Source organism: Venturia canescens, chromosome 1, assembly GCF_019457755.1.
Source record: "Venturia canescens isolate UGA chromosome 1, ASM1945775v1, whole genome shotgun sequence".
Lineage (NCBI taxonomy): Eukaryota > Metazoa > Arthropoda > Insecta > Hymenoptera > Ichneumonidae > Venturia > Venturia canescens.
This window is the reverse complement of record NC_057421.1, coordinates 17,618,285-18,727,500: the sequence shown is the minus strand read 5'-3', so window position 1 is coordinate 18,727,500 and position 1,109,216 is coordinate 17,618,285. Positions and strand designations below refer to the sequence as shown.

The 1,109,216-nt window shown below is 38.9% G+C and overlaps 52 protein-coding genes and 7 long non-coding RNA genes across 115 annotated transcripts; 31 read left to right on the top strand and 28 right to left on the bottom strand.

Moving 5' to 3' along the window:
* Positions 1-30,646: 30,646 nt before the first annotated feature.
* On the bottom strand, positions 30,647-36,196 carry LOC122419096 (S1 RNA-binding domain-containing protein 1-like). Its single transcript, XM_043433382.1, has 2 exons — positions 33,792-36,196; positions 30,647-33,236 (listed from the first exon to the last, which is right to left on the bottom strand). Exons 1-2 carry the CDS (start codon positions 36,012-36,014, stop codon positions 32,481-32,483), a joined length of 2,979 nt encoding a protein of 992 aa, XP_043289317.1. The 5' UTR covers positions 36,015-36,196; the 3' UTR covers positions 30,647-32,480.
* Positions 36,197-37,175: 979 nt separating this feature from the next.
* On the top strand, positions 37,176-38,475 carry LOC122419116 (coiled-coil domain-containing protein 12). The gene is made up of 3 exons (XM_043433406.1): positions 37,176-37,405; positions 37,772-37,910; positions 38,194-38,475. The coding sequence occupies exons 1-3, from the start codon at positions 37,278-37,280 to the stop codon at positions 38,368-38,370; spliced, it is 444 nt and encodes a 147-aa protein (XP_043289341.1). The 5' UTR covers positions 37,176-37,277; the 3' UTR covers positions 38,371-38,475.
* A 318-nt stretch (positions 38,476-38,793) lies between these two features.
* Positions 38,794-51,874, bottom strand: LOC122419105 (carbonic anhydrase 2-like). Its single transcript, XM_043433394.1, has 6 exons — positions 51,738-51,874; positions 44,152-44,196; positions 43,870-44,031; positions 40,544-40,791; positions 40,154-40,390; positions 38,794-40,070 (listed from the first exon to the last, which is right to left on the bottom strand). The coding sequence occupies exons 1-6, from the start codon at positions 51,781-51,783 to the stop codon at positions 39,792-39,794; spliced, it is 1,017 nt and encodes a 338-aa protein (XP_043289329.1). The 5' UTR covers positions 51,784-51,874; the 3' UTR covers positions 38,794-39,791.
* LOC122419124 (uncharacterized) lies at positions 50,417-53,308 on the top strand. Its single transcript, XR_006262817.1, has 3 exons — positions 50,417-51,108; positions 51,205-52,523; positions 52,691-53,308. It is a non-coding gene; the product is annotated as an uncharacterized lncRNA (long non-coding RNA).
* A 3,945-nt stretch (positions 53,309-57,253) lies between these two features.
* On the top strand, positions 57,254-67,220 carry dmpd (F-box protein dmpd). Of its 2 annotated transcripts, none has more exons than XM_043430564.1 (6): positions 57,254-57,503; positions 59,615-59,900; positions 59,982-60,230; positions 60,949-61,144; positions 61,385-61,761; positions 63,020-67,220. In XM_043430564.1, exons 2-6 carry the CDS (start codon positions 59,661-59,663, stop codon positions 63,413-63,415), a joined length of 1,458 nt encoding a protein of 485 aa, XP_043286499.1. In that variant the 5' UTR covers positions 57,254-57,503; positions 59,615-59,660; the 3' UTR covers positions 63,416-67,220. The 2 variants fall into 2 exon arrangements, with proteins under 2 accessions (XP_043286499.1, XP_043286506.1); XM_043430571.1 differs by having other exon boundaries at positions 57,256-57,503; positions 61,385-61,749.
* Positions 67,221-67,936: 716 nt separating this feature from the next.
* On the top strand, positions 67,937-70,949 carry bigmax (helix-loop-helix-leucine zipper transcription factor bigmax). The gene is made up of 5 exons (XM_043430624.1): positions 67,937-68,356; positions 68,940-69,089; positions 69,260-69,639; positions 69,846-69,959; positions 70,242-70,949. Exons 1-5 carry the CDS (start codon positions 68,317-68,319, stop codon positions 70,296-70,298), a joined length of 741 nt encoding a protein of 246 aa, XP_043286559.1. The 5' UTR covers positions 67,937-68,316; the 3' UTR covers positions 70,299-70,949.
* Positions 70,950-103,802: 32,853 nt separating this feature from the next.
* On the bottom strand, positions 103,803-108,762 carry LOC122419150 (short transient receptor potential channel 4-like). Its single transcript, XM_043433450.1, has 9 exons — positions 108,428-108,762; positions 106,837-107,032; positions 106,558-106,734; positions 106,013-106,283; positions 105,411-105,818; positions 104,746-104,997; positions 104,441-104,556; positions 104,223-104,381; positions 103,803-103,976 (listed from the first exon to the last, which is right to left on the bottom strand). The coding sequence occupies exons 1-9, from the start codon at positions 108,760-108,762 to the stop codon at positions 103,803-103,805; spliced, it is 2,088 nt and encodes a 695-aa protein (XP_043289385.1).
* A 6,867-nt stretch (positions 108,763-115,629) lies between these two features.
* On the bottom strand, positions 115,630-175,913 carry hh (hedgehog signaling protein). The gene is made up of 4 exons (XM_043430552.1): positions 175,044-175,913; positions 173,976-174,974; positions 123,637-123,898; positions 115,630-119,402 (listed from the first exon to the last, which is right to left on the bottom strand). Exons 2-4 carry the CDS (start codon positions 174,501-174,503, stop codon positions 118,627-118,629), a joined length of 1,566 nt encoding a protein of 521 aa, XP_043286487.1. The 5' UTR covers positions 174,504-174,974; positions 175,044-175,913; the 3' UTR covers positions 115,630-118,626.
* An 18,222-nt stretch (positions 175,914-194,135) lies between these two features.
* Positions 194,136-207,314, bottom strand: LOC122417247 (J domain-containing protein CG6693). The gene is made up of 4 exons (XM_043430609.1): positions 207,083-207,314; positions 206,616-206,930; positions 205,765-205,931; positions 194,136-194,558 (listed from the first exon to the last, which is right to left on the bottom strand). The coding sequence occupies exons 1-4, from the start codon at positions 207,174-207,176 to the stop codon at positions 194,319-194,321; spliced, it is 816 nt and encodes a 271-aa protein (XP_043286544.1). The 5' UTR covers positions 207,177-207,314; the 3' UTR covers positions 194,136-194,318.
* On the bottom strand, positions 202,417-204,617 carry LOC122417205 (pollen-specific leucine-rich repeat extensin-like protein 3). Its single transcript, XM_043430539.1, has one exon. The coding sequence runs from the start codon at positions 204,250-204,252 to the stop codon at positions 202,624-202,626; it is 1,629 nt and encodes a 542-aa protein (XP_043286474.1). The 5' UTR covers positions 204,253-204,617; the 3' UTR covers positions 202,417-202,623.
* Positions 207,315-208,216: 902 nt separating the features above from the next.
* Positions 208,217-253,459, bottom strand: qless (decaprenyl diphosphate synthase subunit 1 qless). The gene is made up of 8 exons (XM_043430583.1): positions 253,237-253,459; positions 224,372-224,524; positions 221,312-221,445; positions 220,232-220,373; positions 212,853-212,942; positions 212,003-212,134; positions 211,656-211,850; positions 208,217-211,275 (listed from the first exon to the last, which is right to left on the bottom strand). The coding sequence occupies exons 1-8, from the start codon at positions 253,399-253,401 to the stop codon at positions 211,054-211,056; spliced, it is 1,233 nt and encodes a 410-aa protein (XP_043286518.1). The 5' UTR covers positions 253,402-253,459; the 3' UTR covers positions 208,217-211,053.
* LOC122417266 (uncharacterized) lies at positions 212,551-221,383 on the top strand. 4 transcript variants are annotated; one of them, XR_006262253.1, is made up of 3 exons: positions 212,551-212,975; positions 220,248-220,424; positions 220,506-221,382. It is a non-coding gene; the product is annotated as an uncharacterized lncRNA (long non-coding RNA). The 4 variants fall into 4 exon arrangements; XR_006262257.1 differs by lacking the exon at positions 212,551-212,975 and adding an exon at positions 217,091-217,127 and having other exon boundaries at positions 220,506-221,383; XR_006262256.1 differs by lacking the exon at positions 212,551-212,975 and adding an exon at positions 217,717-218,329 and having other exon boundaries at positions 220,506-221,383.
* Positions 253,460-254,487: 1,028 nt separating the features above from the next.
* Positions 254,488-256,415, top strand: mRpL32 (mitochondrial ribosomal protein L32). Of its 2 annotated transcripts, none has more exons than XM_043430642.1 (4): positions 254,488-254,657; positions 254,986-255,249; positions 255,601-255,743; positions 256,191-256,415. In XM_043430642.1, exons 1-4 carry the CDS (start codon positions 254,567-254,569, stop codon positions 256,308-256,310), a joined length of 618 nt encoding a protein of 205 aa, XP_043286577.1. In that variant the 5' UTR covers positions 254,488-254,566; the 3' UTR covers positions 256,311-256,415. The 2 variants fall into 2 exon arrangements, with proteins under 2 accessions (XP_043286577.1, XP_043286571.1); XM_043430636.1 differs by having other exon boundaries at positions 254,490-254,657; positions 254,983-255,249.
* Positions 256,005-258,955, bottom strand: spn-F (Protein spindle-F). Its single transcript, XM_043430596.1, has 5 exons — positions 258,355-258,955; positions 257,761-258,019; positions 257,515-257,603; positions 257,083-257,275; positions 256,005-256,892 (listed from the first exon to the last, which is right to left on the bottom strand). The coding sequence occupies exons 1-5, from the start codon at positions 258,565-258,567 to the stop codon at positions 256,579-256,581; spliced, it is 1,068 nt and encodes a 355-aa protein (XP_043286531.1). The 5' UTR covers positions 258,568-258,955; the 3' UTR covers positions 256,005-256,578.
* Positions 258,956-263,268: 4,313 nt separating this feature from the next.
* On the top strand, positions 263,269-266,498 carry LOC122414537 (uncharacterized). 2 transcript variants are annotated; one of them, XM_043425915.1, is made up of 4 exons: positions 263,269-263,890; positions 264,283-264,458; positions 264,546-264,728; positions 265,041-266,498. In XM_043425915.1, the coding sequence occupies exons 1-4, from the start codon at positions 263,698-263,700 to the stop codon at positions 265,230-265,232; spliced, it is 744 nt and encodes a 247-aa protein (XP_043281850.1). In that variant the 5' UTR covers positions 263,269-263,697; the 3' UTR covers positions 265,233-266,498. The 2 variants fall into 2 exon arrangements, with proteins under 2 accessions (XP_043281850.1, XP_043281840.1); XM_043425905.1 differs by having other exon boundaries at positions 263,275-263,890; positions 264,283-264,728.
* Positions 266,499-268,049: 1,551 nt separating this feature from the next.
* On the top strand, positions 268,050-273,531 carry RabX4 (RAS oncogene family member RabX4). The gene is made up of 5 exons (XM_043417965.1): positions 268,050-268,267; positions 268,543-268,603; positions 268,876-269,014; positions 269,115-269,318; positions 269,550-273,531. The coding sequence occupies exons 1-5, from the start codon at positions 268,144-268,146 to the stop codon at positions 269,646-269,648; spliced, it is 627 nt and encodes a 208-aa protein (XP_043273900.1). The 5' UTR covers positions 268,050-268,143; the 3' UTR covers positions 269,649-273,531.
* LOC122409980 (non-homologous end-joining factor 1) lies at positions 272,851-276,377 on the bottom strand. 5 transcript variants are annotated; one of them, XR_006260824.1, is made up of 6 exons: positions 275,202-276,356; positions 274,646-274,964; positions 274,355-274,450; positions 274,115-274,259; positions 273,526-273,847; positions 272,851-273,097 (listed from the first exon to the last, which is right to left on the bottom strand). XR_006260824.1 is itself a non-coding variant. In XM_043417949.1 (5 exons), exons 2-5 carry the CDS (start codon positions 274,932-274,934, stop codon positions 273,589-273,591), a joined length of 789 nt encoding a protein of 262 aa, XP_043273884.1. In that variant the 5' UTR covers positions 274,935-274,964; positions 275,514-276,357; the 3' UTR covers positions 273,425-273,588. The 5 variants fall into 5 exon arrangements, 3 of the variants coding, with proteins under 3 accessions (XP_043273884.1, XP_043273864.1, XP_043273876.1); XM_043417949.1 differs by lacking the exon at positions 272,851-273,097 and having other exon boundaries at positions 273,425-273,847; positions 275,514-276,357; XM_043417929.1 differs by lacking the exon at positions 272,851-273,097 and having other exon boundaries at positions 273,425-273,847; positions 275,202-276,355.
* An 8,430-nt stretch (positions 276,378-284,807) lies between these two features.
* On the top strand, positions 284,808-291,724 carry LOC122413058 (uncharacterized). 2 transcript variants are annotated; one of them, XM_043423140.1, is made up of 3 exons: positions 284,808-285,499; positions 288,464-290,164; positions 290,758-291,724. In XM_043423140.1, exons 2-3 carry the CDS (start codon positions 288,531-288,533, stop codon positions 291,101-291,103), a joined length of 1,980 nt encoding a protein of 659 aa, XP_043279075.1. In that variant the 5' UTR covers positions 284,808-285,499; positions 288,464-288,530; the 3' UTR covers positions 291,104-291,724. The 2 variants fall into 2 exon arrangements, with proteins under 2 accessions (XP_043279075.1, XP_043279083.1); XM_043423148.1 differs by lacking the exon at positions 284,808-285,499 and adding an exon at positions 286,902-287,003.
* Positions 291,725-291,889: 165 nt separating this feature from the next.
* Positions 291,890-299,617, top strand: LOC122417786 (uncharacterized). Its single transcript, XM_043431588.1, has 9 exons — positions 291,890-292,300; positions 292,962-293,081; positions 293,163-293,289; positions 293,531-293,657; positions 293,737-293,847; positions 294,039-294,197; positions 294,740-295,161; positions 295,468-295,776; positions 297,959-299,617. Exons 1-9 carry the CDS (start codon positions 292,106-292,108, stop codon positions 298,360-298,362), a joined length of 1,974 nt encoding a protein of 657 aa, XP_043287523.1. The 5' UTR covers positions 291,890-292,105; the 3' UTR covers positions 298,363-299,617.
* Positions 299,618-302,046: 2,429 nt separating this feature from the next.
* On the top strand, positions 302,047-306,134 carry LOC122417812 (UDP-xylose and UDP-N-acetylglucosamine transporter-like). Of its 3 annotated transcripts, XM_043431626.1 has the most exons (7): positions 302,047-302,184; positions 302,285-302,355; positions 303,638-303,654; positions 303,729-303,854; positions 303,940-304,254; positions 305,033-305,178; positions 305,701-306,134. In XM_043431626.1, exons 4-7 carry the CDS (start codon positions 303,759-303,761, stop codon positions 305,957-305,959), a joined length of 816 nt encoding a protein of 271 aa, XP_043287561.1. In that variant the 5' UTR covers positions 302,047-302,184; positions 302,285-302,355; positions 303,638-303,654; positions 303,729-303,758; the 3' UTR covers positions 305,960-306,134. The 3 variants fall into 3 exon arrangements, with proteins under 3 accessions (XP_043287561.1, XP_043287558.1, XP_043287554.1); XM_043431623.1 differs by having other exon boundaries at positions 303,638-303,854; XM_043431619.1 differs by having other exon boundaries at positions 302,062-302,355; positions 303,638-303,854.
* Positions 306,135-307,884: 1,750 nt separating this feature from the next.
* Positions 307,885-321,061, top strand: LOC122419138 (uncharacterized). Its single transcript, XM_043433441.1, has 14 exons — positions 307,885-308,858; positions 309,218-309,401; positions 309,713-309,836; positions 310,049-310,219; positions 310,339-310,584; positions 311,233-311,417; positions 312,203-312,305; positions 312,733-312,820; positions 313,056-313,253; positions 315,481-315,695; positions 315,813-316,735; positions 317,817-318,259; positions 320,026-320,518; positions 320,882-321,061. The coding sequence occupies exons 1-14, from the start codon at positions 308,445-308,447 to the stop codon at positions 321,049-321,051; spliced, it is 3,957 nt and encodes a 1,318-aa protein (XP_043289376.1). The 5' UTR covers positions 307,885-308,444; the 3' UTR covers positions 321,052-321,061.
* LOC122417825 (uncharacterized) lies at positions 312,595-315,823 on the top strand. The gene is made up of 2 exons (XM_043431639.1): positions 312,595-313,253; positions 315,481-315,823. Exons 1-2 carry the CDS (start codon positions 313,143-313,145, stop codon positions 315,805-315,807), a joined length of 438 nt encoding a protein of 145 aa, XP_043287574.1. The 5' UTR covers positions 312,595-313,142; the 3' UTR covers positions 315,808-315,823.
* On the top strand, positions 321,055-322,312 carry LOC122419132 (homeobox protein MOX-2-like; the record flags this gene model as incomplete). Its single annotated transcript, XM_043433424.1, has 1 exon — positions 321,055-322,312. A coding segment is annotated over one exon (531 nt), but the record flags the coding sequence as incomplete, so codon positions are not given.
* On the bottom strand, positions 321,833-323,158 carry LOC122417832 (uncharacterized). Its single transcript, XM_043431652.1, has 2 exons — positions 322,897-323,158; positions 321,833-322,103 (listed from the first exon to the last, which is right to left on the bottom strand). The coding sequence occupies exons 1-2, from the start codon at positions 323,150-323,152 to the stop codon at positions 322,027-322,029; spliced, it is 333 nt and encodes a 110-aa protein (XP_043287587.1). The 5' UTR covers positions 323,153-323,158; the 3' UTR covers positions 321,833-322,026.
* A 2-nt stretch (positions 323,159-323,160) lies between these two features.
* Positions 323,161-326,622, bottom strand: Smu1 (Smu1 spliceosomal factor). The gene is made up of 7 exons (XM_043431608.1): positions 326,410-326,622; positions 326,258-326,324; positions 325,748-326,006; positions 324,507-325,149; positions 324,174-324,275; positions 323,735-324,071; positions 323,161-323,412 (listed from the first exon to the last, which is right to left on the bottom strand). The coding sequence occupies exons 1-7, from the start codon at positions 326,433-326,435 to the stop codon at positions 323,314-323,316; spliced, it is 1,533 nt and encodes a 510-aa protein (XP_043287543.1). The 5' UTR covers positions 326,436-326,622; the 3' UTR covers positions 323,161-323,313.
* A 123-nt stretch (positions 326,623-326,745) lies between these two features.
* On the top strand, positions 326,746-329,727 carry GatB (glutamyl-tRNA(Gln) amidotransferase subunit B, mitochondrial). The gene is made up of 9 exons (XM_043431597.1): positions 326,746-327,075; positions 327,153-327,300; positions 327,369-327,482; positions 327,907-328,079; positions 328,212-328,360; positions 328,442-328,866; positions 328,992-329,128; positions 329,210-329,333; positions 329,419-329,727. The coding sequence occupies exons 1-9, from the start codon at positions 326,984-326,986 to the stop codon at positions 329,632-329,634; spliced, it is 1,578 nt and encodes a 525-aa protein (XP_043287532.1). The 5' UTR covers positions 326,746-326,983; the 3' UTR covers positions 329,635-329,727.
* A 910-nt stretch (positions 329,728-330,637) lies between these two features.
* On the bottom strand, positions 330,638-358,249 carry Mbs (Myosin binding subunit). Of its 7 annotated transcripts, XM_043431552.1 has the most exons (21): positions 356,753-358,245; positions 353,625-353,755; positions 353,242-353,360; positions 352,515-352,674; positions 351,880-352,024; positions 351,666-351,796; positions 351,432-351,577; positions 350,802-350,945; positions 350,125-350,334; positions 349,810-349,921; positions 349,009-349,146; positions 348,007-348,177; positions 347,198-347,326; positions 345,981-346,197; positions 344,351-344,500; positions 342,753-342,936; positions 342,035-342,144; positions 341,244-341,315; positions 336,104-336,427; positions 334,713-334,808; positions 330,638-332,749 (listed from the first exon to the last, which is right to left on the bottom strand). In XM_043431552.1, exons 1-20 carry the CDS (start codon positions 356,999-357,001, stop codon positions 334,713-334,715), a joined length of 3,138 nt encoding a protein of 1,045 aa, XP_043287487.1. In that variant the 5' UTR covers positions 357,002-358,245; the 3' UTR covers positions 330,638-332,749. The 7 variants fall into 7 exon arrangements, with proteins under 7 accessions (XP_043287487.1, XP_043287512.1, XP_043287490.1 ...); XM_043431577.1 differs by lacking the exon at positions 344,351-344,500 and having other exon boundaries at positions 356,753-358,249; XM_043431555.1 differs by lacking the exon at positions 334,713-334,808 and having other exon boundaries at positions 356,753-358,246.
* A 570-nt stretch (positions 358,250-358,819) lies between these two features.
* fws (four way stop) lies at positions 358,820-363,945 on the top strand. Its single transcript, XM_043416880.1, has 11 exons — positions 358,820-358,932; positions 359,037-359,129; positions 359,436-359,786; positions 359,857-359,999; positions 360,445-360,835; positions 361,046-361,163; positions 361,318-361,458; positions 361,595-361,978; positions 362,266-362,391; positions 362,697-363,027; positions 363,411-363,945. The coding sequence occupies exons 1-11, from the start codon at positions 358,893-358,895 to the stop codon at positions 363,615-363,617; spliced, it is 2,325 nt and encodes a 774-aa protein (XP_043272815.1). The 5' UTR covers positions 358,820-358,892; the 3' UTR covers positions 363,618-363,945.
* LOC122409410 (ankyrin repeat, SAM and basic leucine zipper domain-containing protein 1-like) lies at positions 363,615-366,996 on the bottom strand. Of its 2 annotated transcripts, none has more exons than XM_043416948.1 (7): positions 366,782-366,996; positions 366,486-366,693; positions 365,910-366,035; positions 365,525-365,645; positions 365,252-365,357; positions 364,584-365,059; positions 363,615-364,241 (listed from the first exon to the last, which is right to left on the bottom strand). In XM_043416948.1, the coding sequence occupies exons 1-7, from the start codon at positions 366,857-366,859 to the stop codon at positions 363,869-363,871; spliced, it is 1,488 nt and encodes a 495-aa protein (XP_043272883.1). In that variant the 5' UTR covers positions 366,860-366,996; the 3' UTR covers positions 363,615-363,868. The 2 variants fall into 2 exon arrangements, with proteins under 2 accessions (XP_043272883.1, XP_043272894.1); XM_043416959.1 differs by having other exon boundaries at positions 366,486-366,690.
* A 171-nt stretch (positions 366,997-367,167) lies between these two features.
* Positions 367,168-368,623, bottom strand: LOC122409429 (probable phosphatase phospho2). 2 transcript variants are annotated; one of them, XM_043417002.1, is made up of 2 exons: positions 368,487-368,623; positions 367,168-368,095 (listed from the first exon to the last, which is right to left on the bottom strand). In XM_043417002.1, the coding sequence occupies exon 2, from the start codon at positions 368,093-368,095 to the stop codon at positions 367,328-367,330; it is 768 nt and encodes a 255-aa protein (XP_043272937.1). In that variant the 5' UTR covers positions 368,487-368,623; the 3' UTR covers positions 367,168-367,327. The 2 variants fall into 2 exon arrangements, with proteins under 2 accessions (XP_043272937.1, XP_043272945.1); XM_043417010.1 differs by lacking the exon at positions 368,487-368,623 and adding an exon at positions 368,213-368,315.
* Positions 368,434-373,652, top strand: LOC122409441 (pyridoxal phosphate phosphatase PHOSPHO2-like). 4 transcript variants are annotated; one of them, XM_043417032.1, is made up of 2 exons: positions 368,434-368,537; positions 369,415-370,621. In XM_043417032.1, exon 2 carries the CDS (start codon positions 369,415-369,417, stop codon positions 370,174-370,176), a length of 762 nt encoding a protein of 253 aa, XP_043272967.1. In that variant the 5' UTR covers positions 368,434-368,537; the 3' UTR covers positions 370,177-370,621. The 4 variants fall into 4 exon arrangements, 2 of the variants coding, with proteins under 2 accessions (XP_043272967.1, XP_043272960.1); XM_043417025.1 differs by having other exon boundaries at positions 368,438-368,921; XR_006260694.1 differs by lacking the exons at positions 368,434-368,537; positions 369,415-370,621 and adding exons at positions 368,808-368,921; positions 373,480-373,652.
* LOC122409365 (WD repeat-containing protein 6) lies at positions 370,174-376,176 on the bottom strand. The gene is made up of 9 exons (XM_043416867.1): positions 375,711-376,176; positions 375,455-375,632; positions 375,218-375,388; positions 374,575-374,719; positions 373,664-374,303; positions 372,991-373,517; positions 371,080-372,211; positions 370,614-370,782; positions 370,174-370,464 (listed from the first exon to the last, which is right to left on the bottom strand). The coding sequence occupies exons 1-9, from the start codon at positions 375,775-375,777 to the stop codon at positions 370,386-370,388; spliced, it is 3,108 nt and encodes a 1,035-aa protein (XP_043272802.1). The 5' UTR covers positions 375,778-376,176; the 3' UTR covers positions 370,174-370,385.
* A 727-nt stretch (positions 376,177-376,903) lies between these two features.
* On the top strand, positions 376,904-378,824 carry LOC122409459 (putative glutathione-specific gamma-glutamylcyclotransferase 2). Of its 2 annotated transcripts, XM_043417053.1 has the most exons (3): positions 376,904-377,080; positions 377,283-377,425; positions 378,049-378,824. In XM_043417053.1, the coding sequence occupies exons 2-3, from the start codon at positions 377,291-377,293 to the stop codon at positions 378,577-378,579; spliced, it is 666 nt and encodes a 221-aa protein (XP_043272988.1). In that variant the 5' UTR covers positions 376,904-377,080; positions 377,283-377,290; the 3' UTR covers positions 378,580-378,824. The 2 variants fall into 2 exon arrangements, with proteins under 2 accessions (XP_043272988.1, XP_043272982.1); XM_043417047.1 differs by having other exon boundaries at positions 376,904-377,425.
* Positions 378,825-379,765: 941 nt separating this feature from the next.
* On the top strand, positions 379,766-400,494 carry CycG (cyclin G). Of its 3 annotated transcripts, none has more exons than XM_043416975.1 (6): positions 379,766-379,919; positions 391,187-391,445; positions 391,935-392,351; positions 392,684-392,929; positions 393,117-393,325; positions 393,727-400,494. In XM_043416975.1, exons 2-6 carry the CDS (start codon positions 391,326-391,328, stop codon positions 393,770-393,772), a joined length of 1,038 nt encoding a protein of 345 aa, XP_043272910.1. In that variant the 5' UTR covers positions 379,766-379,919; positions 391,187-391,325; the 3' UTR covers positions 393,773-400,494. The 3 variants fall into 3 exon arrangements, with proteins under 3 accessions (XP_043272910.1, XP_043272918.1, XP_043272926.1); XM_043416983.1 differs by lacking the exon at positions 379,766-379,919 and adding an exon at positions 382,500-383,564; XM_043416991.1 differs by lacking the exon at positions 379,766-379,919 and adding an exon at positions 386,444-386,677.
* Positions 380,865-382,219, bottom strand: LOC122409473 (uncharacterized). Its single transcript, XR_006260708.1, has 2 exons — positions 381,076-382,219; positions 380,865-380,998 (listed from the first exon to the last, which is right to left on the bottom strand). It is a non-coding gene; the product is annotated as an uncharacterized lncRNA (long non-coding RNA).
* A 329-nt stretch (positions 400,495-400,823) lies between the features above and the next one.
* On the bottom strand, positions 400,824-450,776 carry LOC122409378 (scavenger receptor class B member 1-like). Of its 2 annotated transcripts, none has more exons than XM_043416900.1 (8): positions 450,175-450,776; positions 415,073-415,328; positions 414,711-414,852; positions 407,852-408,052; positions 407,529-407,753; positions 407,272-407,434; positions 404,792-405,036; positions 400,824-404,247 (listed from the first exon to the last, which is right to left on the bottom strand). In XM_043416900.1, exons 1-8 carry the CDS (start codon positions 450,203-450,205, stop codon positions 403,888-403,890), a joined length of 1,623 nt encoding a protein of 540 aa, XP_043272835.1. In that variant the 5' UTR covers positions 450,206-450,776; the 3' UTR covers positions 400,824-403,887. The 2 variants fall into 2 exon arrangements, with proteins under 2 accessions (XP_043272835.1, XP_043272827.1); XM_043416892.1 differs by lacking the exon at positions 450,175-450,776 and adding an exon at positions 428,444-429,596.
* Positions 450,777-451,056: 280 nt separating this feature from the next.
* Positions 451,057-451,993, top strand: LOC122409467 (uncharacterized). Its single transcript, XR_006260706.1, has 2 exons — positions 451,057-451,493; positions 451,728-451,993. It is a non-coding gene; the product is annotated as an uncharacterized lncRNA (long non-coding RNA).
* Positions 451,994-452,004: 11 nt separating this feature from the next.
* LOC122419126 (nucleolin-like) lies at positions 452,005-453,127 on the bottom strand. Its single transcript, XM_043433416.1, has 2 exons — positions 452,722-453,127; positions 452,005-452,315 (listed from the first exon to the last, which is right to left on the bottom strand). Exons 1-2 carry the CDS (start codon positions 453,125-453,127, stop codon positions 452,005-452,007), a joined length of 717 nt encoding a protein of 238 aa, XP_043289351.1.
* Positions 453,128-464,386: 11,259 nt separating this feature from the next.
* Positions 464,387-759,812, bottom strand: LOC122409390 (fasciclin-3). 4 transcript variants are annotated; one of them, XM_043416911.1, is made up of 11 exons: positions 759,173-759,812; positions 482,460-482,786; positions 482,005-482,139; positions 481,471-481,656; positions 480,976-481,160; positions 479,658-479,799; positions 478,183-478,296; positions 469,457-469,487; positions 468,998-469,069; positions 466,903-467,077; positions 464,387-465,731 (listed from the first exon to the last, which is right to left on the bottom strand). In XM_043416911.1, the coding sequence occupies exons 1-11, from the start codon at positions 759,267-759,269 to the stop codon at positions 465,531-465,533; spliced, it is 1,665 nt and encodes a 554-aa protein (XP_043272846.1). In that variant the 5' UTR covers positions 759,270-759,812; the 3' UTR covers positions 464,387-465,530. The 4 variants fall into 4 exon arrangements, with proteins under 4 accessions (XP_043272846.1, XP_043272856.1, XP_043272873.1 ...); XM_043416921.1 differs by lacking the exon at positions 468,998-469,069 and having other exon boundaries at positions 759,173-759,810; XM_043416938.1 differs by lacking the exon at positions 466,903-467,077 and having other exon boundaries at positions 465,634-465,731.
* Positions 638,975-738,901, bottom strand: LOC122409480 (uncharacterized). Its single transcript, XR_006260713.1, has 3 exons — positions 738,795-738,901; positions 703,107-703,172; positions 638,975-639,102 (listed from the first exon to the last, which is right to left on the bottom strand). It is a non-coding gene; the product is annotated as an uncharacterized lncRNA (long non-coding RNA).
* Positions 759,813-759,926: 114 nt separating the features above from the next.
* LOC122409466 (uncharacterized) lies at positions 759,927-824,440 on the top strand. Its single transcript, XR_006260705.1, has 5 exons — positions 759,927-760,353; positions 773,106-773,247; positions 792,271-792,411; positions 792,529-792,664; positions 823,841-824,440. It is a non-coding gene; the product is annotated as an uncharacterized lncRNA (long non-coding RNA).
* A 3,347-nt stretch (positions 824,441-827,787) lies between these two features.
* Positions 827,788-830,189, bottom strand: LOC122415270 (hemolymph lipopolysaccharide-binding protein-like). The gene is made up of 3 exons (XM_043427257.1): positions 829,950-830,189; positions 829,423-829,650; positions 827,788-828,796 (listed from the first exon to the last, which is right to left on the bottom strand). Exons 1-3 carry the CDS (start codon positions 830,098-830,100, stop codon positions 828,492-828,494), a joined length of 684 nt encoding a protein of 227 aa, XP_043283192.1. The 5' UTR covers positions 830,101-830,189; the 3' UTR covers positions 827,788-828,491.
* Positions 830,190-843,709: 13,520 nt separating this feature from the next.
* Positions 843,710-853,220, bottom strand: su(f) (cleavage stimulation factor subunit su(f)). Of its 2 annotated transcripts, XM_043433672.1 has the most exons (13): positions 853,081-853,220; positions 852,840-852,906; positions 852,139-852,330; positions 851,210-851,242; positions 849,286-849,383; positions 847,856-848,009; positions 847,455-847,688; positions 846,584-846,967; positions 845,957-846,203; positions 845,794-845,863; positions 845,354-845,709; positions 845,068-845,226; positions 843,710-844,739 (listed from the first exon to the last, which is right to left on the bottom strand). In XM_043433672.1, exons 2-13 carry the CDS (start codon positions 852,861-852,863, stop codon positions 844,525-844,527), a joined length of 2,166 nt encoding a protein of 721 aa, XP_043289607.1. In that variant the 5' UTR covers positions 852,864-852,906; positions 853,081-853,220; the 3' UTR covers positions 843,710-844,524. The 2 variants fall into 2 exon arrangements, with proteins under 2 accessions (XP_043289607.1, XP_043289608.1); XM_043433673.1 differs by having other exon boundaries at positions 845,092-845,226; positions 852,840-853,152.
* A 160-nt stretch (positions 853,221-853,380) lies between these two features.
* On the top strand, positions 853,381-862,931 carry IntS1 (integrator complex subunit 1). Of its 4 annotated transcripts, none has more exons than XM_043433671.1 (14): positions 853,381-853,398; positions 854,538-854,751; positions 855,105-855,580; positions 855,877-857,166; positions 857,287-857,462; positions 857,532-857,684; positions 857,812-858,489; positions 858,670-860,460; positions 860,561-860,878; positions 861,044-861,506; positions 861,603-861,727; positions 861,941-862,128; positions 862,222-862,494; positions 862,590-862,931. In XM_043433671.1, exons 2-14 carry the CDS (start codon positions 854,583-854,585, stop codon positions 862,703-862,705), a joined length of 6,216 nt encoding a protein of 2,071 aa, XP_043289606.1. In that variant the 5' UTR covers positions 853,381-853,398; positions 854,538-854,582; the 3' UTR covers positions 862,706-862,931. The 4 variants fall into 4 exon arrangements, with proteins under 4 accessions (XP_043289606.1, XP_043289605.1, XP_043289603.1 ...); XM_043433670.1 differs by lacking the exon at positions 853,381-853,398 and adding an exon at positions 853,815-853,983; XM_043433668.1 differs by lacking the exon at positions 853,381-853,398 and adding an exon at positions 853,815-854,139.
* A 221-nt stretch (positions 862,932-863,152) lies between these two features.
* LOC122419258 (nuclear RNA export factor 1-like) lies at positions 863,153-865,688 on the bottom strand. 2 transcript variants are annotated; one of them, XM_043433675.1, is made up of 3 exons: positions 865,503-865,688; positions 865,212-865,331; positions 863,153-865,064 (listed from the first exon to the last, which is right to left on the bottom strand). In XM_043433675.1, exon 3 carries the CDS (start codon positions 864,942-864,944, stop codon positions 863,277-863,279), a length of 1,668 nt encoding a protein of 555 aa, XP_043289610.1. In that variant the 5' UTR covers positions 864,945-865,064; positions 865,212-865,331; positions 865,503-865,688; the 3' UTR covers positions 863,153-863,276. The 2 variants fall into 2 exon arrangements, with proteins under 2 accessions (XP_043289610.1, XP_043289611.1); XM_043433676.1 differs by lacking the exon at positions 865,503-865,688 and adding an exon at positions 865,417-865,435.
* A 50-nt stretch (positions 865,689-865,738) lies between these two features.
* Positions 865,739-872,000, top strand: LOC122419259 (E3 ubiquitin-protein ligase Hakai-like). 3 transcript variants are annotated; one of them, XM_043433678.1, is made up of 5 exons: positions 865,739-866,026; positions 866,276-866,379; positions 866,910-867,233; positions 867,556-867,744; positions 867,897-872,000. In XM_043433678.1, exons 2-5 carry the CDS (start codon positions 866,278-866,280, stop codon positions 868,656-868,658), a joined length of 1,377 nt encoding a protein of 458 aa, XP_043289613.1. In that variant the 5' UTR covers positions 865,739-866,026; positions 866,276-866,277; the 3' UTR covers positions 868,659-872,000. The 3 variants fall into 3 exon arrangements, with proteins under 3 accessions (XP_043289613.1, XP_043289614.1, XP_043289612.1); XM_043433679.1 differs by having other exon boundaries at positions 865,739-866,068; XM_043433677.1 differs by having other exon boundaries at positions 865,739-866,139.
* Position 872,001: 1 nt separating this feature from the next.
* Positions 872,002-875,431, bottom strand: LOC122419260 (transmembrane protein 115). The gene is made up of 3 exons (XM_043433680.1): positions 874,664-875,431; positions 873,774-874,029; positions 872,002-873,368 (listed from the first exon to the last, which is right to left on the bottom strand). Exons 1-3 carry the CDS (start codon positions 875,112-875,114, stop codon positions 872,987-872,989), a joined length of 1,089 nt encoding a protein of 362 aa, XP_043289615.1. The 5' UTR covers positions 875,115-875,431; the 3' UTR covers positions 872,002-872,986.
* Positions 875,432-876,303: 872 nt separating this feature from the next.
* Positions 876,304-881,003, top strand: LOC122419125 (uncharacterized). The gene is made up of 8 exons (XM_043433415.1): positions 876,304-876,400; positions 876,516-877,005; positions 878,505-878,801; positions 878,838-878,844; positions 878,955-880,189; positions 880,251-880,473; positions 880,553-880,661; positions 880,739-881,003. Exons 1-8 carry the CDS (start codon positions 876,304-876,306, stop codon positions 880,804-880,806), a joined length of 2,526 nt encoding a protein of 841 aa, XP_043289350.1. The 3' UTR covers positions 880,807-881,003.
* Positions 881,004-896,905: 15,902 nt separating this feature from the next.
* Positions 896,906-900,777, top strand: LOC122416182 (A disintegrin and metalloproteinase with thrombospondin motifs 16-like). Its single transcript, XM_043428914.1, has 13 exons — positions 896,906-897,179; positions 897,259-897,476; positions 897,575-897,670; positions 897,780-897,981; positions 898,062-898,173; positions 898,437-898,560; positions 898,653-898,807; positions 898,889-898,935; positions 899,022-899,157; positions 899,251-899,403; positions 900,079-900,205; positions 900,327-900,437; positions 900,518-900,777. Exons 1-13 carry the CDS (start codon positions 897,047-897,049, stop codon positions 900,551-900,553), a joined length of 1,650 nt encoding a protein of 549 aa, XP_043284849.1. The 5' UTR covers positions 896,906-897,046; the 3' UTR covers positions 900,554-900,777.
* A 502-nt stretch (positions 900,778-901,279) lies between these two features.
* LOC122416175 (A disintegrin and metalloproteinase with thrombospondin motifs 5-like) lies at positions 901,280-905,074 on the top strand. The gene is made up of 13 exons (XM_043428901.1): positions 901,280-901,561; positions 901,642-901,859; positions 901,978-902,073; positions 902,184-902,376; positions 902,455-902,566; positions 902,863-902,986; positions 903,080-903,231; positions 903,482-903,528; positions 903,671-903,809; positions 904,097-904,249; positions 904,423-904,549; positions 904,678-904,788; positions 904,877-905,074. The coding sequence occupies exons 1-13, from the start codon at positions 901,423-901,425 to the stop codon at positions 904,919-904,921; spliced, it is 1,656 nt and encodes a 551-aa protein (XP_043284836.1). The 5' UTR covers positions 901,280-901,422; the 3' UTR covers positions 904,922-905,074.
* Positions 905,075-930,306: 25,232 nt separating this feature from the next.
* LOC122414135 (uncharacterized) lies at positions 930,307-961,066 on the top strand. Its single transcript, XM_043425043.1, has 4 exons — positions 930,307-931,532; positions 938,557-938,757; positions 940,785-941,056; positions 960,403-961,066. The coding sequence occupies exons 1-4, from the start codon at positions 930,518-930,520 to the stop codon at positions 960,643-960,645; spliced, it is 1,731 nt and encodes a 576-aa protein (XP_043280978.1). The 5' UTR covers positions 930,307-930,517; the 3' UTR covers positions 960,646-961,066.
* A 125-nt stretch (positions 961,067-961,191) lies between these two features.
* snsl (snustorr snarlik) lies at positions 961,192-965,302 on the bottom strand. Of its 2 annotated transcripts, none has more exons than XM_043425065.1 (6): positions 965,017-965,302; positions 964,147-964,387; positions 963,945-964,025; positions 963,458-963,585; positions 963,101-963,268; positions 961,192-962,329 (listed from the first exon to the last, which is right to left on the bottom strand). In XM_043425065.1, the coding sequence occupies exons 2-6, from the start codon at positions 964,193-964,195 to the stop codon at positions 962,114-962,116; spliced, it is 642 nt and encodes a 213-aa protein (XP_043281000.1). In that variant the 5' UTR covers positions 964,196-964,387; positions 965,017-965,302; the 3' UTR covers positions 961,192-962,113. The 2 variants fall into 2 exon arrangements, with proteins under 2 accessions (XP_043281000.1, XP_043280992.1); XM_043425057.1 differs by having other exon boundaries at positions 961,202-962,329; positions 964,147-964,274; positions 965,017-965,299.
* Positions 965,303-968,365: 3,063 nt separating this feature from the next.
* On the top strand, positions 968,366-976,485 carry LOC122418988 (synaptotagmin-1-like). Of its 5 annotated transcripts, XM_043433199.1 has the most exons (11): positions 968,366-968,681; positions 971,048-971,156; positions 971,566-971,710; positions 974,074-974,187; positions 974,400-974,488; positions 974,664-974,795; positions 974,877-975,074; positions 975,210-975,362; positions 975,444-975,564; positions 975,866-976,038; positions 976,228-976,485. In XM_043433199.1, exons 3-11 carry the CDS (start codon positions 971,569-971,571, stop codon positions 976,426-976,428), a joined length of 1,323 nt encoding a protein of 440 aa, XP_043289134.1. In that variant the 5' UTR covers positions 968,366-968,681; positions 971,048-971,156; positions 971,566-971,568; the 3' UTR covers positions 976,429-976,485. The 5 variants fall into 5 exon arrangements, with proteins under 5 accessions (XP_043289134.1, XP_043289132.1, XP_043289135.1 ...); XM_043433197.1 differs by lacking the exon at positions 971,048-971,156; XM_043433198.1 differs by lacking the exon at positions 968,366-968,681 and having other exon boundaries at positions 970,782-971,156.
* A 135-nt stretch (positions 976,486-976,620) lies between these two features.
* Positions 976,621-1,080,675, top strand: Wdr62 (WD repeat domain 62). 14 transcript variants are annotated; one of them, XM_043433192.1, is made up of 26 exons: positions 976,621-977,429; positions 1,013,957-1,014,096; positions 1,050,110-1,050,201; positions 1,061,056-1,061,278; positions 1,063,165-1,063,380; positions 1,063,777-1,063,959; positions 1,064,159-1,064,319; positions 1,064,717-1,065,053; positions 1,065,594-1,065,760; positions 1,065,925-1,066,249; positions 1,066,342-1,066,552; positions 1,067,103-1,067,352; positions 1,067,716-1,068,178; positions 1,068,584-1,068,649; positions 1,069,000-1,069,113; positions 1,069,442-1,069,611; positions 1,069,750-1,070,028; positions 1,070,339-1,070,501; positions 1,070,637-1,070,727; positions 1,074,482-1,074,616; positions 1,075,205-1,075,353; positions 1,075,438-1,075,645; positions 1,075,733-1,075,859; positions 1,076,147-1,076,337; positions 1,076,483-1,076,503; positions 1,077,481-1,080,675. In XM_043433192.1, the coding sequence occupies exons 2-26, from the start codon at positions 1,014,016-1,014,018 to the stop codon at positions 1,077,867-1,077,869; spliced, it is 4,812 nt and encodes a 1,603-aa protein (XP_043289127.1). In that variant the 5' UTR covers positions 976,621-977,429; positions 1,013,957-1,014,015; the 3' UTR covers positions 1,077,870-1,080,675. The 14 variants fall into 14 exon arrangements, with proteins under 14 accessions (XP_043289127.1, XP_043289126.1, XP_043289115.1 ...); XM_043433191.1 differs by having other exon boundaries at positions 1,070,637-1,070,733; XM_043433180.1 differs by lacking the exon at positions 1,074,482-1,074,616 and adding an exon at positions 987,751-987,890 and having other exon boundaries at positions 1,070,637-1,073,079.
* Positions 1,041,614-1,047,360, bottom strand: LOC122418991 (uncharacterized). The gene is made up of 3 exons (XR_006262794.1): positions 1,047,130-1,047,360; positions 1,046,941-1,047,007; positions 1,041,614-1,042,089 (listed from the first exon to the last, which is right to left on the bottom strand). It is a non-coding gene; the product is annotated as an uncharacterized lncRNA (long non-coding RNA).
* On the top strand, positions 1,042,666-1,045,379 carry LOC122418989 (uncharacterized). Its single transcript, XM_043433202.1, has 5 exons — positions 1,042,666-1,042,820; positions 1,042,944-1,043,463; positions 1,044,317-1,044,613; positions 1,044,709-1,044,841; positions 1,044,913-1,045,379. Exons 2-5 carry the CDS (start codon positions 1,043,098-1,043,100, stop codon positions 1,044,933-1,044,935), a joined length of 819 nt encoding a protein of 272 aa, XP_043289137.1. The 5' UTR covers positions 1,042,666-1,042,820; positions 1,042,944-1,043,097; the 3' UTR covers positions 1,044,936-1,045,379.
* Positions 1,080,676-1,080,946: 271 nt separating the features above from the next.
* GlyS (glycogen [starch] synthase) lies at positions 1,080,947-1,086,378 on the bottom strand. Its single transcript, XM_043433194.1, has 12 exons — positions 1,086,223-1,086,378; positions 1,085,374-1,085,531; positions 1,084,914-1,085,098; positions 1,084,134-1,084,330; positions 1,083,836-1,084,028; positions 1,083,424-1,083,686; positions 1,083,151-1,083,361; positions 1,082,905-1,083,041; positions 1,082,680-1,082,812; positions 1,082,185-1,082,571; positions 1,081,726-1,081,932; positions 1,080,947-1,081,623 (listed from the first exon to the last, which is right to left on the bottom strand). The coding sequence occupies exons 2-12, from the start codon at positions 1,085,510-1,085,512 to the stop codon at positions 1,081,591-1,081,593; spliced, it is 2,085 nt and encodes a 694-aa protein (XP_043289129.1). The 5' UTR covers positions 1,085,513-1,085,531; positions 1,086,223-1,086,378; the 3' UTR covers positions 1,080,947-1,081,590.
* A 703-nt stretch (positions 1,086,379-1,087,081) lies between these two features.
* rept (RuvB-like helicase 2 rept) lies at positions 1,087,082-1,090,572 on the top strand. Its single transcript, XM_043433196.1, has 6 exons — positions 1,087,082-1,087,224; positions 1,087,640-1,087,753; positions 1,088,400-1,089,267; positions 1,089,685-1,089,953; positions 1,090,034-1,090,139; positions 1,090,260-1,090,572. The coding sequence occupies exons 1-6, from the start codon at positions 1,087,219-1,087,221 to the stop codon at positions 1,090,283-1,090,285; spliced, it is 1,389 nt and encodes a 462-aa protein (XP_043289131.1). The 5' UTR covers positions 1,087,082-1,087,218; the 3' UTR covers positions 1,090,286-1,090,572.
* On the bottom strand, positions 1,090,186-1,095,813 carry LOC122418990 (uncharacterized). Its single transcript, XM_043433203.1, has 3 exons — positions 1,095,355-1,095,813; positions 1,092,308-1,092,439; positions 1,090,186-1,090,960 (listed from the first exon to the last, which is right to left on the bottom strand). Exons 1-3 carry the CDS (start codon positions 1,095,458-1,095,460, stop codon positions 1,090,932-1,090,934), a joined length of 267 nt encoding a protein of 88 aa, XP_043289138.1. The 5' UTR covers positions 1,095,461-1,095,813; the 3' UTR covers positions 1,090,186-1,090,931.
* Between the last annotated feature and the right edge of the window lie 13,403 nt (positions 1,095,814-1,109,216).

The following is a 1,109,216-nucleotide window of genomic DNA, read 5'->3' as shown; positions in this document are numbered from 1 at the left end:
TGTGCGCGCTCCCACGTTCGAGCAATCTCCGGCAAACGTGTACGATGAATACGCAAGAGTATGTGCGCGTCTTGTCGCGTACTCGCGCGTGCATCGGCGATACTCGAGGGGATGATTCAGGACTTTTGTATATGCACAGGAATACGAGACACGCACATTTAGATCGAGACGCACGTATATGCGGCACACTCACGCGTGGGCCAGTCTCCGCAGCGAAGAGCTAATGAATATACAACGTTATTTTGACTTTGGTTTGGAGTATTCAACTTTATCACTTTGAATTTGGAGCATTGCCAAAATCAGACGCACACAATTCAAAGTCCTGGAAAGAGAGTTGTTCCTCAGAGTATTTTGCAGAGCACGAAAAATCTTCGATGCAACGATATCTCCAGAGATATGAGAAATCTCAAAAAATATGGGGCCCAAAAATCGTTTTTCCTGACACCCGAAACCCCGAGGAACGCTTTTTCAGTCTGCGTATCTGCAAGTCCAAAGTCCAACAAATCTGCGCACTGTTATCGATCTTTTCTAAGCGCTCTCTTCTCTCATGGCAGGCACGAAAATCCCACAACATCCGTGTCATGAATGCGTTCGATACTGCAAGCGCAAGAAATTTTGCGATACCTTAATGATGAGAACAAATGCGTGTGTATATTTGCAAGCAAAAGTGAAGGAGCAGGCAGTGAAAAGAACGCCATGCAAGAAATGAAAACAAAAAAGGAAAAAAATACCAAGAAAGACACACGGAGGCTGAAAAATAAAATGACTGCCCTAGCAAACCGGCCCAGCCTACGGCTCTGTATGCATGGGAAGAAATTTCTTTCATTTTTTTTCCACTGCGCTAAATGAAGACGCAACCAACCTCACTCGACACGTGTTATTTCGTTAAATACGGCTCTCCTTATGTTGGTAATCGTAACACATATACGGATGTAGATAGTGTGTAAATTATGAAAGTTTCAGTGTTTCGTAGGTGCTGTTATATGTACGTTTGCGTTATACAACTGCCAGCAGTGACATTATATTGCCAACGCCCGCGGGTGACATTATGCTCGTCGGGATACGTACTTTTGCTACTCTATTCAAATTCTCGATCATCCTCCCTTTTAACTTGGCTATATTCATTGTTGCCTATTGACTGCCTTTGAACCCTTCAGGTCGAATCCAAGATTCTGACCTGAAATTTTAACATATGGTATAGATGAATATCTTACGTGACGATTAGCAAAATTTGGGCTAGATTGACTATCTAGTTACTTTGTAATGAAATTTTAAAATCGAGCATTTTGAGGCACCGAATATACACGTCGTTTGTGGAAAAGATCGACCGGAAGTGCCATGAAAACGGTTGTTCTCGCTCAAAATTCAAGATTATTCATAAAAACATATTTTAGGAAAAATGGGTCATTAAGAATTTGGTAAAAAATATAAAAATCGTACCTCACCAGGTTTTTAACAAAATAATCTTACTACAAAGTTTTTATTTCCGGTTGAGAATTGTGAGAACGATGTAGCATTTAAAAATGTGGCAACGTCACAACTAACAGATGATGTCGCTAGCGGTCATAACCTAGATTTACTTCAAACATCAATACAGAATATGACAATCGCAACGTTTTCAAGTGTTTACAATTTTTATATGGAGAAAACTGCAGAATCCTTGACAATATAATTTTTTTCAGTTTTCACGAATTACTGTGCAATGAGATACTTATGAACCGATAATTGTGTTTCTTAAAATCGATAACACGAATATTCAACACTACTAAACGTAAATCAGAACAGCTATGAGTAAAATAATTCTGGGCTCTTTTATGACTCCGAAGTTACGATCGATCATCCTTAAGATGATGGATCAGTCGGTAATCACACCTCGAATTTTTGAAATTGAAACTCTTTGACATCGTTCGTCCGATTAAAATAATAAAAATGTCATCGTACGCAGCACGATCGCAAAAATCCGATGACATTTTTATTTTTTCGATCAGACGAACGATGTGGAAAAATTTCCTTTTCAAAATTTGCAGCTATCTCTCTCGCACTCACGGTTGTGATTACCGACTGATCCATCATCTTAATCATTTAATTTGATGTGTTTCTTGTTTATATTGAGTTGGACGATCAGATGACTCTTCAATTGCTGAGTAGAACCTCTTTGTTTGTGCACAAACAGCAGCTCAAAACCGAGGAATTTATTTGACGAAAGTTATGAGACTGAACAACGATATTTTTCATCAACAAATTGCTCCTGTGTCAATATCTCAATCCCGTTGAATTCACGAGGATGATATGTCACCCGCTCATGAAAAAAGTGACATCGTCGCAGCTGTTAGTGTCAGGAAATTTTCGTGCGAGGATTTCGGCATTCAAGGCTTATTCACGTACACCGCAATTGTTCGCAGTAACCAAAATGGGCTTGGACGATTTGCCCGGGAACCGGAGAGCCGCGAGAAAATTGCATTTCATGCGGCCATATGCTTCTCTGAAAATGAACACGTCATCGACATTCGTGTCCCGGAAGTAGATACAGCGATGAGTCGCTGAAGTCTCTTTCGAGTTGATCTCGAACGAAGTAAAACCATGCACAAACGGTAAGCTTTAACACCACTTGCTGGGAGAACAGCTCGCCTGATTGACAGCCTTTTTTATTTGTCAGGTTTCCCACCAAGTCCATTCACGATTATTCATTAAAAGCATGCCATGACCGTTACCTCGAGATTTATCTTGAGGCTTTACCAACTTTTTGCTCACTACGTCACATCGTCGTCCTCGTATTCTCGTGGGTGTGTGATCGATAGGATTTCAGAACGAACGGTGGGCGTTTTAATGCTATTGCCCATCCGATATGCGAACGTCGAGTGTGAGCAGCCAGAAGAGAAGCACCAGAGTGTGATACACGTGTGTACAAAATGCGCATTTAACGCGCTACGGGTCATTCACGAACGAGCGAATGAACAAACGCTGTTGGCTCACCAATGTCTGTATACACATGCGTGCATCCAGCGGCACTTCGAGCTCTATTGTTGTTGCACAACGCTAATTGTAAGCTCCATCTATCCGTGTGTATACCCGAGCAGATATAGTAAGCAAGCAGTAGCACTGACGTTCAATGGTCTGTCGTCATTATCTGTTCTTGTAATGCGATTCTTACTCGCACGAAAAGACTGGCAAGGTGCGGTTAAGCGGTTATGGAAACTCCACTTCCGGAATGCTTCAAAGACACAACAAAATCTTTCGTCTCTACGGTAATTCTCTGAATCGGATTAATGTTGCTTCAGAAAGTTGTAAATTATTGTGAGCACATTTTCGATGCATTCACGAAAAATTTGCTCCATTTTTCATCGAAATTTTCGACCAAAATAATACAGAGAAATTCGACTTCCGAAATGGAATCCTGCTGGCCATAAAGTACGAAATTATTAGACTCTGCTATCGCTGCATGTACTTTATTCTCGGTCATTAAGTCGTCCATTTACTATTCGGAGTCGACGAAAGTATTACAAGACGAAAAAAAGGAGGACGAATGAACGGATTGAAGGAGATAGGAGAAGGGAGCTTTGAAAAAAAGTGGAAATAGGCTCTTAACATGACTGTATAGAAAGAGATATTATCGATCCGGTTACGGGAACTTGGCTCGTGTCGCGGACACTCGAATCTCGTTGCCAACTGCAATCTTTGAAATCGTCGTTTCGTACATGCACACCCAAAGTGGAGTCGCAAAGCTCTTGCAGTAATAGTGGATCAAAAAGTAAAAGTCCTCGAAAAACTAGTCACTTATGGAATATCTGCCGATGAGAACTTTCAGAGCTTTGAAAAGTAGTGACTGTAAATATCCGCCAGGAATTATTGCAGCGATCATCCCGAATGTTCGAGACTTTTAATGAAGGTAAATCTTAATTGGCAGCCTGCCTTTCCGGCTTGAAAACTCCCATGCTCTCGCGGCAACCGGAGCGCGAAATATGTAGCGAATTTAGTGAAACTTCTACTCGATATTCTACGTTGGTATTAGAAAGCGGAAGGACGATAGAAAGATACAACGAACGAAAACTCTGACGGTATGCACCCTCGTTATTTATTTCACGTGGAAATATTTTCGTGTGTGAAAGTAGTTGATTAAAAATTTTCCAACAAAAGTCCCGACTCATTCGCCAAGTGGCGAATGCTGAGGTGGATCATGTTAACCGCGGAGCAATTCAACTATCTTAAACTTCCGGCAAACTCCTTTAGTCCGAACTTTTTGTGCTGTGCGGTGTGCTGTCGGAAATTCCTGAACAATCGGCTTGTCGGCGGTATACAAAGCAGTGAAATTGAAAATGATAAAGTCATTTACCAAAAGCGATAAGATAATGATCTAAAAAACAATTGTAGATGAGAAAGACGCGCAATCACCAAAAAGTACGGTCGGCTTTAAATTTTCAACGCTAACACCAAACAAACCATTGTGAGTAAACGAAAGTAATTAACAATAATTTCGAGAGATTTTACGATAAGAATAATTACCAGTCAGGGATTCTTTAAAACTCTCGTAAATAACCTACAATTTTTCTCCTGATGCAAAAAGAATTTTATTCCCCATGCACAGCACACATGAAAATTGGTCGCAATAAAATTACAAACCTGAAGCTAAATGACTCTCGAGAGATCAAAGAGATCACTCACCAAAGTAAGCCCAACGTAAAGTCCAAAATAACGCCAGATCGAACAAAAAAAATCGCAAAAATCGGCTATTCGAATTCGATGCATCAGCTTCCTGTTATTCGTTCTCATAAAAAATGCTTGCTTCCAAAAGCAATTTCACTGTACGAATTAATATTGACACTATATGCGAGAGCATGCATTGTTGCGCAATTTCGTTGAAAATGTGAGTACCTCAGTTGTATATGCTTTTTTTAATATTCTGAAAAAAAAGGATATAAACACACATGCATATTCATTCGTGCACGATATTGAGAAGCCCGCTCGTATGGATAGCTGAGGGAGTATGTAAACGTTCGCATATATGCACAAAATGATACTGCATACTGCGCGCCACGCCCGAGCTATACTATAGATTAGTGCACTCGAACATACATTGACATTGCTACGAGACGTTTTCAGCAAAGTCAATAGAGAATACCAATTATATCTGGAAACTTTATACTTTAATATTCTCCGAGTGTCTCCGATATTGGCCTCAGCGAACGGTGCGCACTCATCGTGGTACACGTTTCAGACCTCTTTTCACCAAATAACAGTAACGCAATGCGAGTATCTTGTGAATCTGGCTAATCTCAAAACCATGAAATCTCGAAGAAATCATAAGATTGATAAAGCGAGCTTCAGAAAATCTGTTAAGAATCCTCGTTGATAACGAGCGAGAATTAATCCCTGAAGAAAATTGCTAGAAAGTGGCTTTTCGTGTCGTCCCGAAACACGAAAAAAGCATAAAACTCAATACTCCGGGGCGACAGACTTGATCGATCGGGGGGAAAAAGCTCCGGATGTACTAAATACATGCGACCTCGGATTCCATGAATTCATTCAGGAAGCACCTTGAGGAATATCGTGCAGACGTCTTAACGTCACATCGACAGTTTTGGAAGACGGAATATTATCGAAAGGTGGTATAAACAAGCTCTCGGAAGTCGTGGAGTGGGCCTTGCGATACGCTCGTTGATGGGCGACTCTCTGTTACGGTATTTCAACAATTTTTATCTTTTTTCGTTATCTCGTTTCTCGTTCTCTCGTTCTCACGCGCGAACTATGTGTGAGTAGAAAGGCTGCTTCTCGGCTTAATATCCAGGTGCAACAAACCCTTCGGGACATGTTTCTTTATTTTCATCCGTCGACCAAGGGTGAGAGCTCCGGAGGCGCTGCGCGCAGTAAATATGGGCGCACGGTGGATAAAACTTGAGGTTTGATGGCTCGCACCGCGATGTCTGGAGAGTCGAGGAGACCCTCTCGTGGCGAAATCGATCAAGGACATCTTAATGTTCCTCGGGAAGGAGCTTACATTCGCGAAACGTAATGTGACGGGGGCATGCTATTGAATAAAATCGCTCAGGCCAAATCACGGTCGCTTATAAAGTCGTTATAGCGAGACAAGTTTCAGGACAAAGTGTACAGATAAGTTTCATCGTAAAATTTTTATTAGTTGATAAATTTTGGTGTTTGGTAGCAGCTAGACGGTGGAGTAATTTCTGTATGCTCGAAATTTAATGCCGGACGCGCACGAATGGTTCGTAGCTCAAACAATTGTTTGACTGTTCGTTGAGAAAGTTGTATGAGTCGAAAATGAATTCCATGTACTTGGGAATGTTTCAACATTCACGATAACTGGAATGGACCGCGGCGGCGATGAATTCGTTCCATTTAGTTAGAACGTAAATTAGCATGACGTGAAAAGAGCCTGCTGAATTCAAAAGATCTTATTGAAATAATTGTGTATAAAGGTAGGAGGAAAAAACCGAGACGGCTTGAGATAAGAACGAGTGGCAAATCCAACACTTCTGCCATGACGTGCCATCGCAAAAGGCAGAGCTTATTAGCAGAAGAGTTTTACGGTTTGTCTGAGAATATTTTGAGCAGATTGTAGCTCGGCGAACACGATAAAAGGATTTTTGTGTTTACTCCTTAGAATTATAAATAACCAGCGTTGATTGAAAACCTTTTCATTCAGCGCCAATGAAGAGTTTTTTATTGGTGAACAATCGCGCTAATGAGTCACGCTTTTGGTCATAAATCAGCTCTTCCGAGTCGCGTCACATCCTCAATTCGATTGATCGAATTGTCAACGTGTATCACAACAGACAAAGTGCCAACAATGCTTCGCAAGGTCACGTCGATCGGACGACTTTTTTATCCCTCACAGGATTTCTCTCACAGTTCGGTGCTCTCTGAATGGGCTTATAAATTTACGGAGGGCTAGAGAGCAGGGGTGAGCGAGAGAGGCTTATGGTACAGCCAGTAAAAGAGGTACAATATATAATGCTGTACTTACGTACTTACTTGGATGGTACTAACATCGTGGGTGGAAAAGGAGGAAGTAGAGAGACAGAGAGCAAGAGAAAAAACAACTGCATCGTGTCTGATGCATCTGTGTGTTGCAGGGGTTTTATTTTTCGACGGTTTCTCTGGGCGAAGCATTGGGCAGAAATGGTGGCGCCATAGATGTCAGTATCCTTCTGGTGGCTACCGGGCTACCAAAAGGAACAGAGAGAAGAGAAAGAGGGTTGAAAGCGTGAGGTCAACGTTGCAAGCAGATCAGAGAACGAAAAGAATCCCCGAGGATCGTGTAAGGGAAAAGCTTGCAACGCGTAAATACCCCACCCCCGTGAGGCTTCTTATTTTTCTCTTTGTCCAACCTCATGGCTCCGACTTGGTCTCCCTCTCTTTCTTACTCTGTACTCCGGCCAGGCGTTTCTCGGTGCAGTATATATAAGTAACGTGGATACGTGACTACCTCCTAACCCCTGGAACTCCCTTGAGACGTGTTAACTTCGCACGTGATATTCTCGTCTCTTTCGGCCTATAGCTGAGTGGGACTTGCTCCGGAAGAAGCTTCCGCTTCTGTCTTTAAGAACTGGAGCTACTTTTCCATCCTTTTGCTTCCCGTATACTGAGGCTTCATCAGCGATGTGTCTGACGTAATGTTTCTGGACCTGCCCGCTCGTGTGTGTTACACAGAAATCCAGTGGGACACGCTCTGCGAGCTCGTACCACTTTTTCATCGGCAACTAATTTTTTTTTTTGGATTAATGGGAAACATGGAATTACGTGCTAGGAATAAACCAAAGGTCCGATATGAATTGTTTCTCTGCGCTCACGGACCATCAAAACTCTTCGAAGTAGGCCCTGGAAATGCCCGAACTGCTGCATCCGAATTCGGAGCCAGAAGAAAATGCAGTCGACGCTTTAAAAAAGAGATTCGAGGTCATCCATTCGTGTTAACATTCGCAACGTGTAGGATCGAGCAGCAACACAAAAACGAGCGTGTGTCGGACTAGGAGGAGCCCTGTGGCGAGCGGTGCACTCGAGCGAAGTTTCGAGAAAGCGTGGGAAATTTTCCGCACGCGGAAAACAGCCGCGAGTTGATATTGCACATCTATCAAAGACTCCCTCGTGGGCGTTAAGGTCGAAAGGTAACCTCGGGCATCCGAGATCTCGTATGGGAAAAGTTTGCCTCCAGTTTTCCTTCCTCTACCGACTCCATGTAATGGGTGCTGTAGAGATTTTTTTGCAGCCTCGTACCTGCGCCCTAATGGTCGTATTATTTTTAATACAAACGTTTTTTACTCGTTGACTATACACTGAACATGAAATGGCTCATAATTCCGCCATGAATCACTGTACGTCGATATACCAACAAAGCTTTATCGCTTCAATCAATAAACGATGTCGGTTAGTCCAATATTTTCTACTCGTGTCCACCAGAATCATATTATTTTAGTTTTATTCGTAAACTTAAAATTTCTCGCGTTCTCTCTACTACATTTTCTTTGAGGATTATCCAGCCGTAACAGCGATATTCGAGTAGATACGAGTTTCCCATGGCTGTGGAAAAAACTCATCAACTCGGTGGGACCAAAAAGTCATTTGTTTGGCCACTTTTAGTGGGCAAGTCACTACAAAGAATCCTTCAACATATGGACGTGAGCTTTTTCATCCTTTCATCTTTATTTTACGAGGGATTTTTGTAGACTGCTGTGTATCGACATCGATTTTGCCACCGCCTGCTAATATAAGAGTTGAGAACTCTGTACTATCAAAGATCACGATAAAATGGGGTAAACGTTGCTACGGGCTTTACGTATAATACAGAAACGTGTACGAAAGGAGTTGAAAGGAAGAGGGTGGAGGGTACGTATTAGGTACGTGTGGACGGTGTTGGAATCGCGGATTTAACTTTATTGTTACTCCCCGTTGGATCGTTCCACCAAACTCCTGTTTTACGACTCCAAACATTCTGTGTACGTCTCATACCTGCTCTGAAAAATTCACCCTTCTTTCTCTACTACCCTCGAAAATTACATCAATCAACAGGATTTGTGAGAACTCTCGCTCCTGCGCTCCCTCAGTTTTCTCTGCTATGACTTCGTCCATCAATTTCGAGAATTAAAGGGTCTAATTTACCTTCTTGTGCACGGTGCTGGAACGCCTCTTACGTTTGACAGGAAATTTCAGTATGCGTTTACCCTCTCGCAAATATCCACTTCTTACGTTTACCACGCCGTTATTTTCTTCTAAATACTTCGTATTACCTGATTGTGTGCACCACTAAGAAGGTCTCGCAAGATAAATTATTCGAGAAATCTTGCGAATTAATTCGAATGAAAGGTGCTTTCTGCCAAAGATCTTTTTCAACGACGTTCTGTTCACTGTTAAAAGGAATTTGAACAAGCAGATTAAGTTTTGAGCTAAATTCATAAAGCTTTGAAAATTTTAATGACTGTGGAGCAGTTCAAAAGTTTGACATTCAAATGGTGAACAAACGAGGGCAGCCATGAAATCACTGAACTTTTTGACGGCAGCTGAAGAACTGGAGACACCGTGTTGTCCATCGTAAACCGATTTGTCCTGTTCTATGACAGAATTCCCATACTGAATTTTTATTATTTACTATGGAAATGCCAACCATCCATGTTGCGGCGACGAGTTCCAATTCGGAGATGAAAAAAATGTAAACTCTCGTTCAATCAAAGGGTGCATGAATATCAAGCTTACACAAAAAGGACTTAGACATCGATGAAATTTCAATAAAACGAAAAATATGAAAAAATATATAATATTTACAGGCTGTTCGAATGATTGGCCCGGCGTAACGAATAAACGAACCACTCCAATCAGACCCAATCATTCCTATCCAAAGCAGTGCAAACAACCCATTCAACTGGAGTGTGCAACGAAATATTGACTGCCGAAATTCTCGAACCGAATGAAAATCATTGAAAAGTCAGTCAAATAGATTTACCTTCAATTCGGCTTAAAAAAGCTCCCAGTTCCGAGGTTCGTATTTGAATAAATTGATAAAATGCTTGAAATTATAGGTGAGGATTTACTATACTCCTATAAATATATAAGGTGGAAAGAATTCCCGGTGAATAACGATGAAATATTCGCCCCACGAAGTGGGATTTCGTTCAACGAACAGCTTCGTTTTTCTCAGTATTTCAATAAACTTGGACCTTGTGGTTGAAAAAATATTCTCAGCTATGAAATAATTATCATTGATTACAGCGGTGCAATCGTGCGAAGCTGATTATTAAATGAGACATGATTGCACTCTGTGTACAGTGAATATACCGATAATTTCGAATTACAGGTATTTCGATTACTGCAATAATGACACATTCGATGTCTGCCACATAATTGCACGCTCACGCGTGTTGGAGTTAATGGAAGACAATATAGGCGTTGATGAGAAGGAGTTTTAAAAATTCGGCTCGTACGTCCAATTATCAATTGAAGCTCTCTTTTGTTCAATGTTTTCGGTCGATGTTGATTGCAGATTAATGCAACGATTAGCGACTCCTCTCTCCGACGAGTTTAATTTTTATCTCTTTTCTGCTTGTGTCCTCCCAGGGGAGCCCAAAATGTCAGCAGGATTAACACGTGTGTTACATCAACGAGATGCAGCTTCAATTTAGTCATTAAAACATTTTCCAACACCGTGATTTATCCCCAGCTTATCGTTCCCTGATTCACCAGAACCCATTCGTCATTATGTTTATTTCGTTTCTTCGTCAAGATTATTTTTAATTTACGATAAATAATAACGCAATTTAGTTTTTATTCAGTCTTTTTAAAAACTCAAAATGAATGTTGAAGCCAATAATCTAATTTTTGTCAGTCATTCTGTCAACACAATGATCACGAGGTATTCAAATGGAATATTTTATTAACCTTCGCGACGCAATTCAAGTGAAAAGACTTCATCGAAAATAATCGTGGAAAGCAGAGTGACCAATGACTCTGCAAGTTTCATGGGATTCAACGGTGTCCGATAAATCACTGGACACAAAAGCCCATTGAACCAAAATCCAACAGGAACAAAAATGAAGAATTCCAATCGATATGAAAAAACTTGAAGGAGAGCGATGAATTTTTATTGGCGTGCTGTAAAAGTTTATTGTCTTCTATCAAATTTTGTAATATGAACTGGCAATCGTCATTCGTTTCCGATGAATTATAGTTTTTGCATCCAGTTTCTCTGGCAGATCACGCTATTCGTTTTAATATTTTTTCCAATTTCGGTCAATAAAGTTCAGTCGCCTTGCCTCACCGTCTGGCAGTTTTTCCGGCTTGAAAAATAAAAGAAAAACGTAGCAAGAGTTAAAAATTCTTTTGAAAAGATTACTCATTCGACCCATCAAATTTTTTGCTTCATCGAAACGCGTTGCAGTTTCAACGTAGACACCTTTCCGCACGCTGCATCGACAGACGAATTTTCATTTCGAATAAACTCGCGCCGTATAACGAGTGAATCGATTTTTCGAACGTCTGAACCTGCACTTATACATTTTTCCTCGAGAATATTCAACAGCCTCAACGGGTGATCCCTCGCGCCTACTCGTGTCACGTGGCCCATTGCCGTAACGCGGCACATCCGATCGTAAATTTCTATACTCGATACTCCACTCTCCTAATGCGCTATGAAATACGTGACGCGTATTCTAATCCGCGAGTGCAATATCCAGCGCGCCCTTTTATAATAGACTTGTGCAGCGCAGTTTATTAATAAACGCAGCAGCCTTCGATGCGACTGCTAAAAATGCAATTTCACTTCCACAGAAAATATGCCGACTCTGTCAAAAAATGAGAATCGCCCTGAATTTTTAACGCCGATGAAACACTCGCTCCGGAGATAAAGCGCACCTCTCATTCGTTCCACTCGATTCTTTATTTCGTTCATTGAATTTTAATTGATATTCGATTCGTGCCCTCTTCGTATCCGAACGCGCAGATATGAACGAAATATAGCGTCGCTCTCACCAATTGATATTCAATAGAACTCTGTGTATGCCACGATCACGATACAATTAGGCAAATTCCTGCACATGGATTTTCACCTCTGCGTGCTAACGCCCGGAATTCAACGTCGAGTGTCGCTCAATGCATATCACGGAGCCGCCTGCAGCTACGTCAGTACACATCTACATGCGTGTATCGACTTAACACACGAGCGTCTGCTACGATCGCAGAGATTGTTCCACATAAGCGAGAGGAATTAATTTCATTATTAATCGCATTTTTAATTGACGTCTACTCGTGGAGTCCTCGGACTACCCATAACACGTGAGTCACATCGAAATATCACGGTCGATGTGAAGCATGCCTGTACGAGAATACACATGCACGTATAAGGTGTATCGATAATCCAGCAATATGCGTCCACGCCCTCTCGACAAGTTTTAATGACGTCATTATCCCTCCGGAGTAACGTTAATATTGGAAAAGTCATTAAAACGTCGCGTGTGATATTGAAGGGGTTTTCGACAGACGCTGTGAGAGCAGGAGCTCTGCATTCACTCGTCGAAGCTATTTTATAATTCTGCATATTTTGATGACAGCTTCGTGAGTGCAAGCTTTTAGAGTCTATGAAAAGTCGTTTCGAGGATTAATTAAACGGAGTCGGGACCGAGGTCGGGACCTTGACGAAATTTTTCATCATTCAGGCGCCCCTGCCCTCTGAATTCGTGATTGATACTTTAGCCTGTGACGAGTTGAGCCGGCGAATATTTTTAACCTTTTGTTTTTTTCTCACATACTTTGAGGGGAATTCTTTTCTCTCGCAGGGTTCAACCGAAGCCCAAAGCGATTGTGCACGGAAATAAAATGTGTCAACGAACGGGAGATTTTTCGAATTCTTGAATTCAAACGTCCTCGTTCTCCTGCCTTAAAGGTGGTCTACCAGTAACACGAGTGCGGGGTCGATAACTGATGGATTTTAAAGTTCAACGAATATCGACGATTCCAACGATAGAACGGACGAATCATTCATAAATATCGAAGTTTTTATCATATTCTTTTCTAACACTGACTACAAAATCGAGTTTTTTTCTTTTTCTTTGTTGTTGCATGAGCTTTCCGCAGGGGTTACCGTTCCACGCTTTGTTCGGAGCATTACGTGCACGCTGCTTTTTTTTTCGATAAACCCGTAAAATCGTTTGCCACAAATGAGTTTGCGCCCATACGCACACCTACACACTCCCTGTACACGGATAATGGACACCGCAAGGAGAATCTATAATGGAACAGAAAGCACAATAAATATAAAAAAGGTACATAATAACGTGTCTTCGCATCGATGACGATACGTGCTTGGAAAATTAAACGCGCGAAGGTTATTTTCGCAAAATTCGCTCGGCAGATCGGTCTCTGCTCGCCTGCGTCATAAGAATGGAGAATGTGATAATGGACAGAATTCTCTCGTGCTGCTGTACGCCCGTCTTAAACACACATACAAAGTCTGTATATCTCGGGAAACTCGCCGGATACATTATTTATTCGGTGTCTCTTGTGTTTGACCCTCGAGCCTCTTGTGGATACCATACGAATCTCTTCTCACCGCGCACACCGCGAGCAAACGTCTTTAACAACCCTAACGTTATAGGATATCCCAGTTTTTTATCCCTCAGGCACTCCCCATGCTCCCCAATCCACTCTCCAACTTCTTTTTATCACCTAATCTCCTGCTCATATTGCTCCATCCCTTTTACACACTTGTGTGGGTGTGTGAGACGATGATTCAGAATGAGCGTTTGGTGTTGCCAAAATAGGCAAGAACTTCTTTCATCTCAAGAAAAAACCCCAACCAAAAGTGGTCTGGTTGAAAGATTGGAAAATCGAAAATTCGTAATGATTCAACGCTTTTTTATTTTACACTCGGTTTTAACGAAATTTTCATTGATTTCTAATCCAGACGTTTATGGATGGGTAATGAGATTCCATTTGAAAAAAGCCAGCGAATGAATTTTTGAAAAATCACACTCTCAGGATGTTAATGACCAATGAAATCTCAAACGCTTTTACGACGAACACCCGAAAGTAGTTTGGTCCCTTGAGCATTTTTTTTTCTTCCAACCCTTCATATATAACGCTGAAAACATGGAATTACTCTCCGTGAGCAGAGCTATACACGATCACGCCATCTGAAATATCGAGTGAAGGGAAATTCGAACGGAACAAGGAAAAAGAAGAATGAGACCGAGAGCTTCGGGTTCGAGGGAATACGGTGGAATCCTTCGGACTGTTGTCTTGTAGTACATTCGGAAATGGAGAGAAGAAATGAAAAATCGAATATAAATATCTGAATTGAAATTTGGTGCAACATCCCTATTCTCATGTGGATTGACGTAGCGCATTGGCAAGTCTGTTATTTGTAGAAAGTTCAAAGTTGTTTCAACAAATAACTCGAAAAAGGATCGCGTTCGGCGAGTTCACGAAAAGGTCAAAATAAAGAAACGAATTGCTTCGAAGATTGAACGATCAAAAACTGTTTTTCATCTTGAATATACAAGCAACATGAAACCCCCAGCTTTTATAGGACAATTATCTCAGAACGAATTCTTCTTCCAGAGATAAATTCCAGCTCTCAATATTGACGCTTTGCACGAAACCAAAGCCGTTACAGGTTTGGAAAGTGCGAGCGGGGGGTCACGCAAATATTTAATGAGCGCCGAGAGTTGTAAGCTTCACGAGAGGCGCGAAAAGTTAATTTTACGATGTTTCGACTTACGAGTAATTATATTCCCGAGTTTTTCACCCTCGTCAAGTCCACATGCCCGTCCCTCCGTTTATATGTTAACTCTGCCTCGTTAAATCTCGTGGTCGGTGAACCGCAGGTAATGGATAGTGAAAATTTTGGCTTTATCCCACAATCAACTTACGTGCACTCACATTTCCTGCGGAGAGTTCATTTCGTTGCGTGGAAATTCACGAGTTATAGATTGATTTCCTGCTCTTACACTGTGTTACATCATTAATGCACAGGGCTCGTTACGAGCCTTGCAAGTCATAAGTTTTGTGACGAAATTGCATCAACTATTCATGTCTGACAGCACAATTTGCCGAAAGGGAAAACCTATACAGCCATTTGACATGGAACAAAATCGAATTAGTTAACCTGAATGCTATTTCACAACGAACCATCCTCTGGATGAAGCTATTTCTCAATTCCACCCTTAAGCCCGCCACGATTTCACCATTCCCATATCCCGCTGTACGTTCTATCGAAAATGAATAAATGTTTCAAACCTATTCGGAGCTCATTTGTCATAAAAAAAGTCGTTGGTGAGTATCAATAGTGTTAAATTTGAAACTTTCTTTCCTCATTTTTCATTTTTTTCACAATTGCACCATTTTTCAATGACGTACTTTATACGAAATCTCGAAAATAAATTGTTCCGCTTTTCGGTTTATCTCGAGCAATGAGTACTTGAATTACCAGTGAGGGAGCATTTTTACTCTTGAGAAAAGCATGCAGCGATATCTTTCTGTCACATTTTCCTCAGTGAGCTTAGAATGGCAATGTGCAGATAATGTTTAATGCTTGGCGCTGAGCCTTCGTAATGTATGGATGAATGAAAATTATTATTATCATTACTGTTATTGCTGTTGTCAGGAAGAACTAAACGTATAAGTAAAGAGATCTTAATAGAATTTTAGGATGATACTTTCAGATATGTATACTTTCGAAAAGTCCAATAAAAAGTAAAAAGTAACAGTAAATGCTCCAGTAACAAATGCTGCGCGAGTATACACGTTGCCCTGCTTTTATTTCAGCAATCTACCTACACATTCAATAAACTCGAAGCAAGATTCATGAAAAAAGAAAAAAATGTTGAAAGAACTCCCGCAAGTAAGGCTCGTCATTGTCGCGGTGGCACAAAATATCGCACGCCCGTCGACATCGCCGAGTCTCGGGTGAGTTTTCTCACTCCATGCACTTTTAATATATAAAAGTGCCTCGGTAGCACGTTATCATAACGGATATTGAAGTGCCATTCTCGAAGCACGGAGGCTGAGATTCTCCGCGATGAATGGTTTCTGCCCGTTGGAAAAATCACAACTTTTTTTGTTCGGTGTGTTGTGTCGGCTCTGAATCATATCACGTTCCGTCAGTCAGGAATTTTATCGTAATCGGTAACAAATGGATGAGAAAATGGCCACTCAATATCTCAATTCACTTCTGTACATATTTTTTCGTGCTTGACTGATTTTATGCTTCAATTTTTTACTTTTCTTTCTGTTTGAAAAACACTCGAGGCGTTACGCTCGGAAAGATGCACATTGAAACTGTATTGCACGGTGTTGACATCGTAACTTAAAATATCGCGTAAGACTTGAGCGATTTGACTCGCATTGAATAATAATGATAATAAAAATACGGCTGCGACTCAATGAGATTGAAAAGTAAACTAAACTCAATTCTGACAAATATTTTTGGTAGCGTGACGCGTAAAAATTTGGGCCTTTCCGTTCTCTGTGATTCGGACACGATTAAAGAGTGTGAAAAAATACGAAAGCGTGGTTAAAAGTCGTAGAGAACGGAGGCTCAAGCGGGAGTGGGTGATAACGTAATCAGAGGGATCCTTTTAATGGTCGAGAGGTTTTTGATGTTCCCTAATTCCAGCTGCGAATAAAGGGCTTGGATGTCCCGGGAAGTGGAGCATTTGCTACTGGTTTGGAAAGAGTCATCGATTGATGACAAGAATTTCGATCATCGTCATAAAAATAAACGATTTTCTCGGCAAAAAAAAACAGTAAATTCTGATTTTGTAGCCTCAACAATAACGATCAACTATAATTGGAATTTTGAACTTCCGGAAAAGCGTTCGCATCCGTTGAAAAATCCGATGGATCGTGATGCAATGTTTTGGAAAGTATGTGCAGAAAAAGTTTGAGGGGTACACCGAAACAGGGTTGTTCATGGAACGTATCGATTCGCAATATATTATGAGCAGATTAATCACAAAATGCTATATTATTTGAAAAAGATATAGCTACCAGTAGTTTTTCGTGCTACGCCACTGGCACGAAATATTGATCGAGGGGCGCAGAAGCCCTTATACGCTTAGCGCCACAGCCTCGAGCAGCAGCGGCATCAGCCCTTGTATACGTATATATGCGGCATTCCTTTCGCACTTCATACCACCGGCCAGAGGAAAAAACATACGGGGAAAGTGAGTCGGAAACGCGGGTCTTCAATGATCGTCGTAGCGTGAAAATTCGCATTAATTTCTACCTTCATATTGTCCTTGAGAACATTCTCTGCGCAGTTTTTCGTTACGGGAATCGATATCACGCACATTTTTCCTTAAAAGCGGTGCGCAAATGGATGCAGCAGATTCCAAGGTCTCAAAAGGATCGAGCGAATGGCATTTGTTGAATCGTCAATTCAGTAAATTTTGAATTATAAAAATCTTTCGTTTTGTTTGTCTTTTTCAATGGCGTTATTTATAGTTTTAAATTTGGAAATTTAATTTTCTGGTCTTGGGAATATTGGAAAAATGTTCCATTCGTGTTTCTGTGGTCCCACATGCAGACTCTTGTTTCGTCTTCTCATTCATTATTTTACAGCACTTTCGCAAAAGTTTTATTAATTATTACAAAAATCCAGTGTGTTCTCTTGTCAGGAAAAAAATTGAAATTTGGTACACGTGCTTTCGCAAATGGCCGTCAGAAACGATAATCTTTGAAAGATTCGGTCATTGAAGAATTTGAGCTTCCTCTCGAAAAGATCGTCGATCCGGTACAACTCATTCCTCAATTACTTCGGATTCCTTCAATCACTAGATTTTTCGATCTAACCCGTGAATCGCGCGTCTGTTGCGTCCAACGCTCAGTTTCATTATTCCTTTGTGAAACGCGGCTGTAAAAACGTCGGAGTAATTCATCACGAGACATCCTTTGGCGCTTTTATCCGGCGCGAGTGCAGGAGACTTTTTTCACCGAGAATTCCCTTCAGGACCGGGGGATTAATTAAAAAATTAGCAGCTCGAGCGTGCGCTTGCTTTTATGCGTGCATCCAATATGCATTTACGCCCACTCCCTCTAATAATCGCACACATGCACGAATAACCTGTCGGCATGGAGTGTAGTACGAACATTCGCAGGTGGACGCGACTAATCGCTGTGCGGATTCAGTCTCTCTTTGAACCGGCGTATATAGGAGAATAAATACTTTATATTTCGTCCTTTTTATCGACCTAAATTCGTTCTCCGTTTGCGGAATCTCGTACGATGTAAAAGCGTTCGTTTTTCATCGAGTTTACACTTTGAGAGCTCGAATTCGGGCAGTCAAAAATTCTGGTTAAATCCTTTCGTGAAATACCGTCCCAGTTCATGCACATTGAAATATTGTGAAATGCCTATAATCAATAATTTCCACAACAAAACTCGAGAATCATTTAATTAATGAAAACATACAAGTTGAATGAAGCAGGTAACAAGCTGTGTTCGAATCCTCAAAATGAAATCGGACCTCGGATTGGAAAGAGTAAAAAGTGATAAATTTTTTGAAGAGTGAAGGTCAGATGGGCCCTGAGAGACGGGACAATACCTTTCGTTTTTGTCATTCTCATATCGCAACGTCGCTTTTCTCTCGGGACAAAAGTCACTCTTAAGGTAAATTCGGTGACAGTTTTCTTCTTGTTGGAGAATCTCTCGATACGTGTGTACAAACGGAAGACGCACACACGCAAATGTATCGATGTACGTAGCCTTTCTGTCCGCCGGGTCAGAGCCAGCGTCCTGTCGTTTAGCGAGATAAGAATTTTTTTCAGAATTCCATCGTCCAGCGTTGGAACGACGGACTGCTCGAGGAGCAAAAAACAGCACGTGCGTGCGTGTGTGTGTGTGTGTGTGTGCGCGTGTGTGCGCGCAGAGAGTACAGCAACGGGTACGAAGTACAGTAGGGAAGGACGCGAGAGTGCATAATCTCGAGAATCGATTTTCCACATTGATGAATATAATACATACACTTATGGTGTAGTCATCTCAAGATGGAATTCGCAACATCGCGAGAAGCGTGGCTTGAACTCGCCACACACAGACACCATCTCGGAGAGTGAGAATGAGGAAAATCAGAAATTGAGAAAGAACGTAATATTGGAAATAAGATAAAGAGATTTAACACCGAGCACGGTGCACATCCGGACACTTTGCAAACCGCTATCAGCAGCTCCGTTAAATTCTATCATCGATAGGCATATTTTATAAAGCTGTGGGTCATTCCACATCAACGTACCCTAAATCTTGGATTCGTTCGAAATCATTATTGTAATCAGACAACAACTATTATTTTCTATCCATGCGCATTCCCATGTATTTTTCGATCTACTTCTACTTCGATTCATTCGAAAGTTCAATATTTTTGTATTACTATAATTTTTTGTTTTTTTTTTTCCTGAAAAATTGCCCAATCGATAGATTTCTTTGGATAATTCATTGAAATTTTCTCGTTGAATGCATTTACTTTTTTTATTTCCCAAATTAATATCGAAAAGATGCGAATGATGGTAATCGCGTGCGACGAAATTATTCGTATATCATGAGGAAAAAGCGTAAAATCCACAACATGTTCGAAGGCTCCATAAAGGTCATCGAGCGATGGTCGTATGAGCGTGAAGTGCCCCGTATGCCCATGAATCCATGTTGTGCCGTATACACATATATCTGTAGCTCTCCAATAAAGTGGGCAATCACAAGCATCTGGGCAAGAAAATTATAGGAGCACTGTTATATATAAATTGTATAATGGGGATAGCGTATATACGAAATGTTCGAAGGGAGTGCTGGCTGTTCGACAGCAGGGGATTCGTCGTTCTCGACCATTGCCAAGTGCTTGTAAGTAGATGCAGCAACTTGGAAAGCATATCTATGCACGATGCAAATGGACTTTTAATATCGCGTAACAATATAAATAAATAGTGAGATTTTTTAACGGAGTATTACTAAAAATAATTTATCTAGAGAAAGGAAAGCTCGGGATCGTGAAATTCATTGAATTATTTAAACCTTTTGCAGGTGAAACTCAATGAAATTCTGTTCGATAAAATTCACTGTTCAGTGAATTGTATTCAAAGTTTTATAGTATTTATCGCGAACGAATATTTTCCCATCACATCCGCTTTAAATATAATGTCGGAACGTCACCGCATGTTTTCTGAATATGTGGCAAAATCAGGGATTAGTAAAACTCGGCTCGGAGCGAGTATAAACGAAGAAAATGCGAATATCCTCGCATCGCGAACCCTCATCGGAGTTCTTCGTGCAAACTGCAATTGCGTTCCACCCGTTGACTTTTGGCTGATGCAAAACGCACGGTTTATGCACTTGACTCGAATGTTGTTATTACGCAGAACGTAAATATTTTATACCCAAGTTTCTTTTCCACTTTTTTGACGTCACGTTTTCGCTCCTTCTCCTCCCCTTACTACTTTCTTAGTTTCTTTCCAGTGGCACGCTCGTTCCGTGAACAGTTCAACTCGTTAGATCAAATGTAAGATCAACAAGTAGAGACATCAATAAAACTTGGCAAGCGAAAAAAGCTTATGCTCTCACTAAAACTTCTGTGGACCCAGCAAGGGCGTAGATCACAACGGATTTGGGACTAAAATCCTAAGAATATGGTGTTTCGATGGTGTTTGAACGCGATTCGAAAATCTGCAATGGATGACCCTTTTTCTCGGCCTCGGAGCTCAGAAAATACTGAATTGACCAGCGATTCCGAACGTACTTTATTGCTTACCCTCAATCCGTCGATGAAGATTTTTCTCATGAGTTGGGGAAAAACTTAATTTATTCGGAAGCAGATCGTTTAAGAAGTTGTCAAAAGACTTTAAATCTGTCTATTGACCCGCCAATACAATTAAATTTATTGGTATGATTTTGAGCTGAGAAGATCGTGTCGCGAATAAATATATTTCAAGGAATAATCAAGCGTCGTTCCCCGCAGCAAAACGTAATTGGTAACAATGTTTATTCCCAGGAGGAAAAAACATTCCCGGAATCTCATGAGTCCGGAGGAAGAAAAATGCCAGCACGCTCGTCGCGAACGATTGAAAGTTTGGTTTTTTTTAAATGAATTGTGGAAGCGATTTTGCGATTGGAAAAACACGATTGCATGGAGATAGCGTTGGCGAGGAATCTCTATCGATGCTTTTCACGCCGAGTTCGTTGCCAACGATGTATCCTATTGACAAGCTCAGACGTAAGCGAGAGCAGCTCGATAGATCTCGATGAAAATCTGAACGAGCAGAGCGACGGGGTTGTGTATTCAATGCCAAGAGCATTACTGTTCCCGAATGTATTCCCGATGGAAAATAGACGAAAAATAAAATCCGAGAAGCGTGCCCATAGGTACGGGATCAAATTTTCGCTCGCGAAAAAGCTTCTCCATATCGCTGTTCGTGGCAACCATATAGAAAAGGCCTGGGGGCGAGTCAAGGGTACGACCGCCAATTCTTCGCTTTGGAAGGATTTGCTCTTTTGCATAGAATTGATTCGAGGAACGTCTTTCAGTATGTTTATATGTATGAATGTTGTTCCCTGGATATTACGGACGCGGGGAAAGATCATAGAAGCCGATCATTTTTATGATAAAAAAACTCGCAAAGTCTGTGAGGAAAATCTGAAGATAATGCACGCGATTGAAGATTTCAAATTTCTTATAAAGGTATACACACTATAAAAATGCAAATCGATTGAGAGCCCAGACTTCTTAGCTCCATTTGGTGAATCGAAAAGGCTGGCTCTCCGACATTACTCGCGTTGGAGCATTTTTTCCAACTAGACTACTTTTGTATCTCGTTGGAAAATCGAAGCAAAGTTTTCTTCGACTGCTCGCTTTTCTGTTGATAAAAACACAACAATAATATTCTTTCGGTTCATAAAAATAGTGGTTTCTTTGATTTGGAACTATTTCCAGAAATCCCTGAGATGAGTGTGAACGATAAATTCCATTTTCGACTGACTCTTTCCAAGCTCATACTCCACATAAAAACTCCATCAGTTTTTTACTAGTTAAAAAGTAAAATTAGCTTCGAAGGAAGATCGAAGCGAGGTTGATTTGCGAGAAAAACTTTTCCACTTGCTCGGTGAAATTGTAAATTTATCCAAGCTGAGGGGAGCCCGCAAATAATACAGCACGAAGTCCTCGAGGAGCGAGCGGAAACCCGAAATTATCGAGTACGCATCGATAAATCATTACACCAATGAAAAAGTTGTGTGTGTGCAGCGTCGCGAGTAGTGCACCGAAGGTAGAGGAAACTGCTACAACGCACATTTCATCCTTCAGGAGTTCGACAGTACAAAAAAAGCTCGGCTCTACCAGAACGGCGGATACACGAAGAGGGATAATAGGGGGAAGGAAAGAAGTGAATAATTGAAATGTAATGACGGCGTGTAGTTGGGGTGAGTGGGCGTTCGGGCGGCAAGAGAATGTCTGGAATACACTGTTGTATCTAGATGCGAAGGTGCACGAGACACTGTAGTCTAGGGAAGCGACATTGAAGTATCGAGCATTCGAAAGTCCTATGGAGATTTCGCGAGCACGAACCTTGGCATTGGAAAAGAGATTCGGAGCTCGTGAGCGTATATCTATCTATAAATAAACCATTGGCAAGCACAGTGGCGTACGAAGGATGATGAAGGATGCTGAACTCCTCGTAAACTTGCGCCCTTTCAGGGTTTACTTGTCAATGTGCAATATACACGGAGAGATTGCTATATATCTACAGGAGGAGAGTACAATTTTTTGTTTGTTCATCCCGTTCTGTGCGCGTTCCCTCTTTTATTTCCGCGGAGCTCGTTGCTTTTCATCCAGCACCCACGTTTCTCGTTTTCTCCATCACCCTCAACCCTCCTCGCTCACCCTTTCATACGGTCCATTGTCATCACTAGACGCTTTGAAACTACTTTTCACCGGAGGCTACCGTTGTATGTTCTACCTAACGCCCATTATTATGCATTCGTGTATATTTGCGGTGACGATGCAGCCCACTATCCACCCATATATCCTTCGAGTGCATGTACGCGACGTGCCGCACCGCTACACGTCCCAGCATATTCTCATCCAGTCCCCTTGTTCGCCTTGTTTCCCAACAAAACTTTTATTGCGTCATACTCGTATTTGTCTAATTTAACGAAAAATATTACGATACTAAGGCGTTTGCCTCTCGTTCCTTCTCCGTACTAAGGTCGTTTGACGACGTCCGTTTCTCTGCTACCGTGAACGCACGGAGACCCAACTGCAGTCAAACGTTCAACGTCACGTACCGGCCAAACTCTCTTCAGGCAAACTGTGCCGTCTCCGTTTTCCACTACGTGGCTAAGGCTCCCCCCTTCGTACAGTTTTCTACACACGACTCTCTTCGTTAACTTTACTATATTTTAACCAACAAGATCTTTCCTGGGATGAAATTTTTAAAAATATATTCTCCGAACAACCGTGCGTTACCGCGTCTCATTCAAATCCTTGTTTGCAATAAATTCAGTCGAGTTTCATCCTTCTGGCAATTTGAGCCATTACGAAAGCAACGAAAGTCAAGAAACAACTTGCGGAGATGAAAATTAATCGGGAGTAACTTACAATATACGCGATAACCTGCTACCCGGCCACTCCAATCTCCTACAGAATCTTCGAGCTCTTCGGAAAGTATAAAGTGTTCGTGCACTTTGTTTAAAGCTCGGTTATCAGAGCGCTTCTCCTCTAAATACTACTCGCATAAATACGCTTATACTTTGGCCAGAGTTGCTTCTGTATTCCGCACATCCGTGCACTAGACCATGCACTAATAGGCATTTACTATAGTTATACATACACTCGGTTATGACAGTGATAAAGATGGGAGCGAGAGTCGAGGATGCGAACGGTTGAGTTGGGATTGGACAGACGAGTGCGAAAGGACCGCCGGAGACAGGGATACTGACAGAAATCGTGAAATTTCTCTCGACGTTGAAAATGTTCGGTGACCTCGCTTGTGACTGAGTTCACCCGGAGAGGAGCATGTGCAAGAACAGAAGAAAATTTGACCGGGCAAACGGCCAATCGTCCTCTCTCTTCCAACGGTACAGACCAGAGGAACTTCCGGTTGCTGTCTCATCAGGACGTCTCACAGGAGGACTTTAGTGCTGCACAGCTAACCTCAATTCCTAATAGCCTCGTTCTACGAATATCATGTCTCACGTACGTACTCGACTGTATAAATATACAAGTGCTAACGAAAACGAAGAAGATACTCAAAAAAAAACCACGAGCCCAAAAAGATCTTTATGCCTTTATTAAGTCTCTTGTGGTTGACTCCCTTTGAAATTGCGAAATTCCTCGAATTCTCGGCTTCTTGAGAGCTCTTTAAAATAAGAGGATTTTTTAAAAGCCCGTTTTTGGAGCAGAAACTACGAAAGATATTGCCAACTGAGGTGGAGCGAAGAGTGCACTCGAGGGAAGAGTCGCGTCGAAATTTTTCAATGCCAATTCTTGGTCAAAGATCATCGAAATAAAATGTACACCAAACAGAATCAATCTCACATTTATTTTCTACAAATACCATTTTTCCAGCCGTCGTCTCATCGAGATCAAATTTCGTGTGTCCTACTTTCGCGGTTCGCGATAAAAACACTCGTCTCCATCATGCTCGGCCTCTCGGCCGATATACGATCTGCCTCATCCTCAGAAAACCTTATCTGATAAAACAATAAATGGAATCACAATTTGGCTTTTCTACGTGAAATCGAACAGAATCAGCGAATCCGTCCAAGCGTTTCGATACCATCAAATTTGACCCATTTTTTCAGAAGTTCCATCGACACTCGCTTTCCAAAGTTGTGCTTCGTTTTTGATTACACTCGGAAACTCGAAAATCAGTTTTATCCCCGTTCAAATATATTGGAAACTCTTCCAAGATCCAGACAACATAATTGCACGAATATTCGAGCGGCCAAAACGAAGGGCAGCTTCGTGTCTGATGATAAACGATCTACGGTCTCGGCATACGCAGCGTTCTTGGGCTTACGGACGAAACCCCTCCTCGCATTCGTCCCGGTAAGCAACCTGCTACGTCAGGCCCTCGTCTAATAACGGGTGCGCCCGAGGGGTTCGAGAACGCGGACCGGGACTGATTGTGAGCGAGTTCCATATACGACTCGGTTACTCGATGCGTAATATCCTGTAGAGAGACACACACGCGTGACCCAGACGCGCGGCGTGAGTTAGCTCAACGCCGTATAGAAGACGTCGCGCCCACGGATACGCGCACATCCAACAGCGCCGTCGTGAGAGTGAGAAATTATTATTGCCAGACATGTGTGCAAACACACGTGCGTACAGGGCACCGATAACTTACAAGAAACTTCTTTGACGACATCGTGATCGGGTTCACCAAAATGCAAGCCCTTTTGAGCGTGATATTGAGACTCTGAACTTCATCACCGAACTTGCCAGCAGGAAAAACCTGCCTGCGAGCTCATCGAGCTGCATTAACCAGGATCTAGAAAAAAAAATCGTGCATCGATCGCGCACTGGTGAAAGGAAAGACACTTCCAGTGTTTCCAGACAAATGACTCGACCAGACAATTGTTTCGTAGCCACAAAAGTTGGGGCTGAAAAATCGGGAAATGGCACCGAAGCGAACGCTTGGAAATTCGAAAAAAGCCACGATCCAAGCCAAAAATGTAAGATTAAACAAATCCTTGTAGACGCGTCGTTTTGAGGAGCTAAAAAATCCAGAAATGTTGAAATACACCTCTTGCACAGACGCACGCGAGTCTTACAGAGAACACACTCCACCTACGAACTCGCAGGGAGACGAGACTCGTCGATAATCATCGCACGCCCGCGCTTCGCGTCTTTCTCTCATCCCATCTCCTCTTTCTCCCTTCTCACAAACGCGAACATTCAGGATGACGACAAGAAGCAATCTATCTTGATAAAGGGCAAAAAAGAGACATCGCCCGAGACATCCTGAGAGGGAAACTTCATACGACCCACAAATTCACGAGCGCCTGAGGCCCTTTAAAGAACTCATAATATCCTATCTCTTCCTGCTCCGACTCTCACGCCATCCTTTCAATTTGCCTGTCAACTGTACCTCACATAAGTATTGTATGACCAATTATTCAGGAGCTCGATTATCTGGAACAATGCTTGCGAGACACGCATCACCGATTTATTCGAGTACGATAAACTATTTCATCGCTATTATACACGAATGTATATACTTAATCGCGCTATTTCGCTGAGCACGGATTTACGCTTCAGTTATTCTTGCAACGTTCGAACGTTTCATCGAAATATGAAAAACTCATTGGTAACGATCCCAAGAGAATAAACTTTTGGTTTAAGAGCTTAAGGCGAGCGCAATCCCATTAAGGAGGGTGGATAGCGACGATACAATCTTGCCATGCTAAACCATGTTAAAGACATTAAAAATTTCAAAATGATAAGAATTTAATAAAATTTCGTGAACATATTCTTTAGTGCCAAATTTGACAATACAAATTTTTAAAGATTTTTCTTCTGTACAGTTATCGAGTAATTGATCACTGAAGTTCACGTGTATAAGCGAAGCGTTTCCATATACATTCCGGGCATAAGAAATCTGCTTTAATGCGTAATTACTCGATAACTGAGCAGAAGAAAATTTTGAAAAAAATTGTGTCTTCGCACTTGATGTTGAAGAACATTATCACCAAATTTGATCAATTTCTTATCATTTTGACGAATGTAGCCGCCCTCCTTAAGAGCGTAAAAATTAGGTGTTTTCGGTAATTTTTTGAGAGGGGATAAAGTAATCTGATGATTTTCACATTTGGGCATGAGTCTATTATAACGGTAAAGTTCAAAAATTTTCGATCGAAAACTGCTCCAGTTGCCACGCTTTTTCTGTTGATCTGAAAATCATTTAATAAGTGTCGTTCGTTTATTGACGTGGTAAGGAGAAGGATGTATCTAAAAATTTATGAGAAAGCGCAAAATTGAAGATTTGGGAGCGGTTTTACTTAAAAAAGGTCGTTTTACTTTATTTCGACAGATTTGACCCGAAAAAAGTGATTCATTTACCTGCTACCTTTTGAAATTTAGATATATCCTTCCGATAATATTACTGAGAGTAACCTCCCAAAATTTCATCCAGATCGGTCGATTACTTTTGAGCTGCAACACGAGCAGTTTTTGAAAAACTATTTTCGAGATAATCGCGTTTCAAGACTTCTGATTATACATGCGATTACTTCGCGAATATCCAATATTATTTTCCTTTGGTCAGAATTATCTTTGAGTTCCTTACTTTAGAAATATATTTTTTTCAAATCGATTTTTTCAAAATTTTAAAGGGATTGCTCGCCTTAAGTCACATTGGATACATGAAACGTAATCTAATCAATCAAATACGCAGGAAACTGAGGACGGAAACGAATTCCCCGGGTTTTGTGGGTTCCGCACTCTTCGTCATGCCGCGCAAACGCTTTCTCTCTCTCTCCCTCTCTCTCGGATCTTGTATAATATACAACTGAATACGGTATAAATAACTCGAGCCAAAGCGTCGTACTGTTGCAAAGCGAGACATCCATCTTGACGACGTTTGTATGAATGTACACCAAAGTTCTGTAAATTGTAGGGAAGTATATATTCGAGGAGGGGTTTTGTAAAATTTAGTGGGGAAACGGAGACAGCGGACTCGTGGATAACACAGCGTGGACGTCGTCGACTACCTGGTACAGAGAGTTTAAAGGCGGTCACATAGACTCATAGATTGCTTAATAAAACTTTCAGACATGCGAAACGAGGCTCCCGAATCTTAGGGCAAGTTTGGAGATTCGATAACGTCGTACACACTGTGCGAGATCATGAAACTTTATACGTGGCAATTATTCCAATGGTTGTACTAACTGTTGAATCGTCGTGTCACGAAGATCGCGAGGAAAGTAATGAGGAAACTCGGTTGTTAGACGAATCTTTAGACGAATCTATAATACCACTGAAAATGCTACTTGGAAAAACAGTTTTTTCGATAACTTTTCATCGATAGGGTGAAGTTAGTAATTTCATATAGGCAAAGCCGAGAATCTGACATTCTTGAAGCTTTCGTGAAGTCACAATGAAAAAATGTCTATATCCAGGAACTTTCACTCGGAGATTCAAGCTGGTAATATCCGAGCCTGCGTCTGGTTTTACTCGCTCGACGAAGAGCTTCGATATGACTATCTACGATACCCCGACCCTTTAGGCAAATCTGAGCGTCGGGCAAGTTCATTGTAGTCGTGACTGAATCCGCAGGGACGAAGGATACAGCTGTAGCCTGCTGAGATGAAATGAGAGAAGGCCAGGGAGAAAAAATGAGAGGTCGCAGACTAAAAATTCAGACGAAATCTAGCTGTGGACACTAGACAGCGGCTAGACCGGAATAGCAGACTGAAAGACAAAGAAAAATGTTCACCAAGCGAATTCGCATTCTGAATTCTCCTTCTCAGTCCCTGCGGATCGTTTAACCATCTTTCGTGAATACAGTCCGAACCAAAACGTCGTTTCTTCGATATCGAACATAAACTCATGAATTCCAAGTTCGAATTTTCCGAATGGTCACTAATAAACCGGCGATAAAAAAACTCGTAGCGATTATTTATTGTTTGCACTTCGAAAAGCTGCTTAAAAACGTGCATTAAAATATTTCTTACGTTCTCCGAGTCCTTAAAAAAGCATTTATGAAAAGCGATCGATATTAAAGGCTTAGGAAAATAAGGCGAGTTCCTTTCTGCAGATTTATCGTGAGGTAAATCGGCTTATTACACTTCATCTTTTGCCCTCTTGGTGCATTGCACCGGAGGCCCGGGGAGACGTCCCGAGTTATTTAGCCCCGACGATGAAGCCGCAATCTGAAACTTTCGTCCCTTCTCCTTCGCGAGGGCTCACGACGTGTTCTTCTATCACACTCAATCGTGCTCGATCGTTCACTCGGGCGAAAGGTCTCACCAGGGGGTCAACGATCCGCCAGGAAGCCAATCTATTCCGCGAGGTTTAAACTGGACTGACGCCCATCCAACTTTCTTCCAGCTCATCGACGAACGTGCTGTCGTTACGTAACGGGCTTATTGAGACGATTTCTTCGAGACTCTCTTTTCCTCAGGGGATGAGAGAGAGAGAGAGAGAGACTTATAGGCGACATCGCAGCGAGACGAATCATTTGCGAGCAAAAATACTGAAAACACATTCAAATTCATACTTCATTCAATCGACAAAACAATTGATTTTTTTCCATGTTTTATTACGAAACTTTTTTTAACGAAATTCAGCAAAACTTTTCTATCTTTTTTTTTGTATTTGCTCCAAAAAATCGTTATCAAACATTTCTATTTTCTAGACTCGTTTCAAAAGAGTTATCTAATTATTTTTAAAGTGCGTTTCCATGAAGGGTACTTACGATAACAGAGAGCTTGAGAATTACATCGAATTTCCTCCCTGTTTAAGGAAAATATCCAAAGATTTATTGTCGCCGCGGTTGGGAGTCTTAGCCCCGTGTACTGTATCGCGTTGAAGGAAATTCTCTCTCCTCCTGTGTCGTTCCCATAATCCTCTTAAATGCTCGCCCTGTACTCTCTGTCTGCAATTCTGTATTACCTATAAACGCGTGCTCCCCGCTCTCCCACTATCCAGCTGCACTTAAATCCGGCAAAATGATCAATAAACCGAAGCTGTGTGCCCTTGCGTTTCCCATGCGTAGACTCCCTGCGAATAAAATCTTTCTGTCTCTCGATTAATCAATTTGAACAGGCGATTGATGAACGAGGGAAAACTTGGCCACGTTTAATCACATTTGTATCTTCGTTAGACGAAGCTTTCGGTTGTTTGTTGTTCAACAAGATGAACAATCGATTATCATATGAATGTGGAATTACTCCGGTTGGAGTTAACTACCAAAAATTACAAAACGAAGAGATTTTGTGAAAAATATCTTCGTTGTGATCGTAGCTCAGTAGAAAATGAGTATTAGTTGAAATCATTGAATATAAACATGAGTTTACGAATAAAAATGTTGAAAGGTCGAAAAAATTTTCGATCCTGACGTTCGTTCCGAATGCCATTCGACCAAAAGAAATCTTTTCGAGTATAAAGTAACGCAAATGCAGTGGGGAAAGTCGATTAAATCGAGAACAAGAAATACCGCTTTTAAAGCTGCAAAAACAATAAGAATAAAAATTAATATCGACTATTCATAAAAAAAACTAAAAGTATTCGAAGAAAAGGGATTATTTTGAATATCAGTTTCAGCGTGATTGCGTTTTTGACGTCACCGGTTTGTTTACGGTATTGCTGGCAGACGAAAGTACTTTTCTGCGTCGACGAGGCGAGGCGGATGAGGAAAATGAGAGGGCGTCGCGACGTCGTGACGCCAATAACTGCGGCATTTTCATTATTATGCGTCGAATCCTGAGGAACACAGGACTCTATTTGATATCTGATATCGATACAAACAGCTCCATCTATGTCTGTCAATATTTCTGTATTCATTTTCCGAACAGCTTCGTAAAAGCCGACGAACTGCAGTCCAACTTTAAGGGATATTTGTACTTCAGCTAGAAGAGGAGCCTCGTGGATGATTCGGGGAAGGAGAATTCATTCGAAAATTCAACTTCGCGAATGAAGGATTTAGCGAAAGGAAAGTACGAGATGTATCTAAAAATAGACGAAATTTATTCGACTTTAGAGAAAATACATTTTATCAACGACCCCGAGAAAAATCTCTAAAAATAGAAACGCAGAGTTACATATAAATTCAATGTCTCACTTCCGGAAAATATTCTGGCAGTTATTAATTCACGGGTTTTCCTTCAATTCATGATAAATTGAATGGAACGCTAAAGAGAAACTCGAAAATGTTTGTTTCAGAAGGCGACGTCACCAAGGGTTGATGACATACTTAAATCGAAAGCTTAAAAGAATGCGAGGTAAGGGAAAAAAACGGGGAGCACCCTACTGCGTGTTGCGTCGGTGGTGCAATCATGAATTATTTGGCAGGGTGAATCGTATCGATCGAAGGTGACTCATTTCACGTCAAGGGACACATTTTGCACGGTTACATGAATATGAGAACGCACCACGCGTTCTCGACGTCAACAAACTCACGAAAATGTGAAAGTTCGTCGCTGCGATGCACGTCGATGTGTTCGACCAAATTTTTTTTATTTTTCCTTCAAATTATACGTCACTGAGCACCGATTAAAACGTCAATAATTAACAAAATGTTAACGAGGAATCTACTGAAATATTTCTTTCATTTCAGCACTCGTAACCATTTTTTTCTTGCTCCCTCGGAGACTTTTTAATACGTAAATAACAAAGAGCCTGGGCTTGCAGCCGGCCCTCAATTTCAAGTGGCACGTCTCGGTAGAATACATTTCATAGGCTTAATCGATGATTTTATCGGCGCATTGCACGACAGCTAAATTACAACTTGTTCGTATCGCCCTTCGTATTTCCTTTTATACGTCATTAAACCGTTGCACGTCGAGCAATAGTAATTCGGTAACGACTATCAAGAAATATTTAAAAAACGCGAAGCAGCGAATAAACTCACTCGTTACGCGTACAAATTGTTACGGTTGAGACACTCGAACAGGAAATTCAGAATTTTCTTGGTTCTGATAGGTCCTGACGAATAATTGAAAAAATTCATCAATTCCGGACCAAGAATCTTTTGTCATCGTCGTTGGAACAAGAGAAACAGGGAATGAGCCTGAATCTTTAGAATTTTTGCTGTACGAAGAATACATTTTCGAACAAAGAATAAATTTACCGATTTTACGGAATATTTTGATTACTTTCATGAAAATCTGCACTCCTTACGGTGACAATTCCGAACAGCCAATTTTTCGAGTGTCTCTATTGACACAGCCTTTTCCTTGTACTTAAATCGAAATCAAATCGAATTATGCAATCATGACATTACTAGATAAAGTATCGTCTCTTACTATTATTGTCGTAAAGCTTGAATCGAAGCCTATTCATTTAATTCGTATGCGCTTAAACTGTCAAATAATTTCCTTCTCAAAGCGAAGGACAAACTCTACACAGAACGCATTGAATACCACGCTTATTTCAATTGGGCAATACACTTAATAAATCAAATGATTTCCGGACTTTTGTCCATTTTCTTGGAAAAATAAGTGACCAAATAAGTACATTGACACATATTGAAACGAACATGGTTAATTGGGATAGCGCAATACCGAAAAAAAACGTAACAAAACTGCGGAAATTTCCTTGTAAGTTACAGATGCAAGCGCCATTATCACATAAACATAACAGAATGATAAAAACTTGCTTTTCTTTTACGGGATTCCCCTTTCATGACAGTGTAATATCTTCAATTGCGCCCGTTACGATTAGAAACTTGTGATTAAACTTTTTAATTACAGGCTAAAGGCGTTGGCATTTTTTTGTCTTATAGATATCTCGTTATCGAACTTACGTACTTCGGACACGTAATTCAATGAGAAAAAAAACTTCACGCACATCTGACAAATCCAAGACCAAGGCGTCGACGTTCTATGTTAACACTGAGTACCTTCGTCTCGACTTGTTGACCGATGTCCAAAGTGACACCTGCCATCTTGGTGTTGTGTATCAAACCATCAATTTCAAGACCTACGTCGACGAACGAACCAAAATGAGCGTTGCTACGTACGACTCCGGTCAAAAGCGTACCAACAACGAGGTCTTCCATACGCTTCAATCTGTTACGAAAAAGCGATCTGTCAGTTTTGCCTCTGACATCAAAACCCTTTTCGCTCGACAAACCGTCGACTATGAGCTTAATGGTTTCAACTGTAGTATGAAACTCATTGGCTAACGCTGTGTATCCCTTTTTCGCGAATAGCTTCACGCTGAAGATGAACGCCTTCGTACCAAGCTGAATCAGATCACAGTTGGCAGCTCGCAAAAAGGCTTCAGCGACGTCGTACATTTCTGGATGAATACAGGTTTGATCCAAATAATTCAAAGGATCCAACCCCATTCGTCTAGTCCCTTGGACAGCCGTCTCTGGTATTATTTTCACGAAACCAGCGCATTGCTCGAAAGTCTTATTACAAATATGTTCGACTTTCTTCAAATCGTTCCTCGTCCTAAACGGACCTGATGATTCTCTCCATTTTATCAAACTCTTCGCTTTCGTTTCATCCAAACCAGCAACTCTCTTCAATAATGACAGCGATGCTGTATTTATATCCACCCCAACGAAGCTCACGGCTTCCTCGATCGCCTACGATAACGCAGAAAGGAATCGGTCAATAAATGTCGAATGACAGAAGAGAATTAACGCATTTTTTTTCCCAATTTTACAGAATTTTAAGTATTTCGAGATTTCGGTAACCTGCCGCACTAAAAAATACTAACGAAAATTAAAAAAAAATATCTCCAACGCATCCGGACTATAAACTAAACCTCTTCTGCAAAATTCATAAAGCTTACTTTATAAAAAACGAATTTTAGGAGCCTTCGTACGAAAAATGACATTCGTACTTGAAGAAGAAACTCGTTCTTTTGTTTTCCTAAGTGGACCAGTTTAAAATTTTTTTTCGAGTTTTCATTGAGAAATCGTTCATTTGAGAATTCTCCATTCTTGATCTAAATTTAACATACGAGTTTGTTCCAATAAATTTCAATAATTCACCCAAAACGAATAAAAAGCAGGAAATATGAGTTTATCAATTTATGGAAATAATGATGATTTTTAACACCATTGAGATCGTAGTAATAAAGAGAAAACTTTTTTCCATTTTCCATCATTTAGTATTCATAGTAAGATACTACTTACTGCGTTTAATTGAAGATTTAATTGTTTTCCAGGAAGATTATGCTGAGAAATCTTCACGTTCCATTGTCGTGGATCAATTTTGATCAATTCAGCTATCGGATCCCGCAGTCTTCTGGCCAAAGAAATAGCAGCTCTGAAGTTAGCATCGAGGTATGGAAATTCTGTGACAGCCTCTTCACTTGAAGCGTAGTAGCTAGCAGGGGTTTCATCGACAATCGTGTATCTGATGTTAAGATGTTGCAATGCAGTTTTGTTAATGAGTTCAGTGAGAAAAGTTTCGGTGTCACGAGAAACTGCACCATCACCAAGTGCCAAAGTAGAGCATTTGTGCACAAGAATAATTCCAGAAAGAATGCGTTCAGCTTCTGATTTAGCCCTAGGATTCCTCACATCGTGAGGATGTATAGTTTCAGTTTCAAGAACTTCACCTTCCTCCGATATGACAGCTAATTTGCAGCCCCCTTGAATTCCTGGTTTAATACCGACGATCACTTGACCTCTAATTGGTGGAATAAGCAAAAGCTGTTTGGCATTTTTGGCGATATCAGCAATAAGACTCATTTCTGCTCTCTGAGTCAGCTCTTGTCTCTTAAGTTTGAAAATATTTGGTTTGATGGTAGAGCGCCAAGCAAAATCAAAAGCAGCAGTCAGGATACTTTTGTGCAGATCCGAAGTATTGCATGCATCGGCATACTGTTTCTCACAAGCTTCTTTAAAGTCTTTTTCAAACTGGTTTGGAATGATTACCTTGACATTGATCAGTTTCTGGTTTTCACCATGATTGATTTCCATTACCTGATGAGGCTTGATATTTTTTTCAAACGAAGAGAAATTGTAGTAGTTTTGGTAATCCGTTTTGTTTTTAGAATTTGTTTTAACATTATCTGTGTTTTCACGTTTCTTTGTTTCAATGCTCAAAGGATGCAACTGACACAGCATTTGAATGATTCTGAACATTTTTGGTTCTTTACAAATCATGTCTGCGACTAAACAGATCATAACACTCTTCAGCTGCTGTGCTGATTTGAATACGTCTGGATTCTTTCCTTGATAATGATTTAAAGGAACACAATGTTGACCTTTAACAATGGCATCTGCAGATACATTCAAACCAATTTCTTTAGCTTTTACAATTTCAGGCTTCAATGACTCAAACACGGATTCTATCAATGCCAGATCATTCAACGATTTTGTGCTACACAGAAGAGCATATAACTCAGCGTTACAGCTTCCCTGCTTATCAATTTCTACTATAAGATTAAGAACTTTTTGCTTCAAAAGCTTAGCTTGTTCTGAAGTATTTCGAATACCTCTCAACTGATCAACCTCCATTCCCAAAGTAGTGTGTTTCCGGTACCGTGCTATGAACGATATTGTAAATTGGCTCTCGAACAAAGCAGTAATATTCTCTGCAACGTATTGACTCATACCGTGTATTTCTTGAATGTAATCGACATCTGTCCATTTAGCAAATGGAAACTTAGGGGAAGCAAATCGCTGATGATACAACTCTAGGCTCTTGTCACAGTTTGATGGAAGTTTGGATGATGTTTTCTTGGCAGTGTTTCTGCATCTCTTTTTTTGAGTTTTGTTTGACGCAGATGCTTTTGGAACTGATTCCGGTGGAGATACTTTAGATACCTCCGACACCTCTGCATTATGAAATGCCATTGGCTGAGCTTTAGTCGATTGCAAAGCCACAGGCACTTTTGGCACTGAAATTGGCATATGCGCAGGTTGCCGAGGTGATACAGACTGCTTTATTGGTGATGCAAATAAAGGATTACTCTTACTTTGATTTGATATCCTCGAATTGACAGGTAGAGCGGATCCAGACGGCTTCTGAACAGACGTCAGTGGAGCCTCTTTTGGCGGAGCCGGGGGTGCATTTTTTTTAACCAACTGTTCTTGCTGGACTCGCCATTGTTCCCAATGTTGCTTTTGATTCAACAATTCTTGTGATCGGCGTTGTTGTTCGTGCAGTAACTGTTGCTGCTGCTGCTGTTCTCTCAAATTCTCTTGTCGTAGCCACTCTTCTCGACTTCGTCTGTACTTTTCATCTTCCAGCAACTTTTGTTCACGATGATGTTTTGCCACTTCTTCTTGTGCTGCTCTCCATGTCGCTCGCTGCTCTTCCAATATCCGCCACTCATCATAAGTTCGCTTATTTACCTCTCGTTCTTCCACTTTATGTTTCTCACTGCTTGAACTATTTGATCCCATTATTGTGCGACAAAAATTTTTTTAATTTTGCCAATTTCGGTTAAATTTACTGCGCGTCTTTTCGGCGATGAGTGAATCACGTTTCATTTCCAACGTACAAAGTACAACGTACAACTGCGCGCGTGTCGCGTGTGTTCACCAGCGGAACCAAGCTATATGCTCGTTTTTTGTGCGTCGTTCTCACAAAATGATAGAACTGATAAGAGGTTCCCCAGTTTGTAAATAAACTCAATCGGGGATTCCCCGCCAGTGATGCGATTGATTCTCGTATATATACAGATACGTTCCAATGAGATAACAAATGATATGATAGCATGTTCCAGTGATGACGAATGAAAACATTCACCAAGACGCCATTGTTTCGCTTCACAGGTAATATACCGATGATCGGTACGCCTTATTATTTCTTAGACAGAACTGAGTCAACAAAACGATTTTTACATTTTAAATTCAATCTTAATTTCACTGTAGCAGGATTTTTTCGAGTCTTTTTAATGTTGCATATGACTAGGATACATTCTACTTTGACGCTGACAGCGTTAATAGCGTTAATAACGCTAATAACGCTAAAACTTGTTCGATTTGAAGTGAATGCAGTGACGCTGGTTGCGTTCACGTCATGTTTGACTTGGTGCGATTACAAAATCGCGGAACCAACAAGTGATTTGTTCTTTTTCAATTACACTCGACGAAATAATACTGGATTCATCGAAAAGTGAAGACAGCGAAACAAGCAATAGTACGATAACAGATAACAGACGATTGTCTCTGTGGATGCGTTCAACCACTTGAACGTCGGGAGCAGTCGGGAGCGTTGAGGACATGTGGTTACTTCGGTCCTATTCTCTACCGGAAATACGGGGAGAAACAATAGAGAGGCCTTTTTAACTCTAATTAATATTTATTCGATCTCTTACAAAAACTCGCTCATTCCGCTTCACACTCTCGCACCAACTCTCCCCACAGCTGAGGCGGCAACCTTGTGCGCCTCTCGCGTACTCTTCTTTACCGGCTAATCTCGCTGCGTCTGTGCTCGAGAGGGCCTGTGCTGCCACAAACACAATTCTAAACGCACCCATCTAAACGCTTGTTGTAACGCTCCGGGCGGGAATTATAGTAACTATTATTTCGAATGATTTAGTCAGCGGCGTCAGCGGCAAAGTTACGGTTGTAAGTAGTGACACATGCGGCGTTTTTCGGTAACTTTATTAAAAACACGGTTCATAACCTTAAAAAGACAGCAGAACGTCCATAACCTAAGTTATGACGGACGAAAAAGTCGGTAGCCTCGAAGAAGAGGCTTTAAAACGCAAGGAAAGATTAGCAGCTCTTAAAAAAAAGAACGAAGAAAGCAAAGAAAATCCAGCTGATGGATCTGATAAATTACCTAAGTAAGTAGCTCATAAATTACTCACGAAACTATCCAAATCTACACCAACTTGCTATTATGACAGTTTCGCATCTATTCGTTTGTTTCATAATCTTTACAAACTTGGAAGAATTTTCGTACAATTCTGTTATAGACGTTCTACACTGTAGCCATGACTAATTTGATCAAAAGCAAGAATTTTCTCAAAATTCAAACATTACATGTCCCCTAATTTTCAACTGGTTATCGCATTGAAGCATTTCCTATTGTTAGCACAAATTCAGTACCCTATTAAAAAGGGTGACAGAAAATATAAGACATTGTGACAGATTTTGCATTTTTCGTTATTTTTTCTGATGGTACATGAGAATCCCATTCAATTTTGTAGGCCTAAGTTTCGGAGCTATAAACCTCAGGACGAAAGTCTTCAGGCTCAAGTTCTCGAGGATGCCAAACCTGGAGACGTCATAGCCGAGGTACAAGATCAATTGAGTGCGGCAACAAGTAAAGTGGTTGTGGAAGATTTGGTAAGCATGAAGGAAATATCGCATTTTCATCTATTTTTTCAATAAAAAACAAATTACATTCGTTAGAATATTTCATGTTAGACTCAAAACAAAATATTGAAAAATCTAGTTTGTATCGCGTTTGATACCTGGCGTTATTTATACTAGTCATAATATTTAACAAATGTATCAATCCAAACATATTGTACATTCAGAAAATAAGTGCTTTTATTCTGAAGTGAATAGTGTAATAGTTGACCGAAAATCCATTAAAATGAACTCATTATCATTTTTTGAAATTCAGGATATAAGTAATCTAGCACCACGAAAACCAGATTGGGACTTGAAGAGAGATGTAGCTAGTAAACTGGAGAAACTGGAGAGGAGAACGCAAAAAGCAATAGCTGAGCTTATAATGGAGCGTTTGAAACAAGGTCAAAATGATCTGGCCAGTGTGGTTAACATGGTATCTGATAAATGAATACTTTCAGTGAGCCGAGCGGGAAGACGGTATTTTGCTAAGTACAAATCAATTTTTAATATTCATTGTACAAAGAAATAAATCATATTAACTTTTTTACTATAACTTGACTGGAAAAAGTAACATTGCGATTTGCATTATAAGAATGTAATTAGTTTTTTGTTTAATATTTCCGAGTTTTATTCACATATCCAAGCTGCGTAACATGACTTTTCTGAGACTGGGGTATTTGTTTTTTAAGCAATGAGCCAACATTTCCCGAAATTTTCGGAAAACAAATATTCCATGCCTCAGATGCCACTTTTAACGGCATGGGTATATGTTTTGATTCGTCAAGGAAATATTTCGTTTTATGTATATCCTTCGATAGCTGATATTGATGCGTCACTTCGGTGAAAGAGAGGTGGAAAAGAAATCAAAGCGTTGACGTACGTTTGATTTTATTGCATAAATATTTACATCGTGATACGAGTATGCACATTTTGTATATTTTACTCGTTTCAAGTCACACTCTTATACATTCACATGGGCATTCGTGTTGAATGAGCAAGTCGTTCACTGGATTCACTTTGATCGAGCAATGAAACGATGATTTTATCACAAATCAGCTTCGTGTGCGTCTATTAACATTATTCTATAGCAACGTTGAGATGGATTTTTTTCTTACAATCCTTGCATTGCATATGGTAATTAAAAAAGATGTTATTGAACCTGGAAGAAATGAACGTTTTTCGAAAAAATACTTTCAATCGTTTTTAGAACAAATATTTAATAAAATCGTTGATTAAACTAGCAAGATAACAGTTCAGTCTGATAAGTGCACAATGAGAATACAAACTTTTGATAGTCGTCTTCGTGAAAGTAAAAATACTTCCAATTAAAAACCTGGTGAAGTTGCTGACTCTCGATTGGGATTTTTTCTTGAAACTTCAATGCACAGAAATTTGCTTTTACTTCGTTTAAACAATCATTCTTACCAGAGTAAATCTACAATCATCCATGATAGATGCCATTATTTTTTTTTTTCAATCACAGTGTAGCTATGAAAAAAAAAAACTAATAAATATTCCATCGATCAGCAATGTCATTTCAGAGTTACGAATCGATTTCCATTTACATAGTCCAATTCAAGGAACGCAAGGAATTTATGTCTTTCATTTTCTTTACAGATGAATCATTGTTTTCTCCGATTCTTCGATTATTTTACTTAGTTTTTGTCCCCGTGAAATAGTGTTTTCGGTGGAAAATGATGAAAAGTGATTGGGACGTCACTGATAGTTCAATCAAAGATTTTGTCATGAAAAAAGCTATTAGCCTACAAGTCATTGATATACATATTTTGTAGGAGTGTGTGTCGCTCGAATGTGAGATCCACCAGCGATGAAACTATTTAGAAAAATAGCAGGTCGAGCTGGATCTCGTTACCGAATATCTTCAAGCATCATTGGGAATAACGTCGAACGAAACGTTAATAGGAAAGCAGCTACCGTCGACACGACAGAACCGTCCAATTGGAACTGCCCGGAATGAGCTTCAGCGATTGTGTTGGATTCGACAGTTTTGTTTTTACTGAGATTGGCATCTTTATCGTCGTTCACGATGTTGTGATAGACTACTCGATCTTCGAGTGGTTGAACAGGCCGAAAATTGTGTGTTAACTTGCTTCCTTCGGAAGTTCTCACATCTCGGAATGCCGCAATCTGTGGAAGGAAGAAAATGAAAATTCGTTGTTTGGATTTTATTTTTATTGAGCCTGCTCATGCAAATCATTAATTTTCCTTACTTGTGCGTGAGATAGCGGCAGTGGATCTTTGAAATCGATCCATGTAACTACTTCGGAGCAAGGTGGCGTTGTCAACGATCCGTTGTACGTAAAATAATTTTGCATCAGAGAATAATTTGGTACGAGAATTGGATCGATTATCAAATCCTCTGGTAATTTTACATTCGAGTCGAGGTTTTCGATGCTCGGAAGAGATTTTACGATCGATTCATACGTAGGATTATCATCTTCGCTTGCCTAAAAATGGAACAATCGTATGAAAATCATTTCAGGGAACACGAGAGAAGCAAAAATCGGTTTTTTGATCTTTCGTTCAAAACGGTTCAGCTTTCATGTTCATCGGTCATTATTACCGATTTTTTATCGAATGAAAAATTTGTGCATTGTTACCTCAAAGAAATAAGCAAGAACAGCGAGTCCATCGGGATTATGTACAGCTGCGCCCATAGATCCGTACGATTTTTTGTAGAAAACAACGTGAAGTTCCATGGCGAACGAATGGTTATTGATTTTATCCTCCGAGCCCTCAGAATCATTTTCTCCCCAATGGAAATGGAGCTGCTCGAACACATACGGGTCTTGACCCAATGGGCCACCAGAAACTTGCGCAGTTTCGGGGTCGTTCAATCTGAGCATCACTGCAAAATAAATAACTGCATAAACGAAATTGTTCTCGAGAACAAGTAGATTCTATTGTTTTTGCCAATCGAAAAAGTGTTAAAAAAAACAGAAAGTAGAGAAAAATGTTTCACATTGTTTCATCTTCTATCTTAGTAATGACTGCAGTTGAATATTCAATAAACTCTTTCCATGAGATTCGTATTGCAACGAGAATCGACGAAAAATTCTATTTCATATCTTTCAAGTAGATTCGAAATTTTTCATCGTGACCGTATTGTGGGAATTTGCATACGAAAAAAAAATGAATCGTAACCGTTACTATTTCTTGCTTGTTCCATTAATTCGCTCGATGGTTGTAATGGAGTAATCAAACAGAGCGATAACGCAATAGAAAGTCTTTTGACGCTGCGATTTCATGCTAATAAAAATCAACATTCCTCGTGAAATGTTAACACTGTGCTCTTGCAAATTTATTTATCCGATGACTTGAAAAAAAAGTGTTAATTGACCGTGGAACTGATCGTATCGCGGTTACCTCAGAAAAAAGGTCGTTCACGCACGTGTATCGGCCAATAATTGGCAAACAAGTTTAAAAATAGTTTTTTCTACGTGTTACAAGAATAATTTTGGAACGTTCCAGTATTTGCGTTCAGACTCGAAAGTCGTTTAGTCGTGTCTGCAAACTTTTTGTATACTCGTGCAACGTGATTTACCGTCCGAATCGTTCGATAACCCATCTACGAAAATTATGTAAGGGGAATTAAGGGGACAATGAGAAATAGGACGAGCCTTCCTGTCATGCATCATATATTTATGTGATTTTTTTTTCTCTCGTTCCACTCATTGTGTTCCGACTATTTTCCGGATGCGATAGATCCATTGTGTGTCTCGAAGGACAAAATTCTTTGATGTACGTACAAAAATGCAGCGTTTTGAATTTCTTTGGAGTTATTTTTATGTATTATTCCTGAAAGACGTTAATTCGTGAAAACCGTACATGGCTGGATTGGAAAATTATGCTATTTGAATTCATAAGTATTAAAAAACAGCTGAAGATACACGATCAGCTTGAAAAAAATAATGTCTCTCGTAGATCGCAGATCACTTCGTACGTTGATGAAAATTCTTATTAAAAGCTTCTTCGAGCCTACGATTTTAAATTTGAATTCGTTAACATCCATTCAAACAACATTTAAAATGAAGAATCCAAGTTTTTCTCTCATAAAGGTAGTACGATATTCCCTTGCACAGAGAGAAAGTTCTCATCATTAAATTTTTGATCAACGGATCAACGTGGCTCGTAATAAGTACAAAATTGAATCACGCCATTCCACAGTAATAATCATAAGAGCACAGAGAACTCGAATATTGTTTTTTTTAATCGTTACCATTCGTGTTGTGACTACGTGCACATTAACCCATGAAATACGAAACTTCGAACGGTGGAAACTCGATCAGACGAAAACGATAGTTCTTCGAGGAAATCTGAGATGTGAAAATAGTTTGATCGTTTATTCTAAATGCCTGCTAGATTTAAAACTGTCAAGTTTGTCATTCGATGAATCCTCATTATCAATAGTATTTTTTTTTTTTTTTTTTATGGAGGCAGGAACAGAAGGGATAACAGTGCAAATGTGGAGAAGAGCAGCGAAATTCCTAGTACAAATTGTGAAGATGGGAGAAGATCGATGGCCGGAAAAATGCTTAAAAGAAGAGGCAAGAGAAATCCTAAACGAAAATCCATCAAAATGGGGAACGGAGATGAAGAAAGCAATGAAAGATGTAGAAGGACAAATATGGCAAAGGATAAGAGAAGGTGATACAGCAAGGGTGGAAAATATAATAGAACACTAGTGAAGACGGAACAAGAACTGCAATTGAATTGGACAAGGATCGAGGAATCGAGATATATTGCAGCGAATATAAAAACAGGAAAGAGAAGATAGGAATGGAAGAATATCGAGAGATGAGGGACACACGAATGAAAATGAAAGAAAAATGGGCGAGGATGAGGTGTGGGAACATAGGAAGGGAAAGATCCAAAGGGTACAGGGAAAGCAAATGTAGAAAGTGTGAGAGGGAAGAAGAAACTTTAGCACACACTTGCGAGTGCAGCGAAATAACGCGGACATGAGGAAGGCAGAGGTGCGGAAGGACTAGAAAGATGGCTGGAGAAAACAGTAGGAGGAGGAGTGGAAGAGAAAATAAATGCACTCGATTTCCCTTATAAGCCTGTCCGCTATAAGCCTCTTCCCCGTTTTCGGCGCGGAGAGCTTCCCCCGCTCTGAAACATTTTCCAGGTTCGCGCTTACGAGGGTGGATCATATCGCAACCGTGAGGTTGCGAGAGCTGCAAATTTCGAAATGAAAATTCTTAGACACAATTTGACCGATTGAAAAAAGGCTCTTCAGCCGATTTTTGCCACCGTGCTACGTAGGCTGACAGAGCCTTTTTTTAATCGTTCAAACTGTGTCAAAGAATCTCGATTTCAAAAATTCCAAGTGAGTAAAATTCCGAGGCGTGCTATAGTGGGGGGACCGTTAAATTTCTCCCGTAGCTCCTAAACAGGCTTATAAAGGGATTGGACTGTAGAGTGCTAAAAAGAAAAATATGAGTAAAGAATTGTGAGAATGTGACAATATATAAACGGATGATGAGGAAAAATGTAAGTGAAAGGAATAATTGAAAAAAAGATACGGAAAGAAAAAAGAAAGATATTTAGTAAGCGCCAACTTTTGTAACGGGAGGGGGGGGGGCTGTGTAAAATCCCATAAGGGTTTTCCCTGGAAATACCTGAAAATTAACTACATTACTAGTACCAGTATTTTCGACTCTATTAAGTGAAACTTTTGGTTAAATTGAGTTCGAAAGATTGGATTTCAATGATCATCATGAAGGCATCGAACGATTGTGAATCAGACTCATTATGGTTACGGCAATCCTAATGAATATTGAAAGAAACATTAAAAAAAAGGTGCTCCGAGCCCAAGTTTTTCATTCTCACGTTTCGATGGCATTAGAGGTACGTTCACATAGATAAATTTCAGGTTTGCGTCATAATCTCTCGAGCATGCGTTTGCACTGAAATTCCTTACCGGTATGGCCATTGTTCGTGAGATATGCGCTCCGAGATACGTCCAAACCGGAGAATTTCAAAGACGGTAGTGAGACGTTCACAACAATGTGCTCCTCGATATTAATGGGTGACTGATGCTTTCCCACGCACGTGTTATACTCCTCGCCCCAGTGCAAGGGTCCTATCGAAATCCCCAATGAACATTGGCATCAAAATTTAGTGAAATATTGAAAAAATTGCACCTCCATATTCGGGACAAAAATTTAAGCAAAATTGAGTCAAAGAAGCGACGTTTTCTCACCGCGTTGCCCATCGTAGCTGAAGCTCTGACCGGCGACGCTGGAGCCTGGAAAATAAAGAAGAATCCTAATTAATGGTCTGGAAAAAATGGGAGGAACCCTCAGTTTTTGCGCTTCACAATAGTCATTGTCGTCGAGACTTTTCACTGCGACGCAATCGCGAATATTTTTCACTCGTTGACTAAGCTGCATGGAAAAACAATCTTCAGGACTCTGTAGAGAAAGTTTTACGAGTAAAAACTACATAGTTGCAGTATCCTTCATTATAACGAGTTCTCGGAGACCGTTGTGCGAATCACCTCCGTTCTTGTCCATATAAATATTACCTACACACATACTGTACAAAAGCAAATCACATCGAGTCTTCAAGAGCTCGTTGTAATGAGGCCTCGTGCAGTGCCAATCCCCACCGTTTTCCCCCATCATTTTCTCCCATGCAATCCCACAAGCACACCCATATGAGCACCCGAACACATAACGCATCACATTTGTGGTCCTATGATTCTGCGAACGACATCACGTAGACAAAAATTGAAAAGACAATTTTGAAACGATGATTTTTTTATGTTGACAAAATCATCGAATCGAAACTACGATGATTTGGACGTGGAAAGATCTTTGCACTGTTTGTCTTGGCTATGTGATCGGCAGGAAGAAAAAAAGTTGTTTTTTTTTTTTTGAGAAATTCATATTTTTTCGTACGATTTATATCGGGCTTGGAACCTAATTTTTAGCGTGCGATTGCTGCATTTTTCGTTGTAATGGAAACGCTGGAATTGGGGAGAAAATGCCGAAAAATATCGAATAAGATTTTTTTTCCTTCGTTACTCACGAATTCTCGAGGAACGAAAAAAAACGAATTTTTTATTTTTTCGTCTCCTCACAAAATGTGATTTTTCGACGTGGAATGTAATAAGAACTGAAAATACGAAGGAATTGTACCGGGCACGAGAGATATTAGCAAAGCAGAACTATGGAAAGTTTCTTCTTTCGCCGGCTCAGTGCTCCGCGTTGTTGGGGGGAAATTAAACTGCGATCGTTTGACGCGTGCAGATTGATCGCGTTCCGCGCTCTTCGTGTGGGGAAGATAATTATTTATCTGCGCCGCAATTTGTTGATAATTACTTTTTTCCACTTCGATCAAACTCGTGCTCTTTGTTTGCGTACAATCGACGAGCAGAGACTCCGCGCCCGAACAACTTCAAATTCATTTTCTTTCGAGAAAAATTTTGTCTGCTACTGCGAAATATTCTATTTTCGGATCTGTAATTCATGCAGAGTTATCGCCGTTGTCGACACGTTTATAGTTTCGTCTCCAAGGACATGCGAGTTCACAGTTATTTTATCTTCGAGGGAAAATATATTAGCTCAAAAAAGCATTCATGAATTCAGTTTGCGTGGGGTTTACTGCAATTCAACGATCCCCAATGATATCACGTGTGCGCTCATCCAAATACCTTTACGGAATACATAAAACGAGTCTTCCATCGAGCTTACCGAGAGGATATTGCATCGTTTTGTAAATTTGTTGTCTCGGGCTGAAAAAATGTTTCTTTTTCCGTCATATACCCATTATTTTACAGTGACCATTTCCGCAATAATTGAAAACATAATCACTGCACTACTCACTAATTGAATAGATAAACGTTTGTGTCACCATTGCACAACTTTATTGCATTCCTTTGGGAAAATCGACATTTATGAGAATTTTGTCCTCTAACATTTCTTAGTCATTCTGCAAATGAAAAAAAAAAATTATGAAAATTTATGGAGTAATGCAGGGTTTATTGATCACGAATAATTTTTTGTAGTCCGAGAACACGTGGAAAGCAGTTATGAGAGTTTATCGGTCTGGGAATCTTCTTCTTTTCGCTGCAATTCTGACTTCATTTCCGAGATCGAAAACTCTTTTGTGGATTCGGTTCGGATCACGAGGCAATGAAATTGATGATTCTTTTTATCCTGAAACGTGTCACGAGACCGATGTCCTTAACCGACTTCCTAAGGTCGAGGGCAATAAGAGAAATCTTGACTAAAAAATCTTGAGATCGTGATAATCTGATGGCGAGAATCAGATTTAACGCAACAGAGAAAAAATTCACAATCCTCAATTTCAGCAAGATGAAAAAATAGTTCGTAGCGAAAAAAAAGATTGTAAATTCTCAAAACTGCATGAATGAACAACGTAATGCGAGTAATCCTCAATCGAGATCATTCCAATTCCATTGTTGCGTGTGTTCTCGTAGATCTCTGATACACACGATATTGAAACCACCAATCGAACATCCTCATCCCGCTCTTTCTTCTCGCGTGTATCATGAATTTATACATTCGTAGTGGTGTCTTTTGAATATTGAAATTCAGAGGTTTTTCTCACTCTCACCAAACATTCAGGAAGTGCACCCGAATCTAATAGAAATCGAAAATTCCAACTTTAAGAGTTGAAATTTTGAAATGTGCTAGAAATATACAGCGTGCTTCTATTCCCGGAATTATTATAGGATCTACCGTCCAGTTGTCGAGAAAACAATTAACGAAAATCACATTTCTTCAAGGGTTGTGCATAGGCTCTCGTGGCAGGCAGACTTCCTGTGCGACGATTTGGATTTCATGAAATAGGTTCCTCCCAACTTTGAAGAGCCAAAAACGAGAATAAGAAAATATAATGTTTTTAGATATCAATGATGTCTTGAGAAAGCCTCGTTACCGGTGAAAATCACTTGAACGAGTAATAACGATACAAACGGTGGAAGGTTTGACAACACCAAGAGCCAGCTGGTTTAAAATATAGAAGTGCATACGCATATGAATAGAAAATGGCTGTTGTCACATTTTGCTTGACGATTTTACTACGAAAGTGTTTTAAGGAGGGTGGATCGCGACGATACAATGTTGCCATGCTAAACTATGTTAAAAATATTAAGAATTTCAAAACGATAAGAATTTGATAAAATTTGGTAAATGTATTTTTTTTAAATATACAAGACAATATAGATTTTTTTAGATTTTTCTACCCCATAGCTCTCGAGTAATTGAACACTATGCGATAACCATGCGGTAAAAAATTTTTTTTTAAATTATATTTCTATACTTGATGCCAAAGAATGTTATCACCAAATTTGATCAAATTCTGATTATTTTGATTTCGTGATCAACCCTCCTTAACCGTTATCATAATATTAAAAATTGATCAATCTCAACAAATAAGTTACACATGATTTAAATAATTGAGTGAATAAATTTGAATCGTTTCTTTGATGATGAAAAGAGCAAAAAGTTCAGTTGCTTTTTTGAATCACAAGTAACGCATGATCTTCCTCAACATTAATGCAGACCCAATCAAAAAGAAATCGAAGAAAACGGGGGATTATGAAAGATGAAATAATAAAAAATGAAGAAATAATGATTCATATAAAATTGAGCAGAATACCGAGAAATTACAACTCGCGATAGGAAAAAACGATTTCGAATTTCCTAAATGAAAGGGCCTCCAATAATCTTGGAAGCTCTTCGGGTCATTGCGCTTACCGAGTTAGCAAAAAAAATTCGTATGTAAACGACGTTGCTTGCATCCACGGTTTCATGAGACAGAGAGCCCCAATATTCGTGAAAGAAATAACTTTGGTGGACGAAGGTGGTTCAGCAATTGGCCGGTGTACCTCAAATGTTTAGTCACGAGCAATTTTCCGGTTCGCGGATTATGAGACTGCAGGAAATAATGTGTTATCGAATCGAACGATTTGAGGGAATCAAATCTTGTTTTATTGTTCGTGTGTACATTTTTTTATTTGTTTCAGTTATCGAAAGGTAACCGAGCGATATTGCAAGTATTTTTTATTTAACGATTCCCCTACGTAACTCGGATGCACGTAACCGTTTTTTGTCGGTAATGGGAATAGTGCAAGTGAGGGCCACGATGATGGCTTCGAGATACGAGAGCTCGATATCTTTTTGCAACGATGAATTTTTATCTGCGTTTTTCATCTTCGTGTCCATGGATTCGATTGTTATGGACTATCGCGTGTCGTTAAATGGAACGTGTTTCGAAGCACGAGAGTTCTGCACTTCGATTCGATGCTTCCAAATGATTCTAATTATTTCCTTATCTCGGGTATCTGCAGCGATGATTTTTTTTTCTTATCTCGAAAACATCGTGGATTGGAAGATCTCGAGGATAAATCGATCAATGAAATTTTAATCGTTCCGCGCTTTTTGCGCGATCAAATAAAAAACAAAAAAATGCGCTGATTAAATTTCTCGCGGTGGAAAAAAAATCTATGTCGGACTTTTTATAAACGCGAATGCGCAAAAGTCGATCAATTAATCTGATTCTTTTTTCACATACGCCGATGATACATTCGTCGACATGAGAAGTAGTGAAGGCACATTACCATTGCATATGGTAATTATCCGTCCGGCTAATTCATCGACGTGTAGTATCACACGTTCGACGATCGTCATTTCTCGTCATAAAAATTTTCACGTTTGCAGTTTCCATCGTTATACAATTGAGTCATTAAATCGCGAGTTTCTTCGTCCATTCTCTGCCTCAGTGAAACACGCGATCGAGACTTTCTACAAATTCAATCCGGGATTTTCAGCACCGAACCAAATCGGATTTTCGTTAACTTTTTAAAACCAAAATATGATAAATTAGGCTCTGCAACGAATTAATAGCGTCGCTCTAGTTCGAAATTCATCGATCATCATTATCTCTGATCAGCAACGCAACCTTCGCGTCTGCATTATTTTCAGTTATCGATAAATGTGCAAACGTCGTTTTAAACGTGTGTAAACATTCAATCAGAATTTCATTACAGAGCTTATTATTTTCGGATATTTTTCAACATCGCATGATGCCCTTTGACCTTCTTCGATATTTTTGTCACTTACAATTCCAAATTACATGCAATCCACGCCTCTCGGGCTCGCGCGATATTTTTGCATTATCCACAAAGCTCAATATCGCAATGACGTTTTCTTGGCTTCGAAAATAGTTTCCGAAGCTTTACATTTCCAACGTTTTGTAATATCTATTTTTTTGGTTTTTTTTTTTTTTTTTTTTTTTTTAATCTACGTTTCGGAGAAATTACTGCGATGCAATTGTTCTGGAAGTCGATGAACGAAAGACGAATACGATCGATTGCTGCGTCCGTGTGGCCACGGTATCGCGAGCTTTGATAAAGAATCATTCGGCCACGTTGTTTTGGCCTAATCGGTTTACTGTCTATAAACGCGTACAATGCGGAGTCGTACCTTTGCGAAGAAGCCACGATTATTCTCTCTCTCTCTCTCTCTCCCTCTCTGTTTCTCTTTATCTTATCCGCGACATGCAACTTCCTTTGCGAAGCTTCTCAATATCCAACGTTGGTAACCCGAGAGTGTCGATATTCACTTTGCGGTTTTTTAACAATCTTTCAAACAAGGTCTCATGAGAGCGATTATAGGCTTAATATCCGATAACGATAAAATCGATCGATCGAGCCGATTAAAGTTATAATCGCTGTATTGAGAAAATCGTGCAAAAAGAAAGTTGGAAAATATAGTGGAACGGTGAGAAGTTCTGTAAACGGCTTCGATTTTTTTATGTGAATACGTGCGGACTGAATTCGATGCTTTTTTTATGAATTAATTACGCGAATTCTGTATGCAAAGAGACACAGGCGCGATGTCGTGGAAATTTGACTGGCTGAAAATGTTGATGACTTAAAACTCGTTTAAGGTAATTCGTGCACGAAACGAATTTCCCAAGAAAGTCTTGAAATTTACACCGAGTTTCAATGAGCAGTCTACTGACAAGCATATCAAATTTTGAAGGTCTCGTCTTATTGGTTATTTAGATAAACGTGTTTAAATATGAAGAAAAATACACAGGATTATAGGGACTGGGCGTAAAAAATCTTTCCATATCACGAATGAACGCTTCTTACGAAGTTTATGAAAAAGTACACAATAACAATGAAGTATATAATGAAGGTCTGGGAAAAAATTCGAGACGATTGTCTTAATAGTAATAAAAATATATTACGTTAAAGATTAAACGAAATCGGTAATGAGCTCTCGTAAACTCACATTTGCTTATTTCGGCATTTTGTTTTTTCTTGGTTTGGCCCATTCCTGTCACAGCCTTCTGTCTTTTTATTTGATTTGACTTTTTTCTTGATCCATTTCCCTTTGCGTTCTCCAACTCGATTTTTTACATAAAAAAACTATAGTATTTTAGCGAGGGACGAATGAAATTTCTGGATAAGTCAGTGATGGATCCCCGATTAATTAATAACTAGTAATTTTATCCGCCAAAAAAATAAGTTGAAAAAATTTATTTGCAATTTCGAATTAATAACTCTGACATTAATTTCGAGCGATAATATCCTTAATTACGAAGTAAAAATCGACCCAGTTTAGATACCCATAAAATAAGATCCTGCGCGGGCATGATCTACCTTAGAACAGAGAATTTTGAATTTTTTGCATAAATGAATGATCAGGAGTTGATCAATTCGAAGATCTTATAGTTCTACAGAATCTTGCAGTGAAAGAACGATGAACGCGCGAGGATGTGCATTGTGCCGGGATAGTTTTCACATTGACGCATCTGATAGAGTCTTGGACTCATGTCCGTGGATTACTCAAACAAAAGGAAACACTGCCTCGGCCAAAGGAAAAGGATGTCGTTGGAAAAAAATTGGTCGATCTAATGGTCGTGGTATTTCACGTTAATGAGCGTCACTGGAGATTCTTTTTTTTCTTGTGGGAACTTTGATTGCATCATCGTGTATTACAGACTATAAGAATTTGTCGGTTTTCTCAGATCAGCGATCGGTCGGTGTGTTCGAATTTCCTCGATGCTTTTATTGGCCTCCAATTTTTGTCTGCATACGTATAACGTACTTTCATGAGCCAGCATTTCTTCAAAAAAGACAATCGACTGGGAACCTAATTTTTCAAAATATTCAACGGTTCAGTATTGATTCAATATCTTGATACAAAAGCCTGAATTTAAATCTTTATTTACAAATATGGAGATGAATTTTTAATCCGAACGAATTTTTTAGGTCACGCATGAATTTTCGAAGATTTTGCATCATCCTTGGCACACCGGGCTAATAATGTCACCTATTCGCGTTCAGTGGCAGATCTTGTGGTTCACAAACGCAGTTGAATACTTAATTTTACTATAAATTATTATGATCAGTCGTAAATTCTTCTCAGTCATTGGGATTTTTTCATTAGCGATAAATACTATAATTAAGGTAGCAAAATCGTTGGTTACGTATTGTAAAATTGCATAAAAACTTTTAATATTTAACAGAACGACGTTCCGCCCTCGTTTGGCAGATTTTAAAACACTTATTTTATCTTATCGTAATTGAGGAAAGTTTGCAATCATAAAAAAATCCTCGAAGTGTAAAAAATTCAACTTAACAAAAAAGGCCACTAAAAAATTTGTCGAAAAGATTTTTTTTCAATTTCTCATTCCATGCAATTGATGTAATTAGAAACAATTTTAAGATGGCAAAAGATATCTTGTTCGATCAACATTTTTCTTGTTAATCTAGAATCGTTAAATTTGGCTTTTTGTACTCACTAGTGACGAGCAGGGAGCCCAGAATACACATTAAATAAAGACTCATGTTCTGTGCTTTTTTGACTAACTTTTATTCACCATCAGATTAGAGTTTCACGGTTTTATTACAGTACCGGCAAGTTCGATTGCTGCACAAGCTTGTTAGAACCGAATTAATAAAAAACGCGAATTCGATCGTAGAACTGGCGAAATTGATTTTTTTTTTTTTTTAACACGAGAAAGCACAATTTTTTTCAATATTATGTTTGTGTCATGGCGCGAGTTAAAAATGAATGTTGAGCGAGAGAGCGAGTGAAGAAATGTCCGGCGATATGACCGTTTTGCTGACGGCGGTAGACTGAACTTCGTCGATCCTCAACAAGCACGTTAAATAACGCACTCGGTCTGTCGTGACTCCTTTTCTGGTTGGCTTCCGTACATCCTCCAACATTTAAACAGGTCTAACCGAACCCGAACGCTCCGCTGCACTATTCTCCACCGTTCCTTCGCTTCTCGATTCGAAACATGTGGAGTAAGGAATCTCAGGTCAAAAGCCGGCTGTCGAGGACCCTCGGCTTCGTCCACCGATGGATATCAAGATTCGATTATCCAAATCTGGTTTTTTCACAGGTTTTTCAAGCAGTAGACGAAGCCACTGTGAAATATGATGGAACGAAGATGCTGCAATTGAAGTTTCGACTCATGCTTGATTTCAAACTTTTTTCGAGTTCCTTGAACGATGATTTTTCAATGACAAAAATTCAGCTGAGAATCTGCTTGATATTAAATAAAGAATTATTGTACAAGGTATTTATTAAATTTTTAGTGCGATTACATTTATCATAGTGGAATTTTCCCAGAGCCATACATATGAGAAATCTCCAGAATGATAAAACAATAAAGAAATTTAAAAAAGCATTCCAATATAGGAACAGGGCTAACTCCCTCAATCATTTTTTTATTAATTATTGCAGAGTGCAATGGAAAGGAGTGGTTGCGCTGCTTTGCTTTGAAATCTTCCATAGGACGATAAAGATTAATTTTAATGATTACTGCAATCTCGTTCAACGGTACGAATAAAAATAAAAGCGAGAAGATAACGCTGGCACCAATGATTCGAGAGGTTCTCTAATTTTTTTCCAATTTCTTCGACCTCCCACCAAAATTTTCCACGATACCGAGATGCTATAAAATTATTGATTTTTCTATAAACGAGAAAATATCTTGGCCCCTGAGTCCAGAGCCATCCTAACAGCGGGCAAGATTTTATTCTCGAAAGAAAAATAAGATAAATGATTTAAAAAAAGACACGAGTTTCCCCCTGAGACCTGGAGAAAAGGAAACACTTTTCTAGTCCAACAACTTTTTTCCACAGCTTCGCCCATCGGAATTACGTGGGCAGCTACACGAGAGAGCTCTAACTGCATTAGAATAGACCTTGTGAGCGAGTTAAAATTACAGAACAAAGAGTGCACCGTTTCTTTTCATTGTAACGATCCCAATTGAATGAAAAAAATATATTAATATTGTGGCCTCGAAAAATTTGTCAGATGATTCAAATTTTGAGAAAATAAATCATTTTGAGAAAATAATTCGTCATATGCTAACACACCAACCTGCGAAACAAAGCGAATCATTTGTCATCTCGAGACCTTTACGAAAAATCGAAAAAAAAATTTTTAGAAAAAGATTTGGGACGACCTCCAGATGTTTTTCCTCCAAGCTCAAATTTTGAAAGAATCAACTCTTGATGGAATGCTAACTTTTGTCGTTGCAATACCGAACAATCAATATTTTTTTATCGTGGTTTCCAAATAAGATTTTACGTCGTTGGCCCCACCTCTAAACACATGAACGCTTCACACAAGAAGAATGAATCCTCAGGAAAGCCAAGGAATCGTTGACTTCGTGCAACGAATGAATTTGTATAAGGGGCATTCCAGGTTAAATCGACCACTTTTGAACCTGACCCCTTTCGATTTGGTGGAAACTTTTTTCCCCGAGCCAAAAACTGTTACGAGTTTTTTAAAAAAATGCCGTTCTTTTTGTTCAAAGTGACATAATGCTTTCGAAATTTGATTTATTGGGACATTTTTTTTTTAAGTTTTGTCTTCGAATGTACTTTTCAAAAAAAAAAGATATGAAAAGATCATACAAATCCATCTTCAACGTTTTTTTTGAGAGTTTAGATAAAAAACGAAAATTTTGGGCTGATTGCCATTTTTTATTTTTTCTTTCTTTTCTCCATAAGAAACTTTGACATTTTCTACAAGTTCTCTGACATTTTCAAAGTGGGATGTTTTCGTTTTCTATTTTTTTTTTTTTCCATTACAAAAAGATTGTTTTTTTCAATTCAGCTTGTTTCTAATGACACCACTTTGAAAATCTTAAAAATTCCGGGCTGTCTATTTTTTTCTAATTTTTTTGGAATAAATTGAAATTTTTTCAATGATTACCGATTTTCATTTTTATAATTATCGTTGTTTTTCAACTTTTAAGGTTCTTGGTACATCCTAAAAAACTTTCCAAGTGGTGCCCTATGTCATACGTATACATTTACGAACGTGACGTTTCGATGAGACACTTAAGAATTTCCGGTTGTTCGACCGTTAGTCACAGATATAAGAAGAATACGAGTAGTTGATTCGATACAACTCTAATATTTTCTCGACGAACGAGACTTCGCCCATCTTATCGTGGCACTGCTCGGTGACAGTCCACGGAATATTTCATTCGCGTGAGTTTGTTTATTCTGTGAATGTTTAATTTTCTCGAATTTTTTGGTCTAATTTAAAAAAAAAAGAAAAAAAAACAGCTTAAAATGTATAATTTTGTTGAAAAATGAATGTCATTGCGTTCAACAAAGTTTTTCAAATGAATTATCTTAATGGGAATTTAAAATCAAAATTTTTGTTCGAAAATCTTTCGTCGGAAGTTTCGTTCGGTGTAGCAAGAAAATTAATGAGGATTCCACTCGCATCGTGGATAAGAAGAATTCACAATTTTAGCTGTTTTTGAAGGATCGATTGTCAAGTTTCCTTGAGTCTGCTTCATCGAACATGGTCTTAAACGACGATGTAGCACTTTTTCGCAACGATATTACGAGGACAATGGCTCTAGGTGGCAACAAAAAACTTATGTGGCGCACGAAAAAAAATGGGGAAAGCAAGAGCGAGGACAGAAAAATCGTGCTTGTCTCGTCTCGTGGCACCTTGGAGGCTGATTTTTTGCTGGATATTTCACGAAAAAGCCACTACCGTACGCGTGGAGGTTTGCTAATTACAGGCTCGGTTCACCATAAATTTAGCACTGCAATGAACTTGTCTCGTTTCCTTAAAAAAACATTGCATTTGTTGAAAACTTTGAATAAAAAAAACCATGCAACGTCCATCGACGAGGAACCTTCTTTGGGCCTCGATAATCCGGAGTGTTGACAGAAATCACTTGAATTTTTTCTCTACAATAATTTCGCCGGAATTTTTAACGACGTAAACACTCAATACAAGAAATTGTTTCGAAAATTTTTCAAATAAAAAAAACCGCATCACAATTTTTCGTCAAACACTTTCAAAAAATTGAACTGTCAAAATTTCTCTTAATATACTTTTGACATTATCAACTGGGAAAAATGTTCAGTCGTTTTTTAAGTGAATGCTTCCTTTGGATTGCACTGAATATTCATGCTTGCTCGCTCTACTTTTGCCGGCTCCGGCAGACGCTCGTGGACTTTCTATGAAAGTGACATTTTTTCAAAATTTTTTTTATCACTTGGAACCGTACAAGGAAGCCTTCTAAGGAACGTGAAATTTTTGTAATAAAACTCTCATGTCACAGGAAAAATCGGCAGCGAGTTTGCTCGAACCATTTTCGTTTGTTGTTGTTTTCGTAAACTCGATTTACGCTACAACAACAGTGTCGAATATCAAAAAGTGTAATGAAAAAAAGCGAATCGTATCATGAGTTTTCTCCGCACTCGTGGAAGTCATTAAATCACCTTTCGAATGTCAAGCGAATGGCGTGAATATGGATGAGTTTGATCTGGAAACTTGTTGAGAAAAGCAGACGAAAATTCTGGAAATTGATAGTCTTTCCAAACGGTTTCGTGTACATCGAGAACGACTTTTTTAATGATTTTCAATTATCTTTTTTATGACGCGTTAAAATCCTCGTGAAACCGAGTTGTCTTCTGTAGTCACTAACAACGTGTGACAATAAATGATAAAAAAGATTTTTTCCGCTGTTAGTATTCATCATATTTCCATAATCGTAAAAAAAATATGGTTTCATCCACGAGCAATGATACAACTCACGACAAACTCGACTTGAGACTTTGGTGGATATTGGTTTGGGGAACACTCGTTGATATGAATATTCTAATCATTCATATCTCTGCATCGAGTAGCCGAGGAAGGCTGAACGGTAGTTGAAAGCCACTTCAGTACACCATAAATCGAGTCAACGAATTTGAAATGTAACATTGAGACTGAGTACTTTAACGCACGCGTAAAATTGAAGCGGAAAAGGTGCAATGATGAACAAGAGCGTTACCAGGCATTTGAAGTACTGCGAGGAGGACGCTAGCGGCGCCACTGTACAATTCGAAGGATTCGAAGTGTATACTTTTTGCGCACCCCCGTGAAGTTGACCGATTAATTTTTGATTCTTGAATTTTTATGCGTGTAAGGGCGGGTTGTTCCAACTTCTAGGTAGCTTATCTGGCAGGTAAAAGCATTACTTTATAGACCTTTAACTGTCAGATAGGCTTACCTAGAAGTTGGAACAACCCACCCTAAATAATTTGTCAGTGCTGATTGTCGAATCGAAAGTTGAAACTTTTGATTCGTCCTTGAAATTGAATCATTCGGTTGTTTATTCAGGTGGAAGACGGTAAAAGATATTCGTTTAATGAGTAATAACAAGCGTCAAAAGCTTTTTCTAGGGCGAGCTACATTTTTAAAGTGATACGAACAATAATGGATATGAATATTCCGTTAACAAAACGAATGTCGATTATTTTTTTCATTTTCCTAAATACCTGTCATCGATTCAAATTGTAATCTTTTGTCCCTGTTTTCCGGCAAGCGACACAGAGCGACACTGTACTATGCGTTCCAGCAAGAGCGAAATAACATGAGCACCATACATATACGACACTGTGTGTTGCACGGTGTTACACAGTGTTCCGCAATGTCGCTTGTTGGAAAACGGCCTGTATTGCAGCTCAAGTCTAAGTAATTTTTCTAAAAATCAAGATCGTAATAAGAATCTATCAAACTTAATGTCGCATAGGAGTTCAAGTAAGAACAGCTAGAAATGTGAAATGAAAATTTTATAGGACTATATTAGATCTGTGTCTGATGATAGAGTTAACCCTAGTGGTTTAAAATAAAGGCGGGCTTTTCAGCGCATTTAATGACTTGATCGCCATGACCCATGGCCATTACACAATTACATATCGCATTGCGATGCTAGCGCCGCAGCGCGGATTGGCAGAGAAAAATGTATCTAGGAGAGGGGCGTAGAAGAGGTTAAACGCCGAACAGGCATCCGATGTTACAAACAGCGTAACGAAAGACAACGCGATCCAGTCGCAATGAACCAGAGTAAGAGAAACGAGAAAAAAGTGTAGAAAAAAAAGTATTCGTGCTGAAAGACAGTTCAACGGTTCCAGTGAGTCCAGTGAGGGAATATACGACGTTTCCGAGCGGGTTCCTACGTCAAAATGTCGCTATAGGCGCCAACGCGGATTCTCGAGTCGTGTATAACGCGCTATTCTGTCCGGGGGTGGTAAGGAATCGGAGTATATTTTCATTATTTCTGTGTTTGTTGATTGGAAATTGTTGACGGAGAATCCTCTTTGTGGGAAAAGGAGTGTTGCATACTTTTCTTTCGTGAAATTTCGGGTTTGACACCAGTGGTTTTGGCGGCGTTGGTGTTATCGCGTTATCTTTACATATTATTTTTGTATATTTCTGTTAAATACAAAATTTTGTGGCCGGGAATATGGATATATAAATATATATCATACACGAATGTATATACACGCTTTTCGTATGTTACTCGTTTCACCTTGTATTTTCATTTTACACTTTTACTCTTACCCCCTTCTCCCCACACCCGTTGTGCCGTCGTCCGTTTCCAATGAAAATTAGAAATAAAAGGTTTTCCTCTTGTCACGCGGGCACCTTTTCCCAACGTATGACGCGCAAAAATTAGAAATTTTTCCCAACGTAGCGACAGAAGAGTTGCGAAAGAAAAAAAAAAGTATAGCTGCCCCTTAAAACGCAACTCGCCAGTGTTCTTGGCCATTCTCTGTCACTGTGAAACGGTGAAAGCTTCCTGGGGGAACAAAAAAAATTTCCCGGCGAGTTTTTCACAATATACAGACTCGAGCTGTAAGAAGTTTGCGTTAACAGATAGCCTTTTTTCCGGGAAAAAAATGTGGAGTAATATTCGCGATACGTTCACGTTCATTGTTTCGCGATCGTTCGTTCTAAATTTTTTTCGTCGAATCGATTTCTCTAACATTTTTTTTCAATGGTCCTTACATTTTTTCGATCGAATTTTCGTCGACTCGAACGTGAACGGCTTAAGTCTTCTGTGTTTTACCTTTCGGTGGATGATGATCGCGAATTTTGGGCTCTTATGAGGCTCGGAAATTCATGAAAAATTGGTCTCATTTCTGGGGAAAGATATTCGGATAAATAGATCGGGACATTTTAAGTTTTTTTTCTTTATTTTCCTGTCCAGAATGTAGTTACACATTTTTCAACACTTCTTGTCTCTTCTTATTTCACGATCGTTGGTGCTTTTTTTTCAACAGATTTCATATTTTCTCTATCTTTTAATTTCTTTTGTGAATGTGAAAATTTGAAAATTTTCTATGATTATTCAACAAGTTGTCTTCAATTGCATTGAGTTTTTTTGTCTTGCATATTTAAACGTCTCAGTAAATTACAAACATTATGTTCTCTTAGATGAGAATTTGGCTACTGAAGTAATAACATTAATCAAAGGAAGATTTTCTTAACGCCAGAAACTAACCTGAGCTTTGTCAGCAGAGATGTGGCTTTGTTCATATTGGATATTAGTCGTACATCAAATTGCTGCGTTTCATACAGTTCATTCTATCAAATGTTTAAAAATTCTATGTTCACATGTTTTTTTTTGTTATTTGCACTCATAAAGAAACAGCAATGGTAGCTTCTGACATTCAAGCAGTAAAAAAAATACTGCAATTAAAGAATTTGTGTTGAATTCTTATAACAATGCAATCCTCTACAATGCAAAAATTGACTGAGTGAATTGTAATTCATTCAGTTTTTTGAGTTTTTGTCCTTTGATTCATTTGATGATTTCCAACATCGTGTTAAGGGAGAATGAAATAAAAGTCATTTTTATTCTATTTTAAACTTTTCTATTCTTTGAGGCTGCAAACTCAGCAATGACTTTTTTTTGCTTTTGAGTTACTCTTGCAGTGGTAGAGTTGTCATTTTAAACAACAATGGATTTATTACTCTAACATTTTACACGAATGAGAAGAAATTCCTTATTCGCAAAAGTTAGAAAAAATTTATTAAAATTCATGAACATGACATGGAAATAATTTTAAAAATCAAATTCGGTATCTCTTTTTCTTGTTCTTTATTGAAACATGAAGAGTCATAGTGCTTTTTAGGAGTGGCTACCATTATGTCGATTCAGAGTCTCTCGACATTTTGATTGAGGACAATTTTCGAAATTTTTTGTGATTATAATATTGAGTGTGAAAATGAATGAAAGATTTTTGTATTCACAATCACTTTCTAAATGAATCTCCCTTCTTTGCGAAGCAATTTGTGAAAAAATAGAAGCATGTAAGATTGCTCTTATAACAGATATGTCAATTTCGATTCTAGGTGTTAGGTTTTCGAGAGAGACCGGTCACTGAAGAAATTGTGAAAAATGGTTTCAACCCGCCAGTCGAGTAACATGGGTGGTGGTAGTGGTGGAAGTTCAGTCGGTGAAGGAGTCTGCGAGCCAGGACCTTCACGGAGGCAACAACCTCAAGTACAGCCCGGATTGACTCGTCAGTTGGCGATGATGTCATCTGTGCGAAATTTAAATTTACTCGATTTACCACCCGAAATACTTGAAAAGATATGCTCCTTTTTGGATTACAATACAGTGGCTCACTTGCGTCCGGTTAGTTGACATTTATTTTCCATAAATCTGCATGTTTCATTATCTAAAAATATGAGTGATTTTTATCTTTGAAATTCTTAGGTCTGCCATCAAATGGATCGTATTTGTGGCTCCATATTGAATTCCACTTTTCAACGGCTTCAAGCCCAAATGCTCAGTCGTTTTCAATCTATAAAAGCTAAAATGCCAAGAAGAGAATCGGCTAGACGCAATCATCCATTGGCTTGCGAATCTGATATTATTGAAACTCTACACATGCGTCTAACTCTACTCCACATGAGTTTTGGCAAGCACATAGAAAGAAAACACTGCTGTTTCTTTCCCGGCGAGGTGAGATAATCAAGTATTTCCAGCTACATTGTAAAATGATCATTTAATATGCTGCAATCATGTGTTATCGGTTGAGAAGCAAATTGAGTTTTTAACTGTATTCATTGAGGTTGAATCCCGACCTAAATGTCGATCCATACTTTAGATACTGAATTAGTTCAGCACATATGCTGTATTCATAAAACAAACTACATTACCGAAAAATTTGTTAATAGCATTAACGATTGAATTACAATTTTCTATTCCACATAAGTGTGGATTTAAATCTTCAGCTATCTCGAAGTTTAAGGATATTTGGTACAGGCTTACAATGTTGCCATGCTAAACCATACTAAAAATATAAAAAATTTCAAAATGATCAGAATTTTATAAAATTTAGTGAACATATTCTTTAGTGGCAAATTTAACAATACAAATTTTTTAAGATTTTTCTTCTGTACAGTTACCAAGTAATTGATCACTAAAGTTCACGTGTATAAGCATAGCGTTTCCATATATATAAGTATACACTCCGGGCATAAGAAATCTGCTTTAATGCGTAATTACTCGATAACTAAGCAGAAGAAAATTTTGAAAAAAATAGTGTTTTCGCACTTGATGTTGAAGAACATTATCACCAAATTTGATCAATTTCTAATTATTTACACTTTTGTATCATACATCGTTAATTGATATGATATAGAAAAAAATGTCAGATCCTGTTCTCCTTGGGTTACAGATCTTGGACGAGGTATATCGTATCTTGCATTACATAAAAGTAACTCCAAAACTTGCCAGACCTTACAAAGTAACGGACGAACTTTTTGATCTAAGTACCATGGCAATGGAGTACTTTAAAGAGTGGATTGAGCCGACTCTTCCAGAAATACCGTACTTCGGTGCAGATTTTCTCGATCTCGCGGGAACATTTTCTTGTAAGTGTACAATAATTGTCACTCAAGTTAAAATAAGAAATTCTATCAATGTCAAATAAAGATAAAAAAAATGTATATGAGAGCCAATCCATTTCTGAATTTTGCTGATTTTACTACCGATGCTTCTTTCACGATGATTTTGTGAATGATCAATAACAATTTTATCTTCAAATAGATGAGAATTATATATTTTTTATTTCAATGAAAATGATAGCTCATTGATCTGTTTTTCTATATCAGCGCCGGGTACCGTGAGTAAACCCTTTATGTGCCTCGATTCACCACCGTTGAGTATCGGTGGTGCAAAATCTGGAAGTGCGAACGGTGACGAGGCTTCGTCACCGCACTCTTCCGACGAGCGGTCTCTCGTTGAGGTCAATACCCCATCGCCCCAGGCTAATATAGCGTTTAGACGAAGATTGCGCAAAATAAAACAGGGCATGAAGCGATATAACACACAATTGACGCTGATGCGCAGGGACTTGAAAACTTGCAAGACCAAAATATTCGAGCAGCAGAAGCAAATTGTCGAGTATGCTAATCGCTTCGACGACAATGACAAGAAAAATGAAGAAACGTCACGAAAATTCAGCACCCTACTACAGGTATTTACTGAGGTATATTCGTTACACTTATCGAAATATGAACTAAAAATATATTGATTTATGCTCCAGTTTATAGCTTTGACTGTGTTAATAATCATTTGTTTCTAACTATTATATGCACGGTTGCAAATTTACTGAGATTTACTCTTTTGCAATTGTTGAAATGTGAGGAGGAAACATCCCGATGGATTGTCCAGTCTATAATCGTTGGATCTAAATGATATATTGACTAGAATAACTTTACCGTTTTACAAACCTGCAATTGATACTCTTTGTCATTTTCGAATATTTTACATAAAGTGAGATATTATTTTTATTTCCCAATATTTGAACATATGGCCCCGTTGCAATTCATCACCAAATTAAGGTTGATTTTAATCAATTTACTCGAGGTACAGTTCATCTTTTTTTTTTATTTTATGTGAAAATCCACTCGACGTTCTTCCTTTGTGAGCAATTTTTAAATCGTTTATAACTATTCGCTTCAATCTCGAAATGGTGTCTTTGGAATTACACATTGAATGTTTTGTACACGACGAACGACATTCGTGAAGGAATCTCTTCCGGTGACATTGAGATCCAATTTTTCGTAGCTCTTAAATAATTGGAATATACGAAACGAAGAGCCATCGTCGTAATTATACATATTTATTGTATTTTTATAGTTTCCAGCGACTTTTAAAAAATAGCATTTACGCGAAGGTTAATTCAATAAAAGAAAGAAATTTAACGCAGTTACAGACATTGAAAAATCACAGAGAAAGTCGGAAATTGATGGTCCTTTAATTTTTTTCCAAGTGTATATTTGGTCAAGTGACCGAGAAATCGCTTTCGTACCTTACGAGACCTTTATGCCACTCTATAATCATTTTCAGTTGTCGGTGCTCTTTGAAAATGTTTAATTTTATGATCATATTTGTCAAATCTGTTTTTTTTTTGTGTAAAATCTATTGGTACTGGTATTGGTATTCGAGCGCGTCATCGCCATCCCCAAAATTTTCGGTGCATTAAAAAATTTGACCAATTATCACCGAATTATCGTGAAGCCCGCAGTAAAAATTTCTGTGTGGTTATTTCACGAGTCATGGTAATATTGGCGTAGTGACATTTGAGTTTTGACATGTATTTCGTAAATATCATTCTTGTTGATAATTGTTGTCTGTGAACGGTAGAGTAATTTTTAATGAAAATGACTGCCGATAAAGTGTGTTGCCTCACGTTAGCATGATGAAATAGAATGTGAAATATGTCTTACGAAAAAAATGTGCAGGAATTGAACAAATGTAAAACGGAGTTGCAATACTGGCGTTCAAAATCGCCGGCGATACCGGTTTGTGGTGGATGCGGGCAATCGATGCCGGTGCCAGCCGACGAGCTCCAGGCTCTGGCGAGTCAAGGAGTTCTGTCAGAACCGTTCTGCGAGGCCTTGAATTTCATACCAATCGCTGCAGATCCATCGAGTCCGAACGAAGCCCCGGACGCAACGAGCGTGACGCAACAGCCAGCGCCGAGACTGCCAATGTTAATGGCACCTCCGAAAGCTCCGGTAGCCTCGATTTCGTCAAAACGAAAGGCACCCACCGACGAGTCACAGTTATCAAGTGAAATCGCGAAAAAGCCACGTCGCACTGCCAAATCACGTCAGGCTAAGCGCTCAAAAATGTAAATCGATTCTGATTATGGTACAAACAAACAAGCAACAAAAATATCTATCAAACACCCATTTCAAACATAAGGTCGGACACCGTTCGAATGGAGAGAAAAAACATTCGCCATTTTCTAATTATATAATGGAGACTATTTTACAAAAAAAAAACGAAACAAAAATCACAATGACAATTAGCGTCAAACAATAATTGTTTCAATTGCGACAATGCCAATTTAACTGGACGATATTAATGTGTTGAGAAATATTTGATTTTTCAACTGCCAACCACAATATCGTAGCTTCAACAGTGTCGTGATAACGATTTTACTATTATTTTGTCGTATCGTTTTTATATGCTTTTTTTCGCTCGTACGATGTCCAATCCCCGTGTTCATTCATAATGAGTCAGAAAGACTTTTATTTTGGAAACCAACATCACCCGTTCATCGAGAGAACCTCCCCTTTACATTTTTTTTGCCAACGGTTAGTCGTACAACGGCTTATAGTAAAGTACAAAATTCTACAATCGATCGTTCCGACCCTGACGATCGACTAATCCCCTTTCGATCATATGAAGAAAAATAAACGGAAAGCCCGAGAGTTGCGGTTTTTTGCCGTTCGTCATTTTATGGAAACTATGAAAATTCATACCCAAATATTCTAAATAAGAGCCGATCGCAAAGAACCGAAGGGTCTCATTATCATCACCATTATTAATATTATTAACATTAATATTCTTATTATTCTTAATATTATTATAATTATTATTTAAAATAGAAAAATCTCATGTTTCGTGGGTTTTTGAAGATCGATAATCGAATTTATCCATCGTCTTCTTTACTGCAATTTTTCAATTCGTACGACACGAGCTCTGCGAACAAGTTTTTCGATAATCATGGAAATAATTGTAAAAAATTTTCAACAACGGAATAATAAAGTTTGAACACACAACATTTTTTCGATTATCAGTCTTTGGGAAAGGAAACCCCGTGGTAGTTCATGTGAAAAACTTACAGTCGTCTCGATGCAAAATGGCCACACATATTTCCCCGATTAAGAAGCCCAAACAGACACGAATAATTGAAGAAAAAAAATTAAGGTTGAGCGTAAACAAAAAATGAAATAATCGGGAAAAAAGTGTTGGAACGTTCGCCTGTTGAATCGTTCAAGTTTTTTCAATAAATATCGACTATACCATGTTCTTTTGGAATATTACCCACTTAACGAATAGCAATTATTGGAACGCGAGATAGAGATATTTTTGGATTCACGGTATGATTGATCAAAAGCCTAATCAAATCGATGATCGCAATCACAATCAAATTAATGTTACGAACTTCCAAAAACATGGATTTTCACGTTGTTACCGAAATAATTTTTTTTACTTATTTTGTTGAAGATTCTATTTGACGGAATAAGGATCAACGAAATTGCGATCCAATAAAACAATTCCGACGTTCATTTTTAAGAGGGGAAAGATAGTCGAAATTTTCAACGTTCGAGTGGCAAGTAATTTTCTTTTTTAGAAACGATTGCCCATGTTTAGTTAATGTTAAAGAGTGTGGTTAATAAAATTGTGCATTATTATTATTATCATTCATAATTCTGATGGTCAATGTATCGAAAAAACAGGATTACGGATTATAAATAAACTATACTTTAATACCAACAAATATTTAAGTACACGTGGGGAAAAACGCGACAGGAGGTCGAGGAGTGTCGTGTTGGACGTAAAGATGGCGCCACGCAGCATTTTAATTCAAAACTTATTCGATCAATAAGATATATAACAATAAATAATTAAATAATTACTTTAAAAGAATATATTATATATAAATATATATATATATATATATACGCTTACATAGATACATATACGGACATCTTTATATGTATCTATAAATACGAGTGAATTAAAAGAGAAAGACAAAGGAAGAGAGCTGCTCTGTGTTTTAGTTCATGTCCATCGAGACGATTGTATTTTATTCTAAAGCAATGCTAAATACGAAAATTGGAGTATTGTTTAAAAACAAAGTAGAAGCCACAATGAGCTAAAAGTCATTATTCTGAATCGTTCGAATAAATATGTATAAATATATATAATTTTTTAATCAATGTCGAACAGGAATTACTCAAAGATGGGAGTTACTTTGCGAGATAGTAGTGTGAATGAACAAAAAAGAAAACGAGAAAAAAAAATAACGATTCAGTACAAGTGCGAAGAGTGTGAGAAATATATTTCGGAAAAAAAGAAGGAAAATACCAAATGTCAAAACGACGAAAAATTCATCAAGATGTGATGCTTTATCGATTTATTCGCGGAAAAGTGACCTTTATTCAAATAATATATTCATTATGATAACATTCGAGTTTGAGGAAACGAAATAGCAAATAATAGTGTTCATTCAACACTTGATAAAATTTCGCGTATTTCTCAGATACGAAGCGTTAGAAACTTTCAAATCGCTTGAATCGTTGTCGCTGCACACACAAACATACACACACTTTAGAAATTGTGTTTTACGTGGAATAAAAAGTGCTCGTGTCTCGAAACAAATTTGAGCAGTTCTGTCTTGTTTTGTTTTGTGTATTTTTCTTTTTTTCTTTTTTTAATGCGGCGGTGATCGACACTCGCACTCCAAACGTTGCTTGCTCATAAGAGAGCTTAAATGCTGAATTCGATAAACGGAAACCAGAGAATAATGTTGTGATGGTATTTGTCGTCACTTTCGATTATTTTTCTGTTTCAATTACTGTGGATAAATATATTTGAGTTCCGAAAGACAATTGAAATGAATTTTCTCCCACTTCTAAATCATACAAAAACGATATTTCGAAGAATATAAAAACAATTCCAAATTCTTATACTATTTGACAGTAAGTTATGATTTTTCCGGTGGAAGTGTATAACGAAAAGCCATAACGCGACCGTTGATGGATTAACATAAAGAAATCAATTCAGTAAACTTTTAATGCGAATTTATAAAATTATCAACGAATTCACTGCCTACCTATCTCTCGAGACAAAAGTTTAACGCGATATGAGTGGCAAGTTTTTTCAAGGGAAAATAAAACTTTGGTAACTGTATGACGAATATTGTTTCATTCATATAATAAGGAATTTTTCTTTTTCGGCTAAATCCGTCCCCAAAAAAAGAAGAAAAGAAACAAAAACAGACAAAAAGCAAAGAAGTAATAATAATTGTAGTATTTTGCACTGCATACGGTAATGTAACGCGTCCAGTGGTAACATATTAAATGATATAAAATCGAATGTTTTAAATTGAATACGCAATTAGCTGGTAGATTGAAAGATGTATGATTTTTCTTCAGCCATGCGTTTATCATAGATATATCTTGACAGATTAATACCGTTTTATGAAGAATTCAGTTTTGAGTCAATAGATCTTGCCGTTGCAAGATGCGAAATGACTTTGTAAGAGAAAAAAGTTATTCGATTGGTAAAAGCGATTTAAATATGATTAAACACTTTTCATATGGTTCCGTTGTTTCAGCGGTCAACGCAACTAAAAATTATTTTGCATAATCAAACGGATGCTCTGTAACGTTGGGTAAAAATGAATAGAACTCATTTGAATACTTTATGAAGGAAAAAAAATGCATAATACACATTCAGAAGAAAGTGTAAGCGAAAGCCAATTGTAAGTTGAGAATATGAGATAAAAATAAGTGTTGAGCCCTACATGGCTGATCCGTTTTGCGATAACGTATTTAACATTGTCTTTTTTCGTTTTATGTGTATTGAAACGATTGTAAATATATATATTAGATACATCGTACAATAAACTTAATTTAACAAACATCGGCATGGAGTCTAAAAAATTGAATGTATAATTTTTTTGCATCGTAACATTACTTTTCTCCTTTTGGTCTTTGATTTTCAGATTTTTTACAAATATGTATTTGCAGACTCTGAAGCTCTTTTATGTTATTCATTTGAAAAAATGGTGTTTCTGAAAATGTCAAAGATTGTATTTTCCAGAACAAAAATCACATTCAGTGAAGCAAGCTTAAAAAAAATTTCCGTTTCGTTTTAAAACTTTTGGAATGTGATGATTAAAAATCATGGAAAAATACTGAAATTTTTTACATCTTCGGGTCTATGTAAGTCTTCAAAGTAGTAAGTAATTATGAGAAAAAAGAACTGTTTTTTCGAAAAGTAAATTTGTATTAATACAATTGTTCTGTGCCACTATTCGAAAAAAAATATAGGTTATTACTCACATTGATATGAAATTAGTAATCGAATGAACAAATAATTCTCGACCTTTACGTGTGTAAAAACGAGACTTGATTTTATTTTCTCAGTACAAAATGGATGGTGGGTTTCGTTGCTGCGTGGCATGCCAAAAACATAATGTAAACAAAGACAAACATTGGCGGGTTTTTTCGAAGAAGCGCCACAGGGGAACTCACGTGGTTCCGTTTTGACAGTTAACGCTATACCCGCTATACATATACATCTCGTGTCAGTTGCATCTTCTTAAGTAGCGCTGTTCCACATTGCTCTACTTTGCGACTGTCGCTTTTGTCGAGATTCAAAATGGCCGCTACTGAGGCTCAACATTGTTACGAAATTCGCATTTTCACACTTCTTTTTATCACTATGTTGTGATTATTACGTGTGCTGAATTTAGTAAGGAATACGATCGCATGTCTTTGATGGACACTTAATCCGGATCGATTTCCAAAATTGGGTGATAAGATCATATGTGTTTCGCTATAGTTGTAATTCTCGGTCGTAACCCTCTACGAGACCGTATGTTTGTGAGAAGATTTCTTTTTGTTATCTCGTTCCCCGTTCCATAGTCCTCAACTACTCGTTCTTGAAACAATTGTAAACATTGCGAGATATAGGAAGTAAAACGTACAAAAAGAAACGCGTAGGCGTTAATAGTATGGCCGAGAATATGTCTCATAAAGATGGTCACGAGATGCGTAAGTAAATATTCATTTACTCTGTCAATTCAGTGCTGTTTATCGTCCAATTTTCGATTGTCTATAAATTGGATTTATCCCAATATTATCTATGAATTTATATCATCTATAAAACTATGAACTGAAGTAGTTCAAAAACTTTTGTCACTAACTTTTCTCGTGAAATCGTAATCCTAATAATAGCCTATTTTTATAGTAGTTGTATTTTATTCTTATCGTTATTTTCATGACTTCTTAAGCGCTTTTCAAATTTCGTTGATTTCTAAATTTCTAATGTTTGTGATCTGTTATTATTATCGATCGAATTGGTGTTTGTCTTTGATTATGATTTATCAAATTAATTCTTCAGTAAAATTTATTAGACATCGCTTTTTCTGGAACTTTGAGCATCTGTGATCGTTCAAACCTTTAATTATTTCAGTAAAAATCATTCTATCCCTGAGCCGTATCTTTCGTACTTTTTTAACAGAATAATTTTTTTTGTTCCGCCTTCTATTGTTATGTTCTTATTGAGTTTTTTTATAATTAGACTAGGATAAATTTGAAATAAAAAATCATGCACTAAATTCGGATCTTCTTGTAGATGGTCATACTGCCAGGATGTCAAACAATGGAGCTGGCTCGGACAGCGATATGAAGCTTGAACCATCCAGTCCAACAGAACGTTACACATTTTCACGATGCAGCAGCACTGGTTCCGTTAATACACCTTCATCTTCTGCTCACAACACAGGTAACTTACACTCGTAATTTTCATAGAAAAAAAAAAATAGTTTCCTTTACAAAATTTCGAGAAATGTTTTGTTCCCTATTTTTGCAGATAATTCATTAACATTCGTGAATATTATTTTAATATTTTTTTTTGTTCAATTGAATCAAGAGGAAAAATAATTTTTTTTCCAGAGGATGAAGACAGTGACAACAAAAGCTCGACAATAAGTTACAAAGAGCGTCGCAGAGAAGCCCATACTCAAGCGGAACAAAAACGACGGGATGCAATCAAGAAGGGTTATGATTCCCTTCAAGATCTTGTACCGACCTGTCAACACACTGACTCATCCGGTTACAAACTCTCCAAGGCAACTGTGTTACAAAAATCCATCGACTACATACAATTTCTGCTCCAGCAGAAAAAAAAACAAGAGGAAGAAAGAAACGCATTAAGAAAGGAGGTTGTAGCACTTAGAATAATGCAAGCCAACTACGAACAAATCGTGAAAGCTCATCAAACGGAACCGGGACACGCAGAAATGAGAGTTTCGGACGAGACCAAATTCCAAGTGGTATGTAAACAATTATTCTGTAAATATCCAAATATGGAAAATATGAAAATCAATCGATGAATTCCGTGGTCCACTTTAAATATTCATATGATAGAAGAATAATTTTATACCACTCATTCAAAAATTCCAACTCCTTGGAGATCTCGTCAAAACAATTTTCAATTTCACTTTCATATTTAAAAGGAAAAAACTGTTTATTTTTTCAGTTTCAAGCAATCATGAATCAACTTTTTTTAACCTTCAACAATATATCCGTTGCGAATTTCGCCGAATTGTCCGGCTGTGTGTTTAGTTGGTTGGAAGAGCACTGTAAACCCCAGGTACGTTCGATTTTATTTAAAAAACCCAATTGAACCCAGAATTAAAAATAGTAACACGAGAAACACTGTATGCCACAGATGTGTAAAAGATTATTATAAATCGAATTGAAACGGAAAGAGCGAATATTTCGAAAACTTTTTGTCTCGAAATATTCACACTTTCGTATAACTTGCATCATTTCAACTTGCACAGTTAAAAATGAAATGAAATCCAATACCAATGAAGGTTTTCTCGTGTCTTCAGACTGATATAAAATAATAGATAATCCATTGAAATTTCAGACGTTGCGAGAGGTAGTTCTTGGCGTACTACAGCAGCTTAACAGCCAAATTAGCTAGTCAAAAGAAATCCATCGTTATTACATACTTGAAACCAACCACCATGCTGCCTCCTCACTGCTCGGTCGAGAAACGAAGAATTAGTCTGTTGGAAGGAAGGGAAAATATTACCCATTTGGTGGGTAAACTTGACCGAGAGTGCTAATAGAGTTACCAGAATACATTCAGCAGGGAAATCAAGATGCCTTTTATGGGGAGTTTGCAATCGACCTCCCATCTCGTTACGAAATAATGATAATAATATTAACCCGTAACCCGGTCAAAGTCCATTGTCCGTGTTAAAATCTATTGAAACTTTTATACCTTGGCGCCCCATTTAGCAACAAACTCGAATAGAAACGTCAAGTTTGAAAGATTTTTTCAAACTCGAACTCGGGAAATGCGTCAGGCACCGATGATTAATTTGACTGGAGTAGGGTGTCGTAAAAACGTTGATCGTATAAGGGACGATAATAACAACACAATGAGGAAATATTACAAATTATTTTATATATACGAAAGGAAAAAAGTTTTTTCCAACAATGATGAAAGTCTCCCGTTGCGGGATTTCTCGTTCTGTTTTTACCTGAGTAAGATTTGAAAGTACCTTTTTTTTGTCAGATATTTTTTATTACACACGTTGCCATATACGAATAAATGGGTATATATATATGTGCTATAGTTGACGAGTTTGTACATAGACGATGGGATGAATATTTGCGAAGGCTTCAGTTTTTCGTGCAGCCATGATGTTGATTCTTCGTACAACGGCCCCACTCTCCTGCCATGATTTTCGTTGATATCTTGCCAAATTTCATTTCCAGAAAGAATCTTTTTCTCTTTCTTCGAATCCTCATACTTTTTCCGATTCCGTGGGCATGCTGTCGATCTGCGTGATATCATTGAGCGGTATTGTGTCGAAACGCGCCCTGCCGAGATCGTCGGAACCCCGAGCCGGACTGTCACATCCATTTCTACGTCTTTTAGAACGTTCGTCCCGCCTGCAGCACAAATCCCGAAATATGCAAGCGTAACAGACGAGGAGAGCTGTTACAGTAACACCACCGATTACTAATATTATCACCAGTGAGATTGACAATTCCCTGTCCATTGCGGTTCAGTAGGTCGAGCTCCGATGGAGCTTCCGATCGATGCTTCTGCAACAAAGTGATTTCATTTAAAAAAAAAACAATGTTTTAAAATTCAAATTACAATTGATGAGGACATTTACTTATTTACTATTTTATTTTAGGTTTTTTAAATGAATATTTTCAGTTATTGATGTAGAATCGTTTACAAAAAGTATTTTTGTTTGGCCTCATGAAATATAAATCAATAGTTGGTAAAAGCGAAATAGTTTGCATAATTTGTACTGTTTACACTAGAAAAACTTTTTATTTGATTGACATATAAATAGAATTATTAGTTGACAAAACTATTTTTGCTTCAACGTTTTTCTGGCGTTTCCTAAGCACTCTTTACATCTCTACCAGAAACATTTTGACCATAATTTATTTATACTAAAAAAAATGAAGTCCCGAATGCCTTCCATAATGAAATGTAAACATTCGTTTTGACAAATAAAATTAATTTTTATAGCCCCAACTACCACATAGTAACTCTATCAGAAAATTTTTAGGATTTTCTTACAAAAGGGACGCTTCGATTAGAATATATCTAGCTTTTGCATACGTAAGAAGGGAGTTGAATAAAGATCACATTCAAAACTTCAATCGCGCAAAATGATTTTTCCGATTTTAATTTTTTTCCTTTTTTTTTTATTAAAATTGTTCACCTGGAAAACCGACTTTACTAACGAAGTGATGAAATATGACAAATTTTATGTGATAGAAATGTTGTTTGGTCGATATTTTACGTGGTAGACATTTTCAAAATGATTTATTTTCATGTCGTTGCGATTTATACATTTATCGATTGAAATTTTCTGGTAGAGTCGTAAGTGGTAGTTGTGCTATTAAAATTAAAATTATTTTTTAAAATGAGTTTTAATATTCGATGGAGTTGTTATGAGGCAGTATTTCGTCATAGTAGAAATATTAAGGCACTTGTTTTTATCGGTATAAAAGAAAAAAAGTAGAAATATTTTTGGTAGATGTAAATGTACCGTTTTCCTATTGATGCTTGATCGACCGTTGGTCAAAGAGCCATCGTGTGTATACGATCGAATGCAAGGTACATGAGAAATCTGCACAAGGTTGGCAGCAGTGCCTGCTTCGATATCTCGTCCGTCTAATTGCGGTATAAAATAATGCACGTGATTCCGTATCTCTGATGTTGGCGATAAAAAAAAGAACGATAAATGTAAAACAGAGTATAATTCGCCTTTTAAAATTTGTTTAATGAACAAATTTTGTATTTCGAAAGACATTGTTCATTATAGCAAGCTTGAAAGCTACTTGCGACGAACATAAAATTATTATCACCATCAGTTTGAGATAGAATAATAGACGTCAAATGTTTGCCACAGTTGCACGACATTATTGTCCTTGTTTAACAATAAGGACAATATACAATGAAGTGAATAAGACATTTTTAATTTCATGCATCGATATGATGGAAGTAACTGCATATACGAACAATCTAATTCATTTTTCTACCGAAAATTATAATTTAGATTTTTAATAGCTCCATAACTTAGATTCTTAGATTTTTTCTTTTTGGAGCATAGAAAAATTGTAATTTTTGCAAAGAAAAATATCGAGGAAGTTGGGAGACTACTTTTAACTTTCTGCGTAACGGGGGCTTGAACACTTTTCATGAACCTACGAAACACTCACAAAAAAACGTGAAACCAGTGTGATGGATTCGAGTCATGACGATCAGAATTTCACATACATCCAACTTCAAAAGAAAATGTTTTCGGAAAATCCTGATAATCCATCTAGCATAAAAAAAAATAAATTGGGCGGAGTTGGCAGCACCCAAACACCCCGGAAATCTGGTCGTTTCCTCGAAATTTCCGGTACAATCCATACAGCGGAATAGAAACGATGTTCCGCCCTGAGGATCGACACTGAAAATACTGTTCGGTCGACGACCGTCCCTGCATGATTGAAGTACAATTCTGTCTGGAATGTGTCGGAATGCCAATACGTTCGAACCCTCTCAAGTATTTTAATTCATGTGTAAACGTTCAGGATACGAAACGTAGGGATAGTGCAGTTATCGTGGTTTCAAAAATCTTGACGATTCACAATTTTTTCGCTGGTGAAATCACTAGAAGTGCCATTATTTCTTGATGAGTTGTACATAAATCCGTGTGAAAATATGGCGTGCACAAAAGAAGTCAAATGATAGTATAAAAATGGAGGGAAAATGTCTGATAAAGAAAATACTCATTTATTAGTGGCGGACGTTAGAAAAGAACATTAGAAAATTTGTTGTTTTTTTTTTTGAGAAAAAACGGGAAGATGTACAGTGCTCGCGATGTATACAGTGCTGGGCGTGTTTGTAACTGCTGTAAACAAACAAAAGACTGCGTGACGCGGTGACAAGGGCGCTTGTAGTCAGTGTTCGGTGCTTGAGGCTTGAGGTTTTGGTTCACTAAACTGTCGTGCCGTGGCGGATACGGTCGATCAAGAGACTCGGTAGAGTCTTTACGACATTACGAATTACGACAATGAACTTCGTCGTCGATCGGCGATCATGGCACATTGGGAGATCAGTTTTCGTTCTTTCCGAAGGTATTAACACTTCATAATTCCCGTTTTTTTTCTGTAAAGGAATTTTCTCGTTTTGTACACTTGAGACGTGTTCAGAGAGTCGCCATTTGCGTTACAATAAATGCTAAGGTTACGATAAAATGGTATTACTGTATGCTGCATTTTCAGCAGCGTAAATAGCGACTTCCTGAAGGTCTTTAGAACGCAGGCCGGCAGATTGCCTTTTGTTCCTGTTGCATTGTGAGTTAGCATACAGCAGAAAACGCGATAAAAGTGAGGGAAATCTTGTACATGGTAGATGAGAATTCAATTTTGGATTTATAATAAGAAGCATTATGACGTTAGCAGCGTTACGATCGATTAGATTTTTTCACTTTCCGACATTCCCTCATGAATTTTATACACATGTCTCGACATTTTAATGCCCCTTTTTAGTATTGTGAATTCACGTGTCTCGAATGTGTTGATGCTGAATAGAAAAAAAAAAACGTCGATAATTCCATCCCCGAGTGACAAAGGCTGGTAATTGTGTGCAGTGAACAATTTGCGTCGCATCGTATTTCTGCTGGAACGAAACAAGAGAGCAATATAATTTGCATAAAAACATTGTTTCTACTACATTCATGCAGGGTGCTGAACGGACGAAAATGAAAATCGTGTCGTGGCGCTGTGGGTTCAACGTCGTGTACGAAAACTCTCAGTTGACTCGAGCCCGAAGTTTATGGATGAAATTCGGTAAGTAATTTTATTGAATTGTGTAAGGAACTATCGTAAGAATGGCGCCGCCAGAAGTCCAGAAACTTTGGCACGATTGATTTCGTCTCTCTCTCCCTCCTGATATAAACATAAAGTGGCCCTGCTGCGGAAGTTATCACTTCGTATTATTTGCGATGACGAGAAAAAAAATACTCGCATAAACCGCGAATATACACTGTTCATCCAACTTTTTTTATATCGTAATATAAAAAATTTTATTCGTGCTTGAGAGTTGTGCTTTCGAGATTAAAAGACTTTAAGTGAAAGTAAACGTAGACAAATATGTTTATTCCGAATAGAATATGATTCTATTCGATTGGACTCTGAGCACTCAAATTTCAGTTTTATAAACAAAGTGGTTGATCGAAAGAATTCGATTGCACTACTCGCCTCATTGTGTCAATTAACATGTCAATTTTATTTCAAAATTATTCTCATTTGGACTTTCGATTCACAATTTACTGTTCACCAACACGGTACAGAATCACAACTGAGATTTCTGAGCTGTAGCAAATTGTATTTTTCTGCCAACTCTACGCGACGGAGCTTTATGCACATCGTATTTTTTATACCCTTGTTTTTTCACGCTCAAACTTCCCACTGGAATTTCATCCGGAAGGTCGTGTTGTCGTGCTTTATTCGCCAGAGATATTCCAGGCTAGTGAATAACAATGAATTTCGTATTGTTTTGCATTGGACCGGGTTGCGCGAGGGGAATGTTTATTTTGTGATTTCTCTTGTGTTTTCGGGCAAGTTTAATGAAATATTCTACCGGAAACGTATATGTCGATAGGCCACGAGAGGGTTATTATCTGTATAATCAACAAATGTCAAATCTCGCGAATCAATATCAGAACAAATAAACATTGATGGAGTCTTATTTGGGTTTTTCGCGGGATAAATATGTAACATACAGCTTTTTACGTTCACGTTAAAATTCTTTGACTCTTCCACGTCACTGTGGGAAAGCTTGTGGATTTTTGATTCGATATATTCGCGCACTTTTCGATGCAACGAGAGTGCACAATTTATTTGCTCTTTTCGTTCGAGATCGTCAAACTTTAAAGTTTACAGTTCACCAAAATTTCAGTTCGAGTGAAATACATAATAAAATTTCTTGTTTGCTACAAACATTTTATTTCCCCAGAGTATGCGAACAGGAATCAATTGACGACGCTGAAGTTTGCAACGTTGCAGTTCAACGAAATGAACGAAAAAAATATTTATAATTCATTATTTTTTTATTTCGCGAACTATTGATGTGGCTTGAAATATGACGAACTGGAAATTCGGCAGGGAACAAAATTGGAGATTTACTGAAATTATTTGAGAGTTTTTTTAGACCATTTCGTTGGACTCCAACGTTGGAAACTTCAGCGTCATAATCAATTGTCCATGTTGATAAATTCGTGACAGCAAACGTGCGGACTTGAGCAATGAAATTCACAGGTCTGTTTTTCTCGAAATATTTATTCCGAGAACTGTCGCATCTCCCGGATCCAGTTTGGAATATTGTTAGGATCTCTACATCGAGCGCGATGAGAAAATCTTCTTAACTCGGTATTCCTGCGGGTTCGATAAGACGACGAGAGATCGTAAAACGGCTTCGACATGTCTCGCGGGACCGAAATGATTTTCGAGATAGTAGCGTATGGGTCGTCGACTGTGACACAGAGGTCTTGAAGGATCACATACGCGCATGGGTTTTTACTTCCCATACCCGCGTATACATGTATGTAAAAGGAAAGAACTTTGAGCGAGTGCAGATATAATGCTGCAGCTTTTACTGTGAAATGATATACGAGGAAAAACAACGGTGAGTTAATCGAATAGAACGTAGTGAAGCGAAGTCAAATGAATGTAAATAAATTGTCAGCGCTGCGGTTATGGCTGTCGAAAATTCAGCTCAGCTGTGTCATCCTGCAATGACTCTTCCATCCCTTTTCCATGCGAACTACAATGGTGAAAAGTTGTTATTTTATTTCGACTCGTGCATAGTGCATGCAAATTCCGATCTGGTGCTGAATATGCTAATGAATTGTGTTTCTGAAAGATTGATGTACGTTTCTTTCTGCGCTTTGTGTTACTTCTCCCTTGTCTCTTCGTCCAGGACTTGCTCGGGATCAGATTTTCATTTCATTAATCACGATTTCAATTTTTCATCTTCGTAAGGATGACAGGTTGATTTTGGAGCTTCAAAAATTATTTTTCTCGACACTGATTAACCAATTTGTTGGAAAAATCGTCAGGCTTCTCAGATAAATTAAATTCAATTGAATCCTGTTGATACGAGTTGTATGAAACCTAAGAAAAAAATTCACTTTCGGTATTTAACGAAGAGTATCCCATTCCAAGTGTTTTTTCATACACTTTTTCATTTGAAAATCAAAATCCACGACATTATTGTTTAGCAACAACGTAGTGGCTTGAAATTTTTTTTTTTTTACACGTTTTCGTATTTTTAACTCCCGACTGCCTGTAGGGCAAAAAGATGGGAGTTATAAGTTTCACTGCGATCAGTGAGTGGGGGGATATTTCTTTGTTGCCAGTTTTCTCGAAAACGGTGATAATTGCCTCGACCAATTTTTTACATAACTTTCTATAATATATATGCTGGACAGTGTTCTTATTTGTAGTATGTCAACTTTTTTGTTTATTTAACTTTAAGGTAAATTATGCCCGAAGGATCGTATTTTATAGGTGTCTAAATTGGATCGATTTTTACTTCCTAATTAAAGATATAATCACTTTACATTATTAACGTCAGAGTTATTAATTCGAAATTGTTAATCAATTGTTTCAACTTATTTTTTTGCCAGATAAAATTACAAGCCATTAATTAATCGGGGATCCATCACTGACTGAACTCAAAATTTCATTCGTCCCTGGCGAAAGTGCTGTAGTTTTTTATGTAAAAAATCGCATTTGTGAGCACAAAGGGAAAACACAACGGGAAATGGATCGAGAAAAAAGTGTTAATAAAAAGACAGAAGGCTATGACAGAGACGAGCCAAGCCAAGAAAAAACAAAATGCCGAAATAAGCAAATGTGAGGTTATACGAGTGCTCATTACCAATTTCGTTCAATCTTTAATGTAATATATCTTCATTACTAGGCAAGACAATCGTCTCGAATTTTTTCCCAGACCTTCACTACATACTTCATTGTCATTGTGTACTTTTTCATAAACTTCGTAAGAAGCGTTCATTCGTAATATGGAAAGATGAACGATTTTTTACGCATAGTCCTTATAACCTTGTGTATTTTCCTTTATATTTAAATACGTTTATCTCAATAAGCAATAAGACGAACCCTTCAAAATTTGTGTAAATTTCAAGACTTTCTTAAGAAAATCGTTTCGAGCATTAACGTTACTCATCGTTTGAACATTTCGCAACATGATCATATTTCGATCATCGACCACTTCACACCGTTGTATGTTGCTAGTTTCACTTCGAGCTGTTGTTTTTCCATGCTAAACTCAATTTATTGAATTGTACGTGGAAATACATTGCGCGTTATTACAGAGTCGTAAATTGATGTTTCGATTGGATTTGCTTTGTTCCCAAAGGTATTGCATCGTCGGTTCATTTACGATCGTCAATATCCCACTGGTAATAATGCAAATGCACATTTTGATTGTTCCGAAGCGATATATTTATATGTGTGGAAAGGACATATTTGAGGACCTTCGTTGAATTCTAATATTCAATTTCTCGAGTCTTTCTCCACTCCTATGAGTAAATCCTGCAAACGGATCTTTGCGTTCCGACGAGTAGTATAAAAGTGATTCGAGGAGACAGCGAGCAGTCGAGCCGTGAAATACATCGGGCGTCAATGATGCCACTTTCATAGGGTGAATCTTTAATACATTTGGGGAACTATAACTCCCCTGGCAATGAAAGTTACTTCGCTAAAATATGCTGAGATATCGAATATGAACAATTTTTCAAAATGTTCAAATATTCATGTGATTTATTATATATTTGACGTTTATTATCTAGTGTGAATATTACCGGTCCATAATTGATGCTTTACTAAAACATGAGAATCTGGAAATAAGTGAAAAGTAGGTCGACGCTGTTTTTGTTTGGTTGCTCAATTCTTATTCCATCAAAGAATCTTGATGAAATAAGATCACGAAATCAACCGATTCAACTGTAGGTTTTAAGATCAAATTAATTGTTTTTTCATTGGTTTGAATGTAATTGGATATTTCAAGGTGAAACAATTTCACGTATTCATTTTGATCACATCCAAGGTAATCGTGTTAGATTTAATTAATTATTGTATTAGTTAGCGATATACCCATGCAAAAAGATGGAATCCGTTGGAATTCAACGAAACGATCTGAAAAAACTCTCCAATAATTCCAGTGATTCTCCAATTTTGTTACCTGTCCACTTTGCAATTCGTAGTTTTTCACTCTACACCAATGATTCGTGAAATAAAAAATTGGTGAAACACAAATCTTTCTTCCTTCGTTTCGTTGGACTCCAACGTTGCAAATTCAGCGTCGTCCATTTATTCTGAATTTTGATTTCTTGAAATTAACTTGAATTTCAGTCTTTTCAAATGAAAGAACCATAAACAATTCTTCATCAATCAAGATAAATGAATCTTCGGATTTATTCCCACATTTAACAACAATAATGAAAACAAACCCAAACATGAGTCATTTTTTTATAATCGAGAACTGATTATGGAGATCGTATTGAGTGCAAACGTCGACATAAACAGAAAATAACAAACGAAACTGTTCTCATCGGGTTTGCTCTTTCTAATTTCTTTTTAAACAAACTCTTACTCGACGTTGTTGAGCATGTGATTACTGCAAGGCTGTAAGATTTCAACGCAGTTGCGGAAGTAAGCTCTCAGAGCGCATTCGACTTGGACGCTGACAACTTTAATAACGTTTGTAATGCTAAAACGCGTTCGACTTGGAATGAACGCAATTAAACGGGTCGCTGTTAGCTTCGTGAGTATTTACAACCCCAAGTCAAATACGCTCTCAGTAATGCAATTTTTGAGTTTATATTTATCTGATGGAACAGCGGAGTAGATTCGAAAAACAATTTTTCAGGCTCAGCTTCTCCAAACCGAGCGTATAGAATGACTTTTTTAATTACATCAAAGCAGGTCAAGGGGTCGAGAAGACTTTGGAGAAAAGTTCTTGAAAATTGTGCACCGGAACACTTTGATGGGGATAAAAACCCCTCGAAAAAATGATATTTTTGCTAGAAAAGTGGAAAATTTGATCACTCGAGTCAAGATTCGTGTTCGAAAGGAAATGTTTAATGGAACAATTACTAACATGAAAATTTATGTTTAAGTACTGATAAAAACATGAAATTTCAATAAAATTGCGGGTGAATCTAAATTCTTTCAACTCTGAAACAGCGACGTTTGTATCTAGCTCAAGAACAATGCAAACAGAGTTGAAAGCATGTTTGAAAATACTTGATTGTTCACTGATTGTGCATTGAGGTGAAATGTATTTTTATTTCCAAAATGTTAATTGTTTCGATGACTGTTACTCTTTAACTCGACACGAATGATGAAATCTTTCACGTCGTTAACGGCAAAAAAATCTTCACTTTTTTTGGGAGAATGTTTCGCTTCGTCTGGGTATTCCATTTCAGCCAGTCTGCCCCTACCTTAATAACGGAAAAAAAAGCATCGAAACTTTGTCGACAGCGGACCGGAATTTTTTCCTCCGTTTTCATAAGGCTTAAATGAAATCCAGTCGTAAAATTCCTGTGACTCGGCGAAAACACCCGCTCGGTGCTTTCCGAGTGGCGCGGATATTTTGTCGTAATCGTTGGAAGTTCTTTTTATAATCCTGGTAGAGGGTTCTTTCTATGGTCGAAACGATTTGACGTTCTTTCAGGCTGAACTCGATAATCATCATTCATGCGTAATATTGAGCTACGAGAATATTTTATTCTTGGCTCCCCGCGCGTCCTTGTTTTTCACTCTTCTTTCAACCACGTTTCCGCACATTTTTTCTTCGTTTTCCCCCTGGATTCTGCTTGAAAATGAACTATTTTCATGATTAGCAGAGTTCGAAGGGAGTTCGGGTTGCCAAGTTCACAGAATAGAGAAACTGAGTTCAATCATGTTGAAAATCGAAGCCAACTACGTTTCTAAGGGACGATGAAATGTAGCAGAACTAGGAAAAGGTTGGAGTCCTACTAAGAGTCGAATTGCATTGATTCAACTAAGAACAACGTAAACGTGGATACCTAAAAATCGAATTTAGGGTACGGGGCAATAACTGGATCAGGGACAGTTAAAATACAGCTAAAACGGTATAAAATCAATAAGAACAGGGCGGTAATATATCAGAATCGAGATCGATGGAAAGGAAGAGTATGAAAACTGAAGGAAATTACGTAAACCCAAAAGATGGTTCTATTGAAGAATGTCAACTCGGTCGGAAGAAGATTGACGCACGATACGAAATAAGAAAATAAAAAGTTTAAGCACACTCGAGGTTTTGACGCACTGAGAAAAAAATTTGGTTGAAACACTTGATAAATATTCAATTTAACTAAAACATTTAGTCCCATACGCACGACAAAATATTTATTAAATTTCACAAAATATTTAGATAATGATTCGAATAGATATCGATTTGGATTAATGAAATTGAGGGTTATGTGATGATGTTTGGGTTACTCTAATGTCATATTTTGTTGCTTATTTAATGCACCCGAAAACTTGGAACACATACAAAAAAAGCTTTTGGTTTGTCATCGATAAGATTTAGTTGAGCTACACGAAGAAAAAATCCGACTTTCAAAACTATTTCTTATTTTCCACAATTCAGTACTTGATATTCAAATAAATATATCATAAAAGTGTATGTGAATTAAGTAGAAATAAACAAATGTTTCGAGTTCTTCGAACAAAAGATTTGCTTTCACTCGTTTAATTAATTGACATAAACAAAAATTTAGTGATTCGTATAAATGAACTATTCCTTATTTATCGCAAGCGGATATTAGTTGAATCAAGCAACAAAAATATCAACTGAAGACATTTAGTTGTTACAACGATATTTTTCCTCAGTGCAGGTTTTTCAAACAAAGACGCGATCGGAAAACAATGAGAATCGAAAGAATTTCACACGTTTCGCAACAGACATGAATTTCACCAGGCTATCTTGTTTTATTCTTGTTTTTAAAAAAACTATCTCAGGTACCACCAAAACCCACTCGGCGACCATTTGATTTATCTTGTCATATTCTCTTTTTTTTCTCACAGCAATTCTACATTACCGTGTACACAGGAGGATATCGTCGTTGCTCCATTTCTTACGGTCTTCTTGTCGCACATTTCCAGTCCATATGTACATATAAATATATCCATTGAGCCTACCCATTGTCGAGGGGTTTTTGTTGTAGGGTGATATCTTACATTCTCATGGGGATTCAACGGAGAAGAAAAGACGAATAAAACAAGGCTTTTCTTCTTTTCTGGCGAAGATGTTTGTCATCGCTTATATTGCTTTCGACCTCCAAGTATGACTTTCGTTATTACTATTCTCGTAGAAAAAGCGACGGTTCATTATTCGTCATTAAGTGTGAATTTGTGCATCACTGGATCGCCTAATGAGGACTCTGGGGAAGCTGGCACAATGTGAAATAGTCTTTCATTTTTTTTCAACTTTTCGGTTGGACCACTCCGGTGTGGGTAATATTTAATCCCTACTTTCATAAAGTTTCGTATGCTCAAAAGGTCACTATCTCAAGGATTATAACTTGACGTAAAAACGTAATTAGTACTTCGTTTCGTGAACTTACTGAACGTCGACCAACTTAGTGGGCCTTAATTGAATACTGTTGATGACATTTTTAATTATACCACTTATTAGACAACATTTTTACAGAATCCTATCAACTTCTAAAAGTGCTAATTCACTACAACGAGCTACTATTTCGCTCGAGGAATATGGTTCTCAGAAAACAACCGAGAAAGGACTTGAAATTTTCTTTCCAGCTCGTCTTACATTCGGTTTCCCATAACTGCTCCTTACATCGATTGAACTATTTTTCACAAAGATGAAATATAAAATACGGAATTATGGAGTGCGATGCTTTAATTCAAGAAGACGGAGGAATTCATTTTTAGTTGAAAAATGTTGGGACGGCTTTAAGCTCGTGTATTTGAACGCTCTGTGAGGATTTTTTTCTAGAGAAGGGCCGAGGTGGAGGAACAGTGAATGTATAATTTCAAGCTAATTTGTGAGGGACTTTTGTGCAGAAAAAAGTTATATTAAAGTTTCTTTACGAATATGGGAAAAGGAACATTTCCGACGCTTTGAGTCGACATTTTCTATTTTTTTTTTTACGAGTATAGATACGCGCAGGAAACTGTGGGATCAAGAGGGATTTGCGAATGGAAGAAAGTGATTAAAAAGCGAATGTTTTAGCTTCACTCGTTTCTTTGCTCATTAAATATTCTGTCAGATTACGAATATTGAATGGTATTTCAATAACTTATTTTCTATTTGATTGCTGGGCTAATGAAATCCTCACGTTTCAGCGAAACGTGAAGTTGCATTTCAGATTTCCGGATGTTACAAATGCACTGGATTTTGCTTCGTGCATTTGGCGCTTTTGTGCGACGAGTACAATGCAGCAGCATGACGTTTCTCGTTATAAACTTCGTCGAATATATCAGATGTCGTTGAAAGGTAACTTTCCTGTTCGATGAAATATAAGAGCTTAATTTCCACTGCCGGCTTTTACGACTTAACTCTCGTCGAGGTAGAGCGCGAGGTGACTTTTTTTAAAATTATTTAATAATGGAACTGTTGGCATTGGGGTCTTAAGGAAAATTTTACTCTTTCTACCGAGCAGTGCACACCATTTCGTTTCTATAAATCTTATTTGAATGCTTGACTGCATGGGATTAATTGAAATTGAATTCACGATTTTAGCCACAACTCTTATGCGTCGATGGAAAAAAATCAGCGATGAAGTTTCTCGAGTAAATTGGAGTTTTTTATCGTTCATTTCTTTTCACTGTATCAGTGACGGATCAATATTTCAGGAGTATCCTAAACGGATGAGAGGTTGATTGACAGAACATTTTTCATCGGATATAGAAAAAAAAGGGTTTCCAATTAATCCGACATGAGGGGGTTTGTGATACGGGTGGAAAAAACTGATAAATCATTTCTCGCGAACGAGTTAATCTTTCGGTGTTGAGTTTCAATGAAAGAAATACGAGTTTGTCAGAGTTGGCCTTACTGCGTGATTCAAAAACGAAGCATGCTTTCACTCGTTTTCAAATCAAAACATTTTTTTTTTTGTTTTTTTTCCACAAAAATAGGCGGCGGTTTGAAAATCAATTTTTCCATTGCGAATCTCAATTGAGCGTCGTGATATTTTTTTAAGGTTTGGAAGAGAAAGGAAAGTAGAAGAAAATCATATAGTGCGAAATTTCGTCATTTTGTTTCGATTGGAAGAAAACTGGTGGAAAATTTGCACCCACGAAAGTTTCGAGTATCTGGAACTTTAAAATTCCTTCCCTCAATTTGGCCAATTTTCTATAATAAAACTTTATTATTCAATTGTTTTTAATGATTGTAATCGATTACTAAGGAATTGTTACCCCTACAAAGTTTCGTTTTAAGATTAATTCCATACATTAATTGACGAAATAAAAGTTTTCAAAAATCGAAATGCCAATTTGCACTTTGATTTAAAAAAAAAAAAAAAAAAAAAAAAAAAAAAATGAAAAGCTAATCTGGACTATCAGAGATCATTAAATAAAAAATCTCACTGTCCGTCAATGTGAATTCCGGATCTGCAGTAATTATTGTTACGAAAATTGAAGAAAGCATTAATCGAGCAATTTTCCTGAAAGCAACGTTGCGATGATTAAAGTATCGGACAAATGGTTGTGAGATTCTTGCAGGCTTAATCGTGGGCCAGCTCACGGCTCATCAGCTCTCCGTGGACTGTATATCAGATAACCTGAATCTCCTAGCTATTTTCCCCCCGCGAATTAAGCCCAGACCTCGCTTCGTATTCTTCTTCTTCCCACTTGCGTGTTAGATCAGCCGAGAGTCATTCTCTTCCGCTCTTTCTTTCGCTCGGTTTTCTCTCTGGCTTCGCTGCTCTCTCCTTCCACACTCTCGACCCCTGCCGATAAAACCACTCAGCCATCCACTTACCCATAAAGGTTCGTTCTCGGTGTCAAGTCGACCTCACGGACTTGTTCCGTTAATTCTCACAAAGAGTGCTGGCTCTTCTTAGATCGAAGTATCCGCGGGAGTTGAAAAAAAGGTAAAAAATACGTTTTTACACAATCGATGCAGCCAAGGCGACGAGCGCGTCGGGTTTTTTTAAGACTCTCATTAATTTTCCACTGACGAGAACGCATCAAAAAAACATTTGCCCGAGCAGCGAAAAAGTGGGACGAGTTGCCAACTCACACCTCGCGGCTTCTGTGCCATCAACTGTTTTCAATCCACGCTTTGTGATTGTTAGAATATTTCCGATTGGAGCGAGTTGGCTGTAATAATTTGAACGCCCGTGTACATGTAAATAGACTGTTTTATTTACTTATGTATAGCGACGTACGTAACTCATACACGGCTCAGATCGAACTGCTCGTTGGCCCTCGTTACTCTTTATTCGGCGTCGGGTCTCCCCGCTTACATAGATCACGTGTCTAATAATAATGATAATACAGTAACGATGTCGAATATTCGTTACATGTTCAATTCTGCCAGCGCTTGCTCTTCAATCGTCCTCGTTCATTGAAACACGAGCGGATTAACAAACTTGGAAACTATTCTAAACGCCAGAGCTCGACGACGTTATCGAGTCCAGAGAAAATCTGCTGAGACAGCCACGAAGAGTCATTTTATGAGGGTCTCGATCGCAGATACAAACTTTAAAAAATCGATCGACTTGGAAGGTTCACTGGATGATGGAAGCTTTCGATTATTCGTTCGCTCAAACTCGTCGACTGGATTACCAAAGTTTTCGAGTGGAGCTTCGAAAATTAGTGGTTTCCAATCAATGATCTATAGAGCTCTTAGTACAGATTTGAGTAACAAGAAAAAACCACTTCAGCGAAGACTGCTTTACATTGGCAGTGAAATGAATATTGTTTCAGCTCGATTTCACCGAGTCTCCGCATGATTTTTCGTGTTCGTAGAGTTATTGGAAACGAAATTGTCATTCGCAGTTTCGATTATCGTGGAAATTGGATATTACAATGGTTCGAATACGTCCGGAGATTCGTGACTGAATTTATAATGAAGTTTCCATCAGACAAAGCTATTGGAAATTGATGACGCTGAAGTTTGCAACGTTGCAGTCCAACGAAACGATCTAAAAAACCCTCCGATAATTCCACTGATTCTTCAATTTCGTTCCCTCCCGAATTTGTAATTCGTAAATTTTCAAGCTGCACCGACACTTGGTGAAATTAAAAATTGGTCAATTACAAATGTTTTTTTCGTTCATTTAGTTGGACTCCAACGTTGCAAGCTTCAGTGTCGTGGAAATTGAGTCCACATTGAAAGTGAAAAAATTGATAATTATCAGTGATTTTCAGTCTCGTATAAATCGTGCTGAAAAAAGAGGATCCGGCCGACGTAATTTTGTTCAAAATTCATTGTAAACGGACTCCGCGAAGACGTGATTTTTGTACGACCGGATATCTCCCCGTCTTCATTCAATTTATATGACTCGATTGGGCGTTCTCTTACTCTCGAGTATTTCGCTGTTCGAGCGACAAGCTTCAACGTCTCTCATTCCTTTTCCAGTTCGCTAGCGAATTGGAACTTCATTTCATTTCTCTTGAAAGCTCCTCATTGCCACGAGCCCAGCCTCGGCTGTTGAATTACACGAGCTCTGTACACGCTCTACATTCAATCAAGTTTTCGTATTACAACGCCAAGTGCCGGAGCTATCCAGAAAATATGTCCCTCGAGAATCCCAAACGATTTCGCACTCGTGAAAGGGAAATGTTGTGAAAGCTTCGAGGATAATTCCTTTTGATATTGTATTGAAATATGAGCATATATAGCAAGTCATGGATCAATTTATTTGATCTGAAATCCCATTGTCAATGAGGTACGAGTCGAGCCTTTGTGGATCATGAGTTCGGAAAGAGACGGCGCGTGAGCTCTTTCTAAAAAGGCTTATAAAATTGTTTATGAAATATAAAAGGTACGAAAAATATAAACATAAATGAGAGATCAAAGGGCCTTTTCGGTCCTTCAGTCCAAGTCACTTTTGCTGCCACTTCGTTCATCAGCTTTTCGATATTTTTTATTTAGTCGCGTCATCCGAATACGAAAATAATAATGAAATTAAAAAACGAGTAAATTCGCAACGCTCTGCTTGAACTCATCACCGTTTCCCACGCTACTCGAAACATTGCGGTCAAATAATCAAAAGGTTAGTTTGATTTTCAATGAATTACTAGCGCGAATCGTTATATTTCTATGGCTTATGCGCGAGTACTAATTCAATAGTTTCTATAGTTCTGGCAGCTGCAATATCAAAGGTTTGCAAAGCACATTGGTAGCATTCAATTTTCGTCACATTGGTGTACATTATCAATTCGATTTCCGTCGTCTACTTGACGAGAACCGAGATCGTAAGGGAGCAGACATTGATTATTCGAAACATAGGCTCCATTGCATTGAACCAATGCGTCAATACAGATCTATTGCATCGAAATAGTATTGGAAACTGTGCCCACGAATCTCACTCGCCCGGCGATTCATCCATAAATCTCAAATTCATTAATTCGTTATTCGCAAATCAATTAATTTTGGCAATCTCGAATCTTTTTTCCCTCTAAAAACAAAACTGTTTGAATAATTTGGTTACAAATGCTGTGGTGAAACGCTGTTAAAATTGTCTTTTTCGAAATATCGACGCCAGTAAAAAATTTTCTAAGCACAAGAGAACGCTGCCAAGATCGCTGAAGCCTGTTATCGTGTTACGTCGAAATCGAATTGCCTTCGACGACGAAGTACGACGCTGAAGTTTGCAAGGTTAGAGTCCAACGAAGTGAAGGAATAAAACATTTGTAATTCACCAATTTTTTATTTCACGAAGCATCGGTGCAGGTTGAAAAACTACGAATTGCTAATTCGGCGAGGAACAAAATTGGAGAATTATTGGAATTATTGGAGAGTTTTTTTTTACATGGTTTCGTTAGACTGCAACGTTGCAAACTTCAGCGTCGTATCGAAAGTGTCAGGGGGAGTTTTACATGTAAGTATTAAAGAAAATTAAAAGCATTTCCGTAATGAGACGATACTTTTGTCAAAAAGTGCATTTTTGCAATATTGCATTAGCTCATCCTGACGTATTGTGAAACGAAAAAACTGCAAATACTTTTATTCCAACTTCGGATGTTCGTGAAAGGGGCATTTTCAGGGCCCTTCAATTACACGGCCTCGGAATTTGTGTACCCAAGAGACTGCAATTCGTTGGTTTGTTATCTAACCAAATAAAGTTTTTGGTGTAAGTGCAGTTTGTCAGGATTCACATTTTTTCTGTGACAAAAAACTTGGACGGAGTCGAGGTAAAGGTGAGTTGTAAATAATAGTTGTATCCATATTTGGTCTCCCGAGGATCCCACGATTTATGCAAGTCGACGAGTAACAAAGCGAAACATCTTTTCTATCGTGAAAAAGAAAATACGGTCGCTCCCCGGTATTCCCATCGAAGTAGGACGGTGAAAAGGAAATTGCCGAGCATTCGCGAGAATGGTGATCGGAGGGAAGCCCTCAGAGGGGAAACGGATTGAGTGGAAATGGGGCAAGTGCTAGGACAAGTGGAAGTAACGCGTATCGAACGGACGCTACGTAATAGGAACGTGGTCGAGAAACATTTTGCGCGATCGATTGAATTTCTCCATCAAATTGAATATTTTGATAAATTGATAAAAGAAATTGTTGCTTTTCTATAATTCGGAAACTCAGTTGACGAAGATTCTCGGTAGCGTTCCAATGAGAGACGTTGGCTCATAGAACCCTTTGAATCATTTGATTTGATTGGAAACGACAGCAATAGACTCGTTCGAAAAATAATTTATTTATCCAACTATCGATTCTTCTCGATTAAATATAACTCTGTCCGATGTTTTCCCGCATATCACGGTCCGTTTCGACCTCGCGTACGTTTGAATATTTAATTATTCTATTTATTCCATTTTCTTTTTCGTTCTCGAGACAAGCAAAGGCTCGAAACTCAATTTTTTTTCCGTTACAGCGCAGGTTCATCGGATGTTTCAAAAACAGGTCACAAAAATTATAGCTGCTTTAATGCTTTAACAAGTGGCCGGTAGTGTTCTTCGGAAGTCCTCTGGATCGACACACTTTTCAGTTTCATGGCTGCATAATGACGCTGAAGCTTGCAACGTTGGAGTCCAACGCGAAATGATCTTAAAAAATTCTCCAATAATTCTCCAGTAATTCTCCAGTAATTCTCAATATTTTGCGAAATTTTTAATTTTATCATAGTAAATATTACAGATCGTGAAATTTATGGTACGTATACTAAAATTTACAATTAAATATCTTTGCCCTAACGTAGGTATCGATCACTCGTTTCCGAATTTCGTAGCACACTGAAACGGTGATTTAGACACTTCGACAAAGGGCTGAGCATATAAAAAGAATGGGGAAATAGGCCGATATAGCGACACGATACCCGTACCGTGTCCCCAGTATAGCCGCATCCCAGAATAAACATTCGTATGGAAATTTGTACAGCGGAGCGCGGTAAAATTAACCGTGACAAATAAATTTACCGTAGAAAAATGTAATTTTTTTCTCATAATAATATCACGAATTGCAGCTCGTCACACCGCACTGTCGTTACTGGACGGTAATTTTTCAAATTTAATTCTCTCCGTGTAATTCCGTTGGACTCCAACGTTGCAAACTTCAGCGTCGTGGTGTGCGTAATCGAACTGTTTAGTAAATTTGAATATTTTTTTGGTACGAAAATGGCAAAAATGTGTTGCAGATTTTGGTGTAATTTATGGGGGCGAGTAACATAAAATTTTCAAGTAGCTCAGCCATCTGGAACAACGAGATCACTCACTCTCTTTCTCTAACATCGTAGATATTTTTCCCTCTCGCATATATTACGTAAGTACATACTTGTAGCGAACCTCTCCACTCCCTTCGTCGAGTAACGTTGGGAATGCAAACGACCGAATTTACACTTTGAGTGTGTCTTCCTTTCTTCACACGATATACATTCCGATTATGTAAACGGACTATTTACTCACGAATATACATATCAAATCTACCCATATTTCAGTGTCCGTGCTCAAAGCTTTAGGCCGATTAAATCCACCTGCTAACTGTACAACGATCGATTGATACTCTGCGGTGTGATTTTGAACCTCAACACACTTATCGGTAACTCCATTATATTGTCAATAATAATTCTTTAGTCGGACGTTTATCGATTTTTTGATGTAACGAAGCGTTAGATTTCGACTTTGCTCATTTCTCAATAAAACTTATTTCTTTGGATGATTCAAATTTTTGATGATTCAAGAATTGACAATTTTCAGAAAGCGAGCGACTGGGTCAGAAATGGAATTCGTATTGAGGTTCATGAAGAATCCCGCCTAATGATCACCTGCTGAATGTAAATAATTTCGTGCCAAAAAAGGGTTTTTTCTCACACAAAACTTATAGCTGGAATCAAATGTTTGAAGCTCTTTCTCCATGTTTTCGAATTCACTTATTCATGAAACATTAAGTCAAGGGACGAGTTGATAAATTACATCGTTTCGACGATTCGTTCAATCGTAGGATGAAACTCATTATGGGGATTTATTGGGTGGTGAATCGTTTATATTTACGAATGAAGAGCGTTCGAAATTCACCAGCAAATTTTGGCGAGTGTCTCATTAATATGTGTATCAAGACGATTAATATTGATGGCGCGAAGAGGTTCGTTATTATTCCTCAAACGATGTACTCAGAAATAACGAATCCGAGATTTTGCGAATCGGTATATTTGCTCAACAAGGGAGTTGCATAAACTTTGTAGTTGAATATAATTTCCGACTAAAATTGCGTTAAAATCACGTTTGTATCAAAACGATGGATATTTTTGTATTCGATTAAAAGTTTTCAAGGTTAATGTTGAATGAAAAATTTATTTTCTCGCCAGGATCACAAAAATGATGTTTTTTTTATATTTTTTATGATTTTTCTGAACAATGAAAGCCTCGTAAAGAATATTCGATTATTTGTGAGAAGATTCGGCTCTGTGAAAGCGAGTTTTTATTAACTCGGAGGTGTTGGCCAACATCAACGATATTCGTGAACCGTGAAATCATTCGTAAACGAGATTAGATTATTTTTCGTAATCCAATCGTATCCGAGGGTTGAAAAATTGTCCCTTGTCCCTTTCGATAAACGAAAATTCATGAAAAATCCTTCGACCTGCGACGACGGTGGACAGAATACTTCCGAAAGGGTCGCCCTCCTCACTCTTCCATCGTCGCAAGCACAATAAAGCGTAATTAAAATTTGAGACAATTTTGAAATTTGCCCCAGCATATTAAACGTTGTAATATATTTTATAGGGGGGAAAAAACGCTGCGAACGATCGTTCTCATGACGAACTTCCATAAATTGCGGTTAAGTTTTCTCCGTTCATTGAAAACTGAAGGGAGTTGGAAGACAAAAGAGTCGACGTAGAACTTTATATTCCAAAGTCTTCCATCACACCGTGTCGAAACTCGGTGACAGAAGCGAATTAGCTCGCACTGTCAGCAGTCTATATCTGTGCATAAATACACGGAGAAAACGGATTCGTTTTGTATAGTGAGGAATATATTATTTGTCAAGAATTTTCAAAGTATTTAGCCACCTATTACCAACACGACGCTGAAGTTTCCAACGTTGGAGTCCAACGAAATGAACGAAAAAAACGTTTGTAATTCACCAATTTTTTATTTCACGAATCGTTGGTGCAGCTTGAAAAACTACGAATCGCAAATTTGGCAAGGAACAAAATAGGAGAATTACCGGAATTATTCGAGAGTTTTTTTCGATCATTTCGTTGGACTCCAACGTTGGAAACTTCAGCGTCATTTACCAACAGCATAGTAGTTTTTGAATTTTCCAATTTTCGTCCCTGAATTCTAAACAGCTTTATGTAGACAGCAAAAAGTGATGCACGCGAGAACTATATTTCGTTTTGTTTTCGAGTGTTATTCATCACGTCAGACTAGCACTTACCGATAAGTGGAAATGTATTGTAAAATGTATGTTTTTTTTCAGGGTTGCCGGAGCATACTTTACAATATAAACATTTAAAGTGACTGAAAAGATTTTTTACCATGCTCATAGAGAAAAACACTCTTGAGTCTTTTGAATAAAAGGCATGGGTATTGGTCGTTTTACTATGGTGGATAGAGCGATTCTTATTACTGCTCTTCGAATTAATTCTCCAATCCAGTACACGTACATGCTGTCCTCGAGATACTATATTCCTAGTGCTTTTCTCTAGAATTTTTGGCCTCGTTTTTTCTCTGTAGGCCTGTGTTCGCTTTGGTGTGATTGGGCTCAGTATCACGTTTTGGTAAATGTTAATATGCACACGAAGTTGTGCGAAGTTGAACCATACCTGATGCTTCCAAACGGAAACTTTGGGTCTAGTCTCGAGGAGGGTTGCTTTCACCATACGAAGATCACGTCTCGAGGGAACGACCTCCGTAGTAGTATCTTCTAGCCAAGGCAATGCCGTCTCGCGTACTAGCCGATGTTTCGTTTCTCTCGAAGCGAAATTGAAGTTGTACTGTCCTCAGCCCCGAAATTTTGCCTCGTAACATTTTATCCCGGTTTTCCTCTATTTTTATTTCAATTCACTTTTCATTCGAATATTTTTCATCCACTGCGTATTTATGTTTAACCTTCGACGCCAAACTGCGAGGTGACTAACACAAATTTAGTTTTTCTCTTCCTTACCGGTGATCTCGAATTCACCGAATTCATTATGTCCCAATTTTCCATCAATTCTTCTTCATTACTTTTAATCTTTCACCCTCCTACGGCAGATAAGAAAATCCTCACGAATGGTTGGCTAAGCACTCGGTGGATTTTGCCTCCTAATTAATGGTCTTCACGGCTCATGGTTTTGATGCAAAAATAATCTAACGCCGCTGAGAAATAGGCTCAATAAGGATAATCTCTTGATACTCGTGCCGGTTTGTCGCTGGATGGTAAAACTTGTTATTTTTTCTCTTGGAAAATTGACTCGTTACTTCGGTTACACTCTCGGCTCCCTCCGATTTTATTTCCCTCTTCATTCGATAATAATGTTCTTCATTCAAATTGAACTGTTTTTATGGAAATTTTCACCATCATCAAACCTCATGCTTTATTTTCCTTTCGATTTGAGGTGTTGCAGAACTATCAGCCGTTTCGTGCAAGAAAATAAACAATTTTTCAATGATATTGCTGTCCGTCCGATGCTTATCACTTCGCATTAAAAACGTAGCAATGATAAAAATCACAGAAACTTTTGTCGAGTCAATCGCGATTGATGATAGGAGGAAAAAACTTTTCCAAGTTGATGTCACTTGGGCTATCAAACTTGAGGAGAGTTTATAATCAAATTCCGCACGGGAAATTTGTTTACGTACAGAGTTCAGTCGAAGTCAAACGTTACGAGACTCTACCACGACACAAAGTGCTCTCGATTCTCTTGTTTGCTCCACCTAACTATATTTACCAACGCAGAATATGTTCGATGGATACATAAACGAACTCAAGTCGAGCGGAGGAACAGCAACGGAGGAGGCTCTCGTTGGAGGGTCGCGTGCAAACTGCGCCCAACGCCACGACTAACGTGAGACGGAAAGCTAACTCTCCCGCGAGAGTTGCTCAGTCCACGCACACAACACCCCCTTCCCAATGCCGCCCTCCCTTCTTGAGTCGAAGCCCAATTTCATCCGCGTTGCGTATCTCGAATATTTGGGAGATCTCATGCGTGTGGTTTGGGGGAAATCCTTAATTACAGCGTAAAAATAGCTTCGCGACGCAATTACAAATTTGATTTTCAGTCAATGTTTTATTTTTATTGGTAAATCAACAATGTCGATACTAAAAGGTTGGCCTAGCGCAAACTTCATTATTATATACAAACGTCATATTTTTTATTTGATAGTTTAAGCGCACAGGAAAACGCCTGCAAAATTTTTGGGGGCGTCGTTTACTAGTTATAACAATAAATAATCGATAAAATTTAGAAATTTAACTCACAGCTTATGGAGATCGCGCTCCAACGGAGATTTGGGCCATGAATAAATAATTTCCCCGATTAGATATGTTTTCGAAAAAAACTCTCAAATATTAAAAGGATCATTTTTGAATAATAAAGAAACGAGGTTTGCCGAACAATAAAAATAGATAAAACATGGCTTTCGTAATACTAATAAAATAATTTATAAATCCATCATCGATAGGTAATTTGAAGTTTTCAAAATAACAGGGTGTCTCTTGACTAGCTGCTGCGATAGGTCAACCTTAATATCGCAAACGAAATATTCGTATCGATGAATTCGAGCCTCTGTCATAGTAATCGAAGGACAATTATTGCTCGGAATGTCTAGCAGGATCGACACGCTTATCGAGAACTTTTCGTCCTTGCAAAATTCATTTCCCTCCTTCACTACCTTCCATGCTCCCGCGAGATTTCCCTCAACTGATACAAGAGCATTTGCATACGAGAGTTAAGGGAATTTGGGGAGAATATTATGCCCGATGGGAGGGCACATATTTTCCGTATGTTTCAGCTTGTTAAGACGTTAAAATGTTCGTTTCAGATGAAACTTTGGCCACGGTCCGGGGTCGAGTGATCCAACCAAGTCTCACGCTCACCCGAGGCCGTTTAGCTTGGAAGATTGCCGAGATCTCGGCAGACCTCGAAACTATCGCTGTGGTTATTCGGAGGCTCAACAATCCTTACAAAGTGCAGGATGAAGATAATCCAACAGGATGCCTGTGAGCCCGATTCTACGTTTCGACTGAAACAATGTTGGATGGATTCGAAATTCATGGGAAGGGTGAGTCGAAATTCGATAACGCGAGCTTATTCTCATCAATTTTTTCATTCGTTGTCAGTCGTTTGCTGAATATTTCAGTAGCGTTTATCGAGTAGGAATAAATAAATGATAAAAAAAATTTTGACAAGGAGAGAAGCAAATGGTTCGTCAAAATGACGTTTCGCTTTGACCAGGGCAAATGTGCTTGTTTTCAAGTTTTTACTAGTATCGATTTCATTTTGTTTTGTACTGTGTAATATTTTTCATTTTTGACAGTGGCTCATAAGAATTGTCAAATTCGGACTAGAATTTTTAGCTTTGATTTTGTTCCGAAAAAGACGCTTTTTTCTAGATATTTTTTATGGAAATGATGGAAATTTTGAACTTTGTAATATGCTTTTATTTCACTTAAATTTGAAAACAAATTTCGACGTTAATAATTCCTGGATGAGGCAACTTTCATATTGAGCTTCTAGGTACGTGCATAAAACGCACATGTTAATGGCTTTTCAATTTCAATGATAATTATTAACAAAACTCGATCAAAGTTTCATTAAGCCCTCCGGGAAATATCTTCCGGTAATTAGTTTTCACACAACAAAGGCTCAATCACGTTCTACGTCCAAATGACAGCCCTTCGGGATCGAGTAAAAAGGTGCCAGAAAATTTACACCTTGTCTCAGGGAAAGTTCGATTCACCAGCTCGTCGGTGTCGAATTTTATCGTATGTATGGTGGAAAATAGTATACGAAACTCAAAAGGAAAAGGGACGAGGGGGAAGAGTGCACGCAAATTGCATGCTTGCAACTCGAGTCGAAATACGAAGTTCGAGGCTTCTCAGCGTATCGATTTTCCCTTGTTGCACCGTATATCGTCGACACTATTTTTTGAAAATACTTTTTTTCAAAAAATTGAATGAGCATTGAATTTGAATTTTTCAATGAATTTTGACTGTGATTATTCCATTTTTTAACTGAACAGCATTTCGGTCGAACAGATTAGAAGAAAGCTCGTTTATTTTTTCGTCAAAACAGTTTTGTCTCCTAATACCCCATCCCTCTATATGTCATCGTGTATGGATGAAAAAAGCAGAAACTTCCCAGCCGCCAGGAGGCGTGATAGTTTTTTTCTTTCGATAATAAAAAAAACACTGGGCTCAATTCCTATGCCAAAGTCGTGGGAAATGTACAGAAAGAAAGAATGAAAAGAGAAGAGGTGAGAGGAGTGTGTACATTAGTGTACGTTCGAACAGGGAAAGAAACAAAATAATCTTTATTCACAGTGTCAGGTGCATGCCGGTTGCGATACAGAGTCTGTGGGGGAAAAAAAATGACAAAAGTGTCGTTACGAAAAAGGAATAAACCGAGTATAGAAACCTCAATATTTCAGTCGATCAGTCGGGTTTGAAGAAAACGAGCCTCGATTGCTGAAAAAAAGGTTTTTTTAAAATCTGGAAAATTCTGATCGGTTGCTGTTTGTAGAAAACACGATTTTATTCCAACCACTTACGTCCACTTTGTAATGAATGATTAATTAACTTGTTACCACCGCAGAATTAAGGGCATAAAAGTGAGGTGCAGATGCTTATTTTTCTTTGCAGCTGCGTGATTTATTTTTCTATGGAGCAATAGATCCATCTTATACTTGTCTCTGTCGAGAATATGATAAATGAAACTTCGAGGGACTGAAACTTCCAAGCGAATGTGCATACCATGCCGATGACGCTGGGTATAAATCATTAAAAGTGATGGGAGCGTCATGGAAAAAATGTGCAAAAATTATTACAAATTTCTTTACTAAACTCCTGTCTCTGATCTAGTAAAAAAAAATGGCTTTCCACTGACGTGAATATGCAAAAACTGATATCGTGAAACAAACAAAAATGTATTTTTTTGGTACTTTGGTATCGAGCTGTTGAGCATTAAGTTTTTTTTATAAAAATATTGGATTTTTTAGAATTCTTAACAGAACTTGATAGTGGTGGAATGAAATAAATGTGAAATAGAATAGCAGAATAAATTGATCGCAAAAGTACGCGACAGTCCCAGAAATACTTATCCAAGCAGCAATAATTCTTTTCATGGGCTGTTTTTTCCTTAAACACTACGATAAATTTTGACTTATCCACAATGACATCGACTTTATGCGGAAAGAATTAGTTCCCCGTGGTGTACTATCACTTTTCGTAAACGTCGGGAAAACGGCAAAAAGAGCTGAAGGAATGATAGGCGAAGAGCATTCGTGATAAAAGAAAGAGGAGAGTTCCGGCAATTACTGAGCGGATCCAAGAATTTACGACATGTCGATGCCAAGCGACGATGCTTTAATATTATTTCAGATATTCCACACCGACGAATCGATTTCCATTTGCACTAATACGGAGTAGATTTCTTCAACCGAGAAGCACTTTTTCGATATTTTTTTTTCATCGATCGTTAAGACACCAAATTCAGTGTTGATAAAAAACTGATTTTGAAACGAGCAGAATCGTTTTCCCCCTAAATGCTACGATAATTAACGATAATAACACAATTACAGCGATATTTGTAAATAGTGCTAATGCTCGATTTTTTTGGCTCCTGAGAACAAATTTTGAGTTGCTTCGTGTGACGCATGCAGATGAGGTGACCGATATTAAGGTAGTTCATGCACGAAACGATTTTCTTAAGAAAGTCTTTAAATTTACACAGAGTTTAAATAGGCAGTTGGCTGACACGCATGTCAAACTTTAAAGGGTTCTTTTTATTGGTTATTTAGATGAACGTGTTTAAATATGAAAATACTGATAATGATATAAAAATCGTTTGTCTTTCCATAAAACGAATGAACGCTTCTTACGAAATTCATGGAAAAGTACACACTAACAATGAAGTATATAATGAAGGTTTGGAAAAAATTTGAGACGATTTTCTTGCTAGTAATAAAGATATATTGCGTTGAAGATTGAAAAAAATTGGTAAAATGAGTACTCATAACCTCGCATTTGCTCATTTCTGTATTTTATTTCTTCTTGGCTTGGCCCATTCCTGTCATTGCCTTCTGTCTTTTTATTAACACTTTTTTCTTCATCTATTTCCCTTCGTGTTTCCCTTTGCGCTCTCTGAAGCGATTTTTTACATGAAGAATTAAAGTATTTTAGCCAGGGACGAATGAAATTTCGGGTTCAGTTAGTAATGGATCCTCGATTAATTAATGGCTTGTAATTTCATTCGCCAAAAAATGAGTTGAAGAAATGTATTTACAATTTTGGATTAATAACTCTTACATTAATTTAGAGTGATAAAAAATTGACCCAATTTAGACACCCGTAAAGTGATCTACCTTAAGATCCGATGAAAGTAGATTTTACTAGAGTCGCAGTTTCTGGCTTCGCTTTGTTCACCGATATTTCAATTAAGACTAACCAATTCATGGCTCCAGGTCACAAAATATTTTGTTGTTATGAGAATTCCTGTAATGAAACTCCAAGGTAATTGAGGGCACGGGAAAAGAGCAAAATTTATAAATTTGTCAAAAAATTAATGAAATCCTAACAGAAGAGGATCCGGATATGCTTTTCCATATTAACTTCGATTGATATCATAAATTAGGTTTTCTAGACATTATTACTTTGTCACCGGCCTGTTACATCGAATTTCAGTCTGTGTCCAACTGATATATTAGTCATTAGGGAAAACTCTCCCGTTAATGTATGGCTCGTGTCGCTTTTTATCCACGTGGAGACTTTCCTCTCCCTCACATACATTTTTTCCCACAATCACACACCCCATACTTCGAAATCTCTCATTTGGAAAACTCGAGAGTACAGATTCTTGATTCCCAGCACGATCCGAGGCTCCCGACTCCGCGTCTGACCACGTACCGGTCGTTTCTACTGTGGCCAACCCACACGTACGCTTTCTCTACTCTTTTATTCTCCGTTTGACCCGGTCCGGTGAGATTTTTTCTTGGGTACAACACGATACTTCCTCTCACAATTAGTGTACCTGGGTTACACAATTACTTCCAGTTTTCGGGAGTTTGATGATCGAACTAAAATATTTGGAATACAATTTTTCACAGCGTTGAGATGCATCAGCACGGCGCCGTCGTTTCTCGTTGTTGCTTCTGTACAGATTTCCTGATTTTTTGCTCTCGCCTTTTTCGGAGCTTCAGAATTAATGGTAGCGTGAAAAAAAAGTTTTTGAAAATTTCTCACAACTTCCTGCGCCAGTGTGATTATATTAAGTAAAAATTTCTTTGGTGATATTCGCAATTTCCTAATTCGTCGTTCCTAAAAAAGTGACGTAAAGAGAATTGCGAAAGACGAAGGGACCAGTAAACTTGGAAATATCCGAAAGCGTTACGACGATTCATCCAATCGATTCATACCCAATCTTCAATTTTCATTATTTATCAAATCCAACCGCGACCGAGTATACAAACACTCGAGTATTTTCTCCCGGTGCAAACACACTCGGAATTGTTACTCGAGGAAATGGAAACGTGGACGGTGATATTCTTTCCCGGATCCAAACTTCTCAGACTTGTTCGTTGAAAGATGGCACATCGGTACACAACACGCGTATGTGCGAGTTCCTGTACGTACATACGTAGCGTCTGTAGTGTAAATATCATATAAATAAGAAGAGACGGTGAGAAATGGAGCTGCGAAGAAACTTTTCTCGTGAATGTGTTCCTGATATTCGTCGCGACTGTACCAGCCAGGTTGCATCGCCCTTTTTCATCCCCTTTCACGTGTGTACACAGGGCTCTTCATGAAAAAAATCCTGCAAATCTCAATCATTTTCCCTCAATCACATATTACGCTGACGAACCAAAAAATAAACTGTTTGCGTCGTGGCGTTGTGTCGCGGCTTCCCCGGGGATTTTGATACTCAAAGACCCAGCAGTACTACTCTGAGAAAAAAAGTCATTGGAACAACGAAATGTGGCGTTATGTGGCGCCAATGAAATATACGATCATCCTAAGGTTAAACATGATTAAACGAATAAATAAAAACGACGCTCGATGCTATCTCGTGATGCGAGAGGTTTGGTGACGTCGTCACCAGCATTTGAGATGCCTGAGGACACATCGCCTTGTTCGGGGAGTACAATGGGGTCCTGTGTCCAAGGGCAAGGAATTCGGGTCATGGCGAGAAGGGCTGAGGCAGATTTGGACGAGATGCGGAATGGAACACACCATTCCACTACACCCCACTAATTCACTGTGCAACAATTCAGTCATAGAATAAAGTCAGAAGCTTAATCAACTATCTTGTCCAAGATTTCTTACATAAAATAGTTTTAGAATAGACTGTAGATTCATTCTCTCCAAAAACATTGCAGTTAAATGAAGAAAACTCTTCCCATAACATCGATTACTATTGAATCGACAATTCTTTTTCCTCAGTGTGCAAATTGAAAATAAGCTCTTCTCTGGTGACAATTTTTATTGATTTTAGTAATTCCTGAAAAAATTCAGATCAAGCAACGTGCTTGCTTATTCATTTATTGCAGCGATGATCTCTTCGTTCGAGAGGAATCATCAAAATGTTTAGTGATTCGGTTTCGATCGGCCCACACACGTTGACGGTACTTCGGTAGTTCGATTTCCTTCCCCAATTTATGAAGCAATCGGAGCTTTTCGTTACGGATAAAAGCTCCGAAGATTATGTACAGAGACACATCGGTGTCGAGCCTCTCCCGTGGCTCTTGATACGTGCTTCAGTGTGAGTGTCCACGTACATATGAAAATATTTTAACATATGGATATTTATTAAGGGCTATACACAAATCATATATGTATATTTTGAATATATAGGTTAAGCGTAGAAAAGGATGAGAAGTCCGGATATATATAAAGCAGTATATCGTTCCTCATCGTGGAGAAACGAGAGATAGACTCGGGTCGTTTTCTCCGAGCGTGACTTCGTTCTCATCTCCTCTTCCGCGGGGATACCAAAAAGTATATATGTTGTAAAGTACACTCTATTTCTTTCCTCTCTTCTGTCCCTTCTCACTTAACCTTTTCTTTTTCCTTGCATGTTCACTGGCACCAAATCGCGGGGGGAAAAGGAATCCAACCGTAAATGGAGCTTGATACAGTGCCAAGATTAGAATTTAGTGTTCGAGATGAGAGGAGAGAGAGAGAGAGAGCAAACGGCAAAAATGTTTAATATGAATGTTGATGTATGTGGGGATCGGAGCAGAGCACGGTACCTAAGAAAATATGGGATTATTGGCTTTGATAAATGTCATAAATTTTCATTATTTTTTTGGTTGAAGGCTACACAAATGAAAAACACAATTTTCAATGAAAATTTTCGGGACGATAAGCTTTTCATGTATCACGTCGAAACGGATCGTGGTGGGAGATTCGATAAAACATGGGAATCGAAAGCTCAATGATGCTGAAGTTTGCAACGTTGAAGTCCAACGAAATGATCCAAAAAAATTTTCCAATAATGAGAGTAATTCTTCAATTGACGATTCAAAAAAAAATTTCGTTCATGTCGCTGGACCTCGACGTTGCAAACTTCGGGGTCGTGAAAGCTCAGAATATTAGAGTTGACTTAATTCTGTAATATCCCTAATATTTTTTGCATCGTTTTTTACATGCTGGAAAGGGAATGAAGGATCGTGGTAAACGTAAGAGAAAATTGAAAAAATCGTTAAAAAACTGGTGTATCCAAATGATTCAGGAACCAGTTGCTCTAATATCCTGCTCGTGGCACTATAAAATGCCGAAACTGCTACCTCGTAACAGCATTTCACTCGAAATAACGGGAAGAAACTTCTTTCTTTCCTTTCGAATATCCTTTCCGCCATTAATTTTGGCAAATAACACAGCTTAAGTAAATCCCTGCGAGCCAAAATTCTCTGGTGAGGGGAAAAATAAAATTACAGTGGACTCCCGTACACGAGCACTCGTCCAGCCAGCAAACACATTTTCGTCGTTCGATATTTTTTGCTTTCTGTCGTTTTTTAATTTTTTTTCTTTTTTTATTTTTACAATACGACCTCGTGTTACTTCACCTCACCAAGAGTTTTGTAGTTCCGGCTGCTCTCCTCCTCTTTCTCTCACTCCAGACGCGCTTAAACTAAAGAAAATGTCCTCCCTGCCGCAGCATCGAGGGTAAAGTTAGTAGTAACAAATTTTACTCCTCTGTAGACTCCGGATGAAAAAAGAAGGGCTGAGTAGAGAAAAAAAATCGTAAAATGGGCAGTGGGATAAAAGCTGTGTAGTCGAGCTGGGAAAACCTTCTTTTATTATCTTCCTGAAGATACTTTATTCGATTCAGCTTTTCTTTCTTCATTCTCTCAGTACTGATCCATTATTGAGTGATTACGAAGTTCTTACGTTACAACGGAAAAGCCGACATGCAAACGTTTCCTTTGCAATGAGTGAATTTTCCCTGGAGCTATGTGATTGGGTCGAAAACACTCTTTCGAAACTGAAACTCACAAATCTGAACGATCCACGAACGTTTTCTTACCGAGCAGAGATTAAACTGTATTGAAGTGATCTCGCATTATGAGACTATCTGAGAACACTATTCATTCGACTTCCCGTTAATCTTCCGTAACAGCGAAAAAAAAAGATCGAGGCAAATAAAAGCAGTTGAATTGATATTGAGAGGTGAAAAAAGACTGAAAGAAAGCGAATTCACTTTTTTGACGAATCAAATTATGAACGCGATCCCCCTCCCAATAAAATGACGAAGAAAAATGGACTTTCGTTACTCATTCCTTTTACTCGAATCCTCAAAGAAAAGCGAATTAGATTCCACTTAATTTCAGCTCTGTTAATTCCAGAATTTTAGACACGAAAGAAATTTTTCGTTATTTTTTCAAGTAATTTTTCATATTCATTATCTAACGGTAATATATGATTTTCATTTTAGAAAGAAATGATTCGATTAGCGGATCAACAGCCTTCGAGCCTTCACTACCGAACATATGGATATCCGAGCAGGATGAATGGGGGTCGATGCAACACCGCAGATATTGCAAAACACGTTGACACGCGGTTCATCAACTAAAAAGGGTCAACTTATGTAGAATGAAATATCGAAAAAACTTGTCATTTTATCACAATTTTTTAATTGTTTTTTTTTGTGGTCTGCAACTTATAAGCTTACACAGCTGCGTACGTTTTTAAAACGTTTGACGAACGTTGGGGCATAAATATTGAAAAAATGGATCGGAGTTAGAACATCGGCATTCTCTTAAACTCGATATTTCTTAATTCTATCAAGTCATTTGCCTGTCGAATACACAATTGTGATTTTGGTGTGATGAGTCAGGGTTATTCAGAGACTTGTAATAATTTGAGGCCGTTTTGAGCCCAATATTTGTCTTTGTTCTCAAACTATGCTTTGAAAAATAAATTTAGTTTTTTCAGATTTTAAAACAGCTTGAGTCTTCTCAGGGATATTTGTGTCGTAAGAAGATTGAGAAAGCTCGCGTAATGGTTATCTCTACATAGCTTGCTCGAGACGAGTCATGGGATCGTTAACTCCCTTATTCACGACTATTTCGTCTCCCCGAGAGACGAGCATTCAATTCGTTCAATGGCTTTTGCCAAAATACGAGCTTGCGCTGCTTTTCAGCCCTCGTATACTAAAGTTTGAGTTTCTAATGACGAAAATCGATCAATTTTTCAAATAAATACTCGAAGCTCTATACGTGCGACGAAAACAATCAAGATCGGCTGTTCGATTTGAATTTTAGTTTTAAAGTTAAAGTCTCTAAACTTGCTGCATCGAGATTGCATTTTGGGTTCGAGAATGGTCATGACTTTTTTGTGAATTTCTGTTCTCAGGATTTGATTTCTGGTCAATCCAATTATTTTGAAACTAATTGGAGAAGCGGATTTCAATAATATAATTATTCGTACCATGCCAACAGTTGGAATCACTTGAACTCTGTAAAATAGTCCACTTGACCGAACCGCAGGTATCAAAATGAGGTCAAGTGTTTAGAGCGTTCCGTTGGCTCATTAAAGCTTGTCGTCATTCTTGTTTTTCTTTTACGCCGGAATCTCCATTGCTTCTTTAACAATATCTCGCAACTGTTGGAGATCTCTTCTCAATCCCTCGGTGTTGGATTCCTCGACTTCGACTTCTCTGGTACGGAAGTAGCGCATTATAAGCACCCCCATAAGGAGACGAAATTTTTGCCGGTCATCTTTCACTACATGATCCTTTTAAAACCATAATTTATCTATCATCAAACTGGCTATTGCCTACTTACGAACCTCGCACACCGAACAGATAATTATTGGATACTTTTTTGGACTAACGAGAAATACACGGTCGACAAAATCCATAATTTATGTTCCATTTACTCCAATTCGGATGAAGAATACTCAAGATTTACTGATCTGTTTGAATCAACGAAATGGAGACAAAATTTTTAAATAGTAACAAATGAAAAAAGTGAAACTCACGATATAACAGCAGCGCTTGAAATTCCATCGCGCTTTTTTCTCCGGTGACGGCTTGATGAGCAGTTTAATAAACTCTCCGACACGCTGAATCTCATTTCCCGTTGGTAGAAGATTGAACGGAGGTGGGAGAGCGTTGTGGGCCATTACGTCGATGTAAACCTACAGCAGAGCAGTATTTTTATCATGTTTTTATATAATGAAAAATGGTGATATATTACCTCGGTTCTACCGAAAGTCCACTCAACGGCAACGTTGTCCGTGAATTGAGTGAACGTGTTCGACATGCAGGCAATCAGCATGTTCAATACAACCACAACGGAAATAAACTCGAAACCTGTTAGGGAATTATTAATTGGAGAATGAATTGCGATCATGAGAATATTCCCGAGAGAAGAATCATTTGAAATTGTAGATTCTTCGAAAACCGAATTTACGCGATATGAAATAAACAAAATTTTTTGAAGTTTTCCTTCAAGACTGGCATTTGAAGCATTTGCAAATCGAACATTAAATTTTTACTTACAAGCGAAAGCTAAATATCCAATCATCTCTGTGAATGTGTGTTTGTTTATAATTGTCTCGTTTTCCTTTTCACCGGCCAAGTTTTCGATTACGACATCAGCACTTTCGATGGGGCTCATACAAAAAATAGCCCAAAAAAGTGTCTTGAGGCTCGAGCCGAAGCCAACAAACGAGGCAGCTTGTTGAGTCTTTATTTTTGTTTCGTCGTCGACCTGCACCATGCCGTCGTAATATTGATACAAGTTGGCCAGCCCTAATACGGACAACAATATTTAATTAGTAACTAAACTTAACGTCAGAACAGAGTGCAGCTTTTCTTATCATAATCGTAGAAATATTGTCAGGACTTTCGCCACGGAATGGTTTCTGATTTTACGAACAATCAGGGAATCAAAGACTAATCAATGCAGTTTTCATCGCACTTTACTCATTTAAGGTAGTTCTGTACTTTTGTTGAAATCTAAAGAACAGGCTGAAATTGAAATGTGGTGTAATAATATTCGTGAACCGACTGTCAAAGTTTCAAATCCATTCATCACTTAGTTTCCGAGATATTCGCGATTAAAAATGGGTCATTTTGTACGCGTTGAGCTACTAACTACCTTAAGCTTCGATACCACATTTTCGTTGCAACAAAGCTTCGTAATCGAAGTAAATGATGATTACCTGCTGAGAAAGCGAGTAAAACAATCATAAATAGAAACAGAAACTTGGTAACGTCTTTGATCATTTTTCCAAGAGACATTTGCAGAGGACCAAGATGATAATCGAGCTGAAAGACGAACAACAGTTTAAAAAACGCCATTATCGTTGCTATGCAGAAGAGACCTTCGGCTATCAAGGTTGGATCGTATCTGTGCCAATATTTTCTGTCGAGATCCCGTTGACCACGATGCTGGACGTCGATCGCAGAAATAACCCAAAATAAGAAAGTCAGAACGAAGATAAAAAGCATCACGACCTCGTACCAATTCCATAGAGAACGAAAGTAACGTCTTCGCCCGTGAACCATGCTAAGACGTATCGCTGCCCATATGTACGATATGACGTACACGACGATCACAGGTTCGAAACCTGATAACAATGAAAATTGTGCTTAGTCAACTGATAAATCTCCTGGAGAAATAGAGTAGAAGAATTTACGGAAAATTGATGAATTCATTAACGGAAACTCTACTTTACAACTCGTGCAACGATTTTTTTTCTTTCTCGCTTCAGCAATGCAATTATCGAAGGTTTTAAAAATATCGCTATCACGATATTCGTACCACTCGCTGGCGGTCCTCGCTGCTGATCGCACTTGTCGATAGTCGTTTCGATGAGCAGGAAAATGAGGAAAATCAAATAACTTGAGATTCCTGACAGAAATCGATTCACTGGGATTTTCCATCTCTTTGATTTCGATATGTTCGGCACAAATATGAGCATAATGACGATTATCGGGAGTATGGGAATGCGAGTTATTACTAACAATACTTTCTTCAGCACTGATTTGTCTTTCCACTCGTACCAATCCCCAATCCAGTTATGTTCGATCACCTATTAATAGGAATTTCTTTGTTAATCAAAAACCAACTCTTCACACGACACCCGTTTATCAAGATTCGTAGAGTTTTTGTTTATTCGTTTGTGCAAGCAGTTGCAGCCTCATTTTTCTGTATTTACTGATGACAGAACAAAAATTCTGAAATTTAATTGAGCAGTAAAACTTTCAGTTTATATTTTGATAGTGCAATTACAACACGAGTCTGTCACGAATCCATTCACGAGTGGAAACGAGATTTTCACTTAAACGAGTGAGATTATGTTGAACCTGTTGAACGTGCGGATGAGCCACGAAGGTTTTCTGTTTGCATTCCATAGCGAGCAAAAGTCTTGGAAACTTGAAATTCGTCTGACGGTTTATTCCGCTCTTTTGGCTCAATATGAGTTCGATTTCTTCGGCTTTTCTGGTACATGCGATAAGATTCGTAGCGAATAGAGCTACGTTCTACTATTACGAAAAGATAAACATTAAAAAATATTCCAGTGTGTATACATGAAAGATACGGAATTGGATAAAAATTTTACAATAATCCTAAAAATAAAAAACCTCAGCGAGGCTCTTGTAAGCTTTGTAAAACTCCCGCTCATATGACGCTGCCTCCTCGAGCTCCACGTACAGTATGAAAGCTTCGAGAAAAGGATCCGGCGAATTGTAACATATGTAGGCTCCATTGGACACCGCTTTGTAACGCGACAGACGGAATTTGTCGATCGTCAATGGATCCTCGATCGCTCTTCTCGGCCTATTGGTGATAAAATCCAGTCACAATCCGTTTTAAAAATATTCAGCATTCATTGAAAATTTTGGAGGACGGTTTTTTCCACATTTTCTCCTCGTTTAAGGTAGATCAAGCCTGTAGGATCTTGTTTTATGGGTGTTGTCTAAATTGGATCAATTTTTACTTCCTAATTAAAGATATTCTATATATTACTCTAATTTAATGTCAGAGTTATTATAATGCAAAATTGTAAATAAATTTTTTCAACTTTTTTTTTGGTGGATTAAATTACAAGTCATTAATTGAACGGGGATCCATGACTGACAGAACCCAAAATTTCATTCATCCCTGGCTAAAATATTTTACTTTTTATGTAAAAAATCACTTCAGAGAGCGCTAAGGGAAAACACGAAGGGAAATAGATAAAGAAAAAAGTGTTAAGGAAGTTGAGGCATTAGAATGAAAATGATGTCATCGCTTTTAAACCGATTGCATCTTATAAAGTGAAGTGTAAAAAAAAATCAGTTAAATTTTCAGACAGTTTAGGAGCGTCGTTGCTGAGAAAAATCAATAACAATTTGGGCCAAATAACATGTAATCTTATGGAAGTCAAGACACATTCAGTGATATCTCCGTTAAAAATGATGCTAAAAATATGAAATTTTTTGGGCAACATGAGCAACGCTTGCTAAATAATGTCAATTTTTTTCAGATTTATTAGGAAATTTGCTGAGATTATATTAATAATAATCTGTTTCCCGTGCAGTTTTTTGAAGTTAGGATCGTCACCATTCGTGTTTTCGACTGAGCTTTCACCAGTTTTTCGTCTTTTTTTCCTCAAATTTTCTTTAAAGTGTATGCAACATTGCCAAACTGTAAACTGGCCTAACTTTTGAAAGGTACAGGTCATAACTTTTGGGTAAAAAAAATGACTGTACAGCCTCAACTTCCTTAATAAAAGTGAGGTTATATGAATGCTCATTACCAATTTCGTTCAATCTTTAACCCAATATATCTTTATTACTAGTAAGACAATCGTCTTGGATTTTTTCCCAGAGCTTCATTATATACTTCATTGTTGTTGTGTACTTTTTCATAAACTTCGTAAGAAGCGTTCATTCGTAAAATGGAAAGAAACGATTTTTTCCGCATAGTCCGTATAATCGTATTTTTCTTCATATTTAAACACGTTTATTTAAATAACCAATGAAACGAACCTTTTAAAATTTGACATGCGAGTCAATCGACTATTCATTTAAACTGTGTTTAAATTTCAAGACTTTCTTAAGCAAGTCGTTTCGTGCATGAACTACCTTAATGTAAACGGAAAAAATGCAGCTTGTTAGTCAATAAAAAATGTATAACTTGTTAATTACAGTGGGAAAGAGTGAAGATCGATATTTGAAAATTTTCCCATACTTGCATACTTCCTTGCAGTTACAGCTCGGTTTATGCGGTTTCGATATTTTGTGACCTCGCTCTGACAGAAGTTTAATTATTTCGTAATGGCCGCACTGAGCTGCGACGTCGAGAGGTGTCATTTCATCAGGAAATTCCGAGCTACCGATCGCCGGCTCGTATTCCGAAATTACAGCTTTCGACCGCTTTTTGTCGAGTATCATCATCGCTATTTCGCTCTCGTTTTCTCGAATCGCGTGCAAAGCCGTGTCGCTACAGTCGATGTCCTCCAACTCCAACAAAATTTCGATCAATTGGTGATTTTTTTGTTGAACAGCAATGTGAAGTGGTGACATATTCTAGTGGACGAAAAAAAAGAGAAAGAGAGAAAAGGACAAATAACGATGGACGACGGAAAGGATCAAAGTGAAACTTTATTGGAAACTTTGTAATTAATTCTTTTGAACTCGACACTTTACGCTGTGAAAAAAAATTGTGTGAATTTGGTAGTTAAAGTTCTCATTTTTCTAAAGAAAATGTGTTACAGAAATATTTTCTCGTAACAATTGTTTATTAACGTTGATTTTGTAGAATTTTGAAAAAATCTTAATACTAAAAAATACAACAATTGTTTAGCTATGAGAAAAGAAATTAGTTGATTTTACAAAATTAAAGAAAATCAATCGTGGCGAACAAAATAAAATGTGCACGTTTAACAGAATCTTCAGATATCCAACGGCGTTTTCGTCGTAACGAGACGACTTTATCGGAGCCAGAAAATTATGTGTTTGCATAAATAATATTTTTGTTGGGTCCTTGTTGAATCAACAAATGTATTTTCGGAGTGTAGCCACGAAAGATATATTTTGCTTGCTTGTCTTCGAACAATCTCAAGTCAATTCTGTTTCACCTGACATTTATTCTATTTATATATATGCATCCGACTATTTCACGTGGAAGAAATCCGAGGATTCTGACAATGAAATAACAATTCACAGATTGATCGAACAGATACGAAGTAGTTTAATCTTTTGTTCTGTCTCTCCGTTTCCTCCGAAGTAATCTTAAACCGATGCCAACAACTGATTGGGGATACGGAAAATCTGTCCTCCATTTTAAAATATACGATCCTCTTCGTTTTTCCTCGTTCTTGGAAGACATTTTTATTTTTATTAGGGGAAGTCACGTGACCGGAAGTAAGTTGAATTCTCGCGGTATTTCCGTTCGGTATTTCTGGCGAGGAGAGAGAGAGAGAGAGAGAGGAGGTGTGTCCGAGAGGTTGAATGGCCTCGGCGTTTTCGCCGTTCTCCACGAATCAGAGGCCACGAAAGGTGCCTCGGGTCTCGTGTCGGCGCGCCTCTTGACTCGTATCTTTTGGGACCCGGCACTCCGCGAGTGGGAGAAAACGAGACCCGGCGAGAAAGACGGAAAGAGAAAAAGGGGCAAGGAGAGGATGAGACAAAAGTCACCGAAGGTCTTGCGAACGAATGAACGGCGCGTACGCACACATACGCCCGTCCCGTTTCATCTTTTTCCCCGCACACGAACGCACTTCATAAACGCCGACGAGGAACGCGTGTAACCATTTGTCGGCCTCGATTTTTCGGCCCCAACAAAGGAGAACGGGAGGATTCCTTCTCTAACGGCAATTTTAAAACCGGGCGACAATCGTGGCTCGTGTGCCACACAGAGGGCTCGAGAGATACGAAAAAAAGATGGAAAAACGCCGACGAGCATTATACACGTATCGGACCGGTGCACCACACTAAACAGGGATTGTTTATTGGCCACTTAAAGAAACGATAAATCGCCGGGCCAACCCTCAACCAAAAACCCCTCGTTTCACTTTATTTTTCCCAAAAGGTCTTTTCCTCGTGGAAAGCGAATGACTGTGAATGAAAAAGAATTTTCCATTCGGCAAGCACTTTTCGAATTCACAATGAGCTCGTTTCTTACAGTGTTTCGGGTTAATGAAGAGACTTGTACGTCGGATTTGGAACTCTCTCAGGGAGAGTCAAATTCGTTCAACTTTTTTGGGTCATTTGAGGACCAACGATTTTTTTTTCCCATCAGTACGTGAAAGTTTTGAATGCGGATTACATAAAATTTCGCTCACTGTCGTTCTTTGTAAAACAATGTGAAAAACTTTCTTCACGATTTCACGATTTCTGAACATCGAGAAGCATCATTCTGGACGGAGTCGTTCCAACTTTTCCTACAACTATTTTCCACCCGGTTATTTACATTTCGGACAATTGATCAATTGATCTTTTTCCGTAAGTTCTATTTGCCTTGGGCTTCGAGTCAAGCGTCCGAAGCATTTGGAAGTTTGTGCGACGAAGAAGGGAAGAGTGAAAAAGAGATGCGGCACTCGTTTGTGACTCGACATTGGCGGCGTTTTTTTTTTTCAACTACAATAGAAAGGTCGAATAAAAGACAGAGAAAAAGAGGATCGGCGCATTGTCGTCGTCAGCTTTACACACCGGTCACAATATTTCGGTACAACGAAACGACTTTTCCGAGCTTATGAGCTCAGCAAACCTTTGATTTTCCGTCTCCGTGTCAGTGGGACGTCCTCGAGCATATGGTGAACGGAGTTACAGAAATGCCGCCGTTTTGCGTTCAGATACACCGCACACAGCTGCTGCTGCTCCTGTATTCTATCGAATTGGTATTAAAAGAGCCTGCTGTGGCTCATAACTCGCAACATGTGTGCATTACATATCATTGTAGAAGTTCATCTTGTACTCCTTGACTTCCGTCATTTAATCTACTCGTGCCCAAACAGCGTCAGTCCTATTTTTCCCCATTCTCCTCTTTCAAAGGGATTCCTAAATTCCTAAATGTGTGGAAAAGGAAAATGGCTTTGAATAGCGCATTCGCGTGTGGGATTGGAGACTTTCTGAAATAGGGCTCTTGCAAACTCGGTTACCGAGTACCGGACCATGGCCATTGCAGGCTCTTTCTTAAAGTTAAAATTTTCCATTTCCATTAGATCCGCGTGATCTCCCTCAACAGCGTTTTAATTTCATTGTGCAGCGTGGAGATTTGTCCTGCAATTGCAAGAGGTGAATTTATTCGAGAGTCTTCGTTTTCCGTTATCATTTTTCTTCAGAAAAAATGATTAAGTTTGTCCCCATAACTGACAGTTTTATCGGTATCCAACCTCGTGTACAATGTAAATGTTAACATGAAAAATGGACACCTCATTAAAGTTATCAATAAAAATAATGTGTTGATCCAGGAATATAAATTGTCTTATAAAATGCAATTAAGAACGATGCGAGTGGTGCCATTAGGATTTTCATCAGCAGCAAAAGCCAAGGGAAAAAAATGGATGTGCAGTCAGAGATTTATCGTTCGCTTTTCCATATATGAAAATACGCGTCGTGAGAGCACCGCGGCAAGAAATAACGCGCGTAATAATAGTACGGCAGTTTTTACCGTGCGCGACCGAGACAAGAAATGTGGGTGCTGCGGCTGCACTCGTGTCCCGTGCTAACAACAGGAAAGGCGGAAAGGAAATTACTTCATGTGCAAAACCCTCCGTTTTGAGTCCTGTTGCGTGTAAACAGCCGACACGTGTACCTTTCCTATGAGTAATAAGGGTTTTAAAACCCCCATGGGCTGTTCCGAGCGGAGTTGATGAGTTTCTAATTCTATTTGCCCAGAAACGTGAAATCCCAGGGTAGTCTGTACTTTAAAAAGTTTCAAAGTTTCTTGAAACATTTTACTGGTACAAAATTCGAATTAATGGGAAGATTCTCGTCAGCTGTTGATGTAAAAATGGTTCGTGCATATTGGGTCGTAACTTGGGCGCACGACAACAGTTTACGTCGTCACGATTGCTTTGATCAAACTTCACAGAATCCAGTATTCGAAGCACTCCTGGCAATTGGATTTTCTAATAAAATAATCTTCCGTTGGTTATTCTTATTCATAATCCGACGATCATGACGTGACCCTGCTAATGGAAAGTAACATAGTTGATTTCTGGATAATGAAAAACCGATTTGGTTGCAGGTACCGACGGTTCAATTGATTTGGGCAATTGCAGTCCACGCTGTATTCGGCGAGGGGCACCGATCCGGCAATTTTGCGTGCGATAGCTTATATATCAAGGTAAAAGTACACGGGAGCACCCCGTAGCGAAAGAGTGCCAGGACTCGTGGAGAGAAAGAGAGAGACGACGACACGCGGTGGCCCGGTTTCTCTTGCTGTGGAATTTACCGGCATCCCTTTTCCTCGCTCTCTCTCTTTCGCCCTCTTTCTTGCCTGCTCCTTGTTTCCTCCTCTCACTCTCTCCCGGTCATTTGAATAATTTTTATCGCTTGCTTCTCCGGTTGAAACCATTGTCTTGTAAAGAGCATCTTGAAATATGGCCGCAGATACAACGCAAAGCTCGCTCGTACTCTCTTTCCCTCTATCCATTCTCTTTCTGCCCTCTTTCTTTACTCTTTGCCATTTTCCCGTCCTTTTTTCATTTGGTACTTCTCACTCTGCATACTTTTACTTTTTTCCCGTTCAACGCACTTCCCCATTACTCCTCGCTCGATATCCTTCCTTCTTTTTCATCGGTAATTCCTCTTTCCTCACATTTTTCACCTCTCTGACTTCGAACGCCGAATTATCGAGAGAAATAAATACTTGCATACCCTGTCGCTTCCGTTCTCCGTCGATCGACACATTTGTGAAGACAAAAAATCCGTTATTTGAGCACGAACTTCCTTTCCCCGATTTAGGTTTCTTGATTTTTTTTTCAACGTTTAAGGCAGATCATGTCCGTAGGATCGTATTTTATGGGTGTCTAAATTGAGTCCATTTTTACTTCCTAATTAAATCTATTATTACTCTAATTTAAAGTCAGAGTTATTTATCCATAAGTCTTTTCAATTTATCTCATGACGAATGCAATTACGAGCCATTAATTAAACGGGGATCCATCACTGACAGAACCCAAAATTTCATTCGTCCCTGGCTAAAATACTTTACTTTTTATGTAAAAAATCACTTCAGAGAGCGCAGAAAAGTGGTAATGAAAAGACAGAAGACTATGCCAGGAATGGGCCAAGACAAGAAAAAACGAAATGCCGAAATGAGCAAATGTGAGGTTACGAGTGCTTATTTACCAATTTCGTTCAATCTTTAAAGTAACATATCTTTATTACTAGCAAAACAATCGTCTCGAATTTTTTCTCAGACCCTCATTATATACTTCATTGTCATTGTGTACTTTTTCATAAACTTCGTAAGAAGCGTTCATTCGTAATATGGAAAGATATACAATTTTTCACGCAAAGTCCCTATAACCTTATGAATTTTTTTTTCGTATTCAAACACGTTTATCTCAATAACCAATAAGACGAACCCTTTAAAATTTGATATGCGTATCAGTCGACTATTCATTTAAACTGTGGATAAATTTCAAGACTTTCTTAAGAAAGTCGTTCCGTGCATGAACTATCTTAACTTTCATTTTGAAATATTTTGGGTATAAATTTAATTTGGGTTATCAATGATTTCCTTCCAGAAAAGCTCAACAAAAATATCGAGTCGACTATCATTAACAAAAGACAATTTGTTTGTTCTAGTGGAAGGTTAATATATAAATAATTATTCATGTTGAATGATATTGAATTGGAGTAAATTAACGTTATCCTCCCACCCTGTCACCGGTTGGGTACGAAACGATGAAAATTGACGGGGTTGCCTTAGCGATTCGAAACCACAGGGTCGCATCCTAAGCTAATGCTCTTAATAGGCCAAAGGCACTTCCTGACGTCGTGTATGAGCGATGATATTGACAGTTCAGGATCTTTTGTCCCGTGAACGATTATGCTCATGGCTTTCATCGAAGCCAATATTTCCGCATGATAAATAAATAAGGAGAGTTCAAGGCTGCACCACTTCGGAAAAGTTCAATGGGTTAGACAAAATTCTATGCTCCAAGAATATCGATTTTTCCCTCATCGCATTTCTTTCTGCCAAGTATAGTACATGTAAATTTAACCCATAATTATAAATTTTTCCTATACGAAGAAAATCGATTTGCAGCGTCATTAAATTACCTGATAATTCACAAAGTTGACGTTGAACTGGGGTTGTTCCTCCAGAAAATTTTTCACTTCGAGAGTATTTCCCGCGAGAACCAGATTGAAGAAATATTTTTGAGTTCCTTCGAGCCGCGGTAAAAAAACTCCTGGAATCTGTAGTTCACCATGGAGTGTACTTTTAAATTTTTAATTCCTCATTCACTTTTTCTTTCGCCTTCTTACCGTCTCATCTATACCCTCGGGTTCAGGACTTTCGGCCCCAACATTCGCTCTCTTCATTACAGAATTACGATTTCTCTCAAAATCTTCGCAATTATGTCCTTGAAATAAGAGTATGAGATGTACGAATTCCCAGCTTATACTCTGACGTTACATCGTGAAGTTATTAATCTTAAGGTCGATTTTCAATTGTTATTTTTTGTTCCATTAGATCATGCCCGAAGGATTGTATTTTATGGGTGTCTAAATTCGATCGATTTTTACTCCCTAATTACAGATATTATCACTCTAAATTAATGTCAGAGTTATTGATTCGAAATTGTATAGAAATTTTTTCAACTTATTTTTTGGCGAATGAAATTACAAGCCATTAATTAATCGAGGATCCATCACTAACTGAATCCGAAATTTCATTCGTCCCTGGCTAAAATACTTTAATTCTTCATGTAAAAAATCGCTTCAGAGAGCGCAAAGAGAAAACACAACAGGAAATGGATCAAGAAAAAAGTGATAATAAAAATGCAGAAGGCTATGACAGAAATGGGCCAAGCCAAGAACAAATAAAATGCTGAAATCAGCAAATGCGAGGTTACGAGTGCTCATTTTACCAATATTTTTCAATCTTTAACGCAGTATATCTTAAGACAACCTGTAAGACAATCATCTCGAAGTTTTTCCCAGACCTTCATTACTTCATACTTCATTGTTATTGTGTACTTTTTCATAAACATCGTTAGAAGCGTTCATTCGTAATATGGAAAGATATACAATTTTTCACGCAAAGTCCCTATAACCCTGTGCATTTTTAAAATGTGATATGCGTGTCAATCGATTATTCATTTAAACTCTGGATAAATTTCAAGACTTTCCATGAACCACTTTAACAATATCTTTTCGGCAGGAACGATGAAAAAAGTAACATAACATCGGTTTAATTTCGTTTCACAGTATAATTCAGTTTAAAGTTGATATATACATAATTTATAATTTGTTGTGGCGCTACGTACAAATAATATTAATAATAAAATAATAATAATAAAAGTATTGAGAATAGATAATGAGTAATTGAACATAGATAATATAATAACGTATTATCTCGTGTATAACTTAAGCATTGTAGGAATAATTAATACATTATTAGGATAAAGTCGCACATTCAATAATTGTATTCATATAAATCGTGGTGGCCTGTTTTTTTTGTTTTTTTTTTTCGTTTTTTTTTTTAATGATCTTTTCCCTTCTGTAATTTTTTAGCGAATCGCGATCAATGATAAATTACGACTATATGCGCGATTACGATAATCGTTCTATTAGTAAAAGTAACTTCATAATTATCTTTTTGTTTTTTTTTGTTTTTTTTTTTTTTTTTAATATACAGCGACGAGTGTCGTCGAATGATCGTATCTTCTCGTCTTCAAGAATCCTTCTTGGACTGTCGTAAGTGATAAATAATGGGATATATAATATTTATTTATCTCTATTTTGTATACATATACGTTCATGGCTCGGGGATCGAGTGAAATAAACGTTAAAATTGTATACAGCACGGGGGTGAAAGGAATATTTACAATGATAGCTTCGATACGATGAATCGTAGTTTGTGATTCAAGTGTAAATGTTTTTGTTCGCTTATTTTGTTTATTGTTCATTGGAGTGAGAATTCGAATGAAAATGAACGGTTCTTAGTCGTGTCAATCAAATCTAAGCATTGAACTTTGAACAATGATTCACATCTCCATCGTTCATTGCATTGATAACGAAGCATAAAAGCAATAATGAATGATTCGCGTGTTTTTTGATCAAGAAATGGGAAATAGTATTTACATTACGGATGCATTATTATCTAGAAAAATTTGTGGATTTTTTTTTCTCAATGGGAGTTCTGACCAAGTCTGTTCACCACTTTTTCTCTCGTGAGTTTTATGTTTGTGCTTTTTCTTTTCTTTTTCAATAAAACATGAATGATTTGTTCACGGAGTGTTGATGATAATGGTCCACCGGGTTACAAAAAACAAGACCCAATAAAATAATAATATTTTGGCGTCTAGGACGAAATAAATATGATTGTAAAAAGCGTGGGTACGTTTTTCTTCGTGATTATCCTTCTATTATACTCTTTTTATTTCTTTTACTTTTTCAATCCGCCTCGCAATTTCGTACTGACTTATTATTTTACAAAGTTCACTCGCACAGTCAAAACTGAACGTTGGCTTGCATATCTCCCAATAAATCTGTTCGATTCGAGAAACAAACTTGGCCAATTTCGTGAGCCAAACAGATATTATCCGACGATAAATTCATTTTACTTGGATCATGTACAAATTTAGTCTTATCAAAGTCTATTCTAACCAAGTTGATTAAGCATATTTTCTCACTTACATTTAATCGAGAAACGAATTAATTTGAATTACAAAAAGCAACTTTACACTGGTCATAAAAGTCTTCACTCCTCGATACAGTTACGAACCTCCAATTATTGTTCTCCACTCTTCTTATTCCCTCACCACCTTAATATGGACAATTCGATACAATTTTTCTTGGACCGCCAATATTTTATCGGCAATAAAATATTTAAACGTTCAGTAAAAAGTGAGTAGTCGGAGAAAAATAATTCACTACGTTTCGAGTATAAAACATGGTAAATTTCTTCCCAGTAACGAAGTATCAGATCGCAAATTTATTGTGTAAATTTTTCCTCAAAAAAACTATCCACAAAAGTAATGAAAAAAATCAGCGTTTCGTGCTATGTGATTTATGAATTCTTTCGTTTAATCAAATTGTCCAGTGAAAAAAGCAACAAATTACAGTTTGAAAATCGATATTAATGTCGCTTTTTGTTGCATTTTCGAGTTTTTTTTTCTACCAGAAGAGAATTTTGAGAAATGATGGTTGCAATTTATTTGACGTTGAAATTTGTGAGCACACTGACTTCATAAGAGGTTTACAATATTGCTTTTGAAATCTGCCACACAGTGGGGGTGTGTATGAGGCTTCAAAGAGGAGTGGAGGCTCGAGTTAATGTGCGGAATACAATTTCGTGCGATAATTCATTCCGAGTGCATGCAAAATGATGGTTGGAGTACGTCGCGAGCCCATTTCGGACGTCGTTTCCAATGCAGCAATTTTTCCATATTGTATATGTACATGAATGCTAGAGAGAATTCGTCTCTCTCTCTCTCTCTCTCTCCATTTCTCATTTCTGTCTTTTTCTCTCTTAAGAAAACAAACTTTGCCAGAGTACAGGACATTCGCAACTCGTTGATTTTTTTTATGATTCTCCGAGTCCAAAAAATGGATTTTGTTTTCGAGCATCTTCTTTGTAATACTACAAGTTCATATACATATATTAACGTACGTTACGCATTATGATATTTTCAAATTTAGTAATGAACCTACTTATGCTACTGCGAATAAATAAAAATAAAAAATAAAATAAACTAATTTAAACCGAACGACGGAAACGTAGAATCATCCAATCTTTTTTTAATTCGAGTCAAATTTTTTGATTAATTTTGTTTTTTACAAATTCCTATCCAGCCAACGTTTCAAATATGCTTTTTGACACAAAATTCTTAATCGTTGCCAAATCAATGTTACTTCTTTGACACTTCGCATCATGATTCGACTTTTCAAAAATATTTTCGGCATCAGTTCGTTGTTGATACGATTTTGAAGTCTTGATTTTGTCCCGTTAACAAAAACAACGTTTTTCCAAAAAATCTTATCATTTCAAATTGCTAAAATTGTAGAAATTGTTTGTTCATTGATTCGCGTATCTGTAGCGTTCGTGCCAAAAAAGTAACGCGCGTTATTTAATCATTCGAATGATTCTCATCTCGAGCATACATGCATATATATATCTACAGACATCTTCATATCTTGAATATTTAAATAAATGTGTTCGCCTGTGTATTTCGTTTTAAATATATTTTCAAGTCAGAGGTGACCCTAAGCGTAAAGCATTTTTTCTGGAAGTACGTAAAACGCCATGGTGTAGAGAAAGGAGGCGTACCAATGAACTCCTTGTTCCCCCGTGCTCGGTTCATCAGGTTTGTACCTTCCTTTGTCATCGAGTTCGATCTCATTGGCCATGACGCGGGTTCTCGCGTCTTCGAAGGTTCTCGTTACGTATTTGCTCCTCGTTAAGTGCCTCGCGATGCCAAAGAACATGGATTCGATGCTCTTGTAAAGCCTCAGCGGTAGAAACACGAAATGCGCGAGTCTTTGACTGTCGACGAGCGCGTAGCACGAAGCGACGACATCGTCCACGATAAGAGTGCCCTCTTTCGTTAACGGGGCGTAAACGCCCGACTTCAACACCAGTTTTGTCTCGATAACACGGTCCCAGTACAAACGTTCTAATGGGATTTCATTCGTTCTCGTGTCCTCGTACGACCTATCAACGTCCCGCACTAATATACGATCTCCCATTTTGACTTTCGCCGCGAATATTTCATCTCCACCTTCCACAGGAACAAGGTGGGCCGGTGTCAGTGTCAACCTCCGTCCCGTCTCGGTTGTCAATTGAACGAATTGGCGCTTCTCCGTCGACGACCGATCCAAAAAAGCTATCACTTCGCTGTAGACTACGTCGCCTCGGGAATCCAGCGATGCCACCATCTCGCCGATCCTCAAATCTTCTATCGGCTTCTCCAAACCTCCTTCCGTCCTGACGATGCTCTTACTCGGGAAACAACCACCCGATTTTCCCACTGACGACGATTCTGTAATGGAACCAAACAAAAGATTCATCAGTTCGCGTTCACTTGCACCAAAGTCAAGTTTCTTTGAACAAAATATCTAGACATTCGTCACTATTTCATTTATTAGGCAAAAGGAATCGTTCAAAATGGCGGCAAATTTTTTCGCAGATACGTTTCCGAAAATGGTCTCTCTTCGCTCGGATCTCGCAGACGGTTTTTTCGAGCATAGCAGCAACGTTCGTGGATTGTAATTTTCATCAAATTCAATTCAATCTGCAGTCATTGCGATCGTAATTGAGCAATATTGAAATTCAACTGCAGTAACGTGGGTTTCAATACCCGGGATAAAATATTAATGAGTGAAAATTGGGCGAATGGAATGCGGACTCATAAAGGAGTTCTGGGAAAACGGTTCACGTAAATCGAGCATAAAATCGATGAGAATTTCATTACCGTAAACCAATTGCTTCCAACGTAATTTTTGTTCATTCTCCATCGAGTAAATTGATTAATTCACAAAAATTTTTCAGGTTATTGAAACAGGAATAGGTCTGAGGAAATTAGTGTATAGGCGGTGTCGCGAAATTTCGTTTTCAGTTCCATAAGACACGCACTCGCGCATAGTGTCTCGAATTTTTTTGGCGTACGCGAGTCGGGGTGCGAGCAGCTCGAGATATCGGAGACAATCGGGTCCTCTCGATCAGGTAATCGGATCCCTGAGGTGTCTCGAGCCTCGCGGTGGCGTCGAAAGATCTTTCGGACCGAAAGAACGGAGAGAGAAAAAGAGATGTGAATATAAAAGCGGTGGCTGTCTCTGATCCCAAAAGTGGTGACGCAAATGAAAGCGGACAAGTTTTTATGCGGGATGCTTCACCGTGGGAAGTTTTACTATATCGGCTTCTGACTGAGATAAAGGCGCAAGTCGCTATATCGGACGCGTCAAATCGGAACGATCCTTTCCTTTTTCTTTGACATTTTTATAGTCATCATCGATACCACGTTACGTGTGTCTTAAGTACGTACTGAGAAAAAAAAATCGTTGTGACAACTAAATGTCTTTGGTTGATATTTTTGTTGCTTGATCTACCTAACCTCCATTTGTGATAAATAAGGAATAGTTCATTTATCACTTAATTTTTGTTTACGCGAATTAACTAAACGAGTGAAACCAAATCTTTTGTTCGAAGAACTCGAAAAATTTGTTTATTTCTATTTAATTCGCATATACTTTTTTGATATATTTATTTGAATATCGAGTACTGAAGTATCTAAACGGTTTTTGTGAGAACGATAAATATTTTGTAAATCGAATCATACTAGTCAGTAATAAATAGTTTTGATAGTCGGATTTTTTCTTCGAGTAGCTCAACTACTAAATCTTATCGATTACGAGTCAAATCAGTCTTTACAAATGTCTACCTCACAGGAAAGTTCAGTATATTTTATGTATAATTTAGTGAAACGGATTTGCTTATTTCTTAACTAACCAACTAAATTTCTGCCTGGTCAAATAGTTGATTTTCTTTATTTCTATTGTTGATACGAAACACTTTTTTTTGTATGTATTCCTAGTTTTCGGATGCATTAAGCAACACAATATGACGTTAGAGTAACCCAAATATCGTCACATAACTCTCAATATTGTTAATCCAAATCGTTATTTATTTGAATCATTATCTAAATATTTTGTGAAAATTAATAAATATTTTGTCGTGCGTATACGGGACTAAATATTTTAGTTAAACTGAACATTTTTCAAGTGTTTTAACCAAATTTTTTTCTCAGTGTATGTCTGAATGTACATATATCATTCCTTAATCGACTCTAGCTGGGCTCGACTCATCCCTCGAGTATGTGTCGACGCTTTTTTCAACGTTTCGGGGGCCTTGTGAAAAGCGCTCGGAATCAGCGAGTTCCGATTAGACGCGGATTAAAAATTATTCCGGAAATTCTGTACCGCAATATGGAATTATGTTTGCTTTGTTTTCGAACAATTTTTCACTCGAACGTTAATCCTGCGTTGGATGCTCACGAGTGTAAAATGTGATAATGCGACAAATATCTTTGCTTCAATTACGCTTTTCCTCAAACTATACACACGCGCAAGTAGCTAAAAATTCTTGTGTCCGCCATTGCCCGTGAGGTGAGACGTTCGGACTCTCCGAGTTCGAAGTCGATAATTTCATATAAGATCGCGATTAGTTTTCATAATTTATGCTGCTTTTTTGCTCGATAAAAACTTCACCCGAGGCTCGATTCGGCGAATTTAAAATACGCATACTTTGTATTTTAATGATTTCTATCGATGATCCCTGTGACCGATTCGAATCTACTTATCCAGGACTCGATATCGCGTTGGATATCAATTTATATGAATATGCATGAGCTCTCGGGTGAAGTGGTGGGAGTCTCCTGAACCTCTTGCGTGGGAATTTGAAAGGTGAAACTTTTGATTCAAGAATTCGCTGCAGACTGACTGACGAAAGAATTGGAATTGGAGTCACAGTCATGCATTTTCCCGATTCATTTTTCTCCGATCCAATCTTTCGGAAAGACTTTCAAACCAACACTTTTTTTGCTTTGCCCTCGCTTCAAAACTTTTTGAATGGAGCCATTTTCATGGCCGACGACTCCCATGGCAATTGAATTTAAAAATCCATTATTCAAACCGATAATCTTCGTTACGTGAATATTTAAGGTATACTTGTCGACTAAAATATCCGTTCGATATTCCTCGTACCATCGGGTAATAGTCAAGAAATTTTATTTCCCCTCATTATCCTTGCAAGCTGTAGCGCCAACAGCGTCAGTGTGTTTTCTCCGCGCAAGGATTTCTCCTTTATTGTCAACGATCCCGAGGGAAATGTCGGTAAGTCGGTTAAGCAGAAATCTGTTTTCCGCGTAGACAGATGCGGTTATTTCAATTTTTTATTTACGTCAACAATAATTGAATGTTACACACTTCTGTAGAATTTACAGATGGTGAGTAGTGTATGGATTTGTGTGAATTTCCGATTTTTCAAACACGTTAACTTTGAGCGTGACTCAAAACTTTATTTCAAAATCTTCGAAAAGAAAATTATTCAGTTTAATCGTTTTTTTCGTCTTGTATCCATGATCGAGTTTCCCTACCGGATAACTCGTGCAGCAAAATAAAATTTCGTATCGTGGACCGGGGTACGTTCGCGAAGAGACGGCGCGCGATAAGGCGACGAGCGGAAATTAAATCTACTTCGTACGAGTCTTCCGACAGCTCCAAATGGCGTTTGGAAGTGTGTTACGAAATCGTGTCACTTTTCGCAAATTCGCTGGAACATTTATCGTACATCGATGAGAGTCTACCGTCAGAGAAACGTCGTTCTAGAATTTTTTATTTTCAACGACGAAAAAATCCACACGTGAGGATCCCACCGACGTTGAAAAGTGTTGAAAAAAACGTGCTTTTTTTTCATTTTTTGCAAATACTCATTTCGAAGTTTCGTAAAACTTCCATCGAATTTTCAAGGCCCAACTTGTCGTTTAACGATCGATCGTCGACAAGGATTCCAGTGTCGGAACATGTCGCGGGACTTTCCGTGATCAAATTGTGTGTGCACCGTCGTGTGGCTTGTTTAAAATTCTATGGCGTCGTTATTCGGGTGGGAGGTCCATTGAACCAACGTGATTTATACATATCGTTGAATTATCGATGAATTAACAGAATGTTATGGGAATTTACCGGAAGGTGTACAAGTATATGTTACAGAGACGTCTGAAAATACACTTGCCTTCCCGGATTTCTCACTCATTTTTTTTCGTTTTTTTTTCTCATGTGACGAGGCGCATTACTGTTTTCTACTAAATCAGAGACTTAACGTTCAGCCTTTTCATCTCGATGCCAACACATGGGGTTAGGTCTGAGCATTCGAATTTCTTTCATTCAAGGAATTTAAATCGAGGGACTTCGAGTTTACGATTTTTCTTTAATACTCAACACACGAATCCACTGTATTTTTTTCATATTCATACAAACACACGTATACTTTCTTAAAATACGTTTTGAGAATTTTATCTCATTTGGTCAGTTATTTTTTCCTCGTGTGCATGAGATACTTTCGAGAGGATTTTCAGATTTCCCAGTATTTATTTTTATACAGATGTCAGTTGATGATCTTGGTTTGATAAAAATTTGCGAATTCATCGCTCGATTGATCCTTCGTTTATGAACGTCTCGAGTTTATTTTCGTCTAATTAAATAAAAATCTCGAATACGAACCTGATTTTACACTGCAATGGATGTGCGATCTTGACTCGTAGTAGACCCAATCAAATCCAGCCTCGACGGCGAGCCTCGCTAGCATCCCATATTTCGAACGATCCCGATCACTCGTCGTAACGTCGACGGCACGTCCCTCGTAATGTAACGAGTCTGTCGCATGCTTGCCCTCCTCGTCCCAGCCCTCCGTGACGCGAAGCTTCACTCCTGGCCACTGATTCATTACGGAAATCGCCAACGTATTGAGCTTCTCTTTGCACCTCTGAAAAAATCATTGGAAATATTTTTATGGCTGCTCTTCTATGAGGACATAAAATTAATGAAATTTTTTGAAATCCTACGGAGAAAGAAACGTCGTATCTTGCAATTTGCACAAATATTTAGCTGCTGAGTGGATTGGAAATTTTCGAGTTCCTGTCAATTCGCTAATACAATTATAATTCATATAATTTTTGATGATTATTCACCAATCGATTCGGTTGGTGCATCACAATCAATCGAACAAGTAAATGGATTATTGGAACTTTGCTCAGTCATGAAACCCTGACGATGTTTATTTCAATTGGGCCTTCAGGCTGGTTAGTTCCATTTGAATTTGGTGTGAACGCGTGATACGGAACGTTCGATACAGCAAAAAGGAAATGGCTCGTAGTGAAAGTAGAGGCAAAGTTGAAAGTTTGAAGGGGCAAAAGTTAACGAAGAATGAATGGAGAGCTGTAGGCGGCGAAGAACAAGAGAAAAAATAGGAGGATGTGAGGAATGTTTTGAGCGGACTATCTTTCGCTTTTCCTCTCGTCCCCTCCGTATTTCATCCTCCCTTTTTCATTTTCTCGTTGAGAGAAAAAAGCGGAGCAGCAGGGGTGGTCTCGGGAAAGACGTTTGTATATGTGTACGTGAGTCCAAGTTTGGACAGGTAAGGAGCGTGAACCTGGTGGAAACTTAAATGCTTGTTTTGACCGTGGAGTGATGGACGGAGCGGGGCTCGCTGGCTATAGGTATACGAAGCGCAGTTAAAAAGAAGGCCTCGCGTCCGTGGCGAATCAGGCGGCAAACAAGAGTATAAATAGCGAAGAAAGGCGGCTTTGTCGGGCTGAGAGAACTTCCCTATATCCTTGTAAATAGAAGCCAAAATCTTCTATCTTTTTTCATCTGGGTACATTTTTCTGGTTTTTTTTTTTGGCGCGATCTTATTAGGACGGAGCCTGCGTTCGGTTCCCAAACTTTCGAGTTTTTCTGTTCGATCTCTTGTGCAGTGAATTTCTTCTCCTCAACTCGACTGCTACATCAAGACCCTGCCGCGGTCGCGGCATCGACTCTCCGCGTCGAGAAAGAAGCACTTCGTTTTTGGTGACGACAACGAGAGAAACGAAGCGACAACCTGTGTAAGCCTGAGAGTTAATCCCTTAAAAGCCACAACAGGGGAAAACCCTCGCTTGCCGCCTCCGGACAATATTTATTTCTTATTCCACTCCACAACTGTGAACATATACGTTGAACTATGAGAAATTCGAAAGAATATTTATCCGGATGGGCTCCGTATCACGGTATGGGTCTCGCACGTGAAAAGCTTTCTCCTCCGAAAACCGCTTTTCCGCGGTACAAAATCACTTCGATTTTATAGATTATCGAAGTCCTCGCCGATTCCCGCGATCGACCGTTGCCTTTGTCGTTGCTTCTGTTCTCATCGCCATTTTTCAAAATCATCCTTAAGATCGTGCTCGATATTTTGATATTTTTCTCATAAGTTTCTCGTGACACCAAAGAGGATTACGCGTTAATACGATTTCTTGTATCAATTACGATCTCCATTGATAGCAAAGACTCTTCTGCACGGTCTCCGGCTCTCTGGTCCCCTGCATTATTCCCATCATTATCGTGGTGGTCGTTGTGTGTCGCGAAGAATGCGCGCGAGAGGGTAAAAGTACGGGGGGGAAAGAGAGGAAGGGAGGGTTGGAAAGTCGATTTGAAAAGTTGTTTTCGAGCAGAGAGCAAGTTCGAGTTACAAACTGCGTGCTGAAGACTATCTCGGGATTACGGGATCAGAGGGAATGTACGCGTATACGAGAGACCGCGTCGGGGATCACGGTCTCCGGGACTCACTTCGTCATTCGCACGCCGCCGCCGCCGCCGCCGTATCGTTCATTTAACTATTGTACACGTATACGTATATAAGTATGAATGTGCGTGTTAGTAAAGTTCCTCGAGGACAAACGGTGTCCATTAAAGGTCCCAGGGGGAGTGTGACATGCCGGTACAGTTTGAATGGATTACCCGCGGGGTAACGATTAGCCTCCTCGGACAATAACGAGGGACATTCGTGCGCTCTTGCGGTCTCGTTGAGAATACTCTGCCATGTTTTATAAAGCGTTTACCCACACAGACACAAAGGCACATATAAATATGTATAGCCACATGAAATCGCGTGTGTCGAGCTTCGTTTATTTTCATTTTTATTCAATTGTACTTGTATCCTCTCGTGCGACACCCGCTTGCCACCTTTTCAATAATAGCACTAATTCCCTCGAGCTTCAACGTCAAAGAAAGTCACCAAGGAAAATTGATTTACACCATTATAAATAAACTTTACGCGAGCCGAACGCAGGGCTTATCTTGACTATCTTGACACGTGCCTGGATTGACTTTCAAGTGGTTTGAAAATCTTTTACGACACTGAAGTTTGCAACGTTGGAGTCCAACGAAATGATCTAAATAAACTCTTCGACAATTCCAGTCGTTTTTCAATTCTGTTACCTGCCTAATTTGCAATTATTAGTTTTTCAGTCTACACCAATGATTCGTGAAATAAATAATTGGTGCGAATGTTATTATCGTTAATTTCGTTGGACTCCAACGTCGCAAACTTCAGCGTCGTAAATCTTTTTGTTTTTTTCGATCCCCTCAGTTACCTAACTAGTGATCGAAATATTAGACCATCGTCTGACCTGAGTAGTAGTTCATCTGTCAACGTTGCTTTTGGTTTTCATGTAGGCGTGTTTATGTCTGTTCAAAAACATATCAGATGTCATTGACAGTTCATCAGCAGTGTGGAATACTTTAGTTCTCAAGATAAATACTTTGCGTTTATACCAAAATATGTATGGAAAGCAAAGAGTACTTTTCAATCTCTTTTTAAATTTGTTATATTAATAGTCATTCTGACTCATGTCCTTTTAGCAAAAAAGTTTTCGAACGTGTTTGCCAGTCTGCACATACATTGCTGATACACACATTCAAATTGCGCGCACACAACCTCGAATACGAGACGTCACAACATCTCTAGTAACGGTCTGGAAAGAAGCGAGTGTCATGCCTTAATAATTACTCCTCTGTCATAAGACACCTTCGATAAATTTAAAGCCGGATAAATGATTGGAAATATTTTATTTCTCTACTGTTCAAATTTCGTTCCATCCTATCCATCAATAATAACGAAGATATTGCGGGAAAAATGTAAACAGCTACTTCATGATTTCTCATAAGAGGCCATGTTAAGGAGGGTGGATCACGAAATCAAAATAATCAAAATTTGATAAAATTTGGTGATAACATTCTTTGGCATCTTGTGTACAAATACAATTTTTTTTTTCAAATTTTTTTACCACATGGTTATCGCATAATTGAGCGTTAAATCGGAGTTCTTATGCACGAGGTGTATAACTGTATATATGTAAACTCTATGCTTATACACGTGAACTTTAGTGTTCAATTACTCGAGAGCTATGTGGTAGAAAAATCTAAAAAAATTTAGACCGTCTTATATGTTTTTAAAGAATACATTTACCAAATTTTATGAAATTCTTAATATTTTTAACATGCTTTAGTATGGCAACATTGTATCGTCGCGATCCACCCTCCTTAAAGTGGCTCGTCGAGACAGAAAAGAAATTACAGATATTTCGAGCTACAAACCACCACGGACCTCAAAAATTTTTACGAATGACTTTTACATCATAATTTAACATTCTGTAGAGTTTCATATTTTTCTGTCCTACTATTTCCTGCTTAACTTCCTTAATTGACTCCAATCCTAGCTTGAATTTGTTTGACCAAATTTAAATTGTTGAACACTCAGTCATTCGTGAGTAGCGATTGAAGACAACTTTTCTATTATTTCTTATGAACAATTGTCTCAAAATCGACTTTTAACAGACCTTTTGTCATGCAGAATAAAAACATAATTGCAAAATGTCATTGACGAGTTTTCATGGTGCAAAGTCATCCTTCGTATTCGTCACGAAATTCCCCGAGGGGTGATCCCCGTTCGGCGACAAATTTTGGGCGTGTTACAAACGTGACCTCCATTATTGTGAAAAGTGCTGCTCATATTTGTCGAATGAAAATTCACACAGTGCGTGGTACAATGGTGGCTGACAATTGACGTTTCTGAGTTAGGAGCTCCACGTGTCAGAGCTGCGGGACGTTCTCGTAGCTTTTTTTCGCAAGAGTGCACAATGGAGAATTCCTAAGAGCGTTCTATTCTTAACGTTTTCAAAATACATATTTTCACAGTGAAAGCACATGAAAAAACTTTCACGAAAGTGGAGAAACGAAAGTTGGCTTTTGAGCGACAAATTAGGCGTGCTTCTTTCTCGCGCATCTTTCTGGAAAAAAAGGATCTACCACAAAATGTTAATACATCTTTGTACGTATGAACGAAATGCAGCTAAGACCGAGGGAGGAACGAAAGTGATGGGGAGGAATGAGAGAAAATATTAAGTCAAAAATACAAACATATATGAGCGCCCTCTATGTGCACTTTTTTATTTGCCCCTCCGTGTACTTTATAAAGAAAAGAAAGAATGGCGCAAATGGTACCTCGGGAATGGCCGTGTGCTGGATCTCCCAATGGGGTGCCCCTGTTCGCCCAGCGGGGTACGTAGAGATACGTATACGAGCAAGAACCCAAAAGGCTCCTCCCGACTTCACATCTATTTACTAATATTTTGGCTTTTGCATCGTTCTTTTCTCAAAGGTGTTGTAGTTAAAGGTTCTATGGGGACGTGATATACATTTGCAAGCCCACGTAATGCTGTGCCTTCATTTATTTTCGCTGTTTCAGTGTAAATAATGTTGAAAAAAAGAACGAAAAGAACTTGGTCGTTATTAGTTGAGCAACAGAGCTATTGAGGGGGCTCTCATTTCGATTAATTTTCTTGTTAATGAGAATTTGGTTAGGTAATTATTCGAAAATTGTTGCTTGAGACTAGTCAACTGAATTTTCACTTTAATTCACGATTTGAGTACGTCCGGAGAAAATAAAATGGCCGACGAAGGTCATGGAAGAGAAAGGAGTTCACAGGACTCTTTCGAGGTTCTTCTATGCGGCTTGTGCGGCACGAATGTTTAGTGATTTTAACGAATTTTCAGTTTTTCATCATTCTTATTTTCAACTGGGATGGAAAGAGTTGGAATAGTTATGCGATAATGAAAAATTGGATTTTGTTTCTAGCTGCAGACAGCAGTGAAAAATTCGATGGGTCCTGTGAACGAGGAAAAATCACTGAATTGACATTTTTTGTAAAACGACTCGCATTCATGCGTGGATGATGTGTTGAAAAAAGGCGAACGCAAGGCCGAGCGAGCGGAAGTCATCAGTTTGCGGTATTGAAAGAATGTTCCAAAGTTCGTGGGTCCGGCACAAGGAAAAATCGATTTGCGGTGAAATATAATGGATAACCAGACCATTAAATTTGACGGGAGAAAATATGGAGAACAATTTTTTCGAACAACGGAAATCCCCGCCCTAGCCCAAGACTTTTGAAGAACTTTTTTACTTCTGTCTAAATTGCATCTTATATAAAAGGTGTATAAAAGTACGAATGTCTCGCACACAATAAATCTCTTCCCTTCAAAGCTAAACACCTCCCATGCACTCTCAATATATTCCTCAAGATTGAAAGAGAATTGCCGAAAAGCTCTCGTACATTAATTTTTCGCATTACAGGCACGATCGAACAAAAGAAATTGAAGCATCCGAGGCGCCATTGAATTTTTTCTACGACCGCAGAATCTCCGATCGCACAGAGAACAAGTGCTGGTCCGTGCGACGACTAGAAAAAAAAATTCACTTGTTTCCCATCGTTGCTAGCCGTAACATCGAAATCCAAATGTACAATCTGCACATTAAAGTAGTTCGGCCGTTCTATAACCAGTCAAGTTTCCAACCACTTTATGTTGATTAACTCTAACTAAGTCTAAATTATTAATAAAATTAATAAACACTCACATTGAGAATATTTTTATCACAAGAATGTAATAAAATGCATAAAAATATCATAAAAGATTAAATTTATCCTTCAACTTGACTAGTTAACGATTCAGTCCGACACTTTAAATATACACAACATAATCTATAGGCAACATTTTTATTGTACGAAAGAAAGTTTATATCGGTGTAATGGCACCGAGAAAAAGGAATGGTCAATTCATTAAAAAAAAAAGCGAAGCTATTAGACGAATGAAAGCACGTGAGTCTGTCTCAAAAATAAATAAACTAAAGTTTTTTCATGTTTTCTTTCTCAAAAGCCCCGTAAGGTAATGTTTTTTTTTTGTTTTTTAAAGAAATGGAATCTGTGATGAATTTTTTCCCAATTAATATTATTGTAAGTTCTCCCATGAGGCACCGTTTCAAAAATTCAAAATTCTAAATGAAATAATTCCAAATTTTGCCCCGTAAGAGGCTCCGGAACTGTGCTTATCGTTATCAGGCGACCTTAAACTATCATTTACCCCAAAAAAGTGGAGCTCCGCCGTGCTTTATCGAACGACGCCGAACTACTTTAAGCAGAAGTACACGAAACGTAGATTCGTACTTAATCGACATTGGAGCTTTATTATACACTTCGTAGATCGTACCAGCGATTTATGAGCTAACGAGAAGCTCGTTGACTCATCGGGAACGCATCGATAAAAAGAGCCATATTGCTTATAAGCGACTATGTATATACGAGTATAAAAATATACATAAATATATAGTGTAATATTCATGAGCCCGGCCCCGAAGGGATGACGCGGTTTAGTACGTGGGAATGGCATTTTATCCGCATCGCGAGTCCTCGAGTGTGTATATCTGTATACACAATTAGTATTTGTGCGTCCATATACATATACGTACAAGTATAAAGTTAGAGGTAGAAGAGAAGAGAGGGCGCGCGCGCGCGCGCGCGCGGGCACCTCATCATCCTTCAGAATCATCGTCTCCGCAGTCCCTCTTTATTTCTTTTATCCCAACGAGGATAGATCCCTCCCTTTCACCCCCTGACTTGCCAGCTCTTTCTTCAATCTTCGCTCATAAAACCACGGCTAATTACAACGTGTCAATCATACTCGTACCTGAGACGCCTACTTCCTCTCTCTCTCTCTCCCTCTCCTCTCACGTCTCGAGATTCACAACCGTGCATTACGATGGTACGTGCCTATCCTATTGCCAGCAGTCTGGTGCAATCGAGAGAAAGAATACGGAGGAGCATGAGCGGATATGTGGGAGCATGCGGAGACTCCGAAGTATTTTTACCTCCCTGCGGCGACGTTGATAATTTCGCGCATTGGATTTGTCCGAGGAATCAGTTTACTAGACTTGGGTCAAGGGTCGTTCGAAGCCAATAGTTTGGGGAGAAAAATTAAACATAGTAGGGGAAAAAAATACTTTTGATGCCACATGCACAAATGATTTCATCAAAATTCTTTATGAAATGGTGGCATCGATGCGAACGGTAGTTCCGAGCTTTTGTATCTGCACAATTGCAATTGGCACGAAATTGAGAAATTCGAATGGTAGAAAGTAGCCGAAGGAACAGGGGACATTTAAAAAATGAAGGAATCGGTAGAAGGTGGGCCCAACGAGACACACGTGCGCACACGTATGCTTACACACTTGTAGAAATGTATATACACGCTCCGAAGCATCCGTGTGCGTACGTATAGGTATTCTCGGTTAAATAAGAGCGCAAAGGGGGTTGGGTTAACCCACGGTCCATACGCAGCGCTCTCGAAAGATGGAAGATGGTGAAGAAGGAGAGAGTGGGCCCACCATCTCGAGACCCGGGGCCTCGTATAGATGGCAGGGCCCCGCCCCCGCCACTCTTCTTTACCGCGATCACACTCGCAGACCTTTCTCTCTTTCTCACTCACTCTTTTTCCTTCCTCTGGGTCCTTCGACGAACCTCCATCAGCCTCTCTTCTCCCACTTTCCTCTCTCCCCGGCTGATTCGTTGCTCTTTGTCTTCTTTTTTGCTCTCTCTCTCTCTTCGCTTCTCGTTTTCTCGTCTCTTTCAAGCGCTTCTTCTTCCTCTTACGAACTCGCATACACTACCGCACTAGCGAGTATCGCAGCATTGTAAAAGGCACTGGAAACCGATTTCATTCATTCTCTCGGTTTCCTCTTTACGTCAAGTGTATATTTTATCGGCTCCTCGGATCAGCTGTTCCTCGTAATATCATCCCATGGAGAAATCTATTTCCTCGATTCGTGTGAATTCTATACTTGTGTACACGAGCCTGTGAATGGAGAACAAACATTCCACACTCGATGATTCACTACGAATTTTTGTCCTCCGCATTCTTCCCTTTGGCCTCGATCTTTCGACGAATGAACTTTGGATTTTCAACGCTTTTTATGAACCTTCAGATCCGCTAGGTTTTATCGATCTTTTCATTCATTTTCTACACGTTTCCTTCCACTTTAATGAGTTTGAGGTTACGACTCGAGACGTGACAATTTCTTAGACCCTTTCAGGTATTTTCTTGTTGGACAAATAGACAACGAATTAACCAAAAACACTTTTATATCACACCGTTACGGGCTGCATCACAAGGTTAAAAATGCTTGAATGACCAGAATTGTTTTAGATCAAACTACAGATTCATTCTCTCCCAAAACATTGCAGTTGAACGAACAAACCTTTTCCAATGACATCAATTTCTATTGAGTCGATCATTTTTTTCTCAATGCAGGGATTCCACGAGTTTCGTCCATTCTTTTCCGTGCTCGTACTCCGAAAGCAATGTTGAAATTTCCGAGACTAGAATTTTCGAAGTACGCGAGTACTAAAAAGCACGAGTTTCGCTGCTGTTTACTGTAAAGTCAGAAATAAGGAGCTGTTCCCCCCACGAAAAATGGGCAAACGCATTTCCCCGAGTGTACAAGCACTTCGAACTGGCGATTATCGTCTCGGAACGCTATTATTATTTTCGTTGAGTTCGACGGCCCCGTCAGCGCGAGGCGATGATGAGAGTTACAAAAAGTTTGCGCGTCGTTCCCGTTCCTGGAGACTTCATGGCTTCCAGCCCGAAGAGGACGAAATCGCATGTTCGCTACACATACGCACGTTGCGTGTATAAAGTGCATCGTGTGCGTATTGCGCGTCCAGAAGAGACCGGGAGATTGCGAGGTGAGCTCGAGCGCATCGAACGTCGAGCTTCTTCGAGTGTTTGCCGAGCTCTCTAGAGGCCTCCTCGCGGGGCTCGACACTACGAACGAGCGTGTGTATTGCGCGCTCAGTGTATACGTGTCGGTATAACTTGGTCCCAAGAGGAAGAACCTCTCGCGATCCCGTGGAGTCCACAGGATGACCTATCTCACGCCTTGTGCGCGCACGAAGCACTTATGCTCTCTCCCTTCTTTCTCCCATCCTCGCATCTTCGCGTCTTTTCTCTCGAGGTTCCTCTCGATCTTGCTCTTTCTTTCTCGCATGGCGCGAGAGCAAAAGTTCCATTCATTCACCAACTCTTGCTTCACTCTTTTTCCTCTATGTTCAGAATCGAGGGGGGAAAAAAGGATTAAAGAATTCAACGGAGCGAGGAATAATCTGTGATGCAGCTAGCCCGGGGACTCTGACTCCAATGGGGCGACACAAAACGTTCGATTTTTGTGCAACGGACTGCAGATCGAGTATCTTTGGAAAGTACAATTTTCTTTTTTTTTCTCAAGTATTGTGCACGATGCTTGGCTGTGGATATAAATTTGCGGAATTATTTTCGTTCGTTGATGGAAGTGCTCGGATTTCCAACGATGGAACAGACTTTTTAGGGTCTCGGAATCGCCCACTCGATTCGTGCACGTTTTCAATCGACTGCTGTTTTGTTTTTATTTTTTAATTTTCTTATAAACACTTGAATAACTCTCCCACACGATGCTCGAGAGCTCTGTATGCCGCTCTCACTAACAACTAATAATTGACACTTATTCCCTTTTGAAATAGGTAATATTTCATTTACTGTCAATTACAGAATAGACGCAATCGTAGGCAACGTCCAAGTGTAAAAAAACCGGCAGACAGAGTCCGCTTTAAGTGAATTTATATGTTGTGACTATTTGCGGTTCACGCGAACGTGCTTCGTACCTGTACAGCAAGAGTTGGTGAGATGGAAAGATCCTTCTTCGCCATCTTGGAATCGTGAACTCTCCTCGACGTCGAGACGACGATCCTCGTGCCCGGATGCAGATCTCTGCTTTCTCTCGTGTGTCTCTCTCCTTTTTGTTTTTATAACTCTCTCTTCTCCCTTTTATACGCTCCATAACGCAAACTCCATGTGAATCGAGCACAAAGAAATTACCAATTTATATTTGCCCTCAAGTACGATTCGATCTTCCCCCGGATACTAAAGAAAACAATTATTTTCGCGACTCCAACGGTTTCCTTTGTAAGCAAACTTCGTGATGTAAAAACCTCAAAATCCGACGATTCGCTCAACGTTCTCCCTCTTTTTTCTTTCACGTTCTCAATACTTCGTTTTTTTAATCGCACAATTCTCATTACCCGAATACTCCTATGTCTCCGTGTTCATTTCACAAGCGCCACAGCAGCGAGGGGAGTTTTTCTCGTAAATTTTGTTTGAATTAGAATTTTCGAAGGAAATGATTTTGAGGAATGGTGTTTACCTTCCCACTGTGTCTTCTCTGTCTCGGCCTGTTGTTCTGCGTGCATCGCAGCGGGCTTAAGCGCATATGCTTGTGATACAAAACGAGTTACACATTTATATAGATATATACACTTGTCTAGGCGCTTTGGAGCTAGAGAGAAAAAGCGCTCGCGCGCGCGCGCGCGCGGAATGAATCATAGAGACCGGAACGATAAATCACACGAGCCGGGGCATTATGCGCACACGAAGATTTATTGTCGAGCACGATAGAGAGCTGCGCTTTACTCGTATATATGCGCCGCGTGAATATTGCCATACAACCGCACTGACTAACGTTACAACTTACAACTATGCACGCGCGAATGTGTGCTGTAAGAACGACGACCATATAAAAGCGTAAACACAAATATATATCGTGTGTTTTACGAGATGTTGCCAAGAATGACAAGAGGATGACTCTAACTTGTAGCAATAACATTTTCGCTCTCCGCGTGCGCGCCTGTTCGTCTCGGCTTCGTGCTTTCTATGAGCTGCTTTCAACGAAACGAATCACTGAAAACGAAATGTTGTTGAAACATTGAAAATTCTGTTGCCTCAATCAAATAAAACAGTCGAGTACGTCGCACAAAATTTTATGGATGAGTGCAAAATCATTTGTTGATGTGGTAATTAAATGTTTGTTTCAATTTACAGAATATTAGGCTACGACTAACGGATACGTATTAACAAGTTTGTAGTGAACGAATGAGTCTGTTTTTCTGTGAAGACATTTTTCATGTTAATTCCTATAAACGATACACGGAGAGAATTAAACGGTAATATTTAGCGTTAAATTCATTGTAAAATTTAGCATGATATATTTCACTTTGGGGACAAGTTAACGAAAACTATTCATTCCTGTATGGCACTGTAAAATTTTTAATATTTTGTGAAATTTTCAGTTTAATAATGGTAAATATTGCACATGGGACGTCAAAATTTACTAAATATTTCGGTAAAAGTTCCTATTTTTAACAATAACCATTATTTAATTTATTGGAAAATTCAATTTTTCTACCATAATAATATCATGAATTGCAGCTCGTCACCGCACTGTCGTTACTCACGGTAATTTTTCAAACTTCATTCGTGTATATTCTCCGTGTATATTTTGCACGGAGAGAAATATATTTGTTAGGATAGCTCGAGCATATTGTATGCTACCGTAAAAAAATATTTGCTGCCCGATCAAATGATTTTGCTAGTTGAACAAATGATTTGCTACCCTCACTAATCGTTTTGCTGAAACATGCTTTTTTAAATGAGTAAAAGTACATTATTACGTATAAAAATGAAGCGAAAAAATTCACATCGTTTCAGAGCTGCTTATTGGTTCAAACACGCGTAACTGACAGATACCTCAATACCAATTTATCAATAGCGAGCACAGTCCGCAATAAATTAAATAACGTTATTAATCATGGGTTCATGACGTTCTGTTGGCAGAGACACAAGCTCGTGTCGTCTTCAAAAAACTCCCAAATTCGATGCCTGCCCTCTCGGTGACGGTTCATACGTGATTTCAACGCTTTTCGTTATTGCCTTAAAAAGGCGAGAGACGAGCACTATACTCTCGTGGAGAGGCAACACTTTATCGGCGAGATAGGAGAGACGCGTTTCACGCGAATCCGTGCCCTCGTGTATCTCAGTCAGCATCCCTCTATCTTCATTCTTTCTGTTTCTCTATCTATCTCTCTCGTTTCGTTCGTTCTTTTTTTTTCGCTTCGTCCACCTCGCTCATCTCTCGTCTCGGGTTACATCCTTATTACCCCCGGGTATATAGGCGCGCGAGAAGAGGGCGCGAAGACATGAGACCTTCTTACTACACGCCATTATATACTTATATAGATTGAGAAGACCGAGTGATAAGTGTATAAATCGAGGAGGTAGGAAGGAATGAATCCTGCTACCCGATGATGAGAATAATCGGACTCGACGAGCCACAAATCTCTCTTTTGTCTGTGGGAACGCGATTCCGAGCTCCTCGCGCGGCGCCGCGAGATGACCATCAACTCGCTCGAGTGTGTTTCATCAACGGGATGCCAGTTTTTGAACAGTATTAAAATAACATATGGGACATCCCGTCACGAGTGCAGCGACGTCGAATCACTTCAGGACTCACTAGCGCGTGTCTTCTTTTTCATTTCGATGAAAAAAATTTGATTTTTCTAAAATTTAAAGTTTGTGAGTTCGATTGTGTCTCAGAATGTAAAGAAGATTTTTTGAGAAGCGATTTGCTTTGAAATCTTTGTCCAACTAGCGAGATTTCATGGGGGAATTTTGGTCAGAATGGGTATGGAAAATTTGACAAATTCCGGAGTTTTTTATTGGTGCTTTGTTGGTTTTAAAAATAGTGACGAAAACGAAGAGAGCTTGGGAGACGAAATATCGAGTGGGGGCTTGAAAAATTGGTCCGTTTTGGATAAAATGCCCCGTAGCAGGCCCGCATTGGGATTCCATATGCATATATTTGTGTTAAGTTGTCGGTGCTGTTGAGACCAACGGCAGGCGAGATCCTCAAAGCTCTCGTGTCCGTTGTTCTGGCACTTGGAGCTAGAATCGTGAAAACTCGTGTCTCCTTTCGCCTCTCCTTTTTCCCATCTTTCTATCTCTTGCTCCTTTCGTATACACATATTTGTTTCTTTATTTATGTATACACAAGCAATAGACGCATCCGTATAAAACACTTTTCGATCGGCAGCGACACGTGAAAAACGAAAATAGACAACTGGATGACGGGGAGCCCACACTTCTCAGGAACTTGTGCATTTTTAATGAGAATAACAATGAAAATAATAATAAATGAACGCGAAAAGGAGTAGGCGACTCGAGACGGCGATGACGCCTCTTGGTGGAATAATCAACATTTCTCAAAGTCCCTTATTTTCACACGGGCAAAACTGGGAAAGCATTTATTCTGAGTTGCATTCCCTCAAATTTAGCGAAAATTCTGCTCCAATTGTTAAGGTAGATGGGTAACGACTACGTGATCTTTGCATCAACTATATTTTTCGAAAATTTCAAAAGACGAAACTTCAGAATAATAATTTTATTATTTCAGAAATATAATTGGTAGAGAAACAACATTTTTATACAATTTTTATTATTATAAAAAACGTTAGAAGAGTTCGTTTTGACTAGCGTGCTGCCGTTGATGTCACGCTGCTGTCAGTTTCGTTTACAAATTTTATACGTTGTGAAGTGAGTTTACTGTGCAAAGTAGTATCGTAGCGGAGGAAAATGAAAAAATGAACGATAAAAAAGTGTACCGGAAGAAAAATGCTCGTTTCGTAAAAACCAATCCATTTGTCGTGTAATCCGAATGATTTTTCATCAGATATTTTTTAATACTTCAACCGATTATTATCAACGGTGAAGTTCAAAAACTAAACATACGCATGTACCCTTGAATATCCACGAAATACAACGATCGATTTCTTTTCGCGAAATCTTGAATACGGCTAATGAAAAAATTCAATCACTTTTCATGCGTGTACGACTTTCGCGTGCCGGAGTGACAAGTGTCAGAGAAAAGTAGATAATTCATTTGCAAATCTCCTCAGTACAAATTCATTTTTACCTAAAAAAAATATCGCGTGATTCGGAATAGCGAATATTCTCCCATCCGCCTCAAGATCAACCAACATTTCCGACTCCACTTTCGGAGAAAAACTATTTCATTTTTTTCTCAGAGAATTCACAACGAGAATCAATTTGGCTGGTAGCGAATAAATAAATTTCCTTCTACTACGAGGAAACGTTGTTTCTCAGGCTGTTGGATAAAAACGAGACTCCGTTACGTCAAATCGTCTCGCATCATACGATATCCCAGAGTCACTGGCCGATACGTAGTGTGTACTACACGAGAGTGCATTAACGTTTGATATCTGCGGTGATATTGTTGTTAGCATTTGATTACGAAGGTTGCAACGAGCCATGTGCCTATTAATAGAAAGTATGTACATGCAGCAGTAATAATGATTAGGATAATCGTGAATTCAAATGATTGAGTTAAGGTAGTTGGATGCATGCGACCGAGTTGTTTCTCACGTACGTACATTCGATACACACAAGCAGAGATGTGTATCGCGAAAAACTTATCTGTGGAGACGAGCCTCGCTCTCCTTTCATTCGGTGTTAAAAGTTTTGACGGGGCCCGCGTGCGACTCGTGGTATGCTGTGGCAGCGTGTTCTTTCATTTTTCTTTTCCACCGTCTGTATATACCTGTACACAAGCATATAGAGAGGGAGGGAGCAACATGTGCTCTTTCTCCTGGTTTTGGTCCACGGACAGCCATCAGGATATCGTGTTCCAAATCGCGCGCGCTTCGGCTCCGCGGAGAGCGAAAAAGGAGGGTGAGCAGCGCGTTCGAGAGAGGCTCGGGTTATTAGGATCGAAATGAATGTAAATCCCCTTAACACGATCCTCGGGCAAAACACGGCTACCCGCACGCTCGAATCCTCCCGGAGAGTGGCCAGATTAGGCACTAGGAGTACATCGGTAGAGTGCGACGATGTATTTGTAACTCGAGAGCTGACGTGTGTGAGCAGTTTCATTCTGTTGGGACTGTCAACTCGGAGCGATCCGCTTATTCGAATAAGTTTTATGATTTCGTTGAATAATTGCTTTCTCGTTTCTTCGTTGCTTCTTGCTGCGAATCCAGTTCAATGGGCTGATAATTTTCAGTCTCCGTTTACCTGCGAACGAGCACCGAGAGCTTAGACCGATGGCCCGAAACTACAGCAGCCAGCAGCGATCCTATCTCGTGAACGAGGTAGAAGAATGAAGAAACGCGAGGATCATCTCACCTGCACTTGGCTCCATGGATATGCTAAACTTGGACACACGCACCCGTCGTCTTCACGTATATACGTTACAACGTATAGCTGAACGTACACGGACACGCGCACATCTGTGTGTACATTTGAGGCTCGTCGGGGATCCACGGACCTTAAATCTTGTGGAGAGTCCCCCGCAGGAATGTCGAAGCGGTGAGACCATCGGGGCTTCTCTCGCGTTCACTTGATATGATGCCTCTTCTGTCCGTCTGTTCATCTTTCGCTCTCTCTCTCTCTCTCTCTTTCCCTTTCTGTCTTTTCTTTCCTCCTTCTCTTGATCTTTTACGCGCACTTTTTTTACCGTTTTTTCTATTTTTTTATCGCGTGCTCTCCCACGACATCTACTCGAAGATATCGCTCTGGAAGATTTTTTATTTCTATTGACAGATCCGAATTTATGCTCGAATTTATGCCCGACGTGAGATTCGTTGATTGACGGTTGAGAGAGCGACTCGATGCATTTGAATTTGTAACGCTGGAACGTTTCATCGCGCAGCGACATCGATACAATCGCCGTTTGCTCGATCAAACGCGGCGGCACGGGAGGCGTCGATAATGGGAAAAAATTCGAAACAAAATAAACCTGTAGAAAAAAGGACTTGAAAGGGGAGAAAAAAACGCCGCGACGGAGACTTATCGCGCGCCTGGTTCTCTGCTACTTAGTTCCATGCTAATCAATCTCTATTCTTCCTCAGGTGGAGAATACAAGATACGAGAATTCTTATGTGTTTTTTATGCTCACGGAATTGATGATTTGTTCCTCGAAAAGAGCTTGATAAAAAGTCTCATATTATGAAGCATCTCCTTTCGCGTTGGAAGAAAAGGAAAGACGGAGTGGAATGAGCAATTTCGTTTTTTTATTTATGCTTAAAACCTTTTTTCGGTGAGAAATGATCTCCAAATTGTACCAATGACAGTATAGTTTTCTTGGACTTTTTTAAACGGTGTTTTAAAGCTTTTTAAAGTATTAAGCGACTGAATTGGTATACGAAAACGTTACGCGCATAATTGGATCAGGGTGGCTGACGAGCTTTAAAAACGGTTGCGAACACGTGCCTTTGGCTGCTAGTCTCGCTAAGTCGCTCGTTAATTACGTTCAATGGCAGTGAAACACGCACGCAGACTTCCTTTTCTCTCTCTTTTCTCGAGACACGTCTGCGTATAGCTCTGTGGCATATTATACGTGCCTCTACATATTTTTACCCATCCGAAAGAGCAAAAGGGCGTTTTGATGTTGTTACAAATATGAAAGTACGCACGAGTTATGGCTTTTTGATTCTTACGAGTTGGTGTATATATAAGTAAAGCGTGCGTCTAGTATTGTTTTAGCTTCCCACATGAGCGCACGAGGCATGAAATCCTGTATCGTTAAACGTCACTGGCTACGCCATGAACGTAACACACTCTTAATTGCGTGTAATTGACATTAACGATTACAGCTTGAGCGACTGCTTGCCTGCGTGAATTATAGATACAACGTGTAATGTCTTTGTGATTTTTCGCGCTATAAATACGTACAGACACGCGAGGAGAATAATTTTTATTTCAGAACGTATTTGATTCTGTTGTTGAGAAAGAATTTCCAGGTTTAAGGAGTCTACACTAAATTGAAAGTTGAAAAAATCGACTTTTTTATTGCATTTTTCGAAAGTATACATATTTAAAAGAATCATACTGAAATTTTATAAAGATTTGAGCAGGCCAAGTGTACTTTTGAGCGACGTTTACTTGACTGTCTGAGCGCGCTGAGACGCACCAGCGCGGTACCGCGTACCTGCCTTTGTTCAAACGCGTTTTTCTCAAAATTACGTTTTTCGACGGCTCGTTGATCAAATCTCCGAATCAATTCAACGAATCCTTACTAAAATTTTACTACGTATTTTTTTATGACTATTGCTATAGCACGTATCATACGAATTTTGAAACTTTAAGTAGAACTATTTGTTTTTTGCAAAAAACATTATTGAAAAATCAAAAATCGTATGATATGCGCTATAGCCATCTACCTATCGAATCTAAAACCATTTTTTTTCTCCGATCATCCATTCCAGAGATTTTATCAACTTCTCGTCCATTTTTCTGTACGGAAGCTGAGTAAAATAAAAATAGTCAGTCCTAACACTTTTTATATCCATATTTATAATTTATATCGTTCAAAAAAATTCGTGAAAATAGTATTTTTTTGCCCGTATAATTAAGCTAGACCCCTTAATCGTTGGTCAATTTTTACATTTTATTAATTACCAACCAATGAAATTAGAATTGACTGCCATCGTCTGAAATGCAGATGCAAATGGCTGAGAATCAATTCATTTTTGAGTCGAAGTAAATCAGGAAGTTTGATAATAGCATTGCACAGATTAATAAATGATTGTTGCAATATATAATGAGAAAATTGAGCAATCGTTTATAAAAAAAAGAGAATTTTCGAAAGTTTAAATAACAGTGATTACAGCCGAGCACCTCTGTACAAAATTCATGATAATTTGTGATCCATAAAAGGTTCTCCTGAAATTTTCCGTTCGCCTCATTATTATCGGTTAACAACGCCAGTATCCTGAAAAACAGTTAGCAGAGCACGTTTCTCGCAGTTTCTAATATCCAATTCTTTCGTTCCCATCAACCTTCTCTCTCCCTCGCTCTCTCTCTCTCTTTCTCATTCATCCTTTTTTCGTCTAGCGTACACGCTAAACGGCGCTAATTTTCTCGCGGACGCCGTTTGAAATTAGAAGCAATTTCCGTGCCAGAAGACAACGAACTTGCGAGTCGGCAACTCGATAATAAACACGTATGCATATACGCGGGCACACGTGTACGTTGATTTGTAATAGTATCCGTGCAAAACTGGTCTTCACGTGAAAGCCCGAGCTCAACGACATGAACGCGGTGAAAATAAATTGACTGATTCATAGAATAAACCGTTTCGGGAGCCAATAATTTCGTTATATTTGTATATATTGTGTAGTGAACCCAATGATAAAACGATAGCGAGATAATAATTGAGACGTGATCATTCCTCTCGAACTTAATTAATTTTCTCGACGAGCTCAAATTTACCGCACGAGTTATGAGTCTGCAATAAATTCGAGCTAATCAATTGATTGCCAATAATGCATACGTGTATCCTCGATCCTTCAGTTTCGCTGCTTACTATACGCGCTGCTGCAAATTACACTTTTACTCGCCTCGCTTTTACCTCGATATAAATGTACACGAGCCGTGTGCGATTGAGATAGGAATTCGGTGATACAATCCTTCACATTCTTCCTCTTATCACTCTCATTGTGTAACCAATGATTAACTCGCGCTGTAAAAAGAGGAAAAACCACGTACGTGCGTATCTCTTCTTTGAGCAAAAAACGTATTTATCATTTATACGTTTCGATTGGTAAGAAATATATCAGATGCTGTGATAAATGAAACAGCTTATTGGGTAAATATTTACAATACTTACTTTTGCTAAAAATGCTCCTAAATTTCTTTTTCATCATTATTATCAATAAAAAATGATACGGGAGTTCATTTGGGGGGCGGGGGGAGTACAAAAACCAAAAAAAAAAAAATCAATTCAACAATCAAAAAATTTCGCAATCGTCATCAATGAAAATTGGTCCCAAAGTTTTTGGCAACGTGTAATATCGATAAAAAATTATATTACGATTCATTTTAAGAATAGAGAAGGTAGAAAAAGCACAATTTTGTTTTTATGCGCAAAATTTCAATTTCTTAGCTACTGTATAATCACTCATTCTTTCGGTACTCATTGTTAAGTGCTGGTTGGGTGGATCTGGAACATCTTCCTTATTTCGTATTTTGATTTTCTTACCTCCCCTTTCGTGATTTTTATCAGATTTAAAAAGATATTTCTTAATAATATTTTTACCTTGGCCCTCCCTGAAATTAATTGCGGTATCATTTTTTATGAATGACAATGCTTAAAAAATAATTTTTCATGCTTTTTAGCAAAAGTAGAAATTTTTAATATTCACCGTTTTATTTTTACGAATTACTTCATCAATATTATTCATCGTCCTGCAAATATTCATTTCTCATTCAATAAAAACGACTTTCTTCTTCCCCTTTAGAAGAGAATTCAACACAATAAAATTCTTCACATTCTGCCTGTGTGGCTTCTCCGCATAGAAGCATAAAAATATGCATTCTTACACACGTGTTATAAGGCACGTTGATACGTGGTTGTGCCATCTCGGACGTGACGCCAGAAGATCCTCAAACGGGGAACGTTAACGTTCTCTCTGTTCACTGGAATACGAGCGATTCCGCGCTCTAAACGCCCTGGCGTCAAGTAAATCAATCAGGCAAAAGGGACGAGCCGCTCGACGGCACGCTAATTAGCGCTAATTGAGCGAGACGCGAGAACGAACTGTGCACGGGGTGGCAGAAGGCATTAGTATAGATACGAGCACAGCGACACACGTTCAGACTTCGTTTCTATGATGTTTCTGTGTTTCTACTCTTCTGCATGAGAAAGCAGCGTTGTTCCGCATCTCCCTCATTATTCCTTCTCTGCTTATAATTAAAGTTTTTTCATTTTTTTTTTTTTTTTTTTTTTTTTTCATACTTCTTAAACTGAAGCTTGGAAAAACACATTTTTCATTTCAATTGATTTTCGTTGTAAAAACAAAGGGTGATACGATTTTTGGGTTTTTCATTAGCTGAGGGAGTTGAGATCTTGAATGCGAGATTTTTCGTCGTCGATAGAGAGTTCTTAGACCACCCGATGCCAACCCAAAGTACATAATTCGGTTCCATGACTGTAAATCACACGACAGACGAACACCGACAAAATATCACCGACGAAAAATCACATGGACAAAATATCACACAGACAGTATATCACCATTAAATTATTTTAGTAAAGATAAAGGTAGAGGTAAAAAGACTTCCACCGATTGGCCTCGAAGCCAAAAAACAGACCCAAACAAACGCACACAAACCCAAACAAAAAAACAGACACACACTTTGCGCGATTGATACTAAACTACAATCACGTATACACACAAACAACATTGAGCTTCGATCAAATCGTGATAAATGCCTGCTCTTCGTATACTATCCACGTGATATTTTTTCCTATGATATTTCTATTGTGATATTTAGATGTGCTACGACATGATTAATTACACAATTTTACGAGTGATTTTCTAAGGCATTTCGTTTGTCAATTAAAATTCAACTCTAAAAGAACAAAAATATTCAATTTTTATCCAGAACCCGCGGCCCTCGGTTCGTTCCTCAGTTGCTTATTGAATTTTTCTTTGTATCAGTGAGCAATGGCTATTAAAATAATGTTATGCACGAGTTCTATTTCGAAATGATGGCAAATGCTATAAACATTCGGACTAAAAAGGGTTCGAAACTCCGGATTGTACGGTACGTGATTCAACAAGCTCTTAATGTGGCAATAAAATCGAGTTAAAGGAACACAACACGTTAGAAAAGGGAGATTGATCGTTTGAAGTTGTTTTATGTTTGTGATTTTCACGAGCTGCAATCCGTAGACGAAAATCTTGAGTTTTTGGCACGTACACAATCAACTGCGTGCCATTAAAAGTGAGCATTAAAATTACGCGCCTACACAATTAATGCTTTGTTTCTCAAGTTTAAAAGGGAACAAGAAACTTCGAGCTCGAGCGTGACTTATCGCAACAGTTTTTTGATGTGACGATACTTGTAAATTCACTGGGAATTTCGCGTCGATATTTCCAATGAATTTCATAAAAGCTGAACAGCGATGATCGCTCGGTCGATAAGTATTCGATTCATACGCGCGTCACAGATAGCACGAAAATATCGTACGATAAAGAGTCACAGTACGTGTGTACTCAACGACTGTTTTTTTTCTGAATTCTTTGCCACGGCTGCTCGCTCACGAACTCGAAGCAAGGGCGCTCTAAGATTTCCTGATATTCGAAAACCGAGATTAGCGACGACAATGATCATTGCGGCGAAGCGTACAAAGTCGCCGGAGCCTCGAAGTTTATCAAACGCATTTTTCCCGAATCGTGAATTCTCCTGAATATCGAATTCGGCATTCCCCATATTTACACGCATCACCAGCAATCTCGCATGTTCCCCTCGAGCGAGATAAACAACCGAAGAAAAAAACACCCGACACGAGAATTAGTAAGCGAGTTAACCGGAGTGACGAAAACCGACGTGTGTTTTAAGATCCACCGAGATAAGGGATGATCGAGTACTTCAATTATAAAAGCGCGCCTGCAGAACAAAAAAATATCACGTTACAAGAAAAGGGCTTCCCCGGACGCCCCGCAGTCATGCCAAGCGTGAACGCTCAACTCCACAGATGCTGCTTCAAACGTGCCTACGTATTTGCACCTCTATGTATGCACTCGTTTGAGCGCATGCATGTGCGTGAGCTAAGACAATCCGACAAGGGCTGCTGACGGTGCTGACGTTGTCTTTGCGAATTCATCGGCCTACCGAAAATCCTTAGTCACTCTCCACAAATTTATTGTCGGAGATTAATATCACTGTATGTAAATTTTCATTTAGAGATTGAAGATTGGATCGATTTCGAATGACGTTTGGTATTTTACGTGTGCCAATTGGTATTACGTCAAAAAGTGATTTGATAACTGCTGTTACGAGGCTTTTTTTTCAATAAAAGCTGAAGCAAAAAAATCACTTTCGTTTTTCACGGGACTCCTTCGAAATGAGTTCTCGGAGGAAAAAACTTTCGTTCAACCGAGCGACTCGAATGAGATGCATTGCATCGAGGATCGAAGTAAGGCTGAAGCAGTTCAGTCGTCGGAGCGTGCGCCGTGAATAACCTCATTAATTTTCTCAGCTCGATCGCTAATCAGAAAAGTTCTGGAAACTCCCGTAACCGTTGAAACCTACCGCCGGGCTTGTAAACTCCGCCCACTCCATCTTGCCCTTCCCCAGTGACGAGGATGCTAATAAAACGATATTCGAGAGTCGTGTCCGAAGGCGGCAATCCGCAGACAGCTCAGGAAAGGGAGTTCTTCCGGTGCGAGGTGAACGGAGTATACGAAAACGCTTTCGGGTCTTCGGCAACGAGTCGTTAACGTGTATTATTTCCTTAAGCGTTTGTTGCACTCGCCCACGGGAATAACTGCGATTGCGTAATTCGTTGAAAACAATGAATGAAATCGCGCCTCGGTTGAAACGTGCTTGCGCGTATGGTTTCCCCGCTGCGCTAATGCCTCGCGATAAAATTTTCGTAATCTCGTTCCTCATTAAGTTCCAACATCGCGATTCATACAACGCAAATTATGAAGTGTTTACAGTACGGGCCGTAAGGAAATCGTAGCTTTTAACATTAACCCACTTGAGATGAATTCGCTGCTAATCTCACTCCGAGATTTCATTTGTCGATATTAGTCAGCGATAGCACAGCAGCGAAATAAGCTACGCATCACGTGGGCATCGTAATGCTCACTCTTAATTTCGCCTGTTCTCGAGTATTATTTCCTCTCGTAATATTAATCTTTCTCGATATATAACAGAACGGTTGAATATTTAGGCCCGGTCGACTTGGACCGAGGGAGCGAGATAAGCACGAACACGAGGGACGAAAACACGTATACGGCAATATAAATACTTTTCTATAAGAGGAGCTACAGGTTGTTCGAATAAACGTTCGGGTGCACAAGTGAGGTTATACGAAAGCGGGTTTCTTTTTCTTATCGTTTGGAAAAGGTAGCCACGGTTTGTTGAATACGAGAGGTAACTAAGCGAGAAAAAGAAAGAGAAGATCGAGTGAAACAAGAAGAATACGAGAGTAAGCGAGGGAGAGAGAGAGAGAGAGAGAGAGAGAGACGGAGAGGGACGAGGAGACGAAAAAAGGGGAAAACAAAAGCTGAGCGAGAGGGAAATCTCTCGTGAGAGGACAACAAGCACGAATTCTCAGGTAGATCGAAGGAAATAAGAAGTGGCGAAGGATCTTGGTCTATGTGAGATTCGAGGGTGTGTGCGCCTGCGCGTGTGTTTTTTCATGGATACGCGTTGCACGCACGTGCAGTAGGAAGAGTTTGAGAAGAAAAAAAATTCAAAAAACAAAGAATGAAAGGAAGGAAAGAAAGAAAAGAAGAAATGGAGGATGAGGGAAGTGAGGGCATGAAGAAGCAGGTTGGCGAAGAAGCATTGGCCGGGCAAAGTGTTTAAGAGTGTTATCTCCTTGGCTATTAGTCTTTCTTGGTGTGTGGCCCCGGGGTCTCACATGAGAAGCGTCCACTCGCGGTCTCTTCGAGTCTCTCGTTCCTCCGCATACGCGGAGGAGCATGCGAGAAGGAAAAAGGATGAAAGAGAGAGCATGAGCGGAGCAAGGGTTAAGTTAAGTAGCTCCCTATCAAGGCTCACCATCTACCTCCGACCCCCGACCCCGTGCGTATACCCGTATCTGTGTTCGCTGCAATGCTCCTCAGGATTCGATACATACAGACACGAAGGTGCATGAAACCGAGGACTGGACAAGCTTCTTCGTCCAGGATCAGTGGCAAAAGCGAGAAGGAAAGAGGAATAACCTTTAAATTACAAAATATTTTATATTCATAATACAAAAACTCAAATCGTCGGTTTATCGTTTACTTCCTGTTATACTTCGACACTGTACTCTTCGAGCCTTTTAAAACTGTGCTCGGCGCAACGATAAATGCGCGACAATTTCAACCGTCAACCTCTCAATGCATGACCATTTTTTTCAGTCTTATGAACTGAGGAAGAATTCGAAACGCTCGAACAGCTTTTTCAATTCCTCGTCTCGTGTGCCCGGACACACGTTACTTTTTTACTTGTTTCGTCGATAGACTTCATGATGGATCGTGTCGTTGGTCGAAAGTAATCGGCCCTTGTAGCGGTCACGCGCCCCAAGAAATTAGTTCTGCTAATTCGACAAGCCAATTTTTACATCGCACGATCGGTAAGGGAGAAAGTGAGAGAGAAAAACGGGGAGATTCTCGTGTACATTATACATACTACATAATACAGTGAGAGCCACACGTACACAGAAAACGAGACAGGCGTGTGATCACGGTGTATCGAAAGTTTTGATCGAGGGTCGGCGCGTGCCGTTTCCTCGATGGATCGTTTCATAACACTACTCGCACGGGCATACTTACACGTGTATATACATAAATGTATATTTTTATAGGCGCACTACCATCCAGAATGAGAGTAGACGAGAGTCGAGAAAATTTTGACGGATGAATAAAGCTCGTCAATTGATTTGTAACGTCGAATATGTTATCGGATATTTTGATGCTGCACGCACGCACACACGCACACACACACACACAAACACACATTGAACTGGGTGTAGGGAAGTGTGGGGATGAGGCGAATTACCGGGGCCATAAAGCTCATTGACAACTCGATCGATCGTACTTTCCTCCTGGCCTACGGGTACTTCATTTTCTGCTATCCCCTTAACGATGTTTACTTTATTGTATTGAACAGAAGGGAACGGGGACCATAGCGGCACCGACATGGCTGATTTGACGTTTAATATTGATCAATTTGCTCGAATAAAATCGCAGACATTTTATTATCCGATATTCATTGAGTGTATGCCAGCAGGAATGGCTCGAAAGCAGACAACGATGGGGGATTCACAGGAGCCGTTGTGAAACGGTTCCCATGCCCAATCTGCGTATTTCTCGTTTCAATATTTTTCGAGCCCGGACAGTAGGATTAAAGATAATGAAAGGATTGAGGTGGAAAGCAAATTGTCAGAGCACAATGTTTTCGTTTTATTACAGTTTGGAAAAATTGGGGAATAATGAATGTCAGAGTCGAAAAAAAATTGATGGGTATTGGCTTCTTCTTTAACTGATCGATGATGATATCGATAGAACAGTCTCGTGTATGTAAATTACGAAAATACGTTGATCTCTGGACTAGAGATTTCGAAGTCCCGAGAGGACGGATGCTGGGTCTGGCAGAGAGAGAAAGAGAGAGAGAGAGAGAGAGAGAGAGAGAGAGAGGATGAATGAAAAATAAATGAGATAAGGACAGAGCGATGTGGACAAAAGGTGGAAGTGAACTAAGAGTCTCAATAGCACGCTGATCGATGGCAGGTCATCAGTGGGATTTATGCTTCGTGCCTTCCGTCGTTCACCCGAGCTCTCTCCCATCTTATATATACGGCACGAGAGGAGAAGGAAGGAAAACAAGAAATAAAAGAATAAAGTGTGAGAAAGATGCTGTACGAGTACGTTTTGTACCAGCACAAGGAGTCTTTTGAGGACCCTGACGAGTATGCACCACTCTACTACCGTTCTTTTTCTGATTCCCTTTCTGCGTCTCTTTCTTTCGCCGTTGAGACACACCGGGAGTGAAAAATGCGTAGAGAAAAAAATTTGAGAATGACCTGCGAGCGCGTGGGTCGAACTTGACCAACAGTTCATCTCTTCTCCATTATTTTCTTCCTTTTATTCTGTACCATTCAGATGTTATAAAAAGTCCCATTGTCTATATCATTATCACGGTGCCCCCGAGTTTACTCGTCTCGTCGAATGTGCATTCCAACGCATCCACATGTGCTTTCACATACGTGTCGCTGAACACGGGCTCGAGTGTTTGCATATTTTGTATACACTTGAAGAAAAAAAATATGTGTCTGCGTGCCTGTGCGTGTTTTCATGTACGGATCTGTCGTTTTTTAAAGCTACTCCGAGCTTTATCAACAATCTTTTATATCCGTCAAAATATGGTCCCGAACATATTTTACACCACGTGTATATGTCTCTGCATAGACATATATATGAGCCAGAAGGAAAGATCGATGCATGGTCGTCAACGGGATTTATGTCTCGAGCCTTCCGTCACGCAGCCAAAACGAGAATGGTGGTACTGTGGTATATTAAAAAAAAAAAAGATTAGACTCTCAAGGTGCCTCTATACGTGCACGTATATGCGTATATGTTTAATCTATACGAAGACAAGACAAAGAGAGAGAGAGAGAGGAGCATGAAAAACTTTTAAGGACCTCGAGGTCGAAGGAGTCGAAATTTGAACAGGGAACACGATGATGTGGGAATGAGGCTTCTTCGCATTCACACAAATACATGTGTAAATGTATATATGGCGCCTTCAACGCCCTACCCCACCCTCAACTCCTTCTTCTTCTTATCTCCTCTCCTTCGATGGCTAACCAGGATGAATTTACACCGTTTCGTGTCTCGTGTGTGTCGTTTTTGGATATATTGGACATACATACGCGTGGGAGGAATATGATGAGAGCGCGGACATATGGATGAAGAAAAGAAAGAGATGCGGTTGTTGGATTCATAGTTTTAGCAAATTGTATTGTATGTATGTATATATATTGCGAGTGAGGAGCGAGGGGCTGCCAACACTAAAGCCTCGGGGCCCCGTTACGACCGCTGTAAAATCTTACGAGGATCGTAACGCGATGATGATGAATATAACGTCCTCTTGAACGTGCACGAAAGAAAGAGACGGAAGGAAAGAAAGACGGAGAGAAAATGTTGGGCCGTGAACACGCTCACGAATATTATTATGTGTACCGTTTTCTTCGGGGTCCTACAACTCTCTCTTTCTTTTCGTTTCTCTTTTTTCCCTCTTGCAAATCCTTTCGACGACTCCTCTTCTCGCTCTCTCTCTCTCTCTCTCTTACTCTTTTTCTGGCTTTTCGTTATTTCAATTTCTTCACAAAATAACATTCGCCCCGACAACAAGGCGCGATGCGCTTTCATTGATTTGATTACTTCCCTTACGTTCGATTCGCGCTGGGTCTATTTGGGACATGCGAATTGTTTTTCCTTGTGAACTCAACCACTCTTGCTCGTTTCTTTGTACTATTTTTATACTAATTTCTGGTTATGAGGTTTATTCGGATGAGACGAAAGTAGCTTTGAATCAGTCTCGAAAAAAGTTCGATGTACTTTGAGAACAGCAAGTTTGGGCTAATGAAACGGAAATTTAGATGAAAATGGTACAGGGAATGTCACTAAGAAAATGCACAGACACGACAGGAGGAAAGAACGAAAAATTCGGGAGTCGAGCATCTCCTCGAAACTCTTCATGTTGTGGCTGCCTGATATCCGAGTTACGGAGCATTGTCGCTGAATTGAATTCATCGAATCTTGAAATCCTGAGTCGATTGACTTTTGATTTTTACGGATTATGAATTTTTACGAAAAATTGAACGACGAACGACGTGACAGGAGAGGAAAATGCGGTGATTGAAGGAGCGTTAAAAATTGTTTAGACCACGGAGCCAGAGGAGGCAACAGCAGTATAATAAACTAACCGGATCTCCGCTGCTCGGATGCTGGGAATAAAGAATTCTTCACGGTGTTGGCCTATTTCGGAAAAATGTACTTTCCCGGGAAAGGGGCGAAGAAAATGTTCCGCACGAAGCGGAAATCTCTTGAAAAAACTGCCTCCATCCTCTGCATATACAAGTACGCCTATGATTTGTGTTTATGTACATATAGGCGAAGGCACAGTAGTACTGTAAATAGTAGCAGCCGACGCAGAGGCGAGATATCCCGCGGGGAAATCGTCACGGAGCCCAAAAGAGCAATTTCGCCCTTTTCAACTAGCCTCTGACCCTTCTTGTACTCGCCCGATGGATCGTTGTATTTTCCTTTTTTCTCGTCCTCCTTGCTGACTTTTAAGTCTTACACACAGAGGAAGATTGTTACGGGGATATTCCGAGCGGAGTCTTGTACTCATGGACGATTATGCACGCTGTTGGTCAGCACTTCGGTGCGCCCATGCCTCGGAGAATTAAAGTCGAGGTGGAACTTGGCGACTACCGTGCTACAGAAGGCTCCTCGGGTGTGTATTTATATTTCTATGTTTGTGTGTTACGCGCACATGGATTCAGGTAAAAGCGACCACTCTCGGTCCTCTGTAGCTTGTGCAGTGTCCTGTGCTCATCTTTCGCCTTTTTTCTTCCCATTCCACCTCCGGAGTCCACGCTGCGACCCACCTTAAATATTTGTGCTCAACGATTAGTTACGCGACGAACCATTTCTCCATATCCCAAGTCCCATTATCCACGCTCTCACCCACCCTCTACGGATATGCGTTGTTTTTTGGTTTTCAAACTCGCTCGAAATATTTGTTCGTCCCATTTTTCTATTCCGGATGATTTCTTCAAGAACATTTGCCCTTCTGCAGTTGCCGACAGTCTCGTGATTGCAGGAGATTCGACTCCATATCGCTCAATATTTTTCTTGGGCTTATCGTCACGATTTTCTCCTTCCACTCAGGTTGCTTCAATGGATAAATCGTGTGGAGGAACAGAAGGAGAAAAAATATTCGGAATTCTCAATTCCGAAGCAGACAACGATCGCCCGAATGTAAGTTATTGTTTTTCCATGCGTTTTCCAGCGCAGAAACTTGTCCTTTCGTTTCAGTTGAGCCATGAAAATGCTCGAGGACCTTGGAATAATAAGATTATCCGTGGCACACCTACATATGCACACGCAGCCACAAACGGAAGGCGGTTCAGCATCTTCCAAATCTGTTTTTGTATCCGTGCGAACTGTCCAAAATATTTGTGCTGCTCGATTAGTTACGTCTCGAAAAGGTGTACCCGACGGCGATTAACCACGGTCACGGGGCATTCGAGGAATTTCATCCTCCGTTTTTCAGTCTCTTCTAAACCAAAGTTATATGGAAACTTCCGATAGCAACGTCATACGAATTCTACGCACCATTCTACCGTTCATTTCCGTTCGATAAAAAAAAGTTTCTCTGTTGGATTATGGAAGCAGCTTTCGAAGTAAATGGCACAGAGTTTAAGGGGGTCCTGCTGCTTTAGAAAGTCAAAAAAATCGATTGTTTTCGAGAATGTTTTTAGGATGAACGGAGATAACTCACCACTGCGAACATTTCGGTACAGTTTCAAGGATATTTAAAAAGTACAAAGACCTTTTTTTTATGTGAGAAATATTAATTTGTACATGGTTTATGCGCCAAGTCTGATTATCAAAGTTTCTCAGCTGCGTACAATGTGGAGATCGTAATTATTGTCTGCAACAAAGATTCCAATTTTTTTTCCATTTTCATTTATTTTCCTTCCATATGAACCTACAAAAGATTGAGAAAATTGTGAAATTCTGTATTTACAGGACGTTGAAGTGATATTTTTCTTCTTTAGAAGCGTTTTGTTTTTCAAACTCGCTAAAAATATAGAATTTCGCAATTTCTTCGGATTTTTATAGAGCTCATATTGCAATATTTTCCTATAAGAAAGTTCCCCAAATTCGTGGTGTAAATTGTTGCCAAGGTTTGTCCACCGACTCGATTGCGAATAAAAATATAAAATTATTTTCTCTATTTTGCGTGACAGGAATCTCTTTCTGAAGTGTCATCGCCGGGGGGCATCCCCGGTTCGTAAATCGTGTAGAATAAGAGAGAAGAACGAAGAGAGTAATTCGACGAAGCGTAGTAGAGACGAGAAGTATAGAAAAACTGGTGTGAAGGCCGGAACCGAAGGCGAGTGGATGCGGTAAAAATGGTCGAACTGTCAAAAAAGGGGCGAGATTCGTTATTCGAATTCATTGCATTCCGTAAGTCTGCAGCGATTTTTTTTCGCCGCACGGAGAGAACAGTTGAATCCTCGAAAAAAGTGATATTCCGAAGTGTCTTTGAGCAGCAAAAAACATGGAGATGAAGGTTTTCTCAATACGATAACGCACTTGTGCGCATTGTTTTTGGCGTGGATAATCGGGTCAGCGGGTGCAGCAACAACAACAGTGAGTTTATACAACACCGACTGTGCCGAAGCAGCGGGTGCACAGTCGGAAGCACCTAGGAATGATTTACAATCTTGTTGCGACCTCTTTTCCTCGCTTCCCTTCGCCCTTTCTCCCTTCCTTTCGGGCTTTCCGTTTCCAGCAGGATCTGCGGGCCTGCGAACGACTTTGACGGTGAGACTAGAAGAGAAGAGCCGGGGAATCGGAAGCCTTTGGTCACAGCGGACAACGACTGCGCTACTGGTGAGGGAATCCCTAAAAAATTGAGCGTCGTCGCGGATGTCCTTGAGTGCGGAGCCCTATTTCACGAGTCTCGGCCATTAGACAGTTTAAATAATGGTTCGTCTGGGATTTTTCTTTCTTCTCAAAAAGAAACGGGAATTCTTCGTCTGCCTTAATTCCAACGGGCGTTGACGTGTAAAAGCTTTGCGCAACGTCCGATTTCCCATCACAAAGATTCTTCCTCCGCAGGTCATTTTTTCAAAAGATTTTCGACATGGCAAGAACCGCTTACGTTGCAAAACGTGAAACGGTAAAACAAAGGTCGTAACGAAGGCGAAATATCGAATGAGAAATCGATGACGGGCGAGGAACAGAAGCGTGTAAGAGAAACCAGGCGAGGAAAAAGACAGAAGAAAAGGTAAGAAGGAATGGAGCGTATGAGTCGAGTGTTGACGATCAACACGCTGGCTGGCGATCCTATGGAAACATGAAGGCAACGAGAGCGTGTATGGGCTCTTGTCGGTATATAAGCTTCCGGCCACCGATCGCCTCCTCGTTAGCATCATCGTGTTTCCACTCGGTGGAACGATAACCGCTCGTTAACGGCGATTAAACGGCGAGCTAAACATCGAGACGCCGAGACGAAACAATCTCGGTGTGCTCTCGGCGTGAAGCACGATTAAAATAAACAAGCTTTGCCCGAAGTGTGCATTCGCGTGTTTATATGTGTGCATTATTACGCACGCGCGTACCCGTATGTGTGAGCGGGTGTGCGCGCCTGTGATCGTTTCGCAGGAGAACTTTGCTCCATCAGAGAATGCAGGATCGGCTTTCTTCAGAGTAAACTTGTGTATTGCTCACACAGGTGACCCATTTCAATTCCGAATGCTTCTCCCATGCACGTATGTGTGTCGGTGATCGTCGACCATTTCACAATTTCATTATTTATCAATATCGCCCGGTACGAAGGGGAAATCGGTTGTTGTTATTGAGACTGCGCTTGAAGCACCTCGAGTTTCTGCTTGCACAGCAATGCCCAACGTGCCTCCGGAATGTTTGAAAAACTGTTAGAGACCGGGGACCAAAAGGTCTCTCGCGCCGAGGCTCATTCTACGGGGGGAGAGAAAGTTTAGGAAAAAATCGTAGTTCAGGAAAAATGCTTGTTCTACGGATTCTACGGACGGCGAAATCAAAAGGGAGTTAGACCAGCGCGTATAGATAAGAGATAGCTATCGCTGCTGTTGTATATTTGAGAGGGCGGATGGAAAGAAACGAAATAGCAGATTCGAAACTGTTAAAGACCGTAAACGAAAAGGTACAACTCGAGTTTCACACCTCTGTAAGAATATCGGTTATACACGAGTATTTCGTCTTCTCAGTAACACGCAGCTTACATACATGCAGTGTACTCGTGAACGAGCTCTTCGCAATTCCCTTGCTATCTCGTCGTTTCTCCGTGTCTTTATATTTCCGACCATCACGATTTTCTCACTTTCTCCATCATTATTCCTCTCTCGATCTCGCATGTAACGTCCTCTTTTCCCATCCCATCTCGCGCTGGACCAGCCCTTTTCTCGCTCTTCTCGTTCGCTTCTTTCATTTTTCGTGTTTGCCCGCCTCGTTAACGCCCCGTGGGCAAAATAACACGCTCTCCTCTCAATGCCACTCAACACACGCGGCGCCGAACATCTCATACTCGTGCTGCGTTGCTCTCCTTCGGGCCTGCCCGCTCGTACTCTTCACTTCTCACAGGCTTGCGTACATTTCTTATCATTTCGCAGCTCTAACGCTCCGGGTTATCGTCAATGATCATTCCACTCGCACAATCTTCATAAGATACTGTGCAGTCTCAATTCATTCGGACAAACAATTATTCATATTTTTTTCGCGTAATTACGCGTACAGGACGATTAAATTTATATTGGCAGCGCTGTGTAGGAAATAAACTCAAATGAACGAATATCACTGAAACAATATTATTTGAGTGTTTTTTGTATTTTTATTTTTTTTTTTATTTTCAGACCGCGCTGCACATAAAATCGGTTGTTAACGCAAAATTTTCCATATTTTCACGCTTCTGATAATTGTCGGACGTAAAATCAAAAGAAATAATATCACCGAAATAGTATTACTTGAATCTTTTTTATTATTAAGAATTACAACGAATGACGATGACTGTTTCAGAATCGTTCGTTCATGACATAATCGGCAGGCGACGACTGAGCGTATTCGCTCGATCTCCGATTATTGTTTTTATCGAATGTCTTTTATTTAATATTCTAAAGTTGTTAACAAAGTTCGAACGTATCACAATCCAATAACAATTGAAAGCACTGCTGCGCATCTCTAAAATTCCACGAGTTAATTTACAGTTAGGCATCCCCGATACGTCGATGCTCCGATAAAACAAATAAAAAAAGCATTAAATCAACGGTACTTTAACCACAGCGCCAAATAATGTCTCGGAGTTTAATGTCCTTTGTACATCCGCATTCTCGTGATTGCGCATGTGTCGGTTGTTGGGTGAAATAACAAAATGAAAAGGAGTGAAGAATCATCGTCTAGAATATGACAAAATGAGTAACGAGACGTTTGAAAGTAACACGGTGTATACACGTGAGTGAAAAAGATATAGCGCCGTAGGGATGCGCACTGACGTGAGAAAAAAGGGGCCGCGTAGTGCGACAAGCGGTCCCAAAGTGCCCAATTACTTGGCATTATCTTTATCGCGCGTCGCATTTCTGAGGCTCATAAAAGCGCGCATGTGTTGGACCCGGTCTTGTTTACTCGCGTGTATTATGCACGTGTAGCGAGGTGTGCGAAGAGCCGATGAAGGTTAGAAAAAGAAGTAAGAGCGTGGTAAGAGGATGAGGTATGAAAAGTAAGCGAGCGAGCGCGCTCTGCCGCGCACCGCTGGTGGCGTTACTGTCGCCGTAATCGAAAATGGCTCACGACGCCAATGAGGCACCTGAGGACGAAAAGGAAGGCCGCATTAACGGTGACATTATACGGAGTAACCGTCGAAGAAAGACGAGCAACGCGCGCTCTCCGTCTCACTTTCTCTTTTAAATGTTGTCTCCCTATTCCTCGCCCTTCTCTTTCTCCCCATGCGAGGAACGCGTCAATAAAAAGCAAGCTTATCACAATTCAGTGGGCGGTTGATCGGGGCCCGAAAGGAAGACCAAGAGGAGAAAAAGAGCGATGCGTCGTCCAGTGAGCGAGAGCGAAGGAGAGGGAGGAATCATCTTCTGGTCGGGACTCTCGCTGCGCGTCTTTCCCCTTCACCGTTCCGCGGGCCCCCATCTAGGCACTGTATAACATTCGTGCTATCGATGGTGAAGCATGAGAGAGGCGACGAGAGACATCAAAGCGTACAAGAAAACCATTAGCAGCCCCGCCATAGCCGTGGCAAGAAGTTAAATTAATTACCCGAGTGGTTAATACCAGAGGCGCGGTGGATCGAATGGAATGAGACGATAGGCACGCCGAGAGTTTCTGTGGCGATCCCGGCGGTCTTATACCGCGCCGCTCTCCGATCACCCGTTCCAAGAGGAAACGACCAAACGACGTCGAACAACGCGCTCGATCCTCCCTAGGAAACTGAACGCGAACCAAAGCATACAGGCTCCCCCGCTCGGATGATAGCCTCTTGTAATATGGCTGCTGTTGTAACCTTCCACTAGTGTGCCTTCTCTCTCTCTCTCTCTCTCTCTCTCTCTCTCTCTCTCTCTCTCTCTCTCTCTCTCTCTCTCTCTCTCTCTCTCTCCCCCCCCCCCCCCCCTCTTCCTCGCACTCTTGTCTTCTCAATGTGGCGGTTCCCGTGTCCTCCGTGTTGGACGATCGTCCTCTCGGCCTTCGTCCTGGCACATTCCGTTGCGTTCCCCGTCGACATCTCCTCGAATTAAGGCTCCCGAGCAACGATAAATAAACCGAGCTCAGGGAGAGGAAACAACCTCGCGGTACGATATGGCAAAAGGAAGAAATAAAGAAAAAGAAGAAGAGAGGGAACGGGAGAGATGAACGCGGATTGAGAACGATGAGAAACAAACGCGATCGCATTTTTGACGGGGTGGTTTTTCATCATAGTCAACAAGAGCCAACGATCTTTCAACTTCGTACTCTGAAAAATACTGCTGGTTTTTAGAAATCTTTCAAATATAAACTGGCTTTATTGCGACGAGGGTTCATCGTGTTTTTGAACCTTTGTGTTCGAGAGTCACGACTCGTGATGTCGAGGTTTTATCAATTTTCGGAGGAAACCGTATCATGAACATTTTTTCATACACTCCTCATCGTAAAGGTCCAACCGTTCTTTTCGGATAAGCACAAAATAGTGCTGAGGAAAGGGGTTGCTTCAATGATGACGTATTGCTGCAAACGATATAAGATGCAAACAGAACTCGAAAGCACTCAAACGAGGATCTTTAACAAGAAATTTGAACATCGAAATCCTATTAGGCGTCTCTCCGTACGGACGTTTCCATCTCCAAGATACAAGTCAATAGTTTCAGCTCTTAATCACATTCCCCAATCCGTTGGACGCGACAATAAAATATCATTGACGCTGTCATACGATGACAAGTACGTAGACAAAATCGGGAGGCAAAAAACGTCGTTACTTTTCCTACGATCATTTATAACATTTTCCCCAGGCACCAATCGCCCAATCTCCAAAGTTTCTCCACACGCATCCAACCCCACATTTCGTCCTGGATGAGGTAGCTCTAAATCCTAAAAACAGATCGATCTTACTGGGAGTTTTCGTATTACTATCTTCCACATGAAGAAAAGCCATCCGATCGTCCAATAAGCCAGTGACGATTCGTCGTCGAAAACACTGTCATTTTAAAGGTAAGACAACGAGAGGAAAAAGGTGGAAGTATGTTGGAAAGAGTGACTCGAATGCCAGCTGTAACTCGTCAGAGGCTCGGCCCAGGCGTCGAAGTCTCTGGATCTTTCCGGGTAGAGTGCAAGCATACGATTAATGTAAGCGCGACTGTACATTATATCTGTCGTACTTATTCGAGAGACAAGAAAAGGGAAGATATTGTACGAGAATGAGCCTTCTCCGGTTACAAACGCGTGCTGTATGTAACAGGAGGAAAGATACCAGAACGCTTTTCTAGATACGTGTATGCATTTGTGTGTGTGTCCATATGCATGAATATTTATGTACATATCTATAGATTCCTTGTGTTATATAGAGGCTGTGTAACAGCGATACGAAAACAAGCTTACTGCGACCTATGGCTTTGACCACATGAGCCATTGTTCTCGTGCTATGGAAATTAATTGAATTTATTTGAATATAAGCTTTACAATGTTACCAGAGATTTTTGTCTGTACGACTATTTTACGAGGTAGTACGACGGTGCTCGACGGTTGAACTCGTACCAGATTAACTTCAACTCCAAAGATGTGAAAATGCACGAAGATGGTTATCGATGAGTCAATTTAAAGTGGATTTCAATAATGAATCGTTGGGGGAACAGTTACTCTGCGAGTCAGTAGTCAATCGTTCGTCATTTATGTGGATAGTTTAATAAAAATATTGAGTAACGTTAGGTATTGAACGAGTCAACTATGACGATGAGAAAAACTGCAGAAACATTCTCATGGTTACAGAATAATTTTTCATTTTTTTATTAGTTATGGTGAAGACAAATTTGTGATGTTGGAGAGACTAGAATGAATTTGTGTTAAAATATAGGAGGCCTTGTAGTATTAACGATATAACGAGCATGTGTTAAATCAAATAAATCTCAAGGCTCACCGTGGCCCATAAAATGAATAGGACACACAGGGGGGCTTCCCCGTTCTTCTTGCTCGGCTATACACAATGCACAATGGAATCTCTTGCTGCATTAAACAGTTATTTATATTTATTAACTTAGCAAGCGGTGTCCTTTTCTCTTCTGTTCTTTTCGTGTCGTTTATTTTCTGCGACCGGAATATTTGCTCTCGTATTCAAATGGGTGACGAAAAAATTCGATTTATTATAAGTGTGCGCATGTGTCAATTTTCAATGCTTTCTCAAAGAATTATTTGTTATTCGTCATATTTGCTTTCGCTATTCCTTCCGGAAGTGTGCCGCAATAACGTACATGAATTTTCCTCCGGGTTCGCAAACCGCCTTTCGTGAGGCTTTTCTTTTTATTTTTGAATTTTAATGTTGAAACTACCGCATTTAAATGAACGAAGCCACTCGATCGGTAGGCAAAAAGCTACTTAAAACGATACTTTAAGCGTTACGACACCAACTGACTCACACCGGCCTTTTAGTCTGGACTCATCAACCCCACGAGAGCGCGAAGGGTCCCGATGTAGGACGGATATATATTACATGCTTTCATTGTTATAAAAAAGAGCCAAACGAGCGAGTAATCGTTACCGGGTCTTCGACTTGTTGCATTATTTTTTCCCTCGGCATACGAGCGTGCATCGACGCTGGTTTTTTTCGTTGACTCTCAATTTCACCCTCCCCTTTTGCGACACACCCGATCGATCGGGAGAACGTTGTACGTACGAGAGCGATCGACTGTACAAATAGCCCATGCTGAATTATGGTTTTTCTTCAAACACGAACACTAGGAGCGTGTACACATATTGACAATTTTCCTGGACATTACAGTGAAAATTTATATGTTTTGGAATAAAAGAATAAAAGAAATTTTACAGACGTCGCCTCCAGTCCGGAGAAAGTTAAATATTAATGTGAAAGTGGTAGGAAGAGGAGCGGAGAAGAAAGAAGAGAATGAAGCACATAAAAGTAGCGCCAGGAATTTCCTGGACAGAATAACAACCGTCCTCTTTACGCTCTACTCGAAAACAACTCTGCTTCTACACTGAGAAATAAAATTGTTGATTCAATAACAACTGATGTTATTGGATGTTTATTTAACTGCAATGTTTCCGTTCGATCTAAAACTCTTTTGTTCGCTTAATCATATTTAAGGAAGTTGAGGCCGTACAGTCATTTTTTTTACCCAAAAGTTATGACCTGTACCTTTTAAAAGTTAGGCCAGTTTACAGTTTGCCAATGTTGCATACACTTTAAAAAAGAGTTGGGAAAAAAAGACGAAAAACCGGTGAATGCTCAGTCGAAAACACGGATCGTGGACGATCCTAGCCTCAAAAAACTGCACGGGAAACAGATTATTATTAATATAATCTCAGCAAATTTCCTAATGAATCTGAAAAAATTGACATTATTCAGTAAGGCTTGTTCATGTTGCTCAAAAAATTTAATATTTTTAGCATCATTTTTGGCAGAGATATCACCGAATGTGTCTTGACTTCCATAAGGTCACATGTTATTTGGCCCCAATTTGTATTGATTTTTCTCAGCAACGACGCTCCTAAACTGTCTGAAAATTTAACTGATTTTTTTTACGCTTCACTTCAAAAGATGCAATCGGTTTAAAAGCGATGACACAATTTTCATTCTAATGCCTCAACTTCCTTAACCTTGCTATCATCATATGCTTCATTGGCGTCCCGGCATGCCACATTTCCTTGTCCCAATCACTTTATTTCCTAGTGTAAAATCTTTACTCCAAAATTCATAACAACTCTACGTCTGCTCATGTATAATCCATAATCTTTAATATCTCACCGGAGTATATATGTTAAGGAGGGCAGACGTTCTCTGCGTAGATCCGCAGTTGTTAAGGAGCGGAGTTATCGAGAATAGCTACCGATAGGGTTGTTAAATAGCAGCTATTTATAACTATACTCATTGCAGCTCTACTCGATAACAACTCCGCTCTTTGAACATGTATTTAGAGGGGAATTGTTGTTGAAAACATTCACTGAGAGTAGAATTATTGACCTGCTGCAACATAACTCGTCTCTTATAAATCTACTCGATAACACTTGCACTCTAAAGATTTTTATTTTGTGCACGAATAACGTCTCTATTCTTTAACACGTTTAGGCGGATAGCACAGATTATTGATGACAAAAGAGGAGGCATATTGCATCGTATTGATTTTGCAAGTTTGAGAGCAGCGTTGTTTTTGAGTAGAGCCGTAAAGAGGACGGTTGTTATTCCGCCATTTCCTGCCACGACTTTTGCCCGAGTAGACTTTCTCTCCTACACCAAATCTCGTTTCCATTTGACGGAGTTTCAACTAGAGCGCACAAGGGGGTAGATAGCTGCTCGCGCGAAGACGAACGACGCAGTTGACGTTTCTTTCCCACGTCGGTCATCGTCGACCTCAAACTGGTCATCGGATCCTCGCCGGCGGCAGCCACGAAGGAAGGAAGTGGTCACCGAAGATCACTTTACACAACCAGCCAAGAAACGACAACACATGTCCACTCGTGCTCGTCCGCCCAAATTCGTTATTCTCTTGTTGAATCTTCAGGCGTGACCTCGTTAACGTGGCGTTTTTTTTTCGAACTATTACCTCTTTGTTGTCGCGATGAGGATGAAGTTCGTGCGCTTCATCGAAGAATTTTGAAGCACAGCCGGTGTGTAAGACTTCAAGAAACTCTACAAAATTCGATCTCGCGAAGTTCTCGTATAACGCAATAAAAAATTACCCAATTTTTACGATTTTTAAGTAAACGGAGAGTGACGTTTAACTATAACTCAAAGTTCAATGCCTTTAAGGTACTTCAACAGTACTAAAGTGCTAGTTGCAAAAAGCTCCATTTCACTGATGGAGAGTCCGAAGAAGACAGACGAATTTCGCGATGCTTATACGTGCGGATACGTAGTCGAATGAAAATGGCGGCACTAAGTAGTACCAAAACGTCCATGTAACGTCTCGTACGCGTACATAAGTCGAGTGCATACACACGTTTAACGATGCAAACACATAAATGGACGCAATTTCATATTAATTCCTTGCGACCTCCATTCCTCTTGTTTGAGATCGTAAAATTTATTGACTAAATAAATGTCCTCAAAGGCATACAGGATGTGCGTAAAAAAGAAGAAACCTCGTTGCCTATTGCGTGCATCTTGTGCCCACAATTGGAGAGGAAAAAGTTGAGGGAGAAAGAGACAGAAAAGATGCGCGACCAAGAGAGGTTGGCATCCGCCATAGGTCTTTGCGAGACACATATACATACGTATAACAGCGCCATGACGTTCCTTTGACCCGTTTGACCCCGTGCGCACTTCTCACCATGCATTATGGCGGCCGAGCTCGCTCATGCCTCGAGGGCCTAACCAAGGGGCCAGGGGGTGAAGTGGAGGCCCTTCCTTCATCCTTTTTCTTCGGTTGAAGCTCGTGGACCAACCAGATTACGTCTATCTTCATCTCTCTCTCTTTCTCTTCCTCTTCTTCTTTCTCTTTTTGCGGCTTTCCTTTTTCCACCTTCTCTTCCCTCTTGCTCTCTCACCCCTCTTTCTTAATCTTCTATTTCCTTCTTGTTTCTTTTTCTTTTGTTTTTACGTTTTTTCCTCGTCTCAACCCGCACCTCTCTCTCTCTCTCTCTCGCGCGCTCTTTCTCTCTTGTTCTCACCGCATTATCCTACACATAATCGAACTTTGCGAGAGATGCCGGGGGTTCTCTCGTTCACCACAAGTTCTGTGGCTGCTGTTACTGCTGCTGCTGCTGCTGCTGCTGCTGCTGCTGCTGCTGCTGCTATAATCCCTCTATACGAGAGCGAGAACGACTTCTCTGCGGTTTTCACTCTCTGTCCCGACCTTACCGGACCTCAACATTCTCGCAACATACGAGAAACATCATTTCTTTACAGGCTAACGAAAAAGATATATTCTCCTATCCTTCTTCCTCTCTCTTCCTATCTTTTTATTCCTCTCACTGTTTTCTCCTGTTGCTTTCCGAAAGAAACGAGTCTTATTTACGATAAATCTTTTTAAAGATTGTGAAGAGGCTTCTTTTTCGTTATCTTTCTTGGTCCATTATCTTAGCAGGGTGATAAAATCCCACTTTTAATTGCTCCAAACTGTTGGACCAAGCACAAAGTATTTTATTGATCATTTGCTTCGAGAGAGGGTATAAAAATGTCAAATTACTTGCGGCTAAAGTCAGCTCGTAGATTCGACTCTATTTTTGTTTCCCGATTCACTAGCTCGAAAATTTTCGATTTAGCATGACAAATTAGTCTATTCTGTTTCTAAGCAAATTGTAGGATTTACATTTAAAAAATGATGAGCCATTCCAATTAAAATTTGCAATCATCCCGAAACGAATGTTTCTCCTTCTTGATATTTTATTCTTCGTGTTTTATGCCCGCCAGATTCGCATCTGATGTAATTCGTCATAACCAGTTGAATTTCTTCTATAAGTAAAAAAAATTTGCAAAAGGTAGAAAACTCGCAGTCGCAAATGAGTGGAGACGCTTCTGCGAGACTCACACACGCCTACTCTCGTATCTCGTTTCGTTCAGTAGTGAACGCACACCCTCCTCTGCTCTTCCGCTCTCCTGCCTCATCACTTTCTGAACGAGAGAACGCGAGAGGGGAAGAAAAAAACGGGAGAAAATTGGACAGAGAGGAGGAAAGAAAAAACTGGAGAAAAAGACAGCCACAGGTATAACTAACTGGTCCTAACGCGGTGTAAAACCGTTTTCGCCCTAAAAACTCTAAACGACCATCCCCCTTTGGCAGACCTTAATTAGCGGTGAGAGAACGAGCGGCTTCCTATACTATAGACAAAGGAATATCAGCCAAAGGAGGGAAACAATCTTACTATATACATTGGAGATCGAGAATATTGCCATTCGCGTTCTCCCGTCACGAGAAATACTTGTGGCATTGTATACCTGAGATTCTCGCACGCGCGTCATTCCGTCACTGCATCGGAGACCGGATCTTCACGAGCAGTGGAGGATGAGAGGATGGAAAAATCCACCAGTCACGAAAAGCCACGTTTCGTGGTCCTGTATCATTCGAATGACTCGGCGAATAAGAATGACGAAAAAAATACAAGGAAACAACATATACAGAGTTAATTAAAAAGCAATTAAAACGAAACCTCGTTTCGTGAGACAAACAATTTTTTCTTTATGTGTTTTAGCCTCTTTTACTTTGGATTCGTAATTCCGTACATGATAAAACGTAAGAAGTTTATTACGTGCCCATTTAAAGGGGAATCCATCGGTCGTACAACCACGTTTTAATCTTTCGTAGTGCGTTGTTGCCAGGACAAAATGGTTCTTCAATTCCAATGATTCGGAATGTAAGATTTGAAGATTATGTCGTACGAACTACGAAGTGTAACGAGAGATTTTGTTGCTCCGGGGGCATGCAGTTACGTGAAAATTTTGTCTCTTTATTCTCGTACCTTCTTATTTTTCACAGCGATCGTAAATTTGAGATTACGGCTTTTCTCATATGTATTTTTGTGCTTTCTTTTTTCGAAGATGTGAAAATATCTCGTTGTAAGTTTACAAGGGGTTGGCACCGAATGGCCCACAGCGAGAGAGAGAGAGAGACAGAAAGACAGCTAGAAAGTGAGAGAGGGAAGAAGAGAAGGAGAGAAAATAATTGAAGAGGCACGATTTGTCGTTATGCGTCCCGGTCTCGCCACGCCGTTCTCCAGCGTGACCGATCGTAATGGGGTTACAGGCACTAACCTCGGCGTCCTTTTGAAGATATAAATGTGCCCGTGGCTTTACGAGTATGGAAAGGGTTTAAGAGAATACGTGTATGTAGATATGCATTTTTTACAAATACACTTATTCATATGTATATATGCAAGGCATATACATATGTACGCGTGTAAACACTTATGTATGTAAGTCGCTGCATCCTGAAATATGTGTACTGGTACGAGGCATTCCAGCTTAAAGCAAAACTACAGTGGCCCTAACTACTTTTTCATTATTTTATTTTCAATTGAATTAAATATTCTGATGCTTAAAAGAATTTTTCGACATTTCTCGAACGCTTCTCTCCTTACGAGATGGTTCCGAGGCTTCACTGAGAACCGATGGAATTTTGAGAGTTGCAATGCCTCTGTACAACTCGACCTCGAGAGAATTTGACGAAAAATTTGTTCTTCACATTCGTTTAGTTTCGAAATTAATTAAGGTGATTGTGTAATGGTATCGACTTCGCCTTTCTATGAAGGTGACTGCGATTTACAGATATATGCGTAAAAAATATTTACGTGTTCATTCACCTGTATGCTTGCTTTAAGCACAACGCCGTCGCAACACAACGACGAAAGTGGGTATGGAGAACTGTTTAGGGAAGATAATCTCAGTTGGGCTCTCTCGGGAGTTCTAACGCGTTGGAAAGGGAAAGAAGAGAGCGAGGAGCGAAGAAAAACGAAGACGAGAGGAAAGTAGAGCTAAAGAGATTCGACGGGAGAATGAGCCTGGGGCGATCTCGAGGCAGAAGCATTGTAGAGACTGGCGAGATACGAGATGCGCTAATCCCAGACTCATTAGTAGAACGCCACGGACAAATGACTGACACGAGTAAGCCCGCAACGACTCTACACGAGGAGAAGCAAAAATTGGCAAAGAATCGCTTCCGCGATGTTAAATGGAAATTAATTTTCTTTAACGCGATATAAATTTATCGATTTTTTCCTCTGTAAATTCGAAGCCCCCGACCGGGAAGCGTTTTTCTGTGTTCGAGGACTTTTCCACGTCTATGACTGGATCTCGCGTCGCGCTCTCGTTTTCTCCGACAAGGTCGGCGTCCCCACACGTCCATCAAATGTTTGCCTGTTCAGTTATCGACCATCTTTCCTCGAAAGTCTCTCATGCGTGTTGAGCGATTGCGAGAAAGACACTCGACGTATATCGTCAGCCATTTACGAGTGTATGCATACGTAAACAGTCTTGCCTCGAAAGCGGAACGACTGGAACATCCATTTTTGACTTGTACATTCGTTAGAGATACGCCTTTGTGCTTTTAAGGCGTTGCTCCACGTTTTTTTCTCATGTGTGTCGGTCTCTGGCACAAAATACCTTCAACATTTTCCGCATACGTTATTTTTTTCTCTTCTCTCACCTACATTTCCCGGTAGTTACTCTTCCACTCTGTGAATAGGCGAGAAAAAAGCGGACACTTTTCCAATAGACCGTTACGAAGAAATCATTATCGAGCCAGCTCGCTTTCGGGGAATGTGATATAGTTTTGTCAACAAAGATCGCAATTTTTTACCGGTAATTCGATCATTTTGTAACGACCCTTGGCTTCTTTTAACACCTGTGAAACTCGTGATATCTCGTCGATGCAGATTAATTTTTTTAGCCCAGTTGGGTTAGCATATGTGGTGCATAGAAAAGAGTTCGCAAAATACGATTTTTACGCTGTCGTGTGCCTTTATCGCAATAGTAGGACTCTTGATATTGCTTCTAGGAAAAAAGTCGTGGAAATCAAAATTGTAGGAAATTTGATTCTTTACAACATTGTTCCCGTATAGTTATGTTCTAAATTGAATAATAAACAAGATAACTCGATAATTATACTTTACGACGTTTTGCCCCCTTAATTCGAATAATATCGATCCCGCGATTAAAGTTGTAGAGACTAATTCATAGAGAATTAAATTTACGACTCAAGCCCTTACCATTTTCATCGAAAAGTTCAAAATCACCAAGATATCGAGCACAAACAATTTCCCCTTAAATTCGAAATGGCGGCTAACGCAAAAGCGGAAATTGTTCACCATTTTGAATTTAGACTACCAGTGACCCCTCCCTAAAGGTTGGAGCAACAAAATTACAGACGTCAATTTATTCCAACTTCGGCCTTTTATTTGACTAACCCGACTGAGCTATTTCGTTCAAATAATCCAAGACTGTCTCCCGACTAAGATGGCCCCGCGTAATTTTCTGATTGACATCATCGAAATTCACGGGAATTCGGGGCGCGATCTTTTTCCTAGGAACGGCATTTCAAGTGTAGATCACGTCTGATGATGAGTAGTCGATGACGTTACTTCATGCTCTTTGTCTACTCTTCTCGTCGTGATTTATTTCTGTTTTTCGTGGTATGTATAATCAGTTGCTACCGTATATGTTCCCCTCCGATACACTTGCTTCGAACCGTCCATCGATTTTCTTCTTAAACCTTTTGCTGCCCGGTGTCGGTAAAATCAGCAATATAATATACGCGCTGTCAACGAGTAAACTGCAAGACTCAACTCCGATAAGACGAGATCTAGTTATCGCTTTCTCGATACTGTCCTGTGCGAGAGATTTTCTCGTCTCATCGATCTCACGTCTCGTTACGTATAAAACGAGCTCTAACGTTGATGTCTTGTGGGTATCGCATGGCGCCACGTGCTCATATATCGAGTTACACCTTATATCAGGTCCTTTCGTGCGACGCGTATTGAGAAATCGGAAGCTCTTATTCATTCCTTCAACACACGATGTCTTCCTCACTGTTATGCTTCATAAATAGCGCAATTTCGATGACTCACGCGTTCGAATGCCGTCGAAAATTCTCGTATTCCATCGATCATCGGAGCAGCATTTGCTGAAACGTTTGTGCAGACACTCTTTTGGGTATAAACGTGACGACCGTCCAGTCCCGAAAACATGGGAAACATATTTTCGCATTGATTGTAAGCAGACTAAACAGTTTTCGTTCTCTTCCTGTCCATGTAAATGGTAAGGACGAAATTATTGTCTCAGAGGTTGGATAATCCCATGTGAGATTGTATCAAATGAAAAAAAAAAAAAAAAAAAAAAAATGATTAGAAATGTGCTACCTGGAAACGCGATTAATTGAGAAAATGAAGAATAGAAGTTTATGGGAATGGCTGTGGAAGCTCGTTAATTGAACTAGCTGACAAATCTTTCGTAATCGCTGAATGAAAAGAGCGAATAAAAGAGAGGAGGAGTAGTCAATTCATCGTTTCCAAGTTTTATGATGCGCGGTAACTCTTTCATTGATGGACAGAGACAGGAGTTGTCCATGTCAACGACTTCTGTTTCATTGAAAAGGTGAATGGCATTCTACTTGAGAATTCACTAGTAGTTGCTTCCAATCATTTTTATTGGAGTAATAATTCCAATGGATTTATTATCTCGAGGCATGAAATTTCAAAAAATTCGGTCTTTATTGTGCCAACTCCCAGCAGGCTTATTGCGCTATAAACTCATTCCTTTGACATTCCGAATTCGAGTATGTTAATTTACGATTACTTATTCCTCGATGAAACAAAAAACTTGCTTAATAATACGATCAGAATAATTCATTTATTCGAATCCATAAATCACCGAAATAATAACAATTCATTTCATTTTTCCTCCCCATTGTACGCTCCACCGATGAACGATTTATTGTGGAAATTGTTAATTGGAAGCCTTATCCTGAGCCCGGTGTCACGGGATCCTCGACTCCGGCGCTCCCGCAAATGATCGAACTGCGCGATGCTTGTATTTATTTCCATCGATTTATTTAGGGTATTTGCAGGCTCCAATATATTTAGTACAAATTCATTTTGTTACACTCTCCATCATAAAGGCGAGCGGTCAACGGCTCAAGATCGCATGCAACGCTGCTCGACCGCGTTATCGTACAGACCAATCATAATCCACACGTGGTAGCCTCCGGGTTACAAATGTAACCAGCTCGGGCATCGGGCATATATAGTTGAGCATATTTGCCGCGGAATATTTTATATATGTTCACGTACATGGGAGCGCGCGTGTGAGATCTACATGGAATGGTGGAGGAGATACGATGTCGTAAACCACCGACAGCTGGAGGAGAGAGAAAGAGATAGGCGCATTGAAGAGAGCAGACTCGTACGGCCTCGCACCTGTCCACTTGGCTTTATTACCGGGACACCATCGAGTCTTTAAGGTCGCGAATACGAGCATTATATACCAGCCCGGAGAACCGATTGCTTGTGTCCACGATTTAACACTACCCACTGCCCTCTCGCTGTATATCAGCTTCTCTTGGTGCCGGTACGAAAGCTTCGACAGATATCTCTTTGCACGGATATCAGACTGAGAAGCAATTAAATGAGCGATCCCTTGCGATGGTTGCTCGTTACACGATTGAGCTCGAGCACATGGGCACATGGACAAGTGTACACGTCGATGATATATCATTGGGGTCGTGCACGCGAGTGAATTAGTTGCAATTCCGATCAAAACGATATCCAGTGGACTCGTCGATAACGTACGAATGTTGCGCAGCACTCTGTTGAGGCCTGAGTCTTCATGGGGACGGTAAACCTCAACGAGTACGAGTGAAGAAATCATTTGGACGGACTGATAATACTGCTCGGTCTGTGCCTGGTCTTGGGTTTATGAATGGAGATTAAAAGTGGTTGGTTCGTCCTGCCTTAACGTCCATTCCACGACAGAATCATTGTTTTAAGGAAAAATTCGTAGGCACTGCGCTATCGGAGACTTTTATTGTAGGCTCTTACAAAAATTGCGGTTTTTTTTGAAGACTGTATTTTCTGAAATGTACGGACTCGACGATACAACTGCGAGAGAGTCGAAGAATGTGCCCATGCGTTTTCTCCCGTTGAGATTTGCAGGCTGCCAATGAGAGAAGCGAGACCGCGGGAGACGATGCCGAGGAGAGATTCGATGCCAATGAAAGGGGAGCAACTTCAGGGCGAGAAGAAAAGAGGAACGCGCGGTGTGAAAGAAGGCCGCTATGGCCGGCGAACACCGGCTCAAGCGTCTGAGCGCTTTCTCTCTCTCTCGTTCTTTTTCTTGGCCGGAGAAGCGCAAGGACTTCTTGCACAAGTCTGCAGTAACTTTGCTGGCAAAGAGAATCTGCTGGAGAGAGAGAGAGAGAGAGAGCTTCAGTGATAAAGCAGATCTCTTGTTTTTACACTTGTCACATTTGCGGATGATACTTGATTCAATAAGGCTAAGAATACGTGCAAGGATCACTCAGCACTTCTGTTCTAATCTGTTCTGTTCGAAAGTGGCAGTATTTCATTTTTTTTAACTTCTCACCAACACCCCGAACAATTAATTCGAAACGAATCCAGTTGAAATAACGATGACGACGTTCAACGAAAAAATGTGACGAAGAGAAAGGAACCACAACGATTATTTCATTTTACTTGTTACAATTGGGCTACCTTAGCGCCCCAAACCAAACACCGGTTATTGCTGTCATAAACATACCCACAATCACTTAGAGCAACACTGAATAAACGATGACCATTCCTAACTCCGCATCTAATCAAATCTACCATCGACTCTCAAGCTTATCATTCGTTCCATACCCTTATTTTCATGTTCTACCGGGATAGTGATTTCTGTATAATTTCGTCAACGTTTATTGGAAAGTACCACCAATGAAAAATCGTTTTTGAATAAGAAAATTTGTCCTTGCTCAGTCATCTTCGAGTTTCTGTGATTATTTATTTATTTATTTTTTTTTTTTTTAATTTGAAAACCTTGTCCCGGTGGCTCATAAGACTAGTCTCAATGTCACTATAGATTTTGATGGGTGAAAAAATCTGTCAATCGATCGTGATAGAGAGATTGGTGCGGTAAGTCGGGAAAGAAATATTCTTTTGCTGGGCAGAGCACAAAAATCGAGTATTATTGAATTTCGCCGGCGACAGTCCCCTCCGAATGCTTACACTGCTCGTCGCCGGTCAACGTTCAGCCTTGATCATAGACGCTTCAAGATAAGGGATACACATACGCATTATATACACACTACATTAGTCTTATACAGCATTGTAAACGGCGCGAAACTTGTGTCAATACTCGACGATCACGTGAAACAGGAAACGTGACGTCTAGCGATAACAAAAAGTTCCACAAGCGATTGCATTCATATCGTCTGCACTATAGAAAATCAATGCAAGCCCAAATTCTTTCACAACAAGACGCTCCTTGGGTTCGGGGTTTTTTTTTGTAAGGAAGAAAAATGTCTGTCTAGTTTGGAACTTTAAGAATTCGTTGATTAATAAAAGCTAATAAATAATTTTGTTTTCTATATGTACTGAAATTGTACCGATTGGTGGACCGCTGGCAACCAGATTTTTGTTTACTGCTCGATTTTCTTTTCAGTTACATCCAGCAATAATTTCATTAAACTACGTTTGAAGATATTAATAAATACTTTCGACACATCGTTGAAGGATTCGAACACTTTTTCGAAAATACTATAGTTTTTTATGTGAAAAATCGCATTAGAAAGCGCAAACGAAAACACGAAGGGAAATGGATCAAGAAAAAAGTGTTAATCAAAAGACAAAAGGCTATGAAAGAAACGGGCCAAGCCAAGAAGAAACAAAATGCCGAAATAAGCAAATGTGGTTACGAGTGCTCATTACCAATTTCGTTTAATCTTCAACGTTTTTTTTTCACTAGTAAGACGATTGTCTCGAATTTTTTCCCCAAACCTTCTTTATATATACTTCATTGTTATTTTGTATTTTGTTCATGAACTTCGTAAGAAGCGTTCATTCGTAATGTGGAAAGATAAACGATTTTTTACGAATCGTCCCCGTAACTATGTCTATTTTTCTTCATATTTAAAGAAGTTTATCTCAATAACCAATAAGACGAGCCCTTTAAAATTTGGTATGCGTGTGAGTCGACTACCCATTTAACTCTGTTTAAATTTCAAGAATTTCTTAAGGAAATAGTTTCGTGTATGGACTACCTTAAAGTTGTATATGAAAAAACGAAGAGCTCGGGATGGAAACAACAATTTATACGACGCCTACACATCTCAGAAGTCACACAGGTGGGACAACCGCAATTCGAGATTGTGGCTCTCTTTCACGACGCGTATATAGAGGATCCTCGGGAGAGAAGTTGCCTCGACAAACCTCGTCCTCGTCTCGTTTCTGCATTTCTTTCACTTGCTTCTCTCTCTCTCTCTCTCTCTCATTCTGGTATGTGCCGACATTTAAAGCTCGCTTTTACCATTGTCACGATCGTAATAAGCACGTAGAGATGAGGAGTTGCCAAAGGGGCGGGTGGCGAGTCGAAATAAAAAGAGTCTCTGATCTCTCACCGTGTCACTGAATGAAACGGAGATACACGCGTTAAACACAAGGAGAAAAAAAAAGAAGCGACGTATGTTCGAGCAAATGTGATGTGGAGAAGGTGCAAAGTGGCGGATAAACACTAATAAACTCGCACCACTATGAATAAAACGCTAACGAGGGAACCGTATAAACGGTGCAGAGATAAAACGTCGTTTACGCACCGTGTCACACACAAATTTATACATACACATAAACATAAATAAGTATTATTTTGTGAGAGAAAATAACAGGTGAACCGGAATGAATTTTTCTGATGAAACGCTTGAGGATCTACCGACGATCGTATCAAATCTCGAATCCAGTCTTTTTATTAGAATTTCATTTCAATCGCCATCGATTCAGAGTGATGTCAAAAATTCCTAACCGATTTCCCGCAATATTTTCCATCGATTTGGAGAATAATACCGAGAATTAAAAATCCCGGCAAAACGCATCCTCGTTGAGAGTACAATTTGCGCCGATAAGGTCTCAAAACGTTTTCAAAGCAATTTCATTTCAGTTCGATTTCAGGCTGTCCTGTGCCATTCTCCAATCGAAATTTTTAGATGGTTTTTTATCAATGAGATTAAAATGTCGCGAACAACGAATGGCTCCTAAGAAGCTTATAACTTATCTAATTATTTTATCTTATCGAAAGTGAAGAACTCTTGGCTGGATAATGAATTCTCATTGGCCAAAGTATGGTTAATAACTTACCTGAGTCATAAGGCGATCCGCACCAGTGCCTTCCTCGTCTTTGAATATAATATCGGCATTGTAATTGGGCACGAGATCCCGAAATCGTGTGTCGTGTCTCGAAACTCTACTCTCGCTAAGACCACTCGCCGGCAGGGTATTTTCGCTGACATTTGGCACATGTTGTTTGAAAACAAGTGGCGTAAGTTTTCGTAATATTGGTCGACGTCCACCGCCACGTCCTGGACCACAAGCGTATGCACCGCCACCACCGCCGCCGCCGAAGCTCGGTAATGCGAGAGTCAGAAGTACGAGTAACAAAAGCCTCGGCGACGGCGTGCACCATGACAATGTTGTAAAAATAAGGCCGAACGGTCGTTTACCACAAGCGTTGCTAATGGATATTCTACGAGTGTCGTTATTGGTACAACTGGAAAATCCGTTGTTTCTACATGCGGTAGTAGTAGATCGACAATTGTTGTTTGCGGAGATTTTTGCGGTGGTCAGCTGGTGAGTAACCGGCCTCCAGGACCCTCTATGGTTCACCATAATCGTTGAATCTTGACTCTTGATAAAATTTGTCCACGCGCTGTTTTGCCGCGGTACAAGTTGGCGAGCTTCGAGTTTTTTTCGGCTCTTGCGTTCCGCGAGCGATAACAACGTCGGCAAGAGTCTTCAGTTTTTCTCACCAACGTTGAAAACTTTGTCGATTTATTTTTGCCAGGACTGGATCGATCTGTTGTGAGAGCAATTCGTGACGTTGATGGCGATAAGAAAATGAGTGACGGAGATGGATTTGATATCCCGTACGACGCGTAGTCTAAAGACTGCAACGACGACGTGCCAGGACCGCCGGATGTCCACGTCCTCCTCCTCTTGCCTCTTACCTCACTCACGCCTAACCATAACCAGGGCATCACACCCTGAACAAACTCCACCACCCTCGGGGCTCTTTCCCTCTATTTTTCGCACTCTTACTCTCTTTCTCGCACAATCTCTTGGTGAAATCCCTCTCCGAGCCTGCGATCGACAAATTTTCTTTACACTAACCGCCGTCACCACGTAGAAAAATGATAAACTTACACGCACCACTCGCCAACGTGTTCACCAACAACGATAATCACGACGGCAGATTATTTATCCATGCGTACTCTGAATCAGATCAAAACGACTCGCTCATCGTTCGATATGATTGATAAATAATTCAACAAAAACACACAATAACAAAAACAAATACAGGTTTTCACTCGGTGCCCGACGTCATCGGGAACATTCACAATACGATTTTGCGCTCCCGCGCACACGCACACAACTGCGAAACTTATCGCTATCTATTTTTTTACGCACCAACATAATCAGATGAATATTTCTATTTAATTATATATTCTCCAATATATATTTCTTCGTTTACGTTAACTCGTGAATTTCATTTAGTCTGAGATATTTGAGCGAATTCTTTCAAATCCCGAACGATATTGTGTTACGCAGAGGCGGAAAGCTTTCAATGACACCCACGTATTTGAGACGGGACTTCGCTACATCATCTCTTCTTTCCCACAGAGTGTATATCACTTTGAATAATCCGACAAAAGATTATTCCTTTTGAAGATCGTGCGAAATCGAGTTCGGCGTTATTGCTCGCGTATCCGTTTAACGCTGTGAACCGGTTACACTTTGAAGGAATTTAAAAAAAATGTAAATAAATGAAAATCCAATGAATCGTTTGGGGCAACGCTCGTCAAAGAATTTCGATACGATTGACAAAAAGTTTGCAGGTTTTTGTTGTTTTCTGGGATTATCGAACCGTCGCTCATTAGCACAGCGAAGTTTTATACGTTCCGTGACAACCGATAACTGAATGAAAGATTCGAGTTTGACGAGAGCATGTAGGTGACTAAAAAGTTAAAAACTCGAACCGATATGAAATTTTGGATTAGTGAGCGTGGCCAGCGTGGTAAGTTTGCATGATGGGTACGACAGCACCACTGGGAATCGCTTTCTCAGGCGGTTTACGCAGGGGTCAGAACTCGAGACGGAAAAATATACGTGTGAGAGAAGTTGGCCGAGAGAGGACCGGCAGGCTCGAGGCTCCCTCGATCGTTTGCCCGGGTGACGTGGGGTTTAGCAGTCAAAGGGGGGCAAATATCGGCCAAGAGATTTGACGTTTTCCGGACCCAAGAAGTTGGCCGGTGGTGGGAAATGCAAGATTGGCTTTGGGTTTTGTTGTGGAGCCACCGGCGCCCCCGGAAAGCGATCTCATCGGGTCCATGCGAGAAGCCCAGAGAGAAAGAGAGAGAGAGAGGGAGGGAGAAGGAGCGAGACCTCTTGCCCCCTCCCCCTCTTTCTTCCTCTCTCTTTGTCGATTTTCCCCTCTACCACGAGCCAGAGCTACCCCCTACTCTCTCGGCATCTCTACGCCCCTCCACTGGGAACGCCACTGTCGATGCTACCACCACGACAGAGAGAGGAACTCTCGTGAGTTCTGTGATTCCCAGCTGCGTGCTTCTCTCCTCCGCCACACCGTTGTGCCCCGGTGAAGCTCTAAGCGTAAAGTAGTGTGGATATCCAACGAGAGAAAGAGAGAAAGCGAGGGAGCGAGAACCCTCTTAGTTAAATCCGTGAGCCAGGATCCCTACCACGAGCGCCCGATTCAATCGGTGAACCGATGACGTCATCGTCAAAGAAACGAGCGTCCATTGGTCGGGGCGGGGCGATGAGCCAGGTAAACGAAGACAGGTGTACTCGAGGAGAGAGAAGAAGCAGAAGAGAGAGGAAGAGGGAAGGTCTGTCAGTACAGAAGGAAGCAAGCAACTGAAGCAAGGGCAGCGGCAACCGCAAGGGAAGCAAGCGAGCTACGTGCACTTTCATCCCCGGCGCGTGGAGCGTGACGACAATGACAAATAAAAAAGAACACTGAGGGAAACGCACGCGATCGACTTTCACTCTTGCCTTCCACTATTTTTCCGCGATTCTTCAATTTTCTGAGGATTTTCACTCCTCACATGTCGAGCTACTTTATTTATTGATGCCAAAGATATAATTAGCTCATGTTGAAAAATATCCTTCACTATTCTTCAATTACGTTCAATATATTTCCTTTTTGTCTTTTCGTGACCAACGAAGAACGCGCTGTAATCTTTCGAGGTGCGACGGCGCTATTGTCTTCCTTATCTCCGGTGCACGTTACACAGTGTTAAGCTCGTCTTCACGCTCCGTTAAGGCGATGAGAGAAAAACGTAACTTCGCTCGCGTCCGAGCACGCGGCTACTGATAGCAAAAGTCATGGAGAAGGTTATATACGTTGGGGCACAGCAATCATAGGAGAGGGAGAGATCGATCGGACTCAAATATCTCGTCACCTCTTATCTGATAATGCCCATCAACGAAACGAAGATAAATTCCGTATCTATTGCTGCGAACAACAGTTACTTCATCGATTACACTAAATTTTGTTGAAAATGTTGAAGTTTTATTTTGTATCGTTTCTCTACTCAGTGAAATAATAAGAAAGTCTTGGTTTCTACGATTCTCCATATTTTTCACAATTCACGAGTAAGATTTAACGCCAAGTTTCTTTCGGTCTTCAATCAAAGAGGGCTGAACGATAATTGCGTAGAACGCGAGCTCTCTTTGATTCATGCGGCGAAAACATTGTAGCAATGCTCGTAAAGTGTCGACTTCACGTTGCCGAGTCTGCAATTCCTCATACGTATAATGCATGTTCCCCCGTCCGTAATTGATGGTCTTAGGCTATTACGAGGGATGCAAATCTAAAAAGCGATTTCCCGCACCAGTATTTATCATGTCGTCCACTGATAAAATAATATTTGGTTCATTCGATGATGTATGCGCAGAAAAATAGAAAAAAAGAAATATCAGTCGCTACAAAATAACACGAGTTGAAGCGTTTCGGAAATCAGACAATAATATTTCAGTCTTTTTGAGGTTCAATTCGTGGGCTAAAAAAGTTGTAGTAATTTGCGAGCTTCCAAAGAAATCGGCACACTCTCGCTCGTAGGAATAACGATCCGAGATCTCTTCGACTTGGGAAGATTTGAGTCTCGTAATTTTTGGCTTCACGAGCGGCGTCTTAGTACCGCTCAATTCAGATGAAATCCCTTGTAACCCGATACTCTAATTTTCCATCTCTCATGATCGGGGAGTGACGCGAAGGAAAAAACCTGTCCAGTTTGTAATATCCTTATGGTAGATTGATGTGGCTGTGTCGAGAGAGAGAGAGAGAGAAAGAGAGAGAGCTCGGGGCAAGGATATGCAAGAAACTAGGCGGGCTGACGAAGATCGAAGGGCCCCTTAACGCGGGATGAGTCTCGGCCGTCGTCGCCACCGTCGGTGCCGGTGCCGCAGCCGCGTAATGGACGGGGCAAATATTTATCATTGGCCGCGTAATTTGAGGTGCGTTTAGCAAACTGAAGATGCGAGAGGGAAAACAAACAAGGCGGTTTCTACGCGCAGGTATACATACGAAAAGGGAGCCTCGTAGCGACGAGGAGGTCGTTCGATGTGTGGGTGTGCGTTGAAGTTGGTGTGATGCCGTTTGATGGCGACGCGCGCATCGATGTTGGAAAGAATCAGCAGAGAGGAGAAAAGCGAGCATCAACTGTGCAAGTCGAAAGGTGATGTAGTAGTGCGCGCCACCACTACATCATTTTGTGCGAAAAGGCAAAACTGCGAGATGCAATGCGAGAGGCAGAAGAAGATAGAGGAGAGGACGGCAGTAGTATTGGTACTAGTGCGGTATTATAGTACACACAAGAAAGATGGAAACACAGCGAGGGAGTGAGAGGCGGAAAGAGGCTCTCCGCGTCAAAGGGGCCGCCTTGGGGTCCCGCTCTGGGGGCCCTCTGTGAGAAGGCACAAACCCCAATAATAGCACCAGAATTTATATACCTGCACAAAAGTCGGTGGAATGGAACATCTCGCGAGAGAAACGGAGAGGAGAGGCCCCGGAGGAGAGAACGAGGCGATGCGAGGAGGGAGGAGAGCAAGAGAAACACGAGCGAAGAGGCCCCTCGGGGCTCTTCAGGCATGGATATATCCTCTGGGTTCTCATGGGCGCCAAAAAATCAGCGAATTTCACCTCTCCCCGTATCGCCTTGGATATCGATTACAACCGATTTTAATAGGACATCGCGTGGGCTGGTACCAATGATGAAGCACGTCAAGAGACTAGATTATATAGCAGAACATTCTGGATCGGAACCTCAAGGATTTTCATTCCTCCGGAGCTATCTCTGTTGCTCCCTCAAAAATAATCGAAGCATATGGAGGCGGCTCCGTGAAAAACTTGGGAGCATAACCAGCTAGAGGAGTCTGCGACCGTTTTGCTACGGACTCTCTTGGTCATCTAAACAACGGACAATACGTCGAAGCATTCCTCCTAACTCGGGAAGACACGTCCCTGGGTGTTTGGCGGTCCACCGGTCCGTGACATTCGAGAAATGAGAGAGAGAGAAGGAGCAACGAATGTCCGAGGTCTTATGGTATATGTGCAGTATATATACGTGGAGGAATCATCCATCACCGGAGCGAACACGCGAGCGGCTTAAAGACCAAGGAAGCTCAGCTATCTAGCGACTGTTTGGGTTGCCCCGTCACCGGGCAGCTCTAACCGAGCGCGGCATCTACTAGACGATCTCTCCAACCAGGGAGCCTCTCATTCGGGATACTCGGGCGCGCACACGCGGAGGCTAAATATTGTGAAAGGTCCAGTGAAAAGGTTTCAGATATGTATATACATATGCATGAATATATGAAATAGATTTAGCGGCTCACGTGCGATAGTCATTAGGAATGGGACTCTGGCGAACAAGACTAATAGCGGGTAAACGATTCGAGATATTAAAGAAAAGAAAAAGAGGACTTGGTGTCTCTTGCGGAATTTATTTTTTTAAACGTGTCTTATATGCCGCATGAGATTTTTCTCTTGAAATTTCTTAATGTTGGGCTGTGTTTGTTAATTACATAAAAATGAATATGGATTATTAAGCAGTATAACTCTATTGAGGTGCTTCAAAATATGGCACGTTCTTTTTTAACGGAAAAGTGTGCGTTGAGTATTGTTGTGTTTGAAATTCCGTAAATTCTTCGAAATTTCGACGGTGTACAAATACTTTTAAAAGGAGTAGACCAATGTGAGAAAACATTGAGAAATGAGAGAGCAAATATATCGAAAAATGGTTGGAATTTACGAAAAAGTTGATAAAGCTGATGGGAAGCGTTTTTGTTTCTTCAATTTCAACTGAAAATTTCGATAGCTGATTTAGCCCGTATGCGCTTTCGCGTTGGCTTTTTCGAGAGTTCTTTTCGTTCCGTGGAGAGACGAGATGAACGACGAAGACAACGCGATTCGGTGAGGAGCTCTCGTGCTCGTTCTCCGGCCAAGTACGAGAGATGAAGAGGAAGGCACTTTAACAACTGGCGGCTCTTTGAACCTTCGAGACTTCTCTTGCTCATTCTCCGCTTCTCGATCAGCCTCTCGCTCTCTCTCTCTCTCTCTCTCTCTCTCTCGCTCGCTCTTAGTTCGGTTTGCCGCATCAGCGGCAGTAAGCAGAGTCACTTGGTGAACGTGCCGTATTTGCATGTATTCGTGTGTGTGGTTTCTCTGTCAGGCGAGAGAAGAGCCGAGGCATTTACATTTTACACGCGAAAATACTGTTTATGGCCCGGGCCAATCATCGCACCCTCCGCGAGCTCCGCTCCTTTTTTTTCTTCCTTATACTCTCATCATCGTCTTTTTCGCCAGTGTACGGATTGCTTGGCGCAAAAACGCCTCGTTTAATCGTGTATATCGTTATCCGATCATTCGCGTCAGCCTCGTGAAAATCCCAACGTCATATTGTTACAAGACATTTTCAATAGCTGTGACTCTGCGACATCGCGTTGGTCCATACGCGAGTCGACGGGTCCAACGTACACGTTGAATCTCTTATCAAAATTTCAATTGTCATTAGAATGACGTTTGAAGAAAGTGATCGTGTCCGATCGTAGCACGAGATATATATACAGAATCGTGCAAATACCGGCGATAGTTATTGTAGCGGTGAATGATCGAATCTTGGAACGATGCCGATCTCGTTGTGGTCCCTCATCAACCGTCTCGTTTTCCATCACTCGCACACCTCGACGTAATTTTCGCGCGAGAATCATCACCCCTCCCACTTCTCTTCCTCTAACTATGGTCTGACCGCCCTCGACACGGCTCAGATTAATAAGTCGGGCGGGATACGTGATGGGAAATAAAAAGGAAGATGAAAAAAGGTATAAGTATGGTAGAGCTCGTATATACCAATGGGAAAGAAAGAGAGGGAGATGGGCCCCTTCCAAAAGTCAAAAAGGTCCAGCCCAGCATCAGCGAGATCCACTAAAAAAACGAACGAGGAGAAAGGGAGAGAAAGAAATCCTTAGCGATGTTTCTGGGTGTACACCGGCACCGATCCGAAGCTCGTAAGTTAGCACGTGGTCGTTCGAACGAGACGCAAGCGAGAGAATCGAAAGATACTAACAGACGAGAATCTCCATCTCCCCACCTCCCTTTCTCTCCCTCGCGTTTTCGTTCACCCTCTTCATTGCTCTTTCTTCCTCTCCTGCTTCTCCCTTCGCTTCTGCTGTCCTACATATCGGGAATTCCAGGACAAATCACGAGCTGTGGGATCCTTGATCCTTGGAATTTGATTCCTCATATTTTATACTGTTAACATAACTTTCAGCAGCCAATACATAGTTCTTTGTATTTTTGCGTCTTTGACCACATTTTTTTTCACCAGGAGGCGAGAACTCGCTTTTTTTAATGCTCATTTTTTCGGGTGCTTTCCCAGAAGAGGCCGCATATGTGCTTTGATTCTGTATTTGTCTTCCGCATAAGAGTTCAAATACGTTTCATTCGGAGAATGAAATTCCGAGGGCGTTTAATCCCAATTCGTGTTTTATGAATGTAAATAAATGCTCGATTATCCCATCGAATTAATTCATCAGAAAATAAATGGCAATCGTATTTTATCGTGGTCCGTTGTCGTCCTTTCATACGGTTGGTTACGAAAATTCGGTTATTTAGTCATTTTCGATCCAAAGATCACGAAGAAATGCGAGTAGAAAAGCTTGTACAGTAAATTTATAAAATATTCGTGTAAAAAGACCCGGAAAAGTGGGCGTTACGAGAGTGTCAATTTGATCTGCACAGCCCCATACAGTTTCAACAGCGGCAGCGCCAGAAGTCGCCACAGTGGCGAAGCGCATTTCCTTTTTTCGTCCCCCACTCCGAGCTAAGCCCCCTCTCCGCGCCGCGAATGATCCCTACTCCGATGCTTAAGAAGGGAAAGAAGAGGAGGAATAAGAAGACGAAAAAGGTTAGAAAGAGGAAGAACGAAGGTGGAAGAAGAAGAAGGGAGGATTGGAAGAGGTCTTCTCTGATGCATGGGGAACGTGGTTAAGCACGCACGTTGTAGAGCGGAGGCTCCAAGTCCCGATTTGGACCACACAGGAAGCGGCACGCGCGCGCTCTACCGGGTGGTCAGGCACACACGTCCCGTTCGGGAATTCTCGTGAGTCCTCGGTGGCACCCGTTCGCGGCTCGGGTTCTCACTCCGGTGGTCATGCATCGACTGGGCCACACAGAGAGGCGCACGCGCGAACTCTTCCTGGGTGGGCATTTCGTGGCGCACCAGGGTCCCGGGTGAGACCGAGGCTGTGCTTACCCGGCACCGGGACGGGGCTGACTTCGGGGCCCTGGGCCCCAAGGACCTTCTTCTCTGCCCCACTCTGCGCCTCTTTCTCACCCGTTCTATGGTGTCTCAACTCCCATACAGACGCACGAGCTTCCTATCGAACGGCCTCTTGGCTACCGCCACAACGAGAGAGCCTGGCACAGGCACGAAGGTAGCGAGCATTCAGCAGCCGGCGGCGTTGGAAGAGATTTTGCTCTCTTTCTGTCTCACCATCTCTCTCTCTCTCTCTTTCTCTCTGCTGTTTCTCTCGCTCACATTCGGATCAAACTCGAGCTCGCGCTCTACAACCTGTTAGTGTCAGGGTATCGTCGTATTATGTCTCACCGTCCTCTTCCCTCCCAACCCATCGGATCCTTTTTTGTTCCCTTTTTTTATTCACTCTTCACCGAGCCACCCCGTGCCTTCCTCGTTCCACTTTTACGGTCTCGTCGTTCCCTCATTTCTCTCTCTCTCTCTCTCCCTGCCCGTCCTCTCTTTCTCTTACTCGCTCACGCAGTTTCCTCAGCAGAATATACGTTCGTGACGGTTCGGCATGGAGAGTGAGAGGCTGATCTTGACTTCCGTCGGTTCACGCGAACTCGTAAAGACTCTGGGAGATTGGGGAAAGACGGAAAAAAAGATAAACGAATATTCAGGGGTGAGGCAACAGCCCACGTCATCATTGAGCTTCTAATAAGATTCCAATTTGTCAATTAGGGGGAGGACTCGGAGCGCTCTGTAACACAGACACCTCGTTCAATCTTTTCCAACTAGACGATACTCCGTGTTCCATCTTCTTTTGCGCGCACCTTTCTCTCATTCTCGGTCTACACCATTTCGTACGATGAGCTCCAAGCCAAGCGTTACTCCTCATCGTTGATTTTCATCGCAGACTTATTTTGCATTTCATTAGTAACGCGTGTCGTATTTCGCGCAATGCTCTTAACCCTGGACTCGTTAACTCGCTGATAAGCAACATTTCGTTCTTATCTTCCCGATGATTTTCTTAACTAGCCGGGCATTTACGAAAAATGCCAGCAGGCCCGCGTTTTAATGCCGCTTTTTTAGCGAGGCGTCGCTGGGTTATTATCACGAGGCTTTGCCAATCTCGGAAAGCGAGAAACGGGAAAAATACGTTTCCCTGGGCGATCCATCGCGAGACTTAATCGACGCGTAAAACGTGCGGCTAACCGCGGGCTCGCGACTATCCGACAATTTTATTGCGTGTCGTACCCGGGCGTCGTTACATACTTGCGACAAGTAATGAGCTCTCCAGGACACTTAAGTTCTCCTTTAACCGATGCCGGGACCTTAACTCCCCACCCGCTGAGACTGTATATGTATCCGACACGTATATCTATACTTATGAACACGAAAAGGGCCCCAGGTCTCACCGGGAATCTGGAGCCTTCTTCGCCCGGTTCTCTCGCAACGAAAGTCGGCGCTTTTGTACTTTTCGTTTGCCAACGTTATTTATTCTTTTTATTCTTTCCTCCTTTTATACCATACACCAGCATATATACGCGTTTCTCTTCCTCTTCTCTTCTCCCGTCTCGCTCAGTCTCATCAAGACGAAAAATCACCGTGTATGCGTATATGCTCGCTGGACCAACGCCCACGCGATCTTTGACGAATGAAATAAAATAATCATCTTCATCATCATCATCATCATCATCATCATCATCATCATCATAATCATAAAACCCATCATAAATGATCCGGTGAAGATATTAACAATGATAGAATGACGACAGAAAAATTCTAGTTAAGGAGCCCAAATTGCAGCGATGACGTGAAATCCGTTTCGTCCGAGCATCTCCGAACATGCGTTCCGCAGTACGATTCTCCTTGAACCACCACGCGTGTCATCCGCATTCTCCGTTAACGTATTAACATGGATATAACGAAAATATATATACACGTGTAAAATGTATGTACGAAAAGGAACGAGGTGGCGAGTTCTATCGGTTCGCCGGTGGGCATTTAACGCTATGTACGATGATCCCTCCCCGGTGCGCGGTTGCCCCGGGGCAACCAGACGATAAAGTTTCATTTCTACCCGAGCGAAAGTCTTCGAATTAGCAATAAAGCAGAAGCACCATGAGCAGGAGCAACGGCACATAGCGGACCAGCGGCCCACAGCCTCTTCGATTCTCTCTGGCAGAGCGAAAAGACCGAGAGAACTCGTGTATACGCGCATGCTTAGCCTTCTCTCCTTACCAAGAGACGGAATGCATATGGCGTAGTGTGGAGGCGATCCGCTCTCTCTCTCTCTCTCTCTCTCTCATTTTCTCTCTTTCTTTCAACATACGTGTATGTATCAATATATACGTATACGCATTTATATATGGCGTTATAGTAAGCGAAGAAGGTATCCTCGCGCGTTCGCTCCACTCAAATCCTTCGTTTTTTGTTTACTCACCGGCATAGCACCACACCACCAGAAGCACCGAACTGGTTTTGCCCTCTCGCGGTGGTTATGCCCTCGCTAAAGAAAAAGAATAGCCGAGAGGCAACGAGAGAGCTAAAGGGAAAGAGACAGCACCTTCTGTCTCCCTAACTCCCTTTTTCTCTCTCCCTTTCTCTCCTCCACCGAGTGTCTTCTCTTTTATATATATACGTACGTTAACTCATACATGCTATATCGTCCTCATATACCCTCCGCGAGTGTGTTCTCTATCCTCCCGGTTTCGTTTCGCATATTCTTTATCCTTCGAGAAAAGTCTTTTATCTTTATTCCCCTGGGATATAACTGCGACCGTTTCGCGTCCTCGCTATATTCATACGTTGCGTACACTCTTTGTCAATGTTACTTTAACCGAGTGTGCAAATCGCTTTTTTTATTGTTCTTTTAGCCTGGTATCTTGGCGCCGCTCTCTATTGCTCAGACCTTTTATTCGAAATGTTTGACGACCGGACACGTTCCAAGATGAATGTGTGAGCGGAAGGTTTGGGCACTGTACGGCGAAGTTTGAGTTGCGCCTGATTGAAGATTTCCAAGTGGATTGAAACCCTCGCGAATTCTCTGCGACGTTACAGAAAATCCTTCGCACTGCAGGTCACTCGTGAAAGAAACTCTGAAAAGTAGCAGAAACTGGATCAGCAGTATCTAGCCCAAGAAGACCGAGGCATTACGGCAAATAATTCAACGGGATCCACTCTTGATTTTGGATCGCAGCCAAGGTGTCCACCTAAACTTTGTTAAGATCCTTGACGACGACGACGACGACGACCAGGAATCGGAACTTTTTCTTATCTGCGAACAAGCCCGGAGACGTGAAATGCAAGTGCTTTGCTGGGTTTGTAGCCGGCGCTAACACTCCAGTTTAGAGAGGAAAGAACTTTGTTTCGACTCATCGTGCATACTCGATGCATGTTTATCTCGTGTTTGTAAGACAAAAATGAAAAAGCGAACGGTAGGCTGTGCACGAGCAAGGTTCGAACTGCGACGCGATTCCAGGCTGCCCAACGTCACAGATTCCCTCGACATCTGCATACGAGGACAATTCGTAGAGAACTCTCTTGAAGAGGGTTGTCGATGGAGGCATAGAAGCAGAGAATTCTTTCTCCTGGTGCAGCTCGCCGTGTGTGCCTGGCCCACGAGGACGGACACGCGGAGAAACCTCTATACAAGAGAAAAGGGGGCGCGAGTCATGCCAAGGGAATAAAGTAAAAAAGAGAGAGCGAGAGAGAAAGAGAGAATCAGTCAGAGAGGTATATCGAGGAATAGGCCATTCCACTTATACGCTGCTCGGATTCAATTAACTCTCCACCTTGTCCTTTCTCTTCTCTCTTTCTCATCTCTCGCGGCTCGGACTGCGCCAAGGGCCCCATACACATCGTTCTCTCGAACTCTCTTCGCCCTCTCCCGCGCCTTTCGAGACTCTCTCTCCATTTTTTCTTTACTTTTTTTGCAACTTCTCTTCTCCGCCGCGATCGTTCCTACGCCGTTTACAGCCCGTTCGCTCAGGATCCATTCCGGAGCCGGGGATCCTTGAAATGTGCATGGAATAGTAAAATTAATTGGTAACGAACAGAGGATATCGTATTAAGGGACAAACAGCGTGTGCGAACGTATCTCTAGAACCTTTCGAAGGCAGAAATGCTTCGGAGCTCATTCACATTTTTGGTACTGTCTGTCGATGTTCATCCGTTAAGGAGGCTCATACGTATCTTATGGAAAAATGATTTTCCAACTTTACATGATACGGAAATATACTGGCGGAATATGCTGATTGAAGTTCGTTATTTTTTTAAAGCCTCCATAAGAGCCCACGTTTAATCTGTCATCTTCAACAATGGATATCTCGATTACCAGACGGTGAGATCTCTTCAAATTTTTCAATCATTATTAAGCGCTGTTCAACAAGATTCACGCAAATTTTCAATTCATTAACTTGGAATGATAAAATCTAATGTACTTTTCGTATATGGTATTCTACACACATCGCTTGAGCTTCCTTAATACACTCAAATAATTGCACTTGAAAAATCCCTGAAATGACTTTATGCTTTTCAAAAATATTCTCGGAAAAATACCGTACTTATGTCGATCACTTTAATGTCAAAGTTACGATACGAATATATACGAGGAATTAAAAAATATTTAATCACCACAAATAAATATGCTTGGTCGATGTCACTGTCAATTTGACGATAGAAAAATCCTGCTGTTCTCTGCGTAAGATTTTTTTTCAAACGTTATTCCACTTATACCACGAAAATCATGGTGATCAGAGTTTTTGTAGCATTCTGCAATTGGAAGACCGCAGTAGGTACGGTGAGGTATGAGACAGACAACTTTGAATCTTAGTTATTTTGAAATAAGATTTGAGCTTTTTAAGCTTGACAGGTTCAAGTTCGGATGCTTCAAGTTCTTCTTCATCGTTTTTGGGTGTATCACAAAAGTTTGACACGAAAGTTGAAATTCGGTTGAATTTTCTTATCGAAGTTATTCGATATTTTCAGTGATCGAGCAGCATTCGCTTGGCGCGGAAAAGAAGGGAGCCTTTTCTTTATTTACAAAGTTGAAAAAGGGCGAGGGCGTCTCGACGCATAGGAACGTTAAGAAGAAGAACACCGTTCTTGAGCATGCAAACTTTCTCGCTCGTTTCGTTCTTACCATTCTCAACCGTTTTTTCTATGGTGCGGGTTATAAGTTGACACTCGAATTACACGCAGACTCGGCTATGCCCACGATACATCGCGGGACGTGACCCTATATCAGCGGATAATATGAGGCTCCCGATGGTAGCCACCGTGGTACGATCGCAGCGCTCTCGAAAAACGCACACATCCGAGACCGATGAAATCCACAGTAGGGATCCCTGAGGACGGTAAATAAAAGGGGATCGGACAGCAAAGAAGAAGAAGAAGAAGGAAGAGCAAGAGAGAACGAGGAAAGGAGAAAGAAAGAGAGAAAATGAAAGGCACACCATCCAGGTAACTTCAGCATCGACCAGGACCATCAGAAAACACAAGAAAAAGAAAAAGACGATGAGACAGGCCGTTCTCCGCGTACACGCGAATGCGTCACGCGCGTGGGACCGTGCCTAATGACGTGTCGGATTAATTGTACGATCTTAGCGTGAAAGTCGTAAAGTCGCTGACTTTAAAACGTATTTCGGCTTTTCCAGAGTTGTAATTGATAATCTCTCCTTGTTCTGTGATCCTCGGACCCTCCAGAAACCTAGCTCACCATTTTACTCTTATTCATCTTTTTTTTTGTCATTTGTTCTAGCGCGTTCTAGAGCAATGGAAAATTCATTTGGAGCTTATACTCCCGGATTAGACGTTGCACCCTACCGACGCGTCGATCATTTTTACTGCGGATGTCCTCCGGTATCGAATGAACGAGGGAACGTCGTACGATTGTAAGTAATCACATTGTTTTTTTTTTACTTCCCTTGTAACCAGTCGTGCAAGTTCAAAAGACTTGGGATTTGATGTTTAATAAAATGACTATAAAATAAAAACTTTTCGGAGTAAATATTTTCACGAGTAGTTAAGTGCATGCGTTGTAACTGTCAGAAAAAATGGACGTCAATAATACGTTAGACTTATGCGTTACGTTAAGCTCCCCTGATAGCGACAAGCACAGTTCCAGGACCTCTTACGAAGCTAAATTTTGAATTATTTCATTTACAATTTTGAGTCTTTAACACAGTACCTTATGGGAAAACTCATAATATTAATTGTGAAAAATTTGTACGGTGTTCGAGCTTCGGAAAAGTTTTATCGTGAAGAAAATTCACAACAGATTCCGTTTCTTTTTAAAAAATGTTACCTTATGGGGCTTTTGAGAAAGAAAACATGAAAAAATTTAAGTTTTTGACGCGTCGAAAGCGGATTTCAGTCATTACGTTGGACTGCTGGTAACAACTGATTGAACTTCGGGCAAAGTCGGGAATGGCGAGAATTTTACCAAATTTATTTTTGAGACTGACCCACGTGCTTTGATTCATCTCGTAGCTTTGCTTTTTGTAACGAATTGACCATTCTTTTTTCTCGGTGCCATTACGTATCGATATAAACTTTTTTTTGCACAATAAAAATGTTTCCCAGTTTATCTGTATTTAAAGTGTCGGACTCGCAATCATTAACTAATCAAGTTGAATTATAAATTTTATCTTTTATGATATTTTTATAGCATTTTATTACACTATCTTGTGATAAAAATATTCTCAATGTGAGTGTTTATTAATTTTATTGATAATTTAGACTCGAATTAAATCAACATAAAGTAGTTGCTAACTTGACTAGTTATGGAACGGCCGAACTACTTTAAAAGACGCACGATTTCGTCAGATAAAAAAAACGATTTTCAGTTAGTTTGAGTACCGAAAACAAAAAATAAATAATAAAAAGTTGGTATCGTGATTCAGTGCAATAAGTGCAAAAAGTCGTTATAACTTAATCGCTTTGACAGAGTCGACGGTTTTTCGTTTTTCAATATCCGAATGAATTTTTCAAATATAAATACAAAGTGTGACACAAGACGTCGAAATCCAGACGCATGCGCCATTCAATTTTTATCCGTAATTGAATCTCGAATCTAACGTTCGAAGCAAACTTTGGAAGAAAAGAACAACGCAACCTGGGCGAAAAACTGCTTCAATGATGCATTCGCTCGACGCTCAAGCTGTGTTTCACACGAGTGCGAAAAGATTCATTGCTTTCCTACACTCCTAACATAGATGAGCGTTTTCTGATCCGTTAAAAAATTTGTCAAGGACACGTCTCAAAATTAAAGGATTAGACCCGAGCACAGACGCTGTACGATTTAGCGAAGTGCCACAGCTTTGCACGGTAGTCGAACATTTTGGTTTTACACAAAATCGATTGCGAGTTCCGTCAATAAATGCAGAGTCCATCGAGTCTTCCGGCGATTAGCTGAAAATAATTGAAAAACAACTCGTTGGTTATTTCGCACAGTTATTATTCACGGAGCGGTTGGTTTTTGCCTGAAATTAATCAACCACTTCAGCTGTACTAAATCCTCGACCTTGAAGTGACTCCATTGAAATAAAGTGAAAGGTGAATCGCGTGATGCTCAAAACGAGAAAAATCACTGATCGTTTCCGGTTGAATAGGATCCAAGAATTCGCCATTGATCGATGCAGGAACGAGAGTTTCGATCTTCCTGTCACGAATCAGTATATCTTCAATCCGGAAAAGGACGAGGAATTGAGGACGATAAAAATTTCTCGTTCGTAAAAAGCGGTGATTCGAATGGACCGGAACTTTCGATACGTTTGTACGTAGAGGCCCTAGCCGAGAATTTAGCATCTGAGAGACACGCAAAGAGGATCGAGGGGCTGGAGAGGAGGGAAGAAGGCAGCGGGTTGTTGTCGCACGGTTCTGATTGTGAGAACGTTGAGGTGCTCGCGGTCTTTCCTCAATAACCGTGCACCCGCTTCACTCTTCCTCTCTCCGTTCTCCGAGCTTTTGCTCGCTACGACGTTACTCTCATCTCGCTCTTTCGTTTCCCACGAGAGAACCTCCTCCGCTGCCGTAGCCACCGCCGCCGCTTTCTGGAATGTCGCTCTCCCCTCCAGCCACCTCGTCCCTCTGCACCTCACGATAGATCGCTTTCTTGCTCGCTCGCCCTTCCTTTTCACAGACTTTTCAATACATGCATGTGTACACATAATAAAATAAGTACGTGTAAAATGTGTGTGTGTGTGTGTGTGTGTGTGTGTGTGTGTGTGTGTGTGTGTGTGTGTGTGTGTGTGTGTGTGTTTGAGTGTTCTGTGTGCTCATAAATACATACATAGCGTTGTACATGCGCATAAGTATACGTACTACATGCTACTATATGCTGCTTCATTCCTCTCCTCGACTTGTCTTCTTACTCTTTCTTCCTTCCTCCTGGTGCCCCTACTTCGCGAGAAGTTCCGTGGAGCCATCCACTTCGCCATTCGTCTTGTCCCTCTTTTAGCATTCTTTCTCTCTTTCTCTCTCTCGTTCTTTCTCTTGGTCCTTTTCTTCCATATTTTTCGTACTCTCATCCATGTATACGCATCACTCGGGGTCCATCCAATCTGCGAAGGCTTGACTGGGGTGCAAACACGAGGGAACATTGCATTTTACATGGCGAAGTGTATGCTGAATATTCGAAGGGGCATAAATATGGATATTAGAATTTATAATAATATATGTATTCTTACAAAAATCATGAGAAACATGTATTTTAACGTTGGACTCGAGAAAAACTACTTTTGGGCCATTATTTATTTATTTCGATCGACTACGCACGTTTTTTAAACGCTCCAGCGCTCGTTTTTCAAGTATACGAGGGAACGTTACTAAATTTATATTTAGAAATTCTTTCAGTCAAGAACATTCAAGCCCAAGAGCCGTATCATGTTTGTAAAAAAAAACGTTATAATAATAACTGTGGATCGGAATGATAATAATAATAATAATAATCGCAGCGGCACAATATACTGTCATAATATTAAATATTGCACAAAAAAGTGTACAAGGAATGTTACACCTTTTTCGAAGCCGTTCCCCGTCTGGAGATCTGTATCGCGTGAGAACCGCTTCCAAAAATTACGAAAAAAAGAGGAATCGAGAGAGAGAGAGAGAGAGAGAAAAAAATATTGTTTCCTCGCGAAAGAGGTATCGGGCGGCGATGCGTGGGCGGTAAAATTTGCGCGACTTCTCATCGTCTCGTAACGCTCCGGGTCGTTTCTCGTCGCATGGGAGTCAAATGCGGTCAGGAAACTTGATCGATAGTGGGTTGGTGCGAAGGATACGCCAGAGTCTCGAGAAAGAAAGAAATAAAAACGAGGAAAAAACAAAACAAAGGAACAACGATCGAATGAATAAAAAAAAATTGAAATAATAAAAAAATTTAAAAAAAAAAAAAAGATAAACACGAATGAGCGTTGCGCGCGTCGCAGCGACGATCTAATCGCTGTTTAAATCGACCTGGCCGGTAGAAAATATTGTTGCACCGGCATCTTTCCCTCTCTCTCTCACTTCTTTTTCTTTTTTTCGTCTCGCATTGTATGCGTCATTTCTCATTTGTAAACTTGCGTGGAATAGCACTCCTCTCATTGCATACGCACTTCGTACCAGTTAATAATAATGACGGTTTACATTCTTCTGCTCTACCTCTGTATATTTATACGTTTTACATCGACTCGTACCTCTCCCATTCGCAGTGCGCAGATTGTACCTTCGACTCGATGCACTTTTACACTCGGATGATTAATCGGTTTCACGATCGATTCACACTCCAATGAGACATTTATCTATAGGTAAAAAATAAAAAAATTCCCATCCGTTAGACCGATCGACTCATTTGTTTCTCGCACTTGAAACTCATTTCACTTGGTAACTCAACATTGCGAAATATCTTCAACTTCCGAAGTGATTCGAAAATGAATTTTCGAAACGATTTCATTACTATTAATGAAACAGCGGAGTTAGCGGTTTAAATTCGGAGCCAATTTTCATTTCAATTGTAATTACGTATTTTAGCCTATGCCATATTTGAACAATTGCTTTTTTTAAGCTACTTCTTTCACGGCAGCTCGTTCGACGAGGGCTCAACTGATGATTCACTGAGCGAGAATCACAAATTTAATATAATACGGTGATGGGCTAAAACAAAAAAAGGTGAAAAAAATTGAGGTGAAAGGAACATTTGTTGACAGACGGGCTAGGCTCGCTACGAGGCGCCTGGCGTCCCACATTGTGTAGGGATTCCTTGGGGAATCCGATCAAGTATCGCTCCGCTCCATGTTAGGTTTTTCGTAGTTATACCATGGAAAAAATGTTCGATGAAGCTAAAAATAGTTTTTTCTACAAATATTTCGTCGAGGTTCCCGCCATTGTCTCATTTGTTTTATCGTAACTTAAAATACTTATTTCAGCAAAACAGCGAATAACAAAGAAAAATCAATTGTTCAGGAAACGTTAGAAATGTCGTCAGAAACGAATGAAAATGATGCATCGAGAAAAATTCCTCGATAACGGAACTGTGAGTTGGTCCAGAACGATGAAAATGTTTTCCGAAGGCATCGCGCGTTTGAGTCGACGACGCTGCTGCAAAAAAGCTGAATGAGTGAGAAATCATTTACATCGACAAAGAATGCCCCACGAATGTGCGCAGAGAGAACTTTCGATCACATTAAGAAAGATCGGGACCTTCGACATTTCGAGCGTGTTGTCCGATGTGTGTGGTGTGTTGTTGTCGCTTCGATCAGACCAGACGTAACACGAGACTTACAATATCCGATATAGCGGAGGATCAAGCCATTAGCCACACAGAGATTGGCCACTCAAGACTCACTTCGCCATTGCCTATCGGCATATTTTCATCACTGATCGTTCGAGATCGTTCTCGAATTAGCCACTTGTAAGATTTCTTCAAATTCTCGATCAACTCATTCAGATAATCTGGAACGATATGAATGGGGTCACTAAGTTTCACAAAAAAATGTACTCGGAATGTTCGAATATTAAAATCGTTGAAAAACAAGCTCAATTCCCTCAAGATTTCCTCAGATGCTCGATTTATCGTTTTTTCCAAGCCTTCCATTTCTCAATATTCTGCAATACACGATTCCAAATCACCAACAAATGGAAAATGGTTTCGATGATAATAAAACAATAGCTCAAATGCATATACAGATCCGTATGCACGAAAAAATTGTTACGATTCTTAAAAATAATAATGACGTTTGAAAACGTTGCACTTTTTTAATCTAGTCAAATTTTTCTTAACGACCGTCGATAGAACAGATTACTTGAAACATCATGACCTTTGTATCAATATCCCATGTTGATAAAGAAGTTGCCTGTTTGATGCCTAATTAATGATGAGGTATCATTATTATTTTTCAATACGATTGATATTTAAGCTCCCAGTGATAGCGCAGAAAGCTTTTCGCCGAGTAGGAACTAATAGGGAATACTGTAGGGGTCAGAAGATTTGTTCGTAATATTAGAAAATCTAAACACAATGATTTATTTATAGAAATTACGTTTACGATAAACGAAGGATTATGTTACGATTGTATACGATAGAAAAAGAAATAAAAATCAGATGAATCGAATAAATTTGTTATGAGGCGTCTGCGGATGCGTGATATTTTCGTGTGCGACAGAACGATGTTTTTTTTTCGTCTCAATTGTGCGTCTTCTTTTTGGTTTTTTTTGCGCTCCCAGGGGTCTTTTTTGTCGATTTCTTTTCAGCTTTTTTCGCGTATTTATCGATCAACGAATCGAAGAAGTTTTCAGCTTGATCAGCCCGTGCTCGGTTGCGACTCTGTATTGCCAGTGCAAGGTCATTCTTCGCTGCGTTTTCCTCGTTCTCGATTTTCATCATTTTTTCTAGTCTCTCTGCCTCCTCTGCTTCTTTGGCCCACTGCAACAATAATTCATCGTATTTAGCGCGATAAAATCTTGATGATAAATTAAGATTAGAATTTTCTCATTCCATTTCATGTTCTACGTAAAACCTTGTTTTTCAGTATATTTCTTATGGTTTCAGACAACTAGAACTTCGAGTTTATCGCTTCCAAGAACCTCAACTTTACACCCACCACCGGTGTTCCGAATATATGAACGTTTAAAATGATTTAGTGATCGTAGTGTCGAAAATGAGTTAACATTGAAAAAAAAAAAAAAAACGTGTTTACTATTTCTCCGAAATAATTTGTCTGCCTATATTTGAATAAATGTGCAAAGATCGAGGAAAGATTGAAATCATTCGGCGGAAACACAATGCTCATTTGATTTCTATACGAAAATAAAAACGCGTTTATTCATTTTTCATTCTCCAAAGATGGAATGAAAAATTCTAGCTTATGAAAAATCTATTTTTAACGTTTGCATCGAAAACGTGATCGCATAATTTCCAAAACAACCATAAACGCATATCTCTCACCAAACGTTCGTAGATTGATTGTAAAATAGATATAATTACTTAGCAAAAAACGCGTAAAAACCAATCGCCTTGAAGCTCCAACGCGAAGAAAAATAAAATCTGAATAATGAGAAGTGTTTTGTATGAAAACGTGTAACGAGTAATCATGTTCGAGCATACACATTTATGTACTACTGTCGATTGATAATAAGGTCTAGATCAAACCGCAGCAGGCTCGTTTCAACGTAAATCAGTCAATCAGGCTCTTGAGATGTCTTAGTCACGCGATCTATTCTCGCGTAGACTGTGCAGCCATCCCACGCAAAAAAGCTCTACGAACGAAGCTAATGAAAAATCTGAGCAAAAGCTGCGAGAACCCACACACTCGTATATACGTGGATCGTGACGCGAACGTCTCGAAGTTCGAATTTGCGGTAGGCAGAATAAGTAGATGACGAAATAACGGAGAGAAAAAAGCTTCGCCGATTTTTCCAGGGATGAAGCGATTTTGAAAAAATGTTTAATTAGCGATGAGCATTCCGGTGGGGTTTTGGGGGGGGGGGGGGGGAACAGCACGGAGCTGAAGACTACATCCGCTCAATGAGAACTCTTAGTTTGCCACTTTTAACTTTTTTTTTGATCCACGTGGCAAGTAAATTGTTACTAATGAATTGATATCGCATCGACGATGAATCAGAGTTTGAAACCTCAAAACCTTGCGATTCGATTGGCCTCTAGAGACTCGGCACGCATTTTTTCACACAGACTTTGTTTTGAAGCTTTTCGGGACCGTATTTCGTCCACTTCCGGATCGTCAATGGGGTGAAACGCGTCGATGCGTAAAAATTCTATTTTCGGAACAGTCTTACGCGCCCCCGATCTCAAGATCATCGAACAACGCGTGTCCGACGACGGTGCGCGAGCAAAGGGCAGGTTGGAGCTCCGTCTCCGTGGCCCGCGCAAAACATCGCACTGTGACGCATGAAAAAACAAATCTCAATGCGCGACGGAGCGTAAATGTGTGGGCAATGGAAGCGTTGCGGCACTAAATAAAACGATGCGGAACAGCCTCTCGCGGTTGGACGTTAAATTGTTTGAGCAATGAAAACCGCTCTTCGGTAATAGACTCAACTCGGAACACCCGCAATGCACTTTATCGCTGGTTTTGAAGATCTATTTTATCGCTCATTACGTTGATTATTTAGTGATGCTTCTTAAATCAACTTTATTCATTATTTATTCAGTTGCTCACTGACGGGCAGATACGAAGCTTTGATATTCAACTTTATTGATGTTTTCAACGAAATTATTTTTTAGTTTTTTCATTATTTTCTAGAAGTTCCACTGAATTCGTAACTCACAGCAGACTTGGCGTAAATGCAACGCCAACTTTGCGTTTCCACGCATGACAAGCTTGAATCGCGAGGCAACGTAAACATTATTGAGATTCATAAATACCGTTTTTGATTTATCGTATAAACATCCCCTAAATTCGCTCCATTTCAATCGCCCCTTGAATCTCCGAATGAAAAGCTTCTGAGCACCCGCGAATTCCGGTATTTATAATTCCTGGCAAGCGTCCTCAGCTACAGTAGCCTAATGTTAGTCACATTGCATAACGATACGGGGAAAATCTCGTCAATTGGCGAGACGTTCGAACGTCAGATTCCTCGGACAAGATTTTTCTCTGATAATAATTCACCTTTCAGTGCTAAAGCACGATATAAATTGGAATCAATCCTTTTGAAAACGAGACGATTAAAATATTTACTTCGTAACAACTTGCGTGGAAAAATGTTGGTGATTGTAGACTCATTTTCAATGTCATGCCTTCACATTTTGTTGCTGACGAAAAATTGCCAAAGGTGCACTATATTTAAACATTCGTTTAGCTTTTCGATCGTTTGTCAGTGAAAATCACTCGAATTTCTAGTCAAATTCTATTTATACAAAGTTTATTAAGTCGAAGGAAAAGTAAACAGAATACAAATGCTTCAGAAGTGAAGATTTAAAAATAATTGGCAAAGCCTCAATACCGAGGGATCGGTTAACGGAATTTTACAAGACAAAAAACGCATCGAAGATATTCATACGAACTCGTTGGTCGAAATGAGCGTAGCTCATTCGCTTCCCAACCGCGAGCAAGCCAAAAATTATGAAGTAGACCGTCGAATTCGAAGACGCTTTTATTTTTATCAATGATATAAGAACTTTTTCGAGCTCAATGTATCTAGACTAGAAATAGACGTCAACGTGACTCATGGGTACTGCGAGAACTGCTTTTGAAAATAAACAGCCCTACGCTCAACTCTAATCAATGAGAAACTGAATTCTACTTGCGGCATCTTTTATTAATGTTTTCACATACTGAAACGTTAATGGCAGATTATTTATTAGTCTTTTCATTCCTTCCGGATGTTAAATAATCAATTTTTTCTTCCCAAACCATCAACAGAAACATTCATGCATTTGTTTCGGGAACGTCCATGACCATCATAGAAATATAAAGCATTTGTAGCAGAACTTTTTTGGACTTGCCTACGAATATTATCGATGGACAAATATTAACAAAATTTGACTGCTAATCGAAGCTTTTAGTTTGGAGAAAATTTACTCGAATGTGACAAAAGTTACATGACTGTACAACAGTAGAACTACTATTGGTCCAATGTTTTATTGTTTTTATTTGCATCTGTTACTGTGCATAGACGTTGATACGTAACGAAAAAGGTTCGTGAGATCGAGCCTTATATGAATGGTGAGTCTGCATTAATTGAAAAAAGCAACTCAACTTTTTTCCTCTTTTCGTGATCAAAGAAACGATTAAAATTTATTCTCGCAATTATTTAAATTATGTGTAACTTATTTTTTGATATTGATCAATTTTTAATATAATGACAGCGCGGTTAAAATACTTTCGTAGTAAAATCGTCAAGCAAAATGTGACAACAGCCATTTTCCATTTATATGCGTATGCATATCTATATTTTAAACCAACTGGCTCATGGTGTTGTCGAACCTTCCACCGTTTATGTCGTTATTACTCGTTAACATCAAATAAGCATTTTTTCTCCATTCACAGGTCATTTTCATCGGTAACAAGGCTTTCTGAAGACATCACTGATATCTAAAATTTTCTTATTCTTCTTTTTGGCTGTTCAAAATTGGGAGGATCCTGTTTCATTAAATCCAAATCGTCGCACAGGAAGTGCGCCTGCCATAAGAGCCTGTGTATAAGCCTTCAAAAAATGTGATTTTCGGTAATTTTTTTTCCCGACAATTAGACGGTAGATCCTATATAATAATTCCGGGAATAGAAGCACGCTGTATATTTCTAGCATATTTCCAAATGTCAACTCTTAAAGTGGAATTTTCGATTTCCACTAGACTCGCGTAAAATTCCTTAAAAAGCTTCCGGGTCCGTTTTGAAGTTCAGAAATACCAAACGGAGGCAACTATACAATTGTAAGGTGAATATTTATCCGGGAGTATCAACAAATTCACTCTCAGGAAGAGTCGATACTTTGAGAAAAATTGACCAAGCTATTGTGGCCGCGAAGTTTGGTGATTTTGGCACTATTCCCAAACAAACAAACGAGAGAAAGCGCCCTTCCTCTCTCTCTCTCTCTCCTTCTTTCTCTAGTGCTGTTTCTGCCTGCCGCTCTCGATCTCAGTTGTTTTGTTTGAAAGTTTAACGACAGACATTGATTGTTCACGATTGCTCATGCTGGGTCATGAAAAAAAACGACACAAATCGACCGAGAAAATATACAAAGAGGGGCAGATGAGTGAGCGGAATAGACTCGAGGAGAGCTCTCGTGCTATTCAACGTCAACGGGAAGAGCGTATATCCACCGAAAATTTCAAACGAGCAAACGACCTTGGGCCGTTTAAGAAAATCCGAGTGGATCTCATTCGTGGACTGGTGACAACTGGGGTAAATTTGCACTGCGTGTGCATCTCTGCACATCTGGCTCGAAAAGCTCCGGAAATCAGAGGGAAATGCGCTCGGCTGGGCACCTCAGAGCTGCTGGCATATATGAATTGCACAAGAGTCTCTGTCATCGTCGAGGAATTCAGAGCTTGTACTCGTTAAGTATAGCGATAACTAAGTGGGCATGAGAAGAAAGGGTTCTATAGAAATAAGTCGTTTCATTATATTGTCATTATTATTAATCAAATCGTTGGAATTATAGCAAGACTAATATAAAAAGATGGATGAGATAACGAAAAATAAAGTGTTTTTGTTCAGCGGTCGAGTTCAAGACTGAATAAGTTAACGAGTAGACCAATCCAAATGAAAAGATCGAAAGGGACCGATAAAGATGATACTTTAATACAAAAATTTAACAACCGAGTAACGCGTAAATATTCCTCATACCAAAATTCCAATGTTTCCAACATATCGACCTTTAAGACCTTTACACACTTGTGATGGGCGGATAAATTGAAATTTTTTTTTTATTAGATATTCTTCAAGTACAATGCCTGAAGAATATTTTCACCAAACTTCATAAAGATCAGAGCATATTGGATTCGTAGCTATGGGTATTTCAACCGTCCGCCAGGTGTGCGCGGTCGTTTAATACTCGAATCTTTAAACGCGATTATCTCAGAATCGTATTTTTTGAAAAATACCTTTGCGGTGGACACGATTACTGAAAAACTATTAATCCGATCAATACGAAATTAATACCGCTTATTTATTATAATAATAGCTAGGGCCAGGACGAAGGATTTCGTATTTTGTTGGAAAAAAATTGTAAAAAAAAAAGCGGAAATTCAGGACCTCAAAAAAGGATTTTTTTGTTGAAAATGTCGCCAATTTTTTTTAAACCAAATTTTTCACAAGTCCTTCGTCCAGGCCCAAGCTATTATTATAATAAATAAGTGGTATAAATCGGATTAATAGTTTTTTAGTTATCATGTCCACTGCAACTGATGCTCAAAAAAATGTGCTACTGAAATACAGCTGGAGTTGCGTCATTTTGAGAAAATTTTTGATGAAAAAAATTGTACAAGTACACGAACATATGCACTAATGAATGTCGTTCGCAGTTTTTCAATAAACATTCATTTTCTTGTCGAAAAAAAATCAAGAAAATCACGTTTTTTCGCCCGCTTCTACAAGGCCTTAAAACTGCCAAATCATGAAGAAAAACGATAAGATTGGGCGGTACGTAAAGGAAAAAAAAAACAAAATTGAAACACCTCCGGCCAGATTGTCCGAACGTTTGTTCAATCAGTAGTCTGGCAACTGTCAAGTCGTTACGAAGGACGTTGTTCCATGAGGAGAGCATGGAAAATCGTACTCTGTATAACACGGTTAAAATATGTCGTAATGGGGTTCTGCACGTAGAAGCAATGCAACACGGTCAAACTATTCGTTATTGCGTGTAACGATCAATTGTGGAATTCGCAGATTGAAGGTCGTTGTGCATAGATATGCATGCATATACATATTTATAGATTTATATAGATGCATACATACATACGTACATATGGACGTATCCAAATGCATTGAATAAGGCGAATATATGGCCATGTGGTATAAACATGTGTACGTGAATATATCTCGTTACTTCTCGAGGCGAAATAAATTCAAAGGGGGATAGATTCGACAATGATCGTCTCCAGTTCTCGCGTGCCAGTTTTGAGCTCGATGCGTGTCACGCACGAAAAGTACATGCCCGACTATTGGTAATGCCAAAGAAGGCTATTAATGCCAATGCAAATATCGTCCAAGCAATTTTGAGGTTTTGCAATTTCCCGTGAATTCAGCTCGGATTTTCGTGACCGGGTAACATTAATGGATATAGACGCGAGTCTCGTGACACTAAACTATGCATCTCCGCGTGATAGGCACGAAGAAAACGAGAAGGAATAACAAAAACGAGTTATGATGAATTATTAATAGACGTTGGACATTAGAGGCGTGAATCTATCACGGTCAGTTTAACAGCTGGAGCACGATGCGTGCCCCACCAGATGACACATTAAAACATTCATCTCACTACGTTGTTGCATAATCGCGTTGCTCTCGAATCCCTTGTTTCTTCGCTATGTAACACCGAATGCTTGGTACATGTATATTCAAAGTGTAGCCATCATATGCTATACACAGTGAAAATGAGTGGATATCTCGTTTGTAGCTCATCGGTAATTATTTCATTACCACTCCGGATGTAATGCGACCCTCGTTTCTCGTTAATCTCAATTACCATTGTTATCGTACTATCCCAGTTGGGAATCGACGTGAAAAGGTCAACGAGAACCGCGAACACGTGCCCTCTGTATATTCATGGGGTATCGAAATATCGTTGAAAGGGTCTTGTGTCTTGGACTGTAATTGAAAGATGAACGAAAAAGTTAGAGCAGGTTTGAGAATTATTTTTGTACGAAAATTCTGAAAATCCATAACAATGTGTCTCACACTTTCGTTTCGGGACATTTTAGCTCCTTCGAGTATTGCAAGGGATTTAAAGTGGTTAGACTCAAAGCATATTGAGATGAAACTGTTTGCAAAATACGTACACAATTTTTTCCCATACGAATCCTTTTTCGACTTCGAGACTTGAAGATGCATAATCAATTCGCTCGATTCGATCGTCGTTCGTTCGTTTTTCCCTCTTCCTGATCCCATCGCAAGATCAAATTTAGGGTCGTCGATGCTTCGCTTTCTTTCTGTTTCTCTTTCCATTCCTCTCTCATTCAATATCCGCAGATGTTATGTGTTAATTGCTCTCGTGTCTTTTTTTAGACGTTGTTAAAGGTACTCTGAAGTATTAGACTACGAAATTTCGTCGTGTCTTGCGCAGGCTTTGAACGTACCACAAAGTTCCACGATGATGATAATCATGAGTTTGAAAAAGATTTTTGAAGACGTTTTTTCGATGTCGAGACTGATATTTCCACAGACCAAACGATTTTTCGCACTCGTTATCGTGACTTCAAAATACAATTGTTTCGAAACTCTATATTCGCATTCGTAACATCGATTTACAAATGAGACCAAAAGTTCAAGGCTCAATGTAAGCACCGGTAAAGTGAGAGCTAAATTTCGTGAAATTAATTCTGCAAACTTGCATCGATTAGCCAACTCTTGACGATTCCTGTTGTCTTATATATTTTCGTAAAAAAATCGTTTAAATTACGAAACACTGGCAGTGTCATTTTACAGATATGTGCCATTATATGAAATAACAATTTTTCAAGAATTTTTTATCTCATATTTGTTTGAATCGAAAGAATTTACATCATCATTAAAATTTAATATTCAAAGTGAAAGGTATCGAGTTGAAAAAACATGGAAAAAATATTTTTACCGTACGGTCAAGGGTAAATGATACTGCTTATCAAGTTTCTTCTTTTTTTTCCATTTGTTCATTCCAAAAAAATATTGCAAGTGTCGAAAGTTTATCGTTAAATTAACTAGATAGCAATGCCCGAAAATTTGTCCCGGGTTAAAATAATCAGTCTAAAAAGAATTTTTATCCGCGTAACTTTGTGGCGATTCGACATGAACTCTCTCTCTCTCTCTCTCTTTCTCTCTTCGATTTATCTCTCAATTGTTGAAAATCGTTGCAAATGGAAAAAGGATAAGGGCGATGGCGACGATTGCGAATGAGGGTCTAAACACGGTGGACGAGCCATTGCATTCGGGCAACGGTTTGTCGGTGGTCGTTTTGATATCTGTGACAACCGTAACTGCGTTGGGTTCCTGGACTTGCTGAAATTTGTTGAGAAGCTGCGGTTGCGAGAAGTCTTCGGACGCTCGTGGTGGCTCATAATAATCTTGCGGCAATGATGATGGACGCCAAGTCGGAGAGTGCACGTTCATCGGATAGCCACTGTTTGACGGTGGCTTCGTTGTGGCGCTCGAACCGATGCGATCAATCGGAGGATACTCGATCTCGGAGTAAACTTCAGACGAGTAGTCAGTCAATTCGAAACTTGGTGGTGAAAAATTATTATTCGGCTCGTTAGTGACTGGCAAGTTTCCAGAATCGATGTAAAAAGGCCCGTTAGCATTGCTCAGTCGTCCGTTGTCGATAGGCTCCGTAGGAGGCGAGACAATGACTTCGGGTCTATAGCTGGTTCGGTCGTAATCGTATCTTGACGGAGGGACGTTTGACCACGACGATTTTTCAGTTTCGGGGCGATAAGTGGGCTCAGGCGTAGGCCAATTTCTCGGAGGATAATATGGCGGCGATGCGGTGGGCCAACCGGAAGTTGGATTCGGATGAGGCGACGATGATGCTGGCCAACTTGGACTCGTTTGATCGACGTTGTTCGGCGATGGAGTCGGCCAGTTTTTCGGATAGGGCGACTGCGTAGACGTGAAAACTTGGCGATCGGTAGCAACCGGAATTTTCGGATGCCACGGATCCGGGGATTCTGTGAAGTACTCGTAATCGTCGTACAAATCTTCTGTTGTCGATACTAATTTTTCGTGATACGCTGAAGTTGTGGGTTGATTTATCGGTCGTGTCGACCAATCTCTCATGCCACCTGGAGTTTCGACAAGATCTCGATGGATATTTCGCCATTCGGGGTCTTTCTCAAAACTAACTTCGCGGTCTTCCAAAAATTTGGACACCGCATTCGGACATTTGAATTCGGGATTTTTGTTCAAAAATATTCGTTTCAAATCAGCGAGATTCGACATCGCTTCGACGTTCAAACATTCCAGGCGGTTTCCGGATATACGGAAATCAACGAGACTCGGCAGATTCGCGTACACCCCGTCCTCGATCCGTTCGATCTCGTTGTAATTCAAATCGAGGTACGTCAGGTACTTCATTCCAACGAACCATGCGGATTTTACGTCTCTCAGATGATTGTTGTCGAGACGCAGTTGTTGAAGGTTAACGAGACTCTGCAATGCATCAGGCTCGATATCTTTTATTCCGCAATGCGTGCATGTCAAAACCCAAAGATTTTCACCGAAACGGGAAAACGTTTCTTTCGTGATGCGCGGAATAGTCATGTTCGTAATACGAATTTTTTCAGTTACTTTAGGTATTACGTAAAAATCGTGCGGCGAACCTCCCGTACAAGAATACTCGAGCATGTCTTCGTTCGGTACAAGAACGCAAAAGCTGGAAACACCGGTAACCAAAAAAACAGTTTGCAGTAACAGAGCCGCCAATATCGTTAAATCCATTTTTATGCTATGTCCGCGAATTTCCATTTTTTAAATAAATGTATCAAGTTTGATTCGCGATTGTGCACGAAATTTTCCGAGCTACCTGGAACGATGGATTTCACATTTGCCACTTTCGTTCTGCTGAAAAGAAACGATTTTCAATGAAGCCTTACAGTCACGATTCGGAATTAAAATTTTTCATAACAAAGTGATGAAATGGATTCGAAGTTCGACTTTTCGACACTTTTTATTCCACTTTTTTCTTCACTCTCACGCTAACCCTCTTTATGGACGATACTTTTTATGATCCGAGAACGACTTCTGTTTAAAATTTCACAGGCTGTATTGGGAATAACAGTGATCACTCTTTTACGAACTAATCGCTACAGCAGACTGAATCGAGACGGCGAGATACTCAGTTTTTTATTTACTCATTCGCCCCTTCCCCTTCCTCTTTGTTTCCATCTCTTTCTATCACACTCGTTCTCCCTCTCACTCTCTATCTTTACTCGCCTAATTCGTACCGAGCATATACAGTCGCGAAAATAGAGAAGTCACGAAAACAAGTTGACAGTGACATCTTCAGACTTTTTCGAGTGAGTGGTAACTCCTACGACAATGTAAGAATAATATTACAGATCGAGGACGAGACTCCCTACAGAAAAATAATGAAACTTGTTTTTTGTCAGACTTTTTATCTTAAGGTAACTCCTGTACTGCATGCTAGTCAAATGAGTGCTAAATTTTCAAAACGCTTATAGACCAAGTTTAACGTATCGATTAAATGTATTGTTAGTGGATTTGTATTACAGCATATCTTAATAAGATGTAAAAATATTAAAAATGCTTGTTTTGCAAAACCATCAACTGATAAATGCAAATTTTCACTGGTATTTTTCAAAGAATTATCTGCGTTTTTTAATCGATTTTATTGCAACAAGTTTCATTTTGTTCGTCAACTGGTCCTCTATGAATCCACCATGTAGTTGTTTTTTTAACTTGATCGTTTCACTGTTGCAGCTAATTGTTCATTAAGTGAAAAAACTTTTTCATTCATAATTTCTCTCAGGAATGAGTTTAAAGGAAAATCTACGTGGTGAATTCGTAGAGGATCAGTTGAGGAACAAAATGAGACTTGGTGTAATAAAATCGGTTAAAAAATACAGATGATTCTTTGAAAAATACCTGTGAAAATGTGTCATCATGGAAATTTGCATCTATTAGTTGATAGTTTTGCAATACTATTATTTTAAATATTTTTTCACGTTAATAAAATATGCTTGAATACATATCTACTAACAATAAGTTTAATCGGTACATTGAACTTGGTCTAAAAGCGTGTTGAAAATTTAGCACTCATTTGACTAACATGCAGTACAGGAGTTACCTTAAATGTTCGTTAAACTTATTATGAATGAATTTATGAATAAATTAGTAAGTTCAATCGAAATTCCTGCTGATGATTTTCAGAGACATTTTGGTTTCTAAAATCCAAGAGGTAGTAATTTTACTAATTATCGAGGACTGGTGTTAATGTTTTGTTTTTTCTTTCCTTACCTTGCGCTTCCTGCGCTGTTTCTTTTTCGCATCCTCCATTGTGAAAAGTTTGTATTCCGGTACTTCCTTCTGTTCTATGAGCTTTTGAATTATTGCATGTAATCTTGGTTCTTCCTCGCAATTGGTAAAGGGTACTGCTTCTAATATGTAGTCCATGTCACCTTTGCCTAAAGAATATCAATCTCATTGGAAATTTGTTTTCAAATAAAATTTCTTATTTAAAATACTTTTTGAGAATCTTCATAATTATGTAATGATTTTGTCAAGTCACTTAATTGGCAGCACCCAGCTCTCCTTAACTCATTCCATATACAAGTATGACACTGAAGTTTGCAACGTTGGAGTCTAACAAATAAATGGAAAAAAACATTTGTAATATTCCAATTGGCCATTTTTAAACTTACACAAATGGCTCGTGGAGTAAAAAATTGGAGAATTACAAAAATTTCTTTTCGATCATTTGACTCTAACATTGCAAACTTTAGCGTCATGTACAAGTGGGAAGATTGGAAAAGATGTATTTCAAACTTTCTATCCTTGTACGAGACCAACTATTGGTTGGGGGCTGCAAATTGAATGGTTTACAGCACAACAATGAGCAATTGTAGAAAATGCTCCAAAAATGACATGCAAATCTTTGTCACACAGAGTTTTAAGAATACACAAAGGTGTGTCAACTTCCGGGGCCAAGATCATAAGACAAAATATTAGTAGATTGATTTAGACAACTCGATAATTGTACAGTTAACCCATAGACATTCAATATTATTTTGAACTATTTGAAATGTGTGGATTATTCAATAACGGCTAATCAACTAGATTTCTAATTGAAATGTTTTCATTTCTATTACCATCCATATAAGCTCTTTTGAGATCTTTGATCTCAGTTTCAGAGCCTTTGTAATTTTTTTCATAGTTGTTGATATCCTCAACAGTGATTTCTTTGAAAAGTGTTCTCCAGTAGTCGGACCAGTTGCGCATGACAACTTCGTCGCTTTCTTCGTCATATTGACCAGATTCATCATATATTTTTCGTTTCTCTGTGTCACTGAGAATCGAATGAATTCTACCAAGAACCTTGAATTTTTCAGTTGCTTCAATTTTTATACTCTCCTCTACTCGGTCAGGATGGACAAGCAGCGATAGTTTGTGATACGCTTTTTTTACTGCAATTCATAATATTTACTTGCATTAAATAATCTTCGTTGCTATAGAAATTCATCAATTTTTAGTGAATTTTGCATATGTCCGATTTCTCATTAGGACTGAGGTACAATATGATGTTGACTTTGAGGTTATGTGCGTTGCTTGTTCTTACCTTGCTTTTCGTTTGCATTCTTTGGTATTTTCAACACATCGTAAAAATCACGGTGACCGAAATATTTTTCGCACAGATCCGGCAGGCGTGCCATTTTTATTGAGAGATTTTGTGATTTATATTGGGGCGAGAACGCGATGAATTTGGCAGTACGTTCAAATGACAGTTGATGTTTTCAGAGTATCGCTTGGTATTGCGATTGTAGTGATCACGCAGGCCGGTTCGCGCCAGTTCACCGTCGTGCTTACAGGAGGAAGCAACATGTCGAGCTGATGTCGAGAGTCAACTCCTGCTTTTTCTTGTACAGTCTCATTGCGATTCAAAATGGAACCGGTAATCCAACTATTATATTTTATTTTGAAGTTCCTTTTGACTACCATCGCATATTAATTAAAAAACGACATCAGCTTTTGCACTTTTTGGAACTGTCACAATATTCCTAACAGTAATTTTCTTTTCAGCTCTAATCTAAAAAACGTGGTTTTTAGAAATTACACAAAATTTTTTGCCTTTCGATATATTCAATTGAATTTTCGAAGAAAAAGCCAAAACCGTTGGAAAAAGAAAACAATTACCTTTCACGTCAAAGAAGTTCAGTTGCAAATCTTCCATTGATAAAATAAATGAACGGTCACGAGACGTTAGGTAATCAGCAATTTTGGAAAGAAAAGTTTGAATTTTCAACTTCATCAGCTGTTCATTTGCAAGATTCTATTTTGATGGTTTAAGTATTGCATATCAACGTGATAAAAAATGCAGTTTGCAGAATCACATACCGAATAGTACAATAGTACAACAGGTCTCGTTCCCAAAATATATTTTAAAAATGCTCAATTAGTTTTGCAAAAAGTTATTGTAATATTGTTAGTTTTTGGGAACTAATCAACGGAGAAGTGAATAATCTTGGGATAATAATTATAATTATTCTTGAAGTATATAATACAGTAATAATTAGAAATCAGAGTCTATTATTGGAGAACTCAAAAAAATCGAAATGAACCCTCACTGTAAAGAAAATCTATGACAAAAACAGGAAAGTGTGCATCTACATTTAGTCACATGACTACAAATATGATCGGATCAGCATTTAGAGTTCCTCCTGAAAACTTCGAATTGAATAAAATATTTTGTGAATAAAAAATAAACAACGATTTATTAGACAATGAAAACATAATATTTATATATATGTATGCATATATATATATATATATAAATATATATTTATATTTATATACATTAATTTGTGTCATGAATATAAGTTATTACATCAATTTACTATAATATTGTATGCACGTGCACGCTCACACGCATACGCATATTTATCTATGTATATTATTATTTATTTGTTCATTCATGTAACAATGAACATTTTGAGCAGTACGTCTGTATACAGCAAAGAGCAGTAAATTAATGGTTCAACGCCGGGCGCATCGGAACGAAGATAAAAAATTCATCAAAAATACTGTATCCCAGGATTTAGTGATTATTTGTGTTAACATTATAATTTCTTCAAAATTCTATACCGCTGTCAAATCGTAACTATATATCGTAGTGGAAGCAAACATAATAAAATTCATAAACCCAATGGAAAGTTACGCAAAAATAACAAACCGCGGCGGATGTTTTTCGTTTGCACGGAGTTATGAACCCTCTTTGGCAGATCATATACATTTCGTAAATTGTACGAACGGACGTTATGGATATTTATCGTTATTTAATCGTTATTTAAGAAGAGTGGAAAAACAGGAAAAATAAATTACTGGTGGATACAAAAAAGCTGTCGATTGTGAGCAACGTGGCCAAAGGACTCATAATCCAAATGAATATTAATTCGAAATTTTTCGCCAAAATTAGTGCAGATTATTATTTCTAAGGTGCAATAAAAGTTTTCATTTCTAATATTATTTCGAATAACTAATTTTATTTTACGAATAAAAATTATGTTTTTGCACAATGTACAGTAGGGTTTTGATTTTTCAACCGGGAAGTTACTCTACATAATTCTTCTTCTCAATAAATAAAAAAACTAATGCACAATTTGTTTCAAAGTGTCAAGCCTTGTTGAATTAAAAATTAATAATTCAAAGAAATTGTCAATATGAGCATTTATGTTTTCGAACTATACTGCATTTTTTTTCGTTTTTGTTTTTATGTTTTTTTATTTTCCTCCGTTTCACCAATTGTGCATGAATTATTATTGGTTTTTTTTATCAATATACTTAATTTAGTTAGAGGTTTATTAATTTGCGTTAATTTCTCGATAGCTTAACGTCATAGCGACAAGCTGCATTCACTGATATCTTTCTCGCGGAGTTGTAAAATTGAAGAGGCTGAATCTTATATCGTATATGTATAATTATTCTTAAATGTTATTTTTTTTATTTACATTTGTGGTGATTAAGTAACGATCTATATATGCATATATGGATCGGTTATGGATAAATCGATGAATTATTTTCGTCCAACAGTTTCGAAACGAGCAACTCTTTCCCTTGTGTCTGCTACACATCGATGCGGTATTTACGATTTATACAAAAAAAAAAAAAAAAAAAATTGAGTAAAAGATAGGAAAAAAGGCAAAACCAGATGCATGTCATGCACTCGATCGTCAAAATAATTAAACGATGATTAAGTTCTGTTAATTTACTAGAATTATTGCACATTTAGTTTTGCAATTGCTATTTGAAAAATTGTTATTATGAGATTACGATGTCGACTTTTATCGGAGAGGGTTTCATGCCCTCGCTCAAAGTAAAATCGTTTTGAAGTAATTTAGAGTAAATCGAATTTTTCGCTAATGTTTGGAAATCTTTAAATATTCAACTTCCATGCTCTTGTGCCGAATTCGGGCTGTTGACGAAGAATAATCAAGTTTTTCGAATTTTCATATTTATGGATCGGGGGACAAGAATCGAAAATCGACTGTGCCCTCCACCAGTTTCGAGGGAATTAACGGATTTTTTTCACCAATGGTTTCACCAAACGTCCGAGCTAAACGAACCTCTTGGTTTTTTATGAGTACGTATAATTGGTATACGATTTGAGAAAATGAATAAACCGTTAATGAATAATTGCGAGATAAAATACACCCTAAAATATAAATTTTCAGGTATTTACAGCAAAATCTTCAAATTCCATTTCCAAGAGCTTGCTTTTTATACAAATTCCTCTAACAGAGTATTTAAAACCTCGCATATAATTGTCATCGCAATACAATCGACGAAATACTACAGAAAAATTAGCTCTGACGCCACTATAAGCGTTAAAAAATTAACAGAACGAGCGTACCCGTTTTTACATAATCCTGGCGCTTGATAATTTTACAAAAATACCCGCTTTCTGACGATCGGACATTTTCTCTCTTTCTATCGCTCTGTACACATTCGTTATGCTCCTCGGCCGTTGTTCTTGGTCACTTTCTTTACAATGCAAACGTTAATTCCCACTTTTGAAGAAAGTTAAATAAAAGGTGTTCACAATCGTTTGTTTACCTGAGCAACAGCCGGCACTATGCAGCACAAAAAACAAATTGTCTAATTCTCTTGAAAAGAGGGCTGACATTTCACACATCCCAGCACATCTAAGAACGTACATAGGCTCATTCGCACGTGTCATCATTCATGCATCTTCAGTATTTCGCTTATTTTCAAATCTTCTAACGGACCCTTTTATTTTAAGCACTCAGGTTTTATCTCTCGTAAACGACGACGACGACGACGACGACGACGAATATTCCCGAGTTTTGAAATCCCATTGATCTCACTATTCGAATCCGTGTGACGTTCCCTACGTCTCCAGCTCTTTGTCTTTTTATATAACATCAACACTAATCATTTTTTTTTTGGAGCAATCGTCTCCACGACGATTCTCGCAAAGTTCTTGATTCTCTTCATTTTTGGGTCGATTTTTTTTCCACTGTTGAATTGTTTCTTAGCTTTTTTTTTTAGTTGTTGTTTTCCCATAATAACATGCTACTTCATGCGATCGATTACCAAATCAGTAACGACCACGAGACCTTTTTGGTAGGGACTCTCCGCGAGGGACTGAGCCAAACGAACTGCCTCGAGGCAATGCTTTCTCGCAAGAAATCGCGTCTGTTCAAGACCCTGCGACTCGCGCACGAGCTCATACGCTTTATCAACGTCTCCTGGCTCCTGGAAGCGACGCATTATCATTGGGTTCAATTCTGGGTACTGGAACATAAATTTAAAAAAATAAATTTTATGCAGTTGATAGAAAATTCGATTATCGATATCACGAATACAGCATGAGGCTCGTTAGAGCAATTTAGTCGTGTAATTTGCCCGATCAATCTCGCTCCCACTTGGAACAATGCTTCGAATTATTTTCAGTTAGTTCTTCGATGTAAAAATGAGAGCTAGAAAAACTGAAAGTTACTTTAGCACATTTTTATTACAATACGCTGCTTTCACCAATTTTTTTTTTTTTTTTATTTTTTTGCAAATTATCAATTATTTTGTACGACTCATCTATAATTTCTGTGTTCCTTCACCATTGAAATTGACGAACGAAAATGGAGAATTTCATAGGATTATTTAAAATATTGAATTACCCGTTCGCAAGCGAATAAAACTGGTGCCGTTGCGAGACCAAGTTTAAGATCGGCAGCTGCAGGTTTTCCCATTTCATCAGAAGTCGAAACAAAATCTAGAAGATCATCAACGAGCTGGAAAGCAAGGCCAATATTCTTGCCATACTGGAAAGCTACGTCGGCCAATCGTTCGTCGGCGCCCCCAAGCATCGCCACCTGTTGGCCAAGGAAATGATTTGATATTTGGTTTTGAATAATGGATGAATTTCGAATTTCCATTAAATCCGAAAATCATTTTATGGTATTGTGACACAATTGACAAAGAAATGAGAGATTTTTTTTTATTATAAAATAAAACTGAAACTCACCGCTTTGACCGAATTGGCTATAAGACTCGCGGTCTTTCTGTAAGTTTTAGTGAGGTAGTGAGCGAATCTTTCGTTTTCTGTTTCTTTTGCGCCGAGTTGCATGAATTCACCTTGAACCAAGTCCGTGATTACCTGAATATGGAAAGAACATTTCGATCGATAAAAATCATCGAAAAATAATGTTGGCCAAAGAATTTGTCGAGTTTCATTTTTGTATTCATTTCGTATAATTGTAGACTAATTATGGCTTTCGGATTAAGTAAAAGACAGGGTCTCTAGAAAAATCATAAAGAGGCAATAAAAATCTTTATGGAATCCTGTGGATTGGATATAAATTGGCGAATCCGGGTCAATCTTTTTTCTCAAATAAAACACCGAAGCTCCTGCGCTAGTGCAGTTGCTTATCTCTCTCTCTCTCTCTCTCTTTCTCTGTTTTTCTCGCTCGAGTCACTCAACTCCCGCAATTATCTTTCGCAATCTTCCTCGCGATGATAAATTGCTGCCGTTCTCTCGAATTGTTCGCTTGCTCAGTGTACGCCGCACATGTGCAACGTGCATGTGCACGTACATGTACGTAAAGTGAGAGTTATTACTATCGTTATGAGATTGATTGAATGCTGTTACATCGGGTTCGATAGGATAGTAATCGCATCGACCTCGAAGTAACAACACTTTGAACTGTAAAACCCTCCGGAACTTGCCAATTTTACCCTTTTCTTTCTCACAGTAAATTTCAAATAGAAAAAAATCGTAAATGTTTAATTCTATCGAAAAAATTGAACAAAATATAATTGGACCGGATGTTGCGTTTGAAAGAGAGCCAAATTCGGAAAAATCGTGATGTGATTACCTGACTGAGAACAAGAGTGACATCGTCGTTTTTGAGCCGAGCTATCATCATCGAAGCCACTGCGAGGATGAAATCACCGGTCATGGCAACCTGGAGGAACGACAAATGAATCGATTAAACAGTGTAAGATGCAAAAGAATCTGGAGAATAAGATAAGCAAGAAAAATACTTTTGGGTCCATTTCAAGGGAGCCATTTTTGACAATGATTTTCTCCGATGGAAAATCGAATCGTTGATGAATAACAGTTTTTATTTTTCTTTCGAGACAACGAAAGTGGTGGAATAACTGCAGCTGAAGCGAGAATCGCAGAGCTCGGTTATTAGGTCCATTGACCATTAAAAGAAGCGAATAAACACGCCTGGTAAGATCGCGATTCGAGTTTCCTTTCACCGAAGATCCTTCGTTCGCTACAAATGTGTCCGCCATAATGTGCTTGTCTCGATTCCCGTATCACACGAAACGGATGTACCACTAAAATGAGACTCTGATTCCACAGCATGGAGAAAAATTTTGGCATTTTTAATTACTTTGTGACGATCGGGACGTTAACGTTCGTGTTACTTGTCGAGGAGCTCGTCGTTCGATTCGCTATCAAATTTTTCTTGGCCACTTGGAAAAGCCTTCGGTCCTCTAAAAGTGCACGCGTTCATAGAAATTCACAGTGACGCAAGGAGAAACGGAAACGAGCGATGGATGTTTATCAATCCAAGATCAAGATCTGTCAATTTTTATATGAAACGCTTGAAATTGATGAAGCACATGCACGTTTATAAATTATACGGACTTGGCCCGAATTTTTTACGTTTAACTTGAACAGGCTGCTTGCTGGAATCGTGAAATGGAAATATATTTTTTTTCCGTTTATTTTTGAACTTGCTCGTGTGATCATTTAGTTTTTTATTCTTTCATTAGCTCGAAAAAAACTAGATTAATATCATGATAATTTATTTCATGCCGTTCGAGTGGGAACAAAAATCTAGAAAAAAAACTCCATCGGTGTAAGCTCTCCAACTGGAGGAAAAGTCGTTTTTATAAGTTTTGTTTAATCTGCTCATGAGTCTGCGACAAGCGACGAATTCTGCGAATTTTAGGTCTCAATTTAGTAGGTTTCAATTACTACAGTTTTTATGGCACTCGAATTTTTTCAACGTCTTTTCAACATGAAAAGAAAACGACTTTTCACGATTTCTCGTAGAACATTGCGGTAAGAATAAATAAAAATATCGCGGACCAGTTAAAGTGAATTGTAGCAATTTAAATTCCATGCGGAAACGCACGCGAATCTGATGCACGCGTTTGAAATCACCGTAACGAAAATGCTCGAAATCTAATTTTCGTTGTGATGGCTTAGTTAATAACATCAGGGGAAGCCTCGCACGGAAGAATCAGGCATTAGCTCCGTGTCTCGTGTTCGACCGCAAATTCGGTAATCGGTTTCGTCGTTGATGTCAGTAATAAGTGATTTTAGTTCTCTCTCGCTCGTTCATACATCGAGGCATGTGTATTGTAAAATTTGGAGTTTCCAAATAACCATAAATATTTTGAGTTTCCAAATAACCATAAATATTTTGAGTTTCCAAATAACCATAAATATTTTGAGTTTCCAAATAACCATGAACATTTGCATTTCAGCGTAAGCTTTCATCATTTTCTACACTCGAAAGTGATAATCGATCGAGCGAATGATGAAAAAAAGTAAACAAATTTCATAAATAGCGTATAAATAGATTTTGGAGGGCAATACATTCGATATCACGCGCGTCGGGTCTATCCGAGACCACATGGCCTTAACATATTCGTAAGTTTCACCATTATCGAAGGCGTTTTTGGCGATGTCGGTTCGACACGCGGCGTTCGTAACTCGTCTTTACGAAAAAGAAAAAGAAGAAAAAGCCTTCGCGCTCGGACTTCCACTACTACGGACTATTCATTTTTATGGTCAACCAGTGGAATAAGCTTGTTGCATAAGATTGATATAAGAATTCTCGATGGAGCAGACGTCACGAAAGAATTCCGAACGAAAGAGGAGAAGATCGAACTCGCCAAATGAGTTCTTTAGTAACGGAGCTAAACTTTTTTTTCCAATAAATAAGAAGCTCATCGACTTCATTATACTTAAGGAAGTGAAACTTGGTACCGAATTCGGAAAAAAGAAACAAGTTTTTATTAATTACATCAATATTTTATCACCCGCCCTTCACATTTTATTGCAAGTCCCGAGTGTGGGTAGCGTCGATCGGAAAACGTAGCCTACGGTTTCAAAAAGCGCGCGGTTGCAACGTTGCCATCACGAAAGTAACACATGGGTTAACCTCTCAATAATCACCATTTTTCGTGAAAAAAATAATGAATTACGAACTTTATAAGTATCGAATGGATTTTACGAAGTTGTAAACATATTCAAATATTTTTTTATCACCTACGAAAGTTTCTGCAAGAACTGTTTGTCAATGCCTGCAAATTTCATATATAAAGACGGGAAAACCACTGAAACCGTAAGAGACCGTGTTCATTTGGAGAATGGGTTTTAATTTTTTTCTCACGAACAGAAAGTATCCTCGAATTTTCTTATTATTCGTTACAGTATTGAAAAATGTTAAATAAATCGTAATCTCATTGGTAATTCGATTACCAGATGAGCTTCCTTAAGTAACAGAATTTCATTGACCAGATGGCATAATTATTGAGCGGTCAGTGTACTTTTAACCCGTCGGGGTTTTGATCTTTCCTTATTCTCTAGCCAAAAACTCGCGTGGACTTCGCACGTGGAGTATTGTCTGAACGATGATCTCATTTTTTTGCTTTCGCATATATTTTTCGTTCTTCGAGAGTTTGCCAAGAGGCGTTACGTCGCTGAGGTTGCACGCTCACCCGTGTACACATGAAACAGACGGGCCGACATGAACGATCTCGTGAATACTCGTTGGATATCGATGTCGATGTCCTTGTCGACAAAGTGCTATGAGGCCCAACGTCTCCCAACCCACTCCGTGTTAACGCTAAGTATTATACTTGAGCAACAGACCTCACCCGTTTAGCGTCTCGTTAATGCGCTACCGTTGCACAATTTATTAGACTCTTTATGGGTTACGGTCCTCTTAATGCGCGACGTACAAAGTTAGCGTGAAACGAGAATCGCGATGTGACTTTATACGTTATTCTGGATTATACGAGATTTGAAATTTCGATAATTTTGTGTATCGCAGCATGAGACATTTTCTCATGCTACGACTCTCTTTTCTAAATTTCGACCAAGCGGTTAACGCTCGTGGAAATTCGTGGCTAAACTGATCGCTCGACAATCACAATTATTCTGCACTCCCTGATATAATTTCACAATAAAATCACATTGATATTTCTCTGTTCGAACCATCAGAAAGAAATGATGACGTTGAAGATTGCAACGTTGGTCCAATAGTTCGAGTAATTCTCCAATTTCGTTCCCTGTCGAATTGGCAATTCGTAATTTTTCAACCTGCACCGATACTTCGTGAAATAAAAATTGGTGATTCGTTCTCGTTCGTTTCGTTGGACCCCAACGTTGCAAACCTCAGCGTCGTAAAGAAATGGAATTCCAACGAATCCTTCCAAAAGTATTTCACTCGTTTTCATGACATTTTGAATTCGTAGCCAGACGTTCCATCAGCCAAGACAGTCTTAGGCGTGACCCTTTATTCCAATATTCAATAATACGTGAATATCTCAGAAAAAGAAATTCCGGCTGAGCCACAGACTCTCACCCAACACCATCGACGACAGTATCAATAAAAATTCCGTTAACAGATGAATCCGTTGCCGTCGAAAAAATAAGTCAGCCGACGTCAAGACTGTTAATTGTGGTCGAGAAAATTCGTATTTCCCACATGTGAACAGGAGGATCAACCTCAACGTGTTAAGAATTCATACACGTTTATTACAAAACCGCCGCAGTGCGTAGCCACAAGAAAGGAAAATTATAAAATCAATGAAAAAAATGAACGTATTACGCTAAGAAATATTCTCGACAGATTAACCGCAGAGTAAAACGAATTAGTTTCCGTTCATTTCGCATCTTTGTAATTCGTCTTTAGCAGAAACTGCTCAATAACACTCGCTATTGTTAGCACCACGAGTCTGTGGTTTTTCGTCTTTTTCTCAACGTCTCGTACGAACGAGCATATTTCCATGAGAGTGAGAAAGACACGTCCGTATGCAAAAAACCGAGTACAAATAACGATATGAGTAAGAAACAGTGAAGAGAAGACCGGGACAGGGATTCGAGTGGCTTAAAACAGGTGCGTGCGCGACGATTATCGCGCAACTTGGAGAATTCGTATTCAATGGTGTCGCAAGTTGGTCATCGTCGCGTCGGGTCACGATGCGATACGATCGGGAAAGTCAGCCACGGAATCTCATGGATTTTTCATTCTCTACTATTCGTACCTTCTCGTTTCACATTTTCTTCAATCCCTGCACACATGTTCGTGCAGTAATGAGCATGTGTTTGTAAGGAATAGAGATAATGAAAGAGAGAGGGAGGGAGAGAGAGAAAGTTGCAGAGTGCGAGTAAGGCTGGATCTGACAGCTTCATGTGCTGATAATCGACGGTATTCTCGTTGCTATGTACTTGACCTAGCGCTAGACTCGAGAAAAACGCGTTTCCAGCAGTCGCGGTGACCGATCCATGTGCGCGAGACGTGTAGTTATAAGGATAAGTGCGAATACTTAACTGACAGCTGTCTCTGTCACATTACGCAAGTCTTTATAAGCATAGAGTTAAGTCCAGCATGTAAAAAACGCTTCATTACAGCTCGTGCATTCTACAATAAACGGTTTTTGCCCTGCAGATTGAAAGGGCGTGTCCAAGAAGATTTGAATCCTCGAAAACGAATTTTCTATGTGAGAATTCGATCGATATTCTTGTAGGACTTCAATATTAAAGTGCGCGGTGGGAGGAGATCGTGAAAGAGTGTGAACCGGCGGAGAATGTGTGCGAGCCCGATCCGCAATGGTCTCGTTTCATCGACGTCCATGTTCACGTTTTTATGGATATAAATCCTGTACAAAGTCCGAGATCAAGGAGTTAACGAGCTAAGACTCAATTTCAAGATGTGCGGTTTAACGAACGCACGCGTGGATTCCGATTGAGTTATTCACGACGATTACGAGCGCGATGCAATCTCGTATTTCTTCTTCGACCTCGACTTACTGTGCTCAAACGAAAATTCCTGCGCTTTGAACTTTTGTTTTCCCATTCACTCGCACCTGTTTCATTAGTTTTCTTAGCTCTACAGATCTGCTTTTTTCTACCTCGAAATCTGCATAAACGGAGTTAATTGTATGAACATTTTGTCCTGCGAATTAATACTTCACTGGTGAAGTGAATTCCGCTTCCTGAAACTTCCGGATCCGAGCAATGAAAGTGCCACGAGTTTCGCATATAGGTCTACACAGCTTGGCAAACCGAGTCACATCAGTTTCGCGCTATTGCGATCCGGTTGGGTGAGAGAGTTTCAATGGATACAGGGAAGACCGGGGCAAAATGGGCTACTTCAAAAACTGCGGAAATGATTTTTTCTACTCATGCAAATTAGTATATTTTTAAAAAAAAAAAAGAAATCATTTCTAAGTTTCCAAAAAACATTCAAAAAGGAAGAAAAAGAATTGAAAAAAGGGAAAAATTTTGAAGGAATTCCACATATTTTTGACTACTTTTCGAAGGATTGGATTGAAATTTTAGTAGAGCAAAAAATTCAGCAATTTTTGACCCCCGTTGCGCTCCACGAAAATGGTTATTTTTTTCAATTTTTTTTTTTTTGTTATTTCGAAAACTACTAAAAATGACAGCACGTTTCTTAGTGTTTGAGAGCAAGCAACAGATGAAGCTTCTCAAACCTAAAAAAGCACGATTTTTCCTTTGATACCCCATTTTGCCTTGGTCTCCCTTATATACATGCAATGTCCACATATATCGCAACTCGTGTATACAGATATTTGATATTGCATTGGTATTAAGTAGCAGTGTGCTCGATACGAGTTCTCGGCGATGTCTGATCCAAGAAATGATTGTCTTTCGTAGCCATGTGCTAAACGCGATAGCGGGACAACTTTCCTGGCTCTTTCCAACTAGATTATATCGCGATACGGAAGAGGAAACCCGGGAAACCCTTATTTGTCTATCGACGGAGGTCTCGGTTTTAAAAGAAACTCGGTATTTTGCTCTGAAAAAGTGTTTACCAAGTATTTAGTATTCGAACCGTAGGAATGAAGGTTTTAATATTGACACCGAGGTACCGTCCACTTTAAGGCTCTGTCCAAAAGCAACGCTGCTCCAAACAGCACTACTCTCAAATTTGCAAAGTCAATACGATGCAATATGCCTCCTCTTTTGTCATTAATAATCTGTGCTATCCGCCTAGACATGTTAAAGAGTAGAGACGTTATTCATGCATAAAATAAAAATCTTCAGAGTGGAAATGTTATCGAGTAGGTTTATAACAGTCGAGTTTTATAATACAGCGAAAATTCTACTCTCAGTAAATGTACCCGACAACAGTTCTCCTCTAAATACATGTTGAACGAGCGGAATCGTTATCGAGTAGGGCTGCGATGAGTATAAATCGCTGTTATGTGAGAAAAGCTTCTGCTTCTGCCATTTTTCCAACTTCTATCGTTAATATCTCTTTCAAACATTCAGCAACCCTTTATTTGTGTCGTCGCATGGACTCCTTACCTTTTGCTTTTTATCTATGAGACAGTTTGCATCAGGAATTTAGAATTATTCAGTACATGAATTATAATTCATAATTCATATTCAATAATTATTGAATAGAAATGTAGTGATGATGGAATCTCCATAAGCTCCCGTATAAATTTTACGATTTTTTAAGTTTTGGTTCTTCAGTAAATGTTCGATAACCTGACCTGGAATTTCGCCAATCAATTTGCATGCACTTACTTCACTGTTATTTGAAATCAGTCATTTTTAGAACATTCGGGTGCATGAAAGGAGTACCTTATCTCCAATATCTCTACTCATGATAATTTCAGAACATATCTCATCGTGAGTAGAAATATTGGAGATCGTGGATTATACATTGGTAGACGTAGAGTCGTTATGAATTTCGGAGTAAAGATTTTAGAAGCAGAGTTGTGTTCGAGCAGAGGCGTAGTAAAGAAGGTGGTTTTTAGTCTGCCGAAAATGTTGGTTTTGGTCGAGTCTTTTCATTTACGAACTTTCTGTTAGTGAAACTGATAATTTTAGTCCCAAAACTGGGAAAAAGCGCGGTTGAATCGATAGATGTTCGATGGGGTTATCAATCATCAACAATTATGAGACCTCGGAGCAAGTTTTTGTAGTTTATTTCTACATGAAATTATACAAGATGGGAAATTTTACCTTTTTGTGACTCCAGACCACGTTCACGGAAGGTTTACCCCGCCTGAATTCTGATTGGTCGATAACGTCGTCGTGTATGAGGGATGCGCTGTGAATCATCTCGGAGATCATCGCCACTTGACGCTGCGATGCCAAGAGATCGCTGGGCAGAGAAAGCAAATGGAAACTCGTTATCACAGTGACTAAATCGAAGGTGACAAATGAAATTTTTATAATTTCGACGCAATGGCAAAAACAATGAAGAAATAATAGAATTCAAATTTATCATCTGCAGCTTGAGCAGATCATGCACATTTTTTGCAACGATTGCGGCTCTGTCTCGACAACATATCTCGCTTTGACCACACTTCGTATGTAATCCACGAGGATGATTTACGAGAAATTTTCGCAACACTGTTCGCACATCTCGAGGCTCACCCGAGCACACGTTTATTTACTTTCCTCGGCTCCTCCCGAGAAACGAGTCGCGAAGGACCAGAACGTCAAATGTTTGTTGAATCCATTCTCAGGTTCCGAACAATGCAAAGTTTTTCAATTTTACCAGGTGCTCGTTACAACAAACAACGACGACTCGTCAAAATCGCTTGCACCTTTTGTTGCTCTGAGAATATTCAACGCCGAAGGTTCAATTTTTAACACGGAATATCGTCGAGTGAAGCAAATTGGTATAAAGTTTTTCACTTCGTTGGTTGAGTTGGAAAATTAAAGTTTGCCCGTTCCGTTGTCATTGCTTTTCTCGATACCATAAAATACCGGAAAATTAATGGATTTTGAAGATCATTACGAACAAATAGAGCCATAGCTCGACATATTTCTGCTCTTAAATCAATGCTTAAACATACAGTTTCACAATATGAGACTTATAAAAGTGGGGAGTTACATGAATAAATTACGTTTTATGTCATTTTTTTCGTCGTAAAAATAGTGCGATTGGAAAAAATCGTTTGACTCGATTTTCATTAAAAGTTTCAACAATAATTTTACACCCAAGTATTTTTATGCTTGGTTCAATTCACACGGAAAAAATAACTGCAGCGTACGTAAAAGAAGAGGTAAACAAGTCGAGACGGTAGGACTCACTTTCTTTCCTTGTGGTAATTGATGGCCCGAGCCATCAAAATCGCTACCATTGGACGTAGCGCCTTTCCCTGACCGTCGAAGTAGTACGTCGCTATCTTCTGGAGTTCTTTCTGCGTTGTATTCGTCACGAGTTCCTGTAATCAGGCGATCACTGTAAAAATTGGGTTATTGCGAAGGAGAAATATTTCGCGTCATTGCGACGATCATTTGGGAACGAAACATCCGTGGGAGGTCGAGCGTGATTCGTAAGTTCAAGCGTAAAATGGCTAATAAACATGGGCAAAAAGTCCGGAGAAGTGCGCTCGATAATTTCTTATGTCCAGCGAATAAATTGCGCGATAAAGACTCAAAAAGACGACACTAAACGATCCCTTCGACCTTGACTCGATTTCGTGTTGAGAGAAGCCTGCCGAGGTTCGAGAAAATTGTCCGACGTCGCGTTCTTCCGATTTTCCACTCCACCAATCCGTGAAATTGACTGTTTCCGAGATGACGAAGATAAAAAAGAATTTTTCGAAATGAAAAGGGAATAAAAACAGAAGTACGGAGTGTTCTGCTGTGCGCGCAATTCTGAAAGACTCGCGTCGTCTTCGAGGCGACATATTTTTTCGTCTTTTCTCTCCGTTACGCAAAACTCTCGAATGCATTTGGATCTCATCTTTATCCGCTCACAATCTTGTCCTCTTGCACAAATTTTTCAAACGCAAAGCCCCAGCCGTGACAAAACGTTCGTACGCTTGTTTTTCTATTTACTTCTTCGTACAATTGCGATAGTCCAGACGGGAAAAGAATTGAAATATAGAATAAAACGGCGGCGAATACGGTCCGCATGGAACATGCGAAGTACTTTGGATTCCACTCGCGGACGAGGCCTATGAAAGTCTCCGTTGGAATTTGGCCAAACTCGTGAGCAATGCGTTTACGACCACTCTTCCAACTTTCTTACGCTTCTTTTTTGCTGCCCACTTATCAGTTTCCCTGCGCTGCGCACTCGTAATAAATTTAAGCATCAGTACACATCCTCACAAAATCAGTGTATCGTTTCCCCAACAAAAAGATCAAATGCTCTCAACGATCTTTGATCAAATGGCGGTATGCATCGAGTAAATAATTGTCAGATTCCATTTCGCTGATTTATATTTTTCGTTATAAATAAACAACGCCATAACTGAAAATCTCGGAAAAGTTATTTTTGCGAGTAGAATCAGCTCATGGAATCATTGGAATTAACAAAAGATTTTGACTTTCAAAATTAACGCGAAAATAAAACGGTTAATGACCGGGCTTTTGAGCTTCGTGCATTCCATTGCGCTGTAGTATTACGCTCTCGTGACTGCAGAAGAATCGAACACAGAGAAGAGCTGTTGGGAGTATTTTTGTAAGAAATTTTATGGTTTCCAGGACTGGTTACGTGATCGTTAGTGCCATCTCGGCCCTCTTCGACTCCCAATGCAGTGCTGTTCCCATAAAATCATCGCTGGAATTGAAGATAATCTGAATAGTCATTCGCGTATATGAGTTCGTAACCGTTGGAATTATAAGAGAATTTGTCGAACAATGCGCCATCGGTCGGTCTACCATTCTGACAGGTGCTTTCTACCGTCCCCGCCCCTAAATTAAATACGCGTGAACGAGTCCAGCCGTGAGTAAAAGTTCAAAGCGTATGCGAACCGCGAAGTTGGACGAGAGACCAAGTACGTTGCGCCGATCTCAATTGTAGCGAGGAGAACTTCGTATTCTGCTTTCGCTTGAGTCAACGCTGCGTATGAAACTCGTTACTCGGCGAAAGATACGTTGATTAATTTGAGTTGAGTTTTTGACTCGTTTCATAGAATTTTTTATTCATTTTTTTAAACGTTTTTCTCATCTTCTTCAGTTTATATTCGAAAGAATGAGAGCCACGGTTGTAAAAATTGAATGTTGAAGAATAAAAAATTGTAGAAATATTGAAAGATTTTTTAAATGAAGTCATATTTATACCACTTATTTATTACAATAATAGCTTGCGGGCTTGGATGAAGGATTTGTGAAAATTTTGATTAAAAAAAAATTGGCGACAGTTTTAATGAAAAATTCATTTTTTGATGTTCTACATATTTTCGGTTTTATTGTTAAAATTTTTTTGTTTTCCAACAAAGTTCGAAATCCTTCGTCCAGGCCCGGGCTATTATTATAATAAATAAGTGATATAAATTTGGTGTGAATCAGATTAATAGTTTTTTAGGGATCGTGTCCACGGCAAAGTTATTTTTCAAAAAAGGTGATTTTGAGCTAATCGCGCTTAAAGATTCAAGTATTAGACGACCAGTTGAAATACCCATAACTACGAATCTAATTTTCGATTTTCCGCTCATCACAAGTGTATATAAGCCCTTAATTGTAATCAATAAAACCAATCTCATTAAAGCCAAGGTAATCGATTTTGCAAACCCTGTTAGCCAACAAGTCTGCAAAAATGAAGAATCCTCAACGGACCAAAGTGGTACTTGTATAAGTATAAAACTTTGTAAACTGTATCCTGGGACTTTTCTCAAATTCATGGGAATTCGAAACAAATTTTGAGTTTACTGAATATTTGAAACAGTTACATTTTTTTCTAAAATGATGCAACACGTTGAATCGTGCAGTTCAAAAGTTTATGCCGAACGTCATCATATTTTTCTGTCGTCCGGTATATTTTTCTTTGCTACGAATTGTATTTTCATGGTTTATGAATTTAAAAGATATTTCCATGATTATATTTGTACATCGAGCAAGGTAACTGAGAGTCCATTAACGATCAAGATTGCTTCAATTTGAATGTCACGTTTCGAAAAAAAATGAGAAGCAAAATGAAAGAAAAACATTAATTTGGAAAAAAAATCCACTCACACATAACGAGGCGAGTGATTAACGTAATTAATAGCTAGAGCAGCGATAAGAAATTGCGTTTATTCGAAATAGTCGACACCGCATTGCGAGCGAGTTGGATGACCGAGTGGGGGCAAAGAGAAAACTCGGAGGGAAAGGGGAAGATCGGTGAGCGAGGTGGGAGGAAAAAAGAGAAAGGTGATAGATTACTTGTCTTATGTTGTCGTAGACGTCCTTGAGGTCGTCGTCGAGAAGCTGGTAAGGGTTGACCTGGTAATCGGGCAAGGATCCCGGCTGTTGGGTTTGCATCGAGCTCATTGTGCGGTTCGAACAAATTCTACGATCTCTGGCCTCTGCATCGTTCTAGAAAAAGAAGGAGTCGATTCATTAAAATTTTTATATTTCTGACGAATGTGCAGTGTGTATGAGAAGAAATGACGCAAGTCGCTGTTGAATGATAATCGGAGAAGAGAAAATTCGACACAGTTTTCGAGCTTCGAAGCATGAGTCTGAGCGCATTAATGCTTTTACTACTTACTAAGGCTATGCGCGAACTGTCTGACTAAGCGGCGGATTTTTCACTGGCTCACTAGTCGCTCGCCCGGAGCGTGAGCTTCTCTACTCACTGAGAACGTTAAACGTCTTCAATGGTTCGCGGTTTTGAGATTTCAATATAGAGATTGCGATTGAATTTTTTTTAACGGTAAATGCAAACTCTAATATTGTTTAAACGATAATTATTAGTCAAGTATGATTTCTTACTCTTCAAGAGTCAAATGGGCACTGTAGTCACAATAGAAAATGAATTTTGCCTGGAGCGAGTGACATTTGAACACTTTTTCTACGGTGTCCGTTGACTTTTTAAACTTTTCAATGAATTTGTAGGTTATGCAACTTTCGTTCAACGACTATGTCGCCAAGGTACTACAATTATACATTAAGAATTTGTTGTGGGGTTTCAAGTGTTGACAACACTTAAAATTCCATTATCCATTGTCTACGTGAATCGCGCAGAAATGTGGTGGCCATCATTTTCGTTATGAGCTGAAGTGGACGTTAGCCAATTACGACCGCGTGATAAACGAGTAAATTAATACATCGAATATATTCACGGTATTCTCGAAATTCCTTGCTTTTTAGTACAATTTTACTTTCATTTTTTTCGCACGTATATAGTCTCAGGGTCTGAAAAGTATCCTCACCAACGCGGAATTCTCGATTTCGTAACTAATTAATAGAAACTTTCTCACAACACGCTCCAAGTTTTCGCCATTGAACGATTCAACGTTTTATTCGCTACAGAAACAAGTATTTGTCATTTAAATGAAATCGATGACCCGGAAGTAATTGATGCGAATAAATTCATCGATTCTTTCCCATTTACGACGCGCTCATTCCTTCGTATAAAATTGCAATCCTGCAAAAGTAGAAAAACTTTCAAAAGATCGTCAAATCTGTCGCTTAAAAAGCGCCATTCAAGTCCCTGTTATTCGACCAGCCGTTTCAACTGTTCAACTTTGAAAGAAAAACCATCGATACAACGAGCATAGAAAATCAGCGTCTTTGTCTGAGCACGTTCGTCGCTTTTCTACTCAGCAGTAAAACATTCCATTAACTCGTTCTCTGACGATATACCTGTGCAAACGATCGCATCAATATAAGATGGGAAAAGGAGGGTTATTGCGCTATCGCCTTTCGTTCAGGATCATCTCTCGCAACGTGTGACCGCATTTTTAATCTCGTCACGACGGTACCCCTTTTCTCATATCCGTTGGATTCCCTGTAGGTCAAGAGTGCCTCGAGACTTGTATTTGCAGCGGAAAAAGTCGGGTTCGCGTCATGATCGCGATGAATTGATTGCGCAAATGTCGTAACGAATCGTTATATCGAATCGTACGTGTTATTCCTATTCATTTTTACTTTCTATTGTGCATGGATGATTCAGGAATCTTGGATTATTGTTTTTTTTTCTTTTAATCGCGTGACGTCATTAGCGTATTCCGCGTGGCTTTGGTTAACCATTTCGAGTCCCTCTTTGATGATAATTGTTGAAAAATAAAGCAACAACTACAGAAAACTAATCGAAAAATAAATCAACGGATATTTTCCAAGTGCACGGAGAGAATGAAATTAAATAATATTCATTGTTCAAAGTAGAAACTTTTACCGGAGTACGTTTAAAAGTATGTCTAAAAGAAATGTCCGGTTAAAGGTGCCGTACTTTCGAAGATTATTTATATATTTATTTCGCAAATATTACATGAGCGCCGCGGCGAATTTTACTGCGCTGCACTGTTAAAATTTCCGTAAGAATGTTTGCGCCAGGATGCGGCGATAATAGGAACATGGCAATGCTGTCGCTACACCAGCCTTTTTCTCCATTCTTTTTATATGCTCGGCAGCTCTTCGTCGAAGTGTATAAATCACCGATTTAATGTGCTACGAAATTCGGAAGCGAGTGATCGATAGCTACATTGGGGCGAAGACATTTTACCATAACGCACCATAAAGTTTACTAAACGTTTTGTAAATTTTAGTATACCGTAAATTTCACTATCTGCAGTATTTAATATTATAAAACTGTAAATTCCTTTGTCACACGACAAAGTTTATGGATTTTGTTCAAATGTGTCGAAATTCATTATCCGGTTGTTCGCATATTAAAACGACGAGGGGGACGTTCTAACACCTCCGCTGTGGGATATGACGGTATGTTAAAAAGTATAAGAGTACGAAATTGTTGATATTTTATAGATACAGTAATTGGAAAGACACGTGAATGCTGCAGCCTTGTAATTCTTGGAGAGAGTCGATAAACCCGTCGCGGTCGGTACGAACGCTTCGAATACAGCAGTGCAAAGATATTTTCACATAATTGGTTTATGATTGCAGATTTAATGGTACGATATATAAACTGCATTGAGAAAAAAAGGTCAAGCGTGGTTGAAGGTTCTCGATTCCATCGATTATTTCGCTATGCTAAAAACCATTATTTTCATAGGCACGAGTTTTTAAAGAAAAATTGTATTCGTAGAAACGAGAGTCATTGAAAATTAGAAGGTGTAGTACGTCCGAAGGTTCGAGCTCAATTAAACAGAACTGTGTACGCGTGTATGTATTTTGTTATCGGAATTTCTAAATGAAGTACTCACACAGCACGGGAGGAAGGGAGGACGCATGGCACACTCTCGTTGAGCAACTTTGTAACGCCTCAGATGCCTTTTCAAGCGTGATATACTGTTACTTTAAAACGATTGAAATTCACGCGTGATAAAATCATCGAACGGTCTCATTAACGGAAAACCTCGTGGGTCGAACTAGATCACCACACGAAAGCAAGTTCAAACCACTCTCAAACTTTTACTTTTTGCTTCCAGTTGCTAGTTATGTACTGTGCTAGCAAAACTTTAGTTGTAGTGCACATTAGTGAGATCGTACACCGATCGTGATTCCATTTAGAACGAACACATATATATATCGATGCTAGGATTTCAAAAATTGTATCAAAATAATTACTCTCGAATCACGAATACACGGAGAAAAGGGAATCGTTTTGTAGAGTGAGGAATACATTATTTTTCAAGAATTTTCAAAGTATTTAGCCACCGATTACAAACAGCATAGTATTTTTTGAATTTTCCTATTTTTCGTCCCTTCTAAGTAGCTTTATGTAGATAGCAAAAAGTGATGCACGTAAGAACTAATATATTTCGTTTTGATTTCGAGCGTTATTCATCGTGTCAGGCTAGCACTTACTGATGAGTGGAAACGACGCTGAAGTTTGCAACGTTGGAGTCCAACGAAATGAACGAAAAAAATCTTTGCGATTCACCAATTTTTTTATATTTCACGACGTATTGGTGCAGGCTGAAAAACTATAAATTGCCAGCTCGATAGAGAACGAAATTGGAGAATTACTGAAATTATTGGAGAGTTTTTTGAGATCACTTCGTTGGACTCCAACGTTGCAAACTTCAGTGTCATGAGTGGAAATGTATTGTAAATCATAAATTTTCACTGTCAGCTGTCAGACATTTTACCATACATGTGGTTTTTTTCAGGGTTGTCCGAGTATACTTAACAATATAAACATTTGAAGTGGCTGAACACATTTTTTATTATGCTTATAGAGAAAAACACTCTTCAGTCTTTTGAATAAAAGGCATGAGTATTGGTTTTTTTTTTACCATAGTGAATAGAACAATTCTTATTATTGCTCTTCGAATTAATGCTGCAACCCAGTACGTATATACTGTCCCCTTATTTTCTCCGTGTACGATGATTAACTTTGTAAAGTTTTTCAATTGTTCGTGACTTTTGTAAGGATTATTTTAAGCCTTGAATTCACTGTTTTTTGCATATTATTTAATGCAAGTGAAATCGAAAGGGAAGAGAATAAATGAGTTCTCCACGCAGTGATGAGATTGAGGCACATTTTTAAAAAATTCGCTCCTTTTGCGATGTTTCAGATGCATCAAGAATGTACGCTGTAATTTAGTACTATAATTACAGGATGTTTCATACGCGAGGTCAGTTTTTGTCTTCTTTTCGATTGACCATGAGAAGCAAAACGGGAATGTGAAAACGGAATTACATCGCTTCGTGGGTGAACGAGTAACGTGATCTTTCGACAATAAACTAAGCCGCGAGTTGGCATGCACAAAGGTCAAGGCACGGCGTTTTGAGTCATCGAATAATCACTCGCAGTCCACGGGGGTGATTTCAAAAAGGATACAAGCAAATTATCGAAGATTTTGCTATGATAAAGAATTTGTGAATGCTCATTAATTCTTCGCAACCTCGTGGTTCAGGAAGTGAATAAAAAAGCAATGAATTATAAAGCCTTCAACATTTTTCTTTTCTCAAGATATTAAAAGGTCTTCCAGGAACAGAGAATTCGATGAAGTGGCAAACAGTGAGGTGGCTGCGATGGAACAGGCTTACAAAAATGCACAAAGCTATTCGTAGCAGACATTCAGGACTAAAGTGACGTCTCATACGATTTAAAAAAGCATAGAAAAGATCGAATATCCGGTTTTCGGTTGCCTCCTTAATGTTGTATAAATCGTAGCACACGAGGATTGGATCTCATCCAGACATTACTGTAAAATTAAAAAACCGGTATTCCAGACAGTCTGCGAACTGCAATCGCAGCAGATTTCTTGAATATTTGATGATATACGTTCGGCCGCGAGTGTCGAGTATGTTCGTTGAACCACCAATCCAGAATAAACTCGTTTCACGAATTTAATTTACAGCAATTTTGACGCTCTTGATGCTAGACTCGAGGAAAAAAAGGAGCTGGATAATTAAATAGTGGAATTGCCGAGGAAAAAATATCGACAGATGTAAATAATCACACGTTAATGCCGACGCCGTCAACTGTCCTAGGATTCCAAGTATTTAGGACGTGTTTTGCGTCCACGTGCGTACTCAAAGGATTTCAACTCCAGTGACTCGGGTCACGAACGCACGTCAAAAGCCATTAAGGCTTATCCCGACATTCATAATGATTAATATTCATCGTGTACTAACACGCCAAATGAAGTGTATGAACGACGGGCACACTGATTGCAATTAGCGCAAACTGATCTTTCTCCCTTCGAGTTAAAACGTCGCTTCACGCTGTTTACACGTATTTTATTCCTAACGAGTGGCAACGACAGTTGCCAGCTGATGTTCAATTATTCCTTGTCAGTGAATCTCACCTGTGATTCAACAGGCTCCAGAGAACTCGAAATCATGAATACTGCAGCTTTCACAACGAAATGAACATCCAACGAGTCCGAATGAATAAACTTTTGACAAAAAATCCTGTTTTTTTTGGTCTTTCTATTGTCAAATCCTGACAATCGTGAGACAACAATAGAAACTTGAGGTGAATTTTTGCCTCACTATTCTCTCGCTTTCATGAATAATTGAAACGATAAAAAATGCGATAACAATATTTTTTTTATCGTTGGCATTTGATGATTCATCGCATATTCCTTCCAGGTTAAAGATTCTCATTAATTTTGTGGTGATAATCGAGTTCATTTTATACGCTGCACACACAATTATTGATGTAATATTTCATTACAAAACTATGAAAAAAAATCGAAGTTACGTAAAATGGAGAGTATAAAAATAAAAAACTTTATTTACGGTCAGCACGAGAATAAACTATATTCCAGTAATTTGTGGTATCTCGAAGAATACACTTGCCGCACAAAAGTTACGTAGCTAATTAGCATAGCACCAATGCGTGTTCCCACAAATGTTGAGGTGCGTGAAACCGAACGCTATTGCTTTTAATATAAGAAAAATACGTCTGAGAATGGGACGAGCTTCAAGAATATCCATCGCCCAGCGATTAGAACGAAAGAGAAAATGTTTGCCGACTCTTTGAAACGAATCAGCTCAAATTCATGATAGAAGCATTGGAAAAAAAGATGTTTCAGTGCGTCTCTTTTTTTTATTTGTAGCCATAAGAATTATCAAAGTTAGCAATTGACATTGAAACAAAAATCATGCATGGGAATTCAATGGTAAATTTGAAACGACGATGAGCAATAAAACTGACGAAATCAGACATCAGTTTCATCGAAAAACATCTTTCATAACGCAACTCCGAGTTTACTCGGTGGGAAGAAAGCGTTTCATCCGGCATACGTTTGTCTTCCGAGGATTCTTGTCCCTCAGAGGCAAGGGAAAACTGAATTTTCTTTGCGAACACCCATTTCGATGCTCGTCAGTTGAAATGTTTTAATCACTGTCTCTGGCTTCGCACAAGAACGTAAAATCTCATATGTCTGAGCTGCGGGACAATTTTAAGGCGTGATGACGCTCGGAATGCCCGATTATAATATGTCAAATAACCAAATCGCAGAAAGATCGATATTTCGAAATTTCAAATGTTGTAACATCAGATTGGAGGAAAACAAGTAATTTGCAATGCTTATTTTTGATAGACTACTTAGCAGATCACTTGTTTAACCGAATATTCCTTCTTTGAATTCTTATTTACTCGAAAATATATATTTCGACAGTTTTCATTTCGAATGCAACTTTAACAGATCATACGAATGTCAAAAGTGCACATTTTCAATTTCAAAATGGAGAGTAGTTGTTTTATAGACAGACCAGAATATAGAGTAGCAAAAGCTCGAAAGTGAATTTTTCGAGCCTATAAAACTTAGATATGCAGAACGGCGATAGCCCAAAAAGGCAAAAGTCAAAATGGTGATGTTTGAAATTGGAGATCACCAGTTTGAGTAAGTGAGTGAGCGAGATGCGTGTATTTTGAGCTACGCTACATTTCTTAAATATGATCGATCGATTGTCTAACGTTTCGCAACTTTGGCAATTCGACTTTTCGGTGTATCGGTATTTCAACCTCAGTAATATTTACTCATTCGTAATTATATTTTCGAAATTGTCAATATTCAGAGTATTGCTGATTGTAGTAATTCATGAATCGAAAGAGTCGAATTTTCGGAAAACCGATATTCTAGTCTTCGTTCTAGGGGCAAATTCTTACGTTCTATTTTTCGAAGTTTATAAACTTAAGATTTTAGCTGTTCGAAATTTCAGTCATTTTAAAATTTTATTTCCACCCCGAGTAACGAGACTTGCTGAAAACAACTCCCCATAGGAGTAGTGCACGTATATAACTCTTCCGTCGTGTGAGAGTCGGTGAAAGTGCGAGTAGGTTACATACATTCGGGACCTTCCGACGTTATACGATATACAACGTGTATTTTGGTGGCTACAACCCGGACTAGTACACCTGCACCAGAAAAAAAATTGACATCATTCGTTGTGTCACCCAAATATTCTCATTTACAATCTTCCACATCGTAGATCGGCGTGTGAAACTTTTCGAGCCATTGATTATTAACTGCGCAATATTTTCTGTACTTACGAAACCAAATTCAAATGGACTATAAAACTTTTGAAGGTATACGACTTCGACGTATTAGTTTAATTAACGAGATGAAAAATTAACATCAAAGAACCAAGAATATGCAAATGAAATTCATTTTGAAATTTCGTGGTATCATTCGATAATTTTTCTTTTCAATTATCCTAAATAAAATTCACTTTGATATTTCGTAGTGTCATTCGATCGTTTTTCTTTTCGATTATAGTTCGCTTCGTCAATTACGTGAATAAAATTTTCGTCGTATCATCGCCGACTGAAGTTATTTCCGTACGATTTACAAATTTAATTCCGGTCGCATATGAAATTTTTCTTAATACTTATATGCTCGACGAGTGCAGGCCAAAATGTAATGCGACTGGAAACAACGAAAACTTCAAGGATAAACTTGGAGACTAAGGTATGCGACCTTTGAGCGAGTATAATGAAGAAAGGAGAAAAAACATTTCATTCATCGTTATTTTCGAGTGAATCTTGCGAGTGACGACGCGAGTGAAGGTAAGCGAGAGGAGCAGCATTTTAATTCTATGATTTTGCGCTTGCGGTATTTACGCTGAGACGATGGAATGTGCCTGCTCAATTTCTCCACGAGCGAGGCGCGCGCGCGCGCATTGACTTTTCACGAATAGAAAGGCGCCTCCGGTTTCTCGCTCTTCTATACTATGTATAAAATACACACGCACGTACAAATGTATATAAACTATATAGCTAGCAACGCAGCGTTATAGATTCGAGTAATCGTGGACAATGGTGTCGCCAATTCTCACTGCGAGTGGCAGATGTTAACGAGATTGGGCTTTTCCGACCTTTCGTAAAAATAATGAATAAAAAGAGTTCAATCGTTCGGTCACGATTCCACCGATACAGCTCAGTAAATATTTGATTCGATGACTCGAACGATATTGAAACGGCGACAGCGATGTAAATGTGAAATGAGAATTTCTTTTGTTTGTTCGTTCCTCGAAAGATTTTTGCACAATCTTTTCTTGCTCTATATAAATACTTGGCCGGAGAACCTTTTTACGACTGAACTGAATCGATTGCGCGTTTGAAATATGTTGCATCTGTTCCAGCAACACTGTGTCACTTTTAATGAGATCGTTAGTTATTGATGTGTGCTCGACACTCGAAGACTAATAAAATTATTTGGGTCACAAACACGAGACGGAAATTTATTGCCGGAACTTCCGGTGACTTTAGTCCTAAGGGTAACTTCGGCCCCGATGTGGACGATTTTTCCACGATGCAATTATCTACACAGAGGGATACTCTGTCGCAGTTGATCGTAAAATCGATCATAAATAGACTAGAATTCGTGCTCTGATTAATTACGAATATGAAAAATCCCACCAAGAAATTGATTGAATGATCGACAACCTAATTGATTTCCAACAACCCACTAGACGTAGCAGGAAAAATTTTGAAAGTTTTGATATCTGACCTCGAATCACGAGTCAAGAAAAAATAAATAAGAGGAAACAAAAATGTTTGGTTCCCAAGGGTATTTCACGTCGGAGAGCCTTTGAGGTCGACAGTTTCGAATTTGACGTAAAAATGCGAGTTTCCGTAATACCGATAAAACATTTCCATATATTTTTTCATCACCGAAAGAACCAACATCGTTTTCTACTGACGCCTTGTTGAATATTATTTGGTGTCTAATACCCGGAATAACGAGCGAAATAACAAATTAATTTTCATTGTCTTATAGCGAACTTGGGAGGAATATTTCACCATAATATACGAAAAATTTGGTGCGCGCATGAATTTTGCTATGTTATTGAAGAAAATTCAGTCCGGCAAAAAGGAAAATACGAAGCATATTCAATTTTTCGTATAACACAGAGAAACTATTGCTATGTTATCTCCTAAATTTTCATCAAATCATTTCAGTATTTACTATGTTTTTAATAAAAATTCGCTCGGTGTGTCAATTTTTGATATAGCGCAGCGCTTTATTCACTATGGACCGTGGTAATGGTTCTCCAAACTTTTGCATTATTTGACACCCTCTGTATCGTTTATTATTGTAATATCGATATGGGCGTACGTTACTATAAAAACAGTAATTTCTCATATAAAAGTCTCTCCGTGTAGTTTTCGCCACGTGAAGAAGACATTTCGGAGAAAGGAGAAAGAGACAGAGAAAGACGGGATTAAGGTAGATCGGTCTCAAAGTTCGAAAAAACCCGCGAAAGTTGCATCGTTGACTGTCCGAATGTGTAAAAGTGGAAGAATTTCAAGCAAATTTGCAAGATAATTGGCTCGGTAAGAATGCTTTTTTGTTAACCAAGTAGGATAGTATTAATTCGGTGAATTTCAAGATCGAACTGCCGAAGGCGAAAATGAAAATTTTGCGCGGGGCGACAGCGAAGAGTCCTCGCGGTCACCATTCCGCGAGCTTTGTATATAGTCGCACGAGAGGTTTCGCGGGCTCTGATGTTCGGAAAGGGAAATTACACTTTCTCTGCGCTCGCGAGGCTCTGAACGACCCACATACCGAGTACCGCGGGCGCGCGCGCGCGGCATTTGCTCGTGCGGTTCGAGGATGCTGCCGTTACTTATTTTCCTTCTCGCTTCCCTTCATACCATTCCGTACGCTTAGCATGTTGCTTTAACGAGAGAAAGAGAGAAAAATGAAAAGGCGGGGAGGAGGCCGCTGGAGATTGAAAGAGAAAGAGATCGCGTCAGCCGGACAACGACGATGAAGAATCAAGGTCGCTCTCACGATCTCTCCTCTGCTCCCCCCCTTTCCCGAGTGTCTGGTTTACTCAAAGTCTTCAAAAGCGAACGTTACAACTTATGGAAGAAACAAAGAAGGAGAGAAAGGAAGGGAGGAAAAGAGAGAAACAACGTCCTCGGCAGTAAGAGCTTGATTTTCGCGTTGGCGACTTCCGGTTCTTTCCTACTCTCTTTGCGCACACCGATCTTCTAACATCGTGTCGTCATCGACGCGGAGAAAGAACGGTCTCGCGATTTAATTGGATACGAATCAGTACGCACCGTTTGCTTATTTTAATCACAAAAATTAATTAGCATTTGGACGAAAACAATGAATTATTAACGAGCTTTTAATAATGTAGGCTGATGGGGCTTCATAATTTCCGTGTAGGAAAATATCTCTCGGTGAAATTGGCCCTCAGAAAGGTTGAGATCATTGGACTTGGACTAGATTTTTTAAAAATGTTTTTATCATAGGAAGCGCATAAATCACATTGTCATAGGGACTTTCATTTTTTCCATCCGACATACCCTCTACAAATGGCGGCCACTTCGACTTCACGAGTAAGGGGAAATCGATCAATCTCAAGTAAAGATGCACGGCCCGTCTTGACTCGCTCTGCCTAAATTTTTCTTCCTGATACTTGGCGCCGAGACCCTGCCGCGTCTCTAAATTAATTCGCGCAGAAAAATGAGAAGCTCGTGGTTGACGTTGCTCAATTTTTCATTGACACGAGAATGTACATTTTTTGAAATTCCATTCATTCACACAAATTTTTTTCGTCATTCTGTTGTCTTCACTTCCGTTTAGTGTATTCGAAAACCCCAGGAATGCCAAAAAGGATGCAAGCCGTATGAAATGCTTTTGAAAAAAGTGCAGCACCTCGTCAGAAAAACGGCTAAGTTCGTTATCTAATTTTTGACGTACAGAAATCCCTGAGAAATGTTTCTCACATGACAGTGCCCGCCAAGTGTATTATGCGCGTGTGACGTAGCGGGAACACCGTTGAACGGGACGATCGATTCGAGTTCTCTTCTTTCATTAATATCGAAGTGATAACAGGAAAATTCGAAAAAAAACGGTGACTTTGTACAAAAATCCATGCTTCTTTGTCAGTTGGAGTTGGGCGCGAAGAAACGTAGAAAATAAAAGAAATGAAGAAGAAGACAGAATTTTGAAATAGATTTTCGTCAAATTTGAAAAACGAACAGAATTTTATACTTCTAATTGCGACTGCCATAATTTTTCATACTCTGAGAGCGTTTACGCTCTGCGACTATTTTTGGAACAAACTAAAAATAAAAAAAAATCAAGAAAAATAAAAGACGATAAGCTGAAGAATTTATATCGAAATGGGAAATCGAGCAGATGGTATCGCAATGATATTCAACTCTTGAGTTTTTGGTGGGGATAGACCGTTTAAAATCCGAAAGCAGCGTCCATACCAAACAGGTCCGAGGAAAGTTTACCAGTACAAGAATATGTACAATGTGTGTTTGTGTCTGTATAAATACGCACATAATGTTAATAAAGTACACGCAAGATGATCCTCGAGCTCGGGGAGAGTCCGCGATGAATGGTGTTTTCGTTCGCTGATCGGGGAAAAAATGCGTGTTCATGAAAGTGAGTTACCGAAAGATAAAAAAAAAAAAAAAAAGGAATAAAAGAAGCGCGGAGAGATTTTCACGCTGCTTATTACTGACAATGAATGTTTTTCACTTGCGGCAAACATTGCGCAACTTTTTTTTTGTCGCTCAAAAATATTTGGTTTGACAAGCAGTAGAATTTATTTAACAACCTGTGTCGAAATACGTCGAAGATCGAACGCGGCGATAAATATGACGAGACGGAGAAATCGCTCGAAAAAAATGTCGCACAAGTTTTTACGTAACTGAGCTTCGCTAATATTTAGCGACTCGGGTGTGTACCGAAACTTTTTCCTCACTATCCAGCCGAAAAGTGGCGATCTAATCTAACCGATCCATCGGTAAACCCTCTCAAAATGTGTCGTTATTCAACACGTCGCCCTTCCTGTATTCTAATCCGGTTCTACGAAAAAAGACAAAAGACAGTTTGTAGAGAAATTTTAAAAGCGGAAAACCCGGCGTCGAAACACCGTGAACTTTGCTCTGGACGTGGGTTAAATAAAGCGACTGTGAAAATATTTCATTCCAAGACATCGAGAAGCTTTCAAAGAATGCTCTCCAATTTTTCCACCAATATTTCTGACCCACTCCGCACCTCACCTTCGCTATTATTTCTTTGAACTGCGTTACGACTGTCACAATTTTCTCATTCATTCGTTTTTCCCGTGAAGTTGGAACGAACCGATTATTTACAAATGATCGAAAAAAATAAACAAACTCATAGGCCCATAACTCGTAGTCGTTCATACTGGTCAAGCTAAAAGTCCAGACGCAACACACATTTCCGGTACACTTTATTGACACGATGGAATGTTTGTTTTTTGGGTCGAATTCTACTCGTCAAAATCCAGTTAGCAGGGCATATTCGACTTTCCCTACGGCGTATTCTTCGCGTCACCGAAACAACGAATCATCAGTTTTTGTTCCTCGATGAAAGATGTGACCTCGGCCATGAAGATACTTCGTTCCTACTAACATTGAAAAGGTTCGTACAATGGTGGTGTAATGTACGCGTATTCTGATGGACACTGTTGAAACACGTAACACAGGATCTTTTCAAACGTTTTATTATCTTGCTTCGGTGAGTCGAACGTACACGTGAATGAGACAGACGCGGAAATTTGTCAAAATTTAACGGAGCGGGAGTCTTTAATTACGGGCGTAGCGTCCAAAGGGTATAATTGATACCCGAAATACCTTTTTTGAAGTTTAGTTTTCATTTTTATTTTCATTTTTTATTACGCGCTAATGACCATTTGAGTAAATGTTTAATGAAAACCCCTTCAAATCCTTTTAGCTGGTTCTCGATAAAAATAAAGTAAAACAGAATCTGTTCGCACTTTGATTGAGAGAGTGAGTTTATTATGAAAGCGACGAAAAGATCAAAATGTGAAATTGCGCGTCGTGTTAAAGAAGACATTCATTGTTTCGGGAACGTCCATCATTATTACAGAAATATAAAGAATTTGTAGCAGAATTTTTTTGGACTTGACTACGAATATTATCGATGGAAAAATATTAACAAAATTTGACTGCTAAACAAAGCTTTTAGTTTGGAGAAAATTTACTTGAATGTGACAAAAGTTACATGACTGGGGGACAGTAGAACTACTATCGGTCCAACGTTTTACTGTTTTTATGAGCATCTGCTACTGTGCATAGACGTTGATACGTAACGAATTTCAAAGAAACGATTGAAGTTTATTCTCGCAATTACTAAAATTATGTGTAACTTATTTGTTGAGATTGATCAATTTTCAATATAAGGATTACGGTTAAAATACTTTCGTAGTGAAATCATCGAGCAAAATGTGACAACTGCCATTTTCTATTTATATGCGTATGCATATCCATATTTTAAACCAGCTGGCTCATGGCGTTGTCAAACCTTCCACCGTTGTTATTACTCGTTAACCTCAAATAAGTGTTTTTCTTTTTCCATTTCCAAGTGATTTTCACCGGTAACAAGGCTTTCTCAAGACATCATTGATATCTAAAAACATTCTATTTTCTTATTCTGGTTTTTGGCTCTTTAAAGTTGGGAGGATCCTATTTCATTAGATCCAAATCGCCGCACAGGAAGTGTGCCTGTCATAAGAATATAACCCTTATAAAAATGTGATTTTCGTCAATTGTTTTCTCGACAACTAGACGATGGATCGTATAATTATTCCGGGAATAGAAGCACGCTGTATATTCCTAGCATATTTCCAAATTTCAATTCTTAACCCTAGAACGCATAACCGGGGTGTGAGCACACTCTACGCGAACTTCAAACTAGCAAGCGACATTATCGAGTGATTATCGACGGATTTTTTTATATATAAATTCAATTGAAATCAGTTTTATTGTACATCATTCTTTTCGTTATAAAAAAACGAAGAAAATGGTGTACGATAAAGTCAGTTTAGCATCGTAGGACCGGATTTATAAGCAGAAAAAGAGTGAGGTGCGTTCGAACCCTGGTCATGAGGTTGAGGGTATGAAAAAAGGCACATGAGGTGTGGGGTTAAAGTTGGAATTTTCGATTTCCATTAGATTCGCGTGAACTTCCTTAATCAATCGATTGCACGTTGAGGCATATTTTTTAATTCGAAATTCGTCAATTATAATACATTTTCGTTCGTCCATTTGAAAATAAAGTCGCAGTTTTTGTTAGTTTTGGAATATTTCGTTTGTCCACGTACACTGGGCGTCAATAAAAAAACGTTTTCGCTGCACAAAACGTTTGAGCGCTGAAACACCATGAAAGTTTTGACTCCGAGTATCGACAAGCTTCGAGACAAAATCGAATGATTCGGCATCGAGTATAGTTATATAACGAATGAGAATACAAAGTTTTTAAGGAAACCAAAATCTACGTAAGGTTTCTTGAATAAATTCGCATAAATCGTGATGATTTCAAAAAATGAAATCGTTGATTCGAATCAGATTTCTATACCCGAATGAGCATTTATCAGCTCTCGAATTTTCAGGTCATTTGTCACAGGAAAGAAATGAGGCTTTCGTTGCTCCCTGACAATCGCCATCTTTGAATGTTAACGGAAGGCTATAAACAGCTTAGCAATTCTTAGAATAGTAGGATAAAAGTAAAAACAGCAAATGCGCGGAGATGAGACAAACAAACGATCCGCGAAATGTGTGTTTTCGAATATTTTGAATACATCAACCATATAAAAGCGTCGAGCAAAAGGCCATGTGAAGAAAGTTTCCTTAATATATAACCAAAAAAAAATCCGTTACTCCGTTGATACGCCGGCTGTAAAATTTCTTTGGTGAGAAATTTTTCTGCGAACACGTCGTGCCCAGCGATAGAGAAACGTATATATTCTAATACAATAGATTTGTATGTGCGTAAATACATTCATATACAGCACGTCGCCGAACGTATCTGCGCAAAAGAAGGCACGTGTCGGACAGTATTGCAAGAGGTCTCGCTTTCGGTACGACTGCACAGGGCCGATGTTCGACTTTTACCCCGATTCCCATTTGGATATCGAGGACACGCGAACTCCGACGTTGTCCATAACTCTTTAAATAAGGAACAGTGCTCTCGGATCGGGAGCACATTGGAATGTTGGCGAAACGTTGAAGACGATCGAGCGTGATAGTCGAAAGTGTTTTTATACACGGACTGTCGCACTCGTCGCTTTATCAGAGATGATATGAGGCGAAGAGATCGAAACATCGATTTAATCTGCTCGATTGGAGCAATTAACTCGAGGCTGCAGGGAATCGATTGAAAAAAAAGAAGCTCGAACGTTATTTAGATACTCGATACGCATCAGAAAAATATCCGAGTTTTTCGATAATTAATATGAACCAACAGCGATTGTTAGATCAGAGACTTTCCTCGGGAATGCTTCTTCCCTCGTCAAATGGCGCGTTTCAACAACGCAAAAGTACACGCGAGCTCTGAAACAACTTCAGGGACGAGTCTCGCAACGAGAATGAAGCTTTTTGCGAATGCACGATATAACTCGGCTCTCGCCTTCGAAATATCGCGCAAGTTTTACTAATCAGCAGCAAACTCGATGCTCGATTCTCCGTAGTTTTGTTCTGTCTTTATGTATACACGTGTCGATCTTTCTTCGTACATGTATTTTCGTGTAGAAAACGCGGAAGGCTCACTGCGTAACAAGACGAGGCTGCTCGAGGATCATACGTTTCTTGTTACTACAGAGCAAAATGAAAATTCTGTCATCATTAAGGGGGAATGTCAGTGTGACAGGCTGAAAAATGACGTATTTTTTTGGATTTTTTTTTTTTTTTAACAACGATTTGATCAAATTATTTGAAATTTTGTGTATTAATTCTTGAAGTAATGAAGTATACAAGAAATTTTTATTTTTTACTTTTAGTACATTTCATCAATCAGAGGAGCGGTCGCAAAATGCGGTCTCAAAAAAAGACTCCCCGATGGTTGACAGCACAAGTGCCACGCAAGCGTCCGAAATCTAAAATTCAAAAAATTATTAAATTATAATAGTATAGTTATCGCAGCATCGTAGGAAATTTGAAAATTTTTATTAGAAAAAAATAGAGGCCATTTAAAAAAAAGTCGAATTTTACACAAAAATTTTGCTCTAAATTGTCAATAAAAAAAAACTTGACAATTTAAAAAGAAAAACTCTACATGTGACGATAGCGATAAGTTTACTGAAGAGAATCCTTTTTGAATGAAGTCGATTGGACAAAATTTGACAGAGTTATGCCGTCAACCAGGTCAAAAAATATGGTTTCGAGAAAAACGTGTTTAAAGTTTTTAATATTAATATAAAACAATTTCTTACCGATTAGTCTGTTATCCCTGGATCATACAGAAGCTCTTTTGCGCCCAAGCTCTTTTTTCACACTGATATTCCCCCTTAAGCTCCTTAATGAGCTGCTCTTTCTCGTGACAACAAAAAAATCAAACAGCGATCGTTCGTTGAAAAGTCCATTAAGATTGACACTTTTTTCTATTCTCAATATCAAATTTCGATAAATATTTTTAGTCTTACAAAATGAGCGGATTAAAGGCAGATATAGATTGAAAAAATTGAAAATGTCGAATTTACGGATGAGAGATTGATTCACCGGTTCAAACTGGAAGCGTTGACGCAACGGAACTCGATTGATTCATGAATCCTGAATCCCATCGGGCTATAGATTCAGTTACATAAAATCGAAGTTTCATTCATTCGATTTTTCGATTGGTATAATAAAGCTATTTGTTCAGCAAAGCACGATTTCTCTGACGAATTCTTCAGTATCTTCGTGGTTCCGGAACACACATTCGCGCCTAAAATAGGAGTCTATTTTCCGGAGAATTCGTTTAGTCGATTACGTAATTCTCAACTTAAATATTGAGACAGTGTTAAAAATGCTAACAAATGAAAAATAAGTTGAGCGGCATTCGAATTACGTGAATAATGACGGTTAAATTTGTACAGGTAAATATTGGTTGCTCGTTCATGCAGGACCTGTCGCTCGGAAAAGTCGGCACTAGAGACAGAAACCATAGTGATGGAGATTCGTAATCCATTTTGGGAATGAAGATTCGGCATCGCACCGAGGATACTCGAGTTTTTATTTTTTGACGGTTGCTAATGACGATTCTCTTTCGTTACTCGTTGAACTTTACAAACGCGGAGAGTATTGAGCGGATAACGAAATAAAAAATACGCTCAATGGAGTTGGTTTAAGCACAGTCGCTACTTGGATGGGTGACCGCTGATCCCCGCGTCCCTAAACGTATCGGTCAGCAAATAGGGGCAGCTTTTCTTAGTTTCTGGTCATTTTAATCATGACTGAAACCGGATAAAAATGAAAACGGAGTAAAGAAGCTTGATGGGATGGTCTTTGAAAAGGTGCAAAAATGGTCTGCACACGAGTATCGAAACTAAAAGATAAAAAGCATCATTCGTTTCGTACAAGAAGCTTTGGTATCATCAGTTGATGTCGCAGATCAAAAAGCGAGTCTTTTTTTTCTTCAAGATCGCATTATGATAAATGCAAAAAAGCTGTGAATATGCGCCACAAAATGTCAGCACAAGTATATAATTAATGAGAAACACAATTTTTCTTATCCACTTCCTTCTCGTCCTTGTTCAAATCGCGATTGTTGTAATTACCAACTTCCATTTTTATAAAAAATTACTACACACAAGCGAGCAAACTTACGAGATACGATCTCAATGAAAATAAGCGTATAAGTATATCAACGCACGTGTGAAATAATTAGTAGCAAAGTATAAAAATCCCAATGTAATTAGGAATTGTATAAGCGACGAAAGATCCTGCGAGTTTAATTACTCAGTAATCGATTACTCCCACCGATAGATGACGACGAGCTCATTAGAAGCGTGAAGTAGACACGAATTAATAAATTAAGGTTTGCAGGAACATTTAGAAAGAAATGAATTCTGAATAGTATTAAGGTAAAACATGCACGTGGAATCGTATTTTATGGACGTCTAAATTGGGTCGATTTTTGACTTCCTAATTAAAGATATTATCACTCTATATTAATGTCAGAGTTATTAGATCGAAATTGTAAATAAATTTTTTCAACTTATCTAATGCCGAATGAAATTACAAGCCATCAATTAATCGGGGATCCATCACTGACTGAACTCCGACTTTTATTCGTCCCTAGCTAAAATACTATAATTTTTTATATAAAAAATCACTTTAGAGAGCACAAAGGGATCAATAAAAAAGTGTTGACAAAAAGACATTAGGCTATGCAAGAATAGCCCAAGCCAAGGAGAAACAAAATGCCGGTATAAGCAAATACGAGGTTACGTGCTCATTTTACCAATTCTGTTTAATCTTTAACGAAATATATTTTTATTACTAGTAGGACAATCGTCTCGAATTTTTCCCCAGACCTTCATTGGCATTGTGTACTTTCTCATAAACTTCGTAAGAAGCGTTCATTCGTTATATGGAAAGATAAACGATTTTTTGCGCATAGTTTTCATACCCCTGTGTTTTTTCTTCATATTTAAAGACACTTATCTCAATAACCAATAAGACGAAACCTTTAAAATTTGATACGCGTGTCACCCATTTAAACTCTGTATGTAAATTTCAAGATGTTTTCGAGAAAATCGTTTCGTGCATGAACTACCTTAATTGATCCTTTCGATTGAAATTGTAAACTACTAAACCATCAACAGATTTTCTTATTTGACAATATTATAAATAACAATCTGTTTGTCGAAATTTGTCGATTTTCTTTTATAGTTTAGTTTTATACTTTAGAATGGATGACTCACTGGTATGCCATCCAGTGATGATTGCATTTGCATCCGATAATTTTATATTTTTTTCTCCATATTATTGATTTGCTCAACTACTCAGGTCGAGAGCAGGCTTTAAACGTTTCGGTCTCCTCATTTCATTGGTTCAATCAAGAAGTTTGTGAGCCAGTGCATTTGGATGTTTTTGGAGTTTTCGTGTGTATATCTCCTGTTGTGTTCTTGCACGGTTGATTTGACATATGAGGTTTTCAGCTCATTGTGTACAGTTTCATTTCGTAATAGATCAGAGCTCTAAATTTCATTCGTTACTTTTCACTGGAGTATCATCACGTCGATGTTGTCAATTGATCGAATCAAAAAGCACCCCAAACTTCACCCCGAATGGATGCTCCGACAACAATAAATCATCTATTACAATGGATTTCGTGAAACAACGAAAATCAACGCGTACATATAAAATATACACGTGAGTGTTTCATATATCACAAATTCCGTTATGACCGTTGGGAGGGAAAGCTTTGCTCTCTCGGGACTTCATTCGTTCACCCATTGCAATCGTTGTCAATTTAATATGACCAATAGAAGAAATAAAAAGGAACGGAAACCCCGTTGTGCAGTCGGCTCGTTCGATGCAACCGTGAAACACGATATTCCGTGATATCTGACACACTCTCGTTTGCATCTCGCAATTCCACATAAATATAAATGTAAACATGAAAATCGAATTGTTGATAATTTGAACGAGAATAATAGCAATCATTGCAAATGGGATTTGTTTAAAAATAGTTATGTGATGGAAATATATGTCGACGTTTTTCACCCCAAAAAACAAAAAATCTTATATTCACTGTCGGTAACACTCCGATCAATTTTTCTCTTCTTGTTTCCAAGGAAACGAAGAAATCAACGGGTTCGTGTGTGTTTTTTTTTCTAAACCAGTAAAAGAAAATACCATTGAATCAAACTTTGGTCCATTGCACGTTTTTTTTCAATTCATCCTTTGACATGAATTGCACTCATCTCAATTAATTGTTTACTTCGACTACTCGTTAAGTTTTGTTTGCATAGTGTTTACCAGTGATATTTTTAATTTGATATTATCAAAAGAATTCAAATGTCTGAAGACACTAAGTTCACCCGCTGATTAACCGGAACCAGACGCCACCGCAATCCGGTTAATTTGTGTCTTCAGGTTCCTCTCCTCAATCTTTCTTCTGATCATGAGTGTGGCACGCTTGTTAAATTACGCAAACATCGTTATACCGCTTTACAATCGAAGTTATACCGCTTTACGTTTTAACCTCTTTTTATAACCAAGAATAAGGGTAATGTTCATCTTTATGATTATTATTTATGTTAACAAATGTACGATATTGTATTAACTCTAACCAACTCTCAAACTATGTGATTTTCCATCTGAATAAACTTAACCTATTTCCTGGAACCAGGTATTATTTATTCGATCAGGATTATTAATGTTGAGTGAATCGTGGACATCGTGAGATGTCCTTACGCGCGACAAGACAGCACGATCAGCACTTTCAAAAAGGCATCTCGCGTTTGATCAAAATGATCCTGATTAATTGAGAAATGACAGAATAATAATCGGTAAAAGAAGCTGTTCAATGGGTTCTTGATGTAAATGAATTAGCAGCCAACGTGTTTCGATGAAATAATAAGGATATATAACATCAATTCATCGCGGTAATACCGCTCGACGAACTCAATCCCGGCCGTCGACTCTCGTTCGTTGAATGATCTTATCAAGGGCGACTGCTTTATGCACGTGTGTTGATAAAGTCACATGTATTTCAACTTGTTCGTAATATAATTACACGTTTGAAGAAATCTGCGGTCGGCAAACGGGGGTTATGTTGTTACACTGTGCGAGTGCAGGACATGCGGATAAAAAGTCAATGAATAGATTCCATGAAAAAAAAACGTGTCTATCTCCGGAGTGCACAATATTTTCATTCAATTTTGTATTTTGACCTCATTTTCAAAGATAAATGTTAAAAGAGATTCCACGGCTGTTTTTTTCGCGTCTAGACTCGAAACCAATAAGGAAATTCTTCTCAAATTCTAAAGAGACGACAAATCCTTTGTATAATTCATCATCATGAACTTTGATCAGTTAGTGAGAGAATTTGTGCGCTCGAGGTAAACCGAGAAATGATATTTTAAAATTTTTCGCTTACTACGGTTTGTGCAGTTTTCACACGATAAAATGTTTCTCGAATTCTTATCTTGAAGGGTTCATTTTTAATGATGAAAAATTCTCGGAAAAATTGCAATCCTGTGGGAAAGTTTTTATCTGTTATGAAGTCTGCTCTTTCGATGCAGTCGCACTCATTCAATTCCGCGTCACGATCTTTCCTTAGTTTTCTCAGATTAGTTTACGATTCACCGTAAAAATAAAATTGAAACGCAGATCCAATTGTTGGAGTGTAAATATCGATGATCTTTGAGTCTAAAAAATTTGCCACCGGTAGATCCAACCAATCAGATGCACCATTCGATACGTAATAATATAAATGCGTCCAAATGCGTGTGCGTCTCATTTCAATTGAATCTTTCGACACGTAATAAAAATTATAATTGTACAGGTAATTCGAGGTTCGATCAACAGATGCACAAAATTCATAGAAAATGTAGTTTTTTGTTGTTGTCATTTTACTCAGAGTCCCATAACCACCCAAAAATTGACTGCGCGAAGGATTTACTTTCAAAATTCTTTTGCTCTCCGCTATTAAGTGACTAATTTTTATATTTCTAATCAAGTTTAAAGAAAATTTTCGTGGCCTGTACAACGAAGGCTCGCCCAACAAGGATTTGATGAAAAATCCACATCACTGATGCAACAACGTCATCGAAAAAGGGAATCACAAAATCGCTAAGTCAATCTGGAAAAACTCAATACACGTGTAGAAAAGTATGCGATGCTCGATTCTTGTTGTTACAGTATCGTTGCATTGTAAAAATATTCATGGAGCATGGTATGAGCTCGGGAAGCAAAAAGAAGACGAGAGCGTGATTGCGACGATACGAGGGTTGCATTCTGATCGGATAATTCGTGCGTCAATCAGATTCTTTGTCGTTGTTATAAGAGGAAAGAAGGGAGAAAGATAGAGAAAGACGGCTCGACGTAAAAGTAACCGTCGTGCGAGTCTCGCACGTCGAAGCGAGAAACAAAACGTCCGTGCGCGATGACATTAGTGCAAAAACGAACAAGAGCGAGCTCACGAGCTTGGAATTCAAGGTAAAACAATTTTTTCAAACTTTCCCGATGTGTCGTACAAGAGAGACGAGACGGAGGCTCGGGAGAGTCTGGGAAATTTTTGCTTTGTTCCAAGAACTCTACTCCGCGGTGAAAAGCAACAAGAACGATGCCTTAATAACAATAAATCATATGAATATAGCAATTATGCTGGCTTTTTGCCGTTCTATTAAGATTAATTCATACGTAAATGGAGATACTCCATTTTACTACGAAACGGAAGTAACTTCACAGCTGAAACGCACGAGAATCGTAAAACTTATTCGAATGAAATGAACTCTTTTGAGCGAACCGAGATCGAGCCACGCTGTGTCTCCACTTTATAGCCATTTTCATAATCTGTTATTCAAAGTACGACGCTCCCGCCAGATCTCACTCTCGTGTATCAAGAGGAAAACTTTTTTATTGATTCTTTGCCAGGAAATAAGAGGAAGAAGATGAGCCAAGAAATTGCTCGGTGGTAAAATCACGAAATTTGGATATTTGTCCTGCCCAGAAGAAAACCACTGTTCACAGTAGTCATACACTGAGAAAAAAGTACGACGCTGAAGTTTCCAACGTTGGACTCCAACGAAATGAACGAAAAAAACGTTTTTAATTCACCAATTTTTTATTTCACGAATCGTTGGTGCAGCTTGAAAAACTACGAATCGCAAATTTGGCAGGGAACAAAATAGGAGAATTACTGGAATTATTGGAGAGTTTTTTTCGATTATTTCGTTGGACTCCAACGTTGGAAACTTCAGCGTCATAAAAAAGTCATTGTAACACAAGGTTAAAAAAATGATTAAATGAATATAAAACAGTTTTAGATCAAACTGCGGATTCATTTTTCCCGAAAACCTTGCAGTTAAATCAAGAAAACTCTTATCCATCAATACCAATCGCTATTGAATCAACATTTTTTTTTCCCCCAGTGTACGACAGCGAAATAGCACGAGCGGTTTCCAGCCATGGTCGAAAGTAGCCAGGAAGAATAGTCACTGGGCCGAAAAACACGTGCGCGTTTCCACTGCAGTGACTCCTCGAGGGAAGCCACATTTTTTTAACACACAACTCCCACAAAACGACCAAAAATCAATCAACTTTTAATTTATCCTTCAAATCGTGAAAATCGAAAGAATTCGCTATTGTCACACCCATTTATCCATGACGCTATCCCGAGAACGAGGACTTGAAAAAGACAGCAACGAACATCGTAATTCCAACAATTATTAAATTACCCGAGCTAATGTAGATTAAGTGAAAAAATAGAAAATTCGCTCCATAACGAACAGCCGTATCTGAACATATATAAGCATGCAATCTAGTGCGGTAGAGGCTGGAGTACCGTGCACTTGCAGTACGTGAAAACACCTGCAATAGTGTGATCACCTTGCGACGGCGATCCGAAGGATCTACGGGGAGTAACGCCGCTCAACGCCCGATTCAACGCCTTCGTCATTTCGTAAGTAAGAGTGAGCACGTACTATGTACGATCATTCACACAAATACATTTTACGAGTATGCGAGTACTCGGCTCGTGCGTATACAGACTCGTACAAATAGCGTGGAGAACGCTACTGTAGAATAGTAAGGCGGAGAACGAGTCGCACTCGCGCGAGAAAGTCAAGATCGTCCGACCGCTTCTACATCATATATATGTATTTATGTGTGTATAAATATATAGAAACTACGTAGTATTTAAATATGTATATGTATAGATTTAAGAGCATCCTATCGCCACGACGTCTCTGCCAGTTAGCCTACTTACTTCAAAGCCACGAGATCAGGATTATTTATACATTTATATGTTCTTGTATCGAAATTTGCTATTATCCATACGAAATATGCGACTGTTTAAATGACACCTGGATTGAAATTTGCCACGATTTTCGTATTGATTTATAGTCGATATTGGCAACTGATTTGTTTTTTTTTTTATTTTTTATTTTTTTTCATTTATGTACTGAGAAAAAAATTTGGTTGAAAGACTTGGAAAAATGTTCAATTTAACTAAAACATTTAGTCGCACGACAGAATATTTATTTAATTTCATAAAATATTTAGATCATGATTCAAAGAAATAGTGATTTGGATTAAGGAGTTTCGGTACAGGCGATACAATGTTGCCATGCTAATCCATGCTTAAAAAATTTTTAAATTCAAAAAGTTCAGAATTTTATAAAATTTGGGTGAACATATTCTTTAGTGCCAAATTTGACGACACAAATTTTTTAAGATTTTTCTTCTACACAGTTATCCAGTAATTGATCACTAAAGTTCACGTGTATAAGCATAGCGCTTCCATATATATAGGTATACATTCCGGGCATAAGAAATTTGCTTTAATGCGTAATTACTCGATAACTAAGTAGAAGAAAATTTTGAAAAAATTTGCGTTTTCGCACTTGATGTTGAAGAACATTATCACCAAATTTGATCAATTTCTTAATATTTAGACTTCTGTACCGAAACTCCTTAATGAAATTGAGGGCTATGTGACGATACTTGGGTCACTGTAACGTCATATTTTGGTGCTACGAGAAATGTTAGTTAATGCATCCGAAAACTAGGAATACGTGCGAAAAAAAGGTCTTTCGTACTAACAATTGAAATAAAGAAAATCAACTATTTGATCAGGCAGAAATTTAGTTGGTTAGTTAAGAAATAAGCAAATCCGTTTAACTGAATTATACATAAAATGTACTGAATTTTCTTTCGAGGTAGACATTTGTAGGCAACAATCGATTTGGTTCGTCATCGATAAGATTTAGTTAAGCTACACGAAGAAAAAATCGGACTGGCAAAACTATTTGTTATTATCCACAACTCATGTTGGTTAATATTATAATAAATTTCAATAAATTTTGGGTTATATTGAACTGACTAGTATGATTCGATTTACAAAATATTTATCATTGTCAACAAAACCGTTTAGATAATTCAACACTTGATATTCAAATAAATATATCATAAAAGTGTATGTGAATTAAGTAGAAATAAACAAATGTTTCGAGTTCTTCGAACAAAAGATTTGCTTTCACTCGGTTAGTTAATTAAAATAAACAAAAATTTTGTGATTCGGATAAATGAAGTACTACTTATCTATCGCAAGCGGATGTTGGTTGGATCAAGCAACAAAAATATCAACAAAAGGCATTTGGTTGTTACAACGATTTTTTTCTCAGTGTGTGTGATGATGTTTTTACAAAAAAATGTAATAATAAAGAACATTGTAGATTGATGGATTTGAATTTCAAATGATCGGGACGAAAGAATCAAATGAGTCGACTAGTTCACTGTCAAACTAAATTTGCTGAGTTTATACGTAATGCAGAGGTTAATGTGTTAGCGAATAATGTTGATGGAAGTTTGATCGGTTCGAAAAATTAACATTTGTCGAAACTTCAAAGGGAATATTTTCTTATGGAACACTCATTCGTGTTGTGAATCATTGCAGGAATTTAACAATCAACAATCGACATGTGCAATTATAAACCAAAAAATTGAAACAAAAAAAAATTTGGTCGTTGTACTTGGCGTTTTTTTTGTTTGAATTTTTTGGTTTATAATTTTTTTTTTTAATTTTCGTCAACTCAATTTTTTTTGGTCACAATTTGTTTTTGTAATGTTTTTTCTTTGTATTTTTTGTGGTCGTAATTTTTTGCGACAATTGTTCTTCTGTTGGGATTTTTTTTTCGTAATCCAGTGTGCTTGGCAACTTTTGCAATTATTTGACAACGTTTTGTTTCTTGAATTGAAAGTCTTACAACCATTGATTTCCATGATTTAATCGGTGACTGCCCAAAGGGCATAAATAAATGTACTGTCTCAATCCGCTTTTAAAATCATTGATTTCTTCGAGTTTGTGGTTCTGCCAATTTCTTGTTATATAAATATATTTCTTTCTTCGTATATACGTGAAGATTGAGTTTGTTTCGAAACCAGAATTCCATGGGGTCATCCCATGTGAAATTTTCTTCTCTACGAAACTCGACGCGATTCCGGATTTCAATGAGAATTTCAGCAATTTTGCCATTTGAGATTCTTTCTTATTTAACGGAGAATGTTATACAACTGGACAAGATTATTTTGACATTCATGAAAAATCGATTTTGTGAAAATCCTTCTCGCATACTTTTCGTCACCTGCTTTGGAATTTCTCTGTTTTTTCAAAGTTCAAACGCTATTTAAAGAAATGTGATTTCAGGGAACATCGAAGAAATCAACCGGTTTTGAAGGTATTCGTATTTAATAATTCGCGCATTTCTTCATTCCTGAAGAAAAATCTTCGTTAATTATCAACGATATAAATTTAACAACTTTTTCACCCTCTGAAAATTTTTCACTATCAAACGCATGGGTGAAAGCGTGAAAATCAAACGCGCACAACGTGTCTTTGATGAAAGTGTAAGTGCAACTACGAACTTTCGACGTTATGGATTTCACAAATATTTGGTGATAATACTTTTGACGTCTGCTGTAACGCCGCTATCTTTTGCGGCTCAACTCTTCTTCTATTATCTTCAATTGCTATCTCGAATGATTTCATAATAAAAGAAAACTATGAACAATATTGAAATAGCAAAAACGCGAAAAAATTTTGTCGAAGATCGAAGATGTTTTTTTCAAGTGTATCATGAGCAGAATAAATTTCTGATTCGAATTACCACATTCGTGTTTTTTAAGATTTTTTTTGCAATATTCAACAAAGATTCGAATCAAATTCAAAATTTCAAATCTCATTTTTTGCAACTCTTCATTTGTGTTCGATATTTATAAATATTATAAAATTATTATATTTACCATTATTATTATTAATCATTGGTATCAAATATTCAAAATATTATAAAATTTTATGAATATTTATAAAATATTTTATAAACAGTTTTGATCATTTTTTTCCTACAATGACAGCCTATTGGTTCAGATGATAGAAATAATGCCTTTTTGTTTTCTACTCCCTTAATTATAATATTATAACATCAATAATTGGACGTAGAATTAAATATTTGAATGCGAATAATTTTTTGGGGAATTCAAACTTTTCGGTTAACCAGAAATAGTGCTGTTTTTGTTTAGTGAATCGAGGAATTCACGTGTCCGTCGTTTTCTCATCGAATTGCAATGGAATAAGAATTGTGAAAGGACAAAATCGATGATCAAAAAAGAAAATAAAACGTCGTTAGCAGTTCAATATTTTTATGGGAAAAGTTCTTTTTTTTACTAAAGCGCCCGATGCCGTTGTTCCGAAGCGTGATTTGAAAAACGCGTCTGCGCACATCGAACCACTTTCGCACGCCGCTCTTGTGTTCAAAAGATCATCTAGACTGTACTGTCATTGTACGGAAAAAAAATCAGTACCACTGTGACGTACAATAAAATACGAAAAGAATTTTCTCAATAGGAAATAAGTGAAATATTTCACGGGATAAATAACAATGAATTTTCGCGTTGCACAACGCGTCGTATGACTAACGAGTCTCAGTGACGCTGAGATGGGCGCACGTGTGGCGTCTGCTAGGGAAACAGCTGATCAAGACGTCATACACCGCGCGAAACATTTGGCGAATATCACAATTTCACTTTTTTTTAACACACTGTTTACCGCATCTAAAACCGCCCAATTTTGTTTACGGATATTTGCATAAGAATTAACAGCTTAAACCGAAAATATTGTTTGACACGTGTAAAAATATTTACGTGAAAAAGTGCATCGATCGTGCAAAAGAACACGCGCCGAGACGTTGATTACATAATTTTTACGAGCATTCGAGGCACGAGTGTCTCGTGGTTAGAACTGAAGTAAGATAAAAAAAAAATAACCCATTAAGTCTTCTGCTTCTGCCAAAAACAGCCTTTACATAACAACGTGAAAGTTTCGCGAAGATTTATCACGTTCAGACTTTTTACTTAAATAAAAGTGTGTCACGATCGATCAAGTTTGTAAAATTCGAAGAATAAAAAAATAAGAAAAATGTTACTCCACGATGGAGATCGAGTCAAAAAGTCGAAGAGTTATTGAAAATCGGCGAATATATTTGCCATTAATACACGAGAACGCGACGTGACAAAAATAGGTTATGTAGCGTTCGTTGCGCGAAAAAGTAGGCCAAAAAAGCGAAAGTTGAATCAAAGTATTTTCGATTACCGTCGAAATATGCTCCGTGAAATCATTCCTAGGTTTTAGCCATACGGAAAATGATTTTTTAATCCAAAATCACAAAGCAATTTGGATTTAAACGATGGAAAATAATAATGATATTCGTGCACTCACCTTGCAGTGTTGCACGAAATTATTGACGTCATTTCGCTGCACAATTGGACGAAACTTATTAACACTCGATGTTGCAAATTTTTTCCTTAACGACTGGACCAAATGTCCTGACTGGCACAATTTTTCGACCCGGGCACAGAGCCGACTCGACCCTATACACGCCATAGCGAAAACCTTTCTGAATCGTACCGCGAACCGCCTCTCTGTGAGACTTTCGAGTTTCCACTCGTACAATTCCTATCCCCCCTTCCCCTTCCTGTATGTTTCTCCCCCTCTTGGCGTTGCTAATACTTTGTCGAGATACCCATTCAAAATCAATTCTCTCCCTTCTTCCTCCTCGGTGCATTTGCTTTTACGCGCCAACAAGCATTTTGAATAACCTCAGAAATTATGTTACCATTCGCATTTTCCAATCATTCAGACCAGTATATCAAAAAGATGAAAGGAATCGAGCATCATATCGATTTACTTTGCATTTCATGACGAAATATGTCGCCCGAAATTGTCAATTCAGGTTACCTACAGTCGATAATGAAAACCAAAATCTTATTTTTTTTTTTTTAATATTTACGTTTCAGAATAAACCACATTATATTGAACTCTCCTCCTCCATTTTTCAGGATATAAAAAATTTCAATATCACTTAAAATATTTTTTTCCATTGATATTCGATTAATTGAAATTTTTATTTCACGATACTGAGACTTGAATTCAAACTTCATGCTTGAAAAACATGAGTTTTACGAATTTTCGAAATATTTTTAGTAAAAATACAATCGAATTGTTTAGACTAAAAAAATTTTACATCATATGAGAATTGAATTGATATTCTACTTTCTATAAACCCATATCTGCAATCATGAAATAATAACTGATTTATCTTTAATATGTAACGATTCTTGTATAACACAACGATAGCCACTTTCGAACAAAAAAATAACTTCCTGTGCACACATAGCATTTATTATAAAACAGTATTATGCGTGTTCAGAGGTTATAAAAATCGGGAAAACGCTTTTTGTTCCGAATGCAATATTGCATAATCCATCGTCTTTCGTTGATAGCGATTGCAACAAACTGCTCAATTTTGTGTCTGAAAGATGAAAGAGGTATAGCTATAATCAACTAGACGCACGGGGCACTTTTTAGATATTGTTCCAATAAAAAAAAAAAAAAAAAATGAATCGGATGCAGTTTTGTTACCGACAGAGATTTTTCTGATCGATAAAGTAAATTCACACTGTGTACTCGGAACACCTCGGAAGAACGATTACGAATCTTCCACAATTTCAGAGTTCAAGCTGTTTTGTGGTAACTCCATGTGAAAATTATGGCTGCTAATATTATAAATCGTTTAAACAATGCCATAAATAATATTGAACGAGCTATCGGTCGAATTTTGAATCAAGGATTTCCTCCAGGTGAGTACTAATCTTCGAAACATTGAAAATGCCAATCTCCCATTTTACAGCAACCTCTATTCAAAATATCTTAACCTACCTCTTTGTGATCATTACGCCGAAGTTTATTTCTCAATATTCTTATTCACGAAATGTTATTTTTCATGCAATTTCAAATGAATTCTATACAGTATCATTCAATTAGTTCACTCCTTTTTATATCAATGTTTTTTTTTCCAATCATTTTATTTGCTCACTCTTATTTCGACCCAGTGGAAAAATCCATTTCAATTTTATGGCAGCTATGCATAGTTCTGGATCCTTAACAAATGGATAAATTTTACAGCAGGGTCGATTGGAGCTTTTGCATATGATTTTGATGGACCATCAAATGTGCCCAAACAATCACACAAACCTGCGACTCCTTTCTCTTTGAAGGATATTGTTGGCAGTGGTTTTTTATGGGCTGTACCAAAAACTCGACGACCAATTGAAAAAAGACTAACTCGCAAGTTTGGATTGCCTGATGATCCAACTAAAATTATTAAACCCAAGACGAATCTCATAATGTGTCCGAACTGTGGTCACGATTATGAAGCAAACACCATTTGTGGTAATTAAGAAACAATATATTTAAGTATTGACTATAGTAAGGCATTTTTCCTATTCAATGAGCGAAAGACAAGAATATTCACTGCATATACAATATAAATGTGGTTCAATACTGTATGTTCAAAAAAAAAAGGTTCTATCTGGAATTCTTCATATTTTTTCATTGATATTTTACCGAATTCATTGTTATTGTCAAGTTTCTCTGATGATATAACAAAACTGCTGAATGTTACCATAAAGTAACAAATTATGGTAAATTTTGATTGGATTATGATTTTGTAAGTAACATGAACTCCCAACATGCCAAAGCATCAGACAGTTTGAACTTTTTTCATTATTTTATGATCTTTAGGGCACTGTTATGCCAGAGTCAAGGCAGAAACTGCAGAACTACAGGAAAAAATAGTGGAAACTTTGGGTCTGAATCCTGTGGAGAAAGAAGTTATTGTGCTTTACGAGAATGAAAAGGAAGACAAAGATGCAGAATTCTGGAAAGTGAGTAAACGGATAAAGGAAAAAATAAAGTTCATTACTACCAGTATGAAAAAATCGATTGTGCTAGATGAATTAGTTTCATTATTGCAAAATTTAAAGTGAAAAATGCTTTGAAAGTCCAAAAAATGATTTTAAACTGATGAACAATTCGTATTGTTCGAAAAAATATTTTCAACATTTTACCCAGATCGTTCACCAATCGACTTTGGAAATGCATAAAATTTCGTTATAACATTATGACGATAAAAAAATAATACCTAATTATATTTTTCTACATTCTCAAATGCATATATATTTCGGTAACAAATTATTTTTACAATAAATCTGTACAATATCTCAAAAGTGCAGAATGTACCATTGCATTTCATAAATAATATTTAGAAATATATCCGGGTTTACAAACAGTTGAATATGAAAGAGAAAATAATAATTCTTTTTTTTTCACAGACTCAACAAATTGTCGAAATACCAAAAAAGCGACCGGCTTGGTTTCACAGTAATTTGACGCAATCAACAACGCAAGAACCCTCAGACAGCAAGGAAGTTAAACCATTGGAGTTGGCTTAACATTTTTTACAAAATTATGAAAAAAATAGTGTACCTTTTGTAGAATTGAATTCCTTCCATACCCAGAGACATCAATGGAAATAAATAAGAACAGATAAATGATAATGAGATTCGCATTTCGGATTATCGCAGTCTTTTTCATCACATTTGATAATATACTTTTCCAAGGTTCTTTGATTAAGACGAAAAAATGAACGCGATTGTTAAATAGGAATGATTGTTCAGAAAAAGTAATCGTGGTTAAGAATGATAAAAATGTAACGAGAGATCAATGCACAATTTCGAAACTTTCGAGAGACTTTTCCTCGGTAAAGTGGCTGAGCACATGTTCGTGGAAAATCTCGAAAATTGTCGAGGACTCAAAATACAAACCGCACAGTGGACAAATATTCTGACTCGAAGTTCCGTTTTCAACGTTACGAAAATTTTCTACAAATCTTGTTTCCTGTAGTGGATTCGTTGGAGGTGGAAGACTCGTTTGCGTCGCACCATGCTCTTTTAAACTATCGTCCGAGTCGAATTGAGTACCAATTTGACACGTTGTTTTACTTGCATTTTGTTTGCAGTTCTTGCATACTGTGCCTAGAATCACGTCAGCACAATTCTAATTGTCATGATTTCTACTAAGAACTACAAATCTATTTAAGAAAAACATAAATTTTAAAAACAATTTTCTAAATTCAGTGCCAAAACTAAACACAAGATTCAAGATGTCCGATCAAAAAAAATTCTATCAAACATATTCTTTCGACATCCTTTCGCTCGAACTTACTTCGTCTCATCTTCCTCAAATTTCTAATCACACGTTTCAATCGTATTTGCTGACTTGCTAGCGTGTCTTTAGTCTGAGAAAGTCTCAGGTCATGCTGCTTAAGCTGTTGAAGTGAGTCCATGCTGGAGTCTTCCGGATACGTAAATCCGACGTTTTGAAGATTTATGTCTGCACCATTTTGCATCTCCACCATCTAAATGATTTCATCTGTGTCATCACATTGTGCATTTTTTAATAGTAATAATAAGAAATTCGATCGAGATCGAGATACAAAAAAAATTTACTTCCTTTATAAACATGTACAGATACATCAATTCCAATCAAAGAAATCTTCCAGCAAAGTTTTCAAGAGCAGTGTGCTCATACTTCCATTACATTGCTAATGACTAATTGCCAGAAGAAAAAAATCATGAATAGTGTCAATTTTCATACCTCTGTACATTGTTGTTCCAATTCTGATTTCTCCATCATAATACTATTAATTAACCTTAGTGATATTTCTTCCAAACTATTACCTGGAACTTCACATATTATATTTAAATGATTGGAGACAATAATTTCCATGCAATACAATGAAAATTGTTGAACTTGAAACATTTGCTATGGACCAACATATAAAAACTGGTTGAGAAATAATTTACCAAGTGCAGGTTAATTGATTATTAATAAATTTCTTACCTGTGTCCGATATCTGTATATGACTAAATTTGCTAGGATTTTCACCAACATCTTTGAAACTATGAGTCAAAGCATTCAGAGGCTGAGAATTTGCATTTTGTTTTATAGAATCTGAAGTTTTTGTCAACTGGTTATCAAGCTTCTTGTTTGTTCTCGTTAACCTTGTCAGGCGGCTCCACAATTGACGATTCTCTGCCGCTACCATGAATACGTGGTGAGTCAGCTGAGATTTTTGTTTAGATAGCTCTTCTACTTTTTTCTACACAAAAACCAAAAATTACATTAGTTCTTAAGCAATATTTGTTAATAGTTTTGTCGTAGTACTAGCTGCGTTGCTGTGCTGAATTTATCATTTCTTAAGAACATGTATGTTCACAAATATCGGAGAAATTGAAACTTTTCAATTAAACCAAAAAAATTACGTCAAAGCAATTGAATTGTCAATATTTTTGAAAGTTGATATTTACCGATGTAAATATCGAATGAAAGAGATAAAAATATCTGCCAAATTATAGTTATTTATAAAGCAGTTAAATATTTCTCGTTCTTTTAACCTTCAAATCTTAGAATTGTAGATTTGAAAGTTCTTTTTACCTGAAGATTGGCCACGGTAGTGGCGTCGTTACTGATGTCTCTTTTGAAATTGTCGGATTTCTCAACACCACGTTCGATTCTCAATCCCATGTTTTCTTCTTCAACAATTGTCAATCTTTTCTGTAATTGTTGACATCTTTCCTGCATCGTTTGGAATGCAATTTGTAGAGCGTGCTGGGCACTAGCCATATCACCCATATCCGCGATACTCATGATAACAAGTATTTTGAATTCCGATCAACACGTTTCTTTTTTATGTTTTATATGTTATGAACATTCGCCTTCAAGTCACTGTGTCTAATCATTCTTTGTTTATATACAAGTTCGATTTTTTGGAGATTATCAATTGTTGAAATCACGAAAATGAGTTATTATTGTGGTTCATTCTCAGTCTGAATTTTAAATTAATTTTCGAGTATTAGAATAAACGTATAAATAAACAGAAATAAGTGAAAAAAATAAAACGTCTGAACTGTCAGAAAGCGATCACTTGGTTCCTAGCGATGATCATGGAAACGATGGAGACCACCAAGACCAGATCCGGAGCCGGAGATGAAGGGTACATTCTGGGTACATTCTACTTGGACGCTGACAGCGTAGCGCTATTTTGCGTTCGACTTGGCGTTGTAAACGCTACAGCGTTTAGATGGGTGCGTTTAGAATTGTATTCTCAAACGCTCCCGACGTTCAAGTGGTTGAACGCATCCACAGAGAGAATCGTCTGTTATCTCTGTTATTGTACTACTGCTTGTTTCGCAATCTTCACTTTTCGATGAATCCAGTGTTATTTCGTCGAGTAATTGAAAAAGAACAAGATGACTTGTTAGTTCCGCGATTTTGTAATCGCACCAAGTCGAACATGACGTGAACGCAACCAGCGTCACGTCACGTCACCAAATCGAACAAGTTTTATGGCTATTTTCTCCGACGCGGTTCAAACTCAGTTCAATATTTTTCATATGGTTTCGAGATAGGATGAACCGAGTTTAAACTCAGATTAACGTCGGAGAAAACGGCCATAACGCTATTAACGCTGTCAGCGTCCAAGTAGAATGTACCCAATGTACCCAAAAATTTAACCTAACATCCGAGTCTAGTTCCAAATATATTAACACACATGTGGCTACGGTTGTTTTCTTCAATAAAGAAAAAAGATACGACTCAACTTGTTGACAGTCGAGTAAAGGCACATTCACATCTTTACCAGAAACATTTCAACCGAAATTTGATTGCACAACTACCACATATCAACTCTGCAGAACATTCTATTCGTAAATCTATAAATCGCAACGACTGAATCATGAAAATAAATAATATGAAAATATTATATCTAACGGTTCATTATTTGAAAAAAATACTTTCATGAAATATCCAAACGTCATCCTGACGTTCACGTGTTTTGATCATTCAATCGGCAGAATGTCTACATTTGTAACATGAAAATCATTTTTCATATTTCGCGCACTCATATTTTTAAAAAAATCGTTGGTGCAGTTACTCACGGTTACAGGAACGGGCTTCAATCTTCTTCCTACCTTTTTCTCCCGCGATCCTTGCGATCTCCGTTTTCCTCGACGATCCTCTCCCTCTCCGTCTTCCTCCACGATCCTTTCGCTCTCCCTCTGCCTCTACGATTCTCTTATCCTGCTCCATAGCTCTGATCGTAAAGAACTTTCCACATATTTTCAACACACTTTTCTTCCAATGTTTTTTCGTTCTCCCATGTTTGGAATTTATCATTTCACCTTTAACTTTTGTTATCACTTCACCGTATCGCAGAAAATCGTAATCGCGATTCATTATCACAAAGTTATATTTCCGCTGGTCTTTTTTTCGACAACGAACTTGGGTTTTTATTCACCAAAAATTTAACTTTATACCGACGCGAGAGAAAAAATTTGTTATTTAATTGTACGACCGATTGAATACGAAAAGTAACATAAACGAAAAAAAATATCCCTATTTTCAGGGAGGGCTCTTGTTTGCCTACTCTTCCCTAGATTTTTTTCCCCAGAAAACCGTTTTTGCGCAAATGGATAAGTCAATATGTCGAGTAACAGAAACAATTGTAGTGACAAAACCTGTACCACCGTTTCATAGAGAATCGAGTGTGCCCGCGTGCGTGCACGCGTGGTCGGTTGCTCGCGTCCTATTGTTAGCATTTGACTAGTAAAAACTATTCGTAATGCTGTACAAAGCTGCGGTTATACGCGTTGCGTGCATTGCTTAGCGTGCAGCGCTTGCAACTCCGACTTATCTGCATGGAATCTTGCCTGCGCGACTTCAAAGTGATACAGAAACTGTATCAAGCTCGGAACTGTGTCAAACTATCCACTATGGAGTAGATTTACTGACTGTCCGTCTTCGCTTGCCGACAACCCCATGGCTTTAGGACCGTGCGTTAGGTGCTTTGCTTTGCGTTGCGTTGCTCGGGGTATGCTTGCATCTTAGCTCGCTTGCGGACACGCGCGCGTGCGAGCATACACAAGCTCTCGAAGCTATGTTACAGGCGTCACTAAACTCTTTCTGTTACTGGCCCTTGCCTCGATACTATTTTTCATGAATTACCAAAATTTTATAAATACTCATTCATGTGCAAATTTTGTAATAATAATAACATCGAGTGCGAGGACTTCTTTATCGGCTTATCTATAGTTGCGTCAAAAAAAGGAATCTCAGAAATTAAAGAAAAAAAATGTATATTGACAAGGAGCGAATCATTATTTTTTTATTAAATTTCAACTTTAATATTCGTTACTTTGTATTTTCGTGTCTTTTATCGATTCGCACGATCTTAAGTTCTTTTATTTTGGAATTTAGATGACCGATCAGTTGCTTCAGCGAGATTGAATTTACTGTTAAAATTATGAAATAACTGTTAAAGTTACAATAATTGATAAAATTATGACCGCTACCAATTTTTATTGGTTTCTATTTTATTTTTTTATCGATTCATTGAAAAAAATTAAATCGTAAAAAAAGATTATTTTAGTCATTCAGGATAAAGTAGGATTACACGTATCGTATTTCGTGCCCCGTTTTCTCAATGCACTGGAATGTACAATGCGTAGCGATAACAGCGCACTCACGTTCCACACCAGTCCTCACCCTACGCCCGCCGGGCGGTGAGTGAAGCGAAAAGCGAAACGTGTTGTGCCTCTCTCCTGTCTCCTGTCCAGCCCTCGGGCCGGAGCTCCCCCTCCCTGTGCGCGCCGAGCGGCGGGAGTGAAACGAATCATGTTGCGCCTGCGCCTCTCCCCTATCTCGAGCTCCGCCCGGTGTCCGCCCGTCGCCCCTCTCTCCCGCTGGCTGACAACCGAATGCCTCTATCCCCACTCCGCTCTGCTACTACGCTATAGCGAATAGTCCAAACACGACCAAGTGTAAATGCGTGAAACGTAAACACGTGAAGAACGAAAACAAACGAAACGAATTATCCAAAATCCATTCGTAAATATTCACCGATCAATTGCCATAATTATCAATACACAAAATTGTATGTACCGAACCGTTGAATAAATTATGATCATCCATTAAAATTATACATTATTTGTGGCGCTCTAATATTTATATATTAAGGTATTTTTATCAAATTTTAATTAATATTTTTTTATTTTTAACCTGGAAAACTACTTCACCAAAAAAGTGAGGTAGTGACGTAATATGATAGAACATTTTTGAAGTAGAAATATTTTCTGGTGGACATTTTTTAAATTATTTATTTTCATGGTACAGTCGTTATAGTTTATACATTTACGAATAGAAAGTTCTGGTGGACTTGATATGTGGTAGCTGTGCAATGAAAATTAAATTCATGGTGCAGTTGTTAAGGGGTAGTATTTGGTTCATGGTAGAAATATGAAACTTGATTTGTTGGCTGTAGATAAATTTGGTATAGATGTTTTTGGTAGAATTAAATTTTGGTAGAATTGTTTCTGGTCGAACTGTAATGTGTCGTTTAACACGAAACCAACTCTTGAATTCAATTACCAACAAAATCGAGAGAATCTCTCTGTCGTCGAATCTTTCGAAGAAAACAACTTTAGCGACAACTGTATTTGGAACTAGACCCCGACTTTAGGCTAAGTTTTGAGTTCTGCATAACCAAATCGATCTCATATATCAACAATTTTTGCGCTACCTCCGTCGACAATCGCGGCGCCACTAGTCAGTCTGCGGGAAGAGGGAATAAGGGATACATTCTACTTGGATGCTGACAGGATTTTCGACTTGGCGTTGTAAACGCTACAAACGTTTATGGGAGCGTTTAGAATTGTGTTCTCAATGCTCCCGACTGCTCCCGACGTTCAAGAGGTTGAACGCATCCACAGAGAAAATCGTCTGTTATCTCTGTTATCGTACTGCTGCTTGTTTCGCTGTCTTCACTTTTCGATGAATCCGATGTTATTTCGTCGAGTAATTGAAAAAGAACAAATCACTTGTTGGTTCCGCGATTTTGTAATCGCACCAATCGAACATGACGTGAACGCAACCAGCGTCACCGCGTTCACTTCACGCTTCAAATCGAACACGTTTTATGGCCGTTTTCTCCGACGCGGTTCAAACTCAGTTCAATTTTTTTCATATAGTTTCGAGATAGGATGAACCGAGTTTAAACTCGATTAACGTTGGAGAAAACGGGCATTAGCGTTATTAACGCTATTAACGCTGTCAGCGTCCAAGTAGAATGTACCCTATATGTCAGTAAGGTCTGTTGTTCGCGCTGGGGCTCGATCTCTGGACACAAATTTTAGTTTTTCTAAGTATCTTCTGTAATTCTCCATTCTAAAATGATCCTCATGCAAAAATTCAATTATTTATTTAGCGAAATCTGTATGTATGAACCCCGAATTCCCACAGAGTAGCGAAGTGGCGCTACCTGCTATCGAAAAGTCTAAACTACCTGTCTTATTTCTAAGCCTTCACTGACCCACATGACCTCAGATTCACATTCCTGAAAACAAGCCAAAATATTCACATGTATATAGTCGTAAGTGGTTACAAACGCGGCTAACCGTGGAAGTATTCGTGTGTGAAACTGCACCGGAATGAACATGGATCTATAAATAATGTTTGTTAACAAAAAAAAAAAGCGGCAATATTCGTACGAGTTCTCGTACAGTTTGCCGAAACCTCGTAATGAACATAACACCTTTTAACTCCATTTCTCTAATGAAATTTATTGTTTTCACGAGCAATTGGAAACATTTGAAATAATGAAGTATTTTCTCCTCAGTGTGTTGATTATTTAAAAAATCACTGGAATTAATGGTTTTACGTAAATCATCAATATATCATAAATTTTACGACAATAAATGACATATTGTTGTATTGTTCTTCGAAATGGTTTATCGCATGGTTAAGCACACTTTGTGCTCTAATTTTGCCAGTTGTGGATCTCGATTTGTTGGAATCCTTGCACCTCTTACCGTGCCACCTTTACACATATTATTTCTCTTTCATTTCTGGCAAGATTATGCTCGAGATGTTGATCGGCAATATTGTTCTTGCTCATGCTGGGACACAGTTTTTAAAGGTGAAAGACCACTCATTCTTCTTATATTAATAATTATTAACATTAAATAATAAACCTTCGTTTTTTTTTCGTTTATAGCTTTATTGATGAAAGTGACACGTTTTCTTCTAATCTCTAACATTCCAATAAAACTGGTACATTACATAACAGGAAAAATCAAAAAAATACTACAAGTGATTCAGTATTATATGCATAGTATATGCCATTATTTTTATAGAAATTCAATTAGTGGAAGCAAAAGTTTCTAAAATTAGAGGAAAATATGAATATATTACAAGAACATTTTATTATTTTTTTCTTCCATAGTGAGTTATTTGACAAAAATAAAAAATGATAATCACTGAAATCGTATGAGAAGCAAATTCATTGCAAGCATGTATTTATTTTTTCAGGATCCTATGAATCCGGTATTGCATCTTACAAGCACATGTACTTTAATGCAACAACGAATAGCCTGAAAATATGGGCAAGCATAGTGATCGGAATAGTTGTGTTTTACGAAACTTCAAAGTATTTGACATGGCTGGCGTTTCATCGAAGACTGAGATTTGGAATGTTTATACTATTTGTCAGTGCTATTTTTTCGCACTATTATTCTTGGTGGGTCTACATAAATTATTGGAACGACGATTTTTACTCTCAATGGTATCATCAGATGTTCTTCTCCATCACCGAACTGATATCGACTATTTTCGTCATTCAACTGGCGGACAAAAAGACTGCTGTTACGCATCGAAAAGCATTTGCTATCAGTACTATCGGCCTCATTCACATACTTGCTGGCAGCTGGGATCAGTTTATTACAAACGTTTTGAGAGGCGAAGGGTATGCTCATCAGGTATGAAGTGCTCTTTTCATATTTAAGCTTCCATTAATAATAGGTACCCACGATAACACAATCTTATTTTAAGAATCAGAGTCGTATCCATTCTTCGATCAAAGTATTCCAAAACCAAAGTCTTGAATCGTTTTTTTTTTTTTTTTTTAAATCAATTATTAATAAATTATGGAGTAATATTCAAAATGCCCCAACAGAGCCTGTATGGATTCCCAATGAAAACACCGAATTTAAGCTTGAAATGTTCAAAAACTAAAAACTCATTTTAAATCCAGACAAAAAACATGAAGATAATGGTTTTCTGCTCAACAGGTCGTGCGAGATTTAGGTTTCATGATACCAGACATTCTTCACGTTTTAATACCACTATTGTCAGTGAGATGGAGAAAGTGCTGTACTTTGCCTGGTGCAGAACGGGATACCAAACAAACGAGTCTCAAGCGAGATCTAACGTGCATGTTCGGCATAGTACTCGTGGGATTGGTAATGTGTACGATACTTTGAGCTAAATCATGCCAAGGAAATATCACAAACTTAGTGAAAATCGAACTATAAGAAGAAGCGGCCAAGGGTACAATTGTTGAAAACCCGACAAGAAATTGAAGTATTTTTAGTAAATAACAACAATATGATGATACGACAAACTATTATACGAAAGAGATGAAGCAAACGTTGAAGAACGTTTTTATACTTTTATTGATCAAAATGAAGTTACTTATATAAATATATTTCGATCATAATTTATCCTCGTTGAGTTCGAGAGAAGCATATCATGGAAAAATGATTCCAAAGATGCTCTGCGAAGCAGTTTGTGCCAATGTTGTGACATTATTTTACAACTCCTACCTGAATATCTACGAGTTGAAAATCAAGAATAAAACGTCAATTTTTGTTAAATCTACTAAGAAGACTGTAGCAGATTTAGTTCAGAAATTCGTAAAATGTTGATTTGAGGATTTTCTATTCCCCTTGATTTTGGCATTTCAGCCACGCGAATAGATAAATGCGATTGAAAGTTCGATTGTTAAATGTCGCTTTGAAATACTCCTTAGAATCTACGAATTTTTATCATAAATTTTATATTTTGTAGCTATTTGAAATTTCAAAAATGTTTTCAAGCGCTTTTCAAAAAAAATCTAGAACGAGAGGTTGAGAAAATCAAAAAAACCTTTGAAAAGATGAATTGTTTTAATCAGAGATTATTTCTTTTGAATGAATATTACAGACGAGCCCAAACTTACGTGCAAATTGAACGTAAAGCTATGCCTTTTTCGGGCGATCATTATTAATACAACATAGTGGTTTCATGGCACTAAAAACTATGAGATAAGACTTGAGTTTTTTCGACAACGTTTTAACGAGTACCGTTAATCCTTTGGCCTTTGTACATTATAGATAAGTTTTTAATGCAATAGATTTAAATACGAAGCATTTTTAGAAAGCCAATACTACTAAATATGTTTACATATTGTACCAAAGAAGAAACAGACGAATGTTTTCATTAACATAGATGAAGTTTGGAGTAGGAAGAATAGGCCCTTAACTCAGCAAATGTTTATTATTGTATTTCAGTCGAGGAACGACGAGCCAATTTACAAGCTCTCAAATATTCGTGTTAATCAAAAGTAAAGTGAATAAAATCACGAGTTTGTTGATATTCTATTTGTTATCGCATAAAGTAAAGCCCTGTAGAATTTTATTGTTACAAATTTTGTAGCTGTTACATTCCCCAATAAAAAATAAAAAAAAAAAAAAAACAGACACGGAGAAGTTTTTTTCTATTGTTAAAATTACTCGCAAGTTACGAAACATTCAGATTTCCTGTAAAATTTTTTCGATCCTCACCTTGTATACGTCGATGCTGCAGTCATAAAAATTTTCAAGTTTTCAAAATTCCACGGTTTTGCACACGAACCCATATATTTACGACTAAAAACGTAAAAAAGGGTTTTTAACGAAAGATTTGGAATCGTTTCCATACACTTTGTGAAATTCCTCGTAAAGTTCATTTATCATTTCTGACTTGCTCTTTTGAAATGGGCACGTTTTTGAAAATTTTTAAAAAATTCTGTTAGAAAATAAAACTTCGCTGTACTCCCCAATGGTAACGTTCGTACTTTCCGACCTTTCAAATGTACTTACAAAATTTGTCCCATTTAGTCTTGAATAAAATACTTTTTGAACGGGACTTTTCAGCATTTTTCACATCTCCATTGGAACTCTGACCCCCGATGACCGCAAATGGCCTCGTCACGAACTTGACCCTTAAATCTATAATATCTAATGACGTCATAGAATTCTATACTTTGAACGTTCCGGCAGAAGCGTTCTAGGGAGCCATATGATAAATGTTTGACGATATCGTGGCAGTTTTCGTCCCCCTCGGTCTTCAACCACAAATACGTTCGGGTAGGGCAGTTATTTTTCTCGACCTGTCGCTATAACCCTAATCCACTGCAGGAGAGAGACTCGCGTGTCGAAAGTATGTGCACGAATTTCCGAGACTAACGTAACTGACCCTTGAGGACTTTTAGTGGCACGCGTTTTTCGACGACGTTCTGCTTGTTCGTGTAGAAAACAAATTTTTATTCGCAACCGAAAATCTGCGTTTGTCGATTGCAATAAAAACTGTTGGTTCATTAATTTGTTCGAATTGATCGAAACCGTTTGAGACTCCTTCATCGTTGAGAACGAAGCAAAAAAGCTTGTCATTCGCAACAATGGATCAATGAAAAATCCTGTTATTGAAATTCAATAACGAAACTATAAAGGTTTCAAACAGCAAAAGCGAAACGTTGGGATATTCCAATGGACATCGGTTCGAGGAAATTCAGGTTGTCATTTTATTCATGAATACAGAAAAAAAACAATGAAATTTTTCAAATTCGAATACGCAAATATAAAATGTGAAATAAGATTACAATGAAAGTAAAATAATGTCGAGTCGGTCGTACGAAATTCGTAAAAAAATGTCCGCCTTAAAGAAAATGATTCTTGGGTAGCAGAGTCGGAGGAAAATGCACTAGGACGGATGTAAAGGAGAGGGAAAAGTATTCGAAGAGATCTTGAGCTGGCGCGAGTGTTTATTCTCCAGAGATCAGCTCTCGTATGCGGGAACATCCATATATCATCTATAGCGAATGGACCTGGATAAGCTGTACACAGAGAGAATGACAGTAAAGAGAGAAAGGGAGAGCTCTGGAGGAGGTTGGAGAGCGCAGGCTTCGAATCGATCCTCCACCCTCGACCCCTCGGGGGTGAAAAAGGAAGGAGAAAGAGCGAGCGAGCGAGAGGGAGAGGGAAAGAGGGAGTAAAAAGTAGACAAAGACGGAGAGTGTCCTAAGGAAAGACATCCCCGGCCGACGACACCGACGACGACCTAACAACAGTTCAAAAGCAACCATAGAGCCGAAACATGGCGCTCGACTTTGCAGCAACGTACAAGGTGCTCGTACTCGGTGACTCGAACGTTGGTAAAACTTGCATAGTGCACCGTTACTGTGACGAGCGTTATTACGACACTTACATATCGACGATAGGTGAGTGTGCATTGAAACAAAAACAAAAATACTTTGAATAATCCACTTTCGAAAATGATGTACGAACCGGGAATGTTTTTGGTTCAATAAAAACATAAGAAATTATAATTTCGATGGATTATTCATCGGTTTGCGAATATGTCAGGAGAATCGTCAAATGCTTTATATTGTCCCGAAAGGACGTATGTTTTACATAAGTCACTTGTCACCGGAGCAACGCTCATTATAAATGTATTTTCAATTAAAAACTCTGCCACGAACTCGTCCCCGTTCAGGAATTGATTTCAAGCAAAAAATCATCAATCTCGATGGCACACCGATAAAACTACAAATTTGGTGAGTCTTTGCTCTACGAACCATCACTTTTTTCACTCACCTTTGTTATATGTAGAGCTTCTTTGTTGTGTCTGTTCGAACCTACGTATATGCGTCTCTTCTGTGAATCGATTTGGGTGGGAGATAACTCGTTGCAATGAATCGCAAACATATACGAGCTGCTCAATTATTTTCGTTGAAACTGACGAAAATATTGATCCTCGGATTGCGATACCAAAATACAAAATTCGTTGATTTTTTGTTCAATTCGTACGAATACACAATGATTCCAGGGACACAGCTGGTCAGGAAAGGTTTCGTACTCTCACAACAGCGTACTATAGAGGGGCAATGGGAATTTTACTAATGTACGATGTCACGAGCCTCGAGAGTTTCAATCATTTGTCATACTGGCTGAGAAACATCAGAGAAGTAATGTTTGAATCCTTTGACAGTTTTTCAAAATAAAATGTAAAAAACAACACCGAAGCCATGTCGAACTGACAAAAAACATGGTTTCTCCTCGTTGTAGAATGCCTCGTTAGACGTTGTTAAAGTTTTGGCAGCCAATAAATGCGACGCTGTGGCTCATCGTGCGGTCGAGGCCGAGCGGGGCGAAAAAATAGCGGAAAATTTTGACATGCCGTTCTTCGAGGTCTCGTGCAAAGACAACATAAATATTGAAGAAGCTTTTCTTACGCTAGCAAGAAGGATAAGAGAGCAGCGGGACCGACGGGTATGATTGAAATATTTTTTGAGTTATTTTCCGTGTATACAAGTCCAAAAAATTTATAACCTCTCAACTTTCGTCGGGTTTTTCTCAGTAGTTTACGAACTTACATTTTTGAAAATATTCAGCGTATAGAAAGCCCGATAAATTTATTTCAAAGTTCTGGTCAAAGCACATGAATATTCTGCGCATAGGTGAGTTATTTATCCACATTTGAGGCTTTTTTCTCCTTAAAAGGCAAGTCTGTTCGAAGCATCGGAGCGGGAGGGCGCTGACAGCGTGATAAAGGCTCGATCACCTTCGCAACAGGGTGACGCATGGAGATGTTCGTGTTAGTCTTCTTTCTCAAGCGCATTTTGCGATTCAACCTTCGCAGAAAATGGAGCGGAATTATTTTCTTCGCTGTTTATGAACAGCCGTTTTTAACGAGTGAGTAGAGAAACAAAGAGAAGGAATGGTGAAACAGAAATCGAAAATAAACATGTAAATAAAAGGTACAACGGAGAAGTCGCAGCGGAGATTTGACGATAGATGGCGTTTCGTACGCGGCGAGAGCGGAAGACAAGTAAATGAGAATAAAAAAATGAGTGACGCGAAAAACGTATTCGCGATTTTCCAGTAGTTTTTGGTGTCGATGTTATTAAAAACGCAACCCTTTGCCGAGTTCTCCGGTTATCGAAATTAAGAGGATGGATCAGTCGGTATATCGCAACCATGCGAGTGCGAGAGAGATAGTTGCAAATTTCGAAATCGAAATCCTTTGACAATGTTTGACCGATTATAAAAAGGCTCTGTCAGTCGATTTTTGCCATCGTTCTGCGTAGGCTGACAGAGCCTTTTTTTAATCGATCAAACTGTGTCAAAGAATTTCGATTTCGAAAATTCCAAGTGAGGTTAGTCGACTGATCCATACTCTTAACGAAACAATCACGAAAACATTTTTTTGCAAGCTTCGCAACACACACACACACACACACACACACTGGCGTAATTTTATATCCATAGTCAAATGTCATGTATAACTGGAAACTCGAGCGATAAGACACTGTGGCACGGATAGGCCAGAAATGAACACCGCACATAAAAATCACGAGATTAAAACGGAGCCCGCGTTGTAGGATAAAACATTTATTTATAATGAATCATTAATTGGATCGATTATTAAAATTGTCACAAACAAAAGAATCGCATAACCAACTATATTTCTTGCACGAAATAATAGGCCTAACCTAAAAATTGAGAAAATTTAGCGTGCCACACACGGGTATTGAAAGAAAAACAAAGTATTGGATCTTTTGCTACTCGACGTATCTGAACTTATAAGACTTTCATCAAGCGCATTGTGATTTAACGTCTGAATACTAATTATGAAATCGCGGAATAGCAATTAATGTATACATATATAAATATTCAGCCGTGCGACATCTTCAATCGAGGACCATCAACATTTTATATCCATTCCATTTTCACTATTCGGTTGGTTCTCCCAATTTGCCCTTTTCCTCACGAGTCTCCTCTTGAATTCTTTTATTCACCGTTTCTAATCCCGAAACTGTTAACGTTATGACTATGAAGTTGCCTAATTATAGTTATTGCGCGCGTAACTGGTAAGTTGCTCGCTGTTTTCGCGTCAATTAAGAGGTTAACTTGTGGATGCAATGAGTCGTTGATTTTTATACGTTCTTCGCGCGCACCAATAAAAACGTTTTTCATTTTGACTTTGACCAATTAGAAAGAATGTCTCGCTCTTAAATCATGCTTTTGTAACGGTCTATGAAATATTAGCGTTTCGTAAAGCAGAGGTAAATGAATTTGAAACTTTGAACAACATAAAATCTGTCATTGAATTATTGGTAGGAAATTCAATTTCGAAAAGGTAATACGAACGAAAATTAACGGCTCACATCCCAATCTTATTCATCGATAACGGAAACGGAACCCTTTCCTTGAGCCTCGTTTCGTGCTGATCGAAATTCGGCGCAGAAGTACTGGATTTCATTTCGATTATATTACAAGCTTAAAACCAAACGAAAAGTACGGTAAAGAGCGGAGAAAATTTCGTTGAATTATAACATTTGTGACCAGCCGCTATAATTGCGGCCAAAAGACAAAATATACAAGCTAACGCGACTAAAAACGAAATAACGCAGCGAGCTCTGCAGATTAATTGTCAGCACAAAAGGAAGCAGGCAAAAAAGTATTAGAAAAAATTATAATACTAATCGACGTACGAAAAAAAAATGATGAATTTAGTAACGGTGCAAAAATTACGCACAAATTTACATTATAGCTCATAAAATATCAAATATAAAGTAGAATCGTTCATCTCCCGAATTGAAAAAAAGTGAAAAAAATAACACGTACACACTCATACACACACACGCTAAGTCATTAATCGTGATCTTCGTTTATGCTGGCAAAAACAAAAAAAAAATACATAAATAAAAGCCTTAATTGTGCCTATATACGAATATATAAAGAATTGAACAACATAAAAAGAAAAGCGTGCACGAAAATAAGTGGGGGAAAAATAATTCATGAAAAAATGGTGAAAGGGTAGATGGGAATGAAGAAGGTAAAAAGTTAAATGAAATTAAGCAGCTTTGTATAGATGTATTATAGGTGGCGACACGTCGCGAATCGTAAATTGAATTTTTTAAAAAAATGAAAAATCTTCAAAATGCAATTTATAAAAATGCGTTAAAACGAACATTTGCATCGCAGGAATTGGTTTCGCGGCTGTAATTTTTCGATATAATTATTCAAAAAACAAAACCCCGATGTATTTTAAAACTATAATGGGATGAGGAGAGGGAGCTTGATCTACATTTTATCGAAGCTCTTGACCACTTTTTCGGCTTTGTACTATCCGCGAGAATGTGTATATCATTGTCGCTTTTTGTATGTTTATAACTGTAAGCAAGCGAGTTTGTAAGATAGAGGAAAAAAATTGAAAAAAAAAACGAAGAAGAAAGAAAACACCTCATTATGCTTATTGGAATCATCATCCAGGGGCTACGAGTGAAAAATTTTCATTATTTTAGCCCCCGTCTTGTTGTTACTGTCATTAATATTATCATTGATATGCGTCAACAAGCACTTTTTTCACCACACAAAAATCATCGAAACGTATTTACTTAAAAAAACATTAAGCGAAATGTTTTGCATCGAAATAAGTTGAGAAAAATGGTAATAATATTGTTTCAGATAGGAAGTAGGTTTTTGCTTTTGTGAATAAACGCAGGTACGTTCGTTCCCATGTAGACAAAAATTTAAATAGAAGCTGGTCTTCTGATTAAGTTTGTAGCTATAAATGATGTTTTATTTATTATTTTATTTTTATTATTCTTCTGAAAGAAAATAAACTAAATTGTCATGCACGTTCTAATGAAATTACTGAAATTCGTTTCAATCGCAAAGGGTAAAATGACAAATTTCGCAATGACTATGTGAATGAATATATATGTATAGACAATGGTTCATGACAATTTCAACGTCGTTTACAATTGGATTGAAATCACAGAGATAGAAAAATATCGATTTTTTCATTGAAATAAATGTTTATTTAAACAAATCACAATCCAAGTAAAAATTAGTGTTCTTAGAAACTAATTAGCTGGAATAATTTGATGTATTATAATTCCTTTCAATTGTGACAAACAATGTCCAATATTGATTGAAATAAAATAATTAAAATACTCCTTTATTGCCATGCTCTTTGGTTAGAATCAATATAGACTTTTTGTTGACATGATCAAATCGGCTTCTCTCCTGAGTAATATTCTCTGAAATTAAATAATTTTTTTATTTTTATTTCTCTACTTTGTTTCCACTGGAAACAAAGTTGCGAGTGACTTGAAAAGACGCTTTCGAATCGTACTGTTCAACGAAAAACTGAAAGCTCACGGTTTCGCAGTTCATTAAAAAAACTGCCAAGAAAATGAAGAAAAGGAATAGTTGAAACGAATTTCCCTTTTCGATACTCGTTCACTAAATAGTTATTTATACACTGATTTGCTCAGTATCAAAATTTTCCACGAGTACGCGAGAGCTCACTAACTTTCGAAAACTATATTATAACAGAGAAAATAAAACGAAAAATACAGAAGTTCTAATTAGTACTGTACTCATATAGTTGTTATTAGTTTTTAAGTTAGCAATTGTAAAACTTCGATGTTTGGAATCAGTAATAAATAAAATGCACACTTTTTACCTACAACATTTGTCGGTACCAAAATGATTTGACATTAAAAAAACTGTTGAAAATTCTGAATTCTCATTTTATAAAATCATGAATAGTATTTTTCGTCTTTTTGAACGATTCGGTAGGAGCACTACGAGACTTTTTTCGCGTCATCGCTTCATTTTCCCCATAATCGTCATCCATTGGTTTTTTAATCTTTTTTATTTTAACGTTTGACGTATCTTCGATATTTTCCAAGATTGTTGAAGAATTTTCACGCTGTTCTGTTGATTCGGAATCCTCCAGAACTTCATTCTTTATCAAGGCCACGTCATTGTTTTCTTGTGTCAGACTGTAATGGAGAAAATCAGTGAACTTCATATTGTAAATGAGCTTTTGAGAATCATTTCCAATTTTAATTAATGCATTGATCAAACTTTGCACAAAATGTGTATTTGAATTGCAACTTCTGTTGCATATAACTAGAAAAATAAAATTACTTTGTATACGTTCGAACTCTCCATTGTACTCAACGCTTCCAAAAGAGGCAAATTTGACGGATTTGAAATACACAAAATTTCCAAAAGATCATACCACAATACAAAAATGTTATTCTTACCACACTGGTTTGAGTTTGATGGAATCTTTCACTTCAGCTTGCATCGCCATAACGTTTTCGAACGATTCAAATATGTGTTTGATATCGAGCTTTGGTGCATTTCTTTGAAATACCGCTTGATCAAACTTTTCTGTTGTTATATACTCTGTGGGTAAAAAATTATTTTCATTGTTTTAAGCTTAAAAAAAAGACTGCCCTACTAGATGAGTTACTATCACAAAAAAAAGAAATTTGGTATACTTGAGTAGATTCTTGTCATAGAAATAAATCTTTTGTTTCTTGACGTAATTGGATGGACAGTCAACAGGGTAGAATATTTACACACCACTTTTTGCCCTTGATGATAATTTATAAACATGAGTTTTGATTTACACTGACCAAAATTGAACGCATTTTTAAATATTGATAATCCAATTTGTGTGTTTAACAAACTTGAATATTCCAATAGGAAAGAATTTCAATTCAATATCAAAAAGTTTATCTCTAATAATGGGAATTAAACATCAATAGAATTTCATGCTTCAAAAATACTTCTTGTTAATTTAGCTCCATTGAGTTTGTACTCCGTAATCTCTTCATCCTTTTTCCTGACTAGATCCAATAGTATTGTTTGTCTCCTCTGCAGTTCACCAGCCAAAAGACAAAGCGGCATTGTTACTTCCTCCCAAAGTTGCTGAGAACTTCCTTTCTCAAAGTCAATAGAGAATTTAAAAATACCACCATCTAAATTTTCAGCAAATTCGATGTGTTCAACAGATTTTTTTACAGCACGTTTTTCTATATCCATGAGGAGCTGTCCGATGTAGCGAACAATATCCATATCCTCTATGCTCAAACTCGGGTTCAATGTCTGTATTGAAAATCATTGTTACTTGAAGTTCTGAATGTCATAAGTGTCGAATCCAATTTTTCAGTCATGTAGAAGTTTGTAATGGATTTTTAAAATAATTATTACATGCTAAATGCCAATGGATATATTTAATGATAATTCACTTTTCCAAACAGTATGCATACAAAATAAACAGTAAAGTTTTATTCCTTGTAGAATGAAAAAGTTGACTTCTCACAATATCAGTTTTATAATAACCTTGCACTTTTGTATAATATTATTTTCATCCAGATACTCAATCCAAATGTCATGAAGGTTCGTGAGAAATATTTTGAAAGATCTATCTCGTTCCAAACAACGAATAGAATATTTCTCATCCGCAATGACGAGTGTTCTCCAGCTGTCACTAAATTTTTCCATGTCGCAAATGTTTTGACTATTCGATTCCCTCGATTCTAATTTCTATTTTTTTAATTCCACTACTTTTTTATTCACTGTTATTCGCTCTGATACAGTAAAATATTATTAGTTAATCCTTAACCTAAAAAATCTCGTGGACATAACCTGAACCTTATGTAAGGTTATGTTATGAAGTGACAGACGTGACAGACTGAGAGCAGACCGGATATTTTTTCTTCCCAACGCACCGTGGCATGCACACGTATATACGTGTAGGTGGGTGATGTGTGATCATATATGGGTCCGTTCGTAATTTTATGACCGGCATATATGCATATTATGCAGGGGAAGAGGCAGTGAAAATTATGAGCAAATACATTTGGTAGCCGGGTCTGTCACAAAAAATAGTTTAGAAAATAAATAGCACAAAAAGTAAAAAAATATTGCAAGAATGGCAGTTTCCCCTAAAGTTTAGTTGGCCAAAACGAATTTCGGAATATATTCTGCCAATATTGCATAAAAACATGAAAACGGGCAAAAATTCAAATTTTTGAGTTTTCGTGTTCATAAAAATAAGGAAATATGTAATTCTTAAGCATGAAACACCATTTAACACACACGTGCGGGCGCGTTGAATGGGGTAAACTGAGAAACGTAACGGAACAACAAACAAAATTTCGAAAAGCAGAAAAAGATCTATTATTACGAGCCCATCATTGATCACCAGCGGAAAAAATACTTTCAACTTTTTTTTCAAAACTAAGCATATTCCGTTCACTTCTCTTTTTCAAAAGACACCGAAATAAATCTTCACGTTCGACGAACACATGTCTATTTTATACTAGCCACACTCGAGTGAAAAGTATGACTGAGTAAACAAGAAGACTAAAAACGCTGAACGCAACGCGGGTGTGGTGTTTAACTAAAATGACCGATATTTGCATTTTTGAGTCATGATTTTTCTTGTTTTTGAAATTTTTTTACCGGAATACATGAGATAATCATATATCGTGGAACTGCTGTACTTCGAAGAGTCAGTGTCAGTCGGAGGAGACTGTTCAGGGAATATCATTTGGTTGGATTTCTTCTTATCGATGTTTTGCGCGGGAGTTTGGGGGTCGTCCGGTCGCGACACCATTCAAATTACGGTCAAACAAAGAAGCTTCTGATTCTTCACGAAGTCTGAGTTTCAGGCGCGGTTTTGCAGATTGACCGCATAACCGCTACGGAAAGGCGTCACATCTGATCGAAACGACCGCCAAAATGCCGGTCATTTAAGACACATCTTTGTTTTTTTTTCTGCTTTTTAACATCATTTGTTCGAATTCCATTTTGACAGTTACTTGAAATAAAATAAGCATCCAAGTATTTTCTATACGCAATTCAGTACCGCGCGTTTGTTTTAATTTTAAGACAGGTTCACAATATTTTCGATACAGTGAGCGACAATATTGCGTTTGCCTCTGTATTATTATTGGTCATTGAATCCTAATTGCTTATATTTCCATAACGGCTCGATGTTTGCAGAGCATTATTAGGTCATTGTGAATGGGTGAATATATCACAATAATTAAGAAACAGTCCATTGGGATTCGAGTCTGTAATGCAATTGTTGATATTTTTTGTGCTTATTATAGTGATTCTAACCTTAAATCGTGAAATTAAAAATTATTGTTATGCACCTCCGGCGTGGGTCATTCTGATCGATCATCGATTATTGCAGAGCAATCTAAGAGAGATTTTTCAACAATATGGTTTACGTAGTGTCCCAATTCGTGGGTTTGTATTCTCGAGCCTTCGGTTTCCATATTAGCAGAAACCAATTTGTTGTTGCGATCATGCTGAACACGAATCATCGTTGGACGGCTGCTGATTCGATGATAAATCATATGGTCAAAAAAAGGACTGATCGAGAGTTTAGCAACTTGATTTGTGACACTATAAAAAAACGTTCAGTACAAAAAAACATTAACGCATTTTTCCCCACTTTTTATACTCGCTTTCGAGTAAGTAAGAGGAAACCCTAATATATACGAATGATGAATAGTTGCCAATGGCATTTGTGTGTTATCGATAAACAGTGTAAATTGGCGTGGCGACCTTGAAGTGACTTATTAACGGCAACGGTCGTAGAATGGAAGCCCTCAGAGATTTTTGCTGCAAGAATAAATGACGCGTAACGGATATACAATTTTGTAGTCGCACGCCATCGAATATTACATAAAGCAAATTCTGGGAGCCAGGATTATTTATACTTAAAATTAAAAAAGACAGGATACCTTGGCGCATTCGATTCACACCTCACCAAAGTGGGCAATAATCTCGTCAATAAAATGTTCTTCATACGATCACATTCCCTAATGAAACGTCAATAAAAAGTTATCCAGTGCACAACACATGTATGAAAAGTTGTCAACGTACTACCAAGTGCCCGAATATCGAATTCGCGTGACTAACCTCAAATAAAAATTTTGGTATTGCAATCGTATCGTGTTTATAAGAAAAATATAATGCGTCCCATAGTTATTGATCAAATAAGAAATCACCCTTGAAAGAGGTTATTTGGTACGTGTCGTCCGAGCTAGGCCGGAATATTTTTCGTAGAAAGTGAAATGAAATGACTGTGAACAGAAGAGGTATTAACCAGTGATTCCGAAACTGGCCTTAGAATTTGTTTGAAACAAGTAAAAAAAAAAAAAAAAAAAAAAAACAAGTATTTTCCACCCTGTCAAAGACGAAGTGGAAAATCGTAAATGAGCGACAAAGTATTTTCAGTTCTGAATTTTATTAACAGTTTCATCCGTCGATCTTATTTTTACAAAAGTTATACGTCGACACAGAGTTCAGCGGTGTGAAAGCGATTTACCAATAACAAACGTGTGTTTATAAGAGAATAAATAGTTTCTATGCATTTCTGTAGTTGTCACTTCGCAACGGCTGAAGGATATTTTTGTTTCTTTCTAATTTTTTCTTGTAGAACGGTGTTTGAACTGTACTCGTGACTCTCGTGATCTCGACTTACTCTGCTGGCCGCGTGTTCCGACACACGTTCTCGGTCCATCTATAATTGATCCTTCTGCAATACTATATGCATACCGATTACGTGGACACGCATACACACAGCGTCAACGAATACAAGATAAATATTCGAACGGCTTATTTGCACCCAACTTTTGCAACTTTCGTTCGTTATGAGCTCTCGTTAAATTTCTACGGTATTCGCTAACGCTCGAGGTGTAAAATAATATCGTGTAAAATGTTTCTTCTGAAACAGAACTATAACAAATACACGCCACGTAACCTTGTAAATTTTGTTCTGTTTATGCGATTTCGATTATTCAAACAGGATATGAGTGAGCAAGTTCTAACAGTTCAACGCCAGATTATATCGCTTTATTTTATTAGTCGAGCGTAACGGCTGAGTTGACGACTCAATAGTTAGTACCAAAATTTACCGTCGGGATCGCAGGGGTCAAAACACATTTTATTTTTACGCTCGCGCACGACCGAAGATATTAATTGTGTTCATAAATCGGATCAGGAATATTAATAAATAATTCATATATTTCTAGCGATCGAAATAAAAGTCAAACGAGTAACCTTTACAATAAATCGTCAATTAAAATGAGCTTTAAAGTGATCAGAATATTAAAAAACGCAAGGAAACCCTTGGAAAGTTTATTCCCAACATCCGTTGACAAAATATTAAAAATTCGTATAAAAGCGTATGCAAATCGACGTGCATGTAGGATATTTATAAATAGACACAAATACAATTGAGAAAACGCACATGGTTTGCATCGCAACAACGTTTCGTCGCCGCGCGTCGCGGGCTCCCTTATTCGTGACTCCCGACATTCCCGCAATGAGAGCGAGCGAGACAGATGCGAAAACAGAAAAATAATTCTAAAGGTCGTCGTTCCATGATTCCGCGATCGACAGAGCCGCGACGACGACGTGATCCCAACGACGACTTTGCAATACAAATTGCGATTGACATTGCGCGTAATATAATTCGTATAATTGCAAGCAAGAGAGAAGGAAAGAGAAAGCTCTTCCATGACGCCTCAAACGAAACGACCTTAGTTTATGCCATTATTGCTCCCTCGCTGTACAACCGCATACCTGTATACAGTATATCGAAGTTACGAAAGCAGAGATGGCGAGCTATCGCGCCAAGGTATTGCACTCGTGCCATCTTGTCCACTCCATACCAGCTGTTAACCACATACTTCGAATATTATTATTATTATCATCCGTCATCGTCATTATTACTAATAATATTATTATTACCCCTAGTGTTCGTATTATGATTCTTATCACAGGATATTTGTTGTTCTTAATAATAAAGGAATAAAGAAAATCCAAAAACATTGATTACTGTTTTTTACTGTATCGCACCACTGATTCATTCGAATTTTATGAGTATGTTTGTGATATATTATTTTTTTTTGATGAATTGTTGTTCGTTCAATTTGTAATATTTTCCGTGAATTCCTATTCACAGAAAATAAATTTGTTTGCAAGAAAATTTATTCCACTATTTTTTTTATAAAAACACTTTTCTGTTATCTTCATGAAATTTTGTCGTTAACCCAAAAGAAAATAGTATTTTTTCCCATGAAGTTCACGACTGAAAACTGCAATTTTTTATCGCCTTTCCTTTTTGTTCTGAATACACTGTGCCCTGAAATGTCACGATGAAAGCTGATTTTTCGAAATATTTGACGGAACTGAATTTCGGTTTTGAGGAGTCGTCAATATAGAGGTACCAATGACACACTCACGATAAATAAAACAATAAAGATCGAACGAAAGAAACATATTTTATGTTTGTCCGGAACTGCGTCCGTATACGTTCGGAACATTTTTCGGGGTGGACAGTTCGGCAAATAGGATGGTGAAAAAAACTTGTTAGAAAACTGCCAAATAACTGCGGAAGTATACCACTGTAATTTCGATAGCGAAAATTTAATGACTCATCTACATTACGTATTAATTTATTATTCACTTATTCATAGACAAAAACGGAGATTTTCTCTCCCATGTCGGCCGAGCGTGCAAACTTTTTGGTTTATTTACGAGAACTGTTTTCATTATTCATGTTGAGGTGTATTTTATTATTCTTCTTCACCAATATATTATTATGATTGGAACAAATTATTATTCAACATGGAGTTTCAAAGAACCCTTTACCGGCTTTTCCCGATTTCCATTGTTTCAAGACTGACTAAAAGTCTGATAATGAGGTCCTTCTCGTTTTCGTGGGCTCTGATCGTCTCTGAGCGCCATCTGCAGATATTCGTGCCACCCTTGAAGAATGCAGGAATCCTGAAAAACAAAGCTCCTAGCGCCCTCTTCCGGCGACACGCGAACCGTAGAGGGAAAAAACTTGTGATTTGCAATGAGATTCGAGCGCGTCATAATTCCTGGATACAAAAGTGATTATCATGTCTCGACGATAAATTGTAGAGATACCTAAGCAAGTATATTAGTAGCATTGGTAATACGCGTATGACACGTGTTCCATCGCACCGTAGAATGAATCAGAGATATAATTGTACGTCGATGAATTTTATCGACAATTACGCGATACGATGACCGTATCTTCGCCATATGGAAAGTGAGAGAGAAAAACGTCCAGACAGAGAGTTCCGTGCGCCACGAGAAGAAAGTTTGGTCGGAATTCGCATCCGGCATCGCGTTTGTAACGGCGTGCTAGGGCTACGAGAGATGAGACCCGCATGCACGCCTCGTGACACGGTCCAACGTTCTCGTTTAACTGTCATTATAAGCAGTCTCGCGATGTTCCTATATATACCTCCCCACTGCTTCTCCCGGGGATTTATTTATTTGGAAAAATTGTTTTGCCTTTACGATCGCGAGCGACGTGCGTGTGTGAGTGTATTTTTATTTAGTGAAATTCATCACAATGCTCCGTAGCCTCCGTAGCAAGGTCAAAGCATTGTCGGTCAGCATTTTTTTTCATATGGCCCATCATCTAATACGGAGATTTTAGCATCGTTTTATTATACAGGCTCTCGGAATCGTTACTGAAATGTATTTATAGAGGATTTTATTCGAACGTCATTTTTCGTAGCTAAACACTTGAATATAATTATTGTCCTAACGAAATACAGCGCAGTGGTTGTGCTCATTCTGTGACTGCTCCTATAGAAATGTGTTTTTAAGTATGGCTACAAATACACGTGTTTCGAAGCAAATAGAAAATCGTGAATAACGTGTTCAATCTGAGTGATTATGACCACTCTAAATAATAAGTTCCGGTCGATATTGTTAAAATGATAATATATTTTGTGTCTAGCTCAGAACAGTTATTTGACATTAAAAATAACAAAGACTAGATATGACGAGCGGCATGCGATGTTCTGGTGAAAATATTTTTCATTCGATGTGTACGCATGTAAAAAGAGGCTGATTTCGAAGTAGGGCCTATAAACAGTAGAATTCTTGTGCTAGCGATGATCGGACTCTTTTTTTCAGTGAATATTTTTTCTTTCATCATTTCGAAATAAGATGTGAAAGAAAGAATCGGAAATGCCAGACGTTTTTTGTAGAAGCCCGAGCAGAGCAAAAAAGGCTTCTTAGAAATCAACAGATTCGTGAATACCGTCGTGAGATAGATGAGAAAAGTGAAATGAAAAAGAACAAAGAAACGCCAACAATAAAATCGGCCAACATACTCAGCCGGATCCCAAATAAATTTCATCCGACATGAAAAATCGCCGATGTCGTAATCCCTTCGACTTTCTTTGTTCTGACGAGTTATTAGGATTTTTTTCGCATAATTATGATTATTGTGGTGATTCAATGTTCGAAAATGATTTCGAAATGTTCAACGAGTTTTCGAGGATAATGGAAATTTCTAGCGAGTAAAGAGTTCGTATTCGAGCATTCCCATAAAACATCGTCAATATCTCTCGGTCAAGCATTGTTTCTATATCGAGCAGATTCTGCCATCTGTTTTCGTGCAAGATAATTTTCGGCTGTACGCAGTCAGCCTTCCCGGAGTTCTGAGTTGAGGAATCTAAAAGTGAAAAATACGTGTATAACCTAAAATAAGTGCAAAATTTCGAGTTGGCTTAATTTCTCTCCCGAAATTTATCGAATTCGTGATTTTAAGTATGCTCTGGAAAATTAATCACGTCATAAAACTTCGAAGAAAAAATCGTTTAATTAATACAGTAGACATTAAAAATGGCGGGAGTGTGTCGATCTTTCGGTTTCTGAAGTAAGACGTGATATTGTGATAAAATTATCTCTCATACGACGATTGTAGCTGGTTATCAGCAACATGAGGATGATTCAGTACAAAATTAAAAAAAAAGATTAATTCACCGAGTAAAGACACGAGTTCCGGTCCGTTCAACACCGCTGGAGCAGAGTGTCGTTCGCTAATTCGATAATTGCCTACATTTTTAGTATATTTACAGCGAGTGCATAGCAGCATCGAGGGTAAAAACAAAGAGATTATTCAATGGGAGAGAAAAAGATGGGTGTTGAAAGTGTTTCATACGGTCGTGCGGCGAGTAGCCTCCGCTTGGGTAGCACCGAGGAAAGCAAGGCAGCAAGGCCTCAATTACCACATGACTGTATAGTCAAATACGCATATGCGTGACGATCGTGGCGAGCGCGCTAAAACAGGAAAGGAGGAGGAAGGCAAGGAAGGAGAAAAAGCAGCTCCTTATTATCGCTGCTGTGATACACGCTGCATATGAAATTCGTTAGATCTTGAAGCAACAAGCTTTTCGTATGCGGACATTGTAATAATGATAATTATCATAATAATACAAGTACGAAGATGGTTCAGTGTCTGAATGCCTGAATCTTCATTATCATCAACATTTATCGAGAGATTGACAAACCATTCCATTATGCATGTACAGTGAGATCTCGAAAACTATTATTATTGGACTGAACAAAAAGTTGAGTCATTATAAATGAAGGAAGGTAAAAGTTGTTGTTTTTTTTTATCGTGGATCTGTGAGCATTATTACTGCGATTATTAGTGTAATTGAAAACTTTATTATCAATAAAATGATGACCCTGATATTTTGATTGTGGTAATGCGATAAAAATATCATAATTGTTGGTAACATAATGGCCGAAGGATTGGATTTTTCGCACTCTGATAGTTGATAGCAGGCCTCTGAAACGGAGAAATGTCGGTCGACAGCGGAGCGTTTTCGCGTCGAGCCGTCGTAAACGAGATCTTCCAACATCTGGTCAACAATACGCGCCTGTGCTCTAACACTAATGAGAATGCGCATTCTTTCATAAAAGAGCGCACAAACTCGAACATTATTCGTACGTAGGATTTTTTCTTTCGTTGTATTTTTTTTCTCTCATTGTTGAAATGTTGGATTGTTAAGGATATCTTAAGTTCGAAAAGAATGCTGTGACGCTTCTCTTGTAATAGCTTCGTTTGTTAATTGCTTTTGTACGAAACGATCGGTCCGAGAGTGCGCTAACGGATGTAAAAAAAATTGTTTTTCAAGCCCAACCTCGACGTATATTCGACGGATGTTGCGACGTAGTATCTCGTTTTTCCTATGCTTAGAATTTATTTAGAAAATCACATGTGGAAATTCGCATTCTCATTTTCGCGTACGAAGCATCAACGGGGATGGCGCTAACGTTGGTAAGTTGTGTGTCACAGCGGCCGGTCAGTTGCAGACAAAAAAGGATTGACACTTCACAAAAAACTCCCCCCCACCCCCCGGCATGGAATTCTCAAATATTTTGACAAACTTCTCATTTTCTGCTACTAACGAACGGCCCGTTTTGTTTCGACCAATCGGGTATCGATATATCGACTACGAATATCAGTCGCGCGACTTTATATTGAGGCTCCTCGCTGTGCGCGGGAAGCTTTCGAGTAACACTAATTTTTTTCACATTATGAAAGCGAACCGTCAACGTTAACTCAAAAGTTGGACTAAAAAGCTCGGTGTTTTGTGGGAAAAGTGAAGGTTTTGAAAAAATCATCAATTGAAATAAAATTTCGTTTGACTTTCACGCGGAGTGGTGTTGTGTGTCAAAAGTCAACTTGAAGTGGCCATATTGGATGTATGAATCTGGCCACCCAGGCCTAATGCAACACCAGTCTTTGCCACAGTGGATGTGCATGCTGAGATGCGGGGAGAGAGTTCGAAAGAATAAAAAGAAAAACAGAGAGAGGGAGAAAGAATAGCGCGTGAGCGCGTATAGTGGGGCAAAGAAAGAGAGAAGGTAAAGGAGAGGGGAAAACACGAGAGGCGAGTCGAGAGAGATCGTTGCGTCTTGGAAGCTCGGGAGACAAGAGAACCGGTGGCTACAAGTTTTACGAAGAGCGGGAGAAGGAGAAGAGTGAGGAGGGCTCGGGAAGAGGGAGCCAAAGACTGGCGTAGGGCGAAGGGGGTCCAAGGGGGCTTTTTCTCGATGGCACGTTGGTATACACGAGCGTGCGGCCGGCGACGGACCCGAGAGACGAACGCAGCATCGTTCTCTCCCGGGCGCCTCTTTCTCGCCGATCCCCGCTCGATATATGTGAATGTATATACGTATACACATTCAACATAATGTACGTGTCTGCTGTGGAACGTGTGTTTGTATAAACGCGTGAGTTCTTGGCCGAGTGTCCGCTCAGTCTCGTCCGTCCTCGATCGGCAGTTGAGAAGCGGACGCCCGTACAGGATGACGTTTTCTTCCACGTTTTTTTCATTATGGTGACAAAAAAACGTGTGCGCCATCTGCGACAAGCGCGATTTTATCGCGAACCAATATTTCCGCGATAGTAAACACGAAATGTTTGTTTTTCGCCGGAGATTCGTGTGTGACTAGTACAAAAGATAAAATTTAGAAAAATAGTCCTTATCGGTGAGACTCGAACGAGTTTTATCTCCCTGCTATCGTGTGTCGGGACTAGAAAATATTCAGCAATCGAAGGAAAAATCGATTATCAACCGACAAGAGACATCATCGACTGTCAAATGTGGTGGAGGCGTTGCCAGACTGACAACCGGCGCCGCACGACACAGAGACGAACATCATATTATTCGTAACCTCATACACGATCAGGACAACATTCGCGATGTCGTGTGAAATAAACGGATTTTCATCCATCGCAATGGCATGGAGATTCAAACATATTTATTGTGAGTTTGTTTTTTTCTTCGTATCTCAACGTTTCCCCTTTTTCTTGTATCCTACTTTCCTTTTTATCGCCGATCTGTCCTCCTCGCTTTCGGAAAATATTTATGTCCGCAAGATAACGTTGCCCCGGTTAAAGAAGCATCTGCTCATCCACGATTCACTTCGATCCTTTCCCTCGTGTCCGGCGCGCCTGAATCATGAGAACCCGGACTTGCACCCAGTGCACATTGTCTTAACGCAGTAAATATGTATATGCCCATCGACACATCAATACACTGACACGCATTTATATATTTTTAATCTAGCTTCGTGTGTGTCAGATTCGACCGCACAGAGGCAAACTCGCCTCCCCGATGACCGTCCATGTACCGATATATGTGGGCATGTGTTTTTTACTGTCAATTGGCCGAATCCCTCCACACGCATGGACACATAAATTTGAATATTAAGGCATTAGTGCACGTTTATTATACGATCGTCGTGACAGCGATCGAATTTAGTGTTTAGAATGAAATATTTTTGTTTTCGCGTCAGTGTATTCGTTGAATCGTGAATTTTAATTGGTTCAAAATGAATAATAGTCGCTTGTAAAATAGCTTTGAGGAGTTATCGATTTCAACAAAACTGATTGTTTTTGTGGAGCTTCGCCGTCGTGAGCGTAGATACGTTTTCGTGGAAATAACTAAAATGTGCAGTGAAGCATGCAAATATCGCAAAAGGTACGCGCACGCGGACGAACGTGCGCTTACCGTTTTCAGTACGTTGAATCGTCGATAATGCAAACTCGGCTTTCGGACGCGGCGTTACGGGAGTCGGAAAATTTATCATTGCCTTTTTTATCAAGCCCTTTCCTCGGGAATTATGGAGTTTGGAACGACCGTTCGAAGCTACGAAACCCCCGGTCTTTCGACTCGCACACTTCCGTGATCGTTGGAGATTAAGCGCAATTATGAGGACACGTTTTGAGCACAAAATTTTCTAGAAAAAAATATCCGGCAACGTTTTTCCGTCTCGCGGAGTTCGAAACGACGTCACAAAAAATACTCTCACGCATGCACGCTCCCCTGGAATTGGGTTGCTTCTTGAACTCTCCTCGAGTCTAAATTCCTCGAGATACAAAATAACTGCTCAGCCGAAAATGTCCCAAGATTCATTTTTACTCGTGTCAAAAAATTCTCAAGCTCAACTCGAGCGCAAAATAATCTTTCGGATTGTTGATCCTCAATTCAGATAATCCGTTATCCAACCTGATCCAAGAATTGTTATCAATCGGAACGGTATCGAGGCACTGGACAAGCGGTCGGCTAGATCGTTACACGAGGCACACTCGGAGCTAACGAATGTTGAAATTTCATTGAAAAGCACCGAGTTTTATTACATTTTAATCGAAACATTTTTTGTGTTTTAGTCTCAAATGATTTTTCAAAATCCTTCCTTTGCACGTGGCACAAAAAGTGTATGAAAAACTTTGCAGATTCCGGACGCTCTTCGTATTGTTTCTGTGAGGTATTTGAAAATACGACGCTGAAGTTTGCAACGTTAGAGTTTAACGAAGCGAACGAAAAAAATATTTGTAATTCAGCAACTATTTATTTCACGAATCATTGGTGTAGGTTGGAAAACTACAAATTTCAAATTCGACAGGAAACAATGTTGAAGATTTGCTGGAATTATTTGAGAGCTTTTTTTTAGATCATTTCGTTGGACTCGAACGTTGCAAACTTCACGTACCCAAGTGTTCTGATTTTTACGAAACTCCCATCCGAGCACTACTGCCCTAAATTTCGGGGATTCATCGATTGATAACACAGATGTTTCCTCCTTATAAGGCCCGAAAAATAGAATTCTGAACACTTGTGGCCGAGGTAACGAAAACAACCCTACCTATTTGACCCAAATCTATAAAAAGGCGGCGCAACTTATTGCATTCCGTTCCGTACCTAGAGTCTCGTTTATACCGTTCGCAGTAGTTCGGTTGTCATTCGGTTAGCCGCTTTATACTTAAACTCTGGACGAACTCCAGGTCTCCTGTTGATGAACAAAATGAGACTTGTTGCAATAAAATTGATGAAAAAAACGACGCTGAAGTTTCCAACGTTGGAGTCCAACGAAATGAACGAAAAAAACGTTTGAAATTCACCAATTTTTTATTTCACGAATCGTTGGTGCAGCTTGAAAAACAACGAATCGCAAATTTGTCAGGGAACAAAATAGGAGAATTACTGGAATTATTGGAGAGTTTTTTTTTTTATCATTTCGTTGGACTCCAACGTTGGAAACTTCAGCATCATTGAAAAAACGTAGATAATTCTTTGAAAAATACCAGTGAAAATGTGTCAGCGTGGAAATTTGCATTTATCGGTCGATGGTTTTGCAAAACTAGCGTTTTTAGTATTTTTACATCTTAATGAGATATGTTGTAATACAAATCCACTAACAATACATTTAATCGGTACGTTAAACTTGGTCTAAAAGCGTTTTTAAAATTTAGCACTCATTTGACTAGCGTGCAGTAGAGGAGTTACCTTAAAGAGTGTAAAAGGAATCCTAGATCTCCTTGTCCACGACTTTTAATACCCTTCCTCAATCGCAACGATCGCAACTAGACAAAAGCAAGACTTCTCGAGGTCTCTTATAGCGTGCGCCCACGACGATACTCAAACGCACTCAACCTATATATAAACGCACTGCGTATAATGCACTGCATGGAAAAGTCTATGGGACATAGCGTTTTGGGACCTCGACGCTCAAACACCCGAACCTTTCCTTCACGCCCCTCCGGACGTGACACTGATTCGTTTTTTAAAAAAGCTTTGAGCTGTTTCCCGTTGGAAAAAAATCTGAACTGAAAGAAAGTGGTTGAATTTGACACAGTTGAGGGGTTGATGCATGAGGAAAAGATGTTTGCTGTGATGAAAAGTCGATTAGCACACGAAATAAATATGCGAATGAATTAAAAATTTCAGAGAGGATTGCGGCGATTGCGGGCAAGGAGGACGAACGAGGAAGTCGACTCAGGGGTAAAGAATAAGGATGTGGAGAAGCCCTTGGACACACGGGAAAAATATGTTATGGGGTTTGAGAGGGAGTCATGCAAGTATGAAATGGGCTCGTCGCGGTTTGGTGTTCATATTTGCCTGGGGACTGGCGATGATTGCAACGTTGCAATTTCATCATGCCATGAATGATAATTCGTTGAGCGGTGGAGGTAGTGGAGAAACTCAGCCGTCAGGATTACCGTACCGCCTACGTTCCAGCGATCATCAAGATGATGGACCGCCGAGAACGTTTCTTGGCGGAGGAAAAGGGGGAGGAGGAGGAGGAGGAGGAGGAGGCGGAGGTGGTGGTTCATCGCGTTATCTCATGCAACGTTATCCCGTAAATTCGACGACTTCGATCGACAATTTAAAAAATTCTAGGGATTACGAATCGAAGATTGCCGATGGGCCAAACGCAACTGCCACTTTAAGCCGATCGAGGGAGCTCGAAAAACGGACTAAAGAAGAATTAGAGCCACTGATTGACAAGCGAGGATCGCGCACCGATGAAGAATTAATTCGTGAGATCGAGTCTCGGATGCCCAGTTTGCCCCTGGCTTATTGGTTGAAGTGGGGCTCCCGGTTGGGCAACACATCCGGTAACGCTAGCAAAAACAAAGTTGCGGATGCTAAATCGAGTCGAAATTCAAATTCGAGTAAACAGGCTCGAAACAGTGGCTGCCTCCCCAAGTTTCCCAGCATCTTCGATCTCGAATTCAGTAATATTTATTGGCAAACGCTCCGAACGAGCAACGGCACCTTTCAATTGTTGGGGGCCTATTACGACGTGAGAAAGCTGTCGAAAATGGGACCAGCTATAAGGATCGTTGGGATGATCGACCGGATTGATCCGCGTGTCAAAACTTATTGTCAAATGTGGTTCGAGGGCGATCGAGAGCCCGGAATCGTCGAGACGCTCGAATACAAATACGTCTGGTATCCCAAGTGGGGCAATTACAAGCAAGGCATTTATCAGCCGTACGTAATAGCTTGCAAAATACCCCAGAGCCACCTGAAACGCGGAGCACCCGCTTCTATATCGATCGTCGAGAAGCCCTGTGACACATCGACCAATAATCTTCGTGTTATTTACAACAAGCCTGAAGCGAAACGTGGCTTTGCCGTGTGCGTCAAGGGCCTCGATTTCCTACACGACGATCTTTCCGTTCGTCTTGTCGAATGGATCGAACTCATCGGACTTCTCGGCGCTGATAAAATATTCTTTTATCAGCTTCAAGTCCATCCTAACGTCAGTAAAGTGCTCGACCATTACACCAAACTGGGCAAAGTCGAAGTCACTCCGATCACTCTGCCCGGTGGACAGCCAAATATTCCTGCCTTTCAACACATGTACCTCATCAAAAAAACCGGCAACAAACGACTCGACGAAGTCATACCTTACAACGATTGCCTGTACAAACATATGTACGAGTACGAGTACATCGCTCTTCTCGATGTCGATGAGGTCATCATGCCCTTGAAAGATTCTACATGGCCTGAACTTATGAAACGCATTCTCCCTAAAGCTCTCGCTTTGCGGAATGAAACTCGAGCCTCCTATGACGTTAGAAATGTCTACTTTCTCGATGATTTTCTTCACTCCCACGACAGCTTTCAGCAAATACCAAAGTAATTTTTATTTTCATATTTTCTTATAAATCCCCATTTCCATACATTTCAATTCCATGGGCCTGGATACACTCCGTAGCGTGGGTCACTCCTCCAATTTGTTCATTTTCAATCATTTTTTCTACTTCAAACCTTAAAATATTTGAGGATCTTTTCATTTTCATCATTGCATAGAAATCTGTGTACGACAAGATTTCATACACAAGCAAAAGTTCAAGTGAGGCGCGATGAAATTGGTCAACGAATATTCCTGTCAATCGTAAAATTTATTTATTTTAATATTGAAGTGGATTACCTGTCGGTGTAGACTCATTTGAATAATTGACATTTTAATCCTGCCTTGCCTGTTCGCATTTTTTTGTCTTCCTGTCAAGACGCCGCTTCCGGCCCCGTGAATTTCTCAAACCCTGCTGGAGGATTGTTGAAAAATCATAAAAATTTGTGTATTTTCCTCTTCCAAGAATTTTTGTACCCCAAGAAAATATGACTCGGGAGGTTTCGAGCATAAATTCAAAAGCGCTGGGCTAGATCGTTGCTCGTTCAGCCACAAATTTAACGATCGTTCTGACTCATTGTTCGATTCTGTCAAACAGGTACATGCACATGCTCCAGCACGTCTATCGTTCGAAAAACTTCACGAAGCCGCAGCAGTACGTCAAGTGTTTTCACAATCCAGAGCGAGTTGTCGCTCTCCACAATCACTTTCCACTTTCGTGTCTTGGCTCTGGATGCACGACATATTCGATCCAGACCGAGGACGCCCAGCTGCAGCACTACCGGTCCGACTGTGTTAAATCATTGGTAAACTCGTGCGTTCAGTACAAAAAAACGAAGGTTATGGACACGACGATTTGGCGATACAAGGATAGTTTGACTCAACGTGTCACCGATACCCTCCGGACACTCGGATTCTTTCCATCGATAAATACCTCAACGTAACGGTCTCCTTTAATTACGTTGAAAACGAAAAGGGAATAAGAATATAAATTAGCTAAGAAACGTATCTATGTGCACGTGTATATATGTAATCAGTAAATTAAGTATGTACTTTCCGAATCGAATCATGGTGAGCCTCGATCGTTCTCTAACGCGTGCACGGTGTACTAATTGTGTGTATTCTATACAACCTTAATATTATTGTTATCACCGAATCATTGTTATTTTTAGTATCTTTACGACTATCGTTATCGTTATTATCTTTATCATTATTATCATTAATATTATTATTATTGCTATTAATATTGTAATCACACAGATACGTACACTTGAATATTTGTACCCGTCCCAACCAGAGGGCGATTCACGTTACACCATGTAAACGATCATTTTGACAAGAAAGAAAAAAAGAAAGATATTTCAATTGCCCTCGTATTATAGGTAGTTAAGCGCTACGATGACGTTGGTTTTTTATGTCGCTGCGCGTACATCGATGTTTGTGATATCGCGATTCCGACTCCAAACGCCATTCGCATTTTCAATGATCGTGGCGATTAGATCGGAACGCGTTAACAATAATCATTATTTCTTATTCACTGCGAATAAACGCGATATATTAACTCATTCGGCATGTGCTTTCTCATGTTTTTTCTCGTGTTCACTTACTCGAAGGTGGCCACAAGGACTGAACTTTGAAACTACCGATGACGACACCGCGTGCTCTCGCCATCTTTGGTTTTTAGACCTGCTGGGGGGGGGGGGGGGGGGGGGGCGGCGGCCAAGTTAATTTTGGTTCATCACACGCTTCCACACCGAGACCCCAAACTACACCCGCTACTCATACTTTTCCTCGTTTCCCCACCTTATTCCCTCTTATTACTCTTCGTCGCTGGTCTTTACGTTTTTTTTCGTTGCTGGTTTTTTCGAGCTCTCGCTCTTCTGTACCCAGTCGAAAGTTATCATTTCCGTTTTTCATCTCGTTTCACACACACGTAACCCGGCATCATGGCTGGCATTCATCAAGATCCTAAAGAAATCTACGAACTCGAGGAACCCTCCAAGTGCCTCAGCTTCTTGAGATTACTCTGGAAGTTTTGCAGATGCATCTTTTCTCACGTCACCCTCGTCTCGTTGGTCGTCGCTTACTGCGTTCTCGGGGCTTATGCCTTCGAATCCATCGAGGCCGAACACGAGATTCAGGTGCTTCTTTTTTTCATCTCGCAGAGGGCGCTTTCACCTTGCCGTGCATTTTTTTCATCTTTGTTTATTCGTGTGCGTATTTTTGAGCAAATTCTCATTTTTTGGGCCAATATGCATTTTTTTTTTTACTGAGCTGCAATCAGTTTTATCAAATTTCTCTCTTACACCGTGTGCATTTTTGTTTTACTCAAATTAGAATTTGATCAAGCTTTAACTTTGTTGTTGAAATGTTTCGACACTTTTGAAAATTGTTGGAAATAAGTTTATCGTTTTCATAAATTTTTCATTTGCATCGACTTTTTTTCGGCACTCTAACCACTGAATTTTTCACGCTCCATTTGTTTCCCCACATTCCATCGATATTTTTTGTGACATACGAAAATTTTGAGATAATAACGAGTTGACGATACTGCATCAACCCGTTTGTTTTTTTCAAATTTAAAATTTGCTGCTTTCTCGTTTGCATGACTGCTTTTTTTCGTCGTACCGCAACGATGTTGTTATAAAATACTGCAGAAATATAAAACTTCAATATTTTTCAAATATTCCACCGCCCTCACTTTTGCACTGGTGGAAAATACATGCTGCGCGAGATGAGAAATATATTCCATGAATATTTCGCGTATGAGACACATTTCTCGTTGTTTTTCTCTCGCGCTAGGTGAAAGAGAGCATTAAGTACGTGAGGTCGAACGTAACCAAGCGAATATGGCTGCTGACAGAAAACTTTGAAGTATTGATACAAGAAAATTGGACGGATAAAGTTGTGAAAGAACTCGTCGTAAGTCTCGACGTTTTTTGTTCCTCGTGAATGAAAATTTCGCCGGACGCACTTGCTATTGACGATGTTTTACAAATGCAGAAATTCGAGGCAGATCTTCTGGATAAAATGAAAAAAGAAGGATGGGATGGAAGCGAAGAGCTCAAAAATATTCAGTGGACTTTCGCCGGCGCTCTTTTTTATTCAATCATCGTTATTACGACGATAGGTTTGCTATTTTGAATTTCTCGTTCTTCACTCTAGAACATTAAAAAAATGAAAGAAATATTCCACTCACCAATCGAATCGAAATTTCGGTATTCGCATCGCTCTAATTTCATTTTTTAACGAATATTTTTCTTGTTCCCTCATAAATTTCATTCGCCTCATTATTTTTCATCGCCATTACGAAAAATCGAAAGAATTTCGTCGCTTTCTTAGTAAATTGAAGAAAAAATCATTTTTCAAAGGATACGGTCACATAGCGCCGAAAACCCACAACGGTAAGGTCGTCACCATCTTTTACGCGATTCTTGGAATACCTTTGATGCTCTTGTGCCTCTCGAACATCGGTAAAGTGATGGCTTCGAGCTTCAGGTTCGTACCGAAAGAAAAATCTTCGCCGGATCGATACGGAGTCTTCGATTATTCATTGACAAATGTTTTCTCGCTGTAGATTTTTGTACTGGAAAATTTGCTGTTACGTGTGCACGCGGCCTCCGAAGCCTCGTCATCGCCATCGTCATCGCAACGTTTTCTTACGATCGCAAAGTCTCCGGCAACCTGGGTACACATTTTTTTCTGCTGCTTTTTTCCAGGAACTTTTATTTCGAATCCTGCATGGAAAAAAAGTCGAACACAATTTTTGTTGCTAACCGATTGAGGCGCTTTAAAAATATCGATATTTTTCCTTCGAGAGGCGAAGATCGCTCGTCCCCAACAGTTGAAAAACTTCATCGATTCTGTAATTAATAAAAGGCGATACGCTGCGGCTCGTTTGCCGAACGCGGGGCCAAGCTCCGCGTCCTTCCGTCGACCGATGCGAGCTGTTAGTCAACGATCCGCTGATTCGGGGCCTCCGTTCTCGTCGTATACGGAAAGTTTTGCGAGATCTGCACGCCCGAGTTCCGGAAGCAGGTACGCACCCCGATTTTTCTGTGATCTGTGAAATTTCTAAATCCCGCTTCTCAGGCAGTGGCTCAATATCGATCGGTGTCGCGAGAGCAGGCCGAAAAATCACGAAAACTGGCTCGTGTTCCGGATGAGTTGCGTTTTGACATTTGAAACGCTTGCCTTTGTGAAAGTACACGTGCGCCGACGACATTTATTGTGAAAGTTGAGCTCCCAATTTAACGCGATTTGAGCTGCATCGTTTTCGACAAATGTTGCAATTAACCCATTCACCGATTCTCGGGGCTTGATCGAGGCGCCGATCGAAAGAGTCGTGACCGGCGGAGCAAATGAATTATTTAATAAAATGACACGAACGATTGTCTCCGTTGCTTGCACTCTTCGCAGTGATCCTCAGCTTTTCTCTGAGCCAAGTTTTCAGTCGCTTCCTCCCCGCTCGAGCTCGCAACTTTCGCTTTGCCACAAAAAATTCCATTTTCAAATTCGACTGCAGCGGAATCGCTCGATATTATTTGATCATTGAGATTTAATAATGTTTTACGCGCAAGAACGGATCGTGGCAGATGCGAGGCTTCGCCGAGACTAGCACCTTCGCAACGCTTTACGTCGCCGGTCAACGACACGATCGACCGAGCACCAATCCCGGGTGCAATGGCGCACGCGCCGTCGAAGAATCGTCCGGAAAACGTGGCCATCGCGTCCCCAGGAACGATCAGAATCGGGCCGCGATATCCGGCGGGAACACGATCGCTCGATCGAAAATGTCGCCCGATAACTTCGAACAACGATGCCAACCGGACTCCGGTACTCTTCAATAAATACGCGATGGACGAACCGCTCGTGGAGGATCGACGATTTTTGTCACCTGGCGACGAAGCTGCCACGAGACGATGTCGCTCGGTCGAGGCATCGGTCGATCTCGAAATGCTCCGGTCCGCGAACCTCCGGAGATCGGTCAGAAACAACAACGGTATAATATTCATTGTTTCGTTTTTAATATTTTATCAACTCCAGCTGGGAGTGTCGTCCCCCGAGCATTTTCAAATTTGGGGTGGATGAAAGTCGAGCGATATTCATTGGTCGCTGGGTGAAGCAAAATCTTTGGATCGACTAACTTCGTCTCTTTGATCGGATCAAAATTCATCGAAATTAAAAACGAAATTAATCGCAGCGAAGGTTCAACAACGTTTTTTTCAACTTCGGCGTGAAAAAAATATGTCGACAAGCCGAAATTCACGCTTCAAATAAACAGACGAACAATTTTTCAATTATTCAGCTCGCGGTTGGAGCAACAGAAGAGACCCGTCGTCCGGCGGGCGGCTGATGTCGCCGATCGACCTGGCGGTGCCTCGTAGAGTGTACGTCGACAATCTCGACCTCGAGTACGATTATTTGACGAGTGCTGGATTAGGAAGCGGCGACCACGAACCGGACGACCCGACCATGATAAAACCGGTGCCGATATGGCTGTGTGTTTTTCTCGTCGTAAGCTACATATTGGGTGGTGCTTTTCTCTTTGCCGAATGGGAAACTTGGCCCTACCTTGATTCCGCATATTTTTGCTTCATCACTTTGACGACCATCGGTAATATTTTATTTCTCTCGCTTTTTAATCTCGCCACGGCGATTATTTAACTATAAAAAATTTGTCCTCAAAACTGGACTCTGAAAAGAGCGTTGCCGTCCAGGCGAAGATAATTTAACATTACATTTTATTTGGGAGAAAATAGAAACGAGTGGGAAAGAAAACTGTATAGAAATCTTCGAGTCGAGTGGTGAGACGGTTCACTTCAAATTTTGACAGCGCATTCTTTGACATGTACCAGAGGCGTCTCGACCCCTCTGAGTAAATCTTCTCCACAGTTTCCGTTTCAATAGAATATTAAAAAAGTCGTTCTCAGCCTGGTCAAAATTCCTCCGTTCATTGACGAACGGCAGTTCTACGCTTCGAATAGCGAGAGCAAACGTTCAAAAATGTTTAAGGTATTCCTTCCACGAACCCGAATACTCTACAAATAACTGATTTCAAACAACGGTAAAGTAAAAGCGCATGCGAGTAGATGGGCGGAGGTCGGATTATCAAACATTTAATAAAGAATTGAAAAATCGTTAAGTTTACGCGGGAGCTTATGTGGAGATTCCATCAGCAGAAAATTTCTATTAAATCATTCATAAACTAAATAATTATAAATTCCTGATACAAACTGTCTCACAGATAGAAAAAAATTTAAGGAATCCGTAGCAACGATTAAAATGAAGGGTCACCGAATCCTTAAAAGAGATATCACGACAAAAGTTGAAGCAGAAGCTTCTCATAAATGATCGCGACTTCCCAGAGGTTATAAATCAGTTCTAATTTCGAGTGCCCCAATTTGCACTACCAAAAAATGCGCTCATGCGAAAGGAAGACCTTAAGGAGGGTGGCTAGGGACGATACAATGTTGCCATGCTAAACCATGTAAAATACATTAAAAATTTCAAAATTATAAGAATTTAATAAAATTTGGTGAACATATTCTTTAGAGTTAAATTTGAAAATACAAATTTTTTAAGATTTTTCTTCTGTACAGTTATCGAGTAATTGATCACTAAAGTTCACGTGTATAAGCGTTTCCATATATATATAGGTATACATTCCGGGCATAAGAAATCTGCTTTAATGCGTTATTACTCGATAACTAAGCAGAAGAAAATTTTGAAAAAAATTGTGTCTTCGCACTTGATGTTGAAGAACATTATCACCAAATTTGATCAATTTCTTATCAATTTGACGAACGTAGCCACCCTCCTTAAGAAACCAGCGAACAGCTACCAAGTAGGGGCTAGTTGGCGAACGGGGCAAGTTGACTAATAAACGATAACATCCAAACCACTGAATGTAAGCACACGCCCGGTTGACATAATTGTTCATTGTAACCTTTTTCTGTGAAGAATTTTTATATAAATCCAGGTACCAAAGCAAATTTTTACGTCAATCTTATCAATCTCATGCTGCCTCGAATTTTTTTCTAATTATTAGAATAATCCTCTGCTGCACGAATGTTCATATATCGAAGTATAATTTTGCATAGTATTTTTCTCGGTCATAGAACGTTTTGTTGCTAAAACAAGCAGTGCGGAGTAAGTAGGCCAACAGTGGTATGGGATTGGTTAACACACGAGTCGCGACGTACATGAGTGCTCTAAATGGGCCCACTCAAGGTGTGCCAGTTAAAATATAATATTCTATGTGTGTATAAACTGCAATTCTGTTTTCGATGAGGAGGAGAGGATCAAATATTATTTTTTTCACACTTATGGAGAAAAATGATCTTTACATTCACTTGCGTCAACATTTTGTATTCACTGTTCGAATCACCAAATGATTAATATTGATAACTATCAGTTTTTATTGATTTGCCTAATGCGTAGTTGATTATCAGGTGAAAATAGTACGACAGTAAACTCGTCCCAATGCTCGTGTCAACTTGCCCCGACCGTCGGTCGTCACAAAAACGGTTCGTCAAAAAAGCTAATCAGTAACTCATTTCATTTGAAATGTAAAAATTGGAATTTTCGTCTGGAACAGAGGAAGGTTCTATTCGAAAGAACGATTTGGTTTTTGAAATCGTCTTTAAATCGTCTCGAAAATTCGAGCGATTCAGTGGGACAAGCCTTACAAGTTGTGCGCTCGTTCACAAATCGAATTAGCGGCGAAACCCTGCAAATGTACGAGCTCGCGAGCAGCTCGTCACAAAGTAACTTTTTCCTCGATCTTTGTCGTCCAGGCTTCGGAGATCTCGTTCCAGCCCACCGGTTGAACGCCCATCAAGGGATAGCGCTCTGTTCGCTTTACCTCCTCTTCGGGATCGCCCTGTTGGTGATGAGCTTCAATCTCGTTCAGGAAGAGGTGATAAGCAGTGTGAAAAGCGTTGCGAAGAGGCTGGGCATCATAAAGGACGAGGATCAGAGCGGCGGGCCGATCGACGAGGAGGAGGTCTACGACGTCGACGTTTACGACGACGCTTATCCGGCCTTCGACCGAGAGCCTCGTCGATGTTACGACAGTGAATTTGACAGGACGACGGACAATTACTACCACGATGATTTTCCAAGCGAAGCGGCCTCTAGGCGACGGGACATCCATCAACGCGATCGCTCCCCGATGCCTTCGCGTTACGCCCTCCGATGATCTTTTTGTTTATAATTTTTCTCCTGATAAAACCCCCGTTTGGTGCGAAATAGTGCGCACGGCTCTTCTGGAATATCGCTGACGAGGGAATAACTTCTGAGCAAAATGTCGTTCATCATTTTTCTGTGTAATTAACTGCGAGCAGAATAGCGACCGTCCTCTTTTCGGCTCCACTCAAAAACAACGCCCTCCGAACAGCCCTACTCTCAAATTTGCAAAATCAATACAACCCGATATGCCTCCTCTTTTGTCATTAGTAATCTGTGTCATTTAAAGACCGGAGACGTCATTCATGCATGAATTTAAAATCTTTAGAGTGGAAATGTCATCGAGTAGATTTCAGTCGAGTTACGTTGCAGCGAGCCAACAATTCTACTCTTAGTTTATTTATTCAACAACAGTGCTCCTCTAAATACATGCTTGAAGAGCGGAGTTGTTATCGAGTAGAGTTGCGATGCGAGTACGGTTATAAATAGCTGCTAGTTGACAATAACCCTGTCGGTAGCCATTCTCGATAACAACTACGCCCTTAATAGCTGCGGATCTGTACGTAGAGAACGTCGATCCCCCTTAACATATCTACTTCAGTGTGATATTTAATCCTTGATATCTCTACTCGTCATGATTTCAGAAAATATCTGATGACGAGTCGAGATATTGAAGATTATGGATAATACATGAGTATACGTCAAGCTGTTGTGAATTCGGGAGTAAAGATTTTAGAAGGAAAGTTGTTTTCGAGCGGATCCGATGTACGCAGAAAGTTGCGAAAGAGAGGGCATTTGCTCGCATCTTGTACTCCTGCTTGTGCTCTCACCGATCGATTTCATTGTCCGGCACTGATGCGTGGGCGGACATATCTCGTAAATGGTGTATCAGAGAAGTTAATGACTGAAGAGTTTCGTGTACAGATTCGATGCGATTCTGGGAGCGTGGATCGGTGCCGGTGAGATTTAGCTCGGATTTGTGTGTTCTGCGGACGTGCTTCCTTATGTGTTTATATAGTTATGCTTTTGTTCGTCAATGTTTGTACTTATTGTGGTGAAGAAGAGGCAGCGGGTGCCTCAGAGTTGAGTTTTGGAGTGAAACTTCCTCGGCGATGTTTGGTCATTTTTATTTTTAATAATACTTCGTACCCTGGCCTGGAGAGGGGAGAGAGAGAGAGATTATATCGCTAGCATTAACATGTACCTTAAACGAGATTTTCTTGATTTTTTTTCGACAAGAAAATAAATGTTCATCGAAAAAGTGTGAACGACATTCGTTAGTGCATATTTTCATGTACGCGTGCAATTTTTTTTATTAAAAAATTTCTCAAAATGGCGCAACTTCAGGGGGGGATTCCAGTAGCACCTTTTTTGAGCATCAGTCGCAGTGGACATGATAACTAAAAAACTATGAACCCGATCCACGTCAAATTTATACGACTTATTCATTATAATAATAGCTTGGGCCTGGACGAAGGATTTGTAAAAATTTCGATTTAAAAAAACTTGACAAAAAATTCATTTTTTGAGGTGTAAATTTTCGGTTTTTTTATTACAATTTTTTTTCCAACAAAATACGAAATCCTTCGTCCAGGTTTTAGCTATTATTGTAATAAATAAGCGGCACAAATTTGGTGTGGATCGGATTAATAGTTTTTTAGTAATCGTCTCTAACGCACAGGTATTTTTTAAAAAAGGCGATTCCGAGATAATCCGGGCGGTCGGTTGAAATACGAACTACGAATCTAACGCTCCGTTCTTTATGAAATTTGGTGAGAATATTGAAGATTATTTAATAAAAAAACTTTCGATTTTTCCGCCCATTACAAGGGCCTTAAGAAAAGAATTCAAATGATGCCATGATAATCCATCAAATATAGAGTTGCGCGTCGGACCCAGTGATTTAGGGCAGGACTCTTCACAAAATGGCTTTTCCGGCTCTCCGTTTTTCACTTGATTAAAGACGTAAGGTTTGAGGATTAATCGATTGAAAAAATTGAACTTTCTCGAAGCTGCGTCGCAGTGACTGAATCTTTGCACTGTGAAATCGGTGCGTCCATGACATTGTTTTTCTTATACAGTTCGCGAATTCCTAATTTTCTCAAACATGGTCGGACCGATAGCATACCGGATCTGGGTGTCCTCCGCTTTGATCGAATAACCCGTACGCACAGAGCCGAGATACCAAATTGGACTGTAATTGTGATGAGCGGCAGCCAGATTGCGAAAACACTTGACGCACCGAGCCGGTTTCACGCTATTTTTTCAACGATAAATGCGCTCGTGCGTGTACCTTTTTTGGATGAAAGAGGCACGAACGAAAAACCCTCGCTCGCACTTGCGTAGACTGAAAAAACGTTCATTATTTCGCTTTTAAGAAGAATGTAACGTTTCTACTCTTTCATTCGGTTCTTCAAGGTCTAACTACACCCCAAAATATCACTATCGATATGCCCTCAACAAGGACGTCATGGAAATATCAACTGTGAATTTGAGCACATTTCATTTTACAACTGCTCTTAAGAATATATTCGAAAGAAAATCGTTGTTTCACGAGCATTCGATGTTGTTGGAATTGCTTCAATAGGATATTTTACACCACATAAAAAATATATATAAAAATGCATGTTTATGATACATTTCGTAAAAAGTAAACGAGAAACGTCAATACTTATTCATAAAAATGCAATGTAAATTTTATAATTCAATTTTATTCAATAAATTCAATTTTAAAAATCGTCTTTTTTCGTCTGTTTTTCAAATGTCTAAAACGCCATCCGCCATAGGTCACTCCGATAGTAAACAATCTAGATTCTTATCGTGCGCTCTGTGTTATTTTGAAATTTTACAAGTTATTATGCACGTTTGTGGACTTTTATCATTAATTTGATTAAAATCGCATCATGGAAAACGGTTTTGTGAAAGCAGAAAGTGCAAATCTACCGATGACAAATACGTTGATGGTGGCGATGGATCCACAATTTTTTTGGCATTTTTACACTTGTATTATTGCATTCAGGCACGAGACACCAATGATATACCATTATAACCATTATTTTCACAAATCTTGTTACTCGGTCTTTCACAATCGTATTATTTACTAACGGAGTGACGTCACAAACCGAAACAACATGGCGGCTAGCGTTTCCGCGCGAAAATTGAGAATTATAAATAAAAAATAGTTTTTCAGACTTTTCGGTAAACTATCGGCGTCAAGTTTCAAATTTAAAGGGGGCACAGCTCTATTGACAAATAGTGTCCATTCACGCAGGCCCGGTATATTGATGCTAGATTTCACGATGTGGAATCGACGTTGTTGTTGGAAATGGGGCAGGTCAGGGAAGAAAATGAACCGACAGGGGCGGGTATCTCTAGCAACGAAGATAAATCAACGAAGATTTGTTGTTTGAGGAAGGAAGCAGAAAAAATCGCATCCAGAGTAAAAGTGTATTTTGACTTTTGAAATGAATAAACGTCGCGATGTTTTGATTTCTTGTTGATCGTCCAGAGCGCCTTTTCAGTTTTCGTTTCCGCACTCTGATAACCATTTATACGGGAAGCAAGAGCCGAAATGATAAAGCACGAACGATGCATCGCTACAAGAGAATCGGAATTTCGCGCATGCGTTGAACAGTGCTTAACAAATTGAGAGGAGAAAGATAGCGTTTTCACAGAACAAATAATGAATTTTAACGCTCTCGTGTATCGAAGAGTCGACAGGTTGAAAGACGGCGCGCGTAGCATTTCGTTTAAATGCACACGTTGACAAAATTGCAAGATTTTCTTCAGCGTATCGATCTCGTATACGAAAAGTTCTCAATAACAGTCTGTGACGGTGCGTTCTTACGATTGAATTGAGAACGTTCATTGTAAATTTCAATTGTGCATTTTTCAATAATTTTTACGTCTTATAATATTGAACCAATACAATGAAGGCTCCACTTGCGATCGCCTGCGTATTTCTGGGATGTTGTAGCAACGTAATGTTCCTGGAACTACTCATCAAGTGAGTATTAATTTTCTACGTTGTTGCTTATCAATTAATTGCTGGAAAAAAAGTACCCAGAGGGCTGATATCTACATTTCTTGAAACAAACTTCTTGGCATTTAAACCTTAACTCGAAGATTTCATTTCAACTTTTCGAGGTTCTTGAAACTGCTGATTCTCTTATTGAACTCAGTTTTTGTAAGGACGCACAATGTCTCCAAAAACCCCTGAAAAATGGGCACTAAAACAAATCGAATGAGTTCTCAACTTCCCCGAAACTTATCTCTACCAGTGAACTTTTTTCGTTCAAATCGTTTAAAAATCTCAATACGTACGCAAATACGAAATTTATTGACAGAACGAAATTCAATATTCAAGCGATCGTACGGTAAGAAACTCACGTTAAGGAAAGTTCACGCGGATCTAACGGAAATCGAAAATTCCATAAATTTAAGAGTTGAAATTTGGAAATACGTTAGAATTATGCAGCGTGCATCCATTCCCGGAATTATTATTCGATCTATTCTCTCGAAACTTGCTTCAAATGGCCAATTTATTACTGAAGGTTATAAAAAAAAACCATTCCAAACGTAATGAATAAAAAAAATGAATCTTCTAAATCTTGGTAATGTATGAAAAACGTTTGATTCAAAGGAACAAAACGTTGTCAAATAAATGCAAAAGTGACGAGTACATCGGATGACGAATGAAAAAAATTCAAAACATAATGGTATGAAAAAAAAAATTTCGAAACCAACTGTAAATAATTTCAACAAAACAATTAAGAAAAGCTTTCACAAATCATGATAAAACATTATATTAAAAAAAATACAAATCCGTAAATATATTGTAAATTATGGGATCTACCGTCTAGTTGTCGAGAAAACAATCAACGAAAATCACATTTTTTGAAGAGTTATACACAGGCTCTTATGATGTGGCAGACACACTTCCTGATGTGCGAAGATTTGGATTTCATGAAATAGGATCCTCCCAACGTTAAAGGCCCAAAAACCGTAATAAGAAAATACAATGTTTTTTAGATGTCAATGATGTCTTGAGAAAGCCTTGTTACCGGTGAAAATGACTTGGGAATGAAAAAAAAACTTATTTAAACCGCGATCATTATACTCAAAATTTATTAATCTCATCAAATAAGCTACTCATAATTTTAATAATTGGGAGAATAAATTTTATTCGTTTCTTTGATAATGAAAAGAGCAAAAAAGTTCAGTTGCTTTTTTGAATCACAAGTGACACATGATCTTCTTCAACGAAAACTTCAAAACTTCCTTCACAGAGAGGATCCCGGAGTCGGTAATCTAATAACGTTTTCTCAGTTCCTGGCAATTTCTTTGGAGGGTTTCATATTTACATCAAAATTTGGAAAGGTCGAGCGAGTAATACCTCTGAAGCAATACATGATACTGGTGTCGATGTTCTTCGTGACAAACGTCTGCAATAATTATGCATTTAACTTCAATGTACCGATACCCCTCCAATTGGTGTTCAGCTCGGTAAAGTCGATGAAAATTTTCGCAAGAATGAGCTTCACAGCAATGTTAATTGCTCGTGAAATATTAATGAAAATTTCATTTTTAGAGTACTCTCACAGCTAACATGATCGCGGGAATAATAATTATGAAGAAAAAGTACGAAAGCAGCAAGTACGTGTCAGTTGCTTTGATAACTGTAGGGATACTTCTCTGCACGTTTGTCAGTGGAAAAAATGTAGAGCATCTACAGTCGATTACAAAACCTCTTGAGCTTACGACCCCTTTGGAAGATTTTTACCGGTGGATGATTGGAATATCACTACTGACATTGGGTCTGTTCACATTAGCTGGAACCGGTCTTTATCAGGAGACCTTAACTGCTAATTATGGCAAACATCCTAAAGAGTCTCTTTTTTATGTGGTAAGTTTATTTAAGGGGCCTACTGTAATTAGAATTTCCAAAAAATCCATTTTTTTATTGCGTTTTTCGAAAATATACATGGATATAAAATTATATCATGCTATAATTTTATAAAAATCTGAGTGTAGTTTTGAGCGACGTTTACCTGGCTGTGTGAGCGCGCTGACACGCGCGTTTTTCTCAAAATTACGTTTTTCGACGGCTCCATGATCAAATATCCGAAACTATTCAACCGATCCTTATCAAAATTTTACCACGTGTTCTTTGTGACTATATAGCTGCAGCGCACGTCATACGAATTTTGAAATTTTGAGTGGAACCATTTGTTTTTTTTGCAAAAAGCGATGAAAAAAACGTGCTTTTTTGTAATTTTTGGAAAAATGGCCGGCATTTTGTCATTTTTGAAAAAATTAAAAGTCCTATGATATGCGCTGTAGCCATTTACCTACTGGATCTAAAACCACATTTTTTTTCTCCGATCATCCGTTCCAGAGATTTTATCAAAGGCGCACACCCATCTTTTTTTGAACCTGTCTTCTCCCCCATTTTTCCGTACGAAAACTGAACAAAAGAAATATAAAAAAAAATTTTTTTGTGTCTTTTTTAGGCCTAACACTTTTTATATCCATATTTATAGTTGATACCGGTCAAAAAAATCGTGAAAATTGTCTTTTTTTTCCCCGTCTAATTAGGGTAAATCCCTCAAAAATTGCTGAAACATCGTTTCGTTCAAAAGTATTTCATTAGCCACAAAGTTCGTGCATCTCTTTCATTTCAGCATGTTTTGGCTTTGCCTTTCTTCATATCACTGCTGCCAAACATTTATAAACATTTTATCATAATCGTCCAATCAAGGCCAATTGAAATCATTGGTTTTATGATCCCAAGAAGCATCCTCCATCTCATTGGTAATTTGCTCACGCAGTATCCTTTTTCTACGTCAAATTTATTCAATTGCCAAACATATTCTGTTCTATAAACGTGTATTCTGTAAACGTGTATAATTTCATGACGAATCTCTATTTTTTTCAACTCTCATGCCCAATCTCTTTCATAGTTTTATCTAAAAACGTCTAAATTCGCTCGAAAAAAATGCTCGATTGCCCTTGCAAGTCCAGAAACTCGCGATTCTTCCTAAAATTCATTCCCAAAGCAAAGAATGACGTTTGAGCGATTACTTTTGTTTATTCATTACTATCATAAGCCTCGATCAGAAAAAAATTTGCGCACAGCTCCACTCACACACTCACAGAGACGTGATAATTTTGCACGAAACGTCGATCTCCGTTCACTGCAATGGTGAGCATGATAATGGAATGAAGGTTCGAACCAAGTTTTATTCACGCAAATTTCGTTCGAGATCGTTTTTGACGTTTTTTGAAAAATTTATTATTCCGCTGTGTGGGATTATATCAAGGAATATCAATGTCCTTAATTAATAATCAGATATATGTGCGTATGTTCGATTTTCAAATTGATAACCGAATATTCTTCACTGACGGTAACATTAGTGTTGACACTGCGAAAATTTTGTTCTCTCCTCATATCAGTAATGTACTTCAACGATGCCTTCACGATTTATCACTGGATTGGCACGATTTTTGTGTTCAGCGGTACGTTTATGTATACCGCACTGGAATCAGCGATGGTATCGGATGCACCGAAATCGGTGAAGTACCAAACGAGACCGGAGCTCGATGAATGATCGACTACTTTGAAGATTAAAGTTAAGAGAACGAAATTTATCATGAAAGTGAAGTAAACATTCTTTCGATCGAGACACGAAATTTTTTGTTATCTAAAATTTTGAAGTTGTCGATACCGAAGTGAACAGTGAAAAATTTCAGTACTACCGAATGAAATTCGCATTACGATGCTTTACAGAGAGTTTGAGGATCATTTTCGATTTTATAGAGAAAATGTTCCATCGTGTGATCGCTTTTGAAGAAACTTCAAGGCTTGGCATGCTTGCAGATTGCCATAAAACTTGATCGTACCACGCTGGAGTTTGCAACGTTCGAGTCCAACGAAATGGACGAAAAAAACATTTGTAATTAACCAATTTTTTATTTCACGAAGTATCGGTGCAGCTTGAAAAGCTACGAATTGCAAATTCGACAGGGAACGCAATTGGAGAAGTACTCGAATTATTGGAGGGTTTTTTAAAACTATTTCGTTGGACTCCAACGTTGCAAACTTCAGCGTCATCCTTATCGTACTGTAATATAAAAAAAAACGATGAAAAATTTTCATTTTTTTTAAATTTAAAGTTTTCTGAAATCCGGGAACCACGAATTGTTTGGTGATCGTGTCGACTCATTGATACCAGCTCTAAACGATTCCGGTTCGTTTCGGTTGTGCGTTATCACGTATGGATAATTTTCATGTATATTTAATAAGAACGAGGGAACCCTAAACGGTGAACTCAATCGAATCCACGCTCGAAATTGCCATGTTTTTTGTTTTCTATCGTTTCCAAGATATCCAATTTTTCCAGTGCCTAAAAATTTCAGAAAAATAATCAGCGTTATTCTTGAGCTGGTGTCCTGATTCGACTCGATTGCCAATTTTCGAGTGAAGCTCTCAATCCTCAAGCACTGTTGTTCACTTTGAAAAATTATCTTCTTCAAGTCGAGATATTTTTCAGTAGCACATTACGGACGAGCCGCCTTTTCGGTTTGTCTTAACCCTCTTTTTGTTAAACTACAAAAAACATAGAAAATTAAAGGACAAAACGCGAAAAGTTAGTTTCCCATAAAACTTGTTTTTCGAATGATTAGAATTTTGAAAACACCAATAATGCTTTTTTCATCGTACAATTAAATAACTTCCTCCTTCATGTGACTTGCTTTTCAATATATTTATGCGCGATCGTTGTTTAAGGAAGTTGAGGCTGTACAGTCATTTTTTTTACCCAAAAGTTATGACCTGTACCTTTCAAAAGTTAGGCCAGTTTACAGTTTGGCAATGTTGCATACACTTTAAAGAAAAGTTGGGGAAAAAAAGACGAAAAACTGGTGAAAGCTCAGTCGAAAACGGGAACGGTGACGATCCTAGCCTCAAAAAACTGCACGAGAAACAGATTATTATTAATATAATCTCAGCAAATCTCCTAATAAATCTGAAAAAAATTGACATTATTCGGCAAGCCTTGCTCACGTTGCCCAAAAAATTTCATATTTTTAGCATCATTTTTAACGGAGATATCCCTGAATGTGTCTTGACTTCCATAAGATTACATGTTATTTGGTCCAAATTGTTATTGATTTTTCTCAGCAACAACGCTCCTAAACTGTCTGAAAATTTAACTGTTTTTTTTTTTACCCTTCACTTTATAAGATGCAATCGGTTTAAAAGCGATGACATCATTTTCATTCTAATGCCTCAACTTCCTTAATTCAAGTCTCAATATATACCGTTGATCGGGGTGCCCTGCTTCAAAAGCGCATTCGAATGGAGGGGTTATGCAGCAGGGTACTTTGAGTAGTCTCACATGTTACGTATAAAGTTCCGAAAGTTACGAGGCTGTTCGACTGCAATAGCTATGTAAAAAAAAGATTGGAGTAACGAGTACGAGGATTGATCTTAAAATACCGTAAATAGTGAAAAAAATGGAATTTATTGTTTCCCGAAAGGCGGATGGGTAGAATTTTGTTGTATCGATTAAACGAGGACAGGCGTATTCGCACGGTGAGTTTTGCCCCTCGAGGGAAGGAAGAGCGGCGTCGATGAGCATAAAATTCGAAGCAAGCCGCTTACAATGACTCGTAGTAGGTTAGCCCCGCTGTGTGTTCCTCGGTGTTATATTATTAGCCAGTCGTGTCGCTATTTCGAGTTTTTCGAGGCGCGAGACTCGGTGCGGTGGGCCCCGCGCGCGAGGCTTCTGGGCCACGGTGCGGAGAGTCTTTCGTAAAGTCATCGGGGAAGCGTACAATCAAGTGTACAGTAGTGGTTTTTTTATCGCTGGTGGTGTCGAGATGCGCGCTGCTCCGCGGGGTATCCGTGAGAAACGCGCGTTCTTTCAGTAGAGGACACGCAGCATCGGGCGCACCGCATAAAATCAATGAAAATGTGGAAAAATGTTGGTGGTGTAGAACGGCGCTGCGAGCCGAGGGTCGCTCACGCGTTATAGGAGGCTCGCACGAGTACGATAAAAAATAATAAAAAAGGCGAGAGGCTGAAGCAGCGTTATGAATAACGATAACACGAACGAGAGAGAAGAAAATGTCGGGGATGGCAAAAGTGCGCGGATTAAACAATGGCCTGATGATGAATTTTTATCGTCTACAAGGGTAACGGGTTATTACGAGAGAGATTATGATTATGAGAATCTTGAGAGACAGCAGGGACGACGGACGGGCAGGCCGAAGAGAAAAAGACGGCGAGTCTGGACCGAGAGACTGCTCGATGGTTTTCGCTCTTTCATTGCTTTTCTCTTCAGTAATGTAGGTATCGTCTGCCTCGTAGTTGGTTACACCATTGCTGGTGCATTTATTTTCGTTGCTATAGAAGGCGCTCACGAGCTCACCGTAATCAATCGAAGAAGCAACGTTTCCATTATTCGCAATTACACCGCTACCACACTCTGGCATCTCACTTCCCAGGTACGTCATACTTTCTATCCACTTCCCTCTCGAATACTTTCTCGCTGTCAGAACCCATTCGCCAAACCCCCTTAAATAGAGATCGAATTTCGAGGGCTGCGTGTGTGCCCGGCGCCGCCTTTTTGGTGCTCAGAGTCCTTTCCCACATTTTGCTTCCTCCCAGCTCAGATGATGATCACGGCTCGACGCTCGTTTCACCACCGAAAACGGCTCGAAATCGACTCGAAACGCTCTTATTTTCCATTCCTCGAATTTTCGGTTCTCTGCAATACTCAACATTATTTTTTACCTCCAAGAAACTTTTTATCCGTGAATTGATTTTTTTACAATGCTGAACGCTCAAATTTCGTATGTGTCAGGAGAACACATTTTCGGAGAAAAAATGGAGAGCAAAGGTCGATGCGATTCTTAAAAAGTATCAAACTGAAATTGTAAGTGCCGTCAAAAAAGATGAATACGATGGTAACGATTATCGCGAGAAGAATCAAAAGTGGGGATTCGCTGGCGCTTTCCTTTATTCTCTCACCGTTATTACGACCATCGGTGAGTAGCATAATGCACATTAAACTTCCACTTCAAGGAAATCAATTATCTTGAAAGATTGACAGCTCCAAACGCTCGAATAAAGTCTTTCGAGAAGCCACGTTGTTTCAACATTTTCTGACACTCTACGAAGCACTCCGGTGAAAAGTTACGTTTTGCAATGAAAATAGTCTTTCTATGAGGTTACAGGATTGCACAGCTTATTCGTACAATGAATTTACAACTCAATACGGCAGCTTAGAAAATTGAGAATCCCAATCGCTAAAAATTTCAATAAAATGTGCATTCTTACCAGAGAATTTTTTCTAAAGGGCCGAACATTCGAATTCTATCGACGACACTTTCCAAAGAACGAATAATTTCAGCGGGTTTTAACGGAAAATGGCGAATTATTATAACGAATTTCATCATTTTCTGCGGAGATCGAACTGATAAGTAACAATAAAAGTAGCCGGAAAATAATTTTACGAAAGAAAGCTTAATCGTTGTATAAAGACGTTTTTTCTAACGAATCAGTACGAGAACAAGGAAAGCGATGAAAAAACCACACTTTTTCGAATAAATCGAATTGTTCAAGGTGGCAAATAATGCTTCATCGCGAAGCCTTCGACTCTGGCTCACCCGAGCCGCGTACCATAATAACGTGTATTTTTTCCCCGAGGTTACGGGAACACTTGTCCGAAAACACTGCCGGGCAAAGCGGTGACGATAGTTTACGCGATATTTGGAATGCCACTGTTTCTTTTGTATCTGAGCAACATCGGAGACATTCTTGCCTGGAGTTTCAAGTGGACGTACGCGAGATGTTGCCTCTGCAGGTGATTTGTTAAGTGTATACGTAACGGGAATAAACGGGGAGTGTGACATTTGCGTGTGGTGTGACGCCATATTTTTAACGATTTCGCGTGTGTTGTTGGTTTGCGGAAAACGGCGACAGGTGTCGCAAGAAGAGAAGCGCACGGCGCAGCGTTTATCCGGCGAGCAGCGATAGAAATTCGTTGCGATTCGAGCAGCAGATGGTTAGAGTCAACCACTCGGGGGAAGAGGAAAATACATCGACTAATGCAAGCGAAGAAGAGGACGAAGAAGAACACGACGACGATGATGACGACGATGACGATGATAAATATAATCCTAAGAATATTACGGTTCCTTTGACTCTTTGTCTCGCCATTATGGTTGGGTACGTATCGAGCTAAACTGAGCATTAAATCTTGATTACTAACATTGCTTTACACTTTGAAGCAAATCAAGGAGACCGTACGATTTTAAACTTTATTCGAATTTCCGGATTTCAAAATTCCTCGGTTGTGCAATCGTCATCATTCCGCAAGTTTCAACTCCGATTTTAACTCGCTCATCGAGTATATATTCTGTCGCTTTACGTTTCATACCTTCTTATCAAAACCACGTAAACTAACCGTCGCGGCAGAAAGGCAGAGGAGGGGGGGGGGGGGGGGAGGGGGCATGGCTCCAGCAGATCTTCAACAATTCATTTGAAATTTCAATCACAGTTTCCAAGTCACATACTAACTGGAATAAGGGTAAATGTCCCAAAGTTTGCTCCTGCAAATTTCAGTAATCTTCCTCCCTTACCGAGCAACCGAACTTATTCAATCCATCAAGTTTGCTGAGAAAACGAATGACATTTTTCAACTCCCATTCGCACGTCTCTAGAGCCGCCTATGAGCGACCGTGCGAATTCATTAGCAAAACGATTGTGAAATCGATCGACGATCAATTCAAATATATTTTCATTGCACGTCATCGATTAAAATCATTCGAAAACCATAATCATAGTGATGAAAAATCGTTGACTAAAATAATGCAGATACGTATGTGGCGGTGCGAAACTCTTCTCGGAATGGGAGTCCTGGAACTTTCTCGATGGCTCGTATTTTTGCTTTGTGTCGTTGTCGACGATTGGCTTCGGTGACATTGTGCCGGGTGAAAAAATCTACGCCGGTCAGGACCTCCAATTGTCCTCCATCTTCTGTTCCATGTACCTGATGCTTGGTAAGCCGATTTACATATTCACTTATTGTTACTAAATAAAAATATAGAAGCCGCACTTGGGCGCGAGAATGAAAATTCACTTTGCAAATAGCTGATGGGGAAAAATAATCCGACTCAAAGTATGCGGCGAACAAATTGTCGGCGTGAAATCGTGCTAAAAAAAATATTCAACTATTTCCCGGGTCCTGTTCAGAAACTGCAACGTTATATTTCGCGTTTAAAAATTCAAACATTAGAGCCCTCGGCTAAAATACGAGCTACGAATCCAATGCTCCGATCTTTATGAATAATTTGGTGAGAATATTTTTCAGACCTCGTACTTGAAGAATATATAATAAAAAAAACTTTCATCACAAGTGCATACAAGGCTTTAAAAACGGAGTGCAAACTCGAAGATTTTCTCAACATTTTACCATTCTGACTTGATAGAAATTTTGAAAATAACGAAAAAAAAAAAAATAAAATAAAATAAATTCACAAAGATTAAAACGCGTGTTTCTCGCGCAATTTTTCCATGCCCTTTTTCCATTCAATACGCTACGAGTGGGTGATGCACCCTTCCAGTGAAGAGTAGTAACCCGCCAGAGGGGTGCTTAAGGTCACACCAGGATAAAACCGCAATGAATGGAAGGCCAGAATAAGAAAAAAAGTAACGAGATCGTAAAAATACTGAATAAAATCAATAATTTGAAAAATTCCCTTTTTATAAGGTTAAAGATGGAAATGTGTGGGAGGGATACGAATTTTAATTTTTCATTCTCACTGCAACGATTTTTACTTTGAAGGTATGGCCCTCATAGCCATGTGCTTCAACCTCATGCAGGAAGAAGTGGTCGCCAAGTTCCGCACGCTGACGCGTTCTCTAAGGCATATACTGAGTTGCGAACGGTGAAATTTCCTGGACGGATGAGATGACTTTCGTCCCGTTTCTTCCGAAAGTGGTAAGCCGACCCTTCCATAGAGTCGAGATCAAAGTTCCTATTTTTTAGTTACGAAATCATTTGGCGTTTGTGGTATTCGAAGATTTGAGTATAATTTTTACCGTACGATCAAAAAATCTGTCAAATATTTATTTTAACCTCGATAAATTTTTCAACGCAACCGCGCGTACCGAATCGTCCATTCGGAAATACATTTTTAATGGTGTGCAGCAGTTTTTTATTTATTTTCAGAGCCTTCGAGGGACAACGGCACTGCGGAAGAGCGGAAGCGGCCAAATTTTTTCGACCGAATTCTGGCCGAGGTTGGAAGTTTGAATCGAGAAGAAAAATCTTCGTCAATTCGTCGAAATGTTCGACGCTCACTCACGTTTTAGTGACTCTAGAAGCTCTCAATCGCCGAACAGCAGCAAAGCGGCGATCGTCACGAGTAATCTCGAGCCCGTCGCCTACGTATTTGCCAAAGTGAATTTACCAACGAATCGTATCGGCTCGCGATAATCGCTCAATAAAGCAAAAGACGTTTCAACGACTGTGAGCAATTAAAAGGACTTTGACACCGTTAGTTGCGTCGCTTTGACACACGAATTAAATCCAGGGCACGATTAATTCTCCTGCTTTGAAAAAGCCGTGTGCAACATACGGAAAAGATGGCAATTTTGTTACGAAAAATATTGAAGGCTCGCAGCTAATGTGAAAGGGAGAATGGAGAGGGGACGACGACGAGGCGAGATCAGAGAAGAGACAAAATGCTCATGCGTGGGAGATTTCGACGGAGAGAGCGAGCATGGCGCGGGAGTTGCGCGAGAAGGGATGCGGTTTCGTTCGACCTTATAGCTGGTTTTGCGCCGGCAAGAGGGCAGAGAAGAGTGAGGAAGAGAAAGAGAGAGAGAGAGAGGTAAATCGCGCGGCCGCGGGGATTCTTATTATCGTTGAGCCTGGTCCACACCTCACTGCCGCACGGTTATTTCTCCTATTTGGCCCTGTACAGTTCTTCCGTGTGCTTCATTATCTACCCTTTTCTGCCTTCGTCGCTGTCTCCTCTTTCGCTCCATTTATTCTCTCCCGATCTCTGCGCTTCCTGCTCGTGCGTGTTCGTCCGCACATGCATATGCGTACATTTGCATGGGTCTATTAACGTACACGAATATTCGTTCGACGGATTCACCTCGTGAATTGGCTCTACATGCTCGGAGAGACACATTTGTAAAGGAATAACAGAATCAGTGGTGTGATCGCTTGGGATAAATAAATAATGCGTCTGGCATTTTGAGTGATTTTAGTGCAACTCGAATTCCAGACTTTCCATCATTTTCGAACGTAGCATTTCTCCTTCGGGATCCTCTCGATTCTTCATTACTTTTCGCGCACACCCAAACCCCGATTCTTTTGTCGCAATGGGTTAGAAAGCCTGGGTCCCAAATCTATTGGCAGTTTTTCCTCTTCGCTTTTCTCGTTTTCCCCTCTTCCCCACTCTTGCCCTTTCTCTTTCTATCTTTCTGTGTTTCTGTGTCTATCTCGACCCATTTCTCGTGGATGATGCTGCAAATATCGTAACGAATTGTGGTAAGTCCTGATTGTTAATGTCTCGAAAAACAAAACGTATTGCACAAGAATTGCGAAATTGCATTTTTCACTTATTTCAGACTGATTTCTTTGCCCTCAGTGCTCATTTCTTCCTGCTCCTTTCATCTTTTTCTCGCTCTCTCTCTCTCTCTTCCTCTTTTCCACTCGCTCTCTTCCACTTTCGACGTTTCACCACAGCGACATTTAGACGTTATATATGTTGCTATCGATTGCATCCCGGCCCCCAACTCGCCTGTGTAGCTCTTCACCGTCGGTGCTTTTTTTTCTTTTCTTTTTTTTAACTTTTTTTTTGCTCTGTCGTTCATACGCATTCCCACGTATAGCTTTCGTAGTGTTAACACGAAAATGTACACGCCAGTTAACGGGACTTTGAGATATTATTTATTAGATCCTTCCAAAGGAAATGGAATTTACGAAATTCCGAAAAATTCGATTGACGATCGTATCAAAACGTCAAATTTCATGTGCCATTGAGTGAGTTTCGGATAAATTAGAATCAAAATTCTCGCTCGTCGTTGAACGAGCGAGCATTCGTGTTTTTATTTCACATTTTCTCTGTTGACTGACTATTTTTACGTGTGAATAATTGTTGAAGAAAAAATTATCACATACGAGAGAACTTTCACTGTTTTCATTTGATAAAAATTTTTCGGAAAAATCCTTTTTTTCATGACACTCTTTGTCGGTCGAATATGCTGAGCGCATATGTGTCAAAGCCATCGTAGAATTGGGCACGTTACAATCCTGATACTCCCGCATGCAAATACGGTGAAAAGCTAATATGCAGCATTAAAATTTGACGTCTTTGAGCCTCAAATACGGCTTCGTGTTGAGTCGAATATTATTTCCACTCTCGTTTTGACAACGTTTCACTCCATTCTGGTTATTTTGAGGCGTGAATTTCAACGGGAAAAACACTTTCTAATAATTTCCGTACTGTCATACCAGTTTTCTCCGGTAAATCTCCGGAAATAAATTTGGAAAATGTACGGGAATTTCTCCCATTTAGATTCGCATTAACCAATATTCGATGCACGAGTTCTTGATGTTCATTCCCAGTCCAATTTAATGTTGTGATTACTCATCGAGCCTACAGAATCCCAGAAAAATTTCACCATCGCGGAACGAGATTCGCATTACTAGGAAAAACCAAAAAAATTGCAATCAAATTAAAGTCCAAACAAAAATATTCAACGGGCATTTTAAAAAACGCATTTGGAGCGTTCTCGTGCAGAGATTAATTTGTTGAAGTGAATAAAAAAAATGTCGAGAAAACATGAATTTTTGATGAAATTCGAGTGTGCACCTTTCTATATAAGCACTGAACAATTGAATTGAATGATCGGCAATCAGGAAGCCTATTTTCATAACAATTTCGATAGACGAGAAAAATAGTTCTTGCATTTTGAAGTATTAAATAATTGAAAAAAGTAATGATAAGAGTACAACGAAAAAAAAAAATTTGTTGACCCTCTTCACGATAGTAGGAAGCGTCGATGAATAAAATGAAGAAAAAAAATAATAATTTGTATTTGCAGGATCGACTGGAGCCATCGATGGAATTAGGGGCCAACGATGAAAAAGCAGCGAGGAGTAAAATAGTGAAAAGGCTGGATTGGTTGTTGGAAAAGTGGCGAGGTCGCCATACACACAGATGCCAGTATCAAAAGCGTCGAAAGGAGTCGCGTCGTTGGAATTATTCGAGCGGCTTGATCGGGTCGTACGATACGAAGAAATGTTACATCAGGAATTGGTATCGAATAAGAAAGATTGGAAATTGGAGACGAGAAATGAGAGATCGATCGAGAGCTTGTCAAGAGGAGCGTGACAAAAAGAGACAATTAATAATCACAAAGATTGGATAAAAAATTTGGGCGATGATGCAAATTGATGGAGGCGATTATTACCAGCGTGCGACAACAACAGGGTTGGGAGGCCCGAGATGTTGTTCAGCTCGTATGTCACAGCAGCAAGTAGGAGGGACGATGTCAGCCGGCGGGGCGGATCGTTCGTTAAGAATTTCGAAAACATTGCGCGGGGCAGAATTGTTGTGTTGTTGTTGCAGTTGTAGCACGACAACATCAGCCAAAAGTCCAGGTCTCGTGGCGAGCTTGGGTGTTTGCTTGCTCGTATTCGGTTACGCGCTTCTCGGTGCTTTCGCCTTCATGGCATTGGAGGGTGGTTTCAAAACGGGCTCGTCGTTGCACCAGGAATTACCGAGTGTCACGGCTGCTGTTCCAGGCTCTTCGACAACGGGAGCCAGCACGGTCATTAAAAATGGCAAAGTCGATTTGAGTCTTCGTCCCGGTGAACACAGTGGAGTTTCAACCTCGAAAAATTTGTCCGTTGCCCTCAATCCACCAGGAGTTACGGCTCCATCCTTGGAAACCAGCTCCGCAAAGCCCGTTCCACCACCGAACTTGATGCAACCTAATCATCGCGCTGATTTCATCCTCGAAGATTCCTCGGCTCGAGAGCTACGAGCTCATACCGTCGAACGACTGTGGAGCATCACCGAAGATCTTAATGTGTTGTACAAAGAAAATTGGACGAGGCTCGCCGAACGCGAGGTTCTCGAGTTTCAAGAAAAATTGGCTGCCCACAGCCTCGATCGAGCCAGATCCGGCTCCTCCATTTATGGCACTACTGCTGTACAACGCGCCGGTTCATCCTCCGGTAGTAGGCGCAACAATGATAAACGCTTACCCGGCGTCACACCTTTGATTAAACACAATCAACGATGGACTTTTGGCAGCAGCTTTCTGTACTCCATTACTCTTATCACGACCATCGGTCAGTATTCAATGGTCTTTGGAAAATCATTTTCCTTCATGGGCCCAACACCGTTTCTTCTTTATCTATTTCGTCGTTCAACTTTTTTCTTATTCCCTTCGTTCGTTGAATTTTTATAAATTTTGAGAAATATTGAATTGACCAATTGACCTATTGACGAGTTTTGGTAACGAATTTATTCGAATGATTCGCTGGGAGACAATTTCATTTTTCTCGACGAAATTTCGGCTGAATAATTTAAGGTGATCTACCACTTGCGTCGTGCTTGCGTGAGTGCGAGAGAGATGGCTGCAAAATGGTTACACGTTTTACTCGGACATCCTTGACTTTTTGAGAAAAATAAAAGTTACACCTTGTTCTCTAATAAAATGAGAATAGCGTGTAACTCATATTTTCTTTCAAATATCAACCTACTCGGAATAAAACGTGCAGCAGGATTTTTACCGACTGAACAACTGATAGATCACGTTAATGAAATAAGTTCTAGCGAATTATGCCAATTTCTGATCGATCGGGGACAATATTTCTCACAAATATTCCAATTTCTCAATGATTGTCTTGGCAAATCTTCAACCTCTGAACACTTTTGGCTCTTTCAGGGTTTAATCTACTTTATTTAAACGTATGAGTGAGAAAAAAGAATCGGCATTTTTCGTTTAAGGAGGAATATCAGCTTGAGAAAAATGGTGACAGCTTAATGAAACTTTTAGAATACATTTTCGGATATATTTTCTATAGCCTCTCCAATTTTTAATGCATATCATTCAGTCATTTTTTAGTAAATGATTTCCAAACTTCGAATATTTAAGATCTGCTACGCATAGGACGCATAGAAAATAAATACGTTAGAAAAAAAGTACTATTCCACAATTTGAACTCTAAAGAACATGCGTGTAAATTCGAGGTCGTTTTATTCTGCCATTTTTTCATATTTCACATAAATTCCATCCAAAAATGACGTTTTTTGGGGCTTAATCCCGTATAAACAAAGCAAACAAGGTTTACATAATCTAGATAACTTGGATAAAAACAATCAAATTCGATCAAAGACTTTTGGATTATCGTGTGTTATTTTTTCCAGGATACGGAAGCATTTCGCCACGTACGGTATGGGGTCGTCTAATCACGATAATTTACGCTCTCGCCGGTATACCATTGATGCTGGTTTACCTGAGCACAATCGGGGACGTTCTGGCTCGTAATTTTCGTAGATTATACGGTCGTGTTTGTGGCAGAGTCGAGTGCATACGCGATGGCAATCGCGGATCGCGTGGGGGATGTCAAGGATCGTCAGGTTCGTCGATGACTCCGACGGTACCAGGAATCATTGGGAAAACGAGTTACCATCGTTACGACAATCATATCGACAGCAAGCTCTCAGCGGTTGGTGCCAATTCTGCACATCATCAATTCTATTCGAGCAAATCAAGCTCGTCGGACGAACTGGGCTTGATACGCTCGACTGGAAGTGGAATTTTGCTTGATTGTGGAGGCGAGGCTGGTTCCACGGCGTCTGGGTTTCAGGTACAATCGTGAACTTCAAATTTCGTTAGATATTTTAAATCGTTTGAAAATATAATTTAATGCCATTTCCTATTCGGTGAACTCACTTTCAGACTCGATTAGTAAAACTAAAGTTATGCAGTGTTTCATTCAATAAGAAAGCACCGAAATAAGCTCGTTTTTGATAAATAAAAATCATTTATATAAAGCAACCACTTTTTCCTCGCTTTTTCGAACTACGTCGTTTTCTTGTATAAAGTATCACATCCACCTGGGAGGCAAAAAATTTTAACTCCTCACGCGATAATTCTCTTCGCCTCCTACTGGCAACATCGCCCTCAGAGTTAAAAAGTTCGACTTTAGCTGCTCGATACACAATATAGGAGAGACCGGGGCAAAACGGGATACCCGAAAAATGAGAGACATTTTTTTCTTTTTTTTTTTTTTCAATTTTTATACTTGTCCGAAAAGAACATGAAACATATTTTTTCCAAACTATCTTGTTTTTTTTTTTTTAATTTGATTTTTGTTTTGTTTTCAAAAAATTAGTTTTTTTCAAATTCTCTTTTTTTACATCACTTCCAAAGTGAAAACGTTTTTGCACAGATATAAAAAAAGTATTTGTATATGTGCCCACTCCGCACAATTTTGGCACTTAATTCACGATTCAGTGGATAAAGAATACAATTTTTTAAAAAATAAACATTGGCAATCTTAGTTATTATTCATATCATTAATTTTTAATTGAATTACAGAGGGTGCGTTCGACGTACGTTAGAGCGTTGTAAGCGCTCACAGCGTGAGCTCGACTTATGTTCGAGTGCTGTAAGCGCTGAGATCGCTTTCAATAACGCTTACAGCGGTAAGTCGGAAGCACTCGGTTACGGGTGCAAAATGCACCCGAGGTGCATTCAATTAAAATCATAGTATAAAAAAATTTCATGACTTTTCGAGAGGTAGCCCCTTTTTGCCTCGGTTTTTTTTTTTCTAATTGAAAAGAATTAGAGTACATTTCTTAGTTTGTGGGAGTACAGAGCTTCCCAAACTTCTGAAAAGTTCAATATTTCCTTAGGTATCCCGTTTTGCCCCGGTCTCCCCTACTAGTAGTAGTTTATTTCCAAGTATACCCTTACGAGTTTTTACACAGTCCCCCCCCCCCCTATTTACAAAGTCCCCGCTTACTCGCTAGATATCTTTCTTTTTCCCTTCCGTATCTTCAATTATTCTTTTCACTTACATTTTTTCTCATCCATTCATATTCTCTCACACACTCACACAACTCTTTACTCATTTGTTCTTTTAGCGCTCTATTTATTTTATCTTCCACTCCTGCTCCTACTGTTTTCTCCAGCTATCTTTCCAGTCCTTCTGCCTCTGTCTTCCTCATGTCCGCTTCCCTCTGCTAAAGTTTCCTCTTCCCTCTCACATTTTTTACATTTGCTTTCCCTGTACCCTTTGGATCTTTTCCTTCCTATATATTCCCATACCTCATCCCCGCCCATGTTTCTTTTATTTCCATTCGTGTGTCCCTCATCTACCAATATTCTTCCATTCCTATTTTCTCTTTTCTGTTTTTATATTCGCTGCAATATCTCGATTCCTTCATCCTTGTCCGGTTCAACTGCAGTTCTTGTTCCGTCTTGGCTTGTGTCACCCTTTCTATTATATTTTCCGGCTCTGCTCCATTCCCCATTTCGATGGGGTATACAATATACTATTGTAATGCTCTGTAACAACGAAGAAACAAAGTTTTTTTTCATGATTCATTTGAAATGTTTGATCAACAGGACACGAATAGCGGGCAGGGAACGAAAAAGCATCAGCATCATTTTTATACCTGTTCGTCTCAGCTTTCCGAGCCCACCGCTGTTTGCCTCGTTAGAATACCGATAAGTCTCTGTCTCCTTATAATTCTACTGTACATATGTTGCGGAGCAATAATGTTCAATCGGCTGGAGGGTTGGTCTTTCCTCGAAGGAAGTTACTTCTGTTTTACGAGCCTCGGTACGATAGGCTTCGGTGATCTCGTACCCAGCGGTGGAAACGCTTCGTCTCACCTCCTTGAAGAATTAAGCCTCTGCGCGTGCTCTCTCTACATTCTTGCTGGTATGGGACTCATGGCAATGTGCTTCAATCTCATGGAAGACGAGGTTGTTCGCGTCGTCAGAGTTTTCGGTAGAACTTGCGGTATGTCGCCCGTTACTAATTGTGCCGGTCCTCGAATGATGAACAATCCGCCACCGCCACCACCGCCGCCATCTGCAACTGCAGGATCAACCGGTTACTAAAAAATTTATAAAATTTCATTGGATTCATTTTTCATATCCATTTTTATTGGAAATACATTTTTTTTTCAATTTCCAATAAAAAGTCGCGTTTGATTTAACTAAATTTTGACACTTTATATCGGTTTGTTAGAAGCTCGTGATTTAAGCTCAAACATTATTTTCATTCCTTTCGAGAGATTCGAATTTTTCAACATTCACGTTTTGTAAACTCAAACATTTACACATTCCATCGATGAATTTCCAAATGGTGACAAATTTCTAAATAGCGACGAAGACATCACTATTCCAATGAAACATTATTGAGTTGAATGTACTACGAAATTGAATAACGAATATAAAAATGTTATTGCCGCAGGTATAAAATCGGATTTGAGTGCTCACGTGGATAGAGACTTCATGGGAGCACCGTGTACAGGGAATGTATTGAACACCGATTCTCGTATGGGCCAGCATAATTACGACCGTAGAGAAGGAGGGGATGACGAGGAAGAAGCGATAGCAATGTCGTTGGTGGCGAGTTCTTGACAAAATCCAACCAGGAGTCTCGCCAATGACGGTGGGCACCTCCTGGCCCTTCAGCAGCAACGTAACAGTTTTTCCTCAACGGCGACGATAGATTCGACGAAATTTTCATCCCCGGGTCGTCATTCGTTGCCACGAAAGAAGCAGCAACAGCAGCAGCAACATTATCTCTATCATCACCACCACCACCATCATCACCGTTACCAACATCAGCATTCCCACCGTAATGGTCAGCAATTGAACTCCGACAACAGTCAGAGTGGTGGAGAACATTTTGAGTATTTCGTGCCACGAAGCGTCAGCGAATTTAATTTAGCAGCTGCTGTCCAAGACACAGCGATAACACCTCCGGTGACAAAATCACCAGCGGCAACGTGTAACGCGACACCACCAATCGCGGTGAAAACCCGTTGTGAAAAAGTTGTCACCTTCGAGGACGAAGCTCCGATTCTCCTCACCGGCACATCCTTCGCTGCTACACCGACGCGAAAAAATTCTTCGACGCCGGTCAACACACTCGAGAACGTTTTTATGTGACGTTCGAATCGACCAGGCTGATTATAATAATATTATTAAATAATAGCGATACACCTGTAACCGATCGTAACGATGGAAATACCAAAAATCTTTCGAAATATGAATACGATAAAACAGAAAAGGTAAAGAAAAAGAAAAATCAAAAAAAGCAGCAACAACACGAGCATTTGTCAATAATGGATATTAACACTCCACGTTATTACTTAGTGTATATATATCATATATTATTATATACACCGCGCTATGATACTTTGTTATCTAGAAGAATTGAATTATTCGCGTATTATATTTAAAAATAACAGACAAAAGCGAGTTACATGTATTTACAAATTAATGTAACGGAGTAATTTAAGATGGGAAAAAAAAGAAGAAAAACAGAATTTCTCTTTCTCCTTCCAAAGAGCATTGGAATAATGTAGACGTTCCGGTGTTCTTGGGCGTCTATAATAATTCTTTACGACGAGATTTGTTACTCCAGGCCACACCGGCGAGTCGTGTTCCGATATTCGATAGCATTCCTGTTGTAAATACATCTTTATTTAATCATACTCTTACGTCGTCTCTCGTCATAATCTCTCTACGTACGGATTCAGATAAACAATCTCTACACTTTCATAATTATTTATTTTTCTTTGGTAGTCCCAATCGAAAATTCTCTATAAAACGCACAACGTGAATAAACCGATTTCCAAATTTGTATCAATACAATAAAATTCGCCTTTTCGTATCGATGATTTTTTCTTGATTGAGGTACTACAAAAATTGAACGAAATTTTTCTTTAATTTTTTGTTACGAACCCACTGATCTTTCAAACAAAAATAAGAATGCTTGGCAAATTATTGTTTTAGTCCAAATCATATGCACAAATTTCATTTATTTGTTTTGTAATTTTCTTTTTTCATTAAGCAATGTCATCATTCCGACTCGAAATTTTATTTATTTCGATATTTATTTATATAAATGTATGATTACGATTTTATTTATTTCCTAGAACCTTATTTATTTGCAAAAATATGAAGGATATTCTGAGTGTGGAAATATAATTCTATGAATTCAGCTTTGAATTTGTAAAATGGAATTAAAACACCCGCGAAATATCAGTATTCGGAGTTGAATTATTGTCATTTTTTTTTTTCATTGTAAATTTAGCCAGTGAATTTTTTTTTCCAAGATGGAATGAAAAATGATTGATCTTTGTATAGTTCTACTTATAAAAATTAAAGAAAAATGAAGAATATTTGATTCTAAATGGAAATCGATTTTGGGCTTAATCGCTTCATCATTACGAATTTTGCTTGTTACACTCGAACCTTTGAGCTTTTGAGGCAACTGATTGAAATCCATTAACGGGTCGATAGTTCCTGATGACGGATCTTTCTCACACGACGAGGAGGATGAAGACGATGATGATACTAATGTGACCACAGTACACGCGATGTCCAATATATGATTGATAATAAATTGGAGAGTGCACAAAACAATGAGCAAAAGTATTGGTAAACAAAGTCCGGTCTCGACATCGTCCAAAAATTCGTTTACATTTTCCGGGAGAAGATCGGTGCACATTATGCAACTTGAATAATTTTCTCTTTTTTTTTTGTTGGTTCTTTTAGTTCGTTTTATTTCTCTAAACGTCAAAAACGGTGTGATCAAATGGAAAATTTTGCAGACAGTGGAGTTGTCTGAAAGCGATGGGCAGTTGTTTTTTCTTAATTTCTTTCATTTTTTTAAGGTTTCCAGAGCTTTAGAAGACCGTCCTCGCTGTACGAACACAGCAGATTTTGATGGGGATGATGGGCCAAACCAATCACGTCTTTTTCATGGATCTGAAAAAATAAATGATTTATTAAGTGTAGGGATCTAACGATTCAAAAAAACCTACTTCATTTATTATTATGTGTATGAACGATCGAAAAAAATTATTTTAAAAAAAATCAACAATATCTTGTTACATAGCGAAAAAGAATGATTTTTCGTTGCTTTTAATAAAAATAATTTTTCGGTACTATTTCCGTCGAAAATGAGTTCGTAACTATTTAAATATGGATTCGCAAATTTCAAAATACCAAAATTCTCATGAAACAAACCCAAACAAACCGGAAAAATATGTTTGAAACAATAGAAGATTAGTTTCTCTACGCAACTTACGTTTAATGTTCTTTCGAGTTTTCCGGATGACGTCGAGAAACAGTAGAGTACGAGATCCTCACCAACACAATAGATGAATTCACCACGCGGACTTACGACTGTACAAACGAAATCTCCACCCTCGCGTTTACCACTCGAGAATGATCGCACAATTTGACCTTGCATATTCATTATAACTACTGTGTTCGATCTGTTGCAAACGACGAAATGTTCTGGATTCCGTGGCAGCGGATGAATACTGTTTACTGTCAAATCAGCTGCTCCCAATGATTTGTACGTTCCCACACATTCGGTTGTTTTTAAACTCCATACTTTTACGGTTCCGTCCGACGAAGCGCTAACAATGAAAAAAGTCATTGAAATTCTATAATGTACAACCTTTTGAAATTTTATTCTTTTTTTTATCATATTTTTCAGACATTCGATTACTCCAATATACCTGATTATGTGATGACCGTCGGGAGCAAACACTACTTCATTGACGAAAGATGCATGACCACGAAATTCCTTGAGTGTTTTACCAGATTTGAGACCGTGTATCCTTAAAAAGAAAACTCGATTTCAAATACGCCACATAAAAACCTTTTGCTGGGCTCCATGAATTTGAATATTTTTACAAGTTTTCGATTTGACTTTGTAAGACAATCGTAGACAATTCGAATATTCATTGATAGATTAATCAGGTCATAATTTTCAAATAATTTGAATGTTAATCACTGAAATAATGAAAAATTCTTCTTTTTTCATACAGTTAAGAAAAATAGTAGCGTACCTAACGGTAGTGTCAAAAGAAGCAGACAATATCTGACTGTTATCCCTGCTGAATTGTAAACAAGTAACCCCTTTCGAATGTCCCTTTTCGAATCGTCTCAAGCACTGACCGCTTTGAACTCGCCAGACTTTAATTTTTCCATCCTGCGAACCACCGGCCAACATTTCGCTGTCACGACTAAACGCCATTGACAACACAGCTTGTTCCATCATCATGAAATTGTCCTGTGCTTGATACTTAAGATCTTTACGTATTTTGCCAGTAGTGAAATTCCAGACTTCGATAAAACCGTCGACAGAGCCAGTCACGAGATATTGACCATCGGGTGAAAAACGGGCACACTCGACGTGTGATTTTTGTCCAAATTTGATTTGTTTCGATAACTGTGTGGGATATCTTTCATCCTCTTGATCTCGCACTGCTGCTTTACCTCGGAACAAATCGATGGTAGTACCTGGTGGCAACAGACCTTGATGCTGTTGCCATTTGAGGGCCTGACCCAACAGTGCCAATAAACGACTCGAAGGTACTACCGACACTTCACCAGCTAGAGCGCTCGCAATGTAAGCTCTTCTCTTTTCCTTTGTGCTACCATCCGGATAAGCTTCTCTTGGGTCAAAGTAGGAGCGTGCTAACAAATTTTCTGTACAACCAAATTTTTCATTATCAGCCATTTTTCAATTCGCTTTATTTTTCACTGCCAGAATCCGAATTTTTTCTCATTGCAATATTTTTGACCAAGCAAATTCATTTTTAAAATTCGAAATTGAAGAACAACCGTTTATTTCAATGAATTTCTGTCTACGTTGCAAGCACAAATTGATTTGAAATTTCCATTGAACATTTTTCTCATGCATTTAAAATTTGTTCTCTGTTTCAAGTTCTTTTCAATTTTCAATTCAAAATATTGAAATTTCTAGCGACACCTTTTTATAAACAGTTACAACTCTCACTGGCTAGTTTCTTAAGCTATGCAAAATTCTTTATGAGCTGTTAAAAAATTACAACTTATGAAATATTCTTTTCTTTGTAATAATGAAAATGTGAAGAGCATAAGTTACTTATTGGAAGAAAACTGTTTTGGCAAATTAAGAAAAATGATCATGTTTTGGAAGACAAAGTACTCCAATTTTTATTCCAATTTGGCCTGGTTCATTTTAGACCTTGAGTAAACCTTATGTGTGTATTCCTAATTACAGAAGAAAATGATATTTGTTAACTTTTATTTTGTCATGCCTTACCAAGATGTATATATCGTTCAGCTTCCTGCTGTTTCATCATAATCATAGGATCCGTTTGTCGCAGCAGAGAACGAGCAGCTCCCAACTCCCTGAGTTCTATGAGCTCCAAAACAACTTGTTCATAGAGATCAATGAGCTTTTTGTCTGGTAATTTGAGTGACTGTATGGCTTTGAGAACAGTGTCCCAATGACCATTATTGATATCAGCTACAAATCCATCAACGCTGTCAACAGTATTCAAGGAAACTCCAGTCTCTTCCTATATTTTAGACAAAATCATTTGACATCAAAAACACATCAAAGTATTCCTTCATCGTTCGGAAAGATCATCTTGTTAGACATTCCATTCATTGATAATTTCAAAATGTTGTTTGCTTTTTACCTCGATGAAAAAGATGATATCGTATACTTTTTTTTGTTATAACAGTTCGTTATTGAGCAAAGAGAAATATTTTAGCCATACTTTTTTTAGGTTATGTTAATTCAATAATTAGAAATAAACCAGCGTACCTGAAGCGTTTGTAGTGTTTTCACGAGATTCGATTCTTTGAGATACTGCTGAATTAACCTGATTACACTGTGGACAATCAGAAATTTAAAAAATGTAATTTATTGTTCATTCTCCTCTGACCTGCTGCCTTTTTTATTTTTTTAATACTTACTCCGCAGATTCGATTTCAATAGACATTGTTATTTATAGTTAAAATTTACTTCACCGCACGGTATTATTTAATCTATTTTGATTTAATAATTATTCTTCACACAAGCACAAATATTTATATTTTTTATGTAATTATTATATTGTTGTTTGGAGTGTCAGAAAAACACCATCGCCATATCGCCCATCATTGGTTGACTTCAATCGTTGCTCCAGCCAGCCTCCAGCTCTAGGAGTGGTGGCAGCACCTCACATTCATGTTTTTTGCGGGGGATTTAAATGAAGCGAATTTCAGCTAAAATTTTGAATCACGTATGAATCTTTTTCTAAACATTTATTAATTAGGTTGATTCAATAATAATTGACATATGTACTAAATATTGATTACTCGTTCAAAGTAGTTTTCAAATGGTTTATTAAAATTCAATTCTAATTCTAACCGATGAGAAAATCCAGCAAGGATGACCTATAACCTCAAAAACCGACAATATTAGTGTACACCGAATCTTATTTAATGCTTTTTAAATCCTCCACAAACTTTTGATAGTTCTGCTGCATAAAATCTGGATTTTGTGAAAATGACAGTATTTAAAAAATACAATACAATCGTGAGATTTTCTGCGGAATTACGAACTTATGCAACACAAACAAAACCAGAAGCAAAAATTCTGTAAGACAAAATATTCGACATGAAATTATTCAATAACAGGAAAAATAATCTTCCTGTAAATCAATTTCTGATTGCAGACATAAATGGAATTCTGTAGTGGGCCTTGAAATTCATGCCCAAATAAATGCGGAATCAAAATTATTTTCAGGAGCGAGCACAAATTTTGGAATGCCTATAAATTCTTGTGTTTCATTATTTGACTGTGCAACCCCCGGAACATTGCCGGTAACAATTGAATTTTTCAGGTTCATCTCTAAATTCTTGTTTTCTTGTTAAACTGCTTAAATTCACAGGTCTTAAATAGGCGATGTGTTGAAGCTGGCGTTCTTACAGCACTTGCCCTCTCCTGCAACCTTAATGAAATATCACTCTTCGACAGAAAACATTATTTCTATGCAGATTTGCCTGTGAGTAATCAGCACAAAATGATATCATAAGATTGTAATAATTAAGAAATTTTGTAACTTATTACAAGGTCTACTAAACATAGCAATGAAGTAATTGTAGTTGAATAATGGAGTAAAATAGTTAATAATGATGGAGTGATGGATCGATTAATAAAATGAAGTGATGGATATTGTTCAAACCATTCTCTTATTTTTAAACAACAATACAATCTACTTTCGATAAAGTTTACAAAAACCAACAAGATGTATTTAAAAAAAAAAATAATCTTATGAATCTTACTCTCGCAAACAAAAATGCAATCCACATTTTTCATATTTCATGTAATTATGTTGATGTAACAAAAACCTCTTGCTAAACAGATAAACAGATAAAGAAAAATGAAAAATACATATTATTTGTTAATGAAAAATTTGATGAAACTAGGCGGGCTATCAAATAACTCAGCAACGACAACCACTCGCCGTTGATGGGACTTTCAACTTCCGTGTATATACACCTGGCATTCACAAAGAACCGTATTTGAAATCTTCTAAAATCAAGCAAATACAGTTGGAACAAGATAGTGGGAAAAGCTTACACGATGATCTATTAAAAAAGTATGTTGCCCGAACGTGTACAAATATTTCAACAAAATTTCTTTTAAACTCTGTATTTTTATAACGAATAGAACATAGATGTAAGGATATAAAAAAGATTTTTAAAAGCTCATTAAGTCACTTTTTTCTCAGGAGTTTAATCGATCTAAATCGGGCTGGTATACCCTTGATGGAATTGGTATTTGAGCCGGATCTTTCGGATGGTGAGGAAGCTGCAGCTTTGGTGAAAGAACTTGCACTAATATTACGGAGATTGAATACTTGTTCTTGCAAAATGGAGGGTATGAAAATCCGTTGTACAAATGAAATTTTTTCAATTATTCACCATGGCAAAGTTTACTACAAAGTATTCATGCATTTAGAGGGTGGTCTGAGAGTTGACGCAAATATTTCCGTCAATCGTCATGGCGAGGCTCTTGGAGTACGAACGGAAATAAAGAATATCGGGAGCATCCGAGGCGTTGCTACCGCTATTAAATACGAAATCAAACGTCAAATAAAATTATTAGACGCGGGTGGAAAAATTGTCAACGAAACATTAACATGGGACGCTGAAACTCAGAAAACAGTTTCCATGAGAGACAAGGAAGAGAAACAAGACTATCGTTTTATGCCAGAGCCAAATTTACCCCCTCTCCATATTCATATGCAAGAGAATCAAGAAAATTTGGAAAATCTTGTCGATGTTAATTATCTCAAATCTACCTTGCCAGAAATGCCTGAAGAGTCGAGAATGAAGCTGGAGAAAAACTTTGACCTCACCCCTCAATATGCGATAATTTTAGTTGTGAGTACTTGTCAAATTTTATCAAAACAATGAAGTTATTTTCAACTGCCCATAGCCGTTGATCATTTTATTTGTTACTTGATAAATTTGGCATTACAAAATTCCAAGTGCTGTCCCATTTTCAGAACGAGGAGACTCTCTTGAGATTGTTCAACGATGTGATGTGCGAAAATCCAAAACGAAGTAGCAAACGCGTTGCTAATATTCTTATAATGGAACTGTTGACTGCGTTGAACAGAAAAAACGTGAAACCCGAGAATTGGTAAGATTAGACGATCTGATTTCAACAGTATAAAATGAAAGATGAATAATTGAATAGTATTTAACAAAGATTTTTTTCAAGTATGATCAATGCAAATCAGATTGGCGATCTCGTCGATCTTTTAGAAAGCAAAACGATCAATTCGAATATAGTCAAACAGACGTTGGCAGAATTGATGGAACATCCTGAAAAAATGCCGTCACAGGTAACGAATAAATTTTATGTGAAAAATAAAAATTTGACAATAGACTGTAACACTTATGGCCATGATTGGATATTTTCTTCGATAGATTGTTGAGGAGAACGATTGGGTACAGATAAATGACGATAAAAAGTTAACAGAACTATGTCAAGACGTCATTGATCGTAATGAAAAAATAGTGAAACTATACAAAGCTGGAAAGACGAAGGTTCTAAAAGCGTTCCTAGGAGAGATAGCGAGAATTACGAATGAACGTGCCAACATGGGTCGAGTCAAAGAGATATTGGAAGAATTGTTGAAGTGATAAATCATGAATAAATCATTTTAACTTATAGAATTCGGTATATTTAAATGTCAATGTTAAAAACATTAGAAATATAAAACACAGATTTTGAAAGTTTCTGAGTTCGCATTCATTTTATGTTTTTTTTCTTCTTTTTTCGTCCTTTCTTTTTTGTTTTCATTTGTTTTGTTTCTCATCATAATGATTACAGTTATACACGTACAAAATCAAGTAGGAAATAAATATTTGTTGTATTACAATGAAATCGGAGACTAGAATTTTTTTTCAGTCCCCGCCTGCGTAACAAGTATGTTCATTATCGCGATATAATTCATTAACTTCATTTTATAAGGAATGAAGAATGACAAATGGATCGACGGGTCGTGAACCGTTGAACACGAATTTTTTTACTCCGTTCCATTTTTTTTATGTCTGTCGTTTTGTTTCAACTTATTCTTCGTTTGACAATTAGCTCGTGCTAATATTCATTCGCGCATAGTAGACAAGAGTTAGGCAATTCGGCGAGGCTCTAATGTGTGTGCCAATCTTTTGAGAAATGAGTGCTGTGAATTCCTAATGTATTCGCTAATTCAAGCACAACGATGCAGTTTCGGTATATCGGGCTAAAATTATAAAATAATAATTATAATCTTTGCTCACTAAGCGGAAGGCAGTCGTGAGCGATTCAAATAAATAAGACAACGCTGATATTACAATACAACATAAATTCAATCGCCTTGCTGAATCATTCGTTTTTTTTACTTCACTCTTCATGCAATTTTTATCTACAAGAAATGGTATATTACACACCTAGAGAGGGAAAGTAAACTACTTCAAACCGCGGGCAGAATTGTCACCCGAGCCAAAGGCGAGGGTGATAAGCACGCGGTTTGAGGTGGTCTAATTTCACTCCCGTGGAGTGTATACTATTTTTCACCACACATGCACCGAAAATTCAACCTTCCGATTTCGGAAAGTTGAACTTTCGGCGCATGTGTGGTGAAAAAAAAATTTTCTTTCTTCATTTTTCGTTTCTTATTGTTATTTTCCTTCGCGCTTCTTTTGTTAATTTCGGTATCGCATAGTGTTTCACTTCATTGCGCTAATCATTCAATATCCTTGTAAATAAATTATGTGACGCCTATTTTCATTCAAAATTGACCTGCGCAAAACCTACGTGTGGATACACTTCAATATAATTCGTCGATAAATTTTTTCGTAAATAACAGCTGTACAGTAACGTATATCGTATAATGCTGCGATACTTTTTCGCATGAACACTTTTAAAAACTATATAATACAATAAGCACATGGATATCACTATTATACAATACAACGGAAATTACCTAGCTACGTTCGTATTTTTTTTTTTAGTTTTTTTTTTCAATTTTATTTCCTTTTCAATTTTCATATCCAGTTCAATCGTATTAATTCTAACTTTTGTTACGAATCAACCATGTTGATTTCGTTATTTCTTCTTTTTCACCATTTTTTCACGTTTTTTGGGTTTGTTTTACTGCTCTATGATAAATGTTTACAACGATATTAGAAAAAAAAAACGTAAACTCGAGACACGTTGACTATGTGCTTGAAGGATTTTTAATGAGAGAAATGATATCAGTGTCCCTTCAGTTCCCGAAAGACGTTTTCGACGGTCGTTATTGTACTTTTGTTGGATTTTTTCAACCTCGAAGCACAAATCAACGCATCGCAGGAAAAAGAGAAATGTAGCAAACATCGATAGCAAATACGTTGGTGGAAAGAAAAAACGGTAACTTTCCGAAATCGTTATGTTAGCAGTGCTTCAGCGAATCGAAGGCCGAGTAGACGTATGAAATTTTCTCGGAAAAAATGCATATTGTCTTGTGTACACAATTTTTTCTTTTCATTAAAATTCTATCATTTTTTTTTTAAATATTCTGTTTAATTGCCGAAAGTCTTCGGTATACGGCGTTGATGGTTTTTTATGATGAGATTTATGAATTGCCAGTCTTTCTCGCAAAGGCCACCTGTGCAGCGGAGATTTTTTTCCTTTAAATCTCACACTCATGGAATTTTTTGTATTTCTTCAATTTCTTTTAATGACCATTAGTTGTAGCATATATTTTTTAAAAATGTACATTATACATATATTTTTTTTCAACTCACGTTTCTCTAGCTATAAATTGTATTATAAAAGATCACAATATTTCAGACGCCAATATTAATGCGTTTGCAAACAGCGTTGATCATTAGAAAAAAGAATCAATATGTAGTATAAGAGTTTATCATTCGCACGATTAAAACATTCTCAACAGCGATTAACGAGAAATTTTGTTTTTGTTTTTAAAAGGCATTATTCGAATTCCCATACGCGTTTCTTATAAATGATAAAAAGAATAAAAACGAAAAAATGAAATGTGTTATCTACATAATTACAATTGTTTCTCAAAAAAAAAAGAAAAAATGAGTGTTAACTTGCATTTTTTTTGTCTCGCATAATCATTTCGAAAAATTCCAATAAAATAGCCAATGAAATAATAAAAAACGGAATAGCCTTCGCAATGTTACTTTTATTCTGCTGAACCGCTGAAAAGATTTTTTCAATTCATTCGCTATTGTCCAACCGTCGAGTCGTTTGATTTTTTTTATATTTTAAAAAAACAGAAAATTGCTTTGTTCTTTCTAGGCTCATTTCCAGTCAATCAAGTTTTTAGCGATGTTTTCAACGTTTGTTTGTTTTTGCTTTGTTTGCAAACTGTGAAGAAAGCTGTCGTATTGCTTTAATATATTCGGTGAAGTTTGGCACAGCCACAAGAGTAACTGAATCCGTAGCAATAAATTAAATATCTAACACAAAAATCAATGCATCTGTAATATAGAAATATGGTCAACAAACTGATGATCAAGTTTTACAGTTAACATTAGACATAATATTGTAATAATACAACGTAGAGAAGAAAAACCGATTAAGCAACTTGGTGTTCGTACAAAAAAAAAAGAAAAATGAAAAAGAAGAAAATATCGAGAGAAAATAAAACGAAATAGAGAAAGCGTGGGGTTTTTGTTTTTATTTGGACAGCTTGCTGATGACTCTGATCAAGGCTCCATTCTCGTCCTTTAGCCTCTGATTTTCGCACTTCAATTGTTCCATGACCTAGAAAAGAGAAAGAGTCATTTGTTTTGTTTTCCATAAATTCATAACGTGTCCTGTGTTCAACGACTATTTGTTTTTTTTTTTATTATTATTTTATTTTTTTTTGTTGTTCTGGGACACGTTGTGCACGAGGTCCGCTAATGCGACGAGAGAATAAAACAATTTCTAGGGCTTGCTCATTTGCCAAACAATTTTTGGGATACGAACAACATAAAGGAAATTCAATAATTCGGACTATTCATTCTCACGCCTCATTGCTGGGGGCGGGGGACATTTTCTATCAAATTGGACAGGGCTGTGAGTCTCTAGGTCAATCCTTGGGTTATGGACACACGCAACAACTCGGTGAAAATTTTCATGCCCAAATACAATTATTAACATATTCATGATAACCAAGAATGTATAGGATTTCAAACTCGCTTTTCAAATAAATTTCCTAAATCTAAATTCAATAAACATCTTTTCCTACGCAATTTTTCAATATTGAAAATGTATGTGGAAAATGAATGGTTATTTCTTTCCGATCAATTGAAAGAATAATTTTGAAAAGATATCGTGAATCGTTGGAAATAGAATAAAATAAAATAAATTTGAAATAATTTTGAAAGATTAAAACATAAGCAAAGTGCATAACAAACAGTAGATTTCGAAGACTTTGAAAAAAAAAGTCATAAAGTGAACATTTTTTATGCGTAGTACGAAATTGTTCGTGTTGGGTGTATAGAAAACCATTGCAAAGGTTATTTTCATGTTTTTCCCATACATCCTTGAGCGTTACAGACATGCGATTAGGAAATAAATAGAGCTGACAAATAATGTGAGTCTTAAAGTGGTAAGGCAGCTATAGCAATATGCACTGGTTGAATGAGTGCTCAAAGAGTTTTTCAACGTTTGAAATAACAACTGCAAGTTGAGTGTTTCTAAACTACTTGAGACAAAAAAAAATCAAACATTTTCAGGATTCAAATTGTTCTATTGAAATACGAAAGGTTGAGTGATGGAACTTCAGACTTGAAATTCAAATATTTGCTTCATCGATAAAAATAATTACTTGAGATCCACGATAAATTGATTGATGGAAGTTTCCTACGAGAATCTCATTAAACTTGGCACTCATTTATCAAAGTGCTCAGTGCTTCATCCATCTTAATGAAAAATTGAACGTTAATTAAAGTTAAAAATGTAGTAACTCTTAATTGTTTAACGCGGAAAGAGGAAACGTTTATTCAGGCGGTAAATTTATTTCTCCAAAGGAAGAAGGGGGTGTGAGAAGAGGGAGTAAAATCTGTTTGAGAAAAAAACGGATGAAATGGAAATACAGAGTATTCTTCGTATGTTGGGAGATCGGTGCGAGAGGCGAGATAAAACATGCTGTCGAGAGACGTATGACGAAGGAGATCGTCGCGTTTGGCAATGTATCAAAATCCAAGGTGAGTGATTGATTCACATGCTCGCTACGCAAGGCCCTCGTGGGGAGGTTTATTTTCTTTATTTTTCGCATGACTCTCGATCGAGCGTAAAACGATAACCGTGGCTCTAGTTTAACCAACAGCATGTTGTACATTCACATGTCTAATATAAATGATTTTGGAGCTGGGAACGCGCGTGTACCTTATTTTAGAAAAGCGTCAAACTATTGACTTTGTTTTTATCTTTTTTTTTTTTTATATGGAGCATAAAGAACAGTCTGCGGTTCTTAGTAGTGTGACAGTGTGAGTGTAGCCCATAAATTACACATGGAAAATGTATAAAATATTAATACGAAACAGTTTAATGTTTATGTCATTTTTTTTTATTACTGCTTAAATCAGACAATTAACGAAAAAAAAGAGCAAAACGTCATTGTAGTAATGAATTATTTGATTAATTAGTTTTATATGTATTTCGTAGAAAAATGTGTATCATCAACGCCTTCTTTGTTTGTTTTTTTTTTCGTTTCTTTTTTTTTTTTAATTTCCTTTACCTATTTAGTAGTATTGGTGAGTTTGGATACGACGCGGGTAAGTGCCCGATTTTCGGCTTTCAATCGCTCATTTTCGGCTTTGAGCTTTTGCAATTGCTGTAAACAGTTAAACGGTTAGCCCAAAAAACCTCTCACCTTCCATCGAATTTTTTTTTTTATCCCAGATTAAAAAAATAACGGCAAGTAAAAAATCAATGATAGATATTCGAAAAATTGAAAAGGGTCGGGTAAGGTGCGTGCCGGACGAGAATAAGTTTATTGCGACGAATTCGTTCCTCACGAAAGGATTGACTGTTACGTGAAAATGTTCAGGTCGTCGATACAAATTATTATTTATTAACACTAAAAGATATAGAATCCCTGCAGATTACGCGGGCTCCGCGAAGGTCGTGAAAGATCAACGACGGAAGGAAAAGAACTGAGAATAAAAAGCAATGCGTCGAAGCTCGACCTTCTCTAAATCGTGATGAAATAATCGAAGAAAAACAAAAAACGTGTAGCAACCTCTCCGCAAATCAACCGCAGCGATCAAAACATAATTCCAAGAAAAACTCGAACGTGCAACCTAACTAGCAACATGGAGAATAGACTATGAATATTAATTTGACTTTCGAATAAAAACAGTTTCGTATTCGGTAAAGATGATTTTTCGAACTCGGAACAACGGTCGATCAAAATTTTCAAAAATACGTCTTTCTTTAGGGAATGAGAATTGTACACTTTGCGCATCACATTTTTCAATGTTCGGAGCAACGAAAGAACTAAAAAGCTTTTTCACTTTCTAAATACTTTTTGGATTCTTTATTCAAAATATGACGCATCTTTTGTCCGGTGTTGAAAGCAAAAATTCTGTTGAAAACGAAAATAATTGCACACAAGTGTCAAAGTAAATGAGGATTCATTTGTAGGAGCGACAAATGAGTTAAAAGATGGAAAAATCATTCGTTTTCTACTAAAACACTGTTTTAATCCGAAATTATTGAAATATCAGAAATTTAAAAAATATACGAAAGCTAAAGATTCATTGACTGAGCGACGACATCGACGGTCGAACAAAATTAGCAATACTTTTCGATAATTACGCATTCGTTGCGAACGAGATAGCACAAAGATACGAACATTAACGCGACTCTCGGAGTAGTTTGTTGTCCGATTCGTGGCAAACATTCGCTTACCATTTATACATGAATAAATATTTATATATATGAAATGGATAAAGATATAAAAGACACTGATGTCATTCGATCCTGCGGGAGAAAAATCCAGAATAAATACCACTGAGCTGCCTCGTCTTCTCTCTTTTAATGCAATTCGCTTTTCCTTCTTTCCCCCTCCCCCCGATAAAATTGAATCTGTTCGGTCTCGTCGTGTCAAACTTTTGAATTCGTTACCTTGAGTTCTTCCTCCATTTCGGAGAGTTTTCTCTCCATGGCCCTCCTCTCGCGTTTTTCTGCTTCCGAGAGCGACGATTTGTTTTGAAGTATCTGCACTTTATCTAACGAACTTCGCGCTTCTTTCAGTTGCTCGTCGGATCTTCGTAATTTATCCTTGAGTCTTTCATTCTCCGCTTGGGACTCTTCCCAAAGTTTTTTGTAGTCGAGTTCACCGTTCTCCGACGTAATTGATTTCGTTCTCGCCGGCACCGAGGGAATATCCGACGATACTGAGGTCACCGAACCTAGTCGACTCGATCTCCCTGATCGTTCATTTCCACTCTGCAAATTCAAAACGAACCAATTTTAGTCAAATTCTTTTATTATAAGAAAAAACGATTGGAACATGGATAAGAAGATTAAAAACATTTGAAAAGTTGAGACGTTCCGATGAATTAAATATCGTCTCGAAATAATGATAAAAATAAATGAGACGAAACAACCACGGTCCAGCGAAAGGGTCTTATCTCATCGAAAAACTGCGTCAAATATTTCATTCTTACGATGTATCCTTCTGATCCAGCTAAACTCTGAAGACTGGAGCTCCGTGAGCCAAAACTAGAAGACGGTTTCGTTTTTGTTCGATTGAAACTGTCGTTTCGGGGCGTGCTCAAACGATTGTTACTCGCATTACTGTGACTGCCAGTGTGATTATGGTAGTTGTAGCTCGTCGAGGGTATCGGTATGTTGAGCGAGCTGACCGAGGAGTGGGAAGTTGGCAAAGTTAAGCCACCATAACCGGACGCTGTACCACCGTAAGTGGTATAAGGATTTTGATAGTTTAAATTGTTAGATGAATTGGAATATGAGTTTTTCAAATAGGAGCTCGGCGATTTGCTCGATTTGGTCAATATCGATGGAGTGTATGTCGAGTTCGTTGGACTTATACCAAGAAGACTCGAGTATGTACTCTGATTTGGACTGAATAATCCGGCTATACTTCTCGGACGATTTCCAAATATCGAACTTCCGTTCGCCGATGCCTGAGCTCGCAAACCAGCAGCCGTCGTCGGCTTGGCCTGAGTCCTTTTCCGATAGGACGACATTTTATTATCACTTTGTATGCGTTCAATTATTTATCATTCGCTTTTGACACAACGCACTCTGGGCTCGAACCCCCTTCACAAGATTCTGACAACAGGACTGAAAATTTCACACACTTCGCGATATTATTCTTTCAAGTTTAACGATTTTTTGCAACCACTCAATATTTTGTGTACATTTCATTTCTTCAGTATAGGATTGAAAACGACAACTTTCAATTTTTGCTGCTTGAATGTACTCATAACTTTTTCAAGTCGACGAAATTCAATCAACTCCACAACTAATTTCATGAAAAATATTATCTTCCGAAGAAATTTTATTGCAAAATCAAAATAAACGAAGAACGTGTTGTTCATCGATTTGAGAAGTGCACATTTTCAAAACACAGCGTCATCCGCTTTTCCAACACTTCCTTGCAAGTTCGTCAGGATGAAGGGGTGTACGAGTGCCCACATAATTCAGTGGGACGCCGTCAGATTCCGAAAATATTAAAATGACAATAGTAAATTCAATAGCTTATTTGTGGACTTGACATGGAATTCCCTCAGTAAAATAAAAAATAGCAGATGCTAACTTTGAGGAATTGAATCGACAATTTGTTTTAATAAATCTCCAATGGGTTCCCTCATTTAGGATTTGAAATGGAACTTCAAGCCATTTCTATAGGAGGGCTTTGCGAAATAATTGTTAAAAACTTGACTACGTAGAGCTTAAAAATGAGAAATCAATGTCCCGCAGAAAGAAACGTATGATGGGAGCTTTTAAAATGTACACGAAACAATATTATTTAGCGCCTCTCCGGAGTGACAAATTTCGGTGGGCTCGTGTCTTCATCCACTGACAGACAGTGTTTGACTGAAGAGAAAAGAGTGAGATGGCAAGCGGACAAAAAAAGAGGGAGAGAAACCGAGAGAAAGGGCGACCAGGAAAATCCACAGTCATCACAGCCAGTTCACCCTGTCTTATTTGAGTCGGACTGTTTCTATTAATAGAGATCACACGCGTGGACCCCGAACACACACGATTTAAAGTTGTGCGACGACTCTGCGAATGCACGAATCTTCGATGCTGCTCGAGAGCTCGACTATGTGAGATTACCACTGGACAGGAGCTTTTAACTAATCAGCGACAAAAACTCGGGTGGGGAAGAAGCCATCGATCGAAATAGCAGCCGCAAAGACATCACCCAAACTGAGAAAGATAAAAAACGATATTACGGCATTGCACGATTATTCGTAATAAATGATACGTAAACTCTCAATCTTTAAGTGCTTGTAAAATTTGCTTATCCAAACAGACCTCAATGTGTCAAGACTTCAAATACCATTAACAAAACCAATCAGTCAGCTTTACGAAAAATTATCAAATTCATCGATCCAGTCATTCAAAATTCGATCTCCTTCGGAAACAGTGAAACAAATTCAATCGCGAAGGTCTTTACGTAATCAATAACGATCCTATTATGAATTAATGATTTCTAAGCATTTTCGTCTGCAGTACTTCCATACCTCATTTCAATAAATTAAGCAACGTGCATAGTCAATATACTTCGTGAACTCTTTCGTTTTTCCTTCAGACAGGTATTAACTACGAATTCATCGAATATTTTGAAGTCTTCAAATAAATCGAACTTTCAAACTTTTTTCATGAGTTTGTAATTTATAGGTTATTCTATATATTGATAAAATATTATCGATTCATCAGCATTGCATCACAAAATTAGGGTTATAAATAAATAGAAAAATGAACATTTAAAAAGGAGTTTTTTTCCAATGAGCTTTAGCGTTGTATCAGGAAAGAGCAGAATATTATAGGTTAGTAAATGTCAAACGATCAGTGTTCGTGCATGCGTCGACCTTATTATTTATAGAAACAGCCAGGACGTTCATGAACGCGTTTGGTATTGTCTTTTTGTTTTTGTTTTCGGCTGGTTTTTTTTTTTTTTATTTTCAGTTTCGTTTTCGTTTCGCATCGTGATCCTTTTTCATTCCCATGAGTCTGTGTATCGCACGAAGCGATGCGGAATTCGCGGTCCAGTCGCTCCGTGCATAATTACTTGGCAATGGGCACTGATCACGATACGAGATTTGTAAACGTCTTCGCGCACGATAATCCTTCGCGGAATGTTCACGTGGAAACCCACGGGTTCGTTGTTCTCCGAACACTCGAATTCATTTGTTGTCGTTTTATTATTATTTGTTTTTTAGAAATTCTTTTTTTCCGTTCATATCGTGAGGGCACCTCGTCTGCAAGCTCAATTATATTTAAACGTCAGCGGGGAGACTGGTCTTTAAATATCGAAACTAGTAGGGAGCACCTAAGTATAGACTATTTCGTGTATATAACGAGTGAGAGATTCGAGAGGTGGAGAGACACCGAGTATCCCGCTGCACGTCTTCCAGCGAAAATTTAAACGAGGAAACTCAACAAAGTGGAAAGTTACGGTCAATGAAAAATAACCTTTAGAAAACAGATTTCTTTGGTGAGAAAACAAAACTTTTTAGTTTCATCGGAAATTCAAACTTAACGTGTAAATATACGCTCACGGGGAAAGCCCGTTTGGCTAATAATAAATATCGTCTACTCTCTCAAATGTTAACATACTTTGCCAAAACATTAGACTCTTTATTGCAATTTAAAAGCCCATGGATGTTAATTTTCAATTGAAATACGCAAAAAGAGCTTTGGTCACTAGAACATCGAGTTTAATAAATAACGAATATTACCTGGTTCCTAATATTTTAACGTAATATGAAAAAAGAAATTTGAAACTTCCATCGACGACTCAAAGTCGACGATCTGCTACCGCAGGCTTTACCTCTCAACATTATTTTAATTTATTCACAAGATAAAATATTTTCTTTTATATAGAACAATGAAAACATAAACTTAAAATAGACCGACATCGATTACTAAGCGGGCAGCAGTTTTTTTGAGTTTCGTATGGCCCCTACCGGCTAAACCTCAGTTCAGAAATCTAATCGCCAGTAACGACCAAGTTTTCTATCTATTCCCTTGGTTTCCGTTCGAATCCGATGCTGTAATGCATTAGAAAAGAGTGCATATGGGCAACGCATAGGGAAGACTTCCAGGAACATGAACGAAAACGGAACAATGAGAAGAAAAGTCACGAGATGCGCTCGTAAAAACCTGGATGAGTATGCCCAAGGACAATGTGATCGGATGAATTGAATATACTAAAAATGGATCAATAGAGTTTTTCCTGATAATGAATTAATAGACTGTAAAGAAGAATATTACGAATTTCGAAAGTTGCATGAACGCGGAAGTGACGGGTGCCCGAGAAAAGAAATCCAAGCATCCAAGAAGTGATTCTGGTAATTCTAGCAAAGAATCAAAATCATAAATAGAAAAACTTCAAGGCTACCAAAGCGAGGGATTATCCAAAGTAGCAAAAGCAATTTTTGGAAAGAGTGGTACGCAGAGAGTTTGGAGAACAATAAAACTTTGGGAGTTGCGTCACGAATTTTTGCACATTTTGCGGAGAAAATTTTCATACGCTCGAAGATAGTGGAATTATTTTAGTCCGGGTATGCAAGAATAGAGGTTAATCTTCCTCGTAGCTGACCCAGAAATAACGCGCAGTGCCGGTAAGGCGTAAAATAGATTGAATGTTATGTAGTGATTATCGCGAACATTTTCTCTTGTATATATATATATATGTATATAAAAGAGAATTATATACAAAAGCTCGAAGGAAGTAGACTTCGAGTCTGCCAATACGAGAGTCGAAGGATTATAATTTGGCTGCTTCCCGAGAGTTATTAGGGGCTCTGACACGCTCTCTGCCATCATCAAAAAAAAAAAATATATATAAACCTGTTTTATTTTTCATTCCTTGACGATTCCCGAGAAACGTTGCTTTTCCCACGAAAATAACTTACGCAGCTGAAAATGGCCAAAAAGAAAGAGAGAGAGAGAGAGAAAGAGAGAGAGACGTTTGCCACCGGGCCACCTTGGCCCAGTTCGCAAAAACTCTCGTAAATAAACAATTCTCCAAGTTCCAAAAACTTAACACGCGGTTAAAACGAACCTCGTTGTGATTGACCTTGGTTTCGTCGCAATCCCCACCGGCTGTGACATCTTGTTTCTCTGGATCAATTTCCTGTAGCAAACAGAATATTTTCTTATTCAAGATGATACTTTTATTCCTTTTTTTTATCAAGTCGGAAGAGAGCACAAAACAAACAACGTTACAGAAAATCTATTGATCTAAATTGGTAGATCTCGAAGCTCAATGCTGAGTAATTTTATATTAAACATTGAAGGCAGTGGGTGAAGAATCGGCGACCATTATTTCGATTACTACGTGTGGATTTTGATTGTTTTTTTTTTCATAAACTCAAACATGTTTTTAAATTTCTTCGATTAAAATATTCCCTACACGAATTGAGATATTGGCAACTGGGACACAAAATAATGTAAAGTGAGGAGAAATGAAGCGATTCAAATGGCAAATGGGGAGTGAATGAAAAGCGAGAAGAGAACAACGGGCTTAAAATTGAGTGAAATTTCAGTCCGGTATTCTGAGGAATTCGACAACATCGAATTAAATGGAACACCCAGTTTTTATTATTAGTATATTGACTGTGACGTCACATGAAATAGATTATTTGGTTGCCTCCCACGCTTAATTTTCGAAGCTCTTTTGTGAGCGCGGAAAAAGCTTCGAAAAACATACGTTTATTGGCCGCGTATAAATACACGTTTGTCAGGGAACAGGTCGAATTTTCGGCGGGTCCAATGTTATATTAGTTTTGCGATGAAAGCTACGAGGTAAGAGACTCGGGAGAGAAATCGAGGCCAGAATTTCTTGTTACTCACATCCATGTCGACGTGTACGACTCCGGTCGATCTTCTTTTGGGTCGTCGTCTCCTGTGTATTACCGCTTGGGTTGCCTGTGCATTTCTGCTATCGTTTTCTTTGTCTTGTTCTGTAACAATGTTATTTATCGCTTGAAATTCTTCGCTTCGAAGATAAATTTAGCTTAGAGTGCGTTAACCACTGAATCATTCTTTCGAAGTATAGACGGATAATCAATCAGCTTGAACAATCTGTTTGAAACCGACCATACTCGGAAAAAAAATTTCAATTTTTCCTGCGAGCCAAATGATTTTTCGCAAATTAAACCAACTGCCTACGGATTACATGACAGTGAAAACAATTTGTTGTGCAAACCGAGGTAGATGATAATTATTATTCAACTCTTGATTATTTGAAAATAGTCACGAGTTGCTCAAGACTTTTATTCGTTCAAAATTGGTAAGTATAAAAATAATATCCAAAACCTATGAGGTTGGAATTTAAGTCGATGTCAAGTATAAAAAATTCTCGTTTCTAGTTGTATTTTTCGACAAAAAAGTACACCAATTTTGCTCGTTTTTGGAAAAACGAGTATTCAAAAGAAAAAAAAACATTTGAGAATATTAATAAATGAATAATGTAAGCGAGGGTGGAAGATTATTTATCGCGCTTTCTTCGAGATCGAATGAGTCAATTTCAGTGAATATAAATAATCTTATGAATTTGGCAAACATTTACCTTTATCTTCTGGTGGTTTTAACGGTCGCCTGAGAGGCAAGGTAACGGTCGTTTCAGCAGTACTTGCGGCTATTGTTTCGACAGGTGCAGAGCTGGGTCTTGGTATTCCGGTACCACCGGAAGGTCGCCTTATATACGCGGTGGTAGTGTCCGCAGACCTGTTATTAGCGTCCTCCAGCTGAAACTAATCAGCCGAACTTGAATATCAAAAGTGATTTATTCTATAAATAAAACGATATCATTTATTCTCGTATAATAATCGTGAATAATATAAGTGTCTGTGAACTTGCAAATGTTTACGAAATATAAAATAAGTATGAACTAAATAAAACACAGGCAACAATATACGTGCATATAATAAAGACTCGATACTTGGCAATAAACTACAAAACAATTTCATCATTAGTAGTATAGTAAAAACATGCAAGATCGTAATATTTCGTAGTATATAAAACGTACCGGAATAAGGCATGAAATTTTTCTGGTATTTCCAGAGACTTAACATCCTTGCCATCTCGGTTGTAGAGCTTTCGTAAAATTTTCAACGAAACAAAACAATTCGGATAACAAAAAAAAAGAATGAAAACGTTGAATACGATTCGAACGTCGAGAAGGCAGCTTAAGATAAGCGGGCGAGTCAAGGAACGAAAAAACTCATAGGACAGATAATGACGAGTTCATACAATTCGCTTGAATTTTCAACGTACCTGTGTCCATTTTCATTACAACCAGTGCAACGGTTTTTTTTTTTTTTTTTTATTCAAGCCCATCGTACGCTATCTCTAAGATCTTACAAATAGAGAAGAACGACTTAAATAACAACGATACATCATGACAAAAGCAAAGAAACAATTACTGAACGAATTTAAAAACTAATTACTGCATTATAGGAGTGTGAGCGTTACGAACTAAGGTTTAAAAAAAAAGGTACGTATTTATAAAATCATGCAGAATATCCACACGGGCGCTTTTACAAATCTACAGAGGATGCGATGACGAAGACTTTTTGCAACACGAGGACAGCGTGTAGATGAATAAATTGCAATGGTACGAACGAAAGGAAAATCCATCACATTCTTAAACCGTGTTCCATGCAAGCGAGAACAATCTCTCATTTCTCCTTGACCAATCGTTAAATTAACAAAATATTCAAGTTTGCATCGTTGAAACGCAGCGAAAATCCTTTTCTTTCCTTATTTAAAATTCTTTCATTTGATCTTTCTGCTGGGTTTTTCAGCTCCCAAGCATGCTTCAAAATACGATAATTTTCTCCCGACTTTGTACCCTGATGTACGAGCTGTCAGTCATTTTTTTCTGAATGTTACAATCTTCGCTCAAAAGCCTAAATGGTTCTTATGAAATTTTGTAATCTCAAAAAGCAGAAGACAAAATTGTGTAATATCCAAAAACGGATTTTTGCTACATTCAAACTATGCAAGTATCATTATGACGAGATATTGACCGTTTCGATGTTATTTTTTTTTGTTTTTGTCCGTCTACTCGCTGTGCCAACCAATAAAATCCATTACCCACGTGCACCAATTATTGCTTTGACGATCCCTAATCGTGTTTACTTCAAGTTGAGGTGAGCCACAGACCTTGCTTCCGTTTTCTACCCTGAGCCGCCAAGAGGGCCGTCTTTCAGGCAAGTTAGTTTCCTCGGGGGGTTTATTCGCCGTCACAGTCGTGGGAGTAGCTGTTGTTATCGTAGCTGTGATCGAGGCTGTTTGACCGAGAGAAGCTGCGAGCTGGGTTGTTATATAATGAAAAAAAAAGAAGAAAAAAAATGTTTATTTTACATGATTTCTTTACGCATACAGCCCAATTCACATTTCTTTTTATATTTTGATGTTCCTCTTCGTATATGTACATGTGTAATATTTTCAACTGTTCAACACGAATAGGACTGACGCGTGTGTTAATTGGCTGCTTTTTTTATTATTAAAGCTTGGAGTCATAAAGGTAATTCGATTGTACAATGGTAGTTTGTCAAATTTCAACTATCAAAAGCGAGCAATTCCATTTTTATTCTATTTAAATTTGTTGATCTCGCATCGTCAACAAGACATTGTTAATTAAACGTCGTTAAATCTGTAAAGTACGATCGAATTGCCTCAACTCGCGAACGAGTTAACTTTCACGTGAAACCCTCAACCGGTTATTTCAGTCTCTAATAAAAGTGGAAAACGGAAAAATTGTATGAAAAAAAAAAAATTGAAGATGAAGAACAGAGAACAAATGAAAAGAGAGGAACAACACCGACTAGTTTAAATCGACTAATCCTCACGTTACTTCGGAAGACACAAACGTATACGAACACAAAACCCAATGAACTATTTCAAAACTCTACCAGGATGTACTGGATTTTTAACAAAGAGTTGGAAAAAAAGAAAAAAAAAATCACGAAATTTGAATCTCCTGTGTATATTTAGTTTTTGCAGCACAGCTGAATTGAGAGTGTAATGTACATTGATATATAACATAAAAAAAGTAGAAAGAAAACGTTAACATCAAGAAATGCTAGAGCGAAAAAAATAATTTTCAATCTAAATTAATGCATGAGATAAGGAAAAATATAATAGAGTTAAAGAAAAGGAGAAAAAAATGACATTACCTAGCGACAGAATTGTTAGTCTGAAGTGTTCGATGAATTTCGTTAAATGTAGAGTTTTGGGTAAATGTTTATCGGCATTTACCTACGTAGCCTACAATCTGCACTAAAAGAGAACACATCAATAGCAGGCTGTTTAGTTTGAAAAACAGAAAAGCCGAAAAAAATACGATTCATGAGTAACCCGTGAAGAAAACGTGAGGTATAGCGAGAGCTCCGACAATAGTGATAAATCTTCCGAATTTCCAAGTATTTTTTTTTGGTCGCTCGATCGTTGGATTTTTGAACGTTGGATTATCGTCAATGTTCGATCGATCGATAATATTATTTGAATTCGTTGATTCACTATTCGAAATTTCATTGGGAATACGATTTTTTTTCGCTCTCGAACTGGCAAAAGCGACATTGAAATGTTTGCGTACGAAAATCTTTCGTCCCTTCGTACGATGAAGCCGTAAATCGGTTGATTTTTTAATGCGAAACGTTGCATCATTGGTTTGAATCTTGTTCACTACTATATTGATAACCCGGCGTTTGCGTTCCATGATTTTCTTATTGACCAGTGAATCAAGAGTGTTGGATGGAATTTTAGCCATTTTTCGTGATAATAATTCTACCTGTTGCGTTATTGGTGTCGACGTTGTAATCGTCGTCGATGCTGTAATCGATGGTTGTGGATCGTTGTTCTGTTGCTTCTTTTTAACCAACTGTTCCGCACTTTTTATCTCATCCAGCGTGACACCCTGAGTCGATCGTCGCGTTTCTCGAACTCTTTTTGCGTGAGCTTTCCTCTGCGTTTCACTCTCCTCGTCTCTAACCGGTGGCACGAAAGATCTGCGAAAATGAACAAATTCCGTTGAAACACATCGTTTTTCATTGGTCATCCTTCAGTTATGCTTTCAATATTAAAAGTCAGATCTCATTATCGATTTTATTAGTAACGAGTCAAACTTCACTCAAACGAAAAAAAAAAACAAAACATTTTAACCAAATTTAGGCGGTGTTAAAGTTTCCATTGTTGGAAACTGCTTTTCTAATCATTTTCGGGAGGTTTTTGTATTCTCACAAAATTAATATGATATTTCACTTCTCAATTATCTGTCGACATTTTTCAATTGCAGTATGGAATTTAAGAGAAATCATTTTCATCGTAGCAAAATAATGAAATCTTCACTACCATCAAATAGTCCAATGCAGAGTAAAAAGAAAAAATACGACTTAGCAAAAATCATTCGAATTTGAATGGTTCAATTCAAGTATTCGTTAGAAATGTTTAACTACAGCGTGGATCGATTTTCAGTATCTTAAACTGAGCAGATTAATGATAAGCACTCCACTCAAACGCCTCACGTGTGCATTAAAAAACCTAGGACAGAAATAAAGGAAAAACGAAAGAAAAAAATGTATCGAAGCGTTAAGGGCTGACGGACGAATCACAGGTCGATCGAAATCTTCAGAGCTGCCACAAGACGAGTGCTAAAAAAGAGGTAAATTTCACAAGAAAACATAAAAAAAGAAAATGTGTCACAAATCCTTTCTTGCCATGGGCTCGTAAAGACGATGGCGAAGAGAAGAATAAATGCTGCAGAATTTCGCGACGTTGAATGAGTTGAGAGAAAAAAGTATGAACAAAGCACAAAAACAAACAACAAAAATACGACTGCATGCTGACGATGCGAACGTAAAATAAAAAATCACGTATGCTGAAAAAGATTCAAGGAACAACAAATGAATGAGATAATAATGATAATTAAATAAAACACGCTTCACGCGAATTCAGCCGTTTTCGGCAAAAAATTTGTTTCCTCCTAGCTGAGAGAGCTATTTTACGCACTTGAAGAAATTCTTGAAGATATTCCCAGGACTGAGCTTGCTACCGCCCGGTGTTGTAGGCGTCGCTGTACTCGGCGTTGAATTGTTTGTCGGCGATGTGATCGCCGCTGTCACATCCACCGGCTGAACGCTGCCGTATTGATACACGAAACGTTTACACATCGAACATTCATTCGTTCATTGTATGATTTTTTAAAACTTATCCATTTACGTGAACTGTAAACCAGACTTAACAGAAATCGCAGTTTTTCAATATTTCTCACATTTTTCAATTTATCATGGTGAAACAGATGAGGATCGAATCACTTAATAAACCAATCATGCAGAATCATATTCCGATCATGCAAAAATATTCCGATCAGAAGGTCGAAATATTTTTTTCAATCAGATTAAGAGAAACCCCAATGAAACTGAATGAAGAAAAATGATTGGAACTGGTAAAAAGTTTAGAAAATTTATGGATGTACGAGATGAGATCTTAAATACAGTTGAACAAAACTCGTTCCCTGTTTTAAATGCAAAACATTGAATTTACTCCAGAATAAAATGTTCGTTTGAATCGACGAAATCAATATTAAAGGAAATCAATTCACCACATAAGACTTTTCTAAATCGATATTAATATTGAATGTTTCAGTTAATCCCGATATCCTCAAGCTTCAATTTTCGATTCTAAAGTTTATGTCGAGTCAATTCACCGTTCCATAAGAAACGAGTCAACATCCACAGCATTTGCATGCATTGAGAACAAATCTTCTGCACCTGCTGTACGTAACGTAGAGTTTTTTGATAAAAGCACAATAAATATACCTGCGAATTTGATTTGCCGGAACGGGACTCGTGGTTGTTGTTGTTGTGGCAGTGGACGTCGTTGTTGTTGGCAGTGCAGCCGAAAGTTTGTTAGTCGGTGAGGTCGGCGACGTTGGATTGCTTCCTTGTGGAACTCTTGTCAGTTCGAGGTTCAATTTAACTTCTTTTCTCCTACAGCCATGAAAAAATTTTCAATTAGCAAACGCAATTCAACGGAATTGAATATTACTATTTTTTTGAACTAATGAACAGAACCATTTATCATCAAGAAACTACAAAAATCAGACCAAAAATATAATTAATCAAAATTTGGTCTTCTGTAGAAAGAAAGAACCCTAATTTGCTGCGAATTTCAGGCCAAAACATTTTCGTTATTACAGATTATTGAAACAGTAATCCACTCCAATCATCTTCTCCTCGATCTTCTCTTCAGCAAGCAATTCTGCTATAAGTCAATATAATTTGCGAACGAATATCTAAAATTGTCAAAAATCTCTCCGGAAGTGCTAATAATGAAAAATATTAACCATTTTTTATAATTTCTGTAGGCGAAAATATTTCTTTGAAATAATGCGTCGATTCTAATGAAGATTTATTTATTTTGCTATATGTGAAATTTCTTTGCTATACAATTAAAAGTATAACTTCGTTTCGGGTAAAGAATCGTGTACTGTTTTGTAAGTCCCGAGATATCTCGAAAAACGCGTAAAATTTTAAGCATTTACGAAACCAAGTAAACATTAACGCAACTGTTTAAAAGTATATGCGAACCTGGAGAAGCCCTACAAAATGTCACCAGGAATGAGGAAAAAAACATTATCAAATATTTTAAAAATTTCCTATATCGTCTCCATGGTGATAACGTTAAAAAATGAACAAGTATTGTTGCACCGCAGCTATATCGATAAGTGAATTTTGAAGATGACAAATACTCTCGAAGGGTAGTGAACGAACCACAAAAACAAAGGAACGAAGAAAATAATTGTAAGCATGCATTTATACCTGTGAGTTTCGCGTAAGGACGCTGAACGAGTGGTCGTAGCGTTGGTGTGAGTGGGAGTAGCTGGATGGCAGCGGTGGAGTGTAGGGCAGGAGGATGCCTTGATTCGAGCTCGCAATGCCAAGTACTGCTCATAGAACCTGCGCAACATGCACCATGCCATGCACACAGCTACTAATCTAATCTTTCCAATGTCTTTTCTTTCGTATTTTTGACTCTCTCTTATTCAATAAAATCCTTCATGAGGCAGATCATTTTTTGGTTAATTCGGTTCTGTTTGGAAGAGTCGTAGGCTATCGCTTACTGGCAGAATCTATTGAATTCTTTGGCTAATCATTGCGGCTGGTATGGCGAAATAATAAAAGTAAGGTTGAAGCGTGCATCGTTGAAATCGCAAAAATTTCTTTTTTTCCCGTGTTGCACAATTGGTATCTCAAAGCGTATCTGAAGTGCTACATAAAAGTATCACGAACGATACCTTTTCACTCAACAAGATTTTGCTTCCGAGTTTTCTTCCTAATTTTTTCTTCCTCTTGTGCAACAAAAAAGCTCGTAATATTTCAAAATTTGATAATTTTGATATTCATTACTACAGAAAATCAATTTACTCATTTAAAGAAGAAAAAAAAGAAATTTCGTTGAGTTTCAATGACGCAAACTTGAACGTCGTGTAGAATACTTGGGTAAGTTAGAATCACTCGCCGTTGTTACGTAAACAAAAACAAAGCCACAAAAACAACGAGAAAAAATATGAACGATGTTATTGAACAAAATGTAACGAGTCCAAACTGAAGCATACTTACTTCTCATCTGTCTCGAAACTGTGCGTTCTTCTGAGAACGACTTCCGGCTCTGCATTCATTTTGTTTGGTATAACCGGTGATTTTACTGCCACTTTTTCCTTTTCCTCATTTTCTGCAAAAAAAAGCGTCAATGATTTCATTTTATAGTTTTATTAGCGCTGTATCAAGAAATTGGCATTTTCGAGGTTTTAACTTTGATTATATACTATTGATTTAATAAAAATGAAAAAAAATTGACTGACAAAAAATGTGGCGAAAATTGATAAAACCTTTACCTCCATTCCGATCTTTAAAATACTATGTGGAAGTGTTTACCTGGTGACACAGAATTCGCAGCATCAGGATCTTGGATTCGACTTCTGAAAGAGCCGGAACGTCGCCACGACGGAATCGTCTCATCCTCAGTGTTCTCAGTCTGTTTAGGTGGCAATATCGGAGCCTGATTAGGAACTTTGTTGTTCGTATCGATAGGAGTTGGACTGTGAGACGATAGATTCTCGTCCCTGTTCGCACGGTTCTTCTTTTCTGTATGTCGAAGAAATAAAATGGAATTTTGTAAATCACAAATAAACCTAAAAATCGTATCGACATTTCCGAAAAATAGTCATAAGAATTTTTTTGTCTTTTCTATAAGTTAATAGGCGTATCTAATAGTGATAATAATCAGTGGGGGGAGCTGGACTTTTCTTCAAGTGACTATTTTCAAGTAGATGATTGGCTATCTTTATATTCGTCGAAATTTATATCGTTGAATTACAATGAATTTTTTGATTTTTTTTTTTTTATTAATAAACGTTTGTTTTGCAAAAGTGTTCTCCAGGAGCCACAAAAATAAGATGACAGCTCTGAAAAGACAAATCCACGTCGCATTTCAATGATTAAAACTTTTCCAAATTCAAACAAGTTTTTCACATTTTCACAGGGTTTATATAGGTTTTTATAGATAGTTTTATATAGGGGTTTCGACAATAATAATGATTGGTGAAACTCACCGTCATCAGTCAGACCAAACGATTGATTAGACTGATGCGAGCGATTGGAACACTCGGAACCTGAGGATTCTCGCGAATCTGAGCTACTCTCAGAATCACAATCCTCCTCGCTAACTTCCGTTTCTGTATCACCCTGGTTACCCTCTAATCCACGCAGCATGCGCATCAAAAAACACGCCTAATTATGCTCTCGATTTACTTATCATATAAACTGTCCACCAGAGTTAGAATTTTTTAGTATTTTATTTTTGACAAGAGATGTGATGAAAGAATTGAAAATCTCGGTCAGTTTTTGCCAAGATTTACGGAAGCACTTGACAACCGGTGCGAAAACGATTTGCGCGTTATCGCATTTGAGATCAGTTTAAAATGGATTTTGTATACTCAATAGAAACTCCAACTCTGCTGTACACTATAAAGAAATCGTCTAATCACGCGCAAACTATGAGAGCACCAAGGAATGCTTCATTCTCTCTATAGTTCAATTACGAAGCACTACCATCTATGAGTAAATCAAATATTGAAATAACACGGAATTTATCGGTAGTAATAACGCGCTAGAAATGTAAACGTAAATAATAAAATGTCTATGAAATATGTTCAGTCTACATAAAATTGTGGAAATCTTACCGACGTCACTGTTGGTCCCTGTGCTCGAATCATCTTTGTCCGACTGAATTTCTAGCTCGACTTTTTTCACCTTGTTCGGTGTCTCTTCCTCGAACGTCTCTTCACCCTCTTGTTTGACAATCGTATTATCATTATTTGTCGACACACTGTTTAGAAAAGAAAACAAACGAAAAAATTTCTCAACGATTTCTTAACAAATTGTTCGAATGAAACTTGGAGATTTTATGAAATTACCGTTTCTTTGGTATCGTCGGTTGTTTCTTAATAATTTGGGGATGTTCCTTGAGCGCGATTTGTTGTTTCTTCTTCAATTCCTCGAGAGATTTAAGGATATCGGTATCGGCAACATCGAAAGCCGTTTGACCCTGAACATACGGAAAAAAATGTGTTGAAGTGAGCCTTAAAGTTGAAGAAAAATAAAAAATGCGGAAAAAGAAACCGGACTTACTGCGAAATTTTTTATGTCCATATCACAAGAATTTTCGACGAGCAATTTACAAGCTTCGAGTTGTCCCCAATGTGCCGCACCGTGAAGTGGCGTCCAACCATCATAATCTTGGGCATTGACGTCACATTGGGTTTGCAGCAAGATGCTGGAAAATAATGGCGAAAAGTTTATTGATTTTTACTCAAAATTTAATATTAAATACTTTATATGAAAATTCATGTTCAAGTATTCCCTTGAAGTTTGCCCTTTTTTACTCGAATTTTCCCCTACATCCACATTTACTATTATTCACCATTTTCTCATGATTTGATATTTTTTAATGTTTCCGAGACTTAATTTCGTATTAATTAAAGTATTAAGAATTGTCACAAAAATTGTTTCCATTTTGGTGAAATCGTTCGAATTCCATATAAATAGGTTTTACTGATAAATTTTATTTGTTTGTATAATTGATTTTTCGGCGACATGAAAAAATGTTTCATTAGCTAAGATTCAATTTTCTTTCAATTGAATTTCAAAAGTATCGAAAGAGACAAGGATATGATATAATATCAAAAATATGAAATAAAATTTGGTTTCCGTTAAAGTCAATTGAAATATACGAGAATACCCATAATCATAATTTCTTGTTTTACTTCATAACTTTGATGTAACCCTTAGCAGCGGCGACGTGAAGAGCGGTCGCTCCCGAACGTGGATGTGTAGCGTCCTTGCCAGGCGAGCCGGTACGCCAAGATTTTGCGTCGTTCAGCATCGATCGTTCCTCTTCGCTTCTCGCTTGATCACAATCGATACCTAATAAAATTGCAACGCACATGGAGTTTAATGAAATAACTCAATTACAAAACTATTGCGAAGGGAGTACTGAGCTATCAAATTGACCATTTTTTCAGTTGCTCCAAAAAGTATCTCACACTTGTGGCTTGACTTCTGGTTTTTTCTTCACGCAGATATTTTTTCAATAATACATTTTTATCGGTAAAGGAAATCGAGAACTCGATGAATGAAATTTTTCATTTGAAAAAACAAGTCTAAGAAAACAAAATCTCAGCTTTAACTTTTTGTATTGCAGTGATATTTTTTTGCGGATGACTTCAAAATAGTGAGCGAATTTGAAGTAAAGCATTTGACCATTTTTAAATTGGAAAGTTTAATACAGGGAGTTACGAATTGGTCTCGTAGTCCGAGAACCCAAAAATCGCACTCGTTTTAAGTTTCCATCCAAGGGATAGATTTCTATCATTTTTCTGTCGAACTATTAAAAAAATCTCCACGTTTAGTACATGATTTTAGAATCTTGAGCCACTTTTATCGAAAAATAAGAAAAAACAAAGTCGCGGATTGTATGGGTAACAATATTACCAGCTGCTGTTATGTGTTGTTGAAGCATATCTTCCATTTCGTCGCTCTCTGCAATATCCAGAGCTAATTCACCATCGTTGTTTACAGCAGCGAGATTACATCCTTGTTCGATGAGGTACCTGTAATTTAGCCAAGTTATTAATAAAATGTGAATGAAGCTATTCGAAAGACTCGATCATTCGAACCGTAACAAGTAAAAATTTCTATATTACGTGACTTCTTATTCACGAGAAGACGATAAATACGTTCAAAAATACCAGAATTGCCACATAACAACGATTTAAGCTTAACCAAGCGACAGATTTCATGCACGCATGGAAGGAAGCAAAACGAAAACAGCGAAATCATAAAATGACGTTCAGAATAAATATAATTTTACGAACTTTGCGATTGATATAAATCCGCAAGATGCAGTTGCGTGCAAAGGTGTCCAGCCTTCGTTGTCGCCACGATTTATATCTGCACCTTGCTCCACGAGAAACTCCACCATGTCCAAATCGTCGTCGATGCATGCCTGTGATAGAAACGAGCAAAACAAAAAAGGCAATTAGTTAACGAGGCGTCGTAGCCATAATTGAAGTAGAGAAAAAAAAACACTTCGTCACTGATCCAGTAACTTTTGGTTGTTTTATTTTTTATTTGCTCTCGTCGACTCTTGCCACTGAATCATGCTCGTAATTTCTTTTTTTTCCTCTCTTTTTTTTTGTCTTTTTTTTTGTTTTTTCATCCTCCGTTTTTCAAAGCCAAACGCGTTGAAGAGAGCACATTTGAACCCAGAATTATCTGTTACCTCATTCGAGAGCTTTTCCACAGGCTGCTGCAGGCTTTCTGACTGTAGCCAAAAAAATAAACCATCTGTTACAACACCAATGAAAGAGCATATACGCCCGGAGGAGACTTCTAATAGGAGTCTATAAATAGTTATACTAGGATACCTAACCGATTTACGTGATACTACACACGTGAATTTTCGAACGATATCAAACTCGAATAAAAAAAAATATTCCATTTCGTTATTCATCATTGATACAACAATAACGTATGAGTTATTTGAAGGAGAAATATTTTTTTCTATGCAATTTTTACTGTTTCGAGTAATGACGAAATTCTAAAAAATCTCTTCTTCTACGTAAATTAAATCGTAGAAAATGAAAATCATTTTCTACGATTTAATTTACGCTAATCTCTGAAAAACGAGTCAGAATACTTCCTTGCTATTCTAGTTTTTAATTTATTGCCATAATACAGTCACAACATTTTTCCTAACCCTGTACGACTTCCGGCAGCTTTTAGAGTCACGAAAATTCGTTTAATCAGAATTCTATTTTAGAACCAAAGTGTTGAATCGGAAGTTAAAAAATTTATAGAAACTAAACCGTTGCTCGAGAGTTTCGAGACTTCAATTGAACTTCATTGACTTAAATTTAGTAGAAATGATGAATTTCAAGTCCATTCGACTGACTTGTATGAAAAAGCTTCAGTTCTAAATTCAAAGTGGCTCTCCAATCAATGGTTTAAGATATCATTCATTTTTAAACTCAAAGTTTTTTGTTTTTTTCTTTCTTTTTTTTTCAAGTGTCTAAGCATATGTGTCGGCGGCTATATTCGTAACCTTTTGCATCGAATCACAGTGTGGACAACGATACTATTTTATACTTTGATTTCATCTCAAGCGGATATGAATCTTTTTTTGAAAACATGAGTAATCAACGAAAGAATATTATTTCACGTTACTCTTTGCTCAAAGACAACTTGTGCCAAGTTTTTTTCCCATGCTCGAATGTGAGATTCAAGTTACAAATTACAATAAATTCAGTTCATTACAAAAAGATAAAGAAAATAGTTTTGTTAAGCTTCTCTGCTTGCTCATTGAAGTACCTCGTATCTGGTTTTCACAGTCAATTGTGAAAAAAAAAGAAAGTATATTCGAAAATCATTTATTAACCTTGATTTGGTATAGAAGGTTTTTGGAATGTATAATGGAATGCTCATCCACGACGCTGAAGTTTGCAACGTTGAAGTCCAACGAAATTAACGATAATAACATTCGCAATTCACCAATTTTTTTATTTCACGAATCATTGGTGTAGACTGAAAAACTACAAATTGCAAATTAGGCAGGTAACAGAATTGAAAAATTACTGGAATTGTTGAAGAGTTTTTTTTTAGATCATTTCGTTGGACTCCAACGTTGCAAACTTCAGTGTCGTACTCATCCGCAGATCGGTCAGGTTCTAAACAAATTATCTTCTGTACATATTTTAAATTCTTTTTGTTATCGGTTGACCAATGTTTCTTGGGAATAAATGAATTATATTTCTTGCATATTTTAAATCTTTGCTCACTAGATTTGATGGATAGAAAGAATAGTAATACCCCGCAATACTCTGAATAAAAATAAAACTCAACTTTGAATGAAATTCATAGTCACTGAGCAAGACTAGGAAATCCAAACATGACATTTGCCAATATATCCGCTGAATCTTATCCTGATTTTAGTCTATTTTCGTGTTTTAGCTCAGTCGAGCGTTGCTTGCCCTGGATCTGCTGTCTAGACCCATCGTATTGAGAATTTCGAATTCATGTTCAACAAGACAAGCTCACAATTCGTCAGAGACTCTCAAGAAATGTCACAATGGTTTTGTAATTTCCCTAGAATAATGTAATTGAGGGACTCGAGGCGGTAACAAGGTTTCTCCGGATGGATGACAGCAATACTTGGCCTAAGGGTGAAGCATTAATAAATAAAAATGGAAAACAGAAATGGAAGAAAATAAACTGCAAGTCTGCACAGGTCTCTTCGGATCGGTATAACTCAGAATATCAAAAATCTATTCCTGTAACTCTTATATAATCATCCTTGGAAGTCGATTCACCGAAACATCATCTTTACATCTATTTTCTATTTGTGTCCCAAAACACTTGGGAAAAATAAATGCGAATGAATTGAAAAATGGCAGCTCAATATATTACCTCAAATTTGATTGAATTGATAATTAAAAATGCATTATAGATTAAGATTCCCTGGTAATAATCCTCGGAAGCATGTAAACAGAGTCCCAAAACCAAAACCAAAAAAAAAAAAATGACAGTTCAAAATTGAGATGCCCAAAGTAACGAGAAACAAATCTTTGGATCCAGTTTTTTTTGTGTTGTCGATTGGCGAAAAAACAAAACATTGCGAGAGTTTTTTTATTCTTTTTTCATGACAGAACGAGACGAGCCGAGTAAGTATGAAGAGAGCCCAAATTAGACAGCTGGAGGAATGGTCGGCCATCTTGAATACGATGTTACGACAATAAAAAGTGCTTGGACCCCAAGAAATTGATATTTAATGACCAATGTCAGGAAACAGTGATCCAAAGGTGACGTTCCATACTTCGTGAATAACGAGACGTCAACAATGAGAAATGAAAATGCGCTCAAGTTGTGAAGAGTATCCATGGTTAAAAAAATGAAAAAAAAAATAAAATAAAAAATAAACGAAAAAAAAAAGAAATCGCCCACTAACCTGATGAAGAGCGGTCAAACCGTCGACGTTCCCGGTGTTGATATCCGCCCCTTTCTGCAGAAGGCGAACGACCTCATCCTTGTCGCCAGCGGCGCACGCCGCGAGAAAAACGCAATCGGCCGAGAACTTGATCTTACGTGCCATTTGCCGGGGTTGGGCCGGTTCCCTGTTTGTTTCAGATTGCTCCCAACGTTTGAGCTGTTCGGCCCTCTTGAAGAGGGCCGAACTGGACCGTGTCTCGATAGACATTTAATATTGCTTCCAAAGTGACGAAGAAAAAAAAAGGCGCAAAAACTTGACAAACAAAAATTGAGGAAACTTCGTCCGAGGAAGAGAGAAAAACGTTCTCTTCTCCGGGGAGTTTCAATAGTAATTATTCTCGCGCACTAAACATGAAAATGCGTGTGTTGAAGGGATCTCGAGAGAAAAACCGTACTACGAGAGGTGAAAAATAAAACGTTTGTTTGGTGATTATCACAGAAGCTTAATTAGGGCTCTTGGAGGAAGAGAAGTGAAATTCAAGAGGAGAAACACGGTCGGAGCTTCTGTCTCACTCCTTTTCCTTCTTTTTTTTCTAGCCTCTCTCTTTCCCTTTTCCTCGAGGATCCACCTTCCGCGAACTTCACTTTTCGCGCACACGTAACCACTCCCGGGCGGGGGTTCCGTTTAAATCCCTGCCCCCTTGCCCGTTTTCACAAACTTTTAAAAAATTCTCTCCGGCTTTGATCTCTCTTGCGGAGAGAACGCAAGAGAGCCACTCTCAATTATTGTTCCCGAACCGCGAGTAAAAACGCAAGCACGCACACATACGGGCACACACACACACACACACATACGCAACAGACGAAAGAGAGAAATACGCGTACATACACAAACTCGGAGCGTGCGGGCGCGGGATAATGAAGAGAAAGAGAGAGAGAGAGAGAGCTCGAAGTACTCGGCTCAACTCTCTTCGATGTTATACCCAACACGGCGCAGCCTATCCAACGTCTATCTTCCGAGCTGACCCCATATACGCGGGCGCGATCGCACGCGCGCGCGCTCAGTCCGACAGAGACAGAGATATATACACCTATACACGAAAACGCGATTCGAGCTTCTTTGCCCACACACCGGCCCTGTATTATCTTCTTTCTTTCTTTTTTTATCTCTCTTTTTTCTTTCATCCACATACATACACACACAACACACACCCTCCGTCTCACTCACTCTTCAGTATTCTTTTCCCTCTGCTCTGTCAGAGCCACGAGAATTTGTAACTTGTTAAAAACGTCTCTGGAGTCACGTCGACAAGAGCTTTATCCTCGTCTCTTTCGCGTTGATCGAATTTATGTACGCAAGATTCGCGGTGGCTCTTGGCTATTCTTGGCTCGTCACCCGCGAACGACGAGTCTCTCACTCACTCTTTATTCTTTCCCTCTTTTACTCCTCTATTTCTTTATACCACTCGCTATGTCTCTCTCTCTCTCTCTCTCTGCTCTCTGCTCTCTCTCTTTCTTTCTGTCTCGATCTTTTTCTCTCTTCAGGCTTTTCAGCGGCTCTCGCTCTTCTTGCTCTCGCACTCGCTTTCGCGCGAGCCACCATCCCCCCGACTCCCGTCCGCGACTCTATCTCATAATTTAACACCTCCGTGAACTTGGCTGATTAATTTTGGATTTCTAATTTTTTTTTGATATCATTTGTCGGGCTTTTGTTAGTGATTATCGAATCTCAAAATTGATGCTTATCAAAAATAAGTTTTGATCAAAAAATTGTAAACCGAAATCCGTGTGAAATTAGCCGATTATTTCCGTCGATTATGAAATTTATGGATACAAAAAATCATTTTGTGAGACGCAACTGATTTTTTACAAATTATTAATATTAACCATATATTTTCCGAGGCTCAATTGAAACGCAGTAATTTGTTTATTTTACCATAAAAAATATTTCTGAAAGAAGAAAATCCGAAATCAATCAGCCAAGTTAACAGAGTTTTACTTTTACCCTAAACGAAAAAACTAAATAACTATGCCTGAAACCGTTGTTTTCTCTATCTTTGGGAAATCACCTTTAATATTCCCTAGATGTTGACGTTTGTATGTAACCTCAAACGTACACGTACGTCTGTACCTTTTCTTTTATCGTGCCTATATAAATTATGAGTGAAATATTAGATCTACAAAGTATAGAAAATGATGGTAATAATTAAATATTTTCAAAAAATACATTTGCCGATATAGTTGTTAATATTTCTAAGAACTTAATTAACATAACCCAAAAATGAATAAATCCATTTTGACAGATTTTTTTAAGCAATTTCTCAGTGACGAGAATAAGCAAACCGACATCTCAAAACTCTTGTCCGTTGCTCAACAGCTTAATAAACTTGGTCAGGGTAAGTTTTGGGAAAATTCAAAACAAATGAAATACGTTCAACTATGCATTATGACTCAGAAGTATGATTACACGAATTATTATTTTCTGGTTTGAAAACATTCGGTTTAATTAATTAACCATAAAATTTAATCGTTTTTGAATTGCTATTTTTCTCTAGTTAAGAAATTTGTATTCAAGTACAGGCATATTTCAATTCATGGCATTGAAAGATTTATAGTTTTTTAAATTATATGAACTTTTGAGAAGTACAAATTCAACTTATCTGATATAATAATATATATAAAGATGGAAAGTATTTTTACAGCTCTGACAGTTCTTGATGCAGAATTGCACAAGCAAGTATTAACCAATCACGAGGATTTGTTATCACAAGTAACATGGGTTGAGAAAATTGAAGGAGTTCTCGCAATAATGAGAACTCACGTACAAAGTTTGTTGTCTGCTGTCGAGAGGCTGAGGGCCAAAATAATAGACCCTTTCAACCGAATCGAAACGCAAACAGTTGTTTTGTCCAGACTACACGAAACTTCAGACTTGCTGCGAAGAGTCGCAAGAGTGCAACATCTATTACACTCACAACGATTACATGCTCAAATAGGGAATTCATCACAGGGTTCTGACATCATCAAAGCTGCTAAAAGTCTTCACGAACTTGGTAATTACTTGGTTAATTTAAGATTGGGAAAAAGTTGACCAATTTTATTACTCATATTGTTTCTACACAGAACAGCTCATGTCAGACACGGATTTAAGTGGACTTGATGTTGTTGCCGATGATCAACAAGCTGTAAAAACTCACCGTATTAATGTACAAAGAATTGCTAATCATACTATGAACCGAGGCTTGGAAACGACCAATAGTGCACAAGTGATTAATACAATCTATTTATTTTATTGATTTAAGAAAAATTAAATATTTAAAATATTTAATCAAATAATTATATTTAATCAAATTAAATATTTAAAATATTTAATCAAGTATTCTGGGTTACTCGAGTAGACAATTGGTAGTTATAATTTTCCCATATCTCAAGCTTCATTTCATTTAATCTTTCAATTATTCACAAGGTCTTATTATTTTTTATAGTAAACACATTTTCTCTTAACAAGTCTAATATAATACTTGGAGTCCGTTTTCAGATACTTCAAAATTTGTTTTATGTGAATTATATTTAAAACTTGAAATATTGTTAACTCAAATTACAAATTCTATCCCAGAAATCTAAAAATAAGTATTCTGAAAAACATTGGTTTAATGAATGAATTTTCCAAATATATGAAAAATATATGATTATTATATCTTTTATAATAAGGTAAGTGTAGCGGTCCAGGTATTCGAGAATTTAGGGATACTTGAAAAAGCTATCGAAAGTACAGAAACATCAGCCCTTGGAAATATCGAAAAAGTAGCCAAAGAAGCATTAGATGTATCTCTACCCACGAGTCAAGATCTTGCAAAGAAAGGCGGTGGGCCAGGAAGAGCAGCGATTCCCTCTCCTGGATCTTCCGGCAACGTCAGGACTCGATTGTGGGAAAATCTTGATCGTTTATTTCAAGATACTGTTTACACTCATTGTGTACAAATCGAACTCCTGGAAAGAGTTCTCGTCGAACATCATACAAAAGGCTTCGAAACATTGTCTGAGGACTTCTGGAATAAAATCATGGCTCTTTTGTCAAAAGTCTTTTTAGAAAAAGCTCAAGGTATTCCACTATTAGTAATGTATATTGACTTAAAACGAAAAATGAAAAGAATGTCTATTGAATTGGCTATTAGAATAAAATTTTTATTCCTGCAATGTATAAAGAGTGAATTGAAATATGTGCATTAACATACAAAACCACAAAATTTGTTCATTAAATTTTTCATCTCGGAATACTTTCAAAATTCATAATCAATAATCCATATTTTAGGATCGTCGTTTGTGAAACAAGCTCTGGAAGGTGAATATCCGAAATTTCTTCGGGTATTTCTAGATGTGCGAAAACGGCTGAAGGAAAAGTCCCACGCTGCTGGTACTTACACACTAGGGTGAGAATTTTCGTTTCTAAATCTTTGGATCATACAATTTCATATCCATGAATGAGTTCGACCGTGTTGGGTGATGTTCGTTTCCATGAAAATAAAATAGAATAAAATAAAAATATTTACTATTTTGTAATTATAATGAACTTTATTTTTCCAGTCGCAACATTCTACAACCATTTGAAAATGCGTATTTGTCGCGTTCGGTTTCACGACTTTTGGACCCAGTTCATACTATGTTTTCCGGAGATTCCGCTCCGGGTCAAGACGAAATCGACAGTTTGATCAGGACCGTGACAAGGTGCTTCTATGTGCACCTGCATTTTTTTAAGCGATGCAATTAGAAATCTGCGATATTCCTAAAATTGGAAAAAAATATTTGGAATTAAGAAATTTCCGCAAAAATCGAAAAGTTTTAACTTTCAATTTTTTTTTAGTGAGTTGAGCGTATCGTTGGTGGACGAAGGATTATCCACGGTGGTAGCGAGGAACGTTGGAAAAGCCATAAGGTTATTTTGTCTGAAATGCGAGCAAGGTTTAGTGACTGGTGGGGAAGCTAGCCAGGTGATCGATTCGCCAACTCCGGGTCAACAATCGAACGTTGTAATGGCAGACCTTTTGCATTATTTGGCGACTCAAACGAGTCGCGTAGTTGCCAACCTCGCGGGAAGTTTACCGAGTGAAGGAGCCACGATCATTGCCTCGGCTCTCGATGAAATTGACACATTGACAAAAAATATTCTTGCCCCGCTTTTGTCATCCATCAATGACGCTATTGAAAGTATTATTTTGACGATGCACGACGATCCAGAGTTTCGAGAGTAAGTTTCTATTCTATATTATACGTGTTTGAAAAAAATATATAAAAACTTAGAAAATTAAATCGTCTTGATCGGATATTGGAAGCGATCGGTTCTCACGAAAATATTTTTAAAAATCCAGAATAAAACTTTAAAATGAACTCAGTGGAACTGATATTAAGATATAATAAATAAACATTAGAAACCTTGAGTAAAATATTCATTTACAATATTGAAAAAGATGCAGTCTCATGATAGTATTTTTTCGTGTTAAACAGAAATCTGTAATGTTTGAATTGTTTTTGTAGTCCATCGAGTCCGCTTGGCCGTGAAATCGGATGTTCTCTTTACATGAGAGAATTGCAAGGCTTCATATTACGATCTGTCACAACATTTTTGGCGCCCTATAAAAACCAAGCGGTGGTCGCTGAGTGGTTAGTATTCATTTTGAGAACAACGAAATTTACTCTATAATTTGAAAAAAATTAATAAATTAATGTTCCATTGAAAAAATTCTTTATCGAAATATCATTCCGGGAATGAAATTGGAGAAACGAGATTTCAATAATCGTTATGAATCAAGAAATGAGGGGGATACTTTGACAAATATGCAGAAAGGGAAAATTTGAAACAAAAACAGAAGCAAACATTGAAAGAACGTTTGAAAATGAGAGTCAAATAAATTGTCATTATAAAAAAGTGTAAAGAAAAAAATACTTAACAAAATAATGTATTTCAGCTGTAAAACCGTGGCTTCGAGATGTATCGAGCTCTTCGTCCGTCACGCCTGTCTGATCAGGCCATTAACTGACTACGGAAGAGCAAAATTGATTGCGGATTTTACACAAATGGAAATAGCGGTAACGCCTTTGTGTCGAGGAGGACAGCTTGGATTTTTGGAACAACAGCAGTACAGAACTTTGAGAGCATTAAAAGTTCTTTTACCTCTCAGTCCTGAAGAAATGGTTGAGAAAGTCGTGAAAGTTGAAGGTGAAGGCGCGGTACCAGCGTCACTTATTTTATTGCATCTCTTTTCTGGGGCACCGGCCGAGTTGCAATCGCCTCATCAGGTAAACCAATTTTTACAAGAATTAAACGTAAAGCCGTTGATAAAGTATCAAATATTCATACGACTAAATGAGACTTTCGAAAAAGTTTTTACGACTGATGATCTTGACAAATATTTCCCGCATCGTATTCTCCAACGTATTTCAAAAACATTTGTTAGCACATCTAATGAATTGAATAAAATTGACAACGTTTAAATATTTCCGGAACCGATCAAGTGGATAAGAACTTATTCATTTTTATACAAATTAAGTTTCTTGTTTTGTTCAACATATATTTATGATGAAAAAAAAATGTAGATTGAAAGTAGATTCAAATTTGAAATTCAGGCTTGTAGAGAATTTTTAACGAAATTATTGAAACTGCATTTTCTTTATGTTCTTAGAGCGCTGGCTGGTCCATCAGTCGTTTATCTCAATGGATGGACACTCACACCAGCGAGCGAGAACGTTTGGCTCTGAGCAGCGGGCCCTTGCAACGTTATCAATCGACAATAAGGCAACGAAATCTTCCCACGTTTCATCATTTATTTCCACTGATGACTAAACTAGCGAGCCTTAGTGAACGTACGAATGAAAATACAATAAAATAAATTGTTTTTTTTTCTTTAATAAAAAAAAAATACTGAGAAAGCAGGTCCTTCCAAGCTGCCTTGTAACATAATATATCTTATCTGTATTATATGTCGAGTTTATCCACAGTCAACAAAATGAATCTTACATAGAAATCGCCTTAAATCTTAAATTGGCAAGTAGAAAAGAATATTTCTTAGGCTTTTATCACAGTGGAATAAAAATCAGGGTAAATTAAGGTCTTGAAATTCCTCCCATTAATCTTCGGCTATCAATTGTTCCACAATCTTTGTACGTATGAAGTTTTTGATAAATACATTCCCGTCATTAGCATGACGCTAATTATAATTGGCCAATTACGCTTTTTCTCTTTTTTCCCGATATAATTCGCCGGCACTATATCACGGTTCTCTGTCTCTATTTTTTTCGCCAATTGTAACACCTGATGTAAATCTTTTTTCAATAGAAATAACGTTTTTTCCGTTTTTTTCAGCTCTTCAGCATATGCAGCTTTTCGAATATCCGTTAAAGTTTCTTCTTTCGAACTTTCTCTCCGGATTCCATTTCTTATGAATTCGAAACTTGAACCTATCACTCCGATCTGTCTTGCTGCGTTTCCCAGCAGAGCTACACCGTCATAGAGTCTGAAAAATTCAAATGCGAGTGTTTGAAAATAATTCAAGGAATATGTAGAAACGATCGCTTTCGACGAATTCAGTTTTGTCTAAAATTGCTTATAGAGCAAATTATTCTACGGAAAGTTCAACGCTATTTTGCCAATCATAATGCACATTTTTTTCAACTAACATTGTTGAAAAATGATATTTTAATAATGAAAAAAAAACGTTAAAATTCGATGAGATTTTTGAAAAATTGCTAGAACTTGAAATTCCGATAGAATTACATTTTTCGTATACGAGCATTAAATACTCTTAATTTATCAGTTGAAGATTATTTTTGAATAAACAATCCATCTGGTTTCTTACGTGTACGGTAAAAGTCTTTTGATAGCGCCTATGCTCTGTATGCTCCAAGCTTTCGTATGAAATTTGTGCAAACTGTCGAGGAATTGTTTTCTGTGAAGATCCACGTTGATTCCCAATTTCAGAAGATCGTCGTCGGTTAATTTAACAAAAGTTTTCAAGCTCATACCCTTGAAGCAGGGTTTGTATGATTCCAGACCCATACCGTAGAGCATTTCAGCTACATCGCGATTGATCGAATCGCCGATATGGTCGGAAAACATATCGTTCCAAGTTTTTGGTTCAAATACTTCGCAATAAGAATCACCGCCGGAGTCTTCACTCAGTTCCAAGAGAGCAACAATTTTATCGTAGCCTTTTGCGAGTGCTAAATCTTTTGCAGTAAAATCTGAACGATCTGTTATCGTACGCGTGGCATTGTTTTTCAAGAGGAGCTCCACGATATCCGGCTTGTTTGCTAAGGCTGCATAATGTAGAGCCTGTAAAATTTTATTTTGGTATTATTACGAGCAAATTAAAAACTGAACTTATGTTAAAAAGTAGAAGTTTGAGATTGTGTGCGAAGGATGAAAGATAAAAATCAGCTTTGTAATTCAACTCAAGAAAATTAAATACAAATGAAGATTAGAATCAAATTTTTGCTCTTATAATGAATGAATGCGTTTTTTTACCGTTCTTCTGTCACTATCGATGGCATCAATATTGTTCACGTGTTTCAATAATTCTTCAACAATTATTTTTTCTCTCGAAATGCAGGCGAACATTAGAGCAGTTTTCCTTTAAAAGAAATTTAAATATTCTATTGGAATAGAGCGTCAGTTTGTTCTATGATTATTCGTTTGAGTAACAAGAACTCAAATCTGAACAAAGATGATGTGGGTGTTGATAAAATGTATTAAAAAAAAGTATCAATTGAGTAAATTATGATAAATGCGATTGCTTACATGAGTTTGTTGTGTGCATTTGGATTAGCCTTGGCTTCTATGAGAATGGAAATGCATTTCAAACATTGTTCCTCAGTGCCTTTCGCAGAATCGCATAACACCATCAGGGGTGAGTATCCATCTGTCAATTAAACCAAAAAAATTTTTAAACCTCGAAGAAACAATCAAGAAAAAATTGAACATCATCACAGACTCAAAAATTATTTTCTTCAGGATTACAAAGAAATATGCATTTTTGGTTGAACTTGTTTTTATTTTTTTAACCTGCAGAAAGTTGTTCAAACAAAACGTAATAAGAAAATGTGTAATTAGTGAGGTAAAAATGATTATTCCTATGACTTATTTATTCTGAAAGGTATCCATTTTGTTTCTGTTTTATTTTTACCTTTATTTTTATTTGGATTAGCACCCAGTTTTATAAGTAATTCAATGACTTCTGGTTGCATAGAAGAAGCTCCATAGAGCAGTAAAGTCCATCCAGTATGAAGGTAATCGTTGACGTTGTAACCAGCTGAAAGGCGTTATTCAATGAGATTGCATTCAGATTCTCATATAATTAAGGGTATTTGTTGATTTCTGGAAAGCCAAAATTTTAATGAACTTTTTCTGTTGTAGGAATATAGCATCATCTCTTAAATATTCAGAAACTTTGAAACAACTTGATGCTTCATCGATGCACAATCCAACCTGTAGAATTTTTTGATACCAAAAATCATTGAGATATTGCGCAATTGTCAAATAATGACCTTTGCCAATCTAAGAGATTTATTTTGAAAAATCAATTCAATATCTTTTTCCAAACAAGCCTATGTACAAAATATTTAAAGTTTAAAAAAATTTTTTTTAGCCGGATAAAGATTATTACACATACTACATTATATCCAATAAATTTGAATGGTAATTTATAAAAATACGAATGAAAACGATACTGTCAGGAAATAGTAAACACTAAACCATTTACCTTTGACATAATCGTTTATAACTTGCAAATTTCCACTCATACAGGCACTTAAAACTCGAAATTGTAATTCCTGCTCTTCTTGACGAGCCTGGTCATCATGAAAAGGCAATGATTTGACAGAAGGTGAACCGCTATTGTTATTTTGAGGCGAAATCTGAGCAGTTCCATTTTTCTGTCCTGACCATCGTTTGTTAGATCGACTTTTCTTCTTAAAAAAAAAATTGCATGAAAAAATCTAAACCTATTGATAGTTGTTAATTTCATTAGGACAGGTTATGTTATAGTTTTTTATATACATTGTTCTTAGCATTATCCCAATGGGAATCCTCGTCCGATGAACCATCGTCGGACATCCCCGCGGGTCTACACGCCATAGTATAATACTTTATTTAGTAAAAAAATAGAAAATAAATTGCGATTATTAACACGATTCCACGGATATTTGTCACGCTGCTGGACGCTCTTTCTTCGCTTTGTTTACACCGGCACTTTCTTCTTCTGCGCACGCACGCTCTCGACTCTCAAATCCAATATTTTTTTGTTCTCGTGCACGCTCTACTCAAATTGCTTGACTGCTTTGACAGAGCAGTTGTCGAAATCGATGGAAGCAAACGAAATCCTGGAATACTATTTTCATTCCGTAAACGAAAGAATCGAAATCCAATACTTAGCATACCAATTGTTTTTCGATTTCACTCCTTTTATTACATACACATAAGAAAAATACACTGAATATGTGACAAGTCGCGGTTTTTGCAGAGTCCATTCAGCGAATTTCACGCTGGATATATTATTGGCTCTGCAATGAATAAATCTAGATTCTGTGAAAATCATATTTTCGGCTAACGAAGTTCCATGGATTCGATTTTTTGTAGTTCTAAATTTGGTATTCTGACGAGATCGTCCCATATTTCAGAACCAACAGTCCAAGGTAAAATTTTAGCTTTTACGGCATTCCATACATCGTCGTTCTCGTTCTCATTGAGGATCTTGGCTAGTTTATAATTGATCCTTGGAAAAGCCAAATCTTCAGCGGACAAACGAAGAATCGGACAATAATCATTTTCCTCATTGCCGACGTAAGCTATTTTTTGGAACTTGATTCCCTCCGCCGATCGTCGTTTGACATAATTGTCAAGAATGTGACCTTTGCACATATTAATCGCACAAAATTGGCACCAATCTTGCTCATGATACGTGTCAATTCTGAGCAGGCCTTTACGATCGAACCACGCCGGATTCGTAAATATTTCTTTGATCGTATGAACGAGTTTATGATGCTTGAGCCAAAAATCTATGAAATATGTATTCGCATCGCTTATAATAATAATTTCGACTCCTTGAGAATGTAATTTTTTCAACAGAGACGGAAATCCGTTGACCGGCTGTATCGAACTTATCGCCTTTCCAACGTCTTTCTCTCTTCTACCTTTCACGTGAATAAATTCAAATACTTTTCTCATATACGTAGGACAACATTCTGTCTCGTAAATCCGTTCGATTTTTACCAGACAATCATCCCCTTCTAATAGACTTCGTATTACAATGCCCGTGTTGTCGTCCGCAATCGTGTAATCGAAGTTAAAGGCTATCAGCAAGGGCTTCATCATCTGTCAAAAATTAGAGATAATTTTTTTTGCTATCAAATGAAAAATGTAAACCAACAGAAAAATAGCATAGAAGGGTTTGATAACAAACGTAATGGATTCAAAAAATAATAATCAAACCGTTTATCCTTCGAAATCGAACGAATAACAAAATTCCAACCTTTAGTTTCTTGTGTTCGAGAATTCAAATTAAAAATATTCTATAATTTGTATAATATATCATTTACAAAAAACCGCAATAATTTTTTTATTTTTAATTTCCGCAGTAGCATATCTACGAATCGATTGAAAAAGTCGATCATGATGATCGATTATCGAAAGTTTAAACCAAATTTGTAAATAAATTCGAGTGAGACAAAACAGATTGGATTTTCAAGCGTATGATCGTACTCACGATGATCTTTTATTGTTGAAAGTATTTGGGAATCAAGCGAGCAGAACGAAGTTGAGTTATTTGACATTTCTATATAAGAATTTTGTCTATATAGTGAAGTGTCGCCTTGATGTTTCTTATTATCAAACGCATCAAACATTTTCGAGCCAATTAACCAACAAGTTTACGTAAAGTGGCCTTTGGGAGAAAGCAATTATAACGTGTGCTTATCATACCGTTAGACAATAGATTCCACGCATATATGCGACAGTAAATTCACACGAGAAACGTGTAACTCAACTTTGATGAATATTCTTACAACCGCTAAACAAGGTTGGAATTCTTGTAATTATATTGACCCGATCGTTGCGTTCGAGGCTAAAAAATTGTCGTCAAAATCCCCCAAAATAACGAAACTTCAATATTTTTTCGACGTTTTCTGGTCCCGAATTTGTCGTAAGTAAAAACTTTTATGACTCTAGATTTCCAATCAATTAAATTATTACTATTTTCAAGAATTTACGTTGCTCTTCCTGAAAAAAAATATGGCTATCACGTTCACATTAACCAATAGAAAATAAAAAAGGATGAGTGTGATGAGTGAAAATGTGACATCGATTTTCAAATCTCGGATTCATTTATTAGAAATTTTATTCAACCATACTTCACAGAAAATTGGCTTTGTAACTCTGCATAATAGTGTGTCCTATTTTTGCCTCTCACAAATAGTTAATCAACATTGCTATTCGTTTTTAAATGAGAGTTGGATAAAGTAATATGATAAATGAATAGTGATGTTTCAATTTGTGAAATCGAATTAATAAATTGATACAGTCAATACAGAAATAATTCGTCAGTGAAAACAAAATCAGTGTCAAGTGCAGTTGATATTGAAACGTAAGTTTTGCTTCATCGAAATTGACAAAAAATTTGTATTCTATTTCAACAGATGACAAAGCCTCTGTTGGTAGCCTTTGATTTTGATCACACAGTTGTTAATGGCAACACGGATACTGTAATAAGGAATTTACTCAAAGATGAGGAAGCCCTAACTAATTTGGAAAAAACCTACCACAATGAATGTTGGACAGTTTATATGAGACAAATATTTGAATGTCTTCATAAATCAGGTGTAACAAAAAAAGATATTGAGAATGCTATAAGTACAATACAGCCGGTGGATGGTTTTCCATCGTTAATGGAGAAATTACACTCTCAAAATGTTGAGATTATTATAATAAGTGATTCAAACACATTCTTTATAAAACATTGGCTGGAACATCAAAAACTTAATCAAACAGTCAAAGAGGTATTCTCAAATCCTGCTTCGTTTGACGATACAGGCTTGCTCATGATTGACATGTACCACATGCAAGATTGGTGTAAATTGAGTGAAATAAATATGTGCAAGGGCCATATTCTGGAGGATTACATAAAGAGAAGATCAGAGGAAGGAATTGAATTTCAGAAAATTGCCTACGTCGGTGATGGAAGAAATGATCTTTGTCCGATTCTACGTTTATCCGCTGAAGATTTAGCTTTTACAAGAAACAATTATTCACTCGCAAAAATACTGAAGGAGATTGAGGGTAATGTTGACAGGACACCGAAAGCAGAAATTATAGAGTGGAAAGATGGAACAGAAATATGGGAAGGACTCGTCAGAAGGATGCCGAATTTAGATTGTAAAAATAATTTGAAGTCATCGTAGTATGTCCTTTATTTTTTTATTCCAAGTTATCTGCAGTACAATGTACTTATCTTTGACAATTTTCTGAATAGTTAGTTATTCAAAAATCTGGTGTTGATCAGCTCGTAAAAAATAACTAATTTATACAAAATCTTCGTTTCACTACTTTGATGTAACGAGATTATTTGAGCAGCAAAAAACTCATATCTCGTATTTTGCACAAATATAATTTACAAAATTGAAGAATCAGTCGTCAAGACTATAACTTCGAAGCCTTTTCCATAGACGAAAACCAGTCTTTCATCAAACCTGTAATAATATAAATATCCTCATTTAAATGAGCTGAAGCTTCAAATAAATAATCACAACATTTTTTCATAAGTTTTGTGGCCAAATTGAAAATTTCCGAAATTCTGTTTTAATCCAGATGTTTTTTAAGAAAATAAAAAAATTCTTACCCACTGTTCGACTCGCACAAAGTTACACCCTGTACGTCCGACACAAGAGTAACTTTTTCTTCCAACTGTGAAACAGACAATGAACCATCTACATATGAGTACGAATAGACACAAATTTTTTGGTCTATTCCAGTGCTGAGCATCCGATGACAGTCGACGAATTTTGCACCTATAATTGAAAACGTTCATATACCAACAATTTTCTTGCAGCCACAATCAGAACTTGACTTTATGGTCAATATTGGAAAATTTTCGATATGATTTCTGGAATATTTTTTTCATGCTGTTGCTTTTGATGGGAGTCAAAAAATACACAAACTCACGAAAAATGATTGTCAAGTTGACAGTTTCCGGAAGTTTTCAAATTAAAAGGAAAAAAGGATTGTTCTGAATTTTTTATTAAATTATTGTTTTTTGTCGTGCAATGGAACGAGCTAGCTTCACATATGAAAAATATAAGAAATACCTGTGATTTGTGCTGCATGAATCGAGGATGAATTCCAGGTGGTCAGCAAGTTAGCAAAAAATTTGTTATTCCTCGACGAAATTTCGATGACGACGAGGCTTAATAAATTATCATCACCACCAGTCAACAAGATCCATGTGGAAGGATCGATTCGGCGAAAATCAGAGCTATTTATACCAGATTGATGGATTTTGATATTTGCAAATGGAACGTTGGCCTCTTCGTCGTATCTGTTCATTTTTTCAATGGAGTTTTCCACGAGGTTTTCAACGGTTGAATTCATTTGCCAGAATCTAACAAATCCATCGGTCGTCATAGACATCAATATTATTTGAGATTCGTGGACAAATGTTTCAATTTTTAAAGTACAACGATTGCAATAATTGACAGAAGGACTGAGCAGCAGAATATTTTTGGTGATGTCGTAGACGAAAGTGCGCAAGTATCCATCGGAACAAGCGACGAAAATGATTGCGAGATTCGGATCATTTTCATATGATTGAATTTTCAAATCCATGAATCGAGTTTCAGGATCAACAAAAAATGCTGGCTCATTAGATCGCCCGTGTTTTTTACGGTCTTTATCTGTTCCACGTAACATATAAGACAATAACTCTCTGCAGGTCACGGAATTATTTGTTAACACTCGATCTTCGTTCATGACTCTAATTTCCCAAATTTTCAATTGGGCTCTACCCCCTCCAGACACGACAAGGCTTCTCGTGAATTTTTCATTCTTTTCTAAATTAAATGTTGCTAAACATTTCACGTTCGATATATGACTGTCGTAAGTGTCCAGTGTTTCGACACTGTACCTTTGAATGTTTGATTTTTCTTCAACTATGCAAGACAAACGAAGAGTGCAATCTTCACTCGCTGATAAAAAAATTTTGTCATCTCCCAAAATTTTCAAACATTCGACGCTGTAAATTTCTTTGGTGTGGAAACCTTTTTTTATGGGGGGGCTTGTGTTACGAAGATTCGAATTCACATCGTACACTCGCTTGTCTCTTATGTAGAGAAAGTTCATTTTTCCATTGGAGATTTTGCAATCCCACGATCTGTGACCACCCCCGCAAGCGTATCTGTTAACGATCCTCTTCAAACTCATACTGTAGACCATAATCTCAACCTGCAATAAACAAATATCTTTAAAGAAAATTCTTTTTCGCAACGAGACAAAACAATTTATGAATCGATATCACGATCATTGGTTTGTTTTTAAATTTAGAGACAATATTGTTCAATTAACTAAAGAATCTCGTTGTTGTCATTTTTTGAATTCACATTCTGTTCCAAAAATTCGATCTGCAAATCGCGAATTCATGACTCGGTAAATGTTCGAAAAATCAGCTGATTGCTCGAAGGAAGTTGGGAGTAAGGGGAAGTCCCTCCAATAACAATAATTATATAATGAGAAATAACATCGGTTACAGTTCCCTCCTGTTTTGAATTTTTTAAATATCGACTCGCTGCGTGGAAATTTATGATTTCGTTTGAGGAAAATCGTCGGCCGTGATTGGGACAATTTCGAGGCAATTTTCGTTAGTGTGCACTCCTGTTGGAAAAAAACGCAACCCGAAACGAGTAAACAAACTAACAAACGATCGAACGGGACAAAAACAATAAAGGCAAGGTTTGTTGCTGGTTAGATTCGTTTGTCTGATCGATCGTTTGAGAAAATTTTTGTCTAAACGAAGAAAAGAAAATCCATCGCCATTTGTCGTCGAGTTCATCTTATGGGGTCACTTTCTCTACCCTTTCCCTAACCTCAGCCTCGTGAAAAGGGGGTGAGACTTTGCAGACATCTACCGACATATTTTCCAGTTTTTGAAATAAAGCAAGTTTCTGAAGTGTGCAAATTTTTCATTCACGAAAATCTAAGTGTGGATTAATTGAATTCGTCCATACTTCTTTGAATCCCATGACATAGAGATCGTCGCCGTCCTCAAGAACTTTACAGACCCAATCCATCGGCATTTTCTTTGGATGGAGCGATTTGAGTTGTTGCGTATGATCATCAAATTCGTAAAATCTCAGAGTACCATCCCGTCCTGTACTCAAAAGTTTGTTGGCCGATATTGTAAAAGATTGGACACCTAGTCGTCCATGAATTTTGGAAAATATTTGCTTCGGCAAGGACTCAGGGTTTCTGTGATCCAAACTATAGACATAAATACTGCCGGCTCGATCACCGCAAACCAAAAAGTTTTTGAAAATGATTGCTGCGGTCGTCCAACGCTCGCGACATGCTGGTAGAATAAAAGTCAATCCCATTTCTTCAGTCTCTGCAACCCTATCGATTATCCACAAATTTCCAGAATCCCCGCAAACTATTATTTTTCCGTTATCCAGCCAATGTAACGAAAATATTTTTGACTCTGTTATTTTCCTTTCTAGAGTTTTCCGTAACGTCCAATTTTCTTCGTTGAAGATCTCTGGAAAATGATATTCAACATCACATTAATGCGAAACGGAGGGAGAAAGAGTGGAGGAAAAAATTTATGTGACACTGAAAAGAACTTTTGAAAGAATTTTGTGCGAGAATAAATAGTAATACTATGCCATGAAAACATCTTTCTACCTTCGTAAATTTCCAGATATCCATCCTTTGAGCCCAATGCAATTTTCTTGCGGTCAGGAGAAATTTGCATAACAGAATAACTGGAAAATCTGAATGAATTAAAAATTGTGCTAAGCTTGCCGAATTCTTGACAATAATGGATTAAATATCCTCCGTCGATGAAAATGAGAATATTACGAGACTGAGTGTAAAAAACGTATTTCGGATTTTTTTTTTCATCGTTCGTGTAAATGGAGCGTTCCTGGGGGAATATTGGGGACTCGAAGGGCCAAACATTGACGGCTCCGTCAGCTCCACCAGTGAAAATATTTTCATTATTTTCAGACACATCTATGCTCCAAATCTCCGAGCCGTTATGGATCTCAATCTTGTCCAAAAGCTCTCCATCCAAAGACCAAATACACATCAAAGAATCTTCACCGATGCTTATCACTTTTTTTTCTCTAATTATTGATCGCCAAACTCTTGCTGTGTGTCCATACATAGTTGTTGTTAAATCAATTTTGCAATTATTCCAATTGATTTCGTTCCCATCCTCAAACTTTTGTTTCTCAATTTTCCAAAGTCTGACCGTTCTATCATCTGATGTTGAAGTAATAGTTCTGAGTGCCAAATCGTACGATACTGAAAATATTACACCCTGAGAGTGTAGAAAAACCTTCAATTAAAAGGAAATTAATGTCTTCATTGTGAGAATTAAAAAAAAATTTCTTCCAAATTTCTATATTACATTTTTTGTAACAATATAAAAAAACTGAAAATTGTAAAATTAATACTTCTGTACAAAACAATTGATACAGTATAGAATAAACAAGTATTTACTACAAAACCTTTAAAAGAGTATTCATGTTAATTTTAGTTGTATACAAAGAAATATTGTAAAAGATCATGAGGACATTTTATGTGCTCACTTTGTGACCCTTCAAACGATGGAGAACAGCAATGTTGTTTGAATACTGAAGATTGTTTTTCGCTTGCCAGATCAAGATTTCTTGAAAAACAGTGCCGCTAAAAACTATGGTTTCTTCTCTTTTTGCCAAAAGTGATCCTCCATATCTGTTACTTTTTCATAAGGAAGATCGTCAGTAATTGAAAAACTGTGTGTCAAATTGAAAAAAAGTGGAAGCCATTGTATATATGAACGTTCAAATGTTTGAAGGATTTGAATTTAGTAAGAATCTCTTTTCATAGTGTTCAGTTAATTCGGTTTTCACTATTTGTAATTTCAATTATATTGTAGTCATCAATTAAAGTGAAAAATCGATTGACACCTCTTGCAACATTATAAAGTCTATAAGAGGTTAAGGTGAATGTCTTTGAATGGTTGTTGAGTTGAAAGAAGTCGTGAATATTCTTTCACCAATGTATTAATAAAATATATCAACATATGAGGAAAAATGAACTTGTTGTAATGGCTACATATCGAATTTTTTAATTTCTATTATTGAATTCAAAATTGTAAGGTGACACTAGATTTAACAAGGCTTCTCATAATTTTCCACTAATTTGTCGAATTAAATTTTAAAGGTGGTCAAAAATGAACAAAAAGGATACAAAATACATTGCTCTTGGCACTGAAGAGTATGAGCTTTCTTGCTGTTTTTTTCATAAAATTTTAAACTGTTATGAGCAAAAAGTATACTCAATGAAGTAGAGTTTTCATGATGATTCCATGCAAGTGCAATAATCCAGTCATGAAAACGTTCAACCGTGTATAATTTGAGCCTGTCCAGGTGAAAGGAAAAATATTAAGTCCCAGATAAAAGTAACAAAATTCACAAGAAAACTTACTTGACAGTGTTTTCGTCAATCAAAAATTCACAAATACTCAAGTTCTTCCCACCAAAAATGAATAACTCATTGCTGGGTCCTTTCACAATATCATGAATATTATCATTCTCGAACACCTTGAGTTTAGCCACCGTTTCCCTCCTCTCACTGTGATAAACATCAACATAGTTTCCTGCACCTGAAAATAAACAGGAATAATTCGAAAATTTTTGGATTTCCAATAAAGATTGAATATTTCGAGAATTCCAATAGTTACCTATACATACGTATTCATTTATGCAACGTATCGCCAGAATATCACTGCATAAACTAGCAGATAACATTTTTTTTACTCTTACGAAAAATAAAAAATTAAAGAATCGACATGTGCGATAATAATAACGAAATGCAGAGCACACGTGGAATCGAGGGAAAAATTATAGGGTTAGGTCGAATCAGCTGTTGCATAGAAATGACAGTTTGATGTTATTTAACTCAGCATGATTTTGAATTCTTGTGTTTTTTCTTCATACTTTCATTAGATGGACGAATAGTTTAACTCAATTTTCAAGGCAACAAGAGGCTCGTTTACATGGTGCTAGCTTTATCATTGATAAGAATTCATTTAACTCGATTCAAATTGCATATTGAAATCTGTTAAGAATATAACCTACAATTAACTGCTGTTAGAGTGCACTTTCATGCGGTTACGCACGAAAATTGTTCCGTCCGGGGTTGAATTCGTGGAAAAAGTTTATTGACGATATCAATGTGCTGTACTATTTTGTAATAAGGATAAACTTCCGAAAAGCGGAAACCGAATTTTGAGCTGAAATTTTGCATACTGCTTCTTTATAACAATATAAGACTTCCCCTAAAAGGATTTTTGGCGACTAGCAATATTTATTGAGAAATTGAATTTTTAAGTTGCTATTTTAGCCCGAGCAAGTATATCTATATATCGCTTATCTCGCTCGGCCGGTATCCTCACTTCGCTATTTCGATAGTGCCTAGGCTACATGGATGGCAAACGTTGCGCTCCTTGGCTGGGCTACTCCGGGGATTTTTTCCTTAAAATTCCGTCTCCCCGGCGCTTTTTTTTTTTTTTATTTTTTAAATTTGAACAAAGAAAAAAGAAAATTCTTGAAAAGTAAATGGGTGGGTCTCCCCGGCGCTTCGCGCCGGGGAGACGGAATTTTAAGGAAAAAATCCCCGGAGTAGCCCAGCCAAGGAGCGCAACGTTTGCCATCCATGTAGCCTAGGCACTATATAGCGAAGTGAGGATACCGACCGAGCGAGATAAGCGATATAGATATACTTGCTGGGCTAAAATAGCAACTTAAAAATTCAATTTCTCAATAAATATTGCTAGTCGCCAAAAATCCTTTTAGGGGAAGTCTTATATTGTTATAATGAAGCAGTATGCAAAATTTCAGCTCAAAATTCGGTTTCCGCTTTTCGGAAGTACAGCCTGTAATAATATAGAAGAAGTTTCGAGAAACTCGTATTATTATCGACATAACAAGAAGTTTCCAGCAACCAAATGGAATTTGTGCTTGACGATATTATTCATTATTTCGACGCAGTGATGTGTTCTGAATGACAAAACAAACAGTAGAGAATTAGGCGACAATTTTAACCATCGATGTACGTATCGTCTTACAGTTTGGATAAATTCGGTTTGAATACAATAAAAAAAATTTGTTATCCTGAAACAGAATTAATGAGAGTGCGAACAAACGACAGAAAAAAAAATGAAAACAAAATATTTCATTATTGAATGAAATAACTAAAAAATCGAAATTTCAAAAAATTTAGTATTTTCAGTCAAAAATTTCGTTAATCACAGATTAAATAATGTGGGTGTTTGGATATGGTTCGCTCATATGGAAAGCTGACTTTCCTTATGAGAAAAAACTTGTTGGCTACATCAAAGGTTACGTGAGACGATTTTATCAGAAGAGCACAGATCATAGAGGAACACCAACGAAGGTAAGTTTTTTACATCAAAACATATTCAAATTCACAAGAAACTGAATTGATTAATAAATACATAACAAATTATATATCTACTTTCCCTTTAAAGTTTTTCGAATAAGTTTTTCGGAATAAGTTTTTCGAAGGCTCTAGCTTAATTTCTTTGAATATGACAAGTTTCTAGACATACTGGGGTATGCATACCCGATGTACCCTTAGCACTACTACACAAAAATTTGTTCTTAGAAATTGTATAAACAAACTAAAAAAAGCCATGCCAGTACCTAGGAAATGACGCTGAAGTTTCCAACGTTGGTAGTCCAACGAAATGATCGAATAAAACCCTCCAATAATTCCAGTAATTCTCCTATTTTGTTCCCTGCCAAATTTGCGATTCGTAGTTTTTCAAGCTGCACCAACGATTCGTGAAATAAAAAATTGATGAATTAAAAACGTTTTTTTTGTTCATTTTGTTGGACTCCAACGTTGGAAACTTCAGCGTCGTACCTAGGAATTGAAATTTTCAAAGTGAAAAATTTATACGACAATAATGGTTAATGATTTAAAAAAAAAATCCATTGTCATATGTTTTGAAATGCTACATATTGATTAATTAAATACAAGTTCATTTTTTTTAGCCTGGTCGTGTGGTGACTTTGTTGGAATCTACAAATTCGGAGGACCAAGTTTGGGGTCTAGCATACAAAATAGCTTCTGAGGACATAGATAATGTAGTGAATTATTTGGACTTCAGAGAAAAGGGTGGTTACACCCGAAAAACAGTCCTTTTTTATACGTGTAATCCTGTATTCACAATTGACTCCAAAACGCCGAATAGTCAATTTTCCACCAATAGTTTAAGGAACGAAAACCTTTTTACGCCAGTGCTGCCAACAGCATCGGAGGAAATGTCATTTTATTTAACCATCTACATAGGCAACGAAGATAATCCAAATTTTGCAGGGATTGAAAATGTAGAAACCATTGCAAGGCACATTAGTGAAGCAAAAGGACCCAGCGGCACCAACATTGAATATCTTTACAAATTGGCAGCTGCTACAAGAATCATAGCACCAGGTATACAAGACGAACACTTGGCTGCTCTTGAAAAGGCTGTGAAATTGCTTGAACTGCAAAAAGAAAAAGAAGTTTTGTCCATAAGCGACTAATACACATGATGGAATGGAAATTTGTCGAGATGAACTGTCAGTTGTATCAATAAAGAAACCTCTCCTTAAAGATTTTGAGATAAGTGTTTCGCTCATTAATTATATTGTTTGAAATATTAGCATTTAGGGCATCTACTTAAACATGAAAATATTTCAGTTCTGTGAAATGTAAGAGCTATTGATTTGCTTAAAAAATGGAACTGCATGTCATGACAAATTGTCAAAATACAAAATGTTTCGTGCAACATGAACGAATTTTTTTGTCACACAGTAAAGTCGTGATTTGAATGACAAAATTGACAAATCATTCAATGTTGGATATTTCTGAATTATCTACTTGTCACAAATTTTTGATTATGTTTCTCAAATTCAACCAAAACTCACGAATGAATCACTGATCATCTAAAATATTTTGCATTATGTTTTCCAAATCAAACAACGATATTTTGAATCGTGAGTTTTTTCAGGAAATTCGTTTATGTTTCAAATTTCTTGGTATTCTTATTATGAAAATTTAAAAATTTTCAATACGATGTTAATGACTCAAGGAATAATGTAAATTGGATGTTCTCCAAAAAAAACTTTTACAAATTTTAGCGCCGCAATACCAAATTTTTAAAATAAAAAAATACCTCGTTAAAATTAACTCGGACCTGATACACAGTATTAGAAAAATGCTTATAGTGAAATTAAAAAATGTTTATATGAATTAGTAGAAAAGAAAAAATTTATATGATAATATTGATGGTTCGGTATGGATAAAACAATTGAATGAATTTTAGCAAATTTGCTTTAAATTCATAATAATCAAGAAGTTTTTCGTTTAACGGAGAAAATGTTGTTTTATTTTTATAACTGAAATAAAACGTGAAAAAAAATAAATCCCATTCTATAGTATAGTATTTTTCTCCCCTCCCCTTCGGTGTATTGTTGACAGTCACCATAGCATAATGCGCACAGCATAGAAACACACAAAAGAAAATTCGCAAAATTTTTAAAACCCCGTCAGCTTTAGATTTGCAAATTTCGATATTGAGAGATCTAATAAAATTTTATTTATCCCTTTTTTGTATTTCCTCTAATTAAATTCCATAATTTCAATGGATATTCTTCAAAGAGGAACTACTTTTCGCGTTGCAAAATGGCGTTGTACGGCTCGCGTAGTGATCAGCTGGACGAGACGCCGCCATTTTCCTTGTTATCCGTGAGTAACTGTCAAAATCGGGACCGTGTAGTGTCTTACCCGGGACTCTTTTTTTCTTCAATCATATCCCGTTAATTAAAACAAAAGAGCCAAGACTGGTTGATTCTTTGGTGTGAGGGCGTTTGGACGCATCCGGGTGAGTTTTTGTATTATTTTAATCAATTTCATTTTCCATTGCAACTTGAATATAAAAAACGCCAAAGAAGTACGACGCTTCGGTGTTCCGCTGGGCATATCAGCGTTTGTAAGGTTATTATCCGTACGAGAGTAACGAACGTTCAACAAAGAGACGTTTTGCAAAATAATAGTAGATTGTTTCTTGACAATTAATCTAAGCGTCATCAATAGATGAACTCAAAAGATAAAAGATCTATCAAATCGAAGTATTTTTTTTTATATGAAATTTTCAACCATTAAAAAAAAAACAGAGCTTTCGCACGTTCTCGTTTGATGGAGACATTTACGCATTTCGTACAAATCAATCAGCAGATTCGTCTCCTACAGTTAAACGAATACTACGCAATTCTTATCTCATTTTTTCACGTTTAACCTTATAGTATCGGTCTTAAAGGAATCTATTATTTTCCCATCCCTTTCTATGCAACTTTTTGAATTTTTTTTTTTTGCCTCTAAAACGGAGTTTGTACATTTATGTCTAGAATAAGTTTGAATAAATTACCATTCGATTTGAATGCAATTTCAATCGGAGAAAAAATTTAGTTCTGTACTTGTGAACAAATTGCTATGAGCATATCCTGATCAACAAAAAATGATTTTTCTGACTAAGAGTTACATAAATATAAAAATGACGCTGAAGTTTCCAACGTTGGAGTCCAACGAAATAATCGAAAAAAACTCTCCAATAATTCCAGTAATTCTCCTATTTTGTTCCCTGCCAAATTTGCGATTCGTAGTTTTTCAAGCTGCACCAACGATTCGTGAAATAAAAAATTGGTGAATTAAAAACGTTTTTTTCGTTCATTTCGTTGGAGTCCAACGTTGGAAACTTCAGCGTCGTATATAAAAAGACAATAAGAATAACCATGGTCACCGTCTTATGAGTAAACAAATAATAAAAATGTCAATACACAATATTTATTGTTATAGTCGCAGGCATCAATGAATGTCGTTAGGATACATTTTGGACTGTAGCCCATTAGGATTTATCGCTAATATTTTGGAGATGGTTTTCGAGTCACGTCGTCCGAAATAGTGCTAAAAACAGATCGAACGAGTCTAAATACGAACCACACATATGACTATATACATTGGAATACGCGTTGAACTCGCACCATTTTTTCAAGGTCTTACTCCCTGTTCCAACCCGACTCTTCGCCCTACATTGTGGAGAATGAGCCCCACACCAATTCTTCATCTAACACATGATGAATAACATCCGATTCGTCCGTTTAAAATTTTCTTTTACGACTTTGCACTTTAGTTGTTCTACTCGAAATCGAGATGGCGTTGAAATTCTTTTCTTAGGGTTTTTTTATGTTGAAAAAATGGAGCGTAACGAATATTTTTGTCACAATGTATATCCAAGTACGCGAGAGTGCGTACGTCATCGAGTTATTTTGAACTACGTAGGGAAGCATCGAGTCGTGCGCCCATGTTGATTCAGAAACGCGCGATTATGCAACACGATTTCGGCGAGGTTTTCACTTATTTCATATCGGACGTTTTTTTAATATCTGAATATCTTGTTTTCATTTGTTCATTATATAATCTATTTTTCCAAATGTCAATCATTGATTGGTGTCAGAGGCGATTTCAATCTTGTCTGCCGTTCACAATGAATTTATCGAAAATTTTGTCTTTTTTAGAGACTTTTCATAATTCAATGTTTACCAAAGGTCAAATTTTCTAAATACTACCGTTTCGATTGTGGAACAACTTTTTTCAGGAGGTTAATATACAAAAAGTTTTTTATGGCAATGCAGGAACAAAGTTTTTTCGGTGAAATTAGATTTTTTCGAAAATATACGCGAAACATTTTTTTTTTTTTACTAAAACTTCATTTGAGACTCGAGCAACGAGATGCACGAACGTACTTTCAGGCGAGATGATGTTAGTCAAAATCGTCTCCCTTTTAGTTAATTCGAATCATGATGCTGCCGCGTCATGTTCAATGAATTAGATCCAAATTTATTGGTTGGAGCATATGAATAACAAATATAAATATAACGACAAATCTGACGATTTGGATAAAGCATAAAAAGATTAAATGCTTCCAAAAAAATCCCGAACGCCTGATGATGTAAATTGCCCATATCGATTGAGAAGAAAACGTAAAAACGATGAGTTTTTATTGGGTCAATAAATCGTCAGATAAGTATGTTAATGCTCCACGTTTGAACAAAAGGAAGAAAACCCTCAAATAATAGTTAATCACGAGTAGCGAGATATTCAAAATAAAGAGCGCTCCAAGTCGTAAAAGTGCATTTTTCGTGCATCCCGTTTGAATAAAACTCCACCTGGTATGCATAGAGTCGAGCAGTTGCGTCAGCTGTGCATGCGCACGACGCGTCTACTAACAGCGTTTCCGCGCAACTCTGGTGGTAAGAATCAGAAGCTCGGACGCTGTTGTGTACAAAGAACCGCGCACAGGGTGAGGAGGGGGCGGCGGCGTCGCGACGGTGAGCGGCGAAAGGGGGGAAAGGACTGCCGACATAAAGCGAACCTATCGGGATCTCGGCAAGTTAGATACAGTCAACGGACGAACGGACTCGTCGAGAACGTTTCTTTCCTCTGGTGTGCTCCCGACAGGGGCTCCAAAAGTTCTTACGTAAATAAAAAATAAGTGGTTTCGACTAAACCTCTTTTTTTAATGGTGTGTTTTTTCTTTCGGTTTATCGAAACGCAGTTGAAGTGTAACAAATATTATTCTCGGCTAAAGCAATCAACGTTTTCGCGACCGCGAACCAAGTTTTCGTTGCTAAGAGAAAATAAAAAGATCTAATCCCGCGTTTATACACGCTGTGAATATGTTGGCGCGCGTATAGAGCCCTCGGAGAAAATGAAAGGTTCACTGAGCGTGAACAAACTTCTCCCGCCAATCATGAAAAAATTAAGTAACATGGAATAAACGAGAATATCAAGCATCAACTGATTTCATATATAACGAAACAACGAACGTCCACTGTTAATGAGTCACTGCCTGAGATAACCTAACATTTAAAAAAGCTTCCACTAAACGAGCAAACGCAGCAAATATACGAAAATATTATTTTTATTATCGTAAATATTGCCAGAAAAGAAGAGTATTTGAACCATTCCATCCTAAGCTCTCAAACGTAAATACTTAATTACCAGCGTACTTAACGAAAAATATATCGAAACAGTAACAAGCTTTTACCCAAGATCGAACAACACGATTAAGAAACTATCGAGACTGAATATTATTCGTTAGTCAATATCTATAGATGTCAATTTATTTATTTAACCATTAGAATTGATTATTTTTCACTTAATATTTCTTAGAATTATTCACGGAATAATTCTTTTCCTCGTACTCTTTGTGACGCTTTCGCCCTACTCGTGATTTTGACGTTTCGTTGCATCAGCCCTCTCTTCCCCTCGCGTCCTTTTCCACACGTACGCACACAAAGCGTTCTTTGTTCCCGTTTGACGGATCTTTGCCATCTATCGGGAATCTATCTTCGTACAAGTACCAATAAATGCTGTGATAAAATTTAAATCAACAAACAAAAAATATATATTGTATATTTATGTATCATAAAACATCGTGGACTCTCTACTATTGCTGCAATCTTGAAATGTAAGTATACAAATTTCCATCTGAACAATAATCATTCAATAGTCAAAATCACAAAAATTATGATGAAATCTGCAGAAAATTTTTCCCGTGATACTTCAATGTAACAGCGCTTTTTTGTGGAAAATCGTGAAAACTTCGTGCTTTTATAACTTTCATAGCAATGTTATAAAATATCACAAAATAGTGGGGGGAAAAATCGTCCTTCATCACGAGTAAGTCACGCCGAGAAAAAACGAAAATTTGAACAATTGAAAACTTTGCTACGGTGACCATAAAATTCAGCCACTTCGGCAATGTTTGAACGAGGTTGTGACGTCAGGAACGAGACACGTTCATGCACGTTCCAGCACGTTCGAGCAGGCGCTTTCACGTTTTCTTCCGACACCCGCGCGTGGAATCATGGGCTTATTTGAAAATTTCAATTCTTGGTCAATTTTAGTTTATTTTTCCTAAATTTTTTGATGCTTAGTGGTAGGTTATAAATTGGGGAATCGAACAACTTTTAATCCGTAAAATATAAATATTGCATTAAAAAAAGTTATAATTGCTACAGTGTCCGACTCGTAGAATAAACGTTGCTTCTTCGGAAGCGTTCGAGCAGCAATAGCATATTTTTGACGTCTCAAAAGAACGTTTATATTATTACGAAAAAGGAATTTTCCATGACTGGAACACATTCTCTGACCATTATTCATTTTTCGTCAAATTTTTACTCAAAAATTGACGCAGAATTTTTCAATTTTCTAAATGTGCTAGAAAATGTTCCGAAGTCGAGTACGACGAAGACGAATTTTTCAAATAGTCCAAACAGCATATTTAGCTCATAATGAGAAGTGAAATTACCGTCTTGGATAAAATTAGCTTCTTGTGACGAGTGAAACATTTGACAAATAAAAAAATTCGCTGAACTCAAATGATGAAGCACGCGAGGAAAACTGTCAAAAACGTGTTTGTGTTTTTTGTATCGGAGCTCGAGGTACGCGAAGACGACCGGCGGGAGGGAGCGAGAGGAAATAAACGGGCACAGCTTCGCGACATTGTGGTTCGGTTTCATTATTTTAAATAGAATGCAACGTTCGAACTCTTTCGCTTCGTTCGGTTCGATCCAGGCCGCGTCAACGTAATTCTTATCTCATTCCAAAAAAGTTTCTGGTAGTGCGTGTCCACATTATCGAAAATTCGATTCGTATTGATTTTCTCTTTTTCTGTCTTCTCGAATTAGAATTTTTCTATCTCCATATCTAAATCCCCAAATGGAAAATAGTCATCGGCCTCGTTTTATCGGATACAAATCGATTCGTTGAATAAACGTGTCGCATCAGTCCCACCGTGTACATGGTCTCGAGAAGCGTTATCTCCTGACACAAGTGCTGCTCATTGTTTAGGCTCGCGAGGACGAGCGCCGAGTCTCGCGTGACTTTCGACTACTTTTTCGGAGGATCGTGACCACTCGAAACAACGAATCTATCAACCCTGAAGATAAATAATCATTGAATTTACAAACACAAAATTGAGTTCTTCAGTTTTTTCCATGATAACAGAAACATTTTTTCACGCCATTTTTACTGCGTCGCGCATTCGGGAAATTCGAATTTTCACGTTTTCCTAAGGCAGTTATGATCTTATCATTTTCCGAAATCTCGCTTTTTTTTTATTCGATCCTAGTTTTTCGGCTACGTAAAAATCTGAGAATTTTTTCTGGGCGGGTTATTACGTGGTCTTGGGGTCGGTAACAACGGAGAAAGTGACGGCGTGTACAAGGCCTGCTGAGCCCACCAACCGATGCGCAAGGTCAGGTCGGCCTACGTTTTTTCGGGCACGATTTTTTAAATTCTCGTTATTCGCTACTAGGAGATATAAATTCGTGCTTAAAAAGCTTGAAAAAAATGTTTTACGATTTTTGAAAACGTCGATGGAAGTGTAAGTTGATCTTTCATTGGTCATGTTCACTCGATTTTGGAACGGGGCGAAACGGTGAATGAAAATTTTGCTATTTCTGCTTTTTTATTTATTTGTTTTTTTTTTCATCGCAGGCACTTTCGACGGGTTCGTATAGAATTTTCGGACGCGTTATTGTGACCTCGTGATCCGAACCTTGGAATTTGTGCACAATAATGAAAAGAGTATTGTGAAATATTGATTGTGCTAATAAAGTACAATTTATTCATCGATCTTTCTCTCAATACCGAGTCTCATTCGAATTGAGCAGTTCGTTAAATTCAAAAAAGTGATACAAATATTGTTTTTATTCATTCGTACGAAGTGATGGATCTCTATTATCGAAAGAGACGTCAAAAATGTAGCATTTATTAAAAATATATAAATCGTCTTATAAGTGGGGCGAAAATGTACGGCGAACGAGTGATATCGACACCGACGATAATAAAATCGATCGAGCATTCGTATCGAATCCTTGAATCTTCGCCTCCCACTCTTTCTCTCGCCACAGCCCGGATTGAGTCGCGGACGATCGGAAATCCTTGAATCGCGGATTACGGCGACCAGTCTCGTCCTTTTTCCGTGCTAAATCGATCGAGGTCTTGACGTCAGAGATCTCGAATGTTCCAAACGATTTATCCACACTCATGACAGTTCCTCCTTTCGTTATTATCATTATTTTATTATTGTTTTATAATTATTATCCGCGTGGACTTCAACATCCCCGAACGTTCGTGTCGCAAGATGTAATTTATTCGTTTTTCCTCGCTCGAACGATACGCACGTCTGGCTTGTTTACGTTCTGCCATCTAGAAAGGCCATCGTACGAAGAAACCCCCCCCCCCCCCCCCCTCTTCTTCGCGTCTCCGTTTAGCTCCACAAACGTTCGGCTAATTGATATTATTTATTCTTGAAGCAGAAACGCAGGGAAGAGATCTGTTTGGTCAGTCCTCGATTCTCTTTGTTTACCTCGAACTCTCTCCCTCTTTCTCTTCTCTGCAGAAACGCGTTTACGCGCTTTGATGCCGGAACACATCGCTCGTAACCATTTTCTTTATAACCTCTGTCGTGCGCGCTCTTCCTCTATATACACTCCCTTGATTTTCGGATACTTTTTCGTTGAACGAGAAAACAAACGATCGTTCAAACGCCAGGACTCTGGAAACACTCGAGCAGTAAGTGAACAAGTTTGTGACCGGTGACCATCGGATTTTTATTTCATAGCCCAGATGAATTTCTATTGATCTCCGAGTGCTTTCTGGAACGAAAAAAATTCGCCTCGTTTTGAAGTATTGAAAATTTATGAGTGATCGAGACAGGAACTCGACTAATTTTTACAGGAATTTTTATAACAGAGTAGAGAAAAAATATGAATTTTCCAAACTCAAGAAATTTTGTCTACCTTTATCAGTTTATTTACCTACTCTCCTTTATTTTTGTTATTATTTTCAAGGGTTTAATCGCCCCATCAGAAATACTCGAAAACTATCGCGGGGAAATATTCGATGTTTTGGCACTCGTAATATGCCGCAACACAATATTTTTTCGATACAGGAAATCGTGTCGTCTCGTCTCCGAATCTGTGCTTTTGTTATTACTAATTACATCGGGAAATGAGTTTTTAATTAGCCAATTTTCATGAACATGGCTGTCATTACTGAAAGTTTAAATCCTCGGATTAGCGCAGCACATTAAGAGTAACGATCACTCACCTAACCTCGCTTCGATGTTTCAAAATCCCAATTCTTCGACACACAAAAAAGTTTCGTCAAAAAGTTTCGTAGGACTGTGGCGGAAATGGACTGACAGTGCTTTTTTGTAATCTCGGTCAAAGCGTCCCGAGGAAAATCACTTTCGAAATTCGCAGTTTTCTCACTCGCATTCTCGGTGGTGGGAGGCCGACGGACCCAGGCGCCTGAGAATGTTGAGTCAGGAGGTAAACAAGCTGTAGTTCGTTTTCCCTGGTTGCCTCAGCGAACGGCGATTGTGCTTGTGTGTGTGGGTTTTTTTTCGACGTCTCTCTAAGCCTCAAAAAAGGCGTAGAATGGTGATATTGTTTTATGAATCACGTCGAAGCCTTTCGACTTTTAAAAAAGAACTTTTCGTTCGCAAATTTTCAAGCGTAATCGTGTTCGGATGACGCTGAAGTTTCCAACTTTGGAGTCCAACGAAATGATCTAAAAAAAACTCTCAAATAATTCCAGTAAATCTCCAATTTTCTTCCCTGTCGAATTTCCAGTTCGTTATCTTTTAAGCCACATCGATAATTCGTGAAATAAAAAAATAACTAATTATAAATCTTTTTTTCGTTCATTTCGTTGAACTCCAACGTTACAAACTTCAACGTCGTCGTGTTTGGAGCTTTAAAGTACTGTCACGAGCGAATATAAACATTTATCATGTACGTTTGGGTGTTCAATTTCTATTACAATTTTTTTAAACGCGGATACAACCCAAAGTCCATCGACTATTCACAGTAAACTTCGATTCTGAATGGCTGTTTACGACTTTTTTTAAATTTCATCTATTCTTGCAGTAGTGAAGAAAAATTTGTGTTTTCCACGACGTCGCTGTTTGCGACGTTGGAGTCCAACGAAACGAAGAAAAATAACATTTGTAATTCACCAATTTTTTATTTCCGAAGTATCGGTGCAGGTTGAAATACTGCGAATTGCAATTTCGGGAGGGAACGAAATTGGAGAATTACTGGAATTATTGGGGGAATTTTTTCGATCATTTCTTTGGACTCCAACGCTGCAAATTTCAGCATAATTATTTTCCACTTGGGTCAAATAAAACAATAAGGGCCGTTTTTTCAGACGAAAATTCAAATTCAGTTCAATTTTTTTCACATAATTTCGACATACATAGAACGAACCGAGTTTAACCCTTAATAGTCACACGGGGTATATTGGACCCCAGCCGTTTTTCGACCGACGATACCAAATAGGAATTTCGACAAAATGGGACTTGTGGTCCCCTCGGTCGGCAGTTCGAACCTTTGAGAAGGGAGCCTCATCGTTATTATTTGAAAGGGCCCGTTAGTTTAGTTTTGGTAGTCGATCAAGTCAGAACATGCGAAGATCTGGGGTCCGATCCACCCCAGGGTAACAAATTTAACTAATACTACCTGAAAGCGTGATTTCTCAGATTTATAGAACGTATTGATTTTTTTTTTTTTTTTAATTGAAAATTACGATTTCTACATCAATTTTTGTGAAAAAAGTCATTTTTCCTGCATTCTTTTCTTTGACATTTTTTTCTAATATCAAAAATAACACGAATAGAATAAAATCGTTATGGTTGTTTCTTAAAGGTTCAAAATACATTGCAGTATTTTTATTTTCTTTTTTTTTACAGTTTTTCAATTATTTATCGTCCCCCAAAGTGAGTGGGGTACTTTGGACCCCGTGTGACTATTACGCCAGAAATTTGAGGTGTGCCTAGTAAGGGTTAAACTTAGATTAATGTTCGATCTCGTGAAATTTCCAAATGAAAATCAAGCGGATGTAAACGAATTTTGACCTGAAAAGTCTTGAAAAACTGAACGACCGAAAAAACATCAAATTTTCTCCGCTTTTCTGAGTCACGTGAAATACAATGAAACCATTTTTCTGACCATTTCAGATGGTCAGAAAAATTTGTCGTTTCTAGAAGGAGCGCGCGAAGATAAAAAGTTTGTCCCAATTTTGTTTCGATGACCCAGAGAGAAACAAGAGCTTACGTGCAGTCGTACTCGTACGACGACTTAATGCGTCAGTTGAGTGCTCGTGAGTCACGTATACGCTCGAATCTCAGGGCGTCTGCATATTTTGTGTCCAACGATGTTTACCAACTTTCGAAAAAGTCTAGGGAAACCGAAATTCTGTACATTTGTCCGTGAACATTTACGATTCGAAAAAAAGAAGAAAAAATAAATAAATGAAGAGCTGGTAGGGTAGAATTAAATATAAAAATACTTTTTGAATCGTGCGTTACGACGAGCGCGTGGTTTTGTTATCGACCCTGACCTCCTTTTTCCCCCGATGTATTTTTCATCCGACCTCGATGTTTGTTTCGTTATTTTACATTTATATTTTTTAAGGCCTTATATACACTTGCAGCGGGCGAGAAGCGTGATTTTCTTCATTTTTTTTTCTACAAGAAAATAAACGTTTATTGAAAAGCTGCGAATGATACTTATTAGCACATATGTTCGTGTACTTGTACAATTTTTCTCATAAAAAAATTTCTTAAAATGGCGCAACTCCAGCTGGTATGCAGCTGCCGTGGACATGATAACTAAAAAACTATTAATCCGATCCATACCAAATTTATAGGACTTATTTATTATAATAACAGCAGCTTGGGCCTGGATGAAGGATTTCTTAAAATTTTGATTTAAAAAGAAATGCCGACAGTTTTAACAAAAAATTCACTTTTTGAGGTCCTAAATTTTCGGCTTTTTTGTTACAATTTTTTTTCCAACAAAATACGAAATCCTTCGTCCGGATCTAAGCTGTCGTTATAATAATTAAGTGGCATAAATTTGGTATGAATCGCATTAATAGTTTTTTAGTTATCGTGTCCACAGCAAAGATATTTTCCAAAAAAGATGATTCTGAGATAATCGCGTTTAAAGATTCAAGCGCGCACAGGGCGGTCGGTTGAAATACCCACGACTACGAATCTAATGCTCCGATCTTTATGAAATTTGGTGAGAATGTTCTTCAGACATTGTACTTGAAGGATATGTAATAAAAAAAATTTCGATTTTTCCGCCCATCACGAAAAATATAAGGCCTTAATAAATACGATCGATCTTTATTATGTTGGTAGTTTCCAGAAAACTTTTAAAACTTTTCATGAAGCAGGACGACGCTTCGTTGTTTTTTTTTTTTTTTTTTCGAAATAGTTTATAAATTTCTGTTTGATTCAACTGGTCCAAGGTCAACGACGAACGAGCCAACCATTCTAAAGGCTTCGCTGCCGCTTCAACGATAACATCATTTTCATGACGCAAAAACGGTTCGAGTGGGGAGGGGCTCGAGTTATTTTTCACGCAGGGTCAATGACAAGGAAAAATTGGCACGAAAATACAATCACGACGTATACGGCGATTTTGATTTAATAGGAAACCTTTACAAACATTTGAAAATTGTCAACTGAGAAAGACTTTTTTGAAACCACGCAACGAAACTTGAAGTGAAAATAAACAATTCACGAGACTTTTTTTTTGTTATTTTAGTCAGGTTTTACTGGTTCGATATCATTCTACATTTTCAGGCCTTGAACCACAATCTTTTCACAATTAAAGCAAGAAAAACATCTAGAATAATGATGAAAGAATGTTGCCACTAATTATGGAATACCTGAGAGAATCAAGCAATGATGTTATCGTCGGCGACACTCACAACTCATGGATTCATGAATTTTGAATAAATAAATAAATAGAAAAAGTTGAAGAATAATGTTCACAATCGATGTACAATTGTTGTTTTGTATTCCTGATTCGTGAGATTAATCATAAATTATTCGAATCTTTCAAGAATTTTATTTCCAATTGACAATAACAACATTCAGATGATATTTACAACAGTCTAGTTATGCAAAATCTTAATATACAGTTACTCGTGTCTCGTCGGTAGTAACTCTATAAATAAAGTGATAATTAATCATGTTTTTTTTTGAAATTCTGTTTGCAGACACCAGGCTAGCCAGCTGGGCCATTCTTGTGGTGTGACTTATTATCAGGCGCACTACAATTAACGTGACATCGATACTACGATAGTCACACGCTTGGTTAACATCAATCAAGTCAGCTATCGGTCACACGTCGCAGGAATGGACACTTCGGGCTCGCCTGTACCGGATGCAATCCACTCTCTCCTTGAGCGCCTCCAGGAAGCTCTTCTACTCGAGGTTAAATATCAACCGAGTTTACAATTACCAGTCACCACTCAAGTGAGTATTATTGGGTTGTATATTCGTTATGGAGGTTTCTTATATCACGATGTTCTTATTTTTTTAAGCGAATCATTAGAATTCGAAAATTTTTATACGAGATTCCACGAAGATTTTTCTTTGAAATTGAAATATGATTTTTGTTTCGATTTTATTAAAAAGTGCTGCTAACAGGGTTTTCTTTTATGTATAATTGAGCATTTACAAAATAATACTCCCAATAAATCATTTGAATGAAGCAAAAGAAAGGAACGAAGGTAAATAATGATTGTAGAAAATGATAAAAAGTCGAGACGTGTCAAAATCGAATACAGGAAGATTGAGAAATAAGAGATTGGGGATCAACGAATCGTGGATTTTTTTTTCGATGCAAACATTTAAATCTCGGGTTTGATAAAGCCTGATAAAGATAAAACGGTGAAAATGTATTTGGAAATAAAAAATATCGTTGAACAGATAATCTGATTGTTTTTTTCTTTATTTTTGCAGAACGATGAGATAACGATCGGTACACGCGATGGTTCAGCTCACGTGTTGAGATGCCTTAAAGTATGGTACGATTTGCCGTCGGACGTATTGTTCATAGCGATCAATTTGATCGATCGTTTTTTAACAAAAATGAAAGCCCGACCGAAACACATGGCCTGCATAAGCGTCGCGTCGTTCCACATTGCCGCCGTCCAAATGGCTCAGTCACTGGACGCCGATCATCTTGTGTCAATATCACAATGCAAATGTACCGGTGGCGATCTCAAACGAATGTCCGACGTTATTGGCAGTAAACTCGAGTGGCAACCCGGCACAACACCCATCACTTCTCTCACATTTTTACGACTTTTCAACGTCATGTTTCATACAGCCGCTTCCCAACTCGGGCTCGGTGAACTTTACACGAGTATCGTTACGGTAAGACAATTATTATCCAAATACGTGTCACGAAAGAGGAAACATTCATCGAATGTAATTGGTTGAGAGAAAGAAACCTCGGAAAAGATTTATTGAGAAGATTGAATCCACGAAAGAAGTGCATTTGAACAGAGAAACTAAAAATGAGAAAAAATGCTGGTGTTATATGCATCATTGCGTTGAAGACGTCAAACTCGAGTTTACATTCATTTTTGACATTTTTTAGTACAAACCTTTTTCTTTTATTTCAAGTTTGAAAACACCTGAAACTTTTTAAAACGAATAAATTATTTAAAAAATCGATGATTAAATTTGAGCTGTTTTTTATTCAGGAATCTGAACTTCTTTTGAGGCTGGAAATGGTTGCCTGTGACGGTAATTGCGCAAGTTTGCGAGCCTCCGAGGTAGCTCTCGTTCTTATTTGCACTTATTTGGATTCGGCGGTTAATCGCTTGGATGCGAACGCCGATGCGACAATGTCATCCAACGGTGGATCGTCCGTCAACATACCATCGACACCCGCTCATCAGATGCTTCGGCTTGTTGAATTCGCCGCGGAATTACAAAAAATGTGCAAGGTAAACCAATATTTCCACGGGAATGAATAATTTTTTAAATTCGTGTCATTTCCCATTCTATTATCAATTTATTCATTTATAAATTACCTTCGTCATTTTTCTGCTTCAGTACACTTTTCATGCCATCACCTTTATAATTGTTGTTTTTGGATCGGTTGTGACAGTATTTCGTTCAATTTCCTTGCAGATTACGGACGAGAGTTTCTTCGCTACGCACGAACTCGTGAGTGCTGTTCTGAGCAAATACAATGCACAAGAGCAGACACCGCACAGACAGAGGCTCGTATGGCGTTTGTCATCAAGAACTGCACGTCTTTTGCGTCCAACTGACAAATTCACATCCGTATTGCCCGTCATTGCCGAGCATGCACCTGTATCATCGCCAAGCAGAATTAGGTATGTCAATTTTTGCTTCCACTTTCTCAGGCAATATTGCAACTATCAATTTCGAGATTGAATGACAATGATACCATGTTGAAGATTGGATCTCGTACAGTCATAATATCGAGTTTTAATTGCTGTTCAAATTTTCGTTTTTGTACTTATGCAAATGAAAAGAGGATCAAATTGAAAGATGAATCAATTGGAAGGAGAACATTCGATAAATGCTCGAATAATTGAAAATAAAATGAAAATCAAAGTTTTTGCTCTTTCTCGAATTCTTGCGAAAAAATGTTGAATTCCTCTCATTCTAAATTTAATTAAAACGATTAATACGACATGAACTTTCGCATAATCAAATATTACAAGCGAAGAGATTCGTAGATATCAACAGTTGTGGACTTTTCTAATTACAGAAAGAGCCGAAAATTTGCTCGTCGTCACGGCAATAAGAGGCGTTAAAAACCGCTATGAATGGAAAGAAAATAACAGTAAGGGAAGCAGGAGTTAATAATTCGTACGTGATTATTAAACGTGTTTGGAATCCGAAAAGTAAAAAAAGCGAAGAACAGAGAAAAACGTAAGTCCGTGTGTCATTGATCTCTCCGCTGGTTTTGAGGCTCGAATAAGTATCACCGCTCGTACCATTGATTAGAATGGAAAAAAAGAGACTAAAATCATCGTCATCGTCACCATCATCGTCTTAATATTTAAAAAGAGGAAGAAGAATGTATGAATCGCCGTTGTACAAGGTTGACGACTGTTTAATGGGATTTTCTCGCCAATCGATTGAGAAGGCCGCTGGAAGAATTATATTGTCAGGAGAGAGCGTTTTGAATGTTCAGTCCTTGCGAATTTGCGTGAAAAAAAAATATATATATTATTGTGATTGAGTAAGGTCGAAAAAACGAAGAAATAATTTCACGGGGCGCGCGAGGTAAATTTTGTAGAAGCATTGAAAATTAATGTGATACAAATTCGGCAGTGGTTTATTAAGTAGGAAAAGTCCACTGTTAACAAAAATAGGTATATTCTATCTATAAATATATACGAATATAAATATATATGTATATACACGAATATACATCTATATATATATATATATTATATATCTATTAACGAATGAATTAAAAGCAAATGAAAGCAAAAAAAATATAAACAAGTCGTGAAAATGGAAAAAAATTACAAATAAACAAAAAAAAACACAAAATGGTAGCTAAATGAAATCAATTAATGATAACTTAAGTGTTGATAAATGCGAAAGAAGAAAAAAAAATTAAAAATGAATCTTATATTAAGGTGAAAAATTGGAGTGGAGATAAACAACAGAAACATAGAATCGTGACTGTGAAATAAAGAATAATTTTGTTGTACGTTTGAATGTGTGAATAACTATCAGTTTAAGAGTGAGTGTGTGTCCGAGACATTTTTTCTGTCAATTCCACCCACGATTGCTAGAAGTTCAAACCATTGTTTGTTTTTTCACTGTATTTCTCGAGTTAATTATTTTGTCTCTATAACGCATTCGGAGAATCCAAATTGTTGAGCATTGGAAAAAAACGAAAAATCTCGGTACATCATCGGAGGATGAAAAATTTGAGGATTTGCGAAGCTGTCTCGAAGAAAATGAATGTTGACGAACACCATGACTCAAGAGTAAATTTTGTAATGTTTTCTTTTGATTATTTATTTGTATGAGTGTCTTTTGAAAAAATGATAATTTCCACTTTTTTCCTCTTCCAGTTTTTTAAATTAAAAAACTCAAAGTTTTAAAACAATTTCACGAACCCCTGAGGGGTCAGGAATATCGAAAGAAATTTTATTTCATTCCAACATAGAAATGAAATTTCGCTTGGATTCAGTCCATGAATGACTTTTCTTGAGACTCTGCTTCGTACATAAAATGTACATTTTCTCGACTTCTCGCAATCGAAGGTTGATATTGAAATTTGTATATAATATATATTTCTGTATACAAGATGAGCGTATATCTTAGCACTTTCAATAACCTTGAACCGTCGAATTTGAGGGAAAATATTTCGAACGAAAGTTCCATCGTTCCGAATGACTCATTGCACCGATTAATTTTCCGTACATCAATGATTTTTTCGTCGCGATTTCCAATAAATTTTTCCAATTCATTGGATAAATCGTCGTGAAACGACTCAACAATCTTCGAGATAATACTTATTCTAAAATATGCGATTTTCGTAAAAGTATTCTCCTTTGTATTATGTATCTTGGAAAATATCGATGATTTCGAATTTCGCATCACGAGAATTCACCGAATTTTCTTTTCTCCTCATATTTTCCAACCTACTGCACACATTCGACATACGAAAATGGGTCAAACTCGGTTTTAAGCAAAAACACGTTTGAAGCAAAGAACAATATCGAATTTGAAATTTGAGATAAAATCGATGAATAAATGTTCGTTGCTGAATACACATTTTATTTCGATACTCAAGGTGTTGAGAGTTGTCATCTCGTCCTGTTCGTCCACAGGACAGACTGTAAATCACGATCCTCGTTGCCTGCGTCAGAGTTTGATCACTCGCAACATAGTAACCTAATAAAATGAGATGTGTAGAAGAAATTTGTGAAAAAAACGTGGATAAAGAACATTGTATAAAAAGCTTGAAAGAGAGATTAAACATAGATGGCTGGCCTAGACCAACGATTGTAACAAAATCAGAAATGGGCAAAATTCTAATCGGCTTCATTCGAATGCAAGACGAATGAAAGTTAATGCAATTATACGTAGTTCTTGAATTTATTATTTATGAAAAAGAAATAAATGCAATAGTGATTAAATTTATTAGACGAAATGACGATTGGAATATTATCAAATGTTTGGGTGTTATTGAAAAATTAAATTTTACCCATTACTGTATTATACTCCAGCTCATCGCAAACTCGAGTATCGCGATTCTTGAACGAAACATTTGACGATATTTTTGTGCTTTTTTTTCGTTTTTTTTTTTATTTTTATTTTTATTTAACAAAACAGTTTGGTGATTGAATGTTTGTCTGGACAATCGTCTGTACCAAACTGTATACATGTATCTATTATCTTATTTATTTTTTTAATTTATGTGTCTCGAAATGATTTGAGAATCGCCATATTTCGAGTTAAATTGAACGAGTAAAAAAATGACAACCGACGAAAAAGATGTAGATAAAGTAAATGGAACAAGAAAGATCTGTGGGATATGTAACGTCAGAATGTGTAGCCAGTTTGTGCTAGTCACAAGATAAAAAAAAAAAGCATTATTAATTAATCGTTGTCCCTTCAACTCTGTCGATTCGATGAACTTATTTTATAATGTATTATAATCTGTACATATAATCTGAACGGAGAAAACGAAAAAAAAAAATACAAACAAACAAAGAAAGAAACAAAAAAACTACAAAAGCGAAAAGAAAAAAAATCTAACGACGATGAATATTCACGGTACGATTATCATTTAGCACATGGATTCTTGAAGAAAATTTTCTTCTATTACGAGCAAAACAGAATTAAAAAAAAAAACACGAGGTAACAAGAGCTTACGAAAAGATTATAATGGAAAAAAGTAAAAAAAATTAACAAAATAATTAAAACGATCGAGTTGAATGCGATTTTTCGCAATTATATCAATACCATCAGCAAATGCAAACAATTTCTTGTCACCGATCTTCTCAAAGTCTTACATATCTCAGGGTAATGCGGTTTTTGTGAAAGAAAAAAGCTGATGTCACGAAAGTATGATCGACACCAATGTACAGAATTTCAAAAAAAAAGTAAATGAATCGTGAATTATATCACGATAATTTCAATATTTTCGTGAACCATTTTTTTTCTCTCACGTGGAAAAAATCTTCAATCACGATCGGTCCTTTTAGAGTGACAACAACACGTTGTCGTCGTCGTCGTCGTCAAAGGAAAAATTGATATCGCGAAACACTAAAAAATTTTTTGAATTTCGAGAACCTCAGTAATTTAATGAAATATTTAAAATAAAATCATTTAAATCAAAATAATTCACAAAATATTCTCAGTGGAGAGGAGGGGAATTTATCACGAAATCTTTCTCCAACAATTTTACTTGTCGAATAATTCAACGAATTATTGCACTCTTTCATTCACTCATCGCAGCTGCAATGTGTCGCTGGATTTACATCTGTTTTCAAACCAAGACATGTGTGTTGTATCGACGAATGCTTTTTTTTCTTTCCTTTTCTTTTTTATATCACCTATTTAATGTGGGCAATTATTGTGATGCCAAGAAAATTCGTTTGTGAAAATATAAATAATTATTATAAGAATCAACTTCGTGAAAGAGAGCAAGAGAGTGAAAAAAATGCACAATAATGAAATCCACGATAAAGAGAGAAAAAAATAAACAACATTTCGACCTTACCATTTTGTTTTGTTTTTTTTTCTTTCATTTCCGACATATCGTTGTTGACATATTCATCAACAATGAACGCCTGGATAATTTCTAAAAAAAAATAGTTTCTAGCATTCGCACAAGACTTGGACTGTTTTGAATGATAAATTATAACAAATTTTCAAATATTGTATGCATTTAGGTCGATTTCAGATTTAATGAATTCATTTGAAACTCAATATTCATACGTAAAGTAAAAAAATATTTTTGAGGTTAATTTTTTGGTTAGAATTATCGTTTTATGCTATCACTGCATTTAAAAAACATGAAAATTTTCTTCAATATACGAAAAAAGGAAATTTACGTAAATATGTTTACATCCATGTGGATCTATAAAATTATTGTTCTACGAATTGATTTTGATTTATTTTGTTTAACAAGTACGAACGATCCCCATGGCCATTCACGAACATGATCTTAAATCGAGTGTTGAATTCCCAGTCGGAAATCCGAACGTTGTTTTTCGAATCGGCCTTTTCGATCGCGAGGGCGTTTGGTTATAGGGCAACAGACCTTTGGATTAGTATTGTAGAAATTTGCAACAAAAAGTTATCGGAGGCCCTTTTCTCCGTTCTTCGTTTTTAGAGCGCGGATGAAACTACTAAACTAAATATGTAAACACAAACGTGCGCCGGCGGCCACGCGACCTTCGAGTGCGAGTATTTTGTTTCGATTCGTTGTGTCGGAGAGCAAAATAACTGACCGTAGAAAAGTGAATTCTGGACATTCTCGGTCGAGGATGCAACGTAATCGGGCGCGTGTCCTCAAGTTAAAATATTTGATGTGTCATTGGAAAAAACTTTACTCAGAATTCAACGAAATCTACCGATGCGGAATTCAGTGGCGACCTTATGCTTACATTCATATCATTGATCGTGATTCACTTGGTGAAGACAAAGACCGTCTTTCTCTAACGTTATTTCAAATGATTTGGAAAACTGTTCATCGTCACAGCTATACTTGATGTAATTCTTGATGCAAAATACAGTAGGGAAACGTTCGCTTTTTAAATAACCTATAAATCGAACGTTATTTCAAAGCCCGTAAACCCCAACAAGCATGGGTTACCGGCTTCGGTCGTTCGTTTCGTGGTTATGTGGCGCAGAAAAACATTCAAATATTTGGAAAAAATGTATACATTTCGTTTCCAATGTGTGAGTTTTTCTTGAATTTCCAACAGTATGATGTGAAAATTTCCACTTCAAAGGGAGCATTATTCAGTGATTCAGTGATGTTTTTGTTTTGGAAAAATGCACAAGTGTGAACGCCGCACGCCACAGGCGTGAAAACCGTTAACCCAGGGTGGGGGTTTTAGGGTTGACGCGAATGTCCAGTAAATAGTAAAAGTCGATCGCAAGTGTCAATGAATCGCTTCATTTTTGAGTGAAATGAAAATTATTTAATTTTTCAAGTAATGTCAAACGGCTGGTTCTTCATGAGATTCACGAAACGAAATGATGACTGCTGAAGAAATAAGAAAGAACGAGTCGAGAACGAATGGAGTGGGAGAAAAACCGTTCGAAGTATAAAAGCAAAAAAAAATGTATAATTCGTCAAAAAATGTGATACAACAGCGAGCCCAGCCAATAACGTAATTTTAAAAGATACTGTCAAAAGTACAAAACGATTATTTGAATGAGTTTAATAGGAAAAAAAATGTCTAAACATGCAGACGTAATATACAAGTCTGCCCTTGAACTGGGGCTTGGAGAAACTCGCCGCATCGTCGCGGCTGAATCTCGAAATGCCAAAATCTTTTTCACGTCGATTGAGCTATTTGATTGAAAAATAAAACAAAAATAAAACATTAGAAGAGAGAAAAGTTCGATAAAAAATATTTACGAGTCGTTAAATATAATTATTATGAATTATCATTCCCAAATGTTATGTGAAAAATTTGTTGACCCTAGAAAAGTGAAGGTATTGTTTCAAAATACGTGAATAGAATGTTCCAAAACTTCGTTAGCGAAAAAAGTAACCTAACATAATTTCTGTTCAAGTTCATGAAGCAGTATTTTATGAGGCGTTCAGTGGACATAATCTTTTTGTCCGAATTTATCATTTGGTGATCCCATAACCGTGTATTTTTTTAATAAATTTATGATTAAATATACTGAATGAAGAATACCTTTTCAATAAATAAAAAAAGTATTAACAGTTATGAGAATTTGTAGCCCTCGTAATAACTCATATGTGTGTGCGCCATCTCGCGGCAAATGAATAGTTGATCAATGTATATTATTTTCACTATACGTGGACGCTTCGCTTTTGAAATTTGTCAATATTATTTTGATCACTGTAGGCGACGAGTACATCCGCACGTCAAAGTTTCTCTTAGATTTTTATCCTCTAATTGTACATCAAAATTGCACAAAATTTTATTCTCAGTACTCGTAAAAACGAAGTTTCATTTTGTGACACGTATCGGAAATAAAAGATCGTAATAAAATTCATACTCTCGCGTAACGATATTCGTATGTAAAACACCTCGTTATTTTTCGGCTCACAAATACGTACTACACGAACTGAAAATCAAACGGAAGTGTAAAACGAACAAACAACAAATGTATAATTTAAAAAAACTGAATTTATGTGCGTAATCCATTGATGAATGTAATATTTCGTGTGAAGAAAGAACAAAGAATATGAGATATATGTTGACGCTACATCTGGTGGCAGCTCGAGGAACGTATGTTTTCTACGCAAACTTTTTTTATATTGCGGAATAAAACAAAAGTGTCAGCCTATCAATTTTGGTGTTGAAGTGTTTTTTCCCATCCCGTCTTTCCAATAAATAGTGTTTATCAAATTTTTTCATTTTCGTGTGTATTTAACCACTGGACTCGAGAAATGTTTTTTTCCACAAACCATTTTGCCCGACTATTGAGGCTAGTGCTGCCATGCGCAGGTTAACGGACATTGCAATTTTTGCGTGAAAAATTTCGTTCGTTTCTTTGTGTAATGATGTACTGTCCAAGGGTTCACGAGCAGAAATGAAGTTTTTCGGAAGTTGTAAACACGCGAAATTCGTCGAGACGATGAAATAATTCGAAGACATAAAAATGAATAATAATTCATAATTCATAGAAAACAAATTTGTTCTTTATTGAGCAATGGTTTTTACGAAGAATCGCAGTGTATAGAACATTTCACTGGCAAGACTCACAATGTGTTGTTGCATGATAACGCGACAATATAATATAATAATAATGATATAATTACGTGAAAAATAGACAACTATCACATTCCACTCCGCACAACAGCGTAAATAAAATAATGAATTATCTAGGATCATGAACTCACTAACGTTCGTTTTCTCCATCATTAAACTAAGTTTAAACTCAGTACATGGTAGGTATAGAGCTATTTGGAAAAAATGGAACCGATTTGCAAACGCATTGGAAGAAACGACCATTACGAGGACAATAGTATAAAATGATATTTTCTTTTCGTTGTTTTTTACGCCAAGTTCGTTGCGTGACATGTCTCAATTTTTGACACCTTTTTCTCGATGATGAGAAAACAAAAGCAAGAGCATAAATCATTGTCTTACTTTATAGTAGCGATTAGAGAAATAGAAAAAAGTGATTATTGATGATAAAAAACGTGCGCTCCGTCCGCTGAGAGGCCGAGCAAATCACGCACTACGAAACACTGATCGAGTGAAAATTTCAATATTTCTTTACAAATTGACGATTTGTAACGTAAAATTTAGTCACTTTTGGTAAGTATTTCTCAGGCGCTTATAACGACTCACTACGTATAGAAATACGCCTAAAAAATGTGTTGAAGAGACAGAAGCAACGAACAATATATCGGAACCCTTTCCTGTGACAACCACGCACACATATTATTTTGTTTTTTCACTATAAGGCAAGATTTTCGTTTCGTAATACGAACATTTCTAAACTATTTCAAGATTTTTCGTTTCTTTATTTTTCAACCGATCTTTTCCATTGAATATTCAGATAACCCAAAGATTTTTCAATTCTAATTGGAAAAACTCACGTCTCGGTTAACCTTCTTCCGAAGTCTGTGGCTTCGTATTTGTACATCTTATTTCAAGTTTTTTTTAACTGTAATTTGCGTTAAAAAGTAAACGATTTAAAGAGCATTAAACTTATAATATTAAATTGTTAAATATTTTAAGTGGCTAAATTCGTTGTTGTTTCTGTGTGTTGCTTTTTCTATTCGTTTTTTTCTTCTCATATTTACATATTTACACTTCGTTTTAAACTTGTCTACACGGAGGAAGCAAGAAAAAAAGAATGTCCGTAGAGGATTCTAGTTGTATACGTAAATTGTGTCAAATACTGTTGATTTATTTGATTTGCAGAATCGTAGGTTGTCGAGGGGAAGTAAAATATTCTCAGGCTCGGGATAACCTCAAAAAAAAAAACACTTTCACTTTAAAACGGGATTCTTCGTGCATGTTTTTGTTTGTGTGGTAATGAAATGAGTGAACAACATGCTTAATTTGAACTCTTCACTTAATTTAAACTCTCACTCTTTCGGATATTTGATATTATCGAAAGAACAAACACGGGGAAAAAGAACGTAATGGACGGAATCGCTGCTCAAGTATAATGGCGGCGAAACGAAAAATGAAATGGCGCTTCGTGAACGACCCGTGACGAGATTGAATAACGAATTTAGCGGGTTTCTTTGCTTCGTGCAGGCCCGATCGAAAGTTCGATTCGATAAGAATTGTGCTCGAGCTTATTGCGGATAAAGTAAAATAAATAAAGTATAAATCGATAAATATTGATCCTGGAGAGTAAAACTCACACGAGACCACTTGACGAATCAGCGTTGATGAGAATATAATTAAAAATTCAATGGGAATGAAAAAGTGGTCGAATCACCCGAATCCCGTCGCCACAATATGTTTATTTCAAGTTCCCATCAACCGTAGGGAAAGAAAAAAAACCCCAAAAAATTCTCATCGTATCTACGAGGCTAATAAGAAATATCCCAACGAAAAAAATCCTACGCGTCATTCCATAGCTATTGAATCGAAGTTTCCGACGAGACCGTACGCGCATGGCAGAGACACAGTTGAGTCAACGATTCTGCTGTCAGATGTGTCATATACACAATAACTTATCGTATTTGTCATTTAATCACTAAAAACGTTTCTTTTTTTCTTGTTCTTTTTTTTTTATTTACAAGACCCATTGCCAGTAAATAAGCGGAGCACCTTGACATCTCTAACAAGTGAGAACGCGTTTACGCGCTTCTCCAAATCGTACATAAATGTGACAATGTACAACTCCCGTAAAGCGATTCGGAATTTTCGTGCCGCGTGAAAACGTCGCGACGAGGTTCGAAAAATGGGGCACGGAGGAACATTGGCTGCTGAGCGAAGCGCTAAACCGTCTCAAATACATTTACAGATCGGTCTCATTGCACAGATCCGTATGGTTGGATGATTCGTGTCCTGTTTAACCTGTTCGCGTAAATGACCTCTCACAGATCGCGTAGAACGAGTTGCTCGTGTGAACGTATGCATCGTCGTCAGTATGACTTGATCGATGTCCGTTTATTTTGTTATTCGTTAAAGCGAAAAGCGGTCAGGCTATTTCGTATTTTCACACTATTCCGTGACAAATAAACTCGGCAACAAAAACACGTCGTACTCGTCTCGAAACATGGATGAACTGTGGGTTTGTGTGTGCAAGTGCGTCGTGTGTTTTTGCGTTCGTAATAAAACTAGAAACGGTTGGAATTTGGAATATCATCCCGAGAAATCACTAATGGCGCCATCTATGAACAATTTATCGGTACAAAGTGTCATTCGATTCTATGTTTTTAGGTTACGTTTAATATTTAACGGCGACTTGATTTGACGCCATTTCGCGAGTGCTCGAATCGACTCAACTTCAGCTCATACGATTATGCTTAAAAATAATTTACGTATTGCGGTATTGCTTTGACCCTTGGGACTCCAGAGGTGAACAAAATATTTGGAAAATATATCAATGAGAATTTAAGAATTCATCGACTTTTGGCCTTCATTCCTGTTTTTTCTCAGCAGATTTCGTGACGGACATTTTTTTACCGTTGTATATTTAACCCCGTTATTTTTCTTCCAAACTTCATCGTTTTGGTTTGGTAGGAAACGACGTTCCTTAGTTTTCTCGCTCAAACGAGATCCTCCTTGAGACACTCGGAGTTATCGTGCTGCTCGGCCGTGTTACCGTCGTCTTTGGAATCGAGGAGCGAACTGTAGTACGTGTCCATCATTTTTGACTTGACCGATCCTCGTTTCTCGTTCAAAAAGCTCAGTCTCTTCCTTTGTACTTCAGTATCGAACCATTTTCCCGAACTTCGCTGCTTGTTACTTCCTTTCGGACTGTACAGCAATATTTTCGTTACACTCCACACGAGGAATATTAGCCCACCGAGGAATGACGCGCCACAGGCCACGTCCTGAACTACGGGAAGCACGTTCAGGTACAGCCAGAAACGGTTGTTCATATTTTCTGGAAGTTCGTACATTCCCTGTCGAGCAAACATTACGAAGACGAATTAGATTTTTTTTTCAGTATTTTATAAATTTCGTCATTTTTTTTAAGTATTTCAATCTTCAGTACGCGCATAAGAGAAAATCGTTGGAATTCTTTATGTTCGGATATGTCGCGCCGACCTCCATTGCGAGATCGTCATTTGACCTTGGTAATATTACTTCGAACCTGTAATTACGACAGCACGCGTCTTTTTTTATTCTTGCCATTGTAGACATTATTGTTCACTGGAATTCAACGACCGAGTGAATCGTTGAATTTTTATGTGTTTCGTATGGTTATTCATTTGACATCGCACGATTATCTTTCGCGAATAATCCAAAGTATTCGTATTTTTCTTGCAAATCGAAATTTCCCAAGAATTCGTCATTTTTAACATCGAGATTCCTTCAGATCTTGCAATTTTATTTCGTAAAACTTTCCGAATAACGACCATCCCGGTTATTCATATGTGGTAATATTTATACGTATGGAGAGGCTCGAATATGTATATGCGACTTGTATATATATATTGTACTTACGATTTCGAACCAAAGAAGTGGCAGAACAAAGTTCGCAAAACGTTCAACGTTGGCAATACTGCTGATGTCTTGCAGCGCCATGTTTATTTGGAAACGAAACGCTAGATCCACAGGAAGGCCTGATTTCGGTTGTATGAAGAAGTACGACTCGTGCTTTTCCTGTTCGGGTTCGAGTCCTTCGACTGACGCGAGCAACGATGGATCGGACTTGTAGAAATGGGGATAAGACAACGCTATGGGAAAGCCTGCAAAACAATAATTATTGTTTGATTTAAAATGGAGGTGAGCGGTTTGTATTTTCACGCGTTTCAATGTCGAACGTCAGTCGGCAGATCGTACACGTTTTTTAACGCAAAAGGGAAAGAGTTCGTGGGTATTTTTTATTGAAAGGTGCAACTTCAAAAATGTTGAGTTTCCGCGGAGATGAAACCCGCGCGTACTCGCTTCGCGTCAAAACGACGCGAGGGAAGGATTCTCGAGGTGCATACGCGATCGAAGCGACACTAGCGACAGTGACGCGGTGTCAGAGTTGTTTGTGTTTTTGTTGACGTGTCTGCGACCTTTGTCTCCGCGCTGTGCTTTACAAAAAACTATCCGCGCGCGCCGATAGTCATGTACGTTACAGTGCCTCTGCGACACACGCTTCTTCGTAAATTTTATTCAATAATTGTGTATTGAGAACACGGAAGAGAAAATGCGCAGTTTTGCAGCTTCACGAATGTATTTCTTCGTTACAAAATATTTTCTTATCACTCTATTGTTTTATGATTCGAAGTAGCATCCACCATTGTTCCCGAGCAAAAAGGATCCGCAGTGTGAAAAGAAACGGAACGATTATTTACGACGAGATTATCATTGAATTTCGTGTCCATCAAAATTTTCCACAGGACTGTCGAGAAATTATTTTTTGATGAGTCTAGTTTCGTCGTTCCAAATTTTTGTTGATTTAACCTTCTCAACCCGTTTGCGGCCAATTTTGATAAAATATCACGTACTTTTATAATAGTTTGCCTAAAATTTTACCCATGAGATACAAATCCGGACAATTGCAGTACGAATCAACCGGAAGTAAATGAAAACTTTCCAGTGACATGTTTTCTACTTTTTTTCTCTCCAGTGTTAGCAATTGCGTCCTGGTTTAGAGTCGCGATCGTGCGCCAATTTAAACTCGCTTTCAACGAAAATTAGAGAGCATTATGGTAAAAAATGGAAAGTTATGGGGATTGGGTATCCACGAAAGGGATTTACGGAAGTTTTGCAACAGCGCGCATCTACAGTCAACTGTCTCTTATTCGTCGACTCAACGGAATCGAATGTTAGAACTTTATTTCCAATTTTTCACCCCATCCGTTCCCGTTAACACGAAAAACAGAAAATCAAGAATATCTCCAGCAAGATTAATCCAACGATTAAATTTGTTCAAAATTCGAATAATTTTCGGAAAATCAAATGCCTCAAATACCCTTTTGAGGTAAGCAGAGAAAAACGGTAGCGTCGAAAGTGTCGAAACAAATGTAGAGCGAACATAACCTCAAAAAACCGCTGGACGTGTTTTGCCAGCTTTGTAGGTACAGTGAGAAACCGAGTGAATCGATCAAAGCTCAAAAGAATCATTTCATAAAAAGAACGTTAAAAAAGTAAGATTCGACAGTTACGCAAAGAAAGAAAAGTCCAAAACAGTGTTGCAGAAAAATGATCGTGTCTGCTACCGCGTGCCGGTGAATTTTATCAGCATTCGTATGTGAATCTATAATCAAACGAGCGTACGTACATAATAATTAACGCGAGACTTTTCCTACGTTGGCTCCAGGGCATCTGCGTCATTTGCCGAAGATTTTTTCTACTCGTAGCTTTTTGTAAAACCACTTCTTTCCATCTCGTGCAATGTTCTTATTTTTTTGTTAGTCTGATGACAAGGTTCGCACGCGTTCAAGTCGTTAAGAATGGTTGTTATATGATTCCCGATAGACTTCTTACGAAATTTATTCTCACATTAACGCAAATGATTTTTTTTGTACTCGATAAATAATCATAGTCCGCGTTTCTATCGACAATTTCGTCGTTTTTTTTTTTATCACAAGTTCACACTGTATAAATTTGTTTTCTCATGATTTTCCGCGAATCTAACGCGAGACAACATTTTCTCGATACGTTTTTTTCCCCCCTGGGTATTCGTAGTTGAATGACAATTATTTCACCACCGTTGCAATTCCCGGGCGGAATAATCAGTTCGATGATTCATTTTTACGATAATCTCCCATGGGAAATGGAATCATCTGTTAGTTTTGGCGTTCACCACCGCTCGACTTGGCAGCAGCGTCGGTAGGACGCTTTCGCGATTCCTACCGACGCACCCGATTGGCTCCACCTTTATAACAATTCGTCGGCCGGTTGACGCGTAAACAACTCGGTCCACTTTTATATTTGTTGTACTCGCTTAAATTTTCGCATGCGAACTATCGTGTTTAGTTTGAACTCACCGTAATAACAGTCCGTAACGTCAATGAGTCCTGGTGGCAAACAACGTCCGTGTCTACAAAAGCATTTGTTTTCTGGATTGTGGGCCCCGTTGTCCAGCTCGTTTTCTCGGAACTTGTACCTGTACGTATGCAATCCTCGGACATCTTTTTCGCCCGTTCGCACCTGCGAACAAATAAATATAGCAAATAACGTTTGACAGTTTTTCAAAATTATAAATGCGATTAATTGTAGCGTCTACTGAAAGACTGTCACTAACCATGCTAGCACTCCGGCAAAGACTCTTTCTGAAGAATAATAACGTGTCGTTCGGCTCGATGTAACTCGGAAATTTTGCACCGTCACTCGCTCCCTGAACATTAGCGCAATTCCCAGTCCACTGTGGCAGATTTACGTCGCCGTTATATTTATCGATTAGACCTGTCATTCTGACATCATCCGCGCCAGTATAAACCGTCTCGTAGTCTCCATCGAAATCGTACATCTGTGCGAACGAAAATAGTATAAAAACAATCAAAACAACAACAACAACTAAGAAATCCGGGACGATAAATGAATCGTATGGAAAACAAATTTTCTTACCCTATCGATGAGTCCGAGCTTGTCGAATTTTATCCACGAGGGTAACAAAGTATTGCCGAGGGTAACGAGTGTCGATTCGTAGCCAAACATAAATTCTTTCGCAGTCATCTTCACCAGAGGCTGAGTGTCAGTCTGCCTTATAAGAACGTTCAATCCCCATCGAGTGAGGTACGACGAATCGCGCATCACGTTTGCGATGCTCTGTAGGGGAAACGAAGGAAAATATATGTGAATACATTGGAAATGATGAAAAATTTCGCCATTTTTTTTCTGCAGTTACCTTTCAGTGCACTAGAGATAAAAAATATTCAAGTGTTTATGCATCAAACGGTGAGCAGGAAAGTATTTTCGACAGCGACTGCAACGATGATACTTTCTGTAGACAATTTTTTAAATTCGTCTCACAATAATCCGTTTTCATTCAAATAATGAAACAGTCCAAAATCAAAGGAAATTTCATTTTTTCTGAATAATTTCGTGCTCACCGTGTCAATTACAAATACTAAACAGAAGCTCGATTTGAAGTTTTTTTGAGACGGAGAAGCGTGGCGGAGCGTTTGTCGGTTCGCGGAACTCGTAGAAGGGAGTGTTGAGCCAACCACAACGCGATGTCGCACGATCGTCGGTTCCGCGAAGTGGCGATCGCACTGGAGGGTCGGAGAAAGGGGCGCACCGCTGAACTAACAAAGACTCTACTGTACGTTCACTTGACGCGGGCATCTCGATCTCGCTTACAGGTTGCTCGCTCTTTTGTATCGATTACCGTACGATTAGGCACGAGCGCGTGTGTCTTTTCTTTTTTTTTTTCTTTCTATACGATCATCAACGGGAGATTAAGTCTGCGCTATGACGATTGACGATATGATTTGTAGCGTCTCGGTGACGAGGGGTCTCCGGCACGCCTACTCGTGATTCGCGACTGTGGCGTGTGCGAAACTGTCGCTGTAAACATTTTTTTCTCCCACTTTTTATCGCGATCTTTCGTCAGTTAGACTCCTCCCGTTTTTTTCGGCTGATACGAAATTCTTGTCGATATCGTTCTGCGACATTTATTCGAATATTCATTTATTCGTGTTTACAAATATTTTTTCTGGCTTTTTAGCGTTATGACAATCCGCAACGGGTCTGTCAGTTATTTTTAATGTGATTAAAATTCTGTAAACCCCGTCGAGACGAGATTTTGCGGCTCGTGAGAAAAAAGTTCATTTGAAAAATCGATTCAACGAGTGTAAAGTCATTGACGGAAGTCACAAACGATTTACATTTCTGGTGATGGCGACAACAGTTCTTTTCGTTGTTTTTCTTCGGCACTAGCAACAAGTTTATTCATACGTCAAACGTTGTTATGTTTTTATGAGAGTACGAGCAGCGAAGAGTGTTGGGTGTCCGAGCTTCTGTATTTCTTATCAAGACATCGTTATTTTTCTATTCTCTTCTTTCTCAGTTTCAGTTTTCGTCGTTCTCGTCTATACTCTTGTGGCCTTTTCCGGGCCTCAATATTTTTGTAGAATTTCAGCTGGCTCGGGTCAGCAAAAATTCGGAAAAAGTGCCTCCTCCCCCCTCCCTGCTTATTCATTGAGGCACGAGCATGGCTGCGAGCGGTCACCCATCCGAGTACTGACCACGTCCAAAGCTGCTTAACTTGCAAAATAGACGAGGCTAAACAACGAACGCACATGCAACGTCGTTGAAAGTTTTTTGTCGACCTATTTTTTGAATTTTATTTGTAATATCAACTAAATTCATAAATATTCGTATTTAAACGATGAGATTGGTCGATATTTTGTTCACTTAAATATCGCATTGTGTTCCTATGAAAAATGATTTAAAATCTGATTATTCATGAGACATTCGAGCGTCTATATTTTCTATGATACAGGAACTTTTCGAATTTAATTCGTTTGTATAAATATAGATATGGAAATAAATTCCAAATGGAATAACGAGATCAGAGCAATCGACGCGAGACGATACTTTCGTTTTTTGTGCCCCCGAGAACTCCATAAAAAAGTTGAGATGAAGAAGGAAACGATCGTACGTACTGCCTGAGGTCAAATTTTTCGTTTTACATCAATTCGTAATCCTCGATCGCGATAAGGTCTTGCGTAATGGATCGCTAAATACAGATGATTCGAGGACGTCGGTTCATGCAAATTCATACAAGATTCCAGAACGTTCACCGATCGTTTCAAACGGACTGGATTACCTACATTGACGTTCAAACGTTTTTTTCTCTGTCGTATTCTTCACAGCGGAAGAGCCGGAACGTTCTCTATACAAATGAATTAAATCGTAAAGTAAAATTAAATCGTAAATCTCGATGCAACATCAGCTTCGTTATCTTCATTAATCGACTTCTCTTCCCCTCACAATTGCGGCATTTACCTTCGATCAAAGTATACAATGTCGTCCGGTAAACCAGTCGAGTTAATTCGTTTTTCGAGGTGAAATTTGAATAAAAATCAAATAATCATTGGTCGGATACAAAAGAAAGAAAAACTTTTGAATCCCATTGGTTATTCAAGGTTTCGTCGTATCTCGATTGCTTGCTCATTTTACCAATTATATCAACCAAACAATTATTCATACTAAAATCATTCTTCGCATGTTAATTTATTTATTGATTGCTATAACGCAGTCAACTGCGTTCGATTGAATAACCGGCTATGGATTGATACGAAAATTGTTTCGTCGATGTGACATTTCCACCGATTTTCCTTCGTTCCGAAAATGCATGCATCGCGATATTCTCTTTCTTTTCGTCAAACTTGGAATATCATACGCAGCATGAAATATGCGAAGTCATTCGTCATACCGGAACGAGCGAATTCCATTGCGACACTGCCCCCCTCGCTCTCGCTCTCTTCGCCTGCGTTAGTTTTTTATTTCCCTTAAAATTGTATCGACCCACTTCTGCACGTCAATAAATAAGAATAAAAATATTCTCGACGTTTTTCCCCTCGGTATTTTACTATCTCGTTCGAACTTTTCGACACTCGGGCCGAAATAATTCTAGTGTGAAAACGCTGCGGTGAGCGCATGCGCGCAGCCACCTTCGTTTCGCGATCCTGGTCACGCTTCCCTTTCGTCGTTATTCGGGAGAAAAAAGTCGTCATAAATAATCACCGGCCCACGAGCGAAAGGAATAAAATTGAGAGGGGGAAGTCCCGGAAAAAATTCTTTACGCTCGTTTTTTTCGAGTATTGCGAAAAGCAGAGAATCGTAGTTTTTCGGCTACTTCGTTCTTTCGATCCTTTTGTTGAAGGAATTGAAAAAACTCGGATTTTTTGACGCACTTCCAATTCTAGAACGAATTCGAATTCGTTTCTCCCACTTTTATGCGCTCTTTGGGAAGCAATTATTTGAACGTCTGACCACACGACGCCGTCACCACTGACGTTTGTTTTATGGCAAAAATGAGGGATCGAAAAATATTGAAGAGACCTGATCGCTGGTTCTTTTCAATTTACGTTACAGCTTCGAACCGAGGGGAGACGAACGGAGGACTCGAAACATTTTTGTCCACTTCTCGGAGGGAATTTAAAAAATCGTGGACTTCCGGAAGGAAGAAAAAGACTCGACTCGTCGTCCAACACTAAATCAATTTTAATCAAGCCAATTCAGCTGATTAGTCTTGTATTGTTTTTTTTCTCGCTTCTTTTTCCCCCTCGCAATTAAAGCAGATTCGCGATCTTATCGCAACTCATCGTTCAACGTTGAATAATTGAAAACGAGTCGTGTACTGAGATGAGCCCTAATTATAACCGTTTGACACAAGACTGCATTGTGAAGCTTTGAAAGAAATATTACGCGTTGGCAAAGAAGCGTCATCTCATTATTTCACATGTGAAAAGTACAGTGACAAACGCCTTTTTGTTATTCACATGTAAAAATCTGAAGTTTTTCTATTAGCGGATGGTTTATTAATCAATTTATCATACCGGCAACATTCTCGTTCGCAACGACGTATTTCACGTCATTGAAGTTTCAGGAAATAACTCAATATCCGTCTATCGTATAATGAGCAAATTAATTTTTTTTCCACAACGCACCGAGGAGGAGTTTTTTTCTTCAATTTATTTTTGTTCCAATCGATAATTCATGAAATTCCTATCGCCTCTGATCACTCGTTTTCATACCCTTATGAGGCCTTCCGATTCAACTTTAACCGTCCTCGTGACATGCTTTGTTTTTCAAAAAATTAAATTATTCATAATTTAAAAAATCATACGAAATCGAATTGAACGATTTCGATATTTTCGTTTGGAGAAATTGAAACGAGCACACAAATTTTTCACTCCATGTTACTACCGATCTTGTGAACCGTGTAATTTCTCCGTTGCGCAATAAGCATTCTCGCGGTTATTCGCGTTGACCTGTCTGGCGTGCTTCCAATCCGAGGTAAACGTCAGCCAGATCGACTTTAATAGCGAAACGGAACGAGAGAAAGAGTGAGAAGTGTGCACTCATATTCGATCTTTCTAAACATGCGATGAACGCGCGATTCCCATTCATTTTTTTCCATCATCTCGACAACAACGGAAGTAACGAATTAACAAAATTAATACAGATTCAATGATTCGTGAAATATCGCTGATACTCATTGAACAGCAGTCCAAAGCATTTCTAGTCTTCGTCAGTTATAATTTAATTGCGTTCAAAATAGTTTGTTGGATAACAAATCAAATATAGACATCTTCATTGCCTACTGTTTTTAAGTACTCATTAACTAATTAAGCTAGTTCATGCACGAAACGATTTTATTAAGAAAGTCTTGAAATTTACACAGAGCTCGAATGGCTAATCGACTGACAGGTATGCCAAATTTTAAAGGGTTCGTCTTATCGGTTATTTAGATAAAAGTGCTTAAATATGAAGAAAAATACACAGAGTTCTAGGGACTATGCGTTAAAAATCGTTCATCTTTCCGTATAACGAATGATCGCTTCCTACGAAGTTTACGAAAAAGTACACTGTAACAATGAAGTATATAATGAAGGTCTGGGAAAGTATTCGAGACGATTGTCTTTCTAGTAATAAAGATAAGATTGAGCGAAATTGGTAAAATGAGCACTCGTAATTTTGCTTATTTTGGCGTTTTCTTTCTCCTCGACTTGGGCCATTCCCGTCACAGCCTTCTGTCTTCTTATTAACACTTTTTTCTTGATTCATTTCCCATTGTGTTTTCGGCAGGGACGAATGAAATTTTGGGTTCTGTCAGTGATGGATCCTCGTTCAATTAATGGTTTGTAATTTCATTCGCCAAAAAAATCAGTCGAAAAAATGTATTTACAATTTTGAATAAATAGCTCTGACATTAATGTAAAGCGAACATATTTTTAATTAGGAAGTAAAAATCGATCCAATTTAGAGACACGACACTTCGCTTCACTTGACAAAAAAGTGTGTTAGAGATCATCGAACGATATGTGACGATATGAATTGAGAACGCAAAGGAATTACAGTTTAAAAACTCTGGAATTTATTCGTTTATTAATCCCGTACTTGGTTGAATCGAGGCGCGTTTCTTTTTTATATCCATTAATTTGAATTCTAGAATCTAATGTGCAAGACACTCGGCTCACACGCTTGTATCAATTTCGATTTTGAAACTCCATCGCAACGTGTCGATCAAATTATGGTAAAGCTCTCTCAATTATAAAATGGATATGACTAACCCTAGAACGCATGACTGGGGTGTGAGCACACCCCACGCGAACTTCAAACTACGCTCCCGTCCTAATAAGCGACATTATCGACTGATTATCGACGGATTTTTTGATATATAAATTCAATTAAAATTAGTTTTATCGTACATCATTCTTTTCGTTATAAAAAAACGAAGAAAATGGTGTAGGATAAAGTCAGTTTAACATCGTAGGACCGGATTTATAAGCAGAAAAAGAGTGGGGTGCGTTCAAACCCCGGTCATGAGGTTGAGGGTATGAAAAAAGGCACATGAGGTGTAGGGCTAATCATCATTACTTTTGATCCGATGCTCATTACCGTACCGAATAAACCAAATTTCATTGTTCGATTATCAATTAATTAATAATATAATATTTGATTGATTGAAATCCTATTTCTCTCTAAAACCAGTTCGTCGTATCATTGTTTTACTCTAATTACAGCAGCTCATCGGCCACTTTTTTTTTACCGTAGAAATGAAATGAAATTGATTTTTGTATCATTTTTATGTGATTTTTGAAGTTGTTTTAGTCTTTAAAAAGTTTGAATAACCGAGAGCACGAACTTTCAAAATATAATGTTTTTCCGAAATTTTCAACTACTTTCGAGTGCGTCGAGAGGTCTGAAGAATCATTAATCGCGAATGGAACTGAAGAGGCGGGAAAAGGATTGGACCGGCTGAATTTTTAGTGGCATCGGAAACGAATGATTTTTCTACTAATTTGTAAGGTGAATGAACCTCGTCCAATATCCGGGAGGATGAAGAAAAAAGTGGGTTTCGTAGGAAAAAAAACGTGCGCGAGTACAAACCGGATCGGTTGCTCGATTTCGTGCGGATCGACGCCGCGGGAATCATTCATTTTTCTTTTATTCGCGCGATGTATAATGACACTTAGTCATATCGTCGGGACGAAAAAAAAGTAGAAAGAAAAATTTCGACCGCTCGGGGCTCGTACGAAAAGTCATTCGCCTGGTTCCTGACCTAGTCAAGGTCGAGGAGCTCGCGCTCGATCTCGATACGTACGTCTACGTATGCCCCACTTCCTTCCCCGCCACGCTCTCCGCAACTCGTTTTCATTTTTATCCCTCCCCCTCTCTTTCTCTCCGCGGCGCACCGAGATGCAAAATATAATAAAAAACAAAAATTCCCCACGCAGGCTTGTTCACTTACGAAGAGTGCGATGTTTGGAAGAATCAGCAAATCGTCCTCGGCCCCAACACTCTTCTCCCGTATATAAGTCAATGGATGACGTGGAATTGCCGTCACCGTCGAATTGTCGTTGAACGTTACGTTCGAATGGACCATTCCTTCCCTAGGATTCGAAAACATTCTTTTTTAAACGACGAACAAAAAAACTTTACGAGGATGAGAGAGCATTTTAAAAAAAACGATGAGAATTGAGTAAATTGGTGGTTTTTTCCAAAATTTTTCTGTCGAAAATATCTTGAAATTCGAAAAAAATTAATGAACTCAAAACGAAATGCCTGTTGAATGATATGTTTGTCAAAGGGCTGTTCAAACGATAAACCCACCTATAAACGTATGGACCAACTTCCTGGAATATGAGTTTATCAGCCTTCCCGGAAATGTAGTCGTCGTGGTTGGTCACGTTCCACAAGTAGACCTTGAGATAAAGCTCAACGGGCGGGGTTCTCCAGAGCTCAAAAATCTCACCACCTTCGCTGAATACGACCTTGAGTTTGAACAAGAGATCGTACGGTTGAAGTAAAAGCACGAGCAATCCTGACGCTAGACCCAAGAGACCCAGTGTCATCAGCATGAATATACCTGATCCGGAAAAAAAGGCTTTTAGTATATTGATCGAACGTGAGTATCGAATTTCGTTTGCCTGACTCATTATTTTTTTTTAACTTATAAAATAGCGTGCATAATTAACCAAATTTTTTGATTATTCAACCAAGTATGTGCGAGAGATCAAAATTTCGAGAATATTTTTGGCCTTCCACTTCCGAACGCAGTTTCTTAAACGAAGTTCACGCGAATCTAATGGAAATTGAGGATTCCAACTTTAAGAGTTGAAATTTGCAAACATGTTAGAAATACACATTTTTTGATTTTTTTTAAAATTTTTTGAAGGGTTATTATTATTTTTTTTTAAGCGTTATACACAGGCTCTTATGGCAGGCACACTTCCTGTGCCCGACGATTTCGATTTCATGAAATAGGATCCTCCCAACTTTAAAGAGCCAAAAACGTCAATAAGAAAATATAATGTTTTCAGATATCAATGATGTTTTGAGAAAGCCCCTTGTTACCGGTGAAAATCACTTGGGAATGGAATAAGAAAAACACTTGTTTGAGGTTAACGAGAAGTAACGACACAAACGGAGGAAGGTTTGACGAGACCGTGAGCCAGCCGGTTTAAAACATAGATATGCATACGCATATAAACAGAAAATGGCTGTTGTCACATTTTGCTTGACGATTTTACTGCGAAAGTATTGAAACCGCCATAATTGTATTAAAAATTGATCAATCTCCAAAAATAAGTTGCACATAATTTGAATAATTGTGAGAATAAATTTTAATCGTTTCTTTGATCACGAAAAGAGCAAAAAAGTTGAGTTGCTTTTTTTGAATGACAAGTAACGCATGATCTTCCTTAATGAAAAAAAAAACATTTTTTCCGTAGTTTCATTGTTTTATAGAAAGCCACATTATTCACCGAGAAAAGGAATAACTTGTGAGTCAAAATGGTCCCGGTGTGACGTCAATGATGAATGGCGAATAAGTAATTTGGTCACGATCGGGCGATATAAAAATAAGTCACGTATTTTCGTATACGCGATGATCCTTGCGATACATATACGGTCGCCCAGGATTCACCAATTTTTATTTATCTCTCATACTCGCCCGATCGATTCCCGTTCGTTTATATCGATTGGGGAAAAACCGCGTAAAGATTTTTTCTTTCCCCTCTCGGTATTAGTCACGGAACCGAGTCGTTTTTTATCACTTTTTTTTAATGAAATTTTTATATGGGTGCGATCGAATGGATCGTTGTTCTTGTTGTCATGGCTATTGACCTTGTCAAGGGAAGATTTACGATCTGTTGGAAGATGGAAGGAATTCTTATTTCATTCCGGTTCATCCTCGTGCTCGTCTTTGTCCCGGAGTTAGACACTCATCGTAATATTTCTTCAACAGTTTATATAAACAAGTCAAATTATCACAAATCTTGTGAATAATTGAGTAATAATCAGAAAACGTACACCAGGAAGGCACGTCTTGTCTCGATTACATAAAATGTTCATTTGTAACGTAAAAATACAAATAAAACAAGAAAAGAAAACGAACTTTCGTGGGTCCTGAACATACAAAAATTATTATTATTAAAACAATGTAAAATCGTCGAATGAAGTTCGAACACGTGCGAATTTTACAGAAAAGCTAAATCCTATTCTCGATGGGGCCATGAAAGGGCGTTCGAAGCGACAGGAGCGAAGTAACTCGTGGCGAAAAGAAGAGCCGAGAGCCAAATGATTTTTAAAGAACTCCTCAAACAGCTAAACTGCGGAGATAATTTTCAGAATTAAGAAGAAAGAAATAGCGAGGAATTACGGAGAGGAGAAAACGATTGTAAAACTTTACAAGGAGGGCGCCAACTCGCATAGTACAACCTGTTTATTGAGTAATGCAATTCTAGGATGCACGTTCGTCCACAGTGGAAGGTGAGTAATGCACACTCACACACACACACACACAGAGAGAGAGAGAGAGAGAGAGAGAGAGAGAGACACGCTGATCAAGAGAATGCCAATGCTCGCGGAAGTATTAATTTCATAGACGCTTCTTCATATACAGATAAGCACATGCAAACATTAGCAGGGATTTGTTTGTGTGTGTGTGGGTGTGTGTGTGTGTGTGTGTGTGTGGATATAATAAAAGATACAGATTCATGTACACATTGAAATGTGTATATCTAACAACGTGTTTATCATCGAGGCTCTTTAACGCCATTGAATTTGCATTTTTAATCCTCTCTTTACTGTATTACACACTCAGTGCATTTTATTTCAGGTGATAAAACGTTTCTCCATCTATAGATATACGGTACAAAACTGTCTTTAATGTCGAAGAGACACACGGGCTTGGCGTCCATAATGGCTACTTTCTACTGCTGTGTTACTACATCCAGATAAATCATTCATTCAAACCCAATAGAAACTAATGCAGAATGGTTCGAGCTACGAGAATATCGTCGTGGAATAAAACTGTCGACTTTTTTTTTGTGATTTTATGAACGAGAGCTTGAGTGGTGCCGAAAGCTTTTTCTGCTTTTCAACATCGCCAATTTTCCACTCGCAAGACTCTACTTGGTGAAATGTGTAGAATTCATTGAGTTTTACTATGACACGAGTTATCAGGAAAAATAATATTTATCGTGAGATAAACTAAATGGAATGTTGCATTTCTACATGCTGAACTTTTCAGTGGCAGTTTCGGAGTTTGTTGCTTGTTCATTTGATCAATTCACTAGAAACGTTCTGTTGGGAAGTTTTTTTTGTTGTTGTCGTAAATTCGAACAACTTTGGAACGGAAATATCAGTTGATGATGAATTAAGTTGAATTGTGAATTATCTTTGAGTCTGTAGTTTACCCAATTTTAATCGAAGACTTGTACAAATGTGCGAAGGCCTCTCTCAAAGCATGTCAATGACGTGTGACCAATTTTTCTAATTTACGTTGCTTCATCGAACGGCAAACACGTGGCACTTTGAACTTTAACATTTGACGAAAATTTATCGAATTTCATATAGCACGGCAAGCAATTTCATGAAATTTAGTGTCAGCGGGCTTGCCTCATGGCAAACTCCAAATAAAATAGTTCAATGCGTTGCAACTCCCGACTATTTCTCAAAGAGACCACGAGGCCGGACTACAAATGCGCTTAATTCTTATTTACTCGGCATAAAAGTCGTAGAAAGCTAAATATGTTGGTCGTAGAGTTATGCAGCTCAAATTTACTCCGGGACTTGGTGAATATGCTGTTGTAAAAATTTCGCATTCGCCTCCCAGTTCTATAATTTGCGGTTCAATTACATTTTCTGCTCATTTTTTTTTGTTATTATCTCAACTATTGGAGACTTCCACGTTATGCGAATGAATTGTAACTCTCGCTGCGTTTCGTCGTCGTCGGTTCTTACTTTTTCGAAAATATCTGCTTTCAAGCACCGTTCTTCGATATTTATTTTTCTCCCTTTATTTTGAGCTGTTGCAAACCTCCTTGCGCTCGATTTTGTATTTCGATTCATATGCTAAATCCGCTCACTATTTCCGTTCCGAAATGCTACTTCCCCAAAGTGATCGTTGCAACATGAAATCAGCTCTTTAAGGATCGAGAATTTCATTGAAAGGAAATTGCCAATGAAGACACAATCAGATTTTTTCACATTTTTCTCATTCGGTTCTCAAAAGCTGAGAAAACCTGGAGCAGTCGACGAAAAATGAAGTCAAACGACTCTAGAAAATAAAAATCGTTCAACAACCCCTCGCCTGGATGGAAGGAAGTTCGAAAAAAAACGATAATTTCAATGGAATATAAAGGGAACTCAATCCAAATGGGAAGCAACGAACGAGTGAATAAAAACTCATTAATTTATTTAAACAGAGTCATTTTAATCGAATAAAATATTGCGATTTTAATTTCGAACGCGAAATTTCGAACGGCTGGTACAAACGTTGCATAAGCAATCGTAAAAGCAATGCACCGAGGGTCTTTTCGCGCGCGCGCGGTGTACGAATAATTGTTTTGCGTAACGCCGCGACCCACGAGAGTCGTTTTTCGTGCAGTCGCAATAACATCCTGATAAACATAGTCCCTCTCATTAGTTCTCTCTGTTTTTCTTATTCCTACTGCAAAATGTACTTTTGTACGCAACGTTGGGCGAATTATCGTAGTTTTACAAAATTGGACCGTTTCAAATCGTTTGTGCATGGGGCTATGAACATTTTTTATTTCGTAAGGTAGTAACTAAAATCGATTGGCATTTAATTCTATTAAAAGAACTGGGTCAATCGCTCTTTTAGAAACCACGCTTCGATGTTTATCGATCGAATAGTCTTCCGATCATTGTATGCTGGTCACACAATTCCTATTGGTCGAGCTCATTCTGGAAAAACAATAAAATTATCATCCGCGAAGTGTGAGTCAGTGGCGTTCTGAGAAATGACTTTGATCACGAACGTCGCACTTTGTTTTTCCAGACAATCAAATCCTCAGGAAACGACGAACCCTTCGGAATGAGAACAGTGGAGCGAGTAAGCGACGGATTTTGAAGTGCTTTCGAAAAGAAATCGGTTCGAAGCAGCTGGAAAGGAGTGAAAAAAAGTTTGCACTTTGTTGTTCCGACTCAGCTGTCTCTATTCTTGTAATACGCAAACACGTATTTTATATAAAGCAAATTCGATCGATCGCGTTACACAACAGGAAGATTTTGTTGCACTTGCGAGACATTGCAATTGAAGTTACGTCACAAACTACACGTATTTCAGGTCCTATGGGAGCCCCCTTAATCGCAGTTCGTCGAAAGTTCGGTCCAACGTAAGTCCCAAATAAGGCGGACGGTTACAAATTTCTGACACATAACGTCACTCGTTTTAATCTTTGTTTTATTTTAACGTGGGCCAGATTATTTGCAACTTATTAAAATGCTTATGGGAACGTGATGGAATACTCGTTTCGTCTGTTGAAATGTTGCGGTGTATCGAGTTTCAGTATTCGCGTCGCGATTCGTGCGTCAAAGAAGAGTTTACACCGTTCGATGAAAAAGTGAGTCTGTTTCGGTCGAAGAATGTAGGAAAAAGCCGGAACATAAAAAACACTCGCAATGCACTAAATCGCAGTTTCCTTTGTGGGAGTTTTTCACATTTTTTGTACTTTTGACCGAACGAATTAATCAGAAACCGCTGTATTGTATCGAGAAAATAAATCCTTGAGAAATCGAAGCATAACGAAAGTGATGATGGTAAAATGAACGACATTTCAAGCGAATCATGATTCACGAAATAATTTGTTATTTCGATATCCAAGAATGCATGATCGGTGATATTCGTTCGCAAACAGAATCCGGTTTCCCAGGTATAAATGCCACCGCGGGGCAATTATTAGTTGTCCGACAATTAGGGATGCTAAGAAAATTTCGTAAACGATCATTATTTTAACGACTGGTTTATTCGCTATTCACCATTTTTCCACTTTTTCAATAATATACTTCGCCCTTTTTCCTGTCAATTTAATTTACACATATTCATCGGAATATCGGAAGTTTTCAGCAATCCGATACTTAATTAAGCGCGAACGTGACGTTTCTCGAGACTCGACACTTTCGTGTCTCACGTTTTTGACTCTCTTTCGTCCTTCGGATTTCATCGAACTAATACTGCGATTCAAACTGCTCGAGCCAACGTCTTTTTTTTTCAACTGCAAACTTATTTTTACTAGTTTCCGGCTGTGATTAATGGCACGGACATTTTTTGCAAGTTGACAAATATTCCTCACTAAATTCGTAGTCAAACTCAACTTTCATTTCTTTTTACTTGCTTAATCACTGGTTTTTTTCTCATTCTCTTTCTGTCTTTCTCCCAAGGATATACGAATTGGTCGTCGATGCATTTTCCACTCCGTTCAGTATAGTTTTATGGCTTTTTTACACAGAGCTTTGCCGCCTTTTTTTCCTTCCCTTATACGGAGGGCTTTGAACCCCAAGTTGTAACGATCTTTTTTCTTTTCAACTCCCAACTGGCCGTAGGGCAAAAAGACGTGAGTTGTGCATTTCCCTGCGACCAGTGGCTGGGACGATATTCCTTCGTCGCCAGTTTTCTCGAAAACGGTGATAATTGTCTTGACCAATTTTTCGCATAACTTTCTATACAAGCCTGACAGTGTTTTTATTTGTAGTATGTCAAGATTCATAGCACATTTTTTCGTAAGAATGTACAGGCGCGAGGGCTGTTTTTAGATAGCACTCTAATTTTTTTTTATCTTACAATACAAAATTTCTTTTTTATGCCTGTGAAATTTCAAGACCCTTTATCGACTGTGTGGTTGAAATATTAACAGTCGAAAAGTACAGAAATTAACGTGTCGCTCATGGCCGCAATGACTTGCTGGCCCCTCCAACCATCTTCAACTCAAAATCTCATATATTTCTAAATTAGATGCTAAAGATTAAAACAGATGCAGATGACAAATGGTTACAGAATCTTGAAATTTGGCAACTTTGTCAAACGTTGCCATTTCGCAATGTAGCATCGAATCATGTGAAAGACTCGGAATGAAATATGTTCTCCAACGAACTCAGCTTAAACATTGTTTACGATTAAAAAATTAGACTAACCTTTTTTACTGATATTGTGCTATGCTATAAGAATGACTGGGCTAATTCTTTTAAAAAAATATGGAAAGATGGTCAACTGGCTAGTACGATGCACATGTACACCCTTAACATATCGCAACATGACCATATTTCGATCATCGACTACTTCGCACCGTTGTATGTTGCTAGTTTCACTTCGAGCTGTTGTTTTCAAGATAGGCTTCGAACACGACAGCAGTCGCAAGTGGCCAAGCGTGTCAACACTGTCAAATTTACATTTCATTTCAGACTGTTAAAATTTTATCACTATTTTCTTGAGTGAAGTTTTTCAGTCGGAAGTTTTTATGTTTTTTTTTTCAAACATTTTTTTATCATTCATTCTTGTATACCCTCCTTTGATCAGCCCGAAATCAATAAGTGAAATTATTCAGTTTTCTATAACATGGGGATGAATAAGAAATTCCAAATTTTACCAAATTTTCATATTTGGTAATAGACCATTATCTTACCACTATCTTTACGAACGGAATCGTAGTTGTTGTGGTCAGTTAACCGAGGCCGGTCGAGTTCGAGAAACTTCGAGGATGCGTAGGAAAAAAAAGGTCAAAAAATAAGTCGATCTCGGTCCATTTTTGTTTTATTTCGTAAAGACTTAAATGTTTTTTTGAAGAGAAAACCGGTTAGGATGGGGCAGAAGAGAGAGGGACCGAATGCTCCAAACGAGTGGAATTTTTCGCGGACCCTTTACCACCCAAAGGGAATGTAAACATTGGGGCCTGCTTCGGGAGAAAGAAAATATCGCATTTCGGTGTTTACTTAATTCATCTTTTTGTTTCTGTTACCATTTTAATCCTTTGATCGATCTTTCATCGTTTGAGTCACTAGAAACGATCGAATATTATTTCAAACTTTTAGATAATTAATAAAAATATTAATCGATTGGGAAGAGCGAAAAAATTTTATTTCGTGAATGAATAACATCGATCTCTCGGAACTTGGTAAACTCGCCGGGATCGTTGGCCTTGCGTCAGACATTTGTCGCAATAAAAGTCCAATGCCAAGGTGTGCTTACGAAGCATTCGATAGTGAAATATATCCTGACGAATTTTTAACTACCAACATTTTTTGAGAGGCCTCTAAAGCGTGTGTAATCGTCGATGAAATATTATGTATCGGTGTCAGAATGAAAAGAAAAAAAACGGTTTCACAAATGTAAAAACAAAACGGGTGACTGTCCAGATTTTGTCAACCGCGCGATCGAAGATTCGATCAAGTCGAACATTCCTGATCACTCACATTCAAGCATGGAAATCCGTTTAAATATTTTTGGGATCAAAGGATCGAATGAAACATCAGTCGTTTTTATACGTTCACTGATCGATTGGTATGAAAATGTTTTTTCACGTACTGCTAATGAAAAAGGTTTCCTCAGTCATATTTTTGAGTCGATTTTTCTTGAAATATCGGCGAGGCAAGTCCACGTTAAATAATTTATATTCTTCGTAAGATGAGTCGTTAATTTTTAGCCATTTTAAGCACAGTGAATCAGTATTTATTCAAGTTTTTGACCGGTAGAAAAATCGTTTTCACCACACCTGCGCCGAAAGTTCAACTTTCCAAAATCGGAAGGTTGAATTTTCGGTGCATGTGTGGTGAAAAATAGTATACACTCCACGGGAGTGAAATTAGACCACCTCAAACCGCGGGCAGAAGTAGTCTATTTTCCCTCCCTAGGTGTGTAATATACTATTGAAGTTTCAAACACAATAAAAAATCAGCAGAGCTGTAAGTTTCAGAAAATAAATGATTTGACGAGGCAAAAAAGTCGTTTGTATGATAATTTGTGAAAATTTATTTCTTTCATGACTTATGATCGGAATGAAGCGAGTATGAGGTTCATCGCTGTGAATTTCTTCCAAAAATGGAAAATCTACGCAGTTATGCTCCGCTGTGGTTGTGAATCATAAAACGTCCCTTATTAGCACCGGAATTTATGAAATATCGCTTCTGCTCGCACGGCAATATCTTTTCATATATTTTTTCACGTGATAAAAAATTACGATCACGTGCAATGCGTAAAATGAATTTATTCATGAAAATATGCGAACAGATTTCAAAAAGCCACACGCTAATTTTAAAGGAAATATTTGAATGTTGATCTCCCACATTTGGACCATTGTACCTTTGGACCATTGTCGAACTGAGTTTTAGTTATTTTCCAGGAGAACCGAACGAGTCCCATCGTCTACCTTTACAAAATCTCGTGCCCCATAAATTTGAAACACCAACACACGAAATCGAGATTCTCAAAATAAATAACGATCATTAAAAATCGTCCGATGAATTCTCTTACCGAATCAACAAAATTCAGCACCACGTTCGAATAGCCTCCGAGATGTGCATTTAAAATCTGAATTCTCAAAATTATTATCAGTCCAGTGAATTTAAGGAAGTTCAAGCGATAAACATGGGATACCATACGAAAAATACATTAGATTTTATTATCCCAAGTTAATGAATTGAAAATTTGCGTGAATCTTATTGAACGAGGCTTAATTACGTGTGAAGAATTTTGAGAAGTTTCACCCTCTGGTAATCGAGATATTAATTGTTGACAATGACACGTTAAACATGGGCTCTTATGGAAGTTTTCAAAAAATTGGGAACTTCGACAATCTCAATTTCGAGATGGTGAATCATCGGCATATTCCTCCAGAGGTTTAACACTGTCTAAAGCTTTCTGTTTAAAAAATGTGATTGCGCAAAGTTGGAAAATAATATTTCCATAAGATACACTTGAATCTTCTTACTTTGGTTAAAAAGTGGAATAGCAAAAAAATACGTTGGAAAGCACGTTAAGTTTCATAAACTGTTGAAAAAATGAGTAACGCTAGCTGATCCTTTGTGCGAAGAATGTAGGAAGCAAAATAATCGTTTTATCTTATTTCAAAAGATAAGTATTCGTCTCTCGTTCAGAGTCATCGAATTTTGCGATCGAATGACAGTTCATTTATGGGAGAATCGAATAAATTGTGATAATGGAGTATCGGAGACGAGACTGAGGTGTCATAGCGTTAATGAGGTCGTACATATCCTACATGTATCTTTACGTTTTCCTCACTCTCCTTTTATCTCATTTGACCTCTTTGTCTTTGGCTCATTACCTCGCGCATATTTCGATATTTTGATTCAATTCCGAACACGCCTCAGCATGTGCGACTCGGTCTAGTAATTACTTCATTATAATCCCGCACACGAGAGATCGAAAGCCATCTACTGACGAGAGAGTTTGAAACGTCCAGACACGAGATACGTCATCGTCCGCTCGAAGCTTTAAAGGGGATGGACAACGGCGAGTGCTTACATCGAGGCGATTTTTCAACTCTAAATTTTCCGATTTTTAAGCAGGCTTCAGGGCTCGATTCACAGTCGACAAAAGATGCTTGTCTGCTTGTCTGTGATGAAAATGGAACAAAAATTTGGAAATCAATTGATACAATGGAGTGATGAGTCATCGAAGAGCATGGGGATCCAGATCGATTTGAGTTCTCAAAAAATCTCAATTTTAGTTTTGAATGTGTAATTTTCGTTCGAGAGTAGTTTTCTCAAAACTCATTTGTATTTGTGTGGGTGTGTGAGTGTTCAAATATTAATTTTGAAGCGAGTAAATAAAGTAACGTCCCTCATAAGCAAAATTCAGAATAAAACTACTTGCTGCCAACAATTATATCGTAGCTTTTGGCGCACATGTATTTACACATGTGCAAATATATACGAGTCGTAGCCAGTCTCGTTCAAGTTGAACGAACGTGTACAACCGCGAGCCGATGGAATTCGAATCGCGCGGGAGGTGCAGAGTTTCGATGGGTCACTTACACACTCGATTCTATTTATGCAATTCGCATCTGTATGTGAGGTATGTAAATATATGGGCTTCTCCCAGCAACGAAAACTTTCAGTGGATAATCGGTTGGCCATTTTAAAAAAACTTCGAAAAATGATTTTTTTTTTTTTTTTTTAATTATTTCAACGATGAAATTCTACGAAAGTTGGTCAGCTGGGACCAGTTGAAGTTCCAATACCAAAAATTCACAATTCCTATTCTTCATCGAGATTGGAATTGTGCTCGGAGAACATTAAAACGAAGATAAAAGTAAAAGCAGAATAATATTAATGTAAACGAAAAGAATAATGTGAAGTAAACGAAATGACTCAAGCAAAATAACTTTGAAAGATAAGATTCAAGTAAGTTTGAATTAATCGCTATCGGAGGAAAAACTGTTTTGCTCAAAGTTGAGATTTTACGATCGCCGCGCGATGTTCGTGCGTTGCGCGTTTCAAACTGGTTGCACTACGTCGCCTTTCCCGCGATCCGATTCCCCGGTTCCCGCTGAGTCTCGTCGCGATCGAAGTCGCCGTTTGTTCGAGCGAGATGCACGCAGTGTACTCGGGCTTCGTGATTTAATGGGATTATAAACGTTTTCACTCTCGATCTTCCTTTCCACCTCTTTCTCTCTCGCTTTCTGTCCTCCTGCCCTCGATGTAATATTGTCATCGTGCAATAAATATTTTGTGATGTTGTCATTAAATGCATTAACGCCAGGCGCACGCCGATTATCAATAAACGCAACAATTTAATGTGACAACATGATAGCAATCGCGACGACACGGCAGCTTCAATTAGTCTATCCGACTTGAGTTATTATCTTTGAGGTATTAATCGCAAATATGATATTGAAAGAGAAAACTTTCTAATCACGAGTCTACACAATGATGATTTGTCAAAGATTTCACATTATTCAATTCCTTAACGATTTATCTTGAAAAATTTCAATCGAAGATCGATTTCAACTAAATTATATGTGGGCAGATATCATTCACAGTTTCATGACAAATTGATTCGTCGAGTGACTGGAGTGACGTTGCGTTACTTCGCTGCAACAGGAAATATCTGTAGCTCCACGGGTCTTTTTGTGTCAGTTAGAAATAGAAAAGGTACGAAAAGAGACTCGGTGCAGGAGAGGCAAAAAAATGGGATAATATTTGATGAAAATGAATGAATAAAATTATTGAAAATGCACGGATGAAACGAAGAAAATAATATTTTCCTCACGTTCGTTGACTCCCACTGTTTTTGCCAAGTTACACTCGTTTTGTTCACTAACAATAATGATTATAATAACAATTATAATAATGCCAATCGAATAAAATATGGATGAAGATCCTTTATAGCTCGAACTTGTTACGATCCTTCCGACAACGTGGTGGGTACTGTCGTATCAGAAAAACAATATTCTTCTCACGTGTGGTTTTTCTCTCTCACCCAAGTGGCTTTGCTACATAATAATTTCAGGATATCGTACCCACGATATTCTTGTTTGCTTCTTCAGTATCGAATTGTTCGATTTTCCTAAGTGAATTTACCAATTTTTTTATTTTTTATTTTCATACTTTTCAGTAATATCTTTTTTATTTAACACCATTTTAGTTGGCGTCGTTAATCGAGTTATTTATAATGAATCGAAAAATGATTTTTTCCCACGAGCGACTAATTTTTTCTGCTACAATATTGGCTTGCAAAGAACTGTTGTAAAATATATTGTTGGTTTTCAACATTTTTTGGAAGAACGATTTCAAGCTCCCTTTGCATAGAGATAATTGGTAAAAAGAGATGATTGGGTCGAGATTCATGGCGAGGTAGACGAAGAAAGAGAGAGAAAGAGGGATTTTGACGTTTCCATAGAATATTCTTGGTTCAACGAGAAAATGTGCGTATCATTTGAAAAAAAGGAACGACCAACGCTGATTGATAGTTCCGGCTTAACGAGTGAATTAGCAATACGGAAAAAATCTTGAAAAATCGTTTTTAAATATGATAAATCAAGAAATTGTGATGGGAACCAGTCTCAATGAATCCCCATTAGCATACGACATTCGATTATTATTTGTGGGGGACATAAAATCTTATAATTATTGTCCAAGTTAGATATTTATCGAATGCTTATCTTTTCCGATTGCAATAAGTCTTCGATAAATGCGCGATTTTTCGAAACCGTTGATGAAAAATACACGTGTAATGGAAATTTACAAATGCACCTACGGCGCCTTTTATTCTCAATTCTTCGAGCTTTTTATACCTTTGGTGCTTTGCATTTCTTCGAATCAATTTTCCGTTCATATGAATTCGTTATATTTAGGATTATAAATCAACAAAGGAGAAATTCATCAATGCATTCATTGAATTATTAACTCTTGCCACACTCGATGAAGTGAATTATTTTGAATAAATTGAATCCCTCAGAGAAAAATCTATCAAGAACGTGTCAGCAGTTTTATCGACATTCGTAACTTCAAATTTATTTCCTTTTTATTCGCACCTCAATTTTTTAAACATTGAAAAAAAGTTTTTTCCTTTCAACTTTTAAAATATTGATCAAAATTGTAATGGCGATAGAAATTGGTGCTTATTTTTTAACTGCCATGACTCAACAAAATCCTGAGCTAAAAATGAACTTTTAGGCTTCCATTTACGAAGGTGAAAATTAGAGAGATTCGTAGACTCACGTCTGGGCCAACGTCGTCGGCCGTCACGATGAACCGGTAATGCCGCATTGAAAAATTGATTAACAACGATAGAGGATTTCCTCCTGAAGTTCCTTCGTGGATCTCTGACGTTGGTTTCAGTTGTGTCTTCGATTTCGTTAACGTGTCCACCGCTCGTGTGATTACCGTTTGCATTTGTATTTACCGCGGCGTATCTTCGCCCAGCCAAACGACTCCATATCGATATTATATCCTTCATATTTCTAATGTTTTTTACTTTTACTATCTCAGTCAATAAACTTTTATCACGAGCACTTCACTCCGCAATGAAGATGAAATCGGATGAAGAATTTTGCTGATATTCTTGGCACAATTGTTCACAGGAAAATTTGTTCTTAAGATCAATCGTACGACGATTTTGTAAGGAAAGGTCGATTGGGAACTCACTCGGACCTTTTTTCGCGGGTTAAATCGCTAGAAACGGATTCTCGTAACGCGAGCACGTGTCTCTCGTCCGATCCACGCGTTAAAGTCTCCCCACGCGGCGTCGCTTTTTCCCTCTTTCGTTCTGCTCCACTTTAAACACTGAATTTTCGTTTTCAAGTAAAATTAACCGAGATGAGTATATAAAATAGCTTTTTTAACGTTCAATTTTTACGATTTTTCGCGCACCAGAAAAATATAATACTTCATGGGCCCCCTTACTGAGGGCTATTCAGGGCTCACCAGATGCACGGCTTGAAAAAATCACCCTCGAACGAGCTCTCGGCCGATTTCTATTCTCGATTTATTGTCTTGCCGATTTTTCTGACGATCGCTCCTACCGATTTCGTTCTTTTCGAGCTCGAAATTTGCCTCGATTCTAGTTCCTTTGTCCACGTACGAAATTACACTAATTTTTATTTCCGTTATTTTTCTCTTTTCCTCCGTTGACAAATCCCGATTTTTCCCTCGGATTTTGTTTTTTTTTCGAAAATCAAGTTAATTTTCAACGAATTCCTCGACCCACCGGCGCTCGATCGTTCGAAAATACGGTTCTCATCGAATCGTCGTTAATCTTGAATTCGATGAAGAGCAAAATGCAAAGAAAAATCGAGCGTACCGCGTGCTCGCGACAAGTGCGTTCCTCGTTGCGTGCGGTACCGTGCAAAAGTGATGAGAAGCCGATAGGACGACTTTGAAAAATAACTCTAAGACCCACTGGTCTCGCTCCCACCCTGAACCAACGATGGAAATAGTGGAGGTGGAGGTCGCGACAAAACTAACCAAACACACCAGGCGGCAACGCGTGCTCTTGTCATCCTCCCCTCCTCGGAACGATCGCAACCACAACCGGTGTACAAACCGGGTCGTCAAGGTGGAGGTAGCCGCGATTACACCTGAATCTTTGACCAATCCCGATCAAAAACCTCGGCCGGGGCTCTTATCTCGCGGCTGCTTTTTTTTTCTTTCCTTTTAAATACGCCCGATACTTTCGAGAGACTTCTGTGCCGGGCGCGCGCGCGGGAAAAAGGCTCGAAAGATCTTGCCTCTCGCGCGAAAGACGTCAAAGCTTGCTCTCGTTCTTTTTATACGGTTTCACGTTTTTCACATTCATTTATCGAATGTGAGGTATCTCGATTAATTAAAATGACGTCGACGATCGGAAACTCGTTAGAATTTCGACACATGGCACTAGTGCCCGTTCTTCGCGTGCATTTTCAATACGAATGACCTTAAACTTGAGAATAAATTGACTGCCACAATCTCCGAAGATCGTGCACATGTTTTTTTCTCGTTTTTCTTCTCTCCCTTTCGAACTTTCATTATAATTATATAAAATTCGTGTTTTTGTCGAGCCCTCATCATTACCATCCCTGTCAATCATAATTTCTATGCCAATTTGAGTTTTTTCAGGTGATAAACCATAAATCATTATTTTATTGTTCAAATGTGGCGAGAAGAGATTTCACAGTATTTTGTAGAAATTTCGAAATCGAAAGTAGCGAATTTTTCCTTTTCTATTCGGTAGAAAACGTTTCGTCAAAGAAAACCCGTTAGAATACTTCGAGATATTTCCGTCAACGCCCGATAATATATTCGGTAGCACAATGCTTTCGGTTTTTGTCATTTTATCGTTTTGTTCACTGCGAATGTGTTTTACCAGAGTTGAATTTCAATGGAGCGGGAATATTCTTGAATTCCCGTCCGTTCTCATTCACTAAGCGTGGATAATTTTGGGGGATTCTTGTCCTATCGAAATGCTGTATGCGACACTATTCCACTAGGATCCGGTGTTTTGCCATTTATAATCAGCGTCGTGTATTTCGCACAGTCGCGTTTATACTTGGAACGAGAGATAAGACAGACGAGAAAAAACTCGTCCTTGTTTCAAAGCTACGCGACGGTCCTGCAGAGATTTCCCCTTTTTTCTTCATTTTTCACGTTTAGCGTCGATTTTTCGGATCGATTTTTTTTTCATCTTCAATTCCCTCGTAACGAGCGAGCTCGAAAGCCGAAAACAATGAGCGCGAATGAAGATAAAAACGGGAGGAAAGAAAAGATGGGAGACGAAATTCAAAATGATAATTGGTGCTGTTTTTTTTTTTTTTTTTTTTTACTTTCTTTCGCGTTTTCGGAGTACAGAAAAAAATGGTTCCGTCGAACCGTGAGTGGATCGGTGAATTTTCATCCATTTTTTTTCACCTCTCAGAATAAAGTTTTTATCATTTTTAGTCGCATTTATAACTCGATCAGCTCGGGCCAAGAACCGCATTGTCGCGAAAGCATTTCTTCGGCGTCAGAAAAGATTAGCCGTGGTCGAATGACCGATCGAATCTTCATTCAAAAGTACTCAGTTAGACGAAAGAACAATTTTTGGTAAATTTTTTCATGTATAATAACAAAAATGAAAATGAGGGTACTATGTCAATAAAATAACGTCAAAATAACATTGGTTAAAATAGCAGGATGCCAAAATAACATGTGTCAAGACAACACAAGAAAAAATAACACAGCACCAATGTAACACATGTTAAAAATAGCATCATGATGTTAAAATAACATTAATTTTACCCCCATTATTGATATCATTACGATCAATATTAGAGGTCCATTTTCGTGTTTAATAAAATCGATGAAAATGGAATCGATACGCACACTCGATCGTGCGTGTGTTCGGAATACTTTTCATGTATGAGCGGCATCGTTCGGTGGGTTCGGAACACTTTATCGGACATTTTGCCCCGGTCTCCTCCTTGCACTTATTACGCGTTGTTATTGCTCCTTGTTATTTTTGTTGCGCGCTATTTTTTATTCATTGTTGTTTCTGTTGTGTGTTATTTTGTCTCGAGTTCGAATCTAGGTGCTTTCGAATACGGAAAAAATGAAGGAGACGATGAAAAACTTGCAATCGAAGCCGAGGAATATTTGTCCTCGTCGTTGCTCTTTGCAGTTGCACGATGACCATCTCGCTCACGAGTTAAAAAAATGTAATTACCATTTGCGTTACAGTGATAAAAATAAATGTATTGTGATCGGTGCTCAGAGGGCAAGGTTAACGCACCTCACCTGCCCCACTGGCAGCCTTTTCTCGCAGTCCGAATGAGAACGAGATCGATGCAGGAGTGCAAATTTACGATAACGAGACGACTTTTATCGTTGCTCTTCAATTTAGGATACAATCATGATTTTATTCTCTTTTTGGAGTTTTTTTTATAGAGGATGCTTGTGCAGCAAACAAGGAGAATTTCGTTTAGCATAAAAAAACCGTTTTCAATGGTAATGACTAATTTTTTTTAATCTTCCGGCTAGAAAGTTATTTTTTTGAAAGTCTGCAGAACTAGGAACATTCTTTCAATTGAATTTTGTTTAAGTATATAAACAGAACGAACCTTCGAAAGTGGAAAAACGCTTCCCAATTAATGTCGAAACTTACTTCATTATTTCTTGAACGTTAACACATTTTTCGATCTTAGAAAAGAACGAATACATGCAATTATTTGTATCCACAAAAAAAGTCCGAGCTGACAGAAACAATGAGTCTTCTTAGGTAACGAACCGTTGTCAAGTTACAAACGCTCTCGAGGGATAAATCGTAAGGAGAGAAAATGAAAAAACCTTGTGAGAAATGGATCGAACGGAAGTTTCCAAAAGTTACAATCTTTTGTTTTCAAATTAGATGAGCCTACAATATTCTACTCTTTTTTTATTAGCATTTACATATACTTTTATGAAAGTTATCTTCAGCAGATTGACTCATTCTGTTGGAGGAAGAATGGATAAGATTCCAAGTGAAAAAAGCCTTCTGGATTTTTGTGTCGAAAAAAATCTTTCATTTCCATCTTTCTAATTCAGTCCCACGTCCCATAAGATTTATTTCCATTGCAAATGCACGTACGAGCTTAAATTTGGTTAATTTTTCACGAGGATTTATCGTTTTCCTCAAGAAATGCCTACAATTCATTTCCACAAGTTTCTTTTTCAACGCTACAGTGAAGTGTGACGTCGTTTTTTTCATCTCATCAGAAGAGAATGTCCTCTCGTGAATAAAATACTCGAGCTCTGGTGATTTGCAAATACTGGAAGCTCAATGCATATTTCCTTAAGGAGAGTACTTGGGCATTTTATCCAGTTTACCTTCATCCTTTCTTCCGCACTTTTGCTCTCGTTGAGAAATCTCCTTTTCCCTCTCTCTCTCTCTCTCTCTCTCCGTCTCCACTCCTGCTCCGCGCGTGGGCCAACCACGTGCTCGTAAAACGGTCACTCTCACGATTCACGTTATCGTCATGAGGACTTTGATCTCCTTTTATTCAAAGATTTCTTTCGTTCTTCTTTCTTCAAGTATCACTAGACACCATTTTCATTCATTTTTACATTCCTACATAATTAATCGTCATTCAACATTAAGAGGTTTGAGGAAAAAAATATTTTTCTGGCATTTTTCTTTTGTGAGAGATCATACCGGTTTTTGAACGGACGATTTTTCATTAAAATGAAGTTGGGGAGACCGGGACTAAAGGAGGCAAACAGAAATATTCTACTTTTTAGAAGTTTAAAATACTCTGTCCATTTCTTCACCGCGAAGGAATTCGTGACTTAATTTTTTATAATTTCTAAAGACAATTTATATTTGCAGCCAAACGGGGTACTGCTTAAAAATGTTTCAATTTTTTTTACTGCAATCCGAATTGCACCATAAAGTATTGATTTTCTGAAAATATCGTTTTTGAATGGTCCTGACATAAATCGGGAAATACAAAAAAAATACAGAAAAAATGCGAGGACTGAAAGATTTTGTTAAAATTTTTCAAAAAGCTTACGAATTGAGTTTCTTATTAAACTGAGACATCCTGATAATAAACTAGCTTTAATACATTGTAAATTTTCGATCTCTTTGCGTGAAACTCGTATAGAAGACTTTCTGAAGAAATTGTCCTTGAAGAAAAAAAAAGTAAAACCCGATCATCGATTTTTCCCATCCAATTGAGCTGAACTCACCGTTTTCGGTTTGTTGCCTTTTTCCCACAGTGACGAAAAATTTGTTTTTCCTACATATTTCCACACATTTGAATCCGTTGAGAAATAGGAAAAAAAGTTACCGAACAATCTCGATGCTGATCAACTGCTTACACGCGAGTCGATAACTCTTCCGATGAATGAGAATTCTCTCTCGCTCTCTCTCTCTCTCTCTGTTTTTTCTCCCTCGTTCTTCGCCATGTAAAAAATAGGAAGGACGACCGGAGACGATAGAAGAAGGATCCGCTAAGATGCCTCATCAATATTTCCTTTGAAATCTTCCTTGAGGAATCTTATCTCTCGCAGTGAAGCACGTTAAGAAGCAAATGATTCACTTTGGTGCTGTCATCGTAGAAAGACTTCATTCAAATAGAAGAGAAATAATGAATAATTTACAAAACGAATGAAAATATGTCGACACGATACATCGTTTCGTGTATCATTGATAAACGACAAAATCTCAAACGACATTGTTTGACACGATTTCTAGAGGCACATGAGTTCAGGAGGAGATCAATGAATCAGCTTCCACGTACGAAAACGCGACTAGAAACATTTTTTTCTTTCCTTGCTGCTCCGAATCAGCCAGGGTATCTCAAGGATATTCGATGAAAAAAAAACTTGAGGCAGAATTAAACCTAAAAATCACTTTTTTTTAAATACACATATTTCGAGTTGGCATTTCGTAAAAGCGAAATTTTTTTTCTTCACACCTTTGAAACGAGGTCAAGGAGATTTTTGAGCAATAAAATTATTAAACAAGTGACAATCGCAGCTTGAACAAAAATAAATATCTATTTTCAAGGACGTTCCTTACGAACTTTAATTCATCAGGACTTTTCTATACAAACTTCACTCGACGCAAAATACTTCGAACTAACAAAGTACAATCATTTTTCGAAATTTACTGATGCACTGGATGCAATTTGCACACACGGAAGTTTCAAGTGTCCAAAACTTAAGAATCTCTTTCTTCAATTTGCCCATTCTTCTATAATAAAACTTGATTTTTCAATTTTTTAAATGATTGTACTGGATTACTAGAAGGAATTGTTACCCCTAAAAAGTCTCGTTGTAAGATCAATTCCATACATTCGTGGATGAAATGAAAAGTTTTGAAAAGTCCGAGTGCAAATTTGCACCAGTGTGGCGAGTATGTTACCTTAAAGGAAGTGTGGTGTCTCCGGATTAAGGGCAATTGGCTCCTGTTCCCGAAACGAAAGAAACACTATCAATCTACGAATTTACCTGTGGGTCCACCACGTCGAGGTCGTTTTAGATGAAGTTCGAAAAACCTGTTTGTCGTTATTCATGCTCGCTCTTTCTTTCCATTTTTCTCTCGGTATATGGGAGTAGAATTGGACCTCCGAAGGAGTCCTGTTCTTTTTTCTCATTATTGGGATGTGTTTTTTTGAGAGCAGTGACGAAGGAAACGAGATGAGAAGTTGCTGAATTTTCCATTGGATGGTTTCATTCTTTATACTCTCGAACAAAAACACTGCACGAATTTTTAATTTTGAATTCTCAATGAAAAATTATATTCCATCGATTTATTTCGCCATTTTAAACTCCAAGGAGAATACGATAATTCCGTTCCCCATAAGGCACCAGAAAGGATTTATCATTCACTTGGTTTTTAACGTTTTGCAAAATTCGCTTGGCACCATGAGAAGTGGGATCGATGGGAATATACTTTTAACGTGTTTCATTTTCCGCTTCGATATAATTATTGCATAACAAAAAATCGAACGATTATTCGAGAACGTCTGTCAAAACTTATTTCCCAATTTTTCGTCGACACGAATCTGAATAAATTTTAATATTCCCTCCTTATGAAATCGAATCGTGCGATCGAAAATTTCTTTCCCTCTCATTCACTCGATTTTTCCCAACGTATCTCTCCGCATTTGTCCACAAAAACGTTCGTAAACTCCAATATAAATGAGAAAATTGAGAAGGTTTTGATTCGTCGACTGAATTTTTACTTATTTTGGAAAAACATTTATTCCCTTTCCATATTTAAATTGGAGCACTGATCTTGCTCTCATCAAACTCTCGTTTTCTTCATTTTTCTTAAAACCTGCAATTTACGTCTGGTTTTAATGTGTATTTAAGTACTTGCCAGAGTTCTTACGAAGGGCTGGGAAAGAGAGAAGATAATAAATGGATAAAAAAAGCCTGCGGCGTGCACGGAGTCATGCGACTCGTTGGGTTAAGGGAGCTGTTGTTGTTGAGTTTCAAAGATATGCTCGATCGACTTGCACTTCGTTGTTGTATACAACGGGTGACCTTGGCGAAGAGGCTGTGTGGCATGAGCGGCTTCGATGCACCCATGAGATCGATGTAAAACGTGTTTGCCTCCATCCTTTTCCTCCGGTACGTTGTTTCAAACGTTTTTACTTCGCATCGAACCGCCTATTTCGTGTCTTTATACGCTCGCGGTTACGTTTCGTATTATTTATTTCTGTTGAGCGTTAAACAATCGGAGAAGCGACGTGCGAACGACAACGCAGTTCGACGCCCAATTGGTAGGCATTTTTTCAAGTTTTCGTGCCAACAAGTGGCACAAGCAAATTATTTATGAAAATTTATCAGAAGTAGTTACATGAACGGTCTTTTTGAGGCGAAATTTTGAAATTTTATGCACGTTGAAAACTGTCCCACTCGTACAGAGAACGGTCAGGGGCTGACTAATGGTTAAGGGGGTTCAGCCAACCAATTTGTGTGAAATTGAGAAAGTTTTTCAAATTTGTATTTGGGGTATTCGACCCTAATTTTTTACAATCTCAAAATGACTTCATGAATTGTTGCTGTGTCGCTCGAAGTGTCGGAAACATTGACAAACAATTTCAAATTTTTAACTGCTCAATTTTACCCACAGTTTTTGTTTTTCCATTTTTTTCGATTCTCTGTGTATTGAAAACTAATAATTACATTTAAAAATGTAAAGAAATAGAATATCGATTTTTGCACATACGTTCTGATAAAAAGATTTCCTTAAGGGTTCACCTTAATTTTCGCGTAATTTTCGACAAAACTAAAATATATTTTTTTCATTGATACAAACTCTCTTTAGATAGTTGAAAATTTCACAAGTTTTTGTTTTGCCTGACTAAAAATCACAAAAAAATTAGCGTGCTGAAAAATCAGTATGTTACACACTGTTTTGTGTGTTTTTACTGAAAAAACTTTCCGATGTAATTACGATTAGTTCTTTCCGTTGTGGCTTCAGTTTTTTATCGTTAAAACGAACGTACCGACCATTTGTAATTTTGTTCTACTGTCTTTAAAAAACTATCTGGATCGAAATATTTTTTTCACTCGACCCCATAAAATATTAAGTATTTGATTAAAAAAAAAAAGATTTCTATAAAAAAGAAAAAAGCATGAAGAATAATTTTGCCAGGATAAAACGAGTCTCAAAAATAGTTCAATTGTTCCTTAGACGATTTTTTGAAAAATGTTAAAAATGTCTCTCCCATTGAAATCGACATTTATTTTTGCTTCACGCTGAAGAACAGTCAAGAAGTGGATATCCATTTTTTCATGTTTTTTTTTTATCGAAAAGTGCAATAAAAATTCAAGAAAAAAAAATTTATTTCAATCCACTATTCCCAAAGTTACAAGGGTTAAAAAAAAATCAAAAACGTTTTTTCGCAAAAATACACAAAACAACACATTATACGTCGACATCGCATCAGTGACGTAATCGAATGCTGATTTTTGTAATGTTGGCTTATTGAAAAAAGAAATTTTCAATGTCCCATGAAAACTGATAAATCCTTGATTTGAGCAGGATTTAGAGTTTCATGTACGAGAGATTCGACTGTATATATGATGAATGAGAGTAAGAGGTATCTGGGGAAAGTGAGTGCAGCTATGCGCCTGAGTAACTTCGCCACTTTTGTCACTCGCACTTGTCCGTATATATCTGTATACTATACGTAGATGTAACGTAATTTCGTGAGTGGCTTGCAAAAGTTTCGCGAGATCGCGAATTTCTGCACAACTTCCTCTCTCCAGCGAATGCGTATACCTGTATATGTGAAAACATACGTATAAATTGAGAGAAAGAAAGAAGGAGGCAGATTTTCTTGACGCAATCTTTCGAATTCTCTTGGTGAATGTATTCGCCAAATGTGTTTGTACAATACGAATGGAAATATTCCATTTACTGAATGATTTTTGTTTCACAAAAAAATTACGTTTTTTTCCCCATGCATTTTGGTGGCACGAATAATGCATTGAAGAGCTTTTTCACAGGTGTAATCGATTGAATGGAAAAGTCAATTTCCTGAATCACGTTTCTTTTTTCAACGTGAAAACTCGAATTTCAGTATCAGATTGGCAACTTCATTCGATCAATTTTTAGGACGAAAGTGGCGCTTTTATAAAAAGGATTTAAAAAATTTCACATTTTTTATCTGAACTTGCAAATTATCTTTCGATTTTTTTTCTATAAAAATCTTGATTGCAAGTATCAGGCGAAGCTAGATAAGGGAACGAGACTCAGCCACTCAGTCTCGGTAATACGACCTTAAAAATAGAATTTCATATCAGTGAATGGAAAAAACTTAGTTATCTATAGAGACGCGGTTGCGTCTTGACGCACAGTATTAAGGTACTTCTCGAATGACAAAGTCAGCGAATCTGTACTCGAGATTAAGCCCTTAATAATATCGCGAATAGTATTCATTCATAGATTCTCGTGACTTTATTACAAATTTGTTTACGAGAACAAAAACAGACTGGAATAAACAATAAAAGTTGCAAGTCATTCTGAAGTATACTAAAATGATAAAAAGAAGATTAATCGATGTCTCGGTTTTTTTTTAAGCAGAATAAAAGAAAGACTACTTTGTGGTAAGACGTCACAAGAGAGTAATCAATCCTGCATTTAACTGCACATCGATGCGAAAGAGTGCATCATCGTCCGAGGGTTTGCATAAGCGAACATCTTTTCGTCATCGCGTAATAGTAGACGAGGGACATTCGCATAATTTGTATTTTCGAAAAAATTCCGTCTATGACGTTCCAGAAACGATTCCGATCGCGTGAGGTAAGTGATGCAAAATTTAACTCGATATTCCTGCTTTAAATGTATGGGTTCGTATTCGCATTCGATTTCTAGCCCCCTTCGCGTCCTGGTTTGTTCAATCTCCTTTTCACGGGGGGCGAATTTTCAAATTTTCATTTATTAATTTTAATGCAAAAATAAGCACTTTGTTAATTAGATCTTTCTCAAATCGACTTCTGTCGCCCAATCAATCGCATCGGCATTCCGACGAGACGCTTAAGTTTTTGCTTCTTTTCGTACTGATCGTCGCCACGATATTGTTAGTTTTTTAAAATAAAAAAAAACGATATTAAATTGAACTTTCTTTGGGCTCGATCGATTCGTTGAATTATTTCCACTCGTGCGAATGCCGCTCGAACTAAATTTCGGGAGCCAAACACACTCGAATCACAGCTCGTTCGCCCAGGTTCAAAAGACAGCATGGATTCGGTGAAAAACACGGCAATTTATTGTTACTCAATGAACAAATAAGCTGATGCACGCAGGAAGTTTTTCTTTATAGTGTGCAATGATTCACACAAAATCACAAATGTTCCATCGTAGTAAGTGTTTTGTCGATAAAACGTGCTCTGCATTTGCGTTCTCAGAAGTTGGTGCAAAGAGGAAATTCTTGAGATGATTGTTTTTTTTTTGTTCCGTCAATTGGATAGTTACCGATGTGGAATTAAAAAAATTGAAATTCCTCGACGACGCGAGAATACTGTGGAAAAAATTATCAAATTATTTTGCAAATGAACTACGAGAAGTCCGAATTGAAGGATGTCGATCCAATTTACTACGAATGCCCTGTACATACATGTAGATATCGATTTAAAAATAAAACGCAATGTCCCACCTGCTGTCGGTCGCATTCTCGTGAATTTATTCTAAGCAAGGATCTCATGAGTCTTTTTTTCACCGACGGATCGTTCTCTATGAATGATGAATTGTCCACGTCAGTTTACATCACGATGGGCACAAAATGCATGTGGAACTTTTTCTCATAAAGATTTTCGATGGAATTTTTTTGATCGTTGTAACTGCTTTGTAGAAAATTGAAGATTTTAATGTGCTCACGTATGACGAGGTCTTGAAATCTAGAAACGTAATTGCGCGTGTCACGACCATGGCGAATTATGGATTTTGCGAGTGTGCACGAAAAAAAATAATCAAAATGCACTTGAACGAATCTTTCGAGTTTCTTAACGAATGGACATTTTCAATTGGTGGGGCTCGATGAATTTTCGATTTTTCCCTTTTTCATATATAAGCCCGACTCAATTCATAATGATGAATAAATCAAATAAATAATTGCAATATCGTAAATTATTGTTGTTTTCTCCCTCTCTCTCTCTTTAGCGAGAAATAATTACTCATGGAATAACAATAAAACGACCTCGATCATTGTAAAAAAATAGTAAAAGAAGATAAAAAATCGACAGTTGCGTGATCGTAGACGAATCAACAATATTTATACGAGATCGTTAGTTTCCTTGCAACAGCTCGATTAAAAACTCGGTCTAGAATTAATTCTTATTTATGACTGAATATATACAGAGAATCGATCGTTCTAACGAGAACGAAAAAAAACGTTATTATCACCAGACATGGCGCATGTAAATTCGTGCTCAACTCATAACTTGTTTAACACTGATTTATTAGTGTTTTATTCCTTGACGAAAATATGGGGAATCGATATTTGGAATAGAAAAATTGTCCTTAACAAATTTGCGCTCAGAGCGTTTGACAATGTTTGAAATTCGTGCAGTTCACTTGCCGATCGCTTCGGACGAGCCCGTCGAATCTGATGTGAGTTTAAACTGGAAAATTCGTCTAAAATTTCGTTTCAGAAAGTATTTAAAAAAACACGAAGTTTTTCTGACAGAATAAACGATGAATTTTCGTGTGGGATTTTCGGACCGTGTACTTCTGAGTTTTTCGATCGCATCCGGATTCGTAACGTGATTTTTTTCGCGCATGTACAAACGCCGAACTTTTGAACTCGAACCTCGACGTGAGGCTATCGACGTGAACTTTTATCGATTGAAAAAAAGTCACATCGCTGTATAAAAGAGCGGACTCAATTCGGTCTGATCTGAGTTTTCCTAGACCAGATATCGAGGTCAATTCGGCGTACAAGGTCATTTCGTACGAACATTTCTTCACAAAAATAGCTTCCTCACGTTTTTCGAGACCGATAAGAAGCGAGTCACGTTGAATTTGAAAAATTTTCCGGACAGAAGGAACGTGAGCTGGAGCACAATTTCTCGCATTCTTGTGTCCTTTTCTCCTTGGGAATGACGAAGTCAGGGAAATCATTTTCAAGAGAAATAAATAAATCGATTAATTAAAAAACACACTTTCTGCATTCGCGCAACTTGTTATTGATTGTTCCAAACATCTCTCCACTGCCAAAATAATTGCGTTCGCCTCGCTCTTAATCAAGCCTAATTTCATTTATCATTGAACCAGCGATGCACTTTCAAACTTTTTACGAAATATTCGTCGAGCTTTATCGTTTTTGACGTACGGGCCACTTCATCGGTACGTTTATATCTTTCGTCGGCGAGACGCTCTTGAAATGTGCATTTATTAATTGAGTTTTCCTGCTCATCTTTGTTTTATTTTCCTAACGCAATATTAAAACTTGAAATTCTCTTCGTTTATGAAATCGCGTCGTTCATTTATTTTATCACTCACGTTAAGTTTTGGAGTCGAATTGATGAGGGATTTGTTGAAATGAATTTTGACAGCTCCGCGTTCAGATACAATTCCCAAATTTCGGACTTCAACACGAACGAAATAATCGAGACAAAGTTCACGAAAACGTGGAACAATAAACAAAGGTTAGTAAGCAGTTTTCCTTGTCTCTTCGTCGAGAGATTCAGATTGCTTGAGAATTTGCTTTCTCTTTTGTTTTTATACTGAGGAAAAAAAATGTTTCATTCGACTGTGAACTGGACAATGAATTATAAGAAACTGCCCGACAATTCTCATTTTTCATTGTCGCGTTCGTGAAAGAATATATAAAAAATAGGAATTCTTGAATTTTCATTTCCAGTGTAAAAGTTTAAGGAATCAAGAAAAATCCTATTTTTTTGTTGGTTCGAGGAAATCGAGTACCCTCTCGAGACTGAGATAAAAATATGACAATGAAGGAAAGATTGTTCCGTCCCGTGGATGATGTGTCCTCGACCTCGTCTGCATCTCGAGTGTTGGGTTTAACCAACGAGCGAGTATATAGAGCACGCGTCGATCTAATTGGGCTCGATTTTTATAGCTCACACGTCGATAAGGGTTTCGAAGGTAAACGACCAAACATTTTCTCGATCGATTGGAATTCGTGCAGTTTTGTGTGACGAACGAAGAGGAAAGGCTACACGTTAATTTTCGTGCCAGGGCCAGTTGTTTTTGCTTTCAGCATGAAACACAAGCGTGCATTTACATGTGAGACATTTCAAGACGAATCGTCTCAACTGCAGTTTCCATCCTCCGGAACTTTCTCCATGAAACTCAAAAGATTCCTCATTTATACAAAACAATTTATAAAAAAATACAATTTTCCATGGCAATGAGACGAATTTTGAAGGGCGAAGGCACCGCAATTTCGCTCGAAATGTCTTGTACACACGTGCCCCGTTGAACGACTCGATTACGAACGGCCGAATATTGAGTGCTCAATTATTATGGGGTGCCCATCACATTCGCTGGGCGATAATCGTTCCAAGGATAAATATTCGATTTCATAATTTATTGGCAATCGCTTAACTCTCGGGCTTCCCATATAATCGTTATTTTCATTATTTTTGATATTGCTGTGACGAAAATAATTAAAATTATGTAAGAAGGCGATAGGCTTTCGTGGATTGAGCAAAACTGCTTCGAAATTACGTAATTGATGAAAAGGTGTGTTTCCATTGATGGCACACGACTCGAGTCAAAAGATCTGAAATTTTCGTGTGTTGCTCATCAGTATTCGAGCACTTTTTAACGCTTCGTGCCGAACTTTTTTACTTGCGTTTCCGCTATTTAATGCGTTGTTAATGATTCATGGAATTATATCGCACGCGAACCAACTTTATACGGCGTTTGCGTCATCACGATTCGTTGCTCTGTACAAATTTTTCAGTTTTTTGTCGATCAATCTCTTGCATTTTTTTGAGCTTAGTTTCTACTGTGAACAATGTAGCATGTCAAAATATGCTCAAATCTACGAGGAAACCGTTGCGCGTTGTCACCGAGTACGAAAAAAATTGATTGAAATTATTTTAAGGTGTTCCTTTCGCATGAGCATATTTTTTGGTGGCGCGAATTGGGCCACTCGAAATCTAACCTCTGAGAAGTCACGGTTGTATAGAAAAAGCTGCTGCTTCTGCCATTTTTCCAACTTTTATCGTTAGTATCTCTTTTAAGGATTCGGTAACCCTTTATTTTTATCGTCGCTATGGATTCCTTTCATTTTTTTTCTATCTGTGAGACAGTTTGTATCAGGAATTTAGAATTATTTAGTATATGAATTATTGAACAGAAATTTGGCGATGATGGAATCTCCATAAGCTCCCGTATAAATTTTACGATTTTTCAAAGCTTTATTCTGTAATGAATGTTCGATAACCTGACCTGAAATTTCGCCAATCTATTCGCATGCACTTTTACTTTACTGTTATTTAAAATCAATTATTTATAGAATATTCGGGTTCGTGAAAGGAATACCTTGGCTTGAAAATATCGAAAATTCTTATGACGATAGAAATGCAACGGAGGGTATTTAGCCGGAGAATTATGGAGCCGTGGAAATTTTTCGATCTTGATTAAACTTGTGTTTAGTGCGAGTTCCTCGAACAGCACGATCCCATTAGCGAAAGTCCTGATCGTCGGTGTTTATTTCTACGCATGACGTCAATCGTTCCTTCCTATAATCTTATGAGTTTCCAAAATTTATCAACGGTTCGAAAGCAACAACACGATCGACTTTCGCTTTGTTTCCTTTTTTTCTTTAGCGTTTTTTCTTTCCTCGGGAAGCCTGACAAAATGTAGGGTTTAGAGATTGGAGAAATTCTCCTCCCTTGTGCGAGAAGTACACAAAATCATTATGACGCAATTCCCATCCCAAATAAAACGAAAATAAGTGGAAAAGCAATAAAAAATTTCGAACGCCATTTGAATTCGGCTTTTTCTAAAAGGCTCTTTCATATTTTCCGTATCTTCTCGATCTAACCAGCGGGTTTTTTCCTCTACCGAATGAATAAACTCCGAGACTCAACCCTAGAACAGAATTAGACTCGAATGCACGTGCGTCACAGTCTTGGAAATGTCCACAAGTCGAAAATTGCACCCTTCGGAACTCGAGTCCGATAAGCTCGAGAGATCGGTATAAATGTCATGTTGTATGGTCACTTTATAATTCCCGAGCACCCGTTCTTTGCCTGCTATAGTTATTCAGCTCTTTTTACGAGGCTGTGTCTTTCAGGCTCAAGAGAGAGGAAAAAAATGTACTTAAAAAACACGAATGTCTCGCAGGACATTCACCGACGTAAATTTTTTATGTGCCACTCAATTTGGACGAGGTTCATTTGTCTTTAGTACAATTGAATCATTCCGTAATCTTTAGTTGCTCATAAAGTCAGTGCATAAAACAACGTTTGCACTTTCAGCTAATTCACATTTGTATTATTAAGCACAAAATAAACATTTTCAGATTATTCTTTCGCGTACACATTTTCATTCAGTTTCAGATACAACTTTGAAGCTTGCAATGTTGGAGTCCAACGAATTTAACGATAAAAACATTTGGTATTCACTAATTTTTTATTTCACGAAATCATTCAGGTTTTTTGGTAAATGAAATTTATCAGGGTTCTCTGTGCAAAAGGAAAGCAATTTCCTAATGAATATTTCACGAAAAATATTCCACCGTTTCAGGTCTTCAACTTTCGAAAGCTATTCATCAGGGGAATACTTTTTTTCAATGTTTTTTTTACGATCATAAAATTGAGTTTGACTCTGGGATTAGTGATCGAACCCAACAATAAATTGATCGACTTCGAGGCCAGTGAATTTTTCACAATATAAAATTGTTTCTGACGAAACAATGTTATTCTCAAGTTTAAAATATCTCCATAACTTCATCCATCGAGTATCGGTCATTAAGATTTTTTTCCTTTTTCTCACTATTCGTGAAAAAAACACATATTAAAAGCAGCCGATCCTAGCACGTAACATGATCAGCGGATGCGTCAGTTCGAGGGATTCGTTCGAAATTGCGTGGTTCGAGGGGAAAAAAATCGTCCACATGAACCCGTAGAAACGGAGGAAGATTTGCGGAATGCAGCTGATAATTAGTCATCTTGTATCGCCTGTATGGAGTAATTATGAAAAAAAATTCATTATTCTTCTCCCCGCGTAATCACTTCTTGTTTTAATCGCCAACATGCGGGATGCCATTAAGTTTGCTGTCGTAATCCTTTCTGAGATTCTTCTATTCACACCCATCTATTTACTTATTCGTTCGCTCAGTTTTCTTTGTTTGCATGATTTTTGGCGGAACGTCGATTTGTCTGTAGAACCTTAATCATTCAATTGTATTTCCCATTTTGAATCTGCTCCAAGTTTTCTTTGTTCGATGTCGAGTGTTTTCAGAGGTCGAATTCAACAGCTTCGCGTCCAAATCTTCGCTCGCGAGTCCAACTCGGGTCCTCTTCATTCAATGACGTTTCAATCATGATCTCTCTAACGCAGTTCTTCACTATTTAAGCACGCGGATTTGGGGAAACTGCAGGAACCCCGCTCCGATACGTTTTTTCACTGCAATATTTCCACTAAAGGCTCAGTCGATTCGAATTGCTGGGAACTCAAAAAAATCGCGGTTGTGGAGTGGCTGACTGAGCCTTGGATGCGAGCATCGAGATCGCCCCAGGGGCGATCGATTGCTCATCCGTCGCTGCCGGTAGTGCAGTTTTTAGAGCTAAAAAAAATTCGCTACAGACTTAAATCGTATGAATAAACGAAAATGCGCGAAGACTAATCGGGGGAAAAGTGTTTAAAAAAGAAATTTCTCCGCAAGCGCATCGATGCAGTTCACAACTGCATGTGAAATCGATACCCAACGAAATGGTAGACCAGCAAAAATGAGGTAAAAGGAAGTGGCGAGTGATCACGACTGTTGACATCATAGTCGGAATACTTTTGCTCCTGAATGAAAACAAGTTAAAATTCATAAAAATAAGTTTGTGAGCGGGAGCGATTTATGAATCGATCGATCAACGCGTTTACGTATTCAATGCTTTTCTGACGCGAGTTAGCTTTGTTTTTCGTCCTGTTTCGTCTGTGTTTTCTCGCAATCCTGCTCCATCCGACGATGATATTGTCGTTAATGCGTGAAAACTAAATGATTGATCGATGATTTACTTCGAAAAAAAGTGACAAAACGTGCGTTTGACTAGGAAGCCTCAAACGCGTGGCGAGTACATCGGAATCGATTTGCCCTTGCTCCATTGAATCGTGACGACGAGCTACGAGGTCTGCTTCGTCTATTCCGAATCCTAATTATACTGAATCAAGCATTTTTGCATGTGAGGAAAAAGCGATAAAGTTTTCTTGAAAGAATACAATGCAGCGAGCAGTTATTCAAGTTTCGTTAGCGCAACATCGATCGAAGTTTAAACATCGATCCTCTCGCGAATAAGTGAGATACAGAGAAAAAAAATCAGACAATAAGAATCATTATTCATGACAGGAAATAGGTGAACGAAAGAATGAAAAAATGAATTGGTTGCTTGCGAGAATCGAGGAAAATCCAGTAATTACTCTCGTCTTCGCGTCTATCTTTCTTTTCAATGATGCTGTTTTCATATTACAACATTGCTGGGTTCATTATCGCTCCGATTTACATGTAAAGATTTACACGCGCGAATACGCCACTGATGACAGTGTGCAAAAAACAATTCGGAGTGTTAGGAAATGTGGTTTTCTACATTTTTTTAATATTCTTCAGTTTCCATCATTTCATCTGCGTACAATTTCTCGTGCAGATGGAACATTCTTGTTGATCAAACTTCCAGCAGGAGCTTCCTCCATTGAGAAATTAATGAAGAAACATTACTTCGCAGTCTTGGACGTTCTCACTCGGGATGGTAAATTGCAGATAAAATGGCATTGTATACACACTGCCACCGTATAATCGAATCGATTTCGCAATTATCAAATTTAATGGAGAAGTAGTTGACGTCCTCACGATACTTTATAGCGTACGCGGTTATTGTTTCTTGCTCAATGTGCATTCACAAATCAATTACATTTCGTAAATCAAACATATTTTGCAGTGTTTATTCTGGCTACTCGGTAAAGTGCTTGGAATCCGAGGAAAAATCGAGACTTAATATTTTCATAGGATTCATCTTTCTCATAATTCGATTATTAAACGATTTATTAAACGATTCACCGATAATATCGCAGGCTTTAAGGTAGTTCATGCCCGTAGGATCGTATTTCATGGGAGTCGAAATTCGATCGATTTTTACTTCCTAATTAAAGATACAATCACTCTAAATTAATGTCAGAGTTATTTATTCAAAATTGTAAATACATTTTTTCAACTTAGTTTTTGGCGAATGAGATTAGAAGCCATTTATTGAAGGGGGATCCATCACTGACTGAACCCAAAATTTCATTCGTCCCTGGCGAAAATACTACAGTTTTTTATGTAAAAAATCGCATTGGAGAGCGCAAAGGGAAAACACAAAGGGAAATGGATCAAGAAAAAAGTGTTATAATAAAAAGACAGAAGGCTATGACAGGAATGGCCCAAGCCAAGAAGAAAGAAAACGCCAAAATAAGCAAAATTACGAGTGCTCATTTTACCAATTTCGTTCGATCTTTAAAGCAATGTAACTTTATTGCTAGAAAGACAATCGTCTCGAATTTTTTCCCAGACCTTCATTATATACTTCATTGTTACAGTGTACTTTTTCATAAACTTCGTAAGAAGCGATCATTCGTTATATGGAAAGATAAACGATTTTATACGCACAGTCCTTATACTCCTGTGTATTTTACTTCATATTTAAACACGTTTATCCGAATAACCAATAAGACGAACCCTTTAAAATTTGATACGCGTGTCAGCCGATTACCCATTTAAACTCTGTGTAAATTTCAAGACTCTTAAGAAAATCGTTTCGTGCATGAACTACCTTAATTCAATTTCAGAGTTATCGGGTACATAAAATCGAAACAAATGTTGTGATATAAACAGCTTGAAACTTCAGACAAGATACTGAACCTGTGCTTCCCTATATTTTAGGCTGATTGAAAGTAAAAAAAGAATCGACATTTCTTCTCTTTATAAAGGAAATTGAGACTGTTCTTTATGCTCAAACGGATCATTTAATTTTCAGCAAATTTTCCTTCGATAAATCGTTCTTCAATCAACATCTCACGCGCTCCATTTTCATTGGTTGGGTCAAGGTAATCAACGTTTATTAATGAAATGTCTGAACTCGTCGAATATGAAGAATTATTATAGTGGCGATATCGTGATAATTATTGGAGCAATGGGATCACACGACTGCGGTATCGGTTTACTGCAGTCTTTCCAAATTCATTCGAACGAATGAACGAGCAAATAGAATTATTGTATTTTCATTTCAATCAAACGGATTGCCTGTCGTCCACTATTTTATCGCAGCTAAACATCGAATCGTCGAACGATTAAACTCGTTGATAAACATCGTAGAGAACGAGATCAGTGCACTGTGACCCCGTCACGTTTTGACGGTGGAAGAAAATTCGACTCGATAAACTTCTTTGTCAATCTTGTTGAAACGTTATGGAAAAAAAAGTATTTTTTTTTCCATACCGTAGCATCAGACTTTTGAGTATTTACAGGGGTGCAAGATTTTGAATCATCGAAAAAAGAGACGCTCGTTTTTTTTCATTTTTATTGAAATCATTTCGTAAGATTCAAAATTCATTTTGTGACAAATTTTTCCCTTCTGTATTAAATCCAGAAAAAAAAAAATACATACAAATCATTCTCAAGTAAAAATGAATTTCTTTTCACATTTTCAAATTAATGCTTTTCATAAGTTATTTATTGAATTAAATCCAACCGACTTTTTTCTATATTTTTTTTCGTCTTTTTAAGCAGAAACTAAAATATTATACACTGAAGTGAAAGTATTTGAATTTGGCATTTATATTGTTGAAAATTAGAGCGATTGATTGAGAAAAACAAATAATACAAAGACAAAAAAAATAAATATTTACAAATGCATTTTTTCCTGAAAATACGAACGACAAATCGAAAGTAATTATCGGTACTCACGATCACGTGGAAGGGATAATTATTGACAAAAATCATCCTCCTTACCCTTTTGGTCCTCCGCGCTTAACCGGCTTCGATAAAATTTTCACGCGCCGACACTCATATTCAGTCGATCGTTCATCACGAAGGGCTTTCCGGGATTTTGTCAACTGATTCCAATGGCCAGATGTCAAATTTTCTCGTGCGCTCGCGTTCACAAAGATTCGTCAAAATAATCATGGTGCAACGTACCTTCTTATATGCAAAGCTAGAGCCTTTTCTGCTCCATTTTTAATCCCATATTCACCATCGCCGTTTCAGGCTGATCGAATATTCGGAGGAGTGAAAATTTACTTACCGTAATCTCGCGATGAAATTACGTTCGTTTAGAAAAAATTGATTTTCACGACTTTTTATTAATGAAATACTGCTTGATGACGATCATTTGAAATTTATGGGAACTTTTACAACGGATGCGTCGAACGAGGAGTTAATTTTGAGGTTTTGTGAGAAATTGTCACTTTGGTTTTTCAATCGAAAAATGCGAGCGATGTGTCGTGTTCGGTATATATGTCGAATTGCGTGCAATGAAAATTCAGCCATATTTATTCTGTGACCGAATCTAAAGTTTACCAAATAACAGGTTTTCATCTCATCGATGAAAATCCATCGAAATTATTGAAAATCATTCTCATTATTGAGGTACGAGAAGAAAAATTTGTTTGGACGTAGAAAATAATGTCGCTCTTGCTTTTCATAATTTTATAGTTATATTTGAAAAATGAGGAAATCTTGGTGCATCGATCGAAGAATGATGGCAATTTCTTAAAATTTAATGAAATTTTTTAATTCGCCAAAGCGTCGAGAGGAATCGAATAATTGGTCGAATGTACTCACCAAATGGTAGTTTTCCGGTGTAGCAGAACATGATTGAATTCGATGTTTAATCCTCTCGTGTAAAAAAGGGAGGCGAGGATTGCGAAAAATCAGTTGAATGAAAGGAGTAACATAAGAAAACTTTCGCTTTCTTCTTTCCAAAATTTATTCCGCTTCGGCACAAGCGGTTTTAAATTCAAGTAGAACAATACGAGGAATTTGAAAAAAATCACTGAGCGGTCCGTCGTCGAGAAGGAGAAAATGAGAGTACGAGAAGAAGGAAAAACAATAGAATGTTGATAGCGAAGAAAAAATCTCGGTACGATGAGATTGTTTCGACCACCCCGTTCACAATTGCACGTTTAACTGTTGAAGATCGCGTCTCCGAGTGTCACAACGGTCGTCCGCATTAGCGAGAATTAAAAACGTAAATTGTCTCCTCGGTTCTCGGCTTCTTCGTTTTATTGAGATTATGCCGATTTTTTATTCCCTTTTTGATACGCGAGTCTCGCGTCGCGGAATTGAGATAGAGAAAAAAAAGTGAATAAGAAGAACGGAAAGGAAAAGAAAATAACGTTTTGATAACACGAGCCGAGTCGAACGTACACCGCGCGCGCGGTCAGTCTAATATAATAATACGACGATAAGACGCGATGAGAGAGACGATGAATTTATACACGAGAAACGACAGTTATCTATTTAGGTCCTCGAGGGTAAAATTCTCCTGCGATTCATCGCTTCGAACAACTAGACGGAGCAGCTGAAAAAAGAATTATCGAGAGATAGAGAGAGAGAGGGATTGGGAGAGGTGGGAACGAAATGAAATAAACATTTGAGCGAGTAACGTATCGTTGTTAAATTTCATTAATGAAGAAAATCGAATTACTCACAGTCAAGATTCAATGTTATGACAACAAGTTGTGGATCGTTTCTCGATGTTCGAGCCAACGGGTCTTGTAGAATAAACGCTTTCATATGAGAAAGTTCCACATTAAAACTTTGACAATAATTGTACTTTTTTTTTCTGCAATATTGATGAAATTTTTTTTCATCGTATCTGTTCGACTCTGCTCATTAAAATTGTGGAGTAAGTCAATTAATTAATAGAAACGTTGAAAGTGAATGATTAGTTTTAAGGACTCTGCCTGAATTTTTCTTCGTTCCTGAGACTGGAGACGACAAAAAAATGGAACAATATTAATCTTGGAAAATCGACGCGGAAGTATTGCAGAGAAAAGAATTTCAAACGTTCTTATCTCTACTAAAGCAAAATTACTCTTTGGGCTGCGAGGCATTTGACACTGGAAAAAACGCAGGCTGCTTCGTGAAACGGCAGCATGGTAATTTCTAATATTTTATTAGAAACGATTTTTTTATTAAAATTCGGTCAATTTTGTCGTTTTGTTCATCATCTTTTAATTCTCTCTCTATTTGGTCACAATTTTCGTTTATTTTTCTATTTTATGGGGTTGTTTTGGAGCATGCTTCCTCTCCAACTAACGATTGTTTTCTCTCTTTTTCTGGCTACGTCTTGTTCTTTGATTTAGATGCCATTTTACTGCGTCTCTTTTCAGCAATTTTTTTTAGGTCCTCCTTGGTCAAGGCCAGTCCTGCGGAACACACGTTTTCTATGAGGCGATGTTGCGTTGTGACGTAAATGGTCAGTTTTTTATTTTTCTTTTTGCTAATGGACAATAAATAGAACGAGGGCGTAAAAAGATTGTGCATCATAGAAGATGGCTATAAACTTTCGGTTTTTATTGTAGTTTAACACGAATGAAAATCTGTGGAAAAAGTCCTGTATAGTTCCAAAAATAAAAATTTTTTTGTCAACCTCGAATTTTTATTCGATTAATTCTCATCGTTGAATAAAATTTTACCCGTCAGATCGAATTCACTGTCAAACGAACATATGGAATCCTTGCAATCTAGTTCGAATTGTCGTTCATCTCGTTTTAGTTTTGGCTTTTTCTTCACCTCGCGACACCAAAATTCGCTTTTGTTGCTTGGTTTATCTTCTTTGTTTTTAGGTTTTTCTTGTTCTTTTTTAGGCTCTTCTTTCTCATCTTTTGGTTCGGGCTCTTCCTCTTCATCCGCCGTTGCTGAATCTGTTTTGTTTTCGCTTTCGTTTTCTCCTTCATCGACCACCGCTTTCGCCTCGTCTTTGGTTTTTTCGTTTTTCTTTTTAGGTTTTTTTTTCTTTTTTTTCTTGAGTGACTCGGGGATCCGATTTTTATCGAAGTTTTGATGCTTTCTTTCAACTGAAATTGGGTCGTTGGCAACGTAGAAAAACAGGGGGTTTAACATAATCGTATCGAAAAGACTTTTCGAAAAATAGAAATTTTGTAACTTTCATACGAAGAATTTTCGCTCGAATGCGAGGAAAAATGATTTGAGCATTTTTAATAAAGTTGCGAGTTTACAACGCAACTTTCCACGAATAGATTCGTTATTTTTGTAAGCACATCTGTTAACTTGATTCGTTGAAAGTAACCTTTTTTGAAAAGCTTTTACTTACGATCGGATCAGACGTAAGTTTTCTCATTTTTTTAAAGAAATTTCTCTTACCGAATTTACTTGTTTCGCACGGCATGCATTTGAAGAAACGACGCATTCTTTGCTCGAGTTCCATCTCTTCGATTTCCGCGGGTTCGAGGAAGCATCGAATGTGACGATAACTCATGGAATATTTGTCTCTTTCTTCGATCGACGGTTTTATCCTGCGGATCATTTCATCGCCCAGTGATAAAATCTTTGTTAGTGCTTCGATGCGCTGAGCTCTTTTTTCTTCGCATTTTCGTTCTTGCTTGATTTCGGCCTCTTCGTTGTCGTCGTCATCGTCGTCGTCACAGTCGTTAAGTAGTTTTTTCTTCGCATTCTTCGATACCTTCATAGTCGTCCGTAATTTTTGCCGAGCCAATCGTCGCCTCTCTTCGCGATATTCGCAACATTCTGATCCACGATTGCGCGACATTTTTTCACGTTCTTAAACTCCCTGGGAAAAGTAAATTTCACGATTCCTTCGTTTCTACAACTGCTCAATGATCTTTTGTGTCCCTCTGATTACGAATCGTCAACGTTTTCTTCCAGACTTCGATTTTCTTTCCAGATTTTCAATTCTGTATAAAAAATGACTCATAAACTTTATCCAAAAATCAATTAGTATTCATTGAGATTGAACATTTCTTTCATGAAAGTGCCCCCATAAAAGTGAGCAGCTGACAATCGACAAAAACTAAGTCAGCCAGTATGCACGAAGAATTAACAATACCTAAATGTATTAGGATGAAGCGGAGAGAAATAAGGAAGCAATTGGCGAAACAATAAATTTGCAGACAGTTATATTTGACTGTCGACTAAATTTCGTGAGCCGAATAAACGCCGTACGAAAAAACCGTGTTATTCGTTTCTCAACGATGTTTTGTTGGGCCACCATCGTAATCGGCCTCGTTTGCATATTATTTAGAAATGAAGAATCGCGTTAGCACGTTTCGATGAACGACGAGACAAAACATGACGTAGAGCAGTAATAGCTGCCGAGAAAAACAAATAAAACGAGCACGATGATTGTTACGTACGGTTGGCCCTATACTTATATAGTAACGGAATATTTCGAGGATGTGAGACAAGAGTTCTGGCACGTCTGATGGTTACTGACTTTTTCCACTGCGCTCGAGCCAAAAGATTCCCCTTTCGTTCACTCTCCTCGTGCCCGAGGAGAATCACAACGTGTTAACTCCTCACGATGCATTCTGCTTAGCATATCTTCTCTGGTCATTGTACTTGAACTTTTACTGCGAGACGAAATGTGACCAGGGAATTTTCAAAACTCAAGGATTATTTGTTTTTACGATGCGAATGGCGTAACTGCAACGACAGACAGTAATTTATTGAACTCACTCGCAAAATTTACTGTGTATAAATGAAGTATTTACGATGTTTTACAATGTTAAGGAAAAATCATGGTGGGCGGAATTTTATCTGGATGCGACTGGGATAAGAAATTTTAATCTTTCCATTTGAATTATTTTCGTACTGTTGGCCTCATTTTTTTGTTTTCCAAGGCTTTTTACTTTTGATTATATTTTCCAACTTTTGGCGATACGCTCGATTACGAACTGGATTTTTTTTTAATTTTCAGTATTCGAACAAGAAATTCGATAATTTTTTCCAATTTGACAGCGACAAATGTAATTTTTTCATGATAAATTGAAGATTTTATTGTAACTAAAGAGTCCATCACAAACTTCGTTCGATAAAATGTTTTTCTTTACTGCACATTTGAGGGTTCGTACCTTAAAAGTTTGGGAGCTTTTTTTCGGCATCTTCGTAGCTCGCGATTTGGAAATTTGGAGTGCTCAGACGAACTTTTTTTCTTGCCATCGTCGTTTCCGAAAGCATGTAATTTATCGAGATGAAGGACCTCACGAGGATCTAGAAATGCAAGTTTATTATGAGTAACGAACGTTTTTGGGACATCAACACGTTAATGGCCAAAAAATGTTTACTCCTTACCACACTAAGTTTTTGTAAATTTCTTCAAGTCATCTTTATTTTGTTAGTTGACAGACTGTCATAAATATTGAAAGTTACTAAGATGGTTGGCTGAAAAAAAACAGAGGCAAGAAATCGAGACATTTCGTTCCCAACGTCAGGCGACACGTTTTATTTGTCGCCAAATTTCTGGTCCGTCCGTTCCGTTAAGTTTCGGCATGGCGAAAATCGCAAGTAAAAAAAAGCCTCCCTCTGACCGGCGGTAAAGGAAGCAGGAAAAATCATTTTCGGAAGTTTAAATTTCTCGTGGCAATAGAACGCGTGAGTATTCGACGAAATAAATAAATAAGTAAAAACAGGAACGAAATGGCGTAGGAAAGAGAAGATGAAAAGTGAACTGATCGTCCTTGAGCAATATGAAATCTCGTTTGGTCCCGATCGATCGTCGGAAGTCTCGCCGAAAGTTGTTGTTGCTTTACCGGAATAATATCGAACCGAGTTTCGAACGATCATTTCGAATTTAGCGGACGTGGCTAATGTCAGTTGAGTCTCGTCGCTGACGTTTTTCTTCCTTTCGTATAAAGATGCTTCGGTCAAGTCCTTCGAAATGGGAGATAAGAGAGGCGACAGCGGCAAAAGTCGATCGCCGGAAATACCGCCGGAAAGTATCTTCGCGAAAACGCGAGGCAAGCTGAAGGAACTCTGCGAGTGCGACGAGGTCCTCGAGCACGAAGAAGTTCTTGCTCTTGCTCGAATAAATCGTGAGGTCGAAGAATGCGAGGACAATGTATCGAGTGGTGACGAACTCGATGAAAATCTCGAAGCTGAATGTCGCAAACTCAACGATGCTCTTAAACTGCCCGCCGACACGTACTCACTCACTTTGATAACCACTAAGCTGCCGTCGTGCGTTAAATATGGCGTTCGAACTGGCCTTACCCATCACAAGATGCTCAAGTTTTCTCCTCTCTCCAGAGGCCTTCAAGTAACCAAAATAAACTAGAAATATAAAAAAATTTCATTCGAATATGTCTTAATATGACATTGAAATATTCATCAATATTGAAAATTCTACGAAAATTTATTCCGAGTGACAGTAATATCGAAAAATCGAGAGAATAATCAGAAACCAATTTTCAAAGTAGATTTTCCTCGTGTCTAGTATGTAATACTACCGCGAAACAAGTGTCGATAGCGAAAGGACCTTCAACGGATTATTGATGGGACTGTCCAGTCGGGCTCAGGAATGTTATGGGATTTTCAATTTATTTTTTTCCCACGTTGCCATCGTTTCATGGAGATACGCGAAACGATTTCAACTGCATTTATATTGGGGATTTCTCTCATACAATGTTGAACGAAAAAATATTTTCTGCGCGAAGCAGTGTGAATATTTTCCTTAAACATCTCCGTTGAAGGTGAGCTTGATTACTCGAGAGTTATTTCATTGAACAATCCGAATGATCCACGAGCTCTTTTACAGTCATTACAGTGAGCAGAAGAAATTCCATTTTGTCTCAATTTCGTATATTTTTGGGTTAAAATTTCTAGAATCTCTCGAAGAGCTTCTTGGAATAGACATTTCATGGCGATTTAAAATTTCAAAGTTTAAATCGGTCGATAGAATTGCTGCTAAGAAACCACACTCATCGTCAAAAAGATGTTTGTGGACTTGGGTCACGTTTTTCATAAAGAAATTACGGCGTCACGTCAAATCATGCATTCTGAAAATTAAAGTACCTTAAGGAAGAAAAGCACTGTAAAATTTTCCAAAAATCGATTTGTTTCATTGGCTCAAAAAAATATTTCGAGAGGCATTTTTAGAGACATCGGTCTCTAAAAATAAAAACCAGATTTTCAATGTCGTCACTTGAAAAAATGTTGTTCCCACGTAACAGGGACCAGCGATAGCGATTGCCGCATACGCGACGACGGCCCTGGTGAAAGCTCAGTGTTGGAACGAGATGATAATTGATCAGATTGTGGACGACGGGGATACGTATTTCATAGAATCGTACGATCAGCATCACATCGAAGATCGCAGGAAGTTTTCGGTTATTGACCTAAAAAGTGATCTCGTTATTCAAAAGACTCATAGAGTTTCCGTAACGATCGAAGAGCCAGCTTACGCGGGTACGTTTCGTTCGAAGAATCCTACGATAATGCACGTAGTGAAGGCATTGGAATTGTTTTTCGATCGTTACAACGCAGGCGTGCTCGTTTCGCCGGTACTGAATATAGCAATCTGGCGAAACGCCAAGTACTTTAACATCTTTGATAGCCAAGCTCGGAAGAACAACCTTTCGCTCACCGACGATCCCTCCGGTGCAGCAAAGTTGATTCTTGTCAATGACATGATTGGAGTATTGTTCGTGATCCTGGAAAAGAGTGGCGTGAAGAACGAAAGTTTTGTCATTTATGAGATCGGCGTTCGAGATATTTATAAATTGCCTTTGGTCGATGAAGATCCTGAAGAGCCTGAGAAGTCGGTTGGCAAGCCTCGGCCAAGACCAAGCGGTTATAAAATTCAAGACCAGTTCAGAGCTGTCGTTCAAGGATCCTTCCATCTGAAGCACGAACTGATACCCGTCGAACTCCGTGGTCGAGGTCACTTGATTATCGCTCTCGGGGCTTTGATCTATTCGCGTCTCGCTCCAGCCAACAAATGGACCAGTGCCATGATAGATCTCATTTTCAATCAATCGCACATTTATCTGATCGACCTCGCAAGAGTCCTTGAAAAAAAGCTCGACGAGAGCTTCGAGCTCAAAATTGAGGAGGTCATGGGCGATGTAATTCTCGGGGCTTACGCGGCCAAAATCAATGTGCTAATAAACGTAATTCCTGGCACAGGGAAAAAAGGTAAAGCTACGATCGACAGTGGCCTCCGTGACTTTTTCAAAAGCAACAACTTAGGTATCCTCGAGATAAAGAAAACTTTCTATGCGGTCTGGCGGGACGGTGACAAATATTATTTCTTCGATCCTTTCGCCTGCGATCACGAGGGATTCAGGGTCGATCCGGCAGATCCGGAAAACGTTGAAAAATACAAAAAGGCGCTTGCTTGCGTGACCATGAATAGTTCGGTAAACCAAATGATCGAAACGATTTTGGAAAACACCGGGAACAAGGAAAAAGATCCGTTCATAATTCACGGGCTTGTGCTGTTGTACGTGAAAACTGGATCCACTCCGGACGGCCCTCTGGATTCTGTGATCTATCGGGGAAAAAAAACTAACCGTCGACCACTTGCTCCGGTTGGTCCGAAACCCGAAGAACCTGATGATTGCAAAATCGTAATGGATATGGTTCCTCGCGTACGACGAGTCAATGCTTCCAGGGCCAATGACGCTTTTTCTCAGTATCCCGAGCTCATGAAACGGATAGAAGCTTATATGATGAAGGAAGACGAGCCGACCACTTTCGTGGAAGATTTATTAGGCACGGTGGATGACTCCAAGGGCCACGAAGAAAGTGATTCCAAAGACGTACCGTCAGAATCAACCGAGGAGGATGAGAAGAAAGTTCATTTTGAAAGCGATGGAGGAACATCAGCTGAGAAAGAAACTACTGAAAATGGACCGATCCAAGAGGAAGCTCCCGTGCAGGGGTTACCCGCGGAGCCGGTCAAAGAGGCCGCCTATGTCAAGCCAGTGATCAGGACCTTGCCTGAAAAAATGAAATTCATCAAGGGCTACAGCATCGTCAATCCTCACAGGATAATTCTTCACGGTTCGGATAATTCTTTGGCCGAAAATTTCGAGGAAAAGTCTCGAGGAAGGCAGGGTCTGGCAATGGCCTTGACCGCGATAGCTTATGCGAAGATCAAGGACCCCGAATCCTGGCGTAACGTCGATGTCGACCAGATTCTTCGCGTGGGCGATCGAGCTCACGCTGATATCGTAACATGGATACGTCAGGGGAGTCCAGCCGATGCTGACGAGCCGGAGAAGGCTGGAGAAGGTGGAGATGAAGAAGATGAAGAGGACGAGGACGAGGACGAAGAAGAGGAAGAGGAAGAAGAGGACGAGGAGGAAGAAGACGACGACACTGGCCCCACGGCGAGATCGTTCAAGGGAGTCCTCAAACGGACACCGAGTCACTTGGAGATTTCGATGCTTCCGACAAAGATTAAATTGGGCGATAACAGAGTGGCTTTCCAAAAGAAGCAATCCGTGATAGAAGGTGACGCTGAGCCTCTGGCAAACCTCGGCGAGGCCCTCGAACGTTATTTCGCAACTTACGACGAGGCCGTTCTAGAAAACAAACGATTAATGTACGGTGTCTGGAAACAAGACGGCAAATATTTCCTCTTGAATCCTTACGGGAGTGACGAGGAAGGTTGGCGCTGCAGGGATTACCCGGCTTCTCTCGTCGTCACCGACACCCTCGACGAGCTCATCCACCTTCTTCACGCAATCTTGGAATTCAACGATAGAAAATTCTTCATACATTTCGTCGCTATCGAATCCGTTCAACCCGGTGATAAATACAGTGCGCCCGTGCCCTTGGAACCCCCCGAAGATGATACGATGCAAAAGTACACCACTAAATTCTTGCCAGTCACCGATGACGATCTACTCGTGCCCGAGACCGAAACGGACATCCAAAGTGAAGCTACCACCGAAGAAGAGAAGAAACCAACCGAGGACAAAGACGACGAGGACGATGAAGACGATGAGGATGACGAAGAGGACGAGGAGGAAGACGAAGAAGAAGAAGAAGCCGAAGAACAGGAGGCTGAAGAAGAAGAGATTCCCGAGCCCGACAAGCCTCTGGAAGATCCACTCGCCGAAGTGGAAGAACACGAATTTCCTGACGCCCCGGAACGTCTGAATTTGTCACTTTTAACCGGAAGCGTCAAGATACTCGACGACATAATTCCCGACAGTGAATTAGTAGAAACCGTCATGTACGAACGTCTGAAATACAGTCACCCACCGCCCTACGTGCTTCCCCCTAAAAAAGTTTTGTGCATCCTGCTAGAAGCGAAAAAAGCTTCAGGCTCTATGCATTCTCTTCTCTCACGATTCTCGATTGACTCGAAACTTGCTATCAAAGCAGCAACCGATCTTCCAGCTGCGAAGGATCCAGACCCAGCCACAATAGCGATTGTTTCATCTCCGGACGACGGGAAGCCGTCCAAGATGATAAAATTGCCCCCCAAGAAGTACTTGTTCTCGAGAATTCCGTCCATTGGATTCACACCTTTGAGGGCGATCAACGAGATGTTCATACAGGACGAGGATGCCGATAGAGAGATGGAAGAAGCGTGCAGAAGAGCGAAGCTCGTCGAGCCACCGAAAGAGCTAGTTTTACAAGAAGTCCCGGAAGATCCCATCGGCATTCGAATAAGACCGGAAATCATTCCTCTCGGACCTCCCATCAAGACACCAACGCCAAAAAAAAAACCGAAACCCTGCCCCGAACACTCCACCGTGAGGGAATGCAAAATATCGGAAACCGACAGAGCCGACGCCGTGCTGCGAAAGATACTTTGCGAAACTGAAGATATTTTATTCGATTTGATATTCCCGAGAAAAGAAGAACCACGAGACCTCGATGAAGGGGAAGAATCGCAAGATGACGGAGAGGAGAATCTCGAAGAACCCGAAGAGGTCCAAGATCTCGAAGCTTCTGCTTCAGCGACGACAATCAACCTCAGCAAAAGTCCCAAAGAGCCAGAAGAACCGGAAACACGAGGCTTTCTCCAGGCGGAAAGGAACATTGGCATAATTGAAGCTAACATGGCTCTGAAAAACCGTGAGCTAGTTGCGCCATGTCATTTGAGGCAATGTTTCTACGCTGCTATATTGTGCATCCTCGCTAAAGTTCGGACTCGCGTGAACGATTTTCGTGGCAGCATTCTCGATCAGTTTATCTTCGCAGCCGACAAGATTTATCGTCGTATCGGTAAATTACGTTACAAATTACTTCGTCGCTTCCAGAATGTCGTCGTCCTCGGCACCAAATGCAATATCGTTATCAAACAAATGTTTTACGCCGATCCTGAGAACTGCGAAGCCGATGAACTCTCCGTTATGTTGGATACTTACATGGACAAAAATAAAACTGGTATCTTGGTTTTCGAAAGTGCTTCCTATGCCTTCTGGACTTCGAATGAAAAATACTATCTCTTCGATCCATACGCGTGTGACGAGAAAGGCGTAGCGAACAAAGATGGCGTCGGTTGCCTTCTAGAATTTTGTGATTTCGACGAGTTCGTCAAGCGAATTCGCCAGAACAACGGCACCAAAGCTGATAATCCGTATCGGATTTACAATTTGTCCATCGCTCACGCGGAGTCGATAAAAAAGCGGAAGAAGTCAAGGAAAAGACGAAAGAAACGATGCCCGCAAACGATTTCCGATGAAACCATACCGGAAGCACCCCCGGAAGATTCTCCGGACGAGGACTACGAGAGCAGGCGAGAATTGTCTTTATTGGAGTTACCGGAATGGGTCGCCAACGAGGAGCCTGTGAACAAATTCGACTTGACGGTTCCTGGCTATACGGCGATAAAAAATTATAATGCCTCTGCCCTGGAAGTTCCAGTGGTTGAAAATGACATTACCAACCTGGTGTTACCTCCGTTCAAGAAAATCAAACCTGGAGAAGAAGCCTTGGCCGATCCGCTCGATCCTCCCAGGAAAAAGCCTTACGATCGCAAGTTCAAGGAACAAACTTGCGTCGGCGAGCCGATTGACCTGTGCATAATCGCTTGGTCCTGCATCCACGATCCTATTTCCTGGAGCGTTAGAACCATCAGAGGAATCTACGAGGCATCGAAAGACCTGACTTTCGACTCTTTGCTCACCGCAACTGACACGAATCGTGGCGAAATGATTGACGGCGTTTTGACCGAATTCGCTATCGGAAATTACTACTTTCAAGCTGTCCATACCCCGCTCCATCACGGTAAGCTTTACGCCTTGGAAGGTTGGAACTTGGCCATGTCGATTAAGAAATTCCTGGAGATACCGATCTACAGTGGCGCAGTATTAATCTGCGACAAGTCTCACATCGGGATTATGAAAAAAGGCGAGAACCATTACGCCTGGTGGACAGTTCCGAACACGAAAAACCTGCGAATCATAACGTCTAAGATTCTCCAAGAGTTTTTAAAACTCGTCGTCAAAGCTATTGACACGACCGAAGAAAAGGATTTCGTGATGAGAATCGTGACGATATCTTACGCTAGGAAATTGGATCCTGATTGCAGCGACATGTACGGTCTCCACGAGTTTGCAGTTCCAGCCGCATCTCTAGGCCAGATACACCGTAAGCCTTCGCCTCCTTACGATCTCCGAGCCATATTCCGACCCACGTTACCCGACGGCCAGCCGATATTTGTCCTTGGAACGGTAGCACTAGAAAACCGGGACGTCGTTACCGAGCCGAAAGTGAAACGATGCTATTACGTTGCCGTTTTATCGGTCATGATAAAACGTGACATCGTCCAAAGTCCGATGCCGGCTATGATCGATCGAGTTATCGAAGTCGCCGACGCTCTTCACCGGGAGTTCGACGAGCCTAAATATCACACCGAACACATTCTTCGTAACGTTACACTCATGAACCGAATATTCGATTTTCGTGATCGGGCTTCCTCCCTCCACGTTTTCAAGATCCACCCGATCACAGCTAAAACAGATTTCTACTCAGTGGTGAGGGAACAAGTCAGAAAACATTTCGTTAAGCACAGCGACGGTGTTATCCAGTTTACCAACTGTGCCTATGGCTTTTGGTACTGCCGGAGTACCAATGCTTATTACTACATCGATCCTTATCCCTGCAACGAGCGAGGACGCAGGGTTCAAACCGGTGGCGCCGGATGCTTGTGCATCTTTCCTTCGATCTGTCGGATGGTCAAGCAATGGTGCATAAACCGTTACGAGGTTACAACTGGATTTTTCATCCATCGCATAAACGTAGAATCCATCAATGTTCCACCCTTCGACAAGTTTTGCGAAGACCCCATGTGGGTTTATCTCGATTATCAATGGTGCTTCGAGCACTCGATCATGCCCAACAGCGACCGCGAGAAATGTAAACGAAAAAAGAAGAAAGAAGTTGCGGAAGAGCTTTGCAAAGCGGATAAAGAAGAACGCGTCAAGCCGGCATGGAACAATTACGCCATCGAGGTTCCCGGCTTGATCTACTCCGTTTGGGGCACGATTGGTTCGTATGACGCCAGATTTGGGGAGCGCGTAGGGCGGAATCGAGACGCCATTTGCGTCGCCGTTTTATCAATGAAGTACTTGTGCCACCCATCTCGTTGGGGTGCTGCGATACTTGACTCTGCGGTCATATGCGGTGATTCTTACTACACGGAGAGTATCAAAAGTTCGGCTAAAAGAGGTACTAGGTACGAAAATCGGTTCAACCTGCAGCCTTGCTTCAAGGTCTTCCCCCACATTTGGAAGATAGAATTCATGGCGAACATCTGTGGAGTCTTGTACGGCGGTAGAGGAAGACCTGATTTAGCAACGAGCTTGAAAATCGGCCTGGAAGACTCCTCGAATCTTGTTTTGCAGTGTGACAAAGTGAGCTTGGCTATTTTGTCGATCGGTACCGATTTTTACGTCGTTGATCCCTGCTGGACCGGGCCACCTCTGTTCGCTAAGAATCGCGGTGCTGTTTACGGGCTCCGGTGCCGAAACATGAATGCTCTTGTTTACGCGATCACCAAAATCCTCAATACCAATCAGAGGCTCGAATTGCGTGTCACACCGATTTCGTTGAGCTTCAGCAAAGAGATTTGCAAGTTTGCCGATCGACGCAAAGTTATGAAGAAAGAAATACTTCTCGATCCGGCAAGCAGCGAGCCAGGATTCGCCGATGGCCCGGTCGTACCCGTCTCCGGAGCGATAATTCGTCCCGCGGAAGATTCCTTCTTGTATTTCCAGAGGGACTTGAGACGTGGCATTCTGTACGGTTCCGAGCTGGAGTCTCCGATCCCGGAATCCCCGATTCCCACGATGAATTACGATGTCACGAACAATTATATGCTCAGCACAAACTGGCACTTGAACGTCGGTAAAGACAAAACGAAAAAGCGCTCTTATCCTCCTCACGATCCCGCCATCATGCAACGCGATCCTCGCTACTGCAAGACCTCGAAACGCCCGACGATCGACTCGCAGAAAGCTTGTTCCATCGAGGAGAAAATTCAATTGTGCGATGATTATCCTCGAACTGTAGATTTCGCTGCTGGAAAATACGCCAAACAGTCGAACAAGATCTTGACCAAGCACAGAATCAAACCAGAAATACCGCTCACTCTACCGCTTGATTGCATTAGAAAAAGGAAATTCTTGATGGACGCCAGCCGGCGTGAATTCAACAAGTGGACCAAGGAAATGGCCGACGAAGCTTACAAAACACAAAAACATAGAGTCGTCGAAACCGAAGAGGAAACTGATGCCGAAAACAGTCGCCCTCGGCCTCCTGAGGAAGGCGATGAAACCGCCGACGATGGAAACCAATCGGCGACCGGCTTTGAAAAAGATTAAATGACTCTTTAAAATGATTTAAACATTTACACTGTGGGAATGCACCATATTTTGTTCTTCCATCAAAATTTTAATTCGTTGATTCATAGAACACGATGATCGTCGATTATTCGAACAATAATAAATTGATGAGTACGCGAGCAGTGATCTTTGCTTCATGCAGTTTAATGTGATTTTATTATTTTCACCTGAATGCATTGAAAGATTGAAAAATCAAGACTGTGTATCATTAGTCATTTTATTTATCGAAGTAAAGAGACATACAAAAAACATATAATAATATAACTTATTTTTTAATCGGACGGTTGGACGAGACGTAAAAACGTCTGGTTTGTTTGAGACGACCCCAAAAATTCGATATTCTCGATCATAAAATAATTGTAGAGTACAGTAGGAATGATGGTTACAATGAGGTGTTAGGTGTGATATTTTGGTGTGTATATTTTTTATCTCTTATTCTAGAATTTACTTTAATTCGCATTAAAAATGATAGTTTTGTCATTCAGGATACATGAAAAAACGTTTGAAACAAATGTAGAAATAAGACTTATCAAATATTACAAGAGAAATGATTGTGCGAGACATTTTTTAAAAGTTACTTATCGTATTTGGAAAAATAATGTAAAATAAAAAAATCGACGATTCTCTTTTGGTTTTTCGAGATCTTCTATTCTAAAGTACCAACGAAGGGTCTTGTTTGGATAATTGTACACGAGAACAAGTCTTCCAAATGTTCATTTGATCGAGCGAAAATCTTTGTTTTTCTTTCTCTTGTGCAATAAGTCACGCTTTGCAATAAAAAATCGAAAAAGTCATGGGCTAATCGCACTCATCGTCAAGGCCCATTTAAACGTACAATTGAATATCATTCAATGGTCTTTTGTTTTTATATTTAATTAAGTACGTGAATTATTTTTTAACGTATTCGAATCTACGGACAAACGTAATTTTTAGCTACCGTTAAAAATATTTGGAAAAGCCAGTATTCAATAACTTTTCATTGAAAATTTATTGAACATGGCAAATATTAAGGGGGAGCGAAATATAGCGATAAGTTTTTACTTTAATCTTGAAAATTCATTTTTCGAATATTCATTCATTTCAAGAATACGCTTATAAGTATTGAATAACTTAGACAATAAATTGCACCGCTCGCAACGGCGTAAGGCCGTTTTTTGTTTATTTGCTCGAGGCTTTTCTTATTTTTTATAGTTTAATTTTAACCCGAGAGCTTTGCGAGTCCAATTTTTTTTTTACATGGTTCTTTTGTTGTCAGTTTTTTGCCTTGTTATTAATTTTGGAGACATGATTTTGGAGTGCTTGCAAGCATGGAATGTCAAACAATAACCAGACGATGGACGTGTGACATTATTTTTCAGGGGTTTGAGTTTCATTCCCCTCAGCTGGTTTCGTGTAAATTATTTCTGCGTACTCGGTCTTGTCTTCGTTCAAACGACGAGGAATGATTCCCTGCTGCTGTTGAGTCAAATCTAATTCGGCGTAGACTATTCCACCCTCGCTGGAAGGGTTTGCTCTCTGCGAGTTGTTCTCTGATTCCCCTGTTTGCACCTGTTTGGAGGAAAATTTTCTCCATTATTTCAACATCATTTTCAATGGATTTGATGGCTTCTTGACATCACTTCCTACGTTAACAAAATTTTTGTAAGCAATCGGGAATTGACTGCACCAATTTCATAATAAAAACAAAAAATTTTCTTTCAGCAACTCATCAAAGTTTCTGGGTCCATAAAATTCATCTCAATTTTAATATCAATAGCGAACGTTTTTCCAAAGTTCTTTATGTTACTTTTGTCTTTTTGATGCGGCTCTTAAGGAAATTCAAGCGATATATATTATAGGATATCATACGAAAAATACATTAGATTTTATTGTTCCAAGTTAATGAATTGAAAATTTGCGTGAATATTGTAGAACAGCGCTTAATTGTCTGTGAAAAAATTGGAGAGCTTTCACCGCCTGGTAATCGAGATATTCATTATTGAAAATGACATGTTAAATATGGGCTCTTATGAAAGTTTTCAAAAAATTGCGAACTTCAACAATAAATATTTTAATTTCGAGACGGTGAATCATCAGCATGTTCCACCAGAAGTTTAATACTGTCTTAAGCTTTCTGTTTAAGAAAATTTAATTGTGCAAAGTTGGAAAATAATGTTTCCATAAGATACGCTTCAACTTCCTTAAAGCATGGCTCCCGATGTGCTTTAATTGATGTAAATTGGAATGATGAGACTGTTGGATAAGACTATCAGTCCCGAGATCCCGTGAGAATGAAGTTAGTGCAAAAAGTAGTTATGCGATAATCTATGTACGGACTCATGAGTATGTATTAACCACGGAGATGGAATGAACATTTATTCCTATTTTTTGACCCCTTTTTTATTGTTGAATCGAATGCGACATGAAAGCTGACTGGCGCGCTGGGAAAATCCAGTCGAAAGGAAAATAGCGTGTTTGCTACGCGTCAGGAATTTTGCTCACTTTTCAACTCGTCATAAATTAATCTATCGCGTGCAATAATTAATTTTGCACGAACAACTCTATAATTTGTTTTTTATTTCTGCATCGAGTATTTTTCATTTACTTTACTTTTACTCAAACATTTGAGCCTGTGAATCGAAGTACTGAGCACCATTTTTTGATTTGAATAATCTGAAAGGTAAAAAAAAAAAAAAAAAAAAATTCAATCATTACTGGTAATCACACACAAAAATCGAACCTTTTCGTCGTCGACAGTGACAACGGTTCTCATCGTATCGGTGTCAGCACCCGACACTTTGTCCTTGTTACGTTTGAAAAGCCGGGAAAGAGTGATTTTCGGTCTTCTTCGTCTTCCGTCCGCACCGCCATCGACTTCTGTTCTCGAGTAGCGTCCCGCACTTTCCGTGTCGCTTCTGATACGTTTTCGTCGATTAATGAATCAGCCATTTTTTGACATCGTTACGAAATCAACGAATATCTTTTCGAATACTTTTTTCACCATTAATCATTATTAGCGAATCGTTAAACCAGATCATGAAAGTCAATGGTTTGAGCAAGAAAGGGAAATATTAAGAACAACATGCAGTCCCGGGACCATGTGCGAGCCTCAGAAATTCAAATTGAGGAATTCAGTTTTAATTGAACATTGAGCAGCCTTTTCTGATTGGTATTTCCAATTTTTTTTTATCTTTTAAAGCAGCAAACACGACGCTCAACGAGATTGATATGAATATTAAAAAACTCTATTGAATTTAAAACATCTGAAAATTCTCGGTTTAACGGTGAAAAGAAGAAAAAACATCGTTTGAATGATTCGAAGCGATAAATTGTCACTCATTTCACTGTGCATTTTTTTTTCAAGAAACGTGTAATTCGAATTAGCATTAATTAAAAAATAATTATCAAACTAATCGATTCAAGTCTTACTGCGTTTGTTCGCAGACTTAAGCTCATTTTATCAATCGAATTCATTTTTATTTTGATATCGCAAGCGTCGAGGAGGAGGAAGTGCCTATACAACGACAACGTCGGACATCATTCATGTGAATATACATTTCATAAACTGACATTGTGGATTAGCCGGAGGCTATTGTATTCTTGATGTTGAAAACATAAATTCATATGCCTCTTTTCGTATCGGCCATTAATTTTTTTTGCCTTTTTTTCGTTTTTTCTCATTATGAAGAGTCAGAAAATCTATTTTATGTTGGATAAGAGTATTTCGCTCGTAGAATATTGATCGAATATTTGCATTCGTTGACAATCTGATTTCATTTTTCGAATAAACTGTCAATTATTTGAACGACAATGAAACATCGCTCGATGCGGTTTTCGATTGGGTAGCCACTGATGTTCGAAGCGATAGGTTCGAAAAGTCGTTTTTTTCCTTTGACGAGGCGAATTTCGACAATTAGAAAAATGTTGGTTCTACAATCTTCGGGACTCGATTGCACCGAGAAAAATCTCTTCAGAGACTCTCTTGTTATACAGCTCGTTTTCAACTTCGAAGATAGTGAATCCCTTTAAAAACTTGGTTATACGGAAGGATTCGTTGATTGAAAAAGAAATAAAAATGAAAAAACGTTTTTTCAGCATTGATGACAATCGTCAGTAACTGCGATCCCTCCTACAAACGTGATTTTCAAACAGTTACAGTAATCGAAAAAAATTATCGTATTGCTAAGTTGCCCAGGCTAAAACGGACCAAAAATTCTTATTCATTTTTATCATGAACGAGCTGAATAATATTCTACAGGCCGTTCATTATTTAATTCGAGCCATTGTAGCGCGATAAGGAACAAGATTCTCAATGAGAATAAGAGTAAAAAGTTGTTCTCTCGAGCCACGCCCCGGTAGTATGTATTATGATAATTTTAAGGATGAAAGCGCTCGGGAGAGGATATTATCAGATGCAGCATCATTTTTTCCGGCTTATCGTTAGAAAATACAGTATGCCGAGAGGGGAGAATCTTTATTTCACAACGAGCGCAGAAGGGAGTACGGAACGTGAACCACGTTATTTTAGCGGACCCAACACCAAAGCGGACGAGAGGCGGCAGATATTACGTGATATATAAATAATATAAACAAACTAAAATAATAATGACAATAGAGATAATCAGAATATTAATGAATATTAGAAAGTAATGTTAAAATACTGCAAAGATAACGCGTTTGCTTTGACTTTTATTGCATATGAGAGCCAAAAAGGTTTATGAGCTTTTGAGAATTAGATACTCTTGACAAAATATATATGAATATATATTCATACATGCATTTATGTGAATAAATATATATTCATTTGAATAGATATAAAAAAAAAACGTTCTTGCCTTTGCCCATTGTCTGAATTTCGTTTGTGGAAGAGAAGTAGATTAACGTTCGCTGCCGGATCCGCTATGTCTCTGTAAAACGTGGTTTCATGCTTCGCTAAATAATAAATGCTTTACTACTCTCCCTCTCCCTTTCTTGCTTTCTCATTTTCTCCTTCTCTCTCTCTCTCTCTGTGTCTTTTTTTGCTTATTCATAAATTTTCAAATTGCCTACTACTATTGTTTTCAAGCGGGTACAATAGAAAAATAAAACGTGAAAAAAAGGAATCCGCTATTAGTTACAACGAGGCATTTAACGAAGATAGGCCAAAATTTGTGTGTCCCCGCCGCGTTTGTAAGCTTTTTCATTCTTCTCTTTTCTCTACTTCCGGCTACTATTGAATTACAATGGTGAAAGGGTTGGAGCTTTTGCAGTGCGAGAGAGATTTTGGGAAAATTCAACGAGCGATCAATACTCACGACTCTCCGATATTCCTCGTTGAAGAGCCACCTAAAAAAAGATCGTTATTTTTTTAGAATTTCATTATTTTGTACGTTTACCAAATTTTGAACTCGAAATTGTGTACAAAAATCCTTGGAATTTCTCGGTTATTGAGAATTGCTTGATAATTATTGAAATAGATGAAAATTTGGATCGCATAAATTGAGTGTGCAACGTAAACGACATATTGAAGTTTCATAGTTCAAGTTCAATTGAATGGAAAATATATGATTGCAGGAGAAAGATATTTCAATGAAACATTCAACATAAAAATGCAGTAGATGTACGAGTAACACTCGTTTCCATTGAAATTTATTGTTCAATGACAAGCTCATTAGGAAAGGACAGGAAAACGGTTCGAATCTCATTATCGCTCTGAAAACTTTATACTTTCTCATAGTTGTAGAAAAAAATGGAGTATTCGTTGTTCAAATTTCATTGAGTGGAAAAATACCTCTTTTTTCGTATTGAAAACAACTGTTTTATTTCAAAAGAATCATATATTTATAATAATATACCACCTAAGTGTAATATCGTAGCAATGAATGAACTTACGGTTTATTACATACAGCTCTCTATATATTAATTTCATTTAAACCCTTAATCAAATCTTTTTCCCATTTTTTTCTTTCTTTTTTTTTAAATTTTTTTTTTTTTAAATCTTCATCAATTTGTTTTTTTACTCTTGCCTATTGCATCGTATCTACACGTACAGATACAAAATGTTTCGTGTTTTGTTAGTTCAAACAGATGGTCATTAATTCGTGAACGCTTTTTCGTCTGTAACATTATTTCTTCGTGTTTTATATCTTTATTTTTATCTTCAATCACTTCAACTTGGATTTTCATTCACTTTTATGTTTTTGTTTGTTGTTGTAGTTATTTTAATTCGTAGCAGCGATCTCTGAATTATTTTTGACTTTCAGCTCATTCTTCGTTAAGCCAAAGGTTGTATTTGATTCTCGTACGAATAAAATGTCGTTCTCATGATTCGTGTTAAATTTATGAAGAAATAAAAGTTTTTATGTTTCGATTGTTTTTTTTTGTTTCGCATTCTTACCATTTTGATAATAATGAATTGTCATTTATTATTTGAGAATTTTTTTTCAAAAAATATTCCAGAGCATCGCCAGTTTACCACAAAATCATCGTCGTTATCAATTATCATAATCAATTCGTATTATCTAAGGGACTTAATTCAACACAATTATATATGCATATATATATTCAAAATCGTTTATATATACACACATATATATTTGTATATATAATATATATATATATATATTCATAATATACTCCATTGTATGGCCAACGATCATGCTTATTTTAATACGATGTGTGTTTGTGTGTGTGTGTGTGTGTGTTTTGTTAACCATCGACGAGTACTATATGTTAAACAACGTTATTTTCATTTTCATTCTATCTTTTTTCTTTTTCTTTTTCGCGCCCGAATTCTTTCATGTGTTCTCAACGCGAGACAAGTCCATAATTTTTTATGCTTCTTTTCGCATTTCTTTCGTATTTACTTCAAGCGAGTCACTCTCCCTCAGATTTTGGTGACTTACTTATCAACCGACTACAAAGAACTTACGATTTTTTTTTTTTTTTGAATTGAAAAGAAAGCTAAAACTGTAGAAAAAAGAATACTTCAAAAATATATAAGCATGATCATCGATAACATTTAAGTAATTAGCTTTACGATTAACTTTATTTATAATAATAATAATTATAGTAATATAAATTAATAGGTACGAAATGAGAGGAGTAATATCGTAATGTACCACAATGAACCTTTGTACATTAAACATATCCGGTGTATTATTATTACTATTAATATCATATATATATTTATATATATATGTATTCATTTTCTTAAATATATTTAAATCGTTATTAGTCAATCTTACATTAAATCTATTATTATATTCACGTTAACTAATGTATTCACCTCAACAAGCTGAATAGTCCGAAAGTTGTACAGCGATTCGATTTTATCTTTCAATCACGATCATCACTGGCTTCTCAGTATCTTTCTTTTCGTTTCCGTCTCTGTTGCAGTATATTTCAAGAATATTTTTCGATAGGATAGATATTGAACGAAAATTAGTGAAGAATGAATTCGAAAATGATTCTCGTGACCTAGTGTCTGAGCAAACTTACGTCTGTTCGTTTCATTGATCAATGCCTCATTTTTAATATTCTTTATTTCATGTCCATAGATAAATATATAAAAAGTTTTTTTCGGAGCAACTGTCATTGAAGATGTTTTTGAATCGGACTAATAATGGAAAAATAATGGAATGGAGTAATAAAGAGATTTTCGTATAAACACTTAGCACGTGAGAAGAGAGCAAGAGAAGCCAGTTTTTCATAGAGTTGTTCACAATTTTATTCAAAAATTGTGCCAATGCTGAACGTTATTTTTTCTGTTTCGTTTCCTATTCATTTTCATTCTTTTCATTAATTGATTTATTTTTATTTTATATTTTTTTTTTGGTGCATTTGGCAGTATGTTTTTCAACGATTTTCTACGTATTTGGACCTGTTCGAACTGATTTATTTTGTTTTTTGTCTTTTAGTGATACACCCCGAAGAAGATTTGACGTCGATTTTTTGTTACTTTATTAAAACATACAGGAATTTACGTTGGGCAATAAGTATATTGTTCCTTTGACGAGACACACGTCATTGGTACAATTATATCTCTCGTCATTTTTGCTTCGTTCTTCATATTTCTCTGTATATAAGGGTTTCCCATCTGTCCAATGCTACCAAATAGGATGTTGCTATGTTTTTTTTGTTCTCGAAATTTGATAACACGACGCGTTTCGACGGATCAAAGTATATGTGAAAAGGATAAGGATTTTATCGTTTGCTGTTTATTTATATTTTTGGGGAGCTCGCAAAACATCGCGGTAGCCGAAACATACACTCGTTTCGGGAAGTTTGCTCCGATACAGAACGATATTTGGCAATGCACAACCGCACAGTGCGAAATTTTTAATTGGGACATTGATAATTTCATCATATTTTCACAATATATACTCGCTCATCGAGTATACTGGAGACAAAAATTCTTCGACCCTCTTTTCTCAAGTAATCCTCGTTTCTTGTATTTTTTTTTCTTAGCCCAGTTATCATTATTTAATGTATTTCTCTCTTTCAGCTTTCTTTTGTAAATAGGGATAACGACAGGTCCTCGGCAATTGGGATGCAAGTTGTTGGTTATTGGTTTCTTAAATTTTTCGTTCTTTTTCAGTACAAATAAGAGTCTTTGAGATGCAATATTAATCCATACGAGAATTGCAAGCCAAGTGCCTCGATACACAATATATAATATCATCACTATTCGATTTTCGTACCATTGTATTTTTAATATATATATATATATTTAATATATACAACACGCAGTAGTTCGGGCACGATGATCGACAAACTTGCAATTGTTTTCGTTCGGTCCTTTTTAGAAATTTTAATATTTAACTTTTAACTAATCGAACCCTTTTGTTTCAAGCTTGTGTTCGCCTTTATTAATTCGTTCTCTCGATTTCTTTTTCACTCGTAATATTTCGATTTAAACAATTGATGTATTTCTCAAATTTGCCGACTCACCGAGCCTCTCTTTTATTTATTATTCATTTTTTTTCCTAAGTGAAAAACACGATCGCGTAAATGTATGAAGAGGGAGGAAAAAATTTGTGTGCATGTGTCTCGTGATGCGTTCTCTAATTTTATTACTTTTATCCTTTTTGTTTCGGTCAAATTTCAATTTGCGGGCATTTCATTCGCTGTTGTGGGCGTGGGCGCGAGGAATTTCAGCGTGTGTGTGATTCGTGCCATTCTTTGTGACTTTTTTTGGCTCCCGTGATTACAAATATGAAGGAATAATTGATGACTTCGTGGATGTTTTTATTCTGCCTTTGCTCTTTTTTTTTGTTTTGCGTTGGAAACGTCTCGTAACTACGTAAAAAAATGATGTGTACAAAAGTACAAACAACCCCTTATTGTCGAAGACACAATGAAACCAGAAGCAACGAAGCTTTCGAAATTGACGATATTTTTGTATTTTTTTCTCTTTCTTTAAACGTCTTTAGTTTTAATTCCGATAACAAATATCAAAACGCTGTGTAAAATCTAATTCAGTGTACACTGTAGAAAAAGCTTTTATTTTCGTGGTAAAAAATTCTTCACTCTAGTATTCAGCTGTAAATTAAATGCTTTCGATTTTATTTCAAATGTATAGAAGTATAAACACACACGTGTATTCATCGTATCAGTGTAGAAAAATGGACATTAATTACGCTTGTTTCGTTTTTCACGTTTTTAATGGGCATTGGAATGTTTGTTTAACAAATTCAAACGCTTGGCAGAGCAGTGTCTTTCGAGGCTCGAGATGAAACAATAAATATATATGAATATTTTTTGCCCATACTCGTTATCTCGTTGGCGAGTCCTTTCTCACTTATCATGAGAAGATCATAATCGAGTGAGCTTACAAACTAATTCGTACAATGTTGTGTAATTATTGTTGAACAGAAATAATAATAATATTAATAATAAGATAATATTAGTGGTAATAATAATAGTATAATCGTTTATAATAATTATTATTAAGTGAATCTCACGAGTATTTTGACAATCGTGCAAAAAAATCAGCATAAAAAAATACTAAAGTACGTTTGTGAGGAAATACCAAATCTTAATCTTAAAGAATAAATTAATCTATTCGTAAGAATCACTTTGTAAAAGTTTCGTACGTGTGATTGATCAATTATTTAACTCTTATTCATTTATACGCAGAGAGTCTGTTCATTTCCATGGATTACATGAATTTCACGTTGAAATTCGTTAGAGAAATGGCGAGTCAGGAGATTCAGTATTACTTTGTGAGATTTTTAGCCCCCTTCGAGATTCAAAGTCTTAGTTTTCTGGCTCGGTTTAATTCGGTCATTTTAGAAACAATAGCTGAGCAAATCGCGTTTTCTACGATTTACAAAGACCGTTAATGAAAATGTTCATTAAAGAAAAAAGAATTAAATAATCTACCACACAAAGAAACCAAAATTGTGGGGAGCACGTAAAGCAAAAATAAAAAAAAAAAAGAACGATGCGTTGAAACGCGATAAAAGAAATTTGGTTTAGGCACAAATTTTCACTCGTCCATAATTACATACCAACGTGACGTAATTTTGTCAGAAAAAAGAAAAAAAACTCAAGAATTTGAGAAAATCGCGTACGAAACTTTTACGAGGTAATTACAAAATTGAAATACATTTTTGGCGAATGATGGTAAAATATTCAACATCAATCCGCTATCGAGGTTGTCCAGGGTGTTTGAAAAAAAAAAAAAAAAATCGCGAAGCAAAGGCCAAGACTCGAGGTATTCAATCATGTTTGCTTTTTTGTTTACTTTTTTATGTTAATCCTTTTTAAATATGAAATCCTTGTTGTCCTTCATTAGACCGGAGTGTCAGCCTTTTCGTCCTTCCTCTGGAGTTCCTTGATATCCGTACGTCCATTAACGTATTCCGTGCTCGCGTGAATCGGATTCTCCTGTCCTCCGTGAGGTAATTTCTCGTCAATAATGTGAGGATCTTCGTGATCTTCGTCTTCGTCACCTGGTGTTATGTGAGCCTCGCTTCCTGCACCCGCTCCACCCGCAGTTTCCTCATCGCCGCGACGCCTCGCTGCAACAAGCAACCCCACGATCGGTCAAAGGCAATTCGCAATATTTTTCTTTCAGTGTGTTCATTTCTACCTTGTGACTTGAACGCCCTTTTTTTTAAATTTGCTTTATTGATGCACTCTAACGAGCATTATTTTTCTATCAAATTTCATTGAATTTTAGTATTCGAACATTTATGTTTTATTTTAGAATCATTTTGATTTTGACCATCCTTCGGTCAGTCGAAAGAGAAGGTCAGTCGTGCCATCTGAGAGAATTTCTTTTAACTGAAACACGTGCTGGGTTCAATGAAAGGTTGGGAAAAAAAAGTGAAACATGGTGAACGAACTTGCTCATCTTTGATTATTGTCAATAATGTCTCTGTGTTTCTCCTACTACATTTTTCTCATGGACCCAGTGAATTATTCGCATCCAAATATTGTCAAAAAATATTTTTTATTGGGCCTCAGAGAAAAATTACACGGCTTTTTTCCCAAAGATACTTTTTACAACATTTAGTTCCTCTAAAACAATAGTTTTGACGAGAAAGTGAACAACTCGGTTGATTCGTTTCACATTCTTTTATAATTTCAATTTTTTGTTTGAAATTTTTTAAATTATCATTGTTTATTCTTGCAATCATTTGTGTTTGTCTCAAGTGATGATGATTCATACGAGTGACGAAAAATCTGAGTTTGAGGAAAGGAAAGGAATAGGAAATGATGATTTATTGAGCGATGGTAAAAACGTATTCTTCAAATTGAATTTTCGAATTTTTAGCTATAATAAGAATCACAGTAACGAATAACCTCTTGAAAAATCAGGGTATGTATGAAATAGAAAAATTCAAAACGTATACACTTTGGTATCGTTTACATCTTTTTATGAAAATTTTAATCGAAGTACGTTTTCGATTCGCTCGATGATGACAGTCGACATGTAATGTACTAAATATCAAACAGTAATAATAACATTCACAAGCATATGTATTGTCGCACTACTGATAAAAAGAAATTTCTGGTTCACAAACCATAACTCGGCGTCTAGTCATTTTTTTTTAATCGAATGATAATGGAAAAATGATTTTCAAGGGATAATGTGCGAGTTGGGGGTCGAGATTCAAGCGATTTATCAAATGAATTTGCTAACATGCTCGAGCAGTCGATTCGACCAAACGATACATAAACATGGAGAATATTTGAAAAAAAAGTTGTTTCCAATGACGTTTCTCGTGAATCGTGATTTTCGCTCTTGTTCTTCTTTAAAGTTGCCATTGAAAACGATAAAGCCACACTTGCCTTCGCCGATAGTTAGCGGTTGCTTGTTACAGAAATTTATTCAATTCAATGTTTCTGCTTATATTATCGTATTCATTTTTCGCCGATTTTCACACTGTCGTTATAATTCGTAGAAAATTCGGCACGTCCCCTCGTCTAGTTTCGGGATGAATTGTAGAATTAAAAAAATGCATGCTCAAAATATTATTGAAAGAATAACTGAACATGCTTCGAGTCTCTTAATCAAAGAATTTCCTGATTTCATTGACAATCCTCACTGCGTCGGATCGACAATAGCAGATGTTGGAGTCTACATATTGAGGATTAAAAATCTCTGCATGGAAGTTTTGTCGGATTCGATTTGCTGGTCTTAGTTTTCATGCATCGAGATCGTTCAATGTGATAAAATTTAAATTATCTTCACTTCTCAGTGATTGTGTTTCAATTTTTTTTGGTTTCGTAATTTTCTATATTTTTGTTCGACTTTCAGCTTATGCGCTTTAATTTTGTACTACATGTGTATGCGTATGTGTGTCTGAAGACAGGCAGCGAGAGCTAAACAACTAGAGTTGATCGAAAAACATTGATATTGAATTTTGCATCGTTTGGAAACCGAAATGTTCATCATTCACTTTTACTCTTGACATTTTTTCAAGCAATATTTTTATGCAAATGCAGTTGCTCATCGTGAAAAAAATGCCAAGAGAATTAGCAGAGGAAGAACGACGCGAAATTCGATATCGTCCAAAATACAGTTTTCCTTTGTGTAAATGTTGAGCTTTAAACAGCCAATGAGGAATCCGAAAGAAAATGCAAAAGTAGAGCAGAATTAACGGCCAATTCGTAAAGAAAAGTGAAAGGAAATGAAAATCTGATGGGCTCACTTGCTGCCTGAGGTGACTTACCCCTGGACAGTGTGTCATGCCTAGAGTACGGGAATCGGACGTTTAACGCTGCCGTATCTCCGTATTCTTTACTTGGCCCGACTTGCATGCTGTCCTATCGGTAGCGGCACAACACATAAGACATATATCGTAATATTCATAACAATCCTCTCCATATTTTTCTCATTGTTTTTCGTAACTTGTTTCATACAATTCTGACAATTATAATTAATACATGAATGAATGTTAAAACATCTCGTTGCCTTTCATGCTAGTTTGCACGTATAACTTGCTATTTTTTTTACACCCGAGCACTCGATTCATTTATCTTTCTCATTATTTTGAAGTTATCTCTCGTGAGTCTGAAAATTTCATTCACATTTTCCGCAATGTTGTATTCCTGTGACGAAAGAAATTCAACAAAATTCGTATCATTTTGGAAATAAACGAATTTTCTTGAATTCTCATTCGGTTTGTGAAAATATTATGGATCATGTTTATCTGTTTATTATTATATTTAGATTGAAGTTCGTGGATTGGTCACATTGAACCTTTTTCTTGCAGAAATTTCGATTTTTCAAGTTTAAATGTGAACAGAATTTTTCAGCTTAATGAATCATCGTGGCTCCCGTAATTCGTACAACTATAAATATTCGCGGTTTTGTATTATAAAATCGCCGTACGCTATGCCTCGAATTTAAAAAATTCAAAAAACACATACATAAAATAGAGCTCATACGAGGAACCGTTTTTGGGAAGATCGAAGGGGCGGGAACATCGGGAGTCTTTGGACGATCATGTAATAACAAATTCTTTGAAATAATGCTAGTATAATTTGTAAATTAATGGAAATATAAAGAAGCGACTTGACTCACCTGCGAAGCACCAGCGACCAGTCGCACGAGCGAAAATGATGAGGAATATAACGAGTATGAGGACCAAAACTCCAACAGCGATACCAATTATTGATCCTGCGTCCAAATCGACTCCTGTAAAAATTTCATTCATAATCATTCCGAACAAAGCAATAAATGACCGAAATCAAAGCAAAAATATCGAAATTCGATAGTACACAATGACAAAAAATATCCATTGATGGAATGCAAAGCGCTAATTTATAAACACATAATTTGTTTCTTCATTTTTGTATCTTCGTATACGAAAAAGTTTCCTAATGTCTTTTAGCCCAATTTTATTTCGTAGATCATATAAAAAGTGTAAAAAAAAATTCTACTCATTTGTGCGAAGGCTTATTGTCAGGAAATCGAAATGGTAATGAGCCAACTCGTTCGATTCATTATTTTCAAATAAAATTCTTTCGATCATTCGGTGTGCTATAATTATAAATCATTTGATTTTTTATTACTAATCATATGTTTAGTTTTATGAGAGTAAAAATAACTATAAATTTAATTCTATTTGAATTAATCTTCGTTCACACGTATTTGACGAAAATAACGATAATAAAATCTTCGCACAAGGTTTTGGTTCACGTATGTATATGAAATTTGACATTACCTAGTGCTTGCATGCGTTCGGCGAGCTTACCATAGAAGTGATTGAACGCTCCTTCGTGTGCATGCGGTGAAGGTTTAGTTAGACATTAACGAACTCACACGCACATAAGGCAATTGTGATATTGTGTTTTGCATGGTGAAAAACAGTATTAAAGTGGTTTAAAAAGCTTCATTCTTTTTCATTTACTTTTATGATTGATGGACTGATGTAAAAATAAAAAAAAAGTGAGTAACGTGAAAAATAATGTTTTTTTTTTTTTCATTTTTATTGATTTGAATATCTGTTGATAGTTTTCACATGGTTGATTGGAGAAAAAAAATTAGCTTGAACCACTCTAATTGCATGGTTAACGTGTGATATAGAGTTTTGACAATTTATTGCGCTGTGATAATTAGAGCGTCTGCAGTTGGGTTATTCATTTGTTTTTTGTTCGAGTAAAGTAGAGATGAGATGGTTAATTAATGAAGGTTATTTTTCATATAAATTTAAATTTTTTGGACGTCATACATAATTTGATGCGTGTTATGGAACTGTCGACTAAGATTATTCTGATGATTCAATTGACATTTTAGTGTATGAATAAATTCCCAACTCTGGCTCTCTGTGAAACGCGTGAATTTTCTTTTGCTTGCTACAATAACGAACACACCGAGTAAACACGATTAAATAAATTGTGAATACAGTGATTTTTTTACTTGATAATTATTTGACGAAATTGCACCGTGACTGGCAATAAATTGGGTGAGGCAAAATAAAAATGTGAAAATAAAGCACGACGCTGTGTTTTAACGACTAAAATGTGATTGGCAGTTTTATTTTGGAACATTCTTACCCGATGGTTCAACTGATGTTGACAAAATAATGACATATTTGTATGCTCCTTGGTCGTTACGTGCCTCCAATGCGTATTCCTTCTCGGTGTCGGATTTTTGAACATTGTCGATTCTCAATTCTACTCCCCACGTGCCTTTGCCCTACGGACGAACAAGAAAATATATCAATTTAGTTATTAAAATTCGATTGATTTTGAACATGTAATATGATGAGATATGGACTGCATTTTGGCGAACATTATAATATTTTTTCGAGCCTTCTTACACTTTTCAATGCAGTTCAGCCTCAAAGAGAATTACTTAACCCCTTATCACTCGATTCATCGCTTCAAGTTCTATTGAAATGGACAGATTCAAATGATTTTTCATTCGACTACTTATCAAAAGTTTAAGAACGTTTGTGACGTAAGCAAATAATTGAATGCGAAATTGGCTAAAATATTTCTGAACAGTAGAGCGAAGAAATTGAGTGAAAAAGGGAGAAAAATCAGGATAGATGGCTGCTCCGGTCTTTATCGATACAACGTAAAGTCGAAATCCAATATCGCTGCTCTTCTGGGCTCTCACGAGGATTCGTTCGTCCATGGCCTTAATTTTCTCCCATGGACTTCGGACGCGCCTCTTCCATCGTAACGCCTTTTTTATTATTTATTTTTTTTTCTTTCTTTTTTGGCTGAGCGGAGTGAATCCAACGAAAAAGGCCTGGACGAGGCCTCGGGCCACCAGTTCTTCGGAAACGTAATTCCGACTGATTCGAACGGACCGAAGCGAGCACACAGACTGCACACAAGCTTAAAAGGATGAAAAAGATAGAGGAAAGAGATAGAGAATCGTCCACGAAACGAAATCCGATGGAAACCGACCGAAATTTCTTTCCGGTCCACGTGACTTCGATTAACGCATCCCAGACTTTGAGCTTTCGTTCTCAAATACTACGTACGATATACAATGCTAATTTTATTTCTCCTCTCGGTTTCTATCTCCATCTCTTTCTTCCAGCTTTTTATCCTACTTTTTTCTGTGGTATTCTATACTCTCTTAAGTTTCACCTCTTACTCTCCTAAATTCTCGTTTCGTTTTGTGCAATTTAGATCTTTTATTTCATTTTGTCTTTTTTTCTAATACTTTCTTTTCACAACGATGCAAATTTGAACCTTTTTCTTTAAAGCGCTATTGTTTGTCTTTCAGGATACGAAAAAACGAAACATTTCTCCAAAGTATTTGTCTATTCATCAAAGTCAGTGTCGAATGGGAAAGAAAATTTTCGTAATTGCGAACATTTCATCAGTGTTGGGGAAAAAAAGTTTCATTTCATACCAGATCAACGGCAGTTGAAGTTTCGAGTCGATTGCTCTCATCAGGCCTGCCTTCGTTTATCTGTTCGCCGTTAATGTGCCAAATGAAAAGCGGACGCGGATTAGCGCGAACGGTGACATTGACGATACCCGGACGTCCGATTACGTAGCCGAATCTTTCGAGCGTTGGTTGTGGCTGAGGCGCGACTGAAAATCAAAAATACGAAAAATTATCGGATCTACTTAAATATTCATTGTTCATTTTTCTTGTTTTTCGTAGTTATGTACTTTGAATGGGGTACTTGAGTGTGACGTAATTTTAACGAATTTGCCGGATATTTTTTTCATCATTTCTGTAGGACTTAATTAGCAAAATTTTGTGTGACTTTGCCCCGTATATAGTGATAATTTTTTAGCTGAAATTTATAAACTTGATTCGTTTGTTGCCTTTCATCAAATTTACTTGACCATTGTATTATATTGAAAAACTTGTGAAAAAAGTGAGTTCAATACTAACACTCAACTTGGAGCTCTTGTTTCGTCTCTTTGGGTCGATCCAAAGCGATGTGGTGGGCGATACACCGGACCATTTTTCCATGGTCGGTCCAATCAACGCTATGAGATACGTTCAGTACCGCGATCGAACTGTTGCTTGCAGCGTAATCGTAAGTTGGTCTGCTTTCGTAAGTGAGTGGTTCGTCGTCTGAAAAATATTGCGTCAAAATGTTAATATTATTGTGCATGGAGTGTTTCATGAAAATCTTCTTAAACTCGGTTCCGAAGTTAGAATATTTTAGAATAATTTCACGTAGAAAAATAAAATTTAGATAATTTTTAACAAAAAAATTAATTTTCCATATTTTCGGTCAAATACATAATATCAAACCAGAAAAATAATTCTATTTTCATGAGCTAAACAATTGAATGAAAAATCGAACAGAGATTCAACTGAAAATACCATAACAAATTAAATCTTTTAATTTTCTAGACAATATTCAAATGAACTATAGTAATATTCATTATTTTATTTTTCTGAAGATCAAAAACATACCCAGATAAAGAGATAAATTAGCGGCAGGACGTCCTGAGCGTGCGATGCAGCTTATTTCCAATCTGTCACCGCTTATGTATATGCGGTCACCGCGTGAGCCCGGACTCAAGTAAATTTCAGGATTATTTGGAGGTTCTGGAAAAAAAATACAAACGTTTTGTTTGATTGTTGGAGTGTACAATAATTCGAGGTCTGGAAAGAATCGCAGATCATCAACATTTCTTAAAAAGTTGAAAAAAAAAATGGAGTTTGATTGTTTTATTTGTGTAAGGCTGTTGTGAATGTATTTTTTGGATTTAATGAATTTTTGAAATTTGTACATAACCAAATTTTTCATTGCCTCATTATTATTGTTCGTGTAAATGAACAGCTACATGCGATCTCATAATTTTTAAATGAAATCGTAAATTTGAAACCGAATGGTATTTAACGGAAAATAAATTTTAGAAACTCACTCGCTACGACGATTGTCACTTCCGCTTTGACTTCCTTTCTGCTGGACTCCATGTTCATCATACATTTGAATAGACCATTGTGAGATTCTTTGACTCTCGCAATTCTAGCACCGCATTGTCCCGCGTCTTTGCCAGTCCCAAAATACTCGATTCCATCCTCGGGCTTTTGATTGGGCGATAAATACATACCCTGTTCGCCTGGTATCTCCACACGGCAAATATCAATTTTTGAATCAACCGTGCAGAGTATCGTCAAACTGTCTCCCAGTCTTACGGGTGCTGTACCACTGGGAGATATCGTCACGTGCGCCTTGGACGCTGAGAAGACTGTAACAAACAGAAGAATTTTTCGTTACTTCCTTCAAGAATTATTCGTACATGATTTATGAAATTTTACAAATTCCACCGAACCTAAGATCGTTTTCTTTTTCTATTATTCTGAATAACACGAAATGAACTTGGAATATTTTCAAGTTTCGAATTACCTTGAACGTGAGTGTTTTGAGTCGTTTGACCAAGAAAAATTTCACTTTTCAAGATCAACTCAAAATGAGACGATTTTAAGTAAACGTCGATTAGGATTTATCGAGACTTTTTCATCCATCATGAATTATTTAGTATTATAAAAAAAATCTCCAACTCACTTTGTTAAACAAAGTAATTTACACATGAAAATACGGAGAAGTGCTTAAATAATGAAAATATAAAAAAAAGCATATTAAATAATGAAACTATCACTGCTACGCTCGGATTTTTTCATGAGCCAATAATCGTAAATCGAAAATTGAATAAATTTGCGAACACCAGGGATAATTAACACAATAATTTTTCGTACTACGGTCAGGCTTTGTTGGGCGTACACGAAGTTTGCAATTTGCTAACGGTGATTCATAACAGACCGGGTGTGAGAGGAAAACGAGGAACATAGATCGACGAGGAGGAGGAGGAGGAGAATACGAGTTGCGTTACTCTGGTTGACGAGAAATTTGCATACTTCAACGTAGTAGTAAAATTGGTGGTCAGGAGGTCGAGATTTTCGTTCACGAATTTAGCCAGCATCGAATGTCAATGAAATAATGATTTTTAGTATTTTCGCATAATTCTTGGATGGAGATATTTTTCGAAGGTAAACTTATGGATATTGACGTTGCAAATTAGAATGTGAAATTTTTTGTTTACCACGATTCCTCCATATGACAAATTGAAATATGAATAATCACGTAGAAAAAGACCAATAAACAAATTTTACGAATATCACGAAGAAAATTCTTCAATGAATTCAATTCAACTTTTAATTTTCTCATATTATTGATCATTTGAAATTTGCTTGGAAGAATTTTTCACGATATTCGAGATGCTCGAAGAGAATTCCGGGACTCGAATTTCATTGTGTAGAATTTTTTGCATACGCAAATGTGTACGATGATCAACGAGGAATACACTGTTTTTGGTTTCGAACAAACTCATGGCGGTGTGTGATAAAAAAAATGTAGCGAGAGAGACGAAGCAATAAAGAGATAGAAAAGGATGAGGAGAAAGAGAATTGACAAAGGGCAAAAAACAATAAAGTTGTACACACGTATGTTATGTAAAATCGAAGCTACAGATAAACTGCAAGTGTCACACTCGCTTCAATCCCTGATCCGGGGAGGACGTTTGGTACAATCAAAACACTGTGACGTATCGCGTTGATAAAAAAAAGTTCGGCCAATCAGGAAAATTAAATTGAACTCGATGCTCCGCAGTTCGGACCACTGAACCGGACTGCCATAAATGGAGACAAAAAATCTTCTCTACCTGTCTTTCACTCATCATACCTAATCGACGTTTTGTACTTTTTGTATTTATCCCGTGAACCGAAAAGCTCCCTCTGATGAACCATTATTCTATGTGTCGATCATTGGTCTCACCGCTGAGATGGGATAATTAGAGAACCCAGTAAAAAAAGGAGGTCACGTTTCGTTTTCATTCGTATTGACATTCATTTAATAATCGGGAAAACTCATTCGAAGCCAAAGTTTGCTCGTTGGCACGCTAGAAAAATTCGAGGCTTAAATTTTTCTTATAAAATTGAAAAAACTCGAAAAAAAGTGACGAGTAAAAACAACAAATGATTCTAAATATTTTTCGTTAGAAATGATAAATCAAAATGTAGTTGCGTCAATAAAAACGTTAAGAATTTTGGCTATCGTAATAGGCAACATTTTTCTGAAGACCGAATGGGTTTTCAGGCATGTAACCTCGAAAAATAGTAACTCGAAAGATTTTTTTTACAAAACCATAAATTTTGTCTATCTGATGACTCTCGAAATGTACTGCGTACAATAAAAATCGATACACGATTAGATTAGTCAGTTTACGATAAAAATTCAAATAAATCAGACTTCTGTGTCAGAAAAATGTAAATCTGTTTTAGCTGATAACTGAGAATTGCGATACCACACGCGGAAGAAAAAACTTTTAGAATGAATAATAAATATTCGAGCTCGAAAAATATTGTATATTGGAAAATATTTTTAGTGAAATTAGTTATTATGAAATGGGGACTTTGACAAATAATAATTCATGTCGTTAGCACATATTTATTAGTATGATTGACGAGAAAGTCGTCGTGGCTCTCGCGATTCCTCGATGAAAATTAATTAAATTCCACGTTAATAAGATAGCTGAGAAGAGTGTCGAGAGTCGAGAATAAATTGATTTTTGGATGTTACAGTTGGGAAATCGTCTGCACTGCCACATCGTCGTTCACTTGCTATACGAAAACATTGAGCAATTTTATCCTCATAAATTAATCGGTTTGATTTTCGAATTGGCGATTTGTTACAGGTTGGCATGACGCTTGATATCGACGTATAATTTTCCTGTTCGAAATGCACGTGGGTACGATGGGGAGGGGGCGACGGAGAAGAGAGCGAGAGATGGGGATTGGGGACAAAACCACGGCAGCATATGCTATGATTTGTGGACAGTAGCAAACGATATCTGTGTTACGAAAAGCCCGTTTAAAATGATGCGAAAATCATATTTAACGATTTATATGTTTCGATGAAATTTAAATTAAATCCAATATTTTGTATCACCTGTATTCGTACATTTTTTACTTTATCAATAATTTAACACTGCGAAATATAAATTTTGAATTTTAACATCGCCACGAGGCTTGTGGCCACTTTGGGTAAAAAATTGGCTCCCATTTTTTGGGTTTTTTTAAACAAGCATTTTATTACGACATCGTATCAATCATTGTTTATATTTTTCGCTGAATTTCTATTGAAACCGCGAAATTTTACTCAGGCTACGTTTCCCATAAGAGGATGCGACGGAACGTATCAGTTTTTATTTTGTTTAAAATTTCGTTTGCTTTGACCCTTAAAAAAGAATTGAAAAAAAAAAAAAATATCATTTTCACTGTCATATTCCTGGTCGATTACGTAACAGGAATTAATCATCTGTACACAATTTTGCATAAACTTTGTATTCCCTTTAAGCTGGAACATCTTTATTAGAGCTTTACTGCGAAACGACAAACACTCTAACGTAACCACGTCGCGAGTGTCATCTCAGCGCGTTCGCCTCAATCTCTTCTCGATCCCCCAACTCTATGCGTCGTTGCCTTCGTAAACGATTTTCTTTGCCAATGATGACGTTGGAATCGAGTTATGTAAACTGGATTTTCTATATAGAATAACTATTGATGATGTTCGTGGCCATCGGCCACGAACTCATGCAGCATGTGCTATACACACGCAAGCCTAGCGACGTGTGTGTACATTAATTTTTTTCAACCATGGAAAATCGAATTCAGCCCTCGACTGTACAAAATCTCGTGTTTGCAATTTTGGGAAAATGAAATTCTTGTTACGCTAAAAATTATTGAAACATTTTTTCTTGACGGTTGTTTTTTCCAATTGAGAATTCAATTATTTTCGATCGCGTAGTTCACTTACTATTGATTCTCATTGTCCACTTACTGTCCAAACCATTGCTAATGCAAAGCTATTGTTAAGTAGGACTGCGTGCGTAAACCCACATTCTCTTTTCTGAAGGACCAACGTTTGTTTGCCGGTGATTCATGGGCAGCATTGAATAAAATAGAATTAAAGCCATACAGCGAATTTAATGGAGATACCCGAGTCGAGTTTGAGTCATTTATAGTCTTGTTTAATTATTGTACCGTAACCAATTAACAAGTATAAATACACGAAAACAAAGTTAAGGCATGCATCAAAATATCACATTTATCAATTAATTATCAATCTAGCTTTGTTTGCTCAACATTTTCGTTTACATACGTAACTCTGTTTGTCCAAGCAAATCGAGTTGTACCGCAGTTATTTAGTTTTTTTTTTTATGATATGCAATTTATACCGGGATTTGTAATAACGATCAATTTTTCATATTGTAAAAATAAATTATTCTTTCTGAATTTTCTCCTCGACAATAAAAGCTAGGAATTCGTGTTCGGATCATTGAAATTATTTATAGTGAGGAAAAATTATAGTTTGATCGTCAAAGCTGCTCGATTATTCGGAAGCTTCGATCCAATCCAGTAGACCGATTTGATACATGGAAATAATGACAGTTACGATGGAACTGTCCGATGAACTCGATTCGTGTGAAAACTCTGATACCCTCCATTTGGCACGTGTAACAAAACGCATTGGGAATTCATGCGCTCCGTCCCTATGCTGACAGTTGATTGCTGTGATCAATATTTGAGTCAATACTATTCAAATTGCTGTTATTTCCTATCATAATGGACAAAATAAATAATTAGTAGTAAAATTTTGGAATTTCGATGAGATTTATCAATCTCATTCTTTCCAAAGTTCCAGACACTTCGTAAAGTAACAAAATAAACTGCACATGAAGTCTGCAAGTTCGCAGACCAAAATGAAAATTTGGCCTCTTTATTGATAATGATTCGAAGCGATTCTCAAGTTGTATTCAATGAATCACTTGAAGCCTCGTATTGTGTCACTTGGAAATTGTAAACTGGATCAATCCCAAATAAAAATTTATAGCAATGACAAAAAAATATTCAACAGAAAGGAAGTAATTATAGTTTCAATCAATTTTTGTTGATTTTTGTAATAATTTTTAAAAATTTAATAAATCCCAAATAAAACAATGTCGTAATGACAAAAAATATTCAACTGAAAAAAAAATAATTATCGTTGTAATCGAACAAGTTACAGTGCACCTCGTTATATAATTTATAACACAGCTTCATTCTCGAATGCTTCAATTAAATTGTTTCTCTTCGTTATTTGATTTCACACCAATTACAGTATTGAACAGTAACGAATGAATTATTTAATATTTCGAGGTTTCTGAAATTCCATTGTAGGTAGATTTATTTCATCAGAAGGAACGACAATCGATTTGTTTCCGTAGATTTTTTTGTTATCATTCGAATAACCAAGAGTAATTCGCGAGCTAATTGGAGTACAATTTTGCCATGTCCATCTCCTGAATTTTGAATGATTCAAAGCTGATTTTTAATTCCATTTAAACGAATAACCGATGGGTTCGATTAGTAAGGAGGGGAATGTTGCACTTTTTTTTTTAGTAGCGACCTTTATTGGAGGCGCCATAATTCGAGCGTAACACTGCTCGCTTTTCCGGGTCTATTGATACTCGCCGATTTGATGCGCTCTCGTACGTGATGCTCGCATAAAAACAGTCATTGAACCTACTCATTGTTTTCGAACGAGAAAAGGGAAACGATTGCCAAATTACATGGATACGTTGTAAGTTGACAAAGTATGTGTCAAGCTTTGTCAATTGTAAAGGCATAACGTCGATACTTTTGGGGCCCGAATTTCGCAACTCGAGTCGCTTCAATTGTGAAAACTCGAATTACGTGGTTAAGTCAATAAATCATTAACAGAACGTCGAAAATGTTTGTTCATGGTATAAATAATCAAATTGCCGAGTCAAAAGCCGTTGGATCTTGCTCAACCAGCCCCCCGAAACAACGTGTGTTTAAATGCAACAATTGTCGAAGCTTTACCATTTAATAATTATACGATCCCCAGGTTAATCAAAATAGCAAAAACTCTCGGTACGATCAGTGTTTTTTCATTCGAGCTTAATTAATGTCAATAAAATTCTCGAACTTATTGAAATTCGTGATGACACAGTTTTGCGTAGAATAGAATAGAAGCTTCGCGTTTAAAGATCTTCCAACTTTAAGGTATTCCTTTCGCATGAGCGTATTTTTTTGTGGGCACTTGAAATTTGAACTGATTCCTAACCTCTGAGAAGTCACAGTTGTATGGGAAAAGCTTCTGCTTCCGACATTTTTCTAACTTCTATCGTTAATATTTCTTTTAAGCACTCGGTAACCGTTCTATTTTAGTTGACAGTTAGACAGTTTGCATCAGGAATTGAGAATTATTCAGGATACGAATTATTGAATAGAAATTTGGCGATGGTGGAATCTCCATAAACTCCCGTACAAATTTTACGATTATTCAATTTTTAATTCTTCATTAAATGTTCGATAATCTGACCTGAAATTCCGTCAATCATTCGCCTGCACTTTTACTTTACTTTAATTAATCAGTCATTTGAAAAATATTCGGGTTCGAGAAAGGAATATCTTAAGACTAATAAAATTTTTTATTTCCGTCAATTGTTTTTTCTCCAATTTTTCGAAATTTCATTTTCGATAAACACCGAATAACTGCACCGTAATAATCTTCAACAATACATAGTAACAGAAACGCTTTTTCTATGCTCCTACGGAAAGTAAAGCGGAGAACATTGTGGAGAAATAAAGTGAAGATTTTAAATTTATTCGTGACTTCTGAGGGCAACGATTAAAAGTGTGATTTTTGAGACACTCTGTATAATAAACAAGAATGAATATTTTCCAGTGACAGCTTGCCGGCGAGGCTGAGCTTTATTGCGAAAGCCTCAAGCTGTTGTAACCCCATTGCATACACCTTTCAATCTCGTTCACTCAAGGTGTATATACACGCTGTATATAAGCTCGGTAGAACAACGTTGGCTCTGATGATACCGGTGATGATGTTGCACTGTCTACGACACACAGTTCCAGAGGGCCCAGAGCATTATACACGAAAGCTCAAACCTTGCTAACAGCTACTCTCTCAACATAAGAGCATTCCTAAAACACAGAGGGGCACGCAAGCTTCTCCATTGGCAATCCCTTCCATTCTCGATTACGCCCTTTTGTTTTTCGATATACACGGGAGAGTGAGATTTCGTCTGAATGCACGCTTGCCTAGCGCGATTGTCGCTGGGGTGCACGAGTAAATCAACCCCTCTCAGAAACTCCCTCGTGACGAAACGACGCACGGTTTCGCATGATTACCCAGAACATTGTCAACATCCGAAGTTTTCATACTTACTTCCTCTTCCACTTTGACCTACCCACGCTTGGCATTTTTTATTGGAACTTTATCCACGAGTAAATTCATACCTGAGCATACCATTGTAATCGAAGAGGAACGAAATATGAGTGCGAGATTGAAATAACGATTGTGAGAGTCACTACATTTCTGTAATGCTTTTTCAATTGGTTTTATAAGTTTATTATTTCGTTATAAAAGATCTCTTCGGATCAAACTATTTTCAGGATCGTTCAGTGTCTCTACAAAAAAATCAAGTCCTTTTGAGTCTCGTGAAAGTCTTAAATGCAGAAATTCAAGTGAATTTACTCGATCGTCTTTGCCTTGAATATTCATGAATATGTAAATTTTCGAACGATCGCATTCTTCAAATTCTCTTTACTTGATATCGATACAAGCTTGGATTTGTCTGGAATTTTGCAAAAGTATAAAAAAATGTTGAAGAAACTCCCGCGTTGAAGTGGTCTGATTTTTCGTGGGATAATCTCACTCCGGACGAATGAGGAGGAGGGTGAGCAGAGGAAAAAATTGCGGTTTTAGTTGGTCCGAGGGAGATCGTGCTTTGGTCTGTTCGATTTTTTTTTCGGTTAGAAAACGAAAGAGATAAAAGAAAGAAGGGCAATGGAGCAACGGAGGAAAAGCAGGATAAGGTACAGCGTGGATATAACGAAGATATTCGTAACGCGATTCGTGAGGGAGCGTTAATTAAATTAGCATTTGAATCCGTACAGTAGCTCTCGGATTCTTTGGAAATGAGCGTAGAGCAAAGGCATTTACGAACTCTCGCGATTCTTCTAGTTCTTCTTCTCCCCTCTACTTTTATATTCAGTTGTACTTTTCTCTTCTTTTTTTAGGGTCTTTATCCTATTTTTTCCCCTGTTTCTTTGCTTTCGTGTCAGATTTCTCTCGCCTCTTTCGTCCTTTTTCTATTATTTTCCTACTTTTACCCTGTTATTCTTCTTCCCTCTCCAACGTCCTCTTTCTTTTGCTCTCCCTTTGCTGGGTTTTTCATGAAAATCTCACGTGTAGAACACCTGCTTATATGAATCCTAACACGCTCACGATTATGCAAGAGATAAAGGATTTGCTCACGAGTCCTTTGATTAAATTAACATAATAAATGTGGTTAAGAAAGAAAAGGAAAAAGAGCCAGAGAGAAAGCTATTTCAATCTTCTTTTTCCCTTTCCTCCTCGCTCTCGCCTATTTTTGTCTTCCTATTTTTTTCCATCCCCCTGATACCTTTTGTCCTTGTCTCAGGAAAGGAATTGCCAGTGTGAACAAAAATTGTGCGAGGAAACTGGCATGCTTTTGTAAAGCAGTGCTCGTGCACTACTTTCTTGTGTTTTTTTGTTGTTTTTCGTGTTTCTGAGGAACAAATATCACTTGGAGGAAAATTCAATTTTTCATAGGTGAGTTGGGGGATTCACTGCGATGGTGAGTAACTGAGAACAGAAACTTCTATGGTGGTTGATGAAATAATGATAATAACGATCGTCCATGTTAATTATTACTCCTTAAGAGAACGGTTGACTTCAAGTTTCTTTTTTACATGTTTTTTCTTTATTTATAAAGATTGTAGGGGAAGGGGGGGGGGGGGGCGTGCACCAATGATTCGAGAAATTCACCATTTGAGAGAAGTTTATGCACGATATTTTTTTTTTTACGATCGTTATTAATTGTTCAATAGACTTTTTATCCCTGCAATCTCTCGGTCCCTCCTCACTCCCCGTTTGGTCCGTGTCTCGGAAAAAGGATTCAAGCAGAGCAGGATATAATGAATTTTCAAAGTTTGCCAGGGCACGGACAGTGGCGCCTGCATTCGCTCGAGGTTGCACCGTCAAATCGAGAGAAGATTTATAACCATCGTACACAGCGTGCCGAACAAATAGGCGAGCTTACGAAAGTTTGCGCGATCTCACCGACCCTCGTAACTTTCTCTCTCTTCCTCTGGTTCCCCCCTTCCCCTCTCTCTTCACACTGCCTCCATTTTGTCTTCTCTTTCCTCTCTCTTTGCTTCCTCGTTCGGTTCAAGTAATACTCGTGTTCGAAAAACTTGAATCGTTGCATACGACTTGGAGGTAGGGCTTTTTTCTTTACTTTTTTTACGTATCCCCTCCTGGGGGAGTCCACCCGTTCGTCATCCATGAAAGCATCTCAACGATTACTTCTAAGCGAATCTCCTTTGCTCGTGATAATAACGTTTGAAAAATATGGAATTTTGTGGACTTTGGACTCTATTTTTATGATTTTTATATGAGGACATGAAAAAGTTGCTAGCGTTATCTGTCGATTCGATCGTTTCTTTATAAGGTCTGAATTCCTTCCCGAATTTTGTGGGTCTGTACCCTCAAGGACCGAAAAAATGGGAGAAAAGTAATCGGGAGTGACGAATATTGAATGCAACTGAAACGGCGAAGCACTATTTGCATCGAGAAATATTTTCAATTAGGAAAAAATGGTGGCATGGTACCGGAACATCTGTTCGGTGCTGCAAGATTTTAATAACTTTCTTCGTGTCCAAAAAAGTCTTTTTACTTTCGCAAAGGTAAGTAACGTACGAGTGTTTGGTATCAAATATTAAAAATTCACTGCGGTTGAACGATTCTGTGCGAAAAAAAAAAACAAAAAAATTTCGTTAGGGCTACACTTCGAAAAGCTTTCCCGAAAAAAATGGGTGAGACTGAACGAAAGGGAGAAAACGAGGCAGGAGCAGAGGAGGATGTTTGTAGCATGAGAGAGGAGCTAACCTTAGCCAAAAAAAGCTTGAACAAAAAAGGTAACACATAGGCTCACAACGCCCCTTTTTCATTCTATACGCGTTACACGTAATACACACTATTACAAGGGGGGAGTGTAAAAGATAGAAAGAGTAGAGAAACAGAGGGCGCAAGAGAGAGGAGAGAGGAGATGGCGAGGAGGGGAGGGGGGGGGGGGGGGTGCGAGGATTTCATTTGAACGAGAAGGCATCAGGAGGCTCGCAATATAGAACGTATAAGAGAGGAACATCAGACAGCGCAGTCTGGAATCTCCTAATGAGGGTGGCTTTTTCTTTCGTCTCTGCGGGAGAGTTTTCAGCGCCCTCTGCCCTCTCAACGGCTCTCTTCTTCTCCCCTCTCTTCTAACAGCGAGAGCGACTATTCTTGCATACGAAAAGGCCGAGTCCCTTTTTTCTTCTCTGTTTTTCAACCTTTGAATGAATAAAACCTGAAAGAGAGAGAGAGAGAGAGAGAGAGAGCAGGCTGACTTTTGCACACAGTCTCAATGTTATCAACCTAACGGCTGATGTATAGTTCTCCTCTGCGGTTACACGTCAACGAGAGTGCAGCCGAGAGTGACGTAGGAAGGGGTGGGACGTGCAGTCGAGTGGCGGACTCTGGCGGTGGCGTCGTATAATTAAAAAAAAAATAAAAAAAAAACCCTCGAGCGCGCGTGTTACTCTCATTTTTCTCGCATTCCGAGGAAAAATAAAAGTCTCATTTGGTTTTCCCCCGCCCTTTTCTATCTTCACTTTTTTTGGGGGTTTGGATGTAAAAATATTTTGCTCAAGTTGATTGGGAAAAAAATCAATGTTCAATTGAGGGTGTTAAAAACATTGGAAAACTGCGGCTTCGAAAAGCTGTGGCTAATGATTTATAGCTAAGGTTGAATCGAAAGATCGAATTTTCTCTTTTTTTTCTGCAATTATTCTTGAATTTATTTTCATCCTGTGGAATAGTTATCCCCACGAATTCGAGAGTCCTTATTATCATGTATATACAACAAATAAATGCATATATGTCTACGCAAAAGATAGGAGAGTCACTGGCAATACTCTCCGAGCTGAAGAGCTCTAGTTTTCGCAGTGAAAAAAAATTGAGAGCTTTCGGTCTTCTCTAGATCTTTCCGTGCTCTCCCATCGCTCGCTTTCCCTCGTTCTTTTCGCTACCTCGAGAGACGAGCTGATTCATCTCTCCTCGACCTACTAAAAAATTATTCGGTCGAGTCGGAAGCGAAGCAAGTGAAGAGAGATGAATGAAAAAGATGATGAACTCGAAAAAGTTTCAACATTTTTCTCCGAGCTTTTCCACGGTATAGTGAGAACTCGTAACATCGAATATTGATAATAGTAATAATGATACTAAAAATAAAATCATGACGAAATGTTATAGCAAAAAGATATAAAATAGTTATTGAATGAAAAACCGATTTCCGTTAATCTCTGTGATGGCTCAGGATATCCGAGGCTCTTTTTTCGTTCCACTTTCAGCATTTGATTCGTGAAATTTTTTTTTTCTGTCGTATTATTCCTCAAGGAATGCAATATTAGATGATTTCGAAGCATAGAAAAACCTCTTGCGGATGAATTGAGAAAAAAAATCAATCCTGTTGGAGTCCTCGTTCCTGAAGACTCCGCTCTGGGGAGGAACATAGTCAAATATTTTCCGAACTTTTCTCGTCGGCGAGATTCTTTTTTCTGAATTGTGGGAGAGCGAGAAGAAGGCCGGGGGAAGAGAGAGCGCGCGCGTTTTTTCAAACGGAGAATCCCTCCGAGCTATCGCACACGCTTGTCGAACGCCATAAGATCACTGTCAAAAAGACGAAGAGAAAAGGGGTGGAGAGGAGCGCCGTGACACTTCGCAACCCCCTTGGCCTTACTATCTCTACAGCTATACATGTATATTTAAAATTCTGACGTTCGGTCCCAGCCACGTGAACAAGATCGGAGCTTATTTCAATGCGAATTGAAAGCGGATTGCGGATATCAACGTCTCGACCGAATCGAATTACCATAATAAAGAAAGCTTGGCAGAGAATAAAGAAGGAAGGGGGGAAGGAGTTCGGGAAAGAGGATTGAAAGGTGGAACGAAAGACGGGAGAAAAAGAGAGAAAAATCAAGGGTGGAAAAGTCTGCCGATCGAGAGGCACGCCGAGGGGGTTAGTTTTGGATATCGGACGTCCCGAGAGCGCTTCTCGCTCACTGCGAGATTCACTCTGCTATACAGCCACAGAGGAGAGTGCTTTTTAATCCGAGTCAAGTTACGTATCGCCGAATGGCTTCGCAAAGTCCCAATTTCCGATTGACGGTATCGAAAGCCTGGGACACTAAATACCTATCACTTTTTTCTCTTACACGCCCACCGATAGGACTAAAAATACTGAGAGAGGTTTCCCTTTTTGTTCAGCAACGAAAGCTCACTCGAGCAAAATGGAGCTTTGCCAACGTCGTATTTCCGGACTATCATCCTGCCTATCAACTACTTATTTCATTATCTCCTTAAACAAGCACCAAGGTTTTATCGTACAACTTAACGAAAATTACAACAGCGCAGTTTTTTCTGCACTCGTCGCATTTCACGTTAAAAGCTTCAAAAATCGTGGTTAATTAAGCTGATTGGATGAAAGATCGTTGAAGGACAATCGGGCTTTATTAGCGTTACCACGTTCGAAGAACCCTGCACACTACGGAGGTTGCGATCGATTAACGAAACATTTTTACTAAGCTCCATTCAATCATATCGTGCAAGAGGAAAAAGAGGAGGAAAATAGTACGAGAAGGAATAGCTCAAAGTCATTGAAGTATGAGGCTGAAGTTTGCAGCGTTCGAGTCCAATGAAAAGATGTAAAAAAACCCTCCAATTCTCCAATTTCGTTTCCTGTCAAATTATGTCAAAATGGCGATTAGTAGTTTTCATGCTACCAGTTTCAGTATCTTTCAATCTTATTTTCATTTAATCTCTTTCTCTACTGAAGCTCCAAGATTTTGAAGGTTCTTTTAACACAGCAATACAAAATTTATGAGTAAGAACCGCCCAAAAAGAATGACCTTCACGGCTCGGAAGGAGCAGATAGAGGAAAAAAATTATTCAAAATCTCTTTGGTATAATTACATTTCTGGTTTGTAAAGGTGCTCGTTAATTCAAAAATCTTTGACAGAGTACCGTATTTGGAAGTGTTATTAAACTTCAGTATTGGAAAGTTACTGTAAGCGGAAGCTACTAACGGTTCGCGAGAATTATCATTACGAAATATGATGAGGATTGATTTGTTTGTTCGGGGACAAACGCAGAGAAAATTCAATTTCCCTCGCTGCATCGATGCCGATTATCCATATTTATTTTGTGCGTTAGGTTCGCTGGAAAGCTGTGTGCACACGGCCGAAGTTTACTTTTGGAACATACGCTCGATACACACCTAGTGTATGAATGTGTACTGTCTTCTATATCATATTCCTGAATATCGCTCTTTCCCTCTCTTTACCATCAACGCCAGTCTATTTGAGAAATATTAATACCCCTCCACAGAACGATAGGCAAATACAATGAGGAAACGATAAACTGACGCGTGTGTATCGATTTTGTCATCGTTCTCTCTCGTGTCTGTCGTTTCTGCACAATATTATGTTTGCTGAACTTATATCGAGTCTGAAGGGTCTTTAATCCTTGTGACGATATTTTTCATTCCATAAATTGACGTCATCGAGACCCCTCAAATGTCTTGTGATTTTTGCATTCACAAATATATTTCTTTGCATTAATTTCTGACAATTTTACTCATTTGAAGTAAATGAGTTTCAGAATCTGTCAGAATGTGGCTGATTGATGATAAGAGCTGTTTTAAAAAAGTGAATTTAGTTATCAAATCAAGATTGGTAATATTGAAAAAAATAAAAGAAAATTAAAACGAGATTGAGTAAGTTTTCCCTTCTTTTTGATTTTGGGCGTGTTTGGTTATCCTCGAGAGAAGAATTATCTGTATCAGTTGTAACGAATCGAGAAAATAAAATAACAGTTGTTTCATCTTGAAGTTTCGAAGTTATGCTTGATTGAATGTTATCAAGATCTGTAATTTGTCATCGGGATTGATTGTCAGAAGCATTTAACTCCTCTCTAATAATCCAGGCAACCTTGTTTTCATGATTACAAATTTGTATAGCTAAAGATACGAAAACATATTATGGCACGAAGATTTGTATGTCGAGCTTTGAGGAAAGTTCGTTAGACATTTCATCGAAATTCAACTGAGTCACCTGAATCTTTCGTCCAAAGGCCTATCTGAGAATTTTTTCGCTAATGGACTGACTTATTCCGAGTTCTGTTGCATCTGAGACTAGTGCATTTCTTTCGTTACTGAAGCAGTCTGGGTAATTTGCACTCATAAATCTTTATTGAGACTTTTTTTTATTTGTGAGCCAACCACTTGAAGTGACAAAAATTGAGTTGAAAATTCGATAAAAAATAATGGAAAAATGACACTTGATAATTCAACACTTCCAATGAATCTTTTATTGATTTCTTATTCTACTCGTGATCAAGATTTTTGCTAATTCTGTTTGCTTTACCAAATCAGGTGAAAGAGAAGTCTCTAACAAGAGATGTCGTCTGGTCGTCTAACTTTTTGTTCACGATCAAATGTTTTAAAAAGAGTCTTAATTGTTTGTACAAAATTATAATTCACATTTATCACGGCGATGAACACAGAAATTTTGGGGACCTGAAACTGAATGGGCGATCGAACGACGTTCAGAAAACCATGGAACTACAATGGTTCTGTTAGCCATGAGAATACTTACTAGGATGGAGTTCAAGTGTATCTTTTACCACAGTAATTCAATTTCATAAACTCGATCCTGTGGTCAAAGGTTTTGAAACAAAGTTTATCTGTTTTCTGCGCTGTTCGAGACCGTAACTCGAAGACACGAGTATCGACACGTCACTCAACTTGTCGACTCTTTGATCAAGAAGCGTACAAATTTGTTTCAACGTAGTGTACTCTGTACTAATAAAGATAACAAATTTTCTATGGGCAATGAGTAGAAAGTGTCAACACCGATTCGAAGTCGAGTAAACTGGGAAAATTTGGATTTTTTAAACTTTTATCGACAAATGTTTATTCGGAGAAATAACGAATACACTAGAAAGAGAGAAATTTAAATCCGGTGTAATTGCTTGACGACGATAATGGCTAGTACAACTGACGGATCGTTCATCATGATTACTCGGCGATTATTCCAACTCCTCGACAAAGATTGATCGATCTTTTCCAAGGGGTACAATTAATCGAGAGTTTTCGCATGTTTTCGTTATTGATAAAACGGGTTTATTTTGAGGTGATTTTAGTACGGAAAGGAGGCGTTCCGTGGACCGTAATGGAGAAAGTACACAAAATTTCTATCGAGGATCTCTTTGTCCTTGAGCTGAGGTCGCAAGTGTAAGTTTTCACTGTGAACGGGAATGAAATTGGGGGAAGAAAAAGTGAATGAAAAAAGCAACGGTTTGGCTCGTAAGTCACGAGCGAACGTTATTGCCTCATCGTTTTGTGATGGCTTTCTTTACCTCTTCGTCCTTTTTTCCTCTTTCGTCAATCGTTTTATCCTTGCTCGTAATTTGGAGAAATTGCCTCGATCACCAAAGAGAAGGTGGCGTAGGCGTTCTGCCACTTGTGGCAACCATTTTTTAGAATCTTCCCTCTTCTTTCCCTCTTCTTTTTCTTTTGCTTAGCCAAGAAGGGAGTGCCAAATTAGTGTTCTGAAGAATAAACCTGACAAATGGCTTCTATTTGGATCAATCGAGAATCTCGTATTGGTACGTGATACACATCTATATTTTTTCGTCTATGTCAACATGGAGTAAAGCTAGAAAACTTTCGCACGACAATTTCCAACTGAAGTGGTCATCAAAAGAAGATCTTCGAGTGCAAAACGTCATTGAAGCATCAAGAGAATATTTGCGATCATAGAAATCTGTCAACCGAAGATTTTTCACTTCGCACAGTGACGTGTTCAAAATTTACATGAAGCCTCTGAAAAACCGCTCGCAAAAATCACGTCGTACTTTAAATCTTGCAAGCACCATCAGAAATTTAGTAATTCGAGCAAATGACTCAAAATTAAGCAAAATTTTCTCCTGCCACCGCAAAACTACGTAATCGTAGATATCGAATACTGAATTCTGCAAAATTCGAATCCAAAATGTTAGACCAAAATCGAAATCGTGGCACGAATAAATGATTCATTTGACTGGGCGTTAGGTTCGTGGCTTTGTCACCAAATAGATGTGAAAGGCTCGTTGTGCGAATAAAGTCGAGTCGTAAAGACCCTACGGCGGAACGAGAATATATAGTAGGGTTGCATATGAGAACAGCTAACGATAAGAATGGGATACAGTGTTTTCGGAGGTGTGCTACAGTTCGCAGTTGTCCCGAGGGTGGATAATAAACGCGTGAAAGCTCTCGCGTTCATAAGGACCACCCGAAGCAGCCCCATCAAGGGCAAAAGCAACAGCACTAACAGCGCGAGAGTTTCCTGCGCAAAGGCACGTATCTGTGTGCTTATGTACGTGTGTTTTGTATAGCCCGGAGTGAGGTAAACCTTGAATATCATAAGGCGTTGGTTATAATGTGCGTGGGATGCTCACGCGAACTGTATATTGTCCTATACTGGCCGTCAACCTCAAGCTTTCTTGTTTCGTATAATGCGCTGTGGTAACAATCCCAACACGGGATACAGAAGAAGAGAAGCGGCGGGGGGGGGGGGGGGCGAAGGAAAGCATGCAAAGTGCGAGAAGAAGCTAGAGAAAACTGCAAAAAAAAAACGAGAAAAAGGAAGAGCGAGAGGCTCAAAGCGCGAGGGATCAGGGAAGAAATATAAAGAGAAGAGAAAGCAAGAAAATAGAGGACTTGGAAGAACATAGTCGATGTGCGGAAAGGAAAGAAGATGAAAATTAAATGAGCGACGATGAGTATAGAGCAGCCGAGATAATGTACTACCCCCCGTTCCGGACCTTGGGGAACACGGTGTGGCTATGTTACGCCGAATTTTCATGAGGACGACGACTTCGGAACGCAGAGCAGACGATGGTGTAACCCCATAGTCGTAGAAATGCTACCAGGCTGTTTAGAAAAGCGAGGAAAAGAGCAAGAGATCGAGACAGGATAGCTGAGGGAGCGAGTGAGATATTGCAACGGCAGAGCTCGGAGAGTGCAGTGGCGCTCGGAGTTCGGGGCTAAAAAGCTAAGAGAAGGAGGAAGCGAAGTAAGGGACGGAGAGCGAGATAGCAAAGTTAAGGTAGCTTTCAGCCGTCTAATAAACTATATGTACTATCCCTACTTACGTACACGTGCACCAGAAGCAACGGGTGTGAGTGCTAAAGCTCAGAAGGTACATATCCAACAGCCAGGCATCCACTTGGACGTGCGGCACGAGTTGCCAAGCACGTTTTCCTCGACAATCCTTTCTCTCTCATCTCTCTCTCTCTCGAGCTTTCATTCCTCCTCTCTGCTCTCTTTGCTCTCACTATTTTTTGCTCGTTGCCTATCTAGCTGTACACGAATCTTTTTTCCTTTTCGTTGTATTATAATATTAGTTTCAAATGATTATTTTCTGTTCGAATCGAACTCATCGTTCGTACAACCGTTTTTATGATTTCCCGGTATTTTGCATTTTTATTTCGTCATTCATTCTTCCTCGTTCTCAATATTCATAATTTCTCAGTATTAATGCACATTATTCGATAAATTCACCTGCAGTAAATCGAAAGTCATATTTTCTAGTTCATATTCCGTTGGATTCGTTGAATATTTGCATTTTCGTCAACTCTTTTTTATTACTCCTTTTTATTTCGTGATTTAACGATTCCTTCCCAAAGCAAATGCACTCGACGACCTTATTCGAATCCCTCTTCCTCTATTTGTCCCTTAAAACGTAAAACAAACTGGCTCCTAGTACGTTAGCTCCGATGAACTGTAGACAACATTCATATTGACGTAGCGGGGTATTAAGGAGAGAAAAAAAGAAGGAAAGATAGCCAAGAGAGAAAGAAGCCTTAAAAAGTGAAACTTTACCGACAGAGGCACTTTGGACGGATAATCATGGTGTGCAAGTCGATTTTTTTCCTTTCCACTCAGCCCATATTCAACGCTAGTCTCAAAAGTTGTTTTTCTTGCTTGCATTCCTACCTCATTCTCTTCTTGTTTCCACCAGCGGAACAGGAAGAAGGGAGAAAAGTAGAGCGAGAGGGAGAAAGCAGGATGTACTTTTCGACGTGGAAGCACAGGGAAAGAAGCTTTTGGTATTTCGTTTAGGTACTGGCCATGTAAACTCGTCCATTTTTCTCTCCTCTTCTCCTCCGGCTACGTTACCTTAATATGATTCTATATATATCTGTATGTACGTGGACAATGCAAGCTACATGCTCGAGCATGTGTTACTCTCGCTTCGCGTGCGGCTACGTAAGGGATGAAAAGTAAAAGGATCTGCTCGGACCCGCTTCGAGTCCGGAAACATTCCGCCCTGAACTTTTCAAGTCCTATCTCTCTTCTATCACTATTTATATTATATTTTTACATAGGGTAGGCCGCCACTGAGCGGAGTACCTGAGAGAGCCGACTGATGAAACAAATTTGCATCGATTCTTATGCCGGAGTACGATCCGATGGTGCCTGTCACGTTTGCTTCGCGCCGAATTCGAAATCCCATTCTTTCGATGTTTCACTGACGCGACGCTGAAGTTTGCAACGTTGGAGTCCGATTCACTAATTTTGTTATTTCACGAAGTATCGGGGCAGTTTGAAAAACTACGAATTGCAAATTCGAGAGGGAACGAAATTGGAAAATAACTGGAATTATTGGAAGCCTTTTTTAGATTTCGTTGGACTTCAGTGTTGCGAACTTCGACGTTATTCACTGGCGTCGATAACCTTGACAGAACTGCGACTATTACTTATGATATTTTGAGAAAACTCACGCGATTAATCACTCGTATGGCGAGTAGAGAAGAGTCGACAACTTTGATTAGAAATCAATGAGAACGTAACCGTCTCTGAGGTACTCCGCTTTGCTGGGGTCTCCCCTGTATGCGGCTGTGTGTGTCAGTCTAACGTATATTCACTGGTACGAACGTCGACAAGTTGAGTCACTCCCAAGCCAGTTCGCTGTATATCTTTGTAAGATCGTACGGAGATAAATATTCTTAAAAGCAAGATAGTTTCAATTGGATGTAGCAGCGCTTCCGTGCAAGCTCTTTTTTCACTCGGTCTCTATATTTCTGTACGAGTTTCCGCGCACTAATAATTCACTGGAATGCCGTTTTATTGGATGTTCCCTGGGGAATGATGACTGCTATTTAAGATTGGGTTATAAAATGTCGAGAGCCAAGTCGTTAAGGGATCGCGACAACGGATGACAAGTCCGACGTATATTTGCAATTGTTTTCAACGAATTTATATTATTCCGTCTCATTAATCGATAAGTATTTATAGATTTAATTCCCCCGGTTGAACCCGGCAATTAGATAAAATTCTTTTCATAACTGGAGGTTTCTTATTGCAGGACTTACGTTGTTACGAATAACGAGCGTTTTCTTATATCGTAATCGTTGGGGATTACTCAAAATCCTGTTCAACCATCGCGTAAATGTTCGGTGTTTCTGTACATCGCCGTTTTATAACGATTTAAAGGAGTTGATTAACGACATAATTATCCACGGAGTTGGATCATTTGCTCACATCAAGAACGAAATTTGCTAAGCCCGTGTATACGGACTTTTTGAGCTCGTAGATAATCGCCCTCCGGAGGCAACCTGGAACAGGTAAGGTTAAGAGGCCTGCGTGCTGATGCAGCCAGAGGAATCGTTTTCGATGTTTATATACACAAGTTGAGGAAGGTTTACAAGGTGCAATATCGTGATTTTAGTACCAAGGGGGAGTGAAGAACAACGTTGTGGCGCATCACAAACGCGAATAACAATCTCGGAATAAATAGACACTAAACAGAGTCGGTATATTATGTACCGCTCCCGTACAATCGGCCCCTTCTCCTTTGTGTATCTTCAACTGCGAGGGTGTGGTTTATACGACTGCTATAACATCTTGAATGAGAAAGAAAGAAGAGAGAACGAGGGAAGCTAGAAAAAAGATGGACGTTTTGTGTTTTGCTAAATGTCTAGCAGTTTTTTTTTATCTATCAGTTAAAATTTACATCGATGATAGTAAACAAGATATCAAAGAGTAAAATGGATCGAAAATTTATTTTTCAATTTCATCATGTAGCTCATTATTAATCAATTTCCTTTTGTTTTACATCACATTTTGAAACCCAAACATACATAGGAGGGCATTGGAAAAAAATTTGAATTCTGAACCATTGTTTCGTCATGACTTTTTTTCTATAATCGCCTACTCATTGTCAGAATTCATAATTTATTATTTCAGTCGTTAGAAACCAGGGCAAAAAGCTTTTTCCGTGCGAGTCGGGGAAAGTGTGCGTGTGTGCGTGTGTGTGTGTGTGTGTGTGGAGTATTGGATTGTTGGCAGGGGATAGACCGACTCCAAATTATCATACGCCCCCTCTCGATGCGTATTGTTTTTCTGGGCTGTTTTTCTCTCGCCTCACTCGGACTTGCTCATTTCGTTCGTCCTTTTCTCTGTTTTTTGTTTCAATAATTTGCATTATTCCTTCGGTTTTGTGACACGAGCGAGTATTCTGTACATACATATTCAATGACCCCTTACAATGCCGCCACATTCACGAGGAAAAAATAAAATCCCCTCTTCGCAAGCGAAAAACTTTCTTCTCGTCAACAAAACTCGGAATGAAAAAGCGAATGGTTATCACTTTTTTTTTATTCTTCATATTTGAAACACAAGTAGCGCGGTAAATGGAGCATCGATTTCTGCAAGATTTCTGCGAGATAAAAACGGCTGGCGATGCTTTTTAAAAATATGTAAAACATTGTAGTCAGGTTTTCGCCTATTCATCAAACAATGAACAAACGGTAATGCGAAAAAATGTGCACCTGACAAGATAGTAATCATTCTTACAACTTTTTTTTGTTTGTTTGTACGATGGATTTCACGTTAAGACGAAAAAATCTTACTTTTCTCCGTAAAAAAAGCGCGAAAGCAGATTGGATAGGAATTTTTTTACACAATCGCGATGGGAGTTCTCAGGAATTAATCTGAGATGAGAACCGCCGATATATTTATCGGAGTATTTTGTCAATTGCTTTCGGTATTCCTTGCATCGTTTACAGCTGTGAACGATAAAGTTGAGAGATTTGAAATCAGGTTGTAGAAAAATGATTAAAAAATTCACGAAACTTCAAATATTAATTGGAATGTATAAAAAGCATGTACCGAGCCGCCTTTAAAAGGAGAAAATAAGAAAAAGTGAATAATAAGAGCACTAGTGGAAACTCCCGCCACGCCACGACGGTACAAATGAAAAAAAGGAAAGAAAAAAGAAAGAAAGACAATGGATAATTGCAGTAGGAAAGATAGAGGAAAAAGAAAGGAAGTTGGGAAGAAAAAATAAAAGGGAAATGAGAGAAGCGAAAAAGGAGAGAAAAATCGGGGGTGAGATAAATAAAAAGCTTGTGGGTTTGAACCCATTGAATGTGCAGCTCTTGTGTGTACCACTTCGTACTTTTTCACCTCCTGTATATGCACACACAGAAGCTTTAGATGCTTTTGTTAAAGCGTTTTATTCCACTACTATTTCTGGTGTTCCATGGAGAGCTGTTTGCACCATTCCATACTGCTCGACTAAGTTTACAATTCCTCGTAAACGAATATATTGATTAATTAAATGAACGAGCATCGGTGCTCGTAGTTACACGAGAAAACATTTTTTTTTTCAGTATGGAGCATTTTCATTTTTGTATTCCATTTGCGGACTTCGTCGACAGAAGATTTTTTGTAAGCAAAAGATTGTTTAACCGCAGCTTCGGTAACTAAACTTCCATCTTTGTTGCAACCATGTCATGTAAATTCTACGGTTTTCAGTTCTGTCGTCAATCGATCAAATTGACAAAATATACGAACTGCTGTGTAGAGAATAATGGTATTGAAAAAATAATGGATTGGTGGAAAAAAATTGATTAAAAATTGAATTAAGATTCAACAACAAATGTATTCCCAGTGTAATTCAACCGACAAGTTTCTATATTCATAGAATATTTCCAGAGTTCGGAGGACAGAGAGAAAGAGAGAAAAAGAGGGAGTGAAGGATGTGAATAGATCGAGAGGAAAAGACTGGGGAGAGTTACAGTGAAACAGAATTGTCGGTATAAGCCAATTTAGCACAGAGCAACAGAGACCTTTGACAGCGTGTGCGAGCTTTTTATCCGAGTTGCGCTCGAACTGCAGCGCGGGTGCAGCAACCGTTTTCATACTTTGAACTTTTATCGAGGGGATAATACGCTTCACGACCTTTGTGAAACTGAAACTGCTCTGCTGGCCTTCCAAAATGCAAGCACGAACCACCGGACCCATTATAAATGAACCAGCTGATAAAAGGGATCCCATAAACTTTCGTTATTCACATTCGATGAGCCCTTCTCACATCCAGGCTGCATCGTTATACGAACGTGCTACGTATGGATCGACAGTGCGCATACGTGCACGATTATCGAACGAAATTTTTTAGGGATCAAAGGAAAATATTCTCGTAACACAAAGTTAAAGGGGCCTTTTATCCAGAGACCACAAAAATTTGACGGTTCGTAGTCACACACCTTTGCAGTCAAAACGATTAAATCAAAAAATAAAATAGCACACTCAAATTGTCTTCGAAGCTTATGAAGACGAATTGGCTATCATTTTGTCAGTTTAAACACTTTTTTTTATTCAATATTCCAATACTTCCAAAAAAAGTTCATCGAAGTTTCAACGACGCTGAAGTTTCCAACGTTGGAGTCCAACGAAATGAACGAAAATAACATTTGAAATTCACCAATTTTTTATTTCACGAATCGTTGGTGCAGCTTGAAAAACAACGAATCGCAAATTTGTCAGGGAACAAAATAGGAGAATTACTGGAATTATTGGAGAGTTTTTTTTTATCATTTCGTTGAACTCCAACGTTATGGAAACTTCAGCATCATAAGTTTCATCAGAGAATAATACTTCTGGACTTGGAACAAATGTGAATAATTTGACGATAAATCATTTGTAAAAATATTCGTGAGTCATTAATTACTTTAAAACATTTTAGTTAGATTGGAAGGCATTTGCAAAGAAAAAAAATAATTTTCAGTATCACATGGAAGGGGTGCAAAAGACGAACTGCGTCAAAAGCCATAAGAAACGGTGAAAAACTTATATTTTCTTCAGATGCAAAATTAAATGTATCGAAATATTCGAAATACACGAAGACAAGAAAGATTTCCAGGAAATTTATTTCATTATAAAATGAATAAAAATAGTAAATCAGTGTATCAATATCGTTTAGTAGAAATAAAGAATCGATGGAGAAGAAAATTGGCTCAAAAAGACGAAAATGAGATAAATAAATGTAGGACGTTTTGATTAGTTTAATTTTTCATTTGTCATAACTCACGTGTACCCGGCGGGGTGCAATACCGAGGATAACCGCAGAACGTTTTAAAAAAATGACAAATCCAGAGTGAGATGAGGGTCGTGTCGGGTTGGGCTGACTGGTTAAATTACCTGGAACAGAAAAACAAACGTTGCCTCGTTTATAAAAGTGTTAGAGGTGTACCGTCGACGTTAATTGACGAGCGTGCGGTGCATAATGCCAAAAGCAAAAAAAAAAAGAAAAAACGAGTTCTTCTTTTTGCTCGAGCTCGTGACAGTTTACTGGGAGGTTCATTTTTTCACCGGCAGTCTTGAAAACTTGAGCACTGAGGCGAACAAAAACAGCAAAAAAAGGAAAAATATTGTGTGGCTATTGTTCGTACGTATATGGCTGCGTTCAAAAAAGATCGCCCGACTATCAAACTCCCAACAATAATTTGTCGAAGTTTTGTGAGTGGGGGAAAAGCGTGAGTAATGAATTTTTCAGATTTCTGTCAGAGTAACGATTTTCGCCTCGCAGAAGTACGGAAAAAATAAAGGTTAAAAATAAAATTGAAAAACTGCAGAGAACTGTGGAAGATGGTATGGTATTATTATGGTATAAGCTTTCAGCAGAGTTCCCTATCAAATATTCATAGAATATTCTATTTTTTTCTCTTCCCCTCTCTCTCTCTCTCTCTCCTTTTCGGTATTTTATTTTCTTTTTTCTTATTCTCCGTACACCGGACAAAGTTTTTCAATGTCTCAGGACTCCGCGGATCTTTATACCAACGCTTGGGCATGGTTCAAAGTTCCAACGAGGGCGAATACTCGATTTTATACGAGAGAGGAAATAAGAAAGGGAGGGGGAGGGAGGAGGGACGGAGAAGGATACTTTTGCATTTTAAAGTCGTTTCTTCGGTACTACGCGCCGCTAGAAACATCACCAAGTCGAATAAATCTCTCGGGGGAGGCGAGAAAAATGTTTATATATATATATATATAAGATGTATACTTATATAGATCTTTATAAAGACAGATATACGCATGTGTATCAGAGCAGTGCCCATGAGAGGAAGGAGAAAGAGAAATGGAGGGAGAGAGCTGTATCATTGTGAACACGTAAAAGTTGCAGCCTTGCTGTAACGTTGAGGTCATTTCGTTTAACTGGGGAAGACTAACGCGAAAAGGTGAACGAGGCAAAAGATAAAAATCTCATTCACCGTCGTTCGTTAAAATTTTTTGATGCCCTCCACGCCACCCTCTTTTTAATACGCTTCCACATATATATGAAATTATTTCGAAGCTTCCACCACAATTTATGTCATCATTGTGGAAGTCCCACAGCCTGTCCACGTAACGGAATGACAATTTTGGAGTCGTACTTTAATTCTTGTAATTTTCCCATATTTACCTGAGACGAGAGCTCAATTGGCCCATAGAAAATCAGAGGAGAATCATTCTTCGTGACATGTGCGTTTCAGTCTTTAGTAACTTTGTTACTATTTTTTTGGTTAGACAATTTCTGACGAACATAAGATGACAAAACAACACTAATTTTCTTCCCTTTGTTTCTCGGTGAAACTTTTTCGTGAAAGGTTTTCGTTTTATGCTTTCATGAAAATAAAGTAATGATACGAAAAATCTGCTCGCAGAACCTTTTTACTAATCCTCGGCGTGCCTTCTTTTCCTTCTACCAATTTTTGTCAGTCCAACTTAAAAATACTTCTCAATGTTTTTTTTGCAGAACTTGGACGTTAATTTAATTGAAATAGTTGTACATGAGAGTCTCGTAGAAATGGCAATAGCGAAGATGACGGGGCAACGAGTCTTGTTTCGAAATTCAAATTCCCTTCGTTAACATTCTCTCCGTTATATTGCTCGGTTATATATATATATTTATATATACGTACAGAATGGGTACTTGATTCGTAGTGCGTAGGGGATTTCGCAGCATGGACTCGTGATTATTCGGTACCCAGGGCGTTAGAGAAGATATAAGTGTCGGCAAAGATCTTATAGTGCGAGTGAGATGTACATACGTTAACCCTCGGGCGTCCCAAACCGGCAAACTACACTGCTATATAAACTCTGGTTATTATATACCATCTTTACGTCACATAGGATCGCTACAAGAGAAGAGAGTGTGTAAAAGAGGGAGGGGGAAAGAGAGAACGAGAGAGACGGGGAGAGATGAACATTAAGTTCGTGCACTCGGCAATTGCATAGTTCAACATCGTTTTGATAACGCGCGACTCTACATGTTCGTAGAATTCTCTGTTATCTTAGCGAATCATTTCATTGGTTATATAAATAAAAATGAGTTTGTTGCAGCGTTCGAGCCTTGAAAATGTTATTCCAGGGAATGGGTCGATTCCTCGAATAATGACAATGGGCAGTAGGTTGAAGAATGGGATAAATTTTTCGATTTTTTCGTCCCTTGTACTTTGGAATTTTGACTTTTGAAATGCTTGTTTCACAGAAATCAAAACATAGAATTTATTTTTAATGTAACCCTGAAATCAGGATTGTTATCGTGAATTTTATTTTTAGAATTTTTGAAAAAAAACAACTATCCATAGGATAAAGTATCCACGTTTATTTCAGTGAGGTTAGAATGGAGTGGAAATTATTTTTAATTCATAAATAAATCGCGAGGTGAAGATTATTTGGGGGAGAATCTCAATAATTTGTGTCCACACGCAAGCATAAAGAATGCGACAAGCATTGAAAGCTTCTACGATAAAAAAACATTGGTCACCGATTTTAATCAACGAATAAAAAAATTTGTTGTCACCGTTCGAAAAGTTTCCATCCCGATCAAACACGAGAACGATTCTGTACGTTCCGTTCGAAAAAAAAATGTTTTTTTTCGTCATTCCTATACAACTCGTTTCGGATTAACGATAAACAATGCTGCTGTTGAACAGAACAAAACCAGTTAGAACGGAGGAAGAACATTCGAAGTGATATTGTTAGAATTTTCATGCGCGTGGAGAGTAGGGAGAGTGGGCGGTGAGCCCCGTCACGTTGAAAACTGAGAATTTTTTCCAATGAATGAGGAACTCACTTGGGTAATATGCATACGCGATATGCTCTCCGAACTTTCCGCCAATATACGAGGCTATTTCGTTCGTTGCTATGAATTTGTGCTCACAAGTGCCCTTGAGCCTGACTCTATTCCTGTCTCTTTCACTTCTGTCCTTCCATCCACGTTGTTGAGAACCGAAGAGGAAAGAGGATGCTTTTTCGCTCGTTCCATATTACACTCAATGTTCGGATTTATACGAAAAAACGCATTTTTTGCCCAAAGGAAAAGGGCCGTTTCGTCATTGAACTTGTTCGAAGGGTATACACTTTATTCCCTCGGTCTCCTCTCTTTTCCAGTCTATAGGAGTGGGCTTACGTCCGAAACGTTCGTACTTTCGATATCGGCTCGACGTTCCGTCCTGGGGGAAATTTCCATAGAGGTTCGTCCGCCTCAGCTATTATACGCGGCTCTTCTGTATATCTTTTTATTTTCTATATCCCCCTCTATATGGATATTCCTGCATGTGGATAGACGTTATGTATGACCAAATCCTTTAGCAAATCATACCGTCAAAGCTGCGCTATTCCAAGTGGTTTCCTATTGGAAAGTTTGCAATTGAGGGTCTATTGAAATGATCATTGAGTGGTCGGATCCTATCAGCTTTATCTCCCTTCCAACATCCCTTTTCGTCTGTTTTTTCACTCTTTTTTTATTCCTATTTTCATCCTGTGGGCATCCATTATTTTTCAGCCTCATGCCCGTTGTTTCAATGGATACGTGCTCTAAATTTTGAATCAACTTAAATCGATGGACACTCGACCACGATGGCTTTACACACGTACTTTGGGCGGATGTTACGGGCTAGAGCTGCTTAATTTTCATTATTCCCCCTCGTTTTTCTTCTCTCTTGATATTTTGGCGTGCAATCAGTACTCCGAGTTTTTCAATTATTTTCGTTTTAACGCGAACTATTCTTTCGATATTTTATTCGTTTGTTATATCCGCTTGGAAATTCTATTTGCATAGCCGAAGGAAATCCTCCGCACGCACTCAGATCTCAATTAAATCATGTGCGTTTGCGCTGATCTAAGAACAGAAATTTGTTCTCGTTTGTGAGAAACGAGGGATTTTGGAATCTGCATATGCTCGTCTTTGAGTTTCGAAAGTACAGAGAGATTCAGCGAAGTTTTGCTTATTACTAAGTTTACTAGAAACGGTGATCTCGAAACTGCGAGTCACTCGCAATACCGAATCCTCAACGTGAGATGCTTCGAGTTCTCTTCCAAATCTCTACTCTGTTATACACACACATCAAAATGTGTTTATATGGAAACACGTGTACTATTCCATAGTAGTTTTGGAGCTTCGGCAAAACAAACAGAATGAAAATTAGTTTTGGAAGAAAGTGATATTGGAAAAAAGACTTCTCCACCAACCAATAAGCACGAATGCTGATTTTACGAAAACCCTGACAACACTGTTCATATAGTAAAGAATTCATTCTTATTAGCATGTCGAATGACAATTTTTTTTTTTATTTAATTAAAGGTCAGATTATTGCACAGGTTTGAGAAGCTTATGGCAGAATAATGAAAATGCGTTCATCGAGAATCGATCTCAGACCCGCAGCATGCGACGATGCTGAAGGTTGCAACGTTGGATTCCAACGCAATGAACGAAAAAAAAACATTTTTTTATTTCACGGAGTATCGGTGCAGGTTGATAATCTACGAATTGCAAATTCGGCAGGGAACCCAATTGGAGAGCTACTGGAATTATTGGAAGCTTTTTTTAAATTATTTCGTTGGACTCCAACGTTGCAAAATTCAGCGTCATTTCGAATCCACAGGAATTGGAAGGATGTTTCAGCCTAAATTCCGCACCGTGAAGACCTTGAGCGATGAAATTTCCGCGAGAATAATGAAGATTGAAAAAAATGGAGGTATTTTTTTCCCCCGAAATGCACCGCTCCTTCATCTCTCGACGCGCACACACAATATATACACTTATGAATGGATGAAGTAGTAGGAATGCAACGTAAGATCTAGCTGGTTTTTGAGATGCGGGGAGAAACAGTTGACAGGCCCGCGAAACTTCTGTCTTTGGCTTAAAGGGTTGTTAGAGTTAGGCTGTTTCCAGGAGGGAGGGGGTTTGGGAACCGTGGAAGCAATGGCCAATGCCGCGAGTAAGAGAAAGCAAGGTGGCAGGAAGAAGCGTGGAGTAGCGCGTCTCGAGTTTGAGTCATAACTTCGCCATTATCCGACTTGGCAAGTTTCGGTCGCGAAAGTGGAGGTGCTGGCAGGGCGAAGAAGCGGATGACGCCAGCGGTTTGAGGTAGAAGGATACAGAGGTTATGTCGATGCAATGCCTGTCTTCTATATAACGGACGTGGATTTCTCTCTCTTTCTCGCACTTTATAATGCGTGTATAGAGCCAGAGGCAGGGAGAGGGAGAAGGAAAGCGTGGGGAGGATGGAGAAGGAGGAGAGGATGAAAGCGTAGCCTAACGATCTCTACTTTGCCCAGGTTCACCGGAGTTTTGGTGGACGAGTAAGGAACCACGCGTCCTTAACCCCTCTTGGGATAGATAAGCAAAAGTTTCGTTGACATTTTTGCGATAACGTTTCGGTGAGAGACAGACTCAAGGGAGCCTCAAAATAGGGCTAAAGACAGAGAGAGAAAGCAAAAGAACATAATGGACGAACGAGTCTTCTCTCATGAACGAACTAGACGTTTATCACCTCTCTTTTCTTGTCACACTCTTATTCTCGCACGACTAACTTTCAGACACTTTCTCCCATAGTGATAAGCTCTTTTTTCTTATCATTCTGCTCGACAACCTCCAAACCATGCTTTATTGCAGCTTTCTTTATGAGTCGTTTTTACTTCGTCGTATTTCTTTTCACTTTCGAACCAAAGTGCTTTTCGACTCAGTCAATTCGGCAGGCAATGCTTTGTGTTATCAATTAAATTTCGCGAAATTTTTATCCGTAGCAATGTCGTTTGGAGAAAAAATGGGTAATTTGTTGGTATTTGTTAACTCACTCATGTAGGAATGACAGTTTTTGTTTTTTTCTATGAAATATTTGCACTTCCGAATTTGTCCCAAAGTATAGCGCCGTACACGTCTGTAGATTTTTCATAGCGAAAAGTAAGTATTTTTGTTCGGTTTCTTTTGATAATTACTGACACAAATATACCAATAGAAAAATGAGAGTTTTTTTCTTGAAATAAGTCAAACATTAGTAGTCAAACAGCAGTGCTTATTTTATTGGTATATTGTTTTTTTATTATTGACACGGCGTTTCTTCGTTTACAAAAAAGTGCATTGGGTACGGTTGTGACATTTTTCCTCGATACGATTGTGACATAAGCTATCAATGACCCAGATCGCTGATTTTGTAGCATATATTTGAAGGGAAATTTTTTGCATGTAACAAAGCTGCAATGGGATGAAAATTAGGATTAATAACGTTTTTGGGCGTACTAAAACAGAATTCAAGCCCCAAATTGAGAATTCCTCGTTGAAACGTTCCCAAGTTTTATTTCTGTTGTTGCAAAGTTCTAATTAGTTTCTCAATAAGCTTTATTGCGTTATGATGTATTACGTTGCATATTGCTTGCAAATAAAGTGATTTCAAACCATACTCGAGAATTTTTTTAACGCGTCACAACCGTCCTTGGCATGTGGTCGGTTGTGACAATTTCCCTTTTTATTTTCTAACCCGTTCATATGAGCTAACGATCGTATTTAGGGAAATAATTGTAATTTGTATGAGTTTACCAATGTACACATTACATTAAACAATACTTTTCATTAAGCTTACTAGCATATTGACAAAACTATGGGTGATCAAACGAAAATCGTCACAGCCATCAGTCTTCCCTACGAATTATCTACGTTGCTGTTCGATTCTGTACTTTGTCAACGAATATCTCTATAACACCGTTGATTTAGTGGATATACTTGTTTCTGGTGGACATCGAATGTCAAGGAACATCCACATGCGGAAAAACTTCTCGGTGTCGTCTCTTGGTTTCCTCTTTCATAGTTGATCGAGTTTCTCGAGTCCTGAGGACGGGGCGAGTGTCGAGTTGGCCAAAGAAGTGGTTGGAAACGAAATTTTCCACCTGATTAGCCGATCACTCGTAGGGAAAAGGAGACAGAATAAAAATGAAAAAAGAAAGCAAGTGTCCAGTTGTAAACGAAATTGTTGGTTGCCACCTTTGCTCGATTTTCTCACGGAGAATTGAGCCAAGTCGATTGGAATTGGGTACGTACGATGAAACGACCTCTTTCGTGTACTATCGCAACGTAGGAATGGAAAGTTTTTCACCAGCAGACGTCCAATCGACTAGAGCTTGTTTCTCTCGACGGAATCATTCGCGATAACATTTTATATATATCTCGTATTCTCTCCCATTTCTTATACCCTTTCGAATGGTTGAAAATCGCACTCCAACAAACATCCGATCGAAACAATCGCAATTTCAAAGTTTCGCTATTTTCTCTCACTCTTCGCTCGTTTGAAAAAACCAACTTTTCCGAAATGACGATAGAAAAAAACAGTGTTCACCACCTTAATTATCATTCCAATCCACGCGATAAATCTTCGCTGATAAACTATTCTTCTATTGCATGTCCAATTTTATTCTCAGCTCCTGTGTATAAAGGTATTTGAAAAAATAAAAATCAAATCGAAACGAAAATGTTTGTCGCCGAGTTCAGTCCGAGTCGAACAATCGAACCATGGAGGCTTTAATTGAATTTCTGTCAGGCTTCGTGCAACCCGCAAATTGTTCAAATTTGCATCGAATTGTAGTATGTGAAGAAAAATAACACGATCGCAGAGAATAAACCGAACTGCTTCTACGATGGATCTCCTACTTTTTTGGAGTTATCGTTGCATTGTACCGTTCAAAAATTGATGAGCACGTTACTCGCTTCACTCGAAAATGAAAAGAAACGACAAAACAAGGAAACCAATAGAATAGGAGAACAATTGAAACCTCGAAAACTATTACTTCATGCTCAGCAATATTTTTTTTTCTCCTCAAAACAATCTTTCATGATAAATACTATCACTGGAATATTTGTGACCACGGATTTTAAAGATTTAGTAAATGATTTAATTGAATTCGTAAAAATAAATGTGGGATTTTGCGTTTTCAAAATGTCACGTACTAACAATCACGAGAAATCTCATCGATACCGTTTTTGGAAGAGTCTCTATCTGCAGCATCCAACGAACAGATTCATCACCTGTCGGTGTGTAGTAAATGGCTCTTCTACCCTTTCTCTTTTTTACCCCTATACGATTCTGCACGTTACGTGCCTCACGTTTTTTACTTGCTCGTTATACGATTGCGTGAATATGTATGTTTTTTTCTTCTTTTTTTTCATTCTTCTTCGCGTAGCGTCAAACACTCGATATTCCTGCTGAATAGGGGTGGGAATATTCGTCGTTTTTTTTACATGCTGCCTGGATGTACACATTCTCGTTTCCATCGTCGATATACATTTGCCATCAGGTGCACCCAGCAGAAATGCACTTCCCAACAACTTTTTCTCCACTTTGCGTATGTACTCTTGCCGCGTTCTATAGCTTTGTCGTTTATTACCAGCCATCATCGGAGCGCACCGCTATTCAGGATTTGGCCGAAGCACGATTCTCACTCGAGCTTGTATCCGTGATGGTCTTCGCGATTGTAACTCCCAAATATAGACAGGGTGTTCCGAGAGTTACGACGAAAACTCACGGGATAAAAGGATTGTTAAAATTGAAGAAAAAATTACATTCCATTATCGCATGAAAACATCATTCCAATTTTTTGAACTTTCATAATCAGTTGAGACTTGATTTATATTTTATGAATGATGAGCCGCTCATTTTAGTTCTTCTCTACGTTCGATTGAGCAATTTCGAAAAAAAATTGTTGCTTATAAATCCAACGGGTTTGTATACTTTAAATGATTTCTTCGGGCGTTCCTTTCACTAGGTTAAAATACGAGAAGCATATGATGAAAATACGCGACGAAAAAGAAAAAACTAGGTTCACAGAATTTTCAGAATTGTACGTGACTTTTGAAAAATCTTATAAATTTTGATGAAGCGCGATATAAAAATAGAAAAAAAGAAATAAGCTTGTGTATTGATTTTCGTTTTATGAGATTACGGTTATTTCATTACTTCCGCTACGATGATTGAATCTCAGTATTTTATAGCTACATCGGATTCGCACTGTTTCGCTTTACTCTTACTGGGACGCTTCGCGAAACGCGCTTAAGGAATTATGGGTTTTCAGTCTTCTCGAATTAAAAATAAAAGTCGAGTAGATGAATGAGTCGATTATTCGAATCGTACGAAAAATTGTGAGGATTTGAAAAAATGGGTGCTCGAAGATGTGGAGAAAGTTCGCGAATGAGATTCTACTTGCTCAGTTTTTTTTAAAACAAATACATTTTTCGTCTCTGTCAAATTTTTCCTTTTTTCGAACCAAATACCCGAGAATAAAGGAACCGGATTAACGGTGAAAAAATACAGGTACATTTTTAAACTGTAGAATTGTACGAAAGGCGAAGGCATCGGTTACGTACATTATTACAAGCGTTTTTTTCCTGCCGCTTGAAATAACCTTCCCGGAAAGGGAGTTTGAGTAGAAAATTACCTCAATTTTATTCCTCCGCTTTCGCAATTTCTTCCAATTTTCATAGTTAGCACAACCGTTCTATTTTCCACGAGAAAAAAAAACTAAGGCAGTCTATAATTAAATACGAAAAATTCTTTCCTTTTTTTCGTAGTACAAAACAGCACCGCCCGATCAATTACGTTGTTAAGTGAGCAAAAATCGTATTACTCTTTCAACTTGATAAAAGCGTCGTAGAAGATGTGACTGGGGTTGAAACATTTTAAAAAACGGTAGTTAAGGTAGTTCATGCACATTTACACAGAGTTCAAATAAGCAATCGACTGACACACATATCAAATTTTAAAGGGTTCGTCTCATTGGTTATTTAGATAAATGTGTTTACATAAGAAGAAAAATACACAGGGCTATTAGGGACTATGCGTAAAAAATCGTTTACCATTCCATATAACGAATGAACGCTTCTTAAGGAGTTTATGAAAAAGTACACAATAACAATGAAGTATATAATGAAGGTCTGGGAAAAAATTCGAGACGATTGTCTTACTATTAATAAAGAATATTACGTTGCAGATTGAACGAAATTGGTAAAATGAGCACTCGTAATCTCACATTTGCCATTTCTTTCACAGTCATCTGTTTTCGCCAAAAGATAAGTTGAAAAAGTTTATTTACAATTTCGAATGAATAACTCTGATATCAATTTAGAGTGATAATATTTTTAATTAGGAAGTAAAAATTGACCGAATTTAGGCACCCAAGAAATACGATCCTGCGGGCATTATTTACCTTACGAGGCTTAAAAAAAGGATTGACAGCGTGAAATGACTCGGAAGATTTTACGGCTTTTCTGTTATGTGTTCTGCCCTGACCATTTTCGTTTTCCATAGAAAGAGAAACAGAGATGAAAAGAGAACAACCAATCTCTATAAAATTGACGATAAAGCTTTTCTCTTTCCACGTGCGATACTTTTGTACGTCGCATACGCGCGGTATAAATCACTGGCAGATGACGAGATACCGGTATGGTGGTTGAAACAGTGGCCACTGGATCGCCAACAACGTCCTCAGTCAGTTGTGCCTGGACGATAATCCCGGACACACTGACCGATGTTCACTATAGTCGAGTTTCAACGCTGGATTTCAGATTATCCCTTATACAATCGCGAATAACAAAAGGCGTAAGTGCTGCGCTCCAGTTCTCAAAGCAAACTCAGCCTGAGACCGTTTGTCCGTAAACATCTCCACCGCGCCGTATTCGCGTCTTGCTATCTCAGCGATTTCCACTCTCTCTCTCTATGGCCGCCATACACGTGGATGTTTTCACTTGCGGAATTTCTAGTCCGAGTTTCCGTAACACCGTCGTCGATACGCTCCCCATAAATGTTCCTTCCCTTTGATGTGTTTCTCCAGGAGCAAGGCTTCACATCGGTTTATTATATCGACCAAGAAACGAGAAATAGAAGCTTGGAAAGGGCTCCCCGGAACTATTGCTCCCCGAGTCTGTCAAAAGCAGGATTTTCTACTTGCTTCCCGTTTAACCTGGTTTTTTTTTTTTAATTGAATCAGTTTTTTATCTTTACAGCATCATTCGCGTGTTTCAATTTCTATCATACGTAAGCCATGAGATTTGACATTTGGAGCGAAAAAAGGTGTTGGTACGAAGATCGAATTGAATATGATCACGTTCGAATGTCATTTTGATAGTTTATTAATTATATATTTAAAAAAACTGATCGAAAGCAGCCAGAACATTTAAATTTGCTGATCATTGCCTCAAGCATTCCTGAGTATGCTCTTCTCCTACACAAACGAGTGGAGAATGGTAGTTGTGGAACATCAAAAATAAAATCGATATGTAAGTGTCTGACTAAGGGTGGATTTCTCTACTCAACTCGTCTGGGATCGCAGCCCTTGCGCTCTCAAAGTTGGTCTCGCGAGGGCATAGTTTCAAGTGCTTAAAAGTAGAGCTCGTGAATGAATTGAATGCATTCATTTTGCTTTTAAAACATTCTTAGTTTTGTACACACGAATACGACTTTATTTGATACCGTCGTGGAGAATATTAATGAAAATCTCGATTTATTTGTCATGCTAGTAAATATATGTGGAGAAGATAAAACGAGTATCGAAGTCTTATGCCATTTGAAAATCTCGAGTACTCGTTGAATTAATAACAGTTTCCCAACGCGACCTGGTTACCTGGTAGAAATGAAAATCATCTCTATAAACCGCTTCGATACATTTTTAATCTTGTTTCTGTCGTCTAATTAAAAGTTTCATGACGATATTAAGCATAACAGTGAAACGGACATGGAGTTTATAATTTTGTATATATTGCATGGAGTTGGTATGGATATATGGGTAGAGGTATAATATACCCGCGAGTCAGACGGTCTGGAATTAATATCTGGCATATGTAACTTGAGAGGTGGGTGACTAGCCCAGTAGAGAGGATACACTGTAAACTCGACGTTTCATAAACCCCGAGTCTCTCTCACTCCCTTTCTCTTTCTCTCATACGAGCTCTCTCGTGCTATTTTCCGGCGAATATGCATGAGAAGGTGTGGCATCTCGGCCTCGAAGCTTTTGCTCCCGACTAAAAGGCGCCCCTGTCCGCGATTCACGCGAGATTTTCGGAAACGTAAATCGGCGAACGCTCTGCCTCCCTTTGCTTCGTGTCGCGCCATCACTTCACGCCAGCCTGCCTATTTGCAAAGCAAAATAACTGGCCTCCATTTCCTACATATATATTACTTATATAAACATGTCGCGAGAGGAGAGGGCATGAAGAGTTTCATACATCATATTTTGGAGTAACTCTCACGTCACCCACAGGTCAGACCTGTCACAAATGTTTCAAAACATTTTACAAACACGTGTCATTCGTAGTTTCACATATTCTCAAACTTTTCAACTCCTCCACATACAAAATTCTTCAAGCCTAAAATGTTTTTGCCGATCCCCCACTTCGGAGTGTTGTTGAAAGTGATAGAAAGGACGTAAGGGTCATGTATGAATTGTCGATTGTTAATATAATTTTATATACAATGCCCCATTCGAGTGTTAACGTTGTGCAAGTATTTGGTATACTTTGAAGAATTTTCAGCTGAACTATAATCTACTTCGAAGCAGTAAACTTGAGAAGCAAAGTTTTACAAATTCGTGAGACTTTTCCAGATAGTTAAACGTTCTTAAAAGCTCTTTCTGATGCTGAATATTTCGTAAACAGCGAAAAGTTCATGCTGGTGTGGAAGTAATGATAATATAAAATTGTCAAGTCTCATTACGTCCATCAAAACACTCGAGCGTGCGTAAATTATTTATGGCATTCATCGACTTCGAACTTTTAAGTATCTTTCTCTGTTGGGAAGTAATTCTGTAATGAAAACCTACAGTTGGTGTATACTCACAAAAACAATGGCGTACGCTGTCTCTCGAGAGCTTGAATTATTTACTACAGAGAGAGATAAAGAGAGAGAGAGAGAGGGAGAAAAAAAGTAAGACCCTCAGAGAATCCATCACCACAGAAAATTATTTATTGTCCAGTAGTACGAGTTCGGTTAGGTCAGACTTCCTTGCGGCAATTCTTCAAGCTCTTTATCCTTTCATTCTTCTTCGGAAGGCCATTCTTTGACAGTAATCTTGTGAAGACAACGCGAAGGACGACGACGAGTAAAGAGCATACCTCGCAGTTTGTTTGAGTTAAGACTAGTCAGGGAGTAGTGCTGCTGTTGCTTCTCTGCTTCTCCCACTTTCACCATCGCCACTTTCTCGTTTTCTTTTCCTAACGAATACGAAGCTACCAGAACGTTTTCCTCATTCCCAAAAAAAGTCCGTAAGCGCAAAAAAAAGAGCATGAAATAAAGGAGAGGAGAGCGAGAGATGTGGCGTAAGGGGAAGAAAAGGAAGAAATATCTGCTCTTAAAATTGCTACATTATTGCGGAGCTGCCCGGTCCGTCCTTTCTTTGGGCTTACTTTTCTTTAACATCCCTTTCATACTCGGTCCGCATACTGTGCGCGCAGGTACCTCAATGAAAGTGACCAGCCACAGGTCGAAGACGGTGTCTCAGGCTTTCTCAAAATCTCTCAACTCCTCTGGATTATTTAGTTGACCCTTCATTTGTCACGCAATCACAACAAATAAAAAAGCCCCTTTTTTCGCGCTATGGGGCTTAGTGCTGTCGAGGTTATCTATTTTTCCGTTCGACTCCCTTGCAGCATCCACTTGGACGCTACATTTTTTCCCCCCGAGTATATTCGAGTTTATTGATTCGTAAGGAACTTTACAACTTTCAATGTTCCATAACAGGGAACAAAATGTTCAGATTTTTGGAAACTTTCTTGCTGGTTTCACGGCGACTATTGATTTTTCGGTAAACTGTGATTTCCCATAGTTTTATCAATTCCAGTCAATTCATTTCGGTATTTGCTCCCAAGAAAATGCGACGCACAGCTCACCAACTTGTAAACTGTCCTTCGAGCTTGTTACGAAAAAAAAAAATGAGAAACAAATTCGAGTTGTGTATGTATATTCAGGTGATCGAGTGCAGTATCGTTAGTAAAAGCGGAAAAGTCACAGTCGCTTTGGAGTTCGGAAATAATCGGTGGAATATAGAAAACGATAGAGGAAGGAGGTCGATGCCTAGCGGGCTCGATGGAGAAGAAGAAGCAAGTCGTCCCGGGTAACCAGTTCGGCTTAAAAGTTTTTTCACGCTCTGGACTCGGAGTTTGCAACGAAGCAAGCTTTTTTCGCAAGCTCCTAACCAACACGCGGGCCGCGCGAGCGGCGCCGCTACGAAGAATCACCATTAAGGGGGTAAATTGTGAGGGAGCAGGAGCGGGAATCGAGTCGGCACTTTTGAAGTTTCGAACACACCCGCACGAGGCGTGTACAAATTTTCGAGGCATTCCACTCCATCTTGCCATATAATTTTGTGCCTTTTTTACATTTTTCAAACGATCGTCGCGGCGCGTTGTATACAAAAAGGACAAGCATATTGAATTTTTACTTCTTCTTCGAATGGAAATTCCTTTACGTTTTTCCGCGATGTAACGCCGGGTAGAAGTTGAGCTTATAAGATAATAAGCAGTCTAGAGCGCTCACGTGAATACACGGTCGAGGCAAACACCTGGAAGCTAAAGGAAATTTGCAACTTTTGTTTAGATTATGTTTCGTCAATAGCGCATCGTAGCAAAAAAAAATGGAACTGGAGTTCACGAGCCATTTTTGGGTACGGCTGTCTGCAAGGGAGTTCTTAGGTGTAAGAGTAGGAAGCGAGGAAAACTTTGAGATTTGATACTCGGAGTTTCATCCCTTGGGGTGGCGAGCACCATTTTCGTTTGTGGCGATCAGAGGGAAAAGCGAAGAAAAACTAAAATCTTATTCAACGTAGGACGAAAAATTAAATGAGAACAAGTTCACAAAGAGAAAAGTCAACTGATATAACAAATTTTTTTTTCTACTTTCTTTATGAAACAATCCCACGGAAAAAAAACGAGAAGCCGGATCAATCTCTCCTGGTTTTCATTGATTATGTAAAAAGTTGAGAGCGTAAAGAAAAAAAAGGGAAAAACGTCTGGTTAACAATGAAGGGTTTTGCTGTCGGCCACCGGGGCTAATTCAATTCGATAGAATTAAGTCCCCGAACGTCGCGAGCTCGTCGAGATCGAAGGAAGCGAGGGGACTTTTAGAGGACCAAGTTTTTCTTAGCTCTCGACTTTTTTGCAGTTCGAATGGAACACCTTTTTTTGCCTTATAAGCTTTCCCCGAAGACAATGTGGACAAGAACCCTTGGGGAGAAGGAGTACCTTAAAAAAACAGCTACTTCGGTGTTTTTTTTTCTGTTACAAAATCAGAGGGTGACTACAAGCCTCAAGGACGAAGGTCGTCGAGAACTTTCATCAAGATATTCAATTCTATGACGCAATGCTTCATCGTTCTGAGTAGGGAAAAAGAAATGTATAATCAGTAAAAAAAACATGAAGATTTGTTAATAAAGAATTTTGAAATAAGAGCCAACGTTTTACACATTTAACAAAAGGCTAGATAAAGTGACGACTCAAACGTGAAAATAAGAGGGATCTTGGTTCACGTTCCAGAGTGATCAATACCGGAGCTTCCTCAATTTCAGGGACTTCTGTGGCCACCGTAGAAGATGGTCGTTGAACGAGAGGAGGCGAAAGTAGGGTCAAAAGGGAACGGGTGTCGTCCAAGCTCTTCGTGTTAAATTCGCATCCGCACTTTCACTCGGTTCACCATTAGGCATTCGAGGACATGTGTCGAAGCTTTAAATCCCGGATTAGATCGACCCCTGAGCCGTGGTACGAGGAGGTGTGCGTGTTAAAGGGAGACGAAGGTGAAGAACGAGGAGTGAAAGATTGAATAATCAGGAACGTTTGTAGTGAGATAAATTATTAAGCACGATTTGGGAAAGCTTTGCAGAAATGTAAATATGAAAAATCCAAGATAAAATAAAAAAAAATGATGAAATGGTGCAAACGATGGTCTGGAGAGTCTGAGAAAAAAACTATGGAACAAGGATGATTGAGGAAGGGCAAGGGGTCGAAGAAAAAGAAAAAGCCAAAGAGTGGAAAGGCTGAAAACATGGAGGGCGAAGCACGCGATGAAGGAGAGGAAATGAGAGAAGCTAGAACAAAAGTTGAAGAAGCATTGGAGAGGGAAGAGAAAACAGAGAGATTAGATGAAAGAGAAACGCAGAAAATGCGAAGGAAAGAAGGCGAGAGGAAGCGAATGAGAGAGAACGAGAAGAAGGGAGTTTGAAACATTTGGTGTAGATATTGTTGATCCTCTGAAATGAGACTACCTCCTAATACCGATGGGTTGAGCAGAAACGAGCTAGGATGAGGGTAGGTCGAGAAAGGATGAAAAGGTCGAGAATGTGGTTGATCGATAACCCAGGGATCATCCCCCAACGTCCTTTTTCGCACGTGACGTTTTCTCGGCTGTTTCAATGTATTGCTGGGCTCCATCTTTATATATATTTCACAGTGTAACGAACGTGAAGCATTCCTTTCTGATCTTCACGCTCATGTCGGGTTCCGAACTTGTCTCCCGACACAGAAATAACAGCAAAATTCCATCCTGTTTCGTAGCACGATTGAAGTTACAATTGAACAATTTTTTATTGTTTGTGGTAAGGACACAAACAAGAATAAAGGAATTCTTTACGTTGTATACATTCCGAAATTCATTGCGTAACAAAGTTTTTTAGCAACTGAATGTGTTAAGGTGTTCATGCACGAAACGATTTTCTTAGGAAAGTCTTGAAATTTCCATTGAGTTTCAATAAGTAGTCGACTGAGACGCACATCAAATTTTAAAGGGTTCGTCTTATTAGTTATTGAGATAAACGTGTTTAAATATGAAGAAAAGTTCACTTCTTACGAAGTTTATGAAAAAGTACACAATAACAATGAAGTATATATTGAAGGTCTGGAAAAAATTCGAGACGATTGTCTCACTAGTAATAAAGACATATTGCGTTAAATATTGAACGAAATTGGTAATGAGCACTCGTATAATCTCACATTTGCCTATTTCGGCATTTTATTTCTTCTTGGCTCGGCCCATTCCTGTCATAGCCTTCTGCCTTCTTATTAATACTTTTTCCTCGGTCTATTTTCCGTTGTGTTTCCCCTGTGCGATCTCTAATGCGATTTTATATATAAAAAACTATAGTATTTTAGCCAGGGACGAATAAAATTTCGGGTTCAGTCTGTGATGGATCTCCGTGATTATAATTAATGGCTTGTTATTTCATTCGCCAAAAGATAAGTTGAAAAAATGTATTTACAATTTCGAATTAATAACTCTGACATTAATTAAAAATGATAATATCTTCAATTAGAAAGTAAAAGTCACCTATAAAACACGATCCGATGGACATGATGTACCTTAAGCTCGTTTTGCGAAATCAAAAATAGTGACTCGTCAAAGAAACCGTAATTTATTGAAACAGTTGAGCTGTAGCAAATTGATGTTCAAATATCTACAAACAACATTTTTTTTCACAGTCCATCTCGTATTTCTAAACTTTATATTGCCAATTTCAAGCTCGATGTATTCATCGTTTAAAAGATTGCAGCAGAATACCATGAAATGTTTGATTCAATGAATAAGCGATGGAATTTCGTCGGAATATCAAAGTCCGGAATTCAAACGTGACTGCGAATAAGTAGGAACAAAAGAGAGAAGCAGAGAGAGAGAGAGAGAGAAAGAGAGGTCAAGTATATTGAATTGAAAAGCCACAATGGAAAGAGAGAACGAGAGAAATCGAATGGGCAAAGCGTAGAAAAACGGAGTGAATTTCTGATGGATATGCGTAGTTCACCTTTAAACCAGTCTTTCCATCCCCTGGGGCTGTAAGCTCGAGCATATAACTCGTGTTTCCTACATGAGCGTGTATATGTCGTAGCATACAGTCATGTTCGAATTGGTCGCCAGGAGAATTTGATCGGCAAGTGGTAATTTAGAAAAGAGGTGTTGCCTTTATCGATCGATCTTCGTAACTACGACAAGTATAAATCGTTTTCATATTTCTCGCCTATTCATCCCCTAAGAAATAATTTCTCGTGACTCACGGTCACGGATAGAGCGTAAGAAATAATATATTATTTCATGGCAACTTTGTCATTTGGTTCATTATAGTATCGAGTTTTAAAACGACAAAAAAAGGCAGTTTTTTATCTTACGAAATACAGCGGATCTCGAGATATTCGCAAGAAGATTATGTCCCTTTGAGTGAAAATCTATAAATTTGAATTCTTCATTTTTCCTCAAATTCTGTCGTTACAATTGAGAATAAAAAACTGAAAGGGAGATGGAAATGAGACGTAACGATCTTATCAGTGCCTGTGAAGTGTACAACTGCGATCTCGATTCTTCCTCTCTCTTTAGCTCGATCGAGTCTTGTCGTAGACCAGATCCAATGTCATGGCGCATGGCTCTGAGCTGTCACTAGCGAACTACACAGTCATTTGTCAGGATCACCGCTCTGTATTCGCCCTGGTGTGTTCCCCTTGTCCCTGTACCTTTCGTCCTTCAACCTCGCAAACCCTGCTTCGTCCCTGTTTCGTGAGATCTTCCCTTCCCCTTTTGGCTTCCGGTTCGCCAACCGAACCAAATAATCCGACACACTGCTCCCTAACTACAATGCTCCCGACCTTCGAACGGTTTGTCATGGGCACACGTGGGAGACGACGGTGTGTGGGTGAAAGAGAACAGCTTTGGCCCAGAAATTTCATCCTTTGAGGGACGAATGGAAAATCCTCGGGGGATGATTGACCGATTGGTCTCTCGTTACGCGGTTGTTCAGCAGCCATTCTACTCCCATATACCCGTAGGTTTTATACGTGTACATAGCTATTAAATTGGAAGTATCGATGAGGAGAATGGCTATCAATCCAACAATTCAATTATAACTCTCCCTTCGACCGTAAAATAATCCTCGGTTCCCTAACAAGAACTTGACGTTGATAGACTTGCATCGTCGTAATGCATCTATATTTTTACCATTGTATACTTTTTTGCAAACCCATTTATAAAAGATTTTCATACTGTGAAACGTGCTTAGTAGCCTTCGAGAGGCTTTTGACGAGTTTCTTCGCTAAGGGTATTGATCGATTCATATGATCTTTAAAAAAGCTTCAATTGGTTGGAATTCCGAGTCATTTTATTCCCAGTCAACCATATTTATCTTTAGGAAAAAACAGAGACTGAGCCAATGCCTTGTTTTCGTTTGTCAGTATTAATTGATTAGTCGATGGGGCCAGAAAAAGAAATAAACAAAAACGGTGGACATCGTCGGTAAATCAAAAAGAGATGTCGCACGAAGATCGGTAAATCTCTTCTGCGTAGCGTGGAAACGAGAGCTTTTATCGGCTCGACTAGGTGGAAATATCGCCTTCTTGAAACAGAAGAAAAAATCTATAAGCGTTATATCGATGCATTGTTCCTTCTATATATCATGCATCACCCAAAGTTCTCACATACTTAGGGAAAAGCACTTCCGCGTCCCAGAGTCACTCACGACTCCCAACGATTTTTCTCCGATACTTAAGGCTCTTTTTTTAGCTTACGTATTTGTTTTTTTTCTTTCATTCACAATATATCGCCCGACCAACTACAATTCCGTCGTACCATCGATTATGGATAAAAGTCTGATAGCTACACACGTTCCGTCACTCAAGAACACATTTTTCCTGTGAAATACTTTTGCTGAATGGAGAAAAACATATTTTTTGCAAATAGATGTGGCAGTAAATGTAAATGGCGCCCTAGAAAAATTGAATGTCATCTTTGAGTGGTAAACGTTGGTCTGACGCAATTCCATTTACCCGAAATACTCGTTTTCTCCAAGAGAAAAAGTCGATTTTACATGTACAGCATCATTTTACCACCCTCTCTTTTTCTTTTCTCTCTTTCTTTCTTTCTATTTCTGTCTGCTCATGTGGTTGATATTTTTTTAGCTCCGTAAGTCAGCAAAACTTTTTACTCCCTCGCCATTTCTTGGGAGGCTCGGAGACTGTCTTTGAATCGCTCCCTCGAATGATATCGCAAGTTGTGAATTTTTAAGCAATAAAATTCATTTTTATACATTTCTTATTTGTAATAATGTTTAAGGAGGAACATCAGGTTGAGAAAAATGATGAAACTTTCAGAATACATTTTTGGATATATTTTCTATAGACTCTTCAATTTTTAATCCATTTCATCGAGTCATTTTTCACTAAATAATTTCCAAACTTCGAACATTCAAAACCTACGGAAAAGAAATAAATCCACAGGCCCCACCTTTCCATACTCAAAAACAAATAAAAATGGTGATAGGTTAGAAAAAAAGTACTATTTCACAGTTTGAACTCTAAAGAACATGTGTGCAAAATTGGAGGTCATTTTATTCTGCAATTTTTTTATATGTCACTCAAATTCCACACAAAAATGATGTATTTTTGGGGGTTGATTCTGTATAAACAAAGCAAACAGGTTTTACATAACTTTGAAAACTTGGATTAAAACAATAAATTCGTATTTACATAACCTCACTTTACGTGAAGCTGATGGTCCTCCTTCATCTGAAACAACAAAGTTGAATTTCATAAAAAAAAACAATAATCGATTGGATTTTTTCAGAAGCTCTGTTTTGTCGGTCTGCAGAGCAGTTTTCATGTTTGAAATGAAAATTATCAATTAAAATTCTTTAATTTTTCATGTTTAAGGTTGTGAGTGACTTATGTTAAAATCATGTCGGTGGTTTTAACTTGGAAATGAATAAAGCAGACAAAGCTAACAGACCAAATAATTTATGGGAGCACTCAGTAAATATATGAAATTTTATATATGAATAGAATGTCTGGATAAAAAGCTCAACTATGCGTGGTGGAGACGAAGGGCGTATGGCAAGGCATTTTGAAATTCAGTAATTCAGCGACGTGGAATACTCTCGTCGCTCAAATAAATTTCATCGAGCTTCTTCGCTCGGCCTCGTTTTGTATATCATTCGGCCACATTTTTTCTTGCTTCTTTTTTTCTCACCGGCCATTCTTTCAGCCCCCTGGCACTTTTCTTCCGTTGTTGTTCGCTCATTTTTTGTTCTTTCTTTCTTTTTCGCGCGCGCGCGCACCCCCGCGTATATATTCTTGATGGTTTTTTTCAGTCGAGCAACGTCTACGAGCGTGGGTATGAATTGCTCGACTTGCTAAAGACAATGCTTTTTCCTTCCGACCTTTCATTCTTCCACCGTAATATCTTCGTCTCTCGTTTTTTTTGTTACTCACTCTCTTCAGTATTTTTTCATATCTCATCGTTTCGTCTTATTTTTTGTTGTTCACCGGGTCGTGCATATTTCACTCCGGTTCAACTTGTTCTTAAAATTCAACTCGGCGCCTGTCACGTCAACTTTTGAATTGTCTTTCACCCGCTTTCGTTTTCACTGACAATTCAATTTTTTCGGAGTTTTTCCACATTCGTACAATTGCCAAAGTGCCCTCCGCTTGAATAATGAACAATGTTAAGATTTAAAGCTTTGGAGCTATTGAACGGAAGTGACAGGCTCTAGAGCGCTTGTCCCTTCCGTTATTTCCATTCAACGATCTACCACGGATGAATTAATAAAAACAAAATCGATACTTTCCAAGAGGAGCGATTTAAGGGATCGCGCTGGTAGCATTTTATTAAACACTTAATGCTTGTACTCGTAAATCTTTACAGGGAGGTCGGACAAAACCGTGAGGTAACTCTCCGACTATGCTTTTGTAAGAGTTCGTACGAACGAATGAACGAACACGCGTGCCCACGAGAGCAATAAGCCAGCACTATTTTATTGTAACTCTCCTTCCCTTAGCGTTCCGATAAAACCTTTACTAGACATTTCTACGTACAATAGGAGTATTCATACCTATACATTGTGGAGAATTCACGCCACTCGCACACACACACACACATGTGTACGTATGAATTGTAGCACAAGGCGACGACATGAGGGTGAGATCACGTGCCATATTGCCGATTCGTTTGGTGGATTATCGAATGAGAAATATTAATCTCCTACTTCTTTTTCACACGCTCAAATTCTTCTGCTATTTGCACTTCGATCCTAAAGCCATTCGGCTGACTTGGACGATTTCATAATCCCTGGAAACGAAATCCTCGTTTTCGAACATTCACAAAGTTACGTCGCAGGTGTTTCGGATCACCAACTTTTCTTCTATTCATTTTTCTACGATTTCAACTAACCAATTTAACCAAAACGACACTGAATAGCCAAAGTTTTATCGAATAGTTTTGCAAATCCGACAGCAAGTGTTTTTTTTTAGCAGTCCATGAAGAAAGGATCGATGAAACGAGTGCTGCATATTTTCTTTGGATGTTGAGTATTTCCTTATCGATTAAAAGTTCGGACACGTCTTGCATCTGGATCTGAATAGATCATACATAAACATCGTTATATATATAGAAGTCCGTAAAGTAGCTTCGGTGAAGGAAACTACTGACAATTTAAACGCGTGGGGGTCTGACGAACTGATGCAAATGCCACGAAAACCGAGGAACTTGAAGTTAAGTGGCCGAGTACCCGCAAGGTTGTCCACGTTCTAACTTACAGACACGTCTAAAAGGAGGACGAGAAGGAGGCAGATAGAGGAAATTACACAGAAGCAAGGGTTGCCGAAGTAGCGAGTGCCTTCGCGTCGACGGGGATTAGCGAGAACATCGTTGCGCCTGGCTAGAAGCGAAAATCAAGGGAGAACGAGACGATCACAGAAGCAAGTTTCTCTCTCTCTCTTTCTCTCTCTCTCTCTCTATTCCTACAATGGCAAAGTTAACAGCTCGACTGAAATGATTAATTCATGGTTGTAGCATTGTCAGACAAACAATTGTTACGATTGTAGACCAATAGTCGTTGAATTTCGTGCTTTGAGCCCTTTTGGACGTCCATCATTGTTATGTAATACAGCATATATTTGAGATATGAGCAAAGTTTGATAAGGAGAATGTTGGGATGATAAAGAGAGAGAGAGAGAGAGAGAGAGGAGAGCTAAAGATATGGTCATTCGTGGCGAGAATAACTCCCACCCATCCGTCGAGATACCTCATAGAAACTTTGCTTCATTCGTATCAACAAATTGTTTGTTTCGAATTGCAATTAGCCGGAAGGCTACGAATGCATAACGTAAATTCGATACTCAAAGTTTGCTGGTTCCACCACCCGAAGATTCCGATGTGTTTTGCGATCTGTGCGCTGCATAATAGATTATATCGTAGGCGATTGGGCTGCAAGTGAATAGTCATAGAGGAATTGGAGAACGAGGCAAAGAGAAAGAGAAATCAGACGGTAATCTATATCATAGAGCCACAAAAGCTTACAAGGCCTCGCTGGTTCACATAACGTGATATTGGTAAACCTGCAGGTTCGAGAATATTCATGTTAAAGTTTATCCTCCTGGCTCTCTCAGTTCTGAAGCCTTCCCACAAGTAATCACTTCCTTCTGTGTGGATATAGTAACGAGAGCATCAACTTAAGAAGCGTTTGGGTACGAGTATAAAATGTAAATACGGAAAACCCAAGTTTGATAACGTTAGACGAAGTTAGACAGAATCTCGGACATGTTTTCAACAGTGTAGCATTAACTACAATTAATAAATATTTTTATGTAGAAATCGAAGAATTGGGATTGAGAGAATGAGACAAGAGTAAATACCGACTTAATTTGAATGAAAAAAACTAAAATTCACCCTATCGAAGATAAATCAACAAGCTGTAATTAGATTTTCCGAGTCATTTCGAAACAATGATTCTCCAATAGTAAAAGCGATATTACTCAAAGCAACGTTTCTAATGTTACCAGACAGCGCGATTAAATTTTGATCAAAGATTTACTGGAAGATTTGGATTTATTTCGGCTGCGACAGGACGTAGCGAGTCGTCCTGAGGGAGCAAGTATGAACTTTGAGAAACGTCTTTTGCCTTATCCAGTGGCAGAGGAAGAGAGAGAGCGAGGAAAACCAAGACGCGAGGGGGGAGAGATTTAACACCTCAGATTAATTGCATGCTGTTCTACCCGTCTGCGTATAAGACAGAGAGCTTGCGAGATCTCTCGGTTAACCTCTACTACAAGAATTTCATCTGGGAGAGCTCTCGAGCGGACAGATTCAAATTTAACTCACCCGAGGTTTCCTCGGGTGTTTGATATAATAAGCTGCGTAACGTTTTTCACATTTTTTCATTCATACGTGGCCATCTTGTTAGCAGGGAAAAAAAATCAAAGGCATTTCATCATGCATTTTTCATAAAAGCACGCGTCTCCGCTCCTATAGGAGTTTAGGGTAGAAAAAGGGATATTAGAAGCGCGATGAGGGGGTAAAAAGCTACTAACATGTTAGCAACGAGAAGAGGGTGAAACAACTTGAGAATTCATAAATATATATCTATACATGTATAATTATATAAGTACATGCTCTACGGGGTCTTTCAATCTCAAAGAAGATAGTCTCAAGCCCTCGTCTCAGCCTTTCATTTCTACAACCCCTCCTGACCTAGATTCCTCAAGAACACCAATGTAACGTCTGCCTGCAAAGTGTCGCGAGGGTAAGTTTTTCTCCGCGTTTTGTAGAGAAGCCTCGAAGGTCACAATCAAAATAAATTCACGACCGTGAATCACTCCGTGTTCATATATACCACGTCCCTGTTTTTCGTCTCGGTTTTTACATGCTATTTCATTTTTCTCAACAGTCTTTCCCATTTTTATCGTTTCTATCTGAGAGGGAAAGTTAAAAATTCAATTGAACGTTCGCATATAAAAATGGAGTTGAAAAATGTCCGTTACATTTGAGCGGAATAAAGCTCGAAAACGGTTTTTAGTCTCGGTTCGATCTTTGTTTCTTGTAATTATTTCTAGGCTCTCGTGACTCTCTATCCGGTTGAATTTTTCGAAGAGATGATGACTCATTTTTTATTATGTGAAAATTGACGAGAAAAAGCTTGGACGTTGGCGTCCTGGCACATCAATGTTCTCTCCCTTGCTCTCTTTCTCTTTTTCTCTCTTCCCCTCTTTCTTAGCCGGCGTTCATCTTTCTCTAGGCCCGGACACCATCACGTTATATGTACATGACGAGATATAACCTTAAAGAAAGGGATATTACAGCAGAGAAGAATGCAAGAGCTATTCCGAGGATTCCCAAGGGCTAGTGCTCCGTCTCGCACATTTATCACCTCGTTCGCGTGTTTTATCCGACGACAGCTCGTCGTCGACGGATTCGAAGCCTCGTGACAGGTAGCATCACAGGACGATAAGACTGAGGGAGTGTTTGCGACTCTTTTTCTTCCTTATCATCGCCACTGCCTTAGACTAAGTTTCCGACGATGGTGCTGCATCATTTCTTATTTCCGTTGAAAAAAACAGGCGAGAATTCGGATTTTAGGAAGAGGAAACACCGATACGATTCATGAAAGATTTTATGGGAGTTCGAAGATCCGCGGTTTGCCTCTACGCACAAAATCTATCAAAATCATAACACTTTACCTATCGATGCCAACAGTTTATTTCTCATTTTCAGTCTCTCCTTACTACAGACTTTGGGGACTTATGGCGAGGATTCCTCTTGAAATCGTCAAGGAAAAAAGACCCCTCCGTCTACCTTGGAATAGGACGAAAAAACGTTTCGAAATGATCGGAGCTTCACGACACGAAAAGACTTATCTTTTTACGCTCCTACGTTTTTATTTATTTCTCTCGGTACGTCAGTATATTCCAGCAACCACGAGAAAAGATGGAGTCAGACAGACATGAAGGTTTTTTTGAGAAATACAGTTACGACGGTATCGCCACGTAGGAGACAAGACCGGAAGTCACACTCCGTCTCCTAGTCCGATCAACAGAATCGATCAAAGATTCAGGCGACATTTCTCTTGATATACTGCACTTTTCGCTATCGTGAACGTTCCAACTCTGTCTCTGTCTCTCCGACTTCTTCCCATTACACATCGCGTTTTGAAATATAAGTCACAGTACGAAATTCCAATACATAACTATCGCACGAATTCGAACGCTACGATTGGTCACTTCTCTCAAAATTCGATTTACGTGCATCGTACTTCTGGGTTTTTCTGACATGTGACAGTTTTTTTTGGAGACATGGCGGATGATAATTTTGACGAACCTTGGAACGGAGAGGCAAGCATAGATTTTGCCATTTTTTTAAAAGCTTTTACTTCGTGCCACATTCGTGACTGGAGCAGCTGCATCTATTTTAACTTTGAGTTCCATTTTTCGGTTCATTCGAGAACTTTTGTACGTTTGATAACCATTGAACGTGTAAGTGCAAATTGTTTTTGTAGCGAAGATGGAAGTGAAGAAAATTTTATAAACTCCGATTGCAAGAAAAATGTTGAAAACATTGTTGAATTTTTGAATGTTTTTTCTTATTTTTGAATGATTTATGCAGTATTTGAAATGGAAGGTTCTTTACAAGTTACCGTAATATTTCCTTGTACATGGGAGTGACATTCGCTGGACGCGAATTCGGAGTGGAGCTTCGATCACACATTTTCGTGTCTGCGATCTTACGACAGCGTTTTTGCGCTTTTTTCTTCCCTTCATCGTTGCCCTTTCCGTTTTCCTTCCTTCCTCTACGAACGTGACTCTCGTTTCATGTTTTTTTAACCTTATTTTTTCTTTTATTCAGTTTCCTGGCTGGTGAAAGGCTCACCATTTTCGTTTTACCCGCAGTCAACCCTCTGTCTCTCGTGTACAGGGAAGAATCTCCAGGAAGTGAGGATGGCAAGGAAGAGAGAAAAGCACCGGTGAACATTTTCTAGAAACAGCTACGACCGCAAGTGGGGATCAAAAATAAAGTAAAAAAAAAACGTCGGAGCTTCCTTTCGTGGACTTTTTTGATCCGAGCTTCTTTCCTCGAGGTTCCTCACAAGAAGAACAATTTTTATCTTGTTTCTTCCGATCAAGAAAATCTCCAATTTATGTGTGCTAATGATCGAGGGTAAATCGAATGAACCTATTTTACAAAGGAAGAATAACTTTTTGATAAACCGTTGTCATGAAGTCGAAACATTCAATAAGTCATTTATTTAAATTAAAGGAACTAAAAATTGGTGAATTTTTCAGTTGTTCCTGGGAGGTCACTGATGAAATGTGTGCAAAACATACTCACGAGGCCGTATCACAACATTGTACCACTTTTTTTCAATAAAAATAATAGCAAATGTTGTCCGGACCGGATTTTTGTGACCGCCAACGAGCTGCACCCAATGAAGTCAATAGTTTTAAAAAACTACTATCGTTCTCCGTTTGCACCTGCTCTTGGCTTATTTTCCCTTAAAAATATCTAGAACGACTGCAAATAAATAAAGAAGGCAATCTTTTCTGCTCCGTTTACTAATTTTTCCAACGACTACAGCACTTCAATGTTTCCAACGCAATGATAAGTTTTTGCCGCAGCTCGAAAACGTCTCATTTTAAGGACAAAATTTGTGGGAGTTAATGGACTAATAACCGTTTGATTCTTGGGTGGAATTCGAGGTAAGTGGATTTTCTGCTTTCGCTAATGGGACTCGTCGTTCGCAGGCTATATGGAAACTGCAAGTAATTACTTAATTTTTCACTCCATCCAAGAGAACAAACGATATTGTACGACGTTTCTGAGTCCTCGTATGAACTTATCCGATTGTCGTTGATTTTTTAGTCTTCCGCTTCACATCGCATCTCGTTCACGAGAGTTTCTGGTTTTCATTACGCGGATATTCTATTACAAAAGCTTTCTCCCTTCTATTTCACCGCGTCGAAATGTTAGCAAAGTTTTATTGACTCGACTCACATTCTCAGTATAGTCGCATAATGAGCTTTCATGATTTTTGAAGTGCACTCAATTATTAAGGAAACAGAGATGAAGAAAGTCGAGGAAAAATAGGGTGCTTGAGATTATCTGTCAGCTGCAAGAGTGAGGAGTCGACAACTGGAAAGAAGATGCCCAATTTTTCATGAAATATCAAGCATGGTTGAATCATTTTCGAAAAATTTAGAAAAAGCTCGATATTTTTTTTTTTTGCAAATTTACGTTTAAAATAGACATTTTTTATTCACACTTGGCTTGACAAAATGTGTTGTCCTTCGTCAACGAAAGGTTCAATAAGATCCTTTTAAGGTATTCCTTTCACGAACCCGAATATTCTACAAACAGTTGATTTTAAATAATAGTAAAGTAAAAATGCATGCGAATAGATTGGCGAAATTCCAGGTCAGGTTATCGAACATTTAATAAAGAATAAAAACTTGAAAAATCGTAAAATTTATACGGGAGCTTACGGAGATTACATCATCACCAAATTTCTATTCAATAATTTATATACCAAATAATTCTAAATTCCTGATACGCTCGTGCTAAAGAATACCTTAAAAAAGCTCCTGCGAGCCGTTGATGCCGAATAAAAAGTAATCTTTTGTGATTCGTTTTCGGGCACAGCGTTACACGGAATACGAAATCAACTTTTCAGCACTCGATCTTCCCTCGCATACCGTTTCTCTCATCCCCTGTTTTCTATTCGGCGATCGCTCCAATTAAACGTGCGACTCGTGCCAGTACTGAATTTATTACATGAACACGCTCGGGGCTAACTTTCCTTACCTGCCTTCGAGGATTTAATCACAAGTAGACGTACCCATACACGTGTAAAACTCTCGTTGAACACACGCAAAATATGTGCAGAGGAGTATGCACTTCCCCACGTTTGGACGATGCAACGACGCTACCTCTCGGGTTCTCCGTGCCGCGGGGGATGAAACAGCACGACAATATTTCCATCCGAGTACGCTGACACAGGAACGAGAGAGACGAAATCGAGACCCGAGCAACTAGTTAACAAATTACGATTCCAGCCACACTCTCCCAGGGTGCATCGATAATGAACTACCGGAATTTGCCTTGTGTTTACGCAACACGAATTCTAGCTAATAAACATGGAAGCAAATAATTCGGAAAAACTTTTTTCTCGTTAACAAAAAACACATTAAAATGGAAGTTGATTAAGAAAAATGAATTATACGACTCGGCGTGCAGGCTGTTATTATTCTCGAACATTGACATTTTGCATAAATATTAATTAAAAGTCAAATAGAATGTAATCAACACAAACGTATAATAACTTTCTTTTGTTTGGTAAATGCGAACAAAGGGGGATGGAATGAAAGTATGCAGGATGGTTCATAGTGAAAGCAAACGAATCGTACAAAGGCACGAAATTGAGAATTTCGTATTATGCGAATTCAGCTCGACGCACATTAAGAACAATGCTTTTCATAATAACGAACAATAAAGTTTTGTGTTTTTCATATTTCATTTTGATTATTGTTGTTACATTCAACGTTGCAGGTCGCTCCAAGCTCATGACTTCCACTAACATGACGATGTATCGCGTTCCTATGAAATTCCACAGGATTGTTGCCCACAGGCACACTTTTGTACAAACTACTGTATCGCATTCCCATTGAAGTTTCAGCTGGTTAACACTATCAGGAAGTTAGAAAAACTGCCTCCTGCTCAGCAACCGATGCACGAGTCACTGTATAACCAAGCTATCAGTCAACCGAGTAATGGCCTCACCTGAGGCTGTTTGACTTGGGAAAACGTTGGTACCGCAGACCAACGAGGCATCCACTGCCGTCGGTTGCAGTCGGCAATAATTTTTGAAAAACCGAAAACCGGTGTTATCGAAAAGAGAAAGTTCGTCAGGAATATTACAAATTGGAATATTTTCATTCCCTCGGGTCCGTATTGTGTGTGCGAGAATAAAGGATAATGCGATATTCGAGAGAACAAAAGTTTCAACGAAATTTTCACCGCGTCGATGGACTCTCATTCTCCACACGTAGGAAGCCAATTAATTTAGAATTTATTTGCATTTTTCATCCTTCAATCAATGAAGCTGACGATTGAGCGAGAACAACGATTTGGGCTGTGCTGCTCCTGGCTTCAACGGAAAATCAATTACGACAGTGTGTGCATGCCACAAGTATATGACTGTGTAAAAAGTTGACTGGACGAGAGGGCGGAGGGAGAAACAGGGAGTGGGTTAAATAAAAGCTTGACCAGCCATTAAGGATTGGCGATGAAGAGAGGGCGTGAGTCGAGACTCGATGGTCGATTGTGTACGAGAGGGACAAGCCTCGTGGGGTTGTGGTATCGTGTGGGAGCTCGGGAATAAAAAGAAAAACGTGACAGAGGGAAAGAGATACGTATGTGTACATACACAAGTGGAGCCTGATGGTTACGAGGGTGAGAGTCTCGAACCATGAGCGACGTAACAACCGCATACACACATACACATGTGCAGCTCCAGCTCGATGTTGTAAAATACAAAAATATCAAACCGAGAGAGTCCTACACTGCGTTGGTCGCTTCCGCAGCTTCCTCTCGGACTCTAACAAGTCTCTTCAAAATTTGATAACTCGCCACATTTCCAGATCGTTTTTCCTCACCATATTTCTCTTTTTCTTTCACTCCTTTTTTGTGCCTTCAAACTTGTAGCTTGGGCCCTCGAAATAAAAAGCTCGTTAGAAAATTGCGAAGCGTCCGGAATTCTCCTGGCTAAGATTTTGATCGGACACATTTTGACTTTCATTTAATCTTCGGTTCACAGTATATTTGTTCAGTTTCGTTACTGTCAGGTCGTTTCGAATGGAAAAGATAGATTTATGAATTGCCTACGATTTTGACACTTTGGCAAGAATTTTTAATCTGTGTTCTCACTTTCCAATTCGATCAACTTTCAAATCAGTTTATTGATTCAGCTTCGGTGCATAAATGCCTGAATTACAGTTCCAACAACTCGAACTGACATCTGCTTAAATATTTTTGTCTTTTCTCCCGCTTTCTCTGTCTTTTCCTTCCTTTTAGGATCACTTCTCCGTTTCTGTATTCTTTATTCTGTTCTTTTTTTTTCTGGTTTGAATCCATGGCAAGAACTGTAAGAACTCAAATCTTTGCCATTTCGATGGAGAACGAAAAGTGAGTAGAAAAATAAAAATCTTTGGGGTATAAGGCAACTCGATATCTCAGCAATTAAACTTCTAACGACGAGATCATTTCATGGGTCAATGGAAAAATGCTCTCCACTTATTCAATAAAATAGATTATCCCTCTTTGGTTTCAGAGCATCAACAAGTAAGTCTGCTTATTCAATGTTCCAACAGAAAAAAGTTGGGAAATGTTTTTCAAAAAACCGGTTTTGAGATTTTTCAAGCAGATTTTGGAGTATGCGGGAGGCCCTTGTAACAATTCTATTTTGTGGTCGGGAAAATGACAATATAATTTTAAAGATCGGACAAAATTTGTTCATTTATTTACCTATTTATATCATTCACAACATAATAAAAAAAAAAAAAAATAGAAAACTTATCTTTTAATTTTCGTTTCGAATGGTCGCTTCTAAGTCCTGTTCGTTTCATCGGATCAATTCGTTCGATCACTCGACCACTGTTAAATAAATTCAACGATCGACCTTGACTCCAGAAAACTTGGAGAGGGGGAATCAAGCCGCGGAGATATATTTTGCTCGAATTATATATGATGGAATTTTGAGATAGAACTTGAGTTCCAATTTCTGGTTACAACTTTTTCACGTTACTTTAAAATTTTTGTAAACTTTATTGGAGTTAAAAATGTTGTTTTTTCTTTTCATATCTATGAATAAAGAAAAAAAATTATCCTCATCGGAACTGCAAATGAGTTCCTATATTGAAATATATTGAGAATTAAATTTTATAAAGTTTCACGAAGCTGCCGATTACTGTTCGAGTAATTTTGAAAATCGAAAAGTGTTGGAGATAAAAAAAATTTACGTACCATAAAGAAAATAGTACAATAGCTGGAGACAAATGAACGGATGAGGAAGCAGAAGTGATAAAAGACGAAGCAAAAATTACAACCACGATAAAGTTTTCTTTGTGAAAAGAAGGAGATACGGAGATTCCGTGTAAAAAGGAGCGATTAAATTTAGAGACCGTTAAGTTAACAGCTTGACGACACGATGTCGATGCGTGACAAGAAAAGCAAAAAACGAAGAGGCAAAATCCATGAGTCAGAAGTTCAAATCTCTTTCCCTCTCTCTTCCAAGCCAAGTGCACGAACCTTTTTTTTATTTACACTGATGCAATTTTCTCTTTGATTTTTGTTGCAACCGGTTTACAAGTCGATACCTCAGCGGTAAAATAATCATAAAAATGATCACATAAATGATTGCTATTAAAACGAAAGTCTTTTGGATCACGATGGAAAAAGGGAAATCGACGAAACTCCGTAAATTCAAAATTGCTCGTTGCATTGAGATCGAATGGAAAATTTTTATTTCGAATCATCCAATCACCATCAGGTTACCACTTATTATTTGATGAATGCGTTATCGCATTGAAATTCGAATCCTCGAATAGATGCAATGCAATGAAGGAATGAATAGCGATAAACTCGCCACGTAGGAAGCCCATGTGCAGTCTCGAATGAAACTCTAGAAAAATGCACATGTAAACAAATAGTACGAGAACGTGTGTGACAAATTGATCGAAAAAATGGATTCTTTCGGATAAAGTCTGACTATCGATGGACACGACTACTTGATCGAGTGTCTGACGTGTACCAACTCTTACTACTGGTTTTAATGCCCGATTGCTTTGATCCATGGAATCTCAAATTTATTTAAAATGAAAAGGAAAAATCAAGTAGACCTAAGCAGGTTATGTAAAGGAGCGAAATGTGATGGCAAAAAATCAATGCGATTTTCATTTTTCCAAGCACGTCGAGCAGCTTGACCGCATGCTCTTTCGCGTGGAAATTCGCAAATGAAAATAAGCATGTAAGTGCGCTTGTGTGAGTCTAAAAATGTGAGCTTTTCACGGAATCACTGAGACTTTAAGTGAAGGCAAGTGTAGCCACGATTGAAGTGGTACGAACGAGCTCAAGTATACAGAGACCTCTTTTTTTCTTCTTATTCTTTTTCTCTTATTTGCGCTCGACGGTTTAAGTAACGACACTTTGAGTTTCACTATAATTTGGAGTTTCTCATTGCTGCCACCACTACTTGGCATTCATCAGCGCATACATTCTCCAGATTATTCTTTTCTACGTTTTCTCGAATGCGATCTATGGGCTATTATGTGTCGAGTGAAACGGATTTCTTGTACGGAAGAGTTTTTATCGTTGAAATACAGCGAAATTTCATTTTGACAGTTTTCTAAATTATTGACTTGAATTTTTTTCAATGTCTGCACAAATTGAATCGATTAAAATAATTTTATTGAAAAATTTTCGAAACAACTTTGAAATTAGCGCGATCACAACAGGAAATATCTTCAGCAAGCCATTTTACTGAGTTTACAGACAATTTACAAAAATTATTCTTCTGAGCTTCTTTCTATTCTTCTGAATCTATGAAAAAAAAATAGAAAATAAATGTACAGACGACCATGTTAGTCTGGAATAGCCTATGCTCACTAACAGCTATAGAGAGATCGATAAATTTAAAAGCCCTCTCGGCTGTACCTGTTAGCTTTTTTTCTGCGGGTACATCAGGGCCGATTGTCGGAAAAAAGTTATCCGTCGCGTTTCGGGTAGAGATAGCAGAGAGAAAAAGAGTACAATACATTCATATATCGCGGAAGGCAAGTACGAGGACGAGCAGACAACGATGATACTTGACTTCTCATTTCAAATTGGCCACTGGCCAAATCGTGACTCGAGTCCTTTTCTATCGTGTAACTACGGGGAAAGGGGACAAGTAACGGAGAGGGGAGATCGAGGAGACTTTTTATATAACTCATGATACTCTCGGCCATCGACTTTAAGGGGTGATGTAGGATATGCTTACCGTTGACCCAGACCGAACTGCACTCGTGAACTCCAATAGTTGACGAGCAAAATGAAAAAAAAAAAAAAAAAAAGTTAGGAATCCACGAATGTCGTGGTTATCCGAAAGTTCCCGATATTTTTAGGACTCGACGATGTTCCTTCCTTCAGGAAATCTTTCAGAGACTTGTTTCTACTTTGGATTGAAAATTCTATGAGAATCTTTTGAACCGATGATTCATCGGCGAGTTTGTTATGCAGGGCCTTGCCTGCAACGGAAATTCCTTATCTGCCAAAGTCAAATCGTATTTTTACATTTCCTCTGATGAGTATGAATGCATACTTGAATGGAGCTTTTTACACGAATTCGCATTTATTATTCCAACGTTAAAGAAATTTATAACTAGCCAAGAATGATTAAATGAATGTTTAAATGGGGAAAAATTTAAACCGAATATAAAGGAGACGAAGGTAAGGTAGGGTGAAAAAAAATCTTAACAAGGAATTGAGCGGAATGAAAGGTGAGTTTTTCTTGCGGTTGAAATTGAAATGTTCTTGCAACAGGGTAGCAATCGAGTTAACTCGTGAGTCCACGGTATATATAACTGGGTCTGATCGCGTTGGAAGGACAAACGAAAGTGTACAGATGCAATGCGGCAAAGAGGTTTTGCTATAGAGTTCTGGTGGTCGTCGTAATGGCTATGGGAGTTTGTGGAATCGCTCTCTCGGACCTCTACTTGTATCGAATTGTGTATCCGTCCGTTGAGTCCTAATTGCCTGGTGCCATTGGATTCCCTCTCTTACCCTTCTTCGCCCTGTCTCTGTCTCTTTGTATTAGTCTCTATATGGTCAACTATAGCTCTTGCAGCAGAGAATGAAGAGAAGAGGCAGTAGCAGCCAATCAGCTTGCTGGCTTGGAACAATTAATCGACTTATTTCTTCGTTAGTGGAATAGCAGAGTCGGTCGAGAGAAAACGAGAGGAGAGAGAGAGAGGGGGAGCAAGGAAATGAGAAGGGGTTTTGATAAGAGTTGAGGTAGGTTCGCTGTTCCATCGGTAAACCAAGACTTGGAATATTCCCCTCAATTCCAGAGCATTCCCTCCTACTCTTTCTCAACGTTTCTGTCTCTTTCTCTCTGGCTAAGGTGGGCCCAAGTTTTGATTGCTTCCGCAACGAGCTCTGTTAAATGTTAAATAGGGACGCGATGCGTCATTGTCTACCGGTGGTGTGCTTGCCGAATTTAGCCAAAGTCGTACACTTCTCCTTCACCATTAAGTAATATACGCGTAACAACCATCGTAGTTTGTATACACACGAACATATGTACTCAAACAACATGCATACTTCCTTCGGGCGAGGAATAATTTGTCGTGATTACTGTACTGAACACATTCATCCTTCGGAAGACCAAATTGATCAAAAACATTGCACAGAAATCTTTTTACTCCCACACAAGCCGTTCGAATCGATAGAAGAGACTTGCAGGGGAGAAGATCTTGGAAGAGATGTTTCGTTGAGCTTTTATTTCGAAAAGATATCGAATCGTGAGAGCTTATCCGTTCGAGGGAGGAGACGAGCATCGTCTTTTTCTTCTCCCGTCTCTCTCTCTCGCTCTTGAGCTTGAGAAAACGACAAAAGTGATCGTAGGTAAATTTGCCGTGGATTATTGGCTACCGAAAGAGTTGAGAATAGAGAAAAGAATGCAGGAGCTCTGGAAATAGTGCTGGTATGGAACGTTCCTGTCGGCGTCCTTGCGGATTCTCTTCACTCCTGTTTTCTTTACTTCCCTTCGACTTCATATTTTCCTGCCTTATTCAAGTTCATATTTCTCATATTTCCTCTCTCCGCTCCTGTCAACTGTTCCTTATTTCTTTATTCCAATTTAAACGCTTGTTTCCTGCTACCCGCTTTCTCATTTTTCTGTTTCTCTTTCACATTTTCATCGCTCGTTCTCTTCAACTTTTTCCTACTTCGTATCACTCATTATCACTTTTGCCTTTCCGCCTTTTTCCTTGTCTGCTTTATACCGTTTATTCTCATCCAAGTGCTCCTGGTTTTTCCTCCCACCGCAGTTTTCACTCGACCACACTCACTTCCTGTCGCGCATTTTCTTTCTCCTGTTCCTCCATCCTTGATATTTTTCTTTCATCGTTTTTCCCATTTTTTGTGCTTCTACTGTTTTCCGCTTTCTTTTATACGTCTCTATAGGTTGTTATTCGCCTCTTTCTTCCGTTTTATTTTGCTCTCTCGCTCTCCCTTCGTTTTCGTGTTCTCCCTTTGTATTTCAATCATTTATTCTATATCCATTTCTCTCGCTAACTTTCCTCTTTCCTACCTCGTTCTCAAACCTCGCGCACTTTTCATCGAGGACCTTCGACCAAAATCGCTATATTGGATCACGCTCTCGGATCCAGAACGCCCGGTCACTCCGTCAATATTAGTTTGATATACAAAGGCAAAGGTTATATACGTTTCAGAGCCGTTTATATGCGACGTCGATGGAGCTATGTAACCTCAAGACCCTCTCTGATCGAATATACAACCACGGATATAATATCGTATACGAAAACGTGATCCTGACCAAAGACTGCGTCTTTGTCCCTCTCCTCGCTTCCTCCTCGCATCCCGCTCGCCTCACTGTTCTTAAGATTGATGCAGATTCTCTTCAGAGCTCGGATACATATACGATGCATCCAATTGATTTCCGAAGAGGTCAAAACACTCACGTCCCAAGGAATCTCCCAATACCAGAGCAACAAAAATTCAATATTCACATATTTTTACAAGAATTTTCCTTTCGATTTTCCTTTCAACCAAGTCCAAATTTGACTCTCAGAATTCCCATTTTGTATCACGTACATAAATACATTTTTCTCATTACTTTGGAGGAAGTACAGCAAAACGATTTTCGTCTGTAGAGAGGGGATTTGAATTTTTTTCAACCTCTACAAAGAACGTTGAATAGAATGTAGGAGAGAATAGAAATGATCATTTTGATTTTTCGTTGTCGAAAAACTTCATTGAATTGGGGATGTTGGTTCGCGCAAGCTCCAAACTATCACAGATAAAAGCATTCGTATTTGAAAGACATGATACGTTGAGTGCATCGCGTTTGACACGGACATGACGTGACTGAACTGCTCACTGTGTTTTTGCCCACTTCCCACGTGGTCAAAGCTATTTTTTTTTATTTTTTTTTATATAACATCGTAAAAGAGTAACGATTTTACCACATATACGTGCTGCTGGTCATGGGACTCTGATCCTACGACCGAGCCACTGGACCATTGAGAGAACTCGTGATAGTCCAGCGGAAGAGACTGTTCTCTCTTTCCCCTTCTCCTGGAAAACTGTCCTCGACGGAAATTTACGACAGGCACGTCGTGCCGGGGAAACTGTGCGTTGAATGAAAAAAAAAAGAAAGGAAAAATGCCTGTACCAGTCAGGGATATGGTCACGATCGACGGGTGAAAAATCGGTTCGAAAATCGAGTCGAACAATGAAAGAAATGGAGAACGGCGCGGGGATAATTTGATTGGATTGTATAGTTCTGGACGCGCGATTTTATACAGGACAATTCAGATGTATTTTTTTTTGGTCTTTCTCTCTCTCGCTTTCTTTATTAATCCTGCATTAAAGACCTTTGAAAAACTTTTTTTTACGTTTCAATTTAAATTTTCATTATGCACTACAAAAATTCTCATAACTGATGTGCTATTTCATGGAACGCAATTTGTTGCTATTTGCAATCTTCATTAAAGCTGCCGAATTGAGTTACGCAAAAATGTCGAGCGAATGAATAATGTCACGGCCATAATTACTATTGTACGGTAATTTTCAAACGCGATGACATTTTCGTATACAAAGAACGGAATAAAAATGGCAATTCAACTTTTGAAATAATTTTGAACCAATGAAATTTTATCGTTTTCATGAATAAATAAAATTGACGAAATCGTATCTTTTTCAAAACACAGATCTGCGGATAGTAAAGTTGTCAAAGAAAGCATCAGTTCAGAAATATTCAGAGAGACACAGACGATCAATGGTCCACACAATTTCAATTACACAATGCCCAATCACCCAAATTAATGGAATCCCATTATAAGAATGTAAGCACTCCCGTCAAAAGTATGTTGCGTAGAAGTGTCGAATTAAAGTCCACCAAAGCAGGGTCATTGTCGAACACGGGTTGAAATATCGTTGACGTTCCAGGCTGTTAATGGAAATGAAAAACGTCATAAAGCGTACACCAATCGCACGATGTAATTTCAATTGAATAAAATGTTGAACAAAACGAAGCCACCTAAGTGGTGGATTATCACGGCAAAATTTCGCGTAAATGTATCGAATTTTGTATTTATGGAAACAAGAGTGATATCGCAACTGCATTAAATCCTGCTCCGTTTGGCCAGTATTTGCCACAGTTCGATCGTGTGTACAGAAGCGATGAAGGGACCAACATACCGCACAGTGTGTGCGAAAGATATTGCATTATATGGATGGATATCTGATATAGCGTGCATTGCACAACGTTTGAGAGGGGTCGAGCACGATCGTTCACCCGCAAGAGCGATATCAAAACGTCCCTTGGACGATAACACGTGGCTCGCTCCGTGCGAGGGAGAGAAAATGGACAAACTTCTGTGTCATTATTTTGCGAAACTTTTGCTTTATCAACCATAATGTTGGTTCGCGGTTCGGATCCTCCCGATCGAATATGCAGGATACAGGAGCCCTTTTTTTCCATCGGTCATTTTTTTCGACCTGTGTACAGAGCTTTTGTTATTGCGGATTATTTAGTCGGAAAGTTCATTAGAATAATAGAAGGAAAAAATGGTCGGATGGAGTGAATAAATGGGCGTGCGTATGATTTGCATATTCCTGCTGGGAAACGCGGTCGAATGGCGAGCCAAAATGGGCAAAATGTTTCCAAGCGACCCGGACGACAAACGATACCACTTTTTTGTTATTTCCTTCTTTCATTTTATATCATTTATTCCTTTTCCCCTGGCAATCAATATGGAATAAAGAGTGTGTAATCCACCCCGCTATCGGAGAACTTGCTGATACGCATATACGAGTACAATTTGTACAAATGTGTGCACCGCATAATACGTGTATTCAGGCAGGGGACATGGGAAAACGTAATTGCAGTTCGGGCGCAAAACTACTGTGCACGGTACTTACGCTGGGCAGAGAACTGTCGTCTGGATAAAAACCGCGCAATATTTAACGATCGTATTTTCCCTGCGCCGGAGTGGAGTATCGGTCGATACTTACATTTTTTTTGTGCTCGCTTCTCATAACAGATTTTCACGACATCCATAATTTTCGTATTATTCTTACCTGCAACAAATTGAAAAAAAATATATACATTCGACGAGGATTTCTATAACTTGTTAGTTTCGCAATAAAATTGTTCTTTATTCCGAATAAAAATGTCCGAATGTGTATATAATTTATGAGGCTCGTTGAATAATAACGCCAATAACAACACGTAAGGAAAGAATTATCGTCCCTCGCATCTTATTAAGGTAAGCGTCCAATTTTAGCACACGCAATTTCTACACTTTTTCTACAAGCTTGTGAATGTACAGGATGTCTCGAAAATCGTGCCTTAAATTCATCATTTCTCTCATGTTCACAGCTAACCAGTCATCGATTAATTGGGAATGGATTTGCAGACAATTTTCGACGTTGATAAAAAGAGCGTGTGGTTAGCTGATGAGTCTCGAGCCTATCGGTTGAGCCAAATGTCGATCCACACGCAGTCTCTCGACTCGGGGTTTCCTCTTTACAAGATATCAGACCAATGAAAAATCTCAGGAACGGTGGCTCGAAAAAGAAAGTAAAAAAACACTTTCATTCGAGGGTTCTGCGATTTACTTACATTGCGAATCTCAAGACAACTTTCAGACACTTTGTATATTTGCTGGAGCGCGAAAGTGGTGCAAAATTGAAGACCCACCATCTAATGTATTTTCTGAAATTCAATTTCCGGGTTTGCGCACATCGGTAGAAAAACGTGTGCACCAACTTGTATATTGCTCCTATGTACATATCCATGTAACATGGCAAAAAGTAATGGCACGGTTGTACGAAGCTAAGGTAGCTCACTCCTGGTGAGTTCCACAGAACTCGTACTCCTCGAGAGCCGATCGTGTCTGACCTAGAAAAAATGTGATTTCGTACGTCCCAAGCCGTTAAAAACTTTACGATAGTCGCCTTCTCGGTCTCTCCAGTCGTATACAACGAAAATCCAATATTCATTACCATAAAACAATTACATCACGGCTTTCCTGCCTTTTTCTACCTTCTCTTTTTAGGGCCCTGCTAATACTTCTACTTTTATCGCTCGTTTACATTTTGTTGAAATTCCACAGTGTTAAAAGCGAACCCAAACCAACTCGGTGTATTCACACACAAACACACTTTTCTCCATGGATTTATTAGGATTGTCAAGGGAGCTAAATCAATTGAATTGTTCCTGAATATTGTCAGATTTCGGATCTGAAAAATGTCGTACGATCTTCCATGTTTGATTGTTGCTGTTGCAGTGAGGTCAAAAATGTTCTTTCAAAAATGTCTTTCTTATTTGAATGTTTGTGATAACTTGTGCTGCGGAGAAAAGTAGCATTTTCAACATTTTACATTCACATTGAAGTGAAATTTTTCGCGCCAAGTCGTGCATTCAGAAAGTAAAAAAAATTTGAAAAAAGAAGTTCAAGTTTATCTAACTTGAGTCATTTCATATTCCCCCTTTTTGGCTTTGGAAAACAAATGTGTGTAGCGAGGTGTGTAGGCTTCGAATCTTTGTGGTGTCCTTTTTCCCCGATTACGAGAAGCTGCTTTTCGAAATCGATTTATATGAAATATACACATAACTGCTACAACATACCGCGACGACGCTGAAGTTAGCAACGTTGGAGTCCAACGAAATGATCCAAAAAACCCTCCAATAATTCGAGTAATTCTCCAATTTCATTTCCTGTCGAATTCGCAATTCGTAGTTTTTCAATTTGCACTCATATTTCCCGAAGTAAAAAATTGGTGAATTACAAATGTTTTTTTCGTTCATTCCGTTGGACGCCAACGTTGCAAACTTCAGGGTCGTGGAAATTCATGGGAATTGAGAATGAAAAAAGAAAATTGAGGCTTTTACTGTACCGAATATATAATTAATTATAATTAGAGGAAAAAAATGGAAAAGTGGGGGAATTGAAAGTGGTGAAAAACATGAAAAATAAACAAATCACGTATGAATACGTGAGTGAAAAATCTGTAGGTCGTTTTTCAGACTCTCGTTACGCTTCGTTTCCCGAATCATACCAGGGAAGTTTGTTATTGCCGTGGACTGGATAATTTGGCAGGGAGAGAGAACACGAAAAACCCAGTGATCGAGAGAGAGAGAGAGACAGAGAGAGAGAGAGAGAGAGAAGGGAAAAGTTGGAGGTTGGGTATTTTCGACAATAGGTCCAATCATCGTACGCCGGCGTTTTGCTCGTATTCTGGAAATCCGAAAATCGTGAATTGACGCGAATGGGTCGGTGTATTAGTGAATGCCTCATGCTGCATAGTTCAAGGGAAATGCTCGATTTTCTGACGCATCAGGCTGGTCTAAAAATCCGTAAAAAAAAATGGAAATAGGAAGTAAACCGGTGGAACGCGTTTACGAAAACAATGTCTCCGTCCCCCTTCTTTCTTCAGGGCAATTTGCGAATATATTTTTTTCTATGTGGACCAGGTTATGCGTGTACTTTAGCGAGGTCTCGTTTCATAGGGAGCACAAAACGTGTGGTTTTACGCTTTTCAGGTTTCTCGCTCTTTCACTTCACAAGCACAATGTACAATTACCCTGCTCGCTGCGGAACTATTTTTTTTTTTATTATTGAAACATTTTTTCACGATTCCAGAGTCTGTACTGCGAGTATCTACTCCGCACTGTATCACTCTACAATCTCATATCCCATTTGGGCATGTGGTCAAAGAATCACTGCATTATTGGATATGCTTTGTCGAAACTTGTCAAATTTTAGCTCGTTTTTCCCGATGTTCCTCAATCAATGAAAAACGTTGATTCTTCTTCCCCAAACCTCTCGTCGTATTTGTTATACTTTTGTATGAGGGTAGGAATCGCGATATCGAACGATTGCTTTGCGAGGAATATTTGGTACGAATAATTTTTCCATATCCGAAAGCCCTTTTTTCAACAAGGCAAAGTCCCAGAAGCCGACAAGATCATAAAAGTATATCCATAGAATAGAGAGTTTTTTTTCTCTCTTTCTCTCTCTCTCTCTCTCTCTCTCTCTCTCTCTCGTTTCCAATGGCGGACGCAAAATGAATTCCCAAAGAGCGGGTCGAACTCAAAACTTTGCCTGAGCCAACGGATATCTTTCAGAGATGCGAGGAAATATAGGGGAGGGTGGAAGAAGGAAATAAGAAGAGAGAATTTCCCAGAGTGGTGGATAAGAAAAGAAAGCCCTACGCGATCCCGATAATACAGAAATAAAAGGTGAACTCTCACCCCTTTTGATCCTCTTCTTTTCTCTCTCTCTCTCTCTCCTTCTCTCACTTTCTGGCTCTTTACTTTACGCAATATCCAGATCAAAAGTCAAACGACTTTTTCCCAATCAAACTTTTCGACGATATCGCACTTCCCGTTGAAATATTCCCAATATTTCTCGTCCGTATGGATAAATTGTTTAAAATGATATCACAATGGTGAAAAGTATTGCAGAAAACGTGAACTTTTATGGCCAAGAAGTCAATAATTCAAAGTTCTACAATATATTCTACATTTTTTTTTTTACTTTTTTTTTCAGATTAATAATAGCCAAATAAAATGAAAAATATTGATGAAACCAATCCCATTGAGAAATGAAAAAAAAAAAACATATTTCACTTTTTCATTTTGTGAACAATTAAAATTGCAACTATTCGTCCTACAATAGTCTGTATCAGATATAAGAATTGTACATGAAAATTTTTTCGTCTCTCTTCACGTACGAGGCAGTAGCAGTTGTACGATATGGAAAAGAGTGAAATTGTGGTCTGATCGAATCGACAAAACACCAAATTGAAATTTCCAATTTTCATGAAAATTCGAGACCTCTTTCATATTTCCGTGGCATTCTGTTTCACATACTTTTTATATAAGATAAGAGACGTACATATGTACTGCATACGAAAATGCATTTATAGATGGAAGAATGTATTTATAGAACGGTGGTGCGCGGGAATGAGGATGGAGAAATTCGAAATTTTGCTTTCACAGTTGAGTTTTCATGTTTCTCTCGCTTCGTTTTTTTCCCCATCGTGAGAGGCGTCATCTATAACCTCAGGGATTCCAGGGCCACGATGATTGCTCGAAGAAATGAGGGAAACTGCTTTTCCCTAGCATCCATGAGATTTACCACTGTGAGACGTGAGACCCCGAAAATTTTGCATAAATCCTTATGTATCGCGACAAGAAAGTAAAAAGAAGTCGAGGAAGAGAGAGAGAGAGAGAGACAGAGAGAGAGGAAGAGGAAAAAGCCTTAAGTGGATCGGGAGCCTCCCCCAGGAGGTGGCTTTCACCTTGGTGAAAATAGACGTGAGCTTTGCCTTCTGTATCTTCGAGGAAAGGAAAGCGGAGAGAGAGAGAGAGAGAGAGAGAGAGAGAGAGAGAGAGAGAGAGAGAGAGAGAGAGAGAGAGAGAGAGAGGTGTGAGGCGGGGGGGGGGGGGGGGGGGGGGACAATTTATTATGCGAGCCTGGAGGCGGTCGGAAAATAAATTTCTTCATGACCGTAGGGCATGAGAAAAGAGATGGAGAGATAAAGCGAGAAAGGAAAAAGAGTGAAAGTAAGGTGCACTCTTCGATCGGAAATGCAGTTGAAAAGCGTTGGAAAAAAAGGATTTCGTATAGGTTTGGATTCGAATGAGGGGAATTCAAGAGCCAGAAACACAAGAGACCCGGAGATTTTCACAGAGAAGCATCTTCAAGGAAAATAGACTCAAGTAGAGGGGGGAAATGGAGAAGAAACGTCGGAAGATACTTAAAGACGAGTTTTCACGGATAGAAGAAAAGAAAATCTTCGGAGATATCGAGACTCTGTTCTCTTTGATGGGCGAAAGCAAATTTCTTGGAAAGGAGACTTTTCTCTTTTTTTGCATATATACATTTATTTCCATCTATCGGCCCGTTATCGCGGATTCTAATTTTTACCACTTCTTTACCGAGGTGCCCCGCTTCGTTAATTGATCGGATCTTCCCGAACAAATACTGTAATAAGCGTATTAATTCGTTGGAACAACCTCGGTGTAGATGTTATTGGAAGAGTACCTTAAACTCATTTTTCTCTCATTCAATCTCTTACAATCAAAGCGTTTAATTGGATGTATTATAGTTTATAAAACTTGTCGGAAGCTTTAAGATGTATGCAAATCCGCGTCTTGAGATTCCTTTAAGAACCTTGCTGTATCTCGCTCCAAGACGATCTTCTGTCTGGATACCGAGCAAAAAAGTGCCTTTCAATTCTCGCTACTCGAAATTAACAAAAAATCATAGCCCCGAGTTCGTTGGGATCGAAATTTATTCAAATTTTCTTCTTATAAAGACAGCACTTTGTATGCAACTGATGAAATCGCGTGGAACCGCAGAATTTTTGAAAAATTCGTTCAATCTTATCAGCAACCCGCAAATAATTATCCATTTTGTTAGATAGCAAAAAACAAGGGTTCAACAATTCATAAATATTGAAACAAATAATCTTCATTAAATGTGAACTTTTTTAAATTTTAATTTTAAAATTGAATGAAGAATTTTTTAATGTAGTTTTAAAATGCAAAAGCTTGAACGAATAGCCTGAAGAATGATACTGAATGCAAAAATAAAAAAACGACAAAAACGCATCATAAATAATTGTCTCTTTGAAAATTTTAATAACACAACAAAATGGACTGCGTACTTTATCTTACGTTTTCCACAAGCAAGAAAATCTTTTCCGAGTTCCAAGAAACTCGATTTATCTCCGGTCACACCTGAGCTCTCTCGCTAGGAACATTCCTGGCAACCCTTTGGCCGTGGAGCAGAGAAAAAAGCGTTATTTTCCGGCTCTCTCGCCTTTCGTCTTCGTTTTCTTAACGAATTGCACACATTGCCTGGCCTGCTGTTCACCGCAGACACACAGACCGTGGGATTCGTGTCTGCGTACACATTGTATCGTTATCCGGAGAGCATACGGATACTTTCATCTGCGCACGCAACGTTTCAATGTTTTTTTCTCTTCCGCCCGCTTTTCTCTCAACTCCAACAACCAAAATCCACAGAAACGTATGAATTTTTATCCCGTTCTATCCGGAGCTTTGCATTGTTGGTTCAACAAATTTTTAAAAATTGTAAGATTATTCGCTTCCTTTGTGTTACGGGAGCTGTAAGTTTGTGGCAGTCACGATTACGGATGGCATTGAGTAATGGACTGCGTTAGAATAAAAAAAAGTGAAAAGTATTAAAAAAAAAATAAAAATACAAATTCCCGATCACGATCTTAAGATCGCTATGGAAAGTTGAATGGAAAGCAGAATGCTGAATACTTTTTGAATCCAAGATTTTCCCGCGTGAAGTTTGAAGCTTTTTCATCGATGAAAAATCTTTTATATTCTATCTCAAGCCTTGTTGGATATACTTTTACCGTGTTATTATTTTTTTTCTGAAGCATGCATCGGACACCGGATTGATATTTGAAAAATGAAAAATAGCCTTTTACGTTTGTAGCATTATCAATGCTCTGTTTCTTCGATAAATCTTCGAATTCTTTTCCTCCATCTTGATATTTCTATTTACTGTACCTGCGAGCCACAGCAGCCAGGTATATGCACACTAAATATGTACATGCAGCTACATAGTTGGCTTACCACGAAATACTCGTGTAATCCTACGACGAAGCTGGATATACGCAAGAGAGGGTGCATCTAATCCTCAACTAATCCGAGTTCGCGTAATTTCATAAATGCACAAACGCGGATGCACGAACGAGGGACAAAGATGCCTGGATACGAATATACATGTGTGTACGAATTGAGAGGGAGACATTTAATCCGATTTTATCTACATTCCAAAAGACAATGGAAATTTATTATGACATGTACGCGCGATCCAAACATTATAAATCATGATTCAAGCGCGAATTACTTTGGAATCCACTTATCTGATGACGGTTGTAATACTTGTAATATTATTTATGAATAATGTAAACTTGAATGGCTGGATCGTAGAGCGGAAATGTGTAATATTTTTTCCGAAATTTTTTATTCGATATTTTCTCAGAAGCTTTTTTTTTGAGACGTTTGATGATTGGCCCAAAATTTGACGAAACGGGAAGCTGTAGAATTTTGTTCATCATGATTGATTGTTAAATTAAATTCTTTCTCATAACTGTTGTGAGCAACGGACAAAATGTTGTTGGAGACAGAAAAAATAGTGAAAAATTGAGCGTGACAATGCATTGTCGCACAGACAGTCTATAATAACAGAGAAATCGATGGGCTCAGGTGCAATCCGTGGGCCCGACCGATGAATCCTCTTTCCGGAGAATATTGCTTCCGCGATCCCCAAAAACTTAGCGTATTCCTTCTCCACAAAAATATTTCCTCGGGAATAAACGCGGACTGCAATATGGAGAGGGAGAGCAATAGACAGAGAGAAAAAGCGAAGGGAAGGAAGAACGAAGCGAAGCTGAGCCGTAGGACATCGGGTTTTCCGGAGGATTCTCGTGGAAAAAAGTTGGAATATGGATGCACGCGTATATGATAAGAATATAAAGGAAAATCGAATAGAATTGATATAACTAACGGTAGTCGGTATTCAATTTTTATAATTGTTTTGCGCGTGACTTTGATTACAGAAACTTCAAGTACTAACGAATCGATAATGAAGTGAGTTAAAAAATAATGATAATGGCTCAAATACAAGTTAATTTGGATGATTTTTTGACGTATCGACGACACGAGAGTTGGAAAAATGAGAAATCGAGTAACTAAGTAGAGAAGGAAACCGTCGTAGGGTGTTGATGCTCTCCGTGAAAAGTTGGACGTCTCTTCCTCTTTTTTTCTCTTCCTCTCTTACGCTCCAATTCTTCTCCAACGTTTCCACTATCGTGATGCCCTTTGGCTCGTGTTTTTTTCTCGGTGTATGGATGATGATCGATGTGTGGACGACACGGTTCTTCAACTTTTTCCTTTCTCCCTTTGTACCGGTATACCTTTTCGGTACACGCTTTCGCAGATATATACGCTCCTGTTTTAGTTGGGATAACTTCGAGTTCCTCGTAAGCAAGGATTCTATGACATTGCTCCCACGCACGTGCACTGCTATCGCTATCCATCAACTACCCCCGTAAACAGGCGCGAGTTCGGAGACGGAAAAGTTTGGGAAACAAATTGGTACACAAAACTCAATATTTGCAAAAACAATTGGTGGATCTGCATCCTTGTTTACTCGAATTATTGTTTAAGTTTGTTCAGCGATCGAAAACTATTTTCATTTGCATCAACTTTGTAATTTGAGAAAGCTTACGTCAATTACTCACATTTCGACGACAATAGTAAACATAAGAAACTGAATTCTTAAAGGGAAGAGCTTCTAAAATTGAAGGCCTTAAAATTGAAGATTTTTTTATTAGATATTCTTCAAGTACAATGTCTGAAGAATATTCTCACCAAATTTCATAAAGATTGGAACATCAGATTCGGTGCTATGGGCATGTCAACAGTCGCCTAATACTTGAATCTTTAAACGCGATTATCTCGGAATCTTTTTTTTTTTTAAATACCTTTACGGTGGACACGATTACTAAAAAACTATTAATCCGATTCATACCAAATTTATACCACTTATTTATTATAATAATAGCTGAGGCCTGGACGAAGGATTTCGTATTTTGTTGGAATAAAAAATTGTAACAAAAAATCCGAAAACTTAGGACCTCAAAAAATGAATTTTTCGTTAAAACTGTCACCATTTTTTTTAAATAAATTTTTTTTCAAATCCTCCGTCCAGGCCCAAGCTATTGTTACACTAAACAAGTGGTATAAATTTGGTATGGACCGGATTAATAGTTTTTTAGTTATCATGTCCACCGCGACTGATGCTCAAAAAAAGGTGCTACTGGAATACAGCTCGAGTTGCGCCATTTTGAGAAATTTTTTGATGAAAAAAATTGAACAAGTACATGAACATATCTATTGATGAATGTCGTTCACAGTTTTTCAGTAAACATATATTTTCTTGTCGAAAAAAAAATCAAGAAAATCACGTTTTTTCGCCCGCTGCAAGGGTATTTAAGGCCGTAATTACAGCAATTTCCGAAGTGATTTTATTGTATGGAACGATTTCGAACCAATAACAACGTCAAATGCATTTTAAAAATTGAAATTAATATTTTTATGAGCATTATACGATAATTTTTCAATGCAGACTTATTTGAAAGAAATTTTTGGTGCAAGCTTCTTTGAAGAAAATATCTATATTCATTCTAATGCTTTCGAAAATAAAAGAGTTATTGCAGCTCAGACAGATTTTTGTGCAAAGTGATCAGTTACGGTTTTGTAAGAGAAATAGTAACCACACTGTATTTCATTAGATGGTGCTGAACCGCAGTATACTTTATTCACCTACGCACACACTTCTCTATATTTATGGTCGAAGCTTGGAACCACGAGTATGTGCGAGAAGAGGAGTGTTGAGAGAAGCGTAGATGAGTTTTGTGCAAGGGACGAACCACTGATCCTTCGTCTGGAAAGGCTTTTAGCTTAATCAGGTTAGACCAACAGAAGCGAGCCAATGTGGCTCAGAGTCGGACGCTACAGAGAACGGACTCTTTACGTTCTTTCTCTTTTTCTATCTCAATCTCTCAGCTGATACTGTGGGAAGCGTGACGACGAAGGAAAAGTCTACGAAAAGGTATATGACCCAAGTGGCAGTTCTCTTAAAGCCGAAAGGTGGAAATTACGGGGAACTCCAATATCGGTATACAAGTCATCCCTTCCCCCTCATTTCTTTCACTTTTTCGGACAGGGGTGATGAAAAGAAGAGTGCGAGAAAACGAAGAAAACCAACATCCAGACTTTTGCCTCGACGTTGATGCGAATAAGAGAGAGAGAGAGAGAGAGAGCGGAAGAGAGAAACGTTGAAAGCTCCTACGAGAAACTTTTCCCAACTCTTTCCTTTAAACCACCTTTAGCTCCTTTCTCTCTCTCTCGTCACTTTTCTCTAACTAATTGCGGCTCGAAAAAGTTTCTCAGTCGTTGGTATTAACGTTTCCCGATGTATATTTTCCCCATGTTTGTTACTCTCTCTTTCTCTCTTTCTTCCTGTCCAGCCCTCGTGATCTACAGGTGAATTTACATTTTTTCTCTTTTCTTTCCTCCCTTCCTCTTTCTCGTTTTTTTCTTTCCCACTTCCCACTTTCAAGTCGTATACTTTCTTGAACCTCACTAACTTTCAAGATCGAAACTTTTGCTTTGTTGCGTTCATGCTTTCCTCCGTAAAGGGGCGAAACATTTTATTTTACCAAGTTTTTTCCCTGTTTATTTCTACTTTTCTCACCAACGAAACTCACAAAGCATTCATCAATTATCGAAACAAAATTCTTTTATCTCTCTTTCTTTCTTCCGATTTCATTGTTTAAAACAAATTTCCATCTTCGTTGAACCCATTTTTCACATCTCCGTGTTTTTTTACATTATTAACGCGGATGGTTAGGCATTTTTTTTTATTCCTATTATTAAATATTCAGTTAAATGGAAATGCTTGTTGGTATTATCGAGTTTTTAGACGTAAGACCACAAGGTCCCATATCGACATTATTAAATCCGTTAAACCGCAAATCCGGAGTGAGATTCACCCATGTTGTTGCCTACAAATGAGATTTACGTGTACGCAGACCGCAAACTGCCTCGGGCTCACATTGACTAGTACAAACTCCATAATGAATATTTCGGTGCACTCAACAGTCTTCTGAAGTTACGAAATTCACAACAAAAAAAAACCTCAGACTGAGAGCAGTTTTCCGCCGAGCTTGCGTACGCGTGCGTGCAACAAATAAGTCTGACCAGAATGGATATTCGAGATTTAATTCGAAACATCGCTCGTGTTTAGACAAGCATTAATATCAAATCATATTCAAAGTTATCGACAAAACCTTCGAACTTGTGCATTTCCAAAAATTATTCTGCGATCGAAACTTGTTTTAATTTTTCTGCTTAATTTCCGTAACCCATGAGATAGAAGAAAACTGTCAATTTGAAGTTCGCGTTTGATAACGACAAAAAGCGATAATTATTTTGAAAGCCAGAGATACCGATTAAAAACGATCGAGGTTGAACATTATTCTGATTGATCAATTCCTAAACTCATTGTTTATTATCCTCATCATTATTATCATTTTTTTTTTCTTAAAGAAGACAATTTCGATACATCAAAATGTGAGGCCTCTATTCGTTGCCATGGTTTTGTTTATTCGTTGCCAAGCATTATTAGTTGCTGCCAAGCATACGTTAGATCCCAAAATTAAGAGTATGGATCAGTTAACTAATTTCACTTGGAATTTTCGAAATCGAAATTCTTAGACAGAGTTTGATCGATTAAAAAAAGGCTCTGTCAGCCTACGCAGAACGATGGCAAAAAACGACTGAGAGAACTTTTTTTTAATCGGTCAAACTGTGTCAAAGAATTTCGACTTTGAAATTTGCAACTATCTCTCCCTCACTCACTTCATAAAATAGTAAGAAAATAGCCACGTTTTATGTAAGTTGACGCAATATGTTGTTATAGCGAATTTTGAATTTTCCGCCCAGTGTCTCAGCCACAATTTCTCACAACCAATCGCAAATATAAAATATTGCGAAACAGATTATCTAATTCTCATTGAACTCGACTATTTGATTATTTGTTTTATGTTCTATTCCAATGCAACGATTGCTTGGTGCAACACTATTGTTATTTTAATTATGATTTAAAAATTGTTACTTCCAAATCGGTTGACGACAGGTTTATGGCAACTCACTTTTCGTATCATGGTATAAGCTATTGATTTTCCAACTATAATGAGAAGAAAATAAATGAAAAGGAAACGAATCGATGATAGGAAAGGAGAGAGGAAGAAAGGAGAGGAGTTGAGAGAAAGATGAGGTGAAAAGGGAGGAAGACAAACTTAAAGGGTTAGTAAGTAAAGCGAGTTCGTCAGCACTTGCATATAATCAAGTTATGGTTGAAGCCAGTCGCATTAATCACAACTATCAACGACAGGCGACCCTACTCATCATCAAAGGGGTTTGATGTATATTATCTGGCCTTCCGAGAGTCAAAAAGCCCTTCACTCACATCCCTCCAATAGCCAAGGCCCTGGACTTGAGTCCTTCCGTTTCCCAGGAAGTCATTACGGTATATGAAGACCGCCAATGTAGATGGAAGGGTCGTATGCCGATTTGATCTCGTCCTAACCCTCTATTTATCATCTCAGAAGACGGGCACACTGCGGAATAGTTCAGTCGACCTCATTTTCCCTAAATCGTTCGATCCGTATAATCTTATCCTCCGTTTTCGAATTAGCTATTCCAACGATGACATTCAGGAAAATAACCTAATACGACAAACGAATTTCTCAAGTCATACTCATTCCAAAATTTATAGGTTCAATCTGAAATAAAAACTCCCCAAGTCTGTATTAACTGACGAATCTTGATCGAGTCTAATCTTAAAATAATACTAAAAAGACTAGAAGAGATTCGTCGCAATCATAAATGCGAAAATTGCAAAGAACTGCTGCGTAAATTTCATAGTTTATCATTGGATCCGCACTCACTAGCCGTTTGCTGCTGCGCTAACGTTTTTCAATACCGATTTCTCGAGCATCGTAGTTGATAAACGCTCAATGCATCGTGAAGCATAGGAATGGGAGTTGGGAAGAGCAGTGAATGTGCGACATTCAGAGGCACAACGTCTCGCTACGAAACTCGAGCGTCCTTTAGGAATTCAAGGAATGCTCCAATATCTATACACGAATGACACGTAATCATTCACAGAGTCTCAGTGTCAGTTCTCCAGTTTCCCAGTTCCCATCTTTTCGTGTCGGGGCTTCGGCACGCGCGCACTCGCGGTCATTCAAATCGGAAACAGTTTGCAAGTCCAGCAGGCACGTTTCGGGCCAGTTCGTCACATGCTCATATCACAGGAACAAGCACACGTACACACGCGCGTAGTTGAAATTCTGTCTTTCTCGTTCCCACGACGTGTGTACGCCAATGTGCGAGTGTGCGTGAACAACGTTCTAGCCAGTTCTCTCTCTTTCTCTCTCCAATCGCTGTTCCCGAATAACTGCGGCGTCACATCCAAGGGAACGCTCAATTTCACTGAAATCGCTCATAGCCACCATGTCCGGAATGTTTCCGGAGTGACGAACATGCAGGGAGGCCATGAACTTTCAAATATTTGTGACAATACATGTACCTAGAGATTTTATCGCACGAGTTATTTTCCGGAGACGTAAATTTTATTTTTTTAAATGTGAAAAAAAAAATTATTTTTTGATGAGTAGAGTGGTGCACTTTGTTCCGAAAATGTGGAATTTTTATCCGTCCGTTGAAGCTTTTTAGTTCCTATTTAACAATGTGGTGAAATGGGATTTATCTGTCGCGCCACTTTTTTCTTTTATAATCGAACAATGAAAGTTAATACCGTTTGATTCGATAAAAATTCATGTCGAATATCAAGAAAGTTTTTTTTTTGAGGATTCGCCGGTTCAAAGTGACCCGAAGATCGTCGGTTGTCACTCGATGAACAGATTTCTGCAGAGATTAAATTGGTGGAGCTCGGAAAGACTACTGTTAAAAACAATTAACAAGATTTTCTGAAGTTGATGAGCCTTGACAGCGTTAGGAACAAGCCCGTATTGAGCTAGGAAACTTGATAGAATATTATATGCGGATTTCTGAGCCTGGAAGAAGTGAGGCAGTGAGAAAGTGAGTAAGAGACACAGAGAAATCGAGACCTGGAGAGAAAGAGACAGAGAACGGAGCTGACCATTATCGTCAGGCGAGAGTACCGGGCTTTACCTGACCGAGTCGTAAACTCGATCGAGGCCAGTGCCTGACAATGACGTCGTCGCCGTCTCAGCTATTCTTGGGATGCCAGTACCAGAGCATCCAATTCACCATCAACGGCAAACCCTTCTATCCAGCATCTGTACTCTCAACGAACAGCTCGCACTAGCTGAGACTCAATATACCGTAATATATAGCCTTTGTTATTATTATAAAGATTTTCAACGGCGCCAACATGACTCAAACTTCATTTTACTCATCTGAATTTGCGTATGTTCAATTTTTTCGAGGTTGAAGACGAAATGTTGAAAATGAAGATTGTGAGAGTGATGAATTTTCGTTTGGGATGAACTTTAAAAGCTCGAAGCCTACTGTTAAAATATTTCGATGCTGGGACTTTACGATCATTTACGTAGGCGTCATAAGCAAGGACGATGATGAGAAACTGTAAATGCGTCGGGCGATTAATAATTTTATGAGTTCGTAATGTAGGTATTAAAAAAATTCTCGTAAGATTGCAGTGAGTGTAGGCCATCATTTGACAGTGTTAATCGTTGAAATTATGAATTGATATTGTTAATAAATACATTAGTGTACGTTGAAGTGACTTCGATTTAACGCTTTAATAGTTTGTGAAGCATTTTCCACCTTTCTCGGAAGAATTTGCAATTGATTTTTATCCCATTGTTTTAATGCACGTTCGGGCGAAATGTTCACATTCAATAAAAGTCTCGAGCGTGGGGTGAACATCGCACGCAATCTGTTTTACACCCTTCCTTATCTGATGACGGCACGCGATTCTAAATTCCTGGCTATTGATGAGGGTTATTTGTGTACATTCTGATACACGAATACAGCGGCCTAAGTGCGAATTTTCAATTCCGAGCATGCAAAAAAGGGTCAGAAGTCCGGTGTGCCTATTCGAGTATCGATTTTTGTGCGATTGTTATTAAAGTTCACGAGGTCGAGCAGTGTTACAGAGAAAAATACAAAAGTTTCCACAGCATTAATCCACTCGATGTTGAATCGAGGATAAAATATTCTTTCAGAAATCTACTTGCTTTGTTAAAGTAGTATGCGTTAATCCAACATTTCAGTTTCAGATTGTTTTCAACTCCATGAGATTGTTTTCAAGATTTCATCCCACAAATTAGGATAAAAACGATATAACCTTATTAATTTGAAATGAGTTATAAATGTAATTATCCGATAGAAGGAAGTCGACAATTATTTTCCAGTACGAGGCGAGAGAGCAATTACTTGGTTAACAAGCTCGAGGTGACTAATTTTTTTTTGCTCATAGGTGAAATAAGACAAAGAAAAGAGGGGAGGGGGATTGAAAATCGTTAAGGGGTAGACAAAAGTTCGTCAGCGTGCAAGAGGAAGCTGAAGGTCCTTGACGTAATTTTAATTGAAAAGATAATCCGACGGGGTGAAGTATACATGGAGAGCAGCCAACTCCTTTCTGCCCCTACCTTCCGCTCACTCTTTCGTTCTCTCCCCGAGGACCTCCACTAGCTCTCATGAAAAACCTTTCGACCCGTGCTCAACAAGGACTTTTGACATTCATTTCGTCTGGCTCTGGAAAAAAAGGACATCAACGATACTCGGGGAGAGCACGTTTACTTTTTTCACCACCACTCATTGTCACTCCCTTTCTCTAAGGGCTGCACAGCTTTTGGTAATTTTATATATTTTTTCCTCATTTTACTGTATAGATGAAAAATGCAAAAACGCGCAATAGCTTTGGTGTGTTAAAATCATAATGTAATTATAAAAACACAAATATCTAACAACCTTTTGAATGAATGTGAAATAAAAAATTGTTAAAGATGATCCAGAATACTCGATCAACTTTAGCCAAACGTCACGTCCTCTCTTTATATATTTTTCGTAAAGTTTCACCCATGCGAGTAAAAAGCACTCATGGCGTATTGAAACATGGAATATGATGAATAAGACATAAGCAAAATATTGAGTGAGGAAGTGACATGGCGAAAGAATAAATAGAAAAAAAAAATCGTTCGACCAGTGACCACATAAAAAGTATCAAATATGCATCGTCGACGATAAAAGTACGAAAATTTCTTCCGATACTCTGCTCACGATATGCTACGAACCGAGGTCCCAAAATGGGCGTTTTTTTCTAGGCCTATAGTAGAAAAAACTGCGAAAATGAACTGCTCTTCCAGCTACTTTTTATTACAATGGCGGAAGGAATAGACCCACATAAAATGAATTGGGACGACTGTAGTAATATTACTGTGCCATTGAACTATCTAATTTTCAATATCATGACTGCTCAGCAAACACACACAGAGAGAGAGAGAGAGAGAGAGAGAGAGAAGAAGAGAGGCAGGGGAGAGTCAAAGCCCGTGAACTATTCTCACGTTAATTTGGCGTAGGGAATTCGTGCTCTTAGTGTTACCCGGTAAATCGATCAACGTCTGTAGGAATGGCTCCCTAGGGGTAATACGAACATGGTGGGGATATGGGGCGCTGCCTTGGCTAGTAAGGCAATCCGTGTCAAGCGTTGGGCGGCGGAGTGGGTTCGAGGGTCGGAGAGGGAGGGGGCTTGTATCGGGTAATTAATGATAACCATATAGCCCCACAGTTTCCCAATTTCCACCTGACGTAATTGCGATACGCGTGAACTTGGGAGCACGAATGTGATCGTTCCGCATATGTGATTCACGCTTCAAACTGCCATTGATATATATGTATATGAATGTAGTACGTGTATTTAGCGTAATATATACACAGTAATCGTGCTTGTAAGATTACATTGCACATATAACGTACCAGCTTGATTGCTTTTGAGGGTAAACGCTCTGTGGGAGAATTATGTCACTGGGAGAATGTAGACTTTCTTAGATAAATGCCAAGTTTTTTAACCTTTGAAAATAAAATAAAATAAAATAAACTGGAATTCGACTAATCGAATACTTTGTTGTTACTCGGTTGAATGAGTTTAGTATGTTTATTGAATCAGCTGAAGCATAAGACTCAACCTAAGATTTAAAAAAATCAAATCAAATTATTTATTTGGTATAATTTGTGCGACGAACTCATGTAATACGAATAATAAAGGCTTTCCTCTTCTTTAATTCGAGAGGAGAATAACTAAAGAAATATGTTCCATCGTATCGTGCTTTTTGATGGATCCAAAGTTGATGGTCCAAATAAACAGCTCGGTCGAGCTTGCATGACCACTTCCGAGGATATAGCACCATTTTATCACTTACGGGTATCTCTCCACTCACTTTCGTTTACGTGTATAATTGTTTGTATGTTTATACAAGTATATTTCAACATTTGAACATACGTAACCAGTACTCGAGCCGAACACGAAGAGAAAGCACCGGGCCGAGGCGAAAGCAAGTAGCAGCAGTAGCAAAATCGAGATAATTAGAACCGCGAGAGCGTTCGGCAAAAGCTTTCCACGATACTCGTTAGAACAACCGTTACCTACTGATAGCGCACAATTAAGGAAAGTTTTGGGTGTACGCTTCAATTACGAGCAGTTTTAATTACACCTGTCTATATTCTGATCCCTTCCCCTAATGGTTTCTCGTCTTCCCGTTTTTACTTTTTTCCCTTCGGAGTATTTTTACTTTAAGGGTCAGAGGATCGTGAGCGGAACAAGTTCGATAGCGAGCTTTTGCTCCATACGAATAAAACTCGAGTACACTTGTGATGGTCTGTAGCTCCATTTTTTATACGACAAATTGAAAGAAAAAAAAAACATCAACTATGAAACTCTTCGTAGAGATCGACGGATAAAGTGAATTTCTTTTTTTTTTCTCGATTGCTCTAATTTTTGAACGTACAGTATGCTCGTCACAATCACGTTTGAGGATAACTGTCGAGTGAATTTGTGAAAATTTATACGCCGATAATCCAATAACGCTTCCCGCTATAAATGCTTACGTAACATTGTGGAGTGTTTTTTTATAGAAAAATCGGGAAAGGAGATTCGTTTCATCAGCCAAATGAGTTTCATTGGCTTCGATGTTGCAATCAACGCCGGGAGATCTATATATCAGTTATTCAAATGAATCATTGCTTAAACTAAATTTCCAATTGTACGAATTCCACCGTAACATTTGTTCGAGGACTCTCTTCCTGGACGCCCAATAAATATATGCACAGAAAAAAAAAATCATGAAAATAATAGACAAACGAAATTTCCCGAGGTCGAACGTGGTAGTCGTTGCGTATTGATCAATTGAAGAGAGCGCACGCGAGTGCTCGAGTTTACGTTGTTTTCGTTTTCGTTATGTTGTAAATCGTCGAGAGTGTGCGACCGAGCGACGCCAATCGCTAACAACCGTTGTTTACTCACCATACCCCCTACGGGCTGAGAGATCTAACACCTACGCACTGCACGATGTGCAAAAACCAACAGTGCACACGTCATTCCCTCCCGTATTATTTATACTCTCATTATTGGAGCCCCCGGGAGATATTTTGATTATATCGACTGCCTCATGCTTCGTTCAGCCGATCGTGTGATCTACTTTGTAAAATACACACGAATTACTGGATACTAAAAAAAATATGTTACTAGTAACGCAGTGATCAGTCACTATAAATGATGTAATAACAAAAATAGTATTTTTTTATTGCCTCTGCGTATAGAATTACGGTCTTTACGGCTCTCCGGGTCCACGTATTTTTTTTACATTTAATCCATTACGGTCTCCACTATTCCCCTCCCTGTTTATGCGGCTGTCACCGATTTACTCCCCATTGTATCGCATTTGCCGAGGGCGAAAGGAAACTGCAGAAAACCTTGCCGATACAGCCCGGGACCCGCAGTTTGCGAGCCCGAGTCTTTGTCCATCGGACTAACAACTCCCCGATAACAAAAGTAGTAATGATAACAACGATTATGGTGATAACAACATTTTCTTATTGAGGGAGGCTCAAGGTTGCTGAATGAGGAGCCATGAGTTTTCGGATTCTTGCAGGATCTGTGGCTCAGCCAGTTGGCAAATGCTATTAACACATGCGAACTCAATTATATAAATAACAATAATAATAGTCATCGAAATGTTTTGAAGTTAATCGAGTAGTTTAAAGTACGTGATTCGATCTCTTTGACTGTTTCGTTGTGGTGCTTCACTTCGATTAAAGTATGTACAAGAAGGATTTTGCAATAATCTCTTAGGGACAAATATGATCGAGTGTCTACTCCAGCTCTGCTGGTGTACGTATAATCTAGCAAAAGCTCAAAGAGCTAAAGACGAGATCGATCGATTCCTGAGAGTGAAACCAGAAGCAAGATAAAGAGAGAGAGGGAGGGCAAAAGGAAGGTAGAAAAGAAGGAAGAAGGACTGTCGTGATTTCATTGTGCGAAAAGAGAGTGAAAAGGAAGGACAATATCAGGGCATAGTAGCGAGCGAGGTGATGCAAGAGGAAGAGAGTAAGAAGATTGAAGAAGTGGGACACGAGCAACTGAAATCCAATTACTGCACCCACCAAGAACGTCTCAGCAGTCACGCTTAGTGGTAGATATACATACTACCTTTTAAAGCTTGCTTCCTCTCGACAAAGTCTCTCGTCTCTGTGGCTTTCCTTTCTGATCAAGCATGTCTTCCTCTCCCATTTCGTTTCCCTTTATTCTTCTCTCTTGCTCTTTCTTGCTTCTGAATATTGTTGAATTGGTATATTCCTACTCAAATAATGCGTTATCTTCTAATCTTGTATAATTATGATTGCGGTTTATTGGATTTATGTGATATCGTGGAAACCTTCATCCCTTCGGATCGCGCTCTTGCTCTGTGATAGTTTCGACTAATATACAAAGGCTGTTGGGACAGCGACGAGAGTGCGAGTAGTTCAACCTCGGTTTGCTCGTACATGGACAAGTTCTGGTACTAATCACTCAAAATCTTGATTCCGAACGAATGAGTAGTCGCTTCGTGAACCTTTTGATTGAAATGTTGAGTCGTTGCTAGTCCTTTCACATTATGCCGAGCGTGTTTTGAAAACTTGAAGCGGTTTTCTCTCACTCTTCTCACGAAGTATTCAAAAAGTTGATAAGAAAAGCAGCATATAATAATTGAGCATGGGTATTGGTGGTTTATCATAACTAATCAATGCATGAACAACGTCCAATCATTTTGATGACTCATTTTCATATTATTATCACAAAGTTTGGAAGAAATATTCCAAACTTCATTTGTGGTCTTTCATATTTTCATATTTTTTGGCTATTTTACTGGAAATCACGGTATGAAAAGCTGTGATCTGCGTTGTATCTTCGCATTATCGTTTTTCATGTGAACATTCGTAAAGTAAGTCCTTGATGGCACTCCCGTTGGATGCAACTTTCAATTCTTAATCCGTCTAAACACAATCCTTTTTCGGTGCAGCTTGAAAGCACTGAACATTAGCTTAAATTAGTATTTAATGACTTAAATTCGAGAAGCCTGCTCTCAACTTTGTCAAACTTTATTTTTAAGTATGCTATAAAAACGTAGTGGGAATGCTGGTAATATCATTGGAAAGGTCGACTTATAGTACTCATAAATTAATCAAAGCAGATTTTCTGCAAAATTCGCTCAATGGATCCTTTCATTGAAATTATTTTCACGTGAAAATCATACGGAGAGTAAGAAAATGTCAGCTATTAATAGTGATAATATTTTCGAACGATTGTCTATTGACGCGCAAATAAATAGTCCAACGCTTATGACGTCTCGTATAAATTCCAGCAATGAAATCCCCCGTGATTGTGCCACACATCAATTCTCATTAAGATGGAAGTTTTTCCATTGAAATAATCGAACCGATTAATTTTTATGTCCCAAATGAATTGAGCTGTTTCACGAAGGGGCGCGCGCGTTGATTCCTCAGAGGGAAATTAAGGGAGCTGTATTATGGGGATTCGAAAGAAAAAGAGGAAGAGAAGTATAATCGGAGAGAAATAAAGAAAAAAAATAGTAGAGGGAAACGAGTGTAGGAGTAGGACGGTCGGTGTGGTCAGCATCGCTCGTAGCTGAAGGAGGACTCGCACCAACGTCAAGCTCAAGCTCCGTCAGCACCTCTATAATCGCCGTTTTTGTTCGTCTTTTCCGTTCTCAGTCGTTATTCTCTTATACCGTGATTTCGAAGCTCCCAACATTCTTCTCTCTTCGAGCTGATCGCTCACAATTTTTTCTCCAACCCTCGTCCTTTTTTGTCTTTCCTTTTTTATCTTCACTTTTCTTACAGTTTGCTATTTATGCTCGCATCTTGGAATCTCTCTCGGAGAAAGCTTAATCGAATCTGGATAGACAAGAGAACGAGGAAGAAAACTGTGTTCTCCACAGACGTCCCACTGTCTGATTGATTACTCTCTCATACTAAATCACTTACGCCACTATTCCCCGCCTATCTCCGTTATCCTTCTCCAACAAATACAATCAGCCGAACAACATTATCTCGTTTAGAGAAAGAAAAAAGTCGAGAAGCTCCGGTTCTTACAGTCTCTAACGTGTCATTCGCTGCTCCTTGCTTTTTTCCAACCCTCGGTAATTCCATTAGGCAGCGTTGCAGATCGTCATTTTTATTCAAATCAAAGAGCGTACTTATTGAACAGTTTTTTTCGTTCAACAGTCGAGTTTCATATTAGAAATTGGCCTCTTCAATTTTATGGATCACTAATGAGTGGATCGTGGTGTAAAAAAAATCGATCAACGAGTCTCAGTCACTGAGGAGCGTGCCGGTACTTGAATTCAGAATATCGAGCAACCAGTTACGAGCATTTTGGCTCAAGTTCGTTAATGCAATTTTGCACTCGCACTATCTGACCGGAATGACCTTTTTCACTTGAGCTCCAAAGTTCTGCGCTTCGATCCTCTAGGGTTACATTTCAACAAGAAATATCCCATATAGATCATCAAAGGCGGATGGTATTTTTGCAATATAATCCGAGCTTCAACGCAAAGGCTGGAAACTGCTTCCCTTGCAGTTTGCTCTCGGTTAATGAAGGGTCAGGCTGGTATCTGGAAGTGTAATACTCTGATGGGTTCGCGGAATGTCGCTATAAACATTACACATGAGACGATTTAGTGGTATGCCCGAAAGTATCTTAGAGAGCTGTGTGAGGATCATTCGCTCGTATACAGGGTTTTCTCATTCAAATTTGCTTGACTATGACGTGAGTTCTCTCGGCTTGTGCAGTGGTTCAGATGGGATTGATCAATATTTCGAATTCTGGGGTCGACTTACTATCAGAAATTTTTGTTTATTCATTCCAATTACTTTCACTACAAATCGAATCGCAAAGGGATCAAATGCCACGTGCCATTCACTTTCCGAATCTGTTAAAAATAATCCAGCACGAGATATCCTCAAGGAAACGTATACCGACTGAGAAACCATGACTATCGATTTGCTAAATTCTCCTAAAGCAGTAAAACGGAAGAAAAATTTATCGCAATTTCTGGATCTGTTCGTCTGATATAGTCTTGACTAAGATTGACCTAGTTTGACATGGCTTATTCAATTTGGAAAATCCTGTGGATGCATCCAAGTCCGTACCTAGGCGTTTAATGTTGTCCTCTACCCATTCTGGACATTCGTTACACCGTGAACATAGTGGTATATGTGTCGTGAGTATATGCGTCCAGTGCAGTCCATACTTCTCTTCATGCTTGAGCCCATTCATTGAACTCGTAAATGGTATCGTAAAGACGAGATACGTATCATATTGTATAACTTAAACGAAAGTACGGAGACACGGTATTGTGCACCTGTTCTCGAGTGATCCTAAATCCCTTGAAACCATGGAAACTCTATCCGAAATTCAATCAACTTTAGTGAATACTCAATTAATTGTAAATGAAATATCAATTGATAACTGAGTTTCCAATAGTCTAAATATTTTTAATCCACACTTTTGTGTATAACTCATAATATTACCCCGGTCATTCGTATGTAGCACAAAATTAATAAAAAAGCGTTATCTTGATTTTTTAATCGTAAATAATGTTTATCGCAGAATATATTTCTTTCCGAGTCTTTTGCATGATTCTCCAGTACATTGCGAAAAGGCAACATCTGACAACGTTGAACGTAGTCAGTTGACAGATTAGAACAGAGATCACCGCACAGCCTTAAAAAGTAGAGCTGTCACTTCCATTGACAATGTGATATAGTTTGGGCTATTTATAACAAGGTGACGTATGGGCCTGTAAAATTTCAAGATTCTGTAACCATTTATCGTCTTCAACTCAATATTTCTAATTCAGATGATCGTCGACCCTCCTTTTTTTAACATATCATTAGATTCCGCGCGATTCGATTAAGGCAAGTAATATTTTTAATCTTCGAAATCTAATTTAAAAATATATGAAATTTTGAGTTGGAGATGGTTGAAGGGGGGCCAGTAAGTCATTGTGGTCATAATCGACACGTTCATTTCTGAACTTTCCGAGTGCTAATATTTCAACCAAACAGTCGATAAGGAGTCTTGAAATTTCATAGGCATAGAAAAGTAATCTTGGATTGTAAGACAAAATAATTAGATTGCTATCTAAAAATAGTCCTCTCGTCTCAACATCCTTAACATTGTTTTATTTTTTCTATCATTAAATAAATTCAGATTCAGCGAATGTCATAGACACTAAAAAAAAAAAACATTTCTAATAAACTTTCAGGAATTGAAAGAAACTTTTGTTAATTCTCATCAATTTTGGAACACTCGAGATTCTTCAGGGGGTCTGAGTGCGTGCGTGTGTGTGTTATATTAGTGAGCTAATATATATCAATGACAGTTGAATTCGGTTATACGTAAGGTTCATTTTGAAAGTTTGTTTCGAAACTTCGAATTTATGTCTCGTCCTACTCGAGTCTCCTTCTCAAAGTCTACCCTACTGTGTTGATTCACATATATAAATACATCGATGTATATAAAAGAGGGTTGAAAAGGAACAACGGGAAACTCGTCTACGTGGTGAGCCGCCGGAATTACACAAACTCATAAATCTTATTTGTGGTATAATACCGTACGCGAAATAATAATAATGACAATGGCAAACTTCAAACAATAAGGCTCGTGGGAACAATCGTATTGAAAACAGTGAAAGCGGAGCTTGACAATGGGGTGGCGTCTTACAGGTACTAACGCGGCCATCAGACACGAGAGGGTGCTGGCTATCCTCCATTTTCTCTCTCTTGAACCTTGCCCAACCGAAGCGCCCTCCCTCGTACCTTCCTTTCTTCGCTCCAAACTACCACGAATACTGCTTAATTGTTGTTCGGCGATGCACTTTCGAGCACGAACCGCAACGATACGGAGCTTTCCTATTCTTTGAAGTCCGAACTTTTCCACTGACATAGTTACAACTCCCGTTCCTCTGTTTTTCAGCCTCTTTAGCGAATTCGTGAAATCAAGGAAATAGCGTGTTTCAAACAAGTATACGGTAATTTAGCTCGTTTAATCAGAATAGAAACGCTTTTGTCTTTAAAATATTATGGAAAATTCGCTTAACAAACGATTGTACACGGGTAAAGGCTCGCGGTTAATAAGATATTTGTCAACGAGTTTTAAATGGTGAAACGAGCTCGAAGCAGCTTTTCGTACCCCGAATAGAAAATAAATTTACGGAATTAAAAAATTTTAAATACACTGCTATTTTTGTAAGAATTTTCCATAAGCATTTTCGTTAGCGAAATCAACGAGTAAAAATTCAAATTTGACAAATTCACATTGAGGCTTCCTTTTGACATTTTATTGTTCCAATCTTTATTTATCTCTAGTTTAGCCCCGTTTGTCAGAACTTCTTAATGATCCTTCTAGGTTTCTGGATTGTATTCGTTGTTGGTCTTTTCGTAAGTAATGAAGTCCGTTTATCGAGACGGACTCTTAGTTGGTCAGAATTTGACGTAAAAAAGCGGTTAATACAAACGTTGTGCAAATATATATATATACAACGACAAGAGGAAGAAAAAGGGTGAAAAATCTTTTCAATTTTACGGCTAAGACGATAGAAAAATGAGACTAAGAAAGCATCGCGCTAACGACTCGGACGAACCCTTTTTGTTGGAGCTTACAATGAAGATCTTTGGTAACGCACACCAAGGCGACAATTCACACTTGTCTTTTTTCAAATTATTATCCTTTTTTCTGTTTTGTGCCCACTGTGAAGACGTGAGTTCTCTCGTTAACTGGACGACGAAAGAGAAAGGAAATATATGAAAGATGCGATGTGTTATAACTACGATGAAATAATGACCGATGCCGCTTCTTCAATGTCTATAATGCCAACACTCTTCACGGTATCTAGACGTCATCTCGGTATCCAATTATATCCGTGTATCTTTTCACGATTCTTCAGCACATTCTCACCACTATTACTTCTCTTTCTCTCCCATTCTTTCGTTGTACTTGGCACTGGCTCCTTCATCATTTGCTGCTCTTGAAGTAGTCTCTTAAAACTTAGACGAAAATGATTTTAAACTCGTTTTTCTGAAAGACAGTATTGCATTTTTGTAAGCACTGTTTTCGGTTGTAAAATTGTTCAACTGTTTAAATGCTGCGCGGTGAATTTGGAGTTTATTGAAATCCACACATTGTCACTATTTGTTTTACGAGATAAACGAAGTGTGTTTTCAATTTGATTATTTTGAAATTGACAATATCGCTGAACGGTGGAATTTAATATTGTTTTTTTTTTGCCATGATAAAAAGAAATGTCAAAAGTTGTGTATTCGGTTTCTTTTATTCCTGGGAAGATAATTCGGTCTTTTTAAATATCAGGGATTTTTCAGAACGCGCTTGAGACAAAAGGAGGGAACCAGAAAATTTTGACGGGCGGTGAATTGCGAGACACTAAATGCTAAGCCCGTAGAGACAAGTGAGACAGCACTTAGCGGTTATTACTTTGCGTAATCTCGGCGATTAAAATGAATTTAGTGCTCGCATTCATAACTGGTGAATAGGTGCAAGGGTGAAACTGGCAGAGAGAGAGAGCAGAAAGAGAGAGCAAGCGAGAAAAAGCGAAAGAGAAGGAAAAGGAGATTCGGTGGGTATCGAACGAAGCCTGGGGGCTTTTCTCCCTCAAGACAAAATCCTCGTAGAGCAAAGCACAGGAACAGCCCTTCTGGCTTTGTCTATATACTTTCGCACGATTAAATAGCTTTGCCACGTACGAATTTTGGCCTATGAATCTCTCAAGAATTAGCGAAGGCGCGCACACCTTGTGGTCATATTCACTCTCCCAGCATCTTTTCCTCTCTCTCCCCTTCTCTCTTGGTCTCCCAACGAAATTCCAAGCCACAGTAAATATACAGAAGCACGAGACAGCAACTATAACCTGTGAAAACATTGCCTTCATTGCACACCACAATTCCACGTGATATTAATACGGTTTTCCTCTATATAAAGCAGAATTTACTTGACCATCGTCTATCTTGAAAATGCATGTATAGCTAAATCCACGAGGAGCCGAGTAATCAAAATTTCATATCGTTAAAACGTAAATTTTTGTATTTTTCATTCACCTGAGTGTGGAAATTATTTCAATTTTTTCGCAGGTGACTTTCTCCTCGTGGAAAATGATAAAAAAAAACTTCAGTACTCCATCATTTTGAAATTAAAGTAGAAGTTGAAATTTGTTAAAGTACGTGTTTTTGTTATTTATTTTTACAGTACTTTTTCTTCTAGAACAAAAAAAACTCCATATTCGAGAGTTTCTCCCGATGAATACAGAAAGTCCCATATAAATTTAGACTCAGATCCTAAATCTTCGAATCTGAAGAACGTGGCCTGAATGTTGACATTCGCACTATTCCTGTCTCTAAAGACGCACACTCCTCGTGTGCAATTTCACGTGAGTGCTAAAGCCCAAATGGCTTTCCCTTCTCTCATATACACTTACTCTCGTTCTATGAGTCTCTGTGTATTGGCTACCACTCGTACGTTATATCGCGCACGAGGGTATTTATTCTCCGGCCTTTGAGTGGCAAAGGAGTGCGGCAATAAACGTCAAGCTCATCCTGATCCTTCACAGAGCTTCTTGGGTTATTCAACTTTGATGCTCTGACGAACGAATTTTTCGATTTGTTTTATTATGGTCCTTTATTTGACTATTCGCCGTTTCTACTCCTTGTCCAAAACCATGACAAATCATTTCTACGTTTCATGTCCATGGGGATTTTACGTTGCACCTGCTTTTATGTATGCTGCCAATTTTTTTCGATCAGCATTTTTTTCACATGCTTCATCTTCAGTAAATTTGAACTATTTTGTCAAACAGTACGGGGTACAGTTCGAGACTTTTTTTTTGTATTTTGCAAGAGATTACGTTCGAGACATCAAATATTCTCATTACAATTGAAATATTCAATAAATAAAATATAGCATTGTCAAGAAGATATGCTTTCTCCAACAGAATGGCAATTTCGTCATAGTGACGGCGTTCAAGATGACGTATCCCGTGGTAGGTTCTTTTTGAAGGAGGGACGATTGGCATTTCGAGAGGTTTTTCAACTTCATGCCAATATAGTCAGGTGTGCCGGGTGCGAGAGTTATTTTGCGCTTATTTGCACTTCATCCCCCAAGCAAAACGTATGCAAGCCCAAGCCAATCTCTCGTTTCATGGTGCTCCGTCATATAACATTTTCCCTCGTGTTTTTTCTCTCTCTTTCTCTCTCTCTCGCTCCTTTCGCTCTTTTCGTCTATACCTGGTCGAGAGATTGAAAATTTCTCGTCTCCTATATAAATAGAGGAATAAAAACAGATATATAGATGCTGTGCGGAGAGGACCTACGTGTGTGCAAAAGCAGCGACAACGAGGAAATTGCGAGATGCAAAAATTTTCTGTAAATAACGATGCGCAAAAACGTTCGCTGTTTTTTCGTTCGCTAAGTGACTCGTATGATCGAACAGGACATTGAACAAAAATTTGTCTCTACTGGTTCAACCGCTGCAAGCACTTTTTTGTAACGCATTTCTCTTTCAGTCACGCTATATCGGCCTCCGCCGTATTTTTTTTTTAAATACTTAGGGAAAACATGTTGATCATTCCATTTCCTTCCGCCTCTAGGCATTAAATACGCCTGAACAAATTTGTTCCCTTCGTTTATGAGCTTTGAGAAATGAAAAGCTCGTGAACAAATATTTTTCTCTACGAAATAAATGTACGCTGAGAAACTAATTTTATTGGATCAATCATTGAGGCAAAAGTGCCGAATGCTTCTGCGAATCGATACTTTCATTGTATTTCATGAAAGTGATCACCGACGCGACTTATGGTTTTAGCAATTCTTTAACAAGTTTAAATAACAAAAATATTAGGTTCGAAGCATTTGCCGAATTTCGGTGAGCTCAATTATATTCTGATACGCTGAAAATTTTTTTATTTATTTTCGCTCATTCGACCATAGAATTATTTTCTTAAATCTATCGATAGGTACATGCCAGTGACTGAAATTCTATCTTCGTTAGTCAACAGTTAATGAGTTTACAGTGTTTTTCCATCTCCCGCGAAACTATTTTGGACGGAGAAAAAAATTGATGAAAATCTTTTGATGAAACTGCTAATTACGCAGAAAGCTTTGCGTCAGACTGATAAAACATGGAGAGCTAAGATTGAAAGTGCGAGAAAAGTTTGACTAAAAGCTGCAGGAACTCGCTGGAGCTGGAGACTGTCAAGGACAAGCGGAGCAAGCGCGAGGCAGAAGAGAGAGAAAAATGGTTTTGTCGATATCTTTTAATTGGAGCTTCAACTGGAAGTTGGAGAACTTTTGGCAGCCTTCGATAAACAGACACGAAATGGTATTCGACTTTACTTGCGTGCATTCGTTGTTGATCTCCGCGAGCATTTTTTCTCAATTTTCCATAAAATGCATGTAAATTGAACTAAATTCACACAAATTTTCATGCGTTTTTACGCATCGTTCATATCCTGCGGTTTTCAAACCTACTCATTTGGAAGTTTATATTGAATGTCATTTCGAATTATTGAGTGGCTAAGCTCCTTCGATATTTTTTTTCCTCCATATTTTGTCCCGTCTCAGTTTTCTTGGGAACTTCATAAGATCCGAAAGGTGGAATGAGCGAAGAGAAGAAGGGGTAAATAGGAGAGAGCGTCAAGTGCTGGGCTTCGTAAATAAAATTACTTAACGAAGTACGTAAGGTTAAATTTTTTCTCCCTCGGTGTAGATGTCCCTCTCTCTCTCTCTCTCTTTCTCGTACGGTGTATCTCCATTGGTCCAATAAAAAGGTTGTGAAAAAATAAGTCAATTTTCTACGACGTTGCGCAATCCCTCGTGACGAAAAAAAAGCATAGGAAACCCAGAGATAATCTTGTTTGTCTGCCACTTACGAGCAGCACAGCGCGCAGCCTCCTGTTCCTTTAATACTCTCGAGGATAAACGAGAATAAAAATGAAGCCTCGCTATCTCTCCTAGACACTGTGCCTCGATTTACGTGAAAAAAATATGTTTAAACAATACAAAAGTATAATTAAAATGCGTGGCTTGTGGAAAAATAATAATTTTAATCGTTTCAAGAGCTTGAAAAATACATCTCTTTCGAGAGTTATAAAAATCGTACTCAAGCGAGGGAACGAGAGAGAGAGAGAAAGAAGGAAAAAAGAAAAACCACCGACAGAAATGAGACGGTAAATATTCTCGTCACGGTTCGTCAGATCGTGAGAAAGTTAACGTTCTGCCTTCAACAGAAGCACTCAACCGAACCATCATTTTAATACCTGTAAATATACATAATGTATGGGCCCTTTTATTCCGCGCTCATAATCATCAAATTGTCACGGTTGAAAAACGTGGCTTCACTGACAATTGAATTTTGATAAGTTGATGCTTGCCTATGAAGAATTGTGTCTAGAATTTTCATGGTTTTTAACAACTCGATAAAGGCCAGTATGGACAAAAAAACCTTTTACTCTCACTCGAAGAATCAAATTCTCACCATCAAAAACATTGGATGATCCATTTTTAATACCGTATCAATTACAACGCTTACCAATCATTCAACGTGCTGGTTTACTTTTGAATAAACTACTTTAAAGAACAGGAAGAATTAAAAATTTTATAAGAAACGAGGATATCAGGGAATGATCACTGAAAATTCATAAATAAACAGACGCTAATCAGATGTAGAAAATATGGTGATTTCATCAAGATTTTATTCAAAAGTTCGACACAAGTGAGTCGATTATTTGCAACTTCAATTATCAATTATTACAATGCAATGAAATTTTCGATTGAAAAAATTCCTTCACCTTGAATCTGTCTTCTTGGCGCAATTTTATGACGCTGAAGTTTGTAACGTTGTAGTGTCACGAAATGGTCTAAGAAGACTCGAATAATTATCACCAGTTAATCACCAATTTTTTTCCCTGCCGAATTTGAAATTTGCAGTTTTCCAACCCACACCAATGATTCGTGAAATAAAAAATTGGTGAATTACAAATCTTTTTTTCGTTCATTTCGTTGGGCTCCAACGTTGCCAACTCCAGCGTCGTGCAATTTTCATCGGTAGAGAAAAAAAATTCTCAGCATTTAGCTATGCATTACTTGAATACAATTGCTCGTATCAAAGAGATGTTTTCTACAGTTGAAGTGATTCCTCTTGAAATAACTGACATTTTCTGACCGCTTGCTGACAACGATAAAGAATAATGACGTCAGCATTTTTTCTGGATTTGTTCACAGCGTATACCATCGTGAGCTAAGAGATTTTGTATAGTTTCATCAGCCAATGATTACAATGTCATTGTGTTATTACACTCGGATCATTCTATTGATAGATACATTGCCAATAGGACAATCAAATAGGACTTCATCACGTATGTGACGTTGACTTGTCATGGAATGCGTCTATGTTGAGTCTCATTGACGCACACATTGTATGCAGCCAAATACATACATATATGGAGACAAACATTGTGCAAGGAAGCACGTCCATACCTGGATTCGCCTCCAGTGGTAATGACACACGTCATTCACACCAAAATCCTAAAGGGCGTTATTCCTAGAAGAGTAAAATAGCACCAAGGATCGCCGCACCGAAAGACCATGGAGAAACACAACCGGAATATTCCCTCGCTCATTATATCGAGTGTCCTGAATATTAAGCGAGCGTTCGACTATGTAACTGGGGTTATGACCAAACGTTTCGTCGAGGGGGCAAAAAAGGGGACAGAGATAGAGAGAGAGAGAGAGAGAGGCAGAAATTCGTGAAGCATGCAGGCTGGAATAGTAGGAAACGTGATATTTCGAAAGCATCTCGATTGACATTGTCGCGACTGTCAACGTACCAATAAAATACAAAATCGAGCTCGGAATGGGACTAAATTTCATATTTATTATTGAGTACAAGATAAATATGAAAACCGAGCTTACGTTACGTCGTACTCCGCATCCTGGCAGAGACTAGAGACTGGTTTCGTGCATATGTAAACGTAAATTTAGTGAACAAAGGGAGACAATGGAAGGGCGCAGGCTGTGAGAAGGATACCAACGAGTATCGATCATCAATCAGGCTCATTCATTCTTCAGATTGAACAGGTTGATTCAATATACTTCCGATTCTCCTTTCTTCCTCGCTCCCATGTACTTTCCATTTTCAACATTCTTTTCTCCAGCATTATTCGTACGTCAGTTTCGAACCTTTCACGTTCATTATTGTCACAAAAGTTGGAGGTTTCCGTATCGATGAAGAGTGGTCGTATCGCTTCGTATTTTTCCCAATTTCCAATAACCGAAATATAATGTAATTCATTAATTATCGATCCAACATTTGAGAATGGTTTAATTATGCGCATTGTCTTTGAAACCGAACACCTTCAAATGTCAGGCAGTAAATGATTCAACGAATATTTATGTTCTTTCACGATCCGACAAGCTGCTTACTGATCATTAGTTATCGAGTATTATATCCCTATTTCCGTACACACAAAATATTTCATTTCAACGTGATTGACGTACTAATCCTGGCCACGTGTAATGATTAATTAACGAGAATGAGAATGCATCGTTCGATTCTCGCATTACGATTCTATCGTATGTATTTCTACATACTACATACGTAGACATTATTCATTAGGAGACAGAAGAATCGGTCTGTTATCATGTTTCCAGCAACCCTCCTCGCTCGTAGGCCTCTGATTAAACAGCATTACGATGCACATCAACCCTTCAGCGATTCTACTTATGAAAGTATGTGTCCCTGTGCATGTGTGTGTGTGTCAATGTCCCCATTGAATTACAAATTTCACGCTTATGTACTTTACCCGACGTCACTAATGGAATCTTTATCAACGTAAGGTACGTACATACTCTATTGCTTTCTCCCTTCGTACGGTTCTCTTTAGCTCTCTCGTCAAAATACTCCCGGAGTTTCACTCGCGTGGTGATCGAACACGTTGGCTGTACGTTTTCGCGTTAAAAATCTGCGAGCTGTTTTGTATCAGCACCGAATTCGTAATGCTCTACGTATGTGCCAATGAAAAATGAATGTCGATGAATGTCAATAGTCCTTCCGTGCGGTAGTAATTTGTCGTTCGTGTCAACCCACACGAAAATAACCGAACTAAAATCTCTTTCACCCCTTCGCTTCTTTCTTTTTTAGATAAAATGAAACATTTGCTGTTCTGGTAAAAAATATAAAACAATTATGTCATGAATTTGCAAAAATGGGAAATTATTCGATAAAATATGTCTGATACGAGTCAGACTTGATCAAGTATTGTCAATATCTGAACAGCAGAAGAGTCGACAAAAAAAAAGGAAGGGAAGAATGACGATGCAATTTTACTTTGGAGGTTCAAGTTTTCAATATAAATCGTTCGTTGTGCTTATAATTCTTCTGGGAGACAATCTTTTGCTCTTGTACCCGGGAGAAGACTAGTTTCCCTTGCTTCATCGTCGTAGTTGAAACTTTTATTTTTGAAAACATCAGCATTTTATTATTCTGTGGTAGTTTCCTCTCTCTTTCTCCCTTTTTTCGTTCCTATTCGCGTCCCTACCTTCCTTACACTCACAGATCATCCTGCCAGATGCGCCAGTTGATCGCCCACCGACGAAGAGAGTTCTCTCTGCAGATTCAATTTAATCTCACAGCTAGTTGCAACGTTTGTATCGAAAGAGCAGCAAGGGAGAGCAGAAGTAGAATTGCGAGACTGCTGAAGGACGTGAGGACCAGACACGCTCTGATACAGAGTGATTGCATTCCCAAAGGGATAGCAAAGACACTGGAGTTATAGAAAGAGAAAAAGCTTATCATTGCAGAGACTGCTGACGAACTGGATGTTATGTCAGAATCGTTTCTTCTCGTCATTTTTAATTACAGCAAATGACAATTGGAGTACTGATCTTATGTAGTAAATGATGTTATTAATTTCTCAATTCTGAAGGAGCAATATTTTCGATGCTTATTGGAGACCCTATTTTTGGAATTCTGGATCTTGTTGTACAGCACAGACGAGTTTTTTTGGATATTTAACTTTGTTTTCTCAGAATAACAAGCAAGATATTTTCAATGAGGATGGAAGCAGATCTGGCGAATGAAAGTTCTTACGAAATAACACAAAAAAATATACGCCAAGCGAAAAACATCGAGTAGCATATCGTGTTTTGAAGTGAAAAAATTTCGAAGGGAAAAAATCCATCTACATATTCACCAGGGAAGTTTTTCATTCGGTGGTCTTTGCCAGCTGTTTGGTGAGTAGAGCGAGGCTAAAGTGAGATTTATGCTTGCAAAAAGGAGATTCCGTGGGGCAATGACTTGAGAATATACGAAAACTCTGAGAGAAAAACAGCTAGACACGGAGTGTAGAACGTACGGAGAGGTTGGACAGGAAGAGGGATTGAAAGAAACAGGAAATTGGCGTATATCAGCGTAAAAAGAGGCATCAGGATGTAAGGTTGCCTTCTTTTTCGAGGATTCACGAATAGTGGAAAATATCCCGGTGAGGATGTCAGTGGAGCGAGAAATGAAGAAAAATATTTCAATTAAATGAACAATCAAACCGAATGAAAGGTGCACAATGTTGTGAGTTTTCGTTCGAATCAGTTCAATCAAACCGGAGACTGCCCCGAGTCTCTTGATCCGGACTGCACGGTAACAAGTGAAAGTCACAAAAAAACTAATAATTATCTGATCCTCCCCCAAAGCATATATTGCAAATATTTTTATGAAAAATCCAATCCACTGGCTTTCGAAAAATTCTAATCGTTTTTTATATTTCCAATCTTTCACAAAGTTTTTGTAGTCATTAAATTCGAGCTCTTCAGTATACAAATAAACCAGCACCATTTTTTCGAAGTTCAATAGCTTACGAGCAGTGGTTGAAAAGGGGTTTTGGTATTGTTAAATGGTATAAAATAAATCTGTTTTTGTTCTATTAAACGAGATTGTTCAGTGTATCACACTTTTTCTTTTCTAGTTTTCTATTCTCATGCTCCAAAAGGGCTTAAAGCAAATCGAATCAGTCTTGAATCAATCGTGCCGAATGTTTACTTGGTTCTTGAACTTCGTGTGTATTGTCTTCTAAATCAATTTGGGAAGACCATTAACGCCTTGCAATGGGAAATACTGTGACCACCTGCGATTCACTTGTAAATACTGATTGTTCCGCGCTGGTCGGTTGGAAAACTTCATTCTTGACACGTTGCTTCAGCAGTGATGAGAAAATGTTGGTAAAAGTAAAAAAAATCGATGACAATCATGGAAAATGCAACTTTAATCGGTAGTGAGTAGATGCAAGTTTGGTTTAATTCCAAATTTCCGCAAAGGAAAGATCCCAGACAATTTAGAAATTTTATGCATTATTAAGGAGATGCGAATATAGAAAAAACCCCATGAAACGACGCATTATAGAGAAAAATGCCTGAGGACTTTTAGCTCCAGAATTTCGTGATCTTCCCACTCTGTCTATCTCCACCAAAACTTCTAGACCTTTCGTACAAGTTCGTATCCATGACGCCCAGAAAGAATGAAAATGGAATTGAAGAGAAAAGAAAAGAAAAGAAAGAGTCGAAAATCGAGAGAAAGAAATGGAAGCCCGAAGAATAAAGAGACTCGTAGGAAATGGGTACGTACGAAGCATACGAGATTTTTCGCTGACGCTTTTTCCGCGAGAAAGTTCCGGTCGTTAGGTCCAACCGACGAGGATCTTCTCATCCACGAGCAATTCTTTCGCTCTTACATATGAGAAGAAAAATCACCACTATGGCGTATCTAGCTCTGGTTTAGAGTGCACGCAGAGTTTCATACATACACGAACACACCCACGCACACACTCACAGCCACGTATGCATGCGTGTGTACACGTGTGTCTGTATTAAACTGCACTTCAGCGCCAATGGATACATATTCTTTTGCAATGCGTGACTCTCTTCCAACACTCAGAGCAATATCTTTCTCGCTGCAATGAACATTTTGCGCTTCCGTACTCGAAAACCATATATCTTCGACACTGTAAACGTCTATAGCCCACCGCGCGTTTGTACTTTCCCCACTACGATTTTAGCTCGTGTACTTCTTCAAGAATCTTCTTCCGAATATACTCGCTGTACACTCGTTTTCCAAACGATAAATTTTACAGTCTTTTTTTACTAAGTTGTATCCTAGGAAATTTTCCTTTCGACGAGCAATAAAAACTCGGGTGCAGACAAAATGAGGTTGTCTTCATTTACGCTTAAAGCATGTAGTTCGTGAAGTTTTACACTAACTTTATTATATATTATTTTGTGAAAGCAAAATTGTAGGGCTCAAGACCGTGGACTGAAAAAAAGGGAAACTTCTTCGCAAGATTTATAAAAATTGGTGTAAACAGATAAGAATACAGATAATAAAACGACCACCTTTTTGTAATTTCGGTTCACTTCGTAGTACCCCTGAAAAACGATAGCCAAAAAAAGTATTTTTCTCAGTCTCTGGGGTAACCCAAGGCCTTAATATTCCCCAGTTTTTCAATTATCTGAGCTCTTCGTTACGTTTTGATTTTTGCATGGAATACGAGTCACTCAAAGGAGAGAGATATTCGAAATGTAAATTTCAACAAAACATTTGATGCGTGAAAATTTTCATCATACTCACGGGGATTCGCCATTGTGGAAAATATGTCTTAAAAATATTTTATAATCGTCAGTATTCCGGACATACCTGTAACAAAAAGAAACGAGATTTGAGTGAGTACAATTTTCCAATGACCGATCGTCGTAATATGTCTGACGATGGAAATTGTTCGTTGTCGCAACGCAATGAAATATTTGAACGTTTTGTATCATCGAGAAAAGTTGTCGATATTTCAATGGGTGATTACTCGACGATACGTGAATTGACGGATCGGTTCGCTTTATCCTTTCGCGAATAGCGTTGAAGGAAAATGTGTAAGTGATTGAGAGAAGACGCAGACGGAGGATGGGCAAGGGATGAAAGTTTTTCACGTCCCATCAATCGTTTTACGCTCGTTCATCCATTTCGTCTTGGAGAGATACGACACTGTTGTTCGTCATCTCTACTCATCGCGAAAACGTTTTTTCATTTCCACCCACCAGACCTTAACAAATTTTTCAAGCGCTTTCGTCACTCCGCGCCCTCCGACCATTTCCCATTCGAGTTTTCTCAAACTGCTCCCCTTCGCCGTTTCCTTTCATTTATTATCCTCCTGTGCTTCTTGAATTTACACTTTCTTTGTCACTCCCTTTTTTCTTCTCGCAAGTTTCAATATTCTCGCTATATTTGTTATACTCGTGACTAATCACCTTTTTCATTTTTTTCGAGGGATCGATCAATCGAACGCCTTTCAACTTTGAAATAAACCATGATTATTTCAACCTTAAAATCGCAAGGATGGAAGGAAATAGCACTGAATCGTGTTGAGCGAGGAAAAGTTAATGTGAACGAAACAAAAGTTAACATTCCTCGTATAACAGCTCTCCGAGTGAAGTGCGATAGAGTTATATTTCGATTTCTAATGTTCCAAATAGCTCGTGATCCGAAAAAAGAAAATTCAACTTTTTCACGAGCGTGTTATTTTTCTCAAATTAAAAAAAAAATTATTTCCCAGTTTCAAGACCACATTACGAGAAATTTTTCAAGTTTAAGGATTTTTCACATCGATCTTCTCCGCCACCATTTTAATGCTTGGAATTTTCTTGTTTCTCTGTTTCCTTTCTCGCCTTCTCAAAAGCTCGTTGGTATTCCGCTTCTCTTTTCTCTCGCACTCACTACCCTCATTCGAAAAGGTACATTAATTGCAAGGGTCAGCCTGAACGTACCATGGACTTGGGTCCTCGTTGAGAGCTCTCGAGTTGGCTACGTCGAGCTCGACGAAATGGGTTTTTCGAGAAAGTGGAATAAAAGAAAGAACTAAAATTACGAGCAACACACCAATACCTTTTACACTGGCTAATCATGAAAATGTAATTCCTCATTCTATTTATTTCGTTCTTACATTCGATGAATTTTTTTTTTGCCTTCAATTTAGAATTTTTCAATTTTTGTTTCACGATCTTCAACTAACATAACGAACAACTCAATAAGCTTCCACAATGTTTGGGAAGGTTCCTTCTCTTTGGGTCTTTCTTATTCGTCCAATAACCATCTAAAGATTGACGAATATAATGAAGAAGAATATATACATTTTTCTCTCTTTCTCTCTCGCTCTCTCATCATTTGCACTTTCTAAACGAACCTTAATTAATATTGGAACTCATCCCAGTAAGCCGACGGGTGTGTTTCTGGGTTGCGCGAGACGAGTAAGAAGGGGGCGGAGATCGGGGTACGACAGAAACTTCAATTTCCGATTAAATTGGAAGCCCGAGAGCGTCATCCTTCTCGCTCGATCTCACCGAACTAATGAGTATTAATTAAGTCCTCGTACTGTTTTTTTTTCAGACTGCACCATTATTTTCCTACTCTCCAACCGAATTTTGTCGCACATATTTATGCGAGTATTTATACATCACAAATATTCCATTTAATCAATATATTTTTTTAATAATTAATGCACACGAATGTGACTCGTAACACAAATACGTTAGACAAATTATACAAATTTGAAGCATTGTAAAGTTATATTTTAACGACAAAAAGTTGAAAATATTTTTCCACACATTCAAATGAAACAATGAAAAAATGTAAAATATCTTGGACGGGTCGTTACTTCATACAAGTCAAAAATGAATAAAAATGAATAAATTTAAAAAATTAAAAATTAAGCGAGTCAAAAAAATCCCTCGATTTGAATATTGAATAACTTAGTCAGTTGAATATAATTGAATTCTTATAAAATATATTCTTCAATTTTCATCAAGCCAATTTCTGTCTAGAACTTAATAAAATTTTGCAATCTCGCGCAGCCAAACCAAAAAACGAAGAGAATCGACAAGGACGATCTTCAAACGTGAAAAAGGCCCGCATATGAATACGGTTGTGCCCAACAGCAACTAATTCTCACGCTCACCTGTGCCAATTGTACCAGGGTGTGCGCACCTTCCCTTTGACCTTTTGAACGTTCTCGATGAAGCGATAGAACGATAAGTGCCTAAACACGCGTTGTACACTGCCAATATATATTTCGATGCTCTTATTATTTCGAGCTGGCTTCGTATTTTTCTCTTTCACATTTGTCCACGGTCACGTGTCAAGTTGAATTACAAAGATCCGAATTTAAAGGGGCAATAAGAGCTCCTGTGTCCTTACAAAGAGCGAACCCTTCTCTATATCCCTCGACGATATACCATTTTTTCTCCCCTCTACATTTTTACATTCACGATTCTTACCTCAAGTGGGGCTCAACATAAAGGCAACCGCGTCATCAAAGTTCTCATATTTTTATACCTCTATTACACTCATTTGTATTGGAGCATTATTCATACTTATTTGTGCACTGGGAATGAACACTCCGTGCAGAAAGATTAAGCCTGTCTTACTCCAGAACTACAATATTACGTTTGGCGATAGTTGAGTATGAATTATTGATGATCGTCGCACGTGTACATTCTAGTTCCATTCACAGGGAAGAATTTCGATGGAGCAATCAATAGTGAATTTTCAAAAAATGGTTAAGAATCATTGAAAATTCGTTCGAAAATAGACGACAGATATAGACAAAAATGTTCTTTTTTTATGGTTACTCATTGATGTCAACAAATTTAGAGTCATTGAAAATATTTTATTGAATTTATCGATGTTTATTGCCGAAATATTTAAGGATGGCCTCTCGTTTTCAACAGAAATGAAATTTTCGTTGTAGAATTTCGGCCAGGAATTTTCATCATAGACGACGGAGATTGTACATCGTGGTTTTTGGCGAAACAAAAGCTTTTCATGTGAATAGTGGTTGGCTATGCTCAAGTTTGTGTTTACGCGTGTTTTTTTTTCTTCAAGTAGTTGCTGCTCCTTTCGATATATACGATGGAGCGTTCGAAGTGGATTTACTTGGTGTGTACATATACGTATAGAATTCAGGTACTTAGTGAGACTCCCTCGAGGCCTTTTGCAGCATTTAACACCGAAATGAACTAAGACCTCGATTTCTTTTTTTCCTTTAGTCTCCTTGTTCCTCTCGCCTCTACCGTCTTTGTTTCTCTTACAAGTGGTAGGGACCGATGGAGTACCATCAATTACCCTTTTCTGGAGCCTGTCTCTCACCCTTCCGCTCTCTTACCATCTTTTGAATATTTAACACCCCCTTCTTTATGTGCTCTTTATCCCTTTTTTATCCTTCAAATTCTCCTTTCGTTGGGAGATCTTTGCAAATTTGCCAAGGATATTGCGAGTTTTAATGAATTTTCTTTATTGTAGTAATGAAAATTAAGAACGGAATGATACCCACTGAGGCAAAATCTCGTTTCCAAAAGTGTGCTAATTCTGCGAAAATACCGTTTGCTATAACATTTTAGTTTTTCTATTTTTTGACATTTTGGGTCTTTCCCTCAAAGACATATTTTTTTATCAATTAGTGTAAATCGGAGCAAAAAGATGGCTGTGATCACTTCATTTTTTTGAACTCTCATGCCTTTATATAAATTGTTTTCAAAGCTAAAATATTCTGATAAATAATTCACTAATCCGTATTTTCGAAAGATCGTTTGAGCAAAGATTTATCAAATTTTCGTAAATCTCAATTCCTCAACAGTTCATAATTTATCGACAAAAATTCGTTTTGCCTTTCATACACGTAAATTAGAAACTGTAACGTATTATATGAAAATTAACGTGCTTGCAGGCGTAAAGTGATGTGTGACACACCAGTAGACGTTTCATTATCCTGCACTTAGTCATCTCGTTATTTCTGTATAATTTCCATACCATAATCCTTTCGTTTCCATGGGCCCTATTATGCAAATTCAACGAATTTGTAATTTGACGCATCGATCTATTAACGTAAGAGTTTCGTGACGATATTCGGAAGCGTGAAATATGAAAAAAGATGCATTTATTTTGATATTTTATTTGAAAATGAATTTTATGCTTTTCGGTAATTGACGAAAAATAAAAAAACTTTTAGAAAATATCATTGAATGTTTTGCTCGAACTCGTTATTCAACGGAAGTTAAATAAATGACACACACAAATACTGTCTCGAAATGCGTTCAATTAAATGACGAATAGAATTTCCAATATTTTATCAAATTTTTTAGTGGAAAAATGAAGAGATGACGATGCAACGAGGTTGTTATCAATTATCGTGGATAATCGTTGCGCGTCGCTGAATATATCGTCGCAAGTGAGGCGAGAGAACACACTCGGCTGTGGAGGGAACGAAACTGGGTTAATTTGCATTATTACTTGTAACGGAAGTGCGCGAGGGGGGCGGAAAAGAGAAAGAGAAGCCGAATGTGATCTAGTTCAGGATACGATATGAGCTGTGGTGCACCTTTACTTTTTAAAGTGTCTGGTAATTCAATTAAAATCGCAGCTAATCATTCCATGTTCATCGAGCTGATGGCAGATTTCATGAATCTTGAAGCACATAAATGTTTCTCTGAATATGAAGAGAATCTCATCGATAATGAAAAAATGAATAAAACCGTCAACCGGAAATTGACGGATTCGGACTCATTTTTTTTTTAACGAACTCGATGAAGAACTCATTTACAACTGCAATCTACAAACGGTCAACAAAACACCATTTTTTTCGGGAAAAACTAGTTTTGAACACAAAAACCTAGTAAAACACTTTCGACCAATCGAACTGTAATGCTAATTTACGTCATCCTTTTTCCTGATACGTATCAACAAACAATAATTTTTTCGATATTTTATTAATATTGTTTGATATGCACAATGCAAAGTATTGAAAAATAATGCGTACATTTGTAATTTACGAGTAAGTCATACAAATGTTACTTTCATTGGCAGAAAAATGTATTCAGTTATTTCCATCATGTGGGGATATTATGTTTGTTTCGTAACCCACCGCACAGCTGAAACGTTCTCCTCTCATTCTCTCAGCTCGTGAGAAACGAATCGTGAACCTCCCCTTTTATATTTCTCATAGTTCTATGCACAATAAAGATGGAACTGTCCGATATATTCGTTTAAATTTCAACCCAGTGTTGTATATCACTTGCGTCATGCACACAAACACATAAAATTATTTCAATTTGTATCTATAAATTGAAATACCACTCACTGACTCACTGAGAGATCTCCAAAGCTTTAGCCACATTGACTTGAAATTTGGCATAGCTGTAATCAGTAGGCACACTAAAAATGATTTTTATGCAAATCCTGTCCAAAATAATTTCTTGTCTACAATCTCTGCTTATGTTACCAATGGAAAGGGGGGGATTTATCTGTCCTTTCACGCAGCAATGGAGCAGCAAATCGAAATGATTTTGGACACAGAAATAGTTTATGATCTGAACCGTGTCACAAGTCACCATCCCAATCGATCTTTCGTCCAAACTGCATCAATCTGTTTGAACAGTAGCTCGACAGAGTTTAATTGTTCCAGCTATGTTGCGAGGTTAATTCTCGGGTGATGAGGTTAAGGAGTTTCGGTACAGGCGATACAATGTTGCCATGCTAAACCATGCTAAAAGCATAAAAAATTTCAAAAAGTTCAGAATTTTATAAAATTTGGTGAACATATTCTTTAGTGCCAAATTTGACAATACAAATTTTTTAAGATTTTTCTTCTACACTGTTATCGAGTAATTGATCACTAAAGTTGACATGTATAAGCATAGCGTTTCCATAAATATAGATATGCATTCCGGGCATAAGAAATCTGCTTTAATGCGTAATTACTCGATAACTAAGTAGAAGAAAATTTTGAAAAAATTTGTGTTTTCGCACTTGATGTTGAAGAACATTATCACCAAATTTGATCAATTTCTTAATATTTAGACTTTTGTACCGAAACTCCTTAAGTGGCTGGTGTCTGTTTCATAGACTGACAAATACATTTCCGAGAATACCTGAGCGATATTCTGAATGGTTTTAAGACGTTCGTTTTATCTGTAATGATCAGGAATATCAGTCGAGGACGTATCTTTTATTTTATCAGGATTATTACAAACCCTCAAAATGTTGATCTTGAATATTAAGTTTGAAAAGAATCGTTCGCTCCAGAAGCTCTTGTATTAGGATTGCGTTTGTCATTTGTTTTGGGAAATCTGCAGAATGATTTCTGTAATATTTCATTAAGGTATTTTAATGAAATATTGTGAATTAACGTACTTTTACAAAATAGGAAAGTTGAGTGAATTGAGCAAAAAAAATTGTAAATTTACGCGACGCTGAAGTTTGCAACGTCCAACGAAATGACCGAAAAAAATATTTGTAATTCATAATTTTTTTATTTCACGAATCATTGGTGTGGGTTGAAAAAAGACTAATTGCAAATTCGGCAGGGAACAAGATTTGCGACTAACTGGAATTATTCGAGAGTTTTTTGAAATTATTTCGTTGGACTCGAACTTTGCAAACTTCAGCGTCATGAATTTACTCATTTTGACTTTATTTTATATCACGTTTTGTTGGTTTTTGAGGGGCATGATATCTCATGCTTAACCGTCGAGAAGGTTTTATTTGAATGTCACGAAGAATGTGAAGGAAAAATCTCGTTTTTCGTAAAATTCAGGCTTCTTATTTCGGCTCTCGGCACTCCAATCTGAATTTGCAAGGTTTCATTGTATGCGCGAGAGCAGTGAACTTCGATTTTGGTATTGTAATTCAGTGGCGAACGGAGATGTGCTTGAAAAACCGCGTGAAAGCAGTATCGAGTGCTACCACTGCATTGAGCGACTATTCAAAATAGAAGTGTGCTTGTCATTGGTTCAAAGTTATCGAATAGTGATTAAATGCGTCGAGGTTGATTCCGAAGAGTCGTTCAGCAAAAATAGCAACCACAATTGGTGTCGGAGCGAAGAGTAGTACGTCGTGTGTCGTCGAAACATTGAATGCAACAAGAGCTAGCTCATCCCCCTCGTCCGCCTTCACACTATGGACGTTACAAATTAACCGCAACATATTTGCATGCCCCATAAAATGGCCGCGAAATTTCGCGTTTTAATAGTTCATACTGCACTTGAATAATTTATACGTTCCATTCCTCATCGATTCACAGTACGTCCGTTGCTCTAATTTCACATCGCTGTGCTTTTGGCTGTCCGATAAATTCTTTTGGATGAATGAGAATAAATTCAATTTTCATATCGACATGAGTGATTTTAACATTCGAAAATTACGTACGCAGAAATATTTATTCAGGAATTTTAAACGAGTTTTCATAAAAATAATTAATTTATTGGTTAAGGTAGTGGTCGGTTTATTCAATCGATGTTTGCTCATAAATATTTGAGTAACAAATATTCGAACCTCCCCATTGTCATAATACTTCATGCGATATTGGTTCACCAAAAAACATTAATCCACGATTGAAATTTCAAATGACGAAGGACAAAGCACATGGAGATTTGATACGAAAAGGTACCTTTCGTTGAGAGGCGAATACGACGTGGAGAAATTTTGACGAATTTCAAGGATTCATGTGCGAGCCATTTGCAAATATGCCGGAAACACAGGATGACACTCGGGGTAATTCGAATTGTTGGATTCAGCCGAGTTTTATGGAGGTTCACACGGGCTCTGAGTGAGCGGTATAGGAATGTGAGTTAGATCCTCACAGATGACACGTGTGGCAACCCGAAATTATTTATGCCCGAGGCGTACAGAAGCAGATCTCGGGTACCGGCTGTTCATCAAAAATGAATTACGATACCGCGACAATTGGAAATTACCGGAAATAATTTATGTACTCGCAACTACGAGGGTTTCTATCTTTCTCCCGGTCGTTCTCGCTTCCTCTCTCTCTCTCTTTCGTTTGCCTTCCGTGGGGACGGTTTCGGAGGGTTGGTTTGATGGTAATGTTACACACTCGCGTAATTTAGCCGAAAACGTATGCGGTTACGCTTTATGCTTCGATCCACTTCAAAATCGACGAAGTTACAAGGCACAAATGAAATTTCCCTTCGTTTTCAACGAGTTACATTCGATCCGGGGGCTCGTTTTTTTTTTGCAATTTTTCACATTCGTCCTTCGAAGCGTTGTGTTCGTTTCGCTCACCAATTTTTACGTGCTTCCGTACTCGTTTTTCGGGATTGCATAAAAACTCTTTTTCCACGTGTTTTTTCCGCATGTACTTTGAAATTTCGAATTTTACTGTTGATTGTGAAAAGCACCGTTCACGTAAATCCGGACAGCTCCGTATTAATTGGTTGATGACTACATTTGCAATGATGCCGTAAAAACTCATGCATTAAACAACCATTTGGGGCTTCAATTCCCCAAAATTCATGCCATCCCTCTCCGAATGTTGTTACCGGAAAAGCAATGAATGGTTTAAGGTTTTCAGAATATTTTTCCATGCCAAATTTTATGATGTACATCAATTCTCCGAAAACGGATTTTATTTCGTCCACTAATCAAGAATTACTGAAAATCGTTACGAATTTTCGTTGATGAAAAAAATGGGTGAAAGAATTCAAACGTCAGAATTCAAACAAAACCTTATCGTATATAAAGTTTTTTATTTTTAGCAACTTGTCAGGGTCAACAAATCCTCAAAGCGAAGAATGAAAATGCCTAGAAGACGTTCTTTCAGTGAAACAGAGAAAGGATGTACGATACAAGCACGAAATGTGAAGTGTAATTGAAGTAAACGGATTTCCAGACGTTTCGCCTTGCGGTTCATACACTCGTATGTTTCACAAAGGGAATAAAAGAGAAAAAAAACCACAAGAGAGCAAAAGTCGGATGGCTTCTTCTGAAAAAGTGACGTAACATCTAAGAAACCAGCTCATCTCTCCTGCATCTTTTTCTACCTTATGTCTTCTTTGCAATATCATGGGACAATTCTCAGGATTAAAAAAAAAAAAAATCAAACCTGATACAGAGATACATTATTGGACTTGATAAATCTACGAGAGATATCGCAGTGGAAGTCTTTTGAATCCTTTGATGCTTGAGCCCATTCGAAAGAGTGAAATTTGGGATAAACCGAGAGAACGCCAAGAATGATAATTCGTTGATTATTTTTGTTTGGTGTTTAAGTGTTTCGAAAGTCTTTATATACGAATAACATCAACCGAAACTCTCTTATTCTTTCATTTCCTAATATGCTCTTTCGCTCCACACAATTTTCTTCCATGTGGCAGCTTCATGAAAGAACGAAAGAAGGTACTGTACAAGACTTTCCTTTTATTTTTTTATACGAAAAGAGTACAAAGCTTGTAAAAGAAAGGACGAGGCAGAAGGGCCATTTCATTCTCTCGTTTTCCAAGCTCAGGACATTCAGAATCCCGGATGCTCGACGTGCTTTTTCGTAAATCGTCGAGCCTTTTTACTCCATTGCCGCGGACCCTCAGAGCCTTTTATACGTCCTGATTTTCCTCGCTCACCCTCCCGCAGATCTTCCTACTAGCTAAACCCGGAATTGTTCGTTACAAAACTGCAAAATTGGATTTCACAAAAGTGAGAGCTCGAAAGCCAGCGCGCAGTCTTGGATTCGTACGCGTTTAACAGTTTTTCATTGTATTCGTATACAGCTTCAATGGGAGGGGGAGCAAAGAAATTGAAAAGAGCAAAGATAATTAGATATCTTCAACAAGAGAGCTCGGAGGGAACGATGCATGGAGCTTTTCCGTCAACGGCCCTCGAATCGCAAGATTTTTCGAAACATTTTTGAGTTTACTGTGCGCCATTGTCATGCAAAACGAACGTTAATAATGTCGAGCTTTACGTAATTGGACGTTTTCACTGTTCCATATCTATAAACCGGCGAATGCGTCTTTTTTTTTTCAAGGCCAAACGGAATTCATTACAAAATTTCTATTTTATAACGCCACTAATTATAGCAGAACTTGATTCAAACGAATACAGTGAAATGATCATTTTCTAAATGGCATAGATTTGAGATCTCGAAATTCATGTTCGCGCCATGCGCCGTTGCGAAAAATCATAAGCGATCGATATTCGTGACATCGATCGTAGGCATCGATTTCATACTGGTGCAGAGATCGGAGGGGGAAGCCCTTCTCCTGTCGAACTCATGAAAATGTGTAATTCCTCGCCCTCTTTCGCCTCGGAACCGTCATCGGAGTAACATCGGAATACCCAGGATTTTTGCATCGTCAGACAGAGGAAAACAGATAATTGGGATCAGTATTTCGGCTGTAGCCATCCCGGAGGTCCGAATCTCTATCCCTTCGAAGATCCAACATCGTCGATCGAGATTACTTCGAGTCCCGGGGCGAGGAGCCAACGAATCAATCTTCCGACGAGATAAGTCATTTTCTAAACAATATTAATCGATCAAAAAGAGATTATTGTGATAAACAAATAAATACGAACGACGCAAGATTCGAATGTTAAGAACTAATGCGATCAATGTGAGTGGATGAATGAATGGATAATTAGACGAAGTATCGCGATATTATAATAAACGTAAAATCAATAATGTGTACGATGATGATGCGAATCCAAGTGAAATAATGAATCTCATATAATCTTGTTTCCTTTATTTTTTATTATCGTTTGCGATCTTGATGTGTCGAAAAATTCAAATTTTAGCTAGAATTTATCGTTTAAACAAACCGCAAAAGAGCTGAACAGATAAATATCGATATGAAGGGAAAATCAAAAGAAAATTTTGTTTCACATTTCCTCGATGAAGCAGAGTCTTAAACTCCTAAAAAAGATTCGCTTTCATGAAATCGCAGTACAGTTGACTCGGCTGGGGAATAATTGTTTGGAACGACGCTTAATAACATACGCGATGTACATTAATTTCTCTTAATCGTTCCAAAAGTCAAGTTTCAAGATGTAAAATTACGTATAATTGATTTGTAATTGATCAGAGCACGCAACATGATCGGATCTACAGTAAGCTGGAACACGTGAAATTCGTTCGCAGACGACGTTCTATTCGTGCCACATTGTAAACAAAATGGTCACGCCAACATCATAAACTCCTACGAAGTTTGTGGTCTAATTTCCGCCATGTGGCAACTTCCACGAGTTTCAAACCCCCCCCGCCCTGTTGGCTCGCCCGCCATACCGTCGCTTCATCCCTTATGCTCTTTAGTGCACCTTCTGCTCATCCTTAATTCACTTCATTATTATCATGAATCCATTTAACCCTTTACCCGATCACTCAAATCATGTCAATCTTCTTAAGTTGTATTTCAAACCTGCGATGAGTACGCTTTGATTTACACGATTGCCTCGTGTCAAGAATGATTTTTTTTTCTACAATAATATCGAATCGTTCAAAGAGTTATTCCGCGAGAACGAAGTGGAATTTTTTAGTTGGAGTAAAAAATATTTATGATTGCACGTCAAAGTAGTTTCTAGTCAAGTTAACTTCGCTGGTGTTCTTTTTATACGTGTTTCTCTCAACAGAATCACGGCCCATTTAATTCCGAACGTTAGTTCAAAAGGAATCAAGGGAAAATATTATTTATCAGGTTATCGATGAAACCGTAAGAATTCGAAGCTCGCAAGATCGTGTATCTCGGCCTTCCGAGCTATTAAGGTTCGTTGATCGTGGCCTGGAATCCCAGCGCGGCATATGCACGAGCGGATAAGCGCGTGTAATACTTGCACACTTTCTAATCGATCTCTCGTCATGGTCGTCTCGGTTCAGAGAGTATCGTTTCGTGCGGCTATAACGTTTATCGTTTTAATACTTCATCGATAGGAAAAATAAAACAATCAGTTTTTCTAGTAAATGTTAAAATCTCAAGAGTTTATGAAGGTTGAGTATTTTTTAATAATTGTAAGTCGATAAACAACGGTTTGTTATTATGATGGGTATTTTCACGAGACGAGGCATCTGGCAGGCTTTTTTGAACGAAATTTCTTTCGCGAGAGAACAATTTGCGGGTTAGAGTTCCCGGGAACGTATGAAAGCTGCGCGGGCTATCGTCGCTTCCTCGCCTTTCATGTTCTTCCAGATTTTTCATCATTTTCATAGCTCCTAATTAAAGCTAAATTATTTTGTAAAGGGTAAACACAAATTGATGCTAATGAGGGTAATTGAATATTCTACGAGCACAATAGGAAAACAGGATATGGAAGGATGGTCGAAGAACGAAGGGAATTCGATAGCCGAGCATAATTTATTTTGAGTCAGGAAACCTGTTAAAAGACGAGGAAAATCCACAATAAAGATGGTAAGCAAAACGGCCAGTACAACGCTCGATGGAGTTAAAGCGAAGAAAAACCTTGGGGCTTCCACCGTTTTTTTTTTTTTTTTTTTTTTTTTTAATCAAGGAGCAAATAGCACGGGAAAAGATAGTTTCGTATGAAGCACAGGCGTCGGATTCATTACCCAAGGGATGGGCAGCAGCGTTGATTGATTTATTTGCAAGTGCATTTTACAAGTGGCCCTCGAAGTTTAGAAAGAATTTCACATCAAAGGGAAAGGTCGATTGAGTTTTTTAGGGTTTAATTGAAACAGTATGTACACTAAATAGTGAAAAATGTCTAAATCCGAATACCGATCGTTCGAGCACCGCACGGACAGCGCCACAAAAACTGAACAATTCCAGAGTCGACGTCGAAAATTCGCGTACATTTTCGTGATAATTAAATCTGCAATCCTCCAACAACCACGATCAAAACTACTGGACTAAACTGCTGGCTGATTCGAGAATTTATAGTTCCCAATAACACGATGCTCGTTCGAAAGATCGAGGTGACCTGGATTCATGAATCCGAGCATGATGCAACACGCTGCTATGAATAACAACGGTGTAGTACAAAGTTTTGGTATTGAAATGTTTTTCTCAGCCGAATGATAAGCTCGTAAGGGCGTAAGTTGCATAATTTCACGAGAAGAACCGAGGCAGTTGCGTCTTCCATTCGGTGGGATTTTCCATGTACGTTCTCGTGATTCTGGACCACACGAAATGTTGGGCGATAAAAAGAAGAGTGAAATGCGAACGGGGGAGAAAGGGAGGGGGATAAAGCACGCGAGAGGGAGGCACAGAAGCAGAAAGCGCAGAGCACGGTAGCAGAGAGGAGAGCCAACAGCGACCAGGACACAAAGGCCATCTCTCAAAATCCCGAGAGTTCCAACGTTATACCAATGGAACATAGAGAGAAAGAAAAGAGATGGGTAAGAGAGAAAGAGGAGACTTCGCGTGTGGACCCGCGTGTTCCTGGTCTCTACACCGAGCAACGTCTGCCACGTTTTATCGGGGGCGCACCGTTTATCACCGCACCGGCATAGCCAGACAACACAGCGAAACCGAGCTTGCAAGCGAGCCGAGTGTACCTCTTTTATCGTCCTCTCTTTATCTCTCTTACTCTTTCGCACTCGCGTTGTTGTCCACAAACCGTTGGAAGGAGGAATCGCCGCGCGCGCGCGCGCGCGCACGGAGAAAGAGATGGAGAATGCGAGAGAAATAGGGAAAAAGCATGAGAGAGAAAAGAAGAGAAAGAGAGCTGTGAAACGAACCGGTTGAACAGCGTGCATTTTACCCTCTTCCTCCTACGCCACACAACTTGGCATTTTTACCCATCCAACCGCGAGCTCCTGTTTTGAGTGCGACGGAAGGTAGTGGGGGAGAGTCACAGGGATGTAAATATATTCGTCGTTCTCCTCACATTCTCTGAATCTCCTTTCTTTTTGCTCATATAAAACTGAGTGCGACCAAGAGTCGTTTCGTCGGTTCCAACCAAGATACGCTTTGACCATTCTGACCTTGTCAAGAAAACATACTTTTTACTGCTGGTATATATGAATTTATGAAACTTTTCGTTTACACGCTTCCGAAACCAGGAACGTTTTCGTTTGACGCTTCCGGATTGCGACACCTGATGGACATTTCACAAACTTTCTCTTATACCGCTTTTTTTATCACCGACAACCTTCAGAACTTTGGATTTCTCGCCGTGGTAGAATACGATGCTACACGAGATGTGTTGCAGGATCATCCTCGTGTTTTATACACAACTGAACATGGCTACGAGCCCGCTTTTATTTCATCGCTTAGATTTAAAGCGTTCCACATTTTACGTCTATTCTTGTAAATATTCAAAAGCCACGTTGCTCAAAACAAAAATGTTCAACTGCACAAAGATGGAGACTCCCGAATCACATCACGTTCCTATTTTTTTTTTCCCTCCAAAAGCTTTCCCTCAGTACCGAGTCAAATCGGCGATCAAGTTTTGTGCATCGGCTTCAACAAAGTTCACAGGAGTGAAAAAAATATTTTGCACTGCAACTTCACCCACGGGCAGCGACGTCTTCCAAATTCATTTCGATTAGCATTTATGATTATCACTGCATGACATTTTTTTATCTAGCCTGAGAGACAACGATTAGCTGAATTATTTGATTTCTTAATGATCATGTGCCAAGCATCCATTCCAGCTTGATTGCGACCAATTTCATTTTCCACCGAGTTTAAAATGTCCAGAAGTTTTTTCTCGTGTAATTCTATCGATGCTTCAACTCGATGGATATTCAAGATTTTTGTCGTCTTAGAAGCAGACATTTACAGAGCTCGACTCGACGTTATTGAGGTAAATTTTTCATCAGAAATTAAAAATAACTTTCAACATCTGGATAATTCGCGGTTTCTCAATCCTGGTTAAATATTCCGGTCGCGATTGTTCCTCTTCCTGGACTCGAAAGTCTTAAGTCAAAAGTCTGAGTTTATATTCATATTTTTATTCTGATTCAAAGGACAAGTTGTGACGAAGTGATAAATTATCGAAGTTTCGGCGGATGAGGTGCGAGCCAGTAAGTTGCGCAGCCTCGAACATCCGCTCGCCCACGCATCTCGTTGGTTAAACTTCAATCATCAATAACCCACGACGAGTTCCCATGGGACGTAAATACAGACATTTTTCAACTTCGGGATTCAATGCCGGATGCGAAGCCATGAGCGAAGTTCTGTTCTCGAGACATTCGTACATATTCGAGCAGGTCAATCAATTCTATTTATTACTGGAGACACAAAAAAAAACAACATTTTCTCCAACGTGAAGATCCTGGAGCTTTGATACAAAGCTCTCGTTATTCTCTTGGGAGTGTACGGAAGGCACGACCGAGAACGCGGATCTATTCAGCCTCCGTGGAACATTGCCACTTAAATGCATCCTTGAGAAAAGTAATAAAAAGTATCTCGGGTTCTCGGTGGATCAGATCGGTGGTATGGCCTCTTGATGGACAGCGGAAAAGAGGGAGGATGAGGAAGAATGAGTGAGAGAAATGAAGTTACGAAGTAGCTTGGTAAACAAGTGAGTGCACGGTACAGTCAACGGCAACGAGTTCTTAAAGAGCAGCAGACGAAGGCAGAGAAAGAAAGAGAGAGAGAGAGAGAGAGAGGGAGCAGAGAAAAACTGAAGGCAGCATTATTGTGGTGTAAATCTACAGTTATATACTGACCGAGACGTTGCGACGTCGTTTGGTGTTTTACAGAAGAAAAGAAAGCAAATCTAAAAGATGATTTTTCCTTCATCTCGGTCTCCCGAATGATATTAAGAGTACAGAAAACCCAATAAAAATCGGATTCTTGGAATAAATGAGCTGCACGACATTTCAATATTGCAACGTTCGATACAGTTGATAGGGAAGTAAGAAGAATAACGGAGTTCAATTTCCTCGGAAACTCCTTTTTCCTTTTCTCCTGAAATATTGGAAAATATGGAAAATACTCCATGTTAATTAATCGAACTTAAAAATAACTTCATAACCGAATCGAATTGAAGGTTTTTATAATTCATTATACGAATCGCAAACACACTGCTGTTCCCTCCCCAATCCCTTCTCGAGGCTTCCCAATGTAGTTTTTTCATAACGGTTCAGATACAGAGTCCTCAAGGAACGGAGTGTACATTGGTTTAACTCGAGAGACAGAGTGAGGTGATAGGGCAGGAAGAGATGCAGGAGATCAGAGTAACAACTATTTAATAAGGAAACTTATTCCATTTCCCTCTTGACGTTCCTCTCACCTTTCTGTACAATTGGATGGTGGTGTTCTCTACCGGATCTCAGTCTGCGTTTCCCTCCTTCCACGGCTCATGTTTTGCATCCGTCCGTCCGTTTTTCTCGTCCTTTCCCCATTGACGAATATGTGTATGCGAATAAATATGTCTGTGGGCGTTTATAGACGTTGCTACTTTTCTTAACGACAGTCAGAGCAACTGCAATACCATTGCAAAGGGCGCGCTCCCGCTTCTGATCTCAAGAAGGAAGAGCCATCAGCTATTTCATGTCGTGTATATACCAATGACAAGATGTCGGTTCCTTAGTCCCAGGCCTCCCGGAGAAGCTCTCCGGGATTTCTACCGAAGACAGAATTTTCTTTTGCAAGCTACTTGTTTATGGCGAAAGGAGGAAGCTCAAGATGGAAAAGAGCTTCTCTCGCTGGGAAAACATTTGCGTCAATGTTCTCTCGGTGTCCGTCTTTCTTTTTCTTTTTCCCTCGTTGATTGCTCTGTTTTCTCTCTTTCTCTCGTTCTCGGACGGAATGGAATCTTTTTTGTTTCCTAACTCAACTTCTTCTCTCGTATTTACCTATGAGCGGTGCAGCCTTGTCGTTTTTATTCTTTCTCCTTTTTCCTATACTTTCTTCTTCTTCCGTTTTCGCGAGTAGCGTACGAAAATTTGATTGGTTTTGAAAATCGTTCAGAAGCCAATAACTTACTGTACGTACATTCAAATATTTGGAGGAGTACTGAGGATCCTTAAAATAATTGAAAAAATTGAAATGAGCGAAGAGCGATTTGAGTATTTTTGTAGGGATAAAAATAATGGACTTTCACGAATTCTGACAGCAGAATTACTTTCACTTTTTGTTTTTTGTATCGCACCGTATATCGAGTTGGTGTGTGTGTGTGTGTGTGTGTGTGTGTGTGTGTGTGTGTGTGTGTGTGTGTGTGTGTGTGTGTGTGTGTGTGTGTGTGTGTGTGTGTGTGTGTGTGTGTGTGTGTGTGTGTGTGTGTGTGTGTGTGTGTGTGTGTGTGTGTGTGTGATTTCGGTCGCTCTCAAGTTTAAGTGCAAAGGCAATGGATAATATTCAGGAGCGTGACGGCCAAATTGCACGAGAGAGGACACCAGAACCAGAAAGTGACTTTCAAAGTGGCTACGATTACAAATTTCACGTGACTGCACTCGTAGCTCTGCTTAGCTACGACCAATCTTCCCTTCCACTCCCTCTTCCCTTCACCTTTGCCCAGTTTCTATAGGTTTGCCCTTGCGTTTTGCCTGCACGTTTTACACCGGAAGTCTCCGTGGGTAAGCGAAGCAGAGAGTACGTTGAGAATTTATCGATTCTCCCACGCTTACCTATAAGAGGAAGAAGAACAGGGAGAAGCGGAGGTGCAGAAACAGAAGGAGAAAGAGAGCAACAGAGACACTGTCAAGAGAAGCAGCAGGTTGAGAAAGGTGAATTCCTCAGCTTACCATCAATCTGCAAGAATTTATATTATCTAGTTCCTTAACTTTCTATCCAGAATATTTCGACACCTTTCCACGTGAGAGATGTACGCGAGGATACTAAGAGCACCGAATATTTATACTATTCGAAAAACGCAAATTTGAGAACATTCTTCGACTCTCTTGCAGTCGAAATAATGTCATTTTGGAGTTCTTTACAAAATGAGCAAGCTCGTTGATGCCAATTCTTTAAATTTCTACGATGTCCAACGAGCTTGTTTATTTTGTAAAGAACCCCAAAAATGACATTATTTCGACTGCAAGAGAGTCGAAGAATCTTCTCAAATTTGCGTTTTTCGAATAGTATAAATATTCGGACTTTTCCTTTTCTTTTTTTTCTTTCATTTTCACTCATTCCTTTCTTTCTTTATTGTTAACCCCTGGATAAATAATTCGCCCCGTTAATACGAGCAACGAGAGAACACGATTGTCGTTCCATCAACTCACGTCGTAGGGTGAAGTACTGTTTGTTTTTTTTTTAATTTTTTTTTTTTTTTTTAACAGGTGCTAAAGTTGACGGCGATATGAGGTAGAGCATAGCAAAAAATTGAATAAATCAAGGTTCATAGAAGTAAAACGCTGATGGAACGGGACTGAACGACCTCTGACACTCTTCTCTGCTCCTGTACTCTCGTATCAAATTCCCTCTCACCCTTTTCCTCTCTCCCTCTGCCTTGTATTTTGCCTCTCGTGTACGCAAAATCGATGCGATCGCTGAATTAATCGAGGCTTGTTCGCCGCAGCTTGCGCTCGCCATGAACAGCACAAGCTCGTCCGGAGACCATGCACAAAAAGATGTATCCGTGTATATATACATAATACTATGTACACATGCATCCTTGTATACGTATTATATATAAAGAGGGAAAGCTTTCACTCGCGACGAAGATTGATCACAGACGTGTTCTCGATATAACGTGAGATTCTCACACGAGAAACTGACGCGTATACTCGGGCACACAGCCACACAAGATCGAATTCTTTGTAGCGCCGCGCAGTAATCATATACATTTATGCTCGACTGCACCTATCATTTTCTAGATATATGTTGCAGAGTTATCTCGTTGCACGATGCGCTATTCAATCGGGCAATTTCAAATGCAATAATATTTCTTCAAAACTGACAGCCATTTTTGTGCCCACCATTTATCCAGTTGGTTCGATTACAATTGCTCGAGCGTTTTCCCCACTTCTAAGCTCCTCAGTATCAACTTTTTTTGAATTTTTGGCTGAAACTCTTTCAAAAGCAATTCGTTTGCGAAGATACATTTGAACAATGATTGTATCGATCCTCATTTCGCAGTGAGAGATCATTATTATATTGAAACATTTCTCATCGAACCCGTCCGATCGAAGCTGCAAACTTCCAAAAAAAGTATACTAAAATTATCGAAAAATAAATATTTGGGTTTGTACCGATGTGCCCGGAAATGCGCGCGGGCTTATATGATCCTGCGTGTTCCGTACGTGTGATCAGGTGTATAGCGGCAGGCTTTTAACTAGAACTCCAGGGGCTTATGAGCAAGAGATAGGACTATCGGAACTCCGTTCGCACACTTAATGGAAATAATCGGCTCTAAGCGCTCTGCACTCGTAGGTAACCGCTATTGAAAGCGGCTCGATAGATTATGGCTCGGGTGCACGATGAGCAGCTGCATTAACTGGCCCGGTGGCGTAACCGAAGCACGGGGTAAGTACTCTCATCGGATCTTGGCATGATACTACAAACACAAATATATAATCCAGTTCCTCGGATCGTTATAATGCGTCCGCACACACGCGCGCACAGATTGCCCACATATCTCAATAGATCCAATATCCGAAATCTGTTTTTCCTAAATCGGTTAATTCTGATTGAAACCCTTGAGGTTAATTAACGACGTTCAACGAGATGCACTACGGGCGTATGGATATTGAATTTTTTTTGGATAATTTCAATCGACTCTTGGCCCGTATCAGGGTGTTTCTTACACGAACTCAAACACGCGTCGATCGAGAGATTTCCTTTGAATAAAGTAGAAAAATGAACCGGACTTGGAACTTTGTGCTAACAATTGACCGACAATTTATCAAGGTCGATACGTACGTTTTAGGCTGTGACACTGACGTTTTGATTCTTTTACACAAATAATGGATTCTGCTTTCGTCAGTGCGGTTTTTGATTTTTTCAACAACCGAATTGTTGGATTTTTTCAACAATTAGAAGAAACACTCATGGTTTTATCGACTTATGTGGTGGCAACGGGGAATTTGGCATAATTTTGTATTCAGCAAATCAAATTTTCGTTCTGTGATTTTTTGAAAGTGTAGAAAAATATAAAAAAATTATTTATCGAGCGAACGTTTTGTTACCTTGGTCATACGGTTTGGTTGAACGGCTTCGAACCCTGCTCAACATATATTTACTACAATCTATATTGTGATAGGAATAAAGTAAAATTTATCGATCGAGGATAATAACATACCGATTGTGTTTCCACTGTATTATTATCGCTATGAAAGTGCTTGCGGTCAACGGAGCGTTGAAAATGACAGTGGGACTTGATAATAGCCTGGAGATAGTTACCTGAAACAGAAGAGACAATGTTCTTTATTATTTTGAAGACAAGTTGTTGACGATGTGGAAAAACGAAAAAGTGAGAGGATCAAATAAAATAGAATAAAGTAGAATGAAATAAAATCTCATAGAAACGATGAATTCGTAGCCAGAGGCAATTCGCCAAACTGCGTTCATCTCTCGTGCTAGTAATATATTTTGTCCGAGCATTCACCCCGTCAAATTACTGCGCTCGTGATACACGAGTAAAACTGAGGCTGGAGAGATACGAGGAATAGGAAACTGCACAAAGTTTTCCTTCGTTGAGTTGAATAAACTTTACCTTAAATACGAGCAAACCGTTTAAACCCTAAACCACGACAATCGTTTTATTTCTTTGGTGATAACGTTTTGTCGTTGTAACGACGCTACTTGACGAATTCACAACAACAAAAACGAACCATTACCAGCACAGTGGAACGACCATTCGTAGCTACTCGAAGGAGCTCAATGAGCTTGGGGAACAATCTTAGTGTAAATAATCGTTAAATGAGAAAGCCAGACAATGCCATTTGGTGCTTATCCTCGCCCCTGTCCTATTTACACAAAGTTCTTAATGCTTGTAACTTGAAAACCTCGAAAAATACTCTAAAAATTCGAAACAATTGACATTAATGAATACTCTACTAACACACTGTATCAACAAAACTAGATAAAAACATACCGAAATACCGACCAGCGAAAATGATTGAAAAGGAAAATTACGTTTTGTACTATACGGCTTTCTCGATATATGAACTCCGGAACCGGACAAGAGGAAACAGGAAGTCAAGCTAGAGAAAGGTGGGGAGGTGAACGATCTCCCCTGGGAGAGGTGAATATACTTTGCGGTAGAGAACAGTAAGAGGAATGGTCAACCACCTACCAAGAGTTCGGACCTCTATCTCCCAGCGGCCTGCAAACTCCAGTTCTCATATAACTATTGTGGTCGAACATCAGGATCTTTCAACCTTTGACGGTCTCAGTGTCTCTTCCTGCTTCTTTTTCTTACTCTTCTCTTTTACTCTCTCATCTTGTTATTCAGTGGACGAGGGATATTCTTGACAAGTTTCGAAATTTAGTTTATACATTACGTGTATATATACGAATGCATATCGAGCGACGAGCACAGCTCTTGAGGTTTATAATGCTCTTTTCCCAAGTAGATACGATTCGTAAGCTTTGTTGACTGGAGCCATGAATCTCATTGCTAAGTATTACCTGATTGTTAAATCCTACTTATCCTCCCATTAATCTGAGACGTTTGCAGGAGCATCAACGAGTTTGAATACATCGATTCGGTGCTAAGACGATGACGAAGTTCCTGAAATAGTTTGATATGAAATACTCGCGTCGAGAAACTATAGTCGTTGGCAAATAACATTCGACGGTCGACTCGGTATTCTGTCGAAAATTCATTTACCTATACTTATAATTCCACTCTTCGGAGTGTCGGTGAATTATTGTTAGACTTTCGTGCATCAGTTTGATAGACGAATGTAAAATGAAGGGATGAAATTACTGGCATTGAACGTCGTCGACTGATTGTGAATCTGGCAGATGGAGTCGAAGTAAATCGACTGTTTTAATACACCTATTGAACAATAATAAAATACGAATTCGGGAAGAAATGGAATGGAATTAAAAAATACGACTGTCGTCTTATGAACTCGGTTGATGATTTACCAAGATCAATATCTTCAAAGAAGGAACCCCCTTGAGAGGCAGCAGGGTTAGGAGCGGTGTTAATGGAAGCCAGTAGTGACGCTTCGCAATGGTCAGACAAGGTTGCCCAAACACAAGCTTCGCATTGGACACATCGTTCAATTGGAACCCTCTTTAAAGGTATGCCATGACCGCAATCTCGAACATCTACGGTCCATCGGTTGGTACGTAATCAATTGAACCGATTCACATGCGGTAATAAAGACTCATTGTTCAGCTCACCGAATTTCGAACGAACAGAGGGCAATAAAAATTGGAACAGGAGGACCAAAAATTTTGGCAGATTCATTGTACAAAGCATTTTTTTCTAACTTCTTTTAAGGAAAATATGAAAAATTATCTAGAAATACTCTACGAAAGGCTGGAAAACAAATCGTCCTGGTCATGACGTTGATTTAAGGTAGAATGGTTCTTTTGCGGGGCAGGGGGTGAGAGGGGTACTCTTATGCTTTAACGTGGAAAGCCTCTCGTCTTACGAACTGCACGTGAATTTAGTTTGTGGTTTTAAGTTTACACGAAAAAATGACAAAAGTGTACTTTTAGATGAAAAAATAACTATTTCAATCGTAACGTTCCTAATTTTGGCAAAAAAGATTCTTGTTTTATATTTCAAAATATCAAACATTTGCTTTGGCAGCAGCAATGCGCAGGGTGTCATGGTTTCAGTTTTTGACTGTGGGCTGCTCTGCTAGAGCTCGAGGGCAAGCTGTAAATCGCACTGTTTATATATAGCTATACGAGAGTACGTTGATCGATGCGACGTTGCCGCGTGTGAAGCTGTGTCCGTCAGAAGAGAGGGACAGATTTCGTTTATTCATTTTCTTTTGCACATTGCAGATAAACGGTACGGCGAAAACACTGTAAATTTAGCAAGAGTTATCTTGACAGTTGGTGCATGTACTAGTGTTCATCCCATCAAAAAGTGGCTTTTTTAAACGACACTGAAGTTTGCAACGGTGGAGTCCAACGAAACGATCTAAAAAAAAACTCGTCAACAATTCCAGTAATTTTCCAATTCTGTTACCTGCCTAATTTGCAATTTGTAGTTTTTCAGTCTACACCAATGATTCGTGAAATAAAAAATTGGTGAATTGCGAATGTTATTATCGTTAATTTCGTTGGGCTCCAACGTTGCAAACTTCAGCGTCGTTTTTTTAACAGTAGTTTTTCAATGTTTTTGTTTTTGCGTTTTTTTTACGCTCTTTCATAAGATCGTTAAAATAAAAATACTCGTTAAAAGTTCGCGAGCAAATAGTTTACGCACTATTGAACATATCTACCAATTTGCAACAAAATCCCTCTTTTTTTTATATAGGAATTTATCTGCAGCCAGCATGTTTGAGAACCCTGGTTGATTTGCACCACTGAAAGAAAACACTGATTTGAATGCACATTTTATTCAACAGGCCAACACAGATATTGTTGAAATTTTGTGAAAAAACTTGGTCTGTGAAATATATATGTTCGATTTGGATAATTTCGACTTGAAAGCGCTGTTGCTAATGAATGTTGCCATGAATGGTTAGACGAGAGCCGTCATTATTTTTCAATTAATCGACAGACCAATTAAAACTGTTCATTCGTCAATGGCTTGAGTGGAATAGCATTGTAAATTTTGGTGTTATCGTAAATCGATATACATACGAGGGTGCGCTAATATGCGAGTTGTGAACTTGGAGGAGAAAAATTCTCGGGATTCTGAAATTCCTGGTCGCCGGTCGTGTCATTGTAAATGATAGTGAAAGAGCGGGGAGGGGAAACGGCTGAAAGTGAGGGACACCGAAAGAGCTTTTAAGCTGGGATTATAATCGGTTGCGTGCCTCGCATATCTTGGTACTCCCGCGGTATTTCCGCGACTGTGCTTCGAATTTATACGCACAAGGAGTGAGGTGAAAAAGGGAGGAAGATGGGCGGTGGCAGAATTTGTGTTTATTATGTCGACACATGGCTAATCAGTTTTCAGAGAACAAACGAAACGAGGAGGTACAAGGAGGGAGATAAAAAGCCAGCGAAGCAAGAAAGAACGGCAAGAGAGGAACACTGAAGCACCGACGGACAAAAAGAACGAGAAAAATAACAAAAGAAAACGGAAGCGAACGTTGGAAACGGCAGAAAGCGTTCCCGAGTAAAGGGTAGCCCTACGGGTATATCGTGCGTGTTAGTTAGACAGGAGAATGTAGAGTTTTCAGTACACGCACTGCTGTAGAAGAGAATGTGTCCTACACGCGAGACTTATTCGCAAAGAGAGCCTCCGAGGGAGATGAAAGAATGAAAGAGAGCGAGAGACGAAGGCAGCGTGTGTAAATGTCGGATATTAGTGGAGGAAAATCGGGAAACCTAGCGGAGAGAACCGTTGGTAGAATGGGCGGTAAACGCGCTCAAACATTTGCCACATTTGCACGAAATTCAGCGTAACCGACCGCAACGAAAAGGGTGGCAGGGAGCAGTAGCGGTAGCTCCAGAAGTATACCGCCTGGGATATACGGACCATTAAATTGCTCCTGAGCCCTCCAGCACCATTTTCAATTCCATTTCATCGCTTCTACTTTACCAAATGGATTTTCCAATGAATCGCGTGTCTAAGATCAACAATAATCACTTATACATAATGTGCTGTGTACACACCGCTTTACCTCTAGAAATTCAGATAGTCGCACGTCATTGAATCAGCTTGTGGCAACGCTTTCGCGATTCGATAAACAAAACAAAAGCTTCGCAGTCGATTCCATATACAAATGCATGTATATCGAGCGTCGAAAATTTGGAAAACATTCAAAAAGGGGAAGGAAAAACTCAAAATCTTCAATATCAAACATTTATCAGGAATACGCACTTCTACGAAAGCTTCCCAACAGATCGATAACGAGTGGTAGTAGATGAAAATGCAACAATAGAAATTATATATCGCCAACATTACGAAATTCCATGTTATTTTTCATTAAGCAAAGGTTTGTAAGAAAATTCACAAGGCAACGAGCAAACAAACGACGATTGAGGACAGTATTTATTCCGACGTCGCTTGCTAACTTTTCAACGACGACATAATAAGTACCAAACTCACGTGACGAATTTACTAACTTGAGACATTGCTGGCATGAAGCTAAACATATTCACAACAAACGATTTAACGTTTTGCTGGGACATGCAAGCTACAAGCTTATTAGCAGTTAGCTATGCACTTTTTATCTTTAACATCCGCTTTTATCTTTTCATTTTTTTATTTCTACTTTCCTATGGTCCTTATTTAATTAGACAGGTCTGTTTTGGGATAAGAATTTTTTTTATGAATATTCATCAAGAAATTTTGAATAATTTATCATTTCCTTGTGTGAATTTTTTGAATATTTTCTTAATAATCTCCAAATAATTACAATGCCTCGTATGTCGTGTATGCCTCGTTTCAAGATCGTTGGAGTTTGACTAAATTGGAGAACATAATGAGTAGTGGTTGATTATTTCAACGGTCCTTATCTTTCGAGGATACTGTTTCAAAAAAATAAAGAGATGTGCATATTTTTGTGAGATTAAAAAAAATTGACATGCGAAAGTTTTGTGTTGACGCATCAAAAATGAAATTCTATGCTTCGAATGGGTCTTTTCCATGATGAATATTCAACAACTGGTGAAAAATATGCTGCAAGTGAAAATCGGTCAAATTAAATGAATTGTGTTGAACCATTCATGTTTGTCTTAGTGAACGATAAATAGACAAAAATGAAATAAATAAATAAATAAATAAATAACAAATGAACATTCCTTCAATGTTGAAGTTCTTTTACGGCGGAACTCGCAAAAATTGGAAAATTTTTTTATCGGAGACGTCCCTCAGATGCAGATTTGAAGTACGAAAAAAATCCTTAATTTTTCAGTTTTGTTCGTTTCTTTCATCTCGTTTATCACCCTGAATGTGAAAGAGGAAACGGCTGTTCTGTGTGCTGATAAATTGTAGAGAGAAAAAGTAACAAAATAAATATGAGTGGAAAAAATGCTTGCTAACAGAAAGCTTTTGGAAAAAAAGGTACGAAAATAATAATGTTGCCAAGAAACCACAATTTTTGTATGCCAACTTGCACGCGATCACTCACAGTCATTGTAATTCAACGAGGGAGATAAATATGAAAGCCGTATCTTTTTTCCGTAGGCCAGTGCCACGTATAGTTGAGAGTGGGTATAAAATGGCTGGTGGAAAAGTCGAGAGTGCTCCGAGAGCAGCTGCGATGCGAAGAAAAGCTCTCGCATCCATTTTTTCGTCTCTCTTTTTCTTTCTCTGCCTCTGTGTCCATCTCCTCCTCTCCATTTCTCTTTTTCGTCTTTCCAGTACCTGCACGGGGCTGCACGGCGATTCACTCGAAGTAAGGGATCTCTAAATATTTAAGCATTCTACTTTTGCCTGCATTTGCACAGTACGCGAACACGAGAAAAAGCAAAGCGAGAATGTGCAAATCACGCTAAACGAGATTTCGATTCGTTTCACCCCCATTTGACGATGTAGAACTTTCTTTTTTTTTTTTCATTTATTTTCAAATGTATCGTCCATCTGAACTCAAATTTTCTTCACAACAAGTCAACAAAAATTTATATCAAAATACAAAAAGTTTATTTAAATCGAGCCAAATCTACGAATACGATCAAAAGGTCGAGAAAATACTATTGAAAAAATAATCCAAGACGATCCATGACCATGAGTCCGGAGGATTTAATTACTATCAATTAGTTTGATGAAGATATTGATGAAGATACAAAATAACCCTCGAATCAACGGCCAGTCGAATGATTTCCGGAATAGTCAACGTCGAGGCCATTGCACGCAAGAAGAAATTCGTTTTGGCTACTTCGACATCAAGACTGATGGAATATGTAACTAAAGAGAATGAAGTAAACGCCGACTCTAATTGGGTCAATGCATACAATTCATAAATGAACAGCCTACACCAATATTTCTGTTTCTTCCAACATTCGTTACTCGAAAGAATGCCATGTTGTTCTCAAATAACAAAACCTACGTTTTGTAACGTCATTTGGATTCCTTGTACCTTATTTTCGAAATTCAACAATATCAATAATGAATCTCAATTATTTCATATCAACATGAAATCGGAGATAATTTAAAATACTTTTTCCATCATTCGATTTATTGTAACATCTTCCATATCAAACGTAGCAACATATTTCAGCGTCTGTGTCTGCGATCGACTTTTCTAATATGAAGTTTCAATGTCCCGGCATTTTAAAATGAGATGACGAAGCACTTCCATTCCATATTTTATTGAGAAAAATTCTTGGCATTACTGCAGTCAAACTCTCTCATGAACGAGATTGTAACATCTCGACAAAGTTGACCGTGACCCCCAAGTTGATTGTAAGAATGAACCATTACACACTTAGCCGCAATATAACTTTAGCGTATTACGTTTCAGGGATGACGACACTCTTCGAAACACACGCGCATTGGCAATTGGATGTTTCTCGTTGCGTAACACGACGAGAAAGAGTGAGAAAGAGAGTCGTGGCGCAAAGACAAGGCAAACTTGCGGTCTCTTGATTCACATTCTTTCCTTTGAATACGTTCGTACGCGACGTGTGTGTGAATATATGTGTTTGCATCTGTTGAGACCAATTGCGGTCCATTCACTCGCACGGCCATTCTGGACATCCTGTGAATGTCTTCAGCTTATATTATGTTTATAGCGGCCAAGTTCGTAATCGCATGCTCAAAGTGTGAGGTATTTTGCGACTCGTGCCGACAGAAACGAATCATTATGAAGCAATTTACGACTCGGGGGACAGAATTAATTTTTTCTTCTACCTCTAGACATTTTTTTTTTTTCAAAGAAATCGTGTCGTGTGCGGGATCTTGACGCGAGTGTCAGAAGTTTGTTATTCTTTGAATGAAACATTTGTTAGGAAGTGATTTGTATTTTTTTGTTGCTGTTTCATCGAAGATAGAATTTGAAGAAAATTAACGAGCTTCTTCGCCATGGTTGAGGGCCTCTGACTTCGCTCAGGAAGCGAATTTACACGAAAATGATAAGTTTTTCTTGGGTTTTCTGGGTAAAATGAATATATTCGAAGTACGGCTCGAGCAGAGTTGAATTTTCAAAAAAATGATCGTCGGTCTGCTGATTCTGAAACAATATTCGCAAGCCTTAATCGTAGGGATTACGAAGCCATACCATTTTTCTGTGGGGACTTTCTCGAGGATATTTTAAAGAATAGCGAAACGAGGCGGGAAGGAAAAATATGGCAGAATGGAGATAGCGAGGAGGGCAAGAGAAGGAGCGAGGGAGAGGGTAAAAGAGGAAGAAGGAGATGAGCTGTATTTTCACTCGAGATTCCATCATTGGTATCGATACTCGGGGTAAATTGTATTCTGAGAAACTGCAGGAGAGGTCTAGGCCTTCTCGATGTGCACATTCGATTGGAATTCGAATAACGATGAAGCTCCAACTGCCTTGGATATCTCGAGCTTGTGAAAAGAGAAAGAGAAACGAAAATGAAAGACGAATAGGGAATGGAAGATGGAGGGAAAGAGAGCAAGATGGAGATCAGGTACTCAACGAGAATGTTCTGTGCACTAATACCAGCTACAGTCCACTCGAACTCGACTCCAACTTTTCTGTGCCTCGTCCATCTCTCTTTCTCTTCATTCGGTCAACAATTGCCAGTTATTCTTTGGCCCAGAAACCGATACGATACAAGAGCGAAAATAACTCCAGGTTTCGATTGTCGGTGGCTCTCATGCCTCTCGGCCAACGGACTCTTGTTTTCCTGCATCTCTGTATATCCGAGCACTTTGCTTACTTACATAAATACATGCCTATATGCTTGATTGTACGTTATAGCTCTGTTTCTCTATTTTCGACTCCGCCCGAGCTTTCCACGCCGTTGTCTTCTGTGATGCATTTTCTTTCTCTGGTACTCGCGTACAAATAGACGCAATAGTTGGAACCAAAGCATCGAAGTCAGACCACAAGTCTGGTTATCTCAACAGGAGACTAAGTGGAAAGAGCACTTTCTATGTCACAACTATACATGTATATTCCCAGTTTTGACACTACGAGTTTAGTTACTCCAGATTCACTTCGAGCAGTTGCAAACTCGTCGAGTATTTAATGACTCTCTCAATGATCGCTCGAATAACGCGTCGACAATATTGGTAACGTTACCACATTTTTCTCGACTCCTCGCACCCTGTTCTCAAGCAAATGTGTTACGAAGTAGTCGAATGGAAGCGCGAGGATGAAAAAAAAGGTTGCCAAGTTAACAGGATCGAGGGAGTGTCAAGAAGTCGGTCACGGTAATGCAACGAGAAAGACGGATATATAACGACAGACCATTTTCGAATCAGGCTGAAGAGAATGACTGTAATTATTCCCTCGAAACCGCATCTTGTCAGTGACTCTGCTGCGATCGATTGAATCCATTCAAAATACATGAACACAGACAAGCTGGCTCCATCACTCGTTCTGGGCTCATGATGCTCGAAGTCCTTCGCTGGATCATCAGACATGTTGTAGATCGCTCGAAGTCAAAACATTCCTTCCAACCGTAGCAGATTTCAGCCTGCTTGATTAAACGTATACAGAGTGTCCCAAAACTCAAATTCGAGCTGTTGGAATGGATGGGTTTGTAAGATTCGGAGAGGAACATTCGCCTGGCATTTTTCCCAAATCTATCCGCTGTGCCAAACTCTACTGGGCACGTATTTCCCTTCCTTCTGCTCTCCGACGCTCCGGAATGGCTATCACTATTTGATTGATATCTCACGAATGCTATTTCGTAAGGAAAATGCACAAAGAATTTTCGCCTGGGGACTACGCGGTGTAATTAACTCACTCTTTTTGGCTCCATTTCGATGAACTCGTGAGAAGTACGTGAAAAATCGCGCAGATATGTGCGAATCGGGGGGACAGTAATCGGGCTCCTTTCCCTACGCTCGGAAATCTAAGAGTCTCATCCACCCGATACCACAATACCATGCAAGGCAATGCTCGATGATAGCACACCCTTTGGGTCCCTTGAACAGCAGCAGTCAGTGAATTCACGATTTCCATTGCGGAACAGAGGAACGAGCGATTGTTATCCGTAACAACAGAGACACTATAATAGTGCAGTGCTCTGCGACAAGCGCTTTCTCTCTTTCTCTCCCTTCAATGCAGGTACCTTCGCAACTCCTCTCTGCGATCGATAAGTCAATACTCTCGTCGATGACAATACCCATCAAGGATGAGTCCTCGAACAAGGGATGATTCAAATGTTCGACTGGAGGACCATGCGGAGTCATAGATAATGTCTGAACCAATTAGTACATTTTCTCGGAGTTACTGTCGCACCCCATTTTTGTTAATGATCTCATTAGTTCATGAACCGAGTGAATTATTCGCTCGAAGCATGAATTCGTGGCCAGTTTATGATAAATCGAGTTCTGATCTCGCTTTCATTTGTCAAATATTCAATTGGAGTAATTAATTTTTATTCGACTTAAAAAGAAAACCGAGACTGCTTATTCGCTATTCAGGATAATCGAAGATGTGCACTTTCTCACGATTTCCTGCCGCACGCCACTAGCCGAAGATCGTTTCGATTCGAGATCTCAAATTCTTCGTTTTTTCTCCAGGTGTGGGCGGAGAGAAAAGAGCTCTGAAATCGGTAACAGAAGGAAAAGGCAAGCAGGACGATAACTCGTGATCGGAATGGCTGAGCAAAACAGAGAAAGATAGAAAGGAGGGGGAGAAGGGGTATTTTCAGGTTCCTAGGAGATGAAACGGGCTACGTGATGGTTCGCGCGAAAAGTTTTCTATCTTGTGCAAATGCTTGGGGGTTCGTACCAATCCGTGATCCTTTTCACTATAAACTACAAGAAATGAAAAAATGTAGAGGGCTTTCATCATTATTTTTCATCGAATATCCTTACAAGAAAAAAGAGATTGTAGAAAGAAAAGATTTTTGGATTTTCAATAAAACTGACCGTCTGGACTGGTCTGTTTGTAACTATGCGATACTAAAGTCGAGTCGGTATGCAGAAAAGTTTTTCCTGTGAGATTTTTTTTTTTTTTTCAATTTGTATCTGTTCAGAATCGCCAAAATTATTTCAAAGATTGAGTACATCATTTTATGGCGTCGATATGGGAAGATCGATCAATTCGTCTGGCTTGAAATAGCTCACACAAATTTTCGAAAGACTCGATATAGAATATAAATCCGTTGCATTTCAAAGCGGTAAAATGAAACTGTACGAATGGAGAACGGGATTCAAATCGATTTTTTTTGTGATTTTCGAATGTCACGACTTGGAAGGCAATCCTCCAGAGGATTTGGAGTTTGACAGACATGGCCTCCTCTCTCTTAACTTTCGGGCTTATTTGCCTACGTCCCTAATGCGATAAGCCGAGGAAACATAGGCCAAAAAGAAGGAAAAATACGCAGGAGAGCAAGAACGAGAAAGTGAGGGAGAGAGCAGCAAAAGTGCAGCGGGAAAACGTCCGAGAATGTCTCGAGGTTCTCCGAGATACGTTCCTTCGTAAAAGGATTTCAAGGAAAACTAGTACAGATGAAAATCGAGTTTTCTACTGGAACGGGGATTCGAGAAGATCCTATCCAGGATTCGTAACCCTCTTGAGGATTACGCACCGCACAGGATCGCGGAGAGACGAAAAGAAAAAGCAGATCAACGAACGCAAATCCCAAGTTAACATCTACGTTAATCTGCGTTATTGTAGATATTTCGAGCGAATTTACAGAAACATATTCAAATTAGTAGTAAAAAATGGATTTTTTGACATTTTTTACAATAACGAAAAAGTACAGGAGCTTTGTGACGAGACAGTAAATAGCAAAATTTTTAAGTAAGTAAAAAATCGAAAGGCACGTTCAAATTTGCTTCCGGATCGATGAAAGCTCTTTTAACGAGATAAAAATTGATACGAATGTCGTAAAGAGTATGAAAACCGATCATAACTCAAGATAGGAGAAAAGAGTTTTCTAAGGAGGGTTGAGGGAAGACGGTAGTAAAGCGTCTGGTACGAGTCTCGATCAAAATTCTCGTTCGCTTCGTCGATCGGGGGGCGGCGCACCTTTCAAGGTTGAACAAAGCTCGAATCGTCGAGACGTGAATTTCAAATAGACATACGTCAGGAGACGTCGGCGAAGAAGGTGTCGATGGTTTTTGAATGTTATACCTACGGGAGAGATGCAGGATATCGTCGTTCCAGACATACCACCACTGGGAGATGCAACGGAGGAATGAGGAAAGCCTCGAGATTTTCTTTCACACTCATACTTTTCCATTTTCCCTTCATATGCAATGATATAGTAATAAAAAAATGGATTTCGAAAATGTTTCACGCAGATGCGACGTCCTCGAGTTTTTCGGAGTCATCTAGAACGAAAAGGGTTTGCAGCGCGATGCAATAAGTTTTTGATGCAAGAATAAAAAACGTCCGCAAGCGCAGGTAATGAACAAGTTTTTCCGGGTCTCGCTTTATCACGAAATAAATAAATCTTTAATGCACATGCGACGAGAATAAACTTCTCAGCATCATGTATTATGGACTCTGATATTCCACGCGGGAGGAGAAAAAAAAACGGCGGTGACAAGACACCCTCATTTTGAGGCTTTACGCGCGCGAGATAGCGAAATGAAACAAGTTTTACGCGCGTTTAGAAGGAACAAGGGTTTTCGCCTGACCTATCAGAGAAGTTACGAGGCAAGAAAAGTAGCTCTCCTCTCACAGCAAACCTATTGAGTTTTTGGGTCAAGCCTCTCGCTCGATTTCACACCGAGGAAATGAGTTTCTCGCCTCTCAAGTGTGTTCCGTGAGCTTGAAGGGTGTTTGCTTCGGTCCCCGCTCTGCTGCTCCTTCTCTCTTTTCCGTCTCGTCCTCGCTCTCGTGTTCTCTGTGTAAGCTCTCGCTCTTGGACAGGGAACAAGGAGAGAGAAAAAGGGAGGGGTAAAGGGGGAGAAAAAAGGGTGAAAGTGGGGGTATGTGTGGATTGAGGAAGAGATCTTGGGCGTTAGGAATCGTAGTTACGAGAGAAACGGAGTATGCTGTTCGCCAGAAGACACCAGACCGGTCAGTCGCTCCGCGGTCTGAAAAGAAACTTGAACAAAAGGCCCGTTGAGTGATGAAGCATCCTCGTATTCTTCTCGCCCTTCCTCTTGCTCGTTTTTTTTACACATCCTTTCGTTTTCCAAGAAACAATTTTATTTCCGATATCGAGTGCACAATAAGTGCGTAGTTGGCTGTTGAAATATTCTCCCTTCACTCGCACACGCATGCTCGCGACAAATAAGCATTCGGTTATAAAAGCATGTTGTCATTCAATACTTGGATTATGATGGAATAATATTTTCGTTTACGCGAAGAAATTTAAAACACGAGCTAGTGAACTTTAAATATTTTTTAACGAATTTGGTACTTGTTTTGGTCCACAATTTTTTGCTTGCTCGATCTTCAGTCTATTTTTCCTTCCGGAGCTTTAGAGGATTTTTCAGGTAACGAGGTTACACGCTGTTTCAAACTTATACGAAGCATCAGGCGCGGTGTCTATTCGCCTCTTTTATCGTCTCCTCGTAGTTTCGCCTCAAGGTCCAACTAGTCCAATAAGACGGTGTCTCTTCTCCTCCGCTTTTTTTTTATTCGACGTTATCCTTCTCACTATTACTGTGCGCTTCTTGTTTGCATTATCGAATAAAGATTATGTAAACTTCTTAAAAGTCAATAACCCCGAGGGCGGATTTTTCAGGGTAGAAGATGCCACGAGACGCAAGAGTCTGCGTGCAACAAGCATATTTTCATGGAGCCTCGGAAGGAAAATACGTAAAACTATGGGGTTGGGACACCCGGAGAAAAAAGCCTGTGAAATGTAAGAAAACGATGAGAATGGACCGAAAAAATACAAAGAAGAAGAAACAATGAACTGCGAGGAGCAGGAAGAAAAAATACCTTCAAATTATATCCATTTTGTCCTTGCTTCGTCTGAGCTAAAACACACTCTCTTTATACCGAAGGCAAACGCATCCTCTCAAGTGATTTATGGCAATTTTACAAACAGCATCTCTTGAGCAAACTTATCCAAGTACAAGAAAGCTACCTCAACGGTGATAATGTACCTTTTATGCAAGACACGTAACTTGAGGGGAAAAACGTGAAGGGCTTCGCTAACGACAATCTCTTTCACGCAGTAATAATCCGACCTAGTTTCCGGTCGTTCCTTCATCTTTATGTTCGCGCAATACGCAGCGAACGCTGTTTGCAAAACAAGAAAATCGATAAGTTGCTTTCAAATATGCGCGAGTCTGCTAACGCAAATTCATGAATTTTTAGTGAAGTTTGAAAGTGTTCATTTCCTAAAGGAAACATGTCACAAGGTTGTATTCATATTTTCAATTTTACGCATACAAACTTTCAGATTCGATCGATTCTGTTCTCACGAGCCGGAACTCAGAGACGAGGAAACTTTCCTTTTTTAACTCGATGAGCACTTGTGTTTTGTTGTAAAAAAAAGTGCTCATTCTCGTAATAAAAAAAAATCCTCAGATGCCCTAGAAACGTGGCAGTTTCACTGATATACGTAAACGCATCCTACCATTTATTTACAGCCCTGTCAAAGCCCTTAAATTCGCGTTAAAGACCTCTTTGAGCCGTTTTCCTCACGTAACTTTACGACAGGGTTAATTTGTGTTTTACGGGTTTGTCGATCAACGCCTCCTCGTAAAGCAACTATAACAGTATTGTACACGCGTAATCGAACGCCCTCAACGACGAGATGATGTTCCGTCGGCCTTCTAGGCTAGACGACCGGCAAATTCTCCGATTCGAACACACAGCACGTGGCAATAGGAATAGTTCCATCGGAGGTGAAGTAGAATTCTCAGTGTTTCTGGGATTCTGCGCTGCGGGCTTGTTCACGTGCGTATCCCCTTAATGAATGCGGATATCGATGGATGGCTCACGTGACCCTTGCGATTCTCTGATTACAGTGTCACTCGAACTGCTCCCAATCACTGTGCCTCAAACAATAGACAGTGCCCATCTGACATGCAGCTGTTTTTTGCTCAATCTATGCGATACGCACACGCTGTTACAACCGGCCTGACCTATATATGAACAGGCTGCTATTCAAGTGAAAATATAGATGCAAGCACATTTTTGTTCTCCCTTTTACAACGTTCATTTATTTTTTCGGATTTATCGCGCAGAATCGTTCATAGAGAATTATTTTCCATGTTTCTTTGCCAATAAAATCGAAAGGGAAATTGTTCTCTGTAACGTTGACGTGGCAATGAAAGCTCATTTTTTCAGTTCAGTGATACCGAGTACAAGTCGAATAACATTCTTGGCTCTTTGATCACTATAAACTTTCACTCATGAAAACAAAAAGACGACGATGCACTTTACTTTCAGTCTGAGCTAATATGAGACATGAAAACGATGAATTCCTCGCTGCTAACGAGAAGACAACAGTGAGGAAGTTGAGGAAGTCATGGGAACGCTGCGAGTGCAGTGGTTCAATTGAAAACGACGGGGACAATGATACACTTTGTAGGTACTTACTGCTCAGTCCCATACGTGCGGTAGATCGAGACTTCACGACTGGAAGAAAGTGTACGAGAGAAAGAGGAACAGCGAGCACAGTGACGGGACAAGAAAGCTCGCGTATATAACGCTATGCGAGGTTACTAGAATGCTATCCAACGGTTTCGCAATCTTACGACCGCCAACAAGTCTGTGAGAAGTGCACGAGACCAATATCTTCGTGTTACAGCGTATCAAGCAACTTGTACACTTATGCTCCCAAGGATTCTCTTTGCCGTGAAGGCAGAAATTGGAAACTGAGTCGGCGAAACTTGAAACAAGAGGAAAACCGGAAGTCAGTACGAGAGCTACCAATTTAAGATTCTGATGTGTTTCTATCTGTATGATATGCATATATATAACTACATTCAATATAACAATCCTGTGGTTGACGACGAGAATGCCGAGACGTACAGAGCTTTCGATCCGTCTTTGATCAGAGAGAAATTTCAATTGTACGATTCGCTTTTGACGTAGATATCTCCTTTCGGTTTTTTCAAAAAGAAAATCTTTAATCAAATTATTTGGTCTGTAAATTTGAAGTGAACAAGAAAAATTTATTCAATTTCTCCATCCATTCCAAAGGACATGAAAAAAAAATTGATTTTCCGGACGATCGAAATACAGTAGATGGAAAATTTGCAAATTTTTCTGACAAAAAGGAATATTTTGTAATTCATTTTGTATCTTATGTTGGATTGAAATAATTTTGACTTTCAAAGCCTTTTTTCTGTTTTTCAAAGCACATACCCAACAGAAAATGTAATTGTTCAGTTAATTCAACTATACAGTTGCTTTTGCCATTACGAAAATGATTTTGTGATGAAGCTTCTGACTCGATATTGAAAGGTCTTCTGTCAAGTTAGTATTACCATGACTTGTTTATCGACTCAGTACTTTTTGGAACCCGGATAAGTGTTCAGCACCGCGATAACATCGGAGTCACTGTTCTGGTCGCTGCACTCTATGAACGGCGGAGTGTTTACCTGATTACGTTTACACGTGCTCGATTGGTTGCGTCTACGCTAGGGCTTCGAGCGACACATATTCACGACCGAAATCCCATTTTAAAATGGAGTTTCCGAGCCGAGTTGCCTCGGGCGGTCGGATTAACGTCCAAGAAGTTCGTTGTACGGGAATGACGGCACTAACAGCATTTGGTCGTTCGGGGGTATCACGCACATTGCTCGTTAACGGTTCACCTGGAATAAGGATTTTCCACGCCTTATACCAAATCATTGGAGTTCATCTAAAAGGGATTTTGGTATTATTTCAGCGCGATGTGACTAGAAGTATGCGCGACGTATTGTGGGTCGAGCGGTCATCGACCCCTGTAGTCATAAAATAATAATAATAATTCAGGATGAGAATTGTGAGATGACGAATACAGCAACATCTTCATGACGAAATCAATGTTTAATGGAACGAGTTATTTCCTCTGCGTCCAATCCACATACGCAGTGTCTTCAAAATCGTCGAAGCTTCAAATTCAATAAAAAAAAATGTCGTCACATTCAAGAGATATTTTTCCGGAAAGTAAATAATCTATAAATTTTCCACGACGTTGTATCATTCGCAAACCTCAAACGCGAGTGTACGAAAGGCAATGAAATCTCTCGGCAGTTGGAGTCGACCATGACCCAACCCTCGATCTCCGTTCCATCACAGCCTCATTGGTTGCCATTAATTAATAAATATTCTGTAAAAGGTAGCACAGCGTAGGGAAAACATTAACCGCCAAAGGTTTTTACGTTTCAATTACTCTAAGAAAATAGAGCGCGCAACCTTTGAGACACTTGCTACGTGCATATTGAAATATCGAAGACGCCGACGAGTCGTGATGACATGCGACGATCGAACTCCCGCAAAGAACATTAGCGATAAAGTGCTCTCCGCTATGTACTATTTCCGGAGGTTCAATTAATCAAGCAAATTGTCGAGTGGCGTCTGCTCGAGCGTCTATACGTCGTTATAAACAGTCGTCAGGGTTTCTCTATGCTATAAGTACTAAAAGTTTGCACGAGCTACTACGCCCACGTCTCTATTCCTACGAGGGAGACGGTGGAAAAAAGCCGCGCATATATACGGACGTACAATTTGAATAAACGGCCTCTCCTCTCGTCGGGTGACCGGCACGTGCACTCGTAACCGGTTAACAGTCAAATTGCTTTTTTTTCTTTCAAAGTCACTTAACGTTAAAGAAATTCTAATAAATGCCGAGGTACCGAGGCGATTTCACTACTCGCATTCGAGAAAAAAAAAAGGAAAAATCTTTGAAATGTAAAATTCGAGTAAACGGTCGACCGACGAATCGACTTCGTAAATAACATTTTTTCGGGTAACTCATTTGCAAGATGGAATTATTACCCCTTCGTTTCCATGGGTTTGTCTTTGTAGTCGATCGAAGATACTTATCGTGAACAGAGAACATTCCCGAATGATGCTTCGTCGCGTAATTCGTAAATTTGAGAATTCCCGACGTTATTTGCATTGCTTTGATTAAGCTCGAGCTTGCTTTCGTTTTTCTCAAAGACAGTTACCGCAAATTCGCCACAATTGACAATATCCGATGAAATATTGTACGGCAGATATTCCCGTGGGTATAGAGTTAAAAAATGCACAAGCGGTTAGCCAAAATGTGTATCTCGTGGTCGATGATTATACTTGCAAGTTGCACAGAAGAGGGTTGGGTCCGTACGACCCTAATTTCTATACCACACACTGACCATTAGGAAATTGGAGTAGTTTAGGGAAGGGGTGGAGGGGAACTTCACAACATCGTGGCCGTGTGTGTATTTGTGTACATTATCTAACGATTTTCTGCTCGAGTACGCGAAGCCACATGCCTTGTTTTCACGTACGAGGGAAAAACTTGGTGCACACGAATGTGTTACGCGAGTATATTCGTGTTTATATCCTGGAGGAGGGAAAGCAGAAGCGCGCGCTCGACATTCTCCCAAATGGCCCGTGTTAAATAATTGCTACACATTTTATAATTAGAATCGTGTGTGCTATTCCACTAACGCAATACCCCAAAGAGAGGGGACACAGAATAAAACGTAGATATATAAGTATTCGTACAGGGTGTCTGGGTATTACGAGTATAATAACGTGACCCCTGAACGATAACTGAAGAAGGATCATTAAGGGGGTTTCCGCAACGTTGGTGCAAAAAAAATGGAAATTTTTAGTTAAGAAACTCTGAAGATGAAATAATCAAATAACGTGAGGTAATTTGTGACGACTATTTTTAATGAAAATACCCTCGTTCTCCGAGGCATGGTGAAAGAAGGCGTCCACATTGGTTTCGAAGCTCATATATCTCTTCGACGTCCGATCACGATTTCTCTATTTCGTACGTTTATAAATCCACCAATTCGAATGAAATAATCCAAATGATTTGAAGAGATTCAACTTATTGTGCCAACACTTCGGACACCCTGTGTTGATATCCAACGCACGGTGTAACGAAACTTTCCCTTTTTCCCTGCAGGGACGCGTGCTTGTGCGTGCAGTCCACATCGTTCTTGCCCGAGGCACTCCCCCGTGACAACAACTCAACCGCCACTTCACTGCGAAGGTACCTAACCAACCCCTCCAAATCCCCCAACCCCTCTTTCAGTCTTCCCTTATACGTGTTTTATACTTTTATATATGTTTATTATTAAATCCATTAGCACCTCATGCTCACCTTTTCTCTATCGATTTAATAGAGGGCTCTCTATATATTGACGGAAGTTGTTACATCGTCGATTTAATTGCCCGTTCAATAACCGCATTAGCCTCTGTTTAAAGGTGCTTTTACTGTAATGGATGTAATTATCTCATCGTGATACGAAAATATAATTAATCAGAGAACGGAATGCTGTTGGTTAGCAATTGATGCTTTTTTCAGTCTTCACGGAATATCTGTATATATTCGATCACTTTTTATTGGCGGTTCACCATCAATTTAGCAACTAATATGCAAGTCCTTCGTTCGATTACATCAATTTTACCAGCGATATATCACGTTATTGATTTGTATGGCGTATATTCGGAATTGGTGGGTTTTCAATCAATAGCATTGACAGAAAATCAAGTGGGGGAAACGTCATTTTGCTCTAGTTTCAGCTCACATTATCAATTCGAAGAAGAGCACTGGAGCCACTTCATCGGTTTTACTCTTTGGAGTAGAAAAAATGAGACTTGGAATTTTCATCGTTGAAATTATGTCCTTCGGAGTTCGGTCACTTAACTTCACGTTGAATATTAAAAGTAGAATTTATCCCATACGATTTTACCAATAACCCGGAGGCTCTACAGCCCACACAGGATGTCAAAAAATCATGGAAGTGACGCAAAGAATTTAATTAACTCGCATCGCTCTGAATTGCCGTGGAAGCTTGATCATCAAAACGTGCATCTTCTCATCCGATTTCGACCTCCCGAAGATCTCCTCGAAGACGCCCGCACCTGCTGCCAGATACTTCAAACGATTCGTATCGCATAACACCGAGTGGCATCCCAGACTCGGCCATATTAATTAAAGCATGGTCGGGCGAGGTGTTCTCTCGTGTGCCTGTGTATATATACATTGAACTCCTCTTGGTCCCTCTTCATGTGGCAACCACACTCTCTCCCTCTTCGTCGTTCTGTCTATTTGTCTGTTCATTTCTCGCTCTCTCTGTCAGCGACCCCATGAAATTTAGGTCGCACACTAACACACGTTTCAAGTTGACGTAATAGTTGTTCTAACGCGACGATCAATGTTTACGAGTATACGCACATGTACACGTCAGTTTGCGTGCATTCTGAGCGTCGCCTGTACATTCAAGCCACACGCATCGTACATAATTTGGTACTGTGAATAACGAACGCATGTACCAAATCAAGGGTTAAGTAACAAGTCGTAATTAAGAAAATACCCAATTAACTATAATTTTTAGCCTTCTTTTTGCAGTGATCGTGTGCTACAATTGTCTTGCGGATCATAGGGATTCGCTGGTGCATCGTAAAACTGAAATTAATGAGTAAATAATCAGAGTCTTGGGTGATTGCCAGTCGGAAATATACTATTAGTTTTATGATCTTGCTGCACTTGAACGCGAGGCTGAGGTTTTGTAGCGGATACCAAGATGGAGAGAAGGGGGGCGACAGTTTGAAAAAATGAAAGCGAAGTAGCCTGAGATGAAGGTAGAAAAGAAACAACAATTTTAGTGTAGAATTCCCGTTCGCCCTTAAAGCCATAAATATCTTAGTTCTCTGGATAAACTCCATCGAAATAGCATGAGATTTACCGTTACAATGGTCCGCGTTTATTTTGATGGTTAAAAAAAGGGAAATAGTGAGGAACGCTTTAACAGAAGTTACGATTTTGTAATACATCTCCGTGAGTAAAATCTTATTCGTGGAATTCGTCCGGAGAGTGGGTAGTAAGTAAACGCGAACGATTTCGATTTACGATCGAGCAGATCGCTTCCACTCGCTGGAACTCATCCATGGCGCGTAATCCCTGATCTACGATCATGGTCGGGTCCCTTTCGAGCAGTTCCGGCATCAATAGTTTCACACTTTACGGCACTCGGTATGCAAATGTTACGCAGGGCCCTGAAACATGTGCAGTGCATCTTGAAACCCCGCTTTTGGCGATCCGCCAGCTCTACTTGCCCTTCCGTTCCGCGGACTTTTCATCGCTTCCCTCGACCCTCTATTTCCACGCGCGCCGACACACACACACACACCATTCTGCAAGTTTCATTGGTCGATCTTCTCGTGCGAGGGATTTTTCTTCCCCGGAAACGACAGCCGTCGAGATCGAACATGGCGTACACGACGGTCGTCAACTTCGTAACAGGCCCGTGAAAATAGAATAGATCTATGCCGTCCACGTATACAGCGTGCCGCAAAAGTTCATCCTCGTATTCACGGATTTATCAGACTTCGAAATTTCATAAAGATTCTGCTCTCCGACATATTTCTGTGACGTACCGTTCGGGAAATGTATGAAAAAAGCGATCGGCTCCAAAAATTCATGAGCCGGTCTTACCAACTCTTTTGAGAGAATCTGTACCCAGACGAGCGATAAATATACAATGGAAAAAATTCTACAAAGTGGCATCCAATCTTTATTAGTGCAAAGTCGGAAAGCCCATGAAAAAAATTCATAAAAACTGTGTATTTCCGCCTAGCGGAATCGATCGAAGTTGAAGGCGAAAGGGGATTTTCAGGCCATGTACCGAGGCGCGAATGTAAAACAGTTTGATGGAATGGTGAGTGAAATAAAATTGCGTTATAGGTCGCGTGATTTTCTGGATCAGGTCACTGCTCGACGACGGTCGACGTTCCATCGAAAGGGTTGAGTAAACTTGTTCTACAAACAAACGGAATTCGAAGGCAATTGCGATGCTCTGTAAGCGCAGGTCACGGCTGCGTCAAGCAAAGGGAATTCGGTCAGCTCGAGAGGAAAACGCAAACCGACGACCGGGAATGTCTCCGCTTGTCGTTGGGAAATGTGATGAGTTATTAGCTGTTTCCCCATGGCATTAGCACCGCATTACCATGCCATTAGCGAGCCCTCTGTGCTACGTGGCTTAACTCGATGATCCAGCACGCGACACGCATGTTGCTAAGCCCTTTCGAAGCTTCATTAGTTTTTGAGGTTTCTATGAGAATATTGCGGCTGGCCAAGGCGAAACGACGAATCTTTACGACAGAAGAAAGTCGTGATAAAAACTCAGCCCTTTCAGGGATCGTGGATGCTGAAATATGCTGTCCTCCAGAAAGCAGCGGAGTTATGATTGCATGAGAAGCCAGAACAAAAGAACGTTTAGTAAGGTGAAACCCGATTAAGGAGAAAAGTAAGCATCCTCTTTCGAAGCGACTCAATTCCGTATAAAGAACTAAGCGGTTTAAGAGATCATTCATTGCAAAGGGAGCGATACCTTTGGAAGTTGGACTAGCACGCGAATCGCAATTTCGATCCTTTCTCATGCAGAGCGCCTAGAGCTGCGAGGCTTCTTCGGCCAGGTATATCGGAGAGAATCTTTAGCGCCAACAGCAATGGCGAGATTTCCATCAAGAGGAAGTAAACCGCCGTCTCGTGCTCCACATCTCGGGTTATAGAAGGCTTTCTCGCGTGACTTTAATGGCCTCTCGCTCTCATCGTTTCCTGACAATTAGGATCCCGACAGCATCCCCGGGACATTATATTCCGAAGCTGTTGGAGCCTGCGGCGCGATGGCCACGATTTTCTCGCTGATTCTCACCGGTTGAATACCACAAAGAAGGAAATGGGGAAAGATGAGGTTTCCGCGGCCGCGTCCTCGAATTTAGTGGAGCCAACTTTACAGTTCTGTCCCTTTTGTTCTCTTCCACTCTTTCCCTCTTTCTCCCTTCATACTGTAGTGCCTTCGCAAACCACACATTCGTCTCAAACGTGCGCGACAGGAGAAACGTGCACGCACGCAGGGCACACGTAGCCCAAGTAGTCACGAGGAAAAGCTACAGCCGTTTCTAACGATCGCACTTTCCATCGTTTGCCTGCGGCTAAGCAGAAGAGGCGGACGTTTATCCGGAAGTCGCTGGCGGGCCACGCTCGCCCATCTTCCGGAGGCGCGACTCCCGCCGCGCGCCCTCTCCTTTTCTAGCCGATTTTCCATCTGCACACAAAACGTGTTCGCGAGACTTCCCTTTCTCTATATTCCCGTGCAGCAATCGATTGTTCATCGGGGAACAAGTAAACTCTCCCTCCGCGCGAGACTCCTTTACAAAGTTAAGGAGGTGGGAGAGGGTCGAAAAGCGTAGCGGGCGAAGCTCCTCCAATCGAGGGAAAGCCAACATTACCGAGAGAACTCGCAATAGGATGGAACTTCGCGCACACCCGACCGATATCGAAGTCAATGCGGGCTTTAGCTTTGGGCCTTCGTTAACTTATTGTCCGTGGGTCTACCACTTTCCGGTGTTTCATCTATTCTCTCCGCAAGTTGCGGCCCCTAACTCTTCTCGCACTGCGCTTATCGCTCACCATTTATCGAGGAAGCCGCATATCAATCCTTCCAACCAATACAAATGTATGCACTTAATCACGATGAAAATTCTTATACTATCGTATTCTTACGGATTTAGCCTTATTTGTCTTGCTCGCTTTTCTTACTATCGAACTTGCCGCGCACGCTTCTTCAATATTTCAACAATCCTCTGCATTCAACTTGGTGAAAGTACAATAGCGAAGATTCGTTCTCGGGTAATTCGAGCTCGTGTACGGACACACATTAACAAGTAAATATGAGAATTGTGAGATTCTTCCGCGTCATAACTTGGCGAAGATGGGAAAGAGCGCGGCGTTCTCGCGGCGAATAACCAAGTTGTCCGAGTGAGTACGCTCCTTATAGTTGTTTCAGTTGTTCTACTCTCGCTCCTTCCATTTCGGATTGCCCAGCACTCTTCTACCCGTAAATACACACCCACGTACATGCACATATATACACGTAAACACATACTCGTGTACGCGTACCGTTAAGAAACTCTGCCGCCGGAGTCCGTCGAGTTTAACGAACTCGATAATTGCGAGAAGCACGTTTTCCACTAATCGGGGAAAAGTCACTTTTCGTTGCATCCCCCAAAGCGAGCTCCGGAACTTCGGGATTTTCCGGAATTGCCTTAAATTCGACATATTAATGTTCCTCGTTAGAGTTCCACGGGAGTTGGAGCAATATGGTTTAGAAATATCCGGTACGGACTGTAACTCTTGTTTCCATGCGCCCTTCACACGTGCGCCCGATAATTTCCGCCTCGAAGAAGGCCGAATACGTTTTGTTAAAGCTTACTGCACGAGACTTTCATCCTGATACGAATCATTCAACGATGATTCCCACCATTTTACATTCACTTCGTTTACGAGACACACGTGCATTACGAGAATTGAAACGACCCAGTAGCAGAATTGGTTATTCCATTATTTCACGAGCAAGCAAGCGAGGCGTGTGTCGGCCGAAGGACGCGTAGGTCATCATTCTGCGATACATCAGTGAAAGTTTGATCGGCAGGGATGGGATATGGGACGGTAGTGAAGCGACTCCATAGTAGTATCATGAAGCAGGTCTCAATTATTGAACCGTAATGATGTACCGAGCCGGCCATTGGTCAGGTGGTGATACCCGGCGCTGCTGAACGCATCAACTACAAACCGGGATGATCGGCTCCACGTCCCATACACACAAGCGTGAGGAACTGCTCGGATATAACAAACGAGCGTTATTAATTACATTAGCTAGGCATTCCCGAGAATTGAAATGCCGTGGCGGTAGTGGAGCGTGTGGACATCCGGGAAAGCGTCGACGGATCAATCCCCGCTTGACTCTTCGCACACTGACTTCCCCCTTCGCGCTGCCCCTGCGTTCGCGGTTCCCGTATCCACCTGCCTCTGTATCTGTACACAGTATACAATTGTACTTTGGCTCGCGAGCTACCGAGTTGATAAGCGAATTAATTTAGAGCTACCCAAGGCCCTGGAGGGACTCGATTGAATTACATTCCAATCGTCGATTTCATTAAACCCTTGTGTATGTGAAGTCATTGAAAAATTTTCCAAAAAATATCTTCAAATTCAATAATAAATATACGTATTGATTCCAATGTACGGATATACGTGAAACATTCGGCCAATCCGCTTCCTAGGGAAGAAAACAATTTGCGCGCGCGTCAAGGAATCCAGACATAACGTTGAGAATAGATTCGCGAGACGAATCCATCGATGCTTTGAGATCGTTCAAATATTTGGATAGAAATGTGCCTGCTGTTGTCGAGATCCATCCGCCAGAAGAAGAGATCGCTCTGTTATGTTCGAATGTAACTCGTCGACTGTAATATTGAACAGAGACCGAGCCCGGCGTTCGATGTAGCCTCGAAATGTTTTCCTGCTTGAAAATGGCGCTACATACTCGAACGGAGACGAATCGTTGGCTTCTCTGAGAATAGCAGCCCTGAGAAATCAGAATTTTCAACTGAATTTTCGTGGAAAACTGGCAAGAATTTGTCGGGTTACTATCGTGTTTGAATTTCCGAAAATATTTGTTCGTGCAGCTCGAAAATAAGACATAAATCAAGTGACCAGGATTGAAAGAAACTCCGTGAAATTCATTGCGTTGCGTCAAACGTCAAATACGATAATAAATTAAGTCCAAGTTTTCGTGCATAAATCAACAGTAATTACACTTTAAATCGAGTTGTAATCTGTAACGTCGTCAATATTCAGTGTGACAGCAGTTAAAACAAAATGCAATCATTCCCAATTGTTTGGTCCTACAAATGTTGTGTGAAAACGAAGTTTCAGAATGGTACTCGCATGTCCATTAATAGTTATCGTCATAGAGGTCGTTCCACAGAATTGTAATACCGATAAGAATACGATGACGTATATATACTTGTGTTAGAGCCTCATATGTCGAGGCTTTTACGAGATCATTAAGGATGTGGCAGAAGTGAGAGAGTTGGCAAGTATATTGTGTGAGAGTTGAAACTCACCAGGGAACCAAGAATGATTCATGAGTGGAAGCGTTGCGTGTCTTTGGAACGTTTTTAATTCACAAGTCCTGCTATTATATTATTGGCTCAAATTTATGACTTTCGTGTAAAGAGGTTATAAAGTATCGTATGTATGTGTATATATATTATCCATGTATGTATAAATACGCTTCTCGACGATCCGGATATGTAAAATTTCGTATACCGAGTGTAAGGCGCGTAATTTTCGAGTCACGAGCGCAACGAAACAAGTTTTAATTGCCTCAACGATAACAGTTTAGTGTGCACGTATGGGGTGCTCCGCAACAAATTGGCCATGTTCAAAATTCGCAATATTCGTTTCATGGATCATTTATCCCTGAAAGAACTCACTGATAGGAAAGCACCTGATTTCTTTTTCAAATTTTTCTCTCAAAAATACGAAACGCTTTCCCCGCTGAATTGAAGTCAAGTGCAACCATGTATGGGAGGACGGACGTTCGGCGAAAAACAAAATCAAAATGATTTCCATCCACTTTGAATATGGATGTGCATGTGGAGATTTTTGCAAAAAAACTCAACTGTTTTTCCAACTCTGAGAATTTGAGAAATTCAATTATGTTTCTTCGATGCCTCTATCACAGGGAAACGGCGATAGAGTGGACGATGCAGACAGATAGCGAGCCTTATCAGAAACCAGAGATTTCGAGCTGCAAATGGCTTTTTCGGAATAAACTTAATGTCATGTTTCCAGGTAGTGTAATAGGGCTAGTCATCAAACTCCGGATGAACGTCAACGTTTATATATTTATCGATAATATAATTTGACCACTACTTTCAACGTTCATAACAAGAGCTGTGTACAGATATTCTATGCGTACACACCCCTGAGAATCAAAGTATTATTTGAGCATTTCGATGTTATTAGGATCGGATTATACCGCGGGTATATACGAGCAGGCGTGGTTACATCCATGAAAAAAAGGAAGGGACTCTGGCACGAAGAGGGAGCAACAAAGCACTTTGTATGTTAACTCAACTACATTTTCTCTCTCTCTCTCTCTCTCTCTCTCTCTCTCTCTCTCTCTCTCTCTCTCTGCATCAGAAAATTCGTTAAGTTGATTAGCATTATTAGCCGACGCATAGACACTGTGACCATAGTGTTCATGTAAATTGGCACGAAGTATGTACAAACCAATGGAAAATAATGTACATTTGTTCAATATTCATTTATCCCGCTGTAATTTTCCCATTAGCAGGCATTACAGATGAAATTAACAAGCCCGAAACTAAATTAACAAACGATAAATCGCCGTGAAAATATCGCCGAAATATCTCCGATGGACGAAGTTGCGAGGCTAAAAAACGATATGATTGGGCCACGTGGCGAAAATATTATTATGGAGAGATTTCGGTCTTGTTTTTAGATTCTTTATTTGCGCAAAAATTGTAGTTACGTTTTGGCTTACATACAGGTATTTTAATGCATATAAGAGGAATATTGGTTCGCTTCAGGTCTCCGGTACGAACACCGATCTCTCCGGGGAAATTATCCTGAGCTAACGCTCGTCGGGCAAGTTTCCCTGGTACAAAACTGCTCCACAAGTATATCCAATCGGAGCCATTTTGAAAAAAAAGTCCCCCCCCCCCCCCCATTCCTCGCTTCTTCCCATTTTATCTTTTTATAAGCGGAATGGATCTGTCGCCAGCATAAAAAACTGCAATCATTGTTATTTGATTCCTCGTTATTTCGGGCGATTAGGTTTCGTATTTCGATCCTCGTGGCCATTATCCATCGTGACGAGGTTTATACCCTGCACCCAGAACCGTTTACGCTGCACGTGTTCATTTACAATAAAATATGAATCTTGGAAGAATATAAAATTTCTATGAAAACTAGCCATTTTTTCTCCCCTGAATCAACTCGACTCTCGAATTCCTTCTCAGTAATCCGATCCTCTTTAACGAGAAATCTTTCGTAGAGAGAAAGAGTTGGAGCGAAATTTAAACTTTGCATAATATCCAACGGGCAAAGCCCTCCCACCTAGCTCTCTCATCCAATCACGAGCACTAAATCAACGGCAGAACTAGTTAACTCGAGCAGGTCAATCGGGGAATGAATAACTAACAGACAAAAAATACGATCTGACTTGCCGAAACGATCGTTATGATCATTCATAGAATATTTATTTCCAACAATTCTTCGCTTTCAATAGACGCCCGTATTAGTGGAAATATGCGTAAGGACGTATAGATACATAAAAAAATGAAATCTGTTTACGCAGCTGATGCTGCTGTCCCGAGATTTCCTAGCTTAATCTGACTGCAAGGTGAATGGAGTGGTGAGTATGAAAAAAAAGCTTATCCAGCAAGCTCCCACGTGAATTCTATCCGCATGGCAGTAGCAGCAAAGCGTCCAAATTTTATTATGTGGAAAAAGTGAAATTTGCATGAAATCCGTACGCGTCCCCTCGTGCGCGTGATCCGCCAACTTCCTCTTTGTATTATACATTATATTATAAATGTACACCGCGTTGTAAAACTGAGAGGTGAGAGAGGGAGAGAGAAAGAGTCAGAGGGAGTGAGAGATCCGATGGAAAGAAAAAACAAGAGTTTCGAATTTCATGAAGCCCGTCAAATTTATGAGGGTTGCTTAAGAGAAACGAGAGGGAGGGGTTAACCAGCCAAGTAAATGGCATATACGCCGTGTACATAATACACACACATACACACACACATATACATAGCTAAAGTTTCGCATAATTCTCGGTGGCTCATCGATCTAATAATATTTCTTATGGGATTCACGAGAGAGGAATAAAAAATAGAGGAAGATATTCTCTCGGTTTACCACGAGGTAATCAATTGTGCTCGCGAATAATATTTTATCAGTTCCGGTAGGGATGCGGTGACGTGTTCCTAGAGAACAATTTACATAATGTATTCGCGTACGTATACACAGATTAATAATCTGTAGCAAGCACCTATGCGTTGAAAAAATCACTGTTGTACTCGTTATTGTGATTATTTTTATGGTATCGAGGGTGCGCAGATGATGGAGGGGAAGGAGGCAGCCGGAGCAATTTAAAACGCTACGAATTACGTCTTTCTGATTCGCAATGCTTCCAAATATACATCGTTCCTCGCCTTCACAATTTGTAGTGGCAACATTTTTCTACCCTCGATATCGTTCGAATGTGACGAACACTTGCAATCGTTACGATTTTATTAACCATCGAATTGATTGGACAGAAGCGTAACAATAATTTGCATGCCAGATTTTCACACTATTAAATTCTCGCTGTACATATTATCGTATCCACGCGTTAAGTGGCTGGAAACAAAAGCTTGAAGTGAGAATGATTGAATGCGTAAATACGAGGGGGATTACGTCTCTTCTACTCTCATCCATGTAGTATGGAGATATTAGCTGCACGAAGAGCAGCACTCGCTTCGTTCGAATACAAAATGGCTCTGACCGAAACGAGAGATCCGAATTCTGACGAGCTTCCTGCACAGCTTTCATGTCGCTATTCACAGCCAGTTCAAATGGCCAAATGAAGAAACTATGGAACGAATAATCGTTCGACATTTTTCTTTACGAGCTTCAGGTGATTTTGATCAAGTGCTGGCAATGCAGCGGGGCATAAGATCGCGGCGTTATCAGAAACACTTGCTTAATCCAATCTGCTGAGGGAGAAAATTACAGACGACTCATCGCCGGGGTTAAGAAATTTGTGGCTCGTCATATTTCCGTCCAAACACTTTGGAAAATAGGGTAACTCGAAAAATCGTATAGAAAAGAATCGTCACGTTTGAAAATTGAGAAAACATCAAGCTTCTGGACCATCGAATAAGAAATTCTTCAAACGGTCTAACTTCACGAGCCTTGCATCGGAGTAATTGAATTTCCGTGGACGATAAACCTCATCTCGATCTCACGGGACACTCGCAGTTTTACCTGGTATGCGTAACGTTTGGTCTTGAATTCAGTCGAATACCAGGTCAAATAATTGTGGCAAGGATCTCTCCGGCAACTCTCGTCACTCGCCACTCGAGAAATTCGCATATGACGAGTTATTCCCCGCCAGATATACGCTCTGTGCGCGAGCATGCGAGTTGCGTTCCATTTGTGTACATGTTCGTATATGAACGTATTACACATTGGATTTCAGTTACGAACCTTACAGCATCAACATTCGTGTGGCTTTAGCAATGTTGTTCGCGGCCTGATGTAGACGGAATGTGTGCTTGCCTCGATTAACCAAATCCGGGATGAAGGAGCGCACGAGTATGGCAGGGATTCGGCTTGCGAAAGAGAGAATAATGACGGAGAGAGAAAGTCGATGGTCATACCGAATCAGAGGAGAGTCGGAGGGTGCGCGCTGGGGCATGGTTTATGTTTTGTCGAGGGTATTAAGTTTGAGGACGCGTGACAACGCGCCTGTAGACTTCCAGTTGTACCTACGCGTATGTACATACGTATGCAGATGCGAAAGCGGGACCTCTCGTAAAGCCCTCGAGTGACTTCCGCTTTCCAGCCCCGCTCCAGCTTCGGCCTTCTGCTCCCTCCTTTTCTCTCGTTCCCTGCGTTTCCCGTCTTACCTTCTCTTTCTCTCCGTGTTCAATCCCTTTCTCCCGGCATGGGGTTGGCGCCTGACTCTCGGATCTGACCCTTCCAGCATCACGAGATACACTTCGCTCTTACCTACACCCGTACACGCATACATTGTACAATTCGAGTCTGCCGTTTCGGTATATTGAAAGCTCCAAATTGCCAGTGACGAATCGCTCGCTCAATAACGTCGCTAAATTTCACGCGACCGAGACGAATCGATCTCCTTCTCGGTCGTCCCCGAGGCTTCGCCCAATAAGGGATCCTCAACATTCAATATACTCCCTATGAGAATGGTTGTCGACGTTTTTTCGTTGTGTCTCTGTACTTTTTATCAAGTGGTACCAAAGTTAAGTGCATCCACGCATTCGCGTAGAATGCGAACTGTAGTTTCGGTCGAAAAGCTCTTTGATCATTCCCTTTAAGGTATTCCTCTCACGAACCCGAGTTTTCTACGAATAACTGATTTTTATTTGTAGTAAAGTAAAAGTGCAGGCGAAATTTCTATTCAATAATTCATTCACAGAATATTTTTTAATTCCTGATATAAACTGTCTCGCATAGGTAAGAAAAAATTTAAGGAATCCATAGCGACGATAAAAATAAAGGGCTACCGAATGTTTAAAAAAGATATTAAAGATAGAAGTTGGAAAAATAACAGAAGCAGAAGCTTTTCATAACCGCGACTTCTCAGAGATTAGGAATCAGTCCAAATTTCAAGTCTGTCCCATATCTGTGCCGCCAAAAAATACGGTCGTGCGAAAGTAATACCTTAACTAAATGACGATTACGTTTGGATTCCGAAGATTGAAAAAATAACGAGTTAGTGTACAATTTGTTTCTTGTGCACAACAGAGCCGATGATAAATTTTATATTCGAGAGTTTCACAGATAATTGGGCTATTTCTTAAGTCGAAACACAAGTTTTGACATTTTTTTTGTACAAAATCGTCGTGTATTAAACCCATTGGAGTATTTAACCAGAAAGTATGTGCATAGATTTGCGCTGTGCTCGTTCTTCGTTTTTTCTCGGACCTGCTATGCTGACTAGCTGTACCCGTGCACCGAATAAATAACGTCGCTTTACATTTTTATGGGTTAAGGGCGAGAGAACTAACGCTCCTAGGGAATGATGCACCGGCGCCTCCGTTTATTCAGAAAGCCACTCCGTGTTCGGGCTCGGCTGAAACTGGCTGGCGCTCACGCGCGTTCACTCTTCGAATCATATTACTCACGAATCACATGCAGACATGCACGAACTTCTACTCAGGAAATAATTCATTTAGCGGTAACAATCCTTCGGGTTTGTATAGCAAAGTGAAAACTTGATGGTCACCGGATATTTTGTTTTTCTCGAAATTTTTCACTCCCAATTTCACTCTCGGAATTTTTCTACCTTCAGAATATTTTTCATTTCAACAAAATCCGCATCAAGATATTCCAGATTTGACGGTTCTTACGTCAATATTTATTTCCAGTCGAAAAACATTGGATTATTTATGGAAGAGACTGTGCAGTGGATGAACGTCAAAAAGACCTCGCAGTGTGGAAGAGGCGCGAGGATTTTAGCGTCAGGCACTTCAACGTCGTTTGCACGTCCGTCCCTTCGTGACGAATGTGTCATGACGGTATTTACTCATTTGTTTTTTGTCTGTTGCTCAAAATAAATCGCTTTTATGGATCAGCCTGCAAATCCATGATATACGAGAAAGTTTGAGTGAAGCTTTTGATCGTTCGAGTGCGACAGAACAGTGGAAAATGAAGGGAAAGAACGCTCCTCTGCTCCTGTATTCCAGAAATTCTAATATCAGTGTTCCCTTAATAAAAAATCTCAAAAATGGTGATCTCAACGACGCGAAATCGGATGCTTGAGTCGAGTTATACTAATTTTTCGTTTTTATTATACGGAAATCGTTTTCTGCACCGACAATAAGGGAGTTCAGTTGATTAATGGAAATTAGTATCTCAAACGTGCAAGCAGAAAATGTTGCGAAATCTCCCGACATTTTAGAAGCCTTCGTACTCCATTTTCCACTTATCGTCATGTATACCAAACGTGACCAACTACTCAAATGTGTAACGTTCAACAAGAGAAAAATATTAGCGTAAAAATATTAGTTTATAATTTAGCAAAATAATCGGTCAATCGTTTCTGAACACATTAAGAACAGAAAAAAAGTACAATTTATACAAAAGTATTTGTTCACTCGCACAAGCACACTCTCACATTCTTCCAACAAACACACCATCATTTTAGGACAATCTTCTTACAATTATTTCTCGAATATTGACTCGATAATCCACGTGGCGAAAGTGAGCATACGAGAAATGAAGTACGAGAGGGTAGAAATGTCTCTTTCACTTATCTCGAGATCGTTGTGTTGTGCAAAATCCCTCGATGGCTCTGTACTCCGAAATGTGAAAGAACTCGATGAAAATGATTCGCCAGGAGAGATGAGTCGATGGTTTCGTAATGATTTTCAGAATCATTGGGGGCGGCCTGGCCCAATGGTCAGTGAACCTGGCTATGAGTTTGATTTTGATTACGGATTTCTTTGAGCAGATGTTCCTCCTTCGACGGTCCCGGAGCAAGAGCTCGGGTCGATTGTACGAAATTTGGGAATAGCAGGGAGCCGGCTTTCCCTACTTAGCTTCGTCGAAGTCCTAAATATCGATCACTCGCGTCTCAAACACTGCACGATTTTGACAATATTCGAATCTCACACGATTTTTCGTTGGGTTTTTATGAATTCTTTGTTTTTATAACATTAAAAAAGAGTTATTCTCTGAGGGTTTTTTCTTTCAGGGTTAACGCGACGACAAACTGTTGCATTTCTCGCGTTTGCATATAAAACGTTTACCCGTCGGCACACACAGGTTTTGTGCTCACCGGGAGAACCGGAAAGCGACAAAGAATCGTGCTCAACCGACGCGTTGACGTGCCGTACTTCAACACGAGCCTATGTACGAATATATCGACGTCATGCCAAGCAAAAAGGCACAACTCATGGGAGTACAAGCTTGGGAAAGTTCTCAGATTGAGCCTTTTCATCTTCTGAGTATTTGGGTATCAAAATATGTGTACGTGCTCACGGTAGCTTGTTCAATTTCGAGACATTGCTTTGTGAAATGTAAACCGTTGGCACACTTGACTCGTCGTTTTTCGCGTAGGTCCCGTGCATTTTCTCCTCTATTTTTTCCCCACGCCTGGCACCAAAAAGCCTCACGAACAATAGAAATATTCAGTTATCTCAGGATTAGGTTTTTTCTTTTTCGCAAATACATGTTTTCCGCCTTTTCCCATTCACAGAGGTGGAATATTTTACGAGGAATTGAAGCAAACAAAAAATAACAGCCTCGTGAATTTGAAAGTCAAGTGCAAAAGTCAAGTTTTTAAGAATTTTTCATTTTTTTCTTATTTCTGTTTGTTTTTTTTCTTTCTTTCATTTAAAAGAGCAAGCATACCTATTACGTCAAAAAGAGAACGAAGGGACAATTGAATATAGTCGCGGTGTATAAACTACCGACGCATAATGCGCAAAGGTTCGTGTGGATTCCCAGTAAGATGGCGGAAACAAAGTCGTGACTCTTCGCGCTCTGAGACTCGTTTTATCGGCCTTAATCTCACTTGGCTCCGTTTTGTTCTCCGAGCAACAGGAGGGCTCGACATGTATGGGCACGTCGGATATACAAGGGAGCCGGAAAATTGCGCACGCGAGAAATTTGCGACATTCGTGAAAAAATGGTTCTCGAAGGTTTTCTATCGAGTACAGAAACCACACAAGGATATGGCGAAAGCTTATTTGACGTCAAAATGTTTCGACTTTAGGCTCGATCTTCTTGCGAAATTCGTCAAGAAGCGTAACTTTCCTTATCAGATAAATCTCGCCCAACGACGCTGAAGTTTGCAACGTTGGAGTTGAACGAATCGAAGGAAAAAACATTTGCAATTGACTTATTTTTTATTTCACGAAATCATTGGGTGCAGGTTGAAAAACTACGAATTGCGAATTCAGTAGGGAATAACTGAATGGAAGAATTACTGAAATTTTTGGAGTTTTTTTTATTAGATCATTTCGTTGGACTGCAACGTTGCCCAGTTCAACACGATTCTCGCCCATGGTTTTTGGAGCACTCTATACACGAGAAAGATTGAGTGAAAGAAATAACAGAAAAAATGTAGCTCGAGCCACGCGCTGGTGGAGGATAAAAACGTGGGGCTCCGTAAATTTACGCGACGATTGCGCTGCGTGCCGAGTTCGAGTTTAAAACGCGTAATACTGTACACGTCAGAGGCATAATTATAAAAACGGTAGCAAAAAGCATTGCCCGAGGAAACGAGTGTCAGGGGAAGGAGAAAAAAGGGAACCACCGTAAGGACGAAATGACTTGGACACGCATTTTTTTCAAATTGTTGCCTCGTTTCTCATCTAATCTTTCCTCGTAGCTCTTTCGTTATAAACTCAAAGCTTCCTTAAAGTCTTTTTATCGGTACCTTCGAGGCGCGCACTGTTCTGAGACGATATTGCTTTGAAAATAACGAGATAAATATTCCTTGCAAAAATAAAGACGAAGTTATCGTAGCAAGCGTGCGTTTTTTTTGTCATCATTATTTTTTTATGCATTGCTTGATGTACCAGTTAGTTTATGGGCCTCAGTACTTTCTCGGAAAGTTGGTTATCCAGTGAGAAAAAATATGAAATAAAAACCTTTTTAGGTTGTGACCTTTGCTGCACGAAATTTTTCAAATGTTTTACCATTGAAAGAACAAAATTGTGGCTCTAAATGAAAATATTCAACGACAGAATCTCGATGAAAGCACAAGTCGAAAAGCATCCACCAGAAAATGAATCGTCAAAGAACGCACACAGGAAAAATGGCGGATTACAACGCTGAGAGAAGAGACTCAGCTGAAGCTTTCAAATTTATTGAGATCTCAACGCCTGCGTACGATATTCTCATTGCTGTACGATCCCGTCGAATGTCAAAACGATCGAACGCAATGTTCGACACTGTGAAAAGAAATAAAAAAGAAAAGTGCCGCTCCGATGAAATAGATCGAGAGAGCCCGGCCAGGATTGATTATGAAAGTCGAGAATTTCTCTTCATAGTTCACTTCGATTCATGGCCATTCGTGTATAGCGCGCTTTGCCAAGAAATACGTGAAAGTGAAAGAATGCTTTTTTCAATGTGAAAAGTAAAATCTTCTGCAAAATCGCAAATGCCAGATAGATTGATAGATATTGCATCGGACAGATTGAAGCTCTCCCAATTCAAACAGTTCTCATTGCCCTCGGGAGGAAATATGTAGTCCAATTGATATGTGTCTGTTCTCTGTTCCTGTTTTTCAGTATTTTTTGTTCTTTTTCCAACATTCGTGTTGCTGTTATTTTCCATTATGGGGTTGTGCAACAGATAAAAACTCGGAAATTCGCCAAGAGATTATTCGATACGAAGTTACGGATTTTTGCACCAGCGCAGAAAGTTTTGGGTTAAGATCAACTGAATAAAGAACCATAAAGATTTTTTGAAACGCTGAAAATAATCGAAGCACGAATGCTTCGAAGATCTTTGAGGTTTATTAGAACTCAAAATACTTGCAAGTTGGCACCAGTGGAACGGCGGAAAGGGATATTCACAGTTCAGAAGATCAGAAAGTGCAAAGGTCCGCAGAAGGAACAGGGATTGGGCAGAGCAATCGGGTGGGTTTCGAGATTTTACGACGTTTTGAGAGGGCCCTATTAGAGAGAAATTTAGGGACGCCAAGACAAATGGAATAAGCTTCCTGCAACAAACTCATTCGTGGGAAAAAGGTGGAAGAGAGAGGAAAGATGAGAAGGGAACCTGCTCGTTCCAGCTCACCTGCCTCTAATTCACCGGGACAAGTACATACTTCCGTTTCTAAACCGTTCTGACAGATCTACGTGGGCAGACTAGAAGAGTCGTCGAAAGATTATGACCGGAAGTGAGAGGTTACGGCTTTTAAAATGCACCTCCCCGCTGGCGTTACGAAAGGATATTGAATTTGTGAACGTCCATAAGATCGCGGGTGTTTTATAGGCGGTCCACCTGATGCACAATTCTCCTGAGAACGTCGGACGTATAGAGGAAATAAAGGAAAAGTAAACGAGACCAGAATCGCTCAATCGAAACAGTTTCGCGTCAGGTGGATGGATGATTGAGGGACGATGTGTCATTAAACGTCTAATGAGGTGATAGAGACCTCGTCGGAATACGGAGGCATTTCGATTCTCGAAACCCACGGGTGTGTAGCTTCCGCACGGATTTCATATTTCAATAGTTTTACGGTTATGCTCGAGTCTTCGAACGGCGATTTGGCAATCTCGCTAAACGTAAAAATGTGGAGGGTAATATTCCGACGACGAATGGGAAACCGATTCCAGTCGATCCGATGAATACTCGAAAAAAAGGTCGAATGTGACCATCAAAATTCAAGATTCCTCCGGCAGCATTCGTTTCGTTGATTTCGTCAGTAATATCGCAGAATCTCTCGTGAGAGAGATAACACCCAGTGTGAAATGTAACTGCATTGGCCCCCGTAGCTTCGGGGAATGAGACAAGGGGGCTTAATCGTAAATCAGAAGGGAAGCTCATTTTGTCCAGGGAATACAATGCTTTCTGGCGATACTGGCCCACCAAACGAGTTTTTCACATCGTAGTCGTTTTATCGTAATACGATTTACGATTGGTATACAGAGACCCCACTGTCCATTTGGTCCCCCAGCCCCCCTTTGGTACACACACAGTATGGTGTAAATCTAGTAAAAGCAAAAGTAGACCTACCCCAGAATACGCCCAACCGTCCCTATTGCTCCGGTTGTCCACTGCTCTTACGATTCACTTACGCGTCATCGGCGTCCCTTCCCCACACGATTTGTCAATCGCAAATCGCTTCCTCTTTCCCAAAATTTATGTACAGTCCGGAGATCCTTACCTGTAACAAATGAAACAAAAACAGGCTGATCAGAATAACAATCGCGTGGCGTTCCAAGTGGTACGGTTCGCGTTTTCTATACATATATATTTTGAGAGATTACTAATCCTGCACGAATGAATCATTAGAGTAACCATACATCTGATCCGTGAGTGACACATAGAGCGATTCAACTATTGCAGCACGTTTACAGGATGCAAACGTCATGATTATTATATTGCGGTATTGTATGGCCAATTTAAACTCTACTAACTATGGGCCGTAAATGAGAATGGACAGAGCGCGAATATACGCTGACGGTAAAATTATTCGAAGCGTCAATCGCGCATTGGCAAAACAATAGAAGCACAAATGGATTGCAGTTGTGACTATACTGTATGGAGCCACGATTTCCATTGATTGTTTATCTTTAGTTCGAGTTCGAACGGCACGCAGATAGGGTTTACGTGCGGCTGTGTGGAGCTTTGCTGATAACTAATCGTGAGTCAGAATAACGCTGTAATTGTTCATGATCGAGACACACTTGGGTATGAAGATTAATCACTTCTTGAGAGCTCACTGTGGCCGAAGTCCAGTCGAGCATGAATACGAGTGCAATGAGTTTTTAATGGTAAAACTTTGTAAAACAGCTCGAGTCACGTACCAGCGAATGTATTGGGTTTTTCCAATGTGCCACTATCTCTAAATTCTGTTGGACGGTATTATTGATGATGTTTCAGCTGTGCGGATGAATTAATCGAAAGGGTAAATGGCGGTGGTTTGGGAGAGCCACGGATGGGGGATGGTAATGAGGATGTGGAGAAAGATCGGGGGTTCATTCTGACAAGACCTTGTACGTATAACAAGTCGAGGCTTCCACGAGATCTCATCTTTCATCTGAGAGGAGCCAGTGAACTATGAGAATCGGAATAAAAGAGGAGTCTCCAGCGAGCAAGAGAAAATAAAGCTTCGGGTGACGACGTTGAAGCTCTTGCAGAAGGGATGTGCCAGAGCGAGTCCTGGGCGCGGTGGTGTTCTTTCTCAATTCTACAAGATGGACCCCAAAGCGAACGAAAGGAAGGTGGCCGGGGGCGAGAGAAAGCTCAGTTTTTTGCCTCAGGAGTGTGGCGAAAAGAGAGTTTAGTTCTTTTTCGTCCCAACGACGCGAACGCTCGAGCTAAGAGAGATTAATGGAAAAAGGAAAAAAGGAGGCATATAGGCAACACAGAGGTCGTCCCTTTTCGACGACGCCAGCCACCAGACTGTCATCCCGCCCGAACACACTAAGAATCAGCTGCTTCAAACGCCCTCGAGGCGTCCGGTGTCGAATTAGAATTTAATTCTCGACTCGGCGCGCGATCTCTCGTGAGAGGTGCTAGAAGACCGCGTCCCATCTTCACCCTCCGACTGTGATTTCCCATTATTTTTGTGCCGTTCCTTCTTGGCCTCTGCCGCGAATGCGTCGCATTTCTTTTTCACGCCTTCAATCCGTTAGTTCCTCCTCATTGATTTCTTATTCACTTTTCCATGAAATTTCATTTTTTCCTGAATTTTCTACACCCCATAACAGAAGTGGATAGGAGCCGGATCAACTGTGGATTCGCATACGTGGGAACGGCGCATTAAAAAGCTCGAAGCTCCCAACGGAGGTAGAGCTTGCTCGAAAGTAATTGCGTTACGTAATTGTGCATCGGACTCGCTGAACACACGCCATCAGCTTCAGATCTCTCAGAGCAAACATTAACGCAACTGGTCCCATAAAGCGAGTACAAATCTCACCGTTTATCATTGCCTAGAGCAGCATGAAAGGACGCGAGTCGTCTCTAATTTCACCCGCTGATTCATCAAAGCTGAATCTCCGTTTTCTTACAAAACCATTAAACACGTCTAATCACACAAATCGCAAAAACTCTGAGGATGCAGCCATATCTTCGTCCGTTGGACACGTAATTCAGTTGCTTCAAAGATACGAGCGAGTAGCCTCTAATTAACGCAATTAGTTTCTCAGACGTACTGCGCGTCATTATGTATCATCACCAGCGATAGTGCAGCTATTTATTCTTCAACTATTCATGTATCTCTGTGCGTTTTACAACGGAAATGAGTCAAATTACGACGCACACTCATCGTCAATAATCTCGTATTGCGTGACACGTTGTGGCTCGCTCTCGCATCGTCGGATTCTATAACTAGCGGAAGCTTACTGTCGCTGAAACTGTTCGATGTTGCTCGTTTACCGAGTTCGTCGTCGTCAGCGACAATCCCAATGTCCGTTTGCCTATTCCTGCTTCTCTTAGTTTTGCTTGCTGTGCGTCGCGACAATTCGGAAGACTCATTCTGTGATAAAACAAGGGAGTATAGAAACCATCGAATGCGTACGAAAAAACTTTTTCCTCGACTTTCTCCAGCGTCCCGTGTGTCCTTGTAAACATATTGAAAAAAAGAGACACCAGGTGGCGAGGCAGCGAACCGAGAGGAAAGGAGTATAACGCACAACAACGAGCCACCACGTACCGTCCTCCTTTTTTATCTCGGCTCGTTGAATCGATTCATACAAGTTCATCCCCAAGGCACAATTGGACACGCCCACGAAAACAGGCATTCTTTATTTTCGCGCAAAAGCTCAACACCCCAGCAGCACTGCGATATCTTTATATGTCAGTCGCATTTTGTACACGGGTATTTAACGATTCACAAGAGAACGCGTTCATGGCCCTCGAAGAATTACTCTCGCTCTCTTTCTGTTCGAGTCGCAGCAGGGGCTTCTATGCTTGAGAAATCGAGTTGTTGCGTGAAAATTCGTTAGCTACGGAGTAAAATTTCGCACGCCCTTTGCATATGTCAAGAATACTTTGCAAAAGAGTGATAAAAATCGGGACGAATGGGGAACGGGGGATGAAAAGAGAATGGAGAAAAATATCCAGAGAGGTCTTCGTGCTGGAAGGCAGAGTAAAAGGGGTTGGGCGAGATGAAGTAAAAACGAGCATCGACAAGGGCGCCGCCGGTTTTCTCTTATCCCCCTTTCGGATCTTCGTGCTAGCCCTTTACTCGCATCTCTTCATTTTCTCTTTCGTTCCTGATCTTCTTTAGCTTATTTTTTTTTCTTTTTTATTCTCTATCTTACTCATTCCATCACTTTCTATCTCCATTTTTCTCTTGCTCGCTCTTATCTCGATGAACGCCCGAGTGCCATCTCTCGTTTGTTATAACTCTCTCCCTTTTTCTCCCCCCCCCCCCGTGCCACGTGAGGGGCACTGAATCGTCGTGTCTAACAGCCCGCCCTTCGTGTTGTTCGTTGCAGGTAGACGAGAGTGTTGGCCGAAAAAAAATCGCGGAATGATGACTCAGTTTACGTGGACGAGAGCCAGAGGTCGGTAAAATACATGGAAATGAAAATGATGAAAAAAGCGTAAGACGAGGAAGAGTAAAGGGGGGAGGCACAGAAGATCGGACAAACAGATCGCATGAAAACGAGGTCACCGTGAGTTATGGCTGATTGAAAAATCAAAATCTCCCAGGACTGCTCTCCACTTTTCCGCCCTCTTCCCTCATCCTCCTCTCTTTCTCTTTCTCTCTTATTTGCTTCGAACTCGAACGTCCCAGCTGGATTCCAGAAATGTTTTAACTGATCGAGAGCCAAGTTTTGCAACATCACATTACTTTTTTCTTGTTTTTTTTTTTGGCGTCCGAAAATATGAGATTTGTGATACGTGTTTTTCGCAGAGTTATGTGTACTTTGACTCTTTCGTATTATATTCCAACGAATTCAACACAGTTACAAAGACAGGAATAAGGATTTTCTGGTTGTCTGGTTGCTGGTGAAAGGGCACAGAATCATATTTAATTTTAAATAATCCTGATTTCAACTGTAACGGATTAACGAATAATGTGAAAAATAATCTCTCAAAAGCTTTCAAGTTACAAAGCATGGTTAATATCTTCACTGACACACGCGTCGTCTTTATGTCTATATAAATCAGTGAAATCCATTGCAGAATTACTCGGCCATTTGAGCGTGCTCGCTCTCTTCTCTTTGTCTTTTACGTGGAACATGCCTCCGTGGACGATATCTGTATGTACATTATGGGCCGGCTGCTGGTATCCGCGATGACGGTTCGAGATAGTCACCGTTGTACCTCTGCGCGAATCCGGTTATCGCTTCGTTGCCTGATTGGCCATTCTGAATGTCTCTCTCTTGCTCGTTGCTGTTTCCACAACGCACGTACTGCTCACGTTTACGCTCGCACATGCACACACCCTCTATCTGTTTATCACAGCATCATCCCTTTGCTCTTAGACTCTCTCTCTCTCTCTCCACAACGCCCCTCTTCTCTTCACCCGCGCTTTCCACCAGGCCTCAACACCAGCTTACATATGAGTGTTCGCGGACTCTCGCTGTATGTACATTCGAGTTACTATCCTCCCGAACAAGTCTTTTGATCTGCCGTGATTTCAATCCAGTTATCCAGTCCCGTACATAGAGAGCTCTCTCTCTCGCTCTCGCTCCCAAACCATGGTTTTCTCCGTTCCAAATCTGAACCGCTCATCATTCCCTTTCGTACGAGCCATTCGACCGGCATAAATCGCCGAAGCGTACATTTTTTTTAAACTTTTTTTTTACATTTTCTCACTCTCTTTCTCCCCAACTCCGGTAGCCACCGTATCAGACAGACAACTTCATTTATTCATCCCAGACCAATTGGCCACGCTGCTGTGACTCTGACCACTTGGGTCACGTGGTTGACGCTACACTCGAGCCGATTGCCCTAAGCCTCCATTTGATCATTTAAAACTTGACACACGTTTTGTCTGTATCACTTTTTATTATCTACTTACATTTCATGTCATAAGTAGCCCCCAGCCTATATCGGTCTGGTCATAAAACTGTGTTTATTTGTGTTGCGTGCCATGAAGAGTCGAAGATTAAAGAGAATTTTTCGTTTTTATAAACGCAGACTTTGATTTTTCTTTTCAAGTGACGTTTTTTCCTGGATTATACATCGCAAAGGGAGTTTTGAAAAATTCGTCGAAAAATATCTCAACGGAAGTACTCCCCGGAACTTTTCATGAGGACGGTCATCCACCGGGAAATCCACGGTTCAATGCTCTTTGTAATTCATGCGTAAAAAATGTCACTTTTTCACCAGCCGAGATTTTTTTTTTTTTTTTTCTATCAAAATAACGTGGAAACATGCCCGTTTGTGTAGTCCGAGGAGTGACAATTTTTCATGATCAAAGACCAGTAAAGTGTCCCATCATCCATTAGAGCATGAATGGTGAATCAGTAAGATTGCCAGCGAACGGAGCCCCAAAGCAGAACACACGGTCGCGAATATGCTGAGTAATTTGTCTGAGCTTTTCACAAGAATATTTATTCATTAGGATGGTTTCTGTTTTTCCCTCGTATTCGAGACTCTGTGAATTCGCAGTAGCAAAAGACCACAAATGTCAGACTCCCATAATCAATGGCCGCCGCGTGCCAACACTCGGAAAATTCGTGCTTTGTTTTTTTTGCTGAGATTCCTCGAATATTTTATACTAATTTCAACTCCACAATCACGAAAATTTCGCTCACTTCTTTCGTACTGTGAAAACATATGAATTTTATCATGATTGGAGCGTCTATTCCTAGGAATCGTAGACGTCGGTTCAGCGTGACGAAAACAGTAATATTTTCCGATATTCGCAAATAAAATGATAAGAATAACGAAATCGAATACTGACCGAGGCTAGAGAATCGTGTTTTATATGAGCAAGAGATCTTGCATCAGTGCTTTATAAGACGAGAGAAATATGTGCCTTATCAGTATTCACTATCCTGATGGGACCTCTTGGTACAAACGTACTCTTACTGTCTCCAATGTACAAAATAAGCAGGCAGAAAACGCCTTTTGTGAGAGCCCGGATGAGAGAGGCAATAAAACTGTTGTATACGCTGCATGCGTTCGCCACGCACTATTGCGAGGGAAATCTCTTTCCACCTCTTTCCATGCCGCTCGTTGCATCTCTCTCGGTACTTTTACACCCTCCAATAGTGGCTGTATACGTGGTACTTACATTATATTGCCGAGGGTGAGTTCTCGACTTTCATAAACCCTATTTGTCGATATATCATACACCCATGGACGAATCGTACAACCAACTATTCTTTATCCACTTTTGTTGTTTTTCTCGATGTCTTATCAACTATCTGCGAATTCAAATGGTCTATTTATGATCTACAAAGTATCGTGAAGATTTGGTCTCGCGTTTATTCAGCGTATTGATGTTGACCCGGGGTGCAACCAGTCGTATTTCTCTCTTATTTTCTCTCCGTTTTTCGGCCTCCTTCCCGGCACTTGTTCGAGTTGGCTATTTCTCTGCGTGGTAGGGAACAGGCTCGCGAGGGTGGGGATCGTTTGAAGGGATGCTTTTTTTCCAGGGCCGTGAATGCCCTGGGGACTGACGTCACGAGCGATAAATTCTAGTGCTTCTCGGTGGGAAGTTCCGCGAATGACAGAGGGTGAAATAGAAAAAAGATGAGAGAAGAAGGCTAGAAAGAATCGGGGTCCGATAGTTCCTGGATTAGTGGATTTTTATGCTAATAACGAGTACTGCGACGGGGACCAGAGAATTGCGGATATCGAGACTTCCGACTCTTCCTAGGCGAAGACGTATCGCTGTTTTCCCCTTTTACGGTATCGTCTAATATTTCAGGACAGATACGAGAAAAAGTGACCCCCCACAGATGACTTGCAAAGCACCACTTAACGAAAGAATGAGGATTTTTTTGTCAAGTCCCTCCCCCACCCCAACGGAGCATCAAAGAATTCTCGAATATTCGATGAATTCGTTTTTACAACTTTCCACCCTCGTACTTGGGAGGAAGCTTATCCGATGCCATCATATTCCTACCGAGTGGGCGAGAAAATGAAGCGAGGACTCTCAAATGAAATGTACGAATGATTCACCGGATAAAAAAAAAAGAAAGGAAAAATATTCTCCAAAGTACACAGTGAAATTTGTTCTCGATTTAAAAAAAAAAAAACGTATTCTCAGCGTAACCCACACTGAGTAAACACGCGCCAGCTCATTTATATGCAAATATACGGAATACCTAACGAGAAAGAGACGCGAATAAGGGGCGTATCGCATTAGACTACTTGCAAAATCACGACGACTCAATCCACTCGCGCTCCATCGCGCCCTTCTAACAATCCTTCCAATCTGTGATCTGCAATCAAATTTTCGAGAGCTTCATTTGAGTTCACTCGAAGACTTTGCTTGCGTAACTCGACCCCCTATTTACATATCTTTTTTAAGGCAGATCCTCAACTCCATACATTGACTATCAAAAAATCCGATGCGTTGTCAGGGTTTTTTAAAATTATTTCTTGTATCGCAATCGAATGTATGTTGATTGATCGCTTCGGATAGCTTTTCATCGCAATCCTCGTTATTTTTCCATTCGATTCATCTTGAGTTGAGTACTATTGAAAATCTAGATACAGAAATCACTGTTTCTCGAGCGTCATGTAGAAACTTTCGAAACTGAGAGAATGTCATTCAAAAAGTTTCTCCGAGTATCCAAACGAAAGCGAGTCAATATATCGTTGGATAAAAGGTAAAAATTCATTCCAGAAAATCAACCTCTTGAAACCACTGCCCGCTTAATTGGCCATTCTCGAAAGCCTCGACTTCAACGAGTGTCAAAATACTTTTGAAAGTTGATGTACACATAACGATTGTACCAAGTGTGCAACGTGGAGAAAGAGGAGAGCGAGGAGAGAAAAGATGAAGCGATAGAACCACGTAGCGTTGTACAAAAGGCGTCAGATGTCACCGAGGTTCTCGGGGCCCCCCCATTGTTACATCCCCCTAACCGAGCTAATAAGCGACCCTAAAAAGTGTAACTATACACAGCCTATAGATATATACGAGGTAATCGTCGTGTGCGTTCTAGAATGCGAAGCGATGCAAGGAGAGCTATGGGAGGGAGTAGTTTCAATTCATATTTGGTATGGTAATTGGGCCGGGAATAATTGCACTACAACGAAATACGAGATAGGGTCAGGAGAGAAATGTCCCTTGAATGGTAGAGGGCCTCCAATTTGCTCCACACTCTCTCTCTCGTTCCCTTGAGTATTCCCATGTATATTACAAATGCTCCATACAAATGTATACATACACATTTGGCAATATATATATGTCGAGGGAGAATCTTGAAAGCCACCATATTCCCCTTTCCTATATCTGTGCATTGAAGAAGGGTTGGAGAAAGGGGATTCATGATTGGGGTTGGTTGAGCAATCTAAAAGTTTTTCCTACACGAAAAAACGAAAGAGAAGAGTGGAGGAAGAAGGGGAAAGAAGAGAGGAGGGGTGGGGGGGAGGGGGGGGGGGTGAGAGAAGACGAGCTGAATCGCGAATCCGCAGGACCCCCTCAATAATATAAATCGACCACGACGTGTCCAGCCTCAAGGGACAATACTGGCCTCATCCCCTAACCAAACGTATAACTCCGCCGTACGAGTTATAGCACGTGGATATTTGGCGAGCTTGATTGATGCTGCGGTTTTCGTAACACCAACGGCCCTCCTGTAATATATCGAGACTCGAAACTCAGCACACATTCTATTATTGATTTTAATCCTATCGGAGCGGATTATTGATCGTAAGAAAATTTCGTTACTGGTCGTTTTATTGTGGGCTGGAGGAATCGACTTTTTCTCGGTATAAAGCTACAATGGTCGGTATTATTTGACGAATTGACGTCTTGCGAGATAGTCTGAGTGGATTTATCATTTTTTTGGAGGCATCAGGAATTGCAGACGATATAGAAACCCCCTTAACTGGCGACAAATATTTCGAACAGCCATCAAAATCCCTTTATGAATTACTCGAACGCTGTGGCGAAAAATTCCTGTCATTCAAATCGATCCTCCCCCCTGCAGGAGCCTCCTGACTCATGGAATTTTATTACTATACAGTGGACACTTATTCCTAGTAATGGAGAAGATATTCTCATCGTGGGTAACGACCCACGATACACACTCTTTCTCCTCCACCCGTCCCTTCTCAGTCTCGGTATTTTTCCTTTATTTCCCTCGTCCGTCGATATTACCATCCTCCCTTTCGTCTCTTCATACAAATTTCATCCCTTGTGGCATTGTTTCTCCCTACAGGAAAAAGCCCTTATGAATTCTTCGTTGCCACGTAACATGTCGTATAATGGAGGGGCCTCTTTCCAAACAGCCAACAAGTATGATAGCAAAGTACAGCAGTTAGAGTGGATTATGGTGTGGTGATCGATTGTAAATATCTCAGGATAACTTGAGACCTCGTAAATATTTCGTATCGTTTCTCCCCCCAAAAAAATTCACTTTTTAGCACCGAAAATGATTATCCAGTTATATACAGCGACCAGAAAATTATGATTAATGAAAAAGGTCCGTTATTGCAGACAAATCGACTGCTGCATACGAATCGATGCTGAAGTCGTGCTAAGATCCGGAAAACAATTCGCTGTGCATTCCGGGATCGTCGAAACCGAAAAGCATAGAAATCGTTTTTTCGATTTTATTTACTCGACTAATGGGGTGACGCTCGCTAGATTCTTTGTGTGGCTTAGCATAGGACGCTCTCCAAGGCAGGAATATAGAGAGCCTCCCTCGATACGCCTCACCGTATTCCCTAGGATATTCGTAAAGATATTGTCGAAAGAGATTTTCCTTCGGGGCACGAAGGGACCGAAATGGCTAATGTCGAGGGGACATTAGGGACACGTAATTTCGTCAGAAATAAATAGTTATACGCAGAGCATCGGGAACTCGAGCTCCAACTTAAATTTAAATCACGTCGTGTTTAATATCAGAGTGTGTATCGAATGCATTTCATTTCTCAGCTTATTTAGCAAGATTCGAAAGAAGTGAATATCGATTATTCCATTATGTATATATTTCAGATGTACAAATAACCTGTGGCTGTGCCAGTTGGCCAACAGAAATATCACCAGCGCCGTACCATTTATCAAGTTTATTGCTTTGTGTGGGAAAATATAAGCACTTTTTGTCACGATCGTATAACTGGCCAAATATTCACTTTACGACGTATATTTTGTGGTTGGAATAATTGCTCGATTAATCATACCTACGTAGCAGCATGTTCCACGAGGATGCTGTAGCACACCAATAAAGTCTGAGTCGCATTGAGAAGATGCGAGATAAGGAGATTTAAGAAAGTATTTTCCAAAGTTATTTCTGTGGTGCAACTTTGACGGGGTATTTATTGATATAGAGGCAGCCTATCGGTTGTGCCATGAACGAAAATCGAGGGGTGGGAGACGCCGCGCCAGTTCCCTTTTCATCGATGCACTTTATTGGCTAGAAATATTGGCGGAATACTTTCTTATAACATATTGTTTCCGAGGAAGGGATTTTTAAGGATTTTTCATTCTGGTTGTTACTACAATTTGAATGGAATTTCAAACGAACAAAATTCGTTCTTATGATGAATTTACGAATTTGTAGACTCGGCCATTTTCAATAAAGCTCGCGTCCATCGGAGTATTCGTACGGAGCCTTGAATTGCTGAAACTTGGGAACGAACTGAGGGGGCGAAAAAATCCTCGAAATTGAAGTATTTATAGAGTGGGTGGCGCAGAGAACTTGAGAAACCAAGGCAAAACCACTCGAAGAAACGATTCTCACACTCTCGCACCCTCACACTTTTTGACGTTTTCTCTATTTCAAATATAACTCAAACATTTCTCAAGAGAGAATCAGAAGAGAAATAGAGGTGAAAAGAGAATGAAGAGTAATATCCGAAAACCCGTGAGGAAAAGCGAAAGAACGAACACGTCTCGGTTAGGGGGTCGGAATGTCCGATAAAACGAAACTTGAGCGTCTAATCCCACCGAGACTTTTCACGACATTCGATTAATCTTGCTGTTTTTTTTCGCGCGACCCCCGTACTCACTTTCACATATAGAAAGCTTTTTCCGATATCGAAGGCTGGAAATTTTCGCTTCATTTTCTCGCGGGGTTTGTGGAACGACAAGAACAAGAAAACTCGTGGAATAAAATTCATCACTGCAACTTCAAAGTAATGGGATTCAATGAAAATCCCTTATTTCACAGTCACGATTGATCTCGAGTTAAGGAACAAGTGAAATAACGAAGAAGAGACGGGCGGATTTGGCCCCGAGCGATTTTCTCGATCGGTCAAATTTCCGGTATGGCGGTGCCCGCCAGATTTGCTCGTCGTAATATGCAACGGTGCATTAACCCCGAGTCAGTTGGTACGAGTTGAAAAAAAATAAGCAAAAGAAAAAGAACAAACAAACGTTAACTCGATCTTGGCACGGATCCACGTTGTTACCGAGGGCCAATAAATGGAGCGTAACGTCATTCAAAATTGAGGGTTGAGTTCTGATTCACGAGCAGTAAGCTTCGTCATTAACCTCTACCTCCGAGCTGTCGGGGATTCTTGTCACCGAGCAAAGTTATTCAAAAGCGACGCTTCACCCGACGAGCAGACGAAAGAGGTTACTATGGAATATAAATGGTTTGAAAGATCTTTGACGAAGATAGTGCACGAAGGGGTTAGGGCTACGCAAGCAAACATTAATTGATTCGATAGAGAGTTGAAAAATGCTAATGAGCTCGATCAGAATCACGAAGTTTAAATCCGTTAGAATCCGATGAGTCAATATCGTCATAAAATATTGAAAACGAATGAGTTTGTGAATTCTAAAAAATCTTCAAGTGCACTTTGAATATGATTCATGGAAACAATAATTTTATGAAAATTTCAATTCAAGAATCCATAAAGCATTTGAAACCATTGGAAGGGGTGTCACCGCTTTGCCGTATCTTCGAAAATGAATCGACGAAGAAGCCGAGGACGTTAGAAGATGTATCGAACGAATAAGGCGACCTTTTTTCGGTTTTCGTTACGCAAGATGTACGACACAAAAAGTTACGGTTATAAATCCAAAGGTGCTAAAAATAGAGGCAAAAGCCTGCTCACCAATTTTATATATTTCTGTCCAACGTCGGTACGTATCGTCGTGTATATTTTTTTCATATTCTACATTCAATGCTACAAGATCTCGAACGTGTGTGCCCTCCGAAATTTACGTTTACCATCGACCGCTCGACTATAAAATGGCCCACATGGATCAAGTTTCAGGTAAGATCGTTTGGTCTCGATATCTTGGATAAAACGTTATACCAAGTGTATGTATCTGCGGATATATATATATTTGGAATATAAAAGTAAAGAGACCTCGGTCCAGACAATATTTCAACGAAACTCAGTTTGGAACTTTGATGTATCATAAAATAATACGATACAGAGAACAATATCGCGGTTGTTCGCCGACGTTCGCGGACCCATGAGTCCGAAACTTGATGGTTCGGAAATACACGGGGAACTAGTGCCCGGTAAATATTTGTTTTCAAATAAAGTCATTTCGCATGGTTTTGTTCAAGAGTGAAGGTGTGCTCCGGTCACGTGAAAATATAGTTGATGGAGAGTGAAAAAGAGAGAGAAGGGCAGGAAGAAGCTCTTCGGTTTCCCGAGGGTATTGGTGGTTACGCGTTCTGGTTTTAGGGTTACGTCCATCTCCATAAATTCATACGCACGTGGAGAGGCACCGTGGAGAATTGCTATGCATATTGCATAGGATCGTAACGTTATGCCGGCTCAAATGGAAATAGTCCATTAGAGCGTGCGCAGTAACGCTGGGTTGTTGTGAACGGAGCTAAATTTCTTAGAACATTTTTCAACGTTTTGAGATGATGAATTGATGGTACCGAAGCTCCGTGTTTATTTGAATAAAACTGTTGAACGCATTCGACGTTAATGCAGCGTTAATAAAATATTGACAAGCTACGAGGTTAAGGGAAGATAAATTGAGAAGCAAGTTCGAGGAAAATTCATCAGCAAATCGATCGTTGTTCGACGAAACGAGATTACTGAAGCATTTGAATGTGGAGCAAGCAGGGGTGCATGGCTTCGTTGCGTAAAGACCACAATCAAAGGGAGAAAGGGAACGAAAGTATGATGAGCCGCAGGAATATCAATTACTCGCTGGTGGAAATGCCAAGCCAACGCGCACATTTTCGGTTTCCGCGGATCGGCTCTTCAGTTGTATGAAGTATGACAGTTTCCATGGGTTGCGTCAGTGTGCGGTGTGCAGAGAGGTCATACATGCTCCTCGCTCCGTGTAAATTGTCGACTGACTGCATTCGGTGGAAGGCGACACAGGCTAGCTTAACTTCGAGCCACATAGACAAATGTTGGGCGAAGGAGTGGGGACGAGATGGAGGGAGCTGTAATCGCCGGTGCTCAATATTGCACACTCCAATTTTGCACTCAAAGCAGCTGGCTGCTTACTACGTCATCACGGATGCCGTTCTGGCTCATAGAGAGCCTCTCGGCTTGGGTAACCATTCTGGAACACTCCAGCAACACTCTCGTTACTAGCGTGTCACCATATCACCCCCTCGACTACCGCTCACGCTGAGATTATATTTTTCCATTAACCCTCTGAGACTCTCTCTACCCTTCGCCCTCTCTTTCCCCCGTCGCTTCTATTTCGCGATACATTTTTGTTGGTAACATCACTGCGATTTTTCAAAGAGCACGCAGCGACATATCCGGGTAAAAAATTGCACGGGCTTAGAATGATTGATGAAAAAAATGTTGGTTCATTCCTTTTTTTCTGCTTATTATTTACATGGTTTTGTGTTGATAAAGGATCAGCCGTAATTCCGTATGGGAATGGAGGAGCTGCGAGGATATTCGAGAATGAAAAATTCACAATTCTGCCAAGTAATTGAGTTCGTTGAAGCTACATATACACAGTATTGGGAGGATTTGAGTCTCGGGCTCGGAGAACATCATTACTCATATTACATTTATCGCAAATTCGTCTTTAAGAGATTCTCCTGAAAAATTTTCTCATCTCTCCCCCTCTCCCAAGCAGTCTGCGAGCAGCGAAGAAGGAACTTGAAGACAAAAAACGATTCTACACAGAGTGGCTCTCGTTTTTCAATATTTTCGGGTAGCAAAACAAAAGCAGGCGAAAACTTATTGTCCTCCCGACAGCACGCAGGTAACATTCGAGCCATTATAATTTTCATTATTTTTCGAGAAAACGATGACCGAGGAGCTCGCACGCAGAGCTTTTGGACGTTGGTGTTCAGCGGAGAGAAAGAGCAGTAGAAGACGATTGCTAGCATGTTGCTCGTCGCGGATGTGGTCGTTTTCAAGGGGACGAGAGACAAGAGACGCACCGGATGAGATTCGCGAAATTCGTGTGGTTGCGAGCAACGACTGCGAAGGGATACCAATCTCTTACTTCTGCTCTCACCCTCTTCTCTTCCGAATGTTTAATCTTCATACACAACGTGTCCCAGAGTAGAAATTCCCCAAGTTACATTGTTCCCTAATTTCTGGCAGGGCACGAAGACACGAATCATTGGAATTCGAGGTAAAAAATAAAAAGGAAACGGATCTCGATCGAGGCGACGGAGTGATGGAAGATTGATTTTTTGAGCGGAGAAATTCAAATACCATGTCTACAGTGGGACCAATCATAGGAGCGTGGTAAAAACAAAAAGCGAAGAAATGACGATATTCAATTTTCAGCCACCCGGTACATATGCAGATATATAAATATCCACTTTTCATCCTTCATCCCCGGAGTTTGCACGTACCGCAAAGCCGAGCTTTCTTCTCATTCTCTTTCTCGCACTTAACTGCGCGGTGGTCTTTCGAGATAGTCTCGCCAAGCTTTCCGCCCCTTCCCTTTCTAGCACGAGGGGTTCGCAGAAGCGCGTTATTTCCTTCCTTCTGTTCTACTTCCTTCCTCCCAATGTATTCTCAACCAGGTTTCCCTTTTCAAGCGCTCTCGAGCTACCAAAGAAGCAACGACAACGACGACGCGATGTCGGTTGTGAGGTCTTGAAAAGCGCGAGTAGTAATATCACAAACAAATCCAATTTGTGTATTTACGAGAAATCTGCTCTTACTCTTGAGAGAGCGCTGCTACATCACGAAACATTATACCCTCAATATCATTTCGCAATGGATACACACACACACCCACACACACACACACACACATTCACATGACGCTGAAGTTTCCAACGTTGGAGTCCAACGAAATGGTCTAAAAAAACTCTCAAATAATTCCAGTAAATCTCCAATTTTGTTCCCTGCCGAATTTCCAGTTCGTCATATTTCAAGCCACATCAATAGTTCGCGAAATAAAAAAATAATGAATTATAAATATTTTTTTCGTTCATGTCGTTGAACTCCAACGTTGCAAACTTCAGCGTCGTCACATTCACGAGACTCTTGACGCACTTATCAAATTTCTATTATTACTTCCTTTTCGGAAAATTTGAAATTTGTTTTGCTTAAGGTTGAAAAGAGCATTGGTTGGAGGCGGCTGTTTTACGACTACCAATCAAGAGCCGAGTGGAGGGTCTTCGAGTTTCAGAGCACTCTCTCTCTCTCTCTCTCTCTCTCTCTCTCTCTCTCTCTCTCTCTCTCTCTCTCTCTCTCTCTCTCTGGCTCGTAATTCCGAATACTTTCGTCAAGTGTTTGCGGCATCGATATGAAAACGTGTCTTCCGTGTAAATGAATATTCGTTGTGCAGACATTTTGTGATAGGATCTCGCTGTTCTTTGGCTCTTGAGGAAAATTACATCCCACACAGGAACGATGACTATCTATAAAACGTCCATAAAGGTGAAGAGCCTGTAAACTACGGTTATATGAAGTGATGCTGATACTTGGAGGCTTGTGACAACAGGATGAAAGTTCCAAGGGTTCGGGGCAAAAGGATGATGAAAATTGATCGACCTGGCACACAGGGTTGAGCCTCAAAAAGGTGAAAGGTAAAGGCGATATCACGCCCCCATAAACCTTCGGGAGAGGAGGCAGGGGAGGGAAGTTTCCTTGACCAAGGAAGCGAAAATTTCCTTGAACTTTCCCTTGAACATAGGAGAAGCAGGGCCCCAAACAGCTTAAGGGTTCTTTCGAGCGTCCGTAGTATCACATGTGCCCTTGAGGATTAGTGCAGATGTGCATTTTTATTGCACTCGCTCGACTGACAAAATCCTCATGAAAGAGACACAAACGCTCACGAGTATCGACACACCGCTCGGTAGATGTTTGTGCGAAAAGGAAAAAGGACAGAGTAGAAAAGGAGAAGGAGACGACGCGTGCGACTGAACCGAATGAAATTACCGGAGGGGACGAACGTTGAGGTTGCTTTTTGCTTTGATGTGGAGCAAGTTGAACCAGTAACGCTTGGTTTCCTCCACTCTCTGGCACTGGGGATCGGCTCCTGGTTAATATACCAGATCGACGAACGTATAAGATGACGCTTCCTTGGTGATATAACGACAAGTAGACCGAAGAAATATCGCGCGCGAGGCTCGATTCCATAAAGCCTTCCGGCTGTTCTCGCACACTCGTCAACCCTTAAACTTCTCTCTCTCTCTCTCTCTCTCTCTCTCTCTATTTCATTTCGTCTTTCATCCCGATAAATCTCCCATTGAGAATGCGTGTATAAATACATCTGGAGCATGACGCCCGTCTGTGTAAACTATCTTGGCGCGATATCCCGGGTGTTACAGCGAGGCGAGGAGCAATGAGAGAGTAAAAAAATAAGAGCCCTACGATCTCCTGTGCCACAAAGGTCCAAAGTTTTTCGTTGATGATCCTAGGGGAGAGGATCTCGTGACAATGTGACTCATTGCGCGGGACCCTTCATCGGCGACGAGTGACATAAAAGAAATGGAATCTATAGACTCTCAGCCCCAAATTTAATGAAACTGTAAATTAAAAAATATCTTCACCTCCGTGCTCTTTTTATTGACACAAGGAAAGGCGATTCCTTCCAGCACGATTCTCTTTTTTATCGCTACCGTTCCGGAGGAAATAATATTTTTATTATGACAGAAAAATATAAAAATAATGAAATAAAATGTATTCTTCGGCACATTCTCATGCCGTCGCGAGGGAGCTCGAAGAAAAATTCAATAGATTCTTCAGAATTAATGGAGATTGCGAGAATATGCTGATGCGCCCCGTTGTGGGCGAGAGGCGAGGGATGCAAGACGCAAGGGCGTGGGCGTTTATAATGGAAAAGCCATACGAAAGGCGGGGGCGTGTGATTGGGGAGATGGCAACGATGCCACATATATACGTGTGTTTAGGGTCACTCTCGAGGGTTTCGAGTTCAGTATGGGGACGTGACTTCTGTCGCTTCGAATCATCTCTACGATCTCTATGTTCAAGTAGGAACCATGCCTATGTACGTGTATATATATTTTGCTTCCCTCTTAATATCCGAGCTGCGCTACTAGGGCATCCGCATACACGATGCTCAAAAAGTTAACCTCCGGGTGCGTGCGCGAGAGCTTTGATTTATACCGACGTAGCACGCATGCTCTTTTCCTTATCAACCCTCACGCACGACACACGCCGGGCCTTGTTACACAAACTCATTTCATCCCACTTTCGTATACAGTTACCCACGAGACTGAGCGCGAAGAAGAAGAAAGGAGAGAGAGTAGCAGGCCTTATCTCCGTCGTACAATCGGTCACGTGTCCATTTTCCGCAACCACGTCATCTTTGCCACAGTGAGCGCGTTGTAATAGAGCGGAAGATTCGTTCGTTCGAGACGAATTACTTTCTCCTCTGGCGGAGATAATTCATAATTGCTGGGAAGCCTGATCGTAATGAAATCCGAATACGCGTTATTTCGGATCCTCGAAACGAGCGTCCGAGCACTCATTTTTTATGAGGCCATATCAAAGAGTTTTAAGGCTTCGCAACAGAATGTTTAAATTTCGGATGTTGTCGCCTTTCACCCATTTTCGGAAGGCTTCAACATACAAATCAGTCGTTCGAAAATTTACCTTCCTATGGGAAAAATCCCATACGACTGTTACGCGGGCATCATTCCGCCTGAATTGATTCGAACTGGTGGTTCGTCGGTACACCGAAGGTGCCTGCGCCATTCTCGGTCTCGAGGAGGAAACACCCATTGGAAAAAATATGAGACCGTGCTAGACACACGTAGCCATAGCCTGTGACAGCAGCCACATGCGATTGCGGAGTCGAGTGAAAGAGGCGGACAGACCTAATTCAAAACCTTTGCATTCGAAATGCCTCGTTAGTTTATGCATCCAATAGGAGTTCTGACCCGATATACGGAAAACCTTTTCATTGCAACACGCACGCGTCTATAGTTCATATAATTTCAGATTGTGGGGATGAATTTAATGTAAAAACGAATGGAAAAATGTGCAGAAATGCGCTACTGCGTTCACTGTACAGGAATCTCCACGAATCAGTGTGTCTCTACCAAAATACACGGGAAACATATTTTTTTTTCCATTTCGTTCCCAAAGAAATTCAATGAAACATTTTCGCTAACGAATTGTTAATATGAAATTCGATTTTCGTCTCGCGGTAGTTCGTGAATACAAATGGGAGAGATAAAAAAAGCTGCCAATGCATAACGAGGTTGCTGTTTTACCCTGAATTCTCACACGGTTCACGAACTGCGCCAAGCTTCAACGATCAAATGCGGAAAACTCTCGTCAATTCCCAGCGGGGATCAGAATGCGATCGTAACGATACGGAGCTTTTCCCGTTTCAAATTGGATGGCGAAGTTATCCTGGGCATAGCCGCGCACCCGCGGAAAGCTTCAAATTTTCTTTCTCTCTTCACTCTCACCCTCTCTCCATCTCTTGCAAGCGAGTCCAGCAATAGTACAAGAACCGCCTGATAGCCATGAATATTTCTTCAATATTTCCGGGTCTATGGCACTTTCTTCTTCTCTCTCGCTCTTTTTCTCTCTTCGGGCTGCATACAAATACACTAAAGTCATATATAAATCGTAAGTTCTATCGAGTGCGGGAGAGAGAGAGAGAGAGAGAGAGAGAGAGAGAGAGAGAGAGAGAGTCCCGCAAAATCAACGTTATATATCCCCATCGATTTCGTAGAAGCGGACCAAATCATATTTACCTTGCGTACGATACTACGTTGGAGTCCCTCGTCGATTCTTGTATCGTAATAAATCTGAATATATCCGCGAATCTCGAAATTATGTTATTATTATTCGAATAACTGTCTAGAGTATATCTTGCAGATTAATGTCAGCGCTTCTTCTTAAACCGCTATCGGATAAATTGCTCTGAAAATTCCAAGTGATCGTGGCTGCAGAAGGGCTCAATGATGGATGTTTCAATCTGTACGAATCGGCATAAAATTGATGAGGTTGCTGCGACACACAGGCAAATAATTCAGTCTGACATTATTTATTAGCTAAAAAGTTGCGAAAATCTCGTGTGCGAGATTAATTTTTGCCACAGTGAAATTTAGTTTTTCACTTAATGCGCGACATTTAAATGGGTACGAATCCCTCTTGACAAGAAAATGAACCAACATTTGCCCTCCAAGCGAACCGTAAAAAGTGACATTGAATACACTTCCGTGGTGAAGCTCAGGATCAGTACAATAAATATAATGATGGAACGAGAGTGTGGGTTACTCGGTGAGAAAGGAGAAACACCGTGTCGAGAGAGGAAGAAGTGCTACATTTCGTTCCCGACGTGGTACAGACGTCATACTCGAGAAACCAGGTCGAGATAGAATTGGAGATCAAAGGTCTCTCGCCACCCGAAAGCTCGTACATGCCGAGCCGAGCTTCGGGGGTCGCTCTAATTCGTCTGCTAATTAAGTGGTCGTGATGCGGACCGGGCTATACCGCTGTAAACCACGTCGGAAGTATTCCCCGACCAGAGTGAAGAGAGTGACTAATTTCCGGGCTGGTGCATATACGCTTGAGCGATACAAGATAGGATTTGAAAGAGAATTAAGAGGAGAGTAAAAGATGAAGAAAGGAGACTCTGTGGAAATTACACCGTCCGGTAAATAGTTGCGTGACAACGGTCGACCTCGAACTCAAGCTTTGATGTATTCCGTCGGGAACATTCGCTCTATGAGTAAAACTATCGAAGGATATTAAGGGAATAAAGTGGCTTTGACATTTGAGAAAGTTAAGCAGAAAATAGTATTAATGGACAGAAAAATATCAAAATTTACAGAACGTTAAATTGATGTAAAAGTCGGTGGTACAAATTGTTGAGGTCCGCGGTGGGTTGTAACGCGAAATATGTGTAATTTCTTTTCTGCTTCGACAAGAGCCACGTTAGCATGGTCTCTTATGAGAGAGATGAAACATTTCCCATCATTTATCCAGCTTTAAATTTATCAAAGGTGACTTATGACAGGAGTAATTACTAAAATAAGTCATGACACTGGCTAGATCGTTGCTAGAGATGTTGCAACATCTCATATTCGAGGTTATGTGCGCGCGTAATTTGAAATTTGAATTTATTCATCAACAATGTATGTGCAGTCTGGTAAACACGTTCGAAAACTTTTTTTGCTAGAAGGACACGAACCAGAATGTTAATCAATATAATAGATTTACAAACAAATTGAGAGATGCTCTTTTATTTCCATACATATTTTCGTATAAACGAAGTCTTTTTCTTAAAAACTAATGTATTTCGCGCAGCTATGATGAACTGTCAAGGACACGTGACCTGTTTTTGAACACACATAAACGACGCGCCCACATGAAAACGAAAAGCGACGTTGACAGATGAACTCAGGTCAAATGATGGTCTGATATTTTTATGACTAGTTAGGTAACTAGTCATAAAAAGCTTCCTTAATTTTTCTTGAAAAGCCCTCTGAACGAATTGAAAAGCTGTGGAGTCCTCCTTTGATATCCTCCAGGATGTAATCGGCACCGTTTTCCATCTTGTCGCGCTTCACCGTCCACTCGGACAAACAATGAAGTAGCAAAAAAGAGTCACGACGATGGAAGCTCAATAGTAAAGTTGCAACTTTCTTAATCGATTTTCTGCATGATTATTCACTTCAAACACAGCACCATTTTGTCCGCAATCCGCACTGTTTAGACAATTTCGTGTGCTCCATGTAATTTCGCGAAACATTATTCACGTCTGCGTTCAAAGGTGCGTGCGTGTACGTGTGTGTGTGTGTGTGTGTGTGTATTCATGAAAGGCAGCATTGTTAACGTACGACGAGAGGAAGGAGGGAAAAAACTCGTGCCGACATAGCGTGTATCCGTAGATTCCAACCCTGCTGTATCAGTTTCCTCAGATTGTCAAATCTGAGGATGTCACCACACATCTCATAATCCGCTCACGTAACTTTGAATCGACAATAGCTGAGGGCGCCATTCACTTGTTCATTTATATACATGTGTGAGATCGTTCGTAATGGAATGTAGTACTTTGAGAATAGAACGCGAGGCAGGTACTAATGTCGTTGGTGTTCAGCGATAGGTACTCAGGTCTCGTGTATTGAGAGGAGGCGAATCTCTGGTGCAGTATTAACGCCGTAGAAGCGGCTTTTGGTACAAGAGTACGGGATCACGCGAAACGTGCTCTCCCAAAGGTAGCAACCGGTTAGGATACAATGTACGTTCGCCCTCATTCTTCGTCGCCAGTGCCAACATCTCTCTTTCCCTAGCCCACTTTATCTCCATCTCTCTTTAAACTTGGACCGACTTCGTTTCTCGTCTCGTCTCGGTTCCTATTCACCGCGGAGACAAAGTCTCGTAGTGTTCGAGGCTGTTGCCGATGAAACCAGTGGGCAAGCAAGGAAAACGAGCAGGTTGCCAACGAGCAGCAGCAGCACCACCACCAAAGTGTATACGGGTCCCGGCAGTGTTAATTCAGTCAAACACGTGGAACTCTCGTTTGTGTTTGGCACACACGAACAAGACCTGCCAATTATTCGGACATGGAGGCTCTCCCCGATGCGCCTCTAGCCAGTCAAATGTGTTAACGCGAGTATGCGTGCGTGCGCATGTATCCGTGTGATTACGTGCGCTCGTCGCTCCTCCTGTGGACACTTCGGAGACGAACAAGGAGAAGCGGTGCTTCGAAACAACCGGTCAGAGAGTTCGGAGGAGACCAAGAGTCCACCGAATATCCGTATACCATGGAAGTAAACAACTGACCAGCATAGTTCTCGCTACGACGCGCGCTATACTCTAAAATGCAATAACATGTGCTCCGCACAGGATAACCTTGGATTTCGCCATTGCTCCGGGACCTTTATCAACTATATACATTTCTCGTTACCTTCGCTCGCCCTAACCACCAGTTTCAAAGCTCTTGCCGGACTACGATAGCGCGAGGGTGGAAATTTCGACTAAGACCTTTCAGATAAACGGCTCCCCTCTTGCCCCTTTTCCTTCTAGCCCTGCCACTGCCCTGCTTTCCAGGATTAATCCCCTATAATGGCTTGGTTATTGCACTCAACACTCGGCCTATACCGAACCGGACTTTGCGATAAGGCTCGACGATTTCTTAATTCAACGGCCCTTTGACCGACGCGTTTACCGTGATTTTACGCGACTTTCTCTCCTCGTTGCGGAAAAATCAGGACAGTAGAGAAAAAGTTAATTGGACCAGAATTCATCGGTGTCAATAGATTTCGGTCTCATTTTGTTACGTTGAGGGCGAAATGAATAGTCGAACTAGTTTTTAGAAGTATGGTACGATTTAATATATGCACGATGATTTATAAGAAGTTGTTCGATCTATTCTCTCAAAACTTGCTTCAAATGAGCAATTCATTACTAAAGGTTATAAAAAAACCATTTCAAACGTAATGAATAAAAAAAATGAATCTGCTAAATTTTGGTAATGTATGAAAAACGTTTGGGTCAAAGGAACAAAACGTTGTCAAATAAATGCAAAAGTGACGAGTACATCGGATGACGAATGAAAAAAATTCAAAATATAATGGTATGTAAAAAAAAAATTACGAAACCAACTGTAAATAATTTCAACAAAACAATCAAGAAAAGCTTTCACAAATCATTTCACAATTAGTGAACTAATTACAGATTTGAGAAATTTGAGAATTACTTGAGAAAGTTCTAGTGAATCAAAAAAGTTACCATCTGATTATATAACAGAATACAATGTGATGTGTACCACTCGAGGTTTTCATACGTCTTCCGTGTCTTCTATCTTGTTTATTACAAAGGACGATCGTTGTCAGGGAACATAAGACACCTTCATTTTAGTAATGAGACAAGTACATGCACATGCAAGAGAGGGAAACCGTAAAAATTTCACAACGTCACAAATTCATTGTTGTAGCTACGAAAATCTCTACTAGAAAATACAATAAACTTTTCATCTTCGATCTCCGGCACATTTTTTATTACGGCAACTCGCACGGTACAAAAACGGATACCAAAAGCCCCGGATTTTTGGATAAATACAAAGAACATCAAAGAAAAAGCACATTTTCTTCCTCCCCGTATCGTATATCAGGATTTGAGGGAGAAAAGCCGAAAACACCACAGCCATTCTCAACGTGTGTATGGAGCATGGGGGCGGAAAAATAAAAAATGGCAGAACGACGGGGGGCATGGAAGGATGTTTCTCAGGGAGCAAAGTACGAGGGAAGAAGCTCGTGCAGCGCACACGGGAATATCAACGATGCACTTTCGTACCCCTTCTCCCCCCAAATATTCCCTGTCCCACTCTCGCCCAAGTGAACGTGTAAGTTAAATGCGAAAAAGAAACCGAGGCCGTGGCAAAGCGGTAGGGGATAAGGGTAATGCCGTTTCTTGCAGGATCACGGAGACCGTTCATGAATGCATTACCGCTTTACCTTTTTCTCGCGCCTCTCACCCCCCCGAAACACTTCTCGTTTGTTCCGCTTTACCAGGAGCGTCGAATCCATAAGATCGGGACTTGCGAGAAAACTAGAGTACCTTTTTAACCACCATACTCCCGATCCTCCTCCCATATATACGTGCGATATTGTACTTTCCACCTGCATTCCCCACCGCAGGTATATTTGAATAACAAAGATGAAGAACACCCTTGCTATGCACTCGTGTGTGTGTATGTGTGTGTGTTTATGTACGGGGGCGTTCAGGCACATAAAAATTCCGTAACCACATCAAAAACGAGCTTGGCTTGCTAATGTTGAAACAGTGTAAAATATGTTTGTTTTATGTACGGAAGAAAAATGAAGGTTCATTCGGTACTCGAACCGCTCGATACTGCACTCGTGAGCGTGTATGTATAGCAGGTTTTTCAACATTTGCTATCGAATAAACAATTTCATTAGGTCTCTCCGTGCTTAATGAACTTGGAGAGCAATTTTTTTGCGAAAATTTATATTTACGATTTTGTTTTTCGAATTGCGTGGAGTTGAATTATTAGAAAACATCATATTTCCGCTGAAAATTCAGACAATTGACTCGGGCATATATTAGCGAAGAGGAAATGAGCGAATTGCATTTTGTTGGTTTTTTTAACATTCATCTCGAAGGCTGGAAGGTACACGAAGCAGATCATGAGCATTTATTTAATTAGGAAGAGCAAAAGCTCGGTTTCCTGGATTTCGTGGTTACCTTGCTGCTGGTTAGAAGGATTTTCACTTTGTTGAAATTCGGCTGAAGCATAGCAGGAAAAGGGAGCACGAGGAAGAAAAAGGCTCGTGTGTGTCAGGTTTGAGGGAAGGAGCGCGCGATATAACGATTCTCCATAAAAGGCGCCACAGGGAGAAAAAAAGTAAAAAGGAGTTAGCCAAAGGGAGGAAGATTTGCGCGGAGGCGTGGGCATTCTCAGATTATATATACGCCTGAGTAAAAGATAGCGGTACGAGGGCCCGAGGCCAGTCGGCAAAATATTTAATTTTCTGCATGAGGGAACATCGTACGGTCGTTTTTATTGCGCGTACGTCCTGCGACTCGCTTCACCCGATGTCTAACATCCAATACACGCATGTGCACATACGATTTTACCTAAATATATACTAATGTATGTGCACGAACATGCACACAAATGCATTTAAAGCCACAACCCTCGGCCACATTCGAATGTGGGCTTCTTCGACGGATCCTACGTTCTCGGACTTCACCTTTTGCCTTCGATGCTCTCAAGAAACCTTGTCCTCTGTCGTATTACAAAAAAACATTTTTTTCTGTTATTATGCTACAGTGAAAATTTATGAGCAATAAGATATTTGACGGTTCAGGGAAACGGAAAATCTCGGTAGTATCGATCGTCAAGTGCGAAATGCGCTACTTTCAGTGCCAAGTTTTCGTGCGCGCGTTAAGGTCACGGTGAACCGTGCATTAGGTCCTAATGCACGCAACATTCGCGTGCACGAATGAGTCACTGCGCGTTTCCAAAGTAAAAAAAAGTAACAAAATCAATGATCGGCAAACACACGGTTAGCCAGCACGTCAATGCATGGACAGGTCGGTGAATGTGTGAGCAAGATTGTCTGCAAGAACCGACCCACGTTCGCGGGTAGGTTGACGCTTGGTTAAAGTTATTGAAATTTATATTAATGCCAACGAGGGTCGAGGGCTCCGGTGGGCGACCCTCTATCCATGCCAAGAAGTTCGACCGTTGTGTCGGTATAACCAACGGCACAGAGCTATAAAAAGCCTCGTATTTCCAACTCCAAAATATCAGAGAGTGCCTATCAAATATTAATTTTATATCTTTTCCATGGATTTCAAATTGGTGCAAGATTAAAAGGTCACGTTCTAATAGTTTTCTTAATTTAGCGTCGCGGCGTTGAACGCTCGATGGATACAGATCGCGGCAGTCTCGCCGGAACGATTATCGGAAATGAGTGCACAGCAGGAGATTCAAGCGATATTATAGACCCATAAACCTCGGAATAGTATGCGCAAGAACATCGAAGAATAAGAGGAGAAAGTTCACTTTTTAAACTGTGAACTTTCCGACTGAAATGCATCAATTAATAGTCTCAACGGACACGCAGCCGAGTCTCCATATCCGGTTTCGTACGAGCGTCAACTCTCATTAATCCTTCTGTCAATAAGATCCTTATGATAACAATTATGGAGGTCAGAATACGGAAAATGGGAACTAATGCGAACCAGAACAATTTTTCCTCTCCATTAAGAGAAGCGTTTGGAAAGCAATGCGATGTACATTCGAGAAATGAATGCTTTTGATTCACAAAGTAGATTTTCAAGTGCGATATGTGTGGATATACTCGACGTGAATAGAGCACAAGAAATTATCTATGACCCCGTTTTACTATTTTCATTTCCTATTTATGAAGTAGTCGATCGATTAAATAGCACCGATATTAGCGAGAGAAGTTCATATTCGGGTCTACAACCTCGATATTCCATTAGGTGTTTGTTTCATTTTGTTTTTTTTTTTTATTACTCTGCTCCAAAACAATTTTTACTATGCTTTTTTTCTCTAAGCTCCATTGTGTTTCGCAAGAGCCAGGTGTGTTGGTCGTACATTAAACTCTCCCCTCCTCCTCTCCAGCTCGCCTCCTCCCCCCCCCCCCCCCGCTCCCCTTAGGCAGTGCAGATTGAATATATACGTGGCAGCTTTTGGTGCGAAAAGGAAAGAGAGAATGTTCACTGGTACAGTGGGTTATCGAGGTATTGCTAGGCAATAGCAATTTACGGGACAGCTTTGTGCCATTAAACACTTTTAAGCCCGCGATAGATGGCCTCGGTGTTTGGCACGGTTTTGTTTCTCGATCCGACATATATAACCAGTAATAATAAAGAGGAGTGCAAAGACCAGCAGGTAAATAGAGATGAAAAGAAAAACGTGGAGAGAAGAACAGTGACAGCGATGATAAGAAGAAAAATTGATAAATTACAAACGCAAGTAGAAATCGCAGAGGCAGAGATTTCGAACGAATGATTCGTTCGATGATTTTGCTGCCGATAAGCAAGCACATTCGCCAAAGAAGTTCTACAATCTCTTCCTCTCTTTATCTGTCGCTTGATCTTCATATATATATGTTTATACACGACGACCCAATTAATCGATAGCAGAGGAAGAGACAAACTTTTTCAATTCATTGTCGAACCTTCCAACCTACTCCAACTTATTCCTCTTTCTCCTCCTGCCCACTCTTCACCTTATCGTACTTCGATACTCAATCCCTCTTGGGACAAATGAGAAAATGTTTGGATCTCTATCGTTAGTGAAACTGCAATAGGTGGAAAGGCCAAGCTGTATTACTAGTGCTCCCTTCGCACATGTTACAATAGACTGGAGATGAGAAAATTCTACGTAAAAACAAAAACAGAAAAATGTTTATAAAATATGAATGAATAGGAACATCGATGAGAACTCATTGGATTTACAGTCAACATTTTTTCAGCAATTATTCAATGCACATTTTGAATTTGAATTGATGATGAGTGATGGAACGAATCATTGATCTTTCAATATTTTTTAAATAAGTTTTTCGGTGTATTCTTCGAATTGAAAAATTCAACAAATAGTGACAGTAATGAGAATTTTTTTCATTACGAGCAGTGAACGACGCCTGCAAACGCAAAGCAAAAGACAAATGAATCAGGGCATTAATCGTGATAAGAACAATGAAGTATTGGAAATACCGAAATTAAATGCAACGATTTCGATATAAATGGAACGAGAAATGCCAAAAACGACACGCCCTGACCGCGTTTGTATCGCAAACGAGCCACTACACCCTCGTGTTTTTACGGTGAAAATCACATCACCGTCTCGGTTAATGATAGTTCGCTGGTCACCGCTTTACTGGATTTATCGGATGGTGTATCGGGGTGGTATGAGCCTTCAGATAATTGCTCCGATAACATACGTTATAACGGATATTTTCTAATCTCGTGTTAATGTATGTACGTATATATCAGAGTGCATGGTTAGTTGTATAAACCGCAGAATATAACGTGGAACTACGTTGAGCGACAGCGGATGAATCATGCAACTGATCAGTCCGGGCAGCGCGCACAGCGAATCAGCACTAAAAATATCATCGTTGAAAGCATGAGAAAAAATTGTGAAAAATCGATCGATTCTCAGAATAATCTCCAGTTTTTAATGAAGCCAAATTTCGTAATGCCAATAATTCAATTTAACCGTACGGAGATGGCGCTGAAGTTTGCAATATTGGAGTCCAACGAAATGATGAGAAAAAGAAACCCCTCCAGTGATTCCAGTCATTCTCCAATTTCGTTCCCTGCCGAATTTGCAATTCGTAGGTTTTCAACCTGCACCAACACAGTTGCAAAGTTCAGCGTCGTGTACGGAGTCCTGAAGTACTCTGACAGAAATTTATATTTAAAAATGATATCATTTAAAGCAGACTTGAATATTGAACAATTGAGAAAGGAGTCATGAAATTTTGAAATTCGTACTTTCGGCAAACGCACACATATACACGTGGGATCGACCATACACCTGGGTTTTGAAAGGGCTTAAAACAGCGGATATGAAAGAGAAGTAGGTGAGCGAGATAAATTAGTGATTCGAGTCGATGCCCCTGACAAGTTTCGTGTCCATATGCGTTTATATAACTTTATATTCGGTGTGCATGGGTCACGTATATATAGAGAGTGATGGTTTGATTCCTTCCACCAGCGTATATGAAGTTTGTATGCATGTGTTGCTAGCATGGAGAAATAGTGGTTTGCTGTGGCAAATCAGTTTTGTATGGGACGACAACGAAGTGAGCAAAATATCGAGAGGAAAAGAATGAAGAATGACGTTGTTGGTGTATATTCAGACAGCACGTTTGCGAGCATGGAACAATATAATAATGGGAAGAAGGGGAAAAAATCAGCATTCGGTTGAACAGAGAAAGCAAAAATCAAAAGAATGCTAATAGAACAAATATTAGATGAATGTAAGCAATATAAAAGTGACACGTGGAAGATCTTTGGTAAGGAAGAAACGACAAGAGGATAAAAACGTGGAGCCAATGGATCGCGTATTCTGCCTACATCAATTTAGTCACGCTCGATTAACCTCACACGATTCCAGCAGTAAGGATCTAACTATACAATATCGAACGGTTTCTCGCTCGATGCGGCAAAAAATTGAGACTTCAAAAAAGACGAATAAACGACTGCGATGAATAGAGAAAAATGATGACTTGACTGATAGAGCCAGACATCTTTACGCGATTGTGAATGGCTTGGAAGAATTCCGCTCTTCCAGATGGGACTGATGCTTCCGAACGACAGTTCACTTCACTGGGTTTCGATGTGATTTGAAAATTTGCAATCCTCACGATTACTTGGAAAATTGGCATTCGCCTTTAGAAATATTCAAAATTTTGCCAATGACGAATGAAGCAAGCACGTGCGGTGTGAAATCGATGATACAGTCCGAAAATATATTCTTCACTTGGGATCGAGTCATTGTGGCGCATTGCTTCGTGGAAATAAAAAGAAAAAAAAAAGGAAAAAAACATTCGGAATATATTGCGGATGAAGCGTCGGGGCTCAAGATCACGTGGAACGTAACTCGATACGTTCCTCCTACACTGTCGCGTTCACTCGGTCGAATCTCCAGACGCTCCTCTGGCTAAGAAAAAAGGTGTTTCTCTTTCCACATTTCCCCGTCATGCCGTCGTCGTTGTATCCTGTTTCAGCGTCGTAACTGCTGTCGCAAAAAAATACACGTGCGCATCGAGCGTTCACCAACACAAGGGCGTTATGCCAGGCCCGGGTACCTTGATTTTGAGGGCTTTTTATTTCGGCTCAGTGGCAATGGTACCGCTTTGTATAGGGACAGAGCGCATTGACGGATCTCTTCACGGAAGGACGAATAAAGTTCTACGCTTACGCTGCACCATTTGCTTCTCATTCGGGCATTCGATCATGAAATTACTTTTCAGCGAATTCTCCATCCGAGCGTATTTCATGTCATTTATTTCGGCAATCTGAAGTATATAAATGTTCAATGAATTTTATTCTTCGCTTTAATTTCCTGGTACTAGCATGCCTCTGAAGCTTTCTATTAATATTATTATTATCAATGGAATCGAATTTTCAAATTAGATTCGTCGACAGTCTTCGTGCCCACCGAATATCGATAATATTTTACATCATTAATTAGCAAAATGGAATAAAATAATTCCACGAATATGTGACGCTTTATTTCCTAGAATTTTTCCGTTCGAGTCCCTTCTTTACTTGCAAGCATCATTATTCTTGGCGAAGAACCGTTCGCGATAAAATCGTCCTGTGGCTGCAACTGTGAGGTGAGTAATCAATATTGGAATGTCAATACGCGTGACAAATCTATCAACTCGAATAGACTATCCTTGGGTCGTGGCACGTAACAGAAGAAAAAATGGACAGAAACGTCCATACACTTATCATGAAAAATTCTTATCGGAGGCAGACATATTCCAAGTGTCGTGTATCGAGAGGATAAAAATGAGTCGAAGGCGATTTATTGTATTTCTTTACTGAAAAAAGTGAGTGAAGAGAGCGTGTCTCATATAAATCGTTTAGAACCTACCTCGATGCATTCCCAAGTAATCGATCCATGTACGTACGAACACCCACACACATACACACAAACTGTGTGTATACACAGTTACACACGAATGAGGCTTCTGAGCTTCGTCACGAGGAAGAAAATCGATCGGTTTTTTATTGTCTATTTGGTTTTGTTCTCCGTGCAGGACAGGCGAGAGCAGCAGGTGAATGGGGAGAGCGAGATCCGAGGGAAAAGGTGGAAATAGGTTGGAGTAGAGGGTGATATTGGTACGTTACAACAGTGATGGTTTCGACGGCTCTCTTCATCCCTTTCTCTTTCTCTCACACCTATTCTCGATTGCTACTCTCGTATCGATAGCGATCGGGTAAACGTTCTCGGATCGTTCTGAAAAAGGGAAGCTGCTGAGATGTCTTCGCGTCTATGTGTGGGTTAGCCATCGTTGCACCTGTAAATACACGAGACTGAGTGGAACGGGAGGTTGCAGGTGCTTCTTAGAAAATAGGGGTACGCGCTTACTTTCGAAAATTTATTTCGTCTGATAAATCTGTGCGCCGAGATGTGAGCATATTTATTTTGTGTTCAGTTATTCTAAAAAGGAGACGAAACGAGCTTCCAGAAAAAATTACGTGTGACAGTTTTTCCGTTTGCACGTTGCTTGCTATTTCGTAAAATGTTCAAGCGTTTTTTTGTTAAGGCAAAGAAACAGTAGACTCGAAACAAACGACAGTAATAATTCAAAGTTCCTCAAGAAAAAAATTGCTTTTCACACCATCGAGATAATTTTTTTGCCGAAAAATATAAATATGATAACTGGCAGAATTTCAATTGTTCGAACGTGAAATGCGTCCTCATATGACAGCTGCGCCCCGTCTCTCCCCTTTCTCTGTCCTTTTCTCATTATTATTTCGGCATGAACGAAAATTAAGTGAGAAGAAGCCTCGTTCAAGGGACGTCGAAAATGTTCTGGCGAAGAAAAGCCAGAGCGATAAAGATGGCGTTGTTATAAAGACAAAAAGAGAGAGAGACGGACGAAGAGTCAGGGAGAGATGGAAGAAGAGAGCATAGAAGGAGAAGCAGCAGCCTTTGAACGGTGTTACCTCGAGACAAAGCCATCGTCTTGGCATTGTTCGGACCAAACCAAGCAAATCAACCACCAACGGTTCTCTTGCAGCTTCTTCGTTTCCCTCCCTTGTTTCTCTTGCGTTACTTCCCAACTGTCGGTCCCTCTCCCTCTCTTTTTCTCTCTACACACACACACTTGCTATATACACATGCATAAAGTTCAGTGGCTTATAGATCTTGGCAGTTGTATATATCTTGGCTTTCTCCATCTTTACTTCGACGACAGCCACGGCCAGCCTCCTTCAGGTAGTGAGAAGATCCAAAAGCCCTGTGCGATGTGCACTATCCCGGTACTGTAAATTCTCTCTACTTCTCTTACGATTCGTGAGCGAATAACTGCAGTATCACGTCAACCCGAAGAGGGAGGGAGAGTATATATTGGACGGATCGAGAAGCGGAACGATCTCTCAAGCGTGCACTGAACCGCTATCGATCACCCGATTTTCCACTTCTACTCATCCCTGTATTTTCTCTCTCGCTCGCTCATTCCGTCTGCTTCTCAATTTGATGTTTTTAGCTCTCCTGCGTCATTAACCGTTAGCTACCATCCCCTTTTCCTCTTGAATAATTGCTATACATCGGATCCCCTTCAATTATTCTCATCTGTGAGCGATTCTCAACAATTGCTTCTCAGCAAGCACATTCTTGGCGAATGTGCATTGTCACCGTTCTATATAAGAAATTATCATTTTTCGACATTATTCGTTATGAAGAAGAAAAAACAACTGAACTTCAATACTGAAAAACATTTCAATTACCCGCAGTTATAATTTCAACGAAAAAGCATCGCACGATCCAGCCGAAAATTACCTCGCTAACCCAACTCAAGAAAAAGAGAGAATTCGGCAAATAAAATCTACAAAAAGCCAGCACTTCCAATGCCCGCATCCTGCGCAAACCGAGTGAATAAAAACAAGAATTTTTGTCGCGCACGCACGTCCCAAAGTTCGGCGGCACGAGGTCCGTATAAAAGGTCAATAAAGGTGTTCGCTCAAAACAAGCACGCACGTAATTCAATTCCGGTACATGTTACGTGCATCAAGCATGTCCAGAATTTCATGCCCCCCCCCACCCTGTATACCGTTGCGTGGAAAGCTCCTTCCTCGTGCACGTGTATGCATTCATCAATATACACATGTCTACGTATATTCACACATTATACAATGTAGCCAGATATTATACGAAGCATTGAATCTCTCTCCCACAGTTGAGAGACCGCGAGAGATCACTTTGGGTGTACCTGGTCACAGATAGTAAGCCCAGCGTATTATTATCTCGCTATCTATGATCACGGCAATGTTCTCTCTCGAAATTCATGGTGCAAGCTCTCGACTTTAGAGTTGCGGGTAAATTTCAATCCTCTGTATTATGATCTGGAATCATTGCATACGCATCGGCTACATATAATTGTACAAGCGTTTTGGATGCCGGTATTCACGCGAGAAAACCAATAAATGGGCAAGTGCAAGTGCACTAAACATACGAGAGCCCCCCTTCAGTCTAGACCTCACTGTAAATCCGTGCTCATAATTCCGACACGCGATCCCATTTGCAAGACACTAAAACCGTAAATACTTGACGATAAATCGAAAAAAGTTTTCACAGTGAACGAAAAACGGTGGTTCGAAATTATAATTTTTATTGAAGAAATTAATGGCATGTATGTATCCCCATAGGCTTCCTTCGATTCGTCAATTGCATTTGGTTCACCTACAGATTTCTCAAAAATTTAATGAAATAATACTCGAAAAATGAAAATACGTGGAATTTTCATTTTTTGTGTATGAAACGACTTTTCACAATGCGACATTTCAGAATGCATACGTTGCTCAATCCCACATGAGAAACCTAATAGACGAGGCGAATAGGGTTACTTGAATATATACACACATGACCGATTCTCACGCATGTAGAATTTTGCTATGAACGAGGGTCGATGCGCTTGCCTCTGATAAATGAGGCTTCTGTACGTGTGCTGCAAAAGAGATGCGAAAGAGTGTCAGAACGGGGAAGGAAGAAAAAACTATTTGATGAATAAATGAGATTAGTTTCTGCCTTGAATGTATTACTTTATGTTGGAATTAATGCAAACAGTAGAAATAATAAAAATGAATCGAGAAACAAGGAAAAAAATATTATTCCCACTTCCTCAGTGCTGATCATTACCCTTTGATACAATGAAGCTTTTGGAACGTCAATTATTCAGAACTGTTGAATATGTCTCCGATATTTGAAAATCGATTTTTCAGGTTCATTTTTCACGAAGACAAATACAAAAATCCGATTGAAGAGAAGAATCTGTTCCTCCTTCAAAGATTATTAAAAAAATAGCTGCCTCGATTACACAGAATAAAAAGTAGAAAGAAAATTCACTCTAAAAAACAAGAGATTACGAGTGAAAACAAAGGGCTGAGCCAACGGACGATTAAAATATCAACGGTCATCCCAAAGGTAGCATTTCGCAAGCAACATCTCGCATTTAGCTCTTTGGCACCCTCGATCGTTATGCATTTGTGTTGGATGCAAACTTGATCCTCGAAATCTCTCAAGGGAGAAGGAACAGGAAGCAGAGGCCAGAGAATAGCACGTATAAGCGAAAACTAATCGCTTTAGCTCTATTCTGGCCCTACACCGGAGACGATTTCGTGCGGAGCAAGGCAGGAACGAGTTCTTATATTAAATGAGAAACCCCTCAGAATACTGAATTCGGGAATCCACCTATTTTATGTAATAGAAATTAATGCTATTTTTAGTAAACATTCCTGCCCAATAAATGAACAAATAACCTCAAAAAAATAATAATAAGTTCAAAAAACATCTCCGAAATAATTCCATTTTGGTCTTTCCTGGGGACGAATTTCAGAATATTGCAAAATCAATTGAAAAATATTTTCAATGATTGAAAAAATCTCGTGCTGCAAGTAATAAATCTTACCTTTGGACTTACGAATTTTCAAAAATGTAAATATTTGGTTTTCTTCATGCATTGAAATCCCAACTTGATCGAGGAACACACACACACACACACACACACACACACATCGGATTGCCTACTCCGCGCCAAGAGAATCCAACGTGCTAATAACATTGCAATTATATTATTACGTAATCAGAGAAGTAAATGTGCGGGAAGCATAAGAATTTAGAGTTAGTTAATCCAGATGAAACTCTCGCAGTGATCCACGTATTTTAGCAACAAGGGACCATAACCTCAACATTTCTGATACAATTATGCAGGCAACTACCTGCGTGGGGAAGCGAAACGTATGAGTCGCGAGTGTATTAGTTTGCGACGTGCGAACGACTTAACTTTTCGCATTAACTGGTCTCGAAGTGGCGCAGCAATGAAAACCTTCAAAGTGTCTCCAGATACCGAGGCGCCCGCGCGCGCACATATGCTTTATGTTGCGCGTTGATAACGTTTAAACGTCACGTAAAGGACGTACGTGATTTCTACGAATTTTCCAAGCCCCCCGCGATGTTTCCGCTCGACATAAAACGCACGTGCCACTAAATTCATTATCCGCTATATCTAATTTTGATTCGTGAACATGTCGGAACTACTTTTGGGAGAGATCACGAAAGAAAAAAAAATCTCAACCGACTTTTCAATCTCATCGACAGAAATGACTTTTTGTTTATAATCAATTCAGTTAAATATTATTCGCAATGAAAATTGTAGAATCGTTTCTCAAATGTGGAAATATCAGAATACCAATCGTATAAATATTTGATTCGCGGATCGATTGGACGAGTGACATCGGTCCAGTAAAATATTCAATGAAAAATATTAAGAGACTGTGATTGGTACGTTGCATTTTGTATTCAGATCGGTATTCGCAGCATACGGTTTATTTCCAGAATTCAATTTTCCTCGTGCCATCGAGTGCTATCATTCAAAAGTTCATATGACAATTTCTAAGCTCTTCTATACAACGAGCTTAATGGATCGTGCTCCACGAGGTCTCATTGATGGAAGAACAATTTTGAATAATTTTCCGGAAATCCATACCGGAAATATCCGTCCATTGGAAAACCATTAGAAACCATCAGAAAACATCGCCGAGTATTGATTCGAACTTCGACACATACGAAACAAAAGCATTCACCTCACCAATTGGTTGAGTGAAAATCACTGCATGCTTAAGTAGAACAAGTAAAGGATAATGTCGAAAAAAAAGATCTCGATTTTTGGAGTAATTAAAAATGAAAAAATGATGAAAATAGTATCGAAGTAGCTTTAACAAAACATGTAAAATAGCAGCTTTTAAGTTAAATCTGCACATGGTGCGATGAAAATGTACGCATTTCAATTATTTGCACGCTTACGAGTCACGATCCCTCCAATAAATTAACGTCGAAAAGTTTATTTTCAATAGTGTCCGATTCATTCATCGATGCGGCACGTAGGAATCGTGAGGAATATTGTTGGAAAGCGGGTGAAAAAAATGATTATGCAATCAACCTGTGGATATTCTTGTGGCTGAGGCAAGTTTTCACCTCGACGTTGTATCGGCGTCGGTTGGTTTGTAGTCACGTTTACGGTAACGAGGCCAGGGCAATGCACCCAAAGGCAGTTCGTTACTCGACGTCGCGATTTTAAGTACTGCACGATCTGATATGAAGCAACTTATATATGTACATATCACGTTCATTACAAGCCCATAATATACAGATTCGTTCAAAAGCAAGTCTCGATAACTGTGAGATAAGTAAAGCGAGAAACTCTCAATAGAGAAATTCTCAAGTGCGGGGACTTAGAGGGATATTTGTACGAGCCTGTACATAGCTAAGTACGAACTCGTCAACGAAACAAAGTCACCGAGGTCGGATCGACGACCGGCCGCAACCGCAGAGCTCCGTAGCCTCGATGCTACAACAGTTTGCCTCAACTTTCATCTCTCCACCTGCATCCGCACGATTTCCACATTTGACGTTGACACTGCCGAACGAAAGGGCGTACTTAACCGTACGAAAGTCGTAAACTTAATTCGTTTTGCTTTGCGACATTGAATTGCCATGCCAATCGACAAATGCACGTGAAAGAGCGTCTGTATATCCGAGAAGATTCGGATACTGCACACACATAGGCAGTATCGATAGCATGCATCTTTCAAACAAGTGCCCTGGGGCGCATTTATGCGTTGCAATATTGCGTCAGCTTGTCAAACCAACACGAACAAAGACTCTCTAATTCCAGATAGGAGGTATTGACGATAGACCTCGTTGCAGAAAGGCCAGAACCGCCGTCAACGCATCAAGCAATTGTGTGTTGGTGAGCTTTTGCTGATATGGCAATCACTGCTTTTATACTTGACATATATCGATGCCCCACGCGTTACACAATGCTGGAAAGTGTATCGCTCGCTCTTTACCGAGCCTGCACCTTATTGGGCGCAGATTTATCTTGCCAATATGCAGCTTTTCATTCCGATGAGGCATGCCCCGAGTTGTTTCGTTCTGTCATCGAAATTCCAAATTCACGAATCCGATACCGAAGGAGGAATATCGCTGGAAATTTATCAGTACGAAAAAAAGGAGCGAGTGGGCTCTCGACTCGTCAGACGATTTTCATGTTTTGTCGGCATTGCAAAGTAGTTGAGGTGAATTTACGAGTAGAATTTTTAAGGCCTCCGGATAACGATAATCGTAGCAATATATCGAAATTTAATTCACAAGTTCTAATAATCTGAAACTCCTCTGGTTTTCTACTATTTAACACGTTATGCAACAGCGGAAAAGCTGGGGCATCCGCGCACGTATACTCTTCTGCTCTATTGTTCGGACCCTCGAAAATCGCAATAAAGCAGAGTGGCCGAAAGTGCATGAGGTCGAGCTCTCCCGATCACTTTGCTCTCGTCATTTTTAACAAGCTTTTCCGTTACGATCAATCCAGGCGAAACGAACCACAAGCTCGCAGAGAGATTTCACAGGATATCGAGGAAATAATATCCTGAGATTTTTTTTCATTCCAGTTTTTTAAAACCCCTTCCTCGAATTTCCGGTTTGCTTCATCCAAGTCGGTGGTTAACCCGAAAAAAAAGCGCAGTTTTATTGTAACCTTTCATTGTCGTTCTCTCCATTCGATGTTTTTATCGTTGTTACTGGACTATAAACGTGTTTTTATTAATGGATATTGTATATAGCATCGAGGTGAATGAATATGGCATATTTGCTCGGTTTCTTTATTTGCAAACGAAAAGAATAATAAAAAATTTTATTCCAAAAGCACGCATCGTTCATTAGTTCATCTCAACAAACAATCAGCAAAATCAAAGCCAATCTGCGCCTATTTTTCAATAAAAATAGAGCCCAAAGAAGGAAAAAAGCTTCAAATTTTCTTTCGAATTGCTCCTCTCTATCGGCGAGTTTTATAGATCCGCTATGCTTAGGCGGAATAAAGTACCGCATAAAGGTCCGCAGGAGGAGCAAGATGGCGCAGGCGTTTCCGTCTAAGTTGGAGCTCGAAATAAGTAATAGAGGAGCCCCTCTGCGAATGGAAAATAGGACAAGGTGGAAGTGCGAAAACAAGTAGAATGAGAAATAGTTGGTTGTACGTGAACAGACTTTGATAGTTATACACCTTGTCGAATACGCATTCTGGGAGTGCCTTCTTGGTTTTAACGTTGAGCTCATCCGCACACGCAGTATCATGCTACGGCACTTCTGTACCGTGTTTTTTATCTCTCACCTTCCATTCTGCATCTTTTTTCTGTACTTTTCTATGCTTTCAGAGTCTCTCAGCCGTCGACCATATATTTCGTGTCTCTTTTGCCCATTCTCCTCCTCCCTCATCCTTCCTCTTTCCATTCGTGGCTACATCGACGAATAACGTACCGAAAGAGAACGAGAGAAAAGAAAAAGGAGAAAGAGAGAGAGAGAGAGAGGGAGTGAGCACGATTACGAGTGAGCGTGGGTGGCGCGAGTTGATAGTGAGATGCACACCGAGAGATGCTGCACACTGTAGGGTCATGGGCGTTGCAGGATTTTTGTTCATACTCTCTTCTCTTCACACTGCATTACACGTCGGGATAGGACCATCCGAGTTACACAGTCACAGATATACGTGCATTAAACTCTGTGTATCGACTCCTCGAAATTAAAAGGTCGTAAATCTACTCGCTGCAACACTTATAGGAATGCTTTTCAAAGGCCCTTTTGCTTCTGAAGCATCGATTCTACTGCGATGTGTAACGATATAATTCGTTCATCGTCCATCACGTCGTTAATGCACGTTAATGCGCTTCCGTGCTTGATATGCCTCTCGCATATCGTCTCTCTTTCTTTCTTTTTTTCTCTTTCTCTCTCTCTCTTTCGTTCGCTATGCCACTCTCCCATGCATCTTTCTTTATCTCTGATCATTTATTTATCCCATTGTCGTTTATCGTTAAGCTTCTCGGATACATTGGCACACTCAGTTTTTGCTGAAGACGAGAAAATACAATTTGTTTCATGGCTAAAACGAGAAAGTCATCAACGTGACGTAGATCTCTTGGCACTTTTTTTTGTTTTTAGATAAATACCCTCGCTAATAATAACAGTCATCGTTATTATTGTTGATGCCGCATCAAAGATGGGCAATCGGACTTAGAAATCATTGTCAGATACGATGAGAAAGTCATGACTAAACGTTTTGGTGGAAGGCAGAGAATACACCGATGGAATTAAATGTGTACATTCATTATATCGAGTAACAGAAATCTTTTCTTGTCTCGGATTTCATGGTTGCTCGGCTTTCTCCGAACTCCTTTTGTTCAATTCTGCTTTTTAATTGAATAACGGTAATGGCCTACGTTTCAATTGGATTTTTACTAGTAGCCGAGGGTGTAATTCAATTTTTCGATTACTTGTAGAATGAAAACGAGCCTCGAGAACGTTGGATACTAATTCTGCTTTCAAAAGCAGAATTCCAAGTAAAATTGCCCGAAGCTTCGTATATACGCTTGTAATCATTTCGACGTCGTTTCATTAAAATCATATGTATTTTTGATGAACCCTCCTGTGGAAAAATTCATTTTCTTTCTATGCAAATTGCTGTCAGTACGGCTCATTCTTTTGTTCAAATTTTCCAACGTTCTGGTGAAACATTATTCAACTAAAACTCGGCAACATATATCTGATATTTCAAAAGTCTTGAATCTTGGAAAACGTTTTTTAATTTATAAAATTTATCATCCCGAAATTCGTTTGTTTCCAGGCTTTTGTGAAGCTTCAAAGAATTTTCTTTCGAATATTAAAAATATCAGCATCTCGTTATAAAGGCCAACGTAATTTGTTTAGTATTACAAAAGCAATTTTAACATTTATATTCATCCACCTTCGACACGTAAAAAATATCTTCGAGGTGAAATTTAAGGTAGTCTTTTGTGCTATGAACTTGAGGATTTACTCGTCTCGAGGTATTCGAAAACGAAGGTATTACGAGCAATGAGAGAAAGGGGATGGACAGAAGGGAGAAAGAGAGTGCAAGAGACAGTGCTGGGAGTATCGACAAGCGAGCTCTCGTAAATTTCATCGGAACAGCCACTCGATAAAAGAAGAGTTTTCTCTCTCTCTCTTCCTCTTCCACCGTAGTCCCTCTTTTTCTTGTATCCACGGCGTAAGCTTTGGCATCGAGACCGAGAAACTTGGAACCCTCGAAAATACTCGAGAGTCTAGGTACAAATAATATTCACGATGTATTTGCTCGTCGTAATAATAACGACGCGAGCGAGTCGAGAGATTCGCGTTTTCACGAGATTCCTTATTCCCTACTCGTTCCACGTCGACCTTTTTACCGAGGAAAATAATTTCATCTCCGGAAATTGTAACAGGCTGTGAAATTAATTGACGTCTGGAAAAATGTTTTTCGCCTAATTTTGTCGCATTTCGCAAGATTCAGTGAAAACGAATTTTCATTTTTTAATCAATCACAACTTTATTGGTAAATTCTTCTAGAGATTATTGAGCGGCATGGCATCGTCGAAAATACCAAATTCAATTATTTTACATTCAACAATTGTTGTTGTTTTAATGATGAATGAACCGGAACGTTCCGTTAATTTGACTTTATTTCCGATCATTTTTCCATCTTTGTACCCTTTCTATTTTCAATTATACCGAGAATACCATAATGAATAGTACCACACCTACGGTCACTGAAGGCATTTTATTCAGTCCCTTCTTCCGGCACGAACGTTTCCTCTCTCGCTCATCTCCAGCGTTTGCTTTACGCGTTATCTTTTTGTGTCTGTCGCTGTTTCTATCTTCTCTCATTCGTTCAGTGGTTGCGCGCGAACGACAAGGCATAAACGTGCGTCTCGGGACGCAGCTAGCTCGGAGAGAATAGGCTTGAACTTCGTATCGTCCAATGAAAAAAAAAAGAAATTTAACAACGTCTAAATAATTTTTTACTTTTTGATGAGAATCCCTAGATTAACTCTCCGAGAAACATATTCACAACTTTGTAAACACAGATGTAAAGAGCAAATATAAAAATGTTTCATTTTAATGACGTAAGCTTCAATAGCAAGGCAAAGAAGCATAACGAATGTAAAGAGTCGCTTTGAGCTTATTTTTTCCGTACATAAAATACTTCCATTGTTTATCCTACTCTCCAACTTTTTCTCTCAGGCAAACTGTTTGAGGTCACACGTATCAACGCAAGCGTGCTTACAACAAATTTTAAATAGATAGTCGTTTTGGACATAAAAAACTGTGTTTTGTTTATTCGAGATGAATTGAATCGGATGAAAAAATCATTTTTACGAGACCCAAGCTAGGGTTTTGAGTTGATTCGACATTTTCATCAAGCTTATGTTTTACTATGAAAAATTATCGCGACAATGAAAAAATAATTATTGATAAAACGAAATAACTGTTTGCAATTACCCGGTAATGTAACATACCTTCAAAATGGAGGCGTGGAACGCCCCAAGATACTTTAGTTTCTCTAATTGATCGGATACAATCATGTGCGCTGATTAAACGAAGGGAATCGATGTGAAAAAAGGAGAGAGAAAATTTCCCGTAGTCATCTCGTTCTTATTCGATTATTTCGTAGCGATTTCTTCGTGAAGAAAAGGCGAGCCAGTGAAATGCCTGATCGCTCTAATGATCCTGTAGTTTCGCGCGCGGAGTTGGCGCAATTTCCGGCAAATCTGCGGCTATCATTATTCATGCCTTTTCGCCGCACTAACGTGTAACATTATCCCACATGTATAAACCCCCTCTCGGTTTTCCGAGGCTAGAAAACACGGAGAATTTAGGGCAAGCTTTAGAAACACGAGGAGAGATATCGTTTTTTGTTCGTTCATCTCGTGTTCGAAAAGAGAGAGGAAGGGAGAGAGAACGAGGGGTGGAAAAAAGTGGTAAACCACTTGAAAAGTTGCAATTAATGGCTTCTCGAAAGTACAACTATAAACGGAGGCATTTTCCACTCGGACTCGAATGGATTTTCCATTTTGTGCATTTAAATTTAACCACCCCGTATGCCAACCGTTTCATTCACTTTTTCGGTCCATGCAAAATGAGAGAATCGAAAGTCCGTTAATTTCTGTTGATTCTGACAAAAATATTCAGCGAGGATTCTCCACTGAATTGATATCTCAACGTCTGCCCATCGTTGCACACACGTAAGCAGCGAAAGTTCCATTTTTTCGTCATTCGTGTCTTTGTAATAGCAAGCTAAATCCTAAAAAACGTAATTCATTATTTTAGCCCAAAAGTGTAATGAAATTCGGAGCAAAACATTGAAACAATTGAGAATTTTCGATGTCGTGAAGCGATGCAGCAGCTCAATGTCCCAGGGATCGTAGCTTCTCCTCGTGTCAAGTTAATCCTCAAAGGGCAGCACGTGGTCGCCTTCCACTCGGATTATTCAAATGGACAGGTGGCCGAGGATACGGACCATTTTCCCTGCGCTTCAAGAGGAGCTCAAACGACTCCACGGTATCATTTCAATCCTCTGCGGTGGGCTCTGAACGATTGAGAGGATTTTCCAAGGGAGACAGAAGGAGAGAAACAACAGGCAGGTTGTATCTACGAATCTACAACGAAGATGCCATCGGAGTAAAGGAAACGTTTGTTCCAAGGCCTTGAGGTTGCGTCTTTGTGACAACTCTTGGGGATTTACTCTGCCCTCCTCTTATCACAAAACCTATATACAGACGGATATGTCCGAGGGCACTTCAGCCAGTTTATCCTCGTTTCGGACGCCCGATTGTCCGAGAGCCTCCAATTCTCGAACGGCTCGAACGGACACGATGACACCCTCGTTTTCACGTTTCTCGTCATTGGTTTATCAAGACTTGGTTATCCATCACTAATCATGGTGATTTTAACGAGAATAATGAAACAACATCGCTCGTTTGGATGAAAGGAAATAACGAATTAATAATTATGTGAAAAACGAAGTTTGCAGAATGAGCTTTCAGTTGAGCATTTTGGCATTAATGAAGTTCAGACAAACGCGCCTGACTTTAATCTACTTTACCGAGAAGTTCTCACATCAAGAATTCACGGGGATTCTCGGCATGGATGATTGTTTGAAGTACTCAAACGTATGAAATTTTCTCATCATTCGTTAAATGACGCTTAATTCGTATTTTTTAGACGACCTTCGTCCAATCTTTGGGTATTGAGCGCGTGGCAAATTTCCCCGAGATCTAACGAGGGTAAACACAAAGTAGGGGCAAGCAACTTTCGTCTTATTTACAGGAAATCATTTCGCTACTTTTATTCTCATTTTTCTAAGTTTTCTCGGACGAAGTAGTAACCGGAATTTCAGCATCGAAGTAGGCCGCCTTCGAACGGAGGGCGTAACGATCGATATTCGGAAACGAGGTTAGCACTGCGTTGTGCAGCATATAGAAACAACAAAATGAATATATCGTGGGAATAGGAAGGAGGAGAAAGTTGCATAGGATCGAAGCGCCTCGCGCGAGTATCTCTTAACCAAGATTCAATGAAGCACGTTAATCAACGAAGCACGGGAGATCTACTCGGTGTGCACGGTTTCTCATTATTCTCGCAACGGGATCACGCCGAGCTTGGAAAAGCCGTTGATCCGCGTCTTGCGTCAAACGAGCAAAACCACGGCCCCCTTCTCTGCCATATTTCCAGTCTGTTATCCAGCCTCATCCATTCGTTCGCGCCAACACTTTTTTTTCCATCATCGCGATGAATATCGCAGGTAAATATCATTTTTCCCAATAGCTGGTGAATATTTACAAAAAATTTCAAACAAATCGGAGCAATTTTATCGTATTTTGAGAAGGCCTTACTGTTATTGAATAAAAATCTGAACATAAACAACCGATACTGGAAATGGGTTGTAAAATTTACGGTTTGATATGTAAATTCGAAAAAAGTTTTTTTCCAAATTCAATCCATTTGTTCTTTATTTATTTTGTTCCTTTATATTTTTCATTTAAAAAACCGGGAAAATATTATTTGTAGTTTGATATTTTTTGAATAAACGAAAATTTCTCACTAGGGATAAATAATAAATGGATTTCCGGGAGTCTTCAATACTCTATTTGTTGAACGATCTGATCATCACTGTTTTAAATCAACAGGGTTTCAATGAAAGGGATCCATGCGATCGGTGATTTTAAATAAAAGTCACAAACTCGAAAAATAACGTTCGAAAGTCAGTGATCGAAACAGTGCGCAAAAAAGTCTCTTTGAAAGGGCGGGGATCAATATTTCGAATAAGCGAATTGTAGAACGGTCAAAATTTCGAAATTTTCGAAGTTGTGATATCAGATTGGAAAAAAATAAGTAATTCGAAATTCTTATTCCTGATCGACTATTCAGCAGATTACGTGTTTAACCGAATATTCCTTCTTGAACCCGTATTTACTCAAAAATATGTGATAGTTTTCATTTCGTATGCAATTTTTATAGACCATACGAATGTCAAAAGTTCATATTTTCGAATTCAAAATGGAAAGTACTTGTTTTATAGACTGACCAGAATATAGAGTAGCAAGAGATCGAAAGTGAATTTTTCGAGCCTATGAAACTTGGATATGCTGAATGGCGATGACTCGAAAAACCGAAAGTCGAAATGGCGATGGTTGGAGTTGGAGATCACAAGAGTCTGAACGAGTGAGTGTGGAAGCGTGTATTTTGAGCTATGATGCATTTCTTTATTCTGATCGCTCAACTTACTAACGTTTCGCCATTTTGACAGTTCGACTTTTTCGTGTTTCAGTATTTCAACCTCAGTAATATTTATTTATTTCGTTTTTCGTTCTTATATTTTCGAAATTATGAATATTCACAGTATTGCCGATTGTAATAATTTATGCCATTCTTCGAAATTTTAGTCATTATCCAACATTTTATCCCCACCTCTTAAAGTACGAGATTAAAGAATATTGACGTAATGAAATGAGGTCCAATTATCCACAATCTCTGAAGTTGTAATCGAAGCTGCAGTTTTACTACTAATTTCCACACTTGACAAGAGAATCTCACTGATATCACTGTCACGGACAATATCAAGACCAAAAGTCTCGTTGAATTTAGCATAAAAGATATATTTACAGATCGAGACTCAAGCAACTATAGTGCTTTCATTATCTTTCCTCCTTTATTAATAATAGTAATCTTTTTATCTTTGGATCTGCCTCTTTTTTTCTCCGGTATTATTTATGGGAGAATGGACCACAGTGTATACAGTGGTTAACGGTATCGCTATGTCTATAGGAAAAGAGAGCTAGCGATTATCCTGTGATCGCGCAGCGATGAATTTAATCTGCAGCCGCAGTTGTTCTTGCTACTGGTCCGCATCAGGAACGTAAAGAGAAAGAGCACATGAAGCTGGCCAAGTAGGAAATACACATACACGTATACGCTTAATATTATAGGCGTATATTGTAGTTACGAACGAAGCAAAGAACAGAAGCGCGCGCGCGCTCGCGAAGGCAAAGAAAATCCGTGCAATTATCTCGTACTGAGAGCGAGAGCCTGCTCTATACACATTTGCACGCTCTGCCACACACGGATGCATGCAGACACATACACATTGAGAATTTAAGCGGATAAAATCGCAGAAACGCGTTGAATCACTATAAAAGCACCGCCGCGGCAGGTTCCGTAATACTGGAACCTGACACACGAGACACATCGCTAACTGTATTACTTAACTAGAATTTCTACGGATACGATAAGAAGCAACAAAATTCTTCGTTACAAAAATCTTCCTATGCGCGCTCCGGATTATGATGTTTTGTGTTCATATCTGCCAGGAGTTACTGCCTAAAAATTTTCGGATGATGTTAGAGTCTTTCGAAGCTGTTTCAGAATGATTTTCTTTCGTATGTGCCAATTCGATAAACGAAATTTTATAAAAGATTGACTTTTATTGATTTTTTTTTTGTTTTGTTTTAATTATCACCTTTTTCACATTCAGAACACTGCTTTGAACTTGAATATTCTTTGCCTTTTGATTTTGCTTCTAAAGTCGCGCTTTTAGGATCATTTTATTGTTTTTAAATCAGAGTCGAGGAAATAACAACAAGGAGGAAAACAATAGCAGGATTGGTATATCGGAAACTAATTAAGCGTGATGCTTTTCGTTGGCAAGTTCATCGAATCCTTGGGAAACTTGGCAATGATGATACATTGGAAGGATAATACATTATGATAATAGATTGGACGATATGATCGGTGGTAAGTATCGAGTGGTGTATTGTAACAGGAGTTTGAGAAAATGTCACGTGCCGTTGCTGGTTTTGGAGGTTGAGAATGATTGGTATATACTCGATGAAGGTTCTACGAATTTCCCAGTCCCTCCGTTTCCGGTCGTAGAGACTTTGAAGGGGATGGTAAAATAGAGCGAATTCTCGTATCTCTACCGTTGCTTAGTGTAAAGACAACTAGAACTTGTCGAAGTTGTTCTTGTGACGAACTGTGATCGAATTACCGCTGACGTATGCCAATATTGAACGACCTTCGTATATTCAGCAGATCAACTATAAATGCATATATTTATAGGATATTCATGGATATAAATTAATGAAAAATCTATGCAATAAATAAATGACAATTTATGAAAGCGAAGGTCGAGGAATTGTGACATTTGAAATGACGCTGATGTTCACAACGTTGTCCAACGAAATGACATTAAAAACACTCTCCAATAATTCCAGTAATTCGTTAATTTTGTTGGACTCGAACGTTGCAAACTTCAGCGTCGTCATTTGAAACATCTACACAGAAAAATGTGCATGTTGAATTCATATTTAATTAATTTAATGAATAAATGTCTGGCAATTAATGTGAATTGACACCACATTTTTATCTATTTTCTTTCTTCTCATTCTTTTCCTCTCTAATTCCAATTATGTGACCGTTCATTGTATAGTCTGGGTTTGGGTGTAGGTAAAGACCCGTGCAGAAATTTTCTTGGGATCAATTGGGATTCTGATCAGGACTCCCGACTTCTGATCGGGATCGAGTGTGGAAACCGTATCAGATTCCCGGATGGAATGTAACGCTTGCACATTGGGTCCTGATCGGGATGCCAATTCCGATCCTGATCGGGATACCAACCCTAATCCCGATCTCAAATGCATTAAATTTAAAATTAAATTTAGATTGTATATTAATTTTTTTAATGCTTTTGTAATGGTCGAGCATTTTGAAGCGTACGGTAAAGAGCGTTAGGAACACTTGGTTAGACTGATGAAAGAAATTAAAATTGATCCACAAGTAAGGTTCGATCCCGGGCCCCTCGAAGTCTGAGTCTGGAGTGCTATCCATTACGCTACAGCTGCTTATATTTAACATAAACCGAATCGTCTATTTTAATGGATACTCGACCGTCACACTTCGTTTTGACCTTTAAGCCGAAACATAGGCTTCAGTCTATAGGATTCGGAATCGACTCCATTCACATGTGATTTTTTCATATAATTCGTTATTGAGAATTCGATTTTTAATATATCGCGTATGACGAAGTGGGTCCTGACTGGGAACGCGTAAGGACACCCGACTTGGGGTTACTCTGCCAAATCCCGGTCAGAATCGGATCGTTAATCGGATAAAGTCCCAAAACTCAACAGTGCAATTGCCCATTATTTATATAGATATTCTCTGCCATCGTACGATCGCAAATGATATCTATAGTAGGCCTAGCAAATATATAAGGGTTTTTTTTTTTTTTTTAATATTAACGAATAACTACCGGTATGCCATCAGCTGCCCCGCAGAATAGCCCACGTCCTCTAAATGTACAGTTTTCTACTGATATTTCTCATTTTTTTTTATATTAATAATTTACTGCAAAAAACCGTTTTTGTTTTTTGCTTATAAAAAAAATGATGGAGCAATGTAAATGGCCCCAATGAACGAATTTTAGAAAACTAAAATTTAAAGTAAATGGGACCTGAAAAAACTCAATCGATTCATTTTTAAGGAAGAAAATCAAAAAAATCCGAAAAAAGCGTTTTTCCTAAAATTCGTAATGCAGTCATTTTTTGAGTTACAGCGCAGGCTCTTTACGAGATAGCCGATATATTGATAAAGGAGCTATCACCGTTTGAATTTGAATCGACAGAAAGAAATTTTTCATAAGAGACTACCAAAATAAAATTTTTCGTTTTACGAACAAACTTCTCGAAAGTTGTTCATAGGAAACTACTTTCTCTATCGGAAGTTGTTATGATTATAATAATTTTATAATTTTTATAAAATTTATCATCTTTATAATTTTCATAAAATGATTCCAAACAGGTTTCGTGCTTTATTTTCATACGATAACAATGTTTTTCATTAAGAAATTCTCAAGCACGAACTTCCTATTATTTTTTTGGTATAATTATAAGTATGGCAATGAAGAATAATAGAAACGAAATCTATTAATAATTGTGTTTGGAAAAGTTTAAATCGTTGTGACGAATTTCTTTTTACGCGATATCATACATAAACTGATAAACGAGAATCAGTAATTCTTTTGCTTACATGGAGTAAAGTTTAAAACCTGAAATACAATATGAATACTGTAAAAAAATTAGAGACAGGTGCATTTACGTTCTTTGAACAGTCACATGTAAAATCGTAAAAAAATCAATTGTTGTAAGACTTTTCATTCAAGAAAGAAAACGATGTCAAATAATTGCAAAATGAGTCAAGCACATTAAATCACGAACAACAGAAAATCACAAAAGAAGAAGAATTGGACACGAAAAATTACAACTACGAAAAACATAAAGACAAAACAATATAAAAAACAATTTAAGACCAAAAAAATGAGGATCACGAAAATAAAAGAAAAAAAACACACTTTTCAGATTTTGAATTTTACTCCATTTAAGGTAACTCCTGTACTGCATGCTAGTCAAATGAGTGCTAAATTTTCAAAGCGCTTTTAGACCAAGTTCAACGTACCGATTAACATTATTGTGAGTAGATATGTATTCAAGCATATCTTATTAACGTGAAAAAATATTTAAAATAATAGTTTTGCAAAACTATCAACTGATAGATGCAAATTTCCATGATGACACATTTTCACAGGTATTTTTCAAAGAATCATCTGCATTTTTTAACCGATTTTATTGCACCAAGTCTCATTTTGTTCCTCAACTGATCCTCTACGAATTCATCACGTGATTTTCCTTTAAACTCATTCCTTCAGAAATTATGAATGAAAAAGTTTTTTCACTTAATGAACTATATAAAAATATATATAAAATGAATAAAATAAAATAAATAATTATATAAAAATATATATAAAAAAAATATATATAAAAATAGCTGCAGCAGTGAAACCATCAAGTTAAAAAAACAACTACATAGTGGATTCATAAAGGACCAGTTGACGAACAAAATGAGACTTGTTGCAATAAAATCGATCAAAAAACGCAGATAATTCTTTGAAAAATACCAATGAAAATGTGTCAGCGTGAAAATTTGCATTTATCAGGTGATGCTTTTTCAAAACTAGCGTTTTTAATATTTTTACATCTTAATGAGATATGTTGTAATACAAAGCCACTAACAATACATTTAATCGGTACGTTAAACTTAGTCTAAAAGCGTTTTGAAAATTTAGCACTCATTTGACTAGCATGCAGTACAGGAGTTACCTTAAGCAAAAGAATTAGCACGAAATAATTTTATAAAAATTATAAAGATAATGAATTTTATAAAAATTATAAAACTATAATAATCATAGAAAAACTTTCGAGAAGTTTGTTCGTAAAACGAAAAATTTGATTTTGACAGTCCCTCTTATGAGAAATTTCTTCTGTCGATTCAACTTTAAACAAAAAAAAATTGGTTATTTTTTTCTGTTACACTAATATGTATAGTGAGCAGTTGACACAATAACGCTGGGCACTTACTGCCCACTGTGTAGAGTTGCGACTCTATTCTATATTAACGATTTGATTCTGACCGGGATTTGGTAGGGTAATCCAACCTATTAACGATCCGATTTTGACCGGGATATGGCAGGGTATCCCAAGTCGGGTGCCCTTACGTGGTCCCAGTCAGGACCCACTTCGTCATACACGCATTGAAATATTTTTTTTTTTAGTTCAATATACACGTGGCGTCCCGATAAGCTCCCAACGCGAATCGCAATAGAACAAATGTGTATATAAACAAGAAAAAAAATATTTTATTGCACGTATGATCGAAGTGGACCCTGGCTGGAAACGCATAAGGACACCTGACTTGGGGTTACCCTGTCAAATCCTGATCAGGATCGGATCGTTAATAGGGTATCCCCAAAAAATTTCTGCACGGGGATGCGCAGGTACGACGCGAGAAAGCAACGACGTGCAAATGCCAGGGCGTTTCGTTGACGCGCCGCGAGACTGTACGTGCTGATCATCGTTTTACAGAGAGAAAAAAAGACTGTGCGATACGTTCGAATGAACGAGAATATATCGTGATGGTAGTGGAGACAATTCAGAAGTCACACAGGAATAAATAACGAGACTTCAACCGAGACGGGAATCAATATCTGTGTTCATTCGTATAGCATGTTTCAAGAAACACACGATCACACGTAGGGAACAGTTGGATCACTAAATTCCTAGAAAAAAAGGTTTCAAAAATTTTCCTCTAGAATTATTCGTTGAGAAACAGCCAATCCAGTCCCCAGCTGCTGTGAGGAACTTTTTCCCAAGCCAAATTCGGTCTCGTGGCACGTTAGTTAACTCGAATTTCTTTCCATCACGTCGAAACCGTGCGATTGAACGTGAAAAAAAAAAAATAAATTCTTTATTCGAAAGCTGAAAAACAGTAGTAAATAAATTTTAGTGACTTTTATAATCGATTCAAGTTCTGAGTCAACTGGAAAACATGATTTTTTCTTTAGTTTTTTGCATCGCGGTGTACGCACGAGCGCAAAATCATCGCGACGACATATGCCAGTAATGCCCCAACGGCGACTCTCCGTACTTTACACAGACTACGGTCACTTTTAATTGTATACGAGAGGGGCAGCGCCATCCAAGGAACTTGGAGTATTAGACTAGACTGTCTCTGGCGCTCTTGGCGTGTTACGGTAACATATAGGTTTCTCGTAACGGAACACGCGCCAATGACCGTACGCGGCTGATTTCAAAGACGCGACACGCTTGCTAATCTTTCCATCGGTGTTCGGTAACGACTCTGAACTACGAATCCCGCGCCATTAGGATAACCGTCAAGTTGGAGAATGCGAAAAATCTGATAAAACGAAGGAGAGCAGGAAGGTTGGCGTTTGTTTATTAATTGGCCGGTAAATATTTGACTTTTCTTTACCATCCACGAAGAGATGAAAACCAGTTGAAAAAAATTCGTCACCAGACGTCTCCAGTTTCCTAATTTCCATCATTTATTCAAGAAACAATTCACAGAAGGAGATTGGTACGAACGACGGATGCTGTTGCTCGGAAATCTCTGAAGTACGCGTCAGCATAAGAGAATAAAGTTAAAAGAGAGAATAAGAATAAAAGCCACGAATGATGTCTGCGGGAATTCATTGTCGACCGGTGGTGTCCTCTCTCGTGGGACCGTTTATCTCGAAAAGTCCCGCTGCGAGAAATAAAGAGTGTGAGAGAAAGAGACGGAGCGAGGTCAAAAGTTGAAACGCATATATACAGTAGGAGAGAAAACTGCACAGAGTCTTGGCCGAGAAGGGATTCAAGAAAAAGAATGATCGTGTGTTCGACGACCGTTGACCGGCCATTGGAGAACTAGTAGAAAATTATACACATTCAGAGGCCAAAGTACACACATACACGTGCATAAATATTCAGTATGCACGCACACACTCGCTGTTTTTGTTGTGCAGAACTCGCGAAAAAAACGTGAAAAGTTAGGCGTCAAATCCACACGTTACTCACAGTTCCGATACGCCGTGTAACCTTCCGAAGCAACTATGAAAACGAGCCAACTATACTATGAACAGGTGGAACAAAAAAAGTCCATTCAAAAGTTTCATCAGCCTAAGAATTTCAAGGATTTACGTCCTTTTGTGAGCAAGCAACCGGCGACGTGGTCGTACATAATGCGTGTATATATGTATCGAAATGGTAAAAGGTATACGAGGGAAGAGAGAACAGAGGGTGAAAGAAGAAATGTTCGCCCCCGTGTGCCAGGGGCTTACATCGTTTCGTATGAAATATGCATGTACAAGACTCGCCCGGTACTATAGGGCGAGAGCAATTTTCGCGAAAAACTACCGTTACCTCTGGCAAAAGTTTCAGCCACGAAACGTATGTACATAAAGACGCATATATGTATATGCCTATGAGTTTGTGTACATGAGCGAAGGTGGTAGTGTGGGTCTTTAGCACCACCCTCTTTTCTTTCTCTTTCGCGAATACGTCACTTGCTGTCGTGAGAAAAGATGAAGAAAAAAAGAGAGAGAGAGAAAAGGTTGGAAAAAACGAAGCAGCAAGTGAAGAAACACGCAAGATTTTCCTCATCTCTGTCATTTGATGTAGGAAAGAAACTGTGTAAGGACACAGAGTTTTTGTAGAATCCATTATTAACAGAGTCGCTGAACACTTTCATCATTTTTTTCCGCATTGACATTTTGAAAAAAGGTGAAAAATTATCGAAATATAACTCGAATCCGGCAATTTCGTTAGTTCGTTAATACAGCCAATATTTATGTGGGAATAATCAAACGAGTGGTGGTGATCGATTTTAGTATTTTCGAGGTTTGTATGTCCGAGCACATTTCGAATGATAAACGGGACTACAATTTGGTGATAAATTAAAATAACGTCTGAGAAAAATGCAGAACGATATAGACGAGCCTTCCTTTCAATGCTGTCCCAAAATTCATAATCATCAGAAGCTATTCAACCAACGATGACGTCAATATTCGCTCGATCATAGCAAGAGTAATATTATAATGCGAAATTAATGTCCGGAGCAACAATGGATCCGGTCATTTAATATATAGAGGAGGGAGGCGAAGTTGTCGATGTTAAAACTGCTTCAGGTATACTCCAGTCTGTCTCATTGGATACTCAAACTCTTCTCCGCATCCCCTTTCGAGGTGGTAGCCTAAAACTCCGCTACCAACGGAATTGCTCCCGTACTTTTCCCGCTAGCGTATTTTCTCCCTCCCGGTGTGTGTGTGTATGTGGCCTGCCGTGCAATTTTATTACGTGCAAATTATTCGTATAATTTATGAGATTCGAAAAGCAGAGTTTAGGGGCAGGGAGGGTTAAAGTCCGGGCATAAATGGTCCAGCGAACGGATTCACACTCGTAAAGGAAGGGAATTACGACCATCGCTATGATAAGCTCTGCGATTTCGTCGTAAAGATAGAGCCGGAAAAAAGGAGACCGAGAGTTAGACGATCATAGAAAACCCCACACAGAGGGTTCCAAAAATCGAACCCTGGTATTCGGGGTTGCAATTGTATTGCGAAATTAATTTGTCGTATCACTGACTGCTGATGATACGATGATTAGAAATCTGTTGATCGCTAATAAACATTCGAGAACATTGACAAAGTGTGGGACTAGAGGGCCCCCACGATCGAGCCTATAAGCTGGACCGAAATGATGGGATCGATCGTGTTCTATACGATCGATACGATACGATACGACACAGAGGTGCACTGACCAAAAAAGACGTCTTGAACTCCCACAGGAAAGTCTTTGAGAGGACATTTCTCCAGCTTTCTGGACCTCTTCTATGACGCGCGCACTGAGAAAGAAGAATTTAAAGAGCGGGAGGCAAGGAGCAGGGGAAAAGAGAAATTTATTTAACGATCTTCCTTCTGTTCTCTAAAAGCTCGCAGCACGGGGAGAAAAGTGTCGTGAACGCGGTGGGAAAATTTCGTGAACCCGCGCGAAGAGATGAACGAGGTAGGGGACTTGTCTCTTTCTCTCGAGAGCGTTCTAGCCTACGAAAGAATTTATTTTAACGACGTTCCATGAAGCAAAGAACCGAGGGCGAGAAAAGGAGACGGAAAGACTCTTTTTTTGAATCCTTGCAGGCGTTACATCGGTGCCACCTCTCGCGAGGTCGACATTTCAATGGGGTAGGTGAACAGCGGAAGGGGGACGCGGGCAGGAGAGGCGGGTTTAAGGGGTAGAAATATCTCCTAAGCTATCCAAGAGTGTTGAAGGATTGTTTTATAGTGAAATTATACGGCGGAATTGCCTGTTAGAAAACCCTCACGAGCACAACAGAAAATTACACTCGCACACACATACACACACGTATCTATGATAATAATGACAACGCTGATGGCGATACGAGGAAGGAATGTGTGGATACGTTTTTCAGGGGTTATTGGACGAGTCAAAGGCCTCCAGCCCCTCTCCGCCGCCTCTCTTTCTCAGCTCTCTGGTAGAACGAAAATTCTCTCGAAATTTGTATGCCGGGTCCGTGTCTGACCATCATTCTGACCAGCCAATGTGTCCAACGACAGAAAAAAAAAGAAGGAGAAAGAGCAAGAGGTCGGGCGCACGTAACGGATCGCGATGCAGCGTTAATGCAAATTTTTCGTTCCCCTGAAAAACGTGGGCGGAGTGTTTCGACATTACTATCACAAAAGAATTTGAGGCATCGCAAACATCTGCAAGGCAATTAAGCAGGGAGTAGTCATAGGAATGCTTGGTTTCGATGACACTCATTGGCGAATTTCGAGTTACCTCATTCTTCACTGGGTCCTGCAGCAATTTTTTTTATCTGTCAAAATGAACCTTCACGTACCATTGAGAATATAGCACAGCACACATAAACTGTAAACGGACAACATTCGAAAAAAAGGGGGAAAAAACAACAGTTTCGAAGATCCAAACAGCAAGCAACATCAGACTTAATTCCCCAACACAGGGAGAAAACGAGGCCGAAAATTCTAGAGAAAATTACTAAAAATATAGTATCTACGTACTGGATTGCAGCATTAATTCGAAGAGGAGTTATAAGAATTGTTCTATTCGCTATAGTAAGAAGACCAATGCCCGTACCTTTTATTCAAAAGACTCGTGAGTGATTTTCTCTATAAACATAGTAAAAAAAAAATGTTTCCATTCACTTCAACTGTTTGTACTGTAAAGTATGCTCGGACAACCCTGAAAAAAACTATATGTACGGTAAAATGTCCCACGTATTCGGTGTATATTCGTGTATTTATCATAGAATTTACTGACAGTGAAAATTTGTGATTTACAGTAAATTTCCACTCATCAGTAAGTGGTAGTCTGATACGATGCATGACACTCGAAAACAACACAAAATATGGTTCTCACGTGCATCACTTTTTGCTATCCACACGAAGCTGTTTAGACTTAAAGGGACGAAAAATAGCAAAATTGAAAAAATACTATACTGTTTGTAATCCGAAATAGTTTTAAAATTCTTGGAAAATAACAAAGAATAAAGTCTGAACGTAGCACGGATTCTGCCACATCCTGCCAATCGCGGGCGCGGCGCGCACACACGTACACGATTGATAAAGTGAGCTCTTTATCGGTTCCATCTAAATGAGGAAACGCCGTAACATGTTTCGGTGATTTCATTGCGGTTAAATGTTGAAGCTTCACCGATTTTTCATCATCACCTCCGCCGCCATCAACTCTATTAAACACTCTTATATATTTCAACTGCGCTACGATGCATCATACCATTCGGTCTAAATGAGAGTTGCAATGATAATTGGCCAGGCTCTCGAAAAAGCTCTACAAATGGATATAAATGTTGAAACATATAAAAAGATTTATAGACGAGCTGGTGTCAATTTTTAGCTCGCGAGAGTGAAACAATTCATTCTTTCCGCACCGGCGACAGGAAGCTATTTTTTCGTGCGTTACTGTCAACCACGAGGGCACACCGGTAAAGAGTGACGACCTGCAAATTTCATTAACAAGAATGGAAGCAAAAAAAAGTAAATACAGCCACGAAAAATAATGGGACGGCGACGAATTGTCGTCGTTTGTTGAGCGTTGAATTGTACAATATTGTGAAACAAGCACTATTTTTGTTGAATCAGCAAATTTATTCTGGTTCGCTAAAATTTCGATGACTCAACAAATACATATTTTCAGCCGGATGTTGAGATATATACTTATTCGTGCGTTGCAGCCTGTTGTGTTATCAATGTATCACAATTCACAACAGAAAACCAGGCAAAAATTTATTCCAATAACTGAATCATGGTGATCAAAGGATACGATGTTAATGCGCGGATACAATAATGCAATGACATTTGAAATACATTCGATATCCATCAATTTATTAAATACCAAAAAATATAATAAAGAGTTACGATATTAATAAAAACTCCATTCGCGAAATATGAAATATTCGCATTAAATAAACGCATAGAAAACATTATTTTTAAAAACAGAATGGCCAATTAAACGATGAAAATGAACACACAACGTATATAAATGGAAAATCACGCAAAATAAAAAACATCAAATGCTGTACCCTCTGTACCGTAACCAAATCGTAAAAACATGAAATAATAACCTACAGATATTGAAATAACGATGAAAACGTTATTTACGAGATAAATAAAAATTGGCTGAGCGACAACACTGATGGAAAAAGCATAGCATGCTGTTTGATTATAGATGAAGGATTGTATATCAAATAAGCCATTACACCTCCATTCTTCATGGATATGTGTATGTACGAAAATGGAGATATAGCGTAGTCGAAGTAGCTTGCGGAATCCACGGGACAGACATAGAGCGAGGCAGTGGGTGCACGCGTCGTTGATTAATTTGTGCACTTCGTTGCAGCGGAGCAGCGAGTACGTGTCGTCGATAAATAAGCTTGTCGTTGACGGTATACGGGATCGTTGGAAGGTTGTGTCGGGGGGTGTCCCGATCGTTTGGTTGGGTCGTCGACAATCCACCAGACGTAATATCGTGAATGTTACTATGAAAGTTGCGGCTGTATTCTTGATGAACGCTCCAAGGTGCAGGACCGAGGAGTGGAAGGAGGGGGAGAGGATAATTCTTTTCCCGTAGCAGAATATCATTGGGAGCCATTTCGGAGGGTTGAATTTTCACGTCACTTGCCGACCCCGACCGAATGAGAAATGAAACTCCGAGTTTTTACCTCCCCCCGTCTCATCGACCGGGCAAATACCGTCGCGACGCGCGATTGGGCAAAATCTTTGATGCCTATCGAACCGTCAGTAGGGGAGGAAATGAAAAATCTTGAGAAGGAGGAAACAAAACATTTTTCGTAGTTGTCAAGTTGGCGTCGGTGTTTTTACGACTTCGAGTCAATAACGGCGCTTATAATTGACATTTTTTCCTGGATAAGGGGGTTCAAGAGGAATATTTTTAAGTTGTTATTTTTCAGTTTTTCGAGAAAAAAAACAGCGACGAAAACGACGTTTCATGAGAAATTATGTTCTCTAGTAGAATGAATTACAAAAAAAAACAGCATAAAAGCGAGGGCTCTCTAGTCATGGGCTTTATTGGGAATGAAACTCGTGCGGAAACCACGCCTTCTAGCGTTAAGACGCCGGCGTACATTCCCATGTACAGACATTTTCCCGTCGCCTATGTCCTTCGTCATCTCGATGTTGGGCTCATTGCGCGCGTAACGCGCTAAACCGTCCGATATAGAAATGTTGGGGAATCGAAAAGAACGAATTGAAGTGTAATGGACGACGAAAACGCGGGAGATAAGAGCAAATTCGAGCAGCCAAAAAGTAATATCTCACATAGAATTTTTGTTTACGCTGCATTCTCGTATCTCTTCATCCCACTAATTTTTCTCTCGAGCTCGAACATATGGATCTCTCCCTTATTTATTGAACACCATTGGAGCCAGTCAAGTCTCGCGTATAATGAAAAAATGTTACGTCTCATATCGACGCATGTTAAACCCTAATATCGTTGAATTGGATGTCACAACAGACGACGATTTATCAGTCCGGAATAAACGAATTACACGCTTGATTTAACTCAATATCGGAATAGTATTCTTTACGAAAATTGGGTGAGTTTCGCGTCCTTTCTCGCCCCAGCGTTACCATCGAATTTCGTAAAATGACGAATAAATTATCCGGAAAACAAAATCTCAATACATTTCCTGGGCATCATTTCGGAGCATTGTACACAAAAATCAAAAGTTCGACGTAATTCGTTTTTGCTGTGCCCTCAACGGTAATTGTGATAAAAAATGTATAAATTAAAAAATGATAGAAAAATGATCCACAAGAATAAAAGCTCTGGAAGAATTAGAAGTTTTTGGATCAATAGAATTTCACGAAATCCAAATATAAATTCGTGCAGTGTTTATAAAAAATGCTGCAGCATCCAATCCCCGTGCCGAGTCACTGTGCCACGAGCCGTCTATCAGGGAAGTATGCGTTATTGCTTACTACGGAATGCGTTTGATTGTAGCTCAAAAATTGCATCATTTTTCCGCAAAGCAACTTTCACGAAAATCGAAACGTTTTCGAAATTGGCGAGTCCGAAGATAGCGATTTCGTATAGCACACTACAGCGATGTAATTTTCAACAGCGCAAGGTTAAATTCCAACTACTCGACTCAATACGTGAGTCATTTGCCAATAATTTGTGAACATCGCAAGATCGAAGATGCATGTTCGAGTCAGCATAGTATTCCCGAGGCTACCAATGAGCTGCGAGAGAGGAAGAGAGCACGAACGTAACGCACCCAAGTGACGATATGACACAGCCTGATTTAATCAACTATTCAACCAAACATTCGACCATGGTCGGTGCATCTCTCGTTTCACAATCGATGTCTGCGTGTGCTTCGTTCATCGAGCACGATGATCGTCGCTGTGTCGCATTATTCCTCCAATTCTCAAGCTCTTTCTCTCTCCCTCCCTCTTTCTGTGTGTCTCACCCATGAATTGGCCTCGACGTTCTCGCGGCACGTGAACTAAATCGATTTAACCGATCACGCTCGCTCATTCGCAACACTGAGCGTACCTTCATATTCTCCGCTATTACGTACGAGATACGTGATTCTCGGTAGGGCATTGCCAAGATTGCTTGATTATAATCAACCAAATCGAACATCCACCGAGGGCATCTTAAGCACGAGATTTACAAGGATTTCGATGTTGTTAACAGTTCGTAAATCAATGCGTTGGAGCGATTGAGTACGCCAGCCACGCGACTTACCGAATTATTATGATTTTGATATCGTCGACGTGCTGCGAGTATTTGTAACAGTAACTTCGATTCTTCAGCGATTCGATCCTCGAAGTTATTTATTATTTTCTTCTCGATCGAGATAAACACGATAAATTGATGCTAGTGAAAAAGAGAAAAATTTTACCCATCGGGACACTGAAAACTTTCAAATTATTGTGAGCCGAAACATTGACGAATGCAGATTTATGGTTTTCAGATTTATTTCGTTTCCTCCTCTCCATACGTTGCGTTGTATATAACTAGTTTGCTACTCTCGTTTTATTATTCATTTTTATCGACCTTCAACCCTCCATAATGGATATAATTGTTCCGACTACTGAGCGTTAGTGCTTCGATCAAAATGCCACGTCGAAACGCGCTAAAATCCGGCCTAAATTTCTGACTCATGGAATGAGCTCCGATTCGTGCGAGTGGGAGAAAGAGAGTTTCGGTGTGAGAAATAAAAAATGGAGCGAAGTAAAAAGGGGGGGGGGAGAGAGAGGCTGGAACGAGGCACAAAATCGAAAACCACTTGGGAAATCCTATCGAATATTTCGGAGAACATTTTCATTGATTCTCATTCCCATTCAATATTCATCGACGAACGATGAACGAGGAAGCTCCGTGCTACTGCGAGGGATATCGAAATTAGATTATCGGGAATGATAGAGGGAGCATGATACATGATATCGCACAGGTAGAATAATAAAAAAAAAAAGGAAATACAGGAATCCCGGATCAGTTCCGATCAAAATTCAGCATCGCAATTGCATCAAAATTAGGGGTAATTAACTTAATAAAAAAAAGCCGAATATGAAAATTCAACAAATCATGCGGAGGAGATCCTCAGAACTTTCGTACGGAATAGAAAATTTTTGTGTCTAAGCCTTCTTCGATGAACTGCATGGAAGCAAATCATTCGTACAATCACAATTTATTATTTTATCGTGAAATCTTTACTGTTGCTGTTAATTTTGTTATTTTTGACTTTTGACGCGGTTTATTACAAAATCAGACGTTAGCGGGTTTCGAATTTTTATTGATGAAGGGGAAAGACTGAAAAATGAGCGGGAAACGTAGCTGGAATCGTGTCGACCGTATTTCAGTTTTTGGTTTCGTTCGCAGTATTTATTGCGAATGGTTGATGGAAGTGAGCGGTGGATGATAGGGAAATCGTCTACGGGAGTATTGTTGTTAGACTGAAAAGGCTGGAGTGCATTCCAACTCGTCAACCCGCAGGTGTTTCGGTTGAAAACATTCCTAAGCAAAGTTGGTCAGTGAGCCGACGAGTTTGTGGCGCATATTAGAGGAACTTCGGAATTCCGACGAGCCACTGGAGGAGTGAAAAATGGAAAAATGCGAAAAGGGGGAGATTGAATGTTGCGGAGTTGTTAGTGGACGATATCAACTCTTTTATGTTCAGGCGTGAAACTTTTTTAGTCCAAATGTCAGTAAAAACTTCAGAATCGTTAAAAAGTATCACTGAACGTTTTACAGATATTTAAAGTCGAATAAATCGTTGAACGATGACGAACCCGCCTTTCTCAGTAGCCTTTGGGGGAATAAGAAATCTAAGAAATTTGTGGTGACTCGAAAAATGACTGGAGCTCAAAAAATACAGGGAAAAATCCGTTTTAGTCGTTTTTTTTCGACCGGGAATATCGCAGTCTCTCCGACGAGTTTTGCGTGCAGCACAGTGCGCGTGGTTTTGTACCGAAAATATATAAGAGCGAAATAGTGACTGCAACGAAGTGCAGGTGATTCGACAATTTCACGCTGTCCTAATTTTCTTGAGCCAGAAAAAAGCCGGTGGCACTCTTCGGTTCTCTCGCTCCCTGTTTCGTTTATTTTTCTCATTCTCTTTCGCTCTCTCGTTATTTGAGACAACGAAACTTCACAGCAACGTTATATGTAACTAGGAGAAGAGCACGGAGAGCTCTAATAAGAGAGGAGTTCGAGCGTGCCGAAGCAGCAAACGCGGCAGTTGAATGAAGGTTTGCTTTCTATTTTTTGTCCTCCCTTTTTCGTTTTTATCTTTCACTTTTTTCAGCAACATTACCAGCTGTAATTGCGAGTCCTGGCAATTAGTGCAGGGAAGAATGGTCGTGAGGACAGTTGAAAAATGTTTTCTACCCTCGTACGAGCAGCTATAATAAAAGAGTCAATGGAAACCTAAGCGGTGGATGAATTCGTGTGTACAAACGTTTCATGAAAATTCGTCAATTCGTTACAGAGAGCGAGGCAACTTCAACAATTCATCGTAAACAACGATATTTTGCATTGAGTGCAACCGTAACATCCGTGAATCAAAGTAAAATTTATTCTCAATTTGGAAAATATATTTTTTTTTGAAAATTTTTGAAATTCTAGTTCAGAAATTTCATCAAAATCATCAACGTACGCGTTACTGGAAACGTATGCAAAATGTCGATTCAACAAGCTGTGAATTCCATTAAAAAAATCGAAAATTCTCACAAAAACAGCAAAATTACTGTGAATTAAATTGTGACAAGTACATTTGCGCCCCTTAAGTGAAAGTAATGTTAAAAAAATTCTCCCCGCCATGAAGCCGCCACAAAATATTGCACAAAACTCTTCGTTCATTCAAGGACTTTTGAAAATTCGAAACTCCACTTTTTGACAATGTCAAATTTTTTCATTTGACAATGAAAAAAATATTTTAGACGATTCGAAGAGCATATTGATCATTCAAATTAGAATAGAGAAATAATTTCTGAAAAATTCCTTCATCAGGGAATAAAAGAGCTCACCGTTCAATTACTACAATTATTAGGGGACGTTCCAAAGGATGTTCAATACATTCCGCAACTGCGTTTGTACCATTTGCACATGTCTGTACGCAGCTCTATTGTGTGTGAATACAGAGCTGAAAGGAGCCACATTGTGAGTAAGTCTCTCGATATATATTAATAAAACGATAGGATAAATTTGTGTGAGTCGACGAATAGCTCATGTATCTATACGAAACGCACAACGATCTAGCACGTAGCGTTAATCGTTGAATTCCAATTGGAACGTCAATAACCAAAAGGGTAATTAGAATATGAATGTATATGTATTGGGGAGAGACACGAGTCCGTTGTTCGTTCGAGAATTTCTCTCTGCCGAAACGGAAACGTTTCGTATAATATTGGCCTATGAAATGATAGTGCTTCCTCAATATTAATTGCGAATTATTCGTTTATGGAGGAGAAACAGCTCAAACGCCTTTGAAAGTTTAATAAACATTTTCGGATTCCTATCATCCTTTATCAACAATGCATTCGTATATTTAGATTCGTCATAACTGCGCCTGGGGGAAAAAAAAACTCTACGGATTGGGGTTTCCAGCACCAGTCAGCGCGACCCTCCGAAGTTAAAAGCATTCCTAAACGTCGCAGCTCAATATTTTGCAATAAACTTCTAGTGGCACGAAAAAACCACTGAAAATAAAGAAAATTTAAAAAACACAACAAACACAAAAAGTAAGTAAGGATTATCCGGTATGAGTTGGAGGATCCGTGATTCATCGTAGCAATGAAATACTGCTATAAGAGATTTACGACTCTTTCGAAGAGTCTGTCGGTTATATATACGAAAAAGTGCGAGTGCTCTTCTCTATAACGTTTATATATATTATATATGGATGTATATAGGTAATTTAGAGTTGAAGAAGAAAATTGTGGGAAAAATGGAATAAGAAGAAAAAAAGCGAGGGAATAGAGAGGAGAGTTGCAACGCTGAAGTTCGATGAGGGAAAATGCGAGGGGGAAGGGGCAGGAATCTCCGCAGGCGAGAGAAAACGTTTAAACTTGAAGAAAAGAAACGCGTCTCGAGACTTTGGTGACTATCACATCTCGTGTGGCTGCCGATATATGTACACGATGGCTGCTCTCTTCTTGTCTCTGCTCCTTTCATTGCTCAAGCACGCACAGTTGCATGTATATGTGTACAACATATAAATTGTACAGATAAATATAAGTTGGTATACTTGGTTGTTGAAAGTTGCACGTGACTGCAACTTATTGGAAAAGATTTTTCGATAGGTTATACCATTCGAAAAGAGCTCTCGTGCATCGAACCGAAGCTTTTTTCACGTGTCTCTGAGAATTTTACACTCTCTCACGAACAAAATAAAAATAAATACTCAAAATCTTACTCGTTATGTTGAACTTTTCATTCTGATGAGCTGATCTGTATTAGTTTTTTAAATCGAGTGGACTTCCGGCACGGGGAGAATTAAATCTGAAAAATTACCGTCCACCAACGAGCTGCAATTCATGATATTATTATGAGAAAGAAATTGAATTTTCCTATAAAAAAAATTAATATTCATTGTTGAGAGTATTAAGCAAATTTTGACGTCATGGTGAATTTTATCGCGCTCCGCACTGTCGAAATTTCCGTTTTGTAAACTTTAGTATACGAACCACAAATTTAACTATTTGCAATATTTACTGTTACAAAACTGAAAATTCCGCAAAATATTGAAAATTTTACAGGGCGTTACTGGAATAAATATTTTTCGTTAACTTCTTGTCCCCACGGTCAAATATATCCGGTTAATTTTACATTGAATTTCCCGCTAAACATTACCGTTTAATTCTCGCCGTGAGTTTTGAGATTTTGCGGTATTTTTAGACGGCTTATTCACTCATCAGCTGAAGCCAATTGGCGGAGTCAATTTTCAATGTAAATGGGAAGGAGCAGCGCGGAGAAAAATAAAAAGCGTTTTGATGAGAGAATTACTCAATCGCGATTTTTCATCAGCCCCCAACAGTCCCCGAACACAAACGAAAAGCACAACGATGCTTGATATTCTGCATCACGACGACAACGATAATAATAATCTAACGAGAACGAGGAATAGATGAAGAAAATTGCTCAAAGTTCAAACGCAGCACATAGAGTCAGACTTACGAAACGTTCTTACGCTCCTCGAAAACCATTCCTCCGATCTCTCGATTCACTGCATAAAAAACGTACCTGCAACAGAGAAATTAGAAAGTCCATCAGAATGATATTCGTATAGATATGTAAACGTGATAATTTTATTATTGGTTCATAAATCATTGCGTATGCTATCGTGAATTTAAATCTTTAAGACGTCGACGAATCCGTGACCGATTGGGAATGTTATGTGAATAAAAATTTTCATTCGATGAGTCACAGATGTTCGTTGAGGAATGGTATAGAATACAACGTTATTGTGTTGCACATCATTTTTTTTTCTCATCTCATGCATTTCCTTTGAAAATAGATGTAAAATTATGAGTAAATCTGTAAACAGCAGTGTGTTGATAAATAATAAATGATGCTGAAGTTTCCAACGTTGGAGTTCAACGAAATGATAAAAAAAAAACTCTCCAATAATTCCAGTAATTCTCCTATTTTATTCCCTGACAAATTTGCGATTCGTTGTTTTTCAAGCTGCACCAACGATTCGTGAAATAAAAAATTGGTGAATTTCAAATGTTATTTTCGTTCATTTCGTTGAACTCCAACGTTGGAAACTTCAGCGTCGTAATAATAAAGCATTCGAGCTCTCGTGATGGCTGTAAATTCTGCATTTTATTTTCATCGTCAGTTCAGGACCTTGTTCTTGATTGTTAAAAAATTTGTCTTTTTCTTGTCTCGTGATGGGCCTTCTAGAATGAAAAGACGAAGAAAATTTATGATTTTTCGTGAGTCGAAGAAATTTTTTCTCACCCTCGTGTTTCGTGTGTTTCACGCAATAATTTTTAAATATTTAACTTCACCATGATCGTGTAAAAATTATGGAGAGTTGTCGAAATATATCCAACGCGTCAAAGCCCTGCTCGCTGCGAAGCGAGACGCTCATCTCCCAAAAGTAAAATCTCATCAAATTTTTTGTCATGAAGTTATTTCAAAGCTGTCACATGTACTAAAGAATTGGAAGAGGTTAAGGAACGATGACGTAAAATGGCGTACGAATAAACACGAAATTATTGCACGCGCTTCAACCAGCCCAGTGACAACTAGGGAGAAAAAAATATGAAGAACGAGGAGATGAAGAACAGAGGAAGAACATGAAAAGAGATAAAGAGAAGAAAAAATGGGACATCGAATCCTACTCGAAGGGGGCGTTCTGCGTGCGTTACCAAGGTGTAGTATTAAATTTTCCAAACGTCACGGAGATCTCGTTACCATGAGTGTTACCAGACTTTCGAGTTTATACACATACGCGATCAAAAGTATAGCTGTACACATGTAAACATAAACGTTGAGTACGAACGTACTTTGAGTTACAGTCACTGGTGCGGTGGCCGACGACCGATCGTTATTTACACCAAGAGACATCTGATACAGACACAAAAGAGCTCGAGATGAGTCACCATGAGAATCGCCGAGAAGCAGAAATTTTGATATTTTTCTTACATGCGCCGTAGAGGGAGGATGGCAACGACAACATTCCAAATATCGTGCAATCGAAAGTTTATTGAAAAATATAAAACTTTTATGGAAGTATCGTCGGAAAATCGAACAATGGGAATCGACGAGATTTAATGGAAAAAAATGTGGTGCTTCCATCATTCGAAAACCTTTTCTTCCCGACGAAACAAGAATCGCATTATATACATAAATGCTTCTCGTTCGAATCACCGATAATGTGCGAGCTCGTGAATATTCAAAGGAGGGAGAGCAAAAAATGCAATGGTAATTGATCGATTAATGAAAAGTCCATTTGTGCAAGTTTAGAATCGCTGGAATTTTCAGTCGAGACTATTTACTCCGATTTATTGAGTCGAAAGTCGTATTCTTTCCTGACTCTCGCGTCTCTCGGAGTTCGAAAACAGGAGAATTATGAGCATCTGCGAGGTGCGGGGAGACGAACGCGATTAATGGGGGGGAATGAGTCTGAGCGTGATTGTTCTCGTGACGGCGGTGTAGTAATTAAATTGGCAGGTTAAATGAGAATTCGCAAAGTCTCACTGTCATTTATCGATTTACCGTGAAGTCGTTGATACAGATAAATGAGAATAAAAATATAAAACGACATTGATGAACCAAAATAAGAAAACAAAATGATTGTATCCAGAATCTATAAATGTTTCGAATAATTATTGAATCTCGTGTAATTTGATCGAATATTGCACATCGCAGCGAGGCACAGAGCGAAGAGTAACGAAGCAATAAGTCATACGTGACGAGGTGATATATCGGGAAGGAATAAAAAAGTGTGAATTTGTTATATCCTCGTATATATTTGGTGTGGCAATTGACATCGAATGATGGGGGGAATCTCGGTGCAACGACAAACTCGTAAAATTTCGCATAATTTTGTTATTACCCTTGGACTGATACAATACGATGGATTTTCTCAACAAATTCGCCCGCTCATATACGTGAGCGAGGATCATAAATTTATACGAGGGAATAGTTCGAGTTTACAAAATTATTTTTCGTCTGTGCGCGCCGCGCGAGTCAAGAGTTTATTGCTCGAATGAGGAAAGAGAAAACGAGGCGCGATATATTTGCATCGTATTATGTCATGTAAATCATGGAAATAATCCACAGTTCTCGTGTTTGAACTCACGCTCATCTCCTCGCATTATTTCTCCAATATCGTGACACGTGATGAACCATTAAATTCTCCCCTCGTTTCTCCTTGTATAAACATTTTTTTTTATCACTCTAATTGCTTCGCGTTGTGGAACGCTCAAAGCACCGATAATCATTTGACCAATGCTCACGATCTTTTGATCTTTGAGTATTTACGCATACTGAAATCCACATTAAAGACGCAAATATCGTCATTAGCGCCAAAGTACGACGCTGAAGTTTGCAACGTTGGAGTCCGACGAAATTAACGAACGTAACATTTGTAATTTACCAATTTTTTCATTCACGAATTATGCTGTCGACTGAAAAACTACGAATTGCAAATTGGGCGGGTAACAGAACTGGAGAATTGTTGCAATTGTTGGAGAGTTTTTTCTCAGATCATTTCGTTCGACTCTAACGTTGCAAAATTCAGTGTTATACCGAAGTTGGCATTATTCGATTCCCAGAATCGCCTTATCACTCATCAATTATTCAATTTTTCATATTTGCGCTCGCGTTTCATCGTCAAAAATGACAAATCGATGGTCAAGTGCTCCTGGGTGAAGGAAAGAAGCATTAAAAAATTTTAAGCGAATGAACATTTCAGCGAATCCAAAGAAAAAGCACATCGCGGAGGAAGCTATAAATCGTGGTTAATTTTCAATATCGAAATCGTTCCATTCATATTGCATCATCGCTCTGATGACTGCATTGATAATTTATTTAAAATAAAACAAAAATAGCAGCTCGAAAATAAACGAGTTGTCGAAATGTCTGCTATTTTAATTGAAACAAGAGCTAAACAAATTTACAATTGCTCGAGTCAAATATAAAATAACAACGTGACAACAGTAATTGCTTGGAGCCCCTCGACGTGATGGGTACTCGAGCGATGTCAAACAGTAAAATGTCACCTAGTCACCGATTAAGTAAGAGCCGAGTTCGTCCGAGGCGCACTAAACAGCTCGATCTTATTGTTGAAATAACGAACGTGGCAGGAGGAAAAATGTCAAGCGCACTTCCTTATTTCCTTCGAATGACTCCGAGGGTCCGCTTGTATTGTGTAACACATAAACACACACGTTCAAAATCACCCGCAAGGATCATAAAACTCTCAAGTATTCACTCTCGAGATATCCAGTCAAGAAATATAAAAGAAAATGTGGAGAAAAGTTGTATAAATACTTGGGGTCGAGCATTTTTTGTTGGCTTTTGTATCAAATTTCTTTCAAAATATTGATGTATTTCAAAATAACTATAAGTGATTCGTTGCAAGATAAATCTCTCGGTTGAAAATCCATCATTTTTGGAAGCTCAACCGATTTTTCAACGATATAGTAAACAAAATCTCACACCATCGACGAGATCGGGAATCGATTTTTTCAAGTTGAAGGTCATAAATCCAATTCTTCTGCACTCCCTGCGAGGTCACAGACTCGCCACACTGGTGCAAATTTGCTCTTCGATTTTCCAAAACTTTTTATTTCATCCACGAATCTATGGAATTAATCTTACAGCGATACTTCTTAGGGGTAAAAATTCCTCAGCAATCGATTAGAATCATTGAAAAAATTGAATAGTCAAGTTTTATAATAGAAAAATGGGCAAATTGAAGAAAGAAATTTTGAAGTTTTAGACACTTTAAATTTTCGTGGGTGCAAATTTGCACTTTCGTGTCTACGGGTTAATATTCCGAATGCATAATTGTTTCTCCACGTACGATGAGCTCGCGTACGCATTTTGATGCTTTTCTATCGCACATAGAACACTTCAAATATATTTAAGGACATAATGCACCTATGTCTCTGAACTTATGCATACTACAAACCCCTGTATACTTAGGTACAACGTGCAAGCCGAATAAAAGCTCATAGGAGAGCGTGCTAAGACGCAGGAGTAGAAGCTTGACGCCTCGCCCCCCCTCTTTCTCGCTTCCTTTCTCTGTCGGTCTTCTGACAGCTGCGGTCTACATTTTCTCATCATCTCTTCCTCCCTCTCCCCAGTCCCGTTTTTGCGGTAGAGCAAAGAAACTATATGCACGGTGTGCCGCCGCGCTCGGCAAAGAACGGAAGTAAAGACGAGAGCCTTCACGTACCGATAAAATCTTCCCGGTAAAGAGTATTAATATTCACGGTGTCTCCGACTCTTTCCCTCTCTTCTTGCTCTTCGTCTTCGTCTTCTTCTTGCTTTCCGCAGGCTTCTCTTCTCGTGTTGCTTTTGCCTGTCGGTTAATCTTTGAGCTGGAGGAACGAAAACCAACAAAAAAGTTGAGCGAGGGGGAGGCGGGGGGGGGGGGGATAGACTTCCCTAGTTATGATCTCTTTCGCTCATATTCGCGGTTTTTCCTCTTTTGTGGATAACATCGGCAAACGACGAATTCGTGTCTATTCAAAGTTGGCGCCCTTTCGGCTCTCGTTTCTGTACACATTGCGAGCGTCTTTTTTTTCCCCCTCGTATAATTATCGAAGCTGTACTCTCCATAAACGAGAAATGTTACGTTGAACAGGCACAGAAACGACAGCGGAGAAGCTGGCTGAGAAATTCTCAAATCGAAAAGTCGATTTCTCCAAAATGGCAGAAAAAGTTTCAGTGGGATACGACTTCGAGTCACGTCGAGTTGAAAAAAAAAACTTGAATGTACACGGCGAAATAATTCATCAGAATCATTCGGACAGTGGAAAAATATAACTTATAAAAATCCTCTCGAAACACATTTCGTAGAGACTGAAAAATTACGTAGTGAGAAAAATTAAAGGAACCATAAATTTTTGAAAAACAAACTAACCTTGACGAGCGAATCCACCGTTTCGTAATCTAAAGTTTCAAAAATTCATCATCGAGTTTAATTAAAGTAGCTCAATCTAGAGTACACGGATACGCTGCATATCTCATCTTTGCCGTTTGAAAACTATTTTTTCAATATGTACCAGTATTCGAGTCGGTGCGGCGACTCTGAATATATACAGCGATGGAACAGTCCATGCAAAAACAACAAAATGCATAAAGTTCAATTTACAGTGGCTCCAGCTCATGAAACTACATTCAGAAATATTTCTGTAAAAAAAAAAACCCCCCGACTCTCTCAAGGAATAAGCGATAAACAAGACGTAGCTAATGTCCCTCAACCGTTAATATACTCGAAAGTAAAAAAAAAAAAAAAACAACGTTAGAGTATGATATTAAAAGAGCGTAATTCGAGTCGATTCCGTTCGTAAAAAATTGAATGAAAAAACTTTTCTCCTTAAGAGCACGAACGATTGACCTCTCGTCGGGACGACTGTTTCTTAATTTATTTTTCACAACGGCAAGTGCTTAAAAGCCATGCTTCTGTCAGAGATTTTATTTCCTCAACGTTTTTGATATCGTGTCTCGTATAGTATATACGGGAGTGTAGTCGAGCGTGCTATGAGGGAGTAATTAGAAAATTAAGCTCGCTCGCAGTCTTGGCTCGCGAGGGGCAGAGGGGGGTCAGTCTAGGAAAACTGGCAAGGTGAGTCGTTAGCAATTTTCATGAGATACGCTTCTCGTTATGATATGCAAAGAGCCATGAATAATATATTTGTACGAATATTTTGATATAGAGATATTGAAATAGAATCTTCAAAGTATACGTGAAGTGTCAATGGAGATGCGTTTGCGAAGGATTTAATGAGCGGTATCAACTTTTCAAGAGGAAAAGGAGATCAGATTATTTGGAGCACCTCTATACCGTTTTAAGATGAAATATATTTCCTAATAATGACTGTTAAAGGCATGGGGAATAGGGAGGAGGAGGAGGAGATATAAAAATAAAGAGCATGTTGGGGAGGAGAGAAGGCGATGCCGGATGTGGAAAGTCGATGCTCTACTCAGGCACAGTGGCATGAGTGTCATTAAACGGACTTAAAATCCACCTTTGAATTGCACAGTTTAAAGCAAAATGGGAAAGCTCGTTCAGCTGCTCATTGCTTTTCATATATTCGTGCAATCAGATCTTCTTCCTCTCCGTGTCGCTCTTTCCCTCCTTTCATATCTAGTTATTTCTCTCTCGCTCATTTCAGGCATCTTTTTTTCATATAATAATGAAACAAGAAGGAAGCAAACTCACGTACAATGACTAAATCTTTGACGTAACAAAAGAAAATAAAACGGTGACCCGAATATCCCCCAAATGGAAGCGTTCTCCTCGAACTGCACACCTGTTAACGAGAGAACGTTATCTTATCGTGTGCCGCACACCGTGCAATGTGGCTGTCATAGACACCAGGAAAAGAAGGAAGGGCGAGAAATAAGAAGGCGCGGAGGAAGAAAGGAGAACCGGATACAACAGCGAGAGGTATAACTTCGAATTTAATAAGTGCGTGCGCTTGATTGAGGTCCTGCTGCGTTCATGAAATTAATAAAGTAATAAAGCAAGTTTTTTAAAACTGCTTCTACAAATATACGTGTGGAAACGTATAGATATTTTTTTCCTGGCTTTATTACTTTATTAGTTTCTTCAGCGAGTAGAACACCCGTCGACTATACATCAGAGAAGTAACTCGAGATAAAACGAGTGGCTAAGACGCCTCGGCTCGAGAGTTTGCTACACCAGCTCGAACCGACGTCCAAAATCGTCCTTTTTTCATCGGAGTATCTGTACAGACTCCGCAAACTCCTTTTCCTCTCCCTCGTCGCAACGAACGAACGAACGCTGATGTAGTATCGAAGTTTGTGTGGCCGGAGTGCAACAAACATTTTTTTTCCTTTCATTTAATAGTTTTCAACTTTTGTGGATATGCTCTTTGTGCTTTGCAATACCTGCGTCCTCGAAAAATTGTGAGGGAACAGTTTGGCCTTTACAAATTAAGTTTTTCACTTCGAATCAACGTGTCAGACAAATTTTCTACCAAAATTCAAGGAAAAAGGATGCTCCGATTTCTGCTTGAAGCGAAAGTTTTTTAATTTCGAATATTATAATCTGGGAAAAAGTCATTTTTTTCGAGAATACCAAAGTTTTTTATTTACCATTTCAATGCTCAACTTCTCCGCCATTATGATTCCATGTCGATGTGAAAAAAGCATTTTTCCTTCTTCCGAATAAATTTATTCCCGTGACTTTTACTCCGGCCAAACGAATAGTTACTGACGAAAGTTACAAAGCATTAAAAAAGTTGCTCAATAATGTATACACTGTGAAAAAAAATACTCAAGTTCTTCGTAATAATAAAAAAAAAAACTATTTGAATTACGAACGAATTAAAAGCAGTAGGAACAAAATGAGTTTATGATTATTTCGAGAATTTCCATTTTTTATCGTTTTTTTTCGGCGCATATACGAACCGCCGCGTATATTAATGTGCACACTCTCGAATCTTAATTACTCGGGCGCACGCCTGCAATACAAAAGCACACTTTTTTAACGAATGGAAATTGTGTAGTCGCGTGGTCATTGTCCTACCGTATATAGAACTAAAAAAAAAAACTTCAAAACGAGAGAAAAGAGAATTAGCAAAGCTGAGATATTTTCGAGAGAGAAAAAGAGAAAGAGCAAAACGAAAAGCGATCTTCGTCATTTTTTTTCGGTCAACTTACGAGTGCATGTATGTCACGCGATTACGCGTAGTGCGATTACTTTCGAGCAAAAGTGCTGCTGTGGTCTCACGAGGCAATAGGTGAAACGATTTTTTTTTCCAATTTTTCGTCTTTTTTTTCATTTTTAATAGTAACCCTCAACGGGTCGGTAGAAAACGGCACGACCCGTGAAGGGAGCGACAGTGAATACGAGCCAATTATCCATTTTACCAAATATAACGAGAAGGAAAAAGATTTTTTTTCACAGTTATCTCTCTCGCGTGTAAATATATTAGAGACTCGAATTGACTCATGACAAAATCAAAACGCAGGTAAAGAGAATGAAAAAAAAAACCGCTGGGACAGTTTTGCAGTGTCACGCACTCGACGCCCCGTGAACCTGCCAAGTTGCACGGGCCAAAGTGCCGGTAACTGGACAGAAAGACCTCAGCGAGCGGGGCAGAAAGAATATGAATATTAATTAGCTCCTCATCGTAGTGGGGCATGTCAACATAGTACGCGAGGGGTGCGGCTCGGAATTTTATTCTATCACCTTCGCTGGGTGATAAAAAATGATGAAGCCACGGCTTTTAAATGTTACTTTTAAACACAAGTATATAGCAAAAGGAAAGTTTTCAATGGCAGTCTCCAGTTATATAACTCAATAATGAATTTTATAATCATCAGAGCAAATCTTTCGTTGATTTAAGCACAAAGTAGGCAAACAAACTACGTTAAGTTCCGATAACCTTGTGTAAGTAGCCTGATACATTTTTTAATGATTGCAAATTAATTTTCTCGCTTAAAATATTGATCGTATCAAAATATAGTATAAGAAAAAGGGGAATAAACCATCATCCAGAGAAATGGAGAGACGCTTTGAGTATTTTTCTCGAGACATATTAATTCGCGAATAATTTTCGAGGACCTTCGAAGTTTTAAGCGCAAACATTTAGTGCACACTGCATCATATCACAACCCACACAATTATTTTCGCTTTACATAGTATTTTATAACCGATACACGAACGTACGATTTGACACGAAAAGTAATTTCGTCGATAGGATAAACAAGGAAAAGGCTCGAGTACGAAAGGTCCCTTTATCCCCATCCTGGAAGATCTGGTTTGCCGTGTAAGCCGCGCGTGTTACTCGCCCCAACGATAAATACGGCTAACGAAAAAGGGGCGAAGATTCAAGAGTGAAGCAGCAGCAGCAGCAGCAGCAGCAGCAGCAGTTTTCTTTTCCATTTTTTTCAGCGCTACTTCTTTTTTACAACTTTCGTTTAAACTCCCACTTTGCTCACGAAGATGTAAGATTTGCACGAAGTTTTGTGTTGCACGAGAGTGAAGGAGAAGAATAGAAAGAACGGGGGGGGGGGAGTGGAAAGGGGGGGGGGGGGGGGGGGGGCAGGAGAGAGAGAACGAAAGGTAGAGGGAAAAAGAGTGTGGCACATCTCGTAAATGCCTCTATGGCCTCTTCGGTGTATACCATACTTGTCCTCCACTTAGCCCCTCTTTTGTCCCAAACAATCTGCATGAAGTTGCTCGCGAATGAGAAGACCAAAATCTACACATACACATGTATATATATAATTGCCTAGTAAAGAGTGTATACATAAATTCGTGCAGTTCCTCTCCGCATCACTAGCGTGCGATGTGTGTCCTGAGCTGGCTCTTTTCTCAGCCATGTTTAATGCACAAAACTGGCGAAAGAGCGACGAGAGGGGGGGGGGGGGGAGGAGGAGGGAATCGTAAACGTTGGTAGTTTCGAGTTGGCTTGTGAGCTGAAAGAGAGTAGCCCTATTTGCTCGGATTCTGGCTCCTCTCGTGAGCAACGTTTTCCCTCTTTCGAACGTTCAAAAGGCGAGAGGGAGAGAGAGAGGGAGAGAGAGAGAGAGAGAGAGAGAGAGAGAGAGAGAGAGAGAGAGAGAGAGAGAGAGAGAGAGAGAGAGAGAGAGAAAGGGACGGAGAAAGAGGAAGAGTGAATCCTTTCGCATTCCGTGCACAGCACGAAACTGTCGAGGTGGACGAAGAGAGCGGCTCCGCGCGAAGCAGCATGATCACAGTCGCCATCGAAGGACAAACCACGACGAGATGTTTCTATACGTATATATACATAGACGTAAGAGGGCGAAAGGGAACGTGTGTGGAGTATGAGAAAATCTCTTCTCTTCGCTCCTACATACACAAACGCACGCGATGGACCATCCTCTTTGAGCGTCTCTCTTTCACATTTCAACCATAGAGGGCGACTACACGTACTCTACACTCGGTGAACGATTCTTAAAAAACGCACCTTGGCTTCTCTTCAACTCGCGAGAGGGCGCCGCTGCCATCGAGTTACAACCTTTCGCTCTTTCCTTCTCTTCGCCCTTCTTTCTTCACATTCTCTTCCTCTTTACTTCTTCTCTTTGCTCTCCGTTGTAAGTTTGTCTGCTCATCTCTCTTTACGTCTCTTCCTCATTTCACCTTTTTTCTCTCTCCATCTTTCTGCTCCGTCAATCTCCTTTTCTTTCTTCCTCTTTCTCCTTCTTTCACTCCAGTCTAACCGCATCTCGCGTAACTCTTTTGTCGTGGTTCTCGAGAAGCGGTCAGACAATCACGCAGACCACCGGAGCCCGAGACCTCTCACTACATGCCTGAGACACCGTTAGATCCATAGTCAACCTGGTGTGCTCCTGCGAACGAGCCTTGCCGGAGTCATCCTCGTGAAAGTACGATGCCCCATGACGAGTCGGAGCTTGAAAAATTACACTGAAATTCAATGCAAATTTCCATTGACCTGCTTAATAATGAAAATACCTTTTGATCGTTGATTTTTTACCAAGATTTTATCATCATTATCCTTCCATTACATTATTTATCCGTAAAAAAACGTATCCAAAGTTACCAACATTTTTCCTGTCAGTTAACCCGAATAATGAGAGGCAATAAAATTGTGCTCCTTCAGATTTGTTTGATTCGCATAGTTGATGAGCTTAAAATCGATAACTTCGATGCCTCCTTTCACGTGGGTTTGTTTACAAGCCACAATTTGACGAATCTTAATGCCAATTGGATCAACGATTAGCAGTCGTGCATCAACAACGTGATATCGTGTATTCGAAATTTCATTATTATTAACCACGTAACACGCACGTACGATAATTTAAAATCATTTGGGATACATTCGAACATGAAGATGCCGCACTCTTCGGACGTTCATTCCTTTTTCGTTTACAAGTGCTTATATGTGCGTTAGAGGCGTGCACGTGCGAGGAATTTACATTGCGACCACAACTTATGCTCCAACCCTGTACATATATTTTATATGCATATACAGATAAATATATATTAACACTGAAAATACGCGAATGCAGGTATATTTATGAGAATCGAAAGACTGGAAACTTGGACGGCTGTGGAATTCAGGATCAGCGAGTAGCGAGGTCAAAAGTCATTACGGTCCTGCAGACGTGTCCGCATGTGCATGGGGGATCACGCTCTACTCGGCACCATTTTATTCTCAAACGCTACGAAACACTGAGAGAGAGGAACGATCGAGGAGGGAGAGAGGGAGATGGAAAGGAAGAAAGGTCGAAAACCACCTGTGTGTGTCGACTTTCACCATTTTCCATAATACCCCATAAATCTGATGGTATCGCTCCACCATTTCACTACGAGTTTTTCATGCTTTTGTGGCACGTTGGAACGCAAACAATGATTATGCATCATATGTTTTTTATTTTTTTATTTTTTTTTTCGTTTCTTTTTTTTCCATTTTTACTCGAATTTATTTCATTCTCCAAAAAATTCGATTTTTCCGAGGGTCAAGAAGAGTTAAAAAATTTCGTAATTCAATCGAAGGTTTGGTCGAAAAAATCTGTGATTCCCAACGGATTTAAACTCGGATGAAATGCATTTTTTGAAATTCAATATAACCGAGTATCTCGGACGATATAAAAATATGAAAATCTAGTCGACCGAACGAGAATATTCGAGTTGGCATTCCCCGATTGCGTTCCGGAAGTTGAAAGATCGTTCTTATTCACGTACTTGGGAAATAACTTCGAGTAAATCAGTATCGCGATTGACAATGCGTTGCATGCGTTATGTGAAACTAAATTACAAAATTATTCGTTCAAATGTACGAACACACGAGCGTGTACACGTATTGGTGGATGCGAGGTGCGTTGAACCGAGGAATAACCTTGGTGTCGTCACGCTATCTGAACCCCCGTTGTCAGGTGTAACAGCAACAACTACACGACTCACGAAATCCATTGGCGTACTAAATATCAACATCGAGAAACGTCAATGCGACGTAAAGAAAAAAAAAAAGAAAAAAATGTTGTGAGGAAAATCTTTTCATCAATTGGGAAAATTCATCCAATCAAATTGTTCGATAGTGTAAGAATTCATCGATCAACCGCAAAAAATGCGCACAAATAAGAATATAAAAATTTATTCCAAATTCCAAATTCCAAATCTATGAAAATCCTAAATAATATGAAAAAAAAAACGTCAGAAGCTTTTATCCCAAATAAAGTCGTTCCACTACAAGAATATCGATTTTTGGAGTTTCTTCGTGTTGTAAAACATCTATCCAACCGCTATATTTCGTCTTCCTCGATGCGTCGAATAAATTCTACTGTTTTATCACCGTACTTGGAACATAATAATAAAAGTACTAAAACCCTATGTATCACGTACGTAAAGGGGGTACCCGTATTTCTTCTGTAATTTCTCATCGTTACAAAAATCCTGCGCCAATGCGGTTGCGTATACATATTATTCCACGTTGTTATATGCAGACGGAAGGGTTTATGATGCAAACCCATAAGTTCACCGCATTGCTGCTTGGTAAACTTTCGTACTGGACTTACGGTGTAAAACTGACGCGTCGGAGTTTAACGTACATGCGTACATACATACGGGGCCATGTTTATGCGTGTACACGTGACTTTCTTTCTTTCTTTCTTTCTTCTTCCCCCTCGTTTCCGAGTTTATTCACGTATTCCTGTACATATACGCGTGTGTATGCAGACAAATTCATGCACGTATGTCCGTGCATGCATGTTGGACTTTGAGAAACGGGGCCAGCGAGGATCTCCTTGGTACCGGGACGACCCCTTTCCTCGGGGCATCGAGGTACCCTGCTCGTCTCTTTTCTCTCTTCCTCTGAATGACTAACGCTTCACGAATTTTATTGCAATCCCTCTCCAGACAACGAATTACAGTTACACTAATAAAACTGATTTTCCATTCCATCGCAGCTGCAGTTCTGTCCTCTGTTCTTGTAATTATTATGAATTTTCTCCTGGTTTAAAAAATGTTGCATTTAACGTGCACTATTATTTGGAAAGTTATCACAAAAGGCATGGAATTTAACGACTTTTGTGAGCGTTGACGATTAGTCGAGGAAACGAGAAAAAATTATGTTGTGAAATTCTATTTTTTTATTGTAGATGACTGAGAATTTGTTACGAAATCACAATGATTCAGAAGAAAAACATAGAAAAAGGGGAAAGAAAAAATATCGTGACACTTTTCAACTTGTAGTGAATTATTCGATATTTTTCTAGCGGCGCAAATGTCAGTAGCAATGGATTTTCTTTGGTTCCGGATATTCGAGATTCTTCACAAATTCGCTACAGGAACGGTCAAGTGGCATAACTCAAAAGTTCTCGATATTTTAACCGGGTAAATATGTATTGATATTTATTTTTACTTTTGATTTTTTTACTTTTACTAATTTAGTAATTTAGGTGAATACGTCGAATCGGGGCTACAGCTTAAAACTGCAGCAAATTTTTTTCCGACTATTCGTTATGATATTCGTAAACATATTATTTTAATGACGGGGAAGACTTTCAACATCATAAAAATCATAAAAAAATCAACATCCAAATTCGACATATTTACCGTAATTTAGTATTTTTTTTGAATAATTTTTACTTTCACTAATTTAGTAATTAGTAAAAAAAAAACTTTTCTTTCCGTTCTTTTGAGTAATAAAGAATAAAAAAAATCGTGAGTGAGAAATTCAATAATTTTGCCAATGTTTTGGAAGAAAAGGAAATGAAAGGAGAACAAAAGAGGACGAAATAAAGAGAAAGAAATGTGGAGTCGCCCTTTGCCAATCGAGACGCGCTCGGGTGGCTTTGATCGATCGCACACAAACAACGTCAAAGCTTCGAAACCTCCGACCAATTGAACCAGTCTGAGAAGTCTTTGGACGTAAAAGACTCGAGGATACATTTGCTTTTTACCTCCTTACTCGCGACTCGCTTATATTCTCTGACGGGATAAACGAAAACTAGATGTCGTCGTTGTCGTTGTGGTCGACGACGTCGACGTCGAGGTGCGCCGCTGCTGACCTGTTGCACGCTCTCTTTTGTCCGGGAGCGTGACATCTTATATATATATAAACTTAGTATGTGAGCATCGTCGGATATATACGGAACCTTCAATCCTCAATGACAGAGTCCTTCAAAGTTTTTACTTCTACTAAACTTTTCAGATGAAAGTTGAGCATTTTTTATTCTCGAATCTCAGCTTCTCGAAAGGGAATTTTATCGAGTGTAGAAAAATTTGGATAAAAATAGGAGTTTTAAAAATGAATTAATTCGCAAAAAACTTTGTCAATAGAAGGCCATCGACCCCATAGTAATAAGAAAGTTTCACTTTTCTCCTAAGTAAAATCTTCTAATGAGAAAAACCTTATAATTCAGAGAAAGTATACTCCCGGTGAGCCTCGGGCCAGCAGACGACAGAGCTGTCAATGTACTTGTCCCAAGACTCTACGGCGTCTCTTGAAAAGACTTTTGGCACGGGTACGTTGCACTTTTAATCACCTTTTGTCAACAAATCTAAAAGAGTCGCTTATTAGTTGAAAAAATCAAATTCACTGGTTCCGAAGAGCCGGTGAAACGTTAAGGATCCGCCGATGTGAGCGTTTTGTCTTGATTGCGACTGCCTGAATTTCGTTCGAGCAAACGAAAAAAAGTTTAATTTGCCCACCGACAAGAAAGCTCCTTGAGCCCGGAGATCTTCATCCCCAATCGGAGGATACTCGAACCTCGAATGTCTCAGTAATTCAAAAGCTTGTGATTGGCATCATTGCAGTTTGAATTGAATGAGAAATGAGCCATTAACTGCATATTTTCCATTTTCGATACAAAAGATTTAATACAGATGTGTGCACTCGCACGTACAACTATAGCGAGCACGGAGAGTGGGGTCGTTAAGGACGGAGGCGGTAGTTCCTGAGCCGCGCCATACGCCACTTATTCTCGCGGTCCACCGCCGTAGAACTCTTGTTCCACGCGGCGAAACGAGAAACCGTATTGTTCCCTTGTCCCGTACTCAGCACTTCGAAGCCCTTCTCGTGGAGAGCTCTTTCCCGGTCCCTTGCCGCCCCACGCCCCCACCTTTCTCTGTCGTCGAGCTCTGTAATTTCAGTAAAATACGCGGGCACTCAGCAAGTTCCCGCCTCTTTGCTGGACTCACACACCAACTTGTTATTCTGTGCATCGGTGCATACTCGTGAGCCCTCGAAAGCGTTCCATCAAAAAGTGTACACACCCTTCCCCTTCCCTTTCCATCCTCTGTCCCTTTTCACGCGATACATAAGTTTGTGAGGATTAAATTGAATAATTTGTGTAAGTTTTAGGTTCGAGTATAAATATAGCTCGTAACGCTCGCGTTACCGAGAGAAAATGGGACCGCAGGAAGGGTTTGAAATTTCATAGAATCATTTTCGTCCACGCAGGATAATTACTGAGCAACATTAACTTTCGAATCGTTGAATACGCGGACTAGCAAGATCCGTCAAAGTGCTGGAATCATTGGAACATTACGGTAACAATTTCAGAAAGTTTTGAAAATACAGAAACGCGGTTCTCGTTGTAAAGAGCCTTGGAGCGAATTTTCTTCCATAAATGGACTTGCATTCATCGGCAACCACAACTCCGGATACGCTCGCTACGATTCGAGATCAAATCCTCACTATTTTTGATTCCGTGAATACTTCTGTCACACATTCGTTCGATGCAAAAACGCTGAAGTTTGGATGACAAATTATGTGGACTGAAAATGAGGGGGAAAAAAATGAAGAATTACAAATGTTTTTTTTTCCGTTGCATTCATCTCTGCGTTCAATTGATCTGAGCACAAGCGTACACAAATATTTGTAGCTCGAGGTCCGAGCGGTAAAAGTTTCAAAAAATTTTCTGTCAGCACACAAGCGAGTATTTTTTTTTGGCTCTCTTGACCGCATCCATCAAATATCAGCGACGCGGGGTCCCAACGAAAAATTGTGCAGAGTGTAGCAACGACGAAACTTTGTAAGAGGACGTGCTCGCTCTCCTGTGTTCACGAGCGCGTTTGCGGGACGAGAGTTCGTCCTCTCGCAAAGCCAACTCGACCCGCGCCTTGCCGGCGCTCCTTTTTCGCTCTCTTTTTCTCCCTCCTTCTCTCCCTGCGTTCTGTTTCTGTCATTCCCACTCTTCTTATGAGCCTCGAGTTTTCGAGAGCCCTCAATCGCTCTTGGTTGCGTCACGAGTACCACAATAAACGTTGAAAAATATTTTTTCAAATCTCACAGAATGAACAAACGAGAAACAAGGGCCGATGCAACGATTACTAAAGAATTGAAAACACGTGTCGCTTTCTCTTTCAATTTTCACAGCCATACGGTGTCAAAATATTTTCAACTTTCACAATCGTCTCGAATTTCCTCCAAATTACATTTTTTTCCCTGACAAATAATTCAATGTGAAATTACGTCAAAATTCATTACATTTTTCATGATCCTGAATATCGACCCAGACAACTAACGAATCAAACAAAACCCAAAACTATTCAGACCGCTGTTTCGTTGGAATTTTTATGAAATTAATTATATATTCCATTTTAATTATTCGCAGTATGCTTGGAAAGTTCACTGCAGTGGTTTCGTAACCATTTTTATTCGTTACAAGCGTATCTGATATCGAGGAATGTCTAGTAAGCAGTTTGTTCGGTTAAAATTTTTTAAATCCGATGAGGCCCAAAGGAGGAGGAGGAGGAAGGAAGAGCTCGAAACATTTTACGAGTTAATCACGAAAAAATTTTTTACCTCGACGCCCACGACGGTTTGCGATCCGCAGCACATTCACAAAAGTAGCATTGTAACACGAATTCGACAGGGTACGTTGCGTGAAGCCTGTTTATCGATATGTCGCAATGTTACACAAACCGTTTGATAGGGTGCTTGAGATAGAGAAGAAAAAATCGAGAGTTATTGGCAGGAGGGAATTGTCTCGAATCCGCCACGATCTGGAACGCGAGCTATCGATTTATAATTGTTTTCTTCAGGATAATATTTCATAGGAATTTATTGATAAGCTACAATCAAAACTGAAAACCTGCTCGGGAAGGCACTAACTCAAAAGAAATTGAATCAAAGATGGTGGTCAAGCTTAGGTCGTTATTGCAAGAAAATTAAATAACAAAAAAATTAAGTCAAAACGATCAATGATTGTGCCAAACGATTTTGTTGCCTGCAGAAAAATTTTTCGCCGAATTATTTCGATATTTCAACGAAGCCTGACTTTTAGTGTCGCAGAAGCATGGAAAAAATGTCCGAGATTAAAAATAAACGGGGTACGCCGGAGCTGAAATGCCAGGAAATACTGTAACAGGTTTTTGAGAAAGAACACGAGGAGGTTTTTTGCATCGACATTAGAACGATGTGATATTCCGTAATTTAGCGACTTGACAAAATGATCAGTTGAGAGAAACCAAAGAGCTGTCATTTGGCAAATCTAATGTGTCTCATAACGTAAATAATGTAGCGCAGTTGAAGAAAAGAAAAAGAAACAAGAACGGAGAGGAATGACAGGAAAAATAGCTGCAGTTGGTCGGGCTGGAAAAATATGTACTCCGGTTTATAAGCGAGAGGAGAGTGGTATACACGATTTTCCCAGTTCTTGGGGAATATTACGACGCGGTTCGCATCGCTGCTGGAGCTAAATTGCCAGCTACGAGGATTATACGCCCGTATAACCGTGGAAAACAAGTCAGCTCGAGATGGAGAAAGAGAGAAGAGAGTCTAAGCGAGAGGGGGAATAAGAGAGAAGCCGCGAGAAGGGAAGCGAGCACTTTCTCGTGGTGCATTGGCGTGTTACAGCGTTTGTGCTCCCCCTGTACACAACGGTGCACCGAATCACCGTGGCAATTCACCTCGGCTATAAGAATCTCTACGCTATTCAAGTTTAAATCCTTGAAACGCAACGAAAATCCCAAAGTCTCGACTATTTACTCAACTTTTTTATCCATCATTAAATTGTTTTTTCCAAATGATAGATTTTGCCCGGACCCATTGAAGCTGGAACATTAAAAAAGAAAATTAGACAAATTTTTCAAAGTCAAATCCATTATTGTGCAAAAGTGTAGCCAATTTCATTCGACTTCAATTTATCTAATAATCTGTTTCGAAAAATATAGTTTGAGTAAAATACTGTTATTGACGAAAGTCTCAATGGACAAAGTTTGAAAGGAATATAAAGAGTAAAATGACGAGAGGACAAATTACGTACGTCCTTGACAAAAATTCAACATGTTTGTGTACATAAAATAGCGTCTTCTGGGTTCGAATTTCAACTTGAAATTTCAAGATATCTTGTCTCGTTATCGAACAGGAGAAAGAGACATCTACAATTTCCTTCCGTATACATACATATATTTAAGATCTCCTCGAGGAAAATTGAGTCAGATTGAATCGTAGACGGAAGAGGGAATATCTCGTTGCCGGAAGCAACGAGAAGGAGATGGTTATTTACCGAGGAGTAAAAATAAACCATTGGAAGAATCAACGACGTAAGAAGAAAATACGACGAGCCACCGCAAAAGCATTTTATATACCGCGAAATCCATAAAAGTGAAATTCCAAACAAGTCAAGAGCTCAGGACCAAAGTCTTTTTTGAGCTACCAAATTTCTACTTTTTTCAACACTCTCCCACCATTTTTCATTTCCTTTCGAAACTCTGACACGAAACGATGAAAAAAAGTTTTTTGCCTACTACCTTTGGAGAATCTACGAATCCCAAATTAAACTTTTGCCAAAACTAGCGAATATCTAGCCCAAGTAAGCAAGTAACAATCAATCATAATTTAATTTTAGAGGGTTTTGGTCCTATGCGACAAAGTGCCAAAGATAAGTCTTTCATACGCGTATTTTCGACATTTCTTCTTCCATTTCCGCCTTCTCTATTTCATATTTCATGTTCATCGTCGAGTCTTACGTAAACAAGCAAGCAGTCCCATTTCGAGAGCAACGTCAACTGAGAGCCAGCAAGCACAGCAAACGAAAAAGGCAGAGCTTTGAAAAAGGGAATGCGATGGCAATTTATTTCAAATTTTTATCGTTATATACGAAATACGCGTTTTGAAAAATGGCCAGCTCCGTCTCACACCCAGATAATTTTAATGCGATTCTCGGAGGCTGACGCTCTAAAATTGATACGCACTGTAGGCGATGCAGATTTCAACTGAAAATTATAACGAGTGGAGTTTGCAAAATATGAAAAATTTCTTTTCGAACGAAGCAAAAAAAAACCGTCCAAGCATTTCGTTAAATTTCACAATTCGTAACACATGCGCAGTGGAAAATTAAGCAAGTAATTTGGCACGAATGGCATAAAGAAAATTCATTTGGGCGTTACAATCATCGATCACGATCGATTTTAATGACAATTCGAAATAGTTTGAAAATCGTTGAATTTGGAGTGTCATCGTTGTCGAGTTTCAACAATTTCCGTGAATTCAGAGACCAGAAAAATGCAGTCTATTCGTACGAGGGGACCATATTTTCCGACGGTCACGAAGGTACCACGTATGAAGCTACAAGCACGCCTATAGACAAGTGTATTTTTGATGGTAGTAGAGGAATCACGACTTGGCTGAAAACGAAGTCGGTTAACGAGCCGGGGTTCGTCGATTGCGGGCAATTTCAGTGCGGTGGAATGGGTGATACAGTTGGTGGTGAAGAATTTGTCAGATTGCAAAAAAAAAGTGTTTGAACGACACAGAGACGTCCAAGAGTTAAAGAGAAATCGAGAAAGAGACGAGGACGTCGCTGCATAAGGAATTCGAACGTGAATTGTGTGAAAAGTCACCACAGCTCGAGGGAAAAATGAAAGAGGAAAAAGATGAAAAAAAAAAACGGAGCAATGAAGAGATAAAGAAAAGAGAGGAGAAGCCACTGAAAAAGAATGCAGTCCCGCAAAAGCCAATGCGCGCACGAAATGATTTTTCTTTCCCGTTCATTCGCTATCCCGGGCGCGTAGTATAACTCTCAGCAGCCCCGCTAGCCGTAGGCTGCCGAGGTTTCGGTTTTCGGTAGAAAAGCTTCTCCGTTCGGGGCCCCCCTTGTTATTCAGTCCACGAAACGTCGCCGAGAAGGAAAAAAGCACGCGATAGAAAATGAAAGACACGAGAATAAGAGAAATAGAGTGAGAGAGAAACGGACGGAGAGGTGGAGAGGGAGGAGCGCAAGGAAAGGGCGAAAAAGATATATGGCTCGCTCTGCTTACTGGAGAAGCATATAAGGACAAAGTTACATGAAGAGTCAACGGTACCAGAGGAAGAAGGAGAGAGAGAGAGGGGAAAGGGGCCCGGTGCGCCTTCGGGTCGAAGCCAAACTCCCGAAGAATTTTCGGTGCAACCCTTCCACAGAGTGAACGTATACATGGGTACGTATGCAGTGAAGAACGCGAGCAAAACGGAAGAGAAGCAGTGACCCACACAGAAACAGCAAGTTGTGAGGGTCCGGAGTCGCTGAACGCGAGAAAAGGAGAGGAAGAGCGAGCCAGCCGTTTCTTATTCTTCTTCTTCATCGTGATCGTCAGAGATGCTGTTGTAAGGTAAGGGGATATAGGAAGCCCGAAAGCTCGAAACTAGCCCGTCTATACATCCATTCGCATCGACACAGATATATGTTTGCGCTTTTCTAACGTAGTGCAGAGCATCGGGAGAAGATGCCGGAAATCGATTGGCCATTAGGCCAACGTTCTTGCCGGATTCCAGAGCGAATATATACCGACTGAGATTCGATATATGTGTGCAAAGGGCTACTGCAATCGTTCGATTCCTCAAACCGTGCGGACGAGACTAAGGGAGAGAAATTTTCAGCAGAATGATAGCCGAACCGGGCATCCGGACGGCCACGGAATTTCAAGTTTTTGGCATGGAAAGAGACTCGGCCAAGACTTCGGAGATCCTATGCGGTTATCCTGCAGGCACGGCTAACAACTCTTCTTACGCGGTATATACGAAAATGTAAAATCATGGGCACATGGGCGCAGAAATTTTTCGTACCGTTGTCTTTCATTAATTTTTACAACTTTAATTTTGAGAGAGAGTAAAATTACGTATCCGGAGCTGAACTCATTAAATTTTGTGAATTTTGGTGAAAACAAGGGTAAAAACAGTAAGAAAAATCACAGCAAATCACTTGGTGGGGAGCTGTGACAAAGGGTTCTGTTTGTATTGAAAATAGTCGCTTTCTGGTGTGAGAGGAAATAAAATTTCCCAATGACACTGAAGTTTGCAACGTTCGAGTCGTGAGACAAAATAAAAATATGATGAATTACGAATGTTTTTTTCGTTCATTTCGTCGGACTCCGACGTTGCAAACTTCAGGGTCGTATTTCCAAGCGAAGTTCTCAACAAAAAATGGAGCGACAATTAAAAATAACGATTAAGCGCCCTTCAATTATTTTGTTTGAACTTTCCAACTTAAATTTTGTGAAAATCACTTTTTTCGACCTTTGTCCGTGTTCTCCATTTATGAGAAATGATAAATATTGGAGCACGTGATCGAATTGCGTCGAATATCCGAGCACGGAGTGTACGATTATTCGGAGCGTTGCGTCATGAAACTCTATGAGAATTCAGCGCATCAGGCTCCACGTAGAACGCGTTCGAATCTCGAGGGCGAAGGGGAAAGGAAGAGACGAAGAGACAGAAAGAGGGAGAAGCATATATAAATGCGTTTGATAGGCGCGTAACATGTAATTCGCGAGAGTTCAGGGACTTGACGTAGCTACAAACGTGTGTGTGGTTGAACAACGAGATTTTCCCCCATACAGTTGTAAAAAGCTATGGACCCCCCTGTAGTTATGGTACGTGTGGGTGAACACAGCAATCTGCGCTCGTACGATTTTCCGCAACGTGCAGTGCTCTCCATATCTCACTCTCTTGCTCCCTCTTCTTTCGTATGTTTTACAAACATTCTATATTTCTCTCTATTGCACTCTCTCATCGTTATAAATCCACTAAGCGTGAGTTGCGAAAAGTGCTGACTGATGCAGCGCGTCGAAACTTTCACCAAACACGCGGGACGTTTACGCTCGTACATCGTTTAACGACTGTGTGCATTCTATATGGGATTATGAATGTGTAGATCAAATATGTGTATGTTTATTTCTAGTTAGAGCTCGCGGTCATATTACACCAGAGATTTCTACAAAATTACTTTATCCACACTTCGATTTTGCAAGCCTAGACACATTCTTATGATTATCACGACTTTGTCAATCACTGGGCTTGTATAAGCCGTCAATCGATCACGGATTTTAATACGAATCAGCTGTGAGTCGAGGTGAAACGGTTTTTCAAACGAAGCGTTCATTTTCTACAATCATATATTCTCGAAGTGTAAACAAATTAAATTCTCTTGATTTGTACAATAAATTTGGAGAACGCGAAACAATCGAAGCTCGCCTAACTAACAGGGAAGGTCACTTAACTATAGTCCCGCAACTTGGGTCGAAAAAATTACATTTTGTAGTTATTCACATGAAAGTATAAAAACCTCAGAAAAAGGGGTGAAATTAATTCCTAAAAATCGGTGGTTTTTAGGAATTTAGGAACTTGGGTTTTTAGGAAAAAAGTTATACAATTTTTGATTGCATATTGATGCAGAGCACTGAAAAATAAATAAATTTGCCGTATAAACTTTTGTCGTATCGATTTTAGTTTCGAGGATATCAGCGAAAAACGAGAAAATCACCGATTTTTAGGAATTATAATTTCACTCCTTAAATATGCGAGTGGGCAGCTAATTTTTTGTCATTGTTTATATTTTTATGTGAACTACAAAATGTAATTTTTTCGACTCAAATTATGAGAGTTGAGTAAAAAAGTGACTTTCTTTGTGAAAAGTTTGTGAATTTTTGGAGAATTGACAATTTATAGAATTTTGTTTTTCGATTTTTTTGCCGTTTCATTAATGTGTAGAAATTGAGGGTAAAGAATGTTATTTCAAAGTGCATTTTGTGGATGACCAAAGCAAGATTGAATTTTTAAAAGTGTCCAGAAATGACGTTTGAGAATGCTCATGGGAGACAAAAGTTCGCGACTTTCGGTAAGGTTGGACGTCGAATATTCGTCGTGTATGTTTTTTTCGTCGCGGTCGTATTTGTGAAAACCGCGAAACATTGAGTCACTCTTTCAGGGGATAACACTGGGGCGGAAAGTCCGCCTCTCGCGGACGTACTTTTCTATTTGTGAAGGGAGCGAGCGAACTTCCGGTTGAAGCAAGAGCAAAACAGGATAAAAAGAATGAAGGAAAAGTTTATTCCTGTCGGGGAGGCTTCATTGTTTTTCGCGTTTATAAACAGAAATGTTGGCTCGGATTCCAGAATAACCCGTCGCGATATGGACCGAGTGAAGGATGTTGAATGAAAGGTTTTTTCGGGAACGGGGGAGGGGGGTTTGACCGTGGAATAGCCGGTTACATATTTGCCGGGGTCAAACTTTCGACCAGATAAAGCGAGACGAAAAAAACAACGAGCGAGGAAGAAAAGTGAATAACTTTGGTGTCCATATATATTTGTGTGTATGAACGCGTGTACCCGGACGAATGGAAAAGTTGAAAGGACGTTGAGAAATACGAGATTGTAGGCCCTTTTTCCAGCAAAAAGAAATCAGAAAAAGGAGACTGAGCGAACAAAGAGCAAGGCGAAGAAAAAAACAAGAAAAAAAAGCCACGAGTCCTGATCATTTTTTTGTATAACAAAAGAAAAGGACGAGAGATAAACGAGCAAGTCCGACACGATGGTTCTTCAGCACCAAGGAGATCACAGCTGAAATGTGGATGGAAGGAACGATTTCTTGGCTCGGGACACGCTCAAGTTTTTCATCGTTTTTTTTTTTGTTTTTTTTTTCTACCCGCTTATCACTTTTAACATTCCTCTCATTCTTTTCTCTGTTTTTGCTTTCACCCGGCGCAATCACTTTGACGATCGTTCTCCTATCTAAAGTATTTAAAAATCTCGGCACGTGCGTTGATAAATAAAAAATGGGAAGCAGAAGTATCTTTTTGTTATCTTGAAATAATTATGACGCGAGGTGGACTCGACGATTTCGAATTCTTTTCAACGATTTCAAACATTTTTCAATACCACTTAAAAAAACGAATTCCACTCCGTACAAAATCATATATAATCTCGCAATCGCTTGAAAAATTCCATAAATTTTGCGTGCCGTTTGTTTCGCCGACTCGATGTTGCAAAAAGCCACTCGAAGTCGCGTCATCAGCATTCGCAGTGCAGGTATTCTGATTAATTATTAAAATACTGCAAGCAACCACCGCGGACGTGCGTTTGCCTCACGTCCCATGCAGTCTGCAATACAAAGCTGCCAATTTATTATACAATTTCATGTGCCTAGAGTATTATTACGGGAGTAAACGCTCGTGTTGTAACTCCCCATTCGTCTCAATCATAACGAAGGTGATAAACTTAAGTACACCCACACATAAACGAGCGCGTAGAAGATTCGACAAAAGGTTAAAAGCGTTAAAAAGTACTTCGTGACGTATGAGAATGTTGAAAAAAATGCTCCTCTCATTAGTATAAAGAGAAATTTATTTTTTGTCAGGTGAATGCGAGCTGAACTTTTATCGCGCAGAAAAAAGGGTTCCAAGGATTTTTCGTACCGCTGACACAGGCAAAAAGGGACGAAGCGCTCAGCGATCTTTTGGGGGAGTTTGAGGGTCAAGTGTAATTTAGTGAGCAGCTTATCGGATCGAATCGGGACACCTTGTACATGCAATAAATATGAATATAAACGATGCAGCGATAGAGAGATAGGAGGGATGGAATAAAGAAAAAGCACCGGGATAATAAGCGAGTGGTGGCCCGGAGTAAGAGTAGGAGGCAGAAAATAAGATATAAAAAAGGTATGATGATAATAAGAATAAAAGGAAAGAGAGGAGAGTTAACGGAACGATACGCGATTGTGCGGTGCTGAAAAAAGAAGATACACATTCGGTTCTGAGGAGTTTCGCCTACTCAAGAGGGCTCACGGAGAGAATCGAAAGAAACCTGTTCGACCGGTCTCGCCTCGATCCTCGTTATTCGCTCCTCTCGCCAAGCCTCTCGGTCTTTCCCTCTCTCTCATTCTCTCTTTTACTCTATCCTCACCCGCAACCAGCGATTCACACGGACACGCGATATAACCGAGCCAAGCTACAAAACTCGGTGCTCCGAACACTGGAACGCGGCACTACGCCAAGCAACCTCAAACAAGACTCTCGATCTCTCTCTCTCTCTCTCTCTCCATCTTTTTTTTCATTTTTTATAAATCTCTCACTTTTTCTCTCCCTCTCTCGCTCCATTTCTCGCTCGGTCTCTCTTCATCTTTTGTTCTCTCTCCTCCACGTATTTTTTATCCTTCCCTCTCTCTCTTTATACTGCCCGTTCGAATTACACACTCGTATACGAGAGAGCCCACAATTCACGGGCCTGAAGTTGGCGGACCACGCCTGAAACTGCTCAGACCCGAATTATACACGAATAACTTGCTCATATATCTGTGTTTGGTTACGTTATGTGGATATTAGCTCCGTATATAGACACACACACGTTCATGAATATGTGTACGTACTTTGATGACGTTGGTTCGTAGCGTCATAAAGCGGTGCTGAAAGTTCCTGTTACCTGATCCAAAGATTTCGTAATCGCGTTATAAGACACTGTTGTCGCGTTATCCGACGACCGTAGAGATATATGGAACGTGAACTTTTTCCGAACTTGTTTTTTTTTTTTTTTTTTTCGGCATTATTAGAGTTTTGTTGTGAAGACTGAGCAGAATAAATCCACGGAATCCCAAACGCGGAATTCTAATTGTGGCGTGTTGTAGTCGGTTATTTTTATTGATTCGAATGTTCTGAATAAAATTTCGATTGTTCCGGTTCGACTCGACGGAAAGATCCGAAGAACGTCATCCAAAATTCGCAGTATTCCGCATTGGAGAGGAAACTTTCTCAATGGGCAAGTTTAATAAAGGGCAGCAAGTGGCGTGGTAAGGACAATGCGACGATTCGAAAACCCGATTATTGCCCGAGTGAAAATCCCGCTGTGACTCGCTTATTTACATCACAATTCCATCATATCTGTGGAGGAGGAAAGAATGTTGCAACCCGTGAAAAACGGCACCATTGGCCCAAGCTTGGTGCAGTACCGCGCCAACTATACGCGATGGTTGGACGACCGTTGGCAATATAACTCGGCCAACCGTAGCACCACGGTTGGAGTGATAGCTACGGTCCTACGGTAGGCTAGCGCTTGGGACCAGTATCGGCCCAGCGTTAGTTTGGACAACGGCCCAACGCTGGGCCGGTGTTTGCCCAATGCTAGCCCCACATTCACCCAGCGTCATTCCCCAGCGAATGCCTGTTATCGATTATTTAATTAAATAATATTTATTTTCAATCATGCTTATTTTATCACCCTATACAATTATCCGTCATTGTGGAAATTTTAATTAGTTAAAAAAAAAACAGTTCTTTATATTTTCTTTAGAGTTGAAATTTTTCAGAGGGGATTTGAACTGCCTACCTACAACTTTCCTACCTAATGCCTACCTAGTTTGTCCGAGACGCTAACCACTACACTATCGACTACTTCCTATTTTTGTATCAACATTCTCAAAATAAAATATTGGGCCCATTCTGGTATTGTGTCATATGTGTACATATTGAAATCACTTTTTTAATTCTCAACCGATTTAGACCAAATTTGGTACACAACTGTAAAATACCCGGAAACAAATTTTCATGTAATTCGATAACTTATTAGCTCGTACGAGTTTTGATAAGAAAATTGAAAAAAGTTTATCCTTCAGCCGATTAATTAATAAAGTCGAAAAAATTAAATGACTAATCTGTATATTATTAAAAGATACACGGCCCGTCTTGAATCTTTCTGCCTACACTTTACCTCAATACTTAGCGTCAAGACGCTGCCGCGTCTCTAGATTATTATTGTTATTATTATTGATATTATTGTCGTTATTATTATTGTTATACAAGAAATCTTAATTCATTTGCAATATTAAAAAAATGAAGATAACACAACATGTATCCACTAAATATTATATATACTGAAAAAAAAAATTGCTTCAAAGAGTCGATTATTATTTGGTGAGTGCGAGCAACAAAATATTCTTGGATTAATAACAACAAATTGGTTGATGAACAACTAATGGATGACCAGAAGTTGATCATCAATTGCTGCCGTTGCAAGACAGTGCTGGCTGAGCCTAGACTGATGAGCGGATACCGATTGTATATCTAACAATATAGCAGGTACAGATTTTAAAAAATAAGGTGAGCAGTATTAACCCGAGGTATGGGACAATGATGGTCTCCAACGGTTGGCTGCCAGTCATGAACCGACACCGGCCCAAGCATGGGCGATTGTCGGGTCCCAATGCTCAAATTCTTCATTGGCTATAAGCGTGGGCAAATATGCTGGCCCATGCTCGGGCCCAACGTCGAGTCCCAACGGTTGGCTGCCAGTTATAAACCGACACCGGCCGAGGGTTGGCTGGTTGTCGGGTCCCAATGCCCAAGTTTAGCATTGACTAAACGTGGGCAAACATGCTGGCCCGTACTCGGGCCCAACGCTGAGTCCCAACGGTCGTTTACCCAGTATCGAGCCAAGCATCGGCCATATGGTAAGCATCGGCAATTTTTTCACGGGAATTTAACAAGCGTTTAGTGGGGGGGAGAAAAAATTGTCGTTACAGGAAATGCACGAGGACGGAACGCTCAGTCGGGAGAATGAGCCAACGAGTTGAAAATTCCCGGGCGACCAGCAACGCTCCCAGAATTTAAGAAAAAGACGACGAGTTAGCTGGTAAAACAAAGAATTCACTGATGGCTGCTGTGGCAATTCTCTCGCTCTTTCGTTGCGTTGATGAAACGTCAGTACGTTAGGGAGACCTACGTGGCGCAATGGGCAATGCGAGAGATCGGACAAGAGCGCGCGAACGCGGCTCATGTCTAACGGTGCGTGTCACATTGCTTGTTGCAACTTTTCTGTAACGAATGTTCTCGCGGTCTACGAGTTTCGAACAGTAGCGTCATTCTCGAAGCGCTCGTCTGTTCGTGCACTGAACGATCGAATTACGAGGAAAGGGAAGAAAGCAGGGCAAGGAAGGAAAGAGAAAAGAATAAAACGCATCGAAATGATCGAAAATCGAATAATTTACAAGCATTTTTATAATTCGCACTTTCAAACGTTGTGCGAGCTGAATTATTCATTAATTCGCCACTTTTTGTATAGTCTCTGCAGAACTGTCGCAATTTTCCTAAGCAGATTTCATCTGCACACTGGGGAAGAACCGTAAAAAACGTTTGAACAATTTTCATAGCTTGGAGCAACGAACGAAAGTTGTGACAAAAAAGTCGTTCCGGTTCAGCGTTAGAGAAGGCAACGTTGCGCAAGTGTTTTATCGTGCCTAAATTTTTCCGGTTGAAACCCCATAAAGTTTTTATTTCGACGTACACACTGGACATTCACAGCTCGAAGTGCTATCAAGAAATGACATCAGAAATTAGGATTAACGGTATTGAGTTCTCACGAATGAGAACAGAAAAACTCGTTGCATTCGTGGAACCCTAAAAATTGCTTTGTCGTGCCCTGCATTTTGAAAATCCATAATTATGGATCGCCTCATGCGCCATCATGACCATGATGGTGCAGGCGATTTCTTGACGTTTAGGGTCATTGAGCTGTCCAAGTGTTTCAAAGTCCGTCGACGCGTTTGTGTGGAACGGTGTGTCGAGGCAGAAAGAGGAAGAGAAAAGCTCGAAGGAGTCACCCCCCGGAGTGCACTAGACTCGGGGTAATTACGAGCGCCAGGTTTCTGCCTTAAAGTCCTTCTCTCTCTTCCTCTTGCTCTCCCGGCTCTGCACCACGTGCGCGCATCGCCGCCTACGCTGCAGATCTACGATCACGATGGATGGCTCCTGTGTGGAGGAATCGGAGTTACAAACCGTGGGGAGGAGGGATTTAAAAAATGGGGAGAGAGAGAGAGAGAGAGACGGAGAGCAATAAAGAGGTTCGCGGAGAAGGAGAGAGAAAACATTCCCAGGAAAAGCGAGTGGATCTGGAGAAAAAAAGACACGCGAAAGATCTGCGGAAAGAGAAACGAAGCTGAACGAGGTCGCGTAAGAGCGAGAGGAAGATAAAGAAAGAGAAGAAAAATTGAAGAAATCGTGATAGAGGATTCACCGAAAGCGACTCTGCGCAAGAGGAAGGAAGAGCAGAGCAAGAAAATATCGACAGTGGAGAAGCAAGGAAGAAAAAGAGAAGAGAGGAAGGGGCATAGAATGGAAATTCACGACCCGTGGCCGCGCGAGAAGGGTTTATTACAACTTCCGAGACGAAGACAACGTGCCGCAGGTCTCCGTAGCGAGCCATCTCGGAGAAGACGCCAGCCCGAGTATAGAGAGCGCCAAGACCGTTTCTTCGTCGCCTTCTCATACCTCTGGCCCTCCGCCGCCGCTCTCTTCATTTTTCTCTCTCGTCGTATCCTTCGAGTATTAGATCTATACGGCACAGATTGAGTGTCCCCGTGGGTAATTACGAGAGGGGAGTTGTCTCTCCGTTCAACGGGTATTGCCCCTCGGGAGAGTGGAATGAATCGAATTCGCTATGTACACATACACACGCGCGCACGCACAGATTCGCCTCCTTTACTTTTCTCTCTCGATATAACCGTCGATATCCAAGTTCACAAACATCTCCCACTGAATAACTTTGTCACTCAATAGCTATTACGTAATTCTTCGTCTCGTCGTTCGATTTTTCTCCGTGCACAGCAAGCAGTTGTCGATTTTTCTTTTATTGTTTATTTTTCTGAATACAAACTCCCACGACTGGTGACTCGGTCTGCGAGCAGCCGATAATAGCGGAGACAATTAGCCGCTCGTTTGGAGGCGTCTCGAGTGACGATTGCGAGGAACTCGTGACTAAAATCCGAAAAAAAGGAAAATAAAGTTTTTCGACGAGACAAAAAGTTTTCGTCATTGCTTCGCAACTCGTTGAGTACGAAGAAAAGTACGAAAAAATAAATACACTGGTGAAACTCGATGTTGTATATACAACGGTTGAGAAAAGAAAAATGAGGATTCGGCAAGTCACGCGCGGAACGATTTGACTTGACCTAATTATACTTTAACGAGGACAAAACTCCCCCGTTGACGACGACGGCTCAATTATCCTGTTTATAGAAAAATATGCTATGAGAAAAAAATAAACGTGGGGAAAGCCAGAACAAAAAGTATTTCAAAAAGGCAGAAAATACACACTGGCAATGTAAGGAAATTGGTTGCCTTCTGCTAGAGTTCGTGACAATGCAAAAATTTTAAGACACGAAATTCACGAAAGCTTTGATAAATTTGAAGAAATAAAATTTTCTTTTAAACTTTTATTCAGTTTTTTATAACAAGACACAATTTTCATATGAAATTTGTGCATATAAAAATGTAACAGACAAATCATCGTTGTACAAAACAATGAAATTGTGGCAAGGGATTGGGATGGTACATAAACTGGTGAGAAAAATATTTTCATTCCAACCGAATGTTTTCAATTACTCGAAGCATTTCCGGCAGATTCATCGTCATTGCTAGAATTTCAGGGTAACAACACGGAAATTATTTGATAAATTTTTCCTAATCTAGCAGCACGAAGATTCTCAGAAAACTAGAAGAATGTCGAAGCAACGAAAGCGAGCGATTTGAGCGCAGCGCTAAGAGGGAAGATTTCTTCATTCGATGGCTTATAGGACATATTTTTGGTTCGTTGAGATGAAATGAGCAACTATCAGAGTCGTAGTTATTAGATCGTGAGAGTGGAATAAGATAGACGAAAGCTGGTGTTACGAAGAAAAGGGAAAGAGATACAAAAGAGAGGCCATTCGGTAAAATACAAGGGAGAAGAAGGGCATTCAGGTCACGAATCCGCAGTAGAGTTTCTCAGAGAAGATCCCTGCGGGGCTCCCTTCATGTCGTGTATAACACAGATATAAGCTCTTTTTCTCTCTCTCTCTCTCTCTGATTGTGCGTGTTTTCCAGCTCCTTGAATCATCGCGGACGTGGAGGCGAAACAGCGAAAGACAAAACAAGAAAGAAAGAAAGAAAAAGAGAGAGAGACGAGGAAAAAAAGCAGAAAAAGTCTCCCTCCTGTTCGCAAGTAATCATTGAGTCGCGAGAGTATTTCCCATTGCTTTCGATCTTTGACGTGAGTGGTGTGCGTCAAAAAATAGATGGAAGGAGCATCAAAGGGAAAAGAAAAAGAAAGAAAACAGCGCTCTAGGCCCTTCGCCTCTTTTTTCTTTTGCCTCTCCAGGGACAACAAACACGCGGTAATTTATTAGCCGTAAGTGAAGAAAAAGGGAATAACGAGAAGTGGTCCCAAGCGTCTTTGTGCAGCCTTCGCTCGTGTATAGGTTCGCGTGTACGTAGACGAAACGAAGGAGAAGCGATGGCAAGAAAGACGGTGAGAAAAATCTAGAAAAGTTAACGAATCTTCTCCCCTTTCAACGTGAATTTTAAACAGAATTTCACGAGAAATATATTTCAAGTGACATTCCTTTGCAGCAGTGTCATCATATGTGGTCGAGTGTCGACTCTCAAATTGAGTGAGATCGGAGCTAATGCGATGAGCACGCAGCGAGAAGCGACAACCAAAACAGAGAAAATAAATAGATTGAAGAAGGCGAACGTTCCACGCGAGGGAGAAAGACTGTGTACAATTTCGAAGTTACCGAACGTGTTGGAGCGATGGGGAAAAACAGGAAAACTCAGAGAAAAGGCAGAAAAAAGTTTTCGACTGCAGCCGAGTGGTAAAAGTTTCAGATCAAACGAAAAAAGTTACGATCCAACTCCTGAGCAAAGCTATTTTCATTTGATTATTTTTTTCTTTCCTTTTTTTCAAGAGCGAAACGTCGAGTGGAAAAGGACCGTTGAGACACTAGAAAAGCAGAACGAGGAGAGAAAATGAGAGGGAAAGAGAGGGCATGCAAAAACAAATATACTCATGAAACATAAATTTTACCGACGTATCGAGTTCAAAGCCGTAAACGTGGACAGGGACGGAGTACAAACTTTTGCTATGTGTGTCACTTGTAAATCTCAATATTTCTCAGAATTTCGATACATCCATCTATTCATGCGCGCTCATTCAAGGCTGTGGTATCGTTGCTCCAGTCGCGAATAGCGTTATTTCGTCACCGATATTCCCCCATTTGTTCCACAAGGCTCGAGTAACTCGTGAATAAAATATTTTATGTAAATATCAATGATAAGCGTATAGCGTATGGATTTTAAATTTCAGAATAACGAAAATGACGATAACGATGATAAAACAAAAAACGGGACAAAAAAGTGAGCAGAAATTTGTAAATATTTGTACGAGAACGAGACGAAAAAAGAAATGCTTATAAGCTTCGTTCCATCAAGTTCAGCAAGAAATTCATCAATCCAACTTTGTCAGGGTGTCTAATTTTGACCAGAACAGAAATTTCATGACTTTTAAGGCTTTTTAAGTCAAGGAACAGGAATTTTTCATGACTTTTCTTATGGTTCCGATACTTTTTATTCATCTTTTAATTATAATTAAATTCAATAAAAATAACAAAGAAATGATATTTTATTTTGAAATAAAGAATCTTTTTTTCTTACAAACTATTCATTCGATATTCGTTTTTATATCGATGATGAGTATTGACGAACCAGACATTGTCGCCACCCCGCGAATTTTGAAATCATGTTGAAGGAAACCAAAAAATCGACAATGACAATGAGCGTTGCAGAGATCTTAAAAAATCAGGTTGTTTGGTAATTTTTCATGACATTTAATGATTTTTTCAGGTCCGAGTGTAATTTCATGATATTTAAGAATTTTCATGACTTTTCAGGTCGTTAGACACCCTGTTTGTCTAACCGATTAAAAACCAAAAGAAAAAACATTAAAAAACAAAAACTGTCCAAGTGACATTGAAACGAGCTGAGAAATAGCACCCATATGACGAGTTTCAAAAATGGGTAATAAAGTTAAAGACAAAAGAAATATTGAAAATGGCGGGGTGTGAAGGAGAATGTACAAGGGGTCAAAGAAAAGCCCATTCAACGTTAGAGTGCTCCTCGTAGTGCAGGAATGACGCAGAGCTTTGTCAGAAGACGGAAACTTTTATTCCTCGCTCTTAGGCAAATAACCTATGCGAAACGAACGACGAGGAACAATAATGAACAAGCTTCGTAAAAATAGCGACTATATGGATACAGTACGGGTACGGTATTCCTGCGTCGAGTTGCAACATAAGCATACACACGAATGGAAAAGAAAACATAGATATACGACGAAGTGGAAACTGTATATAGAAATGTCGTATAATGACGGAGCATAATTCCGTCTTTCCACGTTCTTTTTATTCCATTCCCTCGTTCCGCATCCACGTGACAGCTGCTATTATGTCGTTTTACTTTTTTCTCTCCACTTGGACTCGACGAATGCTGAAAATTTTTATTTTTCCTTTTTATTTTATTTTATTTTATTTTTTTATGGAAACGAAATACGAAAACTTGGAAATATGGGAAGCGTAAGAAAATAGTGGCGTCTAACATAATTTTCGAATTTACGTGCACAGCCCTGCTCGGAATTAAAAAAAAATAGAAAATTTGGATTGTCACAGAGCACGAGGACGATTCATACGAGAGGCGCACGGTGTGGATGATACGCGTACGAAAATAAGGGTAGGCTTATACGTATAGAAGAAAAAAGAAGTATCGTTGATACGGAGAGTTGAGGGTTTTTCATTTTGAACCCTCTTGGAAGGGTCCTGTGGAAAGGGTGTGTACAAGATGCTTGATATCTCGACGTGAACATGTAAGAGGTTTTTTCCGCTGAGATGAGGAACGATAAATTCGAATCACGGTGTGGTGCGAGGAGTCTCGCGAGGAAAGGAGGAAAAGACGCGAGACGAGTCGAGAAAGGGATGGGCAAAAAGGGCGGGGGGAAGAGAGGCGTCTTGCAGGAGTCAAGACGAGAGGAATAAAAAGCCAACGACGATTTTGCGGATTGCGAGAGAGATGTGCTCCTCCGGTAGATATCTTGACGTCGAACCTACGAATTCGTCGTCTATAAATGTACACCGGAGCTTTTCGACTCGCGGGCGTTTTCACCGGTGAAGGGAAAAAAGATCGATGATGCTGCACGAGTTTCGATCACTATTGGCACGCGAAAACCACTCGGTGCAACTTTTCTGTGTATACAGAGCTGTACAAAACTCGCCTCCGCAATTCGCAGTTACAAAAGGTTCTGTAGAAAAAAAATCGCTGCTGCTTTCCCACCCGATACACCGTTGATGGAACGTTCATTAATTACTGATATAGCCAACTCGGTGCAAAGTTAAACGAGGGACTCGAGGAAAAGAAACAGCTCCGCTCGCTCCCCCCATTGCCGATTATGGCGATTCTTCGATGTCCCACTAACGGTCCAGCGGACTGAAAAATACTTGGGAGCTTCCCTCCGTAAAATGCTGCAATTAAACCGGCATTCGGGCCAAGATTAGAACGTTTGTAACGATCTGTATGCGGATAGAGTATCTCCATACATGAGATTTTGTATATGCTCACAGATTCAAGATAATTCGAGTACGAATAGAGGAGATACGTTCGCAGGGGTTGAGAGCAAAGCTGTACTGAATTATTCCGAGGATATTTCACGATTTGGTGTAGAGAAAACTTTTGGCGTTACGGAAACTCCTGAATTTAAGTCGGTAATGCTATGTGTACAAGCATAAATCTGAATTCATATTTTTATTCAGGAATAAAAAGATTCTAAAATGACAAATGAATGGAAAATATTCAGTACAATAAAAAAATAGAGATCAATACAATTTCCCAAATGTTAGAATTAGCCCTCATCGTAGTGTTGAAATTAAAAAAAAAAGTTATTCGTGCTCTATCTCGTCTATGACCGCCCACGAGAATCTTCCTCGGTGAAAAAGCAAAACTACAAATTAACCCGAATCACGAGGTCGCACGCTGCAGTTTTGACAGAAGCAAAACGTTTCTTTTTCCCGCCCGATTTTCCGTCCGAAAATCCGTAATAATCGCACCAACTTCAATCTTTCCTCAATTTCATTGTTTAGAAAGTATTTCTCACGATTTGTTCGAGCTTACCCACGAATAATGTTGTGTCTGCGAATATTTAGCTCGATCAAAGTAGGCACTCACGCTAAACAAATGCGCAAAGTACTGCACGCCCGTCGATATTTTTTCAGTACAAGTTCACGAGCACTCTGTGATCGGACGTCGGCACTCCGTGATTATTGTTTCCATACGTTCGCACAGATAAGTTGCAATCGCTCGAATCTCGAGTGTCTCTCGGTTGACTCATACCGCGCCGAGGCGAGTGAGCGCGCGCAGGTGCACAATGCACATCGACGTACACATTTTTTCTTTCTCAAGGCGACGAGAGCATCGTGAGAGAAATTTGATACACGAAGGATGAAACGTATTTATAGATGCACCGTTTCAAATAGTTGTGTGGGTCGAAAAGTTGGAGCATTGTTTCGTCAAACACGCGTCGCTCATTTCCCAGTCACAAGCCGCTCATTTTTATTATAACCAACGGCAGTGCAGAACGATCGAAGGTGAATGGGAGGCTTAAAAGTGATTTTGCACACTCTTTATGCGCTTAACACGCGCCGGTGAGACTTTAACGCGTTTCTGGATACGCGGATCGCACGTACTCGAACATTGGCGAAGTATTCGTGCAAATTTTTCCGACTGCCTGAGTGCTAAGAGGCACGCATTTTCTTGCTGTAGTCAGGGAATTATTGTTCTCCTCGAGATAACTGTACACTAGGAGTTTACTGAACAGACAGAGGATAATTGTGTACGTGGATGAGCAAAGAGGTGATGCAGCAAAATCAACCGGCTAATTCGATGCTAATTCAAAGAATTCAAATCGAATTGATTATTCGTTGGGACGCCGAATTTTCCAATGTTCGTTGGCAGAAATGTTTGTCGTGACGTTCAAGCCGATTATTTTTATACCGGATTGTACAACGGCCAAGTAATGAGCGACGAATAATTAACTAAAATGAAACTGCAATATTATATTCGCACTAAAAAATTCTCGCTTCGAAACTACTTCGCTATTTTAGTGTGACATTAAATTTGTCAAAGTTGAACCAACAAGATCAGCAGTTGATTTGGTAGAGCGATTTCGAATAAAATTTAGCGGGATGAATCTGATCGAATGTGACTTCATTGAGCGCCGCGACATGTCAAATTGAACGATATCGAGTTTATCTCGCCGGTTGATAAACTTATCAGTTTCATTGAGCGAAAAAGACACGCGAAAATATGGTGGAACTCGAGCCACCAATGATGGTGTGTAAACGGAGAGGTACGTGCAGATAAAAACATATGGAGTTGACACATTGGAAAGTGTTTGTGATTCATGACTGAGGAAGAGATGATTAAACATTGAGATTCATTCCAGTAAGAAAATCAGTGTTGCCGAAGGCGTGAATAAACAATATTTTAGAGCCAATTAACGAAGCTATTAACGTGTTCCTTTGGAACAAAATTTTTCTTCTCTGTTCTCAAGATTTTTAGTTGAAAATTTAATATTTATGTTTTTTATCATTGAATCAAGAAGTTTATAATTTAGTGACCATATCACACATTTATTTTATTTGTCAGATTGGGTGGGGTTCAATATGTCGAATAACTGAATTCTAGAACGGTCGATATTTCGAAATTTTAAAAGTTATGATATCAATTTGGAGAAAAATAAGTAATTCGAAATTCTTATTCCCGATCGACTATTCAGCAGATTGCGTGTTTAATCAAAAATTCCTTCTTTGAATTCGTATTTACCCGAAAATATATATTTCAATAGTTTTCATTTCGAATGCAATTTTAACAGACCATCCGAATGTCAAAAGTTCATATTTTCGAATTCAAAATGGAGAGTAATTGTTTTACAGACAGACCGGAATATAGAGTAGCAAAAAATCGAAAATGAATTATTCGAGCCTATAAAACCTAGATATGCGGAATAGCGATAGCTCGAAAAGGCGAAAGTTAAAATGGCGATGTTTAAAATTGGAGATCACCGGTCTGAATAAGTAAGTGAGTGAGACGCGTGTATTTGGAGCTCCACTGCATTTCTTTATTTTGATCGATCGACTTTCTATAACGTTTCGCTATTTTGACTGTTCGACTTTTTGGTGTTTCAGTATTTCCTCAGTAATATTTGGTATTTCGTTATTATATTTTCAAAATTGTGAATTCTCACAGTATCGCTGACTGTAGTAATTTATGAATCGAAAGAGTAATAGTCGAATTTTCGAAAAATTGATATTTTAGTCATCGTCCTATGGACGATTGTTACATTCTATTTTCGATGTAAACGTGCTTCGAACTTTGCAGTTTCTGCTTTATTTATTTTCGGCATTCAAAGCTCCGCAGTTGAATCTATCTGTCTCCATATTATCATTCGAAGTTTATAAACTCAAGATTTTAGCTGTTCGAAATTTTAGTCATTCCAACATTTGATCCCCACCCGTCAGATTAAATCACCATGCACAATAATCGGTCAGTGGTTTCCGAGCACATTAAGAACAGAGAATAAGGACAATTTATACAAGAGAATTTTGCTTGCTCAAACACACTTTCACATTCCTTCACACAAACACACTATTTTAGGACAATCTTCTTGATTTCTCGAACATTAACTCGGTAATCTACGTGGCGAAAGTGAGCACACGAGAAATCAAGTACGAGGATAAAAATGTCTCTTTCACTCATCTCGAGATCATTTTGTGTTGTGTGCAAAATCCCTCATTGGCTCTGCACTCCGAAACCTGAAAGAGAACACGATGAAAATGATTCGCCATAAGAGAGAGTCGATGGTTTCGTAATGATTTTCAGAATTATCGGGGGCGGCCAGACCCAATGGTTAATGATCCTGGATACGAGTTTGATTTTGATTACGGATTCCTTTGAGCAGATGTTCCTCCTTCGACGGTCCCGCGGAGCAAGCAGAGCTCGGGTCGATTGTACGAAATTCCGAAAAAGCAGAGAGCTTTCCTTCGCCGACGTTCCAAATATCGACGCTCGCGTCTCAACCACGGTGCGAGATCCGCAGTATTCGAAATCCACAAAAAATCAAGTTTGAAAGTAGAAAAAAAACTGTTCGCAAAGAAGTCAAATTTAACGTGCCAACGTTCTTCGACTTGGCGCCTCTGAGCAACGAATTTCTCCAGATGAATTGAAAAAATGATAAATTTATCGAAAATGTGAATTCATTGCTAATTGACGTAATTAAGACGATCACGATGATAATCATAGCAGTACCGGGACTCATTCGATCAAAATGCATAGAAATCGGTGCGGTATCATCTCAAAAGATAACGGTTCTCTGAGACGACGGTTTATATAAATATAAAAATATGTTTAAAGACCGCACGGAAGGAAGCGTACTACAGGTGTGCCCCGGGGTTGTTGGTGGCCAAGTTCGAGTGGCGTTACGATCGAAACAGTTATAGGCAACCCGGATGGGCTATAAGCTCGGTGAAATCGCACACTCGCCCGAGGCAAAAGTTGTAACACATTTTCCATAAGCGCGCACATATGTACACGAGCCGAGAAAAATAAAAAGAAAAAAGTGCAGAGTACGGAGAAGAAAAGGGCGACGGTTTAGGAGCGATAACGTTCCTGTAAATTGACCGACGTCCTCGTACCCTGACGCGACAAAATTCACAGTCCCTATACGTAAATATATAAATCTGTAAGAGGAGTTTACTCAATTGTTCTACAAACAAAACTCGAGACTACGGAGCTGAATATATTTCCATCGTTTTTCACACACGAAGGAAAAGTTCATAATGTACGTTTGGATTCGAAACGTGAAGCTCCAAGACTGAGCTCGAAATAAAAACGACGCTGTAGTTTGCAACGTTGGAGTCCAACGAAATAAACAAAAAAAACATTTGTAATTCACCAATTTTTTACGTAACGAAGTATCAGTGCAGATTGAAAAACTACGAATTGCGAATTCGACAAGAAATGAAATTGAAGAATTACTCGAATTATTAGAGGTTTTTTTTTAATCATTTCGTTGGACTTCAACGTTGCAAACTTCAGCGTGCAACTTCACAAAAAGATGTTTTTTAATAAAAACAAAGACAATTTTGTTCTGACATGTATTCATGGCGATAAGAGACTAAAATGATTTTCAATAAAACTGTGAATGAAAAAACGGATCTTAATCTAATTCACTAGGATTTTAAACTCGTGAATTGAAATTAGTTAAATGTCCAGGGGAAAACAACTCAATACAATTTCATTTATGGATGCCAACGACAAGCTCCAAAAGGAGTTATGATGGGGGTGAATTAATTCTTCAAGCACATCGTAACCGAGGCCGTAAAAGAGGTTTTTGTTCACGAATTTGGTGTACGGAAGTGGAATACTCGAGAACAAAGCTAAAGCCCGAAGTTTGTGAAATAACGCTGGACAGCAGTCCCGGGAGAGAGAATGAAACCCGGGGGCGAAAAACTCCTCTGATCTCTGCACAAGGATTTCGAAGCTTGACCTTTGCCATCATACCTCCCCCTTCCTTTTTGCTTTCACCCCATATCTCTGGGGTTAGAAGAAAAATAACGAAGAAAGACTGAGATGAAGAAAAATAGAGAAAACCTCGAGGAAAGAGAAACAAAGACTTGTGGCTCGTGGAGAAGAAAAAGACCGCGTTTCTCGCATTATTTTTTACGAAGACACGCTTAGTAAAATTTTGCATCCTTTCGATACTTATAATCGTCCATTTTCAACGGCATTCGCCCATCTTTTTTTTGCTTTCTCGTTCTCTGATATGATCGACAAAAAGTTCTACTTGCTATCGAATTCTGAATGATTTTTTCGAGCGATACATATAAATTCTTCGAATCGAACAAAATTGATTCGCCTCATAACTCGAGCAAAATTCACTTACAATTAAATTCTCAGAAAACCCCAGTCTTTGTGATTGAAAAAGAAAAATTAGCAAGAGCAGCCTACGATCTTAAACTTCGTGTTGGTCAGCGGAAGATTCAGAATATTTAAAAAAACTGCACGAGTATCGAACAAACGAGATTTCGTGGGAGAGAAAGGGAGGAAAATATATGAGAACAGCGGAAAAGTAAGATCGAAGGTTGAGCTCCATCGAGGTTACCTCATAATTCGAAAGAGCTTAGAAAAGCAAGCGGAAAAAGAATGCTGCGAGGAAAAGAGAGGAAGAGTCGATGATCATCGCCCGAAATGGGTCTTGACGGTTGCCGTCTAAGGGACCGAGGCACAACCTGTTTCGAGGTAATAAAAGAAACAAAAAAGATAATGGGAAGAAAAAAGTCTAAAAAGTCGAAGAAAAAGAAGGAGTAGAGAAGAAAAAAACCAGTCGGGGCACGACGCGGGGCGTGCTCAATACATGGAACAATGCAGGATGATCGGAGGCACCTGCACAACACAAATGCGCACACATGCCCTCACATAACACACCTGTAAGCCTCTCGTCTAGCGTCATTTTTCCTTCTACCTATATCTAGATTTTTCATCTTCGTTTTCGTTATCCCTTTCTCATTCTTATCCACGCTCTTTTATTATTCCAGAGGAATTCCCCGAGCCTCTTTTCTACCTGGATCCTCCGACTTTTCTTCCCCTCGCGGTCCGCGCGGCAACGAAGCGACTCCCGCGACTCACGACCCTGACCACCGACTGGAATATCACACGAATTTTTCTCTCGGGACCCTCGTGCTCGCGCCACGGAGATACACAGTATTGAAAAAAATAATAGACGAGGAGAGAAAGAGAAGTCGAATAGAGGGAAAAAGGGGTGAGATGGGGGAGTGGAAACGACGGAATAAACGTCGGCGAAGATTGGAGAATCACTGTGAAAATGATCGATCATCCATTCCGAAAAGTTATCGCTGTTGAATGCCAAACTACTATTTATTTTCAACGTTTATAAAACCACGCGAGTTTTCCGAGCGTGTCAAAGAAATAGGAAGAAGGATTAACGAGTATATTCGAGCAACGAACAGTCGTGCTTGCACGGTTCACACTCCCAAATCTCGTATTGAGACTATGAAAAGGTGAGAGTGGAAAATGTACGAGTGTATCGATCGATCACTTCAATGAATCGACGACGCTGAAAGTCGCTGGAGTCCAACGAAACGAACGAAAAGAACATTTATTTTTTATTTCACGAAGCATCAGAGTGCAGGCTGAAAAACTAAGAATTGCAGATTCGACAGGGAACGAAATTGGAGAATTGCTGGAATTATTGGAGGCTTTTTCTGCGCATCATTTCGTTGGACTCGAAAGTTGCAAGTTCAGTGCCCATAAGGATCTACCGATTCAGCACATTGGCAAATCAAAATGGAAGGCGATAAAATTTCGAAAAATAAATATGTCCAACCCCAAATTTCTCAATGAACGTGAATCAAGAAAAATCAACTGATAAAAAATTGTTCAGAGAGAAGGTACGTGAACAGTTTTGAGATGATCCTTCATATGACCAAACGAGCTGACCTAGTTAAAAAAAACTTTTTTCGAACGCTTCTTAAAAGCCCACAGAATCAAATTATCAGGTCAATCACCCCGGAAATCTCGCTTCCCGTCCCACAACGCGAGAATCGAGTCAGATGAAATTCAACTCCTCGGCGAGGCTTCAATTGGCCGTATGAATTTTCGTGAAAAAAAAAAGGCATCGCTCTCGTATAATTACGAAGGCAATACGAATGAAAAACTTGAATTTGGTACAATAGGTACGAAGCGAAACGAAGCAGGTGGTACGGTAGGCTTCTCGTGTGTCACGAGGGCTAAAGAGAAGGTCGGAAAGCTGCGACCCCCCACGCTCACAGATACGCACACACAGTCAGGGGGCTCCGAGAGATTCTGTTATATGCAGTAGGTATTAAATCGATCGTAAAGAGGAGGAAGAGCAGAAGGAGAAGGGAAGGATTGAAAGGGGAAAGGGAGAGAGCGAGAGAGAAAAAGGTTGGATTCTGTTGAGAGCGAAGAGGATCCGTATCTGCGTATGGCTTTTGCACGCACGCAGTTATTACATATGTCGAGATCGAATACGCATAGACGAGGCAAATCGATGTACAAATATATATATTCATGCGGTAAGTCTTTTCAATGGAGAACGCTGCATGCCTCGTGTCCCTTCTCGCAGTCGTTCTCGTCTCTTGCAATTGGGTCGAGGCATTGGTACGAAACGCTTGTATATACACAAACGTCTCGCACGGTCTTCATATATCACACTTGCTGAGAGCGAGAAACGAAGTGAAGGGGCAGAAGTGGAAGGGGAGAGGGGACACGGAGCGTTAGCATGTTCGACGTTGAACGCGTTTTTCAACACCGAGGAGAGGCGACTCGGAGGGTTATGGCGGCACAAATAATTAGCCATGCTTGCTGAGAGCCTCGTGTTACGACACGGGCCTCTCGTAACAGAACCAACAAACGAAAAGGAGAAAAGGGGAGGAAGAAATGAAGTGTGAAAATAAAGGGATCAAACATAAATACGAGTCGGAGGTGAAGACGAGTTATGAAAGAGCGGAAAAAATGTTCGAGTACTGCGGAACGTTTACGCGCAGCAAAATACGATAATAATTATTGGTAAAAAAGGGGTGTCTTCAATTCGCTATTGAACTAAATAAAAATGTAAAAATCTGATGAACAATGAGAATTTGTGTTGACGCAGGGATAAAGAAATCGAAGAATTTTACGAATCAACGAAATACTGAGTTGAGACTGAAAATTGATGAGAGTAGAAAACGAGAGGAAGAAGACTCGCGGATAGCAAAAAAATACGTAAATAAGGAATGGTAAACTACGAGAAGTGGAAGGTGGGAGAGAAAGGGAAGGGGAAAAAATATAAAAATAAAACGTAGTTGCGGTTGGCTCGGGTAAACCTACTCAAAGTATTCACGCTTGTTTACTAACCCAGAGAAGCTCTTTGCGCCACGTGCTCAGGGTGTAGCATTTCAGATTGGTACAGAGGGGGCGAAAAATCCGCAGCGGTCGATTCCTCTTCGTCGTTGAACTGCCGGCGCCCTCGGTGGGAGCGACGTTTTCGTTTTGTTCGACGTTTTGTCCTTCCTTCCGTTGCCCGATTCTCCGCGGCTTCCGGAGAATCTTTCGTCAACCTTTTCACACTGCTTGTCGAAAATATTTGTTCTACAGAGTTCTGGAAGTTTTTTTTGTCGGCTTCGTTGGACCGTGAAATTTTCTTGTTTCCACCTCCTCCATTCTCTCTTCGTCTGCCGGTCTCTCTTTCTCTCGTTTTTGCCCCGACTTCCGTGCTTAAAATCCACGGGACTTTGGTTTCGTCTCAAAGATCCAGTCAAATCCTACTCTATAAAAATCGTGGATCCACGAAAGGAGCTTATCCTTGCGGGAAATACTAGATGCGAGAGTCGAGGATCGAGACTCGTTCTATATATTCGAATGATCCCTCCATACAGAAAAATGCGAATGCCTACGAAAGTTTGTACTTTGTTAAATATTTATGCCAACGTTTTTTCACTTGACAACATCGACCACCGAAAGGGCAATTCGAAAATGGAGGTCAGAGAAAGAAAAGAATAAGAATGGGCTGGGAGAAAAAATAAAAAGTGCAAGAAATAAAGAGAAAAAGCACAGAAGAAGAAGAAGAAGAAGAAGCAGAGAACAACCAGAAGGTTGAAGCGAAGGAGGAAGGCTTCTTCGAGTCGATGATCGTCCCGGTGGAGGCCGAGGTCTACGACCGCAGGCGCTCCCCCTCGGCCCCTCTCTTTTTCTCCGTTGCTGCTCTCCCTCTTCTTTTCCCATCTTTCTTTGGTGCCACAGCGGCTCCGGTGAATTCCCTCTTTCCCCTGTTCCGTGCCTCGGAGTCTTCAAAAATTTGTAGGTATGCGCTCGGAAAAGCGCCCCTTAAAGATCGAAGGAGAGAAGAAGCATCGAAAAAATCAAACGAAAAGAAAAGGGAAAGAAGCGTTGAGAAAAAAGGGCGGAGATAAAGGGATAAAAGTCTCGAAAAGTTGATGGGTAGAAGCGATTTCTGGTGCTTAGTTATCTCGCCCTCTTCGCCGACGAGCAGCCACGAAGCGTGATGACGGTGGAAAAAAATGGGAAAAACGTACCTGACAACCTCGAAGGTGTATACGGCGCCGTCCCTTTCTCAGAGCCACCTGTCCTACATTATCCCACCGAAAATCCCTCTAAAGCCCATAGGCCACCACAATGTGTCCCAATTATGTATATCCATGTATATAGTTACGAGAGCGAGAGCGGAGGCCAAAGAAGACCAGCCCCGGAAAAACTATTATGCATTCTGATGAGAGTCAAAATCGTCCTGAAACGCTTTTAGCAGCGGCCTCTACTCAAGTCACAATAGTGTTAACTCTCTTCCAAATAATTTTTTCATTTATCATTAAATCATTTGATGAATGATCTCTCTGACAACGTGTCCATCATACTCTGCATTTTTAAAACGTTCATTTGGGTTTGATCGTGTCCAAAATCGAACGAACTAAAAAAAAAAAGAAGGCTCACCACAAAAGGTGTACAAACTGATACGAAAATCTTGGCAACAATTTCCGGCGCGTCGCTGAACGTAAACTCACCTTAACCACCACCAAGGACAACTGACAACTCAAATTACTGATGAAAATCTTCGAACACATGGAAATGATAATAAAATTGTAAGACAACCGTGTGGGAATGTAATTTTCAATGATTTTTTTCTACAAGCCCACCGAAAGCTTTGAATAAAATTTTCAGTTCGGTTGCTTCTTGAAAATTATAAACAATTTTGCCAACGACATTGAGCAATCATGAAAAACCAACAATACTAATGAAACCATTAATAATTAGTAAGTAAATTGTAATCATTCGAAATAAATGAAGTGAGGTTTGAAAAGCACTCGTAAAACAGCGCACCATCGAAACAGCCAAGAAGAAATAATTCTCCATTTCCATTGTCTTTGTAAGAACATGTGAACAGACACAAAAATTTCCAAAGGTCACCCCCATTCGTTCTCTCAGTCGCTTTCGCTTTCCAGCGAGGATAGCGAGTTAATTGGCTGCCTTTTTTCTTTTTTGTCGGAAAATAGAGGGGGAGCAGGTGCGGAATTCTCCTCATACGTGGCCGAAATGAGTCCCATGGAATCTACGCCAGGTATAACGAATATAGACATGTAAGTAATGTAAAAGGGAATAGAAATGTTCGGGATACTTCAGGGTGAGAAATTCAATAGGTTTTAGTAAAACGGACGTCGAATATCGATAGATTCTTAATTCAATGGGTTCGCGAGAGAGCCTCGATATATTTTATTTCGTTTCTCACTTCGATTAACAGGACGAAAAAAAGGCGTGGTGAATAAAAAAAAACGATATACGTACACACGTTTATAAAAATGAGAAAGAAAATACGATGCAAAGAGACGCATCGGGGGGAGAGAGAAAGAGAGATTCGTTGTTGGCTTAACGTACTACAAAAGAAGAGGTCAACGACCGTTGGTTCAGCCGTGGCGGCCTATTCCGGTTCCTTTCTCTTCAAGGCTTACGGCAAGTCGTTACGGCGATGAATACGGTGCGGTACACACCGATACGTTTATGGATACAGATATATACACACTGTGAGTACGTCCACGAAGTCGAATAAACATCATTCGTCAACTATGGAACCAAAATGTCTAAAAACTTTGTATTTCTTGTTTTTTGCTTGCTAGGTGGACTGAAATCTTTGGTGGGCATTAACGGTGAATACAATGCTGAAGTTTGCAACGTCGGAGTCCAACGAAATGAAGGAAAAAAACATTTGTAATTCACCAATTCTTTACTTCACGAAGTATCGGTGCAGATTGAAAAACTACGAATTGCGAATTCGGCAAGAAACGAAATTGGAGAATTATTCGAATTATTGCGGGGTTTTTTACATCATTTCGTTGGACTCCAACGTTGCAAACTTCAGCGTCATCGGTGAATATGATAAAGTATTTGCAAGGGGAATGAAATATTCGGGGGGAAAGTGTAAAACAGTTTTTTTCAGTGTGCTTTATCGCGGAGTGACAAATTTCATGTTCTTTTATAAATTCTAATCAATTATGTGTGCTTGTTTTTATACTGTCGGAGACAAGGGAGCAGAAAAATCGAATGAATATGACAACAGGACAAATAAAAATCGGAAAAAAACTGGAATTAAAAACGAGAATTTTCACTCATCAGCAGCGATAGAATTCAGTGTGCCCAGTCAAATATTCCGCATCGATGGGAAAACGAGCTGTCAACCAATTCCATTTACTGGACCGTGAACAATGTCGAAAACGTTATAAATCTCATGTTCATAAATAATGTGAAAATCGTGAACTTCTGACTGGAAAAAACTAACAATTAATTTACATGTAAATTAAAAACTGCGATGTGACCAGTAGAAATTCGAAAACAAGCTGCAACTCCTTTCATGCTACTTTCTATTTTGTTCAGTCCACACTGCCAATTTCAACAACCACGAGAACCTGGAAATTTCAAGGTGAAACACTTGTTGAAGAGCGTTGCTGTGTTCACTTATCGTAAGCTCGACGGGGACTAACTCCGCACGCAGCATTGCGACGACGATACATTGTGAGTGACGTTAATGTGACAATTTTTTTCGGCTGTGTTTTGTTACAATATTTATGCAAAGAAAAACGACGCTGAAGTTTCCAACGTTGGAGTCCAACGAAATGAACGAAAAAAACGTTTTTAATTCACCAATTATTTATTTCACGAATCGTTGGTGCAACTTGAAAAACTACGAATCGCAAATTTGGCAGGGAACAAAATGGGAGAATTACTGGAATTATTGGAAAGTTTTTTTCGATCATTTCGTTGGACTCCAACGTTGGAAACTTCAGCGTCATAAAGAAAAGAAATCTCTGAAAAAATTGCAAAAAATGTTTTTCCGAGTATAAAAAGCTCGAATAAGCTCCTTAACTCGTCCCCTCGTTGTAGAGTTTTGTATCGTTTGATTGAATGAAAAATAAAATATTTCACGTTTGTGGAAGGATCGAGAAAATCGAAACACGCAAAACATCGAAGCTCCGTGTATAATTTTCCGAGGGGAAAAGAAGCCACACTTCGAGCACAATTTCTATCCACAGGCGAGAAGCGACGTGTCGTCATTTCATCCAGCTTTGTATACTTATATGTGTATTTTTACGATCGAAAAACGAGTTATTTTCGCGTCAATCACGGAAGGAGAATCTAGGCTGCGACTCGAAGTACCGTCACATTACTCAGTAATGCGGGGAGTTTCAGGTTTATTGACGATTTTTTTCTCGCAAGAATACAAGACTTTAGTGTAAAGAAAAAAAAAAACGAGGAATTTTTATCACAAAAATACAAAGTGTGCAAGAATTCTCTTGAAATAGTTACGTTTTTTCAACTTTTCCGATCGGAAGCCAAAAGCGCAGGTGTTTCGATCCGACTTATCAAAACAAATCGATCGAATTAATCAAATTCCGTCAAGATAATAACCAAACTCGACATTAAACTGTTGCAAATGTCCACCTGCCACTTTTCCATTAACGATTAAAAGATTACGACGAAAAGCACGAATAGCGGAGAACAAACGAGCGAAGAAAAATGGCCGTCGTTCTTCGGCTGGCGCCTGTCATATTGGGGCACTCTATAAAACTTTTTTTTACGACGAAACAGAATATTCACCGTTGACTGGTTGAGACCCCCAAGTACAGTTGGTCCCGTTGTTACAATTATTATGAAAATAATTGCTATTTAGATTGCGGTTACTGTTATTATTATCGAAATAAGACGTTTGTACTTTGAAATAAAACGTAGACGGTTGGAGCCTAATAAAAAAAGACACGTGGAAGGAGGCGAGACGCCCTGAATTCGTAGGATGATAAAGTAGGCCGAGAAATGTGAAACTATTGTTATCGATACTGTTACCATTTGAATTATGATTATTCGTATGAAAAACATTAAAATTTCGATAATCGTTAATATTGCGGTGGCTGCGTGCTTGTAATTCTAAGGTGAAAACCAACGGCTAGATATAAATAAATGAAAAATGGTGGGGAAGCACGGAACGCTTGAATTTTGATAGCGAAATCTGTAACCACCAAACAAAGGGACTGCCGTCGGAGGGAGAAGACTGGTAAGAAAGGAAATCGAGGGAGGAGAGAAAAAGAAAAAAGAAATAGAAGAAGCGGCAAGTTTTCCACGAGCGGGTGCGTGAATATCGTTGCTACGTCGTGAGAGTTATAACGGTTAATGGATTATCGATCTGCAAGCGAGTGTGTTACGCTCCACTGCCGGTGTTCCATATTCCTTCTGTATATTTTAATTTTCTCTATTTCTCAATCTGTTTACGTTTTTTTTTTAATTTTCAATCTTCTCGATGGATAAAACTCGCTGGTCGTTCCGCAGTTGCGTGAGGATTTTCGTGCGTTATCATTGCTGTTTCTTTCTCAAAAACTCGTTCATTCGATTCGTTTTTTTAGTGGAAAGTATTCGATCGTTTTTTTCAACTAATAAACCCCATTTTTCATGGATAATTATCCGAACCGTTTTCCTTTTTTTTCTTCAATTCTTACTCAAATGTTGCTTCTTTCTTGCTCTCTCATGATCTTCGCTTGCTCGTTCGTTTACTCCTTACTTTTCAAAACCTTGCTTAATCGCATACGTCGCGAGGCATGAAAAGGTCGCCGAGTGTACGCGGTTGACAAGGATCGTGCAGAAAAATTCCTCAGGCCATTACGTCAAGCATCGGCACTGCGGATCGTGATTCAAGGCGAGTTTTAATCGACGTAATAAAATAAGTAGAAAAATAAAATAAAAAGAACGGGAGTCGTGTGTGAATTCATACGGAGGCACGATCGTTGTGATGCACGAGAGGAAATAACGAAGGACGGGGAGGAGTTCGTGTAAACGTGACCTTAATTATTGATCGCTCAGTCGAGCTGGCAACCTCGATCCAAGACCACTTCTCGCTCGCAGATTGAGTGATAAAAATTCCTGAAGAATTCGATTTGTCGAATTCAATAATGCAGTGTAAGAAGAAACTGGTGAGCAATGTCACTTCCTCGATGGAGAGGAAAAAAGTTTTCAATTCCTTAAAAAAATCGATTGTTCGAATAATTTCATTCGATTTTCCTGCTAATTCAGTTAAATACATTTTGATACTTATCGTAATTCGAACAACTGTTGATAATGGGATTGTAGCGTGTAACTGTGGAAAGAACATCGAGCAAAAAAGGTTCATCGCACGAGTAGCCATTCGTTTCTTACGTAAAAGTTCAACGAGGTAAGGTGAGAAGCGGTAATTAGAGATTAGCGTGATATCGTATTCTCTCAATTGTTGAATCTAAGAACAAGTTAGAGCGAGAGGAAGGGAGAAAGAGAGAAGAAAGTTTCGAGTGAAAAAAGAAAAAGCAAATGGACAAAAACCTGAAACAAGACGGATCAAATAAATCTTTCCGAAACACATTCGGCCCTGAATCACTATCCAATCAGGAATCGTTTTATGACCGATTATCTAATTAAAATGAATGATGAAAAAAATTAAGAAAAACCAGCGCCAACTGTAATTTCACAAAATAACAAAAACCATTTAAAAAATAAGTTTGAATATAAAAATCGTGTTTTCGGACAGTAAAATAGTGGATGTTCGTAAGGTTCATCGATTAAACGAAATTGTATTTGTATTTTTCTCTATATTCGCATGCTTTTCGTATATTTTCTCCGTTCCTCTTGGTTCCATCAAGATAAACAGTTCCGAAGTGTCAAGTGTTTGTGACTGGAATGAAGAGGGAGAAAGTGAAAAGAGGGAAGAGGAGGGAGTGAGGAATTCGTAAGTAAAATAAAAGGAGAAAAAGAGTGAAATAGTGGAACGTTGATGGGAATTAGCCCGATGGCTGGTCCATTGACTGAAAACTGGGCTCCCGAATGAAGACAAACATATATAAATAGAGGTACGAAAGTACGATGGAACGTCTTTTGAAGCGAAAGAGGAGGAAAGTAATTTCGACGTAATTTGCTTACCCGTTTAAAGACGAGGAGTTTGAGGGCAAAAAAGGAGAGTCGTACACGGGAGAGACGACGGTAGCTAAATAGAAAGTAAGAAAAGGACAAAATAAAAGGGCTTGGAGGAACGAGACGCGGGGGATAAAATGTTAAATAAAGTGAGAAGAAACGAAACGAGTTCCGCAGTCGAAAGAGGGGGTTAATACCCATAATGGGGATCGCCTGGGCTAGATTGGCCAACCGGAAGTGAACCAGTAGCTAAAACGTGCGACAGATGACAAAATGAAGAAGAAAAAGTACGAGGAGCGAGAATGGGAGAGGGGGATTAGCAAAAACAGAAAAAAAACAAAACAAGAGTAAAAAAGTGGAGAAAGGTAAGAGGAGAAAAGCCTTTGTCGATACTATCGAGCAAATTAAATTGCACGTTATTTGCTGGAGAAACGACGGGGGACAACATCGAAGACGATTACCAGTGCTCGAATCCCGAGAACACTGAAATTATTGCGAGAGAATTCGCTACTCCGGGCACTGAACAAAACGAGATAATGAGAAAAAGATAGATGAAAAAAAATATGAATGAATAAAGGACGATCAACGACACAAAAAATCGAGTCTTTCAAAAGGATCAAAACTGAAAGCTTGCTCAGTTGGAATGAATCTAGACTTGCTTGAAAGATATAAAAAGCGCAATATCTCAGTCAAAATGAACGTTGAAAATGTTTCTAATTAAGCACCTTATAAACATGGAGACGACTTTGTGCGTCGAGCTGATGCAATAAGTTTTTTCATTCATTGGCTCAGTTGTACTCTCAACGCGCTGAAGTTTGCAACGTTGCAGCCCCACGAAATGAGAACGAAAAAAACATTAACTCACCAATTTTTCATTTAACGAAGCATCGGTGCATTAACTTCAGCGTCGCATTATTCTCAATATTTAGAAAATATTACTAAACAATACCTGCATCCAATATTGAGCAATTTTTTAAAAATATCGTTTCAGTAAATTCTACAAAGTGCTATTAAAAACTTGACACAATTTATTCAGAATTTTTAGGAGAAATTGACGAAGGCCCACAAAATATAAAAAAAGTTGCGAAAAATGTTCGTTTCGATTTCGTTTTTCGCGATCGTGCAATAATCGCGAGCGCCCGAACCGCGAGGGGGGGGATCACAAACTTTTAAACTAATTGATTCCCCCGCTGTCCCTTCCCTCCCCTGATGGTCCAAGGCATTAAAAGTCGCAGCCGCGAGGCTTCTCGACCTAACTGCGTTACCATAGCCGGCATTTTAATTGTATTAATTATAAGCGCTTGTGTCCTCCGCAGTTTAATGCGCTCCTTCCATAATGCAGAAGAATGAAAAAGATGAAATCATAAGGATAGAGGGACAAAGAAAAGGAGAGGAAGTGGAGAGGAAAAGAAGATAACGAGATAGAAACTGGCGATGTGACGTCAGAGAGAAAACGGTGAGGCTGTGGCACACACCTCCGGTCTGAACCGCGACGACTCCTTACGGTGGGCAAAGCGAGTTAAACGCGAGGGATGCTCTTTTTTTCATTCCGTCGATCCCGTTCGAGCCCGGGACAGCAGTTCCCCTTAAAACGGTCCTCGCAGCTCGCCCGACACGTTTTAATTATAAGCCTCTTCTTTTTTCCCTGGAGATTCGATTTTCCACGCTTTGACGAGAAAAGAGCGAGTAGTTGATCCATCGACGTGATATTTAGGCAGCAAAAATGTCTTCCAGTTCAGGATCACCGAAGAGCTTTTCAAGGAGCGTGAAACTCTCAATTTTCAATAAAAGTCCTCGACACTCGATCCACTTGGATTGAATAAACAAATATCGGGAAGAATAAATAAACACAAATGTTGAGATTAAAAGCGATAAATACACAGAAAAATAAAGGAGGGAAACCGAGATAGAAACAAGAAGAAAAACATCAGCGCGAAAATATTGGACGACTATGTGCGGTAGAAAATGTTATACGATTTGCCAGAGAGAGACCAGCTGGCCATGACCCTCCGCAATATCGCTTTAATCGACGTTTATTACAGTAAATTCGATGTGAAACACACTCGAGAAGAGAGAGAGAGAGAAAGGGGGAAAAAAGTTTCATTTCTTGAGGACCAGAGTCTCGAAGCGCCCACAGAACAACACCGCACATACGTCGATGTAAACAAACGTATATATCTATGTAATCGTATGTGCGAGAACAACGAGAACGTCATTTTGTAAAAGCCATTGTGCGAAATCGTCATGAATAATTCAAGCGACGTGGGAGCGAGAGAACGAGTGATCCCGTTGGAAAATATTGGCTTTTGTTCATAAGCCACATCGGCCAATATACAAGAAAAACCGGACACATACACTCGAGTAAACAAAAAGCGATCATATTCACTGTAAAACAACTTTCTTTGGATCGTGCAATATTGAAGATTTGTGCGCAACGCGAAAAATCATTATATCGAAATCGTGAAAAAAATGTACCGTCGCACGTTTCGTGAAAGAGCATTGTTCCGATTGCGCTTTCGATCGATGATTTTCGAAAAACTCCCTATTTTCTTCGACCCACTGTTTCAACAACCCCTTCTGAAGAATTTCACCGAAGACGAGCTCCCTCAAGACAAAATGCACACAGTACAATCGAACTGTATAAATTTGAACTTATTTTCTTCTGAGAGCATTTTACCCAACTTCTAAATGGAGTTTTCGTTGAACTTGTGTATCAACGCACAGTCACTCACACATTTATTTTACACGTACATACATTTCAGTATTAAGCACAGACTAACAGCTTTCGCCCCAAAAACTTGGCAATCTCTTGCTAATCCTTTAAGATCCAAGCCGACGTGAAGTTACACAACACACTCTTCCCGATATCGGGGGACTGTTCGCATATATAAACTATACATTTATTTTCTCGAGGCTCCGGTGTATCGGAGATAAGATTCGACGGGTTTTCTCGCAGCAAAATGTGAAGGAAAAAAGTAGAAATAAAAATAGTAAAAGAGAGGCTGACTCATACTTGGAACGCATTCGTACAATTTTGCTTTAAGCGTCGCCTCGCTCGCGGTTCTCCAGCTGGTGAATAGGTGATAAGAGCTCGTGAATTAAAGAAAAATTCAATAATGTAGGTCGCCAAAAAAACATCATCGTATGCAACGAGTCATCGATAATTGTTTAAACTTGTTGAATAATCGAATTGAACTTTGTAAAAAACAAATTGAATGAATTTATAAAAAAATTTGACATGAAGAATTCACGAGACGTCGTCGCGAGGAGTCGCGACGAAAATCAGATTCCCGACTCTGGCGGTTTGAGAAACGTCAAATGAATATGAGAGGAAAGTGGCTCCCTCGAGAAGGCAGACTCGACCTCATCAATACTCATTACATCGAGCAGCAAGTCGCTTTTTTTAGGTTCAGTCGCGGGCCTACGGCGGCGACATTTTTATTCAGCGAGAAACGGAACGGTCGGGATAACATCGAAATTGCACAGGACTCGGCATAATAATAAATAATACGCGATGAGACGACGTCGAGCAGACAAGAAGAGAAGCTTCGAATAGAACAAAAGAGAAAGAAGCTTAAAAACTCTAAATTTAAAAAAAATCGTTACCGGGACAATGAATTATTTTTATTTTCCATCGAAATTTTATTCTGTCGAAGAAAAAATACGAAAAAATCCGGGCCCCCAACTAACCGCGGTGTATTTACGTGCTCGTTGGGCAGAGACGAAAAAGACTTGACCTCTACGCGAGAGCATTCTGTTCGTCGGGATGTGTTTACTATTTATATATATATATATATACTCGTATAGGGAGAGGATTGCTCGAATATACACGAATACACAAGTACCACGAGGGTATACAAATAGTTTTTTTTCTATTCTATTACGTGACAAACGTCCATACCCACTTGACGAATAGTCGAGGTGTCGGGCACCCAGGAGAACATGGAATAGAATACGAGAAAAAAAGCAAGCGGCAGAGAGAGAGAAAGAGAAAAAAAACGCGCGTGAAAACGCGCCAGCACCTGTAACGGTCGAGACATACCTACGTCATGAATGAGAAAGTAGTGAGGAAATATCGAGTTTCGCGTTCCCACAGCCTTTTCTCTTGTTTTCCATTGCTTTTTGCCACTAAACTGTTTACGTTTTTACCTCCAGGACCAGAACTATTTACACTTTCAAACGTCATTATTTTATCAATTGTCACAGGACTTTGTGATTTATTTCATGAAAATATTTAATAATTCGTTTCAATTTATTCAGAAATTTTATTATTTTACTACCTCTTCAAAAGCTTTTACTGTTTACGTTGGAAAATGAATGTAAAAACTGACAACGAAGTGATCGAAATTGTCTCAATTGTCATGGCATGTGAATATTCCATTAATTCCTATTCTCATATCGAAGGGCACTGTGGAGAAGCTTCCTTCGACAGAAGTGCCGTTTCATCAAACGATGGAAAGAAAAAAGTCGAATGGACATTGTCAGATTGCCATAACCACCGGATACATAAATAACTGATTCGACCTATCATCGCTCGTTTCATTTCTAGAAATAAACGATGATGCGAAAGTTTTCGTTGTGACTGTACCCCCCTCCGACGAGAGCTCTTTCGTATTCTCGCGTCCTCGTGAAGCCGGTATTTCGTTTACGGCAATATTCACCGCTGCTTTGTTTCTTTTTTGTCTCCAATGAATTTCTACGAATGTGAGTCAAAAATCTTCTCGCACCGCCTCCAGCAGCCCACGTGAGATCATGCTCGTGTTTTGCCCACTAATTTTGCATAAATATTTCTTCGTATTTGATTAAAATTTTGTTTCAAAAGATTATCGTTGTTTTATAATGAATATTAAAAATCAAAAACGAAAAAGCTACATTTTTTTCAACACTTTTCGAAATCTAAAGTTGAAAAATAATCGGAGATAGAGAAATCGTTGAAAAATTTATCGATTCGACCGGGAATAATGACATGCAGAGATTAAAGGTATCGTTCCGCTACTGAAAAGAACAAAGAAATTTGAGGCCGCTTTTTGTCTCAATAAAAAGTACATTTTCCGTGAAATTTCACGAATAAATCATGGTTTCGTTACAGAAACAGCACTTTCAACGGGAGGTAAAACTTTGAAGAAAAATAAAACCGACAATACGTTTACTGACAAGTTGAAACCGATGTAAATAAGCTGCAACAAAGTCTCAACAAAAATAGTGTTCGAAAAATAGTGAATGTTGCAAAAATTGATACATTCGCAAAACAAGCCACACGACAGCGGTCGAAATATCGGAATCCGATGTATATAAAAATCTTGCGAAAATTCATTGTAAAATCCGCAAGAGCACTTGCCAAAAAAATAACTTGAAAATCGTTCGGGCAAACACGCAAAATGCCATGACCATATGTCAGTAATCCGCGGATGGGCAAAATGCCGGGAAGGGAGACGCAGAAAACGAAAAAAAAAACACAAGCGGAAAAAATGGCACTGTACACGCACCTGTTTGAACCGATGTAGCGAGAATCACAGCGACGCAGGTCCAAATTGCGGTGGCGGAGGTCATCTTCGTTCTACCGGCCATTGTTGTCTTGCACATATCACTCAACAAAAATTACAAATTGACACACTGAAGAACAAAAAACGTGAACCCAAAAAAAAGAAACAGCGAACAATCGAACAGAACTCGCACTGTATTGAACTGTAACCGTGTGAAAATAACTTCCTTTTTGTGTGTTTATCCTCGATTTACACCACGAAGCAAAAATAATCAGACGAGCCGGTGTTTTTCCCAGTTAACACGGAGCAGTAGAAAAAAAGCGTGTAGAACTAAGCACGTTTTGAGAACTTGGTAGGGCAGTATATCGCGGCGGTCGATGATTTAAAATAATTTTTTTTTACCGGTTTATCAAACACGAAAATGGTCGTTCACACTTATCGTCGATTTCATCAATCGCGATGATCCGCTGTCGATTATATATATGATTATATATATCTGTCAAGTGTACGTCTTGTATTTATATATACTTGATTGTAACGTCGTAAGTATACGTGTAGATATATATATGTGTGTATGTAAGTATTTATAATATATAAACCGTCACGAGAGGCGCGGAAGCCAACCTGATAGCTCGACGCGCGAAGACCGTCTGTCGCGCGCTTTACTTTCGACGTGCTTCGTGCGAGATCGCCGACTAACCGAGTGCACCCGAACTCCCCGATTCTCCCTCGCTCCTATTATCCCAACCGCTCGCTGTGCGGCGCCCGGCTCGCGCCTTCTCCGTGCTCTCTCGCTACCTACGCCACATTTTATTATCACTATATTTTACTATTTCTTACTACAAGAAAAAGAGCAAACCGAACGGAACGAGTACTACGTTTTTCTTTCCTTGTCCTCCTTCGATCCCATATTACTACGAGACTGTTAATTCGTCGCTTTGTGTGAGTGCTCCGTCCAGACGAACGCGCACAAACACGCGGGAAACAAGAGCTTCGATATTTCTTCACCGCAGTTGGAAACGCATCGGTCGCGAAACTCGCGAAGACGAGAGAGAAAGAGCGACGCGTAGGTGTGGGCACACGCGTATGGGACGTTCCGCAGAAAAACAAGCGCAATTTTTATCCGCCAGAAACAAATAGTTTCGAGATTCTCTTCTCATACTCGATGCTTCATAACGATAAAGGTAAGCGCGGAAGAACAATTGAGTTCACCATGAATATTTTCATAACACATGTGACTTGAATTTTTTTACGCAATGGAAAAAAAAAATTGAACCAGTCCCGAACGAAATTTCGTTCCAAACAGGTGGTTGAATAAAAATAAGCTTTTGTTTTCACTCTCTTTTCATATACGAACTCTGCGTAGGTTTATCAGCTTTCCATACTATTGGAAATGACCAGCAAGTATAAATGCTGTTTTTTCAATTACGTTCCCCCACGAAATAAAGTACTCGAACGATTTTAAACGGTTACTTTAAATGAAAATACAGTGAATTGAAATGTATACAAAGGTTGGTGAAACTCTTAACGCGAATGTAAGTTCGACCACGCGTATTAATATACAAATGATAATAACAATAACAACGTAGGCTGCCCTCGTTCGAAACTCCTAATTAAATTCACCATCGCTCGACACAACAAATTTTGGTGGATGCATGCTTGCATGTCTATATCTTCATAGTGATTCGTAACGTCGAATAACAATGTGTGGTGACATAATTAACTCGCATAATAAAGTCCCCAAACGAAAAGCCCGTCAAAAGCCCTCGTGTATCATATTCCACTTCCGTTTTATTTTTCATTCCACATATACACGTGAATATACCGGCTCGTACCCCGGAAGTGTTAATCTCTTTACCATAATTAGTAAGCCCCCGTGACTCCGGTGGAAAATAAAAAAGTAGGCACGAAATAAAGAACCGTTGGTGCATTTTTTTCGCGGACATATAACGGGGAATGCGATTTACACACAGTGACCATTGACTGGGTTTTTTCGTCCGGTAAATGTGACTTTGAATCGTGTGTAAACGTACGAGAATCTTCGGAGCGAAAGAGAGAGAGGCAGGGACTAAAAAGAAAGTAAAAAGCAGCGGGAGAAGGAATAAAAAAGGAAAAGTAGCCGTAAAAGTAGAATCGCGAAAGTTCGTACGTCGCTTACGCCAATGGGGGCCGGAAGGGGGCGCTCGGGGGAGATCCTCGCGATTCCCCTCTCGCCCCCTTCACCCCCTCGCTTCGGCCGACGACGGGGAGCGTATATTCCCAGTTTGGGGGATCTTGTTGTGTGTTTACTGGCCGTGTGTCCGCGATAATACGTGGTCGGTGAGCCAAAGAAACAGCGCAAGGGGAAGGGACGACCAAGAAATCGAGGAAAGTACGCGGTTCATGCTCGAGAATAGTAAAAGAGAGGAAGCCCAAAATAAGTCGGTTGGGGGTAATATAAAGATCCGGAATACGATAAGATATCCGTGCTCGATATGCTTCTAACCAGCAGAGAGGGCGCTAGAGTTAGACAGAGAGAGAGAGAGAGAGAGAGACAAAAACCCGAGTGAGATTGGCCACAGGAGAAGAGAATAAAATGAGATAACACGAGTATGTGTACGCACGTACGTACACGCCTATGTGCATCCACACATTACACATTCGTACACACCAATATATATATATATATTTATTTATTTGAAAACTCGAAATAACCAAGGAATTGTTACACATGGTATATGTATTGCGTACCCTCTCGACAGTATACGCGGACGCTGACTGTCGATCGGTTTTCGCAGCCTGTCGGTTTGTTCCAAGCTTATATATCGTTGCTCACTACACCGAGAAGCCATATGAGACTAGCTAGTTTCCCATTTTTATAGGTATGAAACTTACAACGTGTACAGGGTGTCCTACGATTCTGTACTTTATTCTTGTGATTTTTATTCATGAAGAATGAAATAAATGAGCAAAATATATTTGGAAAAATAGGACGGTTTGAATTAATCGATTATTTGGTCATGTTCTTTAAATGGAATATTTGTTTTTTTTTTTTTCACATGGTGAAAAAACTCATTGACTCTTCGAGGGCTATGTTTGATGCGAATTTTCATTAAGGTATTTTCTTGTTTTGCGTGACATTCGATATTATATGGGGTTTTTTAATTTGAAGAATTATTTGGAAAGCATTGGAAATATGAATTTGAATTAAGGCGGAGAAACGAGCGTTTGGAATTAAGGGTGCAGCTCGAGGCTTTATTTCTGCTTTCTTTTGCTAGAATTTTCGATAGAATTCACATTCTCGTGACAAATGGAATAAAATATATTTTCAACGATGGTTTCATTTATCACTAATCATGCATGGTTTTTCGAATTTTATTTTACCATCACTTTTCGTTGGTAATAAATTGATGAGGAATTCGAAAAAGAGCACAATTCAAATGATTACAGTCTCCTCCGCTGCAGGGTATCAGATAATATTGAAAATCATTTCTTTTTTTGCGGTTCTTTTTTTGTTCACCACGCAGTTGTGAGATCTGCGATACCGCTCATTAATTAATTCACGTTTCGTCAATCAACTTTGGCTTTATATTGTATCAGGTTCAAGTGAATTGTACATTGCAAATTAAATCATATTACATCCAAAGCCCTTAAAATACAGCGTTGAATTAAAAATATGGTAACGATGGGTAACGATGGAAAATGGAACGAACGAATTTTCAAGCTAAAGTGAAAATTTTCCGGAAACGAGAATGCAGAAGCTATCAATCGAAATTTAATGACGCTGAAGTTTGCAACGTTCGAGTCCAACGAAATGATCTACAGAAGCTCTCTAATAATTCCAGTAATTCTCCAATTTCGTTCCCTGCCGAATTTGCAATTCGTAGTTTTTCAATCTGCTCTGATACTCCGTGAAATAAAAAATTGATGAATTACAAATGTTTTTTTTTCGTTGATTTCATTGGTCTCCGACGTTGCAAACTTCGCGGCGTCGTCGAAATTTTATGACGCTGAAGTTTCCAACGTTCGAGTCCAACGAAATGATCTAAAAAAACTCTCAAATAATTCCAGTAAATCTCCAATTTTCTTCCCCGCCGAATTTCCAATTCGTTATTTTTTAAGCCGCATCAATAATTCGTGAAATAAAAAAATAATTAATTATAAATCTTTTTTTCCTTCATTCAACTTCGTGAAATTTTATAATTTCGCATTTGCTCGAGAAGCTTAAGGCGAATGTCCCGAAGCCACGATCGCGACACCCTGTGTACAATCGACCATTAATACAAAACGTATATACATATGATATTGGTGATGGAATGAAAGAGAAGCGAGGATCAGTCGGAGCAAAAGTCCCTCTGACGTCGAGGTAGCAAAAGCCTGGGTGCATATTGGCTCCGTCAGGATTGACGGGAGAGCCAGAACTCGCTCTGTATCCATCGGGTTCGTTCTTGCTCCGCATCGAAGAATAAATTGCTACATGGAAGAGTATGCTCGAAACGAGGCAAAACAGTAGACTGTTCGAATCACGATTCATCGATGCGTATACATCGATCGTGTTTCTTGTTTTTATTTTTCCTTCATTCTCGTGTGTGTGTGTGTGCGTGTTTTTTTTTTAATAAATCGTTGAAGAACCTACGTTCCCCGGCTTGTTCGCTGACTAACACATTTTCACTGAAAATACTTTTCCGCCTATTTAATGCCTTTCCATCGATCCGAGTTGCTGCTTTTTTCCTCTTGTTTTCTCCTCTTTTCGGTGCTTATAACCTTCATTTGATTTACCACTCAATCGTCCCGTGATACGAGAGAGAAATTCGCCTTGCCAGCTCAATAAAATCGAATTATATTGAATCGAGACTCCTCGAAGAGCTGAGAGGAAAAAATTCTTTTCGTCTTTGCTTTACATTTGAATTTTTTCTATCGTCCCGTTTATTAATTGTTTTATTCGATTATATACAGTCGATGGAAATTAAAGTTCTCGGAATCTAGCGTTAAAATTTAACGTTTCTAACGGTTTCGCGTTAGAAATTAATTGTTCTAGTTTTGACTCACAGTTCAGTGCGTTTGAATCAATGTTGTATAATTTTTACACAATTTACACACAATTATTCGCAATTATTCATTTTTCTGGTTCACTCGTCGTATTTTTCATCTGGAAATCCGAAATATTTTCCTTCTGTATGAACGATCTCACGTTTTAGTTGACGATCGATCTTAATCAATTTTTCAAATATTTTCTGTTCGTGGTGATCAGTTCACTCCATCGAGTCATCATATTTAGACGCTTTCCTCGATTCTCGTCGCTATGAATATTTAAGGACTGCGTAATGTGACACAATTCGATTGTGATAATCGAATTTCTATTCGAGAAACGCCCTCAGAGGAAAATTTTACCTCGAATAATGCAATAATATTTTTGTATTCATTATTAACTACGATTCGTGAAACGGAAATAGAAAAGTAGCTATCGATGCGAGGAAACATCTTCCACGTGGTAAAATCGTTCTACGATTTTCAACGGAGCCTTTCATTCCAATCCAAACGAATATTTCCAGTTTCGTTATTACGTCACTTTCCTTGCGACCCTTTTCAAAGTAAGCCTGCTTCCTTCTGTTTCTCCGGATTGCGGAAGCTCTAACGATACTCGCGAAGTAAAACCTTCTGCAGAGTTGAACGCGAACCCAAAGAAACGGTTATCCGCCAGGATTCCTAGGAGTTGTTAACTAAACTCGAAATTTCAACAAATTACGTTGAATTCTCAATCCAAATCAGTCACAAAAATTAATCTTGTAAAACCACGGGGCTCCTCCCCGCGAAGTGCATTGGCATACTAAAGAGTGAACCGGACACTGACACTTCGAGAAAAAAAACACACACACACACACAAAAGTAACGATGGCAGGAATGCACGCGGTGGATGTTGAAGACGAGCAACCGTTTAATTGACTCGGAGGTTAAATGCAAAATTAATAAAAGTTGAATCATCAATTTGGAGTCGGTGTCAGGTCTTGTTGGAACATCCGCGACTAAAGAGAATAGAGCTACCGACAGGGATAGGAGAGAGAGAAAGAGAGAGCGAGAGAGGAATATGAATGCACCAGATGCAAGTGATGCAGTTCTCTCGTCCGTTGTAACGTTGCCATACAAGTATACAGAGTGCTCGACTTCGTGTCCCAAATATTTAGAAACAATGGACGATGATACAGAATCTGAGGAATCCTTAGTCGATGAATTATTCAAATCATTGAGATTAAACGCATCCATGGAACTTCATCACTTTCAAAATATTGCTAAACACGAAAGATTTCACGGGAAGCAGAGATTCATTTTTGGCAGTGTAACTTTCGAAGTACTCGTTGTAATGAAATAAGGTTGACAACGATCGTTCAGTGAATTTTTATATTTTTGAAGAAAAGACGTTACAAATTCTTACAACTTGACGACGTACTGGAATGCACACTTTTTTCATCTTTTAAGGGCGTCGACGTTTCGATTTGGAAAAGCAGTGGCTATCGCCTGAACTAGAATGACACGCAGAAATATTGAAAATCGAAGGATTTTTGCGCTTTTAAACATTTATGAAAATTGGAATTTTGGGTTTTTTTAGATTTGGAATACCAATCAATAAACCCTTAAAATTTCAAAAGTCTATGTTTTTTCCTCGTCGCAAAAAAATCTCGAAGAAACCTGGCTCCCACGCGGAGTGACCCCCTTAACCACCCGGAGAGTATTTCGTTTTGTCAAATCGCAGTATACCAAGAAAAGAAAAGATAAATTTTCGCGAAAATAATTCATCACGGAGATTGAGTTAAAATGCATTTATCCCGTATCGAAATCGAATTCGACCGCAGTGACGTGTCCTCAAGAAAACGAAGTGAGTCGTTATCCTTCGGGTAGAAACGTCATTAAGATTAATTGGCTTCGCCAATAAAATTTTCGAAATGTGAAACTGGGCACCCCGTATACGTGTTTGTATGTGTCCACGCGCACACATATGAACATTCGTGTATGAATATGTAAAATATATATAGGACGAGAAAAGGATATAACGAGGATGAGAACAACGACAAGAGCGAGGGGTGCAACGAGTAGTTACGGCTATTAATCACGCGCCGAACTCGCGAATGCGCGTTGCTGCCGCGAGACGGAGCCACCCACTGTGTCCTACATCTCTCGCCCAGCCTTGTTTAGGAGCTTTTATACCGTGCGCGAATTATTAATTGTTTTCACTCCCGGTGTATTGCAACGCCTATAGTCTATAACCTATGACAATGGCGAGGCCCTTGAAAACCATTGTCAACACATTCGTACAGTTACGATCCTTTTCCTCCCAACGAAATTAAGTGAAACGTCGCTGTCCCCGGAAGAGATGGCTTTTTTCTTTTCTTCTTTTCCTTTCGCCCTGAAAATGATTCTGCTTTGATGATAAATCTCGTAATACTGAAAATGTACGACGGGGACACTGAAATTTTGCCGAACAATCGTGCCATTCGAACTTCGAGCCTCGCATTTTTTAAGATTCTACGTCACATTCTGAACTTTAATTATCGTGCTAGAAAAAAAGTAGAGAAAAAACGTGATTTTAATAAAAATTTCCAATAAAAACTCCCAGTAAAATATTATCCGCAATATTTTTAATTCAATAAATCAATTTGTTTTTCCAATGTTATATTACGATACCAAATGCATTTATCACTGGAGCCTACCCAAATCTAGCAACAAAAACACTTTCAAAGGTAACAATATAAAGGATTTCGATAAATTTCACTGATTTCAAAAAAAAAAAACGTCAATCCAGTCGGTTTGAGATTACGCTGGAGTTTGCAACGTCGGAGTCCAACGAAATGATCTAAAAAAAACTCCAATAATCCCAGTAATTCTCCAATTTCGTTCCCTGTCGAATTCGCAATTCATAGTTTTTCAAGCCACATCAAGTTTTTCAAGTGCAATGAAAAAATGATGACTTACAAATATTTTTTTCCTTCATTTCGTTGGACTCGAACGTTGCAAACTTCAGTGTCGTGGTTCGAGACACCCTGTGCATGAAATAAATAACAATAATACATATAATATGTGCATTTATTATTATGTGATAGAGAAACGTCGAGTGTTGAAAAGCAAAAGGGTCGAACCCCGATGTACTTTACACATTAAATGCTGAATCGTACGCCTGCTCTTCCCTCTAGAAAGATGTATTTATACGTATTCGCACGAATAGGTATATACTTTGGATGTTGGGTCGTGCTTGGAGCATTCACCGTAAGCAATCTTCCTCGTTGATGAATGGAAATCCAATTTACCCATCCGCTTGCGCATTTAAATCGTAAAAGCTCCCTATTCTCTCCTCCTCCTCCTCCTCCTCCTCCTTCTCATTCTTCTCTCTCCCTCTTTCTCTCTTTTCAAGCTCCATTTCCAACAACACCGATATATTCTCTCGAGCTTTATGCCATACCGAAGATATATCTCACGTTCCAATAACAGGTGTGTATCGTCGACCTTGCGAACGGTAATTCCGCGATCGTTTTGAAGTCATGAAACGACCTCATTGATTTGTGTATCTGAAAAAAAGAAAAACACGAGCTCGTACCTGCATTCATAAACGTTGCAACATTTTCAAACATGCTTCAGCTTATTTCAGTTCAGGCCGCAATTCCAGGTCGTGCAAATTAACTCGAATTTTCATTTCATTCTTGGAGTATGAACGTTCCTGAATTCTAAGTCCATGGAAATGTGTTAAAAAATCTTTTGAAAAAATGACTCGCCGAAGGACAATAAAAAACGTTCGAATTATAACAAAATAAAAATTTTTATTTTCCAGTTTTTTTTAGTTACTGCCCTTCTCCACACAGAATTTTCTCCACGCAAATATTTTGAACTACTGCACAAGACGATCCGAATGAATTTTCCTCGCAGCCAATTATTTTGGGGTCTTATCGATCTTGTTATTATTCGACGTTATCATGAGCATTTGCTTCATATTTATCATTCTTCGAATCTCCTTTCATATTCGCTCTCTATTTTCGAAACTGTAGATTTTTTTTTTTTTTTTTAATTTCCTCGTAAGTTACAATTTATTTTTGTAACAAGTATTTCCATCAGATTGCATACTCCACGGTAACGAGGAACGTAGGATTATTATTCGATTCGACGATTTTCCTTTTTCCCCAGGGGATATCAATCAAATATATATTTGTACGTGTTAAATGCTTCCTTACCCTATTGCTCCTGATTGAAATAGTAACACGCTTGGAATTTCGAGAAACTGGATACAATATTCGAATTTAAATTTATCGAAGCTAACGAACTGTTCGTAGAACCGTATTTAGCCTAGCTGGAATTATACTTACTTGCCTCGGAATTTCGAGCTTCGTAATTGCCACTCGAAATAACTTCATGGATAGACTGTCAATGAGAGTGATACAGATGTGAGAACAGAATCTCGCATATATGCCTTTCAAAATGAAATTCGTTAAGATGGAGATATAAAAACATGGCGGAGGGGGGGGGGGGGGGAGCTCGATTAGTTTGGAAACGAAATGATACAATTGAGTCTTGGGAAATATTGTATATGTTTCTAATAAATTATCCACCCTTATTTCGCGAGGTCGAGGGGTATCGTTAGAAAGGCAAGTTTCCATGGTGCGACCGTGTATACGTTCATGGTGTGCACAACGATCCTGCAGGGGGGAAAGTCGTAGTCTGTTATCCCCTTAAGTCAGGAGTCTCGCCGAGAGGAGCATTGCTTACGCAATTAGCATCCCCTAACGCCTTCATTTATCTTGCTACTTCCAATTTGGGGTGGACGGGACGAACAGGAAAGGAGTAAAACATACGCGCAGGAAGGCCTTTGTGTACAGACTCTTTAAATTTTCGCTTCGTACCGTTTTGCAAACAACCGACCCTAACAAATTCACCCTTCATTTTGTTTTTTTTTTCACTCTCTTATTATACACGCTCGCTACCATTTTCAATCTTATATTGTTCATAGGGAATCTCAAGTTCTTTCTTTCCATTCGTGGTTCAGGAACAACGTAAAAACACGGGGAACAGAAAAAATAAGAGGAACCTCGAGCATCAACTTTCCTCAGAGTTTTCTTGCTGAGAGTCTCCGCATACGAAGGAGTCTCGCGAGATTAAAATTGCTCGATAATTCCTCCTTTCCACTTTGTTTTCACAACCCTCTATTGATATTACTAGAAACTTAACCATCTCGTACAGCCTTTCTTATTCTTTTTTTTCCTCTCACTAATATTACCGAGGTAAATTAGTTGTCGTTCGCACGTATTTTCTGCGTTCAGCGCCTTCTCACCGCCGATATTTCCAATTCAAGTTTATTAAAAATCAACCTTTTCCAATTACCACGGCCGATTATCAAACGAATGTGATTGTAAAATAACGACTTGATTTTCATCATGTTAAAGTTACCCGGAACTTTTGAACGCAGAAACTTTTGGAAATAAAATCGAAAAACTATTCGAGTATCGTTTTGTCGAAAATTCATAAGAGAAAACCTTTGTCGCTTCCTCTGAAGCCATCGTTATTGGAACCTTTGGTTTCATTGAAATCTGGAAATTCACAAGTCCGAACACTTCATTTGGCCCCTTCCGCAAGGCAACCACAAAGACACACATGTGCCTTCTCTTTTGGACGTCATTACTGATGTTGGAACCTACATAGAGCTGGCAAAATTATTTTATCATCTGTAATATTATGCCTTTATTTTGACAAGTCTTCGAGGTGTTCAAGAAACGTGATCATTGGATTGATGCAAACAAATAATTATTTTCTCACTCTCGTTTTCTCGAGGTAACAACGAAAGAAAAATTCTGTTAGAAAATGAACTCAATTGCTCTGACATATTCATTTATCATGGCAAATAAATAATTCTCCGATTGAATATACGAAACCATTGTTTGTTCAATCTTTCATTAAAGTAGCTCTTTTAATATTATTTTAAGGAGGGAGGATCACGAAATCAAAATAATCAGAATTTGATCAAATTTGGTGATAACATTCTTTGGCATCAAGTATACTAATACAATTTTTTTCAAATTTTTTTACCTCATGGTTATCGAACAATTGGGCATTAAATCAAAGTTCTTATGCACGAGATGTATAACTGTATAGTATATGTAAACTCTATGCTTATATACGCGAACTTTAGTGTTCAATTACTCGAGAGCTACGTGGTAGAAAAATCTAAAACAATTCACATTGTCTTATATATTTTTAAAGAATACATTTACCAAATTTTATTAAGGAGGGTGGCTAGCGACGATACAATGTTGCCAGGCTAAACCATGTTAAATACATTAAAAATTTCAAAATGATAAGAATTTAATAAAATTTGGTGAACATATTCTTTAGTGCCAAATTTGACAATACAAATTTTTTAAGATTTTTCTTCTGTACAGTTATCGAGTAATTGATCACTAAAGTTCACATGTATATATAAGCATAGCGTTTCCATATATATAGGTATACATTCCGGGCATAAGAAATCTGCTTTAATGCGTAATTACTCGATAACGAAGCAATAGAAAATTTTGAAAAAAATTGTGTCTTCGCACTTGATGTTGAAGAACATTATCACCAAATTTGATCAATTTCTTATCATTTTGACGAATGTAGCCACCCTCCTTAAATTCTTATCATTTTGAAATTCTTAATATTTTTAACATGGTTTAGCATGGCAACATTGTATCGTCGCGATCCACCCTCCTTAAAGAAATGTGTACACTGGTTTCAGAATAGCCCGTCCTTTTCCCCATTTGTGAATAAAAAAATCCTAAAATTTATAGAATATTTGTGCGAAAGAAATAATGAATTTTATAACAATCTTTCTTACATATAAAGTTTAATTGAAAAGCAACGTCCAATTAAATTCTCAGGAGATGGAACAACGAACAGCTCGTATCATGACCCTAATGGATGAACCCTTGTTTAAGGGTCAAGTGGCTATTTCATACCAGTCTTGCTCCCTATTCTGTTTGTTATAATTACACGAATAAGTGTTGGGTAAATGCACGAGTCTGTACGCAATAAAAAAAAAAATCAGTTGACTTATGTAACTTGTGCAATTCTTTATGGAATGACACGTGACATGGGGCTCATGTATGCAAAAGTTATGCTGAGAGAAATGAAGAAAAGGGTATGCAAAGGTCACAAAAAGTAAGAGATAAAGAGAGGGACAAAAAAAGGAGAGATGAGGAAGCAGCAACAGTGAAACAGTGACATGAGGTGAAGAGAATAATCGGAGAGAGTGAGAATAAGGGAAGAAGCTGGATGGTAAAACGAATAAAAAAATATGGAGAAACGTCGAAATGAAAAAATGTACCTGAATCTATAGAAAACCTATTTGATAACCAAGCAACAGGAAAAGAAGCAGATAAAGAAGAATGTAAGAAATCGTGAAAAATATGAAAAAATACGAAAAAAAACGACGACAAAGAGAAAAATAGGGAGTGTGTAAAAAATGAGGAAACGACCATAAAAAGAGGGAGGACAGTAAGTAAAAAAAAGACAGACGGAATAACAAAGAGAGAAAGAGCCAGAAGAAAAACTGTGTGGAAACTGGTAGAATAAGAAAGGGAAATAGCAAAATAGGAAGACGAAGAAAAAAGATTGGAAAAAAGGTACGAGAGAAAGAGGAAAAAAGCCTGACGCTTGTGAAGTCTCGCTGTAAGCGCGTATGTCACCAAAAGTTAGAGCTGAGAGGGTCTACAACCGGAAATTACAAATGAGAAGTACATTTACAAAGCTATAAGCGTCAACCCGAGCGTTGTATATGCGCGCACGTCCAGTTCAGTTCCTCTATACTTCTCTTGTATACATGGAATAAAGATGAAATTCTGTTGGTCGGTCATTGTGTCTTTGACGGAGAACGTTTGCTCGTTTCCTCAAATTTTGTGAAACTTCTATATTTCACGGTGTCTCCGTTCATGTGTGCACGTAAGCTTCAATTAAAACTAAAACAGAGCGTTATATTCGAAGTAATTTTCAGTCACTTCTCTGTGCTGGTTGAATGTTTGATTGAAATTCGCTGCAACTTTTTTAGAAGCAATTTCATATGAACGCAAAAAATACAAAAACGTTTTATGAGTTTTCCTTCTGTTCGTGTGATCGAAATGCGGTCATTTCGATCTATAATTTTTGACGCTTTTTATTTTTGAATTCGATGCCCTACAATAGTCCAGCTTCCTCTATTTTCTTTCCACTTTCTCCTATCGTTCTACCAGTCACGCAACCACGAACCCGGCAGAAATTGAGCTCCCTTCAACGTCCCATAATTCGGCGTCAAATTAAATTTTTTTTATGGCAATCCAATATTTTTGCCTTTTTTTCAATGTTTAAACGGTTTTCCACAGGAAATAATAAGCCAGACGAAATTAAATGAATTCGGTCTGATTTTTAAACGTGAAAAGTGGCAAAAACCAAACGGGAAATATTTTATCTCCGAACGAGATTTGACAGGATGCTACGAGCTAGAGAAAACAGTACCAAAATTGTAGTCACTGCAACAGTAGACTTTAATATTATCATTTCTTTTTTTATTGTTTGGAAAACTGGTTGGCACGATGTATCGATCCAGTAGTTGAATAAACAATCGACGAAATATTGAAAAATTAAGACTATGACAGCTAAAAAAACATTCCTACTTTACGACAATAGTTCCGATTCATATTATTTTTCTGCGTATGAATATGGATAACGTCAAAATGCATGAATCTCTGCAACATTTCAAATAACTCCCATTTTCGGCCAATTTGTTTTATGAATACGTAACGATGAATCGAAAAAAAATCAAATTTGCACTCGTTACATATAAACGTACAAGAAAATATTGAGCATCGTCGAAAAAATTTGAACTTTCGTACGTTTTAACGATGCGAGCTTGCAGAGTCATTATTTCTAATGGTGTGTATCGATATATTTTTAAAAAGATTCCTTTTTTCCATAGATATCCTGGTTTCGTCGCTCCCCTTCCATAAATACTAGACCGAGAGGATTTCACAGGCCGTTTCATCTTTGAAGAATCGTAATTAACGGGATTATCGGCAGCGCTCGATCCGTACTCTGCGGATGTTGGATTAAACGAAGAAGTACGTTTATATAAAAATATATACATACACGTATTACGCACACCTACACATACTGTACGTGTATACTCTACGTTTGGGGTATTGAAGATAGAGAGAGACGAAAATGAAAGTGGGAACTAACGCGCTGAAGCTTAATTGTTCTCGTGTGGAAAACGAGGAACAGATAGGACCAATAGTACGTTAACAATGGTCACCAGGGGTGCACTATGTCCTATGGGAAAATAAAAATCGTAGCGAGAGAAGGAAAAAGAGAAAGAGGGGAGGAGGGGGGGGGGGGGAGGGACGAAAAGGGAAAGAGGAAGTGAGAATAGTAAAAGGAATGATTGAAAAACGACGTTTTCAGCTAAATTCTGCTCTCTCTCTTTCTCTTTTTCAATTTTTTTTCTCTCGTAACAGCATCAGGCAGGAAAATTAACTTCGTTCGACCGGAAAGGCGGTATGAATGTACGTCGCTTCTGCTCGCTGCTAACCATCGATCGATTCTCGTTATCACTACAAACACCACCTTGCGTGTATTTTGCTTTTCATTTCTCTGCGTGTCATTCGGTTATAATCACGTTTGCATTGGAAATTACTGTACAGTTTTCTAAATGACAATGATAACGGGGAGGGGACAGCCGGGCATGTTTCTTGTTGAATCTCATATCCGTCGAAATTTTCGATTTCCGATCACTCTTTATGATTGCACATAAAATAACAAATTTCCAACTTTTTACGCCATCTTTTCATAGAGCTCATTTCAATTTTTTGGATTATAGGATATATCATTCATTTTTCAACCTCTTTTTATACTATTTGAATTTCGTAATTACAATATTTAACAAAAATGTTGATGGATTGTATAATCTACACGGAGAAAATGGATTCGTTTTGTATACTGAGGAATATATTATTTTTCGAATTTTGCTATTTTTCGTCCCTTGAATTTTAAACAGCTTTATGTGCATCGCAAAAATAAGTAATGCACGTGAGAACCATATTTTGTTTTGTTTTCAAGTGTTATTCATCATCTTAAACTAGCACTCACAATAAGTGGAAATGTATTGTAAATCACAAATTTTCACTGTCAGCATAGTCAATTCTATTGTAAATACACGAATATACACCGAATACGTGTGACATTTTACCATACATATAGTGATTTTTCAGGGTTGCCTGAGCATACTTAACAATATAAACATTTGAAGCGACTGAAAAGATTTTTTACTATGCTTATAGAGAAAAAGACTCTTGAGGCTTTTGAATAAAAGGTATGGGTATTGGTCTTTTTACTGGTGAATAGAACAATTCTTATAACTGCTCTTCGAATTAATGCTACACTCTAGTACGGATATACTGTCCCTGAGGTACTATATTCCTAGTAGTACTTTCCTACAGAATATTTGGCCTCGATTTCTTCATGTATGAGCATTATTTGAATTTATCGATACTATACGATACTTCGAATATTTTGGATACCAATGATTATTCAAATTAGGAGAAACTGTTGAATTCTTCTTTAACCCTTAACGGTTACACGGGATACTTTCCATGCACAAGACGATCTGAACGAATTTTCCTCGCATAGCCAATTATTTGAGGTCTTATCGATCTTGTTATTATTCGACGTTATCATGAGCATTTGCTTCATATTTATCATTCTTCGAATCTCCTTTCATATTCGCTCTCTATTTTCGAAACTGTAGAATTTTTTTTTTTTTTTTTTTAATTTCCTCGTAAGTTACAATTTATTCTTGTAACAAGTATTTCTATCAGATTGCATACTCCACGGTAACGAGGAACGTAGGATTATTATTCGATTCAACGATTTTCCTTTTTCCCCAGGGGATATCAATGAAATATATATTTGTACGTGTTAAATGCTTCCTTACTCTATTGCTCCTGATTGAAATAGTAACACGCTTGGAATTTCGAGAAACTGGATACAATATTCGAATTTAAATTTGACGAAGCTAACGATCTGTTCGTAGAACCGTATTTAGCCTAGCTGGAATTATACTTACTTGCCTCGGAATTTCGAGCTTCGTAATTGCCACTCGAAATAACTCCATGGATAGACTGTCAATGAGAGTGATACAGATGTGAGAACAGAATCCCGCATATATGCCTTTCAAAATGAAATTCGTTAAGATGGAGATATAAAAACATGGTGGGTAATAACTATTTACCCCAGTGGAGTAATGAATTTTTTAGTGAAAAACATCATTTTTCCTGAATTTTCACATATATTATCAGTTTTTAGAACACCATCTATAAATTGACATCTATAAATTGAAGAGGATTAGGAGAATGTGTGAAGAATCGATCACTTTCAATATTTAATTTCTTTTCCCACGAAGTAAGACAATTTTTTCTTCTCCAAGACTCCAAACTCCGAAAATTTGCAGACTTTTTATTTCTTCTGCGGCATAAAGAAACAATTTGAAATAGCAGAAACTCATGGTGAGAATAATTTTTCTTGAGATTGTTAATCACAAAAAAAATGGGGACCACAGTTCAAATTGTTTGTCTACTCGAATACGTCGTTCTTTAATTAGTTGTTTCACAAATGCACTGACATCGTTATCTCGGCTTCGTACATTAGAATTATGGATAGTTAATGAGCTCGAAAAAGCGAAACGTACCCTGCCCGCATTGCACCCAAGGCAGAATTCCATTCAATAGTTTTTCTTCATCGTCCTTATTTACCTAAACGTATCGGAATACAAAAACCCAAAAACGAACGAGGTTTTTTGAAAGTTTGTTATGAAACGTGCACAGGAGTCAGAAATTACCATTAACTCTAATATGGGCTGACAAAACGAGGCTTCGTTCGTGCGTACGTTTGATGCTCGCCTACTCTGTTCGGTAAAACATAACGAACCGATAAAAACATGTTATTAGCTTGCTCTCATTGTCCCCGTTGAGAAAACACATTGGGAATGCGAAACAGTTCAAATATTCTCTCTCCATCGCTTGTCATCTCTGTTCCTCCTCCCCATCGCCACTCTTCCCCTTTGTCCTCATTCGATGTTCAGTCATTCGTATCTGTCCAACGATTTTCATTGATGTCCTGTACCCGAGTTGTTCGAAAAAACGGTCCACACGCACTCGTCTATGGGCTAACAACAATACGGCAACGTTAACTTCATGCAATTTTTTGGTGAAAAAGCTCATGATCTCTGGTCTGGGTTAAACAGCCTCGTTTTCCATATTAGTAAATGAAAAAAGCTCATTATTCTCATAATCATTTTTGAGGCATGACCCTTCGTTCAAATCATTACCAAAAATAATTAATTGTCTGGAAATATTGTGTCGGAGGGCAAAATGGAATCAGAGTGCAGTGAGCAGCACATTGGATTCTCGACTGAGGATCGAATGAAAGTTGAAGGTTCTTTGAAAACTGTGAGAAAACAAGCGCACAATTGGCACGCGTTCGAAAAAAAATGACCAATTTTTTCAGTAAAAGAAAATAATGAGCATAAAGCATAAAATTTTTATTCAATCTTACAGTAAAAAAAGTTCAGTTCAAATTGATCTTTCCTCGCTAAATTTTTTGATCCACCGTCAGAAATAGTCGAACTATGCATGGTTACCGCAAAACGTTCGATGAGTTAATGCATTATTCATACAAAGCATAGACGCCGCGATAAAAGCCGATAATTGGACATATGAGAAAAAGGAGACGAAAAAGTGAGGCAAAAGAAGGAAGAAGAATGACATTTTCCATTGAGGTAAAAGTGATGCGGGAATTGACAATGGCGTCTAGCATCGATTTTCAATACTTGGCTTCGCGACCGTGCGTTTTACCAAGCACACTCCAGAAAATAGTTTCGTTTATGATTCGTCAACGTTAAGATTCGGCGATCGACTCTCTTGAGGAGATCGTATTCAAGAGTCTTTGTGCATACAAAACGGCAGTACTACCTGTATTTATGTATACCATAGAATACACAGTTCATTTTGTCAAAGTTATAGGAAGATTGATCGTCCTCAGATTTCAACAGACTCACCATCTTGGGGAGAATTTTTTCAGCTTTAAAAACGAAAACACGAGTAAAGTTGATTCGAACGAATTTGAATTTACTTGATAGCTGACAGGTTATTCTGTCATTTTTATAAATCCCGTTGAGAGCTGTGTCCAGAATAATTGAACTTCGATCGCACGAGTGGTAAATCACTAAACGAATGAATGAAACGACAACAATTAAAATTTCTTTCAATTTCTTTTCTCGTTGGGAGTTTTTTCCGGTCCATTTCAAGCTCCGCACCTTTTCAGACCTTCGAATTACTGTCTCTCGAATATTTCGCTCGGATAGAATTGGGGATCGGTGAAGTAAATATTCTCGTCGCAACTATATGATAACAGAAAGCCAAAAGCTCGTTGAATCCAAGTTGTGCGAAGTAAAGTACTGATTCATGAGTTGTCAGTAGCTCTGCGAGTCATTTTTTCGTATTGAAACAAATACGGAAAAAGGGCTTGGAAAATAAGGAGAAGAAATTAGTCGGTCTTATATAAATATTTCTATGGATTTACTGTTTTCCGTTGTCCCGCGAGCATATTCATTGTGTGTGAGAGAATAGTGAAAGAAAGAGTAGCAGCCGAGACAGAAAGTGCAGAGAGAAGCGTTTCGCTCGGCGCAGCGGTAAAAAAATGTGAAAAGGTTATTTCTCGCGGTGTTGCTCTGCGACGACAGGGTCACGGAGAATGGAATGGAGAAAGGCGTGACGTTATTAAGGGGATGTGAAAAATTAGAAAAAAAAGAGAGAAAAAACCACGAAAAGAGGAAAAAATAACAACAAAAGAGCAACTAAAAGAGTCTGTGTGAAACCGCGACCTCGGGTCGTCTGGTCCAATAAGACTCATCTGCCAGGGTCATCAGCGTACACATACGTTTATATATTTATGCAACTATGGGTACAAGGTATTCTCAGTAAAACATTACGCTCATCGATGTAAGGGGCTTTTTTATTCATCTTCTTCTGGTGACTCGAGCAATGCATTTTATTAAATTGCGAAGTTTGCATCGTTACGATTTCAAAATTTGCGTTATTAGCACCAACGACGAGTCGAATCTGAAAAATTTCATGAGTTTTCAGAAAATATTCCAAGCATTCAAATCTTGGAACTTTGCATTTACTTTTGTTTTTTAACACACTTCTAGACCAACATTCATGCAAGTGTTCAACATTTGCTTTGCAAATGTTGCAAAGCAAATTTGCAATGTTCAACATTGCAAATCTATGAAAGAAGTAAAGAAATCATGAAAAACTGGGAAACTCAATTGAAAAAAGTATTTTTAGAAAGAGTAAGAAAAAGTAACAGTTGAATAAGAAAATATTCGATTTGACGAAGAATTCGTTATACAGATAAACAGGTTGAAGCGCCGTTTCTTTTCATCACGGGCCGGTCTACGTCCAAGTGGTTTTCCGCGTCGCGTTGCGAGACCTCAAACGTTAATTCCGTTTCCGTTTTTATATTATTTTATGTTTTTTTTTTTCATCTCACGCGGGGTGTGAAAGTCGAGACAGAAGAATGTTTCGCAGCAGGGAGGAACTTTGAGTCCGTTCTCCAAGCTTTAAATAGTTGGGTAACGAAAAAAGACGTGAAAAAGTGACTTTCGTCATGTTAATCGATGTCCGATCCGATTAGTTAAATGAGGATATGAGAAGGCGAAATGGAACGGGGAGGAAAATTTCAATAGAGAATCCCATCGCAGGTATTTAGAGAATGAAAGGGAGGAGAAAGTTCGAAGCACGAGAGAGGGGAAGAGCCGAAAGTGGAGAAAGGGTTGAAAAAAATGTTAAGATCGCTCGAGTCCGTCCACCGAAGGTCCGCAAAAAATAGTTTTGATTCGCAAGCGTGGTGATGTCGGTTTTCGGGGCAAGAAGTAAAGAAGCATCGATTTCCACTCGTCCTGCCATCTCTATATATCTGGCAGTACATCCGTGTAATCCGTGCTATCCACGCGAGTCGACTTTTTACAACTCGCCGACTAATTTATCTTCCTAAGCCCTTCCCATACCATCCACGAATTGACCTCTATCGTTCTCCATAGCCGAACCCCGTTGCTAACGTTTTCATACATAAATTCTGCCGGTCAACTGGTCTTGGCCGTTTCTGTTCTGGCTTCCATGAGCTTGCGTTTTCGACTTTCTCGCTTCATCTTCTTCCTTTTCTCTTTCATTCCTTTGACTTTCGGACCCTTCCTTTTTCCGGCCATTCCTCCAAGGTTATTTTCCCTTCCTCTCTCGCTTATTCGTGTTTACCTTCACTCGCTCCTTTTTCTCCTGCTCTTTTCCTTCTGTCCTGTTTTCTTCCAATTCTAACCCTTTCCAAAATTTCGTCTCTCGCTTTCCTCACATTCTTACTCCCTTTCCCTCCTTTTTTCTTCCGATATCTTCATCTCTGACTCCCTCCCTCCGCTCCTTTCTTTTTCCATCTTCGTCGTCCTTTTCTCATTCCATTTTCCCTCACTTTTTTTTACTCTTCGTCGTTTTTCTTCACCGTCTTCATCTCTTTCTCGTGGTTACTTTGAATCCTAATGCGTGCTCACGTGCGCGTATACGGTCCAGAATGAAGGCGAAAGAACGGGAGAGAAAAGTTTAGGTGAAGCAAGAAGAAAATGTCAGAGTATATCAGCTCCATCGTCCCGTATCGAGTAGTAAGAACCACCGATGCTCAGACAATTCCGTCGATTAAGGTTGTTCAACAGTAAAGCTCGATTTCTTACGGAAATTTTGAAAAAAATATCTGTCGCGCAGAATATCTAACGATTGAAAATAATCGAAATAACTCGAGAATGGTTCTTACGATTTTGATTTTAAAAAACTCAGTGTTAGTATCTTCTGAAGAAAAAATAAATTAAAAAACATGATCTACCGTCTAGTTTTTGAGAAGAAAATTATTGTAATAAAAATCGTAAGAGAATTGCGTGGAAGAATTTCGTTTAAAAATTCCAAAATCACGAGCAATTATGAAATATTAGTAAAATATCGTAACCATATATTTTTTTACTCATAATTAACGATAATTTGAATGATTTTTGGAACATATTTCACAACGAATAAAGTTCACACAGAAAGGGGGCTGCACCCTATTTTTTATACGACACTTAGCTATCGAACTATCTTGATATATTTCTAACGAAAAATTTGACGAAGAGATTTTTAAAACGAATCACCAAGTGACAGCCGGAAGTTCACTTCTAAACAGATGAAATTCTATCACAATTATTGCTATTCAGCTTTGATGCGAATTCAACCATTTAATAATAACTGGCAGTCTCATAGATTATCCCACTTTTAATATTCCTGGTGGTTTACCTTTTTAAAATATCGCTACGTTCGAAGGTGAGGAAAAAATAAAAAAAATGGATCACTACGAAAAACGCAACTCGTCAGTTCACGTATCGCGGAGACGTTAGCTTCTGACGGTTGCCGGATACTGTAATGATGGATGAGAGTCTGCTGGTGAAAAGGCACGACGAGTTATTATATATTTAATACCATACACCTATGTGAATCGTTCCAAAAAATAAATGTATCTTCGCTCGTCCATTGCAAGCTTTCTGTGGACTTTTTGAATAAAAGGTTGCACAATAAGAAGTGGCTTCGAAGATTTTTTGAGAAAAAATACAAATCAAACAGTATTAGACATTCTTAGTCGATTTTAGAAAACGTAACTTTTACTCACTGTCATTAATCAGTTCATACAATTATCGACATCAGGAACTCAAATCAGGTAACGATGATGTCAAGCATGGAAATTCAATTGACAATATTATTGATTTATATCTCGATCTTCGTGGGACAAAAATGACATTACATTTCTGAAAATATAAAAAAAAATCTGCAAAAGTTCAGGAGAAATGTTTCTCTCAATAATTTAGTTAGTCCGAACCCAAAGACTGCTGAAATTTGTAAATTATGCATTGTGCTGAGTTGGTCTCTGAAAAAGTGCGATGTTGGTTTGATTGAGGAAAAGCAGAAGCTATCGCGAGAGAGACATATGTTGGGAAAAGCAGAAGCAGAAACGACGATTATGAGAGAAAGAACAGACAAGCGGAGATGAAAATGCACACACGCATATTATCATTCCGCAAATACGTAAATGTGTAAGTGGAGGCTGCACGATACGCTTTTACACTTAAACAACGAGAAGGTTTGCGGCGAGCGGAAAGGCTCCGTCTAAGTGGTCTTCGCCAGTTATCTCCTGAAGACTACAACTTTGCATAACGATTATCGCTTTCTTCCCTTCGCATTTTCCCGCGGGGAAGTCAACGCTGACGCATACAGCACATACGCGCCGCACATGTCTGTGTGTATAAATACGGTCGAGGATCGTATCGTTAGTGCGCGAGCAGGTTGTAACAAGCACTGCTAGAAGCTTCTTATAAAGAGAGCGAACAAGCAAACAAAAATGGCGCAATCTTCAAACCTAAATGGTAATTGGAGGACGAAGTAGAAAAATGACCTTAGACGCGGGCAATCGTGGAAAATAACAAATACAAATGGCAATCACGAGTTCCATTTTTTCTCAATCTGGCGGTAGAAAATTGAATGAATTTTTGCTTTTGTTTTCACGAGACCTCAAGTCCGGTTCATACGATTTTTCAAAACACGATTCCCCAGCAAAAATTTCATTCTGAAATACAACTTTCAAACAATGCCTGAAAATGTATTTTCAGTACTTTCGAAATCTTGGAAAATCCACACTTTTCGACCCCAACCGAGGGAGGGTGCGACAGGAAATATTAATTAAGGATACTCACGCCAGGAAAAAGAATTATCTGCCAACAATGGAATAAGCAAACACATTTCCGTCCAGTAAAAGGAGCGTGGAATTAATACTTTTCAGTATTCCCCTTCCATAAATTGAGCCATTCCCGATACAGTGTTTCCAAAGAATTAGCCGCACTGTGGAGAAATCTTAAAAGATGTTTGCACCCACCTCAGTATCTGCACAACGATAAAATAACCTGTTATTATGATTATCATCGTTATTATTATTGTATAGCTATCATTGTTGCCATAATCATTACTGTAATACGGAGTCATAAAAGAATCTTCAGTGTCTCGACCTTCCGAGCGATGAAATTTAAATATAGTGAGCCCCCGTGCATACGAATACGTATATCTGAAAATATACGTGTGTATACACCCGGAGAGCCGTAACATTTCTTCCTCGTATGCACCGAAGTTGCGGCTTCTACTGCGCTTACGTAATGTTATTCTTATCGAGCTCACGGGCTTTATTTGCAAGTGAATTCCGCTAGCTTTGCTGCGTCTTGTGGTTAAAGTCCGATCTTATACGTTTTCAAAAATATTTACCTGGAATATCTGCCCCCCGAGAACGCGCATGAAAAGCAATCCTTGTACAGACTCGCACGTTCAATATGCCGACAAAAATTTCTTTACCCATTGAAAAAAAAAACAAAAAACAAAAAAACGAATTTTAGAACTTCCGGCGTATAGTACGAACTACAAATATGTATATTATTTATCACGTTGTTGAAACAAGCCTTTGTTTACAGGCAATAAATTTCACCATTTTTTTTCGATAAAACTTGTCGCGAAACTCGATTTAAAACGAATAAAACGGTTTGTGTCGTGTGTAGCAATGGAAACCGATGAATCTCACGCAACGACGTGGCAATTGTGATAACTATACATTTCCGATATATATCGAATACATACATAAATATAAATACAAATATATATATATCCATTCATAGGAGCTTTTCGAACAAAAACTTTCGAACGTTTCCAATCGAATACGATCGTTTTCTCGTCATGTTCCGGATAAATGTATAGGATTTCTCGCGTTGGAGATCGACCGCTTGAAAAACATTGAATGGATTACGAAATCATAGTGCCGCGGATATTAATTCGAAACTACAATTTGATTATTATTCATTAACGAAATTCAGCAGCGCTGAAAATTAAACTTCGCTCTAGTTGTCGAAAAAAACGTAACCGTCATTATTTCATGGTATCGAAGCCACATGCATAGTAGCGACAGCATTCGCTTCGCAGGATATTTTTACAATAAATATGTATTTTGCGTATCAGAAGTATGAGTAAAAAAAAAAAAAATTCAATCCATTCCGGGCACATTGATAAAGGATTTTTCAGCACCTGGTTATATTCATATCCCCGCTCTGCGGAATCAGGAACACAAGAGACAGATGGAGAAATAAAGTGAAAAAAAAGGAAGCGAGAAAGAAAAGATTCATTTTTATACGTCGTTGGTGGCTGTACGATTCAATCGAGTCACGCCATTACCGACTCGATCCATTCTCGTTCGACGATAGGTCACGCTCCATCGCACACTTTTCCTTTTACTCCCGCATTATTTATTCAGCCTTAATGAATGAAGCTCCGGTGGACACATGACACGAAGGGCTAAGCGAGGAAAGGGGTGAGGGCGAGCCAGGGCAGTTCTTCCTCACGAAGCAATGGAGGCGAATGAAAATATAGAAATAATGAAAAAACGGAAGAAAATAAGAGAGAACAGACGTGCGCTGGTCCAACGTAACCCTGTGAACTGCGAGAATGTTATAAATCAAACGTTCGACACCCTCTCGCCCTCCTTGCCTTTTATACACCCCCCCAACCCTCCCATCACTTTTTTTGTACATTTTTCTCTCCTTTTTTTCCATCACGTCGTGGCAGCTTCTATATCTCTGACGAGACTCGACCACGTCACGTACGTTCCTATGAACGACGGAGCATCGGCATCTCACACCCACATAAAGAAGGGAGGAAAGAAATAAAAAGTAGATAAAATGAGAAAAAGGCGAAGGTGAGAAACATAAGCAAAAGAGAGAGAGAGAGAGAGAGCAGCGAGAATGAACGGGGAGTAGAGAGAAAAAGATTTTTTGTTTTTACTATCTCGATGGAAAAGTGAGATCGGAAACGTAATCGTGCGCAAGAGAGAGGAAAAATGAGGACCGGAGCGAGGCAGGGGAATCTGAGACGAAGAAATATTAAATAAGGATGCGAATAAAAGTGAAAGAGGGAGAGGAAGAAAACGGAGTGGAAAAGGGAAATAAATATTAACAGGGATGAAAGGTAAAAAGCAAGGGTGAAAGGGACACAGAAACAAGATGAGGAGAATGGAAAACACAGGTGAAAAAAATTGAACACATTAGGGAAAAGAGAGCCTTTGATAGAAACTTGGAAACGAAACCAAAAAAAATCATGTCAGATAAATATCGATGCAAATTCGATCGTTAAGTTTTACAGATTGAGTCTCTTTATTAGTCAGCATCTTCCAGTCGAATGTATACAAAGTTTTTATTTTTATCGTCAGAACCAATCGAATCTTCCAGTAGCATCAAATGCTGATGAAACGACCACTAATTTTCTCAGTATAATAAAATGAACTTACTTCATTCCCCAATGACATCGAAATCAGCCTATTATCTGGGCAATATAAATATTCATTTTTGTAAAAGCATCGACGTCATTCAACTGCTGGATTTCAACAGTCGAGTCAGCTTCGACGAATCGATTTTGGAATTGACATTCGTCTAAACAAAGCATCGTTTATTTTTCATTTACGAGTGACGAATACAGATTTGTATTGCTGAATAAAATGAGAAAAAATGGAGACACTAACTAACCTTGCCCGCCTCATCGCATGCCCGAAACAAGCATTTGAAATGACGATTTATTTCTTCATTGTCAATATTTCGGAGGCATCGAAGTAGACAAAGAATCCTCATTAGTTTATAAATAATTTGTGCAGGAAAATACTTTTTTCACCGTTTTTCAAAGCGATGCGGAACTATCCGAGAAATATGTCGTAGCGATTTTAGTATGCGGGGAAAAAACAAAACGAAGATCCGAGTCGGATTGAAATTGTCGCATCTTTGTTGGAATTTCGATTTCGTACGTCGCTTTAAAGTTTAATTTTGGGACAAAATTGAAAAGGATGAGAGACGCATCAGAAAGAGTCGCTTTATATATGGAGGGAAAATGTCGTCGCATAAGGAAGAGTGAAAAGACAGAAGATTCGCGATGTCGTCGACACGACGCTTTCGCCGACACTGAGGACTGAGGATTCTCGTGACTACGAAGAATCTCACTCCCAAGTCTATGTGCACCGCTTAACCTCATATCCTCTGCCCTACCTCGCTCGTTCTCTCTCTCTCTCTCTCTCTCTCTCTTCCGTACTGCTCTCTCAGGCCCCTCGCCGTCCTGCGAGCACTAGACGAACGTCACTGTTCCCAGGAGACATGAAATTTTTAAGAGAAGTACGAGATGCAAAAGAAAAATGAACTCGGAAGGTAGAGAATTTAAAAGATAAAAGAACCAAAAACACAACTCGGTGTCTACTTTCAAATCGAAATGATTTTTAAACGAAAAATCTTCAAGAACTCCGCACTTCGGCTGTGATTTGACTTTACATTTACTTTCCGTTTCGTGCGTGAACACTTTTGAAGCAAATTCAAATTCAATGGATAGAAGAGGGGAAGAACATTTCTACGTGCGCCAGTGAGAAATACTTAAATACCAGATATCAAGTGATGGAAGAAAAATTGAGATTTTTCTCTGAAATGAGAGTTCATAGTTTCCTCGATCTCTCAGTAATTCGACGAGAATTCGAATTGAAAATTCCAAATTTCAACGAATTCCTCAAGAGCTCAAAGCATTTTAGAAATGCCAGGAATACCATTGAATTCGCCATTATCCAAATTTTCGGGTTTTTCTTCTCGAAATGGATTTACGTTAATGCAACTTTTCATGTCACGCGAAACTTCAAACTTCAACGCCCGAATGGTCACATCTTGCTCAACCTAAGAGTCTCGAATTTTTTTTTTCAGTCGCTCAATTTGTCCGCCGGAATTCCGAGTGAATAGTCCACACCACGCTTCGTCCACACTGGTTTGATTAGTCCTCCCGGGACGCAGGAGACCGATAAATATGAATGAAAGTTAGTGACACGCGTCATAAAAGATCCAGACTCTGTAGCTACATTCGTATAAACTCAGTGTACCGAAAGTCGTGCCGGAGACTGACAATGCGAATGGGCTCTGAAAGTACGAAGTGAACGTCGATATTTTTCGATTTCACCGTTGATGAACAAGTAACGCATAAACGACAACCACTCGATTGCGAAAGCAGAGCCACGAGGGGCATTGTGAAAGCTAAAGGGGAAACACGAGTTTGCCCCTTTAGTTTCTTCCAAAGTTTGGCAGTACTGTTTTAAAATTTCATTAAAATAAATTATTTCAGTTGTTTAACCGCAATTGTTGGCACAATTTTTATTAAAATTATAAATATATTCCAAATATAAATTTATTTAATATTTAAATTAAATTATTAAATAAAACTGACGTTTAAAAAAGATATTTTTATCAAATATTCATACATAAATGATATTCATAATAAATAATTTTTTTTACAAAAATGTCTACTTAAAAGCTTCTTAATTAAAAATTAAATTTCAAATTTGAATTTTAATTAAATTTTTCTATATTTTTACCAAAAAATTCGTTGTCACTAATCAAAAATGATCTCATCAACGATACGTCCGAAAGCAGAGTGCTCGAAAAATCGATGATCCTTAAATTTCGTCAGCCTAAACTGCTGGGGCATGATTTTTGGGGTACGCTGTATATTAAGTACGAAGGTTATTCCGGACATCGTAAAATATAGACATGAGTACACGTCCAGGAGTACGGAGAGGAGGACACGAAGCAGCAGGTATCGATTGATCAACGTGCATTACTAGCTGAACTCATCAGTTCGTCCCCTCGATAAAGGTGCACCTCGTAAAACTTTTATATTCACAGGAAAGAGAAAAAACTCAAGAGCCCGCATTAATTCTTTTATTTCTTTGACTCTACACATTCTCTCCGACTCTCTCACAATCCTCGCATATATCTCTCGCTCTTTTTCAACGATCTGCTACAGCTCGTACCAGTACCATATCTCAGTTTACTCGCACCTTTTTATATATACTTCCCCTTTGGTCTCTCATACGCGCGAATGCTGATGTCTATCGCGTGTAGACTTATAGTTTATCAAACGCCGATGAAGTCCTCATCAACGAGTAATGCTCTCTTCCAATTTACGTCTCGATTCACAAAGGAGTTCGTTAACCCCCTCTGCGCATCACGCGCTCACGTATACAAGAGTACTAAATGTGAAAAAGGCGTAATCTCAACTGTCTATATTCTCGAGCTCGTGCCAAGTATATGCTCTTTCGATAGCTGTCCATGAATATGCATAGGGTGTCCAAGAAATTTGCGATTTTTATCTTGTTCGATGCGACTTTTCATCGAGATCCGGCTCGAATCGCATTCCCACGGGGATTGAACGGACGAGCGGTGACCAAAGCAACGCGACTGGGGAGATTCGAGGTCTGGAGACGTCAAAGTCACTTGGCGACTTCAAGATTCGAGTGGTGGAATCAAGATTTTTGCAATACTTTTCAGACTATTTTGTTTTTAAGTTTTTTAAATTTTACACCATCGAGGGTTGCATCCCGACCACCCCGTACGTAGATAATTCGCGTAATAATTCTCAGTGCATCATGCAATTCCACAATCCCAACTGCGAGTGTCCGATGCGAAGCCACAAGCGAAACAGCTTGAAGACAGACGGAATTTTTCGTTCGCAATTTCGCTGAAAGCGTGCGAATATCATTTCGTACACATATTTCATCCACATTCAAAATATTTGGTTATTTCTCTGAGTACGAGAGAGAAAAATGACGGGATCAGAATCGCTTTTGCGGAAACAGCATTCGTTGGGGAGTGTCGCTCTCTTCGGCAAAAAAATTCTCGATAGGCTGTCGGGGCGTCAAAAATTTTGTGCTTCTTTTCGTGGTACCAACAAGATCCTGAGGGCGAGAATGAACAAAAAAAATGAATTCATGTACACAACATAAAATTGTCGTAATCAATCCAATTGTGCCACGTCCCTCGCGATTAGAAAAAAAAAACTGCCCGACCAAGCTTCACATATTGTTGATAACGCGTTAATAACACAACCGGTCTGGTAAAAGCAGCAACGATAGACTTTTGGGGGTCGGATCCGCAGGCAGCGATGCGTTACGTCAAAAGTTTCATCAACTGCGTAATTCCGAAATTGGCGCGTGTTTTACGAGGAAATTTCGTGGGCAATGAAAGTTTAGTGACTCACACGTGCATGTGTATATGCAGATACGTCACTTAACAAGACGATAAAATTGTTAATGGTGACGGTGGAGGTTGAATGTAGCGAGACAAAATGGTAGATCGAGGAACCATTGATAGTGACGTGGTCGGTATGAAAGTGTGAAAAAGGAGATGCGAGAGATTTCTAGCTCCAAGTAGAGAAAGCGAGGGAGCAGTGAACGATTTACACCGCTTAATAATGTCAGGCGAGAAGAGCGGCGGAGACCTACGGAGAAAAGCAACGGAAAATGCTCGGTAGTGGCTAGGATCAAATGAAAATGTACAACCACCATTCGTGGATTAGAACTAGCACCAACTCTCGCTCTCTTCCTCTCATTCAGCTTTCCCCTTTCGCTCTCTCCCTCTCTCCTTATTGCCATTCTCTCCCGTAACACCAAGAGCCGCGTCTGTTAAATTCACCTCGCTAGAGCTTTTGCGGTCAGATGGCTCTATTCCTCGTCGTTTCTCCCCTGGGTACACCGATAGTACGACTATCGCTACCCACCTTTCCTGGCAGCGTTTACCCTAACCTTCGCCCCCAACTGAAGCTGCCTTGAGGTCTCCCTATACACACTCAGAAAGATTTTCCTTTCGGTTATAAAATACGTTTCAGCATTATCTGGATTTTCTCGATATTCCATCAAGTGGTTTTTCATGTAAGAACTGCGTGACGGAGCTCTGTTTTTTAACGCTCACGTGAAAATCATTCGAAATGCCCATAAAAAAAGTCATGAAAAATTAATGAAAAGTGCGATCACCAGATTCGCTGAGACGGTGCAATGTGTCGTGGCAATGACAATTAACAATTGAATTGTAAATTTCTCGTTTCAATGAATTTAGCACGCGCGAAATAGAAAGTGACTTCCATTTTTCAATTCATCCTTACAGAATTTGTTGTTGGCCCGTACCGCAATTGGTATGCAAAGCTCTCTACGAAACGCGTTGGAGAAGAAATGTCGTTGAAAAAAAAGAAGAAAAATCATGAAAATGGGCTAAAAAGTAAAATGGTGAAAGTTTCCTCGGGTCCGCGAAAGAGCAGGATTTTGTCGGGGACGTAATTGAAAGTTTATTCTCTTTCACTTTCAATCTACACGAGTTCAATTCTACCGACTCGCCTGGAAGTCTCGGAGCAAAGAAATTATACGTGCGGAGTTACGCGGCCACTTTTGTCAGAGGTGTATATTCGTCGATGATAATAATTTCTATCCAGCTGCACGGGAAGATTAGAAGAGAAGATTGGAGTTTCCACTAAGAGAATGTGCGCGATCTTCTCCTGTGCATATAAGGGACGACTATAAAGGGGCTTAGGAAAGCCGTCAATGAGGTCGAGACAATACAGATTTTCACAAAATTTTTGCCCCAGATTATTGGAAAAATAGATCACGGAATGCCACTCCTTTCTGACACTAATCGTTCAGGCGGTGCATTCGATAAAATATACAGTGGCAAAGGAGGTAAAGGCGAAAAACACAAGCTCTTCACTTGCCTTCTCGCCAATTGATAATCTGATGAGCTATGGATCTGGAAAAGAATCTCCGAAAATTTGTCCCGGTTGAATCGATTAATCTGTCGTCTTCCCCGCATTAACCTGGGAAACAAGTTTTGGGACAATCTGTACTCGTGGTTCAGAGAATACTCCGAGACGACGAGTAGACACCTGGGAGCGATCAAGATTATAATTGGAGATTATGTCGAAGTAACTGCTGGTAAAATGGGCCACGATGAGGAAGATTCCCTGCGTGCCTGCGACGAGTTATTTGCTTTGACTTTAGCCCACAGATAGGGAAGATTAGGGTTCGTTGGGTCACGGTTAACGATTGAACTTTTCACTTCTCTGCACTTTCGTCTGTTATTATTATCACGGTCGCAAAATTATCACTCCCCTGCATTCGGGAGTAAATCATTTGAATCGAAGAATGCCGCACGAAGTGCTTATTTTTACATTCGAATGACTCTTTTTTCCCTCATTGTTGCTTCCTCTCGAAGTAAATCCTTCAAAATTATATCCAACTTGAATTCTGGTATCTTGTATACGAGAAAACGACAGAAAGGAGGGACCCTCTTTTATTGGCTAAGTGGAATTTTCGTGGAATAAGGTCGCGGTGAAACTCGAAGAGAAAAGCCCATCAAGGCTCCTACAAGTCGACTTCCAACAAAACCTAAACAAGTATATAAGCTCTCCGCGCAAAAAGTTGGAGGGCTCGAGACGATATACACGTATACATCGGCGGATGCCTCTTACCCTAAATTATTTATGCGTTCGAGATGTTCCATTCATCGAGTATTGTATTATTCATAAATTCACGGAACCCGAATTTCGTCCTGACACTATTTTTTTCCCCGACATGTATTTTTTCCTTCTGTATATCTCCTGCACATTAAACATTTTCAGAAAATAAGTAACGAATTATTGACTTCAGCTCGAAAGCTTGTGTTTGGTGTTTTCTCGGTAAATTATTGTGTCTTGGAAAGATTTTTTTATTAGCAAATTCCTTCAAAACGTTTAATTACTCACAATTACATGCATCCGCGTGCTGGTGCTTGAGAGTTTACGGAAAAAGAGAGGAGAAAACCGCAGCCAGGACGTGAGAATTTCTCGTACGACCTCTCCAAAGCTTTTTATATAAAGCTTCATATAAAGCTTTTTTAAAGGAGATGTATCACTTCGCTTGCTACTACCTTCATATTTGATTAAAAGTTAAACGAATTTAACACACTTCATTCCTAATGAGGGCATGCATTGCATTTTCGGCGGGAGAGCTTTAGAACAAAAAAATTCTTAAAACTCCAATGCTTAACAACGCCAGGAATTTCTTTTGCAGGAAAACGTTTGTCCCGAAATAAAAATCAGTATCCAATTACACATCGATAGTGAGACATTTATAAAAAACGAGTTACCGAATTGCTCGTTGCTTAAACTTTCAGAATAAAGCAAAATGACCTCATTTATGGCTGTTCGAATGGCGTTGGGGAATTTCTAAAAAGCTCTCAACCCTTTGCACTCGTGACAACCGTAACAGCGTATCCGTGCTCGAAGTGAAGCAATTTTCCCCCAATTCTGTACGGTCAATTAACCAAAAAACAGTGCGACCTCCTTCCCAAATAGAAAATAATCTCGACGAGAATATTGCGCAACGAACGCATTGTAGTTGTAATCAGAGCTATGAAAGCTTACACAATCGTTAGAAATACCCCAAAATATAAACAGACGTATACAAATTGAAAAAGACGCGGAGATAAATACAGAGAATCGCTCATCCGGGTTCCTTCTCTCTTACACAGCCCTCGTTCGCTTTTCGGTTTAACAAGAGAAGGAGAACACGTTCGCGACCACGCTACATTGAACAATTACAATGTGATTTGTGCACGTCTTTCCGACCGGAAATGAGAAACGTAGGTATGAGCAAGCAGCTTCTTCTACCATCAATAATAACTGTTTTCGAATATTCAACCGGATTCTATCTCCGCGAATGGAAATCGGGGGTCGAAGAAGGACCGGGAAAATTCATTTGTTTATTCAGGTAGAACACTCGACTTTTTTTCCACCAGAGAGAACGCCTCAGTCGTCCGTTCCGACAAAAAATTAAGTTTCAACGTCCATCGATTCATCGTTGATCAAAACGTTGATCGATTTCCGGTTACAAATTCCAAAGATCTCTGATCTGCATCGCGTTTTCATACAAATACTGATTGAAAGTTTTGCAGAATAGTTTTAAAGTTTGATAGGAAAAAGTGGTTTTTGACTTTTTTCCAGGTGATGGGATTGAACGTAGAAAAAACGTTGAGAAGGAATATCATTCCAAGAATTATTTCTTGCTTACGATTATATAAAAATCATTCGTTATTAACGGTTTTTGGATTTTTGTTTCAGGTTCGTACACCAATGTACGAAAAAGTTTAAGAATTAAAGAAAAATAAAAAAGTGTGACATCGCCTCAAAAATATTCATGATTACTTCACCAAGTTTTATCCTCGAGATCCCCGAGAAGTTATTTCGTCGTTCAAAAATCAAGTGAGTAGAAAATTTGTATTTGATCTCGTCGATCGAAAAAATTTGACACAGAAAAATGACGAAACTTTGCGGATATTTCTTTTCGGGAGTGAAAAACGACGCATGTCACTCTTCAAGTTGTTGCAGCAGGTTCTGACTCTGGATGAACAACGGACTATCGAACAATGAGGATTCGCGAACCAAAGATACTTTATACAGTGTCCATGCTCTTGCTGAGAAGGAAATGAGACTCCCGTGCGCCGTTATGCTCGAGGTACCATCCCCTTTTCACACATAAATATACATTGTAAGGATTTTGTTAGCGGAAGAGAGGAAGAATACGAGCTCAGTATTGAATCGTCTACGATTCAAAGCTCCATCTTTTCTCATTCACTTTTCGAATAAAACGAAATAATTCTACGTGCAAACAATTACAGAGATGATGAAATTCTTACAAAACATGTTTCTTCGTCAATGTTTTGTAATGTTGATTTACGATTTTATCAAATATAAAATTGAGTTGAAGGTCCAAACATTCGCTCTTATAATGGTCGTTAGTGATCTGAAAAAAAGTGTGCTCTGTAGATTTTTCGAAAGATTTTCAACAGATGTAACGATGAACGCGTTATCAAAGTGGAGTGATGAATAAATATTTTCACTTTGATGGCTCTTCATTCGTGAAAAATATTCGTCACCAGAGCAGAATCCAGGCAGTGATATATTTTTGCATGTTTATAATGCATGCCTCGCGCGAGAGGCTGCGGATTAAAGCTCGTTTTAATTTTATTTCCCATTTTTCCCGAGCACTCACGCCTGAATAATTGTAATAATTTTCTTCCTTTTATTATATTGTTGTTGTTGTTCTTTTTTCTTTTTCCATGTGCCAGGAAAAATATGCTTCTCGCTCATCCCGTCACACATTTTGAAAAAAACTTCCACGTAATGATAATGCACGTGGAACGGGTTTAAAAAACACGCACACATGCTCACACATACGCTACCCACTCGTATAACACGTGATTCGCATAAATTTTTACATAAATATGTATTATCACGACGTTTCGAGGAATTCTGTACTGACGCCAACGTTCACGTTTTTAAATATTTTTCCAGCATCGAAAATTACGGAATATCTCGTAATACTGGATCTGTGCTCGTTTTTTCCTGGTTTTTCACCATCACTCGTTTTGACTTCAGTTATACAATCTGCATGAAAAAAACTATGAAATCCGTCAATGTTTAACGTAACCTTAAATTCTCAAATCGGATCATTTTTTGTGACACCTTTACCAAAAAGCCAATATTACTAGACTGCTTCACCGCTTGAATAATAAATAGCCAGAGTGCTAAAAGAAACTGTGGAATATTTTGGTTCATATGGATGGCAAAATTTCAATGACTTTCAGTCGGTTATCAACTCTAGGAATTAAAACATTTGATTCCCAAGCTCTTTCAACGCTTGGAAAATGGAATATGAATGTGACACTAACAGAAAAATCCAATTTCGCGTATTCCCAACGCCCACAGTGATCAGTTCTTTTCGACAAATAACTTGGATGTTTATTACCAAAAAATTCGGTTACAAATAATCGATTGATTCTTCCGATAAATATTGATTTCCGGATCTCTCCATGGCCATGCAAATACACTTCAATTTCAACGACCAAAATACATTCAATCGAAATAGTGGAGGAGGGAAGGTTTTAATATCACCGTTACAACCGTGTGAAGTGAAAATTTTGAAAAGGCCTCAAAATTCCGCTGACAAGGGTGCTGTCGAGCAAATAAAACGTGTGTAAATGCCAACGAAATTTTCCTCTCCCTCTTTCTCTCACTCTTTGCCTGCTTTTCTGCTCCCTTGTTACTGTTTTTTACCAAAAAATAGGACAGCGTAGACAACATGCCTGGCCAGTTTATATCACTGCTCACCCTTTTCGTCCCTTTGCTTCTTTTCGGATCTGTATACATCCGAGAAATATATCTCTATAATATTTTGAAAATCCCGTCCATCCCTGCGTATCTGCTCAATCAATGAGGGTTGGCAGACTGTTACGGTGGGTTATGAAATACTGCCCACGGACGTGGTCGTTTTATATAACGCAGACGGCCATATGTATGTATATAATAGCCCTTGAGTCCACAGTTATATACTTGTTCCTATACGCAGGTTTTTATATTCCTCGTATTTTCCGCAACATTCGAATACAAATTTCATTGAAATCAATGAAAAATTTTCCAAGTACGTGTCTCTTAATTCGTCGATTACGAATCAAAGCTTGAAATTTTCAAAGCTTTACGCGACCTGGGGGAAAACAGAACGATAAAAATAGAACTGGAACATTCATGCGAGTAAGAAATATTCACAATTTCGGAAAATCGCAAACAGACCTGGAATTGCTTATGATTATGAATGCAGGGAAAAGACAATGGCGGCACGACTGAAGTTTTGCTCCATTTCCCAGGTCCGAAGGGACACTGAAAATTTTTGTTATCAATAGAAATTTTATTTTTAATGCTGAAGATTTTTTATAGCAGTTGTCAACGAAAAAATGGTTCTTGAGATCGGAGTATTCATTTAAAGTCTACTGCGATAACGCTGGCTCGAACAAATATTTTGTTTATTCTGTTCGAAAAATATGGATTTCATACATTTTTTTTGCATTTCGTTCTCCAGGTACTTTTCTCTGGTAGTTGTCATGAGTATTGAAGTTAGGGGGACGTAGATAAATAAAGAGGCCGAAAGAGAGAGCGAGAGAGAGAAAAGAAGCAACGAGAATTCGGGTTATATACGAAAAAGTACTCGCGGAGGGGAGAAAAACGCGAAAAGTTTTCGATTCTAGACGAGAACTCGTCGTCGTCGTCGTCGTCGTCGTTAGTGGTTTGGTCTAGAAAAGAAACCCCCTCGAACGAGAGAAAAATAGAGGAAGGAGGACGCAACAGAGAGAGAGAGAGGAAGAGGGAACCAGAGGCGAAATAATATTCGAGTTTTCAACTCGATAAAGCGCTTGATTAAAATGTACCCCGGTCTCGTTGCATCGTTCTGTTGGTCGACCTTTCCAGGAGTAATTCGTAAATGAGAAGTTTCATGAAACTTTTTGAATGCGATACACACGGTTTTCGTGGTAAACCTCGGGTCTTATTTTCCGTTTTTTTTTGAACCACGGCCGTTTTGCCTTTTTTTCGTTGCTTTTAATTTTTCTCCTACGAGAATACGGTTCAGATGGACCAAGAGAGCGAAAAGTATGAACTTCTTCCCTCTCTTTCTCGCTCTCTTCCTCGTTTCGTATCTCGCTCCCTCGCGCTGTCTTTTTTCTCTGGGAAAGACAGAAAAATCTTTAAAATCTACTGTACCAGTGGAAAGTTGTATTCTCTAGCATATACTGGATGAGAACGAAAGAAGGAAGCAAGATTCTGGGCCCTGGCGTCTCTCACGTCGTTAATGAACACCCTCAGAGATTCGTATTCATACGAAACCAAATTACACCACCATTTCATCCTTTCGAAATACAATCCCCGGCATAATCAGGAACCAACGTGTAAATCTTTTTGTAAACTATCTCGAGCAATTCTAAACTACAATTATCTATTCTACTGATATAAGTAGAAAAAATAGAAAATATAAATATCAGACAGTTCTCGTCTGGACTTGAGAATATGAATTCAAAAGCGACTCCGGGTACTGAATAGTGTAGGACTTTTACAGAATATGAAGATCCTCTGCTGACTGGGGACATTAAAGTTGAATGAGTCTTTATGCCAAATTGAGGTACGAAATATTGAATTTTTGTTTTTCAGCCTGAAAGAGTCCTCAATCCGAGCCAATTTAGCTTCGAACATACACAATCAAGATCGATTGCGTAACGAGTGTTATTTGTTCGTGCAGAATTTTCGACGATGAAGATAAATTATTCTCAAGCGATGGCAATATTTATGGTTTACATTTCGAAAGAATTGTATTTCATTGTTCGATTTGCATATTGGAAGTTTCATTTTCAGTTGAATGGAAATTCGCCAGAATTTGATATTGACATTTTTTCAATGTATTTGATCCTTTCATACGCGACACGAGAAGTATTCGAGACACGACCAGTTATTCGCGTTCCAGGCGCTTTTATGCTCGAATTTCAGAGATTTTTTCACGAGACGCCCCCGCGGAAAATTTCTTTTGGCGAGATAACTTTTATTAAATTGTGAAAAAAGGTCGATTGAGAAAAAAACGGTGGAAGATATCGTGCGTCGATTGAGTCAGGAACGCACGAGATCTCAGCTTCGAGAGTGTATTCGAGGCGAAGATTCTGTGGTCGACGAATATTGCTTCGTGAAAACTTGTTCAACATTCTCTTGCTCTTCGTTTTCTCATTATATTTAGTGGAAAAGGTTATTTTATCGTAAAGACTGAGAGAACCTTAAAGTTATAGAAAACCCTGGTAAAAGATGCGGAAAAAGAAGAGGGGGACGAAGAAGGCAGATAAACTGTGTGCGAATGATCGACGAAAAACGTAAATATCGCTTGGTCGGCTAAAAATTAACACAATTGTGCGACGGTTTGAGGTAGTTCGAAATGAACTATTTTTCAGTCTCGCCAATTCTAGTTCCCCGCGACCTCTCTCTCATTAACTCCTTTGTCATTTTGTGCCCTTGTGCCTCCAGCTCGATTTGCGTACCTGATATAACTTTTGTTTAATGAAAATTGTTGCATTTCACAGATTGTTGTAACGATCGATGGAAAATTTATATTAAACAAATCTTATTAGTTACGTAATATATGATCGTAATTATATATCCTGCATGGAGTGATGAGGTTTATTCGACTGTGAAATCGACATTCATCCTTCAAACAATGTGGCGTTTTTTTATTCTCTCATCAGGCCACAAATAACTCCCAGATTCCTCCTGGAGCAAACGCTTTCAAAAAGGATTCTAATTGGACTCCAAATGACTTTCAGGTCGAGCACGATTTCCGAGAATACGGTGAGAGTACCGAGAATATTATGCGTAAACGGTAATAAAACAGCGCGTCGATTCCATCGTAGAGGAAACTAGCAACCTCGTTATATTAAGTCTACTTTGAAATGTAATGGAAGGAATTATTGAATTCATCTGAAAATATGTATTTATTTAATGCATCTTGCAAAAGAAAAACTTAAAACGACTGATGACTTAAACTTTTTAAAAACTTTCAAAAGTTTTTAAAAAAATAGCAAAACAACGTTCGTAAGTCTGCTTTAATGAAGTTTGAGTGGAAATTATATAGTGAATTTCGGTCGCTCGTCATACTCGCGCTCCATTGTTCTTCATGCCAATCAGGCATTCGATGCTCGAAATCGAGACGAGTCGAAATTTCAACGGATCACAATCGGACAATCGGTCGTGAGGGATCAAGAGATCACCGCTGTTTAATCTGCAAATATCGTATATTGTGAACGCTCGTGTTCCGAATTGCTTCAACGCTTCCTATTCCGCTTGGCTGAACCCATTATTCCTTCCTCTATGAGGTTATCGATTTCAATCAATTTTCCAAAATTTTCTCACCACCGGCACACACCTAACTTTTTAGCCATTGAAATGCCCGATAATTCCATATTTATTATTCCTTCTTCAAATTTCTTGCTCTCCATATCCTCTGGATTTATGAATTCCTTCGATTGAATTATACGATAAAAAATGCGTAAAATTTAACATAACTTTAACTCGATGTTGTCGAAATGTTGTAAAAATATGAAACTGTTTTTCTTGGGGCTCTCGTTGGAATGCGATGGAGTGGTGCAATCGATCGGACTTTCTGTGACCAACACCAATGGTGTGTCCGCGAAGACCGTCACGAAGGGACGAGTTATCGAGAACGAGTATTTAAGGGATTAGTCCAAAAAGAGCTGAACTCCAACTCGATATTTTTACATCAAGTTAACAATAAGTTTATTTAAGAAGTTATTAATTCGAGGTTTTATTGCCTTGAGACCAATCGTTACGAATTCTCGAAAAGAAATTCTAAGCTATTAGAAATAGAAAACGGAGTAGAAGAATGTGTTTAGATTTCGATTCGTCAAGTCCCGACGAGCATAAGAACAGAAAAACCGAATAAAATAAACGATTGGCTTATCGATTTACTCAACTATTTTGATTTTTTTTTACCTTCGTTATATAGAATCGTAATGATAAAAAAAAAAAAACAAACAAAGAGTTCTGAAGTTCCCTCGGTGAATCGACGCTGTGAAGGGTCGATTCTCCTCGCTGATTTTTTTTACTACTTCACAACCGCTCGTCGTTGAACACATCGTATTTCACATTCACAATCTCACAAAAATTCAACCCGATTCTGTCTCGTTATTCATGATATCGTATCGGTGCAAATAATCCCTTCGGTACGATACGTACAACGAAAATTCGAGGGACTATATTTGAAGTTTATTGTACTCCAATAAGATTCCATGATCTTGAGAACATCTTTTGAGAAGCACATCATTATTTACTCGGTATTTCAGGTACATTTTGAAAATAATCAACATTGGACGAACATTGAAAGAAGTTAGGAATGAAAGACTCGGTTATTGATCATTAGAATAATCGAACGCTTGAAAATTCACTTTAAAAGATTCAATGAAATAAAAAATCAAGACTTTTGAATTGAGGATTCAAAACATCTGTACGAGCGTGAATAGCTACAGAATCGAAGCGACATGGTTCCGTTTGTTTGTTTCAGATTTAGGCATCGTTGGAAGTTCGTGAGTGGTTTCCATATCCTACGAAGTACGAAGTACAATACGGAAACAACATGGAACGTGCGATACGAGCATCGTTTTTCGTACTTCGGTGAAATTTTTTTTTTCTCAACCAAAGTTTCTCCGTACGAAATTTTTCCTCTATTCGCATTTTTTCTTTGTCTTTCCATTTTCGTTGTACAAAGAACTGTGCTGAAAATTGATTGGAAAAATTTTCGATAACGCAAGTGACTATCAATGCTATTGCCGGTCAAATTCGTTCCGCACATTTTCGTCAAATTTATACTCGATTTTTGATCACCCGAAACTGTTGTTTGGGGGACCGAATGGACTCGTCTCAATTTTGTTTACAGCATTTTTAGCATCGTTGCTTTTTTTATCTTGAAACAGATTTTTCCTAAATTGAGTCTCCCTCGAGTACAGCGAGCCGTCCACGATTAATAATTGCAAATTTATGCAAAAGAGATAAGAAATGTGAGACTGATATAGAAAAAAATGGATTGCGAATTCCGTTTTTCATACTCGAGAAAGGATCGCTGCTGTTCACGCAATAAATCTTTTGGTAAAGACGCGATGAAAGAGTCCGATGAACTTTCGAAGGAAATCTCTTCCTCGCCACATAGTCTTGTGGAATGCCAATTTATTATAACACCCAAGATTTTCCTCATCCTTCCTCCAACTGCCTCTCTCGGACGATGACAATTCTTTTGGCTTAAGTGCTATATATATCTTGATGAAAATAGGCCAAAGTACGAGAGGACTGTAATAAAATCCGAGTCAATTAACAGGACGTCGCCGAGGGTCCCATTAATAACCCCAACTCTTTTATCTTTTAGCGAATCTTCTCTTTCTCCTTTTTCTTCCTTGTTCTTCTAGTCTTCGAGGGGGGGGGGGGGTAAAAAGGGAGAAAAAGAAATTCGTATCAGCCTCGCAACAAGCAAATAGTCTACGTTCTCGTCGTCGACGCAAACTTTTTTTCTCCACTTCCCACTTCACGTTTGTCCTCTTTTTCCCTCGTTACGAAAATATTTTTTTCCCCGTCCAACCCTTGTGTTCGAGTTAATTCGAAAACTTTTTTTTTATCCTCCTCGGTTCTCTGGGTTGAAGAATAAGTATTGCGACATCGGAGATATGCTAAATTGCCACCCGGGAGAACGAAAAGTCAGTAGAGCTTAGTTCCTCCCTGCGGAGTTGTATCTTTCTCTCAATGTCAAGATGTTATTCGCTACGATTACACAGTCGGGTTTTGTGCTTCCTTCCCTTCCCGTGCTTCGAATAAAACCTTTATCGATAGCTTGCTCTGTTGGTAGATCACCATAAAGTGAGAGTGACAACATTATCCATTGAAATTTTTAACTTTCACTACGACTTCGATCCAAATTCGATTAATCGAAATGTCAATAGTTGTTTCGAAGCTCCATGAGACCTTGGTCAATTTGAAAAGAAAAATTTCAATCCATCTGCGAATAACGCTGAGAATATCCGTCAAACTGACTTTCACGAATGAACTCGGACTAATTTCAAAATGCATGGCTCTCCGTCGTGTATAAAAAATAAAAAACGACCGGCATAAAATTAGATCATCCGGTATTAGCTCGGTTAGACGCTAGTGTGCATGGAACGAAGCAAAACCACGTCAATTAGAGAGCGCTCCAGCGCTGTTGCTGCCGCTGTTGCTAGTCACTCGACTATATTTTGAGTCTCTGGATAAAGCGTTATCAATACACACACCAAACCAGCGTCCCTACACTCCTCTCTCTTTCTCCCTCCGTTTCCCTGACTAATGAGGAAAAGCATTTAATTAATTCGGGGCTTGAATGCACTAGCAAAAACTAATGTCGCCGTTCATAACAGATTTTACGCTTCGCGCATATATCGTATTATGGTTTTGCTCATGCGTCTCTCTTTATCCCCATTTTGCGGAGGCTGTAACAATATGCCGTCATGGATTCCAGTATTCAAGGACGATTCGGAATCGGCGTACTCGTGTCCAATGCGAGGAATTAATTCTTTCGACCTCCTTCATATTTTTATTAGTCGAGTCGCAATTTGATATATGAACAAGATTTTTTTGGATTCCAAGTTTTAATGAAGTCGCTGGGTTTCGATTATGTGAATATGGTACGAGCAGGCAAGTTACAAACGAATTCATCGTCTCCCTCAATGAAACTTTGTTGATTGATCACTCTATGGAACCGTTGAATCAGATTTTTGAACCAGCGAGCATAGAAAGTAATAGGAATTCTGATTGCAGGGCGCGAAAATTACGAAAATTGCTCACCAGACTTTGATAGGAGGCTGCACGAGCGTATCCGCAAACGAAGGACCAACATTGATTGTACTTCAATTTTATGCTCAAGCGAATGTAAAATACTATGAATTGTAGATTGACTCGGGAGATTCGATTTAACGTGTTGCATAATTCGTGGCTGTAAGCTCCAGGAGAAAGAAAGAGATCGAAATATCCGGCCTGGACAATGTATCCCCATGGCAAACTTGTCCTTTCTTCTTTATCTTAGAATACCATATTCTCCGCGAGCCCTGAGGGCTTTCCGTGCCCCTTTCTTGACGTAACAAACTCGTGACGTCACAAAGCTTTGAGTCGGCTTAAAGAGAATGGTAACGCGCGCGCCCTTCGGGCTGTCTGGCTGTTTCGTCTATCTCTTCGTCTCTCAAACTCGTCCCTTTCTGCCCCTCGAGTTTCGTTGGTCCGCAGAACAGAACAAGAACAATATGACAATAGAATTTTATGCTGATCAAAGCAACATTTGCATGCGTCGGAATCGGTAATGATTCAATCATTTCTCACGAGTTTGAAATGACTAAAACATCCTGTTCATTGTCCCTGTTTGTTGTTTCGTCATTTTGAAAATCAGATCTTCACATTGTGCCTTTCATATTTAAACAAATATTTAGTCGCTTGGACGAAAAAAATGTTGGAACAAAAATGATGTAGCGGTCCGAGGGAAGCGTTGTATTTGCTGGAAAAGACTTTCGAATTGTTTCTGATTTTCGATTCCGGTGAGTTTAATAGATTAACGGATTTTTTGTATTTTAGTGAGATATGCTAAAGTTTAAATCATGCGCGCACACGTGGAATAAGATCTACTCCTTCACGCTCCACCGAACGAATCTTTTATGGTCGACGTCTTTTCCGTTCCGCAGCGCCCTCTATTGCCTGAATATCGTGTTGCATACATAACCACGTTTTCTGGTCTCCGGTCGTTCATGCGAATGCAGCCTCAAGAGTGAATTTCTTTACGTCTCACTTAACCGACTTGTGTCCTCGTCCTCTCCGTGCGAATTCTGCTTCTTTTATATAGCTTTTCCAACCACATTACCTTGAATGGATGACGGTTATTTTTCATTGCCCGAATCCGCGTTCCGACTTCCGGTTCGCCACACTTCTTTAATTATCAGCCCCTGAATTTTGAATTTTTTTTCTCCCGTGCTAAACTGCCTCGAATGATAATGCGCGAACGAATAAATCGTCAAGGAGAAGAAAGTTTGATCCAACGTAGCAAGGTTAGGTCGTGTCGCGTCACGTGCGACTATAAAGAAAACATTTCCTGGCATTTTCTCCGAGATAGTTTTGTAGAAAAATCAAATCCCGTTAGCTCAATGGAACGAGTTTAAATATAACAATCCTAATTGAACGCTTTTTTTTACTAGCAATGAGCCACTGAGATTTCAGGGTTGATAGTGTCCAGTTGAAAATTCAAGGTGGAGAAAAATTGCTAGACGTTTTGTCACGGTGGAAGTGTTGTGCAAGACACTTAAAAGTTCTGTTACGGGGGTTCGTGGTTCGAGTCAAGGGTCCGTGCGGCTGGTAAGGCCTTAACGACTGGATCAAGAGGGCAAAGGGGCACACGAACATTGAGGAAGGAAATGGGAAGGAGGTTGAAGCAGTGCCTCGACCGAGCCAATGATTAATCAAACAGTTGAGACTTGTATGTGTATATGTGCGTGTGTGTTCATGAAGTTGGCCTCTTGTAACAATGCATGCCCGGACGCCCAAGACGCCATTAGGCTTGCCGACAACTCTAGAATACAGCAGGAGAGAGAGAAAGGGAGAGAGCGCTGGTATGGTTCAAGATTAACAGCCCAGGTGGGTAAACTCTTGGACAACCGCTTTGCTTGACCTCCGGAGGTACTTCTAGATCCATTTTGATCCGATCTACCGAGCTCCTTTGGATCTATCAAGTGGAAACGACCTCTTTCGCCATTATTGCTCTCTGTCTCTCCATTATTTTTATCTGTTATTTATATCTTACTAGCTTTTACTCGCGGCTTCGCTCGTGCGTGCTAATTTGAAAAACTTTGCCGGGAATAAGACACCGAGCATGAATACAGCACAGTACACTATTTAAGGACGATTGGGTAAACAATGTTGTGTGTTTTTCCATTAACCGAAAAGACATGTAAATTTCGAGCATTGGCAGGGGAGATTGTTTCTGTAAAAATACGAATATTCCCATAAATCTAGCTTGGAAACTTAATAATGCTTTTCCATGACCAAATGCAGCCAATGTCACTTTCCGTCTTTTCAACTATTTCTATGGGAAATATCAAGTCGTTCGGTTGGTTTGATAGGACGTGAAAAACGAACAATTTTACGAATATTCCTGCAAATCTCACTTGGGAATTTGATTTTGTTCAAAGACCAAAAGTAGCGTGCATTACTCTCCGTTCTTTCGACTAACTCTATGCCAAAAATTAAGTAGATTGGTTGCTTAGTTAGGGCGTGAAGGGAGGACAAACAAACAGACTTTCGTATTTATAATATAAGTCAGGATAAAACACCTTACGATGATTCTAATCTTCTTCCATTTCCATATTATTCTGGTGTTGTATACTGAGGAAAAAGAATTGTTCATTGGAGTAAGATTATTTCTGAACTACCGGTAATATTCATTGGCTCATACTTCTATTTTTGTCTATTTAAAATGTTTTTTTCTTGGTTAAAAAAAATTGTGTTTATCAAGATTTTTTTTTGACCAGTTGACCAATTAATTTAATGAATTTATGTGACATAACATTCACTAGAATGACCTTTTTTCTATGGCATTTTATTCTTTCCCATAGCAAGATACAGTCAAGTCTCCCCCTTCCTCTCTCTTTCTCAGGATTCCTGTCCTTCTCTTCTCTCTTACCCCCTTAATTTTGCTTGTTAGCTCGTGGTGAGGAGTCGCGAAGACTTTCCTACGGAAATATCCTTAGGCAACAAATTCTGCGTTCTTTATGGACTTCTTTAGGCGACCCTATCAAACGACTCTTTCATAAACATAATCACGCCCGGCGACAAACAAGACATCTTGTTAGTAAACTTTGATCGGCACCCGCAGTTCTTTTCACCCGCACACTTTTATTTTTCACCTTTTTTTTATATTCACCTCTTTTACTGGATTTTTCCCTAACGTCGATACATTTACTTTGAAAACAAGTAGAAAAATCGACGGAACGAGTTAACGCACTCGCGTTCAAAGGGACTTCCGTAATGGTGGTCTGTATACCTTCGCAACATATACGCATAGGCAAACACCACTAGGGATGCTCAAAGTTTCTGCCAAACTCACAGTACCGACTACTTTTCAAATCATCTCTTTGCTACGGGCTTTCAAATGTAAAACAAAAGTCTCACTTTTCTATTTCCCTTAAAAATTCCCACGTCCGTTACGCTTACACTCTTTTCCACAGACCGGTAAATATGCGCACGTGTCCAAAGTCACCTCTTGACGTATTTATCATAGTTTATTTATTCGTTCTCGCCGCGATTTTTCGTCTGACCAACGAAATTATTCATTCATGCAACCTTTTCCCCCTCACTCCCAGCGACGCTTCTTCGCTCAAATATTTTGATAATTACTTATCTATCATGAATTTTCTCATCGATAGGCTCGGAGTTGCTATACGAGTCAGCTTAAAAAAAAAGGAGAAACACCTGTTTGCATTTGTACATTTGTTATTTAATAAAATGAAATTAATTTTTTTTGGCATTTCGATTTCGGCATTTCTATCATTAGACATGGTGACAGAAAGTCTGGCCCATAGTTTGTAGCTTGTAAACACGCGATCTCTTGGTCGAAAAGTAGACATAGAGAAAGAAAAAGAAAGAGAAAAATTGAGCGAAGAAAGTGTTAGCGTTGGATATTTCGAGTTTACGAGATCGTGCGAAATTCTCAAGGGGCGAGACGAGCTAAGAAATAGCAAGAGGGTAACAGTGGGCCAGAGAATCGTTGATCGTAAAAACGAGCCTGTCCCAGTTAAGTCGAATTTCCGTCTATTTCTGCGAGTTATCCAGAAGCCTGTAGCAAGCGAAGGAATGATGGAAAGTACGGAGCGGGAGGGGACGACAGAAGGAGATGATGGACGGCGACGACGAGCACGACGACTCGTAAAAGCGTAGTAGTCGAGCCGAGTTGCTCATTTCCATTTTCTACTGAAGGACCGAAGGTATAACGCTGAGAAAAAAAGAAGAGAAAAATAATGAGTGGAGGGAAAAAGTGGTCCTTGCTCGCGCAATTCCGATCCAAATATTTGTCGAGACGTAATTCCAGAAGGTTGGCAAATGTGGAGGAAAAATAAGGTCATTTAATAATCTAAGCTTCCCAAACGGAAGGAAGAAAAAAATGTGCGGATAGTAGAGCACGGAAGCCGTAAAACTTGGCTCGCACACCTTATGTTTACTCGATATCCGACTTCCTACTCGATTATGAATAAAAGCTCAATTTACCGGCTCGTCAACGGAAGTGCTTCGAAAAAAGTCCGGAAGATAAGAAAGCAAGATTTAAAGTTGGCTCGATTGCTTCCGGATAATTAATTCCGATGATCTGCCAGTGACATCGGATACTCCGAGTGACAATGGTCCTCCCGTTGAGATCCTTTGTAACATCATCCTCCTCCCGTCGCCTCATTCTCATATCCTCTGCGAGGCGAGCGCAAAATCAGCTCAGTGGCATCAGCAGGCTTCCGAAGAGATGCGACAAAAAACAAGACGAATAGACCGGCCATCTAGAGCAGATAGGCACTGAATGGATCCTTCCGGTATAACACACTTCAGATTGTGGCCCAGTCACTCTCCCCTTTCTCTCTCTCTCTCTCTCTCTCTAACGGACCCCCGAGTAACTACCGGATCTTCGTTCTACCTCGACCCCCTTCAAAATAACGAGAAAAAAAATCTTGCCTCATACGTGCAGCCCTTGAGGAAGCGAACAAGAGGAAAAGAGACAAGAAGCGATGAGGTTTAGCACAGTGACGAGGTACTTTTCATCATCTCCAGGTCATGTACGTCCTCTGGACTGTCCCGTGCCGTGCCACGATTGGAAAAGACCAGCGCAATGATTGATTGATTGCTCCTCACAAAAGTTCTTTTGTGCCAGTGTTTTTTTGTCAAATCTTTGATTCCTTCACGGAGAATTGAAAACTTTGTCCTTTCGATTTGAACCTAAATTTTGAACATCAGTGTGGTTTCGAGAAAAATAAAATTAACGACTGACCTGTGACACAGTATTTTTCATCGCGATGCGTATTTGCATTGTACCACACGGTTCTATCTCTCTTGCCTTCCCCAACAGATGATCCCAACTACGAGATAACTTCGTTGGCACGGAACAAGAACTTTGTATGCACGAAACGGAAATAATCTGTACTTTCTACAGGCACCTCCTGTGCAAATACAGTGTACTAAAGACGCTCCGAACATCTATATAGGATCGCTAACTCCGAAGTTTAAAGTCCTGATTGATTTTTCTATGTATATACAGTTGCTGAGATATTACTCGTTTAATTACAGTCAGTCTGGTGCGCCGCCGAGAAGTCACTCATAATACTTCAGTCTATCAACTTATCTATGACGGCGTACTGAATTAACTGTCATTAATTACTTGGTGCTTATCTGACGAAGGATGTATTGACGCCGGAAATGGGCAAGAACTTTCCACTCCAGAATTCACGAATCCACGCATCCGGTTAATTCTTGAGCTCAAATTTTGAGACGCTTCGTATTTATGATTTATACGCAGCGCTGCACAAAAACCTTCCCTTCAGAAACGACTACGGAAACTTTGGTCTCACGGAGTTACATGCTCCTCCCGTTCAAGCTTTCAACTTGTGAGAAATCTACAGACTCTTAGAACATGCTCGTGGTCCGGATCTACTTCCTATACGCCATACAAATCTTGAGAAAAGATTTAAAGAATAATTCGATTGTATTACCATTTGGTGAAAATATTTTTGTCCTGAATGATCGTTCAGGAGCTGAACAAAATATTTTCGTTTTGAATTATACACGGAGAAAACGAGGCCGAAAATTCTAGCGAAAAGTATTAAGTAAGAATATAGTATCTCGGGGACAGTATATAATTGGATTGGAGCATTAATTCGAAGAGCAATAATAAGAACTGTTCTATCCACCATAGTAAAAAGACCAATGCTCATACCTTTTATTCAAAAGACTCGAGAGCCTTTTTTTCTACAAGCATAGGAAAAAATGTTTTCAGTCACTTCAAATGTTTGTACAGTAAAGTATGCTCGAGCAACCCTGAAAAATAAAACTATATGTATGGTAAAATGTCGCACGTATTCGATGTATATTCGTGTATTTATCGTAGAATTTACTATGCTGACGGTGAAAAATTTGTGATTTACAATACATTCCCACTTATTGTGAGTGCTAGTCAAAGATGATGAATAACACTTGAAAACAAAACAAAATATGGTTCTCACGTGCATCACTTTTTGCTATCCACATAAAGCTGTTCAGAATTCTAGAGACGAAAAATAGCAAAATTCAAAAAATACTATGCTGTTCGTAATTAGTGCCTCAATACTTTTGAAATTCTTGAAAAATAATATGTTCCTCACTATACAAAACGGAACCGTTTTATCCGTGCAGTTTTTGAGCTGCTAGAGACTCGCCACCAGAGTTTATCAATATCCCATCTTTCTCAGGTTATCATAGCTGTCGCTAGGGTAAACAGACGTGGTAAAGCAATAAATGTTTGTTAGGAAAACAATATTATATTGACATACATCGTCACGAATCTGGATATCATCGTGGACTTTCGTTGCTTATACTTACAATGTAAACGAATTGATAAAATACGTTCAATAATTTTGCTCAAAAATGGTAATCAGAAGTGCAGACAAATAGACAAGCATTTTTACCTTTTAAAGCCTTTATGCAGATATTAAGATTCTTTATTATTAAACGATTTTTTGATCTCTCTGAACGCAACATTGGGCGACACGACTATTCGATCAGAGAAATGGAAAAGGGATTTCTCTGAATTTCGATCTATAGCAACGCTCATTGAATGTCTCTTGCGGTCGGAGAAAACGTGCTTGAGCTCTAAGACGATTGGTCTAAAGCATCCCTTTACTGCCTCTGTCTCTCTGTTTCTCCTTATATAATTGTAAGCTCCTTGATTGGAATATCTTGTAATACTTTGATGGATAATTGATACACGGTGTACATACGACTGTCAGCGCTTTCAAAATGAATCACTGACTATTGCTTCGGTTTCCTGTACGTGGAATTTCCTTGTTATAACTCTACTTGCTGTAAGTTGCTTAATTCGCCTTATGAAGACACGATTCCTCGAATTAGAGATTATATTGAAACGCGTACATTTCAATAGAACTCAAAATCGACATGGGCGAGAAGCTTCACTCTATTTCACAGTTTCCATGACAATTTGGTTTCTAGCTATAATCCATGGCGATTTATTGGAGATCGCTCGCCACATCAATTTACCTGATAACCATATTGTTTTTTTTAATTACAGAGGAAATAATAAATAATCTCCATCCAAAAACCATGCTTTCTGTGATAACAATTTCAAAGCAAAGTTACTGTTTGGAGTTAATCGTTGATGATGAAACAGCTAGTATATGCTTTAGTCAATATCGATTGAAAATTATTTTACGTCAATGTATACAGATGTATAGAAAGAGAACGTTTGCATCCGGACATTAGGGTCGTTAGGATTTTCCCAGAGGGTCAGCCTCGACTAGCGACTGAATTGTGGTACAAAAGCTTCGGATATAGATGCGTGAATGCATCATGGAGTATACTATTTCCACGTAAATGCGACTCTCAGTCACAGATATAGTCATAGATCCCACAAGGGATTTCGGCGTAACCAACCGGTCCGAAGCTTCCTCCGTGTCCATTTATCTTGCATTATACGCCATTAACCCACAGGCTTATCCGAACGAATTCTATCATTTGCGCATTCATTTTTAACATGACACATAATCTCATATCACTAACGATCTACTGTTTCATCAATATAACCGCTTTGAAAATCCATCACAAAATATTTTTATTTATTCATTGTCAATTTTTCCCAATCATCTCTCTATATTTTCGGTCGAACATTTTCCAAATATGATACTTCCAGTTGATGACTAGCTGTGTCTACATTTTCGGGCGCAGTATTATGATGAAATTCGAACTCTAGTTATCGCTTTAAAAATCCACGAGGACATTTTTTGCGCCAATTACTAATTGGTCCGGAATGACTCAATGAATTTTTCAAATATCAACGATCTCCTCAAAATTATGCTTCGTTTTACTGTCACAAGCAATTTTCTGGGTCACTCCAACTTTGAGAAACATTGACTTTTACAAAATTGAATGTTAATTTGACATTCTAAAAAAATACGTGCTGATTGAAAATCAATTATTGAGATTATTACTTTTCATGAATAAAAAAGAAATACTAAATTAAGTGATCCCGAGGTTTTGAGAGAGTAAAAGTCATAATTCAACCAAATAGATTTGATTCAGTTGTAGGAATGATTCATGCTAATCGTTTTCCAATGTAAAGTGGAAATCTTTTCTCATATTTCAACCCTCAAAGTTTTTCAGTCGGAAGTTGAATTTTTCTCTGGCTCCATAGGCATCCCTATCGTAGAATGAAATTCTCAAGGTTGCTAAGAAAATAGCGAGGTGAGAAGGGTACGACGGTTGGAAGCTTGATATTAGCCCTCTGTGTATGTTTATATTCACGAAAAAGGGCGCGGAAAGGGAAACTAGGAATGACGTTATGCGAACAGCCAGGATCGTTCAACATCCTGCAGCTAACTCGAAAATGCTTACAACTGCTCTTCCTGCTAGCAACATCCTTTTCCTATCCTATTTTTCCTTCGCTTCTATACACCGTTCGCCCTTCCAACTCACGATGAAGCGAGTAGTAATACACTGGAAGCTGTCAGCCAGATCTGGCGCATAAACTATCAGTACACACCGTAATACAACGTCTCTTCAAATTTAACGAAATACACAGTACATGGAAAGAAATTTAATTTAGTTTCGACCGTTTTTCTGTTCAAAAAGTTATACGAAAATGCAACTTGCATTTGTATTTCCTTTTGAATTTGCTTCTGTTTCGAGTTATTCGTGCATGATGCGTTGACATTTGAAGTCACGTACGAAGGTTGAGTTCATTTTTAATCTGAACGTTTTGTGATTTGAGGCTCGTGAAAATATAGAAGCGATTGTTCGGTTGATGCACTCCCAATAGATTTGAGGCTTCGCAAAACACTCATTTTTTCAATCTTCCGAAACCTTGGACTACTGGATCCAATCAAGTTACGATTCCTTCATTTTTCATTCGGGGTAGGAAGTATTATACTGAACAGCAAACTTTGTTATGAAAGAAACCTGATTAAATTTTTTTGTAATTCTTCCTTTCGCAACGTGTACCAGGCGACCGACTCGGCGCATTCTAGAGTGGAAATCTTACTTATCCAACTCTTTGGGAAGAGAGGAAAATAATGAAGATGCAGTTAAAGACGGCGAAGGGGTGTACGCGGAAACTAAGTTTATTCGCGCAGAAAATAGAAATGAATATATAACGAAAATGGAGCAGCCACAAAAATCCGGTTATCGAAAACAAATAAATTAGGAATCACATTCAAATCAAAAGATGCATTTGGCATTTCATACTGAATTTCTGTGTACTCAGATTTTTTGTTATGCGAGGATTGTTCGACAAGTGGAATGACTAAAAAATCGAATCGTTTTGTTTCGTTTTGTTTGAGGATTATCATCCTCAAAATCTGCAATAGGGACAGCAAACGATGATAAGAGTGGAAGAAACAAAAATTCATTAAAGTTTTAACGACGCGAGGCTCACCGTGTCATTTCTTTCATGGGAAATTTGTTGCTTTCCGTTGAGCTCTTCTCGACGCTAGGATGACCCGCGAATGGGTGAAATGCATGAATTTCTCGGGTGTGAAATTACTCGTTGGCTCTGCGTCGAGTTTTTAGCTTTTATCTCCATTTCTTTCTTTCTCGCTCTCCCTTCCCAACGAAAGAGTGCTCGCTCTCGTGTCCGCTCAAGCTCCGGGCTTCGTTCCAAATAATGGACCCGAGATTCTTCTCCGCTATGCCGTGTCAGCCAGGCCAGAAAGGTTCGTATAAAAGCTCTTCCCGTATCAAAAACCGCGACAATAAGACAGCACCAAGATCCAACAAAAGATTTAATATGACATGTTGCCCCCACGGTTATAATGCCACGGGTCTCTTCTCACTTTTATAATCTCCCTACCGTTGTACTCTAACTTCTCCTGTAACTCTTTTCTCCCTTCTCTCCCGCATTCGCGCTTTTTCCCTTCATATATAAACATATTTGGCTACTAGGCAAGAAAGATCACATTGCACCATGAAAATTTTCAATATCAGGATTTTCTTACTACTCTTTCGCACGAGCTCCGCAACTTGCAGAGAAGACGAATTTTCAATAAGAACACCGCTTCTCCTGTTCCTCGTTCTTTTTCCCTCATTTTTTCTTCCGCTGCCGTTTCATCGAATAGAACGATTGAGGAAAAAAGGTTTTTTCACACGCGGGCCAAATAGTTTTACAGTTTAATGCTCGTCACGCTGTATCAGGTACGGACACATTTGCAGCTCTTTCTCATAGATTTGAACTTGGTTTCTGTTCTCACTTTTACAACTATCACCGACGATTGTGACATTAAAAAACATTACTCACAAAACCAGGGCTTATCAATATTTTACGTTTTCATACGACTTTTTATTCTACGCGAAAAGTATCTTATGTACGTGGGCGATCTTCGCAATCGATGGCCGAGGAAAAAACATGCCGTGTCGAGGAAAAAAGATGAGTTGACTGGTTATCATGGCTAAGCAGGCACTCAAACAAGTGTTGACTGCATCCCGGTCTGCTCTCGATAAAAGAATAAAAAAAACTTTTTTTTTTTAATTTTATCCATTCGAGAAGGCACATTTTTTTCTTGTGAATGTACTTTCGTGTATCAGATAACGTGTGATGAAATGTGGTGTAGAGTTTTAGGACCAACGATTTTTAAGTTATTTGTATAAGTGCTCAAAAATTCTTGGAACAAAAAATCGAAAAAAAACTGACAAAATGAATTACTTTTCGAAAATGAATGAATCGAATATTTATATACGGATTGTGTAATCCAGCTTCGTGAGATTTTCGTTTTTCTTGCCATTGAATTGTAGGACTATCGATCGGAGTCCCACTTTTTTGTTCTCTCCTCTGCTCTGTCATCCTTGCTCACTAGGTGCGTTCCGTTTACGTGCGGAATTCAACTAAAGCCCATTCCCAACATATCAGGCCGGAACGGCTCTTTCTGTCGTATTGAATTGGAAGCCTCTGAATCGCGAAAAATATGTCTGCGTTATTCCGGTGATACAGGAAGAGGTCGGTGAGTCGAAAAAAAATGAAAAAAGATGCGCTACAGCGAAGAAAGTAAGTTAGGAGCAACGGAAAAAGGGTACGTTTGAATAATAGACAAAAAAAGTTGTTAGGACGCTCCACACAATTTTCAATTTTTTTCATGAATTGCTGTGAATTTCATGAGAAAAAGTTAAAAAGCTGCTGTCACCCTGTTTTCTATTCCCTGTAAACCCGTTCAATGAATATACTTTTTTTAATATAATAAAAAAATCATTTTTCTGTTGCCAACAACAAAAATTATGATCAGTTGAATTCGAGTACTGATAAAAACCCTTGAAATAATTTGGACTAAAGAATTTCGTAGACTTCGAAATGAAGATAAGTTTTTACTTAACATTTTACTCAAGATAAGTAAGTAAATAATAGACTTTGATAAATTTTTAGTAGATAACAAAGCCAGGGTTGCAAATTTCATTGCAAGTGTGCTTCCACGTATTTTATTTTTGTTGCCCACTTTTGAAATTTTTAAAATTTATTGTCCACGAGAAAAAAGCTTTTCTAGAGCATATGTACGGGTGAAATTTTATATTATATTGCAGTGAGTTGGGCCAGACGTTTTATTACATGTTGCTCTTCTCTCTGATACTTTATGCACCGGGGCCGGCTGACACGACGTAGTGCATTACTACTTGCTATGACGTGAACTCACGGACAAAAGAGAGTAGAAATAAAAGCAGAAAAATAGAGATTAAAAAGCATGCTGGTAGAACGAGTCAGAGGTTCGTACGCTATTTTTAACGACCTTCGCTGTCTTCACAATGTCGAAGCAGCTGTCATCACCTTGCGGGGGGGCGTCATCGGCGCCTCCCTCGGCTGAAACCTTCCAACATTTTACTTATCCTCTTCCGTGCGTTCAAGCCATTTTCACCGCAAAAATAAGTAGAACAGAAATAATGGAAGAACATGGGTTAAGCAGTTGGATAATTTTTTTTTTTCAATAGTTATACAATTTGAAAAATAACGAAGCAATTTACGAAGGAACATCTAAATGTCATTAGTTGATATTTTTGTTACTTGATCTAACTTCCGTTTGCGATAAATAAGGAATAGTTCATTTATCCGAATCACTAAATTTTTGTTTATATGTGAACTAACTAAACTAATGAAACCAAATATTTTGTTCGAAGAACCTGGAACATTTGTTTATTTCTACTTAATTCACATACACTTTTATCATATATTGATTTGAATATCAAGTACTGAAGTATCTGAATGGTTTGAAAAATTTGTTGGAATGTATTTCTACATTAGCCAACGTGATTTGCGAAAAATAACAAATAATTTTGATAGTTGGATTTTTCCTTCATGTAGCTTAACAAAATCTTATCGATGTCGAACCAAATCGATTGTCTATAAAAATCCTCAAAAGAAAGTTCAGTATATTTGATGTATAATTTAGTTAAACATTGAGGAAACTTGAAAAATATTTGAAAATTATTATTTTACATGAAATTTTTCTCAATAATCACGCAATTGGATATTGTGACAGAAACAATTTAATTAATCTCGGGATTTCAATCAAGAGTTTACCGCTTATTCTATGCGATACTCGAGCTCGAATTTGTCCGAATAGAAATAAAATTTCAGTTGAAATAGTTTCCTTTACACTTGACTGTATATCGAGAAGGAACCATTTTCTAAGTCCTTTTGGAATTCTAAGAACAATACACGTTCAAATATTTGAGTTTATTAAAAAATGAAAATATAATATTTGTTTGAATATTTAAAAATTAAATCCCGCACATAGTACGACAAGGCAATTTTTACGCTCAATCAAGTTATACGTAAGCGGTCGCGTGAGTCTCGAGCACTAATTATCATGGACATCGTGAACGTCACGAAAGGGTTCGCAAGCTTAAACTCACTTATTACTTGTCGGGGTCAAATGCGGTGTTTTCCATATAGGGCCTTTCCCGTTGATCTTATCTCGAAGAAAAACAGTGACAAATTGGCCCGTAGCACAGGGTGTTGGACAACGATTCTCTTTCACTCTCTTTCTCTCCTATCCTACGTACTTTCCGCAGGCTTTATCAGAGGCGTTTTGCGGTGACATGCAACTCATGCGTGTGCTCTCTATTTTGTTATTGTACACGAAAGCTCTTGCTTTGTGTTACGGCGAGAGAGAGAGGAAGAGCGACAAACAACGTAAACACACTCTAACAGATCGATCGTGTTTCACACTCTAATTGAGCAATAAGACGTTCAAGCTGTAGAGTATAATTCAATTTCAAGCCTTATCATAAAAGAGACAGGGAAGAAGAGAAAGCGAGAAAGAGTCAAACAAACGAAGAGATAAACTTTTCGAATTGTCAAGGATTAAGAGTATGGATCAGTCGACTAACCTCACTTGGAATTTTCGAAATCGAAATTCTTTGACACAGTTTGACCGATTAAAAAAAAGCCTCTGTCAGCCTACGCAGAACGATGGCAAAAATCGACTGACAGAGCCTTTTTTTAATCGGTCAAACTGTGTCAAAGAATTTCGATTTCGAAATTTGCAGCTATCTCTCTCGCACTCACGGTTGCGATATACCGACTGATCCATCCTCTTAACCTCTGTTTTCTAACACTATCACAGATATTACGTATTCGAGTATATCGTTTAATAATTAAGTCAATTTTTTATTCGAATTTTTGTCTATTTATCAATGTTCAAGACTGCAGAAAATATATTGGGCATTGAGGGAAATTGGTTGATTGTAATCGCTATTAATTGGTCACCATGATCACATGATGAGGCCGGCAATTTAATCGATCCAAAACTTATAATACGACCCTGTTTTTTTTTGTGTTTTGTATTATTTATTTAAATATCTGCTGCCGCCGAGCGTATCGTTCCTCTGTTTATCTTCTTTCCCGGAACATTGGAGATTTCGTTCACGCTGAACGGACATCGATTCAACCATCCACGATCCAACGAGAAACAATGTAATGTTCCGTATACACGAGAATTTTCCTCTGTCTGTGTGTGTTGTGCATATAGAATGGACGAATTCACATACGATAGGTGCGCGGAGAATCAACGAAACGTGATAATTTAGGAGGCACGGAGGGAAGAGCAAGGTGTCTTATAGATAGTTGTTCACATCGATTCAACGGATTTGATGAATGTTCGATCCCAGAAATTCTCCCAGTGAAACCTCCCAAAGAACATTAATCCGATATACAATGGTTGCAATATTCGCTGATGTTGACAGAAAAATATGGGATGTAACTATTCCCTTCGAATGTGAAATTTCAGACTCGGCCACTATCATAAATTAGTGAATCTTGTAATACATTTTTTTTATTCATCAATCAAGCCGCCTTTCAAAATTAATAGCTACAGTAAACGTTTGATTCAAACTAAACTCGTATTCAGGTATCAATCAACAATAATTGAATTTTCATAGTTTCGGTTTACGTATTTTGACCTTAAATGAAAATTCTTACTTATTTCATTTTTTCCTTAAAGTAGATCATGTCCGAAGAATCGTATTTTATGGGTGTCTAAATTGGATCGATTATTACTCTCTAATGAAAAATATAATCAATTTAAATTAATGCCAGAGTTATCAATTCGAAATTGTAATTAAATTTGTTCAACTTATCTTTTGGTGAATGAAACTACAAGCCATTAATTAATCGGGGATCCATCACTGACTGAACCCCAAATTTCATTCGCCCCTGGTGAAAGTACTTTTTTTCATGTAAAAGCGTTTTATGTAAAAAATCGCATTAGAGAGCGCAAAGAGAGCACAAGGGAAAATGGACCGAGAAAAAGCAAAATTAAGAGTGCTCATTTTATCAATTTCGTTCAATTTTTAACATAATATATCTTTATTACTATCGTCTCGAATTTTTTCCCAAACCTTCATTACATACTGAGCTTGTTATTGTGTACTTTTTCATAAACTTCGTAAAAAGCGTTCATTCGTTATATGGAAAGATAAACGATTTTTACGCATAGTCCCTATAACCCTGTGTATTTTTTTCATATTTGAACACGTTTATCTAAATAACCAATAAGACGAACCCCTTAAAATTTGATATGCACGTCAGTCGATTACCCGTTTAAACTCCTTGTAAATTTCAAGACTTTCTTAAGAGAATCGATTCGTGCATGAGCTACCTGAATAGCTGCTCCGATATCCATCCAAATTAGAAGCAACTTCAGAGGATTAAGGAGGGTGGATAACGAAATAAAAATAATCAGAATTTGATCAAATTTGGTGATAACATTCTTTGGCATCAAGTATACAAATACAATTTTTTTCAAATTTTTTTACCACATGGTTGTCGAATAATTGATCATTAAATCGAAGTCCTTATGCACGAGATTTATAACTGTATATATGTAAACTCTATGCTTATACACGTGAACTTTAGTGTTCAATTACTCGAGAGCTAAGCGGTAGAAAAATCTAAAAAAATGTATATTGTCTCATATATTTTTAAAGAATACATTTACCAAATTTTATTAAATTCTTATCATTTTGAAATTTATAATATTTTTTTTAACATGGTTCAGCACGGCAACATTGTGTCGTCGCGATCCACCCTCCTTAATCACTTTTGTTAGCTTATCGAGCAGAATACTTTGAGGCAGCGTTGAAAAAACAATGATTAGATCACAAATTAGTGGAGGGATTATAACATGAATACAACAAAATAGAAACGAAATTCAACGATGTATTCGAAGCTATGGACAGCAGGATTTGAAACCGGAAGGAAATCATCTGTCGCTGACTATGAAGTGCTTGGTGTATATGCACCGGAGCGAGGTTAATGCCGGACAATGAGTTATTACCTTCTGGGATGGCGATAATGCCGCTGTGTGTCCTGCTGGTGTTCTCTCCAGTGAGCATTATGCTAACTGTTGGTCTTCGCGACCGCACTGGAAACATCACGGTGAACTACCACCATGGACACCGAGAGCTGTGACTCCATCGTCTCCGGTACATGTGCATCTTGGCTCGTTGACACACACTCTCGGTACACTCGCTGAGTTTCGGCGAGTGAGACGAGACGAGACGAGATGCGATTTGTCAGGCTTAATCCTCGAATGTACCTTCGTGCCCTTAGCTCACATACATGTACATATAAATAAGCTTCGTAACTCCGTAGCTTCGCAGCTGTCTTTCTCCTTCCCTCACTCTGTATATCGGGTGTCTACACGATGAATGAACGTATTTGAAAAACAGCAGAATGACAGATTTTCACAACCAATTTCATTCGAATCGCGATCGAAGATTCATCGTTTTTTCATTAATTTTCAATTTCCAACTTTTTTCAAATTTTCCTTCAGTATTTTATCGTGATTGAGTTTTTTACAGTATTCAATTGACTTTCTTACACGTTTTTATCGATCCATTGCCTCGAATCTTTTAAAATTCTAGTTAATATTAATAAAATCATGAATTTGGGATTATAATTGTTTATTACTGGAGTGTCTCAATGCTCAATTTCTCGGTGACTTTCGATCTGAAATTTCGATTTATATGAAAGAAATAGCATGACAGCTGGACATGAAAAATGACGATTGGTGACGGTAGAATTTTTACTTGTTACACTGTTGCAATTTTCTGTTTGTATACGTTCGAACTTTCAGTGTGGACACCCTGTGCATATGTTGCCGACTTCGGTATAGAGTTGTACACTACAAGCAGTGTGCAGAGACAAGGAAATGGAGAAAGAAGAGGGAGAGAGAGGGAACAAGTTATTGCTGAGAGCCTCAGTGATTCGGGTAATCGACTAGCCAGCCAGTGCTACAGTAGACATGGCCACAATGGAAACGTCGTAATGTAGGAACTGAGGCAAAAGCACTTACTTATGGAATAACGTGTATGGAATTGGACTAGGTGAATTAAGCTCCGAGACTCGTTATAGAATAGAAAATACGAGATATATTTTTCAACGATCCTCTGGGATTGATGGTGCTGTAATTTCGAGGATTTTAAGCATCGATGCATGCCTGGAAACAGAAATTTTATGCAATCCATTTTTTACAGGTGTGCTGGTTCTCTTTTTGACATTGTGAACCCCCGATTTTCATTGCAGTATGATTCTTCGGTTATTCCAGCATTTGCTCAGCCAGTTTTTGACACCGTCGAAGTGTTGAAATCAAACCTATTGTCGAAGCAAAACAGAAGAGCACTGAGTAAAATTTCGATTGTTTTTTAAATCACGATCATTGCAATAAGACGTAGAAAAACATGGCTCAACGTTTCGAATATCACGATTGTATTTGTCATAATGTGGGTTATTTTATATAAATTTACATGCTCCTGTGGCAATACATTCGATATTATTCTCACAGTAAATTGATGGATTACCAAAGGCATCGCTGACCCATGGCTCCGTCCTCACGGGCTGATTCGCACTGGAAATATACGCACAATGTGGTATACACATGCGTCGTGACACGTCTAAATAACTTGTTCAAAATTACTTGTCAAAAATAACTTTCGCAACAATAACTTTTGCAATAATATCTTTCGTAATAATAACTGGAATATAATAATTTTTCTGAATTATTAGAATACTAAGATATTCTCAACCATTATAATACTATGGCTATTCACACTTGTGTGCGCGTGTGTGTGTAATGTGTCAATGTGTTGTATACGACAGATATAATCGTTGTTTGAGAGAATTTATTCAGTACGGCAGTAGTCATTATATGCGATGAACTTGGATTATAAAAATGATGCTCCAATTTGTGAATAGTCAAAAAGGCAAACTGCAATTATGTTTGGATGGATATATATATATATGTCGGAGAATGACACAGAAATAAATATCACAATCACGTAATTTGTTCACTTAATTATTGAAGTATTATAATTCAGTCACTCTTTGAAATTATTATAATGAAATTTATTGATTTACATTTCGATAAACAAACTCAATTAAACATTTTATTTATTTATGAAGCGTAGTGATCTCGACGGCTGTTCGATTCGTTCTCGAACGTCTTTGATTTCACTCGAGCGTTCTGTTTTTCGTTGCTTAGCAACGTAATTTCAATGCTCTTCGAATCTCGCTCGACGCTTCATTCAATTATTTTTCTGTCAAATGATGCTTATCATGCATACTACGACATATACATATATTCGAAGTGTGAAAATATAAGCAAGCCAAAAAAAGTTATATGGCGATGTGTCGATTATCATAAAAATAAGTGTCCTGGAAGAGTCCATACATCATCAGACAAAAAAACTGCTAATCAGATTTTTAATTTTTTCATTTTGGTACTGAGCAGCCCTGGAAAGACTATTGCTGGAAACATTGTGTTGTAGATATTGTAGTTCGAAAAGAAAATGCTTCAGTTCTGTGGCCGAAAAATAAAAATTATCATATTCAAGTTATTATTACGAAAAATATTATTGCAAAAGTTATTGTTGCGGAAGTTATTTATGTAGAAGTTATTTTTGAATAAAGTTATTTTGAACAAGTTATTTAGACATGGACCCACATACGTAGAGAGCTTGAGAATTGCTAATTAGAAGCGTGTCATGATTCCAAGGAATTCGAGAATGGCAAATGCATGAAAATTAATTCAACGAATACAGAAACTCTTCGAAAAGTGCCAATAGATTCTAAATTACGTGCAGCACTATGAAGCGAGATTAGTTGGATCAATGCAATCGCTTCGCGGAATGCGAGATTGTTATGTTCGCAAGGATCGCAATTTCTCCCGGGATTCGATCCTTGCTAACGAGTTTTGGTACACACTGTACGTGTATGTCCATAGTTTTGTTATCCCGCCCTTTCTCTCTCCCTCTCACGCGTCCACGCATAATCGTTAACGCAATATCGGAATTGTAGGTGGCGTCAACAGTCTCTTCCTTCAACATCGCCAACATGCTGACTACGACTGCTCCTCAACCCCTCCATTTCCGTCGAGGCGTCATAGAATTCTCGCTAATGGCCGGAGGGCAACGTGTATAGACCCACGAGAATCAGCATCTGATGAACGTGATTAAATTAATCAGGGCCTTCATCATTGGGCAAGCGACGGAAGCTCATGACTATATATTATTCTACGGGCCAATCGTTATTGAAACCTTCGATTAAATTTTGACGCAATGTCAACTGGAAAAAATGGCTCTTGAAATGGTCGTGACCGGAATTCCCACTGGTTTCGAAAACTTTCAGTATTTTTCATCCCTAGAAAACACGGCCAAGTGTGGCTCAGAGTCGGCCAATGTTGAGCCGATTGTGAATTTTTTCTAGGGCTGTAGAGGAGAGTGAGGCAAAGCGGAACACGAAAAAGCGGAAATTTCAATTTTTTTCGGTTTCTGCTTGGAATTTACTGGCCCGAATTTTTTTTCACCGTGAAGAGGTTTCTGCGATTTTTATAGATTATGGAGCAACTTCAAATGAGTACAGGGACGAGAAATATCATCGGTAAATAAAAGAAACAGAGGAGAAACTCAAGAAATAAAATGAGTTCATTTCGTTCTGACGTTTTGCCAGGGTAACATGAAATTTCGTGTCCCCGAATCGAACGTTACCCTTCTCTCAATAAATTCGATCCAATTTATTTCCTTAATCCCACATAAATGTACTCAATTATGCATCCTCGCAGTAATACGTGGAAGAATTGTCATTTAACCTGGTTAGCACTCCTTTGGGACAAGTGCTTTGACGTTCTCGTGGCTGATAAAAATGAGGGCTGTTAAAGAACGTACTTCAGCTAATTTGGACGATTCCGAAAACGCCCCGAGGGATAGAACGAGAGAGAGGGAGGTTGTAGGAGATTCTCATCCTTCTTCATTCGGCGCGGTTTTAGCTTTTAGCGCCAGCCGATTTATACAGTGATACAAAGTTCCATATAATAGCCTGATACTTGGGAGGAAACATCGTCCTGACCTTACCACGTGTCTCGTAGTTAAACGAGCTCATTAGTAACGTAGATCTAGTGGAGAAGATCGAGGGCTCTTCGCTGAGGAGTAATGGTCGAGCTAAGGCGAACCTACCTCAAACCTCTCTCAGACTTTAGATCATTCTGCCACTTATAATTTGTACGAAAAAATGGAATATTCAAATTCCTTGGAATCATACGTTCTCTTTGCTTCTTTGAGTAATTAAGAATATTTTGTGAATAAAATGATGAATAATAAATAACAATTGTGAATAATTTTTCAACGTTGAGCAGTTATATCGAAATTCTTGTGATAATTTGAAGACTTCGAGTGAAATTTTATTTTTATCAACATTTTTTCTCCCTTACTGCGGTGAAGTACGATGAGAAAATATTTTGCATGATAAATTTTACTCTCTCGTGAAGTTTCCGTTGGATGATCCGCTGTATAACGTTAATGAATTCAGTAACAGTGAATGTTCCATAGCGTATTAATGAATATCCATGGAGAAATACACAAATTTTGTTTAGACTCCATCTACTCCAGCAATAAAATCTTTTCGTTGTATCGTTCCATTCTCATCAACTAAACTCCGGCATGCATTATTGAGAGCACTTCTATTGGTAAGGTTCAATATTTTCATTAAGTTGAAATGAAAATGCAATGGAAAATCAACAAAAATGTGTGGCGCATCAGTTTTCAAATTTAAACATTTTCAAATTCCAATAAATTTTCATCTGCTCGAGCAACAAGAATGATGAGCAATTGTGCTCTTGAATATCATAAAAAAACAATTCCGAACATCACATTTTTCATTCATAAATATTCAATAAAAAAAGGGGGAAAAAAAACAACAGCGACTGGACAAAAAATCGTACAAGTCACAAGATTGCAAATCCAGAAAAGACTTTTCGGGTAACGACCCGAAATATTGACGTCGTGGCGAACTAGAATAGTGAGAATGAATTTTACGATCTAGATTCTGGGACAGCACGTGCTCTACCGGCTGGCAAACTCGATTACGATATGTATTATACGAGCCCGAGCAGACGTAATAAAGAAAAAGAGCCCTGTGTCGCTTTAGTGAGCTGTGCCACCTTATCCGATCGTTTTCTTAAGTATAGTCGGAAATCTGCTCACACGAAAGAACCACGTCGCATATGAATACCCGGAAAAAGTATTTTTTGCCAAGTAATTGTAGAAAAAATGGCAAGAAAGGGACGGTGCAAAATTCTTCAGGGAACCAATCTTTAATTACACGGAGAAAACAAGGCCGAAAATTCTAGAGGAAAGTACTAAGAATATAGTATTTCGGGGACAGTATATAACTGGATTGCAGCATTAATTCGAAGAGCAGTAATAAGAAATGTTCTATCCACCGTAATAAAAAGACTCATACCTTTTATTCAAAAGACTCAACAGTTTTTTTTCTATAAGCATAGTAAAAAATTTTTTCAGTCACTTCAACTGTTTGTATCGTAAAGTATGCTCGAACAACCCTGAAAAAAAACTACATGGATGATAAAATATCACACGTATTCGATGTATATTCGTGTATTTATCATAGAATTTACTATGCTGACAGTCAAAATTTGTGATTTACAATACATTTCCATTTATTGTGAGTGCTAGTCTGAGATGATGAATAACACTTAAAAACAAAACGAAATAGTATGGTTCTCACGTGCATTACTTATTTTTGCTATGCACATAAAGCTGTTTACAATTCAAAGGATGAAATATTGGAAAATTCAAAAAATACTATGCCTTTTGTAATCGGTGCCTAAATACTTTGAAAATTCTTGAAAAACAATATATTCCTCGCTTTCCAAAACGAATCCGTTTCCTCCGTGTAGCTTAAAAAAATTGTATTCTCGATCAAGCAGAAAGCACTTTTTATGAAACTCACATCACTGGTTAGCTGTAAATATGGTTTTGCATTAAAAAGCGACACTTCAAAAGCATTACCTTGCGTTCGAAGCTTTCCATCCAACGATGCGACGAAAATGTCATTGTACCAACAAAAGCTTCGCTGTATCAACAAATTTTATTCTCCTCACGATTCATTGGTGCAACTAAAAAAATCACTGAATTGACAAATTTCATATCTCAGTGCATATTTCTTATATTCTCTTATAAATATTTGCAGGTTCAGTTGAGGAAAAGAGTGACGAAGGATTGGCAGTTTACCATAAATTTTCCACGTGCTCGAGCTGACCTAGTCGCACTCGAAGGGATCCTCTCGCGGGTAGGAAAGATAGTAAAACCTCTGCAGGAGAGAAAAAAAGAAAACGAAAGAGGGCTTCGAGGACTTGGAACCCGAATCCAGGCGAGTGAAAAAAAAATACTTATATACGTGCGGATAAAAAGAGTAAAGGGAGGGAGAGAGGGAGAGAGTCCATTTAAATATCAGCAACAGGAAGCCAATCTTCTCTATTCGCCCGCCGGAAATTACTTTCGACCGTGTGCGCCGTTCTCGTGTTGGCTTTAATGTGATCCACGTTGGCTACTCTCTCGCGTTCTCGTTGATGCAGCGACGATTCGAAAAAGACGAGAAATTTATAATAAAATTGAGGCTGGCCATGAGGGAAACGAAGGGAAGGGGTGTGAACTTTTTTCATCTCTCTTTTCCCGGCTTTTCTCGTATCGATGTATACGTATTTCCCTTATTCCCAGAGGCTCGCCACAGCCTTTTCACTAGAGAGATCTTTTTACTCCATTCCAGATAATAAATGCTACCGAATTAATGTCGTAATGCACTTCTCTTGAGTATTCTCTTTTCGTTATTTCACATTATCTCTGATGATCGGAGTGTATCCTAAAAAAACACATTTTCTCACATTTTGGCACGTTGCTATCTGAATTATCGATCACCTTAATCGTATATCCGTTCGAATGCGATCATTATCCGCATTGAAATAAAAACTGTGATGCATCTCGAAAGTTGCTTGACTAATAGAAAAGATAGAAAATTTGAGACGAAATTGTGACTATTGAAAACACAAAGTAACGGTAGGTACACATGGGAGTTGACCATTTTTTTAAACCAATTTTTCGAAATATAAACTTACGATCGAATTTTCGGTTAGCAACGATAATTCGGAACTTTGGATTAAACTGTTTTAACCAACGACGTTGAAACGCAGGAAATTTTGTTTTCGTCAGTCATTGTCTCGATTTTTTAAATGAAGTATTTTTTCAAAAGCTACTTCATTTACGCACTCCAATTTGACGAATCAAATTTTAGTTTTGGTGAAGAAAAAAAAAGGAATTTTAAAGCTATAGAACGACAGAAATTCGCAAAAAAATTGTATCTTTTCTCCAAATAACCAAATGTGTTTTCATTGTAATTTCATTTTTCGATGATCAATAATGCAGCTGTTTCGCAATACAACGAATTCGCGAGTTATTATTCTGTATTCCAATTGAAATGAGTCCCCTTCAGTGGTGTTTCCTTTCGTTCTGGATTGTAACATATAACATTCTGGTCTAAAGTATGCTGGGCGAATTTCGTGGGTGTCTGAACAGGTTTGGTTGAATAAATTACAATAATTTTTATTATAAAATCTCATTCAGTTACGAATTTCGTAGGTTCTCACAAGATAAATGAAAAAGTACAATAAACTATATATTTAAAATATTTGAAAAGTGCCCCGGAGCGCGATTGCACAGCGCGCATGAAAAGCCTCACGCAATATCCATCGTAGCGCGAATATGCCCTTGTTCACAGAGATTCCTCGTAACCAACTGGTGCCCGGCGTCGGGTGAGAGCCCAGACAACTGTAAATTCACGTAAATTCGTCGACCATGACGTGATGCAGAACGAGAGCGAGTGGAAGAGAGAAGGGATGAAAATTGCATCGCGGTTCGAAAAAAAGATTGGACGAACGCGGACGTTAAATTGCGAGGGTTAAATATGTTCCTATACAATAGCGATCAAAGCTGATTTATCACCCGTGAAAAGGCTTTGATAAATACGGATGAAGTTCGTTAGAGAACACGTATCTGGTTTTTCAGTTGACTCTTCTTCCGGGCAAATAACTTTGACTGGTCTTGAGACCTTTTCAAAAATGAATTTTTAATGATTTAAGTAAGGAGAACTGAGCAGTCAAATCTTTTCTGCGGCTATTAATGATAACGGAGAAAAAACGAAACACGCATCGTCAATAATTTCGCGTTCGGATGTACCGGGGCAATAATTTTGAACGATCGTTTATGTGTATGTAGGTCGAGGTGCAGTGAGAAGTGTGAAAAGCAAATATTGAAGCGTGTGAACGGACGATCCGTGAATTCGGGGTGTGAATAATGCGCCATTTAAACGGGGGCGTCCGGTCATCGAGGGAGCATGCCGTTTATGCCGCATCAGAGTTCGCCAAATTTATTCCACTGCTGCCCTCTCTCTCACTCTCTTTCTTTGCCTACCTCTCTTTACAAGCATTTTGCTAGCCGTGCACATGGTCAAACAGGACGTAGACGTGAGGGCACATCCCTGCACACAGGGTGACCCAATTTGCCCCAACCTATATACTCGATACTCCAATCTATTTCATTCCCTATGAAACGAGCCTGATGAATGTTTTGTATTTTCATGTTCTCTCATGTATTCTACTCCATTTTAGTTTTTTTTTTTTCGAAGCAGCACTATCGTATGCACTGACGATAGAGCAACGATGCAAAATTAAATGACGAATTGCAATCATAAGTACATAACTTAATTGAATTACTTTCCTTTTGTGAATTTTTCTTTCATTCAAACGTTTATTTTCAATTTTTTCATCGAGGAAGTTGACTTTCTTGTCGTGAAATTCCACAATTTCAATTGCTCCTGGAATGAAAACATTTCAGATGTTTTTAGAAATTCGTCTCGCTTGATCATTGAGATTCGACTCAGCTTTTCCGAATCATCAACACCCTGTGTATCTTTTCATGGACACGTACACATTTTTGACTTCCCGACGAGGCATATGCACGCCAGCGTCGCTCGCGTGTTGGCTTTCGTGATGAATGCTCGCATTAAAATGTCAGCCGTTATACCCCGTCTCGTGGATATAGTCAATGCGAAGAGGTGGACAGCACATGGATATATAGAAAGTTATAGGACCCTACTGCTGTACAGCGGAATGTACGAGCAAGGATTTCGTCCGTCCAAACGTTTGCGCACACCTATCATCGTCCACAGATGGACAGAAGTGCTGTAAACTCACTTGCGCATGTAAATATGAACGGAGCAATGAAAAAAAAAACCAAATTTCTCAATATATTTTTATGTCGTGGAAAGTACGTCGACGGTATAAAAAGACACTCGAAGGTTTTCTTTCCTTAATTTGTCAATGTCAAATTTTAGTTTGAATCTCAATCTTTCGATTACACTTGTGTAAATAATGGTGAAAAGTAAATGAACGAATAGCTCGCACTACTTACACGAACTCGAACGATAAAGCTCTTGATGGCGAATTTCAAATTAGAGATCCCCATATTCGGAAGACGAAATTATTCGTCGTAAGCTTTTTATCGTTAGATAACGATTTGAAAGATAATTGAAAGAGGAAGAGAAAGCGGGCGATAAAAAGAGAGAGGAAAGGAAATAAAGAGTGAATTACCCAGCGGTTGAGCGACTTCCTCGTCAATAGTTCCAATTCATCTCGTGAGATTCGTATAATCATCGAAGGCGCAGAGTAATTCGTAAAGTTTTGATTGAGAGTAAGAAATATATATGAAATCGTTCACGTGTCAACGAATTTACGTAAGATGAACGATCGAACTTGCTTAAGTGTACGTACAAGCCCATAACCCACTTTATCCACTTCAATTCTTGTCGTTTGGTTAAACCTGCGGAGTAGTGTGTTTACTGAAAACTCTCGAGCACGAGGATCCGCGAAGATGAGTTAAGCAAAGTCAAGCTTCGCAAGAAGCGCTCCGGTGCTTTTCGCACTGCTGGTAAATTCGCTTGAGAATCCCGGAAATCTTAGAAAAGTGGAGGATTGAAGCTAAATGTTATCTACTGGTCTACAAAAGCTGTTCATTCGATTCGACGACTGCCGTACGAAGGAAGTCGAATCCTGAAAATTTTGCACGAGAGAGGATAATATTACAGCATTCATGAGAATCGTTTTATTGTCATAATTAACATTAATAATTTTATAGTGCAAATACATTTTTTCATTTATTTTTAAAATGGAAGTAATTAATTCAGAAAACTACATTTGATGGGGTTCGGGAAAAAAGGAATTTAGTGGAACTTCCTCTTTTGTTACTGTTTCCAATTCTTTTTTGTGCCAATATTACCATTTTCCGAGAGTGAAGTATTTAAAAAAGATTTCACGTTGAGGCAACTGATTCTGCTTCCGGAAGCGGAAAAAGCTGTCGGATATTTTTTTCTCTGAAATCAAATGAGTAAGCGGAATCGAATATTCACTACTGTTGATTTTAACGAATTCACAAAAGGACAAAAAACCAGTCGGATATTTGATTTTCAAAATCACATTTCTTCACTTGTAATAAACGTTATGAACGTTAATAATTATCATTTGTTAGCAATTTTTTAATTCTTCGAGGATTCTTCACATACTTTGGAAAATATTCGGTACGAGTGTAGTGGTACGAAAGATGGTACGAAGTTATAGAATTTTTTAAATATTTCATAGGCTCAGATTTTTTCAAGGATCCAACGTCAAAAAATATGTCATGTTGTTTTTTTTTCTTCGTAATATTGAACTGACGAAATTCCCATGAAAATATAGACAATTCTAATAATGTTATTGGCAATATTTTCAGGCCTCTATTAAAAAATATCATTTTATTCAGGGATTCGATATTTTGCAAAGAAACGGTTTCGCAATATCGCAGTTGTCGTCGTCCATGCCGTCTGCATTTTTGACGATGCGAGCACAATGCTGCGAGCCTTTATAATTGTCGGGGTTGTTGGGGAAGATTTTGGACCATTTAGCCCAGCCTGTTGATGCAAGAGGCTCATCCGTCACCGTCACCCAATCTCCCTCCTCGAACTTGTCATGCAAACCAACCCAAGCGTCTTCGATCGAATTTTCAGTCATCATTTGAACCACGCTCGTTTGCTCAAAATTGCTCCGAATTACTGCCAAATGACCTGTGCAAGGATACAAGAAAATTTGAGTTCACACATGTTTTTGAAAAACTGAAAGATTTTGTCAAACGTTTTTTTCCATCTACCTTAACCCTTCGTGGTCACACATTCTAGAAAAAACGTGCTATTCACACGGGGTCGGAATGACCCCAGCCATGTTTAAACGCTCACCGCGTCGTCAGTATCGTTCCGAACGACACATCAAAATTCACGATATTAGTTTGAACCTTCCCGCGAATCAGAATATCATGGAAAAAAATTTTATCCAATTTTCAAAACAGCTAAATAAATTAACACCAAGTTCATGTTTTAGAAAAGACTATTTTTTACTAAAAAAATCATAACTCTGGCAATGCTTTAACCAGCTTCCTCGGGCGCCAATAATTTAAAAATTCTAGATTAAAGTTGTTCTTGGGGTCATTTTGACCCCCGGGGACCACGGAGGCTTAACAATACAGGCGAGTGGGTTCCTGATAACTTTGCTTTTTTATTTCTGTGTTAAACGTATCATGTGAGTTCATGCTACGTGTGCTCATTGACAAATTAAACTTTTCGGTATCTCCACGTTTCGGCAGGACCCTAAATTTCGTCGGTGCGGATTAATCATAAAGTAGAAATCGGACACTAACCTCCTTCCTCGACGCAAGTTCTCCTCGCCTTACTCCAGGGGAGATGTCTGGCGTGTACCTTCAATGCGCCAATCCCCGGAATGACACGATAATCAGAGCGAGTTCCATTTGCAACTTGGCTCAAACCGTTGGTCAATTCCACCGAGAATTTTTCCGACGGACGACCGTGAACGTTGAATATTATATTTGCAGCGTGAAAATTGTACTGTCCACCCGGAAAACTCGGTGCTGCCGGTGCAAAAATTCTCTCTGGGCATTACATGTCACGTCATAGGAATTCGGAGGCAATTCTTTTCCATCATTCATTCACCAAATTGTGTCAATTTTCATAAACGTCAAAACTATTGACATCCATCGGACATGCCTCGAAATATAACTCAAAAAACTCCACCCAATTTTACAGCGAGAATCTTCAATAAAAAGTTTTCTGGACGAAACATTTTTATTGAAAACACTTCAGCGATTTATAACCGATGGTCAAGCAGCGTACAAATTATTTTGCAGAGTGTTTCATCTCCCAAACTTACACAAAGTTTCCGATGATCCTTCCCCATTTTTCTTCTGAGCCGGCCAAACTGCGGAAGTTAGGTTGATACTAGTGTCCGTTAGTTTTTTCTGCGCTCCGATTCCGTGCAGTTCTTGGCCCACGAGGAATATCAAAACGAACAATTTCCACATACTTGGTTTTTCGGTTATAACAATGCGATTACGTGTGAATTTATTTTTATGCGTTATCTCGGGACACAACGCGACGTGACGAATGGCGAAAGTACTCTGACGGAGCATACGAGATAAATCTTCAATTTATATCGGCACAGTACAAGAGGGGAAGTCCAGTTCATCGAGGAAAAATAATTCGCAGCCTGACTGCGACTCTCAGGAATTGGTGTAAATTTTTTTACGTTAATGCTTCGTCAATTTCTAATTCTGTCGCATTCTTTCTGAAAACATATTTAAACAAAAATACAATCATTCGTGAGCAGCTTGGGAAAATAGACGGGGATTGTGAAAATGTCATCAAAATCCAATTTGCTGTGGAGTTATTTGACCCTCGGAGGATTTTCGGAACGAAAATTTTTCAATTGTGATCGTTGCAATTGGAAACAAAAAATTACAACTTAATTTTCATCGAAAATTCTTTTATTTAAACAAAATTTTGTGTTTCATAAACACTGCAAGTAATATATCCTGACGATATTTTCACGACTATTGGAGAAACTCTCATATTTCGTGCTATCGGCTTTAACGCCGAGTCGAACTGCAATTCCAACTCACAGAAACCAATAAAACAAATTGCTACGAAATTGGACGAGGAATTTTTGTTCAACTTCAATTTCGAAAGAATTTTATAACAAAAGGGTTTCCGAATTTTCTATCAACACTCAGTTTTAAAATAGATTGAAGGTGTGGTTGCTTTGGAGTCAAACTAGAATTTCCAATGGATTTTTTCACACGAAAAAGTTCAAAGAGTTTTTGGACATTATTTTATCTGCAAGCCCAAACGACTTTTCACATATCCCGTAAAAGATCACGACGGAATTTGCATGGGTTTTGAAATGACTGAGGAAATGAAGAAAACAGAAACATATTGATTTCCTGATACAGAGGAGAACAGTAATAAAAAGTAAATTTGAATGGCAAAAATTCTTTTTTTATAATTTCCTTTTGAGTTTTAAAATACCGAAAAAAAAAATCACATCTTTTCGCATCCGGTGCAAAGTATACATAATCTTACATTTCTGTTATCAATAGCATCCTATTGAATTGGAATTGCGATCGAATTAACAAACTATTCGGCACCCATATTCGTTCAGGAATGTAAAATCATGAATACAAATTTCCCCAGTTTCTCCGACGATCTAGCATTCCGGACGAGCTCTCGTATTGTCGTTCCGAACTCAACGATTTTTCGTGCAAACACAGGCTGCCACATACACATTTAAACGTGAACACAATTTTCCGAATTCTATTCGCCACTGGTACGAAAAGAAAAAAAAATATGAAAAAAAAGAATTTTCAATAGTACTGCAGACATTGCATTCAACTGGAGGGCGAAAAATATCTGTGTGTGCGGACGTAATTTCGTGATTCGACACTTTTCAATTGAACGAAGTGGTACTTTTGCGTATTACATATGATTCACGAATTTCTATATATCTGTGCTCGTGTCAACGTAGAATATTCTTGAATATATCTCGCAAAATTATGTTCCTCAACTTTAACTCAAACTACGAAATACAATAAAAAATTGAAGTTTATTGAAAAAGCTTACAATATTAAAAATCAAATTTGAATTTGTTGAAAGGAAACTTGAATGCTGGCAAAATCATGTTGAATTTGTTTAACTCAACAATATTATATCAGTTAATAATTATTTTTTTTGCATAAAAAATACGTTTGAATATCGCTGATAGGAATACGCCGTCGGTTCAGGATCCGGACGCACATTCCTATCGATGGGTTTCCCCTTAATGTTTATCTTTTTTTCTCGTGCTCTCGAGTGCTGGAGTCGGAGAGCGATTAAAACTGGTTGCTGATGCACAAACATACAAATTTGCCAAGAAGTTTTTTTGTTTTTTACCGCCAAATTAATTCGTTATGAAACTGACATACGTCCAGGAAGAAACACATTAAGGAATAATTTGTCTGGATTTTAAAAGCTTGAAAATTTCATCTACCGAGTTAAACTGATCGCTAAAAGAGAGAATGATTTGGAGAGCATAACGATTTTGATCAGTTGTACTGAGCAGATGCAAACGATGATGAGGCACGATCAATTTTTAGTCTTTAATTTGTGGCTGGTAAAAAAATCTTTTGACAGTAACAATAAATTAGGACGAAGATAGTAGGGAAAGAGAATTGGAATGAAAGAAAGAGTGAGAAAAAAAGGGGGTGCGAGAGTACGTAAAAGGAAAAAGTACGAGATCGTATATATACTAGACCTTCGAGGAACGAGGAACTCGGTAAATTTTTCATTACAACCTGACACTTTCCTACATGGGAGAAAATGACGGGGGCACTCGCCTGTGAAATTGAAATAACCGACGATCGAAAAACGGCTCGATCAATTTTTCCCGAACGTTGGGAAGCCCAAAAAAACCAGAACGAGGTAGCGAGGGGGGAAGACGAGAAGAATGTATGAGAAGTGAAGGAAAGTTATCTGCAAAAAGGAGAAAACGATGATGAAAGGTTTTGTGCTCTAGGACACGTTTTATACCTCACAGAAAACGACACCGAACGCAAAAGTGACCACAGGAAATGTAATTTTCGTGAATAAAACTTGTCCCTTCGTCCGCTTTTTTTTCATACTTTTACCAATGTGAATATTTCAGTGCACCGACTCCATCTTTTCGTATCTCATTTGAATTATCAAGGATCGATCGATATCCTGAAATTTTATAAAATCTCTGACGGATGCTATAAGACGTCTAAAAATTCTATACACTATTTCCGGTCTATTTTGTACTCCCGACAATCGTGCTTATCGAAAATTTTCAGTCCAAAAATCCTGACAACTGCAATTGTGAGTTTAAAGCACTCACACATAGTGATTGAACTTTATCTTTAAAACTCTATGTTTTGCACAAATTGCGCTCGACGATGACGTTACAATGATTAATGATCGACTTCGTGGGACAGTTCCAATTCAATAATCACATAATTAATTGATTGATTCTATTTTTTTTTCGGGTTACCTCACCTTTCTTTCATCTCGCTGAACCAGGATACGAACCATTCGAACTAATTCTCACTCGTTTGTCAATGTCACAGCAGTCACCAAACCCAAAACAGTATCAATTGTTTTTAAATTATCACAACTTCGAATTTGTTTGACATCAGTATTGAATGATTATTTGTAAAATATTAAGTTTTTGTAATTCTTAAAAGTATTTTAAAAATGTTGAATATAATATTTCAAAATTGATGACTCTCATTTCCTTTTCCTCACATTACAAATATCGATGATTCCTGAAATAATTTCAAATTGGTAGTTTGCATTGGACATTCCAAAACTTCACACGTTTGTGTGAAACCTTAATTTTCTCCCATTGGAGTATAATCTTCCGACAGACTTTATTTGCGAGCTACAGAAAATTCTCTCGAGGATGTGCCTCGTGGCACAGAAGAGAACTTCCCAGAGATCCGGAATCAGGGGTTTCAAAAACGAAATGAGTTTTCTTTATATAAGAAAAAAAAACCTTTAAAAAATGCGATATTATCGGTATCATAGAGAGAATTTTCTCCGAAAAAGTTGGCCCCAACTTTCGATGAATATTATAAAAGCTAAGAGATTGTCATGCAAAGTTATCATGTAAATAGTTTATTAGATAAAATTTATCAATTAAACGAAATCAGAGGCAGATTTGACATAATATTTTCAATTAAACCAAACGTTTTTTACGTCTCGACGAATTCGGTCAAGTTATTTTTGATAGAATGGGACGCGTATTTATAGAAATTATTATAATTATAAAATCTTGACACATTATAATAATTTTTCAGTAGATTTTACCATTTTTTGGTAAAAATGATTTACCTCCTGTAAATAAAATTGCTTTTTCCTCTTATTTGTCTCGTTCCACTATTCAACGTTGTTCATATTTCCAAGGAACGACTGGGAGGATGGATGAAAAGATTTTTAACGAGTTATACATCTCTCCACTGATGTTTACTGCATTTTTCCATGCAGAGATCTCTTTACAAATGAACGAATGAAGTTAGAGAAAAAAAAATATTCTCAAGTTGGAAAATAACAGCTGAGGATATCCTTTCCGGTTTCAGGTCCGACTTTCCGGATTATACGAGTCGGAAGGATTTTGCATTCCGCGTGTTTACGCCACCCGAGAAATAAGAGGCTAAAATTAACCGAGCTCTCAGGCCACAAAAGGAAAAATACAACGACCATACTCTCCAGCAACAACCCTCCCTTGCATCTTTTTCACATCCTGCAATTCTCTTTTCGTTTGTACTATTCGCACTACAGTCCGTTGCTACTCTATCGAATTGGAAAAGTTTCGAAATCCTGTACTGAGACGAAAAATTTATTTTTATATACTCAACCCATTGTGTTGGGAAAAAATTGTTGAAAACAGCAACTCTTTTGTCGGATGATGAATCGTTCATTTTAATCGACTAAATCACATTCGTTGTGCTGACAAACCAATGTTTTGTAGACAGAAATGAAAACAGTTTCCACAAACAGCATTCTTTGCAGTGTAAGAGGAAGAAAATAATTGAAATTCATTTGCAATATCATTCTTCGACCTTAATTTTCACGGGTCCTGGTACACAAAACCGTAGATTTGTATGAGTAGACATTTCGTATCATTCACTATCGGCAAAGCCACAGAGGCGCAGACCTTCGTAACGCTTTATTCCCTTGATACAGATTTCGTTTCAGCGAATGATAACGTATACAGACACGAATACCGCAAGAACCTTGCCATACCTCGCGTCTTTTGTACCTCCCGAGTAATTAAAACATTTCGGTGCGCGTGAATGCCGACGCAGCGGCTCACAAAAACTCGTTCTTTTGAGCTGGCTGCTGGGCTATTTTTCTAGTATTTCTGTGGATTTTCATTTTTCTCCAGACGAAAGAAGATAACGTGTAGTTATAGTAGCAGCTATATTTATATACATTCGAAAAAAAAAAAAAACATTTGCAGATTTCGATTTTACAAACAAAGAATTATACAAACTCTATTACAAAGAATGTAGTATGGATTGATTGATTGAATATATTTATGCCTTAAACTATGCATCCGAAGTAATAACAATAGTAAATAAAGGAGATCATACAATAACATAAAATTGAATCATCCAAATAAATCATAAAAGAAAATTTTCAGTAATGAAAACAAGCAAAAAATGCTAGTATTGCATAGAAAAATAAAAAAGAAACAATAACAATAAGAAATCGAAAAATAAAACTATCTTAAAGTAATAACAGAAAAAAAAACAAATTAAGAATATTCATAACAAAAATAGTGTATAGTCCTAGTGACAACGAGCAGAAAAAATTAACAAAAAGATGAAATAATAACAGAGTTAAAATAATAACAAAATCAATCGGTTCACGCTGTTAACAAATTTCATAGTGACAAAAGTAACTAAAGGAAACAATAATAATGGTAACTAAGAAATAATAACAAAAAATAATCGGTTTCCCTTTAAAAAATAATAACAAAATATAAAGTTTTGCTTAAAAAAATGTTTACCTAATGAAATAGTTGGAATGAAACCAAAATGCACTGATACTGAGGTGCACGATGCGTAGATTTGACACGAAAATTTTTGGATCACAAATGCACTTTTGGGAAGACTTTTCGGATGATGGAGCGGTCTTTAGTCAAAATACCATTAGTCTTGTAACGTTTATAAACGATGTTTGCTTGACTAGAGAAATTAATAATCCCATTCTCGGAGCATGTTATTTCCCGGATTAAGAGAAACACGAGTCTCCGCTTTTGAATTCGCCCTCGTATTCCTCGTAACATGTATATAAACAAATTAATATCACGTTGAGCGGTTTAGAAGAGCAAATGGGGCGACAAAGGTGAAGGGTAGAGTGGTTTTCGTTATTTTGTCATGGAATAGGATGGATGTAACGTCACTGACATCAAGGTCTAATTAAATAGCATTCAAGTGCGAGAGACAGCCCCGTACACCTTTTAATTCTAGCCTTTCGCAGGTCCATGTTTCTCGGCTGATGTGTCTGTAACAGCGTTCGAATAAGCCTTGTTGGAAATCCAGAGAGAGAGAGAGAGAGAGAGAAAGAAGAAAAGAGACGAGGGAGGCCAAAGGGTTTCGGTTGCGTTGAACCGAGACTCGACGTGGAATTCTCCTCGTACTCGACGTCGCGTTCTCTTCTCCGCGAAAACACAACGCCAAATCCTTCAAGCATGATTAATAGTTTAGCTTACTTCCCTCGCTGTATCTTGCTCTTCCTCCTCAGCTTTGTATATCTAATTTCTTGTTTTTTTTTTCAGGTTCTTCACGTCATTTTCTGCTTTGACTAATTTTCTTTGTTTTGTGAATTTTTCATTTGTGATTTTTGGTTATTTTCCTATACTTGTCTCTCGAAATCATTGTCCACTCCTGTTTTTTCTTTCCTTCTTTTCGTTCCTATTAATTTTCCATTCTTCGTTATTTTTTCCAACTTTTGATATTCTACTCGATCTCTATCTTCTATTTCTTGTTTCCCTCTTCGTTTTTTCCATCTTTCGATGTGATCCACTTTTGCTTGTACTTTCGAATATTCTCATTGCCACAGTGGTCCATCCTTTCGACCGTTTCTTTCTCGTGTTCTCCTCTCTTCTCGTATTCTAACTTGCTTTCTCATCAGCTACCCAATTTATCTCTCTTTTTTTATTCCTCTGATTATTTTTCCATTCTTCTGTTTAAATGTCTCGCTCCCATGCATTTTTCCTGAGCCCTTTTTTTGTATGTACTTTTATGCTTTCTCCTCGCTTTTCCTTCACTTTTCTCGTTACCTCTGTTTCTCTTTCTGCCAACATTATTTTTCCTCCTTCACTTCATATCGTTCTTATTTTACGTCACTTCCTCCCTCCTTCATTGTCTCACTTGCTCAGGAACTATTTATCATTTTACTGTTTCCGCGTGTTATCAATTCTCCCGACTGTAACGAGCTCGTATATGCTCGCGAAACCCACGGCTTCCTTGATTTTTTATTTATCCTTTAGAAGAAAACCGAGAAAGCTCCCCCGGTGGCACATAACAAATTGTTGTTTCCTCCTATCATGCACCATTCTCATAATAGAGATTATAACCCTTTTTTTAAATTCGTAACTCAGCGAGTTTATCATTACGTATAAATCAATTTTTCATGGTTTTACCATTAGGCCGAACAATACGGAGCATTCATTCTACTTTTAAACTTTGAAAGAACACTTCAACATTGACGAAAAAAGTGATGTTGAGAGTTAACTTCCGAAAAAGCGTTATTTTAAGCGTGACAAAAAATTAGAGATATTTTATAATTAGAAAGAAAAACTTTCTGATTAAAAATGATGTAGACTATTTTTCGGGAGACCGAACAGAATCAGGCGAAGATCAATTTTGAATTCTCACCCGTTCAAACGAAGTTCGGTAACGCTCTTATTTTCTTATCTTTTCAAATCTTGAGTAATAGTAAATCTGTGAAAAAGTCATGTTCCCGTAGCATTAGTATGGCCCGAGGATAAGGAAATGCCATTTTCATTTTTGCAATTCACTAGTCCTTGTTTCGTCCCCTCCAGCTGTGTGTTTTATGCTCGCAGCGGCATAAAATGTTGTTCGAGCGAAAGCGCCAATCACAGGGTGAGAAAAACGGAGGAGAGAAGAGAGATGAAACAGCGGAACAGGCGACACGCCATGTGCCAATGACATTTATGCACAAACGTTTCTACCTCTCTTCTGCTGGTTCACTCTCTCTCATTTCCTCTTCTTCTCTTTCGGTGTCTCTTACTTTTTTGCCTTTTTTTTCATCTCTCGTCGCTCTCTCGTAATTCGAATGCCCGAGGATCCCTCCTGAATATTTGATTCTCTCGACACATACCTAGCGATGTTATGATTGTCACGTCGAAACGTCATACACCCCGTGTATATCAAATATACGACTGTGTCGAGGATGAAAAAATGTTTTACGAATTTCGCTTCGCTTACATCTTCGCTAATAAAATACACGAACATATTTTTTCCAGAAATTTTTGACTCTCTGCCGCAGACTCGGACAGGAATCAAAATTTGGACAATTCTCCACGCCACCAAATTATTTCGTCAGTGATGATTGACTTCGCGCGAGGTATTCTGTTCGATTCATTGGCTATGTTCAATCAAAGGCTTCGTGCATTATTTCAAAATTCATTATTCACGTCTAATTATAATTATTCATTTGAATTTCTCAATGGGACTCGAAACAACGATATCATACGAAGCGACGTTTTTATTCAATTTCGTATTTCAGTGAAGTCAAATTAATTACGAATAAGATAATATACGTATATCCATCGGATATTCAATTTAGATTGAATGCATAGCGAACTTTCGATATTGGTTGGCACGTTGGTAATGCTCAAAGTGAATATGATGCTCCGTAGGAAAAAAAAGCTGATACGTTCAATTGAGAAATTCAGATCAATGCAAGAAAATGGAAATTAATTAATTTCGTTCACCGAAGCTTCGATTGAGGTGAATAAATCCTCTCAGCGCTGTCAAAACGTTGCTTTGAAATAATTCATGAAATCGTGTCTACTTTGATTTAATTATCTGTAATATTACTGTGAAAATAATTGTAACATTTATGGGAATAGTTATTGTCAGAAAAACATAACACAAATCCGAATTACCAGAAGTTTTTTGAATCACAAAATGAATCGAAGCTTTCACAATTATTCCTGGGACGAAGTACTATCGCTGCGATTCTTCGAGCTGAAAATATTCATGATTTATTTTCATTGAGAGTATTCTATTAAAACTATTTCTGCCTGCGTAAAAATTAGTCGGACAGGTCGTAGTGAGTGTGAAATATTCGTCATATTAATCAAAATCGCATTCCGCTTCTGAAGTGTTTCACTTTCTAAGGTAGATCATGCCCGAAGGATCGTATTTTATGGGTGTCTAAATTCGATCGATTTTTACTCCCTGGGTAAAGATATAATCACTTTAAATTAATACCAGAGTTGTTAATTAATTCGAAATTGTAAATAAATTTGTTCAACTTATCTGTTGGCGAATGAAATTACGAGCCATTAATTAATCGGGGATCCATCACCGACTGGAAACCGAAATGTCATTCGTCCCGTACGAAAGTACTATAGTTTTTTACGTGAAAAATCGCATTATAGAGCGCAAAGGGAAATGGATCAAGAAAAAAGTATTAATAAAAAGACAGAACGCTGTGCCAGGAATGGGTCAAGCCAAAACGAAACAAAATGCTGAAATAAGCAAATGTGAGGTACGAGTGCTCATTACCAATTTCGTTCAATCTTTAACGTAATTTATCTTTATTACTAGTAAGACAATCATTTCGATTTTTTTCCCAAACCTTCATTACATACTTCATTATTATTGTATACTTTTTCATAAACTTCGTAAGAAGTTTATCTCAATAATCAATAAGACGAACCCTTTAAAATTTGATATGCATGTTAGTCGACTTCTCATTTAAACTATGTGTAAATTTCAAGACTTTATTAAGAAAATCGTTTCGTGCATGAACTATCTCAATGGGAATCATATTTTCGAATTGAAAACTCAAGTCACTGTCCGCCTCACACATCTCGATATTCTGACGTTCCATCATTCGATGATATCACTGTGTCTCGATTCAAGTCATTGATTCTATTAAACTTTATCAATATTTTACAATAACTAGACCGACGGTTTAATTACATTAACGCATAATGCGTGTCAAATCAACAAAAATGTTTAGCGAAAATATGCTAGACTCCGCACCCTCTTTGATTACCGTGTCGCTAATTGTCAACGGACCCTCCCTTTTAATTAACTATGTGCACATTGCACATCATTTTCGAAAGTGCGTGATAACTCGTTGGAAAAATAGCTGAGCATACAGCAAATAATAGTGTTTTATTTTTTTGTGCATGACCGAGCGGTCACCCAACAAAGTAATGGCCATACCCAAGAACGCTTTATTTGGCGATCAGTAAAATCACCCTCGATTAATAAAATGAAATAAATATAATCAGAATATCGAGGAAAATCGTTGTTCACTTGGTGGATCGTTTTTATACAAAATGAGTGTTTTATACAAATGAAATGAATTTTCATCGCGTATGCGAAGGCTTTTCCATTAAATTTCTCGAGTTAATATTAAAGAAAAAAAAGCTGAAGTAATAGAATTTTGAGAAAAGGTTAAAAAGTTAACTATGAATCAATGGAAAATTTTCCAATTTCAGTATGAAGGGGAAGGAGGAAAGTGGAACATCCCTGGGAAAGAATGAATTTCTTTTTCATGAAAAAATAGTAAAATTTTGATCCTTCGAGCGAATCGAACGAGTATTTGTCCGTCTATCTGCTGTCGCAAAACAATATGAAAGTGGAAGTAGAAGAGAGCTAGAAAGGCTTGTTTTCAGACTGAATATTGGTGTGACTCGGGCGACGCCTCTGGTGGAAAATTAACGTTGGAGCTTCCTGCGATAGTGGGTGCACACTTCCGGGTACACAGTGGAGCACAAGGAGTGAGTTATGCATTTGGCCGTTTCATTCGAAAGGCCAGCTAACCCAGGAAGAGTCTCGTCGCGGTTTGGTCGCACTTTGCCGCTCTCTTTCTCCCTACTCTTCCAACCCTTAAAGAGACGTTTTGTCTCTCGTAGTTTCACGCGCGTTCGCCTTTATCATTTGTCTTCCTCGCCGAGAGATAGAAGCAAAGTTTTCAAAGACCTTCGGGGTCCCAAGTTTGCAATTCCACACGGGCCTCAGTAAATTTTCTTCATTGTACGAATTAATGGTTTATCTTCCATACGTCTAACTTGAAAAATTCTCCAGCACACTCTTTCTAAAAATTTCAATCATTCACACTCGCTTATTTCAACGTTGAAAAAAATGGAACGAATACGAGTCAGAATCAAAGGACTATTCTGGATTGGAAGTATATGATTCAAGAACTCTTCATAGAAGTACACTTTTGAGTTGGGGAAAAAACTGGAATGAGCTTTGGAATATGACGCAATCACGTTGACAACCTCCAGACCAAAAATCATCCTTCCAGACCCTTTTTTACTTCAATAGCAATGAAAGCGTTCTTCATCACTTGGCAATGTTCCATAATCTTTCAAACTGAAGAAAGACCGTTTTATTCAAATCTGTTTTACTCGCATTCCACAAATTGTCCGGACCTAAATGGATCAATTATAGTTCAAGTTGTCTGAGTAATTGAAGAAGCTCATCACTCGTCATCGAAATAATTTTCCCCCAATTTTCGTGCTCTCCGAGGAAGTCTGTGATTTCCCTCAGATTTTTACAAAGTTTCTTTTATCATTATAAAAAACGTCGAGCAATAGAAAATTAAGTTTAATGTTAGAGGAGAGAGAATTCAAATAATGTGTCCCGAAGGTAATAAGAGTTTCGAAATTCCTCTCGAAATTCCACCTTTTCAAAAAAACCAACAAATCCTCATACCAGTTATCAAAAAAATACACTTTCCCTTAAAATCCTCGCATACATATTTTGGAAAGAATTCTACGTAAAAATTGAATATAAGCCTGCTATATTATTGAAGAAAACATCGTGAAACGAAAATTCACGTCTGCGCGGAATGTAAATCTGTAAATAATAGTTGAGCGTGCTCGTACATACATGCACACATAACGTATGTGTCTGTGTACATAAAAGGCAGGTCGCTCTTGAAAAACTTTACAATATGAAAATCCAACGAGTGGACGATTATGACTTGTCTTCCGTCCCATATTTTTGTTCGCATGCATCTATAGACGCTAATGTCTACATAACAACGACGACTATGTGCAAAACCCTTGCCTGCTTGAGACAGGCAAAAAGTTCCGATTGGCTTTCTCTGTCGAGTGCTTTAATCGCTGCCCAGAGAATGCTTTACCTTCGTTTCTCGATTCGTGTTTATGATTATTATTTCCATTGACATTCTTTTACTTCTGAATCATTCGGACTATATTTTATAAGTGTCAGTGAAGATGAATGTTGAAAGTTGAATTCTGTGATAAATTGTAGAAATTTCTGAACTTTTTTTTCTATGCTATTTGGAGATGAAATTTACAGGTTCTGTACGAGGTGTTTTGTTTTTTTATTTGCAACATACGCAAATTTGTCATAAGAAAAAAATTAATGTTCGTAGCGAAGAAAAAGATTTTGAAGTTTTTAAACGTCAGTAAATATATTTGAATTATGTGCTCGAGTGTTGAATTTATTTGAGAAATGGTAATATTCTCAATTGGCTAATTTTATCGGGAACTGTTACGATAATGCGATCACGAAGCAATCGCATTCGTGGATAATGAACTCATTCGAATCTGAATGCTCTTTGTTATAATATATTTGTAATGAACTCCTGTGTGTGCATGTCCGATGATCATCGACACGATTGAACGGTTCTTACACGTGCGCGCAGTAAATTGAGTGGTCAATGAGAAGAGGATCGTCTGAATCTCAAAAGTTTGGCCGACTCGTCAATTTTCTCGAATTACCCAAGGTTGGTAACGATTTTCCGGGGTACTTGAGCCTCGGTCTGACCGTAATGGCCGAAGGGTACCATTAACTCAGCTAGCAAATGATGATCAAACTTTAATTGCGCCCTTATCGAACTGCTATAAGTACCAACAAACTCGGGTTTACCAACAATTACTCAGTTCACTAATCGGCCAGTAGTTACTGTCAAACTTCAACAATTACTATCAAATTTCCTTAACTATTACAAATCACATTGATTTTCAGTATCGAATGTCAATTGAGCTGATCCTAGCTTGCACCGTTCAAATAAAACGAAACTATTGCTCTCTATTTTTCATAGCATTATCTGTTCAATTTTCAAATTTGAGCTCTAAGTTTGATCCACTGTGATGAAAATAAAAGTACCGAGCCATTGACCCTGCTCGACGTAAGACAAAACTTATAAATCGTAAAATTCTATGGAATATTCCATTGCTGTTTGCTTACATTTGGATCCAAAATAATTTAAGCTTAAGGTATTCCTTTCACGAACCCGCAATCTCTACAAAAAATTGATTTTAATTTACAGAAAAGTACAACTGCATCCGAATAAATTGGCGAAATTTCAGGTCAGGTTATCGACCATTTAATGAAGAATTAAAATGTCAAAAATCGTAAAATTTCTACGGGAGCTTATGGAGAATCCATCATCACCACATTTCTATTCAATAATTTATACACCGAATATCTCTGAATTCCTGATAAAAACTATCTCACGAATAGAAAAAAATGTAAGGAATCCATAGCGACAATAAAAATAAAGGGTTATCGAATGTTGAAAAAAGATATTAACGATATAAGTTGGAAAAGTGGCAGAAGCAGAAGCTTTTGCCATATAACAGCGCGACTTCTCAGAGGTTAGCAATCAGTTCAAATTTCGAGTGCCTTAATTTGCGACACCAAAAAATACGGCCCTGCGAAAGGAATACCTTAACATATTTTTCATTGCAGCTCAAACACAATATTCGAGTCTCCTTTTCGAAAACTTGTAATTTGACATTGTCGTATTGATATTTTTATCACTATTAAACCTGTCTGATGTTGTTGGGAAATTTCAATGCCAGATTTAATAAAAAAAACATCGAAATTTTCTTTGATATCTCATGTTTTATTCCCTTCTCAATGATGCATATTCAGAGTGCGTATTATGGTTAACTGGTTTCATGATAGATTCATCTGAACGCACAATTATGCACTTTGTTAAACGAGACAAATATTTACACATTATTTCTTCGTTCTTGCAATATTTCGTATTTCGTAGTTCTTTCAATTATTATATTTTATATTGTATCGATTATACCACATAAAAAAATCGATGTGGATTGTTAAATCTAAACATTCATTCAATAGATTCATTCGGTCGCACCTCATACACGGATCGCTCGCTGAGTTTACCGATAAGTCGATCTGAGCCTTTGATGTGTATTTTCTTATTGACATCGATGAAATTTGTACAGTTGGAATAAAGCTGATTTCTTTTTTCTTTCACCCGAAAGCCGATGGTACATCAAAATCTATCGAAATTGGTCAAACTTTATTCGATCGAATATTAAATCTGCTGAAGAAAAGAATTCTTCCCATTTGATGAATAAACTTTCGTGACCACCCAACAATTCAAATTTCGATACCACTTTCATAACGGGCAATATTCCGTTGTTACAAAATTCGATTATTATCGAATTTTCAAAAATTCTCGATGACCGATTTGGACGCATCTCAGAGCAGCGTTCGTAAGCGAATCTTGTCTCTTTCGCTTGTCGCAGATTCGAAACAATCCATTCGTTTCCTCCTAGGATTGTCGAACACTTTTGTCTTCTTTTATGTCATTTATTTCCTTTTCGCTTTGTTTTATGTTTTTTTTTCTCTCAAAGTCGTGTGAATTTCCAGAGTAGTTTTTTGAATTCACTTGACACGTTTTTGTTGCCTTTGACGATAAATGTCGTTCGCAGGAGGTGGCGGAAGGTCTTCGTCTTCACTGTCTTCACCACCGAGACGACCTCTACGACGTTTCGAGCCAATGCTCGGACCGTCATTCGTTTCGTCCACTATCCAATGCACCGATTTCGCGAGATCGAACAATTTTGTGTCACAACCGTTGTCTGCGACTGGCATTGGCGCTGAAAGTAATTGATAAATAAGAAATTAGAGAACCTCGAAGAATCAATGAAATTCCAATTACACTGGTCCGCAGAATTCAAAGTTTTTATTTTTCACAGCAATATCTTGGTCAATCAATCAAGTCTTAGCTCATCCAATAAAGCTTCAATTTTTCGGGGGAGATGCAAGTTTTCCGTGAGACTCAAATTCTACGATTGTATCTAGAAAATATTGAATAAAAACAAACTAAAAACAAAAATTCTCAAAGTGTTTATCGAAAGACGAAAATCATGGGGACCAGTGCTTTTTTGGTTCCTCAAATGAGGAACTCTTCAAATTTTAACATACAATTATTTTGTCGATAAATCCTACCATGCTCTGGCAATTGAATTCTGCTGAAAACGTCCATAAGCAAATCGACTGCAACGAAAGGACCTCTGAAGCATCCTGGTGGGGGCAGTAAAGTGCACAATTGTGCAGCTGTTGGTGGTAAAGGAAATGAACCACCTGCAATTTTGTAAACCGAAATCATTAGTTTTTATAATTTCAAGAATATTTTCATGAAAAAATATTATTCGAACAAATTGATGAATGCCCCAACAAAATATTCAATTTTAAATCAGCATTAACTGACCTGGGACCGGATGTTCACCGGGCAAAGCATTGACCTTTGGTTTGTAAGGAATCATTTGAGAAAGATCTGGCCTAGGTAAAACGGTCCTGGTTTCCGAAACTTCGGGTACTCGGGGCATATTGCCGATGGGATTTCTCGTGCCACCAGATACTTCGACATAACCAATAGACCTTAATTCCATCGTCGTACAGGGATAAAGATCTAAGAATTTGTATCTGTCGACCAATTGCGCAGTTTCTTTTCCTTCGAACTCCTTCAACTTTTCCAAAACTGCACTCCGTCGTTTCTCAACCTTGACGATACTTGCGAGGTCACCGATGTTCGATTCAAACTCCAAAAATCGATTCCAAATGTCACTGCAATTTTTTCCATTCAATGATAAATCATTAAATAACAGATAAAAAAAAAAGAGTAGAAAATATTGAAAATACGAAACTTACACAGATTTTTCCGGTTCCAAGCTTCCCGATGATAGAACACGCTCGAATAATACTCTTGTGTTGTTGTCCTCTGAAAATATTTTCATTAGTTTCGTACGAAATTTGTCTCGATCGAGAAAATGTTTCTAATTCTTTCTTAATTGTATGCTCTTTTTCATCGTACCATTCAAATGTGATAAATAATCAATGTAACACAAAATATATTCGGGGTTGTCCGCGAATTTTTTCAAGCCCAATTCGAAGATACGAAAAGCAATGTTTTTGTCTTTCGTACAGTAGTACTCCATCAACGCAGCTGCGACATAAACGTGATGACGACAACGTTGATCTTCACGAGCTCTTTTGAAAACGGTCCTCGCTGATTTTATTCCCTCTGCGCGTCTTGCAAATTTCATATACTGAACATATGCCTGCAAAAATGAGAAGGCTCGTAGAAAATGAGAATGGACTTCTCGAAAACACGAATGAGATTCAACTACAGAATATATCTGGATTCAAATTCAACGAACTAATTTGGAGCTTTAAAAAATTGAGCCAATTCACAGAATCGAATAAAAATCTTAATTGAACATAGACGATTCCTCATGACTTTTATTCGTAGGTTTTTCTATTTATATAGGAATATTTTTATATTCGAATTGTGGTCTATAAAACTACATTTTTTGTATTGTTTCTTTCAAATCAACAAAATTCAGATAACTTTCCGACTGATTTTGAATTGATTACAGTTTCTGTTACCATCAGTCGGTGTTTTAGGGAAGAAAACACAAGGAAGAAACGGCTTACGAACCAGCGTCGGATCGATGTCAGGGATATCAAGAAATTTTTGATATATTTGATGAACTTTCTCGTACTTGACACGTCCTTCCTCGAAATCGGCGTGTGCAAAATAGAGTAACATATTTTTTGATAGCAATGTGTTAGTCGCTCTTTCGAACATCGTACCCGCCTCGTCGCTCAAATTTTTCGCCGCGTTAACGTCTCCTTTTTCCGTCAAAATTTTCGAACTCAACTCGAGAAAATGTGCAGCCTGATGCCAAACTGCTGGATGGTGACCAAGGCAAAGTAAACATTGCTCGATTGCAAACATTACTCGTCGTGCTACCAAAGACGTGTCTTCGGTTCGCAAAGGATTACTTCTCTCCCAAGCTATATATTTTTTCCACAATTCCACCTAGTCACAGAAACAAGGAACTCTTACAATAAATATTTCTTCGAACAAATTTGTTATTTCAATTAAAAATTTGATACAGTGGAAAAATTCGTAATGACCAAACAAACCAGAAACATCAGTACAAATTTGTTTGGTTTTGGAGTTTAAGTGACTTTTGATTGTGACAATAAAAATCTCTGTAATAAACGGGAATATTGTTGTGATATTCTAGAAATAATTTATCCAACGGAATCACAAATCAAGAGCCTGAATTTTTCAAAATCTTCATGAAAATGAAATGAAAAAGTTAAGAACAAAAATAATAATTCTCTGAACACCGAAGAAGTGAATTTATGTTCTGTTAATGAATTTGGCCTTGCTGTGATTCGCAAGCATGAATTTTTTCACGTATTGAGATCTGCCAAAACAAAGAAATCATAAAAAAATAATCGAGTTTTTCACATAAATCCTCCAAATTGATCATAGAAACAGGATTCATCTTTTTCACCTGTTTGATTTCTTCCGCATGTCCCGTAGGTGGTACGCTAGGTGCACTTCTATTGAGTCCTCTCGTAACAGCTTCCAGTTCCTTGGCAACTCTTCTCGCGTTCATGTAATCTCTCGATCTCTCTATAGCCATTTTTTCTGCTATTATCGGATTGATATTTTGTTCGAAAGTCATGTAATCCTTCCACAGCTGTTCCATGTTTATCATCGGATTAATGACGCCTCGTTGATAAACCTGCAATTCGTTTGCTTGAAATATTCCAATAGACTGTATCTTAATTTACTGTAATTATATCTGGAGTCAAATGCGATGACATCTTCATGAATATTGGTGACTGAAGAATTTGATTTTCGAAGATGTTGAAATGATTGAAAAAATGATCGAGTTTCGCTATTTTTTACCTTTCGTACGGCGCTTATTTTTTGATTTTCAGCATAAGAACCCACGGCCTCGACACTCTTGAGAAACGTCACGTAGTCGTTCCAAATACTGTACGAATGTATGTCCATACCAATTTTGTCCAACGCAAAATCGTAAGCCTGCGCCATTTTTTCTCTAAAAATAAAACATGAATTTGTAATTAAGTACTTTCTCAGGATAAACATTCCGAATACATGAGTTTTCCTGTGTGGCTGTGATGCCAATCGACATTCATAAAATGCAACGACTTTCTTCCTTTTTACTGTCACTCAAAACTGTTTTGCGGATTCACAACACAAAAAAAGATGAATAATGTTTTTTCAAGCCAACCAATCAACAGAGAAATTATTTTTCCAAATACAGCCAAAAAAGACTGATAAATTATTATTTTTCACCTCACTTTGACTTAAAACTCCTGACTTAAAACAGAATACAGAAATGATGAGATCCAAATGTGGGGAATATTGGAAAAAATCGTTTAGTAGATTTGTGTTTACAATGTCATTGATTGATATAGTGATTGGGAATCTGGTCATTGCAATAAAATCAAAAAAAATTTCGAATGCTCGTTGATATGTAAACTTGAAAAAAAATCAGCTGTCCAAGAGGAAATGAAATTTTTTACATTCTCTTTGATAAATTTTGCGTTCTTAAATGAACGAATAAGCAAAAATGTTTATTCGATAGGTAACGAGGAAGCATGTTTTTTGCTTGTCCTTACGGGAATTTGTTTGAAAACCACTTGTTTCATAGATTGAGACTGTACAGTTTTTATCAAGGAATAAAAATTTTCAAATATTTTCTCGATACGAACACACTACAGCAAAACGTGTTGCTGACACAAAAAAGTCGTTGCATTCCAATAGTGCGACCTTTGAATTCGTATATGTATATCAGGTGTCTAAAAAACAATGATAAAAACGAAATCAACGAATTTTCATTTAATTATATTGCGACAAGACACATTGTTGCGAATGATATCCGAATTGTCATGATTTTGACAAAAGTTAATACTTTTTGTGGCATGAACCACTACCGTATTACAACTGCTCAATGGACGCAGTTGCAACCATGGCCTTCACTTTATTTTAATCATTTTAATGATACTATAAAAATTGGCTACTTGCTGAGAGAAAAATTGAATGAACTATTGGCCAATTTTTCAGCCGTATCCGAGTGAAAGGTGGGCACAGGAATGCTTTCATTAGTTCGTAGTGATGAGGTGACGAATTTTTAAAAAATTACTATATTTGCAATAAATTTAGAAAAATTAAAACATAGACTTGTATTGAGTTCGACCGAGTCTTGGTTGTCTCCATTCACTGTTTTTTTTTTCGTATCAATGTTTCAGAAACAGCCATAAATTCATACACGAAATGTTAATAAGTGTTGGAATAATTGGAATACTTACTTGTACGTTGCAAGACTGGCCTTAGTTTCTTTGACGTAAGAAAGGTACAGTTTCCACAATTCAATATTCAAGATTTTCATGAGGCACCTTTGGAAAAGCTGTCGGATAAAACATTGAGATACATGATTGCACAAATGACGTAAATCCTCAACCGTTCGCAGAGTTTCTCAGTAGAAAGAAAAATGTTTTATTTTTAAAAATCGGACGAACTCGTGCCAACGAGATTTGCTCGAAATTGAAAAAATTGGGAACATAATGGAGCCACTGCCTTACTTACCCCCGAAGGCAAGTTTCGTTCTGACACAGAGTATATAATGTAAAAAACACACGTGGGTTATTCGAATAAGAGGTCCAAAGCAAACGAGATCTAATATTTTATCATTTTCTTCGTTTTTATTATCTTTCTTATTTCCATATATTTTTATTATTTACATAATCGTTTTTCAAATTCCTTCCTATAACATTATTTCGCTCTGTCTCTTTCTTTTCCTCTTTCGGATGGTGAAGTCAAACACGGGATAAATAATGAATGCAACAATGCATTTTAATTGCTGTAATGATTTATTTGCAGCAAACACAAAATATAACCACGACTAAAATGTTTCTTTTTTTATTTGTAAAAATCTGTTTTTTTATTAGGAGAATAATTCGTAACGTAATCGAAAGCCCCACGGAGTAAATAGGTTTATTTATTTCAACTACAAGTGGGGAGCAACGGAGGGAGAGAGCGGGGTTTGCGAAGTGGACATATATAAATGGAAACCTGTGCGGGATCAACGAATAATCGATCCCGAAAAACATTTTTAAAATTAAGACCATATGAGGCAGCACAAAGCAATGCGATTCGAATGTTTTTGTTTTCTTCATTCGTTGTTGAAAAAATTAGAGTTATTGGTTCGACAATGAAAAACCACATTTTAACATCGATGAGAAAAAAGTAATACTGTTTCGCAGTATTTTCAAAATCCATTACTTTGTGTCACCTCTTGAAGTAACCCAGCGTGTGTTTGAGGCACATTCAGTATTCCTCAAATGAACGCATCCAGGAGAAGGATGTTGCGAAATAAAGAAATCCGGCTTGTAGAATCACAACGGAAAGAAAGATTTGCTATGATCGAGTAGAGAGAAGTTTTAGTTCCATTTTTTCTGGTTCTTTTTTTTTATTTGTGTCTCCGATAAGCGATTTCCCGACGAAACGCAACAAACCGCAGTGTTGCAGGAAGGAATACAAGGCTGTTGCCATTCAGAAAGTTGTCTTCTGTGGTTTCGTTATTCTACCTTTTCTTTCATTTTTCTCTAAATTACTTTTCTTTGTCCAACGACAAAAAGAGCTGAGAAAGAAAGAATTTTAGCGACGGACCAAAGAAAGCAACCTCCCAAATGCGTTGACGTAATAATAATTAAACAATGAAATAAGTGGCCTTTGGTGAAACATCATATCTTTTTTATTCACCTCACATAATATGTAAAGTGCTGAGAATCACAAGTATTTGGTTTTCTTCGGTTTCATTTATGGTTGTTTTTTTTCTTTTTTTTAATTTTTCGACCATAGTATCATAAAATAGCATTCATCAAATCGACGATATTTCTTTCTGTTTACATAGAGCTAAACATTGAATATTCTCTATTGATCAATCAATCCTGTTGTTCAGTCAAAATAGCTCGTTAATTTATTAATGAAACACATTCGCGAGGACTGTTACAAACTCAAAATTTTCGATAATCAACAAATTAGTTGCATTTTTTCTATTTCTTTTACTGTTTGATATTTCCCTCCCTCTTTTTGGTATTTCAATTTTTTTTTCTTGCTTTCTAATTGAACAACCGTAGAGAACGATACATATAAAAAAAATACATATTTAATTACCAACGCACGAATCGTTCCGATTCAAGTTGGCAATAGTAACGATTTTGATTGACATACCTTTTCGACCTTCTCAAAGTTGCGCATTTTCATCTGCAACAAACAAGTTCACAAATTTATTAAATTTTTTTTTTTTCATTTCATTCTTATTGTTCCTATCATCAAATCATTAATATTTTCAATAATAACTTTCATTTTAAAAAGATCATTTTCAACTATCGATCTCTGTTTTATTCTATTTGTTTTTTATCCAATCATTATTTTTGTTTTTGCAAATTTTTTCAAAATAATCAGCATTTTAATGAACAAAGAACAATTTTCGTTATAGATGAAGGGATGAACATAGTTTTTTAGAAAATTGATTGCCTCCAACAAAAGCTACAAGACACATTTAAATACTATAAAAATTCAAATGTTTACAAACTGCTGACAAAAATACTTCATACACTGCAGAAAATCAACTTTTGATGAGTGAACATTTTATTCCAATGATTTTTTGATAATTTTGGAGTTATTTTGCTATTACATATCAATAAATGTAATATCCTACAAGAAAATAGATTTTTTCCAATGTGTTGCGAATGACAGTTGAGAGCAGATGAAAGCAAATGCCAATTGACATAATTTTCTGTGGCTGATGTTACAAAATAGTGCAAATACACACGTTTTCATTACTTTCTAACTGCGTATAAACATTACATGAATAAATGAATGAATGAAAACAATATAATCTAACGTCAGCATCGTTTTGATTTTCAAATATTGAGTAATTGAAGAGAATACTTGTTCAAATGTTACAAGATTTTTCCAATAATGTCTTGATCATTAACGAAATAAAATTGAATTAGATGATTTACTATTCTGGATTAATATTCTATGTTACATTCAGTATTAAATGTTATTCATTTGCATTATTTTACATAAAAATTCCATTCTTATGAAGTAGCTTTTTAGACAAGCTTCAAAAATACGTTTTTTTATTATTTTACCTCTTGTTCAATGTAAATTTTCCAGTAGCGGCCGGCAGATGGAAAAGCAGTGATGAGTTTTTCAAACATCGGGCGTACTTCGGGTATGGGTCTGTTTTGTGCTTCCCTGATAAGTATACTCCATGCTTCAAGGTCGTATGGTGACTCGTTGACAGTTTTTTGAGCCCGCTGCAGCTTCTCATTACCCCAATCCTGTTAGAAGCGATTCGAAGAAACACAAACAAAGAAAAATCCAGAATGTGTCTTAAAATTTATTACTGGAACTGAGTTATTAATCATTGTAAAAATTTCAATTACATTAAATTTGGTGATTATATATTCGCATAGACAATAAATTAATAAATTTCTAAAGATTCTCAAAAATTTCGAATACATTGGCCATCAAAAATTCGGATTTGACGATTGATCTATCAATTGCATGAATTTATACCAAGGGAATACACGTCTTTCTCGGACATACTTGATTTTAAAAAAAAAAACAAGGGTGATGACACTTTTTTATCTGATGAAAGACGGACATTTTTTTTAACATATCAAGCCTCTTCGAATAAAACGTCCAGTAGTATTTTTATAGATTGTACAAAGGTCTTAATAAGAATGAATTTTATTTTTCTAAGCATTATTGACAAGGACTCGAGAATTTTTAAGGTTATGAAATTATAGGTAGAGCCATTTTTTATTCGGCTATGTGATGTACTTACGAAATCAGTCTTCTCGTCCGTCATTGCTCGTTCGCTCCCCTCTTTCTCTCTTTCTCTCTGGAGTACTCTAAAAAAACGCTAAGCTTTTTTAAATCGTTCAACACTCGGACACGCAATGCATTTAACGGATATAATAATAAATTATTGTGTTTCAGCGAGGCAGCCCCGAAAGTAACAGAAAGTCCAAGGATAAGTTAATAAGTAACTAAAAAATTGTATTCTGACGCGGCGAAATGCTCACAGTCTCGAGTTCAAGTCGAGTCTTCTAATTTTGATCTCCTTTTTGCACTTGTGACTAGTTCCACGGGAGACGTGAGTTCAGTCAAAAGCTTATCACCCGGAACGATACGACATCTAACTATCATACATGACTTAAATTTGTCATCAAAAAACAAGAATCCCTCTGAAGATAGCCAATTTTTTTTTCAATTTTGAGATATCGGTTCGGATGTCTATATACATCTCTTTTTAGAAAAATACCTCTTCCGGGAGAAGTGTGCCCAAAATACGAACATGATGAGCAACAATTTTAACGATTATCAGAAAAATCAGAAAAATAGTGAGTTTGTTCGTACAATAAATTTAATAAATCAAACGCATTCATTAATTTGTAAATTAATTAATAATACACGTTATGTACGTTAGGCTGACCTTACACAAAACGATTTATTTTATTTTTCTGAAAAATGGGTATTTTTAGTACAAACATGTTTTATCCTTAAAATTTCAGTGTAACAAATAAATCTTCATACGAATTTTTATTTTTAATTTTTTTATCAAACTAATTTCCAAGAAGCGTTGAATTTTGGTCGGACAATCGTCGACATTAAAAAAAAAAACATTAAAACTCAAAAAAAGTCATATCTAAAATCAATCGCCAAGTTCACCGAGGTTTCGAACTCAACTACAAACATTGGGCGGAAATTGCTTATACCGCAGTGGCAGTCCCCTTATATATACGAGATAGGAACGTGAGTGAGTTTAGCGTTTAGCCAAACAAGAAAAAGAAGGACTCAAAACGAAATTGAACATCAACCATCAACTCCGATCAGTGATCAGACTAGACTGATCAGTCACTGTTAGATCGTGGACGCGGGAACATCATCAGCTTTTGTGAAAAATTCCCAATACAAGTTTTGCCGTGGTCCGTGGTCGCAAATTAATAAGAATATTTCGTCTGTACGAAACGTAGCATATGCAAATCTGTGCGACTTTAAAAGTAGCTATTATGTCAAAGTTGGTTCTATCTATGTGATAACCGTATAGTTAGCGTACGAAATTGAACACACTGCACTTGTTTGTACGTCAGTGTTTACATTTGTTTTTAGAGGTTAAGCCAGAATAAACGACAGTTTAATGTTTATCATTTCACATGTAATTTAATATTTTATCAGAATACTATACTTGATTGTGGTCATTTGAATATTAATTATATTATTTCAAAAAATATAATGCACAATCCGTAGTTTCAGTGTTTTATATTCATTTAAAAGATCATTAATAGATTAAATGATGCAGTTCCAATTATATTCAATATTTTTGAGCATTCAAATTATTTGACATTTCTGTTGAGTCTCTGAAATTGCATTCGAGAAATGTTTTGAATAAATTAATGTTGAATCAAATAATGACTTTTTACATTTTCAATTAAAATTCATGTTGTATTTTTCATTACATTCAAATGCTTCCTTGATTTAGCTGAAACCAATGCATTAGAATCTTCATTGACATAAACAATCAAAAATGGATCGAGGCAAAGCCAGTATAGGCAGAGGTGGGAAAAGTAAAATCGCTCAACACCCACCAGATCTATTTGCTCTTGGTACTAAAAACTCGCGCAGTGAAAGTTCAGAGTCTAAAAGACCAGGTGTAATTCATGGCAAACCAACAAATTCATCATCTTCGGTCTCCAGTAAGTTTTCTATTTATCATACTAAACATGCCAGAAATATCAAGTGAATCCTGAATCAAAGAAATAATTTTATCTGCAGAGGAACATGCGGCGATGTTGAAAAATATTTTCATGTATAACATTAAAACTGGTTTAAGATCATGAATAATTGAATTTTGGATGACTAGCAGTATGTTGAAATCATTTTTAACAATTTTGGACTTTTTTTTCAACAAGTTTATTTTCTTTAGTGATTAGTTTAGAAAATAAAAAAATTCTATACAACCAGTGCTTTGAGAGTATTTATTTCTTCGGTTATATACATACAAAATTAAATCTATTCAAAGTATTTCACAGAGTTCTGTTCATTTTAGGCTCTGACCGTAAAAAGGAAGCTGCACCAGGATCTTTGCAGTCGATGATACCACAGAAAAAACCAAAACTAGCAACACACACCCCACTTCCACGACCGCCGACGTCTAGCGCTGAAGCTTGGGAAGTTGTAGCATTAGATTGTGATCCTTTTGATTTAGTACCAATGGTGCTCGAAGCCAGTGATGCTGACGAGGGTGATAAAGTAATCGGTGTTGTATGCGGTGCGATAAGAACTCTTAAAAATCAACGATGGAAGCCTGATACCTTAATTTACATGGGATTAATGTATCTAGCCAAAATACGTCCATCTATATTCTCAAATGATTGTATATTACACGCCTTGTCCTCTCTATTGAAACGTGATCAAGCCCATAACTTTAAAAGCAAGGGAAATCCACTAGTACCCGTATTAGCTGCTAATTTATTGATGAGAGGGTTTCATGAGAAGAAACATTGGCCAGAAATATTCATAAAGGTAAAAATTTTGTATAAATTGAAATTTAATTCCATACTTAGTTCAGTGCAAAAAATGATATTAGAAAATTGAAAAATTTCGATGATTTCACAATAATTTAATGAAATTCTGTAAAAGAAATACTCGAATGTCAGACTCTAACTTAAACGAGATGAATCCGATTTTTTAAATTCTCAAGTAAAATGGAAAATAGGTAAAGATTACACATTTTGGTATCACCGTTACTCAAAAAATGATGAAAAATTCTTGGTACAAGTGCCATTTTATTTGGAATTGGTATCTGGATGATGTTACAGCTCTACATCGAGGACGCGCTTGGCGAACGAGTCTGGGTCGATCACGAAGAGTGCAAGGGTTTCACGGACAATATATTAACTGGCTTTAACACGAGGCATCCGCCGAAAAGTCTTATACAACCGGAATTATCGGTATTGACGCCTCGCGATTGTCACAGCCCTTCGGTAATGGAGGATGAAGATTCAGGCACATCAACGATACAATATCCCGGTGACAAGGATAAATCAGAGTTCACTGTGAGCCCGCGTTACGCAAATTGTCTCGAAAATATCGAACATATAGTCCTTGAAGCGATAAAGGAGCAACTGAATCGTCGTCAACCAGAGTCCATAACGAGAAATTTTTTACGTTTAATCTCGTATGCTTGTGGCTTTGTGGAGATAAGAAATATCGCTGTGCCACGTCTTGAGATGTGGCTTCATAATCCAAAACTGATGAAACCAGCACAAGAATTATTGTGCTATATATGCTACAATTGTACGACGCATACGCAGCGTGACGTTGAAGTTATAAGTCAATTGGTGAAAATAAGACTGAAGACAAAAGCTGTTATAAATTTGTATTTGAACGGTGTGAAGGAACTCATAGGTTTACACCCGGAGAATTTGTCGACGATATTAAAACACACGATTTACAATGAATTGTCAAACGCTCGGAATCCAAATAATATGCCAATGCTCGCTGTCATGTTTCAAAATTCACCAGAACAAGCAGCCAAACTTTTGGCTGAAATATTTCAAGATTTACTGATGAATCGGGAGGATTATTTACGTCCTTTAAGAGCACTTTTACGTGAGATTGTACGCGTCTGTCGTCACGACATAAGTCTCGTCACCATGGCAAGAACGTTGATGGCCGAACGACCAGAAATTTCGCAACAGTTGATCGGTTATGAGTTCAAAGAACGGGTTTTCATGGCGGTCGTTGATTTACTTTGCCTCTGCATGTTTCTTGGTATAAGTCCGCAAGTCAAAGAAGCTGTCAATTTAATACAACGCGGTGACAAAAAAGATATCGAAGTTTTGCATCAATTTCAAGAGTTAGTCTCCATCGTACAGTACGAAGCTATCTCTTGGCTACAAACATCCTCTTTCCAAATTTACGGTGTCGGACGCAACGAGCTTCTTCATGCTTTACACAAAATTATGCTCCTCGAACTGCCCGAACAGTATTACAAAATCGACAATTGGCCCGCAGAATGTGATAGAGCTTTTTACTTCCGTCAAATCACCGAAGTTCCTCTTCTCCAGACGACACTGCTGCGACTACTTCTCATAGGGTTTTCGAAGGTAAATTTTCTACCTTTTGAACCCCTCTTTAGAACTCGCGATCCTTCCTTTCAAAGTAATACCTTCCGAATAGACTGAGATTTTAACTTTCTATAATTCCATTTTGGCAATTAATTTCAGGAAAATGGTATAACGCATTCGGAGACCCTGGATGTAGTCGATCAACTTATCCGTAGAGCAGCTGCGAACTCCAATGAATCTTTTCCAACTCTTCAAGCAGACAAGATGGATTTGATTGAGCTCATATTCAATCTTTGCGTTTATCAGCCTCCTGGCTCGATAAATATTCCGGCTGGGTGAGCTTCTGATCCTTTGAAAAATAATCCACTGTAGAGAAAACAATTAAGCCTTCCCTTTTTTTCTAGCTACGTTCCCCCAACATTGGCTATATCAAATTTGTACTGGAAAGGATGGCTAATGTTGCTCATTCTGGCAGCACATAATCCTTCGACCATTGGTGCACACGCGTGGACAAGGTATCCAATTTTACGAACGCTCATGGAGATGTGCATAACGAAGTAAGTAAAATAAATGGCAACTATGATAAATCAATGGGAAAGTTTGGAAAAAAGAAAACACGACCCGTAAATTTTTTTTATACTGATGAAAACTATACGACAATTTGTTTATCTTGTTTATTCATAGCCACTTTTCGTATCCACCGCCGACGATGGCACTTCCAGAAGTTATCGAACAGGAAAGAACTAAAGAATTGCAAGTGGAAGCTCTCGAAAAACAAGAGATATTGGAATACGAGTCTCATCTGGCAGCTGCATCGACGAGAATGCAAATATCGGAACAAACTAGTTTATTGCTATCGCAATTGATCACTATGGACCCGACGGGAATAGCGAGAAGACCTCCTCCCGCCGTTCTCGAGCAATTACAAGGTCTAAATTCCTCCCATCGTCTCGGCCATTTGCTCTGTCGTTCTCGAAAACCCGATTTTCTCCTTGACATAATTCAACGACAGCAACAAAGTTCTTCGCAGAGTATGCCCTGGCTCGCCGACCTCGTACAAAACAGTGAGAGTTCGCTGAGTCAATTACCGGTTCAATGTCTGTGCGAATTTTTACTTTCTACGTCCGCTCAAGCGGTTGACAAACAACCGAGACAACAACAATTGCTCGCACATCTTCAAGCTCTTCTCACTGACCCGGACGAGGATCAACAGCACGCTTATGAAGTACTGGAATACTTTTTAAGAAGATTGAGCAGTCAGCAAAGCAGCAGTCGACTTCAAGCTATCGCTGGCTTAAAACTTGTTCTTGAATCTATTCCGTTGGACGATGAAAACATGGAAGTTGACGGAGAAAGTGAAAAGTACGTTGTCCTGTTTTTTATTCTGATATACATAAATTGACGCATTCACTTAGGAAAGATTTGTACCTCACCATCGAGAGGTTGCGATAACATTTTGAACAATGATCGCTAATTTTGAGAGCATTATTCATCTTAAGAAATGTCGATAAAAATACCTTTTTTTTAATTTTTTAATTACAGGGAAGTATGGTTACTGAGAAAGTTACCTTCAATACCGCACTTTCTCTCGGTACGTACGCTTGTTTCTACTGCGTTACGGGGAGCTTGCCAAGTCGAGAACAGTCCCGATTTGGTTCGCGGTTACATCGCTTTTCTCGCTGAGCACACCCAGCACGATGATCTACCGGAATTAACAGATTTAGCCAATGAAATATCACAATTGGTAGTTGAACGAAGTACGATAACAGCAGCTATATTACCCGAGCCAGACAACGATTGTCCTCAAGCTCGTCAGACCTTGAACGCTTTTAAGAGGATATTTTGCAATTATTTGGAAAAAGCACGTGCACCCCGGGGCGAAGGTTATACTTGGTCGGAGAGTCAAGATCAAATATTGGTTCAATGGAGTACCGGTGAAGAGTGCACGATGCATATACTCGTAGTTCATGCAATGATAATACTGCTGACTTATGACGTGTCAGACGACGAAGGATTATTCATGAAATTACTGTCAACGTGGTTTCCGGAAAATGCTGAGCCACCGAAAGCGTTCCTCGTTGATACGAGCGAAGAAGCACTCCTCATACCGGATTGGCTAAAATTACGAATGATACGGAGCAACGTACCCCGTCTCGTTGACGCCGCGCTCAAAGATCTTGAGCCCCAACAGTTGGTATTATTTATACAGAGTTTCGGTATCCCCGTTTTATCGATGAGCAAATTATTGCACACCCTTGATATAGCGGTGCAAATAGATCCAGGCTCAGTCGGGGGTGCTGTTCTTGACAAGATTTATATGGCGCAACTCGTTAAAGTTCAGCATAGAAGAGGTGCCACAGGTGGTTTGGTATTCGTCAACGTCCTACAGCTTCTCGAGCCACAGTTGCCCGATGAGAATATTCCAGAAACGCTCAATCTTCAAGAACCACTGCCGCCGAGTGCAACGGTACAAAAACAATCGGTCATTCAGTGCTCTGTCAAAACGGAAGTTCCACATCTCATTAATCGTCTTTTTATCGAGAACATTACGATGAATTTGAAGATTGATGCTTATCGTCGCTTGCACAAAACACTCGCCAAAGATTTGCAAAAATCATCGAAAGAAAGCGGCGCCGTTGTACTCGCAATACAACACATTTGCAGCGTTCTTAGTTCCATGCAAGTCAAACAGTTTCGTGACTCTCTTGTTCATATGCCACAATTTTCGTGTACACTCATGAGAGTCATTTTGTTACCGTTGAAAAAGCCAACAACCTCGAAACAAGTCGTCGAGCTGGGACGCAATATGTGCCTTAATCTTATTTCCCTCATTGGCGATGTCAATGCTCCAGTATTATCGATACTTCGGGATTTCGCGAATTTACATTTGAGTAACGCCCCTAGACGCAAAGAGCTCGTTGCGTTTACACAAAATCGTGAACCCAGCACAATTCTCGAAAATACCGATCCCTTGAATCTTGAGGGCGTCGGGAGAATGTTGCTCGATATTTGTCTCAAACAACAAAGAAATGATGCACTTGTCGAGGCCATGGCTAAACTTCTCGTCTCCGACAGTAACGAGGGTGTTGTAAAACCACGGACTGGTTTACTCATCGACTGGCTCGCTTCCATCGAGCCTGAACTCATCGGTACATGCCCCAATCTACAGATGACGTTATTATTTGGTAAAACAAAAGTACATGTCAAAATCGATGATAGTATTGTCAACTCGCACGCCTGCAGACCGTACTTGCTCACACTGCTGACCCACAGAGCTAGCTGGGCAACGCTACACAAATGTGTTGGACATTTGTTGGAAAAATGTGATGATGGGTAAATCGATTAGCTTGTTATAACGTTGGATGACAGTCCACCTTGTTTCTCTTTCATTTTGCTTCGAGTTTTAAAAAATTTCTTGCTTTTTTCATTACAGTTTTGATCCTACCGCCGTTCTTGATTTTCTTTGGGCCTTAACGTGCAACCCTAAACTCTGGCAAGGGCGTGACAAATTTACACCGAAACATTACGTTCCGGAAAATATTTTGCTCTTATCGGAAAAGCAACTTCTCGTACTTGTTGCTTACGTCGTTGACGAGGCAACTATCGTGAACGAACGACAGGGCAGAAACTCGGCTCTTACTCAAATGGAAACGCGATTGGACTTACTGCTACATTGCATCTCCACTGAAGAAAACAGGACTGCTAGCGTGGTCGAGTATCTCATTGAAAGAATGTCAAACAATGATAATGAGTGAGTTACTGTTCGAATTTCGAAAATTTCCTAAGCATAAGAAAAGAATGCCAAGGACGTGCAACACATTGGCTTGTATCTTTCAATGGGGAATTCATACTTCTGATGTTTTTTAATACGAAGTACTATGAAAAAGTACTATATTGACACATTGTTCGTTTTCAGCTCACGGTCTGACATGGCTCATCAATTTTTATTAAAGCTTTATATGAAGATTCCGAAAGTCATATGTTACCTCGACCGTTCGGAGACGAAAAAATTTGTCGGCAATGCCAGGATCACTGAGTGGACGGGCTCGACACTCGATTGCATGAGTCACGCTCTTTTAACGGCTCTAACGGCAACTCCTCGTCAGAAATCATGGATTAGCAAGTCGCAGGATTTTGAGCTTTGCGCTCGAAAAATGGCCGCTGTGCATCCAATATTGGTACTACGACAACTTCCGATGCTTGCGTCATCGCTCACCGGTCGTTCGTACTTTGATTTTTGCGACTTTCGTTCGGGCCATCATTTGAATTTGTTTATTCAAGTACTAGGATTATTGGAACTTTTGCAGCCTCATTTGTTCAATGAGGAACACAGGCCCGCTCTTGAGGATACACTGGCAAATTACTTCCAATGTTTCCAGGTAAGCCCTCATCGAAATAAATTTTTTTACCTTACCGAAGCTTCTCATTTTAATTTCATCGTGTATGTATATGTGAAATTTTTATTCTTCTTTCAGAATTATTCTCCGGGCAAGGAATTGACGCCCTTGTTGAACAGATTTATCACATTGTTGCAAGCTTACGTAGCTCACGACGCTCAACCGGCATTGAAATATTTACACAAAAATGTTCACGTCCTCCGGTACGATTTAGAAAATATATACAGAAATGAATTGTATTTCTAGCTAGAGACTTACTACGCTTGTGCAAAGCGAAATAAACTGTAGTCGTATCGAAGCAGTTGAAAAATGAGTGTGAAGTCCACGAGAACTTTTACGAGATGCTTCGTCGAGCATTTAAAAATTCAATTTGATTTTTTACAATGAATTTTATGTTTCTCAATATTTTCTTTTAGCGAGATACAGGCTCTCTATCCCGGCTTACCGAACCTACGGGCTCTGGTCGCGAGTATACCAGGCCCCAGAGAGGGCAACAATGGTGAGGAAATATTTGTTACGGGTGCACCTGTCGCACCTGTAGAACCAGGATTTCCATCACATTGGCCGTCGTTGATTACAACTCTCAGCAAGATTCAAGGCGACGGTGCGTACTGCGGATTTAATAAACTTTTAAAAACATCATTTGACTTTCGACTTCTCTGGATATTGTTCATCTGATATTGAAAAAATGTTTCAGATGTGTACACAGCTTTACAGGAAATTGACCATCTTTCTTCGCGGAAACCATCGGTGCTAGAGTTTGTCGTGGACAGTATAGCTGAATTGCTTGTATCGCCACAAGGAAATATAAGAAGTCTGGCGCACAGTCTCCTTGCGAGGGCACTCAAGTATCGACCTGCACCAAATTTGAATATTTTGTCTGCTTTCCAGCGCTGCTTGGACAGCCCGAGATCAGACGTGTTAATGTCTGCATTGGATCGACTACCCGAAATATTACTTTGCATGCAAGGTGAGATTTCTTCCGTCTTGTTATGTCCAAAAACACAATATGACGACAAATTTTTATTTCATTGGTATTAATCCCATTTTTTATTTTCATTTCAGAACACGCGTTGCCACTAATGCAAAAAGTTTTCGAGTTGGGCGTTAACTCAAACGTAAACACAATTACACATATAAACAAAAGTATTGCGTTGTTAAATATGCAACAAGGTTGCTGAAAAGTTTATATACTCGTTTTGACGAGATATCTATTTGTTTTCTGTTTTGTAAAAAGTGAAGATTGAAATGGCGGAAGAATTAACGTTGCAAAACGATAAGTCATTTTTGTACGGTTATGAAACTATTTTTAATGACATTACGTTCATATCTGGTATCCTGAGATTTAGGTCACCAACATTTGGACAAAGTTTATTACAAATAAAAGTATTATTTGTGCTAATCTCACATAGCACATACGAGGTTCATTTTTTCCCCTCAATTATAAATTGATTGAACTCTATCGTTTAGACAATCATTACTTCATTCTTCATACTCTAAATGTCCTGTTGCAGATTTTAAGAGTTTTCGAATCAGTCGAACAATATAAATTTATTTCGTTTTGCAAAAAAAAATTAGTGGGTATTATGGTAAAAAAATCAACGAAAATAATTTTTTGCCACAAAATATTTCATAAATCTTACATTTGTATTTATTTTTTTTACGAACTTTCGATTGAGCGGTATGTACATGCAGTTCTGTACGCACTAAAGACCCAAAGATGGTGAAAAAACAAAATTCAACTTTCTACTATCACGAATACGTATATCGTTGAAAAGCCTCCAGTGGAACATCGTTTACGGTATAAGATTTCACGAAAGCTCCAAGAGCAACGCGAATATCCCAATTAGCCTGTTCCAAAAAACGATAACAATATTCTTCGTTCATTGTTGTACGCTCACTCAAGAATCTTAACAACTGTTCTTTCTCGCTCCGACTAAAAATCGTAAATTTAATATCCGGAATAGCAACAGTAGGTCGAAGTTTTGCCTCGGAGGTACTTTTCGAGTTGGATGAATCACTTTGAATGTGATACTGATCGTTGGCGATGCAGTACTCATTGTCCTCAATCTCTACGATGACAAATGTACGATTGAAAAACAATGGTGGATGAGAGTATTCTCTGTAGGAGAAAAAGCCTTGCACAGCTATCGTCACCGAATCTTCGGTATGAAACAATAAATCGACGTTGAAGTTTCTATAATCGTGAACGGTGGTCGGCTGTCGTCGAAGAGCGGCTATTATTTTATCTGGTCCACGCAAGAGGAATTCTTGACATTTGGCGTAGTCTACGAATTTCAATAAATTTCGATTATTTGCAAAAGCTTTGGTCATTTGCAAATGAGTGGAGTGTGTGATGGGTCCAAGAGTCATAGAGAAAAGAGCATCGTGATCGTAGAGACCATTCATTACGATTCTGTCGTTTTGGTCGTAAAACGTGAAGAAATGTCGAATAAATTGTTTTATCAGATTGATTTTAGAAAAACCGTTGAGATAATTCATTTGTATGGGGGGTAACCACTTTGTTTCGACTCCGATCATTATTCCATCGAGTTTTTGCACATGCGGAAATATCGCTTTAACTTCTCGCACGTAATCCTCCCGATTTGTAAAACGAGAACACAACGGATTACCATCCAGCCAAATTTCATCGATCTTGAAATCTTTGAAATTATACAACTCGTTCATGTTAATAATGTCATTGTTTCTTAAATCAATTTTCGTCAGGTGATAATTGAAGCATTTATCCAGTTGTCCGAGACCGATCAAATTATTATGACGCAAGCTCAATTCCCGCACTGACAGTTTGGAGTTATGGTTATGTTCAGCATTGTAGGCAACGCTACATCCTTGCAAAATGAAAGCCAATATCCTTGGTGATGAGGTCGCACAATAGATGTTACGTAATGATTTATCGTTTTCAAAATTGTCAAGATTAAGAGTTTTTCTTACTGGATCGTAACGTGATTTTATCGCCATATTTATTTCCCTTGAAAAATTAATTGTAAGGCTATTTGTATAACCCAGAATAATATCCATTCCTAGAGTACAGTCATCCGGCATAGTGATTTTGAGACCTCGTATGACAAATTGTTTAATCATTGCAACTGTGCATTTTGCTATGAATGATGCTTTGTTAGGGCTCTCGACAGTATACATCAGAGGAAATAGTATCGCCGGTGAACACGCTGATATCACTGCATCGAGAATCTGCTTCTTGGTATAAGTGCCAATTTTATATATGATGAATTTGTGTCTAAGCGTATGACGAGTTATCAACATCATATCCTGGTTTGTCAACACAGGATTCGTATATGATAATCTTGCAGAATCCCAAAAATTAGCAGAGTTTCCTGATCCAGAAGGACCCGATGATAATACTGACGCAGTCCCTGCATCCTGCATTGGTTCAATATTCATGATTAAGCTGTTATCTTAACACATAGTTTGTTCAAAGTCGATACTCCTTTATTCCTTTCTGCACGTTTCCATCTGATAACTTGTTGATGTTGTATTAACACTGATATGCAGCATCAATTGCTAAAAAGCAATGAATATTATTCATGACAATAAGAATAACAGTTGTGATCACACGAATAATTGACGATGCAAAATACATTGGAAAGTCGCAGTTTTAATTGCGCCAACAGCAACGATTACAGAAATGTGAAATGTGTTATATCTAACCTCACTATCACTGTATTTCCCAGGAGATATTGAAAAACCTTCGTCATGAAATTCATGAGTTAATATCGATTCGTTTACACTACGTTCCGTTTTCACTCCAAGTTTTTTTTATTGGATGTACTGTAAAAAGGTACTTCAACAATTTCAAAATGATGATGAACGATTGTTGAAAACAAAAAAAATCGTAATTATTCGAAATTCCAACCCTTATCTGATATCATATCGATATCGTATCAGAACCATGTAGGGAAAAATATCAAAATTCGTATCCATGGTAACACACTGACATACCATATGCATTAATACAATATGCCGAAAAAAACAATATTTTTATTGTTCTTGAAGCTCAAAAAGAATTTTTAACGCACTAAAAACAAGTCGTTTTTCAAAATTTTGGGAAGCTTAAAAAAATGTCCAGCTAAAGTGCTTGCGAACTTTCTGCGTTTGTTTTATTTTTTTTTTGGGAGATTGAGATGCGATTGTGACGTCACCGCGGCGATTGCTGTGTGTCGTCGTGTCGTGTAATGAGACAGAATCAAACAACAAACAAGAGCAATCCTAACTGTTTTGATTGCTTTTTTCCATTGGAATAAAAAAATAATAAAGAAAGTAAAGTACGTAAGAAAGCATAAAGAAAAATGATGTTTACATCAATCATTTTTGTACAACGTACAACGCAAGCAATGAGAACCCAATGAAAAAACCTGGGGATGAAGCGAAATTCCATTGGTTAATGATCGGTGGTGAATGGCTGAATGGCAATGGCGCCGCTTGGGTGACCCCAATGAACAACGTACAGACAAAAAAGTAACACTGTGCGTTAGTTGACATTCATCCATTATAGAGTATTATTAATTGTTAGTACTTGAAGCCATCCATCGTCAGAAGATTTCTCAAAGTTCTAACAGTCGCAATGTTATATGAAAACGTAATATCTCAATTTGTCGTGACAAAAAATAATACCTAACCTTAAACATACCGGGTCAAATTTGACGGACTGTTCGAATTCTAAATAATTCAATGGTGTATTGTTTGTTTATCACGTGAATGAATTCTGTTCTTAGTAATGGAGGAAGATGCCGGCAAAAGAATGAGAGGCAGAGCACGAGGTAGAGGTCGTGGACGGGCCAGAGGTCGGGCGAGAGGAAGAGTCAAGAAAGCAGTTAAGGTAATGTTCGATCTATAATTTTTCTTATTTTTTTCTTACTGTTTCCAAGAATGCAACGAAAGAATTTAGAAAATACTTTATAAACCACAACTATCCGAAGTTCGATATTAATTTCGACGGATTTAAAAATGTGTTGAACTAAACACCATATTAAAACGTGAACCGATTTCAATGATGCTAAAACTTGCACTTTTTGATGTTAAGGTAATCTATCACTTGCGTGAATGCGAAAGAAGTAGCTGCAAAATGGTTGCACGGTTTACTCTAACATACTTGATTTTTTGGGAAAAATAAAAGTTACACTTTGTTCTCTGATAAAATGAGATTAGCGTGTAACTCATATTTTCTTTAAAGTATCAAGCTACTCGGAATTAACTGTACAACAGGATTTTTACCAATTGAACAAGTGATAAATCATCTTAACATGATTATTATTACCATAAAACGTGTACGATAAAAGTACGATAAAAAGTAATTGAACCATGAAAATTATATACATCCAAAATATAAGAGCTTATTCTCTACTGTAGATAATCGAAAGTGATGATGAAGATGTTACTCAACCTTCGGAAGAAACTCCCATGGAGATGGGAGAGCCAGAATCCAAGCAGCATGACACCCAGCAAAATCAGCAACAGCAGCAACGCTTACCGCTCGAGCAACAGTTCGATCTAGAGGCTGATATATCACAACTAGAGGCACCAACATTCACCACCATTAATCGTGGCCCTCCTGAGCCCATGCTGCGTTTGAGATGGGATCACCGGGTCAATTTAATCGGAGAAAAAGTTCTCAACCCTATGATACACTGTTGTGACAAGTGTCTGAAACCAATTCTCATATATGGACGCATGGTAACAATTTGTTTAACATTGCCGCATATTTGTGACAAAAACTGTTGCTAAAAGTACTTGAACGTATTATTCCAAATTTTCTAATGGATCGAAAATTAAATTTGTACATTTTGTTATAATATTATGAATCTCAAAATGGAAAATGTTTAAAAATTCCATCTACATTTCAATCAAGTTGAACTCAAAGCCATAAATATTGATTTATCGACTTCCGTATTTGTTGCTAGTTGAAACCCCAAGTTCATACATTGAAATTATTTTACAATTATGGGAAAAAAGCCAATTTTCAATGCCCATTTCTTTTTCAATTTTTATCTCTTAGATCCCGTGCAAACACGTTTTTTGCCTGTCGTGCGCTAAAAGAGAAGACAAAGTTTGTCCACGTTGTATGGAAAAAGTATCGCGTGTCGAGCAGACCGGATTAGGAACGGTATTCATGTGTACTCATGGTGGTACCAGATATGGCAATGCTGGCTGTCGGCGGACGTATCTCAGTCAACGAGATTTACAAGTTCGTTAACAAAAATTATTTATAATTTCCACCTCAAAAGCTTTGTATTTCCTGTATAAAACGAGCTACAGATTGGATGTTTCGGTAAAAGTTTTGTGAAAACTCTGCATCTCTAACACACGCTAATTATTATTGTCTTCGCAAAATTTCAGGCTCATATAAATCATCGACACATCGCAGCGCCGCCTCCAGTAGTTCAGGGAATGCAAGTCGATCAGCCGCAATACGCTCATACAAAATCGGACATGGAGTCTCAGCTGTCAAAAGTTGGCTCGGTTGCAATGCAAACAGGACGCATGAAGCAAATGCCCGCTCATATGGTACAATCAATAATGGGCAACGATCCACGGGTGAATTCGATGGTGAATCAATCGCCGTCCGAACACAGACAGCAACAGCAGCAGCAACAACAACAGCAACAGCAGCAGCAGCAACAGCAACAACAGCAACAACAAGCACCAGTGCAACACAGACCTCAACAAATGATGACAATACAAAATTATTCGCAGAGTGCAGTTCCTCCGGTTCCATCACCCTCGAACAATCCACCAATGCGAACTAATCTCATAACCGTCCCAATCCAGGACAATACTTTGACTTCACACGACATTCATCCCCAACCGAGTCATCATTATTATCAACCACCACCTCAAGTGAATTACGGTGGTTATAGTGTACCTCCGCCAGTTCCACAGACACCAAATTATTACGCTTCAACGCAACATCAAGCTCAAGTCTCTTATGCTCCACCACCGTCTCAACAACAATATGTTTCGGCGGCACCATCCACGATAAGGCCATCGCCGACTTCGTACATGCAAGAGTCCCCTTATCGGACACAACCTCAACAACCGCCTCCACCACCACCTCCCCAAACTCAATGGTCCCAGCATCAACAACAATTTTATAGATGAAAGTTGTTTAAGCGTCTTTTACCCATATATTTTTCAAATGAAACAATTACGTGGATCTTCGGACACCAATTCACGTGTCGCTTGAAATGCGAAAGAGCAAAGACTCCTCGTTTGTATCTTGAATTCTCTGTGAGACTGACCGATTCATACGGTCGACACAAAATAATTATAAATAGTCATGTGACGAATATATTGGTGTATATATAAATATACACGAAATAATTTTTAAGTCGGGTACGCTTTCGATATTAGTATTCATTTGTATAATGAAATCTTTTCTTTTTTTTCGACTGAATTTCGTAACGTCAACCTCAGTCAATCCAGGCTTGTTGGGAAAAAAATTCATCATGTTACGAAACACTTTCTGTGACGACACGGGAAAATTCTCTACTGAGGATATATCCCCAACAGCTGTTTTTCGGTTGATCTCTCGAGCGCTGATAAGGATGGCACTAATGGAGGAATGAAAACATTATTATACATACTGAACAGACGCTGTTTGTGCAGTGTCAATTTTTCTCAGACGCTCCAAATATTCGTAACAAACGTTACGGTTCGGCCACATTTAAGTATTTCCCCTGCAGCGTTGCCTGCTTTCCTTTCGATTTTAACACCGAAGAGAATTATCAATTTTTTTTATATAAGTAAAAAATGAGAAATTATTTATATACCGTAAATAGTTTTTTTTTGTTCATGGTACGCATGATTTTTTAAATTGAATTTTAGAATGACTCTAATTGTTATCCGAGTATCATCATTTGTTTCTTATCAAGAGATTCGGTACAGTCTCGGGACAAGTACATTGACAGCCCTGTCGACTACTGGCCGGAGGCTCTCGCCGAGACTATACTTTCTCTGAATATAAAACGATTCGCGGTGATGGGGGTAAAGTTGACATGTCGTTTCCTAGAATTACTGAGCTCGGAAGAAGTTTCGTGATGCGAAAATTGGTTTTAATATTCACAAAATATAATTTCGAAACTGCAATATATTTTCTTCGTGATCAACGATGAAATTACGTTTCTCTCTATAATTTTGTCAACATTATTAACGTAGATTGAACGAATTCGATGAAAGAATTCCACGATTCAAAAATTCCTATAATAGCTTCATTTGTATTTACAAGGTGCTGATCAACACGGGTCCAAAAAACTATACGGTTGATGAATTATTGATGTAGCTATAAGAGTTTATAGTGACATCAGTAGTGGCTTCAGAACGATCTATTATCGCATGAGGTAGAGTCCAGTATTCGTCAGGGCTCAATTTTTTTCAAAGAGTATATACATTCAGGCTCACGATCAGAGTCATTTTCAAAAGTTTTATTGATAACTATAATGTCGCCGAATACTTGATTCCACTTCGTGGGGTAATAGGCTGCATTGAATCAACTAGTGCTATCACTACGAAACTATACAATTCCCCAAATTCAATGAAAAAAAAAAAAAAAAAAAACAATTACATTGCATTTACGTTTTAGACGTTCTCAGCCGTTTAACGGCGAAATAAAATTGCATGAAAACGGGCGAAATTGACGATCACAAAAAAACGTGAGTCAAGCCTAGTTAGTGGTAATAGGGCTTTTTTTCATATGCCGACTTTAAAGTTTATATCGAATTTTGATGTGAAAGCCGCTATTTTTTATTTTCAATCGGTAAAAGTGACGAATGTTCACGGGGAAAATGATAAATTCACAGTATCCGGCATATGCGATGTCTCCAACAATCGAAAGGGTTGGCATTCACAAAAAAGTTTTTAAGGATTCCTTGAGAACGGTTGACTCCAATATTGTTGTACAGCAATGAAATATTTTTATTTTATATTCGTCCATTGATTCCCTGTACAATATATTCTTTGAAAATGAATCAAACTTTTATGTCTAAAGTATCTACTGAAAAAAATACGACTTTTTTATCCGGCAAGTGCACCAATGAAACTGCTTTTTTCTAACAAAATTCAAGTTGTTTAATCATAAGAATATCTCTTGTTGTACAAGCGTGATCAGCGCGAGAGTACAAAATAATGAGAAAATTATTTATGACGTAGATTTTTAGTATTGTACAGACGATAACAGTTTTAAGGTATGTACAAAAAGTAATCACATGTATATATAACACTTAAAATATATTGCAATTATTATTATTATTATTATTACATTAAAACCGTGTGAGATGAGAGGAAAGGGGGGCTGGCAATGGTGTTTTTAACTAAATATTCATTCATTCACACATACTAGCTCTGCTATAAACTTTAAACGCCCTTCAATCTCTGTACTCCAACTTGACGATAAACTGAAAAGCAATTGGTTTCTGATTTTTTCGTAGAATTCTTAATTCCGTCGTCTTCGCGTGATTTAAGCAGAAAGAAAATAACTGCTTCAAATACTCATACGTTCTTTCAAGTTACACGGTAAAAAACGAATGCGTTTGCTTGATTTAATCATCCTAACGAAACTAGCGAGATCATTCAATTGTCATTGCGATGATTTTCGACTCCGAGTGCAGATATTGATAGAGAAAATTTTTTTTAAATCAATTGCAAATATCTTTCGTTCGACAATAATTACCTCAAATTTTATAAAATTTCATCACACTAGTCGAATGAAAAAACATAACGAAGTTTGAGTTTTGGTCTGTAAAGAAAGATAATCATTCCTCGCAATTTTTCTCTCCATATTCTGACAGATGTAAAACTTCTTACAACCTTTTATACCTCTATGACTCATTAGATTTGAAGCGTCGTACATTCATGTATTTATTTATAGTCATTTTTTCAATGAGCATTGCGCATTGAAATGTCAGGAAGACAAAATAATTCAATTTTCAATTAATTTCTTCTTTTATATACAATCTGGAAATTTTAGGGTGTAAGTGGATTAATAAGACTTGAATGGGGAAGGAATTACGAGTTACGAATGAACCAAGATATTATTTACATTGTCGCATCGAATCATTTGTCTTACCAATTATAAGTAACATACGCGAGAGTTCGTCAACATTGAATTATGTTACTCGTTTTAAGAAACGAATGGGCTCAGAGCTGTTCAAGTGTCTTACATAAATTGTAAACTTTTCTTGCGATAATAATCGGATCCGTTCAAGGATCAAGTTCTGCACATATTTTTTGTACGCATCAACAAATTTGAATTGATTGAACGTTTTCTCTTCATTGTGCATATCTCAAATGCCAAGAGAAATTAGTTCAGTCGCTATGAATGTCTCACGTCATCTCGGTTGGATTACAAAGGCCTTTGTTTACTTTTTCTCTAATTTACCAAAACTTTACCAAAATGTAGCCACGTTAAAAATATTCCCATCGTTATATAAAAAATTGAGACAAAGTCTATTCTTCAAACGTGTTTTATTTTATAAAAATGCATCGCCTACAATTTCATAGATCTTGATTTCAATATATTTTAACATTATGATTGTTATGCCTCCATTCATCATGACAAAACCGTTTGTCTATTCTATGCTTAAATAACAGTAATAATACGGTAATCTCAAACGCATAATATTTTTGAAAGACCCATAACAAGTAAATCATTCACTCTTCAGACAATTATGCGAAGTTTGAGAAAAAAAAATATACCGTAATTATAGAAAATAGTATTTTTACAAATAGCCGAGCTGGTCAATAAATAAACGAAATCAAAACGATTGGGCGACAATAAAGACAAATTTGTAGGCTCCAAACAAGATGACGGTTGCGAAGAACCAATAGCATTGAGGAACATCAAATTCAACGCAATAGCTCTGTATTTTGACGGAATTTTACGTGGATTAAGAATGAGTGTAGAGGAATCGTGTTGGATAGCCATAATTATATTGCAAAGATGACGCAATCTTGAACCGTTTGGAAAATTCAAAGTGGTATGAATCATGAATTTGATATACCGTGACAGGTCAAAATAAAGAAACAGCTCAATTGACAAATTATTTCTTGTTGTTCAGAGCTCATTGAAGGTTCGTAAACATCAATGTGATACTTTGAGCTGGCAGAGAGAAAAAAATGTAGTTGGCATTCAAATGTTTGATGTTTGATTCGGGGTGTTATTGTTGTTTTGCTTTTGTTTTTTAGAGGCATAATCTGCAAAAATGAAAGCAGTCTTGCAATCGTCCTATCTCATTTATCGCCACGAGTAAATCCAGTTTAATCAGGAGTCTTTCTCATCGTGGTTGTTTATTATCTTTCGAAGCTCCTCAAAGTGTTTTCCTTTACGCGGACTTAATGATCTTGTTTTCATGTGTTTTTTCATTTTATTATTTTTAATCAATATTTCGTATGAATTCTGGATGTTTTATTCATTTTTATTTCATCAAAAATAATCACGTACTGGTGGACGGATGACTGTGAATGTTTACGTTCATTTGGGGGATTAAGGGAGATGTGAGAGGTTTAGGTGTACTCGATTCAGGAATTGGTATCGAAACTGCGGGTGGTATCGGCGAATGTTTCTTACTTCTATCGTACTGCCAAGGCTTTGCGTGATCTTTGCTAAGCCTCTCGCTCAATGCTTTCAACGCTATTTGTCTTCGTCTTTCGCTGTCCTGAGGGTCTATACCAGGCAGATTTATGACTAGACCTGGTGGTGCGTTTGACATGTCGAATCTTCGGACGATCTTCTTACACAGTCCAATGCGTACAAAGAATCCGTGCACAGTATTGCTTACGACTGCGATCGGCGGTTGTAAAACATTTGGAAAGAAGCTGCAAGTAAAAAACGTTATTATCATGGTTTCTTTTTTCATTTTGAAGTTTTTCAAAACTACAATAACATCAACGATTGTAACAATAACTTTTTTTGTTTCGATTTTGCTTATGAATTTGAAAGGGAGTTTAAAGTAATCTATTCTCTTCGAAACTTGGGGAGAAGTTCATTTTGTATTACAAGCATCGATGCAAGAGACTTTCGTTTAATCGGCATCGTTGATTGCAAATTTGAAGATTCTATTATCTAGAACAACCTGGATCTCAATGAGAAATGCTTTGGTAAAAACTTATGAAAATATCACTATTTTCTAGATTTTATAGCATTGATCCATGTAATTTTCTCAAATGAAAGATTATTGTTTATAAATGATGAGCGCTTTTTAAATAATGTAAGATAGATACCTGGCAAATGTAAAATTATCAGCCATATCGCCCCGAGTACCATTATTATGCCTTTGATAAAATCTCAGGTAGACCCATGATATAATGACGCCACTAAGAAACATTGTAGGATGTGTGCCTTCTAGAAGTCCAACTACCCAGAGCATGAGACTCATCATCCACACGATCATTGGAATATTTCTATTGGTCATTTTTCCCAATGGTGTTTTTATTATTATGTGATCAGGCATAATTTGTTTCACTGCAACACTGACACCTGGCAACAAAATTCAATATTTATTTCATTTATTGGGGTATTGACATTCCACGAGTTAAGATTTTATTGAGGCCCGTTAATTTTTTTAGATTCTTGAATTACCACATGTAGAATTCTTTTTCTTGAACTTACAAAATAGCTAATAAAATTGCAGCATATGTCGATCCACATTTAAAAATTATTGTCAGTTATTTTAACATGATTCTATTTAGTAATCTATAAAAATGCTCCATAGATGCGATATATTGATTCTTGATAGTTTAAAAATTTTGGTGTAGGAGAAAATGGCAACTATAAATTTGGGAGCAGAAATACTTGAGTACAAATTCAAATTCATAATGCTTGAAGCTCAGTAAACCTTTTGTTTTGCATGTTTATGTTGAAAGTTAGTGGAATTGTAATAAAAAAAAATGTAATTTATTTTGATTTTTCATACAGACCCTTTTTTATATACATTCAGTTAAAAGGTTGAGGGTAAAATCTTATACTATAAGAAAACATTGCATGTAAATATTGGAGTTTAACTGAGAAATCTTGGTCGCCTTGCGACGGTTCAAAAAATGAAAGTTGATGAGAAAAAGATATTGAATAGAACAGTGTTAAAAAAAATGGGACATAAATAAGATAATTGTACCTGCTATGTAACCGGTGAGACCATGGATATGAATGTCAAATAGTAATTCAGGATTGCTAGTGCACATATAAAGGAACAAGTAAAACAAGGTAGAAAGTACAGCGACACCAAAATTAACAACAGCGAAGAAAGTCATCATTTCCATGGCTCCCCAAAGTGGCTCGATGAGCTTGCCGCAAAGTCCAACAGTGACAACATCCACACAAACTTCCCAAAAGTGTATTTCAAGGAAGCAAAAGGTGAAGGCTGTCCATATCCAAAAAGCCGGAGGTAAAAGATAACCTGGTGTGACACTTAGCGTCAGTACAGCCTGCTCCATAAAGGAGAGGCAATAGGAGAATAGCACAACGACACATATGAATTTAACGCTGGTACTCGTGTTACCGAGTAACGCCGCAAATTGTTGTCTTAGGTAGGGGATGTTTCGCCCCAAACCTTTGATCGCTGCCATTTCTGACCCCGATTATCAAAGCTTAACCTCTTCCTTGCTGCAGAAAAGGTTCTTGCCTGTACCCCCCGTACCCGAACCGTGCCGCGAAGACGATACTTTACGACATTAAAAAAAGTACCAACCAACTGACACCTGACGTTTCCGCCTAGTGGTCATACCACGAACTCTTCAAACATAACCTCAACCTTCTTTACATATCCGTCTGTCTCACTCTCTCTCTTTCTCTCTGTATTTTCGTTATCGTGTGGTCAACTCTTTCATTCTCGAATTAATTTCCTGATGCAATATTTATCAAATTTTATCGCTTGCATCGTCGAATTTAACGAATGATCGCGAAAGACATGACTGTTACACGCAAGCCTGCTTTATTGCTCAAAAGAGATGTCCATTCAAATAAAATGGGGTTAAAGAGGAAACGAAGTGTTTTTTGTATACGTTTCTTTTATATACATGCTTTTTTAATACTAAGAAAATACCGATTTTTGCAGTTTTTTGTCGAGTTAATTGTTCTTAAATGCACGAAATTTTCATAAGTTGATTGCTTTTTACTTTCAATTTGGCATTTTTGACGAAAATCATATTCGGAATATACTTTTCATCAATTCAACGTCTAAGAAGTTAAAAAAAAAATAAATCAACTCTTGACTTGAGGCGATTATTTTATTTTCTATATCTTTATTGACGGAACAAAATAAAAGTAGTTTGACAATGAGATATCGTGAGGAAACAAATGAGCTCGTAAAAAATTGAATGAATTACAATTTTTCGAGATCCCTTTGAATCGTGTCCTCGTATAAAATCCGCACTGTCATTTTATTGATATTTAGCTCCCTCATCTGTTAAATGCAGTAATTAATCCATCGACGGTGACGGCCGTTGCAATATGATGTTTTTTTTTGCCAATTAGGATTTCGAGATAAACGCGTTATTTGAAATTTGTGAATATTAGTCAACCTCGTAAGATGCCCGATGAATATTCAACCGTATTGTGAGTATTGAAAAACCGTACTTATCAAGCGAAAGGATTCACATGAAAATTCTCTTAGCAAAATCAATTGGATCGAGCACGCGAGCCTCGTAAATGAAAGAAGCTTGTTGAATTTTCAGAATTTTTAGGCTCTACAAATTAGTTAGTCGGTGCAATTCGCCGGCTGAGTTATTACGAAACTGTCAACGTCAGGTTTGATAAATGCCCGGAGTTTGTTCGCGTTGCCTGCGCGAGGTTTACTTCGCCGAGGAGAAATTGGCCCTGGGAAAAGTTTGGCATACATTTTGCTTTTCATGCCGTTCGTAATTTCAATAAAAATACGTAAACAGATAAGGAAAAAAATTCGCTCCCGATGACTGAGGGAGCGAATATATCGGGCCGAACTAATCGATCTGTGAATTTTTTTTGTTAAGGTAATTGTCGAAAATTGTTGGACAGTTGGACAGTGGAAACTCACTCCGGCGAGCTGTTCTGCCGAAATTGTTACAACCGCCTTTTTTCGACAGCTTCCGTCAGGCCATCTTTACCGCTGTCGACAAGCCCTTTCGTTCCGTTAACCGATAAGAAAAATTCCTCTGTTTTCCCCTGCGAATCATTGTCCGATTGCTGTTGCTGCTCTTACTGCAGCAAGGAAAAGTGCATTTCCGATAACAATTCGGAACGAATCGTAGAAATATCGAATTGCCAGTCGGAAAATAATCGACTCCGGGGTGGTGGTGGTTGCGAGGAAGATCTCGAAACCGAAAGGGGTTTGAATCTAGAGGGCGACGACGCAGCCGATCCTCGTGAAAGGGACATCGAACAGCTGGATCTTCGGAGCTCTCCAACGACTATTTGCGATCGAGTCTACAGCCCCACTGCGGTTACTGCATGGTACAACAAGCATCAGTCGGCATCTCAGAGGTTCGTTATCTCTTGCCAAACAAACGAGTTAGAGCTGCGAGGTGCTTATGCCCTACTTTAAGAGCATGAATCAGTCACCTAACCTCAATTGACATTTTTCAAATCAAAATACTCTGACACAGTTTAACCGATTAGAAAAAGGCTCCGTCAGCTCACGTAGGGCGATGGAAAAAATGGTCTAACACTTTTATTATTTCGATCGAGCGTCCGGAAAAATCTCACTTTCTGTTCTGGAAAAATTTTACTCTCAAAAATTGCAGCTATCTCTCTCGCACTTACGGTTGCCATATATCCACTGATCCGTCCAGTATGGATCAGAACTAACCTCACTTGGAATTTTCGAAATCGAAATTCTTTGACACAGTTTGACCGATTAAAAAAGGGCTCTGTCAGCCTACGCAGAGTGATGGCAAAAATCGACTGACAGAGGTTTTTTTTATCCGTCAAACTGTGTCAAAGAATTTCGGTTTCGAAATTTGCAGCTCTCTCTCGCACTCACGCGATCGATCACCTTAAGAGCATGGATCAGTCGACTAACCTCACCTTGAATTTTCGAAATGAAAATTCTCCGCTGTTGTTTGACTAATCAAAAAAAGGCTCTGTCAGCGGACGCGGAAAGATGGCAAAAATACGCTGACAGGGGCTTTTTTTTATTGATCAAACCGTGTCGCAGATATTCAATTTCGAAAATTGCAGCTATCTCTCTCGCGCTCACGGTGGCGAGATAGCGACTGATCCATGCTCTTAAGATAACTCCTGTACTGCGTGCTAGTCAAATGAGTGCTAAATTTTCAAAATGCTTTTAGACCAAGTTCAACGTACCGATTAAACTTATTGTTAGTACATATGCATTCAAGCGTTTTTTATTAACGTGAAAAAATACGAAAAATGATAATTTTGCAAAACCACTAATTGATAAATGCAAATTTCCATGATGACACATTTTCACAGGTATTTTTCAAAGAAGCATCTGTATTTTTTAACCAATTTTATTGCACCAAGTCTCATTTTGTTCCTCAACTGATCCTCTACGAATTCACCACGTAGATTTTTCTTTAAATTCATTCCTTCAGAAATTATTAATGAAAAAGTTTTTTCACTCAATGAACAATTAGCTGCAACAGTGAAACGATCAAGTTAAAAAAACAACTACATGGTAAATTTATAGAATTCTTTAAAAAATACCAGTGAAAATGTGTCATCGTGGCAATTAAAATTTATCCGTTGATGGTTTTGCAAAACTAGCGTTTTTAATATTTTTACATGTTAATAAGATCTGCTGTAATACAAATTCACTAACAATACATTTAATCGGTACGTTAAACTTGGTCTAAAAGCGTTTTAAAAATTTAGCACTCATTCAACCTTAAGCGTCTCGACGAATGTGTCGAGTTCGATCGCACAAATAAATTTGTAAAAATCTCTCTCGACGTTCTCGCTATTTTATGACTCAGGAGCGTTTGTCGAGCATCAATCATTAAGTATTTCTTTCCACGCAGTATGTTCAGTCGTCCTTCTTCGGCGACGCAAAATCTCATACGTCCTTCGAGCACTCCAGTCTTCGGGGAAGCTTTCGAGACCTGCAACACTTGGAATTCCCGTGGCATCGCTAGTGGAAGACCAGGCAGCCCCTGTCGAGTAGCCCTCAAACATTGCGAGCACTCAAAGCAATGTCACCGTCATCGCTGTCACGAAATTCGAAGATCCGATAGAGACGCGCGTATTCAAGACCGGAAGAGTAGCATCGAAGCCTGTCGTGGGAGAAATTTCGTGGAAAATTATCAAAAGCATTTGAGGTGAGATCGTATTTACGTCCAGCATTCGCTATTCAGAGTCAGAGTAATTAGCTGTAGGGACTATTCGTTAAGGGCTCGAACCAAGTCCAGAGTCAAGTTCCATCATGAAAAGGCTTCAGCTCTTTCATAGTATGCACATACAAAAAAGCCTAGAACCAAATCGCTACTCAGCTTCTTGCAGTAATTCGAAGCCAGGTTCGTCTACGTCCATTGACGAGGAAGATCCAAGATTTAGTGACGATCGGGAAGAACACAATCATCATTGATTCCTCAAGGAGAAAGTTTCTGCAAGCAGCTCAACCACCGAGCGGTACGCCACGAGCATCAAGGAAAAAAATATCTTTCCTTTTTCCTGGAAGAGTGCGCTCCGGGAGCCCAACCCCGGGGAAGACTGTTGACAAAAGTCCCATCGATGTTACAAGCTTCAAACGCCCCGGCGAAGATTTCGATGTCATAAGTAGCATGGACAAGACTGAGGGAATGGAAGATTCTGATGAGAGTGATGTTTGCGAAGGAAACAACAGAATGCGCGGTGGTTGCGGCGGCTGCGGTGGTGGTGGAGCTTCCTCGGGCTGTGGAAGTGGGGCTGGAGCTTTGCTAGGAGGTGGAAGCGGCGGTGGCTGTTGCTGCGGCGGTGGAGGTTGCGGAGGCGGCGGTGCTGGTAACGCGAACAGCGTCGGTGAAGGTGAAGCTTACGAAAACGGTGGTGCAGGTTACAAAAATGTCGGTGGAGGTTGCGAAAACGTTGGCGGAGGCTGTGGATGCGGTGGTGGCGGAGGCGTGAAAAGCGGCTACGCTAGCTCGGGAATATCGAGACGTTTTCGCGACGCTGGTTCGGAGGAGCCCGCGAATCGCTATGCGAGATCCGGAGGATGCAGCGATGGGAATTCCAACGGAGCGTCGGGTCCTTGCGCCTCGAAATTCGGAGGAAATTCTCTGTCATCAGGATACTTGACTTGCCCGCCGCGTATGCCAGACCGTTGCTCCCCGGAGTCTTCGGGGTTTTCAAGCTGCACCGCGGATGCGTGTTCATCGCCCTGCGCTGCTAAAAAGGATTGCTGCTTACCTCCTGGAACTAGACCGAAACCCCATAGAAAATTTGTGCGATGCAACGCCCCTTGCACCGGCAACGCCCAGGGCTGCGGGGGTGGTGGAAATTGTGGTGGCGGATGTCGCGGTGGTTGCGGCAACCCCGGTCAAACGTGCTTACCCTTGAGAGCATGCTCTATTCCACCGTGTCAGCCTCACACGGGAGGAAGTGGAAGATCACCGTGCATGCCACCGAGAATCCACTCACCGCCACCCTGTTGCCGAATGCCCAATATTATTGGGACCGTGGGTGGCGTTTTTAGGAGCGGCGGTGGCGGCGGTGGCTCGGGTTACGGCGGGTAAGATATCATCGATTTCGTGCTCCGTCGATTTAATCATGAATTCCTTCTTTATTTCCAGGACCAGAAGCTCCGGAGGCCGGACGGGCGGCGGTGGTGGTGGTGGTGGTGGTGGTGGCGGCGGTGGTGGTTCTGTTTGTACACCCGCAATCGGCTGTCAGCAGGATAATGACTCTCCTTTTGATGCTTGTCTTCAACCAAAAGTGCCAACCGGTTGCGAATGTCTCGGCGGAGGCCTGGACTGTCAACGCTGCGGACGAAAAGTTTATCACGCTGAAATGATGGTTAAACTTCGCAATATTCCACCCGTTTCATTTCCCATTACTTTTTATTTTTTATTCCACTCATTTCTCTCCTCAACAGATCATTTCCGGGGTGCCTTATCACCACATATGCTTTAGCTGTTACTGCTGTCGCAAACCCCTTGAAACCTTGACATACCACGAAAATTGCGGTGAAATTTATTGCAAGCGTTAGTAACTTTCATTTTCTTACAACGCATTTATAATTTCGTATATACTCACGTCAAACGTTTTTCTCCCTCATCAGAATGTTACGTACGAAATTTCGGGCCCCAAGGATACGGCTACGCCGGTGTACTACAAACGCCGATGTGAATTCGAGCCTCGCCTCCATCCGAGCCGATGAAGTTTATTTCTCAGTTAGACGAGCGGTTCGAAACCGTCGATACGCTACGACGAATAACTTGGACTCATATTTTTAACTAAAATAATCACAAAATTTTTAATACTTTCATACATTTTGCTTTCACGTTTGATGAGGTATTTTACATTTTTAATAAATATTCGTAAAAGAGCACTGTACCCGTCAGTGTCTTCGTGAGCGAAAATTTTATGCAGAATTTTAGCTATAAATATAAGCTGGTTTCCTGGGATGCGTCACAATGGATTGGAAAACTTCGATCTCGTAACGTATAGAAATATTTCACGATGATCGATGAAAAATATGTTCGAGGATCGAGCACGGAGAAGTCGACCTTGAAATACGAACGCTGAAGTGGAAAATTGTATGAGGTTTTCCTTTGCGTTTGCTTCTCTTTCTGTGCTCAGTAGTGCCATCCGGAAATAACATTTCTATATGTACAAGCATTTTCCTCTCGTCCGGAGAATCCTGGCCTTTGTCGTTCACCGTATTCGTGCTCGTACGCGGCTTGCCAGGTTCTTCCGACAGGATATCTGTAGTACAATGCGCCTCGTCTGTTTCTGTGAATCAGGGGCTTTTGATTTTTCATGCATATCATACGTCGTGCCCTGCTCGCGTATCTGTTCCGCGTATGCATGAGCATCCGCGCTCGTGCATATACGCGGTGGCTCTTTTACGAGCGTGGATCTCTGATTCTATCTTCCTTTCAGTCAGACTCTCGCTCGCCCTTTTTTATCCTTCAATCTCTCCTTCCTCATCGTGCCACTTTTCCTCTATTTTTTATCGACCGACGTTCCTTTGCGATTTTCGTTCACAAGAATCTTTCGGCGTTTCCACACACACACACACACACACACACGCACGCATTATTCCATTCCAGGAGCACACGGAGGCCGCTTGAATCGAGCCGGTGGAAGAAAGATCAGAAAAAACGAGAACGAGGTGCACTCTCGAACGGAGGGAGAATTCGGAAAGGCAAAGAAAAAGTGAGGAACGAGCTCGCAGTCAAAACCTTGCTCGGCAGTGAAAACCCCCTGAAGAACTGTACCGCGGGGACCCTCGACGCGATCCCTGCTGGTATGAGTGAGAGAGCTTTTTGCTTTGCCAGAGAGGAGAGACCAAATGCTGGGTTGAATACGAACCTAGAGAGCAAAATAAAAACCTTTTCCCCTCGCAACAACTATGGTTCGACGAGTCTTCTTTCTACTCGTCGTTTATTCTTGCCTCTGTATGAGTGCGGACATGCGTGTATGGGACACGCTGTAAGAAAGCCATAAGGGTAGTGGACGTTTGTGCTTTTTCGCGATTATTAAAAGAGCGAAAGAGAAAGGGATGGAAAGAGAGTTGAGAAGCGGTAGTCGAAAGACTGGCACTTTGTGCAGCAAATGAATCGTCGGAACGTTTTCATTTGCTCATATCGAATGTCTGCATGGAAATGAAACTTTCGATGCGACTCCGACGCGGTATCTAATTCTCCAGTTATTGCTATTCTCACAATTCTCAATATATGATTTTTAAGCAGCAGAGTGAAAGTAGTTTAGAAACTTTGGCTGGCAACTCTCGAATCGCTATAATTCTCGATTAGGGGAGAGAAAAAAGCTTGAAAAAGACGGTCTCCGTTTGACTGAGGCGAACAAAGTGGTAGAAAGAGGAGGAAAAAGAAAAAACTACAATTGAGCTAGATTAAATAAAATGGAGAGATGGTTATAAGAACGGGATAGAATGAGTGAAGTGGAGGAGTGGAGCGGAAAAAGGGGACGAGAGAAAACGCGAGGAAAGAGTGAAAGCGAGTAGTTGCTGGTTTATCGAGTCGCTCCTTGTGCGGAATTGCGCTGAGAAAAGCGAAGGGGTATGGTAGCCGTGCCTATATATATACAAAGCCGAGTGTGTACGTGTATATACGGAATGAAAACGGCAGCAGCTACGCGACGATGGAGGGGGGCGTTTATATAGCTTTCAAGCGCAGAAGCTTAATCTAATTTCAAATATAAATCTGTTCTCTCCCGCGTGCACCGGTACTCTCTTTTTCTCGAAAGAGAAAGAGAGCTCGTAGGGAGAGCGAGGCAGAGAGGCGATAGAGGAAGGAGGGAGCTGGAGAAAGAGAATTCTTCAGAGCACAGCAGCGACCGTAGCGGCTCAACGCTGACTGGTGTGCTTTTCCGTGTTGGCACATACACCCACACTGTGTGCAATTCGAATCCCACCCACCCTCTTTACCTTACGGGTTTAATACACTACACCGCCAACGAGAACAATAATCCAGCAGGGACCCCGACTTCGTAATTCTTCGTTTTTTTTCTTCAGCGTGTACACTCTATTACTCGACTCCCGCGCGTTTGCTTTATGTATGGAATTCGCGGTGGAATTAATTGAATCTTTAAATTGTTCACTCGCTTCCCTCCACTTTTTTGCCTCGTGCTTTTGAGCTTTTTTCCATTCGGTGAAGTTAATTCCGCGGAGGCTCGCGCCTTGTTTTCTTTCGCTTTTCCCGTTCAACTTCACTACGACTGATTGAGTGCGAATTATGCAATGAAAATATGTTGATACGCTGCTGCCATTTTTTAATGCTGCACTCCTTTCAACTGTACTGAAGCAAAATCGTTATTTTATGCCTTGAAATATCCGCTCCTAAAACCCCAATAGGTCGGTGCTTCGTGATGTTTGTAAAAAGTACAAAAAACTATTAAATAGTCACGAAATTCGAATGGCTGGTGCTATTTCTTTCCACTCTCATAATATTTGTGTTTTTATTTCACCTCACGACTTTTCCATATCGTAGAATCATATTCGAACTTCGTTTCGGTTATAATTCGCCATTATTCGAACACATCGAGCGTATCAACCAATTTTTGGATAATATTGCAACACGTTCGCGATCGCAACATCGTCACACATTTGATGGTAAATTCTTGGCCGATCTAAAAGTAAAACTATCTCATGAAGAGTGTGAAACGATTGATCCGCAATTTTTTTCGTATGAAGCGTCAGTTGAAAATTAATAACCCTCATTTGTCCGATCGACGAGTCAGGCATTTACCGTTTTGGTGCTCTCGTTTTACACAGCGTATTACCTTTGTAATGCCTCGAATTCAACACAGGCCCAACGGCGAGGGGTGAATATGTCGCTTGCTGCACACAAATGCTTAAACCCCAAAACACACCCCTTGTCTACTGTCACAACAACGCCGCGGCGACAAATTTGTCCAGGGGCACCAATATATTCGACGTCCCGAAGATCAGCATTTTACACCTTTTATGTTATTTGAATGATATTAATAGCTTGTTTATGGTATTTTAGAATCCCGTTTGAATTCATCCGCAGGGCAGGTAAACAGAATGATTTCACCCTTGAGATTAGCCACATTAACCCTCGACATAGCCTGAGAACCACAGATTCACAAACTGTAACAATATCCCCAAAGAACTCCAAAAATATCGGCGACCAATCGTTTCTTTAAGGCAGATCATGCTCGTAGGATCGTATTTTATGGGTGTCTAAATCGAGTCGATTTTTACTTCCTAATTAAAAATATTATCGCTCTAAATTAATGTCAGAGTTATTAATTCAAAATTTTTAATCTATTTTTTCAACTTATCATTTGGCGAATGAAATTACAAGCCATCAATCAATCGGGGATTCATCACTGACCGGACCCGAAATTTCATTTGTCTCTGGCTAAAATACTGTAGTTTTTTATCTAAAAAATCGCTTTAGAGAGCGCAAAGGAAAAACACAAAGGGAAATGGATAAAGAAAAAAGTGTTAATGAAAAGACAGAAGGCTATGACAGAAATGGGTCAAGCCAAGAAGAAACAAAATACTGAAATAAGCAAAATTACAAGTGCTCATTTTACCGATTTCGTTCAATCTTTAAGGTAATATATCTTTATTACTGGTAAGACAATCGTCTCGAATTTTTTTCCAAACCTTCATTATATACTTCATTGTTATTGTGTACTTTTTTCATAAACTTCGTAAAAAGCGTTTATTCGTTCTATGGAAAGATAAACGATTATTTACGCATAATCCCTATACCCCTGTGTGTTTTTTTAAATATTTAAACACGTTTATCTAAATAACCAATAAGACGAACCTTTTAAAATTTGATATGCGTGTCAGCCAACTACCCATTGAAACTCTGTGTAAATTTCAAGACTTTATTAAGAAAATCGTTTCGTGTATGACTTACCAGGCAAAAGTTGGAAAATTCGCATAAAAATGATCGATGCTCGATCCATTTCAGATTCATTACCGAGGACGTAATAAGTCTCAACGTCAAAGGTACAACATTCAAATGAATCACGAGAATTCGATTTTTCAAAATTCATTTAAATCGCTCACGAATTCAGAGCCGAGTAAATTTCTTCTGCGGCAATATTCTGTGACAAAAAAAGCGCCTTAAATAAGTAATAAGATTAGCCATAACGGCGTTTGCGCACATACGAAATCTGTTAAATTTCGTGCGCCGAGGGATCGTACAGATTATGTTTATCGCACGGGCATTTGGACGACAGCGTGAATAATCGTCAGCCGGGAACTTTGTGTCACTCTTAAGTCTCTCGACACGGTACGCGCGCCGAGCGCCCTCGTTTCGCAAGCAGTGTATATTCGGGACGAAAAAGGGGTGTTTGCTGCATATATGGAAGCATATGTGTCCTACGATGTGAGCGTATAAGACCATGTACATGTGCATTCATTCCTCGAGGATTCGAGTCAGTCCGAAAGGCATAAATATCCATCGCGCACAATAGACGCTCCCGGGACCTTAATGAGCCACGTCGAATCGTCAGGCAGAGTATTCGATGCAGATTAACGAGGATGATCGTTATATATTGTGGAAAAGAATGCAAATTTCCCTTTTGGAGATGTGTGTCATGATGCAAAAATATAAACAGAGAATTTCTTATTATATTCAGAATGATTAATCACACTCAGCTGCGATCGAATTATCCCAGGCTGCACATTTTATCGAAGGATAAAGTGGGGGTGAAGAATTGTCTTTGCTTGCGATTCATAGCTACCCAATTATATATGGAAAATTCTATCTCAATTTCAACGTATATCGAATCAAATATTTTTTCTCGACGCGATTCCCCCCCCCCTCCCTCCGAATTTCCGCGAGTCGAGCTAGATCGTGGAATTTAGTCATTAAAAATCGAACGATCGATGAAATAGGTCCGATGAGACGGAAAGGACTTCAAAGCGATTATCAGAAACGAAGATAAAAAGATATTTTCCTTTTTTATTGTGTCGTGAAAGATAAAAATAACCAAATAAATAAATAAATTTTGTTCGGTCTTTAAAATCTAATTGTCATTTTCCCGAGTACGAGAAAAAACTGTTACACGTTTTTAAGCGATTCAATATAAAATGGTAAAAACTTCGTTCCCGAAATTCGATCAAATTTATCGAGGACAGCTGCTCGACGCCGCAATTATTAGGAAAAGGACAGTGCGAACTTTTTTCTTGGGTACTCGGATATGACAATTTTGAGACTTTCATTTTTTCAAGAGTTCCCGAGAAGGAATTCGTCAAGTGGAAGATCCGGATTGCAGGGTTGATTTACTTGTATATTTGAAGAGATGATTGTGCTCGCAATTGTGGAAGCTCGATTGAGCCTCATGTTGAAAAAACATTCATTGCAACAGCCTTGCAACAAATTGTCACTTTGCACAAAAGCTAATAAAGATTTTTTATTATATAAATAAATTATATAAAAAGGCTTATTGTTCGAAGAACGAGGAGAGAATAAGCGTGCAGCGACCATCGGTAGATACGCTGACAAATATATTTATGTACACAACGTTTGATCCTTGATAGATTTTTCATCGAGAATATTGAGGCTCGTACGAAAGTGTTTGAGGGTTTTGTCCCGAGCACACATTCAATTTGCATCCCATAAATCGTGTTTCCGCTCGAGCACGCAATGCGATCAGGCGTTTGGGTTTTTGGGGTTCCTAACTGTGATTTTGCGCTTCTCCGTTCGATTCAAGACCGTCGGAGAATAGAGTTTGTGCGGCACCAAACAAGGCGCAAAGGAGGGATAAAAAATGAGAATCTGGAAGATGCGTACACAGCAAAATAACGCGAGAGCTCAGTCCAAAATATACACACATTTGCGAGTATCAGAGTGCATCGCCACTCTGGCATCGGGGCTTCGGTAATTCACGGTTCGATTGAAATAAATCAAATGGGTTGGACAAGCCGTGCTGGTGCTTGCGACATCGACGCAGCTAGTTCGCTTAGCACTGGTCGTGTATTCGCTTAATTTTAACATGCTGCGTCGAAAAACGAGCTGTTGCTCGCGAACCCCGCGAATACTGTTACCCGATCGTCTGCACATTGAGAAAAAAGTTATTGGAGGAACGAAATGTCGCATTTTGGAGGGCGGCCAAGACTTTGATTGCCTCAACGTAAAAAATCATCGAACGAACATGGCTCGTTTTCGATCAAACTACAAGTTTATTTAGACCGCGAGAAAAATGATAGTTCCACATACAAAACTCTCAACATCGATTTTTATCGAGTCAATAATTTTCATTCAGTGTATAATTTCAATGGAGAATGAGCTCGGTCATGTAAAATCATGCTTTTTTTCGAGACACTTTCTAAAATCCTCTTGCTGAAAATTGGCTGAAGATTTTTTCAGCTGCATTCGAAGGAACATTTATTCAGCTTGCAGCAACGCGACACCCGATCAGCGATCGACTTTAATACTCCACGACCATTCTCGAGCCACTCTCGTAGATCAATGTCAAAAATAAGATGGTCATCTAAGTGTAAAAGGAGAATTCCGGAAGTAAGTATTATTTCGAAGGATTTTCCTTCGTCTGCATCTTTCTCCAGATATGCACGGAGATCGCTTATCCTCTCAACGAAATTAGTGTTCGCGTACCTTAATCCGCACTCCGTTAATTAATTTGTTGCATGCGTTCCTAATTGAGAATCTCTTAATGGAACCACAAAGCGGTAAATCTGGCAAGGATGGCTTTCCCCCACGTTTGTTTCCCTCCCCCCAATATCGGTTCTCTGAAGCATGCACACTTGGTTTGGCCTTTAGGGAATTCGAGAACGTGCCGTACAGAGAACCGTTTATGTATTCTCGCTTCTGATATGCAACGTATCATCAGGTAGACGATAATATACGCTCGTGTTTGCTGCACGCATCGTATTAGACGGTTTATTGGCATATTAGTACGTTAGTACAATCAGTGCATGGATTATTACGTATATATTTGCGTGATCAAATAAAGTTTCAAGTAAACTTTCATTTCTGACTCGAATAGATAGCTCTCGACATTCATTTTGATGGTTAAAAGGCTTTGGAATTTCTACTTGAGGAAGTTGAACTTTCAGAAGGTCTTTCGCGTTCTCTTTTGATCGAGATCTTGCCCGGATACCTGGAATCCCTTGGAGGCACGTACCTAAAAAGGTCCATAATAGGATCCAGTCGATATTGCTGAAGAGATGAAAATATGAGGGGCGCAAATCGCGAAGAAAATTTACGAGCGCCCATTGACGCTAACCGAACACTGTACGCTGACATTACGAAGCCCCTGAGTATTTATTTTTCACAACCCCTCGGGATATTTTCTTTTTGAAGATTCGACGTCGTGTACCAAACTCCCGCAAAGTTGCATCAATGCTGACGCCTTGTTTATGGGACAAGTATGGCTTTTAGATTAGGTACATGAGTAGTTAGACCAAAATAACCGTACGTATTCCAAGGGTTGGCGATCGTTGGTGGTTTTCACTTCCCTCTCTCGGATATAATTGAACGGTCGTTCGATACCATCGCTGAATAGTACGTGCCCATTGAAATTTCACACGAATATGGTCGAATGAAGTGAAGAGTAACTTCGGTAAAATCAAACTTTTGTAGAAAATATTTTTAAAACATTTTTTACTGGCGGCAGTAATGCAATTTAGCTTATCTAGATTGAGAACGATGAGCGACCAGCATGCTTTCTATTGGTTTTCTTATAAAGCTCAGTTTTCCTGTTTAGAGTTCACATATCGTTGAATCGTATAAAAGTAAAAGCAAAAACGTGCTCTAAAATTGTATCCAAAAACTATAAAGGCATGTACAATTGCAAATCAAAAACTACTCAAACTCAAAGTGTACAAAATCTATGTAAAACACTTTACAGTATTTTTCATATAATTTAGCAATAAATAACTTCTATCGTATTTAAGGCCTTGCATACGCCAAGAATTTTCTAAAAATCGTTTTTTTTACAGATTACTATTTTCTATGGTTTTAGGCGTATTTCTGTGAAAGTCGATTGTAGAAATTCCCTACAGATCGAAGGTTATTATAGAAAACGTGACTGCCCAAGGAGAGGGCCTGATCAAACTGATGCTCACTTGAAACGTAAAATGCGTTTTTCTCAAAGCAACTTTTTCCGGCACGGTCTGCATGATAACTCATACAGTTTTTAATAGTTTTTGATGTTTTTTTTTTGAAATATTCGAAATTGTTTTCTTTATAGTCTGTCGAGTCGGATTTTTGGTATTGCGATTAAAAAATGTTATAAACTTAATTGAAGTGTGACATTTATGACACAGGATGCACACTTTTTTTTTAAACTGCCGTAAATTGCTAAATTTTTCGAATTTCGAAAATCCGGCTCGACAGACTATAACTACAATTTTATTTAACAAGAATTTTTTTACGTTTCGCAGATCTATCAACATTTCAAGAAGAAATGATGCAGACCGTGGAGCAACTTTTTTTTTCATAACGCTTCGGGAAACGTGATTTTTTTATGTTGTAATTTTTGAAAAAAAAATGAAATAAATCTTTTTACACAGTCTAAATACTAATAAACAATGTGTAAAAATGATTTTGATTAATTTCTATTGCTATATCTTCTAACAACAGTTTTTCTTTTAGCGCATTTTAGGCACTGGACGTATTATGTAAGGCATTAACAAAATAAAAAGAACACGTGCGTCGACTCCAATTATTTTACGCCCAGCCTCAATTGCAACATTTACAAATCGACTCGTTTCAGAGGATCCCAACAATTCTTGAAATTACGCGCTTTTTTGGAGTTCCGAATTCTTGCGATTTTCAAATATGCCCCAATGCCCGTGAACAGCTTTCGAATGATCGAATCACTGTGAATTATAAACACGTGTGCACATTCGGTGAGCCACGGTCAAAAAGCCAGGAAGATCCCGGCTACATATCGTGCTATTTGTTGAGCGAAATTCCCAATAGTTTGCCGTGTAACCAGCGTACCAGCCACGAAACGATCCGGTATATAATGCTCGTATATGTACGTGCAATAGCGTTGTACGTTGATAGGTCGTTGGGCGGAAAAAGGGTTGCTACCGAGCAAGATAATGCGCGAGCGAAAAGTGGGCAAAACGAGACGTAAATATATATGTGTATGTCGCCGGATATATATAATGGCTCGAGTCCGCGAGAGCGAGAATATAAAATAAAATCAGAATGGTGTCATATGCGTCTGCTTGCATGATAAATGTAGCGATTTAAAATCGAAATTTCTCTTTCGTGTTCACGTACCCGCGACGTTTGACTAATGGTTCAGCATTAACTATTGGAGCATTATATTCAGCGAGAACGAGCACGCGGGTTGAGAATTTTTTTGAAAAATACATATCCGCACCCCGTCAAGAGATTGATACTTCAAGCTATCCTCGAACGGATGGCTAACTGCAGGTTTTTTTTCTCCGCTGCACATACATAGGTGCGCGCATCATCATGCCCCTTCGCGGCATATTTCGAGACCCATCGGCGTTAATGACAATAATCGTGGCTTTCCATGCCTTTTTTTATTCTTCTCCTTTCGTTTCTCTCACTCCTCGCACATCGCCCTTCGATCCGTCCCTCAATTTGTCTGGGGAATAAAAAATCGTTTTTATCCTCACGAGAGGGACATGCCTTTTTGTGATGACGTTTTACCTCGACGATGTGTTCGATTCGTGCCTTACGGGCGATCATCATTTTTCATGAAGCTCGTGCACAAACACACGCGGCACTTGTGACAATTAAATAGTTCGGGGCCCCGAAAGGGCTCTATTTTGGAGCGAACGTAGCCTATGAATGCATTTTCGTAAGCAACGACGATCTCTCTCCAATTTCACTAAAGAAATAATATTGAATTTTAAGAAAAATTCTTTCGAAACTCTTTTACGATTTGTCAAGTTTGATGTGTTTTCAACTCTATTAAAAAAATAAAAGGAATAAAAATCTTCTGAAGCAGTGTTTCTCCAACTGCGTTAGTCTCCTTTCGTATTCCAGCGACTCTCGCCCTTCATTATCATGTAACGTCGTGCTTTCTGATGCTCCAATAAACTGTAATACCAATTAATTAAGAGCCTCGCTAAGAATTGGGTGCATAAATTACGACGAGTGCGTTGTTTCGAACGACGAAGAGCGATGACGATTACCAATTGAAGATTCTCAACCCCGGAACGAGGCTTGAACCTTTTCAATGAATTATCTCACACGTGGTGTTTAAGGAGGCGTTAAAAACTCGGATACTTAGTAAAAGGTATACACGAACCCTTCGACTGAACAGTCAAGGATCGAGTGACACCCTTTGGCACATGATATATATAAAAGTGGGAAGAAAGCAGGACAAGACCACCCAAACGTAACACCCAAACTGGTTGACATCGGGAGAGGCACCGTGTCCTCGGGCCCATCCATTCTCAGCCCCACAGCCACTTCGTCGGGGTGGACCCCAATTTAATCCCTCAAAAACTTACGGAGCGTGCTTTACCGAGCGTAAAACGTTCCCATTCTCTAACCCATAATAGTTACCGTGTTCTAAGGGCATCACTCCTTTCATAATGGACAATGGTTAAAAGCTGCACAAGTTCTCTCCAATATGCGCGACGCTGGGACCTAATAATAAAATCTGTAGCAAATGATGAGTTTCAAGGAAACCCCGTCAAAGTTATTTCGATTGTATCGTTTTAAGCAACGGCTTTTTTGTTTTAATGAATGATTATCTAGAAATATTTATTGGTTTTCGACCTTTCACCAGGAGCAATTACACTTCGCTCGTTTGACTGCCACTGATATTGAGTGTATTCTCAAAAATGATTACTCAAATATCATTTCCAGAAATTTGGATTTTTTTAAGAGGAGAATCACTACAGAAATTTTCTGATCGATGGTCTTGAATCTAGGCGTATACATAAAGAGTAGAAATAATCAAGAAGAATCTCAAAAATACGACGTCAAAGTTGAGCCAACGTCAGTTTTTAAAAATTCTTCGAAAATTTCGTCATTATCCTCTGAGATGATAATCATTTTATGACGTTCCAGTCGAGACTCGAGATAGAAGATTTTCATTGAATATTCAGATCAAAGTAGATCAAATATAAATAACTTTTTTATCGTTAATATTGAAATTGGGTATGGATAATCAGGTTTTGTGGATGTAGATTTCTTGCCCTAGCTATATATGTGAATAAAGGCACGAAGTGAGCGAAAGAGGGAAAGAGTGAGAGAAAGAAGAAGAAAAAGAAGAATGAGAGAGTGTGAAAAGACAATGAACCGAGCAGGATGAGGTGGATAGTGAAGGGCTAGCGACTGAAAAGGGGGAAGATATTACCGAGCTCGAGCCAAATGGATGGAGGCTGAAATCTGCGTGACCGAATGATAATCCTTGGTGCAGTATTTTCTTTCATTTCACATTATTATCATATTATTAAAAAAATCTGGCGTGAAATTTGATTAAAATCGCTTAAACGCCTCGTGCCACAAATTTGCTATCCGCTATTGTCCCTCGACGATTTAATAATATTAAGCGCGAACTTTTGCGGCCTCGAAGCATTCTCCACAGAGCGGAGAGGCTGTTGAGCCACACGCTATATGCATGCATGTTGGGTGTGTATATATATATATATATATACGCGTCGCTACTGTTAGGGAATATTACGCACGCTGCGCGTCAGGGTGCGAAATTTGGAGTGGGGGAGGATTGCTGTACCGCATCTCACGGGAAACTCATCCCGGTCCGACGAACCGAAAATTTTGGGAAACTGTGCTCCAATTTCTGTCTTTTTTCCTCTCTCTCTCTCTCTCTTGTTCTCTCGCTTTTCCATTTCTCGTGGTCGGTGAGACGAATTATACATGTCCACGAACGCAACTGTTATTATTTCATGACAACTATTTATAGCTATGATCAAATTCATTTCGCCTCGTTTATGACCCGAACAAGTGACTCTCATGCAGATTCTTAAGGTAGATCATGCCCGTAGGATCGTATTTTATGGGTGTCTAAATTGAGTCGATTTTTACTTCCTATTTAAAGATATTATCGCTCTAAATTAATGTCAGAGTTATTAATTCAAAATTTTAAATACATTTTTTCAACTTATATTTTGGCGAATGAAATTACAAGCCTTTAATCAATCGGGGATTCATCACTGACCGGACCCGAAATTTCATTCGTCCCTGGCTAAAATACTACAGTTTTTATGTGAAAAATCGCTTTAGAGATAGCGCAAAGGAAAAACACAAAGGGAAATGAATAAAGAAAAAAGTGCTAATAAAAAGACAGAAGGCTATGACAGAAATGGGTCAAGCCAAGAAGAAACAAAATACTGAAATAAGCAAAATTACAAGTGCTCATTTTACCGATTTCGTTCAATCTTTAAAGTAATATATCTTTATTACTGGTAAGACAATCGTCTCGAATTTTTTTCCAAACCTTCATTGTATACTTCATTGTTATTGTGTATTTTTTCATAAACTTTGTAAGAAGCGTTCATTCGTTCTATGGAAAGATAAACGATTTTTTATGCATGGTTCCTATACCCCTGCATGTTTTTTTTCATATTTAAACACGTTTATCTAAATAACCAATGAGACGAACTCTAAAATTTGATATGCGTGTCAGTCAATATACCCATTGAAACTCTGTGTAAGCTTCTCAATGAAACAAAAATGATTCCTAAAATTACGTTATCAACGGAGAAAAATAATTTTCAATTTACGTAGAAATAAATTTATCCGTGAAAATCAGAGATCTCCGATACTGTCTGAATCGACACGGTTTTTCAGGAAATGTCTGTCTCGGATATGTTTGAGCGATCGCTGCTCTCGCGCCCGCATACTATATTCAAATACGTACAATGCTCATGCAGTCACGTATATATGAGTATTTGTGACGCATTGAGTATTATTACCTCGTAAATGCCAGCTGCCTTCTCGTTCACAAAGTATTTCAGTAGCAAGACATATTTTTAACGTACCATTTCTAGGAGGAAAGAGAGAGAGAGAGAGAGAGAGAGAGAGAGACGTGATCCAGATTCAGAATACTCTGAATAACTGTAACAGTATGACACAGGTCACGATCGCAACGATTTACGAAAAATGCCGCGAAGCTGAACGAATCTCTATCATTAGCGAGTGTCTCCGAAAAAAGGCTGGCTCATTGTCGTCATCAGAGCCTTGCACAACGAGCATCTTTTCCGATCGATCTAGTTGCGCTATTATGACAAATTGATCGGTGAGGGTAACACGCTCTGTCGATGACAGACACGATTTTCTATAATATCCGTACGGATGGAGCCCCGTTTTCTTCTCGAGATTTTGCGCTCGAGAATTTTCTATAAAATTTTGAAACTTTGCAATATTTCGAGAAAATCGGAGTTTTGGGTTTGTTTTAAAATATTTGGCTTGAGGCGTTCATCTCTTCACGGAAGCTGGAAAGCTAATTGCCATGATGCGGGGTAGCGAGTGAGTGAGAAAATATATTCGGTATAGTTTCGTCTGACCTTGAAAATTGAGGCAGGTCTGCCCTTAAAGCGGTCCAGTGCTGTCGAAGTAGAACCGCCATAAAGTTCGTTTTTTATTAATCCGAGTGACGACCTCTTCGAAAATATAGATCGATCAATTCAGATGTCCGTATTTAATAATGGCCATAAACGAATGACAAAGTGTCAGAGGTGCCGCGACCCAAACACGCTGGAGGACCAATGATAGTTCACAATTTCGTCGAATGATTAGGATATCTGTTTGAAAGGGGACGTAGAAAAGGCCGTAACAGTTAAATTTCGATATGGTGCACTGTCTATTCGTACGGTGAAGGTCAATTTGAAATTTCATTGGAATATGTAGGATGAAACGATTTCGTGCTCGATGCGCTGCGAGCACCGAACACGGGCTGACGCAACGAGACGAAATCGAATGACGGATCGATTCCTGCTCGTTCCTAGGGCTGGGAGGAAACTGCTCGCGCTGGAGAAGCCTCCGAAAAACGGAACTAAGCGTGCGATGATGGATTATACATATATCGACATAGAGATAGCCCGACGATAATGGTGGAAAAAAAATCTTGCTTGTTCTCGTCATTGCATTCACAAAGAGTGGAACAGAGAGAGAGAGAGAGAGAGAGAGAGAGAGGAAAAGACAGGAAGCGAGAGACAGAAAAGCTCACGTAATTTCTATGACGGTGGCCACCATTGAGAACGCAGCTTTATGCCATTTTTACACGCCGTCCCAACACATTCGAGGGAATCCTCCTCTCTTCGCGCATTGTTCCGCTCGGCGTCGAATGCCTCTCGTTTTTTCAATCTCCCATTGTCGTGGCTCACGCGACGGAATAATTCGCCAATTTTATGGGAATATATATATCTACTGGTCGACGAATATGGGAGAGCTACGACTAGGCCGGTGAGATGGAACGAGAGAAAAAGTAGGAGGCAGAAAGAGAAGGAGCGAATTTGCATGCATACCGCCCCCCCCCCCCCCCCTCTTCGCCATCCGAATTGATAGCTCCAACGTTCCGGCACTATTCTCACCGAGTACTCAATATATCACTCCCAAGAAATATATATATCGCTACCTCATACCATCCCGGCCGATTATAACTTAATTATTACCCTTTGGAGTGAGCGTTAGGGCTCGTAAATGTACGGAGCCCAATGGTACAAAAATTCATATTGAACAACCTCGCCCAACAATTCGACGAACTATTATTTATTTAATCCTACTGAAATTCGTTAATTAACATTAAATTAAATTAACAACCGTCCGGTCGTGTCTTCAATCTTTTTCGCAGTTGCATTCCGGAGCTACAGATTTCGAAATCGAGACCCAATTAGTTCTGCTATTCATTGATGAAAGTTCCTTGACGGATGCACGGTGACAAGAAACGCTTTGTCATTAACGGTCACCACATTTCGGTCCCAGAAACGTTTGGATTTTACTCGAGACGCATTCCTCGGATCCTTCGGACTGACAAACTTTCTCGAAGCATATTGAAATTGTTGAAAATCGTATGGAAAATTGAGACGAAAATTTGCGATCGCGTTGTTCCAGAAAAACGCGAAAGATTATTTGCTGTAATGAGAAAACAAACTCGCCACAGCTTTTTCAGGGTTGAGTCCGAAAACCGCGAATTCGAAATAAACGCACTCGCAATACGATGAACCTGCTAATAAACCATGGAGTTTCGGTACAAAAGTCTAAATGTTAAGAAATTGATCAAATTTGGTGATAATGTTCTTCAACATCAAGTGCGAAAACACAAATTTTTTCAAAATTTTCTTCTACTTAGTTATCGAGTAATTACGCATTAAAGCAGATTTCTTATGCTCGGAATGTATACCTATATATATGGAAACGCTATGCTTATACACGTGAACTTTAGTGATCAATTACTCGATAACTGTGTAGAAGAAAAATCTTAAAAAATTTGTATAGTCAAATTTGGCACTAAAGAATATGTTCACCAAATTTTATAAAATTCTGAACTTTTTGAATTTTTTAATTTTTTTAGCATGGATTAGCATGGCAACATTGTATCGCCTGTACCGAAACTCCTTAAGCAGATTATTTGATACTGGAAGCGCTGCGAATCTTAAGGGTGTAAAATTGCACTTCCTGGTGATTGAGGTTCACGACATTTTCAGAAAAATGGAGCTACTTCAAATCATATTGAATGAGAATAATGATCGTTTCGCAAGTGCGGCATTAAATGTCGCAGAAATACGGAAAATGTGGATCTCAGAATTTCCTGTCGTGCTTTACGACCGCGGGACGAATATAAGAGAAGAAAAACTCGCTATTTCTTCTTCGGGTTTTAACAAATATTCAAACAAGTGTTTGCTTGCTAAAGTTTCTTTGTACGAAAATTCCACAAGTTTATGGACATTTGAGAGAATTTTTCTTTTCGTCTCACTATTATTAAGCATCAGAAAATGGTTTTAAAATCCATTATACGTTTCCTCAATTTACTGGGTATCCTGGCTATCGCTACCAGTGCTTTTTCTTCAAATATTCATGAGCAGATGACGTCAGCTGAGATTTTCGAGACTTTTGGTTCCGATTCAAGTAAGTATGATCGATAATGAGCGGCTTGTGATTAAATTTCGTGCAATTATTGATGCAACGAGGAAAACTCGATTCGTAGTTCCAGACTATCAAGTATTCGAGGTCACGTTGCCTGGGATGAGGCGAAAACGAAACGTTGACAAAGAATTTAGAATGTCGTTTGAACTTAATGGCACAAAAGTTGACTTGAAATTGAAATCTACGGAGGGCCACTTGGCGAGTAAGTACACTCCCGTTTGGTTAGCGATTTCTGATCCCAAGGCCTACAACAGTATTCGCTACGAGCCCCAACCCAATGTGAGTGGACCTCTGCATTCTTTCATTTTCATTGCCACTTTTTATTGAAAAGCTTTCATCAAACGAAATTGGATCTTCTTGCAAAAATATTTTTTCAGGCACTAACGGATATCGGTGAATTCAGAATGTTCCACGATCTGAGCAAAGACGCGGCTGTGGTAGTGTATAAGGATCCTGAACATGGATTGATTATGGTGAGCATCGCATTATAAATTCATCGACAGTCTCTGGCTCTGAGACAAATAATGTTGAATTTCGTGTGTTTGAATTTGTTGACGTTCAATACTTTCCTTCGAAAAACAGGAAGGAATCGTGACGCAATCCTTTGCAATAAAATCTCTACCGAAGCGATTAGTGAACGAAGTCCTCAAAGTTGGAGAACACGTGATCGAGAGACCGGTTTCGAAAAGATCGATGGGAGAATTCAACGTGGAAGAAGAAACGAGTTATTACGCTGTTTTCGCGGTCGAGCCTCCACCGAAGAATGCCAAGCGAAGCGCAGCGGGTGAGTTTTATTCATAAATTTGCGTCTTCGTACTTTCATTCGCTTTTCTGATATCAGTGTTTTTCACTTACTTTGAACAGTGAATCCAGCTGAGTTTTACCGTGTTAAAAAAGCCTATCGCGGGTGCCGACAGTATGCTCCGCCAGTTGTATATCCTGAAATTTTGCTCGTTCTCGATCATAATGCCTTGAGGTAAAAATCCACGTAAAACCGAATTTCAATGTGCGCGATTTTCTACAAATTTTCGTATGATGCTTTTTCAAAATTGTCTCACTTCCTGGCCAACTGGCTCGGGTAAAAAGTTCAATAAACTCTTCGTGAAGGGTTTGTTATCTGTTTTTTTTTTGCCAAATGCATGCAATTATATTAAAAATACAAAAAAAGTGTGCAGGATTGGTGAAGTATAAAGAATATGTTAGTCTGAGGGAAATACGATTCGTTTTTAATGCTTGTAGAAACCATACGATGACTCAGGTCCTCAGATTTGTCTTGGCTTTTTGGAACGGAGTTGACATGACTTATGCATCGTTGAGTAGACCGAAAGTGCGTCTCAATATTGCCGGCATTATTGTTGCTGCGGTGAGTTTTCGAGAAACCTTTTTGCAGTATGAAAAAGTATTGGTTAGATCGTGCAAATGGAATGTGAGTTCCGCCTACTTCTCTCGTGATAGGACGACAACGCAACTCCTTACATCACCGAAAATGCATCGGACAAATTCATTGTGAATGCGGAAGGAAAACTCTTGAAGAAAATCGGCGCCTATTTCTACAAGGAACATGCCAGATTTCCTTTCAGGCATTACGACATGGTGATGGCAATGACGACGTAAGATTCGCAATAAAATCAAATTACGGCGAATTATAGCATTGGAGATTGGCTAACTTAATGATTTGTTTTTATTACTAGGGCAACAATGTGTGAGAAGGGGAGCGATCCGTGTACAGTTTACTTAGGTAAATCGAGGCGATTCGAGTACAAAATACATGAAAATTTATTTTTAGTTTGAATTTATTTTCATTTTTTATTTGAATCACTCCAGGAGTGGCTACGATTGAAGCTGCTTGTACGTTGCACGAATACGCACAAAAGTCGAAGGCCATTTGGTCAACAGGAATTTTCCATTTCGATTGGAATTACGGTGGTGTCATAACGGCCGCTCACGAAGCAGCTCATTTGTAGGTTTCGATTGTAAAAGAAAAATTTCTTCACCAATTTTTGTTAATTCGTTAAATGCATTTCGCAATACTGTTTTTATGCGCACGGCGCAGATTCGGGGTTCATCACGATATAGGCTTCAAATATGGAGGGCGCAATCGCTGCAACTTGGATGATGGTTACGCCATGACACCAGCGACGGAATACATCCGTCATGGTTTCAAATGGTCCAGATGCAGCATCGACGATTTTCGCAAATACTTTTCGTGAGTTAGAATTTCCCGTCGTTGTAACGCAACGTAAAATTTTCAATATTTTGCCCAATTTTCAGTTTTATAACAGTAAACATTGCAAATACTAAAATTTACAAAACGTTTAGTACATTTTATAGGGCAAGTTTCGATTACTCTTTTCCGAATTCCATAGCACACTGAAACGGTGATTTACACACTTCAACAAAGGGCTGAGCATATAAAAACAATGGGGAAATAGGCCGATATAGCGACAAGATAGCCCTACAATGTCCCCAGTATAGCCGCATCCTAGCATAAACATTCGTACGGAAAATTCACTGTAACGTCAAAATTTACTAAATACTTCCGTAAAAGTTTCTACTGTGAACAATGAATATTATTTTTTTATAGGAAAATTCAATTTCTTTCCCATAATAATATCATGAATTGTAGCTCGTCACTGCACTATCGTGACTGGAAGGTAATTTTTCAAATTTAATTCTCTCCGTGTGCGAATCGTCAAGACCAAAAAACTTTTTCCCCTCCACCTGATATTTATGTCAAACAATTAAGTCAAACAAATGGGTCGATCGTTCGTCGTTATTGTATGAAAGTTTTCTTATTTTTTCTCATGTCAAGTGATTTTTTTTCTGAACGTCATAACTCCCGATTGTCTTCTGAACTCGTTCTAATAATATGAGCCGATAGTTCAGCAGATTCGGGATGTTTGGACAACACGCCATTGTGGATGAAACCCGTCGCTGAAATATTACCGGGTAGATGGTTAACACTGCACGGACAATGCAGGAATGACGGTATGGAAAAGGGGTGCGAGGTGCGTAGTTTCATTTACAAAAAAAAAGTACTAAAGTCTGTGGACATGGTTCTCGTGATTACACAGATTACCAACTCGTACTTCAACATGAATTTTGACAGATTTAATTTTTCGAACCCAGGTTCCGAACGTGCCGATTTGTTATGTAAAAGGCTGCAAAGCTGAAGGTTCCGATGAATGCGTTCCTAATCAGTGGCAAACTTTGCTAGGCACCAAATGTGGTGATAACAAGGTTCTCAGGAAAAATGATCGTCTTCCAAGTTGATAAATGGCTAAAATTCGAGTTTTAAATAAATTCATTTATCTTTACAGTTTTGCAACTCGAAAAGGCTCTGTGTGAAAAATTAAGAGGAAACACACTTGGGCTTCGAGTCGACGTTGTGAGCAGTTTGATGAAAACAAACTACAACTTTTTTGTATGTTTATCGAAGACGATGACGAGTCAATTGAGTCGAATGTGGGGAAAAAATAAACAAAATTTTCATGGAAAGAATTGAAGTGGAATAATTTATGATTCAAATGTTCGTAAAATCGAGTCGAATATTGTAACAATAAAAGCTTTCAATTTTTAATGCGTTTTCGACTTCCTCAACAATAAAATTCCTCCAAGCCCAAAATATTTGAATTTCGAATACCGGCAGGAAGCGTGGTACCAAAAAAACTTCCGTATGCCACTTCAACAACGAAATTACTACCATAAACGTAGTAAATGGCGAATTGACTATTCGACCATATTTTTCAACGTTTGAGAATTGTGAAGTTTTTGTTTGATAAAACGAAGGCCACTTGTCAAGTGAAAATAAAAGAGTTGCACGGTGTTCGAGAAGTGCCGCATTAATCTTGAAGTGTCGCAATGTTTTGTGTGCGTTTTTACGACACGTTTCATTTCCACCTACATCCATGTATTTATATGCTCGTTTGTAGTGCAGACACTTAATATCTCCTTAGTTATGTGGCTCTGGAAAATTTTAAATGGTTTTCCGGTATTTTTAAACCGTTTTATATGCTAGAGGAAGAGCTCGTTCTTTTTTTAAATTTGTTTCCAAGGATTCTGAGCCTTACTTATTTATTTGCAGTTTGATTCTAACTTTCATGCACTGTTACAAGATATTTCTGTGAACGAAGACCTCGTTGGAGGCGATAACTGAATTTCGTTTTTATACTCTTTCAAATTTTTTTTTCTTTCTCGCCATATTAGTGTATTGACGCATGAAAAAATGACCGTCATTTGGGGAATTTTCTTTCTTGGTTTGGTCGAGATTATGGTCGATCCCGCTGGGGCTTTTTTGTCGAATATTCACGAGCAGATGAGTTCCGCTGAAATTTTCGAGACTTTTGGTACTGCGGCCGATTCGAGTGAGTACGATAAATTCGAGTCGATCGTAATGATGCTTAAAGCTGTGAATGTTATCGCGGATGCGCTCCGCTGCTTGTAGTTCCAGACTACGAAGTATTCCCAATCACGTTGCCTGAGTTGAGACGAAGACGGAATGCTGACAACGAGATCAAAATGTCACTCACTTTGAACGGTACCAAAGTTGCCTTGAAATTCAAACCGAGCGGGGGGTACTTGGCGAGCAAATACACACCCGTATTGTCGGCGATTACGGACGAAAAAGCCTACCACGGTATCCGCTACGAGCCTCTACCGAATGTGAGATCACAGTGAATTTGTTTTAACTTGCGATTTTTACAGCGAAAAGTTATTGTGCAAAAGCTCGACGAAAGCATCAATCAGAATTTGCAGCTCGTCACGATTCACGATTTCACAGGCACTAACGGACATCGGCGAGTTTGGAATGTACCATGATCACGCAAATCAGGCAGCTATAGTCGTTTACATGGACCCAAAAGTTGGACCCGAGTTCGTAAGTGTCGACAATTTAAAATGGTGTTTTGGGCCAGGCTAGTTCTTCGAGTGGAAAAAAAGTGGAGCGATTTTCTCATTGCACCTGCGCTTCGGTAATCAATATTCCAGGAGGGAGTAGTGGGTCCAAATTTCGCAATAAAATCTTTACCCAAGAGGTTGAAGACGGAACAGCTCCAGATTGGCGTTGTGCATACGCCAAAATACAAGAGGTCCATTGAGGATGTGAATGCTGATGAGACGAGTTACTTTGCGGTTTTCAAAGTCGAATCCCCTTCGAAATATGTCAAGAGGGGCATTGCTGGTGAATTACTTAACATTTGATATGTTGACACTTTGTTTGGGTTTGTTTGCATTTCAATTTTTCATTCTCCGAATACAGATGATCCGATGGAGCTCTACAGAGTTAAAAGGAGACTTGGTCAGCGAAGGAAAGAGCTTCCGACAGTCGTTTACCCTGAAATTTTGCTTATCCTTGATCATAACGCAATTAGGTAAGATATTCCATATCATTCCTAGTAAAATATGGCAACTCTCAAAATATAAATGTAATACTGGACTTACGACAGCAATTTAATCCTGAATGAAAACTACTTGAAATAAACAGTACAATATGTTGCTAAAAATTGAATAGTGGTCGTCAATGCTTGGCTTTTTGAACCCAACAAAATTTGTCACTTATGAAAACAACAAAGTTTTTTTTTATAGTGCATAACAGATTGTGATTTTTAAATAAATGAGAAGGAGAGAGTGAGAAATAATAAATTGTGGTTTCTATTGAATTTTGCAGAAATCGTAGCATCACTCAGACACTCAGATTTATTTTGGCTTTTTGGAACGCAGCTGATATGGTTTATGCAGAATTGACTCAGCCAAAAGTGCGCCTTAACATAGCCGGCATCATCATTGGTGCTGTGAGTCTCCACGAATCTAGATTTAGCCTTAAGAGCCTTCACGTTTTTATTATTTATTGAGCAATGTTTTTTTTCTCGATTGTCTCATGACAGGATGACACAGCGACACCTTATATCTCCGAGGATGCGTCGGAAAATTTCATTCCTAATGTAAACGATATATTGAACAGGACAGGAACTTACTTTTACAACGAGCAAGTGAGGTTTCCTTTCAAACACTATGACATCGTTATGGGAATGACGACGTGAGTGTACGATAATAAAATATAAAATGATCACTGGTCACAGAGAACCTGAAGAAAAAATCCAAACGAAATTAATTCAAATACGTTTTATGGACTGAGCACTGAGAATGTATGGAAAGAAATTTCGAAAAATCCGACATTTTTCGTGCTCTAGCGAATCAAACGTTGTTGGATTTCAAAATCTTGTACCCTCCTCCCCCAAATCTTTCCAAAATAACCTGATAGCATGTTTTTCAATGTATATTTTCAGAGCAAATTTATGTGCCGAGAAGACTGATCCGTGTCAAGGTGTTCTAGGTAAATTTGTACAAATTTTCCATGATTTTTTTTACCTCTTTCATGGCTCTCAAACACTTTCAATTAAAACTATGCACACAGCCGTTCCCCTCAGCTGCTAAAAATGTTTGCAGAAATTTGCTTAAATTTCTGATAATTTTAGGTGTTGCCGTATTGAACGCTGCTTGTCGTCAAGAAACCCAACGCCCTAGACAGCACAAAGCCATAAGGTCTACGGGAGTTTTACATTACAAATGGAATTACGCTGGTGTTACGACTGCCGTTCATGAAGCAGCCCACTTGTAAGTCTACCTTGAACTACTATCAAATCCATTTTCATCTTACTCTTTGTTTTTTCACTATTTTTATTTTTACTTTTATTTTCTATGAGTTTTGGATTTTTAAGCGTTCTCTAAAAATCTTAGTGTTAATTATTTGATACGTTTAAGAAAAACCGATTATTTTGTTATTATTTTAGACATTTTAGAAACGTAAAGCCTCAGAGACATTGTCTGAGGCATAATTATATTCAATCAATCTTTACATTATTTGTTGTTGAAGCATTTCGATATTTCTGAATATATGACAGATTTGGCGTTCATCATGATGAGGGCTATGAATATGGTGGTAGAAATGAGTGTGATATGGAAGAAGGTTATGCAATGACCCCAGCCGCACAGCTCACTCAACACGGTTTCAAGTGGTCTAAATGCAGCAAGAGATATTTCCAAGAATATTTCAGGTAGAGAGATGTAGAAATTGAATGTAGAAATTTTCTCACACCGATTATAACTTCGCAATATCGGATTACTAATTTTAATTATCAAGCAAAGAATGAAGTACTTTTTTTCTTTCAAATTTTGTACAACGATGTCGATATCTGAGAAAAATCATTTTACCATTACAAACCAACAGATCCAGAGAATCGGAATGTTTGGACAACGTACCACTTTGGGCTCGCACCAAAGGCGAAGTTTTACCAGGTAGATGGTTGACGTTGGCTGGCCAATGCAGAAATTCTGGTATGGAGAGCGGATGCAAGGTATGATTTAAACGGAAAAAGCAAGAAAAAATTCTCGACTAATTTCTACGAATTTAATGTATTTCGTGTACTTACGCAATGTCAAATATTTTCTGATCCATAATTCCGCTTCGAATTTTTCGGCGCAGGTTCCCAACTTGCCATTTTGTTTTGTAAAAGGTTGTAAAGCCGCAAACTCCGAGGAATGTGTCGCCGACGCATGGCAGACTTTGCCTGGTACCGAATGCGGAGAGGGCAAGGTTCGTGAAAATATAACGATTTTTTCATGATAAAAACTGTTTGGTACATTGACGAGGAGAAAAAAAATAATCGACTGTCCTTTTCCAGATATGCGACGCGAACCGAGCTTGTGTAAAAGAGAGAAAAGACTGACGTGACGCATTCATCGCTCTAACAATGATAAAAGCTCTTTTTTCAATATCATCATTCGTTGTTTTTGGAATATTAAACAGTTGATTGCACAAGTCCACGCAAGAATTATCTGCCGGTGAAAAAAAAATCCAATAAAATAGCATTTTCATCGTAGGCATTGTCATCATTCCAACAAATCCCACAAAATATCCATCAAAAATCGTGATCCTAACCCTGAGTTCATGTACCGTACGAATTGCGAGCAAACAGAGCGTGCACGTAAAACGTATATGCAAAGACCCTACTCCGAGGATGCCAATATATGCATACGTATACATACATCCATAGCAGATATACGATTGCCCTAAACGCTTGGCGAACACGTGGATCATATTTTGAATGCATAATGAAATCCGTATTGGGATGGTATATTCGCAACCCCAATGGGAATTGAATGACGACGAAAACCTTGGAGTTAAACGGATTCGGCCATTACTGTTTGTACAAAATAATGTACACACCTCGCTAAAGGGGAAATTAGGAATAGCGTATTTCATTTGATTTGAATGAAAAAATGTGTGCTTTAGAATATTAGTGTTGTACAGACGGCAGTTCAATATTTGCACACGCGCTTGGCGTAAAAGAAACATTTTTTCATTTTTCCAAATTATTCATTTGTTCTCTGTTCCTTTTGGCTGAAAGTACATTTTTTTGCTCCTTGCAGAATTGTGGCAAAAAATATATTTTCCATATCAGCGTTTGCTCAAATGCGACAAAAAGCGATTGAAATAATCGAAGTAGAAAGAATCATTTCCCGCGGTGATTGGTTGCTGAACAGATTCAGTTCACGATAACATGACGATGATCACGAGGAAGTGCTGGCCAGAAATATCTCTGCGCTCCAAACACAGTGGGTATATAATACCATTATAAATCTTTGGTATACAAGGAGTGGACAGCTTTACGACAGCTACTCGACAAAGTAAAGAAAATTGGGAAGAACGTTATTTTCTTGTGGTTTACCAATACATGTACAAATCTGGATCATGGAGGATCGAAATCCTCAAAGTCTTTTGGTCTGTTTGGTCAGATTAGCTCTCGTAAGTGTGCTCTAATCCGGTTAAAATGTTTGCCAACAGCGATACATGAAATGCGTGTGTACGTACACGCGGGTACAGGCAACTGCGTGTGTGGATAGAGTTTGAGGTAGCGGAGTTTATTTAATGCCTGAAGGGAGGATATACAGGACGAGGAAGAATCTCGCGCTCGGCGCCCTTTCCTCTCGACGTTAAACTTCTGTCTATATAGTTACACACGCATCATCCATGTTTGTTCATATTTGCGCAGCTTGGTCAAACAGAGGAGTGTGCCTTTTAGTAAAAACCATTCTGTACTAACGTATTAGAACACGGTGGAGGGTCCATTCGATGCCTTGAGGGCGACGAAAGCCCTTGCGGTTGGACGCGACGGATTCCATAAAACGTGGCTGATGCGCACGCTTGCCAAATCTTAATTGTTTACATACCTACGCCCGGTGACGAGGGGGAGGTCTTACGAGAGCAAGAAAAAAAAGGATCATCCGCATTTTTCCGGGGTGTATCAAATTCTCACTAAAAGAAGAAAATCCCTGCTCTCTGAAACGCGCTTTCGGGGTTTTTTTTTTTTTTTTTTTTTTTTTTTTATTTCGCTTTATTCCCCGTTCCCGTTATCCCGTTTCCTTTTATTTTGCTTCTATTAATATGAGGTTGATCAACGTACACGCAGGATAAGCGATGGCAAGCTGAGAAAGCACCTCGCGTGCCGTTGAGAAATGGTCAATAAACGTGGCACCCACCACTCGCTGTGTGGTTTGTAGTTGAGGAAAATTAGTCATGGGCCTCAATAATAAAGGTCGTTGATGCGTGCTTTCGATGTGCTTACTTTTTTGTTTAAGGTAACTCATGTTGTACTGCATGCTAGTTGAATGAGTGTTAGATTTTCAAAACGCTTTCAGCACCAAGTTCAACGTACAGATTAAACTTATTGTTAGTAGCATATTTTATTAACGTGAAAAAATGTGAAAAATGATAGTTTTGCAAAACTATCAACTGGTAAATGCAAATTTTTACGACGACACATTTTCACAGGTGCTTTTCAAAGAATTTTGTTCCTCAACTGATCCTCTACGAATTCACCACGTAGATTTTTCTTTAAATTCATTCCTTCAGAAATGATTAATGAAAAAGTTTTTTCACTTAATGAACAATTAGCTGTAACAGTGAAACGATCAAGTTAAAAAATAACTTCATGGTGGATTTGTGGAGGACCAGTTAAGAAACAAAATGAGCCTTGTTGCAATAAAATCGATGAAAAAACGCTGATAATTCTTTGAAAAATACCAGTGAAAATGTGTCATCGTGGAAATTTGCATATTTATCAGTTGATGGTTTTGCAAAACTATCGTTTTTAATATTTTTACATGTTAATAAGATATGCTGTGATACAAATCCACTAACAATACATTCAATCGGTACGTTAAACTTGGTCTAAAAGCGTTTTGAAAATTTAACACTCACTGGACTGGCATGCAGAGTTCATTTTTCAGGGTGTAATCTTCTTAGAGTGGTTTATTTTTGGACAAATCGCATAAGTTTCGGACTTCGAATTAGAGAATTTTATTCGGGTTTGGAAAATAAATAATTTTTCAACATTGTGCCAACTCAATATTCACTTTGACCTCGCGGATTACTCCACTCCGAAGTTTCGTTCAAAAAAATCTGTGTTTCCACTAATACGGTGAATGATTTACGTTGTGCCTGCGAGTTCAATGACTGATGACTTTTAGCTCCCCCGGAGCACGCGCTATGCTTGACAATGCTGACTCTTGGGTCCCGCTACCCCAACGTGTGGCCTTCGATGTGCTGACACGACGCGTCAGTGCGATCGGTCATTGAAAAGTTTTTCTCGAAAAAGGTGCGCTTTTGTGGAACGCACACATTCATTTCGCAGAATGAGCGAAAAGGGAGAGAAAAAAGGGAGGGAAAAGGACGAAAGAAGGGGAGAAAGTGCTAAGTGGGCGGCATAATTCAGCCGTTTTAGCAAAACGGGAAAATCGTGACCATCGGTTAATCGGGGGACCAAAAAGTCAAGCCCGCCCCATTGCCCGCGATTTCAGGTTTTTTATAGTTTTCGTGTATTTTTTTTCATATACTAAGAATAAGGGTGTCGAAGCGTTTTTTTTCGAAAATGGGGTAAAAATGATGGAGCCTCGCACATTTTGTCGCAAACCCATGATCACTCCCATCATTGGCCAGTTTTTTCTACGCTATTACACACGCATCAATGCTTCCCGCTATAAAAGTGCTATAGTTGAGCCGAAATAGCATGCGGAGTCTTATAATATTCTTTGTTGAGCGACTGAATAATGATTGGACTAGTGACTTCTGCGGTAGGGTGAAAAAAGCACCCCTGATTGATTTATAGAAATTTTCTCACTAGCATTGACTAATTTTTTATCGCAGATTGCTTTCAGCCCTTTCTGCCAATTTATACACTTTTTTCTTCTCTCGATGCTTGCTCCCTTATTCGCCTTCCTTTTCCCGGGTCGATAGCAACCATCAAATATTCGATGAACTAATTAATTTCGCACTGAGTGAAAGAAGAGCCGTCAGCAAGATCGTACATCAAGAGGTTCGAAACAAAAGCGAAAAAAAAAACTGCGAATTAACGATGAGCGTGCCTCGGCATTGGAGAATTAAAGGAGGCCGATAGTCGCGAAGAAAAAGTGTGCAGTTGAACGATACTGGAGGGGAAGGATGCTCTTACGACGTTTCTAAAAAGTTATCCCAGGCCCAGGCCCCAATGCTTGGGTTACGAAACGCCTTTTTTGTTCTGCTTCAATTGAAAATAAAATGAGCTCGACCAGGATAAAATTTATGTCACTAACGAATGAAATTTCGTCTGAAGAAATGAGAATAATTTGCTCTTCTTTGTGTGGAATTTTCTTCATGTAAATATTCGCGATTGCACTCCCTTATTATTTGTACACACCCCGCTGACTGAGATGATTTACGGAATCGCTCGATTCGTATTAACTTTGTATATACATGAGCGATAATCCATGGGCGGAAGGAGGAGTCGAAAAAGCTAGTTACGTATACTATTTGATTGAGGTACAAGGGAAGAAAGAGAGAGATGCTGGGTGGTAAATAGAAAACTGAGAGGAGGCGAATGGCGATGGAGAAAGTGCTGAGAGATGATTCTCTCGGTGAGAGAGAGAGAGAGAACAAGGGCGAGAAATACTGAGAGGGAAAAAGCAAGATAGGAAACGAGAGAAGCAAAGCGTTGAGAGGATCGGAAAGAGGGTGATGGGGGTGTGTCTCAACGCCTGGCCACGACATCACCAATTAGTCACCGGCGCTTAAAAACAGCAGGGAGCCTCTCCGCATCGCCGCCATCGCGCCACACTCTCCGCACCGAATTCTCTTCCTTTTTGCTATAAATATATGTGACTATATATACGTCAACGTACACTTCCGGTCCTACCTTTCGCCCTCTTCAGGGCACAAACATTTTGCCAACCCTTGCCGCTGTGTTGTCACACTTGCACCTCTGTCTCATTTTCTTGTAAATATATATTCTTCTTTTTAAACCTCGCGTACCGTTCGTCTCTTGATAAATATTTATGTCGTTACTGCGCGAGGAATTATCGTGCGAGTTTATAATGGAGTTTCATCGACTGCAACAGCAAGATCGATTGCTCCGAGCTCGTAGTATCGATCTATTTTTATTTCGTTGATACGCAATTTAAATTAAAACATCGATTCCCGTTTGATTAACGCAGTTTCTGATAAAGCGTGCACGCACTGAATAAGACGTGGCAAGGTCCTTGATTTATAAACTCAATGAATGTAAACATACAGGAATACGCGCAAAGTATTATTTCTAGCGATTCACTCAAGTTTTTCGAGGGATACTGTGAGGGCATACATACATGCAGTGTATACACGGTGAAATATCCATTGTGTCGAAAAGTCGTGGATATATAAGGGTCGTGAAGAAGTGTAAGGTGAATACACGTTACAAGGGAGAGGATTGGAGGAGCGCAGAGACGAAGCGAACGTAGCATCGGGCAGAGCTCTTGTGTGTACCATAGCAGCTGCTATTGACACCTCGATACGCTGACTCAAATGGAACCGAAACAGTATATATACGCTGAAATACACATGCGTACGAATATCTATCGTAATAGCGGGAGAGAAAGAACCCTCAGAGAAAACAGCTCCGTGCTGCTGGCTCCTGTTGCAAAGTACGTATAACTGTACAGTATTTCCGAGTCTTGGAAAGCAAAAGCTCCGTGCTCATGAAGCAGCCTCGAATTTCTTTGTATTATGCTCACCGAGTTTTCACTTATCGTATATATTTTTTTTTTAAAGATCGAATCATTGATGAGCGTATAATCAACGATTTTCGTACTGTCTACCTCAATAATATTTTTTAAAAATTATTTTGTTTTATTTTCATTATTATTTTTGTATTATTGTTAATAATAATAATTTACAAAAAGACCTCTGTCTACCCTAATTAGGCGGGCAAAAAGAGACTATTTTCATGAATTTTTTTGGTACTGGTATGAATGATAAATGTGGATATAAAAAGAGTTATGTCTAAAAAATACACTCTTAAAGTACATGGGAATTTTTTTTAATGATTATTTTACTCAATTTTCGTGCAGAAAAGTGGGGAGAAGAGAGGTCCAATAAAAAAGATGGGTGTGCGCTGTTGATAAAATCTCTGGAACGGATGATCGCGGAGAAAAAAAAGTGGTGTTAGATTCAATAGATAAATGGCTTAGCGCATATCATATACGATTATCGATTTTTTCAAAAATGACGAAATGACAGCCATTTTTCCAAAAAACCGCGAAAAAGCACGTTTTTTTTTGTAAAGAAAAAATAGTTCCACTCGTAATTTTGAAAAACATAATTTTGAGAAAAACGCGTTTAAACAAAGGCAGGTACGCGGTACCGCACTGGGCGGTACGCATTATCGCGCTCAGACAGCCGAGTAAACGTCGCTCAAAAGTACACTTGGACTGCTCAGATCTTTATAAAATTTTAGTATAACACTTTTAAATATGTATCGAAAAATGCAATAAAAAAAACGATTTTTTTGAAAATTCTAATTAGAGTAGACCCCTTAAAGGCATGTGGGGATCATGGGCAAATGGTGTAGAAATGACACAGTAAGAGGGGCATTCCAGCATCGTCTTCAGTCAGAAACGATGAATTCGTTAAACGTTGCCATTTTTATTTGGTTTTGTAAAGTAGAATGTATTTGTTCTGAGTTTATGATAACATCAATCGTTCGAGTTATTATTTGTGTAAATCTCATTACAATGATGGGCATGTAAAAAACTATTTCTGTCTTTTGTTACTCTAAATGGGATATTATTCCGGTCGATTCACTCGATTAAACGATTAAGAACTGAGCGATATTTTTTCTCGCTAGCCTCTCCATGCGACGACTCAACACACTGTTTTGGGCCCTGCATCCCGAATGATTTAGCATCATCATCGGTATCTCTGTACTCATAAACCAGATGACTAAACGAGGGCTTGCTCACGTATAATTCGGTAATTAAAAACGATGCACGGGTATTGTCAGAGGTGAATGGGGTACGAGAGGGGTGTTTAAATCGGAGAAATTTCGCACAGCAAAATTATTCGTACGTCTCTCTTCCTTTTGTACGCTCAATGATTTGCATAACGCGCTAGCTCGGTTTCCCCCTCAAAACCCTTTCCTTGCGCGCGATCTTCATTTCCGCAGAGCCACACCGTAAGCCGAGCCCAGTTGGTTTGTAAGAATTATAATAATTTTAATAATAACGATGATAAAAGGAGAAGGTTGTACGAGCTGCAGTGAGACAAGAGGAACTTAATGTTCCGGAAAGTTTCGAGCGTTATTTCTCGTACAGAAATCTTATTCAACGACCGACATTACTTTTGCTATCATCGACTATTTCAAAGCATTTATAATTGTCCCTCAACAAACTTGAAATTTCGTCTCGATTTTTAATGTGTAAATCCCGTCGCGATGACTTTTGCATTTCAGAGCCATTTAATTGTTTAACCGATGTCGTAAAACTCACTAAATATTCAATAATTTTCATAATATTGCTCAACAGTCAAAAGGTAAAGGCGAGCTGAATCTAGAGGGAACTAAACATTAACCGGAGTTATTACTTTCGCTCAATGAGTTACGCCCGGTACGATAATCGGAGGGCATTCTCCCAGAAGCAAAATCCCCTCGTCCGTCTCTAATGAACGACAAATCGAACACTTTTTAAACCACTCGGTCCCCGCGAAAATATACAAACTGGAAACAACGCATTAGCTTCATTGAAAAACTTCATTTATTGGCTCAAACAAGCATTTTCCAAATCGACAAAAACATCGTTGAAGCGCCAAATGTCAGCGAAATCGAACGAACAATTTTTCCTAACGTACTCGAGAGTTTTCACTGGCAATCGATCAGAGATACCTGGAACGTAGCCACGTCGATAAAAAATTTCATTTTAGTGCCCACAACCTCAAATCGTCCCGTTAAAAAACACACACACACAAGCCTGCAGCATCTTTTTTTCTATAGACTGTGCGGGTAAACGGTCGCATTAACATGCATCTAAAACCTCTTACGCGGGCTCCCCGTGTAATGCCGTTCTTATTATACCCATAAACAGTTAGTATAAATGTATATATACACGCACGTATGTACATAGGCACGCACAGAAAGGGCCGATCGGTGGCACGCGACCGAGATTGTACAGTACGTGCCCCTTGTTTCCTCGTTGGCGGCTGATGCGTGCTCTGTCAGTGACACGAGAGACGAGTGTTTCTGATTGCCGAATAGCTCTGACGACGTATACGCGCGGCGACGATCGAACGACATGAACGATGTACGATCCATTACCTATACGTCCGAAGACGGATAGGCCCTAAACGAGCGGACAACTTATCCCCCTGCGCCGTGCGTCTGCCTTACGATTCCATGTTTCTATGATGCTGCAGCAATTACCCTCTGATACGTGCCGCATCATGAAAAAAGATGGAGAAATGACGAATGAAAACAGAAAAGGATGGCGATGCGTTTTTCAAATCTTTGAGGGTCTTTAACATATCACGATTATTTCGGCAAGAACGAGCTCCAATGACGGATGAGATTCGAGTACTTTCTCAATGTTTTCGATGCTTATGGAAGAGACTTCAAGGCGAAGGTCGCTCGTTTCGTTATCGCAATCTTTCATTAGATTGCCACGGTGATTACGTTTTCGTTTGTTTTTTTTAATCGCTTACGTCAGTCTACTTTTTAATCGACGTTTCTAATGTACTTTGATAAAAATTCAATTATTATTTTTCGTCAGTAAATTTTTGATGATTTGATTTCAAACAACCGGATCTTCTTTTCGCCGACAGGCGATTCAATTTCCAGGAACAATTTACTATGTGTATACATATAGAATTGTAGATGGAATGTGCGAGCGTGTGGAAGTCGAGCTGCTTCCTCTAAATATCAGGCCTGTAAGATGTTAGCTTTACATGCACATAAAATAGTTCGGATATTTTGTTGTTGCGACTCTACTTGTCCGATTATAAGGTCGTTTTAGCCCGTTTTTTGTCTCCAATCCAATTGGCCTAATTAATCCAGCATCTGTGGCACTCGTAAGCATTGATGGGTCTAATTTTAAATTCGCTCTTCAAATGACGAAAATGATTATAAAAACCGGAAACTTCGATCGTTCATATTTCTATGTAGATAAATGTGTAAATACAGCAATAGCCAAACAGCGAACGTAGGAAACGTAAATTGCAAACAGCCAATCAGGTAATGCTTCAACAGGCAAATTGCCCTGCGAAAAAGTCGCTCGCACCAAATTCACGAACTCGGCGGATGAATAAATGCGGAGAATCGTTTTTTTCCAATTCCAGTTCCGCCGCATCCCCGCCAGCGTTATCCCGTTGCTGTAGTTAATAGTTCTAGCCGGTCGCAATTACATCAGTGTGTAACGAACCGCGGTATTGGCGTTACCAGTGCTTCCTCAATTTTCCTAGCTTCCTATAAATTCAGGTCAACTGATCGATGAATTCGTTTTGCAGATTCATGGCGTACAATGAACTATTTTTTCATCGTATAACAGTCGAACAAATTGGATTCATTTGTGTCAGAGAAATTTTCAATTTTTGGAAATTCTTGCGAGAATCGAGCTTCCAAAGGAATCAATCTTTCGCTCCAAGTTGTTAAAAAATAATTCACAAAGAAAGGAGTACATTGGCCTATGGTTATTGTGAATCAGAAAAAAAACTGCCTCATTGTAAGGAAAAAGTTGCAAAAAGTCAATAAAATCGACCAATTTATTTTTTCACCGTTATTCCAAAGTTTTTTTGCACCCTGGGAGAACTGCAGCTCGCCGTGTTCAGTATCTACTGCGTTCCACGATCACCCTATCGCTCCTCGATTGTGACCGTGATTGACACACGCTGAAAATCTATTTTTCCTACCCGATGAGTATTTACACGAGCACGGAGGAGCGGCTTGTACAAATTTTACATAGAACAATGTAGATCGAGTTGTGCATGCGTTCGATCGAGCTCGCCCTGGAACGAGGTATCCAAAAAAGTGGACGAACCTATTATGAGTTGTCTATCATCGGATTTTTTTTCTCTCGATGAAAAAATAAACGCATTGCAATATTCGGAGTACCGATAAATATTTCAAACCGTTTGGAACAGTCCATGGTCCTTGGTTTCCAACGAAAAAAATTGTAATTCAGAATTCCTCCATATTATGAAACATCGCATTACAGCCGTTCGCTAATTCATGCCTCCGTAGATTCGCTGTATTCAGAAGCATTTACGTAAAAAAAACTTCAACAAGATCCGCTAATTCAATATCTCAAATTGAGCTGTTCGATATCACTGCGACGATTCGATACAAAACCCTTCCTCAGCCTGCTTCGACTTCGCCGTTGAGTTGGTTTTTCTGCTACCAGGCAGCGTCTCGAGGAGCTGCCGCATCTCGAGATCGCAGTGTCATGATTTTTTATTTACATCGAAATAGATTCGAGTGACGGAAAATGTAAAGATGCGAGCCTGAGATGCACACGAATTTTCTCAACGTTCAGATAAAACCGTGTATTCTTGTTCCGGAAAAGTTGGATGTACAATCGATAGAACTGGAAAATGCTTTCGAGTTTATGTACATTGGGAGTACGCCCGGTTTGCAAGGATATACCGTCGCTTTGCACACGCTATCGTACGGGCAAATTTTAGATCATCGTTGCCGCGTTGAACGTATGTCTGTATCGGCACGAGGAGCTGCTCCGAGGGACCAAATCGCGTTTACAAACGTTATGCTCAGACGTGCGGCAACGATACATGTATAGACGACGGTGAACTCTCTCGCGCTCGGATATAAGCCTTCTAGTGAAGCAACCGCAACGAGGCTCTTTCATCTTATCGCGGTATCAACGTCAAACGCACCGGTCCAGACCGAGCACACCGAAACTGCTCTCTGTTCGGCTATGAGGCCGAACCTTTCTCATCCCTGCGGCATATTATCCACGCTCACTATCATGTATGTATATATCTACATAATACCCAATTTCATGCAACTCGAACTGACTTTGAGCCTCGTTCCCATCTCTTTTTCTCTCCCTATCGACTCTCCGGATTCACTATATCTCTGACGTTTCACCATATCTATTCCCGCCCTCTTTTTCACGAAGTTACGATTCCGTTAAAAAATTACTGACACTTTGATGGGCCTCTTATCAGCAAGTTTGTTTTTTTTATTACATATAACTTTATTCACTTTCATAGAAGTCAAATAAGTTGTTATGAGAGCTTATCTATCGTTGGTACTCGAACGATGTACGCGTACTCGTATTTATTAGCTCAGCCCGAGTGCATTCGATTTCTTCTTTTTATGCAAAAAAAAAAAAAAAAATTTATCGATTCATTTTATTGCTACATTAATAAAACTGTTTAATGTTTTAAATCAACGAATTTGTGCAATTTCAATAATAGTTTATTCTTAAACAGTTTCAAGTGCAACACAGCGTTCTCGTTAGTAGATGCTGGCTCTCTTAGCGCGACGCAATGATGAAAGCAGCGTTTTTGGGATCGTCCCGCATCATGAGTTATTGAGGAAAAAAATATAAGAATTGTTCTTTGGGATAATTCGAGTGTGAAAAATTAGTCGATTGTTAAATGGGATTTACGAATGAAATTTTCATTCGATATTTATTAAGGCTGCTTATAACAGCGACGATATCGATGACTGGAGTCCATGTACGAGGTTTATCCTCAAGGGGAGACGAGACGGAAGAGCTATTGACGCGTGTCTCATATAAGAAATCGAGCCTGTCGTAAAACGTCATGTTTTATAGTAGATGGGATCTCGTTTGCCACACTGCCGGTATAACTCTAGCCGTCAATGATGACGCTGGGTTATCCAACTATCTCTCCCGCTGTGAACGTTCGCAACAGACGTTCCAGGGGGGAGATATTCTTTACTGGGGTTGGATTTATAAATGCTCGCGTGGAAATAAAAAAAGAAAGCGGTGTCGAAAAATATTCAGCGTGTGTTTGTCAACACGTGACCGAACGACGGTCGGGGATTAAGAACTGTCGGACCGCGTAATTTCGATGCGGCGGTGATCAAACAAATTAATGAATTAAGGGTGGTAAGCATATCAATCGCCACTCGAAAAACCCATTAACTATCGCATAATCCGTCCCTGTTTGTACATGGAATATTATTATTGCTTTGATTTTTCAGTTCCAGACCTACGCTCCATTCAAGAATGTACTTCCCTCGTTAATAGCATGTTGATAAAATCGAGATAACGCGGATTTAATGAAATTGTACCTCTGGAAACTCTGGAAATAATTCCGGTCTGGCTGAAGAAGAAAAATGAATTTTGTTTCACAGAAATATCCAAAGTGAGTGACAATCCCAAAAAATAAACTCGATTTTTGTGTAGCACGCTGGTGTGCGTTCTCGAAAATAAATTCGACGTTGGATGTGAATGAATGCGAGAATTTTATTAACGAGGCTCGATTTCTCAGTGCAAATTCATCTGATAATTGTTAATGTTATTTTTTTTGCCTAAAAAATGAATTTTCCCGAAGAATTTGGTATCGTGGAATATGCATATGTTACACATTAGATTACGTACGTGTAGATCACGTTCTCATTGATATATTACAAGCACACGTCGACTCTAATATAGACACATTCCATGTATGGGTATATAAATATACACAAAACTGATCTCCACAATTGTGAGCTTATACGAACGTGTATCGGGGACTGAGATTTGGCGGACCCTCTCGACTCGACTTGCGATTATTCAATTCATCGGCCTGTCAAAAACACCAGTGCACGGCCAGGCTTCCCTGGCCGTTTCTCTCTTCTACTCACCCTCGACCTTCCCCCCCTCGCAGCGTCGCCCGTACCCTTCGAGCTCCATACATATGGGCAAACCGAGATCAATCTGACGGAGTCGCTTGAAAAATATTACATTTTTTCCTTCCGAATGACAATGGCAGAAATAAAACACGGTTTTACAAATTTTTCTCGACAACGATCGAAACGCAATTTTCAATTTCATCAAGCTTCCGAACTTTTTCATGGTTAACGATGTTTTCTATTTTCATTTGTTCCACTATGGTTTTTTCCTCGAGATTCGTTATATTGTTGGAAATAGTTTGTTCAATCTAGCTGACAAATAGTAAAAATGAGATTATTCGGTTTGTTAAAACTAGAAAGTCCACTGTACGTTGCTACCTCCCTGTTTCCCTCTCTCTTTTACTCTTTGGTCGATCTCCTGCACACCCACATCCACCATCGCGTTTCCTCCCTCCACTTTTCTTCTTCGTCTCACTCGCAATTCCATTCTCGTTATATACATTTCTCTCGATCTCCCGGAAAACTTGTTCTATTCGTCTCTATCTCGCACCATCCCTTATTGCTGGATCTCTACCCTTCTCCAGTCCCTTTTCTCTCTGTCACTCGGAGTATCCCCCTTACCATTGGATTTGGCTACCATCAGCGTAGAAAGCAGAGAGTCAGGAGCGTACTGCGGGGAGAAAAGGGAGAGAAAAACGATTAGGAGCAATACGCTGCGATAACTGCCTCTAATATCTCGGTATATCCTTGCCATATACTATGGCAATACAAATTAAACAAGGTTCCTGCGATCGCCCATGCTCTCTCGCAGTGTGCTATACGGGCTCTCATGGCCACGCGATATTACCCAGATTTTCCCTTATTCCTCTTTCTTCGTTTGCCTCTACGTATATATATATATATTTATAACATTTACAGTATTATGTTATTTCACTTGGACGATTTTCTTTCGTCACGGCGTCCACCCTCATTCGGCTCTCTTCTATTATGTATATTATAATAACGCAAATTGGAGCTGCTGGGGGCATGAAAATTCTTTTGACAGTCTTCGTATTCTTAATTATTTAAGCTCTTCGACTTCTTGTTATTGGAAAGAATTATGTCACAATGAAAATGCCAAATGTATCGATAATGATGCTCGGTGAAAAGACCAATAGCCTTTCATTCAAAAGACTCGAGAGTCTTTTTCTCTATAAGCATAGTAAAAAATGTTTTCAGTCACTTCGAATGTTTGTATTGTAAAGTATGCTCGGGCAACCCTGAAAAAAAAACTATATGTATAGTAAAATGTCACACGTATTCGGTGTATATTCGTGTATTTATCGTAGACTTTACTATGCTGACAGTCAAAATTTGTGATTAACAAACATTTCCACTTATTGTGAGTGCTAGTCTAAGATATGATGAATAACACTTGAAAACAAAACAAAATATGGTTCTCACGTGCATCACTTATTATTTTTGCTATGCGCATAAAGCTGTTTAGAATTCAAGGGATGAAAAATAGCAAAATTCAAAAAATACTATTCTGTTTGTAAGCAGTGCCTAAATAGTTTTAAAATTCTTGAAAAATAATATATTCTTCACTATAAAAAACGAATCCGTTTTCTCTGTGTGGGTGGGTACAGCGGATCGTATTATGCATTATTTTACAACGGACTTGGCACGACTCTCCGGTCTGTTGTAACGTAGCTCTACTTTACTCGACATTTCGTTACGTTACTTTTGCCTAGGAAAGGTTCAATAGAAGTCACTGTATGCAACGGCATTATTGTTCTGCGGAGCAATTCAAAGAAAGAGGCTCATGGAAAATCATTTCAGCTTCCTGACAGCCGATTTATTCCTCTCTTTAACGATGAATAAATTGATATTGAACGGTCCTTACTAGAACTTTTTGTTGCGCCCTTCATACGCTTCGCATTATTCAAAGTTGAATTTAAATAATGTGATAATGATTAAGAACGAAAGACGTTAACGACGCTGTGAATAAAACGGAGTAAACGCTTCGAAGCGAGCCCGAAAAATCAATCAAGAATTATAAGAGAGAAAAAGAAAGCCGTGTGATATAGGATATCGGAGAAAAGGGATGAGCATCGTTGAGGAATGAGGGAATCGAATATTGAAAGGTGCGACACACGCGGAGAAGGGGGCGGGGTAAAAAGGGATAGCGGTAAAATCGAGAAGTGTTGAAAGCATGGAAAAGCTTTTGCTGGCGGCTGTCGCGTGCTTTTCTGTATTAACCCCGCGTGAAGGCCGGTTATGACCCGGCGCGAAACAAATGATCAAAGCGTCAAAACTCGCTGGGAGGCGACCGAAAGGACTTCGGGGAGAAACTGCGCGAGAGAGAGAGCGAGAGGGTAAGCGCCAGGGGAAGGTGGAATCGTCAACCCTCCAAAAAGCGTATGGCCGGCGCGCCGTCTGTGACACGGAGATGCTACCGGCATTGGAGCACGTCCTTCTCGACAGGCCTGCTTGCCACTTCAAAATTAACGTATACACTAAGAAAAAAACTGTTGATTCAATAACAATTGAACTGGTAAAGTTTTCTTCATTTAACTGCAATGTTTTTGGAGAATCTAAAACTCTTTTGATCGCTTAATCATATTTAACGTTGTGATGATCACAGGCACTCCGTAATGCCACATTTCGTTGTTCCAATAACTTCTTTTTCTTAGTGTACAAAGACGTAGCTCATACTGCATTGTATTCTTTCGAAATTGAAACTGCATCATTTTTGCGACCGCTCATACACGGCATTCAGATAACCGACAAGGAATTATCGACGAAGGTCTAAGCACAGGCGGCTATTAATCGTTCCACAATATCGAAAACTTAACAGGATCAGAGAAGATCGCATCAATGTACGTGGTGCTTTTTGGAGAAGGATCTGCAGCTACATGAAAAAATATCTGCGCACGTAACGAATATTTAAAAGCGCAAATATTATACAACGTACCGAAGAGAATAATGATATTTTGTAACACGTACGATAAATATATATATATGTACTTGCGGAGACAGACTTTGGCGAGGCAGAACGGGTGACGTGATATTAATTAACACGGACCCTTCGACTCGCGTGCTCTTACTCACACACCTGACCCCAAATCTCCCATTAGCCTATAATTCCTTCTCTCTCTCACTCACTCTCTCGACTTTCCTCATTTCCGTGTTCACTACGCGGTCTCTGATATGCTCCAACCCTCGTCTTCCTCCCGTGGATGCTCTCACCAGGAGGCTATAAGCGGCGCGTAACCAGAGGGAGAGAAAGAGAGAGAGAGAGAGAGAGAGAGAGAGAGAGGGAGTGTGAGCGAGCATGGGGTAGATTGCGCCGTTGCTGCCAGGTTCAAGTGTCACACGAGGTATACACCCGGCATACATAGAAAGCGCACCCACATACACACGAATATCCCGCAGCGAGAGTGCGGAAACTGGAAAGGACTCGGCAGTGTCAAGGAGCTTTCGTGCTCTCTGTCTCTCTCTCTCTCTCTCTCTCTCTCTCTCTCTCTCTCTGCAGTTCTGTAATGTGCTGTGAGCAAACAGCGAAACCTCGGATTTGCAAGCTCTATATAGGCGTCTTGTTACCAGTCCGCGAGAGTTAATTGTATCGCGCCCAAGAGATATTATATCCGCGGTAACGCGCCAGCGCTATCCACGCTGGGAATATACTGTCGCCATTGGAGCGAGAAATATATGCAAGAAAAAGGGAGCGAACCGAAATCCTTTTTTTAAAGAAGCAACAGCCTTGAAAGTATGAGGAATTGAATCGTCGAAAATGTCGGTACAAACAGCTTCAGCTCTGTCACTTTTTTCCTAGGTTTTCGCACCATGCGCTCGTACTTTTTTCGTACTCGTTCGTCGACCATTTATTGGTAAATATAAACATTATAAGAGGAAACGTTTCTCACAAATTTGGTGATATAGAATCCTCCTCACATTTATCAACGTAGGAAGTCCCTGTACAGAGAAGTTTCCCCCGGCGTATCAAGTGCGGAGTTATACTCTGCGTTAACCAAATATAATTACGGTATTGAGTTGCAATTAAATTCACAGAATCGCAGCGCCATTTGCGAAAGGCACAGAAACCCTGATAATCCGAATATTTGAGTCACTTTATTCAAAAATCATAAATAAATGAAGCAGCTATAGTTCAAATATCAATTTGGATTCATTTCGAAGTAAATCGTCGAACACTGAAATATTATTTACAAGTAGAAAATTTATCGTCCGAATCGATCTGCGTTTTCATATAAATTCTGCCACTCCATGCTGAATCGAATGCCTTTCTGTCTCACTTTATTCTTATTATCTCATATATACGAATGTGTATGACGAAGAACCGTTGTTGTCCTACCACCCTTCGGTCCTCTTCGTGTTCCTCGAGACTTAGTCTCACTTCTCTTCTTTTCTTTATCCCGAAAACAAAGCAATCTCGTGTATACGACTCGTGTATATAGAGCTCAATCTTGAAAGAATGCAGGGAGTTACAGTTACTACGCGCGCGATTGCCCAACGTGACAATTTATATACCAACACCTTGAAACACTGAAACGAACAAAATAACTTCGCTCAATACGTCTTTTTCACGCTCGAGACACCCCCACGCACACCCATAAACCATTCTCCCACAATTTTTCGCAACACGTGCCCCCCTCCGTACACCGTACTTACTGCACTCAGAATTTAGCTTCGTCACGTTTTTCTCAACATCTCTCGATTTATGTACCAATAAATACGGTACAAGTTATGAAAACTAAAATTCCAATTCTACCGAACATTATTTCATGCTCGTAATCCTCTGACATGAATTTCTCTATCACCCAGTCAAAGTTTATGGAATATTTTTTTTCCACTTAATGGAATATGAGCAAAAATAATCCATCAACATAGCAACAGAACTCGATATTAAACGATACACGCGAGAGTGTGCTCGCAGTCTTATAAGATTTTTTATAAAACGAAAATACAGATCAAGAAAGAGGTCGACACACGAGGCCCTTTGGCGTTAGAGTTGGAGTGACTTTTTCGCGACCACTGTAACGATCAGTTATTCGATAGACCTCTCAGAGTAAAGCTCATTGAATAAAACATATAATTGCCCTGCTTAAACTTTGTGCCATTTGTTTCAAAACCTGCTTCCATAATCCAATACCACTAAAGCCACGACGAATTTAGTTTCACTAAATAGAGAAGCATAACGACGAAGCCATCCCCAAAGACATCATCTTGATGTGGATTTTTTCAAATTTTATTATTGTCAAAATTGTTTAATTTTATCGTAAATTAATTTTTATAGTTCCCAAGAAATTGGGCTACTTGCAATACGCTCGTAACGTAGTTTACGAGGGTAAAAAGGCTAATAAAGTCAATTTCACGGTTGATATGAATCGATGCCTTTAGAACGTGTGTATTACGCCAAGTATAGTGAACGCAGAAATATGGCAGTTAAGTGACGTTCGCGTAAGTCCTACCCCAAGTTTAGGGTAAATCCGAATACTCCATAGTCAAACCCACACACGCGTACACACAATTTGTGTGTTGTGTGTACACGCGTATTACATTAGGATCGTATACGTGAATGTAAGAGCTCATGCTCATGAGGGCTGTGGGTCCGGGTGAGATATACGCTGTGTATAATGCGAAGGAGCGTCATGTGCTTATAACTGCCTCCCTATTGGTATAATATTATTGTATTGTCTCACAAGTCTCGTAACCACACTCCTCCATTCTATTTCTCGGCTTGGCCGCTTCTGCGATTCGCAATTGGAGTGTTCTTCAAAACATTATGACTTTTCATTCGGGGCAATCGATAAAAATGCAAATAAATTAATGTTTCAATGAATTGATAGCGAGTGTGAGGACCGGATGAGAATTTATGCGGAGTATTTTTTATGCGAAATGAAAGAAAAAAATCTGTGAGCAGCATTGAATGTAGAAAAGCAATGGCGAAGCTCAGCAAATGCTTGTAAGGAATTATTTATGTGGAATTACAAACACTAATTATCCAGCATGTACTACTTATTTTAAACTGTATGAATAACGAATGTGTGGACACTTTTTCCACGTTCTGGATGCATCAGCATACGTTACTGCGTATTATTGTACACACACACACACACACACACGGACATACAGAGTGGGCGAACGTTATCATTTCATGTCAGCTTTTCAAAGGAGAAATGAATAATTATATTCGCACCGAGTGGTCGAATAAAACGAATCGTTTTCGCGAGTAGTTCCTCCCAATATAAGGTTTATACACCAACCGAGTTGGAGAGGTGAATTTCTATAAATCAAGTAGGAAAAACAGGGAGAGAGGGAGAGAGCGAGAGAGAGAGAGTTTGTAACAGCAAAATTGCAGAGAACGATTCTCCGGGGTTTCTCTCTCCTTCTTTTCCTCTCCCTCGTGCCCACTAGTTCGAGGTTTTTTCTCCATTTCTCTCTTTTTTCCTCTCAGAGCTCTTATAATAATTCCCGTTTTATCCGAGCAGCGCGAGGAGCTCGCGCGCGCACCGATGTTCATTTCATTATTTTCCTTCTCCCACCTCTCTCCACACTCCCTTTGCTCCTGTCGCTCTGCAAGCAGCGCTTTCGCATCCACTCGTTTTTTCCCCGGTCCTCGCCGGATACTGAATACGTGCACAAAGCCCACGCACGCATATACCGCCGGGTTTTTTCCTCCGACTCCCATCTCCCTTTTCCTCCTCGGCGGATCCTCCTTCTCGTACTCTCTTGCGCAGCTCGTAGCACTCGCTCTGTCCGGGCCTTTTCACCAGCAGAAAAAGCAGTGGCGAGAGGGTGATAAGTCGCGTGACGTCGACGAGGTTGGTGATTCTAAAGGTGGGCGTGGTCGCGAATTCACTTACCCCTCACTCCCGCTTTACAAGCCCATCCCGTGCGGCCAACTCGGGGGCCACGGATCACGAGGGTGGCTCTCGCAAAACGTTCCCCCGTTGGTCGGCTTACCCTTCGAAGCACTCTCGCGCCTCGGCTCCAGCTTCCTATCATACATAACTCTATACATACACACCGTCCGCATGTTATATCCTCAGCACGGAGCCTCGTTCAACCCTATATATATGTAATACTCGCTCTCCTTATCCATACTTGTATCAAATAAATGTCTATGTATAGCCCTGTATATCCTCGTGCATACACGTTCATATTCTTATATGGTTTTCATATACCTGACAAATATGTATAGTCTTGATGCAGCTTGTATTCCTACCTACCTATAGAGATCTCGAATGCGAAGTGAATAGCGATAAAGGAGAAACGGTAAGAGAAAAAGTGGTGGAAGTACCCCTTAATAGACGAGCTAACTCCACTTAAACGATACCCTCTTGCGATATACCGTGCGCTGGAAAACCACCTCTCTGCGATATAATATAGCCGAGACCGAGTATCCACGAGCTGAGCGCTCTATTTTTACACCTCCATCTCCTCCTCTTCCATATTCTCCTCTGAAATTACTCTCGCGTATACTTTTGATGCTAACATATTTTTCGCAATGCTCAATATTTTCTATATCAATGGGATGGCGCACCGAGTCGAACGATCGATTACTTTGTTAACTACTTCGTGTGGAAATTTCGCACGATAATAGGCTCCTCGAAGATTTTTATGAACTTTGGGCTTATCGTGGAAATTTAATTTTTATGCGGGGCTTAGATTTTCTGCTGTTTGTTATAAAATCGAATAAATGGAATTGTGGCGGGTGTCAACATTGTGTCGAATAATAAAATTTGGTAAATATTTACTATACTCACTTTTGCTAAAAAGCATGCCCAATTATTTTTTTAACATCAGCATTGATGAAGTATGATACCACCAAGATCATTTTAGGGAGGAAGAAGGTAAAAGTTTCGTTAAATTTTTTTTTAATCTGAAAATAATGACGAAGGGGTAGGTAGGAAAATCAAAATATGAAATAACGAAGATGTTCCAAACTCACCCAACCCTGAAAGAATGAATGATTACAGCAGCTAAAAAATTGAAATTTCCTTTATAAAAACATAACTGTGTTTTTTTGAGCTTTCCTATTCTTAAAAATCATCGTTTCTATCAATATTACGCGTTGCCAAACATTTTGGGATCATTTTTCATTGATGAGACTAGCGAAGAAACTGAAATTTCATTTGGATTTTTTCAAAATTGTTTTTTGTAGTTTTCGTACATTTGTCCTATCTAAAGTTAATCTCCGTATCATTTTTTATTGATAATAATGGTGGAAAAAAAAATTTAGCATCATTTTTATCAAATATTGTAATAATTTACTAAAAATTTACTTCCTCGACCAAAAGATAGAGTAAATTCCATGTTACCACTCGGATGGATTCGTAGGTATGATACAAAATGAGTAATTGTGTTCCGACATCTCACTGTAAGCGGTATCGCACTATATGAATACGCGAAATGATGATTTGGCGTCGCACGCCTGGCTATAATTTAGTCGCAGTGTGAATTCACCGTGAACAATTTAACGTCTATCTCTACTGCTATATATCGGGAGGCGTGTGTTCCACCGTATTATGCTGTGAACGTGTGTGTGTACACGAACTCCGAAAATGCCCGAGAGTTGCCCCGCGTCTGAACGCAATTAATTTAATTATCTCTACGAACATTTCCGACGGAAGTGGACGTGTGTATATTGTCTTCCGCTCTCAGCCAAAGTTTCCAATCCTCTTTCCTTTCCTCCGCTTTCACCTCGTCTCTTTCGCTTCTTTCTTGAGTCTCCATAATCGCTGTTCAGTTTGTTCTTCGTTAATATATTTTCCAGGACGTTAAAAACTACAATGAAAAATACATTATTCGGTGAATGAGATTTTCACTGAGAATCTGCTGTATGATGTTGAAATTACTATGGAAACTCATCTTTTGACACATTGAGCTTTTTTTACTCTCGGGATACTCCGAGTCAGCTGGGGGTATCGGGAACTGTTGGATTTCATGATTTGCTTAGGTTACTTTATTTCAAACACAAATTTTCATTTTCGCACAAAATCTTCACTTTACAGTGTAATTTCATGATAATCGTTCACGCGGTTTCATCTGATTATCGGATTTGCTCGACGATGATTTGTGAAAGCCTGAGAGTGTCGTCACCGTTACCAGATACGCGTTAATGCAAGTATATAAAGTATAAAAAAAACATTCTTTAATTCTCTTAGCTAGAACTCGGTTGATAAAAATATAAAAAGGTTACTTCTCTGAAATGGTTTAATACGGAGCTCATACGTGTGGGTCAGTCGAGGAAGAAAAAGCAACGAGGCAAGCTCGGCTGGTCGGGACTAAACTGTCCTCGTATTACATAAAATATAGGATTTAAGTTGGAGATAATAAAGTTGATAAGGGTGTAGAAAGGCATCTAGAGGAATCGCTCTGCGCGAATAAATATACGTTAGTATGTTTATATACATGAAAAAGCATTGGATTTAACGTATTATGCTCCTACCCTTGGTTCACTGTCGAGGGGGTTGAAGTAGGAGTGAGGGGAGTGGGCGTGGCCCGTTTCACTCGTGAGTACGTCGCACCGATTGGCCAATGCGGAGGTTCGCTTCGTCAAATAAAATCCAATCGTTGGACCAAAGGAATGCGAATCTCCGGAGCTTTTTTCTCCCTCTACGAGTTCTTGGGCAAGGACCCTGGCGAGAATACACCCCTCAGTGAAAGGTGGAGGAAACGGTGGATCTACATAGTAAATCGTGGCAAGTCGTCGCTTTTTCACGTCACACACCTTTAATTCAAACGTGTGTTTCATTCTGTCTCTTTTCCATTATGTTGATATAACTGTAGCGATTGTGTGCCAGGCTCTCTGACGGGCGGGCAACGTTCGCAAGTACAAGAGAGATAGTTTCATGGAAATGGCAATTGAGCAAGAGGGATGATCGGAGGGAAAGAATACTGAGGAAAAAGATGGAGGATTGAGAGGTATCAGATGCATGCTATGACAAATTTTCCAAATAATGAACATTCATTTTGGCAACCGAGCTCGAGATGGATGCTTCTGCGAGTGTGTATACGATTCAACCGTGCGAAGCGATCTATGGAATCAATTCCCAAGACGCTGCTCATAAAAAATCGCTGTGACTTTATTGACAAACTGTGGGATCGCTTACCACATCATTTACAATGTGATAGTGAAGTCGAATCATGTCGTAAATGTCGCTTTCATTATAATGTGACATTGGAACAGAATAAAATTGATTCCGATGGGCCCGTTGGGCCCATGCTACGAGATTGTGATGAGTGTTGCGAGATGGACAAATTGGAGCATGCTTATGTTAACCACGTACTAAAAATCCTCTAAAAATGACAACGAGCGAACTCCAAATCAGTCGAGCGATTATTTTTCAAAAATATCTCAGCCAATTCACGGATGTTCTGTGGGATCGTTTACCCAAAAATGACCAATCGAATACTGAGATTATTTCGTATCGTCGATGCATCGAACATTGGAACTTGCCATCGATGAAAGATCACATTGACGCGGTGCCGCACCTTTACGTCGAAATTGTAGAGTGTGTTGGAAAACCGTCCAACTTTGAACCGACAATGGAACGAGGATCGAAGCGAAAGTCATCGAGTTCATCATCCAACGATCGCACCGACTTCTCCATTGCCACCAAGAAGTTTTACGTCGTAGATTATCGCAGAGAAAGTGTAATGAATACTTTTTGATAACTACTGGAGTGAAATCAAGCTGAAGCTTATTCCTCATGAACAAACTTGGCGTTAGCATAATTTTATCATTACGAAAAAAACGTCAATCAATGTCTTATGATTATGCAATAATGAGCAGTGTACGATGGATATGAATAATTAAAAAAAAAACAGCTAAAATCTTCAAGATTTTTTAAAAGCTGGACGATTTTATTAATTTTCCTGATGTACGACGAGACAAATCCACTGATTTTATACCAATTTTTTTTTACTTCAATCGTACGATTACGTCGTTTATTCTCTTATAATTCGTCTTGTTCAGTTCGTAGAGCCTCTACAACGTCGACTGTTGCATCAGCATCGCGTGACAATAGACCAGCAGCATTGAGGTCTGTGAAGATGGGCATACGAAACGACAACGAACGACTATATTCCCAGGAAACCCCAAAGCGTACGAATTACTCTTTTCATCCTGAGAAGAACCTCCTAAGACAGGCATAATGATTCGAACAGGATCTTCACCCTAAATCATTATTTTTTGAGCAGCACTAAGCTGAAGAACTTTCCACACGAACGTTTGCTTGTTTCATTTTTTTCAGCAGAATAAGCTCAATAAGAAAACCTTAGTCACATTCATCATAATTGTGGAATGTACTCAAATATATTCTAAATATTAAAAAATAATAATAATAATCAAAAATTTCCATGACTCGCCACAAGTGAAATTGGTTGATAACCAAATTTGAAAACAGCTGCTTCCTAAATTCTTGCTTCCACTCGAATCACTAAATTCCCTCCAATAATTTTTCTTCCACGTTCCTCCACTTCGAATTACTTTCGATTCCACCGAGTTCGTCGAGCATTTTAATATGAAATAAAAACCCTGATCTTAAGAAATAATGCTAGAAATTCCATATTTTTTGGGTAACATTACCGTCTGAGTTTCCTCGTTTTCACTCTACTTTTAATTCTACCGTCCCTCTCACCCTCACTGGCCATCCCACCCGACCATTTTCCTCCCCTTATAAACACCGCCAGAGCTTGTCCCTCTCCCCACGGACTCCTCACTCTGGGTCCCTTTTTTCATTCCCTATGAAAACCTACCCGTTCGTCCTGATAAGTCTTTTCCCCGCGTGACGTCACCGCTCCCTCGTCTCCGCACTCCTCTTTCAGGAGCTGGCGTTAAACTCCGCAGCTTCACTACTCCTCTCACTTACTTACTCTTCGAATATGCTGGATCCTGCTGATTTTCCTCGTGAAATTGCCACCTCATTCCCGCGCTCTTCTGTTCTTTCCTTTTCTCTCGCACAGATAGTCTCACACAGAGATTATTCGAGCACGATTTCCCACTCACACCCCTGCCCTGCTCATCGTTCCTCTCGCTTGAAGTAAGTACATCTAGGTCTGTACGTGTGTAGAGCGGCCTGCTTGCCACGTTGGGATATGATTTTATTACGGCATTACCGATATACCCGGTGAGAGAGTATGCAGCCAAACCCCGAATTGCTCGGCTTGTAGTCTGTATTATCTCACCTAGAAGCTCGGTGAAGAGAGTGGGGTGCGAAGACCGAAGGAGAAGGGGCCACGCCGTGCTGGCAAAGTCACCAAGGCGAGGCACCGGGCATACGAACCCTCCCTTCCACCCTGGCCGAGGGGGTTGGCTTTCATCCGCGGGGCGGCTCACGAGACCCTATGACGAGGAGCAACTCAACCGGCTGTAGCACTCCGCCACTGGTGTTATGCTTTTGTGGTGTAGACTCTCGGGCATTCGAGGTTTGTGCTTGACGCTCACAAGATTTCGTCGATTCGTCTGCCTCTGTTCATCCCTTTTTCTACTCTTTGCTTCATTTTCTCTTGATTTGCACGAGACGTACACGATTCGTTCTGTCTACGTTGTGTTGACAGCCTCGTGGCTCACGGAGCGAATGCTGTTTCATTGCTCCGACGATTGGGCTACAGCGCGTGGCCGAGAATAGTTGGGACAAGGTTGACTAACGAGGATGAAAGTTTTTTGAATTTTTGGAAAAAAATCTTTACCGCGGAATGATGAATACGAAAAGTGAGTGGCTTCTGGTGTGTTGAGTGAATCTATCAAAAAGTGGACTTTTTCTGTGCATCGGCGGCTGGTGTGTGACGATGTTTGGACGTGTTGGCAGTTCCGAAAGGTCATCATGATATGCTTGTACCAGTGCTATAATTTCGTGTTCAGATGAAGATTTTCGAAAAATCTCAGACGCACTGGATCACTGTTTGTAGCACTCATAGGCAAGATAAGTGAGAGCTTTGTCGTGATAACAAGAAACATGGAACGGTGGTGTATCACTGAAAAAAGACAATCGATTTGCTGCAAAGATACAGCATCACATTGACTTCTGACTGTGATTCAATGGCCGTTGTGTCATTTTGATTTATGGAATAATCGTCTTACCCTTCGAACGATACAAATGTGTTATGCAGGATTATAATAAAGGTGTTAATTTGTGTGAAAACTAAAAGGGAATCGATATGTTACCTTTGCCCGCCGCAGCGATGTTGAAGAACCTCCATCAGCGAGCAACCTCAAATTTTCTCATGAAAAATTTGCTACAGCACGAAGCGGCACCGGCATCGGACTTCAGTCTTACGTTCAATCTGGCAGCTAGTTTCGTTGCTTGTCAGCGTGAAACGGAGGCTGAATATCTGAGACTAGGTAGAGATATGATGATGCTTGCTAGTGGTGAGTCTGGAAACATTGAACAACTACGCCAACAACAGAATCTTCAGCACCAGCAACAGGATGTTGCGAGCTCGGGTAGAACATCGGTTGAAAGTGCCGTGGGTGGTGGACAATTAGACATTAACAGTAGCGAAGCTCACCTCCAACAACTGACGATGCTAGACCAAGCAATGGCCGGGAGGAATTCCGTTGAAAGTAGGGAGGAATGCCCTGCAGCGTTGGATGATCGCTATCACTTGAAACGTTCGTCAAGCGGCGAAATTTACCTGGACACTAAGAGGCTGAAGAGACACAACAATATGCTAGTAAACAGGTTCGATCTCGTGCGACCGTCCATCGATAGAATCGACAATCGGTCAAACTCAGCGGCCGAATCGGCAAACTCATTGGATGAGCTCGACCAGACGTCCGGTGGAGATCACGAGATCGGCCCACCGCCGGATCACGAGATTTCTAAATCAATTGCTCCCGGGCAAATGGATATGAAAAAGTTTGGCTGTTGCATCGATAACCCCATCAATAGTAGATTAGCTGATTTAGGATCTGTCAGAGTCACCGGCCACATCGACGTCCTCGTCGAAGAGGCTCACCGACAACAACAAAACGGCAGACTGAGCAGGATCCAAGGCGTGAAGACCGAGGATAACAGAATAGGTGGTGAAGAGACGTGCACATGCGGGGACGAACAGTGCCCTGGTATGGGAGAGTGTAACAACCGTAGGATCCAAGAGAAAGAAAATCCGGAATTAAAATTCAGCGTGAGACGGATATTGGGCGACGATTACAACAGAAGACCGAATCCTGGTAATCATCTGATGGATTTCTATACATTTATTGAATTTAGTAGAATTCATATTCGCATCACCTTAACCCATGGTCATGAAATTTCATTTTTTACATTGAATATTATTTCAGAGGATCTTTGAAAAAAAGTTTTCGGACGTCCGAGCTTAAAAGGTCCCACTGGAATTATACACGTAGCACATGACATATTGACCTGTCGCACTGGAATTTTTGATAGGATTTTCCGTTAATTAGGAAAGCACCAAAGATCCTCGCTGGGTCTATCCTCGTTGATGTGGCCAGAAACAAAATGAACATTATTCTGAACGCGGATGAACACGGTTTACTGCACTGCACGAATATCTTACGGTTGGACGACTGATCGTTATAATTTAAGGGTTCATTGTAGATGTGACTTTATAGCTAAATATAATATTGCAGAGAAAGTGAAGTTAGTTTCATGTCGTTCCTTCGTAGGGCATTCATGCTGGAAGTATAGGGGCTTTTAGAGTTGAAACAAAGCTTACTACAAATCAGTGTCGGTGGCAGACTTCTATGCTTGACGCTTCTCTCAGTGCTCCCTAAATCTCATCTGCACACCCTCAAGACGAGTCGCCGCGTGCGTGCGGGGTTGGAAGAGCACAGGGTAAAAGAGAGCGAGAGAGAGGAGAGTTGCACGCTTATAAGTACACAGACGCACACCCACGATCTAACGGCGAGAGGCAACGGCGTCAGCTGGTACGCCACTTACCTTCACCCCAATATTAAGCCCTTACGATTGGTGCCTATAATATTAGACAAGCGGCAGAATCCAATGACGTATGGAGAGTCTCTCGTCTTGGTCTCTCTTGTACTCCGGTGGACTCCGACTTCTACATTCTTCTCCCTTCATGATTTTTTTTCTTTTTTTTTTTTTTTTACCCACGAACTTTTACGATCACTACATTGACCATCGAAACCAATTTACCATCACTTTCAGACCGTTCTCATGTCAAGCATTATCTGCAAGTACGACCCTCCCAAGGAAACTTTTCCCCGTTTCCGAATCTTTCACACGGACCTGTACGCGTATATATTAATTACGAATAAATTCTTCTTTCGTATTCCTTTACGAGCACTCCGATCATAAAATTTTTATGTTACGTCGTCGGACATTATTTTCATACTTTTGGCACAACGACTTTTCTTGGTTATAGAAAAAATAAAACGCTCACAAAATAATGACAAGTAAAGATTCGACGAAACCAATTTGCGTGATTCTTTTGTTTTGCAGGCTGATAATTTTCTCAATCACTTTTTATTACCGCATATTGTGCGCCGGAGAATAATCAAATTTTGATCAATTGTAAAAAGTGAATGGATTTTCGAGGTCACCAGAATTTTCTCTCAGTTCGAATCTGTTTTTCCATAAAGTCTCGAAATCTTGCTCACGCTGAACTCTCCCAAGTGTCTTATCGAGGCTAATTTTCCGCCGCGGGAATCATCAGAATAAAAGATACATTTTTGACAGTCGATTGAATTAATTTTTCTACCGTTAACACTCACCAAGAAATATTATTTGTAGTAATAGTGGAATACTGAAAGTATTCAAAATCAAAATCAGTTATACAGTGAGCAAGTCCAAGCTGCTGCACCGACGGAATGAATGCTTCGAACATCCTTGAAAAATTGATCAAATATATTCTTCCGCAACGTTCCAAAAAGTGTAGCTTCCTCGACACGACGATCAGGACGAGTAAGACCATCGAGGAAATTCAATAATATTGTCCGTCCCTGTAGTTATCACAGATTTCAACAAAACTCCAAATAACTCCCAATGCGTGTGGACATGCTGCATGTGCAGTATAAATCCGTCAGTGTAAATGGTGAATGTTGCCGAATCGAGTGCTGGGTTTTCATGCATTTGTCTCATGTTATATAGAGTACCTGTGTGGATGCATTGACCATGCCACGTGCATGTGTTACGGCATCCCTCCGGGTGCACATATATACGTCTACGCCAATCTACACTCAGCCTCAAATCCCTCCCAGATATTCAGGTTGCCGTGCGAATGCCAGGCGTCCGAACTCTCCACAGGATCCAACACCCATCCCTAAACTGCCCGTGCTCGCTTACACGTCCGACTCTATACGTTTAAACGCAATCCGCCAGCACGAATTAACCCTCCGGCCCTCGAAACACCGCAGTTTTCTCTCTTCTTCTCCGCTTCTCTTTCGCCCTCCCTCTCGTTTCGCATTTATACGTCATGTCGAGATGTTGTGAAATAATTGCACGAAAAAGTGATTGGCAACAAATTCGAAATTCATCGACGAGAATAGTCTCTGCTGTCGGGACTGGATGGCGTATCCCACCATCTGTGAATACGTATGTCTATGCATGCATGCAGATATTCACTGTGCCCTTGCTTGCACCACCACGGACAGAGATGCATCACCGCTGTGGTGCAGCATTTTCCGCCCCTCTGCGCCCGGTGAGCCCGCTCCTCCTACCTCCGGCTCTAGTGCCCCATGGCAACGAAATGAAATTTCCCGTCACACTCGATATATTCTCGTTCACCTCTGCTTCGGTTTTGTCCTCGTTGTATTTCACTTTTCTCTATTTTAATTTGTCGTTTTTCCTCCCTCCCTCCTCGCCGCACCAGCCGACGAGGTAAAACACGCGTTGCAAAATTTTTGTACCACTCGACACTTGCGGATCGACGTTTTATCTGGGCATGAATGCAAAGGGTGAGCTGCGTTACAAAACTTATTTCAAGGATCCTTGCGATTTAATCTCGTTCAATATATAGGACAACTAGCCTAATACGCGTCTATTATCGATACTTTTGTGACGAGGTATTCATTGAAGTTGTAAAAGCATCGATAGGTTTCGTACAGGAATATAGAAAACAGGTTTCAATAAATTTCACTCCAATATCTTCCAATCGAATCTTTTCTTCAATTATCATTAGTCATTAAAGATGTAGCACATGAATATTCGTACAACGTATTAATGCTTGTCGAATGTCCTGAAATGTCGTTATAATTCGAATGGATTTTGCAGTATGTTCATCCTTTTACATTTTCATATCTGCTTCGTTTCATGCGAGGTTTGGTGTATTGCAGTTGAATGCAAATGAGATCGTATTGGTACACGGTTCGTATACAACCGATGATTATTATCACAGTTCATTGTTGGTCTGATCGATGCATTTGACGAGGCAATTGAATGAGAATGCGGAGCTCCATCCGATGAATTCCCCTTACGCAATCGTCAAACATTCATGTATATTTATAGATATATATTTGTGTACGTACACACGCGTCATGCCGAAAATGTTCCATTAATTGATTCGTTTACCGTAAAATCATCGATGGGGTTCATGCGAACGATTCATATCGCAGAATCAAATGATATTACGCGTCGTCGGGCATCCGAGTGAAAATTCATTTATGTTAAATTTCTGGTACTCGACGACCAAATATCGAAAGCAATGATGGAATATTTTTTTTTTTTTTTTTTTTCGTGCCATGGATAAGAATCGTATACGGTTTTTCCCCTCGAGAGATTAACGAGAGATCATCCCCAGAGTAAACATGCGCATTGGCTCTTCGGTCGTCGTTGAGGCCTTACATTTTTATAAGAGTGGAGGATCCAGTAATCTTGGGGTGGAACTTTTGTGAATATCCCAAAAAGTTTTATACTCGAGATTCGAGCTCTCAGGCAGCAGCTCATTGTTTTGACAGCATTTTGAAAACCACTAGGATTTCGAATACCTGCGATAACAATTAAGGTCCTTTTAATTGACGTTTAGTTAAAGTTTAGTTAGAGTTAAAGTATTTGTAATTAAAGTATCGAAGCAATAAATCGATGTTAAAAGTTCGACTACTTCAATGTTGGAAGCTAATTTAAAAATCAATAGTCAGCACACGAGTGCATATCAGGTTCAATAATGCATGAACCCATAATCTACAAAAATAACTTCGAGTAAATCCATGCGAATGAGTAGCATCAAAAGAGGAGAATGAAAAAAAGAGAGAAAAAAAGCTTCAGACAACTGTAACAACACGAGCCACAAAGAGAAAGAACGAGCAATAAAGACAAGTGATTGAGGTTGAGTTTTAATCTCGTTCTGAATTCATCGTCGTCACGAGGATCTTTTATGGGTGCGAGTTCGCATCGGTGCATAAGGTTGCGAGAGGAAAGAGAAAGAAACACTATTTTCATTGGATGTTTCCGTTGAGCCCTAAGCCGTTATTAGGTGGCCCATTTCATGATTTTTTTCGGGATTGGGGCTTCTCCCGTTCTCTGTCATCGGGTTGGTTACGAAAACAACGATAAAAAAAAGACGATGAGTATTTTATGGGGTAACGAAATAACAATACTCGTATGCATGTGGGGAAACTCCATTGTAGTTTTTTTTCCATGGGGAATATTCGAGTAAGTGGCTTTATATCTCGTTCTTTTCCCCCGTCTTACCTCCCCCTCGCATCCTCGCGCGTAAGTTTGTAACCATTAGTTCATACGCATCCCATCGGGTCGCTCCATTATTTTATTATTATACAAACACGTCACTCTCGCATCTCTCGCCGTTGCTTCTCATCGTCACTTTTTTAGGCAGGCTCTTCTCTCACTCGGAGACGCGTAGCCAACTGGGCGTGGCGGCGAGGGGTTTCGAAAGCCAAAAAAAAATATGTTGCAAATAAGTTACTGGATCTGCCACGCCTTTGGAAAATCCTCGGGCCGCTATCTCGCTGCTTTTTTTAGTATTTACGTTCGCCCCGTTTTTCCATTCTATGTGACATCGCGCTTACTGCAGTCAATATTATATCGACCATACGTGGGACCTCGAATTCGATCTCACTTTATCATTTATGATCCATACGAGCCCAGTGAATAGGGCACTTTTTTATGGGCGTCACCGACCTTAAAAATTATCACTGTTCGCGGCCATAAATATTGAAGCTCGGCAAGTTACGCGCATTGTCCGCACGCTTCGAATAATCTTTCACATGTGTTGCCAGTTTGTAAACGCGTGTACAAATTTTATCTCCATTTTTGACGGTTTTACCTTTTCTACTAGCATCACCCCCGAGGTTTTTCGTCGCTCATTAATTATTGTACATTTTCTCGTTTATTATGACATACTCATCAGCTTGACTTTATACGAAGACTCATAACTTCCAACGCTTTCTTTTTTTTTCATTTTTCCTATCGATGTAACAGGAGGATTCAGCAGCAAGTGGCTCCACATCAATTCACAGCGAATGTGAGAACACAAACAAAAACTGCTGACTAAATGTACGAGCGACAGTCCATTTACTTCTGAAATGAAAATCATGGAGTTTATCGAAAATCCCTAACTGTTTATTTAAGGATGCTGATCGATCACCAGGTCGAATCCAAGATTCTGACGCCAAATTTTAATATGATGTAGATGAATATTTTACACGACGATTAGCAAAATTTGGGCTAGACCGACCATCTAGTTATTTCGTAACTAAATTGCAAAGTCGAGCATTTTGAGGCACCGAATACACGTCGTTTATGGAAAAATATCGACCGGAAGTCCTACGAACACTTTTCTCGCCCAAAATCCAAGATTATTCATTAAAAAACCTCCTTTAGGATAAATGGGTCATTGAGAATTTGGTGAAAAATAGAAAAATCGTATCTCACCAAGTTTTTGAAAAAATAATCATACAAAAAAATGTTGATTTCCGGTTAAAAATTGTGAGAACGACAAAGTTTTGTTTACAATTCTTATACAGAGAAAACTAGAGAGTCGTTGGCAATATAATTTTTTTTTTCACGAATTACTGTTCTATGAAATACTCACGTACCGGTAATTATGCTTCTTAAAATCGATAACACGACTACTCAACACCGGTAAACATAAATCATAACAGCTATGAATAAAATAATTTTGGGCTCTTATTTGACTCCGAAGTCATGATCGATCATCCTCAAATCGAATATCACAAAATAGTGAAAGAATTCGCACTTCATTTAATCGTGATTATAAAATTTATAATTGCGTCATTAATCGAATAACGATAAAGCGATGGGTTTCAAAATGACAACGGAAACTTCTCGTCCAGGTCGTTGGTTAACGGCGCATCCATCTTGCCAGTGCAGAATCAAAACTCAATTGATATTCGCATAGCGCCAACGAGTGGACGATCGGCGAGAGAGCGCTACAATTGTGCAATAGGAAAATTTACGAGTTAGGAGAGCACGTGTGGAATTTTGCAATAAAACGATCAGGACGATCCTATTCCGATGTTTTATGATAGAAACACGTTCCATGTAATATCGTGAATTTACATCAACTTTTAGGCACGTAGTTGCACAGATATCAGGCAGAGGGTATAAACCAAGCGAAAGTGTTGCAACGACGGTGGATGTTGGATGTTTACAGAACGGAATTTCCCGAGGAGATGCGATGAAATAAAACGTGGATTTTCGTACGATCGGGCAATGGCGTACTCGTGGAAAGAGCCATCGGGGACGTTGAGCCAGGTCTACGTTAATTCTATGATATCTGCCTTAAATGCGAACGCGAAGAGATGCGATGAGGTTTCATTCCACGGGGTTTGAGCACGATTCCTCAGCTTATCCGCGGAGAAGCGACGAAGCGTGAGACAAGCGGGAGCGAGAGGGCGAATCTAGACGTTTGGTTTCGTCAGGAACTCTCGAGATTCTGAAGAGGGTTCACTGAGAATGCGTTTATATAAAGTCCCGAGGTGTCGACTCGGATCAAATCCTTCCAGGCCTTTGTCCCTTATTGCTCGTGTACGAAAAAATACAGCAGCCTGGACCCATGTTTCCGGGCTCACCTGGAAACGATTCAGTAATTGTCTGGGCTAGTAAAATTCAGTATTTTCGTATCTTCCTTTCGTATTCTGACTTTGAAGCGTAATCAACGACAGCGAACTATTTCCTAGCTTCCGAAGACGTACGAACGACGAAGGTATCGATTCTCGAACCACGGCCACATTTTGCAACCGTCTCAGATGCCGATTGATCAATAAAATTAAAAATTACCTTCCCGATTCATTTCAGAAAACTTTTACCAAGGATTGCAGGCGAGCAGCGTGGCGAGTTTTCCGCAAAGTTTGCAGCAAAACGCTGGTGGTTATATAATAACGAAACCAATAGCGAGGCCGGCGGCGTATCACCCTCATCATCCGCCCCCGCAGCATCATTTTCCGGCCAACACCCACACGTTCCAGCTTCTAGCATGCAGAGCGCCTTATATTTCAGGTGAGTGAGTTTCTTAAAAAAAATTCAAGAAAAACTAAAACAAATCGTCTCGTAAGTAGTGTAAATATTGACGATACCGCTTGCAAGTTTAACAAAAAAGTGTATTTACTGAAGCGACAACTGAATGCCTCAATAATAAGAGTCTCTTTTGCTGGTACACCGGTTCGAAGGGTGCAGTGAAGATACTTCAACGAAATTAAAATTCAATCTACAACATGACAATCGCGTTGATTCTCGTCCCAAACAAATTCAACTATCTCTGCTCGTCTCCCGTTGTTTTTCCGCTATATGCGTGAAAAATAAATAAATATATCTATGTGCAAACTACCGGCGTATGTAGATCGCAATTTTCCGTGACTCTCGTTGACAAGCGTGCTGCACTCGTCCGTCGCGTTATTTTTATTTGTTCAATTCGTTCGTCTTCTTTTTTCCTCTTTTTTCTCTTTTATGTTTTCATGGCAGTTGTACTACAGCGATTTTTATCCGGGTGTATACTCATGTATACAACGCGTACACAACGGATATGTACCAGGGGCAAATAACACGCTGTGTATACACAAATGTAGATTACATACGTACATACATCGCTGTACACATGTATGGAGGAAAAAATCTATGCACATATGTAGAGTTTATACTGTACGTGGATTTGTACCAAGAGTGGAAATTGCCGGGGATTCACCAGCCGGCTATCGGATATCTTGTTATACGTGTGGTAGTCTTCCTATCGTTGCATCCTACTGGCATGGGACATGGAGTGCATATGAAGTGCACTAAAAGCACGCTACACACCCTCTCTCTCTCTCTCTCTCTCTTGCACTTTACACCCCCGCACATCGTATTATGTGTCCGATAGCGCGTGCGTCGATGCAGTATACATTCAGTGCAAGTACTGTAGTTCCAGTATCGCAGCATACTCTCTATATATGGCATTACGTTAGCCTATGGAAACGTGCATTGTATGTACCTTATCCACGCATGCAACAAGTGCGTTCGAAATTATATCATCACTTGCTTACGTTCTTGAACTCGGTGCGACGTGGATTTGTTCGCCTTTGGTTACATCGAAACGCCGATTAAAGGAGGCTCGATCGGAGCGACAAATGGGCGGGGAGGGGGGAGTCCTTTGATGAACGGTGCATGTCAATTGAACTCATCTTGGCACATGTTTTGCTGTTTTTATCTGCGAACCGTAGAGCAATGGCTGAGGGTAGTTAAGAAGGGTGGGGAAAACTGCAGCGAACTCGTGATGTTGTAGGAGATTGAGATCTTTTTGAAATTTGTTTTTTTTTTATTTTTTTTTTTTTATTTTACTGAAGCTGAAACGTATCCGGGCGAAGGGAACAGGATTCGAAGGTGTGATATTTTTATTCTGATGGGAAAGTATAGGAAATTTGATCATTTGATTAAGGAGGACGTAGAAAGGGTGATTCTTTTTGGAACGAATCATTTTTGTGAGGTGGAAATTCGCATGTATTTGTTGTTGGAAAAAAAGGAATATTCAATGGAAATGGGGTTCAATGAAGAACGACATGGCGCCAAGTATTAAAAGAAAAACTAGCGCATAAGAAAAAAGCTGGCGCGAACCCTGCCGCACTTTTATATACGCGGAAAAATGGTGACGATTTTTTTTCGATTTTTCTCTTTCAATTAGTTCTTGTTGCAAGTAAATTCGCTCAGTCAATCTCGAGATGCTTATTTTTCTGTTAAACGGAAATGCGTGGATCCGGATTGCAAAGCAACGATGCCAGCAGAGCTGCGAGCATAATTAAGAATTTTCAGCTTTTGAATTGTTGAAAGTACGAGAGGAATAACGAGAAAAATTGAATTTTCAGTTTCTAAAAAAATAGTGTTTTATTTTTTAAAAATTTCGAGAGATTTCTTACGGGATTTCTTATACATTTCAGTAAAACTTAAGCCATAGCCTGAGTCGCATGTTTGAATTTTTCACTGTACAAGAATGTTTCTAGTTCATAAAATCTGCATAATTGAGATTTATATTAATAGCGTTTTTAATTAAAATACAGTTTCGAATATCAACGGTGGGAACCATCATCCAGCTGCAGGAGGAGGAACTTTTTCTGGGAACGTGCAAGCGGGTATGGATCTTGCTAATATTGGAATCGGTTTTCCATGGTCTGGTAGTACGAGAGGAAGACCACGAAGGGGCATGATGAAGCGAGCAGTTTTCTCGGATTCTCAAAGGCGAGGCCTCGAGAAGAAATTCACGAACCAAAAATACATCAGCAAACCAGATCGTAAGAAACTTGCTGAGAAACTGGGACTCAAAGATTCTCAGGTAAGAAAATCATCGAAGTTCATTGACTTTATAAACTGACAGCCATGCACTGGCTCGCATTTCGATCGGAAAGTGGGACGAAGCTGTTCTGAGTTTCTGATGGTCCTGGCCCGACTTGAACTCAGCAAAAAAAAGTCATCGATATTGGCTGAGGTTTCCACAATTTCCCCTGACCTTCGTGCAAATTCAGTTCAAAACTTAATAACGAAAGAAATATAAATTGTCAAAACTCAATTCAATTACCAACTCATCATCATCCTGTATTTTCGATTTTTTATTCCCACTATTTCTCTTCCTGAAATTTGGCGTTTGCAGTAACTTATCTCACTATTGCAACCTCATTTCGTTCTTTCATTTTTCTGAGAGATGCTCCAAGAGTATACCACACGGAAGCTCTGTTCTGATGTGGAGGTTGCCTATATCGTCGTCAATTTGTGGAAATCGCTGAGTTCCAGTTGGCTATACGATCATATCACAAGTTGAAAAAAACTGCTTCGCACGCAGTCGACGATTGGCCAAGTGGAATCGCGTTTACTTTCAAGATCGTACGAGCCCCATAACCACAGAAACATCAAAAAATTTTCAACGATTTTGTCACACTCTTGAATTTCGAGCTGACGATACTTTTCTCTCCATTCACGTTCATTTGTCAGTCGATACGAACGATGATTGAAATCTGTTGTCCATAGATATTTTCCTCGATGGCTCATTAATTTAAGGACAAATGGAGGCAGAGCGAGAGAGGAAAGAACGTGAGAGATGGAGATAGTTTAGCAGCATTCCGCCTCGTATTTCATGTGGATAACCATAATGCTTCATTTGTACATACACACAATAAGTATGTGTATATACGCGTAGATATTCAGCGAACATATACGCGTGCAGTGGTTCATACAGTAGGCACATAATACCCATCGGGTTGGGGTTAATCGAGCAATGCCAGTTCATTAGTTGCAGCACGCATCCTCGTACAGGTATGAGATATACATATACAGGAATACGCGATATTCGGTGGATTGCTTCGCGCGTCGCTCTCCGTGAGACCTCGAGTTTGCCACATATGCTATTCCTACTGCTCCGGATGCTGTTTCTCCAGCTGTACGACTCGCTCTGTTTCTCATTCCCTCTCTCTCTCTCTCTCTCTACTTTAGTGAGTATTATAGCGAATGAAATGACCATGAACATGCTCGAAATCGGCACTAAGTGAGTTCGTTTCATTTGATTTCATGAGAACACTTTGTTCCAATTATACATTACATATATTCGTGTAAATACTGAGAAAATGGTTGTCGCTAAGAATAATTTCATAGCCGCTTTAAACGGTCGATGAACTCAACATTGATTGAGTAAATTTTGAGAGAGGTAAGATTTTGATCAGGTTTTCATGAGTTTAAATGGTAATGAATCAATGGGAATTTGCTCGTTACCGTCATAAGAATAACAACGACTTTTCTCCAATTGAAAAATCATTCCTGAAACAAAATCGCGATGCTCAATGTTCAATGGTAATCGTCTTCGTGACAAGGTCAACGGACAAGCGAGCCTACCATATCCCTGAATAAACACGTAGAGGATCATCGGAGCCAGCTATGTGGGAAACGCCCTCTTCTCCATTGGCATCTAGCCGAATATTTAAGTGGTTTATGCGTTACGGGGCGAACAGTCGTCTGACCGGAAGTGTACATAGCTCGGCGCGGTGTAGTGAGCAGAGAATATATAGATGTAAATGCGAATGGTTTCGTTAACACGTAAACCAGGGACGAGGATGTGGTGCAGTGTCTTTGCTCCTCTCTCAATTTCTCTCTCTCTTGCTTCGACCATCCATCGGTGTCTTTGGACCTTCGAGGGTGTAAGATCGGGCGAATGTAAGGGCTGGACAATCTTTATAGATATACCGATCGCACTGAAGTTTATGGTTGTATAGTGGGACTTCGATAAACGAGGCCTGCAGACGTTCTACCAAGAGGTTTAGCCATTCCCTATAGCGCACCACGAGACGAAAGGATGGAGAAAGAGACTGGAGAACGTGGCGGGCTATCTCGAGATATCCTCATGTATAATTCACACTTTGAGCGCCATGCCTCGACCGCCATTGGTCCGAAAATTTTCCTTATACATATATAACGTACATGCTCATATATAAGGGTTACTATCGCCATTCTCTCTCTCTCTCTCTCTCTCTCTTAGATTCTAAACTAAACAAACGTACGTGGACCCTTGAAACCGAACGGATCTGGATCGAGTACAAGCTCTGGGTGTGAGACGAGGATTTTTTTTTCGTAGAAGCATCAACAACCACATACGTTATTATACATCGATTGATGTGAACGGCAGAATAACGCAATGTGTCTCCTCTTTTGTTATTAATAATCTGTGCTATCCGCCTAGACATGTTGAAGAGTAGCGACGTTATTCATGCGTAAAATAAAAATCTTTAGAGTGGACATTTTATTGAGCAGACTTGTAAGAGTCGAGTTGTGTTGCAGCAAGTCAATAATTCTACTCGCAGAAATGCATTCAACAACAGTTCTCCTCTAAACACATGCTTAAAGAGCGGAGTCGTTATCGAGTAGAGCTGCGATTAGTATAGTTATAAATAACTCCTAGTTAACAACTCTATCGGTAGCCATTCTCGATGGCAACTTCGCTCCTTAACAACTGCGGATCTACGTAGAGAACGTCGACCCTCTTTGAGATATCTACTCCGGTGTAATATTTAATTCCCAATATCTCTACTTATGATGATTACAAAACGTTTATCGTTATGAGTAGAGATATTAAAGATCATGGATTATACATGAGTAGACATAGAAATGTTATGAATTTCGGAGTAAATATTTTAAGAGCAGAGTTGTTTTTTAATAGAGCCGTAAAGAGGACGGTTGTTATTCTGCCGATGTGAACATCTCGATGTTTCACGAGGAAAGTGGGAGATTCAGTTCTGTCGTGGGGTTTTGTCCGTCGCGATTTACTATTCTTCTGTTCTGCACGACTTTAAAATTTCTATTTGACTCGGTTTGATTTTTATTAAGATTGTTGAAGAAACGTTTACGAGTATCAACCGTCGTTGCAAACTGTAAGGTGGTCGAGACACGACGCGACGTTTGAAACGTTCGAGTCCAACGAAATGAACGAAAAAAACATTCGTGATTCATTTTATTTGATGAGGTGCAAGTTGAAAAACTATGAATTGCAAATTCAGCAGGAAACGAAATTGAAGAATTACTGGAATTATTGGCTTTTCAAAATCATTTCGTTGGACTCCAACGTTGCAAGCTTCAGCGTCATGTTGAGACTGAAGTTATCATGCGGTGCTTTTCAATTGTAAGAATTTAACAATTGACCGATGCTTTCACGAATTTTTAATCTCATTTATAATCGAGATAGAAATATTCGTACTGTTTCATCGAATTGCAACAGCAGAACGAATCGGAATTGGAGCGAAAAAGTGAAGACTGCGCAGTTATAAAAGCATCCACGACTAGCGTCTCTAAGAACTCAGAATTTCGTTCCATTAACCGTCGCGATCAACGAGACCGCTTATAACACGAAAGTTTCACGTGCCGCGTATTATTTGGAGGGGTGAAGAGAACGCTCCGTTGCAACGTTGTTACTGACCGCAAACGCAATCTCCTCAGTATCGCTTCACTCGAATGAAACACTGTATAAAGACCACGAGAAAAGGACGAGTCGAAAAACGGAAAAAGAGATGAAAATATTTGGAGTTTCTAGATTGAGAAGGAGAAAAGAAAGTCGAGATTTTTCCATGGTGCAACAGCACAAGAAGAAGAAGAAGAAGGAAAAGGAGAGAAAAGGAAAAGCGGAGAGTCGGAAGCTGCCTGTTCATGTTGGCTTTTGGTACAGGAGCTAATATCACACGGCTCGCCACACGAACACCCATAAAAGCGATTATTGTCCGATGATGGCTCTCTCGATAGCTCTCGGGTGCACACACAGGCAGCAGCCGGTACACACCGGATGTCAAATCTCTCGACCTCCCCCGCCTGCCCCCATTTTCGCCCCTTCGTCCCTCGCGCGTATTCTCCTCCTTTTGGCTTGAACGCGCGCGCTCGGCTACCATTGAGGAAAAATCGTCTCGAGGTAATTGGTCCCTTTGAACCTCCATCTCGTGTAGATATATTACGTGTAATTAGATAAAAACCTGACGCGGCTGCTTCTTCTTATTACTTTTTATCGTATACCAACTTTTTTAATCTCTTTTCTCTTCCTAAACGCATAACAATTTATGAAGAAACTTTTGCTACATTATTTTTTCATTGAACCATAAAAAATATTAAACCGCTCTACGCGTATCTAGCTTTTTCATCGAAATTACAACGAAAAATATTGACGATCCCCGAATTTTCATGGTAAAAATAAAAACCATTTTTTCATTGATTCGTAGGCGATATTGGAATCGGGAACGACAGTAAAAATTGACCCGGTGCTACTGCGATTCCTCGCGAGTTGACTCTTGCTTAATTGCTCCAAATCGGGGTATTGAGATCAGTAATTCTTGGCTTCGTATCACGTTTTAACTTAAAATTGACGAAAAAGAGGGTCGTTCCTTATCGCACGAGGAAATCAGTTATGAAATCAAACTGTGCAAGCCATCAGATATCAAAGCATAATTAAATGATAAGACACAATTAAATCGAATTTCTTAGCACTTTTTTCGCTGTCATGATCGACACTGTTCTTTGGAGGGGAAACGAGATGTTTTTTCAATTATGTGAGATGCGATAAAAAGTAGAAAAGTGGCATGAGTACAGTGGAATTGAATAGGATAGAAAATGAAGAAGTACGAGAAAGCCCCTTCGGAGGCGAGGATATCCTGAGTGCGGGCACTTCTTATCTCTTTAATAATCCAAGTCGACGCCGCATGGCAGATTTCCTTCCTGCAGGATGGCAGCTTGTCAGGATCACGCCGTCCCATCTTAATCGTTCTTTTCTCGACTCCGCCACGAAGAAAAAAGTACGGAAGCTGCTGCTCTGTTGCTGCTTCGCCGACGTCACGATGAAAATTTCCAAAGACTCTACCCCGTCCGACGCTCCAGGGGTTTGAATTCCACTCTTTTCAATCCGCGCTCGCATATCTATACATATATAATGATCGCTAATGTTTCCGGAGTCGTAACAATGCGCCAATTAAAATGAACGATATTGCATTCATGAAGCGTCTTGGCTTGTTCGCGCCGGGACTTTGGAGACTTGCCAAATATACGAAATCCATTACGAGAGCTACCAGCCACTTACCACGTTATTGAATTTCCGTCAATGTCGATATACCCCCCCCGACGCTATTTTACAACGGGATTAATCATAGTGAGATCGAGACTTTCAATCTTTTATGGAGCCGTTACAATTAAACGATTAAACGAACTTACTTGTAAGTGAAGTTCTATCGTGATTGTATGAAGCGCCTCTTCCGAAGAGATCAAACATGTAGTACCCCTAGGATGCACCGATGTCACCACATATTTAAAGTCTATATAAACTTTTTTACGTTGTTTGGTTGCCTTAGCAACCCGCTCTTTACCTCATATTTTAAAGTGTTGCCGTAACTATTGGGAAAAAACTTCAGATATTATTATATAATTCTGAATCTGGGTAATTATTGGGTGGGAGTGATCTCTTCGGAAGAGGCGCTTCATACAATCACGATAGAACTTCACTTACAAGTAAGTTCGTTTAATCGTTTAATTGTATTACGCGCCTCTTCCTCGAGATCAAACATGTAGATGTTTAAAGTCAGTTATGGCAACTGAACTAAAGTAGATAATCCGTAATAATCTGTCATTTCATTATTTATTATGAACTGATTACAACCAATTATAATTAACAAAAAACAACCAATTAATCCTTCATTCCCTCCTATCAAGAATGGCTCTTGCAAACGCATCTTTATTTATTGAAACATTACGATCATAAAATTTCGCAAACGTACTAGATTTAGATGTCCACCCTGCTGCTTTCTTGATAGCATCAATGCTCACTCCTTTTCTTTTCGCAGCCGAAGTTGATGCATGTCGTGTACTATAGGCATCGAATATATCGACGTCCACTCCACTTTCACCGAGTGTACTCTTTATCCATCGGCTTAATGTTTGACTCGAAACTGCCTTAAATGGCTTTTTTGCAGATATAAACATTCTCGTTTCAATTTCACGAATGCGTTTTGTTCTTGTAATGTACGTTTGGAGCGCTGAAGCCGCGCATATATTTTTATTTTCATAAAAATTCGGAATAATTAACGTCGGTTGTATTCTATTTTTACCCGACGTCTTAATTGTATCTGGTATTTTTATTTCTATTATATTATCCTTCTGTTCAATATTTCTTACGTCAATAAATGATAAAGTTTGCATACGTTGACCCGTGATTAATGCAAGAAGTGTAACGAGCTTAAATCCTAATTTTTCCAAAGGCATTTTCTCATTATCACCCCATTGGCACACGTGATCCAAAACTATTTGTGGATCCCATGTTGAATCATATTTTGGCTTTGCTGGGCGAACCTTTGAAATAGCTCTGAAAAATCTTTTGATACGATAATCTTCTCCCAATTGAGGACCATGGAGCAGCGCAATTGCTGACCGATATGAATTTAACGACCCGAAAGATGCATTATTTTTATACTCTTGTCCGAGAAAACTAATTACTTTTGGTACATCGTCTTTGTATGGATTAATCCTCAATCCTTGACAGAATATCCACCATTTTTTAATACCACTATTATATTGTTTAATTGTGGAATCCGAAATAGACGATATCATAAGATCTATCACTTCCTCAGGTATTTCTTTTTTCTTGAAGGCTTCCCTGATAGCGTCCCGACAACCAGGGTAATCCTCTCCCACAGTGGGTGTTGTTGTCTATTTAATGATTGTAAAAGATTAATATTTGGCTCAATATAATATGGTTCACTATCTAACATTGCCATATACAATGGAAACCAAGCTTGAGCTGTCCAATATGGCACCACAACAATTCCTCGACATTTTTCAAATTTGATTTTTTCCAATACTCGTAAAATAATTGAAAAAGGTGGGAAAGCATAGAAGAAATAATTTTTCCATTGAAGCGTAAATGCGTCGACAGCAATAGAATCTGGATCTCTGAACCAAGACACATATTTATCACATTTTGCGTTTGATCTTGTGGCAAACAAATCGATGTCCGGTTGCCCAAATCTAATTACAATCTTCTGGAACGTCTTACGTGTTATTGCATATTCCGTTTCTGGTTCCAACCGTCTTGATTCAAAATCTGCTTCTATATTCTCCTGAGATTTTATATATGATGCGAATATCCAGATACGCCTCTTTTCACACCATTCCCAAATCTCTTTAGCTAATTTGCTTAAACCTCGAAGTTGAATTCCACCCATTTTATTTACGTAAGCTATCGCAGTCGTATTATCTATTCTTAATAATACATCACAATTCGTTAAATTTGAGGCAAAACACTTGAGACCAAAGAATACGGCTAATAATTCCAAATAATTAATGTGATATCTCTTGTCACGCTCATTCCAATGACCGTTAGCGCGCTTGCCTTTACAATATGCACCCCAACCCGTATTTGATGCATCGGAAAAAATCTCGATTACAGGTTTGAATTCTTTGATCGTAACCTTTGCTGACATAATATTATTTTTCCACCATAATAAATCGTTTTGTAACCGATCAGAAAGTATCATCTTTCTCTCATAATTACCAGAATTTTTCTTGAGAGCTAAAAATTTTTCTCTTTCAAAGTCCTTCATATGGACCCAACCATATTTTAAGGTTGTACAACACCATCCTAACGTTCCTATGAATCCTGCAAATTCTCGGATAGAACATTCTTTTATTTTCCTGAACTTGTTAATTTGTTCAAAAATACCATTTCTCTTTTTTTCCGGTAATTCTATTTCCATGTACTTGGAATTGTAATCTAAACCTAGAAATTTTTGTGTCTTGGATGGAAACATTTTGCTTTTTCGTTCATTAATTACGAAACCGAGATGCTCTAGACAAGACCGTGTCTCAGTAAGATTTTCTAAACATGCACTATAAGTGTTACCCATTAAAAGAATATCGTCCAAATATATCACCGAAAAATATCCTCGTTCTCTAAGGTAACTCACTACGGGTTTCATAATTTTTGTAAAAGTGTACGGAGCTGAACTGAGGCCAAAAGGTAAACACTGGAACTCATAACAAACGCCTTCAAAAGCAAATCTCAAAAACTTTTTGTGAGCCTCTGCGATTCCAATTAAATAATATGCGTCTTTTAGATCGATCGTTGCTAAGAAACAATCTTTTTTCATCATTCTTTTAACTGTTTTCCAGTCTTCTAATTTAAAATGATCTGTTTTCACGAATGTGTTAAGGCGTTTAAGGTTGAGAATAAGCCGATGAGAACCATCTGGTTTTGGTACCAAAAAAATGTTTGATAAAAATTGACCTTTCATTGGATCGCATTTTTTAACAACTTGTTTTCGTATGAGTTCACTAATCTGCTTTTGAATTAATACTTTTTCTTCACCAGACCACTGAGGTTCGTTTGGTGGAACTGGTTGTGTTACTATACCAGTAAATGGAATTTTATACCCATCAATCCATCCCAAAATTGTTACATCAGTTGTAAACTGTTGCCATTGCTTCTTAAACTCTCTTAACCTTCCCGCTAGCACACTTACATCTATCGCCGTTTGTGTCGTTCCGTTTGAATGTTCCTCGATGAATTGCGGTTCCGATAATACGATCCCTTGTCTTGTGTCTTGTTGGTTGGTCTTTGCCCGCTCACCCTTGTATTTGGAACCATCATCTTGTAACGATAACTTCGGGCCGGGCTTCTGAAGTTTTTTGAATTTTTGTTTATTTGATGTTTTGTCGTTTTTGTTGTTTGTTTGAAATCTTGTGCAGATCGTTGAAGCGCTTTTGATGTTTTTACTTTTTCTTCAAGATCTTTCCCGAATAACCATTCATTCGTGACTGTATCCTTCAAGGTTTCTCGAATCGAAGGACTTATGTTCCTCAAGATCAAACTCTTACGAATCTCCGTTTCGTCATGTTGAAGATCCGCGAGAAGATTGGCCGTGCTACTTAAACACTCTAAAAGTATCAATTTTTCTGGACCATCCCCCTTAAGCACAAGATCTAATGCTCTTCCCAATGCAGCCAAACCGGTTCCAATTTTTGTCTGAGTTTCCACAATTCGTTCATCTCTTTTTACAATGTTAACTTCCAAAGAAGCTTTAACCTCCAAATTTAATTTAGGAGGATCAATAATTTCGCAATTTTTTGGTGGAGAATATTTCTTCAAAATCTCTGATCTTTCTTCATCTGGAAGTCCTTTTTTAATAACATCTTCCCATCGACTGGCCAAACTATTATGAATTGGCGGCGCTAATGTTCTCTCTTGGATAAGACGTTTCCCAATAAGCCCAAGAACCTCTGGTTCTAGAACGATGTCATTCGATTGTGTCTCTGCACCTTCTTCTCCACTCGTCAATGAATTTTTTCTTTCTTCTGCATTTAACACAACAACCTCTTCTGTTTCATCATTCGCGTCCTCTTCAGATCTCATCGAATTTCCGTCAGATATATCGTCCCTGCCCGACGATTTCGACGAACGCTGGTCTGCAACGCTTTTTTCGTCGCTAAAATTGTCAGATTCTCTCGAACAACGTCGCTTTCTTCCTAGATAACGAAAAAATTGAAAAAACTATTCAACAACTTTCATTGTTTTACAGGTTAAGTCTCATTTCGAAATGTACATCACATATGTAACCATTTATTACGATATACGAATTCATCTGTGTATATTCTCTGCCGGTTGTACCGACCAGAGATAAGTATACCATCATCAAGAAACTCTGTAAAATCTCGGGACAGTTACATTGACCGCCCTGTCGTCTGTATTAATACACACGTCAATCTTTTCACTCTCTCCGCCGGTTGGACCGACACGAGAGGCATCACTTGACCCAAATTCACCTATATCTTTTATCAAGGTTAATTCTCTCTGCCGGTTGGACCGACAAAAGAGTTTTGGATTCGTATGTGATTTCAAATTCCAAATCTGCGTACGACCATTCGAAATTTTTCTCCGCCGGTTGGACCGACACGAGAAATGTCATTCGTAACATATCCTCCTTTATGTTTTCCACACAGGTTAATTCTCTCCGCCGGTTGAACCGACAGGAGAGCTCGGATTACATGTGTGATTTCGTATACCAAACTTATGTATACCAAACTTATCGTATAATCACTCGAATTCTTTATCTCCATTTAGACACGCAAAATATCGATTCACACAATCGATTTCTTTCTACTTACTATGATTTTTCGAATGTTTGTGTCTACTTTTTTCTCTCAATTTCTTATCCAATCGTTTCATCAACATCCTCAAATCTTCTGCTTCTCCTGACGAATCTTCAGAATCTTCTGAATATTTCCTTTTTCCCATATTACGGATTTTTTATTTATTCGCTTGTGGCTTAATCGGCACAACGAAGAAGAATGAGGTAAAGAGCGGGTTGCTAAGGCAACCAAACAACGTAAAAAAGTTTATATAGACTTTAAATATGTGGTGACATCGGTGCATCCTAGGGGTACTACATGTTTGATCTCGAGGAAGAGGCGCGTAATACAATTGCTTAATCAAATTAATCGATTTCAGCCACCGATTGCATTGAAAATTCGTTGCATTTTACAAGCTCATCGAATTATATTTTCATGAAGCTAAATACCTTATATTTTGCTGGCACTTCCAATTTTTTTTTGCTAATCTTGAACACTGATCATTTGATAATAATTATCAAGCCACGTCTTATGACATTTTACAAAATGTCACTGTATACATGAAAATTTGAAGGGTTTCATGACCGTGCATATTTCGAGGGGTCTGTATTGGATTCTTTTTATTTTTCTTACAAACAATTTGTTTAGTCGTTTTATTTTCTTTTTCAATTTTATGACGAGCTTAAAGATTTTTTCAAGCAAAGGAACTAGTCTGAGCTGAAAATGTTTAAAAAAAGTTGTGAAAATCTTTGTAATATGTAAACTGCCATGGAAACGAACTTCGCAATGAATTAACTGCACACATACAAAAAATATGAACATTACGCCGTTTTTTTTACTGTTTCTGACACTTGCATGATTAATTGACGATTCCTTCAGCCTACAACTTATTAATTCCAGGCTCAAAGTAGCAATATTTAAAAAATGTAAAAAAGCACCGCTCTATTCTCGTATTAATCCGAGGGAATATCATAACGAGAAAAAAATAATAGCCGCACTTTGTTCGCCGCTTGCCATTAAATAGGACGTCAGTTCCAACAAACAGAGGAAATCTGTTATCCGGGTGTAAGCGAGACGGAAAAAGCACTCAGTCTTGGAGCGATAGCAGCCCTTATGATCCGAGTGAACCGCCCCCGTTTCTCGTTCGGGGAGCTGTGCTGCTCGGTCGAATTTAGTCTCGATTCCACGGCGATTTTTGTCGAGAGAGCCTTCTGCAGCCTCGCTGGCAATTTTAGCCCAAATACAGAAATATCAAAGGATATCTCTACCCTGAGTAAACGGCGGAGAGTCTCGAGCTAATTTTGCCCACCACCATTTGTATGTCGAGAACCAGCAGTTGTGATTAATACGCAATCGATAAAAGTGCCTTACTCCAGTAACGTATGCGCGAAAAACAATGCACAGCATTTATCGACTAAAGGATACGAATACGATAAAAATTTTGTAACTTTGAAGCCTAAAAAATTGGGGCACAACAAAATCAATTTTTTCCATTCGCAGAAGTTTCGTTTTTCAAATGTTCCTCGAACCAATTAGAAAAAAAGACTCCCTCACCCATTCGAAATCCGAGTTGAACATTGTGATTAGCGGAATTTGGTAAGCATTCCGTATTCGATTTCGTGGAGTTACAATCGAGAGAGCTGGCAGCTTGCCAAAAGTAATGAGTACCGGGGCGACTAGAAAGGGATGGAATTTGAGAGCTCATCACTACGAGCTTGATAAGCAAGATATTTATGTAAGTTCAGATATCACAGCGTAAAAACCAAGGCCAACATCAGTTTACAGTCATGCCCAGGGTTGTAACAGTGCAGAATATCCTTACATACACTCGAATCTTGTGTACGCAGTTATACGAGAGTATACGTTGGTTGGATGGTCAATCTTGCGGGCAGACCCCGTATTTCCCACGGATCTGAAGCTGACACACGTTAGACAGATCGCCCATTATGTAGGTTTATGTTTCACTACGTTCGTGCGCATGTGTCTTTGTTATATGAATGTATACGTTCACGTTAGAGGATATTGAGTTTCGAGGATTCCATCAGTCAAATCAATTTGTAGCCATTAGCCAACATTATATCGCAGTTTGCTTTCGTATTCCATTTCCAATGTACTCTGCTTCAAGAAATATTTGTTGATTCGATGCTACGCGATATATTCCGACATCCGATTGGTGCTGTACCACGAAGCAAAATAATCTGCCTTTCAAAAAAATTTCGTAAAATCTCGATGAGATTGGAAAATTGATTTTCCGCGGCGAACTGATCGGTTCGTTTATGCAAGTCATCTAATCCTGTAAGTGGGAGTTAACGAATTGGAAAACGTGCCAGGAAAGGATGGAAAATCCATGAAAATATCTTGCCACTCATGTTCACCGGGATCTGACGCGACATCGAAAGAAAAAACGTTACGATAATCATTCGAACAGAAATTTGGTACAAATTTCCTTGAACAAAATATGAATAAAGGCACAGGCGAGATGTCGGTGTACCGCGCAGTATTTTTCTTCAAATCTGTGCCCTCACGTATATATATCCATGTACATCGTTCCAGGATAAACCGGTATATGATTCCAAAGTTTGTGGTATTATGATCCAAAAGCTCTGTAGATATTAAAAACAAAAGCTGCCTCTTGCAGGGCATAACATGAATATAACGCTGCGGCAATATCTTGCAGCTTTAGCCGTACCTCGAAGCCACTACAGGAGTCAGATAGCCGTCACCAACTCGCGCTTCTCTCTCTCTCTCTCTTCCTGCCTCTCACACACACATACACACACACACACACACACATTCTTTCTTCCTTGCTCCTTCAAGCAGACCTTCATCCATTATGGATTTTACTCTGAGAGACGTAAGCTCTCCCGCCCCTCTCTTTTGCCTTCCGCTTTTCGGCCAGGCGTGCTTGGCTCTAAAGGCGGTAGCTAAGAAACCATGAATATACAATACCCCTCTCTGGCGTGAGAGAGCACAAGGCTTCACCATCCTATACATATATAGGAATTTACCGTACAGACTTCTCCTTTGTGGATAAACTTTAATCACTATGGCGAGCTGTTTTGCGGGGGTAAGAGTGCGAGAGTACTTCCTCTATCTTCATCTCTTGATGCCCGCTAGTGCAAGTTCTTCTTCCAAATATTATTTTTCGAAGAAGCTTATTTTTGACGTAGACTTTAGTACAGAGCGTGACTTGATACTACGAAAAGTTGAGGAAACTTCATTAGGAAACAACGATCAATAATTTTGGACGTGATTAGCGCTGAGCGTTACACCGTCCATTATTCTGCTGGGATATATTTGGAAAAGTACTGTCGTGGCTGCGCTTTTGGCCACCTCAATCGCTCCTCGTACCTCGACAGCCCACATTTTTTCGTCCTTCTTTCCCCGCCACATTTTTCATATTTTTTTATAGCTATAATCAAACGGTTGCTCCTTTTATATGGTTGAGAACAGCTCGGGTTATAGGCTGCGATAAATATGTGAGGAGATATCTACAGGTATATCAATTTTAAGGAGCTTCTTTCGCCGAATATAGACGAAGAGTATTAACATGAGAATTCGGAGAAGTTTCTCGTCCCCCACTCGTGATATTCGTACGTGCTACCGCACCCTGTGGCGAGGAGAACCTCGGGAAATAGGTGTGTGAAGTTTTTTTATGTTTGATCCGACAAACTGCTCCAAGCACTTTGCAGAGCTTTCGCTCCATCCCGCATATCCGCCATAGAGAACGCCGTATATATGTACCCATACAAATATACGATGGACCCTCCAACTCCATTTCACTCGCAGGCTTCGTTTCTTCTCCCACCCCCGACCGAACTCCGGGGTACCCTCAGCACCAAGGGGGTAACTTCTGAGCTTGACGTCATAATCGATCGCCTTTTATTAAACGAGTCCGGGATGGATGATAACAACCCATAGTCATACTCTCTACTTCCCTGGGTACAACATTATGTCTTAACAAAGTTATCCGAGAGGTCCGAGGAGATGCTCTCGAAGTAACGAATCTCCGTATATACTGCGAAAAAGCTCGTTGATTTCTTATTCGTTCCTCAGTTTTTTGAGGCATCATGAAATTCTTTGGTAAAATCTCGAAATGGAGTCTCGTACCTGGACTGAGAAAAAAAATTGTTGATTCAATAGCGATTGATGCGTTATTGGAAGACTTTTCTTCATTTAACTGCAATGTTTTCGCGGAGATGATGAATCTGCAGTTTGATCTAAAACTTTTTTTTCGGTGTGGAGGTGTGAAGATTTTATGGTCGTTAGATTTCACTCGATGATTGACTTCATTAGAGCTTTTGTGTTGGAATTTTGGTGTGAAAAGGGAAAGTGGAAGTTTGTATATGGGGATTGCTCAGTACTAATTCTGGGCAGACAAAAAATCGTGTGAAGAAGCTGGCAGAGCATAAATGCTAAGCGAGTAGTTTGTAAAATGCATAGTCCTAAGATCAGATTCTTCTAAAATTATGGATGGGCTTCCTCGGCTGGTGACTACTCCCCAATCCAGCGGTAGTCAGCCGCTCAAACCTGCTTCTTCCTTTTTGGACGGGTATAGTTCTGAGGCCGACGTCATAATCGATCGTCTTTTATTAAACGGCGCCAGATGGCGACGCTTGCGGGGCGCAGGGGAGAGGAGAGCTACGACGGAAACACGCGGCTCTTCGTTCTCGCGTCGTGAAGCTTTGCACAACCACTTGGAAGCTCCTATGAAAGGGGTTAGTTTGCTGTTGCGGGCCCGTATATGAGGGGTGAGTCAAACGATGAACCACACTCCGAAGGTGGCTGGAACGGCGTCGGCGTCAGCCTCCTTCCGTCCCACCGTCGCGCGACTCCGCTCTCCTCATGGTGTCACAGCCAAGGTAGAGAAAGTGGGAGTGTGATGAAAATCTTCTGGATAGTACGAGAGGGTGTCGAGGCTGCAGCCAATCGTTTAACGATTACCCACTCGCGCTTACTCTATAACGCGTTTCAGATGTCATTATGCCTGGTCCACATGATCCATCCGGTTCGATTGCTCCTTCCAGTTCCAACTATTTCACGCGCATACTTCATTTACTCTAATTTTTTGAGGGGATCCTGCTTTAGAAAGTCAAATAATCGATTCTTTTCGGGAATGTTTTTAAGGTAGACGGAAATAGCTCAGCATAGCGAACTTTTCGGTATAGTTTCGTGGATATTTCAAGAGTAGAAAAACATTTTTTTAATGTGAGGAATACTAACTTGTACATGGTTTATATACGCAAAGTCTGATTGTCGAAGTTTCTCAGCTGCGTACGATGTGGAGATCGCAATTATTGTCTGCAACAAAAATTCCAAAATTTTTTCCATTTTCATATATTTTCCTTCCATATGAACCTATAAAAAACCGAAAAAATTGCGAAATTCTATATTTGCAGCATGTCGAAGTGATATTTTTATTTTTTAAAAACATTATTTTTTTCAAAGTCACTAAGAATATAGAATTTCGCAATTTTCTCGGGTTTTTGTAGGTTCATATGGAAGAAAAATATGTGAAAATGGAAAAAAAGCAGGGCCTCCCTTAAAACGGAATAAACTTTCTCCTTCATTTCTCGTGATTGTTTATGCCTGTCTGTGGTTTTCCAATCGGAATAAGTACCGATTATTTGTTTTTCTGCACGCTGAGGCACCCTCTGGAAATAATGACTTTATGCGTTGACTTTGATGCGAAAGTGGGCTATAACTACCACACATTTTGTTACTTTTGATAGTTTTCTATGCTGCTCGCTCCGTGCCTGCGTCTGACGGATCAATCAATCAGCGTTACTCGGGCGTGCGTTTGTTGGAGAAGGGAAAAGAAAAGAACGTTTCTAAGCAAAAAGCAAAAGTCAACATTTTTATAAAACTTTTTTAATTCTTAGCATGCGCTCGAGATTTTCTTCGGGCTATAACGAAGTACGCAATCCGTACTATAAACAAATTTGACGTTACATTAATTCATTTTGCCCCTACAAAGGAAGCTGGAATGCATTTGAATCATTAAATTCTTGATACCTTTTCGAATTCAATCAACGAAAATGATTTTTCCCATAATAATGGAACAATGAATTGGCTATTTCGTAAAATACTGTCCAGAAATTTCTTAACTTGACATCTAAGCACGAATGAATGTTCTTCAAAAATACTTTAGCAATTCACCAAACGTCAAGATGGTCATGAAGGCTTTTTCCGTTTCATTTTCCCCGCATGAAGCTTCATTCAAAAAATTACGAGCGTCCCCTGGTAACGCGTGGTCACTTACGTTTCTGTTAAGCAGGAACAAATAGCTGGAAAACTACAATGTACATATATACATTTAAGCATGAAACGAATGAGAGAGAAAATGAATGGCGCGATGGTGGTGAGTCGAGGTGTCAACAGCACACGCCCTCCCCAGTAGCCGAATGAAAATTCGAAAAGCAGAGCAGTCTCAACACACCAGCAGGAATGTATGAAATCAATCAACGACGACTGAGGGGTCCTGCGACTGCTGATGTCTGCTGAACTCAACGTTTTGCTATTCCGGAAACAAAGACTTTGCGACGGAATGCTGATGCAAAGATCCCCTCGAAGGGGTGCCAAAATTTCCCCAGGCTGTTTTCTCCGCTCACGCATTGACCCTTTGAGATTCGACCGTGTCTATATATGTTGCATGGAAATCACACGCAACGCTCAACAAGCTCATAAATACTTGGAATTTCATGAAGGATTATTCGCTGATGAGCACACGAAAATATACGAGAGAACGTGGGAGTACGGAAAAGTCTGAAAGCTTGGTTGTACGATTTATCGAAATTTCAAGCAATCGTTTCGAGAATCAAGTTCACATAAAAATTGAGCCGAAACAAACGATTACTTTTATTCTGGAAAAAATCGTTATCAATTGCGATGTCAAATATTTGGAAACCGAAATAGAGCGAATCATGGAAATTGCAAATATGGAATCATGGAAACTCATGCCTCCAATTGTTTTCGATCAATAACATTTGCTACGAATATGTTTTGAAAAAGTGAAAAACACGAGCGCGAAAAGGATCGCTTGGAATTGTCCTCGCGTATCGCTATTCTCGAGTTTTCGTGTTATTGTTCGTGAGAACGCGTACGTGAGCAGACACGAGATATGGAAATATGTTGAGGGGAATTCGCATACTGCACATTTACATTTCGATACACGTGGCAAAGGGAACGAGAAGCTTCTGAATATACATAACTAGGCTTGGAATGGTTACTAGACCATACGCGCGGGTGTGCATATATATATTCATCCCGTTCGAGTATAGAAAGAATTCAATTATAAAAAGGTACCAGCAGGGCATGCAAGCTGGATTACGAAACCTACTGAAATTGATGAAACTACGAAGAAATCAACTGCAAGAAAACTGGAAATCCTTGTCAACAAAATAACGAAACTTTGCTGGTCGCGAATTTTCTGAAGAGATGTAAAGAGAAAACGCGATGTTTGAGAATCAACGAAGTATGGAGGAGAAGATTAAAAAGACATCGAAATTTAGGGAGAAAGACGATTAAAATTATTACCTTGAATAAAAGGCCCAAATTTTGTGTGGCGACACAAACATTCAATATTCGCGATGCCTATTGAATTCTACCTCAAATATATTTTGCTTCAGCTGAAGTACGATCGATTACAACATTAAGGGGGTCTTGCTTTAGAAAGTCAAAAAAATCGATTGTTTATAGGAATTTTTTTAAGATAGACGGAGATAACTCACCATAGCGAACTTTTCCCCGTGTAGGAAGGAAAATACGTGAAAATGGAAAAAAAATTGGAATTTCTGTTGCACACGATAATTACGATCTCCGCATTGTACGCAGCTGAGAAACGTCGACAATCAGACTTTGCGCATAAACCATGCACAAATTAGTATTTCTCACATTAAAAAAATGTTTTTCTACTCTTGAAATATCCACGAAACTATACCGAAAAGTTCGCTATGCTGAGTTATTCCCGTCTATCTTTAAAATATTCCCGAAGACAATCGATTATTTGACTTTTTAAAGCAGGACCCCTCCTAGAGTGTAAAAAGATACGTTTAAAAACTTTTCTAAGGCCTGAGGATTTGCTTGGTTAAAATGAATTAAAAATTCTCAAGTTCACTCACTCATTAGATATTTGGGCACACATTTGTCTGAATCTGAACATTCTGACGTGAAATCATATGAGATTTATCAGTGAAAATATCGCAAGTGAAATGTTATCTATAAAAGGATGTATGAACGCGATATCCAACGGTTTCGTACGGTTGCTGCAACATTGAATTCCCCATGGATTCGTTCCCCTTATATAAATACACATATAGGATGGTAGTCCGGAGCAACGATTGGTGATAGGGCGGGACCCGGCTGTTCCGATTGGATCGAGGGGTGTAAGAGACGATGGTAAGGCGCGTGTGCCTTCAACCCCCGCAAGATTGAAATAAACCCCGGTCGCGAGTATACCCAACGGAGCGTTTAGCGAGCTGTAATCCCCGTTTAACTCCCCTGTCATATTCCTCTCGATATCGTTGCCCGTTCCGTCCCTCCGATTTCCGTTTCATCCGCCGCCACCACCGCTGCTGCTGCTCCCCCACTCACAACTCTTGAAAATTCCATCGGGGTAACTCTATCGGCTTTCTTTTAGCGATAAAGAAGGCAAAAAACCGCACGCGATAAAGAACGAGGGACGATGAATTTTTATTTCACCCTTAGCGATTCGCCATGAGGAAATAATTTCCTATCTTATGAAACGATCGTTCTGCCAAAGAGGATATTTGAAAGTTTCCTCTTTTTTTTTTATCCAATGAAAGAATATTGGCTAACGAAAAGATAATTGATGAAAACGTTCTGAGCCATTGAGAATATAGATTTTCAGCGCCGAATGTTCCTCCGTTTCCGATTCACTAGTTATGGAACCGTCGAGATTGGTTTTTTAATCTTTTTCAAAATAAATTTATCCGAGACGAAACGAATATGGAAAAAGAGATTCTCAACGAATCTCCATCGCGCCATGCGCTTCCCGCTGTTCTCAATTAACCTTTTGTACGCCTTTGTTCTCAGGTTAAAATATGGTTTCAAAATCGTCGAATGAAATGGCGAAACACGAAGGAACGACAACTACTGGCAAAGGGTGGTTCCCGCGAACAAACGTTGCCCAACAAAAATAATCCGCATCCCGATTTGAGCGATGCCGATGGAGAAAAACCGCGAATCGATTACAACGATCCGAGCTCACCATCGAGTTCGAAAACACGGGAGGACTGCACGGACAATGAGGACGAAGAGGAAATAAACGTCACGTGATAAGATCGCTGCTCGATCTTCAGCGATGGATGTTCTAAATGAAAAAATAAAATATCTGGAGTCGCGGCAGCGACTCTGAGTCAAGTACATTTACGAGTTGCTGCCAGAGACTCTTTACCGGAGCGATAGCGTTTCCAATTTCGTAATTAATGAAGGGGGAAAAACTGCAAAAACACAACTGACCCAAACGCTGAGACGCGACGAGATAATTCGATATTACACGGAAAACCGAGTCGTGAAATTTTCACTTTCGTTTGACCTAATGAAAATCTACTGCTTCGAGGAGAAAGTCAACTGTTGAGAAGAGGAAAAAAATATTCGAAATTATTTCGAATCATGTATGATATTGTAATTAGAATTGTGGGTGTATCTATATCGTCGCAACGTGTCTCCCAAAAATTATCGTAATGACAGGTTGTACTAGTGACGTAAATCTCTATGATCCCGTGAGGTAAAATAACCGATCGTTATGACTAATCGTGATTTGCGAACCAGGAGATACCAAATGTAATTACTCATCGTGATAAATTATACATAAATTCTATATATATTATATATAAATATAAATATAAATATAAATATAATTATTTCGTGTAATATAACGCAATAAAAGTGTCTAAACAAACAGTTTTTACGTATTCAATGTCATTCGTAATTTGAATATTTTTACAGGAGCATTCGGACGTTTTGTACAATCGATCACGTAGATTTTATTTCATCTTCATTCAGTTTTAAAATTTGTACACACGGATCGTTCTACTTAGTAAGAAACGATAAATTTCTAACAAGGAATGAATCTGTTGGAAGATTTTTTTGATTATCTCCTCTTTGAAAAGGCATTTCGCTCATAAAATTCAGTTCACGTATCTTCGATAAAATGGTCTCAGATTGGAATTTACTCACGCTCGTTCAAAGTTTTTTTAGAGGTTTCACAAATTACGCTTTCGTGTTATTACATTAAGAATTTTCAGATTACTCGTTGACCCGAGTGTTTTAAAAAAAGAGCAGGAATTTGCAAAAGTAGCAGAAATGAATTCTACAAAATATTCATTTTTGTTCGTAATTTTGAAAACTCGAAATCAAAATACTCGAAATGGTGCTTCGTTTTTCTACTGATTCAGCTCTCGAAGTCCAGCCTTAAAAATTATTTTACAAAGAGCTCTATCGATATTATATTTTATATCGATTGAGCCGGATTTCTTTGCCCAGGGTCATATTCTGTTTACAATGATCGGTAACATCTATTTTGCAAACCGAAGTTGGGGAATTACAGTGCTCACCGTCGATAAGTTACCGGCGAACAATAAAATTGATTTTCCCTCGTTTCGGAATATAAAAGAAGGTCCTACCCATAAGGAATCCTCTATTTCCAAACGAAGGCATCGTCATAATCAGTTTCTTTTATTTTAACTGCTCGTTCAATGATAATTCACCACGAATACGACGATGTTTGGGCGGAAGGCCACTTCTAACTTGTCGGTTGCTGCTTGAACAGTTTTTGGAGGTCTGCAACTTTGTCGTTAGTGTTACCCTTCCCATTCAAATCCGTCGGTCGATCGATCCTTTTATCATTTTTAACGTTGAGAGGAATCGTCTCCATCGGTGGCGATCTCATTAGCAAATCTTTTTCACCAACCGGGTCCAATCCTTTGCTCCATTTTTGCAACCAATCGTTACTCGACACCTGGAACAACAGTAGCAGATACAACGAAAATGTTTATCATCAACTTTGTGGTTGAATATACTGACGAATATCTGAATCACGATTTCCCCTTAGCGATGAAGCTTTTACGTAGATTTAACAGTCTCGATTCCACTATTTTCTGTTAGTTACTCAAAATCTCTATCAAAGCGTTCATCGTTTCATCGCTCATTCGAAACGATGAATTTATAACATTCGAAACGTCGGTTTTGAGTAGAGCCAGACTTTTTTACACCCCTTTTTGGAGGGTTTTTTCAATCAGACAAGAATTTTGATTACTTTTGTCATGCTTTTTGAGAACATAAAAACTAATCGACTCTCCCTCGATCATTTGATTGATTTAAGGGGTTTCGATACAATGGATACAATGTTGTGATGCTAAGTCATGTCAAGAACAAAAAAATTCCAAAAATTTCAGAATTCGATAAAATTTGGTGATGGTATTCTTTAAAACCAAACTCGACGATACGTATTTTTTTTTTGGATTTTGTTTCTACACAGTTATCGAGTAATCAAACACGAAAGATCACGTGTACAAGCATAGCGTTTCAATATATATGAGTACACATTTCGGATATAAGAATTCTGCTTTAATGCTTAATTGCTCGATATCTATGTAGAAGAAAATTTTGAAAAAAATGTTGCTTTTGCACTTCACGTTGAAGAACGTTATCACGAAATTTAATAAATTTCTCAACATTTACTAAAATGTACCGAAACTCCTTAAAGATACTTTTATTTTGATAGATGAACCTTTTTGTGATCGAGCTTTTCTCCATTTACGAGTTTGATTTTCGCCAGTTTGTCCTCGAGTTGTTTCATTTTCGCCAACTCGTTTTGAATCCTCATCTGTGTTTGATATTTAGCAACAGATTGGGCCCATGGTCCCAGTTCTCCTCTCATCGCGGCTCCGTAAGTTGCCTGATGGAATAACGGAATACCGATTATTAGCATATAGAAGAAATCAAAATTGTTTGCGGCGGTTACCCTTTGACGTGGCATTTTTCACGAGAAAAATTCTAAACAAAATATCGGTTTCTCGATGAGTCGAATACATTCGCGTTCTCGCCGGACGTTCGAGTGTAATTTTTGAAAAAAAGCGAAATTTACCATCCTGCGTCTCTTCGATTCGGCATTGCCAATTGCTTCTGTTTCTTTTTGAGGTCCAAGTTCGACGAGAATCTGGAAATCGGCATGTTCCCCCAGCCTGAAGCCGACTCCGACTCTCGAGTCCGTTCCTAGCGTGTTTAGGAGGAGTTTTACGTTTTGAAAGTAAAAGTAAATACCATCGTAATGTTACGGAGTCTTGCGGAATACGGCAATTTGAGGTGTATGATTGATAGTTGACATCGAAGCGTCACGCGAACGCCTCAGCATTTGATTAAACGTATTTTACACTACTGAACTTTTGCATCCGTACTGACAAAACAGTGAAAGTGAATAGTTCATTATTTTCTATGCACCGATTGCTCTCCGAAATAGTAATAAAACGAGGAAGCTTGCTGAGAGACGCGCGAATCTTTCATCTTTTTTAAACCACCCAGGAAAACTCAATTGCAACAAAAATCCATCGATGCATACGGAACTCGCGATTTACCTTTTTTTATAGGTGGTATGTTCGAATAGATGAGAGAAAGTATTGTCGGAAGTTCTTCCGGAATAATGAGCGCGGTCACACCTGTAAAATAATCGTATTCTTCATTGGCGATCGAATGACAGAGAATTCTGTGATGAAATAGTATCTGCACTGGATCGCAACTAATCAACTGGTACACGCGCTTCGATTTCTTCATACTCACAGTCGTAGAAAAGCAATAAGATGCTGATTCTTATGAAATTAGTATTCATGATTGTTTCAGGGTTTTCCGAAGGCTCCAAAAGTCAGAGTTTCATTCAATCGTGACGACGCAGCATGATCTAGTTTCTTCTGCAATCGAATTACCAGTTTTTATTGCATTCGATTGAACGAGATGCGAAGGAAGTAACGAACGGTGAGAATGCCCACAGCAGTTGATCAATGGATCGTCAGAGACGAGTTCACTTCGAATATTCATGAATTTATTAACGTTTTACAGTCATTTCACAAGCCCTCGGCTATTTTTGCAAAAAATCAACGTTTTTGTATCTAGTGCAGGAGCCTTCGATGCACCACGAGCGAAACCCTTAGAAACTCATGCTCTTCGCCAAGCAACATAAAAAGCTTGCAAAAAAGTCATCATTCGCTTTTTTTAAGGATAAATAACGAATAGAAATGAACGGCGTTTTTCCCTCACGTGTCATCGAACGATCGTATCGTAAATTTTATAACTGGCACGATTTCTAAAAGAAGCGTTGATTCTTGATTGAGTTTTTAGACGTTAAATTTTACGACGGTTGTGGCAATGGCGGTATGAATTTTAAGTACGCATTGCAATACATGCAGATCGCTGATTTGCTATTGACAACTGGTGCATGAGCGCGTGCAAAGTTTGAAGTTCGCGCGGGCATGATCAAAGTAGCCAATAAAAACCGGCGGAGTTTCCGTGATTTAAAAATATAACGAAATGAAAATGCACCATGTTTTGACGAACGGTATCGTTATCCGGGATTTCATTCGGCAATTCCTCCATGCGACAAAACACCAAAATCACTGTAATCCTTCGTTCAATCGTGCTTCGCCGAATACTAACCTGCACAAAGGGACGAAAAGTGATCGTGGCTTGTAGCAAAATCTTTAAGGCCAGTGTAACCCGGAGTTTTTTCCTTAAACAATATTACACATTGGTGTTCGTTGAACCGTACTAAAACGATGGAACGATTTGTCACGATGTGCAGTCGTCAACTAAAGAACTTCGACGGTGCGTAAAGAAGTCGAAGAAGATATTTTTCAAGTGAAAGGAGTCGATGGGGACACGCGGTTGGGATTGAGCTATCGAGGATCGAGGTCAACACCATGAAACCCGCGAGGTCCGTGCGACGTACACACACTCACACTTTTCAGTCGCGCGCGACTCTCTCTTTACCGATTTGTGCTGCCCCCACTTTACCGGTACTTTTGTATGAGATATTCATTTTGTGAACTCCTCGAGTCCACGTTTCTTTGCTCACTTTACGCGCGTATACGTCCTCATTTTTTTCACTACCTTAAAGATATGGCTAACGAGATATTTGAAAACAATGGGATTCCGTTATTGTGGCTGCATCTACGACTGGGAAATCTTCAAGTGCAATGTCGGAAACGAACGAAAATAAAAGTGCTGTTACTATATTCGAGCTCGATATAATCATTCTCACTGGTGTGTTCGACCTTGCGCCAATGATCTTTGGTCGTCGAGTCTTCAGGGATAACGCGACGACACATTCCACGACTGGAAATACCTTTGAGGCTCTAGTGGCTCGCTGAATTTATGGAAGTTATGAAGTGAGTGAAACTTCATCGAGCCCTTTTTTTAAGTATCTTCTACCTCCTTGGTCGTCGAGAGAGAAGTTCTAGATTGCACGAGGAAGTCTTTCGTTGATTGCAATAATTTTCTAAGAAAAATCCGTTGCACGATTTCGGTCAAACGTTAATCTGATAGAAGGATTTTCATTTTTTTTCAAATTTATTTAACAAGCTTTTTGAACGATCGAAAATCGCAGTTCAGAAGTAACGACGGTTCGAGACAAGCCAGTATCTGAATTCAAGGAACACGGAAGTGGCCATTCCCGTGCCTGTCAATTTGTCGATCAATTATCAATCCACGAGATTATACGTAGGAATGATTATTGGCATCCGTTATAATCTCAGTATTTCCGTAGAATTAGAAAAAAAAGTTCAACCATGTGATTTCGAGGTGGAATTCACTCTCGCTGCGATGTACGCACGAACGGGGAAGAGAAATAGGTTCGGCTAGTAAAAGGGAAATCAGTTTGGAGGAAGACAGGATGATTGTCCGGCGATTACATTACTTGCACGCGTTTCTCGTCTCACTCAGTTGGAGAACGCTTCGTAGTTTCGTAATAACAATAATGATAATGCTATATTGCCATATAAAATGCTAACATAAACGTCAGTTTTCTTCCTCCTCGGATCGTTGTGTTGACGAGTAACGAAAAGAGGAAAATGATCGGAAGAAAAATGTGGTTTATGCACAGTCAGCAGTATTTGTATTGAGCTTGACGTAATTTTTGTATTTTGACGTCGCTTTGTTCATTTTTATTTTCCGTTGAATTCGTAAGGAATTTAACGAATATTAAAACTATTGATTTTGCTTTAAATCCTGTCAATTACGCACGCAGCAAAAAATATTTCTTTTGCAGGGTTTTTAGAGCATTTGTGGGGCAATGCCCTGAGATCATTCGAAATAAATGAACTTTCATCTTTCTGTCAATTTTTCGACATTCCCATTCATCAACTTCACACATCTCGCTACAAAATGTTTACTCAGCTCTCGAACGTCGAACATCAATTATTCCGCTCGTATATAAAAATGCTATAGCTCCGGTCGAGTAATCGGTAAAAACTTGTGGCTGAACTACGCGCCTCTAATATCCATACAATACTGTAAAAACGTAAGAAAAAAAAATATTCTTTTTCCAATCGTAGAACGTATTTGTCCACCGACCAAAAGAATCGATTCGATTTAAAATTGTCAAAGCCGTTACTTCCGGCAACGAAACTACACAGGCCAACATTTTACCGGAGAATTACGCGTCCGTGTGTACGTGAGTTATCAACGATGTTAAAAGTGTTCGCGGTGTGACCATCCCACCGGTTTAGCAGTGTACAATTATACAGGGTAATCAAAAAACTGTTCTTCAAAAAAATCAGTAAATGAAAAAAAAAAAAAAAACTATTAAAATCATCGTGACTGCGATGCTTCCGTTTAACATTGTACCCAATGGTCCGAAAACTAATCCAAAAACATGACAACTAACATGAAAACAACGTTATTTATGAAAATCCATTTTTAAGAACCGTTTTCACTGGAATATTTCAATTTTCATGAAAATACATTCGAAAACGAACTTCATTGAATTAATCCCTTCGGTAGTATTGACGCCATTTGACCTCGGCTCAATTTGTGCATTTTGGATCCGCCATTTTGAATTTCTGCATTCCGAGTGCAGATTCGTAATCAGCGACCTCAAAAACCCCCGGCTACAAATTTTCGTGGAAATCTGAAAAACTGTTTTTCCGCGTTTTGGGCACTTGACGTGAAAAATGTCTTGCCACCGCAGGGATTAAGGCGTTCGTGTCGCATGCTCGTATTTTTCGGTGGCACAAACCAGGGCACTCGAAATTCGGACTGATTCCTAACCTCAAGAAGTCGCTGTTACATGGGAAAAGCTTTTGCTTCTCCCATTTTTCCAACTTCTATCGTCAATATTTCTTTTGAGCATTCCGTAAGCCTTTATTTTTATCGTCGCTACGGGTTCCTTACATTTTTTCTTCGAATTATTCGGTCCATGAATGATTGAATAGAAATGTGGCGATGGAATCTCCATAAGCTCCCGTATAATCTTTACGATTTATCGAGTTTTCATTCCTCCTCAAATGTTCGATAATAACCTGACCTGAAATTTCGCCGATCTATTCGCACGCACTTTTGCTTTACTGTTATTTAAAATCAGTTCTTCGTAGAATATTCAGGTTCCTGAAAAGAATACCTTAAGGTCCACTCATCAACACTCATTTTTATTAATCTCCAAAAGACCTCAACCTCCGTCTGTATGTCGATCGAATTGATCAGCTGAACGCAAATCAAGAAAATGGAGAATAAAATTGAAAAAAAATAGCATAAAATAGCTGAATTGGGTTGAAGTTATGAAACGGCAAGTACACTGATGTTGGTGTATGTAGTATACGCGCGGCAGCACTGTAGAAGATCGAGTGTATTATCGTGGCTGTAACCCGCACAAGAGTTGTGCATATATGCAATCGCGGTTACTCATTCGTATGTACGAGCATACATACACGATAGTTAATGCAAACACGAGCCTCGTCGTTCTCGAGTAAAGTAATACACTCGTGTACATCGCCGTCGTCATTGTGTATACGGCGGAAGAAACTCTGTCGCGCAGAGGCGTTACCGATAGTCGAAGCAGAAGGTGCTGGAATAGCGCGCGCAGGTTGTTTGTGTCGCGTTCGCTTCCGTTAACACAATTTCGTAATTATTCAAACGGGAAGAGTATACTTCGATGTTGAAGGAAAATAAGAATTAGGAGGTCGCCGTTGATCAGAATAAGGAGGCTCGATTAACTTGTACATCAAATCAAAAGCTATTGGCCCTTGCAGCCAATCGAACAGTGTTTTTTAAGCACGTGGGATATCGCAATGACGGTTTTTAGTGGCATGGGATATATTTGTGGCCGAGTGAGTATCGCTAAACCTTGTTATTATCAGTCTCGTAGTTCGAGTTCGCGTTTCATAGTGTTTCAACGACAATTATAGTTCATGTATCGCAATTGTATATTTACGGAATCGTTACTTATGGCTAGGATCGTTTAGGTTCGTGTGTGCGAATGCTGACAGGTGTGCAGGATTTTTTGTACAGCACACACGGGGAGAACTAAATTTGGAAAATACTGTAACGACAGTGCAGTGAGTTTTACGTTAAATATTACCGTTTAATTCTCACCGCGCAGTTATGATCCAGTAGTTTTTTCAGTCAGTTATATGTACGTGGTAAAATTTCATGAGGCAGGGTGAAGTGCGTCTTGTAAAAAAAGCGTGGTGAAGCAGCGAGCGTAGTTGCGCATGTACGCGTAGTCAAACTTTTCGTCAACTCTTTCGACGATCATAAATCTCGTCGTGTGTTCGTCGGCTTATCGAGAGACCGGGGCGACAGTCGCCAAAATTTTTTCCGGTTGTACATAACATTTTGATCGGGGCTTCTTTTTTTCTAACGAAAAAATAGCCCACACGATTTTTCGATCGGTATTTGTAAGACGATCTCGAAGTACTTTCATGTAAACGTGAAAATATCGTTTCGGCGGGCAATTCTAATTGGTATTTTATGTTTTTCAATTTTCAAGAGCCTCCACAGTGCTCGCTGCTGGCTCAAGCTTATCTCGAATGTAACCTTGTACGTATATTGCGCTGTGTGTCTCCCGATCCGGAAGACAGTGGCCGCATAAAAACACATTATCGAAACGAGAACCGCCGCTGCTACCGAATTAGTTACACTTTTAATCTATAAATATACTGTTTGAATTCATATGCAGGATTTATATCTTTCAACGATATACAAATATCAACATGAAACGTCTTAATTATGGAGTTTTATGCGAGCTTAAATGTCCGTGGTGAACTGGCGTTTCATCGTAAATCGGTGATTTTTTTTATTTTTCCAACTCAAAATCCATCCTGCACCGAATGATTGATTCGCTTTCGAGACATTTATGTGCTTTTCACCAATTTCCTATTTTTCTCCTTCGTGTTGGGGGTATTGAGAAGTAAATTAAAATCGAATCATTTCATGCGTGCAACGTGAAATTTGGCTGCAGCCTTGAGCCACTTGCGATTAGAAAAACTCTCGATCGTTTTCGTGTCGAATCTCAATGACAGTTAACGTTTTTTTTTTTTTAGATTTCATTTCGCACTTCCGGTATACTGCGATTGAAACTACGTTGTACTCCGGATTTTACTGTAATTTGAAATCACTCGACTCGCTTCCTTCGAACGTGTAACGGAACTCGTAGAACGTCGCGCGGCGCTTCTTTCCGATTACCCGAAAGCTATGATAATAGTTATAATTTACATTGCCATGTGAACTCCCAAGAGCGATTAGCGCTTGTCTGCGACGGTCTAACAGTATGTCAGACTTTTCGGTGTAGCTCGGCTCATTGCTTTCTTATGAATATTCTTAATTTTTTATTTAAACAAATTCTAGAATGTTAGAATCGCCGCTTACTCAGGTTTCATGCGACTTTTTCAATGTGGCTTCATTGATAAGAATTTTTTGTACTAAAGCAAACTATAAAAATTTCAAGATACACGAAGATCGAACGGTAATACGAAAAATCCAGGAATAACGATTATAAATAAAAATAGAAATTCTAATCTCAGGAACGTGGTGAGACACGATTTGCTGGTTTTTTTTCGATTATTAGACAAACGCTCGTTCCGGAAAAGCTGATTCACTTTTAACGTTTAAACTGAGCATTCAACACGGGTCGTTCGGTCCCGGTCCATTCCTCATTTTCGACCATTTTACCAGAAATATTTTTAATGAAAATAGTGAATTCAAAAGAAATTCGTCATTCGGTATCGTCCGTCGAAGACCAGATGAACAAATTTTTAATAATTATTCTTTAAATTCAAGAGCATCGAAAGCTTTGAAACTATTTTTTGATAGCTCTCAGGTAATTCGGACTGGAGAGTCCCATAGTGGCGGTCGCGGTGTATTTCAAGGACACAAGTGTGTTTCACTAGCTCGCGGTATTGTACTTAACGTTTTCCTCGCATTGTCAGCTGGCGAGTGAATGATAAAGCGTGTCGAAGACTCCAGTCGGTTACAATTTAACGTCATTTTACTCTCGGAGTTGTGAGACGTACGTGGCGTTTACATATTTCGAGTATCATCGACGAGTTTATCAAACCGAATAATCAAGGAAGTTTTTCACCGAAAATAACGACAAAATAGAGTTTTACATTTGATTATAAAATTTTGGTTCATCGCGTTAGATTGCCGTTGAAAATTCTGCAAAAACAAAAAAGTTTTTTTTTCCTTCGCACAGCCAACGATACAATCCTTGTGGCTCGATCGATCTAGCGTGTAATAATGAAAAGACAAAACGTGCACGAATTTCCAATACGATTTTCTACAGGAAAAATTCTCCAAGCCCGGTTCGTAGTGTGTTTTAAGTTTTGTTCTATACGACTTCTGCGTGCGTGGTTAACTTGTGGTTCGAAACTGGTCATTTTACGACGTGATAATACACAAAGATTCCGGTTTTCATTTCACATAGTTGTAAAAATGCTGGTCAAACAAAAAAAACGATGCTACACAGACGTACTTAAGCGTCAACAGTTCCTAAGATTTTTATTGAATCGCAAAGTGTTTACACAGTCCCTTCTCAACTTGAAATCGAGTAACGATTATAAACACGAGTCCTTATAATCTTCGATTAAATTCTTTTATTGGCACGCAAGTACTTCAATTATTTTAAAGAAACATGAGAAAGACGAGGCGTTATAAAATGATAAAAAGACCAATATATACTCCCCGCAAATTACTTTTTGTGATCGATTGCAGTGAATGTTGTACGACCATCTATTTGGCCCATTGGGCCGGATTGTTCTGATCGGGATCGGCGCCGGAGCATTGTTCCTCACGTTCGTGGTGCTCTTGTGTTTCTTCACACCTGGCTGTCTCGTCTACGAATGCATGCGACGCCGAAGTAAGCTCATGTGGGGCAAGCGTTATTTTTTTAGTGCTTAAAAAACCGACGACGCTTGGCGAGTGTTCATTCTCATTCAAATGTAAAGACACAATACGATCTCGAGTAAATATTTGAGACCCGGAGCGTCTCGCCTGTGGCCCACCTTCGTTTGTCGATCTTTTATTTTTCCACTTTCGTAAAATATGTGATTCCATTCAACAATTCGTTTACACCATGCCTAAAAAATTTCCGGTACGATCTTTCCGGCACAAAGATTTGATGCAATTGAAATTTGGAGCGTTCTATAATGACGATACCAAAAACGTCATCGAAACCAGTGGGATAAATATAAACTGATATCAATTCCTAAACACACTTTCGAGGAAACGAAGCAATCAGCACAGAATGAAAGTGGGATCATGATGCTGAAAAACGTGTTGTTTTTTTTTCTCAAAATTCATGCTTTTCGTATAATAATTTTGACAGTAATTTCGAATTCCATTTGACATTGCCATTGCGTGAAGCTTTCCAAAGATTTCGTAATGTATTTAAGAAATATTTGAAAGATTCATGGCGATTCCAAAAGTTTGGATGATTAAAAAAAATAGCGATGAACATTGGTACCATTGACACAGCATGAGCCACACATCGTTGCAGGCTACTTTTTATCGATCGTCGTTGATGAAGAACCAAGTGTTTGAACTGACTCTTGAATTATCGTTGCACCTGGCTTTTAACGATACGTCGTCTATGCGTATAAAGCACGATTTGCTTCGATCAGTATTTTAATCTTCACCTCACGTTTTCCAATGGAACCTTCCTACAGGAAGACGAGCGCTCATCGGTGCTTCGCTTCTCTTTGTGACGTGTGCAATGATATTAAATACGTACTATTAGGACAAATGTGTTGATCATTTATTATACGTGAGAGCCTTCGCAATGAGAGTCCCTTTGGGGTTGATGAAACGCTCAATCCATTACCAACAGTCCTTCCAAGAGAGTCGACAGTGCCAGACGTCACTTAAAACGTGCTTGCTTTTTCACAATCCTCATTACGACTATCGATAAATAATGAATTTTTTACTCGCCCCAAATGCAAATATGGAAGAAAGAAAGTCATTTTTTCAGCCGTCACTCGACCGTTATTACGCGCCGCAGTGACCGTACTTGCACTCAATAATCAACTGAGTAATCAGCAGATTTTTAACTCATTTCGATATTTCTCGTCACAGAGTAATTCTCAGAGGGAATAGTACGCGTACACGCCTTAGTGCGGCACATTTATAGTTACGTATTCGTATAACGACAGAAACGTTGGTGCACATGCGTTCAATGTGTATTTATATATACACAAGCATATATATTCGAGACGTTACGCCTCCGTTCGCCAAGCGTCACGCATACCTTTTATTTTCTCGAGTTACTGCACCAAGCCTTCCTACAAAAGATATATTTGTTATGCAATTATAAACGTACAAAGTTTCAAAGCTGAAGAAAAAATGTTCTCAAACCTACGTGTCCTCAACACACATCGCTTATTAAGGATGCAATAAAACATTCTTACGCGTGATAAACGCTTACGTGACGCTACACAACTTTGAAAAATTCACTTGTCCTATTGACGTTGCTTCGTATTACTTCAACATTGTCAACGAAATTTTGGAGAGTTTAGGTGGACTCGTTCAATATTATTCCACTGGGACAACAAGATTTTAAATATTAGTGAAAAGTTTTTTATGCCACGAGCAAACGAACATTTGCTGGCTGCGCAGATGAAATGGATTTTTTTCATTTGAATTTCCACTACAAAATATTTGAGTTTTTTGGCTAAATTTCGTCTTTGCAATGAATGTGAAATTCTACAGTTTTTCAGTGACGTTTTCGCAGTCAATCTCGTCGTTCGTGTCGTAAATACGAAATTCTTCACTGTTTTAAGGTCGAAGTTCGTAATTCGGTGTTTAAAGGGTACAAAAATGTGAATGCACACCCAAAAAATAGATCCGTTCATTTCGCCATGTGTAAAAGTCGCTTGAATTAGTTCGATAGTTTGCCTTGAATAGTCGCCGGTTGCGCGAGTGCAAAAAAGAAACGGAAACGCTTATAAATATTCAATGAGTCCGGAGATGAGACGCCTCGATGGCCCAATGATCGTCCTCGCGCATGCTATTAAAACACCATCTCTCCAACAGGCCGTGACTGCTGCTCCAATGGAAATTGTCATCACACGAACGCGTGATGATCTAATTTTCATATTTTCTGTCCTCTCGCTGTGCACTCAACTTCCATTCTGATTAACGATTATTACGATCGGTCTTTGCGACCATCGTCGACTCTTCCTTCGTATTATTTTATATTCAATTTAATTTTTTTGTTAATCACAGCAAAGACAGACGTCAAGCCGGTGCCGGTGCAAGTCAATGGCTCAAGCAACGATAACATGAAATTGGGCGACGTCAGCTATCGATCCTGGCGCCTCGGAAGCCTCTACGAAAATGGTAACGTTCCAAAAAGAATGCTCGGAATCGAACAAAAGCGATTACGAAATTTATTCGAAAATGATTTAGAAACTCGGTCGATTCTTTCCCCACGGGGCTTTATTTTCGTTGAAAAATCCGCAACTCTCGACGCTTTAGAAGAATTTCGTTCCTACGAAGATCCTCAAAACAGTATTTTATTTTGATCCATTATTTCGACGAATCGGTCGCAGGTAGCACTTGCGATCACACGGATTCCCAGAGGGAATCTCTCAACTCCAACAATGTCCAGTTCGAGGCGATGGACACGGCATCAACAATGGTGAGTCGGCGCGGTAAAAGCCGAGGAAAAAGCCTCGATTTCACTAGAATTCGAATATTTTAAATCAGGCTCAGGGCCCTATTGTTGCAATCTTTGAAATGAATGTTTCGTTGGCTATCGCTGAACGACGCCACCGATCGAAAAACCCTTTTCGCAATCTGCCTTTTTCCACTAGAATCTCATCAAAGCGGAGGAGCAAAAAAGTGAGAACAGACTGAAGGACTTTCCCACTGAGCTGACGATGAGTCTCCAGTATTTACCGCCACTCGACGACAATATTACGGGCAAACTCGTCATCGGGATCGAGGTCAATGATTTTTCCAACGATTCCTCCATTTTCGTTGACTTTGCAAATTTTCATTAACAATGGAAAAAATGTGACCCGCAGGCAGTGTCCAATCTACCACCGAAGCCCTACAATTGTACCTTGGAGCCTTACGTTGCTCTCAATATTGTTAAACAATCGTGGACGAGCAGAAAAAGAATGAAATTACACAGCTTCAGAACGAGAGGCATAAGGCATACGTCGACTCCGATTTATCGAGAGACTTTTGTCGTTGCTGATGTCCGGCCCCACGAAGTCAAGGTACGTGGGCGCTCGGTTTCAATCTCATTTTTCGTTGCGTGGCTAAAAACGCAATTTTTTATGCTCGGAATTTTTTAGAGAGAAAATGACAACAACGGCGTTTGAAAGAATTTTGTTTCATTTTTTTTCAAGCAGGAATGGATTCTCGATATCGCAGCTTACGATCACGATCGATATGCGAACCACACAGAGCTCGCGAACCTTCGAGTGGCCTTGAGGGACGTCAAAAAAGTATTGTACAGTCCGGAAATACACCTTTTCAATTACAAAATGAAACCGTCCAACCGCGTAAGCGAGAAAAAGTTCTTTTTCAATTCGCCCATAAATAGCGAATATTGTGAATTTTCATGAAATTATCAATTTACACAGGAATTCGGAAGTATTTTATTAGGCATAAGTTATTTACCCACCGCCCAGAGACTGACGATCAACATTATGAAACTACGTGATTTGAAATTCATACCAAGCGTCAAGAGCCTGGAAGAATTTAGTGAGTAATCTGTCAAAAAATCGCTTTTAATTGAGAAACAATTCAAAAATGTCTTCAGAATCTATCTTTTGAGCAATTTCTTCCAAGATTTTGAATGCGAAACACTTCGAACCCTCATTCGTTATTTTTGTCGAATAATAATAAATTATTATTATCATATAATTATTATTTTATTGAATTATAATAAATTTCTGCCTCAAAACCACTAAAATGCATTTCGCAGACTTCGTGATTCAAAAAGAAATGCGTGAACTTTGTGTTGAACAACGAAAATGAATTTTCGCTCTGTTCGTTTTTAAAGATCCATACGTAAGGGTACTAATGTTGAATGGCAAAACCGGAAGGAAGCTGAAGAAGAAAAAAACCAAGTTTTTACGATCTACAGCCCAGCCGGAGTTCAACGAGACTCTCACCTTCGACCTGCTTCACAATCAATTGGATACCGTTCAATTTCTCATCGTACTTTGCAGCAAGGTAAATCACTCTTTCGTCGAATATTTTTCCTGGAAAATTACGAAAACGGTAGTCATCAAACTTGGGAAAATATTGGTTCGATTCCGAATTGAATATGACTACAAAAATAGGTTAGAATTTATGGAGAATCGGAGCGATTATCCCTCTATGCTCGCTCCGTCGAAACTAAACAGTTTTACTTTTTTTTAGATCAATGTAGAGGAAGCAGGAAACACTGACCATCCGAGCGACAGCGAAGATTCCGTCCATTCCTACAGGAGGTCCAAAGACGTTTTTATCGGTAAAGTAGCGCTGGGCAAAGGCGTTCGAGGCTCGGAGGAAAAGTTACACTGGTTCTCGGTGTTTCAAAATCCTCGAAAGCTCGTGACGATTTGGCATACGCTTAAATGACGATTGTGTTATTGAAATAAGTGAAAAAATGTGCAATAAACGCTTCGAAACCAATTACATCTTGAGTTGAGAATTCTGTGCGGAGAGAGGTCGAAACGAAAATACATCGATGATGTGTACACACGACGACGGTGAAGCACCAATATGTATAAATACACAGGTTTATGCGAACACGAGAATCCGTGCGTGATCCGTGCATTGACATTTTATCAATATACAAATTCATGCATTATCGAAATCCACAACAATGAATCTCGACAACGCAAATATGAAAAACTCTTATCTGCCACTTGAATCTACAATAAATTGACGAGACGCCGTGTTTTTTAGATGCCATGTCGATAAAAACGTATTCAATCTGATTGACCAATGAATACATGGAAAATAAGAAATTTTAACTCGTATATTTGTAATGTAGCAAAACGGAAAAAAGCTTCGCGGGATTTTTGGAAGGGAGTGATTCGTAAAGAAATTTTACGGAATTGGATTCTTTGTCATAAATTCAAGGAATTAATGATGAATATGAACGCGTCAGCGCGACGATCGAATTTTTGTTAGCGAAAATAATACGCCTCCATTGTGTTTAGTTTCATTCGATGAAGTCTAGTGGATGGCGAGGACGCTGAAAAAAAATTCAAATCGATGCGCGGCTTACGTCGGATCGCCATGTTGGAGAGAACGTAGCGTTAGTTGAGTGACGAGCCGCAGGACGGCGCAAGCGTCCGGTGTCAGAAGTTGGTGCGGGGTCTGGTGCAGGTAGCAGGTTCGAACGATACGGGCTTCGGGTTTCAGTCTGTTTTGTGACTTGTGCGCGTGTGTTTCGTATTCGTTTAGTTTGGTTTTCGTCCTTTGACATTAGTTACATTTTTGTTTTGTTTTCACATTTATTGGCACATACAACGCGTAGCTCCAGTGTCGCTCTTCTTATTTCGAACGGTGGAGTTAACAAGACAAAAAGCAGGATACGGGAGGCGAGCCTGGCGAAAAAGAAGAAGCAAAACGTGAGTACTCCGAGAATCGTGAGTTTACGGTAAACGAAAGTTAGCCCACAAAGCTAAGAGGATTCATATCTAACCCGAAATACAATTTCATACGTGTGAGAAATGAAAAAACATTCGCGCGTACAAAAACGCTACAGATTGCTTCGATTGATTGGCTCGTGTCCCAACGATCTATATACACATACACACGCGCATAGATCGTGTGTTTACGCATACGCGCACACGAAAATATGTACGTTTCGTATTTTAACAACCGTACGCTCCGACATGAAACATATCAGGCTTCTTTCTAATAGCAACTCCTCGAGCTACCACGAATTGAGTGTGCGAAGGAAGGACTCGCCAACCTCTGTTCAACGGTTGATTCCAGCTTCTCCGATTTACCTTCGTAACAGTGAAAGATGTATTTTTTAACGGTCCTTCTGTTTTTTCTTCATCTTTCTCCGTTGAAAACGTGTTCAGACTGCGCCGCAGGTTTCGATCGGGGCGGGGGGGGGGGGGGGGGGGGAGTACTGGAATATTGAATGAGCATTCGTCTGTGTTCTGATTGTTGGCGTTGTTCGACCGTGTTCTAACGTGTACTTTTTTATAACCTGCTACAAATTTTGCTGGAGATACGTTGCGGGATGAATAAAATGACAGGGCGGAGAAGAAATACAGCGGCAGGTTGCTCGAACGGTTTCATTGGAGGTTTTCGGTCCGCGACTACCTGCTGTAAATCGCAGTCGGTTTCGGCTTTGAGCACGTTTGAAAATTTTTGTAGCGTAAGGAACGGCCTGAGGGCAGGGGGCGTCTCGCCGTGCTGGGAGAGAATTTCCGCGTGCATTTCGTCCACGATTTTTTTATTTTTTATTTTATTATCAACGCTCTTCGAATCTTAAAAATAAAATTTAATTCTTTCACGAAAAAAATGTTATTTTTTTGTTTCACGCATTTCTCGAAGGCCCTCTGCAGAAATTGACGAAAAAACGAAGTACTGCTGACAGCGTTTCCTCTGTCTATTTCCTCAATAATTTTCTTCGTCGTTTCCTAATCACTATAAAAGCTACATTTTCAAAAACTGTCTTTCGATTCTCTTTGACCACTCGTGTGGAATGTCAGGACAATAAATATTCGTCGGTACGTAAATTCGTGCACGAATCGCTTCACCAATTATACGAAACAAAAATGCAGATATAAATATTCGAATATGCTCGATACACATGCTTCTCAGTGTCGATTAAAATGGCATTCGACACACAGAAGCTGAATATTAATCCGTTTTTTCGTTTCCACTTACAAGAGTGTAACAAAAACGTCGAAGAGTATTTTTTTTTGACTTTATCGAGTGCCATGATCGCAGATAACAATCCGTGCGGTAGCGGCGTCGCATTCGTATCGTTGTCAACGTTGATTCGACCTCGTGAAACGGAACAGGGGCGCGTGTCGATAATCGCGGGTGTGCGTAAAAGTTCATTTGTGGGAGTGCGTGTGCAGTACTCCCCAATTTCTCCTCTATGATACAACTACTGTAATTGTTCCGTACAGGAAATTGAACGAGGGCGTTTAGTCACTGTACCCATAATGTGGACAAATACACGTTTGTATACAAATATAATGCTGACGAACAACGGGACGAACTTTACCATAAAAAATACTGGAACGAATATGACGTTTCGTGGTTTTTGACGTTTCGGTCGTTCACGCGTTCCTCGTTTTTTACTACGATTATATTTCTTGCACAAATCGCACAGAAAACGAGTTTGTGTCTGTTGCGAGGTTCATAAGACTGTGCGTGAGTGCTCTCCCCTGTTTATTATTTGGTCTTACACATTTGAGTGCAACTGACGACACCAAGTGGCGCGACATTCTACTCATTAATGCACATTAAGCGTGTCCTTCGTCTCTGGAGACACGAAAATTTGTTTTTATTGTTTCAGTGCGGGGTGATACAATAATTTATTTGTACTGAAGTGTTTACGACGCTGAAGTTTGCAACGTTCGAGTCCAACGAAATGAGCAAAAATAAAATTATTGTAACAGAATTGGAGAATTACTGGAATTGTTGGAGAGTTTTTTCAGATTACTTCGTTGGACTCCAACCTTGCAAATTTCACTGTCATAAAAATTGTAACATTCATTTTCCAACCAAAATTCTATTATTCTTGTACACTGAAGTACATTTTTTTATGTCACAATTTATCGATTGAATCTTTAAATTGTTTTCGAAAATGAGATATGCTGCGATGTTTTAGTGAGAAATGGGAACAGAAGTAATTTGTGATTGGGGAAAATTCGAAAGCACGTTTCATCGATTATTTAATTCGTCCCCAAACTATTTGAATTGTTTTTGAACTCGGAATGGACTTTTGCTCCCACTGTAATAATTACACACTCAAACAATCATTGTTTTGACAAATCCAAAAGAGTCGTAGAGCCAAATATTTTGAAAAATCATAATGCGATAACAAAACTCGAGTCATGGAGCGTAAAATTCAGCCCGAAAATACCGGAAATTGCGAAACATTCAATTCGCTCTGAAAACAGCTGGTGGCCAATGACCAGTGCAGTAAATTTATGGCGGCGTAACGTGGTCAAATTTAACACGGAGTAACGACTCGTTTGCTCGAATTGCTGCAGCAACGGCTGTAACTGGCTCACTAATTCCATCGGGAAGTCGAGCTAGGCTAGCCGAAAGAGCATTCGATATGAAATTTAATCGATTTTCGTCCTACAGTTGAAATTGGACACATGCTTCTACAATTGATAACTATTCGTGCTTTTTATACCGATCCTCTCACTAGTTTAATACTTGAAGAACTTTCAATCGTGATTTTTGTATCTTCGACTCAAACAACAACGAAATAGAACTTTCGACCGCTGAATTTCGACTTTTCCTCAGTATCCTGAAACCAAATTTCTACTCACATTGATCACGAAGCTTGCAACGTTGGAGTTCAACGACGAGATGAACGAAAAGAACATTTGTAATTTACCAATTTTTTATTTCACCTTGGTGCGGGTTGAAAACTAGGAATTTTAAATTCGACAGATAACGAAATCGGGGAATTACTGGAATATTGGAGGGTTTTTTCTACATCATTTCGTTCAACTCCAACGTTGCAAACTCCAGCGTCATCGGAGTCCAATGAAATGATCTAAAAAAACTTTCCAATTATTTCAGTAAATCTCCGATTTTGTTGCCTGCTGAATTTGCAATTCTTAATTTTTCAACACTTTTTTACCTTCTCTTCGTTGGACGCGAACGTTGCAAACTTCAGCGTCGTCCGAAGAGCAATAATTTTGTGGGCGAAGCTAGAAATTTTGTCCACTTGCCTTCAGTATCGAATCTCCCGAAGGCAAATATCATCCCATTTCCCTTCCAGCCAATTACCAACATTAATATTCATGAAAATGATATTATGAGTTTATGAATTTTCATAAATACGTAAACGTGTTTATATTCGATCGAATTATGAGATGACGCTGAAGTTTGCAACGTTGGAGTCCAACGAAATGATTAAAAAAAAACCTCTAATAATTCGAGTAATTCTTCAATTACATTTCTTGTCGAATTCGCAATTCGTAGTTTTTCAATCTGCACTGATACTTCGTTACGTAAAAAATTGGTGAATTACAAATGTTTTTATTGTTTATTTCGTTGGACTCCAACGTTGCAAACTACAGCGTCGTATTATGAGAGGTTTGGAAATAGTGGAACACTCACCGCTTCGATAGAATCCATTTGTTAAAAACATCGTACATCTTCACCTCTATCAAGTTTAGTGTACACGAGGAAACGATAGATAATAAAACGTCCAGAATTATCAGATGCAATGACGAATATAACCGTTGAAAAATATTTTTACATTTTTTTATCACGAATACAGAGTCGAGCTATATTTTTGTCAAGCACGCAATAAAGATCGTAATCTTGAGGGAAGGCTTGAGTCGGTTTTATTCAACCTGTAAAGTCCGAGGAACAACGCCCTTTCGGAAACTAGTGGTTGATCCGACTCTCCTAACGTAAAATACATTTGGATATCAGTTCCTCAGCATTTTTTCTCTCCTATTAACAGGCCAGAAAAGTTACAGGTATACCAGTGCGTTTGTTCCGTGCTATTTGAAATTCAGATTTTAATCGCATCTCCGCGTTGTTATATACGACGAATTTCCTTATGAGCTCCGGGTGAAAAGTCGATTGTTGATTCGATGAGAAAGAAGGCGAGATCCCAGGAGTCTTTTTTCGTTTATTGTGTATTTGTTGCTTTCGTTGTTATGTAAATGCTTTTGATGCACGTAACGCTCACACTCACGTACGCACGAGTGTGTCTCAGCCACGAGTAAGACCGAGGAACAATTGGTTTTTTATTATGGGATATGAAATTCCTTGGTCGTTGATGCTCGACGGTTTGTCAGAGTGGTTATAACGGCGAGCCACCTGCGGCTGTAGAAAAGCTTTTGTGGAAAACTTTACGAATGTTTTTCCGAAAAATTCAGTGGACTTTCGAGCTCGAGCGAAATCAGTAGTTATTCGTTCGTGAAATACTGGAAATGAAACTGCTAAAATCGTCCTCGTGTTTACTTGCGCAGCGTTTTGTTTTGATGCTCGAGGCATTTTCGCTGATATCGACGAGAAAAAAAAGTGATGCAGGTTGCTGGATTTTTTTGAACTTTTTTCACGTCTCCCAGTATCACTGGCTCGAAGTCTATAAATTTAATGACTGATTGCGAGATTTTAATACTTTTCAATCGAGTCGAAACTCCATTCATAGTTGATTCAATTGACATGATATTTTTTGCGTGTATCATCCATGGGAATATCTCACTGCAGACACCATTCGGCTCATTTCCTATGTAATTAAAAGGGATCGTATACCCGGGGAGGAGATGAGCCTTCTCTGTCCATAACACGCCAGCAATTACCAGGATCGCACTACTGGAACACTGGCCAAGATGAAATCATAATTAGCATCCATATTCTTTTGTTACGCAAGATTTTATCTTCGGAACAGATCATTATAGGGCCACAGCTGAGCTCGAACCTGAAAGTTGTAATCCATTGGAGTAACAGTGAGAAAATCATTCAAAAATAAACTTAAAAAGATCGAGAAATTCAACATTTTTTCATTCTGTTTCTCTCATTTACAGAATGAAAGACTCGTTAGGTGAATGAGAATGTTCTGGAGGATCGAAAGTTCTAAATATTCAAAATTTGATGAATTTTTTTTCATCTCTTTCCTAAAAATGTCCAAGCGTCTATGTTTTCAATTCGAAATATTTTTTAAAGCTCTTTTTCTCTTATTTTTTTTATCGACCTTCTCGTTGGATTTTTCCACAGATTTACAAAATGTTCAAGTTGATACTTTTGACGAACTTTTAGGATGTTATGTATCAACGTTGGGAGCTTCTTCGTTTAGCTCTTTCCGTACTTTTCGATAACTCGAAGTCGTATATCGAAAAAAAGACGCACATGTTGTACATGGACACTCTCGTAAATGTTGTAATTTCACGAAACGTCGAAGTAGCCTCTCTAGGGAACCATTTCTTCACGTGCTCCTAGCGTTTTTCTCGTCTCCGACGTTCGAGTGCATTTTATAGAAGTATCGGGAGGAAAGGAAGAAGAATATGGTCGAAGGATACGCTTGAAAATGGATCTGCTCGGAACTTGTGACTCCGGAACAGAAATGGGCACAATTTTATTGTCATTGAACGTGCAAGGGCTGTGGGAATACTATTTTAAGGTCGTGTCTTGGTATATACTCATGAAAACTCGGGATTTACACGTTTCATTTAGTATTTCAAATTACTCTGACAGTATGACGTTGGAGTCCAACGAAATGATTTGAAAAATCCCTCCAATAATTCCAGAAATTCTGTAATTTCGTTCCCTGCAGAATTTTCAATTCGCAGTTTTTCAACCTGCACCGATACTTCGTGAAATAAAAAATTGGTGCATTACAAATGTTATTTTCGTTCGTTTCGTTGGCCTCGAACGTTGCAAACTCCAACGTCGTTCAAATAGTTCAAATTTATCAAAGCGTCTTCATATTACAGCATCGAAGTTCACGTTACTTCACCTTTTCACAAGATAAAAAATACTTTCATCTTTATATCAATTCGCGGTCACGAAATTATTTTCGCGAGAAATCTCAGCCCAAAAACTCGCACTTTTCTTCGAGAAATTCTCGGGTCAGAGCACTCGCCGTGGAAGGTTCATTTGACACCGAGAGGGTCCATGTTGCCCCGCCTCTCCGATTAGTTGTTCCGATCGCATTCACTGCCTTACATGCGCCTTAAGGTTGCATACCTTACGAGGACTGGAATATCGTTTTTTTAAGGATGCGTGAGTGGGCGAGAATTACCTTCCGCAGTTATAAAATTTATCGTCAACTGTCCACTGCGCACGTACGCAGAGATCGAAGCGGCAAAACTTCCAGATATATTGGTCGAGGCGCTCGCGCGCCTGTGTCGAGAGAAAACGAGAATGGATCACGAGAGCAATCGCGAAAGAAGAAAACTGTACACTCGGGAATACCGAGGCCAGGTATTTCAATGGAAATAGATTCTACGAGAATAGCCACTACAGATGCGCGGATACGTGTACGTGTCCGCGTGAGCCTCGGATACCGCGCGGTGGTAGTGCGAGAGACAAAAGTACTTGCGGTCAAATTTTCCCATGGGACGGATCTCTTGAGACTCATCAACAGCGGACAAATCCGGTCAACGGGGAATCGCAACGACAAAATCGTTGATAAAGACGAGCGAGCGAGTTCGCTGTGAAGATTTTTTTATTTCCGGGTGGAAATCGTATCTTTTATGTACAGTTTTGAAAAAAAATAAACATGAAAAGGCCAATTACATGGTAGACTGTAAATGGGGAAGATTGTTGAGACAGATGAGTGCACGAGTTTACTGCAAGCCACTATTTCATGAATCTTTTTTATTTTCAAAAACTTTCGTTTTGGAAGAATGTGGCTAGAGATGTCATGGGATAGAGCACTTTCGCCGTGGAGATCGCGATGTCAGAGTTTCTACCATCGGAAAGAGAAACGAAGACGATTGTTCGAACTTGAATCGTCAACTTTTTTAGTTCGCGATTCGGGATAGTTGAAAGATCGAGGGGTGCGAAGAATCGCAGGGGTTGCAGCCCCGGAAATGAGTATTGAAGAGGGTTGGAATTGTGGAATTTAAGGCTTTTTTTATTGTCTTATAAAAACTAAATCGAACTAAAAGTAATTTGGTGCCTCGTAACACGAAAGAGTAACAACAAATTTACATGTAGACAGTCCACTTCGTTGCATTCCTGTAGTAGTGACAAACGATGAGATTGTAAGCTTTTTTCTTCGGTTGTTGACGAGGTTACATATATACAAAAAAATGTTTTTTCAATCACAGAAGTCGATATCGAGAACGGTAGTTTTGTAAACACGAAAAAAAGCAGCCACAGTGGCTGCCTGTGGTGCTCGTATCCCGGTGCGTGGATAAATAAAATGGCGAATAAATATAAATTTCGTTTGATTTATGGGATCGCTCGCGATCGAGGCTTATCGTGGTAAGAGAGGTGAAATTACTACGGCGAAAAGCCGATGACTAAACGCCACTCGACGACTCTTGTTCTTCGCACGATCGAGTCATCGATCCGACGATGTCTTCGAGTCGCTTTAATTCTCTTATCGAAACTCGTAGCTCTACATGGAACATTTAATGGCACCTCGGACGAAGGCTTTGTTCAAACCTTAGAATCTGATTCATTTTTTTTCCGCATCGTTCGTCCGATCGATTTTTCAAGCCTGCGAAGAATGCAGTTCTACAGCTGAGGACATTTTTTCCGTCGAATTCTCTCGTGATCGTTATTTTAATATAGTTCGAAATAAGCAAGCAGAAACGATCATTCCCGGTCTATTAAAACAACCAATGAACGAATCTGAAGTGCAGATTTCGTAGGAACTCGCAGTAGAATCAACAAAAAACTTCGAATCACTTCTCCAATTAAGGAAAATCATGCGTTACTTGTGATTAAAAAAAGCAACTGAACTTTCTTTTGCTCTTTTCATGATCAACGAAACGATTAAAATTTATTCTCTCAATTATTAAAATTATGTGTAACTTGTTTGTTGAAATTGATAAATTTTTTAATATAATAATAGCGGATAAATTATACTTTCGTAGCAAAATCGTCAAGCAAAATGTGATGCCAGCCATTTTCTATTTGTATGCGTATGCACATCTATATTTTAAACCAGCTGGCTCATGGTGTTGTCAAACCTTCCACCGTTTGTGTCGTTATTACTCGTTAAACTCAAATAAGTGTTTTTCCATTCCCGGTAGATTCTATAATAATTCCGGGAATAGATGCACGCTGTACATTTCTAGCATACTTCCAAATTTCAACTCTTAAAGTTGTGGAATTTTCGATTTCCATTATATTCGCGTGATCTTCCTCAATTTAAATTATTTTTTCGAGTTTTCGATCACCCCGATAATAGTTTATCGCCTCAAGCTCGTCCGAAAGATAAAAGAAAAATAGTGAAAAGGAATACTTCGCAGAGGGAACGCGATCATGGTCAATTATTTCTAAAGCAGGCGTGGAATGTCCCGTGCACGTGAAAAAGGATCCACCAGAAATAATGCGTCAAGTGTCCATTGCCGGAGGAGAAGGAGTCAGGCTACCCTGTGCATGTTTATGGTTCCGTGAATATACTCGACTATTGTGTTTCACATCGGTCCGCTATGCGTGCAGTACCCGCGCTCGAATTTAATTCCCGATGTATATATCGATACCATAATCGTTATAGCACTCGCTCACACATCGCTAAACCTTATCTTATCTCCTGTGTGTGCTGGGACGAAAAGAGAGAAGAGTTGCAACCGGCGCTAGGTATGGAGTGTACACACATAGCGGTGCACATGTGTGTGTATCGAAGTCTGTACCTATAATTGTCTCGCGACTCGTTAGATCGTACACGAAGATTTACTGACGTACGCAATCGTTTATAGAATTGCCCATACATTCCAATTGTTGCTGAAGGATCGTTAAATGTTTGCCATTCCAATCCCATTTCACGATCACTCAACAATTCATTTAGCGATACGAGCTAACGCTTCGCATTAGTCGATCAAAATTATTCGATGACAACATATTGAACGGGCTTGAACGTTTCAAGGGTATGTTGCAAATGAAAATGTGAAATTTTGTAGATTCTCATTTCGATGGGGTTTGATGCTACATCAAAATGCATGCATCGAAGGGCATCGAAGATTTTGTGATCACACATTTTTTCTCGGGATTATATTCGTGTACCACTTTTTCATCCGTGCTGACTTCCGCCTGTGAATGTGCCACAAACCTTCTCATTCGCAATATTTAAGGAACGAATTTAAGTTTAATTGGAACCATCTCTGGCCCCAGGGCTTAAGTCGCCTTGACATTTGTAATGGAACTTCTGGCGATACAGATTTTTCATTTATCCAATTGAAATGCGAGTATTTTAAGCTAGTATCATTGAATTATTTTTCGACACACGGAGAGAATTAAACGGTAATATTTAGCGTGAAATTCACTGTAAAATTTACTGTGATTTATTTGATTGCAGGGACAAGTTAACGGAAAGTATTCATTCCTGTAACGCACTGTAAAATTTCAAAGATTTTGCGGAATTTTCAGTTTTATAAAAGTAAATACTGCAGATAGGACGTCAAAATTAATTAAATACTCCGGTAAAAGTTTCTACTTGGAACAATAAATATTATTTAATTTCTAGGAATATTCAATTTTTCACCCATAATAATATTATGAATTGCAGTTCGTCACCGCACTGTCATAACTCACGGTAATTTTTCAAATTCTCTCCATGCACGTTATCCAATCAGTTTCAATGATGGATTATAAATTCCTCCATTGCTCATATCGAAATTTGTTCATTAACCTGAAGATATTCGTGAGAAAATGTTCTATTTTATTGCAGTCCTTAAACGAGGCGTTTCATCTTCAGTCATTCGATGTCGTACTTTTTATTTGACTCACCAATTTTTTGATGACTCCAGATGAAGATTTTTTAAAAATCTTTATCTGGAGTATCCATAAAAATAAGTGACAAATTTTTAGCTGATGGAAATTGGATCTGATGGAAAATTGAAAAAGGTGGAGGGAAAATTGATTGGAAAATTTCTCAAGATTGCATTGATAAGCTGAGATTATGCATTCAAGGTCAAAGTTCATTCTCACGTGCGGCTGTGTACGTGTGTGTAACTCGATAAGAGGGAATACATTGGTAAAACGAGCAAACGTTGAGAGGTAGCACCGAGGACTATACAAATAGTAATATTCTCGTATCCACAGAGTTTGCCACGAAAGAGGACGAGCTGCGAATACTAATTAGGCAATTCGAATTCCTATGGTCTCTCCCACGAGGAGACGATGAGAACCTCGAATAAGCGAGTATTTATCGGCGACTGCAGAGGGGGCAACCACTTCTCAAGGTTTTTACTCTTTCTTTCATTTCTTTCTTCTTCTTCACCGCATACGTGATTTTTCTTCTTTACCTCGTGCATTGTGTATCGTGAATATCGCGAAGCAGGAATTCAATAGATGCACGAACTCGGATAACACCACTCGCTGTACATTCAGAGAAGCCTCAAATTAAAAACCCGAAATATTCCGAAGTGTTGAATCAGCAAGGCTCGTACATAATCACATCTTTCAAAGAAAAAATGTATCGTTATGCTTCGAAAATGCGATTCGCGATGCGTATTTAATAACCGAAATAATTTTTTGTTCCTTCAGTCAAGTCTTTTACAATGAAAATAAAAAATTTTCATTATCAGCGCGAAAAAGTTGTTTTGAAGTTGCATATTTTGTGTCATTGTTGATAAGAAGTGTTCAGTACTGAACTACCACTTATGAGAATTCTTCATTCAGGAGATTCGTAACAATTCATTGATCGAGGTCTCTTACATCGAGGATTCGACGGGTGGGATATTTTAGGCCTTCGAACTTTTGAGTCCCACCCGATTCGACAATTGATCAGTCCCATTAAAAGTCCCAGTCGGTATATCGCAACCAGGAGTGTGAGAGAGATGGCTGCAAATTTCGAAATAAAAATCCTTTGACACAGTTTGACCGATTAAAAAACAGCTCTGTCAGCCGATTTTTGCCATCGTCCTGCGTAGGCTGACAGAGCCTTTTTAAGAGCATGGATCAGTCGACTAACCTCACTTGGAATTTTCGAAATCGAAATTTGCAACTATCTCTCTCGCACTCATGGTTGTGATATACCGACTGATCCATTCACTTAAGGAGGAACATCAGCTTCACGTAAAGTGAGGTTATGTAAGTACGAATTCGATTGTTTTTATCTAAGTTATCTGGGTTATGTAAACACCGTTTGTTTCGTTTATACGAGATTAACCTCTGAAAATACGTCATTTTTGGGTGGAATCTATGTGAAATATTTAAAAAATGGCAGAATGAAACGACCTCCAATTTTACACGAATGTTCTTTAGAGTTGAAACTGTAGAATACTACTATTTTTCTAACCTATCACCATTTTTTATGTGTTTTTGAGTATGGAAAGATGGGGCCTGTGGAATTATTTCCTATACGTAGGTGTTAAATATTCCAAGTTTGAAAATTATTTACTCGACAATGGCTGAATTAAATGGATTAAAAATTGGAGAGGCTATAAAAAATATCCTAAAATGTATTCTAAAAGTTTCATTAAGCTATCACTATTTTTCTCAAGCTGACGTTCCTCCTTAATTGGTCATGCTGTACCAAAGAATGTCGATTTCGAAAATTCCAAGTGAGGTTAGTCCACTGATCCATCTTATGACACCCGACATAGTTCTACAGTTCCTGATACTTTTTATCAATAGTTTTGTCGAAATAAGTACCGAAAACCACATTTTTCAAAATGAGATGTTATCGACCGGAAGTTAGCACCTCAATATAGTGAATGTGAACAGTTGGACTGAAAATCGATAGCTCGTGAATAGTTCTAGAGTTCTTGCTCGTCTGGAGGCTTGACACGTCATAAAAATCGTATCCGAATGGTCTGTACTCGAATGACCGTTTATTCTCTCCAAATGGATTTGTTCTCGTGAAGATTTTATCGAAAAAATTTCCAAAACTTTGGCCCGGTAATATCGAATTACGAATGGCGTTTACGTCGACGTTATTCCGCGTCTTTATCAAAATCACCGATTTTCGCACCTGTCTCAAATAAACTTGCATTCAATGCTCTGCGTCCGTGCCCATCTGTTTGATGTATCGACGTGAATTGCAAAAAAAAACCATTTATCTTCTACATTCACATTTGAGCCGAATATACATTTGTGCAAATGAAACTAAAATTGGGTCTCGACAGAAATGATTCAAGTCACTGCAATACGTTCTACTCGAATACCATTTTTCAGCAAGGGAAATATTCGGAGGAACGAAACTCCTCAAACCCTCATCATCCACTCGAAGTGTGTGGGTGTTGTTTCAATAAATTATCATACGTTTTTTCTCCTGAAAAATTATAATCCTGTATAATTACGATCGCATAACTCTCGAGCCATTCTGCTGTACAACGAAGAACGAAGGGAAATTATCATACTTATTCGTCATCGAATATTTTTTGCTCATCAACAAATGAACTTCCACGAGTGAAGGGCTTTCGTCATTTTTCGTTCATTAAAAATGCTCGCTCATAAATGTGGCCTCGGATATGACAAGGTATGGAACGCAATACCTAAAGCTGATTGGGAAATGACTTTTTACTATATTACTATAACGTAGCTATTAACCATGCTCTCATCAGGTAGCAGACTGACCGTCTTTTCTAGCAATAAGAAATCACGAAGCAACACCTATGGCCATGTATAGCTTGAGAAAATGCACCTATTTTTATGTCGTACTCTCGAACGCCCGATGGTGTCACCTCACATGGATGCAATCCTTTGGCTTGCCTCAGAGATTCATAAAAAAATTTTTTCATTAGGTATATTTCTATGAAAAAATATTATTTACGCAAAATTTTGATAAAAATCGATGGTCCATCGTCTTCTTCGGGCAGTGGATTCCCGAATGACTTTACACAAATATACGCCAAGTGTTGAACTATCCACATGCCGAAAGAAGAAGTTTTGAGCTCACAATTTTTGTCACTCCTTCGTTGGACCTGAAAGCTTACTGCCTCCGCATTTTCAGCGTCACTAATTCACAGTAGTTGATAAAAATTAGCAGTACATTGAGAAATTCGATGTACGAGATCTCTTTTCATCTGATTTATCTCACTCTCACGTGCGCCATCGGGGAACGAATAGTGAAATTGCCAAACCAATCAACGTTAACGAGACTTTTTGCTTTCCCTCGGTTGCTAACCTGCTCGGAAAGAAGATAGCGTATGTGCGGAATACTCGCGTGTGTTCTATCCTCGACACATAGAGAGTAATGCCGCAGGGGGGCATCTGTTTCCGCACCTTCACTCACGCGCTGTCTCTATAACGCCTGCGCACGCACATATATCATATTTATACTCTTATTTATACCTGCGTTATTCGTACAGAAAAATGTACAGGGAATTGTCATCCGAGTTGCCATAACACTGATCTCCCTCGGGATTTTATTTCGATCAATATTTTCCAACAAATTTTTTTTTCAAAATAAATTCATCTTAATTGTATTCCTTGAATTATTCCACTTATTTCACATGCGAATTTGAATAATTGGTCACTTTGAAATCTTATTGTACAATTTAGTGATAATTCTGGGTGTAAAATGGATCGATTGAAATGAGAAAGAATTTTTGAAAGTATAGAAAAGCACGAGAAATAATGGCCTCAAACTATGTCAAGAAATTTGCCTCGTAGACGAATTCAATTACTGGAATTATTCGAGAATTTTTTTTAAGATCATTTCGTTGGACTCCAACGTTGCAAACTTCAGCGTCGTCAGATTGATGATTAAGGTTAAATTAGATCAGTCCATTGTGTTCGAACCACGTGAATTTCGATAAGATGAAAGAGAATGAATTCAGCTAGAAAAGCCCCATACACGAATGCAACGCTTAGTTGGGAGTGCGTTATGTTACCTCGACAGTTCGCATGTGCTCGTTCAGAAATCAGCCGCCACACAGCGTCGCGTGAATTGGACTGTGAACCAAACTGGTCAGGCGTCTACAACTGGAGGAAAAGTTGCACGATGTTCTCTCCCTTTCCATTGCATCCATGGCATTTGGGTGCTGAGCAACTTTTACATAAATCAATATACGTTAGGTACGATACGTGTACACGAGGAATGATGAAAACGAAGGTCCATTTTTTGAAGTAACATTGAGACGTGAAGGAAATTTGAACTGGGAAAAAAAACGAGCAAAAAGCCTCTTGGATTTCCTCAGTTTCAAGCAAAACCAACAAGACTTCGGTCTTCATTGAGCCAACGAGTCAAAAAATGTGTGCAATTTTTTAATTTCCTACTATAACAAGAGTTTATACAGCTCATTGTTATTCCACACCAGAAAATTTCATGAATTTATTTCGCTCATTACTTATGCAGGAGGGCTAATAAATCGTAAAAAATCTCAATTCTACCACTCTTTAAATTAGGAGAGAAACGGACGTACGCCGTGACTGATAAGTACTCGGCTGCCTAATTTTCTTCCTCGACGTTAAGATCTAATTGGTCTTCAGAGCAATTTTAACCATTTTACCCTCGCATTAAATCCGCGGAGTTAAGAGGCCCCGACTTTTACGTAGTCTGTATGACCCTCTTGAAGTCACGTACGCTCACCTTCCTTGTATTTTTATAGTTTTCCTCGTATGTTATTCCAAGGGACGTTCGTCTCATATTCGTCATGACAAATGACAATGACGATTATTTCCTTATTCAGTAACTGCGAAAACTCGGATCAAGCGAGCAACTCGTCAATGACGTTTTCCAAGTCGTTTCTTCAACATTTTCTTCATTACAAATGATGCGCGCTTCCTTTTTTATTAAGGAAGTTTACGCGAATCTAATGGAAATCGAAAATTCCACAACTTTAAGAGTTGAAATTTGGAAATATGCTAGAAATATACAGCGTGCATCTATTCCCGGAATTATTATAGGATCTACCGTCCAGTTTTCGAGAAAACAATTAACCAAAATCACATTTTTTTAAGGGTTATACACAGGCTCTTATGACAGGCACACTTCCTGTGCGACGATTTGGGTTTCATGAAATAGGATCCTCTCAACTTTAAGAAGTCAAAAACGAGAATGAGTAAATATGATGTTTTTAGATATCAACGATGTCTTGAGAAAGTCTTGTTACCGGTGAAAATGACTTGGGAATGGAAAAATAAAAAAAACTTGTTCGAGTTCGAGGTTAACGATTAATGACGACATGAACAGTGGAAGGTTTGACAACACCATGAGCCAACTGGTTTGAAATATAGATAATCATACGCCTATAAATAGAAAATGGCTGTTGTCACATTTTGCTTGACGATTTTGCTACGAAAGTAATTCAACCGCTAATATTATATTAAAAATTTATCAATTTCAACAAATAAGTTAGATATCATTTTAATAATTGGGAGAATAAATTTCAATTGTTTCTTTGATCATGAAAAGAGCAATAAAGTTCAGTTGCTTTTTTGAATCACAAGTAACGCACGATTTTCCTTAACTTCCCACTGATATAAACAATAATGAAAACCTAAAAGAAAAATCCCCTCGAATCGATTCGAGTAGAATCATTACAATTTTCTGCCGATTTGAACTGCAGATTGTGATGAAAAATACAAAATATAAAATGTAACAATTTTCACAAGCTCCAATAACGTAACTCAATGGAACAGTCCAATTGGAAAGAATCGAATATCAAGAAAACTTTGATACGTAAAGATCCAAAATAATTTGAATGTTTGAGAAGAAAACGAAAAATTGCTTTCCCAGCGAAAGATGCTTTCATCCTTCCCACCAAATTGTTCCACCCACGGCCAGTATCTTCCGATTTGGTCTTGCGTAATACAACATTTTCCACTCGTGAAGACGTTTTGACATAGTGGAAACTTGATAGGGATGAAATGGTGGTTGAGGGTAGATGGTGTGGTACGCGGTTGCCATGCCTACGTGGGGCTTTCTCCCTCAGTCTGTGGGTCCTTCAACGTTCGTCGTCATCGTCGTCGTTGTTCGTTCGTTCGTTCGATACCTGCAACTCGCTCGTCATATAGCCTCAGCTCTCTGCTATTATATACTCACCAGTCTCCCTTCTGTTACTGCAGCCTGTTATATCAACCTACCGCAGAAAATTCACACACCAACACAAACTAGTCCTAAAAACCTTAAACGTCGCTCTGTGTGCATGCAGTCTTTGGATGTTTATTATTTCATAGGCTCCAGTCCTACCAGACATTCAAATATCCTCGTGATGAATAAATCATCCCGAAGGGTGGTTACTTTATGGCGGCGTGCATGTGAACTGAATAGGAAAATATTTTCTGAATCACGTTTCAAGATCGATGAGAATTCGAGGCTTTATGGAATCACCAAACTCGTAGAAAAAAGCAATTCGCTAATGGATTGGTTCGAATGAAATTGATAAATTTCTTCATTTCCCATATTTCGTTATAGTGGAAACGTGAAATAATATTTACCAGATGTGATGGTTTGACAGTCAATTTTCGTGAGGAAACAGTGAGAGTGAGTCACGATTCGTTGTAGCGAAAAGTCGTAAATCTCCATGCGCTTCGGTGCTACAGTTTTCCCTAATTTCTGCTTTTTCATCCTGGAATCCCCGGTCAAGGAAAAGTCGTGAGCACAAGGCGGTTACTGTATTTCATAAAGAGTACGACCACGCAAGGCGCAGGTGGAAACGATTTTTCTCCGGAAATGAAAATCTAAAAATCATCAATAACTTAACAGACAGGTGAAAACGAAGCTGCCCCCTTTTGGGTTTACTTTAGCCTGAGGAAAATCGCGGAAGCACGTAGACATTTAGCGCGTCGTTGCTATTTCCAGGTGCGTATATGTATAACGGAGCGCGGAGCGAGTCGAGTTGCCACTTGGCACGGAACGTGCCGCCAACTGTGACACTAAAATAAAAAGAATCAAAAAATAAGATAAAAGTCGCGGCTCGTTTAACCCCTTCTCACCTGGACGTTCGTACGCGTCGCGAGCTCCTTCGGTCACTCCATAATTAGCATATACGTTACATTCCTCGTTAAATAATGAACGATACTTTTATTGCCGAAGAACGATTCATTGCAAGTCCTTTCACGAGCGATTCAATTTTATTTATCTACGTCGTATAAAACGCCCAAAATATCCGATATTTTTGCCAACAGATTTTTCTGGACGGTGCAGAATTAATTGGTGGCTAAAAATTAGCATTTCTCGTGTCAATTTTCGATGCTTTTTTCTGCCATATTGGCTTACTCTCGCTATCGATTTCCTCATTGCATTATCTAACTCGAGATTTGTGCTTCCGTTCGATTTTCGTCTTGCGGAAAAATGTCAAAAACGATATAAAACATTTGCACTTTTGTCATCCGTCCTCCATTCGAACTGTCCACCGAGCAATGGGTAATCGATGAAAAATTCATGGTACCGATCGCCGACGTGGAAACATTACCGAAGTTCGTTGAATACTCGAAATCTCTGGATCGCCCAGTGACCCGATACAAATTTAACTATGGCTAAGGGAAATCGAGGAGGTTTGCACGGATGAAACGCGAGCGGTGAACGAGGAGAGCACCGCGTGTATAGAAGCGAAGCGTAATGAGGCGCTCGGAAATCGTTGCATTTATAATTAGAGAAGCTGACGGTGGCTTATAAGCCATACAAATTCATGCATACAGACACACACGTGTATTCGAATCGTTGGGCTCATTATTTATTTGTTATAATTAGTTTTCCCTTTTGGAAAGGCATTATGTCGATCGTAAATCTCTACGATTGCTAATCTACTCGCTAATACGTATCCTCTGAAAATACATTTCATTTAATTACTTAAATCTTTGTACGCTGATCGACCATTGCGCTTATACGGGTCACCGAATAGAGAACTTTCCTTTTCGAATAATTATGCTCGACTATTCCGAAATTACGATTGAAAAAAAGGGCAAACAGTGCTTGTTACGCTCGGTTAATATTTGGAGACTGAAAAAATCGTATAAACTCTGCAACTTTTTTTTTGTATAATTAGTTTGATAAGTTTTATTTTTCTGATTTTTATTTGTTCGTTCTGAAAGAAGTTGGTTGCAAATTAGAGAAGGGTCGGAAAATACTTGTACTAACTTCGAATAAATGATGAAGTGCAGCTTACTATCGACGTCGAGTAAGCGATCGACGATTCGACGCAATCGGGGTTTTAATGTCCGACAGAGTTTTTCGGTCAGCCTGTACACTTGGCACGATTCTGAGATGCCCGATACGTTCTCAGCCGAGATCTGCATTTAGGCTAACCGTCGAGGCTGCATGCGTGTATATGTACACAAGAGAATCCAACCAATGTAGAAGGATAGTCGCGTCAGAGCATTCTGTCCGAGAGACCGAACATTGTTCCCTCTCTCCCTCGCCCCTCCGTCTTTCTCTGACTTTTCTTGTCTTTTTCAATGACTTTTTTCTCACCTACATCGGTGCTGACGAGAGAGGCGGCGGAGATCAAAGGCTATAGTCACGTGTGTGCGTGAAAACTCTCGCACCATGACTTGGTGCAATTCTGAAACAGCGGAGGAAACGGCGCTACACGCAACTGAAATTCAGCGATGGCGTTGCCTATCTTGATAAAAATCTTAGGAGATGCGGAATCGTGTGTCTGTTGGAAAATATCTCTCCATCCCTCGCATTATCCGTTCAGTATACAACGGTCAGTATAGTTTCGTTATTATGAAAATAAAAAAAAAAATAAAAAAAAAAAAAAGAAACACAAAGTGGCTGCATTGAAAGTTACGTAACGAAAGGAGTCGTAAAATTGGTTTCCTGCACGAACGCCACGTCTCGTTTGCCATTACTCCTGCAGTTTTATTCACCAAGTTAGAAAAATCTGAGTCGATGGCTTGGAAAATACCACTCGTTTTTAATAATTACAATATTGTTTATGGATTAAGCGACATTCGAAGGCTGCTTTTTGAAAAGCTCGGAAAATAAGTGCCTTTGGGTTGATCATTTTAGGTTGAGCGATGACTCTTTTTAGCTCGATTTTCCTTGCGAAATTAGCGTCCTCGCGAATCAGCCATGGTCGCTTGGATCGTAAGACCTTTGATTTCGTACGTGAGATTGAGTTGAAAAAACGATAGCCAAAAACGAAAGGCGGACACCCTTGATGCGTGCCCACGAGGATCGAATCCTTCGAGGAAAACTTATTCTTTTTTTTATATAGGTTTCTACATGCCTGATTCGATCTGTTGGAATCGATGATTATTCGATGATTTGTGCCAACATCTGAGAAAATAAAAGTCGCACGTCAGGCTGGAGAGCACGTTTCGAAACGTGCAACTTAAATCCTTACGATAGTTACCAACGGCATTAGCCGTCTCGATTAGGATCGATGGCGGCAGAGGCGAGAAAAATTTATGAGGCTCCTTCCTTCTTAACACCTCTGCAGACATCAATGCTGCTACTTTACGAAGGATTATTCAAAAGAAAATAGAAAAACCTCTCGAGGGACAAGAATAGTGCGGATCGACTAATACATCGCCGAGCGAATCTCACGTTTATGTTTTCTTTTTTCTTTTTTTTTTTCGTCATTTTTTTACGAAAGACTCATACGGGAATCGAGTCCCATTACCGTTCTGGGAAACGTGCTAGTGCCGTGTCCAAGATCGATAGTGATATACTCATGTATATTTACATTACAGCAATCGAGAAATGATCGCAAGGCTAACAGGAAGTTTTAGAAAAACGTAGGACGCTCGTAGCCGATAGAGGCTTTCGATGATTTGGATACACGGTTGAAAGCGAACGTTCGTTTTGTCGATTCTTGACAGATTTATTTCAGCTTACATTCATTAACAATTCGTGGTGTAATTATATATATTTTAGTGATCACTCGATTATTGATTAATTTGTCGATATTTCACTGTCAATTTACTAATGAAAATCGAACGACATCACGAGAGCCTTTTGAGATCGCTTTAATGAATGTTGTTTTGTTATTTTCTGGGGAGAAATTTATTCACGAGTGTTTCAAGAATTTTCGGAATTGCACCGTTTCTAAAGTGACTCCTGCTTTCCCCACTTTCCCCTGCTGTTTAGAATAATCGTAAAGAGCGTTGATGGAAAGCAACTATTCAGTACTTCCGCATAAAAATAGCGAAATGTTTGCACGTCCAAACTGAACGGTATTAAAAAATTTGGAAGAAGCTGAATGTGCGCAGCATCGCTATTCCGGTTTTCCTACTTTCCGGAGCATACTCGCGAGTTTTGCTGGGGAAAGTCCCTCCTGAATGCGCATTGAAAATTTATTTGTCTAGACCCATGCCCTGTCCGGTGATAGCTGGATATCCTGAGAATTTTCAAGTACCGTTATACCGGATACTACACTCCGTACAATCACCCGAGTGCATTCGTAAATTTTTTATTTTCTGTTTCTTGAAAATTGTTCTCGGCGACTGTCATCTCGTTGTTGCGTGATTCAAGCGAATTTTCACTTCCCACGAAACTAATAATATAGATTTTTTGATGTTATTATATTATTGAATTAAGAGAAAGAGGATGAATGATGAGAAAACATTTAATTATTCTTTAATAACTTTAAAATGTGAAAGAATCAGAACACAATTTCAATCGATACGTCTTTTCGTCAATCAAGCTGCCATTCAACCTCTTCTAAAACAAAACACTTTTTCTTTATTCAAAACAACTCGTTCCGCACTCGACTAGAAACATTCCAAAACTACACGATAATTATTAAGGTAGTTCATGCACGAAACGATTTTCTTAAAGAAATCTTGAAATTTACACGGAGATTAAATGGGTAGTCGACTGACACGCATATCAAATTTTAAAGGGTTCGTTTTATTGGTTATTTAGATAAACGTGTTTAAATATAAAGAAAAATACATAAAGTTATAGGGACTATGCGTAAAAAATCGTTTATCTTTCCATATAACGAATGAACGCTGCTTGAGAAGTTTATGAAAAATTACACAATAACAATGGAGTATACAATGAAGGTTTGGAAAAAAATTCGAGACGATTGTCTTACCAGTAATAAAGATTACGTTGAAGATTGAACGAAATTGGTAATGAGCACTCGTATATTTGCTCACATTTGCTCATTTCGGCATTTTGTTTCTTTTTGGCTTGGCGCATTCCTGTCAAAGCCTTCTGTCTTTTTATTAACACTTTTTTCTTGATTCATTTTTGACAGTAAAAACTGTAGTATTTTAACCAGGGACGAATAAAATTTGGGGTCCAGTCAAAGATGTATCCTCGTTTAACTAATGGCTCGTAATTTCATTTGCTAAAAAATAAATTGAAAAAATTTATTTAAAGTTTTGAATTAATTTTGAATTTTTAATTAACTCTTTATAACTGTGACATTAATTTAGAGTGATAATATTTTTAATTATGAGTAAGTAAGAATCGACCCAATTCAGACACCCATAAAGAACGATCCTACGAGCATGATCTACCTTAATAATCCTACAATAATTTGTCATTGGACGATGTTATTTTGTGTAAAATTGTGAAAAAAGTTCATTGGAATACTGAGATTGCGAGTCCTTTTACTAGTTTTTCAAGGTACACTGCGACGAACTTGACTCACTTTTGGAGTTTGTTTCTTTTTTACAATTCATATATGGAAACTTAACTGAATTTTCATTTGTATAGTAAACGAAAAGGGAATGTCTCAATGAGAAGCGTCGTCGCAGTTGATTTTATTCGTTTTCAAAAGCTGGAGGTTGAATATCGTAGGCTTCATACCCAAGAGAAAAAAGCTGCATATAGTTTCTCGTTTGTGTTTTAATAAATAATGTTCTCGGTTTTGAGATCCGGAAGGAGATTCTCGAATTGAAAGATAACGCGCGCGGAAGCTCAGATGCAAACATTTGAGTCTGGGAATCTCGTTGGGAGAGAGACGAGAGAGAGGGTTATCTGGAAAATGGATAAACTCGAGTTATGGAGGCAGCATGTAGGCTGAGGAGACACGGTCCGTAACGGCTGCTTCAACCGTTTCACCGACTCATCTCGAAGCTTCGCACACTCTCTTAGTACCTGATCTTTCTCTCTTTCTTTCGCCCTTCCACCTGAGCTGGTGCTCTCTGCTTTCTCATTTTATCTTAGCCTCGTGTTTCTCTTTCCCTTCGCCTTCACTCCGCGTTCACTCTTTGCGCACAGCAAACAATTTCCAAAGAGATATTCTCCCAAGTAGAGAAGTCCACAGCTTACATCGCTATATACTGAAAACTGCTCGCGATGCCTCGGAGCGTTGCGGCCTAGTGGCTCGAGTGGTTTTCGTTATCCGGTGACGACCAGGGTGTTAGCACCAAAATTGGCTACGTGCGAGCAACGCCTCCAACTATCTACATTCCCTCGAATGTGGGCCTCTCATAGCTACACTCGTACATTCATTTTCAACCTTTTTGTCACTAACTTTCCACGTCAAAATCAAATGAACTTGCTGCCACGATGATTATCTCGAAATTGAATGATGTGGAACGCTCCGAGTCTTCGCTTCAACGTCCCACTAAACTCGACACATTTAACTAACATTACGTTTGGGTTAACTGTAAATTTAGTATTTACTATAATCGCATATTAAAGTTCATAGAAGGGGTGGGGTCCAATATATTAAATAATCGAATTGTGGAACGGTCGATATTTCAAAATTTTTTAAGTTGTTATATCAGATTGGAGAAAAATAAGTAATTCGAAATTCTTATTTTCGATCGACTATTTAGCAGATTGCGTGTTCAACCGGATAGTCAAAAGTTCATATTTTCGAATACAAAATGAAGAGTAGTTGTTTTATAGTCAGACCAGAATATAGAGTACCAAAAAATCGAAAGTGAATTTTTTGAGCCTACAAAACTTAGATATGCAGAATAGCGATGTCTCGAAAAAGCCAAAGTCAAAATGGTGGTGTTTGCAATTGGAGATCACCAGTCTGAATAAGTGAGTGAGACTTTCTATCGTTTCGTCATTTGGACCGTTCGACATTTTCGTGTTTCAGTATTGAACCTCAGTAATATTTAGTCTTTCGTTATTACATTTCCAAAATTGTGAATATTCACAGTACCGCTGATTCTAGTAATTTATGAATCGAAAGACTGATAGTCAAATTTCCGGAAAAACAATATTTTAATCGTCGTTCTATGGGCGATTGTTACATTCTATTTTCGATGTAAACGCGTGCCTCGAGCCTTGAAGTTTCTACTTCATTTATTTTCGACATTCAAAGCTCCAGTCGAACTTTATAAACTCGAGATTTTAGCTGTTCGAAATTTTAATCATCCTAACATTTTATCCCCACCCCATTCAAGATCCCGGTCAATTGCAACAGTCACTGCAACCTGTCAATTCTCGTTTATCGATGGACAATCGCATACATCATTGTATCAGTAAATCATGATTTTAAGTATACAAATTCGTGGGTGGTTGTACCGTTTCATCCCAGAACTATGTATTTAGTGCAAAGTGAAAGTCGGACTCCGTCAATCATATTGCCCATAATAAATGAACGAGATATGATATATTGGTGTTTTCGTTAAAAAAGAGAAAGAATGTCTGATCTTGATCGAGTTTCGACCCACGTTCACCCATGCAGCGGTCAACCGATGTGTCGTTTTTTCTCATATACACAGCCACACGAAGAATATATCCGTGTAATCTGGATTTCGGGACGTTTATTACTTCCTTTTCCAGTCCAATTACTCGCCGTTATATCCCAGCAGCTCTCGTTTTCTCTCATAAAAAAAATCATATACCGACGACTCATCGTATGCTTCTTTGGTAATATAGTGGTGCACTCTCGTGCCGCTGACAGAGCCGAGGGGGCAGCTCGAATTACACACTCATTCACCGTTAAAGTTCCGGGGTTGCCTTCTAATGTGCACGTGTGAGTGCAGGTATCGGTAAAAATGATCAACTTTAGCGCTCCTCAAACGTTTTAACTCGGCGAAGTGCTCCCCGCTTGACGGAGGATCGGCTCTGTGAGCTCCGCAATCATTATCCTCCAAAGTATTCGGTACTTGAGGAGAAACAATGGGATGGGAAGTGGTGAAATTCGCGATGGAACTTTCTGCGTTTCCTCTATCGATCCTTTAAATTTAAGAACGCGCAAAATCCCGAGGATGCGGAAGAATCGTAGAAGTTGCTATTGCTCACAACCCGAGCGAAATTTCGTTCGTTGTTACTCACGCTTGACGATTGAGACGAAAGAACTTGCGAATGGATATGTGCGAGAAATAAAAATGCAGCATCTCGCCTGTTGATCTGCTTCCCCGCGAGCCATCTCCGCACGAGTCGGAAGAAATGAATGACGAAGGTGAGAGTCACCCGCGCGGTAAAGTGTTCTCTTCATTCCGCGCGCCACTTTGAGAGCTTGTCTGCACGAGTATAAATACGCAGTTTGCCATTTACGTTTAACTCCGCATACATGCATGCAGGAATGTAAAACGATACGTCGTCGGTGCTCCGGGAGTGCGTCGGCTTCCAGGTCTCTGGGCCGGCGGCGTCACGTACCCCAGTCTCGAAACCAAAAGTACGAATGACATCGAGAATTTCATGAAAAGGAGGAGCCGGACCAAAGGCGGCGAGAACTCTTTGCAAAGAGATGATTCACGCTAACGAATGTCGTCTTGGATAAAGAATCCTTCACATCTGTTTGCCAATGCAAGGCACCAGGACTGCTCTAGTGCTGGGAGGACCTTAAACAAGCAAATGCCTCGAATCCGGAGGCGATAATAGAAAATTGGCCGTCTCGGTGCACGCGAGCAATTCTCTAGTTCTTAGGACGTTTTTCTCTTTCGTTTTATTCGCTGGAAATTTCGGTCGTGCCGCATCTCCGGAGCTGTAGTGGATCGAGTTTTCTCGGCCGAACGTCTCAAGCATACCGATCACGTACCCCGGAGTGTAGGGTTTATATCGAGACGTGGCTCGACACAATGCAGTCGATCATGCGGTCATGCAGACTGCATCGCGACAATGATATTCCTCGAGTACTTTTATAGTTCACACACGACGGGTATTCAGCTTTGCCATTGTCATAATCTATTTATTCGGAGAATAATCAAACGTCGATTAGATTACGGTATCGAAGGATGCTTCCTTCTTGAATTATCATTGTCGCGACGCGCATTAATATTCATATAAATTCATTTGTGCAGTATTCCCTTGGCTGGATCTTGCAACGGGCTGACTGCTTGACTCTCGGGTCACGTGTGATCGAACGTCTCGACGATTCGAGAATGCAAGATACTCGAGACTCGTTCTTCTCGTTATACGAGAGTGAAGAGGATCGCTCCCACACGTTGCGCTCTCCGCCGAGTCTGATAAATTAATCCTGCAACTGCGCCTTCGAAGTTTTGTCCTTTTCGATCTCAGCCCTAACTGGGGGTTTGTACGTTAAAGGCGGTTGAGTATAGAATTTTAACCTGCATTTTCACGGATGCTTATCAGTGCGGAAACACAACTTCACGGAGTTTTCATCTCGTAACTTTATAAAGGATGTACGATGAAGTTGAGCAAGTTCCTTTTCTGGTAATTTCGAACTCGCATGAGGCATCGTTCAAAGTGCAGCTCTTTTGCACTCCGCTAAATCCGCGAGCTCCTCGGGAGACTATTGGCAAATTCACACGACGCGAAGCTGCATCGCTCCGCGCTCGAGGAAGCAAATTGCTCGACGCCTTTTGAAAACGATATCGAGAGCAAAGACCTCTGCTTTATCACTTCTGAAAAACAAGCGTCGCGCGCAGCGCGGTGAGATTTCCAACGTGGCTTCGAACGTTCCACCTCCTCGTGATCCCCAAGTGCGCGCGTTTCCAGGAAGGAGTTTTCTCTCTGGAAACGAGAAAAGATGAAGAGGGAAACGAAGATGTGGCCGTTTGCGAGTGCGTCTTCAGTGATGCGCGTAGCGACGTACTCATCGCGGTTCGAGTCCGCGCGCGTTCACGTTTATTCCATCAGCGATGTTACCTTAAATATCTTATCTCGCGTCGACGCCGAGGAGAGGAAGAGGCCGAGGGAACAAGCGTCAGGAGCCCTTGGCATTGATAATCCACGTCGAGCGACAAGCGTCTCACGAGTACGAAAGAGGATACACAGAGATTACTAAACGCGGTGTCGAGATGTGCCACCAAAGCTGGAACTTATGGCCAGTAAGCAGCGCACGTACGAGTACGTGTCGTACGTGTACGTTGCGATTGTGGAATGCTCGCGCGAGCGACCGATTGATGCACGTGGACGGGTCTGTATTTGTGTGAGCAGGAGTGCTGTGCACTTCCACGCACGGTTCTGCACGTGGAGAAAACGCAGCGCAATCCTTTGGTCCAGGCGCGAGTATAGGCTCATGGGAAACGATGAATAAAAAGAGGATTCTGCCGGAGGTAAGAAACTGGGATGCTTCGAGACGGATGGGCACTCAGGAGATCCGGCGTGCATTGAAACGGTGGCAGGATTCGTGTTTTTACGGCGGAGCTCTCGGCCCGTGAGTGCGAGTCATTGGCCGCTTTACCTTCCCGCAGATCAGGCGAACGCATTCGAACGCTGGTTAACAAAAGTTCCGTCGATACACGCGGTTTTGAATAAATTAAAGTTATTTCGCGAGCAACATTGCGCAGGGGCTGAGAAACGTCGTTCTCATAAGGCAACCTTTGGATGGGAAGATTTTTAATTAAGGAACTTTAACGACGCACGTCGGCTGCAGAAACTCCGTTAGTCCTGACCCGCAAACAAGTCGACTACAAAATCCCTCCATCGGGAAAACAATTTTCGAATTTAATTCGAAGCTTGACGTTAAAACTTGCCTCGAAATAATAAACTTTTCTCAGCTTTCCCGCTCCTGAGTCGATGCTCGGAGGGTCAAGATCACGAGAAGAAACCCCCTCGTGTGACTAAGCGGACGGAGAATGACGATGAATGACGCGACGAAAGAGCAAACAGCGAGAAAAAACTTCTTGCGTGTATTCGTAGGTGCACAAGAACGCGAGAATACGGGACATGTGCTCGCGTTATGCCAGTTTTGTAGCAGTGTAAGTGGCGTACAACGTTTGCGAATACTTGTACGCGTACCCGTACACACATAAAGTAGGTGGTTAGAACGAGCACATGCACTCGAAAGAAATCGTCCCTTCGGTTCTTATTCTCCTTGGAAAATAGTTCAGACCCGTGCGCAGAACAGACACTGGCACGTTCAAGCTCGCACAATAGTGCGTGAAATACTTTACGAGCGAGACGAGTCGATTGCTCTCTTTGGCCGCGTGACGTGGAGAACACGAAACACGCAACGCAAGCCTTCGCGGCCTAGCGGGGTCGAGAAACCTTTCGAGCAACCCGACAACCTCGAGGAGGTTATTTCTCGATTATTTACTAACTCGCTGAATGCAAAGTACTGAAAATGCTTTTGCCACCGTCGTTACACATGCTGACGCAGCACACATCTCGTAAAACAAAAGGTCTCCTTCGGTTTGGCCATAAATTCATGCCCTTGTTAAAATATGTGCCAATAAAAGTGACAATCCGTCAGAACTCGAACGTCCAATACTAAAGTTTCGCTTTTCTTTGCTTCGAGAGACAAATTAAGACTTTATTTGGATACTTACAAGATACCACAATTTTGGAAACTCCAGTCCAGCCGTCGTAAAAGCGAACCTGGTACGATGGCTATGCGCGCACTCATACGTGTCCGAGCAAAATTCGAGCGTTCACACCGACTGACATGCACGAAGCTTACGAGCAATAACGGTTGAGTGTGAATAGAAGTATGTTCATATACGCGTTGCGCGCGCGACAAACCGTGAGAGAAAGATGTAACGAGGTGCGCACTTTATACACGGAGAAAACGGATTCGTTTTGTATAGTCAGGAATATATTATTTTTCAAGAATTTTCAAAGTATTTACCCACCGATTACAAACAGCACAGTATCTTTTGAATTTTCCTATTTTTCGTCTCTTTAATTCTAAACAGCTTTATGTGTGCATAGCAAAAATAAGTAATGCACGTGAGAACTATATTTCGTTTTGTTTTCGATTCATCATCTTAGACTAGCACTTAAAATAAGTATAAATAAATAGAAAATAAGTAAATCACAAATTTTCACTGTCAGCATAGTTAATTCTATGATAAATACACAAATATACACCGAATACGTGCGACATTTTACCATACATGTAGTTTTTCTTCAGGGTTGCTCGAGCATACTTTACAATACAAACATTTAAAGTGACTGAAAAGATTTTTTACGCTTATTTTTATGCTTATAGAGAAAAAGACTCTCGAGTCTTTTGAATAAAAGGCATGGGTGTATTGGTCTTTTTAATGTAGTGGATAGAACAATTCTTTATCACTGCTCTTCGAATCAGCAATTCAGTACGTATATACTGTCCTCGAGATATTATATTCCTAGTAATTTCCTCTAGAATTTTCGGCCTCGTTTTATCTCTGTATTCTGCGCACTATAATCAAAGGAATTGCATTCACACGTGTACGTGCGTAATTACATTTGTATGTGTGCATTTGTGTGGCATGCAGGGAAGACTATTTTTATAGCAAGCTCGTAAGAAATATGAAGGAAACGTGCAAGGAGGGTTAGCAAGGCTCTAATTTCTCCATTCTTCTCGACTCCTTTTCTATCTCATCGCGCTGCAATTTTCGACGAAATCCCTCTGTAAAGAAGCTATGAGAAGTGGCCGAGCATTGAAACTACGAAAATGCTAACGTCGATTTCAATCGCCACGTTTGATGGCTTTTGATCGAAGCAGTTTTTATTCGCCACTACTTCGGTTGATGCATTCAATCTTTTCGGATATTGGAATGATGAAAAGTAGAGAAAATGGTGGAGAACACAAACGGTTCAAAAGCAAGCGAAGTGGATTGAAAGTGAAAAATTACTCTGGCAGTAGTGGCCGTGAGGAGGGAGGACCTTGAAAATTCGGGATTTGAACTGGTCAAAGTGTGAATGTTGAGCAAAGTAAAACCAAACATCACTTAGATGAGTCTCAGGTCCTCAAGTCATTGAAAATTGTCCCCGTTGCTAAATTTTTCTTCCATTTAGTTGAGATCTTTGTCAGACGAAGAAAAGCACTAAAAGGAGCAGGCCAGACCGACATTTTTTCCCTTCGGGAAAATGTATTGACTGAAAATCTTTAGGACTCGAGAAGAACTTTTTCCTCTGAGATTTCGCGTGACCAAAGAAGAGCTCTAGAGAATGGGGGATAATGCCAACTCATAACTAGTGCCTTCTCGACTTTGCCAAGTCGACATTCGTATTACATTATGGTCTCGAATGTAGACATACACGGGGTTCGTTCACTCGGTTTCTCGGCGGGCGTTCGCTCAGTGGTAGGTCATCGTGATTCTCACGCTCCCGATTCTCTTCCACGGTTGGGTATTCTCCGACACTTCGTACTCGTACATTATTATATCGGTTCGTACTTAGCATTGCCGCGTGTGTATTTTCTTTGTACTTTTAAGCATCGCTCAGGAGAAACGAACGTTCCTTAATCGAAGCGAGCGATAGAAAGGAAAAAACTTGCGGATAATGACGTGCGATCAGATTACGTCTGTGTATAGAAATTACTCGCGCACGTGAAAGTATTTGGCGCCGTAGAACTGTCAACGTTTCATGGTGTTGATAAATGCGCTGAATAGACCAACGATCTTTCCTTTTCATTCTATTTTTTTTTTTAGTATTCAGAGTCCCGACAACGAAATTATTACGTTTGAAGACATGCGGGTCAAATAATCTCTTCGGACACGATCGTGGATATTCGTTCCTGTCATTCCAGCTCGTGCGTTTTCTTGTCATAGCTACAAGAATCGCGGAAAGGTTTTGAGTAATAACAGAAACAATTGGAATAATTTCTGCCAAAAAAAATTGAAATTTTCTGCACTGCTGGCATTTCGTGTCCGATTATTTCCTCTTGTCAAGCTCGACCAAACTTTCACGACAGCCATGCCAACGAAAATACAAACATTTTTTTTCTACCATTTCTTCCTCCATGCATACCCAATTTTGGGAACGATTTATGAGCAGTTATATTCAACCGAGAGTGACCCAATGCGATTCATAAAAATAAAAGCCCGATTTAATCTCGGTATGGAGTTTTGTTTGCTGCGCCAAAATTCTCTACGGACGCTTCGCTCCCCGATTCGAGATTTATACGTCAGATATAAATCCATTTTTTAAAGCTTCCTCTCTGCGTTTTTATATATGATGACTGATGCCGCTGCAGATGCAAACAAAACTAGTGCGCCGGGTCTTTTCTTTATCGTATCACGAAATGATATGTCATTGCGTCAAAGTTTCGACGCCTATGAGAGGCCAAAATTAAACGGAGCTTTGAAACATTACATTTATAGCGTAAGAGATAAAAGAACCGACTGAAACAATAATTTCCGGATTTTAAATGGCGCATCGTTTTCGTCATTTCTTCGAACCAAATCCAAAACATTTTGGTGCACAGTTCGTTTTTGCCATTCATCAGTTCCTGAATCTTGAAAGATCTTGCACTTATCATTTTCCTGTATAAATATCAAGAAAATTATTGCATGCCATCCCAATCAGCCGTATCGACGTTCTTCGAACTCGAACATCGACGCTAATTGGAATACGATTAGAAAACGAAAAAAAGTGAATTATTATAGACAATAAGAGGGCAACTAGTGCAATAATATGATAGTAAAAATAATAATAAAAATAATAGATAAAAGTAACAATGAAGTCACGAATAGATCGCGAGACGATGAGTGCTTCACTTGGTTGCATCGCGATAGAAGCGCGCGCGGAACTTTCGTTGATGCGTGAGTTTCAAATGAATACGAGTCATTACTTGGCCTGGTGAATCGAATAAGTGGCTGCTGAAAAATCCGGCACGAAAGAGAGACCGTATGAATATATTGTTATAATAACAATTCTTATAGCACACGTTCCGCAAGCCCATTTTCGAATATAATAGACCAGACACTTTGGTGATGCACCATTTGCCAAGAAGGACGTCTTTCTTGTGTATATATCACTGTGCACATTGTTTTTCGTTACTCACAAGATGAGGATGCTAAACTCTGGGAGTGGAGGTGCGTGAAGGTTGAAGTTTTCACGTTTTCAAATGTAATTCGTGCCTTATTGGAGCGTTCGAAACGATTTGATCGCGAATGCTTTGGATAAAAGATCAGAAATTCAGCATTCAGGAACGAAGAAATCAAAGTAAGCAGAAGTGAACGTCTTTTCGTAGAAATCATCATTCTCTCAACATTGATGGCGAATTCACTGTTCAATATAGTGCGAAAGTTGTACAGGGAGTTTCGAGCACTCCATTAAAGGAATGATCACCCAAGTCGCGCCATTAATTCGTTCATTTTTGTGTAAATCTGGACTGTCTGGACTCTCGAGTACATCAAAGAATAAAATTTATCTGCAGCTGGATTTTCATGCGTGCATAGATGCATATTATTCAATGACGAACTCCAGTGACGTATGAAGTGAGCTCGTAAAGACTTCAAGGCCAGAGTTAATCGCGTCTTCGGGACGTTTCCGTGCTGGACGAGCCCGTTGAAATATGGCTTTCGATTTATATATATATTCATGCAGACAAGTAATTAGGCACTCATAATGAAGACGAGAAATAGCGACGCACGCGATTCACGGTGACGCTCTTGCCCGGAGCCCCCTTCCTGGCAATCATCACGAACCCGTTCCACCAAAAACTTCGAGTGTCGATATTTTTTTTCAACTTTTTAATAAAATCTTTTTCAAATCATTTATTCTACCGAAATTCATCAGAGAATAAGCAAAAATTTATTCAACCATAATTTAGAGTGACTCAAGATGCTGCTCAAGATCGTCCAGCCATTTGCAAAAGACGCACACATATAATCGCATGACTTCGATACTTGCGATATTGTAAACTAGAAAATTTCAGTATTCGATGCTTCAATAGCGGACACTCCTGGTCCTGAAAAGTCCATCTGAAATCTATAAACTTACCAAAGCTTACCGAAGTTGACAACAAATACGAGCGAGTCCTTGAGGATCGTCGAATGTGCAATTTTTTGTAAAATGACGTACAAAATCTATTTGAAAATAATTTTTATTTTCACGTAAATGGTAATCAGTAAAGATTGGGTTAGACAAGGAAAAAAACGTCAAGGACTTTTCGATGATTCTGTTCGTATCGGCTGGAATTTTAGGAACAGTCCATCCATTTTCGGGTTAAATTTTGTTTTTTTCGTGATCACTTTTTTATTGACAATCTTCGTAATCCTTTAGTGAAAAAAATGCGTCTCTTTTTCACGTAATGATTTTCAATATTTTCTCCAAATCTAATGGAACAAATTTAGATGAAAAATTTGAACTTTCGTACCGCAATCCTGGAGATCCGTGACATCAACGGATGGTAGAATTTTAATGATATTTGATTTACTGCGCAGATGTATACAATCGTTTTTTCTCTATTATAAATAATTGCCTGTAATTACGGATACTCGGTAGGTTAAAACGATGATGCGCAACTTTGAGCCTGTCATTTGGTGTGAACGTGTGTGTATACAAGTATGAAAAAATGTCAGAAGGAGAGAGAGCCTTGAATGATCGTTTTGCTCCATTTTTGGAAAATAAGGCAAACTTGGCAAAGTTCCAGTCGCTGGATGAGAGACCTAGGAAATCGGAAGATTATAACCTCAGTGTGTCATGTAGCCACAGGGTGTATCGCGCCATTAGACGTATTAATGGGCAAAAGCCATCAACGTGGAGGTTTCACTGGCGTGTGCACTTGTGTAAGCAGGGCTCGTGTCAACCGACGATTTCTCTCATCTTTCTTGTGGTTTTGCTGTCCCGACGAGAGAAAGATGCAATTTTATTACTCACCCGTGTAAATAATGAATGGTCAGTGCGCATAATCCTTTCGTCACCCTCCCTATCGCCGCTCTAAACATTCGGCACATGCTCGCATTTTGGTTTTGGCGTTCATTTGGGAAAACGCTTTGGCACGTGGCTCCTGAACAAGTTTTAAATTGCTTCAGCACGTACGCTATTCTCGGCGATTACAAATGTTCAGGGCATGATATGAAGCAACTTTTTGGAAATTGGAAAATCGAGACTTCGATATTTGCCACTAATCTTTCCTGAGCTCGTGGAGCTCTGTAAACCTAGCAGAGCAAAGTCCCAAAAATGAATTTACTGGGACCAAAATAAAGTGCTTTTTATGCGCTAATTAAAATTTTTGTACTATTTTTTTTTTCGGGATAAATGAAAATCAAAGTGCTCGACTAGCTCGAAGTAATTTTATTGGCCCATTATTTATGTGCTTATCGAATATTATAGGTTTCAACCCCTAAATAGAATATTTTTTGAAAATACCTTCCTTATAGGTCCCCTGCTACCCTCGGATAAAAATATGGAATATTTTTGTGGTATCGGCAAGTGCTATTTATGTGCTCTCAGAATATTGGAAGCCTCAACTCCTAAATAGTATATTTTTATAATATTATACTATATCAATAATATAATAGTATAATTGTAGCACATAATTAGCATATGAAAAACACTTTATGTTGGTCTGGTAAATTCATTTTTGGGACTTTGCTGTGTTAGGTTTACATACGCTGTGAATCAACGTCATTCACTCATCGCGCCTCAAGTTGATTTACAGCTACAATGTGAATCATCAAAAATTGTTGGAGGTTTAAAAGAGACGTTGAGAAAGTATTTTTTTAGTTACTTTATTTTTATTCGAATTGAGTTTATATCGAGCGGTAGAACGGTGCCAAATGATAAGGAGGAATTAGTAAAGAAGAACAATTACGGCCAAATGATCGAGGCCAGAATTTGACCGACTTGGCATCGAAAGCCCTTTACATATGCGAGCAATGTTCGGTATTTAAAAATGTCTTCATACATTTTCTTTCATTCGCACGTTCACCCAGAGAATATCTCCGTTCGGGGGTCAGTAACTTCTTCGTTCCGGACTTAACTCGTTGTGTCGTTGCGCGATGAAACGAAAATAGTCGGCCTCGTGCATTCGAGCGAGCAACGACAAATTCCATTCGAGAGACATTTATCCGTAGGAAGATCAAGGAAGGGCTAGGATTATTGTCTACCGTGGTAAAATATAGGCTCGCATTACGCAATACGTTATGCACGTTGCTTCGTGAACTTTGAGGCAAATGATCGCAGCCATGTTACCTCAGCGCAAGGCTGTCACGCCGCATTTATTCTCGCATATTTCCGTATTCCATTTCTATTGAAAAAATTGTCGTCGATATATTTTCCCTTTATATACGCGATTTTGTTTGCACTTATCATTACGAGTGACAATTTTTTCATGTAGAAAAAAAAAAACAGAAAGGAATCGTCGATTTTCCATTGATCGATGTTCGGAGAATTTATTATTTTTTGTTTATAAAAAAATAATGATTCGAATTCAGTCCACAAAAGTGAAGCAAAACTCAAAGGTGCGCGACAGATTTTGAGGAATTAGCATAAAAACTCTGTTTTATCAATTTCACGAGAATTTCAATCGACTCAACGAAGACGAAGTTCGAAATTCGCCAGTGAAGATTATTTTGATGAAAAATTGAGGAGCTTATGGACTCATTTCGTTGCTAATTCGAGTGGACTCGATAGAATAAAGTTCGAAGTGAAATTTTCACGATCCTCCGCATGAAATAGCTCAGCTAGAGGCCAGGTTGCACGGCTCAGCCTCCCGTTGGCGTATGCGGTTCTTGATGTTGCAAATTTCATCGATCTTCGATATTTGGCAATGGGCGTCTTTCCAGCACTGTTCGGCTCTCGGGCTAACACATCGCCGCACACGTTTGCGATTTCGATTTAGGAATTAATATCGCTTCACCGATTTCGATTCCGCACGGGGCTATAGGATGCGGCGGTATATAAAGACGGAAAGCTGCATGTGATTACGTCACTCATCGGCTATTAGGGGAGAAGCTTTCTCGCGACCTATATCGATTTCCCGTCGACCATCCTCGACGCTGCGTTCCTTCCTCTCGCCCTCAGCCACTCTACATTGCTGTTACAACTCCACTGTCATCCCTTACGTTCGTGTGACACAAGGTGAAGCCTTACCGAATAATGCATCTACACCAGCACCTGTGGATGTGCGCGCGAAATTGCTTAAAACTCATCGAATAAATAGCTCGCTCGTTTCAACCTTTCCGAATCACTCCCGCATTTATTTTTTCCAATTTTTCATATTTTCTTGAGAAAATCATTATTTTCATAAGAATAGAAAATAAAATGAAAATAAGCAAATAAATATTACAAACAAAATCGAGGCTAGGGCCACCAAACATGTGCGGGAATGCTGAAAACATGTCCAGGAAAGTGAGAAGATTTCACTGAAAATTTTGATTGTTTCTCTGAATAAGGCGAACAAAATGAATCGGATTGATGACAACCGAATGTTCAGCATCTTAACAATTGAGATAAACGATCGACAAAATGAACTGTCTTTGTGAAGTTATTGTGGATGTAAAACTATTATGATGAAAATAAATTTCCATGGAACCAGAAAACTGGGCTTGAACTTTACTATTTTTTTTTATCTATTGATTCCCACGTGAATTGACGTCTCAGTACATACGCGAGGATTAAAAATGCAGGTTTTACTTGTCACAAAAAATCGGTAAGGAAGGAAAATCGTCCCGGATGTAAAACGTCAAGAGGCGACGTTTTCTTCGTGTCCTAACAATCCCGTAGAACTTTATTTACTTCTTCGTTATTATATTCCGTTAGATTATACAACTATACAAAAGAATCGGAGGACAGACCGTTACTCTGACGAAAAACGGTCTAACCTCACGAACGATTAAACCGCTTTTCGTTCTCACTATGTACGTGTAGATCCATACCATCTCAAATCTCCCACGGTCGTGTCTTTTGTGCCCTAATGTGCGTTATAGTCTCGACACTTTCTCTCTCCCCATCCAGCCGTGTTATCCAAATGTTCAGCTACTCAGGCGAATAATACGAATGTTTGCATTCCTTCTTTCCATAAAAAAACATTTTTTTACATTTTAATCTTATTCGACATGAATTTTACTGTCTTTTGTTAAAAAATTTAACTGCATTACGTCACATTTATTTTCACGTTATTTACTGAGAAATATTTCATATAAATATCTTCAGTCTTTTCGTGCTGGGGATAATTTTGCTTCACTTTCGTTAATTTCGTGTTTCAGAAACTCGCACAAAAGCTCAGTAACAATGGCTGAAATTTTCTTTTGTTTATTTATCGTCAATACAAAAATTTTGTCGATATCGTCGATGATATCGAAGCTCTGATTTTGTGAAAAACATTCGTGGATTGTTACTACGATACGTGACGATCTTGATGAACGATAAAAAAAACATTTTGACCTAAGAAATACATTTTTTTCTCAAATCTGTTTACAGTATAATGGATTGAGCGATGGGAAGTGACAGTGCAGAAAGACGACTGCGATAGCGAGAAGATGGAGCCTCCGTTAACGAGTAAAGTCCTGCGAGCCCCGAGCCTGAAAAGGGGTCAGGAGAATGTCAGGATTCAGGACAGGGTGAGTCTCCGATTCCCATTCCTGGTCATTATAATCAACTCAGAAACATTACGAGCTTTCAATGACGCTGAAGTTTGCAACGTTGGAGTCCAACGAAATGAAGGAAAAAAATATTTGTGATTCACCATTTTTTGGTTTCATGAATCATTGATGTGGGTTGAAAAATTACGAATTGCAAATTCGGCAGGGAAAAAGATTGGAGATTTACTGGTATTATTCGAGTTTTTTCAGATCATTTCGTTGGACTCCAACGTTGCAAGCTTCGGTAACGTTGCAAAACGATAATTTAAATCTCGAAATAAAAGTTTCAATGAAATAAACACATCGATGATAATGTATTCGATAAATTGCTATAAACAGTGCACACTGCATTCTAATTTTCTCGCGATACAAACAGCATTAATAGAGCAATTAAGTTTAATTTATGGGGAGTACGCGTAAAAGCTGGAGCCTGGCGCTCGAACATCTCTCTCGCGCAATAAAGAAAGTGCACAAAAACTCAATTTTCATGTAACAATGTATTTTATCTGCATAGTATTTAATAATATACATTTATATCGTAGTTCAAACGCGAGATGCGCCGTTTCTTCAGAAAATTAAGCCGCGTTTGTCTTATGCGCCAGCACGCACGTATTATATACCGTAAAAAAATACGCGTGCATCATACACACATTCTGTTTTATTATAATCATATATACACGTGAATTTAAAAAAGATTTTCTCATTAACGTGTGCAGCATGCCTTTACGAGACGTCAAGAGGGATCATGAAACACTCGTTTTTTAAGGAGTATTTGTCAGCTCGATCATCCGATCAATTACACAAAAATAACCGCGCTCCCGAATACGAAGAGCGTTAAAAAAAAACCACGACTTCGGTAGCACTACAGTCTAAAGGTCAATGAATGAAATGAGACATCTCGATTTAACATATGGGAAATATTTAAAGATGTTTCAAGGAGGGTCTAGTGACCGAAGATTCGATGACTCCGTCATATATGACGTACCAACAGCCTTAATTCTATTCTTTTTTTTATCAGGCTTCTTTCTACGAGTCAAATTTTTCATTTTAGTATGTGATTGATGTTGAGTCACAGGTGCAACCGAAATAATGAGTTTTCTCGTTTTCGATAAATTTAATGGTTTCACACCATTTACGTATCATCATATTCAATTATGTAACTCATTTTAAATTTAAAAAAAAAAACTTGTCGAAAACGACCGGCGTGAATTGATCATTAGTGCTGAACGTTAGCAACAGTTTTGTTTTTGGTTAATGACCAAGTTACGAGGTAGCATCGTTTGACTAATAGAGCTACAAATCAGAATCGAGCTTACATTATCATAGTTAATTTGTACAGGAAATCGCAAGGAAAGACTCAGAAACGAGTATTCGAATGATGAAAAAGGAACATGACTTTGGATAAAAATAGTCACGTCTTCGGTACCTTGATCTTTTGCAGATTTCAAGCGATCTTGACGTTTATTTTAATTAGCAATTAGTCGAAATAGAGATGAAATATAACTCAATAAAAATTCACATTGAGCGGGTTATCCAAAAATTATTTTTGGTTTCTGTCATTGAGAAAAAAAATTCATTGGAACAACGAAATGTGGCATTACGTGGTGCCAATGAAATATATGATCATCACAAAGTTAAGGGGGTCACCCCACGTGGCAGCCGGATTTTTTGGGGTTTTTTCGCGTATGGAGAAACCCATAGCAGGTTTCTCCATGGTCTCCACGATTCCTGGGCATCAGTTTATCTGAGATCAGAAAACCAATGAGCGTTTTGATTTGTAAAGCAGTGGCTATCCCCTGAACTAAAATTATCCAGAAATATTGAAAATCAAAGGATTTTCGCGCTTCGAAACACAAAATTTCAGTTTTCAAAAATGTTTTAAGATAAACGTTGCAGTTGAATGAAGAAGACTCTTCCAATAACATCAATTGTTATTGAATCAACAATTTTTTTCTCACTGTACTTCTTTAATTGAATTTTGCAATAATTGACCGATCGCGAGTCTTTCCGCATAGATGAAAGTTTACCTCCGAATATGTCAGTGCTCAACTATCCTCGTTAACCCGGTACGCTTTTGAAGTAGCTAACTGAAGTGGTTGATCGATAAATGAGCGCTCTATTTTACCAACGAAGTAGCTACCGACGAGAACGTTACAGATCGTCAAGCTTACGATATAATCACGCAATGTCGTCGGTACAACCGTTTGCAGGCGCCCTCCTCTGTCCCAACGCGAAACTCGTTCGTTGACTGACGCACCAACTTATCTACTCCGCTCTCGCATGTCCCATAAAACTTACGGCTATCCCGGATATTTGATTGACGAGCCGATGTACGATTGATTCGCTGTGCTCATAAACCATTTACGAGTCACGATTAATGGATCGCGAAACAACGATGCAACGCTCTTGGATTTTCGGTTTATTCTTTCACAATAGCCAACGCTCGCTCGGACACTATTTCCTTGACACTTTTGTTTACAGCCTTTTTATACCGTTCACAATTTCGTGCTCATTTCATTTGATCGCTTTCATCTGAATTTATCTCCTTGAAGTGCACTTCGACCATCGACGTATCTTGAGGCATAAAATTTGACGAAACTTCATTAATTCGTGTATTTTCAACTGGGTTTCGAGTTCGCCTGGATCGTTGAGTTAGGCTTGAAAGAAGGTCGTGAACTCGTTCGCTTTGGAGTATCCTGCCCACTCGCATCAATCTTTCTCGATGGATAAAATAATAAAGCGCCAGTCAGTCGTCTAATTGTATCTCTGGCGAAATTAGCATTTTAAAGAATGGAATAAAATACTGAACAAGGTTAAAGTCGGATTGATTCGATGTGAAATATCCCACACTGCACACGCTGAAACGATGTTTCTCTTCATCAATCACGTTATTCCACCCACGCATTCACTTTAATCTCTCCTTCCAAAATATATGTCATTATGAGTGAATTTTAACGTAGGAAGATTGTGTGTGCGTGTGTGCGTCACATTCGCGGATTGGTAACGTCCGTTGCAGCAGTCGTCGAAAGCCGTGCGACGGTGGCGAGCGCTAATTGAAGCGGTGGAATTCCGGGCTCGCGGAGAAAATTTTGAAGGTGTTTGTACCTTCATTCTCAAGATCGAGTCAACAAGGATGCTTCGCAATTAATTTCAAGAGCGATTGGACAGAGACCCGAATTTAAATGACCCACCGAGGCACTCGGAGCTCTCATGGCTCACGATACTTCGTGAGCTGAGCAAACGTATCCTCGCTCCAAATAAATAAAGCAAATTAACGGTTACACAATTGAGAGCTTTTGCTAGACGAAGCGAGGCTGCGAATATCAATCGTTGGCCACATTTCTAAAGCCTTATTTTTAGCTCGAACAAAAAATCAAACATTCAAACACTTTTATTGATTGTGCGTCGAACAATGACCATCTCGTTGTACTCTGTCCCCGAGGTCCCCAGAGACAAAGGTATAAACCATACGCGTGACTTCCTGTACCACATGGACTAACGGTATACGATCTATCGATGCTTTCTTTCTACCATCCCACCGTTTTAAGCTCAAGGTGACGCGAACCGTGCCGCGATAGGGTCATTCATTTGGAACACCTGCAGTTCCGTACTCGTGCACGAAACGCACAATAAACTTGTCGTCCGAATTTCATCGATTCTCGTGACACGTGAACACGGAGAAAACGGATTCGTCTCGTACAGTAAAGAATATATATTATTTTTCAAGAATTTTCAAAGTATTTAGCTACCGCGATTACAAACAGCATAATATTTTTTGAATTCTGCTATTTTTTGTCCTTTGAATTTCAAACAGCTTTATGTGCATAGCAAATAGTGATGCACGTGAGGACTATATTTCGTTTTATTTTCGAGTCTTATTCATCAATGACGCTGAAGTTTGCAACGTTGGAGTCCAACGAAATGATGTAGAAAACCCTCCAATAATTCCAGTGATTCTCCAATTTCGTTCTTGTCGAGTTTGCAATTCGTAGTTTTTCAACCTGCATCGATACTTCGTAAAATAAAAAATTGGTGAATTACAGATGTTTTTTTATTCGTTCATTTCGTTGAACTCCAGCGTTGCAAACTTCAGCGTCGTTATTCATCATGTCAGACTAGCTCTTACTGATAAGTGTCAATGTATTATATATATCACAAATTTTCACTGTGAGCGTAGTAAATTCTACGATAAATACACGAATATACACCGAATACTTGCGACATTTTACCATACATGTAGTTTTTTTTCAGTTTTTCTCGAGCATACTTTACAATATAAACATCTGAAGTGACTGAAAATATTTTTTACTATGCTTATAGAGAAAAAGACTCTTGAGTCTTTTGAATAAAAGGTATGGGTACTGGTCTTTTTATTACGGTGAGTAGAACAATTCTTATAACTGCTCTTCGAATTAATACTGCAATCCAGTACGTATATACTGTCCTCGAGATACTATATTTTTAGTACTTTCCTCTATAATTTTCGGCCTCGTTTTCTCCGTGAAGCAGCGTGCATTTGTCTCATTCTTTTAACAATATTTTCGTTCATTCTTTAGAGCTATTTCTAAGCTCCGAATCAATGTCACACAATCCTCAATGTTTTCCACTATCCAAATCTTTGTATTCGAATGTTTCCAACAATTTTTATTTTTATAACATCGAATCGTCAAAGATAGAAATAATATTCGAACTTTTATCTTACTTTGATTTTGACTCGATTCAACGAACAAATAGTATTTTCACTTCGTCCCTTCATGTTCTATAACATTTGAATTATTCGCGGCTTCCCTCGAGAGCTTGTTAGCGCCCATACGATGTTTTCTCCCCAGCACTTTGAATGACGCGTTTTCTAAGGGTTGCTGAACCTTTCAGCCCTTATTACATTTATATGGCTAGTTGGGATAGTCCACAGGTCGATCGTTACTCAGGCACGACGTGGCCGCGCCTTCGATTATAATTACACACGTCCTTTTTACTACGAGTCTGTATGGATAGCGTCCACCAGTGGAGAGAGCATGGCCACCGTTACTTCCAATCCCATCTCATCGGTAATAGTATACTCCGAGCCTTCCCGCATCATAATAATAACAATAAGAAAACCTTTCTTTCCATTTCTGACCGAAAAAATTGCCTCTATGAAGCCTGGAAACGGTATTAACAATTTCAGTTCCAGAATCGCAAATCATTTTTACGTCACGAAGTTCCTTTCTCGTTCGACAACGAACGAATATTGATTTAACATTTCCTGCTTGAAAAAATCGTATTTCCAAACAAGGAAAGAAATTTGCTCATCGTAATCAAGCAATTATTTATCATAATTTTTCTTATTGTAATAACGAAAAGTGATGAATTTTTAATAATTCGATAATAACTGGGGCATTAAAAACTATGGACGATCTCGCGTTGAGAAGAAGATTGAGTTAAGAAATAATTCAAGCAAACATGAGAACACACTCGGGGAAAGTGGAAATTACAAATTTTTCCAAGTGTCGTAACCGACGAATTCGATGTTTAAAATTATTCTTGATTGCATCGAAAAACATTTGCTGTTTTTTTTTTTTTCAAATCTTGAGAAGAATTCTCGAGAATTAGTGACACCCACGTTTCGCGACCCAGAGAAAACGCAGATACGTTTGTCCCTGTACGAGCTCTACAATATCGAAATCGAAATGAAACACGTGGGCTGATATTCGGCGGAGCTCAATTTTTTTCTCTCACACTTTGCCTTGTGTGCACAAATTTACAACCCGACTGCGACCCACACTCGTTCGAATTAATTCGTACACGAATGAAGCTCTCTCACTCACGGATACACGCACATTGTTGCGAGATTTTATTCTCACTGTCGCTGAAAATGTGAATGTTAATTACTCCCGCTATCTCACGTCTCATGATTCGTATCAATGATCTTAGACTCAGAATAAAATTTCTATATTCATCCACTTCGATATTAAACCGCTGTAAATGCGTCGGAATTTATCGGATCAGGAAATTCACGAAACTATTCACTTAACTGTGGAGTTAAAAGCTTCGTGCTCCGTCAATCGTTCCACTGGGGCCATTCGCACATTTATACAACTTTCGTGTTCGTGCTATTTCGTAATTTGAAAAAAATCGTATTTATATTTCGCTAGGACACGTGCACGCGGAAGCAGGTATAACGGCGAGAGTATCAAATCATCGCTGGCACTCGATTACGAACGAGAGTTTTCTTGCGTCCAGCATCAAGAAATTGGGTCAAAAAATCACCTGGTAAAAAGGTGCATTAAATCTCAACTATTTCTCCTAGTTTTAAACCTTCACAAAGTTGAACTCCAGTTCCGAAGAGCATAGCGGAGACACCCACAGGGTGTTTCACGGATACGCAGGTGTTTAGTCACGGAAGGCGAGGTGAAGAAGGAAAGAAGAAAGATGGAAACACACGCGGAGAGAAGAGAGAGTGGGGTAAGCTCGAACGTCACGAACAACAGCGTGAGCGCGCACCTCAGCAATCAGTATGGAGCTGGCCGTCAGCCGCTGCCCTTCTCTCGCTCGATGTATGTCATTTTTTCCGGGATAAATACCTTTCGACATTTTCCAACGACCGATCGCGCTTTGTGTCTCGATTAACTAAGGATTATTGCAGCCACGTGTAGCAGGCGAATTCAGAGAAAATCGGTACAAACGCGTGTACGAAATACGATTCAACGAAAAATAAATGAATGTTGATACGAAGTTCTGTGGCTTTGAAGAAAGTGCTGTAAATTAAGTTGTTGCGGTGCTTTCGAAGGTATAAAAATATTGTGTCTGAAAGTGAAGTGCGGATAATGAGATTTGTCGACGTCGAGCGAGTTCACAGTCTTTTCATTGTTTTTCTCTTCCCTACTCGCCATTTCTCTCTCATTTTGCATTGTAATCCGCACGGATGAAAGTGCGAGACAAGATTAATTGATTCCGCCGTTGGGTCGCCTCCTGTGGGACCGGAAGTTGCTCGCTGCAGAGGCTCCTCGCTTCGCATCTTCAAATCCTCTTTGTATGTGCGGAAAAAATAGTACTCGGAGTTCATATGTGCCATTGTAACTATGCAACGATCTCTCGATGGCTCTCGTTTTTGCAATTTACATTAAACGTAATCTCTTATCTGGCTTCCGTGTTCAATTCGACCGCGTAATTTGATCGAGGGAATATTGTCTATTCATCAGTTTCACTCTGGTCTCATTAAATCGTTAAATTCCTCGGTAACCGATATTTTTTCCGAGTTATGATCGAAGCGGTATTATTAGATGAGCTTCGAATGTAACAGTGCAACGAAATGATCTGAAAAAAGCCTCCCATAATTCAAGTAATTCTCCAATTCGTTGCCTGTCGAATTTAAAATTCGTAGTTTTTCAACCCACATCGATACTTCATGAAATAAAAAATGGGTGAAATACAAATGTTTTTTTTCGTTCATTTCGTTGGACTCGAACGCTGTAAGCTTCAGCGTCGTGTCGTGTAAAGGAGCTGATATTTCATTGGGTTTTCTGGGTCATGAGCTTAAAATTCCTCGGAAACAATTTCATTCATCATAACCACAAATTTTTAGTTCAATGACCGGTGTTCGTTCATACATTCACGTCGCTCTCGTTCAGTACTTTGTAGTCAGACTCTGTGAGCCGATGGGTCGTAAATACTTCAAATATTGGCGACTTACGTTGCGTCTCGCCGGATCGCCTCGATCGTTTCCCAACTCAATCGTGTCGGTTATTCGATGGTCCATCATCTCCATAACTATTTGTTTGCTTCGATCCAGGAACAACCCGGAATAAACGAACTTGCATGTTAAGGCCTTACATACACTTGTGATGGGCTGGAAAATCGAAATTTTTTTATAAGATACTCTTCAAGTACAATGTCTGAAGAATATTCTCACGAAATTTCATAAAGATCGGAGCATTAGATTCGTAGCTATTTAAACGCGATTATCTCGGAATCGTCTTTTTTGAAAAATATACCTTTGCAGTGGAAACGATTACTAAATAACTATTAATCCGATTCATACCAAATTTATGCCTCTCATTTGTTATAATAATAGCTAGAGCCTGGACGAGGGATTTCGTATTTTGTTGAAAAAAAAAATTGTAACAAAAAAACCGAGAATTTAGCACCTCAAAAAATGAATTTTTTTTTAAAACTGTCGCCATTTTTTTTTAGACCAAAATTTTTACGAATCCTTCGTCCTGGCCCAAGCTGTTATTACAATAAATAAGTGATATAAATTTCGTATGGATCGGATTAATAGTTTTTAAGTTATCACGTCGATCGCAACTGATGCTTAAAAAAAGGTGCTAATGGAATACAGCTGGAGTAGCGCCATTTTGAGAAATTTTTTGACGAAAAAAATTGTACAAGTATTTAAGGCCTTAATTTTGGCTGTATATAGTTTCGGCGTGGGTTTCGGAGCCCGTCAAAGCGTCGGGGGATTGCGACCTTTTTCATGGCTTTGTCACGAACGAGTGTTCCTGTCAGGACCACTCGTCGGGAAATAAAGCGCAATCTTCATTCGCACACTTGTTTATGTTGCGTAATATTCAGTAGCCGAAAAAGAGCTTCCGCGTGCATAGTATTTCCAAACTCGACGTCAATTCCACCGTGTTTGTATGCAGAATAAAATTTTTTGATTACTCGAACGTTTGGAGTATTTGACTTTTGGATTCTTTCCTCAAAACAGATGTTTCTGATCTTTGAAAAAAAAAAAAGAAAGAAAAACAAAAACGGTATCCATTTTGACTCAGTTTTCTCGTAAAGCGTTTCAACCTTTCCTTTCGGTCCGTAACGGAATAAGAAAGTCAATCTCAATCGAAAAATCCGATGTACATTTCGACTTGTACGATTCGTCGGAGAAAAGTCGTGCACGCATTTACCATTTTCCTTTCTCTTAAAAGCAGTTAAGGCAAGAACTTGGAATCGAGTTTCACAACTGGATCTGTGAGATGGGAGCGGCTGGCCCATCGATATATACAGATCTGTAGTCATAAATGTGTACGGCACCCTGTTATTAGCCTTTGAAACTGCTCGCACCCAATGTCAATGTCGATTGATCTTTTTCGTTCCACGAGCAAGTGCTCTATCGGTTTTTATATCTCTCGCGTTCAGTAATACCCCCGGCGAGCGTTCATTGACCACGGGAACGTGTTTTTCTCGTTCACGATATTTGAAACAAGCCGAATCGAGTGAGAGAAATGTCGATTCTGTGGAAGTTTTAACGTTTTTCTGTTCTGAGCCCACTTTGCCAAAGTTTTTCAATCCTTTTGCTTCATTATTCTTGCACAGAGAATACATTCAACGCTGTTCGCTTTTTTTTTTATCAATTCTAAGATAGATCTTTTGTCGTTTCTATGCTAATATTTGTAGACTGTGAGTCATTTCCTACGTAATATTTGCTCGTACGATATTCGTGATTGTTTAACAAAACTGTCTGATAAACCGAAGCAAAAGACTTTACTCGAGATCATAAATTTTTTTTTTTTTACAACGAAACGAATTTCTCTTGACATCAGATTAAATCTATTTCGACTGCACATTGATTTATGGAGCTACGAATATTTGATGTTCAGTATCTTTTAGCTCGTGCTTCCGAACATCAATTGTGTCGTTAAAGAGCGATTGGGAACTTGATTTCTTCTGAATATTCCCCCCATCTCCGCATTCGTTCAACAAGGCGAACTATACTTTGTTAATCAATTTTATGCGATGGTCATAAATTATAAATTTCTATACAATTCAATCCGTTCGAAATACTTGTTCAAGACAAATGAAAATTTGGTCGAAGCGAACGTAACAATTTATTATACCCTGTAAACACTGAATTCGTTGATAAAAGAAAAGTGTTCAGAGAATGAAAAATTGGCTTGGGCACAGCGAAAGTACGGAGAACACGAAAAGATTGATGAACCAACAGTTCGGGGAGCGATTTTAAAATAAAATCGTAAAAATTCAATAAAGAGTTTGAAACGACGTGAAATATTGGCACCGAGGATTTGTCTGACCAAGCACGATACTTAACTACTGTGAGTTGTGTAGGTGAAGTATCCAGCTGAAGAGGATCGATTCATTGCTTCGCCAGCGTTTTTCCTCGAGCTTGTCCGCCGTATTACAAATTCGTTTTTTGGCAAGTGTACACGAGCAGTCTGACTCTCTCGAAGGCTTTAAATCGAGTTCGTACAGAGTGGCGGAGAAGGAAGCAAGCGGGGCCGAAAAAAGAAATGTCTACGACGGAAGAACTCGGTGAGGAAAAATAAGTGTGCGTGGATGAGCGAGTGTTTGTGAGAACGAGGATCTACGAGGCTCACTCGGTCTAGAATCGAGCAGGAGAAGTCAGCTGCAAAGAATCCGACGGAAAAATGGCACTGATCGGTCCAAAAAACAGTTCTCCCGTCGTACGCGACAAGGAAAATATTCCAGCTTATAACGTATGTAATAATCGTCGTTCAGCATCTATTTCCATGTATTCATGAACGCTTTTTCACAAATTGCAAACTAGCGAACATTTTCATTGCTTGAATTTAGATCGAAATTTTTATTTTTTTTTTAAATCATTTTTTCTCGTGCTTCCTCCAATTGAGACAAACCGGAACGCACATACGACGTCGATAATTTCTGAAACTCTTGATTCAATAATTTTATTCGCATTAATGACTAACCTCCTAACCCAAATGTTGATCATATCATTCGACATTTGCAGGATTTTTGTCCGTCCTATTTACTTGACTCTTATGATTGCGGAACAGCACGGCCAATCTGTTAGTATTTATCGCTCAAACCAGATTTATTATTCGTTACCGGTAGCGTGAATCTAGTTTGTCGTTTTATCAAGTTACACAGAGACCGAGATAAAAAGAGGATTTTCTCTCGGTAGCTTTGCATTCCCATTTTTCGAACGAACAAATATGCGCAGAGCTGCGGAAGAGCGCCGGTTCAAACATCGAGAAACTACAATCGATACGTCGATAACTTGGTAATCAGAAGGTCGTATTTAGAATAATTTGCGTATAGGAACTCGTCGGATAAGTCTTTTCCACTGGAGGCAGTCAATAAACGTTCAGCCGGATTTATATCTATACTCGATGCTTGTTTGCTCATACACATATAGGCGTACCTAACGAGATAACGATATCTCGTTTAACCCACTAACTCTGAGCTACCAGCACTCGCAGCAGATACTACTGCACTTCTGTGTTTGCACATACATTTGGCACGTGTGCACGCTCGACTTCGTGTGCATTTGTATCGCCTCGAGCTTGCAATTCGTGTGCGCGCGACGTTGACGATTTCTCGGAGCATATTGTTGAAACTTAAATTTTGAAAAGCTGCCAACCGCGCGTATTGATTCCTCGAATTTTTATCGGTTGAAGTACATGGAAATAACGTCTGTCACGTTTCGGATAATATTTCAGGAAATTGTCTTCTTCGAAAAAAACTCGATTTTTTTAAACTTACCAAATCAGCAGAAGCATACAACGAAGATTGTTTATTCGGATGACAATATTCGAGTCGGTTTAAATATCAAAGCAGGCATTGAGACGTTCGCACTGAAACGTCACTCAGAATAAAAAGCATTGGAGTTTTTAGAGTCGGTACATTCCTTCGAGACAGAAGTATCAACTTTTGTATTTTCAAAGCATGAGCATCCATTTAGAGAACGTTTGAGCTCGCACAATTCAAAAATACTTTTTAAAAATCATGAACGAATATTGTCAAAGAAAACTGTCACGTCACAGTCGATTTGGAGTCAATTTTCTGTGACTTGAGCCCTCCCACATTGATCGATTTTCACACATTGTGGTTCAATGACTCATAAAAATACGCGCTCATTCTGAGATTTTACTTCGTTGCAGTCATTTTTTCGAATACTCTATTCGATCACCGTGTTGTGAATATGCGAACAAGAATAAGGACAAAACGGTTACGAAGGTTTGGGTCTCGGACATACGAAAGACAGGAGAAGCATGGAGTTGGTTAAGGGAGGGGAAGAGAGAGAGAGAGAGAGAGAACTCGTTGTGGATTACAATTGCAGGGTTCTGTGACACTCGGTTTTAAGCTTGGAGAACAAACGAGGTTGTGAATACGTCAGACGCTGCTATATCGAATATTCACACGTGCACTATGCGCGATATACAAACTGTGATTTGTTCCTTTTGCAGAGATAATTTATAACAGCTAAGGCAATGACAGTTATACGCCATATTTACGCCTACGAGGGTGCGTTCGCGTGGTCGTGTACATCGGAAAATGATTATCTTTATCTCATTTATTCCAATCGAATAATTTTCGATAGTTCATTCGCGTCACGGATGAATAAATTCGATCAATTCTCTCATCATCGCCCTGGAAATTACCTTCGTCACAAAGGGTTGAAAAAAATGATTTTATGTTCCGTCTTTCAAACAGAACACCTCGCGATTCCGTTATAATTGGATTGCTAATATTCTGTAGGGCTGCAGAGTCTAACAATAAGGCGATTGCCAACGTCTTGGCATTCCACCCATATTCGCACTGTCAGCATTTTCCCCATCAATTCTGCGCTACAGCGCGAACCCCTGAGGGCACAAAATCATATTCCGATCCGTGATGGAAAGGATCGGGAATGGAACCAATTATGAACAGTTGGAGCCTCATGAATTGTGATTTGAAATTATTCACCGTTTTCACTACTGTGAAAAATATCGAAAAGTTTCTTTATTACCGCATTAAATTCTCCACCCAATTATCCGCATTTTGGCGAATTTAGTATTCGTGACAATACGAAATTTTCCGGTGCCTGGACTTTGCAGCTTGTAAATATAATAAAAATTATAGAAATTGAATCGATCCCATTTAATTCGTTCTAGTTTTTTGTAAATCGAAACAATTTCGTCAACTAAACGAAAACAGTTTGCTCTTGTGTATTTTTTAATTGAAATTTCGCGTGCATTTGGTTCATACGTACGTGTGACTGTTCAGACTATTAATTTTCTTTTCCAACTTTATAGCGTCATCAAATTGATACACGGATTCGTTGGAAGCCGAGTTTACCTGCGACTGAGCTTGAAAGAGCTTAACGAATGCGATAGTTTTTCTTTTCTCCAGATGAACCGCTGCTTTTTCTCTGTCCGATAAGAGATAAACCTTAACGGTTCTCACTCTTGCCAGCAGCAATGTTTGGATTACCGGTGGAACCCGAATGAACTGTTACTCCGCGCGGTTACAAAGCTCCCGCAGAAATCGTAATTCGCCGTATCACACACCTATGAGTCCACGATTTTTTACCGACATTGCCAGTTTTACATTGATCACGCTGGTATACGTCGAAGTAATTCCGTCGAATAATTCCAAGGATTTACGAGCAAACGCACCAATTTGTATTGTGCATTTGAAGCTTTAACGCGGCCAAACTTCGCTTATTTTCTCTTTTCTTCGTTAGCATCTCCTGCTCCGTTCGAGTCTATCGCCTCACGTGCGAATTGCGTGCACTTGCAAGCAATTTCAATGCGAATCGTGATACGGCGATGCGTATATCCATATAGTGCTGTATACGTAGAGATCTAAATGATACTAGCGCTGGCATCAGAGCTATGTAATTGCCGGAGAACGAGCGCAATTGCCTCCGTGCTCTCGTATTACGCGAACGCAATTAGCAATCACTTCAAAAATCTCTATATCACTGTAGCAACTGTAATTTTATGCACAAACTGTGCACGCAACAGCATCGATGTGCTCATTTTTTGGAAAGGAGAGGATGGGATTGGGTTATAAGGTTTCACGAGAGAAAAACTCTCGCTGAACACGACTTTTACTCAGTGATTGAACATTTTAAAGGCGGTCACTCCGTGTGGCAGCCGCGGATTTTTTGAGGTATTTTCGCGATTTTTTTACGGAGGAAAAAAACAGACTTTTGAAATTTGAAGGGGGTTTATTTATTGGTATTTCATCTCTATGATGGAATTTTTCAACTCTGATATCTCCGGTAGATTCGGTGTAAAACTACTCCACAGGGACCCATATGTTTCTTCATGGTGTCTCCATAGTCCCTGGGGATTGGTTAATCTGAGATGAAAATATCAAAGAACGTTTTGATTTGTAAAACAGTGGCTATTGCCTGAACTAAAATCCTTCAATTTTTAATATTTCTGTATGATTTTAGTTCATGCGATAGCGACTGCTTTTTACTAATCAAAACGCAAGATATCGGAATTAAGGATATTTGGTACAATGTTGCCATGCTAAACCATGCTAAAAACATAAAAAATTTCAAATAATGATCAGAATTTTATAAAATTTGTTGAACATATTCTTTAGTGCCAAATTTGACAATACAAATTTTTTAAGATTTTTCTTCTGTATAGTTATCGAGTAAATTACTAAAGTTCACGTGTAATCGGAAAGCAGGCATTATGGATAAAACGCATGCATAAATACACTTTTTATAGAATTCGCTTTTGTAAAATATATACGATAAATAAGTAAAGTTCATTCTGTCTCTCTCATACTCACCATTTGCTCTCTCTCCAACTCTTGAGCTGCAGACCCTTCGTTGTACCCCCCCTCCGATAATCCTTATCTACATACGACCCTACGGCATTCATTCCTCAGTGCAAGAAGGCGTGAGACACAAACTTTTGAGAAATAATTTTTTATAGAAGTCACATTCATTCCATCTCTCTCATACTCGTCAATTGCTCTCTCTCTCCCCCTTTCCCTCTCTTGACCTGCTGACCCTTCGCCGACTCACCATACGGCCCTACGGCGCGCGGCTTCCCCCTTGCCCCTCTCGAGCAGTCGTAGGCCCAAAAAATCCAGCTGCCACAGGGGATGACCCCCTTAATTCCAATAAAGTAAAAATGAAAGATTTCCTATGGAAAAGCTCAAGAAAACGATGAATTTGATAGGTCTAATTTTGAAAAATTATTTCTCTTCGTGGACATTCAATGTCCTAGAATCTCCTTCGCCACGTTTCTGAGCACAACTCTGGAGTACGCGGGAGGGTTGGACTCTCGAATTAAAACGTTTCTACCGCGGTCTATTCTATTATCACGTCTCGGTTTAATTACTTCCATGGAATGAATAATCCTCCCCTTTTGTGTTGTTCTATTTCTCGTAATGAACTTGTGTGGATTACATCGTAAAACGGTCTTTCTTTCCCGTATTTTCTAAAAAACAAAGTGTGCAATATCCTGCGGTACGAATCGCACAAAAGAAAGGACACTCCGTGCAACTGTCGGACAAGGAACTCGCTCTGGTTTGCATAAGGAGCGTCCCTTTCCCATGCTTCCCCCTACATTTTCTTTTACTTCATTCACAAATGAAGAAACTTTAAAGAAATGAGCAGGATGACGAGTAAACCGACTGACCTACAAACGAGTCTGCTTTATTTTGAAACTTTTATATTTCATTTTATTTGTTATGAAAAAGTTGTTTTTTTTTCTTTTTTTTAATTTCATGCAGAAATGAGAATCCAATTGAATATCCTGCATTGTTCGAGGTCAAATCAATGAAATGGAATAGCCCGTTCGACTTTATTTATCGTTGTGTCTACCGCTCAAGTACACATTCAGTAATCGCAACTTCCCGTTACGGGCTGTGCCTGTATTTTTTCGCACTTTGCACTCGCCCGTTAATAGTATGTACATCGACGTATACATAGATTTGTGCTAAGAAGTTGAACGCGATATCGCACATTGCGCAAAAGATTGCAGTGGGAGATGGGAGAATGCATTCTCGAGAGCGTAGGACCTCCATGGACCGATTACAACTCTCTCGAGTGCTAATTATTCCGTGCTTCGTTACAGCCATAACCATGTTCATCGACGACCTCTCGCAAGCACCCGAACAAATCGATTGAATTCTCTACCGGTACATTCATTTTTATACATCGCATATATTATACTCCTGATACGATATCGAACCAATAATTACAGCTGCGCGATCTCGCGATGGATGAGTTATTCTGCCATCGCAAATCTCAAAGCTTATTATCAAATAACGAATTATACTTATTAATTACGATTCTTTATCGATTCTTTATTGCGGTGCTCATAATTTACAGGTACTTTCATGAGATAATTGTAACCTATACGAGCTCGTCTCATGAATCGTGTGTTCGCAATCGAAATCAAAGTGGAACGTGAACGATACTGGTCGCTCGAAAATCAGCTGTCTTTTTGTTCCTGCTGTTTTCAAATCCTTCTGCGTATAAAATCAGACGTTTTGTACGGACTACTTCGACGGAATTCGATCCATCGGCTTCCTATCGAATTTACCGAGTGTTAAGGAAGTTCTCGCGAATCTAATGGGAAATCAAAAATTCCAACTTTAAGAGTTGAAATTTGGAAATATGCTAGAAATATACGGCGTGCATCTATTCCCGGAATTATTGTAGGATCTACCGTCTAGTTTTCGAGAAAACAATTAACGAAAATCACATTTTTTTAAGGGTTATACACAGGCTTTATGGCAGGCACACTTCCTGTGCAACGATTTGGATTTCATGAAATAGCATCGCCTCCCAACTCTAAGGAGTCAAAAACGAGAATAAGAAAATAGAATGTTTTTAAATATCAATGATGTCTTGAGAAAGTTTTGTTATCGGTGAAAACGACTTGGGAATGGAAAAAGAAAAACACTTGTTTGAGGCTAACGAGTAATAGCGACACAAACGGTGGAAGGTTTGACAACACCATGCGAGCCCGCTGGTTTAAAATATAGATGTGCATACGCATATAAATAGAAAATGACTGTTGTCACATTTTGCTTGAAGATTTTTACTACGGAAGTATTTAAACCGCTATCATTGAATTAAAAATGTATCAATCTCAACAAATAAGTTACACATAATTTTAATAATTGAGAGAATAAATTTTAATCGTTTCTTTCATCACGAAAAGAGCAAAAAAGTTCAGTTGCTTTTTTGATGCATAAGCAACGCATGAACTCCCTTAAGTTTCTCTGTTTCCGGTTCACATTCGCACGTTCAATTGGCTCGCGATACACTTCGAGTTTCGTTTCATGATCCAGCACTTGCTAAATTGTTTTATTTTTGTGAACAAGCTTCTATCTGATTTATTACAAAATCAATTCAAGTTCAACAATAATGATGATCAGTCCAAGGCAAAAACGACAAAAATATATGTGTACAAATGCATGTACACGTAAGCCGGCAATTTACGCAGATAATATGGTTATCTCAGTTCGCACTGAACAAAATAGCAAAGAGTTTTTTATGGGACCAGATAATTTGCATTAAACCGTTTCTTGAAATAGCCAGCCCATCGCGGAGGTACAAAGTAGCCGCTCGTAATGCCCTAAGATACGGCCACTTATGTGCAAATTTATTTAATTTATATACATTTTTGCATTTATGTGCAAATTTTCTCTGCGTATCTAACGTTTATACACAGAAATGAATGCCTTATTGGTTGACAAGTTTAACGACATTGCTACCCTCGATCCCGCCACGTTAATCGCATTGGTCTTCGCCTATCATTTACTACTGTAACGATTAAACGAATTGCGTCGTCTAATGCGCTTGTATAGGACCGCGACTACAAAGCACGAGTGTTTTCAACATGAATCCATTATGATAATTTCCCTCCATCAAGGACATTACGAACTTTCCTCAAAGGCAATATCAACTGCGTACAAAATCATTGTATCGGTCGCGATGTTAGAAAAAATAAAGAACGTCGTCAGCGTTGTTTCAGTCATGAAAAAAACACATTTTGCATTTTTTTTTAATCCAAATAATTCCGAAGTTCTGAGTCACGTTTCTTCGTGGGTTTTGTTATTTTTTGTATTTCATAGTTATTTTCCTACAATTGTCTCATGAATGGACCAAAATGATCGTAAATAAAAGGTGTGAGTCAGCCGGATCACTCGACTTTTTTTCTTCGGCAAGGAAATTATAGAGTTTTCCCGCATAAAACTGAAAATGATTCAATAACCTTCGTGGCAACATTCAACGACCATTTTTTTTCAATGTTATTTTACTAACTTTAGAACTCCGAAGAGTATCAGGTGAGGCTTACAAACTCATTCCACCTTAACGGCCCAACGCATACACTCTGCATGCATGAGCTCCGGGAAACGTGTACGACGCACCCGATGTAACTGTACCAGGGTGCGGTTCCCTCTCGCTCTTTGAGCCCGTCGGAGATCTCATAACGGCTTAACGTCGTATCCTACCTGCTGGTGCTCCGCTCAATGACCCAACGCAATTCAACTCTTTCCTGCATATCAATAGAAGTTTGTTTGATCGATTATCCATAGTAACGACCTCGTCTAGTTTGCCAGTGCTTTTGTGCTATGTCTAAAGTTCAGAACTTTTGTCCCCCTCCTAGCATGGACTGTCACGATTCGATCACGATAATTAGAGACCTTCAACTTTCATCAATTGACAAATGAAGGGAGATTCAAGTTGGACGTTCGTGATTAATTTCGATCGATCTTGAAACTCTTTGATTTCGGAAGTGCTGCAATTTCGATTGCGTCATGAAAAGTACTGAGCGCCCGATCGTATGCAGAAAATAATATTTTCGACCTCGATTATCACATTAATCGTTTTAATTATCTCGTTTCTTTAAATGCACCCTGCCTGTTATCTCACAGACAATTTCAGTAATAGAAAATCAAAGGTATAACGACCGTCGAGCACGAGCGATTTGCGTTGAAAAAACGCTGATATCCCATTTTTCACGCAGACACACCCGGAAGTCTGTGGTAAAGGTACTTTTATTGCTCGCAATTATATTCGAAGCGTATCGGGCGTCGGGAGACTTGTAAATCCGAAGCGAAAGTTTCCGGCTGTGCAAGGAGAACCGGGAGCCTCTAGAACCAAAGCTAATCTCGTAGCTCCGGGATTGCATATTGCAACGGTCGCAAGTTAGTAAAAGCACAGAGAGTACGTCGCGTGTATGCGTCACAAACATACTCCCGTAAGTTGAATGCTCGCCTCTGTACACGGATTTTCGTGTTTGATGAATCAGATTTTCTCTTCAATTCATGACTCGTCAAAAGTTTATGAGAAAATTGTCAAAAAGGTAGTTTGAAACGCATTTTGAAAGTGGATAAAAAGCATCGTCGGAAGCAAGTGAAAGAAATCGATTCACTAAATACTGCTTTTTTTAATTGTCCCACAGTAATTTGTATTCGCCGAAAATGTAAATTTGTCGTCAACGTTTTGGGAGGTACTCGATTTTTTTTTTACCCCAGTGGAGAAAACATGATAAACATTCTGACAAAAATTCCGATGCCTCCGAAGGAAAAATCGTGCTTCAATTTCTGCAGGCTGAATTTTTTGTGTTTAACGAAAAAAAGATTCAAGTTTTGGAACGAGAATCCTAATGTCCAGCATTCTCAAAATATTTGACAATCTCTACAATCATTCTACACGATATAAGAATCTCTCGTCGGTCCGCACACCCATATGATGTGTGCCCAATGTTAATGTGTGTCCAAAATGACGCTAAAGTTTCCAACGTTTCAGTCCAACAAAATGATGCTAAAAAAACTAATAATTCCAGCAATTCTCCCATTTCGCTCTTGCCGAACTCGTACTTTTTCAGCCTGTGCACCGATGCTTCGTAAAATAAAAAATTGGCGAATCACAAATGTTTTTTTTCGTTCATTTCGTTGGACTCCAACCTTGCAAAACTTCAGCGTCACGAAGATATTGAAGATCGAAGCAGCGTACAAATTTAGCATGGAATTTCCCTTATATGTGTAGCTACACATTATGCCCCGTTACGGCTTGTATTGTTATCCAGTACTTCATGGAATACATAACGTTTGACCCACATACTCTGCTGAGATACGTGTGTAAAACTATCGCAACACGTAGTACTCTACGCAGTAGCAACCTTAATGCAAAAGATGGTGAAACGACGAAATATATACTGCCCTCTCTCTGTCTCTCTCTCTCTCTCTCTCTCTCTCTTTCTCTTCACACGTATATCTATTTTCGATGTCACACTTTTCAATAAAACATATACGCATGTATAAATATTCAGATATATACGTAACTTGTCAATAGCCCAACACGTCAATACGATGATACATAAAAATGCTATCGCATACGCATCCATACATGAATTGGTCGTTGGTTGGGAAGAAGTGGGTGCGAATAAACGACGTCGTACGTGGGTGCGAAAAATTTTGATCGAAAGTTGCTCAATTCCTCGATCGTTTTGGTGTCCTGGTCAGCATCGTTCTGTAGCATTGAACGTAACTTTTCTCTTGCAGACGTCTCGAGCTCGGAGCTTCTACATTCTTCTTGGTATTTTTCTGTCAAAAATTATTAATTTGATGAAATTTTTCTCAATTGTAAGATACAAAAATCGTGTGTCGTCCACTCCAGTTCTTCGTTCTCTGCCCTTTCCTGTCGCCATGTAAAAATCTATTTACAAAAACTTCAAAGAAAAATCGATTCTTCGTTTACAAAAAAACAGCTTCAGTATCACGCTCGAGTGAAAGGGCACTGAATGTAAAAACCATGCAACCACTCGTGATCGGTTTTAATGAACAGTCAATAAATTGAAAAAACAAATAAAAATAAAAATTATTCTGTAATCCCAGTCACCCTCGTTATAACGAACCGTAAATACTCTAAAAGTGTGTACTTCAATAAAAATTGCCTAATGCTCGCCTGTGGAAAGTGCAGTATGACACGAATGCAATTGCATTCGTAATATACAGTTATTATCGGCACATTAAAGTTATCTCTTGCGAATCTCGAGAATTTTCATTTTGTAAATCCGTCGCGGTTGCAACGGTTCGAGGCTGCACGCACGCATAATTCAATACTAAAAGCCAGATCCTCGTTCAATCTTTGTACATATATACAGGGGTTAACGTATTAACATTTTCGTTAAAAAAAAAAAAAAAAAAACGAATTAATGACCAGTATGTAGGTTAGTCCGACTGAGTAACGCGGTTCTCGATCTTAGCGAATTCGTAACTCGAAATTCATCAAATAGGCTAAATGAAACCGAAGTTCGTACGTTAAATAATTCTCGCATTTCTCATTATCGACGCTCACGTCTCCGAGCATTGAGAGAACAAATGTCGTGAGAGGAGCGAGAATTATCACGAAGGCATGCGTCGTTATTGTATGCACTACTTAAATATTAGCCCGCGGAGTGTTATTACGAGTCTGGAGGGTTCTCTGCAAGCATTCTCAATGTGGACGGATCTTCACTGTGTGCGCTCTCTCGTATGTACGCACATAAAGGAATAATTCAGTATGCATGTGGCAGAAGTTGCGATGCGGTGACTTTGTATACGAGGTAAGACGTGCACCGAATGCGGGAATTTTCCCTCTGTGGATGTTTTCACGGGCACTCTGCAACGTGTGCTCTGAAAACGTCGTTAAATGCAGTGTCTCCCCCCGTTGAGTCTCTTTTTCTTAGTTCTTGCGTTTTATTTCATTTGTCGATAAATATTTGTTCGTTTATACGAGTTTTTGAAATTACTCGGAGCGCGGCGATTTCATGCGAATTTGAAAATACTCATTTGCGGTTGTGTACTTTGACGGCTTGGTGAATGGACATTTTTCTAACTTACTTAACAATATTTCACGGATTTTTCATGCAGATTTTCTTCATATGAAAAACACCAACGAAAATGCTGCTCTTAGTCCATTTTTCACGCGAGTGAATGAGACGAGACGAGACGCGGGTTTCCGTCCGCGTCGTTTCAGCCGGTTACGCAAACGTACGCTGAAGCGCGAGATAAACAGATGGAAAGAAAAAAACGAGCTGCGCATATAATGGCTCACTGTGGACAGAGACCTTGTCGGTTACCTCTGTGGGCCTCATACCTTAATATTACGTCATACGTCAGTTCAGTACTGTGTGTTTTTACTTTTACGATCTCTCGTCGCGCTTACACACACTAAAATAGTATTGCTTTTCTAGTATTTTCTAATTTCCACGCAGATCATTGTGTTTTCGTGAATTTCTCTTTTCTCATGTGTCCATGAAAAAAGCATTTCGAATATTCGGTGCACAGAAAAAATGATGTTTTGAAACAAAAATATTGAATAAATCATTCAATTGAAAGAAAACGGTTCCAGTCATGAAACTATGAAGCAACCACGACGCTCAAGTTTGCAACGTTCAAGTCCAACGAAATGAAGGAAAATAAGATTTGTAATTCATCATTTTTTTATTTCACGCATCATTGATGTGGCTTGAAAAATTACGAATTACAAATTCGGCAGGAAACAAAATTCGAGGTTTACTGGAATTATTCGAAAACTTTTTAAGATCATTTCGTTGGACTCCAGCATTGCAAACTTTAGCGTCACAAGCAACCACGGCATTTCGAACGAAAATTGATATGATTGGAAAAAACGTTTCATCAAAGTTCCAAGTTTTGGGCGTTTCTTTTTCGTTCTTTCCTAACGAAACATTTAAGCGCGAATAACACGTTAATAACTGATTTTCTATTTTGCTCCACAATATATTTAGTATGCAATAATATAAATAAGTGGATTAGATTCGGTCTGATATATCGCTCATTGTTTCTCTCCAGCTCTCGCTATCCATTCATGCAATTAAAAATAATGACATCATTAGAAGGGTCAGTATAACCATTGAGATCATTAAGTAACGAATATTTTCGCTGCTGAAAAGGAATATCGCAGGAACCCCTGGAGCTTTTATGACTGCACCCAAACGATTTCACATTCCTCGTGGAGAATTCATTCATTCAATGGTAACAATCTCCGTCCGAAGACAATTATAGTTCACTCAATTAAGTAACCATTAATATTGATGGCTCCCTTGTTTTTACTGATGTATTTATTACAGCCTTTCATATTTTTTTGTTTCTCTCTTTTTTTTTCATTAGTCTTGCCGTAGTAAATTGTTCACGAGATATAACCTGCAGGTTTCGCGATATCTGAGCGCATATACTCAGGCTGCTACGTGCTTTGTGACTGTGCGAGGCTATGCTCCTTGCGGCTTATATCCAACTCCATATTTGGCACGTGCCTACGCAATTTTCTCAATGCGTGTACGTCTCGGGAGCACGTTAAATCTATCCGTTATAGACTTTAAAAATACGCATTATTCTCATTTACAGAGTATTTGAAAATGATTCGTCGAATGGTGGGATATCACTCCTCGACCGAAACCTCTTGAAGCTGCTTGTATAATGGAATATTAAAAGTTACAGGAAGCCAGTGCGAAAGCGCCACAAATAAAATATCAGGCATCATTGTTGATGAACTGCATTGTTTTTTTTCCAAAAAATGTGTACGCAGTCGAAGGATATTTTATTGCTGAAGTTTCCAGTTGGACTTTAACGAAACTGAAAAAAACGATTCGCTCATGTTTTTTTATTTTACGGGTCTCTTCGCGGGGCCGATCGTAGCCGACTGAAAAAATTGCCATTTTTAGTGAATGTATTCAAAACTCCTTTCCAAATTTGCTGTTAAAGACGAACGAGTGAAATGTCCTTCGCAATGCAAAGCTATTTTGACCGATGACTCAAAAGTGCTTGGTCGAATGGGCGAATGAGCTTGAACTTTTGAGAATTCCTTGTCAGCCATTTTGATATTCACTCTCCTTTAGCACATTCAACTATTATTCTGCTCCAGCTGCAAATACTTTTACGTTCTTCGCATAAGTTTCCTGCCATTGCTCGAATGTTGCATCGACGAGTTTTCGTCTCGCTCATTATGTCCCTCGTTCCGCAACGTAATACTCGTATGAAAATCGTGCGTTAGTCCGTAAGTCCGCGCGCCAACGCGTGATAAATTGTTTTCATGCCCGTACGGAGCGCGAAGCCGCGGGTAGCGAAGGCTTTCTCATTTAATAGTTATCCATACACGTGTCTTGTATTGAAGGAAACTTGGTTACATGTGTGCAAGTATATGCAAATCATGAGACCAGAGAGTGTAGAACAAACGCGGTTCAACACTCGCAGGATTAAAGCTGCGTCTGTGCAAGTACAAAAATCGCTTTGCTCGTCCTCTCAATTAGATCAGATTCGCTTTTCGTACTCTCGACAACAATAATGCTTAGTGCGAACGAAAATTCTTCGCGATTCAAACACATTCAATGAAATGAAACTTTTTTACTGTTTTACCAAATAGCATGAACTGCGATTAATCACATTTTTATCGTTATTATGGAAAGTACTCCAAACGGAAAATCATCTCGCACGGTTTTGGCACTGAAATATCCAAACTACAAACTATTCTCAGTCCGCAAGTGACCTCAGACTTCGTTATCATTGAGGATTTATGCGTCATGCACTGTCTACGATCCTAAGTCACCTGAGATAAATCGAAGTCGTAGATTCGAAGTTGAAAATGCAAAACATCAATGACACGTGTTTCCTCTTGGAGGAGGAAATGTATGTTGAGTCTAAACAACGTGAATTATTCAAGATGAAGATTCGGTTCTCGCCCCATCGATTGTGTTTTTATATCGACCCGTTTTTATTCGTTATTCAATCTCTTAATAAATGATCAGCATGATTGTTATGGATGAATCCACTCGATGTTGAGAAATGATCTAAAAAAGCCTCCAATAATTCCAGTAATTCTCCAATTTCGTTCCCTGTCGAATGAGCAATTCGTAGTTTTTCAGCCTGCACCGATGCTTCGTGAAATAAAAAATCGGTGAGTTCCAAATGCTTTTTTCGTTAATTTCGTTGGACTCGAACGTTGCAAACTTCAGCGTCGTTTGAAATATTCAGTAGGAAATTTGTGTTCTCCGAAAAAAACACGAGAATAAAAGGGATAGGAAATATGCGGATGAAAAGATGTGATAATTTTAGTCCTCCTTTGACATTGGAACTCGAGCTCTTCTACGGAAACGATTTATTGGCCGATTATGCAAAAAGTGGGGCGGGAAGTGCGACGAGAAAAATGATAATCGGCTTGGAAATGGTTTAAGGAGATGTAATACGGAGTAGGATATAGAAAGTGAATCTCGGCGAGTGAGAAGAAGCGCGCGACTCGCGTTTCAAAGTGCGAGCAAATGCTGGCAAAGCGATTTAGGTTCTCACTTGCTCGACGCGATGGAAACTTTTAACGAGTTACCCGCCGCCACTCCTTCGGCTCAAGACGCATTAATAGAGAGGATAAGAGAATCTCTTACGAAGTTACGCGAACGCCTATGTATATATAGTCAAATGTGTGTATATAAACACATCAGGGGGCGGACAAGGCCGTCTCTCGACCATCATTTTTGCATATGTAAGTTTTATGTTGCCCGCGAAGTCGTGTGTGAGCAGTGTCATCGCTAAAAATGCAAGACCGGTTTCATGGCTACTCGGTTATTTTACCCCTGCATATTATACGATCTCGCAGACATGACGCGGGCTAACAGATCTTCAACATTGTTTCGGTGATTATTTTGATGAGATCGAAGCTGAACGAGTTTTTCATGTTTTTATATCGAACGTCTGCTGATGGATTAGCAAGTTTCTCCTTCACTGTATATCTGACACATTTGATCGCATTCATGTACTTATTTATGCGATCCATTCGCTCTGGTCAAACTTCTTTGGAATTTATTGGATGATTTTGTTATTCGATTTGTTATGAAAAATGCAAGTTGTTCGAGGATGGAGCTCGTTTTGGTGAACGAAGTTACAGAAATTTACGCCCTAATGGTCATCGAGATGAATTTTTTTGACAGGCTTCGGCTACGAATATCGTTCACAAATTTGTCTTACTTGTCGACAATTTATTTCGAGCCTCCGGATCCGTGCTAGAAATCGTTGAAAAAACTGTTTTTTAATTATGAAGCGGATTACATTGGTCAACGAAAACAATATTTTCTGGGTCATGCCTTCGCATCCTGGACATAAAAAGCATCGTCCAAAGCTACCAGCGTTATCCTTCCAAAGTTTGCCCTCGTTCATAGCAGGGGCGATATTTTTGAAATATAATTTTCTCATGTTTTCGTATGACTGCGTCGTGGACTTCAGGGCTTCAAAAGTGTATTTTCTTTTCCATGGAAACCATGAAGTCGACTTTACAAAAAGAAATACAGTGAGCAAGCGTTAGAGGGCGTGTAGACTTTGCCGAAAAATTCGGACGCTCGTAGAAAAACCAATCTCGTGTCAGCATCGAATCTGGTTCTTCGTTTACGAAAATGCCACTAAGAATGCCACTTTCTTATGGAGGCGATAGCACCGCTATGCAACGAGCAAGACGTGATAGATTTCAAACGTCGTTATCAAGACCAATTTAACCAAAGCGCGATGTCGAAGAACCACGAAAGCAGAAATTCCAATTACGAAATCAATCTTCCTTAAGCAAAATCGTGTTAACCGGAGTTACGAGATCGCAGAATTTTGCAAATACCTCCAAACATTCGTCGAACCAATAAGCTTAAGAATCGCGAATTTTATTCGACTTGAATAAATTTTGATATGAAATCTTTTCAAAGTTGTGTTCACCTGAGACACCGTATTTTGTGATATTCGTCGAGCACCCGAGTTGGATGGATGTATCTATCAGTGATTATTGCCGCTGTACGTGGGCACATTATCTGAAAGCCTGTACGCTTGTGTTACACGTCGATGGGGGATATAATAACGCGACCCGACACGCCGGTGCACATATACATGTAATTACGAGCAAAGAGGAACGTAAGCAGGGCACACCCACTCGCGTAATCGTTTGCGAACCTACCGGTCTCTGCAAATCGTATATAGTACAACATCATATTGCGCATTATACGCAAAACTGCACCTCTCCTTTTTCCGATCGTCAGGAAGCGAGTACGAGATCAAAGCGTAGGTGAAGAATTCACAGGTGCTCTTACAGGCTACCATTTCATTATTATTCTAAATACCATACAAGAATACACGCATTTTCCAGCATATAAACATTCGGAGTGGGGTCTTGTGAGAAAAATATTTGATTGAAACACTTGAAAAATGTTCAATTTTCAAATATTTATTAAATTTCACAAAATATTTAGATAACGATTCAGATAGTGATTTGGATTGACGAAATTGACGACCTTGAAGTTTGCAACGTTGGAGTCCAACGAAATGAACAAAAAAAAACATTTACCATTCATCAATTTTTTATTTCACGAAGTATTGGTGCAGACTGAAAAACTAGGAATTGTAAATTCGAGAGAGAACAGAATTAGAGAATTACTGAAATTATTGCAGAGTTTTTTTTTATATCATTTCGTTGGACTCCAACGTTGCAAACTTCAGCGTCATCGAAATTGAAGGTTGTGTGACGATATTCGAACGAAAAATAGAGGCTAAGAACTATATGCTCTGAAAAATTAAATTCTTCGAATAGAAGATTTGGTTTCACTCGTTTAGTTAATTCACATAAAAAAATTTAGTGATTCGGATAAATGAATTTATTTATTTATCGTAAGCCGATGTGAGTTAAATGAAGCAAAAAAATATTAACTAACGACGTTTACTTGTTACAACGATTTTTTTTCTCAGTGCGGGCATTTTGTTACTCAAAGTGATGAAAAGAATGTTCAAATAAACTGTCCATTCGTCGAAAAAGTATTAACGACTTTTTATTTCGTGAGCTACATGTAAAGCCAAATAATAAACGATTCTGAAGTTTGCAACGTTGCAGTCCAACGAAATGAACGAAAAAACCAATTTTTTATTTCACGAAATATCGGTGCAGGTTGAAAAAACTACGAATTACAAATTCGACAGGAAACAAAATTGAAGAATTACAGGAATTATTGAAGAGTTTTTTAAAATCATTTCGTTGGACTCCAACGTTGCAAACTACAGCGTCATTATAATTACTTTTTCACGTTATTCACGACGAACTTGACGTTATGTTATCAAACAAATTTATGCAATCGCTAACTCAGCAATTATCCACAGTGAGAATCTTCCCATCTGATTTAACGTCTTCCTATATATGTTTCATCAAAAGCATATTCCTCGGCATATTCCTTTCGCTCCATTGTACCCGCTCACCAATTTCTCACCAACGTCCAGAGCTTTCGATCTACATGGCTGTAAAATAATAACAGCTATTTTAACGCAATTCGAATACTCTCGAGGGCTATGAGATTCATTCACTTTTCAATGTGATATGAAAAAACTCGGGTTATAGATGAACCAACGAACAATGCCAAAACTATTGAATTATTCAATGGGCTAATGATCATTTTACTGTTTGCTTTCATCCTGGGACTCCGGTTGAACCGCAAAGCAGCTTCACTGCAAAAACAAGCGTGTTGTTTTAACACGTTTCCAGCGTGTTTATGTTGTCGCCATTTTCGACACGCTTTTTGCCGTGTTGTTCATGAAAACAACACATATTAATCGTGTTTTATAAAAACGCCTTTCCGTGTTGTTAAAAAACGGTTTCCCGTGTTGTAAAAAAACGGCTTTCCGTGTTGTTACAACACGTTTTAGGCATTTTCCTCTTTGTCGCCCGATTCGACACATATCATGGCGTGTTGCTGTTGTGCATATCCGCACACTTGAAATGCGTTGTTGGCTTGCGAGTAAATTCACTCGCAAGAATGGCGAAAAATACAACAAAATATTTTTTTTTTACCGAGAATTACTACTGGATGCGTCTCGTTCGTGAACCTCGGATATCAAAGTTCGAAGATTTGGAAACGAATTATTTCTGAGAAAAATTCGTATACAACGAGGGGGGATTCGATCGACCTACCTACCTAACACGCTCTAACTTAACGGACGCACGCTACCCACTACACTAATTCGCTCATGAGGTAATGTTGTCAAAAAGTCCGTTATACGAAACGCAAACATTGTTTACGTTTGTAAGTGTGAGCTAACCTCGTCTTCGTCCTTTGTCCAGCCAGACTCTTTCTTCTTTTTCTTTTTGTTTGTAGTTGGCTCGAGTCTGCGCTCCTATAGCGTTAAGACCATACGGCCATGTGATGAAAACTTGCTTCTCGTTTTCGTGATTATTCGGTTCGATTCGGTCGGCGAAAAGACGCATACGTTTAATTCACTTATTATTTGTGCCACTCAGCGAGCATAAAAATGGAAAAAACGATTTATTGCAAAAACGAAGAGCGATGCAAAAAAATTAAATTTTGCAAAGTGAACGAAAAAATGAGTGATTCCGAATGTGTCACCCAAAAAATCCGCGAAGCTTGTGAAAACGACTTGCTTCTGAAAAAGAAAATCGAAAATCAAGCCATCGTGTTACAGAAGCTGATTCAAAATCAAAACATTTTATGTGACATCGAAGCAGAGGAAGAAATAATCGATGAATTGGAAATAACCTGCATTGTTCCGTTAGGCGAAAGTCTTCTATCGTGTTCAACGATCTACGCTATCGATCAAGACGGCTCTCTCATTGAAACCCAAGAAAAAATAAGTGAATGTGTGGAGGAGAAAGAAAAGGTAAGATTATCTCGATGTTTTATTATATAAAATGTAGAATAATGAATCTAAACGATTTACAATAGGATAAAGAATTTATAACACATTTAATTCATTGGTAGCGATAAGATTTTTCATAAATCTCTTTGCGTCAATGAGTTTTAATAAGTGTTTCTTAAGCCAGTGATCAAAGTTCAGATTAAATTTCTTTCTCCGCAAGAAAATTTGCATCAAAATTTTTTTCTGACAGCAGTTTTGATGAACTTTCTTTGTAAACAAGAAAAGTTTTGGTCAAATTTGTTTACCGCAGCAGTATTTATAAAATTTTTTTTCTTGCAGCGGTAAAAGTTATGGTTCAATTTTTTGTATAGCAGTAGAGTTTTGAAAACATTCTTTTTAAAGTGATCAAAATTTTAATAAAATATCAATACGTTATCAAAATTTTGATTGCTATAAAGCGAATGTTTTCAAAACTTTACTGCTGTACAAAAAATTCAACCATAACTTTCACCGCTGCAAGAAAAAAAATCTTATGAATACTGTTGCGGTACACAAATTTGATCAAAACTTTCATTACTTAGAAAGAAAGTTCATCAAAATTGTTGCGAGAAAAGAAATTTGATCCAAATTTTTTTGCAGAGAAAGGAATTTGATCCAGACTTTTACCGCTGACAAGAAAAAATCATTAAGAAAATTATGAATATTCTATTGTAACCAATGAACTCAGTGTACTCAAAGATGAAAGCTTACATGAAATTTCTTTTATTGTAAAGAAAGTTTTGAACTCCTGAGATTTTTATTAGGTCGAACGGTCATAAGATTTGCTTTATGCTTTGAGAAATAAAACTGTTGAGCTTATTTTTTGGAATTTCAGGAAAACCAATCAATCAACAGTCAATTTAAAAAACTGAAAACAAATGACTTCACTGAAAAAAGAAGCATAATTTCAAGCTTCGTTGGAACGCCAACATCATTGCCAGAACTGACCCCGGAGTTGGTTCAAAAAGTGAACAACGGAGGAATGTTACTTGCTCAAAAGTCATTAACGTATTTTTGGGCAACTGATCTTTTGCATCGCACTAATGGCATGCTGAGTAAAAATGATTATTTCAACTACGCAAAAGCCATTGTTAGTGCTTATCCAGAGCTCAGCGGCGGAGACCATGGATGTGTAAGTTTTCATTTCTTTACATTTCCAGTTACTACAATTGTCAAAGCCGTCATGTGCTAAATTTTTCTTTATTGAGTTTTCTTTTATTATTGCAGGGGATTGTACGACATCAGTCAAGTACAAATGTGCGGAATCGACGTGCTAATTCAGAACGATCTGTAATGAAATTTGGCGAAGACAAATTGAAAATCAGTCAAAATATTCCAACTGTTTTACGATTCATAAAGAGTACGTTTGAATTTCTATATTAATTTCCATAAATATTAGGGGATCTCTTGTTACATTTTTATTTTTCGCAGGCGTCCTGATGTACATGGAGTAGATGCGTTAAAAGAGCTCGAAAGAAATATGAATTCCGGTGACACACCGCACGTACGTCTATTGCTCAAAGAGTCTGTGAATTTACGGAAGAAATGGATAAAAATATTTACACAAATATACTGGATATCATAAAACGGCAATTTCGTTTAGGTCGACATTGACGACAAGATATTTGCCATTTTATTTTACTTTCTAAAATGTGTTGTACATATAAGTATGAGTAACTTCCCAAAACCGTGCTGAAATCATCCGTGTTGAAACAACACACATTATCAGTATTATATAAATTACAAAACGGAAATTGCCGTGTTGTTCGAAATTTTACGGCGTTACGTGTTGCTTCAACACGATTCGTTAAAACAACACACCTGCGAGATGTATTGTGTGTTGTTGCAACACGATTAGTTAAAACAACACACCTGCGAGATGTGTTGTGCGTTGTTTCAACACACCTAACAACACGCTTGTTTTTGCAGTGTTGCAGCTGCGTGCCATGAATTCAGTGTTTGTTACTTCAGAGTACAGCTAAAAATGTAGCTAAAATAGTCATTTGTGAGTAGTCCATTTGGACTTGGATGTCGAAAAAATGATGAAATTTCTCGCGTTCCAACGGACGTCAATACTCGGTTCTTAGGTGAGATAGTTTTCATGACTATTCGGAACGAAAGCACGAAAATAATGTGACGAATTTTTTTAAATTTCGAAAAGGTCGAATTATCTCAAAAATACTCGGTAAATAATGAAAAATTACATGTAAAAAGGATTTTTATGGCGATCTTTTGCACGAATGTACAATGAGAAAATATTCTTTGCCTCGATCCAGGTAACCCGAACTAATCCACGAGTGGGAAGTTAACGCGCCAGCATCCATGTTCGTACAGCCTTGCAACAAAAGCCTCCTCGGAAATACCGCGCATTGTTTCGATCCTGATTTTATTAGCGCGAGTACGGAGGCGAGATTATTTTTTCCTTTATCGTAAATTATCTCACGGATCAGTGACAATGCTATATTTAACGGTAAACGAATTGTTGTTACGTAATTCCTTGCTGCTGATCAGTCTTGATAGCGTTTCGTTTCTGTACAGAATCAGCATGGAAAAGTGATTCAATTTAACGTGATTTTTGCACAAGGCACCGACTGACTCTTGCATACTCAATGACCAAAATTTCTTCGTTACACGAATTTTGTCAGTCACTGATAAACATAATTGGAGAACTGCATTTGTGTTCTGATCTCCATCATTTTACGACGAACCCTAGAAATTAACGTTGCATTTCGTTTTTTGACATTAATTTATAGTTTATAGTCGTTTTATCAACAATTGAGCTCTTTTATCTGCAATCTTGTCACGAATTTCGCTATGCTTATCACAACGGGACATTAAATTTATGCTTTCAGCAATGTGTGCATGGTGTCCCGATCACAAATCACGTGCACTTGTCATTATTGCATCTGTATAGAACTGCTTTCGTAGATATATTCATACTTTTATAACTGTTTACAAATGCAATACTCGCTTCCTACGTGATGCTGTGATTTCTGTTGCACAAAGCAATTCAGCGGTATATCGCATGTGTCGAATCGAAGCTTGTGCAGTCTCTGATCGAGAGTGACAGAAATGTCATGAGTCGCATAGTTATTCGTCTTCGAGAGTAGTTTCCTTGTGAAAATTAAAATTCTGTAGGGAAATTTAGTTTTTTAAATCAAAGTACTGCGGTACGCCTACACGAACGCAAATTGGAAAATGTTCATTGAAAAATCGAACGAAAAGCATTAAGACTCACTTGGTACTGGAATAATTTCGTCGGCTGAGCACGATGAATTTTTCACAATAACACATCAAATATTCTGATGTCTATCTTAAGTAAATTTTGTTCTATCCGCCCACTCTCAAATGACGAAAAAAAGGAATTCAAAATTTGATGATCGGCAGCCTCAATTTCTCTTTTCATACGGAGCTACCCATCAATTATGCATGAATCGAGTTTTCAATAAAATAACTCACGTGTGTAATTTTCGTAGTGGGCTCGCGTTCAATAACCGGGTTAAATTATCAATGGCTCGAGCGATACCTGAAATAAAACCGGATTTTTAAACGATTCTTTAATCTCTGCGTGCTACCGCACTCTTACCACGTGGCGAGGTGACGTTTCGGGCACATAAAAATTCTTTCAAATTCTAATGGATTACTCACGATGTTACTGTTGTCAAGCATTTATTCGAGTCGCAGATATTTCGTAAAATTTCACAATTCACACCTGCCAAGTCACAGTTTTTATTGTCCTGACTGCATGGCCCTTTATTATCGCGCATGAATATTGCAGTTACGATAAATTTCATATTTTCCGTCGTACGATACGAACTTCCGAGATTCAATACGAAGCGTACTTCTGAAAATATCCAAATTCCAGAATGAGGAAGTTCAGTTGCTTTTTTCCCTGGATAAAGGCAAATTCTGTAAGTAAAGAGAAAGAAAATATCGAGAAAAATATTTAAAATGGCGTTTGCTGATGAGAAAGAGGGGCGAAGCTCAAAGAGAAAGAAAAATATCGATTCCCACTGGTACTTTAGAAGCCGCAGAAAAAAATGAAAGAGACTCTCGAGGCATTATCATTATATCGTGCTGATGTTCACGTCGCTGAAAGGTTTGCAAAGCTCTCGGGTCAGCACCTTTTTCTCCATTATTATACATACGAAACTCAAAGAACGTAAGTATAAATCCGGAAAAATATTCTCTCCTCTCTAGCCAATGAAAAGTCTATTCATTCAAAAGTGCTTTTGAAATATTAAGTTTTCACACCCACGAGCAGGATCCACTTTTTTTATAACGTTTTTCCCACTCCATCAGAATCGTGCAGCACCCATTTTTTCGTTGCATATTGCTCAGTAATTCACAAAGATCAAAAGAATGATTTAACTGTAATAAAATTAATTGTTGTTGCAATATAATCATGCGAAACTGCACTTTTTGTCGATCATAGCCAGTGTTTAGCCTTTCAACTATCCCATCGTTTCATTTATTACGGAAAATGCTTTATTAGGCCTTGTGAGGAAGAATCAACAGAGTCGTCAGCATCTCGTTCGAGAAACACACTTCTATAGAAAGCCAAGTTTTTTCCTGACCCCCCCCCCCCCCCCCGTCCCTCCTTTAATCGGCAATACTTTTCTTCACAAAGACTCGAGCGCTCTCTCGTTCGTTCGCAATATTATCATTGGTCACGTCGTGACAGCGCAGTGGCACATCAAAATGACGACACGAGGCCGGATTTATATAGATTATTGCAACTTTCCTCAGCGATTAGAGTCAACCGTTTGACGTTTGAGATTAAAACAAAAGGCAAAAAGTGGCAGAATTTCCACTCTCTTCTTTTATTCTCGGAGCTCGGATCAAGCCAGACTGTTTAACCGGGTCGTCCATGTCGTCTCGAGCGTTACGCCCACTGTCCTGGAATGATATGCTGTGCGACTACTGATTGCCGCCATCGACTTTCACGGCTCTTTACCGATCTGCTAAAAACTCTTCTGGAAAAAGCTCCTTTCTGTGTAGAAAAAGAATGTCCTTTAAGCGTGAAACTTTCCAAGAGGAAGTCCGACGATTTGAAACATTCAAATTATTTTTGTGAACAATATTCATTCGAATGAAACGAAATTTGCTGTTGACTCACGAATACTTTGATGTCGAAGATGCCGAGGCTGATTTTAGTGAACTTTCTTTTATTTTCAATTAAAAATTCACTCGAATTATTGTTTTGAACAAAAAATTCGTCAGTGACCAATTGAATTCCAGGCATTGGAATGAATAAAATTAATAATTAGATCCAAAGAATCCAGAAACGAAATAATCCTCGGTGAAAACTCTCGTTGTGCCATAAGATTTTCCGTAACAATGGCAACGAGACCGAGGAAAAACTTTAATCTCTTTCTCATGCCTGCATTTATATGTAAATGCCATTCGGGCCATTAGAAAACTCATTAAATCTCGAGAAGTCTCCGTACACGCGCAGTTTCATCCACCGTTGTTTTTTCCTTGCGAAAAACCCAAGTCTTCCTTATTATCGTGCGGAGATCTGCTGTTTCACTAACGAGACTCAAGTGTCCTCAAGTTCAATGTGCAAATTCGCTCTCACCGATTCTCTTTATACTAGTTTAATCAACTGGGCACCAGACTCACCAACTATGAAACAATCTCGAAAATTGTTAAATTCAAGACCCACACGAAGAAAACGAGGCCAAAAATTCTAGAGGAAAGTACTAGGAATATAGAATCTCGGGGACAGTACATACGTTCTGGATTGCAGCATTAATTCGAAGAGCAGTTATAACAATTGTTCTATCTACCATAATAAAAAGACCAATACCCATACCTTTTATTCAAAAGACTCAAGAGTCTTTTTCTCCATAAGCATAATAAAAAATATTTTCAGTTACTTCAAATGTTCATATTGTTAAGAGTATGGATCAGTCGACTAACCTCACTTGGAATTTTCGAAATCGAAATTCTTTGACACAGTTTGATCGATTAAAAAAAGGCTCTGTCAGCCTACGCAGAACGATGGCAAAAATCGACTGACAGAGCCTTTTTTTAATCGGTCAAACTGTCAAAGAATTTCGATTTCGAAATTTACAACTATCTCTCTCGCACTCACGGTTGCGGTATACCAACTGATCCATCCTCTTAAGTATGCTCGGGCAGCCCTGATGAAAAAAAAACTATATACGTATGGTAAAATGTCACACGTATTTGACGTATATTCGTGTATTTATCACAGAATTGACTGTGCTGACAGTGAAAATTTGTGATTTACAATACATTTCCACTTATTTTAAGTCCTAGTCTAAGATGATGAAAAACAAAATACGATGACGAAAACAAAACAAAATATGGTTCTCACGTGCATCACTTATTTTTGCTATGCACATAAAGCTGTTAAGAATTGAAGGGACGAAAAACTGTAAAATTCGAAAAATACTATGCTGTTTGTACGATCGGTGACTAAATAGTTTTTAAATTCTTGAAAAATAATGTATTCTTCACTGTACAAGACGAATCCGTTTTCTCCGTGCATTTTAGACGAATGAAAACCCATTGACATCGCTGACATTTATATTGAGATTCCAAACTCAGGATCTTTCAACACTTGCGTAACTCACGTTTTATTTTTTATTCGTTACAGATCAAATTGGAACGCGTACTGGGTGTAACAGTGTCGAGCAATGCAGCCCTCGATTGCGACGCGACGAGCGAGTTGGTTGCATATCCCGCTGGGTGAGTTGATTTATAAAGTAATGAATGAAGTTGATGAGAATGATCAAGAAAATGAAATGATTCGTTGTTTTACTACGAAAAATTTGCCTCGAAAAGTCGCACTTTATTCGATCGTATTCGACTCTTCGTAAACACAGTCATTGTCAGGCCTCATTTTAAAAGGTTGAAAGGTCAGTGGTTGAAATATTTTCAAATAATTCTTCATCATCAATGATTGTATAATTATTAATGAAATATTGTTCCAACGTGAGCCTTAAAAACTGCATAACTTTTGGCGCAAATTGGTGACAGCTGTGAATGATTGAAATGAAATTCAAGTCAATAATAAAAAAAAGCTCCACAAAAGAGAAATAAAGTTTTACGACCGAGGTTGAACGATCATAAAATTTGTTCATTCTCTCCGCGCGCACTCACCATTTGAATTGCCTTTGCGGTGAAACTTTGTGGAATTAACAAGTGAAAAGTGGCGAGGTTTAATTCGTAATGGGAAGCTATTAATCGCGATGACCCGATGGCTCTATTCACAGGCGAAATGTACTTTTTTCTCTTCTATACGACGTAACGTGGGAGTTGAAAAGGGAAAAGCGAAAAAACCCCTCGAGCCCGGCACCGCCCCCGTCTCGTTCGTTCCCTCCAGCTCTCTAGCCGCCCCTTTTTTTCCTATTTTTTCGTGTTGCTGTAGCACTTGCACCTCTTGCAGTGTATGATAGAAGTGAGAAGGTGCCTGATCTGATGTGCGCATACACACACAACCGTGCGAATGAAAGAATGGCGAAAGTGCGATGAAGAGATTACTTCCGCTTAATCGTCCCGGTGAAAAGAGCCTTATGCTCGTGCTTGTGTTTGCACTAAAACGGATGCGCAGCTGCCACTTTGAAGGGACACGCGTTTCAGTGTTTCGACAAACTAAGTAAATCGCCGGATCTTCCCAATCTGCAAGCAAATAATCTTTTGATTTTTATCATCACATTTGGGGCAAAAGTCCGTGAGGAGAAATTCAAATTTACGAATGAAAATTTCAGATTCGGAAAACCGAAAAAAAGTCTTCGAAGCTTTATTTAATCGATTTACAAACAAGCATTGAAGAAAGTAAGCGACAAAACTGTGAACGAGTACTAACGAAGAAAAATTTGATTTTCTCCGCGATGCGGACACCCATCGAGACTCGATCTCCGATCACATCGGGATCAGCGATACGACAGGACTTTAAATTGTGTTGTACACGTACGCGTACGCGAACACGGAGTAGTTGAGAAGTTGCTGTTATCGGAGAAGGTGTGTTTGCTCGGGCGACACGCCGGCTCCTCTCTCCGACAAGAGAGACTCTTGAGGTCCGTTCACCTTTCTCTCTGTCCTTTATACACCTTCGGTATTAAAGCAGCCTCTCCGATCTCTCTTCCCTTCTCCCACCCTGACCTTCCGTCCTTTTCTCTATTTCTTTCCGTCCTTCTCTCGCAATGCGATTGCTCTGCAACTCACGACGACCCATTTCCGCGAGTACCGCGTGCTATGGCATTGCCTACGGGGCTCTACACACAAACGACCACGATCCTCTCCCCCCAATCGTCTGCGAGAAAGACCTTGCACGATTACTTTTCACTTCTTCGTACCTCTTCTCAATGGATTCTTCTCATTAACCCGATTCCCAGGCTGAAACCCATCGACCCATATAAGAATTAACTTTTTTCCAATTTCTGTAAATATTTCACGGATTTCTGTTTATGACGAATCCAGCGGGCTGTGCTGCAATCCTAGAGCTTCCAATGCATTCCTCATTCCAGAAGGATTGAAAACATTTGAAAATTGTGAAAGAGAAAAATTCTGTCAATCATATTAAGGAAGTTGAGGCATTAGAATGAAAATGATGTCATCGCTTTTAAACCGATTGCATCTTATAAAGTGAAGTGTAAAAAAAATCAGTTAAATTTCCAGACAGTTTAGGAGCGTCGTTGCTAAGAAGAATCAATAACAATTTGGACCTAATAACATGGAACCTTATGGAAGTCCAGACACATTCAGTGATATCTCCGTTAAAAATGGTGCTAAAAATATGAAATCTTTTGAGCAACATGAGCAAGGCCTGCTAAATAATGTCAATTTTTTCAGATTTATTAGGAGATCTGCTGAAATTATATTAATAATAGTGTGTTTGCCGTGCAGTTTTTTGAGGCTAGGATCGTCACCGTCCGTGTTTTCGACTGAGCTTTCACCAGTTTTTCGTCTTTTTTTCCCCAACTCTTCTTTAAAGTGTATGCAACATTGCCAAACTGTAAACTAGCCTAACTTTTGAAAGGTCAACTTTTGGGTAAAAAAAATGACTGTACGGCCTCAACTTCCTTAAGGAAGATCATGCATTACTTGTGATTCAAAAAAGCAACTGAACTCTTTTGCTCTTTTCATGATGAAAGAAACGACTGAAATTTATTCTCGCAATTATTAAAATTATGTTTAACTTATTTGTTGAGATTGAGATATTTTTAATATAATGATAGCAGTTTAAATACTTTCGTAGTAAAAATCGTCAAGCAAAATGTGACAACAGCCATTTTCTATTTAAATGCGTATGCATATCTATATTTCAAACTAGCTGGCTCATGGTGTTGTCAAATCTTCCACCGTTTGTGTCGTTATTACTCGTTAACCTCAAATAAGTGTTTTTCTTTTCCCATTCCCAAGTCATTTTCACCGGTAACAAGGCTTACTCAAGACATCGTTGATATCTGAAAACATTATATTTTCTTATTCTTGTTTTTGACTCCTTAAAGTTGGGAGGATCCTTTTTCATGAAATCCAAATCGTCGCACAGGAAGTGTGTCTGTCATAAGAGCCTGTATATAACCCTTAAAAAAAAGTGATTTTCGTTAATTGTTTTTTCAAAAACTAGACGGTATAGATCTTACAATAATTCCGGGAATAGATGGACGATCTATATTTCTCGCATATTTCCAAATTTCATCTCTTAAAGTTGGAATTTTCAATTTCCATTAGATCGCGTGAACTTGCTTAATTCGTGATTTTTTAAATTTTTTCTAATATTTTGCTTACGCTCACGAACTTTTGTTCGTCTCATTTTTATGTTTTTATCAGCATTGAATGAGATTCGTTGCTTTAGTTATCCCAAGTGCACTCGTATCGAGTTTAATATTAGAGCAAACGTCAGGTAGCATTTACCATTACCGGAGAACACTTTTCAATCACTGAATAACAAAAGTTTTTTCAAGGACTGTAATTCTGTAACGATTAAATAAACTGGCGCCGATGAAAGAACTCAGTTTTTTCACTCTTCTATCAAAGTGATTGCTCGATGTGAAAGAACACCAAAAATCCTCGAACGTTTTCAATCTACACTAACATGTACTTTTGAGAATACTAATTGCCTCATTATCGTAAATTACCTGCGATTTACCGAAGACATTTATCAAAGAAATTTATTTCCCAAATGTTGACTGCTCGTAAATCCCGTCATCAATTGTTTCAAATCTATGTTCCCCACGATTTTTATGGGAACAATAATCCATTACGATTCTTTGAAAAATTCAAAAATTATTTGTCATTTTCATCGTCTCCAAACAAACCAAAGTAAATACAAAAATTTCTTCAATAAAAGTTATAAAAATTTCAATCACATTCTCAAATCCATACACTCCATTACTGCCTTAATTTTCGAAAACAAATTGAGTGTCAGAGCAATTTTAATGACGATCTCATTAACCTTGCACGCAAAGAGGTTCTCCATACAGGAAGGTGACGTACTGAGCTAGATAGACAAAGCAAACAGACCTAAATTCAGTCTCATTTTCACCTTTGAAGAAGTCAATAATTGCATTTGCTTTTATGTTTCCTTCTCGACGAAGATAATGAAAAAGGATCGGAGTCATCGTGTTTTTCGATGCTTTACGTCTACGATATTATTACCGCAAGGAGGTTCTTCATTTTACGAAACGTTACGAGGATGTAAACGTCTCTCGGTTGCCTCGTTCAAGTTGTATAAAATCGTGATATTGGTGTCTTAAGAATTCGCAGGCTACGAACCGATGCGGCCTTATCTTTCTCTTTTGCCACTGTATTTTTTCTATACTGAAGCAAAGAGCAGTATAAAACGAACAGTTGTGTGCAAGAGAAACATAGTAAATAATCTTTTATGATTTCTCTCATATCTCATTTGCCATTGGATTTTCTCTTCCGCGAAATGATGGTTTTCTAACAGCAGTACCATTCGAAATTCGCCCTCGTTGTGTTACGATATTACTCCACGTCATTTGATTCATCGCGCGGACGGGCTCCAATTAGCTTCGTTTCCATCAACGTTAAATTTTTTTCTCCATTCATTACTTTTTATTCGTAGCATTAGAACAGAAAGTAATTCGCTTCGAAATGTAAAAAAATATCGAAAGCTTCGATCTCGTTGTACATTTTTCAAATTTTCCATGCCCGTGCAATAAATTCTCACGGATTTCGCTCCGTGGAAATAAAAAAATAAGAAAACGAGGATAAAAATCGACGTTAAATGTTCCATGCGATACAGCGAGCTATCGTAAACCCCAGAGGCGATATTCACAACCGTGATAATTGAACACATTATTGACAACACCCACTTGAAAATAAAAAGTAGGATGCTACCGCACACACATATTTTTTTATGTTCTCGCAATTTCACATATTCGTTGGTACGATGCGCTGCGCGTCGCTCAAATTATCGCGTCATTCCTGACAGATTTCATAATGCGGAGACTGCTTGTTTATGCTAAGTGAGAATAGTGTGATGATGACATTTGTATGCAATTGATAAATAATGGAAGTGTTAATCTCAGCTTAAGGAGCTGCTCGACCCGAAGAATCTTACTTTTAAGCTCTCCGTTGGATAACGTGGAAAAAAATCGGTCGGAAACCCACGAAAGCCCATTCATTTTCCGATAACACCAATCTCGACTTTTTCTTGAGCTTGCTTGAAGCAAAATCGTATTAACTTCTACTTGTCTATTCAGCTTTCGGTAGTTCGGACTTTTAAATATAATGAATTCATGACGGGAGCCATCGCGAGTCAGGAAATTGAAATCCTGCATTAGATAAACCAGCCTCGTCTCGTATACTTGCAAAGAGATTTCATACATGCCAATAACGAACTCCGCGATAACGAGGTCAAACTCACCGTATTGTAGGCTCCGGAGGAAAAATAAATGAGGTGGTTCACAGGAGGCATCAAAGATTGAGAGGCTTCTGCAGAGTCCTTTTGTCCTGAGTACATATCCCAAGGAATATTACTGCCTCTCGGCAAACTTTACGGTCATAAGAATCGTCAAGTAAAACTCGACTTCTCCCAGCTTACGCCTACGGGATCCTAAGGAATTTCGTCATCTATTTTTCAACAAACTTTCAAATGAGATCCACCAATGCATGCGCGACGAAAAAAATCATCCGTTGCGCGCCGAATTCTTGTAAACAATTCGAATAATTCTATTCCTCTTCTCACCCCCACTTTCGGTCTCTCTTTTTCGTGTTCTATCGTACGCGGAAGAATATTCAACCGAGGCTTCGTGAGCAATTGATTCGAGCCTCTACGCTATCTCGAATCTATGAATAATTCAGCGTTACTAAAGCAACCCAATTTAGATATTCTGAAAAATTCCTCGCCGTTGTGCCTCAAACTAATCTCGATTTTCCTTCTTCCTGTCATGTAATTTCCTTTCGTTTTTTCATTCTCGTTCTTGATTCATCCAGATACATGAAATCGCAATTCGATACGAATGACTTGACAAATTTCACTTGGTAGATATCAATCTGGTCTTCGTAACAATGCCCCGGAACTATTGGGATCTATTTTCTCGAGGAGTTTCCTGCGATTTGGTAGCCAGTTTTTTTTATCGAATTTGCTTCGATAAGCAAATAACTTGTGTGGAGTAGCGATGGGATTTTTTTTAGAATCGACTATTTTCTTGTCATCCAGTTTAAGAAATAACTGAGAATTCAATTGCCCATTGAAGTGTGTAATAAAACCTGGACTTTCTCGACGAAATGCAAAATCGCCAAAGTCCCCAAATTTCCTTCGAACGAGAACTACGTTTCGTTGCTTTTGTCTCGAACGTGGCAGAAAGAAAGATTTGAAAAACTGGAGAATAACAAGTGTAGGATCGCTCCTGAACCGAGATTCTTTGTACTCGAGACTCTTGAAATAAAAAAAGTTTTTAACGCGACCTAACTTTGGTCTCCGACCCTCGTTTGATTCTTGGTCTGCAGAGATGCTGCACTTATAGGCTTTTCCTTCGAGTGACACTCCGATATATGAAAAAAACGATGGAAAGAAGAAAAAGGCTCTTCGAGGACGGGGCCGTGTGAAGGAGGCGTCGTTGCGGAGTCTTTGCGCCCTTTCGACCCGAGTGAAACTAGCACACACTGTGCAGACCGGCCTATAGCCACAAGCTTCAACTGTACTCGTTACAATGCACCGAACAAAATGGAAAAGATGAATAATGCGAGAAAGAAAAACTGCCAATAATCGTATTGCGAACTGTTCCATTCCAAATAAATTGTCCCAACTTCCCCATAACTTTTCACGCCCTCCTTGACTCCCGAGTGATCACCGAAGATGTTGAATAACAAATTCATGTTTTCTCGTAGTAATCATTTTTTTTCCTTCATACATTTTCCTCTCCCCTGGTTGTTGGCAGCCACCCTTTCTCTGTTTCTCCTCCAACTTCATTACGTTTGCTCGAGGACTCAGTGATCGACGCACCATGCTGTCGGTCATGATCTGTAAAAATAATATCGTTAAATGCAGTTCTCAATCCATCTGCTGGATAGAAATTTCGAGAAAATAATAAATAAATAAAATAAGTTAATAAAAAGCTCATTATTTGCTGCACAGAAAACTCAATTTTTTTTACTTCTCGTTTTCATTATCGAAGTCTAAGGTCAGATGGAGTCGGAACGAAAAAAATGGTGAATATCTCTGCACATATTTCTTTACACACTCGTATAAATGCATAATTAAGCGTGATGACTTTACCATGGTCTCGTATGTGAACATACGAAGTGCATAAAACATCCGCACCCATATGGAGCTTGAACGAGCTCGTGCCCTCCGGGCTCTTCTGACATTGTCAAGCAATTTATATAGGAAAACAAAAATGCTGTGAAGTTCAAAGGCTAGCGGGTCAATCCAGGATAATAATAGGGCTGGGTTTTATATGTCAGCAGTTATTTCTTCCGCAACAGCATCACACACATATTTTCATTTGTTTAACGGATGTGTCAATTTATTTAATGAAACTGGTTTCCAGGCAGCTCTCAAAAGTTTGATTCCACTGAAAAAAAATGATACTGAAGTTTGCAATGTTGGAGTCCAACGAAATGATCTGAAAAAAATCTTCAATAATTCCAGTAATTCTCCAATTTCATTTCCTGTCGAATTCGCAATTCGTAGTTTTTCAATCTGCACTGATATTTCGTTGAGTAAAAAACAGGTGAATTACAAATGTTTTTTTCGTTCATTTCGTTGGACTCCAACGTTGCAAACTTCGGCGTCGTAAAAAAAGGAAACTTTTGGCGATTGGTGTTGAATTCGATGCCAGTGTGGCTGGTTTTGTGAATCCATGATTCTCGTGACTCGCAAAACATTGGCTAGGAACTAATTTTACTTTCTTTACGTTATTGTTCAACATAATTCTCGAGAATTCAGGTGAATCATTATCACGAAGAAGCTTTATTTGAATGGTTCTTCACGCTACCGGGTTTCTAGTTTTCAATATTTTTTTTAACTTCACTGCACACAATGCAATATCGTTGCTCAATCGTAAGTTCAGACACTGGCAAAATACGCATCCGGGAAAAAAATATCATCGTCACTCATTCGAGGTGAAATATTTTAATTCGCTCGTCGAGTTTTCAATGTGTGTCTCGGGATATCCGCGAGAGTGGAACGACCGTGATTGCGTCGTAGCGTATCCATTAAGGATGTAACTCACTCGAGTCGCCACGAGAGAAGGAGAACTCTCGTTTTTCATCGGCCATTCTTTCAATAACGCGTGATACGCTGACATACCCTTGTTTATTTTTTCTCCTCTGGTTTCACGCGCTATCGGTAATTGTTCGTTTTATACCATCCCTTCTCGTTCAATACGCAATTTGAAAATAGGCAGATTATTTGAGAGTTCCCAAACGCACACGGTTGGCCTGAGATTTTTTAATTCTTCATTTGCACAAGGAATTTTAATCTCTGATGAACAAACGAATGAGAATATCACGGTTTGGATTGATTCCGAAGAATTATCATTCATCAATCGATTCCACAGAGTCCGAGGATTCAGGAGGACTCAAATTAGAAAATTTCATTCGCGCAGAAACTCTTCTATCGATAAACTCATGATTTTATCGTGCGTAATTTCGGTGTTGAAAAGTCTCTGCGAAAAGAAACGGAAGAGCTTTCGTAAGGACAAAGGTCTTTGAACCAAGATGAGTGTCACAGAGTCTCAGTACACGTACTCAATGTCAACGAGTGTCCTCCTCCAAGCCTGGAGTCTGAAAGTGAAGTAACCGGAAGTTCACGAGCGTAAATGGTAGTCTTGACGAGAATAGAGGCCTCGGAGTCACGTCGAACACAATTTACGTAACAAATGCTGCGGCTGTTGTTCCTTCTTGTTCAGTTTTAATCCTGCAACGCCGCTTCGGTGCGTGGATCTCGATAAATAAAAAAAAAAGTGGTAAGATTGGACGCGGCGTTGAAAAAACCGAGCTCAATGGAGGTCTTTCATTAACGCCTTTTCAAAATGAATTTAAAGCTTATTTACATAGAGTTTATCTGGATGAATTTTAACTCATAGAAAGCGTGCAGAACTGATTTTTACGCTGTAGACACACTCGTTTGTGGCTTGCAATTAAAAAGTTGCAACTTCATCTGCGTAAAAAGTTGAATTTCATATCAATTTGTTAAATCAACTTTTAAAATGGAGATACGAGCTTATTCATATGAAATAAACGCGCTTTTCCCGATGTTATAAATTTTCTGTGAATTTCTCACTCGCGATACCGTGACGAGAGACACGTCTCACGGTGAAAGCAGACTGTCTACGATCTACGATATCAAATGAATAAAAAAAAAAAAAAAAATTATTTTCATACAAAATGAAAATTCCTCCGAATAGAGTTGAGTTGAAATTCGATCAACCTTCGTTCCAACAAGATTCCATTGTCTCTCGTAATTGTTAGATTTAGCACTCGACGGAATAAATTTTTCACCATTTCTCTTCTTTCAACTTGAATGAAAAAGAAGATCCGTTACACTACAAAGTAAGAATGATCAGTCGTTTCCAGAGAAATCTTTTTCTCACACCTGTTGTATCATAAACTTCGTTGTAAATTCTTCATTGCGCGAGAGAATTCAGTGCTCTTTCTATTTCTTTCATTTTGCAAACTATTCACGCACGCTTCCGCCGGAAGACGAGGCTTTGCCATCGTTCCGCGACATACCAGTACGAGATGAAACTGTCTCGTTCCTAACAGGAAGTTCAATACTGCCATACGTAAAATTTTAACGCTTACGAGTCATTGTGAGCGGCAATTCTTACCTGAATATCACGAAATTATAACGAGCTTACTATTTTTCATTTTTTTTTATTCTCAGATGCGATGCTGCATAAGTGAAAATGATTTTACAGACTTCGACATCGTCAGAGGTTCATTAACGATTGAATCAATCTAGAACGTCGTGAAACAAGCATAATATAAAAACTACACGGAGAAAACGGGGCCGAAAATTCTAGAGGAAAGTACTAGGAATATAGAATCTCGGGGACAGTACATACGTACTGGATTGCAGCATTCATTCCAAGACCAGTTATAACAATTGTTCTATCCACCATAGTAAAAACACCAATACCCAAACCTTTTATTCAAAAGACTCAAGAGTCTTTTTCTCTATAAGCATAGTAAAAAATATTTTCAGTCACTTCAAGTGTTCATATTGTTAAGTATATGCTCGGGCAGCCCTGAAAAAAAAACTCTACTTATGATAAAATGTCACACGTATTTGACGTATATTCGTGTATTTATCACAGAATTTACTATGCTGACAGTGAAAATTTGTGGTTTACAATACATTTCCACTTATTTTAAGAATGCTAGTCTAAGATGATGAATAGCATTCGAAAACAAAACAAAATATGGTTCTCACGTGCATCACTTATTTTTGCTATGCACATAAAGCTGTTAAGGAGTTTCGGTACAGGCGATACAATGTTGCCATGCTAAACCATGCTAAAAACATAAAAAATTTCAAAAAGTTCAGAATTTTATAAAATTTGGTGAACATACTCTGTAGTGCCAAATTTGACATTACAAATTTTTGAAGATTTTTCTTCTACACAGTTATCGAGTAATTGATCATTAAAGTTCACGTGTATAAGCATAGCGTTTTCATATATATAGGTATACGTTCCGGGCATAAGAAATCTGCTTTAATGCGTAATTATTCGATAAATAAGTAGAAGAAAATTTTGAAAAAAAATTGTGTTTTCGCACTTGATATTGAAGAACATTATCACCAAATTTGATCAATTTCTTAATATTTAGACTTCTGTACCGAAACTCCTTAAGAATTGAAGAGACGAAAAACTGTAAAATTCGAAAAATACCATGCTGTTTGTACAATCGGTGCCTAAATAGTTTTTAAATTCTTGAAAAATAATGTATTCTTCACTGTACAAGACGAATTCGTTTTCTCCGTGTAGAAAACTTAACGATCATCGATGCTGTGCTTTAAACCAGTTTTTATCTGAATTATTTTTGTTTTGAGTAACTTGTGCAGCACTTATTCACGAACACGGTTGAACTGTAAAAAGGTGATTGCTCTGTTTTTTGCAGATGCACCGTGGTCCTCTTCAACCCACGTAAAAACACGCAGTCCCACGTGCTAAACGGATGCCGAAAAACCGTAACGTCTCTCGCCCTCGCCGGGGATGGGAGACTCCTCGCTACCGGGGAATGTGGCCACATGCCAAATGTTCGAGTATGGGACATCTCGGATCCTCACAACGCCGTACAAATTGCCGAATTTACTGGTCACAAATACGGCATCAATTGCGTGGTGAGTTAAAAATGCGCACGTCTTCGTTAAAACAGCCAATAAAAGCATCGATCTTTCAAATTTCGTACGTAAGATAAAGCTCAGGCTTGAGAAAATTCGACTTCAACGATCTCGTAACTCCAGCCAATTTGAAAAATTTCTGTTCCCTCAATTTTCCATCTCCGCGGTACATTTAAGGGCAAAATTTCAAGAACCACTTTGTTGCGCTTCGAGCAAGAAATTTCGCGACCAGATTCCTCTGGACCTGTCCTATCCCAACGTCCAGTTCGACATTTCACACCGTAAATCATTCGAAGAGTTGCCTTATTCGCTGTATTTTCGCACACCTTATTTTCTCCCCTTTATGCAGCGAAGCTAGAGTTTCCAATCGCATTTTATTCGTACTTTTTTCATCATTTTCCTCTACGAATAGCACATTGAGAAAAAAAATTGTTGATTCAATAACAATCGACGTTATTGGAGGAGCTTTCTTCATTTAACTGCAATGTTTTCAGAGAGAATAAATTTGCAGTTTGATCTAAAACTCTTTTGTTCCTTTAATCATATTCAACCTTGTGATTGGCACCCCGCAATGCCACATTTCGTTGTTCCAATGACTCTTTTTCTTAGTGCACACAGAACTTGGCACTATTTCCGATGCAACAGCTAATCGTAGAATCTCTAATTTTGTAAATTTTTCAATTCATCAAACAATAGACGTAAATCATACAACGATTATTTACGTATGGGCAATTAGCAATGATGTACTTTGAAACAAGTAGCACATTTTTATGGCAATCTCTCTAGGATGTGTCTATAAGAGCCTTTCACGACTTTCACATGATATATTGTGCTATGAGTAAAATTGACCGAGTTATTAACGGTACGTAAAAGAATGAGATATGAAAACGGCAGTGTAACGCTTCCTGATCTTCGCTGATGATCGGGAACGATGAATCGTCGATTTGGACCAGTTTTGCGCGGACGCAACATCGCGGCTTTTAATCGACCTCTCAAATTATTCCGATCGCGTGTCCGAGCTGCAATTCCAAGTACGGAATCGTATGTCTTCGTATAAATGTATAAACATAGTAAAATAGTGTGTGTGCGAACGCACACACACCGACACTCCGCTCACGAGACTCTAAATCACGTCGTGCGTCTCCAACGGTACTTCGCGTACCGATATTAGCCCACATGAGTGGTCGAACAGCTCTTTCGAAAGTACCGACCGCGTCAAGTTCCTTTTTCCGAACCGCCATTCCCGCAAGCAGGCCCAAACCTTCACAGCGTCCCTTTAAACCTTATTTTTCTCTTTTCTTATTTGAAAAATCGGAATTTCTGTTGAACGAAGATTCAGGAAACTCTGTAACTGCAGGGACGGTCAAAATGACAAAAATACGATAATTTCAATGTCTATTCGCTTACAATTTCTCGAATGGGGGTTTTAACAAATTTTTACGATTGCGTCAACCTTTCGGGTCGGAAATGCAGAGATTTATCAAACAACAATTAATTTTTCACTGAATATTCACAAAGATTCGATTGAGGAGGTTGAACATCTGACTTGTAAAATTTAGAAAATTCGAAATAAATTTGACCAAATACGAATGTGAATGTAAACTGGAAAGTGTGATGTTCTCTTATTCGAGTTCCGGGATCATTGGGGAACCGATTAATTATTCGGTTGAAACGAAAGATGAATTGACCTCATAATTTATCTTTTCATTTCGATTGTGCATAAACGGTACCTGTATTTTCTAAAATAGTTTATGTAAATTGTGTCTCATTTTGAAAAATTCAGTTTTCCCTATACGGTGCTATCAGACTATTTATTTACAAGGGGCGTCCAATTTTTTGTCGTGTCTGTGTGTTTCTTAAGAATTTTCTGCTCATTCGTATTCAAGGCATTTTCACCAAGCAACAAATACGTGGTTTCGGTGGGGTCTCAGCACGACATGATCGTCAACGTATGGGACTGGAGGAACAACGTAAAAGTCGCCTCGAACAAAGTGTCGAGCAAGGTGAAGGCGGTATCTTTCGCTGAGAATGGAAATTACTTCGTTACGGTGGGAAATAGGCACGTCAAATTTTGGTACCTCGAGTACTCCCGCAGTGCCAAGGTAAAAAAAAACTCGCTATGCATTTTTAAACACTTATGCAATTTTAGGAAATTTACTGTAATTTCAAAACATAGAAAAGTCAAAATCGACGTAACAATCAATTCACTATTTTTGTATATAAATTTTCGGAGCCCTATAACTGAGCAAAGTTTATCAAATTCCCTGCAAACCGTCGTTCCGAACGAAATTGTCTGCGGTCTCGGTGCAATGGATTCGGCGATTATATACGATTGCACAGAAATCTCGTTCGAGCATACGAGAGCTTTTATAGTGCGCGATCTTGGGCAACAAAACTAGCCAGCGATTGCCAGAGAGTGACCATTTATACGTTTTTTTTCCCTCCTCGACAGCATCTTTTACTCTGTTTTTCTTACTCTTTCCCTCGTACGCTTGCAGTACAAAGAACCAGTGCCTTTGATGGGCCGATCAGCCATTCTCGGCGAGCAGAGGAACAACGATTTCGTCGACGTTGCCTGCGGCAGAGGCGAAATGGCAGATTCAACTTACGCCATCACGAAAACTGGCCTGCTATGCGAATTCAACAATCGCAGACTCCTAGACAAGTGGGTCGAGCTGAGAGTGAGTTTTTTTCACTTCTCGTCACCAATGTTACCACTTTTTTTATCTCCTTTTCGCAAGTATTACACCATTAACCAAAACTGGCTAATTTGACTTGTTAAAATAGCGAAAATCTCTAATCGACGTTACTCGCACTCTCCCCCTTGCCTTTTCATCGAAGGATTATCAACTCGTATTTTGCTTCTCTCTCGTTTCACAGACAACCAGCGCCAATTGTATATCGGTTGGTGAAAAATACATTTTCATCGGCTGCGCCGAAGGCATCGTGAGATGCTTCAGTCCAACTAGCTTACAATTCGTCACGACCCTCCCTCGAACTCATTACTTGGGTGTGGACGTCGCTCAAGGACTGTCTATAAAGTAAGATTTGAAATATTTTCATAAAATTTCAGTACACTCGGTATGAGCAGATAGCCGAGTAAAATGACCCATTGAAAGTTCCTTTCCTGATGAGTTACCATCATTTTAAAAAATATAAAGAATCTTCAATCAATTCAAAAACATCAATTGAAAAAACATATTCGTACGAACTCGATCGAAAGAATGGAAAAAATTTTATCGAAAGGGCTCTTATCAAGGACCGTTTTGCAGAATAGTTTCGACGATTTTATTTCACAGTCGTCATATAAAAACGAAAAGATCGAAATGATAAATTTTTTTCACTCCAACGATCTCCAATCGAACAAATAGAAACTCGACCAGTTATGTTTCGAAAAATATTTATCTCGTTTTTCTTTCTTTCCTTTTTTTTTTTTAGTCACATGTCGCAGCATCCAGCAAACGCGAGATACCCGGACGCTATAGCTCTCGCATTCGACGAGCGTAACAACAAGCTCACGTGCGTTTACAACGATCACAGCATATACGTGTGGGACGTTAGAGACATTCGAAGAGTTGGAAAGTCTCACTCGTTTCTGTATCACTCTGCCTGCATATGGGGCGTCGAGATGTATCCGACTGGAGCAGACTCGGCTAACGCCATGCCACCTGGCAGTTTCATCACTTGTTCCAGCGACGATACGATACGCGTGTGGAATCTTCAGAAAGACTTGGCACCCGACGACACTCTGTACAAGAGAAACATTTATAGCAACGTACGTTCGAATCTTTCATCTTTCGATAGCCTGGACCTACGTACATTTTTTTATAATCGTTTCCCCAAACGAGACTCTGGCCTGTATCATCATGAGTGATCTTTTTATCATGCTCAATTGGGTTACAAAACCTCATGCCTCTTGAGCAGTAATCGTAATTTTTTGTACAAAGTACTACCAAAGCGGTCAATCATCATTCGATTGGAGTTCAATCTTTTGAAACTTACCTTCGTGCAAAAACATTGATAAATATTGTATCAAACTGACTAGACAAGAAGTTATGATTTTGTAAAAATGCAGAAAATACGATGTTGAAAAAATGTTGACGAAGTATTTCTCCTTTATGAGCACCATGTCAAGCAGTATATTTTTTACTCTTACAAAGCATGTTGATGGAGGTATCCCGAGACTTCATATTGAGTAAATAAACTTCCAACACACTAAATCTTCATCAAAAGCTTAATCAATTTCGTTTTTTATGACGCTTCATTATACGGGGCTTTACATTAATCAAAATGTACCGTTATTACACTCACCCAGGAATTACTTAAAGTCTTGTACGTCGATCCTGAATTGACCTACTTGAAAGACCTCGATCTTGCCGCGGCCGGTACAGCGGAGAAGAGCGATGCTTCTTATGACGGGCGCAACGGTGTCAGGTCGATAAGGGTCAGTCCCGATGGCAAGCATCTTGCTTCTGGGGACAGGTATGTTTGTGACGATTTTTGACAAAAGTCTCGTTGCACAAAATCGAAGAAAAATTATCATATTTCAAGAGCTTTGAAAAAATATGCATTGAGAAATAAAAAATGTCGTGGTTCCTCTTGACATTTTTGTGGGAGCGAATAAAGACTGCATTGAGTATTTTCAGATCCGGAAATATAAGAATCCACGATGTTAAATCCTTGGAAGAGGTGTGTCTCGTAGAGGCTCATGATGCCGAAGTACTTTGTCTCGAATACTCGAGATTCGCCCGATACTCGATGGACTCGCCGAGATTATTAGCGAGCGCTTCGAGGGATCGTCTAATACACGTATTCAGCGTTGATCAGGGTTACAATTTTTTGCAAACGCTCGATGATCACAGCTCGTCGATAACCGCGGTGCGATTCTTCAGCCAGAACAATCAAGCCGATCAGATACAGATGGTTTCGTGTGGTGCCGATAAGAGCATCATTTTTCGACAGCTCCAATCTGTAAGAATATTTCGTTCAAATAAATTTTAATTTTGTGTCTGCAATTTTCTGAGATGCTTATTTACCCATTTTGTTTTTGTTTTTTTTTTCAGATGCCTGACAGTCCGCCCCAATTCGCTCGGGGTCACAATGCCCAAGGTAAAACGACGCTGTATGACATGGAAGTAGATTCAGGCCAAAAGCATGTTCTTACCGCCTGCCAAGATCGCAACATCAGAGTTTACAACGTAACGACGGGAAAGCACTCGAAAACGTTCAAAGGCTCGGTCGGCGAGGATGGTTCGCTCATTAAAGTCGTTTTAGGTACAGTTACGCTTTTTTCTCTTCATTCTTCTGCTCTGTACTTTAGTTTTTCTCTGGTGCCACGCGAGAGAACTTCAGCGACGAAGACTTTTGAAACTCCTCCCGAATGAAGAGAACTCGTTGAAAATTTTGAATTGTTTTAGTGTGTAACGTGTAACGTTGTATTGTTTTATTGTAACGCGATATTTCTATTGTTAGTATTGTTAAGAATTGTGATTTTTTCTACAAACACTAATCAAATGATCGTTCGGTGTTTCGTCCAGAATGTTTATCGGAGAATTTTGTCGTTTTTCTTACGTCGCTGAATTTAATAACACGCTTTGACGTTAAAATGTATCCAAAATATATTTTGTTTGTCGTCATTTATAAACCGAAATATTTTTTCGCGATAACAATTACTTTTTCTACTATGAAGCTATTTCGAAGCATATTTTTTCTACCCACTCAGTCTAGATGATTATTATAATGGTCGATCATCAACAACGAACTGAATTATAAAACGAACGTCCTCTGTTCCGTTCTTCCGAGTATATGTTTGAATAATTCGCAGATGCTTCCGGCATATACGTCGCAACCTCGTGCACCGACAAAACCCTCTGCGTATACGATTATTATAGTGGGGAGTGTATGGCAACAATGCTTGGCCACTCGGAGCTTGTAACGGGTCTCCGATTCAGTCCGGATTGTCGTCATCTCGTCTCGGCGAGCGGTGACGGCTGCGTTTTCGTTTGGCGAGTCCCGCACGACATGGTCGTCACAATGCAAGCAAGACTAGCTCAGCAGGCAATGCGTGCTGGAAAGTAAGTATTGTGACATTTCGTGCCACATTCACATCATTTCTTATACTAAAAGTTGAAAGAAAAATGTGAAACTAAAAAAACCTTTTTCGTCTTGAAATATTACCAACTGCAATATCATTTCGATTACACTACATTAAACAAGATGCGGAATAATTCTTATCTTTAAAATTCATCTGAATTTGAATTTTTCATAGTAAAAATATCAATTAGAACTTGAGCTAAAATATTTCTACGTTTTATTGATCGCTGCATTTCAGCGACATGAGCTCAATACCATTGTTGCATTAAATATATGAAATAAATACTGACAATGAATCTATTGAAACTGAAATGTCCATAAGAATACACTCAATTTTTTTTAAGGAGACCACCGCCTCAAGTAAACGGTACGGGAATCGGTATACAGTTGGACAACGACACGTTTGGCTCACCACCTCCAGAGTTTTTGGATCCGAATGCCAATCCATCGCCTCAAAGTGTCGGTGTTGACTATCGCTTCAGCGTCGGACAATTACCGCTCTGGGCGAAAAAACAGATAAATACAACATCGAGCATAAACGAAAGTTCGTCAGTGAGTTCAGGAGGGAGGTCCTTGAGCGTTGACTTACCAAAGGGACGTTGGGCACAGCGTGTTCAACAGGGCGATGGAATTACCGTTAAATCAGTTTACGACAGCGACGAGATAATACCATTTCCTCCGACGAGGAGCGGCAATGAATCGGACGGCGGTGGTGGTGGCGGTGGCTCGAAAGACAGCTCGATCGACAGTGGAACAGAAACTAAATGCAGCAGTGATTATCGCCGTGATACTATTCTCATCAAAAGGGTCAGTCCCCGTAGATAAAGCCCAAAATTGCTCAACTATTTTACACGTTGATTTATAAGTTATTTAACCATATTGAGTTTTTTTAAATCCATTCACTCGTTTACTTAATCTTATACTATAACCTCACATGACAAAGTGATAATAATGAAACGTGTTTGTTACTCTTAAAACTCGTGTGTTTCACTCGATGTAGCAACGAATAATGATAAAACTGCTCATTTTTTTTTGCCGAAGATACTTATCGTCATTTGGTTACATACGGACTATAATTAATATTGCAATATATCACAAACAATGTTCAACGTAAAAACAAAATCACCGCTAAATTTCATGAGTTTTCACATCTTTTAACAACTTAATACAAATTTCACTGCAATAACGACATCGTTGGCCATTTCTTTTTAGGAAGAAGAAGAAGTTTTTCAGCCTTGTCCAGATAGTTACAGGGAATTGGCTGATGAAACAAAACAGGTACTAACCGAACTATTTATGGCTTAATAACCGTCTATGGCTTAGTGAGGTTGAATTATTCGCAAATTGTAAAAGGTAAAACCATGAGGCTCTTATAGTAGAACTTGAACGTTGTTGGGATAAAAATGATGGCATCATTGTTTTACTTCGTGATTTGTGGGTAACCACTCTCCTCCTGATTACCATCGCATGGAACGTTCAATCTGCTTGGCTACGCCATTAAACATTTTTTTTTAATTCTCCATCAAATCAAACTCTCGTACATTGTGTAATAATTTTTTATTTTTCTTTTTTGTCTTCGTTTTTTTTTCAACGATTTGATTTTCATCGCAAACGCCTCACTCACGTAGGTCATTGGTGGTAGCGTGACAATAACTAGAGGTAGCAATATTGCGGAATTGACGCGTCAATCAAGGAGTCGACATCACACCGATGACAGCAGCCTCGGCAGTTTCAAGTTCGAGGTACACTGGGTCAATTCATTGTTGATGACGAAAGAAAAACACAAAAAGTTTGCAGCGGCTTTCAAAGTCTTTTCGTCGATTGTATCAACGAAGACTTTCAGAATTCATTTTATTCCCGACGAAATTACATTTAGTCCCATTTAAAAAATTTTTTTTTCACATTATTCACTCAAACGCTCTTCGTATCGATCAAATTCACGCTTATCGTTGCTCAATGTTGTTTTTTTTTCATAATACGAATTCCACTGCATTGTAAATTAGCCATGCATCCGACTCCATACGATCGTTTTTTTTCTTCCCTTTGCCCGAAAAAATCGTCGCAATTTAGGATCATGAAAGTACCGAACACGACGGTGACGTTGAGGATTACTCAGAGGGTGAAAATGGCACGACCGGTTCAGAAAAATCGCACCATCGCCTCATGTATTATCCACCTCCTGAAGATACTGTCTCGAATCAATTCAAAGTCAATGCAATGGATGTAGAAGAACTTCGGAGGTAAGAATTATAATTCGTATGTTAATCGTAACGAAAAATAAAAGCTCCGAGGCGATATTATCTTCAATAATTTGATATTTAGTTTACACATCTTCAACAATTTCACTGAACACTTTTGTTCACATCTCATGTTGACAGATCCCAGAGGCGAAGCAAGAAACCTAGAGCGGAAAATGGCCGAACGAGCGAGATGACAGCATCCGGAAGTCAAGACGATTCGGATTCGGAAGGCGGTGCATCGACACCGAGCGCCGAGAGGAACCCTCTGTCAATGCTGTCAGAGGCGAGCTCCGAGGGTTTCGATCAGCTCGCTAGTCAAAGGGAAAAGTATCTGAAAAACGCTTTCGAATCTCTCAGCGGTGCTGACGAGCCAACAAATCGCAAAAATACGAGCATCAGCTCTCAATTCCATGGCAGGTCAGTAATGAAACGCTCAGTTGTTCGACTCTTAGTGTATGAAAAAAAAAAAATACTTGAGATATCAAGAAATTTGATCTTTCAAAATACTGGGACGAAGAGCCAGCGAACTTCATCATCGGCTTCAATACACATTCAATTTTTGTATAAATACGGTTTGAGGGCATCAAAGTTGTGACAGAATTTTTTTTTTCCTAATAGTAAAAAAATTCTTGACATTTCGAATTCTAGCACGAGACTCGAGTCCTTGTTAGTTTCTCTCTACCATGTATTCATTAGTAATATTCCATTTTTATGAAAATTTCTTCAGACTCAGCGGTGGAAACGGTGGCGGTGGCGAAAACCAGAATAATAAAAATCGTAACACTGCCGTTGTAAATGCAACAAAACACTCGAGAGTTGACACGGATGTAACGAAAAAACGTGAAGAACTTCAAAGGCGAATCGAAGAAACGAGGAGGAAGTTGCAGAGTGTGAGTATACTTTCAATTAATCGTTCATTCAAAGTATATCGCGTTAACATGCACGTGTTATCGTTTTATGTTACATAGACGAGGAATAAGTGATTTATTTGTAATTAATTGTTTATTTGACGGAAATAAAAACAGGTCGGCTACAGATCATCGTTAAAAACGAGCCAGAGTATATCGGATCTCAGCAGTCACATACCGGACAAGCATCATCGTTCAAACCGAATTGGTACAGGTAACGACAGAACTTCACAACCGTTGAAATACGCGATATCAACTAACTCCCGCAAACCCATGCCAAACCTGAAGCCCAATGTAAAACCACGAAAAAACAATACTAACAAGAGCGTAATAGGTGTTGGGAATGCTTTTACGAAACTCGATTTGTCAAACGAAAATTCACGTTTGCCGAAGAGTCGAACAATGTCGTGTATAACGGAACGTTCGGGGATGAAACATCCATCTCGTCCGTTGACCTTGACCCTCGAGAAAACTGAAAAGTACAAGCTCTCCTTAAACAAAACAAATCATTCGTTGCCCGAATCGCCAGTGTGCGAAGAACTGAAATTGCTCAAGGAGCAGTGCCGTAAAAATGCAAATCGCTTCGCAAGATTCGCTCAAAAACGACGATCCTGCAGTTACTTCATTGGCCTCGACGACAACGAAGAGGACATTGAAACTATCGCGAAATCCTTCGAAAGTTTGCCCGCGATGAATGAGCGTAATGTCGAAATATCTGCTGACTTATCGGATGACGCCAACGAGGCAAATGGCAATTTCAGTGATGATTCGTTGGAGGGTGATTTCAAAAATCCACCCCGAAGATGCGTCAGTGAGTATCACATTAACATTCATACGGATCTCAATACACCCGTCGACAATACGAATTATATAAATTACGATGGCCTCGAGAGAAACAAGCCATTGACACATTCTCAAGAGAGTATTTTGTCCGATGCTTCGGTAGAATCATTTTGTAGAGGTAATCCTACTGAAATGATCGATTGCACGAGTTACGAAAATGATCGGCATTCAAGCGCCAGTTTTTTCTTGTCAAGGCGAAAGATTCAAGCTGGACGTAGTCAAGAGAGCATCCTAACCGACGAGTCCGATTATCAAATGTTTCCACTTCAAGAAAACGCCGATCACCGTAGTACAGAGAGTGTACTCACCGATGACTCGGACTCCATGGTGAAGTCAGCGCCACTCGAGATGCTCTTCGATTCTCACTACAAACGCAAACGACAAAATTCCGAGACGTACAGCGGTAACCCAAACAACGTTGACCCCAACGATATTTCTGATAATCCGGATATAACGGATGCTCCTTCGCTCAACCGTGCAGTCTTCAGGTCAAAATCACTACAGGACACGAGACTTAGCGAGGCGAGAATTAGCTACACCGAGGAAAATTTTCGTCCAAATCGTACGTGCATTTATTACGAGTTCAACGTCGACGACCCGAGCAATGGTACGAATCAACGCGTAGGACAAAAATCCGACGTTATGTCACGGAGCAGCAGTATGAAAGCATCCTCGAAGGAGCCTCAGTCAATGCTGATACTCAACGATTTCGTCGCTCACAAACCGCCGAAACCGAAGCGAAATTTTTCACGAACTCAGAGCATGAGAAACCGTGCCAGACCAGCTTGGAACAAATACAACGTTGACTCATCGGCACAGAAAACTATTTGCTTGAAAAATCTTCCGTGCTCGGACAATAATACGTTAGGATCCTCTGGTGTTGGTCACACGGAGTACAAGAACGAGGAAAAATCGCCAAATGATCTCGAATTAAAGGATGAGTCGAAAGACTCGAAAATTCTCGACTCTTACTCCGTTAAAAATTACGATGAACAGATAACGCGAAAACCGTTTTACGGAATACCAATGCGAGCAACCCAACACGTACAAAATGATTCGATATTCACTACTGAAACTTCTTATCACAGCCAAGAAACGTTTGCTTCAAACAAACAAGACGTTTCCTGTGAACGTAACATCGCATGTTTCGATAATGAAATACCAACGAAGGACACCTTCGAGACTTACGATTCACTCGAGCCAAATGGTGTTCCTTCTAGCGAGTCATCCTGTCACGAAACGCAAATAGAAATTTCGGATAAAGCGATGCAATCAACGAGAAGAATCGATGATACTGAGAGCAGCAACGTCGACATTCGAATAACCCGAGCTATCGAGGGCACCGTCAAACTATTGTCCAAAGAATTTGAAAATCTCGTACGACGCGAACAATATTTTATGAAAGAAAAACATTTGCGAATGACTGCCTGTCGAGAGAACAACGAAAACTTTGCGAAACTCGAGGCTGAACGTGATACTCGTTGTTCTATCTCGAGACGAGAATTACGTGGCAATTCGGGCGGTGAAGATAGTGATTACAATGATTTCCCCGCTATCGAAAGATCCCTCATGGAAAGTGGCTCCTCCACACCGGCCTCGAGTTGCGCCAATTCACCTAAAAGAATGTGGCCACCGGCATCACGTTGCCAGATGAAGTGGACCAAGACACTGCCGACTATCAGTCAAGATATACTACCTTCGAAGCATCACTTCGCAGGTATTACAAATGCCCGAAGAAATTACAAAAAAAAATTGTTTATTTTCTCTTCGTTTAATTTTTTTTCCACTCGTACGATCCAAGTGGGCTCCGATCGTTCTCGTGAAAGGGTACGAACTTTTTTTACGGTTATACAATTCAAATCCGTTGCTGAACCACTCCTAAACGAGTATAAAATCACATTTAATGTTCCAATTAACGTTGTTATTATTGAAACTAGTAATCGAATTTTCAACATATAAAAAATCTCTATAGAATTCAATTTTCGAGATCGTATCATTTTTTTTTCCAAGTACTAAGAAAAGCGCGTTGTTTTTGTGACTAATAATCTACTTTCTACAAAACAATTGCATTTTTTTTAACAAAATTTTTGTAAACGTTTTAAAAAGTATTGACAGTTCGGAACTTTGGAGATTTTAACTCAAAATCTTACAACAAATTTTTTGAAACAATCGCGTTAGGACATGCAGAAAATGTAATGTGAGTTGTAGATCCGAATGAAAAGCGTCGGGCTCCAGTCGAAACTGATCGGTTACCCACAGGATATTCGATGTTCTTCAAAGAATTATATATTCTGTACAGTAGTGAACGTCTAGTAGTCGAATGTACTTATCGATGTACTTATAAAAGATATTCGTCGTCGCACGTTATGTGTCTCTCAGTGGGCTCATGGCTTCGTTAATTCACTCACATATTGCCATTACAATGAATTCATTAATACATCGAGAACGCTTTTCTTAATCAAATGAAAATTCACCATGGACCTGAAAAAAAAAAAAAAATAATTCATCGATTTCGAAAATGTTTTGTGCCTAATCGCGTGAGGTTTCATCAATCGTACACATAAAAATGATATCTTCACTCGATGTAACCAAATTTTCACGCAGTATTGATACTTGATTTTTTTCCTCAACGTTTCGTTGTGTCGAGACAGAAAGGCAACGGCGAGTTACTTCTCAGTTCTGCTGTGATTTACAGGCATAGACGACAGGCTTGGCCCAAGATTTATTTTTCGTTTGGCATGACTTTCGTGACACATACCGCATGTTTTCCTTTCCCATATCAGTTCCTACCGATCCTCTCCGACTTATCGAACCGTATAATCATCCCGAAACCCCAAAATATAACCGATAACATTTTTTTTCTATTTATTTTCGTTAATTTGTCATTTATGTAAAATGTTTATCATTATATTCGCAAAAGAAGAAATTTCTTTGAGGAATAAGTCCTGACAAAACCGATGAATTCTCGGAACGAAAATATTCCGAATTTGAATTTTTGCGAGTCTATTGAAAAATCATTTTATTTATTTACGTATTCCATCAACTTGCTACTTTCGCAATGAAAACAGAAATTAGTAGCCTTTCGTAGTGCAATGCATGAGTGTGCGTGTTGTCAACAGTTGCCAGTAATGGGGGGAGACTGTCGTCAAAAGTTGTCGACAGCGAAGAAGAAGGGAGTGGCATGAGACGTGCCTGCTCGCTCAGCGACCTTTCCGTCAGCCCACCAAACCGGTTACTGCATGGTCCAATACAAGGTATCCCCTTATGCTTGCTGCCCTTTTTATGCGTTATATTTTTCTCGTAACTATTGAGAAATCTTTTTTTTCATATCGATCTCCTTACGTTTGTAGGATTTTTTATTCAATAGATAGTTGCAAGGACTGCATCATTCAATCAATGCACTAACAATTTTATCAGATCTCTTGGTAATTCGAATAGAAAATTGTAAATTATTGTCAAGTACTCAGCGTAATGGATATTTTACAAATTTTTTTTATTGAATAAATTAGCGATATTAATAATGTAATAATTGATATGAAATATTATTTGAAAGAGTATCGCTAATAATTGAAAAAATTACCAACTTTTCTTGAGATTAAATTCACTTTATGCGACTCTAGTTTTCCCGTAATCTCATCTTGTTCCGATAACCAAAAGCCAGCTAGCTTTCTCAGAGTAACGGCTTGTGCGGCTGCAGTAAAAATAATGTATTTTTCTATTTTTCAAACTTCTCCTCTGATTTTTCAATAATAATTATTGCACCGCCTCACTCGAGTCCAAATTTGAGACAAATGTATGAGAATTTTTTTTGTGAGAACGAAACATCTTATGGTTGTTGACAGTTTCAGGAAAAATAAGCAATAGAAATGTAAATGCATCGTCCAGGAGTGGTCCTGGAAATGGTAATTCGGGTGCCCAATCAAGACACGTTTCAACTAAGAATCATTCGTCTCATATGACGCGAAGTAGCAGTGTAGGAGTGCTGAATCAGGTAAATTAGTAATTGCCAAACGAGGAGAACGAATTTTCATCAAAAACTTATTTCTCACTAGTGTCATTTTGGTCTCATTTACAGCAAAGCGATTCTGAATCCGATGCGGGCGTTGCTGTTGGTGGAAGAAGTTGGAACAATCAGTCATCGAACAACCGTATAAGCGGCTTGATGAGGCCAACTATAAGTTCGCAAAATAAAATAAATCACCAAATAAAGCCAAACTCATCGTCGAGCAATAATCTTCCTCTGGTGTTGAGGAGGCGAGGCATGCAAGGAGCTTATTCAAGTGGTATGCTGATTAATCGAATACGATTCGCCATTCAATAACACAACCTTCGCGGGCCTTGACAAAGTTTATTTCAATACAATTTTTCAGTGAATCTAAGTCAAGTAGGAAATCAGGAAGATTCTAGCTCAGAGGACACGTCCTCCAATGGAAATGGTGGAAAGCCGGCACTTCCACCCAGGCCAAGAAGTATCAGTATTGATCACTCTGGGGCAAGGTAAATTCCTCTGTCTTTCATTCACAACACATTTTTATACTACAAAAATGTGGATAATCATACGAAAATATCTGTCTTAAGTAAATTTTCATAATATTTCAAACATCATTGGTTAAAATAACGAAAGCTTTGAAATGAAAGAACATAGAATTGGATTCTAGATCCAGAAATATAAATGTCATCATACGAAAATAAAAACTTCATAAAAATGCCAATTGCAAATACTTCATTTGCGATACTGGTAACCTCGTTAATTATGAATTATAATAATGTTGTTTACATTACAGTTTGAGCATACCGGGTGCAACCATAAGGAGATCAGGATCAAGTACAGTCATAACAAATGGTCGAACGAGTGGAGTAGTCGGACAAGGCACTGCTAGACTATCGGTAGCGAATCGAAATCAACTTGAGCCGAGTCCTCAAGAGCTCCCCGTAAAGGACACTGATCGTGCAATCGACGTTGCCAGTGCCGAATGTAAGTACTCACTCGTGGAAATAAAAATATTCCTATGCTAATAATCACCTGTTGAAACATCAAAATCTGACGTTTGACGTTGTCTAACTCTGTCATTATTCCTTAAGCTATTGTCATCTTTAATGCGAACCTTTAATCTTTACAGTAGACACGGATAACAGATTAGGTAAACTAATGCCGCCTATTGAGAATGCTGTGATGTGAAAATTATTAATAACAGATAAATTGACAAAGTAAAAAACGCGAAAATTTGTAAGTGATCATGCTATGATTCAAATTAATATTTTTGTTTTATGGAAAATCAATCGTAGCCAAAATAGTTACAGACTAGTCTTGTCAGTCTGTAGTTTTTTTTTCTAGCAGCCAGGATCACTTTTTTCTTTCAAGTAAAACAAAAAATAACGAAAATGCCATAAGATTACAATCATTTTGAATGTTTCGTGTGAAATTTCATGCTAGATTAACCTTGACAGTTTATGTATGGAATTTATGGAATTTTATACGTTGTGTTCTGAACGTTCCACCCAGCACCACGCCACTCATCAATCCGACGCTTCGAAGCATCTATTTTTATCGTTGAAAAAAATTTTCGACACATACATTTATTTTTGTTTTTCTGGTCCTGGCTTAGAGTTATACGATTCATTGGTAATTACGAATCAATATCGAATCATAAAATAGCATGGTCTCATACGGATTTCAGGAACGTTGTAACATTTTATCCGCATGATGCACGTCGTTATCGTTCAACTCCATATGTATACATATATGACTTTTTTTGTACTCTAAGAATAGTCAGTTTTTTGTATAAAGTCCACGCTTTATTATATTAATTTATTATGACTTCGTTTATCTTCTATTAATATTTTGAATTTAATTTCCATTGGCATATTACATTGTGGTTCATTTGAAACGTTGGTACTACGATTGGGAAGTTTAATTATTGTTTAGAATTTCAGTCATGAATATGGATTTTTCCATAATTTCATTGAAATTCGAAAACCATTTAATTTGTGTTATGAAAAAAATTTTAATCTCATAATTACAAAAGATACAAATTTGAATGAATTTATTTTTGAATAAATGTCAATTGGAGTATGCATTGACGGATCATTAATTTTGAAACTTTTGTTTTTTCTACAGTATCTACACAATTGTGTAACACGATTGCCGACGAGCTGACACGTACTGCAGACAACGTTGTACAGCTTTACAAAAGATTAACAATAGACAGCAGTGGAGACTCATCAGGCGAGGCACTGGACAGGGACACAATGTTACGTGGATTAGAATCGTCGGTAAATGAAGCAATGCGCACGTTACGTCTCGTGGTAGCTGCCGGTACGAGTCAGACTGACGGCAACGAGGTCGGAGCTGACGGTGTGAGTGCGAATGAGGCAACGGTGAAATTCCAAGAATTGCTTGCTGGTCAGGATCAAGGAAAGGTGGTCAATATGATGCAGCAATACTCAGAGCTATTGCTTAGCATGATGCAACAGAGAATGACCGGAAATCAAACTAATCACACCTAAATATCCGTCCAGTCGTCGAGTATTGCACGTAAAATTGAATAGATAAAAAAAAAGAAAAAAAAATTGACGTTGAAAATGAAAGATGAACGAAGAGAATATAAACAACGTACCTCATGAAAATATTTTCATTGCCACGAGACTGTCTGCGGTGTATGATCGAGGAAAAAAGACAACCTACGCTCTCCGTCCTCACATCTCGTCCTTGCCAAAATATTGAAATGTTTTGGATTTGTGCATGAAACTTTGAGGATTCAGATGGAGATGAGTGATTTCCTTTTTTCCATTCGATCGATGGAGCAGCTATTTTTTGAGCCATAGGAAGCGAAGAGATTGAGGATGGAATTTTTTGAGGACGGTTCTAGAGTAGTCACTCCCTAACGTTGTACAAGTCATTACTTCAATAACGCACCAAGTTTTGTCATAGTGAAAAATCAGAACTTATTGATATGCCGCTGAGAGCTAACTCCTCTACAGTTATTTCATTATCGAATCGGATCGTACATCGTAATATTGCGAATTGCAACTCAAAGATTGATAAGAAAATTTGTGTGGCCATGAGGCAATCTTCAATTGGGAACTTCGCACCGCCGTTGCCAAGATTCTCTCAAGGTGTTTTTCGAATTCAGAAAAAGGAATAAAAAGCTTTCACAAAATTGGTCACACATCAGCAAACATCCATGTGAAAAATAAAAAATCTAATTTTTCTCCTTGATAACGTAAGCGTGACATTTCGATATTAATCGATATCTTCGGATTGTAATATTTATTGAAAAACATTTAAGTCGGAACTTGAATAATCCTACTACATAAACATTAGGCCATACGCCGTGAAATGCCAATTACTAAAGACTAGTAGGCTAGATTGTGAATTTATTCTGATGCGTAAATGTCTAAAAATAATGTGTGGTATTTCCGAGCGGTATTTGGATATTGAGTGTGTGTCTCGTTCAAATATATGTACATGTACACATTAATTTAACCAAAGGCTTCACGAAACCTATGGTCTAAATAACTGAGAGGTAACTAAAAAAAAAAAAAAAAAAAAAAAATAGTTTCCTCGCTATTTTGGACAAAGATGACGATAATATTCGTCCGCTGATTACGCGGCATGAAAAAAAACTTGCCAATTGCGCGAATGAATTGAAAATGAGAGAAAATAGATAAAGTATATTGCATCTAGTTGTTAATCAGTCGTTTTAAAAAATAAAGTATCAATCAATACTGGGCTTCTTAGAGTTGCTTAAAAAGAAAATTGAACAAAAGAAATGAGTAAAACAAATGAACGAAGCGAATTAAAATCATCACACTTCTTCTCCTCTCTCAACGTACATATGGGGCTCCGGAAGTGTTTACTGATCGTTTGCACTATTGAAAATGATACTGTATGCGAATCAAAACAAAAGGAAAAAAAAACAAAAATCAGTATCTGCACCAGCCTAAAAAAGGAAGTATTAGCTTGCAATAGCGACTACTATGTATTTTGTCATAGGAATTGACGTGTACTGACATATTTTTCCACGTAAGCCCGTAATTATAGATTTAAAAAAATAATGGAAAAAAAAAGAACGATAAAAAACATAAAATACGACCTTGCATATATTTCGCGTCGTTTAGCGGTTTCTGTACTTTTCATTTTTCAAATTACCATTCTGCTCAATTAACCAGTAACCGGTCCGTCTTTTTTACATTTGTTTTTTCCTTTCCTTTCAATCATCTTAGAAATGATCGAAATCGAATGTATAAGAAGCATCGAAGTAGTTTAAATGTGTATCACTAACGCCCGTGGAATCAATGAAACAATTCAACCCGTTTTTTAATCTTATAATGTACAATACTTGTTGCTTTATATCTCCCAGAATATTGAGTAACTTATTACTTGTGCCATTTAGTGTAAAAAAGGAATGAGCCGTGACGCCTGTCAATTCTGTGACTCCATCGGGTCCCATATAATATTTTCGATCTTGTTATTATGGGATTATTTCAAAGTTCTGTAAAAATTACGAATTTCGTTATGACTTCAAACGTTTTCGATTTTCTACTGTTACTTTTGTTCGGTATGAATGCCTTTTGAAAAACCTTTGAAAAACAATCGTTCAATATTTTTCATTTGATTGGAAAAGAACGTTCTTCACGCATGATAATTGAATCGCGTCGAAAAAACGCAAACACTTATTTTTATCTAGCAAATGAAAAGTTGGAACTTCCTCCATCAGAAAGTTCATATTTTACACTATGATTGTTCTTCGATGATAACCCCCGTATACGATGATGCAGAGCTCATCAATTGTCAAACAAATTATATCGACATTACGTAGTGTCAAATCATTGTGTGAATGTACGTGGGCAGTTTTTTCAATTTAAGTTTAATCTTAACAATGTACCCGTAGATAATTATTGATATCGTGTCGAGGACCGTTGTAGAAAAATCGTAAAATATCGAATCTCATTAGGTCTACGTAGAAATATTTAACCGCTTTTCTTGTTTCTGGCAAATATCCCTCATTCATTCCAAATCATTGATACCTCGGTTCTTGTTTGTGCGTCGATCAAGAAATCATTTTGTTGCGTTTGCTTGCTTGATACGTTCATTACTGTTTTTTTTTGTATATTGTTATTCACGTTATTTCAAACATAGATTGAAATCATCTTTATGCTAATATGGTTTTATTCTATTCTGTATATACTATACATATTAAGTTGCGATTGAATAATAGAATGTGACCCCAGTTGTGTAGATTTGCCACATGTAACGTTTTCTTCGTAAAAAAAGCAAAAATAATAATAATAAAAACAACAATACCATCTATACAATTTTTCAGTGTCCCGTTCCATCTGCTAGTTAGATATAGAATCACGAAAATAAATTACATCGATCAGCGTTTTTCTGTTCAAAATTAAACAGGACAAAAAGAAACTGCGATCCGGTAATTCGAGGGAATTGATCGAAGCAGTATGAACTTTTCATTGGTACTGAAACAGATTTTAATAAACATCGAATAACAAATGAACGGGAGCAATCGAAATTTTTGTATTATTGGGAACCTAAGCAAATAAAAATATGATTTTATTTTCTGTCATTCTTATTTCATATATATTTATATTTATATCAACAGACGCGGTAGCGGTTTATTATTCATATACATCAAAAAATAAAACATTGCACATTTTTACTTTGTTTCATGTTAGATCAGTCGTATGTAATTATTGCGTTTTACAGTAACAATCTTAATTAATGACTCAGACAATCATTACTCTTCGGGGAAAACAATCGGCAGTCTGATACACACACAGAATGTATACAATTGATCACTCGTCCTTCATGATTTGTAAGCGTTCAATAGAGAATGAGCACAATGAGAATCGAGTTATACAAGGCTAGTGTAAAAGTTAGATAAATGTCTACAAAAAATTAATAACATAATACTATACAAATATTTTCAAAAAATTGGTCGATAATATTACTCATTTCAGTACAATTAATGGTACTGTTTGAAAACATGATTACAACTTTTGAGTATCGTTTCTTCATATTAAAATAAAAACAAAATATGGATTCGCTATAAAAAAACAATTTTTTGACGATCTATTTTTCTAAACGGTACTTTGGAACTTGACTCCATTGCTCTGAGGTTTGGCACTGTTTCAAGATTAAGTGCACAATTACTGATTATTTCTCTGTGTTTTTGGACAACCAGGCTTCGAGTTAAGAGCTTCTTCTTATTTATCTTCCGTCCTCTTGCCTCAGTTCTTCAAGCTGTAAATAACGTTTGTTTTTAGAGTTATCAATTCGAATCTAATTGGAAATGGCAAACATTCATGTCTATGAAAAGTCGATCTGAAGCTACTAAAAACTGACCTCTTTTTCTTCATCGACTTCATCTTCTTCGTCGTCGGATCCGTGGACAGATGCAGCAGGTGTTGTTATTCGAGAGGAAGATGGGGATGGAGGTTCGCTCAGTGGTCGTGGATAATTGAACGTTCGATTATAGCTACCGTCACCCATTTCCGCAGCCAACTCCGGGTACACTGCTGTTAACGCCTTTATTCGAGCCTGACGATAATACTGCAGAAGCAATATGAAAATAAAGTTAACGGAAATTTTAATGGTGTTCGAATAGATTATTTTTTATGCATTTTTATTTAGATGACTCTCTAAAGAAATTAATCGTTTTAAGCCTTGAAAATTTTGTAAATACGATATTCGAACATTCAACAAAAATATATGTTAAATTTGGGACTTTTTTCAAACCTATGATGAAAAATTTTAATATTTATTCAACCGTGAACAGTTTTTAAAAGACAAAACGAAACTTACAATTCCAAGATTCCTCCAATCGAGCAAATCACTCAGACGCTCAGTACGATTTCTTTGAATAATACGTTGTCGTCGATTCAAGCGTGCAAAATCAAACATGTACTGTGCCAATTGTTGAACACTACCCTCAATCCCGATGTGTCTTCTGTCGACTATGTAGATTCCATAACTCATAGGGTCAGCTATGTGTTCCTCCATGAAACAACCGAAGCCTGATAAGTTTGTTGTGATGCTCGGTATTCCCATCACTGTGCATTCCGCCGGAGTGTAGCCCCATGGCTCGTAATACGATGGAAATACACCCAGGTGACAACCTCTTACAAAATCCTCGTAATCCAGACCAAAAAGTGGATTCGTCGAAGAAAGGAACTCCGGATGAAATACAATCTTTTAACAAAAACGTTCATTTTCCGCTTTAATATCAGTTTCAAAAAATGCAGTGCTTTATTCACCAAAGTTTCATTGTGAAACGGAAGTGCTGACATATTGAATTACCTTCACGCGGTCATGAACCGTGTTGAACAAGTTGCACCTTCGAACAGCAGCCAAGACCGGATCGTTCCAATCGTCAACAACATTGTGGGTTGTTACCGGCGGTAAGCCATTTCGTTGCAAAGCGTATAAACATCTAGAAAAAAAAAACATTTTTTTTTAGAAACAATCATTTTTTCCATCAAATTGTTTCTTGGCAGTTTATGAAAAAATTGAAACGTTATTTACCTTTTGATTTTAATAATATCTTCCTTTAGTAACATATCTTGACCTTCAGGCAATCTCCCCGAGAGGCACATCTCGTACATGCGTTTGCCCATTTTTATTTGAATCTCATTTATGGTGTCTCGTAATGATTTGGTCACCTGAATATGAGAATTTCTGTTTTTATAATTATTCATAGACACGAAATAATTTTCATTGATTTATATCTGTCGGATTTCCCTACTTCAATTTTTCACCATATAAACTTACAGCATGACCACGTAAAGATTCGACGTTGAAGTTATTCGTCCGAGCGGGGAATATAAGAAATGCAACAACAGTGACATCGGGCTTTGAAGTTTTCAATTGATGATTCAAACGCGCCAATGCCTCGATGAATATGTCGGCACCTTTGTTGCCGAATTCGTAACGACCAGCAGTAAAGAAATACAGAGTTTTTTCCAGATCGAAGTCGTAATGCCTGCCAAGACCAAATAAGAAAGTTAAAGGAATTCTTCTTATGTTGTCTCTTGATGAACTTACCCGTAAAAGTGTCCACGAACAAATTCGTGAATCTTTTCTTTACTAACTGCATGAAGATTTTGAAACTCGTGGAGTGCCGAAAATTTCTTGACATTAAGACCGTTCGGTGTTATTACGTCTGGCTTGCGTTTGAGCAAATTTTCAGCTTCGAATCCAGTAATGTCCGAGACGGTAGTAAATACGTGCGCGAGGTGAGTAGCCGCACGTTCCATACAATATCTGTGATAAATTTGACGTTTCCCAGCTTCTTCATCTACATTGAACTGCAAAAAAGGTTTTCATGCTTGCTATAATGGGTTGAATAAACAATCTTAATGAATCAATATTGTCTTGAAGTTTGAGTATCGTGCAATTGAAGAACTTGATATCATCTATTCGATGTGAAAAATATATTGAAATTTGCTCATATTACCGAGCTCAGATTATTGTAGAAATCAGTTTTTCCAGCACAAAGATATCTTCCTAAAAGAGTTGCGTGGGTTGTGAAAATAGTCGCAACATCGACGTGTCTTGTTCGCAAGGCAATTAAACCAACTCCTGCTTGCCATTCGTGACAATGAACGAGAACTCGAGGTGGGGCCGTTGAGTAACTTTCTGCTGCTTTTCTGTTGGCAAAAAGTCGAAATTTTCGTTTCATTTTATCCTCATCTTTAGCCATATCATTCTGTCAGCAGAATCAGGTCGTGTAATTTCAAATATTGTGTATTCACCGAAATTCTGTGATGAATTGGCACAGTAGGTAGCCGAGTATAATCGCGTCGTTAGCTTCAATGTCCAAATGTGGAATACCAAGACTGCAAGAATTCCACAATTCTTGCTTGTACTCGTCCAATTTCCAAGCCGCACTTCCGATATCGAACAGAATAACTTGAGGATTTCCATCCACTAACCATGTTCCTGTTACAACCTAAATGTGCAAGGAAAAGTTTTTTTAAATAACAATTTCATTATTATTCGATTTTCATATTTCTTCGACGAACACATGTGTGCTCGAGCGCACGTGGCGTTTTATTTATCTTTATGTGAATATATCTATATACATGTACAGACGAGCGCATGACCAAGGCAGTGTACGTGACCTTTGATCAAATTGGGCTCAAGGCTTGGATTGTCGCCAAATCTTCTCTTTAAATGCGTGCATTTGAAAAGGTGAATGAATAAAAAGTCTGAGATCATTTTTTTCAACAGTTTACGTAGAATATTCTGAGATGAATCTTGCTCATAATACTCATGTAAAATGTGTTTTTGTCAAAATATATTTATATTTAATGCAGGGAAATTTTTGGTTTAACAAAACTTTTGAAAATTTTTGGACTTTTCGATTGCTCTTCATTTTGAATGCTATTGAAGTTTGCAGCACTGAGATCCAATTGAAATTGTTGAACAGGCGTGTAATATCAAATTAACATCATTCTTCAGAATAACTTCTAAATAGATAAAAAACAAGAAATGGGGCTTGAACTTTGTTAATAAACTTTGACATCTCTTACCTTGAATCCTTGATCTCTCATAACTTGTACAGCCTTGTACATTGGAGTATCCTGCGGATAATCAGCTTGCTCAACTTCAGTTCTTGCACATGTTTCTTTGTATGGGCCAATCATACAATATTGTTCACCCATTTCCTCCGTAGATACATAAGCTTTTGATCTTATAACAGTATAAATACCACCGACTGAAAAAGTTTAATTTTATACAATCACAAAAAATTTCATTTTCAAATCTTAAATTACCAAATATACCAAAATATCTGTATACTTATTGAATTTTTATCACATAAATTTCTGCTTGTTTTATCAATAAAAACAGAAAAAAAAATTTCTTTGTTTGTTTTGAAATAACTGAAATACAAATAAAAAATACTGCAAAGAAATCATTCCCTTGTACCCAAAATTAAATAATCATGGACAAAGATCTCAAGTTTTTTGGAATCATGAATAAAATAATCACCTTTGTTGGCTACTTCCCATGCTACTTCAAAATTCCACCTGTTTTCTTGCTGAGCAGATTGGCCACGATCCATTATTTCCAGAAAGTCATGACAACTGTCAACTCTATAAAATCGTCTAGAAGCCCTTTCCTTCGACATTTTGTAATAACAAAATAATCTGAAAGTATAAATTCTAAACTGATACTTGTTGTATAATACACATTAAGAAATGCAACTTGGTCAGATAAGCTAAAAACTGTGTCAATTTTAATCTTTAATTTTATGTAAGGCAATGACCTTCGGCCTGGATAAAAAGATTAGATAAAAAAAAAGACGAATTTCCAATTGTGTTTGTCAATACTTATTTCAATTACTTAATCTCAATAATTAAAAAATGGTGATCAGTGATAAAAATGTGATAATACGATTTGTTTTTGATCGAACAGAGAATCTTAATTTACATCCGGATTAAATAACACGACATTCGACGTAACGATTGCAATGATCGGATATCGGTAATATAATAAGTAAAAATAACTCCGAAAATAAAATATTCACAATAGCTACTTCAGGAGGAATTCGTATGCGCGACGATCCAATTACCAATAATCAATCGAGGCAAGACACACTAAATTTGATCCCAGGATATACGATACCTTCGATCGAAACAAATAACAAAAAAAAGAACAATTGATTGGTTCCTTGTGCTCAACTTTAAATCATGAGTTCTTATTCACACTGTTGTGCCCTTTTTTAAAACTTTTATGCCTCTCGTGCTTCCGCCAAAGACAAAAGTTTGCGGAAGACAAAAAAATCTTGTATTATTTTAAATGAAAAATTTGTTTCAAATGTAAACAAGCTTGACTCACCTTCAATCAGGAAACACCGGAATGTTCGGAAGTCTCTAAGGAAACACGCGAGACACTGAGCGTAGGAGTGACCCGAAGAGATATTACACGGCTCGCAGTGAGACTTGAATTGAAGGTTACGAAGAAAGGTCAAACCGGTACTATATGTTCAGAACTCGAATCCCTGAAGAGACTGCGCGAGCTTGCCAGCACGGGGGGAGGGGGGATACATACATAATATATATAAATCTCCTTGTAGCAACGACTCACAAAATTCGAAAATTTCGGCTTGGCATTTCATTCATCACCCGGGAAATCTAGGTGGCGTACAAGTACACAACGCGGGAAATAAGGAATTTCATCGATAGCTCGGTCATTGAACAATGTCATGTACCAACAGAGCCATAATGATAATAATCATTCAATTAATTGGTACGATACGACAGGTTAATATAAGTAACTCAAATAACCCATACTCTTATAAAAATAGAAGTCTTCTTTCGAGAATCTACAGAAAGTTTCAAATCAAAAATTCAAATTTTTTCTTGTGAAATCGAATTGATCGGCAGTTGGTAATTTAAATGTAGTTTTGGTGAATCTCGAAATATCAGCAGATCACAGGGCTGTCATTGTTCCGAACTCTACCGAATTTCTTGATATAACGTGTTTTCTCTTCAACAGAACATTACATCTATATAGATGTATATAATGTATAATGTTTAATTAATATATACATTAATATACTGCCAGAGCGTTTATCACACCGTTGCTAATCGTGTATACTATTCCCACTAAACGTATTATTATATTCGCAGTTGGTTCCATTCAAACGAAGTATCGCTGACGCTCACTGAGTTTTAGTGGCGTTAAAGTCTGCGTTGAATTTATCAGCGAGTCACGTCTCTGTTATGAATAGAGAAGAAAGTTCCGAGTTGTGAATCGTCGTTCAGAGTCAAAGGTTCGGAGAAACACGCGTGTTAGAACTCAGAAATTTGCGGTCAAAAACAACCGGGAATTATGGCGGTAAGTCGCAATTCCTCATTGTCGTGTAATTATTTTCATATTTTCGTAAATTTTGAACATATCCGAATCAAAGATAAAGAGTGAAAAATGATACAAATTTGACTAGATGATATAATTGCGTAAAACTTTTAGTCGGCGTTCACGTAATTTTTTCTAACCTCACATAATGAGTAGAAACGTTTGTATGGATGATAGATATTTGCACTAGAATATATGAATTATCGAATGACATGAAAATGAGAAAATTTAGTGATGGTATATTTTGCATATCGATCTTAAAAAATGGCGGTTACTATGGAAACAAATTTGTTTGATTGATCAAACTTGGTTGACCGTCATGTACCTTGTGAATTCAGAAAATATTATTTCCTGAATATAAGATGTGTTTTTATACAATGAAAGAAAAAACTTTCAGGCTGTTGCAGCAGCAAAAGTACAAGAAGTTCGGGAGATCACAAGAATTGAGCGCATCGGAGCTCACTCGCACATCAGAGGATTAGGTCTAACTGACAGTCTTGAACCACGAAATGTAAGTCCATAAAGCATACCAATTGAGTTGTACCAGAATTGAATCTTTGACCCCGTACAGTCATTCAAGAGACCAGTATAAATTTTATTGATTTGAACAAATCTAGATTTATGAATATGAGTTGTTTATGTTCATGTTAAATCTCTGTAAGCGGCCTACGTACTTCCAAATTTTTAGGAAATGTTTATTGAAAGAGAGAGTTTTGGAGATGCCAATTGTTCTATCGAACAATTGAATTTATTTGTATGAATTACCCAGTGGAAAAAATCTTATTCAGTGGTCAATATGTTCAATTTTCAAACTGTTTGTACCATACGTACTTCCTACGTACTTCCAAATTTTTAGGAAATGTTTATTGAAAGAGAGAGTTTTGGAGATGCCAATTGTTCTATCGAACAATTGAATTTATTTGTATGAATTACCCAGTGGAAAAAATCTTATTCAGTGGTCAATATGTTCAATTTTCAAACTGTTTGTACCATCAATTGATTATTAAAAAATAGGACCGTTCAATGAAAAATTAAAGTATATAATAAAAGATACACATCAAAATCGTTGAAAAACTAAAAGGAGAAAGCTACCTTTGTTACATAAATTTTGCTAATCGAGAAGGAATCATAAATTCATTGACATATGTAATATACAGGTTTCTCAGGGTATGGTTGGTCAGCTGGCAGCTCGAAGAGCCACGGGTGTTGTTCTTGAGATGATTAAAGATGGTAAAATAGCTGGTAGGGCAATCTTACTAGCTGGGCAACCAGGAACAGGCAAAACTGCAATAGCAATGGGTTTGGCCCAAGCTCTAGGCCAAGACACACCATTTACCGCAATGGCTGGTTCGGAGATTTATTCTCTAGAAATGAGCAAAACAGAGGCGCTGACCCAAGCTATCAGGAAATCTATCGGTGTACGAATCAAGGAAGAAACGGAGATAATTGAGGGTGAAGTAGTTGAAATTCAGGTCGATAGACCAGCTACAGGTGTGGGTGCAAAGGTTGGAAAATTGACGCTCAAAACATCGGAAATGGAAACGATCTACGAACTTGGTAACAAAATGATTGACAGTCTTATGAAAGAAAAGGTTCAAGCTGGTGATGTGATAACGATTGACAAAGCAACCGGAAAAATAAATCGTCTCGGACGTTCTTTTACACGTGCTCGTGATTATGATGCCACCGGTTCACAGACGCGTTTCGTACAGTGTCCCGAAGGAGAATTACAAAAACGCAAAGAAGTTGTTCACACTGTGTCGCTTCATGAAATCGACGTCATTAACAGCCGGACACATGGTTTTTTGGCGCTTTTTTCTGGTGATACGGGTGAAATTAAATCCGAAGTAAGAGATCAAATAAACAGCAAAGTCGCTGAATGGCGAGAAGAAGGCAAAGCCGAAATTGTACCTGGAGTTTTATTCATTGATGAAGTTCACATGCTTGATGTTGAGTGTTTCTCCTTCCTCAATCGCGCTCTGGAGAATGAAATGGCCCCTGTAGTTATCATGGCTACGAACAGAGGTGAATTTAAACTCATAAAATTGAATTTCACACCGTTGGAATGCAATCTTATTTCCCCCTATTTCAATATACTTTTCACTTGTAGCCGATATTCATCGTTGATTTTCATCTTAGACAAGAATCCATCTAAAGTTTCACTTATTTGGCTAAAATTTGAATAAATATTGGATGTACCATGTTTTGAAATACTATTCATTCAAATGATGTAAATTTCAGTGTTACCTTATAAAAATTTTATAAATGCGTTATCTCTGCTCAAATTCTAATTCAATTTTCGAAGCTGTCCCAATTGATTTCATCATAAAATTGCTGCATTCATCACTATTTACAGTAAATCTGTCCTTAAAACAGTTTTATGCTTAAAGATATTCTACGTACGCATTAATAACAATTCTAACTTTTCTGCTTGTGAAACAGGTATCACGAGAATAAGAGGAACGAATTACAAAAGTCCCCACGGCATACCTATCGATCTTCTCGATCGTATGATAATCGTACCAACGAGTCCTTATCAAGAAAAAGACCTCAAAGAAATCTTGAAAATAAGGTGCGAAGAAGAGGACTGTGAGATGGCAGATGACGCGTTGACCGTTCTGACAAGAATAGCTTCCGAAACATCTCTGAGATACGCGATTCAATTGATCACTACAGCGTCGCTCGTTAGTCGCAAAAGAAAAAGCACAGAGGTGCGTTCTCTCCTATCTTGAAAATCCACAAAACAGAGAAAACGTAACTTGTTGACACTGTACCGTTTCCCCGTTTTCAGGTCAGCATCGAAGACGTTAAGAGGGTTTATTCGTTGTTTCTAGACGAAAATCGATCGACCCAATTCTTGAAGGAGTACCAGGACGAATTTTTATTCAACGAATTGCGTAAGTAAATTCGTTAGGATAGAGAATATGAAAAAATGATACTGTATTCAATGAAATGACTTTTATTTTTAAAATTCATTTGTTAAATTTTGTGTAAATTTTAAAATTTCTCACTTACAGCTGATCAACCGATGGAAGTGGCATGATTGAAATAGCACGTTTGTCATACTCCGACTTCATTCCTTACTTTCTAATCAATACAATCTTACAAACTTCAACCAGTTTTTCAATACATCGATAAAATTTCACAATCATTTCGTATTCATTTTGTTCGCGTCATACGTTAATATTAATTCATAGTTAATCGTTTGGATGCATACTCCGTTTCCAAGTATCGTGAACACCGATCGCTTGTCGTTATTCTCGTGAAACGATAAAATGTAAACAAAAAACAAAAACGAATAAAAATTGTATAAGATAATCAAGAATAAAATTGTGAGTTTGATCTTCCTGCTGCGTGTTCGCTGGGGAACAACTCTTTGTTGAATAGCGTTGACACTGGGATAAATTAGTTTTTGGTGTGAAGCTCTTATTTCTAAGCTTGTTACGATTATTTAAAATCGTCACAACTCATTGAAATACGAAAATCGGGCGTTGATTAGATGATTATTATCTTTTAAATCTTATTGGAATCTTTGATTTTGTACATTATTTGTCGATTGGGTTCTAAGGCCATCCTGCAGACTCGCTTGATCGCGGATTCGTTGGACTTCTTGAGACAATTAATCATTCGATGTGAAGTTCTCGTCTGCTTGATTTCGTGATCTGCGACTTCTTCCGGAGGATTTTCGTCTAGGCTTTTTTATCCAAAAGCTTTTTTGCTACAAAAATCAATGCATAAGCAAGAATTATACAACTTTTTTTCTAGCAGAAATTTGATCAAAGTAATTGACATGCCATCCATTAGCAACCGGTTTATCCATCATTTTCTCGATTAAAATGCTGCAACGGGTTTCTCTCTGATACAGTTGAGTTCGTAAAAAAAACAAAAATTATACCTTATTTTACTTTCATGAGGGAATATTGTATAAATTTTGAATTTTGGAAAATTTAATCTCCTTTTTAGTTATCTCTCTCTTTCCAGCGATAGAACGCTTTAGGCAAACGCGACTGTAACTCCATCAGAGGATATCATTCCGTCAGGTCAGAGGCATTGTCGCACTATATTCATCCCTTTTTACTTTACAATGCCCTGATGAAATTTTATTCTTTAGCGAAGTTGCAGTTGTAATAACTTCCACTTTCCAACTCTCTTCGTTTTCGGAATTATTCAAAATTACTATGCATACGAACTCGTTCATGGATATAAAAACTTTGGATGGAGGTTTCTCCTGCTTTTTAATACACATCGATTGTTTTCCTCTAAGGGGTCTACCCCAATTAAACAGACGAAAAAAATACTATTTTCACGAATTTTTTTGATCCTATAAAAAGTGTTAGGCCTAAAAAGTACACTCTTAAAATATCCAAAAATTTTTTCTTATATTTATTTTACTCAGTTTTCGTACGGAAAAATGGAGGGGGGGGGGGGGGGGGGGAGGGAAGACAGATCCAAAAAAAAGATGGGTGTTCGCTGTTGATAAAATCTCTGGAATAGATGATCAAAGAAAAATAATGATTTTAGATTCAATAGATAAATGGCTATAGCGTATATCATACGATTTTTGATATTTTCAAATATCATAAAATGACGGCAATTTTTCCAAAAACTACGAAAAGCACGTTTTTTTCAGTGTTTTTCGCAGAAAAAAAATAATTCCACTCAATATTTAAAAACTCGTATGATATGCGCTATAGCTATAATCGTAAAGGAAATGTAAAATTTTGGTAAAGATCGGTTGAATAGTGTCAGAGATTTTATCAACAAGCCGGCAGGTCCATAAATAAAGGCAGGTCCGTGGTACTGCGCGGTGCGTATTAGTGCGCTTAGACAGCCAAGTGAACGTCGCTCAAAACTACACTTGGACTGCTTTATCAAATTTTAGTATGATACTTTTAAATATGTATACTTTCGAAAATTGCAATAAAAAAAATCGATTTTTTGAAAATTCTCATTAGGGTAGCCCCCTTAAAACACAACTTTGTTGATGCAAAAGCAGGTACAATTGAGACGTCACGATGCATTAGAATATCGAATAAATCGAACAATTATGCTCTTCCTTCCTCACCTGTAATCAGTTTGACTACACCATCTGGTTTGTAAGATGATTGATATTTCTTGTCCTTTGAGGTGACACCAAAACCATAACTGACTTTATAAACTGGCAGAGGAATAACCGTAGACGACACAGGTATCATGACTGCAATCAAGCAAAGACCATTCTAGTGAAAGGCGAAATTTATAATTATATTTCAGTATATCATGAAAATATAAAATTATCATAATTTATTAGAAATAATTTCGTTTATTTTTTTCGAGCTGACGTGGCAACTCAAGCAGGACAAATCAGTCAGCCGTACAGGCTCTCCCAAGGTTTCGTATTGTTTTCTTAAAGTCAGGAATCTACTATTGATATAACTGTTAATTATGCAATGCTTTTGAGGATGATAAATTGCGGATATTCACATTTTTAATAATTTTATATTATTTCATGAATTCCTCACTCGTCCAGGGGCTTCGATCGATTACATGACCACATTGGAGTCTATGGTAATGTCAAAACTGAGAATTAGATAATTGGGAAGAAATTTTTTCATAAAATTCTCTTCTGATCGCAAATTTGTCTTTTCGAATGTTTTGCAAAAATTATATCCGTAGAGAATGACAAATCGATCCTTTTGAGAATATTTCAAGCCAACTAATTGTCGAATTTCAAACTAATGGGTTCGATTATTTGTGAATTAAGAGCCCGTAACTAAGGAACAGACTAAACCTTGCCAATAGGGGTTCTGAGCTTCGGTATGAAACTCGGGGCATTTCAGTTGAAATACCAACGCATGTATAAAGGTGATTAATTATCGGAAAGTCAAAAATGGAAAAAAATGTAAGGAACCGGTAGACTTGGGGACGCACCCCAGCCATTAAAAAAAGTTTTAATTATGATTGATTGAAGTAAGAGAAAATTACATCTCCCGTCGAATAATTCTGGAACATTATTATTAATTAACAGCAATAATAATATTTTCAAATGATTTCGTAGTTTTTAGAAGATCGAAAAATTCACAAAAATGGAGTCCGCCAAGGCATAATAAATAAAAAAAAAGTGAAACAAAGAAATGAGGAAATATCAATTGTTGCTCGAGAAAAGTTTTTCAGATACTCGGAACACAATATAATTTCTTCTTTGCAAAATGGTAGGAGCTCAATTTTTTTTTCCTTCTGCTAATTACATTTACATTCCGTTTTGACAAACAGCTCATTTTACCCTGATTAATGAACGTCTCTTTCGAGTACATCGTTTTTTAATTTTCATTTTCAAGCACTGAAGAAGCCGCAGGCGGAATCAGCGGTATCTTGTTCCTATGAAAAGTGTAGATATAGCACACGAAACGTGAAGGATAACGAGAAAAATCTGCCACGAGAAAATGGCATAGAAGTGTATATAGCTAAGAAATCGAGATCTCGGAGTCTTGCTATAATCGTAACCCACGCCTTCTTCGCCATGAATGACATCATCGTTCCGTTATTCCCACCTGTCATCGTCGAGAAAAGGTGGATTCTCATTTTCGAGATCACCAACGAGCTCTTCCCTTATTTGGCTTCGCGAATCCGAGTTCGTAAACTTGTTTCATTTTTGAGGTTTTTTTTCAACAAATATTACTGTCGACCAAAGCATTTTAATTTGTGTCTGATGAAAATGACGTTTTAAATGCGAACCTCTGGTGGTCGAAGCATGAAATAAATAAGGAGGCAGTTCAAGAGTACTTCGAAACTCGAACAAACATTTTATAGACTAACAAAAAATAAGTATTTTTCGTAACTCTGGTTACTTGCAAATTCTCCATTTTTTACGAATACCTTCGCCTAATTCCTACATCAAAGCTTCTGAAGGGTCCAAAGATGAGAATAAATTCTCAATTGAGAACTAAGAATCTACTTGGTCGTGATCGAAATATCGACCACTAGTTTGGTCGGACACTCCACTTGAAAAATTCATCGATATTATGCACAAATTTTGTGTAAAAAAGGTCGATTTCAACGTAAAGATCCCCATCCTAAAAAGGTTAATCGTCGATCACTCGTTGCGTTGATCCTTTTGAATTTTTACCATTCACATCTATTACTTGTATCTATCGAAAGCTACTTGTTTCTACCGAAAGCTCGAGTCATAATGCCGATTGGATCCGACGTGGATCCGGTTGTATAAGCTTAATTCAATTTATGACACTCTTTCGAATCGTTATCGATCACCGATTTCTAATAACTACGTAAACACATGAAAAATGTATTTTTTACACGAATCTTTAGAAATGAGTTGTTTTCTGTCATTTGAATTGCTAAAAATTTCAGTGTTCCAATCAATCTGAGAAACCTTGAAATAAACGAGTTTAGTGGTCGAAAAACTATAAGAAATCTTGGAATGTTTCATCTCGAAACCCGTGAAGATGTGTATGAGAAAGTAATCGATTTGAAAACTCGAATCAACCGTCGGTATGCAAATTGAAAAAAAAAAGGAACTGATTTATATACATAGATATTCGTTCACATTTCCAATCGCAAGCGACGCAGTAAAAGAGTTTTCTGATGAGAGAACAAACGTATAGCTATCCGGAGCTCCTTCCTCGAGCTAATTAGTCCGTACGACAATTAGAGAGAAAGTTTTTTTTTATTCATTCATTTGCGCCGAAGTTCCCACCGGAGTAGAAGTTCTGGCATATACGCAGCGATTTCTCGTCCAAACCTCGAGGCGTTGGAAAAAGTCGAGAGAGTTCCCAGCGGTTTTACCGCGAAGAGAAATCCGACGCGATTCCAAACTTTCATTTTTATTTTTATTATATATATTTTTTTTTTATTTATCTTTTTTCCAAGCAACCAAGAGTTTGCATTCTTGATAAAACGATGTGAAAAATAGTCGCGTTGCCAATATGAGAGAAAATAGAGAATACCTAATTATGATTGAAAAAAAATCAAATAAAACAGAAAAAGACGAACGAACGAAGGAGAATTGAGGTCGATCGTGAAACACGAAGAAGGAAATGACTTTCATTTATTGAGTAAAATGCGAACATTTTTTTTTAATTCCAATTTCACTTCCTTCATTATTGAATCAATTACCGGGTTCAAAGATGTTATCCTCGTTGCGTTTATAAATCGTTGGTTTAGCATACGTCTCCGAAATAACGTAGACGAATCCAAGAATGAGAAACGTGATAAAACGCATTTTGCACAATATTCAGCAGAAAATAATTTTAAATTGAAGGATGCGAGGCAGATTTGAACACACAGCACTTGATTGTGCCAAAGTCGTAGCTTTCAAATGGCACTGTTTATACCGCACAAAGTTTTTCACGATTGCCGGTCGCTTTGAAATATCACGAAAAGAAGTATACTCGGGGTAAGTGTAGTGAGAGGGAAAAATTGATTAGGAGAACCGAGTTGAAACTCGATTACTATTTTATGTTATTTCGCTCGATAAAAACTCTCGAGCCTCACGAAAATGTTACGTTCGATCAGCACACGCGCTCGTTCAACTCGTAGCTGCTGCGAATTCAGCCAACTACACACCGTTCGGGTATAGAGTTAAATGCCACAATATCCCCGCAATCTTTGGTTAGCTAGCTCGAGCGGGCATGAGGGAAAGGAAAAATCTACGAGCGAGCGTGACGTCCAAACGAAGAGAGAATCGAAGTATTTTTTATCACGATTGAACGATTTTTGCGGTGGGAAAAAAAAAAACTCGTGCAGTTTTCAACAAATCGAACTCGCACTTCCGCCGAATATATAATCGAGCACGATCCAAATGAAAGTGTCACCTCATTCTTTCTCGACCTCACTAAAGTGAAAAATGGGTTTTTTCATTATTAAAGAATCGAGTAATCTCAATTCGATGCTGTCCAGGAACTTCTCGTCACGAGAAAATGCAATTGAAGTTTGTGAATTCGTGATAATCAGTAAGTTAGAATTGATCGGAAAATGCATAAAAATTTATTTCCGTACAACAAACTTGTAACAGTGAACGTTGCATATTTTGAATAAAATGAAAAGAAAAATGAAAAACAGCACTGAGAAAAACGTTGTTGGAAAAGTTTGAGAATAAAATACTCCATCAAGAACAGCGTGGCCATCTCTGGAAACGAAGGGGATTTACTGTTGCCTCGGTTCTGTATTTTAGTGGTAAAAGGAAAGACCATTGGGCATTATATCCTAGAAAATCCCGTGCAGAATAGAAGGATTTGTTTCGTGGGATATTTTTGACCTGGTTTTATGGTTCAGAAATATACACTTGTTAGTACGAGTTCATATTTACGATTGAGTAAAGTGATATATATCTATAAAAATGCCAGAAATGTCTTGAACTGTAACGAGTGAAAGTAGCCTCGGAACCATCCACGAAAGCGGTCAAAGCGGATCCTCTGTACTATTATGTAAACAGGATAACGAGCAGTGGAAAAGGCGAGTGCCTATGACGCAAAAGAGTCGAGACAAGGTCCCTGAGGTGCAGATTTTATCTTGAAAGGTCAGACAAGTATTCGTTAATAGTAAATGTCCGAGCTCTGCTTAAATGCATAGTATTACGAAAGTGTACAATAAAAAAAGAACATTCGAACGGAAGGATATGATGGCGACAATTTTCATGAGAAATTTCATGTACGAACAATAAACGAACAATTGGCCGTGGAAAATTTTTGATAACGAAACTTTGTACGTGTAAAATAGAAATATCAGATGAATAATAGACAGCCCCAAACGAAACTATTGTGAGCTGCACGCAGAAAAGGAGGCCGAAAATTCTAGAGGCTTTCCTATAGGATTTTAGATTTTCCTAGATTTCCTAGTATCCTAGATTTTCCTCTAGGATACTAGGAATATGGTGTCTCGAGGACAGTATTATACGTTCTGGATTGCAGCATCAGTTCGAAGAACTGTAATAAGAATTGTTCTATATCCACCATAGTCAAAAGACCAATAGTCATACCTTACATTCAAAAGACTGAAGAGTCTTTTTCTCTATAAGCATAATAAAAGATGCTTTTAGTCACTTCAAACGTTTATATTGTTATTGTTAAGTATGCTCGGGCAACCCTGAAAAAAAAATCAAATGTATGGTAAAATGTCACACGTATTTGGTGTATATTCGTGTATTTGACATGATGAATAACACTCGGAAACAAAACGAAATATATTTCTCACGTGCATCACTTTTTGCTATGCACATAAAGCTGTGTAGAATTGAAGGGACGAAAAATAGCAAAATTCAAAAAATACGATGCTGTTTGTAAACGGCGGCTAAATACTTTGCAAATTCTTGAAAAGTAATATATTCCTCTCTGTACAAAACGAATCCGTTTTCCCCGTGTATATTTATACGGAGTGTTAAAATTGATTGAAGGTCACTCGAACTATTTCTTCGATTGAATGAAACTTGAATACGAGATGAAATTATTCATCGATTGTCGTCGTCGCTAGCTCAATTAGTCGTGTGCCCAGATCTCTCTCTCGTGAGAGAATATATTTCAAGCCAATATTGTTCGTTAAATCGAGCGACTAAACGATTCGAAATTGAATATAATCATGAGCGGTTCGTTATAATTTCAATTAACGATCGATCAATATATTTTCCGAGTTCATGTTTCCATTGGAAATGAATTCAGAAGCATGGAAAAATCGGGGGTTGATGTATAATTAGTTTCATGCCTGAGGCTAACAAATCCAATTTTGTCGGGTCGGTAATTCCATTCATGAACTCATCAGCATTACGTAGTTTCATTAGAGCTGGTACGCAGAGATGAGTGAGAAAAGTGGTTATCGCACCTCGTTCTACGTGTGCGCGCTGATGCCCCCACAGAGCTAGCACTCTCACGAGATATTTCCGTCCTTTCCCGCGAGAGCAACCTCTCACACGTAAGTGAGAAAAAGGCTTTCGGAATATGAAAGCTTTCACGATACAGTTATAGATCTTCCGAAAGCTTTACCGACTTGCTGTCGTAACAAGGAGCGATAAGTGTCGTTGCCATTAAATTTTTTTCAAGGTTAAACGAGAATCTTTTACGTCGTTTCAGATTACTTGCAACTGGACCTCAAATCTCACTTAAGATGCTTCGGCTCTTGGACTCAATGGTTGACAAGAGCAGTGAATGCACAAAAATTCGTTAGTTTTACCAATAAAACTGCACCTGGATCCAAAAAACTTGTGAACCCAAAATGTGATTATCGATGTCAAGTTCGCAAAGCTATTCTCGAAAAAATGAATAAAAATTCTCGTCCGGGCTTCTCAGTACCTACGACAAGCTTGCAAAGTTTTGGATTTTTCTTGTGAATTTTACGAATAAGAATGAAGATAACGAGCTTGCATGGTTTTGCAATTCAAATTTCGAATCCCTCGATGAGTCATGGTTTGAGATTTTTTCACCTACAATATTTGTACAATTTTTTTCACTATAATTATGCGTTTAGCCTTCGATCACAAAAACGCGGACCTCACTTGAGGCCACCGTAATATTGAAAATATTTTCGAAAACAATCATTTTGGATTACCCACCATACAATCACGCTCAAAACATTTGCATGTTCCTTTCGACACACAATTGCAATCTTCTTTAATGTCTGACCGTCGTCGCTCATCCATCTGAACAATAAGTAAAAGTATCCGCAGGTAAATATAGCAAATACCTCATCGAGCCTTCTTACCGAGAGTCGGGACCTCGCACATTTACACAATTCTCGACAATGCGAATCTGGGTTAAAAAGTGAAAGGACATGGAATGAAAACAATGTCGAGTCGTTACTGCGCTCTGTTTGCATGGTGTCTGCGTCGACAAGTGAGCCAACTTGTTTTAAATTCACTCATACGTATCTAAGGTTTACAGATCGCACTTGTAAGATAATTGGTGATCGATTAAATGTTCACTTTTAGCCTGAAGCGAGATAACTTTGCTCAACGTTATTTATCTGTCGAAAACGTATTTCGTATCATGAAAAACCAAACGTTATTAATGCAAATTTTACGCTGTAAGTTTTACGCTGCAATTGACAGTAGAATGTTGCTCGGGGTTTGTGTCCCCACTGAACTTGAGTGAGAGGCGTGTAGACGAAGAAACAGTTGGTGATCATAGATGCTCTGTCAAATCCCTGATTCCATGCTACTCTCAGCAATGTGCCAGATCATTGTTGCAATGTTTGTTACTATCGATCTTGAAATTACTTCCGTATGGCCAATAGAGTGGAGTAGATTCATGGCCCACTCGAAAACATACGGCATGCATCGTCTGGCATGTGAAGCTATGTGTAGAACACGAACTCGACAAGATGGTGTGTTAAAGTGATCCTTTAACGAACCCGAATATTCTACAAATAAGTGATTTTTAATTACAGTAGAGTAAAAGTGCATGCGAATAGATTGGCAAAATTTCAGGTCAGGTTATCGAACATTTAATAAAGAATGAAAACTTGAAAAATCGTAAAATTTATACGGGAGCTTATGGAGATTCCATAATCGCCACATTTCTATTCGATAATTCATGTACTAAATAATTATAAATTCCTGATACAGACTGTCCCACAGATAGGAAAAAATATAAGGAATCCATAGCGACGATAAAAATAAAGGGTTACCGGATGCTTAAAAGAGATATTGACGATAGAAGTTGGAAAAATGGCAGAAGCAGAAGCTTTTCCTGTATAACCGCGATTTCTCAGAGGTCAGGAATCAGTCGAAATTTCGAGTGCCCCAATTTGCGCCACCAAAAAATACGGTCATAAGAAAAGAATACCTTAATTCAAGGAAGTTTAAGTATGTAAACTATGAGAAACGACCTGTCTGGTTATGCAAATATTGAATTATAAAGCAGCTAATTTTTGGCTCCTTTGGCCTGTTTTTCCTGAATGGGATCGAAACGAGTTTCCTCCTGAACATTTGGGCTTTAGAAAATATCAGCCTCTGCCATCTCCCACTGTTTGGGATCAATGCTTCGGTAAACGGTTGCGTCAGGGGAAATTTAGCTTGAATGCGAGAGTGACCGGTCCCCTGGGGCTAGCCTGGTAAATGTAATATGTCAGGTTTTATGTGCTTTTCAAGCATGAAGGACAATTCTTATCACGATTGCATGGTCAGTGTACGAACACACCGCCTAGTGAATTTCGTTGGTTAGTTAGTTATTGTGATGGTCTCGTTGTATCGGTAGCATAATCCAGGAATTTAAGTGATGTTTTCATGAGAGGCGTTGATAATGGTGAGCGTATTAAATATTTTGCGTCGAGCTAAATGAAGCAAGATCGTGAAAGAATCTGACACGTTCTACTGCAGATAGACAGATAACGGTCACCCTCCTCTCTCATCCTCGTCTATCAACTCTTCGGTCACATTTTTTTCAGCAACTTTGCCCTGATGTTGCGAACCAGCACTAATAATTTTAGGTTTATTTATTAAGGCTTTTCATCAAAATATTGAAAGGAGAAAAAGAATTCGAGGCCTGGTGGATGAAATTGCAGGGCAGCTTTATTTCCGTCAGGATATAGCTGAATGAACGGTAGAGATCGACAACAGAGTGATACGCAACTGAGAAAAAGGGCCAGAAAGAAGCATGACAAAGCAGGCAAAAGAAGGAGCGAGGGGAGGAAGGCGGCGGTTTGTGAAAAAGAATCGTTGAATCGAGCATTCTCTCTGCTTGGCTCCAATGGCCTGTAAAGCCTCGTGACGTCATCGATCGCTTTGGAAATTTTTATCTCGGGAAAATATACAAAGAGGGGAGGGAGGGTCAGCGTCATCGTGTTCCTGAACTTTTCGCGACTCGATGCAACCCTTCGTGTCTCTACTTTAATGCAGTTCCGGACGCTCCCCAAAATTGGGAATATGATTTTGTTTTTCCGATCGCGTATTCACTGCTCGGAAAAAAGGACATGGGGATCGCATGTTCAGTGACGTCGCTCGAATGATTCACGCTTAATCCGAAATATCGCTGGACCATTTGTCTTATATCGTATTTCCGTCATTGGCCATTCGTCACTCACGCTGCATTGACTCTTTTGGGGTTATTCGGGTTGCACTGATTATAGCCCACGATGAAAGTGGTCGTGGGATATTCATTTTCAATTCTCCGTCCTAAGTCGTAGCTTTAAGGTAGCTCATGCGCGAAACGATTTTCTTAAGAAAGTTTTGAAATTTACACAGAGTTTAAACGGGTAGTCGACTGATATGCATATCAAATTTTAAAAACTTCGTCTTATTGGTTATTTAAATAAACGTGTTTAAATATGAAGAAAAATATATACACAGGGTTATAAGGACTGTGCGTAAAAAATCGTTTAACTTCCATATAACTTTTATTACTATACTAGTAATAAAAATATATTTCGTTAAAGTTTGAACGAAATTGGTAATGAGCACTCGTATAACCTCACCTTTGCTCATTTGTGCATTTTCTTTCTTCTCAGCTCGGGCCATTCCTGTCATAACCTTCTGTCTTTTTATTAACACTTTCTTTTCTTGGCCCATTTCCCTTTGTGTATTCCCTTTCGCTTTCTAAAGCGATTTTTAACATAAAAAACTACAGTATTTTCGCCAGGAACGAATGAAATTTCAGGTTCAGTCAGTAATGGACCCCCGATTAATTAGTAGCTTGCAATTTCATTCGCCATGAGATAAGTTGAAAAAATGTATTTACAATTTCGAATTAATAACTCTGACATTAATTTAAAATGATTATATCTTAAATTAAGGAGTAAAAATCGATCCAATTTAGACACCCATAAAATACGATCCTTCGGTAATGATCTTAAATGTATCTCATTATTTGCAAAGCATTCGGGCACATTTTGTTATTTGATCGCTAATTATTTAGTCGACTCTATGAATGAATTTTAATGAGTGTCAATACGATTGACACTTTTCAAATGACAAAAAGTTCATGACTATAATCAGGATTCCTTCAATGAGTTTTTTCTATTATACGACCATGTTCACTACTGAAATAGATTCCGCGCTATTCCTCAATGAAAAAACTACTAAGGATTAAAAAACTTTTAATCTACTTGAGAAGTAAAGCGACGACGCACAAACTCAATAGGTGGTTCGCCCCGTTCGCGCGTCTATCACGTGAAAGACGTGTAGTGGGCAGCCCGACGATGCACCGTAGCGGAAAATCTTTCAGTTTCTCAAACGAGAAGTAATATAACGGGCGATACAACAAACTTTTTCGTAACAAGGTTTCTCTCAGCGCGGCAAACGGGAATCGTGGATTGCCCAACCTATGAAGCAAAGCAAAAAAACATTAATTGAACAAGTCTGAAGATTGATTGATTGTCCAGACGGATTTATACACGAAACTTTAATGTTTAATCGTAATTCCACGTAATGGTTAAATAAATATTTACTCTCTCGTCAGGAACGATGAAATTTCTTCTAAATTTAATGAGCACACCTCGCGACAGCCCGCTCCTCACAAAAAGTCCACGTTTTCAATCATTTGCAGGAACATCCAACGATGACAAAAATCTCCCAAAAGCATTGAGAATCCCCAAACGTAAACTCCGAAGCGTTCCTTGTTTTCTTTTGTTTCGTTTTCTTTCTACTACGTGTAACCTCCGCACATGAAAACGGGAATCTCGTATAAAGTGGTGGGTGTCGATGAGTCGATGGCAGTTTTGTGATCCGCTATGACTCATCAAGTGCGGCGACAGTGATGCGGAGAGTGGGGTAGAGGGTTCGAGAGAAGTCGAGAGATTGGGAAGAAGTCGCGTTCGCGGTTGCAGACGTACATGCGGAGTTGAATTAATTCGAGCTATACACGGGCGTTGGTGCTTGCAGCGAGGGCTATACATGCTCTGCACGCATACATAAATATCTCTGCAAACTCGTACATAAATATAACGGAGTAAATGTGCATGTAATATATACGAGTGAGCTGTGGTAACGGGAACGAAGGCGGAACCAAACTCCATGAAGGCATTCCGTTATAGGGTTCGTTCGCGAGATCCTCACGTACGATACACTCCGTAGGCGCTTGTCATACACACACACACACACACACACACACACACACACACACAGCCTCGAACCGGTTCGTGTACAGCCCTCTGCGCGCTTTCACGGACTTTGGTTCGCGTTAATTACGAGTACTTCCTCGGGGGTAATAGAGAAGCGAACCGTGTGTTTTTGAAGGGTGGGACTCGGGGGAGGGGAACCCGAGCGTCTATGTGTGTGTGTAAGTGTTCGTGTGGATTTCCACATTATGTGTGTGTGTGTGTGTGGGCATATAGATCGGATCTTTGGAACAAGAGGGATGTGGGATTTGTGTATCGCATACGTAACACGAACGAGGATATCGGCATTTGACGTCAGACTTCTTTATCGGACAACGAAGACTACTAAATTCCACCGCAAGAACACTGGAAAAGTAAAAGTAAAACGAAGCAAAAGAACCGACGAGTTGCTCAGTTCAGTGAGCGGAAGAATTTTGGGAGGTGTAACGAATATTCGAGATCGTTATTGTACCATTATTATTCCTATTGGACACGTGATCTATGCAAGCGGGGAGACCCGACGCCGAATAGAGTGTAACGAGAGCCGGTGAGCAGTAATAAAAATAATCTCCATACATGTACACGAGCGTTCAGACCGTGCGATATGTCACACTTCGCAAGTTCTATTAGTCTTACTCGGACGTCACAAATTCAGGAATTGCGTTCTCGCTTCAGATACATTAGGACGAGTGTCGTAGAGGCGCGGAGCATTCGCGGAGGAAGGCATATCACGAATTAAGATCCAAGATGCTCTCATCCTAATTAAGCCAACTCGCGGCAGCGCCGAGAATAATGAATATTTATCATTCAATCCTGAGGGAATCAAGCCATTACAGGTTCCGTTACGACGCTGCTGCTACTCACAGTCATGAGATTTCGGAGGGATCAACAGGACTCGCAGGGAAGCGAGGCGAACTGGGGCCAGGCATGTTAATCTCTTATCTGGGACATGTAATAGCACGGGACAGCATGATTCGACGGAAGGCCTCAGAGAGAAGTTGCTTCGATGCAGGAGAGGGTTGAAAATGTCTATCATATTTATAAGACTCCCTGGTGTATATCAGCGCAATATGTAAAGTGGGCGAGGCGAACCCTCCAATTGATATTTAATGAAAACACCGGTGAATGTGTATATATACAAATAAATATGTTTTTAACGGCGATCTTATGCTGTCTTCGCTAGAACTTGTAGACGCCATTCACATTCAGAGAAATACAAGCAGCCATTTGAATATTTATTATTCCTTGAAGCACGTTAGCTGGAGCTCGACTTTTACTCTTGACGACTCGAATTGCATTCTTTAATGATCCCTTATATGTATGACGGTACACATGCGAATTCTATTTCGCAGAGTGGTATTAGACAATGAGCGATCACCCTTCATCAACGCCTCAAGTTGTTGCCTGCCATCGCCTACTTTTGCTGTACTCCTTCCCTTCGCCGTGTCATATTTTTCTCTGGAAAGTACTCCTGTTGACTTTTTGGCCCCGAAAGGCGCGCGGATGTGAATCTCGCTTACGGAGACGCCCGTTTTTCTGACGGATCATCGAGACGGAGACTTTTTTTTAAACCCGTCGCCAAGCTTCGCTCTCGCTTTGGGTTTCAAAATTGATTTCTGCCATAATCGTGATCGTGGATAAACGAGATGACGATTTGAGAAAATATAAAGAACATGGACGAAGCGCAATTTTTGTTTTCTCGACGGTAAGGAACAGCGCAGAGAAGTTTCGTGATTAAAACATTTTCTCCTTTGTTCCTTCAACGGTCTTCAAGTTAACTGGATGCTCATTAATATTCGAAAAATACGATCATGAATTCAGCCTTCTTCAAAGTAGCGAGGTAAAATAAATTTTCCAGTTTTTTCTCGAATATTCCCGTCTTGAAACGGATGTTTTTAGGGCGTCAGTGGTCCCGTGCAGTTGCCAATGTCTGTGCCCTAATCGTCCTCTGAAATACCCTTCGGTTGTGCTATTATACGAGCAATTCCCTTCAACCGTACAGAGTCGTACAGTCTTACCGTGTTAATTGCAAGTACTTCCCTTAGGGTGTACCGCAACGTCGTCCCCATTGGTTAAGCGAAACCCTACGGGGTGACTCCACATGTACAACAACGTATACTGGAATATATACATCACTTCTACAACACGATCACCCTTTCGCATCCCTTCGCGTCCTCGATGCGTATACTCAGCGTCCTTTTCCCTTTTCATGCTCTCCCACGTCCTTTCATTTCTTCCCGGTGGTTAAAATATTAGGATTTCCCCCGAGGTCTCGTGCGCCTCTTCTCTCATACAATTCCCCTCCTCTCGTTCCATCTTCATTCTCTCTGTCACATTATACCGGTTGCGTCGTGTATATACTTCCGCTCTTTTATCGCTTCCATTCCTTCTCGACTTTTCTCTTCTTGCCCCCCCTCCCTCCCGCCCCAAGCCCTCGTGGTCCCTTCTCTTGTCTTTCAACCCTCCGTCATAAGAACTCTCAAATACTTGACGAAAAAACTCTATGAAGATCGAAAGGAAAAGCATTTTTAAGCATTGAAGTTCGATTGATGAACTTCTTGAAGCCAAAAGTTTCGGGTCCCATTTTGCATGTGCAGCATTCCCAGAATTTCGGAGATCGTGAAATCCTGCATATGTGAATCCCCGGATGCTGAATTTGCAGGCTCGGTTTTGTAGGTTTCCTGGTGTGAAACTTGTTCCGATAAACTGCCGTTCGGTGTGTTGGGTCTGCGTCGCGAAAGGATGCCTTTTTGTGTGCTTTGAGTTCAGAAGCCGAGTTCCTGAAGCAAGAGAAAAAGAAGAGCACATCCTTTTTCTCATTTTGTCCACGTCGAAGTTCGTAATGCGGTAAAGAAAAAAGCGCATTCGAAGTAATGATAAAAAATAAAATGAGACGTGAGTCACCTGGTCACGAGGTTCATCATGTGCGGATTATTGAGAAGCCCCGACGGGCTGTACCGTCGAGATATATTACCGTCGTATCTCAAGCCCAAGCCTCTCGGATACATCAAGAGAAACGCCAGCTTTCTACAACTGCTCCTAGGGAACTGTGTGCTACTCTCAGCAAAAGCTTATGAGTAAAGTACCCGGGAGGCTATTGACACGGACCGGATCGATGAAGAAGCGCGCCGCAGCGTGCTGGTTATGGGCTCTGCCTGGAATCTCGCCCCATGCTGTGTATTTCTTCCTCGCTACTCTCCTGTTTTCCCACCAATTGGAGAATTGTCTTTCACACAGCTTTTCCGACAATCTTCTTCCCTCATTCTCGGCGAATCTCGACGTTACGATTTTTCCGGAAAATTCTTTTATGCCTCTATCCATCACAGTTCGTACTTCCATTCTTCTCGGACGAAATAAACTCTGGAAACGTGCACCATCCAACTGGCATGCAGTGGATCACACTGACCAAACGCACGGCGCGTGAATCATATCAAGCTAATTTGTAGTAACGCAGATTTTTTTTCACTAGTTACTTTTTCCGGCGACTATACTAGACTGATTTAAAAAAACCGATTTTCCTCAAAGTTGCTAATGCTACTGTGTTAAAACCTCATGAAAAAGTAATCCTGCCAAAATTTCGGTCTCAAAATATTTCCTCAAAATTTCTTTTTTTTTTTTTTTTTTATTATTTTTTTATTATGCACACTCTCTCGTTCAACTCTCATTCAAATGTAAAGCATCTCGACATTTGGTGTTACCAAAACCATCTAAAAAAACCATCGCGGGACGACCTCTAATTTTCATCTAACCTTAAATTTTGAGATTGGAGTACTAACTTTTTTCTTTACAATACCAAAAATTTCATATTCTTTTGGCCATCATTTTTCATGGAAATTGAAAAAGCGTTGAAAACAGCCGAGCCTTTGTGTTGTCTTCGAGAGAGTCCGAGCGTTGAATTTTGCATCTTCAAACCAAAGTGCTTTACCAAAAGTGAAGCGGTGCGTTGTAGCGATAAAAGATGAATATTTCAACTTATTCTTATCACTCGTCATTTGTCAAGTACTAGAAGAGTTTGCACACGGGAAAACGTACGGGAAGCAATGCGAATGGATGTGAAGCCAATGGTTGAGGGATGCATCAAAAGCCCGTGAAGGATGAGAGGTCGCATATGGAAAAGCGAAAAAGAGAGAAAGAAAGAGAGTGAAGGAGAGCGAGATGGGATGAGCTACGGTATAACTGTAGCATATAAAACCTCGACTACACATTCAACGTATGGGGTGCGTCGAGTATCCGTTTGCTGCTGCTCCGAGTCCTGTGTTAACACTTCACGCCTCCCTTTTACGTATTACCACTCCTCGCACCACCATTCGTTTCCATCCTTCCGTGGAATGGTTATAGGGGGTAAGCACGCGGTACACGAGTACTCGAAAAACTTTTGTACCAACAACTTGCTTCGCCTGACTCATAAAGTCCCTTTTTCTCTTCTTTGACGCTAATCTCCTGCGGATAATAATATGCTTCATCGGTTGAGTAGGAAAAAATTCTGTAAAGCGTCATTTGACTGCGAACATGCGTACTTTTCAATTGACGTGGAGAGCCATACTTAGGATTTTTCACTCGCGACTACGAGAATTCATTCTCATAATGAGGAGTCGAAAAATTCTGAATGCGTGAAAATTTAATTTATTGTACTTCCTCCACCAGCAAATTTATTTTTCTGAATGACGAATGAGATTGATTTTTTTTGTTTTTCAACACTTTTTATTCGTTCATTCATTTGAAGTGTCGCACTGCATTGGGAGATTTCGACGAAGAAAAATTTTATTGAATTTCGATGAAAATTTGTGCTGAAACCTCATTGTTGTTCTTGGTTAACGATTATTCACGTTCCATTTTCCTCGTGTGTAGATATATGGATGGTGGAAGTAGTGAAGTTTACTGGAAGAGAAAAAGTAAACGAAAAGTGACCCCATTGCTCATACGTACAGTGACACACGCCGCGGCTTGCTCAGCGAAAGAAAATCATGATTGAACGTCGATATTTCGATAGCTAGAGAAAATTCTTGAGAATCCAAAGAAAAATGGTTGAATTTATGGGGAAAGAGATATAGGGGAATGGCTGGACAAAATGAAAATTAATTGTTCGGATCCTGGTTTGTTTTTTCTCGTTTTTGCGTAATATACGATGCTATGTATCTTCGACGAGGATGGAGCAGCCTCGATATTTTCACCCCTTGTGGCCACTCGAACCAATTGCTAACACATCGTATCAGGCACGCTCGTGCGACAGAAATAAAAAAATGCTAACAAGAAAAAATGTTTCTTTTTATCGTTCCACGGTTCATCATCGTTCTTCTTTAACTCAAAATCATTGACGAATGTAATTTGTCTCAAATGATACTCAAATTTATAATTTCAAATAATTTTTAAAAATTGAATTTACGGTCTGGGAGAATAAGTATCCAATGGTATCGGACAAATATTGCAGTCAGCATGATGCTCTGATAGGAAGAGAATTTTACTCATGCCATGAAGCACTTACGTATATGTGCTCTCCATGAAAGATTGAACGAGACGGAAAACTGGAAAACGTACGAGAGTTAAAAAACGCAAAAATAAGCTCGAGAGCCCTCATCGTTTTTTCGTCCGCTTAGAAGGAAAGACGAACGGGTTTTGCGCGGTCTGGCAGAGTCCGAGCCCTTTCTACTTTACAAGTGGTCAGAGGGTGTACCGGTAGATTTGATAAAAAGCACAAAGTACCTTTGCTGACCTCACTGTGAGCAAACTGTGCTGACAATACGCACCACGACAATTTTTATCTTTTCTCCTGTAACCGTGTGCGCGCGTCTCGTCGAACTTTTATTCTCAAGCAAATTTACTCTCGATTGAAAAGCAAGCGTCGAGCGAGCTCGAGAAGTCGAGCGCTTCTGGCATCACGATACAAAGTCTATCAATATTTGCACTTCAGATTAAAAAGACTTAAGGACGTACGAAAAAATCGAAATGTGGATGCGAACGGA

What these genes read in the sequence shown, in the direction of transcription:
- dmpd (XM_043430564.1), top strand. Translation starts at nt 59,661, where the DNA reads ATGGTTTCAACCCGCCAGTCGAGTAACATGGGTGGTGGTAGTGGTGGA. An exon ending in CAGTGGCTCACTTGCGTCCG is followed by an intron (nt 59,901 to 59,981) that starts GTTAGTTGACAT and finishes TGAAATTCTTAG; the next exon opens with GTCTGCCATCAAATGGATCG. An exon ending in TACTACAGGTATTTACTGAG is followed by an intron (nt 61,762 to 63,019) that starts GTATATTCGTTA and finishes AAAAATGTGCAG; the next exon opens with GAATTGAACAAATGTAAAAC.
- Smu1 (XM_043431608.1), bottom strand. Translation starts at nt 326,435, where the DNA reads ATGTCTATTGAAATCGAATCTGCGGA. An exon ending in AAACACTACAAACGCTTCAG is followed by an intron (nt 326,007 to 326,257) that starts GTACGCTGGTTT and finishes TCTAAAATATAG; the next exon opens with GAAGAGACTGGAGTTTCCTT. An exon ending in GACGGTCATCACATAATCAG is followed by an intron (nt 324,072 to 324,173) that starts GTATATTGGAGT and finishes TTTCATTGTTAG; the next exon opens with CGCTTCGTCGGACGGAACCG.
- CycG (XM_043416975.1), top strand. Translation starts at nt 391,326, where the DNA reads ATGGACACTTCGGGCTCGCCTGTACCGGATGCAATCCACTCTCTCCTT. An exon ending in AATTACAAAAAATGTGCAAG is followed by an intron (nt 392,930 to 393,116) that starts GTAAACCAATAT and finishes ATTTCCTTGCAG; the next exon opens with ATTACGGACGAGAGTTTCTT. An exon ending in TCATCGCCAAGCAGAATTAG is followed by an intron (nt 393,326 to 393,726) that starts GTATGTCAATTT and finishes TTCTAATTACAG; the next exon opens with AAAGAGCCGAAAATTTGCTC.
- LOC122409378 (XM_043416892.1), bottom strand. Translation starts at nt 428,681, where the DNA reads ATGAAGGATATAATATCGATATGGAGTCGTTTGGCTGGGCGAAGATAC. An exon ending in TTCCAAACATCGCACTCTTC is followed by an intron (nt 408,053 to 414,710) that starts GTAAGTGAACAA and finishes TTTCCCCTACAG; the next exon opens with AGCATCGCAAACGTGATGCG. An exon ending in TTTGCCGGAGTGCTAGCATG is followed by an intron (nt 407,435 to 407,528) that starts GTTAGTGACAGT and finishes ATTTGTTCGCAG; the next exon opens with GTGCGAACGGGCGAAAAAGA.
- LOC122417812 (XM_043431619.1), top strand. Translation starts at nt 302,279, where the DNA reads ATGAAGGCTCCACTTGCGATCGCCTGCGTATTTCTGGGATGTTGTAGC. An exon ending in TCCAATTGGTGTTCAGCTCG is followed by an intron (nt 303,855 to 303,939) that starts GTAAAGTCGATG and finishes TTTCATTTTTAG; the next exon opens with AGTACTCTCACAGCTAACAT. An exon ending in AAGAGTCTCTTTTTTATGTG is followed by an intron (nt 304,255 to 305,032) that starts GTAAGTTTATTT and finishes CTTTCATTTCAG; the next exon opens with CATGTTTTGGCTTTGCCTTT.
- GlyS (XM_043433194.1), bottom strand. Translation starts at nt 1,085,512, where the DNA reads ATGTCGAAGGAAAGGGCTTCTAGACGATTTTATAGAGTTGACAGTTGT. An exon ending in TGAGAGATCAAGGATTCAAG is followed by an intron (nt 1,084,331 to 1,084,913) that starts GTAAGAGATGTC and finishes TTGCACATTTAG; the next exon opens with GTTGTAACAGGAACATGGTT. An exon ending in ATTGGAGGAATCTTGGAATT is followed by an intron (nt 1,081,933 to 1,082,184) that starts GTAAGTTTCGTT and finishes TTGCTTCTGCAG; the next exon opens with TATTATCGTCAGGCTCGAAT.
- LOC122419125 (XM_043433415.1), top strand. Translation starts at nt 876,304, where the DNA reads ATGCCCGGAGTTTGTTCGCGTTGCCTGCGCGAGGTTTACTTCGCCGAG. An exon ending in TACATTTTGCTTTTCATGCC is followed by an intron (nt 876,401 to 876,515) that starts GTTCGTAATTTC and finishes TTTTTTGTTAAG; the next exon opens with GTAATTGTCGAAAATTGTTG. An exon ending in CATCAGTCGGCATCTCAGAG is followed by an intron (nt 877,006 to 878,504) that starts GTTCGTTATCTC and finishes CTTTCCACGCAG; the next exon opens with TATGTTCAGTCGTCCTTCTT.
- IntS1 (XM_043433671.1), top strand. Translation starts at nt 854,583, where the DNA reads ATGGATCGAGGCAAAGCCAGTATAGGCAGAGGTGGGAAAAGTAAAATC. An exon ending in TCGATAAATATTCCGGCTGG is followed by an intron (nt 857,463 to 857,531) that starts GTGAGCTTCTGA and finishes CTTTTTTTCTAG; the next exon opens with CTACGTTCCCCCAACATTGG. An exon ending in GTTGACGGAGAAAGTGAAAA is followed by an intron (nt 858,490 to 858,669) that starts GTACGTTGTCCT and finishes TTTTAATTACAG; the next exon opens with GGAAGTATGGTTACTGAGAA.
- LOC122417832 (XM_043431652.1), bottom strand. Translation starts at nt 323,152, where the DNA reads ATGTGCACCGATCTTCTCCCGGAAAATGTAAACGAATTTTTGGACGAT. An exon ending in GTTGCCTCAAAAGCTCAAAG is followed by an intron (nt 322,104 to 322,896) that starts GTTCGAGTGTAA and finishes TATTTACAACAG; the next exon opens with GAATGCTATCGAATATCGGA.
- LOC122409429 (XM_043417002.1), bottom strand. Translation starts at nt 368,095, where the DNA reads ATGATGAAGCCCTTGCTGATAGCCTTTAACTTCGATTACACGATTGCG.
- LOC122418988 (XM_043433197.1), top strand. Translation starts at nt 971,569, where the DNA reads ATGTTGTACGACCATCTATTTGGCCCATTGGGCCGGATTGTTCTGATC. An exon ending in CGAATGCATGCGACGCCGAA is followed by an intron (nt 971,711 to 974,073) that starts GTAAGCTCATGT and finishes TGTTAATCACAG; the next exon opens with CAAAGACAGACGTCAAGCCG. An exon ending in AACTCGTCATCGGGATCGAG is followed by an intron (nt 974,796 to 974,876) that starts GTCAATGATTTT and finishes TGTGACCCGCAG; the next exon opens with GCAGTGTCCAATCTACCACC.
- LOC122419116 (XM_043433406.1), top strand. Translation starts at nt 37,278, where the DNA reads ATGACGGACGAAAAAGTCGGTAGCCTCGAAGAAGAGGCTTTAAAACGC. An exon ending in GGATCTGATAAATTACCTAA is followed by an intron (nt 37,406 to 37,771) that starts GTAAGTAGCTCA and finishes TCAATTTTGTAG; the next exon opens with GCCTAAGTTTCGGAGCTATA. An exon ending in AAGTGGTTGTGGAAGATTTG is followed by an intron (nt 37,911 to 38,193) that starts GTAAGCATGAAG and finishes TTTGAAATTCAG; the next exon opens with GATATAAGTAATCTAGCACC.
- LOC122413058 (XM_043423140.1), top strand. Translation starts at nt 288,531, where the DNA reads ATGTGGAGAAGCCCTTGGACACACGGGAAAAATATGTTATGGGGTTTG. An exon ending in AGCTTTCAGCAAATACCAAA is followed by an intron (nt 290,165 to 290,757) that starts GTAATTTTTATT and finishes TCTGTCAAACAG; the next exon opens with GTACATGCACATGCTCCAGC.
- qless (XM_043430583.1), bottom strand. Translation starts at nt 253,401, where the DNA reads ATGGCGTGTATAGGGTCGAGTCGGCTCTGTGCCCGGGTCGAAAAATTG. An exon ending in TCACTCTTGTTCTCAGTCAG is followed by an intron (nt 212,135 to 212,852) that starts GTAATCACATCA and finishes TTCCATATTCAG; the next exon opens with GTAATCACGGACTTGGTTCA. An exon ending in TTTTATTCGCTTGCGAACGG is followed by an intron (nt 211,276 to 211,655) that starts GTAATTCAATAT and finishes TTTATGTTCCAG; the next exon opens with TACCCAGAATTGAACCCAAT.
- GatB (XM_043431597.1), top strand. Translation starts at nt 326,984, where the DNA reads ATGACAGTATTTAAAAAATACAATACAATCGTGAGATTTTCTGCGGAA. An exon ending in CAACCCCCGGAACATTGCCG is followed by an intron (nt 327,301 to 327,368) that starts GTAACAATTGAA and finishes TTAAATTCACAG; the next exon opens with GTCTTAAATAGGCGATGTGT. An exon ending in AATATGCGATAATTTTAGTT is followed by an intron (nt 328,867 to 328,991) that starts GTGAGTACTTGT and finishes TCCCATTTTCAG; the next exon opens with AACGAGGAGACTCTCTTGAG.
- LOC122419258 (XM_043433675.1), bottom strand. Translation starts at nt 864,944, where the DNA reads ATGAATATTGAACCAATGCAGGATGCAGGGACTGCGTCAGTATTATCA.
- LOC122419260 (XM_043433680.1), bottom strand. Translation starts at nt 875,114, where the DNA reads ATGGCAGCGATCAAAGGTTTGGGGCGAAACATCCCCTACCTAAGACAA. An exon ending in TCTCACCGGTTACATAGCAG is followed by an intron (nt 874,030 to 874,663) that starts GTACAATTATCT and finishes TTTTGTTGCCAG; the next exon opens with GTGTCAGTGTTGCAGTGAAA. An exon ending in GATAATTTTACATTTGCCAG is followed by an intron (nt 873,369 to 873,773) that starts GTATCTATCTTA and finishes TTTTACTTGCAG; the next exon opens with CTTCTTTCCAAATGTTTTAC.
- snsl (XM_043425065.1), bottom strand. Translation starts at nt 964,195, where the DNA reads ATGAATACTAATTTCATAAGAATCAGCATCTTATTGCTTTTCTACGAC. An exon ending in CTTATTGCTTTTCTACGACT is followed by an intron (nt 964,026 to 964,146) that starts GTGAGTATGAAG and finishes ATTATTTTACAG; the next exon opens with GTGTGACCGCGCTCATTATT. An exon ending in AAAAGCTCGATCACAAAAAG is followed by an intron (nt 962,330 to 963,100) that starts GTTCATCTATCA and finishes CTGTTGTTCCAG; the next exon opens with GTGTCGAGTAACGATTGGTT.
- LOC122417247 (XM_043430609.1), bottom strand. Translation starts at nt 207,176, where the DNA reads ATGGCACGCCTGCCGGATCTGTGCGAAAAATATTTCGGTCACCGTGAT. An exon ending in GAATGCAAACGAAAAGCAAG is followed by an intron (nt 206,931 to 207,082) that starts GTAAGAACAAGC and finishes TATGAATTGCAG; the next exon opens with TAAAAAAAGCGTATCACAAA. An exon ending in CAAAAGAGCTTATATGGATG is followed by an intron (nt 205,932 to 206,615) that starts GTAATAGAAATG and finishes GATATTCTTTAG; the next exon opens with GCAAAGGTGACATGGACTAC.
- RabX4 (XM_043417965.1), top strand. Translation starts at nt 268,144, where the DNA reads ATGGCGCTCGACTTTGCAGCAACGTACAAGGTGCTCGTACTCGGTGAC. An exon ending in CACTTACATATCGACGATAG is followed by an intron (nt 268,268 to 268,542) that starts GTGAGTGTGCAT and finishes GTCCCCGTTCAG; the next exon opens with GAATTGATTTCAAGCAAAAA. An exon ending in GGCTGAGAAACATCAGAGAA is followed by an intron (nt 269,015 to 269,114) that starts GTAATGTTTGAA and finishes TCCTCGTTGTAG; the next exon opens with AATGCCTCGTTAGACGTTGT.
- LOC122415270 (XM_043427257.1), bottom strand. Translation starts at nt 830,100, where the DNA reads ATGTGGAAATTGTTCGTTTTGATATTCCTCGTGGGCCAAGAACTGCAC. An exon ending in AGGATCATCGGAAACTTTGT is followed by an intron (nt 829,651 to 829,949) that starts GTAAGTTTGGGA and finishes TTGCACCGGCAG; the next exon opens with CACCGAGTTTTCCGGGTGGA. An exon ending in AACTTGCGTCGAGGAAGGAG is followed by an intron (nt 828,797 to 829,422) that starts GTTAGTGTCCGA and finishes ATCCTTGCACAG; the next exon opens with GTCATTTGGCAGTAATTCGG.
- LOC122409441 (XM_043417032.1), top strand. Translation starts at nt 369,415, where the DNA reads ATGACAAAGCCTCTGTTGGTAGCCTTTGATTTTGATCACACAGTTGTT.
- LOC122414537 (XM_043425905.1), top strand. Translation starts at nt 263,698, where the DNA reads ATGGTTTATCGCATGGTTAAGCACACTTTGTGCTCTAATTTTGCCAGT. An exon ending in CTGGGACACAGTTTTTAAAG is followed by an intron (nt 263,891 to 264,282) that starts GTGAAAGACCAC and finishes TTATTTTTTCAG; the next exon opens with GATCCTATGAATCCGGTATT. An exon ending in GCGAAGGGTATGCTCATCAG is followed by an intron (nt 264,729 to 265,040) that starts GTATGAAGTGCT and finishes TCTGCTCAACAG; the next exon opens with GTCGTGCGAGATTTAGGTTT.
- LOC122419150 (XM_043433450.1), bottom strand. Translation starts at nt 108,762, where the DNA reads ATGTCACCACTTCACATTGCTGTTCAACAAAAAAATCACCAATTGATC. An exon ending in CTCATCCGCACGTTCAACAG is followed by an intron (nt 106,284 to 106,557) that starts GTTCAACATAAT and finishes TCCTATTAATAG; the next exon opens with GTGATCGAACATAACTGGAT. An exon ending in GGACTTTCGGTAGAACCGAG is followed by an intron (nt 104,382 to 104,440) that starts GTAATATATCAC and finishes GCTCTGCTGTAG; the next exon opens with GTTTACATCGACGTAATGGC.
- LOC122416182 (XM_043428914.1), top strand. Translation starts at nt 897,047, where the DNA reads ATGGTTTTAAAATCCATTATACGTTTCCTCAATTTACTGGGTATCCTG. An exon ending in CTGAACATGGATTGATTATG is followed by an intron (nt 897,671 to 897,779) that starts GTGAGCATCGCA and finishes TTCGAAAAACAG; the next exon opens with GAAGGAATCGTGACGCAATC. An exon ending in CTCGATCATAATGCCTTGAG is followed by an intron (nt 898,174 to 898,436) that starts GTAAAAATCCAC and finishes TAATGCTTGTAG; the next exon opens with AAACCATACGATGACTCAGG.
- LOC122419126 (XM_043433416.1), bottom strand. Translation starts at nt 453,127, where the DNA reads ATGTCGCGCAATCGTGGATCAGAATGTTGCGAATATCGCGAAGAGAGG. An exon ending in GTGCGAAACAAGTAAATTCG is followed by an intron (nt 452,316 to 452,721) that starts GTAAGAGAAATT and finishes AAAAAACCAAAG; the next exon opens with ACGAGGCGAAAGCGGTGGTC.
- LOC122414135 (XM_043425043.1), top strand. Translation starts at nt 930,518, where the DNA reads ATGTTACCTTTGCCCGCCGCAGCGATGTTGAAGAACCTCCATCAGCGA. An exon ending in CAGAGCGCCTTATATTTCAG is followed by an intron (nt 938,758 to 940,784) that starts GTGAGTGAGTTT and finishes ATTAAAATACAG; the next exon opens with TTTCGAATATCAACGGTGGG. An exon ending in TGGGACTCAAAGATTCTCAG is followed by an intron (nt 941,057 to 960,402) that starts GTAAGAAAATCA and finishes CTTTGTTCTCAG; the next exon opens with GTTAAAATATGGTTTCAAAA.
- LOC122416175 (XM_043428901.1), top strand. Translation starts at nt 901,423, where the DNA reads ATGACCGTCATTTGGGGAATTTTCTTTCTTGGTTTGGTCGAGATTATG. An exon ending in TGGTACTGCGGCCGATTCGA is followed by an intron (nt 901,562 to 901,641) that starts GTGAGTACGATA and finishes CGCTGCTTGTAG; the next exon opens with TTCCAGACTACGAAGTATTC. An exon ending in TGTCAAGAGGGGCATTGCTG is followed by an intron (nt 902,377 to 902,454) that starts GTGAATTACTTA and finishes CTCCGAATACAG; the next exon opens with ATGATCCGATGGAGCTCTAC.
- Wdr62 (XM_043433179.1), top strand. Translation starts at nt 1,014,016, where the DNA reads ATGGAGCCTCCGTTAACGAGTAAAGTCCTGCGAGCCCCGAGCCTGAAA. An exon ending in CGACGTTGCCAGTGCCGAAT is followed by an intron (nt 1,076,338 to 1,076,482) that starts GTAAGTACTCAC and finishes TAATCTTTACAG; the next exon opens with TAGACACGGATAACAGATTA. An exon ending in AGACACGGATAACAGATTAG is followed by an intron (nt 1,076,504 to 1,077,480) that starts GTAAACTAATGC and finishes TTTTTTCTACAG; the next exon opens with TATCTACACAATTGTGTAAC.
- bigmax (XM_043430624.1), top strand. Translation starts at nt 68,317, where the DNA reads ATGGCCGAGAATATGTCTCATAAAGATGGTCACGAGATGC. An exon ending in TAAAGATGGTCACGAGATGC is followed by an intron (nt 68,357 to 68,939) that starts GTAAGTAAATAT and finishes ATCTTCTTGTAG; the next exon opens with ATGGTCATACTGCCAGGATG. An exon ending in ATCTTCTGCTCACAACACAG is followed by an intron (nt 69,090 to 69,259) that starts GTAACTTACACT and finishes TTTTTTTTCCAG; the next exon opens with AGGATGAAGACAGTGACAAC.
- LOC122419138 (XM_043433441.1), top strand. Translation starts at nt 308,445, where the DNA reads ATGAATAACGATAACACGAACGAGAGAGAAGAAAATGTCGGGGATGGC. An exon ending in TGCGGAGATCGAACTGATAA is followed by an intron (nt 309,837 to 310,048) that starts GTAACAATAAAA and finishes ATAATAACGTGT; the next exon opens with ATTTTTTCCCCGAGGTTACG. An exon ending in CCACGGCGTCTGGGTTTCAG is followed by an intron (nt 318,260 to 320,025) that starts GTACAATCGTGA and finishes TTTGATCAACAG; the next exon opens with GACACGAATAGCGGGCAGGG.
- fws (XM_043416880.1), top strand. Translation starts at nt 358,893, where the DNA reads ATGAGTGAAATATTAGATCTACAAAGTATAGAAAATGATG. An exon ending in TTGATCAGGACCGTGACAAG is followed by an intron (nt 361,459 to 361,594) that starts GTGCTTCTATGT and finishes ATTTTTTTTTAG; the next exon opens with TGAGTTGAGCGTATCGTTGG. An exon ending in CAAGCGGTGGTCGCTGAGTG is followed by an intron (nt 362,392 to 362,696) that starts GTTAGTATTCAT and finishes AATGTATTTCAG; the next exon opens with CTGTAAAACCGTGGCTTCGA.
- rept (XM_043433196.1), top strand. An exon ending in ACAGTCTTGAACCACGAAAT is followed by an intron (nt 1,087,754 to 1,088,399) that starts GTAAGTCCATAA and finishes TGTAATATACAG; the next exon opens with GTTTCTCAGGGTATGGTTGG. An exon ending in GCAAAAGAAAAAGCACAGAG is followed by an intron (nt 1,089,954 to 1,090,033) that starts GTGCGTTCTCTC and finishes CCCCGTTTTCAG; the next exon opens with GTCAGCATCGAAGACGTTAA.
- LOC122417205 (XM_043430539.1), bottom strand. Translation starts at nt 204,252, where the DNA reads ATGGAAATTCGCGGACATAGCATAAAAATGGATTTAACGATATTGGCG.
- LOC122409365 (XM_043416867.1), bottom strand. Translation starts at nt 375,777, where the DNA reads ATGTTATCTGCTAGTTTATGCAGTGATATTCTGGCGATACGTTGCATA. An exon ending in ATTGACGAAAACACTGTCAA is followed by an intron (nt 375,389 to 375,454) that starts GTAAGTTTTCTT and finishes TCACCTGGACAG; the next exon opens with GCTCAAATTATACACGGTTG. An exon ending in ATCGTTTGAAGGGTCACAAA is followed by an intron (nt 374,304 to 374,574) that starts GTGAGCACATAA and finishes CTACACTCTCAG; the next exon opens with GGTGTAATATTTTCAGTATC.
- LOC122409390 (XM_043416911.1), bottom strand. Translation starts at nt 759,269, where the DNA reads ATGTGCAAGACAACAATGGCCGGTAGAACGAAGATGACCTCCGCCACC. An exon ending in CTTCAACTGCCGTTGATCTG is followed by an intron (nt 479,800 to 480,975) that starts GTATGAAATGAA and finishes GTTCGTCCGTAG; the next exon opens with GGCAAAGGCACGTGGGGAGT. An exon ending in TGGTCGCTGGTGCTTCGCAG is followed by an intron (nt 469,488 to 478,182) that starts GTGAGTCAAGTC and finishes ATCTTTTTTTAG; the next exon opens with GTGGCTCTTCAACGAGGAAT.
- spn-F (XM_043430596.1), bottom strand. Translation starts at nt 258,567, where the DNA reads ATGAGTATCGCGGATATGGGTGATATGGCTAGTGCCCAGCACGCTCTA. An exon ending in CTACCGTGGCCAATCTTCAG is followed by an intron (nt 258,020 to 258,354) that starts GTAAAAAGAACT and finishes GTTTTTGTGTAG; the next exon opens with AAAAAAGTAGAAGAGCTATC. An exon ending in TATACAGATATCGGACACAG is followed by an intron (nt 257,604 to 257,760) that starts GTAAGAAATTTA and finishes TAATATGTGAAG; the next exon opens with TTCCAGGTAATAGTTTGGAA.
- LOC122417825 (XM_043431639.1), top strand. Translation starts at nt 313,143, where the DNA reads ATGGCGCGGGAGTTGCGCGAGAAGGGATGCGGTTTCGTTCGACCTTAT. An exon ending in AGAAAGAGAGAGAGAGAGAG is followed by an intron (nt 313,254 to 315,480) that starts GTAAATCGCGCG and finishes TTGTATTTGCAG; the next exon opens with GATCGACTGGAGCCATCGAT.
- LOC122409980 (XM_043417929.1), bottom strand. Translation starts at nt 275,363, where the DNA reads ATGGAAAAATTTAGTGACAGCTGGAGAACACTCGTCATTGCGGATGAG. An exon ending in ATATTATACAAAAGTGCAAG is followed by an intron (nt 274,965 to 275,201) that starts GTTATTATAAAA and finishes TTTTCAATACAG; the next exon opens with ACATTGAACCCGAGTTTGAG. An exon ending in TGGAGCTAAATTAACAAGAA is followed by an intron (nt 274,451 to 274,645) that starts GTATTTTTGAAG and finishes ATTATCATCAAG; the next exon opens with GGCAAAAAGTGGTGTGTAAA.
- hh (XM_043430552.1), bottom strand. Translation starts at nt 174,503, where the DNA reads ATGGTGAACCATAGAGGGTCCTGGAGGCCGGTTACTCACCAGCTGACC. An exon ending in CGGATCGCCTTATGACTCAG is followed by an intron (nt 123,899 to 173,975) that starts GTAAGTTATTAA and finishes TGATTTTTTCAG; the next exon opens with AGGTGCAAAGAGAAGCTCAA. An exon ending in CCATTGCAGTGTAAAATCAG is followed by an intron (nt 119,403 to 123,636) that starts GTTCGTATTCGA and finishes GTTCCATTACAG; the next exon opens with AATCGTCGTCAGTGGGAAAA.
- mRpL32 (XM_043430636.1), top strand. Translation starts at nt 254,567, where the DNA reads ATGGCTGCTAATATTATAAATCGTTTAAACAATGCCATAAATAATATT. An exon ending in GAATCAAGGATTTCCTCCAG is followed by an intron (nt 254,658 to 254,982) that starts GTGAGTACTAAT and finishes TAAATTTTACAG; the next exon opens with CAGGGTCGATTGGAGCTTTT. An exon ending in TGAAGCAAACACCATTTGTG is followed by an intron (nt 255,250 to 255,600) that starts GTAATTAAGAAA and finishes TATGATCTTTAG; the next exon opens with GGCACTGTTATGCCAGAGTC.
- LOC122417786 (XM_043431588.1), top strand. Translation starts at nt 292,106, where the DNA reads ATGGCTGGCATTCATCAAGATCCTAAAGAAATCTACGAACTCGAGGAA. An exon ending in CGCCCGAGTTCCGGAAGCAG is followed by an intron (nt 294,198 to 294,739) that starts GTACGCACCCCG and finishes TTTACGCGCAAG; the next exon opens with AACGGATCGTGGCAGATGCG. An exon ending in ATCGGTCAGAAACAACAACG is followed by an intron (nt 295,162 to 295,467) that starts GTATAATATTCA and finishes TCAATTATTCAG; the next exon opens with CTCGCGGTTGGAGCAACAGA.
- LOC122419105 (XM_043433394.1), bottom strand. Translation starts at nt 51,783, where the DNA reads ATGAGTCTTTATTTAATGTGTATTCTGGGCTCCCTGCTCGTCACTA. An exon ending in CAGCTACGATGGGCAACGCG is followed by an intron (nt 44,032 to 44,151) that starts GTGAGAAAACGT and finishes GGATTTCGATAG; the next exon opens with GACCCTTGCACTGGGGCGAG. An exon ending in TTCTTGCTTATTTCTTTGAG is followed by an intron (nt 40,391 to 40,543) that starts GTAACAATGCAC and finishes TTCCATTTTTAG; the next exon opens with GCAAGCGAAGATGATAATCC.
- LOC122409410 (XM_043416948.1), bottom strand. Translation starts at nt 366,859, where the DNA reads ATGGCGTGTAGACCCGCGGGGATGTCCGACGATGGTTCATCGGACGAG. An exon ending in GGGATAATGCTAAGAACAAT is followed by an intron (nt 366,694 to 366,781) that starts GTATATAAAAAA and finishes TTTTTTTTTAAG; the next exon opens with AAGAAAAGTCGATCTAACAA. An exon ending in TCGATAGTGACAGAAGAACG is followed by an intron (nt 365,060 to 365,251) that starts GTAAAAAAACGC and finishes AAAATTTTACAG; the next exon opens with GCTCTACATTATGCAGCCTT.
- LOC122419259 (XM_043433678.1), top strand. Translation starts at nt 866,278, where the DNA reads ATGGAGGAAGATGCCGGCAAAAGAATGAGAGGCAGAGCACGAGGTAGA. An exon ending in GAGTCAAGAAAGCAGTTAAG is followed by an intron (nt 866,380 to 866,909) that starts GTAATGTTCGAT and finishes TCTCTACTGTAG; the next exon opens with ATAATCGAAAGTGATGATGA. An exon ending in TTCTCATATATGGACGCATG is followed by an intron (nt 867,234 to 867,555) that starts GTAACAATTTGT and finishes TTTATCTCTTAG; the next exon opens with ATCCCGTGCAAACACGTTTT.
- LOC122418989 (XM_043433202.1), top strand. Translation starts at nt 1,043,098, where the DNA reads ATGGAAAAAACGATTTATTGCAAAAACGAAGAGCGATGCAAAAAAATT. An exon ending in GCGGCGGAGACCATGGATGT is followed by an intron (nt 1,044,614 to 1,044,708) that starts GTAAGTTTTCAT and finishes TTATTATTGCAG; the next exon opens with GGGATTGTACGACATCAGTC. An exon ending in TGTTTTACGATTCATAAAGA is followed by an intron (nt 1,044,842 to 1,044,912) that starts GTACGTTTGAAT and finishes TATTTTTCGCAG; the next exon opens with GCGTCCTGATGTACATGGAG.
- LOC122418990 (XM_043433203.1), bottom strand. Translation starts at nt 1,095,460, where the DNA reads ATGCGTTTTATCACGTTTCTCATTCTTGGATTCGTCTACGTTATTTCG. An exon ending in GGATAACATCTTTGAACCCG is followed by an intron (nt 1,092,440 to 1,095,354) that starts GTAATTGATTCA and finishes GCTTGATTGCAG; the next exon opens with TCATGATACCTGTGTCGTCT. An exon ending in TGTAGTCAAACTGATTACAG is followed by an intron (nt 1,090,961 to 1,092,307) that starts GTGAGGAAGGAA and finishes TGATTTTTGTAG; the next exon opens with CAAAAAAGCTTTTGGATAAA.
- Mbs (XM_043431552.1), bottom strand. Translation starts at nt 357,001, where the DNA reads ATGTCTATCGAGACACGGTCCAGTTCGGCCCTCTTCAAGAGGGCCGAA. An exon ending in GTTTGACCGCTCTTCATCAG is followed by an intron (nt 353,756 to 356,752) that starts GTTAGTGGGCGA and finishes TTTCTATCACAG; the next exon opens with GCATGCATCGACGACGATTT. An exon ending in GTTTGGTCTGACTGATGACG is followed by an intron (nt 350,335 to 350,801) that starts GTGAGTTTCACC and finishes TTCGACATACAG; the next exon opens with AAAAGAAGAACCGTGCGAAC.
- LOC122419096 (XM_043433382.1), bottom strand. Translation starts at nt 36,014, where the DNA reads ATGGGATCAAATAGTTCAAGCAGTGAGAAACATAAAGTGGAAGAACGA. An exon ending in TAAATCTTCAATTAAACGCA is followed by an intron (nt 33,237 to 33,791) that starts GTAAGTAGTATC and finishes GCGTTATCGTAG; the next exon opens with GCGATCGAGGAAGCCGTGAG.
- LOC122409459 (XM_043417053.1), top strand. Translation starts at nt 377,291, where the DNA reads ATGTGGGTGTTTGGATATGGTTCGCTCATATGGAAAGCTGACTTTCCT. An exon ending in ATAGAGGAACACCAACGAAG is followed by an intron (nt 377,426 to 378,048) that starts GTAAGTTTTTTA and finishes CATTTTTTTTAG; the next exon opens with CCTGGTCGTGTGGTGACTTT.